Genomic DNA, 874,054 nt, shown 5'->3' on the forward strand with positions numbered 1-874,054 from the left:
GGCTCCACAGGCCAGAGGATGTCCGCCAGAGTAATCGAGGCCAACAGGACAGCAGAGTGAGCAGGCTGTCTCAGATGCCAGTGACAGCGAGGGTTCAGCACCTGACGTAGCACCCGAAAGCGTAAATTTAAGGCACGTTAGGCACACCCCGGGTTTCTCACTGGTGCTTTTATGTTGCCCCACAATGAGATCATAATTAGTTGGTTTGCTGTTTAACACCTTTGTCATTTTGTTTCTTTAAGTTCATTTTGTTATATCATTAAATTTACACATGTGACCATGGCTGAGGGTGACTCTTTTCCTCTGCAGGTGGATGGTTACCCATGATGTTATGAGTGAGTTGTGTCACATTGAGCTTTATTGAGAAGGTTCCTATCCAGGCAAATTTAGCACTCAGGTATCGAGTATGGAGCCTGCAGCACAGGCTTTTGTTAGAGGTCCATCTGTGGTGTTCTAGCTGAAGATTCATTGGATTAAAGCCTCCCTGGTGTCCCTGCCTCCCTGGTGTATGCCGGGGTCAGTGTCTACCCCCTCAGCATTTCCCTGTGTGTGCTCATCCTCGGACTCACTGTTGGACTCATCGTGTGCAGCCGCAGCCACTGAGTCTACATCTTCCTCGTCCACTGTGTCCCCCCCTTTCCAGCACAAGGTTGTGGAGAGTGCAACATGCAACCACTATCAGCGACACACGATCTGAGGAGTATTGGAGTGCACACCGAACAGTCCAGGCATTGGAAGCGCATTTTGAGATGACCAATGGCTCTCTCCACCACAACCCTTGTGGTGCCGTGGCTCCTATTGTACCGCTACTCAGCTTCTGTTCTTGGATGGTGGAGAGGCGTCATGAGCCACCTTCTGAGGGGATAGCCCTTGTCACCCAGCAGCCAACCATCCAGCCGGGCTGGAGCACTGAAGAACCCCAGCACCTGGGAGTGTCTGAGGATGTAGGCGTGATGGGAGCTGCCTGGGTACCTTGCACAGACTTGTAGAATCAGCATCCTATGATCACACACTATCGGCACGTTCATGGAGTGGAAGCCCTTCCTGTTGATGAAGGCACCGGGCTCACCCGCTGGTGCCTTGATGGCCACATGTGTACAGTCTATAGCACCCTGGACACGGGGGAAGCCAGCAATGGCTGCGAAGCCTCTGGCTCACTGTGTCTGGCTGGCCTGGTCCCAGCGGTAGTGGATGAAGGTCAATGCACGTCTGAACAGAGCGTCTGTAACCTGCTTGACACAAGTGTGGACAGCTGATTGGGAGACACCGCAAAGATCACCCACCGACCCCTGGAAAGAGCCAGAGGCATTGAAGTTGAGGGCAGCTGTGACTTTTAGAGTCTCTGGCATGGGGTGTCCACCCACAGAGTTAGCAGAGGTCTCAGGGCCTATCACCTGACAGATAGAGTTGACTGTCGCCATTGAGAAACGGAGCCTCCTTTGGCACTGCACCTCAGACATATTGAGGTAGCTGCTTGTATATCCTGGCAGCAGGATAGTGGCGTCTTCTGCGGCCCCTTCTGCCTTGGACTTCCTGTTGGCCTTGCACCCCTTGTGCCTGCGCCTCTCCTTCCAAAGGTGGCTCCCCTGGAGGCTGAATGTGCACCAATGGCCTCCTTCCCCTTCTGTCCCTCCCTTCCTCCTCAGAGGAGATGCCTCAGTGCAGAGCACATCTCCCATTCCCAGGCTAAGGGAAGGCTTCCTAAAACCTGCAGGCCCCAAAAAGGACCTTCACTGCAGAGTGCTGACCTGGAGGTTGTGAATCCTGTCCAAGCAGCTGGTATGGGTATTGAAGTATTTCTGCTCATGCAGGTAAGAATCAGTAACTTTCTAAATTAAATATCTGACTGAGCACATTTGAGACCCCACCAAGCCCTCTTATCTCACCTGTGGATGAGGTTTATACAAATGTCTCCTACCCGCTTGCCCGTTGCACCCGTGCGACGACCTGAAGATCGTACGGGTGCAGAAAAATCCCCGTCGATTGGTGCCTCGAGGGCCTTAAGTAGCCCATTAATTAATGGCGGGTGCGCATCGGAGATCATTGCATACCCACCCACCGAAATATCACGATGGCACCCAGTGACGTCAGGATGCTCGCCCGACCTCACCACACGTGATTTTAAGTGTTGGCACACCAATGGGAAAATTCTGCCCAAAATCTCACACACAGATACATTTTCTCACTCAGTCTCTCACACACATCAGGAAAAGCCTCATCAGTTAATCAATAATTAAACATACACTAAACTAACTAAACTCTGTGTGTACTCCGGAAACTGGTGTGTGAAGATGTGCATTATCGTGTGTGTGATTTTCATCCAACCCTGGTCTAATCTTGACAAAATGATGTGATGCTCCATAAAGTATGCAATACCACATGAGATGTGAGTTTCCAACAATATATTGCCTCAATGTTAGATGAAACGAGTGATGACTTTGATAAAATGTCAGTGTTCTGTAGTGTGTTTGGTGGAATCTGAAAAATGTCAAGAGTTCTTCACAGGAACCAAACCCAGTGATTAATGTTAGTGTCATCAGTTTGCAGCTCACTGCTCCATTTTTGGAACTGATGGGAATCACTCAATGCTGGACAGCAATCATGTGAGAAGTAAGGCCATTACCAGGCAGACGTTATGTCATTTGGTGAAGCATGCGAAGTCATGGAGACAAACGCGTGTTTACACTAGAGTGGTGATGGTATCTTCTGGTCTATTTTACTTCTAAGATAGGTGTAAAGCTGCCACAGGCTTGTTATATTCCAGGTTTATTTCAGACCATTGTGGGGTCAGGATTTAAGGACAATTTAAAAGATACCAATATATTGGAGTTTGGACTGTAAATGCACAGTTAAAGGCTCCTATAGCTAGGCTGCAGCGACAAGAATGTACAAATAATTTATTGCTTTTAATTTTAACCAATTCCAACAACAGTCAATTGATCAGGCAGAAAATAAAGCATTAGCAATCCTTAAAATTATACTATGTCATATTAAATGATTGTGACATGGTGTAACAAAACTAAGTACCACATTTATATTATACTGGATGGATTCAGGCTAGGCAGTTGCCCCCATGAATTGTGTATTTAAAACAATTCCTAGAAATGCCATTTTAAAAAAATAACAAATGAAAAACAAGGAAACAATTGTTCACCAATTTCTGAGTGATCTGAAATGCGGTTACTCCCAATCATGTCAAGCACATGATAGTTGGCTGTGATGGTAAATAGTTTAGGCCATTTCATTGCAAACCTGTTTCCCTTAAGTATTTAAACCGAGGCAGGAGAGCGACTTAGCACCTGCAGAGTCAGAGGTTCAACAGGAAACATTTCAGGATAAGAAATAAGTAATTGTACTCATCCTGCGTCAAAAAAGGCGCCTTGGCAATAAGGACACATTTATAACCAGTGGCTGTTTTACGAAAGTCAAACTTTCTGATGTAAAGAAGGGGCGGGATGAGGGGGTAAGTAACAAAGATTTGTTCCAATACAAGCTGTCAGAGAGATTTAAAAAAAAATTAAATAAATATTCCATAAAGATTCATTACTGCAAGATTTAATTTCACAACAGATCCTGCAGCCTAATCTGTAACCCAGTTCGTTCTATGGATTTGCTTTTACTGTCCATCCAGAAGCATTTTAAAATAACCAAATACTTTACTTCCTCGAAAAGAAGGCAGCTAGGCGCTGTTTTTTTATTGGAAGGACATGGAAATCCTGTGAGCTCATTTTCTTTAATTTTATGCCTCTATTTTTGTTGTTTTTTTTGCTGTCTCTGAGCTCAAGTTGGGACTTGACATCATAACATTGCAAAACAGATTCCTGCGATAAATCTGTCTTGTAAGAGAAGTTTTTTGTAGATACTCCAACAACAGTTTTTATTTTGCCACACAGAATAGCTGGGCCAGCATCTTTTACAGACACGATGACTTTCGCAGTGTCAGTGCTGCTCAGAGTGTCAGGGTTACTGCCAGCTCGCGGGTCATTCCTGAGTCTACTGTAGTTTTGATCAACCAACCACTTATGCTGGCCAGAAAACTCACAGCTGTTAGATGTGCCATGTAACACAGCCTCTACTTTCTGTGCACCCAACAGCGGCACAGTGTTAGACCAGGATTCGCTAGACTGAGGTAGGGGCTCATTCAATAAATTAGCTGATAGATTAGAAGATGCATTACCTGGAAGGTTCTGACTCTCTTTCACTTTCTTGGGGGTTGCAACTGATAAGTCCAGCACACCATCCTGTTCAATCTGTTGATAAAAAAACTCATTTTTCTTTACTACAGACGTTCTCTTCAGGGAAAGATCAAGCGCCTCTGCCTCAGTGTTGAATTTATAGTTTGCATGTTGATAATCTTGTACTCCTTGGTGTTGGATACACTCTAAGATTTTTTGTTCTTCTTTCTCATTTGAAGTCTGGGTGCTTCTGCTGGTGGTGCTGCCACTGTAGGTAGTTTTTCTGTGCATGTCTGTGAATCTGTTAGGATCAGGATCCTTGGCCACAGGAATGGGAATGGGGATGGGAATGGGTATTGGGACTGGAAGAGGAACTATTACTGGATAGGGGACAAGAAGTGTGGCAGGTGGAACTAATGGAGAAAACAGTCCACCACAGTTCTGGTGTGGAGTAGAGGAGAAGCCACCGGACATATTCTCGGGGCCTGATTGGACATTTGGTACTGGCGGCACTGTGCTATGTGAAGGGAAAAAGTCCTGCAGGACTGTAGCAAAACCAGGGATCTGAAGAGGAGGTGGTATGTCATACTCCTGTGCTGGATTTAAAGGTTTCTGGCCCAGTGGTTGAGACTGAATGCAAGGGCCAGCAGTGCCCTGGATAATGTGGTTCTGGACAGAGTTCACAGGGCTTGTGGTAGGTGAAGCAAGCAGCAGTGGAGAATTTAAATGCTGAATCAAATGTTGCTCCAGTAACACAGACAATGGCACTGCACCTTGATTAGTCATTACCCATGGTGCATTACCACTAGCAGCTATCTGGGCTGCTGAACTCCCAGCCACTTGCAAGTGGATAGGTAGGACCATAGGACTATCTCCTAAGCAAATTGGTTGCAGTACTGTGGCAGCCACTTTAAGTGATACTCCATTTGGTGGGTCTGTTTGTGGTGTCATAATGGAAGATGCTGGGACAGCTACTAAGGGGGAAAGTGCTTTTTTCATGAGACCTGTAGGATTGATATTCCATGCTTCTGCAGTGATGAGCTGAGTCACTCCATTCTCTAGTTTATTGTTTGCAATTGTAGGGGATGGAGAGTCTGTCACATCCATGGACAGGTTAGACTGAGCCTCTTTGCAAAATCGATCCATTTTATGCTGGTTCAAGCATTTTGTGCTACAGAACTGAAGCTTGCTCTCACTGTCACTAGTGTCCACATAATCTTTGGTGTGGTGGCTGTGTTTGCACCAATCACAGACCTGCAAGTTAATTAGAAAAATCTTTATTAGTGCCCAAAACCTTTTCAAACTGCCTCAGCCATTGTGGCGAGCTATAGAAGTCGCATAATTGTATGACACGTAAGACCATAAGACATAGGAGCAGAAATTAGGCCATTCAGCCTATCGAGTCTGCTCCGCCATTCAATCATGGCTGCTAAGTTTTTCAACCCCATTCTCCCGCCTTCTCCTTGTAACCTTTGATCCCCTTACCAATCAAGAACCTATCTATCTCGGTCTTAAATACACTCAATGACCTGGCCTCCACAGCCTTCTGTGGCAATGAATTCCATAGATTCACCACTCTCTGGCTAAAGAAGTTTCTCCTCATCTCTCTTCTAAAAGGTCTTCCCTTTACTCTGAGGCTGTGCCCTCAGGTCCTAGTCTCTCCTACTAATGGATACATCTTCTCCACGTCCACTGTATCCAGGCTTTTCAGTATTTTGTAAGTTTCAAACAGATCCCCCCTCATCCTTCTAAACTCCATTGAGTATAGACCCAGAGTCCTCAAACACTCCTCATATGTTAAGCCTTTCAGTCCTGGGATCATTCTCGTGAACCTCCCCTGGACCCTCTCCAGGGCCAGAACATCCTTCCTGAGATACGGGGCCCAAAATTGCTCACAATATTCTAAATGTGGTCTGACCAGAGCCTTATAAAGCCTCAGCAGCACATCCCTGCTTTTATATTTTAGTCCTCTCAAAATAAATGCCAACATTGCATTTGCCTTCCTAACTACCGACTCAACCTGCAAGTTAACCTTAAGAGAATCCTGGATTAGGACTCCCAAGTCCCTTTGCACTCCAGACTTCTGAATTCTCTCCTCATTTAGAAAAGAGTCTATGCCTCTATTCTTCCTACCAAAGTGCATGACCTCACACTTCCCCACGTTGTATTCCATCTGCCACTTCTTTGCCCATTCTCCTAACCTGTCCAAATCCTTCTGCAGCCTCCCCGCCTCCTCAATACTACCTGTCCCTCCACCTATCTTTGTATCATCTGCGAACTTAGCCAGGATGCACTCAGTTCCTTCATCTAGATCATTAATGTATAAAGTGAAAAGTTGTGGTCCCAACACTGACCCCTGCAGAACTCCACTAGTCACTGGCCGCCATCCTGAGAAGGACCCCCTTATCCCCACTCTCTGCCTCCTGCCAGACAGCCAATCTTCTATCCATGCTAGTACCTTGCCTCTAACACCATAAAACAAGAAATCCTCAAATGCTTAGGATATCACACCCAAGCTATGTTGGAAGGCTTTAGTTTTTTTTGAACTGATATTTCTTCATTTTCTTCCCTGTTTTGGTCTACTCATATAGTGCACCAACCTGGCCAAAAGTCAGGGCACAGCATCCACTCATAACCCCCCACCAGTGTGTCACTTAATATAACTTAACAGTTTGACTATGAAACAAATCTAATGTAAAATTCAGGAGAAGCTTCTTTTCCTAGAGAGTGGTTGCAATGTGAAACTCGCTATCAGAGGAGGTAGCTGCAACAAATCACATGGATACATTTAAGGGAAAGTTGGATAAACACATAAGGGAGCAAGGAATAGGAAGTTATGACGGTAGAGTGGGGTGGAATGAGGATAGTGTAAAGCATGGAGCAATTGGGCCGAATGACCTTTAGAAACAGAACCATAGAAAAGTTACAGCACAGAAGGAGGCCATTCAGCCCATCTGGTCCACGCCAGCCCGAGGACACCCAGGTGCCCTTTCTAATCCCACCTTCCTGCACCCGGCCCATAGCCTTGCAGCTTACAGCACTTAAGGTGCAGATCCAGGTACTTTTTAAAAGAGTTTAGAGTTTCTGCCTCTACCACCAACTTGGGCAAAGAATTCCAGACACCCACTACCCTCTACATAAAAAAGTTCTTCCTCATGTCCCCTCTACACCTTCTGTCACTTATCTTTCTCTGTGCAATGTAAGACTTTTCATTCCCTTCTATGGGGAAGCAAAGTCTAAGTTTAGTAACTTGCTATTTGGACAACAATAGAAATGAATATGCATCTGACCTCTGTGTGGCACGTTACTGAAGGCCCATTCCTCTGTTGACTGATGGGCAGAAGTACTAGCTGGTGTGCCACTGGCAGATACAAAATAGGATGGTTCCAGCTTCAACCCTGCCATGTGCTGAGTATACTCATCTGGGGCAGCAGCACGGGTATTGCAATTGGCTGCCGTGATCCTGAGCTAGGAAAGGGAAAAATAGGCCAAGATTCCTGCTCCCCGCGGCTACTCACTGACCTCTCCTACAATGCAATAACCCCTGCTTCAAAGTATGGGTATGTGGATGACAGGAGGGGGCAGGATCACATTGTTGTGTAGTTATACATACGCAGGCAATTTGATAAGATATTGATGTAAGCCAGAGCCTGTGGAACTGTATTCCAATATCTTTCTTTCTAGCAGGGCGCTACATTGGCATAATGTTTATCAAACATTACTTTAATCAAGCCTAAACAATTTAATGTTGCCACAGGTCTTTTATAGTTAGGTTAGGTTCGGCTTCTCTGATTTCCTCTGGTGGGTGGTTGGGTAGATGGCTTCATTCCAAAAGACTTCATTTGGCTAAACCCTCTCCCCATCATAAAAAAAGTGAGTCACGAGCTTCTTGAAGAAATTTTAATTACGGACTGGCAAATGCCAATCTTTAAAGGGGGCGTTGTCTTGTTGAACCAATTTGTGTTTGGAGATGGGGAAAGAGTCATCTTACGCGAGCATTATGGTGACTTCATGCACCAGTGATGTTACCATATCCAATAGGATTTACATCAGAAATACATGAAAAGGCTTGGCAAACACTGTGAAAATCATTTCTTATCAATGGTGAGGTAGTACAGTATACAATATGTATAAAATTTATCTTTGTAGCTTAATTTGTAGCATGTCCTCCAGAAATTCTTAATTTCAACATTTTATCTGATGCATTTTTAACATTTTTGAATATATATATAAAATATATATATATATATATATAAAATATATATATATATATATATATATATATATATATATATATATATATATATATATAATATATATATGGAATGTACACACGTATACACAGACATATATAGTGCATACACAAGTAAAATGTCCATGGCTATGCTCACTGCAAGTTAATGAATACTTTAAAAAAATTATACGAAGTGCCAACAGTTGGGAAACATGTGCAGGGATGTACTCCACAGTGCCATTCAGTGGCCACATCCTACACTTCATGACAGATGACATTGCAAAATTGAATGGGAAATTGCTGAAGAGAGAGGCATGTTGCTGAAGTTTTTCATCTTGCACTCATCAGGACAAACACGAGAATGCCAAATTTCAAACAATCACTACAACTGTTAATACAGGAGTAAAGGGTGCTGACTGGTTGGCAAATTGACTCTAGATGGCTGAATCATTGCCATGGAGAAAACAATGGGGAACTGCAGGTTCCCCAAGCTCCCTGGTAATTCAAAAAAGGTGCAAGGTTTGAACATATTCCTTTTGTTTGCAGAGAACTGGTCCCTGTGTATGAATGTATGTTGCTTCTAGCAAGGGTAAATGAGCCATGTTATGAGCTCCACTGATTATCTTAAATTGGTGGTCAGTGCAACATGCTCAGGTTTGTTCAGTAAGTGCTGCCCAATTGCAAAATCACATCCACAGTAAACAGTTTCTTTTGGGTTTTGCAAGCACTATTTGGTTGAGTACGGTCTGTACTCTGCCTATTACGCAAAACTAAAGGAACATGCTGTTTGATTCGATCCGCTAATCGCTGAAATGTGCAACTTGCGTACCTGGCGTTGCACTGGCACTGAAATTCATAGACATTGCTCAATTATGTGGTAGGCAGATCTTTTTGGACTGACAGCAGCATCTTGTTATTGGAAAATACCACTCGCGAGGCCACACCTGGGCTTCCAAAACCACTCCCCAAAAAGTCTATGGTTAAGTGTGATTCTGCAACTGGCTAGAACTTGCTGAGTAATCCTGAGTGTGCTAACACACCATCAACCAATTTCAGATAATGAGTCAAGCTCGTAATGCGACTCATTTATGCTTGCTAGAAGCAAATTATATCCATACACAGACACCTGTTCTCTGCAAACAAAAGGAATATGTTCAAGTCTTGCGTCATTTTTGAAATACCAGGGAGCTTGGGGAGCCTATAGTTCCCCATTGCTTTCTCCACAGCAGCACCTTGGCCAATTCAGATTTGACCTGCAAGCCAATCAGTACCCTTTGTACTTGTGGTATAAATTGTTGTGATCTTTTGAAATTCGGCATTCTTGTGTTTCTCCTAATAAGCGCAAGGTGAAAAGCTTCAGCAGCATGTCTCTCTTGTCAACAATAAATGAGAAATGTTGATATAACAATGAACTGGGGTAAATTCTGATAGAAAAGCACAACTGCAAAATCATAACCCAGATGTAAAGTTCGTAGATAGTTTGTGTGTGCTCCTACATCAAGGAATTGTGATTTTATCGATTATATTTTCTGACATTGATACAGCTTCGTGGAAGAATATGCCCCACTACACTGGACAAAATTCTAACAGGAATTGATGAATTGTGGGGTAATATATACTTGCTTCTTGACTCTTAATTATTGCTATATCATTATATTTCTTTCTGCCTTTAAATCACTATTGATGATATAGGTAGGCATTCTCACATTTATTTTAAGTTATAATCATAAACAACTCAGTTGAAATAGTGAATACAGAAATGTAATGTGAGCCTCCTAAATTAAAATCATCCACTGCAATTTCTAAGCTTTGGTCTCAAAATGAATCACTGATAATGCAACATAAAAACAGTTTTTCATTGCAATAAATGCCACTTATGAAAACCATCATCACTAGAAGATGGCCTTATCTTCACGTGATTTGGCATCTTGTGTTTTTGGAGACTGGGACAAAATTTTGAGGTGGGCAGGAGGGCATAGTTGGCGAGCCTGAAAGCGGCCCCCTTGCCCGCAATTGGCCCCCCGGTCACTATTTCATTCTGGCAGGCCGATTGAGGCCCGGCCAGCAGGAAACATAGCCCCTCACTGGTCGGGAAGGGGCGGGTGCCTGTCGGCTGCCGGGGCCGATGATGACCTGGTGGCTGGTTTAAAAACGGCCCAGGCAGCCCCACGGAAGGACGGCTCCTCTGCGTCTTCAATGTTCAAGCGATGGAGTCGAGGGCGGCTGGATACGGCAGGTGGGAGGGCAAGTCGGGTCGGCACTCGGCCCCCTGCTTTTCAGATGAGTGCCTTGCCACCCTCCTGGAGGAGGTGGCTGCCTGGAGGGACACCCTTGTCCCCAGAGATGGGAGGAGGCCGCCACTGTACCTCAGAAAGAGGGCATGGGAGAAGGTTGCAGTACTAGTTAGCAGCCATGATGTGGTGTGGTGCCAGAAGCGCTTCAATGACCTGCTACACTCAGGAAGGGTCAGTGTGCACAAGTGTTAAGGTATGGCCATCCCCGTGGACCTCAGGAGCGCTAGAGTCTGAGTGCCAACTGTCCGAGACTTCGGAGCTGGCCAAGGGGGTGAGTCCTGGCTGCTTGGACTGGGTGCCTTGCGGCTCAAGGGCCACAACTTGGATGAGCCCTGCAAGGTATTCCCCAGCTGGGGTTAGCCAGGCTGCAATGGCACTGCAAGGTAGAGAGTGGACTAGTCAATGCTTGTCTGTTCTTTCAGGAGAAGACAAGCCATAACCAGACAGAGAGGGCAGCCCAATCTGCTGCTGGTCCTCACCAGGTTTGAGTAGGGCGTCCTGGAGTTGCAGAGCCGATACACTCACTGTGCAACCGGGTGTGGCAAGGTGGGGGTACCAGGCGAAGGTATGAACGCAGTGCACAGAGGTGAGAGTTTCAGATTGTGCAACCATTCTAGTGTAGTCTCTTCATTGATGTGAGCCTCAAACTTGGAGTCCCCATTGATGATTGAAAGACGATGGCACCATGATGCAGATCTCCATTGTCTCACCAGGGTGCCTGGCATGCACAGTGACAGTGTGATGACTTTAATTGTTCTCCCTTAGATTCACCAGCAGCTGTTCGCTCTCTGGATCCCGAAGGGCCAATCCTGATGCTGTAAAACCACCAGGCTTCATTTGTACCTGTGTCACACCCGTTCTCTGAACCAGATGCCAGTGCAGATACCAGCACCTCAGCAGGCTAGATCGGTGGCTAGACGTAGGTTCACATTGGTGAGGGAACTTCACACTCACTTGAGGTGCAGGCGGAGGCAGAGAGTGCCCAGGGTGCCAGCAATCGGAGGATGATGCTCAGTTGAAAGCAGATGATGAGCATCTGGAGTCATCCATTAGGTGGCAGATGCTGAATGTCCAGCAGGATGTGCGGGAGGATATGGCAGAGGTCTGTGTGGACCTGCATGCCAAGGTCTCCACTGTGGAGAAGTGCACGCGGAGCGAGAGCGCTGCGCTGACCCTCATGGCTGAGAACACTGCCTCCTCCATTGAGAGAGTGGCGACTCTCGTGGAGAAGCAACTCCAGGAACTGCATCAGGGGTTGCTGGGGTTGCACTCATACCTGTGAGTCCTCACACAGGCACTGACCTCAGGTGGTCAGTGCCAGTGTGAAAGGTGGATGAGGCACCCAGTATCCCAGCTAGGTGCCCGTCCATCGATGGTGAGCAGGGAGGTTCAGAGTGACCTCACGTTGGCGCACGAGCTGCCTGTCGTCTCTGTGGGCTCCTCTCAGGATGCTCTGGATGATGGCAGCAGCTCCTCCACCCCTCCACCAGTCGCTGGCATCTGATGAGGCTGCGGGGACTGGGGAGATGCCAGCCCTGGCACTGTCCGCTCCCTCCCAGACAGGACCACCACAGGTTCCACTGGTCAGAGGACGACCGCCAAAGTCATCAAGGCCAACAGGACAGCAGAGTCAGCAGGCTGTCTCCAATGGCGGTGCCAGTGAGGGGGTGTACCAAGACATAGCACTCGGAATAGTAAGTTAAAGGCACCATGAGCACAACAGGGACAGTTTGCGGGTGATTTTCTGTTCATTTCTGTTTGGTTTATATGTCTGCTGGTGTGGACATCAACACCAGTAATGGTCATGTCATTCAATGTGACAATAACATTAAATTTGCTTTGGTTCTGATGGCCTGACTATGCTTCACCTTTTTTCTTTCAGGTGCAGCATACGCCCAGTATGTGATGCTGGGTGTAAGTGGCTGGATACTTTTTTTGTATTGAGTGGACTTTGGGTTCAAATGAAAGGGTCATTTCAGACATCCAGGACAGAAGCGGCAGCCCTGGCATGAGGTGCAAGCAGATCTTTGGTAGTCTAGCTGAAGGAATGTTGGATCAAGGCATCCCTGCCTCCCTGAAGAGATCTGCCTGCACACCCTCAGCATTCTCCTCACCGTGCTCCTCTTCTGACTCACTACTGGATTCATCCTCTGTGGCCTGTGGAGCTGTGTCAAGATCCTCTTCCTCCAGTGGGTCCCCCCTTGCCAGTGCCAGATTATGGCAGCATGCAACCACAATCAGTGACACCCGCTCTGGGGAGTATTGTAGTGCACCCCCTGAACGGTCCAGGCATTGAAGTGCACCTTGAGAAGACCTATGGTCCTCTCTAACGCCGCCCTTGTGGAGGTATGGCTCCTATTGTAACGTTGCCTTGACTCTGTTCTTGGATGGTGGAGAGGTGTCATGAGCCACCTCTTCAACAGATAGCCCTCATCACCCAGCAGCCATCCATCCAGTTGGGCTGGAGCACTGAAGAGCCTCGGAACCTGGAAATGTCTCAGGATGTACGCATCATGGGAGCTGCCAGGGTACCTTGCACAGACTTGCAGAATCAGTATCCTGTGGTCACACACTATCTGCACATTCATAGAGTGGAAGCCCTTCCTGTTGACGAAGGCACCCGACTGACCCACTGGCAACTTGATGGCCACAGATGTGCAGTCGACGGCACCCTGGACACAGGGGAACCCAGCTATCACTGCAAAGCCTCTGGCTTGCTCAGCCTGGCCTCGTCTGTACATTGAAGAATAAAGGTCAATACCCACCTGAACAGAGCTTCTGTCACCAGCTTGACATAAACGTGAACAGCTGATTGGGAGACTCCACAAAGATTCCCCCACTGAGCCCTGGAAAGAGCCGGAGGCATAGAAGTTGAGGGCCACTGTGACCTTCAGAGCCACTGGCCTGGGGTGTCCACCCACACAGTTAGAGGTGATCTCAGGCCTCATCATCTGACAAAAAGAGGTCACAGTCTCCCTGGAGAGGCGGAGCCTCCTTCACCATTGTACCTCAGACATACTGAGGTAGCTGCATCGCTGCCTGTAAACCCTGGCAGCAGGATAATGACGTCTTCTGCAGCCCCTTCCACCTTGGACTTCCTGCTGGCCCTGCGCCCCTTGTGACTGCACCTCTCCTCCCACAGGTCCCTCCCCTGGAAGCTGCACTGGGACACATGGCCTCCTCTCCCTTCTGCCCCTCTCTTCTTCCTCAGAGGAGGTGCCACCAGCAGAGACCACAATCCCCATTACCAGGGTGACGGAAGGCTGTCTGATACCTGGAAGGGTCCACATGGTCTGAATCCTCCGGGGGCCTTGGAGACACCAATAAGTCCTGAAATGAAGCCTGGAAATGCTAAGAATGAAGCCTTAAACTGAGATGAAGCTGCCAAGTACCAATAAGCAACCAGCAGCAAACTATCTCCCAGAACTCCTCACTACTCACACTGGCAATGCTGCTGATCTGCCCTTGAATGAGGTTTTTGAAATTGTCAGCTGCCCGCCTGCCCGTTTTGCCTGTGTGACGAGCGTGAAATCACACGGGCAAAATTCAGCTTAATTGTCTTTTTGTTGGTCTTAACTGGCCTCGTAATTGATGGCAGGTGTGGCTCCGACTCCTGCTCGTGCCTGCCGAGCGAAACATCGTGCAAGTGCGCAATGAAGTCAGGACGCTCACCCAACGTCAAACGTGCGCTATTTTATGCTCGAGCGTGCTGGACTTTGTCCCTCTCATTAACAAACATGGGTACACTGAGTATATCCACCACTACACCTCATTTTAACTAATTCTGATTTTAATGTCCTACTTCCTCCCTCTGCACTATCCACTGCTGTTACGACTTGGAACAGTTAGCAGCTATTAAGAAACCTATGCCCTATGGGCTAAGGAGTGTTACGTCTCAAATCCATTACAGCTGGCATCTAACCAGCAATGTGGAAAACTGCCCAGGTACATCTTTGTTCACAAAAAACAGAACAAATCCCATCCGGTCAATTACAGCCCCATCAGTCTACTCTCGATCATCAGTAAAGTGAAGGAAAGTGTTATTAACAGGGCTATCAAATGGCACTCACTCACAAATAACTTGCTCACTGGTGTTTGGGGTTGTGTTCCACCAGGACCACTTGGCTCCTGACCTCATTATAGCCTTGGTCCAAACAGAGACAAAGAGACTGACTTCCAGAGATGACTATCCATGACATCAAGGCAGCATCTGACCAAGCACGGCATCAAAGAGTCCTAGCAAAATTGAAAACAATGAAAATTGGGGCAAAACCGTCCACTAGCTGGTTCATACTTAACACAAAGGAAGGTGGTTCTGGTAGTTAGAGGTCAATCATCTCAGCCTCAGGACATCGCTGAGGAGTTCCTCCGGTTAATGTCCCTGGACCAACCATCTTTAGCTGCTTCATCAATGATCTTCTCTCCATCAAAATGTCAGAAGTGGGGATGTTCACCAATTACAGCACAGTGTTGAGTTCCATTTGCAAATTCTCAGATAAAGAAGCCATCTGTGCCTGCATGCAGCAAGATCTGGGCAACATTCACACTACACTGTTGCGTTTTGTGCCTCAGAGGGACGCAAAGACGACTCTCACCAAGTTCTACTGTGAACAGGGCTTTTTTACAAATGCATTTAAAATGTCTGTTGCCTCAGGCTTCCAGCTTAGTTTCTGTTTCTCTAATCACACCCAGAGGCTCACGGTGAGCAGTCAACAGACATACACATTCAAACATCGAACAATTGAACGCAACATCTTTTCCCTCTTGTAAAACCAAAGGTTCATTTTTTAAATTAAACCATCCTGAACAACAAACATACGTACATCGAGACATTTCTTAAAGTTCAGAGTATTTCTCCTAAGTACAGAATTAGTCTTTAGGATATGAAGGAAGCTGATGAAGGTGCTGAGGTTTATGAATTTTAGGTTGTGGTTCTGCTTGTTGAGGAGGATGATCAACATCACAGTTGCTCACAGAAAAGGAGGTGCATTCTCAATCACTGTCTTTGAAATACCTGGGTCTACTCATTATCAAGTGTTTCACGTTCCACTTTGTGTTGTCATCCAACAGATAAGCTTTGATACTGAGCAACCGCTTGATCTGCTTTGGTCTAATGGAGATGATGTGAGCTTGTGGCCGCGATTTCCCCACTTGATGTGAATCCAATCTCCAATTTCAAATCATAGTTTCCTCGTGCATGTTCATCTGTCGAAGTACACCTTTGCTTTACCTTGTCACTTTCTGCATTTGCTCGCTCAGTCTCATTGGATAGGGGTGATAGATTAAGAATGGTAAGCGACATGCAAAAGTTATGATCAGTCATAAGTTTGGCCAGGTGTCTTTCCGGTCAGAGAGTATAGAATGGATTGATTTATGTGAAGTAGGATATGAACGGACTGTTCAAACGTTTTCCACTCCGACATGCTGGCTCTCAGACTGTCCTTGATCACCCTGTTGAATTGTTCGATGCCATCATTCGATTGCGGGTTGTATTACAATGTCAGATGGTGGTGAATTCCATAGCTTGCTAGGAGCTGCATAAATCGACTGGAAACAAACTGCAGTCCATGGTCTGTAGTGATAGTCTCCGGCAAACCCCATTTTATAAACAACTTATCTAGAATGTCAATAACCAAAGTGATGGTTATGGAATTTGTTGTAACGATTTCTGGCCATTTGCTATGTAGATCATGTACAGCAGTAGAAAATGCTGTTTGCTTGGGACTGTTTGCACTTCTCCAAAAATATTAACTCGGAGTGGTTGTCATGGTTTTGTTAGCCACGGCATCAATTGTAGAGGTGAGGGACACAGTTTAACAGATGTTTCGCTGAATTTACATGCTATGCAGTTTCTAATGAATTCTTCTAAGCAGCGGTCAATTGCTGGCCACCAGCTTACTTTATGGGATCATTGTTCTATCTTAAAGACACCCAGATGTCCTTCATGGGCAAGAAACAATACATATTGCTGTAGTGTTTTCAGGATAACCACTCGTGTGCAATACAGTTGGCATCAAACAAAGTGAGCGTATTATGTACTCTGTAGTACGGGACCAGTTCTTGCCCCATTTAATGAGGCCACTTGATCTTTAGGTTCTGGCTTACTTTCTGCAGTATACTGTCTGTCACCGATTTTGCCTCCAACTCCTCTCAAGTACCAAGATTCATGGTCAGGTGTGAAATCACAGCGATCATGTCTTCAAAGTGACAAGTTGCTTCACTATCACTAATACTGTCTGTGAAAGTAGTACGGCTAAGCACGTCAGATACTGGACCTCAAAGTTGTAATGAAGATGACGATCTGACCATCTGTAGATCCATAGAGGTCGATGACCAGGTCCTGACATGGCTAACAATGTCGTCAGCGCTTGATGATTATTGCAAAGAGTGAATTTGTGCCAATACATCTGCCAATGTTCACCAGCTTAGACGCAGTCTAGTACTTCCCACTTCTTCAGCAGAGGATTTGCGTTCAGTTTCTGACAACAGGTGTGACACATAAGCAATTGGTCGTTTGCTTCGTTCAAATGTACTGAGTACAGCTCAAATTGCATCCCCTGACATATCTGTGGTGACATTAATTTCCTTACATGGGATGAAATGCATGAGGACTGGCGGAGATGCTATCTTCATCCTTAATATGTCAAACACTGCTTGCTGAGCAATTGTCCATTCCCATTCTCAAGTGAGCACCATTGATACCGACTGGTCATGTTCTGCATTGTTCCTTCCATGGTCAATGGCATCAATCAAATAGGTTGAGCGTCCTTTCAATGTCAACGAGGGAGTTCAGGTTCAGTCTGGGGGGGGGGGGGCGGAGGTGAGGGGAAGGAAGGGGCCCTGCAATCACAAAGGGTAGCCCCCAAGAGTGACCCCAGCCCTTCCTTCCCGCCCATTAAACGTTGCATGTAAAAAAAAAAAATCGGGCTTCTTACTCCCACCCTGCTGCCCACTCCAAACATATTATGGTGTGGGCAGCATATTATCAGGGCTAGTAGACTTGTTAACAAGCCTAATTGACCCTTAATAGGTCGTTCAGATATGGTGGGTGAGCTGATTTTGACTCCAGCCCTCCCCCCCACCCCGTATTATGGTGGTGAGCTCAGGGGTGGGCAGGAAGGTGGTGGGATGGTCGGCCACTCCATTTTATGTGACCCACCCACGTGGGAAACATGCCTGTTGGGGACACAAAAAATTCAGCCTGTAGGATGTGAACCTGTCAAGGTTGATGTTTTTGTTGTGTTCTGGAACTGATCGTTCACAAAACTGGAATAAGCTTGAACAGAATCTGTCGAAGGAGTGAGAGAATGCTGTGAAAAACAACCGTGGTAGAGTTTGTCGCTCAATATAGATACCTATGCACCAGCATTGATGAGGAGCAACACTGAAATGCTCACAATCCCGAAAATGACCTGGTGCCTTACTGTCCGTGCTGATATACACATGCCATATCTCACTCTCAAGAATAGATTTTTTCACGTCAAACTGATGATGTCTTCATCTTTGAGGACTTGCACACCTTTGAAGTGATTCCTTTTTAAGCAGGAGTTACACTTCTCCCCTTGAGCTGACTAGGATGTTGTGAATTCTTGGGCACCTCCACAACTTGAGCACATATTTGAGGGTGATGGGGCAACTGTTGGTAAGACTGCTGAGGTCTCATTTTTGGTAACCCTTGCACAAGAATCGTTTGGGCAAGTTGTGTCTGTAACCGTGGCTCTGAAAGTGAATTTCTGTGTAATCTCTTCAAATCAAACATGGCGCATTCAATTTGGACTGCCAAGGTCATTGTTTTTACCAAGGTTAAATCAACATCCTCTACGAGGAGGCGTTCCCTAATTCATGGAATTGAAGCCTTTTCAATAAATTGGTCATGTTGAAGCAACTGCCACAACACAGCTACATATTGTTTCATGGGCTCACCATTTCCCTGGCATCTCTGGCAGAATGTACACTGCTCGATCACCACACTTTTCTTTGACCTGAAGTATTTTTCAAGCACACTTACTGCCCATCAATTGTAGATGTGCCTTGTGAGCTGCTTGAATACCCGCTGATGATTGCACAATATTCAGCACCATTCGCGACTCCTCAGATACTGAAGCAGTCCATGTCCAAATGCAGCAAGACCTGGACAACATCCAGGCTTGGGCTGATAAGTGGCAAGTAACATTCGCGCCACACAAGTGTCAGGCAATGACCATTTCCAACAAGAGAGAATCTAACCATTGCCCCTTGACGTTCAATCGCATTACCATCGCTGAATCCCCCGCTATCAACATCATGGGGGGTTACCATTGACAGAAACTGAATTGGACTAGCCATATAAATACTGTGGCTACAAGAGCAAGTCAGAGGCTAGGAATCTTGCAGTGAGTAACTCACCTCCTGACTCCCCAAAGCCTGTCCACCATCTACAAGGCACAAGTCAGGAGTGTGATGGAATACTCTCCACCTGCCTGGAAGAGTGCCATTCCAACAACACTCAAGAAGTTAACACCATCCAGGACAAAGTAGCCCACTTGATTGGTACCCCATTCACAAACATTCACTCCCTCCACCACCGACGAACAGTGGCAGCTGTGTGTACCATCTACAAGATGCACAGCAGAACTCACCAAGGCTCCTTAGGCAGCACCTTCCAAACCCACGACCAAAACCATCTAGAAGGACAAAGGCAGCAGATAGATGGGAACACCACCACCTTGAAGTTCCCCTCCAAGCCACTCACCATCCTGACTTGGAAATATTTCCCTGTTCTTTCACTGTCGCTGGGTCAAAATCCTTGAACTCCCTCCCTAACAGCACTGTGGGTGTACCTACACCACATGGACTGCAGTGGTTCAAGAAGGCAGCTCACCACCACCTTCTCAATGGCAATTAGGAATGGGTAATGCTGGCCCAGCCAGTGATGCCCATACCCCGTAAATGAATTAAAAAGAACTCGCTGGCCTTCAGCCCTGAGGCAATGGATGAACATCACCTTCTCATAGGTCTCTGCCACCTGTAGACCATCCATACTCATTACAAGCAAGTGTGTCTTGAACCCTGAAATCCATTGATCCCTTGGAGTGGGTAGACCTCCTGGCGAAGAAAGGAAAGGTACAGGAGCTGGTAATTTTAAATTATTCTCCATCTTTGTCACCAGATATTGTGTTTTACGCCTCAAAGTTATGACGAGATGACTCTTATCAGGTTCCATGTGTGAACAAGACTTTATTACAAATGCTCTTAAAGTGTCTCCTGCCTCAAGCTTCCAGCTTGGTTTCTGTTTTACTCACCACAGCCACAGCTTGATTCACAGCACATAGGACATTGAGCATTCAACAGACGGGCACAATCAAACACCAACAATTGAACAAAACACACACAGCACATATGAGTACCAGGCAATGACCATCTCCAACAAGAAAGAATCTAATCATCTCCCCATAACATTTAAATTTAAGTCCCCCACCAAGAACTGGGGTCAGCATTGACCTGAAACTTAACTGCACCAACCACATAAACACTAGAAGTGGCTAGAATAGGTCAGAATCTGGGTACTCTTATAGTGAGCGACTCGTCTACTGACACTCCAAAGCCTGTCCATCATCTACAAGGCCCAAGCCAGGAGTGTGATGGAACACTCTCCACTTGCCTGGATGAGTGCAGCTCCCACAACACTCAAGAAGCACCCCACCATCCAGGAGAAAGCAGCCCTTTTGACTGGTACCCGATCCACCACCTTAAACATTCACTCCCTCCACCATCAGCACACCATGGCAGTTGTGTGTACCATTTAGAAGATGCACTGCAGCATCTTGCCAAGGCTTCTTCGACAGTACTTCTCAAATCCATGACCTCTACCAGCTGGAAGGACAAGTGCCGCAGGGGTATGGGAACACCATCCAAATTCTCTTCCAAGTCAGAACTATATCGTGCTGTTCCTTCATTGCTGCTGGATCAAGTCATGGACCTCTCTCCCTGACAGCACTGCGGGTGTACCTACACCACAGGCACTGCAGCAGTTTAAGGTGGCAGCTCACCAGCACATTCTCAAAGACAATAAGGGATGGCCAGTAAGTACTGGGCTTGTCAGCGGAGCTCAAGTCCCATGAATGAAGAAAAATAAATCATTATCAGCAAGTCCCGTGGCAGACCCTGAACCAGTAAATAAAATTAGAACATTTTGATAATTGTTCATTTCTTTGAAAATATAAGCCCAAACTTCAGTTTTCAATTGTAAATTAGGGGCTTTTGTTGTCAAAAGGTGGTCTCAAAACTAAGCGAAAATTTCAAGTTAGCGGTAAACTAACTTGTTTAACCAAACATTCTCTCCTCTAGTACCCCGGGTACAGATTTCTTGCCAATTCAGTGTATTCATCAGTGAAGTGAGACAATCTGAGCTGAAAACCTCTCCAAGACTTCAAACACAGCAAATATTTACTTAGCAACTTTAACATAATGAAACATTCCAAGGCACTTCACAGGAGATAATGCAGTATAATTAGACACTGAACCACATAAGGCGATATTAAGTAGATGGCCAAATGCTTGGTCAAAGCGGTAGGTTTTAAGGAGCATCTTAAAAGAAGAGGCAGAGAGGTTTAGAGAGGAAATTCCAGAGCTTAGGAAGCTGAAGGCACAGCCACAAATGGTGGAGTGAGGAGAAGCTCAATCACACAGTAATTTCCCAGGAAGTTCAAACCTCACAAGCTTTGGATGGTTTTAACTGTTTCACCAGAATAGTTACCCAGGAAAAGTTAGAAAAGTCAAAACCACTTCCAACTCCTGAGTAACTATAGTACTGACCCCCCACCCCGACCCTGCAAGCAACCCCCTCATGGACACCCCCATCCCCCAACCTGATGAACCCCCCAACCCCACATGGAACTCCCCCTACAACCCAATACCCTGCCATGGGAGGTCCCTGACCACATGACCCCTCCACTGACAACCAGACAACCCCCGCACCCCCCCCACTCCGACCACCCGACACAGCCCACTGATCACCTAACCCCCACTGATCACCCCACTACCTACATTGACCACCCGCGCCCCCAGCCCCCAATGACTACCCGACCCTCACTCCCCCCCCCCTGCCAAACCAACCAACCGGCCTTCCCCCACCCCAACCAACTAACCCCCACCCTCCAATCCTATCCACTTACCTTCTCCCTGGCTTCTCAAAGTGGCCGGGCCTTTAAGCTTACCTGCTTTACAGCAGCTAGTGCTGTAAAAATAGGGGGCATGGCTTCCTTACCTCTGACTCTGCTGTCCTCGACATAAGACCTCGGGAACTTGCTAAAACAGATGTTTCCTGAGTCGGAAGGTCAGGTGAGAAAGGAGAGGCTGGATTTTAAGGTAAGAAACTAGGAGCAGAGTGGCAATCTGGCTGTTTGCCACTCCGTGGAGGTTCGGGTCCTATAGTTTCAAGTTTGGTGTCATTTGAAAATTTTTATATTGTGCTCAATGTCAAGAAAGAGATTAGGGCATGTTAGTAAAACCTGCTGATAAAGGTGGGCTTTAGAGAGGGTTTTAAAGAAGGAGCGTAGTGGAGAGGCCAAAGAGTTTAGAGACGGCATTCCAAAGAGTAAGACAAACATTGTTGTATTCATGGCCAACAATCAGAGACAGAGCATGTAGAGTAGAAAACTGCCAGCAAGTTCCTATTTACCAACGGTAGCAGATGATAGTTGTATGGTGCGAATCCCAAAAAACCAGATTGAACAGAAACAGCTAAAGCAGGCATAAATCCATTTTTTATTTGTGTGAAATGGAGTTGATTATAGCAAGACTCCCTTGCGCAACCTTACTTTGAAATTAAATGCTTGGCTGTCAGTCAACAAGCAACTAGAACACAAAAGAAAATTGAAAGCAAGTGAACATTTATACTCCTCTAATGGCTTTGAGCTCTGCTAAACTACCTCAAAGTGCTAAAATTCAGATCCTATCATATTTATAAAGTTATTTTATAGTCCAAGCACGAACTTGTAAAATTACCTCTTTGAGGTGTTTGTAATCATTAGATTGTTCTACTGAATTAATGTGCAGTAGTTTTTTTGTAAATTACTTTCTGCTTCACTCATCTTAAAATGCCAGGTTACTTCAGTTGCTTCCAGGCCTCCATTAATCTTGTTCTGTGACCTGTGTAAGACTGACTATGCAATTTTCTTTTCCCCCCCCCCACTATAAAGGAACATCTGGCCTCCACTAACCTCCTGAATACCCTGGGTAGCTTTTTAAGTGGAAAATCATTAACAAGAAAAACTTTCCTATTCTCAAATCACTGCACAGTCTTTGTGGAGACAAAGTCCCACCTTCACACCGAGGACACCCTTCATCAGGTTGTGTGGCACTACCACTGTGCAAAATGTGACAGATTTGGAATGGATCCAGCAGCTCAAAACTGGGTATTCAGGAGTTGCTGTGTGCTATCAGAATTGTAGCAGCAGAATTTCATCTCACCACAATCTGTAACATCATGGCCTGGCATATTCTTTTCTTAATGAGGAGAGTGTAGGAGAGCGCCCCTGGAGCAGCAACAGGTATACCTAAAATTGAGATGCCTGCTTGGTGAAGCAACAATACAGGGCTACATGCAAATTAAACAGCGGGAGCAGCATGCAATCAACAGAGCTAAGAAGTTCCACAACCAATGGATCACATCAAAGTTCTGCAGTCCAGTTGGGAACATTGGTGGACAATTGAACAACCAGAAGAGGTGGTTCCACAAGAATTCTCATCCTTAATGATGGAGGAGCCCAGCAGGTGAGTGCAAAAGACAAGGTTGAGGCATTTGTAACCTTCTTCAGCCAGAATTGCCAAGTGGAAGATCTCCTGACCCTGCTCCTGGAGTTCCTACCATCAGAGTCACAAGTCTTTAGTCAATTCGATTCACTCCACAAGATATAAGAAATGACTAAGCACACTGGCTACAGAAAAGGCAATGGGCCCTGACAACAGGCCAGCTGAAGGCTTGTACTCCAGAACTAGCCATGTCTCTAACCAAGCTCTCTCAGTACAGCTACAACACTGGCATCCACCTGGCAATGTGAAAAATGCCCAGGTATGTCCTGTCCACAAAAAGCAAGACAAATGCAATTCACCCAATGACCACCATCTGTCTAATCTCAATCATCAGCAAAGTGATGGAAGGTGTCATCGACAGTACAATCATATGCTAGAAAGAAAAGGTTAAGAAAAAATTCAAAATAAAAGTTTGCATTTTTAAAATCACCAATTAAAACCAGTAGAAGTGAGGCTTGAGATAGTTAATTTTCAGTGCCAGGGACTTGACTGGCAGTAATTAACACACATCACTTTGCTAAAAGCATACTTAGACTGAAATGTACTAGCACAGGAATTTCACACTATCCAATGCACTTCAGTGATGAGCCAATCAGCAAGATGCCATTTTCACGAAGAATATGGTGGAGAGGAACCTTGGACAGCAACTTTTGGATTTCACTGTTTAACCTCACATTTGCTTCTCACCTGAACTTGCTGTGACGCTTTCACACCACATAATGACGAGAAGCATTATCCTCACAATTACTCTGACAGCAGTAATTATGGGCAGTGCTTTAAGGATAGCCTCTCACTAGCTTCTGACCCAATATTTCAGCCCCAGGACTCTCTGGTACGCAGGTTTCATGCACTAAGCACTCGGAATACCACTATAGTGTACTAGTGAGCTTATTTAAGTGCAGGTGTACACAGCAGAGGAGGAATAATGAACTTGGCAATTCAGCACCGTGAGTACACGATCAGCCCCAAGGTATCTCCACAGGGCCCTGTCCCATTGCTCTGTGATCTTCGGAGAGTGGCATTGACAGCTGCTGTCCTTCTTGCAGCAGAGGGTGCTCAATGGAACATGGTAAGAGGAAAATGCAGGAAAATTAACAGAAGAAGTTGTGATGAAAAAAAAAACTTACGTTAAGTTTATATCGGAGTCGTAGCAGGCCTCGGGATTTCTGCGCACGTGCTGACTGGGAAAGGGCCACAAACACACAGTTCATCCATTTTTACCTCTTCAGGCCAGGAACCGGCCCTGCGCACATGTGCAGAAGAAAAGAAAGAAAAGTGAAACGGCACGAATCTGAAGGTTAGGTGACTGAAGAGCAGTGCCATTGCAGAGAAGGTTCTCCAGGGAGCAGGATGTGGGAGGGTGACAGGGAGAGATCCCAAACCAAGAAGAAAGTCCATAACAAGGGAGTGGGACAGAAAGAAGCCCCAGAAAACAGACCCAGGTAAGGGACAAGGACAGAGATCAGAAACAGTACCTGTTAAGTAAGGTTGAGAAAAAGGAGCAGAACATAGCCTCCGAATTAGAGAGAGCTGCAGGGAGCAGGCTTGAAGCAAAGTGGGCTCGAGAGAAGCCTTAAGATCTGAGAGGGCAGTTGAAGGTTGGTAACTCCATGCGGCAGGCCGTAAGGGCAAAGGTAACCTTTTGGTACCCTACGTTCTAACTGGCATGGCCAAAGATCTGAAAGTGTGGTTGGAAGGTGAAGCTCGAGTGTACTTGGCAATCCAGGGAAAGGAATCTCAGAAGGTGAGATTGAAACCCTGGAGGTGGATTCTTACTGAGGCCATCCGAGTAGGAGTGACGTCTGGAGAGAATTCCAAAACGCAAATTTGGAGATTGGAATTCCTTGTGAGAAAGACAGAGTTTCAGTGAAACCTATTGGCTCACGGTGTGACGAGCATCTGGGTGGGTTGTTGAGAAATCCACAGAATCTGCTTTGGTCGCATCTGTCATTTATGTTGAGTGTAGTGTGTCTGTCTACAGTTCACCAGTTCATTCACATGCACTGCTTACTTACCCTGCTTATTAGAGTATAAGATAGATATGGTAAATTGTTTTATCTTTCAAATTTGTATGTGTCTGTAAAGATAAAGCTGGGGTGAAAGAATAGTGAATCTTTGAATCATTTTCTTGTGTTTGCACTGAGATCTTTCCAGCATTTTTGCCTGGTGTAACATCGTTCATTCTTCTTGTTTAATAAATGTTTTATTCTTTGTGTTCAAAGTTCATCAGCAGACTCCTGTGAAATTTGTTCAATAACTGTCCTCCACGGTTTAAAAAAAAGGTTAAGATCTATCAAGCCCGGTTTCACTCTGGGATCTGGCTTGTCCAGTATTAACGTCAGCTGGGATCATAACAGAGGGCGGAATCTTCGACTTAGCGAACGGGGGCGGGGCCTGCTCGTCGAGGCGTAAAATGACTCGGGGTGATGTCAGGCACGTGTCCCGATGTCACCACGTCATTTAGATCTTCAGTTCGGCTGCGCACCCGCCAAACTGTCAAAAGCCGATTAAAGCCATTTCAAAACTAATTAAGGCAATCAGCTGAGTTGCCCGTCCAACTTTAAGGTTGTCGGACAGGCGAAGAGCCTAGACGGCCTTCGCGTTTTTCACAGAACCTCATCCACAGGCGGGATGAGGTTTCATGAAATGATTTAAAATTTTCAGAAAAATTATTAATATTAATGCACATGTCCCAGCTCATGTGACAGTTTCACATGAGGGGACATGATATAAAAATTTTCTCACTGCTATATTACGCTTTTTAGACTTAAAACTGTCACATGTGTAAAAGAGCGCACTCCTGACTCAGGTAACCCCCGCCTCGCCCACACAGGGAGCGCTCAGCACTTCCGGGTGCATAGTACACTGGGCCGGCCTTAATTGGCTCACCCACATAAAATGGCAGCGCAGACCCGATCAGGGGCGCAATTGGGTCCATGCCCACCCACTCCAGCTCCCGACAGCCCGCCCCACAGGGAGAAAATTCTCCCCATAGTTAACCTCCCCATAGAAAAATTTCTACATTCTAAATGAAAAATACTTCATTCTGTTTGGAATTTAACATGGGTCATACAATAATAGGTACCCCAGGAACAAACCACATACCACCCAAGTTATCCCATTATAAGTATACCCTGCTGCAAGTGCTGAACCATCTTTCACTACAGAAGGATGTGATTTCACTACCAAGACACAGTGAGTAGTTTTCAAAATTCAAGTCCGGGCACCAAGCACCGAGTCTGTCACTCTACAGTGTGGGAAAAGGGGCAACATTTAGCAATTACTGAAGAGTTGTTGATACGAAAAATGTTTTTAATTTCTTTATATATTTAAGCAATGCCAATATTGAAAACTCTTCAAATGAAAAGCTCTAGTAACGCTGTGTACCTTTTCAAATTCTTTTGGGAACAGACCAAAAACTGTAGATGTTAATAGGATTTATTTGCGATAAGAATAATTCTATTTAAATTGTGGAACATATTTTGCAACACTAATAAAATTGAGCAGTTGACAATTACCAGAGAATGAAACCCTATCGGTAAACATGAGATTAAGACAAAATTGCTAGCGACAAATTAACTAGAACATATATTGTTAGTATTCTATTAACTCAAGTGCTAATGAAAAGGGAAATTTCCAGTATTTTCTGATTTGAAAGGATGCAGGGACATCAGCGCCTGTTTTTTGGGCAATATACATGCCTTTACAGCTCCAAAATGGCGTTTGTGGCATGAGTGTACACTTTTGCAGCGTTTTGCGCTAGTCGCCATATCAGTACAGGCTTTAGCGTGTGCACTGTGAACAGCTGCCAGAAGTATGCAGAGTAGACAGATCATGAAGTCAGTCAATGTGCATCATACCAGTTAACCTCACACAGCTGAGCACAAGTTCAGCTGCTGGGAGGACCTCCCACCAATGCTAACTTGGAAAGGATCATTAACTATTTACAGGTTAGTTGCTGGTTTATTTCTTCTGGCTCTAACAACAATTCTACAATTGGGTGCTTTCTATAGTTGTTTCAAGTTGCAAAGGTCGACAGAGATTGGTGTGACAGGTGTTGAAGGGCATTCTGATGACTTCAAAGCTTTCACACAAACCAGTTGCCCCCAGGTGTAGGTGCACTAGTAGGCATTCCCCTTGGAACACAGCAAGATTTAGAGAATGAACCGAGGTGGCATGTGTAGGAAAAGCTGCTGGAAGAGGGAAGAGGACAGGGAAGAAGGGCTCTCAGCAGGAGACCATATCCACCCATAGTTTTCAGGGAGCAATTCTCCTGCCTGATACTCTGAGGAACAGTGTATGCAAAATCTGTGCTTCAGTAAGGAGGTCCACACTGAAATCTGTCCACTGCTGCAGCTGTACTGCAACCTCAGAGCAGGGCGAAGACCACATTGCCAGTCACTTTGAAGGTGACTGTGGAGATAAACATTTCTGTGTCTGGCTGCTTCCAGGCTGGAGAGAAGACCTTTGCAAAATCGTAGTTTGCCATCCACTGTTATGTAATGGAGGTCACTGAGGCGCTCTATTCAAATAGGGTTAACTACATTTCATTCCTTATTGTTGGAAATAAGCAGACAGAGCGAGCATGCAGCTTCATTAGGAATGCAGGCTTTCCCATGGTGCAGGGTGCCTTTAACTGCATGTGCATTGCTTTGCAGACACCACATCTCAATTCTGCTTAATATCAGAACCAAGAGAGATTCCACTCCTTCAATGCCTGTGTAACGACAGACAATAAATCAATCACTCAGGTCTCGTATCCAGTCATGATGCCTTTATTCTGCAGCAGTCCACCGTGCCAGCTACGTTTGAACCATCACGGCAAACCACGTGGTTCATGACTCCGGTGTGCAATCCACTCACACGGGCATATGCTCGCCACACAAAAATGGGGCGGGATTTTCGGGTGGGCGCAGCAGGCAGGCCTAGGAGTGGCCAGGAAACAGTCCCGCCGCCCGCAACTGAACCCCGACCTCAATTTCACGCAGGCTGGCCAATTAACGGCCAGCCAGCGTGAAAGGCTCAGAGCTGGTGGAGTATGGGCAGAGGGAAGGCGAGGGCAAAAGTCCGCACATGCGCAAGGGTGCGTGTTCTGAAAGCCCCATGAAGGCGGGGAGATGCCTCAGGGAGCTGCACAATTTTAAAATCAAAAATAAAGAGTTTTAAAAATCTGAAAAAAAGTGTCCCGACACGGGACTAACTCACAATAACCTGAAAACTCTGCCCACAAGTTTAGATATCTTAAAATGTGATTGTGGAATCCTCATCCCATCCGCGGATGAGGTTTTTTTACAAAATCAAAAGGCCGATTCGCCTGCAGCGAAAAATATGCTTAAGTTAATTGATTAAGGGCCTTAATAGGCGGGCGCGCTGCCGACTCTCGTGTGTGCCCACCGAGCGAAATATCATGCGAGTGCGCGATGACTTCAGGGCAATCACCCGATGTCATTGCGCGCTATTTTAATACCCGATCGGGTCAGGCGTGCTAAAGTCCTCCCCGCAGCGACAGAGTAGATGGAAATAACATGCTGCTGTAAGATTTAAAACCTGCTGCAATTTAAAGAACTGGGCATCATCGTAAACTGCGTGAAGTTTCAGCAGGAGCAAAAATCCCAAGAGAGCAGGAAACCAAAAGCCCCCAGGTTCTGATATAGCTGTTGAAGTGTGGGCCCATGCTCAGTGCCTCTCCTGCAAACTGGGTACAGACTAATCCCCTTCATTCAAAGTTGGTGATACTCAATTTATCATCATGAAGGACCTGTATCCAAGGAACATGAACACCAATCAGTTCAAAAGAGAAACCTATGAGACGAACCCAGCAGGAAATGCTGCAAGGTGCACTGACCTCTGTGGCCACATTTGCCGACTCATACCCACAACACACAAAGCTATTTGCCAGCCTTGTGAATTCATGAAATCTACCCAATGATTTTCACTGTGGAAAGACACAGTAGTTACGACTGTCAAAAACTGTTGACGTTACCATAGGGAGTTGTACCTGGTAGTAAGCTTTTCTGAAAATAAGCCTCTGCATCGATAAATGTTACCATTTTGCTGCGGTGTAGAAACTATTGATTAAAACAAACCAACAATGTAGTAATTTATCCCAACCAGGTGTACTATATGTTTGACAGTGAATTTGTGAATTTCAGTATGAGGTGGCCTTTTGAATTTCTGGGAGCCCTGGGTCTCTGGGGAGGCCCATCTTTCTCTATTCTTTCCAATGGCCTCAAGATTCCACCTGACGTAAATCCATCTAAAGCTAGTCTTAATATCACTAAGAACTCTTGTCTTTTCCCTCTTCCAGTTCCAGAAGAAAATGGATGGTTTGTAGTGCCATGCTCCACCTCTTCTCTCATTCGACAAGTCTCAACAAAGATTGCGATGAAAATATTCCTATTTTCTGGACTTTATATCCATGCAACATGCATTAAAAAATTGTTTATTTTTTTAAATTGGATTCCTTTGCAATTCAATTGGGGGTGGGATCTTAACACATTTGGAAAAAAAGCCGAGATTATTATGTTCATCTTGAGAGCGATATGAATAATGGGCATATAAAATAAAAGTTTGAACAACATTTTCATGTTTATTTTTGTGTGTTGTGCTGCCAGCGAAAACTGCATCATAGCACAATTCCCACTTATTAATGTCATGGAAACTGTACTGGTGCCAATGAAAGGCAAAGTCCAAAGCCAATTTGTGTGCTCAGAATGCTAGTTACATAGAAAACTCTAGCACGCAGAAGAATCACAAGAATTAACCAATGTTTACTATGCTATTCCTTGTTTATTAGGCTTACGTTTGGTATCAGCATTACTACAACCAAGCCCCTGTAAATCCAGCTTTGGCAAATTAACTTACAGTCTCTTAGCAAATCACACACTGCCACCCAAATAAATTCAAAATGTTTCTGTGTCTGATTTGATAAACGGTGTGACTAGATTCTGTTCAAAACAAAGTACAGGTGTTCTATTATAATATTAAGGCAGTGTAGTTCTTCTAATTAATCACCAAGTTTATGGAAGTCTAATTAATCTATGATCTTAATTATACATTTTTATCCATACACTGCTAAACTGTAATACCTCTGTTGAAATCCCAGTAAACTTGCTTTTGAAGCACAAAACTGCTCCTAATTTTGATCCCACTTTAAAAACTCACTTTGAATAGAAGCACAGGATTATTATAGAATCAGGATGACTCCAGGGCCATTTAAAAATGGTCTGTGGGTTGGGATTCCGGGATTCCAGGATTCCCGCCCGCATTCCCGGCCCGGCCATTTCCGTGACTGGCTCATTGCAGGGGTAGGCATCTCCTAGCAACACCCCCACACACCCCCTGCAACAATTTTCATGGATTTAGGCCAGCTTCTCCAATACTCATGGCTCATGGTCCCTCAAAGGAATCGTGAACCATGATCTGGATTCAGGAACCTTTAGAAGTGTAAATTCAAAAGGTCTTACCCATGCCTCCCTGCCACTCCCCATGGCCCCTCACTCTCCATGCCAGTTCATACCCCTCCAGCCACTTCCTATGGCCATTATCCTCTCTATGCCAACTCAATACCAACTCATGCCCCTTTCCATACCCATTCACCCAGTATGCACTATGTAGAGTCACAGAGCGATAGAGGTCTACAGCACAGAAAAAGGCCCTTCAGCTCATTGAGTCTGCGCCGGTCAAACAAATACCAAACTATTCTAATCCCATTTTCCAGCACCAGGCCCATAGCCTTGTATGCCATGGCATCGCAAGTGCACATCCAAATACTTCTTAAATGTTATGAGGGTTTCTGCCTCAACCACCCTTTCAGGCAGTGAGTTCTAGATTCCCACCACCCTCTAGGTGAAAAAATTCTTCCTCGCATCCCCTCTAAACCTCCTGACCCTTATCTTAAATCTATGCCCCTCGGTTATTGATCCCTCCACCAAGGCAAAAACTTCCTTCCTGTCTACCCTATCTATGCCCCTCATAATTTTATACACCTCAACAATGTCCCCCCCCCCCCCCCCGAATCTCCTCTGCACCAGGGAAAATAACCCCAGTCTATCCAATCTCTCCTCATAACTAAAATTCTCCAGCCCAGGCAACATCCTAGTAAATCTCCACTGCACTCTCTCTAATGCAATCACATCCTTCCTATAATGCGCATTCCAGAACTGCACCCAATACTCTAGCTGTGGCCTAACCAGCGTTTTATACAGTTCCAGCATAACCTCCCTGCTCTTATATTCTATGCCTCTGCTAATAAAGGCAAGTATCCCATATGCCTTCTTAACCACCTTATCTACCTGTTCTGCTACCTTAAGGGACTGGTGAACTTGCACACTAAGGTCCCTCTGACCCTCAGTACTTCACAGGGTCCTACCATTTACCGTGCATTCCAGAGCCTTGTTTGTCCTGCCCAAGTGCATCACCTCCGTCCTATCCGGATTAATTTCCATTTGCCACTGATCAGCCCATCTGACCAGCCCGTCTATATCCTCCTGTAATCTAAGGATATCCTCATTAATTACCACTCCACCAATTTTCGATTCATCCGCAATCTTACTAATCAACCCTCCTACATTCAAGTCTAAATTGTTTATATATACCACAAACAGCAAGGGACCCAACACCGATCCCTGTGGAACCCCACTGGACACAGACATCCAGTCACAAAAACACCCCTCGACCATCACCCTCTGCTTCGTGCCACTCAGCCAATTCTGGATCCAATTTGCCAAATTGCCTTGGATCCCATAGGCTCTTACTTTCGTTATCATCTCATGCTGAACCTTATCAAAAGCCTTGCTGAAGTCCAAGTAGACTACATCAACTGCATTGCCCTCATCTACACACCTGGTCACCGCTTTGAAAAATTCAATCAAATTGGTCAGACATGACCTCCCCTTAACAAAACCATGCTGACTGTCCTTGATTAATCTCTGCTTCTCCAAGTGTAGATTAATTCTGTCCCTCAGAATGGCTTCGAATAGTTTCCCCACCACTGAGGTTAGACTGACTAGTCTGTAGTTCTATCTATGAAGGTTTATCCCTTCCTCCCTTCTTGAATAACAGTCTAATTGGCTGTCCTCCAGTCCTCTGGCACCTCTCCTGTGGCCAGAGAGGTATTGAAAATTATTGCCAGTGCCCCTGCTATCTCCTCCCTTGCCTAACTCAACAGCCTGGGATACATTGCATCCGGGCCTGGAGATTTATCTACTTTTAAGCCTGTCAGACCACTTAGATCCTCCTCCCTTTCTAAGCTAATTAATTGCTTTAATTATATCACAGCCCTTCTGCCTGATTTCCATACCCATGTCCTCCCCCTCACTGGTGAACACCGACACAAAGTATTCATTTAGAACCCTACCTACGTCTTCCGGCTCCACACACAAATTACCACTATGGTCCTTAATGGGCCTTACTTTTCCCCTAGTTATCTTCTTACTCTTAAATGTATTCTTTATTTTACCTGCCAATGATTTTTCATGCCCCCTTTTTGCTCTCCTTATTTCCTTAAGTTCCACCCTACACATTTTATACTCCTCTAGGGCTTCCGCTGTTTTGAGCCCTCAGTATCTGCCATAAGCCTCCCTTTTTCTCTTTATCCAATCCTGTATATCTCTCGACACCCAGGGTTCCCTGGATTTGTTGATCCCACCCTTTGTCTTTACTGGAATAAGTTGGCCCTGTACTCTCTCTATTTCCTTCTTGAATGAGTCCCACTGTTCTGACGTAGATTTACCTAAAAGTAGCTGCTCCCAGTCCACTCTGGCCAAATCATATCTGATCTTATTAAAATTGGCCTTCCCCCAATTTAGAACTCTGATTTCTGGCCCATCTTTGTCCTTTTCCATAACAACATTGAATCTAATGGATTGTGGTCACTATCTGCGAAATGCTCCCCAACTGATACCTCTACCACTTCCCTAAGCTTCATTCCCTAAAATTAAGTCCAGGACTGCACCTTTCTGGTAGGACCTTCTATGTATTGGCTTAAAAAGTTCTCCTGGGTGCAATTTAAGAATTCTGCTCCCTCTAAACCTATCACACTATTACTAAGCCAGTTAATGTTGGGGAAGTTGAAACCCCCCACTATTACTACCCTATTATTTTTACACTTCTCTGAAATTTGCCTACATATCTGCTCTTCTATTTCTCTCTGACTGTTTGGGGCCTATAGTACACTCCTTTGATTGCTCCTTTTTTGTTTTTCAGTTCTACCCATATCGCTTCATTTAAGGAGCCTTCTAAGATGTCATCCCTCCTTACCGCTGTAATTGATTCCTTGATCAATATTGCAATACCCCCTCCTCTTGTTACTCCTTCCCTGACTCGCCTGAAGACCCTATATCCTGGAATATTGAGCAGCCAATCCTACCCCTCTCTCAACCATGTCTCCGTGACAGCAATTAAATCATGCTTCCATTTATGTTAATTTGTGCCCTCAACTTATCTGCCTTATTCGTCAGACTCCTTCCATTAAAATAAATACCATCCAACCTTGCCAAGCTCCCTTGGCCTATAATTTCTATGCCTTCCAGACTCACTTGCTCTCTCTTCTAATTTTGGCTGTGCATCTCCCCTTCTGAACCTCCTCTCGGGATCCCATCCTGCTGCCAAGTTAGGTTAAACCCTCCCCAACAGCACTAGCAAACCTCCCTGCAAGGATGTTGGTCCCATTCTGGTTCAGGTGCAACCCGTCCACCTTGTACAGGTCCCACTGCCCCCAGAAACAGCCCCAATGTCCCAGAAATCTAAAACCCTCCCTCCTGCACCATCTCTCGAGCCACGCATTCATCTGGACTGACCTATTTCTACACTCAATAGCGCGTGGCACCAGAAGTAATCCAGAGATTACTACCTTTGAGGTCCTGTTTTTTAACCTGTTTCGTAGCTCCCTAAAATCTTCTTGCAGGACCTCATCCCTCTTTCTACCTATATCATTGGTACCAATATGTACCATGATCTCTGTCTGTTTGCCCTCCCCCTTTAGAATGTCCTGCAGCCGTTCAATGACATCCTTGACCCTGGCACCAGGGAGGCAACATACCATCCTGGAGTCATGCCTACAGCTGCAGAAACGCCTGTCTGTTCTCCTTACTATCAAGTCTCCTACCACTATTGCTCTTCTCCTCTTTTTCCTCCCCCAATGTGCAGCTGAGCCACTCACAGTGCCATGAGCGTGGCTGCACTCCCCAGAGGAACTGTCGCTCTCACCGTTTTCCAACACAGAAAAACGGTTCTCAAGCGAGATGCACCCTGGGGATTTCCTGGCTACCTGTCTGACACCTTTCTTCTAACTGATGGTCACCCATTCCCTCTCTGTCTGCACTTCCATAAGCTGTGGGGTGACCACGTCTAAAAACGTGCTCTCCACAAAACTCTCAGCCTCATGGATGCACCTCAGAGCCTCCAGCTGCTGCTCAAACTCCGAAACTCGGAGCTCAAGCAGCTGCAGCTGGTGGCACTTCCTGTACACGTGGTCAGTCAGAGTGCAAGGAGCGTCTTCCCACATGTTGCAGGCTGTACATAACACAAGACTGAGCTGCCTGCCATGCCACTAGTTGATAAAAAACCCTTAAAGTTAAATACAATAAAAAAAATTAAATTATTTATGTATTTTAAATAAAAACTAGAACCCTAACCTTTCCTTAGCTTAACCTATTTTAAACTGGAGAAGAAACTGGAGAAAAACACTTACCCACTACTCACCAATCAGCTCTCACCTTTGTGCTGATGTCATTTTTTGAAGCTTCCTCGCACTCGCACTGGTTCTGATCTCTCCACCGCTCTCTCGCAGTGTCTTGTGATGTCACTCTACATAACCAATGAGCCATATAATAACAATGGCAAATGTGGAACTGCTGAGAAAAAAAACACCATTCAGAAATGTTCTTTGAACACAGATGGCCTTTCCAGCTGTCCTCATTATGCCTGCTTGGCTGAGAGCCCAGACCAATAAAAGTATGAGCTCAGCTGGAATTCCATTTTGACAAGTGCAATGAATTGTTGGCTTTGCTTGATTGACATATTTAAGTATTTATAATGAATTGTTCTTTCTGTGATCTCTTTTGTCAATGTCTCAATGTTTACTTGGACAATATTAAGAAGTGTGAAATGTTTGAAGCTTCTTTATTGATACTTTAATAATCTGTCTGACTGACGTTTTATAGGATTGCAGGAACAGCAGCTTTTTTTATTCAAAGAACATTTCTGAACGGGTTTTTTTTTCTCAGCAGTTCCACACTTGCTACTGTTATTGTATGGCTCATTGATTATATACACAATGCATAGAGTGAATGGGCATGGAAGGGACACGAGTTGGCATTGTGTTGGTATGAAGGGTATGAGGGGCCATGGGGAGTGGGTAGGGGGTGAGGTTTTGTGAGGGGTGAGGGCCTAATCCCTTTCATCACAACTGGGGCAAAGTCCCAGAGAACCGAAGCGGGCCTTCTAACCAGCTGTCTTCGACACTCGCCCCCGCCCATGGCCACCTAGACTCTGCTTCCAGGTTCAGCGGGCCTGACCCCATCCCATATCCCCTCCCCAGAGTGCAAATCATCCAATTTACAGCCGTCTAAACCGAGGCAGGTCTGCCGAGTCGGGAAATTTCCCGACTCAAACTACCAGCATCGGCAGTGAAAGTCCAACCCTATTATAGGGTACAAAAGGAAGGAATTTCTGCTAACTCTTTATAAATGACTGGTTAGGCCCCAGCTGGAGTACTGTGTCCAACTCTAGGCAGCACAGTTTAGGAAGGAAAGTAAAGGTTTGGAGAGGGTGATTTAGTAGGAAATAGTGATTTAAGCGAGGTGTAGAGACTAGAGAAGCTGGTGTTATTGTCCTTAAAGCAAATTAGGCAAAGAGATGGGGGAAACTGTTTCCACCGGCAGAAGGGTCAGTGACCAAAAGGGCACAATTCATGATAACCGGTAAAAGTACCAGAGAAGAGGTGGGGAGTATTTTTTTAAATGGAGCAAGCTGTTGTGATCTGGAATGCACTGCCCTGAAAAGATGGTGGAGGCAAGTTCAACAGTAACTTTCAAAGGGGAATTGGAAATATACTTGAAACAAAAAAATTTCAGGGCTACGGGGAAAACGCACGGGAGCGGGGCTTGTATGGAGCAGAGACCTTTCAGGTCCAGTTCCTTGTTTCTATGATGTAAACATTATGCAATCAGACAACTCTTACAAAGGGCCAGCATAGGCATATTAGGCCAAATGGGCTCTTTGTGTGCACTACGATTCTATGATATTATTTGTTTGAAAGAGGAAATCATCTCAACTCCTTCGCATTTGCATTAATGTTGTGGACAGTTCCTGCAGTTTAAATCCCAGATAATCATCTGTTATCCTAGTGTGGCTATAGGTACTCCGACAGTGGAATCACAGTACAGTGCCGGAAAGATACTTAATGAGATAAAATGACAAGCTGTTGTGGTGAAACTAGGAAAACAAAACAGATTGCATGAACAGAATTACCACAGATAAAAGAGTACCAGAAAGCAGTTTCAGATTAATATCTGTTTTTTGCAGAAAGAGTTTCCTTGAGCCCAGAGATTTATTTGAATGGTCAGTGAATAGTTCAGACCCCTTATGTGTCCATTTGAACATTTTTCTAGTTTTCAAGCAAAAAGGGGGCATGAAAGATGGGTTGGTGATTTTACAACAGGCGAAATTTTACTTTACCATCTGTACACTTTTAAAGAAGTTATATTATAGAATTATAGTACGGTTATACTACACCATTAGTAGAATTGAGAATGCCATGCCAGTTGTAGCTCAAAGTTATACTCTCCTTCCTACAACATTCTCTGCTAACCCCCAAGGTTGGATGAGATTGCCAGCTTTTACTCAACATCAGAAACTTCAATATGGTCTACTGAACTCATTTAGACTGCTTTTAACATGAATATTAATGTTTAAAAAGTTGTCTTTGTACCTTTGCATTAGGCCAAAGCACTTTGTGGTCACAGGCCTGTCCTTCTTCTGCCCTGCTCCCAAATGAAACCAAGAAGGTGTAATGTGGAAAATGGGTGCTAATTCTCCCATTTGGCTCCTGTAGAGTACTGCACACAAACATTTTGACACCCTTGCCTGAGGAAGGTACACAATGTACATTTTATGCAAATTCTTGTCAAAGGTCTCTGTACTCAAATGCCCTTTAACACTAAAGTGCAGCTGAAGGACAAACTGCTCCCTGATGAACCTCGTGCTTCTGGTTGAATGGTTACCAGTGTTTGAAATCGGACTTGTGCCCGGACCTAGCGGCCAGTCAGTACAGCAGATGAGGCATTGAGGTCCATGCCAAATTCAGCAGCATATCTGCATCTGACCAGTGAGCTGCAGGTGTTCAGTCAGTGTCCTGACAGTTTGGAGGCAATCAAATTTGTGTTGGATGCTTTTAGTCCTGGGTGTGGATATAGACAAGAAGGAAGGGTCAAGCACTGGCTGACAGTCATGACACAAACAAAAACAGAATTACCTGGAAAAACTCAGCAGGTCTGGCAGCATCGGCGGAGAAGAAAAGAGTTGACGTTTCGAGTCCTCATGACCCTTAGACAGAACTTGAGTTCGAGTCCAAGAAAGAGTTGAAATATAAGCTGGTTTAAGGTGGGGGGGGGGGGGGGGGGGGGGGGGCGGAGAGAGAGAGAGAGAGAGAGAGAGAGAGAGAGAAGTGGAGGGGGGGGTGTGGTTGTAGGGACAAACAAGCAGTGATAGGAGCAGATCATCAAAAGATGTCAACAACAATAGAACAAAAGAACACATAGGTGTTAAAGTTGGTGATATTAGCTAAACGAATGTGCTAATTTAGAATGGATGGTAGAGCACTCAAGGTATAGCTCTAGTGGGGGTGGGGAGAGCATAAAAGATTTTAAGATATTTAAAAATAATGGAAATAGGTGGGAAAAGAAAAATCTATATAATTTATTGGAAAAAAAAGGGGGAAACAGAAAGGGGGTGGGGATGGGGGAGGGAGCTCACGACCTAAAGTTGTTGAATTCAATATTCAGTCCGGAAGGCTGTAAAGTGCCTAGTCAGAAGATGAGGTGTTGTTCCTCCAGTTTGCGTTGGGCTTCACTGGAACAATGCAGCAAGCCAAGGACAGACATGTGGGCAAGAGAGCAGGGTGGAGTGTTAAAATGGCAAGCAACAGGGAGGTTTGGGTCATTCTTGCGGACAGACCGCAGGTGTTCTGCAAAGCGGTCGCCCAGTTTACGTTTGGTCTCTCCAATGTAGAGGAGACCACATTGGGAGCAACGAATGCAGTAGACTAAGTTGGGGGAAATGCAAGTAAAATGCTGCTTCACTTGAAAGGAGTGTTTGGGCCCTTGGATGGTGAGGAGAGAGGAAGTGAAGGGGCAGGTGTTGCATCTTTTGCGTTGGCATGGGGTGGTGCCATAGGAGGGGGTTGAGGAGTAGGGGGTGATGGAGGAGTGGACCAGGGTGTCCCGGAGGGAGCGATCCCTACTGAATGCCGATAGGGGGGGGGTGAAGGGAAGATGTGTTTGGTGGTGGCATCATGCTGGAGTTGGCGGAAATGGCGGAGGATGATCCTTTGAATGCGGAGGCTGGTGGGGTGATAAGTGAGGACAAGGGGGACCCTATCATGTTTCTGGGAGGGAGGAGAAGGCATGAGGGTGGATCCCCTTTCCCCCTTCCTTTTTTTTCCAATAAATTATATAGATTTTTCTTTTCCCACCTATTTCCATTATTTTTAAATATCTTAAAATCTTTTATGCTCTCCCCACCCCCACTAGAGCTATACCTTGAGTGCCCTACCATCCATTCTTAATTAGCACATTCGTTTAGATAATATCACCAACTTTAACACCTATGTGTTCTTTTGTTCTATTGTTGTTGACATCTTTTGATGATCTGCTCCTATCACTGCTTGTTTGTCCCTACAACCACACCCCCCCTCCACTTCTCTCTCTCCGCAGCCCCCCCCCCTCCACACACACACACACACACACACACACACACACACACCTTAAACCAGCTTATATTTCAACTCTTTCTTGGACTCGAACCCAAGTTCTGTCGAAGGGTCATGAGGACTCGAAACGTCAACTCTTTTCTTCTCCGTCGATGCTGCCAGACCTGCTGAGTTTTTCCAGGTAATTCTGTTTTTGTTTTGGATTTCCAGCATCCGCAGTTTTTTTGTTTTTAGTCATGACACAACGTAAGATTAAGTGGCTCAGCAAAAACACACTCATCTCTGGGTCAGGAGGTTTGTTCAAGACCAAGTTCAGAGACTTGAACAAAAAATTCAGACTGACAATCCAATAAGGTAATAAGGGAGTGCTGCCCTTTGAATAAATGTTAAGCCAAAGTCCTGTCTACCCACTCAGTGCACATCAAAGGACCCAAAGCATGATTTGAAGGAGGACATGGGGAGTTCTCCCAGAATAAATGTTTATTCCTCAACCAAATCACTGAGTATTATCTCATTGTTGTTTGTGGATTCTTGCTGTGTGCAGATTGGCTGTGGAAACAAACAATATGACTTTGATAGCTGATGATATTGGCTGATCCTCACATGAATGTTTTCCTACTGCAGAACAAGAAAATTGCCTGCCCTGACCATACACCTGGTCCACTACACCTGGAATAAAAAAAGCCATTCAGTCAAATTATCATAGCTCGCGATGAACAAGACAACCCCATTTTTTCCAGCCCAAAAATCGTGTTTTTGCATATGTTCAGCATATAAATCAACATCCCCCCCCACTCTGACTTTTCAGCCACAACATGCTATACTCACATTTGTAGTCAGCCTCAATCAAATGCATGTTTTACTTACCTTATATCTGGGCACAAAGGATCAAGCAGTCAATACAGTCCATGCTACAAAAATGCACTGGAGTTTAAGACATGCTCACACAGAGCAGACCCCGCTTGGCGAACGACAAAGAGAAAAGAGTCTTCCAACAAGACAAGTGAAGTATGAAACTGGTTTCAAGCTAAAAGTTGTAACGTTTGCTGACTCATCAAATAACTGTACTGCAGCAAGAAAATTCAGTGTTAGTGAAGACTGGTGCAAGAATGGAAGAAGGAATCCACCTGGAAGAAGATGCCCAAGACCAAATGCACTATCAGAACAGGGACCAGCCACTGGCCTGATCTTGAGAAGCAGGCATCGGAATAGGTCCTCGAAAATTGTCAGAATGGTTTTATCACCAGAAACGCAATGGCAGATATGCACTTGAGTGGGCCAAATCAAACCCTGAGTTCAGGAAAGATTTCTGTGCAACAGCTAGTTGGTGCAGACACTTTATGAAATGAAAATGTCTAGTGTTGCAGCAGAAGACCAAGGCCACTCGAAGACTACCAGCAGACCTCTGCCAAAATTACCAGTTTCCAGCGATTCATCGTCAGACAGTAGGAAAAACACAAGTATCCATTATACCACATTGTCAATATGGATGAAACACATGCGAATGTTGATATGGCCAACAACTGAGTGTGGAATGAAAACGTTTGGAAACAGTTCTGAAAGCCACAGGATTTGAGAAAACAAGATGCATGATGTATGGCTGACAGAACAAAATTAAATGCTATGGTAATTTTCAAATGTAAATCCATGCTGAAAATCAAGTTCCCTGCAGGAACTTTTGTGCATGCCCTTGCTGGTTGGGTGCCTGAGGATGGAGTGAAATTATTGATTGAAAATGTGTGGAATAGGCATCCTGGTGGCCTATGTAAAGAATGCAGTTTATTTAATGCGGGGCACGTCCAAATCCCATCTAACCAATGAGATCAAGAGATGCCTGTGAAGAAATAACACTCGAATTGCAGTTATAACAAGGGGTCTAACGTCTGTAGTGCAACACCTGGATGTGTGCCTCAACGAGCCATTCAAATGTCATGTTCGCGCTGAATGAAACTTGAGAAAAAACTTTCACAAAGAGTGGAAATGTGCATGCTCCCCCGCTTGATGTTTTGTGTGGTTTCATCATCAAATCATGGGATGCTATAGTGTACAAAGGGCGGAATTTTCCCTGCCCGCTGGCATCGTACGTCACGGTGGGCATGAACAGACAATATGACGGGAAGGCCACAGATCAGTTTCATGACGTTGTGAAGCCGCTTTTCAATCGTCCGCTCCGCCTGTCAATGGCAGGCCACGTTTCCCACCGTCACATGTCAGGGATTTCATTGTAATACATTTGCATCTCAATATAAGCTCAGCTCGCCGGAATCATTCCCTCCCACGCTGGATCATCTGAGCATGTCAGTGTTTCACAACAGCACATAAGTGATGTGCACCTGGTGAGCTGCTCTTGGCTCGGGACTTTGGGGTTTGTTTGCCTACCTTGCTTCGGGCAGCACTCGTGGTCATCAGTGCCCGGCTTCGCAGGCAGCACCACATCACTTTTAGGGGGTCTCACAGAAAGGCCTCTACTTACCATGCAAGCCATAAGATGGGGGTGGCTTTTCAGCAGCTGCAGGGCTAGCGCTTGCTTGGGGAAGGGGGAAGAAGTGGCCTCAGGCAAGGGAAGAGAGGCTGCAGGGTGATGGCCGTACGGGGGAAGGAGGGTATCCCAGGGTGTGCGTAGGGGCACATGTTGATCTGTGCAGGCAGGTCTCAAGATGGGGAGGGCTGAGGAGGCAGCCTCCAGAGGAGATGAGACCAGATGGAGATGTGAGGTATATGTGTGAGATAGGGAGTGGTGAAGTCCCTTGAGCTGGCAGTGAGTGAGATACCAGTGAATGTGTGATGGTTTTTGAGCGTGTGAGTTTAGAGTGATGAGATGGTTGCCTTACCCTGGTGGCACAGATGAGATAATTTATTCTCTTTCTATACTTGATGGCCAACCTCTCCTGAGCAGCATTGGCACTGGCCACCACTGCTACCACCTTCCGAGCTGGAGTGGTGAGATTGCTGGACCTCCTGTGGCCAGTGTGGTGGTGGAGGACATCACAGTGGGCCTCCGAAAGGCATTCCAGTGACAGTCACTATACTCTTCCCGACTTTCAGGACCATGTCCTCACTGGAGGAGTCGTGGGCTGCAAGCATTGAGAACTGCGTGGGCAGCTGCAGTTTAGATATGGTACCTGGGGTCAGGAAACGGCAAGGTAACGGCGAGGTAGGCAACACAGAGGCCGCCCAGCCAGCAAGATGGCATGTTTCATTTGGCTGCATAATTAATGAAGGTTTGGGACGATGCGGCGTGAAAAGTCGCCACCGCGGCCGGCGGGTAAAAGGTCTTTTTTCCCACCCGCTACCATACTTAGTGCAAACCTGGGACGATTCAGTCCAAACTGTCATTAGATCGTTCAAAAAAATGCAGAACATCCAATTTAACGGATGGATAGAAAGATGATTCTGAAACTGAAATCACCACATCCGATCCTGAGCGGGATCCTTACGATAATGCCAAAGTGACTCAGAATGAATTCAATAAACTCTCAGGTGCCGAAGGCAATGAATTTGACAGGTTTTAAAACATTTCTATTGTGGTTAAAGGTATCCTTGTACAATTAATTTATTCAATAAACCATGCCATATTAATATGAATTACCGGTATTTTTTTTCCATATTTCAAAATGACGACTGCCCACACACACACATTTTATACTCAGCATAATTCGACCCCTGTTTTTGGAACAATTTTTGGAGGCTTCAAAGGTCAACTTATACGTGACATTTAAGGTAGCACCTTCCTTCTATTCCTGTATCATCTTGCCCACACATGCTGGTCTTCTGCCTACAACGGGGATGCTCTCTTACAGTTTACACCAAGGCATCATATGTACACGCAGACTGCTGCCCTGCCAGGCACAAAGCCATTCATAGGAGCCAGCACCTTCAAATAACGTGAAGACCACTGACATGCAAACTACAGCTTGCAGCAGCCATAATATTGGTCATGAGAAACTATCCACATGAAAATCCTGCTCCCAATACCTAACAAGTTTAAAGTCCTCCAACCTGCCTCATGGGGCTTCCATCTGACCTGGTCCCTTTAAAGTTGCTCCTACCTTCAATGCACCAGTATTGCCTGGACTTCTTCAATGGTGGACTCACAACCAATGTACAATGCTGACTGAACAATGATCCAATTATGAGAAATGGAAAGCAATGAAGGTGAGCAAGGCAAAAGAGAGATACGGAAATCTTGTCGCAGAGACGAACAGAACTTCTTCAAGGAGGTAGGCATTTCTTGAAGAGCAGCGGTAGTCAATTAAACACAGAGATAAACAAAAAAACTGCGGATGCTGGAAATCCAAAACAAAAACAGAATTACCTGGAAAAACTCAGCAGGTCTGGCAGCATCGGCGGAGAAGAAAAGAGTTGACGTTTCGAGTCCTCATGACCCTTCGACAGAACAGTCGAAGGGTCATGAGGACTCGAAACGTCAACTCTTTTCTTCTCCGTCGATGCTGCCAGACCTGCTGAGTTTTTCCAGGTAATTCTGTTTTGGTTTTGGATTTCCAGCATCCGCAGTTTTTTTGTTTTTATTATAATGATCCAGTTATACTCTTCTTTCTGAATTGGCCAATTTTAGTAATGTATCTTTATGATTGCAATATTAGAGAAACTCAATATTCTTAAAGAAATATAAACATTATCCTTAGTACGGTTTTGATCTTGGTCAGCACTAAAAAGGAAGATGGATGTTCTTTGATATTGCTTTAATCATCTTTTATTAAGCACTCCCTGGCCCCCACTATAAAGTGATGGTATTTTATTGTATTTTCATCTGATTACATTTTTCATTGTATAAATACAACTCACCACACAATGAAGGAACAAAATGACTGATAAAAAATGAAGCAGATTTATCAAAACTAATTTGAAAGTTCCCAAAAGTGTAAAAAATTAAATGAAAGAACTTGCCAATTACAAAGACAAATATGTAGTAAGCTTAAACTTGAGCTCAAAACTACTGCATGCAATTAGAAAGTTCACTTTAATTTTCTTGTTAAAGGTATATGGCATACACAGAGTAAGGAGTTAACTGCCAAAATAAGTAAACCATACACACCCTCACTTACAATAAAATGCACATTTCCACATATCAACTAACTAATTCCATCTTGAGTTCAGAAGAAAACTATTGGTTTTGATTATTTTTTTAATTCGTTTATGGGATGCAGGCATTGCTGGCTAGGCTGCATTTGTTACCTATCCTTCATTGCCTTTGAAAAGATGGTGGTGAGCTGCCTTCTTGAACTGCAGTTCCTGTAGTGTAGGTACACTCACAGTGCTGTTAGGGAGGGAATTCCAGGATTTTGACCCAGCGACAGTGAAGGAACGACGATATATTTCCAAGTCAGGATGGTGAGTAGCTTAGAGGGGAACTTCCAGGTGGTGGTGTTCCCATGTGTCTGCTGCCCTTGTCCTAGACGGTAGTAGTCATGGATTTGGAAGGTGCTGTCTAAGGAGGCTTGGTGAATTCCTGCAGTGCATCTCGTAGATGGTACACACTGCTGCTACTGTGCGTCGGTGATAGAGTGAATGTTTGTGGATGTGGTGCCAGTCAAGTGGGCTGCTTTGTCCTGGATGGTATCAAGCTTCTTGAGTGTTGTTGGAGCTGCACTCATTAAGGCAAGTGGGGAGTATTCTATCACACTCCTGACTTGCGCCTTGTAGTTGGTGGACAGGCTTTGGGGAGTCAGGAAATGATTTACTCACCACATGATTCTTAGCCTCTGTCCAATCTTGTAGCCACATATTTATATGGCTAGTCCGGTTCAGTTTCTGGTCTATGGTAACCCCCAGGATGTTGATAGTGGGGGATTCAGCAATGGTAATGCCATCGAATGTCAAGGGGAGTTGATTCTCTCTTGTTGGAGGTGGTCATTTCCTGGCACTTGTGTGGAGTGAATGTTACTTGCCACTCGTCAGCCCGAGCCTGGATATTGTCCAGGTCTTGCTGCATTTGGACTGTTATGGCACTGCCAACTGTAAATGCTGAATTGTTCAAAACCCAGAGGGAAACTTGAAACAACTACCACAACTAATTTTTACAATTTGTAAGTTTCAAGATGCAGGTTTTGAATTCAGTAGTAATAAGGCCACCGAGTCTTATAGGTTTTTTACAAAACTAGATTAAACATTTATTAACATGAAAAATGATTTCTAAGCCTATACATATGTGGATAAATTACTACTACAATAACTTCTAAATCCCCTAATTAATCTAACTCCCAGTTATACTTTCATTAAGGCAACATAGAGTTAAAAGCCCCAGGCAAAGAAACATGATGCCCTGATATGCACAACCTGCTGTATGTCAGCAACAAATCTGCTTCCCTCATGTTCCTTTTGGGCTGTAACTTAAAACCTGATGATCTCAATCCTGAACTTTATTTTTTTTAATTTTTTAAAGAAAATCATGCCTTGCTTTCTGATAATCTAAGTTGTGCATGATCAAGAATGAACATCAAGCTGCTTGTTAGTAAAAAAGGACAGCTGATCATTTATGACATACTACTTAACATTCAAAGTGTGTTTCCTTAACTCCAGTTCTTTGTAGACAGCAGCTTGAGGCATAGATGCTGAAGGCTTTTCACACTTGTTAGATCTTAAAATGCCTACCTTTACACACAGCCTTTGCTCCTTAATACATATTTTCCCCTTTGCATGCAAATTCCCATTGTTTCACTATGTCTTTTGGACTTTACCTCCCTGATCATAAAAAATTATCATAGAACTAATTTTACCAGTACTCTTTGGGGAAAATAAATGGTGGTTCTGAACTTCACCTGGCTAGGTAACTCATTTCACTGCCTCTTTAGAAAACATTCTAGTCTGGTTTATTTAAAATGCAAATGTTCCCTTGATCTCTATGTTTACCTACTTAACATTTCAAACCTAGCTTATCTTTTAACATATCAAAGCCTTCAGAGCAGCTGCCTTTAATTCAATTAAGTCTCTCACACACACACACACAGACACATATACTACTATATTACAATAAATTCCAATATCATTATTATATCTTCCTGACAGGACATGGACTGCTTCAGTATCTGACGATTCACGAATGGTGCTGAACATTGTGCGATCATCAGCAAACATCCCCACTTCTGACCTTATGACCTTAATGAAGCAGCAGCTGATGACTGGGCCGAGGACACCACCCTGAGGAACTCCTGCAGTGATGACCCTGAGGAACTCCTGCAGCGATGTCCTGGGACTGAGATGATTGACCTCGAACAACTACAACTATCATCCTTTGTGCTATATATGACTCCATTGAGTTTTCCTCAAATCCCATTGACCCCAGTTTTGCTAGGGCTCCTTGATGACACAGACAGTCAAATGCTGCCTTAATATCAAGGGCAGTCACTCTTACCTCACCTCTGGAGTTCAGCTCTTTTCTCCATGTTTGAACCAAGTCTGTAATGAAGTCAGGAGCTGAAGTGGCTCTGGTGGAACCCAAACTGGGCATCAGTAAGCAGGTTACTGCAAAGCAAGTGCTGCTTGATAGCCCCTTCTTTCACTTTACTGATGATGGAGAGTGGACTGATGGGGCGCTAATTGACTTGAGTTGGATTTGTCCTGCTGTCTGGATATAACCGGGCAATTTTTCACATTGCCAGATAAATGCCAGTGTTGTAGCTGTACTGGAACAGCTTGGCTAGGGGCACGGCAAGTTCTGGAACACAAGTCTTCAGTACTATCACCAGAATCTTGTCAGGCCCCATAGCCTTTGCAGTATCCGGTGCCTTCAGCCATTTCTTGATATCACATGGAATGAATTGAATTGGCTGAAGACTGGCATCTGTGATGCTGGGGACCTCCGGAGGAGGCGAAGATGGATCATCCACTTGGCACTTCTGGCTGAAGATTGTTGCAATACACCAAGTACACCAAGCCACATGAACACAAGACTTTGGGGCAATTTTGACCTTGTGAAATAATGTAATGCAGGTGATGGTGACTGGCCAGTCCATTTTACATCTCTCCCATTGACTTCAATGGGAATGAAAATTGGGAGATAAAATGGCTGGTATCACGCCTTTTACTCTATCACACAAAGTCAAAACAACCCCCTTTGTAGCATGTTTGGGTATTTCATCAGGGCAGGTGTCCCTGTTTTAAACTTAGCATAACATCTTGCTTGAGTACAGTGCATATATGGAAATCGGGGAGACGATTCAATGCCCACACCACAGCCCACTTGATTATCTGTCTATTTAAATTACAAGTGTTTGCTCCTATTTATTGTGGAAAAATGCCCAAATGATTCATGCCACCAGTACCTTGGTGGGGTAAAGGAGACATCATACACGGTACCTCCATGATAAAATGCAGAGGTATAATTTCAAATTGAGCCGTTAGGCTATGGGAATCCATGAGACATTCAAAGTTCTTCAACATTTAAAAAGTGTCGCTGACTGCATGTCCATATTTCTTGTGCCCAATAGCACTCCTGAATTAAATTAATCAATTTCTTTTGTCATCTGAATTTCTTTTCAAACTCTTCACTTTTGAAAGGATTGCTCCCATTTCTAATCACAAGCACAATTCCTAAGAAATGCCATTCCTCTGTTTAATGGTGTCAACATCTTTTCATTCAATATGCATTAGCTAATATTGTTAGATCAAATTTTCATATGTTTACTTGTTTTCACACAACTTTTCAGAAAGGAGTTCAGTAAACACTGTGAAGGCTATTATTCATTGTCAGAGGGGGTTGAAAAGTATGGAAGTTGAATTTGATTTTACAATATTGAATGCTCACTAGAGTTTTTTTTCATTTTTCTTATAGCAGATTTGTAGGAGCACACAAATTCACAAATAGTGTGCTCTTGGAGCTTGGATGTATTACAATCAATGCACAATTAATGTGTCATTCAGCACCATAATAATGGTGCTGTAACACAGGTGACCTTGTAACAGGCACATGAGAGCTATAAGTAATGTCCTATTACCCAATACAGCTGTGCACTGTGTAAATTGGAGCCCTGATGGAGAGAGCATGGTGTAGAAAGACCCACTTTACTAATTATGGGTCTTTCACATTGTTTAGATTGCGTGAGGGAACAGAGAAATGTTATTCATGAGTCATAAGGGAAATGTAGTCTAAATAGAGTGTTCACTGTATGTGTGGTAGACAGTAATATGAGAGGCAAACAAGGCCTCCAAAATTCACCGCAATTGGAGGAATGTACAGAAGATGATGTTAAAGTAAGCAAAGGGGATTAAAGTCAATGATGTCATGATCCTATATATAGGTTTGACTGTCCATGATTTTAACCTTGCTATATATGGATGTGAGTGCCAGTCATTTCACATTAGTAGGAACTATTTCTCCACAATTTTTGGAATGGCTGCACACAAGGAATATTCAAATTTGCCCATTACTTCGATATAAGTAAAGCCCAAAAGAGAGTGTTGATGGGAATATTTCTGGGCTGGTATGACAAATTAGAAAAAACACACCTGCTTACTAGCAACTGAGAAATATTGCTGAGAAACCTGCGAGTGATCCACTCAGGTGCACCAGCCAGCTGTAACAGATTGAAATAGAGGTGGAAATCTATTATCATCACATTGCTGTATAATAAAAAGGAAAAGTTCTGAAGAAGGGTCTTATTCAATTTGAAATGTCAATTCTGTTTCTCTTGCCACAGATGCTGCCAGGTCTGCTGAATATTTTCTGTTTTTATGTCGCCACATTTGGTGCCTGACCTGCAATCCTTTAGTCCTGAATGTAGGAGCTTCAGAAGTAGCATCAATGCTGCAGTTGGAAAATCACCCTTGATTATTTTTGCTGGAAGGATTCTGTCACCCAGGGAGAACTCCGGTGGAAACTGTTTCAGGGACAGCTCTCCTGGCATCACCGTATTTGGTGTTCTTTGATGTAAGTGAAACTGGGATATTTGGTACACTAGCCCAGATATGAGGGATGTATTTTTTTTTATTCATGTGGATGTCATTAATAAGACTAGCATTTATTGCCCACCCTTAATTACACTTGAGGTGGTGGCAGTGAGCTGCAACTTCAATACAGCTGAGTGGCTTGCTAGGTCATTCCAGAGAGCAGTTAAGAGTCAACTGTGGGTCTGGAGTCACATGTAGGCCAGACCAGATAAGGATGGCAGATTTCTTTCCCTGGAGGACATTAGTCAACTGGATGGGTTTTACGACAATCCAGTAGTTTCATGGTCACCATTACTGACAATAGCTTATTATTCCAAATTTATTAATTAACTGAGTTTAAATTTCCCAGCTGCCGTGGTGAGATTTAAACTCATATCTCCAGATCGTGTCCCGATCATAACCACTGTGCAAACGTGGCCCTGTGCTCACTTTAATTACGCACAAATGACAGGAATTACATCAAACAACATACTTCCTGTCATTTGCAGTCTTGCAACCAGATGTAAGAATGCATCCTGGAATTCACAGTTGCTATAGGCAGTGGAGGTAGCATGCAATGAATTGCATAGGTTATGGCGCTTTTAAAACTTAATTTCCATTGTTTCAGCCAGCACATGTGAAACAGCAGCAGTCACCTGAGGTCTATTGCAGCCAAACTCTGAGTCCCTCCCACGTGGAGGCTAGATAGCTTGCCTGTGAATGCAATTGGCTGATCTCAGGAAATTGGCTGGAGTCAAGGGCATTTCCTTGTGGTGGGCGAAATTCTCAACAGCGCCAAAGACATGCTAGGATTTCATGAAAACAAGAAATCGTGCCACTGTGTCTCGTTCCCAGTTTTGGGTGCCATAGAGGGACACAGTGGAGATTTATTAAGATGCCACTGGGGCTCTTTTCACTAGGACATCAAAAGTAAAGAGCAGATCAGATAGAGATGTTCGATGGGATGAAGGGAAAAATTATTTCCGCTGGCTGATGTACCTCTAGTTAAACCTCACTTCCAAAATCAGAGAATTAAAATAACTATTCTTGCCTCCCTATTGTTGCCCAAGTTTGAACATTTCCCGGAAAAATGCACATTATTTATAACTAATGCTTAAAATCACTGTTATTAAAAGCCACCTATAAGTAGCTCTAAGGTACAGAAATAGACTTGCGATTACTTCACTATTCATTCCATCCATGTATGAAATACTATTCCACTGTCATTAGGCAGTAAATAGCTAATGATAGCTGGAATCAAATTCACAAAGGCATGTAAACACTCATCCTGTAGTAATCAGGATTATGCCTGGGGTGTTTGTCAGCACAAACTGATTTTGTGGTGCTCAACCTGCTGATGCTGCAGGTCAAACAATCTGGAGTGTCTTTACTCATCAAAATAGAACAAATATTTGAAGCCCATGGGATTAAAAGGAGGAGGCCTTACAGTGGAATGGTAGCGTCCCTACTCCTGAGCCAAAGCTCTGGGTTCAAGCCCCACTTCAACACCTGATGGGCAACATGCAAACATGCAAATTAGGAGGAGGCCAATCGGCCCCTCGAGCCTGCTCCACCATTCAATAAGATCACGGCAGATCTAATTTTCACCTCAACCAGTAGCTGATTCACAGTTAGTGGGGTCCTGTGCTCAACTTCATTTTTGCACCACCCCCACTGCCCCCCCACCCCGCCACCCTCCCAGGGGACCCCACACCCCCAGGAACACAAACACGTCATTATCTCATTGTTTCTTTTACTACTGATGATGGGAACATTCGTGGAAAGTTACTCGTGAGAACTTTAAAAATCCAACATTTTAGAATACTTCACATTTAAAAAGGATCTGAGATCTTTGTAACAAAAATGTTAGGAAATGAGGTGAAACATGATTGGTCAACGTTAAATGACGAGCAGCCCTGGACACTATTTTATCATTGCTAAGTGTGTCTGGACAGTGAATTCACAAGGCTTGTCTGCCCTGCCTGCATCTGACTGTTGACTATTCTATCATCAAGCTATTCTGTATTCTCTACTATCAAACTATCAAAACAAACAAAGCCGCCACAAACAGCTTCATGAGATCAGTTTTTTCAGAACTGATTGCTGGTATATTTCAGTCTCTGTTCATCTTGTCATTCAAAAAGAGCCCATTCTATTGGTAATGCACACAACCATCGGCTATGACTCTGCTAAGATGTGCTTTCTTGTATCAGTTAAATATGTTCAAGTCTATATATTTCTAAGTGAATTCCAGATGCCAACTCCCAATATTGCCTTCATCAACCTCTTGCATCATTAGGTGGCACTATTTAACGTGTGATATTAGGGACATACATAGAATCAATAAGAAACAAATTCGAGTTCCATGTTTCAAATGGCAAAGATCTGAATTTTCAGTAAAACGCTGAGCACCATTCCTGAGGTAAGCATAATGTTTGAACTTTAAAATTTAAATGTTGGAATTGCAATCCCAGATGTCATGTATTGTATATTTCATCATGACCAAAGCACACATTGCAATTGGCTATTACAGTTTTAGTTACTTTTCTAACGAAATACTTCCAGATTTCAGTAACGTTCAAAGTCAGGTGACACCAGTACCCACTGCATTGAGAGCACACTTTATTGAGCATCCTGGTCGGCAACTATCCCGATGTGATCGAGACTAAATATTTAATAAAACAGGAAGGACAACAATTAACATAGTCAGAGATTTCGAACCAGAGGCAATTGTCATTTTGAAAACAGGAACTCTATTGCAAAGCGGGTTTTTTGTTGGGTCTCTGAAGTTTTTTTTCTATCAACAAAAACAGCTTTAATCGCCACTAGCACCAAGATGTTAAAGTTTACTGGTAAACAAATATTGAGCAAATGTTGCACTCCATACAGAACAATACGGTGCCTCATTAATGAGTTCATGTGAAACCTGAAACATCAAATATACTTCAAATTTGGACTGGCAAATGCTCTGATATTTCAAATATATCTTGCAAATATCAGCTCTGCTGTATTTTAAACCTGATATTTTTATCCAAACTACTGTTTTTGGGGCCTCCCTATCATTCGGGACGTGCCACAGTATGGTGTGTTTCATTGTAAATTCATCCCAACTCTCAACTTCACAATCCTGCCTACCCCCAATAACCTTTCGCCTACTTGCTTATCAAGAATCTATCTACACCTGCCATAAAGATAGACTCTTCCTCAAAAGATGGTTGAGGCAGAGATGAATTCCAAAGTCTCTCAACCCTCGGAGAAAAAAAATTCTCCCCTTATTTTTAAACAGTGGCCCCTAGTTCTAGATTCACCCACAAGAGGAAATATCCTTTCCACATCCACCCTGTCAAGGCCCCTCATGATCCTGTACGTTTCAATCAAGCCGCCTCTTCTCAACTCCAGCAGAAACAAGCCGAGCCTATCCAGCCTTTCCTCATGAGACAAACCCCCCTCCATTCTAGGTATTAGTCTAGTAAACCTTCTCTGTTCTACTTCTAACACATTACATCTTTCCTTAAATAAGGAGGAGACCGATACTGCACACAGTGCTCTAGATAGGGTCTCACCAATGCCCTGTATAAGCGAAGCATAACCTCCCTACTTTTGCATTCAATTCTCCTTGCAATAACCAATAACATTCTATTAGCTTTGCTAATTACTTACACAAAAGTTAATATGTTGGTGCAGCCTCATGCACTAGGACACCCAGATCCCTCTAAATCTAAGAGCTCTGCAATCTCTCACCACTGAGACAATATGCTTCTGTTCTTATCCTTCCTGCCAAAATGATGAACCTCACATTTTCCCCACATTTTACTCCATTTGCCAGATCTTTTCCCACTCATCTAACCTACCTGTATCCTTTTGTAGCCTCCTTATGTCCTCTTCACAACTTACTTTCCTACCTATTTTTGTGTCATCATCAAATTTAAAACCATTCCATTGGTCCCTTCATCCAAGTCATTTATACACATTGTAAAGAGTTGAGGCCCCAGCACTCATCCCTGTGGCTCACCACTCATCACATCCTTCCAACCAGAAAATAATCCATTTACGCCTACTCTGTTTCCTGTTAGCTAGCCAATCTTTTATCTATCCATACCAATATATTATTGAATACACCATGAGCTTTTATTTTCCGCAATAACCTTTGTTGTGGCACCTTTTCAAATGCCTTCTGAAAATCTAAGTAGAGTACATCCACTTGGATTGCCTTTATCCACAGAACCTGTTACTTCTTCAAAGAACACCAATGAATTGGTGAAATATGATTTCCCTTTCACAAAACCTTAATTGCCCTGTTATAACATCTTTAACAATAGCTCCTAACATTTTCTCTATGACAGATGTTAAGCTAACTGGTCTGCAGTTTCCTGCTTTCTGTCTCCCTCCCTTTTTGAATGAAGGAGTTACATTGGCCATTTTCCACTCTAACAGGACCTTCCCAAATCTAGTGAATATTGGAAAATTAAAAACAATGCATCAACTATCTCACTAGCCACTTCTTTTAAGATTCTAGGATGAAATCCATCAGGATCCAGGGACTTGTCAATCCACAGTTCCAACAATTTGCTAAGTACCACTTCCTTGGTGATTGTAATTTTCTTGAGTTCCTCCTCCCCCTTCCAAATCCTGATTTACAGCCATTTCTGTAAATTTCATTTGAATATATCTACTCTGTGTATTCCGAAACATCCCCTTCAATGTCTGCCTCTGCATCCCTAATGACCTATCCCTTAACCTAAATTGCCAGTTCACTTTTGCTAGCTCTGCTTTCATGCATAATTGCCCTTATTTAAGTTTAAAATACTAGTCTTAAACCCACATTTCTGGGATGTTACTTGTATCTTCTATAGGGAAGACAATGCCAAATACCTGTTCAATTCATCTGCCATCTCCTTATTTTCCATTATTAACTCTCCAGACTCACTTTCTATAGGACTACACTCACTTTGTTAACTCTTGTTTTTTTTCAAATATCTATAGAAACTCTTACTATCTGTCTTTATATTTCTAGCTAGCTTTCTCTCATACTCTAATTTTTCCCTCCTTATTAACCTTTTAGTCATTCTTTGCTGTTTTTTATATTCCGTCCAATCTTCTGACCTGCCACCCATTTTTGTGCAATTATACGCTTTCTCTTTAAGTTTGATACTACTTTAACTTTTTTAGTTAGCTACGGATGGTGGGTCCTCCCCTTGGAATTTTTCTCTCATTTGAATATATCTACTCTGTGTATTCCGAAACATCCCCTTCAATGTCTGCCTCTGCATCCCTAATGACCTATCACTTAACCTAAATTGCCAGTTCACTTTTGCTAGCTCTGCTTTCATGCCCTCATAGTTGCCCTTATTTAACTTTAAAATACTAGTCTTAAACCCACTCTTCTCTCCCTCAAATTTAATGTAAAATTCAATCATATCATGATCACTGTAATCTAGGGGTGCCTTCATGATGAGGTTATTAATTAATCCTATCTCATTGCACAATACCAAGTCTAGTATAGCCTGCTCCTTGGTGTGCTCCAGAACATGAAGATCTAAGAAAGTAACCTGCAAACATTCTATGAATTTGTCGTTTATGCTGCCTTTGCCCATCCAATTATTCTAGTCTTTATATAGATTAAAGTCCCCTGTGATAATCGCCATACCTTTCTGACAAGCTCCCACTATTTCTTCTATGATACCCTGTCCTACTGTGTGATTACCGGTAGGAGGCCTGTACAGCATTCCCACAAACAACTTCTTTTATCATTCCTCAGTTCTTCTCAAACCATTTCCCTATCCTGGCTCCTGAACTTAGGTCATTCCTCTCTATTGTACTAATGTTGTCTTCCACCCGACCACCTCTTCCTAACTTCCTACCCTTCAACATTCAGGTCCCAACCTATACCATCCTGTAACCATGTCACTGTAATGGATATTAGATCATATTCATTAATCTCTATTTGTATTATCAGTTCATCAATTTTGTTTTGAATGTTACATACATTCAGATACAGAGCCTTAAGTTTTGTCCTTCAATTATTTTTGTAACCTCTAGCCTTCAGGAGAGATATACAGAGGTGAGCCCCCAGGGTCAGTATTAGAGTTACTGTTCTTTTTTATATATATTAATGCTTTCCTCATTTTTCCTTCCAAAATACATCATTTCATACTTCTCTGCGTTGAATTTCATCTGGCGTGTGCCTGCCCATTTCAACAGTTCATCTATATCCTGAAGTCTGTTACTATTTTCCTCATTGTTTCTTACATTTGCAAGCTTTGTGTCATTTGCAAACTTTGAAATTATGCTCCATGTATCCAAGTAAAATCATTAATATATATAAAATTTTATTTGGATATATGGAGCATAATTTCAAAGTTTGCAAATGACACAAAGCTTGCAAATGTAAGAAACAATGAGGAAAATAGTAACAGACTTCAGGATATAGATGAACTGTTGAAATGGGCAGGCACACACCAGATGAAATTCAACGCAGAGGAGAAGTGTGAAATAATGTATTTTGGAAGGGAAAATGAGGAAAGTAGTATGAACTAAATGGTAAAGTATTAAAGGGGTTGCAGGAGCATAAGGCCTTGGGGTTCATGAACAAAAATCTTTCAATTTGATAAAGCTGTTAAAAAGCCTGGGATCCTTGGCTTTCTAAGGAAAGGCACAGAATACAAAGAAATGCAACATGACATCCCTCCACCTTCATTTCACCAACACAAACAAGTTCAACTCTAAGGGCAGGACACCTAGGTCAGCATGTGAGCGTGATCAGTGGGCCTGGGAGCAGCTGGGGAATGGACCACCTGCAATCGACCCCGATTTCACGCTGGCTGGCCAATTAACAGTCTGAAACACGCGATGAAATGTTCAGTGCTGCCGGGGTGAGGGCAGGCGCTGACGCAAGTCACGTGGGAGATGGGAGGAACGCAGAATGAAAGTTCCCTGAAGGCAGAGAACTGCCTCAGGCAGCTGAAGAATTTAAAAGCAAGAGAAAGATTTTAAAATCTGGAAAAAAAAAAATGTCCATGGATCAGAATCAGTCACCTGAACATATACATGATGAAAATTCTGTTCATACTTCATATATATTTTTTACTTAATAGCGGGAACCTCATCCTGCTTTAGATGAGGTTTCATCAAAAGGTGCAAAGTCCACCTGGCAGATTTGCCCGCCCATGAAAAAATCAGGGGCAATTAGAACTTTAATGGGCTTAATTGCCCCCTTAATTGTTGGCAGGTGCACTTCCACAGGCTCATTGATGTTTACAGCACAGGAGGTGGCCATTTGGCCCATCATGTCCACGCTGGTCAGCAAAGGTCTGACTACACTAATCCCATTTTCCAGCACTTGGCCCATAGCCCTGGAGACTATGGCAACGCAATTGAATATCTAAATACTTCTGAAATGTTATGAAAGTTTCTGAATCAACCACCCTTTCAGGCAGTGAGTTCCAGACGCCCACCACCCTCTGGGTGAATAAGTTTCTCCTCAACTTCCCTCTTAACCTTCTACCTCTTACCTTAAATCTATGCCCCCTGGTTATTGACTCCTCTACTAACGAAAAAAGTGCCTTCATAGCCACCCTATCTATGCCCCTCACAATGTTATACACCCCTATCAGATCCCCTCTCAACCTTCGCTGCTCTAAGGAAAACAACCCCAGCCTATCCAATCTTTCCTCATAGCTCAGACCCTCCAGCCCAGGCAGCATCCTGGTAAATCTCCTCTGCACCCTCTCCAGTGCAATCACATCCTTCCTATAATGTGGTGACCAGAACTGCACACAGTACTCCAGTTCTGGCCTAACCAGCATTTTATACAGTTCCAGCATAACCTCCCTGCTCTTGTATTCTATGCCTCGGCTAATAAAGGCAAGTATCCCATATGCCTTCTTAACCACCTTATCTACCTGCCCTGCCACCTAGGGATCTGTGGATATGCACACCAAGGTCCCTCTGATCTTCAGTGCTTTCCAAGGTCCTACCATTCATAGTGTAATCCCTTGCCTTGCTAGCCCTCCCCAAGTGCATTACCTCACTTTGAGGTTGAATTCCATTTGCCACTGCTCTGCCCACCTGACCAGTCCATTGATATCCTCCTGCAGTTTACGGCTATTCTCCTCACTATTTACTACCCAACCAATTTTAGTGTCATCCTCAAACTTCTTGATCATACCCCCTACATTTAAGTCCAAATCATTTACGTACACCACAAATAGCAAGGGCCTCAACACTGAGCCCTGCGGAACCCCATTGGAAACAGACTTCCAGTCACAGACTGTCCTCTATCATCACCCTCTGCTTCCTGCCTCTCAGCCAATTTTGGATCCAACGTGCCACTTTGCCTTGGATCCCATGGGCTCTTACTTTCTTGACTAGCCTGCCAAGAGGGACCTTATCAAAAGCCTTGCTAAATTCCATGTAGACCACATCAAATGCATTGCCCTCGTCAACGCTCCTGGTTACCTCCTCAAAAAATTCTATCAAATTTGTCATACCCCACCTCCCCTTAACAAATCCATGCTGACTATCCCTGATTAATCCATGTCCCTCCAAGTGCAGATATATTCTGTAACTCAGAATTCTTTCTCATAACTTCCCCACTACCGAGATGAGACTGACTGGCCTGTAATTTCCTGGCCTATCCTTTTCTCCCTTCTTTAATAATGGGACAACATTAGCAGTCCTCCAGTCCTCTGGCCAGAGAAAATTAGAAAATTATTGCCAGGGTCCCTGATATCCTTTCTCTTGCCTTCCTCAACAACCTCAGATACATCTCATTTGGGCCTGCGGATTTATCCACCTTTAAGGCCGGTAAACCCGCTATTACCTCCTCTCTCTCTATGTTAATTTCCTCTAACATTTTACAGTCCTGCGCCTTGATGCCTAAACCTGCACCGTCCTTTTCCATTGTGAAGACTAACACAAAGTATTTATTGAAGACTGTACCCACATCTTCCAGATCCACACACAGATTACCTCTATGGTCCCTAATTGGCTCTACTCTTTCTCTAGTTATTCTTTTGTTCTTTATATGTTTATAAAACCCCTTTGCGTTTCCATTTATTCTACCCATGAATGCTTTCTCATGCACTCTCTTAGCTTTCCTAATTTCTTTAATGTTCCCCCTGCACGTTTTATACTCCTCTCGGGACTCTGCCATACTGAGCCCTCGGTATCTGCCATTAGCTTCTCTTTTTCTCTTAACCCTAACCTTTATGTCCCTTGACATCCAGTATTCTCTGGATTGGTCCCCCCTTTGTCTTTACAGGAACATATTTGCCCTGTACTCTCGCTATTTCCTCCTTGAATGCTTCCTGCTGCTCTGACAGAGTTTTATTTGCAAGTGGCTGCTCCCAGTCCACTTGGGCCAAATTGTATCTCAGCTTAGTAAAATTAACTTTTCCCTAATTTAGAACTTTTATTCCCAGCCCAACCTTATCCTTTTCCATAACTATCCTAAATCTAACTGAGTTATGGTCACTATCTCCAAAATGCTCCCCTACTGTTGTGCCTTCCACCTGCCCAGGCTCAATTCCGAACATTAGGTCCAGAACTGTCCCCTCTCTTGTTGGGCTTTCTACGTACTGGCTAAAAAAAAAGTTCTCCTGGATGCAGCTTAAGAATTTTGCTCCCTCCCTACCTTGCAAACTAAAACTATCCCAGTTAATATTCGGATAATTAAAATCCCCTACTATTACTGCCTTATTATTCTTACACTTCTCTGAAATTTGATTACATATTTGATCCTCTGTCCCTCCCTGACTGTTTTGGGGCCTATAGTACACAGCCAACAGTGTGTTTGGCCCCTTTGTGTTATTTACTTCTACCCAAATGGCCTCATTTGATGACGCTGCCAAGATATCATCCCTCCTCACTGCTGTAATTGATTGCTTGATCAATATTGCAACCTCCCCAACCTCCTCTTCTATGCCCCTCTTTCTCTCACCTGAATACCCTACAACCAGGAATGTTGAGCTGCCAATCCTGCCTTTCTTTTAGCCAGGTCTCGGTCATAGCTATGATATCATACTCCCATGTGCCTGTCTGAGCCCTCAGCTCATCTGTCTTATTCCTCAGACTCCTTACATTAAAATACATTCCACTTAGCCTTGCTAAACTCACTTCTTTCTTATCTAGCCCATGTTTCCTCTGCCTTCCAGACTCATTCACTAGTGTTTTAATTTCTAATTCCATTTCAGCTTCTCTCCTCTCTGAACTACTTTTCAGGATCCCATCCCCCAATTTAGTTTAAATCCACCCCAACAGCATTAGCAAACCTCCCCATGAGGATGCTGGTCTCGTTCCTGTGCAGGGGTAGCCCGTCCAACTTGTACAGGTCCCACCTCCCCAGGAATCTAAAGCCCTCCCTCCTGCATCATCTCTCTAGCCACGCATTCATCTGCTCTATCCTTTTGTTCCTATACTCACTACTGCATGGCACCGGGAGTAATCTGGAGATTACTACCTTTGAAATCCTGCTTTTCAATTTCCTACCTAACTCCCTAAAGTCTGCTTGCAGGACCTCATTTCTCTTTCTTCCTATGTCATTGGTCCCAACATGGACCACGACCCCTGGCTGTTCACCCTCCCCCCTTCAGAATGCCCTGCAGCCGTTCCATGACATCCTTGACCCTGACGTCCGGGAGGCAACATACCATCCTGGAGTCACGTCTACGGCCGCAAGAGCATCTGTCTACTCCCCTCACTAATGAATCCCCTACCACTATTGTCCTTCCACACCTCTTCCTCTCCCGCCCTGAGCAGCTGGACCACCCACAGTGCCATGGCCTTGGCTCTGGTCGGCCTTCACAGAGGAACCGTCACTCTCACCGTTTTCCAAGGCCAAAAAACAGTTTGTGGGGGAGATGCACTTGGGGGATTCCCTCACTACCTGCCTGATCCCCTTCTTCTGTCTGGTGGTCACCCATTCCCTCTCCATTTGCACTTCTTTAAGCTGCGGGGTGACCAGGTCCTGAAACGTGCTATCCATGAACCTCTCAGCCTCGTGAATGCACCGTAGTGCCCCCCAGCTGCCGCTCAAGCTCCAAAGCCCAGAGCTCAGGTTGCTCCAGTCAAAGGCACTTCCTGCACACATGGTCATCCAGACCGCCAGGAGCATCTAGCATTTCTCACATAGCACAGGATGTGAAAATCACGGGACAGAGCTCCCCAGGCATATCTTAACTAAATAGTTAACTCCTGCTTTTATCTTACCTTTACTCCTATTTGAGTACAGACTAGATGCTAAATCCTCTAGATAGACTAGGTGCTGCTGACTGCCTGTCCCAGGGTCCTCCTCTCACACTCTCCTCTAGGTGCTGCTGACTGCCTGTCCCAGAGTCCTCCTCTCACACTCTCCTCTAGGTGCTGCTGACTGCCTGTCCCAGGGACCTCCTCTCACACTCTCCTCTAGGTGCTGCTGACTGCCTGTCCCAGGGTCCCCCCTGTCACACTCTCCTCTAGGTGCTGTTGACTGCCTGTCCCAGGGACCTCCTCTCACACTCTCCTCTAGGTGCTGCTGACTGCCTGTCCCAGGGTCCTCCTCTCACACTCTCCTCTAGGTGCTGCTGACTGTCCCAGGGTCCTCCTCTCACACTCTCCTCTAGGTGCTGCTGACTGCCTGTCCCAGGGTCCTCCTCTCACACTCTCCTCTAGGTGCTGCTGACTGCCTGTCCCAGAGTCCTCCTCTCACACTCTCCTCTAGGTGCTGCTGACTGCCTGTCCCAGGGACCTCCTCTCACACTCTCCTCTAGGTGCTGCTGACTGCCTGTCCCAGAGTCCTCCTCTCACACTCTCCTCTAGGTGCTGCTGACTGCCTGTCCCAGAGTCCTCCTCTCACACTCTCCTCTAGGTGCTGTTGACTGCCTGTCCCGGGGACCTCCTCTCACTCTCTCCTCTAGGTGCTGTTGACTGCCTGTCCCAGGGACCTCCTCTCACACTCTCCTCTAGGTGCTGTTGACTGCCTGTCCCAGGATCCTCCTCTCACACTCTCCTCTAGGTGCTGCTGACTGCCTGTCCCAGGGTCCTCCTCTCACACTCTCCTCTAGGTGCTGCTGACTGCCTGTCCCAGGATCCTCCTCTCACTCTCTCCTCTAGGTGCTGCTGACTGCCTGTCCCAGGGACCTCCTCTCACACTCTCCTCTAGGTACTGCTGACTGACTGTCCCAGAGTCCTCCTCTTACACTCTCCTCTAGGTACTGCTGACTGCCTGTCCCAGAGTCCTCCTCTTACACTCTCCTCTAGGTGCTGCTGACTGTCCCAGGGTCCTCCTCTCGCACTCTCCTCTAGGTGCTGCTGACTGCCTGTCCCAGGGACCTCCTCTCACTCTCTCCTCTAGGTGCTGTTGACTGCCTGTCCCAGGATCCTCCTCTCACTCTCTCCTCTAGGTGCTGCTGACTGCCTGTCCCAGGGACCTCCTCTCACACTCTCCTCTAAGTACTGTTGACTGCCTGTCCCAGGGTCCCCCCTGTCACACTCTCCCCTCAGTGCTACTGACTACCTGTTCCTGGATGGTCCCCTCTCAGTCTCCATGCCTGCCAACCGAAATATCGCACGAGTGCGGGATGATGTCAGGACACTTGTCCAAGATCATCACGTGCTATTCTTTGCTCGAGTGGGTCAGGCGCGCTCCCGCACGCTGAGCGAAAAATTCTGCCCTAAGTTTTTCCTCTTAACTAAAGCTCCATATCCTGTAATTGCCTTTCTCCTGTGAACCCTTTCCAACGCACCAATTTCATTTTGAAGGCAGGGCACCAAAATATATTCCAAATATGGCCTAATTGGTGACCTATGATCATGCCCAAATAATTTATCTTCTTCAGTCCTGCTGATAGACATTCTTTCATGATGTACATGTTTAATGTTTCCTGTAACCATAAGCATCAGTTACATTATTATATCGATACTGAAACCTGTTTGTTATTCTTAGCATTGGTCTCATTGATCTAGATGGTTTGGGTTCTGTTTATTTATGTATGATATGTAGTGTCATATTTGGCATGGTCATCAATTGTTGGAATACTTTAAGGCGCAGTCTCTTCAGGATCATTTATGAATAATGTAGGTGGCTTCTACTGTAAAACTCCATTAGTCACCACCCACCTTGAGAGTTTTATCCACTTGGTGAAAATCAGATTGCAAAGCATGGGCTTGAATTTTACTCTTGACGGGCACACGCGATTGGCAGGCCCGGAAGTGGCCGAGAAACAGACCACCAACCGTGATCGGCTCCCAACTGTGACGTCGAGCTGGCTGGCCAGTTAACGGCCGGCCAACGTGAAACGCGCACTGAAAATCCGAAACAAGCACTGCCGGGGTGGGGGTGGGAAGAGGGCAGGCGATGACATCACTGCAGGCACGGGTGAGCGCTGCAAGTGGGTTCCCTGAAGGCAGTCAGCTGCCTCAGGGAGCTCCAGACTTTCAAATGGTGAAATATAGGTTTAAAAAGCTGCAAAAAGATGTCCATGCGTCACAATCAAGCACCTGAAAATATGCCTCATAAAATTGCTGTCCACAGATATTTAATTTTGTTTTATTTCATAACGGAGATTTCATCCCACCCTTGGATGAGGTTTGATGAAAAATGTAAAGGCCACTTGGCCGATTCACCCGTCCGCCAACTGTAAGGTTGGCCAGGCCGCTAAAAATCAGACACAATTGCGCCATTAATGGGTTTAATTGTCCTCTTAATTGTTGGCAGGCTTGCATCCAAATTTTGCACGTACCCGCCAAGCGAAATATCACGTGAGTGTGCAATGATGTCAGGATGCTCGCCCGACATCATCTTGCGCGATTTTACAGGACATAAAATGCCCATGAAAACCATGAAGTCAACTTTGTGCAAAAAAGTCAAAGCACATTGAGCTGAGAGCTGTGTCCCCTATTGTACTTCCCATCTCCTTTTGGAATTGGTTGACCACAATCAGCCAAAGAAAGCACACAACATAAAAAAGGTTAACTAGAATGATACCAGTATTGAGAGGACAATTATGAAGCAAGGTGAAAAAAGTTAAGGTTAGTTAACTTGGAACCTAGCTGATATTTTCAAAAATTATTAAAAGTTTGGAGGAAGTAATTATGAAGGACTGTTTTCAGTATTTGGTGAATTGGGAGCAAAGGGAGTATATACTCATTGTTATGAACTGGAAGAAATAAAGGGGAAAATAACAATTATTTTCTCAAGGTTACTGGAATTTGAAAGCTAAAAAAGTGTAAAAGGATCCTGGAAAAGAGCAGAGAAATAAAAAAAAACAGTAGATAGTTCCAGTAAAAGAAAAACTGGTACCAAATAGCTATATTGGGCCAAATGGCTTCCTTCTACTTTTTAATCTCTACTATTCTGTAACATCATTCAAGATTTCATGCACATAATTCAGCATAGTCAAAGTTCAGATGAAAAAGCTTCAAAGATTTTAAGTCACAGAATCTTTACAATGCAGAAGGAGGCCATTCGGAACATTGAGTCTGCACTGGCTCTCTGAAAGAGCATTCTACCTTGTCCCATTCCCCTGCCTTATCCCCGTAACCCTGCACATTCTCTCCTTTCAGGTAGCAATCCAATTCCCGCTTGAATACCTCGATCGAACCTGCCTCCACCACCCTCTCAGGAAGTTTGTTCCAGACTCCAACCACCCTCTGGGTGAAAAAAAATTTCCTCACATCACCTTTACTCCTTTTGCCTATTATTTTGTGCCCTCTAGTTCTTGATGCTCTCGAGTGGGAACAGTTTCTCACTATTTACCCTGTCCATACCCCTCAGGATCTTGAATACCTCTATCAAGTCTCTGCTCAACCTTTTCTCCAATGAAAACAGTCCCAAGCTCTCCAATCTATCCTCATAGCTGCAGTTCTTTATCCCTGAATCATTCTTGTGAATCTCCTCTGTACTCTCTTCAATGCCTTCACATCCTTCCTCAAGTATAGCATCCAGAACTGGACTCAGTACTCTCAAGTAGGCCTAACTAGTGTCTTATACAGATTCAATATGACCTCCTTACTCTTGTACTTAATGTACCTATTAATAAATGCCCAAGATACATAAGCTTTATTAACTGCTCTCTCAACATGCCCTGTCACCTTCAATGACTTATGTACATATACACTGAGGTTCCTCTGTTCCTACACCTGCTTTAGAGTTTCTCCCTTTATTTTATTCTGTCTCTTCATATTCTTCCTGCCAAAATGAATCACCTCACACTTCTCTGCATTGAGCTTCATCTACCATTTGTCTACCCAATCCACCAACATGTCTACATCCTTTGAAGTTCACGACTATCCTCATCGCAGTTGACAACGTTTCCAATCTTCGTATCATCTGCAAATTTTGAAATCATGCCCTGAAAACCACAGCCTAGGTCATTAATATATTTCAGGAAGAGCAAGGGTCCCAACACTGACCCCTGGGGAATTCCACTACAAACCTTCCTCCAATCTGAAGTGTAGACATTTGGTGTGGCTTGTGTTCAAATGATCTTCAACTCTGATGATCTATGTTGAGTTTTGCAACATGATTACTGGATAATGTAGATGTTAGGGTATTTGGCCAAAAGCTTGGTTTAAGAGGTAAGTTTTATGTGATATACAGAACATAGAAGCAGGAGGAGGCCATTCAGTTTGTCGTGCCTGCTCCACCATTCAATACGATCATGGCTGATCATCCACTTCAACGTTTTTGCCCTGCACAGTATCCCCGTATCCCTTCATGTCATTGACAAGATTTCTAAATACCAATCTCTGCTTTAAACATATTCAATGACTGAGCTTGCTTAACCCTCTGGGGTAGAAAATTCCAAAGATTCACAACCCCTCAAGTCATTTCTCCTCACCTCGGTCCTAGGTGGTTTTCCCTTATTTTGGAATTGTGTCCCCTGGTTCTAGACTCCCCAACCAGGGAAAACGTCTTACTTGCATCTATGCTGTCTATCCCTTTAAGTATTTTGTAGGTTGAGATCACCTCTCATTCTTCAAAACTTTAGACCCAGTTTCCCCAATCTCTCTTCAAAGGACAGTTCTGCCAGCCCAGGACCAAGTCTGGTGAATTTCTGTTACATTCCCTCTATGGTCATAATATCCTTGCTCAGGCCAAAACTGCACACAGTACTCCAGGGGTAGAATTCTTACCTCATCGGGCAGGCGCAGTGGCGGGCTCCAGAGTGGCCGTGTAACAGTTTGCCCCTTGTGATCAGGCCCCAACTGTGATTTCATGCTGGCTGGTCAATTAACGGCCAGCCAGTGTGAAAGGTGTGCTGAAATCCACAGCGCTGCCTGGGTGGGGGTGGGAGGAGCACGAGCGCTGAAGTGGGTGTATGCACAGGGATGTGCTCAGTGAAAGCTCCCCGAAACAGAGAGCTACCACAGGGATCTGAATATTTTTAATGTTAAAAATTAAGATTTCAAAAATAAGGAAAACATGGCCCCTCATATGACTGTCACATGAGGACATGTTAAAAATGAGTTAAAAATTTTTTTTTTTTTTTTTTAAATAAAATCACTGCTCAAAACCTCACCCCGCCCATGGATGAAGCTTCACAAAAAATGCAAAGGCAACTTGGCCTATTCACCCGCCCACCAAGCGTAAGGTTGGATGGGCAGGGAAAATTTCACTTTAATTCACTGATTAACGGGCTTAACAGCCCTCTTAAATTGTCAGCGTGCACACTGCTGTCTCCCGTGTACACCCACCGATCGAAATATCGCGCGAGTACGCGATGACATCGGGACGCTTGCCCGACATCAGGGCGCGCTATTTCACGCTCATGTGTGACAGGTGCGCACCCACACGCCGAGCTGAAAATCCTGCCCCAGGTGTGGTCGAACCAAGGTTCTATACAATTGAAGCAAGACTTTTCTACTCCTGTACTCAAACCCTCTTGCAATAAAGGCCAACATAACATTAGCCGTCCTAACTGCCTGCTGCGCCTACATGTTAATTTTCAGTGAATTATTGACGAGGACACCCAGGTCCTTTTGTATAGCTACACTTTCTAATCTCTTACCATTTCAGGAATACTCTGCATAGCCATTCCTCCTACCATAATGAATAACCTCACATTTTTCCACATTCTACTCCATCTGCCCCGTTGTTGTCCACTCACTAAGTCTGACCAAATACCCTTGAAGCTGCTTTGCACCTTCCCCATAACAAACACTCCCACCCAGCTTTGGGTCATCTGTGAATTTGGAAATATTACATTTTGTCCACACATCCAAATCATTGAAATATATTGTAAACACCTGGGGCCCAAATAGTCACAGCCTGCTAACATGACAATGACCTGTTTATTCCTACTCTGATTTCTGGTTGTTAACCAATCCTTAATCCATGCCAGTATATTATCTGCTATCCCATGTGCTTCAATTTGCTAACCAATCTCCTGTGGGGGCTTTACAAAAAGCCTCTTGAAAATCCAGCATACTACATCCACCAGCTCTCCTTTAACTATTAGCAATATCCCCAAAAAAAAACTCCAACAGGTTCATCAAACATGATTTCCCATTCATAAATCCATGCTGACTATGCCCAATCAGATCACTATAATCCAGGTGACCATTTATCACATCCTTTATAATAGATTCTAGCTTTTTCCCTACTACTGATGTAAGCCGAACAGGTCTGTAGATTCCTGTTGCTCTCTCGCTCCCTTCTTAAATAGTGGGGTGACATTTGCTATCTTCCAATCTGGAACTGTTCCAGGATCTACAGAATTTTGGATGATGATCACCAATGCTTTCACTGTCTCCATAGCTACCTCTTTCAACACTGTGGGATGTTGAATAGCAGATCCCGGGGACTTACCAACTTTAAGTCCCATTAATTTCTCCAACACAGCCTTCGTACTAATTTCTTTCAATTCCTTATTCTCCCTTGGATGTCTAATTCTGGGCGATTTCTTGTATCTTCCTCAATGAAGACAGAGCTCCAAAGGAAGGCAAAATAATAGTAAGAGCTGCAGAAAGGAATATGAAAATAAACTTGCAAGGTATATCAAGTTTAACACAAAAGACTTTCTTAATTATACTAGAAGAAAAAGAATAGTTAAGGGTAACGTAGGCTCTTCAAAAGCAGATATAGATAATACTATAAATAAAAAAGAAATGGAAGCCTTGTTGACTCTGTCACAGTAGAGGAAGTGGATAATATATCATAATATTCCAGAGAAATTAATAATGAATCAATGACTGGAACACATTAAAGTTAACGTTAAGAAGAAGACACTATTAGAGAAAATAATGAGAGTAAAGACTGACAAATCGCCAGGACCTAATGGTTCTAGACTAGGCTTTCAAAGGAAGTGGGTGAGAAATTTGCAGATGCTTTAGCCATAATTTTTCAAAGCTCCTTTGATTCATTCATTGCCCCTCTAGATTAGAAAATTAAAAGAGGTGAGAGAAACCAGGAAATTACAGGTTTGTTAGTCTAACATCTGTTGTGGGGAAGTGAATTAAATCTATAATTAAGGACAGCACTTAGACAAATTTGAGTTGATTAGTGAGAGCCAACATGGATTTGGAAAGGATAGATCACATCTGATAAGCATAATTCATACTTTTGATGAAGTAACAGAAGTTACTCACGTAACCTATCTATGTCACCTTGCAATCTTTGTAACAGCAAATTTATCTAGAATTGTCGATCCATTCATCCCAGTCATTAATATAGATTGTAAGTACTTGAAGTTCCAGCACTGATCCCTGTGCAACTCCACTAGCTACAGTTTGCCAACCTGAAAGACCCATTTATCCTCATTTCCAGTTAGTTAGCCAATCCTCTATGCATGCGAACTGATCACCCCCAACACCATGGGCTCTTATTGTGTGCCTTTTATGTGGCACCTTATCCAATTCCTTTTGGAAAGCCAAATACATCTACTGGTAACCTTTTATCCACCCTGCCTGCTACATATGCAAATAACTAATAAATTTTGTCTTTCACAAAACCCCATTGACTCTTCCTTTATTATGTTAAGATTTTCAAAATATCCTGTTACTACCTCCTTAATAACAAATTCTCACATTTTCCCAATGACAGATGTTAGGCTAACTGGCCTATAGTTTCCTGCTTTCTGTCTCCCTATGATCCTGAATAGAGCATTTGTGGTTTTCCAATCTGCTGAGACCTTTACCAAAATCTAGGGAATTTTCAAAAATTACAACCAATGCATCCACTATCTCTGCAGCCACATCTTTTAATTTGCTAGCATGCAGGCTATCAGGTCCAGGTGACTTGTCAGCATTTAGCCCCATTAGTGATGGTGCATTTTTCTTGTACTCTCTTTCAAAATGGAATATACCTTTTTTGAAAGTAATGTAATATCCCCTTAAATGCCGGCCACTGCTTCTCCAATGTCTTACCTTTTAACCTACCCTCCCAATCCACTTTAGCCAACTCTATTTTTACACTCTTATAATTTCAAGACTCTAGTTTCAGAACCACATTTCTCACCCTCAAACTGAATGTGAAATTCTATAATGTTATGATCATTTACCTGGAGTATTCTTTACTATGAGGTCATTAATTAATCCTGTCTCATTACATATTACCAGGTCTAAAATAACCTATTCCCTCGCAGGTTCTAGAACCTATTGTTCCACTAAACTGTCCTGAATACACTATGAACTCGCCCTCCAGACTACCTTTGCCAACTTGATCAGCCAATCTATACGAAGATTAAAGTCTCCCACAATTATTGCAGTACCTTTCTTATATGCCCCTATTATTTCTTGATTTATACTCTGTCTTACACTGTAGCTGATGTCAAGGGGCCTATAAACTTCCCCTACAAGTGATTTATTTCCTTTGCTATTTCTTATGTCCACCCAAACCGATTCTGTATTTTGCTCCTCCAAGCTAAGGCCATTTCTTATTACTGTACTGATCTCATCCATTATTAGCAGAGCTACCTCACCTCCTTTACCTATCTTCCTGTTCTTCCAAAATATCATATGGTCTTTGGTCACTTTGCAACCATGACTCTATAAAGAATAACATACCACATTTGTTTATTTTTATTCATCCATCTTGTTATGAATGCTGCATGTGTTCAGATAAAAAGCCTTTAATTCTGTCTTTTTACCATTTTTCTCAACTATGGCATTATTTGTTGGTCCACTCTTTTGTCTATGTTCTGCTCCTTCCTGTCACACTCTGGTTATTATTACTGGGTAACAATATTGCCTTGTTCTTTCTCTTTAACTTTAAAAATCTCCCCTCACTTAAACCCTCCCACCCTCTATTTAGTTTAAAGTTGTCTTTACAGCTCTAGTTATACCACTCACCATGACATGGTCCCAGCACAGTTCAGGTAAAGGACATCCCAATGGTACAGCTCTCTCTTTCCCTAGTACTGCTGCCAGTGTCCATTGAATTGAAACTCATTTCCCCAACAGTAATCTTTGAGCCACATATTCAACTCTGATCTTATTTATCCTATGCAAATTTGTTTGTGGCTCAGATAATAATCCAGAGATTATTACCTTTGGTATTCTACTTTAAAATTTAGCCCCTATCATACACCCTCAGCAGAACCTCTTTCTTAGTCCTACCAATGTTGTTGGTACCCACGTAGACCATGACAATTGGATCCTTCCCCTTATTCTCCAAATTCCTCTTCAGCCCCAAGGGGATGTCCTTGGAGGATAATGATTGTAATAAGGTAGTGAATATTCATCTTTGTTTTTAAAGGGTTTCCAATAGTGCAGCTCACTCTAGGCCCACTGCTATTTTCCAATTGACTTCTATTGAGCTGTAGGTCACATCTGCAATGTACTTCACAAGCAGTGATCTTAATCCCATGTTACCATATCTTTCTTTTCTTTTCCTTTTAAGTGATCTTTGAAACTAAAGACATTGTGAACCAGCTGTTTTGCACCTGCTTGTTTTGCACCAACACAATACTGAGCACAACGTGGGCTGGCTCCACTAAAGCTGCACTGCCTGTTTAAAATCAAGGATAAGCAGAATCTACACACATATGGTTAAATAAAGGCACAGGGTGCTGCTTGGTAGAATCCTAATGTGAAGGGCCTCTTTATTACCATTATAGCTTTAAAGGCAGTCCAGTGGATTGTCTGAATGTTTATTTAACATTAATATTGAAGCACATGTTGTACCGTTCAGATGTCAAAGTTGCTTTGCAGTGACACAAAGTATGAGTATAACCGCTCTATGAAGTCATTTCTCGAGCAGCAGGTCTTATGAAAGCTGGGGAAGTGGGATCAACAAGCAGAGACCAAGCAGAATGAGATGAAGCACAAAAGTGAGAAACAAAACATCTTAACAGCAAACATGTGATAAAAGAAAAGGTAGTCAGAAAACACATGTGGAACACTTATACACATGTCTAGCCTTGTTAAAGATACTTTGATATTGTTAATTCTCTTCTCTGAACTTATTATTTAAGCAGAAAGCCAATTACGTTGGTAATACTTCACGCAATTACCTGCATCAACTTCAAAATTAAACCCATGCAATCATAAAGTATATATGCTACTTGAAAGTATATATTGAGCAGTGTTACACCATTAAGAACACCTTTTTGAAAATCTGCAGCAACTGTTAAAATTTTAAACTAGCTATTGCGCTTTAAATGCAAAGTTGAGAATATTCTAGCAATTTACTTGCCACTTTTACAATCCATTCAATTTCACTTTTCTGCTACGACACAACCGGTGGTGAATGCTGAGTTGTTCAAATCCCAGAGGGAGACTTGAAACAACTATCATATCCAATTTTTGCAATTTGTATGTTTCAAGATGCAGGCTTTGAATTCAGTTATAATAACACCACTGGAGTCTCAAGAGGTTTTTATAAAACTAAATTAAATACTTATTAATTAAAAGATTGTAAGCACATACACAGGTCTACAAATTACTACAATAATATCTTTAAAAAATCCCCTAATTATTCTGGCTCTCAGTTACAACTCCGTTAAGGCAACAGTAAGAAACAGGTTTAAACAGGCCCCTGGCAAAGCACACTCCGGACAGTTGCATTCAAAATGAGTTTCTTTCATCTCTGGGTCCTTGTAGACAGCAGCCTGAGGCTTTCAGGCTGGAGGCTTTAGATCTTAGAATCCCTTCTCTATTATGAACAGCCTTTTCTTCCTTTATACATATTTTCCTCTTTAAATGCAATTCTCATTGTATCACTAAATTTTTTGATCTTTACCTCTTCGAACAATAAAACCCTTTTATAACACCAATTTTATTAATAAATTTTAGAGAAAGTAAACACATTGTTTGACTTCTTCTGGCTAGGTGCAATGTTTCACCCATTCTTTTGAATGGTTTATTTTGAAATGCTAATTGCCCCCTTTTCACTTCACCTTGCAACTTCTCTATGTTTACCTACTTACCATTTCAAAGCTACTTCTTTTCTATACATCAAAACCTCTAGGTCAGCTGGCTTTAATCCAATTAAGGCACACGCACACAGACACAGACACCACTAGAACTCTATTTTAAAATAATTTCCAATAACATTATAGACATTATTATATCTTCTTGACATCCCCCTCCTTATCAAGGAATGAACCGTCATAATTCCAAGAGACGGCTTCGTTTTTGTCAACCCACCTTATACTATCTCCTAAAATTACCTATATACTTACTTTATTACATTACCAGCTGCATGCATTAACATAACTAATTCCTCATGTCAACAGAAATCATTCAAATTCAGTGTCCAGGGTTTAAATGTCCAATTTTCCCTTTAAGCTTCAAACTCTTGACAATGCATCTGCAAACAGATTTTCTCTACGAGTATCATACATAATCTGTAGACTGAATGGTTGCAGTAATAGACTCCATCTGAACAGCCTTGCACTTCTGTCTCGAAATTTGTCCAGCAACATTAAAGGATTGTGGTCTGTATAAACAATCATTTTCCACATATCATTGCAGCATCTTGAAATCTAACACCAAACCCAACATCTCCTTTTCAATTGTTGAATATCTTTGTTGTGCATTCAACTGCTGTGAAAAATACCCTATTGGTTTTTCAATTCCAGTGTCATCATCTTGTAACAGTACGGCCCTGATGCCTATATCACTTGCATCAGCCAATTTAAAATGATTGGCATAATTGGGTGCTGCCTAAAAACTGGTGTCATAGTTAATACCGTTTTCAAACTGTCAAATGCCTTCTAACACTCGTGTGTCCATTACAACTTCTTGTTCCTTAATAGTTCAGTCAGTGGAGCAACCACACTAAAATGTGGTACAAATTTCCAGTAAAACCCACACATGCCCAGGAATCTCAAAACTTCTCATTTTGTTGTAGGCACTGGCAAATCCACAATAGATTTGACTTTCACATCTCTCAGAGCCACCATACCATATCCAATGGTATGGCCTAAATACATAACTTGCACTTTTGCAAATTCACTTTTAGCCAATTTCATCACCAAATTAGCTTCTTGTAATTGAGTAAGTAATTCTTCCAGATGTTGTAAATGCTCCTCTCACATAGGACTGAAAACTATTAAGTCATCAATATAAACAGCACAATTGCCTAGACTGCAATTACTTTGTTTATCAATCTTTGAAATGTCGCAGCTGTATTCTTCATACCAAATGGCATAACTTTAAACTGAAATAGTCCATTTGGGGTCACAAAAGCAATATCTCCTTTGCTTTCTTCGATAACAGTACTTGCTAGTATCCTTTTAGCAAGTCAATCTTTGTGATAAATTTTGATTGTCCCACTTTCTCAATACAATCCTCCAACCATGGTATAGGATATGGATCCGCTTTTGTCGCCACGTTCACCTTTCGATAGTCCACACAACATCTTCATCTTCCATCCACTTTCAATACCAGTACAATAGGCAAGCTCTAGTTACTGCAACTGGACTCAACAATATTATTTTGAAGCATTAAGACAATTTCTTTCTGTACTTGTGATAACTTTGCTGGATTTAACCCATAAGGATGTTGCCTCATCAAAGATGAAACTTCTACATGTATAGCTAAATCTGTCCTCCCCAACTTATGTCCACAAATAACTTTGTGTGACTGTAACAGTTTTTCCAATTCACTGACACTTGTCTGGAAGTTAACGCAATATTACATTTAAGTTTTCAAGCACTCCCTCATTATGCAACTTGATTAAAGGAAAATCAATTTCAGTATCCTGCATTTCTACCTACTTCTCATTATCTACCACCACTAACACCTCCTTTTGGTCCTCTTCCCTGTCAAAGTACCTTAAGTGTATTTACATGACACATGTTCTGCTTCTATCTGCAGTATTTATTAAATAATTTACTTCACTCAATTTCTTTTCAATCCTGGAAGGCCCACTAAACCTTGTCTTTAATAAGTCACCAAGTACTGGTAACAGGACTAGCACTCTATCTCTCCCCCGCAACAAGATTCTGAGCTGCAGCCTTCCTGACTGCTTTCACTTTCATCACTTGCTGTGATATCTTTAAATGTTCCCTAGCTAACTCACATGCTCTGTATAATCTCTCTGAAGTTTAAAATGCAATCCAGGAGAGTAGTTTCTGAATTTTGACCCACCTATTTCTCATGAATCAATGTTAGTAGTCCCCTTACCTCATGACCACAAACTAGTTCAAAAGCCCAAACTGTTCATTACTTCTTTAAACAGCTGTGACATAAAATTTGAACCTTGATCTGATAGCATTTCCTTAGGTAAACCATATCCTGTAAAAAAAGTTAACTCTTCCACAATCTTCTTGGCTGCAATGAGGTATTGCCTCAGAAAATCTGGTGGACACATCCATTATTGTCAGTAAGTACAGATTTCCAATTTTAGTCTATGGAAGAGGTCCAATGCAATCAATTATGACCCTAGTAAAAGGTTCTTCAAATGCTCGAATTGGGATTAAAAGTTTCGCTTAATCACAGCTTGTGGTTTCCCTATCACCTGACATGTGTGACATGTTCTACAGAACTTGACTACATCCCTATGCAAACCAGGCCAATAAAAATATTTCTATATTTCCACCTGATGTTTTCCTAATTCCTAAATGTCCCCTCATTGAAATATAATGAGCAATCCTCAGAATCTCATTTCTACACCCAACTGGGATAACAATCTGATGTACTTCCCTCCAGTTTTCATTTGCTAAGACATGATCCAGCCTCCACTTTCTCTTTAAAATATACTATTAAGGTAATAACATTCTGGAATACATTTTGCCTCTGTTTCTGAGTAAGCTCTCTGATATAACTGTTTTAATTGCAAATCTTTTTTTTTTCCTGGAACTCCACTACCTTGAGCTAAACACCTCAACTGCCTTTTCCTCTGCTGTATCTTCCAGAACAATGTTGTTATCAAACACAGTGCCTACTAATTGGATTTCAATACCTTCTTCCTGCCTTTGAACTGCCTGTCCTTCTTGTTTTTTCTTGTTTCAACTTATGTGCCTGTGATCTCGTTATCACTTAAATCTGTAAGCAATCCAGGATGCTCCTTTTGCAACATCCCTGTTGAAAACACTTCTACAAGCTGCTCAACTTCCAAAGACATTACTCACACCTGTGATCCAGTTATATCATTACCCAGAACAAAGTGAATCCCTGCAACTGGCAATTTTTCCACCACTCCAACAGTCCCTTCACAAGCTTTCCACTTACTCTTTAAATTTACCTTCCACAAAGCAATAGTTTAGAGTCTCCATGAACCTCACTTATTATCACTTGTTCCTGCAATACTCCCTCTGGACAACAAATATCACTATCCCACAACATTAAGTACTGACTAGCCCCTGTGTCTCTTAAAATTTTAACATCTTTACCTACTCCACCCTGCACACATGGAAAGACCTTCCCTTCGCATATAAAATCTCTAAATATTTCCGCAACCTGCTCTTCAGAATTCTCTTGGATAAATTGTGAAGACATTCCCACTCCTTTACCCATCACTGATTCTTCCTGTTTTACCTGTACACAAACTGTATTTTTCTGTGCCTGAACCCCAGAATTCTTTCTTCCAGTACTTTTCTGCACCCTATAATTCCAACAGATTTTCCCGCAAACACAATTTGTGCCCAACTTAATTACAATGAAAACACCTCAATTTTCAAATGTCACTTCTACCCTCAGCACCTTCCTTCTTATTCTGAGAAAAAAACTTCCTAGCAATTTCCACCTACTCCTTTGCTTCTCTGAATATCCATCTTCCTTTCAGCTTCCCACTTTCTATTCTTTTCAAATTTGAAAGGGTGACAAAAAAAAGGTTTAGTTTTATGAACTAACTCATAATCATCAGCTATCTCTCCTGCTTGTATTACTGTTTGAAACCACCAAAAGAATTACTTTTCTAAGAGCTGCATATATTGTCTCTATTTTTAATGCCCACATCCACCAGTCAAAATTACTTTGTTTTACTCTTTCAAACTCAATATGTTTGCCGAGGCGGTTTTCTCATATTCCTAAATTTCCGCCAGTATGCCTCAGGAAACAACTCATATGCACTCAAATAGCCTTTTTTACCATGTCATAATTCATCAATATTTCTTCTGACAGTGCTGCATATACCACATGTGCTCTACCCACCAACCTGGATTGTAACAACAATGTTCAGTTTTCCTGTGGCCATTTCATCTGCTTAGCCATCTTCTCAAACAAAATAACGAATGCTTCAACATCTTTTCCCTCAAACTTTGGAAGAGCTTGTACAAGTTTAAATATCCACCCCCCCCCCCCGCCCCCACCCCCGCCACTGTGTTTTAGGTTAGATATTTTTTCATTATCAGAATTTTCCTCAGAATCTGAGGTCTCTCTTTTAAACTTCCAGCCTTTTAAGCAGGTATGTCCTTTCTCTTTTCTTCTCGCTTTCCCTTGCTTCTTTCTTGGTCCTTCTCGTTTGCCTGGAATTCCAGTTCCAGCTTTTTTTCCTTCTCCTGCCTTTCCACTTGCTCCCCTTGAAATGCCCTGTTTTCTATTTCTGCCCTTTCCTTTTCTGTTGCCTCTAGCTCAAGTTTTTTCATTTCTTTTGCTTGTTCAAATTCAAGCTTCCTTCATTTCTAACTGAAGTCTCACGACCTCAGGCTTGGACTCACTAGTGTCCGGTATCACTTCTAACTTCAAATGCTGTGCTATACCTTCAATTATATCTGCTTCCTAGACCCTGCACGTAACCCCAATTGTAGTTTATCCGCTAACTCTGTTAACTTACTCTTGGGTACTTTCTGTAACCCAGAGTTATAACTTCTGCTTCCAAAAACATTTAGCTATGGATACAGCCATTTTTTTTCATTCTCACCACTTCACACCCACTCCTGAATTCAAAGTGCTTCTTGTACTCATAGCCTTAAGATTCAGCAACTCCAAAAAAAAAATCAAAGAAATTCAAATATATCCCGGATGACATAATCAATGGTGAATGCCGAGTTGTTCAAATCCCAGAGGGACACTTGAAACAACTGTCATAACCATTTTTTGCATTTTGAGATGCAGGCTTTGAATTCAGTTATAATAAAACCCAGTCTCAAGAAGTTTTAAAACTAAATTAAATATCCATTAAGATATTATAAGCACATATATAGGTCTACAAATTACTATGATAATAACTTCTAAAAAAAAATCCCCTAATTAATCTGACTCTCAGTTACACCTCCGTTAAGGCAATGGTAAAACACAGATTTAAACAGACACCTGGCAAAGCACACTCTGGACAGTTGTATTCAAAATGAGTTTCTTTCAGCTCTGGGACAGACAGCGGCTTGAGGCTTACAGGCTGGAGGCTTTAGATTTTCTTTTACCAACAGCCTCCTCTTCCTTTATACATATTTTTCACTTTGAATGCAAATTCTTATTGTTTCACTAGCTTTTTTCAACTTTGCCTTTTCTAACAGTAAAACCCTTTCATAACACCAATTTTATTAGGAAGCTTTGGAAAAGTAAACACATTGGCTTCTTCTGGATAGGTGTGATATTTCACCCATTCTTTTGAATGGTATATTTAAAAATGCAAATTACCCCCTTGTCACTTCACCTTGTAAGCTTCCTATGTTTACCTACTTACCATTTCAAACCTATTTCTCATCTACACATCAAAGCCTCTAGACCAGCTGGCTTTAATCCAATTAAGACACACACACACACCCCCCACTAGAACTCTATTTTAAGATAATTTCCAATAGCATTATAGACATTATTATATCTTCTCGACACTGCATTGTCAGAGGTGAAGCTGTTGGTTATGAGCGCCCGATTTACACAATGATTAGTATTCCAAAAGCTAATTATGAATCGCTGCATTTTAGGATCATTAATATGACCTCCATGTAATTTTCATGTGATTTAAGACAAATACATTTCAAGACACAAAGAAAGTCAAAAATTTTCTCAGATTTTATAAACATAAGTTAAATGTTTGGTAAACTCCTGTGTTAAACTAACCCAAATGTTCTTTTCCATTGATAACTTCAGCCACATAAGAATAGAAGCCAATTTCACTGATCTTACCACGTAGCAGGCTTGTCCAACTCACTCCGCATTGCAGCCTGAGGCCTCTGGTCTTGGCTCACCAAACTTGGTGGACATCCGACTGACTTACATTTGAAAAATATTGTAAAGTGGCTCAGCCAATAACAGGCTGCTTCCTCCCTGCACTTGCTGCTGATAGGCTTATAAGAGTGAGTGAGAGAGTAAGAGAGAAGCAGTGTGTTTGTGTCACTCAGATGTGAAGCCTTTCTGCACAAGATAAAGGCAGGTGTCTCAGTCCAGGGCCTCTTCCCTGTGTTTTGTGCAGCCTTCAGCCCAAAGTGATGGTCCGGCCTCACGCTCCCTGGACATATTACTGATGCCTGCACCTTGCCGGTGTGTGTCATTGCTGCCAGAATGTAGTGGGCAGGCGTCACAGCTTTCCATCATTCTCTCCGTGTGCTCTCTGCACCTTTAAAAGACGGGGCTGGCCCAAGTCACACCAGCATCTGTGACCAGTGATGCTGCGCTCCTTAAGGGCTCAGGTGCTGAAGGCAGACAAAGGATCAGGTGCTTCTAAAGTTTCACATCTGCATCTCCATGATATGACCCTGATCGCACAGCGCAAGCAAGCTGCCCTCAGCCAGACAGGAGTCAGGCATTCTCAGAGGCTATGTGAAGATCTATGGAGTGTCTGATGTCATCATCATCCTCCTGCAATCAAGTGACTATTAGGGCCTCCAATGTGTCTCCAATGATAGGAGCACTCTCAGAGAGGATGTGTGAGCTGCCATAAGCCAGACTGGAGTCAAACGTTCACAAATGCAATGTGAGGATCTCTGGGGTCTCTTCATTGCATGTCGTCATCATCCTCCACAAATCTAGCGGCTATGAGGGCCTCCCAATTGCGCCTGCCTCGTCTAACTAGTGCCTTCGAAGCCCTGGTCACCCTGACTCCCATCGGCATCCTCCACATCGCAGGTGACCTCCAACTCCTGCATTTCCTCCTCAGCCAGCTCACCCCCCCCCATTGCAGTGCCAGGTTGTAAAGAGCACAGCAGGCAACGATGATGCTTGACACCCTCTGCGGATTGTATTGCAGGCTCCGCCAGACCAGTCCAGGTACCGGAACCTCATTTTCAGCATCCAGATGGTCTGCTCCACCAAGTTGCGAGTTGCAGCATTATAGCGTCGCTCTGCTGCAGTCTGAGGCTGCCACATGTGTCATCAGCCACAGCCTCTGCAGGTAGCTCTTATCCCCAAGGAGCCATCTCTGCAGCCACTGTGGACCCTGGAAGACTTGAGGGATCTGTGACTGACTGAGGATGTAGGAATCACGTACACTCCCTGGAAACAGTGCGCACACCAGCAGGGTGTTACACCAGCTACACATTCAGCGAATGGAACCCCTTGTGGTTGATGTAGTTCAGTGTGTGTTGGGATGGAGATCTGAGCGCCACATGAGTGCAGTCCATCACACCCTACACCTGTGGGAAACCAGAGATCTGGGCAAATCCAATCGCTCTTGCATTCTGGCCGTCCTGTCCAGTGCGAAATGCACAAAGTTGGGTGCCCTCGCGAAGATGGTATCTGTGGCCTCATGGGCGCATTTGTGGGTGGAAGCTTGTGAAATCCCACAGAGGTCACCTGTCGAGCACTGAAAGGAATCACTGGTATAGAAATTGAGCACCACGGTCACTCTTGCGGCCACTGGCAGTAGATGCCCTCCATGTCTGCTTGGCTCCAAATCCTGCAGTAGCTGGCAGATGTTAGCGACCAGTTCCCTGGACACGCACAGTCTTCGGCGACACTGATTCTCGGTCTTCTGGAGGAATGAAAGATGTCATCTATAGACCCTGCGTGTTGCTAGGCACTGACCAGCGATGGCTCGCTGTGGCTCTTCAGCGGCATGTGTGGGAGACCCAGCCCCCCCTTTTTCCAGAGGGTGCTGCTCCTCCCTCTGCGCAGCCAGGCACCTCAGTTACTCTCTCCTCCATCGTCTTCACTCTCTGTAAGCCATTAGGCATACAGTTAATTCACCAGGCTCCATGCTTCTGATGTTCTGCCCCTGCAGGATGAAAGAGAAACATGTAGGTTAGCTTGGGTGTACTAAAAACCTACCCTGGTTACGCCTGAAGGCCCCTTAATGCTTCCCAGAATGTGCTGGCCACCACTTGGATGGCTAGAGATTAGTGCGCTGCATGGCTGCCCGAAACCCCATCCACCTCCACCCCACTCCACCCGATAATTGGCTTCAACTTTGCTCACTGGACTTCATGTTGTGCTGTCAGCTCAGACACAGGCATTCTCCTAACCCACACTGCAAGGCTGTGCTGTTAGCTTGAACCATGGGGGAGACTGGTCCAAACCAGGAGGATGTCATTACAAGGGGCTGTGAGCACCTCCAGCAGTGACTGCTCCATGGCCAGATTTAGCAAGGTCTCTGTACATGTGCAGTTGCTGAGCTGTTCTGTAGTCCACAAAAATGCTTTGCAGCCTGCGCTGGGGTGGGGTGAAAAGCTTTGGAGCACTTGGTGGCATTTTGATGCCTCTGGGTTGCTTGAGTGGGCAGATAAGCTAGAAGCCCGACTCCAATTGCATCAATGTGGCTGCGCCTGAACTGTCTCAGCTGCAGAGGAACGGTCACTTTATATAAGGTGTCCCTAATGTGTGGCCGCTTCCCTCGCCCACCCTAGCACCCCCCCCATCCCGAATGCTTGTGTGCGATATTCAACTGCAAGGCCGCCCTTGCCCCACCTCCCCCCACCACCGCAAGTCACCTCAATGGCAGGGCTGCCCTCGCCCCTGCCACAAATCGCCTCAATCGCAAAGCAGACCTTAATTCCCCCCACCACCCCCAATGCACCTCAAGCTTGAAGTCCAACAGGCGACCTTGGCGAGCGCTGCACATCAGTGCTGTGCTCTCACCTGCGACTTCCCCTCAAAGTGCAGCCTGCCAAGTGCACACCTTTCATTTGCTGTTGTGAAACACGTCAGCGTGCGCTCTCACCGCCATGGAGCCACGGACGGACAATCCAGCAGGGCGGGGGGAGCGGGGAGACACAATTCCAGTGAGCTGGCTGAACAACAAGATGCAGATATCACAACGAGATTCCCGATGTCCGATGGTGGGACATGCGGCCCACCATTGGTCGCCTACTTGTTTCACACCATTGTGAAATCGATCGCGCCATATTGTCCACTCACACCACTGAACACGCCCTATGTGAGGGGGAGAAAGAGAAAGAGTGAGAGTGTGAGGGGGAGGGGAGTGAGTGAGTGCGTGAGGGGGAGGGGAGAGAGTGAGTGAGTGAGTGCGTGCGTGGGAGGGGAGTGAGTGAGTGCATGAGGGGGATGGGAGAGAGTGAGTGCATGCGTGAGGGGGAGGGGAGTGAGTGAGTGAGTGTAAGCCCGGCTCACTCCCAGTCTCAGGGTTCTCATTTCCCTCACACCAACATGTACTCTCATCCAATCTCAGTGAGTGAGAGTGAGTGAGTGAGTGAGTGAGCACTGAGATTGGGAGTAGGCTGGAAACAGACACACTCACCCTATCACACTCCAATATTCACCTCTGCTTATTACTAACTTTTTATCAATTCATTGCTTTGAGTATTGCTGAAAAAATGAGATTTTTCTGTCGAAACTTTTTGTCTTGAACTCATCAGGACATTTCGCTAGAAAATACCCAGGTCAGGGGAAACATCATTGCTTTGAGCTCAGCAAGGTGATTCTTTTCATACCTCATTTTTTTAAAATTCATGTTTAACGTTGTGCCAAACTTTGTCTTTCTGAAATTTGCTCGTTGGCGCCTTGAGTGAGAAGTTTGATACGTGGCCTCCCATGTGAAAAGGTTAGACAAGCCTATTTTACAACATAAAATTCCTCCTCTGGCAGTTTAAATGTTAAGTAGTTTCTCTAGCACCTCTATTAAAATGGTGGAGTGAGATGAATATGGTACAGGTATAAGCACTTGTATGATAACTCCAGCAACAAGACCTTCTGCCTATAGTTAGGTAACAATGGAACATACTTGTATAAACACCTTGCCCTCTTCTGAGACTATCCAAAACAGTGCACTGTAAAATTATTAGCAAATATATAGTGTTCCTCTCTGCTATGGCAGAAAGCAGCATGGAGCTGGTCAATACAAATTCTTCATGAAAAGTTTTCCTTTTGAAACTCAATGCTAATAAAATCCCATGGGCTGAATTTTCCTGAAGAGAATCAAGTCCTGATGGCCAATTATCAGATTGCCATCAGGGTCGCCATCCAACTGAGGACAGTAACCCTCTACCCCCAGAGCTGCTGGTCCAATCAGAGTAAGGAGCACAGAGTGCAATTTGGCACAGTACAGATTTTACAAAGTACATAATTGAGAAACTTGGTGGGTGAGGGAATTTGACGCAGTGAGGGAAGGAGGTGCTGCTCTGTTCTTTTACAAGACAAGGAGTGATCTGAGAGTGAGAAAACGAGAGGCAGTGAGACCCGAGGTCTCAAGGCATTAGTTAGGTGAGGAGGTAGCTGATTGGTTGTTGAGTTTTCATATTTTTTTCTCGAAATTAGGGCAGTTGTTTAAACCAGGACTGGGGCGATCTAAGTACTGTAGTAAATTTATATCTACTAGTTAAACCGTGTAATACAACTACAAATAATCATTCAATAATATTACTAGACTTGAAACTCTAAGCTTCAAGGCAATACAAAAGAGGGGGCAGGGCAGGTGATACACTGGCATGATGCACAGCAGCCACACCTGCAGTAAATACCTGCAGCTCAAGGAACTTCGGCTCAGAGTTGATGAGCTGGAGCCTGAGGATCGGACACAGTGATGCATCGGGGGGGGGGAGCGGGGGGGCGGTTACCTGACGCTTTGTCTCAGGAGGCGGTCATACTCTCTCAGGTAAGTATTTCACATTTGGTTTGTGGCCAGGGACAGGAGAATGTGACTACAAGTGAGGCAGGGATCCAGAATGTAGCAGTGGAGGAGACCCAGCCCGTGCACTTATCTAACAGCTACAATACTCTGTGTGGATGAGACCAGGGACTGCAGGGAGGATAAGCAAACAGGCCAGTAAAATTGGATGAGTGAAAAGGAATATAGTAATAGTAGGCACAGTATAGCTTGGGGGATAGATACTATTCTCTACAGCTGAGAGCATGAGCCCCAAGGGATGTGTTGCCTGCCTGGTGTTTAGGGATAACGACACCTCCTCAGGACTGGAGATGAACCTGGAATGGAAGGGGAAGGATCCAGTTGTTGTGGTTCACGTGGGTACCAATGGCATAGTGACCAGTGCTGGCGAAAAGGGAAGCTGTACCGTTGGGAGGGGCTTCACTTGAACCATGCTGGGACCAGTTTACTGGTCAAATAACTAGCACTGTAGAAAGGGCCTTAAATTAAATGGTGAATGGGAGCCTTCAAGTGAGGGGAAACTTAGAAAGTTAAACAGAAAGAATAAGGCAATAGTGCAGGGTAGTGACATAGGAAGTGATAACCAGGGCATTACAGGGAGGGACAGAGTGTACAAACATAAGAGTGCACCATCAAATAGGATAGTAGTTGAAAGAGGTGGTAAAAAGACAGAATCAAAGGTTCTTTATCCGAATGCAAACAGCATTCATAACAAGATAGATATATGATAACATAGCCATTACAAAGATATGATAGCAAGGTGACCAAGGCTGGAAACTGAGTATTCAAGGGAATTTGACATTTCACAAGGATAGGAGAAAGGAAAAGGACATAGGGTAGCTCTGTTAATAAAGGATGCGACGAGTACAGTGGTGAGAAATGATCTTGGCTCGGAAGATCAAGAGGTAGACTCAGTTTGAATGAAGATCAGAAATAGCTAGGGATCGCTGGTAGGAGTAGTTTATACGTTCCCTAATAGTAGCTACATAGTGAGACAGAGTATAATCAAGAAATAATAGGGGCTTGCAAGGAAGTTACTGCAATAATCATGGGAGATTTTAAGCTTCATATAGATTGGATGAATCAAATTGCCAAAAGGTGGCCTGAAGAATGAATTCATAGAGTGTATTCAGGACAGTTTCCTGGCACAATATGTTGTGGAAACAACCAGGGACTAAGTTATTTTAGATCTGCTAATGTGTAAAGAGACAAAATTAATTAACAATGCTATAGTAAAGGATCCTCTAGGGAAGAGTGATCACAATTTCACATTCAGTTTGAGGATAAGAAAAATGTGTCTTAAGTTTAACTGAAGGTAATTAGATAGATATGAAGACAGAATTGCTTAGATATACTGGAGAAATTAGTTAAAAGATAAAGTTGGTAGGTAAACAGTGGCATACATTTAGGAAAGACTCTACAAAAGGAGGATGAACCATCTGTAGATAACTAAGGAAGTAAAGGATGGTATCAAATTGAAAGAAAAGTCATACAATGCTGGAAAGGTTAGTGGTGACCCAGAAGATTGGGAAAACTTTAGAAATCAGTAAAGGATGACTAAAAAAAGTGAAGAATAAAATAGAATGAGAGGAAGCTAGTAAGGAATACAAAAACAGACAGTAAAAGCTTCTGTAAGTTTATTAAAAGAGTGTAACTAAAGTAAACATTGGTCACTTAGAAGATGAGACTAGGAAATTAATAATGGAAACCAAGGAACTGGCAAAGACTTTGAACAAATATCTAGTATACGTCTTCATGGTGGAAGACACGAAAAGCATTCCAAGAATCATCAAAAGTCAAAAAGGTAAAAGGAGGAACTTAAAGCAATCACAATCACTAGACAAAAAGTACCAAGTAAACCCAATGGGACTCTAGGCTGACAAATCCCATGGATCTGACCTGCATTCTAGGATCCTAAAGGGAGTGGCTACAGAGACAGTGGATGTATTGGTTGTAATTTTCCAAAATTCCCTAGATTCTGGAAAGGTCCCAGTGGATTGGAAAGCCTCAAGCATAATGCCCATATTCAGGAACGAGAGAGACAGAAAGCAGGAGGAGTTGGCCTAACATCTGACTTTGGGAAAATGCTGGAATCTATTATTAAAGAAGCAGTAGCAGGTCATTTAGAAAATCAAAATATAAGTAAGCATAATCAACATGGTTTATGAAAGGGAAATAGTGTTTTAACAAATTTAACATTTTTGAAGATGTAAGAGGCAGGTGGCGAAAGGGAGACTAGTAGATTTCCAATTTGGATTTCGAAAAGGCTGGTAAGATGTCATAAAAGGTTACACACAAGGTAGGAGATCCTGGTGTACAGGTAATATATTATCATGGATAGAGGATTGACTTACTGACAGGAAACAGAGTCTGACTATAAAGGTCATTTTCAGGTGGTAAACTGTACCTGTCACAGGGTTCAGTGCTAGATCGCCAACTATTTACAATCTACATTAGTGACTTGGATGAAGGGACAGAGTGTATTGTAGTCAAATTTGCTGATTATACAAAAAGGTGGATAGCAAAGTAAGTTGTGAGGAGGATACAAAGAGCCTGCAAAGAGATATAAATAGGTTAGGTAAGTGGGGGAAAAAATTGGCAGATGGGTATAAAATGGGAAAATATGAGGCTGTCCACTATAGTAGCAAGATTGGCAAAAAAACCAGAATATTATTTAAATAGAGTGACACCACAGAATTGTGCGGTACAGAGACCTCGGTGTTCTCGCATGAGATAAAAGTTAGCATGCAGGTGCAGCAAATAATTAGGAAAGCAAATAGAGTGTTGGCCTTTATTGCAAGGGAGATGGAGTATAAAAGTAGGGAAATCTTGCTACAGCTGTACAAGGTGTGGTCTCACCAATGCCCTACGTTTTGGTCTCCTAATTTAAGGAGGGATATAATGCATTGGAGGCCTTTCAGAGAAGGTTCATTAAGATGATTCCTGGGATGAAAGGGTTGTCTTATAAGGAAAGGTGGAGCAGGTTGGCTCTATACATTGAAGTTTAGAAGAATGAGGGGGGGGGGATCTTATTGAAACACAAGATTCTGAAGAGGGCTTGAGAGGCTGAGTGGATGTTTCCCTTCGTGGGGGAATCTAGAGCCAGGGTGCACAGTTTGAGAATAAGCTATCTCCCATTTAACACAGAGATAAGGAGGAATTTCTTCTGAGGGTTGTTAATCTTGGGAATTCTATAGCCCAGAGAGCAGTGGAGGCAGAGTCATTGAATATATTGAAGGCTGAGTTAGAGAGAATTTTGATTTACATGGGATCATGGTTATGGCAGAAGGCAGGAAATGGAGCTGAGACTATGATCTTATTAAAAGGCAGAGTGGGCTCAAAAAGCTGAATTGGCTACTCCTGTTCTGATTTCTTATGATCTTATGCCTCAGCTCCGCCAGAGCCTGTAGTGGCACTGCTGAACCTACAGCACGAAGGAGAGGGCACTCACTCAATGCCAAGGTGCCCTTGAGGACAGGTGAGGTTTTTTTTGGCCAGGGCAGGCATGCAGGCCCCAGTGGTTGTGTGTGTGTGTGTGTGTGTGTGTGTGTTTGGGGGGGGGGGGGCGGTATTCCATTTTGGAACACTGAACAGGGATTAATGCTGGGCATCCTTCTGAGGGCCATGGAGTGCTCATCCAGGAGGGTGCCTCCGGGAACCCGCTAGGTGGCTTCCAGGGTTTACCTGGTGGTCTCCCCACATGGCAGCAGCCCCTCTGTTAAGGGCAGGAGGCAGTTCTAAATCAGACAATTAATTGCCTCTATTGGCCACTCAGGGGGCATCCAAGCAGCAGAGGTCCCCGCCACTGGTGATACACTATGGCTACAGGAAGACATCAGACTCCATACTGACAGCCTTCCCATCTCCCAATCCATGACCAAAGGAGGGGAAAAATTCAGCCCCGCATCTCTGAAAATCATTGAATCAGAAAGGGACATATTTCTAAATGTGTAAAATATTCCAATAAAGACAAAATGGCACAGCCCTCACAAAACTTACTTATTCTTTAACAAGAACACAAGTGCTTTGTTCTCAAGGATATTTCTGTACAGTCAAACTTAATGCAATCAACTATTAATTCAGAAATGCTGTAAACAGTCTTGGATCCACATACTTTAACACAAAGTAAAAAGATTTACAGAATCAATACTTTCACAATCTTACAATGGCACACATGAAAATAAAAGCATGTTTGTGATTTTAAAAAGACAACTTAAAGCACTCTCTGCAGTCTCTAATAACATGCAGAAATTTCACAGGTAACCAGGCTCTCAAATCATATTCAGGTTATTCCCAATATTTACTCAGAAGCAGGATCCGTTGCCGAGCATTTTTGAGCCCTGTGTTATTGTCCTATAGAGATATAGAGATAACACTGCATTTTACTCCAAATTAGGTGGTGGAATTTTGTCCTCTTCCAGCATGTCTCCTCATTTCATTGCGATTTCACATGTAAAAGGCCTGTCCAGTTCAGGTTGTCCAACGTACTGGGTTGGAGGCTGTTGTTGCAATTTGTTATGTTCTTTCAAATAATATTAGCAACACACAACCTCTAAATTTTGCATTTACCAGGTTAATGATGTTACACTGTCTGAGACTGGAAAGCTAACATCAGCAAAGAGCATTCTCTCTCCCATCAGGAATGTCATGTTCTGCTGTAGAATAAAGCATCTTTATTCTACACCAATCCCAGAAGGCACCCAATGCACTAGTGTGAATTATTTTATTCATGCTAGCTATCAGAGATAGAATGCTAGCTTGTCAAAATATGAACATTTTTTTGCTGTGCATGTGATGGTCATGATTTTGTTTGAGACTGTCTTAACTCATTTCTCAACCAACAGAAAAATACCATTTATCTGAATGGATCCACTGTGCATGCTACTTAGGCCCTCTAGAATTAAGTTAACTGACAAACTCTCCATATTGAAGTAACAATGGTATGCAGCAAAGAAGTGGATTCCAAAAAGCCAAGATTCTCCAATGTACATCATTATGCACTTCAGAATGGTGATCAAATACTGCGGGAATTGTGCTTAAGTAAAGCAGGAACACTTTTTATAGAGGATTTATTTTTCTCTTCAATACATGGCCATCACGCAAAACAAAAGACTTTTTCTTACAAATTAATTATAGTGATGTACTAAAATTTAGTTCCTTGGGTTGGTACCTAATGCCTAACTCTGCATTTATCTTTTGTCCCCCTTTTATTGGGATGTGGTCATCACTGGCAGCATTTGTTGCCCATCTCTAATTGCCCTTGAACCAAGTGGCTTGCTCAGCTATTTCAAAGGGCAGGTAAAAGTCAACCATATTGCTGTGGGGCTGGAGTCACATGTAGACCAGAGTGGATAAGGACAGATGATTTCTTTCCCTAAAGGACATTAGTGAACTAGATGGGTTTTTACAACATTTGATAGTGGTTTCATGGTCACCATCACTGAGCTTAGCTTTATATTCCAGATTTATTAACTCAAATTCCATCATCAGCTATGATGGGATTTGAACTAGTATCCCCAGAGCATGGGCCTCTGGATTAGTAGCCCAGTGATATTACCACAATGCCACTATCTCCCCACTAATGATCTATGATATTCACAGGCCTTGCACTATCAAGGTGAGATGTAATGTACCATTTCTACTCTCAAACTATCACTTCTGTTGTGTGACCATTTATGACTAGTATCTGGGCTAATATATTTCTCCGAATACTTATTATGATAGGTTTCAGTTGTGGTACCAGCTGTCGATGCCATTATTAATCATTGCTTACAGAAGCAATGCAATACTGTTTTAGTTGTACAAGATACGGACTATAGGATATTAAAACAATGCTCTTTCCTTCACAATGTTGATAATAACACCTGAGGTGAAGTCCAAAGTACAGAACTGTATTTTTCAATTCTATCCATTGTTGAGTTCCTGGCATGTAGTGCTATCTCGAATTAAAGTGTTTCCGTACAGTGGTCAACAGTGCAAGTTGGACATGTATTTAAATTCTCTGAATTCACATCGACCACTGATACAAATTGATTGCCATAGCTCCACAAGTCCATTCGCTACCTATCAGAGGAGTATCCTGTGAATTTCATCTAGAAAGTTTTCAGACGATAGCCAATCGCAAGGTTAAAGCCAGCTTCCATGACAAACAGGAGCAATATTAATTGCTCTCTGGAATTAAGACAGTCGCTATCAAAAAGAATAAAAATATAATAAATGTTATATCTTGCTTTGAAAATATATCACATCTGCAGAGTCAGGGAGTATGTACCAGCCCCATCTATAACAATAAACACCACGTAGTTTGCAGTTTTTCTTCCAACTCAGACATCCTTAGCTGTAAGCCGGTGGCACCAGTCAGTAAGTAGGTTTACAATACATGGAGCTACTAAATGAATGATCATGAAATGAGGGGAAAGTGAGATGTTAGAAGGAGGAATAGTTGTGAGGATATCATCTATTGTATTAGCCCTTACCGCTGGCCATGGCCACTTCAGTGATGGTGAGCACTGTCTCCTCCATCGTGGTAAGAACATGGAACTTCACCTGTCCACTGCATATTATCCCCTGCTGTCTCCGGTTATTGTCCTGTAAGAGAGAGGGAAGTGTGTCAGTGAGTGTGATGCAATGTGTCTGGATGATGTAGCTGCCATGGTTGAATAGCTGGCAGTGTGTGCAAGCTGAGAGATGTGGGTGTGAGGCCCATAGCAGTGCTAAGAGTGTGAGGGTGAGATGAAGCTACGAGTGTGAGATATGAGCCCTGGCTGATAGTGAATGTTGGTAAGTGAGTGATATGGCTGTGCTACATTGAGCAGTGTCTGAGGATAGTGGTGCAATTGGTGGGGTACAACATTTGAAGAAGGTGCATTCACTGATGTTGACCACTCCTATGAGGCCATTGAACTTTGAGACATTGCAACATCTGGGTCCTTGGGATTGGACTCCTGGCATTGACCACCAACAGCTATCTGGTTGCACAGCCTTCTAAAAAAGTTTGTGTGGAAAGCCTCCTGCCAGCACTTAAAATCTTTGAGCCTGTGCTCTCACTTGCTGCACTATTACTGAGTGTTTCCCAGATCAGACTCAGTTGTAGAATAACTTCCAGTACCTGCTCTAGTTAAATGAACCTCCCCTTTAAGAGATGCAGGCTGACTTTAAGTAATGCAGGCCAGCTTTATCTGGTGTCGGCCTCTCACGACTTTGGGCTCCCTGCTGAGGGATGCAGCCATGGTGCAGTTAGCGCTGGCTGAACACCGCAATCATGCCAATTATGTGGCAATTAGCACTGGTTAATCCCACAATTAGCACTGGTTAATCCCACACTGAACTGGACTAGTAATATAAATAAAAACAAAAAAAAATGCTGGAAAAGCTCAGCAGGTCTGGCAGCATCTGTGGAGAGAGAAACAGAGTTAACATTGAGTCTGTATGACTCTTCTTCAGAGCTAAAAAGGGCTCGAAACATTAACTCTCTCTCTCCACAGATGCTGCCAGACATGCTGAGTTTTTCCAGTATTGTTTGTTTTTATTTCAGATTTCCAGCATCTGCAGTGTTTTGCTTTCATCCTAGCCATATAAATATTGTGGCTACTAGAGCAGGTCACAGGCCTAGGAATCCTGTGGCAAGTAGCTCATCTCCTGACTCCCCAAAGCCTGTCCACCACCTACAAAGGTACAAGTCAGGAGTGTGATGGAATACTCTCCACTTGCCTGGATGAGAGTGTAGCTCCAACATCACTCAAGAAGCTCAACACCATCCAGGCAGCCCACTTGATTGGCAGCACATCCACAAACATTCACTCCCTTCACCACCGACGAACAGTAGCAGTGTGTACCAGATGCACTGCAGAAACTCACTAAGCCTCCTTCGACAACACCTTCCAAACCCACAGCCACTCCCATCCAGAAAGGCAAGGGCAGAAGACACATGGTAACACCACCACTTGGATGTTCTCCTCGAAGCCACTCACCATCCTGACTTGGAAATATATCACTGTTCCCTCAATGTCACTGGGTCAAAATCCTGGAACTCCCTTCCTAACAGCACTGTGGGTGTACCTACACCATATGGACTGCAACAGTTCAAGAAGGCAGCTCACCACCACCTTCTCAAGGGCAACTAGGGGTGGGCAATAAATGCTGGTTTAACCAGCGAAGCCCACATCCTGCAAATGAAATAAAAAAGCAATCCTACTACCCATTTTGGGGGTTGTCAAATTTTGTCCCCGTAGAATTATAAAATTATACAATACCGAAGGAAGCCATTCAGCCTATCATGCAGTGCTGACTCTTTAAAAGGAGCAATCTAACTCATCCCACTTTCCTGATGCTTCTCTGTAGCCCAGCAAATTTTTCCCCTTCAAGCATCTATCTATTTTCCTTTTGAAACTCACCACTGAATCTGTTTCTAAAACCCTTTCTGGCACTGCATTTCAGATCATAACATGCTACCTGATCTTCAAATGAAAAAAGTTCACAGAAATTTCTGTAACTTATAATTAATAGAACCTTGATTTTTTTATTCTAAAAAAGGAAAATGTTTATTCATATAAATTCACACATCATATCCAAACCCCACTCCTCATCCTGCTGTTAGCTAGTATGTAATTAGCTGAACAGGGACCATGAATTATATAAAGAACAAAGCGTGTACACAGTTCTGTTATGCATGCAAAATCCTCCAGAGACTTCCCAGTAGACCCATCCCCAATTCTGACATTATACAATGCAGTTAGACCAGAGCCGCAATAGCAAACATCATTCTAAATCTGACCAGATATACATTACACCATAGCTCTCGTCATGTGTCAATAATCAGTTTCCCTGATAACAGCCTTCCAAATTTCTCTTTTCTGTAATCCTTTTTAATTCAAGCTGAAATACCACAATCCGCACATTCATTCCTGCCCAATTTCTTCTGGCTTCTCTCATTTCTTCCAGGTTTTCCACCAAATGTGCCACCGTGCAGGCAGGTGCTTTCCTTTTGGATGCAGACATTACCTTTCCTCAGTGGCACCTTCTGAAGGCTGGCGAGGTCCATGAAGCCAATTGTATCTTGTATAATGAGCATGTACACCACTGATACCACCTAGGCACAACAGTAAACACATCTTAAAATAATGTGTTGTAATGGAATTCACAAAGAGTCCCTGCTTAATATGTCAGAATAACAACATTTTGCTTTTTTTTTTAAAACTTTCAATATTAGTTGCCAAAAATGTCAGTTACAGTAAAGGAGCATGTTAGTGTTGTGGTTATAGTACTGAACTAGCAACTGGTTCAGATTGAGAGAGTGCAAAGCCAACCAAGGCAAGTTGTGAAATTGAATTCAACACATCTGGTAATTTGGCATCAGAAAACAATAGCTATGAAAGCTGCCAGGCTGTTGTTAAAAAAAAAATCAACCGTTCGCTAATGTTTCTCAGGGAAGAGAACCAAACACCTGCACTCAGTCTGGCTTGCATGTGAATCCAGTCCCACACTAGAGATTCCTGATTCCCTTGGAGTAACTAGGGATGGGTAATAAATGCTGCTTAACAGGCACGGCCCACATCCCAATACTAAAAAACTGAAGCCATCAACAAAATTGCTCTGAGACTGAAGTTTAATCCAAGAAAATACTTTCATTTCTGGCACATTGCCCAAACATATTGCAACACCTATTTTGTACTGTGATAATTTTTTTTATACTATATTACTTCTTAAGTTGGTTACTGGGGCCATTAAACTTTTACAAGCACCATATGGAGCAGCAACATTTTATGTACTGCATTAGACATCTGTAAAGAATGTAATGATCAGTGAGCAGATCATTTCATATGCTGGAAACTTTCACATCTTCAAGTTTCCTTTAATTACAAACAGCATAGTCAAATCAAGTTCTGTGCAATTGAAGATAAACATTATTTATAATTAATACTCCAATTTAATAGACTGCATTCAAAATATACTGGAATTAGCAGTGAACCAATAATAGTGTCTGTAACAGGAATTTATTTAGGTCAGATTGGTATAAAACAGATTTGACTGCATTTTCCAAGGTATTTTCCAAAAACCTAAATTCAACCAGTGCCTCGAGGTGCCTCTTGTACGTTGTCCATTTTTCAACCGCGTAGAGCGAGGTAGGGATCACAACTGCACGGTAGACCATGAGCTTGGTTTTGGTTCTGATGTCACATCCTCAGATGCTTGTTTCCTCATGAGCTGCACCAGCAGATTTTAGGCGAAGCTGGATTTCTTCGTCAATGTCAACCTTCTGTGAAAGATAACTTCCAAGGTACTGGAAGTGTTCCACATTTTCCAGGCACTCATCATGAATCCTAATCAATGGGGCTTCTGTATGTGCATTCCGAGCTTGCCGGTGGAGGACTTTTGTCTTCTGAATGTTGAGTGTAAGTCCCATCTTCTCTTATGTCTCAGTAAACATGGCAATGATTCTTTGGAGATCTGTTTCTGACACAGCACTTGCAGAAGACTCATCAGCGTATTGGAGCTCAATGGCTGATGTTGGGGTGTTCTTGATTTTTGATTGGAGTTATCAGATTAAATAGTTTCTTGTTCATTCGATAAATAAGCTGCACTCCAGTAGGGAGCTTGTCTCTAGTCAATCAGAACATGGCAGCAAGGAAGATCAAAAGAGAGAGTTGGAGCGATGACATTACCTTGTTTGACTCCTGTCTTAACCTCAAAAGGGGCTGTAAAATCCATTGTTCAGGATCGGCACTCGCATATCACCATGAAACAGAAGAAGGATGGTAATGAATTTTGGAGGACATCCATACTTCAGCAGGATCTTCCAGAGTACCTCATGATTTACAAAGTTGAAGGCCTTTATCAAGTCAAAGAATGCTATGTAGAGAGGTTGATGTTGTTTGCAACATTTTTCTTGTAGTGCTCCTACTGCCTTTTGCTTGTCGCCACAAGGCTTGGGAGGTATGCTCAGAAAGAAAGATACCTGTGCCTGACATCTTTTAGCATGAAGAAACCATTGGACGCCAACTTTTACACATTTTTACAGAATGAAACCTTGATCCAGTGGCAAGGAAAGCAAGACAATTGGAGGTTTCATGCTGCTGCAGCCTTCGTTCGCCATGGAGATATTCCAGAAGGTGAATCTTCCTTCACCTGTTCTGCCGTTGAAGACTTGTTTGCCAGAGTATTTCCAGGGTTCCATTGCTCGATGGATTTTTTGAATGTAAAATCTGCACTCGATATTATTATACGAAATAATTCAACAAGTTGCTTAAATTGATGCGGCTCCACTTTACCATAGGCACCCATTTTAAAGTCAAGTTAGTCCTTGCTTTAATCTTTTTCAATATCCAAATTGTACTTCTATAAAAAATGGTAATTGTCTACTTAAATATATTATTTTGATGACATGGTTGAGTTAAGTTTAAATTCTAATTGGTTTCTGGAATGTATTTTTGTCCCTTAACCCATAAAGAGGCTAAATATTATCTCCCAAGATTCAGAAGCTTCCTTAGCTGCTCCATCAAAAACAACATGAATCTGATTTCCTTCTTTACTTCGGTGAAATCGTTGTTTGAACAGGTGTAATAAAATCTCAGTGCATTATAATTTCCGTGCAGTTGGAGTATTATGTGCATTCTGGGTTCCCATTATGGAAAATGATATTAATTATCTGGGCATCCTATTATAAAAATTATGTTAACGACATGGAAAGGAGGTAAAAATTTATTAGATTGAGACCAGGAATGAAAAATTACCACAGTCCTGAAGAAAGACTTGACCATTCACTGGAACAAGGAAGGTTAAGGAGGATCTAACAGAAGTTTACAAAATTCTGAACAATTTTGAGAAGGTAAACAGAGGAAGGAAACAGCAAGAGGCTCTTCCCGCTAGCTGGCAATTGATGACAAGAGAGCACCGATTCAGAATAGTTGCTGAAAGAAAACAGGGAAATTTGGAGGAAACATTTACACGGGGAGGGGGGGGGGAGGTGGTTTAGAACATGGAAATGTTTTATTACAGGTTTGTCACTGAGGCAGAAGCTGCATCATCCTTTAGAAGTGAACTGGGTGAATGTTTGAGAAGGAAGATTGAGTAAGGGCACAGAGATAAGCAGAGAAATGGATTAGCACAACTGAAGAGTGCAACTGGCTCAAGCAGTAGGGGTAATCTCCAAGATTTCTAAGATTATATGTTCACACAATGATTTGGGTAGTGTGTTTAATCATCAAGAAGCTTTTGTCAATGCATAAACAGTTCTCACACACTCCACTGGTAAACCAAAACAGTAGGTCTTGGAGCAGTTGAATACCAGCCAGACAGTCCATGTTTACCTTATTGTCCAGCGGTTCCCAATACTTTTTGTTTGAAGGACTCTTTTTCAAATGGATTAGGAATCGTAGGCCTCCAACCTAAATTATAATACTAATAATATGAAAGTGATGCATGTAAAAAGTGTGTTTAAATAATGTTTTTAAGAAGAAGTAATTGCTTAAGAGTAGCAATTTGAGGACAGTTTCACTGACGTAGACCATAATGAGACAGGCCAGACAAATCAGCGGTTAAGGGTAGGTGTGACTCCACTAAAATTGTCATGCATGCCAGCCAGAAGTTTTAAATATGGTTACAAGTTAATGGCTACACCTAGTTAGTTCACAGGCTGCATCCAATGCAAACACCTATTAGTTAAATCAGTGTTAACAGCAGTGTCACCTTATTTAGATGTTTAACAGGCTCAAAGCAGGTTATTCTTGTAATTAAAAAAAAACTTTCCATAAACAAATGAGTTTCCTTCCCTCCAACTCCATGAGAGAGTGCTCACATGAATGTGACATTTGTGGGAATATTTTACAGATCTGTGCAAAGTTTCTCATGTTATTTAATCATTCATGGAATTTACATTTTTGGAACATGGTGGAAGATTTACGCAAGTCAAGCTGACAGTTTTTCCATGACTACAAGAATCAAACCAACAAGAGATTAATATAAACAGAGAATGCTAGAAATGCTCAGCAGGCCTGGCAACTTTATAATGGTACTTGTTCACTACACGAGTCCAAATTAAATGCACCCCTAGTATCACAGCAGCAGCAGCTGGCCTCCCACCACAACTCCCCCTTCACCAAAAGAAAACGTTATACTCAAAGGTCTGTAAAGCTTCCATGTCTCCTGACAGCAGAACAGGTAAATTAGCTGAGGTGATGGGGAGGGAGACAGCAAAGAGCAGAAGACAACAATGCTGAACTCTTGTATTATATATTGTGCACACCACAACTCATTTACTGAACTTTATCAATTATATTTGTCAAGTAACTATAAAACAGCACCACAAGGTTAATAACCCACTTGATAATAGAGAGGAAAATGTCTTTTCCTAATTTCTAGTTTTTAATCCATTTAGTAAGCCTTAACTTTCCATATTTAGATTAGTGAATGGGATTGACAAATGTTGAAAAGTTCTGCTTTTTATTAAAAATAAGTAGTGAGAAAAAATCATTACTAAACCATTAGCTAACATGACACTTTATCCACATCACAAATTATCATTCTGATGGCAGTGGAAACAGACCAAATACAGAACTCACAACACTGGCTATTCAATTTCTTAATGTAAAGTAAGGGTACTGAAGATATTTAGAGAACTATTTGCTTTTGTCAACACTGTATCTTGTGTTAAATTGTTCAATTATGCATGTCTGTTGACTGCTCACTGTGCTGTTTGCTGTCAGTCAAGCCTGTGGGTGTGGTTAGAGACAGACTTGACAAGCAGCAAGCATGAGAAACAGACAATTTAAAAGCTTTCTAATTAACCTCCTGTTTGCAAATAAAACCTGGTGTGTTATCCATGTGGCGCAAAACACAATACTGTGTTTCCTAACCATTGTTAAATGCTAGCCTAACAATAGAGTACCTCGGATCAAGAACCTTAAAAATGTAAGTGCATTCTGCACCATCTGCTGAACAAAAAGCTGCGGTATGTCAGTCCAATATACATAATTCTTGAAGAAATGTTTCAGATTCTGGAAGTTTAGTGAATATTTATAATAAACTAATTCTAAACAAGCCCAGTTTTGAGAGAGGTGAAAAACATTATACACTTGCAAAAAACAAAAATCACAAAAGGCTTCATTGGAAGCTGTTGCTAGCAAAGCTATGTTGCATAGCAAAGTCATTGCTGCAGTACTGACAAACCATAAAATATTCTACCTCTAGTCCTGTAAAAAATCCCTTTAATCTGACGCTGGGCATGGTTTACCCATTTGCAGTTGATCTTACTGTAAGCCCTTTATGGTCAGTTGGGACATTAACTCTTAGCTGTCACAAAAGGAGCTCTGGCGCACATAAGTAACTTTTTTGTATTTGATTATTCATCAGATGTTAAACTTGCATATAATACAATATTTCCCTCCACCGTTTACATATCTTAGTTAGTGCAAAGAATCTCTACATCATTTTTCTTAAGAGTTTAAGTTACAATTTCTATTTTTATATTTTACCTAAATATTTTTCAATGACCATTGTTCATGGATACTAACCTTGTGAATTTATAATCAGACATTTTTGGCATGAATATATTCTAATGACCTGTCAAAATGGATACAAGATGTAAACACACTTGAGAATGAAAATCATAGTTATTTCCCACTATTTGAAATCCAGAAGAAATACTCATCTGAAACTCCATATGGCACAGTTGAAAATATGGAAATACTCATTCTTGAGAAAGCAACCTTTCAGCTCAAAAAAAAGGCAATTATTTCAACCTGATCAACGTTTAAATCATTTTTATCTAAAGCAGATATTGTGGAATCCACTAAACAGAGCTGATCACACTGGTTTCCAAAAGGATCAATTGAGAGTTGCTAACATTTTAAATTCTGGTAATCTTGTGTTACAAGTAATGAAATAAGGATATATTGCTCCATAGATTCAAATGATTTGTACAAGCACAATATGATCCTGATCCTGTACAGGAACACAATGTATTTGTAATGAGTTCAGCTGCAATCTGGCCCAACCAACAGACAGAAATTCAATGGGCTCTTATTTTTTGTTTTACATGTAATAAACCAAAACATTTCATTTGGTAGGTATCCACCCTAAGCTCTATTTTTGTTGTTACAACAGGACTCGTGCCAAATTGCAGCTGAACTCAACACAAATACATTGTGTTCCTGTACAGGATCAGGATCACATTATGTTTTTGGCAGAAGAAAAGACACATGGCAGGCAAACATTTTATTATTTTAATCAATATTTCGCCAGTTTTATATCATTTCCATCTTTCCCATATGAATGGCGTGGTGACAGAGAATGGGTGCCAAAATGGTTTTACTGTTTTCCTGTCACCATTGTTGACAAGCTGGTCATCCCTCAACTGTCACAATTATTGAATGAGTGCAACTAATATACTCATTTGTCCTTCACATCACCTTTGCAGCATTACACTAGAAATCAAGTGCCAAGTTCCACACCAACAAAACATTAGCATAAGGCACTTAAAATACTAATACCAGAGATCCAATGGGAAGGTGGTGTGGTGTACACCAAACTGTGAAGGTTTACATTACGGCCACAAAAATCATACCCTAGCTGCTAAGACAGTGGCATCCAGTACTACAGAGCATGGATGGGTGTAGGCTGGGTGCTGCTCCCTTTAATTCCTGATCTGAGCTGGGACAGGCAAAAAGGTTCTAAGCACAGAATAAATATAGCATCTCCCTGCAGGGAGAAAGGAAAGTCAAATCTGAGCACTATGTGGGATCTCTTGATGGCCAGATATAAGGGGCACCCTGACCACTTGGTTGTAAAAGTTAGGTCAGATAAATGATGAACGTAGGGTGAAAATTAACACTTGCCAAGTGTCCCAATAAAAGCACTGAAGACCATACAAATGTGGCAATTATTTATAGCACTTAGTTGCACACTTTTAAGCTAATAATTGTTCTAGACATGGCAAAGTTTACATTAAGCAGTCACAGAAAGTTGACAAATTTCTATCTACCAATGTTTATAAAATCTATTTAATTTGAACTACAAAGCCATGAAAAATTCACATGGTTATCCTGATTAACTGAATATAAGTGTAACTGTGAAAACAGAAAATGGTGTAAATACTGAACAGGTCAGGTTGCATCTGTGGAGAGAGAAACAGGTCACAGTGTGAAGTCCTTGACCTGAAATGTTAATTCTGCTTCTTGCTCCATAGGGAGGTGTTGGCACAGTGGTATTGTCACTGACTAGTATTCTAGATACCCAGGGTAATGCTCTGGGGACCTGGGTTCAAATCCCACCACAATAGATGGTAAAATATAAATTATAAAAACCCATCTGGTTCACTAATGCTTCTTTAGAGAAAAGAAATCTGCTGTCCTTACCTGGTCTGACCCACATGTGACTCCAGACCCACAGCAATGTGGTTGAATCTTAAATGCTCCCTGAACAAAGGACAATAAATGCTGGCCTAGCTAGCATCCCATGAACAAATATTTTTAAAAAGTTGCCTGGCCTGCTGAATGTTTCCAGCTATCTCAGATTTCTGCAATTTTTTTTGGAAGAAATGTGCACATTTATCAGTTATGATTCTGAAAAGTCACACCCTCATATTCTACTTCCAGTTTCGGTGTGTAAATCATGTTCATTTAATTTTTCATCTCTAACGTCGGTTGCCCATACACATATTACTTAACATAGCCATTATTTGTCACTACCAATGAGCTCTATTCTGCGCAGTCAGTTTACCCTCTCAGAAAACCAGCCTTTTTCCAACAACAAAAGGAACAAATCAAAATTTCAAACAAATGGACAATGCAAGGATAATAGATAGATAGGTGGCTGAAGGATAGATAAGATTTGGGAACAATCAGACACATAAGATTAGGACAAATGCTCACATGGGGGATAAAAACCAACAGAGTGAGTGGACCAAATGGCCTGTTACCATGTCGTTATTTCTGTACATGGAATCTTTCTTTGATTTGTTTGTGCATGAATGTCACATGAATATATGTAAATCACCAGTGATTATCTATAGTTCCATATATAATTGCTATTTTCATTTTCAAAATAGTAAGCAACAAGGCTTTTTTTCAATTTGCAATCAGTTTTTGTCCAGTCATATGACAATGATAAAGAACGTGACTGGGTTCACTAGTTCAGATCATGCTTTATGAAAAAGGGTATAAACTGCAACAAGAAAAAATACTGAAATGTATTTTGTTGCCAAAGCCTACAAAGAACATTAGTGCAAATAACTTGGGATATATATGTATTGTAAGGAAACATGTGCTAAACTGAGTCGGTCTGTGTGGCGTCTTACCATTACTAACATTAATTTAGATAACTTACTTAATACTGGTTTTGTATAATTAAACTTATTGCTGTTACCGCAGGAGTATATATTCTTTAAATACATAGCCTAGCACAATGTCCTGCCAGCCCTCACAGTCAGCCAGTAATTGATGTGTAATGAGGTCCAGTACCAATGGACAGTTCAAACCGGTTTATGGGTGATTGGGACTGATGGAGAGGCACAAGTGTCTCCATCGCTTTTTGGGAATTTTAAGAAAAAATTAAGAGATTGATTTAATTAAAAGCATATGGCATTGAAGATTTTATACCATCAATTGGCAGAATAGCAGTCCCTCTAACATTCAGAAAACAACATGTGCCCTAACAGCCAGACAAGATAGTGTTTAGCAAAACCTGATGAACTCCTAAAGGAGCAACTGAACAAATATAGGTGATAAATAGAAATGTCAGACTCAAGGGGAGTCAGTTATTCACACCACTTAATTTTATTTATGCTTTGCCATCATTTGGTATTTTTATTAAAATGTAGGTATGTAGGTATTAGCTGACAAACAATAAAAGTCTCAGATGAAAAATGTAATTCATTTCATCCGAGGCACTCACATAATCACTTTCTGATTGATTAGGTTCAGCTTCTCCAATGCCACACTCAACCGGTGCCAACTCTTAAGTACTCAGTTAATCTTGGTAATACAAATACTGAATTACACTAATGTTCATTAGTCACAGAGAAGTGTTAAAAAATATCAAAAGATAAGAATATAATTTGTATTGAACACTACACTATGAAGTAACTAAGCCAATTTCACATCAGGGTAGATTCATACAATTCAATTAAAATTGCTAATCTATGCCACTTAAGTTCTACCATAGAATTTACCCAAAATACAACATTGTAAATCTATTTCATTAGAAAATAACTGTTCTGTAATCTATTGCCCTGCAAAGGTCATCTCTAATTATCACATATTTATGCATTCGCTTCCTACCATTTGATAGAACAGTGGAAATCAAGGGCAGTTATTGACTTAAAAACAAAAAGTCTTAAAAACAAAGCATAAAGTTCAGCAGGAAGGACAGCATGTAGGGAGAGAAACAGAGTTAATGTTTCGAGTTAAAGAGCTAAATAGAAGTAGAAAGGTGATGGATTTTATACTGTTTACAAGGGAATGGGGCTGGTGGAGCAAGATGGAAGGTCAGGGATAGGTGGGAGCTAAGGAAAGATTGACAAAGATGTCATGGACACAAGACAAAGGGAGTGTTAACGGTAGTGGTAAAGACTAAAGGTGATAATAGTGACATAAAGTTAAGAGCAGAATCTGTTAATAGCAGAAAACACTCTGTGAAAGCACTACATAGAAATCAGTGAGAAAACAATGAATAAATAAAAATAAATGATAAGAATTAAAATTAACATTAAAAAACAACTGGATTAAAAAGGGGTAAAGATGGAAGAGAGAGTTCATGGTCTGAAGTTGTTGAACTCAATGTTAAGTCCGGAAGGCTGTAAAATGCCTATTCGGAAGATGAGGTGCTGTTCCTCCAGTTGGAGTTGTGCTTCACTGGAACATTGCAGCAGGCCAAGGACGGATATGTGGGCATGAGAGCAAGATGGTGAGTTGAAATGGCAAGCGACAGGAAGATCTGGGTCATGCTTGTGGACTGAGCAAAGGTGTTCCGCAAAACGGTCACCCAGCCTGCGTTTAGTTTCTCCAATGTAGAGGAGACCACATTGGGAGCAACGAATACAGTAGACCAAATTGAAGGATGTGCATTTGAAGTGCTGCTTCACCTGAATGGGATGTTTGGGGCCTTGGAAGGTCTGGAGGGAGGAGGTAAAGGGGCAGGTGTTGCACCTTCTGCGATTGCATGGGAAGGGGCCATGGAGAGGGGATTAGGAGTTAGGGTGATGGAGGAGTGGACCAGGATGTCACGGAGGGAATGCTGACAGGGGATGGTCAGGGGAAGATGTGTTTGGTGGTGGCATTATGCTGGCGTTGGCGAAAATGATCCTGTGAACGCGGAGCCTGGTGGGGTGAAAAGTGAGGACAAGGGGGACCCTATCATGGTTCTGGGAGGGAGAAGGGGTGAGAGCAGCAGTGCGGGAGATGAGTGGAACAAGGTTGAGGTCCCTGTCAACAACAATGGGATGAGGAGGGGGAGCGGTTAAGGAAAAAGGAAGACGTCAGAAGTTATTGACTTGTTATTTTCAACAGCTTGACTGATTGATTAAATCAGGAAAGTGAGGTGCAGTTGGTCTCAATCTCCCACAAAATGCATTTGTGGGGCAAGCCTGCAATATCATTTGACATTCAAACGCCTCGCCAGCGATGCAATAGTTTTTCACATGCTGTTGCTGCGTATAATAATCTGAGGATTAGAAACACTGCTAGAAAGTTTAGAATCCTGCACAATTGGTTACAACTGTGTTTTTTTCTGCATTTACTTAGATCAAATTCTGCATCAGAAGTACTAATGATCTAAGCAAACTGGCTGATGCTCAGATTGAGTTACCAGGTCAACAATTGGTCCAAGCAATAATTCGCCACACAGAAACAGTTTATTGAGTCATGCAACTGGGGGCCTCCAACATTTAAATAGCAGAAATGGTCAGGCGCACAAGGTTTATGCTAAGAAAGCAATTTTTGAACGGACAAAGAAGGCAAGGCAAGTGTACATCAAAGGTTCTGTATGCACACATCCTTTCCCCAGAATTCACATTTATTAAGCCAGATACAGCGTCTCAGGGATCACCTGTGCTTCACAAAGGAGGCTGGACCTTAGCCGGACCGCCCCCTCGAGACTGATCTGCAGACAACCTACATCGCTGGAGTTGTTCTTCCTGTGAACATAAGGGTCATTACTGCTTTAAACTCTTGCAACATTTGGATCTTGCTTCTCTTCACCACCATCTCTGCTTCCCCTCACTCATGCACTTGCCTCAGTTGACACTACTTCTCAAGCTCACCAATTGCATCCTCCAGAATGTAAGCAGCTGGTGTTGGTGCTTGCAAACTTTGATAAGAGGGACACAGCTTGCTATGTGGCACTGCCTTGCTCAGTGTGCTTACAATGACCGAAAAGGGGCAAATGTTAGAATGCTGATTCCTTGACACACCTTCAAGCAGATTTTGCACTGACATGCTTGTGTCTATGAATGTGTGAGAAAGAGAAAAAGAAACCAAAAGAGGCCTTAATCTGATACATCACTATTTCCTGTTCCTTCCATGTTTTAAGATACCAGAGAAGCAAAGGACCTTGCTTTTGTTCTACCTTGACTTGCAAGCAGAAAGTTAGCTCTGGAATGAGAGTTGAAGGTGCATCCATCTGCATAGTGGCTGATGTGTTGCACCCCGCAGGTCAGTATGTGACCATGCATAATGCAGCTTAAGTTGTGTAACAATTGTTTTTCTATAAAGCCTGCTGATGATGCAAGTGCAGCAAGGTTTTTAATTGTATGTTGCATTTTAACTGCACCTTGTTCAAATATGAATACACATGGGATGTAATGACAGATTTGGCATGTGTTACTGACTTGGAAGGATGCATAAAATATAATGAAAGAGCTCTAAGGCTAGCTTAATATGAGCTCTAAATGCAGAATGTTACACTGGTGCCTTGGAATGAAATGGCTACCCACAAGATACAATGTAAGAGCTGCATGACTAGCCAAGTGTAACTAGTAAATATGGAACAAGCTGACCAGCAACACTTTGTACCTGTTCTTGGGTCCCTGACATAGTAAAATGTACCGTTTAGTAGCCTTAGCATGCCACATTCCTTTGAATGTGTAGTGTTCTCTCACTGCTGTTCCCAAGTCCTGCAGATACTATATAAACTATTAAGCCTAGCTGCAACTATTAAGCCTAGCTGCCATCTTCTGTTAGACAGGGTGTATTATTGTCCCCATCGATGGTGACATGCAATGCTGAACAAGGGCAACCTTTCTCACACCCACCTCATGCAATAGCATGTCCATTTTGCTTGCTATTCGACTTTGGGGTGGGGGCGAGAACTACCCACCGCCACCTATGCAGAAATTCTCTTCTATGCTTCACACTGAATTTCCTTTCATTTCGCATTTGCTCAGCCCCTTCTACCCTGCTCCCTTCACCTACAGCCATAGCAGAGCCCAAACTGGACCTGACAAATGTTTCAGTTCCAGTGTAAGCCTAAGCAAAAGCAGAAAACTACTTGCCTTCACACATAGCCATTCATCTTTAAGTAGCAGCGTCTCTTTAAATTTGAGCTATTGGTGAGATCTTTCACAGTCAAGCCCGTCCCACCCAACACCACCAGCCCTGTCCCCCTCAAAAAAGGCTGCTTCCCACCTCATGTCCAAGACTGAAGCTCAGGTTAATTATTCAAATGAGCACTTGGTACACTGGAAAGAAAATTATGGCTATAAGATTGTCCCCAGTGGACAAACCATCACACGTATATACCCACATCTGAGCAGAGAAAACCGTTCAAGACAGTCTGCTATGATTTATAAGTTTTGCTACACTCATTACATCTGACAAGTCTTCAGTTTACTCTCTGGAACCATGACCTTTTTTCCAACTGATTCAATTCATTGACAGGACGGAAAACAAGGTGGGGAAAGATTCTCTAATTACAGTTTCTGAATTTTACTTACATTACAATCCACTGATGACAACATCCTGTCTAACAAAAGTGGTCATAACCAAAAAGACACAAAGATATGACATTTAATAATTTGTAAACTTTTATCCAGCATTACTCTAATCCTCTCTGTGACAATGGAACCATTGGTACATTTAATAAAGTGTAAGTTAAATCTCTCTCACGCCTTTCAATGTCTTTTTTTGTTGATTGTCAACTATTTTATTCTGTAATGATCTGGTGATGTTTAAGATGCATATTTTATAGTTCAAAGGATGCATTCTTAAGTCCTAATATTGTCAGCTGGCCAAATGCACCAACCACAACCAACGCAAATGCAGTTTACTGCATTTTCAGAGGTGGAAAGTCTGACTGTTGTCTTTCACTCTGCTGTATGCAGTTCTGATTAACAGGTTTATAATGAAGCTACATCTACACCCATCATGCAGAAGGCTGCAGCATTGATTAACCTGGTGTCCTGACTAAAATGGGAAGTGTGCGAGTGAAAGCGATGGGAGGAGGAAAGTGATGCAAATAAATACAAAATACATCTTATTCTAACAGTGACCTTAAATCAGTTACTTATGGTACAATATTTTATCAAAGTATTCAAAAAATTTAGTTAATTATATGTCACATCTTTGTGATTAACTACTGCATATGACATAATTTGCATAGATTAGGATTCATCAGTAGATGAACATAAAGTGAGCAAAAGCATTTAAATCTGTGCACACATGAGGACTTGGGTATTCAATTCAAATTCTGCCAGTAATGGTGACCAATAACTCTTAAATTGCTGCAGCTTTGAATTTATTTTAATGAAAGGTACTTTTCACCAATATGTAGACGTGATGATAAAGAAATTAAAAGAACACAAGAATTAGGAGCTAGATTTAGGCCATTCAGCCCCAGATTCCTGTCTGCCCACCAAAACCATTGACGCCCTTGAGGATCAAAAATCTCTAACTCTGCCTTGAATATATTCAATGACCTAGCCTCCAGTGTCTCTGCAGAAGAGAATTCCACAGACTATCGACCCTCTAGGGAAAAAATTCTCCTCATCTCAGTCTTAAATGGAAGACCCCGTTTTAAACTGTTTCCCCTAGTTCTAGACTCCCTCAAAGGAAAACATCATCTCAGCAAGTCTCCTTGTCAAGTCATCTCAGGACCTTTTATGTTCCAATAAGACTACCTCTTATTCTTCTAACCCCAATGGGTATAGGCCCAGCCTGCTCAATCTTTCTTCATAAGATAATGCCTTCATCCCAGGAATGAGTCAAACGAACCTTCTCTGAACTGCATTACCTGGAAAAACTCAGCAGGTCTGGCAGCATTGGCAGAGGACAGTTGACGTTTCAAGTCCTCATGACCCTTCACACCTATTTCCATTATTTTTAAATCTTTTATCCCCCCCCACCCCCACTAGAGCTATACCTTGAGTGCTCTACCATCCATTCTTAATTAGCGCATTCGTTTAGATAATATCACCAACTTCAACACGTGTTCTTTTGTTCCTTTGTCTGTGACATCTTTTGATGATCTGCTTCTATCACTGCTTGCTTGTCCCTACAACAACACCCCATCCCCTCCACTTCTCTTCCCCCCCCACCTTAAACCAGCTTATATTACAATGAGAGGGGTGAAAAGAAAAATCAGTTCTGTTGAAGGGTCATGTGGACTCAAAACGTCAACTCTTCTCCGCTGATGCTGCCAGACCTGCTGAGTTTTTCCAGGTAATTCTTTTTGTTTTGGATTTCCAGCATCCGCAGTTTTTTGTTTTTATTTTTTTTCTTCTCTCAACTGCTTCTAATGCAGTTATATCCGAAGTAAGGAGACCAAAATTGTTTACAGTACAGCTGTAGCAACACTTCCCTACTTTTACATTCAATTCTCCTTGCAATAAATATCAATATTTAATTTGCCTTCCTAATCACTTGCTGTACCTCCATACTAACTTTTTGTGACTCAATAACTAGGACACCTGGATCCCTCTGTACCATTGAGTTTTCATTCTTCCTCCATTTAAATAATATACTGCTTTTTATTCTTCCTGCCAAAGTGGACAAGTTCACATTTTCTCACATCTGTCATTTCTTTGCTCAGTATCTTAACCTACCAAATCCCTTTTCAGACACTTTACATCCTCTTCACAACTTACTTTCCCCCTTATCTTTGAGTAGTACTGGTCATATCCGTTTTGATTGTGATTACAGCGGAAACAAATATGCAACCCTACCTGCTAAATTTTCAGGTATTGTCGATGTTAGTTTAGTCATACTGTATTCTGTGAAATGATGTACATGTACCAATTTACATTTTAATGAGTAGGTTGTTTTTAAATGGGGAGGGAGTGTAGTATACTGTAATAGACGAGCATTTTGCTATCCTGTCCTCTCTGTTGGGGAGGTGTGTATAAATAATGGCTCTTTGCTGTTGTTGAGCACGTGTTAAGTCTTAGTGCAAAACACAACACGGTAAAGCTTGACTCCCTTCACCTGGTTTTGGCTGATGAACCAAGAGGACCGTCATCAGAACACTCAAACACTGGTCACCTTCCTTCTGCCAACCTGCCTCGATATCAGAGCATGAACTCTTCATTACAGCCAGCTCATCTACGAACCTTTTTTTTGTGGAAATACAGCAGCTGACTATCCAACGGGAAATGTTGAGAGAAAATAATTACGGTCTGCCTGAGCCATCGACCTCACTGCATAGTGATCGAACTCGGCATGACCACGTTTCCCGCTTTGCTAATCTTATCAAACTTAGAATTGGCACCATCGATCCATGAGGTGTGCAAAAGAGAGTTTTTGTTGTTAACTGGTCAGTTTTCATCATACGTCTAAGCTACTGCCAAATTTACAAAATGCCTAAAGTCTGAAATTAATATTTGACCTGGCATTCCTGAGCCAGTTACGATTAAAAACAATAGGCAGGAAATTAAGTACAGTCCATCTACCAGGCTCTTTCAATATTAAACCATTCGGCCCCTGGATGTGTGCTTTCTCTGTACAAAAGGCTCGGTTCTTCCTTCTGAAAGGGAGGGCGCTTTTGCTTTGTAGTCCATTTTGGTCACAAAAATCAAAGGGTTAACTTGCTTTGAACAAACCTCCCAATAACCCATACGCTGTACTCTTAAACCAAGCTTGGGGTTTCCTCACTCCTCTCAAAAACAAAAAAGGGTTTTCTTCCCCCACGTTGCAATAAACGGTAGGTAAATTGTGTACACCGCGTACAACCATTAATAAAAAAACCCGGCAAAGCAGTTAAATCGGAGCAGTTAACATGGGATATTTCGTACCGTATATTCAAACACCAATTGTCGCCAAATGCTCTCATTATATAATCAACCTTTTGTCTAAGGCTACATTCCTAGATTAAAGCATGTCAAAGAAACTCGCTGATCAATTTTTTTTAAAAAACGCAGCCTGTTATGGCCCCATTATCAGAATGAACAAATGCATAATAATCTTCTTCAGCTATTTGGGGGCGGGGGAGGGGAATATATCCCTGCAGCCAATATCGCACTCACCTGGAAATATGCAGCTTAAATGGAAGAGTGTTCAATCCAAACAAACTGAACCTGATGGAAACCAAGGGAAAACCAAAAAAAAATTCCTGCTGCACATCGCGATGTTTCCGGCGCTGCTTTGAAAATCGACAGTAAATTTAGGTTTATGTTAATAAAAATGCTGGAGTGGGTTTTTTTTTTGGGGGGGTGGAGGGTGGTAGTGTTCTGTAGATCCGTCAACAGCACCTCCGGCGATAATAATGGAAGGAGGGGATTTTTATAGGTGTTTTGGAAGGCATCTTGTATAAACTCTGGCTGCAGACGCCACACATCTTCAATTCGCCCACTCCAGAGAGAGAGAGAGAGAGATACAGTTACAGTGAAGACAAATGTAGCTTCTTGTTTGTCAACACAGTTCCCAGAGCAAGCAGTAGCCAGTCACTGACAGGATCCTCTCAGTCTCCAACATTACAGTAAACAACTCATACTGCTCTGCATGTACCTAATGTGGGAGATTTTCAAATCTGTAATCATTCTTGTTTTATATAAAGCCTGGAGCTTTCAATAAATTCCCTTTATTGTTTCACTCAATGTTTCATATGATTTTTTTTTAAAAAACAGTCGATGACTAAACGGAACGCACTTCCCTCAGCTCATTTGCCAAGGATTAGTGATCGGGAGCAAGGTGAATGGGGCCCGCCTGCCTTGTTGGTCAGTTTGGGGGAAAAAAAAGGGCATTTCGGTATCTGGTCAAGGCCCGATTAATGGGATCGCGTCGCGTTATCAGGAGCCAGCGAACATGAACACGACGTTTCACGCAGACGGCAAAGGGAAGAGCTGGGTTTTCACAAGACCGCGACTCGGGTTGACCTAACCCTCCTACCCCTTCAACAAAAGAAAGTAAGACGAAACGGTTTGACTTTTTTATATATATAAACAGCGGAAGGGAAGTAAACTAACGGACCCTTTGAGGGGAGAGACAGAATCGCCAGCAATACCTGGAAATGTAAGATATGAATTTTTGAAAATAAATAAATAACATTTTTTCACAAACACAGGGATGAAGAGAGAGAGAGAGAGAGAGAGAGCCCCTGCCTCCAATTCCTTATTCACAGCCTGGTGACAATGTATCAGACTGCTTGCTGAACACTGAATATTTGGTGACATTGGCTCTTTTTTCAAGTGAAGGATTCCCGTCCATGTTTTGTTTTGACACTTACCTTCCTGTCTTCATTCATTCCCGATTTTTCAAGCTACAGAAGATACAGTATTTATACAGCAGCAGCCTCGCCTTGCACTGTGTGCAGCAGCTTCCTCTGGTTACATCTCCTTACCAGCCTGGCTTGTTGATAGGGGTGTTTGTTTATATTTTTTTATATATATATATATATATATAGATATCTATATATATAAATATATATCTCTCTCTAATGGTGCGTGTTGTTTGATGTCGGTCTGTCTGGATGTGGATTGTGATCCCGGTGGCTCCTTCACCGCTGCTGAGGGCAGGAGAGGTGACAGGCTGCGCACGCAACGCCCCACTACAATCACATCAACATCCCGCCCATTGGGAATCAGTCCCTCCATCTCTCGTAAAACCCTCAGCACCCTCCTCCAGCACTCACTCTCACCTTATCAAGCAAGGTTTTACTGGAAATACAGCAGCCCACCACGTCCCCTTAAGCTTGTGTGCTGAGGCGTCGTAACAGGTTTCAAATTTACACACATTTCTCTATTTCGTTTTAAATCGACTCAGTGCTTGGGGTAATGAAAATGTTTTATTTTTGAACACCCATTAATCTCATCTTCCTCTTCTACTTCCAGGTCCATTACCGTTAACTATCTGCACATTCCACCTCATTATAGTAGTAGAGGGGTAACGAGTCTCAAAACTGGTTACAAGGCTCAGGTGGTTATCATAATCCAGGGAAATAAGGACCATTATGACCAGAAATAAAGACAAATGTAGCTGAAACTTCCAACAACAATTGTAGTTTCATAAGTCTTCATCCCAAATTTCCTAAATTTAGGAATAACTTCATATGTGCTAACTATCCTAAATATTGCTATTTCCTCTTTTCAAATGTAATATGTATAATTTGTCTATATATGTAATCAAGCATCTCATCCTAATAGTGCCAATGTTGCTTTCCCATTTACTGCTATTTTTATACAAAAAACAATTGTTCAATCATTGAGTTCTAGCAAAGGGTCTCCACCGCAACATGTTTTCTCCTGATGCTAATTGATCTTTTGTCTATTTCCAAAATTTGCTTTTAACTCCATGTCTCCCTCCTTATTAGCCCTGTCAAATGATTCAACTATGGCCTTTTTCATTGGAACATGGTGAATGAAACTTTGCTTTACATCTAACCTGCTCTAGCTGTGCATAGTGCTGCCCAAAAGTAGGAAAGAGTTCCACTCCCCAATACCAACTTCACCTACCTCGATGAGTACTAAATTTATTTCCAACATCAGAATCCGTGCTACAAGAATTCTTCTACCAGCCACATAAAAAAGGTACTGCAGAATTTTCCTCTTGCTGCTGCCACCTTTGCAAACCCCTTCGGTAGAAATCTTCAGTTGTCTTAAACAGCCACACACGCTCCCGTCAGCTGCAGTCAAAGTGTCAGTGTTGGCGCAATGGTAGCATTCTTGCTTCAGAGTCATCTGAATGGCTTGCAAATTGCTTTGGGATATCCTAAGGTTATGAAAAGCACATAATAAATTGAAGTGTTTTCTGTCTTATCGGGTTGAAACAACAACACCTAATATTGTATCTCTGTCATGTGTGTACTTGAGGTATGTTTACTTGTATGTAGTCAAGAACTTTATGAATAAATGCCACAGATATTCTATGGCTAATGACCTTGTTCTCTAGTTTACAGTCACCATGAAACTCTGAGCTGCATTCTCTTTGGCCCAGTAAAAGCATTCTGGTTTCGAACTTGTATCTTTCTCTAGTTTTTCTTCCATTTCTCCTCATACTCTCTCCAACCCCATCCTATCCATGAGACTTGCCTCCTACATACATACACACATATGAACATATGAATTAGGAGCTACAGTAGGCCACTCGACCCCTTGAGCCTGCTCAGCCATTCAATAAGATCATGGTTGATCTGAATGTAACTTCAACCCCATATTCCTGATAACCTTTCACCCCCTTGTTAATCAATAGTCTATCTAGCTTCTCTTTAAAGATATTCAAAGACTCTGCTTCCTCTGCCTTTTGAGGAACAGAGTCCCAAAGACTGAAAACCCTCTGAGAGAAAAAATTTCTCCTCATCTGTCTTAAATGAGTGATCCCTTATTTTTAAACAGTGAGCCCTAATTCTAGATTCTCCTACAAGAGGAAACATCCTCTCCACATGCACCCTGTCAAGACCCCTCAGGATCTTAAAGGTTACTCTTCTAAATTCCTTGACCCTATTGCTGCCAAACTGCTGATCACCCCAATTTCATTTCCTGGTCCCAATGCTAGCTGGTATTGTTAATGGTTCTTTCCCTTCTGGTTCTGTCTTCTTTCAAATCTGCCATCATTACCCCCAACCTCAAAAAATACACCCTTGATCTCGCTGACCTTGCACTACCGCTCCATCTCCAACTTCCCTTGCCTTTCAAAATCTTTGAGTGTGTTGTTAAATGTGCACCTATCTTCCTTACACCTTCATGTTTGAACCCCTCCAATAAAGTTTTCTCTATTGCCATGCACTGAAACCACTATTATAAAGGATACAAAAACATCTTATGTGACTGTGATCATGGTAAACTTTCCTCCTCATCCTTCTCGATCTGTATGCAGCCTTTTTGACTTAAATGACCAATCTTCCCACATCTCTGCTCTATTGCCAAATTGAGCGGCACTATTCTTAACTGGTTCAATTGCTATCTGTCTAGTCATGGCCGAAAAACCTTCTGCAATGGTTTCTCTTCCCTTTCCCACACAATTACATTTGGAGCCATAAGAACAGAAGAGCTGTTTGCCCTTTGAGCTTGCTTTGCCATACAATGAGGTCATGGCTGATCTACCTTATCATCTTCGTGCTCTATCCCCATATCCCTTTTTTAAATTCATTCATGGGATGTAGCATTGCTGGTGAGGCCAACATTTTTTGGCCATTCCTAATTGCCCTTGAGAAGCTGGTGGTGAGCTGCCTTCATGAGCTGCTGCAGTCCATGTAATGTAGGTACACCCACAGTGCTGTTAGGGAGGGGGGTTCCAGGATTTTTACCCAGCTTTGACTCCTAATTTCGTTAATACCCAAAAATCTATTGATCAACTCTATAGAGTTCCACAGGGATCTATCCTTGGCCGCCTCCTATTTCTCATCTACATGTTGCCTTTTAGCGATATATTCCGAAAACACAAGATTCCACATGTATGTTGATGACACCCAACTCTACTTTACCACCACATCTCCTGACCCTTCCACTGCCTCTGATTTTTCTTCCAGTTAAATATTGAGAACACCAAAAGCCAATGTCTTTGACCCCCATCACAAATTCCATGCCTAAGCCCCTACCCGCATCTCTCTCCTTGGCTTGTCTCATCCTGAACCAGGCTGTTCACAATTTTGGCATCCTATTTGTCCTTGATCTTGGCTTCTGACCATACATCCCCTCCCTCACCAAGGTGGTCTACTTCCACCTCAGTAATATCACATGCTTCTGACTCTCCTTCAGCTGATCGGCTAGCTGCAACCCTCATCTATTCTTTTTTTATTTCCAGACTGAACTATTCCCATGTTCCCAACTTCCACTCTGTGCAAACTTCAACTCATTCAAAGCTGTGCTGCCTGTATCATAACTCGCACCATCCCATTCACCCATTACCCCTGTGCTTGTTGACCTACATTGGCTACTAGTCTGGCAATGCTTCAAATTTAAAACTCTCATCCTTGTGTGCAAATTCCTCCATCGACACACCCCTCCCTATCTCTATTATTCCTACAGCCATCTGGTTCACACATGTCCTTTAGGGCAGTAAATCTGCTGTCCTTACCTGATCTGACCTACAGGTGACTCCAGACCCACAGCGATATGGTTGACTCTTAACTGACCTCTGAACAAGGTCAATTAGGGATGGGCAATAAATGCTGGCCTAGCCAGTGATGCCCACATCCCATAAACAATTAAATAAAAAACAACTCTACAAACCTCTGAGATCTCCATGTATCTCCAATTCAGCCTCCTGCACATTCAGTCTTCTTTGCCTTACCATTGGTGGCTGTACCTTCAGTTGTGTAGGCCCAAGGCTCTGGATTTTGCTCCCTAAATTTCTTTGCCTCTTTGAATGTCTCTCCTCCATTACGACGCTCCTCGAAATCTATCTCATTGACCCTATGCTGTTATCTCTTTATGTGGCTCAGTGCCAAAAGTTGTTTGATAATGCTGCTGTGAAATGTCTAAGGATGTTTAACCATGCTAAAGTGCACTTTATAAATGCAGGTTGTTGTTATTGAAAGCTTTTCACTGAGCTTTTAGGAATAATTCACTGAAGTAATTTTATTGTTGGACAGTAAAATCTTCATTCACCAGTCATAATCGATAGTGTTAGACATGTTTCAATAATTGACTGGAAAAAAAATGGCACAGCGCTAGTCACATGAAGTTATTGTACCAGACACATTAGTTAAATGTTAATGGTTTAAACATATACACACAAAAAGAATAATGACAGTTTTTCACCCACCCTAGTGATTTTTCATTATTTTGCTATTGCTGCAATTTATATTATAATTGAAAACATTGATGGAAAATTTTTCCTAGTTTGCTACCAAAGTGTCCCATCTCTGACCAATTGTAACATGATCATGTTCTAGTGCAGAAACTGCCATACAAAGTACAAAGTTGTCTTCTTTGAAAGCCAAATCCCCTCAGCAAAAGCAAATGTGTGTGTGCACTATAAAGAAAATGTAGGATGCAGCTGGGAAAGCTAGGCGTGCAAAATACATACTCTTTCATCTCGTGACTAAGTATCTGACAGTTTTTTTGGGAAATTACCAAGTGTAATTGTGCATCCTCTTCTTCAGATCAAATATCAACAGCTGTTAAATTCTTAACCCTACATTATATGCACATAGCATTTATCTTTTCAAAGTCTTCGGTTACTATTTCCTGGAGTGGCAGCCAGCACAACTCCATTCCCACTAAGAAGTTGGTGCATGGCAACTTTGTCAGTTATTATTATATATAATAAGAAATACTGGGAATTGAGACATCTACTTATTCAAATACCTCTTGGTTTATGTGACATTCACAAATTGTTCAATTTCCACTCCTGTAGATTACTTCATCAGGTAAACCCAATGTTGGAATTATTGCCTTGGTACTCACTCTGTATTCTACATATGCAGAGATAGAATTTCCCTGTAATTGCCTGTAGATATTATTTTAGTAGCTTCAAGTCATATGACCTTACATTGCTTAAAATTGAATACTGCCCACACCCACAGAAATAAAACAGTGTGCATTATTAAACTTAATAGATATCAGGGACCATGATCAAGCTTGCAATCTGATCTTTGGGCTCAGATGAGAGTTGCAATCTGCTTGAGTTTCACTTTTGCGCTTCACAATATCATGTAAATCCTTTGTTAGATTACAGGTCACTTAGTTTTTGTTTTTTATATCCATTAAAGGAAGTGTTTTTGTTAGCACATAATAAATTGAAAACTATTTATAACAAATGCATTTGAGACCGGTTTACACAATGAGTCTTCAAATAAGGTTGAAGTCTCATCTTTCATTAACTGTTGCAACTAATAAGGTTACTATGTACATTTTAATCGTTATGAAGGACCCATTGTATAATTTCAAGGCACACATTGTTCTGGATTGGCAAATAAAAGGATACTGGTTCTTCAAACCTAGAATAGCCATGCAGTTTGCAAAGTGACTTTTTGCCAAATCCTTCAGACAAGTTAATGCTTTTTTAAAAATGGACCAACCAAGACTGCATGTCAACTGATCAATGTATGGGGCAGAACTTTACACTCCCCAGTGGGCAAATTTGCAGGTGGGGTGGGTGGTCTTGTAAAATGCCATTGGACCTATCTTGGCACCTACCAGCTTGCCCCTGACACTGCTAAAAAGCAGCAGGGTCAGGTGGCCCACCCATCCTTGTGCCAATTGAGGTGAAGTGGCAAATCAAAGGCCTCTGATGCTATTTCACAGGCGGTGGGCTGAGACTGACAATGGATCGGAAACCCGGTAGGTAACACTGCTCGAGCATGTGGTGGGAAAGGGTGAGGGCCTTCTCTAAGGGCATCCTGCTTCCAAAACAGAGCCCCCCCATGCTTTGACCACTCCCATGTTTCCCCTTCCCCCCTTCCCTGTCCAACCAGAGATACCCCCCTTCCCCTTACTACTCTGTGCAGCTCCAACAATGACCTTAGCTGGGGACTGCTGCAACCCCAACAGTAGCCACCATTTCTGGTAAGGTTGCCTAGACCAGAGAGCTGCTTATCATTTTATTGGCCAGTAGTTCTGAGACAGTGATTTCTTCCCCAGATATGGGTGGAAATCTCAGCATTAGGCAAATAACGCCCTGACAAATGTTAAATTGCTGTGTGGTGAGGCTGGGTGTGAGTGGATGATACGACCACTTTCTCTTCAGTCCACGCTACCTGCTCACTCCCTGTAAAATTTTGCCCATGGTGTCAGGCTATCAGAGACTGATTCAATTGAAATCATTCTGGAAGCCTAAAAGAGAATATTTAACTTCCTAAACAGGTTTTCTACTTGGGTTGTAAATATTTTAAATAAATTGAACATTTCTCAAATATGAAAAACTATTAAGGTATAACTAATAAAGTACTAAATATGCAGCAAAATTAATTGGTGGCATTTTAAATGTCCTTTTTCTAGGCCAAAAAAGAATTGGAAAACCAAATAAGAAAGCCACTTGCAAATAGCCAAGAAAATTGGAAACAATAGTTGAGATTAATGGAAAATTTTAATGACCAGAAATAAAATATATGAGACACAGTAAATTGGTGGTATTTCTTTTTATAGAGGCCACAATATTCTGGACTATAAACCAATATTAATTCCATATGCACAATTTTGTGAATAATTCACATTTCTGCAAGATGGAGGCATTAAAAGGTAACCTTTATTAAAACTATTAATTTCTCTATAGTTGAGCTTGTGCATTTTGTAATTTTTTTTTAGCTCACATAAAACACTGCCCACAGGGAAGGCAGATGGTGAGAGACCAGCCAAGTGAGTTCTGGTGGGCTTAATGGTAATAAGCAGTTGTTAATGGGGTTTAATTAGGCTAATTCACGTAGATTTGGGTTGAACTAGCAGGCATGACTATAATCAAATTTTGCGTAGAGTAAGAAACCATAATTTTTAAAGTAATTTGAAATGACAAATGCAGAATGGTTGACCATTACAAATTGAGGCATGATACCTCCAAAGGTTTCTAATGAAAACTATTCCAAATATAAGCTCTCAGTACTATTAAATAAAAAGTCAAGATTTTTCACGTTAAGTTGCAGTTTTTAAATGTAAGTCACCAGTTTTATTGCTCCTGTTACAACGGTTTACTGAAGTGGTGATATACATATGCAATTATTAGAAAAACAAATTGGCTGTCAGAAAAGCAATTCACACAAAGATAAAAGTTGCTAAATCTTAGCAATTCAGCTAGTTTATGGTAAAGGAACCATGGCCGTTGCCTGTCACAAACTTATTTTTATTAAACCAAATTGCTGCTAAAATCTGTTTCATTGTACGTTTTGGGAATGATTGTGTCAGGGAATTATTTCATTTCACATTCTGTATTTTTGAAAATGCGGCCATAATTAAAAAAAAGACAAACATTCATGTTTGAGAAATAATGCAAAAAAAACCATACAATGTAAAAACAAGTCTGCGTGGGCTTGTGAGAACAACGCAAAATCAGGCACATTGAAACTTATTTTGATTATCTTTCCTTTTTCATTCATTTAAAAAAAAAGCACGCTAAAATATAGCAGAAATGGCCAGGCTTATAGAATGAGGTTTGGTAAAGCCAACCTGCCGTGAAATGTGGTGGCTCTTAATTTGCCGACAGTTTGACATTATCTGCAGATATTAAGCATGTTGGTTCCCAGAGAGAGGAGATGTGCCACTGCTGGTTGTGTGAAGAAGGGGCATTTCGCTGCAGCCAACAGACCCGCCCTCACCGACACCTGGAGCGGCATCGTCAGGATTCTTTGTGTAGGGACACGGACGTTATCTGTCACTGTCGGACCCGAGGAAGCAGCAGGACCAGCGTTTTTGCACGTACACAGCCAGCTTGCAAAATGCTAACACGCGTGTTTTGCTATCAGTGGCTCACATTCATGTAACAGCGCGGTTATAGCGATCGAACGGGAATGCAGTTTGATGAATCTCAATGAACCGCTTCCTGGGTGGCGGAGTTTGCTTTGGTCTAATTGTGCATCGTTCCACCGGACTCGCGACCTCACTTGTCCCTCTTCGCCCTCCCGGAGTCCGCTGTCAGTCACTCGGCCCCTCCCACTGCCCACCCGAGGGCCGGCGCTGGGAATGAATGGCAGTTGTGGCTCTGGCGCCCCTCGTACTTTCCGATGCCCCAAACACAGGCTCACTGAAAGTAACAGGCAGGATGGGGCCACTTAAAGATACGTGGAGAATTTCAGCCATGCGAGTCTCAGTTATTTTCAATAACAGGCCCTGTTTATATATTGGCAGGATGTAACCTGTGTGAGAGAGGGCTATTATTTAAGAAAAAGATCTATAATTTTTGGACTTACATTCTACATTACTTATAAAAACTGTTAAAATCATAGATCCGCCTGGACCTGGTCTGTTATTCATTACATAAGTTTACAGTCACTAGTTTTGGACAAAAATCAAACTTGCTACTTTTGACCTTGGCAATACTGGAATCTTTCTGAATCTGAAGCAGGGCGTCATCTACTCATCATTAAGAACTCCATAAGCATAGTTTCTATGCATGATATTTCTTCCCTACTCTGCTTAAAAGTGTTTTAAGAGCAACAGTAATGACAATGAGGACTGCAGCAGTGTTTAGGGCACCCCTTCTCACGGGCAATTAGGGATGGGCAATAAACTGCCTGAGTGGGTGGTAGAGGCAGGAACTCTCTCATAACATTTAAGAAGTATTTAGATGAGCCCTTGAAATGCTATAGCATACAGGGGCTATGGGCCAAGTGCTGGAAAATGGGATTAGAATAGATAGGGGCTTGATGGTGGGCATGGACACAATGGGCCGAAGGGCCTGTTTCTGTGCTGTATAACTATTATTTCTAAATGTTGACCTAGCCAGTAATAACCACAGCCCATGAATGAATTTTTAAAAATCAATTGGGCCACTTATACCAACAAAAAATAGAGAGATATCAACTTACAGAGAAACGAGGCTGCACAGTGGGGTCTGGCCCCGGCTCAAGTAAAGGTGAATTGGGAGAAATATTTGGAGCAACAGGCTGGAGGCTGGAGAATTTATATTTGTAATGATTAACTCAATGTGTTCCAGGCTATTTTCCAATGTGACCCCATTTTAACACTTGAAAATTAACGTGATCCCAGATGCCAGGAAAAACAAAAGAGCAATAAAGCAGCAGAGTAACATTCAGTATATCATTATTAAAGTTTGCGGATTATAGGTCAACATGTAATACATCATATAAATATAAAAATCTGTTTGGTGGTGCAGAACTTGAGTATAGCTGGAAAAAGAGACATGTAATTGAAGCTTTTCATTTTGTACTCATCAGGCCAGCTATGTAAAGTAAATCAACAGTAAAGAGAACAACAATTTATCCTGCATGAGAAGAGAGTGCTGATTGGTTGACAAATGGACTCTCATTGGTAGAGGTGTTGCCATGGAGAATGCAGCAGAGAACAGCTAACTGTTAAATGCCAGCTTTTGTTTCAACAAACCAAGCCAGTTGACTGTGATTGGTCAAGGCATTTTCATGAAGAATGAACCAGGGAATGGCTGTCCTCCAAGCTTTTGTTTAGCTGGAAAAGGTGTAATGTGTGGACATGCTTCTTCTGCCTGCAAAGGGCAGGGCCCTATTTGTGAATACACGTGACTTCTATCATGTGTAATTGAGTCACACTGTAAGCCCGACTGATAATCTTAAATTAGTTTTCAGTGTAATTCTTAGCACAATCAGGATTGTTTAGCAAGTGTTGTCCAATTGCAGAGTCACACCTAATGTTGGACACTATGTTTTGAGTTTTGCAGCACGGGCTGGTTGGGTACGGTGAGTAGTTTGCGTGTTGCAAACAGCCAAAGAGACATGCGGTTTGATATGATCCACCAGTCATTGGGATGTACGGTCTCAATACCTGGCATCACACAGGCACTGAAATTAATTTACTGCATTATTCATTTATGTGATAGGCTTGATAGGTCATTTTGGCTTGATGGCAGCATCCTGTTAGTGGAGAATACCACTCGTGTTGCTACCACATAGTAACAACATGCAACTAGCTTAACTGTTGCTCAAATTTTTGAGACACCTTATCCTTCTTGGGTAATCTGAGTAATCCAGATTACTGACCATATCCAACCAGCCCGTGCTTGAAAAACTCAAAACGTAGTGTCCAACATTAGATGCGATCCCAGGACTGGACAACATTAAACAATCCTGATTGTGCTAAGAATTACATTGAAAACCAATTGAAGATTATCAGTCAGGCTCGTAGTGGGACTCACTTATACATGCTATAAGCCACATATATTCACGCATAGGGCCCTGTCTTTTGCAGACAGAAGGAGCATGTCCACACAATATGCCTTTTCCAACTAAACAAGACAGCTTGGTTCATTCCCAATGGTTTAAATTTGAAACAAAAGCTGGCAGTTAACAGTTAACTGTTCTCTGCTGCATTCTTCATGGTAACGCCCCTACCAATCATGTGCCAACCAATCAGCACCCTCTTCTCATTCAGCATAAATTGGTGTCTCTTTTACTGTTGGTTTATCTTGCATTGTTGTCCTGATGAATACAAGATGAAAAGCTTTGATAGTATGTCTCTTTTCTCAGCAATCAAAATCTGTGTTTTTAAAGTACTTTGTAGAAATGTTATTATTTAAGGTACTCAAGATTTCAACCAAACCCTCCCTATCACCTGGTGACAGAAGGCTTAACAAAACGCTTTTACACACTCCCTCACACACACACACTAATCAGTTCCTCTACCTCCTTCCCCACTCACACACACACACATTGTAATAAGCCCCCTCTCCCCAACAACCCCACCCACCCCAACACACACACACACACACAGCAATTAGCCCATCTCCTCACACATACACATTTACAGACAATGTCAGCCCCTATCCCCCCCCACACAGCACACAGGTCAGACAGGTGACACTGCAGCTCCAACAGCCCAAACCTCAGCCTGATCCTGGGCCTGAGTGGTGTGCGGATAATCCACCAATCCCAAGCTCCTGTTGTGCCTACCAGCTATTGCCTATTAAGAATTTCATTTTTCCTAACCTATTTTTAATTAAAACTTGATATTCTTGTAAAGTTCTCTCTCATTTAAAATGTTGGAGCAAACCGGTGCTAGGAGGGAAGCTGTGTGATTGATGATGTCCCCTTCCAGATTGGATTAAATCAGATTGTAATAATTAGGAAGGTTACTCCCCCACCAATACCCGCCCACCCTGCTCAGCACCTCCGGTCATTACCTACAGTATAACGACTGACCTCATCCTCGGACTCCAGTTACTTTTTCTTTCACATCAATTGATTTGTTGATCCACCTTCCTATAATTCGGTGCACATCAGGCTCCAATATGACCAAGAAACAGGCACTCCCGAGTTAGCGAGGGAGGAGGGGAAGACCAATGACTCACGCATCAAAATTGTTGTTCCTACTGTTGGACAGGGTGGGACTCTTCACCAATTCAAAGAGAGAGACTGAGAGACAAGCAGGGCAAGGGCAGGATCGAAGCTACCTGGTCCTAGGTGTGGGCGGAGTCTTGGAGGTGGGGGAGCTCATGACTCCATCTGCTGTCTTTTGGGTCATGACCCCCAGTTTGGGAACTGCTGGCTTAAATATTAACACCAGTCAAATAAAAGTAACTATGGTGCTAATGCTGTTAAAAATTGACGTGCCTAGGACCAGATTGTATACTCCCTAGATGACTGAAGGAAGCTAGTGAGGAAGTAGCAAATGGATTTTTCAGATTTCATTAGAGCCACAAGCCATAAATTGCTAGGGACAATAATTAGGGACAACACAAATGAATATTTAAAGAGGCATCAAAGAGGACCAACACAAATTTCTGGAGAGTAGATCATGTTTCACTAACGATGTTGCAAGAGAATAACAGAAAGTATAGTCAGGGGGATGCAGTAGGTGATGTTTACATGGAATGAATTTCATAAAGTGCTGCATAATAAATTGAGTGAGAAACTTAAGGCCCCATGGCATAAAAGGAGAAGTGGTATGGATTGAAAGTTGGTGAAAGGAAAACATCAAAGAGTTGTGAGGCACTGACAGTCTCAGGCTGGCAGGCGAGCAGGGTGCCACAGAGTTTGGCGTTGGGACCATTTTTGTTTTCCTTTTATATAAGCAATTTGAACTTAGACATAAAGGTTGATTCGGGAAGGATATACTTGCAGTTGAAGGAGTTCAGAGAAGATTCACTGGGCTGATTGCTGGGATGAAGGAGTTGTCTTTGAAGATAAGTTGAGCAGGTTGGACCCATAGTCATTGGAGTTTACAAGAATGAGGGTGATTTTATTGAAACATATAAGATTCTGAGGGGGCTTGACAGAATAGATGCTGATAGGATGTTTCCTCTCATGGGGGACTCTAGAACACAGTTAAAAATAAGGGGTCTTCTATTTAAGACAGATGAGGAGGAATTTCTTCTCTCAGAGCGTTGTTGCCTTTGGAATTCTCTTCCACAGAAAGCAGTGGAAGTTGAGTAACTGGAGTTGATTGAATATATACAAGGTGATCACCAAGGGAGTCAACTGTTATGGGGAACAGGCAGTAAAGTGGAGTTAAGGCCATAGTCAGATCAGCCATGATCTTATTGAATGGTGGAAGAGCCTTGAAAGGCCTAGAATGGCCAAATAGAATGGTCCTATTTCTTATGATCCTATAATCTTATAATATCAATTCATACCAAATCGAAGATGTGACAAATTGCAAGAATGCAGAAAGATGTAAACAGGCTGGAGATTGTGGACTAAGTACATAATAATAAAAGCAAAATAATGTGGATACTGGAGATCTGAAATAAAAACAGGAAGTGATGGAAAATCTCAGCAGGTCTGGCAGCATTGGTGGAGGGAGAAACAGAGTTAACATTTCAAGTCCAATATAACTTCTTCAGAGCTCTGAAGTAACTACCAAGCTACTAAGTAGCAGGACCAAGTAGTGATGAGTTAATATATAAAAATAAAGAATGGCAATGAACCTTACACGGTATATTTCTCAATGCAATAGAGGAAGAAATGGATCTCACGCAAATACATAGATCATTATAAGTGTGTGAACAGATGACAAAATGTTATCAAGGCAGTGAATGGGATTTTAGGATTTATATCAAGAGAGATTGAATATGAAGGTCATAATGACTCTACACAAAACAATAGCTAGGTCACATCTGGAATACAGTACACAGTTTTGGATTCCTCTTTGTAAAAGGAATATAATAGCCCTGGGAAAAGTACAGTGCAGTGATACCTGGGATAAGGGATTTTAGGCCAGAGCAGCTAGGATTGTAATCAGTCAAAATGAGAAAATTGACGTTCATTTGACAAAGATTTTCAAAATGTGTTTTAAAAAAAACTGAAGACAAACAGATAATTTCCATTCATAGGTAAAACAAAGGCACGAGGTAATAATTTCAAGATGAATACTAGGTGCATAAAGGGGGAGAATAGAAGAAACTTTCCTGCAAGTATTTGTTGAATATTAAGTAATTTGTCACATGTGGGGACCTTTTTTTTGTTGTATTCTGATGATCTGTATGTTTTTAAGGTTGGGGAGGCTAGTAATCCAGAGTAATGCCCCGAGAACCTGGGTTTAAATCCTGCTATGGTAGATGGTGGAATTTGAGCTCAATAAAAATCTGGAACTTGATGACCATGAAACCATTGTTGAATGTTGTAAAAAACCCACCTGGTTCACTAATGTCTTTTAGGGGAGGAAATCTGCCATCCTTACCCAGTCTGGCCTATATATGACTCCAGACCCACAGCAATGTGGTTGACTCATTGTTGAGTCAATGAGTCTCAACATTGAAATTAGGGATGGGCAATAAATGCAGACCTAACCAGTGATGCCCATGTCCCATGAATGAATTTTAAAAAAAGTTCTATTACAAATGCAGTATTTATGTCTTGGAACTGTTATTGTTATGATGCTTATCACAACATCATTCATTTATGTATTTTATCAAGCAATTAGGAGTTGGTGTAGAAAAAAACATATGATTTCAATGGTGGAATTACATCAGAAAATATACAGTATGCAACAGGTAAGATTGAGAGATCGAGATAAATTCCTGTTTTGGATGGGACCCTTGATCAAAACTGACCAATGACCAGTGACCTGTCATCAGAATTAACAATCACTTCTTATAAATAATCCCACCTTTCATTTCTTTTGTTCAGATGTTGACAAACGACTGTCCATTCAGTATTTGCTGTTTTTCTTTCAGAGTTTCAGCATTCACATATTTTTACGTGCAGTATATGGAATAGATTTCTCACCACCGGGTATTTTCAATAGGTTTGTCTCATTCTTGTGGGAACATATTTTCAAATTTGGAAACACTGCCAAAACTTATGTAAAATTAGGAAAACATTACTTCAACATAGTTTTTTTTAAAACAGTAAATCCACTAATAATATTTGCTCTCGTTAAAAGCAAACGTGTCACAAATGACTGCAACTTCTTAAATCAACTTTATTTCAAGAAAATTAACATACAATTTATATTTTATTTTATTAACTTATGATGGATAACACAGCCAACCCATTAGCAAACTCTCTGGAATGTTTCAAAAGATTGCCATAAGGAAGTGTGTGACTTCCTTTTTCTTTTGTAGCTTATAAGCAGTACTTTGGCCAGCATGAAGTTATTTTTCTCCAAGTCCTGGTGGAATCTTAGGGTGGGGCACACTGCTCGCCCCCAACCCCTCCCCCTGGATGAAAGGTCAGTCCTGAATGGACCCAACTTTAAAAAAGGCCGCTCCGCATCGATAACATGCCTGGGGTTGGGGGGGGAGGGGGGGTTCCTAAATAAACTGGAGGTCGGACTTCTGCTCCTCAGTGGGAGGCAGTGTCACCCTCAAGAGCTGCTGGTCAATTCTAGCAGTCACAGCAGTGCCAAAACGCGGCAGTGGGCACTGCTGACACTGCAAGTAGGCCCTGGGATGAAGACAATATGGATCCCGGTGACAAGTAAGTGTGGGGTTTTGGATGGGAAAGGACTGGGGAGCCTAGGGAAGGGAGGGGGTGAGGGGACCAGGTTTTAGTGTCCAGGTGGGAAGTAACAAAGAGGGGGTTAACATCTTGTGGGGGGTGGGGATGCCTCCGATACGCAGAGGGGAGTGTGCCCATGAAGGCTGTACCCCCTTTCCTTCTTGCATTTTAACCAGTTTTGTTAAAAACATGGCCTGCTCATTCCCGCCCGCCTGCCCATGCCAACTGTGTTATGGTGTGGGCAGCGTAATAGTCAGGTCAATTGGCTTGTTAACAAGCTCAATTGTCTGTTAATTATTTTCTTCACAGTGGTGGGTGGGCTGCCGATTGTGGCACCCGCTCACCTAATGTTTTATGGGAAATGTGTTCGGGTGGGCAGGAAGGCGAGGGGGGTTGGGTGCTAGCCACCTGTCATATTTTACATTTCCCCTCCCCCCCCAGCCTAAAACATGCTCAGCGAGGTCTGTAAGATCCAGTTCCAATTTGTATCAATTGGGCAGAATTTTTCGCTTGGCGTGTGGGCGCGCACCCGACTCGCTTGAGTGTGAAACAGGGCGTGATGATGTCAGGTGGACATCCCGATGTCATCGCACACTCACACGATATTTCGGTCGGCAGATGCGCGTGAGAGTTGGCAGCTTGCCCGCCAACAATTAAGAGGCCTGTTAAGGCCATTAACATAATAATCAACGGCGATTTTCCATTGCCCGTCCAATGTTACAGCTGGCGGGCGGGCGAATCCACCAGGCGGCCTTTGCCTTTTTGAGGGAACCTCGCCCAAGGGCGGGGTGAGGTTTCCGATGTCAATTTAAAAAAAATAAAACTGTCTGGACAGAATTTTCATCAGCCAGATGTTCAGGTGACTGATTCCGATGGGATACTTTTTTTTTTGGCATTCCAAAATCTTTATTTATGGCTTTTGAATTCTTCAGCTCCCTGAGGCAGCTCTCTGGCAGCTCAGCCAGCGTGAAATCACGGTTGGGGGCCGATCGCGGGCGGCGGTCCGTTTCCCGGCCACTCCTGGGACCACCGACCACACCCGCACCCCAGACTCAAAATCCTGCCCATTGTGTTCTATGAGAAGTCCTTAATTCCCAACAACGCTGCTAATTTTTCTGTCCTCTTTGCTGAGAATGTGCCATCTTCCAACCAGAATGATATTCTTGCAGGTGGTCAGAATGGCAAAGTGCGTTAGAGCATAGGTTACTAGACAAAACAGACCAAGCTCAATCAAGTTTGCCATCTACCACCCTGGTAGTTGTATGATGCAATACTGGGGGCTGTTGACTTATCAGTACAATCTATTTCTATCAATTAGCCTACAACAGACAGACACGAGTTGAGGAAAACATTCGCTGGTAGAAAACTTTAGGAACCATAGGTCCAAAGTTGCCAATACCTCCCACGTATGCTACAAATACCATGCATCATGCCTCAAATTATAAAACACTGTGCATTGTTAAGACTTCCTTAATAATAGATTCCAGCATATTCCCAGCAACTGATGTTAGGCTAAGTGGCCTGTAGTTCAGTTTTCTCTCTCCCTCCTTTCCTGAAAAGTGTTGTGACATTTGCCAACTTCCAATCTAATGGAACCATTCTTGAATCTAAGGAATTTCAGAAAATCATAGCTGGCACATCCGCTATCTCTGCAGCTATCTCTTTTAGAACCCTAGGGTGTAGACCATAAGGTCCCAGGGATTTGTCAGATTTTAGTCCTTTAAGTTGCGCCAATACATAATCTAGCTGCTATCTCCAGGGTTAACAGCAAGAATTTTGAAAGCAAAATTTTGTTCGGAATAAAACTACCATTTGACAGATTTAACTTTTTCCCTTGCATCCTCCATCCTGTAAGAATAAGTCAGCTGATCAACCCATGTTTTACAAACCTATGTTAATAAAAATATGGCAGGAGGGCTGTGGGTTCTGTTCCTTTCTCCCTCATACATTTATCCAGCTTCCCCTTAAGTGCATATATGCAATACACTTTAATTGCTCACTATGGTCGCGAGTTCCATATTCTCACAGCTCTCTAGGTAAAGATGTTTCTCCTGAATATTTTTATTGGGTTTATTTGTGGCTATCTTGTATTTGAGACCCCTGGTTTTGCTTTCTGCTACAAGCGGAAACATTTTTCTACAATTGTTATTCGCAGTAAAAAGACACAGCTTTCCAGCATCTTCTGATAACTATGGTATCATCAACTAGGTAATCATTTTCTGGCCCTCTTCTGAATCTTTTCAAGGATCTTGATATCCCCTACTGTGTGAGGGGAACAACCTGTACACCATATTGCAGATAAGGCCAGACCAAGACCATGAACAAGGAAGAATTGTACTTCTAGTTCTATATTATCTTAGCAACACACACCTAAATCCTATTGATTTTCACACTAGCTTCATGAAACTGGTCATGGATCTTTAACCAGTCACGCACTACAACCTCCAGGTTCTTGTCCTGGACCGCTGCCATCAGTCTGCAATTATAAGAAGTAAATAAGGGAGCCTGCAAGATGAACGAAATGAAGAAATGGGAGATGTTGAAATGACAATGAAGGAAAGAAAGGAGGGTGAATGCAAAACTGAAAAGGGTGAAATAGAGGTTTGAGAACAAGGTAAGCTGCAAAGAGGTAAATAAGTAAATAAACAGGAACACCTGCATCTGTAAACAAATGAATGACAGCATTAGAGCAATAAAAGAAATGTGATAGATCAGTACTGCCAGAAAAATAATAAATAATGGAGAAGGAACAGACCCAGGCTTTGGAATGAAGAAATAGGAAGGGATAGCTGTAACTGCACACAAACAAATGAAAGAACAGACGCATCTCTGGTTAGAAATTTGGTTACCAGTTTTTTTTTCTCCCTGCCGTACTCCAGCCACTGTCTCTGCCTCAAATCCCCCTTAAATCAATATTGTCATTCGTCATGGGCATCTGAGCTATTGATGCTGAGAGACTAGGAGTTGTGGAGGAGCAAAGGGATTTGAGTATCCCGGTATAAAAAGTAATGAAAAGGCTAATCAAATGCTGGCTTTTACCTGAAAGAGTCTGGAATACAAAGAGGAGGAAGTTGTGCAACAGTTGCATGGAGCCTGATTCCATCTGGTGCACGGCATTCAGTTTTGGGCAGTACACCTCAGGAAAGATATATTGGGCTTGGCAAGGCTGCAGCACAGATTCACCAGAATGTTGCCAGGGCTAAAAGTGTTACATTATGAGGACAGGTTGCATAAACTTGCTTGAGCTTGGAAAGTTAATGGATGGATGATGTAGAATGATGAAAAGACTTAATAGGGTAGATACACAGAAGCTATTTCCTCAGGTGGGGGAATCAAGAACAAGGAGACACAACCTTAAAATTAGAATTAAGTCATTCAAAAGTGAAATCAGGATGCTCTTCTTCACTCTAAGGAAAGAAAGATCTAATTCAGGAATGCCAGGAGGTGGGTGAGAGAAATGCACTCCCCAGAACAGCCGCAAATTTGAAAGTACTAACACAGAATGCTGAAGGTTTGTGTGTGTGTGTAGGAGTGGTGTGAAAGTTATAAGGAGGAAAGACCCAGAGTAAGAGAGCAAAGGAACAAAACTCAAGTGTCTCAGAGCACCTCTTGTGGCAAAAGTTATCAAATATGTTTTCAAAGGACATGGGCAATTTATGGGTCGTTCTAAATATTTTTGTGAATTAGCTACATTTTTAGATGTTTCTTATGATGTAAATTTCATTTTAATGTATGTTTTAATAGTTCCTTGGCTGTGAAAATGACATGGCTGTTAAATTGTTTGAGTGATCGATTCAGTTTGTTTTCCTTTAATTGATGATTCATTATTGGTTGCTGTGAAAAAAAACTGAACAATTGTTGTACAAGTTGCTAGTTCCTAACTAGTACTGATAGCTTTTTTTTTTACCTATTTAATGAAGATTAAATATTTGAGCAAATCACTGCTTGTAAATGAACAGACAATTTATGCCAATCAGAATGGTGCTGGTGTACACATATAAAATGTGATGGTTATGAGGTTCTATGAATGCATACTATGTAAAATTGAATAGATATTTATACTGGGCTAGAAATTGCTGTAGAAATAATGGTCAGGCTAACAGCACTCACAATTACTAAAGTGTAAATCAGATAGCAACCTCTGGTGACCGCACATGTGCAGCTAAAGGTGTAAATGAGGAAGTTGCTGTTTGAGTTCCCTTGCTATATATACCCACTTAACTCACTAGAAAATGTTAGGATCTGGCCATTTCAGTGTCAGTAATTTTTTTTTCAACAGCATGACAAGTCTTAGTTACTGCCAAAGAACTACTCTGGCACTGAAAATCAACTTTTACAAGCATGGAATCTCATTCTTTCAGATTTCAGTTACCATTGGAGCTTTAAAAAAAAAATGTTATTATTACTTTTTCTTTTAGTCTTTCTATCTCTTTCTTTTTCTCTCTCTCTCTCATAATTCCATGTTTTTTTCCTTCTCTTTATTTCACTTTCTGATTTGGCATTGAACTAAAAATTCTAACTGATAACTCCTCGTTCAGATTCTGTGTTGCTGAATTCTTTGATCTCATTGGTTAAGGAGATCCACAGTTGCCTGCCCTGTTCAAATAGGTTCCAGATCTGCTGTAGAAGGTGATGTAGAATTTTGACTGTCCAATTTATAATAAGTTCCAGTACAAAATCCCATAGAAAGTCTCTGGGTAAGTAATGATCTCTGCCACTGAGGACAACATTTAGCCCAATGTCCCTCACTTCATGCAACAGTTGTCCCATGCTTTCTTGTTCCCCAATTCCTTGCCACCTTTTGCTTTTGTTTACCTTGTATTCTATCAATTTCTCAATATTTTCTTAACTGGCGATCCCAATGGCTCTTACAGATTTGTTCTCATTGAGGCTATATTTATATTGGATTGTTCATCTCACTATCCCTGTTTAGCTGTGTGAAAATATTTAGTTCTTTTACCTTCTGTATCTCACCATAACCTAAAAGTTGTCACGCGTGGTCCTTTTACTGATGAAGTAAATTTGTATCTCTTAGTGTTTTGAAAGTGCAGGGTTGAGAACATTGGGTCATTGGTAGGAGTAGAGAGGCTGTCCTGTGTCCTGATGTAGGACAGGCACCATATTGCCAGAGCAAAAGACAAATCTAGATTTGTTGAATATTGTACACTAATCTAAGAATCAAATTTCCCAACTATTGGATCTTTCTCAAAGGCCCAGGAAGGTCCATACAGTCCAGTGAGCAAGAAACTGTATAACTGGTCTGCAGAATAGGACAAATCACCTGGGTGGTGCTGCAACACTGATGGTTTGAGGGAGGAAATTGGTCTGAGATGGTGAAGGAGGCAGCAGGGACAAGACTGGGAGGAAGCTGTAGTGGTGGGGAGAGGGGGAAAGGCTGGGTTTTGGTGAGAGTTACATCTGAGGCATTGGAACACAAAAGGGGGGCGGGGTTGGAGTGTTGGTGAACTGGCTCTGAGAATGTTGGAAGACAGGGTCAGAGAAACCTTGGGAATTAGGAGATTGGGAATGCTGAGATAGACTGGCATTCAGAGAACTTCAGGAGATTGATGTTGGGAGTATTTCAATGGAACAGGAGTTGGAAGGATGGTTTTTGGAGGCCAAGGGACTGGGAGCATGGTGGGGTGGATGGCGAGGGTAGGTCTGGGTATAATGCCAGCAGAATTCTGAAGCTGTGGACCTGTAAAGCAGCAGAAGAAAGAGCTACAAATCTATCAGAAGGAGGTTTTCATGCTTCTTCAAAGCGGCTACTAGGAAGTAACGCAAGGAGTGAGACCACGTCATAAACAATGAGAGCAAAGTTCAAGCAGCTTATCAATGTCAACTCAAGTCCGACAATGTGTTATTGCCTTCAAATACAATGCAGAGTGTTACACTCTACATTATATAAGTAACAAATGGTTATCTGCCTTAAGGGAAAGATTATGGCCAATAAGACACCAGTGGGAGACAGCAACAAGACTGATAAACACATAAAAAGTCTTTTGTGAATGGAATCACTGCTTCATCTAATGGGAAGAGAAATGGCACGTATGTTTATTAGTAACCATGAAGTATAATTTCCATTGGAGAACTAAAATAAAAAGAACTTGTATTTATATTGTACCTTTTACAACCTCCAGCACTTTCAGTCGTGTTTCAAAACCAAAGAAGTATTTCCCAAGTACAGTCACTGTTCTATTGTAGATAAAGAAGGCATGTTATAAATGTACACAAGGTGCCCCAAACAGTAATAATAACTGTTTTACACATACTGGCTGAGGCCAGGACACCAGGGGAACCTTTTTTTTACTACAGAGGGATCAAAGGATTTTCCACATCCAACTGAACAGGCAGATGGGATCTCAGTTTATCCAAAACATAATACTCTATCATTGCAGCCCTCCCTCAGCACAGCACTTAAGTATCAGCCTAGATTATGTACTCAAGTGGGACGAGTCACATCTTCGCACAGTGGGTGGAATGCTACTTTTGAGGCAAGTTCTCTCCCTCTTAGGCTGGGGTTGAGGATGACTTGCTTCCACACTAAAAATGAGTTCTCAGGTGACTGAAGAGTCCAATGCACAACCTACTGTCTTTGATACAGATGGGGTGGTAGGAGGTAGGAGGAACAGGTGGATGGGGTGCCCGGGTGTCATACAGTCCTTTTGCTGTCAACGCTTGGCTTCAGCTAGCCCTTGGCAGTGAGACTCGAAGCACTCAACTCCTTCCCAGATGCTTTCCCTCCACTTCAGGCAGTCTTGGGCCAGGGATTCCCAGATGTCAGTGGGGATGTTTCACTCTTCCAAGGAGCCTTTGAGGGTGTCCTTGAAGCCTTTTCTCTGCCCCCCTGGGGTTCACTTGCCTAGTCGAAGCTCTGAGTAGAGCGCTTGTTTTAGGAGTCTGGTGTCAGGCATGTATACAATGTGGCCCGCCCAGCAGAGCTGATCGAGCATGGTCAATAGTTCAATGCTGGGAATGTTGGCCTGAGCGAGTCGTTGGTGCACCTATCCTGCCAGTGGATTTGCAGGATCTTGAGGAGGCAGCGCTGGTGGTATTTCTCCAGTGTTTTGAGGTGCCTGCTGTACATAGTCCATGTCTCGGAGTCATATAGGAGGGCAGATATCACTACTGCTCTGTAGACCATGAGCCTGATGCCAGGTTTGAGGTCCTGGTCTTCAAACAGTCTCTTCCTCAGGTGGCCGAAGGCTGCACTGGCACACTTAAGACAGTGTTAAACCTCGTTGTCAATGTCTGCCCTTGTTGATTGTAGGCTTACAAGGTATGGAAAGTGATCCACGTTGTCCAAGGCCTCATCATGGATTTTGATAACCGGGGGGAGGTGGGGGGCAGTGCAGTGTGGAGGGGGCAGGCCAGTAGAGGACCTTTGTCTTCCGGATGTTTAGTGTAAGGTCCATGCTCTCGTATGCCTCGGTGAAGGTGTTGATGATGGCTTGGAGCTCATCCTCCGAGTGTGCGCAGACACAAGCATCGTCTGAATACTGTAGTTCAATGACACAGGATGGGACAACCTTGGATCTGGCCTGCAGGCAGCGGAGGTTAAACAGATTTCCACTTGTTCTGTAGTTTGGCTCCACTCCAGCGGGGAGCTTGCTGAGGGTGAGATGGAGCATTGCAGCAAGGAAGATCGAGAAGAGCATCAGTGCGATGACACAGCCTTGCTTGGCCCCAGTCCGAAAGTAGATTGGGTCTGTGGAGGATCCATTGGTCAGGATCACGGCTTGCATGTCATTGTGGAGCAGGCAAAGGATGGTGACAAACTTTTTGGGACAGCCGAAATGGAGGAGGATGCTCCATAATCCTTCGCGGTTGACAGTGTCAAAGGCTTTTGTGAGGTCAAAGAAGGCCATTGACAAGGATTGGTGCTGTTCCCTGCATTTCTCTTGCAGTTACTGCGCGGAGAGGTGGTCACACCGCAGATGAAGGGACTTGAGAAAGGAAGGGAATGGGTGACACCAGGCAGTCCAAGGAGGCAGGTAGTTCAGGAGGCCCCTGGGATCCCGCTCACAAATTGGTTTTCCATTTTGGAGGCTGATGAGGGCGCTGGTTCCTCCAGGAAGTGCAGACAGAGCCAAGCTTCTGGCACCACAAGTAGCTTGTCTGTACAGGAGAGGAGGAAGAGAGGAAGAGCAATAATAATAGGGGATTCTATAGTCAGGGGAACAGATAGGCGCTACTGTGGCCGTCAATGTGACTCCAGGATGGTGTGTTGCCTCCCTGGTGCCAGGGTCTGGGATGTCACTGAACAGCTGCAGGGCATCCTGAAGGGGGAGGGTGATAAGGCAGAGGTCATGGTACATGTTGGTACCAATGACATAGGTAGAAAGAGGGATGAGATCTTGCATCAAGGATTCAGGGAGTTAGGCAGTAGACTAAAAAGCAAGATCCCTCGGGTTGTAATCTCTGGATTACTCCCAGTGCCACGTGCTAGCGAGCTTAGAAATAGGAGAATAGCGCAGATGAATACGTGGCTTAGGAGTTGGTGCAGGAGGGAGGGTTTTAGATTCCTGGATCACTGGGACCGTTTCTGGGGAAGGTGGGACCTGTACAAGCGGGATGGTCTACATCTGAACCAGAGCGGGACTAAGATCCTTGCAGGCGGGTTTGCTAGTGCTGTTGGGAGGAGTTTAAATTAATTCGTCAGGCAGAGGGGACACAGAATGTTAGCAGATTAGGGACACATCATAACACAGTAAAACAATCAAGTCAGAGGGAGTACAGCTGCATTAAGTTTCAAGGGAGGAAGGCAAGGCTGGATGGCCTCTACTTTAATGCCAGGAGTATTACAGGTAAAACAGATGAGTTAAGGGTGAGGATTGACACGTGGAATTGTGATATAGTAGCCATCACTGAGACATGGTTGAGGAAGGGGCAAGATTGGCAGCTCAACATCCCGGGATATAGAATCTTCAGGCGAGACAGGGAAGGGGTAAAAGAGGAGGAAGCATTGCATTATTAGTTAAGGAGTCAGTTACTGCAGTAAGGAGAGATGATGTCTTGGAGGGGGCATCAAATGAAGCTTTGTGGGTAGAGCTTAGGAATAAAAAAGGGGCAGCTACATTGTTAGGTGTTTATTATAGACCTCAGATAGCCAGCGGGAAATTGAGGAGCAAATATGTGCACAGTTTGCAGAGGCATGTAAAAACAATAACAATAGGGTAATTATATTAGGTGATTTCAACATTAATTGGGATAGACATAGTGTTAAGGGCTTGGATGGAGTGGATTTCTTGAAATGTGTACAGGACAACTTTTTAGGTCAATATGTAGAGGGTCCAACTAGGGATGGCGCAGTGCTGGACCTAATTCCAGGGAATGAAGCCGGACAGGTGGCTGAGGTGGTGGTGGGGGAGCATTTTAGTGATAGCAACCACAACATGGTACAGTTTAAGTTTGTTATGGACAAAGAAATAGACAAATTGCAAAAAAATGTTTTGGATTGGGGGAGAGTGGATTTTAGTAAAATAAGGCAGGATCTGGCCAAGGTAGACTGGGAACAGCTACTTGTGGGGAAATCTACAGTTGGGGGGTGGGGGAGGGGGGGGGGGCTGTTCAAAAAGGAAATGGGGAGGGTACAGGTTCAAAATGTTCCCTCTAGGTTGATGGGAAGGAGTAACAAGCCCAGAGAACCATGGATGACCAGAGATATTCAGGATATGATAAGAAGGAAAAGAGAGACTTTTAGCAGGTACAAAGGAAGCAAATCAGCGGAATTATTAGTGGAGTACAGACAGTGCAGGGTGGAGCTTAAGAAAGCAATTAGGAGAGCAAAGAGGGGATATGAGAAAGCTCTGGCTGGTAAAAGTAGGGAAAATCCCAAGATATTCTACAAGTATATCAATGGGAAGAGGATAACCAGGGAAAGAGTAGGGCCCATTAGGGTCCATGGGGGCAATCTATGGGTGGAGCCAGAGGACATCGGTAGAGTGTTGAATACTTCACATCCATCTTCACCCAAGAGAAGAGGATGAAGGTAAGGAAATAGGGAAGAGAGACTGCGAGGTTCTTGAGCAAATTGATATAGGAAGTGACAAGGTATTAGAGGTGTTGGCAGGCTTAAAAGTGGACAAATCTCCAGGTCCGGATGATTTGTGTCCCAGACTGCTGAGGGAGGCAAGGGAGGAGATCGCAGGGGCTCTGACCCAAATTTTTAATTCGTCTCTAGCCACAGGGGAGGTGCCAGAGGACTGGAGAACAGCTAAAGTGGTTCCACTATTTAAGAAGGGTTGTAGAAATAAGCCACGGAACTACAGGCCAGTGAGTCTCACGTCAGTGGTAGGGAAACTATTGGAGAAAATTTTGAAGGGGAGAATCTATCTCCACCTGGAGAGGCAAGGTTTGATCAGGGATAGTCAGCATGGCTTTGTCAGAGGGAGGTCATGCCTGACAAATTAGATTGAATTTTTTGAGGAGGTGACCAGGTGTGTAGATGAGGGTGGTGCAGTTGATGTGGTTTATATGGATTTCAGCAAAGCCTTTGACAAGATCCCACATGGGAGACTTATAAAGAAGGCAAATGCACATGGGATACAGGGTAATTTGATAAGGTGGATTCACAATTGGCTTAGTTGTAGGAGACAGAGGATGATGACAGAAGGATGCTTCAGTGACAGGAAGCCAGTGTCCAGTGGCATACCACAGAGATCTGTGCTGGGACCTCCTATTATTCGTCATATTTATAAAAACGACATAGATGACTATGTTGGGGGGGGTGGGGGGGGGGGGGGGGGGGGGGGGGGTGTGTGGGGTAGGGTTAGTATGTTTGCGGATGGCACAAAGATTGGCCGGGTGATTAACAGTGAGGTTGAGTGTCTTGGGCTACAAGAAGATATAGACGGGATGGTCAAATGGGCAGATAAGTGGCAGATGGAATTTAACCCTGAAAAGTGTGAGGTGATACACTTTGGAATGAGTAATTTGACAAGGAAGTATTCAGTGAACGGCATGACACTAGGAAGTTCTGAGGAACAAAGGGACCTTGGCGTGTGTGTCCATAGATCTCTGAAGGTGGAGGGGCATGTTAATGGGGTGGTAAAAAAGGCATATGGGACACTTGCCTTTATCAATCGAGGCATAGATTACAAAAGTAGGGAGGTCATTTTAGAGTTGTATAGAACCTTGGTGAGACCACAGCTGGGGTATTGTGTGCAGTTCTGGTCGCCACTTTACAGGAAGGATGTGATTGCACTGGATGGGGTGCAGAGGAGATTCACCAGGATGTTGCCTGGGATGAGACATTTAAGTTATGAAGAGAGGTTGGATAGACTTGAGTTGCTTTCATTGGTGCAGAGAAGACTGAGGGGTGACCTGATCGAGGTGTACAAGATTATGAGGGGCATGGACAGGGTGGATAGGGAGCAGCTGTTCCCCTTAGTTGATGGACACATAAGTTCAAGATGAGCGGCAGGAAGTTTAGGAGGGATGTGAGGAAAAACTTTTTTACCCAGAGGGTGGTGATGGTCTGGAATGCACTGCCTGGGAGGGTGGTGGAGGTGGGTAGCCTCACATACTTTAAAAAGTACCTGGATGAGCACTTGGCACGTCATAACATTCAAGGCTGTGGGCCAAGTGCTGGTAAATGGGATTAGGTAAGTAGGTCAGGTGTTTTTCACGTGTCGGTGCAGACTCGATGGGCCGAAGGGCCTCTTCTGCACTCTGTGATTCTGTGATGTCTGTTGTGTCCCTTAGTGAACGGAATCTGCATTGCGACTCTGGGAGGAGTTCTTCTGCCACAGGGAGAAGGCGATTGAGGAGGATTCTTGCGATGACCTTCCCTGTGGCCAACAGTAGGGGGATTCCTCTATAGTTACCACTGTCAGACTTGTCACCTTTCTTGAAGATGGTCACGACTATGGCATCTCTGAGATCTCCTGGCAAGCTAACATATATCTAGCTAGCACAGAGGTTTAAAGCATACAGAGCTCAACAAAATTACATGTGTGCAGGAAACTGAGGGACAGTTAGGTCATTGAGCAGCAGCTTTGCCTACACAAAATGAGGCCCCATAATAATTTTGAGATCAACAGTTTGGTTGAAGAAACAAAGTTTGGCAAAAGAAACAGAAGGAAAGCCTAAAGCTCTTGAGTGATGTAATGTCCCCGAGAACAAAAGTTGTTTTAGCTGCTAGGAGATGGATAAGCTTATTAGTTAGTTCATGATATTTTTGATTGTTGAAATTTTTTGGTGTTTATTATGTTATAGAAAGTGATTTTATGGGCCATATGTTGGGATGGATGTCAAAGCAAACGGCCAATCAGAGGGCTTGAAATTATTCCTTTCAGGGATGTGATTGACTCTGATTTTAGAAACATGTTATGCTTTTCTCATTGGTTATTGTCTCTGTTCAAAGCTATTGGAAGGCAGTAACACAAAGGATCAAGATCATGTCATTATATAAGAGCAAATCATACACAGTTAATCAACGTCAATCCAGTCCCAATTTGTGCTGATGTTTCACGGTCCAGAGTGTTTTACTCTGCATAATATCAGAAAATATTTTAATTTATTCCATCTTTGTTGGGTCTCTATTTTCTGTGGTGGTTTTCCCAGCAGAGTGTTGTAAAGATACCAGATAGTAAGTCTAACTGTAGTAACATTTGATTGAAACATATAAGGTTCTGAGAGGATTTGACAAGGTAGATGCTGTTTCTTCTGTCTGGCGAGTCTAAAACAAGGGGACAGGGTTAAGGGAATGGCCCTTTCAGACTCAAGTGAGGAGGAGTTTCTTCACTCAGAGGATTTTGGTGCTCAACATTGAGTATATTTAAGGCTGAGATGGATAGATTTTTGGGAATATGGGGATCAGGCAGGAATATGGAGTTGCAACTCAGGATCAGCCATGATCCTACTGGAACAAGATCAATGAGTCCTATGGCTTACTACTGCTCCCATTTCTTATGTTCTGATGATCCGGCTAGAAGTAATATTGAGAGTTACTTCAATGGCTGATGCTGAGGAATTTCACAGCTTCTCTCAATGAATGTCCCTGAATAATTGAAGAAATGGTGAAAAAGAATAAACCTCAATTTAGTACAGTAGCTTTCAATTTTATAGAGACACCACTTTGGACAGCCCATGTAATGGAAAAGAAATGAAGAACGTAATTAATGTGAAACATGAGGTCAGCAGCTATCTTCCAAATCCAAACATTGTTCAAAATGACAGTAATTTCAGTTACTAAGAATAATATTGGAGGTCAAAATGACATACTCCTAAGTGTAATCCAAAAGTATGTCTAATCTCTGGTTGAAACAAATTGAAAAAACATTCTGTGCTGTTAAATACTCAGCTTTCATTTTATGTGTCAGTAGTTGACCTTCTGTGGTAACCTTTCATTCTCCACTAAACCAGCCCCTGATATAAAAAAAACACATTGTTAATGACACCCTGAAAATGAAGGCAATATATAAAACAGCCTTTTTATAACATGCACCATATGGGTTTTTTGGATGACTCCCAGAGGGAGCCTCACAGAAAGGAATATTGTATCTGAAAAAAAAACACCCACTTCACCTCTCATACAAAAAAAGTTCTGAAGTTTCTAAAGATTGAATGCATGATCAGCATGGGCATTCTCAAAGCAGCATTTTGCATATTTTCAGAGATAGACATGGGGCAAAAACACATATGAATGTCATAAACACTGTATTAGGATTCACAATTTAGTATACTAAACACTTTTTTATGCAAATATACCAAACATTTAATATGGACAGCATTTTGGAAGTAATATTCTGTAGTTTTTAGTTGTTTTTCTCTGATGATTATATTAAAAACAATTATCCCCTAATCATGAGACCACACTTGAAATACTGTATACAGTTTTGGTTTCCATTTTTAAGGAAGGACATGCTCACATTAGAAGCATTACAGCAAAGGTTCACTATATTGGTCCCTGGGATGAGAGGGGTGTTGTAGGATGAGAGGCTGAGTAAATTGAGCCTATATTCTCTGGAGTTTAGAAGAATGAGAGGTGATCTCATTGAAAGATACGAAATTCTGAGTGGTGTTTGACAAGGTCGACATTGATACTATAGGCTGTTTCCCCTGGCTGGGGCACAGTTTCAGGATAAGGGGCCAAGCATTCAGGACTGATATGAGAAGAAATTTCTTCACCCATAGGGTTGTGAATCATTGGAATTGTCAACACAGAGAGTTGTGGATGCTCCATTATTGCATATATTTAAGGCTGAGATAGATTTTTGATCTGTCAGGGAATCAAGGGATATGGGGAGTGAATGGGAAAGTGCGGTTGAGGCTGAAGATCAGCCATGATTATATTGAATGGTGGAGAAGGCTCAACTGGCTATGTGGTCTACTCCAGTTCCTATTCCTTATATTCTTTATGTAACTGGCAAATAAAAGAGACAGTATAAGAATTTTTCTTACACAGCTAGTTCTGTAATCTGGAATATACTGCTGAAATGATGGTGGAAGCAAATTCAATAGTGACTTTCAAACTTGAAAAGGAAAAGAATGGTATGAATATGGCGAAAGGAGAAGGGTTTGGGGAATGAATTGGATAACTCTTTCAAAGAGGCTTGATGTACCAAATGCCCTCCTTCTGTACTGTATGAACCTATTCCATTCCATGGCTAGAATTTTCTGGCCCCATTGGCATTGGGTGGCACGGCGGGCGGGGGGTGGGGGGGGGGGGGGGGGGGGGGGCGGGGGGGCAGCAAACAATATGGGGGAGGGGTGGTGAGGTCAGGAGAGAGAGGTGCATGTATGGGTGTTGCATGGGAGTGCAGTCAGTGGGAGGACGGAGATGCAGGTCAGCTCAGATGGACAACTGAAAGCGAACCACAGCAGGTAGCATTGAGAATGATCAGGGCAGTGAGACGAGTGTGATGGATAAAGGCTCCACATGTGTGGGAGAATGCTTGCATGAAGCTCCGAAAGGCCCTGCCCCACACACACACATCTCCCTCCAGAATCGCTCATGGTCCAGTTGCATGCAGCTGAACTGCTAGTGGGGTGGCGGGGAGGGTTGTAGATGCAGTGGAAGGACTTGCGAGGCCTGCCAATGAAGCTGAAAGACAACATTACACTTATACATTTTCAGATTATAAAGTGACAAAATGTATTCACCTGTGCGACCACTTGTTGTCAGAATTTCTTAACTTTTCTAGTCCTACCACTTCTTCTAGGTGCTGCCCTGACATCCGCAGCAGAGGTGGTGACAGCCTGTGCAAAACTTGGCCCTGTTGCCTCTAATGACTTTGGCAGCATCCTCTGGAGAGCCGAGGCCTTGAGGGCCCCAGCGTGATATAGCCATTCCTCCTGTGGACCAGCTGTTCCTCCTGTGGGCCAGCTGTTCCTCCTGTGGGCCAGCAGCTCCCTCTGCAGTGACTGAGGACAAGATTGAGGGGGTCACAGGCAAAGGGGACTCAGAGGGAGCGGACAGCCTCTGAGATTCCTGAGTGGATGATCTAGGGGTATCCCAGCTGCTAATCCTCCTCCTTTGGTTGGCCTGACTCCTTGAGGGGGAGGGGCACCTGGAGAGACATCGAGGTGCCTTGTTTTCCTCTCACGTTGCCACTGCAGGAACTCACCCTTGGCTACCACGATGGAGTGCAGGGGGCTGCGCGTGTTTCCACATTCTGCTGGACCAGATTCTCCGAGGCGTCCACTATCCCTCCCATTGAGACCTCCATACGTGCACATGTGAGCACCACTTCATTGGAAAGCAGGCGAGCACACTCCTCCGACAGGCATGCCACTCTGTTGAGAGCTTCCAAAAGCTGTGCGTTATGTTCCCCCACCTTCTGTTGATTCTCCATGATGAATTGGAAGGCCGATTCCAAAGGCTTGTCATCTGACTCAGACCTGACAGATGTCTCTTGCCCAGCAGTCCTCTGAGTGCCGGGGAGCTTGGCTGAACCTGCCTCCTCCTACTGTAGACATGTACCCATGCGGTGACCACCAGATTTTGAACCTGAGCCTGCTCTAGATCTAGGTCCCACCAAGCTGTGTGTCTCTGTGCTGGTGCAGGGTGTGGGTAAGCGGTGACGGGTCTTCCAGGCTGCTTATTTCTAACTCTTCAATGGAGGAGGTGTCCTCTTGGTTAGAGTTGACCTGGATGGAGCAGAGGGACTGGCTGCCTGAGAGCATCAGTCACTTGGCAGAGCTCTCTGAACCAAAGTAGAGATATCTAGTGCATGGCAGCAAAGTCAAAAGCAGGAGAGAGAACACTCACAGTTGCATTGAGAGAGGGATGACATGGTGCAGGATCCTTATGTGGGTGTTCACAGTCGACACAGGCACGGACCACGTCCTTACCAGTCAGCGTGATGGCTGCTCCTCAAAGTGAGTGAGGGGCCTAATACGGGCCACTCCATTCCTGGTCTGGGACCTCTCCCTGCTGATGTGAGCCAGCTTCTCCTACATGAAAACAGATGGAGAGAGTGTGAGCAGGACACATGGCACAGCATGGAATGTTTGTGTGGTGGGCGGAGCCATGGACGGGATGAGGTCATGAGCTCCAGAGGATATGAGCCTGATGGAGATGTGAGGGTGTGTGTGAGAGTTAGTGGTGTTGTCACTTGAGGTGTGAGCTGTGATGGGTTTGTGAGTGTGTGAGTTGATGAGGTGGTTGACCTACCCTGGCGGAATGGATGAGATCATTCGTCCTCTTCCCGCACTGGATGGGTGACCTCCTTTTTGCTCCAGTGGCACTGACCACTGCTGCCAGGTTGGATTGGTGACTCTAGTGGACCTCCTGTTGCAAGAGGGTGCGGCGAGTAGAGAACAACGCGGTGGCATTCCATTGCATCCAGCAGGTGCCCCAGAGAGGTGTCACTAAAATTTGGGGGCTGCAATCTTCTTTGCTTCCAGGACCACCTGTCGTCTGGAGCAGTCCTGGTATGTAGATAGGAAGTAGGCTGTGCTCTGGTGTGCTTTAAATATGGTGCCCAGAGTGAGGAAGCGCTAAGGTCATGGCAAGGTTGGTAAATCCCAGCCCGCCCACCAGCGATCCGGTGTGTTTCCTGTGAATGCATTATTAATGAGGTGGGACATGCTGGGAATGGGATGATGTGGCGTGGAAACTCACCATTGCGATCGGCGGGTAAAAGGTCTTTTTTCCTGCCCGCTACTGCACTTTGTGGTTCCACCCAATGATCTTTTGACCTTATACTTGTGAGCTATATGGTCCTGCTTACCTCTGTGAGTTAATATATTCTGCCATCTCTCTTATTAGAACTGTAAAATAGTACAAGTCTTTGTACAAAATGAGCCACTTCTAAATTACACAATTCCTGTGTAATTTTCCCTCATGCTATTTCTGCTACTGCCCCTAAGTTCACCCATATCCTTCTTTCCTAATGAGTCTTCCTACCCCTGACTCCAAAGCGTGTGGTAGATGTGAGATGATGATCTGTGGGAGTACTGGGATGCTGCTGGTGAGTGTGGAAGCCTTGGGTAGAAAGTTACCTGCTGTGTGAGTAAGGAGAAGGGGTTCTTGGTTAGTGGGAACAGCTTCAGGGGTAGATTCCTGGGTTATGGCTGGGAATGTGATTTTTCACCTACTAGGTAGGATGCCTAAAAGGCATCTCCAGCAATGGAAGCCTGTGCTTTTACTCCCTCCTGACACTTACTGTTGCACCAGCCCTCAGCCTCAAATGCCCAAGGCTTCCCTTCCCTCACTAATTCCTCATGCCTCTTGCCATTCCCATCTAACCCTCCCCCTTCCCTGCTCATGCCGATTACTAATTCCCCTCTGAGTCCTTTGCCTTTTCCACCCCACTTCCCACTCCTTTTCTTCTTTGGTCTTGTGATGCAAGCATTGCTGGTAAGGCCAGCTTTTGTTGCCTATCCCTAATGGCCCTTGAGAAGGTGAGCCACTGTCTCAAACTGCTGCAGTCCATCTCCACAGTCCCGTTGGGAATGGAGTTTCAGGATTTTGATACTACAACAGAGAAGGGACAGCGATAAGGCTCCATTCAGGATGATGTGTGGCTTGGAGCACATCCTCTGGGTGTTGCTGTTCCCATGCATCTACTGCCTAATCCAACTCCCAACAAAAAAACTTGGCTATCACATTCTAAATTGTGACTGGGGAACTGGCTTTAAATTCTTTAAAGCAGTTTATGTTTGTTTACTTGAATAGCAAAAGTGCAATTAGTGTTTTGAAGAACTTATCAATGGCTCCCATGGTATAACACTTTCCTTGACCGTGCGAGTTCGTGTATAATAGGAGAAATGCAGGACAGTATTAATATTTCTGTATTTTGAGAATGTGTTCTGCGTGACAGAGGCTAACACATGGTTTGGATTAGGTTGTTAGCATTCCACAGGGAACTGCTAAGTAAGCAGGAGGTGTCAGGTTAATGCAATTTAAGAATTTGTGCAATGGTTAGTGTAAGAATTATAGCTGGTCTAAGGCCAACATGTTTAGGTTTCAGATGTTATTATTCTGTTAAGGTGTAATGTTTATAGCCATGCAAAATTATGTTATTTTCAATATAATGGACACCCGCATTCCAGTGAGAATGGAGTATATGTGGTGTGATATTCCCATTTATTGTTGTAGCAGCACATGATGTAGGCCACATGATAACAATCTCAGAACTTAAAGGTTCTTATATTAAAGTTAAAATCAATTTATCTGACATTATCCTTCTAGGTGTATAAGTAGGCTCACTTTTGGTAATTCTGTGATATTCAGTGCTGAGAACTCACTTGGTTTTTATTAAGGGGATTGGAGTATAAGTGTAAGGAAATCTTGTTGCAGTTATATAGGGCTTTGGTCAGACCACACCTGGAGTACTGTGCACAGTTTTCATCTCCTTACCTAATAATGGATATGTAGTTGCCTTAAGGGGGTGCAACAAAGATTCACTGGGATGAGAGGGTTAACTTATGATGAGACATTGAATAGAATGGGTCTATATTCTTGGGGGTTTAGAACAATGAAAGGTGATCTCATTAAAACGTATAAAATTCTTACTGGGCTTGACAGGGTAAATGCTGAGGCTGTTTCCTTTGCTAGATAGCCTAGAGCTAGGCATCATACTCTCAGTATAAGGATTAAGTTGAGGTGAAATTTCTTCTCTCTGAGGGTTGTGAATCTTTACATTCTCTATGAGGCCATGGATGCTCAGTGTTGAGTACATTCAAGAATGAGATCAATAGATTTTTGGACAATGAGGGAATCAAGGGCTATGGGGATAGGCCAGGGAAATGGAGGTGAGGCAAGTCAACCATAATCTTAATGAAGGCCATAACAGGCTTGAGGGCTGATATGGCCAACTCTTGCTCCTATTTCTTATGTTCTTATAGTTTGCTGACCCTGGTGGTTATCTTACTAGTAAGTATAGTAGTAATATAGGGTTGCCAGCTGTGATTAACTGTATTCCGGGAGGTTTCATCACATGACTTGCCCCAACACTACAAATATTAATCACCCAGCACATCCATCATTGTGACACACTGCCTTCCTGTGCCCATTGGAAAGCAAAAAGACTCATTATCCAATTGGATTAGGCTTGATTGTCAGTGAAATAGCCCTTTTTCCCCCCCATTTAAATATTTTTATATCCAGTAAAGAAAAAAGAAAATGAAGAAAAAAACATTAAAATAATTTCCCTGTGATATATCTCCAGGGTTGCACATGGTGGTGTCCTGGAGATTGACTTGCTATTCCTGGAGACTCCAGGCCAATCGTGGAGGGTTGGCAACACTAACAGACATGTGATTTGTTTGTACTTTATGTCGATATTAACAAATTCAACAAGTTGTTTTATCTCTGACATCCAAAACCATGTAATTTGCATTAATTGAGTTGGTTGATATAATAAATCACAGTGCCTCCATCCCACTGTTTCTAGCATTCAGAAGCCCACCGCCCCCCGCCCCCCGCCCCCCCCCCATCCCTGATAGTGACACATTGGTGGTACTCATGTTTTATCCAGTAATAATGAGTTCTAAAAGTTTGCCTTCTATCAGTTCAAACATGCTCACCTGTGGTTTCCATCTGTTGCTGCTCCTCCTCTTCACATGTGCATAGCTTTGATAGACCTGAGATAACACCCATGCTGCAGAGTTGATTGTTTAGACAATACCTTTGACTCTGTTTACCCTCATACCTCCACAGGCTTCTTCCACAGTTTTAGTGCCAGCTAATGTAGGCCTTGAGTACATCCTGAATAAATTTGTGCATTTCATGTTAATTACTCCTTGACAGGAAAAAAGATTAACAATGGATTTATCTGTTAACACTTATTCCCAAAAGCAAGTTTAGGGGTGATTCAGATGAAAGGTCATCGACCTGAACCATTGGGCAGAACTTAATGCCACCCTGGCAGCAAGTTTGGAGGTGGCGGGGGGGGGGGAGGGCATTTAATCGGATGGGAGGGTACAGAATGGGTACCCTGCCACCTTCCCATCTCTGTTTGATTAAGTCCAGGGAGGGGAGGCTCATGGACAGCCTTCCCGCTTTGGATGCTATTTGAGACCCTTATCCCAGTCTGGCTTGCTTGTAGGCTCCAGGGGCGGAAGGTGGGGTGGGGGGGGATGGGGGAATCCCTTGTTCAAAGACATGTAGAGCCTGATCGAGGGACTGGGCATTAGGAAGTGGGTGATTACAGCAAGCCACCCCCTTTCCTTTCTTCTGATCCCCTCCCCACTCCCACCACCCCCCAGCCAACGACCTCCTCTCTGTCACCCCCATCTCGCCCTCACTCACCTATGGGCTGAGTCACTCAGCAATCCTGGGCCTCTGGTGGGTGCACTCATGGTGGCACTGTCTGCAGTGTAGAGCAGCTGGCCTTTGAGTGACAGGCAGCTCTCGGGAGTTGGGATTTCTGCCAGTTATTGGCCTGATAGGCACTTAGTACAGTGGAGGTGATGTGGGGGCTCTCACAGCCCTCTAGCCGGCAGGCAAGACCCCCAATGCCTGGGTTAAATTCTAACCATTAACTCTGTTTCTTTCTAAACATACTACCAGCCCTGCCAAGTATTTCCAGCATTTTCTGTTTTTATTCCACATTTGCAGCATCTGCGGTACTTTATTTCTGAAGCAAATTTAGGAATATGGGCTAAAGCTAACACCTCAATTACCTTCAAGTCTCAAACGTTACCAAAACAGATTCTCTGGTCATTGTCACCTTGCTGTTTGTGGGGGTTTGCTTTGCACAGATTGTGCTGCTGCATTTCCTGCATTGAAACTTCATTGGTTGTAAAGCGCTTTGAGCTTTCAGGTGATTGTGAAAGATGCTAGATAAATGCACATCAGTGCAGAATCAGCTGGTGTTCTAACTTTAACACATTAATTAAACCAAACCATTTACTTCTGTTACTAAGCAGAATGAAAATGTGCAATATAATGAAATTACCACTTTTCACCAGTAGCCCAGGAAAGGACATAACTTTACATCAGTATCTCTCTGATCAGGTTCAGGGTTTGGATTTACATTTAGAAGCTGCTTCCCTCAAGTTATTTTTCAACCATTTTTCCACTGGCTTTTCTTTTGTTACTGCGTCATGTTTCTTAGACAACCCATTTGTTAAACTTGCTGCGACACACATTTCATCAACTGTGCCTTTCTCTTCAGCTGCCTCAAGTTAAAAGTTACCTTACTCTGTAAATGTTTATCCAGCTCTGCCTTCTTTGTCTGCTTGTAATTCAATGTCTGGCTGACACTTCAAGTGAAGGTTAATCAGTCAGCTTCCAGTAAACCGAAACTCTTGATATTGTTGTATTTTGACATGGCAAATAAGATTTAATTATAAAAAGGCTGACTGTGAGGTTTGTTTTTTGGCTGCAACTTCAACATACAGGCCCATAAACAACAAGTGACCTTATACCTTACCAATCCAGTCTTTGACCATCTGCAGCTTCTGTATAATACATACAAGATTTTCCTTTCAACCTCATTTGTTTTAAAAAAAAACTGAGAGTTGGGTTATATCCGAGTGTGCGGAGTACACAGGTGAGCAATTAAGTGTGCAGTTAAAAATATGGGAAGTGCCACAAAACAACAGCTTATAACTGTACTCTTCTCCGCCAATGCTGCCAGACCTGTTGAGTTTTTCCAGGTATTTTTTGTTTTATATTTATATAGCGCCTAATGGGCAGAATCTTCCAGTGGGTGTGCGGGGATGGGCCTGACACGCTGACGTGTAAAATGACACGTGATGACGTTGGGCATGTGTCCTGACATCATCGCGCGCATCACGATATATCGTTCGGCGGGCCCACGTCGGAGTCGGCTGTGTGCCTGCCGAAATGTCAATGGCCTATCAAGGCCATTAAGAAATTAATTAAAGTAGTTAACATCACTGTCCGTCCAACCTTCAGGTTGGCGGGGCAGGTGAAAAGCCCAAGCGGCCTTCGCGTTTTTCAGGAAACCTCATCCACGGGCGGGATGAGGCTTCCTGAAGCTTTTATAAAGTGTATAAATAAATTTTCCCACCTTTACAAACATGTCCCAACTCATGTGACATGAGCTGGCCCCGACTCTCCTCCCTCTCCCTGACTGCACAGATACTGGCTGCGTATTACGCTGGGCGGGCCTTAATTAACCCGCCCACATAAAATGATGGCACGCAGCTGATTGCAGGTGGCAATCGGCTCCGTGCCAATGCCTGCCCGCCATAGGAAAACTCTTGGCCAATGAAACATCCAAAGGCACTTCACAGGAGCATTATAAAACAAAGAATGACACTGAGTCACATTAAGGAGGTTTTAGAGAAGAAATTCCAGGGCATGGGCAAAGACAACTAAAGGCACAGTCATCTAAGTGATTAAAAGCGGGGATGTACAAGAGGCTAGAAACAGAGGAACGCAGATATCTTGGAGGTTGTGGGGCTGGAGGAGATTACAGAGATAGGGAGGGTTGAGGTTTTGGAGGGATTTGAAAACAAGGATGAAAATTTTAAAATGAAGTGGCTATTTGACCAAGAGTCAATGCAGCTCATTGAATGCAGGGGTGAAAGGAGAATGGGACTTACTGTGAGTTAAGACACGAGCAGCAGACTTCTAGATAACCTCAAGTTTACGATGTGGGAGACCAGCCAGGAGTATGTTGGAAGAGTTGAATCTAGAGGTAACAAAGGCATGAATGAGAGTTTCAACAGCAGGTGAGCTGAGACAGGGGCAAAGTCAAGTTGTCATGACTGCCATAGGCAGTGTGAGAGATGGCACAAATATGAGGTAGGAAGCTCATCTCAAATTCAAATGTGACACCAAGGTTACAACCAACCTGGCTTAACCTTGACTTTTGCCAGGGAGAGGGATGGAGTTGGTTGCTAGGGAACGGAGTTTGAAGTGTGGACCGAAAATAATGGTTTCAGACTTCCCAATGTTTAGTGGGATGAAATCTCTGCTCATCCAGTCCAGGATGTTGGATAAACAGTTTGATAATTTAGCAACAGTGGAGGAATTGAGAGAGATGGTGGTGAGGTAGAGCTGGGTGTCCTCAGCATAGAAGTGAAAACTAGCACTGTGCCTTCAGATGATGTTGCCAAGGGGCAGCATGTAGTTGAGAAATAGGATGGGGCCAAGGATTTATCCTTGGGGACAGCAGAGGTAACAGTGAAGGAACAGGAAGAGAAGCCATTGCAAGTAAAAGTACAAACTGATGTTTTGCCATTAAAAGTTGAAATAAGAGTGTGCCTTATAAATAAGTAATATGTGTGTAAGAAAATGTAGGCAAAATTAATTTTAATTAAAACGTAGAAAAAATGTTTTTAAAAAATAGTAGATTTTGTGGAGTAAATCCTTTGGGTAATTCCATCTTTGAGAGAGACCGATAACTGGCTGCATGGTCAATTAGTGAAATAAAGGCAAAACTACCCTGACAATAAAGGAAATAAGGCTTGTATTTATCCTATGATCAAAACAAAAAGTGCTGGATAAAATCAGCAGGTCTGGCAGTATCTGTGAAGAGAGAAACAGAGTTATCGTTTCAGGTCCAATATGACTCTTCTTTATTTATACTTGTGATTTTTTTTATTCATTCATGGGATATGGGTGTCACTGGCTGGGCCAGAATTTATTGCCCATCCCTAATTGCCCTTGAGAAGGTGGTGGTGAGCTGCCTTCTTGAGCTGCTGCAGTCCCTGTGGTGTAGGTGCACCTGCAGCGCTGTTAGGGAAGGAGTTCCAGGACTTTGACCCAGCGACAGTGAAGGAACGGCAATATATTTCCAAGTCAGGATGGTGAGTGACTTGGAGGGGAACTTCCAGGTAGTGGTGTTCCCATCTATCTGCTGCCCTTGTCCTTCTAGATGGTAGCAGTTGTGGGGTTAGAAGGTGCTGCCTAAAGACCCTTGGTGAGTTCCTGTAGTGCATCTTGTAGATGGTACACACAGTTGCCACCGTGCATCAGTGATGAAGGGAGTCAGTGTTTATGGAAGGGGTGCCAATCAAACGGGCTGCTTTGTCCTGGATGGTGTTGAACTTCTTGAGTGTTGTTGGAGCTGCACTCCTCCAGGCAAGTGGAGAGTATTCCATCACACTCCTGACTTGTGCCTTGTAGATAGTGGACAGGCTTTAGGGAGTTAGGAGGTGAGTTACTCGCCGCAGGATTCCTAGCCTTTGACCTGCTCTTGTAGTCACAGTATTTACATGGCCAGTCCAGTTCAGTTTCTGGTCAACAGTATCCCCCAGGATGTTGATAGTAGGGGATTCAGTGATACCATTGAATGTCAAGGGGCGATGGTTAGATTCTCTCTTGTTGCAGGTGGTCATTGCTTGGCACTTGTGTGGTGCAAATGTTACTTGCCACTTGTCAGCCCAAGCCTGGATATTGTCCAGGTCTTGCTGCATTTGGACATGGATTACTTCAGTATCTGAGGAGTCGTGAATGGTGCTGAACATTGTGCAATCATCAGCGAACATCCCCACTTCTGACCTTATGATGGAAGGTCATTGATGAAGCAACTGAAGATGGTTGGGCTGAGGACTCTACCCTGAGGAACTCCTGCAATGATGTCCTGGAGCTGAGATGACTGACCTCCAACAACCCACAAGCATCTTCCTTTGTGCTCAGTATGACTCTAATCAACAAAGAGTTCCATTCCCCCGCACCCCTGATTCCCATTGACTCCAGTTTTGTTCGGACTCCTTGATGCCACACTGGGTCAAATGCAGCCTTGATGTCAAGGGCAGTCACTCTCACCTCACCTCTGGAATTCAGCTCTTTTGTACATGTTTGAACCAAGTCTGTAATGAGCAGGTGGATGATCTGGCGGAACCCAAACTGGGGGTCAATAAGCAGATTATTGCTAAGCAAGTGCCATTTGATAGCTCTGTTGATGACCCCTTCCATCATTTTACTGATGATCGAGAGTAGACTGATGGGGTGGTAACTGGCCAGGTTGGACTTGTCCTGTTTTTTGTGCATGGTACATACCTGGGCAATTTTCCACATTGCTGGGTTGATACCAGTATTGTAGCTGTACTGGGACAACTTGGCTAGGGGCACGGCAAGTTCTGCAGCACAGGTCTTCAGTACTGTTGGAATCTGGAATTATTGGATCTGGAATGCACTTCCTGAAAGGATGATGGCAGCAGATTCACAGGTAACTTTAAGGAAGGTACTGGATATATACTTGAGAAAGAAAAGTTTGCAGGGCTATGGGGAAAGTGCAAGGGAGTAGGATTAATTGAATAAATGCAACACCACCTCTTCATCATACTCTCTCGTCTGCCTGAGCACAGAACACTGAGCATCCATGAATTCTCAAATATTCTCTTCAATTGCTTTTAATTGTTTTCTGTTCTGAATTGCAGCTGGCAATGTCAGGGGTCCCAATATTAACTGCAGGTAGGTATTGGGCAGGCGAGTTAGAAACTCATCTGCTGCTGCAGCAGTGAGGCTCATTCCATTTAATTGTTGACCACATAGTATGTGATAGGATCAGGACCTGGGCACTCTGGAAGAGTCTTGCACTTGGGAAGTGCGGCGTGTTTGTAGCAGGGAAACCTGAGCTTTCCTTGGGGAAAAAAAAAAATCCTACTTTCACCAGCATCTTCTGGGGCTGATCCTTTTCTGACCTGCCTCGGCCTGGTGGGAAAACCACATCGACTCCTCTGCTCAGGCCCGAGTTAAAGACAGCAGTTGGATATCAGTGATGTCAATGGGAGCCAAATGGCACATGCAAAGATGGACCTATCAGTAATTTGTTACCTGCTCAGTAGAGCAGGTTAAAGCCACAGATTTCAAGAATGATGTAGTTTTCTACTGCGTAAGCAACCTGTACAATTTTAACTGGTCAGCTGTTGGACAGGTAAAGTTAAAATTGCCCCATAGAAATTCTGGAGTCCGAACTCCAAGAAATATAGCAGTCGTGGAAATATTCATGGGTGATGTGGCTCCTGTGCCTACAGTCACAAACCTGTGACCCCATTAATGATACCATTGTATCAGTGATAGGGCAGATGGCCAGTTATTGATATGGAAGCATATTTGGGTATTGGGCTCCCTCAGCTTCCATTTTCATTGCAAAGGGGTAAGTGACTGCTTAACACTACTTCTACAGTATCAACCTCCCTTTCAAATAAGGCCTGTTATTATGTACATAGATGTTTTCACAGTTGAAGTGAACATGGTATGAATAATTCGCTGTTCTATCATCTATCAATGCTGTTTACTGAAACTGGAGTGAAAATCTTGTTGCTTCTTGTGTATAACACAACTGGTAACCAGTAAATGAAACCACCTTTTGGATAATAATGGGATGGCCACTTTAATACTCTTCACATTAAACGCTTCCATATTTTCCTTCCATCACAAAATGGCATACAATTAATGCTTGAGATGCATTTATGACCACATAACTAGAGCCAGTATATATTGGCCTTACATATCATTCCAATCCTGTTTGGGTCTTGAATGGCGATGAATAATGTTTAAGGAATGACCTCCCTTGGGGTGTCTTCTTAAGTTCATATCTGAGACAACGAATGACACCATTAATTGCATCAACACACACTTTCCAGTCTTTACCGTCCTCAGTCAAGTCAAAACCTGGGAAGCAATCTGCTAGAAATTCTGTGGAAAAATGGAAACCAGTCAAAATTACATTTTAATATGATAAACAACTGGTTTTAAAATGTCTGAGATGTCCTGCATTTTACAGACATCTTAAAGTGGTTAAAGAAATATATAAATTATTTTGTGAAAGGTGTTTTCTATAACTTGTTCTTGGGATGTGGGTGTTGGAGATAAGACCAAAATTTGTTGCTCATCCTTAATTGGCCTTGAGAAGGTGGTGGTGAGCTGCTATATCCACTTAACATGCCTTATTTGAAATGGAGATTGATACAGTCAAAGCACATTGTTAAACAGGCACTTACACATGAAAGTGAAATTGCTGTGTGTGGTTTGATGGAGTTCATGTGATATAGGTACACCCCCAGTGCTGTTACCGATGGGGTTCATAAGGTTTGGCCTTATGATGATGAAGGAACAGTAATAGGATTCCACATCAGGATGGTGTGTGACTTTGCGGGGAATTTGTAGATAGTGGTGTTCTCTTGTGCCTGCTGTCCTTATTTTCTAGGTGGTGGAGGTTGTGGGTTTAGAAGGTGCTGTCAAAGAAGCCTTGGCAAGTTACTGCAGTGTGGATAGTACATGCTGCAACAGGTTATGGGAGTGAATATTTAAAGTGGTGTGTGAGATGCCAGTCAGGTAGGCTGCTTTGTCCTGGATGGTGTTGACCTTTTTGAGTGTTGCTGGAGCTGCATTTGCCCAGGCAAGTGGAGATTATTCCATCATACTCCTGCCTTGTGCCTTGCAGATGGTGGACAGGCTTTGGGGAGGCAGGAGGTGAATCACTTGCCCCAAAATAGCCAATGGAGAATTTTAAAGGGCTAGGTAAGGGGGCATTGGGTGCATGCAGGATGTTAAAGTTTAAGAGATGTCGAGTTGGGATCCTGACATCAGCCTGTCCGTTTCCCAGTTTCACCTAGGTGGATTTGCAGGTGAGCGAGGAATTCTCTTGGAGCTGTTGGGTAATTAATTCAAGTAACATTCAATGCTCAAGGAGGTCATTAACTGCTGTTTTAACCGAGTGGCCCTATTTCCGGATCTGTCAGTAACTCATCGGGGTCATTGAGGCAACTGCATAGTGGGGAGTATTTCTTCAGCAAAACTGTCAGGCTGGGAAGCCTTTGATCAGTGAAAGTGAGAAGTTGCAGCCTGGCAAGGTGAGAGGCTGCTGCTCACAGCACTTCTAATCAGAGAGTGCTTTCAGTGCTTAGTAGATGATTGCCAACTTCGTGGAAATCAATTCACCTGTTTTGCACTTCACTTACCTTCAGTGCACTTCCCTGCTGCCAGCCTTCACCACGGTCTGGGACCAGATTACTCAGTGCAACCTTGTACTCTGACAAAGAGGAAAAGGAGCAGCAACACCAACAGTGCCAGCTACACCACCAGTTGCCTTCCCCTCAGCCACATGCTGCTCCACAGGGCAGTGGAGAATGAATGGACACCAAGATCCACCTCCATGGAGGTGAGATCTACAACACAGGGTCTACAGGCAAAGGATCAGCTCTCTCAACATGTCTAAGCACCAGTGCCTCAGGAAGATCAGACTCTCACTGCAGGGCCCAGTCATCTTGAAGAAAACCTCCTTCCCATTCTAGCAGGTGGGCAAACTATGCCAATGCTCTTCAAGGCAGCTGCCACTGGAGGGTCACTACACAGCACTCCCCTCACCACCCCACCCCAGAATCTCTGCTTATCCCCAAGGTTGTGTGCTCTTTTCTCCTGCAAGGAGAGAAAGCAAAGATGTCTGAGTGTTAGAAATAGCATGTGTGGAAAGGAGGGGAGGGTGTCTGTCAGGTATGAGTGTGAGAAGGCAATAGGATGAGGGTCAGCGCGAGTGCTTGCTGCTCATTTACAACAAAGGCACAACCTTCCCAGCTGATTCTGTAAAGTCTTTCTCAATAACACGGCGGTAGGGGGGGTGGAGGGGGGGGTGACAAGTCTGGGATGTCACTGACTAGTCAAGAAACATCCTGACATAGGTATGATTCTGTGTGTATGACTGCCAGGCAACACACCAGACTCCTCAACCACCATTCGTGAATATGCTTTGACTCATTGGAAGGACAGACTCCCCAGAGGTTGTGCACAGTGTTATACTGTTTGGGAAGGGAGTGGCTCTAGAAGTCCTCAGCATTGGCTCTGAACCCGATGGTGTCTCATGGCTTCAGGTCAAACATGGGCACAGAAATGTCCTACTGATTATCAACTACTGTTCTCCCTCTGACGATGAATCAATACTCCTATGTATCAAACAGCACTTGGAGGAAGTACTGAGGGAAGCAAGGGCATAGAATGTACCCTGGTTCAGGGACTTCAATGTCCATCACCAAGAATGACTTGACAGTACCAGCACTGACTGGTCAAAGTCCTGAAGGATACAGCTGTTAAACTGGACTTGCAGCAGGTGGCAAGAGAACAAACAAGGCAGAATCAACCACTTTATTTCATCCTCACCAAGTCATACCTGGCACAAAGGAAAATGGCTGTTGCCAATGGAGGCCAATCATGTCAGCCTCAGAACATCATTGCAGGTGTTTTCTAGGCACAACCATTTTCAGCTGCTTCATCAATGACTTTCCTTCAATAATAAGGTTTGGAGTGGGCTGTTTGCTGATGAGTGCACATCACAATTCCTCAGATTATGAAACAGTCCATATTCACTTGAGTAAGACCAGGACAACAAGATTATTTTAGGTTTAGATAAGGTAGACAAAGAAAAGCTGTTCCCATTAACTCATGGTACAAGGATTAGGGGATGTAAGTTTAAGATTCTGGGCAAGAGATATGAGGGGAATGTGAATAAAAACTTTTTTAGGCACTGAGTGGTAATGGCCTGAAACTCACTGCTCTGAGGGTGGTGGGAGTGGAGACGATCAATGATTTCAAAAGTAAATTGGATAGGCCCTTGAGGGAAATAAAGTTGCAGGGTTATGAGGATAGAGGGAATGGGACTGACCGGACTGTTCTACAGAAAGCCAACACAGACTTGATAGGCGAATGGTCTTCTTCTGTGCCATTATGACTTTATGACACCCACATTTGGGTTGATAAGTGGCCAAGTAACCTTCCTACTGTACAAGCGTCAGGCAATGACAATTTCCAACCAAACAGGGCTTAACCATCTCCATCCCCTTGATAGTCAATGGCAATGGTATCATTGAATCTTTCACCATCAGTGCCAACATTGACCGGAAAATAAACTGGACCAGCTACATAAATGCTGAAGTTACTAGAGCAGGTCAAAGACTGGGTATTCCCTGGTGAATGTCTCACCTCCTGACTCCCCAAAGGCTCTTCATGATCTGCAAGGCACAAGTCAGGAGAGTGATGGGGCACTCTCCACTTGCTTGAATGGGTGGAGTTGCAACAATATTCATGAAGCTCAACACAATCCAGGAGAAAACAGTTTGCTTGTTTGGCAGCCCACCTTAAACATTCACTACACAGGGTATGCATAGCTAAGGACAAGATTTAGCATTTAGTCATTTGACCTTTTGGGGAACCTTTATGTATTTTCTAGTTTTATTCCACATGATTCATAGGAAAGTGCATGTCACAATGGAGAAGTTACACTTTGTGAGCTCATCACCACCTTCTCAAGGGAAATTAGGGATGGGTAATAAATGCTGGCGTTGCCAGTGATGCCCACATCCTGTGAATGAATAGCAAAAAAATACATTGCAAACATTAACTTCATATACAAAAATCCAAATTAAGCCCCCAGTTTGAAAGCTAGATTGAGTCCTGGAAAGAAGTTAAGTTGATTATAGCTCACCTCTAACAGCATTTATCTTATTGCAGTCAAGAGGAGCTTTTCCTTTCCGAATTGCCCCGTACACATTACTCCTGAGAAGAACACTGTCTGGGAAGAGATGTCTGATGAGGAAACGGGCTGCCAGTTCAGGTCGTGCCCTCTGCTTGGCAAGATGGATCACGGACGCTGGCAATTCCACTTTTCGGTCACGTCTACCAAGGCACTCTGACACAAAAAAGGTAGATTACATAGAGTCAAAATGTGAATGTGAAAAGCACATTTCCAACCTGTGAAAGATTCCTCAGTAAAATTCTCCACACACGATAATGGAGAAAGATCTGAATCAGCCTACATCATTTCATGTAAGCTACTTTAAGGCTTTCCATTGCCGGCATTCTAAAATTTAATGGACAAACATTGCTTTATATTCCGGTCAACAAAGCTAAAAGATTCAGGTAAAATCTTATGGGTTTGCAATAACTCAGACTACTCCTGATATGGATCTACAATGAAAAACAGATGATAAAAACATGTAAGGCTGGAAAGCTAATTTTACACTTGCACATAAATGACTCTTTCCAAGCAGCTCCATCATTATATGTTCCAAACTGTCCCACAACATATCAAGTGCAGTCAGTTGTCAAGTCTTTTTTTAAAACTTCAGTGTTGTCAGGGTTTTTAAGCAACAATAGACAAGTGTGTGTGTGTGTGTGTGTGTGTGTGTGTGGCTGTGTGCGGTGAGGAGAGCCGTGGGATTTGATCAGTTAATTGATGGCTAGTAATCCAAATGAGTCCACCCTCCATTTCCCTGGAGTTTCCCTCGTGTATGCTTCAGTAGCTTAGTGCTTGGTGCTCCACAACGTGATATGATGCTTTAATGAATGTTCATTGATGCATGAAACACAGGATAGGAGTTGCTGAAACATTACTGTCCACAGTCGTTGCTGTAGCATCTGGCTGATTTGTCCTAAATGAGATGGGGGAAGTCCTGCTTGCTCATGATTATCTGAAGAGGGACTGTATTCAAAGCAAAACTTGTGTAAGACTGATGCAGATCATTCTCCCCAATGGGATTGATGACAAGAATTAGAAGAGGACAAGTGAAATGACTCAGTACTTTCCAGGCTGAGGCAGGGTGGACATCATCTTTCGAATCAGAAGTTTTCCTGTAATTATTAAAATGCAAAATTTGTATATTTGAATGTTAGGCACCTAGCCACAATTCTCAGTAATAGGAATTCTCTTATACAAACATTAGCTTTACGATTTGGCATAAACCAAAAACATTTCTTACACTTTCACTGAAAAATAATAAAACTATACATATAGCTTACAAAACCTCTTGTATATACATGTGAAAGCCAACATGCCTCTGAGTGAGTTTAGCACAAGTTCAGCTGTGAGAGAAATCACACTGTGGGTGGACGTTCAAAAAGAAAATAAAAGCAGTTTACAGAATAGCGGTTTTTGCTAATACTGACCAAAATTGTAAATGAAAAGTTTGCATTTAAATGAACTTGGTGATTGGTGGTTTGCATGTCCTACTTCACTTTGAAAATTCTTTGTTAACAACACTTCATAGGTGATCAAAATAATTTATTGCTAAAGTAGTTAATTTTCTAATACAGGTTGTGTTAATTATTTGATAACCAATAAAGACTCACAATAAAAATAAGCGACTATGGGCAGACTCGTCCGGTCCCGTTGTCGACAGGCACCATGGTGGGCGTGAGCGGACAATGTGGTGAGAAGGCCAAGAACCAGGTTTACGCTGTTGTGAAACCAGTTTGCAATCATCTGCTCCACCCGTCAGTGGCAGGTCTGCATTTCCTGCAGCCGTGTGTCGGGAACCTGATTTCAATACTTTAGCATTTCATTATAAGCCCTGCTCGCTGGAATCAACTCCCCCACCCCACCTCCCCACGCCAGCCCCCACACACTGGATCATCCGAGTGGCAGCAGCGATCGTGGACCCATCACTGACGGGTGGAGCAGATGATTGCAAACTGGTTTCACGAGAGCGTAAATCTGATTTTTGGCTTTCTCACCACATTGTCCGCTCGTGCCCACTATGGTGCCTGTCGACAACGGGACCGGACGATTCTGCCCACAGTTAATTATTTTTATTATGAGTCTTTATTGGTTATCAAATAATTAGCCCAACCCACACCGACCTGTTTCACAACTGTACATAAGCAACATGCACCTGGTGAGCTGCACTTCACTTGGGACTTCAAGGTTTGTTTGCCTACCTTGCTTTGGGCAGCACTCGCAGTCATCAGCACCAGGCTTCACAGGCAGCACCACATCACTTTTAGGGGAGGGCTCATGGGCAGGTGTCCACCTACTAGACCAGCTGGAAGGCGGGGACGACATTTCAATGGCTGCAGGGCTACGGTTTGCTTGGGGAAGGGGGAGAAGTGGCCTCGGGCAAGGGACGAGGCTGCAGGGCGAGGGCTGTATTGGGGAAGGAGGGTAACCCAGGGTGTGTGTGGGAGCACATGTTGATCTGTGCAAGTAGCCCCAAGATGATAAGGGCTGAGGAGATAGTCTCCAGAGGAGATGAGACTAGATGGAGATGTGAGGGTGTGTGCGAGAGAGTGAGTGGTGATGTCCCTTGAGCTGGTAGTGAGTGAGATGCCAATGAATGTGTGATGGTCTTGTGAGTTTAGAGTGATCAGATGGTCGTTTTACACTGGTGGCACAGATGAGCACATTCATCGTGTTCTGAACTGGATGGCTGGCCTCTTGTGTGCAGCGTTGGCACTGACCACCTCTGCCACTGCCTCCCAAGCTGGAGTGGTGAAACTGACGGGCTTCCTGTGGCCACAGTAGGGGTATAGGACATGTCGGCGGGCCTCCATGCTGTCCAGAAGGAGTCCCATGGATGCGTCACTGAATTTGGGGGCTGCACTCTTCTTGGCTTTTGCGGCCATGTCTTCACCGGAGCACTCCTCGGCTGTAAGCATTGAGAAGTGTGCACACAGCTGCAGTTTCAATTTGGCACCTGGCATGAGGAAGCATGGTGGGAAAATCGGAGGCCGCCCGCCAGCGAGATGGTGTGTTTCCCTTGGCTACACAATTAACGAGCTGGGAAGGGACGAAATGGTGTGAAAACCCACCAGTGCAGCCGGCAGGTAAAACCTCTTTTTTCACGCCCGCTACCACACTTAGTGCAAATCTGGAACGATTCCACCCTATATGTTGACTAATCGCAAACTATTTGAAACTAACATCAACATAAATAGCTGCTTGGTAGCACAGAACTTGAGTATTGTTGAAAAATGAGACATGCTGTTGAGGGTTTTTGTCTTGCACTCATCAGGACATTTGCAGTAATGCCTACATAAATATGTTTACGTACAAGTAAAATACTCACTTTGGAGACTGACAGTTTAGAATAAACACAGGACCCCACTTCCGTACCTTTCCTGACTTCTACTCAGTGTGTATTCCAAAGGCCACATTATTAGGCAATGGGAAGGCCAGAGGTGAAAATTTCCTAGCCTTGGAAACATTCCCTTGCCGTGTCCAACACCATAAGCCATGTTTTGGGAAACTGGAGATTCTGCGCACACTAGGAATTAGCAGCCTAGTGGATATCAAGACCCTTCATTACAGAGCGCCACCAGAACCAGCATCTCTGTTAGACTTCCTGCATCTGACTTCTGTCTCAATGTGTGCTATTTCCATTGGAGCAAAGCACGAATTTCAATTCAAGTGAAATGTATCACCAAACTCAATCATTTACTATTCTTTTTGATAATCCATGTATAAGTAGGCATTTCCCCCTCTTTGTAATGATAAATCTGAAATAATCTATTTGAGACCATTATGAATGTGAATGATGGTCCCTTGCTTATGTATCACACCAGGATATTAGTACAGCATAGAATAATTGCACTGCACAAGACCATTCAGCCCATTAAGTCCATGCAGGCTTTCTGCGAGGGCAACTCAGCTAGCCCCACCCCGTCCTTTCCTTTTTCTCTCCATTTACAGAGATTGCAACACAGGAACAGGCCATTCAGCCCAACGCCTCTGGTGGTGTTCATGAGCCTCCTCCCAACCTACTTCATTTCACCCAATCAACATATCTTTCTATTCCTTTCTCCTGCATGTACTTATCTAGCTGCACCAGTGTTACCCCATGGTGCCTGGAGTCCACATCCTTCCAGTAGGACCTCCGCATTGCCTACTTTTATCTATAAAGGTATAAAATTAACTTTTTTAAATCTGTAAAATAATTATCAAGAAATCCAATAATGGCATTTGTCCCGTTTTCCTGATTTGTAAACTATCCAAAGAATAGTCTAATGCATGCTTTCTTCAAAAGAAGACATCTTGTTTGATAAGGAGAAAGTCAGGTTAATGGGTAAATTATTTTAAATTACTTTAAGCTTCTTGTTAACTTCAGAACTATTAAAGACAATGCCTTACAGCATTGATTTGAAGGAAAAATGTCAATATTAATTATTAATTAGGCAAAGAGGTCAAATGCTGCATGAATGCTGACATCCTAATGTTCAAAGCCATCAGATGCACATCTATCATTAACAACAGATCAGACTTCTTCATGCCAATGCATCGCTGTAGATTGCCTTATTTGACACACTAACGTTCGTTAATTTAATTTGTTTTCAAGATGTTTTGTCTCTGGCATATGTGAGTGTTTTCAGCTTTAACTTATTTTCTCTCCAGCATGCCTGTACTGCTCTTATTGATGCTAAATTTGCTTGTCACCAGTCTTGACCTGTTCTGCAGTTTATCTCTACCAGTGTCCTGCTGATAACTTTTGTCCCAGTTTTCCCACGACATTTTTTTGTGCTCCAGATAAGGGATGTCAATGCAGGGAACTGGAGCACCTCATTACAGGCATTGAGTATCAAAATCAAGAACTCTTAGGTCAAGTAAAACACAGCTAAATTAAAGGAAAAGTAGATTCTTGTCAGTTTCAACCTCAGAAAAACCCCTAGTGCAGCAGCATAACATTTTTCATCTCCAAGTCATCTTACAAATAAAAACAGAAAATGCTGGAAAAATTCAGCAGGTCTTGTAATATCTGTGGAGAGAGAAACAGAGTTAACAATTCGAGCCATATGACTCTTCAGAGCTAAAGAGAAGTAGAAATGTGTAGAGTTTTCTCGTGTTTAAGAGAGGGTGGAGCAGGTGGAGCAAGATAGGAGGCCAGGGATAGATGGGAGCTAAGGAGAGACTAATAACGATGTCATCTTACAACGTTGCTGAATGAAATTGTCAATTAAAAGCAGTTTTCTGTTGTGACTCAGGGACAAACTGGGTAGGGACTCATGCCCAGACTCATTCTCTGAACTGCCTGGCTTCTAATATAGCATTTTCCAAGACACTGCTGGTTACATTTTCCCTTCTTTTTGCTTGTTGGCTAATTTTATTCTGAACAGCTATTTCAGTAACACGAGTCACAGTTAGGTCACATTGAAGATGGAATTCCATATTTCCTAAAATTGGTTCTCTGTTGTCACCTGTCAAGCATAAAACCCTATATTAAAGTTTAGTGACTGGTTTTGAATGAATCACAGCAGACCATTGATGATCACAATTTGCACCTTGAAAAGCAGCAGGCGAGCCTCTCAATCCCAACAGAAGTTAAGCTTTCATCAATACATGCTGAACAGAAACCATGAGAGAAAATATCAACCAAAGTGGTGCATTTCACCAATACATTAAATGACTGGAGCCATACCTAGCACTAAGGAAGATGGTTGTGGTTGTTGGAGATCAATCATCTCATTTCCAGGACATCACTGCAGGAATTCCTCAGGGTAGTGTCCTCAGCCCAACCATCTTCAGCTGTTTCATCAATGATCTTCCTTCCATCATAAGATCAGAAGTGGGGATGTTCACTGATGATTGCACAATATTCAGCACCATTCGTGACTCCTCAGATACTGAAGCAGTTCAAGTCCAAATGCAGCAAGACCTGGATAACATCCAGACTTGGGCTGACAATTGACAAGCGACATTCACACCACACAAATGCCAGACAATGACCATTTTGCACAAGAGAAAATCTAACTATCGCCCTTGACATTCAGTGGCATTACCATTACTGAATCCTCCACAATTAACATCCTGGGGGTTTCCATTGACTAGAAACTGAACTAGTCTACCTATATAAATACTGTGGCTACAAGAGCAGGTCAGAAGGTGGGATCTGGCAGTGAGTAACTCACCCCCTGACTCCCCAAAGCCTGTCCACCATCTACAAGGCACAAGTCAGGAGTGTGATGGAATACTCTCCACTTATCTTATCCCACAACACTCAAGAAGCTTGACACCAGCCAGGATAAAGCAGCCCGCTTGATTGGTATCCCATTCACAAACATTCACTCTCTCCACCACCGACGCATGATGGAAGCACTGTGTACCATCTACAAAATGCACTGCTGGAATTCACCAAGGGTCCTTAGGCAGCACCTTCCAAACCCATGACCTCTAGAAGGACAAGGGCAGCAGATGCTTTGGAACACCACCACCTGTAAGTTCCCCTGCAGGCCACTCACCATCCTGACTAACCTGATAGTCGCCCAACCTCGGACGGCCCGCTTCTATCTCCTACCCAAAATCCACAAACAGAACTGCCCCGGTAGACCGATCGTCTCAGCTTGCTCCTGCCCCACAGAACTCATTTCTTGTTATCTTGACTCCCTTCTCTCTCCCCTTGTCCAGTCCCTTCCCACCTACATCCGTGATTCCTCTGACACCTTACGTCACATCAACAATTTCCAGTTCCCTGGCCCCAACCGCTTCCTCTTCACCATGGACATCCAATCCCTCTACACCTCCATCCCCCACCAGGATGGTCTGAGGGCCCTTAGCTTCTTCCTCGAACAGAGGCCCGAACAATCCCCATCCACCACTACTCTCCTCCGTCTGGCTGAACTTGTTCTCACGCTGAACAATTTCTCCTTCAACTCCTCTCACTTCCTCCAAATAAAAGGTGTGGCTATGGGTACCCGCATGGGCCCCAGCTATGCCTGTCTCTTTATGGGGTATGTGGAACATTCCTTGTTCCAGTCCTACTCCGGCCCCCTTCCACAACTCTTTCTCCGGTACATCGATGATTACTTCGGTGCCGCTTCATGCTCTCGTCGGGACTTGGAAAAACTTATTAATTTTGCTTCCAATCTCCACCCCTCCATCATTTTCACGTGGTCCATCTCTGACACTTCCCTTCCCTTCCTTGACCTCTCTGTCTCAATCTCTGGTGATAGACTGTCCACCAATATCCATTACAAACCCACCGACTCCCACAGCTATCTCGTCTACAGCTCCTCACACTCCGCTTCCTGTAAGGACTCCATCCCATTCTCTCAGTTCCTTCGCCTCCGTCGCATCTGTTCCGATGATGCTAACTTCAAAAACAGTTCCTCTGACATGTCCTCCTTCTTCCTTAACCGAGGTTTTCCACCCACGGTCGTTGACAGGGCCCTCAACCGTGTCCGGCCCATCTCCCATGCATCCGCCCTCACGCTTTCTCCTCCCTCCCAGAAACATGATAGGGTCCCCCTTGTCCTCACTTATCACCCCACCAGCCTCCGCATTCAAAGGATCATCCTCCGCCATTTCCGCCAACTCCAGCACGATGCCACCACCAAACACATCTTCCCTTCACCCCCCCTATCGGCATTCCGTAGGGATCGCTCCCTCCGGGACACCCTGGTCCTCTCCTCCATCACCCCCTACTCCTCAACCCCCTCCTGTGGCATCACCCCATGCCCACGCAAAAGATGCAACACCTGCCCCTTCACTTCCTCTCTCCTCACCGTCCAAGGGCCCAAACACTCCTTTCAAGTGAAGCAGCATTTCACTTGCATTTCCCCCAACTTAGTCTACTGCATTCGTTGCTCCCAATGTGGTCTCCTCTACATTGGAGAGACCAAACGTAAACTGGGCGACCGCTTTGCAGAACACCTGCGGTCTGTCCGCAAGAATGACCCAAACCTCCCTGTCGCTTGCCATTTTAACACTCCACCCTGCTCTCTTGCCCACATGTCTGTCCTTGGCTTGCTGCATTGTTCCAGTGAAGCCCAACGCAAACTGGAGGAACAATACCTCATCTTCCGACTAGGCACTTTACAGCCTTCCGGACTGAATATTGAATTCAACAACTTTAGGTCGTGAGCTCCCTCCCCCATCCCCACCCCCTTTCTGTTTCCCCCTTCCTTTTTTTTCCAATAAATTATATAGATTTTTCTTTTCCCACCTATTTCCATTATTTTTAAATATCTTAAAATCTTTTATGCTCTCCCCACCCCCACTAGAGCTATACCTTGAGTGCCCTGCCATCCATTCTTAGTTGGCACATTCATTTGGATAATGTCACCAACTTTAACACCTATGTGTTCTTTTGTTCTATTGTTGTTGACATCTTTTGATGATCTGCTTGTATCACTGCTTGTTTGTCCCTACAACCTCACCCCCCCCCTCCACTTCTCTCTCTCTCTCTCTCTGCACCCCCCCCCCCCACAACTTAAACCAGCTTATATTTCAACTCTTTCTTGGACTCGAACTCAAGTTCTGTCGAAGGGTCATGAGGACTCGAAACATCAACTCTTTTCTTCTCTGCCGATGCTGCCAGACCTGCTGAGTTTTTCCAGGTAATTCTGTTTTTGTTTTTGTTTTGGAAATATGTCGTTGTTTTTTCACTGTCGCTGGGTCAAAATCCTGGAACTCCCTCTCTAACAGCACTGTGGGTGCACCTACACCAAATGGACTGCAACGGTTTAAGAAGGCAGCTCCCCACCACCTTTTCAAGGGCAATTAGGAATGAGCGATAAATGCTGGCCTAGCCAGCGAAGCCAACATCCCATACTGAATAAAAAAAAATTCAATTCTGCAGGAGTACTGACCAAAAATGTAGCAGTATATAGCTCTGGCAAACACATTGATGTGCAAGATGCAAATCTGAGAAGTGAGCACCTTTTGGATCAATGACATGTCCACCATGCATACAAGGAAACAGGAAATCAGGTAAGAGACTCCAGGATATAAAGAAAAAACCTACCTCAATTTGCACTTTTAACTTCCCCCACCCCTGACCATTTATAAAACCTATGATTATAACAGTGTATTGCAAACCAGAATTGTGGAAAAGTATTTACCTGTGTTGCCCTAGTACGACCACAGATCCTGGCTGAACGTGTCTACCCCGAATCGCAGTGTATTTTCAAAACTGGAAGATCTACAATTGACGTGATCTTCTCAGTCCAGCAGCTTCAAGAGAAATGTTCTGAACAAAGGAGACCACTATATATTGCCTTCATCAATCTCACCAAAGCATTCGACCATGTGAGCACAGGTGGTCTATTTAAGATGCTGGAGAAAACTGGCTCCCCTCTAATGCTGCTTAATGTAATCTCCTCGTTTCACAACAACATGATGGGTTAGGTCTGTTATGACAGGGCAACATCGGAACTCTGAGTTCTACAGTGCGGTCAAACAGGATGGTGTTCTGGAACCGACACTCTTTGGCATGTTCACTTTGCTGCTGTCAGATCGCTTCAAGTCATCTACAGAGGGAGTCTACTTACACAGCAGAACTGACAGAAAGCTGTTCAGCCTTGAGATCCAAGACAAAGGTACATCAAGTCCTCATTGAGAGTTGCTCAATGCTGACGATGCCACATTAGCGTTCCACACTGAGGAACACCGGCAGCAGCAAATGGACAGACTCACTCACCTGTAAAGAGTTGGTTTGACCATCAGCATCAGGAAGACAAATATCATGGTCCAGGATGTTGCCATAGCACCATCTATCAGTATTGACAATGCAATATTGGAGGCTGTTGATAGCTTCACATATCTAGGCTCCGCAATCACCAGCAATCTGTCACTTGATACTGAAATCAACACACACGTTACAAAAGCTGCAGTTGTTATGTCCGAGCTGAGTGAGAGTGTGTGGAACCTGACTGAGAACACCAAACTGCAAGTCTACCAAGCCTGCATCCCCAGCACACTCCTCTACAGTGGTGAGGCCTGAACAACATATGCTAGGCAGGTGAAAAGGCTGAACAGTTTTCATCTTTGCTGACTCATACGTAGCCTCGACATCACTTGACAGAACAAGGTCACCAACTCTCCTGGAATGTGGTAATTCCATCAAGATGCACTCACTGCTAATTCAATGACATCCTCACTGGCTCAGCCATGTTCAGCGGATGGGCAATGGCTGTATACCCAAAGACCTTCTGTATGGCGAACTGGCCACTGAGTTGCGGGCAGAAATTTTAGCTCGGAAGGCGGGTGCACGCCTGACCCATTCGAGTGTGAAGTGATGTGTGTTGACATCAACTGTGCGTGCCAACGTCAGAGATGGAGTCGCACGATAGTTTGGTCGGCGGGTGTGCGCCGTAGTTGGCAGCGTGCCCGCCAACAATTAAAAGGCCTGCTAAGGCCATTAAATAATCAATTAACCTAAATTTTTCACTGCCCGTCCAGCCTGACGGTTGTCGGGCAGGCAAAAAAGCCAAGTGACCTTTGCATTTTTTTTGGAAACCTCATCCACGGGCGGGTGAGGTTTCCAAAAACAAATACAACTAAAATAAAAGCTTTACAATTGAATTAATAACATGTCCCCGCTCATGTGACAGTCACATGAGGGGACATGTTTTATTACATTTTTATCTTCTTTCTTTTTTTGAACAATGCTTCCTCTCTCTGGGGCAGCTCCGTGCCTCAGGGGGATTATGAAGCGCTCACTCGCGTGCATGCGCGAAGTTTGTGCTTGTCCCACTCGCCCTCCTCCCCTCCCCCACTCCACACAGGCAGCACTGAGCGCTGCCGCTTGCATTTCACGCTGGGCGGACCTTAACTGGCCCACCATCACGGTCAGCTTCCTGACTGCCCTCGCCGAGCCCACCCGCCAAGGGCAAAATTCTGCCCATGATCTCCAGTGCAGACACGATGGGCTGAATGGCCTCTTTCTGCACTGTAACAATTCTGTGATTCACTGATTCCTGGGCTTCTGTCCCTCCGCTACAAGTACACCTGCAAGTGATGTTGAAGGTATTGGACATTGACACTGACAACTGGGAAACAGTCGCTGAGGGCCAGGACCTCTGGAGGCGGACTGTTTGGAAAGACAATGGAAGAGGTGAGCAGAAACAAAAAGCTCAGCTGGCCGAGAAGAGGGCCCAGAGAGAACAGTGACCAACGAATTGTGCACCTTCTCAGCCACTGTCTTCCTCTACAGCAATTGTGGCAGAAACTGCCATGCCAGAGCAGGGCTCCCAGATCATACCAGGCAGTACTTGGCACAGAGTTGAACACCATGGGGTAGCCATCATCTTACGAAATGGAAAGCCACCTTAAGAATCTATGGGCCAGAATTTTGTGGGGTTGCTCTGACTCCAGAGACCTTTAAAAACCTGCATACAGGACCTGAAGCAGAAGTCCTGGCCCCGTTTCCAAAAGAGCCAATTTTTACCGGCAGGAGGAAGGGGACAGGCACAGGTGGGAAACCCAAACTTAGCAAGGTGATTCGTAACTAGCGTTGAATTCACACAGACCCCCACTTTCAATGTTCCAAGGGCCATAACCCACAGTGTGGGAGACACAAATTTATGGAGTAGATGTAAACGCTCTTGAAGGGTGGATAAAGTCTGTTTAAGTTTCATGATCTGAAGTTATTCAAATCCTCAGCCCGTTTAAAATGAAAAAAACAGGCTGAAGCTATCAGCGTTAGAAAAAAGCATCTGTATTGGTTTGAAAATAAACTCCATCTATTCATGCAGTTTCATTGAAGTTCACTGTTGACATTTACCAAGTGCTGTTATTACAACTGAGGTCATTATGAATATTTGACTGAGTTTCAAAACCTTCAAAGCACTTATCTCAACAGGGGTTGGAGCTGAGTGCATACTCTGATTGACAGGAGTGCAACCTCAATGGAGTGTGAGAGTTTGGTGGGCTGAGGGAAACTGAAAGATTTTTCTAAAAATCCAATATTGTTTGTATTTAACATTTAACTGCAAGTACTGTTTAAATTCTAAGTCTCATCCAGGGGCTCAAGCAGGGAGATAGAAGCTATCCACTGGCAGCAGCTGAAATAGTTAATTCAGAAAACTAGCTTGAACTGCCCTTTGCTGTACCTGGGCTCAGCTAGACCCTTTGTTCAGAACATATAAAATTAGACATTCTCAGTGTGATCGCAAGTGTAAGTTTGATGAGCTGAGGGAGTTCGTGAGGAGGGGAGGTGCTCTTTTGCTTTTTCTAACTTTTTCACTCCGTAGAAATTGGTTCTTGCTGTACTACAGGGGAAGAAGCTAGCTGTTTGGTGAGTATTCAATAAGTGGTCAAGGTTTATTCTAACCCTAAAGTTTAAAATAGTACAGGAATTTGTGATAAGATTAATAAACATTTAAATCAAATAAATAATTGAATAAGATAATTAAGTAATTAACTAATGCACATAAGCATGGCAGGACAGGTGATGTGTCATGATTGCAGCATGTGGGAGCTCCTAGATACCAGTACGATCCAGGACAAACACATCTGCAGCAGGCTTCTGCAGCTTGAGGAGTTTCGGCTCAGAGTCATTGAGCTGGAGATTGAGCTGCGGACACTGTGACACATCAGGGAGGGAGAACATTACCTGGATGCTTTGTACCAGGAGGTGGTCACACCTCTTAGGTTAGGATCTTCTGATTTGGAAGGTGGTCAGGGACAGGAGGGTGTGACTGTAGCTGAGGCAGGTAAGGAGACCCTGAGGGCAGGAGTGCAGGAGTGTCAGCCCCTGCAATTGTCCAACAGATTTGAGGTTCTTTCACCTTGTTTGGATGAGAGTGGGGGCTGCAGAATAGATGAGCTACCTGACCATGGCACCATGGTACAGGAAGCTATTCAAGTGGGGGGAGCACAAAGGAATGTAGTGATAGGAGGGGGCAGTATAGTAAGAGGGATTGACACTTCTCTGTAGCAAAGATTGAGAGTCCAAACAGCTATGTTGCCTACCCAGTGCCAGGGTTTGGAACATTTGCCCAGAGGAACTTACAGTGGGAGGGAGAGGATTCAGTGGTCGAGGTCCATGTAGGTACCAACAACATAGGCAGGATCAGGGAGGAGGCTCTGCATAGTCAGTATGAAGAGCTAAGCACCAAATTAAGAAGCAGAACCTCAAAGATAATAAATTCTGGATTATTACTTGAGCCACGTGCAAATTAACAAAGGACAAATACAATTAGAGAAATTAATGTGTGGCTCAGAGACTGGTGTGGGAGAAGTGGGTTCTGGTTTGTGGGGCACTGGCACTTGTACTGGGGAAAGTGAGATCTGTACCATTGGGACAATCTACTCCTGAACCGTGCTGGGACTGGTGTCCTTGTGAGCCACACAACTAGGGAAGTAGAGAGAGCTTTAAACTGAATAACGGGAGGCAAGGGATCAAATTTGGGAAGATGTGGTAAACCAAAGAGTAGAGACAAGGCAAGAAAGTATTAATATGGAAAATGAGAAACAGACTGTGACAGGAAGGGACAGAGTACAAATCTAAGAGTAAATCAGCAGATAAGGCTAGATGCTACAAAAATAATAAAAGGACACAAAACTAAAGGCTCTGTATCTAAATGCAGGTAGTATTCAGAACAAAACAAATGAATTGATGGCACAAATAGAAATAAATAAGAAAGATCTGATCGCCATTACAGAGACTTGGCTACAGGACGACAGAGATAGCTACCTGAACACTGAAGGGTGCATGACATTTAGGAAGGAAAGGGAGTTAAGGAATGTTGGAGGGGTGGCTCTGTTAATTAATGATGGTATTAGCACATTAGAGAGGGATGATCTAAGTTCAGGAAACCAGGATGCAGAAGTGGTTTGGGTTGAGATGAGAAATGATGGAGGTAAGAAGTCACTTGTGGAAGTGATGTACAGGACCCCTGATTGTCAGGATAGATTATAAAGGAAGAGGTAATGGGAGCTTGTCAGAAAGGTACAGCAATAATCATGGGTTGTTTTAATCTACATATAGACTGGAAAAATCAGATGGGCAAAGGTAGCGTAGATGAGGAGTTCATAGAATGTTTTTGGGATAGTTTCTTAGAACAGCACGTTCTGGAGCCAACCAGAAAGCAGGCTACACTAGATCTGGTATTGTGCAATGAGATAGGATTAATAGATAACCTCATGGTGACTGTACCCCTAGGCAGCAACAATCATAATATGATTGAATTCTACATTCAGTTTGAGGAAGAAGAGTGCATTGAAGACTAGTATTTTAAACTTAAATGAGGGCAATTATAAGAGCAAGTGAACTGGCAAGTGAGGTTAAGGGATAGGTCAATAGAGGTTCAGTGGCAGACATTTGAAGGGATATTTCGGAATACACAGAATAGATATATTCCAATGATAAAGAAAAATTCCAAGGAGGGGATCCACCTTGTGGTTAACTAAAAAAGTTAAAATCGGTGTCAAACTTAAAGAAAAAGCATATAATTACGCAAAGGAGGGTGGTAGGTCAGAAGATTGGACAGAACATAAAGAACAGCAAAGAATAATGAGGGGAAAGTACGAGCGAAAGCTACCTAGAAATATAAAGACTGATGGTAAGAGTTTCTATAGATACTTAAATAGGAAAAGAGTTAACAAAGTGAGCGTTGGTCCTATAGAAAGCGAGTCTAGGGAATTAATAATGGAAAATAAGGAGATGGCAGATGAATTGAACAGGTATTTTGCATCACTATAGAGGATACAGGTAACATCCCAGAAATAGCTGTAGATCAGGAAATGGGAGGGAGTTCAGAAAAATAAAAACCACCAGCGAAATGGTATTGAGCAAACTGTTGGGGCTGCGGGCTGACAAATATCCGGGTCCGGGTGGATTTCATTCTTGGGTCTTGAAAGATGTGTCAAGTGAGATAATTGATGCATTGGTTTTAATTTTCCAAAATTCCCTAGATTCAGGGAAGGTTCCATTAGATTGGAAAATAGCAAATATAACTCCTTTATTCAAAAAGGGAGGGAGACAGAAAGCAGGAAGCTACAGGCCAGTTAGCTTAACATCTGTCATAGGGAAAATGTTAGAAGCTATTATTAAAGAAGTTATAGCAGGTCGCTAAGAAAAATTCAAAGTAATCAGGTAGAGTCAGCATGGTTTTGTGAAAGGGAAACCATGTTTAACCAATTTATTGGAGTTCTTTGAAGGAATCACATGTGCTGTGGATAAAGTGGATGTAGTGTACCTAGATTTCCAGAAGGCATTTGATAAGGTGCCAAATTAAATGTTACTGCAGAAAATAAAAGCTCATGGTGTCAGGGGTAACATATTGGCATGGATAGATTGGCTAGCTAACAGGAAACGGGGAGTAGGCATAAATGGGTCTTTTTCTGCTTGGTAGGATGTGACGAGCGGTGTGCCACAGGGATCAGTACTGGGGCCTTAACTTCTTACAATTTATATAAATGACTTGGATGAAGGGAACGAAGGTAGGGCTGTGAAATTTGCTGACGATACAAAGATATGTAGGAAAGTAAATTGTGAAGGGAACATTAGGAGGTTACAAAGTGACATAGATAGGTTAAGTGATTGGGCAAAGAGCTGGCAAATGGAGTGTAATGTGGGAAAATGTGAGGTTCTCCATTTTGGGAGGAGGAATAAAAAAGAAATTTATTATCTAAATGGTGAGAGATTGCAGAGCTCTGAGATTTAGAGGGATCTGGGTGTCCTAATGCAAGAATCACAAAAGGATGCAGGTAATTAGGAAAGCTAATAGAATGTTACCATTTATTGTGAGGGGAATTGATTACAAAAGTAGGGAGGTTATGCTTCAGTTGCACAGGGCACTAGTGAGACCACATCTGGAGTACAGTATTGGTCTCCTTATTTAAGGCAAGATGTAAATGCATTAGAAGCAGTTCAGAAAAGGTTTACGAGACTAATACTGGGAATGGGTGGGTTGTCTAATGAGGAAAGGCTGGACAGGTTAGACTTGTATCCACTGGAATTTAGATTAAGAGGTGACTTAATCGAAACCTCTAAGATCCTGAGGGGTTTTGACAGGGTGGATGTGGAGAGGATGTTTCCTCTTGTTTGAGAGTACAAAACTAGGGGGTCACTGTTTAAAAATAAAGGGTTGCTTATTTAAGACAAGGATGAGAAGAATTTTTTTTTCTCAAAAGGTCATGATTCTTTGGAACTCTCCCTCAAGAGACGGTGGAAGCAGAGTCTTTGAATATTTTTAAGGCAGAGCTTGATAGATTCTATATAAGTAAGGGGTTATCAAGGTGGGCAGGGTTGTGAAGTTGAGGTTACAATAAGATCAGAAATGATCTTATTGAATGGCGAAGCAGTCTCAAAGGGTACAGTGGCCTACTCCTGCTCCTAATTTGTATGTTTGTATGTTCTTATGACAATTTAAAGAGGCTATTAAAGGATTAGTTATCTTTGATGTGATTACTGAACAGAAGTTTGTTTTTATAACAGATTGAATACTTGAGTGAATTTAAAGTCTTTGAATGGGTTCCATAAATGAGAGTTATTTTACTGTATCAAGTGTGTATGAGCTCTATTAGATTATTTTAAAATTAATTTCCACATGGCTTCAGACATTGGCCCATAGTTGGCTATTAATGTGGCACGGGGGTGAGGTAGCAAGAGTTGGCATGGAGAGGGCAAAAGGATATGAGGGGGAAAAGTGGGTGGCTGGGTACATGAGTTGGCATGCAGCGGACATAGATAGCATGGAGGGGACATGGGGTTACGTGTTGTTATGGAGGGGGCATGAGGAATGGATGGGGGGATTCAAGATGAGGGATGGAGTGTCTAACCACTTTCAATACAACTGGGACAAAGTCCTAGAGAACCTTCTAACCAGCCCGCCTCGCTGCTCACCCACCCCCGTAAGCTACCTATGACCTGCTTCCAGGGTCGATGGGCCTGACTCTAGTCCACCCCCAACTCCCCGGAGTGAAAATCAGTTGTAATGGGTCCCTTTAAACTGAGGCGAGTCTGCCAAATCAGGATATTTCCTGACTTCCGCTACCTGCCTCGGTAGCAAAAATCTACATTTATCAAAACTTCGCAAAATAACGCACATTCTTTCATGTAAAGTGCTGCCGGATGAACAGATAGCAACTATTAATGGTTCTGACAAAGTGATTTTCTAACAATAATTCTTGGGTAAGAAGAACTTTATCGCCTGACAGCCCCTGCAATGGTGCTTTGATTGAGATAACTTTGTACTACAGCATGTATTCAGCAGAGCAAATGTCACTGGAGAAATCACGAGGGAGAGGTTATGGGAAGCTGGCGATCAAAATGAACGATGGGTGTGCAAGGCAGCAGCAAACGAAGAGGAATTCCTTTAATAGGAAAGTGGAAGTTATGAAATGAGAAGGGAGTCTGGTGAGGGACTGTGACCATAATGAGGTTTGGTTTCTCAGGGAAGTTAACAGAACAGACACATTATAAATAGGAGGCAGGAGGGCCTTGGAGCTGCATGAAACGCCAGCTAATTACCCCCACCGCCATAATATTTGGTTATTTCTAGTCTGTGGTATGTGTTTGAATAACTACATTTCATACAACTTTGAGGAATTCTATCTTTGTTGAGACTATATGGTCCAAAGAAACATTTATTCCGTGAATAGAAAGCTCTATTTTTTAGCTACTAATTTAATGAATTTGAACAAAATGAAAAGAGAGAGCTTTTGAGATATGGTCATGAATTTGTGTGTACTTGACTTTTCCTGTTCTTCACTCAGGTAATCCCAAGTCAGGCATAAAGCCAAAGGCAATAATGCTCCGTAGAAGTGAGCTTTAAAACTATTATTATTTTTTTTTTACCTTCAGGAAGATCACCACATTATGTAACAAGGAGAACGGACAAATCTTGGAGCCCACAAAGTGACAGTAAATTGAAGAGAAAATGTCTCGAATAGCAGAATTCTCTGGTGGAGAAGCCAATAAAAATGATGATGATGAGGAAAGGCGTTACTATAATTAAAATACACCACAATTTTTTTATTCTAGAATTAACTTTGAAAAAATAGTGGGCAGGGTTTTGCCCTTGGCGGGGGTGGTCGTGAAGCTGACTGACGCCTGCGATCGGCAGCACACCACGATTTTACATGGGTGGGCTAATTAAGGCCCGCCCAGCGTAAGATCTTGGAAGGCTGCCCCGAAGGATGTGGACAGCGTTGCGGGTGGACACGGCAGGCGGGAGGGCAGGTCCGCAGGGCAGTTGACCCTTCGTTTCTCCAATGAGTGCCTCGCTGCCCTCCCGGAGGAGGTGGCAAGGCAGAGAGAAACCCTTGACCCAGGGACGGGAGGAGGAGGCTCCCCAACTCACCAAAAAGGCCTGAGAGAAGGTGGCATCCAGGGTGCAGTGCCAGAAGCGCTTCGACAATCTCCTGCGATCGGGAAGGGTGAGTACCATGTTGGCATGGGTCACTTTGCAGAGCAGTTAAGAGCTGCGTGGACCCCCATGGACTTCAGAGATGTTACATTGTGAGTGGCAAATGTCAATGAGGCAGCATCTGGGCACGGGGGTGAGCCCTGGCTGCTTGGACTGGGCGTCTTGCGGCTCCAGAGTCACGAATCGGCTGAGCTCTGTGAGATCTTCCTTGGGTGGGGTCGGCCAGGCCGCAATGACACTACTGGTAGAGGGAGAACCATGTTCCTCTATCCTTTCAGGAGAAAACATCCCATAACGATGCAGAGACGACACGTACTGGTGGGGGACTGCCACACCTACTCATCCTCACTTGTTATGAGCAGGAGGCCCTGGAGCTGGAGAGGCGCCATGCACCTCGGTCAAGCGGCCGCGCTGAGCTTGGGGTGCCAGAGGAAGGTAAGAGTGCAGTGCACTGAGGTCAGGATGTTAGTAATTATAACCATTCCACTGTAATCTCGATATTGATTTAAGCCTCGAACCTGGAATCCACATTGATAATGGAAAGACGAGGGCACCCTAATGCATATCTGTCTCATGAGGCTGCCAGGCATGCACACTAACAGTGTGACAACTTCAGCTAATGACATGTCCTTGTTCTTCCTTTAGGCTCACCAGCAGCCCTTTGGGATGACAACCCTGAAGGCCCACCCCTGACCCCTGAGCACCACACAGATCAGAACGACCTGCGTCACACCTGCCCTCTCAAGCAAGTGCCAGTGCAGATACCAGCGCTTTGGTGGGCATGAGATCGCTGGCTAGTATTTTGGTGCACAGTGGTGAGGGCACTTCACACTCGCTTGAGGTGCAGGCAGAGGCAGAGAGTTCCCAGGGCACCGGCAGTCGGGGGACGGCTGAGGACCAGGAACATGCTCAGTTGGTGTCTCTGGAGTTGTCCCTGAGGCAGCTGATGCTGGACATCCAGCAGGGTGTGTGGGAGGATCTGGCGGAGATACATGAGGGAATGCATGCCATGGTCTCTGTTGCGGAAGAGTCCTTGCAGAGCATGAGCAATGCATTGACCCTCATGGCCGAGCGCAATGCCTCCTCCAAGGAGAGCGTGGCGACTCTATGGAGAGGCTGCTCCAGGAACTGAATCAGGGGTTCCTGGGATGCGCTCAGACCTGCAAGTCCTCACACCGGCAATGATCTCAGGTGGTCAATGTCAGTGTGGGAGATTGATTGGGAACCCAGTATCCCAGCTAGGTGCCCGTCCATCAGTGGTGAGCAGAGAGGTCCAGAGCGACCACATGTTGGCGCACGCTCGTCCAACATGTCAATGCGTTTTATTTCACGCCCGCACACCGAGAGTAATTTTCTGCCCAGTGACTTTATTTGCAGTGCTTTGTTTTATAACACTATAGGTTGGAAATTTAGAACATTGTGTTAATTGCAGAGTGATTGGTTGGTTGGCTGTGATAAAATGCTTTATAGTGCCCTTACAATTCCTGTCCATCATCCAGTAAAAAGGTGAATTATTGTCCAGGCTAAATAAAGAACATACTAACACCTTTCCAAGTTGTAGAATGGACATCACACATATGCAAACATCACACAGAGTGCCAGCACTGCTTTTGAGAACAGGTCAAAATTTCCTGACAAGACATTTGTTTTTACTGTACTATTTTCTTCCTAGTTTTAAGAAGAACGGATATAGCAGTCCTCATCCTTCTAAGTGGTTGTTTGTGTCAGCCTTGGCTCAGTGAAAGCACTATCATCTTTGAGAAGGTCATGGTTTAAAGCCCCACTCCAGAAACTTGACTTTACAAAGGGATGGATTACCCATCCCCGACCTAAAAGCTGGTTGGCACCTGGCTAATGTGAAATCTGTCAGCCCCGCAGTGCATTATGCTGTTGAGTGGCCTTAATTAGTGCAGAGATGGGCTTCCACCCATCAGGGCTGGCAAGTCACGTCCAATCTGATTGGCTGGCAGCTCTGTAGACCCAGCAGCGCCAGAAGACAGGAGTGGCCACTGCTGGGCATCCAGCCCCCATGAAGAAGTGAGGATGTCCCTGGACTCCACACAAGTCCAGGGATTTTGGGCAGGCATGACTGGGAGGCCCTATCAAGGGGGTTGGCTTAGAGACACCATGGAGGAAGGATAAATAGTGGGTACTGAAAAATTGTGGCGAAGGTGGAATGAAGTCCTTATGTGGCAGTTAATTGTCCACTTAAGGGCTTCAATGGGCCTATGGTTCAGCAGGCTGCCTGACACCTTACCCACCCACCGTAAGAAGGGGGACAAGTTGAACCTGGGCTGGAAGGCCAATTTTAGGTGCCCTTCACCGTCAAAAACGTTGGCGGGGATTGGGGCCTAAAACTCACCCCTTAGTCTAAACAGACATTTCAATGCAGTATTGAAGAAGTTCTGCAAATGAGCCATTAAGCCCTGACGGCCCATTATGGTGATTATTATGGCTCCTGTAGTAATATTCACAGAAGAGCAGGGAAATTATACTCCAGAACCAATACCACATAAACAGATTATCTAACAATAGCCTGCTCCTAAAATGCTTGTGAGACAATTCGTGATCATCTGCTATTATGGCAGCTGCTCTTATCTTATAAACTTTATGGTCTTCCAGATGGGACATTATTCCCAAAGGGCTATTTTAAAATTCTTCCATTAGCATCTCCTCTCATAGACCTATACCACCTATCAAATATCATCTCTTTTTCTCTAGCAAATTCCACACAAGTCTGATTCGATTTCTTCCATAAATTTCTAAACTTCTGCCTGTAAGCCTCCAGCACTAATTCATAGGCTTTGAGAATAACAACTTTCATTGCGTCATAATCGCCAGACTGCATGTCTGAAAGAGATGAGTACACATCTAATGCCTTCTCCACGAACACGCTCTGCAATAAAATTGTTCAACTTTCTTTTGGCCATTTCAGCTTTGCAGCAATTTTCTCAAATGACACAAAATACATTTCGACCCCTTCCTCACTGAATTTAGGCACTAAATGAATATTCCTTACTAAATCAAAACCAGGAGTTAAATCTGAGTCACCAAGTTTTCCTGCCGTCCCCTGTTCCTGTAATCGAAGCCTTTCTCTGTTGAGATCAAATTTTCATTCTATAATTAATCTGGTTCTAATTACTGTTTTTCCCTCTCCATATTTCTCTTTGAAATTCAAGGTTTTCTCCTGTCCTTTTGCTCTTTGGAATTCAAGTTCAAGTTTTCACATTTCCTATTTTTTCTCTTCTCTCTTTCCCTTTGGAATTCAAGGCTTTTCATTCGCTCTCTTTTTCAAGTTTTTGCCTTTCCACTCCAGTTCTAGTTGTTTCATTTGTAATTGAATTTTAACTCAATCTGAGGGCTATCAGGATCACCTTTTTCCTCCTCAAAGCTCAGGTGTTGAGCCAATACTTCAACCATCTCTGCCTTTTTAGCCCCTACTTTTAAATCTACTCCTAGTTCCTCTGCCACCACCTTCAAATTAACCTTTGTTAACTGTTGCAAAGCATTCACAGACAGGGCCCCTCTCTCCAGAAATGTCTGAGCATTAAATGTAGCCATGTTAACTTTTCACTGAATACAGCAAAGGTAACTGTGAAATCTTATTTGTTAAACTCTGGAAAATTCCAGTGTACCTGTTTCAAAGCCTCTGGGTTCATATCCAGCAAGAGCCCCCAAATTCTTTCAATTTCCCCTGGAGACCAATAATTCTTAAAAGAGATATGAATTTCCTAGTAACGGACGGAAGGTTTAATGTTCTAAGACTTTTACTGTAACAAACACACCAAAACCAAAAAGACTATACATTACTTAATAGGCGACTAATACACTGAGCTACAGAAAGAATATTCCTTATTAACTTCTTAACACAACCGAAAACCCCAGCACCATGTTTATGCATTATATCATACTCTCAGCAGCAATGTAGACTTGTGTTTAAAAATTCGCAGCTCTTCCCAGCTTCAGCAGGATTGCTTGTCCCTGTCCCACCAGGGTGAATCGTCCTTTTAAACAAATTCCCCTTCACTCAATCTACTGAGCGTAATTGAATGGACTTCCTGGAGCAAGATATTCTCTGGCAACTCCTTGGTTTTTAATTGTTCACAGTCCTTGTTTTTTCGAACAAGGGTTCCGTCCTCACCAGCACTCTGCTTGGTTAACCCAAAAGCAGTCCTTTTCTTCTGCCTGGCATATCAGCGCCTGCTTTCAGTCTTCTGCCCCGAATCTTTCTGTCTGAGTGCCCTTAAAGGTCTGTGAGCCAGGGCAGCAGCACGGCCAAGCTGCTCCTCTTTTGTTAAAACTTATACCTGGCTTTGAATAAGTTTCAATTTGCATTTCTGTCTCCATGATAAGCAGGTCACATGGGTTTGTCTCTGGGCAGAACCTGAATGAGGTCCCACCCCCCTCTCCAAACAACTCCATTTTACACCTTGAATTAAAGGAGGCAGTTTAAAACATAACGGTCTTGTAAAGTCCAGCATTGTAACACATTGCCGTTTGTGGGATCTTGCTGTGTACAGCATTTACCTGCATTACAACAGTGATTGCACTTCAAAATATAGTGCATTGGCTGTGAAGCACTTTGTGTGTCCTTGCAACGTGAAAAGTGCTTTGTAAATGCAAGTTCTTTCTTTCCCATATAGCCGGGGAAGAGTCACTCTAGTTGCTACATGTAGCAATATCATGGGCCCAGATGCAATCTCCAGCATAATATATTTCTTGACCCAATGAAAGTCCAAGGAAGAAAAAGAAGATGAGCGGAGAAGTTTGAACTAGAACAGCTTCAACCTAAGTGTCACACTTTGTCTGATTACGCTCCTGTGAAATACCTTTGGTTGTTTTTTCATAAGGTTAAAGGCAGTATATTAATGCAAGTGGTTGTTGATATTAACTGGATATTTCAATGCCTGCTCTATTTTTTGGGCAGGTGTTATTTTCTGATGTGAGGAATTATACTTTTCTGCTGAAGTATTTGTTTATAGAGTTTATACGGAACAAAAATTTGCACTCACTTAAGAGGTTTAAAGCTTTGATATTTTGATTGGATACATTACATATGCCAAATGTGTACATAAAATATGCACAGTCAGCGTGTGAAACCAGTACATGTTGACCGAAGCATTGGTTGCTTCCATTCTGTGGAGTCGTCACACACCATAGTTTAGTTTAAACAGAACTGTGCCGATGGATGGGAACCTTGCCAGGCTGCTGGGAGTGGAACAAAAATAAAGGGCAGGTAGATAGAGCAAACTGGGCAAAATCTGCTTTGAACGCTGGCAGTTGCAGTGCAGTGCAGCCAGTCCTTATTGCCATCTGATCAATGAGCTTACAATCCACAAGGTCCACTGTCAAGATGAGCTGCAACCATCCAGCACCTCGCTAAAGGGAAGTGGGGTCAGCACATGCACCAAGTTGTCCCCTACCCTTGAGCGGTTATCAGTTGGAGGGAGAGGTGCCGAGGGACGCACTAAAGCTTGGGGCAGCCGCTGCAAAGGTGCAATGGGGAAAGGTCTCTGGGCTGGGGATAGATTCCTTGGGCTGTATGACTCACATTGAATGTATGCAGTGAAAACTACATGTATCACAATTGTATTGAAACACCTCAGAGTGCAACATGATCTACGTCGATAACTTGGAATACCATTGCACTGTCTGTCTGTAATGACCATGTTGAGATGTCCATAATGTTCATTGATTCTTTTGAAGCGCCTCATGATCTCTGTGGAAAACTGGAATCTGATTGCACTTTTTGTGATGGCCATTTAGAAATGTTTTGTAATGTTCTTTCAGATATTTTATGAATAAAGTAAATTTTTCCAGAAAAAATAAAATCAATTGGAGGGAGACACCCTGATGTCTACTGAACACAGCTTCCCTGAGCACTAAGTACAAGTTGGGTATTTGTGAAAGGAAAGAGCTTTCCCATCGTTTAGTTAGACTGGATATAAGTTGCACCAAAAAATTTGAAAACAAAACAGCAACATGCATTTATTTAGCACCTTTAATGGAGCAAAACATTCCAAGACATTTCATAGAATCATAATTAAAGTTTGACACTCAACCACATAAGGAGATACTAGGACACATGGTAATGGCTTGGTTAAAGAGGTAGCTTATAAGGGGCTGCTATAAGATGAAAAAGAGGAGTAGAGCACAGAGATTTAAGGAGGGAATTCCAGAGCTTAGGGTCTAGACAACCGAAAATCTGGTCTTCAATGGTGAAGCGACCACAATTGTGCGGGATTTGGAGGAGTGCAGATATCTAGGTTGGTTCTAGGGCTGGAGGAGATTACTGAGATAAAGAAGGGTGAGGTCATGGAGGAATTTGAAAACAAGGATGATAATTTTAAAGTCGAGGCACTGCTGGACTGGGAGCCACGTAGGTCAGTGAGCACATAGGGTGATGGGCGAATGGGATGGTGCGAGTAAGGATACAGGCAGCAGAGTTTTGGATGAGGCTAAGCTATGGAGGGTAAAGATGAGAGCCGTGCAAGGTATACGTGAAATAATAAAGTCTAGAGGTAACAAAAGCTTGGATGAGATGTTCAGCAGATGAACGGAGACAGGGATGGAGTCAGGTTGGAAGTAGATGGTCTTACTGATGGAGTAAGTATGTGGTCCAAAGCTCATTGCGGGCAGGAATAGCTTTTAAAAGCATATCATAAAACTAATTTCTATACAGATTTATTCTCAACTTCATTCCATTTTAAATTCCGACGTTCATAATTATAAGAGGAACCATCGATCTAACATGTCACTCTGTAAAATTAGACTTTCCTACTGTGGTGATATTGCAGTTAAGGCCACAATCAGATCAGCCATGATCTTATTGACTGGCAGGGCAAGCTCGATGGGCCAAAGGCCTACTCCTGCTTCTATTTCTTATGGTCACCGTGCATCATACCAGTTGTCACAGTTTCAGCACAGCCACAAGCACTCTGGAGAATATGAGCTTGAATCACAGTTAATGAGTGGGGAGATACAAATGATGGCAACAGGAACCTACTGGCTAGAGGTCTAGACTGCTTCCTTCCTCTGCTCCAAGGGCCTAATTACAAAAAACTACTTTCTGTGAATAATCACCTTTTGGAGTCTGCAGAAAGGCATCCTGCTAACCTTGGCCAGGAGCTGAGGAATCTACTAGCCATAATTGTGCAGTCATACAGGAAAAACTTCACTGCAGTTTACCATACAATTCCAGGGGTACATGTCACAAAGTCCATTGTAGGAGAATTTCAGCACAGTTGGAGTTTCTCTCCTGAATACGGAGATTGGTGACCCTTGGGCTCCAATTTACACGTATCTGCCAAAATCATCTTGAGGGATTGGATAGAGAGGGCTTATGAAACAGGACTTCATGGACATCAGCATTTCTCTCAAAGCTTTCCCCAGGTAGTTCAGTGATCATGTTGATGGAATACCTTGCAAAAGAGATACGTAGAAGACACCATCTCACAGGCCGAAGTCACATCTACTTGGCTTGACCTTAATCCTTTATCCTGCAAGTTCCTTATAGCACAGCATAAGGCAGCATTTTTGGTAATTGAGTTCGTGCAGAGGACCACATTTTAGGTCACCTGACAATCTGAATTTAGCTGAATGTGTCTTTCAGTAGTTTTTCTAGCTGCAAAGCTGTTTTTAAGGCAACATTTCATGTACCATTGTATGGCCTGCTCAGTGCCTGACTGCAGAGGAGCCTTCACCTCCATCACATTTAAGCCTCTTTCTATTGCAAAGATACACAGAATAATGTAGACTTGGGAGACTGTGGCAGAATAATAATGTAAGATGCCTCTGAGTTGTCTAGGTTTCTAAAGCACTGTTTCAAAACGTGTACAGTGGCTCTATCAGGATGACAGTTACGGGCCTCATTATTACTGCATTCTGCTTCTGTCTGTAGCTCATGCAAGGGTGCCATTAGTCATAAGTGAAAAGGGCATCCTTGGTGCTGAAAAGCCATCCTTGTTGGCTAACTTTGCCCTAGAATAAGCTTGACATAGATGAAGATCTTAAAATAAAAATATTCTGCCTGTGTTTGAGACCTGAGTACTGTTCAGCACGAGCTAGTGTTCCTGGTTACAATCGATTTGTACACTGACGAAATGGAAGCAAAGTGTTGGCATAAACCGTGGCATTGTTCCGAATGCCTATCTGGTGCCAAAAGTGACTCCCTATACTTTGGGAATCCAACAATATAATGAAATTGCAATGTCCTACCATGCTGTGATTGCTTTTCAGTGGGAAAAGTGATTGAAGTGTTTGCCCGCTGCGCAATTCATTAGTCACCTGCTCAAGGCATCTGTTTACTACAAATTAGCTTACGTTCCAGTTGTCCCCTGTGATGGCCTGGAATGGATCGAAAGGGGCTTTTGGTTGCTACTAACAGTACCATCTATGTGGTGGAGGTGCACCTGTAGGTATCCTTGCAGCAGACAGCGCAGCTCGGTTACTGACTGCTTGCTGAAGCACAGCCATGCCTGGGCTAGTTGTTACATTCCTTGTGGTTACAGCAGAAATGAGCAGTCTACCTAATGTAATCAGATGTCCCTAGAATCCCACATTTGTAAGTAAAGCCCAGCTTAATTGTCGATTCAGGTGCTTTTCAGTTTCATTTAGAGAAAAATAAAAATATGTTTTGATTTTGAACAATACATAAATGTAGTATAAAAGCACTAAGTGTGTTCCAACATTATTGTCCAAAATCACAACGTTCATTTTCCTGTTGGCACCGTGGGCCAGATGTAACATGTTGTAAGGACACATTATCACTGGATCTCTGGCACAATGTTCATTTCACCCAACATTTGCCCATTTAGTGGGCAAAAACATTTAGAAAATCTGGACTGAACGTCAGGGACCATAAAAAGGTCATTTCTAGCTTGATCACACATACCCATGTATTGGAAGCGATCGTTTTGCCTGAAGATTAGCTGCCAGTACTAATTCCTGAGTAACCGTAATATTAAAAAAAAATTGAATCTATAAATGTAATGCACTTTAGCAGAGAAAATAAAAATTGCAGTCACAAATAGTGACTGTCATTAACGGTGGCTAATGAAAATGAGCAGCATTAGTCAGGAAAATAATCATTTACATTAGCAAAAGAAGGGTTTAATGACCTTCCAACTTCCCCACTTCCCCTGAAATTCTGCCTGCCAGGAATCATATGACCCCGTTTTACTGACACAGAAAAGATGATTAAACAGTGCTGATGCTCCATCAATTTAAAAAAATGCTGGCATTTATAACATATTCACTTCACATTCTAGTTATAGAAGTGTACGTTCACACAAAAAAATAAATCAGTGCTACTGATTGCTCGATTTTACTGCTGACAGTATTGCTTCATCATTTTGGACTGCATTACTGACCTGTGAAAAAGCAATAAAACCCTCAGGGCAGGAATAATTATAGCGCCCAAAAAGAGGCAATCCATTAGCAGTTTGTTAATTATGGCTCTACAGTTGTAATTTTCTGTTCTTTATGTTTTACATTGGACAGAGAGCTCACTGCAAATCTCTATGCTATGACTGTACTCCTTCCGACGTACTGTTGCACGTTATGTCGGTCGGTGGGCACGTGCAGGAGTCAGAGCTGCACCTGCCATTAATTAAGTGGCCTACTAAGGCCCTGTCTCGAATTTTTTAGCTGCCTGTCCAACCATTCAGTTGCTGCACAGGTGAAAGGCCAAGCGGCCTTTGCACTTTTGGTGAAACTGCATCCACGGGTGGGATGAGGTTTTGACCAGTGATTTAAAACATTTTTTAAACTTCCAACACTTATAATTAACATATCCCTGCTCATGAGTCACACGAGGGGGGACACAGTTTCATTATTTTTAATATGTTTGTTCTTACTTTTAAAAATCTTCAGCTCCCTGAGGCAGCTCTGTGCCTCAGGTAGCTTTTACTGCGCACACCCACGTGCATGCGTACACTTCCGCACTTGCGCTCCTCCCACACCCATCCCGGCAATACCAGGCGCTGCGCCACACATTTCACCCTGGCTGGCCGTTAACTGGCCAGACAGCTTGAAATCCATGTTGGGGCCCGATTGTGGTCGGCAGTCAGCTGCTTCCCGAATTGCAAAATTCTGCCCTTGGTCACAAGCTGCTGGCTAAATTTATAACAGTGGATCATCTCGTATCAATCAGGCTGTGTAAATGGAACAGTGATAAGTGTTTAGTTTCCTTGGTCTCTAACTCTCTCTTCATCTCTTGGGGGATTCCACACAAACCAGCCACCCTCCATATTTTCCCCATATGGGTATTCCTTATCTCTGAAACTAGATAGTGAATACTGACTGACCATGGTCTGGATTTCAACTTACTCTACCCCTGGGGAACTGGGGGATTGGGTAATGGGGAGCAGGGGGAGGGGTGGTGTGCAGGGTGGGGGGGTTGGTCGGTAAAGCACGGAGAACCTGGAGGTCAGGTGCATGTGGGCAAGGTTGGGGGGGGGGTCGAACTGATGAACTCAGGAGTGAGGGAGGTCATGGGTATGGGAAGGGGACCAAACGCCTGTGGGGGGAATTTGGAGATTTGGGGTGGAGGAAAGGAGGTCAGAGGACCGGGTGGGGTAAGGTCATTAGAGGAAAGGGGCAATTGAGAGGGTTTCCCAGGTGCACTGGATCCAGCAGTTAGGGGTAAAGACACTTACTTTCTGGATTAGGCTTCCCACACATGGATGTTACTGTCTGTGCCAAACCATCCCCTTGGAGCTCTGGTCAGTCTCCCACCTTCCCACCTCTGTTAAAGCCTGAAGTGGGTGGGTTGGAGGAAGATTTGAGTTGGCACTCTGATTTTTAATGCTTTAACTCTCCCATCTAATCCAAACTTGTTCATTTATTGCAGCTAGAATTCTCCCCCTTCTGACTGTGCAGCTCACTGCAGTCGAGTCAAATCCTTTCTTCGGGTGACACCTACAAATGCGAGCTTTCTAACCCAGGTTCATTGGATTACAATCAGGGTTTCCCTCCTCCTGTAGCTCAGGGATGCTGAGGCCAACTTTAATAGTCCCTACCACCACGCTGGGTGAGATCAGTAAAGCCTGCACAGATCAGGAATCAAAACTGGGGAGCTTCGGTGTCAGTGTCGCTCAGTCCCACAGTGGGCAGTGCACTTATCAGTTGAGCCAAAGGCTGAACTGTTATTAGTCAGTAGGACTGAATAAGTTTTTGGACAGTGAAGAAATCCACCGATCAATTGCTTAAAACTGTCCAAGATGTTGCTGCTAGCACCACCAGCGTAACGCGTTATCTCTTTTACTACTTTGATTGCTTTCTGTCACCAGGCCTTTGCTGACAGTTGTGAAGAATGGCATAGCAACAGAGGTAATAGCTAATGGTAACCATGTAATTTTTCACTGACATTCTTATTATAGTTCTGGGGTCAGAACTGGCTTAGGGACAAAAACATTCTGAACAGTTGTTTGTTCATCGCTAACTGAGTTATCCCCTTGTGAAATGGCCTTGATGTCTCATCTAATCTTCATTTTCTCACATAGATTTATAATAATACTGATTTCCTTACATGAGTTTAACAATGCTAAATGTTCAGACCCTATATTATTGAAAGGAATCTAATGGCTGGATTGTTGGCTGTTGTTCCTTTTTCAGAGGCACCTCATGAGAAACCTGGGGGAGGGTAAACAGTATCCTGAACCCGTGACATTCCTTGCACAGGTACAGTATGTGGAACAAATTCTTCAGACAGACTAAAGATCTTGTTGAACTAGATTGAAAAATCTAACCATGGAAAATAAAGATAAGGGTAGTTATTATCTCTGCATCACACTGACCTATTTTTTTTTTAACAAGAGGCAGCTGTTTGAAGTGTCCTTCTGAGGACATTGTCTGCCTATTCTGGATGAGTTTTTTCTTAAAAAATAGGGTGGGCCTGTTTCAGTGGAGAAATGCACTTCATGGTGTAGCGCTGAAACACATCGATCACACGCTAGATTTGGGCCCTGATTTGGGCCAAGTTAACTGATTGATGTTTGTTGGGAGGGGGGTGGTAGGGGGCAAAAATATCCATCTGGATTTCTGTTTCTGGCTGCTGAAAGCGGCTCCAGTTGTAAGTGTGCAACATTGGAAGTGAGTTTAATTTCCTCCAGCAGTGTGGTGCTTAACATATTTGTATACAATTCCTATGGGCATTATTTTAATGTAGTTGTCCCCCAATATTTTTAATGGTTTAATGACTGCTAAAAGAGCACACATTGAATTAATCAGTGCTGAGAGGGAATTAAACCTCAAAGTGAATGAATTATGGTGTATCCATGATATACAGGCTACCAATGTTTTTTATATATACAGAGAGAGAGAGAGAGAACTTTAATATGAAGTGTCCCAGGGTGTTTTGCAGCAGCATTATAAAACAAGGTTTAACATCGAGCCGCAATAAGGAGTTATTAGGTAGAATGACCAAATAGGTTTTAAGAAGTGTCTTAAAAGACGAAAACAAGGTAGAGAGGCGGAGAGGTGCAGGGAGGGGATTCTAGAGCTTGAGGCCTAGACAACTGAAGGTAAGGCTACAAATGGTGGAGTAATTATAATTGGGAATGCACAAGAGGCCAGAATTGCAGGAGCGCTGATATCTCAGAGGGTTGTGGGACTGCAGGAGCAAGGCTATAGAGGGATTTGAAGACAAGAATGAGAATGTTAAAATTAAGAGTTTGCTTGGCTAGGAGCAAATGAAGATCAGCAAATAAGGTGGCATTAGGGGAATGGAGCTCGTTGCAAGTTAAGACACAGACAGTAGAGTTTTGGATGACCTCAAGTTTACGGAGGGTAGAGGAAGGGAGAGCAGCCACAAGTGTGTTGGAATAGTCAAGTTTGAAGGTCACCAACGAAGGCGTGAATGAGAGTTTCAGCAGCAGATGAGCTGAGACAGGGGCAAAGTAGACCGATGTTATGAAGGTGGAAAAGGGCAGTCTTACAGAAGGCATGACTATCCAGACTCATGCCTGCACAATGGCCATTTAGATAAGGCTCTGAGGGCTAATGGTGTTAGTGGGTCAGCATTTGATCAAGAATCAGCACTTCTAGAAGAGGAGACGAGGACACTGGAAAAACAGTAGAGAACATCACTAAGTGAGAGTGGCCTGGAGAAAGAATTAGATGCTGTTCCAGCTCAGCACCTGATTCAGCCTTTTACTGACTCAAGAATACAGCACTGGGTGAAGAGAAAGATTTCACCTCACAAGTAGGTAGATTTGCACCTGTGCTTTGCTGTAGCGTAGAATAGGAAATGTCCTTTTCATTCTACAGCACTGAACCTTCATAAAACAATTGACATTGTTGTGCAAAAATAATGCAAATATTTTACAACCAACAATCAGCCAATGAAAAAGCAAAATATAAGACTACAGCTTCGGTATATTTTATGCACAAGGCAGGCATTTCATTTCAGAATCCACATGAATAATTGCTTGCCTGTGATTAATGACATTGTCTGAACTATTCAGTGACCTTGCTGCCTTGAATTCACTCCTGGATAGATTCTGCAATATATAGTCATGGAGTGTTCTTACTTTTGAATATGCCATTTGCAAAGTGGTTTGCCTTTCAGTTCATTCTCTCTCTGCAGTTCCTTTCCCTAGGAGTGAAAAACCTGCTCCCAGCTCCCTGTCGAGGTGACGAGGGCTGGAATTTTCCAGTCCTGTTGGCGTGGGTGTCATGGCGGAGGGTGGAACAATATGACGAACGAGCCAAAACGTTTGTGATTGCCCGCTCCATTCGTCAATGTCGGGTCGCATTTCCCACTGCCGCATGTTGGGAACGTTATTTTAATGCACTTGCATTATAAGCCCTGCTCCCCGGAATCATCCACCCCGTCAAATTTACCGCCCATGTCGGGGCGAATTTCAGAATGACGTGCTTCACAACTGCCCCTAAAAGGCGTGCACCTGGTGAGCTGAACTTTGAGGGGAACTCGGAGGTGAGTGCATAGAACCCTGCACGTGGTGCCCACGGGGCATCAAGGAAGAGGTGCCACACATTTGCAGGGGGCGCGGGCGAGTCGCTTTCTCCCACCTGACTTTCAGTGCAGTGCCAGAGCAAGTGCGGCTCAGACCGGGGTTGGTGGGGGGGAAGGCAAGGCAGCACAGACAGGCTGAAGGAATTGCTGAAGCGGGGGTCTGGGGGATTGGGAGGAGGGAAGCAGCCACACAGTTGGATAGGCTTGTCAAAAGTGAGCATTCTTCCACAGGTGAGACTGTTCAGCTGCAGCTCAACTGACATGCTTGGAGTTGGGCCTCTGAAGCTTTTCTGTCCACTTGAGCAACGCAAAAGCATGAAAATGTCACCAAATGCTGCAGAACCTTTCACCCCTCGGCTACAGACTACAAATGAATGTGCATCTTAGGGAGACAGCAGAGCAACTGGCCAACTGGATGAGTTGTACAATCTCCTTGCTAAAGCTGGCCATGGTGCAGCCACTGGTGGAGGTGCTCACAGCCCCTTGCATTGTCTTTATTAAGGTTTGGACCAGTATCCATCATGCTTCAAGCTGACAGTGCAGCCTTGCAGTGTGGGTTAGGAGAATGTCTGCGCCTGAGCTCAGAGCACAGCATGCAGTCCAGTGGCAGAAGCTGCTGCCAATCAGTTAAGTGGAGTGGGGCGGAGGTGGGTGGGGTTTCGGAGAGCCAATGAGTGCACTACACACTGGCCATTCAAGTAGTGGCCAGCACTCTCCTGCATGCGTGAAGGGGCCTTCAGGCTTAACCAAGACAGGTTCTTAGTACACCCATGCTAACTCATGCTTCTCTCTCCTTTATCCTGAAGGAGGAGAACATCAGGATCATGGAGCCTGTTGATTTAGCGGTGTTCCTCATGGCTTACAGGGAGCAGGGTAGAAGAAATAGAAGAGTGTGATGGAGGCACCAGGCTCGACAAAGAGAGGAGCACTTCCCTCAAGATGAATGGATGGCAGGTGCCTTGCTAGGCCCAGGGTCTATAGACAGTGCCTGTCATTCCTGCAGATGACAGAGAACCAGTATCGCCGAAGACTGCGCATGTCTAGGGAATGGGTCGGTCACACATGCCACCTGCTGCAGAATTTGTCGCCACGGGGACATGGAGGGCATCTATTGCCAGTGGCCGTGAAACTGACCTCAGCACTCAATTTTTATACCAGTGGCTCCATCCAGGGCTCTGCAGGTGACCTGTGTGGGATCTTGCAAGCCTCCATGCACAAGTGTATCCAGGAGGTCATGGACGCCAACTTCGCAAAGGCACAGAACTTTGCGCATTTCACCTTGGATCAGGAAAGCCAAGAAGCAGGAGTGCTGGGATTTGCACAGATCTCAGGTTTTCCACAGGTGCAGGGTGCCATCGACTACACTCATGTGGCGCTCAGAGCTTTGTGACAAAAAGCAGTCAACGACATCAATCGCAAGGGCTTCCATTTGCAGAATGTTCAGCTGGTGTGCGATCACTACAAACGCATCCTACAGATCTGCGCTCTGCGCGCGATTCCCAGGGAGTGTTCACAACTCGTACATCCTTAGTAAGTCTCAGATCCCTGAAGCCTTCCAGGGTCCAGAGTGGCTGCAGGGATGGCTCCTCGGAGACAAATGCTACCCAAGGTGGCTGATGGCGCCCGTGCAATGGGCTCAGAGTACAGCAGAGCGATGGTACAACAAGGCTCATGCCGCAACATAGACTTTGGTGGAACGAACAATATACATTTTGAAAATGAGGTTCTGGTGCCTCGACAGGTCTGGTGCAGCACTGCAATACAGCTCCCAGAGGGTGTCGCACATCATTGTCACTGACTGTGCGCTCCACAACCTGGCGCTGCAATGGGGGGAGCACATGGCTGAGAAGGAGATGGAGGAGCTGCACGTATCCTCCCAAGAGGTCTCTGTCGAGGTGGATGATGATGATGAGGGCCTCAATGGCGAGGATGCTGGGGATGAGGCCGTCGCACTGGCCAGATGAGGCAGGCGCACTTGGGAGGCCCTCATAGCTGCAAGACTTGTGGAGGGTGATGATGAAATGCAGTGAGGACTGTCCCGACACCCTCATCTTGCATCTGTGAACGTTTGACTCCTGTGTGGCTGACAGCAGCGCACATACCCTCAGAGCTCAGGCTCCTGTCATGGAGACGCAGCGGAGGCCCTAGTAGTCACTTGATTCCTGGAGGATAATGACAATATGCAACAAGGACTCTCCATAAATCTTCATGTTGCCTCTGTGAATGTCTGACTCCTATCTGGCTGATTGCAGCTCGTTTGGACTTTGTGGTCAGGGTCATATCATGAAGGCACAGCCGTGAAACTTTAATTGCACCTGATCCTTTGTCAGCCTTGGCATCTGTGCCCTTCAGGAGCTCAGCATTACCGGACACAGATGCTGAAGAGATGGGGGCCAGCCCCACCACAAAGCTGCTGACAGAACTCTGTGAGCCTGCGCACTACATTCTGGTAGCAATGACAAACACCATCGAGGTGCAGGCATCGGTAACGTGTCCAGTGAGTGTGAGTGAAGCCAGACCGTCACTTTGATCTGAAAGGATTTTTGAGGAGAAAATTTTTGAGAGGACAAAACTATAGAGGAGATGTGCGGGGCAAGTTTTATTTATACAGAGGGTAGTGAGTGTCTGGAATTCGCTGCCAGAGGAGGTGGTGGAAGCAGGTACGATAGTGATGTTTAAGAGGCAGCTTGACAAATACATGAATAGGATGGGAATAGAGGGATACAGACCCCGGAAGTGCAAAATGTTTTAGTTGACGGGCAATATGATCAGCGCAGGCTGGGAGGGCTGAAGGGCCTGTTCCTGTGCTGTACTTTTCTTTGTTCTTTGTTCTTTGAAAGTTCCACACTGCACAGGGAAGAAGCCCTGGGCTGAGACACTTGCCTTCATCTTGTGCAGGGACCAAGGTTTCACATCTGAATGACAAAAACACTGCTCATCAGAACAAGAAACCATAGACAAGGAGGCATTCTTGAGAGTTTATTTACAATAGTGAACATGATGTACAAGTGATTAATATCTGTGCCCAGGCTGTGCAACTACATTTTCTTAACAAGCTTAGCCTAAATAGCCAAGTGGTTATGGTACTGGGTTTGTAACCCCAAGATCAGGAGTTCAAATCTCACAATGGCAAACTATGAAACAATGTAACTTCATCTGAAACAGATGGAAACAGGTTTGAACTTGAAACAGTAAAGCACCTGCTCTTTTGCTTGGCCTAAATAGCCATGTGGTTATGGTACTGGGTTTGGCACCCTAAGATCAAGAGTTCAAATCTCACAATGGCAAACTATGAAACAATGTAACTTCATCTGAATAGGAACAGATGGAAATGTGTTTGTACTCAAAAGAGTTACACCGGAGCAATTGTCATTTATACTCGAAAGAGCTACATCTTCTTAATGGGCTTAGCCTAAATAGCCAAGTGGTTATGGTACTGGGTTTGTAACCCTAAGCTCAAGAGTTCAAATCTCACAACAGCAAACTATGAAACAATGTAACTTCATCTGAAACAGATGGAAATGTGTTTAAAGTATACAAGACCAGTTCGGACCAGTATTCTTATATGCTTGGCCTAAATAGCCAAGTGGTTATGGTACTGGGTTTGTAACCCCAGGATCAAGAGTTCAAATCTCACAATGGCAAAACTATGAAACAATGTAACTCCATCTGAAACAGATGGAAACAGGTTTACTCAAAAGAGTATCAAGAGTTCAAATCTCACAACAACAAACTATGAAACAATGTAACTTCATCTGAAACAGATGGAAACAGGTTTACTCAAAAGAGTATCAAGAGTTCAAATCTCACAACAACAAACTATGAAACAATGTAACTTCATCTGAAACAGATGGAAACGTGTTTGTACTCGAAAGAATTACAAACATGCATTTGGGCTTGGCCTAAATAGCCAAGTGGTTATGGTACTGGGTTTGTAACCCTAAGATCAAGAGTTCAAATCTCACAATGGCAAACTATGAAACAATGTAACTTCATCTGAAACAGATGGAAACAGGTTTACTCAAAAAGAGTATCAAGAGTTCAAGTCTCACAATGGCAAACTACAAAACAATGTAACTTCATCTGAATAGGAACAGATGGAAATGTGTTTGTACTCGAAAGAGTTACTATAAGTTTGGCTTGGCCTAAATAGCCAAGTGGTTATGGTACTGGGTTTGTAACCCCAAGATCAAGAGTTCAAATCTCACAATGGCAAACTATGAAATAATGTAACCTCATCTGAAACAGATGGAAATGTGTTTAAAGTATACAAGACCAGTTCGGACCAGTATTCTTATGCTTGGCCTAAATAGCCAAGTGGTTATGGTACTGGGTTTGTAATGCTTGGCCTAAATAGCCAAGTGGTTATGGTACTGGGTTTGTAACCCCAAGATCAAGAGTTCAAATCTCACAATGGCAAAACTATGAAACAATGTAACTCCATCTGAAACAGATGGAAACAGGTTTACTCAAAAGAGTATCAAGAGTTCAAATCTCACAACAACAAACTATGAAACAATGTAACTTCATCTGAAACAGATGGAAACGTGTTTGTACTCGAAAGAATTACAAACATGCATTTGGGCTTGGCCTAAATAGCCAAGTGGTTATGGTACTGGGTTTGTAACCCCAAGATCAAGAGTTCAAATCTCACAATGGCAAAACTATGAAACAATGTAACTCCATCTGAAACAGATGGAAACAGGTTTACTCAAAAGAGTATCAAGAGTTCAAATCTCACAACAACAAACTATGAAACAATGTAACTTCATCTGAAACAGATGGAAACGTGTTTGTACTCGAAAGAATTACAAACATGCATTTGGGCTTGGCCTAAATAGCCAAGTGGTTATGGTACTGGGTTTGTAACCCCAAGTTCAAGTCTCACAATGGCAAACTACAAAACAATGTAACTTCATCTGAATAGGAACAGATGGAAAAGTGTTTGTACTCGAAAGAGTTACCATAAATTTGGCTTGGCCTAAATAGCCAAGTGGTTATGGTACTGGGTTTGTAACCCCAAGATCAAGAGTTCAAATCTCACAATGGCAAACTATGAAACAATGTAACTTCATCTGAAACAGATGGAAACGTGTTTGTACTTGAAAGAGTTACAAACATGCATTTGGGCTTGGCCTAAATAGCCAAGTGGTTATGGTACTGGGCTTGTAACCCCAAGTTCAAGTCTCACAATGGCAAACTATGAAACAATGTAACTTCATCTGAATAGGAACAGATGGAAACGTGTTTGTTTTTCGGCTTACGCTGATGACGTGCTCCTTATGTTTAGTGACCCGGCTGACCTGCGGAGGATACGCGAGTGCCAGGAGGTCTACTCTGCCGCTTCTTCTGCCAGGATCAACTGGGGTAAATGTTCTGGACTCCTGGTCGGTCAGTGGCAGATGGATCCCCTACCAGAGGAGCTCAGGCCTTTCACCTGGAGCAGGACCAGCCTCCTCTACCTGGGGGTCCATCTCTGCCCCGCTGAGGAATCCTGGCCGGCAAACTGGCAGGAACTGGAGACGAAAGTCACCGCTCGCCTGCGGCGCTGGACAGGACTGCTCCGAGTGCTATCTTACCGAGGTCGCGTTCTGGTCATAAACCAGCTGATCGCCGCCATGTTGTGGTATCGGCTGGTCACTTTGACCCCTCCCCCGGACTTTGTCACAAGAATCCAGAGATTGTTAGTCGACTTCTTCTGGGACAAAAGATTGCACTGGGTCACTGCCGAGGTTCTGAGTCTCCCGCTTAGGGAGGGTGGTCAGGCGCTAGTGTGCCTACGCACACAGGTGGCGACTTTCCGCCTTCAGACCCTGCAGCGATACCTCTACGTCGAGCCTCCTCCTAGATGGTGTGCCCTGACGACGTATTTCTTCCGTCAGGTGCATGGCCTGAATTATGACGTGCAGCTCCTGTTTATAGAACAGCTGGGCCTCAGTGGCTCCTTGCAGGCGTTGCCCGTCTTTTACCAGGACCTGATCAAAGTCTGGAAAGTGGTCGCCTCGCGACGCAGCTCTCCCCCGTCAGGAGTAGCGGCTTTCGTCAGAGAGCCGCTGCTCAGGAATCCGCCTCTCCGTCCTTTTCAGTGGTTGGCGGAGAGGAGGGCTGTGGCCGCAGGGGTGACCAGGATCGGGGACGTGCTGGGTGGTGGAGGACTGGGCTGGATGCTCCCGCAAGAGTTGGCGCGACGTGCGTCTGTGAGTGTCCAGGTCGCAGCCGATGCCATCCAAGACCTGAGAACGGTCGTGCTCGGACCCGACGTTATTTTGGGTCTTGAGGTGGCCCAGGTGCGCGGTGGTCTTCCGTCTGAACGTTCCCCTGTTCAGACAGAATTCCACACTGGCCCCAAGCCCCGAACCCTCCCTCGGGTGCTGGTGCCCCGCAATATGAGCCGCCTCGGAGACATGCCCTCTGTGCCTTTTGGCATGGCAAAGAGGGGCTTTTTGTACGGACTGCTGCTGCACACCTTCCATTTTCTCGCCCTTGTCCGTCGCCCGGACATGCCCTGGCGTGCCTTGTTGCCGTCCGGCGGCGGAGACCCCCGATGGGAGGCCCTCTACGGAGGTGTCCTCCCCCTTTCTATCGGGGACCTGGGTTGGAGGGTGTTGCATGCAGCAGTCCCCTATAATAAGAGGATGCATAGGTTCACGGACTCTCAGGACACGTGCCCTTTTTGCGGTCTTGTGGAGTTCGTGGACCATGTATACATAGGGTGCTGTAGGCTGCACCCTCTTTTTAGTTACTTGAAAAACCTTTTATTGATGTTTTGTTTGCACTTCAGCCCCACGCTCCTGATCTATGGGCACCCGGTGCGGAAGGGGGTCGGGAAGGAGGAAGACCTCCTCGTGAACCTGCTCCTGGGCCTGGCCAAGTTGGCCATTAACAGGTCCAGGCAGCAGGCGATCGACGGGGGAGTCCCGCCCGATTTTTTGTCCCTCTTCCGCGGCTACGTTTGCTGCCGGATGTCCCTGGAGAGGGACCACGCGATGTCTGCTGACACTCTCGAGGCCTTCCGTGCTCGGTGGGCACCGCGGCAACTGGGGTGGTTTGTTGACCCCTTTAATCACATTTTGATTTAAAGTTTGTAAGGTTCCATTAAACTTTGTCCTTGGTTTTACAGCTGACCTGAATTAGGGGCTGTGCCTGATTTATCCCAATTTTGTTGATTTGGTTTTCATTTAAAAGATTATCAAGAGTTCAAATCTCACAATGGCAAACTATGAAACAATGTAACTTCATCTGAAACAGATGGAAACGGGTTTGTACTCGAAAGAGTTACATCTCCTTAACGCTTGGCCTAAATAGCCAAGTGGTTATGGTACTGGGTTTGTAACCCCAAGATCAAGAGTTCAAATCTCACAATGGCAAACTATGAAACAATGTAACTTCATCTGAAACAGATGGAAACAGGTTTGTACTCGAAAGAGTTACATCTTCTTAACGCTTGGCCTAAATAGCCAAGTGGTTATGGTACTGGGTTTGTAACCCCAAGATCAAGAGTTCAAATCTCACAATGGCAAACTATGATATAATGTAACTTCATCTGAAACAGATGGAAACGTGTTGGTACTCGAAAGAGTTACATCTTCTTAACCTTCCTACCCCTACCGCTATGTCTTGGTGCTCCCCTGGCATCCACAGCAGAGGTGGAGGCGGCCTGCTGACTGCTAAGCCCTGTCTGTGGTGACCTTGGCAGGCGTCCTCTGGAGCGCTGGGCCCTGACCTACTTTCAGTGTCCTGCTGTGTGGCACCCTCCTCGGCCTGTGAAGCTAAAGCTGGGGGGTCACAGGAAGAGGGGATTCGGATGTGCTGGACACATCAGGACTCACCTGCTGATCTTCCTCCCTATGGGTGCTCGAGGGCACCTGGCTGACTCCTAGAGGAGAAGAGGAAGCTGGAGTGAGATCGGGCTGCCCTCCACCCCTCTCGCCTTGACACTTTTGGAGGTCAACTATGGCGTCTGTGATGGAGTTCAGCCCACACAGCAGTGCAGGACCAATGTCCTGGACCAAGGTCTCTATGGCAGCCACCATCCTGCCAGTGTTGACCTCAGTGCGTTGGCATGCCGGCGCTATCACCTCAGCCTGAAGGCTGACGGACTCCTCCATTGTGCCTTGCAATCTGAGGAGCACAGCGGACATCCCTTCTTGATGTTCCCAATCTTGCCTGTGCAGGTCCAGCAACTGAGACATGAGCAAGTCCAGAAGCTCCTCATCTGACTCGGATGCAGCAGATTTCTGGCCTCCTGCAGTACTCGGAGTGCTGGAAGCCTGGGAAGTCCATGCCGCTGCCTGCTGCGGATCAGAAAGTGTGATGTGCTCACCAGACTGTGACCCCGAAGCTACTCTAGAACGCGGCCCCACTGAGGTGTGTGTCTCTGCACTGGTGGAGGGTGTGGGTGAGCGCTGTGACAGGTCTTCAATTAGGGTGTCATCAGATTTTTCTTTCGAGGTGTCTTCAGGGCTTGAGTCGAGCACCTGGCTTGTGGACCCCTTCGGCTGCTTCCCAGATGTGCCTGCGAAAGCAAGGAGAGATAATTAGTGCACGGCAGGAGACTGCGAAACAGGGGAACTCACTCACAGCGTGGAGCATGGTTGTCTGATGGGTGTTGCAATGCTGGACCCTCACTTGGTTGGGCACTGCTGACCTGACCGTCAGCACGGGGACAGTCCAGATCCTTGCCGGCCAGCTGGGTGACTATTTTCAAAGTCTGCGAGGACCTTGATGTCAGACATTCCTCCACCAGTCTGCGACCTCTCCCTGTTGTTGTGAGCCAGCTTATCCTGTATGAATACAGATGGCGAGAATGTAAGCAGGATGCTTGCCAGGCCAGATGATAAGAACAAAAAAACTGCGGATGCTGGAAATCCAAAACAAAAACAAAAACAGAATTACCTGGAAAAACTCAGCAGGTCTGGCAGCATCGGCGGAGAAGAAAAGAGTTGACGTTTCGAGTCATGACCCTTCGACAGAACTTGAGTTTGAGTCCAAGAAAGAGTTGAAATATAAGCTGGTTTAAGGTGTGTGTGGGGGGGGGGGGGGGGGGGGGGGGGGGAGAGAGAGAGAGAGAGAGAGAGAGAGTGGGGGGGTGTGGTTGTAGGGACAAACAAGCAGTGATAGAAGCAGATCATCAAAAGATGTCAACAACAATAGTACAAAAGAACACATAGGTGTTAAAGTTAAAGTTGGTGATATTATCTAAACGAATGTGCTAATTAAGAATGTATGGTAGGGCACTCAAGGTATAGCTCTAGTGGGGGTGGGGAGAGCATAAAAGATTTAAAAAAAAAAATGAAAAAAAAAAATAATGGAAATAGGTGGGAAAAGGAAAATCTTTATAATTTATTGGGAAAAAAAAGGAAGGGGGAAACAGAAAGGGGGTGGGGATGGAGGCGGGAGCTCACGACCTAAAGTTGTTGAATACAATATTCAGTCCGGAAGGCTGTAAGGTGCCTAGTCGGAAGATGAGGTGTTGTTCCTCCAGTTTGCGTTGGGCTTCACTGGAACAATGCAGCAAGCCAAGGACGGACATGTGGGCAAGAGAGCAGGGTGGAGTGTTAAAATGGCAAGCGACAGGGAGGTTTGGGTCATTCTTGCGGACAGACCGCAGGTGTTCTGCAAAGCGGTCGCCCAGTTTACGTTTGGTCTCTCCAATGTAGAGGAGACCACATTGGGAGCAACGAATGCAGTAGACTAAGTTGGGGGAAATGCAAGTGAAATGCTGCTTCACGCCTGGCATGTGGGGGAATGGTGTCATGGACGGGATTAGGACATGCAGGGCAGATGAAGGGGTGTGTGGTGAAGGAGATAGTGAACGGGGGTGTCCTTTGAACTGGCAGTGAGTGAGATCCCTGTGGATGTCTGATGGGTTTGTGAGTGTGAGTTGAGAGTGACTTACCCTGGTGGAACGGATATCATCATTCATCCTCTTTCAGCACTGGGTGGCTGTCCTCTTTTGCAGGGAGATGGCGCTGACCCACCACTGCCACCACCTCCCATGCTGGATTGGTGACCTTGCTGCTGGTCTTCACCCAGAGTTGTGGTAGAGGACTTCATGGCACGGCCTCCACTGCATTCAGTAGGCCCCGCATGGAAGGCATTGCTAAATTTGGGGGAAGCGTGTTTCCTCCCTTTGGCAGCCATGACTTTGCAGCGGCTTCCGATCCCTTAGAGAGTGCCAGCTCTGTGTGGGGGCGCCCTTTAAATATGGCGCACGGATCACTGACGGCCTGAGGTGACAGCAGAGTCGGCGAATCAGAGGCTGTCCCGCCGGCGATCTGGCGTGTTTCCCAGGAATGCTTTATTAACGAGGCGGGACATGCTGGGAATGGAGGATACGGTATGAAATCCCGTCATTCTGGGTAAAACGTCCTTTTCCCTGCCCGCTACTGCACCGTGCAAATCTGGGATGCTTCCACCCGAGGTGATGAGGAACAGGATGGGAACTGACCTTCTATCCAACTTCTCCATCAATTGCCGGTCAAATGTGTACCTCCCTGTAAGCACTTGGCTGAGATCAGCAGAGAAACCTACATTCCTCCCTCAATCCTCAGTGCTACATCTTAAAAAATTATTTCTTTTATAGTACTGTCAAGACAAGTAAAGTAGAATCGCAGTTACCCTGTCAGGGTTGCCATGGCAGAGTGGCAGAAGCGACCGGCTCACTAATATTCCTGCCATCGTAACTCATTCCTTGGGTGGTAGGATCTGCCAGACTTTATAATTAAAAATAATAAACAAAAGCTGCAGCTACGCGGAGGATGAGTCAGCATTTCTGGAGAGAACCAACAAGCTTAGGTTTCGGTTCAAAACCTTTCTGCAAAACTCAAAACAAAAAAAATCGAGGCAACCAAGTATATTTAAGATGAAGCGATTTGTTAGGGCTGAGGGAGGGAAACTTTGGTAGGGAAGCCCAGCTGAATGACATTTTCCTGTTTTTATATTGATACAAGCAGAGAAAAAGTAATAAACTATCTATCAGAAATAGAAAATTGCGGAGTGGATTGTAACATTTCATTCCAACATGCATTGAAACATTTGGTAGGGGAGCCCAGCACAAGGGGCACATCTTCAAATTAGACCTTGGCTCTTTGGGGGTGATGCCAGAAAGCACATCCTTGCACGAAGGTGAGTGGAATTCTGGAACACTCTCCCCAAAAAAATTGAGCTGGGTTTTTGTAAGACAAGAGTATTAAGAGATATGTAACCAAGGTAGGGTTAGCATATAGATTCAGCCATGATCTAACTGAATGGTGCAACAGGCTCAAAGGGCTGAATGACTTATTCCTGTTCTTATGTTAATACAAGCAGAGAAAAAGTAATAAACTATCTATTAGAAATAGAAAATTGCAGAGTGGATTGTAACATTTCATTCCAACATGCATTGAAAAATCCTGTCAGGATCTGTCTACGGGAAAAAAACTATTGTAAGAATATCAATGTCCATCTGTAAAAACAGTGACTTTTGTAGACAATGCTATCAATGTCCAACTTCCATTCATTGTAATGCTAGTTGGAATAACAGGATCTGAAATTATATACAATATGTTCCACAGTCAGGGCCAGATTCTTGCAGAGTCAGTATGAGTCCGAAGCTGTTTAAATATGGTGGGCAGAACCCGATTCTCACCCCCATTCCTAGCGTCGGAACCAGGGTGCAGGCAGTGAGTCCACACCCTGAACTCCTGACCTGGCTGGCTCCATTGCCCTCTGCAGCACCCACCACCCCACCAGCGTCCACCTTCACCCCGACCCAACCCCACATCTTTCTGTGATCTCTTTTGTCAAGGTTTCAATATTTATTTAGGCAAGGTTAAGAGGTGTGAAGTGCTTAAAGCTTTTGTCATTGTTATTTTAATAGTCTGCCTGATTGACATTTTGATAAGGTTGTGAGAAAAGCCGGTTTTTTAAAGAACATTTCTGAATGGGTGCTTTTTCACTCAGCAGCTCCACACTTGCCACTGTTAATATGCAGCTCATTAGTTATGTATGTAGTGCATACAGGACGAATGGGCATGGGAGGGGCATGAATTGGCATGGAGGATATGAAGGGCCATGGGGAGCGGCTGGAGGTGTTGGTGAGGTATTGTGAGAGATTGTGAGATGTTGGGGGCTAGAGGACCTAACTGATTTCATTACATCTAGGACGAAGCCCTAGAAAACTGTGGCAGGTCCTCTAAACCACCCAACTCAGCACTCACCCACCCCCAAGGTTGCCTAGGATCTGCTTCCATGGTCAGCTGGCTTGACTCAATCCCGTCCCCACCTCCTTGGGGTGATAATTTTGTGAGACCAAGCGTTTTTAACTGAGGCGGGGTCTGCCAAGTCGCACTATTCGCCTCGGTAGTGGAAATCCAGCCCTTAGACTCTGATCACCTTGTGGTGCTGTAACAACCTATTCTACCCAGCAGCTCTGGTCAGGTCGTGACAGCTACACTGGTGTCCTGGCCAAAAAGGCACTGATCAAAAACAACAACAAAAGCTTGCATTTAGATAGTACCTTTTAAATGTAAAACATCTCAAAACGCTCCACAGGGGCATTAGAAAACAAATATGATACCGAGGCACATGAAGTTCTATTAGGGCAGATGACCAAAGACTGGGCCAAAGTAGTTGGTTTTGAGTAGTATCTTAAAGGAGGAACGTGTCATAGAGAGGAGGAGAGGTTCATAGTGGGAATTTCAGGGCTTGGAGCCAAGGCAACTGAAGACACAGTCACCAATAGTGGAACGGTTAAAAATTAGGAATATTTAACAGGCCAGAATTAGATGAGTACTGATATCTCGGAGGGTGATGGGGCTGTAGGAGATTACAGAGATAGGGATGGAGACCATGGAGGGGTTTGAAAACAAGGATGGTTATTTTAAAATGGTGGTGTTGCTTAACAAGATTCAATGTAAATCAACAAGCAAAGCAGTGAAGGGTGAATGGGTTTTGGAATGAGTTAGGACAAGGGCAGCCGAGTTTTGATGACCTCAGGTTAATAAAGAACAGAACATGGGAGGTCAGCTAGGAGAGTGTTGGAATAGTCAAGTCAAAGGTAACAAAGACATGGATGAGGATTTCAGCATCTGATGAGCAGGTTGGAGTCAGGCAATGTTACGAGTGGAAACAGGTGGTCTTAGTGATGGTGCAGAGCTGTGGCTGAAAGCTCATCTCAGTGAGAAAACACACGATCCCCTGATTTCCTTCCTCAGTCTTTACAAGGCAAAATTTCTGATCCTGTACTCGGCACTACAATTCCCTCTTCACAAAGCCATGGAGAGAATCTTATTATCAGCAATAAAAATCAGAGCCTGTGATTCCAATCCAATGTCTTGAATCCCACTTCAGCTTGAGCACTTATGGGCATATCAAGAATGATGGATTGGTATATTGGCATCCATATGGAAAATTGCCCAGGTATGTCCTGTACACAAAAAGCAGGACAAATCCAACCCGGCCAATTACCACCTCACCAGTCTGCTCTTGATCATCAGTAAAGTGATGGAAGGAAGAGGTCATCAACAGTGCTATCAAGCAGCACTTGCTTAGCAATAAGCTGCTCACTGACGCCCAGTTTGTGTTCTGCCAGGGCCACCCAGCTCCTGACCTCATTACAACCTTGGTTCAAACATGGACAAAAGAGCTGAACTGCAGAGGTGAGGTGAGACTGACTGCCCTTGACATCAAGGCCACATTTGACCGAGTGTGGCATCAAGGAGCCCTAGCAAAACTGGAGTCAATGGGAATCAGGGTGAAAACTCTCTAATGGTTGGAGTCACACCTAGCACAAAGGAAGATGGTTGTGGTTGTTCGAGGTCAATCATCTCAGTTCCAGGACATTACTGAAGGAGTTCCTCAGGATAGTGTCCTCGGCCCAGCCATCTTCAGTTGCTTCATCAAAGACCTTCCTTCCATCATAAGGTCAGAAGTGGGAATGTTCACTGATGATTGCACAATGCACCATTTGCAACTCCTCAAATACAGAAGCAGTCTATGTCCAAATGCAGCAAGACCTGGACAACATTCAGGCTTGGACTGACAAGTGGCAAGTATCATTTGTGCCACACAAGTGCCAGGCAATGACCATCTCCTACAAGAGAGAATCTAAACATCGCCCCTTGGCATTCAATGGTATTACAATCACTGAATTCCCCTCCGTCAACATCTTGGGAGTTACCATTGATCAGAAACTAGCCATATAAGTACTGTGGCTACAAGAGCAGGTCAGAGGCTAGGAATCCTGCAATGGGGAACTCACCTCCTGACTCCTCAAAGCCTGTCCACCATCTACAAGGCACAAGTTAGGAGTGTGATGGAATACTCTCCACTTGACTGGATAAGTGCAGCTCCAATATCACTCAAGAAGTTTGATACTGTCCAAGACAAAGCAACACACTTGATCAGCACCCCTTCCACCAAGGCTCCTTAGGCAGCACCTTCCAAACCCACAACTGCTACCATCTAGAAGGACAAGGGCAGCAGATAGATGGGAACACCACCACCTGGAAGTTCCCCTCCAAGTCACTCACCATCCTGACTTGGAAATACATCGCTGTTCCTTCACTGTCGCTGGGTCAAAATCCTCAAACTCCCTCCCTAACAGCACTGTGGGTGTACCTACACCACATGGACTGCAGCGGTTCAAGAAGGCAGCTCACCACCACCTTCCCAAGGGCAGTTAGTGATGGGCAATAAATGCTGGCCCAGCCAGCGAAGCCCACATTCGGTGAATGAATAAAGGACAGGTATAGAATCTATGATCTATCCAGCCAGTCCCACATCACTGTGAAACCTTATGGCCTGGATTTCACACTTCCCTGCTGGCGGGTTTGAAGGTGATGGGTGGTGGGGGGGGGTGGTGCATGAAATGCAACCAGTGACCTTATTGCCACCGCCTATCAGTCTGCCCCAAAAAGTCTGAAATTTTACATGGGGCAGGGAAGTTGTCAGGTGGTCTGTCTACCATTGGGGATATTGAGGCCCAAACTTACCAATTAAGAGCCTCACTTGCCCCCACTGCTGGTATTTGACCTGCAGCAGGAGAAGGCAACGCGGGAAGTCCAGCATCTTCAGCTGTACGTGGGCTGGTGACGGGCACTGGGGTTGCAGGGAGGGAGGAAGAGCTCCTTTGCAGGCCCCATTATGCCCATAGGATGTACCCACCCCACCACAGGTCATCCCCCTTTAACTCTCCCCCCTGCCCTTTGAACCAGGCCCCCCCCCTCGCCCCCACCCAATCGGGACCCCCCGCCCCAGGCTTACCTGGGCTCCTTGATGTGATGGAACTGCCTGTTGTTCCAGCAGTGGGTACCACTCCTGGTGGCGCTGCTGGGACTACAGAGCTGTCAGCCACCCGGCTGGGCAGGAACTCTCGAAGGCAGAATTTCCTCCTGAAATAGGGCTAGAGGTCTCACATTAAACCAAGCAATGCTGCTCCCCATGTTAAACTGCTGCAGGGTAGCCGTTGGGATCGAGGATCGAGAACAGGCTCCCTGCAACATTTTAGCTGGGGGGGTGGGCGTGTGGTGGTGGTGGTGGGGGGGGGGTGGTCGGCTTCTGTGACACCCTGTAAAATCAAAACCTATGTATCACAATATAGATATATATTTCAATCTTATACTCTCCACCCCACCCACCATCATATGATCTCCTACAAGGGGCAACTTGATGAAGGAAAGCAGGCTTATCTCTCCCCGCCAAGGCAAAAAATCGGACCTGGTTGAAAGAACCACCCTCTTCTCCCCAGATCAGGAAAATGATGTCCTGGGGAAGCCCAACCCATTCTAGGAAATGGTGCTCTAGTCAACCCTCACTATCCTCAACTGAGAGTTGCCTCCAACCCATTCGCATCCTTCCTGTTTGCCCCTCTCTCATATGCCTGTAAAACTACAATATACAAGGAATGCTTGAGAGTGAATCTTTCCGTGTAATTCACTTGGTTATTACTCAGTGCATCTTGTGTTGTATATCTACTTACTTTATAACACAGCTCATTACCAAATTCCCTTGAGGAGTCTGTTTGCAGGTTGTTTTCCACTGAATGTATGGGGATGAACTTGTCTCGTCCTATGGTGCCGGACAAGCTATGGGAGATGCAATGCTTCCAAAAGGTACAGTTCAACCTCTTAAGCTGCACTGCAAGTGAAGAGTCCATGGTCACTTGACCGTGACAAATGAGGGGGAATCAAATAAAAGAAAGTTAAGAAAAACATGCAGATTGTATTAAATCTTTGGCTGGGATTTTCCCGTCGTGGGTGGCAATGGAAAATTTGGAGAGGCAGCCAAAGGCGGCAGGACCAGAAAATCCCGTCAAAACTCTTCTGGCTTGAATCTTAAAATATGGTTATACAAAAGAGGCAGGAATTTTCCTATACAAAAGCAGAATTACCTGGAAAAACTCAGCAGGTCTGGCAGCATCGGCGGAGAAGAAAAGAGTTGATGTTTCGAGTCCTCATGACTCTTCAACAGAACTGAGTGAATATTAGGAGAGGGGTGAAATATAAGCTGGTTTAAGGAAGCTGGGGGGGGGGGGGGGGGGGGGGCGGGTTGTAGGGACAAACAAGCAGTGATAGGAGCAGATAATCAAAAGATGTCACAGACAAAAGAACAAAGAGGTGTTGAAGATGGTGATATTATCTAAACGAATGTGCTATTTAAGAATGGATGGCAGGGCACTCAAGGTACAGCTCTAGTGGGGGTGAGGTGGAAAGACTAGCAGGGCATAACCCACCCCCACTAGAGCTGTACCTTGAGTGCCCTGCCATCCATTCTTAATTAGCACATTCGTTTAGATAATTTGTTCTATTTGTTCTTTTGTCTGTGACATCTTTTGATTATCTGCTCCTATCACTGCTTGCTTGTCCCTAAAACCACACCACCACCCCCACTTCTCTCCACACCACCCACCACCACCACCACCCCCCCTTCCCCCCCGACCCCACACAACCACCACTACCTTAAACCAGTTTATATTTCACCCCTCTCCTAAGATTCACTCAGTTCTGTTGAAGGGTAATGAGGACTCGAAACGTCAACTGTTTTCTTCTCCGCCGATGCTGCCAGACCTGCTGAGTTTTTCCAGGTAATTCTGTTTTTGTTTTGGATTTCCAGCATCCGCAGTTTTTTGTTTTTATCTCTAGGAATTTTCCTATATACATCGACATTCTAAAACGCAAATATCCAACTTGCTTTCTTCATGGCCTACTTACATACCCATTGGAAGCCAATTTGAAGGTGCTTTAATTCGTCATGAATCCTAAGCTGCCAGTGCTACTAGGACTTTGCAATCAAATTTAGGATTTATCCCCCAATGAGGGAGCCGTGCTGAACAGCTCTTTCCAAACCACCAGGCCTGCAAAATTCTACCAAGAGAAGCCATAAAGAAAATAAATACAAAATCAGAGTGGGGCTAAGTTGCCAGGGGTTGATGGCCCAGGTAACTGGAGCTTGTGGGAAGCATTTCCACGGGTTGTAGCCTGGGCAAACCAAGATTAGTCTTCAAAATGCACCAGCATCAGAATAGGTGTTATTGGAAAGGATAGGAATTATTCTTGGCAATGCTATCGTTTAAAAGCTTAATTCTCTTGGGTAAAATGTCTCTCTTACGTTAACAGAAGTGATAAAATAATGGAGGGAGGAACTTGAGAAAAGACTTTGAGAAAGCAAGTTCTACTCTGGTCTATAGTATTGCCAACTGTAATTTCTACCCTCTCAGTAACACGTGGTCTTCCCATTCCTTATTTAAGATTTATTGGAATGCTCCACTGGGCTTGGTTACATTCACAACTCTGAATGAGTGCCTGAAGCTGGTCACAGTCAACAATAAGTGAACCATTGAACATACTGCAAGCATTAATCAAAGACATTGCAAGCTAACTTGTGAATTCATTAGCAATTATTATTGTAATTATGCCATATTGATTCTCTTTTTCTTTGATGTTTTCTTTCTCATGTTGACACTGATAACCACACCCTCCTTCAGCTGGATTGGAAGTCTACCTTGAATCAGGCATCTATCAGACCACCAGCAATGCAAATTCTGTAAAGAGCCAAGGGGGAGGAAAGGCACAAGTCAATTCGAGCAATGAGGCACCATTCAGGGAAGGAATACCTCATTTCACTCTGTCTGGCAGTACAATTGAGAATAACCAATGCACTTTCATAAGAGACAAGCTATTCTGATTGACTGCAAGACTTGAGGTTTATCCTGTGATCTTGTGAATATGAGTCAAGAGCTTATATTTTTGAGTACCAGCTTAATTATGTGCCCGTTCTTGATGAAATGCAGAGTCGTGAATATTATTCCTACCTAATTTCTCATAAGATTTTTGATGTGGTGCAGCAGGTAGTGGTGCTGAGTTCTGATAAAGCCACCAGAGCTGACCATTTACAGCAGAATCCGAGGTGGATGGAGAGATGGTTGCTGTTGATGCTTTATCATCAGATAAGTATTCTCTTCCCTGGTAACGAAAGACAACATAATTACAACTATTTCTGGCATTCATATAGCTCAAAAGTCACAGAAATGAGAAAAAAACCCAAGGTGTTATGAGATACTATATTGTACTTACAATATAGCCCAAGGACTACTGGCAACCTGCCCCCACTTCAAACTGGCCCTCAGGTGATTGACTGCTCTATGTGTCTCTGGGCCTTTATGGCTTTATGGCCCTCTGAGGAACTAGGGTGTTGATCTAGTTAAAATTCAAATTCTTTTTTATGCCCTTTCAGCAAGATAAAGAAATGTTGTTAAGAGGCAGAGTCCTCCCTGCTTCCATTCAGTAAGTGATAGGACATGATTAAAATAGAATTACAACAGATTTTATTTCTTCAAGTAGTGCCTACTTCCAATTACCACAGTCATAATTTTAAAAAGAAGCCTGGTGTGTGTGAAAGTGCAGACATAGGCCTATGTCCTGTCACCCTGCAGTGAGCATTCCTAACAATGACTCTTTACAAGAAAGTTAGCAAAGTAACGTTGCTGCAATGCATAATTGACTAGTATTAGTTTCATACCCACTACCCCCATCACATCCCATTCATAGCCAACAATTAGATATCTCTTAAATAGGAATTACTAATATCACAGCTACCAGAACAGCTTAGAGGCTGCAAAGGTACCTTGTAAGATTGGTGCGGAAGGATTAGCAGTGTGTTTCCTGAAGAGTGCAAGCATTTTAACACTGTAATATTTATTTAAAAAATCAGAGATAAAGGCTGTGAATACTGGAAATCCGAGCTAAAACAGAAAATTATGGCAAATCAGGGTCAGATTTCTTCTGATCACTGAAGCCAAATCAGAAATGCTGACATAAAGAATGTGTTTGCACCGAACAGTGAACAGGACATTTCCACCCAAGGCTGATCAGCATCTGAACAACTACATCAAAGTTGCTGCAGCCATTCCTTGCCAGGGAGATTGTGTGCCATGTGCAATTAATATCAACCTCACTTATAAATGCTGCGTGATTTTGATTTTGGCCTTTATTGCACCTGAACTCCTCAATTTTCCTGATATTCATTACCAAATCAAATCTGACTGACTGCAAGACTTGAGGTTTATCCTGTGATCTTGGAATATGAGTCGAATCAGCCAGGCTGCACAATATTTCTGGCAATGGGTGACTGCCACAACTTTGGTGTATTACATAATATTGATAAGGTTTACCTTTCAGAGTGAGATGCTATGAGCATTTCAGTTACATATGGACTGTTACAGCTCTAAACATAATGCTATTTTCATACTTAGTGTTGAGGATTGGTTAAAACCTTCAGCTCCATGAATAGGTATTACCTCAACAATGTTGAAATATTGATTGAAAGCAACATTTTCAATTTAGCTACAGCTTGTAAATGCCAACATTAAAATCAGTGGTGGCATCTACAGTGGTCTGCTCTTCCTTCTCACAGATACAGCAGACTGAGGCCATATGCCAAAATCATATATTCCTTCTTACGGTATAATCATTGTTAAAACAGGTAGTATGTACACTACCTTGACAGCTGTGACTTGGAAGCTTTCCTCTTTAAAGTCCCATTAGAATGTAGCTTTCAGTCTGGTGAAACCATTCATTCCTAAATATAACACGAGTAATATTTCTTGGAAAGGGTGTTTTGATGTTACTTGTCAATATAATGCGGGTAATTTCAAGACAGGTACTAATAATGGTGGGGGTTGGTTTGGGGGAGGGAGGGGGAGAAGCGAACCTGGCCCACTGGCAACTCACATTGGTAAACAGAATGTCCAAATATAGACTATTGATTGGCAAGACTCCATCCTACTGAAAAATATCCCCAACATTGGCCTCTGGGAAATTCAGTTTCTGATGTTTGAACTCAATGATCATGATTTCAACATTTACAATAACGCCCAGAAAATTGTACACAAAGCCACACACCTAACTTTCCAAAATGCACTCTCAGTAGCTGCAGCTCTGCATTAGGAACATAAAGTAGAAATATTACCCCTAAATTACCCAATCTCTCCATGCAATTTTTAAAATCAGAACAATGAATCTCACTGTAGAATCTCACTACATTTAGAATCTAAATAGGGTTCGCCCTTAATATTCCCTCTAAAGGCAGTGACTTGCTCTGTGACATAACACCACTGGTAGCTGCAGATTTCTCACGGAGGCATTAATTCTCCACGCCTAGGCTGAGACAGTGAATGCTGGATGACAATTTGCCTATGGAGACACCACTACCAAGCCTGTTCTGTCGAAGGGTCATGAGGACTCGAAACGTCAACTCTTTTCTTCTCCGCCGATGCTGCCAGACCTGCTGAGTTTTTCCAGGTACTTCTGTTTGTGTTTTGGATTTCCAGCATCCGCAGTTTTTTTGTTTTTATCTCTGATCATATCATTCCCTGACATAAGCATGGCTGCACTTTCTAACTGAGGTTACTAATAGAGACCAGGAGTGGAAACTCCCTTCATGCCTACGCCAAGAGGACTGTGGCCAAGTGTAATTCTCTGTTTGCTGCCCTGATTGAGATTGGCTAACTGAGCATAAAACAGGATAAAACTGGGGACCTCCTTGGTCTGTGGTGTAGCTCAATTCCATTCCCAGCAATGCACTTACCAAACAATACATCAAGAGGTAGCCCTAAAATGTCAGTGCCCAGACCCATAACCAAGGTGCTGAATTTTTGTTTTTAATCAACAACTATAACATGTGATAAACCAAAGCTGTGATTTTTGCAAGTTTGGTATTTTTAACTCACTTGTATCAAAATTAAGCAAGAACTTGACTAACCAGGCAGAAAACCAACCTAATGTACGAAATGTCTCATCAGCTGTGTAACTTTAGAGGACAGCAGCCTTGTTTATGTGAGACATCTCACAGCTGCTGTATAGTGGAGACATCAGCAGTGCAGATATCCATATAAGATATACTACTGCTGTGTTATTTCATCCCTACGAAGATTGAGGTATTTAAGATGATTAAAGGAATTGGTAGGGTAAATAGAAAGAAACTATTTCCTTTGGTGGGGAAGACCAGAACAAGGAGGTATAATCTTAAAATTAAGCTAGGCCATTTGGGGGTGATGTCAGGAAGTATTTTTACACAGTAAGGGTAAATCCGGACCTCTATCCCCCGAAAGACTCCTGAGGCTAGGTCAGCTGAAATTGATAGCTATGTTTAGGCAGGGGTATTAAGGATTATGGAATGTAAGAGGGTAGATAGAATTAAGATACAGATCAGCCATGACCTAACTGAATGGAGGAGCAGGTCCAAAGAGTTGAATGGACTACACCTGTTTCTGTGTTCCCATAGTGCAGGAGATAACAAGCATGCAGTGGGTTAGAGGAAAGCGTTTTCTGGATTGAAGCTTGGTGTGAAAATGAAAGGCAGAGATAAGAATTATGACTGAAATACATTTATATAATGGAAGTGAGGGTCACAGCCAAGTCTAACACTGTCAGAATTTAATGTTTAGACTTGTGTACATGCTACTAGGCTTTGGTGGATAGCAATCAGAACTAGGAACAAAGTTTACAATTTTACATTCCCTAACATGGGACACCAACTGCACTGCTTAGCCAGAGGCCTGGAATTGAACCTGGAAATTTGTGTGGCTTAGTGCCACACTGGGTGGTATTTCAAAGCACTTTCAATGGATAAGTAATAAACCCTTCTGCTTTCATTGCTCAAGCATTATCAAGTTATTTCCATTCATGAAGAGCAGTAGCTGTTGACATTGATGCAGTGGTCTGAATTATAGAGAGAAAGGCTAGGTGAGCAAACTAGCCTTGGCTCATTCTGTATTCTCTTGTAAAATTTGGGCAGTATCAACTCTGTGGATAAAAACTTACAGCTCTTCTCCTTGTAACACTGATCATGCTGTTAATCGCTGAGATGCAGACCTTCCAATCTTTACCGATCTCAGTAAGGTCATGTTGAGGGAACTGTTTGCTTAAGAACTCTGTAAGAACAATTGTGCAGATAACAAATTAAACACACTGGGCTAATGAGCAGAATCAAATTGTGGAAATAAAGGAGAACTCATGTTGTGATTTTGAAGATTGTTTCTAAGCAGAACTAATTCAAACCTAAAATATACTTAGGCCATATTTTAGATTGGCTTAGACTCCTATTACATACAGAGAACCAATAAAAGCTCAGTGAATCAATTCATTTATAGATCAACTTAAGTAATACACTGTAAAAGCTATTGTATTAAATATTGCATTAGTGTCAGTAAAGATTGAAATAATATGGTCCTGTTGGTTATTTGCGCCGTTTATTGATCTGCGTTGCTCATAGAATGACATTGAGTTTTACTGCAGAGAAGCAAGCCACTTGACCCAACAGGGCTATCCAGGTGTCTATGCTCTACATGAGCCTCCTCCTAACCTTATCTCACTTCACCTTATCAACACGTACTTCTATTCCTTTCTTCCTTAATGTACTTACCCAGTTTTCCCTTAAGTGCATTTATGTCAGTTACCTTAACCATTCTACATGTAAGCGATAGTTTAGTAGATTTTGTTAATTCATTCAAATTTGCTTCATTCAGTCGTTTGTCTCGTGCAATGAGTGTTTGTGGTTACTCATGCTATGAGGGTTTAACAACATAAGCAGTTAACCACACATCTTTTGACGATAAGGATATTTTTTGATCACATGACTACTGCTCAGTCTACGTTTTACCAGTTTGTAACTGGGCACCAGGAAATGGCATTGCAAAGTAGAAGTGCATTTTATCTTGTAGGGAATCGGGGCGAACTTCCATGTACTGACTTGCCCTACTTGTACCTAAGTTGCAGAGTAACACTTATTGTAGTTATGACAGTGCTCAGAGCCCAGACATTAGTAACAATGGCAAGAGGTTTTATTCATACTGCCCATTTAATGTCGAGCTTTGGCAGTAGAAGGTGCTGCCACCAATGGACGAGCGATTAAAATTACTCTTACTCTTGGAGGAGCGCAGACACCCTGGAGGGTGGTAGAACTGGAGCAAGTTACAAAGATAGGAAGGGGTGAGGTCACGCAGGGATTTAAAAGCAAGGATGAGAATTTTAAAATTGAGACATTGCTTAACCAGGAGCCAATGTAGATCAGTGAGGACAAGGGTGACAGATGGAATGGGCTTTGGTGCGTATTAGAACTGGGCCAGGAGAGTTTTAGACTCAAGTTTATGGAGGTTAGAATGTGAAGGCCCAGCCAGCAGAACGTGGGAAGGGTAAAGTCTAGGGGTAACAAAGGCATGAATGAGGGTCTCAGCAGCAATTGAGCTGAGGCAGAGGAGAAATTGGGCAATATTACAGTGGTGAAACTAAGCAGTTTTGTAATGGTGCGAATGTGTGCCTGGAAGCTCACCTTGAGGTCAAAATGCCTCCAATACTGACAGCAGTCTGGTTCAGCCATTGCTGGTGATTCTCTGGCTACAAGTGGATAGAGAAGAATGGAAACAAGTGAGAGCAGTACCACGCAAGCTGGAAGAGGGTGGAGAGGCACTGGGGTAATAGTTGTGCCGTCAATCGTGTCACAGGCTACAGGCAGGTTGAGAAGGTGAAGAGGGCAAGTTTATCACATTCATGGTCATGTAGGATGTCATTTATGACTTTGATAAGAACCATTTTGGTACTGTGCCGGGGGCAGAAACCTGATTGGAGGGATTCAACATGGAGATCCCGGAAAGATGTGCACAGATTTGGGAGATGACAACATTTTCAAGGAATTTGGATAGGAGAGTGAGGGGGGTGGGATGAGCCCGTAGTCTGCAGACAAGGCTGGGTCGAGGATTTTTGAAGACAGAGGTAATGCCTAACAGGTTTGAAGGAGAGGGAAAAAGTCCCTGAGGAGATCGAACAGTTAACAATATCAGCTAACATGGGAGCCAGGAGGGGAGGTTAGGTGGTCAGTGGCTTGATGGGAATAGGGTTGAGGAAGCAAGAGTTGGACAAGATGAGCTCAGAGAGGGAACAAGATGAGACAGGCAAGAAACTAGAGAAGGATGCCAGTTCAGGGCTAAGCAGGTGGGAAACATAGCCTATTGCGCTAGATAAGGAGAGGTAACAGGCAGAGGCTGCTCTACGGGTGGTTTCAATCTTAGTGACAAAGTTGTCCATGAGCTCCTCACACTTGTTGGAGGTGAGGATGGAGAAGATAATGGAGAGGGGTTTAAGAAGTCAGTCTGCAGTAGAAACTCAGGGTTAGCTTTGTGTTCCATGATAATCCTGGAATAGTGAGCAATTTTGATAGAAGAGAGCAGGATCCGATAGTGATTTATGACCAGAATTTTGCCCACATGGGGCGGGCTTTGGCGGGGGCATTCGGAAATCCAACCACCGCCCGCGATCGGGCCCTGACCACGATTTCATGCTGACAGGCCAATTAAGGCCAGCCCAGTGTGAAACGCGGCTTGTCACTGGCCGGGAAGGCCCAGGCGAGGGTGGGGGCCTGTCAGCTGCCGGGTCTAATGGCGGCCCGGCAGCCTGTTTAGAAACAGCCCAGGCAGCCGCACAAAGGCTGCCAGGGAAGGTTGTCTCTGCCGTCGCAAGGATGGAGTCCAGTGTGTGAGCAAACGCCGGGCAGGAGGGCAGGCACTCAACCCCCTGTTTTTCCGACGAGTTCCGACAGCTGCCCTCCTGGAGGAGGTGGCTGCCAGAAGGGGCACCCTTGACCCCAGAGATGGGAGGAGGAGGCCATCTCACCTCACCAAGAGGGCATGGGCGGAGGTGGTAGCCTGGGTGAGCAGCCATAATGTGGTGTGGCGCACCTGGGTGCAGAGCTAGAAGTGCTCCAATGATCTGCTGTGCTCAGGAAGGGTGAGTACCATGTTGGCATGGGTCAGTGTGTTCAATTGTTTTGGGCTGGCCGCCCCCCCATGGAGCTCAGGGGTATTACAGCCTGAGTGCCAAATGTCAATCACTTCAGAGTTGGCCAAGGGGGTGAGCCCTGGCTGCTTGGACTGAGCGCCTTGCGGCTCGAGGGCCACGACTTGAATGTGCCCTGTGAGGTGCTCCTCAGCTGGGGTTGGCCAGGCTGCAATGGTGCTGCAGGTAGAGAGTGGACTAGTCAATGCTCCTCTGTCCTTTCAGGAGAAGATATCCCATAACAATAGTGAGAGGTCACGGACTGGCAGAGGATCCCCACACCACCTTATCCTTTCCCACCATGAGCAGGAGGCCTTGGATCTCGAGAGGCGCCATGTACCTTGGTCAAGCAGCTGCGGTGAAGCTGGGGTGTCAGATGAAGGTAAGAGTGCAGTGCACTGAGGTGAGAGTTTCGGACTGTGCATCCATTCTAATGTAGTCACTTCATTGATGGGAGCCTCGAACCTGGGATCCCCATTGATCATTGAAAGACGAGGGCACCATGATGCAGATCTCCATTGTCTCACCAGGGTGCCTGGCATGCACAGTGACAGTGTGATGACTTTAACTAATGACATGTCCTTCTTCTCCCTTTTAGGTTCACCAGCACCCAGTCGCTCTCTGGACCTTGAAGGGCCACCCCTGACCCAGGAGGATCACCATGCCCTCCAAGCACCTGCGTCACACCCGCTCTCTGAACCATGCACTAGCGCAGATGCCAGCGCCTTGGTGGAAATTAGTTCAGTAGTATCTCAGTGCACATCGGTGAGGGCACTTCACATTCATTTGAGGTACAGGCGAAGGCAGAGTGTGCCTAGGGCACCGGCAGTCGGACTGCTGGGGACCAGGACGATGCTCAGTCAAAGGCAGATGATGAGCCTCTAGACTTGTACATTAGGCAGCAAAGGCTGGATGTCCGGTGGGATGTGCGGGAGGCTCTGGCGGAGATCCATGAGGGTGTGCGTGGCATGGTCTCCGCTATTCAGGTGTCCACGCGGAATGTGAGCGCTGCGTTGACCCTCAGGGCCGAGCGCAATGCCTCCTCCATTGAGAGAGTGGAGACTCTCATGGAGAGGCAGCCCAAAGGACAGAATCAGGGGTTCCTGGGGCTGTGCTCGGACCTGCAGCCCTCACACAGGCAATGACGTCAGGCGGTTAGTGCCAGTGTGGGAGATGGATGAGGCACCGAGTATCCCAGATAGGTGTCTGTCCATCGATGGTGAGCAGGGAGGCCCAGAGCGACCTCACGTTGGCACACGACCTGCTTGTTGTCTCTGTGGGCTCCTCTCAGGATGCTCTGGATGACGGCAGCAGCTCCTCCGCCCCTCTGCCAATGACTGGGGCATCTGATGAGGCTGTGGTGACTGGGGAGATGTCCGCCATGGCACTGGCCGCTTCCTCCCAATGGGGCCAGCACAGGCCCCACAGGCCAGAGGACACCGGCCAAGGTCATCAAGGCCAACAGGACAGCAGTGTCAGCAGGCTGGCTCCAATGGCGGTGCCAGTGAGGGGGTGTACCAAGACGTAGCACCCGTAAGCATAAGTTTAAAGCACAAGAGGCACTGGTCACGGGTGATCTTTTGTTCCCCCATTTTGCTTTTCTTCATTCAATGATGTGACTACCAACACGTTTTTTTTTCTGTTCAAGACTTTGAAACTTCCAACATAAAATTAAAATTGCTTTTGTGTTATTGGCCTGAGTATGCTTCACTTGTTTTGTAGGTGCAGGGTATGCCATGCTGGATGTGGGTGACTCAAACCTTTATTGCACAGGCACTGAGTGTATCTTGGGGTAAAAGGAGAGGGTAATTTCTGCGATCCAGGATGGAGGCAGCAGCCCTGGCATGAGGTGGCAGTGCTTATTCAGCAGCCTAGCTGAAGGAGCGTTGGATCAAGGCGTCCCTGCTGTCCCTGTCTCCCTGGAGGTTACCAAGGTCTGGGTCCACGCCCTCAGCATTCTCCTCACCGTGCTCCTCTTCTGACTCACTACTGGATTCATCCTCTGTGGCCTGTGGAGCTGTATCAACATTCTCTTCCTGCAGTGGGTCCCCCCTTGCCAGTGTCAGATTGTGGGGAGCTCAGCATGTAACCACTACCAGGGACACCCGCTCTGGGAGGGTATTGGAGTGCGACCCCTGAACGGTCAGGCATCAGAAGCACATCTTGAGAAGACCTATGGTTCTCTTTACCACTGCCCCTTGGGAGATGGAGCCTCCTTCGGCACTGCACCTCAGACATATTGAGGCAGCTGCATCACTGCCTGTAAACCCTGGCAGCAGGATAGTGGCATCCTCTGCGGCCTCTTCTGCCATGGACTTCCTGCTGGCCCTGCGCCCCTTGTGCCTGCGCCTCTCCTCCCACAGGTCCCTCCCCTGGAAGCTGCACTGGGACACTGACCTCCTCTCCCTTCTGCCCCTCTCTTCCTCCTCAGAGGAAGTGCCACCAGCGGAGATCACAATCCCCATTACCAGGGTAACGGAAGGCTGTCTGATACCTGGAAGGGTCCACATGATCTGAATCCTCCGGGGGCCTGGAAGACACCAAGGAGTCCTGAAATGAAGCCTGGAAATGCTAAGAATGAAGCCCCAATCAGAGATGTAGCTGCCAAGTCTCACTTAGCCACCAGCAGCAAGTTATCTCCAAAACTCCTCACTATGCAAGTTGACAACACGTTGACCCTTCTTATCCCACCCGTGGATGAGGTTTTGCAAATTGGGGCCTGCCCGCCTGCCCATTTTGCCCATGCGATGAGCGAAAAATCGCAGGGGCAACTTGAAATCGCCGTCAATTGGGTTGTCAAGGGCCTTAACTGGCCTGTTAATTAATGGCAGGTGCGGCAGTTCCAAATCCCGCCTGCGTCCGCCAAGCGAAATATCACACGAATGCGCGGTGACATCGGGACGCTTGCCCAATGTCATCACTTTATGCTCGAGAGGGTCGGGCACATGCTCACCCACTCAGCGAAAAATTCTGCCCTATGTGTTCCAGCCAGATCTGGCAGTGAATAGCTAAACCACCAGATCAGTCCAAGTCTGCGCTCGTTGGACATAAGGGAGCTGAATTGAGGATCGTAACAGCCAGGGTGAGAGTGAATGGTTTCAATGGGGAATTGGGCATCAAATGTGAAGGTTAGGGTGTGTTTGAGCAGATCAATAGCTGCAGACTTGTGGCGGTGAATGGAGGGCCAAAGGTTGGTAAGATGGAACTTTGAAAGTATATTTGGAAGAGAATTTTGTTCCGGTGCAGATGCCAAAGGAGGTAGGATTGGGAGAGGAAAGGGAGGTATGTGTGGAGCTGATGCAATGTACACTAATTGTGGCACGAAAATGCTCACATTCCAGACTATAGTAACTTGGAGGAGAACCATGTTGGCAGTTTGTAACATAAGACGAAAAAAATCTTTTTTTCAAACATCTAAATTTTCAATAAGAGTTAGCCATGATTATTAATTGTATTAATTGCATGCAGCAGTCAGGAGCAACTGGGGATTCACTTGTACACCTATAAAAGGGTATTTTTTGGCTGAGGAGCTTGTACTGTAATGTGTATCTTTGTAAATGAATGCTGATAAAATTACGTAAAGATTGGCTCCAGTTCTATCCCTCAGTACTTGATTTTCTGGAGTATAAATGTGATTTTCATCAGAGAAACTGTCCTAGCAAAGTTATTGAGCCCAGCAATGAACCCAGCCTGCACCAGTATCAATAGAGATTTGGGGGTAGATTTTCCAATTGACACTGGGATGTTCCATGTGCTATTTTTAGGGAGGTATGAACTAATTCGAGTTAAAACTGAATATCTGTATTAAAACATAGCACAGAAGAATGTACTTCCAGTCCTGGATGTGTTTGTAGCTGAACTGCAATGATTGATAAATACACCCTAGTCTTCAACCTAGCAGGGATTTCTTTTGTTCTTTGTTTCCCTGCCTTCCCTTGAATCCAGTGACGGTTACACGGGAGGAAACTGCCCTCAAGTATTGTTCTTCCTTTGTGGGCTTGGACAGTGAGGGCATAATTTAATGCCCTTTCCCATGGTGAGTTTGATGGCAGGGGCATTTAACTGGGCAGCAGAGTGACAGATAGGGACCCTGCCGCTTTCCTGTCTCTGCCCCAATTAAATCAGTGGCGGGAAGGCCTGTGCAAGGCCTTTGATTGGTCAGCAGCTCTCAGAGAGTGGGATTTAGGGCCCCTGGGGTCCTTGATCCTGGAGAAGGCCCAGTGCCGCCCAGTTAAGTGCCTGATTGTCGCTTAATTCAGCGTGCTTTCCTGAACAGAGGCATCGCAGGGTTCTTGCCGATCCCCAGCAGCGGGCGAGAACCCTGTCACATCCATTAAATTCTGCCTCAATGTTGACGGTTTGTAACACTGTGGGGGGGCATCACAGTCAGCTTTTATCACTTACCATCCTTTCAGCAGGAAGAGAAATGCTGCCTGTTTCTTTCTCCTCCTCAACCCAGGGCTACTTTGGTCATTTTTAACACCACTCCAATTTTAACTTAATCAGCCATTAACGAATGAATGCTTTTTTTAAAGTTGTTTTTTTTTCTCAGTAATTGTAATTTGTAATGTCCAAAATATAGTTTTGAACAAAATATAAATAACATATTTTACAATACGATTAAATTTAGCCAATTATCTTTTAATTTAATATTTTATTGAAAGCTTTTACTTTATATCTTTAGCTCATCTCAAAAGCCTGGATTTCAATTGGATATTTCTTCCTCATTCCGGCTGGAGTGAATTTCCAATGTTATCTGTGGACTCTGAGCAGGTTGAGAACTTTCAACACACATTCTGTGCATCAGCTGGAGTTGAACTGTTAGGGAGGCACATCCCCTCATCATATGACGATTGAGAGCTTGTTTGCTTTTTCCTGATGAAGACTGAATTCTCAAACCTTTATTTCAGGCCAGTCTGGCATTTATGTAAATTTATTAGCCAACACTGTCTTCCACTATGAACTCAACAGGAGCAGATTGTACATTCTTTGTTGACAGATAGAAAAGAAACTGAGATTAATTATTGAGAATGCATTTGTTTTAGTCATTTGTCTGCTTATTATTGCTGAAAATTCAGTTGGAGGATCTGTGCTGAATCAGTTCAGAGCCTCAAGTCTCCCTCCTTACTTGGAAACTATGCAAATTCTGAACGTTTGAGCATTTTACAAGGTCATTTTTCTTAAAGGAAAATTATGTTTATTTAAGACTGGCAAACAACTCACTCTCAGTCGATTAAAGGGTGAATTTTCCATTTCCGCACTCCGCGGGCTATGTATTAGGAAACTTTGCAGATCAACTCATAATTTTTGATCCATTAATTTTAAAAGGCAGAAAAAATTCACATTTAACTGCTTTATGACAAGAATGTAAAAACAGCGATCAGCTGACAATGAAGAAAGTGGTAGAGAGTGCCTGAAGTCACTAAAGAGATGCCAGCAATTTGTCTATCATGCACTTGACCTCCTATTCCCGCACAAGGCAGTAAGTCCCCTTCCTCTCCCGTTACTGCCAGGTCCCAGTTAGCCTCAATACTGTCAGCTCCTGCACTCAAATGCTCCAGAACCTGAGAATCAAATACTGTGGAACCTTCTGGAATATTTGATTCTCAAACTGATTTTCATCTTAACAACTGTCTGGCTCTCCCTCTATTTCCAGGTCATGGGATCCCTGCTCAGTTTTCATAATATTTTCGTCACATTGGTGAGCTCTTGAAACATCACTGAAACTCTTGGTGGTATGAACAAATTCCACATTTCAAACCGCAGTTGCGGTGTGACACCCAAACAGCCCCCAAGGCTCTCCAAATCTGAAAACTCCCTCCTGAATTTTCCCAGATCCCAGAACCTGCCCAAGTCTTTCTACAACCTCTCTCTTTAGTATTCCCAGAATCTTGAGATCTCTCCTCCAGTATTTTCAGACTCTCCCTCAAAATATTGCCGGACTCTGAAACCCCTTCCTATACTGCCAGATCCTGGCCCATTTCCCAGTGCTCCTAGATCCCAGGGTCATCTCAATGCTCATATGAAAACATATCAAGTGATATGACTTGGCGCAACATTCCTGTGCTTACAAAACCTCTGAGACAAAGTGTGCAACACCATGGGACATTTACTTATACACAAAGTGAAGGAGCACCGTGCAGAGTTGGCAAAGGGAGAAGGGGCGATTACCTATTCACACATCATCTCAAATAGAACAAGTAGATTCTGAACCTTCTAAAGGCACCCTAGTATTAATGTCTTGTCAATTATATTGTTAAGGTTTGTTAATGTCATGTCAATTACATCATTAAGTTTAAGAGAACAGGGAATTAATTTTCTGATACGGTGGTGTAGTGGTAATGTCACTGGACGAGTAATCTGGAGGCCCAGGCTATACTCTGGGCATATGGGTTCAAATCTCACCTTTAAAAAGAGCATATAAATAGGGAGCTCTGGGCAGAGCTGTGAGACTGAATAAGTGAATAAACTCTCTCAATAAAGAAAATCTCTGTGTCTTGGTTTCAGCTTAATCAACCAGCTTGGATCCTATTAACGCCTAGCAACCAATAATGCATGCAGAAATGCATAGGGCAGATAAGTCCACCAAATCAGAGGAACCCAACCATGGCCTCCATCCTTTTCCTTCTAGAAGGCCCACACTGATTAAACTGTGCTGTTCGTTTATACCACCAAGACAGTGTACCAAGGCCTGGACGTGAGACTTCTGAATAATTAGTTAACATAGAATACAGGATACCTGTAATTAAATGCTTACACAAGGAACTCATCTGAGATTGTGATCTCTCCACTCCAATCCCAACGCTCAAGTGCAGTAAACTCACCTCTCACAGCTGCCAGTTTATTTGGATCCAGAGATTTCAGTCCTTGCTGTTTGCTTCCTACAACGCTGCTTGTTACTAGAACCTCATCAGTGAACAGATTCCTGGCCAGGTAACGTGCTGCCAGCTTTGGCTGGGTCTTCTGACTGGCTTTTAGTATAAATGCACCAGGTATTTTAACATTGCGCTTGGGATTCCCCAAAAACCCTTAAAGAACAAAATAGAAAACAAAAGAAAAGTCTGAAAGGATGTAATTCCACTTAGGATCAATTTCTCTCTCACAAGCAAGACCACTCCTAGTCATTGTGACATCTATCATACAACAACTATATGTTATTTAATACAAGCTAAATTCAAACTGATGGGACAAGTTGATTTGTTGAGCATGTTTTCCTAGAAAGCTTATACATTGATATCCTACTTCACCATCATCATCATGTGTGCCCTGCCCAAAGGCAGGTCCTTGGCTCATAGTCTTCTCCATATCTCTGTCCTGTGCCAGTCTTCTCATTTTCCAATAACGTCCTTCAATTTTCACGCCATCCAGCAACGATATTCTCTTCCTCTCTCTTCGTCTTTTTCCTTGAACCATTTCCTCCCTTATGTCTCTTACAAGTCTGTTTCCTCTTGAGATATGCCCTGCTCAGTCTCTCTGCTTTTTCCCAATTATCTTCAGCCAATTTGTTTGTCTGTTCACTCTACTCAGCATTTCATAATTTGCTTCTTTTTCTGTCCAGCTGATCCTTTCCATTCTCCTCCAAAATCACATTTGAAAGCTATTTAGCAAGTTGGTCTCCTCTTTCCCGACCCATACAACACTCCAAATCAAGCTCTTTACAAGTCACTTATCAAGTTGTTTATTCAGCTTTCTGGTTAGCAATTATCTCTTTCTGGATATCCTACTTATACCATCACCGATCTCTCCTGAATGGATCTGAAAAGAAACTGACACCATCCTGGATCACCACGCCCTCCTCTATACCAGGAGGCTGTGAAATATGGCACGTTATTCAACCATGGAAATATCACAGCCTCCATAAGGATGCACACACGGGGGTCAGTGGATAGCACTCGATCATGATTTCCCAACATGGGCCCATGAGGGCGAGTGACGTGAGGTAAACTGTAGCATCCCCTCCTGCTGAGGTTCAGGCCTGGGATTGAACTCAGCACTCTCCTGATCTGTCTGAGTTTGTGCCACCCTAGCTAGTTTACTTACCAACAAGACATTGGGGAAAGTTGACGTACCCACTCACTACAACTAAATCCAGCATGTCTCCTGTATGTACATTCTACAGCACACCGCCGCTTTCTCAAGGGCAATTAGGGATGGGCAACAAATGCTGGCCTAGCCAGCCACACCCACATCCCGTGAAACAATAGATTAAAAAAAATAACTTGTCCAATCAGATTACATAAACCATTCTCTTTCTACAATTAATAAGCTGGGCGTGGGGGTGAGATTCAAGTGATACCACAGAATACAAACTGAGCTTGGATTGTTCATTCATGTCATCTGAATCTGGAGATACTCTCTGTACTAGAAGCCCAGCCTGTTACTCTAATGAGTGCAGGTGAAGTTTATACAAATTGTTCTATTTTTGTCAGAGGGTTTTGTTTACCTAGGTGGTGACAAATCCTCCAAATTCATCATATTATCTGAACTCAAGTATCAATGTATCAGCACTACAGTTCTATTTTACTTCATGATTTGAAATAGTGATACCAAGATTTGGTTTCATGGGAATGAGCTGTGTATATTAAGTAACATATTTCCTACAAGCAAAGATGGCTTAAGTGGGCTTCACTGTATAACCAAACCGAAGTTACCTTGCTTAATTAAAACAAATAGACTTAAAACTTTTAGTTTGCTTCTTCCCACACCCCATCAATGTTTCCAGAATATTTTCTGGAGTGACTCAGGAGCATCTAACTTCCAAGTAAGACTACTGAGGGATGTAGTCTCATTCCAGCTCTTGAATCCATAAACCAGACATAACCATAACATAATCCACAACACTCCAGTGCAGTGCTTGAGGGAGTGCTGCACTTGAAACAACCAGCCTTCAGGTGAAAGGATAAACTAAGGCCCCAGCTGTCAGTACCAAACTGGTCACCAGTTAAACATCCAACCCGAGTGTTCTTTGACATGAAGTCAGTGAAAAGGAATGTCATGTGGAGTTTATACCAGGCAGCCGCTTCATTACCACTCATTCTGTCCCCTCCGCAGAATATTAGTACAAACGATTTGCTCCCTAATTTTTTCCATTCTTTTTTCTTTATTCCATCAATTTTTAATCGTGTCACTTTTGGTTTCACTTTTCTGCTCTACGGGGTTGATAACGTGGTCCCAGGACTTTGACCATTGCACATCAGGCCAAGCTGAGCTGGTCGAACATCTTTGCTCAAGGTCAACTCATGTGGCTATTTCTTGGTTGCTCCTGATGCATTACATATGATGCACTGGGAGTGTTCTGGGGGTCAAGGGCCAGAATGTTGGGCACCAAAAACCAATAAAGGGCTGTTGGTGGCAAATGAAGCATGAGTATGTTTTGGAGGCTTGGGGCCAGATTTTCACGGAATGGGCAAGACTTTGCGGATCTTTAAAAGATACCCAGATGTGGAGGTTCCGCCCCCATTTCTGACAGATCCAGGTTTGGTTGGCGGAGGAAGGGATGGGGCGTGATTCACACAGGAGGGAGACCCAAAGTCAGCAGGGCCACTTGAACTCAGTACTGAGTTCAAACAGACCCCATTTTAGCTGTGGCAAGTACCTTAGACCACAGTATGGGAGTCACAAATTGATGAAGTAGATATAAACGCTTTTGTAGGGCAGAGAAAGTCTGTACAACTGTCAAGCTTTTTAAATGTGCTGCTCTAAACTTTTTAAAAATGCTGCAGCTTTCGGTAAGAGTTTTAAAAAAAAAACCCTGCCGGACTGCTTTAATTGACCAGCGCAGGTCCCCTGTTGCTGCTTACGTTGTGCTTCTGGGTGAGCCTGTCTGTGCCCTGTGCCTGCCACTCACACCCCTGCCCCACAACCGGAGTGAATGTTGTGCTTTTCGGGTTACCTTCAACCTAGATGGATCCGGCAAGTCGGCAAACTTCCTCACTCGAGCTACCCAGCTTGCAGCAGCCCTTTGGCTCCCATACAAATATTTGGCTGTTGGGAACCTAAACAAAGGGGTGGAGATAAGAAAGGACAACCTATCTTAACAAAGAGAGAACCAGCTTTCTCCAAATGTCAGGACAGGCCTCCCTTTCAACATACATTGTGCATTTACAGCACTAGTGCGATCCACCATGTGGTGAGGACCCACATTTGCATCACTTTTGTCAGCTGGTGCACATTTTGTTCATTGACTTTACATGCTGAGATGACTTGGGGCCTGCACTAGGGGGCATGAAGATCACTAGGCATGCGGTAAGCCTCAGGCCTCTGCACCAGTAATATGGGGAGCCAACACCTGGTGTGCTTCGGAATACCAGGTACATATCATGGCACTATTGGTCACTTGTAGTTAGCCTGCATAATATTCTCTGCAGCTCAGAAGTAATCCATTGTACATACCACTTTATAATGTTTTAATATGAAATGCATTATCTAAATGCACGTATGATGGCTTAGCTTTATTCCATTTGTTACAATGACTTTATAAGACAGTTATGTTTTAACCTGTCTCCTTTAATTCAAGGTAAAATGGAGTAGAATGGAGAGGGCACGAGACCCCCTATGGGATCTGCCTGGGGACAAACCCATGTGACTTGCTTAACACTTGGCACCATGATGCAGATCTCCATTGTCCCACCAAGGGTGCCTGGCATGCACAATGACAGTGTGGTGACTTTTACTAATGACATGTCCTAGGTCTCTCTGAGATTCGCCAGCACGCACCTGCTCTCTGGACCCTGAAGGACACCACCCCTGATGCCGGAGGACCACCGGGCTTCATTTGCACCTGCGTCATGCCTGCTTTGTGAACCAGGCAGTAGCGCAGATACCAGCACCTCGGTGGGCATTAGATCGGCGGCAAGGATGTGCACATTGGGCACTTCACACTCGCTTGAGGTGCAGGTGGAGGCAGAGAGCGCCCAGGGCGGCGATAGTTGGAGGGCTGCTGGGGGTCAGGACGATGCTCAGTCGAAGGCGGATGATGAGCTTCTGGAGTGGTCCATTAGGCTGCAGATGCTGGATGTCCAGCGGGATGTGCGGGAGGATCTGGCAGAGATCCATGAGGGTCTGCGTGTCATGGTTTCCGTTATGGAGGAGTCCATGCGGAGCGTGAGCACTGCGCTGACCCTCATGGGCGAGCGCACTGCCTCCTCCATTGAGAGAGTGACGACTCTCCTGGAGAGGCAGCTCCAGGAACAGAACCAGGGGTTCCTGGGATTGCACTCGGACCTGCAACCCTCACACAGGCAGTGACATCAGGTAGGCAGTGACATCAGGTGGTCAGTGCCAGTGTGGGAGATGGATTGGGCTCCCAGTATACCAGCTAGGTGCCCGTCCATCGATGGTGAGCAGGGAGGTCCAAAGCGACCTCACAGTGGCGCACGAGCTGCTTGTTGTCTCTGTGGGCTCCTCTCAAGTCGCTCTGGATGAGCCCCTCTGCCAGTGACCATGGCATCTGATGAGGGAGACTGGGGAGATGCCAGCCATGGCACTGGCTGCTCCCTCCTAGGCGGGGCCAGCACAGGCTCCATTGGCCAGGGGACGACCGCCAAGGTCATCAAGGCCAACAGCACAGCAGAGTCAGCAGGCTGTCCCCAATGGCAGTGCCAGCGATGGGGGCAAGGTGCTGGGTGCCGCACCAAGGCAAAGCACAAGAAGGACATTTCACGGTGATTTTCTGTTTGACTTATATGTCTGCTGGTGTGGATGTCAACACCAATAATGATAATGTCATTATGATTTCAATGACAATATGACAATAACATTTAAATTCTGATGGCCTGAGCATACTTTACCTTATTTAAAGGGAAAAAGCTCATTTCTGTAATGTGGCATGTAAGTTGCCCAATAACTAATGTTTAGTCTATGTTGGTTTTAGTGGCCTGAATCTTCGCTCCAAAGGCGACTACACAGAATCAGGAAATTTTCTGGTTTGCCACACACCCACCTCAGGAAAAATAGTGCTGAATGGAGGAATCACAGAATCACAGAGTGCAGAAGAGGCCCTTCAGCCCATCGAGTCTGCACCGACACGTGAGAAACACCTGACCTACCTACCTAATCCCATTTACCAGCACTTGGCCAATAGCCTTGAATGTTATGATGTGCCAAGTGCTCATCCAGGTACTTTTTAAAGGATGTGAGGCAACCCGCCTCTACCACCCTGCCAGGCAGGGCATTCCAGACCGTCACCACCCTCTGGGTAAAAAGGTTTTTCCTCACATCCCCCCCTAAACCTCCTGCCCCGGAGGGAAATCAGAAGCAGCCACAGCGGCTGCCGAGTGCTAGAGTGAACTGGTTAAAAGGCTCACCTCTCCTCTCTAGGACTTTGTTCTAGTTCTGTTGTTAAATATTAGACACTTTACCTCTGCCCCCCTCACCTTCCACCCACTCCCCATGCCTATCCAAGCCAACTCACACCAACCCATGCCACCAATGGCCTCTTATTCACTCCATGCCAACCCCACTCATCCCCTTGGCACTTTATAGTCCCATGCCAACTCCTACCAACTCTTGCCCCCCCTACCACCCTTTACCCTTACACCCTCCATGCCAACTCATGCAGTAAAATGATGGGCAGAGCTTAGGAGCCATGCTTAGATGATATAAAATAAAGTTCTAAATATCTATTACAGAGCTCACTATGTAAAAAAACTTGCATTCATAAAAGCTCGTTAAACGCATTTAAATCCCAAGTACATAATCCCTTATAAAAACATTGTATTCATAACCCCACATCCAAGACCTAATCCTTTAATGAACTATTTGAGCTGTCAATAAAATTGTGAACTTACAGATTCCTCCTACCCCCTTCACCCTGCCCCAACTGTGACAATGACAGACTGTAGAAGCAGTCAAACAGTAGTAATGCTATATTGATAGCACTTAAGGTTATATCAATAAACGTCCATTGACACTGCAAGCACATATTTTTGGAAACACAGATACAGGCAGACTGTGTTTTTTTAAATTTAAAGGACAGGGGTTTTAAACAACCTGACAGCTCCACAGGATGTATCCGCCTTTTACATCTACTCTAAAAGTTCATAGCTCACACACTGCAGGATAAGGCCTTCACTCCTGCAAAAATGGGGTCTGATTGAACTCACCACAGAGTTCAAATGCCCCTGCTGGATCTGGGTTTCTCCCATGTGTCAATAGCGTCTCGCGCCCATTCCCCTAGCCGCAAAAATACAACCTGCTGGAAATGGGGCGGAGCTTCCGGATCCAGGTTACCAGTGCCATTTTGGATAAGCCCTGGAGTCTCCACCACTCCACGACAATCTAGGCCCGTGTGTTTGTTACAGTAAAAGTCTTAAAGCGTGAAATATTGTTGCCTGATGCCTTCTGTTGGTCCCTGGGAAATCCATATCTCTCATTGAAAAGTTATCGGTCACTCCGGGGATCGTAACGCATTCCGTTCGTTTCTTTCTATTTTATGCTTACCCCATTTCACTCTATTGTTATCCTCACCCTCTTTTACCATTTTTAGTACATCATGAATCTCTAACAGTATTTAATGGTTGATGCAATAGTGCCAAGGTTCCCTAATAGCATCAGAGCTGCTGACTGATCAAAGTCATGTCATCCTGCTCCCATACTGAACAATCAAGGAGCATGTGCGTGAAACAGATACACCAATTCAATTCAAGTTATGTAAATAGGGAAGTGTACCAGCCCTGTCAACTCACTGAAGAGGAAAATAATACATGAAGAACCCTGACAAAACAAGGGTCTTCTGCATGCTAAGGAAAATAGTTGAGTCAGGGCTAAAAAAAATGTAAACTCAATTAATCAGGCTTAACATGATTTGCACCAAAAAAAATCTGTTCTTCATGTTACATTGTGCACTGAGGGACTAACCCATTTATCAGCCGAATGGTACAGTACATCATGGCCATAGATTCTCTCACTGACCAGGACTGAGTAACGGGGTCTCTCTGGGTAAAGTCAATAGAAGTCCCAAATTTGCTCTGAACAGCATGAGTAATCTCAGCATATCAGTTCCTTTCATTCTTGGTATAAAACAAAAATCAAGTCACTTGCCACCTAACAACAGTTCCTACTTACCAAAGCTATTCTTTGAAAGGTCAAAAGTTGAATGTTGTGGCGCTGGTTCTGGTTTTGAAGTCTCCATGTTGAGAGGGTCCATCTCTAATGCAGTGTTCTGGAAAGTATTTTCTTCTGTTTGAGAGGTGGTTTGTATTTCTAGCTGCTGGAGCACTGATCGTTGACTGTGATTGGTTTGTGGTTTGCTCATTTTATAAGCAGCAGGTATGGCCTGCGGCTTCTGACAAGGATGCTGAAGCTCTAGGTTTCGGACTAAGTGCTGTGCCGCTAGACCAGGCATCGCTGAGCTAGTTGCTGGCATCAGGTTTTCAAGAATGTGTTCCATGGAATGAAATGAGGTTGAAACATCTGGTTTCTCATCAACTACTGCATCAGTAGGATCATCTTCGACCTGAATTATTATTGGTTCATTACAGTCACTTGATTCACTCGGGTCAGCTGGACTGGAACAGTCAATTCTCCTCTTTCGCGTCTTCACCGCAGGTCTCAGTCCCACTTTCCTTTTCAATTTCTGGTTATAACAATTTGAAAGAGATGCCAAGACCTGCCTCTGCAGCAAAAGGAGACACATTAAATCAATTGTCATATGTCATTAGAGTTATAACTCTCTGGAAAGACTGAGCTGTCTGAGGTTCCTTTCTCTAGCTAAGACTGAGGGGCTGACTTAATAAAGATCTTTAAAATTGTGAAGGGGTTTCGTAGGGCAAGTAGATGTCGAAGTGATGTCCTCACTTGGGGAATCTAAAACTAGGATGACTAGGAAAACTAGTCATGAATATTTGATAGTCACAAGTAAATCCAATAAGAAATTCAGGATAAACTTCTCTACCCAGTGGTTAGAATGTGGAACTTCTATAATATAGATGCATTTTTGGGGGAGCTAGATAAGTATGGGAGGGAGAAAGGAAGGTTATGCTGATAGGGTTTGTTGAAGTAGGTGGGAGAAAGCTTGTGTGGGTCATAAACAGCATAGATGAGTAGGGCCTGTTTCGATGCTGTACAATGTGTAATTCTTGTGCTTTATACCATAGAGCAGGTTAATTCAAAGGGTCCTTCCATCTAAATTTCATAGGGCAAAACATTTAGCTCGGCAGGTGGGCGCGTGCCCGACCCACTCGAATGTAAAATGGTGCACGTTGACGTCGGACGATGGTCCCGAAGTCAATGAGCAGTTGTGCAATATTTCAGTCGGCAGGGGCACGCCGGAGTTGTCAGCAATGCACCCGCTGACAATTAAAAGGCCTGTTAAGGCCATTAGCAAAGTTATTGAAATAAATTTTTCGCTGCCTGTCTAACCTTACGGTTGGTGGACAGGTGAAAAGGCCAAGCTCCCTTTGCACTTTTTAGGAAACCTCATCCACGGGTGGGATGAGGTTTCCTAAAACAAATAAAAATATAATAAAAGTTTTAATATTTAATTAATAACATGTCCCTGCTTGAGTCACATGAGGGGACGCGTTTTATTATATTTTTAATTTCTTTTCTTTTTTAACAACTCTTCATCTCCCTAAGGCAGTTCTGTGCCCGAGGGAGATCCTCAAGCGTGCACTCACGCGCATGCAGGAAGTTCGCCCTCGTTCTGCTCAGCCTCGCCCCCAGCCCGCAGAGGCAGCGCTGAGCTTAATTGGCCTGCCAGCGTGAAATCGCCCTCCGACCCCGATTGAGGCCCTGACCTCCCTCGCCGAGCTCACAATTCTGCCCATAAAACATGTGCATTCTTTCAAATATGGTAGCTAGTTTAATTCAACTAATTTCATAACCCCGCATATCCTCGGAATTTAATTAGCCAGTTGCATGACTTATTTCCTTCTCGCCCCATCTTCCAGAGCTGTCACTCTTTAGTTTTCTCTTCTGACTAGCAAGAAACAATTTTAACTTAAAACATGTCAAACATAGGTGGAAATATTTCCCACTTAAACATAACATATTGATCCTTTTCACAAGCTCCCAGTTTCAGTTTGTCTTTAAGGGTCATGGTAAAGATTAAGGTAGGTTCTGGAGCTATGTCTCTGGTGCAGGTTGGGAAATTCCTCCTGCAAATTGCCAAACAGTCATCACCTCAATGGGTGCATTGTACACCTTAAGAGATCGGTTCAAGAATCGATCAATGTTGTTCCTCAGGCTGAATAGGGTTCCCAGCCCCTCCCACCAGTTTTTCAGAGGAAGGGACCATTGAAGTGCTTGGGGGCACATGCCACCATATCCCCACCTCTCCTCCCTTTCCTGGAGTATAGGCCCAGTGCTATCATATTCATTCACCCAAATGTAGAAGATGGGCAGGACCCAAAGAAACAAGGCCTCTACAGTTTACAGCATATTGTCTCTGCGTTTGTTCTTATTCCAACAATTAAAAATGACGTCTCCTTCCTTGCTGACCCCCATATCTCTGTATATTCCTCTGTTTCAAATATTTATTCAACTTTCACTTAAAAGACGCAGCGGCCTCTGTCTCAACTACTCCTTGCGGCATTTTCTGTGTTTCTCCTTCCCCCTTCCCTCAGTGCCTTACTGACAATTTTAAATGGAATTTGCTTTGTTAGTGACTCCAATCACAGGGACAATCTTTTCCATTTGCTCAATGAAAGCCTTTCACAATTTAAAAAAATGTCTCTAAATCTCTTCTTAACCTCCTGTGCTCCGGTCCCAATCCTCATAGCTAGGGTTTTCCAACATGGTAAATCAATATTTATGTAAACATTTTCTTCTGTTTGAGAAGATTTTGAGACCCAGTATTCAGGTGCCATACACTCTGTAAGGCTCAACTTCCTTTCTGTAAAGAGATGGTGAAGGACTCGAACTGGTGACATTGATGACTACAGCCAGTGCCATACAGATGTTGGAGGTTTTCTTAAAGGGGATGATACATCTCTGTCACTGTCTCCCTGCTAGATCTCACTACCCTTGCGCAACAATCTTCTGTGAATCCCAGATATCTGTGCCTGGTACAGTCGACTGGCTGTGTTGCACAGCGGTGGGATCTGACAGTAAACCCTGTGCAGAGTCTGACACCAAAAACAATCTTTTCCTTCTCTTACTGGCCCACCTTTACCAGGTCCAGTGATAGCGGAACATTGAATGCATAATGTGCAAAAAACTTTAAAAATTTCAACTGAAGTGTGCAGCTGTTCACCTTCAACTCAACATAGGGAAAGCAATTCAGCACCTTGGGCATGTTCTGAAGACTGCAGGTTACAGACTTCAGCAACACAGGTTCTTTATAAGGAGTAACAATGTATCACAAACAATGCATTAGCATTGATATATGATGGCAGTAAAAGCAGGGTGGGTGTGTATCCGACTTCTGGATATGTGCTCTTGGTGGGTGAGACTCCCCTCCTGAAGCATTGATTCATAAAATTACCCCTATTCTGCTTTGTGATCTTAGTAAACCATTATGCTAACAAGCCATGATTCCATGATATAACGAGAGGTCAGCTCATGTAAATCATAACATAATACTCATGGTGCATGATGCACTGGGATTGTGCAAGAAGCATCAGGGAGCAGTATAGCTTGAGCAGCGGTGCTCGCTTTGAAAACTGAACAGGTGGAGAATCCAAGAAATTGCAAGAATCCAAACAAGTGGAGCCAGTCCATTTAACAAAACACTGTTGGAGGTGTTGCTGAGAGACGTCTCTTTTAAAGCAAGGGGCCACCTTTCCGGTTCCAAGAATATTGGGAAATGTGGATGTACAAAGGGATCTGGGTGTTCTTGTACACCAGTCAATGAAAGTAAACAGGCAGGTGCAGCAAGCAATTAGGAAGGCAAATGGTATATTGGTCTTCATTGCAAGAGGATTTGAGTTCAGAAGTAGGGATGTCTTACTGCAGTTATACAGTAGCCTTGGTGGGACCACATCTGGAGTAATGCTTGCAGTCTTGATCTCCCTGCCTATGATAGGATATACTTGCCATCGAAGGAGTGCAATGAAGGTTCACTAGGTTGATACTGGGGAAGGCAGGATTGTCATATGAGGAGAGACTGGTTTGACTGGGCCTATATTCACCGAGTTTAGAAGAATGAGAGGGGATCTGATTGAAACATATAAAATTCTAACAGGTCTGGACAGACTAGATGCAGGGAGGATGTTTCCCCTGGTTGGGGAGTATAGAACCAGAGGCCACAGTCTCAGGATACAGGGCAGGCCATTTAGGACTGAGATGAGGAGAAACATCTTCACTCAGAGGATGGTCAACCTGTGGAATTCTGTACCACAGAAAGGTTGTGAAGGCCGGGTCACTGAGTAACCACAAGAAAGAAATTGATACATTTTTTGGAATATTAGGGGCATCAAGGGGTATGGAGAGAAAGCGGGAATATAGCGTTGAGATAAACAATCAGCCATGATCATATTGAATAGCGGAGCAGGCTCGAAGGGCCGAATGGCCTATTCCTGCTCCTAGTTTCTATGTTTCTAAGAAACAACAGCATCATCAACACACAGTAACTCGTGCAAGGTTCTTCCATCAGACTAAGATCAGCAGTTTAGGCAAACACAAGAAGGCCTGCTCTCGATCTCTGCTTTACACAATGGAGTCTAGCATGACTATGTAGACTGATTCCAAGGGCAGAATTTTTGCCCCCACAAGGGGTCAAGAATGGAAGGGTCGGGTGTGTACATTTGTACCACCGGCTGACAGGTAGCCAGTTCAGTTAAATTAATGGCTAATTAAGGCCAATTGTCAGAGGTTGACTGGGCAGGGGCAGCAGTGCATGGAGGCTCCAACTGGGTGCAACTAATAAGCACAAAGTAAACACAGCGTCAGTTTCACAACAGCAGAGCACTTAAAACAGGATGTTCGTACCAATAATACAAGGTAAGCTTACTTGCTTAGCAAAAAATTTGGTCCTCCCTTGACGTAGATCAGACACTTGCCGCTGAATCACTTCCACTTTTCTGTCCAGTCTTCGGATGGTAGAATATATAACCTACATCGATAGTAAAAATGATTCAAAAACAGCAGGTGTGTCACAAAGCAGAAACTGTGACAGCTATAATTATGGTAAAGGGCATTTTTTTAATGAGGAAAAAAATCTAAGCTTTTGAGTTAAAGTTGCTTCTTAGTTTTAACTCCACTTCTTGCTGTTTGTAAAATGGCTGTTGCATGTCAAGAGCTGCCCCTCCCAAATTTAACTTTCTTTGTGCAGGTTGCGTTCTGTTTAATTTTTTTGCCACAAGTAATCCATGTGGGAACGATGCAAAATTGACACAACAAAACAAGGATTATATTGTTTCTGGCCTCAAGCTGCTGGTTAAAATCAGATTTCCCAATTTTTCCATTAAATCAGAATTGGCAGCGTGAAGAAATGAAAAGCAAGGTTACGAATTAGAGATGTGCAGGCAGAAAATGCACAGAAGGTCAGACAGCATCTGAGACAGAAAGCTAGGTTAATATTTAGATGCAAAACTTCATTAGAAATTTGTAGATAGGTCACGCCTGAAATGTTAATCGCTCTTTCTTTATCAGATGCTGATCCACCCGCATTTTTAGTGTTTAACCTCACAAACCATCAAGACTCAGAATCACAGAATCACACAGTGCAGAAGAGGCCCTTCGGCCCATCGAGTCTGCACCGACACGTGAGAAACACCTGACCTACCTACCTAACCCCATTTAACAGCACTTGGCCCATAGCCCACTCCCCTGGTAGTTTCAGAGAAACAGTATTTGGACTCAAGCAGAGGCTGGGAAAACTGAATGTTACTCTTGATTGGCGTCGTAAGCAGTAAGAACTTGCATTTATAATGCACTTTAACATTGAAAATTTAACCCAGCTTTTTCAAGAAGGCAGGGGAAAAAATGCACATTCAGTTAAAGACTTAAAGCAGGAAAGGAAGGTGAGGAGTTGGGAGGATTTTGAGAGGGAAAGGCAGGATGTAGGGAGAGGGGTTGTATGAAGAGGGCTGGACAGATCCTGGGACTGGAGGAAGTTACAGAAAAAGGGAGGGACATGACTGCGAAAGGATTTAAACACATTGATGAACTGAGAACCAGTATAGGTCAATGAGAACAGGGTTGAATGGGTGACAGGGGTTGGAAGTTGGATAACACACTGACAGCAGAGTTTTGGACGAGCTAAAATTCACGAAGGGTAGCGGGTGGGAGGCTGACAAGGACAGCATTGGAGTTATCCAGCTTGAAGGTGACAAAGACATGGATGAGGGTTTCGGGAAAGATGAGCACAGCAAAGTACAGAGGTGGAGGTTTGTCTTTGTGATTGAGGGGATTAGAAGTCAGAAGCTCCGATGGGACCAAGTGGGATGTCAAGGTTGTGAATAATCCGAGGGAATGGGTGAGTTTTTCGAATTGTCAACGAGGAACATTTGGTTGTTTTCACTGCTCCCAAAGACAGTAAGGAGTATACAGAAATTTAAGATAACGACCCAAAGAAATGCAAGAAACTGTTTCTTTAGACAGGGTATGATTAGAATGTGGAATTCTCTGCCATTAAAAACTAGTAGATTGGTGAATCCTTTGGTTTCACACACATTAAGCTTCCAAATCATACACTACTGGAGAAGTCAGGCACTTTTTCGCTGAGAGAGAGGATAAAATGAAAGGAATTCATCCTGGGGCTCTCTCATTCACATCACAAAGTGGTGTTTGTAAGATCTAGAAGATGGCCATTCTGTTCATTCCAAACTTTCCTTGGTTCTTTTTGTGCTCATGGGGGCTTCTGAAATTTGAAGCACCCTGGGCGTAATCAAGCACTTTCACATCGAACAGTGCACATCCAGTCATGGAGTAAGATGTCCTCAAACTCCCCTAATGCTTCAGTGAATTTATCCAATGAATTGTTGAACTAGACTGATGGGAAAGGTCACATGATTGAACCCTGGTCTATGCTCAACCTGACTAATGATAAGGAGCTACAACTGATCTCAGAGCCCTTAAATGAGGAAGGGGAAGACTAGCCAGAGTCCTCACAATCCTGCTGGATGGGTACATGAGCAGATATCAGGTTTGGACAAAGTTTGACACAGCTGTGATCCTCCCTCAAAAAGATTGCCTCTCTTCACTTAAAGGTTCACACAGGAACAGTGGCTGTTTTGGTGAGGGATTGAGGGCCAACTAATGGTTATAAGTCTCATACCATTAAGAGAGGGGCCAATGAGAACATTTACAGAAAAAGACAGATGTTTTTTACTCTGCTCAACAATGTGCTATTCCCCTAGCTCCTAGTGTGACAACGTGACAACCTATACCAGCCATTATGATCTCTCTTCGCAATAGTTTGGGATCACCTCTACTTGAAGAAATGAAAAGCAAGGTTACAAAGTAGAGGTGTGTAGGCTGAAAATGCACAGAAGGTCAGACAGCATCTGAGACAGAAAGCTAGGTTAATATTTAGAAGCAAAACTTCATTAGAAATCTGTAGATATGTCAAGCCTGAAATGTTAATCGTTCTTTCTTTATCAGATGCTGATCCACCCGCATTTTTGAACTGGGTTGAAACAATCCAAACAAATATAAATATTAAATTGGGTAAAAATTGATCCAATATTTATCAATCTGTACCAAGTGAACATTAGGTAGCAATAAATATGTTATCGACTACTTTACTGAGCAGCTTTCCTGTGCTCACTAGTGATTCTATGGATTATGATACAATGACACTGGATGGCTCATCTTAACTCTTGTTGGTGGCACAAAACAGTAGATTTAACACTCATTAGACGTCTCTGTAAATCAGGCAGGGTGTATAAGCCCTCGGCTCTTTAATCCATATTTAGTCAACTAGATCACAATATTTGTTGACAAATTATGGACAATTTAATAAATAGTTGTTACAACTAGCTGCTTAAAAAAAAACAGCCTGCTTACAGTTATAGAGTGTTGCCTAGCAACACAAATTATTCACTAAACTAATATGTTTACTTTCTGGCAGGCATTAATTGTTAGGCTGTTTGGCTTCATCTATAGAACAGATGTTAGGAGACTGGTCTTGAAATTATCCTGTCGGAAAACCAGACAAACACACTTATATACTCCTCTGACATTCCTCTCTGCTATGTCAGCAGAGGTTTTAACTTATTTACTGTAAACATTATTTATTATCCTTCTGAAATTATAATTCCAATTCTTTGGAGAGATTTATTTATGGCTGATTTTCTTCGCACTGCACTCAGGAGTAATAGATCACCTAGGCACGGGCATAGGGTACTATTGGGCAGGGATGTTCACATGCCCGTCATGAACTTGCCTGAAAAAAACTGGGTGGCTCCACTGTGAGATGTGCAAATGTTCCTGCTCAATTTTCCTCTACTGCGCCCACATTCAATCTCATTGATAGAGGAAGACGAACACATATCTGGAAATCACTGCCCGAAAGGGCAGGGGAAGCAAATTAATGATTTTCACGTGGGAATTGGATAAGTACTTAAAGGGGAAAAATTTGCAGGGCTGTAGGGAAAGGGCAAGAAAATAGGACTAATTGGGTAACTCTTTCAAAGAGATGCATAATGGGTCGAATGGTCTCCTTCTGAGCTGTGTCATTCTATGATTCTAATATTGATTTTGCGCAAATGGGATAAAATAAGTTAATGGGATAAAATGTCCCATTGCCTCTACAACCCAACTACTGTCATGTGCCTCAAATGGTAAGAAAAATAGAGAACACGTAGGTTGCAGACAACTTTAGATTGCAAATCAGCCTCAGGCTGTTCATCAAATGTTCGTCATTTTACTGCGCAGTTCCAGAGTTTTGTGTTTGCTTTATCGACGATTTTGTGATCATTAACATTAATGGCCAGGAAATTAAGAATGGTGCCATGTCCAAATTCCGGATTGTATGCTGACAAAGACATCTCACATAGGAATTTACTGTCTCAAACCTATCCTTGTCTATTATCCTACTTACATAACATAGGCCTGAATCTTCTGTTCGGCGGGATGAGGTTTCATGAAGGATTTATAAATGTAATAAAAATTTTTTAGTAAAACACATTGACATGTACCAGTTCATGTGACACTGTCACATGAGGGGACATGTCTGAATAATTTTTAAATTTCTTTTTTCAAGTTTTACAAATCAAATGAATCGTCCATGAGGCAGCTCCATGCGTGAAAGAGCACAGGCCCCGACTCTCCCTCCTCCCCCGGCCCGCACAGCGCTTCTGGGTGCACATCACGCTGCGCCGGCCTTAATTAGCCCGCCCACGCAAAATGGTGGCACGCAGCCAATCGCGGGCAGTGATCAGCTGAGCGCCCGCCCACTCCCGAACCACCCGCTTGATGGGGAGAAAATTCTCCCCATAGTAACGTTCCTTTACTTCTCTGTGTATTCTTGTAATCCAAATATTCCTGCAGAAAAATGCTCAGCCAGATTTCCAGACATTACTCTACAAAGCGGAAGAGGTAAAGCATGCCTATGTTATGCAAACAGTATTCAGCTGGGATGAATTTCAGAGATAGATAGGTTTCAGTTCACAGCTTCTTCACTGGCTTGCCTCCGAGTCCCTGCATTCCCAATTTCCCATCTCCAGATTCAGACCCAGCCCCAAGGCACCAGCCCCTGAAATCACTTCTAATCCTGCTGGCATCCCTAAGCCATTGCCTTCATACTCTCTCCCAGACTCAATAGCAGACCGTGCATTCCCTACCAAACCCTTAGGAGCAGCTCCAAATACAAACTCCCTCGTCTCCATACTTGTTCAGATTTCAAGATCCAGGCATCCACATACCTCTGGGTTCTCCATCCCCTCCCAATACCAGCAGCAACTCTGGCTTTCACACTTCTCCTCAGCCTCACTCTTAGGCACAAGGTACAGGACCAATTTCTACACTTGGTCCTTCCTCAGCAGTAGCCACAGGTCCTGGTCGCCAGGCACCCAGTTTAGCAGGACTCCCCACCACTCCACTCCTTCCATTAGTGGTTCCAGGGCTTACACTCAACTGCTCCCTCCTAGCTCCAAGCTCTCCATTCAATATACCCCCCTTCACTGTCTCCTGACTGGGAATGAATGGGGCTCAATCTGTCCCAGCTCCAAGCTTCCCACTCATTCCTGGCCTGTACTCACCACCCTAACACATGCCAGGCTTGACCAGGTCTTCCCTCCTTCATAACCAGCTGGACGACATTCGCAACTATTCGTGAGTTGCAGCTCCAAGTCCAACTCAATGGGCAGAATTTTCTGCTTACTGGGTGGGCGGGCCTGACCCAATCTCCGGCAGGCGGGGAGCCAATCCCTGCCGGAGAAGTGGGCCCCACCGCCATTTTATGTGGGCAGGCCAATTAAGGCCCTCCCAGTGTGATGTCCGGTGGGAAGTGCTATGCGCTTCCCTGTGTGGGCTGGGGGGTATTCCCCAAAAGCGAGAGGGCACTCTTTCACGCATGCGCAAGATAGAGCGCACATTTCCCTGAGGCTAAGTGCTGCCTCAGGGAGATCGCTGACACTTTGAAAAAGATTAAAATTAGAAAAAATAATCATTAACATGCCCCCTCATGTGACTGTCATATGAGATGGGACATTTTCATAATTTACACTAAAAGTTTATTAAACTGTTTAAATCCCCACATGAAACCTCATCCCGCCGCTGGTTGGATGGGCAGGTCCTTAATTGTTTCAATGATCCTGTCAATGGCCTCAGATGACAGGTCGGCGGGCTGACAGCTTATTTTGCTGGCCCCCACCTTCCTGAAGATTTAAATGGGGCGGGATGTCGTCGGGGGTTCTGCCCAACATCATCCTGTGTTATTTTATGCGTTGGTGAACGGACCCTGCCCCCTGCCCGCCGATGGCAAAATTCAGCCCCAGGTCTCGTGTGAGGTGAGAGGTAACGGAGAGAGCGAGGCACGTATGAAACAAGAGACCGAGACATAAAGAGAGAAAAAGAGGAGAAAGTGTACCACCAACACACAAAAAAACATAATAAATAAATAAATGAGCAAAGCAAGTGTGAGGCATATGAAGAAAGGATGAGGTAAAGGAAGAGCGATTGAGGGGTGGGGTGCAGTGTTATCTCCAATTTTGTTAAGTTAGCATTAATCTAGCGAGTGGGTCACCTGCCCATTGTAGAACACACCCATTGTGGAAACCTCCCCACTTTCAATTGTGGAGCTTGACCCATTGTAGAACCCTCCCTGATTTCCATCCCACTGGGTCGAACAGAAGGAAAACCTGGCAGTTTCTACAATGGGCAGCTGATCCACTTCTCTAGGTCAGTGAGCAGGTAGTGAATTTGGAAAAAATAGGCTCATGGAAATGGAGAAATTGGCAGTCAAACTAAAACAGTGGAAAGAAAAGCAGAAATAATTGGCAAGCGGTTGGCAGAAACACAGTCACAGAAGAGGGAAAGAATTAATTTTTAAATTTTTGTCTGCAAACAACATCACAAGAGCCTCACTAGTACACATAAACGACCTAATAACAACTCCATTCAGTATAAACATCATCATTCTCAACAACTGCTTTTCTGAGAGGACCACAGTAATCATTCATTAACTGGATCACTTAAAGTACAGTGGACAAGTTTGAACTCAATATTCACCCTCTGAGACATTCAAGCTTGCAGTTTTACACTTAAACTGGTACTTGACTTTAAAAAAACAAACAATACTTTCCAATGTTGCTGTCCATGGTTTGGAGGCTGTTCTGAAAAAAACTCAGAACATTTCCAATGCAAAAAGCCACATTTACGTGTATGAAGCACCATAGGAAATAGGGGATAAAATTTAAATTGATCAATCAGAAGCCAGGAAGAACCATCTTATGAGGGGCAGGCTGAAGGAACCAATTTTCCCCAGAATCTGAATGTTTATGTTGGCAAAGATGGTGTGAGAAGAAGTGCAAGGAAAGCCAAGTCTCACAGCATTGATGACTGGGGTTTTTGGTTGCACATCAGTCATTGTAGTGGAGGCTAGCAATCAATAAGGGATGGCTGTTTAATCCCACCAGAACTCTGTCCAGTTTGCACCAGGCGGTAGGTAGTGATCACCTCAAAAAGGCTTTTAGATATGCAATTGGACATGTGGGCCCATCTTGCACAGTATTTACTGACACTCAGCGAAGCTGGATATTCATTTTGAAAGATGCGGCACGAAATCACTGCTTAAGGTTGTCAGGGACTCAGCAATGGCGAGGGATTTAAAAGAGTCACCTTTTTACCTGACAGTAATTGAGAATTTCCATCAGTGAGGACTGCTGACCTCCGTTTTCAGAGCTGTCCGTTATGTCACTATCCTGAATAATTAAAGAACATGTATGTTAGCTATCTTCTAACATCACTCGCTTTGGCATACATTTGATTTGAGGAAATAGTGTATCATAAAGATAAAATACTTCTAAAGATGGTATTTGTACCTCATTATCACTAAATGGTAAATTCGCCAATTTTATGGGGAACAGCATACAAAGGGCTTGCGTGTAGAAGATTTATACAACAATTTAGTGCTAGTTCTTAAGACAATACAGTTCTTTTGCAGTGCAGCTTCCCATTAATTGTGCGGGATTTGTGAATTAATCCTTATATGTCTCTAATAGACCATCATCTTTTAAGGTAAAAATGGACAAATGACTGAAGCAGATGTTGTGTGACGCAATTGGACAGTAGGGTTAGTTTTAAATTGTTCTATCAAACAGACCACATGGAGACAATGATTGAGTGGTGGTCTTGTCAGGGGAAAAGTTTGTTTACTTGCGAACCAGGGGCACAGGGATCAATCTTTGTCCCTGAATGGTTAGGCCCAAGACACACCCACTATTGGGCCTCGTGCCTCTTTATCGTTGAAATGGTGAGCTACGGACACGTAATGTCAGTCTACCCCTCCACCCCCCACAGTTTGCTGGAGAAGAGGTTGCGACAATCAATCGGGCTGCTATGTTGCCAACAGCAACCCGCAGTTAAATTCTTAAAGGATTCCAGAAGGGAAGGGTGAGGTGAAACACTTTGGAAGGAGTAATTAGACAAGGACGTATTCACTGAACGGCATAACATTAGGAAGTTCTGAGGAACAAAGGGACCTTGGAGTGTGTGTCTGAAGGCAGAGGGGCATGTTAGTGGGGTGGTGAAAAAGGCATGTGGGACACTTGCCTTTATCAATCAAAGCATAGATTACAAAAGTAGGGAGATCATGTTGGAGTTGTATAGAACCTTGGTGAGGCCACAGCTGGAGTACTGTGTGCAGTTTTGGTCACCACGTTACAAGAAGGATGTGATTGCATTGGATGGGGTGCAGAGGAGATTCACCAGGATGTTGCCTGGGATAAAACATTTAAGTTATGAAGAGAGTTGGATTGACTTGGGTTGTTTTTGTTGGAGCAGAGAAGACTGAGGGGCGACCTGATCGAGGTGTACAAGGTTATGAGGGGCATGGACAGAGTGGATAGGGAGCAGCTGTTCCCCTTAGTTGAAGGGTCAGTCAGGAGGGGAGACAAGTTCAAGGTGAGGGGCAGGAGGTTTAGGGAGGATGTGAGGAAAAACCTTTTTACCCAGAGGGTGGTGACGGTCTGGAATGTGCTGCCTGGGAGGGTGGTGGAGGCGGGTTGCCTCATATCCTTTAAAAAGTACCTGGATGAGCACTTGACACGTCATAACATTCAAGGCTATGGGCCAAATGCTGGTAAATGGGATTAGGTCGGTAGGTCAAGTGTTTGTCACATGTCGGTGCAGACTCGATGGGCCGAAGGGCCTCTTCTGCACTGTGTGATTCTGTGAAAGGCGGGGTGGCTGTGAGGAAGGGGGCTTTGAGGGATAGAAAGAGGGCAGGAGATTGAAACAGAGGATATACGATCCGGGAAAGGGGCGGCAGTGGAGTGGGGGAGTGTGGTGGTTTATGGTGGTGGCTGACAGCAGTGCTGTAATGTAGGGTCAATGTATTTTAAATTATTTTAAATTGTAGTGTGCTGTTATCCCTTTAAGGGCTACCTGTTAGACCACATATATACCTACCTGGTTTTCCTGAGTGCAGCTAGTACAGTCTCTCATAGGGCAAATGAATGTTTTAGAAGGGGACTCAGAGTTAAAATTCTTTATCTACAAATGCAAAGGCCCAATGCCAGTTTCAGGCAGGGACCTGGATGCCTTTTCTTTTTGCCTATACCAATATAGTGGGCTATACACCATTTGGCTCATAATGAGCTTGTACTTCCTGCCTGCCACACCGGAGGTTTAGGCCAAAAAAATACATGTGGTGCCACAAAATTTCTGTTTCCAAGGTCAACTGGCTTTCACCTATCCTGCTATTAATTTAAAAGAAATATATTATTTCTTCCTTCACAGGATGGGGCTTCTCTGGCATTTACTGCCCATTCCTAGCTGACCTTGAGAAGATGGTGTAAGCCTCTCAACCCCTTGTGGCAAGAACAAGAGCATGCATTTATGTCCAATAACATCTTTAATATAGAAAACATCCCAAGGCACTTTACAGAGGGGCTAGAAAATAACGAATAAGATCATTTAACGAGTAACTGTCGAGCCATGGAAGGAGAGTTAGGAGAGGTGACTGAAAACATTGCCATGAGAAATGCTGCATCTGTTTCAAGCAAGATTACATGCTTACATAGTCTGGTATTGCATCCGATTCCTCATCATAGTACTCTTCATAATCTTCATCATCAGATAGTCTCTTTACTGTAGCAGCTCTTACCTTAAAGAAACAGAAACACGAGTAATGTGTTGAAGTAACACAAGCACATAAATAGGTGCCAGGGATTTATTTTACTCTGCACTGAAAGTTTTGAATTTTGAGCTGCAACATTTCTGCAAAGCTAAATACCTGAGCCTTTTGACAAGTAATATACTGTTATGGCCTTAGTGATGTTCACTAACTACTTCTGTAAGGTTCCACATTGTGTTGTATTGCTTTACACAGAATATTGCGCATTAGTAAAACAGATAATTGATATATTATAAGCCAAAATCAAGTGCTAAGTTATACACCAGAGCACAAACTGCAATGGGATGACAAGCAAATCTGTTTTTAGTGATGTAGGTTGAGGGCTAAGTATTGACATAGTCAAAACTCCCCTTCTCGTAATGCTGCCAAGAGGGTAGACTCCATTTAATGTCTCATTTGAAAGACACCATATCCAAGGTGTCCACAGAACTCCCTCAGTATTGCACTGAACACTTGGCTGAAAATGGTTCAGGTCTCCAAAGCCAGTTGGCAGCGCTACATCTCTAACTTTGCACCCAATTGGGTAGGGGTTGGAAATTGCCCTCCTGGACTGCAGGCCATTTCAGGAATTACAATGTCCATGTATTAACTCTGCAGCAATGAAGTTTACAAATGACTTACAGATTAAGGACTGTGAAAAACTTTCTAAGCAAGATTCCGGTATGTCAATCCCTTTAGATTGATTCAACCTTTATTGGTTTCTTAGTATTTTTCCTTTAGTACCCTGTGCATTTCTATTTCCGTGCAATTATCTAAAAAAATAAATCCATTAATTCTAACCTGAACATAATAATCTGATGGTGTGCCAATTATTGCCCACTAAAGTAGGCAGGAAAATATGATAGACATCCCCCGAGATCTCTGGTGCAAATTACTCGGGCTAATGGATAATTGGTGCAGTTTCACACTTATCCCACACATAAAGGGTGTAGGTTTCAATTCATAGGAGAACCAATCTGTTTATGGAAACTGCTTTTTTCTGTCATGACAACCAGGTGAAATGTCGCGAGATAGTCCAAGTCAAAACTCCAATCAAAACTGAATTTCTTTCCCATCTCTGCTGTGTTCTTGTTGCAATTTGTCAAAACGCAAGTGGAGTTGCATTTTTGATTGGAGTAAATTAAAGGCAAAAATAAAAATCCTACACATTAAGCACTAAATGGACTGACACATTGGCACCAAATGAGATTTTCCAGAACATTAACAAAATACAAAACGCGGGCTTAACAGTAAACATTCGCAAACATAAACCTTGGATTTGCCTTCCCCTTTAAAGAATTGCACTTTCATTCAGGATTAATTAAACTTTTTAGCCTACATGTATCAATAGGAAGCTTACTCTTCTTTTCCCATTAGCAGAGATATTTTCTCCCCCCCATAGCTTTATAAAGCTGACTTCTGAAAGGTTATTACAGTTCCTCAATGGGATATTGGCAATACCTAGCTTATTCTTGGGTAACCAATGGTCATGATAATATCAGGTAGAGATCTGATCAATGAAATAGCTTTATAATGATTTACTGTGTATTAAATATTGAAGACCCTAAGAATCTGGGGACCAGATGGCACATGTTCACCAGGAATGTGGTTGAGGGGCTGGGAAGCATGTGCACCAAGTCCTGGCCTCAGAGCCTGGTTGACACTGCAATTCCACCCACTCCAAATTCAGCTCCTTATGTCTTGAGGGGTGGGACTAGGAAAATCAAATCTCTTCATCCCCGACGTCCCAGCAACCTGAGTGCTCAGGTGAAGCAAAGCATCTGAAGATTCCCTAATAGAAAATACCTGGTCTATCTTTAAAATCTGCCCCTTGATTTAGGCTGAATGGGCCCAAATAAGTATGATTGTGCCAGGGCTCCACTTGAGGCCAATAGTGCTGTTGGCACTGGCCAAACCCACGCTTATCAGGTGACTTTTCCCCGACCCCAGATACTTCAGAAAGGTCAGAAGTGGAAGCCACATGTGACTGCTCATTCACTAAACCCAGCAGAAGAGCAGACGCATGCATTTTAAGTGTCTGATTGATCAAACCATCCAATAGTGAAGGCTTGCTGATTTTAATCAATGTAGCTATAGGTCATTCCAGATCACATGGTATAAAACGCATTTTGTGTGTGTGTGTGTGTGTGTGTGTGTGTGTCAGGGTAGGACTGGTGACTTCTGCAGAGAACTCCCTTGTTTCATTCCCCTAGGTACCGATTACATCTTTTCCCTGGTGACAGTCTAAGAATAAGCCAGTCTGTTCACAACCTTGGTGTCATGTTTGATTCCAAGATGAGCTTCCGACCTCATATCTGTGCCATTACTGAGACTGCCTATTTCCACCTCCATTGCATTGCCTGCCTTTATCCATCTCAGCTCATCCGCTGCTGAAACCCTCATTCGTTTACTTGTTACCTCTAGACACGTCTATTCCAATGCACTCCTGGCTGGTCTCCTACATTTTAGCCTCCGTAAACTTGAGGTCATCCAGAACTCTGCTGCCTGCGTTTTAGCTTGCAGCTAGTCCCGTTCCCTATCACTGCTGTGCTCACTGACTGACACTGGCTCCCGGTCAATCAGCACCTTGATTTTAAGATTAACATTCTGGTTTTCAAATCCTTCCGTGGCCTCGCCACTCAATCCCCTCCACCCCCAGACAACCCTCCATGATATCTGTGCTCTTCAAGCTTTAGCCTCTTGTGCATCCCCATTTTAAAAGCTCCACCACTGATGGCCAGGCCTTCAATTGCCAGGGCCCCAAGCTCTGGAATTCCCTCCCTACACCCTCTCTACCTCTACCTCCCTTTCCTCCTTTGTGATTCCTCTTAAAACCTACCTCTTTGACCAAGCTTTTGGCCACTGACCTAATATCTCCTTGGGCAGGATTTTCCGCTCGGCGCACAGGCACACGCCCGACATGCCCGAGTGTGGAATAGAGCGTGATGACGTGGGGCAAGTGTCCCGATATTGTCGTGCACTTGAGCGATATTTCAGTCGGTGGGCGCAGTGGGCCCACCGAAAATTAAGAGGCCTAGTAAGGCCATTAATCAACCTGTATTTTTCACTGCCTGTCCAACAGGCGGACGGGTGAATCAGCCAAGGAGCCTTTGGATTTTTTAGGAAACCACATCCACGGGCTGGATGAGGTTTCTGTAATTAAATTTTAAACATTAAAATTTTTGGGCAGGATTTTTCAAATATACATGTTAAGGTGATTGAGTCTGCTGTGTGGATGTTTTTTCTGGATTTTTAAACACTTCATCGATTGGTTTAAAATACTTCAGCTCCCTGAGGCAGCTCTCTGTCTTCAGGGGGCTTTCAGTGCGTGCTCCCCAGCATGAGCAGACTTTTGACGCTTGCCCTCTTCCCACCCTTGCCCTGGCCAACGCTGAGCTTCTCAGTGCCCCCTTCACGCTGGCTGGCTGTTATTTGGCGGTCGGGGCCGATCATGGGCATCAGGCCGTTTCTCGGCTGCTCCTGGGTTCACCCACTGCACCGAAAATCCTGCCCCTTACATGGTTCAGTGTCCTGCTTTTCTCTCAATGCTCCCCTGGAGTGCTTTGCGACATTTCATTACGTTAAAGGCGCTATGTAAATGGAAGTTTGTTGTTATTGTTGTTTGTCTGCTGCAACTGTTAAAGCCACAGAAACCACAACCTCCGAACCCGAGAGATTTGTGAAGCTTTATCTGAAGTGCCACAAGTTATAATTGCTTTCACTGCTGTGGTTTATTTAGACAGATGGGTCTAGAATTGTTCCCCTTTCCTCAATTTGCACCACCAGCCCTGGTTCTAAACTAATTTTAGACAGCATGTCTGAATCACAGGCTTTAATGAGGGCACCTGAGAATTCAGAACTGCCTCCTTCTGCTAAAGGTAAGCTGATACTTAACGGTTTTCTTTACAGAAACAAAAGTGAGAATATTCCTGCCACATGAGAAATCAAAGTAATGATTTTTGTTACTTAAATACTTATAACAGCCAAGTAAACAAACAAGCAAATGAATTGACCTGGGTTTGATTTCTGTCCATTGCTCTGTTAGCTAATCTTGATGAAGTAGCGGTGGGGGATTCAGCCATTCTAGTGTGGGGAGGGGGTGATGCACTGGCTGCTGCTGACTCCTCAGTAAAAGTTCAGTACAGAAGTGTTTGGGGGGTGACCAACGCTGATGCTCAACACTTCATAGAGCATTAAGGGCTTTGTGATAGGAGGTGGAACAAAGGAGATGGAAAGGCATGCTAGGTTTAATCCTTAAAAAAACACTGATGACACAGATGGGAATATGGGCCCAATTTTCTGTCCGGTTGCCAAAGGAAGATGTGAAGCAGATGAAGGGTTCTTCCCAGGAATAGAAGGCAAATTCGGAGGAAAGGTTACCCACCATCCCCAACCCATTCATGCGCACATGCTGGTGGCCAGTTCAAATTGAGAAAAGCACAACTCTCTGGTCGTTATCACAGGAACTTGGCCACTGATGGTGCAAGGATTGAAGAGATTGAAAAAAAGAATTTTAATGCCTTTCATGGCCACAGGATGATCCAAAGTGCTTTACAGCCCATGAATTTTTGAAGTAAAGTCATTGATGTAATGTAGGAAATGTAACAGCTAATTTGTGAAATGCTACTTCCACAAACAGCAATCTGCTAATGACCAGGTCATCTCTTTTTTTATTTGTAAAACCTGATGTTTGTTGATAAATAAATATTTGGTGTGACAGAAAAGAACTGTCTCCTGTTCTTCTTCCAATCACGTCATGGGATCTTTCCACCAGAGAGGGGAGACCGGGCCTCAGTTTAATGCCTCATCCAAAAGACTGAGACAGTGCAGCATTCTCTTGGTAGTGCATTGCTGTGTCAGCCTGGAGATGAGGGTAAAAGCTGATTTTAAAAAGTTGTAAATGAAAGAGAGAAATGTTACAATTCCCATAGAAACATTCAAAAAGATATTTGAATTCCTAGTGACCGAATTAAAGGAATCGCATGACAGGATTTCAAGTTTTAAGACTTTTACCATAACAACCAAACTAAAAGCTACATTGACTAAACATTAGAGTAGGCAACTGGTGTATATGAAGCTTCCAGCATGCTCTGCACAATTACAGTCTTTAAAGGACATAGACCACACACAGCCCAGCTTCCAACAGGTTCACATCTCTCTGTTTCGCCAAGTCGAATGTCAAATGACCATTGAATGGCACTTCCAGAGCGCCTGGAAACTGGAGTGTTTCAGAGAATTCTCAAATGACTATTAGCAGTAAGGCCCACTCCAGCGATTTCTCCTCCCACCCTTGCCGGGGCAAATCTTCCAGAGTGTTTAGAATGCCACGGGAGGCACCTCTTTAACCAAAAACCACCTTCCCTCCTGAATTCTGCCTGGTAGTTCACGGAAAGACAATACACTCCTCTCTTCACCCTTCTGTCTCTATGAGGCTTCTCTCTCTTTCTGTCCAAAACCTCTGAGACACAAACTCTGTCCAGTTAGCCCAGCTGCGATTGCCTTTGTTTTCAGGTGTGAACATTTTGCACCTTGCTTTCATTAAGTTCAAACTGTCCCCATGGTAACCGAGCCACCTGGGCTTTTTGTTGAGCAGAATTCATAGCAGATCATATGACCCTCTTCACTACTCCATTTGACCTTGAATTAAAGAGACAGTTCCAAAACATACTCTTACACAACTTTGCATTCATAAAATAAAGGAGAGATATTGAAGCATTTCCTGTGATCTGTAACACACTATATGAAGGAGACTACAAATATGAACACAAGCTTGCCTCATGAATAGGGTGTAATGTTTCAAATGCGTCAGGCACTATTCAGTTTAAAGACTTAAACATGGACCTTACTTCAATTTGTTTTAACCATTTCTTGAGATGAGGCTTTTACTTTGGGTAGGGAGTAAGTACCTTCCACAAGGGTTCAGTAGTCTGTGGGCTGACTCAATGGTCCTACAGAAAAGGGCCTTTATGATACATCCTTTATAATTGCACCATATATGAACAAAATACACCAACTTAATACACTACCTTAAGTCTGTAATGAAATTATTAGTGTTTATGTTACAAATAAGGCTAAATTATAAAATATAATAACTTTGTGACTAAAAGAAAATTTTAAAGCAAGCTCAGCAAGCATGAACAAGTACAAAGCATGTTAGCATTTTGCTGGCATACTCCTGTAAAATATTCATCTATCTTTCTATCTATTTTGCCTTTTCAAATACTGATCATTTTAATTTCACTTCTGATTTCCAAAATTCATGTTTTCAACCTCTGCAAACCATGTGATTTAAACAATACCAGTCAGTGCTTTTTCTTATAGCTAACAAAATAAATGCACACAAGTTAAGACAGAAACTATTTGAACACATTTCAGAAATACTGCACGGGTTGAATATTTCAAGTCACTAAAATAACTATAAATACCCTTATTTCTTTTCTCCTTCCATCCCGCTCACAGTGGGAAATGTTTCTACATTAAAGGTGCTCTACAACTGCAAGTTTTTGTTGTGGTAAGTTGTGCAGGTCATATTTATTGGCCTATGCCTGTCTCTATGTCTCCTAATTCCTCCTCCACTGCATATTCTCTTATTCAGTTCCTGTCACCGTGTCTCTAGAGATTCTGTGCCTGTCAATAAACCATTAACCTGGAGCTCTGTTCCCAGACAATCAGAGCTCCTTAACTTGTTTCTAATCCAATGTACTCATGCACAGCATTAAAAAAAAACACAGACCTGACTTGCTTCTAATGAGTTTTATTTTGAAAAAGGTATGAACTCATCAGTTGCTGGATTGCTTTTCATTCCACATTGTTCACTCCAGTGAACAGGAATTTCTGAGGAATCCTGGTTACGATAAGGTTGAAGTCATGGCTTGACAAAGCCAAAATGTAAAAATTACAAGGACACAAGACATGTTTGCTCAAACCAACTGATTTATTAGGCAATAATTGAACAATCGACAAGCCATCATCACCATTTAAGGTAATAATAATGTTATGGGTCTCAGTTGGGCAGATCCATGCCCTTTGTCTTCCTTGATTGAAATGTTAGATCCTTGGAGCCCAGTTAAGTGCTGAAATGGAAGGCTCAACAACATCCTCCCTGACAGAGGTGTCGGAAGAGCAGTGCTCTGACACGAGTCAGAAATCTGTCCAAGAGACTCACTGGAGGGGATGATCTAATCCAACCATTATCTGTTCTTGATGGTGCCTGTTTTTAAATCGACCATATTCTCAAGCAATGCTCGGTGTTCAGAATGTCTGAACATTATTATCTGCAATTGTTGCAATTCCTTGAGGTGGGTCAGATACCCAGGTGGCTTCTGAGGTCCCTTTGTCAAGGGAAATAATGCCCTGGATTCTGAAAAGAAAAAAAAGACTGATTATTTTCCTATTTTGGTGAATTACTAGTCTCAATATTTTCCACCTTAATTGACCATTTTACAAATCAGCCAACCAATAGGGAATCAAAATTGTGTTACAACAGGGCAGACCAAATGGCAAAAGCAATTATGTTTGTCAATTAACTGTTATTTGGGATCTGTGTGCTGATTGCCTACAGGGATTTTGGCCGTCTTGTTCAGATACAGAAGCCTTTGTTTGGGACTCTACCTTCCTTGAGCTCTTCCTACAAGGCAGAACTGTCATGTAAATCATTCAGCTCTGGCTTTACATACTGGTCTGCTCTAGTTTCAGTCAGTGTCTAGAAGCTTGTAGTATGGTGATCTGGGTACAAACCCCTGGCTTTGTGACAATTCTGAGAAACAGGAAAACAGAATTCAGGCAACCGTTCCACAAGCCTCAGTTACTCCAAATTTATCATTGATAACATTGCAGAATTTAGTTAGGCTGTTTCAATGACTTTGTACTCCCAGAGGTAAGACAACACACATGTTCTCTCAATGGAAGTGCACGTTATGAAATTAACCCTTGTAACAGCAAAATTTACTTACAATTACCACTCCGGAGAAGTCTAAAGCGCCTCCATTTATCTTTAGTAATTTTGCCAAACTGACAAACCACTAGCAATATTTATATACCATTATTAATTAAATCTTATCTTGAAGGTATATGTCTAAGTTTTGTTAGCCCAATGACATGATATAAATAAATATTGAAACATCTGCATAATCAGGTGACCCTAAACACTGATGTACCAATGTGCCACAGACCAGCAGCTATGAGTTTTTTGATTGATGCCAACCTTGAAATTAGCAAAAACAAACCAGCAGCTTCAGAAAAGCTAATGCCTTAAATATACGCCGATGACATAAGAAAACAAATAATTACACTGTAAATGCAATGGGACATGTGCTTTTAACTAAAGTTACTTATATTGATCATGCAGAAGGAGATAAGGAATAAGTATATAAAAGACTGATGAAGAGGAAGTTTTAAAAGCACAAGGCTTATTTTCTTGGGGAGGAAGTACAGAGAGCATAACCCAATTGCAGAGAGTTAAAATTGGCATCAAAATGTGGTGTTTCTTCCAGTATTGTGGATTCTGCAGTGAATGTATTGTACTTTCTTATTTCAAAATAAATATTTCCACTCCCCAACGTGACCCATCTCTGTCCATGGTTGAAACCTTTACATATGCCAGGACAACGCCAGACTCGATAACTCAAATGCTTCCTTGCTGGCCTCATATCCTCCACTCTCCATAAACTCTAACTTATTCAAAACAGTGCCACCTGCATACTGTCCCATTTCAAGCTCTGCTTACCCATCGCACCTGAACTTGCTGACCTACCTTGATTCAGTGTCCCTCAAAGCATTAAATCTAATATCTGCATCTTTATATCACCCCCCACAGGCTCACCTCGATCTATTTCATAGTCTCTCCCTGTCCTATATAATCCCGCACCCAAACACTCCAATCCTGACCTTTTGTCCAATCCTTCCCTTAGCACACATTTATTTGCAGAATGTTCAGCTGCCTGGGTCCTACTCATCTGAATTCCTTCTGTAAACCCCTCCACTTCTCTCACCTTTTTTTTTTAAAGAACCTTGTCAAAACCCATTATTCTGAGTATTCAGCCTCCTATTCTCTCCATTCTTGGCTGACCTGTGAAGTGCTTGTGATTTTTTCTGAAGTTAAAAACACTACATGAATGCAGGCTGTTGTAAAAAGGGGACTTTTGCTTCATTTTGTTGAAAACCACTCTCCATTTGTCAATAAGGAATTATATACTTTTCATTACAGTTTAAAGCTTTTTCTGGCAGCAGGTTGACTACTGGGAGAAAGAAGTTCTAATTAATTATCTTTTCAAAATTGTTTAAGTAGGGGGATGCGCCTTTGGTCTTAGTAACTAAAGGACGTCAGCACTGTTGGTGACACAGTTGGAATTGTACACACTCCTACCACAGCTCCCACCCCATACAATTGCTGGGGCAGGGGTTTGCATTTTCGACACATCATTGCTTCCCCAAAAGCTCCTGTACAGTCAGAGGGGCACTCTATTCACTCTTCAGTGGGGGCATTTAAGGTAGTAATGCTACGGGTCTCATTTGGGCAGATCCATGCCTTTGCTTTCCTTGGATTGCAACTTTAGATTATTGGACCCCAATTAAGTGCTGAAATGGAAGACCCAGCAACAGCTGCATCCTCCCTGACAAAGGTGTCGGAAGAGCAGTGCTCTGACACGAGTCAAAAATCTGTCCAACAGACTCACTGGAGGGGATGACCTAATCCAACCATTACCTGTTCTTGATGGCGCCTGTTTTTAAATCGACCATATTCTCAAGCAATGCTCGGTGTTCAGAATGTCTGAACATTATCATCTGCAATTGTTGCAATTCCTTGAGTTGGGTCAGATAACCAGGCAGCTTCTGAGAACCTCTTGTCGACCTCTACAGTTTAATGTTCAGCCCAATCCAATCAATTCACTGACATATTCCACCATTGTAAACCACCCCTGTTCAGCCTGGTACTTTTCCTCCCCTTCAGTTCACACTGGCACAATTTAAACCTCCTCTGCTCCCTCTCCTGACCTAATTCATGTTGGCACTATTTTTTCTCTCTCTCTTATTCAAATTTATTTCTCTTTCTTCTTCATGCTGCTGCCCTCATCCCTTCTTCCCTGTTCATCCCCTCATGCCAACTGCATGTTGGCACCTTCCATTCCCTCATGTTGGTACCCTTCGTCTCATGTTGGCACCCCTCATCCGCTCTTGTTGGTGCCTTTTGTCCACTTCTCATGTTGGCACCCTTTGTTCCCTTATCTTGGCACTCTTTGTTCTCCTCCAACTCTTCCCTGTTCATGCTGCCACCCTTCATCCCTGTTCTCGCTGGCAATCTTTCCACCTCCCTAACCTTGCTCAGGTGTCTCAGCACTCCAGAATTCCTGAGAAGAGGAAGATTCTGGGAGCATTGTTGATTCTTATTTGTATATTTGTCTAGAAATGTCTAATACCCGCTGACTGTTAATATTAATGCCCATGGCAAATTCCCAATCTTGATGAAGATGCTGGAGAGACATCGAATGGAGGGCGAGTCACTGCGGCAGATGTAGAGGGAAGATCTGAGGGGTCATTAATCCCAGTCAAATTTGTGCACTTCTAAAGAGATGGGTACAGTGCCGCAGGGGAATTCTGGCAGTATGTGGGACAGACTTAACACGTGGGGTGGAAATAACTTCAAAACGGGAAACAACAGTAACACATTTTTAAATAAGCTACACTGAACAACACAACTGTCATATTAGTGCTACCTATAATGCAGTGGCATTTTAAATATATGAACAAATACCTGATTGCTCCTGCTCCAGTGATGATCCACTAGGAAGATAGTTGTCTTGACTGTGCATCACAGAGGCTGAGGGAAGGTTTCCCAGCATGCCATCCATCACCTACAGGTACAGGAAGGAAGATAGACCTCCACCCCAGTGGTGAACTCAGGTCTTCTGCAGTATACAAGTTTGTGACTGATGGATGTCCTGTGCCAGTGACACCTCATGCGCTTGATGTAAAATATATCAATCGCACTATTGGCAATAGCTGAGCTCCCCCTTTCCCTCACTCCCATCTCTTGAATCTGGCCCAGAAGAGCCAAGTCCCTTCCTCTGACCAGCACAGTTGTCATGCTTTCTCCATATTCTGTCAAAAAAAAAGATGGACGGAAGTGCTGTTGTCATCTGATTGTCTGATTGCTATTCGGATTTGTATTGTATGCTTCATTTTGGCATCATTTGACAGGTCTAGTTGCAAAATTACCTGGCTTTGTGGACATTAGTATCCTGTGACGACCAAGAAGCAGTCTGGTGTATAGTCAAAAGATCACAATCTGCCATGCTTAGCTTTTAATGGAGTCCGTTGGAGTGAGTGCGCAAACCATGCACACCACCTACCAGGAAACCATCCACAGTACAAAATCAGTCACGCCTCACTCAGCAAGTCAATCAACATCCATAATGTTTACCACATTGCAAGACACAAAGAGTGACCTTGAAACCAGTCATACAAATAGAAGATGTGAAAATTTGTACAAAGATTAGGTTAAATTTCTGCATATTTTGGTTCATACAGTTCTGCATGATGACTTACCATAGTGTGCAGTCTCCTCTTTTTTAATCTTACTTCCTTGGAGTTGACTGGTCTGCCCATCTGGCTATTTGATGGAGCAAATGTTTTCCTTTTGCCTGATCGGAGTTGTTGAGTAATGATCCCAGCATGCCTATTGTCAGTGCGAGGTTGCTCTTGGTAACCAGTGCTTTCAGATTCCACATCAGATAGATTGATTTCTGCGGTGCTGCACTCCCCAGGGTCATTGCTCTTGGTATTTTTCACTGCAATAACAACAGCCTTTGTTCATGTTTTCATTATTTAAATCTGCAACACTTTATATTACACAAGTGCAGCTTTCAGTGTTATTGATACTAATTTTGACCTGTGATGTTTTGCGTAAAGTATTAAAATACATGATTGTAGACTGATTGTAGAGCTTGGGATTTATATCAACGGTAATTACAGTAAAAACAATCAGAGTTATTTTTGTGTGTATGAAATGACAGGTAAAGAAATTCCTGTCAAAAATATTGCAGTTCTCAATCATAATATTTAATGCAGCACATACATTGTTTATTGAAGAAAGTACCCATGGAAGTAACCTTTCTCTTTGCTAGAAATTAGAACAGTAAGATGTGGAACGCACAATGATTTCAATGTTTTCTTGCTGCTTAGAGAAATCCTCATTTAAATGGTCACTCCATGGAACCTAGGTGCACACAAAGTGGGCTTGATATTCGTGAGCTGATACTGATCTCAGTACAGTTTGTAGGGTGGCCAGATGTCCGATTTTGTGCCGGACAGTATGGTTTTTAGCTGGTTGGCTACTGTCCGTAATGGATGGCTTAATATCTGATACCTTGACCCTTTGTCCACTTACCTTAGTAAAGCACTGGCAGGGATGTGTGCTCATTCCTTTCCTTGTCTGCAGCAGCCACCATGTGATGGAGAAGCAAAAGGCAAGTTTGTTTTAATACTCACCCCCACCCTCCTCATTGTCTCTCCAAAGCCGCCGAATCTCCCAACATGATGGTGTCACCACATATGTGATGTCACCCTCATACCTGGTGATGCCATCCCATTCGTGCTGACATCACCCTGCCCTGTGCCCAACCCCCTGTGTCACAACCGGTCTTGGTGGCTCTGGAAGACCACACTAATAGTTAATCTGTGATTAAGCTGGCCATCTAGTATACTCAATGTCCCCATGTTGGTGCTCACTCTGCTGCAATACTTGGGAGTTAGCATCTCTCTATCCTCCTGCCCAACTACCCCTTTAAGACCATGACAATGCATCCTTCTGCAGTACCCAGCACAATGTCCACTCTGTTGTAAACAAGGCCCTTCTCCCATCCACCACATCACCCTGGTTTGATAGTATTTCTATTCTGAGCCTCAACTTTCTCAACAAATCTTACTCAACAAAGATGATTCTTGCCCACCCACCCCGATCCTCACACTGAGGCTGCCTCGTCAAATACACATTCCCTCACGTGCCAAAGCCTAATCACCATGGTGGCAATATAACATTCATCTTCTCACTTAAACGCCTCTTCCGCTATCATCCTTTCTACCCCTCCTCAACATCCTTACTGCATATTCTCCCTGTCCCAAGCCCCACAAAGACTTCCCTGATGAAATCTCTTCCTCTCTGCCTTAGTTAGTCTTTATACTAATTAAGTTCTCAGCAACTGCACTTTGTACCTCAGCTTTTCTTCCCTTCCAAACTGGCTACCTTCTTTGCTGGCTCAACCTCAGCCTCTGTCTAAACTCTTCCTTTCACAGTCTTTTATTGGGCCAGCTGCTATCATTTCATCATCTCTTTTTCTATACATGTACACCGACTAATCTCTAGGTCCTGCATCCTTCCTTGACACCAATGCCTGTCTCAACTCACTCACTCTCCTCTGGGGGTGAGAGATACACCAGCATTGGCACCTCCAGCACCCAACTCATTGGCGCCTTGCCCCACTTTCAAAGCCCTCACTTCCATGAGATCTTATATGGTTATTCACCCCCACTACTCTCCCTGGCACAATAATCACTTTTATTTCATTGCATCATGAGGCTACCAGGCTGGTAGAAGATAAGCTCCATCTAGCAATTCCTGTGTAAAAATTGCTATGCAGGGCAGAAGCATCCTCCAACTGATTGGCTGTCCGCTGCCTGATGGCACGATCACCTCAAAGACAGCAACAGCATCTTCTGGTCAACTCCTCCTGTAACTCAAGGGAAAGCACAACCCCAGTGTTCTCTGCGCCATCACTAATTACTACATCCAATCTCCCCTTACCAAACCATGCTGTCCTACCTCTGCTTCTGGATCAGGGAAGCTCATCAATTTCTTTCTTTCCACAAACAGGCCATCCAGTCACCGATTGGTTAAAATCCAAATCCAATCTCCTGATTTCACCTCTTTCTCTTGGCAGAGTGCCAGAAGACAGAGAGTAGGAATAATGGGCAGGTATTCTAATTGGCAGGGTGTGGCTTGCAGTGTCCTGGGGGCCTTGGCTATTCATCATATTTATTAATAACTTACAGGATGGGATATAAAGCCACATACCTAAGTTTACCAATAGCACAAACATAGGCGGCATTGTAAGCTATGTAGATGGAAGCATCAAATTATAAAAAGATAATTGAATGGGCAAAACTGTGGCAAATCGATTTCAATGCAGGCGAATGTGAGATCATCACTTTGGATCAAAAAATTATTGATCGGGGCACTTTCTAAATGGTGAAAAGGTAGACTTGGAGGGTCCATGTACATAGAACCTAAAACGTCATGAACAGGTACAGAAAATCATCAAAAAGGCAAATGGAATGCTGGCCTTCATATATGGAGGATTAGAATTCAAGGGGGTAGAAGTTGTGCTTCAGCTATACAAAGCCTTGACTAGACTACACCTGGGGTATTGTGTTTAGTGGGCACAGTACCTTAAGAAGGATATGCTGGCTTTGGGAGGGGGAGTGCAGCATAGGTACCAGAATGACTTGTGAACTCCAAATATGAGGTGAGGTTATTCAAAGTAGTGTTTTATTCCCCGGGTGTTAGAATTTGATCAAAGTTTCCAAGAAATTAAGCGGACATGAGAAGGTAGATTGAGAAATGACTTCCACTACTGGAGAACCTAGGGCGAGGGAACATAGTCACTTTCAGAAGTGACATTAGGAAACACTTTTACATGCAAAGGGTGGTAGAAGTTTGGAATTCTACTCTGCAAATACCAATTGATGCATAATCAATTGTTGATTTTAAGTCTGAGATTGATAGATTTCTGTTAACCAAAGGTAATAAAGGATATGAGCAAAGATGGGTCTGTGGAGTTAGGTCACAGATCAGCCATGATCTCATTGAATAGCAGAACAGGCTCTGGGAAATAAATGGCCCATTCCTGCTTCAATGTTCTAACTCCTTTTTTTCCAAATCAGATCCTCTACATTCTACAACTTATCCTCAGTCTCTACCTCAACCTCATCCTGGTTCGACAGCAACCTGACAGTGGTGGAAAGTGAGTTAAGGTGGGTAATGAGCCACTCATGTGCAACTTGCCATGCTGCAAGGCACAAAGCTGCTTCAGGAGGCTGGAATGGATCAGAGTTGGTTTTGCAACTGAAGGTCCAAACTGCAACTCATTTGAGGGTTTACATTGATTTGCAGGTAGTAATTCACAGAGGGGATCTATCCAAAGTGTAAGAATGATACTACCAGTCAATACTCGTGCCAGAGACCAACTCATTTCAGACCAGCACTGCCCAAGTTCACCGCGCTCCCTCCAGTGACTGAATAAGTGGGAATTCTGTTTTTATGGCATGAGCTTATGGATTTTTATCACTGGCTTTTGGGATGGAATTCTATGATTCTGTTGACCTTTTTGCTGAAAATCTGCAGCTCTGGTAATTACTTTTCAGAAAGAGAACATTCTCATCCCTTAGCATGGTAAACAATAGCTTACAAGTGTGTAATTAATGATTTAGGGAATTTGTAGTTATATGATATTGAAAATGTCCTTATCCTCTTGTATTCTCTGGAAAACAGAGACATGACATTGGAAAATCACCAGCCAGGTAATAGTTCATTCAACTTTGCAGACTCTTAAATTGTTATAGTTTAGCCATTATAATTCATCCATTAGGAAGGAGGAACTTCAGTTATGTAGATAGATTGGAGAATTTGGGACTGTTCTCTTTGGAGAAAAGATTGAAAGAAGATTTGATCGAGGTATTCAAAATCATGAGGGGCCTGGACAGAACAGTTAGGGCAAAAGGAAGGACTGAGAACCAGAGGACACAAATGTAAGTTGACTGGTGACGTGAGAAAAAGCTTTTTCACGCAGTGAGTGGTTAAGATATGGAGTGCACTGCCTGAGAGTTTGGTGGAAGCAGGTTCAATCGAGACATTCAAAAAGGAATTGGATTGTTAGCTGAAAATGAAAATTATGCAGGGCTATGGGGAAAAGGCTGGGAAGTGGCATTAGGTGAATTGCTCCTTTGGGGAGCTAACAGACACAACAGGGGCCGAATGGCCCATTTCTGTGCTGTTACCATTCTATGAATCTATGATTTTTGTCACTGATTTATGTATTTTTGATTAGTCTTTTTTTAAACAAAATTTATTTTCCTATTTAATTGAACATAGAAGTATGCACTGTACAACAACTATACAGTTCTGCAAATCATAGTGAGTCTAAAATGGCTGCCCTGGGATTCATCCAATAATGCTGGAACTGTAGCTGACAGTCTACATTTCTCAAGACCAGAGTCTAGGCTCCATGGTGCTATGTAACTGATGAGTGTGTATCGCCCCTAACTGCAATAGTTATACAAACAATCAGTCTGAATGAAATGCAGTATATTACAAGTAATGCAAACAATTAGGAAGCTTCTGAGTAACCCTGGCATTAGGCCAACTGTAGTTTCTCAAAAGGATAGTGAACACTATTGATAAGGAAGTGAAGGAGTTGTTATGACAGAGTCAAGGGATGCATGTCACAGGAAAAAGAGTGAGCACACCAGTTTGATGTACTGAAAGGCAAAGGGGAGCAGTAATGCCACACAAAAAAACTTGAATCTAAACCCTGTGAATCACTTCACAGTGCAGGCCACTGCTCGGCCTGAGAAATTATACTATTACATAGCAACCATTAACTTGGAACAAAATATAAATCAGTGGTATTCTTCACTTTCTTCCAGTTTTCAGTGTCACATACCACTCTGACTAAAAGGCATCCAAGGCCTCTTAATGCCACTATATTCACTAGGAATTATGTGAGAATATATCATACATTTCCTTTAAGATTTTAAAGAAGGCTGACTGTGCTGAACTGTTAACAGTTATCACACATTGACTTTTCATTAAGTAGCTAAACCAACTAATCTGAAGGATGCTTTGAAATGATATGCAAAATAAATAAATAAAGCCAAGAAATTTGGGTGGAAATGCAGCCCAGAGAGGGGGAGACCCAGAGATAGCTCTAATCAATGCAAAATATAGAACTGCATTTCATTTGCATGGTACCAGCTTAACTGAAGCCCTGGCATTACTCTTGTGAATTTGCACTGTACCCCCTCCAAGGCCCTCTTTTGCTTCTTGAAGTCCGATGCCAAAACTGAACAGTACTTCAGATGATAATGACTGTGTACAACTGAAGCATTACTTCCTCCCCTTCATATTCCAGCCCACTTTAAGATAAAGGCCAACAGTCCATTAACCTATTTGATTACATTTTGTATGCGTACACTAACTCATAGTTATTTGTGAATAATTATACCCAAATCCCTTTATACATGCACAGTTCCTAATCTCTCTCAAAGTGGATGATCTCACACTTCCTCACATTGAATTCTGTCTGCCATAGTTTTACCCATTCAGTTAATCTGCCAGTGTCTCTTTGTACCTGCCTGTTCCCATCTACACACTTGCTGCATCTCTTAGCTTAATGCTATCTGCAAACTTGCATATATAACTCTATTCCTTCATCCAAATCATTGGTATATTTGATGAAATGCTGAGGTTCCTGGGCACATCTCTGGAAAACAATGCTTTTCTTCCTAACAATCATGGAACCCTTCCTTCATCCTTACTCTGTCTCTGACTTCCAAGCTAATTATTGATCCATGTTACAAGTGCACCTCAAATTCCTTGCATTTTTATATTTGCTCTTTGTGTGGAATTTTATCAAATGCTTTCCAGACGTCCAAGAAGACAACATCCATAGACACTTCCGTTCATGACGTCCTCAAACAAAATCAACTAAATTATTCAGATATGACCCTTCATATATCCATGAAAACTCTCTTTGATCAACTGATACTTGTCCAAGTATTCAGTAACTCTGTCAGAAGATAAATTCCAGTAACTTCCTCATAATTGAAGTTATACTGAGAGGTCTGCCGTTTCCTCATTCCTGACTTCCTCTCTTCTTCAATAAGAGGGCGGCATTTGTAACTTTGTAATCTAAATTTGTAATCTAAAAGTTACATTTTCCATTCTGGAAAGTGTTCTGAGGTTGGCCCTTCTACCTTGGACTCTAGGCATAGGACTCGGTTCCTAGGCTGTAGACATGCTCTGATATCTGCTTGACCCTTGTTTATTAGTACTACAGCTAAACAGGTTACAGAGTAGGCATGTTGCTCCAAGGTATGACTGGTGTCAGTTATACATCATCATCTACATCATACTACAGATCCCCCCAAGTATACTATGCTATTTTTTAACAACCACATGAAACTATGTCTTTAACTGCTTTCATTACATTGCTGGAACTTCATTTTTACAGCTACAGATTCTAGCCAACTCCAATTCTTCCCCTCCTTAAGTCACAGTCCCAGGGGATTAAATCTTCCTCAGTATTCTCGGCCCTTAAGGGAGACGTCTGCATGTCCTGTTAGGTCTGGAAACATGGGATTCCCCCTCTGCATCTGGTAGGACATCATCATCTGCAGAATAGAGCAATAGTTTAGCATCATTGCTGTCAGCAGCTGGGAAGCAGTATGCAGGTTTCAGGATGACTGAGCTGCAAGGACAACAACGATTTTGGAATGAATGATGCAAAAAAGAAGACTGAAGACAATCAAACTTTAGACCCTCTGGGACTAGATAAAAAAGGACTCAGGACACTCTGGGGAACTTGTTCTTCCCTTGAAGGCTTCCGGGAACAAGCTTTAGAAGAGAAATGATCTTCAACTCCAGGGAAGACTGTTACAGCTGTGTCGTCGTCGTCGTCCTCCCCCCCAGTATCAAAGACTGAAAAGGCATTGAGGATCTGATGTTCAATGAACTAAAACAACGAAGGGAAAAACGACCAACTTCCTGTAAGACTGTTCGGAAATGAAGAGAAGGTGATTTCCCAATGATTTTTCAGGAGAGTCATCTACTTTCTGTAGGTGGTGGTAAGAGAGCCACACTTCTCTCTGTACGAGGTTGCTCCACTATGGACAATGGGAAGAACTGCTGAGAATATGGAGACAAGACAGCCTCATCTTCTGTAATGAGAGGAATTTCCTATAGACAATCAATGTGGAGACAGATTGTTGTACAGGATTCTGCAGCTTCAGAAGTGCTAAAGATTCTGCCACAGTTTCTGTGTTTCTGGAGGGAAGATAGCTTTCAGCTGGGACTGAAGTGTGGGTGTCAATTGACTTTCACCCTGGGAAGGTACCAGCTCTTGAGCAATGTGATCCTCTATGGACTCTGACCCAGACTCAGGTAAAGCATTCTCTGTGGAAGATTCTTCATGAACAGCAGGAGATAAAGTAGGCAATGCATCAATAGATTCACTGGAACTAAGATCCGAATGTTGCTCAGCAACTTAAAAAATACAGCCAACTCCTCTAGAAGGACAACAGAGACTTCAAAAAGTGCATCCATTAACGGGAAAGATGAATCATTCTCTAGGACCTCAACCTCCAAGAGATTACTCAGTGCTGCAAGGAATTCTTCCTCGCCGCTCTTTAGCAAGAGCCAGTTCAGGCTCAGCAGGTCTTCATGGGGATGGTCACTGTCTGCTACAGTGTCTTCTGTATCTGCCACCTCTGGCCTTACTTTGTGACGAACTGAGAAATTCATAGGGCAGGATTTTGAGGTCGTCGGGTGGGTGGGCTCTGGAGGGCCAGGAAACACAGTCTGCCGCCCGCAATCGGCACCCGACCACGATTTCACAGGCCAATTAAGGCCTGCCCAGTGTGAAATGCGGCTTGGCACTGGTCGGGAAGGGCTGAGCAGGGTTGGAGGCCTGTAGGTCGCTGGGTTCAATGGCGACTAGTGGCAGGTTTAAAAACGGCCCAGGCAGCCCCTGGAAGGCTGACATGGAAAAACTTCTGCCCTGCATTGTCAATATTGAAGTTATGGAGTCGAGTGCAGTTGGACACAGCAAGAGGGAGGGCAGGTCGGGTGGGTGCTCAGTTCTCTACTTTTCAGATGAGTGCCTCGCCATCCTCCTGGAGGAGGCAGCTGCCAGGAGGGACACCCTTGTCCCCAGAGATGGGAGGAGGACGCCACTGCGCCTCACCAAGAGGACATGGGCGGAGGTGGCAGCAATGGTGAGCAGCCTTGACAGGGTGCGGCACACATGGGTCCAGTGCCAGAAGTGCTTCAATGACCTGCTGCGCTTAGGAAGGGTGAGTACCATGTTGGCATGGGTCAGTGTGCAGAAGTGTTAAGGTGTGGCTGTCCCCTAACGCTAGAGGTGCTAGAGTCTGAGTGTCAACCGTCAATGACACCAGAGCTGGCCAAGGGGGTGAGCCCTGGCTGCTCGGACTGAGTACCTTGCGGCTCGAGGCCCAAAACTCGGATGTCCCCTGTGAGGTGTCAGCTGGGGTTGACCAGGTTGCAATGGTGCTGCAGGTAGAGAGTGGATAAGCAATGCTCCCCTGTTCTTTCAAGAGAAGATGAGCCATAACCAAGCAGAGGGCATGTATAGGCGGAGGTCTGTCCAACCTCCTACTGCTCAGCAGGTTCGAGCAGGACGCCCTCCAGCTCAAGAGCTGCCGCATTCCCTCCTGCAACTGGGGGTGGAGAGGTGGGGGTACCAGATGAAGGTAAGAGCGCAGTGCACAGAGGTGAGAGTTTTGGATTGTGCAACCTTTCTAGTGTAGCCTCTTCATTGATGGGAGCCTCGAACCTGAAGTCCCCATTGATCATTGAAGATGGTGGCACCATGATGCAGATCTCCATTGTCTCACCAGGGTGCCTGGCATGTACAGTGATAGTGTGATGACTTTGACTAATGACATGTCCTTCTTCTCCCTTTTAGATTCGCCAGCAGGTGTTCACTCTCTGGACCCCAAAGGGCCACCCCTGACACCGGAGGACCACCAGGCTTCACTTGTGCCTGCGTCACACCCGCTTTCTGAACCAGGCACCAGCTCAGATACCAGCACCTTGGTGGGCATTAGATCGGCAGCTAGTATCTCAGTGCACGTCGGTGACCTTCACATTCACTTGAGGTGCAGGTGGAGGCAGAAACTGCTGGGGGTCAAGACGATGCTCAGTCAATGGCAGATGATGGGCCTCTGGTCGTCCATTAGGCAGCAGATGCTGGATGTCCAGCGAGATGTGCGGGAGGATCTGGCGGAGATCCATGAGGGTCTGGGTGCCATAGTCTCCACTGTGGAGGAGTCCATGTGGAACATCAGCACTGCGCTGACCCTCATGGCCGAGCGCACTGCCTCCTCCAGTGAGAGAGTGGCGACTCTCTCCAGGGACAGAATCAGGGGTTCCTGAGGATGCACTCGGACCTGCAGCCCTCACACAGGCATGGACCTCAGGTGGTCAGTGCCAGTGTGGGAGATGGATGGGGCACCCAGTATCCCAGCTAGGTGCCTATCCATCAATGGCGAGCAGGGGGGCTCCAGAGCCACCTCACTTCAACGCACGAGCTGCTTGTCATTTCTGTGGGCTCCTCTCAGGACCCTCTGGATGAGGTCAGCAGCTCCTTCGCCCCTCTGCCAGTGACCGGGCATCTAGAGAAGCTGCGGCGACTGGAGAGATGCCAGCTGTGGCACTGGTCACTCCCTCCCAGGCAGGGTCAGCACAGGCTCCATTGGCCACAGAGGACGACCACCAAGGTCACCAAGGCCAACAGGACAGCAGAGTCAGCAGGCTGTCCCCAATGTCAGTGCGAGCAGGGGCCGGGGTGGGGGGAGGGGGGGACAGACCAGGACATAGTACTTGGAAAATAAGTTAAAGGCACCATGAGCACAAGAGGGACAGGTTCATGGGTGATTTTCTGTTCATTTATGTTTGATTTATCTTTGTTGGTCTGGGAATGAAGACCAGAGGTCACGTAAATTTTTTTGCTTCGTCAAAATGAGTATGCTTCAGCTTTTTATCTTTTTTTGGTGCAGGGTACGCCAGTATGTAATGCTGGATGCCAGTGACTCTGAACTTTATTGCACAGGTACTGAGTGGACTTCAGGTTCAAATGAAGGGGTCATTTCAGACATCGGGATGGAGGCGGCAGCCCTGGCATGAGGTGGAAGCTGATCTTTGGTAGTCTAGCTGAAGGAGCTTTGGATCAAAGTGTCCCTGGTGTCCCTGTCTCCCTGGAGGTTACCAAGGTCTGGCTCCATACCCTCAGCATTCTCCTCACTCACCGTGCTCCTCTTCTGACTCAACACTGGATTCATCCTCTGTGGCCTGTGGAGCTGCATCTAGATCCTCTTCCTCCAGTGGGTGCCCCCTTTGCCAATGCCAGATTGTGGAGAGCGCAGCCTGCAACCACTACCAGTGATACCCACTCTGGGTGGGTATTGTAGTGCACCCGCTGAGCAATCCAGGCATAGGAAGTGCATCTTGAGAAGACCTCTCTATCACTGCCCTTGTGGAGGCGTGACTCATATTGTAACGCTTCTCTGTCTCTGTTCTTGCATGATTGAAAGGTGTCATGAGCCATCTCTTCAACAGATAGACCTGGTCACCCAGCAGCCATCCAGTCAGGCTGGAAAAGAGCCTCGGTTCTCAGGATGTAGGCGTCGTGGGAGCTGCCTGGGTACCTTGCACAGACTTGCAGAATCAGCATCCTGTGATCACACACTATCTGCACGTTCATGGAGTGGAAGCCCTTCCTGTTGACGAAGGCACCCGGCTGACCCACTGGCACCTTGATGGCCACATGAGGGCAGTCGATGGCACTCTGGACACAGGGGAACCCAGCTATCGCTGCAAACCCTCTGGCTCGCTCAGCCTGGCTGGCCTCGTCCATATGGTAAAGAATAAAGGTCAGTAACTGTATGAACAGAGCTTCTGTCACCAGCTTGATGCAACTATGGACAGCTGATTGGGAGACTCCACACAGATCCCCCACTAAGCCCTGGAAAGAGCCGGAGGCATTGAATTTGGGCCACTGTGACCTTCAGAGTCACTGGCCTGGGATGTCCACCCACACAGTCGGAGCTGATCACAGGGAAGTCACTGTCTCCCTGGAGAGGTGGAGCCTCCTTCGGCATTACACCTCAGACATATTGAGGTAGCTGCATCACCGCCTGTAAATCCTGGCAGCAGGATAGTGGCATCTTCTGTGGCCCCTTCTGCCTTGGACTTCCTGCTGGCCCTGCACCCCTTGTGCCTGGGCCTCTCCTCCCACAGGTCCCTCCCCTGAAAGCTGCACTGGGACACCTGACCTCCTCTCCCTTCTGCCTGGTCTTCCTCCTCAGAGGAGGTGCCTCCAGCGGAGACCACAATCCCCATTACCAGGGTTATGGAAAGTTATCTGATACCTGGTAAGATCCACACGGTCTAAGTCCTCTGAGGGCTTTGGGGACACCTGAAATGAAGCCTGGAAAGGCTAAGAATGAAGCCCTGAGCGGAGATGAAGCTGCCAGGTACCAATAAGCATCCAGCAGCAAACGATGCACCAAACTCCTCACTACTGACACTGGCAATGCTGCTGACCCCTTTTATCCCGCCCGTGGATGAGGTTTTTGAAATTGTCGGCTGGTCACCTGCCCATTTTGCCCGTGTGACGAGCGCAAAATCACACGGGCAACGAAAAATCACCGTCAATTGGCTTTTTAATGGCCTTAGGTGGCCTATGAATTAATGGTGGACGCAACTCTGCCACCTGCTCACAGCCACAGGCCGAAATATCACCCAGCACCATCACACACTATCTTACGTCTGATTAGGTTGGGCGCACCCCAACCTGTGGGACGTAATATCCTGCCCATAATGTCCATATCGGCTCTGGGACTAGTGGATGGTGGCTCTGTGAAAGAAAGGAACGTGCTACTGAGTTTATAAACCTCCTCAGCTTCTGAATGCTGAATTTCCACGGCTTCTAAACAACAGTTTGAAGATTGTTGCATGGAAGACAGTGTGTCACTCGAATGGCTGGCATCATCTGGTTTTTGTAGGATTCCTAGATGTATGTCAGCATCGCCACTCAACAACGGTGACTGTGAAGGGTAGGGAGAGAATCAATGATGTGCCACCCCTTGTAGCCAAGAGGAGCTATAAACCTGCCTATCATCGGAAGGGTTACGCCACCTGGACTTTGTACCGATGTCTGATGGATAAAGGGTCATTGGCTGAAGCTGGCTAAGGTCATCTGCTAATACATTAATAGCCACTTCATTATCAATTTTAAAAGTAGTACTGAGGCCTTGAACTTGGCATGCAACTGACCAGTAGTCTGGATTAAGGCTATCTTACTTCCCCTAGGAATTCTTTACTTCTACCTTTTTCTAGACTTCGGAATATGCTTCATAAGTATTTGCTGGTCTGTGGCTTCAATTAAAATTGCTGGATTTTCAGAAATGCTTGAAATGCCCGGTTTTGCTACACTGGAAGCCCCCTGCTGGGCAGTCTTGGCATCTACGCTGGGTTTCTGCACCACAAGCATCTCAAAATGGCTGCCGGCAAGAATTTTCTCGCCTTTTCGCTTGGTTTGACGGGCTTTCGTCATTGCCTCTGGGCCTACCCAGTGTGAAGCCTTGGTTTCTCCATGAATTATAGCCCATTTCAACGCTCTAAGCTTGGCTTGCCTCGCATACTGGACCACTTGATCTAAAGGAAGGTCATCTTTGGTGTGCAGAAAGTTGGAGAGCTTTTCATCCCGGACACCCACGACTATGCATTCACGGATTAGCTCATCATTCAATGCCCCATGTCTCCAAGAAGTATCCGCAAAAAGCTCGATTAGAAATAATTCAGTCGATTCCCCAGATCGTTGCGAGCACTGGTTAAGACATGCTCATTCAATTACTAAATTTTGCTTTGAGCTAAAATAGGTGTCAAAGGCTTCAAGAAAGGAGTCAAAATCTGTGGTGGACTCCAGCACACCCTGCCCTAGGAGAACATTGTCTCATATTAGACCAAGTGCATTAAGAAAGGAACTAATTTGAAGCTTTGGCTCCTCTTCATGAAGACCTGAGGCTGCTCAGCACCAGAGAAAATGCATTTCCATAACTCCCGCTGCTGGCTTCTCTGTGGGCCCTCGAAGCAGTGAAATGGGCTGGGCAAGGGCAGGGACTGCTCACCAGGTACGGTCATTGTTACCTCATTCCACTGTGCCTCCTTCTGCCACTGCAATGCTCTGAGCTGCTTTCAAAGATTCACTCTGTTGTTTCTTCGATAACACATGAGTTTTTTTACATCAATATCCCCACAGCTGCCACCATGTTCTGCGATGGGTCCTTCCGTCTTGGACTCTAGGCGTTGGACTTGGTCAGTAGACAAACTGTAGATATATTCTGGTATCTGCTTAGCACTTGTTTGTTAGCACTACATCTAAACAGGTTACAGGGTAGGCACATCGCGCCAAGGCATGGTTCCAACTTCTTTCTCAAGAATCTAACACATGGCTGACTAATGTCAGCAGTACATCATCATTTATGTCATACTTAATCATATCCCATCTGTTAACCCTTTATACCACAGAAAGCTTTGGAAAATTATGACTTATGCATCTGAAATTTGCTCACCTATTTCTCTTAGAACACAGAGTTTGGAGATTTGTACACCTTATCCTCATCATTTGCTCCATTACTATTAGTTTACTTACATTAAATTCACTAAATTACACTGACTTTTTTAAGTTTCCTTGGCACCGTTAGTATTTTTCCCTCTTCCTCTTCATTCTGAAAACAGATATGGGTACAGAATCACCTGCCTTTGTCTTTAATGCCCCCGTATTTCCCCTTACCCTCTCTTTCAGTGAAAAAAAAATCCACCTGTCATTTGGCGGTGTTTAATTTCTGTTCTACGTTTGCAGCCTCTTACGTATCCCCTGCTCCCTTTGCCTGTGCCTTCAGCCACCTAAAGCCCTATGCTCCAATATATCCCCCCCTCTCTCTCTCAACCCTCCTCCCATCGAAATCGACTACAAAATCAAACCTAACCTTTTTAGCATCTTCTGTGGCTCTGTGTATCTCTGTAAAGTGTCTTAGAATATTTTTTCTGCTTTAAAGGGGCAAGTTGTTACTGATATTTCCTAGTTAGCTTCAGCCTTAAATTGATTTTTCAGCCAGCCACAGCTGGTTTAAGCCTCTTTCACCTGCCCGTGATGTCCCTGTCAAGTTGCTCTGTTATTTGGATGCAGGAAAGAAAAAATGAAGTCTCCCTGCCTTGTCTCACTGTAGTTGCTCCTCCTGGTGGGGCAAAGGTGGGGTAGCTCTGATAAAGGGCACAGACAGCAGTGTACTCATCCCCACCTCATCTTTCCAACTGAAGAAGAATGGTCTACATGCAAGATTCTTAAACTAGCAAAAACTGAAATCTGAGAATAAAAGATAAAGCTGAAAGGTAACATAGGTTCTGTAGTAATTATGATTTTATTTAGTTGCAATGTACCTTTAAGAATAATACTTGTTAAGGAAGATCACATGATCTGTAGTAACCATTAGGAGAGTAGCGCAGGCTACCTCAGCATCAGTGTAGAGTTAGAATTGGAGTTGAAAGCACATGTGTAGTCGCTGCTGAGTATATTATGAATAAACTTAATGTTTCCACCCAAGAAGTGTCTACAGATCAGCTCTATCACTTATACTACAACCTGGCCTCCCTGCAACAAACTGGCGATGAGGATAAAACAGGGTTGAACAGAAGAAATCAAGTTAGAAAGAAATCGGCACTGTACCTCGCCCAGTGATTGTAAGTAGCAAGCTCCATTAGAATTGAAGAAGTTATCCCCTCTCAAAATGACACAATTTGGGAGAATTGATCCTTTTGGACCAGCTACAGACTATTGGTCTCAATACATAGAACGCCTCACCTTTTTTCAAGCGAAAGAGATTACGGGGGAAGAGAAGAGGCGAGCGATCCTCTTGAGTACTTGTGGGAGCAAAACCTAAAGTCTGATTTGAAATTTGACGGCACCCAGTGCTCCAGATATGAAAAATTTCAATGAATTGGTGGACCTTGTGAAGGGTCACTTTCAACCCAAGCTCTCAGTCATAAGGCAGAGGTTCAGTTTTAATTGCAAAATAGGGCCCTGGGTGAGACAATTGCATGCTACATGGAAAATCTGAAGCAGATAACGGAACACTGAATGACATGCTCAGAGATCGTTTAGTGTGTGGTGTGAAAGAGGACTCTATTCAGAAAAGATTATTGTCCAAAGTGAATCTGGATTTCAAGAAGGTGCTAAAGCACAGTGAGAGATTCAAAAATAACGCAGGGTGAGCAAAATGGCGCTGTCCTCCACTTTGGGTGGGAAACCTTAGCCAAATGAGGCCTGAAAAAGCCAGACTCTCCGAAAGTGGGAAACAACCCCCACTAGCCGAAGAATAAAGAAAAATAACTTAGCAGCAAAATTGAAGAATAATTTCAATAGAGATGGAAACAAGCAGTCTTTTAGCGATTGGCAGTTTAAAAAAATCAAATGCTACTATTGTCATAGAAATAGACACATGATGAGGCAGTGGAAGGAAAGATTCAAACAGGCTTGTAAACAATAGAAGAAGCCCAATGAAATCTACAATGTAGAAGAGCCTGAAACAACAAATTCAGACATTTACTTGTTCTCTAATCTGAAATTTGGAAAGACAGAACCAATATTTGTCAAAGTGAAAGTAAATGGCAAACCTGTTAAAATGGAAGTGGACACAGGAGCTTCCACTACAGTAATTGGGGAACATACCTTCAGGTATTTGTATAATGGTGAACATCAATTAAGTTTAGAAGAAACAGCTGCCAAGTTAAAACCATATACGGGTGAAGACATTCAAGTAAAAGGCATAAGCAGAGTAACCATCCATTATGGAAGCCAATCGGCAAAGCTACTCTTGATGGTGGTAACAGGTGAAGGGCCAAGCCTCCTGGGGTGAAATTAGTTAAAGGAGATTAAGTTAGAATGGGCTGAAATTTTCCAGTTGAGAGCAAGTGGACTACCAGAGCTACTCAGAAAGTACACCACCATCTTCAAGGACAAACTGGGGAAAATCCAGAACCTGCAGACCAAGGTTCATTTGGTTCTGGAAGCAACCCTTCGCTTCATGAAGGCGAGACCGGTGCCATATACCCCACGAGAAAAAGTCGACATTGATCTGAACAGACTAGAGAAACTGGGCATTATACAACCTGTTCAGTTCCCAGAATGGGCAGCGCCCATAGTCACCATCCTTAAATCCAACCAAAGCGTCTGAATTTGTGGAGACGACAAAGTGATGGTTAATAAAGTAGCTAAGCTAGATAGACACCCCATTCCCAAAATTAAAGACCTGTATGTCAAGCTGGCAGGAGGGACAACGTACACAAAGCTTGACATGAGTCATGCTTTTCAACAACTAGAGTTGGATATTGCCTCCTGGGAATTTGTCACAATTAATACCCACAAAGGGTTGTGCCAATATACACAATTGCCTTTCAGTGTCTCCTCACTTGTGCCATCTTTCCGAGAACAATGGAAAGCTTACTGCAGGGACTTCCCTAGGCTGTAGTCTACTTAGATGATGTATTGGTGACAGGATTCACTGAAAAAGAGAAGTCTTAAAATGTTTCTTGCAAGCTGGAGTGCATCAAAAAAAAAGTACACATTCCAAGCAAGGGAAGTGATCTATTTGGGTCACTGGGTAGATTCACAGGGCCTCCACCTGGTTGAAGAGAAAGTGAGAGCAATAAGAGAGGCACCTGTGCCAAAGAACACCTCAGAGCTCAAATCATTCCTAGCGATAATCAACTATTACGGGAGGTTCTTACCCAATTTGTCTGCAGTGCTGGCCCCCCGCATTCTCTACTCAAAAAGAACCAACGTTGGTCTTGGGAGACGCCCCAGAAAGAAGCTTTCATAAAGGTGAAACAATTGCTGCACTCATCCAATCTATTAGTGCATTATGACCAGACGAAAGAATTGGTGCTGACATGTGACACATCTCCCTATGGAGTGGGAGCAGTGCTCTCTCACCGGAAGGACGAAGACATGGAACAACCGACAGGTTACGTATCAAGAACACTCACCACAGCGGAATAGGAATACTCACAGATAGAAAAAGACCTGTCCATCATCTTTGGTGTCAAGAAATTTCACCATTACGTACACAGCCGCCATTTTAAAATCATTTCAGACCAAAACCATTGCTAGGATTGTTTAGTGAGGACAAGGCTACACCACCCATAGTCTCAGCGAATACAACAATGAGCTTTAATTCCGGCAGCATACAAATACACTTTCATACATAGGCCTGACAATCAAATCACAAACACCGATGCCCTTAGTCATTTGTCTTTACAAGAAAATGATGAGCATGTCCCAGTTCCACAGGAACTTGTTTTACAAAATTTCTTAAATTCCTCACCGGTATGTGCTCGATAGATCAAAGACTGGACAAGTCGGGCCCCAGTCCTATTTCAGGTACGAGAACAAATGCTACATAGTTGGTCACAGGAGCCCGTATCTGATGAAATGAAGCCATACTTCAACAGAAGACGTGAAATAACCAGCCAGGATGGAATCTTAGTGTGGGGAGCATGAGTGATAGTTCCTCCAAAGCAAAGGGAGCCACTTATAATTGAACTACAAAGGGCCCATTCGGGAATTTCCCAAAAGAAGACCATAGCAGCTATCTATGGTGGCCAAGGATGGATGGCGAAATAGAGAGTTTAGTAAAGCACTGTGCGCAATGTCAGCAACTGTTGCCAGTGACAGCTCCATTACACCCAAGGGTGTAGCCAGGTAAACCCTGGGTGTGGTTGCATATTGGCCTGAATTTTTCAGTCACCATGCTGGAGCGGGCCGGACACGCTGGCGCATAAAATGATGCAGGACGACATCTGGCGTGCGTCCTGAGGACTTTGTGTTGTCTCGCAATACTTCGCTAAGTGGATACACGCTGGGGTTGGCTGAGTGCCCGCTAATAACTGATAGGCCTGTTAAGGCCATTAACGAATTCATTAATGTAATTGTTAACGCTGCCCATCCAACCTTAAGGTTGGCGGCAGGTGAAAAAGCCAAGCGGCCTTTACGTTTTTTAGGGAAACTCGTCCACGGGCGGGATGAGGTTTCCTAAAGCTTTTACTAATTAAATTTAAAAACCTTCCGAAATATAAAAACATGTCCCATCTCATGTGACACAGTCACATGAGGGGACATGTTTCATTAAATTTTCAATCAATTTATTTAATTATTTCAAAAGCGCTTCAATCTCCGAGGCAGCTCCGTGCCTCAGGGAGATTGAAGCACTCTTTCACGGGCATGCGTGAGAGAGCGCTGGCCCCGATTCTCCCTCCTCCCCCCACCCGTGCAGGTGGCGCTGAGCACTAGCGCTCACATCTTGCGCTAGGCTGGCCTTAATTGGCCCGCCCCGCGTAAAATGGTGGCGTGGAGCCGATCGCGGGCGACAGTCGGCTCCACAATCGCCCCCGCCCGCTCCCGGTCAGCCCACCCACCGACTGAGGCATTCAGGCCATTGACTACGTTGGGTCTTTCCTGGGAACAATGTTTCTGTCCATTGTCGATGCCCGTTCAAAATGGTTGGACATATATGAATTGAAGTCACCAAAATCAGCCGCTACAATTGAGAAACTAGTCACAGTTTCGCCATTCAGGGATTACTAGATGTAATCATTTCCGATAATGGCATGGCATTTACACGTGCTGAGTTTCAACAGTTTATCAGCTTCAACGGTATCACTTGTGTGAAAACTGAACCGTACCACCCTTCTTCAAATGGACTGGCCGAAAGGGCGGTTCAAATGTTCAAGACAGCATTGAGAAGGCTAACTGGTGATTCCATAGCAACCAAGCTAGCACGCTTTCTTTTTCATTATAGGACTATCCCTCACGCAACAACAGGTGTCACGCCTGCGGAGTTATTGTTGAAACACCGTCTCAGGACAAAATTGAGCTTAACAATGCCGAATTTAGAGGGGAAGGTGGAAAGGAGTCAGGGAAGCCAGGAAACTAGACACAACTTTCATAGTCGTGAGAGGAAATTTACCGTGGGAGAGCCGGTATACGTGAAGAACTTTGGGGAAAGACTAAAGTGGTTACCGGGTGAAATAAGTGCGGTGTCTGGACCTCTGCCTTATCACGTGGAGGTGGAAGGCTGGATCATCCATAAACATGTGGACCATTTAAGGGATAGAGAGAGACAAATCATCGAGATTTGGTTCCACCAGTGACCATGACTGGGTCTGCGTTTCCTGTTGAGGATACACAACCCAGGATGACATGTCTGATGTCCCTGTAAGAGTTGAGGATACAGAACTGCAAGTGCCCACTGAAGCACCTGATGTTCAGGCAACTCCGGAAAAGGAGATTCCTGACAAAGAATCTGAAGTTGTGGAGCTGCAACATTCCACACATACCAGGAAAAATATGTACTTGTAAATATTATATGTATAGCCGAGTTAAAGGGGGAGGAATGTAGTAATTATGGTTTTATTTAGTTGTAATGTACCTTTAAGAATAATACGTGTTAAGGAAGATCACATGATCTGTAGTAACCAATAGGAGAGTAACGTGGGCTACCTCAGCAGTGATTGTAAAGATAGAGTTGGAGTTGAAAACACACGTGTAGCTGCTGCTGAGTATATTGTAAATAAACTTAAAGTTTCCAACCAAGAAGTGTCTGCAGATCAACTCTATCACTAATAAACATAATAATAAATCACTACTCTACAACAGGCTCCCAGCAAATGTTGTGAATTAGAATGTAATGTTACAATTTCTCCCGTTTCCAAGGTACTGAGAACCAAGGTAACGGAGCAAGTTACACCATGCTATTCTCATGCCCTTGATAGCAGCCAAATAAAGAGTGAGATTTGCAGAGGCTCTGAAAGCCTGGGAAGACTCTAAGTTGTCAGAAAAAAAGAGTTTAAACATGTGGAGTTAAAAACGTTTTATGCATTTTCATCAGTCACACAATAACATTTACAGATGTAAACTGCTTGGAGAAGTGCCGGGTCAGAAAGTGTAAGGTAGAAGTTACTGTTACACGTTTATTTTAATCAAGTTAAAGCTAGTAGGCAATTGCTTTGTCAAGAATATATTTCTTGTACCTTGAAATGTGCGAATCGGATTCAGCATTTAAAGCAGTAAGGGACAGCTTATGAGATTACTTACAGTATACTAGAGTTGCCAAACATCTTCTTTGCTCATCGTGCACTTGTGGAGTTGAGAGAACGTCATTAAGTGGAAGTGGTCCCTGTCGAATTCCCACATTGTGAATGTCAACTACCTCCGCTCCATCAAAAATCAGCGCTTCTATTTCCTCTTCTGTTTTCACTGGAAGGAAAGGTTTGGAAACAGTTACTTCAAGTATTTTTAAATTTAGTCTGCTAATCAACCAGAACAGGTTCAATCATTGAACCGGCAGAGAACCGTGTGTATCGCAAGACTTAACAGCATATAGAGTTTTACTGTCTTAAACATGAAATGTTACAGCTTCCTCACAGTAAATACTGGGCCTTTCTATCGAAAAATGATCATTTCATCAGGCTTTGTGAATCAATGTTAGGCTCTGACCCCTGGAGATAGGTCGTGGCTCGAGGCACAGATAACTGGTGGGTGCCCCAGCAATATGGCAAAGAGGAAAGTCAGGACAATGATCTCATTCAGGCAAGTCAGGTGCATGGACATAGGGGGAAAAAGAATCACATGGGGCAGGACTCTCTCCCCCCCCCTCCCCCTGTTGGCAGGAGCGCACAGGCGCGCTTCCGGTTGGCACCCCCGATTGGGGGTGCGGCGCTATTTTATGTGGGTGGGCCAATTAAAGCCTGCCCAGCGTGACGTCCGCACAGAAGCGCTGTGTGGGTGGGGGGAATCCCAAAATCAAGACTGCGCTCTTCCGCTAAGTGCAGCCTCAGGGAGATCGGCTGTAAGTGTAAAAACCCTCAAAATAGAAAAATAAAATTTCTCTAACATGTCCCCTCATGTGACACTGTCACGAGTTGGGATATGTCCATAATTTTTACAAAAACTTTATTAAAATTTTTCAAAACCTAGACGAAACCTTATCCCGCCGGTGGATGAGGTTTCGTGCTTTTTCTGATTCCCGCCGGGGTTCCCGGCGTGTCTGCCAACCTTAAGGTTGGACGGGCAGATCCACTGGTTAGTTTAATGACTCTGTCAATGGCCTCAACTGGCCATTGACAGGTCGGCGAGGGCGCGGCCAATTTTGTTGCGCCCCCCCCCCCCCCCCCCACCGGAAAATTTAAATGGGGCGTGGAGAGGTCGGGAGTTCCGCCCAACGTCACCATGCCCCCTGCTCGCCAACAGGAAAATCCAACCCATTGTGCTCATGTGAGAAATATTTATAGGGCAGAATACAGCCAGCTTTATACACGCCTGCCCATGCCACATTTGAGCCAGGAACATATACATGTTGTTCCTAGATGCTGTTCCTCATTGATGACTATCAAACAAAAGCCCCCCAACCCCACCCACTCCCTAAAAAAGGGAACGTTTTAACTTCTGTCCTTTACACCATCTTGTGATAGAGTCACTTCTCTGCCTCAAATAATCACCACCCACGTAAGTTTGATTCAACTACCAAGAGTAGCAGGAATTTAACTAAATGGGAAGAGTTATCAGCAGCCATTTTCACATGTATTTTGAGTCTGAGTCATCTGATTTGGATCAGCATTTCTAAATGATTACAGACGGACATGCACAGAGATGAGTAGAAGGGCTACTGTTCACACTTAGACAACACCAACCACAAGTTTGTTGGGAGATGGTGGCATAATGGCAATGTCACTGGGCCAGTGATCCAGAGGTCCAGGCCAATGTTCTGGCTACACAGGTTCAAACCCCACAATGGCAGCTGGTTAAATTTGAATTAAATACGATAATATAAAGTTAGTCTCAGTAATGGTGACCATGACAACTATCATGGGTACAAACCCATCTGCCTCACTAAAGCCCCTTTAGGGAAGCAAATCTGCTGTCCTTACCTGGTCTACATGTGACTCCAGACCCACAGCAATGTGATTGACTCTTAACTGTCCTCTGCAATGGCCAAACAATCCACTCAATTCATGGGCAAACGCTGTCAGTGATGCCCACATCCCAAGAAAGAATTATTAAAAATGTTGAGTTGAGGCCTCATTGGTAGGTGACAGTAGACCAAACAGGGTGGAGCAGGAGCAAGGCACAGTGCATGATCGCCTGTGTCTAGGTAGATTACAGTAGTGGTGAGGGGGCCAGTGACTCTCTCGAGTAATAGAATATTTAGTCCAAAAGACGCAGTTTACAATACATTATGTAAGGCATTTGTTTGCTAAAATGCTGCATTATCTCCCTGACTCATGAGTGCTACAGTGCTGTAAAGCTAAATCCTGATAACTATAACTAGTTTGCTAAGGAATGATACACTTGGTTGGTTATTCGTACAAATTGTTTGTAAGAGTCATCTTACAATTCTCTGCACCACAGCCCATTGATTCATTCATGAATTAAATCTGAACACAAGCACACAAGTAAAACTTCATCTCCAAATGTTCCTGTAATGTGCTGCTAGCTCTGGGTGGAAGGTGGTAGGAAACTGCCCAAATTTAGCATGCTGTGCATTCAGAAGAATGAGGGAAGTTTTACATTGGATCACTTTGTCACCTTTGACCCAACTATTTCAACGCCCTCTTGGCAAGCCCCCCCATTCTTCACTCTCACGCAAAATTCTAAGATGTTTTAGGATAAAGGATAGCTGTAAAGGTAAAGTTCGTCATTACAAGATGACACTAGAACAGGCACTTAGCATTTCCCTGAGTTGCTATATCCTAAGACAACCATGATAGATTCATCCACTGGACTATAAACCCAAGTTATAACAAGAGTGGAAGATAATAAACCTTTTCCATCCTTCATTAGCCATAGTCCATCAGGGGTCATAAGCATCTCTCTTTGTTCACTACAACCCCACGTGCTGCTGTCATTCCTCCCTCTGTCCAGCTTCTGAAGTTGTCCACCTATTCAATATCTCTCACCTGGCCTGTTCTTCCTGACGTTTCACCTTCTCCTGTTGCAAACACCAAACTCTCACCCCACTTTTTCCAGTAATCGTACTTTCTCAATTTCCACTTCTTCTCTTCAGTCAAAAGCTCATGAAATGCTTGGACTGCGATTTTCCTGCAGACAAATTAATTCCTTCTTTGCTCTATCCAGCTGATTCTAAGGATATTTCGCAAGACCCACATTTCAAACGGTGTAACCCTCTCCTCACCAGCCTTATTTCGGGTCCAGTTTCCATACCATAAAGAGCAATGCCCCACACCTGGAATTCTGCACGTTGCTTTATCAAGTGTAGGCCGATGTTGGATGCCCTCCATATTTCATTCAGCTGATAAGTTGTAGAGTGGGCCATTTCTAACCTTGTCTTGATTTCAGTGCTGCTACTCCCATAAACTATAAATGCCTTCACGATCGGGGTAAGGAGTTTAGTCCTTTTTTGAAATTCAATCACGGAGGACCAAATGTTATGATTTCATTTTCTTTCCTTTTATTCGTTCATGAGATATGGACGTTGCTGGCTAGGCCAGCAATTATTGCCCATCCCTAATTCCCCTTGAGAAGGTGGTGGTGAGCTGCCTTCTTGAACCGCTGCAGTCCCTATGGTGTAGGTGCACCTGCAGTGCTGTTAGGAAGGGAGTTCCACGATTTTGTCCCAGCGACAGTGAAGGAACGGCGATATATTTCCAAGTCAGGATAGTGAGTGACTTGGAGGGGAACTTCCAGGTGATGGTGTTCCCATGTGTCTGCTGCCCTTGTCCTTCTAGGTGGTAAAGGTCAGGAGTCTGGAAGGTGCTGTTAAAGGAGCCTTGATGAATTCCTTCTGTGCATCTTGTAGATGGTACACACTGCTGCTACTGCGCATCAGTGATGGAGGGAGGGAGTGAACATTTAAGGTGGCGGATAGGGTGTCAATCAAGCAGGCTGCTTTGTCCTGGATGGTGTCGAGCTTCTCGAGTGTTGTTGGAGCTGCACTCATCCAGGCAACTGGAGGGTATTTCATCACACTCCTGACTTGTGCCTTGTAGATGGTGGACAGGCTGAGGGGAGTCAGGAGGTGACTTATTCACTGCAGGATTCCTAGCCTCTGACCTGCTCTTTAGCCAAGGTTTTTATATGGCTAGTCCAGTTCAGTTTCTGGTCAATGGTAGCCACCAGAAAGTTGATAGTGGGGGATTCAGTGATGATAATGCCATTGAATGTCAAGGGGGGATGGTTAGCTTCTCTCTTGATGGAAGGTGGTCATTGCCTGGCCTGCCTGAATGTTTAAATCTCACGCTTCATGGTTCTTCATAGCAAATGTAGCCACGTCTGTAGGTTTGAACCAGAGAGTCTTTTATCCTCCAAGAGGATAACTGGGGCAAATTTTCCTGTCCCTCGGCATAACGGAACCTCTGTGAATCCAATGAGCAAGGAATACACTGCAAAGTACTTAATTGACTGTAAATGCTTCCCTGAGATTGTAAATGACACAATGGTTCAGATTTTCTGGTCAGTGGAGAACAAATAGCACTGCTGCTTAGTTACATTTACAGTAGCCCACAGACTTTCTGTGGGCTTTTGCGCAGCAACTTACTGTAATGATAAGTCTGATGCGGCACACTCTACAGGGGATCTGGGACATACTCAAACAGGGAAAGCAACCCTCTCTTCCTTCAACCAAACAAAGTGAAAAATCCTCACTGTTTCAAGCAGAGTCTAAGCTGGAAGTGTAAGTGAGAACAGCTAGTTTAATTTAAATTTATGCATAGAAAATGAAGTAAAGAGGGAGAGAGAAAGATGGGATTAAGAGAGAAACAGATAAAAGAAAAGGGCATTTTTAGTTTAATTTGAAAAAAAATTCTCCAACAATAAAGGAATGAGGCTCCACAGTTGTAAAAGTCAAGTTTCAGCACCAGGGAGGTTTCTTGATAGTAACTGAGACTTACCACACTTCAAAATTTCCTTACACACGAATGGACAAGCCCTTTTGTTTTCTCTGGCATATTTAACGGGTATCTAATGGGCAAGTGTTGGAACTTCATGCTCTTCATGTACTTGAATGCCATATTTTTCAGTGTGGCACTGATGTAGCGAAGCTCTTGGAGGAGCAGGGTAAATCAGACAGTGATTTATACATTTCATTGCACACATATGGATGTCAGAAGTGATATCCAACTTACTCCTCAATAAAAGCGAGTGCTTATAGTTTCACCATTATTCCTACTGCAAAAGTGTTTACTGCATGATATTTAATTAACAAAGGATTGTCTTGAAGTTGTAGTATTGCTAAAATTCAATTTTCTCACATTTGGTACTGATGAATAATCGCTCATTAACAAAATGATAATGATTCATTAGCAAATGATTCAGCTAACCTTATGTTTAGTCAATTTTACTTATTGCAGACTACCTCAGAACATGACCATGGGAGAAAAAATATTCGTTTTCTGTTTGGCATTCTTTAATTAACATATTGTTTGAGGTTGCATTTTTAGTTGCATAAACATTGAGATAATGTAGCTTTAAGAATGTAGTGACTGTAGCTTTAAGACTTATGGTACTGTGCAGCATCACATGACAATGTGAACAAATCAGCCCGAAGCGCCTTTGGGGTGGAGTTTGTGTCTAGTTGTGCTTCTTGATGGAAGCATGTAACTGCTGCTGAAGCCCTGTAAATAAAGTTCATCGTTTCTTAAGAGAAACCTGTCTGGAAAATCAAGTCCATACCAACTGGTGACAAGGATAATTGGTTCCGGTGCTGTCCCTCGCCCAGTGAATGTGAGTATCTTCTTTTAAACGGAAGGAAGGGAAAATATGTTCACCAGGTATGCCACTTTTTGGCAGGATCAACCCTTTCGACTCATCCACAGAGGACTGGAGTCAATATATAGAACGCCTCAGTTTCTTGTTCCAGGCAAACTAAATAACAGTGGAGGAAAAAAGGAAAGTGACTCTCCTCAGCATCTGTGGGAGTAAAACTTACAATTTAATTCGTAGTTTGATGGCCCCGAACGCTCCTGATTCGAAGATCTTCAGCAGATCGGTAGACGTTGTGAAAGGGTCATTTTCAACCCAAACCCTCCGTAATCATGCAGAGGTTCAAATTTAATTCGAGAGTAAGACCCCCGGGGGGAGACCATAGCAACATATGTAGTGAAGTTGAAGCAGCTAACTGAACATTGTGACTTTGACAAGACCCTAATCAATATGTTGAGGGATTGTTTGGTCTCTGGTGTGCACGATGATGCCATTCAACAGCGGTTATTAGCTGAATGTAAATATCGATTTTAGAAGAGCATCAAAAACAGCACTTGTGATGGAAAGTGGTGAGCAGAACTCACAGGCCTTACAGGGTGTACAAAATTGTACCGTTTTACACTTGGGGTGGGAACAGAACTACCAGGCAATCAGCCGGGAAGCGAGGAGACAATCCCTACTAGCCCAAAATTTTAAAAATATACAGGAGACAGCTCAGCAGCAAATCTGAAAATGAATTGTTACCGATGTGGAATTAACCATGGGCGGAACTTTCCGGTTGGCGAGCGGGGGCGGGGCCACTCGCTGACGCATAAAATGACGATGGGCAGACGTCCCCACATAACCCCCCCCCCGTCATTTAAATTTTCAGTTCAGCGGGAGAGCAGTGAGTCGGCTGTGCACCCGCCAAACTGTCAAAGGCCTGTTAAGGCCATTTAAATAGTATTTAATTCAATCAACTGAGCTGCCCGTCCAACCTTAAGGTTGGCGGGGGGACAGGCAAAGAGCCCAGGCAGCTTTCGCATTTTTCATGAAACCTCATCCACGGGCGGGGATGAGGTTTCATGAAGTGCTTTAAAAGTCAATAAAAATTTTAAACATAGTTCTTTCACATGTCCCAGCTGTCACATGAGTGGACATGTTTTAAAAGTTTTTATTTCCCTTCATTTAAATTTACACATGTCAAACTGATCTCTGCACTCTTACGAGCACACGGAATGACTCAGGGAACTCCCCCCCCACCCCGCCGCCTGCACAGGGAGTGCTCAGCGCTTCCGGGAGAGCGTCACGCTGGGCGAGCCTTAATTGGCCCGCCCACGTAAAATGGCGGTGCGTCCCCATAAAATGGCGGTGCGTCCCCAATTGGGGCGCCCACATCCGTTTCGCACCCCCTGCACAACTACCCCCCCCCCACTCCCCCGGCAATGGGGGGAAAATTCAGCCCCATATCTCAGAAACTTCCCATGTTAAAGAGGTGGAGTGCCATTATTGTGACAAAAGAGAGCACCTACTGAAGCCATGTAAAGCAAGATTGAGACAGACTCTCAGGCAGCAAACTAAGCTGATCTTCCACATAATGTGGAAGAACCAGAAACCACTATTTCCAATATTTATTCTCTAGTTAATGTGTAAGTAGGGAAAAGGGAGCCAATCACTGTTACTCTGCAGATAAATGGAAAACCTTTGATTAAAGAAGTAGATACTGGTGCATCAGCCACACATTCAAATATTTAAACAAGGGTACTCAACAACTGAATTTGGGGCAGATTTCAGCCAAATTGAAAATGTACACTCATACAAGTGAAAGTACCTGTTTATTATAAGCATCAGACACCACAGCTCCCTGAGATTGTAGTGGAAGGTGAAGGACCAAGCCTTCGTGATTAGTTGAGGGAAATTAACCTTGATTGGCAAGTGAGATTTCAAAAGGAAGCCAGAAGAGTTCCTGAGTTGGAGAAAGAACAAGGGAAGGTACTTCAGAAAGAGCCTGGAGAGTCAAAGGACCTTAACAGGATGCAAAAGGAGTGTGTAGTCATTCATCAACCTGAGGAAATGAAGACTGTCTTAAACAACAGCATGGAAGAACAGCAGAAGAAACTCAAGGAGACTCTGCTGAATTACAGAATTCAAGATGAAGCAAGTGAGCTTCACAAAGGAAAGGAAAAACTGTTAGAAGACCTTCACATACTACAGGGATCCCTCAGGTCAAAGTTTGTACCGCTGGAAAATTAGGAAGAGAGACAGAATGAATTTGACGTCACTCTGAACAAACTGAAGAACCAGTTGGCAGAGAAGACGCAGCAATGTTCAAGGAGGAAGCCAAAAGATACATGGAGGAGGCAGAAGAGCTGAAGAATTAGCTGAGTGAAACAAAAGAGGCATTACAAGGAAAAGTCATGGAACTTCCTAAAATGCAAGTGGGTGATGAAGCCATGGGTAGCTCAAACCCTGAACTGAACTAAGTTGAGATTTTGCCTGAGAGAAGTCTGGCTGACTGTGCAGTCAAAATGAAGGATGAGACTAAACTGTGGTAGACAGAAGACAACAAGATGGGGGATGGTTCAGAAAAGACAATGAATGACCCCCCACACTACTACAGGTTCAACATCTTCAGACTTCCTTATTAAACACCGCCTTCATATGAAATTAAGCCTGGTGTTTCCCAAATTGGAGCGGAAGATAGAGAACAGTCAAGGGAGTCAAAAAGTGACTCATGATTTGCATAGCCAAGAGCGAGAATTTCCTGTCGGTGAAACAATATTTGTACAAAACTTTGGTGGTGGATCAAGTTGGTTACCTGGTGTAATAGTATTTGTCCGTACCACATTGAAGTGGAGGGCTGGGTCACCGAAAACACCTGGACCATTTGAGAAGAAGGGAGATGCCACAACAAACCAATGTTCCACTTGTAACCATTGTAGAACCTGTGGTCCCTATTGTGATCGACCAACCAAGGATAGACATACCAGGTGTCTCTGTCAGATTGGAGATCACTGAACTGCCTGGGCCCAAGGAGGTACCTGATGTAGTTGTGGTTCCAGAAAATTAATATTCAGCAAGAGATTCTAAAGTCATGGAGCCACAATGTTCCACCTGGATCAGGAAACCACCCAAGACTGAATTTATAATTTCATAACCTATTTATATACTTGTAGTGATAAATGTAGTTATTCTTGTAAATAAAAATTGCAAAAAAAATTTAAAGGAGGGATGTTGAAACTGAGCCTTTAAGGAAGGTATTGACTGTAGCTTTAAGACTTATTGTGCTGTGTAGTATCACGTGACAGTGTGAATGAAACAGCCCGAAGTGCAGGGAACCTTAGGAGTGGAGTTTGTGTCTAGTTGTGGTTCTTGATGGAAGCATGTAACTGCTGCTGAAGCCCTGTAAATAAAATTCCCTGTTTCTTATGAGAAACCTGTCTGGAAAATCAAGTCTATAACAGGTACTGCCATCTCAGTGGAGCAGACACTATCAAACACATAAGGGTAGAATTTCCCGTGGGAAGCACACTTGGGAAGTTACACCCATTTGTGTATCCCCTGTGTCGAAGCCTATTTACTCCCAAAACTTCTACCAATTTAATTAACAGACATTGAAACATAAAAATGATCATAAACAAGATAAAATCAGCAGAAACTATTAAACTCACAAAATATATTTCAGCATGAAAATTAAGGTATCGACTCATTTCATCATCATTCGTGCACATCAGACAGAGCAGGTTCCTGTAATCTTGGAAGCTTCTCAATTTTTAATGTGAATTATTTTGATGCATTCAAAAACACATTCAAAGAGTCAGACTGTTCATTGCAGGTCTCAATGAGGATAAACTTTTTTTAAATAGTTCAAAAATCCTGGATTTAATTTTACACTCCTTTTGAAACATGCATAATTGCAGGAAATTTCAGACCTATTCCACTGGATATTTGCTTTATGCCAGGATTGAACATACCTCTCGCTGCAAATAGACTGGAAATTCCACCCAAGGGGTCCTCACCTACTTTTGACATCTTTGCCTATGTTACTGCCGCTTAGAATAAACTTCCGTAGCTTTATAGATATCTGAAGATGGACTGTTCTACCTTAGCAATGATTCTGTCTTATAAAAAAGCAAAGTTCCACTTCTGAGGAGTTCCAACATACTATAGCTATCTTTGATTAATGACTTCAGTTAAGCAGAATGTTCACAAAAAACAGTAATTGGAACCTGTTTTACACTTCAGGACTTATGCTTTGTTCATTGATTCCTGCCGCCGACCAAGACATCAATGTTCAAGTGAAGCGTAACTGATAATTTTGTTATCCAGTCTCAAAGGCAGCAGTCACAATGAGTTCCAAACACCATTTTGATCTTCCTGGGTATGATTCTTTTAAAATTACAATGATGCCTTTCCCTATGTGTCGGCTTTAATGAACCATAAATGTATTGTTTGTAAATGTCTTTACGATCTTGCTGAAAATAATACATGAATAAAAATATTAAGGTATGTTTCCTTTTTTTTCATCCAGTCATTAGCTTGCACTTTCCTCTAGTCAAGGCTGTCTTAACTCAAAAGCAGGAAGAATGTTTCTCCAATCATTGCCTGTGTTCACCCAGCAGGGAAAATGATTTAATTGGCAGATGGTCACTACCTATTTATTTCCTCCTGCAAAAAAAAATGCTTCAGTTCGAGACAGTGATTAATTTACCCTCCTGGGTAAGAATTTGCTAAGCTTCCTCAACTGAAATAAATGTAAATAGCCCCAAATTAAGGTAATGTAGCAGCCATGAAACCCAGCTGTCGACTTGTTAAGAGACAAACAGCCCTGTTCAAGCTGCAAGGTTGCCGCTGCAATACCACCAGGACCACTGTTCCTCAGGTACAGGGTGAAGGCAATAACAGCTGTCCACAAAATCCTGGGAGCAAGTCTAGAGAAAGTGTGCTTATCTCAGGCAGGTTGCCAAGGTAACTACCGCTCTCATCGTGCTTTCTTTGAAAATGCTACCTTACAACACATCTAAACAGCTCTTCATTGTAAGCTTGTTGTGCCACAGAGGGATACTCAACTGCTCATGCACTTCCCAAAGGTACAGGCATTCTAAACCGCTCTGCACTTCCAGTAGGATAAGGTATTTGCCCTATGGTCCATTAAATGAATTCAGTAACAAACATGCAAAAATAGCAAGCATGCTATCCACACCAGGTACCTGCGTGCTACACGATCACACGATCACACAGAGTGGCTACTGGCCTAGACACTTGGGTCAAACACATCTTCCCTCTTTATAACAACAGTTGTAACTGTTCTATAAACATGTAAAAGAAAGGTGCATACAGTGCTTGCAGAGAGCTGCAAAAGCCACCATTGTTAACTCCTCATGAAGGGAGGAAGGTTCTGTGCACATGACAATAGAGCAAATGGAGGAAGGTGAAGCAGTATATAGACCAGCGCTCAAGTAAGTTCACTCCTCATTTGGAATTAGTGGGATATTTCTCTCCAGCAGGGAGCCAAGGAATCTACAGTAAAATTTCACATCAGAAATTTGGGCCTCTTAAAATGTTAACTATTATCCATCAAGTTTATTGAATAGCTTGATACAATTACATCATGGCAGCAATTATCATGGTTTAGTATCCTCACAAGAAGGAAACGAGCTTCAAGACCTAGAAGAAACAAAGCAAAACCAATTCACCGAGTGGAAGCCATAGAACTATACTTGAAATAAATTCATCCAGAAAGGCATATACTGATACAGTGATAAATAATTGTGCAAGAGACAGCAGAGAGTAGAGGTACAAATTGTGGACTGTGCCCCTCAAGCTATATATAACCAACTGTCCTAGTTACTTACATTAAAACATATCTGGGGGATTACCAGTTAAGTCAATGCAATGACCATTTTTCACGTGGTATAATTTTTAAAAGTTATTAATACAAGTGGAAGTACGCAATTGTTTTTGAAAACGGCCCAATAATTGAGAAAATATCCAGGCAATCTCTGTTGCAAAAAAATGTCAACAGATTTCTGGCTCTAAAATACCCAGAGCAGACAGCAAATGTGGCTAGGTTTCATTGAAAGAGTGAACACTGTGTAAATTATGCTGAGGAATGATTGAGTAGTTGCACAACTTCAATAAGAGCATTAAAGGTAAGGCTTATATATTATAAAATTGCAAAACATGACATATATGGACTTGAGATAAAGTAACTGTGAAAATACATTAAATAAAAGCTTTTCTGACACAAATATTTACAAGCATGTAACAAATGAAACAGAGATGCAAATAAAATATTTATGCAGAAGTATATCATACACTAGCAATGTTTTTACCGCACCGTTCCTGGATTCACTGTGCCAATGCTTTTCTGAATGACTTCCCACTTTCCACCCCCTGATAAACTTCATCTAAAACTCTGCAGCCTGTATCATAACCTGCACACATCACTTCTGTGCTTGCTGATCCATATTGGCTCCCAATTGGCCCATGTCTCAATTTTAAAATTTTCATCCTCGTGTTCAAATCCATGCATAGTCTCACTCCTCCCCATCTCTTTAATCTCCTTGGTATTCCTCAAATCCTAGCATCTTGTGCATTCTTCATTCCTTTCTCTCAGCCACACGCAGCCATGTCTTCCCCTGTCAAACTCTAGAATTTCCTCCTTAAACCTCTCTTTCTACCTCTCCTTTATGGCATTCCTAAAAATATACTGCTTTGACAGAGCTTTTAGTCATCTGTTTTAATATCTCCTTCATTGGCAAGGCGTCACTCTGTGAAGTGCCTACCAACATTTTTGAAGTTAAAGGTGCTATATAAATTCTGTTGTTGGATAAAGAGGGCTCTGCAGAAAAGTTACGCTGTTCAACTATTAACTTGGAGGGATGCTTCCTCTTTAAGGCAACTTATTCATGTACTTCCATGCCAGCAATAGTCTAATGGGGAATTTCCAGGTAACATAGCTACCTGTAAGCTCAAGTTCAAATAGATAGCACCTGCAGCTGCTTGTAATTTTCAGGTATCTTAAAAGACATTTTTCTTTTTTTTAACCTCCTTTTTAAAAGTTGGATTTTACCTGTAATAAAGTGTAACTTTTGGACTGACACTTTGAAGCACAATGCCTAGAGTGTCATATTCCAGAAAGTCAGTTGGTAAATGATAGAACTGGAGCCAAACTTTCCCAACTGTTACATTTACAGAGTTACACAATACAAGCATACGCCTCCTAAACTAACAAGCACAGTTTTTGTCTCTCTCTATTTGTGAGACGCAAGTGAATCTCCAGTTAACATCCACTACCTGCATTCAATTAAATAAAATTAATATAGAGTGTTATAGATGCAAGGCATACATATGTAAATACTAAGGTAGAGAAGAAAAGAATGTACGACAGGTAGGCATTTCCCATTGACTAAATCACCCTGCCTCATTTCCCACAGCTCGCAAGCTCACTCCTAATAGGAGGGCACAGCTTGAAATGAGTGCTGATTGCTATGACATGAATCAACTCCATAGGCAACAATTACTGAAGAGTTTAGAAAATACTGGGACTGAAGAAATTAGAATGGGTGCCAAACGACTGCAATGTGATATATCTATCATTGAACCTGTGATTTACATATGTTACAGCAATGTATCCATGCATTAGGGCAAAATAGTGACAATATAGGATTTGTACGAGCTATCACATCTCTTGTCAATGCTCCCACTGCATTTCTGTAGACTTTAGGACTTTTAGACTTCAAACTGCAAGATACAGTCTTGGCCAGCTTCAATCACTTAGTGAATGGTTCCAGGCAACCACGAGAGAAGGATTTTTGAAACCTCATATATGCCCACTATTCTATGGTCACACAGGAGAACCCAATAGAGGACTCCTGGTACTGAGCCAGATCCATCGGGATTAGTCACAGATACAGTTAATGGATCTATTGTACTGCACTCAGCTCATCAATTACCTATACAAGTATCACCACGTCACTCGCTTACCTAGGGGAAAACTTCATGAACCAAGATGAAGTTGACAACATGCCAGAAAGAAAAACAGGAGCAAAAAACATTAACATGTACATCACGGACTGAAAAGCATAAAGAAATTTTCATGTATTTAGCATTATTATTCCTTGATTCTTTTGAATGCAAAAGCCAAAAAAGGCGATATTTTTATTTGTTCATTACTTATGGCGAAAAGGTAAACAGGAGTATAAAATGGAAAATGTTCCTTGGGTCCTACAAATTACTAAGTTGGAAAGTATTTACCGCACAGAAGCAGGCCATTCTGCCCTGGTCCATGCCAGTGTTTATACTTCACCTGATTCTCTTTCTAACCCTCTTCATCTAACCCCATCAACATATCTTTCTGTTCTTTTATCCCTCATGTGCCTATCTAGCTGCCCCACTAAAAAACATCTACGTTATTTGCTTTATCTACTCCTTGCAATAGCGAGCTTTACATCCTAATTACTCTATGTAAAGATGTTTCTCCGGCATTTCCTATTTGGTTTCTTAGTAACTACCTTATACTTATAGCCCCTAGTTCTGGTCTCACCTGCAACTGGAAACATCTCTTTGTCTACCCTATCAAACTCTTTCATAATCTTAAAAGACTTCTATCAGGTCACCCCCCAGCCTTCCCTTTGCAAGAGAAAAGAACCCCAGCCTGTTCGATCTTTACTAATAGGTTTAATCTTTCAGTTCTGGTATAATTTTAAAATTTTTAGTGGCTATGTCCTTTTTATAGTATGAAAACTAGACTGTTCACAATACTCCAAGTGTCCAGTGACTACATTTTCACTAAAATTAGCACAGAGGAAAATACTCCTCAACATGGTCAAAACCTATGATTTTGCACAGAAGGTCTTGTAACATAGGAACTGTGAGAAACGGCGGTGTCATACTTGTAGGACTGGTCTTTGCTGCCATAAGCTCATAGCTTCCCCAGTAAGATGAGCCTTCGCAAACACTGCTTTGCCACTTTGCCCCAACGGCCAACTGTTGATCATCCACCGCCGGGCTGGTAACAGTTGAACACCAACACGTGGGCAGAATTTTTACCTTGTCGGGAAGCACGGCGCAGGGCCTGAGAGGGGCTGTGAAACTGGCCGCCACCCACGATCAGGCCTCGACCGTGATTTCACGCTGGCTGGCCAATTAACGGCCAACCAGTGTGAGACAGGCGCTGGGAACCTCAGCACTGCCTGGGTGGGGGCGGGAGGAGTGTGAACTCTGAAGCATGTGCATGCGGGGGGAGGGGGGGGTGCGCTCAGTGAAAGCTCTCTGAAGGCACAGAGCTGCCTCAGGGGGCTGAAGATTTTTGACATGACAAATAAATAATCTAAAATTAAGGAAAACATGTCCCCACATGTGATTCTATCACACGAAGAGGGACATGTCAAATATGAGTTTTAAAAATTTTTATTGGTTTTTTTTAGTCAAAACCTCATCCCGCCCGTGGGTAAGGTTTCGTTAAAAATGTAAAAGCCGCCTGGACTATTTGCCCGCCCGCCAACTCAACGGTTGGATGGGCAGCGAAAAATTCAATTTAATTAATTGATTAAGGGCCTTAATAGGCCTCTTAATTGTCGGTGGGCACACTGCCACCTCATGCGCACACCTGTCGAGTGAAATGTCGCAAGAGTGCGCGATAACATTGGGACGCTCGCCCAACATCATCGCGCACTATTTCACTTCTGTTCGGATCAGTCACGTGCCCGCCCATGGGATGAAAAATTCTACCCATGATTCCTATGCTATCATTGCTCTTGGGCTGTCTTGTCTTCCCCCTCCTGTTCCATTGCAATATATGCATTGGTCACTACACTCATGCTCTCAGACAGAAAATGCTGTGCATTATTCCCTTTGTTCACGGCTGTGAAAAGTAGCTCAATAACTTCCTTTTGATAAGCTCCCAAACTCCAATTCTGATGTGAAATAAAATACTCGCTGTTTGGTCTGATTTTGCCAGTTTGGAATGCAGGAGAATTTCATTATTAATAATGTTAATAAGTCCTTAACAAGACAAAGCTTGAAAATGTTAATTAATCCATTGTTGTAGGAGTAAAAATCCTCAGTGTAGTGCTAAAAATCAATAGTTAAAGCGTTATTTCAAAAGGGGCACTTACTCCCAGCATTGTGTACTGTGATCCTGCCCTGTAGCTTTGTTTCTCTCTCATTCATTGACCCATGTAATACCTTTACCTCTCAATCTTCTGCAACCTTTCTTACACACTACCTTAACAACAACTGACTTTACAATGGCACTTTTAACATGGTAAAATGCCCCAAGATGCTTCACAGGAGCATTAGTCAAACAAAATTTGTCACTGAGCCACAGAAAGAAATATTTGGACAGGTGACCAAAATTTTGATCAGAGGGAGGTTTTAAGAAACGCCCCAAAGGAAGAACAGGTTATAGTGGCTGAGAGGTTGGTGCGTGGGGGAGGTGTGGTGTTGGTGAGCTCCAGCGCTTAGGGCATAGGCAACTGGAGGGATGTCCAGGAGGCCAGAACTGGAGGAGCACAGAGATGTCAGGGAGTTGTGGGGCTACAGGAGATAACAGAGGTAGGTAGGTCTGAAACACTGGAGGGACTTGAAAATAAGAATGATACTATTAAAATTGAGGCACTGCTGAGCCAAAAGCAAACACTGGTCAGAAGACAGAGGGCTGCTGAGTGATTTCTTTCTTGGATTCACTCAAATTCTGTCAAAGGGTCATGAGGACTCGAAACGTCAACTCTTTTCTTCTCCGCCGATGCTGCCAGACCTGCTGAGTTTTTCCAGGTAATTCTGTTTTTGTTTTGGATTTCCAGCATCCGCAGTTTTTTTGTTTTTATCTGCTGAGTGATTGTAACTTTGTGTGAGTTCAGATATGGACAGCAGAGTTTTGGGTTAACTCAAGTATATGGGAGGGTGAAAAGGAAGAAAAGAAAGACAGACTTTCAATTACATAGCCTTTCACAACTTCCCAAAGTGCTTTACAGCCAATGAGCTACTTCTTGAAGTGTAAACACTGTTACAATGTAAGAAACGTGGCAGCCAGTCTGCACACAGCAAGCTCCCACAAACAGCAAAGTGATAATGACCAAATGATTGCTTTGTTGAAGTGATGTTGATTATGAATAAATATTGGACACCAGGGGTAATTTCCTTGCTCCTCAAAATAATGCAACGGGATAGTTTACTTCCACCTGAGAGGCAGGTAGGATCTTGGTTTAACATCTCACCCAAAAGACCGCATCCCTGACAGTGTAGCACTCACTCAGTGCCGCATTGAAGTGTCAGCCTAGATTTTTGTGGTCAATTCACTGGAGTGAGATTTGAACCTTCTACCAACTGAACCAAGGCTGACATGATGGCAGGCAGACAAGGAGAGCATTAAAACAAAAAACATAAAATGCTGGAAAAACTCAGCAGGTCTGGCAGATCTGAGGAGAGACAAGTAGAGTTAACGTTTTGAGTCCGTATCACTCTTCTTCAGAGCGAGGAGAGCATTGGATCAGTTGAGTCTAGAGGTAACAAAAGCATGGAAGAGAATTTCAACAACAGAGGAGCTAAGGCAGGAGCAGAAATGGGTGATGCTACAGGGATGACAGTAAGTGGTTTTAAAGATGGAGAGGCTATGAGGTCAGTAGCTCACCTCAAAGTCAATTTTGAAACTAAGGTTGCCAACAGTGTGGTTAAGCGTCAGAGTGATCAGGGTGAGGGATGGACTTTATACCTAAGGAATATGGTTTCTGTGAAAATCTCCTTAAAGGGGTTCAAACATGGAGTTGTAGGAAAGATTGGCAGAGTTTTGGGAGGCAACAACATGCTCAAGTATTTTGGAGCAGAAAGGGAGCTTGGAGATGTTGTGGTAATTTATGAGGACAGTGGGTCAAATGTATGCTTTTTGAATAGGAAGGTGATGACAGTGGATTTAAAGGGGAGTGGGGCTAGTACCTGAGGACTGGGAACCATTAACAATATCATCTAACATGGGGTTCCGAAAGGGAAGTTGAGTGGAGTTAGGAGAAAAATAGAGAAAAGTGGGAGTTCTGGGGTAGGATGGGGGAAAGTTCGGTCTGGTGGGTTGGGGAGGGAGGGAAGAGGAAGAGGCAGAGACAGCAGAACAGATGGGTCTCAATTTTAGTGATAAAGAGGTTGTTGAGCTCTTTGCATATGTTGAAGGTGAGGCTAGGGCAGAGTGAAGAGGCTCTTAAGAAAATGGTCTGTGGTGGAGTACAGAACTCAGGGTTATCGCTGTATTCCAGGATATCCCGGAATAGTGAGCAGTTTTGGCAGGCGAAAGCAGGGCCCAATAGGCGGTTCAGCTAACTAAACCAGTCATCTGCTGTAAATATTTAGGTCTGCGTCCCTCAAAATATTTTTCCCTCTTGACCATATTTTGCCACCTAAGCTTCCAGCAAACTTTAGCTGTACAATCTTTCAGTTCCTTGATTTGAAAGCTCTTAATCATAACAAGTTGCTTTGAGTATGTGACATTTGCCTGAACATAATAAAAACTTGGGGGTTGCATTTAAAAGGGAAATCTTTCCTTATGGGACTGGATTTCTATTTGGTTTTATTTGTAGACGAATGCCAACAAATAAACACAATAGAAGTGAGATTTATCTTTAGGAAGCGGGCCATTCTAGCCTAATCTAACCACTGTAAAATAGTCTTCTAAAGCTTTCCACTAATAGTGTACCATCTTTTTTTCATCTCTACTCTTTTCAGAAAAGTCCACCTCTGCATTCTCCACCAGTTCCAAACATTTTTCATCTTTAAAAAAAAACTAATCCCTTCAAACTAAGGTTGCACCTGAGACGCTCGGCCCCACAGCCTTCCGGAATAACCCTATATTTCAGCAATTTGACTGCAAAAAAAAAAATAATAATCAGCAATCAAATTTATAAACTGTACTTTAGTGTGGCAGTTAACACTGGGGGAAGGGTTAGATTATCAGTTGGACACAGGCCATGTACAAAATATGGTTTGTATAGACCAGGCTGACTAGGAGTCAGGTTGGGGAATGCAGTTGGTTAAGAATCGGTTAAGCAGAAAGGGGAAGAGAAAGCTGCAGTGATCGAGGGGCACCCACTTCTCGGGTAAACCTTTGCTGCAGAGAGGGAGTGGAGCCGGCAGGTCCCGGAAAAAGAAAAGCAACCAGAATTGCGCCAGATGTCGGCTGAATTGGTGCCGAGCCCCCCACATTAATCATAAATAAATAATAAATTGCAATTAAGTTTCTTCCCGACGGTTTTGAAGTCAGCCAGCTTTCCTCCAATAGGGGGTGGGAGAGAGAAGGGAGACATTTCACGATCTTTGTAAATTTTCCTGCCCTACTTTTTGTTGACTCCTTTAGTTTGCATTTCAATGTTTTATTTTGCAAAAGTACCAAATGCTGCGTGGGTGAGGGTTATGGGCTGGAGAGCAGCTCCAGTCTTGAACGCTTGGGCTTCAAATTCAGACGCTTTTCGACAAATAACCCAAAGCATCAGCATTTCCGACGGTCTGATCTCATTGACAACACAAACCATTAAGGCTGGCGATCCCGGCTGTCCAAAACCCCCGCACACACACTCACCCACAGCCTGCGGGAGGCTCCCCCGCTCCTCCTCCATCCCTCAGCTCTGGGGAAGCGGCACCTCCAGCAGACACCAAGGGGCAAGTTGTCGACCAAACGATGGCTGCTTCTCTCTGGTGCTGATGGCGCTGGCGCCGACTTCCTCAGCCCCCAATCCCTGTGAAAGAAGATGAGCACATCCATCAGCTTTCTCGCGAGGAGACATTGCCGTCTGCAAACATCACAGGCGGAAGGAAACGTGCAAGGGAGCAGCCAAACTACAAGCCCCCAAATGCACATCTACCACCACCTCCACACCACCACCCCACCCCCCAAACACATATATCGCCAAATACAACCACCCCCATATACACATATACCCACAAAACACATCTATCCCTAAATACACATCTACCTCAAAAACACAACTACCCCCAAATACACAACCACCCCCATATACACATCTACCCCAAAAACACATCCAACCCCAAATACACAATCACCCCCATATACACATCTATCCACAAAACCCATCTATCCCTAAATACACATCTACCCCAAAAACACAACTACCCCCAAATACACAACCACCCCCATATACACATCTACCCCCATATACTCATCTATCCCCAAATACACATCTACCCCCATATACACATCTATCCCCAAATACACATCTACCCCCTAAACACATCTATCCTCAAATACACATCTACCCCCAAAACACAACTACCCCCAAATACACATCTACCTCCATATACACATCTATCCCCAAATACACATCTACTTTCAAAACACATCTACCCCAAATACACATCTACCCCCTAAACACAACTACCCCCAAATACACATCTACCCCCAAAACACATCTATCCCCAAATACACATCTACCCCCAAAACACATCTACCCCCAAAACACATATATCCCCAAATACACAATCACCCCCATATACACATCCACCCCCATATACACATCTACCCCCATATACACATCTACCCCCAAATACACATCTATCCCCAAATACACATCTACCCCCATATACACATCTACCCCCAAATACACATCTACCCCCAAATACACAACCACCCCCAAATACACATCTACCCCCAAATACACATCTACCCCAATACACATCTACCCCCAAAACCCATCTATCCTTAAATATGCAATCATCCCAAAATACACATCTATCCCCAAATACACATCTACCCCCAAATACACAACCACCCCCATATACACATCTACCCCAAAACACATCTATCCCCAAATACACAACCACCCCCATATACACATCTACCCCAAAACCACATCTATCCCCAAACACACAACCACCCCCAAATATCTCCAAATACACAATCACCCCCAAAGCACATCTATCCCAAAACACATCTACCCCCAAATACACAACCACTCCCAAATACACATCTACCCCCAAATACACATCTATCCCCAAATACACATCTATCCCCAAACACACAACCACCCCCAAATATCTCCAAATACACAATCACCCCCAAAGCACATCTATCCCAAAACACATCTACCCCCAAATACACAACCACTCCCAAATACACATCTACCCCCAAATACACATCTATCCCCAAATACACATCTACCCCCAAATACATAACCATCCCCAAGCACACATCTATCCCCAAATACACATCTACCCCCAAAACCTATCTATCCCCAAATACACATCTACCCCAATACATATTTACCCCCAAATACACATCTACCCCCAAAACCCATCTATCCCCAAATACACATCTATCCCCAAAAACACATCTACCCCCAAAACACACCTATCCTTAAATACACAACTACCCCCATAAATGCAACCACCCCCAAATACACATCAACCCTTTAAATATACATCTATACAAATATACACATCGACTGTCACAATTATACATCCTCAATACACATTCAGCCCCCAAATACATTGGACAGAATTTTGCCGTCGGTGAGCAGGGAGTGGGGCCTGCTCGCCGACATGTAAAATGACGCGGGATGATGTTGGGCGAAACCCCCGATGTCACTGCGCCCCATTTAAATATTCAGGAAGGCAGGGGCGCAGCAAAGTCAGCTGCAGGCCCACCGACCTTTCAATGGCCAATTGAGGCCATTGACTGAATCATTTAACCAGTTAAAGGACCTGCCCGTCCAACCTTAAGATTGAGGGGAGGCCAGGAGCCCCGGTGGCAAATAGAGAAAACGTGAAACCTCATCCACCAGCGGGATGAGGTTTCATGCAGGGTTTTAAAAAGTTATACCGTAAATTATGAACATGTCCATTGTCACATGAGGGGGACATGTTAGGGAATTTTTTCTTTCTATTTTTAATCTTTTTCAAAGTGTAAGCGATCTCCCTGAGGCTGCACTTAGCCTCAGGTAGATGTGCGCATGTGTGAAAGTGCGCACTCTCGCTTTTGGGGATCCCCCCCCCCCCCCCCCGCCTGCACAGGAAGCACATAGCGCTTCCCACCGGACATCATGCTGGGCAGGCCTTAATTGGCCCACCCACGTAAAACGGCAACGCGGCCCGCTTCTCCGGTAGGGATTGGCTCCCTGCCCACCGGAGATTGGGTTGGGCCCGCCCACCCGACAGGCAGGAAATTCTGCCCATTATTGCCTAATATACGTTTACCTCAGCAGGTCTGGCAGCATCTGGGGAGCTCTACAGATGCTGCCGGACCTACTGAGTATTTACAGCATTTCCTGTTTTTCTTTCAGATTTCCAGCTTCCATAGTATTTTGCTTCTGTATTTTTTTATTCATTCACAGGATGTGGGTGTCGCTGGCTAAGCCAGCATTTGTTGCTCATCCCTAATTGCCCTCGAAGAGGTGGTGGCGAGCTGCCTTCTTGAACTGCTGCAGTCCACCTATCTTGTATACCTTATATACATTTACCTCCCCAGCTACACTTCTACCCTATTACAAATCTACCCCCCAAAATACACATTCAGCCCTCCCCCAAATACACATCAACTCCGATACACAAATCCTCCATGCACATCTCCGCAAAAGCTCCTCATTACACATTTAGCCCCAATACACAACTACCCCAAAATACACCCCGACACTCCAAATATACAGCTAGCCCCCAAGAAAGCATCAGCCCCCTAAATATGAATATACTCCCCAAATACACACCAACCCCTCAATACACATCTGTTTCCCCAAATACATTAAATATGTTGTGGGACCAACTAGGGATGAAACTATTTTTTATCTAGTATTGTGCAGTGAGGAAGGGTTTATTAGCAATCATATAGTAAAAGACCTGCTGCGAATAAAGGTGATCATAATACAAGTTAATACCACATTAAGTTTGAAAGCAACATATTCCAGTCCAAACAAGAATCTTAAACTTAAAACCAATTGCATAGGTATGAGGGGAGAGGTTGCCAAGGTTGATTGGGTAAATAGACTAAAAGGAAGGACAATAATTAATCACTAGGAAATAGTTAAAGGACTGATTCATGATGTTCAATAGAAATATATTCCATTGAAAAACAAAAACTCTGCAACAAAGATCCACCCATGGCTAACTATGGAAGCTGAGGATAGTATTAGATTAAAATATATTATAATGTGGCAAAGTGATAAGCCTGATGATTGATAGTATACTACAAACCAGCAAAGGGCCAACAAAATGTTGATGAAAAGGGAAAAAATAAAATGCAGGAATTCAAAACAGATTGTAAGAGCTTTTCAAAGTATATAAATGGAGGAGAGTAGCTAAAATAAACATTGATCCCTTCGAGGCAGAGATGGGAGAAACTATCATGGGGAATGAGGAAACGGCAGAGACATTGAACAAATATTTGTGACTATCTTCACAGCAGAAGACACAAATTATATACCAGAAATAGAGGGTAACCAAAGGGCTAAAAAGACAGAGGAACTTAAGGTCATTAATATCTGCAGAAAAAAATATATTGGAAACTTAAGGGACTAAAATACAACAAATTCCAGGACATGACGGCATGCATCCTAGGACTCTGAAAGAGGTATCTGCAGAGAAGGTGGATGCTGGTTATGATTTTCCAAAATTTCCTAGATTCTAGAATAGTCCTAAAAGATGGGAAGTTAGCTAAATTTAACCCTGCTAGTCAAGAAAGGGATTAGAGAGAAAACAGCAAACATAGGCCAGTTAGCCTGATATAAGTTATTAATAAATGCTGAATCTCTTATTAAAGAAGTCTTAAAAATACACTGAAAAAGACCATAGTATGATCAGACAGAGTCAACATGATTTTATGAAAGGAAAGTCATATTTGATAAATGTATTACTTTTTTGAAGATATAATTAGTAGGGTAGATAAAGGGGAACTAGTAAATGTAATATACATGGATTTCCAAAAGGCATTTGATAAAGTGCCACACAAAAGATTAATAAACAAAATATGGGCTCATAGAGGTGACGGTATTCTACTACCATGGATAGAGAATTGGCTAACGGAGAGAAAGCAGAGAGTAGGGGTGAACAGGGCACTTTCAAGTTGGCAGATCATGACTATTGGAGTGTATAATGTTCTTAGTCACATGTTAATGCAGAATATTTAGAGTCTGAGCTGAGGAAAATGTTAGCTTTACTAGAACATCTCTTATTGTGAGCTACATTTTGCCTCAATTATACAAGGGAGATCAAGATCATGAGATATGGCATCACCTCCTGTGATGATGTTTATTCTCATTAGCATGTCACACAGTTAGAATTAATCCCTTATACTTCAGACCGCTGCAAGGATCAGTGCAAGGGCCACAGTTATTTACGATCTATTGAAATGACTTAGACTAAGAGATCGAGACTAAGTTTGATGACGGTACAAAGCTAGGTGGGAATGTAAGATGTAAGGAGGACACAAAGAGACTGTAAAGAGATATAGACAGGTTATTTCAGTGAACAACAAAGTGGCAAATGGAGTATAAACACGACCTTATTCACTTTGGTAGTCGGAATAGCAAAGTAGAATATTTTTTAAAAGGCATGAATCTTGTAAATGTTGATGTTCAGAGGGACTTGAGTATATTTGTGCAAGGAACACAGTAAATTAACATACAAGTGCAGCAACCAATTAGGATGGCAAATGGTACGTCAGTTTTTATTGCAAGGGGATTGGAGCACAAGAATAAAAAAGTTGTGCTACAATTGTACAGGGCCTCGCTAAGACCACACCTGGAATATTGTGTGCAGTTTTGGTCTCCATATTTAAGGAAGGATATACTTGCACTGGAGGCTGTATACGGAAGGAGCACTGCAAGATACAAGATTCTGAAGGGGATTGGCAGGACAGACACTGAGAGGTTGCTTCTCCTGGTGAATCTAATACATGTGGGCACAGTCTCAGGATAAGGGTGTGATCATTTAGGACTGAGATGAGGAGAAATTTCTTCAAAGAGTTGTGAATCTTTGGAATTCTCTACTCCAGAGTGCTGCGGATTCTCCAGAATTGAGTCTACTTAAGGCTGATTTGGACAGATTTTTGGCCTTTTAGGGAATCAAGGGATATGGGAAGTGAGTGAGAAGGTGGAGTTCAGGTTGACAATCAGCTCTGAATGTACTGACTGGCAGAGGAGTTTGAATAGTGATATGGCTTAGTCCAGCTCCTATTTCTTATGTTATCATCCATTATCCCTTAGGAATGGATTGAGGTTTGAAAAACTGCCCATGTATCAATGGTTGTTGGTTTTAGGAAAATTGTCTTAAGTTTTTGGAAAGATAAATCTGAGGATTAGCCTGATCTTGCTGTGTTTAATGGATAGGCCGATGCCCGGGGGGCGGGGGGGGGGGGGGGGGGGGGGGGGGGGGGGGGGCGCGGCGGCGGCGGGGTGTTGCGGGAATGGGTAGGTAGGGAGTGGGGTATGGGTGGGTGGGAGGCTGGGCAAGATCTAGTTGGGGGAAGGATGTGGCTGATTGGAATTGTTGTTAAAAATTAATGGAGTTGACCCTCATCCCACCGGCTCCCCCACTATGAAGGCAGCTTGGGGTCAGATGCAGAATGTTCATGAATGTTTCGGAACATTTCGATTTTCTCACAATTTACCATCCAATAGACCTCCACCAATAGTTAATTTATTTTTCTTAAATTGGTAGGCCAATGGATGACATTTGATTTTGTTTCATCTATGTTCAGTTTGGCATTTTAAAACCAAAAATCAAAAATTGCAGCTGAATGAACTTATTTGACTAATTAGGAAAAATTGCATCAATTTATACACGAGGGCCTAACCCGAGCAGTTTCACATGACTAGACTGAAGCATGGATTATTTTTGGATTCAATTTATTTATAAGAAGTATAAACATTTGCCTTCTCAGCAGCAAGTGAATGAATCTAGCAGCTGTTTGAGTAAACATTCCACTGTCAATTGTTACAAATATGAAATTATGCTTCAGGACCGTCTCTTTAACTTAGGGTAAAATCAAGGAATGAGAGGGGGCATGTGACCTGTTCTGAGTTTGGCCTTAGTAACGGTGGATAGGCTGTTAGTCTCCAAGTCACAGGGAGGTGTTAGGAATATCAGGTTATGAAAACAGTTTACTTTAAACTGTCTGTTTAATTCCAAGATAGAATTAAGTTGGGTTCTGAGGATACCTAATTAGCATTTCTACCCAGATACAAGGCTTATGCGATTCAAGTTGCTACAGGCTTTGAGAGGGAGCGAGTCCATAGCAAGCCATTGTACTTTTGGGTTACAGGGTCTTCTTAAGATATCCCTGAAACTCGCAGGCAATTCAGTCTGCAAGAATCTGGGAGAGAGTGAGATAGAGCAGAAATGTAAGGTAACTTAAGCAAAGAAATACTGGCCCTGTTGGTCACCATGCGAAACACGGGTGGGAGCTTAAGCTCAGATTGAAAAGACGGAGTTTATGAGGATTTAAACAAGATTGGAAGATTTGCCTAGCTTGGCTAGGGGGATGAATCTCCAAATCATCCCTCATTGTAAAAGTCAGTTTGGGGATTATAAGTTATCTGGCTGGAAAAGGAAAATGGAGGCAAGCTGTTGGGAGCTGAGAATAGCTTTGACTAGTTCATGAAGAAGAAAGTGTCCACTTCAGGGACAAAGTAAAACATAACGAATGAGGGGGATTTTCAGTCATTTTAAAAGTTAAATGGGGATCTTTTCTGTAGTTTAGAGTACAAGTTGCCCACTGAATAATGTTTAGGCTTTGTTGCTTTTAGTTGTTTATTACAGTAAAAGTCTTAAAATCTTGTTGTGTAAGCCTTCCAGTTAGCCATTGGAAGTTTGAATATCTTTCTAGAATTCATTGGTCTCTACAGGGATCGTGACACAGTCAAAGAGGAGATGTCCATTCAGTCTGTGCCACTTATTGCATCTCTCTTTTGAGCTAATGAAACAAGCTTATTCCAATTGGCCCTTGGGATGGATTAAACAAGATCCAACAACAAACGGTAGGATTATTCTGCCCCTTCAGTCATTTAATGTTATGGCCAATATTAATCCTTTAACCAATATCACTAAATCAGACCATTTCGACATTACTGCAATGTTGTTTGTGGAACTTTGCCATTGCCGAAACTAGCTGCTCTATTTTCTACAACTCAACAGTAACTGCACTTCAGAAGTACTTAATTGGTTGTAAAGCACTTTGGAACCTCCTGAGATCAGGAAAGGCGCAATATAAATGTACGTTTCTGTTAATCGTCAGTTCTATAATAGATTAGCTTGCTCACAATTCAGCCATTTGAGGTTTTCAGTACTTTGTCCTCAATACTAATTTTTTTCTGCAATCAGTGGGCAACATGCCAAGTTGCCATTAATACAATTTAATTGTTGAGGTAATTTCTGGCTATTTTCTGTTGCTTTATTAAGCATGTTTAATTGGACCTTTTGTTTATTTTTTTAAATTATATTTGTGTTACTGTAGGGAACTTGTTACAATTAGTTTATGTTTTTGCTTGGTAATGTTGGGGCAACTCAATGTCACCCTTACTGATTCCATTAAAAATTGCCCAATTTTAACTCTGGGCAAGCAGATAATGGGTTGAGTTCGAAACTCACCCACACAAAAAAATGTTGTTGGCAGTTCACTAATTCACTGACATAACAGGGAAACTGCACACTGTGTGATTGTAATTTCCTGCTGGTCAGCCAGAAGGTTATTTAAAGCAGACATGCACCTTTTGAAGCAAAGTTGCATTCTCTTCTATTATGTTGTGGTGGAGCAAGACCGATTCAGCATGAAACTTAGGCAATCCCCCAGGTTCTCGAATGCTTACCTGGAGGTCCTGTTAGAAGTGGTTAGGATGAGGAGGGAGACTCTCCTTCCAGTCTGTCGGAGATGGATCCCTAAACACTGTGCACCATCCATGGAGAGAGAGTGTCAGCAGCAGGAGCATCATTCTTGGGACTTGGGTGCAGTGTAGGAAGCACTTCAATGACCTCACAAGAAAGTGAGGATAGCTCTACAGTTCTCCATCTCTCAGCACAGGTGGCAATTCCTTTTCCCCTCCCCCAACACACAAACTTTCCATCATATCTTTCACCACCAAGCATAAGGACACACAATACCATCTTCCATTACAAACGTCCATTCACCTCATTCATGGTCCTTTTAAGCCTCACTTCTCTTCTCACTTGATAGCCTTTTTAAAAGCAGAAACATATCTTAAGATCCCTTTCTCATTACACATTCCCCACACGAACTTCCCATTTGACACCTCCCCATCTTGATTCTTTTTCTCACTGCAGAACAAGCAGAAGCCACACATACCTGCATTCTCCTTTTGTAGGAGAAAATCACTGGCGGACACCCGCTTTGTAGGATTAGACAGCTCACAATACAATGGAGAAGAATAACTGGAAGGAAAGACTACACATTAAGCCTTTCTGTGCAGCAGCAAGTGCTGCAGATCAATATTCCATCCAGAGGTGTCAGAATAAGAGATGTTGTCGTCTTGGGCTTCCTTGAATAGGGTCTTTGACTGTTACTTGCACCCCTTTGTGGATTTCAGAAAAATGCGCTTGACTACATTAAGCTGCATTGTGATGTCTATCGTCTGCTACTGTCCAGTCTCTCAGTTCAATCCTAACCCTTGTCCTTTTCCCCTTTCCTTTAGATCCTTCTCGGCAGTCACAGCCTACAGACACCTCAGAGAAGAAATCTTCTGAGGAGACAACTACCAGCACAGAGATGGGTACCCCTGTTGGAATACTGAATCAGTTAGAGGGTTAGCACTGATGAAGCACCCGGTGCAAGTAAGCAGCAGCAATAAATGTTGGTGGGAATGAAGGCCCCAGAGGCCTTACTTTCCTGGTTCCCTCCTTTCTACAAAACTAATTCCCAAAAACATTAAGCCAATTGTCAGGATTCTTCCCTTATAGGTCAAATTATCCAAGTCAACATGAGAAGGCTTTAAAGCCAAAAGTTATTATCTGATAATATACTGACACAATGGAGAGCGCAGCTACAGGACAGAGAGCAGTCACTCAGTTACTGGGTGTCCACAAATATATTAAGCCACAAATCAATAACTTGCATTCATATAGCACCTTTAAAATGGTTCTTCACATAACCAAAGAAATAGATGCTGAGCCAAAGAGAGATAGTAAGAGGGGTGAACCAAAAGATTTATCAAAAGGTGTGCTTTAAGGTGGGTTTTAAAAGAGATAAGGGAGGTGGGGGGGCTTAGGGACAATGTACCCCTAATTTTTTTTTTGGTGTGTGTTAGCGATTTATGTGCACGGTCCCTTTAATTGTTTTGTCCTGTGTGGCCATGACCATGCGTAAAGGGGCCTACATGGGGGCTTTTGAGTTGTTGAGCAGCTGTGCAATTTAGAGGGAACATTGGTTAAGGAAGGAATTCAGTGCACGCAACCCAGGCTGGAGGCATGGCCTGCATGGTGGGGTAAAGGGGCAAGATGCAAAACTATAAATGAATGCTCCATGGCAGTATAAGGCTCCTATGCTATCAGTGTAAATCCACTGAGGGGAAAAAAAACCAAGGCTCACACAAGTCAGCATAAAATAGGCACAGGGTCTTTTGCTCTCAGTTCATTAACTTTTCCGTGCCTGGTGACTGCTTCACTGCCAGATCACGGAAAGAAAATTTCAATCCCGCAGATACTGACCGACAATGGAAATGAAATAAAACCTCATGAGCATAGGTACGAAAGAAAAATAATAATTTAATTTTGCAACAGAATGAGGAACATCCCCAGTTTCTATCAGCTAGCAAAAGGTGGCACAAATGAGGGTTAATTTTCTCTTGTTGAGGGAAAGCTAAACTTTCGCAAGAATTTGAAGATATTAATGGTACTAATGCACAACCAGCCTATTGTAGCAAAAATATAAGAATAGATGGGTTGTGGGACCAGAATCTCCTCCAACTGAACTTTATGAAATATGAGAGCCCAAAACATGAGTACTATGAATAAGAGCCAAACCCCAATACAGAACACAGAGGCAAGCTATACTGTAAAGGGTTAATTTCAAACGTTCCAACATCACAAAAGAACTGACATAATTAAAGGACTAGAAATGGGGACATTACCAGAGCAGTGGCACAAGATAACTGCCATCAGTGCGAGAGGGAGCGAGGAGACAGTGCAAAAAAGAGCGAGGAGACAGTGCGAGATGCAGCTCCGTGCCTCAGGGAGATTGAAGTGCTCTTTTGCGCACATTGCAAACTGCGCACTAGGTCGGACTCTCCCTGCTCCTCCCCGCCCACACAGGTAGCGCTGAGCCTGCTTGGCATAGGAACAATTCAGGCCCATGTGTTTGGGTGGGAGCCGAGGTTAAGTCGTGGAGGGATTTAAATTGGACTAACTAATTGAGGTGTTGTGTGGTGTCATTCAAACTAGTTTAGAGGTCTTTGTATTAGGCCGTTTGGAGTTGTTTTTAAATAAACAACAAGTTTGTGGTTGAGCCAAACCCTGTGTCTGTGCAATTTTGTCCCTTATAAAAATCCTAAATTCAAGGACCATCTGCAAGGGGAAAATGTGAGCGGCAACCTCTACCAGCGCAGAGGCATTTTGTGTTGCTTCTTGAAAATACCTGTTACTTATTGGAAAGGTGAGTATTATTTCTTGGTGACTCCGTATGACATATGTCATCTGAGGCCTCCTTTAAAATTCTCTGGAAAGCAGCTCCCTTCCTCCCCCATCCCTCCAAAGAGAAATCTTACAGTGAGACAAATTGTCTTTACTGCACCCTTGAGAGTAGCAGCATTTTGATAATGGCCGTAGTGAAAAATCTTCACAGATCGTCGGATGGGACACTTAAAAATGGGGCGTGGGCCTGGTTCCACTCTGCTTTCAATTCGGCAATTTTCAGAGAGCATTTGTGGTTCTTTCACCCTCCCATTTAGCAGAACATGGTGCGCTCCACTGACACAGCTACCCAGCAAATCAAGATCAGAGTGGGCAAAAAGGCTGACCACGTTGGTATCAGAGCATAACTGGTTAGATGGCACATTCGTCTGTCAGAGTGTGCTAAAGATAACTCAATGTCAAATGGAGTCCGTTCAAAAAGTTCTCAGAATTTAACATTTACTGGGTGATTTGTCTTAGATTTAGACTGAAAATACAACTCCCAAATTAGTTAGAGAAAATTTTATTACAGCTCTGCAAGAATACAATTTGTAGTTTATGTTAATCAGATATAAAGAATGTAAGCCAGCAGGATATATCTGTTTAACACAGTGATACTCCACAAATGATGCTTCAATATTCTTTACAATTTAAGCATCAGAAATCTGAAAAATCAAAGCAGCAATGGCTCAGAACCCTATATTTGTTCCTAAACATTAATAAATTTTGGTGCTATAAATGACTGATTTCACGGGTGGGTAATGAAACACTTCCCCAATTTTGACACCCAGTGACAGCGTCAAATATTCCCAAACTGGGTACTGAATGAGTCATATGGCAAAATGGTATAACTCAACACGGACACATCGAAGTGCAATAGGCTCAACCAAAAAACAGTGCTCTCTGTTGAACTGATATTCACCTTGTTTTTCCCACTCCTTATTATCTTATGAGCAAGACTGGCAATTTAGCCGTTTGGTGGTACAGAAGTTGTTGAAAAAAGAATTGGCCTGATGAGTGCAAGAAGAAAAGCTTTGACAGGGTGTCTTTTTTCAGCAATACTGGCAATTTAGTATGAACTCGTGCTACATTGTGGCAAGTACTGTGCTTACAAGGAACTAGGTTCCAAACTCATTTTACATAGGGTTTTTACAACAGAAAAGACATTCTCTGAGTTAGATCCAAACTCAAATTCCAGAGGTGCTAAACTCCTGCATCACCCCCACCCCCAATCCAGCACTTGTTACATTACATTTGCTGACTGCACAATATGCCATTAATAGGTTCAAAGGGCTCCAGGTCAACCTAAGTAGTCAATCAAAAGCTGTAATGAGTTTGATCTGTTCATGTTTGGGCTGGTGGAAGGACCCTCACAATAATTAAATATTCCGCCTTGAGGGGAGAAAATAACTTAAGATGTGTTCTTTCATTTGTCACCGGAAGCAGTTGTGGGCAAGGTTGCCCAAGAGGAAGGCCTTTGTTGAGGAACATAATCAAAACAGGAAAAATATTAAAGAAAAAGTAAAATATAAGTAAAATCAAAGATCGAGCATCCTCATGCATCATACCAGCAATGTAGGTTTTACAAAATTATCTTTACAAGTACAGGGTACATCTCTCCCTATAAGTAATATCCATAAAGAAATTTCAGCAGCCAAGTCCCATCAGTTTGCAAAGTCATCTCAAATGTTCCATTCCACTTGTGCGAGTGTTTTTGATACCCGTTCTGCGATAAAATGTTTCCAGTTTTAGCTATTCTGCGATTCATACTTCTGAGTATTGCACATGTGCAAACTTGAACACTTACACCAAAACAGGACCATGGCATTAAAACATAACCTTGCTTATAATCAGGAGCCCTCGGAGTTAATAGTAAGAGAAAATCATAAATAAGTGTGTATGCTCTCTGAGATCATGTTGTTTCGAATGAGAACTGAGCACATGCCTTTTTTCATTTTCAGCATTTCATCTCTTTAGAAGCAGTGGTCAGAGGATATTTGTGTCTCCAGTGAACTTCTCTTGGGGATTGCTGCTTTGAGGAGTGCTGATTTTGTTGCTATGATTCTCGGACCGTTTCTTGTAATACATAGTAAAATACTGAGGGTGCTGTTTCTTGTAATAGCCCGGCAGGGACTTCCTGAGGTCATGTCTTATGCTGCGAATGGAACTATTTATAGCAGCCACACAAGCTTTCCAGTCACGCCCATTCTCACCCAAATCAAATACCGGATAGACCTCTTCAAGAAATTCTGTTAACAGAATAGAAAGAAATTACAACTACTAACATAATTAATGTGTTCGTATATTATCACAAGCTATATTCAGACATGATTCAGTATCTGCAACTCTTAGACAACTAGGAGGCTTAGAGAAAATTCCTAGCCTGGCTGTTCTTGTTCATTTTCGACATGTATTTTTGTGCTGAAATAAATATTATTCCCATAAGAAAGCTGCTTAATACATCAGCACTGTTAACCATAAACTAAACACCGAAAGCAGAAATTTAACATAAATATTTAAAACATGTGTTTTCTCTTCTCTTTCCCCACATCTGTTGTAATAATTTTCATGTCATTCTTTTTCTATTGTGCTTTATTCTAACCGTTCTTTTCTCACTTCTATAAACGCTTTTAACATTTTATTCCCTACAGCCTCCCTGCTCCTCCTGTCCATTTTGGAGGTGCAGTATCTATATAAAATTTCCAATCGTGTGAGGTAAATTGGCTCCTGAGATGGTTATACAATAGGCTGAAAAGAAACCAAAGATCTGAAGACCTTTACTGCTATAATATAGCGGCAACCAGAAGTATTTGGAAATCATTACATGCATTTTCTTCCAAATCACAGAGTAGCAACTAGTCAAGTTACTAATAGTTATTAAAGCAACTTAAGTCTCCTAGTTATCTTGTTATTAAAGGACATTTTTTTGCAAACCACTTTTTAATCCATTCCAACAGTGGGAAAAAATAAATTGTATTATCTTATCAATGGAACTTATACCAAATGTGCCAGTGTTACTTTAAAATGCCCAAGTTATTTTATTACAATAGTTTTGTCAGGATTGAAGAATTAACTTGGCCTCTTTTTTTTGCTGTTGTTGAGGAGGTTTAAACTCAAAATGCATGTTAGCTCTGAGGCATTTAGGACGACCGAACTTTAGTTTAATCTTTCCCATTCACTGAACGTTTTTGTTCTCAACAGATTTTTGAAATAGTTCCATTGCTACAAGGACACAAATGCTTTCTAATCTCTGATGCTACACAATACTGTATCTATACTCCTGTCCAGTAACGTATTAAAGTCCACTGAACAGCAATCACGATTGTATAACTGCAAGACAAATAATTGGTCACATTTGCTGTAAAAAGAAACATGGAACAAGAAATATAAACAAGATTAACAGGGTGGGATATTCTGGCCCCGCCCACTGCCAGGATCATCCAGTCATACCGAAAGTCAAAGGGCTTCTGGCTGGGCCTCCGAATCTCCTGCAACGGGTCCCACCACAACAGGCCAGAAAATCCCGCCATAGATTACAAAAGCAAAGAGGTAATACTAAAGCTATAGAAATCATTAGTTAGAATTGGAGTTCAATTTTAACACCCATACCTTCCCCGATCTTGGCCAAAATTGCTATTTTAGGGACATCTTCCCCGAGCGAATGAGTTTCTCCTTAAATAAGCAGATCGGTTTCCAATGCCATCATTGGAGGCTTGATCTGCCATTTAACCCGAGGCCTGAGCAATGGAGCATTGATGGCTTCCCTACTAGACCCCCACTCCCGACAGGAGCCAGGACTGGGAGAGGCCCAGCATTTTGCTCATTTTCAATTTTTGTTTTCTTATGGGGCAGGAGGAATAGTATTTCTCCTCCATGCTCCAATAGGAAACCTTGGGCCTCGCCAATTTTCCTTCCGCCCCCTAACTCCACCCTAAAAGGGTTCTCTTCCTGAACATGTGTCTGGGGCCAGGGGTCAGACCCCTGGGTCCTCCATGGTAGCTTTCAACTGTCCAATTTTAACAGCTGGGTAGTCACTTTCTGCTGGCATCCCAGGACTTTTGATTGGAAAGTCTACAAGAGTTATGTTGAAGAAACCTGGCTGTTAAAATCAGCCCAAACAGCCTGTCTGGCACACCTGGAGGGGCAGACCCCTCACTGTGTCTTGCTCCTACCCAGAAGTTAAAATTAAACTCTATTGTGTCACATTTTTGATGCCCTGTTTCAGGCAGGATGTCAAAGCCATGAAGAAGGTGCAGAAGCGATTGACTAAATCGCTATAAAATCCTTGGGCTTTAAAGAACTAATCAAGCTGAAGTACTCCAAATCCAAGTTAAGGACAATGATGAATAAAGATTGGAATAATATCCGTAAGGGTCGTCTATTAAGAGAACAAGCAACGCTCTATCAAAGATAGGGAATCTTATTTTATTCCCCCTTTGCCCCCAACATGGTTTATGGCCGAAATTTTCCAGCCCCCCGCGGCGGGTTTCCCCACGGTGGAGCCGGTGAACCATTGAAATCTCCGTTCTCATCGGCGGGATTGGAAGATCCTACCGGCATGAGGGGCTGGAAAATTCTGGCCTATGATTCTACCACATTCCAGTTATGTCTGATTTGAAGTTAAGGTCCTCTTGAGGACCTGCCAAGCTGAAGAAAACATGGCCTTGGAGGGCAAGAGCAAACAACAGTAGTTAGTAGAAGTCAGATGTCTGCTGCACTTTAAATGCAGTCTATGGTAAGATATTTGATGCTATTCAGCAAAAGGATCATAACCCAAGCAGAATGGCTGTCGCTTGACATGCTGATTGTCAACCTGCTGATTTTGGAATTTAAAAGGTGTGCCTATCTAACAATATATTGCATTATGATGGAGTCACCTAAAGCTTGACCATTAAATGAAACAAATAGCGTCCCAAAAATATGCAAATCTACAGAACACTATAACTCCAAACAAACATACCCACACATTTATGATCCCCAGAGCGACCAATAAATTTAAAAACAAATGAATTTCCCAGTGAACAACAGAAATAAACTGAAGGACAAGATTTAATGTTTTAAGATTTCTACCACAACAAGTGAACTAAAATCAACATAAATCAAACACTGCTTAACAGACAACTAATACATCAAATAAAAGAAAGGGCACTTTCACATTAACTGACTAATGGAATGGAGGTACATCTTACAACCCTTCTGGCTGCGCACCACACTTCTGGCAGATATATAACATTACAAGATCCAGTGCCAAGATACTCCCAGCTTCCTAGTAGACTCAATTCTCCCTGCTATGCCAGGTTGAATCTTCCAGTGTCCTTTGAGAATCACCCCTATTCCTCCTGAGTAAACCAACTTCCACTGGCAAGTCCCACCTCAGCGATCCGTTGTTCCTTAAATCACCTAAAGTTCCGCCTGCTTCCTTTCCTTCTTTTCGAACAGAGAACCACATCTCACCAGCATCCTGCTTGGTTGCCAACACAGTCTTTTCTGCACACCACAGCAATGGCAGTGTCTCTCTCTCTCTCACTGTACCCAAAAAGCAGGTTCCACCTTTTGTGTCAAGGTGTGAAAAATGTCGCTTGATTTTCAGTAAGTTAACATTTGGGTTTCTATTCCATGACAGCCATGGGCAGAGGGTCAGTGTGGCCACCAACCTCCCCTGTCTAAAACATCTTGTTTCACCATAAGTTAAAGGAGACCTTTTAAAATATAACCATCTTGTAAAGTCCCACATTAGTAACAGCACAATTCAGTGATCCAATTCATGGCAGAATGAAATTTACCCTGATAATCTTTTAAGGTTAAAAGCTTCAGGTTTGTTGAGATGTGACAAAGTTCAATCTGAATAAAATACGCTGGATCTAGCCTGAGAGTCTTAAGATAATTTGATCCATTTAATGTCAAAAGAGGCTACAAAGAGAACATAGATATACTTATGGAGGTTACAATTCTATGATGGAGCTGAGGGTCAGACAATAAGCTGATTTACCAGGCTTCTTTCGTGGAAACTGATACAATCACGCTCCCCTACAGTTTCTCTAAGAGCATGGAGGGTTGCAATTGCCACTCAATTAACTCATCTGGAGCAAGACTTAATAAAGCAAAATTGTTAGAAAACCAGGCTGTAAAGTAATTGTCCAAACATCATAAAACTAATCTCCCCTTGGCATCTTATGCCCTTGGAACACAACATTTGCTAAATGCCAAGACTGAATCCACTCAAGGTGCAAAATTTCCACTTAGCAGTCTGTTTCCTTTGGGAGCCAAATGATCTGTGAAAGCTCCTAAAATAAATTGTTCTGGATTTAACTCTTGGCAGATCCAAAGAAATAGCTGCCCCTCCCTGGATAGCTCATGTCCTATGGCCTCCATGGACAGTATACAGTGTACAGTAACAAACTTAATTTTAAACATGCACCACAACTAAAACAAACACTTTCAATACAATTTTAATTAACATTTAAACGCTTAATTCTTCTCACCCTGTGCTATTTCTCTCTGTTTGTATTTACCACTCCATTCTCCTCAGTGAATTTTAATTTTACCCATTCTTTTGAAAAACTAATCTAGCTTTGGAGGCCTTGTGACACGGTAGTAGTGTCCTACCTCTGGGCCAGAAACTCTCTAGTCAAGTCCCACTTCAGGACTTCATGCCGCTGAAGGTGAATTCATAACATGGCCAAACAGGTTGATAATCAGCCTGTAAATCCTTGCAATATACCTGATGGCAGGTGCTAAGAGTGGGAGAGTTCCTTTTTTTCTTTATCATTTAATGGGATGTGGGTGTCACTGGTAAGGCCAGCATTTGTTGCCCATCCCTAACTGCCCTTGAACTAAGCGGCTTGCTAGGCCATTTCAGAGGGCAGTCAACCACATTGCTGTGGATCTGGAGTCACGAGTAGACCAGGCTAGGCAAGGGTGGCAGATTTCCTTCCCTAAAGGGCATCAGTGAACCAGATGGGTTTTTATGAAAATCCATCAATCAGTGGCTTTTAATTCCAGATTGAATTTAAATTCCACCAGCTGCCGAGAGAGAGTGTGTGGAAGACAGCTTGAATGCATGTCGTGACCCAGGAAAGAGGAACATCAGAAGGAGAGTTCTTGGAGAGTGGAGGTTGGAAGCCCTTGTGTGAAAGATGGAGTTTAGTGGGACCGGTTGGCTCATGATGGGAAAAATGGCTGGCGGGGGGTGGAGGGGAGAAGAGTTGAGGAGAGATCTATACCATCTGGCTTAGGTGACATCTGTCACTTGGTTTCAGAGTGTGGGGTGTCTCACCGCAGGGTGCCTATTGATTTGCATTGACTGCATACTTACTGTGAACATTAGAGCATAAGAAAGCTTTGTAACGTGTGCTATCCTTACAAATCTGTATATAATCTGTAAAAGGGTGAAGGAGTATTGTAACAGTTCATATTTTCTTGCTTAATAAATGTTTTACACTTTTATTAGAAGTTCATTAGCTGACTCCGGTGACTCTATTCAGTAGCCTCTGTCCACTTACCTAAACAAACAAATAAAAGTAAGGATCTATCAAGCTGGGATCCCCCCTGGGATCAGGCTTGTACAGTGGTAACCTCAGCTGTGGATCATAACAAAGGCAGTCCATGGTTCCCACGCCCTCTTAGGACATGGTACCTGAAGGGAGGGGAAGGCTTTAGTATATCTCCTTCCACCAAGACCTAACTCTAACATCAGATATCAGAAGACAGACCTTTTGGCCTAACATATGTAATCTTGCTCAATTGAGTAGGAAACGATTGTCTGTAAAGCCTATCAAGAAGGTTGATTCAAATCAATTATTTCTTAATATAAACAACTCATCTTCAGGGAAAACAAAATCTCGTTCATTTACGAGGTCTCATCCTTTTTACATGTTTTGAATGTCCCTTTGCTGGTAAAAATGGCTATAGGAGCAATCGTCACTACCCAGTTAGTTACAAGAGGAATTCTGAAACAACTACTTGAATGCTTTCTCTTTTGTGCTTTCCTGTCCTGGATTGTTTCAACCTGGCCTATAGAAATCTCCAACATCAGAGGAGAAGTAACTTGGCCTTAAAAAGCAGCCTCCACTTTACAGAATAGGTTACACTTTGGCGATTTTCAAAACATTTAGCATCCTTTGCCCCCATGGAAAAGGTTCCCTTATAAAATCGGTTTGAACAAGTTTGCTGAAATTTCTCAGCAGAACTTCAGCTTTGTAACCAGGTGTGCCCAAAGAACCGATGCCTGGACAGCAGAGGAAATACAACCTCCAAGAATTCAGCTCAGATTTGAATTCTTCACCTCAAACTGTGATTCTCCTTTTCTGCTTCATTTTCTTGTTGATTGTCTTCATCATCTCCAGTCCAACCATCCCAATTCTGATGAATTGTTGGATCCAAAGTCTTAATCTATATTTTCATTTCCGATGCCAATGGTTGATTGGCATCTTCTATCCTTTTTGTTTCAAGTTATTAAATATTTTCTGAGGAACCCACTACATAATAAGAAGGCAGGGGTTCTAGATGGTCTTTGGGACTCTAGAATGTTTGACCATCAATCATAAAGGAGGTGGAAAGGTCTGGAAATGAGTACATCCTAACAGGTCCTGAAGTTCACTTTCTTCCAATGTAATTCAGTTGGAATTATCTTTACTCTTCTCCAATTTAAAAGATTTTTAAAAAGGAATGTAAAATAGAATCTTAAAAATTGTGAATTCAGCGAACCTAATGAAAAGGTATGTGTAGTTGACTCATTTGGCAGAATTACAGCCTTACGGAATGATCAGTAGATCTACTCGGATGTCCCTCATAGGTAGTCTGTGTTCTGTAATGCGTGGCTGCTAATCTGCTCTGACTCTGAGTGAGAGCAATGGTCAGGGACAGCCTGTGGGAATGAACTCCAGGTAGTTACTGATATCAGTTAGGGGCTGATTATTGTCATTGTTGGGACATTTATCCAGGTTGGCAGCAGTTTGCTTTACTTTGTTATCTCAAAAAATTGTCCAGATTATCCAAATATTGTCCAAATGTGAGATAACAACATAACCAGAAAAAAACTTCTTTAAAAAAAACAAATCACAACCAAACGAAAAGTGTAGAGTCTGTTATGTAACAGACACTTCAGAAACGTTTCTATAAATAGAATCCTGGAAACTTCAGCACGGAAAGGAGCTAGTGGCTGCCTTTATACAGGGTCCTACAGCCTAAATGTCACCCCAGCTTAGTTATTCAGCATTGTAATCCTATCTATCTTGGCCTTCAACAGATCCCTGAATTTCTCTCTTACCCTTTATTGAGACTAGAAAACTTAGCACATTTTGTACCTGAACAGAATGTTCTTTGCTTTTATAACCATATCTTATCTAAAAGCTTCAGTACACAGATTGAAATTTATTTAAATGTACTTTGGCAATTATTTACAGATTTTCTTTGCAGTAACCAGCCCCTCAACAAATGTCACCAGATTCTTACAGACCCTGCTGTTTTATTTCTATCTAGAGAACAAACAATAAAGTTTCCAGTATTTCTTGCCTGGAGAGAGCTCTCTGACCTCATTCTGAATGCAATTCAAACTGCAGGTCATTTGTGGTTTGCCCCCTGGAAAAATATGTAGTAAAACATGTTTCCATATTGACAGTTCTCAGCGTAACCTAAAAGAAAGTACTATTTGCCATAATAAGGGGGAACCAACATGGAACAAAACGCACTTCATAACAGTATTCATAATATCTTGCTGTCAGAGCACAGAAGGAGAGGGTAGCTTTTATGCTCACTGTGGTAAACTGGTGGAGCAGATCGAGTAGCTTTGACTGAATCTGCCCAATGTTCATTATATCAATGTTTCACATATGGATATAAAAGCCACAGAGAGAGGAAAGGTTCAATTCCAAGAATGTTCTCATGGAGGTAACAATAAAATAAGAACGACTTAAAAACGATAAAAGAGAGAGTATTAGAGGGGAATACCAAGGTACACAAAATACTGGGAGAGACAGATGGCACTAGTAAACAGAATGGTAAGCTAATGGGTGGATCGGAAGAAGGGAGAAAGTCATGGGCCTGAATCTTCTGGTCGGCATGCGGGGGTGGGCCCCACTCATCGGCACGTAAAATGACTCGTGGTGACATTGGGCATGCGTCCCGAAGTCACCGCACGTCATCCAGATCTTCAGCTCGGATTGGAGTCAGCTGCGTGCCCGCCGAACTATCAAAGAACTATTAAGGCCATTTGAATAGTAATTTAAACAGTTAACAGGGTTGCCTTAACACTGGCGAGGGGGCAGGCAAAGAGCCCAGGCAGCCTTTGCACATTTCATGAAACCTCATCCACTGGCGGGATGGGGTTTCATGAAGGTTATTAAAATTTAATTAAAATTTTTAATAAAATTCATAGACATGTCACATGAGGGGACATGTCCAAATAATTTTTAAAAATTTTTTATTGACTTTTTCACAATTAAATAAATCTCCCTGAGGCAACTCTGTGTCTCGGGAGATTTCTGCATTCTTTAGCGCAGGCCCCGACTCAGCCTCCTCCCCCACCGTCCGCACAGGGAGCGCTCAGTGCTTCCAGTTGCGTGTCACGCAAAATGGCGGCGCTCAGCTGATTGCGGGCGACGATCGGCTGCGCACCCTCTTAGCCCTCCCCGACAGGGAGAAAATTCTCCCATCGCTGGAAAATGACGCTGGAGAAGTAGTAGTGGGGAACAAAGAAATGGGGGAGGAACCGAATAGGTACTTTGCGTCAGTCTTCACAGTGGAAGACACGAGTGACATCCCCAAAGTTCAAGAGAATCGGGGGGCAGAGGTGAGTATGGTGGCCATTACCAAGGAGAAGGTGCTAGGAAAACTGAAAGGTCTGAACGTGGATAAATCACCTGGGCCAGATGGATTACACCCCAGAGTTCTGAAGGAGATAGCTGAAGAGATAGTGGAGGCATTAGTGGTGATCTTTCAGGAATCACTGGAGTCAGGGAGGGTCCCAGAGGACTGGAAAATCACTAATGTAACACCCTGTTTAAGAAGGGAGTGAGGCAAAAGACTGGAAATTACAGGCTGATTAGCCTGATCTCGGTCATTCGTAAGATTTTAGAGACCATTATTAAGGATGAGATTTCAGAGTACTTGGAAGTGCATGGTAAAATAGGGCAAAGTCAGCATGGTTTCATCAAGGGGAGGTCATGCCTGACAAATCTGTTAGAATTCTTTGAGGGGGTAACAAGCAGGTTAGACAAAGGAGAGCCAATGGATGTTATCTACTTGGACTTCCAGAAGGCCTTTGACAAGGTGCCGCACAGGAGGCTGCTCAGTAAGATAAGAGCCCATGGTGTTCGAGGCAAGGTACTAGCATGGATAGAAGATTGGCTGTCTGGCAGGAGGCAGAGAGTGGGGATAAGGGGGTCCTTCTTAGGATGGTGGTCGGTGACTAGTGGAGTTCCGCAAGGGTCAGTGTTGGAACCACAACTTTTCACTTTATACATTAATGATCTAGACGAAGGAACTGAGGGCACCCTGGCTAAGTTTGCAGAAGTACAAAGATAGGTGGAGGGACAGGTAGTATTGAGGAGGCGGGGAGACTGTAGAAGGATTGGACAGGTTAGGAGAATGAGCAAAGAAATGGCAGATGGAATACAACGTGGGGAAGTGTGAGGTCATGCACTTTGGTAGGAAGAATAGAGGCATAGAATATTTTCAAAATGGGGAGAGAATTCAGAAGTCTGGTGTACAAAGGGACTTGGGAGTCCTAGTCTAGGATTCTCTTAAGGTTAACTTGCAGGTTGAGTCGGTAGTTAGGAAGGCAAATGCAATGTTGGCATTTATTTCAAGAGGACTAGAATATAAAAGCAGGGATGTGCTGCTAAGGCTTTATAAGGCTCTGGTCAGACCACATTTAGAATGTGAGCAATTTTGGGCCCCGTATCTCAGGAAGGATATGCTGGCCCTGGAGAGGGTCCAGAGGAGGTTCACGAGAATGATCCCAGGAATGAAAGGCTTAACATATGAGGAACGTTTGAGGACTCTGGGTCTATACTCGATGGAGTTTAGACGGATGAAGCGGATCTGATTGAAACTTATAGAATACTGAGAGGCCTGGATAGAGTGGACGTGGGGAAGATGTTTCCATTAGTAGGAGGGGCTAGGATCCAAGGGCACAGCCTCAGAGAAAAGGGAAGACCTTGTAGAACAGAGATGAGGAGAAACTTCTTTAGCCGGAGAGTGGTGAATCTATGGAATTCATTGCCACAGAAGGCTGTGGAGGCCAGGTCATTGAGTGTATTTAAGACCGAGATAGATAGGTTCTTGATTGGTAAGGGGATCAAAGGTTACGGGGAGAAGGCGGGAGAATGGGGTTGAGAAACTTATCAGCCATGATTGAACGGCAGAGCAGTCTACGATGGGCCGAATGGCCTAATTTCTGCTCCTATGTCTTATGGTCTTATGAAGTCTAAATCAGGATTACCATGCAGGTATGTGAACGCACGGAGTATAGTAAATAAGACTGGGGAGTTACAGGCGCAGGTTGCCATGTGGAACTTTGTTGTTGTAGCGATAACAGACCTGGCTTAAGGAAGGGCAGGATTGGGTGCTTGTTCAGAAAACTAGGAAAGGAAGAAAAGGAGGAGGGGTGGTGGTATTGGTTAAGGAGAGCATTGCAGCGCTAGAGAAAGAGGATGGCCCAGAGGGTTCAAGGGCAGGATCAATTTGGCTACAGCTAAGGAACAAAAAGGAGGCAATTACATTGCTTGGTGTGGTCTATAGACCTCCAACCAGTGGGGAGGATGTAGAGGAAAAAATCTGCAGAGAAATTATAGAGAGATGCAAACATTATAGAGTCGTTATAATGGGGAACTTTGATTATACAAATGTAGACTGAGGCACTGGTTGTGTAAAGGGCAGAGAGAAGCAAGGGTTCCTAGATTGTGCTCAGGAGAATTTTCTACAGCAGTATGTGTCCAGTCAACAAGAAAGGATGTACTGTTGGACTTGGTTCTTGGAAATGAGGTGGGCCTGGTAGATCAAGTATCATTGGGGGAACTTTAGGAGACAGTGATCATTGTATTGTAAGCTTTAGGGTGATGGTAGAAAAGGACAATGTTCAATCCAGAGTAAGAATAAGTAACTGGGGGAGAGCTGACTTCAACAGGGCAAGGATATGGCTGGGTTGCATAGACTGGAACCAAAGGATGGTGGGAAAATCTGTAGCTGAACAATGGGCTACCTTCAAAGAAATGGTTCTGGCACAGTCAAGGTATAATCCCTCAAAAAAGGTAGAGCAAACAAACCCAGAGCTCCCTGGATGAAGAGGGAGATACAAATTAAGATAAAGAAGAAAAAATGCTTATGCCAGATGTCAGGTAGAAAATACAACCGAGAACCAAGCAGAATACAGAAGGTTCAGAGGGGGGGTGAGAAAGCAAATAGGGATCCTGAGAACAGACTGGCAGCCAACATAGTGGGGAATCCCAAAGTCTTCTATCAGCACAAATAGTAAGAGGGTGGTAAAACGAGGAATAGGGCCAATTTGGGACCAAGAAAGGGATTTACACATGGAGGCAGGGAGCATGGCAGAGGTGTTAAATGAATACTTTGCATCTGTCTTTACAAAGGAAGCAGATGCTACTGAGGCCACGGTGAGAGAGATGGAAACTCTGTCACTAGAAGGGTTCAAAATTAATAAGGAAGAAGTATTGGATAAACTGTCAGTACTTAAGTTTGACAAAGCACCAGGGTCAGATGAGATGCATCCAAGGATATTGAAGGAAGTGAGAGTGGAAATTGCAAGAGCACTGGCCATAATCTTTTAGTCTTCCCCAGATTCAGGGGAGGTGCCAGAGGACTGGAGAATTGCAAACATTACGCCCTTGTTCAAAAAAGATTGTAAGGATAAGCCCAGCAAATACAGACCAGTCAGTTTAACTTCAGTGGTGGGGAAGCTTCTAGAAAAAATTATTCAGGATAGAATTTGTAATCACATGGAAAAGTGTGGGTTGATTAGGAACAGCCAGCATGGATTTCTAAAGGGGAAATTGTGTTTAACTAACTTGCTTTATTTTTTTAAAAAGGTAACAGAGAGGGTTGATGAAGGGAATGTTGTTGATGTGGTGTACATGGACTTTCAAAAGGCATTCAATAGTCACACAAAAGACTTGAGGAAAATTATGGCTTATGGAACAGAAGGGACAGTAGCAACGTGGATACAAAAATTGGCTGAGTAATAGCAAGCAGAGTGTAATGGTCAATGTACACTTTTCGGGCTGGAGAAAGGTTTGTAGTGAAGTTCCCCAAGGGTCGGTATTGGGACCCTTGCTTTTCCTGATATATATTAATGATCTACATTTTGGTGTGCAGGGGACAATTTCTAAGTTTGTAGATGATACAAAACTTGGAAGCATTTTAAACTGTGAGGAGGACAGTGTAGAACTTCAAAAGAACATAGACAAGTTGGCGGAGTGGGCAGATAGGTGGCAGATGAAGTTCAATGTGGAGAAGTGAGAGGTGATTCATTTTGGTAGGAAGAATGTGGAGAGTGTGAGAGGAGGACCCTGGGATAGGCAGTCAGCAACACCTAGTCTATCTAGAGGATCTAGCATCTTGTCTATACTGAAGTAGGAGTAAGGGTAAAATAAAAGCAAGGGTCCATATTCTATTTAGTTAAGGTATCTCTGGGGAGGTCAGACCTGTGATTTGCACATCCTGTGCAATGTGGGAAATCCTAGACGGTCCTGGCGGTCTGGATGACCATGTGTGCAGGAGGTGCCTCTAACTGGAGCAACTCGAGCTCCAGGCTTTGGAGCTTGAGCGGAAGCTGTGGGTACTACAGTGCATTCACTAGGGAGAACCGGAACGAGACCGGCATCCTCGTGGGGAGGTTTGCTAATGCTGTTGGGGTGGATTTAAACTAAATTGGGGGATGGGATCCTGAGAAGTAGTTCAGAGAGGAGAGAAGCTGAGATGGAATTAGAAGTGAAAATGCGAGTGAGTGAGTCTGGAAGGCAGAGGAAACATGGGCTAGATAAGAAAGAAGTGAGTTTGGCTAGGCTAAATTGAATATATTTTACTGTTAGGAGCCTGAGGAATAAGACAGATGAGCTGAGGGCACAGATAGGCATGTGCGAATATGATATCATAGTTATAACCGAGACATGGCTAAAAGAAAGGCAGGATTGGCAGCACAACATTCCTGGTTATAGGGTATTCAGACAAGGTAGAGAGGGGGATGGGGAGGGATCGCAATATTGATCAAGAATTCAATTATAGGAGTGAGGAGAGACGATATCTTGGAACGACCATCAAATGAGACCATATAGATAGGAGTAAAAAACACAAAAGGGGCAAACACACTGTTGGGTGTGTACTATAGGCCCCCAAACAGTCAGGGAGAGATAGAGGATCAAATATGTAATCAAATTTCAGAGAAGTATAAGAATAATAAGGCAGTAATAGTCGGGGATTTTAATTATCCAAATATTAATTGGGATAGTTTTAGTTTGCAAGGTAGGGAGGGAGCAAAATTCTTAAGCTGCATCCAGGAGAACTTTTTTTAGCTAGTATGTAGAAAGCCCAACAAGAGAGGGGGCAGTTCTGGACCTAACATTCAGAAATGAGCCTAGGCAGGTGGAAGGCACAACAGTAGGGGAGCATTTTGGAGATAGTGACCATAACTCAGTTAGATTTAGGATAGTTATGGAAAAGGATAAGGTTGGGCTGGGAATCTAAACTGGGGAAAGGCTAATTTTACTAGGATGAGATACGATTTGGCCCAAGTGGACTGGGAGTAGCTACTTGCAGATAAAATGGTATCAGGGCAGTGGGAGGGATTCAAGGAGGAAAAATAGCGAGAGTACAGGGCAAATATGTTCCTGTAAAGACAAAGGGGAGACCAAGTCCGGAGAATGCAGGATGTCAAGGGAAATAAAGGCGAGGATTAAGAAAAAAAGAGAAGCTTATGGCAGATACTGAGCGATCAATACGGCAAGTCCCTGGAGGAGTATAAAACGTGCAGAGGGGGAACTTAAAAAAGAAATTAGGAAAGCTAAGAGAATGCATGAGAAAGCATTGGTGGGTAGAATAAAGGAAAACCCCAAGCAGTTTTTTAAACATATAAAGAGCAAGAGAATAGCTAAGGAAAGAGTAGGACCAATTAGGGACCATTGAGGTAATGTGCGTGGACCCGGAAGACGTGGGTACAGTCCTCAATGAATACTTTGCGTTGATCTTCACAATGGAAAGGAAGATGCAGGTATAGACAACAGGGTGGAGGACTGTGAAATATTAGAGGAAATTACCAAAGAGAGAGGAGGTACTAGCGGGTTTAGTGGCCTTAAAGGTGGATAAATCCGCAGGCCCCAATGAGATGTATCGGAGGTTGTTGAGGAAGGCAAGAGAAGAGATATCAGGGGCCCTGGCAATAATTTTCAAATCCTCTCTGATCACAGGTGAGATGCCAGTGAACTGGAGGAATGCTAATGTTGTTCCATTATTAAAAAAGGGAGGAAGGGGTAGACCAGGAAATTACAGGCCAGTCAGTCTAACCTCAGTGGTGGGGAAGTTACTAGAAAGAATTCTGAGGGACAGAATATATCTTCACTTGGAGAGACACGAATTAATCAGGGATAGTCAGCATGGATTTGTTAAGGGGAGGTCGTGTTTGACAAATTTGATGGAATTTTTTGAGGAGGTAACCAGGAGTGTTGATGAGGGTAATGCATTTGATGTGGTTTACATGGACTTTAGCAAGGTTTTTGATAAGGTCCCGCATGGCAGACTGGTCAAGAAAGTAAAAGCCCATGGGATCGAAGACAAAGTGGCACGTTGGATCCAAAATTGGCTGAGAGGCAGGAAACAGAGGGTGATGATAGAGGGATGTTTCTGTGACTGGAAGTCTGTTTCCAGTGGGATTCCACAGGGCTCAGTGCTGGGACCCTTGCTATTTGTGGTGTACATAAATGATTTGGGCTTAAATGTAGAGGTTATGATCAAGAAGTTTGCGGATGACACGAAAATTGGTAGGATGGTAAATAGTGAGGAGGATAGCCATAAACTACAGGAGGATATCAATGTACAGGTCAGGTTGGCAGAGCAGTGACAAATGGAATTCAACCTGGAAAAGTGTGAGGTAATGCATTTGGGGAGGGCTAACAAGGCAAGGGATTACACTATGAATGGTAGGACTCAGGAAAGTACTGAAGATCAGAGAGACTTTGGAGTGCATATCCATAGATCCCTGAAGGTAGAAGGGCAGGTAGATAAGGTGATTATGAAGGCATATGGGGTTCTTGCCTTTATTAGCCGAGGTGTAGAATACAAGAGCAGGAGGTTATGCTGGAACTGTATAAAATGCTGTTTAGGCCACAACTGGAGTACTGTGTGCAGTTCTGGTCACCACATTATAGGAAGGATGTGATTGCACTGGAGAGGCTGCAGAGGAGATTTACCAGGATGCTGCCTGGGCTGGAGGGTCTGAGCTATGAGGAAAGATTGGATAGGCTGGTGTTGTTTTCCTTAGAGCAGTGAAGGTTGGGAGGGGACCTGATAGAGGTGTATAAGATTATGAGGGGCATAGATAGGGTGGATAGGAGGGCACTTTTTCCATTAGTAGAGGGGTCAATAACCAGGAGGCATAGATTTAAGGTAAGAGGTAGAAGGCTAAGAGGGGAGTTGAGGAGAAATTTTTTCACCCAGAGGGTGGTGGGCGTCTGGAACTCACTGCCTGAAAGGGTGGTTGAGTCAGAAACTCTCGTAACATTTAAGAAGTATTTAGATATTCACTTGCATTGCCATAGTCTCCAGGGCTATGGGCCAAGTGCTGGAAAATGGGATTAGTGTAGTCAGACCTTTGTTGACCAGCATTTTTTACGAAACCTCATCCCTGGATGGGATAAGGTTTCCAACGGTTAAAAAAAAATCCAAAAAATATTTTTTAAACATCATTTCCAACATATCCCTCTTTGTGTGACTGAGTCACATGTGGGGACATGTTTATATCATTTCTAAAATCTTTATTTGTGTATGTCCAATTATTCAGCTCCCTGACGCACTTCTGTGCCCTCGGGGAGCTATCAATGCACACTCCCTGCGTGTGCGTAGGCGTTTACACTTATCTTCCTCCCGCCCCCACCCCAGCAGCGCTGAGGCTCTGAGTGCACCTTTCATGCAGGCTGGCCGTTAATTGGCCAAGCAACATGAAATTGCAGACGGGGGGGGGGGGGGGGGGGGGGGGGGGGGGCGATTGCAGGTGGCGGACAGTTTCCCAGCCTCTCCCGGGCCCAGCTGATGACCTCAAAATTCTGCCCTACAAGAAGGATTTAATTGCATTGGAGAGAGTGCAGAAGAGGTTTACCAGAATGGTTTCAGGGATGAGAAACTTGAGTTATGAAAATAGATTGGAGAGGTTGGAACTGTTCTCCTCAGAGAGGAGAAGGCCAAGAGGAGGTCTGATAGAGGTGTTTAAAATCATGAGGAGGCTGGATAGAGTAGATAGAGAGAAACTGTCCCAACTCATTAAGGGATTGAGAACGAGAGGGCAAAGATTTGAAGTGATTTGCAACGAAGCAAATGTGATATAAGAAAAAACTTTTTCACAAAGCAAGTGCCTCGAATCTGAATACTTGGAAATGTGGTGGAGGCAGGTTCAATCGGGGCATTCAAGAAGACAATAGATGGTTATTTGAAGAGAAACAATGTGCAATGGTACGGGGAAAAAGCAGGAGAATGGCACTAAGTCACGATGCTCATCTGGAGAGCTAGTGCAGACACAATGGACCGAATGGCCTCCTTCTACACCATAACAATTCTGTGATTCTGTGACACACACCTAATGTCTTCTATTTACATCTTCTAGATGTCAGCTATGACTCAGGGATAGCACACTCACTTGCCAATCAGAAGTCCCACTCCACAGACTCAAACTCCAACAGTGCAGGATTGAGGGAGTGCTATGCTGACGGAGGGGCTGTCTTTTGGATTAGATATTAAAACTAAGGCTCCACCTGTTTTGTTGTGTGGCAGGGATTTAGGTGGGATTTGGGGATTGTCTGGTCTCTGAAAAGTATGCTTCTCAGGTCCATAGTCTTTTTAACCAGGATTTATTTACAGCAAGTATTTACACTTTCGGACCTTCACACGAGGCAAGAGCTTCTGCTCTTTTCAGTCATGTGATCTGACATCATTATAACATCAGTGTCATGTATACTTCTGATGTTATTAACCCTTTACTCTACAAAACCTGCCCTCTCAGGTGGGTGGAAAAGAAGCCATGGCACTACTTCATTGTAGAGCAGTAGGGTTCTCCCTGGTGTCCTGGCCAATGTTTATCCCTCGACCAACTTCAATAAAAATAAAGTTTTATCATATTTCTGTCTGCTGCTGTGTTCCCCACATTACAACAGTGACTACAGTTCAAAAGTACTTCATTGGCAGTAAAGCACTTTGGGATGCCCTCAGGTTGTGAAGGACATGATACCACTTCAAATTTTCCTCTCTATGTCAAATATCCCTTAATAACATACACATAATTTTTGATTTTGTTTCATGATTATTTTCCCCTTTATTGCTTAAGGCAGATTTGGTGATAAAGTGTGGAAGAAAGCAGATTTTATTTTCTTGGCTTGACAACCAAATTTTTTTTTATAAACCATTTTTATACTATTCTCCATAATGGTTGGATTGCAGTCTCTTTAGGAGAGTTTGAGGAAGAGACTGGGTTTTAATCCAAACAGAGATAATATTCTTTTGTTTCCAACAAAATTGTTAAGGTTAGCCTGGCTCACTTAAATCTTCCCAATGATCACAACGCCACAGCACAAAACCATCCTGAAATTTTGAACATGTAAATGGTTAACGGGAAATAAAAACCCAACCTTTGCACGGTAGTCTTATTAAGGCAAAGAGATCTCAAAAGGACTATACGAAGGTGTTTCTGTGAAGTTGTTTTTATTCTTTCATGGGATGTTGGTGTTGTTGGCAGTGCCAGCATTTATTGCCCATCCCTAATTGCCCTTGAACTGAGTGGCTTGCTAAGCCATTTTGGAAGGCAGTTAAAAGTCAGACATACTGTTAAGAGTCTGGAGTCACATGTAGACCAGACCAAGTAAGGTTGACAGGTTTCCTTCTCTAAAGGGCATTAGTGAACCAAGTAGCTTTTTCAACAATCGATGGTGGTTGGCATGGTCGTCATTACTAAGACTAGCCTTATATTCCAGGTTTATTAATAGAATTTAAATTCCACCAACTGCTGTTGTGGAATTTGAACCCATGTCCCCAGAGAATTAGCCTGGACCTCTGAATTACTAGTCTAGTGACATTACCATGACACCACATTACACAACACCACCACAGGAGCTATTGTGACAGGAAGTAGGAAAAGAAATGCCTCTTTTGTTGACTGAGAGTACTGTCAGCTTCACCACTTTGAACGATAAACTGGCAGAGCAGCTCACCTGCCCGTTATAGAAACCACCTGATTTTAATTCCCATCATATTAGTATTGAAAGGGGCATGCACCAAATATTTGAAATCTGGTAGCTGAGAAACTTAACACCTTCCATCATGAAGTCATTTTTACTGGACCAGATGGTGCTCTCTTATTAAAGACATGCAAGTTGAATCATGGCAATTATCTGTAAATACCTCGGACAGCACTGATTTTGTTGCAGTCTAAAGGAGAAATGCCCCGATCTAGATTTCCATATACGTTGCTTCTGACAAGCACCTCCTCAGGAAACAGATGTCGAACCAGATATCGGGCAGCCAGCTCCGGTCTTGTTTTTTGCTTAGCAACATACACAGCAGAATACGGGAGCTGAACTTGACGAGCGGGATTACCAAGAATTTCTGGTGAGGAAAGTAGACAGTCAAAGAAAAGCTCTTGTTAAACATATATGAAAATAAAATAATTTAATTAATTAAAAGCTTCATTATAGATTGTAACTCTGAACCTTGTTGAACCATCATGCACGTTGGCATCAATCTGCATCAAAATAATTTCTAAATGCTCAGGAATTGGTGCAAATACACCCAAAAGATCAAGGGTGAGAAATTGGGAGCATTTATGCCTGTTTTTGGGTGCTAATAGTATCCTTAAAACTCCAAAGTGCCCCCCACGGAGACACACACACTTTAGGGGTGAACTACAGTGCGCTAGTGAGGCCATTAGCGTTTTAAAAATTTGCTCACTGAATGTGGGCATCTCTGGCTAGGCCAGCACTTACTGCCCTTCCCTAATTGTCCTTGACAAGGTGTTGGTGAGCCATGTTCTTGAACCACTGCGGTAGGTACACCCACTGTGCTATTAGAAAAGGAGTTCCAGGATTTTGACCCTGGTGGTGAAAGAACTATCACACACATGTTAATGACCGCCGGAAGTATGCAGAGCTGGTAGATCACAATATCAGTCAGTGTGCAACCCCCAACCCTCACCCCATCCACGCTCCACCAGTTATTTAAAGGGATCATCCACCAGCTACGGATTAGTTGCTGGTTGACTTCTTCTGGCTGTTGCTATGTTTCTACAAGGAAGAGGGAGAGGTAAAGAGGGGGCAACCCAGAGAGCCCCGTGCTGCCAGGACAGTTTGTGAAGAATTCATTTGAATGGGATACCCAGAACCACAATTCCAATTTCCCATTCACCAATCGTCCCACTCCTTTTCTTCACTCTGTAACTTACCATCACGGTGTTCACTTGGCCACAATGCAAAAATAAGAGGCACGACAAAATGAATATTCTAAACCAAATTTATAAATGAAATCATGATATATTGAAGACATGTGTCAACTAATAACCCTTGTACATTCCTTTAGTGCCTGTCCTAGTGCTCCTACATAGTGCTACCACAGTGATCGCAGCATAGCTGGTGAAAGGCTGCTGACCTTCAACAGAGGAGACTGCGGGTGGCCTTGGAGGGTGACCTCAAACAGCTCTGGGCCTAGAAGGCCCAGCTTCACTATCTCTGCATCGGCGGGTGGCAGCAGTGTGAGCTGGCTGACTGACAGGCAACAGTAAGGGCAAAGGTAGAGTGGCAGATGTGGGAGGGTGAGTGCTGTCTTCCTGAGGGAGGACAACATGTTTGTTCCATGGTGCTCCATGGTGACACTGCTAACAGCTCAGCAACTCTAGTAAGCTGTTGGAGGATAGGTTGCTGGCCTGCTGTGAAATGCTGCAAACCCTAGCCACAGTGCCAGCAGTCTGAGCTTGCATAGTAGCATTAAGAGGTAGGGTGGCTTCTGCTTATGCTGCTGGGATGTCAGCCATCAGACTCTGTATTATGTTGGGTCCACAAGTGTATTGGCTGAGTTGGCCACCACTTCCATGCTGGAAAAGAAGGGTCCAAAACTCTGTGCAAAGCCTTGTGCCAAGTTGGTGCTGGACTCCTCCATGTTCCTTGACATTGACTGCAGGCTTCCCAATGCACCAAGCATTTTGCTATGCATAGCCATCAGTGTTTTTCCATAGGCTGCCATCAATCTTGGCCTCCTATCTTGGCTTCAGGCCACTTGTGCCCAGTGTTTAATTGTGTACAGATCACACCTCTTGCTTTCCTCTAAATCATGTGCGGTGTCAATGTTAACACTGGTGGCTGCGAGTGTGAAATTGAATGTTAGTGCACTTTCATCATCATGCCTATTTGCTGTTCCACTATGGTCTGGCCAGGCTGCACTTCTTGGGTATCTGAAAGGAGAAAGGCACAAGGATAGGTGTTACGATGTAGGGAGGGAGGGAGGTTAAGTAAGGGCTGCATGCTTGCACTATCTGCATCCTGTAAATCAGAAGAGTATGGGAGTGAGAGAGAGGTGGGGTGTGAGTAGGAGGATTAGATATGAGGATATCATCTTCAATGGTTTCAGCCCTGATCTGACCACAGCTTCCTAATTGACTATCCCAGTAATGGTCAGCAACATCTGTTCCATGGGGGGTTATGATATTGCAGCCATCACTGTCCCCCTCCGGTTAGCTCCTGCTCTCTCTTTGTCCTGCAAAGAGAGAGGTGCGTCAGTGAGTGCAATCTGTTAGGGTGATGTGGCTGTCATGGTCGAATAGCTGGCAGTGAGTGCAAGCTAGCTGGGAGATGTGATTGTGAGGCTTGCAGCATTGCTTGTGTGAGGGTGTGGTGGAACATACAAATGCCAGATAGACACTCTGATTGAGTCATGGTGATTGGAGTAGTGTGCGAGGCTAGTGGAGCAGTCGATGGGACATGGCATTTGATGATGTATTCACTGACCTTGATTATTCAGAGACTACTGAACTTTTTCTGGCACTGGATCCATGTGCTCCAGGCTTGACTCTTGGCTTTGGCTTCTATGGCTAACTCTCACTGCTTAGAGTGGCCTGGCCCCTGCAGATACAGGACATCACCTGTCCTTTCCACCTCCTTCACCATGGCTTCCACCGCAGCTTCTGAAAACCCTGGAGACCACCATCTTGCGCCATTCTTCAGTGTTTCGCGGGTCAGATTCACTTCCTGCATGACTCCCAGCACCAGCTCCATTCGCAATGGGCCTCCCCTTTAAGAGCTGCAGGCTGAATTCAGGCAGAGCTACCCACTCACAATAATGGCCCCCTGTTGGTACATCCAGCCAATTAATATTGCGATTAAAAGAAAAAAATGACTTACATTTATATAGTGCTTTTCACGACTACTGGACATCTCAAAGTGCTTTACAGCCAATGAAATAGCTTTTGAAGTGGAGTCACTGTTGTAATGTTGGAAATGCAGCAGCCAAGTTGCACACAGCAGGTTCCCACAAGCAGCAACCTGATAAAACCAGGTTATATATTTTTTTGTGAAGTTGATAAATATTGGCCAGGACACCAGGGATAACCTTCCTGCTCTTCTTCAAAATAGTGCCATGAAATCTTTCACATCAACCTCATTTTAACACCTCATCCGAAACACAGCACTTCCAACGGTGTAGCACTCCCTCAGCACTGTGCTGGAGTATCAGCCTGATTTTTGTGCTCTGGCCCTGTAATGGGATTTGAACCTGGAACTTAGTGACGCAGAAGTGAAGGCACTACCAACTGAACCACAGCTGACACTCGAGTAGGCTTCAGTGACATTTGAACTCATGACTCCTGGCTTACAAGGCCAGTGCTCTAACCCCCAAGCTATGGAGCCACCAGTTGGACTCTGAAATCATTGAAATAAGCAGGCAGCCCAAAATTGGCATGCTGCCCGTATTATGGTATGGGTTAATTGTGCATCCCCCCAATCCCCGTGCCCATTTTTAGGGGCTGTTGATTTTAAGCCTTCCCAAGTGTTAATAGCATGCAATTCTTTGGTTATAAAGCTCTCTTGCATTAAACAATCACAGCACTTGGTGCAGAGGAGGCATTAGTGGTGGGCACTGAAAATTGCATGTAATTCAAATTTAAAGTAAAGGAACCAATCTTCTTCTTGAGTCTCTTCCTGCACCTAGAGATGCACGAGGAAGACCAAAAACATGCTTACAGCTGTTTCCATAGCTAGTTTTACCCGAAACAGGTTGCTAGCCTGTCACCAGAGGATATGGTTTGAGGGGTGTCACTCCACATCAAGCATGGGTGACCAGGAGACTCTCCAGCTCTTACCGCCAGCCATGGGCATGTTGGAAGGATTTACAGGTTGATAATCCATCCGTTTGGCCACGTTATGAATGCACCCTCATTGGCCATTAAGTCCTGGGGTGGGACACGATCCTGGGGCTTCTGGCTCAGAGGCAGGGAAGCTACCCACTGCACCACAAGACCTTCAAATGGGCCAATAGGTATACAAAAATTTTGAAAGCCTTTAGAGAGCCTTAAGCGGCATCTTAAACCTAAGTGGCCTTTTCCAAGGCTGAAGGAGCAGGAGGTTAAGAAATGATGGGAGAGAATCCAAAGTGAAGGTATGAATCTGCAGACAAGACAGAACAGTCTAGTGCCCACCTTCCTGTTTGATGGCCACTAAAGATGATGGAACCAGCCACATAGGTCACCACTGCACCATGCGTGAATGAACATAATGTTGAACGTCAGGTCAAAGCTGTCCATTATTGTCCCCATGTGCCTAGTTCGGTGTTGCTTGACAGTCACAGCTCTGTATCAGCCACTCTGTTGACCTATTCTCCTGAGAAAACTGGCCCTGACAGTCACTGCTAGGGAGGTGGAAAATGATTGGCGACACCTTGATCAATGTGGACAACTAGGCAATTCCCCCTACGGATTACACCGGCAATGCATGGCTTGCTGTGATTGGGGTACTTCTGGTAAACTATCCAGCAATATGGTTAATAAGGTGTTCACGCATTATGGCATCAGGAGTTTTCTGGCACAGGTTAATTTAGGAAGAAGAGCTCCATTAAGCGCAACTTTTTCCCAAACGAGGTAACTTCACCTCTCTCTGCTGGTACAGGTGTGTGTGTGTGTGTGTGTGTGTGTGTGTGTGTGTGTGTGTGTGTGTGTGTGTGTGTGTTGGGGGGGGGGGGGTGGGCTGATGCTGACAGGAGCGCAACCTGGAAGATTCCTGTAAGTACCAGGAATTGTAATGGGAACAAAAAAGTTAGAACAGAACAGCTTGCACAAACGCTCATGAAAGTCCAAGGGGCAGCAGGGAAGAAAAAAACAAACAAAAATGGCTCAGGAATTGGCTAAGACACTCATCTTTAAAAAGCTAATTCAGCACCCCCCCCCCCCCCCCCCCCCCCCCCCCCCCCCCCACCCCGCCCCCCCGAGCGACTCTGGATGCCAGGTGTCCTGGGCACGGGTTGAATTTGGTGTCCAGGAAACCCGCCCATCATTAAATCCTGTTGAGGACTTGCACACTTCCACTTCCTTTACACACAAAAAAGTTTCCTTCCTGCTTCGGAAAGGTGCTTCTAACATCTGTCTTAGACCCCAGTGGAAGTGTGAGCAACGCTGAAAATTGAGTGGGATCCGCTTCTGCTCAACTTAGACAGCGATCCCTATTCTTGGGGCGTGACAAAAGGACAAAAATTCAGCCCCATTGTTCTCTCTGGCGCTGAGGTTCCACACCTCCGCACCATCCAGTCCAGTGAAACTTCCTCGGCAGCGGGAAATAAAGAATTTGGTGACAAATTCTGAAAGTTGCCAGACGTAAATGGGCGACTCATGAATAGAGTTGGAGAGGGTGAGGGAAGAAATAATACTGATGGGTGCTGCTTCCCAGACACTGCTTAATCAGAAAATCAGACAAACAACGGGTGGTAACATTGGAAGCCTTAGAATCAGAATCTGCTCCCCTCTTTTAAAAACCAAATGGCAACAATATTATCATGAGCAAAACCATTGCGGTTTACAGCAACGTGTTTTTGTTTGATCAGTATGTTCTGATAAAATTGTCAAGGCTCATGGAGTTAACAAAGACAACTTTTAAGAAATTGATATAGATGTAGTTATAAATTGGATGATTAAATCAGTGATTACCACTGACTTCTCTGTACTGCCAGGACAGTATCCCTTCCACGTCAGTACTTTAAAACATCAGGATTCAAAATAATTCATTTAAAAACAAAATTATGACATAACAAATTCAAAAAATATTAGGGTTAATCATGATTCTGTGTTATCATTTGTGTTTGAAATTAGATCTTGTTGGGAAGTCTCCTTTTTGTTAAAAAAAATACAGAAAATACCACGTAGGTGAAAAGTACTAATCCTTATTCGTTTGAATATTTTCCACCACTGCTGTTTTTGAATGTTTAAATAGTTCATGAAACGATTATTTAAAATAAAAAAGGGATAAAATAGGCTATTTTCTCCACCTTTAGGTTCAAAGGCTCTCTGTTCATCGTTCTCTGGCACAGTGGAGCTGTCTTGCTGTTGCCATTCCTGTTGCTGCACCTCAGTAGTGGCTTTGGCTTCCTCAGGTATTTGAGAAGGGATCAACTCATCTTCACCGTCGGAATCCAGATTGACACACACCCCTGCTCCTTCCTGTTCTGAAGCTTTTCCATTGTCACCTGTGATGTCCTAATGGCCAGAAATAATGGCTAATAGGATTAACACGGAAACTCTCAGTTTCTAAAATTACAATTCAGTACAAAATATAGGTCAAGTGATGACAAATGTTCAAACAGATTTGAGCTCAATTGGTTGAAGAGCTGAAAAATCACATCATCCTTTGCCGTATGTCCGGTACATTGATGTACAATTATAACAAGACCAGTAACTAGTCCATGCTAAAGTAATCCAGCACTTAGGAGAATCAAACCCGCATTTGCCACAATATTATTTTAGTGACATGACGATCTTTTTGAAATCACAGTATACCCACCGGAATGTACAAAATGGTACAACTGTACAATGCCTCAAAAATATCCTTTCACAAATGTATGACCCACTTGGAATATTAAACATAAATCAATACCAAGAGATGGCTAACCTATTTAGAACATTAGCGAGTATCAGAAAGAACTGTCTTCTTTCTTCAAATCCTACAACCGAGGCCTAGGTCTTTGATGTTTCCATGGCTACCTGGGAAATTCCCACACAGGCAATCCCAAGTAGATAAACTAAGATTCCATCAGACACAGCACTGCATTCTGCATCATTGGGCTGTGACGGGGATGATTGATGCTCCCAATGAATAACCAAGCCCGAACTGGGATACAGCCATCCCATTATTACAGACGAGGAAACAGATGCAACCTTACTTATGGTGGTTTTGATCTCATGTCTTGTACAAAAATTAAAATTGCAAATAGATTAGACATGTAACCTATTGGTTGAATTCTGTACAGTTCCTCCTTCTCTATAGTATGCTATACTCCATCATGTCATTTAAAACCACAAAAATCAAATGCAGGCAGTGGTAAAACATACCAACTACCAATGATTTCAAGGAACAAATCACAGAAAGTTGTACAGGGGAATTACAATGATATCATGGGGCTGAATTTGCTGAAAATTACGGTGTACACTATTATAATGGTGCAGAAATTCCAGGAAATTAAGGTGCAAGTAACCTTTGCCATTACATATGCTAGGGGTTCTCAACCTTTTTTTGCTTCCAAAGCCCCCCCTCCAGTGTAGAAAAATTCCAACAGCCCCGTATAACACAACACGATCATTTAAGTACAACTCTTGCCACATGCACGTGGTATAAATCATCAGCAAATTCCTGCACAGTAGGAACCCACAACAGAACATCAGATAGGTGCACACTGTATATGGTGATCTAAACGCTAGGTTCACTTTGTAATGTAAAAATGTCAACACTCACGGTTGTCTGCACCCAGTGTGAATGATAACCTAGTCTATGAGCTTGACCTGGACTGCAAGTACCTGGTGGCAGCAGCAATGGACAGTTTGATTAGCCGCCAGTGCTGTGCTCAGCTCTGTAATCAGTTTCTAAGGACAAGCTGCAGTGAGCCACATAGAGAGTGAAAAGCGAGGTTGGACAAATATTCACTGACACGCTTTGTTAATTCTCGCGCCGTTACCCCACAAAATGGGCATCCGATCCCAATCGAACTGTTGCTCCGCTTACCCTATTCAAACATGGCAGGCAGGAAGAGTTCATGCCGCACAGTCTGTCAGGAAAAAGAGCCTGCTGCCAGCAGTCACTAATGGATCTGGGGGAAATGGGGGGGTGGGGTCACCTCTCCGCCAACATCAGTGGCCTTTGTGGCACCACATTGGCCCAACCTCACATCGGTGCACTGACCTATATTTTGATTTTTTTTTGGAATATTTATTGCAAGGTGAATGGAATATAGAAGTAAGCAAGTCTTACTGCAACTGTACAAGGCCTTGCTGAGAACATATCTGGAATACTGTGTACAGTTTTGGTCGCTTTATTTGAAAATAAGATACAATTAGTCGTTGGGTAGTACAGAACTTGAGTATCACTGAGAAAAAAGAAACATGTCGAAGCTTTTCATCTTGCACTCATCAGGACACTGCAAGAATACCAATGTAAGGGGAAAATAACAATTTATATTACATGGGAAGGGAATGCTGACTGGTCGGCAAGTGGGCACTGACTCGCAGAGGCGCTGCCATGGAGAATGCACCAGTGATTACTCCCAGTTCCACATGCTAGCGAGAGCAGGAATAAGAGGATAGACCAAATGAACACATGGCTGGAGAGATGGTGTAGTCGAGAGGGATTCAGATTCTTGAGGCACTGAGGCCAGTTCTGGAGATGGTGGGACCTGTCCAAACCAGACGGTCTGCACCCAAACAGAGTTGGGACCAGTGTCCTTGCGGGGGCTTTTGTTAGTTCTTTTGGGGAGTATTTAAACTAGATGGAATCCCAGGAGTAGGATCAGATAGGTCAAACTCAGATCAGAAAAATGGAGGTAGAACATTAGCCAGGGACTTTGTGATAGACATGAAGTTACAGGAGAAGCAAAGTTTACAAAGTGTCCAGCAAGGGAAATTGAAGGGGTTAAACTGTTTATACTTCAATGCAAGGAATATTACAAACAAGGTAGATGAGTTAAGGGCACAGGTATACACATGGCAGCAGGATGTCATTGCTATAACGGAGACCTGGCTAAAGGAGGGACAAAGCTGACAGTTTAATATCCCTGGTTACAGAGTGTTCAGACACGAAAGAGTAGGAGATAAAAAAGGTAGCTCTAATGGTTAAAGAGTCAATTCCAGTTGTGAGAAGGGATGATATACTAAATGGGTCAACAAACGAGGCTTTATGGATTGAGCTTAAAAATAAAAAAGGGGCAGTCACACTACTGGGAGTATACTACAGACCCCCAAATAGTGAAAGGGAGATAGAAGAACAGATACGTAGGCAAATTTCTGCTTGTAAGAACAAGAGGGCAATAATAGTAGGAGACTTCAACTATCCTAATATCAACTGGGATTCAAACGATATAAAGGGCACTGAGGGAGAAAAATTCATGCAGTGTGTCCAGGAAAATTTTTTCAACCAATTAGTGACAAACCCAACGAGAGGAGATGCAATTCTAGGCCTAGTCTTGGGGAATGAAGAAGGGCAAGTGGGTGAAGTAACAGTTGCCAACCGTATCGGGGACATTGATCACAATTCAGTTAGATTTAACATTACCGTGGAAAAGAACAGAGATAAGGCAGGAGTAAAAGTCTTGAACTGGGGGAAGGCAAATTTTGCAGAAATGAGAAGGGACTTGGCTGAGGTGGATTGGACAGCACTGCTGGAGGATAAAACAGTGGAAAACCAGTGGGAAGCACTAAAAAGCAAGATCCTAATTGTACAAAGTAGACATGTCCCCTACAAAAATAAGAGTGGTACTGCCAAATCTAGACCCCCCTGGTTGTCTAGAAGAATACAGGGGAAGATCAAATAGAAAAAGAAAGCATACGATAGGCACAAAGAACTAAGCACTGCAGATAGCCTAGACGAATATAGGAAGTGCAGGGACAAAGTAAAAAAAGGAAATAAGGAAATCAAAAAGAGAGGGCATGAAAAAAGATTAGCAAGTAAAGTTAAAGATAACCCAAATATGTTTTACCAATACATTAAAAGGTTAGTTAAGGAAAAAGTGAGACCTATCAGAAGATGGAAACTTGTGTATAGATGCAGAGGCTGTGGGAAGGGTTTTGAATGAATATTTTGTCTCCGTGTTTACAAAGGAAAGGGAGGATGTAGATATAGTAGTCCAGGAGGAACACTGCGAGATATTGGACGAGATAGTTATAAAGAGAGAGGAAGTACTCGAAGGGTTGAAATCCTTGAATGTTGATAAGTCACCAGGGCCAGATGGATTGTTTCTGAGGCTGCTGAAGGAAGTCAGGGAGGAGATAGCAGATGCTCTGAGGATGATTTTCCAATCTTCACTAGATACAGGGGAGGTACCGGAGGACTGGAGAAATGCAAACGTAGTTCCATTGTTTAAAAAGGGATCAAAGGAAATGCCAAACAATTATAGGCCAGTTAGTCTTACATCGGTGGTGAGCAAATTAGTAGAATCAATCCTGAGAGATAGGATTAACTGTCATGTGGAAAGGCATGGACTAGTCAGGGATGGTCAGCATGGATTTGTTAAAGGAAGGTCTTGCCTCAGAAAATTGATTGAATTCTTTGAAGAAGTGACAAGAAGGGTTGATGAAGGTAGTGCAGTGGATGTTGTGTACATGAATTTTAACAAGGCATTTGACAAGGTCCCACATGACAGATTGGTCAGGAAAGTAAAAGCCCATGGGATTCAGGGTAATGTGGCAAACTGGATAAAAGGTTGGCTTTGTAACAGGAAACAAAGGGTACTGGTTGATGAATGCCCTTGTGAATGGAAAGTTGTCTCAAGTGGTGTTCCACAGGGCTCGGTGTTGGGACCCATGCTAGTCGTGTTATATATTAACGATTTGGACGTGAATGTGGGGGACACGATTGGGAAATTTGCAGATGACAACATGATTGGCCAAGTAGTGGATAGTGTAGAGGATAGCCATAATCTCCAAAACAATATAGATGAGTTGGTGCAGTGGGCGGTAAAGTGGCAGATGGATCTTAACATAGAGAAGTGTGAAGTCATACATTTAGGGAGGTCAAACAGTTACAGGGATTACACAATAAATGGGAATATACTAAGAGGGATAGATGAAGTGAGAGATCTTGGCATACAAGTACACAGGTCCCTGAAGGCAGCAGTTCAAGTAGACAAGGTTGTAAAGAAGGCTTATGGAATACTCTCCATCATTGGCAGACATTAAGACTATAAAAGTAAGGATATAATGTTGGAATAAAACACTGGTGAGGCCACAACTGGAGTATTGTGTGCAGTTCTGGTCACCACATTACAGGAAGGGCGTAATAGCTCTGGAGAGAGTGCAGAGGAGGTTTACAAGAATGTTGCTAGGGTTAGAAAAGTGTAGCTACGAGAAGAGATTGGATAGGTTGGGGTTATTTTCCTTAGAACAAAGAAGGCTGAGATGTACAAGATTATGAGGGGAATAGATAGAGTGGACAGGATAAAATTTAGGCAGAAACCCTAAACTCTTTTAAAAAGTACTTGGATCTGCACCTTAAGTGCTGTAAGCTGCAGGGTTATGGGCTGGGTGTAGGAAGGTGGGATTAGAAAGGGCACCTGGGTGTCCTCGGGCTGGCATAGACAAGATGGGCTGAATGGCCTCCTTCTGTGCTGTAACTTTTCTTTGGTTCTATGTCTCTATTTTTTAGCAATACTAAACATATAATTGTGTCAGTAGCAGTTCAGAGGAGGATCACTTGACTCATTCCTGGGATGAGGGGCTTATGAAGAAAGGTTGAACAGGTTGGGCCGATACCCATTGGAGTTTAGAAGAATGATTGGTGATATTATTGAAACATATAAGATCTTGAGGGGACTTAGGGTAGATACTGGGTGGATGTTTCCACCTGTGGGAGGCTAGAACTAGGGGACAGAGTTTATGAATGAGATATCCCATTTAAGATGGAGATGAGGAGAGTTTTTTTCTCCCAGGAAGTCTTCAGTGTGTGGAATTCTCTTCCTCAATAAAGCAGTAGAGGTTCGATCATTGAATTTATTCAAGGTAGAATTAGACAGGAGTCGAGAGTTATGGGTGGGGGGAGCACAAGTGGAGTTGAGGCAGCAATTGGATCAGCCATGATCTTATTAAATTAATTAAAGGCTCGAAGGGCTGAATGGCCTACTCCTGCTCCTAAGTTCCTATGAACTAAAACTTTTTTTGGGAGCTGGGTTAAGAAAATAGCCTATTTCAATGTTTCATTCTTAGTTATAAATGGGACACCGCTGACATCAATAGTGATCAGTCTTGCTCTTTTTTTGTTGACAGTATTGCAGGATGGGATTTTGAAAAGCTTTTATTCTTAGAGGATGCTATTTTAGTGATACCTCGAAACTCTCTTGCTGATTCCTAGGGTGCCCTAGAGATAGAGGTCCCCTGACATACTCCACACCACAACTTCCTGAGACTTCTGTGCTGCTTCATAAGGACCCTCAATGATAAAGTTGAATAGCAATCATCAGGGGCCTGCCCCATTAACTTAACAGAGATCAAATTTCTGAATTAGTGCTGCTGTAACTGCCACTTAGACAGGTGGTATCAGTATGCTTGGCGGAATCAGGGGAATCATCGTTTCCTGTTTGAATGAAGAAATTTGTTGACCTCACTAGTTGCTTTTTTCAAAAAGATTCAGTGGTGCAGTTCTGCTGGTGTTTAGGGTCACTGCTGTAAACAGCAAAGCCACAGCAATGCAATAAACTGCCATCCAAATGTGTCATTTTTAAAATATGTAATTCCGTGTTAATCCTGCACTTTGCAAATGTGCCCATTTACACGTTATTAAAATCCAACTGATAACTCAGAAATAGCATTGGGTTTACAGACTGCTTAAGCAGCCGAAAATTAAAAGCCTCTGGTTTCCATGTTGTTTGTACAACCACATTAGGAAAAGGAGGATTGGAAGGTCACAGTTTCACTCAATGAGCTAAGCTGACTGATATAAAAACAGTCCTAAAGCTCATTTAGCTCTTTATAATTTGAACTTGTATTGGTTTCCACCCACCAGTTGAACCTTCAAACACCTACTTTAAAACACAGTCAGGACTGAGGGGCATTGTGTCACAATGGGGTTTCATCTTGATCTTTAGCCACTGTGCTCGCTGTGGCAGATTCTAACTACTCTTCCAGCCAATTCTGGTGAACATTCAGCAGGATCAGGGAGCACAGGGGTCTAACTTGTAACATTTGACACCAATAGAAGCCTTGCAGTGGCCTACAAGTTACAGGTAGAAGTAAATGACTTAAAGAATGAATATATTGAAAGCAACTTTAATGTATGTGGACAGTGAACACGCAGCACTTCAAGCAACTGCAAATACAAGCTTCAAAAGATGCAAAAACGAGCTGCTCCTTGAGACTGCAACTGTTTGCTAAACAAAGCTGAAAGGACAGATCAATGAAAGCTATACATATACATTAATCATTCACAGTACAGGTTAGTGCAAAATATTTTTATCTCTTATTAAAAGCTTACATTTTTACAGACTCTAGCTCAGATATTTGCATGGGGTATACATTCCAGTCAGAAAATGTTACAACAAAAACCACTAATTAGGAAACAAGAGAAGGTTTGGATTGTACGTGGCCATTAAAAGAGACATTTACTGTTGGCAGTGTTTAAGATTATACTGTATTTTTACTGAACTAGCACAACAGCAGGTTTCACTTTTTCATATTTTTCACATGAAAGAAAGCTAGCCTGATAAAGAAAACAAGACACAGCTAGAAATAAAGGAGAAAGCATTACATAGCTCGGGCACGAAATGTAACACATGGCTTGCAAACTAAGATCTCCAGTTTGATTCATTATCCATTATTCAACCTGGTTTGGGGTTGCATTATAATCAGTGTGAGCATTAGGTGAAAGAAGAAACAGTCACTTGCTATTGGGAACCTCTATTAGAATGGTGTACGCATGTGCAACAGATGGGGGCAAGATTTGGGTTGACTCTGATGGTTTTGGCTGACAGTCACCATCTAGGAACACATACAAGGGAAGACTGATGGCTTGTGAAGGGTGCCATGTAGCTTTACACATTGGTGCAGCAAGACTCACCATCTTCAAGTGAGGAGGAGCAAAGAGTCAACTTGGAGAGGGTGAGGGAACAAAAAAAAAAATTCCAAGGAACTGCTTCCAAGAATGGAAAACAGGCAGAGAAGATAACGCCTACTAACCTCAATACTCTAATAATGGACGTAAAACTGAAACCTGTGCTCATCCCTGTGGGAAAATCTGTCCAAACTGTGCCAAATCAGATTAGTACATTACACAGTAACCATGCACAAAGTAATGAATACACTGTCACTTAACTGAAAAAGTAACCTTGAAATGCCTTCCTACCAGCTCATATTTGATTGTTCGCAAAACGCGCATGTTCAAATTGTTCAACCCAAAGGTTCAATATTAACCTTTACTGAAAATTTTAAAGCCGCCAAACAAAATAGAAACCATATTAACGAAACAGGGAGGAGGGAGCTCCAAGCATCAGGGAATCAGCATTTCAGATAGATTTATTAAGAATTTCTCAAATGCATGCTTTTGCTGTGAAAGGCCATTTTTAGTTTTTTTTTACCCCCCAGCAGCAACAACCCCCCCTCCCCCCCTCCATCCCCCCTGCCATGTGTGAGTTTAGAGTGAGTGACTATCAGCTGGCTTAATCTACCTTGGAAAGCATCACATCCCAATCCTGTTCTCATCCGCACTGACTTTCCAAACACTTCTGGAAGAGGTCTTGGACAGCAATCAGGAACAGAAATAATTTTAACCCTCCCTAGCTTTTGGCCACCGAGACCAATTTTAGTCTTCAGATTGTTGTCTGGCTGAGATCAGCTGAGTCAGTACAGATAGCGAATTAAAAACAAAAACAGGATTACCTGGAAAAACTCAGCAGGTCTGGCAACATCGGCGGAGAAGAAAAGAGTTGACGTTTTGAGTCCTCGTGACCCTTCGGTTCTGTTGAAGGGTCACGAGGACTCGAAACGTCAACTTTGTTCTTCTCCGCCGATGCTGCCAGACCTGCTGAGTTTTTCCAGGTAATCCTATTTTTGTTTTGGATTTCCAGCATCCGCAGTTTTTTGTTTTTATCAGATAGCGAATTAGTCTGAATGGCTCACTACCACATCAAAGCTGTATCTTTATGCAGAACTACTCCTGCTGATCTGAAACTTCCTTGATCCCTCCATCGATTATTCTGGATGTTCATACGAACGCCAGCAAATAGTAAATATTTTCTTGCTCAATTACAAAGTTTCCCGAAGAAGGAAAGGAAATACAAATCGATATTTTATTGCAGGACTGTTTGCGCTACTTAGTTTCAGCTTATGCTCAAGTCAGCCTGATGCGTACTTACCAATAATGCACATAAAATAAATGCCTTTACTCTCTGTTGACTCTACTTACTGCTCCTTTTTGGATTTCACAACGCAGGCTGCGTATCATGGAATTTACATTGGAGACACAAGTTTTCCAGTCTTTGCCTTCCTCACTCAAATCATATGTGGGGAAAAGTGTACAAAGGAACTCTAGGGAAAAAAAGCAGGAAATTCAATTTTAAAAACCATACAAAACAGCAAATCATTAAAATTTGTTGTAAACTTTCAATTAAATGTTTTCATTTGTCCTATATGAGCACAAATGGTACATTCTTTTGTTTCACAGTCAGCGAGAGCAATACATTTTAACTAGTTTATAATTCATTCAACTAAAAGCTTTTTAGAAAATGCCTCCCAGTGAATCTGGGACATGAATTGTGTCCACCTAGACATTACAATGGTATAATAGGCAAAGGTGCTATAGTTATCACTTATTATTTTTGCAGGGCTTAGAAAGGTGCAGTTTTCTAGATGAGCTCTCCTGATAAATCTATATTTTCACATTATCAAAAAGGAAATGAGACAGGTACTGGCATTAGTATGTTCATTAAGTGCTAGAACTTCTCAGTTTTAAGACAGAAATTAAAAAGTAAGTGAAAATAGATCAATTTGTTGGAATTTCAAGACTATTTTTAGTAAGTACACAACCGTTAACCACCATTGCAGTGTTAAACATTAAACTAAGCACTGCATCTCAGAAGCTTTGGCTTAATATAATTAACACACATAGCAGTATAAGATAGAAAAAAAAAGTACCTTTGTGACAAATTAAATATTATCCGTCATCCAGAACAAGGCTCACCTCGTAAAGCTGTGATCCTATTAGGATCCAACGGTTTGATTCCTCTAATTTTGTCACCTTGCATGTTACTGTACATTAGCGTATCCTTTGGGAACATCATCCGAATGAGGTAACGTGCTACATACTTTGGCTTGGTTTTCTGTCGCGCCTTCATTAAAAATGCTGCAGGCACCTTTATATTTCGCCTTGGGTCACCCAGATATTCTGAAAATTCAACAGTGACAAATCATTAAATATAAAATAGGAAAATACTTATTAAAGAAGCTGAAAATCAAAGCCTCCACTTCTTAGGCCAATGAGAGGCACAGGGGAAGGATGAAGGTACGTTTTGTTGCAAATGAAAGAGCACAGCATTACCTCTCTATTTTGCAACAAATGAAAAACCCGACCATGCTTTTGTCGTTCTTTAATTTTCTGATCACCAGGGATCTATGGGGTCAGGCCTTTCCTCCTTCTTATTATGCCAGCTCATACCAACAGTGAGAAACCACTGTGTGTCTCAAAAAAGTACCATGTTAAACAACTGGAGCTATGACTTCTGACCAGTCGGCAAGCCAGTTCAGAGGTGACCAACTCTGGAAACGACACTGTGCTCACAATGATATGGACTCAGGCAGATCAAAGAAGCGTTTTGGTGCCTCCATTGGTGCTGCTATAGGACAATCTCTGATACACTCCTATAGTATAATTAGGGCATGAGTGAGGTTGTCAATTAATGTCAATTTAGAGCTAATATGTGTTGTGGACCCAAGAAGAATTGCCAAACTCATTCCCTGCAAGATCCTGTAAACATCCAATAAACAGATGATTTTATCCCAACAGCCTTGGCTGGATGTGAATCCAAAACCTAAAAAAAAATGGCCAGCGGATAACACACTTGATCTCGTTGTTCATCCATCATAATATTTTAGTTATTGAGGTAATAGAAAAGAATGTTAAAAGCAGAAATTAAAATTTATGCTACATTCAATTCTGATAATGCAAATGTAGCTTAGGGCGTTAAACCAGGATCACACTGCAATTCTAATAGCTCACAGTAAGTAAAGTTAGTAGATCTATGGGAAGTGAGGCTGAACCAATTGCGTTATTAAGTATATTCCTGTTTCTACAACGGCTGCTATCATTCTTTACTGAGACCACTGCCTCAATGTTAGATTTAGGGCTTAAAGTCACTGGATAAGTGCAAGTTCTTTCTTTGCACTGACTCACCATTTGGAAATAATATACTCACAAAGAGAGACTTTTTCTTAAAAGCATTTTAAAATGAATTTAGTTAGTGTATAAAATATTGATTAGGAATTGCCCTGCAGTCATCTTTGTTCCTCTGCCATATAAAGGCCCAAATTTTCACCTTAACGGAGAGCTTTTCAATTGTGGTGAAAATAGCGGAACCTCCTGAAAATCTGCCCTCGAACATGGCCCCTCCCATTTACACAGGGGTGGGACTTGTTTCGCACATGTGCATTTTATGAAGGCAGCTGGCCATTTACATCATCAGCTGCCTCCACTGAAGTGCGATTTTCGTGGCCTTAAGAGAGTGAAACCCAAAGTGTGCAGATTAGGCCTGGTAAGTGCAGGTCTGAGCTTTGCGGATTCAGTTGGATAGCCAGGGCACATCTTTGGAGAGGTAAGGTACCCCTTTGGATCTGGTCCTGAAACACCTTTGATGGAGGTAAGGTGCACTTTGGGGACGGTCAGATGCACTTTGGAATTGTTAGAAGTAGGCATAAATGTGCGTAAAAAATACATAAACTCATTACTGTGAAATTCATTGGAACTATCAACAAACCTGCCAAAATAAACTGCTAAAATTGTCAAAAGCACCTGACAAGAGGACCGGTCAAAGGAAACTGTCAAAAGTATCGGGGACCTGTGAAAAGCACCTGTCAAAGTTGTCAAGCTATTTAAAAGTCCTGACCTTTATATCTTTACAAAAAATGTCTGGAGTTTTAAAAAAAATGATTGCTTGCTATTTCACTCTGTCTGTTGACATAAGCCTGAAGGCTTCCATGATTGGATTAATGCTGTAAGACTGATTACACAACCATCCATTATCACAACAGGGTGACTGTCATTTCACAGTTTAATTGATAGCTACAAGCGGTTAGAGACTCTTTGATGTGGTGCTATGAATATAAAGGATTGTACATTTGAATGAAATGTTTGTTATTATAAGGCTTTATCTAGTTGAAGGAATGTAAATGTAGTAAATGGGTTTTTATGAATGAGTGTGTTTTTTCCATATAGTGAAATTTGCAGTAAACACCTTGAACTTAATTTTATCTCACACCAGCATATGCCCTGAGGTCTGCTCATGGTGGACCCTAGGTGAGTTTGCATGGTAGGGAAAAGGGCAAAGGGTGCTGGGTGGGGGGGGGCACGGGTTGACATGAGTTGGCATAGGGGCTAGAAAGGGCCATGGGGGGGAGGCGGGTGTGGAATGGCATAGGTTGGCATGGAGGGGGGCCATGGCGTTGTTTTGGGGGCATAACTTGGCATGGGGGCATGAAGGGACATGAGGTGGCATGGATGAGGCATGGGGACTGTGTTGGGGTTGAGGCCTAGAGGGATGTTTCGTGTTTTGTTCGTTATTTTTAAACTTTAGACAGAGTGCCGGATCCCTGGAGACAGGCCTTCTACCCAGCCAGCCTCCGCACCTGGCAGCCTCCTCAATTCTTCTGGGGTTGCCCGCCCCGACTTCTAACTCAGCCTGCCCCGCAGACCGAAAATCTGACCTCCGGGCAGCCATTTTTAAAGGTCGGGTTTGCAAAGCCGTGAATCCTCCCGTCTCTGTGAGCACCCGACCAAAATCTGGGCCAAAGCCAGAGAGTTTTCATTGCATCACATGAAGTGGCTAACTAGTACTCGTGATTTAATGCAAGAATGCAAGGCATAAAATAAACTTATAAAAAGTTTTCATTTGGAAACATTAATGGCCAAGTGGTACATTTGAAATAATATTTAACTTAAAACTCCAAAATATAATTCAAATAAATAAAAACTATAGACAGGAGAACAAATACCTCATACGCTGACTGAGGGACTTAAGAGGGACAGGTGTGTCACAATACTTGGTGGATTTTTGTGAATTAAATATTTGCAATAACATTACAATCTACATACAAATGCAAAGTAGACACAATGACAGACAGTTTTCAGTTTGACTCAAAAGAAAACGCAACCTATTTGTATATTAAATAAAGCCCTCACACTCGCGGTTTTAGTATCTATCAACGATTTTAAAGTTACACCCCTGCATATGGTGCTCAACTGGGAATTATTATTTTTTCAGGCATACTCCACAAATTATCCAGAATACCAGAATTATATTCACAGGGTTAAAAATTAGTTGCTGATACATATTTTTACCAGTTGGGAATATTTTTAATTGCACTACGGAACTCTGAAGAAATATTTAATGAGTTAGATCAAAGCTTCTATTGAAGTTTAGGGCTGATATCTGAAGTGGAACATCAGCATTATTTTGATATAATCAAATGAGTAATTGGCATCCATTTCAAAATCTTTGATAGCTTCCCATGGTCAATTTTAAAATATGGTGCAATCATAATTTATTGCACAAATGAACAAGCCTCATCTAGAAGAAGGGAATTTAAGAGATTAATGTTTATGAATATAGTCTCTTATTTCAAAATTTGGTCAGAACAAAAAACAACTTTAAAAAAAACTACCATCTACAGAATTAACTTTCAATATTTAAATTTTGAAGAAATCTTTGCGTATGGAGTTTAGGCAGTAAGTGTTCAGGATTTATTTCCATTGATCTTAATTATATTTCAAGATTATGCGTATTATGTGGACATTTTCAGAAGGGTTTGACTTGAATAGAGCATACCAGTGTCCGTGCGTGGAAATCTAACAATTTGTTTGAATCCAGATTTAAAACCCAGCAGGAAATTCATATACACATTGTGGAACATTAACTGGATCCATCTTTACAAAATGTAATTTACAAGATGGTTAAAATAAATCAAACTGGCTTAGGTATCGAATGCAAGAACATTTTGTCATTTTCATTGTCAATTTCATCTATTATAATTGATTTTTTACAAGTAATTATGCAAATTTTAAAATCGCAATTTTGCTTTCTGAGAACATTCAAAATTCCTAAATATCTACCTCAAAGTTTAAAATCCAATTTATAATGAGTTTATACAATTAACCTTAAGGCTGACAAGGTACACAGTATAACATGGCTCACGTACTAAACATTTAATCTGAACTCACTTGAATGAAAGCATACTTATTGGTACATGACTATTACCTACCAAAATTCATACCGTCTGCACTCGATGATGAAGGAACTTCAGGTTTTGAAAAGTTGGTTTGTCGCTCAATGTCGTTGCTAGTTTTTACATTGACAAATGTTTCTTTTTCTCTGGGAGTACATCCATCCTGATATGGTCTTCCGGTGGATCTCACTGCATCATAGGCACCTGAAGACACAGGCACCCTATTGTCTTGCTCAATAGTTGTTTTCTTTTGGGCAAAGTCAGAAATGCCAATGGCAGTAGCAGAACACTGTATCATGGGTTCTTGCAAAGACTGGACAGAGTGAATGGTGGGCAGAGGAGGGCTTGCTGCTCTTGCACTGCTATATATTATCTGTGGCTGGGGCGAGGATTGGACAGGTTTGCTTGGGATGGGAATGTTCACTGGCTCTTTCTCTACTCGTATCCTGAGTGGGGAAGAACAAGACCCTTGATCAGGTGGTGGCATCCGGATCCGTACTTCCCTTTCCACTGGCTTCTGGATTTTCATTTTGGTGAGCGGCATCTGGTGGGCATTTCCATAGGACACAGTCATAAGTCTCTGCAAATCACAATTAGAATTAAGAAGCAGGGGTAGAGTCAAGGGAAGGAAAAGACACTAGACCCTCAGAATGGAGGCACTGTCACCTTCCCCTGATCCTGCCTCCATCCAAATTAAACTTCCTGCCAGCCACTGATGCTGAAAACTACTTGCACAGTTTTACTATAGATATTGCAACACAGGCGCAGGATTTTGCTTCAATTTAATATGAACTGTAAGAAGAACGATGAGAATTGACCTGTTCTCATCAACTGTTTGAGGTCATTTGGTGAGTGCAATGCTCTGGCTTCGTATACTGAATCTTGGTCTCAGGAGCAGAGCATTGACTTTTATAAAGGACCGTATTCAATTGTTGCTAAATAGATCATGCTGCCAGCCCAAACTGCACACCATCGCAATACTGATTAACAAAAACACAAGCTACACAAAACTAGCAAGCTTAAATCCTTGAAAAACAATGACTTTTTTTTTTGCAGGAATTGTTTTAATTCAATTGACAAGCCAAATTCAAAATGCGCTACTTTGTGATCCTGGCCACTCAGGAGACATTTGTGACTTGGTTACGTGTAATCTATGTTATCAGGGCCCTTAAATTAAACATTGTATTATAGTGAATCCAAGGACTTTTCTCTGTCATCTCACCACTGTTACAAGAATCACTGCTTTCTCAAACTCATAACAAGGCATAAGGTATCCTGTCAAAGTACGCAGCAAGTCCTCATTTTTACTTTGAACCATTATCTTAATTCCAACATTTAGAAGGGGCGGTGGGGGAGATTGTAGGGGAATAGCAAACCACCTCATTTCAGCTGGTGGCTGAATCACCGGCTTCTAGAATTGGGTGACCGAGTTGCAGTTTTCTTGTCTCTGGCTGCTTCCTTGGTTCATGGCCGTTACTCATGTCAAGCTGCCATCAGGATTTCTGTAGGTAGCCTGTAGAGTGCCACAATGAAGGTGGTGTTGCAACAAAGGCAGCAACTGCTGCACCAGAGGACGACCTAAGTCACATTAAAGGGGCCACTGGCTCTCAAGGCTGGCTGAATTTATCCACTGAAGGCACTGAATATGATCAGTTAAAGCACAGCGAGTTGGAGGGAGGGGAGAGAGCTTTGTCGAGGCCTCTTATCATTTCCAGGCCTACTCTTGGGCCCACTACCACAGTTTACCTGGTGTTCCTGGTAACTAGCGGCAACTTGGAATAGAGGTTCGAGATATGGGCTGAGAATTCTCCCCCAGTGGCATTTCACATTACACCCTGGAAGAGGGGCTGCCTGGCTCACAACACTGGTAGTGGGTTTTCTCGGTGAGCGGAAGAAGGAAGTCGGACTTCCAATTGGACCTGGGCAAGCGAGGTTGAAGAAGAATTTGGGCTAGGCAGACAGCAAAAGTGGCGGAAATTCCTGCCTTCTGCAGCTTGTACCAGACAGCTGGAGCTAAGCAGAATGATTTTTTTTCCCTTTTCATGGGATGTGGGCATCGATAGCAACATCAGCATTCGTTGCTCATCCTTACTCTTGAGAAGGTGGTGGTGAGCTGCCTTCTTGAACCGCTGCAGTCCATGTAGTATAGGTACACCCACAGTACTGTTAGGAAGGGAGTTCCAGGATTTTGACCGAGCAACAGTGAAGGTACAGCGATATATTTCCAAGTCAGGATGGTGAGTGGCTTGGAGGGGAACTTCCAGGTAGTGGTATTCCCATGCATCTGCTGGGCTTGTCCTTCAAGGTGGTAGAGGTCGTGGGTTTGGAAATTGCTGTTGAAGGAGCCTTGACGAGTTGCCACAGTGCATTTTATAGCTGTTATACACTGCTGCCACTCTGTGTCAATGGAAGAGGAAGGTGCTGCCTAAGGAGCCTTGGTGAGTTTTTGCAATGTATCTTGTAGATGGTACACACAGCTGCCACTATGCGTCAGTGGTGGAGGCAGTGAATGCTTTTGGAAGGGGTGCCAGTCAAGCAGGCTGCTTTGTCCTGGATGGTGTTGAGCTTGAGTGTTGTTGGAGCTGTACTCATCCAGGTAAGTGGAGAGAGTGTTCCATCATGCTCTTGGCTTGTACCTTGCAGATGGTGGACAGGTGTCAGAAGCTCAGTTCCAAGCCTCTAACCTACTCTTGTAACTACAGTATTTAAATGACTGGTCCAGTTCAGTTTCTGGTCCATGATAATCCCAAGATGTTGATGTGTTAAAAGATTTTAATTTAAAAAAAAGAGATTGAAGTATATATATATTAAATAATGTCATTCGACTAGTAGTCCAGAGACTCAATTTAGTGCTATGGGGATACAGGTTCAGCCATGGCAGTTGGTGGAATTTAAATTCAGTTAATAAAATCTGGAATTTAGAGCTAGTCTCAGTAATGATCACTGGGGAAACTATCATCGGTTGTTATAAAAACCCTTCAGGGAAGGAAATCTGCCATCCTTACCTGGTCTGGCCTACATGTGACTCCAGGTCCACAGCAATGTGGTTGACTCTTAACTGCCCTCTGATAAACCGAGTGGCTTGCTCAGCCATAAGGCCAGTTAAGGATGGGCAACAAATGCTGGCCTTGCCAGTGACGCCCACATTCCAAAAATTGAAAATAAAAATTACGCAGATCAACATAACACACTTAGAAACTTGTACTTTAATTTAGGTTTAAGTCAAAGTACTTGAAGCAAGTTTTGTGAAGATTCAATTCTATTTCCAACATAAGCTGACCCACAAAGCATCTGATTTTTTTTATCTAGTAATAGCCTAGTTCGACTGTGAATGCACCACACTTTAATCCTGTTGCCTGGATTACAGCAATACTTACCGGTTTAAAAAACATAGGTTTCATTCTTCCCTGATGCATCTCAGTGACCCTACGATGCAGGACATCAAATTTCTTATCCAGTCTCTGGATAGCAGCATACATTACCTGACAGAGAAAGGAAGACACAGAGATCAAAGTACACAGTAGTTCCAAGTAGCTAAAAGTGCTTGATGTTTTATTCTGTTGTAAAATGCAGAAAGCAAAAATTGAACCTGCAGCTGTTCAAACACCACTTACATCAAATGTACAAAGCTACAAGTCTACAAACCAAACCAAAGAACATAAAAAGTGCATTTAGAGGCAGCTTGCATTGGTAAATATAGAAGATTAAAGAAACAGTTGGAAAGATCATTTTTGCTGATGATAACTGGAGCTGTTACAAAGTGTGGTAACTTCAGTTTATGTATCATGGTATATTAAAAAAAACCAAAAATCAGCAAATGATTTATCTGCTCTGGTTATTGGGCTCAGTTTGGGATATTCTGATATTAAGTTATAAAGGTAATGGAAACTCATAAGCTGTTGCCAGGGTTAAGGGGTAACAGTTATGAAGGGAGACTTGAAAGTTCCTTATGCAGAGGACAGTTCGAATGTGGAATTCTCTGCTCCAATAGTGAGCTGTAGCACAGCTCAAATTCTTTTAAAGGGAATCAGATACTGTGAGAAAAAGGAAAATATTACAGGGTACGTTGGGAATGCAAGAAAATAGGAATAGACTAGATGGCTTGGGGAGAAATTCTCCAGTGCAAACATGAAGAGATCTGCTCTGTGCTGTAACATTATATGATTCCATGTTTACATGTGCCAATGGCAGGGAGGTATTGTTGAGGTGCAAGAAGAGAGGGAGTTCAATCTTAACATAGCACTGAATTTCCTTTTTCGTTGGCAACACAGTTGGGTCTTATTTCCTTCATGGTAGAAAAAATAGGCTTACTTCCTGAAATATAAGAGCTGTATCTTTGATCCAATCGGAAGCTAAGTGACATCAGATGGGGATGGAGGTGTCTACAATGAGTTAGACACTGGCCTTTCATCACTGGTGTCTGGGGTCACATCCAGTCCTGGCTGATGGAATGAAAGCCTGCTCTATCTGATGGCTGTAAGTGTCCTGTGTGAAATGAGCTTGGACAGGTGCAGCCCACTGCCTAGGAAATTGGCACTAATGGGTATGTAACCTCAGATGGAAAGGCCACAGAAGGGCTCGTGAGAGAAACTGGGGCTGTGGCATACTGAGACGGGAGGGAGGGACACAATCCAAAAAAAAAATGGAGTAGAAATTAGTTTAAGACAGCAGCACAAAGTAGGCAGTGTCAGGTTGGCTGCCTGTTATGAAGTGCCCGATATTTAATTCCATTATGGAACTGAATTTAAGACGCTGCGTATAATGGCTGGCTGATCTAATACAAGCACACTGTTCCCTTCCTGGAGATGAATTTCAACCCCCTAATTATTACATAGAATTTACTGCACAGAAGAAGGCCATTCAACCCAACCGGTTTGTGCTAGCAGATTTTCTATATTCTATTCTAAAGCGACTGTGGGGTTCTGTCAATTTTGTATTAATTGGTTATTTAATTGTATTCAGGGATTCACTTGTGCTCCAATCTATGGGAGCAGACTGAAACTGTGCTCATTAAGTTTGGAGCTGCATGTTTGGAACGTGTGTCTCTGTAAATAAAAGCTTAGAAACGTGTAAAGATTAGGCTCCAGTTCTACATTTCACTGCCTGACTGTCTAGAAGGTCACAGTTCTCTGCAATCTTCTGTCACAATTTTGGTAAACAATCGGGAGGAAGCTCACAGAAATCCAAGCCCGTGTGCTCAAAGTAGGTTTTGAACCTTTCAGACTCATGTTTTATTTTTCATGTTGGGGATAGGAGAAGGGTTCATTTTGCTAGAATATTTAAAGAACTGCACAACCAATTTAGAAGGTCACAGAGCTAGCTATTACCTGGCAGTAATTCAGAACCTCCACCAGAGTCCTCTGCTGATCTGTAACATACGAACCTTCTGACATATCACTGGCCTGTGTAGAAAGAAGATGGATTGCTTCACTGTAATTACACAAAATGTAAGTGTTGTGAGCTTTGCTGTCTGAGTACATTTAATTTTCAGACAGCTGGATGTGAAGCACAAATATAAATTCTTCATTTCTTTCAATCAATTTTCCAGATTTCCTAAGATACCAAATAGCAATCGGTGCAAAGCAGCAGAGTTGGGGATTTTGCCCATCAGTTACTATACAGAAGTTCCAGGTCGTGACTGTGTTATATGAGAGGAGGCAAATAGAGGCTAGGGGCCAGGGTTTCATGTCCGAGGCGGGAACCGGGAGGTGGGACTAATCTTGCAGTCACCATCTTGTCTCCCACCACGTACTGGGAAACGGGATTTTTCCGGCAGAAGACCCCACTTTGTGTCGGGGTGGGGGGAGTTTGCCATCTCAGTTGGCAGATCCAAGGCGGGAAGGCCACAGAGCGGACCCATTGAAAGGCCCACCTCAGCCACCATTTCTTCTAGCCTTCTGATGATCCCTTATATGTGCCGGCAAGGTCAGAGCCTCAGTTGCCAGCACTTAAAAATGCAGATATGAACCTCCTGGGACCTCTGACATAGGGCCCATCAAAATCAATGCCTATCCAAAATTTGATCCCCTTGCCTCTACTCCGTCCCTTACTAACCTCCCTCCAATGTTCATTTACCTCCAATGTCACAGTCATGACCCTAAAAATCCTCTAACTTGCCTTTCAAGAAATTTCCTGGCCTTCTTTCCTGCCTCAATGGCTGTTCTTGTCTCTTCTCACTCAGTGAGGTTGCAGAGGGCTTCCAAAGCCTGTCACCCCAGTGGAAATCCTGAAAGCTCTGCCCCGCAAAATGACCACTGGCAGAAATTGAGGTGGAGCTTCTGCTCGTGGCACTCAGTGGCTATTTTTTTGACTAATCCGCCTCCATTTGGTCCTGTTTCGGGATTGCAAAATCCGTCTTTAGGAATCTACACAGAGTTGAACTTCAATTCACTTATGTGTCAACATGAACTGATAATGTCCGTCTTGGCTGCCAGTCCAAGAGCATGGTGAACACTGCCCTGGAACCACTTGATCTGTTTGCCCTGCTGAACAGGTTGTACAACATGATAAAAATGCGACGATAAACAGTTTTTGGCAGCATATACAAAGCACTAAAATTGCAGTTTGGCTGACATACAGAAACTCCAGTCATTTTGGGAATTACGACATTTTCCACATGGGGCATGGAGGTAATTGGATTAAGTGTCCCTCAGTTTACTCACTACAATTTTCAAGTTCCTAAAGAGCATTTTCCAAAAAGAACATTGAAAACAATGACTGAAACCATCAAAGGGCATGTAACAGTCAAGAGGTATGTCTTCCAGGACCTTCAAAATGTAATCATTTGTTGAGTCACAAAATTGCATAATTCCGCAGCCACTCCTTAAAGCAATTTTTAAAAAAAATTGACAGCTTGCATCACAGCAGACTGATGCACAAAAACGTTACTCGTAAGTGGTAGTGGGACATGTGTTCCCCAAGTTGATTCATCACAGGGCAAGTTTTCAGCGCAACCTGTGCAGAAGCAGAAAGGCACTGAAGGAGGGGAGTAAACCACTGCATCCTGCTATTGTGCATTAATACTGTGCACCTCTCCAAGGTGGCTTGTTTCAAAGCAGTAAGTACCTCACTCACTGCTCTCAGATCCAAGGAGAATGTGCAACATGGAGGTTTTTCAATGGTGTAGCAAAATCTTTGAACTTAAATAAAATAGCTGAATCTACCAAAACCATTTTTAAAAATTCTATGTTTAAAGGTAAGCTAGACATGATATTAATATTTTCTATTTTTTAACTAGGGTATTTTTAAAAAATTTGTGTTATGAACACACACTAAGTGAGATAGAGAATACATCTAATAACGTTTGACAGAAGCTCAGGGAATGTTCAACTAGAATTACTTACACATTCATAGTCAGCACTGTAGTCATAAACAAAGTCACCATTTTCTTCATAGTCTGCATAATCTCCAGTGTCTCTGGTTCTCATCTGAGGCTGTAGATAATTTACACACACAAAGTGCTCAGCAGTGGGTACAGAGGAACCAGTTAAAAGCCGATCTCTTTGTACCATTATCATTAGATGAGTCAAAGGTTATTCTATCCAGCCATAAAGCGAAAGTAGCATGGACATGAACATAAAATATAGCAATAATTACAATGTAAGCATGATACTAATCTCTAACCATAATTACTTTGAGTTATTATAATTATTGTGCACTCGTGCTGTGTATGGAGCTCGGTGACGTGCCTTGATATTTGTTTAAAATCAGGATTTGTTAGCAAAAACTTATAGAGCTCTGAATCTCCAAGCTGTCACCACTGATGGATTCTTCCTTATAATTAGTGTTATGATTTTGGGCTTTCAATCCCCATTAAAAAGGTGAAAATTATTTAATTCTCAGTTCCCTTCACTTGGGAAAAAAGACCACCATTGATCATGGAATGATAAGCGGAAGTGGGCTTTTTGTTGATCCACAAGGGGTGCCTCACCTAGGCATCCCTCTCTGAGGTAAGTAAAATTCTACTCATTTTACATTACAAATTGACTTCAAGGAGCTGGTGCACCACTGTTGGAAAGTTGCGACTTGGGAACCCTTTGACAGCTGCAAAACATCTGCATTGGCCAGTAGCTGATTAGCTGTATTTCTGCACCATACAGAAGTACTAAATGGATGGAACGTCCAAAAAGAAAAGTTACCCTCTGTCTCCGGAGGCTGCAATTAAAATTGTGCCCAAAGCACTGTGACGTTAAGCGGGATTCAGTGCCTCCAAAGGCACTATGCCACTTCATTCACTTTGGTGCAGTACTAAAATCGGCAATAGTGCAGTGAGGCAAAGAGGCACAAGTGTATCATACAAGTCTGGCAGCTTGGATTGTACACCACTGCAGGATTCAACCTCATTATTTTATACAAACACTAAAAGATAGAAGATACCGTTGACAATAACAGTGTGCGAACGCAGAGCCTGTAGGACTTTCCTGTGTTAAACCACTTGTTTTAAGTGGGTTAAAGCTGCCTTTCAAAAAGCGAAGAGAGAAACACCGTTCCAACACATAGGCCTGAATTTCATGCTAGGCGTGCGTGCCAAGTTGGCAGGCCTGGAAGCAGATGCGAAATGCGCTTCCGCCCACAGTTGGCCAGCTAGTGTGAAACATGTGCTGAGAATGCCTCGGCACAGCTGACGGAGGCAGGCGCCAATAAAAGTGAGGGTGTGGGTGGGCGTTTCTAGCAAGCTCCCTGAAGGCAGACAGCTGCTGCGGAGCTCCCTCAGGGAGCTGCAGACTTGTACAGATTAAATGACAAAAAAAAAATGCACCAAACTGTGTCGATGCAACACATTTAAGCTCCTGACAGCTCAAAAAAACATAAGTCCCAGATTTTTTTTTTAAATTATATTTCACCCTGGACATTTCATCCCGCCCTTGGCTGAGGTTTCATTACAAACAGGCTTCCCGCCTGCGCGAGCAAGAAATTGCACAGGCAACATGAAATTGTGGACAATAGGGTGTTTAATGGTCTCAATTGGCCCTTTAATTGTCGGCAGGCACGTCCACCGATCTCAATGTTGCTCATGTGTATGATGATGTCGGGACGCATGCATTGATCGTCATTGATCATCGCAAAAACCCATCTGGTTCATTAATGTCTTTTAAATTTATCATCCTCACCTGGTCTGGCTTACATGCAACTTCAGGTTGACTCTTAACTTCCCTCTGAAATGGCCAAGAAAGCCACTCAGTTCAAGCCGCTCACCCTTTTTTCAATATTCATTTTTTTATCCACTTATTTTTTTTAATTTATTTTCATTTTTATTCAATGTTTTATCCCCGCCTTTTATCCTATTTTCAATTTTTTTTCCCTACCACCGTCCCTTCCACCCACTCCACCCCACCCCCACCAGGGCCATCGGTCACTTGTTCATGTTGTTCTTTCCAGAGTGCTTACCCTTGTCCTGCCATCATCACATTCTGCTTTCTGACCTTAATGCCACCATCAGCACCTCCTTTAGCCCATACCACCACCATTAACACCCACTTTGTCCTTTTGTTCATGACATCTTTGTCAATCTCTCCTTTGCCCCCACCTATCGCTAGCCTTCTATCCAGCTTCACCTGCACCCCACCCCCCCACCTTAAACAGTGTAAATTTCGTCACATTTTTACTTCTCTTTAGCTCTGAAGAAGAGTCATACGAACTCGAAACTTTAACTCTTTTTTCTCTTCACAGATGCTGTTAGATCTGCTGAGTTTTTCCAGCATTTTCTGTTTTTGGCTCAGTTCAAGGGCAATTAGGGATGGGCAACAAATGCTGGCCTTGCCAGAGATGCCCACATCCCATGAAAGAATAGAAAAAAAATAAATGAATACTAGATTCCCCTCTGTGGTCATATGTCCACAACTGAGTTATACATAGTGCAGTATTCTGTCCCCGCGTGAAGCAACACAGTCGAACAACAGCACAACCATCTTGTGTGCTCGAGGCCCTCAGGTGAACTCCTCGAGTAACAGTTCCCTTCCAAAAGGACAGATTTGGTCAACAAATAGGCAGCACGAGCAAAATAGGAACCAAACACCCGCAAACAGCAAAGTATAAATTCAGTGGTGATTTTTTTTGAACTGTTTAATAATTTGAATTAAGAGCCCTGTCATTTTATTTCTCCCCAAACATTTTTATTCTTGAGCTTTGTAGCAATACCTACTGCATTATGGATTGTGATCTTCCTTCTTTTTGGTCTGTAAGTGTAAGTGTATTCTCCAGCCCTGTGTCTAGTCTCGTGCGATACGGTACTAGATGAAATGTCATTTCTGTTCGGTAGGCACTCTTGTGGCAGGTTTGCTGCTGCCTCATTGGTATTCATACCTGAAGCACTGGGTGAGCCTTCTGCTCCTGATTTCTGTACTGAAAATCAGAGAATGGGAAAAGCAAAACAGACAAAACTTTTTTAAAAAAAACCTATAAATACAACTTTTTTAAAAAAAAAAGTGACATACCAAAAGCCAACAAAGCTTCACGCCAGTTCTCAATGCAAATTGAAAAGGCTGGCAGAGTGCGGAGGTGGGTGCACTGGCAGAACACTGGAGTGCACAGCGGTTAGCTGAGGCTTCGCAATGCAGCGGTCAGAGCATAGCTGAAATACTGTGTCCAGTTTTGGTCGCCAAGCATCAATAGGGAACAGCAAAAATAATTCCATGTGAAAAATGGTTCAACTGTGCCTCACAAAAGAAGTTAAAGATAATACAGTCAGAATTTTACAGTCCCCCTCTGTGGGTTTGCATGTGTCGGGGTGGGGGGGAGGGGGGTGGGGGCTGGGCAAGGCCTAGGCCAGCCATGCACCCTCACCTTAATTGAGGCCCTCAAGTGGCCAATTATTGATCACTTAAGGGCTGCTTCCCCTTGGCTGCAATATTTTGGTGGTGGGAGCAGCTCAAGAATGAGGGCAAAGCCTGGCGGAATCACTCTGCTTAGCCTTGGGTGGGAAAGTTTCGGAGAGGAGTGGGGAGGGGCAGTCGGAGGGATGGGGAATATGGGGGAAGGGGGGATGGAGGCAGTAGAAGGGGTGGGTGCCTCCATTATTGGCTTCCATTCTAGATTGGTCTCCCTCCCCAAGGTCTGTCTCCACCCACTCCCACCCCACCTCCGGTACTCCCTCCCCGCCTGGCATTTCCAACACAACCCCCACTGCCCACTCTCTGGGCCTCCACTCCCATCTGTGAAACGCTGCACCTGCCTGGCTTGTTGGGTTCCAGCACTTAACACTGTTGGGTCCACTTGTAGTCTCAGCAGTGGCCACCACTCCCAGTGGCGCTGGGACTACAGAGCTGCCAACCAATCAGATGGCTGACAGCTCTCTGAGGAAGGACTTCCTTCTGAGTGAGGGGCAGAAGTCTCACTTCCAGCCAATTACTGCTCCCCGGAGAGTTAAATGGCTGTGGGGCAACTGGCATAGATGGGGGTGCATTCCTGACTGACTCTTTGGGTGGCAGGGCGGGGATTAATCTAAAATGAGTGAAAATTGCATATTAAATATATTAGAAAAATTGCTTATTCAAAGATAAATGATTGTTAAACTAGTGGAGGCAACAGCTGTAAGATATGAATTGCAGCCAATTACAATAATGGAAAGATGAGCTTCAAATGGTCCAACTATGAGCAATACAAATGCATGTATGTAAAAACATTGTGGTGAAGAACATTGATGTCCTACAAGCATAAATAGTCGTAAGGGAATCTGACATAGTGGCAATAATGGAAATGTGGCTTAAAATTGGTGAGGAGTGGGTGCTTAATATCCAAGGACTTAACGTGTTTGGAAAAGTTAGGGAAGGAAAAAAGGGCGAAGGGTGGCAGTACTGATTAGGGAAGACATTGGTTGGAAGAGAGGGTGTCTTTAAGGGGGCTAGGACAGAATCCATTCAGTTAGAGTTGAGAAGCAAAGAGAGGGAGACCACACTACTGGAAGTATTCTATAGGCCTCCAAATGATGAGGGGGTAGAGGAGCAAATCTATTGGGACATCACAGAGTTGTGCAAAAGTGGTGATATTTGGGGGGGCGTATATCCAAACATCAAAGGGTAAGGAATTTATGGATTGTGTTCAGGAGCACATCCTTGACCAGTATATTCTTGGCTCATCTACAAACAAGACATTGCTGAATCTGGTACTTGGAAATGAGTTGGGCTAATGAAGCAAATGGAGGAACACTTAGGTAAGAGTGATCATTGTATCAAAAGGTTTAGACTAGTAATGCAGAAGAGCAAGGAACAATCTAAAGTAGACAAGGAAAAACTGTTCAAATGAACTGATGGCATAAGGACTAGGGGACACAAATTTAAGGTATTGGACAAGAGTTGCGGTATGTGGGGGGTGATGTGAGAAAGAACTTTTTTTATGCAGTGAGTAGTAATGACATGGAACTCTCTGTCTAGGAGGCCGGTGGAAGCAGAGACTATCAATGATTTCAAAAGGAAATCGGATAGGCACTTGAAACTTGCAGGGCCACGGGGTTAGAGCAGTGAATGTGACTGATTAGTTTGCTCTGCAGAAGAACGGCATGGACTTAATAGGCCGAATGGCTTCCTTCTATGACTGTGACTGTAAGTGGCTATTTCTTAGGTTCTTGTAAATATGACACCATCAAAGAATGTATTCCTCTTCAACAAAGAGGAACAATTTTTTAGCATTAAAGCCATGATTGTAAATCAACATTTTTATTTACCATAAACTACAGCAGCTAGATATCTTTTTTGGTTGTTTGCTTGTGACTGATCTTCAGTAGTAAGGGACGATGAACCGTTCTGAATGTCCACCATTTCGGCTCCATTAAAGATCACAGCTTCTGCATCATCTTCCACTTTAACCCTAAGGTATGAATCTGCAGCAAAGTAAAAAAAAACACACCACCAATAAAGACGGAACAGTGTGCTGTGACAACTATTTTAAATTGTTCCATTTGTTTCTGTATAATACACTATGTTTACAGAATCCAGGAATGTAATTCAAAAACAAAACTGGCAAGATTCTTACCACTATGCCTATAATAAACATGTACATGAAGTGCGTACTTCAGACTAACAGGCTTTGTGCCAACCCTTTCTTGTTCAACTTAGAATGCCTTGAACCGCTCTAAATGGAAAATTCCTTTGATAGAAAGCTAGGTCAAAAGTTGTACTTCAAATAAGGATGCAAGGCACTCCTCCCAGGACATTGAACTAAATGACAGTAACATTTCTTTAGGTTTTCAGTTGTTGGAGTAAAATGGATAGAAAACTAACTCCCCCAACCCACCCCAGCCCGACACACCCCCCACCCCCTAGGCCTGGCCCTGCTTGACCAGTTTCCTGACCCCCACCCAGGTCCAGCCAGGAACCCCCAGTCCCAGCCCCCGCCCCAGGCCCAACCCATCCGAAGCCCCCTCCCACTTCCCGCACCCCCTAGGCCCAGCCTGATCCAAAACCACACCCCCCTCCCCCTGCCAGACCCAGCCCAGCCTGACCCGAACATCTCCTCCCCCCCAACCCAGGCAGAACCCACCCCCCACCACCCCCACTTACAGGTAAACCTACCTAGTTTACAGCAGGTAGGTTCCTAAAAAAAGGGGTGTGGCCTCCTTCTCTTTGACTGAGCTGCTCTTGACGCTAGGCCCTGGAGATGCATTGCGCTATCCGGATCTCTCCCGGCCTGAGTTGGAAGGTCGGGCAGGACAGGATGGAAGAAAAATCAGGTTAGAAACTAGGAATGGAGTGGCAATCAGGTTCTGAGTGCCACTCTGAGCAAGTTCAGGCTGCCATGGTCTGTTGCTAGTTTTACAATCTCCGCCTTTGATAAAAAAAATCTACTGACTTAATCACTTGGTTTTCCGCTGGTTACTCACTGCTCAATTCTACTTTTGATTAGGTCACTTTCAGCCATTGGATATTCGGGCCTGGGTTTTCACAAGTCGGAAACCTTTTAAAAATGGTGGATGGCACCTGATTCTGAGATTCCGGCCCCCATTTCAATTTCTGGCAATTTTTGCAGGCGCTGGACAGGGTGCGGGTAGCCCAAGGGCATTGCTGGCTCCACTGCAGGGCCAGATGGTCTAGCCCGCCTCCTCCCAACCCTCAGAATTTTTGTGGAGTCCAGCCCTTTCTATAAGAATACATGGTTCATGGCACCTCGGAGTCATAAGCCATGGGGAATCCCAGATACCAAGTCGAGAACATGAGAAAAAGTCATGCGCTCCTGGAATTCAATTGACAGGCTTTAAAATTCAAAAAAACTGTTCTTTCAGGTTCAAACGTTAGACGCTGTATTGTAACTGCAGTGACTGAAAATAGGGCTCAGTGATCTGAAAGTGTTGAAATGCATTAGAGTAGTTTTCCCATTGGGGAATGTGCTATTATGCATTCAAAACAGTGCTTGGAACTGTATCGACAGAAACAAATAGCCAGAATCCATTTCTCCAGATGGCCCTATTACAAATGTTTGGCTGAGCTCCAAAACTCACCAATGGATTAATTCAGCAGGGTGTCTGTTTCCCCGGCTGAAGTAGAGTGTTTGCTTTGATTGACATCTTTATGAGGTTACAATAAGTTATTCTTTCTTTGAACAGTTTCTTTCAACGTCTTTGTTTATTTGATCAAGATGAAGAGGTGTGAAGTGAGGCAAAGCTTGTTATTGATACTATAATGGCTGTTTTTGTAAGTGCATTTTAAGGCCTGCTATATAGTGGACAGAGTGGGCATACAGAATTGCTTCTGGGGTTGGTAGCCTGATTTGCCCCCACCCCCTGCTTCCCCAAGTGAAAATAGTGCATGAGGTGTCCATTATACGGAGACAGGTCTGTGAATCGGGAAATGTCATGACTCTAGCTTCCTGCCTCAATGGCGAAAATCTAGCTCCTGGTTCCAGATGAGCTGGAAAGTGCATTGGTTGTGCTATAACAAGATACCACAATTGCATGAGATAGGATGGATGGACCAGAGGGTATTTAACGATTTGTCATTGCTCGTAAGTGGCCTTTGCAGGTGGGGGAACCTGGAAAATTCTCTAGGTGACCTTCCCGCCGCCCACCCCCCTCGGACCTATCCACAATTTTACTGGGGTGGGCAAGGCCTAGGACAGTTTGCCCTTAAGCGGCTAATTAATAGCCGCTTCCTGCCAGGCCACAATATTGGGGCCAGTGGGAGAAGGTCAGGGATGGTGGAGGGAAGGAGGGAGGGGCATGAAGAACCCCAGCAGGTCACCTGGCTCAGAAAGTGTGGTGGGGGGGGCCCCTCTGTCACTGGTCTCTTTCCACATTGGACAGGTGGTCCAAGATCCTCCTCTCACCCCTGGGTGCTCTCTCCACTACCCCCTACCCCCACCACTGGGCTTTCCATCAAGACCCCCAGCCCCTGGGCCACAATTACCAGCACCCTGGCTCTGGGGCCTAGAATCTGGGGATTGTTTGTGGTCCCAGCAGTGGCCGCCACTCTCGGTGAGGATCAGATTGGTCCAACAGCTCTAACAGCTCTCTGAGGCAGAAATCTCGCCGACAGCCAATTAATCCTCAGCATGTTAAACAGCTGCGGTGAAGCTGACATCAGTGGGGATGTAATCCTCATCGACTCTTCAGGTGACAGGGTGGGAAGCACTGCCACCCAAAAATATCTACCCACGTGTCTTAAAATATTAGCTCTTTCCACCACACTGTTAATTCCCTCTCTCTAGAAAGACATCTAATTAGCTCTTGAACCCAGCTATATATTCTGCTTTTATGGTCTGTGTTATTCCTCATCCACGACTGAAAGGCTTTGGCCTGGATTGCTTTGTCACTCCTAACTCACTAATTTTTTTTTGCGTCCCCTAGTAATTGAATCCTTTAAAAAGAGTGAACAGTTCAAATTTTTCTCGTTTCCTTCAGATTCCTGTTTTGATCCCCATAGAGACAGTTAACATTTAAAGAGAAATTCAAAATCCCTGCTATTTACTGAAAGAATGAAGTTGCAAGGTTCTACCATTTAAAACAAAATGAATTTTACTGTACAAGGATCAAGTAAAGCAAAGGCTACTAAATAAACACCATCTTTGGTGATTACTTATACATTAAACAGCACAATGAAACACGATCATAAACTTCAGACTAAAATCCTCAACTGAATCTTCCCTGTCCCCCTATGACTTTACTCAGACTTCTCTCTGGCCAGTTATCAGGTTTCTGAAGATTATCCACTTTCTTGCGACCAACTCCAAACTTTTCCACAGCTGCCTTATAAAGTCTGGAGCTTTTCAGGCCAAGCCTGAACTTCACTTATAATCCCTGCACAGTGACTTAAACAGAAAATTAGAAATACTTCTGGTTTCTATTAGCACTATTTCTCCTGGTGCACCGCTGTTCCACAGCTCTTGGCAATTTATTTCACTTTGCCTTCTGATCTCAGGGCTTAAACACCAACTTGGTTGCTTCCAGCTCCAAGTCCAAACCTTTTGGTTTCTCCAAGCTGAACTGCTTGGAGAAAAACACCCAGATAAAAGCCGCAAAAAAGCACAGTCCCCTACAATCTGTCCCCATGGCAATATGACATATTGGAGTTGTTCCAAACAGAAATTTAAATTAATTTATCTTTTACCTTCAAAGCAACCCTTTGATTCTGAGATTCACATGAATAATTTATACCTAACGCAGTTAATGGCCCCCTTTTCAGACTTGCTGGCTCCACTGAGAAATCCCCTGGATTACAAATGTGTTTTTGCTTTCTTTAATCTGGGCACTACATCAATAATTTAAATCCCATATTGAAATAGCTGTGGGCCTCCTGTCCCCACCAAGCTGAGAGGTGGGTCACCCATTGTTTTAAATTTTGTTACTTACAACCCTGGCTTTATTAATTAAACATAGGCTACTCTCTCAATTGGCATTATTTGAGCTGATCTGGCAAGTTCTAAAGTCCATTTAACTACCGTATCCATACAAACTTAATCTCCCCAAAACCAAAAGTTGCCTCTAAAATATTAATATAAACCATGAAACTAGTCAATTATGACACTCTTAATTCAAAATTTCCTCCTTCCAAAGAAACATGCATAACAAAATAACAAAACAGCATAACATCTCTGATTCTGAATATTTTGACACGAGTTGCAACATAAGGTACAGATACTGTTTCAAATTCCATTATTGAAGCATAGTCTGTAAGCTAGTTTAAAAAGGGAAGTAGATAGTGGTTTATTAAATGAAGAGTATAAAAAGAATCGTGAAGTGGCCAGGAGGATGGGATTAGACTGAATGGCTCATGTGGAAAAGGCATTGAATTGACAGGCCAAATGACCTGTTTCTGTGCTGTAACATTTGATATATCTTACATATAAACCTCTAGTCTGACATTGTCCAAGATAGTTTTTGTGGAAGAGACTTCAGTTACAGGTTGGATTGGGCAGAATTTGAATGAGATGCCAGAAACGAAGGGTCAATAGTGGCTTAACCCACTGTATCATAGTGTACTGCCTTTTGTGCAAGATAAAATATGTATTTTTAAAATTGGCTTATTATTTGGAAAATGCCTGTTTTTGCTGGAGCTTTTGGGAGGGTGTTTTGCTGGCACAACCTTTAATGAAATCCTTCAGCAATTAATCATCAACACACAAATGGATAACTGTTTACTACGTTTAAAAACAGCATGAGTGCAGCAATTCACTCACTGGGTTAAGATCAAATTTACTTCTTGCAAAGACACATTTGGGGCACTTCGGTGTTACAAATTTATGCTGGCACAAGACAGTAATTTGTTATTCTATCTTCTGCTTTACCCGTAGCATATCTCATTCACTGCATATCAACCAGATGGGTGGGGGAGAAAAGGACAGAAAGACCAATTTAATGCAATATCCACTTGACTGATTCTAAAAGAGTGTGCAACGGCTACAATGCACAAATTCCTGTGAAATTCTGACTACACAGAAAATTAAAGTCATTTAATTTACACTGAGAACCCCAGATTTTTGAGTTTTTCTCTTTATCATCAAAAAGGGTGAAAGCATGAATAAGAAAAATTGGATCCCAATAAACGCAGATAAATTTGCAAAAATCATTACCTATCTGAAAGATTTCTAAGGAAATAGTAAAAAGGGATTTAAAAACATGTTTTCATTGATAAAATCGAATTATTGAGAGAGCTCTATTGGCTTCTGGATTACGAAAGAGTTGAAGACTATGCTGAATTGCGTTCACCTTTGAAAAAGATGATGGCAGCTTTCTGTTGCTAAAGCTTCTTGTTTGAGGCAGTGCCCATTTAGCTGCTTCTGAGCTTCAAAGATCCAATCAAATGCAATTGTTTAAATGAATGCACGAGAATCAGTCTTGTGCAACTCACTGGAACATCTTTGTTAATGAAGGCAATCATGTTGCTAACTTAAGCAGCTAGATAATAGGTGCTATGGCATGCATTGGCTTGTCTTCACTGCGTTTAAAGATTTCTGAAGATAACAAGCCCCCTAATTAAGGTTGTTCAATGCACATGGTGCTGCCTGGGAAAAGAAGAAAAGTACAGGGCAACCTTCTGGAGCTCTGTTGTAGCACTGCATCATCTGAAGACATAATTGGAAAATAGTCAGATGGTTACGAAACAAGCACTGATGCAAATTGTAATAAATAAAACATGAAATTGTACCTGTACAAATATAGATTTTGGAATAAAATAAATCCACTTAAAAGCCAATGCTACTGTTCCTGAATCTAATGTATTCTCTTTACCACTCTATACTTTTGAACCCTCCCCAATCTCTTGAACTGTTTAAAGTACTTTTGCACTGCAGGAATTCAAGGTTGGCAAGGGCTCATTTATTATGTTGAGGTAGATGTTTTACACTCAATTTTTATTGCTAAGTAGGTACACATCAATTCAGTCCGTCAGCCAGAAGGCAATTTTGCCAGCTAGCTTTAATTCGTTAAATAGCCACCCTGATTAAAATGATCTCAGGAATGGTCACATAATTACAAGCACATTCATACTTAAGTGTTACAAGAGGCACAATACAATTTCCTTCTCCACTGACATTGCCAGACCTGCCGAGCACTTTCATAGTTTTCTGTTAATATTTCACAATTACTGTTGTAGCCTGTCTGTTTTTATATTTCAGGAGTTGTACAGATTATCTGCAGAGAATCATCTGATGAATGCTGGAGGTTTTTTTCCCAGTCAGACAGTGCCATGCTGGGAACCGGAGGTAAAAGTGTGTGCTGGGTGTTGCACTTGTCTCATCAACTTATGGGCTTAGATTTGGGAAGACCATCCTTAATTTTGGGAAGAACATTAATCCTCAGAAAGGTAGATGCCCTGGGTGGAACGCATGGCTTACATATATCTAAATTTTTGTTGCAAATTTTATTATTCATTTTTAAAACTTAATTTCCAGTAGTAAGTTTCTCAGCTAAGAAAGATTGTTAAAAAAAGATTTTCAAAATTTATTTGATGTGATTTCACACTATAAATTATTTTCTGTAAATTGCTGATTGCTATGTGTTAATTTGCACGTTCCAATTCTGTTCTGTTGTGATTTATTGCTATTTTCTGAACATGAAATTTCAAATCAATAAATTGCAACAATGGCACTTAAATTTGTGTAAAAATACATAATTCGGGAAATAAATTATACATAATGAAGGAAATAAATTATACGTAATGAAGTGCTCAGTGTGCTGGAGAATGTACTACTTTATAACATAGTACTTTGGCACAACATCGATCAGGACCATGGATTTGCAGTGGCTAAGTAAGATCATAAGAAATAGGAGTAGGCCATTCAGCCCCTCATACCTGCTCCGCCATTCAACTAGATCAAGGCTGATCTTCTATCTCAGCGACATTTTCTCCGCAATATCGAGTTTTCTTTTGTTTGTGGAACCTTGCTGCGGACAAATTGGCTGCCACATCAGGGTACAAATAAAGTAGTGTGTGCAGTTTTGGTCCCCTTACCTCAGTAATGATATTGTTGCCATAGAGGGGGTGCAATGAAGGTTCACCAGACTTGTTTCAGAGATGGGGGGACTGTCTTATGAAGAGGGATTGGGGAAACTGGGCTTGTATTCTCTAGAGTTTCAAAGAATGAGGTGATCTCATTGAAACCTACAAAATACCTAAAGAAATAGACAGGGTAGATGCAGGTAAGATATTTCCCCTGGTTAGGAGTCTAGAACCAGGGGACACAATTTCAAAATAAGGGGGAAGCCACTTAGGACTGAGATGAGGAGAAATTTCTTTACTAAGAGGGTTCTGAATCTTTGAACTTCCATAGTCCTCTGGGCTGGAGAATTCCAGTCATTGAGTTTGTTTAAGATAGAGATTGACAGATTTTTGATTAACAATAATGTAAAAGATTATGGGGATAGTGTGGGTAAAAGGCATTGAAGTGTTCGATCAGCCATGATCGTATTGAATGATGGAGCAGGCTTGATGGGCAGAATGGCCTTCTTCTGTTCCTATGTTCCTAACAGTACTGAACTACTTCAAAAAAAAATGTTTCCTGTAAGAATGTGACAGGCAATATATAAATGCAAGTTCCTTCTTCGTATCTGGGGAAAGGATAGTGGGTTTGGTAGCACTGGGTGTGTGGACCTATAGTTTATCAATGCTGGGTGGGAAATGATGAGAACGTGGAGTTTGGAAGCCTAGCAGTTGAGAGTCTGGGATTTGATTGTTCTGGTGGAGGTTTCCATGGTTTGGCAGCAATGCAGATGTGTTCAAGGCGCTTGAAGCAGGGTCCTTGGGGTTTGGTAGTACTGAAGGAGGAACCTTTGACAGAGCTGAGTGTAGAATTAACTCAACTACAACTTATAATTATATAGCACCTTTAACATGGATGAAATGTCTCAAGGCACTTCACAGTAGCATTATAAAACCAAGTATAACACCAAGCCAAAAGCTTAGTCAAAGAGATAGCTTTTTATTGAGTGTCTTAAAGGAGAGGTAGAGAGAGGAGGGGTAGGGAGGATAATCCAGAGCTTTGGGCCAAGGCAACTGAAGACATGGCTACCAATGGTGGAGCAAATAAGATAGGGAATGCATCAGGGCAAGAATTACAAACATACGAATGAGGAGAAGACCACTCGGCCCCTCGAGCCTGCTCCGCCATTCAATAAGATCATGGCTGATCTGATTGTTTTCTCAACCCCACATTCCTGTCTACCCCTATAACCTTCCACCCCATTGTTAATCAAGAATCTATCTAGCTCTGCCTTAAAAATATTCAAAGACTCTGCTTCCACCACCTTTTGAGGGAGAGTTCCAAAGACTCACAACCCTCAAGACAAAAAAAATTTATCATCTGTATTAAAAGGAGCAACCCCTTCTTTTTAAAAGCAAAAAGCTGCGGATGCTGGAAATCCAGAACAAAAACAAAAATACCTGGAAAAACTCAGCAGGTCTGGCAGCATCTGCGGAGAGGAACACGGTTAACGTTTCGAGTCCGAAAAACCCTTCAACAGAACTAAGTTTAAAAAAAAAACTTTTTTTTTTTTACTTAGTTCTGTTGAAGCGTTATTCAGACTCGAAACTTTAACTGTGTTCCTCTCCGCAGATGCTGCCAGATCTGCTGAGTTTTTCCAGGTATTTTTGTTTTTGTTTCCCTTCTGTTTAAACATTGACCCATAGTTCTAGATTCTCCCACGAGAGGAAACATCCTCTCCACATCCACCTTGTCAAGACTCCTCAGGATCTAAACGTTTTCGATCAAGTTGCCTCTTACTCTTCTAAATTCCAGTGGATTCAAGCCTAACCTGGCCAACCTTTCCTCATAAGACAACCTACCCATTCCTGGTATTAGTCTAATAAACCTTCTCTGAACTGCTTCTAATGCAGTTACATCTTTCCTTAAATAAGGAGACCAATACTGTACACAATACTCCAGATGTGGTCTCACCAGTGCCCTGTACAACTGAAGCATAACTTCCCTACTTTTGTAATCAATTCCCCTCACAATAAATGATAACATTCTATTAGCTTTCCCAATTATTTGCTGTAGAGAATTAGAGGAACACAGATACCTCAGAGGGTTGTGGAGCTGAAGGAGATTACAGAGATAGGGAGGGGCGAGGCCATGGAAGGACTTGAATACAAGGATGAGAATTTTAAAATCAGGACATTGCTTGACCAGGAGCCAGTGTAGGTCAGTGGGCACACCAGTGAGGGAATGGGACTTGCTGCGAGTTAAAGCACAGAATTCTACATGAACTCAAGTTTATGGTGGGTAGAATGTGGGAAACCAGCCAAGGGTGCATTGGAATAGATGAGTCGAGAGGCGACAAAGGCACGAATGAGGGTTCAGCAGTGAATGAGCTGAGACAGGGGTAAAGTCAGGCGATGTTAAGGATGTGGAAATAGGTAGTCTTAGTGATAGTATTCAGTGGAGAAATGGATCAGTTCAGGTAGTGGAATAGAGGAGGGGAAGATAATTACTTCCTCATCCTATACCTGGCCCTGTCAGCTTTCTGAACTACTTCCAATTTTGTGCTGGGTTTGCCAATCGCAGTCACAATTATAGCATAAAAGGCCAAGGCAGAAAAGCATATGTCAGAGCATCATACAGACCAGACATGGATTTGAGGTGAGCCTCCCGGATGTAACAGAAGGAATATGGCCCATGCTTGGTTTTTACTCAGGCCCTGATTGTTAATACTGATTTCCACTGCTGTTGTTTTATTACCTGCATTTACCTCCTGGTGTGTGCTTATAAGATTCTTTGGAAATTTTGGCATAACTTGCCAATGGATGTAAGTTATGCTGTTCCAGGAAATCCAAGGCCTTGATCACACTATCGCACTACCAGGGGAACAAGTATTCACGTGCATGATGGTGTGCAGCATATTAGAGGGTATATTCTTTCTCATTGACATACTCTCTTCATCAATGGCTGAATGTACGTATGGTCACTTGGGTGCCATCTGAGAATTCAGGAATCTCATGGAATTCGCTCTAACTGGCTGGACCTCAATGTCAGTAAAGGACTATCTGCATCCTATTGGCTTTACTGACATATGGAAATAATACTGGGAAAGCCTACCCTTAATAGAGGTATTACTGTCACAGAAGACAACAGCATCATGAAAGATTGTTTAGAACACTACCCTGCTTGCAACATGGCTCCCAATACCCACATCCCATTAGGATTGGGGAGTCTGACTCCAGGCATACATAGTAGTTGTTCAGTGACCCCCAAGCTTTACCAGAAACTGGAGCAATTATTACTGCCCTAGTCAGAGAACTAGGTGCCATTCAGGAGAGCCACAGCCAGTATTTCAAACACTGTTGCTCCCCCCTCCCCCTTGACCTGAATTGAGGAGACATCAGCTTCATTGAGTAAGTCTACAGCTACTTGCATTCATAGGGCATCTTAAATGTAGCAACAATATGGTGAGGCATTTCCCAGAGGTACTATTAAAAGAGACCCTGAGCCAAGGGGCAAAGAAAACCCCTGGTTAAAGAAATGGGGTTTAAGGAAGGCAGCTGCCAATTGTAGGGCAAGGGGATGGGTACAATGTGTGGGGGGTGGGGGGGTCGGGTGGCATTCACAAAGCCAGTCTGGGGAAATTACAGTTTGTGGAATGTTGAGAGTTGTAGTAAGGAGATTAGAATGGGGCGAATGATGAAAAGACAAAGGAGAAAAAAAAAGACTAGAAAAGAGGAAAGCACCTTTCACGACCTCAGGTCTTCCCAAAACGCTTGCCGTCAACAGGCAGGTTTCTCTAGTTAGGGACACCTATGTTGCAGGAATAAGGGTAATGATTTTGAATTTACCAGTTATAATAAGTTCGATGTGTTGATGATCAGTCGAGTCGGTTTTCAATTCTAGGCGCAGTTGCAAATAACAAACGCAACGAAGATCCTATATCATGAACGAAATAACTCCTGAAGATTTATTCTGCATGTATCTTCACATTTGGAAAAGAAAACCTAATTATGCTAATTCAGAAAACTAAAGAATCGCTGCTAAAGGAGAACGGTGGAAGAGATAGAGAAAAAAAAAGCACAATTTCCGCTTGGAGCCGACGATGTTGTAGGAATGCTCCTATTCAGTTGATGAAAATGTGGATTACGCATCTATCTTTTCGTTGGAGCAAACGACATCACATTGCTTTTTCATATTAAACCTTCGAAGATGTGGCTGGGCTGCAAAGATCATGGGGGGGCAGGCAATGGATCGGGACGCCGATAGAGTGCGGGGGAGGGGGGGGGGGTGGAAACGCACATATTTGACCACACACAAAAATGCAAGTGTAATCCCAATGTTATCTCTAAGTGGGGTTTGGCGGGGGCGGTGTCAATGCACCGAGGGAGATTTCCGTACTGACAATACAAGAAGTGAATGCGAGAGATGTCCAAACGCTGTCAGAGTTTGAATGGATGGCTTGCAGCGGAAAAAGGAGCGCGCGCCGGCGACATTGTTACATTTCCAATTGTTTCCATTCGAGCGAGGGCCACCAAGCGCCGTGACGTCACAATGATAGACTTGGAACCCGACCAGTCCCGAACGTTCGAACGGTGCCAACGTTCGGAAATGGAACGCGGCGTCGCTCGCGCCTCCAATCAGAGGCCCGCGTGGGCGGGACGCCGGGGCTTTCCTCCTCCTCCTCCCCCCACCCTCCCCCCAGCTCCAGCTCCAGCGCTGAGCGTTTGCGTCCGAGATGATGAGAAAACGCCCTTTAACCGTTTCCGGGCTCCTCTCATGTTGGACTGAACGTAGAGACATATGCAAATAGACTGGACCCCCCCCCCCAGTGCGCTAAGCACAACAAAGCCACTTTTGGCAATAGGGGAAATAATTAAGGGGGAGAATTTACCAATGTCCTTACCGTTTGTGGCCGACATGGTGAGTTTGGTCGGACGGGGCTGGTTGCACAGTTTCTCCCCGGGTGCTGTTTCCCGTCCTTTTCCAGACGCCGCTCGAATGGCGCTTTAACGGAAGAGAGACACTCAACCCACCCCCCCCCCAAAAAAAAACCTTTGTACACTCCGTCCAATGACAAGCGACGCGACGCGAAGGCAACACTGCGCAGCCGTTAACTCCCCACACCGACAGCATCTGACGGGCTGAGAACTAACCGAGCCCCCCCCCCCAACCCCCCCACTTACACAGGAGTGAGAAACGCAGCGACCTGTATAAAGCGCTGCTCATTCTACAAATGCTCTTGAGTAATCAACAACTGATCCACTGCAAAGAAACGCTTGGAGCAAAGGTCGCCGCTTAGTAATCATTACAATGCACCCGTTGCTGTCAGTGATATGTGAATTTGATATGTTTTATATTGTGCTGATGTCAGTGAGTTATATCAATTATATTAACCTTAGTGCATTATTGCGTTCGCAGATCTTATTTACATCAGTTTTACAGATAAGGTGCCGCCAACGTTTACAGCGTTTGTGGTGCCAGCAAATATAACTAAAATATTTGGAAGCCGCAGGTTGTTGAACCCGAGCTTGAATATGTATTCTATGTGGGCACAAGATGATCTGAGTCCCTTTCAACGGCAGCAATCTTAAATAGCCGAAATTAGCTCGCATTGCGACGTGGACTAGGGGAGGGTTGGTTGCACAGAGTGCAATCACAGAATGGTTACAGCTCTGAAGGAGCTATAAGGCATTTGGTCTACTGCCTGTGCCAGCTCCCTCTCGCCTTTACCCCATGGCTCTGCATTTTTTTTCTTTTTATTAATGATCCAATTCCCTTTTGAAAGCTAAAATTGACCCCGCCACCACCACATTCTCAGGCAGTGCCCTAACCACTGGCTGCATGAAAAAAAATTTTCTCAAGTCACCATTGCTTATTTTGTCAATTACCTTAAATCAGTGGCCTCTGGTTCTCAACCCTTCTACCAATGGGAAGGTTCTCCCAACCCTCCCTGTCCAGAACCCATATAATTTTGAATACCTCTATCAAATCTCTCCCCAACTTTTTCTCTAAACAGAACAACCCTAATTTCACCAATCAATTCACACGACTGAACTGTTTCATCCCCAGTACCAATCTCACAAATATTTCTCTCCAATGCTGTCACACCCTCCCTAAAGTGTGGTGCCCAAAGCTGGATGCAATACTCCAGTTGAAAATAAACCTCCTTCCTTCATACTCGATGTCTCAATTTATAAAACCCAGGATCCTGTATGCTTTATTAACCACTTTCTCATACCTGCCCTGTCACCTTCAACAACTTGTGCACATATACCCCCCAGGTCCCTCTGCTCCTGCAACCATTTAGGATTGTATCCTTCAATTTCCACTATCTTTCCTTGTTTCTTCTACTAAAATATTTCACTTCACACTTCAGTGCATTAAATTTCATCTGTCACCTGTCTGCCCATTCCACCAGCCTGTCTATGTTCCTTTAAAGTCTTATCATTATCCTCCTCGTAATTCAAATACTTCCAAGCTTTGTATTACCTGCACGTTTTGAAATTGCACAGCTAAATATAGGTCATTAATAAAGATCACAAAAAGCAGGGGTTTTAATACTGACCTCTGGGTTTCAAAATCACAATAATATAGTTATCAGCATATTTTAATTCACAATAAATAAACATGCTACTTTCTCAATGGAAAAGTACAGGGTCACTGGATAACTGCAGTTGAGGAAGGACCATTCAGCCAACCTCTATCCAGAAAATACCTGATAGTCCTTTTATTTCAGTTGTGATAGTCCATCCATTTATGTGAATTCTTCCTGATATATCGGTCTCACATTTACTGTTGTCTAATTTAAACTTATCACCTCAAGTTTAGAAATTTAATCTAAAATATCCCAAACTTTCCTCCACCATTTTTCTTGTATTTAGAAATGCCTCCTCTTTAGGCTGAAAAATCTAGGTTTCCCTTGTCTTTCCAAACAAATCAAAACTTTTTTTCTCTGATAACAGCACTCCCTCACTATCTATGGTACAGACCAACCAGAGCACTGTGCAGTTTAAATCATGACTTTCTCGGACTTAGAATCTTCCTGGTTTAACTATGGAGTTCAGCGTTGCTACTCTGTAATGCTCTGGGTTGGATAAATTGTCTTTCAAATCTACTAATGTTACTGAGTCTCTTTCAACTCCATCTCTAGCTATTTCAAAACCATTCCCGGAGTACTTTGACAAGTTGCCCTGAGAAATGGGCTGTGACAGATTTGAGGTCTGAAACAGATAGATTGTCAGATATCGCCTCACTGACCTCTCTTATAGGCAGATCCTGCATCCCATAACATGGGGAGTCTACCTTGACAGCCCTATACCTAATCATAGTGTCGCCACGGGTTGCACCAGTAAAACTCAGTGATAAATGAACTGGATACTCTAATTCTTAAATGCCTCCAATAAATGCTTCTCTGGCTTTCAAAAAGGCTGATTGATTATCACTGTAATGAGACCGATGAGAAATCAAGGAGTTGATTTATTTTACTGATTGCAGGTGACTGAACAGAGTAATGCATTCTGAACTATAACATACTTTTGTAATGAATGCTTCCTGCAACATCAAAAGAAAAGCAAGCTAGAAAACCCTTCTTAAAATTTCCTCTGGCCAGTAGGCTGTATTCTTTTGGAATGAACCTTTGACCCTCTGAGTTTATCTATCCTTTGCCAGCTCAAGTGGACAAAGGCCCAGATTCTGCCTATTAGCTCACACCAGCAGCCTGACCTCTGCCCTTCCCCCTGTCCAAGGGTTAACCCAGTGGGGATGCTGGTTAGGCTGACCACTTACTCTAGTTGGGGGCCCCCCAGAATCGATCGTCTGTGGTTTTGCCAATGAATAGTGCATCGCAGTTCCCAATGTCTGAATGTTTGCTGAGATGTTGGTTAACAATCCTGCATTGTCTCAGGTAATCTGGATTGCTTAGCTGCTGTGTGGGATTTTAATTCTTGTGAGCTACATTTAAATTGATAGTGATAGGTTAAAAAAGTCACATGAAGGTATTTGTTTTACCAAAAAAAAAATTCTACAATTTGGCAAGGAATTTCCAGTCACGGGAAAAGTTGCAAGTTGATTGTGACGTATCATAAAGACTTCCATTTTCACAACATCTGAGTTCATCCCAATGCACATTGCAGTCAATGAAGTACTTTTAGAAATGTCACTATTGTAATGCAGGAAACGCAGCAGCCAATTTGCACACAGCAAACTCTCTCAAACAGCAATGTGACAATAACCAGATAATCTTCTTCTAGGTGTTGGTTGAGGGGTAAATATTGGCCAAGACATTGGAAAGGACTCCTCTCTTGATTGGATGGGGAGGTTTGATGTAACTGATGGGACGGAATCATCCATGCCCATGCCATTGGGCATGCTTGGCGGCATGAGTGGACAATATGGCAAGAAGACATAATATTGGTTTCATGCCGTTGTGAAACCAGTTTACAATTGTCTGCTCTGTCTGTCGATGGTGGGCCGCATTTCCCGCCATTGGATGTCGAGAACATCATTGTAACACATCTGCATATCATCATAATGCCAGCAAGCTGGACTCAACCCTCCCACACCCCGCTGAATCGTCTGCAGTCACGCCGACGTATTTCACTGTGGCACATATAAGGCGTGTACTTGGTGGGCTGCACTTTGAGGGGAACTAGGAGGTGAGTACAGAGCAACTTTGTACAGCGCTCACCCGGGTTGCCTGTTGCACTTCAAGGTTGAGGTGTGTTGGAAGCATGGGGGCTGCCCTGTGGTTGAAGTGACTTGGGGGTGAGGGCAAGGGCTGCCCTGTGGTTGAGGCGACTTGGGGCTGAGGGCAAGGGCTGCCCTGCGGTTGATGAGTTAGGGGTGAGGGCAAGGGCTGCCCTGTCGTTGAGATGAGTTAGGGGTGAGGGCAAGGGCTGCCCTGTGATTGAAGCGCATTGGGAGGGGGGCATGGGCTGCCCTGTGTTTGAAGGTAGTACACAAGCACGTGTCGGGTGGTAGGGAGGGAAGCGGCCATGCATTAGGGAAACCTTGTATAAAGTGATCATTCCTCCACAGCTGAGACAGTCAGTCTTAACATTGAGTTTAACAACTTCAGACCATGAACTCTCTCCTCCATCTTCACCCCTTTTTTATCCCTCTTTTCAAAATTCATTTTTTTATCTACTTATTTTTATTTTTTTTATTGATTCATTTTTAATCCCCCCTTTTATCCCATTTTCGATCCTTTTCTGCTTTTTCTGCTTTCTTACCTTTAAGCCACCATCAGCACCATTTTTAGCCTCACCACTACCATTAACAGTCCCTTTGTCCTTTTGTTCATGACGTCTTTGTCAATCTCTCCTTTGCCCCCACCTATTGCTGGCCTATCCAGCTTCACCTGTTCCATCCACCTTAAACAGTGTAAATTTCATCACATTTCTGCTTCTCCTTAGTCCTGAAGAAAGGTCATAAGGACTTAAAACGTTAACTCTGTTTTTCTCTCCATGGATGCTGTCACACCTGCTGAGTTTTTCCAGCATTTCCTGCTTTTCTTACAGTTCAGACGCAGCCTCTGACATGTGTGGAGTTGAGCCTCTAGCTTATCTGCCCACACAAGCAACACAGAGGAATGCAAGTGTCACCAAGTGCTCCAGAGCTTTTCAGATCTTTTCACCCCTTGGGGTACAGACTGCAAACTAAAGAGCATTTTAGTGGGCTGCAAAAGAGTTGAACAACTGGGCACGTTGTACAATCTCCTTGTGAAAGCTGACCGTGGAGCAGTCACTGCTGGAGGTGCTCACAGCCTCTTGCAATGTCATCGTCCAGGTTTGGACCAGTCTCCCCCATGGTTCAAGCTAACAGTGCAGCCTTGCAGTGTGGGTTAGGAGGATGCCTGTGTCTCAGCACAGAGCACAGCATGCAGTCCAGTGGGCAAAGCTGCTGCCAATCAATCAGGTGGAGTGGGTCGGAGCTGGGTGGATCTTCTGGCAGCCATGCAGTGCACTAAACTCTGGCCATCCGAGCAATGGCCAGCAATCTCCGGGTCATGGACTGTCTTGGCAGTTTCCCAGATGTCCCTGCGAAAGCAAGGAGAGATGATTAGTGCATGGCAGTGGCCTGTGATACAGGACAAATCACTCACAGCATGGTCGTCGGATGGATGTTGCACTGCTGGACCCTCACTTGGTAGAGCAGCAGTGACCTCACCATCAGCACAGGACTGGTCCAGATCCTCTCCGGCCAGCTGGATGCCTCTAACTCTGTGAGGACTTTGATTTCAGGCATTTCTCCACCGGTCTGCAACCTCTCCCTCTTGTTGTTTGCCAGCTGGTCCTGCATGAATAGAGATGGAGAGAGAGTAAGCAGGACACCTGCCTGGACAGACGATAGGTATGCCTGGCATGTGTGGGTGGTGAGTGGTCCCATGGATGGGATCAGGATGATGGGATGGTATGTGAGAGTGAATGGTGATGTCCCTTGCATTGGCAGTGAGTGAGGGCCCTGTGGATGTGAGATGAGTTTGTGAGCATGTGAGCCGAGAGTGATGAGAAGAGTGAGTTACCCTGGCGGAACGGAGCAGATCATTCATCCTCTCACGGCACTGGATGGCTGTCCTCTTTTGCGGGGCGTTGGCTTTGACCAATGCTACCAATGCCTCCCATGCTGGATTGGTGATGTTGTTGCCCATCCTGTGGCCAGAGTGGGGGCAGAGGACATTACAATGAGCCTCCACTGCGTCCAACAGGCACTCGAGGGACCCATCATTGAACCTGGGCGCTGCAGTCCTCTTGCCTTTCGGGGCCATGTCTTCTGTGCAGCAGCCCAGGGCTGGAAGCACTGAGGTATGCGCGCAGCTACATTTTAAATATGGCGCCCAGCATGATGAAGCGTCGAGGTGAGAACCTGCCCTCCATGGAAATGGCATGCATCATGAGAATGCATAATTAATGTGGCAGATTTGGGATGATACAGTGCGAGAAGCCATTGCAGCCGGCGTTTTACCCACCTGCTACCACACTTAGTACAGATCTGGGATGATTCTGCCCATAGTCTTAGCCTTTGTTTCATATGGTTATATGTAGTCCTGAGTGGAAGGGCAGCATTGTCTACCTCTGTTTACCCGATGTACAGAACGTGCAGATTAGACAAGCTCCTGTGCTGGGCAGAGGCATGTGTGGTGATCACAAGTTCAGGATGTGTAAAATCATTGAGTAGGGAGTCCTACTCCTTGGCCATATTTTCACCTGCTTACATTGGCCTTCACTATACTGGCGTGGTGTACCCTAAGTCACAGATCAGGTTTATTGCTCATTGATTTTAAGATGAAGATCCTCCTGGATGGCAAAATTATGCAGGACATCAGAAACATTCTGTCCGCTGGATTATGCGATTCAAAACACCAAAATTGCCCGTTTGCTGTATAAGGGATTGTGTTGATCTGTTTTCCTGGGTGTACTTGTGGCTGGCATAGCAGGATCATGAGTCATATTGTCAAGCTTTAATTCAAACCTCCACAACATTGTGGTTGGCAATCAAGTCCAAAGTCCAAACAGTTAGTAGTTATCAAAAGCTACAACTAAACAGAGGAGAGTTAATTTAAATCTTTCTGAATATATTTTGGAAATAGCAAGGTTTGGCACATAAGACATAAAATATTACAGCATTTTCTATGTTTGAAATATCTGATATGACATTTTCTATTAGAGTCATATGCCCTTCTGTAAAGACTGGGACTTAAGTTCGTGAATCATAAAATGTCACTGTCAGCTGAAGAGGTTTAACAGATTAGAAGGCTGTAACTTTCACTCTGCATTTGTGTTCACAGACCCCAGATTTCTTTCTTTCATATGGTTGGCAGCAAGACTGGTTATTTGCAGATTATACCAGGACTAGCTATTTGTAAACCCGTCAATTCCTTTACATCAGGGAAGAAAACTGACAAATAGACCATTGTTAGGGTCAGTCGTGTCTCTAACGTGTTTTCAGTCCACCTGTTGAAAGACTGGGGAAACACAGGTGAGAGTACATGTGAAAAACACAATGGTATGAATTACAATGGGATACTACTGTTACATCCTTCGGTTATTCTATAACTATGATTAGGTATTGGGAAGTACATGCACAGTTCTGAACATAAAATATGGAGACTGCTTATGAAAGTGCTTGGCATTGCTGACCCTAAAAGAAGGTTTAAGACAGACCCAAAATTGTTACATCCACCCCTCTTGCTTTTGATTGGTACATTCCCTATCTCATTCGTTATGAATTGTTGCTGTTATTATGACCATGTGATTCGAGATAAGTGGGTGCAAATGTGACGCATAATCTGCATGTTAATCTTAGGAGATAAAATATGTCTTCAGCAGGGTACTGGGTTGTAACAAAGTCCATTAGACACCCTGTCTGACCTTTACATTAGTTTTAATGCAATGGAAAATCAGTTGGGGTATATAAAGGCTGGCTGAGCTGCCACTGACTGTTTTTGCACCCTTGCTGAAGATGAACCCCATCCCCATATGCCTGACAGACACAGGGTACAGGATACATACAATTGGCATATCCGTGCTTATTTCTTGTCTGTCAATCCCTGTCGTTTCAATTTGTTGAGCAACTGAATGTAAAATGATGAACCAAAACTGAGGAAGTGGCAGACATGAAAATTGAAAGCAAGGGAAGTGGCTAGAAAACTATCCCTAAGAAACTACTGTGGACTTAAGAAAACAACCAACCATCAGAGATGGAAGAGTAAGCGGTACAGTGATGAATACTGTAGATTGTACTACATAATTACAAAGAGGCATGAATAGATCAGTGACTGGGCAACTCTGTGGCATTTGGAATTCAACTCAAGCGTGAAGTCAGCAATTTTGAGCCAAAAATGTGTAACTCAAGAATATTTTCAAATGTTGAAAAGCTGGGAAGAATGGAGGTTCAAAGATTTAATGGATAAAGTATGCTGTTACGGACAGGATGAGAGTTAATTTAAACAGCCCTGGTTTCTCCTCTCACCACCCGTCTATAAACAAAAAGGTATTTGATTTTCTTCCTCTTTTATAAGTGGTGGCATATTTTCCGACCCCTCAGTTTTAGTGTGATACAATTTTCAACTAATAACCCCACAGCAAACTCAAGATAGGATGAAATCAAAGGGTTAGTTTATTTGCACACAGTCAAACACGGGAGGAGGGTCGCCCTTTGTGCACTCATACAGTAAAAGAGGGATAGAGAAAAGAAAGTTTTACAGGGTAAAGACCGCAGAGAAAATAATTATTGTTTGTGAGTCCAGAATCAAAGCCCAATGAGGTTTTCCTTCATGGAGGTTGGCAGTGAAACCCGATGTTGTATAATTCACTTTTCCAGTGGAATTGACTTTGCATGAGAAAATAGCCATGCAGAGATGAATCAATCTTGTAGGCGATGGTGCAAAGTTCCAGTAAAAACAATATAGATAGGGCCAGGTATTCAAGCTGTTGCGTGCAAATGGTAACATGGGCAGGCTTGAACTTTGCAGTTCCACAAGGCAATATACTGGTTACACAAGTGAGGTCCGTGCCACATGACTCTCATCTCTCCACTCTGGCTTTGACAAAGGGTGCATATCCCTTTGTCTGGCTTCCTGAGATTGTTAAATGTTCCAACCATTAAGACTTGAAAGGGAGGTTGCAGGGTCCTTTATTCCCAGCAGACAGATAGGCTCCGGTTGGCCAACCTGGGTTAGAAAATGTAGATGACTTTTGTATAATTCCCTTTGAATTTGGCATCTGCAGCCCACGGGCATAATTGGTGTCTCTTCAGAGATAACGCGGTGCAAGTTTCTGCGATACTGCCAGAACGCTCCTTTTGATTGAGGGTCACAGATAGACATACTTCAGCTAGTTTAAAAGATCTTTGTCCAGTTTATTAAAATTTTAGAAATTAGCCATGAGGATATCTATACATATATATATATATATTTATATATATATATATATATAAAAAATATCCAGTGTGAGGTCTTAGTCCCCTGACAACATGGATCACTAGTAGTCAGGTATAACAAATAATTAAAAAAGCTCTTTAGAATATTAGCCTTTATGATGAAAGGACTAGAATATAAAGGTAGGAAATTTTTCTATATCTGTACAAAGCCTTGGTTGGACCACATCCAGAGTACTGTATACAATTCTGGGCGCCGCACCTTAGAAAGGATATTTTGACCTCGGAAAGTGTGCAGCAGAGATTCACCATATTGTTACCAGAGTTCCAAGGGTTAGATTATGAGAGATTACCTAACCTAGGTTTGTAATCCCAGAAATATAGAAAGTTATGGGGTGATTTGATCGAGGTTTTTTGGATTTTGAAAGGAATTGACAGCATAGGTAGAGTGAAAGGTTTTCTGCTGGTGGGGGAGTCTAAGACAAGGGGACATAAACTGAAGACTAAAGCCAGGCCATTCAATGTATAGTAATAGTGTGGAACTCTCTCCCACAAAAAGCAGCAGATGCTAGCATAATTAATCATTTTAAATCTGAGACCAACAGATTGTTGCTAGCTAAGATTAATAAGGAATATGGAGCCAAGGATGGAGTTAAGATACAGATCATCAATGACCTCACTGAATGACAGGAAAGGCTTGACAGGCTGGAAGTTCCAATGTCCTATCATTAAAAAAAAATGCAAACCAGTCAAAGTCACTCAAAGTACTTATTGAAAATTCTTTGCCTGCCATGTTTTCCCAGTCAACATGCTGATTGTAGTAAATTATTTTGCTTCTTTAAGTACCTTCATTAATATTTTTATTTGAAGCCTCAGCCTCACTCAAAACCTTAGGCCAAGACTTGATATTTTCCCTACGGCTGGTACTATCAGGTTGAGAGGGAATGTTACAATTATTGCCTGCTTGCATCAGCAGGACTTTCAGTGCAAGGAAATAAGAGGGAACTTGTGTGTGTATATAATGCTTTTCAGAATCACAGATGTGTATAAACATGTCAAAGGCAATAAAATGTTCTTTAAGTTTGGTAAATAGTGGTGGCCAGTTTGCATGCAGCATGATCCCTCCCTACCACGAGCAGCAATGAGGTAAATGAGAAGTATTCATGACGTAAGAGGGTTTCTCAGTTTTTCCTAATGATGGCACCTCTCCTTTGCTGGATCTTTATCAAAGCATCACCCCAAGGACATTCTTAGGAAGAGGGAAGCCCTTCCTGCTCCTTGTCCTTTCCAGTGCCCTCGATCATCTGTTCCAAAGCAAGCTGTGCCATTTCTCCAGCAGCAAGCTTGGGAGTAAGCATTGAAAGCACGGCGGCAGCTCTTTAAGTTTGCTACTGCATCAATAAAACGGTGCTCATGGGCTCTAGGCAGCCAGTACATAACCTAATCCTAGCTGGGAGCACCAAATCATTCTTAAAATTAGTGATCCACGGAGAATTTCACAAGAAAATGAAAATAATTGCTTTCTGTGTTTTGTCATGTTTCTAACTATGTTTTCTATCAGAGGCCTTTGGGAGACCTGAGGCTTGAGTTTAAGGGCTTCCCAGAGATATCATTTTGCCAGCTGAATGGACAAGTCTCAATTGGGTAGCAGACAATCCCCAAAGAATCCACCAGTATCGCTCTATAGACAGCAACTTAAGAGTCTTTTAGAACTGGAGCAGGTGCATTGCACATCAGATTTTTAAAAAACAAATCACAGAGATTTTCTGTTTGTATTCCTGCCTCTCTATCTGGTAATGACGGCAGAACTGGTCTCCTGCGAATTGTAATGTGAGTAGCCTTCAGTCTGAGTCCTGTGAGAATGCTCCATCCAACACAATAAAAATCTGACACTGCTACTTGACTATCACTGTCAAGTGACAAAAGTGATTACATGTCAAGAGACTGATATAGACTTAAACAGAGCAGTGATGGCTAACCTATAGCACATGTACTCAAGCTGACTGCTTCTGAGCATCATCCACACACATAGAAACTTAACTAAACTGAGCTAGTTCTAGGGCTGCCAATGTGTTCACCTTGTGTATCATAACAAATGCTACACAGTGAAAGCCAAAGGGCGTGCAAGTACAAAGTGACACATCTGACCAGTGGAGCATGATTAGAAGTGTGCAGAAATAGTTACAATCTAAAAGGCAAGTGAGTTCAGTGTTACAAAAGAAGTAGCAGGGACTTGTAATTCTCAATCTTATCAATTAGTTACAAGTCAAATATCACAGGTGAATTATCACTTTGATGTTCATGGTTATGAAATATCAATCATACATATAGTGAAATAAAAGCAAAATACTGCAGATGCTAGAAATCTGAAATAAGAGCAGAAATACTCAGCAGGTCAGGCAGCATCTGTGGAGAGAGAAACAGAGTTTCATTCGAATATGGCTCCTCAGAACTGAAGGAAGGTAGAAATGTGATAGGTTTTATGCTGTTGAAAGAAAGGAGGGGGAGGAAGAACAAAAGGGAAGGTCAAGAATAGAGTAGCAGGGGAGAGATTAAGTGACAAAGATGTCATGGGACAGAAGGCAAAGGGAGTGATAAGGACTGTAGTAAAGAAACAAAGGGTTGAATTTTCCCAGATTTGCACTAAGTGCGGTAGTGGGTGGGTAAAATGGAGTCCTACCCCCTGACGAAAATGGCAGGTTTTCACAGCGTATTGTGCTGGGCCCACCCCATTATTTATCCATTCCCATGAAACACGCTGTTTCCATGGCAGGCGGGCTCTCATCCAGCCTCATCCCCATCGGCATCCTCCTCATCCAAGGGGACCTCCAACTCCTCTCCCCATTGCAGCGCCAGGTTGTAAAGGGTGCAGCAGACGACAATGATGCGTGACACCCTCTGTGGACTATATTGCAGGGCTCCACCAGACCGGTCCAGGCACTAGAACCACATCTTCACCATCCCGATGGTCTGCTCCACCAGGTTATGAGCTGCTGCATGAGCCTCATTATAGCGTCGCTCTGCTGCAGTCTGAGGCTGCCACACGGGTGTCATCAGCTATGGTCTCTGTGGGTAGCCCTTGTCCCCAAGGAGCCAACCCTGCAGCCCCTGTGGACCCTGGAAGACTGCAGGGATCTGTGACCGACTGAGGATGTAGGCATCGTGCACACTCCCTGGAAACCGTGCGCATACCTGCAGGATGTGTTTCTGGTGGTCACATACCAGCTGCACATTCGGTGACTCTTTTGCGGTTGATGAAGTCCATGGGGTGTAGCAACAGAGACCTGGGCACCAAATGAGTGCAGTCAATCGCACCCTGCACCTGTGGGAATCCCGAGATCAGGGAGAATCCAATGGCCCTGGCATCCTGGCTGTCCCAGTTCTGGGCGAAATGCACAAAGTTGTTGCCATGGAGAAGATGGCATCTGTGACCTCATGGATGTATTTGTGGGTGGGGGATTGTGAAATCCCACAGAGGTCACCTGTGGAGCCCTGAAAGGAGCCACTGGCATAGAAATTGAGCCCCACAGTCATTTTCACAGCCACTGGCAGTGGATGCCCTCCATGTCCCCTTGGTGCCAAGACCTGCAGTAAGTGGCAGATGTGAGCCACCAGGTCCCTAAAAAAGGTGCAGTTGTCACCGACACTGGTTCTCAGTCATCTGTAGGAATAGCAGGCGGCATCTATAGACCATGGGGGTCACTAGGCACCGACCAGCCATGGCTCACTATCGCTCCTGGGCAGTGTGTGAGGGAGCTCCTGCTGCCCCTTCATGAGGTTGCTGCTCCTGCCTTTACACAGCCAGGAGCCTCAGTTGCTCCTCCTTCTACAGTCTTTGTAGGCCATCAGGCACACAGCTAGGTCTCCAGGATCCATGATCCTGATGTGGTCTTCCTGCAGCACTCGAGAGATTGAAAGAGATGTGGTTATCGTGGTTGTACTTGGCATCTTTCCTGGCCCTGTGTGACCGCCCCTTAATGCTTCCCGGAGAGTGCTGGATGGCTGTCCGGTCAACCTGCAACATGAGGGGGCATGGTCCAAACCAGGATGCTGAGATTGGAAGGGGCTGTGAGTGTCTACAGCAGTGACAGCTACATGGCCAGCGTTGGTGAGGAGATTGTACAACGTGTGCAGCCCAACTGCTCCACAGTCCCAAACTGCGTCAACACGCAGTCGCACGATAGTCTGGCCAGTGGGTCCATTGCCAGCTCCGCCACGCGCCCGCCAACAATCCTGCCCCCCCCCCCCCCTCGTGAGCTGTCAGCCTTTCAGAGGGCAGGCATTTCTTCCATCCCAGCGGCGCCACTGGGAGCATTTGCCTCTGTTAATACTGCAACTGGCCCAGACCAACAAAGGTGGAGGAGACCCAAGGTAACGGAGCTTAGATAGGTTTGCGGGGCTCGCTGGGGCCAGTCACTGAGGCAGGCCCCGGCAAGGTTGGGGGGAAGTGGTTTCGGCAGAGGCAGTTCTTGCTGCCGCGGGGGCTCCCTATCAGCCCACAGGGGGCTACCAACTTTTATTGGGTGGCCATTGATTGGCCACTTTTTAAAAAAATCATTTACGGCATGAGGGCATCGCTGGCTGGGCCAGTATTTATTGCCCATCCCTAGTTGCCCTTGAGAAGGTGGTGGTGGTGAGCTGCCTTCTTGAACTGCTGCAGTCCATGTGGTGTAGGTACACCCACAGTGCTGTTAGGAAGGGAGTTCCAGGATTTTGACCCAGCGACAGTGAAGGAACGGCCGATATATTTTCAAGTCAGGATGGTGAGTGACTAGGAGAGGAACTTCCAGGTGGTGGTACATCCCATCTATCTGTTGCCCTTGTCCTTCTAGACGATAGCGGCCATGGGTTTGGCAGGTGCTGTCTCAGGAGACTTGGTGAATTCCTGCAGTGCATCTTCTGGATGGTACATACTGCTGCTATTGTGCGTCAGTGGTGGAGGGAGTGAATATTTGTGGAGGGGGTGTCAATCAAGGATTTCTTTGTCCTCAGTGGCTTCTGCAGGGAGGAAACAGGCACTACATCTTCCGCCTTCCCTCCTGGTTCTATGCTGCCCCCTCCCTCCTAGCCCACTCCTGAGGATGGCACTAAATTCTGTGCAATAACTCTGTTTCCCTCTCCATAGATGCTGCCTGATCTGCTGAGTGTTTCTGTTTTTCACTTTGTAATATATATGGTCCACCTTTTAGTTTACTCCAACCCATTCACCTCACCCAACAGAAACGAGCTGTTCCTAAATGTCTGTCATTGCAGCTCTGAAGTCAGCACGAGAATGTTCATGACAGTACTCAGGTTGATAGGGCTTGCACTTTCCTCTCCCTCCCTGTGTAGAAGTGGCTGATCTTTACTTAACCTCCTCTCTCAATAGCTTAGCTAGGATCTGGACAGAAACCGGTATCCATAACAATTCCTTAATATGCTGTGATGTAGCATACTCATATGCATTCAAACCGTACGATTATTTTAAAGTAGCTGTTTGGCTGTGCATCAACCCTTAAAAAAAAATCCAATCTTGTCCCACTCCACGGCCTCCTTAAAGACTCTTGCTAGGGTTTGGTGTGATGGGTGCTTGCAGATATCTCAACTAAATAGCCATTCTTCAGCTATGCACCTAGATAGTCAATGTAAGACATGTAACCATGGAAGCATCATAGCCAGCCCTGTTATGATCTAATGTTCACCCATGTGCATATTCCAGAAGGGGTGTTTTGCACCTCCTGGAGATTAGGGACTCTTAGGCTAGTTACTGCACACTCGGTGTAATCTAGATGCTAAAAGAGAGTAAATTAAGGGAATTAACATCAGCAAAGAACAAGTACTGGAGAATCTTAAGGGACTAAAATCTGACAAATCCCAGGACCTGATGGCCTATATCCTAAGGCTCTAAAATAGATAGCTGCAGAGATAATGGATAATCGGCTTTCATTTTCCAAATTCCCTAAATTCTGGAACAGTCCCAGCAGATTGGAAGTTAGCAAATGTGACACCTCTATTCAAGTAGGAGAGAGAGAAAACAGGGAAATACAAGCCAATTAGCCTGACTTCAGTCATCAGGAAAGTGCTGAAATCTATTATTAAGAGATGCACTTAGAAAATCATGGTATGATCAGACAAAGTAAACATGATTTTAAAGAAGTGTGATTGTGTTTGACAAATTTATTGGAGCTTTTCGAGTATGTAACTAGTATGGTAGGTAAAGGGGAACCAATAGATGTGGTATACCTGGATTTCCAAAAGGAATTCACTAAGGTGCCACACAAAAAATTAATAGGCCAGGTAAAAGGTAATATGTTAGCATGGATAGAGGATCAGACAGAAAACAAAGGGTAGGTATAAATGGGGCGTTCTCAAGTTAGTGGTCTCTGGCTTGTGGAGTGCTGCAAGGATCAGTGCTGGGGCCTCGGCTATTTACAATCTATATCAATGACTTAGATATAAGAGACAGAGAGTAATGTAATCTAAGTTTGCTGATGATGCAAAGCTATGTGGGAATGTAAGCTGTGAGGAAGACACAGAGAGGCTGCTGTTACAAATGTGAGGCTTTATATGATTGTTACATTTTGGGACAGTGTCTTTAATTTAGGATAAAATAGAGGAATAAAGGGGTTCATGTGACCTGTTCTGAATTCTGCCAACAGCAAGCCTGGTTTGCTTGTTTGTTAGAGATTAAAAGGGGGAACCAGGATGATTTACTGGGAAGAGGGTGCAAAGTGATCATGCCTATAGACAATGGCAAAAGCATTTGTACTGAAGGTGGATAGACTGTTAGTCTCCTAACTACCAGGAAGATGTTAGAAATCTCAGCGTTTGTAAACAGCTACACTTTAAACTGACCATTTAATTTCAAGATAGAATGGAGTTGGCAGTCTGAAGGATAGCTAATTAACATGTCTATCTGTTTACTAGCCCATGTGATACACATTGCCATGGAGATGGGCTTTGAGAGGGGAAGTGTGCACAGGAAGCCATTGTAGGATTGGGTTACAGGTTTTCATAAAAAAGTATCACTGACAGTTTTCAGTCTATGATAATCCAGGAGAGAAAGAGAGAAGAGAGATAGGGGCAGCCAGACTCTATGGTTCACCACACAAGAATGGGTGGGAGCTTGTGCTCGGTTTGAAGAACTGCATTCATGAGGATTTAAGTGAGACTGGAAGATTCGCCTAACTTTGGCTAGAGGGAGGGATCTATAGCGTAACTCTTCACCATGAAAGCCAGTTCGGGGATTAGAATCAGGAGCTGAGAATCACTTTGGACTGGTTCTGGGAGAATAGAGTGCCTTCTTAGGGGACACGGTAAAGCATAACTGTGGAAGGAGATTTTTGTTGCATTAAAGCACTAACAAGGGAATTTTTCTGTTGTTTAGCATATAAAGTAGTGTTTAGTCAAAGTTCCTTTTAGTTTGTCTATTACAGTAAAAGTCCTAAAACTTGAAATCTTGTCATGCAAATCCTTTAAATTGGTCATTGGGAGTTCAAATTTATTTTTAGAAGCTAATGGGTCTCTATAGGGATTGTAATGCTGCAAAGAGATATTGACAAGTTAAGTGAATGGATAACAAGATGACAGATGGAGTATAACGCGGGGAAGTGTGAGGTTATTTACTTTCTTACTCGTAAGAACAGAAAGGCACTTTTTTTTAAAAGGTATGAAATGTGTAAACGTTGATGTTCAGAAAGACTTGATGTACAAGGAACTCCAGAAAGTTACCATGCTGGTACAGCAAATAAGTAGGAAGACAAATGTCATGTTGGCCTTTATTGCAAGGGGATTGGAGTGCAGGAATAAGGATGTCATGCTACAGTTGTACAGAGCCACACCTGGAGTACTGTGTGCAGTTTTGGTCTCCATATTTACGGAAGGATATGTTTGCATTGGAGTCAGCACTGCAAAGGTTCACTAGATTGATCCCTGGAATGAGATGGTTGTCTTACGATGAGAGGCTGAATAAATTGGGCCTAAGTTCTCTGGAGTTTAAAAGAATGAGGGGTGATACCATTGGAACAAACAAGATTCTGGAGGGACTTGACAAGGTAGACACTGAAAGGTTGCTTCCGCTGGCTGGGGAATCTAGAACCTAAGGGCACAGTCTCAGGATAAGGGGTCGATCATTTAGGATTGAGATGAGGAGAAATTTTTTCACTCAAAGGGTTGCGAATCTTTGGAATTCTCTGCCCCAGAGGGTTGTGGATGGTGAATCACTGAATTTATTTAAAGCTGGGATAGACAGATTTTGATCTCTCGGGGAATCAAGGGATATGGAGAGCGGGCAGGAAAGGGGAGTTGAAACCAACGATCAGACATGATCATATTGAATGGTGGAACAGGCTTGATGGGCCATATGACCCATCCCTGCTCCTATCTCTTGTGTTCTTAGTGTCCCAACTGACACCAGTTACCATTACACAGACCAGGGATCAAAACTAAAATCTTCCTGTCAAATGAAACTGCTTGCTCAAGTGAGGACATTGTAGTCAAAGTGCCTGAAATATAATAAGAACATGTTGTGAATCCTTGCTCGAATATAATGATTTTTCAAACCTGTGAGATCACGGATTAATTTTCTGGCCTAAATGTTTAACTGATGTAAAGAGTATATTATGCTCCTATGTAGATTCTTCTGAATCCACAGGGGGTAACTGTAAAATAATTCAACCATTGGAAAAAAAGAATACTTTTTCTGCCGATCCAATGCAGTCACATTTATTGTCAGGCTCTATACACACTGTCAAAGCAGCCAGACTTGACTGGCCAAACGTATTGGTACTTGGGGAGAATTCACAGGGAAAGTTTCACAATCTTTACTAAAAATAAATACAAGACTTAAAAGTGTTGCACAGCTCTAAAATATACAAAGGCTTAGAAATTAATTGTAAACTTTGAAAACATTTTACAAAAAAGCATCTCGGCATTTTAAAAAGTCCATATTTACAAATATTACAAAAAAATTATAAAATGGCTGCAAATCCATAAACCATTCTTGTCTTCCAGATGAACTGGTTCTAGTACCAATACAGTTACACTGTAACCTTCTCTTATATTTATTTTTATACAATAAACCAAAACCAATATTTTGTTAACTCTGCCGTCTATGCAGTTAAAATGCATTCATTCAACCTTTGGCAAAACCCTAGGCATAATTCTTTAAGAGACCGTATACATTTTTGATTTAAACTGTGCAGAACCTTGTAGTTGTCTTATATATGCCAAATAAACAGAAATAAAGCCTATATAAATTAGGAATCATCAGATGCTATAAGGAAGCAGCTGCAGAACTTCAAACACTCACTGTCTTACACTTCAGTGCAAACAACAGAACACACATATTGGAATGATGGTTCACGAAAGTAATTTGTACAATTAGTTCACCTTGTTCAGAGATGGCAGTGCTGTCAAAGCATTCAGTAATTGTAAGAGTGCTTTAAAAAAACTAAGCAGTATCTCTTGTAACTATGCACCATATATTTTAACAAGTAAGTTGTCCAGAAGAATATTTTCTTCAGTCCTAAATATCTTCATGTAGCCACATATTCTAGGGGGGGTGGAGAAAAGATATGGCACTAGGGCTGCTGATACTGTAGCTGCTTGACAGCTGATATATAAACTTCTGCTGAAAAACACTATTTCTCATTGAGTGCTTTGCATGGTAAATGATTAAAAACCTGTGTGTTGCTTAGTTCACGTCCGCCTGCATTGATAAAAAGCACTCATATTACTAAAGAAAACGTGCTCATTCATAAAAATCAGGTTATTCAAAATAATAAAAGCAAAATACTGTGGATGCTGGAAATCTGAAATAAAAACAGGAAATGATGGAAAAACCCAGCAAGTCAGGCAGCATTGGTAAAGAGAGAAACAGAGTTAACGTTTTGAGTCCATATGACTTTTTTGTTAATGTTAACTCTCTCTCTCTCTCTCTCTCCACAGATGCTGCTAGACCTGCTGGGTTTTTCCAGCATTCCCTGTTTTTATTCCAAATAATGTTGTGTTTGACGGACAGGAATTAAATATTTGACATCGCAGAAGCAATTTAATCAGTCGGCAGAAGATGCCAATATGGTAAGATATTTTACTAACCCCCACTGTCCCCCGGCCCTCCCACCACCACCCCGCCCCCCCCAGTCCCCTTAGTTTTTCATGTACTCAGCATCTGAAGAAACAAGATTAACATTTTTGAGGTGGACCCTTCTTTACTGCAGGATCTCCCTTGAAATGTTAACATTTTATCAAGTGCTGATCAATCTTGCCGTGCATTTCCAACACTTTCTGATCTCATTTCTAGTTTCATCATTTGCATGTTTTCTGGTTATCTTTTTCTCATGTGATTGTTGCTTTTGTTGAAGTGTTGATCTGGCCAGATATGATTAGCTGCAACAGTCATTTCCTTCTAACTGAAGTTGACCAAGGCTGATGAGTAAACACTCCACTAAAGAGATCAACAGTGCTTTGTTCTATGCTGTGTAGCTCATTGAACTGAAGACAATCAGCTTATGGTGCTAATATATTTTCATTGTTTTTGAGAAAGTAGTGTTTACAGCTTTATCACCATCCATTCCTAAGTTGGAGCTTTTCTGAAGACTTCAGTGCAGATATTTTAACATCTATGCTGCTTTCTGCATTTCTTCAGCTTGCCAAAATGGAATTACAGTCTTCTTGGCAAAATTTCTTCACTGAACATCGCTGGATCAATCTGCACTTTAAAATTATCCCATTTTCTTACCCATTCACATATCATTCATCTCTCACGGTTACTCATCCTCTTCTCACTTTTTGAATATTGCATTTTCAATACACATGAAATAATTCCCCTATCTTATCCAGTTTTTGAGTTTACACCATCACCAATTCCTTCGGAAACCTATGGGAGGGTCATTTTAAGCTAACTTGCTGGGTGATGAACCCATGGGATTGGCTGGTTTTACATCTCGCCCACTTTTACTCTGCATTGACAAGTCGCTTAGGTTAAAATTGCCCCCATGCACTTACTGCTCTTCTCTCCCTTTTTATTGAAGAACTTAGAACTACAAAACAAGCTGTCTTTTCAGTTAATTCCATGTTAATTCCATGATACTGACATCTTTGCATCATAACCTGTAGCTTAAACAATATTTACACTACATGGTAAAGTCTCTTATAACCTAGCCTTGCTAAAAAGGCTCAATTTTTTTTCTTACCTCCCGTCCCCCCCACCCAACACCCACCATTGTGGATCCAAAAATGCTTATATATCATTTTAATCTATGGCATTTTTGTAAACATGCAATTCTTGGTGTCTACACACAAGTAATTCAACTTTAATCACAAAAATAATCATTTCCTCAGGTTCCTTTTTTATATTTGTACAATATAATGATCTTCAGTAAGTTTAGAAAGAACATAATATTTTTCATGATTAGGTAGTACTGTATTAATCCTTTAGATGTAATCCTATTTCTACTGTAAACAGTAGAAGTTGATTAATATTTAAACTGTTGGAAGACTGCTTGAGCAATGTATAATTTTAAATTCTTAGGACTGGACAGTGGTATCAATTTTCGATTTAAACATCCACATATCCATAAAGACTCTATCAGTCTTATGAGGGTGTAAATGTTATTTTTCTTTCAAACTAATTATAGAGACAGGGTTTCTCAATTGTGGTTTGTGGATGATAAGAAGCCACAACAAACGCAACGTGGTCATTCTTAGGAATAGTACTTAGACTGTATTAAGAATGAGAGTTAAGACAGAATTTGCAAGATACATTTTTGAAAAAATAAGTATTTGCTCATGTTTTTCCTCATCAATCATTGCTTTTGTCTTTAAGATGCAGGTTGATTTAATTCCCAGAACACTCTGAGGGTGCAAATTATGAAGAATGTGCATTGCTCAAAGGATTAATACTTTTTTGAAATTGACTAAAAGTGATGGTATTTACATTAGTTTCAAAGTCTGTGCTGCGCACAGCACAGGTATTTCACTTCTTGTTTAGAAAATCATCACTCAGTTGGAAATACCAAGAACTGCACTGTACACTTCTCACCATTGTCCTATTGCTTAAGCAGCTGTTTAATCATTCTAGAAAAACAACACCCCCTAATAGCACACAAAAAGGAACAACCATGCATACAATCTTGCGAAGTTCATCAGAGATCCTTAAACAGATTATTTGCCTGAATTCATTAAGGACAGCTTTTGATTTTCTTTAATTAAGGAGTTAAAAATCTCTATTTTCATGATTTACTCTGGTTACATTTCAAAATGTAGCTTATTTAATCAAAATATGTGTACACTAAAATGATTGCATCATTAGCAGTTTTGGAGGAACAGTGAAGGGATCTGTTATCTCAATACCTTTTTTATCTTAATACCTGGGACAGTAGTCTGTATTGTTTTCTTAATTGTTTAAGACCTGCCCTGTGTTTGATAAACCTTTCAGTATAAACATTGCTAAACTAAACCACATGCACATTTATGTTTGTTCTACAACTGATGCCGCTCCAAACTGTTATTGTGTGCCCTGTGAGTTCCGATCATCATGTGGACTTCCATCTGAGTTTTCTGCTTCCCCCTCGGAAATGACTTGCATTGGTGCACTGTGAAGGCGACTGCGGACGCTGTAACGACTGCTGCCTGCTGCCGGCGGGGCTCGGGATCGACTTGGTCGGGAAGAGATCGAGGCAGAGAAGCTGCGGGAAGAGATTCCTTCCGTACTGAACCTCGGGGAGCAAGGTGAAACCGGTGACTGCATTTCACATCCAGAAGGGAAAGGGGGAGTGTCCTCGGAATCTTTAGCCTGCTCTGAGGAACTGTCTCCTGGAGACTTGGGAGATACTGGACTTGCAGATTTCAAGATTTCGGCCGCAGACAGTCGATAGTTAGAGTCTGACCGGCTGCCTTTTTTAAGCAGCAGTAGTTTGAACTCCTCGTGGGAGGTGTTAGATTTGCGGACACTCCTATAAATAGGGCTAGGCTGTTTTGGAACAGCAGGAGGAGTCCCAGGTGAACTGCCAGGGGATGATTTTGGTTTGTTTACATTCGGCCCTTCATCGGAATCTTTCCTTCCCAAAAGTTTCCTCTTTGATCTAGAAGGCAAAGCAAAAATAGATAAAATTCTGCACAGTAAGTCATTGGTTAAAATGGGTGTGTTGTTACACAATTTAGCAATGACTGGGAAACAGGGTTACCAACTCGGGTTGGATGTATTCCTGGATGTTTCATCACAAGGTCTCCAACGTCCAGTTGGACAACCTTTTTTTCCCCCTCCGCAATACTCTTATTCATAAACCTTGCACCTGAACTGAGCTGGGACTGAGTTCCTTGCAGGGTGTTTTGCTAGTGCTATTGGGAGGGCTTTAAACTAACTCAATAGGGGTGCAGGAACCAAGAAAAAATATAAGAGAGGAATACCAACATGCACAAAATACTGGAAGGGACAGATAGCACTAGTATAGAGAATAGTAAGTTAATAGGTAAAGTTGGGGTAAGGGAGAAAGTAACAAAATCTAAATCAGGGTTACTATGCATGTATGTGAATGCATGGAGTGTAAATAAGATTGGGGAGTTACAGGTGCAGATTACCATGTGGAAATATGATGTTGTGGCGATAACAGAGACCTGGCTCAAGGAAGGGCAGGACTGGGTGTTAAATATTCCTGAGTACAAGGTGTTCAGAAAAGCTAGCAAGGGAAGGAAAGGAGGAGGGGTGGCGGTATTGGTTAAGGAGAGCATTGCAGTGCTAGAGAAAGGGGATGTTCCAGAGGGTTCAAGGACAGAATCTATTTGGCTAGAGGTAAGGAACAAAAAGGAGGCAATTACATTGCTTGGTGTTACAGAATACTGAAAGGCCTGGATAGAGTGGACGTGGGGAAGATGTTTCCATTAGTAGGAGAGACTAGGACCCGAGGGCACAACCTCAGAGTAAAGGGAAGACCTTTTAGAACAGAGATGAGGAGAAACTTCTTTAGCCGAGAGTGGTGAATCTATGGAATTCATTGCCACAGAAGGCTGTGGAAGCCAGGTCATTGAGTGTATTTAAGACCGAGATAGATAGGTTCTTGATTGGTAAGGGGATCAAAGGTTACGGGGGGAAGGTGGGAGAATGGAGTTGAGAAACTTATAAGCCATGATTGAATGGTGGAGCAGACTCGATGGGCTGAATGGCCTAATTCCTGCTCCTATGTCTTATGGTCTTATGGTAATCTATAGACCAACTAGTGAGACAGATGTAGAAGAACAAATCTGCAGGGAAATTACAGAGAGATGCAAACATTATAGAGTAGTTATAATGGAGGACTTTAATCACCCGAATGTAGACTGGGACAGTGGTACTGTAAAGGGTGGAGAGGGGAAAAATTTCCTAGATTGTGTTCAGGAGAATGTTCTACAGCCGTATGTGTTCAATCCAACAAGAAAAGACCTGTTTCTTGGAAATGAGGTAGGCCAAGTAGATCAAGTGTCAGTGGGGGAACATTTAGGAGACAGTGATCATTATATTGTACATTTTAGGATGATGCTAGAAAAGATTGATAGGCAATCCAGAGTAAAAATAATTAACTGGACAAGAGCCGACTTTGATGGGGCAAGAACAGAGCTGGGACAGTTGGTCTGGAATGAAAGATTGGCAGGAAAAACTGTAGCTCAATAATGGGCTACCTTCAAAAAAGAATTGGTTTGGGCACAGTCAAGGTATATTCCTTCGAAAGAGAAAGGTAGGGCAAACAAATCCAGAACTCCCTGGATGATAAAGGAGTTTGAAATTAAGATAAAGAAGAAAAAGTGTGCTTATGACAGAGGTCAGGTAGAAGATACAATTGCGAACCAAGAAGAATACACAAGGTTCAGAGTGGAGGTGAAAAAGCATATTAGAGAAGCAAAGAGAGATTATGAGAAAAGACTGGCAGGGGAATTCCAAAAGTCTTCAATAGGCATCTAAAGAGTATAAGAGTGGTAAAAGGAGGAGTAGGGCTGATTAGGGACCTAAAAGGGAATTTACACATGGACGAAGGGGCCATGGCTGAGGTATTAAATTAATATTTTGCATTTGTCTTTTTCGAGGAGGTAGATGCTATCCAGGCCATGGTTCAGATGAGGAAACTGTCACTAGAAGGGTTCAAAATTGATAAGGAGGAAGAATTGAATAGACTGTTGGTACTTGAAGTTAATAAGGCACTAGGACTGGATGAGATGCATCCAAGGATACTGAAGGAAGTGAGATTAGAAATTGCAGGGGCACTGGCCATAATCTTTCAGTCTTCCCTAGACTCAGGGGTGGTGCCAGTGGACTGGAGAATTGCTAACATTATGCCCTTGTTCAAAAGGTTGTAAGGATAAGTCCAGCAATTACAGACCAGTCAGTTTAATTTCAGTGATGGGCGAGATTCTAGAAACAATTATTCGGGATAGAATTAGTAGTCAAATGGAAAAATATGGGTTGATAAGGATATGGGTTGATAAGGAAGAGCCATCATAAATTTCTGAAGGGGAAATTGTGTTTAACTAACTTGCTGGAGTTTTTTAAAGAGGTAACAGAGACTAATGCTGTTGATGTGGTGTACGTGGACTTTCAAAAGGCATTTGACATTATGCCACACAACAGGCATGTGAGAAAAGTTTATTGCTTGTTGTGATCGTGCAGTTGGTAAAGCTGAGTTATTTAAAAATCCTGGAGTTAAACTTTAAACAAATGTCATAACCTATAATTTTAAGTATTATGTTTGAGATGCAACTCTAAATTCAGGAATCATACCACCAGTTTTCGAGAGGTTTTATATGAAGCTAAATGAAATATTTGATTAATTTACACAAGTTAAATATATACACATGGCTACAAATTACTACTATCATAACTTTAAACAAATTCCCAAACTAATCTCCATTAAGGCAACAGCAACCCATAGACTTAACCAAACACCAGGCAAAGCATTTTCACCATACGAATTCAAAATGAAGTTTTTTTCACGTTGGTTCCTGTGGAGACAGTTGGAGGCTTACAGCTGATTTTGATCTCACATTGCCTCTGCTCTACACACACAAAACTGCTGAAGTTATACCTAGCACAGCCCATTGAATGTAAATTCTTATTGGGCAGAATTTTCTGCCTGTTGGGTGGGCGGGCCTGACCCAATCTCTGGTGGGCGGGGAACTGATCCCTGCTAGAGGAGCGGGCCCCTCCGCCATTTTACGTGGCCAATTAAGGCCCGCCCAGTGTGATGTCCGGCGGGAAGCACTATGCGCTTCCTATGCAGGCGGGGAATCCCTAAAAGCGAGAGTGTACTCTTTCCCGCATGCACACGAAAGAGCACACATCTCCCTGAGGCTAAGTGTAGCCTCAGGGAGATCACTTCCACTTTTAAAACTATTAAAAATTGAGAATAGAAAAATCCCTTACATGTCCCCTCATGTGACAATATCACATGAGTTGGGACATGTTCACAATTTACAGAATAACTTTATTACAATTTTTAAAACTCTGCATGAAACCTTATCCCGCCGCTGGATGAGGTTCCATGTTTTCTCTATTTGCCACCGGGGTTCCTGGCTGACCCGCTAACCTTAAGGTTGGATGGGCAGGTCCTTTAATTGTTTCAATGATCCTGTCAATGGCCTCAATTGGCCATTGACAGGTCGGCGGGTCCACAGCTGATTTTGCTGTGCCCCCGCCTTTAAATGGGGTGGGGCGATGTTGGGGGTTCAGCCCGATGTCATCCTGCATCATTTTATGTGTCGGCAAGTGGGCCCCACCCCCTGCCCTGCCAACGGCAAAATTCTGCCCAATGTATCACCAGCCTCTTTGAACTCCACCTTCTAACAATAAAACCTCTTTCATAGTATTAATTTTATTAGTAATATAAACACATTGCTTGGTATCTGCTAGCTAGGTGGTAGTTTTCACCCCCTTCTTGAATGTTCTATTCAAATGTAAATACACTCTATCTCTCTTACATATCAAAACTAGTACACATCAAAGCACCCAGACAAGCTGGTTTTAATCCAGTTAAGACACACCCACAGATTAAACCTCTAAAAGAAAAATATTTTCCAATAATCATATATACATTAATAGCTTCATGACATTGCTCATGAAATAAAAGGGCAGTAGCAACGTGGATATAAAACTGGCTGAAAAATAGGAAGCAGAGAGTAATGGTCAATGGATATTTTTCAGGCTGGAGGAAGGGTTGTTGTGGAGTTCCCCAGGGGTCAGTATTGAGACCCTTGCTTTTCCTGATGTGTATTAATGATCTAGATCTTGGTGTGCAGGGGACAAATTCAAAGTTTGCGGATGATACGAACTTTGGGAGTGTTGTGAACTGTGAGGAGGATGGTGTGGAATGTTAAGAGGACATAGACAAGTTGGTGACAGATGAAGTTCAATGTGGAGAAGTGTGGGGTGATGCAATTTGGTAGGAAGAATATGGACAGACAATATAAAATAAGAGTGGAATTTTGAAGGGGCGGTGCAGGAGCAGAAAGACTTGGGTGTATATGTGCATAGATCTAGTCATTGCTGTTTGTGGGAGCTTGCTTTGTGCAGATTGATTGCTGTGTTTCCTATATTACAACAGTGACTACACTTCAGAAAGTACTTCTTTGGCTGTAAAGCACTTTGGGACATCCTGAGATCATGCCAGGATTTATTTAAATGCAAGTCTTTCTTTCAAAGCTGTGATGGAGGGTCCTAAAGGAGATGATAAGATAGTTCTGAAATATAGAAATAAATATAAAATATTTGAAAGGAAGCCGTTGTTTTTAGCAATAATACAAAAGGAGTAAATTTGAAGTCCAATCAATAAGGCTGATTCATCTGTTTCTGGTATGCCTCTTTGTGAAGTGCCTTGGAAGATTTCACACATTAAAGATGCTGTCTAAATGCAAGTTGCTGCTGAGTCCAGCAGGGGGAGCAGCTTTCACAGGGCAGTACGCCTCCTTTTTAATGGTGAGAAAATCACAAATTGCTTATCCACAATTTTCCAACACCTGCCGTCTGAAAGAGTAATTCTCTTGGAAGCAGCGGATTGTAGAAGCGCCCTTACATTTTATGAGCAATCAAGAGAAAAGTGAGCTATGGTCTATGTCACTAGACCTATAAAGATCCCAGCTAAATCTAATCAGGGAGTGCTATTTATATCACACATTAAGTAATTTAAATTAAAGGAGAAAGTAGATGCAAATCTGCAGATTTTTTTCCCCTCACAAAGCCATCTGTTCTCAACTATGGCATTAACATGTCTGGTGTAACACCTACTGTTCATGGCTTTTGCTGAAAGTTGCTGTCTAGGTTCATAATGAAGAACAACTTGGGTTGCTGTATTATTACAATCGTATCCCAGCATGAAGCCCAGACAACGGGAGAGTTCCAAGGGAAAACAGATTGACCTTTGATCATGCTGTCAAAAAATGCTGCATTATGAATCTGATCCAGCTGATCAACTACAGTAAAGAGATAAGGCTTCACTCTGCTCACACCATGGGGACCCTGACGTTACACTCAATTCTGGGCTCAATTCAATTGAAGCCAACAAGGGTAGCCCCATCCAATTATGAGCGGCATGCGGACTAGGGAACTCGGAAACAGGAGGGCCCACAGAAATGTCCAGTCCATAGCCACACTGGGAGAGTTGGGGGCTGTTGATGTAGGTAGGATGGGGCGAGGAGCTTCTTAAGATACAGGCGGCCTCTGAAGAGTTATAAAAGTGTGAACATAAGTGCTGCCACAGCTGCAAGGCCACCTATTCTAACTGCTTCTGTGGATACAGTTGCCAAATGGCCTCTTTATGAATGCTTGGTTGAGCTCCAAGAATAACTCTTAGCAGGCAATGTTTACATAGCTGCAGAGGGGAGTGCAAGTTTTGTTTGACATATTTAACACTTTGAAATAAGCTGATCTTTCTTTCAAGAGTCTTTTTAAAATCCTATGTGTTTACTTACATAAGATTAAGATGCATGAAGTGGATAATAGCATTTTGTCATTGACACTATGAATGACAGCTTTATGAGGAGGTAAGAGGGACAATGAACTTCAAAAGGAATGTTGAATGGCTGTTTTTTTTTGGCTCGGGCTTAGGGTTGCCCTAAGATTCCTGATACCTCTGAGAAGCGGTATTGCTTGTAAACCATGTCTACTAACAAAATGGCTCCGTCAACATTGTGGGAAGGTTTGAAATGGTCCCTTCCTTTTCTGAGAATATCTTGTGTCCAGGAACATTTAGTGCTGAGCCTTTCCCTTTTTCGAGTCAGGTCTCCGAAATGCCACAGCATCGTATTCCCATGTGGATATCTTCTCCTGCAGCTCACCAACCTTATTTACCATGCTCTGTGCACATACATGCACTGTAAACATAATTTGGACTTCATTGCATTCCCCCTTACTCTGACCCCACCTAATACTTACCATTTCTTAATTTTGTGCCCTCTGTCTCTCCTAATGCTTTGTAAACCATGTTCTCCTTTCTCATGCCACATGCTGATTCCAACTTCTCTGTCAAGTTAGATTAAATCCTTCCAACAGCACGGAACAAACCACACTGCCAGGACAGTGGTCCCGACTTTGTTGATGTGCAACCTGTCTGGTCTGTGCAGGTCCCACCTCCATCATAACTGGTCCCAATGTCTTAGAAATCTAAAGCCCTCCCTCCTGCACCATCTCGCCAGCCACGCATTCATCTGGACTAACCTCCTATTTCTATATTCACTAGTATGTGGCACAATGAGTAACCCTGAGATTACTGCCCTGCTTGCTAGTCTCTCTCCTAGCTCCCTAAAACCTGCCTGGCTCCCTAAAACCTCATCACTCTTTCTATTTATGTCATTGGTACCAACACGGACAATAACTTCTAGCTGTTCACCCACCACCCCCCTCAAAGTGCTCTGCAGCTGTTCAGTCACATCTCTATCTTGGCACCAGAGAGGCAACACACCATCCCGAATTCACATCTGCAGCCACACAAACGCCTGTCTGGTCCCCTAATGATAAAATTCCTCCACCACCATTCCTTTCCCTCAACTGACTATTTCTCCCAACTGAATTCCCGGTCTTTGGGTCCAGAGGTTGCCTATTTGGAGGTTATCTATAAAGATGTTGTCCTTGGGTGCTCTGTTCCGAGTGGGGCCTGAATGGGCCAGCCACACTGTTATGCGGTTCCCTCTAATGGGTCACATGCATTGATATTGCTTCTGGGGAGCAACAAGAAGACCTGAAAGTAAGAAGACATGAATCCTGCTGCAGACCTATCAAGCATAGCTGGATTTCAGCTTCTAACACCAGCATCAAATACTGTGGACCTTTGAATTCTCAACCACCCTCCCTGTGAGAACCACTCCTCACAAACACTGCTTGTTTGGGAAATTTACCCCTAGTAACCACTTTTCTCGTTAACTGAAATCAATTTGTTATTACAACAGACTCTAGCAACAAATGTTTGGTAATAGTGGATAGGGATTCCTTAGTGCATCTCCTGTTAACAAAATCATAATCTTGTTTTTTTTCATTCATTCATGGGATGTGGGTTTCGCTGGCTGGGCCAGCATTTATTGCCCATCCCTAATTGCCCTTGAGAAGGTGGTGGTGAGCTGCCTTCTTGAACTACTGCAAGTCATGTGGTGTAGGTACACCCACAGTGCTGTTAGGAAGGGAGTTCCAGGATTTTGACCCAGCGGTAGTGAAGGAACAGCGATTGATTTCCAAGTCAGGATGGTGAGTGACTTGAAGGGGAACTTCTAGGTTCCCATCTATCTGCTGCCCTTGTCCTTCTAGATGGTAGTGGTCGTGGGTTTGGAAGGTGCTGTCTAAGCAGCCTTGGTGAGTTTCTGCAGTGCATCTTGTAGATGGTACACACTGCTGCTACTGTGTGTCGGTGGTGGAGGGAGTGAATGTTTGTGGATGGGGTGCCAATCAAGCGGGCTGCTTCATCCTGGATGGTGTCAAGGTTTTTGAGTGTTGTTGAAGCTTGTAAATAATGAATTTATGACATTTACTCATGTGAACATAAGCACAGGAATGAGTAATTCAACTCCCGCAAGTCTGGTCCACCATTCAATTAAATCCTGGTTGATCCACACTCAATTCCACTGACTGGGCTGTAATACACAGCAAATGATATCCTTCCCAGTCAATGAATTACCTTCGAAGTATAGGGGCTGCTGTAACTTTGGAAAGCTGGCAGCCAAATTGTGCACAGCAAGCTCCCACAAACAGCAATGTGATGATGACCAGGTAATGATTTTGGTAGTGTTGGCTGAGGGATGAAGTACTCCATTAAAATGCCATCAGGGTCACATGTATGTCTTAGGATCCTCAATTAGAATATACTAAATGAGGCTCCTGGCTGAGTAGGCAGATGCCTACACTATTGGCAAAAGAGCAGAGATAAACCTGCTAAGAGGCATTTGATTTTAACTCTCGATCTGCCCAGTCAGAACTCCCCTTGATATCCGGGGAATTGGAAAAATGTTGTCAACCTCCTCTCATGGGAAAATTGCAACATTTATGATATGAAATAGAGCTAGTCCATTTAGGGGGGAAAGTAGGAAGCGGTTTTTCAAAGAAAGGGCAGGAGAAATCGAGAATTCCTCCCCACAAGGCACTGGATGCTGGGGTTCAACTGGAGCTTTTAAGAGTGAGATCAATAAATTTTTACTTGGTAAGGATATCAATGGATAAGGCGCTAAGGCAGGTGAGGTACAAATTAACTATGGTTCAGAGGAAGGGAGGGGAAGGCTCCTGTCAGACTGGGTAAGTTGATAGGCCTCATTTAAATGAATGACAGGGTCAATGGCCTACTGTTCCTATGTCTGTAGTTGGCACTATGGTAGGCAGGGGCTGTGATAGGTATTTTAATTGTTGGAGCTCATATAACTGGCCTGGTGTATCATGCCAGGTGTGACACAATAGCTGCTATTTAATAGTGAGTATATAGGGTTAGGGGGGCTGTTTAGCTCAGTTAATTTGACGGCTAGCATGTGGTTCGGCATAACACCCACAGCTTGGCTTTGATTCCCGTTCTGGCTTATACAGATTTGGGATCTACTTCCCCCGCCCTGTCCCTAAAAGTAGAAAGCAACGGCAAACCGCCAGTGACAAAAACTGCCAAGAAAACAGCTCAACGTGAAACATCGGCAGACGATGAGCCCAGGACCTGTCTTCAGGCAGAGCGCACTTGACACATATCTGGTGAATGAGCTTTGTGCATGCATGTAGTTACATGCTCTGGCCACTGGGTGACACCATGTGCAGTCTTTCAGAGATACAGTGCAGAGCCATCTTCTCATCTGGTCAAGGTTTACTTTTAAATTTTATCCTTTTTGTTGTGCAATCATTTTACAGCTTTTGCTTAATGGGGAGAATTTTAAGGCCACCACCTCCCTGCTTTTCCGCTGGCGTATATGCAGGCAGGGGTGATGATGGGTAGGGGACAGGTAAAGTAAAGCAGGTGGTCAGTCCACCTCTGCGCTGTCTCCCATATTAGGGTTAAGCTGTCAGCCCACTGCCTGCCCTTATACGGTGGGGGGAAGGCGCAATGAGGGAGGCCAGCCCGCTACTTTTGCAATTCAGGCTGAAAGATGGAAAGGAAGTTGGGGGTGGGGGGGGAAGTATCACCTTTGTTGGGGGAGTTCCCTTGAGCACATCAGGGACATGCCCCCAAATTTTAACCCCCCCCCCCCCCCACCCACTTTGTGCTTCATCCCCCACCCCCGGAGTCCAAAATCCTGCCCCTTCCCCTCCAAAGGGTTCCAATCCTTCCTCGACCAAAAACCCCAGACTCACCTGTAAGCCTGGTCTCCATGGATCTGCTGTGGGCTCCCTTGTAGTCCCAGTATTGGCCACTACTGTGTTCTGGCACTGCTGAGACTACGCAGCAGCTGGCCAATCAGATTGACCTGCTTGAGGGGGCAGAAGTGTTCCCCCCACCCCCCCCCCCCACCACCACTCCGCACTTAGCTTGTCAAGGCCATCCCCAGCGGATTATTGCAGCGGGACAGCGCTGTTTTAAAGTCACTGAGCTGTGGACCCCCCTTCCTTAAAATTCACTCAAATGTTTTTAATTCCTCTTTTTTAGTCTTTTTCAGTCACCTGCTTTCTCCTCATTTGGAGATTCCCTGCGTACACCCGCTGGACTTCCTTCCATTCGCAGATGGGTCCTCCAGGCTGTGATCCTCTGAATTGGCTGTAATTTTATTTGAACAGAGCTTTCTGTTCTCTTTATTATTAGTAGAATGTGTACATGTGACAGTGCCTTGGGAGGAATTTTATGCTTACCCCATTGGCGGCTTTGAACGTGGGGGGGGGGCTCCTAAAAGGAGGCAGATAAGCCTGCCCACCACCTACCCACCCACCCCCGTCGATCTCCCTTCTTAACGGTGGGGGGGTGGAAGCATCAGGTGACCTGCCCATCCTTGGGCATGTTAAGACCCTTAAATAGCCAATTAAAGGACACTTAAGTACCTGATCCTGCCCCACTGCTATTTTACCCACACCAAGTGAAGGCCCACGCCAAGTGAATAGCTCAGACGACTTAGCTGCGAAGGCTGGTGTTGGGCAAGGTTGGGTAGTAGCTCCTTTGGGGGTTCCCAAACGCTCCCCACCCTGGCCTCTCAAACTTGCCCCCCCCCCCCAACCCCCTCACTCCCCTCATTGGGGCCTACTAGCCAGGCCCTGCCGATACCCCAGACTTACCTTCAGTCCAGCCTCCATTAGCTCCTCCTGGGTGTGTAGTACCAGCAGAGACCACCACTTGAACATGGCATTGCTGGCACTACAGAGCTGGCGCCTATCCAATTGACCGGCAGCTCTCTAAGGTGGGACTCCCCAGATGGGGACGGAATTCTCACCCTTATCCAATTAATACCCTGCAGAAGGTTAAATGGCTGCAGGGATGAAAAATCCTGCCCCTTAGGTGTCTGCACACATTTTCTGTGTCAACTTCCTCCATTCCCATGTTGCACGTACTTTGTCACACTGTAATTCCACCCTCATGTCAATAGGGGTGCTACACAATCTCAGCTCCGCATCTGCTCCTCAGCCTATCCTGAATGCAGAGGAATTCCTGTGATACAACTGACTCTATTTCACTGCAAATGGGCACATGTTTGTCAAAGTATTATGAAAGAAAAGGGCAGAATGCTTAAAATAGAGACTGGATTAGGCCTGCATGCTCTGGTCCAATTTTCTTCTATCCTCAGAGATAAAAACATCCATCCTCTATCCCCACTCCCTTTCCGTTTCTTCCCCCTCCTTTTTGTTTTTTTCCAATAATTTATATAGATTTTTCTTTTCCCACCTATTTCCATTATTTTTAAATGTATTTCCACCCATCGTTTATCTATAACTTTTATGTCCTTTTAGTCTTATTCCACCCCACCCCCACTAGAGCTACCTTGCTTGTCCTGCTCTTCATCCTTAATTAGCACATTCCCTTAGATAATATCACCACCTACAACACCTCTTTGTTCTTTTGTCTGTGACATCTTTTGATTATCTCCTCCTATCACTGGCTGCTTGTCCCAACAACTTCTCCACCCCTCCCATTAGACCAGCTTATGTTTCACCCCTTTCCTATTTTTACTTAGTTCTGTTGAAAGGTCATGAGGATTCAAAACATCAATTGTGCTCTTCTCCACCGATGCTGCCAGACCTGCTGAGTTTTTCCAGGTATTTCTGTTTCTGTTTTTGTTCTCCTATCCTCTAACCCCCTTGGAGCTTAAGACTGCACATCCAATGTGAAAGAGCACAGGAGATTGACTGATCACATTATTAAAACCACAGTGACTATACCATTTTTAAAATGTTTTAGCTTAACACTCTCTATGTCAATTTGGAGAATTACCTTCTGCATCACCTTTTTTTAAATACAAACTTATTTCTGTCGAAGGGTCATGAGGACTCGAAACGTCAACTCTTTTCTTTTCCGCCGATGCTGCCAGACCTGCTGAGTTTTTCCAGGTAATTCTGTTTTTGTTTTTTTTTATTTCACTTTATTTATTCCCATCATATTCATAAAACAATAAACCACAACTCTAAAGCAGTGGTGAAAATCTACCAATAAAAAGAGCCATACTGAACTAACTAAATTGCAAAAAACATTTTTTTCAAAACGTGTCCACATAGATTTGTCTTCAACCAGCTACTTCCTGTACACAGGAATAAAATTGTTTAAAATAAGGTTCGTAACTTAATTAAAAAACATTTAAAGGAAAGTGTTTCAGAATAGCGTGATTAAACTTACATTTTGTGTTTTAAGGTAAGTCTGGGCAAGAATACGGATGCAATTAAAGATAAGGACAGGAACTCAATAAATAATTTGAAGAGCAAAACCCTGGAAGGAGCTAAGGTAATGGAAATTCAGGGCTTTGAGCAGATAAGGATTCATGAAGCAGCATTTTGAATGAGGGTTGGATGGTATCAAAATGATTCTCTTTCCTAATCTGTGCAACATCTCAAAGCATGTACTCCTTTAGGCTATAAGAGTAATTATAAGTTTGTTTCTCCAAATGATTTAAAAAGAGCTGAGTATTGACTTCATGCAAGCCCTGACACCCTCTGATTCATCCCTTTAAATTCTCTTTGATTTCCTGCAAAGTGCATTAGGATTTTCTATTACAACTAAGGATGCAATATAAATGGAAGCTCTTGTTGCTGAATTGACTTCTTCCAGTTAGCTATCCTTCTTCACCATTTACAGAGTTATTTATTTATGTGGCCCTGGTACATGAAGGGAAAAAATGTATTTCTTTATCCATTCACAGTGGGTAAAAAGAAATCATTTGTTTCCAAAAATCAATCAAAAAAATTCCTTTCATGCCTGAATGAATTTCCCACAAACTTGCTTCCAAATCCTTTCAGCAGATTTATGTACCCTATCACCACTTCCAGCCATCCTGAAACAGAAAAACCTGCAATTCACATGAGCAATGCCGTGGGACGTGCAATTTTTGTATACTTTTTTGGAAAAGTACATGTAAATATTTGTAAAAGATTCTGACCTGTGAATCACAGCAAAAAGATCCTCTGTGGTGCGGAGTTTGTTTGGCGTTATGAATACATTATCTTCATTAGTCTCAAGATCCACTGGAGAAGTCAGATAACTCTCACCCTGTCCCACATCTGCGTATGAGAGACACAAGTGGCGTTTCCTTAGTGACTATACTAAAACTTCCATTTATTTTAGCAGGCCACATATAACTGCACAAATCTTTCATGACATTGACACCTTTAATGAGATTTCAGTATGGTTTAAATCAGAGGCGTTTAAAAAAATACATTAATAATGTAGCCTGTGCAGCATTTCAAATTAGCTATCCAGACCAGCCCATTAATTGAGATGCTTTGATTTTGATTAAAATCAAAATGGCAGATGTTACAGCTGTGTGTCTACCATGGAATCTCAGCTACAGTGGTGTCAGTCGCTTCTGCAGACAGTCTGAATATCTTTTATGGGAGTTGACTCACATTGCCTTATATGTACGATTGGGAGTGCAACAATAGTACCTCTCTTTGTGACCTAAACCAAAAATTTGTGTCTTTCATGGGTGTACTTCCTCAACCCCTCCAAAGCCATTCAAAGGAACACTTCATGAATTGAGGCTTGATATGAATTGGTAAGCTGTATTATTTCCCTATTCATGGACGTAGAGAGCAACAGTTCCAACCAGATTAACTTAGTTTAAGATAAAAGCAAAATACTGCACATGCTGGAAATCTGAAACAAAAACAGAAAATGATGGAAAAACTCAGCACGTCTAGCAGTGTCTGTGGAGAAACAGAGTGACCATTTAGAGTCCGAGCTCTGAAGAAGAGTCATACGGACTCGAAACATAAAACTGTTTCTCTCTCCACAGATGCTGCCAGACCTGCTGAGTTTTTCCAGCATTTTCTGTTTCTGTTTAACTTAATTTCACTTGTGCAACTGTATCTAATAATTTATACTCACAAAGACACCATTCCTTCCCACATCAGTGGGTTGTCTTACTTGAGTTTCTCAGGTGTCTTCTAGCCGTTCATCCAGGATTGCTGACTTCCTGAGCTTATTGAGAATTTCTGCAGCTCTCTGGTTTAAAAGTCTGGCTGCCTTATGTTTGAAAAAGCTTCTCACTGTGATTACTTAGATAAGTTAATGAGTGGCTTATTATTTAGTCTCGGGGGGAGGGGGGGCGGTGGTAAAACACCTTCCTTTGATGAGCTGCATTCTTTTTAAAATTGTGAGAAACCATGTCATTTAAAAGTCTCAACCTTAAGACTATGTCTTATTTTCAAATTGTTTCTGCAGAAGGATTGTCAAAAAAATAATCACAAAATAGCATTGTGCAGAAATCAGTGTTAAATGTTTATTATGGGCAGAATTTTGCACTTGGGCGGGTGGGTTCAGGGAGGGTGGGCAGTGGTGGTCGGGAAGCTGACCAGGGCCAGACCGCGATTTCACACTGGTGGGCCAATTAAGGCCCCCCCCCCCAGAGTGAAACGCGAGTGGCGGCGCTCAGCGCTATTGTGTGTGTGTGTGTGTGTGTGTGTGTGTGGGTGGGTGGGTGGGGCCGTGGGTGGGGGAGGAGGGTGCACGCTTGAAAATCTACCTGAGGCATAGAACTATTTTAGGAAACGAAGTGCTTTAAAAATTAAAAATAGAGATTTTAAAAATGTTACAAAACATGGCCCCTGATGTGACTCTTGTCGCACGAGTAGGGATGTGTTATAAACGATAGTTTTTTAATTGCTGTTGGAAACCTCATCCCGCCCGTGGATGAGGTTTCCTAAAAACTGCAAAGGCTGCTTGGCCTTTTTGCCTGCCGCCAGCCATAAGGTTGGACGGGCAGCGAAAAATTTCTTTCAATGACCTTGTTAATGGCCTTAACGGGCCTTTTAATTGTCGGCGGGTGCGAGCTGGAGTCAGCAGCGCGCCCATCGACCGAAATATCGCGCAAGTCTGCAATGACATCAGCTCCCAATGACCGAGCAACCATCGCCAACTGTTGTAAAGACCCATCTGGTTCACTAATGTCCTTTAGGGAGGGAAATCTTTCCATCCTTACCTGGTCTGGCCCACATGTGACTCCAGACCCACAGCAATGTGATTGACTCTTAAATGCCCTCTCAACGAGAGCAATTAAGGACAGACAATAAATGCTGGCCGAGCCAGCGCCATCCATCATGCTTATTTTATGCAATTATTAGGATTGATTTAGACACAACATTTGGGCTGTTTTCCTTACGGTACTTTTCGTTACTGTAACATTGCCAAGCAAAGAAGTGAACAATCTCACCCGACAATCTGATGGCAAATAAGAAAACAATTACCTAAGTGATCTTTGTACTGCCCATCGCTAGGACTCTCACATACAGCTTCTGCTGTTCTGCTGTGATCAGCAGCGCTTTCTAGACAACCATCTTGCACACTTTCAGTTTTCTCTTCTGCACTGTCTTTATTGAACTTCTGTGCATCTATTAATTCAGATTGAATGATGTCATGGGATACAGCTTCATCATCCTTGACTGAGTCAAAATCGAGCTTTCTTTCCAATTTCTCTGCAGCTGCAGGTTCCAGTGCTGCTGCCGACAGGGTTTCTATAACTCTGTCACACGGCGAGTGCACACTTTCGGGTTTCTCTTCATTCTCTGTTTCCTCTGCAAATACCTCGTGCTGTAACTCTTTATTGGAATTATGGAAGTCTTGTTCTATTTCTTGTGGAGTGCTCTCCTTTGCTGAATTCTTTTCGTTGATATATATGTAGCTGCTGGAGACTGTATGACAGCCTTCTGTTGCAATCATTTGGTTATCTGCAAGTTCTGTGTTTCGTGGGCACTCATCTGTGAGCTGTGTTAGAGACTTTGCTGTTACAGGAACTAAGGGGAAAGGTGTCATATTCTCTTTACTCAGCTTATTTTCTACACAAAGTGCAATATTACTTTCTAACTGCAGAATGCTTGGCTTTGTTTCAGTGGGGGATGAATTTTGCAACTGTTGAGGGGGAGTGAAAATTTCACTGCACTTGTGTGTCAATGATCTGTTATAACTATACGGTTCAGTTTTGTTAGGTGGTGTGGCACTCTCTGCATAATTTGGTTCTTCTGTTGTGTTAGTTTCTTCTTGGCATTCTTGTTTGGATTGCCTGGCTTTACTAATAGAGCGAAGCTGTACAGACTGTAGAACAGATGGGGTTATGCCAAGGGAAATTGGTGCGCTGCTACTGGTTCTTTCAGCTGCCTCTCTCAGTTTGCTCTGATTTGAGATATGCAGTTGGTTCTTGTGAGCAAAGGGCTTGCTTTTAAACAAATTCTGAAGAGCACTTAGGTCAAGATGTGTTGGAGGTATAGTTGGTAGTTCGAGGTCTTTCTTCGCAACATTTACATCCCTCGTGGAAGATTGCTGCAGTGAAGACCTTCTCTCCGGAACCTTTGGCTTTCTTTTACCACTGTTTGGAGACAAGGGGCCAGGGAACAGGGGTGTAGGCAAAGTTGAGGTCGGTGTGCCTGACTGGCTTGAATAGCCACTAGAAGGTGATGCCAAACTTGCCAATTTATCAGGAGAGGACAGCTTGAACTCATTTTCAACTGAGGGGAGGGATGGAGTGGTAGCTCGTGACTCGGACTGGGATGTTTGTGACTCTGACCCTTCTGGAGACTTTGTGCACTCTATCACGGTTGTACCGGTAGCAGTGCTAGAGTTTGATAAGGATCTGTAGGGATCATTTGACTTTAAGTCATTTAAGAGCCAGAGGCCTGCATAATCTGATTGCACAGCACCTTCATCTTTAAATGAGGGCATGTCAGAAGGGGTGAACTGAGGGTCTGATAATTCATTATCATTTGTATATCCGCTATGACTATCCCAAGGATTATTCTTTTTACTAGGTGGCATGGAGCCTTTGAACCTGTCAGATGCAAGACTTAGGTCAAGTTGCAAAGATTTCTGTGTATCTCTAGATGACACATTCCTATCCTGCCCAGTGTTTGTCATTGGTTCATTCGGATCATTCTCATTGGTCCAACTTTCATTTTTCCTCAAAGATGAACTGCGTTTTGGTGGGGCTGGTTTTGCCTTTGGTTTCTTGAGCGCAATGCTCTGGCCCCGACACTTCTGCTTTCTCAACTCTAAATGATCCGGTTGAGGAAGTTCGCCAGGTTCAGAGGCATTTTCTGTGCTCTGGATTCCATCAGAGCTTGTGGATGCATAGTTAAAAGTATAGTTTCTACTAGTTCTTAAACCACAGTCAAAGTGCATGGAGGTATAATACCCTTCAGTGTCCACAGAGAAATGTGAGCCCGAGTCAGTTCTGGAGGAGGATGGTCTCTCAACAAAGCTGTCACATGTACCCATGCTCGCAAAACTAGGACACCCCAAGCTATTTGTTCTTGAATGCCTTGGACTAAAGTCTCGATGGCAAGACGCATCATGGCAATGGTGTAAATAGTTCCATTCAGCATCACTTGTGTTACTTGTATTGAGGTCTTCAACAACATCTGTCCCTGTGGAAGTAAAAGAGTTTGTCCTGTGACCTCTGACTTTGTCTCCTTGATATGTGTACTGTTCCAGTAAGAAACCTGGCGAATCATAGTTTGTGTGTGCAGGAGTATTCAAAGATAATTCTGAGTCACAGTGTGAAGATCCTGTCAGCGGGGGTGAAGATGCAGTGTGAATGGTCTCTGATGTCTGTGAGGGGCATGTTGAATTACTCCCACTCCAGTTTCCACTAGAGGATTGATGGTCCTCCTTTTGGTCTATTTGACTACTTAGGAGAACCCCTGCGCTGGAGATACTGTTGACGGGACTCCCAAATGTATCAGAATTCGACGAGATCTCACTGTTTCCCATATCTCCCTCTGGCACAAAGTTAGAGATTTTTGTCCCCTGGCCTTCATGATCCAGGTTTTGCTGTGGCTGAACAGTAACGCCCTTGGAATGAAGTTTCTGTGGGCTTTGAATAAACAAACTTGCTTCGTCTTCTTCCCTCTCCGCCCTTTTTGGGTTTGGCAAGTACTTTTCAGGAGTACCAGTAATGCTTTCGACGCTGTCCTCCTGACTCAATTCGTGAGAGAACAGTGAATCTCTAATGCCCTCTCGAGAAAGGCTACGTGAACGAATGTGGCTGTCGATTGGTGCGAGGAACATTGAGCCTGAATCGTCTGCCAGGGTTGTGATGTTCCCAGCCGAATGTGACAGTGAAGATGTGATGCTGTTGCCTCGCTGGGCTCGAATCCGTCTCACTGATGGTGCAGCAATCAAAATATCCTCTGTTTGGCACTCAGAGTCTTTCGTCCCAGATCGCCCACTGGTAGAATGTGCCTCAACGCCATGGAAGTCCAACTCTGGGTTCACATGAACAATCACATTCCTTTCTCTAGCCATGGAAGATTCATCAGAATCTGCTAGCCAAACAAATAAAACATAGGGTCAAGGATTATAACCTGAAATGACAGTAAAGTTAGCAGAACATAAACAAAGGTCTCAAATTGCCTCAGGGGCCAGTGTTTTTCTGATGGACAGTGAGGGTCGGGGGTGGAAATGGAATGGGACGGGACCTCATAACACCGGGTCTCCACTCCCAAGCTCATTCTGAGCGAATTTCTCTGAGTTTCGTTGGCCCCTTGGAATATGATGTGTAAAAAGAAGCTGCCCACTGGCAGGATAGAATCATCTGCTGGAGTTCCTTCCACCCCGGTCTCCCCTGTCCCAGTTGAACCAGACACAGGCAAGGTATCAGCACTTCACTGCAGCAGTGCTAGTGGTTGGAACAGTCCACAAGATGCCAAAGTAAAAGTGGCTTCCTTTCGAGGGGCTGGAATTTCACATTTAACTGCACTCTAAAGTTGGTCCTAATAATTTGAACCTCAAACCCTTTGCAAGAACTGGATTTTGTTTGCAACACAGTGGGGAAGCGCCAACACTACAGCAGGCACCAGACTGATTCATTCCAAAAGTCTCGTCTCAAAAATGACAGTGGGTTCCAGCTCAGCAGCTCCCAACAGTGGCTCATGATTCTCGCTTTACCCATCATCTCAGTGATTGAGTGGCAACTTCTTTATCCACAGTAGCAAATTTGAATAAGGGAAATAAGAGCCAGACCACAAGGGATCTCCAGGAACTTGTGATCATCTCAGAACAACCGGACCCAGAACAAAAAATGCAAATGATAATAGACTAATTTTGGCTATAGAAAGGCACCAAATCAGTCTTAACTCAGTGATAGGTAGCACCCTTGCCTCAGTCAGAAGGTTGAGAGTTCATTCCCACTCCAATGACTTGAGTACAACTTTTAGGCCGACAGTGGGAGGGAGTGCTGCAGTGTTAGACGTGCTGTCTTTTGGATAAGACATTAAACTAAGGCGGGGATTTTTGGCCCCGCCACACCAGGGTCTGTCACAGGGGGATGCAGCGACCCAGCCAAAAGTCCATTGGCTTTCGGCGGGACCAGATGATCCAGGCGGCGTGGACGCGGCCAGAAAATCCCTCTCCAAGGCTCTGTCTGTTCTCTCAGCTGGCACTATTTGAAGAAGAACAGATGTCCTGGCCAATATTCATCCCCCAACCAACATCACCAAAACATACAGTGACGGTCACCGTCCGTTTGATCTTGCTGTGCCATTACCTCAGTGACTACAGTTTAAAAGTACATCAAGCACTTTGAGGTCATGAAAGTTGCTGTCTAAATGCAAGGGTTTTTTTTTATTTTACTGTAATGTGTGAGAAAACCTGCCCTGATTTAACTTTTTCTTAAGTTCAAATGCATGGTTTTAAAAAAAAAACTACAAATAAGCTTTGCAGAAAGCATTTCCAGCCAAGTTTGTGTTAACGAGGTTTTAAAGCTTTACCTATTTCTTGCTGCACACGTCTGGGAATCCCACTGATAGTTTTACGCCTCTTTAGCTTCCGCCTTCGCTGCAGCACAGATTGAGGATGAACAAAGGAGTATCGCCCAATGACCTGTCTCTCAAAACCCACTCCTGTGATCGAGAAAGGAAAAAGAAACTGTGCAATCTATCGCATAACTTCAAACTCATTCTAATTGTAGTTAACAGTGAGCTGCTAGACTCATTTAGCATATTGGTACCAAGCTGGAGAAATCATATTTAAGCCAATACATTTCAGTTTATATTATATATATAACTTGCAAAGCCGTAAAAGGATTGAAGCCTTTCCTCAATATTTTGCCAAACGTTCCCAATCCACAACATTAAACTTTATTTCATCTGGACAAATACAAATACTTAGTATGCAGTTCTCATATCTTCTACTTTTATTAACCCTGGCTGTTAACAAAAACAAACATTTTACTGGAAACCATCTTTTCAATTATATGGAAATTAAGAATTGTTTCAGCATTAATTGTTCATTGAAATTAGACCTCAGGGAGGGACTTAAAAAGACATCAGTTTGTTCTGGGATAAACAGGCATTTCTAGCCTGTGCTGAATCAGTTGGGCAGCAGGAGGGTCTACCCAATTGACAACCTGACCATCAGACTATAGAAAGGGAAAGTCAGCTGGGTTGCTACTGGGTTGGCAGCTATATGGGCAAGCGCATACATTTGGATATCAGGTAAGGGCAATGTCACACTCAGCTGACAATGATGCTCCTCAAGGGTGAATAGTCCACTAGTAGGCTCAGAGGCTATTGTTGCTTTGAAGAATGGTCCTGTGAGGCCACCAAGGCCTGTACTCCAGCATTGGTCACCCACCTCCAGTTGAAAAGAGGACAAAATTGGTGAGGGGCGCAGAAAGTATCAAAATTATGCAAAAAAAATAGTCAAATGTGAGGGGAAGAAAGGTACACTGGTTGACTTGTCAAATAGGCTGGTGCAAATGAAGTATTCTATATATCAAATTGTCCTCATTGAGCAAAATACACCATTCAATTATATTGAAAATCCTGGATAATCCACGTCTTCCAGCATAGCCTTTATTGACACAGGTGGAGCATTCTGAGAGATGTATTTGTCTTTGCGTAGTCAAAAATTGTATTGCTCTAGTATGAACTTTGAGCATTGGAAAGGGACAAACTAACAGCCCAAAACACAATTTTCAACAGCAGTTCAGGGACTAAGCAGTTTCATTCACTTGTGCAACTCGACAAGCATTAAAATATTAAACTATGCAGTTCATAAATCACTGTTTGTAGATGCATCGAAATGGATTCTCGGTTTTTCAGATATGTAAAGAAGCAATGATCTCTTTCATGCTTTACAAAGAAATAAGGCCTTAAAAGTATTACCAATGTGGAGGTGAGGTGTCCAAACCCAAGGTGCCCAGGCACCTCTCCTATTGGGAGTGGGGCATTAGAACTGTTTGTATAAACCATGTATTAGAAAGGGATAAAAAGAGGGATATTTGAGAAGGACTCCAGCATGAAAATGCATGACGAGTGAGAAGACTATTGGATTCCGTTGTGACATTATCCGTGCCAACGACAATTTGAGTAAAACAGGAAAGTAATTAGATAATCCTGGTCGAGTAGCCTGCCACCACTCTCTGACTAAGTCCACACATAAAGAGTAGTTACCAGAATGAGGTACCAGAGGCAGGTTGGTGCCTGTGGAACTGCACCTCAGACCGAGTCTGTGCCTTCAGAAAAGGAAGTCAATTTTAGAGGCTGGAATTTTTTAACGTTTGGTGCACTAAATTTATTGAGGTGACTGACACAAGGAGGGAAGGTTTCCTCTGCATGCAAAGTGTAGCAAATTTGTAATTGCATTTGTAAAGAATAGGCTTACGATTTCACTACACCTGGTTGAAGATTTTTTTCTGTGAGCTAAGCTTTTTTTAACCACTTAACAAACGAACACTGGAACAGTTCCCAGGACATTCTGTTTGGAAAAAAAACCCCAAGGGCCTGACAAGAGGAAGTCACCTGGAAAGTTTGATAAGGATCAGGGTACCGCAAATCAATCAATGTTCCTATTGTACTTAGGGTCAATGTAACAAATTTGTACACACCTCTGCTTTTAGTCACCTGAGAATTTTTAAAAAACTAGCTAATGCAACAAATTATTTCTCTGAGTACTCTGTGCAGTTCTGAGAATTAGGGTGTCACTCTGACCTAGCATAATTTATACTCTATCATCATAGCCATCCATTGCTTACATTAAATGGAACCTGCCAACCTGCTTGCTATATAGCGCTTTGCATCATCTGTCAAACTGTTAAAGGTGTTTCCATGGCATCTGTGCTTATGACATCACTTCAAGCATTGGTGAGACCAACATTGTGCAAACAGCCCAAAGCTGGTCAACTATTGCCAGATGAAGTAATCAAATCAATAATGACCTAATCAGACTGGACAATGGATGTCCCTTAATGACAACAGATAACATTTTAGACATCTTCAAATGTACAGCCCTTCTTCCTTTATTACTAAACTGGAAATAGACGTGAGCTCTGAATGACCATGAAACATGCAACAGGAATTCAGAACACAGATTTCTGTGGCTGAAAAGTTCTGCATCTATAATGGCCAGGAAATCACACAGGGCACACTGACCTTGGAGCCTGAATTTCCAAAGAACACTGCCAATGTGTAAAATGGACCCAATGATCACAGGATGGAGTACTACTTTGCACAGGTCATTTTCTTATTTCTTTTTCTTGGTTTGCAGTGAATTTCCTCCCTCGCTCTTCAGAAGGTATGGAGTCTTTTCCAAGATTTTTTGCCTCCTGGTACCTCTGCCCAGTGACCTTACTTCATAGGTACACCTCTGCATTGAGTGCTGACAGGCTATATAGCAACAGGGGACATCACCAATCAGCCCAATCCTGTCCTTAACCAACAGCCACTCACAGCAGTAGCCAGTGGATAGCAACCAGCAACATAGCACAGGTTTCTTTTGTCCTCTCCCTAAACCAGGAACACAGGCCAGTTGTAGAAATCTTGAGCTAAGAATACCTGACTTAATAGAGACTAGAAAATTGAACCGTGTGACTCAACTATTCGTGAGAAAAACTTGCAGAGCCCCTTTGATGCTCTCTTTACAATAGAAAAATACTAAGTATGAGATCCTTCCTTCATTTTAATATCAATGCACTTCTGAAAAAATATTGTTTAAAGTATTTTAAAATGCAATTTAACCAAACGACTTAAAATTGGCTTATACTTTAACTAATACTTTTACACGGGTATGGTGTAAATCTATCATTGTGGAATTCCGATCATTGAAATTCACTTTAAACAACAGGAGTTTAGAAAGCTGCTGCTCTTGCATGTTCATTGGCAAGTTTTCAAATTCATACAATCGCGCGCATATGTACCAAATTTCTATTACCGTTTAATAACGAACACAAATTCTAATCTTCACTATTTTTAACATGAATATAGACGCATTTATTCCAAAAACACTCAAACACCTCTGTTAAAATACCACAAAAAGAAATTGGATATGACCACGTTAAACCTTAATAGGAGAGCATCATTTAGTGTGATCTCCATGCAATAAAAATTACAAATAGTGTTCCCTCAGGTCATAATGTTGCATGTTAGATGTTAAGCTATTAGATAAATCAATGGAGCTTTAGGATATCTTGTAATTCTCCGTTTTTACTGAATAAAGTCAAATATAATCCTGTTAAATCTGCATTTTTCTCTAGCTAAAGAGAAGAAACCAGCTTCTTTTCCTAATTGTTCCCCAAAGAACCTTGCTGCAGAGTGAATGTGAGAGTGTGAGGACATTGTATGAAGACATGACCTTGTTCAGGCTGCCTCCACCCAGCTGGATCAACCTGTAAACTGTCACTATCAAAAAATGATCATTTTAATAAGATAATGGAGAGTTTCATATCACCAAGAAACTCCACACCAGAACTGAAAACACTTTGCATTTATTCAACCTATGATCTAGCATAGCTTGTTCTTGTAAATATGAAGAGGTGGGACTGTACCAGTCACATTGATGGGAATAACACAGGAAGAAACAGCCTGAGCCTGCTGACGCATCTTCTGTTCTGGAGTAGGAAGAGGTAGATCTTTGCTCCAATTCGTTTGCCTATCTAGTGTTGTAGGGATGTTCGGTATCGGATTTTTCGGTCTCTGACCTAATGCGATCATATCGCTGTCACCATCTGTTGATGGAATGGACTGTAAAAGAGTATAACAATTTGATAATGACTGTGTACTTGAATAACAGCAAGTATATTACATGAAAGAATCAAGCTAAGCATAACTGTCTCATGAAATACGTTTGGCAAACCTTTCCTGCTTTCTTTGAAATGCAATGGTGCAAGTCAAGCAAAACTTGTTATATTACATTTAACAGAATTCCTTCTATCTCATTTTCTCCCCTCATTTCCTGAAGGAGCTGACAGTTTTTTGGATGTGGTTCCACAGGTGCTTATGACCCTCAGGTGCATCAACCAATTTGCCTATACTTCAAGGATGAAGAAATAAAGTCAACAGCCTCTTTAGTTCATGGGGCATTAAGCTCACCTTTATCCTGCCCTCATTGCTCGAACATTATCAAACCTTACAATAGGCATCGCTGGCTACCAATCAAAAGGGGAACCCTAGCTGAATTTTCCTGTCCCTAGCTGAGAGGGACAAGGTCCAATTATAGCTCCGTTAATCCCAACCCAGCTGATACCATTGCCTCAGCATAGACCTGGGATCTCCCTGGTTTATCTGACTATGCACTAACTGGCTCATGCATTTACCAGCCAAGCCACTGGGGTCAATATTCTAATGAGAATGACACGCAACTTGTCTGCTCTGCTCTCTTCCTTGTCAAATGGAAAGATTTACCACTTCTTCATGAAACACTGCTCTTTTAAATTTTAGCAAAGCACAGAAATCTAAAAGTGAAACACACACACACTTAGTAAATCTGCAGGAGGTTAGTCAATGAGCGAAATGATCAAAACGAGAGAGAAAGGTGAAAAAAAAAATTAGACAACTCCACTGAATATGCTGAAGGCTGAGATTAATTTAGATAACACAAGACCAATCACTATATTTTGTGATAAATACTACTGGTCAAATATCCTTTATCCGAAACCCTTGGGGCCGATTGTGTCTTTGGTATTCAGATATTTTCAGTTTTCTGATCTACTGTATATAGTATATACTGTATATAGTAGGCCCTAGGCCTACTTATAATTACAATAGCCTAAGCCTGGGCCAGCTATAGTCTACAAATACTTGGTTGTTTCTCCATTTGCCAACACTTACACATCCTACTTCTTACCTGTTAACACTTATTACATCTGTAATATTATATTACATTGCTTTATTAACATACAAACTAACTGCATAGTCATTCAGAAAAACGTTTGGTTTTTGGATGTGTTCGGTTTTCGGATATACGGATAAAGGATATTCAGCCTGTACTTCAATACTAAAATGCAAAAAGGGCTGTTTTGAGACCATTTTGTTGCTTATTTAAAAAGATTAAACAATGGAAATGATTTTAAGATGTGTATTGTAATGCAGCATTGGTTAAATTTTTTAATGAATTTTTCACCCATTATGATAGCTTAAAATAATTTCTATATTTCTTGGATATTGCTGAAAAGGAGAAATATTGCTGTAGCTTTTTGTCTTGCACTCATCAGGACAAATGCAAGAATGCCAAATTTCAAATGACCACAATTTATACCACAGGAGAAAAGGGTGCTGATTGGTTAGCAAGTCGATTCTGATTGGCCAAGGCATTGCCATGGAGAAAGCAATGCATTTATATAGACTCCCCAAGCTTCCAGGTAATCCAAAAAAGTCTCAAGGTTTCAACACATTCCTTTTGTTTTCAGAGAACGGGTCCCTGAGTATGAATGTATGTTGCCCATATGAATGTATGAGCATTACAAGCTTAACTGATTATCTTAAATTGGTTGATAGTGTAGCTATTAGCACACTCAGGATTGTGTAGCAAGTGCTGCCTATGGAATCACATCAACAACAGATGTTTTGCTTTGGATTTTGTAAGCACAGGCTGGTTGAGTATGGTCTGTACTCTGCCTTTTATGAACAACTAAAGGAATGTATTGTTTGATTTGATCAGCTAATTATTGGGATACATGGCCTACCAGGCATCACACTGCCATTGAAATTCATACACCACATTGTATGACCACAAACAACCCTGAGTGTGCTAATAGCTAACCAATAACCAATTTCCGATAATCAATCAAGCTTGTAATGTGGCTCATTTATGCTTGCTCGAAGTGACATACATTCATTTGCAGGGACCAGTTCTCTGCTAACAAAAGGAATATGTTCAAACCTTGCACCTTTTTTGAATTACCCAGGAGCTTAGGGAGCCTTTGCTTTCTCCATGGCAACACCTTGGCCAATGAGTCAACTTTCCAACTAATCAGTATCCCATTCTCCTGTGGTATAAATTGTTGTGATTGAAGTTTAGCTTGTGTTTGTCCTAATGCTTTGGCAACAGGTCTCTCTTTTCAGCAATATTCATGTTCTGTATTACCAAGTGACTTTCTACATTTTTGTAAGAATTGTAACCAAATTACCACAAAGAATGGATTTAAAATAACATAGAAATAAACAAGTTAGGAATAAACAAGATGGTCCGTAGTGGTGATGAAACAGAATTATCCCCTCTCTAGTTAAAGCTTTGCTGTGCTAAAGGGTTTAATTTTACTAAAAGGTTACAGCAGTGGCTACACTTCAAAAATACATAATTGGCAAAAATAAAAGCACCATGAGGCATTCTGAGATTGTGAAAAGCACTATATTAATGCACAATAATCTAGTGATAAAATGAATAATTCAATTTCACTAAGACTAGCCTTATTTTGTGGAGGATGGGGCACATTCTACTTTAATTGCTGCCTTCCCTCAGCACCAGTTGACAGGTACTGATGTGAACATTATTGCCCATTCAAGCTCACTTAGATTGTAATATACTGTATTCCGATTAAACAGAATTTGTCATATTGGCCCAAAATTTGCTGTTAAAATAATGACAAGGCTTGTAGTGCTCACCGTTATTTATGTGCACATGCTTTAGGCAGGGACAGAGGCTCAGTTAAATGCGGAAAATGGAAAGCTTCCATCCGAGAGGCACTGGTCCACTGTTAAAACGAAACATCTCGCTGTCTGACTCCCTATTTAAATGGTGCGAAGTGCCTGTACTGCACAGTAGTTATGAAATAAACCCACCACAGAAAGTTAAGCTAAATCATTTTATGTTTTAATGCCTTTTTAACAATGTAGAAGGTGTTTACTGCCAATCAACCTCTCTGGCACTGAAAATTAACCATTATAAATGCAGAGCTTCACTCCTTCAGGTTTAATTGTTGTTGGAGGTTTTCTTAAAAAATGTTTAAATTAATTTTTTGCAAATCTGTTTTCTGTTTCTTTCTTCTCTCTCTCTCTCTTAATCCGATTTTTCTTTTTTTCTCTTTAATATTCTTTCTGTATCTTATTTGACATTGAATTCATTCACTCTAATTTGCACTTCTTTCTTGGTTCTCGTATTGCTAATTTTACAACACTTCAATCCGATTGGTTAAAGAGATACACAGTTGCTTACCCCATCCACTCAGATCCCAGATGCCCTAGAGAGGGCATTATGCCAGTTCCACCTTACACTTCCAGCAATTTGCAGTGTAGAATATGGTTAACTTTAGACGTGCAATCATGGCTGGATTTAGTCTTCCTGTCTTCTGGTTGGAGAGCTGGTGGGAAACCTGCTCTGCTTTTGCAGGGGGGGCTCCTGACCAAACTAAGTGCCTTCCCTGGGAATTAGGACGCAGGTGGTGGAAACCCTGCCTGCTGAGAGCAGGAGCGACGGCTGTAGCTGTTTAAGCTCTGAGGACTTTAGCAGGGATTATCACTGGATGCTGGACTCAGGTGAGTTAGAGCACGATGGGGGTTACAGAGAGGGGGTCACGGGAGAAGAGGGGCAGGAAGGTTGGAGGGTAAGGGCAGGGGCTGTGGCTTTCAGCAACAAACCCCCCACCCTCACCTTCCTGATGCTGGGTCACTCGATCGTGCACAGCATCCTTGACAATGAGGGACACCCTCGATAGGCCACTGGCAACTCGATAGGGTTTGCCGGGTGGCTTCTGGGAGACACAGGAAAGCTGTGCGACTTCAATTTAAACCTTGAAGCACCACAACTCCAGTGGCCTCAGGGATAATTGGTGTCAATTGGTTCATTAATGAACCTAATTGATATTCCACTGTGAACGGGCGAATTTCCCACATGGGCTATTCATGCCTCCAATTTAATCATGGGAGATTTTCATGTGATGGATGCTCTCCCTTGGTTAGGTGGGCAGAGCTGCCATGATTTCCACTGTGAGTGTCTGGATTAAATTCTGCTCCACAAGCCAAACTAACAGTGGATGCCCTTAGTTGCTCTGTTACAAGGAATTTTGGGCTATCCTTTTCAGATTAATATTATTTTGCAATATATATTTTTCAATTAAGCAAAAATAAGAGTGTAATTTTAATAGTTAGAAAACTAGCAGTAAGAATGGTTAAATTATTACCTGCATTACTTAAAAAAATACTCAATAATAAAACTATTTATCTTTTGGAGATCGACATTTTTGATTAATAGATGCAATCATTATGTGCATTGAACATTTAACCATTTAGGAATCAATAACACATATTTTCATTTGTCCCACTCTTTGAACAAACTCTTTGTATGATTAAATAAATGCTGGATTAATCTTTAATGGTTTATCTCAGTTCCTCTTGTGCTTTGTAATAGGAATTATCAAATCACTCACATTTTGGATATCAGCTGCATTGATTTGATATGAACAAACCTGAAACCATCAGCTTCTGAGATAAATGCCCTGAAGCGCTTGGCACTGAAATATATATCTGTGAAGAGTCTATACATTTAACAAAAGGTTCCCAGTGACTTATAAGGAAGCCTGTTCTTTAATGAATAGTTTCACCATCCAATTCTCACTACTGTAAATGCCAGGGTGTTAACTGTCCATCAAACTACTGGAACAAAGCCAGTGTAAATATCATTCTACAAACTGTTGAAATAACTAAACTGCCTTTTGAAAATTACTGCCCTCTCTTCTCTCTCTCTTACATAGCATTTTGGTTACACTAATAAATATCTTATGTTTACTCCTGTTAAGTATTCTGATCAGGCATAAAAATTGTAAGAGAATTAGTCACATCAAGTGCCTAAAAGGAATGAACTATACAGATAAATACACTGTAGTTAAACTTTATTTTCATGTGTTCTCAAATATTGTAAGACACTGGAGCTTGAAGTGAGCAGTTCTTCGCTTGGATCTAACTGAACAAAGCACAATTGGACAAGGTTTGATTTATTGTCCAGGTTTGTGCTTTTCCTTTGGAAACCAATACCTCCACAAAATGGAGAATGAACCACTTACTTCACATGTTCCACCTTTGATCTGACACACCCTGACTCACCACCAGCTCGCTGTGTGCTTTTCTTTAGCAAGCCTCACTTCTTCTACTCCCATTATGCATTCTTTTGTGTGAAGCCATTTCAGTAAACGTTTATCTTTAACAGGAAGAGACTGATGGAATGATGAAAACCCCTTGGTCACAGCACAACTGACAACTTTACTGTGGAATACAAGTGGTGTTTACCCGCATTCCTTCTTCAGTCAGGAGTTTGCCCTTGTGACTAGCGCGAGAGCTGTCCAGGATTCATGCTTAATGCAGTGTCATCACTATAGTGACCAGTTTTTTTTTTGTGAAGGCTGCTATGTTCTTCTTTGGCAAAGCTCTTCGAGGGGTGCATATTAAGGATGCCATGGGGAGTAATTAGCTATAGCCTGGGTTTTCAAACACGTTTATCTTCTTTCATAGATGTTTCATTCTCCAGAGAGACAAAGAGAGTCTGTTTTGTCAAGATACACTATTCTTTCTACAGAGCCTGTAAAATAGTCAATGTAGTTTCAAATGAAACTAAATATAGGTATCTACAATGGCTCCTCTGTTGACCTTATATCTAGGGCTTTACTGCTGCTTCCATTGGTAACTTCTTTGCACACGTCACAAAACAGTGCATGAGGAGACAGCTCACTTTAAGATTGCATAAGTGATTAGCCATGGGCATATTGTCATGGTTAATTTCCTTCAATCCTATTGACCAAAAGGGTACAGCCCATATCACGTCTCCACAGAAACCATGTCTAAAGCTGTTATGAATCAGATCAGCAGTCCCACGTATCTTATAGCAGCAATAATTAATTGGAGAGTATCAGTTTCTACGTGTCCTTTTATTTGAAAAGGTTTGTTTCATCATTTTTTTGCACTGCATGACTTATTCTGGCGGTTCAACACTATTAACTTAACATCTTTATCAAATCTTAAGTTTTTAAAAAAAAGGACTACTTGTTCAACGTTCTAAGAATATCATTCAAATGTTATTACTGCTTCCAGCTATGAAAAACTGTCTGTACATACCATACTTTATGTTTGTGTACATGATGAATTCGGTTTCTGTCTTGTTTCAGTCTTCAATGTTGCGTTTCAAGACATTTGAACTCACTGCCTAAAGTGTTTCTCAACACTTTTTCTGAATACTATTAATCCCAACTGAATACTAGATTAAACTTGAGGCGCAGAGAATTTAATCATTCTGGAAGATTCCATCATGGAGTAACGAAGCCAGCAATTGGACAGAAACCAGTTCATCATGTATAATTCCCACTCCACCACAAAAGTCTGTACCAATTGTGGCTCCACTTTTTGCTTTCAATACCATAAGGAAGTTCTGATAAGAGAATTTGTCTCATCACTTTTTAGTAAACCTCCATTTGTATTACTGAATGCAGAAAGTGAGTTATTGAAGGTTTCAGGTGAGAGTGAAAACATTTTAGAAAGTTCCTTTCAGCATTGGAGACTAGTATAATAATGCAGACACCTTAGTTTGATCTACAAAGCAACAACAGCCTCTGTTTCAGAAAACGTGTTTCTGTAGATGGAGAAACAGAGAGTGAGAAGATTGTGATCTCACAAACGTGTACTGAACCACTTGTGTTCTTTTGGGAATCTGCAAAACCCATATTAATCGTGAATGAGAGACCTGATGATTCCAAACAGACATGGTGATTGATTTGAGTTGTTGCCAAGCAGTCATGGTATTAGTTGAAGCTTCTTAAATAACCCAATGGATATAGATATGAAACAAGGCAAACAATGAAATCTTCAGAGCAGAAGTGGTGAAATGTACCTCTTACTGTCGGAATTTGAAAGTACAACTGTTACAAATACTCATCTGGTCACTTCTGTAACACTAAAGGTATCATTCATCATTGCAGGTCACAAGCATAGCAATATTTCATTTTTGTATGCAGACTATACTAATATTATTCCACAGTTACCTCAGTACAAGTATGAATTCGGTCCCCTTCAAACAGTTATATACAGGACGCATATGAGCAGAAACCTAACCAATTTTCATTGAGTTCAGTGAGTCGTGTGACTACTTAAAATGGCCAACGTGCAGTTTAGATATGATCTTGTAAAAATCTACAGAGGAATTCCTTCGATTATCACAAATGAAAAAACAGTCACAGGATGCATTACTGAGTGATATAGATCCCCAATGAAACATGGCCTGTGCTGCTAATAGTAGTGGGGCTGTTCCAATCAATCTCAGAAACCCTGGGCTGGAGAGGTAAAATGAATCAGTCAGGATCACTCTGACCTCTCTATCCTCAGCCTTCTTCACTGTTCGATCAAGCTCAGCCCAAGCTCCAGAAACTGCACCTCGTCTTTCCATTAGGCACTTTGCAACCTTCCAGACTCAACATTTCATATCAGAACCACCACTTGCATACTCCAGGCCAACAGGTGCTGATTAAGATTCTGTTATAACCATTTACACCTCCTCGAGAACCATCTTTTGTTTCTTTACAAGTCCCTTTACTGCCCCCTTTTGCCTCTCACTATCACCCTTGTTGTCATTTAATCACTAATGCCCTCCACCAATCAAAGACCTTTCTTCTTTCCCCCACCCTGGCTCTGTTATTGCTAAAAAGCAACTATTAAATCCCTAATTTCTTTGAGTTCTGATGAAAGGTTATTGACCTGAAACATTAACTCTGTTCCCCTCTCTATGGACAATGCCTGACCTGCTGACTTTCCAGCATTTTCTGTTTTTATTTCAAATTTCGCTGTCTGCAGTATTTTGCTTTTACGAATGGCCACAAGGTTGAGGTACCAGAGTTGCCTGCACCCATGGAGTTGTATCCAGGTAGGACTCACCGCCTCCAAATATTGAACAGGAAAAGCTAAACAAAATCCATGGATTACTTGCGTTTGTATTTGGGCTGAATTCCATTAGATTTTGGAAATGTTCTTTTTTTTTAACATTTTGGCACATTACATATCTGAGGAAATATTTTGCCACAGCATGCCACTACAAAGGGGGAAGGATTTGAAGCATTGCCACTAACATTATGCCTTCAGTGATATGCCTACCATAGACTCCAAAGGGATCGAAAATTTCAAATTGGAAATTTGCATGGAAATTGGAATTTAACATTTGATCCTAATATGTGTAAATGGCAAATAAAAGTTTTGTGGATAACCTGGTGATGCAACAAACTAGCACAATCCATTTCCATCTGGGAGAAGCAGCCTAACTAGTCAACTGGAAAATGGGTGGATTCGGGGCAAACTTCCAGATTATAGCTGCCCAACTTTATTCTCTATTCAAGTCCAGGAGAGTAAAATCAAACGAGGTGGGAAAGAAGCATCCGACATGAATGCACCCGAGAGTTGGCTTAAAATTACCCCTGTAGGTTGTTACAACACAGATTGCTGATCATTCAGGCCATCATGTCTGTATTTCAAAAAACAATGGCTCCATGTTCTTAGTATGCTGAAGCTTTTAAGTTTGAAACTGTTTTAACCTTTTAGGGTAAAAAAAAACGTGCCAGACCTTCACCACCACTGTCATTTAGTAACATTATTTTGTGAATGTTGTGCAAGAGAAACTCTTTTTTTAAAAAAAATCCCAGGTTGCGAAAACTGAATGAAATAGAGAAAATGGGATAAAAGCAAAATACTGCGGATGCTGGAAATCTAGACAAAAACAAAAAATACCTGGAAAAACTCAGCAGATCTGACCGCATCTCCGGAGAGGAATACAGCTGACGTTTCGAGTCTGTATGACTCTTCATCATAACATGAATAGTTCTTATCCTTAGTTCTGATGAAGAGAAAATGGGTGATTAGGATAAAAAGGAGAGAGTGTGACAGTGTAAGATCGGAATCCCCTCCGACTGGACTTGGTGAAATATAAAAACCCCCAAACCCACGGACACAAGTATTGGGAATAAACAGGCCAAACCCCAACATGAAGCACACAGAGGCAGGCTATACTGTCAGGGGTTAATTTTCAAAACATTTCAATATTGACGCAAACCCGATACTATGAAAGGGCATTGGGGCATTATCACAACAATGACACAAGATAGCTGCCATCAGAAAATTTAAGAAGCTGGGAAGGCCATTGTAACAAATGGTCCCAGATAACAGCTATCATACAAACAACATCAACAACGGCCAAGGAGGGGAATTTGTTACATGCATATCAGCCTGGGAGCCAGAGATACCTCACCTGAATGGGGCCCATTGTTTCGGTTGTGGAAACAGCATCACCGATGAATGGAAAACAAAAACAGAATTACCTGGAAAAACTCAGCAGGTCTGGCAGCATCGGCGGAGAAGAAAAGAGTTGACGTTTCGAGTCCTCATGACCCTTCAACAGTTCTGCTGAAGGGTCATGAGGACTCGAAACGTCACCTCTTTTCTTCTCCATCGATGCTGCCAGACCTGCTGAGTTTTTCCAGGTAATTCTGTTTTTGTTTTAGATTTCCAGCATCCGCAGTTTTTTGTTTTTACTGATGAATGTGTCTGTCTGGACCAGGGCATGTAACAGATGAAAGAGATTAAAGGGTACTAAGCACTGACCATCCGGCAGGATGACTTCAGGAAATACGTTCACTATTCAGCAGAACGTCTTCAGGAAATGCATTTTGATACCTTTGATAAGGATCATCATAAAAGGCCAAGATCGAAGAGTCTGGCACTGCAGTCAGAAGGAGGGCCAGGAGCAGTCAGCCTGACTCGCAGACCTACAACTTTCACTGGAAGGACCAACTGTGTGGGGAGTTGTAAGTTATCAACCAAACCTGAGGGACATTGGGACTGAGGTTTAAAGGGTAGTTTAAGGGTAACAACCAAATCCTGAGGGGGTTGGATTGAATTGAGGAAGGTTTCGGGCAGAAATGTGGGGTTTTGCCTGTGCTTTCTCTGTAGAGGCTTTTTGATAAGTCGTGGGTTTTTTATGTTTTTACGGGAAGCCAAGGTTAAATCGTGGAGGGATTTAAATCGGGCTAACCAATTATGTAACAAAAATAAAAATAAAAATACCTGGAAAAACTCAGCAGGTCTGACAGCATCTGCGGAGAGGAACACAGTTAACGTTTCAAGTCCGTATGACTCTTCAACGGAACTAAGGAAATATAGAAATGAGGTGAAATATAAGCTGATTGAGGGGGGTGGGACAGGTAGAGCTGGATAGAGGGCCAGTGATAGGTGGAGGCAAAGATGAGATTGCCAAAGATGTCATAGACAAAAGGACAAAGGGGTGTTGACGGTAGTGATATTATCTAAGGAATGTGCTAATAGGTGACATTAAGGGTAGAAAGCAGGACAAGCAAGGTACAGATAGCCCTAGTGGGGGTGGGGTGAGGGGAAGGGATCAAAATAGGCTAAAAGGTGGAGATGAAACAATGGATGGAAATACATTTAAAAATAATGGAAATAGGTGGGAAAAGAAAAATATATTTTAAAAATATCAATTATTGGAAAAGGGGGGATCGGAAAGGGGGTGGAGATGGAGGAGAGAGTTCATGATCTAAAATTGTTGAACTCAATATTCAGTCCGGAAGGCTGTAAAGTGCCTAGTCGGAAGATGAGGCGCTGTTCCTCCAGTTTGTGTTGAGCTTCACTGGAACATTGCAGCAGGCCAAGGATGGACATGTGGGCATGAGAGCAGGGTGGTGTGTTGAAATGGCAAGCGACAGGGAGGTCTGGATCATGCTTGCAGACAGATCGAAAGTGTTCCGCAAAGCGGTCACCCAGTCTGTGTTTGGTCTCTCCAATGTAGAGGAAACCGCATTGGGAGCAATGAATGCAGTACAATTTTGAGGGAAGTGCAAGTGAAATGCTGATTCACTTAAAATGAGTGTTTGGGCCCTTGGACTGTGAGGAGAGGGGAAGTAAAGGGACAGGTGTTGCACCTTCTGCGGTTGCATGGGAAGGTGCCGTGGGAGTGGGTTGAGGTGTAGGGGGTGACGGACGAGTAGACCAGGGTGTCCCAGAGGGAACGATCCCTGCGGAATGCCACCAGAGGGGTTGAAGGGAAGATGTGTTTGGTAGTGGCATCCTGCAGTTGGCGGAAATGGCGGAGGATGATCCTTTGAATGCGGAGGCTGGTGGGGTGATAAGTGAGGCCAAGGGGGACCATATTACCCTATTATTGGTCTGGGAGGGAGAGGATGGTGAGACGTCAGATGCGCGGGAGATGGGCCAGACACGGTTGAGGGCCCTGTCAACCACCGTGGGCGGAAAAGCTCAGTTAAGGAAGAAGGAAGACATGTCAGAGGAACTGTTTTTGAAAGTCACATCATCGGAACAGATGCGACAGAGGCGAAGGAACTGAGAGAATGAGATGGAGTCCTTACAGGAAGCGGGGTGCGAGGAGCTGTAGTCGAGGTAGCTGTGGGAGTCGGTAGGCTTGTAATGGATATTGGTGGACAGTCTATCACCAGAAATTGAGACAGAGAGGTCAAGGAAGGGAAGGCAAGTTTTCCAATAATTTATATTTTTTAAATATATTTTTCTTTTCCCACCTATTTCCATTATTTTTAAATGTATTTCCATCCATTGTTTCATCTGCATCTTTTAGCCTATTTCAATCCCTTCCCCTCACCCCACCCCCACTAGGGCTATCTGTACCTTGCTCATCCTGCTTTCTACCCTTAATGTCACCATTAGCACATTCCTTAGATAATGTCACCACTGTCAACACCCCTTTGTCCTTTTGTCTATGACATCTTTGGCAATCTCATCTTTGCCTCCACCTATCACTGGCCCTCTATCCAGCTCTACCTGTCCCACCCCCCTCAACCAGTTTATATTTCACCTCACTTCTATATTTCCTCAGTTCTGATGAAGAGTCATACGGACTCGAAATGTTAAAGGTGTTCCTCTCCGCAGATGCTGTCAGACTTGCTGGGTTTTTCCAGCTATTTTTATTTTTATTTTTGTTTCAAATTTCCAGCATCCGCAGTATTTTGCTTTTATCTTAGTAACCAATTATGTGTTGTGTTGTATCATTTACACTAGTTTAGAGCTCTTGTATCGGGGCGTTCGGAGTGTCTTAATAAATGAGTTTGTGGTTGAGTCAACACCACATCTGTGTAATTTTATCCTTTATAAAATCCCAAAGTCAAGAACCATCAGTAAATGGAAATGGGAGCGGGAACCTCTTGCAACAGGCAGAAGAGGTGAAGAGAGAAAAGTGGTCACTGAGGCAGTTTTTAGTTCTGGGGATCGTCTGCAAAGCCTTCAGTTGCAGCAGGATCTGGTGAGGAAGTCATTTGCTTTATAACACAAGACAATGCAAGCTAATCTGGATGCAGTTGTAGATTATACCCCCAGCTCACCATTTTCAATCAGCAAGTGGTGATGGTCTCAGCTGAAACATCTCTCAGGGACATCTTTTGTTGGTAAACTCTAGGCCCACAATCCAAAACGTGACAAACGATGGGTTTGATGTGCTTGGGAGCAAACTTGGGGCAGCTATCAGGAATTCAAAGGCCTTGCAACTGAAATGGAGATATCAGTGACCACTCTCAGGACTCAGTCTCTAGTATCAGTGAGTAGAAGAACAATATATATCTTCATACAATGCCTTTAATAAAGTAAAATGTCCTGAGGTGTTTCACATGTCAGACAAAAATTGTCACTGAGCCATATAAGGGATTATTAGGACAGATGACTAAAGGTTTCATCAAAGAGAAAGGTTTTAAGCTGGTCAAAGATAGATTTTAGGGAGTGTCTTAAACAGGAGAAAGTGGTACAGAGGCTGATAGGTTTAGGGAGGGAATTCCACAGTTTAGAACCCAGGCAGCTGAAGGCATTGCTGCCAATGGTGGAGTGATGAAATTCGAGCATGCGTAAGAGGTCAGTATTGGAAGTGCAAAAAGATCTCATGCTTGTGCTCAATTCACTGCAAGTCGCTTGTCAGCACAGATCTTAGGGCCAGTGCAGGAAGAAGTATCCCAACAAATTCTGTACGTTTCCCCAGATGAGATTAGACAAGCTATTCCTGTTTGCAGTATGAATACAGGAATTCTCTACACCTGCTTAGGAACAATACAGGAAAAGGAACATGGTGCACTCAGTCACAAAGTGTATGGAGGCACTACAATGCCATGTTAAACATAAAGTACAGCTACATCAACACAGGGAAATCTTAAAACACCCTAAGGTTTACAGCAAGTAACATATAATTATTATAAAAAGACTTGGGACCAAAAGCATCATTCAATCATGCACCCCAAAAATGGTAGTTTTAGTTAAATTGCACGTTCAAAGTCCAACATGCTGTTCCATTTGCAGAAAGGGGTGTATGCAGGCATCAAGAGAAAAACATGTTGCTTGATACCCATGACATCTGTTTAGCTTTGGCTACTGGTTGATGTGCTGCGGGGGATTGATATTTGCTTTCATCCTCTTTCAGGGAGAAGCCTTCCTGCAGCTGTTCTTGGCAGTCATGAGGATATGTTTTTTAATGCCAATATTATGCAGCATAGAACACGTTACAATTATCCTACCACCTAGCTCCTACTGATATGGCAAAATCAGCTGATGTCGTCCAAACATCAGAATCCCAAACTGTGATTTTTTACATTATGATAAGGTTGTAGGCCTTTACAAGAGATTTCACAGAGGCATCAGCCACAGTTGGACTGGGTAAACCTTGTTCCCCAAAATATCAAGCTTAGATTGTCTTTCCCCCAAGCACTCTTGGTGAAACTCTTGGTTCTCTCAAGATTAGTGCAGGACCCCTTGAAAGTAAGCACAAACTAGCACTATGTTTCCCCAGTGTTCTCACACATCTGTATGTTGAAAGAGCAGCTGCCAAAATAGAGAGCGTCACCTGCCAACTTACACAGTGCCTGCCAACCTGTGCGCTGTGATTATCAATTGCCTGCTACACTGTACTGATGATGTGAGTGCAATCATTGATTGTCTCCTTACACAGTACTGGCAATTTGAGTGTGACCAACAATGTCCTTAAATCAAGGAATGCCACTGATAAAATTGAGTCATACCCCTGACTCCTGCAGGCTGAACTTGAGTTATTTGTAACCTTGAAGATTCTGCAGTGAACTGCGTATTGGCTGGGCTGAGTTGTGCCTCCTGTTGGTGCTTGGGAGTGCACAGACCCTACACTGGGTGTTGCAGGGGAGGGTGTGTGTGTGTGTGGTGGGCGTTGGGGCATGCTGAGGGGGAAAAAGGTTGTACTTCTCTTACTGCCAGTCAGGCTGAGATCATCTAATTCAGTCAAAAAAAATATCATCTGGAATCCTCTGTGCAGTTCTGATCTCCACATTAAGAAAGGATCGGATGAGGGAGTTGTCCTATGATAAGAGGCTAAGTAAATTGGGCTTATATTCTTTGGAGTTTAGAAAAATGAGAGGCAATATCATTGAAAACTATAAGATTCTGAGGGGATTTGACAGGGTAGATGCTGAGAGATTATTTCCACTGGTCGGTGGGTCTAAAACACAGGGGGAGGTGGGGGGGGGGGTGGTGGGGGAGGGATGCGGTGGGGGGGCTGCAGGGGGGGTGCACAGTCTCAAGATAAGGGACCAATCATTTAGGACTGAGATGAGGGGAAATTTCTTCACTCACAGGGTTGTGAATCTTTGGAATTCTCTACCCTAGAGGGTTGTGGATGCTCCAAGCTTTCAAGCAGAATTCAGTTGAAATTCTGTATGCTGGCTAAAAGGATGTAAAGCTCTTGATAACTTAAGAACTCTATTTACGGTGAGTTTGACCTCTGTGATAGCTAAGCTGAGAAGAGAGAAAGAGAAAGTTCTTAGATGCAAGACTCCAGAGTTATAAGAGTATTAGAAACAGGAAAGTTCTGATCCAAGGTGGCTACGCTTAAGGTGCTACCAACGCCTGTGTTGAACTGGGAGTCTAAAACCATGGGACAGTTGGAGGAAATTTGAAGGGACAACCTTGCCAGAAATAAGTGGAAAGCCTAAGAAATCTCAGCCCTGAAACAAATCTTTGAAACAGTCAAATGGGCGGAGAAGAAATTTGAATTAAGAAATTTGTTCAAGAGTATAATTAACTGTGTTCATTGTACTTTTATTATCTTTAATGCAACTGACTATTTAAGATAGTGTGTAGTTATTAGTATTCATGTTCTTTGATTTTTGTGTATTAAAATTCTTTTGGTTTAACCTGTGAACCTTGTGTTTCATTCTTTTAGTAAATACCTGATATAATTGAACTGAATCAAAACAGTTGGAGTATTGGTTAAAACCTGATGAAACCCAAAGATTTAGCATTGATGATTGTAAAGTGAATGCTGTAACAAAATCCGATTTTTATCCTAACAAATTATGGGAGTATTTTTTGTGGACTACTGAACTGTGTTGTCTATATCGACAATTTATTGGTCAGCAGCGCTACTTGGGAAGACCATGTGAAACGCCTCAGTGCACTATTCGAGGGACTATGAAAAGCTGAGTTAGTGATATATTTGGCGAAAAGCATATTTGCCAACGCCAAGGTCACTTATTTGAGACAGACCATGGGGCAAGGTCAAGTGTTGCCCAGAGAGGCTAAAGTTCAAGCAATTATGGACTTTACTGTTCTTAAAATCAAACGAGAGATACCGTGGTTCCTTGGAATGTATGGATTTTACAGGAAGTTGGTTCTAAATTTCAGCACCATAGCTGCTTCAATAACAAACTTATTGAAGAAGAAAGTCAAATGTAACTGGACAGAGTCTTGTCTTTGAGGGATTAAAGCTGTCTTAACAAAGAAGCCTGTGTTGGCTACTCCAAATTTTAACAAACCATTGAAGGTAGCAATTGATGCCAGTGATGTGGGTGTGGGAGCTGTATTGTTACAAGATGGTGATGCTACATAGAGTGCCCAGTCAGTTACTTCTCAAGAAAACGTAATCCTTTTCAATGAAAGTACTCCACATTTGAAGAAGTGTTAAGCCTTGTTTTGGATCTTCAACAGTTTGAAATATATATTTCCAGGAATGCCAGAGAGACAGTGATCTACATGGACCATAATCTATGAGTACTTTGGAGAAATGTCAGGCCAAGAACCTCCATTTGTTTTGCTGGAGTCTGTTGCTGCAACCATTTAGTTCAAATATTGTTCAAGTTGCAGGAAGGAGCAACATAATTGTAGATGCTTTATCCGGAGTTTGACTAGTCATTTAAGTATATCATAATAGAATAAAGGAGACATAAACTTAATTTATTTTCCAAAAGTTTTGGACATAATCTCTCCATTTGTTTAAATGCTATCTATCATCTTTTCCAAGGAGCTCAGATTGCAAGGTGTTGGACATTTGAATTTTGATTTGTTCTTTTAGTAAATATCTGGATTGTCAGATTTCCTAAAACAAAAATAAAAACATTATCGGACTTTACCGTGATCATAATAAATGGAAAATTACTGCAGAAAATGGAAGAAAGGTGGACAACTTTCTGGGCAGATTCACATCAAGGCTTAAACAAAAGTTGCCGAATATAATTCGGCATTGTGTTTTAAAAGAAGCTTCATTGGATGGTATAGCTTGTCGAGATAGCAAACTAACCCCAAGCCCTGAGAAAGGATGCAAAAGGTTGAACACATTGGAGACCTCCACTACAGTCAAAGAAAGAGGTTCCAGCCAACTGAACAGCCAATTGAGATTTCAGACAAAAACAAAGTGCCTGACTAATCTTCGGGAGAAAATTCTACAACCACAGGAGCCAAACACTTCAGGTGATTGCATGACATAGTTAATAGCATATTTTAACTAGATATTGGTAAAATGTTTACTTGCTGGAAGTGAAGTGACATATTTAAACATTCAGATGCTAGACATCAATGAAGCATTGATTTGCTGGCAGTACATAAAGAAGCTTTCTTTTATATATTATCTTCTTTTCCCATTTTAATTTTCTTGTAATCCTTTTAAATCAGTACCCGTTTTAAATCTGTAATCCTGGATACAAAATAAACTAACCCCATTAAGCATAACAACAATTTGAGTGAGTCATCAGTTTATTTTCTTGTAATACGCAAGTCAAAAGAACTATATGGAGACTGAGTGCCTTATAAAAGATAAAAAATTCTTACATTTATTGACGACCACATGAAGGGATAAATAATGGCACTCTCAAATTTTAAAGAGAAAGATATGGATGAATTTGTCACAAACAAATTATAGGGAAAGTATCTCTTGGGGAGAGGTGAGCACGTATCATAGTTGACAGTGATGGCCCAGTCCATATTTCTGTGCATTTTATTGGTGACTAATAGCGCTTTGTATATGTTGCATTGCTACAGAGCAGTAAAGATTTTGTTTTGGCTAACTGAAGCTTTTGAGTGTGATCATTATTTTTCTAATTCTCAGGTTAGAACACTCCTGTTAATAAACCTGTTAAGCCTGAGGAAAGTCTTACACCAGCGGCAGTTTCTAATATGACTGACTTATTTTTGAGCTGTCAACTGAGAAGCCAATAATTCTTAAAGGGATTGGACATGAAGGGATGGTATCTATCAGTGATTTTCACACTCAAGGAATTGAATAGGAGATTTTGTACATCAGTGCTTCCCATACAATTTGATGGTATCTATTAACTAGAGGCAAATCCCAACTGTGATTTCCCAGTTGGAATTTTAATGGACTCAAAACTCACAAATTGGCTATACTAAGTTCTTAAAATGCCCCCCGGAACTTGTTAGGAATGCTGAAGCAGAAATTCTTCTCTTAAGTTACATCTGATGTCTAAGCTGAGACACCATAATTTCAGCATGTGGGATAACATGATCTGAGCTGTAACTGCATCATTACAGTGTGTGTAGGGTAACATGGTAGTAGCTGGAACTGTATTGTTACAGTATATGGTGTAACATCTCAGTAACACCCCAAAGCTCATCTGCTGCTGAAACCATCATCCATGCCTTTATTATCTCAGCACTTCATTGTTCCAATGCTCCTCTGGCTGGCCGCCCACATTCTAGTCTTCATAAGCTTGAAGTCATTCAAAACTTGCCGTCCATGTCTTGGCTCACACCTTTCCCCAGTTACCCCATTGCTCTGTGACCTACATTAGCTCCCAGTCAAGCAAAACCTCAGTTTTAAAATTCTCATTCTTGTTTTCAAATCCCTCCATGGCCTTACCCCAGCCATATATCTGTAATCATTTCCCTTCCACAACCCTATGAAATTTCTGCACTCTTCTAATTCTGGACTCTTGAGTACACCTGATTTTAATCACACTACCATTGGTGGTTGTGCCTTGGCCCCAAGCCCTGGAATTCCCTTCCTACCTCTACCTCTCTTTCATCCCTTAAAACAATCTATAATTGACCAAGCTTGTGGCCATCTGCCCTAACATCACCTCACGCAGTTTGGTGTCAAAGTTTGCTTTATAATGCTCCTGTGACGTACCTTGGGGCATTTTATAACACTAAGGGTGTTAAATAAACACAAGTCATTGTTGTTGCTTGTCAGGGAACGCTGTTTTGGTGAGATGAGCTGCAAAGTGGTCATTTGGGATGCTAGTGGGGATAGTTGACAGTTGCTAACGAAAGACTGTCAGTGATCATGCGACAATAATCCAGTGATGTGAAAGTGAGACAAACCCCTGAGACATGTGGTTTCGTCTCTGTTCACAAATTAATGACAGATCTATGTGGATGAAACCATCTCGATCTCTGCATTGTTCTGATGATGAGCAAAAAGCATTAACTGCTCTGATGCAGAACTCTTCAATAGGCACATTCCTGACATTATCAATCAGTTAGCATGCCCTTGACCAGCACATTTCATCATGGCTGCTTCTTGTTATTTAATCTCAGAGTACTTTATGTGTTGAAAATATATTGCACAGCTCATGTGTAAAACCTTTCAGATTTCCTGACCAGCTTACAAATATAATCTTTCTCCTAAAGGATCTTCCACAATGTAGAAAATATGGGCCATAGTATTTTGCGAATACGTAAGTGTATGCATGTTTACACATCTTATGTACATGAAAGTTAGCTTTATATATGTTCTGCAAATTTAAAACAATTTAAAACCTAGAGTTTTACTGTATGTTGATACCACGAACGAATGCTTAACAATGACTATTCTTAACTTCAGTAGAGGCATTAATACATGCACAGCAAATGCCAGCTTTAGAAAAGAATAATGTCATGCCAACACATTAACCCTTTGCCCACTAATATCATTAATGGTAATTTCTGGATCTAATTAAGTGAATTAGAAGACTCAGGTTAAAATGTGATGCTGACATATCCATTTTAATATGCATTTCAAATATTACTTAGACAAATGAGTATTTAAAAAATAGAATTCAGAAGATGTTAGAGAAGAACAATGATTGGTGTTAAGGTTAAGGATAGCATTATAAACTACAGAGTAAGGACTGGCAGAGAGCAAGACTAATGCTTGAGGTGTAATCCAGTACCTTTCTACTCCAGGGGGTCATTTGGCAACATTCAGTGGGGGAGGATGAACGAGTGCTGTGAAACTACAAACAAAACAGCCAGTGAACTATTAGAACCAAAATAAACACAAATACCTTAATAAATATGACAGACAAAATAAGAATGAATATCTGAAAGAACTGAATAGTACCACAAATCCACAAGAAACAATATAAATATATCAACAAGGAATACTCTCATTGATTTTTGAAGCCGTTTCAAATGTCTATGACTCCAAAGCGATCTGTATTACACAGCATCTTCTGAAATAATAAATTTGATTTTTATTATTATTATTAAATCATCGAGTTGTGCAATATTTTCAATCTTTTTTGAGCCGTGCATTGTAGATCACACAGTACTAACAAACACATACATTGACAGCACTGCTTAATAATAGGATTAGGATCACCCCTAGATTAAAGATTTTGGTTGAGCTCAATTGGATTAGATTGGGGAAGGAAAGGAAAAGCAATTCATTTGACACAAGAGTTCCACTCATACATTCATCAATCTGTGATTTCCCCCACCACCCTCATCCCTCCACTAAATACTTGGTTCAATCTGGGCAAAAATGCCAGGTAGTATTTGGTGGCCCAAAATGTTACAGCTGACTTTAAACTTGCAAGAGTCACCATGAAAATTCAGTGAAGGAAATTTAAGTTGCTTGTTTTACTGTGCCAATAGCGTGTGCACCAGGTATGGAGCCTGCAAAATAATAGGAAGAGAAGATGCCCTACAGAGTAGAGGTACAAGTTGAAATGAAATCCAAATCTTAGGTAGAAATGACTCTCTAATCAATCTATTTTTAGTTCTTATGAAGCATGTTTTAATGGGTTTAGTAGTTCCAGTAGCCAGAAGCCAGGTTCCGTCTGTTGAAGTTCATGATTTCTCTCACATTTCTGTAACGGGAACTAAATTTGCTTCTAGTTTTACAAAGAAAGGCTATAACTTTACCTGATCCATTCAGTTACACAGACAGATGGAGCTCAAGGTATATCTGTTCTTATAGGCAATCTAAATTTTAGGAATCATAGTCCTGATTTTAACCCCAGGAGGAGTTGTGCCAGTGGGGCCTGAGGCAGACTGGAAATCATCCAGCCCTCTGAAGCCTGAGGCCCAAGAGCATTCATCTTCTGGACCTCACAAGCAGGGGATTCATCTGTTCCCCACCCAAATCTGGTAGTTAGCAGTAGCTGGCTGATTAATCGGAGTGGAATTTCCTCCTGGCCCCACAGGAAAAATTTATTCTTTCTCTGTGGTGAACTACCATCTTCCATATCACAGGATTCCACCAGAGCCCCTGTTCCCACACTTAGCTGAGAACCAACCCATTTTCCACAACTGGCAGCGGCTTCTGCTCACAACTCCAACCACATTCCCGTTCAGAACAGGATGTTGGCCAGCGGCATGCTAATGAGGCCCAACAATGAGAATCTTCGAGACCTCAATCTGCCACAGGTCAGCGGGAAATTAATCAAGTTCCCATGATTACCGGCTGGGGAGGTAAAATCAACCCCTACATTTAAACTGCATGCGCTCAAGATAGCTGGGTTGAAGTTTTTAAAAGGTAGGACTTACGTTGAACTTTAAGTTAATGCCGTTAATGAGCTAGGAGCTCAGTCACTGATTCTAGTGGCCTTTGGAATGATGGTGGCTTTACAGTGGATGATGGACTTTTACTTGAGCTATCCTCCACCTTGAATATCATCAAATCAGTAACTTTAACTCAAGTAAAATCACAGACATAACACATGTAGAGTTGCCTCGTTTTTGAGCACATTGGCCAAATGGCAAAAATTAGATTGATCTAGTTCCATAGATCTCTCAGGCAATTCAATGCCCAGAATACATGCCTGTGTCTATAGAGAGAAAAATCAGGCTGAGGGACTTTTTACACTATGCAGATATGCGTCAGAAGTCACTTCCAAAGTTACTTCTGCTTGGTTCACTGGAGCTGCTCTGTGTGTCAAATTTCTTCCCTTTCCTCCACAGCGACAGCAAGTGAACAAAACCAACAAAAGCAACAGAACTTGTCCAACATTCAATCGCCATCAACTGAACCAATGTCATTTATTCAAAAGTCCAACTGCTCTTCATAATTCTAAACAGCTGTTACAAAATAGCCCCAAGAAAGTTAGTTTCATCTTCCCAAGTATTTTACATTCTGCACCACGTTATTGTAAGTGAAGGGACTGTGTGACAGGTAGACTGAAATAGGGTGAAAGGCATGGACAAGGTAATGCGATTAGGTGTCAAATATGTACTAGCTACAATAAAGCTAAATTCAGACTATTACAAGCCAGTAATAATTTTTTTTATGTGATAGTATAGAACATTAATTTAATGTTATGTGGGAGCCACTGAAACACATATGTATTTAGGTCACTAACTGGTTTGTCTTTGAAGAAATTAAATCAAGGCAAAAACAGATTTTTGTAATATTTTAAAATCCAATTACCCAAAATCAGAAGTGCCACTAAATGAACCCTCTGAAGACTCTTTATATTCCCATCCCTACTTCATAATTTATCCTGCCAGAAATAAACTTCTCAGATGAATTACAGCTGCTCACAAATAACATTGTTCCTGCATGCAAATATCCCACGAATGCCAGTGGAACCATGTCAGCCTCCTTCTTAGAAGATTTCTTTCTATAAGTTGGTGGGAACCTACATGTATATTTTCACCTGTTTGGTGATTTGAAAAATGAAACATTAGGTGCTGTTCCCTGCCTGACACTCACTTCTATCTCTCTGTTAAAATTAGCTGGCTTGTTGATGCCATGAATTGAGGCGATGGTTTTGAAACATCAAGATCACATTTTAACACTACCAAAAAATGTGCTTTTAAAGAAGACTTTATATAATGGTCTGTGCATTGCAATGGTAGGTGGCAAAATGCCATCCAGACTTTCAGATGTTAAATCACCAAACGCAGCACTGCCAAGGGAAAGGCAGGATTCAAAGGGAAACTCAGAGAGTGACGGACAGGATTTGCAAGAGAATGGTGACTCCATATCAATACTAAAGCTAGCAAAGAGTTTGGATAGAAGATTTTCAGAACATTACTCCAGTAATGAAAGAACGGCAAATGTTTCCATAAAAAACAGCCATAACAACGTATTGGTGATTAATAAGTTTTATACCAGTTATATGTAAAATACACTACTTTAATGAATAGCTGTTCCAATTTGCCTTAAAAAACAACAGTTAATTAATTAGTGTGGAGAACCAAGGAAATCTGCCAGACATCTGTTCTGCCAAGGAAATGTCTTGCCGTGCCTACAGGACAATAATAAATGTCAGCACACTACAGCCTCACAGAGCTGATAAAAGATCCTAAACAATTTGTTGGCAATCACTGCCTTCAATCTCCCTGTTGCATGCCACCACCACTATGCATGAACTCATCCAGCTAAGATACCAATGAATGCAAATCACTGCGCTAATCCCCATGCTGTGAATTTGTAGAGCTTGTTTAAGAAGGGAAAGTTCCAGTAAACCTCTACATGTATTCTGTAGATTAGGATTTAGAAATTGTTTCTGAATCATTTATATCTGGGATAGATGGGTACGTACAAAGAAAACCACATCCAGTGCTGACAAGTACAGATCATGCACGTCAATGAAAGTATTAATGAAACAGAAGTAATGTGTGAGTCAGAAACACTGTACTATGGTTTTCCTCTGATCACTAACCATAGTGATCAGAGCTGATAAATGGAATAAATGCGCTGATAAATGGAATAACTCCACGAGCATTAATGTGGTGTCATTATGCAAACTTTTCAATTTTAAATTGTTGGCAAACTGGAACCTAACAAGCAGAGTAGGGCACAATCTTTATCATGATTAGGATGTTGCAGTGCTCAGGGACACATTCTATGCTGATGAAAGCTACGCCTGGGACAGAATTAATCATCCTGCTGTGGAAATCAGGCCTCAAATCAAATAGGATCTTTAACAAATTCCAAAGGATTGCAATTGTGGGCTTGCAACTGAAATGTTCCTGATCTCTCGTATTCTGACAGGAATCTCTGTGCTTTACTTGTGAAGAATAGTTCCCTTGCGAGCACACCAACAGCATTGCACAGCAACATGCATTATGTTGCTAAGCGACTGCACAGAAAGGACAAAGGAGGGGAATTGCTTTCATGCCTGATTCTGCCATGAAGTGGGCAGTGCACCTGGAATACATGCTGGAGGCTCTAGGTTTGCTCCAAATCAGGCCCTGGGTTTCATTTCTGTGATATTGGCAAGCTACGGACACCAATCTTGTCTCCTGATGTCATTTGCAGGTTGGGACCTTCCCTTAAATCAACTGTCCTGGACACCAAGCTGAGCCAGCCCACAGGAAAGCTCTGGGTGGGCGGTGTGAAAGAGGGCCGGCAGTACACCAGCTCCACTTGCTGTCTGCAGATGTAGGACAGTGGGTGAAATTTCAGTCCCTCCTTGATGGCTGTCAAATGGAGCAGATCAACTCATCCAGGTTCCTTCACCAGAATGGCACCAAGCTCACCAGCTATTCAACTATGACAGCCACATCAGCCAAATATATTGCATGGCACACAATGACACACTTCCCTCTTTCTTGCAGGAGAAGATGGCTCACAACCAGAGGGGAATAGGCACATCTGCATGTTGTAATGCCCATGGAGGAGGCAGTGCTGGCCGTTATTGAAATGTTCATTGCTGAGGTTGTAGCCAATGGCAGGGCTGAAACCATTGCAGATGACAGCACCCTCACACCTAATCCTCAGATTAGTTTTCTGATATACAAACTGCAGAAGCTGTAAGCATGCACCTCTTATTTTGTCTTGTTTCTTCAGCATGTCTATGATCTGGCTCTCAATGTATGCCTGCTGCATGCATGTACTTGGTTGTGAGCTGGAGTCATGAGCCATATTGGTGATGGAGAGCCCTTGTTGCCATGTAGCCACCCTTTGCTTTGCTGCAACAGCCAAAATATAGCTGGAACAGTGGACTGTCACTGAATGAAGGCATTATGTCTCCTGCTAGGATACCATGCATTGACCTGCGTGATACTTTGCCTATGGTCACACAACATCAGCACACTGAGGGAATGGCACCCCTTTTGATTCCAGTTTATTGCAGAGTGTACCCATGTATAGTTGATGGCGCCCTGCATCTTGGGGAAGTCTGCAATCCTAGTGCTCACTCTGCCTGCTTAACTCAAGCATGAGGGGATGAAATGAAGTTAGCTCTCATAATATAGAATCTTCCCTTAGAGGCACTGCACTGCAAACTGCGAGATGTTGCAAACATCTTCATCTTCAGCCCGGAAGGAGATAAATGTATAAAGGTTCATCTCTAAGGTCACCTTCACAACCACTGGTAGAGCGACCCTCGCCCTGCTCTGAGGCTGTGGTTGTAGCCGCAGCAGGTGGCAGATTTCAGTGAGGACCTCCTCAGTAAAGCACAGACTTCTCACACACTGTTCCTCGCTGAGATTCAGGTAGGAAAGTTGCTCCCTGAAAAATATGGGCAAATATGTCCTCTTGCTGAGAGCCTTCTCCCCCCCTCCCCCACTTCTTCCTCTTCTAGCGACTTGTCTTGCTCTGTGTAACCTTTGCTCATTCTCCCAGTCATGCGCTATCCTTGGCTGGGAGCAAGTGGTTTGTGCAGAAGCCTTGAAGCCAACAAAAAGTACTTCAGTACCTGTCACACCATTCTCTGTAGACTTTTGAAGCTTTAAATACTTATAAGGACCAAAAACTTGTACAATTGGAGCAACAGTCAGAAGAAATCAGCAGCAAGCTAATCTGTAAGCTATAGATGATGCTTTAAAAGGCACAGTGGGGGTTCTTGAAGTGTGTCAGCTTTGCAAGTTTAAGAGAGGGCATCTGATGGAGCGTGGAGATTCAAAATGGCAGCACTGGCATCAAATTAGTGATGCACACAGATGGATGTCATAATCTGCTTGCTCTCCATATTTCAGGCAGATGTTAACTGTGCTTGCTGCTAACAGCCTCACCAAGATGGTGCCTGGTATGATTTGCATTGGAAGCCTGAGTCCGTGTTGAAGAGGTCATTTTGGTTCCCTGATGACACCCATACTCCTCCTGCCCAAGAATGGGCGTTACTGAGCCCAATTTATCACCCATTCTTCTGTAATTAAAAGGTTTCCTTTGTTGACATTTGCATTGATCGATGAACTTTATTGAAACAATAACTGCTCTAACCTGATAGGCCTGTAATCTCCTTGCCTGCTTTGTGGTGCTAAATGCATCCTGACATGCAGCTACGATGTTCTTATTATGAGGATAGCATTATATTAATATGCTAATGTACTACGATTAACATTTGATAATTACTTCCTGAAGGCTCCTCTGATCTCCTCATTCTGGTTGGTTTACTTTGGGTAAAATTACTTCATTCCATTCTGACTCAGAAGATCCATCTCAGATGTTCTCATAACATTTTGAACCTCTGTGATCGCAGCACTCTGCTGACATATTAATGTGTTCTCATGACTACCGAGCAGGTTGGTATCAGCATTAGATTTCTTTATTTACTCCATGAACATGCATTCAGATTTTCACATTAACCTGTGTATCTTTAGCACTGTCAAACACCTATTAAACAGGTAGACCAGAAGCAGCAAATTTTCACATTGCATTCAGCAGTTAATTCTGTAGCTCTTTCTCCCCATGTTGTTAGGGGTGTAGTTCCCCATGATTCTTCACCAGGAGCATAGTAAACCTTATTTAGGATTTTAGTCTGTATTAATTTACACCTCATACCCTCTGTCCTGAAGGTGGTGACTGACGCCCAAGTATGAGTGTTGTCAGGCTATTCGGCTTTGAGGGCAGCAGTGGAGGCATCACAGTTGAACCTATATCTATTTTTATCAGCCCCCCAGACATGTGCATTTTCCAGCAGATATGAGTCCAGACTAGATTGTTTTCCCTTCCTGGCCCAGGCAATATAACAACCTAGATAAAGCACCTCCAACAAGATAAAACATCTCAAGAACGTCAGCTCTGAAGAAGAGTCATACGGACTCGAAACGTTAACTCTGTTTCTCTCTCCACAGATGCTGCCAGGCTTGCTGAGTTTTTCCAGCATTTTCTGTTTTTGTTTCAGATTTCCAGCATCCGCAGTATTTTGCTTTTATCAAGAAATTCGCTGTTGGACATCAGATTGGAGCACGACTAGAAGTGGAGGTGAGACACTGAAAGCTTAGGAGTCTTTTGAAGGTGGTGCGAAATGTAGCAAGACAAAGGGTTATAGGGAGGGAGTTCAAAACCTGGCGAGAAAATGGCAGGATAAAAAAGACCTGCGTTTATATGGCACTTTACATGGCCATTGGACAACTCAAAGCATTTTACAACCAATGCTTTTGAAGTGTAGTTTAGCAGACACAGGACAGGGGGAGGGAAACATACAGTAAGGTCAGAGCTGGCAATGTGCAGGATTTAAGAAGGTTATCCACCAGCGAAGCTATGGAGGAAATTGAACGATGAAATATTTAGGATTAGAAAGAAATATTTTCATCTGGATCTGCTTGGCACAGATGGCAGCTTTCTAATTCTCAGTGAAAAGGTCATGGGGTTCGGACTCCACTCTATCACCTCTTCACTACCAAACCAACAACAAGCCCCGGATTAAAGCGAGCTGGTCCAGCACATGGCAATAGGTCATTTTGGGGGGAGGGAGTTGCAGGGGGTCAGGTTTTGGAGGCATAAAGGGGAGGCGGTAACATCTTGAGGACAGGTGCCCCTGATGCACATACCCCTAAGGGGGGGTACCACCCACTGTCCTTCCCGCCTTTTCACCTCTTATGGTGAAAAAGCGGGCTGGACACTTTTCTCCACCTTCCCCCACCCACCATAGGATGGAGGCAGAGGAAAGATTAATTGGTCAGTTGAGGACCTCACTAGCGCCTAAGGGTGGGCGGGCTGGCTGATGCTCGCTCGGACAGTAAGCTGGCGAGAAGGATTGTGCCCCTGACGTTGAAAGCACCCAGGTTTTATTTTCCCCAACAGGTGAGGCATGTTAGCATCTGACTGGTGAAGCGGAAAATTCGGGAAATTGAGAAACAAAGTTAGGGCAGGTTGAAACTCTTTGGCCAGGATTTTTTTCGCGTGCATCGGACCCGAACGGGCGTAAAATGACGAGTGATGACATCCGAGCGTCCCAACGTTATAGCGCGTTCATGCGATATTTCAGTCGGTGGGCAGGCGTGGGAGACAATTAACAGGCTTATTGAGGCCATTAAAGTTAGAATTGAATTACATTTTTCACTACGTGTCCAACCTTACGATTGGCGGGCAGGCAAAAAGCCCACGTGGCCTTTGTATTTTTTTAGGAAAAAGGTGGGATGGGGGGGTTTCCAACAGTTATTAAAAATAAAATAAAAATTTTAACTTTTCATGAATAGCGTGTCCCTGCTTGTGTGGCAGAGTCACATGTGGGGACATGTTTGATAACATTTTAGAAATCGTTAGCTTTAATTTTTTAAATCTTCATCTCCCTGAGGCAGGATGCGTAAAGCTCCCCGCTCGCTGTCCTTCCCCCCATTCTCCCCCCCCCCCATACACAGGCAGTGCTGCGGTGTCTGTTTCACGTTGGGCGGCCCTTAATTTGCTCTCCAATCGTGGTCGCAGTCCGATCACAGGCGGTGGTCGGCTTCCCGCCCGAAGAGGGCAAAGTTCTGCCCTTTGTGACTTACAGATGGGAATTTTATAACCCTTAGCTGGGCATGTTTGAGTTGGAGGGGGCATGTAAAACAGGACAGCTGGCTAGCCCACTACCTTCTTGCCCAGCCCCGAGCTGTCCCCCATAATGGAGCAGGTGGGTAAGGCATCAGACCGACCACCCTCAGGCCTATCGAGGCCCTTAACTGACCAATTAATCCTTCCTCTGACGCCATCCTACAATGGGCGGGGGAAGGTGGAAGAACGTGTCCAGCCCGCTTTTTCACCATCAGAGTTGAAAAGGCGGGAAGGAAGGTGGGTGCTACCCCCTTTAGGGGTATGTGCATCGGGGGCACCTGTCCTCAAGATGTTACCGCCTCCTCTTTGTGCCTCCAAAACCTGACCCCCCTCCCAATTCCCTCCCCCTAAGTTACCTTAGTCCAGCATACATGACACTTCTTCCTGGGGAATCCCCATTAGACCCAGCAGCGGCCACTACTTACTTCCGGCTGCTGGGACTCTTCAGCTGCCGGCCAATCTGATTGGCTAGCAGCTCTTGTGGGCGGGACTTCCTTTTCCCTGAGGGGTGGCAGTCCCACTTTCATCTCGTTTAGGCCGCCCTCTGCAATTTTTGCGGCAGGACAGTCTTTTTAAAGTCGGTCACAGTGCGAGCAATACCCCCTTCCTGTAAAGCCCAACCTCTTTGGAAACAGGGGCTAACAGCGCTGGCGGAGTGCTGACACTTACATGCACGCCCTGTGCTCATGGCAAACACACATGAGGCAGACCTGTTGGTGCACAGCAACTGTTTGTCTCCATGGGAACTGGAGCAGACACTGGATGAGGTGCTGGCACTATTCATTCACTGTCCCACTGACCAACAGCGGGTACCGCACTCAAAAGAAATATTGCAGGAATGACACACCCTCTCCATTAGTTGTGCAGAATAAAACACTGAGCAGAAGTTAAAAAAAAAGATAATTCTTTGCCAGGTATGTGGTCACTTTATGTTTGGGCCACTATCAGCATATGGTGTTTGGAGCTGTCACCATGCTCAGGAGTGTGGATGGGAATATAGGGTATTGGTTGTCTGGAGAATCATAGCATAAAATTTCAAATAGTTCACAGAAGGCAGATATTGATTTAGAAACCCTCAGGAAAAAGGACAAATCTCATTAGTTTGAATTTTGGAACCTACTCCTAGATCATGAATCCTCCCCTGAGTGCTTCCCAAGAGTGCAAATTGGTTAATAGATCAGATCAGGTCAATTCATTCTGGGCAATAACAGGGTAATTTAAGGATCTAATTCCCCCAGATATCAATCAGCATGCTAATTAATTGTGTTTACATAAATAATTTGGCTAGGTGTACAGGATATCCTGTTCGTAAACTAGCACCAGTTTAGGCCTGAGTTTCAAATCAAAATCAAAAATTGAATTAAAACTGTATTGATAAATTGGATGTTATTTTGTATGGCTCCTTAATTTATATATATTCCTGGTTTCTGTATACCACAGAGAGGTGTATTAAAAATGCAGAACTGCTCTTTTACGAGGCAGTGTTCAGGCATTTTTCAACATCATGTCAAGCAACAGAGAGCGGGACTTCATGCTAATAAACCACAAAGCTGGGTGACCCTGTCCACTATTCATGACCATTGGGTACCCGCTTGTTCTTCCACAGCTATCTGATCCAACCCTCTCATGCACAGTGCCAACCAAGCAGGCTCATCCTCAGTAGAACACTATAAATACAATACACTCTGTAAGAAATCAATGTATGAAGCACTGTGTGATCACAAGGGAATACGTCTGAAACTAAACTAATTGAGAAACGTGTGACAGGAGAAATGGCCTTACCGTTGAGATATGCTGTTTTTTCTGTGCTCTGAGTCTGTGGCGGTGTTGGATCAATGGCAGTGGGGGGGGCAACATAGAAGGGGGTTTCATTAATCTTCTCTCTCCAAGCTGTCTCTGATGTTCTGCCATGAAACAGGAACACAAAAAAAAAAGACCATGATCTCTGAATCCTGCAACCTGCCAATTGAAATACAATGCCCTGCTGCTGATGAAGCTGGAAACAAAAAACCTGCTTGCACAAACCCTGAAAATTTGCCATCAATCCCTAGGGCTGTCCAATCTTTCACCGACTCTACACTTTCTTGTGAATGCTCAAGGGCATTTTGCATCAACGGGCTCCATCTCTTCAGAGCTCATACTTACATCTTTCATTCTCTGCTGCATTCAGGTAGCGAGGCCCAGGTCTAACCATTGAGCATAATTGCAGTAATTGCTTACTGAAGAACAGGTTAAGAGCTGGATTTAGTGATCCTGACACGCGTACCACACAGCTGTTGGAGATCCTTGTCACTGCAGTGGGGAGGTCCGACTGAATTAAGTACATATCAGACACTTAAGTGGCCAACGTCACTTCTCCCCTGGGATTTAGGACCTTGGCAATGGAAATCCTGCCCCTAAATTGCTGGTCAATTAGGGACTGGCAACTCTCCATTGCCCGTCAGCGCCATTGGGAGCAGGTAATGCACCCACCAGAAGCACCCATCTCAGACTGATGAGGGATCCGGGCCACAGGTGAGTGAGGGCAGGGTGATCGGGGTGGGGGGTCATCAGTGAGGTGTGGGAGGGGGTTCTATGCAAGTTGGGGGGGGGGTGCCTCTCAATGGGCACCACTTCCTGATGCCAGGTCCCTTGATTGGGGTCTAAGTGCCTTTGATAGAGTGCCCACCTTGGAGGCTGCTAACAAAAGTGTCAGGATTTGCTGTGTGATCTTCAGGAGGCATGGGAAACCCATGCCAGTGAGGGAGAATCCTTGAGCCACCACGAAATCCCAGTGCGCCCAGAGATAATGACCTTTAAGTGGCTTATTAATGAACCTAATTAGCTAGTGGGCAGGACCCCTGCGTGTGCCCAATCCCATTTCTGGCTTAATAGGGGTCAGCTTTCCCGCCATTGGGAATGGGATGTGGCCTCAGACCCACCCACCACTCTGGCAGGCTCCATTAAATCCAGCCCACGGAATTCATGTTTCACCTCAGGGACTTGAACACAGGAGCTAAGCTGACACTCTGATGCAGTACCGAGGGAGTGCCGTACTGTCGGAGGTGCAGCCTTTTGGCTGAGTTGTTAAACTGAGGCTCCATCTGCCTTTTTGGGTGGACATAAAAGGTCAGATGACAATTTTAGAAGGAAAGCAGGGGAGGTTCTCTCTGTGATGCCCTGGCTGATATTTGTCCCTCAACCAAAATAAACAAATCTGATTGCCTGGTCGTTATCTCATTGCTGTTTGTGGGAGCTTGCTGTGTGCAATTTGGCAGCCACTTCGACATTACAACAATGACTCTAATTCAAAAAGTACATCATTGGCTGCAAAACATTTCTTGACATCCCTGTGGTCACGAAAGGTGTAATGTCAGTGCAAGATTTTCTTTCTTTTTCTCTTATGTCACCTGTCAGTTTGAATGTTCACAGCACCAGACTACTGCTGTTTGGATAGATTTACAAATGAACTGATCTGTGGAAGCAAAATTCTAAACAAGATATTGAATGGTATGGTCAGTAACTTACAACATACAAAACTCAAATGACTCTTTAAATGTGCTGTAGCTCGTCTGGCTTCTCGCAGCGAGCTCTTGCAAAGAAACATTCTCTGGTGCATAATCTATCTTTCACTTCTTTATATCCAGCCCCACCTTCAACAATGTAAGCAGCTGAAATGCTAACTGTCTTAGTCGCTTCGCCGAGCTTCAACTTTCTTTGTAAGATTAGCTCTTTCCATTCTGTAACTTTGCCCACCATCAGCTGTATCTCCCCCACAACCCCAACTCCCCATCCCTTTGATGCCTCCAGGCTCGATTTATTCAATATCAGCTTCACCACATGACAGCCAGCTTACTTGAACACCCATTAATAATAGCAAGTTACATTCTTGTGTTGTACAGTATCAGGAGAAATGGAACTAAATCCCAAGCTGTGAGCCAGAGAACGGTCCCTCTTTCAGTCATTTCACTTTCCAATCTATCGTTTGTTTAGCCCCTGGTTACTAACGCTTTTAAAAGACATAAATAATTATGCAGCCAAGATTTAGCAACCTATCAAGATGAAACTTGAGTTTTTGTCATTCCCCATCCTGTCGTCAGAAGCTAAATGCTGACACTTGGGTGTGGGGCAGTTAGCTTGTGTGTATTTGACTCTTGACACTGCTAGCAGTCAGTAAACTGTGGAGGGAAGTAAAGTGTGACTTAACCCACAAAAGCTTGAAACCTCTGCCCTTAATTCAAAGTGTGTAAGTACTTGCATCCAGAGCAGCGCGCATAAGCAGGTCGTCGGCTAAATATTCAACATCCAGAGCACTGGCTTCGATTCGCCAAACTGACATGCTTTCAGTTTTTTTTATTGAGACCAAACCAAATAAAAACTCATTCGAGAAGCCAGTGAACAAAACGACAAGATGGCCACTAAAAGTGAGCAAAAACTACCAATGATCACTGCTAACATTATTTAGATAAAGTCCTATTGTGTGGAGCCAGAGAGGCTTTCTGCTCTGCTCCCAGCCAAGCAATCAGCAATGAATTTACAGCACTAATTTGTGCTTGTATTTGAGGGCCAAGAGGGAGGAGAAATACAGCAAAATACTCAGTGTGAAGCATTTTCACTGTAATTTACATTAACTACAATTCACGATTAAAGACTGATAATATGACTGACATCATAAATAACTTCCTAATTCTACACACACACACACACACACACACACGAACAAAGGATGCTCGTTAGAATAGAATTGAAGGGAAGGGTTTTTTTAAACTCAACTTAAGTTTGATTGCCATCTGTACCTCTTTCAGCAGGTCTGCAATAGCGGCCCATGGTCCCACCAACTGCTTCCCTCTGCAGAATACAGCACCGCAGTAACAGCTCACAGCAGGTTTCTTGATGGGAAGTTCATTATGGCAGAGTATGGAGCTGAGGCGCCCAATCCGTAGGCTGCCAGCTGCTCACTGGGCTACGCCGCTGCCCAGAGAGACTATTTGTTTTACACAGGACTTTAAAATGACAAAGTGATGCTGAATTGATTCAGTTAGATGCAGCTTAGAATGAAGCTATCACAGCTTGCACCAGCACAGAGCTACAATGAGGTTGCAGTAATATCTGATATTGGTCAGACGAACCACAGAACAGAGTGGATGATTTTTAAGTTTCATTCATTAGGCTGAAGACAATAAGTCCATAACTCTGAAAATAAACTCTATGTTGTCAGCAACCCCTGATTATTTCTACTGTGTCCTGTGTCAGAGAGAGTTTCATATTTAACCCTTAGACTGCAGCAAGACTGACAAAGCATTCACAATTATAGTGATGTAAATTACCATCTGTGGCCCGTAAAGTGCTTGTGTTACAAAGTAAAAACTCAAGGTTCAGTGTGTAAATGCACTCTGTGACCCGGTGTGTAAATACACTCTGTGACTCAGTGTGTAAATACACTCTGTGACCCGGTATGTAAATACACTCTGTGACTCAGTGTGTAAATACACTCTGTGACCCGGTATGTAAATACACTCTGTGACTCAGTGTGTAAATACACTCTGTGACTCAGTGTGTAAATGCACTCTGACCTGGTGTGTAAATGCACTCTGTGACCCAGTGTGTAAATACACTCTGTGACCCAGCGTGTAAATGCACTCTAACCCGGTGTGTAAATGCACTCTTTGACTCAGTGTGTGAATGCGCTCTGACCCAGTGTGTAAATGCACTCTAATTCGGTGTGTAAATGCACTCTTTGACTCAGTGTGTGAATGTGCTCTGACCCAGTGTGTAAATGCACTCCAACCCGGCGTGTAAATGCACTCTGTGACTCAGTGTGTAAATGCACCCTGTGACTGTGTGTAAACGCACTCTGTGACCCGGTGTGTAAATGCACTCTGTGACTCAGTGTGTAAATGCACTCTGACCCGGTGTGTAAATGCACTCTGACCCAGTGTGTAAATGCACTCTGTGACCCGGTGTGTAAATGCACTCTGTGACTCAATGTGTAAATGCACCCTGTGACCTGGTGTGTAAATGCACCCTGTGACCTGGTGTGCAAATGCACCCTGTGACTCAGTGTGTAAATGCACTCTGTGACCCGGTGTGTAAATGCACTCTGTGACTCAGTGTGTAAATGCACTCTGTGACTGCGTGTAAATGCGCTCTGTGACCCGGTGTCTAAATGCACTCTGACCCGGCGTGTAAATGCACTCTGTAACTCAGTGTGTAAATGCACTCTGTGACCCAGTGTGTAAATGCACTCTGACCCGGTGTGTAAATGCACACTGACCCAGTGTGTAAATGCACTCTGACCCAGTGTGTAAATGGACTCTGTGACTCAGTGTGTAAATGCACTCTGTGACCCGGTGTCTAAATGCACTCTGACCCGGTGTGTAAATGCACGCTGTGACTGTGTGTAAATGCACTCTGTGACCTGGCGTGTAAATGCACTCTGTGACCCGGTGTGTAAATGCACTCTGTGACCCGGCGTGTAAATGCACTCTGTGACCCGGTGTGTAAATGCACTCTGTGACTGAGCGTGTAAATGCACCCTGTGACCTGGCGTGTAAATGCACTCTGTGACCCGGCGTGTAAATGCACTCTGTGACCCAGCATTTAAATGCACTCTGTGACCCGGTGTGTAAATGCACCCTGTGACCCGGTGTGTAAATGCACTCTGTGACTGTGTGTAAATGCACTCTGTGACCCGGTGTTTAAATGCACTCTGTGACCCGGTGTGTAATTGCACTCTGTGACCCGGTGTGTAAATGCACTTTGTGACTCTGTGTGTAAATACACTCTGTGACCCGGTGTTTAAATGCACTCTGTGACCCGGTGTGTAAATGCACTCTGTGACTCGATGTGTAAATGCACGCTGTGACTCGGTGTGTAAATGCACTCTGTGACCCGGTGTATAAATGCACTCTGTGACCCGGTGTGTAAATGCACGGTGGCCTGGTGTGTAAATGCACTCTGTGACCCGGCATGTAAATGCACTCTGTGACCTGGTGTGTAAATGCACTCTGTAACCTGGTGTGTAAATGCACTCTGTGACTCAGTGTGTAAATGCACCCTGTGACCCGGTATTTAAATGCACTCTGTGACCCGGTGTGTAAATGCAATCTGTGACCCGGTGTGTAAATGCACTCTGTGACCCGGTGTTTAAATGCACTCTGTGAGCCGGTGTGTAAATGCACTCTGAACCCAGCGTGTAAATGCACTCTGTAACCCGGTGTGTAAATGCACTCTGTGACCCGGCGTGTAAATGCACTCTGTGACCCGGTGTGTAAATGCACTCTGTGACCTGGTGTGTAAATGCACTCTGTGACCTGGTGTGTAAATGCACTCTGTGACCCGGTGTGTAAATGCACTCTGTGACCCGGTGTGTAAATGCCCTTTGGGACCCGGTGTGTAAATGCACCCTGTGACCCGGTGTGTAAATGCACCCTGTGACCCGGTGTGTAAATACACTCTGTGACTCGGAGTGTAAATGCACCCTGTGACCCGGTGTGTAAATACACCCTGTGACCCGGTGTGTAAATACACTCTGTGACTCGGAGTGTAAATGCACCCTGTGACCCGGTGTGTAAATACACCCTGTGACCCGGTGTGTAAATACACTCTGTGACTCGGAGTGTAAATGCACCCTGTGACCCGGTGTGTAAATGCACCCTGTGACCCGGTGTGTAAATACACCCTGTGACCCGGTGTGTAAATACACTCTGTGACTCGGAGTGTAAATGCACCCTGTGACCCGGTGTGTAAATACACCCTGTGACTCGGTGTGTAAATGCACTCTGTGACTCGGAGTGTAAATGCACCCTGTGACCCGGTGTGTAAATACACCCTGTGACCCGGTGTGTAAATACACTCTGTGACTCGGAGTGTAAATGCACCCTGTGACCCGGTGTGTAAATACACTCTGTGACTCGGTGTGTAAATGCACCCTGTGACCCGGTGTGTAAATACACTCTGTGACTCGGAGTGTAAATGCACCCTGTGACCCGGTGTGTAAATGCACTCTGTGACCCGGTGTGTAAATGCCCTTTGGGACCCGGTGTGTAAATGCACCCTGTGACCCGGTGTGTAAATACACCCTGTGACCCGGTGTGTAAATACACTCTGTGACTCGGAGTGTAAATGCACCCTGTGACCCGGTGTGTAAATACACCCTGTGACCCGGTGTGTAAATACACTCTGTGACCCGGTGTGTAAATGCCCTTTGGGACCCGGTGTGTAAATGCACTATGTGACTCGATGAACACTGACCACGATTGCAGAGAGAATGGAGGAGTCTGCCTCAACCATGAGTGAGTTGATGCCACAGGATATCATGATGATGTTGCCTGGTATGGATAGTGTGGGAGCATCAGCTGAGTCTTTGTACACTTTGAACATGGTTGTACACATTCTGGACCCCAAATATCTGCCACATTAAATAGGATGATGGGTACCTTGGTCTTGGCCTTATAGGGTGACAATGATTTTACCCAAAGTGCACAAACTCTTTCACTTCTCTCCCATTGCTCCCCACTCACACTCCCAACAAGCTGCCCAATCTCCAGGTCGCGGAGACTGCCTGTGCACAAGTGCAGGTTTAGTTGATTCTGGCAGGGCCTTCATGGGCTCCAAAATCCAGAGGATGCTGCCAACAGCATCTCACTGGGTAGAGCAGGGATCTGTAAAGAAAGCTTTGTAGTTGCCCAAATGTACATACATGTGTGTATGAGAAAACATTGTGAATTTTCTGTTCTTTAGGAGATTAACTAAAATGAGGGGCTGTGAAAGGGTTGATTGGCTGTTTGTAGGACTGTCTTGGACCAGTGGCACTAGTGCGAGAGGTGGGAAGATTGACCATTGCATGTTTCTGACATGGGTCCAGTGGTGAATGTAAGTGAACCTTGCATTAAAGAGCTGATCCCAAGCATCAAGGCTCCATCTGAGCAACGTGCTGCATTGTCCTCATCAGCTTCCGACTTCTTGTGTTCCTCCTCCTCAGGATCATCCAAAGAGGATCTGAACTCTTCACTTTCATCCTCCTCCAGGTCCAAATCTGGCTGCTGGGCAATATTGTGCAGACAGCAGAGCACAGGACATCACAACCATTTTGAAGACCTTGGCTGATGTGTATTGAAGGCACCTGAAATGCGTCTTCAGAGTGTTTAATGGCTGGTTCAATGATACATCTGATGATGATTCAGTGTAACGTGTAATGGCCTTCAGTGTAACGCTGTTCAGAGCCATTGGTTAGATTTCCAATGGTGTCGTGAGCCAAGTTTGAAATGGATATCCCATGTCTTTTAGCAACGACTCCTGAAGTCCGTTTATAGATCCAAAGACATCGGGGAGCTTGAACTCAGGAGAAAAACATCATGGTAGCTTGTGCACATTTGCAGAAATGTATTTTTGTGGCTGCACACCAGCTAAACAGTGATGGAATGGAAGCTCTTGTGGTTAATGAATTCTCCTGGTTGTTCTGGAGGTGCCTGGATTGCCATCTGTGTAACTCAATGACAAGCTGCGCCTGCTGGAAGTCAGCCAGAGACGCAAAAATGAGTGCCATTCATTCTGACTGGCATCATTGCTTGCAAAGTTCATACAATTGGTAGCACTGACAAACTGACAAAGCCATTTTATGAAGTAGAGTCATACAGACTTGAAACGTTAACTTTGTCTTTCTCTCCACAGATGCTGTCAGACGTGCTGAGCCTTTCCAGCAATTTTTGTTTTTGTTTCACATTTCCAGCTTCTGCAATATTTTGCTTTTATCTTAGGCCATTTTATCCACCTTGCATATGTCTACAGCAAGTCCCTGGAAGGATCCGGATGTAAAAAAATTGACGGTGATGGTGACTTTTACATAAGAACATAAGAAGTAGGAGCAGGAGTAGGTCATTCAGCGCACAAACCTGCTCTGCCATTCATTAAAATCATGGTGGATCTGATCGTGACCTTAATTCCACTTCACTGCCTGCGCCATAACTCTTGACTCCGTTGGCAATCAAAAATCTGTCTAACTCGGCTTTGAATATATTCAATGACCCAACCTTCACTGCTCACTGGGGAAGAAAATTGCAAACATGAACGACCCTCTGGGAGAAGAAACTCCTCCTCGTCTGTCTCTTAAATGGGAGATCCCTTATTTTGAAACTATGTCTCCTAGTTCAAGATTCCACCACGAGAGGAAACATCCTTTAGCTTCTGCTCTGTCAAGCCCCCCCCCAGAATCTCACATGTCTCAATAAGATTACCTACCATTCTTCTAAACACTAATGAGTATAGTTTCAACCTGTTCAACCTTTCCTCGTAATACAAACACACTTATCCTGGGAATCAGCCTAGTGAACCTTCTCTGAACTGCTTCCAATGCAGATTTGTCCCTCCTTAAGCAAGGAGACCAAAACTGTATGCAGTATTCTAGGTATGGTCCCACTAATGCCCTGTACAGTTGTAGCAAGACTTCCCTACTTATATACTCCATTCCCTTGCAATAAAGGCCATAATTACTTGCAGTACCTGCATGCTAACTTGTTGTGATTCGTGGGCAAGGACACCCAGCTCCCTCTGTACTGCAGTGTCTCCATTTTAATGATATTATGCTTTTCTATTCTTCTTGCTAAAGTGGACAACCTCACAACCTTCCACATTATACCCCATCTACCAAATTTTTGCCCACTAACTTTACCCACCTATGTTCTTTTCAGATTCTTTGTCACTGCTAACACCTAGCCACTGCTCTGAGATTGGTCCTTTTGTCTTGGACTCTAGGCATGGGACTTGACAGACTGTAGACATACTCTGGTATCTGCTTAACAGTTGTTTATTAGTACTACATCTAAACAGGTTACAGAGTGGGCTTGTAGCTCCTAGGCATGATTCCAATTTCTCTCGAGAGACAGTCTAACACATAACTGACTAGTGTCAGCGGGACATCATCATCTACGTCATACATTAGCATATCCCATCATTAACCTTTTATACTACATCCCTCCACACCCCCCCCAAACCCCCAAGTATGCTATCCTACTTTTTAACAACACGGAATTAAGGCTGGAGTCATCCCATATTTGCAATAGATGCAGTAGCGGGCGGGAAACAACACTGGCATCTACCCAACAATGCGGAAAATACAGGTATGTCCTGTACAGAAAAAGCAGGGCAAATCCAACAAGGCCAATTACCGTCTCATCAGTCTACTCTCGATTATCATAAAGTGATGGAAGGGGTCATCAACAGAGCTATCAAACGGCATTTGCTTAGCAATAGCCTGCTCACCGACGCTCAGTTCGGGTTCTGCCAGGGCCACTCAGCTCCTGATCTCACTACAGCCTTGGTTCAAACATGGACAAAAGAGCTGAACTCCCAAGGTGAGGTGAGAGTGACTGCCCTTGACTTCAAGGCACCATTTGACCGAGTGTGGCATCAAGGAGCCCTAGCAAAGCTGGAGTCAATGGGAATCAGGGGAAAACTCTTCACTGGTTGGAGTCATACCTAGCATAAAGGAAGATGGTTATGGTTATTGGAGGTCATTCATCTCAGCTCCAGGACATCACTGCAGGAGTTCCTCAGAGTTGTGTCCTAGGCCCAAACATCTTCAGCTGCTTCATCAATTCCTTCCTTCCATCATAAGGTCAGAAGTGGGGATGTTCGCTGATGATTGCACAATGTTCAGCACCATTCGCGAATCCTGAGCTACTGAAGCTGTCCATGTCCAAATGCAGCAAGACCTGGACAACATCCAGGTTTGGGTTGACAAGTGGCAAGAAACATTCACGCCACACAAGTGACAGGCAATGACCATCTCCAACAAGAGAGAATCTAACCATTGCCCCTTGACGTTCAATGGCATTACCATCACTGAATCCCCCACTATCAACATCCTGGGGGTTACCATTGACCAGAAACTGAACTGGACTAGCCATATAAATACTGTGGTTACAAGATCAGGTCAGAGACGAGGAATCCTGTGGTGAGTAACTCAATTTCTGACTCCCCAAAGCCTATCCACTATCTACAAGGCAAAAGTCAGGAGTGTGATGGAATATTCTCCACTTGCTTGGATGCCAAAAACACTCAAGAAGCTTGACACCATCCCGGACAAAGCAGCTTGATTGGCACCCCAACCACAAACATTCAGTCCCTCCACCTCCGACGCACAGTAGCAGCAGTGTGTACCATCTACAAATGCACTGCAGGAACTTACCAAGGCTCCTTAGACAGCACCTTCCAAACCTATGACCACTATCATCTAGAAGGACAAGGGCAGCAGATACATGGGAACACCACCACCTGGAAGTTCCCCTCCAAGGCACTCACCATCCTGACTTGGAAATATATCGCCGTTCCTTCACTGTCGTTGAATCATATCCTGGAGCTCCCTCCCCAACAGCACTGTGGGTGTACCTACACCACATGGACTGCACCGATTCAAGAAGGCAGCTCATTACCACCTTCTCAAGGACAATTAGGGATGGGCAATAAATGCTGGCCTAGCTAGTGAAGCCCACATCCCTTGAATGAATTTTTAAAAATTCCAGGAAAGACTGTCACAGCTGTGCCCTCCACTGCTGTATCAAACACTGAAAAGGCATTGAAGATCTGAGGTTCAATGAACGAAGGAAAAAACGACTAACTTCCTGTAAGATTGTTCGGAAATGAAGAGAAGGTGATTTCCCAATGATTTTTCAGGAGAGTCATCTACTTTCTGTAGGCAGTGGTAAGAGAGCCACACTTCTCTCTGTACGAGGTTGCTCCACTATGGACAATGGGGAGAACTGCTGAGAATATGGAGACAAGACAGCCTTATCTTCTGTAACAAAAGGAATTTCCTATAGACAATCAATGTGGAGACAGATTGTTGTACAGGATTCTGCAGCTTCAGAAGTGCTAAAGATTCTGTCACAGTTTCTGTGCTGACCTTGGCTCTGGAGGGAAGATGACTTCCAGCTGGGACTGAAGTGTGGGTGTCAATTGACTTTCACCCTGGGAAGGTACCAGCTCTTGAGCAGTGTGATCCTCTATGGACTCTGACCCGGACTCAGATAAAGCATTCTCTGTGGAAGATTCTTCATGAACAGCAGGAGATTAAATAGGCAATGCATCTGTAGATTCAGTGGAACTAAGATCTGAATGTTGCTCAGCAACTTAAAAATACAGCTGATTCTTCTAAAAGGACAAATGAGATTTCATAAGGTGCATCCATCAATGGGGAAGATGAATCATTCTCTTGGATCTCAACTGGCAAGAGATCACTCAGTACTCCAATGGATTCTTCTTCATCACTCGCTAGGAAGAGCTGATTCAGGTCTTCATAGGGATGGTCCTCATCTGCTGCAGTTCCTTCTCTGGCCTTACTTCATGAAGAACAGAGAGATTCATAACTTCACTCTCCAACTGGGCTCTAGTGGAAGGTGCTTCTGTGAAAGGAAGGAACTTACTGCCGAAAGCACAAACTACTTCAGCTTCTGAAGGCAGAATTTCCACTGCTTTTAAATAAAAGGTTGAAGGTCGTTGCATGAAAGACAGTGAGTCATTCAAATGGCTGGCATCATTTAGTTTTTCTATGATTCCTAGATGTATGCGAACATCGCCATTCAACAAGGATGTATGTTGATTGTGAAGGGGGTAGAGAGAATCAACGATCTGTCACCCCTTGTAGCTAAGAGGAGCAATAATCCTGCTTTTAATAGGAAGGGCTATGCCACCTGGACTTTGTAACTTGATGTCTGATGGATGAAGAGTCATTGGCTGAAGCCAGTTGGGATCATCTGCTAATATGTTAATCTGTTAATATCATCTGTTAATACCAAATCCATTATTTTAAAAGTAGTGTTGAAGGCTTGAACTTGGACTGTAATTGACCAACAGTCTGGATTAAGGCTATCTATTTCGCCTTGGAACTCTGCACAGTTGTTGTTTTCTGGACTTTTTCTTGGAAGGGAAGTTATTCATAGATATTTGCCAGTCTGCAACTTTGATTAAAATTGCTGGATTTGCAGAATTGCTTGAAATGTCTAGTTTTGCCACACAAAACACTCCATGCCCCGTGCCGGGCAGTCCTGGTGTCTACGTTGGCTTTTTGCACCACAATGCAAGAATCTCAAAATGGCTGCCACCAGGGAGTTTCCCACCTTCTCGGTTTGTTTGTTTGGCAGGGTTTCGTATGGGTGGGGCCACTGCCTGTGGGCCTGCCCAGTCAATGGAGTCATGTGAAGCCTTGGAGTTGCTACGAATTATAGCCCAATTGTCAGGAAGATATAATAATTCTCATAATATTATTGGAATTTACTATAAGATAGAGTAATAGTGGGATGTGTCTATATGTGTCTGTGTATGTGTGAGACTTAATTGAATTAGAGGCAGAGAGTCTGGGTGCTTTGATGTAAGAAGAAAAGTTAGGTGTGAAAAGTTAATTAGGTAAACATGGGGAAGTTTAGAAACATAGGTGCCAAGGGAACATTTGCATTTTTAAATAAACCAGGCTGGATTGTTTTCAAAGGAGGAGTGAAATGTGTCACCTAGCCAGGTGAAGTTTAGAAAGAGTGTGTTTATTTTTCCCAAAGATTAGTGGTAAAACTTAATGCTATGAGAGGTTTTTATTATCAGGGAGATAAAGTCCAAAGACATAGTGAAACAATGGGTATTTGCATTCAAAGAATAAGTTATGTATAAAGGAGAGAAGACTGTTTGTAAGGCAAGGCATTTTAAAATCTTACAAGTGTGAAAAATCCTTTAGCACCTATGCCTCAAGCTGCTGTTTACAAAGGATTGAAGTTGAGAAAACTCGTTTGGAATTCGACTTGTTCAGGGTATCATGTTTCTTTGCTTGGGTCTTTTTAAATCTATGTGTCTTACTGTTGCCTTAACTAGAGTGTAACTGGGTATTAGGATGATTAGAGGATTTGGAAGTTATCACAGTAGTAATTTGTAGATCTATGTTCATATTTAAAAATCATTTCTCTTATTAATAAATGATTAATTTAGTTTTATAAAAACCTATAAGACTTGGTGGTCTTATTACTACTGAATTCAAGGCACACATTTCAAAATTTATACAAACTGCAAAACAAGTTGTGGCAGTTGTTTCAAGTTTCCCCCTGGGATTTGAACAATCCAGCATTTACCATCGGTTGTGCCGTAAAACCAATTAAATTCTCTAAGCTCAGCCTGCTTCGCATACTGGAGCACTTGACCCAAAGTAAGATCATCTTTGGTCTGCAGAAAGTTGGAGAGTTTTTCATCCCAGACACCCACAACTACGTGTTCGCCGGTTAGCTCATCATTCAGTGCCCCATGTCCGCATGGACTAGCTAGACAATATAGCTCGAGTAGGAATAACTCAAGCGATTCCCCAAATCATGCTCGTTCGATTACTACATTTTGCTTTGGGCTCAAATAGATGTCAAAGACTTTAAGAAAAGAGTCAAAATCTGTGATGGACTCCAGCACACCCTGTCTTAGGAGAACATTGTCTCCTATTAGACCAAGTGTATAAAGAAAGGAACAAACCTGAAATGTTGGCTCCGCTTCATGAAGACCTGAGGCTGCTCAGCACCAGAGAAAATGGCATTTCCATAACTCCCGCTGCTGGCTTCTCTGTGGGCCCTCGAAGCAGTCAAATGGGCTGGGCAAGGGCAGGGACTGCTCACCAGGTACGGTCATTGTTACCTCATTCCACTGTGCCTCCTTCTGCCACTGCAATGCTCTGAGCTGCTTTCAAAGATTACTTCACTCTATGGTTTCTTCGGTAACACCAGTGGGTCTTTTACATCAATTTCCCCACAGCTTCCACCATCTTCTGAGTTGCCACCATGTTTTGAGTTGCCACCATGTTCTGCGATGGGTCCTTCTGTCTTGGGCTCCAGGCGTTGGACTTGGTTAGTAGACAGACTGTAGACATATTCTGGTATCTGTTTAACACTTGTTTATTAGCACGACATCTAAACAGGTTACAGGGTAGGCACATTGTTCCCAGGTATGATTCGAACCTCTCTCTTGAGAGTCTAAATATGTGACTGACTAGTGTCAATGTACATCATCATTCACATCATACATTAGCATGTCCCATTGGTTAACGCTTTACATTACAGCCACTAGATCCATGAGGCAACAGGTTCTGTTCCAGGAGGTTACAGTTATCTGACACCACCTGGAACCATACCCTGAGTGCCCTGACACTTCGAGGAAACTCAGCCTGTCTGGAGACAATGTGCCAGGGGTAGTGCCACCTGCGGGTGCATCCTTCTGCTGCTGCCCTTTCTCTCTGCTGCTGTCCTCTCTCTCTGCTGCTCCCCTCTCTCTCTGCTGCACCCCCTCTCTCTGTTGCTCCCTCTTCTCTCTCTGCTGCTCCCTCTTCTCTGCTAATCCCATTGTCTCTGCTACTTCCACTCTCTCTGCTCCTTCCACTCTCTCTGCTACTCCCACTCTCTCTGCTCCTCCCACTCTCTCTGCTCCTCCCACTCTCTCTGCTCCTCCCATTGTCTCTGCTCCTCCCACTCTCTCTGCTACTCCCACTCTCTCTCCTACTCCCACTCTCTCTGCTACTCACACTCTCTGCTCCTCCCACTCTCTCTGCTCCTCCCACTCTCTCTGCTCCTCCCATTGTCTCTGCTCCTCCCACTCTCTCTGCTACTCCCACTCTCTCTCCTACTCCCACTCTCTCTGCTACTCACACTCTCTGCTCCTCCCACTCTCTCTGCTACTCCCACTCTCTCTGCTACTCCCAATCTCTCTGCTACTCCCACTCTCTCTGCTCCTCCCATTCTCTGCTCCTCCCACTCTCTCTGCTCCTCCCATTGTCTCTGCTCCTCCCACTCTCTCTGCTCCTCCCACTCTCTCTGCTACTCCCACTCTCTCTGCTCCTCCCATTGTCTCTGCTCCTCCCACTCTCTCTGCTACTCCCACTCTCTCTCCTACTCCCACTCTCTCTGCTACTCACACTCTCTGCTCCTCCCACTCTCTCTGCTACTCCCACTCTCTCTGCTACTCCCAATCTCTCTGCTACTCCCACTCTCTCTGCTCCTCCCATTCTCTGCTCCTCCCACTCTCTCTGCTCCTCCCATTGTCTCTGCTCCTCCCACTCTCTCTGCTACTCCCACTCTCTCTCCTACTCCCACTCTATCTGCTACTCACACTCTCTGCTCCTCCCACTCTCTCTGCTGCTTCCCGCTTATGGCTCTCTAGGACTCTCACCAGCAGGTTACTGCTGCTCATATTGTTGCTGGCCACATTGCTCCACATCCACATTGCTCCATCGGCAGGACAGACCCAGCTGGGGTGGCGGCAGTGGTATACAGTGGGGAGGGAGTTACCCTGCAAGTCCTCAACATCGACTCCGGCCTCCATGAAGTCTCATGGCATCAGGTCAAACATGGGGAAGGAAACCTCCTGTTGATTATCATGTCAACATTTGACCGAGTGTGGCATCAAAGAGCCTGAGCAAAACTCGAGTCAATGGGAATCAGGAGGAAAACTCTCCAATGGTTGGAGTCATACTGAACACAAAGGAAGATGGTTGTGGTTGTTGGAGGTCAATCATCTCAGCTCCAGGACATCACTGCAGGAGTTCCTCAGGGTGGTGTCCTCGGCCCAACCATCTTCAGCTGCTTCATCAATGACCTTCCTTCCATCATTAGGTCAGAAGTGGGGATGTTCACTGATGATTGCACAATGTTCAGCACCATTTGCGACTCCTCAGATACTGAAGCAGTCCATGCCCAAATGCAGCAAGACCTGGACAATATCCACGCTTGGGTTGACTTGTGGCCACACATGTGCCAGGCAATGACCATCTCCTACAAGAGAGAATCTAACCATCGCCCATTGATGTTCAACGGCATTACCATCACTGAATCCCCCACTATCAACATCCTGGGGGTTCCCATTGACCAGAAACTGAACTGGACTAGCCGTATAAATACTGTGGCTACAAGGACAGGTCAGAAGCTAGGAATCCTGTGATGAGTAACCCACCCCCTGATTCCCCAAAGCTTGTCCACCATCTACAATGCACAAATCAGGAGTGTGATGGAATACTCTCCACTTGCCTGGATGAATGCAGCTCCAACAACACTCAAGAAGCTTGACACCATCCAGGACAAAGCAGCCCGCTTGACTGACACTACATCCACAAACATTCACTTCCTCCACCACCAACAAACATTGGCAGCAGCGTGTACAAAATGCACTGCAGAAACTCACCAAGACTCCTTAGACAGCACCTTCCAAACTCACGACTACTACCATCAAGAAGGACAAGGGCAGCAGATAGATGGGAACACCACCACCTGGAAGTTTCCCTCCAAGTCATTCACCATCCTGACTTGGAACTATATCGCCGTTCCTTCACTGTCGCTGGGTCAAAATCCTCAAACCCCCTCCCTAACAGCACTGTGGGTGTACCTACACCACATGGACTGCAGCGGCTCAAGAAGGCAGCTCCCCACCACTACTTTCTCAAGGGCAATGAGCAACGGGCAATTAGCGATGGCTAATAAATGCAGCCTAGCCAATGACGCCCAAATCCCTAAATGAATAATAATTTTTAAAAAGGTCCAATCTAAGGCAGCCAAAGTGTCACCCATCGTAACGTGGTTGAGAAAACCTCTGAAGTGGGGAACGCAATCTCTCAGCAAAAGGACCGCAAACAAAGATTTCCCTACCAGCAAGCAGGAAAGAGGCCGAGAACTGAGTATTTAGTGCAGCATTTTCCACATGTTTGAACCAACCTCTTTGACTGCTGCTGTGCTTTCACTGCCACATTTTAGGAAACCTTTGGATGTGACGTTATATTTAAGAGTGTCTTGAAATGCTGTTCCGATTGAACAATCAGCAAATTTTAAGTGGCAACTTTTCCCTCCTGAGGGCATTGCCTGCTAGCGGCCTCTAATGTGCTCCAATTAAACATTAAAATCCTCTGGTTGGGCCCAGCGCTCTGACACACTTACATTTTCCAGTTTAAATCCCCCACCCACATTCCAACTCGCGTGTTCCTCCAGTTTCAAATTTACCCCCCACAATTTTCTTCAGGAAAAGGAAGGGGGCAAGTGAGAGCAAAAAAAAAAGAGTCCTTTTGATTCAGTGTAAGCGCTTCCTTAGTTTTTTTTTCTTTTACATGACAGAAGTGACAAAAATAGTTTCTTTGAAGATGGAGGTAAGCTGCAAAGGGGAAGAAAACGGAGGGGGGTTGTCACGCAATGTGCCCAGGATGCTAGAAAATATTCTCGTGTCCACTAGGTGGCAGGAGTTCTCTCTTGTGTGTAGCCTTTTCCCAAGCTCAACATTCTCCCATCAAACTTAGAAATAAACTGAACACCAACTGTGAAACTTAGGCAAAATGCTGCAGAGAAATGGCCATTGAAATGTTAACCCTGTTTCTGTCTCTTCAGGTGTTGCCTGACCTGCTCTGGATTACTATCACTTTCTCTGTTACACAGTGTTTTTGAATACAGACTATGCTTGACAAACAAAACTAAAGCAGTAAATTTTGTAATTTAAGTTAACAATGAATGCTCCATTGATCCAGTCCTTTTCAAATTGGAATGTTTATTACAGTTTCTTAAAAAATTATATTTGTACACATTCCATTTTCTCAAACATGAATTACATTTTGTTGAAATGGAATTGCACAGCACTAAAATCACTGGTGATACAGCAGGATTGCAATTTCCTTCAGTTGTGAGGCACTTGCAACCAACCTGCTCCTAGGTCACTGTAAATACACAGAAATTACAACATGAGACAGGCCATTTGGCCCAACTAGTTCAAGCCAGCATTGACATTCCCATGCAAATACACAGTTGTAAGGTATCCTCTTCTTCCTCCATTCTCTGCCAGAAGACAGGCCTGACCCACAGCTCCATGATCGCCACCACAGATAAGGCAAAGAGGCAGGTCCTGGATCAAAGCCCCTGCTGTTGGCACCAATCAGATCCACACAGGCCGACCAGCCAACTGCACCTGCCCCACCCTAAAGTAGTCCGAGTTGCTATGGCAACATACTCTTCTATATGCCTGTTGTAGCCTGGAGCTATGGATGGTGATGCACCAATTTTCTTTTCATATGGCTGGCCAGGAACCTCTCCCGCTCTTACTGCCTGCCATTGGCAAATGTTGGATGGATTTACAAATTGATATTCAAACCTGTTTGGCCACGTTATGAATACATCTTCCTTAGTCATCAGTCCTGACTCAGAGACAGAGACACTACCATTGCACCACAAGACTCCATCCTAACATATACCCACCCTATTCCCATATCCCTTCAACCACTTTTCCGTCATTCTCCTAATGAAACTAAACTCTGGTGTTGACTATTGTTGCTCTAAGGTGACAGCTGTCACTCTCGCCTCTCAGTCAGAAGGTTGTGCGTTTATGACCCATTCAGAGAAAGAGCTGGAAGAAGCACATAATTCAGATGGACTCTCCAGTGCGGTTCTGAGGGTGTGCTGCACTGTCCAAGGTGCTGTTCTTGCCACATTAAGCTGATGCCCTCCCTGTCCTCTCAGGCGGACGCAAAAGATTCAATGATACTATTAAAAGTAAAGCATGGCTGAAAAAAAAAATGCTATCGAAGGTTTTCATCTTGCACTCATCAGGACAGATTCGCAAGAATACCAATTGTAAAAGTAACAACAATTTATACCACATGAGATGAGAGTACTGATGGGTGCGAGGTGAAAAGCTTCAACAGCATGTCTCTTTTTTCAGTAATACTCAAGTTCTGTACTACCAAACGAGTACAAGTAAAGCAGTGGAGTTGTCCCTGGTGTCCTGGCCAATATTTTATCCCTCAGCCAATATGATTTGAAAAGAAATTGTTTAACTATTGCTGAAATGAGAGACACATTGCTGAAGCTTTCCGTCTTGTATTATTCAGGACAGATGCAAAAGTATCAGTCTCAAATTTCACAACAATTTCTCAAAGAGTGCTGATTGGTTAATAAGTTGACTCTGATTGGCTGAGACATTGCCATAGAGAAAGCAACAGGGAACTACAGGCTTCCCAAGCTCCCGAGTAATTCAAAAAAGGTGCAAGACCTGAACATACTGCAGAGGATAAGTCCTGCGTGTGAATGTATGTCGCTTCTAACAAGCTTAAATGAGCCACACTATGAGCTTGACCGGTTATTTTAAATTGGCTATAAGCATAGCAAGTACTGGCCAATCACGGAATCACATTTAATAGTAGACGTTTTGTTTTGGGTTTTGCAAGTGGAAGCTGGTTGAGTATGGTTTGTATTGTCATAGAGTCACATAGAGTTTTGCAGCACAGAAATGGCCTTTTGGCCCATCATGTCCATGATGGTCATCAAGCCCCTATCTATTTTAATCCCATTTCCAGCACTGGGCCCATACATTCTTGACCATTTTCCCATGTGGGACCTTGTCAAATGCCTCACTGAAGTCCATGTAGACTACATCAACTGCACTGCCCTCATCTACACAACTAGTCACCTCGAAAAATTCTGTCAAATTTGTTAGACATGATCTTCCCTTGATAAAGCCATGCTACCTATCCCTGATTAATCCCTGCCTCTCTAAGGGGAGATTAATCCTGTCCCTCAGAATTTTTTCCAATAGTTTCCCTACCACTGATGTTAGACTCACTGGCATGTAGTTACCTGGTTTATCCCTACTACCCCTCCTGAATAATGGTACCATATTCGCTGTCCTCCAATCCTCTAGCACCTCTCCTGTGGCCGGAGAGGATTTGAAAATTAGTGTCAGAGCCCCTGCAATCTCCTCCCTTGCCTCACGTAGTGGCTCAAAAAGCTCTCCTGGATGCACTTTAAGAATTCTGGCCCTTCTAAGACTTCCCCAGTTAATATTGGGGAAGTTGAAATCCCCTACTATTATTACCCTATTATTTTTACACTTCTTTCAGGTTTGCCTACATATCTGCTCCTCTATCTCTCCCTGACTGTTTGGAGTACATTCCCAGCAAAGTGACTGCCCCTTTTTAGTTTTTAAGTTCTACCCATGTGGCCTCATTTGAGGAATCTTCTAAGATACCATCCCTCCTTACTGCGACTCCTTGATCAATAGTGCAATGCCACCTCCTGTTTTACACACCCCACCTCCCACCCCTGTGTCATGCCTGAAGATTCTATACCCTGGAAAACTGAGCTGCCAGTCCTGCCCTTCCCTCAACCATGTCTCTGTGATAGCAACAATATCATATTCCCATGTGTTAATCAACACCCTCAATTCACCTGCCTCACTTGTAAGACTCCTTACATTAAAATAGATACAATCCAGCCTTGCGTTATTCCCTTGTGCCTTAACAATTCAATATTTGCTCTGTCTTCCAGACTGACTTAGTTTCTCTTCTATATTTAGCTTTACATCACCCCCTACTGTATTCACTCTGTATCCCACCCCCCTGCCAAATTAGTTTAAAACCTGCCCCCAACAGCCTTAGCAAATCTTCCTGCAAGAATGTTAGTCCTGTTCTGGTTCAGGTGCAACCTGTCCGACTTATACAGAGATTACAACCTTTGAGGTCCTACTTTTTAATCTGCTACCTAGCTCCCTAAATTCTTGTTGCAGGACCTCATCCCTCTTTCTACCTATATCGTTGGTGCCAATGTGAACCACGACCTCTGACTGCTAGACCTTCCCCTTCAGAATGCCCTGCAGCCATTCTGTGACATCCTTGACCCTGGCACCAGGGAGTTAACACACCATCCTGGAGTCACAGCTACAGCTGCAGAAGCACCTATCTGCACCCCTCACTATTGAGTCTCACAATTGCTCTTGCACTCTTACTCCTCCCCCTTGTGCAGCTGAGCCACCCACAATGCCGTGAACTTGGCTCTGGCTGCACTCTCCAGAGGAACCGTCACCCTCACTGTTTCCCAACACAGAAAAACGGTTCTTAAGTGAGATGCACTCTGGGGCTTTCCTGACCACCTGCCTGCTTCTCTTCTTCTGACTGGTGGTCACCCATTCCCTCTCTGATTGCTGTTCCTTAAGCTGCAGAATGACTACATCTAAAAATGTACTATCCACGTAACCCTCAGCCTTGCAGATGCACAGCTATGTCTCCAGCTGCCGCTTAAACTCTGAAACTCCCTGTGCTCGAGCTGGTCAAGCCGGTGGCACTTCCTGTACATGTGGTCAGCTGGACTGCAAGGAGTGTCTAAGAATTCTCACACACTGCAGGCCGTGCAACACATGGGACTCAGCTCCCTTGCCATACTTTTTGTTTGTTTTTAATTAAAAGACGATTTCCTTAAATTAAGCCAAGTAGAAAACTATTTAGAGCTTCTTTAAAAAAAACGCTGAGACTCTGACCTTCTGTAATGTCGCTTTAAAGTGGAAAAAAACAACTTACCCAATCCCCACCAATCAGCCTCCTCCCTTGTCCTGACATCTCTCCTTTTGAATTCCAACATCGCCAAGTGTCTGGGTGAGAACGGCTCCCTCACAGGTAAACTCCGCTCCGCTCTTTAAACAGTCACTCCACTCCCTCACAGGTAAACTCTGCTCTGCTCCCTCACAGGTAAACTCTGCTCCGCTCTCTTACAGGTAAACTCCGCTCCGCTCCCTCACAGGTAAACTCCGCTCTTTATACAGCCGCTCTGCTCTCTCACAGGTAAACTCCGCTCTTTATACAGCCGCTCTGCTCCCTCACAGGTAAACTCCGCTCTTTATACAGCCGCTCTGCTCCCTCACAGGTAAACTCTGCTCCGCTCCCTCACAGGTAAACTCTGCTCTTTATACAGCCACTCCACTCTCTTACAGGTAAACTCCTGCTCTTTATACAGCCACTCCACTCCCTCACAGGTAAACACCCGCTCTTTATACAGCCGTTCCACTCCCTCACAGGTAAACTCCGCTCTTTATACAGCCGCTCTGCTCCCTCACAGGTAAACTCCGCTCTTTATACAGCCGCTCTGCTCCCTCACAGGTAAACTCTGCTCCGCTCCCTCACAGGTAAACTCTGCTCTTTATACAGCCACTCCACTCTCTTACAGGTAAACGCCTGCTCTTTATACAGCCGCTCCGCTCTCTCACAGGTAAACTCCTCTTCTTTAAACAGCCACTCCACTCTCTTACAGGTAAACTCCTGCTCTTTATACAGCCGCTCCGCTCTCTCACAGGTAAACTCCACTCTTTATACAGCCGTTCCACTCCCTCACAGGTAAACTCCGCTCTTTATACAGCCGCTCTGCTCCCTCACAGGTAAACTCCGCTCTTTATACAGCCGCTCTGCTCCCTCACAGGTAAACTCTGCTCCGCTCCCTCACAGGTAAACTCTGCTCTTTATACAGCCACTCCACTCGCTTACAGGTAAACTCCTGCTCTTTATACAGCCACTCCACTCTCTTACAGGTAAACGCCTGCTCTTTATACAGCCGCTCCGCTCTCTCACAGGTAAACTCCTCTTCTTTAAACAGCCGCTCCACTCCCTCACAGGTAAACTCCACTCTTTATACAGCCACTCCACCCCCTCACAGGTAAACTCTGCTCCGCTCTCTTACAGGTAAACTCCGCTCTGCTCTCTCACAGGTAAACTCCGCTCTTTATACAGCCGCTCTGCTCCCTCACAGGTAAACTCTGCTCCGCTCTTTATACAGCCGCTCCGCTCCCTCACAGGTAAACTCTGCTCTTTATACAGCCACTCCACTCTCTTACAGGTAAACTCCTGCTCTTTATACAGCCGCTCCGCTCTCTCACAGGTAAACTCCTCTTCTTTATACAGCCGCTCCACTCCCTCACAGGTAAACTCCACTCTTTATACAGCCGCTCCGCTCCCTCACAGGTAAACTCCACTCCACTCTCTTACAGGTAAACTCCTGCTCTTTATACAGCCACTCCGCCCCCTCACAGGTAAACTCCTCTTCTTTATACAGCTGCTCTGCTCTCTCACAGGTAAACTCTGCTCTTTATACAGCCACTCTGCTCCCTCACAGGTAAACTCTGCTCTGCTCCCTCACAGGTAACCTCTGCTCTTTATACAGCCACTCCACTCGCTTACAGGTAAACTCCTGCTCTTTATACAGCCACTCCACTCTCTTACAGGTAAACTCCTGCTCTTTAAACAGCCGCTCCGCTCTCTCAGAGGTAAACTCCTCTTCTTTATACAGCCGCTCCGCTCCCTCACAGGTAAACTCCACTCCACTCTCTTACAGGTAAACTCCTGCTCTTTATACAGCCACTCCGCCCCCTCACAGGTAAACTCTGCTCCGCTCTCTTACAGGTAAACTCCGCTCTGCTCTCTCACAGGTAAACTCCGCTCTTTATACAGCCGCTCTGCTCCCTCACAGGTAAACTCTGCTCCGCTCTTTATACAGCCGCTCCGCTCCCTCACAGGTAAACTCTGCTCTTTATACAGTCGCTCCACTCTCTTAGACGTAAATTCCCGCTCTTTATACAGCCACTCCACTCCCTCACAGGTAAACTCTGCTCTGCTCCCTCACAGGTAAACTCTGCTCTTTATACAGCCACTCCACTCGCTTACAGGTAAACTCCTGCTCTTTATACAGCCACTCCACTCTCTTACAGGTAAACTCCTGCTCTTTATACAGCCGCTCCGCTCTCTCACAGGTAAACTCCTCTTCTTTATACAGCCGCTCCACTCCCTCACAGGTAAACTCCACTCTTTATACAGCCGCTCCGCTCCCTCACAGGTAAACTCCACTCTTTATACAGCCGCTCCGCTCCCTCACAGGTAAACTCCACTCTTTATACAGCCGCTCCACTCCCTCACAGGTAAACTCCACTCTTTATACAGCCGCTCTGCTCCCTCACAGGTAAACTCCACTCTTTATACAGCCGCTCCACTCCCTCACAGGTAAACTCCACTCTTTATACAGCCGCTCCACTCCCTCACAGGTAAACTCCACTCTTTATACAGCCGCTCCGCTCCCTCACAGGTAAACTCTGCTCTTTATACAGCCGCTCCAATCTCTTACAGGTAAACTCCTGCTCTTTATACAGCCACTCCACTCTCTTACAGGTAAACTCCGCTCTTTATACAGCCGCTCCACTCCCTCACAGGTAAACTCTGCTCCGCTCTTCATACAGCCGATCCAATCCCTCACAGGTAAACTCCTGCTCTTTATACAGCTGCTCTGCTCTCTCACAGGTAAACTCTGCTCTTTATACATCCGCTCTGCTCACTCACAGGTAAACTCCGTTCTTTATACAGCCACTCTGCTCCCTCACAGGTAAACTCTGCTCTGCTCCCTCACAGGTAACCTCTGCTCTTTATACAGCCACTCCACTCTCTTACAGGTAAACTCCCGCTCTTTATACAGCCACTCCACTCTCTTACAGGTAAACTCCGCTCTTTATACAGCCGCTCTACTCCCTCACAGGTAAACTCTGCTCTTTATACAGCTGCTCCGCTCCCTCACAGGTAAACTCCGCTCTTTATACAGCCACTCCACTCTCTTACAGGTAAACTCCTGCTCTTTATACAGCCGCTCCGCTCTCTCACAGGTAAACTCCTCTTCTTTATACAGCCGCTCCACTCCCTCACAGGTAAACTCCACTCTTTATACAGCCGCTCCGCTCCCTCACAGGTAAACTCCACTCTTTATACAGCCGCTCCACTCCCTCACAGGTAAACTCTGCTCTTTATACAGCCACTCCACTCGCTTACAGGTAAACTCCTGCTCTTTATACAGCCACTCCACTCTCTTACAGGTAAACTCCTGCTCTTTATACAGCCGCTCCGCTCTCTCACAGGTAAACTCCTCTTCTTTATACAGCCGCTCCACTCCCTCACAGGTAAACTCCACTCTTTATACAGCCACTCCACTCCCTCACAGGTAAACACCCGCTCTTTATACAGCCGCTCCGCTCCCTCACAGGTAAACTCCACTCTTTATACAGCCACTCCACTCCCTCACAGGTAAACTCCACTCTTTATACAGCCGCTCCGCTCCCTCACAGGTAAACTCCACTCTTTATACAGCCGCTCCGCTCCCTCACAGGTAAACTCCACTCTTTATACAGCCGCTCCGCTCCCTCACAGGTAAACTCCACTCTTTATACAGCTGCTCCACTCCCTCACAGGTAAACACCCGCTCTTTATACAGCCGCTCTGCTCCCTCACAGGTAAACTCCACTCTTTATACAGCCGCTCTGCTCCCTCACAGGTAAACTCCACTCTTTATACAGCCGTTCCGCTCTCTCACAGGTAAACTCTGCTCTTTAAACAGCTGCTCCACTCCCTCACAGGTAAACTCCACTCTTTATACAGCCGCTCCGCTCCCTCACAGGTAAACTCCACTCTTTATACAGCTGCTCCACTCCCTCACAGGTAAACACCCGCTCTTTATACAGCCGCTCTGCTCCCTCACAGGTAAACTCCACTCTTTATACAGCCGCTCTGCTCCCTTACAGGTAAACTCCACTCTTTATACAGCCGTTCCACTCCCTCACAGGTAAACTCCACTCTTTATACAGCCGTTCCACTCCCTCACAGGTAAACTCCACTCTTTATACAGCCGCTCTGCTCCCTCACAGGTAAACTCCACTCTTTATACAGCCGCTCCACTCCCTCACAGGTAAACTCCACTCTTTATACAGCCGCTCTACTCCCTCACAGGTAAACTCTGCTCTTTATACAGCCGCTCTACTCCCTCACAGGTAAACTCTGCTCTTTATACAGCCGCTCCGCTCCCTCACAGGTTAACTCCTGCTCTTTATACAGCCACTCCACTCTCTTAGAGGTAAACTTCCGCTCTTTATACAGTCGCTCCACTCTCTTAGAGGTAAATTCCCGCTCTTTATACAGCCGCTCCGCTCTCTTACAGGTAAACTCCCGCTCTTTATACAGCCGCTCCACTCCCTCACAGGTAAACTCTGCTCTGCTCCCTCACAGGTAAACTCCTGCTCTTTATACAGCCACTCCACTCTCTTAGAGGTAAACTTCCGCTCTTTATACAGTCGCTCCACTCTCTTACAGGTAAACTCCAGCTCTTTACACAGCCACTTTGCTCCCTCGCAGGTAAACTCCAGCTCTTTATACAGTTGCTCCACTCTCTCAGAGGTAAACTCGCGCTCTTTTTACAGCCGCTCCACTCTCTCACAGGTAAACTCCCGCTCTTTATATAGTCGCTCTGCTCCCTCACAGGTAAACTCCTGCTCTTTATACATTCGCTCCGCTCCCTCACAGGTAAACTCCCGCTCTTTTTACAGTCGCTCCACTCTCTTACAGGTAAACTCCAGCTCTTTATACAGCCGCTCCACTTTCTCACAGGTAAACTCCTGCTCTTTATATAGTTGTTCCACTCTCTTAGAGGTAAACTCACGCTCTTCTTACAGCTGCTTCACTCTCTCACAGGTAAACTCCAGCTCTTTATACAGCCGCTCCACTTTCTCACAGGTAAACTCCTGCTCTTTATACAGTTGCTCCACTCTCTCAGAGGTAAACTCACGCTCTTTTTACAGCCGCTCCACTCTCTCAGGTAAACTCCCGCTCTTTATATAGTCGCTCCGCTCCCTCACAGGTAAACTCCTGCTCTTTATACATTCGCTCCGCTCCCTCACAGGTAAACTTCTGCTCTTTATACAGTCACTCTGCTCTTTTTTGTTGTTTTACCTTTGTTATTGATTTAGTTTCCCATTCTTAAGTTACTAATTTAATAATAATCACCAAGTGATAGTTACTCAGCCGCTAATTTAAATCTAAAACAAAGGTAAAAGCTGAAAAATTCACCAGCCAATCACCTGCCTGCTCTGCTGCTACATCACTCTGCTTTTTCAGTGCTGGTTTGAATCACTGTTTGGGGGTTTCTGTCTGTCTCCCCAACTGTTTATTCACACGCTCTCTCTGCACTGTTTTCACCCAGGGCCTCTCTCGCTCCTGCCACAGATTATTTGTATTCACAGCTAAGCTATGAGAGGGCAGAGTATTGGTCATACTTTTTAAAATTCTTTCATGGGATGTGGGCGTTGCCCATCCATAATTGCCCCTTGAACTTAGTGACTTGCTGGGGCATTTCAGAATTAAGAAACACTGATCGACCAGACTGGGTAAAGATGGCAGATTTCCTTCCCTAAAGGACATTAGTGAATCCGATGGGTTTTTACAACAATCAATGGTATTTTCATGGTCACCGTTACTAACACGAGCTTTATACTCCAGGTTTATTCATTGAATTTAAATTCCATCAGCTGCCATGGTGGGATTTGAACCAATGCCCCCAGAGGATTAGCCGGGGCTTCTGGATTACTGGCCCAGAGCCATTATCACTATGCCACCATCTTCCTTGTTGACCTACTGACACCTATTTTACACTATTACACAAAGCCAGGATTTCATGTTTACATTGTCAGGCACTGCGCCCCCACCACACACCCCTCCTAATCATCAATCCCTATCTTCGGGGAACTGCAGTTCTGCTTTTGGGATAAGGCAATCCCCAGCAATGTAAACAGCCGGAGCGAGCTGACCTCAGTCAAGCTGACAGTAGCAACTCCATAACTGACTTCACCAGTTAGGGGGCTGAGCTATGCGAGAGAAGATCAAGCAGGATTCCATCCTGAGATCATTATTCTGTCAATCCCTGTTGGAAAGCGCAGGAACACAGATGTTGAAAGTGGCGGACGGGGGAGGGAAGATAAAACCTCGCTTGGCTGTTAATCCCCCATCGTCAAGCATCCTGCCGACCCTCCACATCTGTATTCACATGTGGCGGGAGACTGGTTATTTGGGAGGAAGTCTCAAATACCAGTTTTACACATTCACCGTCAATCAGGAAATGTAAGTAGTGTGCAGCAGTGTAGGCATCTCGCGGGATCCTCAAGAGCTCTGCCAAACGGTTTTTCAACCTTGTCCATTATCTAGAGGACTGCTCAGAATGATTTGACCCAAAGGCCACTGGTGGCAGCACTGGTGACAACAGCTGCTCATTTAAAATGCATTGCAGCATCCAATGCCACCCCAGGGGGCAGGTAACTATACACATCAGCCCACAGAAATAGTGAAGTCAATATCACTGTTCATCAGTTGACCTCGACGCACATTGAAATTCTTGACAGGCGTTGGTCATTTTCAATATGGGAAGTCAAGGTTCAATACAGAAAGCATTCTTTGCAAAACAGCAACAATTATTTATATTTATATAGCACCTTTAACATAATGAAACACGCCAGGGGGCTTCACAGGAGCATTGTAATGCAGCGTGTTGCCACACAAAGAGATCTTAGGCCAGATGATCAAATCTTGGTCAAAGAGGTAGGTTTTAAGAAATGTCTTAAAGGACGAAAGTGAGTGAGAGAGGCAGAGAGGTGTAGGAAGGGAATTCCAGAGCTCGGGGCCTAGGCAACTGAAGGTACAGCCACCAACGGTGGAGCTATTAAAATCGGAGATGCTCAAGAGGCCAGGATGAGATGAGCACAGATATCTCAGAGGGTTGTGAGGCTGGAGGAGATTACACAGACAGAGATGGGCGAGGTGATGGAGGGATTTGAAAAGAAGGATGACAATTTTAAAATCAAGATGTTGTTTGACTGAGAGCCAATGCAGGTCAGCGAGCTCAGAAGTGAACGGACTTATTGTGAGTTAGGGCACAGGCAGTTGAGTTTCGGATAACCTCATCTTACGTGGGGGGGGCCAATTAAGGCCGGCCCAGCGTGATGCACACCCAGAAGCACTGAGCGCTCCCTGTGTGGGTGGAGGGAGGAGGGACAGTCAGGGGCCTGCGCTCTTTCACCCATGCACATTGTTCCACAGAAATGATCAGGCCAATTCAGACACTTAAAAGCACATTCGGACCTCAATTTTGAATCTTTCCAATTATCTGAGGGCGGGCAGCCTTTCGGAGCTGTCTGTCGCAGACCAGCTCAAGGGTGGTGGGGAGACCAGGGTCGGCTGTGTTTTGAGTGCAGAAGGTCAACTTATAAGTGGCAGCGAAGAGGCTTAGTGGGGCCGACCACATCACAGGAAAAGGGAAAAACATTTAACAAACTCTCAGCCCTTTCAATGGCTGCCATTTGGGAAGTAACTTTGGCAAAATGGAAAGTGCAGATTTTCACATTTTGGAGGGCAGGTGAAGTGAAGGTCTGGAACCTGGGATAAGGGAGGAAGCTGAGAACCTGCTGTCATTGCATAATTCGGCCACGAGATGGCTCTTTGATCCAACTTTCTGAACGGTTTTGGGGAATAAAATTTTGCTTATTCATTTACCGAGCTCAATTTCTTTTAGTTGTCGGATGTGGCCATTGCTGGCAATGCCAGCTTTTAATTGCCCATCCCTAAGCAAATGAATGGCCTGCTCAGCCATTTCAGAGAGCGGTTAAGAGTCCAGCACATTGCAGTCAGTCCGGGGTCACATGTAAGCCAGGCTGGATAAGGATGGGAGATTTCCTTTCTGAAAGGGCATTAGCGAACCTGATGGGCTTGTTCCGACAATCCAATAGTTTCTTGATCACTGTTACCAATACAAACTTTTTGTTTTAAATTCCAGGTTTATTTAGTTCACTGAATTTAAATTCCCAGCTGCCATGGTGGGATTTGAACTCACATCTATGGATTACTAGCTCAGTAACATAACCATTATACTCCTGCCAACTGATAAGTGGTCAAGAAAAAGATCATATTGCAGATGTGGAAAAGTTTTCAGATGAGTTAACAAAAAACTCATCCTCTGGGTAAAAAGGTAAAGTGCGTTTCACATTATTGAAAGGTAGCCCAGTATTATAGCAGTGTACAAATGTTTAATCTTTACCCAGTGTTTTTATGTACTCAGACTAGACATCTGTTGAGATAGCAGTTCTGAAATCTGCTTACTCAGGGAGTTTTATGGGCTCTTGGATGCTATTCATCTGCCTAATCATTTTACAAGGGCTAGACTTTGTTTACACAATTAGTTTGAAGAGTCTATTTGTTTACTCAGGGAGTTTCATGGGCTGGCTGACTGCTTTCAACTGTTATAATCGAGTTTTTTGAGTCCCGTTTAGAAAGCAGATAATGGGTGAGGAGGGTGATTGTGAAGTAGGTGAGAGTGACGGGGTGAGGGAGGTGAGAGGGGTAAGGATGATGGGGGTGAGGGAGTTAGAGGGAGGGAGGGTGAGGGGGAGGGGGAGGGTGAGGGGTAGGGTGAGGGAGGGTGAGGGGTAGGATGGGGGTGGTGAGGGTGAGGGGGCAAGGGTGAGGAAGTGAGGGTGAGGGGGTGAGGGTGACTGGGTGAGGGAGTGAGGGGGGTAGGGTTCAGGGGGAGGTTTAAAGTGGCCGGAAGGTTTGAGTGTATATAGAGGAGCTGCTGATTGCATCGGAAGTACTGGGCTAAAGTATTTTGGGAAGGGAAGTGGGCCTTTCAACCTGCCCACTTTGGACTCGGCCCTCCTCCAAGTCTGCCTTCATTTCCGGCTCGGGTGGTAGGCCTGTTTCCAGGCCATTTAGGCCCTGGACTCCCAGAAGATCCTCTCTGCTGGCCTTCTCGAGACAGGAAGTGGGGCCACGATGGCAAGATTAGTCCCATTTCCTGAGCTGGGACTCAAAATGAAAATCTGGCCTTGAAATGCTGTTTCCCCCTGGCTGGGGGAGGGTGGGGGCTGGGGGTGGGGGTGAGGGGAGGGGGTGGTCCCAGTAAACAGGGGCACAGTCTCAGGATAAGGGCATCGATCAATTAGAACTGAGAAGAGGAGAGATTTCTCCATCCAGAGTTGTGGACCTTTGGAATTCTCTATCCTGCAGGGTTGTGGATACTCAGTCACTGAATGTATTTAAGGCCAAGATAGACAGGTTTTTGGTCTCTCAGGGAGTCAGGAGATATGGGGAGGCAGTGGGCAAGTGGAGTTGAAGCAGGAAATCAGCCATGATCGTATTGAATGACACAGCGGGAGGGAGGGGCTGAATGGTCTATTCCTGCTCCTATTTCTTATGTTCTAAATTTGTTTATACCATTGAAGGCAAATTATTGACAGGGTTAGGAAATTAGCTGAGTGGCAGGAGACAGAAAATGGAGATACTGGGCACGCACTATACTTGGTAGGATATGTTCCGCAAGGAAAGTAACATTCGCACCACACAAGTGCCAGGCAATGACCATCTCCAGTAAGAGTGAATCTAACTATTGCCCCTTGACATTCAATGGCATTACCAGCATTGAATCCCCCACTATCAACAGCCTGGGGTTACTATTGACCAGAAACTGAACGGGACTAGCCATATAAATACTGTGGCTACAAGAGCAGGTCAGAGGCTAGGAATCCTGCAGCGAGTAACTCAACTCCTGACTCCACAAAGCCTGTCCACCATCTACAAGGCACAAGTCAGGAATGTGATGGAATACTCTCCACTTGCCTGGATGAGTGCAGCACCCACAACACTCAAGGAGCTGGACACCAACCGGGACAAAGCAGCCCGCTTGATTGGCACCCCATTCACAAACATTCACTCCCTCCACCACTGACGCACAGTAGCAGCAGTGTGTACCATCTACAAGATGCACTGCAGCAACTCACCAAGCCTCTTTAGACAGCACCTTCCAAACCCATGATCACTACCATCTAGAAGGACAGGGCTGCAGATAGATGGAAACACCACCACCTGGAAGTTCCCCTCCAAGCCGCTCACCATCCTGACTTGGAAATATATCGCCGTTCCTTCACTGTCATTGGGTCAAAATCCTGGAACTCCTTTCCTAACAGCACTGTGGTTGTACCTACACCACATGGACTGCAGCGGTTCAAAAAGGCAGCTCACCACCACCTTCTCAAGGGCAATTAGGGATGGGCAATAAATGCTGGCCCAGCTAGTGACACCCGCATCCCATGAGTGAATAAAAGCAAGGATTTGTGTTGGGGCCTCAACTGTTCACTGTACTTATCAGTGACTCACATGGTAGGATAAAAAAAATTGTTCATAACACAGAGATCGGTGGCAATTCAAGGGGTGTGAACGGAGGCAAAAAATTACAAAGACACATAGATAGATAAAGTGAATGGGTAAAATTGTGGTAAATAGATTTCAGTGTAGACAAACGTGAGACCATTCACTTTGAACCAATAGAACAGGGTACTTGCTAAATGGTAAAAAACTACAACCAGAGGAGGCCCAAAGAGGAAAGGTATGTAGATTATTAAAATATCATGAACAGGTACAGGAAATAATCAAAAAGCAATGGAATTCTGGCATTTATATCAAGAGCTTTTGAAACAAGGTGGTAAAAGTCATGCATGACAAAGCTCTGGATAGACCACACTTGGGAGTATTGTGAGTGGTTCTAGGCAGCACACATTAAGAAGGATATATTTGACTTGCAGGGAGTGTAGTACAGATGTACCAGAATGATTTCCAGACTCCAAGGATTAATTTGCAAGGAGACTAGGGTCATATTCCTTGGAATTCATAGGGTTGAGGATCAATTTGATTGAAGCTTTCAAGATTTCAAAGGGAACCAGTAGGATAGACATTGAGCAGCTATTTCCACTTGTTGGGGCATCCAGGACAAGGGGGGCATTGTCGAAAAAATTAGATCCAAACATTTCAAGGCTGAAATTAGGAAACACTTCCACACACAAAGGATGGTTGAATTTTGGCTCCTCTACTGCAAATGGCAACTGATGTTAGTTCAATTGTTAATTTTAAAAATGAGTTTGCTAAAGTTCTGTTAAGCAAAGGTATTAATGGAAATAGGGCAAAGGTGGGTGTATGGAGTTAGGTTGCAGCTCAGCCATGAACTCTCTGAACAGTGGAATAGGCTCGAAGGCCGAAAGTGTCTGCTCCTGCTCCCATGTTACTTTGTTCCTATGAATTCAATGGTGTATCTTTATGAAGGGACCTCCCCAACTTGACCTTCATCATTGAGTTTAACTCCTGACAAGTTGTCCCTCACTCCGTCAGCCATATTGTCGATACCCATATTTGGAAAACTATCTTTAATTCTCATTCTTTCTCATTTTGACCAATGTCTTACACCTGTGTAAGTACATGAATAATCCCAATAAATACATGAGCATGATCATTAATACAGATATTAAAATGAATAAATATACACCTCAGAAATATGAAATAACTAGGTACAATTTTGCATAATAGCCTTGGATGTAAAGCCACCTGCTCCCTTTATTCTCCAGTGGCCACTTTTCTGTTTTGTAGGGTTTTGTCCCTTCATAAGAGTTTACCTCACTCTCACCTACCTCACTCTTATTTAACTCTTACTTGTGATGCTGTTTTAAGGAATATTCCTAGTTAGCAAAAATGAAATCCGTCTTACGGAATCAATCTCGCGATAATGGAACACAAGCTCCACGACACGGAAGACTGTGCAGGGTTGGTGGCAGAAGGCATGAGAACGGCACTAAGTGAATTGCCCTTCGGAGGGCCGGTGCAAGCACAATGGGCCGAAAGGCCTCCTTCTGTGCTGGAACAATTCTGTGATTCTGTGCTGGCAATATTGTCCGTCATGGGAAATTCAGGCCTTCCCAAGCCTGAAGAATTCAAGAGTTTGCATTGAGATAACCCAGCTCTGCCCTTTACCAGTAATGACTGTTATTTGTATTACAGCGATGTCACCCAAGTCAAAGGCCCTGGAGCCAGATTCAGTGTCAGTCCGTGATGAGAGTGAGGTCCTATTTTATTTGACTTCTTGCTGTTATTATTCTGCATGGTGTGAAATGTATACCAGTGAGAGCTATGAAATGGACTCTACCACCAGTGGAAGATGATTTATGACAACCAGCTATGTTGCATATGGAGAAGGACACACTGTAAGAACATCCAACGTAATAGAGGAGGTTGAGTGCTACAGTGGTTTCAACACAGCTGTCGGCCACCTGTAGAACTTCGATCTGAATTCATTCCCGACTGATGGGAAGGTAATTTTGACTTTGTATGCAACAGCGTAGAACATTCCTCACAGGTTATTTAATTATTGACTGCAATGGAAAAAAAAGTCCGGAGATGTGAAACGGGCTGCCAATTCACCATCCTAATCTTAAACTATCACACATAATCTCCCCCATGGGATGATAGTCTCTGATATTCATGGACACAAACTCTGACCTTTAACTTCACGTTAGTTGGAATGAATTAGGAATCTGACCTTGAGCGGGGCAGAGGGGTGGAGGGGGGGGTCACAGGATAGTTGGCGTGGGAAGAGGAAAATGAATGATTGGTGCAGTCAGGGCTAAGGAACATTGCTGGGGCAGAATGCAGTTTTTCACAGGATTAGATCACGCAATACCTGACCTGAGAACGTTTAATATTAACATTGGCTCTGAAGCAAAAAATGATTCCTTTTCCCTCTACACATCCCTCGTCTCACTGATCACAAAATAATTTACCACAAAATGTATAGAAACGAGGGAGAAAAAAAGTAATTTAATATAACCAAGAACTGATGCCTTGACATCTAGCAAGATCAAGATTTCATTTGTATTTAAGTCATGCAACAACTTAGATCTTCAAAGCTCATGTGTGCCTCTCAAAAACTTTCGCTGATCTTAACTGTGTTGGAAAGCAGGTTTGTGTCAGGAGCAATTTCTGTGCTTGGTGCAAAGGCTAACTTATATCAAAGCATTAGTGATGAAATCTGCCACAAAATCTGTTAACTACATTGACCTACATGTTGATGTCCGCTTTGGCTCCTCACAAATATTCAGGTGCTAGAAGGTATTTAAAAACGGTTTGATCACAGAAAATCCATTAAAAAACTTTGGTTTACTAACCAAACAAGATTGTCTTACACTCCTGGATGCTGCTCATACACATGAATTCAAGAAATTGTGCATTTCATATTGTTTCTCTTTTGAAAGTAGCTAGTGTCTGACAAGTAAAAGCCCCCGATAAATCTTGATCAATAGCTAAACATCCCAGTTATCCTCCTTTGTCAGCACTACTCATGTTGTTTAATGGTAGCTCACCCAATTGGGAGGGGGTGCCGGGGAGAGGGTGAAAAACTGGGCATCAGCAATGCTGCTCAAAGGCAACCTATGCCTCTTAAAGGAGAAACGCAATTTGGATGCAATGAACCGAATTAAAGATGAGCTTACATCCCTTCTAATGTTGCCTTGGTCTCTGCACCATCCATTGCCTACAAATGGTCTCTCAAATGACAATTGTTCAGTCGTCTGTTCTAGTAAGCTTTAAGCATGGCAATGGACTTCCATGCGTTTCAGACTAATATACAAATAATATGACTGCATACAAATATAATCATGGCTTGCCTCTACTACGTTAGTGGACTGCACTGCCCAGTATAGAACAGACGAGGCAAGTCTGAAATTGAATCCCCAGTCTGTGCTGCTTAGCTGATCTCACCCCTGGTTACTAGTAAAAGGAAAGAAAATCTTTCATTTCTACAGTAGCTTTCATGGCCCCAAGGCATTCCAAAGTGTTTTACAGCCAATTAAGCACTTTTCAAGTGTAGTCGCTTCTGTAATGTAGGAAATGCAGAAGCCAATTTGTGCACAGCAAGACCCTACAAATAGCAATTTGATAATGACCAGATTATCTGTTTTAGTGATGTTGCTTGAGGGGCAAATACTCACCAGAATTCTGGGGAGAACTCCCCTGCTCTTTGTTGGGATAATTTACACCCCCCTGAGGGAGCAAACAGGGTCTCATCCAAAAGCAGCACCTACAACAGTGCAGCACTGAGGGATTTGGCCTGGATTTGGGGTTCAAGCCTCTGGAGTGGGACTTGGACTCATGACCTTCAGACTCAGACAGTGCTTCTCAGTAAAAGCACAAACAGGTTCAACAGCTCAGAGCTTGGGAAGGGTAAATTCAGCTGGTGTTTCTGAGCCTGACTACACAAGGAAATAGTTTGATCCTGTCCTGAGCCAAGACCGTTGCTTTTAGGGGTGAAGGATTGGAAATAGGAGGGAATTTAACAATAAAACCATTTCGACCCAATGCAGCAATCTGGCCACATATAATAGACACTTATCTCCAAATGGAAATAAACCACTGCTTGTCTCATCAAGATGAATGGGATGAAGGTAAATGGTCTGCTGTCAATCTTCATCTATCACGTCCAGCTCTCCAGTGGTTCTGATTACAGGTCACTAACAATGTGAGCTGTCTGCGATCGTACATTGATTTGGTGATACAAATTCACCTCGTGTCCGTATAATGAGGTGATCTCACGAGGATGTGGTTGTCAAACTACAATGCTTGCAGATTTTAACCACAAGACAAAAAAATACCAATTCCGTGTCTCTCCACAGCCTATTTAGTAAGTGATTTGGTGGATAGGAACTGAAAATGAATACAACAGTTCCTATCGATGTCAGCCCTCATTTTCCCCACGTGCAAAGATAACTCTATTTTTGGTGCAAGCACAATACATTGCTATAAAAAGCCGCACAGAAAACAGTTTGATTTTTCTCCCAGTCACAACACCAGCAAAATAATGGTTTTGTTTCCTTTTCTTAAAGGTGTTGACTCCTGTTGGGCTCCAGTTCTACGGATATTTCTCCAGTTGTCTCCCCTGCCCTGTCCTGTAGGCATTGACTTTTTGTCAGCTCACAGACCTACAGGTAATCCACTCCTGGCCATTCGTCATGTGAATGATAGCCTGGGCAGCTAGTGTCAGCACACACACCCGTGCATGCATGTATTCTAATTAGGTTACAGTCATGGGTCATAGTTTTAAGTCGGATAATTAAGGCCAGATCTAGGTTAGGTTTTAGGAGGTGCTCCTTTCCCCATTCAGGTTGCCAGCTCATGTGGTGAACACTGATTCTCTGAATTCCTTTAAGTGATAATGGGACCTTGTTTGTGGTTGGAGTAGAGATCACCTTGTATAAGTGTCAGGTGTTGCACAGAATTATCAGGGTCAGTGATCCTCTGGGATAGTTTTGAAAGTATTTCATGGGGTTTTTCCCCTAAAATGGTCTGGGTCTTTATCCGATATTTCACCTCTCCCAGAAGATACACAAAGTATCACCAATGGTGTGGGATGGGCTGATGGGTTGTTTCCCGTCTGTCATTTTCATATGATCATATCACTGAAAGTAATCAGGAGCGAGGACCCTGACCATTATTCCCCTCCGTAAGCCAGAATTGTTGAGACCACTTGCAGACCTTCTTCACTTCCCCAGGCTAATATATGCAAGGATTGAAGCTGGGATCTTCCTGGCTTGTACGGCTGGAGCAAAGCATTTGATCATTCGCTGTAGACTTACCTCTGCATTGTTTGGAATGGCTTCGTGATATAGACAAAGGCAACCTTAATCCAACCACCAAGAGACAAAAACTTGCATCGTCCCCTTCCATCCAAATGGTCCCTGAACGACTCAAGATTGTTGTCTACACTACTCCACCCAGAAATCTATTCTCAACATCGATCCCTCCATGTGAAAGAGACCCTTCCTGATATCAAACTTAAATTCACCTTTTGCTAGTTTGAACCCATGGCCTCTCCTCATAATTTTATTTACTTGTTCCAGGTTTACCTTCTTCCAAGGCCACAGAGCCTTTATGTCTCCAGTCTACCCTCCTAACTCAATCCTATGATGCTGGGGGGGTCAGTGTTGTTGGCTGATTTCTGCACATATTCTAGGGCTTGAGTCAGTTTCTAGGTGAGCAAAACTAGGCCTCGTATTATGATCAAATGCTGGGATGCTGAACAATTTCCACTTTGATATGCAATGTATAGTTAGTACAAAGCATGACAGGTGTTTAGAGACATGATAAATATTACATGGCATATAACAATGTATTAATTGTCCCCCTTTAATTAGAAGCTCTAATTAGAGTCTATTAACATAAAATCATCAAATGTTACCTCACAAAAACAGGCCATTTGATCCATCAAGTCTGCACTGGTATTTTCCCTGCATGAACCACCTCATCTAATCCCATTCTTCTGCTCACTTTTCAAATGCTTTAATGTTCCTCTTTCTCAAGGAACCATTTAACCATAAAACGGACATCATGAGGGCTAACACACGATTGACACAGAGTTAACTCTGCACTGAATCTGGTTGTGAGGACATGCATAGATTAAAGCATCAGGTGTACCTTTATGCAGGAACTGTAGCTTCCGTTTGGCACACTGGTGAAGTTCCTCTACACATGGTGGTCTGGTCGATGGGTGAAACAGATCTTCCTGCTGATACCATGGAGCTCGGTAGTGGACTGTTAATTTACTCTCCCTGTCCAGGTTTGACACAGCTGAAACAGAGGAACAGTGGCTAAGCAATCATTGTACCGGTAGAAGCAATATGAGATAGAAATCATCAAAGGTCTACAGCACAGAGAAAGGCCACATGGCCCATTATGTCTCCGCTGGCTGAAAAAGTAACCCAGACAGCCTAATGTGACTTTTCGGCATTTGATTCGTACCCTGAAGGTAAGGCACTTCAGGTGCACAACCAGGTACCGCTTAAGTGAGATGAGGTTTTCTGTCTCTATCACCCTTTTAGGCAGTGAGTTCCAGACGCCTACCACCCTCTGGGTGAAATTATTTTTCCCCATTTCCCTCTAATCCATCCACCAATCACTTTAAATCTGTGCCCCCTATTTTCTGATAAATACATACTTCTGCAATGGCCAAATGACCAACTATCTGACACCATCAGACTAGAGAGGCCGGTAGATATCAACTTGGAATCCCAGTCTGTGCTATGCGATCTGATTTCAGTCAGTGGGGATGCTACAATTGATCTCAATGTCTGTGAGCTAAGGAACTGAAAAATCCAGCCAGGTCTCCCAAGACCCAATCGCTGTTATACACTTGCGGAGATAACAAGTGAAACAGGATTAAGCTTGGCTGTGAAGTGCTCCAATTCCACCTTGTCGGCAGTGAAAAGTGACTACTTGGGTGTGGCTTGTTGGACTTTTGAGAATCCCAGTTAGACCTATGAGGAAGGGAAGTCAAATGGCTGGAAAAAGACATGTATTACATTAAAATAAAATTCATTATATTTGTACCATAATCATTAATTCCTTTATTATAAATATCTGCACAATAAAATTAGCTTCCATCTACTTAAGCAGTTAAACAGATTATGACCTCTTGCCATCAGCCCTTAGTAACATCTTTATCTTATGCTTTAATATAGAGTAGAGAAATGTACCTCACATATATCAGCATCAAGGGAGCAATTGTTATTCATAAAGATGATTAATATTAATCTATTGGTCTGAAGTACCTGTCCCAAAACAATTCTTTATCTACCAACATGCACTTATCTCCTGCACACAAAGGAACAACTAGACTGCCTCCTAATTCTCTGTGGGAATATAAATACATCAGGACAAATCCCTCAAAGTACTTCCATTTTGAACTATAGTCTGTAAAAACTATAAGTGACTAACTTGCAGATTACAGCATTAGACATTAAAAAATAGAAAATCAGTAGATCACCTTCCCTGGTGCCTTAAATTGGTTAAGTGGCACTGCCCAGTGAGAGGTTGAACCACATGGAGCAGGAAACTCCCTTAAGTTTGATCTCTGGTTTGCGCTGAGTTAATTGATTTCAACCAAAGCCAGATGCCAGCTGCCAGATGTAGATCAATCGTGGCACTCTTGACTCTTGAGTCAGATGACTGTGGGTTCAAGTCTCATTCTAGAGCCTTAAGCAGTGACTTAGGCTGACATTCCAGTGCAGTACTATTGGTGGTGCCGTCTGTTAGATGGGACGCTGAACTGATGCCCAGCCTGTCCTTTCAGGTGGATATAAAAGATGGCGTGGTAACATTTCTCACTGTCTCTAAGCTACGGAGGGGAGTATCACCAGGACCACGTCTCCTGACCTGTTCCCTGACCCTTGCTGGAAGGTTTACAGACATCAAGGAGGGCCAAAACTGTGATGGCTGTGATGACTCCCACAGCCTGCCAACACTTGCAATCCAGGCGTATAAATGAAGAATGGCCACTTAAGATGCGGTATCACAGGTGGCTGGAATAAATGAAACTGGATGACACTAATACCTTCAGGAGAGGGGAGGAAATTGAAGAAGAAAACCATTCAAATTGATCTTCGCAGGGCCCAGCTTTTGGTGAGGTATTAGTTGCAGTGAAAAGCAAACTAATGACATATGCTAATTTTTGCAGTTGATTATTTAAAAAAAAACTAAAATTAAAACACTCGGGGCTTTTTCTTTCTATTTTTGCATTAAAAATGCAACAGCTCTCTTCATTTAATGTGTGCATCACAATGTACTGATGGAGCAGTGGGAGAACCAGCCTTGTGACTGACTACCACATCTGACAGAATGTATTACAGCTTTGCAAGCCAAATTCTACTGCAGTTTGCATTGCACAGCAGAGGTCGAGATAATGATATCTGGTACAGGCACAGCATCCATCCAACTGAGACCAAAATAAAGATCCCTGTCAAAAAATGTAAATAGAACCTTTAATTTCTTCAGAAACCACCACTGGCAATGCTTCATTTTAAGAAATTTTATAAATGGACACATTAGCTTTCCTTTTAAAAAGACAACTGAACTGTGTCAATGAGAGGAAGGTGGGCAGTTGCTTTAAGACAGCCGGTTATATAGGTACAGATATCTGGCCGACATGCTGTCTGCAGGACATGAAAAGGGCATTCCATGCTCAGCTTCCACAATTGAGGCTCATTGTAGAAAAAGACAGGTTTGGGCTTGTTTATGATGCTCCCCACAGTCAAATAGCCTGCACACATTTAGGCTCAAACATATAAAAGGGCTGTCCATTCACCTGCACCTTTTGTGCCTTAGACCTACATTGCTGGGGGAAACAACTTAATCAGTTCAGGGTGCAAGAGACTGTCCCTTTGAAAGCTGTTATTTCTATTCTTCACCGATCTCTTGAGAGCGCTAATAGTTGATCCCTCTCAGAAATACGTTTGGTGGCCCCTTCTGAGACCTCCCTCGTGCCCACTCCGGTCCGGCTAAAAAGGCAAGTGGGCAATCTGCTCTCACCCTCCACCAGTACAGCTCTGTGTCAGTTACAATCTTACAGCAGTGAAGGAGGCCATTCAGTCCATCATGCCCATGCCTGCTGTTTGAAAGAGCGATCCAACCAGTTCCACTCCCCTGCTCTTCTCCCATATCCCTGCAATGTTCTGCCCATCACGTTTTTATCCAATTCCCTTTTGTAAGTTACGACTGAACCTGCTTCCACCACCCTTTCAGGCAGCGCATTCTTGATCACCATAAAGCACTGTGCAAAAAATATTTTGCCTCAGCTCCCCTTTTATTCTTTTGCTATCTGTCTCCTGTGGCTATTGACCCTCCTGCCAACAAGGAACAGTTTCTCCTCGTTTACTCCATCACAACCCTTCATGATCGTGGACGTGTCTATTCAATCTCCCATTAAATTTCTCTGCTGTAAGTAGAGCAATTCTAGTTCCACCAGTCTTTCCTTTTGTCGATGTCAATCTTAGGAACTCAGTATCTATGGTGCCAGCATGTGGGATTCCCACCTCTGAATATATTTTATTGGATTTGGCAGACCCCATAGACCCACATCCACCTTGTAGAGCTGCAGCGGGTCTGTGGATTAAGCAGTATGAATGCAGGAAATGGCTCCAGGAAACTATAATTCAGGAAAGAACTCTGCAGGAAACCTTTAAAAGAGACACTGCAGTGGTCTGGATCAATGATCTCTCTGATTGTCCGTCTTCATAGGGAAACAGACTCCACTCACTGCTTCCCCATCATAGTGTGATTCAGAACTCACTGAGCAAAGGTTTCAGGCACAAATCATTAGCGTGTCTCCCGCTGCGGCAGCATTTTTGAGCTTCAACACCTCTTCTAGCCACTTGCTCCTTAAAATTAGTTTCCTACAGTATGTCCTGACCCACTGAGGTTGACCTCCTTTGACACTCTCAGATGCCCAAAATGATTCACCAACTCCCTCTGCTGTAGAAATAAATTTCATAGCAGCAGACTGGACTTTTAGTTGAAAAAAAATTGGACAGCGGGAGAGAGCAGAGAGTGGGACTCACTGAATTGCTCTTTCGAAGGTTGAAAGGCAGAATACTACAGTCACTGGAAAGCTGAAGGAAAAAAACAGAAGACGCTGGAAAACCTCAGCAGCTCTGGCAGCACCTGCGGAGAGAGAAACTGAGGTAACGTTTTGGGTGGATGACTTTTCATCATGAGCTCGAACATTGGGATGAATATTATGGGGAGGTGGGGGTGGGGGTGAAATGCTTGCCCCCCCCCCCCCCCCTCACTGGTGGAAAAGTCAGTCTTGAGCCCTAGGCCTTAAAAATAGCTGTCCTCGAGCAGCTTTAACAAGCTGCTGCTAGTACAAGGGAGTCTCCGGAAGAAGATAAGATGCCAACCAGGCTCAGGCACGTCTTGGGGTTTTTGGTCGGGGAGATTGGAGACCCTGGGGGGTGTGGTGGGGGTCGGGTTTTGCGTGCCAGGAGGAGGCATAAAAACGGGGCATGGGGACATCTCCAAAGGAGGTACCGCCCCCCCGCCAGTTTCTTTCCCACCTTTTAGCCTGAGTTGCACAAGTAGAGGGCTGACCTCTTCGATTCCACCTTCCCCAACCGCACATATTGTTGCAACAGAAATCGAATTAGGCCCTGAACTGGCCTTTAGTTGGTCGGTCAAGGGCCTCAATAGATCTAAAGGTAGGCGGGCTGCGTGGTGCCTTATCTTATTATGGGGGACAGCTCAGGGGTGGGTGGGCAGTCAGTGGGCCAACCACCCATCGTTTTTGGCATTCTCCAACCCTCCTCCCCACCCACCCCCACCACCCCCCCACTCCACCTGCGAATACACTGGCTGGGGAATGTAAAATTCCCCCGTTAACTCTGTTTCCCTCTCCACAGATGCCAAAAAAGGTTTTGGGGAAAATTGGCCACCAGAGTTCCTCAGTCTCATCTGCTCTTTTCATGAGTACGTGCACTGTACTGTTCAGTTTGCCAGCACCACTTCTGGTCATTTCAGAGTGAAGGAAGGAGCAAAACAAGGCTGCGTCCGATCCCCCACTTTGTTAGTTATCTCCTTCTCCGCGCTCCCTTAGCCTTCCTGCAGATATGGAAGGAATTTATCTGCATACTAGATCAGACGGCAAGCTCGACAATCTGCCCAGACTGAAAGCAAGGACGGGGTCAGGGAACCCCTGCATTCTGATGGTGCCACGCTAATCATTCACACAGAAACTCAGCTACAAAGACTCGTGGATTGCCTCTCCCATGCCTGTAACTTTTTCTCCCCAGCTATAAGCCTCAAGAAAAGCATAGTTATGGGACAGGGTGTCACACCTGGGGAAGGGTGTGCCCCTCATCACACTAAATACTACCTCTGCTGGAAGTGATTAGCAAATCCTCTACCTCAGGTCCACAGTAACAGACAATCTCTCCCAATGCAGAAATTGATACACGTTTAGGAAAAGCAGCCACCACCTTTGTCCGACTCATGAAACGAACATGGAATAACATCAATCCGACTCTTAGGGTCAAGATGCTGGTTTATGGGGCCTGTGCTCTCAGTGCCTTGTTATATGGCTGTGAAGCATGGCTGACTTACAGTATCAAAGGAAAGAAGCTCAACAACTTTCATCCTCGCTGTTTGCGGCACATTCTGGACATCTCATGGAAGGGCAAAATCACGAACGTGGACAGTCCTCTCAATGGCAAAGCTGCCAGTTGTGTTGGCACTCACCAAGCAGAGGCTGCTTCGCCGACTCAGGCACGTTCTCAGGATGGAAGAGGGCAGCATCCCTGCGGACGCTCTGTATGGTGAGGTAACCAGAGCCAGTAGAGCAATAGGATGCTTAAAGCTCTGCTTCAAGGATACTTGCAAGTGTGACACGAAGGCCCTAAACATCACTTCTTGCACCTGGAAGATGTTAGCTAATGACAGAGGAAAATGGCGACATTGGCTGTGGAGCCAGCATGCGTCACCATGGCTACAGCAACTGGTGCCAACACTGAAAACAACCACTCACAACCACACCTGATAACCACCTCACATCTCTTCAGCCATCAACAAAAAGTGCATCCTATGAAGCTACACCAATGGATTTGATTTGCTGCATATCAATCATCATCAATCGCTACAAGGACATGACAAGCACAGTGCAGAACAGGGAGCGGTCCCATTACGAGCAACTAAGCACCACTTCACTGAGAAAGTGGAAGATTATCACAGTTAAAATACTGGAGAATGTCACCATAAAACTGATATTAATGCCAGCAGAAGAATGTTAGAGAACTGTGAAAAACTGCAGGAAGACAGATGAACAAAAATAGCTGTAAATGAAGAAATCTGAAAAACAATATGTAAAACAATGTAAAATAATGTAAAACAATTAATAATGTAAAACAATACATCGGTGGTCTTAACTTATGAGACATTGTTGCAAATTTTTCACAACTTCAATTGTTAGAAAACAGAGATAGTTCAATTAAGTTATACTGGTACTTGTGGGTGTTAAAAAATGAGTTTTAGCTTTAATTTTTAAGTTTGACTTGTATTTCTGTATCTCTGTGTTAAGAAAAGGTCAAGTTGAGTTTTAATTTCACTTTCTAACAAGAGTTTTACAACTGTTGAAGCTAAGTTAAAAAACAAGAGTAGAAAAACTGGGCTGTTGCCTAGCAACAGAGGTCCAGAGAGGCAGGTCCCTCCCACAGACACACACACACACACACACACACACACACACAGAAGGAACTAGAAACAGCAGTTTGATTTGGAAGCTGTTTGAGTTCAGTTGGTTTTGATGACAGCTGCCAAGCTGAAGCAACCTAGAAGAGGCAGATAGCCAGTGTCAAGCTAACGCTGGTTGAAAGTAGCTGCCAGGGAGAGACTGGAGAAAAGGGGACAGATGACCAGTCCTAAGCTAAAGAAGAAAATCCCTAAAAAGGCAGGGGAGTGGAACAGGAAAAAGTACCAAGCAGATCTTCTAGTCAAAGGAATGGCAGGAACCTGGAAAAGGTCCTGTTAAATAAAGTTAAGAGTGAGGGGCAGAGAAAGGCTCCAAACTTCAAGCTATAATCTCCAAGCTGCAGGAAGCAGGGTCAAAGCGATATAAAGGATTGTGAGAGGTCAGAAGATCCAAAGAGGCAACTGAAGATCTGTAACTCTTTGCTATGGGCATGTGAAGCAGTGGGGCACTGCTGACAGCTGAGTTGGCGAGAGAGAGTGTGTGGAAGACAGCTTGAATACATGTAGTGATCCAGGGGAGAGGAACATCAGAAGGAGAGTTCGAAACCCTGGAGGTGAACCCTCGCGGAAGGCGTCTGAGAGAAAGCGTCAGCTTGGGAGAAGATTCCAGTGTGAGTTCTTGGAGTGTGGAGATTGGAAATCCTCGTGTGAAAGACGGAGTTGTTGAGAGATCTGGTTGAGGTGGCATCTGTCATTTGGTTTCAGAGTGTGTTGCCCGATGACAGGTCGCCTATTGGTTTATATGGACTGTACTTACAGTGAACATTAGAGTATAAGATAGCTTTTGTAACTTGTGTTATCCTTACAAATCTGTATATATCTGTAAAGGTATAATTGTGGGTGAAGGAGTATTGTAATATAGTTCATCTTTTCCTGTTTAATAAATGTTTTATGCTTTTGTTAAAAGTTCATTAGCTGACTCCGGTGACTTTGTTCAGTAGCCGCTCCCCACGTATCTAAACAAACAAATAAAAGTTAGGGGGAAGAAGTTTCGGCTTGGCGAGTGGGGGCAGGGCCTGCGTACTGTTGTGGAAAATGACGCAGGGTGATGTTGGGCGGGTGTCCTGACATCACCGTGCGTCATTTAGACTTTCAGTTCGGCAGGGCCGCTGCCCACCAAACTGTCAAAGGTCTAACAAGGCCATTGAGGAAGTAATTAGAGTTGTTAAGAATGCTGCCCATACAACCTCAAGCTTGGCGGGGGGGTGGGGGGGGCAGGCAAAGATCCCAGGCGGCCTTCACATTTTTCATCCAACCTCATCCACAAGCGGGATGACATTTCATGAAGGGTTTATTAATTAAATAAAAAAATTTCGGACATTTGATAAACATGTCCCAGCTCATGTGACACTGTCACATGAGGGGACGTGTCTCAATAATTTTTCTCTGTCTTTAATAAAAACTTTCATTCCGAACTTGATCTCCCTGAGGCAGCTCAGTGCCTTAGGGAGATTTCTGCTCTTTCACGCGCATGTGTGAGAGCGCAGGCCCCGACTCAGGGTATCCCCCTGCTGCCCACACAGGGAGCACTCAGCACTTCCGGGCGCATGTCACGCTGGGCGGGCCTTCATTGGCCCACCCATGTAAAATGGCGGCGAGGCCTCGATCAGGGGTGCCAATCGGGTTCGCACCCACCCCTGCCCATCCCCTTACAACCACCCCCCACCCCCACCGGGCCGGGGGTGGGGGGATTTCTGCCCAGGATCTATACAGCTGGGTTCCATTCTGGGATCAGGCTTGTCCAGTGGTAACAACAGCTGGGACCATAACACACAAAAATAGATGCATATTCAACTCCAAACTGGTTAGTACTGCATACCAACTTTCACATTTGATTTCACGTATGTCCTCCCTTTCAGTATAACACCACGCTGGGAGCAGAGTCTTCAAATACTTACCCCAGTTACTTAATCAAGCAGGCCCAATCCGAATGCAGGGAGTACAATGGCAAAACAAACACAGTAGGTAAATGTTACAAAGGAGGACTCTTAACCCGGACAGGCAAATGGCCTCAACTATTCTGACAGGCACTTATGTTGACTAGTCTCCAACTGAAATATTAAGCTGACATTACTCCTTTCAGACACACCTTATACTTTCAGTATTCTTCAATTTAAAGCAAATACAGCTTCCTTTTAAATTCAATCTAGTGGTTTTGTTAATTCATAGAAGTGAACATAGGAAATAGGAGCGGGAGTAGGCTATTCGGCCCCTCAAGCCTGCTCCACCATTCAACTAGATCATGGCTGATCACCAACCTCAACATCATTTTCCTGCACCATCCCCATATCCCTCGATATCTTTAATATCTAGAAATCTAGTGATCTCTGTCTCAAATACACTCAATGACTGAGCCTCCACAGCCCCCTGGGGTACAGAGTTCCACCCTCTGAGTGAAGAAATTCCTCCTCACCTCAGTCCTATATGGCCCTACCCCTTATCCTGAGAGGTGAAACACAATCAATTTCTGACCTGGCAGAACCATAGCTTGTACTAACTCACTGCTAGTTATCAATGATCTTTTTTTTTAGAAAAAGTGCTGTCATTTATTCTGTAACCATACCGCTTGGTCCCATTTGGGACCCATTAATATATTTTTTATTTCTCTTCATTGTTCTGACAATCATTTAAGAAAGAAAACGGCTTGGTGTTTCTATTAGATTGTGGATGTTTTAGTGCTGGAACTATAGCGTAGTTAGAATGGGGGACTTTAATTATCTTCATATAGACTGGGGTAATGATCGTGTAAATGACAGAGAGGGGCAAGAGTTTCCGAAGTGTGTTCAGTAGAATTTTCTAGATCAATATGTTTCTGGACCAATGAGGAAGGAGGCATTGCTATATCTTATTCTGGCAAATGAGGTGGGTCAAGTGTCAGGAGGGGAACATTTAGGAAACAGCAATCATTATATCATAAGGTTTAGGTTAGCTTTTGAAAAGAATAAGGAGCAATCCAGAGTAAAATTAATTAATTGAGGGAGGATCAACTTCAGTGGGGGGGGGGGGGGCGGGGGCTGGGGAGTGACTAAGACAAGATCTGGCCCTGGAAAATTTGCATCAAACATTTGCCGGCAAAATTGTGCTGGAATAATGGACTGCCTTTAAAGGGGAGATAGTTTGGGTATAGTCAAGTTACATTCCCAGGGGGATAGGTAGGGCAAAAATCCAGAGCTCCCTGGATGACAACAGTAACAGAGAGTAAGATAAAGCCGAAAAAGTGTGCTTATGACAGATGTCAGGTGCATAGTTCAATTGAGAACCAGACTGAGTATAAAAAATTCAGAGGGGAAGTGTCAAAAGAAATGAGAAGCAAAAGGAGGGTATGAGAAGAGACTGGCAGCTAACACAAACGGGAATCCCAAAGTCTTCTATCGGCATATAAATAGTAAAAGGGTGGCAGCCAGTGTGGACAGGTTGAGTGAACAGTTAATAAAGCATACAGCATCCTGGGCTTTATTAATAGGGGCATAGAGTCCAAGTGCAAAGAGGTTATGTTGAACTTGTATAAGACACTAGCTTGACCTCAGCTGGAGTACTGCATCCAGTTGTGGGCACCATACTTTAGGAAGGATGTGAAGGCATTGGAGAGAGTGCAGAAAAGATTCACGAGAATGGATCCAGAGATAAGGAACTTCAGTTATGAAGTTAAAGTGAGAAGTTAGAACTGTTTTCCTTGGAGAAAAGAAGGCTGAGAGAAGACTTGATAAAGACATTCAAAATCATGATGGTTCTGGACACAGTAGATAGGGAGAAGCTGTTCCCACACAAGAAAGGATCAAGAATGAGAGGACACAGACTAGTAAAAAGAAGCAAAAGTGTTATGAACAAAAACATTTTCATCGCAATGAGTGCTTAAGGTTTGGAATCTACTGCCTGAGAGGCATTCAAAAGGGGGTTAGACTGTCATTTGAAAAAAAGGTCTACGGGGAGAAGGAGGAGAATGGCACTAAGGGAATTGCTCATTCGGAGAGCAGACATAATGGGCTGAATGGCCTCCTGCACTGTAAATATTCTCTGTTTCTGTGACTATGCAAATGAGTTCCAGCAGTAAGTTGAGAAAAAACACTTCTCAAAAACATTCGCACAATTTTGGGCACAATTTGTACCTGGAGCATTGATTACATCCAAAGTGGAAACTCTTCCCCATAATCTTATTCTTTGGCATTTGTTTTTTTCATGTCAGGGGAAGGTCAAGTGAAGAACTGCTGGAACAGACTGACAGGGGAGCATGCAAACATACATACATATGTATTAGGAGCAGGAGTAGGCCACTCGGTCCCTCGAGCCTGCTCCACCATTCAATAAGATCATGGCTGATCTGATTCTAACCTCCTGCCTACCCCTGATAACCTTTCACTACCTTGTTTATCAGAGATCTATCTACCTCTGCCTTAAAAATATTCAAAGGCTCGGCTTTCACCACCTTTTGAGGAAGAGTATTCCAAAGACTCACAGTCCTCTAAGAGAATAATTTCTCTTCATCTCTGTTTAAATGCCGACCCCTTATTTTTAAACAGTGACCCCCAGTCCTGGATTCTCTCACAAGAGGAAACATCCTCTCCACATCCAACCTGTCAAGAATCCTCAGGATCTTATACATTTCAATGAAGTCACCTCTAACTCTTCTAAACTCCAGTGGATACAAACCTAACCTGTCCAACCTCTTCTCATAAGATGACCTGTCCATTCCTGGTATTAGTCTAATAAACCTTCTCTGAACTGCTTCTAATGCAGTTACATCTTTCCTTAAATAAGGAGACCAATACTGCACACCATACTCCAGTTGTGGTCTCACCAATACCCTGTGTAACTGAAGCATAACCTCCCTACTTTTGTAATCAATTCCCCTCACAATAAATGATAACATTCTATTAGCTTTTCCAATTACTTGCTGTACCTGCATACTGGTCTTTTCTGATTCATGCACTAGGACACCCAGATCCCTCTGAATCTCAGAGCTCTGCAATCTCTCATCAATTAGAGAATATGCTTTTTTATTCTCCCTGCCAAAATGGACAATTTCATATTTGCCCACATTATACTCCATTTGCTAGGTCTTTGCCCACTCACTTACCTAGCTGTGTCCACCCCCCACCCCCACCCCCTTAGCCTCCTTATGTCCTCTTCACAACTTACTTTCCTACCTATCTTTGTGTCAGCAGCAAATTTAACAAACATACGTTCAATCCCTTCATCCAAGTCATATATATAAATTGTAAAAAGTTGAGGCCCCAGCACTGATCCTTGTGACACACCAATCATTACATCCTGTCAACCAGAAAAAGACCCAATTATGCCTACTTTCTGTTTCCTGTTCACTAGTCAATCTTCTATCCATGCCATTATGTTACCCCCTATAATATGAGCTTTTATTTTCTGCAATACCTTTGATGTGGCACATTATCAAATGCCATCCGGAAATCTAAGTACAGTACATCCACCAGTTCCCCTTTATCCACAGCACATGTTACCTTCAAAGAACTCCAATAAGTTGATCAAACATGATTTCACTTTCATAAAACCATGTTGACTCTGCCCGATTGCCTTGAATTTTCCTAAGTGTCCAGCCATAACATCTTTAATAAAAGCTTCTAACATTTTCAGAAGGAAACGAAGAGTCCCAATCACAAATGAACATAGGTCACCTGATATGATGTCATGTGACTTGAACTCTAGCTTGACAATGTAGCCTTGAAATTCAGAAAATGGAAGCGGTATTCCAAATATTGTAGCAGCATTCTGAATTTGGAATGGAGCAGTGTTATTCAGAGTATAGGAGTGACATTTAAAATATACCAGTGTTATTCAGAATATAACAGAGGTATTCAGAATGTAGCAACAGTATTCAGAATATTGTAGTCAAATTCAGTTTATTGGAGAATACCATTGTTACATTTACAGTACCACTGTTTTATTCAGAATGGTATTTAGTTTTATTCAGTGATATTCTGAATAAAACAGTGGTACTGTAAATGTAAAAGTGGATATCAGGAATTGGGACCATTGTTTTTCTTGGTATTGTATATATAGAGAACCTTAAAGTGGGTCTAGGGAGTATAATTTTGAAGCTTGCCTGTTATATAAAACCTAGCAACTTAGTAATTAGGATGGTTGTAGTCTTCAGAGGACATATACAAACTAGGGGAATGAGCAGACACAATGCAGATGCAATTCTATTCAGATAAAATGTGAAGTGATGCATTTCAGCAGGAACAACATGGGGAGACAGAATATTCTGAATGATACTATCTTGAAAGGGGGTGCAAGGACAGAAAGACGTGAGCTGCATATTCACAAATCTTTGAAGGTGGCAGTGCAAGGTGACAGGGCAGTTAAGAACATAGGGCATACTTGGCTTTGTAAATGGAAGATAAAGATATAAAGACATGGTACATCTTTGCAAATCAAAGGTTTGGCCTCTCCTGGTGTATTGTGTACATTGCTGGGCATCACACTTAGAGATGGTACAGAGGAAGTTTACCAGAATGATACCAGGGATGAGGGGATTCAGTTACGTGGAGAGATTGGAAAGAATGGGATTGTTCTCCCCCCACCAGAGAAGTTTAAGCAGAGACTTAATAGAAAACAAAAACAGAATTACTTGGAAAAACTCAGCAGGTCTAGCAACATCGGCAGAGAAGAAAAGAATTGACGTTTCGAGTCCTCGTGACCCTTCGACAGAACTGAACAGTTTTGTTGAAGGGTCACGAGGACTCGAAACGTCAACTCTTTTCTTCTCCGCCGATGCTGCCAGACCTGCTGAGTTTTTCCAGGTAATTCTGTTTTTGTTTTGGATTTCCAGCATCCGCAGTTTTTTGTTTTTATCTATAGAGACCTAATAGAGATATTCAAAATTACTGAGGGGTTTTGATAGGACAAGTCGGAACTATTTTGATAGGGAAAGTCGGAACTATTTCCTCTGACAATTGGGTTGGTAGCCAGAAATTTTAGATTTAAAATAACCAGCGAAAGATCGAGAGAGGTGAGAATTCGTTATGATCTGGAATTTACTACTTGAGAGAATGGCAGAAAGACAATTGAAAATGTGCTTGGAGAGGATTAATTTGCAGGAAAAAAACCTGGGATGTGAGATTAAATTGGACAGCTATTTCAAAGATTTCAGAATATAGAAGTGATACACAGGCTAGCTCCCTTTGCCACCTGTACCTTTTAGCAGACCGGCTGCTCCCTGTGTCTTTTAGACCTCTAATCCCAGCTTGGCCTGCTGGGAGACAGTGAGCTGAGTCAAAATCAGTTCTGCTCCCTTTTTTACTTTCAGGGAAAAAGATCAACTATTGCTAATGTGGAGGCAGAATCCTCTCATTGAAAAGATCTTATTAGCTCAGAATTATTAAACAGAATTATGGACCCACTGAACTCCATTATCCTTCCCTGCCTGTGGATGACAGTCTAGCCTTGCTTCAGCTAACAATGAACTGCAGCAACAGAGTTGGGAACAGGGGCTTGATGTGTAGAGAAAGACAGCCCCAGACTTATGGGAACATCACTCTTTGGTCCTTGAGAATGGCTTCAAGCAATACAACGTTGAGACTGTGGCCTGGAATCAATAAGCTAGTAAGGTTACAGTTATAACATTAACAGCTTTTTTCAGCAGGTTTTATAGGTACCACGGTACTGTATGACTTAAGAAACCACAATCTAAAAACACATACACATTGTACTAATTCTTTCCCTATTTATATATTGAAAGACTTTGAATTATTCCCTCCTACATTTGGCTTAGTAAAATGAATTTTTAAAAAACCATGAATAGCTGGCATGCTATTTCCTCTTAAACTAGTTGAATCGCTCCCATCCCTGTTATTTCAATTCTACTTGTGGCATTTTTCACTGGCTAACAAGAGTAGACAGCCTTCTTGTGTTCAATAACCAGAAGGCACAGGTTGAAAGAAAAAGAAAGCTGTGACTATGAGTAGAGTTGAAAAATGGAGCAAACAGCTGACTAGAGGCTTCACAGCCGGCTAAAATGATGGGAAAATATGCTCCAATCACAGTCTGTGGTGTTAATCTCAAAAATATCAGCTACATGGTTTGTTTTTCAAACTTCTCCCCGATTTTCTCCCTTTCCACTTCTCCAGAAGATGTTGACCCTCTCACTGGTGTACAAGCAGCCTCCAGTGCTTTGCACAAGTACCCATTCTTCATGAGGGAACAGTACCAATCTACCTGGCGTGAAGGACCCATATCCAAGCCACTCATTCTCTGGCCTGGTAATGATGATCTATTTCCAGTAGAGGGTGCAATTTAGCTGCCAGAACAAGGAACTTCTATTATCCCGCCTTTGCCCCCACCTTATCGCTGGTCTTCTATCCATCTCCACCTGCCCCACCTCCCTTAAACAGTATCAGTTTCATCACATTCCCACTTCCCTTCAGCTTTGAAGAAGGGTCATACAGACTTGAAACGTTAACTTTGTTTATCTCTCTCCACAGATGCTGTCAGACCTGCTGAGTTTTTTTCCCCAGCGTTTTCTGTTTTTGTTTCAGATTTCCAGCATCTGCAGTATTTTGCTTTTAACTCTGCTCAACACCCCCTCCCCCCCCTTTCCCTGCGTCTGCCTAGCTGAGGGCAGCTAACTCATCACGATCTAGCCTGGGACCTTCCGGGGCTGTACAGCAGAGTGCGCAGGTAGAGGGAGACTTCACTTTCAGCAGCCCTGGCTGAGCTCTAGCTGGACTTCCCTCTCTGAGATCGGAAACAGGAGCTGGGTCTGTTTTAGCGTCAGAAACCCGTCAGCGGGAAACTGAGTTTCAGAGTTGCTCGGGGTTGGGCCCTTATTGATATGGAGATGAGTCTGTTGAACAGGAATGGGGGGCAGGTTTCAGACACCCACAGCAGTCATCACCGAGGCTGCTGCTTGTCCTAAAGGAAGGAGCTATTGCCAGGCCCTGTCACTGCACCACAGGGGAACGATATGGGGTGGAGCCAGAGGCTTGGCACCCAAGAGGGAGAGGAGTGGGGTTCTCTTCCTGCAGGGTGGCAAGGAGAAAGCCACTTGTGGTGCAGCAGGGATGCCTCTCTCTTCAGTGTCACCGCCCTATGCCCGAGTATATTGCAGGGCACCAGCTGGTTGCACCAGGCAACAGACCCACTGTCCTCTCAGTCCACCAGCTGAGATCCTGTTTCAGTAAAGAGGGCATCTGTCACCTGGATGACACACTAGTATGCGGCTGCCTGTGAGGTGTCACAGGGGTCGGTTGACGAGAACACGAGAGTCGCAGTCTCCTTCACCACTGGTTTTCACAAGCCTGTTTGCCTCCGTCCACAGATCCAGTGCTCAGGATGATGACGCCTGTGCCTTCGTGGCCCTTGTCCCTCTCCTGGCCTCCTGATGCCTGGCGCTCTGCCCTTCCTGTGCCGGTTGCCGCTCCACATCTTCAGTTGCCTTGATTCCTGAGAGTATATCACCCATTTCCAGCTGTATCCTTCCTGGTGCTCAGGTGGCGTCCGAACTGCAATGCCCACTGCTCCGATGCCCAAGACGCCAAGTGGGTGACAACACCCTGAGGTGGCAAAGTTCTCTCTGGCTCCTCCCCTGACCTGTAATGGAGCTTTGCAAAGAGGTAAGACTTCTAAGCTTTAAGAACCATTTTGACCCACATTTGAAAATATGAAATGGTCCATGTCTCCATGCAGCTGTTCTGACACCAGACAGCTGCTAAAGCCTGCCCTACCCCGCTCAAAATCAGAAAAGTCCCTGGAATCAGCCTTTCCGTGGGACCACAATGACTTTCCCAGGCCCGCTTCCTTCCCCACCCTCAGGATAAGTATCGCCCAGGACATCAGGGGTTAAGTTCACTGATATTCTTCAAATTCGTCCCATAGGATTGTGTTCAAACACCTGACAGAGCATTCGGGGCTTCAGTTTAATGTCTCACCTGAAAGATGGCAGCTCTGACAGTGCAGCACTCCCCCCATACAGCACTCCCCCCACACTTGCCCATGCTGATTCAATACAAAAAATAAAGAGGCTGGACTTCCTTGGAGCTTCTCCTGCTTTCCCACTCTATCTTGGTGAGTAAATGGGTCTTCCTTTAATCCTCATCAAAGTTACATTGGCAGAATGGGAGCAGGCTTGACGAAATCCGCAGCAAAATTGTCCGTGGAAGTTCATTTTCATCGATACCCACAAGTTTTCTGCATGTGGCAGAAGATATCAGTCTAGTTATAAACGGGGAGTGGTGGGGGAGGCCTTTGGCTGGTAAAGGGAGTGGAGTGCACTGTGATGACCGAGGGTGCTGCTCACAGGGAGGGGACTGCTCACTGGGAGATCCCAGTTTGTCAGCTTCTGCAACATCAGGACAGTATGTCTCTGTGTAACCATTTCCTACATCCTATCAGACGTCCCAGTCACATGTTAATGCAAACAACCAGGAAAAAAAATTCTGCTCGACTTAATCTACACAGAAATTTGCTCCATGTGAGGCAAATTTCCTTTCTCTTGAGAAGATCACGAACCATGTCGATTGAAGCACTCCTAATGTAATAGATTCTGAATGGGTAACGAACTGAAAACATTCAACCTGCCCAGCACATTATTCATCTATAAACAGAATCCACGACAAAGAAAAGGACTTGCATTTACATAGCATCTTTCATGACCACAGGACGTCTCAGAGTGCTTTACAGTAAATTAAATGCTTTTGAAGTGTGATCTCTGTTATAATGTAGGAAATGGGGCAGCCAATTTGCGCACAGTAAGTTCCCACAAAAAGCAATGTGATAATGACCAGATAATCAGTGATGTTGGTTAGGGGATAAACATCCCCCAGAACACAGGGAGTAACTCCCTAATCTTCTACCAGATTGTGACATGGGATCCTTCATATCCCAGCTGAGAGGGCAAACAGGGCCTCAATTTAGCATCTCATCCAAAAGACAGCACCTCCAACAGTGCAGCACTCCCTCAGTACTGCACTGGAGTGTCAGCCTTGATTTTTGTGCTCAAGCCCTAGAGTGGGACTTGAACCCACGACCTTCTGACACAGAGGTGAGAGCATTACCCTGAGACACATCTGACACTCAAGCCCTGGTTAGCACTCAAGCCCCTGGACCAGATTCCCTATTGATCAATTTATGAGATTTTCGCCTGCTTTAGACAAACACCTCATCCCCTGCAAAGCCGTACAGGTTAGTATTGGATAGGGTCAAAATCCGAAAGCAAGAACATGCATTTATAAATTGCTATTCATAAACTCAGGGCATTCCAAAGTGTTTTACAGCTGATGGAATCATTTTTGAAATATGGTGAATTTGGGGAAGTGACCTGCTTGGCTTTAACTTTTCACCCAGCAAGTTTCCACAGGGTTAAAATTGACCCTGTGGTTTATTCATCCACTGAGTATTTGGAGAGCATTGGGGTTCACTTGGGAGCATCCTTAAAACCACAATTACACTAATAATTGAGAATATGCTCTTCTTGTAGTCACAATACATCTGTTAAAACAAAATACAGACTGTAGATGTATTCGTCTCTTTTCTTAGTTAAAATGTTGCAGAGTTTAGAGAGCTGCTGTTTGAGGCTCTTGTGGATACTGAAAACCAGGAAGATGTGTGACTGACCAAAGCCTCGGGGAACAGAGAGTGCACTGCAGTGAAGACGATTCTTATCCCTGGATTTTGCAAATATTATTATAAGTGGCATTGTGCCGCTGTCCAGCCCTGAAGTAAATGAGAATCCATGCCAAAGCACAGCCTAGAACAATCTGAGAAACATTCCACTGGTTCAAGGGTCTTGCAGACCAAATCAATCATCACCACAGAGAGCAAGGAGAGGATTTACTGAAAGACCTGGAATTGAAATAGTGACTGCAAACCTAGAGTTTAATGGAGCACAGAGTGCTCAAGCTTCAAGCTGTCCTAGTACTTAGCATTTCAAATACTACAACCTAAAGCAAAGCCATTTAAAACATTTTTCAATGTAAATCACAGGCAATGGAGAACATCCATTAGCTTCACTGCAGATAGTTAAGGGACTGTATTAGTTTCTCAGGTAACAGGATTGACCAATATGTGCTTCTAACCACTGAAGAAGCCGCATGCTTCACACATAATGTAGCGCTCCTCGTAATGCTTTATGATGGGAAGCACAACTCATTAAAGTATTAATGTGATTCTGGAAAATTAAAGATTCATGTTTGAGTGTCCTAGTGAGGTTAGGAATGAGGCAGTGTACACACAGGCTGAGTCACTGTCAGCGAACGTTCTCTTTTTGGCGCAAAACTACTTGGGGTCAGGAAAACAGTGTGTTGTAAGTGGTGATTTATGGCAACAGGGCTTGCAATGAGGTGCTTCATCTGTAACTAATTTGCCCTGCAGCCAGCCAGCCGGTTTATGGTGCAAAGCTTGATTTAGTGATTTAGATCTGGTTCTAGAGGATTTGGCATTGCAGCAGTAACAAAACAAACTGTCAATTAGTTTGTTACCTGAGTTATCTTGGTAGATATATGCTGGATAAAGAGGATGATGGCATTTTTAAAAAGTTGTGTTTTTTTTAAATTGAAGGAATGAGCAATGGAAAATGAGCGGCACTTTGATTTGAGATGCTGTAACTTCAACTCTGGGCTCTGTCTGAGCTCTATCACAGCCCAGACAGTAATGGGATGAAAATGTAATTATTCCGATGGATGTGAGCACCTGATTTTTAAAGCGTTTGAGCCATCTTAACTCAATATGTGTGGGCATGGGCTCAAAGCAAAAATCTAATTTGGTGATGAATTAGATTTTGTTAGGTCTCCAACGAGACTAATAACATTAAAAAAGAAATCCAAACTTCCAATTAATAGCTGAAAGAATGATGATTTGAGATTTCACGTTTTAAAGCTTTTACTGTAATAAATGACTAAAAGGACTATTATCTAAACACTACATTCTTCTTTGTAGACAACATATACTTTAAACCAAAGAGAGGAACATTCCCCTTTTACACTTATCACATTCTCCACGGAATTATGGGGCGGAATCCGCCCATTCTAGCTGTGGTGGTTTAATAGCGGGCAGGAGCAGAGAATTTAGCAGGAGGCTAAAACTCGGAAACCCACCGGTGCAAAAAGAGTTTGCGATTCTCCCAATGGCAGATCAGGTATCCCATTAAATAATGGTGTGAACATCATTTGCATTCATTACCATTTACGAACGCTCATTAAATTAGCTTCTCGCTGGAATCAGGCGCCACCTTTCAATCTTGCGTCACACCATCGGGAAATCATGTCAGTCTGAATTTAATGTGAAAAGGGTGGTGTGTACATGTTGGACCCCACTTCGCTCGCAACTTTGAAGTGAGTCCATTGCACTGCACTGGGTCTTGATGCGATGCCAGTGGAACTCCACATTGCTGGGCTGTAGAGTTGGCCTGCTCCCAGTGCTTGCCTCCATAGTCACAAGGACATCACTGTGCAATGGTTCTCAGGAAGGGCTCACCTTTCAGACACTGGCCAGCATTACGCCCGAGAGGGGGCTGGTTTTGGGGTGGACTGCAGACAGGGCTCAGCATTCAGAAACCAGCATTTTGACCAGGGAAGGGGTTAAAAGTGTTGGTGGGGAGTGGTGAACACATGGAGGACAATGGGGAAGGAAGGTTTTGCAAAGGGCTAGGGGGGGAACAATGGGAGGCAGAGGGTAGGCTGAGGGGTGGGAAGCTGGAGCCTGACAAGGGTAACTGAAACACTAATAAACAAGGAGGCGAAAGGGATACCACTTGTATGCATCGGAGGGGATGCACACAGACACTCGTATAGGAAAGGGGTGGGGGATTGTTAGCGTGCCACAAGAGGGAGGGATCGTATGCAGATTCATAAGGAGGGAGTGGTTCAGGAAGGGAGACAGTGCAGTCTTCAGTCAACAGGACAATGCCTGCACTGCATTTCATTATGGACATGGTTGCCAGCTACACTGACTTCCTTTACGATGGACTTCCAGGCCGGAGAGGTGAGACTCGTATGCTTCCTGAAGCCGTCCCTGGGATGCAGGGCATTCTTGTGCACCAGCACTCCACTGATCAAGGCCTCGAGGGCCTGGTGGGTGAAGCGGGGTGCAGCCTCCTTCTTCTCAGTCGCAGACATCTCTAACTGTCTCATGGAGACAGGTGGGCTGGAGAGAGTGGACATGTGTGTGCTTAGGTGCTATTTAAATATGGTGCCTGGACCTTCAACCCCGCCAGGGAACAGCAGGCCAGATGAATCAGCTCCCAATCAGCCAGGTGATTCAGAGAGATACTCGCTTTGCACAAGTAATGAGCTTCCAAGCACAGAATCGGGTGCGATTTCCCACCATTCTGAGTAGCAGCTACACGCCACGAAACCCGCCCACCAAAACCCACCTTAGTTCCAAAAATGTAGAATTCTGCTCAAAATTTTATAGCAAACAGTCTACGGTTTTCTCCAACTTCCAATGAATTCCTGTATCCCAGCTACATCGAGTAGTAACTTTGAGTGAGCTTTTTCAGGTGCTTTACCTCAGTCATCGGAGAATTTCTTAAATCTACCACCAGCAGCAAAGCCTGTTCTGATGATTCTTCTTCATCCTTGCCACACCTAAACAAATTTCCAGAATATGTAGCCTGCAGGTTTCTTGTCCTGGACTAGAGACCATGTCCCTCCTGCATCTGGTTGTAGTGGCTTGCCAATCCCAGCAGCCTCTTTTCTCTGCTGACCACATAGAAATGCTGTCTGTCTGTAATATTAATTGATTTGTAAGGAAGCCTGTAACCTGATCTCAATAATGGCTTCCTCTGCCCTCTTACCCATGGCAACGTGAAATATATTAGCCTTGTATCTAGATAGACATGCTAATTATCTATTCTTGACCTCAATTCCTTTTCATATTCAAAGTAAATGGACAGTTTACAGCATAACTGTTTGCAATCTGATACCTACAACACCTTTTTGGAACTTTGGGAGACTCAAAGTCTACTCATTGCAAACACAGAGACTGCTGCTATCGTCTCCAAGTGTAAATATCTTGCACCTTCTCAGTAAACCAATCTAGCCCTTCCTTTGATCTCTAACAATCAAACCACCAGGCTTACTGTCAGGCAGACTTCAGAACAGGTCACATGACTCCCTTTATTTACCCTAAATTTAAAGCTACAGTTCCAAAGTATAATTTTATAAACCTCATAATTATAACAATAAGCAGTATGTTTTATTACACTCATTCCATTCCATTATGTAGAAACAGTATACTCAAGGGCACCAGTCACTCAACCAGTCCCGCCTTCCTCCAGATCGGACAAACGCAGTCTGTCCACATTCTAATTAACAAAAACAGCATTCTCCATGTGGGATCTTGATAGTGGGGTTGCAGAATTAGCTAAGGAATAATGCTGAATATTGAATAGACATTCTCAATAACCAGTAGCCCATTTTGTGCTGAATAATAATTGGCGTGTTGTCTTCTAATGGAATCAAATCACTCAATGTTGACAAATCCAGGAATGAATGCCTCAGATTAAAGTTATTCTTTGGCACAGCTGTCAACACATGAAACAAGGGATATTTACTCAAATACCTCAAAATAATCAAATAGCTCAAAATTATAAATGATAAACAATAAGCGTAGCGAATAATTTTTTTGCTGTTGCCATATTTCACTTGTGGCTGGGTGAGATGCTGAATGAAAATTTTGGGAGTGGGTGACATGGCGATATTAGTGGCAGCGTTACTAGTTCAGAACACTCTTGTGACAGAACACATGAAGAAGATATTTCTTGCTGGATTTTGATGACAGTGTTGATGATAATGATGGTGCTGGCAGTGGCAATGAGGATGATTATACTGTTGCTGTTCATGCTTCTAGACCTCAATATGACAGCAGCATTTTTATTTTACTGGTAAATAAAATCACTGCAATGGATCTGGGAGCTATAGAATTTCCTCCAGCGTTTAATATAAATGCTACATATAACAAAATGCTCTTTGATTTCCCAAAATTAGTTCAATTTTCTTTTACCATTACCAGCACTGAAGATGGTCAGATTATAATGTACATTCACTTAATAATTCTGGCTAATTTTGGCTTATGCAACCTGCAGTGATGACATACCAATCATTAATCGCTCACTGCAGACATTATCATATATCAGTGGCACAGAGCTCACAATGGGTAGATTTCCTTTCTTACTGCTTAGGCATAAAACATCAGTGGGCAAAGGGCCAAGAGGAAGTACAGATGGTGGGAATGACACACCTCCTAATAGAGTGATTTTCCATCCATTAGTTTAAATGAAAGAAGCTAAATCAGGCTGGCTCTACTATGGGCAATCGGCCCTGTCTGATTTTCCACATTGCTATCCAACCAGGCAATGCTTTATGCCAAGTAGTAGAGACAGGAATATGTGAGTGAAAGATAAAAAGAACAAAAGATGGATATTAACCGCTCCACAAACTTTACAGTATATCCTTTCTTTAAAAGTGTCGCACTCCCGCAATGGTTCAGCAAGTTTAGTGAGTAAGTGCTAAACCAAACAGACTAGGAAGAAGCAGGTTTAAACACTTGTCTGTGTTGAATTAGTTGACCGTCATAGTGCTTCCGAAACCTTTTCCCCACTCTGACCCCATTTTAAGGCTTGAAAATTGATGTGACCACAGAGCGTGAGCTAGGTGCGGGGTTAGAGCTGTGAGAACTGGGGGAGTGAGAGCTGGGGGAGAGCTAAGAGAGCTGGGGGGAGCTGTCACAGTGGTGAGGGAGAGCTGTGGGGGCAGGGGAGAGAGCTAGCTTTTTTGGAGCAGGAATCAGGCCTCAAAGGTCGGTAAGTTGGATCACATCCACCATTGGCCTAAAATTGCTAGGATTTAAAGGAGCCTTGCAGCTGTTGGCACTCAGTCCGAGCTCTGTGGCAGCCATTGCTGCCTCAGAGCTCGCAACCCCAAAATCTCCTCTCGCGACCCCATTGGGGATCACAGCCCAGAGCTTGGGAAGCCTGATGTATAACTTTCACCCAGTTAGCCATTCATCTGGGGAGTGAAGAGGGGACAGCAGGGGGCCTCTCTGTAACAAAAACAGAAAATGCTGGAAAAGCTCAAGCATTTGTGACGAGAGAAACAGAGTTAACATTTTAAGTCCGTCAGACTCTTCTTCAGAACTAAAGAGAAGTAGAAATGTGATGAATTTTATACTGTTTAAGAGGGGGTGGAGCAGATGGAGCAAGATAGAATGTCAGTGATAGTTGGGAGCTAAGGAGAGATTTGACAAAGATGGCATGGACACAGGTCAAAGGGAGTGTTAATGGTTGTGTTAAAGACTAAAGGAAGTGCTGATAGTGACATAAAGGCTTCTCTGTGTTTATCACATTCTGTTACCAGCTTAGGTGGTTACAGCAATAAAGTTGGATTGAGGAGGGGATAAATATCAATCCTGTTCACCATTCAGCGGCATATGCTGAAAGAGTACGCATGTGGACACCAAATGAGGATGGGATTGAACTGATCTGATTCAGTTACCTGCCTGCGCACAGTCAAGACTCCACATGTAGGTAATGGGCACTCAGAGTGGAGGCCACTAATACCTGACACTGCTGTGATGTGCAGCGGCGATGTCATCACGGATGGAGACCCATCGCAGTTTGAGATGGAAGAGTCCCAATTACAGGTAAATGAGAGCCGAGGTGGGGGGGGTGGGGGGGGGGGGGGGGGGGGGGGGGGGGGGGGGGGGTCGGTGGGCAGTGGGGTGGGGGGAGGAGGTAGAAAGAAATGTGAAAATCAACCTCTGTTTTCTGTGTCCCAGTCAGTTTTGAGTCTTCTGCAGATGGGGAAAGGAACAAGCACAGGCTGATGCTTCACTGATGTAAGTGTACTAAGGCACAAAATACCAGACATAAAGCCTTCCAGTACTAAACTGGCTAAAAACCAGACTGTTTGGTAGAAAGCCAGATGAATGTCCACCCTGACACTTAGGCAAATTATAGGAGGATGGGCACTGCTCAGACAAGTAAACCCCAACATAGAATCAAATATAAAAGTGAAATACTGCAAATGCTGGAAATCTGAAACAAAAACAAAAATAGCTGGAAAAACTCAGCAGGTCTGACAGCATCTGCGGAGAGGAACACAGTTGAGGTTTCGAGTCCGTATGACTCTCCAAAAGAACTAAGGAAATTTCTCTATTTCCTTAGTTCTGTTGAAGAGTCATACGGACTCCAAACGTTAACTGTGTTTCTCTCTGCAGATGCTGTTAGCCCAACATAGAATCAACAGGTCAGGAGGGGAGGAGTGAAAATTGGTTCTTTTGGTTCATGCAAGTCCTTAACGAAACTAAAAGCTAAAAAAGATCTGTTAGAAATCTGAATTATAAAACAGAGAGTCTTGGAGATGCAGAGCAAGCTGCTCAGCATCAGAAAGAGAATGACAGATCAAATGTAACTTTTTTGAAGAGTCATATCCACACTGTTAATCCAACTGGCTTGATGAGCTTACTGCCTTGGAACTGCACCCAGCTATGGAAAAACTTCTCTCTCCCCTTCAAAACTCTTTTGGCACTCCAAGGGTTAATTGGTTGCACAGACAGCCAGACCCAACGACGAGTTTATGCTGCAAATTTCTAGAGAACAAAGTGTCATCTGCCTACTAAACATCCATGTGCACAAAGAGTTCAGTCAGAAACATTGATAATAATTGTGAAACCCAAAATAAATCAAAACACCCCTTTCGATGAAACCTTTAGCTCCAGCAAACTGCCGATGAGCTCCAGTGCTGCGCGTTCTTTAATTACTCAACACTTACACACAATAGAAAGCTGCTTGTGCAATTACCCTGAATAATGGAGCCATTATCATTTATATCTTGCCCCCAATTAGGCAAGCATCAAAGTTGGCCAAACTGGAAGGGAAAACAAAGCCCCTCCCTGTGCCCACCGCCTACGTTAGCAGCTGCCAATTCATTCTTAGCCCAAACCAGGTTCTCCTTACTGTGAAAAAACAAAAATACCTGGAAAAACTCAGCAGGTCTGGCAGCATCTGCAGAGAGGAACACAGTTAACGTTTCGAGTCCAAATGACCCTTCAACAGAACTAAGTAAAAATAGAAGAGAGGTGAAATATAAGTTTGTTTGGGGGGGGGAGGGAGAGCTGGATAGAGGACCAGAGATAGGTGGAGATACCCAAAAGATGTCACAGACAAAAGGGCAAAGAGGTGTTGAAGGTGGTGATATTATCTAAGGAATGTGCTAATTAAGGGTAGAAAGCAGGACAAGCAAGGTACAGATAGTCCTGGTGGGGGTGGGGTGTGGTGAAGGAATCGAAAAAGGCTAAAAGGTAGAGATAAAACAATGGATGGAAATACATTTAAAAATAATGGAAGTAGGCGGGAAAAGAAAAATCTATATAAATTATTGGAAAAAACAAAAAGGGGGAAAATCGGAAAGGGGTTGGGGATGGAGGAGAAAGTTCATGATCTAAAATTGTTGAACTCAATATTCAGTCCAGAAGGCTGTAAAGTGCCTAGTCGGAAGATGAGGTGCTGTTCCTCCAGTTTGAGTTGTGCTTCACTGGAACAATGCAACAAGCCAAGGACGGACATGTGGGCAAGACAGCAGGGTGGAGTGTTGAAATGGCAATCCACAGGGAGGTCTGGGTAATGCTTGCGGACAGACCGCAGGTGTTCTGAAAAGCGGTCTCCTTACTGTGACACTGTTCTCATTCACTGTGAAGATACTGCTCAATCTCCCTTTTGTCATGCTTAAACCTTGCCAGCACCTCTGTTTAAATAGGTTTAAAATACTGTAGTGAATATGTGAAGGTGAATGGAATAAATTTTAAAAGTCATTTCAGCATCTGTGTAGAAAGAGACAGAGCTGACGATGCAGGTCAACGACCTTTGATCAGGATGATCCACAGATGTTGCCAGACAGCTGAGTATTTCCGGCATTTTCTGCCTTTATTTCATATTTCCAGCATCTGCAGTGTTTTGCTTTGTGGTGGCCTGTTTCGATGCTGCAACTTCTACGTAACTTGTGGCCTAGCATGGAATAGAGCCACACAATTTCAAGCTGAATCCATCCCGTTGGGTTGAGTTAGAGAAAGAAAGACTTGCATTTATGGAACCATAGGACCATAGGAAGGTTACAGCACACAGGGAGGCCATTCAGCCCATCATATCTGTGCTGGCTGAAAAATAAAAAAATAAAAAACCTGGTTGCCCATCTTAATTCCACTTTTCAGCGCCTGGTCCATACCACCAAACCAGGCAGTGAAGTCCAAATACCCACCAACCTCTGAATAAAGAAGTTTTTCCTCATGTCCCCTCTAATCCTTTTGCCAATCGCCTTAAATCTGTGCCCCCGGAAACTGACCTCTCTGGGGGAAACAGGGCATCCCTATCTACTCTACCGAGGCCCCCTCATAATCATACCATACCTTTTGTGACCACAAGGTGTACCTAACTGCTTTACAGCCAACAGTACTTTTGAAGCGTAGTCACTGTTGTAATGTGGGAAACACGGCAGCCAATTCACGCACAGCAAGCTCCCACAAAAAGTAATGTGATACTAACCAGATAATCTGTTTCATATGTTGTTTGAGGGATCAAAATTAGCCAGAAGAACAAAAATGACTCCCTCGGTCTTCTTCGAAATGGTGCCAGGAGTTCTTCTACCTCAGATTAGATCTTTTACAATATCTCATCCGAATAGAACATCTGTGACAGTGCAGTACCCCACTGGAGCATCTGCCCTGACTTTTGTCCTCCAAATGGGACTTGAAACCATAACCATGTGAATCAGAGGCAAAAGTGCTACCAACTGAGTCACAGCTGGTACACAGCAGTCACTATCAGGCATTGCCATAGTTGTGCCACTGGACTGAGGGAGATTAAAATTAGCTAGGATTGCTGCTCCTTATCATGCTCCAGTAATTCCTTTTGGGAAGTGCATTGTGTGGGCAGCAGGTTTAATCCTTGACCTGCGCTCACCTCAGTTGATCTCAGTTGACCTCAATTGATTGGTTGTGGGCACTAATATAGGTCTTGTCACTGCCCTAGTGGGGATAAAAAAACAATGACAGATCATACTTAATGCTGTAATACGTGTGTATGCAAACATTAGGCATAGTTTTCTGACTTTGTGTTCCAGTTGCGGAGAACTGGCCATCACCAGGTAGGCATCGGAAATTCAGGAAACCCATTGAAATAATGACATAAAAAATCACAAGCTGTCCATGCTGAAATTCCCAAATCTCACCAGAGTGGGCAAGGCTTCTTGTTGACAGCTAAAGAAAGCTTCATGAAAGGCTATGATGCCCTAATGGTTGAATGGCCCACCAACACATATATGTGGATGAAGTATGGTCACTCGGGGTTAGTTACTGAGACTGGGCATCTCTCCAGCTGTCCTGTGAGGTGTCAGTCATGGCTCAGCTGTTAGCACTCTTCCCTCTGAGTCACAGAGTTCTGGGCTCAAGTCCCACTCCAGGACTTGAGCACAAAAATCAAGGCTGACACTTCAGTGCAATACTGAGGGAGTGCTGCACTGTCAGAGATGCCATCTTTCAGATGAAGTGTTAAATTGAGGCCCTAGTTTGCTCCTCAGATAAAGATCCCATGTCACTGTTTTGAAGAAGAGCAGGGGAGTTATCCCTGGTGTCCTGGCCAAGATTTATCCCTCAATCAACATCTCAAAAAAACAGATTATTTGATCATTATCACATGGCCATTAGTGAGAGCTTGCTGTGCTCAAATTGGCTAGCACATTTACAGCAGTGACTACACTTCAAAGTACTTAATTGGCTGGAAAGCGCTTTGAAACATCGATGGTCGTGAAAGGCACTATATAAACGCAAGGCTTTTTTTCTTTTTACTTCTGCTGAACCAGGACTCTCAGTAAAGTAGTGAGAACTTTGGGAAGAGATGAAGGAGAGAAGCATCCAACACTTAAAAAAAACACTCCTGGAAATACATTTCATAGAAGGGCCCTAATGATGGGGCTACCTATAGAACATTAACTTGCCACCTTCAGAGACTAACTGTCCCGCTGTATAAGTTTCTGTTTTTGTTGTAAATTCTCATCAATTAAAAAGTGTAAATTCATTCACTAATGCTCCTAACACTCTCTGTAAACTACAGTTCAAACCTCCAACAGACAGTTGTAGCTACTAGTAAAATGTGAGGCTGCTCTCCCACTTTGTGTTTTGGTGCTCCTTTGGATTTATCATATGCTCTTTCTCGAATTACACAGGAACTTGTTACCAAAAGCTCCTGAAGCTTAAAATACACTTCAAGTTATTAACAGGAAGTCATCTACCCCACAAATCCTGAACTGTTGATAGGTTTTCAAAACATTTCAACACATTCCACTATTTTCATCCTTTTTTTCAAAGGTATTTTCATAACCAAAAACAACATCTCTCATCTCTAATTACAGGGGCTTTTGGATTGTAGATGTTGGAGAATGCATACATTCTAAAGGTATACTTGAGCCTTGAACTGTTGGTGTGTTTTTTTTCACACTTGTGCTGACATACAGTACTGCCAGATTTGTCAGTGACCCAAGTACAAAGCAATGTCTGAGAAGCACAGAGAAAAAAAACCTCTGCATGGGATCAGGAGCCAAGAGAGCACTGAGTAGGACAGTGAGTTAGCACAGAATCTTTGCACCTGACCTTGCCTCCAGGGTGTCCACTGCCACTCAGTGGCTAGCACGTTTGCCACTGAGTCAGAAGGTCCTATAAGTTCAAAAAGTCCCATTTCAGGCACCTCGCTCAGCATATTACTCAGGGAGTGCTGCGCTGTTAGAGGTGCTGCTTCTCTGATGAGACTTTAAACCGAGGCCCTGTTTTCCGGCTCGGGTTAGGGTTGCCAGCCAATCAGGATGGGCTTGGAGTCTCCAGCCAGCTGAAGATCAATCTCCAGGGCAGTTACTGTGCAACCCTGGAGAAAAATCAGTGGGGCATTAAAAAAGACCTTTTCTTTGTCATTTCCTTTGAACATTTCTCTTAACCAGTTTTAAAAAGATTGAAAATGGTCGGGTGGTGGGTGAGGGGTGTGTGGAAATGTTTGGCTGACAGTCAAGCATTACCCAATCGAGTACTGAGTCCTTCTGCATTCCAATTGGCATAGGAGGGCCCTGCATCAAAAGGATGAATGTGTTGGCCAACTAATGGCTGGAGCATGGGGGCAAGTCATGTGATCAAACTCCAGGAATCCATTTAATCACAGTTGGCAACATTAGCTCAGGTGGGTGTAAAAGATCCAATTGCACTATTTGAAGAAGAGCAGGAAAGTTCTCCCTGGTGTCCCAGCCAATATTTATGCCTTAAATAACATCATTAAAAATTACTTTAGCCACTCATTCATTAATTTATTGTTTGTGGAAACTCACTGTGTGCAAATTGGCTGCCACAATCCCTAAAACGCAATAATGTCCACACTTCAAAAAAAAAATTAACTGGCTGTGAAACACTTTGGGATATCCTGTGGTTGTGAAAGGCAAGATATAAATGCAAGTTCTTCCCTTCATGTGGCAGAAAAGCCATGAGGAATTTTATAACTTCATGAAGAAAAAGCTCCATGTCCAATCTTAAGTAAGGGCCGGACAATCGGTATCTGTGCTCCTGGGTTAGGAAGAGGGGTATTGTCCAAGAATTCCATCCTTCTGGGAGTGTGCAAATCCGGTTGTTGGGATAGGACAGGATCAGGCTCAACACTGGTTCTGTTGAAGGGTCATGAGGACTCAAAACGTCAACTCTTTTCTTCTCTGCCGATGCTGCCAGACCTGCTGAGATTTTCCAGGTAATTCTGTTTTTGTTCAGGCTCAACACTGCTGGCTACCATATATAGTCATCACGCTCAAAGTTCACGCATAAGGACGAGGTGCCAAATGGCTGCTCCACGGAAATAAATCAGTGCCTCTGACAGAAAGAAGGATGAAAAACTAAGAGGTGAAAACTGATGAGAAAAACGTAGATAATGTACTTGTGGGTCAGAAGAGATTAGGGCTTTTTAAATTCAATCTCAGCACAAGATGGAAAAGGATTGCTCCCTTAATTAAACTGGAGCTTAGGTGGGGGAGGGCTTTGATCCTGCATTAGGATACAGCAAGAGTGTTTTCCATTAATGGTTTTCACGCACATTTCTTCAATCAATCCTTCATACCTGTGTAATGTTTTGTCAACAGTCAGTGTTTATGGTGAAATGATCAAAGAAATGCATATCGACCAGTTTCCACGTTTCTTTTTGAACGGGTTGATGTCCTTAATCAACAACGAAAAGCAATACTTTTAAAGGTAAAGCTGTTACTCTTTTGTATCACTGAGTTCTTCACCCTACCAGACAGCAGAGCAGTTCTTTGTGAGATGACCTTTAATTTACGGCCTACTGCCACAAAGCAGCTCTTCTCAGGCTGGCTGGGAAGAGATCAGATGTAAAATGGTCTATTGCACCCTCGATAGTAAATCAGCCACAGAACACCATTCGAGCACGGAGGTACTGTTAGTATTGTCAGAATAGTAACAGCTGGATGGAATTATGAAGAGCAGCAGGATGCTAATTTGAGGTAAAACTACTGTTAGAGCATGAACAGTTACAAGGAAGGTCTATAATTGGCTGTCAAGTATTCTATGTTCCATGTTAAATCCATAACTTGGCCCAATCCAACAGTTAATTGTTCACTGTCACATGCCACACCACTTCAAGTCAGGACTGCTTGCAGACAGCAATGGAATGGAAACTAAAAGAAACATAAAAGTCTGTGATATACCACTTCTAAAAAAAAACCCTCATCTCTCATTAGTGTTGTCTACTCTGACTAGATAGATCCCTGGGGGTTTCATCACATGAGCTTCTCCTGCCAACTATCCCACCCCTATACTTTCCTCCATTGGCCAGATTTTTCCTTCCCAATTTTTCTAACAATAAACAAAAGTCAAAATAATTTTTGTTTAATGCCCCTATTACTGTTTCCCCATTACTGCTTCCATCAGTGTGCTGCAGATTAATCTCCAATCTGTGTAGGCCCTAAGACAATCCTGGAGGGTACATGGTCAACCCCATCTCTGGTCACTCAGCAGGGAAAGCCAGGGCCTATACAATACTGAGCCATACAGTAAGAAAGGATTTCAGTGATGTAGACGTGAGAGATACTCTTATGAGGTCCACATCAGCTATGAAAATCACCAAGAGGAAGGTTATATATGTGTTGTTTTTATTCATGTTCTGAGAAACCAGTACCTGTTAAATCCAACTCCCTGATCTCTGCAGCAGACTGTGGAGCCAGCTTTCTAGGCCTCTTATTATAGCACTGAGTTAACAGAGTTGGACTGACCGGTGTGAACAATGAGAACCAGCCCAAGGACATCAGTTTCTCAGAATCAAAACTAAATTAGCCTCAATATTAAAACAGCTCAACAGTAATGTCGATTTATAAAGTGAGGTTAACATACCGAAGCGTACTCAGATAAAAATGGGCACCAAACTAAAGAAGGAAATATTGGCCAGGGCATCTCTTGTGTACCTTATTAGTTAGACCTCTTCCCTCACCCTTCAGCTTGCAAATGCTCCTCCCTGTGAGTTGTTGGAAATGCAAGCTGATAATGATTGCAAAGGCCACGAGGCATCAGGGACCTGGGTGAATGACAGGACCAACTGTCCTTTAATCAATGAGATTTAAAGATTTGAGAGGAATGAGAGAGAAGGAAATAGTTTGAATTAGAGACAAATCAAGTACAGAAAGTGGAATAAAGAGGGAAAGATTGATCAAAGTAGAAAAGAGATAAGAAAGTGATGGAAAAGAACAATAAGAAAAAAATAAATGAGAAAAAAGAAAAATTTAAAATTTTAAAAACCTCTAACAACCTGCGGGAGTGAAACTCCATGTTACAATTGCTGGGGTAAGAGTGGCTGAGCAGCATTACAGAAATATAAATCTCGGCATGATAAAGATACTTATGCTCTTGAGTAGCGGCTGTAACTTTCGGCAGTGAGTTTATAATGCACAAATGTAGCAATTTTATCAAACTCGGGGAGCTTGAGGACGAATGGCATTTTTGCAAGGCCAGTGGAGGTGATAGGGAGGGGTATAGCCATCAAGGGATTTAAACTTGAGGATGAAGAATTTTAAGTTGGAGAGACTGTGGGGTCCAGGATAGAAGCCAGCAAAGACAGCAGTGAGGTGTGAGCTGAACTGAGCACCAGAGTTCTGAATGAGCTGAAGCTGACAGAAAGAGGAGAATGGAAATCTGGGCAGCTGGGCATTGGAAGCCTGAGGTGGCAAATGAGGGTTTCAGTCGATGAGCTAAGGTGTAGGCGGAGAAGGGTGGTTTAAGTAGGTGGAAAGAGAGGTTATTTGCAATGGAAAGAGTCTGTGGTAGAGAGCTCAGTTTAGGATTGAATAGGATGCGGCGGTTGTTAAGAACCTGGTCCAACCTGAGACAGGAACTGGAGAGAGGCTGGGATTGGTGGCAACAGTACAGAGTTTGCGATGAAGATGTTTCATCCTACCAATGTCTAACTGGAAGAAATTGCAGTTCATCTAAGATTGGATATCGAACTAAAAGCCTGACAGCACAGGCAGTGGAGAGGTCAAGTAAGGTGGTGGAGAGATAGAGCTGAGTTCCATCTCCAAGTAGACACTGACCACCCCCATCCTCAAATAATGTTACATGGAGCAACAGGTGAATGAGAGATAAGAAGTGGCAAAGGAACACATCTTTGAACAATAGCAGAAATGGGAAGGAAAGCAATTGCTGTGAATGCTTTGGTACAATCTGATGGTTAAGACTTGAACAAAGTATGGGTAGATCTACTAAACTGGCCAATGGAGGAGAAACATCGGAGGAGAATGGTGTGGCTGATCGTTTTAAAGACGACAGATGATAAAGGTTATCCTTTGAAAATTGAATTGTACCTGACTACAGCAGTGTTTGTGGAATGGCCCCAGTGTGAAGTGCTGATGGTTACAGCTCTGTCACAATTGCGTGAAAAAGCCTCATTTATATAGTCCATCATTACTTCACCTGAAAATCTTACCCTTTCTATGAGCTACTGAAGTCCTTATGGTGATGGTGCTCGCACAATGTTGTTGGGTAGATTTTCCAAGGCATTGACCTGGAGACAGTAAAGCAACAATATATTCCCGAGTTGGGATGGTGTGTGACTTGGAGGGGGACTTGGTGGTGGTGGTGGTACCTCGTGGACCAAGCTGTTGGTTACCTGTCCTAATAACTCCCTATGCGGCTCTGTGCCAAATTTTATTTGATAATGCTCTTGTGAAGTGCTTTGGGACATTTTATTATGTTAAAGGTGCTAAATAAATGTAAATTGTTGTTGTTCATGCTTAGTGCCTTTTTTGCACCCTTTCAATACTTGTTTTACCTCTTTCTGTTCTCTCCCTGCAATATGTAGCACCATTCCCCATCTGATAGGGTGAGTGGACAAACTGTTTCCTCCAGCCTTTGGCTAGGAGGTGTGGGGAGATTGTCTTCTCTTCCTCTGCCTCCATTGTGAAAAAGCCTGTCCTCCACCTATCCTTAGCAACCCAACTCCAGCTAGGAGTCACCACATCACAAACTACCGCAGGGAACCTGTATGCTGATGAAAGAGCAAGTACATCAACTGAGGACCTGAAACCAGCAACAGCAAGAGGCGTATCAGTAGAATGGATAATGTTAGTTATTCCACAATGATTAATACCTTAATGCTTTATCTTACATGACCCCATATATAAAAGCAGGCATTTATTTTTGTATTGTGATTTATGAGGAGATAACTGCAACCTTCCGAAAATGAAGATCCTATCATGTCATTGTTTCCGTTAGCATCTCTGGCTCACAATCACTGACATTCTAATTGCTTCGCACTCATTAGAAAAGTGTCGCTTCAACATTCACTGCAGAAAGCTGCCAATTGACGTCTTCAATCATTCTAGCAGAATAATAGGGAAAAGACAGAAATAGATTGTGTGCGTTAACAAACACAATTTGAGTACAAATAAGGTGGCCTGGCTTGCTCTTTCCTATTAGTATTCACAGAACACCATTGCCATGCATAACCTGAAGTCATTGGTAGCCTGGTAACCGTAACAACTTTCAAATGTAATTCTCAATGAGTTGCTTGATCCCTATCAAACTAAAATTACAGCCTCGATTGGAAAGATACATTTTGATCGCTAAAGCTTTTCCAATAGTGAGATCTGAAGGAGCAGAAAACAATGATGAAGACTTTTCCCGAGCAGTGAAAGCTATTATTCCATCTCCAGTGTAAGACAGCTAGTGCAGTAAAACATTGCACTTGCTGGATAAAGGGATATATTACTTGAAGCGTAGGTCTTGGGACCATATCATTGTCTTTCATCTCCTCCTCTTCTGGAGGTGATTCTGAGATACAATTAAGGCAATTGGCAAAAGAATCAGGGATGACATCAGGAGTACATTTTTATGTAAAAAGTTATTGTATGCATTAGCTGGAAGAATGGTGGGAGCAGATTCAATAGTTACTTTCAAAAGGGAATTGGATAAAAACTTGAAAGTGAGAAGTTTACAGGCCTATGGGGAAGGAGCAGGGGAGTGGGACTAGTTCGATAGCTCTTTCAAAGAGCCTGCACAGACATGATGGGCCAAATAGCCACCTTCTGTGCCCTATCATTCCACGATTCTTTGATTTTAAGAGTGTTTTCGGCCATTTGGCGCTTCTCCCAATTCAACGTCATCGAATATTCATTTCCGGACTCACCAGTGCCAAGCCTTACCTTGTCTGCAGCTCTCGCCTGTGGACATTCATTGGCAAGAGCAAGTGGGCAGTGATCAGCAGTAGGTAATTCAGGAATGCTGAGGCCAAGTGAGAAGCCCTCAACACTTTCCCAGCTGAGAAAAGCTTGTGTGGATCAAATGCAGGAATTTGCCCCCAACACCATATATTCACTGAGTCATTGAGGGAGCTTCGATCCCAAATGGCTCATTGTCCTAGTGAGATTCTTACTGGTGCCATCACATGACTTAACTATGAATGCTGGCAATAAGCAGATGCATACGTGTGTTGTAGGGGAAGCTACAGAAATCCAGAAGGCGGAAGGAATAGCAACAGATGTAAATGAGGTTAGATGTAGGAGGGTGGGAGGAGTTTTGTGTAAACATCAGCAGAGACCAGTTGGGCCAAATGGCCTGTATCTGTGCGGTACATTTATCAGAGCTTTTGTTTCTGATCAGACGGTTCTATTTATTTAGGAACCTATGGGATGTTGTTGAACTTAAGTGACACAAGGCATTTTGCAGTTGAGTTTCTAGGTGTTGCAGCCTCTGATTACCAGTTGGGGGTAAAACTCAATGTCAGCAGGGGGGGAAGTGGATCAGCAGCTTGTTATATGCCCCACTTGTCTTTCCATTGCAGTCAATAGATGACCCATCTGGAACTATCGAGTTACGCCCAGTTGAAGTTGAATTTTACTCTCATTATGTGGGAGTACGCATGCAATATTAAAAACTTGGTTTTCCACCCAATCACAGACATCCCCTTTTGTTCTTTTCCTACCCTCCCCCCACTTGACCAGCTTAAAACCTATCACATTTTAAACTTCTTCCAGCTCAGGTGAAGGGTCATGGACCTGAAACTTTAACTCTGTTTCTCTCTCCAGAGATGCTGCCAGACCTGCTGAATATTTCCAGGGCTTTCTGTTTTTTTAAATAAAACCTTGGTCCTTGTTTGTAAGCAACATGAGAATTACAAGCAGCTATTAGATATTAAATTAAAATAGAATCATTCTCCTTCACCTCAGCACACCTGGCAAAGACCTGTCTACCTTCCCTCCCCAGAATTGAAAACATGTTGCTGAGGTCAGATTGTGGCTCCACAGTCAAATGTCCAGCTGTCATTCATTGTCCAAGGCACCATCAATAATGGTTACTTGGGGCAAAGTAATTAGTGGAGAATAACCAGCACCTTTAAATGCTACTCAGCACCCTTGGGAGGGGGGCAGGAAGGCAACTGGAAGGTTAAAAAAAAAGGCCACATCACTGCATATTTAGGTAAGACATATGCTTTGAGTGGGATTCAATTATGGTTATTTGTAAAACAAGGTTGAAAATTCAGCTCAGATCTGTCCCAAAACACACCAATCCAACCAACTTCATTTCTCTATCGATCAAACTGGTGAACAGGAACAAAACCACAGATGAGGTGATAAGAGGCTCGAATGTGTGTGTCAGATCAATGATGTCAGAGAACTGTCAATGGTGCACAGCAGTGTTAATGAGCTCACTGTTTTGCGCTATTGTTATGTGAAAATTTGGCCACTGTTTTTTCTACTTGCCAAAGCCTGGAATTTAACTCAGTCGCATTTGTATTGATCTCACTGTTGTTAAAACACCTGAAAAAGCATCACTGCACCAGGACAGGTTTTGCGCTGGAGATATGCCAGGCAGAAGTGGGAAATAATAAGACTTGTATTTACATAGCACCTTTCACAACCTCAGGGTGAGCCAAAGCACTTTACAGACACTAAAATACTTTGTAAGTACAGAAATGAAGGAAACACGGCAACCAATTTGTCCCACAACAGCAATGAAATAAATTGTTCCTCTCTGCAGATGCTGCCAGACTTGCTGAGTTTTTCCAGGTATTTTTGTTTTTGTAAATGATTAGATTACCTGTCTTAGGTTTGAGGGCTAAATATTGGTCAGGTCAGCACCTTGGTTTAACGTTTCATCCAAAAGATGACACCTCCGGCAGGGCAGCACTCTCTCAGTACTACAATGGAGGGTCAGCCTTGATTATGCGTTCAAGTCTCAGGACTGGGACTTGAATCTAAAACTAGTGGGTGGCTCTTCACAGCTGGTTGCTGCGTTTGGGACTTTAGTTTTGCCGAAAGTTGGGACAGGGAGAATAATTTCAACAAGGCTGCCTGGAGAACTCTGCAACTGAGCCCCCAATTTCCCAATTATAGAACCTGCCTAAATTTTCTAATGATTTAACCACAGATAGTGCACGTTCTACAACAGGCGGGCAATTGGCACCACCAGCTCAGGAAGCCAAATTGAAAATTAACCCCCGGAAAATGCATCAAGATTGCACGAGAGCTGTGCTGGCACCACTCATCTCGACAAGTCCAGCGCAACTGGATGCAGACCAAAGATTAAACTGTTGGGCTCGCTAAGAACAATTCACAACTGTCATCATGAGATCTGCGTTTCCTGGAACTGGCAATGCCAGCAAGCTAAAAGCAGCAGCAAGGTATCTTGAAATGGTGCTGCAAGCCTCCGAGCCCAAAACTTATTGGTGAAAGTTCAGGTTGCCATCCTCCGTGGGTTTATTTTAGGACTGTTATTGCTAAAGGTAACACAAATGATTACATAGTCACTTGCACACAATGTAATAGGGGTTTGAGGGTGCATATGAAGATGCAGCACAGTTATACCTGCTGATTCCCTTCCTAACACACATCTGGAACGTGTTCAGGCTTGGCTTGCAGACAGCTCAATCCGAACAAAACTATTCCTGTCTCCCTTCCAGCTGTGCAGTGCTTTTTTTTAAAAGTCAGACTATTCGATATTGTTGTAGATTTAAAGAATTTAGAAAATGCTGAGGGTACCAAGTATTTGGTAACACTGCACATCCTAATACATCCATCATCCAGTCAACATTTCTCCTGCAACCACCTCCACTGGAACAGATTAACTGGTTAGCATCACATAGCTGTTTTATGGCAGCTTGCTGTGCAAAAATTGGCTGCCATGTTTCCCTCATTACAACAGTGACTCCCCTTCAAAAGGCCCTTCATTGTCTGTAAAACATTTTGAAGTTGGGAGATGCACTTTCAACTATACATCATACTTAAGAGAATCAAGGGCAGAGTAGCTGGATCATTAAGCAATGTTGTGGATGCTCCATTATTATGGGGGGGGGGTTGATTTCAGAGGAACAGTAACAACACTGGATCCGAGGCCTAGGGTTGGGAGATGGTAGATCACAAAACAATTCAGATTAGAAATGACTGTTGATGAAATTCACGAACAAATGGTTAATGCGTTAATTCGACAGTGGTGTGCATTCAAATTATACAATCTCATAGCCCATCACCTCTGTGCTGGCTCTTTGAAAGAGTTATCCAATTAGTCCCACTTTTTCCCCTATACCACTCCATTTTCCTTTTCTGTTATATATCCATTTGCTTTTAACATAACTATAGAATCTGCTTCCACCACCCTTTCATGCAGTGCATTCCAGATTGCAACAACCCATTGCCAAATACAACAATATGGTGGGCAGACTATGTTGATATTGTACCTGGCCCTATTGGTGGAGCTGAGTGATGCATCAATCACCAATGTATCAAATTCTATAAACCAATTTCTTTGGAATAGTGATGAACATGGGTTACCAGGCCAATACTTGCTGATCTAGACTCTCGGAGTTCATCTCTATAGTAGAGCAAGAGAGTGAGAGAGGAAGTGGAGGAAAGAAAGAGGACTGAGACTGAAAGCAGGCTCTAAGTAGATATATAATTCTGTAACAGCCATAAACCAACTAATTCATTATACATGCATATTTCTTGTTTTAGAGTCAGGCAAAAAACAGATGAAAATCATTTGTCATTTTTAATGTATCTTTCATTCTAATTTGTGTCTACTGCACTGATCGGTTTAAATACTGCTGATAATATTGCTGCTTTATTGGAAAATGGATAGCCATGAGTAGAACAATTAAAACACTGGGGCACCTTGCTGCCCTAAAGGGGGAAGTATCTCCAAAATACAGTTCATCTCTTCCTGTAGACAACGTCATGATATTATCACAAGCAAAAATACTGGAGATATGTTTTCCAGATAGAAACTTTGTAGCACAGCTTCCTGACCCTACAAGAATTGTGTCTCTTGTTTCTAGTTACAGAGCTTAGAGCACTGTCCAACTTGCAGAATGATAATCTCCAGCAAAACAATGCGTAAAGCTACTAGGGTAAGTTTCAAAATTATTAGCAAATGCTGTAATCATCCAAAGTGACAAATTGACATTCTGATGGGCATGCAAACAGAGAAAAATGTACAGCGCTCTTTCCCTGGGGAGTTGTCTGGACCCTGAAAGCTTCAGTTTTATTCTAATTATTTTCCTTGCTGTGGCATGCCGCATTGTTCTTTGGATGATGTGTGCTTTATCCTTAATCTATAATACATTAAGCTTGTTACCTATGTTGCTTACTCCTTATTTGGAAGTCTCCTTTCTGCAACAGTCAGGCCTGCAGCTGCACACTTCTGCCACTAGATGGGATTTCACAAGCTCCCTGAACTGCACACCTTACTTCGATCTGTATCATCACCAGCACGCTCTGAGGGGAATCCACTTTGTCTTAAATTTCTGTCGGCAAGATCACAGGGACTTATCAGTCTTGCTTAAAAGCGAAACACTGGTGAGTTGGTTGTGGCTAAGTTGATAGCACACTTGCCTTTAAGTCAGAAAATTGAGGGTTCAAGGCCTACTCCAAGCTGATGCTCCACTGCAGTGGATGTCACAGAGTGGTTGCAGATGGGCTATAGTGGATGCGTGAGGATGGTGCAAGACAGGTGAGTGTGACATGCTGTGACAGAAGATCTCCTGGGCGGAGCAGCTACAAGCAACGGAGGCAGCTCCACTGTAGTGCTGAGGGAATGCTGCACTGTCAAAGGGAAGCCGCTGTTCAGATGGGATGTTAAGCCACCTGTCCTCTCAAGTGGGTGTGCAAAGAAAAAATCCTATAGCGCTACTTTAAAAAAGGAGTAGGGGGGACTTTGCCCTGATGTCCTAGCCAAAATTCATCCCTCAGCCAGCATCAGGGATTATCTGGTCGTTTTTGCATTGCTGTTCGTGGAATATTTGGCTGTAAAATGATTTGGGGTTCATGACGTCATTGAAAGGGACTACGTAAATGCAAGTCTTAGCGTTTCACCAGAAGTAAAATCAGTGAGACACAGCACAACTTTGTTCCAGACTCAGCGAGCAGAGGCACTGTCCCTTCCAGCACCTTAACTTGTCTCTCTTCACATACGTTTTCACCATGTCTTGAATTTCCCGTAGCTCCAAAATGAAATAATGACTGACGGGAATCCATGATTTCCTCCTGATCTTTACCTCGCCCGTGAAGCCCTGACACTTCCTTATGCTCCCTATTCAAGCTGCAGGCCTGGGTATCAGAGCGGCCTGAAAAATAATTATGCCCCTAATCTACAAAATGCAAGAGACAAAAACAAATGATGGCCAGATTCTGCACAGATATGCACAGCCTGTGGAGCGAACCTGTTTTATTCCACAGTCACACAATGTATGAGGGTACAAAGCTGGGCTCAACCATGCATTGAAACCCAAGTTGCATTTACGGTCATCCCTTCTTTGTATGAAACAATATCAATTGCTTTGAAACATTTATTTGCAGAGCTTAACTTCACATAAAATGTCTGAAAAGAAATGAATGGCTAAATCCACACCTGAAGCACAGGCTTAGGAAGAAGCTCCTGCATACATCAATTGCCAAGCAGCAGGAGAACATGCAGATCACGTTCCTTTTGTCCACCATTCCAGAAAGATCATTTGGATCAAACAGCAAGCTGCTTAGAGAAGGAGGACAGGTTTCAGCTGCCCTTTCCAATCTTGGCTGCCCTGGCACTTAATTAACTCTGTGTCCCTGACTATGATGAGTGCTGCTCTGCAGCAGAATAAAAGGCAGCAGACCTGACAACTCGAAGGTGTACTGTTACTTTACATCTCTCTCCCTGATCCCAAGAAGTACCTAGACAGTGGCCTTTGGGTATTGGGAGGAGGTGCTTGGGCTGTAAGCTTCTAAAATTCCCCAGATTTTGGAAAGATCTCAGGGGTTTGGAAAACCACACGTGTAACACCACTATTCAAGAAAGGAGGGAGACAGAAAGCAGGAAACTATAGCCAGTTAGTCCAACATCTGTTATTGGGAAAATGCTAGAATCCATTATTAAGGAGGTAGTAGCATAGAGAATCATAATACAGTCAGGCTGAGTCAATATGGTATTGTGAAAGGGAAAATGTATTTGACTAATTTGTAACAGGCCTCTGAGGATATAATGAGCAGGGTAGATAAAGGGGAATCGGTAGATGTGGTGTATTTGGATTTCCAAAAGACATTCGATATGGTGCCACATAAAAGGTACCTCATGGGGCTGAATTTTATGGGCCACCCACCAGCTGGAAAGCAGGCAGATAGAGCTTGCCCTTGTCCCTGACCGCCACCCAATTTGATGAGTGGTCTGGGTGGCATCGGGTGGGTTGCCTGCCCTGTGGTCCAATTGGGGCCCTTAAGTGGACAATTAATGCCCAGCTAAGGGCCTCATTCTGCCACTGCTCTGATCTAACGCATGGGAGAAGAGGCCTGCCTTCAAAGTACAGCCCAGTAGGTTTAAAGCTGCTGGCCAGTTATGTTGGGGGATGGGGGTGGGGTAATTCTTGCCAGGGCCCTTGTGCCAATCAGAAGACCCGCCCCACCACTTTGCCTTCTCACGTCCATCCGCCTCTCCCCTGCCCTGTCCAGCATGCCCCCACACCTTGCCCGATCCTGCCTGAATGTCTGGTTCCATTACTGATCACCACCTCCTTTGCCTATGTGCAGTACCAGCAGTGGCCACCGTTCCTGCTGGCACTGTCAGTGCGCAGTGCTGCCAGTCTCCGAGTGGCTGGCAACTCTGATGAGGCGGGATAAGCAACTGGAGATGGATGGATCTCCCACCTCATACTAATCGCCAAAAAATTAAAGCGGGGATGCTGGCTAAGCGGAGATGGGTTTGTCCCCAACATTTAAGCTGGGGTGCCCGCAGTCAGTTTATAACCCAGCCCGTGGTGTTGGGCGTGACATATTAACATGGATAGAAGATTGGCTAACTAACATGAAACAGAGAGTTGGAATAAATGGGTCATTTTCATGTTGGCAAACCCTAACTAGTGGAGTGCAACAGGGATCAGTGCTGGGGCCTTAACTACTTACGATCTATCTTAATGACCTGGATGAAGGGACCGACTGTATTTTAGACAAATTTGTTGATGATACAAAGCCAGTTGTGCGGAGGATACGAAGAGTCTCCAAAGGGATGTAGATAAAGTGAGTGGCAAAAAATTGTCAGATGGAACATAATGTGGGAAAATGTGAGGTTATCAGGAAGAATAGGAAAGCAGAATATTATTTAAGTGGAGAGGAACTGCGGGATGTGCAGTACAGAGGGATCTGGGTGTCCTTGTACATGACTCACAAAAGTCAGCATGCAAGTACAGCAAGTGATTAGGAAGGGAAATGGAATGTTGGCATTTATTGCAAGGGGGTGGAATATAAAAGTAGGTAATTCTTGTTACAACTGTGCAGGGTATTGGTGAGACCACACCTGGAGTACTGTGTACATTTCTGGTCTTCTTACATAAATAGTGACATACTTGCATTAGAAGTAGCTCAGAGAAGGTTCACTAGGCTGATACCTGGGATGAAGGGGTTGTCTTATAAGGAAAGGTTGAGCATGTTGGACCTACACTCATTGGAGTTCAGGAGAATGAGAGGTAATCTTATTGAAAAAATAAGATTCTGAGGGGGCTTGACAAGGTAGATGCTAAGGGGATGTTTCCTCTCGTGGGATTATCTAGAACCAGGAGGCACAGTTTCAAAATAAGGCGCATGCCATTTAAGTTGGAGATGAGGAGGAATTTCTTCTTTCAGAGGGTTGTTAGTATTTGGAATTCCCTACCCCTGAGAGCAGTGGAGGCTGAGTCATGGAATATATTCAAGGTTGCTTTTTATTGACAAGGGGATTAAGGGCAATGGGGAACAGGCAGGAAAGTGAAGTTAAGGCCACAGACAGATCAGCCACGATCTTATTGAATTGCGGGGGAAGCTCGAAGGGCCGAATGGCCTATCCTTGTCCCTATTTCCTATGTTCTTATGTGACAGCTGCTTATCCCTGATGTTGCAAAATTAGTGTAGAGTAATAACCTTAACCAGAATACTGTTCGAGTCTTAGCTCCTGTGGCTTCTCTGTACTTGATACATGAAGGAGTGTTGGTTTGCGAAAATCATTCTGGAGTTATTATCATGGAAGGATTGGGCGGGTGCCCCAGGGACTATCCTGTTAGGGTGGAGCACATTTCACAGCTATCATCACATATTTCCAGACTGGTGTTATCTGTGGCTCGGTGATAGCACTCCCACCTCTGAGCCAGAAGATTGTGAGTTCCACAAACAGTCCCACACCAGAAGATCCGAGCACAAAATTCTGACACTCTAGTAGAGTGCTGCACTGCTGGAGCTGCTGTCTTTCTGATGAGATGTTAAACCAAGCCTCATCTACTCTCTCAAGTGGAGGTGGAAGAGCAGGGAAATCCTGATATCATATGTACAAGATAAGCCAATTAGTGATGTCTGTACCCTAGGCCTTTTCCACTACAACCACAACTTGCATTTATATGTGCCCTTAACAAAGAAAGATGTTGCGCCACAGATATAATCAGACAAAAGTGAATGTCGAACCAAAGAAGGAGACATTAGGAGTGGTGACCAAATGTCTGGTGAAAGAGGTAGGTTTTCAGGAGGTGGAGAAGATTAGGGAGGAAGTTCCAGAGCATGGGACCTAGACTGCTGTAGGCACAATTGCTAATGGTTCATACCAGCCTACTGAAAAGGCAAACAAATGGCTGCCAGGCAAATGGAAATTAAGCCTGGAACAGTGCATGGCAAAAATCATTGTTCCAAGGTCACCTGTTATTTTTAGAATTGAGAGCCAGCACTGAGGTCTCTTTGAATCCAATCTCCTACTGACTGGGCCCAGCTTCCCATGGCTCATGGGACTGTTACAATGCATGACTCAACACAATCCTCTGTGTTACTGGATGCATCTATGCAGATGGAGGGATGGACTGATGGAAGTGGAAAGAGAGAAGGGCTGAAACAAAAGATTCAAGTATAACAATTCAATGCACTGACACTAGGCTTGCCAACTGTGCTTGGGCGTATTCCTAGAGGTGCCACCACAAGAATCCTTCCGCCATCTGCCCGACAATTGCTGCCAGCAGCCCAGGATCCAAGCACACTACTGACCACAACTGGAATGAGAACAAATGCTGTTCATTACGCAACTGAATTGAACTTGATTGCTAGTGAAAGAGCCTTTTGTTCTCCCCATTTCCAGTATTTTTTAACCATTTAATGAAAGTGTTCAAAGAAAATAGAAAATAGATCCACAATTTTGTTTAATTCCCCCTATGATATTTCTCCTGGGATTGCTTGTCGCAGTGTTCCAGAGATGAGTCTTTCACTTCCTAGACAATCCAGGACAATCGTGGAGAGTTTGTAACCCTAACCAACACCCTTACAATCTGCCCCTCTATACCCCTCCACAGATGTACTATAACACCAACCTACTCCTTATATCAATGACCACTCCTGTAAATGCTGCGTAAAGAATATATATACAACTGGTGTACCAAGGGGTAAACTCATTTTTAAGGAAGAGCCAAACCAGCCAGGATGCTTGTCCATCAACCGATGCTGGAAAACAGTATCCGTGCAGCTCGAGTGAGGAGAGCACTGGACTTGGCTATGCTGCATCCTATGGCCAAATGGTCTGGCAATAATTGCTGTCAAGTTTCGCCTCTGAACAAGGGAAAAATTGTCACAAAGGGCTCCCAGTCCATAGGGGACTGTAAGCCAGTGAGGAATTAACTCTCTAGAGGGAAAGGGAGAACAGAACACTGATAAGAACATGAAAACAGTACTGGGAATTTTAAAAAAACGAACAGACCAATGACTGTGTTACTCTAGAGTGGGGAGTCGGCACTAGGATGTTGCTAACAGTTTAAAATACAATCTGTCATCCCAGCAATGTTATCCATTCCATAAACTCAAAGGTAGTAGTGGAATGCCCAGTTTATTAGCAACGTTACAACCATAGATGCTCCTGTCTAGTTCCAGCAGTGCAGCCTGCACTTAAAAGCCTTTCCATCTTTCAAACTGGTCTCTGATTGTAAACAATCGTTTTTGGCATGCAAGCCAGAAATTTCTTGTGACACATAACTCTTAAAAACGCAGACAAACATTAAACAGGTCTATCATAAACAAACAACTGTTAAAATACCACCACAGCATGTGATGAGCGTTTTTCAAATGTAACCAAAACAAAGTTGCTTTCAACCCTGCTAGATGATCATTCGGATTTTGCCAATATATCCAAGATGGTCCTGAAATCCCCACAAATTTAAGAATCATACCCAGGGCACTGCTACAATCAATATGGGGGAGATGGTGACATAGTGGTAATGTCACTCGGTTGGTAGCCCAGGCCAAAGGTTCAAATCCCACCCTAGCGTTTGGTGGAATTTAAATTTATTTAATAAAATCTGGAATATAAAACAAGTCTCAGTAATGGTGATTATGTTACCATTGATTATCATAAAACCTATCTAGTTCACTAATGTCCTTTAGGGAAGGAAATCTGTCTTCATTACTTGGTCTGGCCTAAATGTAACTCCAGACCCACCGAAATGTGGTTGACCCATAACTGCCCTCTGAAATGGCCTAGCAAGCCAATCACCTCAAGGGCATTTAGGGATGGGCAGCAGATGATGGACTTGTCAGCGACACCCACATTCCGTGGAAGAATAATAATAGGAAAAAAAGACATCTGTCTGTTAAAAAAAATTGGGTGATAAAAAAATTGAACTATTCTCTTGATAGTTTCAAAAACATTGGAGCTAGATAAATGTCTGTTTGACTAAAGCTGAGAGTTGTCCCATCATGTACTGAAGGGTTAATTTGCTTCACAATTGGCATAGGGAAGATGTGCTGTGAAGACAGAGATGTTGCTAGACCAATGGCGCCTAACTAGGAGGTCATCTGATGAACTTGCCAGGAATTCACCCAACCAGTCGCCAACTCTAGATAGCTTGGGCTCCAGCAAGTTGGATTTCGACTCAGCTAAACTTATGAGCATCTACACTCCCCACTGTTGGCCCTTAACTAGGACATCATCAGAAAACACGAGAACGTGATATTGCCGACTGTTGAGTGGCTGGAGGTATTTCTACCGTTTGTAATACAGAGCTGTAAAGAACTAGTGAATCTTGCGGATCTCACCTGGGTTCTCTCATTGGCCTCCGTGTTCTGGGCCACAAAGGAAAGAATTAGCCAGCTTCCCATAGCTGCCATCTAGTGACATTGACTGGAAAGCATAGCATGAAGGCGTCAAGTACATACAGGGCCGGGCTCAGTTGTGGTGCTCCACTTGCACATCCTGCCAATACTCAGGATGGTAAGATCTCCAATTTGGGCACTCCTTTGTAGAAAGTGTGAGTTGTGGGACATCAACCCAAAGGTTTGCTAATGACCATTTCCCGTGGATTTCCAGGCTGTATCTGAGATGTCACTTGCACCTGACTGAATCTCCAAGATCTGCAGCAACAACTTCACAGGGTGAACAAGCTGGACAAAAAGCTTCTATCGAAGAAAATAGGCTATTAACCATTTGTGAGAACGTGTGAACGGCCAAATTACACAGATCCAGCAGTGGAGAAAGTGGGTGCAGCGAGTCCTGTCTATGTAGAAACGTCCTCCCTGGTTGTAGGGCTGAGGGACTTCAGTTTGGTGGATAGATTGGAGAAACTGGGGCTGTTCACCTTAGAGAAGAGAAGGTTGAAAAGAGATTTGACAGAGGTCTTCAAAACCACAAAGGGTCTAGACAGGGTGGATGGAGAGGAACTGTTCCCATTGGCGGAATGGTGGAGAACCAGAGGTCACCATAGGCCTCCTTCTGTATTGTAACCATGCTATGATTCTAAAAAATGGTCCAACTAAGCTGGACAATGAAATTGATGGCCATATGTTCCTTGGTACCAAATATTTCTCTCGTACGACTTCAGAATGTTCATCGCCCAGGAACAGAGGCTCAGCAATTCACTTTTACAGATGTTCAATGATCGGAAACAGGTGTGTTTTCAAAGCTACACAGGGCACTCTGTGTTCAAAGGGTAAATGCTTCCATGCACAAGACTAATTAATATTCTGTAATGTAGTGCACTGCAGCCTTACACATCACTTAAACACTGACATCCAGCATAGTGCAGTGCTGTCTGGAGAAAAAAAAAATCATTTCAGGAAACTTAGTAAATGCTGCATTAATTTCACTTGAAACCACAGTGGCTACAATACATTAAGAAAAATGAAAAACTAAAGCAACCTGCCTATCTGAATAAGCAAAAAGGATTAGGAGAACCACAGGGATTACTTTATGTTGCTGCAAGGAGAGCCAGGATTATGGTATTCATTTGGAGCACTGCCCCCCTTTAAAACTGTGCCTTTGAAGTTCACCTGCATGTTGCCTGGACTGAAACCAGCTGTCAGCCTCTATCAGCTCTTCCCCCCATACACACAGCTGCCTTTACTTTAGTAGCTGGTCCACAGTGACCCCGGAGTTTTCGTACAACCTGACTCGGTCAAACCCATTTAGTATCCATGGGATCAATATTCTCTTCTGCCAATAAATTATCTTCAACCAAGGGACTTGTGGTCTTGGTTTAAATGGCTGCACTGCTAATTTCAGTAAGCAGACGAGGCTCAGGCCAAGAGATATCACATTTCTAATTAACTGTAGGTTAGGTTAACTTCATAAACAGACACACAGCACACATGGCAATTACCTTACCACAGACTTAAGAGAAACTGGATTTATAGTATGACAGACATTAGAGAAGAATGATCGAAAGAAAGAACGTGCATTTATAATGGCACCTTTTACAACCTTAGGACATATCCCAATGTGCTTTACAGCCAATGAAGTACTTTTGAAGTGTAGTCACTGTTGTACTGCAGAAAACAGCACAGCCAATTTTCCAGGAGGCAGCAAACAAATACAAAAAAGAGATGGAAGAGCTGAAGAATCAGCTAAATGAAGCCAAATAAGCTTTGGAAACAAAAGTCACAGAATTTCCCAAGAAGCAGACAGATATGAGATTTTGGGAAACCCAGCCACTGAGCTCAGACAAGTTGAGCTGGTATCTGAGAGATGTCTGGCCAATAGTGAAGTCAAAAAGAAGGCAGAGATTAAAGTCTGTGCTAAAAAAAAAGAAAAGCGCACATTCCAAGCGAGGGAGGTCATCTATTTGGGTCGCTGGGTAGATTCACAGGGCCTTCACCTGGTTGAGAGGCACCTGCACCAAAGAACACCTCAGAGCTCAAATCATTCCTAAGAATGATAAACTGTTATGGGTGGTTCTTACCCAATTTGTCTTCAGTGCTGGCCTCCCTGCATTCTCTACTCAAAAAGAACCAACGTTGGTCTTGGGAAGCGCTCCAGAAAGAAGCTTTCATAAAGGTGAAACAATTGTTCTATTAGTGCATTATGACCAGACGAAAGAATTGGTGCTGACATGAGACACATCTCCCTACGGAGTGGGAGCAGTGCTCTCCCATCAGATGGACAACAGCACGGAATGGCCAATAGGTTACATATCAAGAACACTCACCACAGTGGAAAAGGGATACTCGCAGATAGAAAAAGAAGACCTGTCCTTCATCTTTGGTGTCAAGAAATTTCAGTACGTACACAGCCACCATTTCACAATCGTTTCAGACCACAAACCATTGCTAGGATTGTTTAGTGATGACAAAGCTACACCACCCATAGCCTCAGCAAGAATGCAACAGTTGGCTTTAATTCTGGCAACATACGAATACACTTTCATACACGGGCCTGGCAATCAAATCACAAACACCGATGCCCTTAGTCGTTTGTCTTTACAAGAAAATGATAAACACGTCCCAGTTCCACAGGAACTTGTTTTACTTGTTTCTTAGATTCATCGCCGGTATGTGCTCGACAGATCAGAGACTGGGCAAGTGGGGCCCCAGTCCTATCTCAGGTACGAGAACAAGTGCTACATGATTGGTCACAGGAGCCCATATCTGACAAAATCAAATTGTACTTCAACAGAAGATATGAAATAACCAACCAGGATGGCATCTTATTGTGGGGAGCACGAGTGATAGTTCCTCCAAAGGGAAAGGAGCCACTTTTAATTGAGCTCCACAATTCCCATCCAGGAATTTCCCGAATGAAGACCATAGATCACAGCTATCTGTGGTGGCCTGGGACTGATGGCGAAATAGAGTTTCATTAAGTACTGTGTGTAATGTCAGCAACTGCAAAAGTTGCCAGTGACAGTTGTTACACCCATGGGAGTGGCCAGGTAGACCCTGGGTGCAGTTACACATGGACCTTTCCTGGGAACACTATTTCTGCTAATTGTCGATGCCCATTCAAAATGGTTGGCTGTATATGAGGTGAAGTCACCAACGTCGGCCACTACAGTTGAGAAACTACGTCAGAGTTTTGCCATTCACGGACTACCAGAAGTAGTCACTTCTGATAACAGCACTGCATTTACAAGTGCTGAGTTTCAATAATTTATCAGTCTCAATGGTATCACTCATGTGAAAACTGCACTGTCCCACTCTTCCTCAAACAGACTGGCAGAAAGGGCGGTTCAAATGTTCAATGCTGCCATGAAAAAACTAACTGGTGGTTCCTTGGCAACCAAATTAACATGCTTTCTTTTTCATTATAGAACCACCCCTCACACAACAACAGGTGTCACACCTGTGGGGTTATTGTTGAAATGTCGTCTCAAGGTGAGATTGAGCTTAATAATGCTGAATTTAGAGGGGAAGGTAGAAAGGAACCAGGGAAGTCAGAAAACTAGACACGACTGGCATAGTCGTGAGAGGAAATTTACCGTGGGAGAGCCGGTATACGTGAAAAACTTTGGGGAAGGACCAAAATGGCTACCAGGTGAAATAAGCATTGGAGCTCTATCTTACCATGTAGATGTGGAAGGCCAGATCATCCATAAACATGTGGACCATTTAAGGAAGACAGAGACAAATCACCGAGATTTGGTTCCACCAGTGACCATGACCAGGTCTGTGTTTCCTGTTGAGGATACACAACACAGGACTGACATGTCTGATGTTCCTGTGAGAGTTGAGGATACAGAACTGCAAGTGCCCACCAAAGCACCTGATGTTCAGGCAACTCCGGAAAAGGAGGTTCCTGATCAAGGATCTGAAGTTGCGGAGCTGCAACGTTCCACATGTACCAGGAAACCACCTGAAAGACTGAACTTGTAAATTCCTGACCCAGCATAAATATTATGTTGTCTTCAAAAATATGTATGTACTTGTAAATATGATATGTATGGACGAGTTAAAGGGGGAAGAATTTAGTAATTATGGTTTTATTCAGAGTGGAATGTACCTTTAAGAATAATATATGTAAGGCAAGATCACATGATCTGTAGTAACCAATAGGAGAATAGTGCAAGCTACCTCAGCAGTCAATGCAGAGATAGAGTTGGAGTGGAAAACACACGTATAGTTGCTGTTGAGTATATTGTAAATAAACTTAATATTTCCAGCCAAAAAGTGTCTGCAGATCAACTCTCATTAATAGCTCAACTTGGCCACCCTACAACAAACCAATCAACTAAACTGCTGAAAAGGTTAATTGCAGCAATGTTCAGGACTTTAATTCCCGGAAGGTTGGCAATCCTAATTTACCAATGTACCCCCAAACTTTGTCTTCAGTTCATCCAAGCAAACACCCATTAGCAGCTTTCGCTCAAGCTTATCCTGGCGACTAGGTTAATATTCGTGTATAGCTATCATTACTGAAGAAAGCTTGCTAGTTGATAGGTTGAACCTATCAACTATTGGGGGCAGTTACGGGACCCCACAGGCAACATCCAATAATAGCACCACACATGATGACAAATGCGACCATGAAAATCACCCTTTCGTTTAATAACTTCTCGAAATAAAATTAATGCTGCATAAATCCTGTGGGCAGCTTGGCCTGTTTCTGTGTTGTACAAACTATGTAATATGTGATAATCAAGACAAAGCACAGCAAATTGTTTTGATTCATGAATCAACAGAAAAATGCCAGGCCGCCCAGAGTTGTTTTTGTGGTTTGGCGTCACCCTAGAAGCCTGCAAGGATGAATAAGCATTAAAGTGTGTGTGGTCATGTTTCGGAGGACGTGTGAGTGACCTTGGTACACCAGTGTGAGCTTCCAGTCTGCAATGGACTAAATAAAATTAACCCTTTAGTCATCAAATTTTGATTACGCTCAGATCAGATCGAACTATGAGAATGAAGAAAGCCAAAATCTTTGCTTTGGATTTGCAAAATCAAAAAATTCCCTGACAGATGTAACAGACACCAAACCAGCAGGGTTCTGATAAATAGGCTCTCCCAAATTACTCATTGTCTCACAATTACCCCCAGTTCACCATATGTTCATTTATAGTATGTGACATATACTTGACCCCAGATCACAGGAATCTGAAACACATTCTCTTCCCTTGTTGGCTGTAATCTGATCCACATTTCCCCCCCCCCACCCCTTACTGTAATTCACACAGATCACTACAGACCCCTGACAATTAACCAACGCCTCACACCATCACAGATCTGACAAGAACTTTACCCCTAGTTTACAAGACTCTGACGCAGAAAGAGATCCCAGATGATTTTACAAATCGCCCCTCTGACTACTGACATTTGCAGGTACATCAAAGAGTACAAGAATCCAAACTGGTCCAGAGTTCGACGCTGAACAGCTTGTGGAATTAATGCACTTTGGGGCAGGTGTAAATAAGTATTCACATATTGTATTGTTTCTTATCAATTACATTTACCCCAAAATAATAAACTGCAGATCCAGACCTATATTCTGTTACCTTTCTTACTTAAAGCACATTTTGCTTCATGGAATGATTGCACATGTGTGAGTATGCGTGAGTGTGAGTTTATGTATGAGTCTGATTAAAAGTAGGCAAGTGAGTCTGAAGGCATGCATGCCCAACTTAGATGAGGGGAGGATTTACATAGCACTGATAGACTTCTCCCCGGCATCTGTAGAACCATACCAGGTGTCTGTGCAACTCTTCCCCAACCTCTCTGTAACTCTCCCCGGCTTCTTTGAATGCTATTGGGCGAGGAACTAAAGAGAACTATTGACAAATAAAGAATGACTTGTTTTGTCAATGTGCTTATGGGGTTAAAGGTAACCAGAAAACAAACATGATGGTATTCCATGATACGGCTTTTAAAATGTAGGCAGACTTCCAAGGGTGCAAATCATGCTCTAACCTTCTGGATTTAATAAATTTTGGTGGACTTACACCATACTTTCACTTCTTTGTTCTCAGTCCAAGTGACAATTTAATTCCATTGCTCACCAGATGTGAAAAAGTGGTATGTCACTGTTGTGTACTTTATTAGAAATAAATACTACTTCTGTGGTCATCAAAGACATGTTTTATGAGAGCATTGAAATCATCCCTGAAGTCCCAGCAGGGAACAACACTATCTGGTTATCTGTGCGGCAAGGATTGTCATAAAATGCTTAAAAAGTTCAACTCTTCTAATGGTGACTACAGCTGTAATCAGTCACAGACACTGTGGCTGCTTCAGAAAGGAATAGAATACTCGCTTTTGAACCTTGCATAAGTAAAAACTGTAACCTAATGACCAGGAACTATTGAATCTTTATGCAAGTAGTTGTTGCAAGCTCAATAAAGTAGCAGTGATCTAAGGGTCCAGCTAGTTAATATGAAGAGCAGTCAAGATGTGGAATGGAGTTTCCAGTAGAGTGAGCATGGCTAAACCCTGGGAACAGTTAAGAAACACCTGGATGGTGCAAAGGGAAGATGAACAGAGTTTTTCTGCTTGATGAAGCAGCATGGCCCAAATAATCTTCCTCATCCATGATTACTTTGTGATCTTAAGGGTTGGCTCTCTCCCTACAATATAATAATCAAAATGGTGGTCTAGGCATGCTAAAAGATAATGGCCTACATGTTCAATTAGCGCATCTTTTTCAGTTGAGGGTCCATTATGGGGGTGAATTTATGAGGACGGGGGGAGGTTGGCATATTGTTCGCACCACTGCCCTCCCACCCTCCACCTCGAGTAGACAAGACGGTCAGCTGCCCCAGGCGTAGACCAACTGCCCCTCGGAGAAAGGAAGTCCTACCCTTGAGAGCTGCCGGCCAGTTTGACTGACCTTCCCCCAAAGGAAGTAGCCCCCCCTTACCCACCACTTCCTTCCCGTCTTTTAGCCTGAGTTGATGAGGGGGTGGGCTGGCCTCCTTTGTTCTGACCTTCCCAGCCACACGTATTGTTGCAGTGGAGGCAGAAATAGGCCCTTAATTAACTGGCCATTAATTGAGGCCTAAGGGAACATTACCCGCCCACTGTATTATGGGGGACAGCTCAGGAACGGGCAGGAAGACGATAGGCCTTCTATTTTACATGACCCCCTTGCCTACATGTACACAGACAGGGAGCCCAGATGTGTGGAGTGTGTGTGTGGAGTTTGAAATAGGAAGCTCAATATGTGTGTCAGCTGTGGATCAGTTAGTAGCATTCTTGCATTTGAGTCAGAGGGTTGTGGATTAAAGTCTCAGTCTAGGTCAACAATCTATGCTGACACTCCTGTGCAGTATCGAGGGAGTGCTGCACTGACAAAATTGCTGTCTTTTGGATGAAACGTTAAACCAAGACCCTACCTGCACTCTCAGGTTGATAGGAAAGATCCCATGGCACTATTTTGAAGAAAAGCAGGAAGCTATCTCTGGTGTCCTGGCTTGTAGTTATCCCTTAACCAACAACACAGTAAACTGATTATCATGGTCACAATCGCATTGCTGTTTGTGGGAGTTTGCTGTGTGCAAATTGACTCCTGTGTTTTCCACACTTTGACAATAACTTCACTTCATTGGCTGTAAAATGCTTTGGGAGATCTGGTAGTTGTGAAGAGCACTATATAAATGCAAGTAATTTTCTTTCAATATGATGTGTGCAGTCTGAGTCAGAAGTATTCCAATTTCGAAATTGAAATCATCTTGTTCTTTGAAACTGTTGAACCTTTAACTCGATTTCCAATTGGGGAAAAGCAGATACAAAGGTCATTCATTGGGTGCTAATGCCTGAGAGCAGAGGGTGAAAGAGACCAACACCGCAGTGCCACATGTGATCCAGGGCTACTTATAGTTCGGTTTGCTTCCAAACATTGAGAAAATAAACTTATCCACAAAGGCAAACACATCTTTAAGCAAAATAGCAAATCCCCTTCCTATTTTTGCTAGAAAATATAGCTAAAAGGGCTATCCAGTTCACAAAACTTGCATTTTCATTACAATAGTCCGCATTTGGTGTGTATGACAGTCCATTGTTGCGTCTGACATTTCTATATATTTTCTTTCCCTGACATTGGGATCCTGGATTAAGAGTTCAAATCAAGCTAGAACTGGACCTGCTCATGTTCTCTCTCCTATTCTGTAAATCACCACTGTACTTACAGGTCTGGAATATTTTGCTTTTAATGAGTTACCAATTAATTACTGTTGACTCTCTGATATTAAATCAGAAAACCCACACGGGATAGTTTTCATTGTTCTGAAGCCAAGCCTCACAGGAGTTGGTTCTATGCAGGCCTTAAAGTGTCCTTTAACACAAATATTGACTCTATCATAGCCTTGACCTGTGTTAAAGAAACACTCAGGAGCTCCTCATACACAGTAGAAGTAAGCCCCTTATTGTGGTTGCTGCGTTTGACAGCTGAAACAATAAATGATATCCCAGGCCTTTTCTCTCAGGTGTTGGATTTCCAACAAGCTTTGCAAAGGCCCCAGTCTCCATCTCGACCAGAGGAAATCCAATCTGTCAACCACAAGAACCTCAAGTTTCCAACAAAGTCAGAGAAGCTTTGGGGCTTTTCTATAGGTAGAACCAGCAGATTGATGGAGTGGAAAACAAGGATTAAACAGGTCTGGATACCTGTGATCAGGTGCAGGAGGTGAACATGAGCAATATGCTATTATATACCACCCTCATGAGCGAATGAGAACAGCAAATCAGGCAAAATAATAGCCAGATTTATCAGGACAAGATGGAACTGGTAGAGATTTTTAATTAATTACAAATAAATGAAAAAACAGTGCTGAATCAAGTTGCCATTTTTCAACTACATCAAAATGAATTTACTAAATCTCCACTCTACACTCCAAAGAGACCAAGGTGCATCTGAGAAAACACACAAGGGTAGAAAACAGATTTGAACACAGCCAGTGAGTTTGCACCTACATAACACACAGAGGTTTCATTGCTGTTTCCCCTGGAACACCCCCACCAGGCCTAGTAATCGTGCCATTTTCTCAATGAAAGGGGTTTTTCTTATTACGCACCTCTTAAGGTGATGCCAGTTCCTGGTTCTAAAATAAATCCATGGTTACATTAAATGTACAAGTCCAGATATTAATCCTGATTATCATTAATTTGAAGTGGATCGAAGGGGAACTGGCTTCAGTTTTCAATATATTACGACAATCCTTATCTAGCCATTTGATCAAAACAAGATGTTTTAGGTTAGATGATTGGAGACAGGCCAGCACAAACAGCTTGAGTATCTAAATTCACTCAGAACATCCTTTCCCTACAGAGCTATGACAGGTCTTCGTGTCCCATTTCATCCATTGCTAATAACAGCCTGGATCGTGTTTGAGCTCAGTCAACAACCTCTCCCCTCCCAAACTGACACTTCTCTTTCTTGGCTTCATGACTTTGTGGATGGTGCAACCAGGCTGCTGTGCTCAGCTGGGATTTCCAGTCTGCCTTATCCCCATGTTGTATTGAAAAATGATTTCAAAAGACAGGTTTGCATGAAAAAGATCTCACATTAAAGCGATTGGTTTCAAAATTCAACAGTTTACACCACAGGCGAGTTTTGTGAATTAATACAGGATCATAGAGCAGAGAGTGATACCATTCGACCCATTGTGCTTGTACTGGCTCCCCTGCTCTTTCAGCAAAATAAACAACTTCTTCACCCAAAGAGTGGTGAGAATGCAGAACTTACCAGCACAGGGAATGGTTGAAGCAAATAATATAGATGCATTTAAGAGGAATCTGGATAAGCATATGACCAAGAGGGAATAGATGGTGATCATGGTAGATTTAGATAAGAAAAGATGTGAAGAGGTTCGAGTGGAGCATAAACACCAGCATGGACTGAATGGGTTGCTGCCGTATATATATCCTATGTCATCCTCTATAATATGACAATATGCCTACGCTGTACAAAGCAGCTTAAATTATGCAGTTATTTTAGTCTGCTTTTAGAGATTCGGGTGAAGTCACAAAAGACTTAATTGGTTCTGCAGTGCAGAACAGGTTTGTTAACTTGCATTGTCCTCTAACAGCATTGTAGTCAGAGATCATTGGCTTCCCATTTCAATCTCCTTGGCACTCCAGTCTCCAAGTTACTTTTATCGCTGAGCTGAGCTCCCTTGGTGCCAAGGGAAGGGAAGAAGTGGCACTAACTCATCTGACTCATGCCTGTCTTTGACCAAACAGCAGAACTGGTAACGATTCAACAAATATATGCGGCACTGTCTCCTCACTCTCAGTCCGCTGTGATAGACCTTCCAATAAACCAATGTCACAGGAGGAACTGAGAACTCTGCGAAGACAGGCAATAAATTTAAACCTGCTTTCAAATATAAAGAAATAAATCAGTCAATTTACATCAGTGCTATAAAAGCCAGACCCTGGAACATACTTTAGACCTGTCAACATTCACTATGCCAGAAACAAAATACTTGTGATAGTTGCAAACTGGAATGCTCCTTCATCTTTAAAAAGTATTTCTCTAACCTTTTGGTCTCGGTAGGGGAGGGGAAAAAAAAACTTTTATTCGAACAGCTGTCTATTTGGTGAAAAATTATCCAGATGAGGCCTAAATGATAAGGCCTGGCTGCCTCCCAAGTAAAGGTCTTTTCCTGACAGATGCTGGAAAACAGCCAGGGAATTTAATTTGTGGGATTAATTACATGCAACCTTAGAGAGCCCAAGAATAACTTTTCTCGATCTTTAAAGAAATTAAACAGAGACTGTCATTTTGACAAAGCCTTCGCTGCTCCACTGATTCCATAACACAGGCAACTGTGGGCCCAGTGACACGGCTGGTTATCTCTGCTCCTTCACCCAAGATATCTGACCCCATTCAAGTGCTGAGGGTCATCAAAGGTGAACTCATGAGGTGGAATCTTCCGGTCCCAGCAGCGCCGTGAATCTTAGCGGGTGGAGAAACTTAATTTGGCGTGAGGTCAAAAATTATTTTCCTGAAGCGGGGCGGGGGGTTGGTGGGGGGACGGGGTGGTGGTGGGTTAACTTTTGCAACTAAGTTCCAAGGACTTTAAAGGGGTTAAGTTTCCTGATGAACAATGTTGGGAAGCCCTTTTGTATGCATTAGCATGTTATACGTGCTCATTAAAAGGCCAGCTTGCCAGATTTAAGCTCCCTGTCCAAACAAGTTCCCCGTTAGCAAGAAATTAGAACATTCACTTTATGACTGCACATAAGTGGTGTGCAGTTGGTGAAGTAGACTTCTTCCATGATGAATAGTGGGTTGCCACTGTATTGTCCTCTTTGGGAAGTATCCGTAAATGCTAGCCTATAGGTGGCAGTGCAAGTTGTGCAGAGGAAGACCAAGAGTGGAATCATCCCAGATTTGCACTCAGTGCAGTAGCTGGCGGGAAACATGACGTTTTACCCACCAGTTGCAATGGCAGCTTTTCACGTCATATCGTCTCAAACCCACCACATTAATCCTGCATTCCCAGGAAGCGCGCCATTTCATGGCGGGCAGACTCCGATTCACCTGGCATTCCATCACCTCGCCACTTCATCACGCCAGGCACTACCCTTAAAGTACAGCCGCACTCAGTGCTTCCAGCCCAGGGCTGCTACAAAGAAGACATGGCCCCGGAAGGCAAGAAGACTGCAGCCCTTGAGTGTCTTTTGGACGCCATGGAGACCCCGCTGTGATGTCCTCTACCCTGGCTCCGGCCACAGGAGGTGGAGCAACATTACCACTCTGGCTTGGTAGGTGATGACAGTGGTGATCAGTGCCAATGCTGCACTAGGGGAGGAAATGGCGTAGTGGTATTGTCGCTGGACTGGTAATCCAGAGACTCAGGGGAATGCTCTTGGGACCCAGGTTCGAATCCTGCCATGACAGATGGTGAAATTTGAATTCAATTAAAAATCTGGGATGAAATTCGATGGTTGCAAAAGCCCATCTGGTTCACTAATGCCCTTTAGGGAAGGAAATCTTCTGTCCTTACCTGGTCTGGCCGACATGTGGCCCCAGACCCACAGCAAGGTGGTGGAATCTTAAACAACCTCTGAAATGGTCTTGCAAGCCACTCAGTGAGATCAAACCATTAAAATTCCTTAAAGGAATGAAACCGGACAGACCACCCACCATCAACCTAGGCACCAGAAATGACACTGGCAAACTCAGCCCTGTCAACCCTGTAAAGTTCTTCTCGCTAACAGCTGGGTCTTGTGCCAAAATTGGGAGAGCTGTCTCAGGCTAGATAAGCAACAGCCTGACATAGTCATCCTCACAGAATCATATCTTACAGATAATGTCCCAGACACCACCATCGCCATTCCTGGGTGTGTCCTGTTGCACCAGGAGGACAGACCCAGCAGAGGTGGTGGCATAGTGGTATACAGGTGGGAGGGAATTGCCCTAGGAGTCCTCAACAGCGACTTTGGACCCCATGAGTCTCATGGCATCAGGTCAAACATGGGCAAGGAAATTTCCTGCTGATTAGCATGCACCACCCTCCCTCGGGTGATGAATTAGTACTCCTCCATGTTGAACACCTCTTGGAGGATGCACTGAGGGTGGCAAGGGCACAGAATGTATTCTGGGTGGGGGAATTCAACATCCATCACCAAGAGCGACTCAGTAGCGCCATTACCAACTGAGCTGACCAAGTCCTAAAGGACATAACTGCTAGACTGGGTCTGCGGGAACCAAAAGAGGGAAAATCATACTTGACTTCATCCTCATCAAGCTGCCTGTCACATATGCAACTACCCATGACTGTAGAAATGATGCACAGTCCTTGTGGAGGCAAAGTCCCACCTTCACATTGAGGATACCCTCCATCGTGTTGTGTGGCACTACCACCACGCTAAATAGGATAGATTTTGAACAGATCTAGCAACCCCAGACTGGGCAACCTTGAGACGCTGTGGGCCATCAGCAGCAGTAGAATTGTACTCAACCACAACCTGTAACCTCATGGCCCGGCATATCCCCCACTCTACCATTACCACCAAGTCAGGGTATCAACCCTGGTTCAATGAAGAGTATAGACAGGAATGCCAGAAGCAGCACCAGGCATACCTAACAATAAGGTGTCAACCTGGTGAAGCTATAACACAGGACTACTTGTGTGCCAAACAGCATAAGCAGCAAGTGATAAACAGAGCTAAGTGATTCCACAACCAATGGATCAGATCTAAGCTCTGCAGTCCTGCCACATCTAGGTGTGAATGGTGGTGGACAATTAAACAACTCACTTGAGGAGGAGGAGGCTCCAGAAATATCCCATCCTCAATGATGGAGGAGCCCAACACATCAGTGCAAAGGATAAGGCTGAAGCATTCGCAACCAGTCTTCAGCTAGAAGTGCCGAGTGGATCACCCATTTTGGTCTGCTCCAGAGTTTCCCAGCATCACAGATGCCAGCCAATTTGATTCACTCCACATGATACCAAGAAATGGCTGAAAGCACTGGATACTGCAAAGGCTATTGGCCCTGACAATATTCCAGCAATAGAACTGAAGACGTGTATTCCAGAACTTGCTGTGCCCCTAGCCAAGCTGTTCCAGTACAGCTACAACACTGGCATCTAACCAGCAATGTACAAATTGCCCAGGTATGTCCTGTACACAAAAAGCAGGACAAATCCAAACCAGCCAATTACAGCCCAATCGGCCTACTCTCAATCCTCAGTAAATTGATGGAAGCGGTCATCAACAGTGCTAATAAGCGGCACTTTCTTAGCAATAACCTGCTCACTGACGCTCAGTTTGGGTTCTGCCAGGGCCACTCAGCTCCTGACCTCATTACAGCCTTGGTTCAAACCTGGACAAAAGAATCGAACCCCCGAGGTGAGGTGAGGTGAACTGCCCTTGACATTAAGGCAGCATTTGACTAATTGTGACATTAAGGAGCCCTAGCAAAACTGGAGTCAATGGGAATCAGGGGGAAAACTCTCTGCTGATTGGAGTCATACCTAACACAGAGGAAGATGGCTGTGGTTGTTGGAGGTCAATCATTTCAGCTCCAGGACATCACCGCAGGGGTTCCTCCAACCATCTTCAGCTGCTTCGCAAATAACCTTTGCTCCATCATAACGTCAGAAGTGGGGATGTTCGTTGATGATTGAACAATGTTCCACATCATTCGCAACTCCTCAGATATTGAATCAGTCCATGTCCAAATGCAGCAAGACCTGGAAAACATCCAGGCTTGGGCTGACAAGTGGCAAGTAACATTCATGCCACACAAGTGCCAGGCAATGACCATCTCCGACAAGAGAGAATATAACCATCGCCACTTGATATTCAGTGGCATTACCATTGCTGAATCCCCCACTATCAACATCTGAGGGGTTAACATTGACCAGAAACTGAACTGACTAGCCATATAAATATTGTGGCTATAAGAGCAGGTCAGAGGGTAGGAAGCCTGCGGTGAATAACTCACCTCCTGACTCCCCAGAGCATTCCCACCATCTACAAGGCACAAGTCAGGAACGTGATGGAAAACTCCCCACTTGCCTGGATGAATGCAGCTCCAACAACACTCAAGAAGTTTAACACCATCCAGGACAAAGCAGCCCGCTTGACTGACAGCCTATATGCAAACATTCACTCCTTCCACCACTAATGCACAGTAGCAGCAGTGTGTATCATCTACAAGATGCACTGAAGGAACTCACCAAGGCTCCTTAGACAGCACCTTCCAAACCCACGACCACTACTACCTAGAAGGACAAGGACAGCAGATAGATGGGAACACCATCACCTGAAAGTTCCCCTCCAAGTCATTCAGCACCTGACTTGGAAATATATCGCCATTTCTTCACTGTTGCTGGTCAAAATCCTGGAACTCCCTCCCTAACAGCACTGTGGGTGTACCTACACCACATGGACTGCAGCCGATCAAGAAAGCAGCTCACCACCAACTTCTCAAGGGCAACTAGGGATGGGCAATAAAAGCTGGCCTAGCCAGTGATGCCCACAACACTTGAATGATTAAAAAAAGAGGTTGGCCATCCAATGCAGATAGAGGATGAATGCTCTCGCCCATGCAGCCAGGGTATGGCAACATCTCATCACTCTAAACTCACACACTCAAGCCCATCACACATCCACTGGCATCTCACTCACTGCCAGCTCAAGAGACATCTCCACCCATTCTCACATAGCCTCACATGTCCATCTGGCCTCATCTCCTCTGGAGACTGCCTCCTCAGCCCTCACCCTCTTGAGGGAACTTGCACAGATCAACATGTGCCTCTACACACACCCTGGGATACCCTCCTTCCCCAGTACAGCTCTCGCCCTGCAGCCTTTTCCCTTGCCTGAGGCCACTTGCCTCCCTTCCTGAAGTAAACCCTATTCCTGCAGTCATTGAAAAGCCACTCACACATGGCTGCTCTGGTAGGTAGAGACCTGCCATGAGCCCCCCTCCTAAAAATAATGTGGTGCTGCCTGTGAAACCTGGAGCTGTGAGTGCTGACCTAAGCAAGATGGGCAAACAAACCTCAAAGTCCCGAGCGAAGTGCAGCCCGCCAAGTGCCTGCCTTATATCTGCTGTCGTGAAACACATCTTGGGTGGACGATCCAGCGGGAGGGTACAATTCCGGTGGGCTGGCCTAATAATGACATACTTATGTATTACAATGAGGTTCCCAATGTCCAATGGTGGGAAACGCGGCCCACCATCGGTGGATTGAGTGCACGATTGTCAACTGGTTTCACGCCGTTGTGAAACTGGTTACGCCATTTTGTCCACTCATGCCACCGAACACGCACGACGCTAGCGGGCACGGAAATTCCAGGCTCAAGAAAGGGAGGAAGGGTTAGTGGGGAAGGGTGAAGAAGTGGGCGGGCAGAGGTGGAAGGGATAGTCCAAGCTGTGGGTGCCCTCTAAATATGGCTCCCGGACCTTTGCCCACATGAGGTAACAGCGGGGCCAGCGACTTCCTGCCTGTCCTGCTGCAGGAATCGGCTAGCTCCTCGCGGGTGAATATTTAATGAGCTGAACAGTGCAAGAGCCCACGTGGTCAGACATCCCACTCAACCCTCCCAATGGAAACCACTCTCAGTTCCCCACCCACCACCCAACTTAGACTCCAGAATGGAAGATTCCAGCCATGACATCTGAACATGTCCACTGTCCAGGGTAATGGTCAGAGCCAAGAACGCTCAGCGATTTTTCTCTTCCTAGGCCATAGTCCTGGAGCTAATTGTCCTATCTCCAGTGGCGAGTCAGTTGAGATAAGCTAATGACACATAGTAATGAGAGCAAACCTTGCACCTCACTGTTTTGTGTGTCTCAATTCCACACTTGGCGCTATATTTGACAATATGGTGGGCAGCATGTGCCCATCCCACATCATAAGAACACTGCCCACCTGACTGAGGGGGTGTCCACAATCTGCACCTGGAAAGCGCTAGGCCCTTTATTTGCATTTGCAAAAGGATTCACAACCCAGCTGGTGGGCTGGGGCAGAGATTTGGCAGCAGGAAGCTGCCGCTCAGTGTGGGGATGGCTCCAGAGATGATTGGTGGGGGGAGAGAGGGAGGTTGGGTCTCCTCTTGGTCCATAAGGAGCGATAAAAGCAGCAAATGTTTTAAAATTACCTTGGCCTCTTTTCCATCTGGTCTGTGCCTTCCATTGTGGTTCTACTGCGGCTGCACACAGTGTGGCTCTCCCCGGATCACCGAGCTGCACTTCAATCGGGACTTCGAGGTGCGTTTGTCTACCTTGCTTCAGGCAGCACTCGCAGTCATCAGCACCAGGCTTCACAGGCAGCACATCACTTTTAAGGGGGCTCACAAGCAGGTCTCTACCTACCAGACTAGCCATAGGGTGGGGGTGGCTTTTCAATGGCTGCAAGGGCTAGGGCTTGCTTGGGGAAGGGGGAGAAGTGACCTCAGGCAAGGAAAGACACTGCAGGGCGAGGTCTGTACTGGGGAGGAAGGGTAAGCCAGGGTGTGGGTGGGGGGGCACATGTTGATCTGTGCGAGTGGCCTCAAGATGGTGAGGGTTGAGGAGGGAGTCTCTAGAAGAGATGAGGCCAAATGGAGATGTGAGGGTGTGTGTGTGAGAGAGTGAGTGGTGATGTCCCTTGAGCTGGCAGTGAGCGAGATGCCAGTGAACGTGTGATGGCCTTGTGAGTGTGTGAGTTTAGAGTGAGGAGATGGTTGCCATGCCCTGGCAGCACAGATGAGATCTTTCATCCTCTTCCTGCACTGGGTGGCCAACCTCTTCTGTGCAGCATTGGCACTGACCCACCACTGCCATCACCTCCCAAGCCGGAGTGGTGAGATTGCTGGACCTCCCGAGGCCAGAGCTGGGGTAGAGGCCTCCACAGCCAAAAGGCGTTCCAGTGACGTTTCACTGAATCAGGGGACTGCAGTCTTCTTGCCTTTTGGGCCATGTGTTCTATGCAGCAGTCCTGGGCTGGAAGCACCGAGAGATGTGTGCACGGCTGCACTTTAAGTATGGCGTCCGGCGTGAGGAAGCGGTGAGGTGACAGTGTGGCGGGCAAACGGGAGCTCCCCTGCCATCGAAACAACGTGTTTCCCGCGAATGCGTGATTCATGAGGTGGGATTAGGACGATACGATGTGAAAAGCCACCATTGTGGCCGGCAGTTAAAACGTCCTTTTTCCCAACGCTACCTACCACACGTAGTGCAAATCTGGGACGGATTCCGTCCATTGTCTTTAAAATCATGGCGGTTAGGAACACGATGGGTTGGAGCTGAGAACTGGTTTTCAAACTTTAACTCCTCACACGCACCACTCACACTGGGCGGGGGGTTTAAAATCCCGGCTTCACCGTCTATGCTCTCATCATACAAATTTGTTACCAGAGCTCCAGTTCTGTAGAACTATATGTCCCCAAAAAACAAACAGTCAGTGCCTTCTGAAGAAAAAAAGGCAAAAAACTGGTGAATGAAATCAGTGAGATTTGCTAAAAGGAAGTTCCCATAACAGATGAATAACTGAAGCACCATGATCCTGAGGTGTGAGTCTATTTCTGAGGCATTTCAGTGAGAAACAGAGGCCCTTTCTCCATTACAGAATAATAAATATGTCTGTTTTATGGTTGGGACTTAGCAAGTCAATTTACTTACATCAATGGCTGCAAATGGAAATGGCTTGGAACTGCTGTGGAGAAACATCGGGGATTTCTCCCTGGTGACAGTGACTTACTGCTGCTCCTTCATGGGTGTAAAAGACTCATAATTCAAGTTCACCACAACCGTGACTGAGTTACGATAGCGTTTCGCACAAGTAGCAAAGCACCTGGAACTCAGTCACTGGTGAGATATTTGGTCCCATCAATGGGAGAACAGAATTCAGTCATTTTAAGTAGTCTTTTAATTCATTCCAGAAAGCAAAAGCAATTGTTTTGCCTTTCAACATCATGAATTATCCATCACTCTGTAGGACATTTCAATTACTGCTCTCATTTCCTCCATCACTCACATGAGCATACACACCTCAAAAGACCTGTTTGATAGTAGGTGAAAAGACCTGTACTGTCAAGGACTTTTAAAAGAGACCTTAAAACTGGAAGGCTGGTCATATCTTGATCAGGTCATCAGAAGGAGATGATGAATACAGGGATGATATTACACAATGTGCTGGAAAATGTTATAAAAATATCAAAGGAGCCACAAAGCTGCAGTCTTACACATCTTCTGGTTGGCATGGTTACTCATGACCTAGCAACAGGCTGCTGTCACTGCCAACTTAACTGCAGGAATGGTATACTGGATAGGCACAAATAAAATGAGGGGCAGAAGCAAAATAAACTAGATTGTATTATGCAGTTAATATTAGATTTTTTAAAATATCTGTGATTAAAATAATGTAGACTTGCTATTGGGGCCTGTTTTATCTGATCTGTCCAGTTTTGATTGTCCTTCCATTAACAGGTCTAATGGAAAGAGAGTGCATCCCTCAAGGTATCTCTGACCCTCAGTCTGGGGAAAATCTGCCAGCCACTTAGATGTGGACAGTCTTATCTTTCAGGTTCAGCTCTGAATTTCACCTACTATCAAACTGACCAGAACTGACCAGAAACTGAACTGGACTACTGTGGCTATAAGAGCAGGTTAGAGGCTAGGAATCCCACGACGAGTAACTCACCTCCTGACTCCCCAAAGCCTGTCCACCATCTACAAGGCACAAGTGTGATGGAATATTCTCCAGTTGCCTAGATGAATGCAGCTTCAACACTCAAGAAGCTCAGCATCATCCAGGACAAAGCAGCCCATTTGATTGGCACTCATCTACTTACCTAAACATTCACTCTCTCCACCACTGATGTACAGTGGTACCAGTGCATAACATCTACAAGTTGCACTGCAGCAACTCACAAGGCTGTTTCACAAGCACCTTCCAAACTGACGACCTCTACCACCTGGAAGGGCAAGGGCAGCAGGGGAATGGGAACCCTCAAAGCCACACACCTGACTTAGAACTATATCACTGAGCTTTCACTGTCACTAGTCAAAATCCTGGATTGTCCTTCATAACAGCACTGTGGGTGTACCTGCACCAGATCAACTGCAGCGGTTCAAGAAAGCAGCTCACCATCACCCTCTCAAGGGCAATTAGGGATGGACAGTAAATGCTGGTTTAGCCAGCAACGCACAAATCCTGTGAAAGAATAAAAAGGATTCTTTGAATACTTTTATTTCCTGTTAGGTTTGACGTTACTTTCATCTTTTCTTTTACTGACATTTACTCCAGTATTGCAAGAACTTTGGGAGCATTTTTACACCAGTATGAAATACTAGAATGACTGAACTTGAAATTGCTTTGTAGCTTAGAGTATCAGATTTTCTATTTGATAAAATTTCCCCCTCCACCGTGGCTTAGCGAGTCTGGCAATCTTCAGCTTTAACCTTATCTTTTACGTAGCCAGGAAGGACACTCGTCAGTAACTGGTGAGTTTCTGCTCTCAATATTTGGGCTCTGAATGCTCTTTTAACAGTTGGCCTGAGTGGGAAGCCATGGCATTGCTGAATAATGAGTACATGGAAGAGAAACTGTCTGCAATCTGAACCACAGCAATTAGAGATATTCTAGATCCAATATTACAACTCAATAAGCCTTTGGTTCTCACATAATTAAATCATCATTCAATGTCTATAACCACTTGCAAAATTTTAAACTAGCAACACAATTGTGTGAAAAAGAATTGCAAAGAAATTAACCACAATTTCCAATTTACACACAATAAAAGATTTGAGGCATTAGACGGGGTTCAAATAGCTGTGAACCATTATTGATTCACTGTACTTTAATGTTCTTTGCACGTAGATGTGTTCTTTGTAGGTTCAGGTCAAATGACTCAAAATGAACTCATAAACAGCTCATTTAATTTTTGGGAGGTTAAAAAAGGGCTCAATATCAATGCCGGGAATGTACTATTTGTAGAAGTGTAGAAGGAGAAATTGGACCATTCTGGGTGGAAAAGGGGCACAGGTATCAACTCCTGAGGGCAATTCCCTGAATCCTGAAAGATATCTAGAGACATATTGGATTGAGTGTTTTTTTGTGGCACACTTGCTGACACGTTAACAGATGTTAGGCCCTATATGTAAATCAATAGCATAAAGCCTGTTTGAGGTTCCCTCTGCTAAATTGTTCAGTGTTGAGCAGGGCAAATGTTGGTTCTATTTCTGAAATAAATTAAAATGCTAGTCCACACTCTCAGGGGATTAATTAAGGAACATCTCCTGTACACTAGGCAATACTTAAATCTCCTTTGGCCATATTATTGAGCATTGCTGACTGTCTCAGGAAATGTTTGGGACTGGGAGGAGATTTTTGCAATTCCAAACTGTCAAAGCACATATGCTCATTATGTACAATTTGTGACCACATGCAAATTGATTCTGAGGGGAAAAGCTTGAAAATCTGGAATGAGCCTATTAAATAAATTTACTTCAAGTGGCTTCAAGTGCTACTGTTAGGAGGAATGCTGGAATTTAGTTATTCTGAAAGAACTTCACCAATGTTCAGATGGTACAAATGTCTATCTTACTGCCACAGGCTTCCTATCAAAATAAGTTGTGTTTTCTGATTGCCAATAAGCTGTCTTGTGTGACATTGTTAGACAATGTAATGAATGGAGAATGAGATGCCCCACTCCAGCAAGATTTAGTCCAAGATTTATTTAACTCTTGGATCCTACATGTTGGTGTGTATACTCATACGATTATAGTCTTCTGACACAAGCTTTGGCAGTATTTCTTTTCATTAGTGAACATTGTGAAACTTCAGTCCTGACATGGAGCCTCACTAGATGGGAACTTTGGTTGTTGAACTGGCCCTGTGATATTATAGCCCTATCTCCAGTCTGTCAACCTGCTATTGAGGCTACATATTGGGAGTGAAGCATTGTAAAACAGCCCTGCACCAGATGTGGAACAGTCCAATCTGTGTCTCTCAAGCACAATGTTGGCCCTCAGTTGACATCACGGTGACTCAATAAAAATAAAAAAAAATTAAAAAAGCTACACTGTGAAGTAAAAACCAAAAGCAAAATGAAACATTTTTCCAATTTTAGCTCTATCTTTGTTATTTGAGTGCTAATTCTTGTATTCGCTGCTGTTTCACCATTGAGGGAATTGTAACTTGAGTAAACCTGGACACTAATCAGTCCCTCAGTTGCTATGGTCTTTCTCTCTTTGCATTTCTCTTTCCTTCGAGTGTGAAAGCCATTCTCACCTTCATCTGATTCTCTCTCCGTCTGTGACTCTTTTAACACATTTGCCAATGATTTTAAGCAGGCCCTCCACTGCCTTAGTCTCTCCTCTATGCTCGTCCCTCTCTCCTCGAAATATCCACACAGCGGATTCCTCTTTATGTCTTTCCTTGTGATTCCTCACTCTCTTCTCAGTTTCGTCATCACAAATCAATCTCATACACATCCCCAATTCACTGCCTGATCATTAACTTTCTTGCCAGTTCCATCTATCCACCCAGATTCCAGATGTCACAGCAGTTAGTGATAGACAACATTTGGCCTATGGCAGAACTCAAAAATGCTCCTTTTTGTAGATTATGTTTTAATTGCCTCATAAAATAGTATAACTTTGGTATAAAAAGTACAACTGTGCTGCAGTTACCCACAACTTTGGTTATGACGCAACTATAGTCAACTGTACTCAACACATTGTGATTATTTATATGTGAGTTGCTTTGCCTGCATTGCATGAGGGAGTGAAATTGTTTGTGTGTTGAGTACATTATTCCACATATAAAATTTCCAATCTTCTGCTCCTCTCCTACGATATAGGAATATTCCCTTGTGCATTACCGTTCTCACAAGAACAGTAAACTGAATTGCTATTTCTTTTGATTTGTGTTTCAATGCATTAAAAGAGCTATTCAATACATTATAACAGAAACTCTCTGTGGTGAAACCTATTAAAAATATCTGTCGCGGAATTTGGATCATCAGTGACTTGATCCCATTGTTGGAAAGTAACTATGAAATGCGATCGATCCTACACCCCATTAACCTGTACTGCACTAAATCTTAGCAAGTAGCTCCAAAGGCAGTTTTGAACCAACATCATATCTATTAAAGCAAACTAAAAGCACCAATAAATTCAAGCTAGCGTTTACAGAGGGTTTTGTCCAGATTACTGCATACACTGGCTGAGCTAAGTCACACATAGACTTCTATAAAATGTTTTACAGAAAGTGGTAGCTTTCAATAAGGGTAAGTAGGATTAGAAGTCTACAGACACTGACTTCTTTGAATTAATAATACACAACAATTTTAGCCCTTTATCACTTCCTTGTGGGTCATAATGACCGTTGGATTTTTAGCTGTTTTTCCATAGGTTCTTAACAAAAGAAATACACCATACAGCCTGTCGAGCCTCCTCAGCCATTCAATATGATCATTTTTTTCATTCATTCATGGGATGTGGGCATTTATTGCCCGAATTGCCCTTGTTCAGAGGGCATTGAAAAGGGAACCACATTGCTGTGGGTCTGGAATCACTTGTAGATTTCCTTCCCTAAAGGACATTAGTGAACCAGATGGGTTTTTACAACAATTGTTTCATGGTCATTATTAGACCTTTTTAAATTCCACAGATTTTTATTGGCTATGGTGGGTTTCAAACATTCCCATGGGTCTCTGGATTACCAGTCCACTAACAATACCACTACACCATCACCTTCCCATGTCAGACTCCACTTTCCCTCCCACTTCCCATATCCTTTGATTCCTTGAGAGACCAAAAATCTGTCTATCTCAGCCTAGGCAATGATGGAGCATCCACAACGCTCTTCAGAAATTTCTCCCCATTGCAGTCCTAAATGATCAGCTCCTCACCCTGAAACTGTGCCCCCTTGTTCTAGATTCCCAACCAGGGAAACAACGTCTCAGTATATACTCTGTCAAGCCCCTTCATAATCTTGTATGTTTCAATTAAATCACCTCAGGTAGGAAACTACAAAGGAATATAGATAAAGTGAGCAGGTAAGGGTCTAGCAAATGGAGTATAATGTGGGCAAATGTGAAATTGTCCATCCTGGCAGGAAGAATAAAAAAGAAGCATATTATCTAAATGGTGAGAGATTACAGAGCTCTGAGATTCAGAGGGATCTGGGTGTCCTGGTGCATGAATCACAAAAGACCAGTATGCAGGTACAGCAAGTAATTGGGAAAGCTAATAGAATGTTATCATTTATTGTGAGGGGAATTGAATACAAAAGTAGAGAGGTTATGCTTTGTTTATACGGGCCATTGATGAGACCACATCTGGAGTACTGTGCCCAGTATTGGTTTCCTTATTTAAGGAAGGATATAAATGCAATGGAAGCAGTTCGGAGAAGGTTTACTAGACCAGTACCAGGAATGGGCGGGTTGTATATACGGAAAGGTTGGCTAAGCTAGGCTTGTGTCAACCGGTGCTTAGAAGAGTAAGAGGCGACTTTGAAACATATAACATGCTGAGGGGTCTTGACAAGATGGATGTGGAAAGGTTGTTTCCTCTTGTAAGAGAATCTAGGACTAGAGGTCACTTTAAAATAAGGGGTCACTCATTTAAGACAGAGCTGAGGAGAATTTTTTCTCTCAGAGGGTCATGAGCCTTTGGAACTCTCTTCCTCAAAAGGCATTGGTAGCAGAGCCTTTAAATACTTTTAAGGCATAGCTAGATAGATTCTTGGCAAACAAGGGGATGAAATGTTATTGGGTGTAGACGGGAGGTTACAATCAGATCAGCCATGATCTTACTGAATGGTGGAGCAGGCTCAAGGGGCCAAGTGGCCTACTCCTGCTCCTAATTCGTATGTTTGTCTTTCATTCTTCTAAACCCCAGAGAATATTGATCCAACTTACTCAGCCTCCCTCTCATCATAGGACAACCCTAGCATCCCAGGGACCAATCTAGTGAACCTTTGCTGTAATATCTCCAATGCAAGTATATCTTTCCTTAAAAATGGAGACAAAATTGCATACAATGTTCTAGGTGTGGTCTCACCAAAGCCCTGTACAACTGTAAGAAGACTTCTTTCTTCTTGTATGCTAATTCCCCTGCAATAAAGGCCAACATCTCATTTGCTTTCTTAATTGCTTGGTGTACCTGCATGCTAACTTTTTGTGTTCCATGTATGAGTGCACCCAAGTTTCCCTGAACATCAGCTTTTGTAAGTTTCACGCCTTTTAAAAATACTCTGCTTTTTCATTCTTAGAGCCAAAATGAATAACCTCACACTTCCCATATTATACTCCAACTGCAACCTTGTTGCCCATTCACTCAACATATCTACATCCCTTTGCAGCCCCCTCGTATCCTCCTCCTCTTTGCATTCCCACCTGGCTTTGTATCATCAGCAAACTCAGATATATTACTATCTCTTTCTTTGTCTAAGTCATTAATATAGATTGTAAATAGCTGAGGCTCCAGCACTGATCCTTGCGGCATTCCACTAGTCACAGCCTGCCAACTTGAAAATGTCCCATTTATCCCTACTCTGTTTCCTGTCTGTTTACCTATCCTCTGTCCATCCTAATATATCACCCCCAACTCCATGAGCCCTTAACTTGTGCATTAATCTAGCATGTAGCACCATATCAAATGCCTATTGGCAATCCGAGTAGACGACATTTATTGGTTCCCCTTTAACTACCTTGCTATTTGCATCCTCAAAAGACTAATAAATTTGTCAAACATGATTTCCATTTTGTAAATCCAGGTTGACTTGTTCTAATCATGCTCTGCTTTTCTAAGTGTATTGTTAAGCCTTCCTTAAGAATAGATTCCAAGCACTTTCCCGATGATTAATGTCAGACTAAGTGGCTTTTGGTTCCATGTTTTCTCTCTTTATCCTTTCTTGAATAGTGGTGTTACATTTCCTAACAATCTAAATCTAGAGAACTTTAGAAAATCATTGCCAGCTCATCCTTTATCTCTGCAGCTATCTCTTTTAAAACCTAGGATATAGTAACATCAGGCCCTTGAGATTTGAGTTTCACCAGCACTTTTCCTCTGCTGATATTAATTATCTTAATTTCTTCACTCTTATTAGTGTCTAAGTTATCCGCTACTTCTGGTCAATAACTTGTGTCTTCTGCTGTGAAGACATCCACAAAATATTTGTTCAAAATCTCTGTCATTTCCTCATTCATCATGATAATTTCTCTTGTCTCTGATTCTAAGGGACCAACATGTGCTTTAGTCACTCTCTTCCTTTTTATATACTGTAAAAGCTCTGACAATCTGTTTTTATATACTTGGCTAGTTTGCTCTCATATTCTATTCTTTTCCTTTTTAATAACTTTTTGGTGGCCGTTTGCTGGTTTCGAAAACACTCCCAATCCTCAGGCTTAGTATTATTCTTACAACATTATTAGCCTCTTCATTTAATCTAATGCTATCCCTAACCTCCTTAGTAATCCAACAATGACCTTTCTTCCTGAATTTTTGTTTTTCAATGGAATACATTTCTGGTCAGCATTTGAATTGTTTCTTTAAATGTTTCCCACTGCTTATTTACTGCTATACCTTCTATGCTATTTATCCAATCCGCCGTAGCCCATTCTTCCCTCATACATGTGTAATTGTCTTTGCATAAATTCAAGATCCTTGTAAGGAACCGGAGTATGACATTTTCAACTTAACATGGAATTCAATTGTATTGTGATCACTATTTCCCAGTGGATCTTTTACTATGACATTACTAATTAACCCCATCTCTTTGCACAATACTACATCTAAAATGGCTTTATCCCTAGTTGGTTCCACAACATATTGCTTTAGGCACAAAAGGATTCGACAAACTTACCTTCCAAACCACCTTTTCCAATTTGATCAGTCCAGTCTATATGAAGATTAAAGTCTCCCTCATCTATTACACTGTCTTTGTTACAGATTTCTTGTTTAATGCTCTGCGCAATTGGGTTTTAACCTACTCCCACCAGTGTTTCCTGACGCTCACTATTCCAAATCTCCATCCTACTTCCTGATTCTCTGAGCCAAAATCATTTCTGATTAATAACCTATGTCATCCTTTATTATCAGGGCTATTTCTTCTCCTTTTCCATGCTGGCTGTCTTTTTGAAATGTTCTGTACTCTGGAATATTTATTTCCCAGCCTTGGTCACCCTAACCATGTCTCTGCAATGGCGATTAGATCTAAATAATTTATCTCTATCTGTGCCACCAGTTCATCTATCTTACTGCAGATGCTCTGCACATTCAGATAACGTGACTTCAATTTTAATTTTTTTACTAATGTTCCCTATATCAACCTTACTCTCTGATGCATTATTACTATTAAACTCTCCGTTCCTTCCTGTCCCACTCAGCTTGTCTTTAACCACATCGATATACTTTTCTATGGTTTCAACCTTTACCTTTGGATTTCTAAATCTCCCTTTACCTGAACCCTCCTCCCCCTCTGTTAATTTAAAGCCATTTTTCCCTCTGACCATATTGCTGGTGCAATTTCATGTTTGTATGCTCTCTCCCATCCTGTCACACCATTACCTTTTCTAACAGCTTGATAGTACGGACCTTGCGTTTGCTGAAAAAAAGAGATGTTTTTGTCGAAGCTTTTTGTCTTGCACTCATCAGGACAATTCGCAAGAAAATAACAATGTCAGGGGAAACACCATTTCTCCATTACCATTTCTCTACCCTGCACTATTGCCTCGTAATTTCTCTTTAACTTTCTAAATTTCCCCTCACAAGAACCCTCCTACATACACGACTTGGCAGGACACTGGTCCCAGCGAGGTTTCGATGAAGACCATACCAATCTCCCTCTTTCCCCAGTACTGGTGCCAGTGCCCCATGATTCTCTCACACCAATCGTTCAGCCATGCATTCAATTTTCAGGTTCTTATTTACCTTATGCCAATTTGCTTGTGGCTCAGGTAGTAATCCATAAATTATTACCTTTGTGGTTCAACGTTTAAATTTAGCCCCAACTGCTCAAACTCCCTTGGCAGAACGTTTTTCTTAGTCCGACTTATGTTGTTGGCACCCACGTGGACCACAACAACTGGATTCTTCCCCTCCCACTCCAAGTTCCTCTCCAGTCCGGAAGATATGACCTTAACCCTGGCAATGGGCAGGCAACACAGCCTTCGGGATCACGCTCTCGGCTGAAGAGGACAGCATCTATACACCTAACTATACTGCCCACTGCTACAAGTACATTCCGTTTTACCCCTCCCACTTAAATAGCTCCCTGCACCAATGTTCTGTGGTCAGTTCGCTCATCCTCCCTGCAATCTCCACTCTTATCCACACAAACTGCAAGAACCTCGAGCCTGTTGGACAATTTCAAGAGCTGAGTTCCTCCATTGCTACCTTCTGGGTCCTCATATCTGCCTCACTCACAGGCACAGTCTCCTGTCCCTGAATTCTGACCAAACCAGAAGCACCTAGCCTAAGGAGTGTGACTGCCTCCTGGAACAATGTATCCAGGTAATCTTCCCCGTCCTTGATGCATCACAGTGTCTGAAGCTCAGATTCCAGGTCACCAACGTGGACCTGAAGTTCCTCAAGCTGCAGACGCTTACTGCAGATGGGGCTGCCATGGATTAATTTCAAGAAGAATTTTGTAATATTTTTGGGACCAACAAGGATGCCATTCTGGGTGACCTCATTGCTGTTTTATCTTGGGTTTCTTTCCTTATCCTCTCTTCCACTGGAGGCTTTGACACAGGTTAAGTATAGTTGATTTTGGATATAGCAGCCCTCTGCTGCCTCTCCATCCCTCATGAATGTCCTGGACTATGAGTGTTGGGTCTTTTTTAAAGGCAGAATGCATAACCAAACTCTCTTGTTTGTAGCAACAGGATTGGAAATCGTTGACCTCCAAAAGACATCCTCAGGCACAGTGAGACCAACTGGGCATCGTTCTCCCAGGACCTATTGATATACCTAAAGAGCCCACAATGTTAAGGATGCCTGGAAAATCCAACAGTTTGTCTGGTAGGTTCCCATGTTTCAGAGCTGGAGGTGGACACAGCTTCTTATGATGTTTTCCTGTGACACTTTTATGGTCAAAGCAAATTCAGTAGCAGCCACTTATAAATTCAGCCATATATAAATGCAGTGGCTACAAGAGCAGATCAAAGGGTAGGAATTCTGTGGCAAGTAACTCAACTCCTGACTCCACAAAGCCTGTCCACAATCTACATGGTACAAGTCAGGAGTGTGATGGAATACTCTCCACTTGCCTGGATGAATGCAGCTTCAACAACACTCAAGAATCTTGACACTGTCCAGGATAAAGCAGCCTGCTTAATTGGCACCCCATCTGCAAACATTCACTCCCACCACCACTGACGCACAATGGCAGCAGTGTGTACCATCTACAAGATGTACAGCAGGAACTCATGAAGCCTCCCTCGACAGTACCTACTAAACCCACAACCACTATCATCTAGAAGGACAAGGGTAGCAGACACTTAGGAACAGCACCACCTCCAAGTTCCCCTCCAAGCCACTCACCATCCTGACTGGGAAATATACCGCCGTTCCTTCACTGTTATTGGATCAAAGTCCAGGAACTCCCTTCCTAACAGCAGTATGGATGTACCAACGCCTCATGGACTGCAGCGGTACAAGAAGGCAGCTCACCACCACCTTCTCAAGGGTAATTAGGAATGGGCAATAACTGTTGGCCCAGCCAGTGAAGCCCACATCCCGTGAATGAATAAAAAAAACCATAAACATGTCCACCATCAAGCTGACTGGCTCAAACTCTCCTGTGCCTCTGTGCGATACAATCAAAGTGCTTTGTTGTTTTGGCTCCTTCAAACTAATGCAATAAAAGTGGCACATACAGAATACCTTACTTGGAATGCTTTGCACTAATTAGAGTTTGTGGAGGCTGCAGGAAGGAGGACAGGATTGTGAGTTTGGAGCGATGAAGGCACAAAGGCATGGGTGGAGGTAGGCAATGTTGCAGTGGTGGCAAAAAGGAGTAAATGTGGTACAGAAGACATGGGATCTGAAGCTAAGCTCAGAACACCAAGTTATGCCAACATAGCAAAGTATTCCAATGTGCCTCATGGAGTTGGGGGGGGATGGACACTGAACTGGAAACAGGGGAGACATAGGCAAATGACCAAAGGTACGGTTGATTAAATTTATTTGCAAAGGATTTTTTGTAGCTAGGGCAAGATGTAGCAAGGTACAGGGCTTTTGGAAGAGAATTTCTGTGGTGAATGAAGTCAGTGCTGCAAGTCAAACTCTTCTGTACCATTGCTGAACTAACTTAATGTACCTCATATCTGTAGGATAAGGAAGAGCTGTGCTTTAGTTAGAAAAATAAAATAAATTGCCTTGTCATTGGTAATGTGAGCTTCATCCATTCTTAGCCACATGAGGTGAGCATTGCTACAGGGGAAATAGTGACATGAATTCATAATTTTTCCTTAGTATCAGTCGTGGACTGAGGCAGAAGATACTCAGCCAACCCACACTTTCTTCATTCAAGATCCTCAATGGCAAAAAGGACTCAGAGCTAAGAAATGACTGGAAGTTCTCACTAAAACAGAAAATACAAGAAAAAGATTTTAACAGCAGTTATTATGTATTTTGCCTCACCTATTTTCAACCATTCCCCCCTGTCCTTACCCTTATACAATTCTCAGTAATTACCTGATCCTCTAATTCCAGCCTCTGAACATTCCTGATTTTAATCACTCCACCATAAGCAGCCATACCTTCAGCTGCCTAGGCCCTAAACTCTGGAATTCTCTTCCTAAACCTCTCTGCCTCTTTTTCCTCTTTTCAGACATGCCTTAAAGCCTTCTTTGACCAAGATTTTAGTCATCTGCCCTAATATCTCTTTACATGCCTTGACGCCAAACTTTGCTTTATAATGCTCCTATGAAGCATATTTGAATGTTTTTATTTTGTTAAGGGTGTTATATGAGTACAAGTTGCTGTTGTTGTCAGTTATCATATGACCAATTCCACATTCATTTTCCAGCTTGGGTTCTCCCAACACCGTTTATTAATTTTCTGTGAATAATGATGAAGAAATAGAAGGGCAAACCTGCACCTCCTGTGAACCTCTGAATGGTGAGAGCGAAGTGACTGGGTTAGTGAGCTGTGATCTTAGTAATTACCCTTTTATCACTGGATATCACACAAGAGTTCCAAATGGGCTCACTGGCATACACCCATGTCCTTTTAAAAAGGATGGGAAAATATTGCACTGTCAGGCTAAACTATAAATCAAATTTATTTGAAAGCATTAAGATTACACAAAAGCAAAATTAATAAAGCAAAACCATGTTAGACTTACAAATTATTTTTTTATTTTAAAACCAAACTCATCAGAATCTGAATTCCATTTCAGCATTTTTAAATGGAGTTCTTTAATGATCTTTTATATTGGTATAGGCCTCAATAGTTACATAGTTATATCTCACCACCATAACTCGGACACATGGCTGAACTGAGTGAAATAAAAATTAGTAGCTTGCACAGAACTTATTGGCAAGAGAATCCTTTCATGACACAGATATTGAGGTATTAATTAGTTTCGTCCCAGGATATCGCCCTCATGGATCTGACATTTACAGGTAAAAATTATGTCCTCTTTTGTAGTAGCAATTTGCATATATACAGCACTTCATAGCAAGGGGAATAAACAATACTATTAACATATCCTTGACTCCTCTCTGCGAATTTAGCTGAGCTATTGATCGCACTAATTAACACCCCCGCTGGAAGTGGTTTGTAAATTCTGTACCTCGGGTCCATGGTGGCAGACAATCTGTCTCTTGATGCAGAACTCAATACATGCAAGGGGAAAGCATCCAGCATCTTTGGCCGACTCATGAAATGTCCATGGAATAACATCAATCCGACTCTTAGGGTCAAGATGCTGGTTTATGGGGCCTGTGCTCTCAGTGCCTTGTTATATGGCTGTGAAGCATGGCTGACTTACAGTATCAAAGGAAAGAAGCTCAACAACTTTCATCCTCGCTGTTTGCGGCACATTCTGGACATCTCATGGAAGGGCAAAATCACGAACGTGGACAGTCCTCTCAATGGCAAAGCTCCCAGCTGTGTTGGCACTCACCAAGCAGAGGCTGCTTCGCCGACTCTGGCACGTTCTCAGGATGGAAGAGGGCAGCATCCCTGCGGACGCTCTATATGATCAGGTAACCAGAGCCAGAAGACCAATAGGATGCTTAAAGCTCTGCTACAAGGATACTTAAAAGTGTGATATGAGGGCCCTAAACATCACTTCTTGCACCTGGGAGACACTAACTGACAACAGAGGAAAATGGAGACCTTGCCTGTGGAGCCAGTGTGCACCAGCATGACGATCAGTGGCTACAGCGGCTTGGCAACAGGCGCCAAGACCAAAAACAAAAACCCACAAGCACACCTGATAACCACTTCACATGCAGCATGGGTGGCAGAACCTGCTTCTCACCAATTGGTCTCTTTAACCATCAGCAAAAGTGTACCATGTGAAGCTACACCAAACCCAAAGGATTCCATGTGCTGCACCATCCATTCTATGCAGATGGATATTGACAATTGTCCTACATAACATGAGCTGTCCACAGACAGTACTGCATACTTACTTAACCCTTACAGCCCAAGGTCAAGGTGACCCCTTCTGAATGATGCTGATTGTTACAGTTACACTTCAAAATATCTCAGCCTAAAAACCTCACATCAACAATACTGCACTTTCTAATATAAAACAGCGCGAAAAGCTGCATCTGTTATAGTTTCAGCATCTCATAATGCGGCACTTTAATGCTTCAATATGACCCACCACCTCACTATCCTTCCAAAAGGAAATGACTGCTCTCTGATGGTTTAGTAGGTAAATGCACTATGTAGGGTAGGTCTCTGACCTGGTTCATTTCATACCTCTAATGCTGAGGTAGTTATTTCAATCATTGGCAACAATTGGGCTGTTACAATTGACCTCATTTTTCCACACTAGGGACGGGACAGGGGAATCAGCCAGTGTTCCTGTTTTTAACCATTACACCATTGGCCCCCAACTGGAAAGTGCATGTCTATGGATATAAGTGTGAGAACATGTCAGGCAAGAAGACGTTTGGACTTACGATGCCCTATATGGTCAAACAGCCCATCAATTCTCATTGTATAGGCTCACATGTGAAGAATAACACGTGGCCAGTGTAGCTTGGGAGAAAAATGGTGACTATGGACCTATGATTTCCAGAATTCTCCGCCACTGGGGTCATAACTGGGTCAGCTGTTGACTTAATGATAGAGGTTGATTGCCATCATGAATCAACAGCTCCATTATCATTGTACTAGGATGGCACACGGTGAACTGGATGGATCTTGGTCTTTCCTCATTCAGCAATTCTTATCATGCAAATAGTCATTTGTACAAAGTCCCCCGAGACAGCCAGCCCATTGGAATTAAGAGCGTTGTTGGGAGAGGGAATGGGGCAGGGCTGGGTGTTAAGAAATAATTAGCCTTTAATTCAATTCGGAGTATTACTATTGCCGACAACACCCCCCCCCCCCCACCACCCCACCACCTCTCACTCCCCCTCCCTCCCCTTTCTGCATTGTGGCTCAGGCTTTTTTCAGCCTGATTTAAGGAAGTTTCTTACCAAATTGAAGCATTGGTGCCAGTGCAGAGGCAGTGCAGATTGAACACCAGTGAGGAACCAAGAATATGTCAAAATGGAAAATCAGAAAACAAGTCTGCTCACTTGCACAGCTTGCTTTTATTGTGGCCTTGTTGCTGAATGCGCATTATTGAACTCCCAGCTTCAGGCTTTAATTGTTTGCTTCTATTTCGCCCACAGACAGCTAAATAATCCCTTATAATCCCTCGTAAAGAAAATTATTGGAACCACGAACAAGAGAAATTGCTGGTTTCATGTGAAAATGCAAATTTAAGATGCACTCACAGATGAAAGCTCTATGCTATAACATTGTATGCAAAATGCAAGAATTACAGATTGCTAAATGTGGCTGGTGTTAAAACATGCATCCAAAATCAAAACTCAGGAGGGACAATCCACACAAAAGCTATGGAGAGAGTCAATGGCTTTACATCTTGAGAACAATGCACTATAAAACTGTTCCCCAACATCGATCTTTTTTTAAATTGCGATTTCAGTTGCATGTGGATGCAGAAACTGAAAGATTTTTAACATAGTCTTTCCCTGCCCTGTCTTTGAACCTCAGGCATTTCACCACAGAATACATGCATTTTCCAGCAAGGTTAGCTCATAGCAATTCAGCCCTGCACCAAATAACATGCAAGGATGCTTCAGGCATGACAGGATCGGCACGCTCTAAGGCACTTACACAGTTAAAAGTAGCTTCAGTGAAGTTTGCTCAGTCTGCTCAGCAAAGTGCTTGAAGCATGTAGTGGACATCTGCCTTCCTCCGCACACAGCATCCCATGGCCCTGGCCGGATGTGCTGCTGCAATGGAGAACGATGCCTTAGCACCACAGTTGCTTCTCTCCTCCAGCAACAGCTTGCAATTTAGTCACACTGGTGATGTTGAAAAGCTATTCATGCTGAGGGGTGAAGGGCAGAGTGAAAAAAGTGCTGGGGGTAAAAGATGACATGCACGTCGATCACATCCAGGGCCACCCCTTTTCAGCTCGTGGGATGGTTCAGTCCGTTTTGCTTGCTTTTCTCTCTCCTCCTAATCCCATTACAGCCAAGTGGCAGGGCACGTTCCCGTGCAGCGGCAGTAATCACTCAGCTGCTGCACGCAATGGCAAACGGGGGGGGTGCTTCGTCAGACAAACTGAGCCTGCCTTACCTACGTTCTGCCTGAGAAGACGAGCCCTTCTGGAGAAAGCCTCCATGCTCACACACACACACACACACACACACACAGCTCATTCAGTCAGCAGCAGGCACGCCATTCATTTGAGGTAAAGCTGATACATTGGAACTGTCGAGACAAAACAAGGATTCAAGCATAGCGGGAGCTTTCTTGATTCATTGAGGCCAGACCCACACAAACACAAAGCTCAAGGAGCGAGTCTGAAAAGGATCAGAACCCACCCACTCCCTATTCTATTTGACCTAAAAAGAATCCCTTACATCCACTGCATGCCAGCAGATCATCAATATACACGATCAATGCCTTTACAGTGATGTAAGTTTGACTGTTCACTCAGCCTTATATCCACAATGATAAGCCTTTTAAATGCTTCAGCACCACAGGCCATCTTACTGTTTATGTCCACACCAGTTAGCCTGGCCACTAGACAGAACTGCATCAGACTGTGACTGTGTACACCAGCACCAAACATCACGGGTCCCATTATCCAGTGTTCTCAGCTTCTATTTAAAAAGCTTAATTGGAGCAAACATCAGAGCCAAAGAGTAGCCTACCCTGACCCAACTAAGCTCTGTTGCACTCTGGCATTCCCTACTGTGCTATTGTCCAATTTTTTTTTGTTCATTCTTGGAATGCGGCTGTCACTGGCTAGGCCAGCATTTGTTGCCCTTCCCTAATTACCCTTCAGAAGGTGATGATAAGCTGCATTCTTGAACTGCTGCAGTGCATCCGGTGCAAGTAGAGCCACATTGTTATTAGGGAGGGAATTCCAGGTTTTTGACCCAGCGACAGTGAAGGAATGGTGATATATTTTCAAGTCAGGATGGTGAGTGACTTGGAGGGGAACTTGCAGATGGTGGTTTTCCCATGTGTCTGTTGCCCTTGTCCTTCTAGGTGGTAGATGTCATGGGTTTGGAAGGTGCTGTCAAAGGAGCAATGGTGAGTTGCTGTTGCACAGCTTATAGATGGCACAAGTGGCTGCCACTGTGTGCCAGTGGTGGAGGGGGTGCATTTTTAAGGTGATGCATGGGGTGCGGATCAAGCAGGCTGCCTCGTCCTGGACGGTGTCGAGCTTCTTGAGTGTTGCTGGAGTTGCACTCATCCAGGCATCACTCTGTCGAAGGGTCATGAGGACTCGAAACGTCAACTCTTTTCTTCTCCGCCGATGCTGCCAGACCTGCTGAGTTTTTCCAGGTAATTCTGTTTTTGTTTCACTCCTGACTTGTGCCTTGTAGATAGTGGACAGGCTTTGGCGAGTCAGTTACTTGCCGTTGAATTCCCAGCCTCTGACCTGCTCTTGTAGCCACAATATTTATATGGCTGGTCCAGTTAAGATTCTGGTCAATGGTAACCCCCAGGATGTTGATGGTATTTGATGCTAATTTACTGGATCTAGATTTCTGCGGTTGTATCACCTTGGCAACTGGCACAGCGATGCGTTCTCTGTTTTCACAACCTTTTACGTTTTTCTAGGCAGAGACTCTTGTTGCACAGCTTAGGAAGTCCCGTTTCCATGGATGGTCATGCGGGCATAGGGTAAACCAGTAAATTGCCTTCCTGACCTCCATGGCCTAACTTCCAGGCTTAGGTGGCCTTGTGGGGGGGAGCTCCCTTATCCCCAGTGTGAGGACAGCCATCTTTATTTTGATTTCTCCAGCTGGCCAGAGTTCTCCCTGTACACCCAGATTGATTTTTAAAATGGGAGGCTAAGCATGGCCTTTTCCAAGGGTCAGGATGCAAATGGGATGTTGGCGGCAGTGACCATCTATGGCTTCCCCCCACAATCCTTATAGGCATCTTAGGGAAGATGGCTCCCAAGTTGGCCACCCTTCCATCATCAATTACAAACCTCAACCACAGGATTTGCTGTTGCTCTGGAGGTTCAGCGCAGTTATGTATGAAAGAACTTGCTCCTTTGGTGAGTTTGGGGTGTACCAAAGTGCTTCACATCCAGTGAAGTGCATTTAAAATATAGTCACTGTTGTAATGGAGGAAACACAGCAGCCAAATTGCACAGCATTATCTCTCACGAACAGCAATGAGATAGAGACATCCTGGGTCAGCACAAGCAGGATTAAGACCTCAGCCAAAAGGACTTCACACCTTATTCATCTGCCCAGCAACTGATTCCCTGTGCACAGGGTAGAAAATAACCCTATCCTGTAAGATTATTTTCAGCCGCCATGGAGATGCTGTCAAGGGGATCATTCCAAATGAAGTTCCAGCTATGCAGGAAGACTGTGACTGGTTACAATGCAAGGGTATCAGCTCTCCCTGAAGTCCCAGCATTATCCCTAGGTTTTCCAAATTGCTTTGCATGTCAAACTGGTTCTTGATGGGAAATTACACGCATCTGGCATCCATGAGTGAAAACAAAGATCTTCTCCTGACCTAGGAAGGACTTGATGGAAAATGTTCCACAGGCACACATGAACCAACTTGTTGTGCGTGCCTTGATGGGATAGTTGGATTGGACCAGCAGGTGAAAACAAGTGGTATGTCCCTGAGGCATGGGCCTTTTAAACAGCCTGCCTCAGCGCCCGCAGTCTCTGTGGTTCCCTCTGCACTGTTTCCAGGGGCAGCAGGCCAGACTTCCATGAACACCCACGCCTTCCCGCAACACAGCCTCTTCCCCAGAATGTAGAATCCAAATACCTGGGGCACTTTCTCCCGAGTCGGGTTTGTGAAGTCGGGAATTTTCCTGACTCGAGAGTGAAAATTCAGCCCATCCTTCCCCACCATGATTTGCCAGGAAAGGCTTTAGTCAGCTTTATAGAATGACATAGAATTTACAGCGCAGAAACAGACTGTTCTGCCCAACTGGTCTCTATCAGTGTTTTTTACTTCACATTAGTGTCCTCCCACCCTACATCATCTCACCCTATCAGCACAGCTTTCTATTCCTTTCTCACTCATGTACTCATCTAGCTTCTTCTTCAATGCATCAATGGTGTTTGCTGCAACAGCAAAGTGTGGTAGTGAGTTCCACAATCTAACCACTCCCTGGGCAAAGAAGTTTCTCTTGAGCTCCTTACTGGATTTAGTAGTGACTATCTTATATTTAGGAGCTTTAATTTTTAACTTCTCCATAAGTGGAAACAGCTTTACTATGTCTATTACATCGAACACCTTCACAATTTTCAGGACCTCTATGAGGTCACTTCTCAGCCTTCTCTTTTCTAGAGAAAGGAGCCCAGCTTGTTCAGTCTTTGTTGATGGTTATAACTTTTCATCTCTGATTTCACTCTTATAAATTTTTTTGCACCTTCACTAATACCTTTATATCCCTTTTGTAATGTTGTGACCAGAATTGTGCAAAGCACTCTTGACTGGAGCAAATCAATTTGTTAAAAGAAAAATACTGCGGATGCTGGAAATCTGAATCAAAAACAAAAATTGCTGGAAGTCTCAGCAGGCCTGACAGTATCTGTGGAGAGGAAGACAGAGCTAACGTTTCGAGTCTGTATGAATCTTCATCAGAACTCAATTATGTTAGTCAGCCAATTCATAAACTATTATAAATTGGATCCAATGTAGCTTATAGCCTTAGGCTAAATGTAGCATCTAACTCAAGATCCCACACTGTCTAAAGTCGTTGGGAACATGCCCTTAGCTTCCTTGTTTTCCAGATGTGAAGTTCCAAATCAGTTTGAAACTTTAAAAAAAAACTATCAATATTCGGAAGGCTTTTGATAAAGTTCCACACAGGAGGTTAGTGAGCAAAATTGGAGTATTTGGGATTGCGGGTAATATACTGCCTTGCATTGAGAATTGGCTAATGGACAGAAAACAGAGAGTAGGAATAAACAAGTCATTCTTGGGTCGGCAGGCTATGACTAGTGGGGCACTGCAATGATCAGCAATTTACAATCTATATCAATGATTTGGATGTGGGGACCAAGTTCACTGATGACACAAAACTAGGTGGGAATGTGAGTTGTGAGGAGGATACAAAGAGACTTCAAGGGGATTTAAGCAGGCTGAGGGAGAGGGGAAGAACATGGCAGATGGAATAAACTGTAGAAAGATGTGCAGTTACAGAAATGCTGAGTATTTCTTAAATGGTAAGAGATTGAGAAGTGTTGATATCCAAAGGGATCTGGGTGTGCTTGTTTATAAGTCACTGAAAGTACACATGCATGTGCAACGAGCAATTGGGAAGACAAGTAATATGTTGCCCTTTATTGCAAGAGGATTTGAGAACAGGAGTAAAGAAGTCATGTTGCAGCTGTGTAGAGACTTGGTGAGACCACACCCTGGAATATTGTGCACTTGGTTTTCTTACCTAAGGACGGATATACTTGCCATACAGGAGGTGCATTGAAGGTTCACCAAAGTGATCCTTGCAACGGTGGAATTGTCCTATGCGGAGATTGGGCCTATGTTCTCTAGAGTTTAGTAGAATGAGAGATGATCTGATTGAAACATACAAAACTCGACAGGGTAGATGCAGGAAGGATGTTTCCCCTGACTGAGGGGTCTAGAACTAGGGAACACAGTTTCAGAATAAGAGCTTAGCCATTTAGGACAGAGATGAGGAGGAATTTCTTCACTCAGAGGGTGGTGAGTCTTTGGAATTCTCTACCCCAGAGGGCTGTGGAGGTTCAGTTATTGAGTATGTTCGAGACAGGGATCGATAGATTTCTAGATATTAAAGATATCGAGGGAAATGGGGATAGTACAGGAAAACGGCATTAAGGTAGAAGGTCAGTCATGATCTAGTTGAATTGCGGAGCAAGCTCGAGAAGCCAAATGACCTAATACTGCTCTTATTTCCATGTTCCTATTTTGAATGTGCATCAAAGACTACTAGCAGCACATACAGTACAAGAATGAACAGATATACTTAAGGCTGCACTAGCCCTTTTTACAACTATCCACGTTTCAATTTCAGGTCAATTTCATTACATACAATAAATGTAAATTTGAGCTGCTAGCCACCTCTGTGCATCCCAATGACATCGTGAATAGACTATTGCAACAAATCTGCTCTAAGTTATTAGCTGTGAGAAATACCTCTGCAACCCATTCATGAATTAAATGCTGGTGGGTTATACAGGTCTTCTCACTTGTGGAGCTAACTGGATACCTGCTTGCTCCTTATTCACGATGTGGCTAAACAAAAGGAAATGCATTGACTTAAATCCTGGAATTTAGAGAGGTACTGAGTCTCATTTAAATTCATCAAATACTAAGATAGCAAATTATCATCCACAATTTTTAAAAATTAGTTCATGGATTGTGGGCTTCGCTGGCTGGGCCAGCATTTATTGCCCATCCCTAGTTGCCCTTGAGAAGGCGGTGGTGAGCTGCCTTCTTGAACCGCTGCAGTCCATGTGGTGTAGGTACAACCACAGTGCTGTTAGGAAGGGAGTTCCAGGATTTTGACCCAGTGACAGTGAAGGAACAGCAATATATTTCCAAGTCAGGATGGTGAGTGACTTGGAGGGGAACTTCCAGGTGGTGGTGTTCCCATTTATCTGCAGCCCTTTTCCTTCTAGATGGTAGTGGTCATAGGTCTGGAAGGTGCGGCCTAAGGAGCCTTGGTGAGCTCCTGCAGTGCATCTTGTGCATCAGTGGTGAAGGGAGTGAATATTTGTGGATGTGGTGCCAATCAAGTGGGCTGCTTTGTCCTGGACGGTGTCAAGCTTCTTGTATGTTGTGGGAGCTGCACTCATCCAGGCAAGTGGGGAACATTACATCACACTCCTGGCTTGTGCCTTTCAGATGGTGGACAGGCTTTGGGGAGTCAGGAGGTGAGTTACTCGTCGCATGATTCCTAGCTCTGACCTGCTTTTGTAGCCACAGTATTTATATGGCTAGTCCAGTTCAGTTTCTGGGCAATGGCATCCCCCAGGATGTTGATAGTGGGGTTTCAGTGATGGTAATGGCACTAGCTCCCAGATGTTAGAAAGGAGGACTTTACAGGGCCGACAGGGCTGAGCTTGCTGTTGCTGTTGCTGGTGTCTAAGTTGATACCGGGTGGTCCTTCCGGTTTCATTCCTTTTTTGTGACTTTGTAGCAGTTTGTTACAACTGAGTGGTTTGCTAGGCCATCTCAGAGGGTATTTAAGAGTTAACCACGTTACTGTGGGTTTGGAGTCACATGTAGGTCAGACCAGGTAAGGATAGCAGATTTCCTTCCCTAAAGGACATTAGTGAACCAGATGGGTTTTTACAACAATCAACAGTGGTTTCATGGTCACCATTAGACTTTTAATTCCAGATTTTTATCGAATTCAAATTCCACCATCTGCTGTGGTGAGATTTAAACCCGTGTCCCTAGAACATTCCCCTGGGTCTCTGGATTACTAGTCCAGCGACAATACCACTATGGCATCACCTCTCCGTTGTAAAGCAAAAGATGGTTTGGTAAAATTTCCTGAACAAGAGAACCATGTCTGACCGACACACTCCATTATTAATGCACAACTCAGCCAGAGTCTTGTCACAAGGAGAACACTGCAATATGCCATATGTTCCTGGCTGCCCAGTGCTGCTCCACCATCAGCTTCCTGAAAATGGCATCCCAGAATAACGTTAATTCTCATGAGTTTCATGAAGGTATTGTTTTGGTACATTATTTGCCCATTAAATTCGCAATAGAAAGTTAAGTCTAGTAACTAACAGTGTAAGCACCTTTTTAATGATATGACAATTATTAATGACTGCCAATCAATCTGTCATGCCCAGAAAATGAACAATTAAATGGGAGGAATCTCATTCCTTCAGGTTGCGAATTGTTTTTTAAAAAGGAGATTTCAAAAATATCAAATTTTGCATTTTAAATCATTTTTCTTACTTTTCCTGTCAATTTTTCTCTACCTCAATCCAATCTTTCTTTCACATTTTTTTCTCTTTTTGACATTGAATTCACCCACATACTTTCTTTGCTCGATTCTCAATCCTTGAATGCCCTTGGTTAAGCAGATATAGGCTGGGATTTTCTGTGTCGGATGTATTCGGTGGGGTGAGTGGACAATATGGTGAGAAGGCCAAAAATCGGCTTCATGATGCCATGAAACCAGTTTACAATCGTCCGCTCACCTGCCAATGGCAGGCTGCATTCCCCGCCAAGAATCCCTTTGTAATACATCAACATGTCATCATAAGGCTAGCCTGCTGGACTTATTCACCCCCCACCCCTCTGCTGAATCGTCTGCCCACGTCGGCGGGAAAACAGCACATAAGTGACGTGCACCCGGCAGGCTGCACTTTGCTCAGGACTTCAAGGTTTGTTTGCCTACCTTGCTTCAGGCAGCACTCGCAGTCATCAGCGCCAGGCTTCGCAGACAGCACCACATCAGTTTTTGGGGGCTCACGGGTAGGTCTCTACCTACCAGAACAGCCATATGTGCTTTTCAATGGCTGCAAGGCAAGGTCTTGCTTGGCAAAGGGGGAAAAGTGGCCTCAGGCAAGGGAAGAGGCTGCAGGGCGAGGGCTGTACTGGGGAAGGAGGGTATCCCGGGGTGTGTGTGGGGATCAGTGCAAGTGGCATCAAGATGGTGAGGGCTGAGGAGGCAGTCTCCAGAGGAGATGAGGCCAGATGGAGATGTGAGGGTGTCTGTGTGAGAACGGGCAGTGATGTCCCTTTAGCTGGCAGTGAGTGAGAGGCCAGTGAATGTGTGATGGGCTTGAGTGTGTGAGTTTAGGGTGATGAGACAGTTGCCTTACCCTGGCTGCATGGATGAGATCATTCATCCTCTATCTGCATTAGGTTGCCAACATCTTCTGTGCAGCATTGACACTGATCACCATTGGCACTGCCTGGATTGATAATGCCACTTCCCATCCTGCTGCCGGAGAGGGGATAGAGAACATCACAGCCAGCCTCCAAATCCAAATAGCGTCCAAATTGCATTCCAGTGACATGTCATTAAACACGGGGGGCTGCAGTCCTTTTTGCCTTTCATGGGCATCTTCCCACAGTTATCGAGCGCTGGAAGCACTGAGATATGTGAGCATGGCTGGACTTTAAATATGGCGCTCGGCGTGATGAAGTGGCGAGATGATGGCGCCACACCACGGGTAAATGCCCGCCATAGAAACGGCGTGTTTCCCAGGAATGTATAAGTAATGCAGTGGGTTTGGGACGATCCGGCGTGAAAATCCACCATTGCGGCCGATGGGTAAAACGTCATTTTATCCGCCTGCTACCACACTTAGTGCACTTCTGGGACGATTACGCCCCAATTGTTCATCCTATTGTTCATGAAAGTCCCAGGTGCCCTGATGCTCTCACTGCACCATTGACACTTTGCAACATATGGGCCTAAAAAGCTTTTGTCAGAAAGAGTCTAAGTAACCTGGAAAGCAATGAGATGCTCTGCTCTGGAAAAGAACTGTCTGATGGGTGATGTCATTTGCCTCCAACTTCATTACAGGTAAAATAATCCCCGCCTTCCCCCTGTGGTATTTCAGATAACAATTGGGTTGAGTTGTCTTTTGAAATTGGTTAATGTAGATCAGCCTGATGTTCAATTCAAAAATGACCTGTATTATTTGTCTGGGGATTTGGCTAAAATGAGGTGAAAGATTGCACGTTGTCAGGAAGGCAGCCATTGGTGAAGTTATATTCCAGAAAGCAGTTTAACAGCACACACATGACTTATTCATTCCACACAGACACAGCTTCCTTATCTCACTGATGCAAGGCTGAAGAATGTTTACAACTCAGATCTCTGGGGAAGATGGGAAGGGGCACATTCATCCATGGTTTAACCATGTTAAAAGGGTGGTGTTTGCCCTGGCAGCTGCTTCCGTCTTGACAGGATCTGAAAAGGGAAAAAATAGCTACGGCATGTTGCTCACTGCTTTTGAGTTAGCCTTGCATTGCCACTAAACTTGAACCTGGCCACTTCCTGAAGCAAGAGTCCTGGCCAATTCTCTTCTCCATAATCCATAATCCATAACTCAGGAGTTGTGAATCCAATTGTAACACTCCCTTCAGTGCCTTGGCTCAGATCAACTTACTCAGCAATAGACAGGGAAGGAGCCTCACACCATCCTACAGATCACTACCGAATATATATTATATTAGTGCGTCTGGCTTTTGATATTTTTATGACAAAACCAAGTTCTCAGGTAAATGGGCCACTATTCTTGTGACAAATTGTGTGGTTAGCTATAGTAATTATGTTACTACATAATTAGTACATATGAATCTGTAGTAACCAATAGGAGAGTGACGCGGGCTACCTCAGCAGTCAGTGTAAAGATAGGGTTGGAGTTGAAAACACATGTGTAGCTGCTGCTGAGTACATTGTAAATAAACTTAAAGTTTCCACCCAAGAGGTGTCTGCAGATCAACTCCTATCATTAATACTACAACTTGGCCACCCTACAACAACAACTAAATGGGCTTCTTTGTTTCCTGCCATCAACCAGGATAAATGTACTTATTATTCAGGTGTCAACCCAAAGAGTGAGTGTTACCATGCCAGCTGACCATGTAGGAGCAGCACAGACTAATTCTGAACTTGGTGTTGCTTTCCTCCAGTATTGTGCAGCTACATTAACACACCTTTCAACATTTGTACCATCTTAACGACCTGTTGCGTGTGCAGGATTGCGACTACATGTGCATCGTTACTGCCAGCCATTTTCTCTCTGCTTTCAGTGATGTCACATTGCCAGAAATACAGGTTTCAAAAGTACATGTTCCCACAATTTCACTAATTACAATGAAAAATGGAGCTTAGCTCTATTTTTTTCCAGTAGCACCAAATAAAGACCAATGTGCAAAACTTCATTAGTACTGAATGTGTATATAAGCTGTTTATAGTACATGAATGTGTTGAGAACAAACCTAAGAACGAATTTCAGAAGTGTTGCAGAACTTCCTCCTGTGGGAAACTGCAAGTTTTTATGTGAAAGATTATGAAAAGTTCATATCATTATGAATCATGTCCAATAGGTGTTAGAAATAAGATTGTCGATTTTGGTTGAAAATATTCCTGGAGGCAACATCAAATGACCTCCTGCTTCCAACCACCCTCCACCCCCACACCCTCCCATGGTCACCCAATATGTCCATCCTCACAATATCCCACCTTCTCCTGCCAACTGTAAAACAGCTTCTTCATTATCCAATTGGATGTTTCTTGACTGTCAATCAAACAGCCTTTTTCTCCCCATCCAATACTTTTGTAACCAGAAAACAAAAGTGTTCAAAGAATTTTCTTTTTAAACAAATGTTTATTCCACATATGATTTGTCTCCTGGGGATTGCTCCTTGCAGTATCCTGGAGTTTACACTTTAATTCCTGGGGATTTCAGGACAACATCCTGGAGGGTTGGCAACTCGAATTGGAAACAGAATTTGCTAATTATTGTAGTAGTGGGGTCTGTTACCTACAGGGTTAATGTGGGATTGAGTACAGTACTGCCCACACAGTGTTGTAAGAAGGCACATGACTCAGGGCCAGCGCTAGTCAAGAGACGGTCAGAGATGTATCAAGACGTGGATGGAGTCAGCTCCATCCCTGTACCCTCTACTGTATCAATGTATATATTTATGAGTTGTTAATAAAGACTTGCTGCTAATATACTCAGGACTACGAAGCCTACTTCATGGTGTCCAGAGCAGGATTCTTCAATTATGGGTATACACATGATGTGTTATATCATATGAGAGGTCACAGCGTTTAGTAAAAGGGGGTGAGGAAAGCAAGGGCTGCTCTCCTTGGTATAATTATTCAGACGCTGTATCCAACAACTGTTTCCAACATTTGTTCAGAGATCACATGATATTTGTTTCCAGATCATTAAAGGGACCTGCAATGAGTATGCATGCTGCTACTCATCATCGATCATTTCAGGACTGTGATGTACATGATCAGTTGAAAAGTGTTCACATAAATGACAGAAACCATCTTTGTTATCTCTGTACAAATCTCTAGTGGGCTAGTGAGTAATGAAGTTGCATCTGGGCTTTTGTTCTCACGTTGATGTGAAGTGGCCTTCACACAAGTTCCTTCGCAGGTTTAATGGGGAGCTCTTGTGAATTTTCTAAAGGGGTTACCAGGTATGTGAAGGCATAAATTAGACACAAGTTATGAGGTTGATTTTAAGGCCATTTGTCACCAGAATCAGGTCAAGATGAATTTCAAACTTGCACAATAGATCTCCACAAATTTCAGCTGGATTCTCTTTCAGTCTAATGCAGCTGTTTTCCATACAGCAAGGGCCCACAATGAGATAATGACCAGATAATCTATTTTAGCAATATTTGAGGGATCAGTGTTGGCCAGGACACCAGGAGAACTCCTTTGCCCTTCTTCAAGCAGGGCCATGGAATCTTTTATATCCACGTAAGAGGGCAAACAGCATCTCAATTTAACATCTCACCCAAAAGGAAGCACATTCAATAGTGTAGAGCTCTCAGTAATGCACAGAAGTGTCAGCCTAAATCATGCACTCACATCTCTGGAGTGGAGCTCGATCCTTCAGGGACAAGAATACTACCAACAGAGCCACGGCTAACATCTAAGCAGGACAGGAGAAACAGCAACAGACTTAGTAAAGTGATCATATTCTCAAACATGTAGAACAACATAAGAGATTCACTGTGTGTGTGTGTGTGTGTGTGTTTCAGTGAATTCGAGACAGCTAAATAAAAACAGCCAAATTTCCAGTCTTGTTATTTATGATATCCTCTTTTAAGTTTTTGCTTGGGTTATGTGCTTGAGCTCCACAATTCATGCTACACTCACTTGTATTTTGCAACTCAAAAAGTCAGAAAGATATAATTCTCTTAATGTTATTGGAATTTATTGCAAAATGGTAGTATCTGTGTGTGTATTTGTGTGTGTGTGTGTGTGTGAGACTTAATTGGATTAAGGCAGCTGCTCTGAAGGCTTTGATATGTTAAAAGATAAGCTAGGTTTGAAATGTTAAGTCGGTAACATAGGTGCCAAGGGAACATTTGCATTTTTAGATAAACCAGACTAGATTGTTTTCAAAGGAGGGGGTGAAATGTGTCACCTAGCCAGGTGAAGTGTAGAAACAGTATGTTTACTTTTCCCAAAGATTACCAGTAAAAATTAGTTTTTTATTATGAGAAAGGTAAAGTCCAGAGACATAGTGATACAACAGGAATTTGCATTCAAAGGGAAAATATGTATAAAGGAGCAAAGGCTGTGTGTATGGGTAGGCATTTTAAGATCTACAAGTGTGAAAAGCCTTCAGCATCTATTCCTCAAGCTGCTGTCTATACAGAACTGAAGTTAAGGAAGCTCACTTTAAATTGGATTGTCAGGGTGTCATGGGTAGAATTTTCCTCCCATTGTGCGGGGGTGGGCGTGGGTGGTCACAGACCTGATCGGCATTTTACGTGGGCAGGCTAATTAAGGCCCGCCCAGCATGACGTGCACCCAGAAGCGCTGTGCACTCCTTGTGTGGGTGTGGGTGGTGGGGGGGGGGGGGGTGGTTGCCTGAGTCAGGGAGTGTGCTCTCTCGCACATGCGCGCAAAAGAGCACAGAAATCTCCATGTGGCACAGAGGTGCCTCAGGGAGATAAGTTTTAAAAGGTTAATAAAGTGGAGAAATAATTTTTATGACACATCCCTCATGTGAAACTGCCACATGAGCCGGGACATGTGCATTATTTTTAATAAAAATTTGTGTGAAAATTTTAAATCATTCATGAAACCTCACCCCGCCCGTGGATGAGGTTCCATGAAAAATGCGAAGGCCACCTGGGGTCTTCGCCTGCCCCCCCGCCAGCCTTAAGGTTGGACGGGCAGGTCCTTTAACAAGTTCAGTTACTTTTTAAATGGCCTCAAATGACCGTTGACAGGTCAGCGGGTGCACAGCTGATTCGGCTGCGTCCCCCGTTGACCTGAAAATTGAAATGACGCTGGGTGACTTCAGGAGTTCCACCCAACCTCATCCCGTGTCATTTTACGTAAGGGCAAGCTGGCCCAGCCCCCAGTTCACCGACTTCGATATCCTGTCCTACGTGTCTTACTGTTACCTTAATGAAAGTGTAACTGGGAGTCAGATTAAGTAGGGGATTTAGAAGTTATTATAGTAGCAATTTGTACACGTGTATGTGCTTAAAAATATTTTTTCTTGTTAATAAATGTTAAATCTAGTTTTGTATAAACCAATAAGACTGGGTAGTCTTATTACTACTGAATTCAAGGCACGGACCTCGAAATTTGTACAATTTGAAAAACAAGTTGTGACAGTTGTTTCCACTTTCCTTTTGGGATTTGAACAACTCAGCATTTACCATTGACTGTGTCATAACAAGAAAATAAACTTTATATGACTTTAGCACCAGTTTTGCCCTCTCCTCTTTCCCTGCCCCCATCTCATCCTAAAGTGCAAACTTGCATTGAAATGTAGTTCCACAGATCTTGGCTATCCACTGGTACCTCACTAAGTAACTGTTCTTCCTGTGTGAGCCTAGGCAGTGTCACTGGGCTATTCACAAATAGGCAGATCCAGCAGGAGTCACTAAACAGTGATTGGAAGTGCACACATTTTACAGTTTTCACCTCTGCTTGGAGTTGGTGTCAGATAAAACAGAGACCAAGAGTCGAACTTGGCATCTTGAATAAGGAACACAAACTCAAACCAGCTACAAATGACCAATCGAAGACAGTGTAAAGAATGAAAACTGCTTGACAAACACAAAAGAGGTGAATTTCCACAGCTGTTCTCCCACTTTACTGTTACAACTACAGTAGAAGAGTCTCAAAGACCCAGAAAATTGCCATTTCTGCCCTTTTTCCCAGATTAGAGTGGGTGGGCCCCTCCTGAAAGTCAACAACAACTTGTATTAATATCGCACTTTTAATGTAGTAAACTGGCCCCAAGTACTTCACAAACAACATTTGTCACCCAATCATATAAAGAGGTATTCGGGCAGAAGAAAGAGGCAGATTCTAAGGCGGTGACTTAAAGAAGGAAAGAGAGACAGAGAAAGAGAGAGAGAGAGAGAGGGAAAGGGAGACTGATGAAGAGGTTTAGAGATGGAATTTCAAACTTTAGGACTTAGCTAGCTGAAGGCCCAGCTGGTAAGTGGTTAAAATCAGGGATACTCAAGAGGCTAGAATTGAAGGAGTACAGATATCTAGGAGGGACGTAGGGCTCGAGGAGATTATGGGGATAGGGAGAAGTAAGACCATGGGGGGATTTGAAAACAATAAATATTTTAAAATCAAGCCCTTGCTTAATTGGGAACCAATGCAGGTCATTGAGCATAAGGGAGCAGAAGGGTGAAAGGGAATTGATATGAGTTAAGACACAGGCAGCAGAATTTTGATTGACCTCAAGTTTACAGAGAGTAGAATGTGGTAGACCAGCCAGGAGTGCGTTGGAATATTCAAGTCTATAGACAACAAAGGCTGAGCTGAGGCAGGAATGGAGTTGGATAATGTTATGTAGGTGGAAATAAGCAGTCTTAGTGATTATGCAAATATGCAATGAGAAGCTCACCTCAGGGTCAGCTTTGACACCCAGGGTTGCAAATAGGTTGTTTCAGCCCCAGTCAGTTGCCAGGGAGAGGGATGGAGTTGATGGCTAAGGAAAGGAGGTTGTGGCAGTTCAGTTGGAAGGAATTTCTGTGCATCCTGTACTACAGGAGTTTCCAGATTGTGGGTTGCGAGCTCCAGTCGGGCTGCACAGGTCACATTTGGGGTCATGAGTGGCCCCTCTCTGAGGCAACAATGGTGACTGTGGAGAGGAGACTGCCCTGTTTGGAAACTTCGGTGGGACAGCCCTGGACCCACTGGATCGATGCTGCCAAACTGTACATGGTGGACAAGAGCCAAAAGCATGCATGAACATCAGAAATCACTTTTAGTGGTGGGCCTGGGATGGTTGTGCACTGACTTGATGCAGCTAAAGGCAGGGAAGTGTAACTTGGTCAATGACTGAGTGTGGGAAAAACCAGAAGGTCATGTGGCTGAGGGAGAAGCTGAGCGAGGAACTTTCCTGCTTCTGCTCCTGTTATACAGGCTGACAACTCTGTTTCACAGACACAGGCAACTAGACCAAAAGTGGGGGTGAAGAGGACAGGGGTTGGTGAGTGTTTGTGTGTGTGTGGACAGAAGTGAATTGGGAAGAGAGGCTGATGAGTGAGTGAGTTGAGGGAGGGGGGTTGGGAAGTGGGGCAGCTGAATAAGTGAGTGGGGGTAGGGCATTGGGAAAAGGGGCTGCTGAGTGAGTGAGCGATGGAGGAGGGGGGTTGGGACAAGATGCTGTTGTGCGTTGGGAGGTGGAGCAGTGTTGTGAGGAGGGTCTGCTGAGTGAGTGAGGGAGGAGGGGGTTGGGATGAGGAGCTCGTGCATGTGTGTGTGTATGTTGTAGGGGAAAGGGGTTGATTACAGGGGACCAGGGAACAAGCTATTTTACACCTGGTAAATAGAAATGAGACAGGTTAATTAATGACCCCATAGTAAAGGATCCTCTAGGTAAAATGATCACATTGTGATAGAATTTCACATTCAGTCTGAACGTGAGAAATCTCAGTTTGAAACTAGTCTCTTAAACTTATATAAAGGCAAATGCAGGGGAATGAAGATAGAGTTAGCTAAAATGGAATAGGAAAATAGGTTAAAAGGTAAGTGAGTGGCAAAAATTTGGCAGATGGAGTATAATGTGGGAAAATGTGAGGTTGTTCACTTAGGCAGGAAGAATAGAAAGGTAAAATATTATTTAAATGGGGATAGAATACAGAATTATGCAGTACAGAGAGATCTGGGTGTCTCTGTACATTAATCACAAAAAGTCAGCATGTAGTTACAGCAAGTAATTAGGAAGGCAAATGAAATTCTGCTGAAGAGTCATACGGACTCAAAACGTTAACTGTGTTCTTCTCCGTAGATGCTGTCAGACCTGCTGAGTTTTGCCAGGTATTTTTGTTTTTGTTTTTGTTGAGGCAAATGAAATGTTGGCCTTTATTGTAAGGGGGATGGTGTATAAAAGTAGGGAAGTCTTGCTACAGCTGTACAGGCCATTGGTAAGACTGCACCTGGAGTACTGTGTACACTTCTGGTCTCCTTACTTAAGGAGGGATATACTTGCATTGGAAGTAGTTCAAAGAAGGTTCATTAGGCTGATTCCTGGAATGAAGGGGTTTGTCTTATGAGCAGTTGGGCCGAAACTCATTCAAGTTTAGAAGAATGAGAGGTGATGTTATTGAAACATGTAAGATTTTGAGGGGCTAAACAGTATAGATGCTAAGAGGATGTTTTGTCTTGTGAGGCAATCTAGACTAGGAGGCAGAGTTTCAAAATAAGGGGTCTCTCATTTAAAACAGATGAGGAGGAATTTCTTCTCTCAGAGAGTCATTAATCTTTGGAATTCTCTTCCACAGAAAGCAGAGGAGTGGGGTCATTCAATATTCAAGACTGAGGTAGACAGATGTTTGATTGACAATGTAGTCAAGAGGTACGGGGTCAGGCAGGAGAGTGGAGTTAAGGTCACATTCAGATCAGCACCATCTTATTGAGTGGCGGAGCTGGCTCAATGGACTGGATGGCCCACTCCTGCTTCTAATTCTTATGATCTTATAATGTGTAAGTGGGGATATGGGGGAGAGGGGCTTCAATGAATCTTTTGTCACCAGCCAATGTAGGCTGAAACCTACATGAGTACATAAAATAACACTTTTCCAAAGTACAGTAAAAACCCAGATTTTCAAATTTATATGCTGCAATATATATGCTGATCTATAAATACACAAACTTTAAGATGGTGGGGACCCCTTCATGGCGGGGATTGGGCCATAAAATGCAGTGAGCGATTCTGAACTCCATTGACTTCGGTGGGAATGTAAAATCCTGCTGGTGTAAAAGTCCGTCCTAAGAATTATATACCGAATGTTATTATGCTGCTTTGCTTTGGATGGCGTCTGGAGTCACATTAATTTTCAAGTGTTAAAATGGGCTCACATTGGAAAATAGCTTGGGAAGCACTGCGGTACTAGATGTCACACAAGCAGTCTTACAATTTAGAGACAGTGAGGGTCTAGGGGAGGTGGAGTGAGACAGATGGTGAGATAGATTCACTAGCTGAATCTCAGGGTCTAACAATATTCCACTCTTGTGATGTCTCCAGAACATGGTTCATGCTCTCCCTTATACCTCACTGTGAACTGTAATATTAACCAATATATAACTCACAGAAAGACACCTGGCACCCTCTCTGCACATTTGTGGAGCATCACTTTGGATTAAACCCCAAGATTAATTAGCAATTTTGAAGAGTCCTGAACTGTCTTTTTAAGGATGAAATAGAGGGAAATGAAGGCTCTATGAGGCCCTCACAACACAAAATAGTATTTGGTGTTCATTACGTTGCAACACACATTTATAAAACCCAAGAAACTAGAAGGAAGGGGAGTTTTAGAACAGTATGTGGAGGTTTCTCCACTGCAACTCTGCAAATAAAATATTCAGACTACAAAACCTATAAATTTAAAATGATGATGTGAAATCATGATGTAAATTCTTCAGGTCTGACCTACTTTTCACTGCACCTGAAATAGGGAAGGAATGTTCTTACTAACCAGGATCCACCTGGCTGAACTAGCTTGAATCTCATTGCCATACCTTATTGTCTAAAACTGCTTAAAGTGATATTTCACTGTGCTTTTTTTTTTACACATTACACAAGGCGTTGATCTTTATCCAGCAGCAGAGACTGAGCCTTCCTTGTGGCCTTTTCCCAGCGTTCTCTCAACAGTAATAATGACTAGGCTTCCTCCGTCATGACAATTCTGTTTCTCATGTAACACAATTGTCTACATTCTCACCCTTTCCAGTGTCGCCACGTTTGTACATGTCTAGATTTTGTGATTCCTGTTACACAGGGATGATCTCTCGGATGGTGATACGAAACATTTTTGCTGGTTTATTTTTACTGTAACAGTGCAGGGCAACATGAAGCTTACACATGAATTTTGAGAAGACTTGCTGATAAGGCCTGCTCCCAAATTCCTGAGTTTTGTGCCTTTCAACTCCAGCTGCCTCTGACTGCATGTACCCTGTTGTTATGCAGTCTAATAATATACAATAATGCCAATATTGCTAAAGCTACCTCTTTGTTATTTTCACCTGGAAGAATGAAGCAGACCAAGCAAAGATCAAGGCTTGTGCCATCAAAATGTTAGCAAAAGATTCAAATTTCTGTATTTTGTTTAGCTAAACTCCAGCCATGTTACATGTTCTCTCCTCCTTTCATGATGTCAGTGATCCCTACCAGTGGAAGGTTCCATGGGCCCTAGCTTCCTGATACCTCATTCAATGATCATAGGAATCATTTTCCTACTTTACCCTCCCAGTTCCGAGGCTGGTCTACTGACACTGCCTTCCGGTGGAGCTCCCAATGCATTGCATATGGTTTTCCAGCTAAAACTGAATTCCCAATAGGTGTTCTTGACTTGTGAAACTCACTGGTGGGAGGGTGAAGTCAGAAAAATAACCCCTAATTTTGAGCCTATAAGCTGAATGTTGGCAGGATGTTTGGCCGTGAAGGTATCACAGTCGAACCTAATACTGTCCTCACATAAAGGATTTCATTATGGAACCCTACAAGATCTTTCCTTTCCCAAACACTGGGAGCACTGGAGAAAAGAAAGACTTGCAATGCTTTAGTATTTCTCAACCTCAAAACATCCCAAAATGCTGCACAGCCAATGAAATACTTTTGAAGTGTAGTTTCTGTTGTTAGGCAGCCAAACCATGCACAGCAAGGTTCCTCAAACAGCAGTGCAACAATGACCAAATCTGTCTTTCACTGGTGTTGATTGAGGGATAAATATTGGCCAGGACACCAGGTGAACTCCCCTGCTCTTCTCTGAATAGTGCAATGGGATCTTTTGCACCCACTTGAGAAGGCGGATTGTGAGTTCTTAAACACCAGCCTGGCTGAGACTAGTTCTCTCAGCATGGGTCAAGGATCAAATTGGGGACATTGCTGGTCTGTATGGCTGAGGAGTTCACTGAGCAGTGACAACGTAACAGACCTATCGATAGTATGTTTTTGGAGTGCAACCTAAGGCAATACAAACAAACTTAAGCACGATCTTCAGGATCATGAGTATGTTAGATTATGGAGAAAAGCGGCTTCCCTTCTCTTGGAAGGTTTGAAACTGACACCGTCTGCAAAAGAACAATAAATTCTCTCAGCTCCCTTCCGCCCCTTGGCCTGAGTTCTAGACATGAAAAAATACTTCTTTGTAAATCTTTCCAGCATTCATTTCAAAGCCGATTAGAGTCACTTTTTTTCTTCCTTTTTTTTCAAAAAAAAAACAACACACAAAGGGCCACGGTTCCTCATTATCAGTCGAAAAAATATTTATTCCGGCCTTTCTTCAGCTGGTGGGTTTAAAAAGGGAAGCTCCTCTCTTACAGCAGCCTTCACATTGGAGGAGCAAGCAGGAGAAGCTTTGCTCAGTAATCACTGGATTAGGACTTTACACGATTGGATTCGCAGGCTGGAGTCCTACAGAGGGCTTTTGTTTGTACTGAAATGGACTTCTCCAGCTACCCTTTCCCTACACACATATTCTATCCATTACTCAGATCGCTAACTGAATTGTCATATACTTTGAACCTGAGAAGGCACCTCAAGGTCATCCCAAAATCAAAGGCATGTTTCCTCAATATTCTCCTCCAAGCTCTTAAAGATATTAGGCAACAATTCTGGCAATGTGACTCCCCTCTGCTGACTTCACCTCACCCTGACCCTGTCCCAGATTCCAGAGTGATTAAATAATGCAAACCTTTGGTCACAACCAGAGCATCTTCACAGGTTGGGTTACCAACTGTGGCCCGATGTATTCTTGGAGGTTTGACCACATGACCCTCAACTCCAACCTCCCAGTCCCCATCAACAGCTTCTTTACCCCAATTCCAATATTTCTACAATTAATAATTACATGTTCAAAAAATGTTTTAAAATCAATAAATACCCATCTGAGCTTTCTCCAGGGTTACTCACAACTATGCCCAGGAGATTAATCTTTCTTTCCTAGAGAGACCAGGACAATCCTGGAGAGTTGGCAACACTGCCCACATGGACAGCAGAATTTGAAATGGTCGTAAGTGAAACAGGAAAAGCTATTTTAATTATTTTTTTCCAGTACGTTCTCTGCCCCAATGGAATTGATCCCCATTCACAATTTGTCTTATTGACTGCCGAGCCTACTTTAGGCTCACATCAAGATTTGCCCCTACTCTCAGCTGACCAATGTCCCAGTGGGCCTAGTCAGGGTACTTCTGGCTAGGAGACATGACAATGCCCTCAGTAGAAGGCCCAAAGTGTTGGCACGATAGGCAGGCAGAAGAAGAGCATATGTTCCCTGGAGAGCAAAATTGGAGCCTTTCCCGACATTGCTGTTGTTACCCTATTTCTGGCTCTTGTTGGAATATATGCCAATGTTAGCAATTTTCTCCTGTCCTCTCTATAGGGCTCCCAGTGGGGAGCTTTGCTGCAAGGGACCCCACATCAGAGAATCAGTGCTCCAGTAGTGTCAACCCTGAAGATTGAGTCTTCCCACTGGGAGCACTGACTATACCCTTGTATGTAAAATCCAGTAGTTAATTAAGCATGGGAAGGTTCTCCTCTGGATATCTGTACTTTCTAGTTAGGGACTCACTGGTAAGAAACCAGGGGCTGGAGCTGTAAATGGCATTTTCCCACCCCTAGCCCAAGCAGGGCAACGCCACACTGAATTTAGCACTACCTTGGCTAAGATCAGTGAACTCTGTCTTGGCCATGAGGGAAAGGGGAGGTATGTTTTTTTCTCGTAACACGGTCCAGCAAACGTGACACACAATGACATGTCAGAATTGGGTTTTAATGTAGAAACGTTAGTCCGAGCCAAAGCCTTGTAGCCATCTCTGAGACAGATGGCAGGGTTGATTCTTGAGGGAATACTGTGTTGAATGAGCTCCAGCTCACTGGGATTATCTTTTCTTAGTTTAGATGGATGCACAATTTCTGGCTAATGGACTTTAAAGTTTCAAAAGCAGATCTAGTATTTGTTTTGCTGTTGGAGCAATGTCACCGCTGGAGGCCTCCGATGATCCATGGCACCCAGGAGTCAAGGCCAGGAGCAGGGCACAGAAAGACTTTACACTTTAATCCTTGGGAAGTTTCCCTATGTTTTAAAGCGCTATATAAATGCAAGTTGTTGCTGTTGTTTCCAGGGAAAACGGGTTGCTTTTCCATCAGTTACATGGTGCTGCTAAATATTTAAATCAATTTGCTGCTCCGATTTGGATTTGCTTCGAAAGCTTGGATTACAGAAACCTGAGCCCTGAAAATCTATGGGCCTTCTGGGGCGCTCCAGCCAAATTTGGCCAGGAACTCCCCAAACTCTTTGAATTTCTTTGGGGACCTATTTAGGTGTGGAATTTCTGCCTGCTTGAAATGCCCCGCCTTCACGGGGGTGCACAGTGGCTGGAGAGTACGGATTCCCAGACCAGGCGTTCCCTCAGCCCCAGCCTGGGAGCAGCAGGGCACAGCCGCTCCAATGGAGGAAGACAGGCATACTTACCTTGTGGACAGCAGACATGGGTCCCATCTATGTGGGAGTTTGGAGGGGTGGGGGGGAGTTGAGGAGGGGGGTGGTCGGGGGTTGGGGGGGGTGGTCAGGGCTGCATCTGGGCCTAGAACCCAGTCCACCCTCACCCCAAAAAGAATTCAAGCCGCTATTGCATCTGATTGGTTGTAGACCCCTTAAAATTTTAATTTATGGTTGGGATTGTCATTGGCCTCCATTGAGAAAAGGCACCAGTAACTGGCGGAATTGGGGGCAGGTACTAATGAAAGGTGGGAGGGAGCCTCAGATGCATCCATTTTTGGCCAACACTTGTTTTAGATGAGTGAACCATCCCTTTACCCTGGGGACTTCAGATTTAAAAGTATGTTATTGTCTGCCATTTTTATTTGCAGGTAATAATTTACCTTTAGCTTACGAGCTAGTAGATTATTGATTTTAAAACCATATCCATTTTTTAAAAATTAACAATAATAGTTTCTATGTGTAATTTGTGGCTCAGTTGATAGCTACACCACCTCTGAGTCAGAAGTCTTGTGGGTTTAAATCTTCATTCCAGAGACTTGAGCACAGAATCTTGGCTGACATTTCAATGCAGTACGGAGGGAGTACTGCTATGTCGGAGGTGTCTAACTTTCGGATGAGATGTTAAATCAAGTCTCCATTTGTTCTGTCAGGTGGACGTAAAAGATCTCATGGCATTATATCAAAGCAGAGGGGAGTTCTCCATGGTGTCCTGGCCAATATTTATCCCTCAGTTCACATCACCAAAACAGATTATCTGGTCAATACCCTATTGCTGCTTGTGGGGGCTTGCTGTGCACAAATTGGCTATCGCCTTTCCTACTTACAACCGTGATAACACTTCATAATTAGTTAATTGGTTGTAAAGTGTTTTGGGACATCCTGAGGTTGTGAAAGGTGCTTTATAAATCCAGAAAATCCTGTAGATCAGTGAAATTGTGACTTCCTTGAGTGGATTCATTTTCCTTCCTGCAGGCCTGGGAATGAGGGAAAAGCAGGGCTTGAGCAATGGTTCACCTGACAGGGTCAGCTACCAACTGACTAATAAAGAAACTATTACGATCCCCATGGAGGCCAATAACTTTTAAAAAGAAATGTACACTTTCAGTGGATGGCTGAAAGGATCAAACAACAAGATTTCAAGTTTTAAGACTTTTTACTGTAACCAACAAATTAAAAGTAACATTGACTAAACACTGTTTCAGTAGGCAACCTATACTGTAAACTACAGAAAAAGATCCTCCATTTAACATTTAAAATGGCCTAAAGTCTTCTCTATGGTTATACTCTGACCCTTCATTCCCAGGAACCATTCCAAAGTAATTCTTAGCTCCTCTATTCCTTTACCAGGCAGATAACATCTACTTCCCAAACTGACTTTCATGGTGTGGATTACCCTGGAGATCCCTCCCTCTAGTAAAGCTAGGCAAATCTTCCAGCTTCATTTAAACCCTCACAACCCTGGTCTCTCCTGAGCATGTGCTCCCACCCGCATTTTGTGTGGTGAACACTTGCTACTTCTATTTCTCTGCTCGCCCTCGGATCCTTGCATTCTGACCCTGTCTGTGAGGTTCAGGGATATTTTTAGCAAAAACCTGTAACCCAATCCTACAAGGGCTTCTTCTGGATTCGCCCCCATCTCCATGGCAATGTGAATCATGTAGGCCTTGTATCCAGGTAGGAATGCTAATTAGCTGCCCTCTGGACTCCACAATGTCTTTCCATCTTGGAATTAAATAGACAGATTAAAGTATAACTATTTACAAAACCACACTCCCAACACCCCCCCCCCCCCCCCCCCCCCCCCCCCCCCCCCCCGCGCCCCCCACCCCCGGAACTTGGAAGCTACAGTCTACCCACTGTCAGCACAGCTGCTTTGGTCATTGTTTACAGGTGTGAATATCTTGTACCTTCCTCCCAGTAAAACAACCTGGTTCCCCCTCTAACCTTTAACAACCAAGTCACCCAGGCTTATTGTCAGCATAATTAAGAGATCACACTACTCCCTTCATAATAATATTATAAATTTCATATTTATAACAAAATTCATGGCAATGATTAGCCACTCAGCCACATTTGCTGCAGCCCAACTATCTCCCTTCCTCTCTTGATAGCTCTGACTGGATCAGGATACTGGCTGCTCTCCAGCACCTTGTCCAGGGCCAGGATATTGAGGCCCACTCGCCGACGCATAAAATGACGCGGGATGACGTCCGGCAGAGCTCCCGTCATTTCAATTTTCAGGTCGGCGGGGGTGCAGCCGAATCAGCTGTGTACCCACTGACCCGTCAACGGCCAATTGAGGCCGTTTATAAAGTAATTAGACTAGTTAATGGACCTGCCCATCCAACCTTAAGGCTGGCGGGCAGGCTGGGAGCACTGGCGGGAATTAGAAAAAGCATGAAGTCTCATTCACAGGTGGGATGAGGTTTCATGTAGGTTTTTAAAAATGTATTAAAAGTTTGAATAAAAGTGACGGACACGTCCCAACTCATGTGACTGTGTCCCATGAGAGGATACGTCAGGGAAATTTTAATTTTGTGCATTGACCATTTTTGAATTTGGCGCCGATCTCCCTGAGGCAGCACTTAGCCTCAGGAAGATGAGTGCGCTCTTTCAAGCACATGCACGAAAGAGCACACTCTTGGCTTAAGGAATCCCCCCTCCCGCTCGCACAGGGAGCTGATAGCGATTCCTAGCGGAAGTCATGCTGGGCGGGCCTTAATTGGCCTGCCCACATAAAATGGCGGTGTGCCCCCGATTGGGGGCGCCAATCAGAGGCGTGCCTGCCTGCACCCGCTGCTGAACTTCCCCACCCCCCTCCAATGGGGGGAAAATTCTTCCCCAGGTGTCGATACTTAATGAGGCTGGCTGGCATAAGCTATCCTAAACCTCTTCTCACTGGTGGGCACAGCCAGGCATTAAAAGGAGTCACTGGACAGTGGTGAGGTGTGAGAGCCCTGGTACCATTTGAAGTGGGGGCGGGGTCGGGCAGGGTGGGGGAAGGGTATGTAACCATTCGTTTATTACTACAGAAGGAAATGCGAAGAGCAGCCATTGTAATAAGCCTGGATAAATGAAGAATGAATGGCATAGCATGAAGTGCTATAACTCCCTGAAGTGCTTTAAATCCTACTGATCTCAGATGGTGAAGGCCATTTCAAATGATATGGAGTTATGCCAATTCATCAGATGTAACAGATTCATCAATTCAACAAGTAAATCAACAGAGATGCAAATCATTAATGTATTGATGTGCTATTGATCCAAACTGTACCAGGCACACATTTCAGCAGCTTGTGCAGACAAGTGGTTGGAACCTTGCACTAAACTAGGGTTTCTGAGCAACATCCTCAATCCCATTTGCTTGCTCTACAGTTATATTGCTCAGTACATATTGTTCACTTGAGCCATGATCTTGTAGAGACCAATGTTTTTTTGGGACAGAAGAGCCATTTTAATTGAGTTTTCTCCTCTTTTCCCCCTCTCCTGTAGATAATTAGTTATCCAAGTAGACTTTGCTGGACACTGATCCCCCAACCCCTCTAGTACCATGGCTAATATGACCATTGTTCAGCTATGAGCCTAGACACTGATGTTTGGTGAACTGCTCAGCTGTGCAGGGGTCACAATGCTGTACACACATGTATACTGTAGGCCAGTTAGACTAATATTAGTAATAGGCTATATGCTCAAATCTATCATTAAGGATGTGGTAACAGGGTACTTAGAACATCATAATATGATTAAGCAGGGCCAACAATATATGAAAGGGAAATCGTGTTTGACAAATCTGTTGAGAGATTTTTGAGGATATAACTAGTAAGATGGATAAGGGGGAACCAGTGGATGTAATGTATTTAGATATTCAAAAAGCATTTGATAAGGGCCACACAAGAGGTTATCACACAAAATTAAGACTCATGTGATTGGGGGTAATATATTAGCATGGATTGAGGATTGGTTAATGGACAGAAAACAAAGAGTAGGAATAAAAAGGACATTTTTGTGTTGGCAGGCTCTAACTTGTGAGGTAGTGAATTGATCAGCCCTTAGGCCTCAGCTATTTACAATTTATATGACTGATTTAGATGAGGAGACTGAGTTTAACTTATCAAAGTTTGTTGATGATACAAAATTAGGTGGGAAAATAAGCAGTGAGGAGGTGGCACAGAGGATGCAGAAGGGTACACACAGGTTGGGTGAGTGGGCAAGAACATGGCAGATGGATTACAATGTGACAAAGTGTGAAGTTATTCACTTTATTAGGAAAAATAAAACAAAGCAGAATGGTTTTTGAATGGCAACAGACTGGAAAATGTCTGCATTCTGAGGGACCTGTAAGCCCTAATGCATTAATGACAGAAAGTTAACAGGCAGCACAGCTAGCAATCAAAATGGCAAATGGTATGTTAGCTTTACAAAGGGGTTGGTGTATAAGAGTAATAAACAAGTTTTACAACAATTGTACTGGACATTGGTGAGGCCACACTTGGAATGCTGTGTACAGTTTTGGTCTCCTTCTCTAGATAGAGTACACTGAAAGTTCATTAGGCTGATTCCAGGGATGAGGGGGTTGTCCTGTGAGGAGAGATTGAGTAGACTAGGGCCGGAATTTTCTGGCCCCGTTGGCATCGGGCATCACGGTGGGTGGGGGTGGAGAGGGTAACAATATGGCGAGAAGGCCAAAAATCGGTTTCGGGTCATTGTGAAACCAGTTTGCGATCGTCCGTTCCACCTGTCAATGGCAAAAGGCATTCCCGACACCACACATCAGGAACCTAATTTCAATACTTTAGCATCTCATTATAAACCCTGCTCACTGGATTCATCCCCCGCCCCCCACGCTGGATCATCCAAGCTCACACTGACGTGTTTCACACATATACATAAGCAACGTGCACCTGGAGAGTTGCATTTCACTTTGGACTTCAAGGTTTATTTGCCTACCTTGCTTCGGGCAGCACTCACAGTCATCAGTGCCAGGCTTCACAGGCAGCACCACATCACTTTTAGCGGGGCTCACTGGTAGGTCTCTACCAACCAAACCAGCTGTAAGGTGGCTTTTCAATGGCTGCAGGGCTAAGGCTTGCTTGGGGAAGGGGGAGAAGTGGCCTCAGGCAAGGGAAGAGGCTGCAGGGCGAGAGATGTGCTGGGGAAGGAGGGTATCCCAGGGTGTGTGTGTGGGGGCACATGTTGATCTGTGCAAGTAGTCCCAAGATGGTGAGGGCTGAGGAGGTGGTCTCCAGAGACGATGAAGCCAGATGGAGATGTGAGGGTTTGTGTGAGAGTGTGAGTGGTGACATCACTTGAATTGATAGTGAGTGAGATGCCAGTGAATGTGTGGGGGCCTTGTGAGTGTGGGAGTTTAGAGTGATAAGGTGGTTGCCTTACCCTGTTGGCACAGATGAGATCATTCATCTGTTTTTCTGCACTGGATGGTCAACCTCTTGTGTTCCTGCTGGCACTGACCACTTCTGCTGCCGCCTCCCAAGCCGGAGTGGTGAGACTGATGAGACTCCTGCGGCCAGAGCAGAGATAGAGGACATAGTGGTAGCCTCCATGGTGTCCAGAAGGCATCCCAGGGATGTATCACTGAATCGCGGGCTGAACTCTTCTTGGCTTTTGGGGCCATGTCTTCACTGGAGCAGTCCTGGGCTGCAAGCATTGAGAAATGTGTGCACAGCTGCAGTTTGAATATGGGGCCCTGTGTGAGTAAGCGATGAGGTAATGGCGTGGCAGACAAATTGAAGGCCACCCACTAGCGAGACGGCGGGTTTACTGTGGCTGTATAATTAATGAGGCAGGAATGGGAGAATACAGTGCGTAGGGGATCCAATATACTGGTCACAGTCTCAGAGCCTAAGGGGTGGACCATTTAGGATCAAGAAAAGGAGATTTTTTTTCACTCAAAGGGCTGTAAATCTTTGGATTTCCCTATCCCAGAGGGCTGTGCATGCTCAGTCATTGAGTATATTCAAGACAGAGGCCAATAGATTATTGGGTATGAAAAGAATTAAAGGAAATGGGGATAGATGGAAAGATAGAATTAAAATAGAAGCTCAGCTATGATCTTATTGAATGCAATAGTGAATGGTGCAGACTCTAGAACGCCAAATGACCTTCTCCTGCTCTGATTTCTTAAGATATGCTTATATTATCCTTCAGCAGTCACTAAGATCAGAAACAGGAACTCAGGCTTTTTCCCCCCTACTTCCTCTTCTCATTGTCATTGAATCTAAATGTAGCCTTCCCACCAATGTCCTGGCTGATATCAACTCACACATACTGACTCGCCCTTGGACCACGTCTGTATGGCTCAAGCTAGACAGCAGGGCATTTATTCACTGAGGAATACATTGAGAAGACCAGCGGTCCACATGTCCCTGGGCGTTTGATTGCAGCAGATCTACCCATTAAAGAAAGAACTTGCATTTTTATAGCGCCTTCCACAACCTCAGGGTGTCCCAAAGCACTTCCATAGCCAATTACATACTTTTGAAGAGTAGTCACTGTTGTAATGTTGGAAACAAAGCAGCTAATTTGCAACCAGGAAGCCCACACAAACAGCAATGCAATTTTGAACAGATAATCCACTCTAGTGATGCTTGAGGGAGGAATGTTGGCTGGGGCATTGGAAATAACTTCCTCATTTTTCTTTGAATAATGCCATGGGGTCTTCTACATCCACCTGAGACAGCAGACAGGGTCTCAGTTTAACATCTCATCTGAAAGATACAGCATTCCCTCAGTACTGCACTGGGGCATCAGCCGAGATTATGTGCTGAAGGCCTGCAGTCTCAGAGATGAGAGTGTTAAACATGGAGAAGAGATTAGAACAACTAAAATGAGCATCAAGATGTTTGGTGAAAACAAATACAAATGCAAGCATGATCTCTGAGAGTCAGCACTTTTTTTTTTAAAAGAGAAGAACATATAATCTAGTGCACTGTAAGGATCATTGGGTATATCTGCCTCTCAGTTCAGAATGCAGCAGAAGGATTCCAAATTCATTTCCGCTCAGTACTGAGTTGGCTGATCTCAGCTGGGGTGAGGTTAGATGCACCAAAATTGCTTCAAGGTCACTGGGCTAGAGAGAGGGAAGAAAAGCCCACCCGCAGTTAATGCCAGTGCTCGCTGCTGGAGAACATACGGACATAGGAATAGCTGGGAAAAATGCTCAGCTAGGATGCAGGGCTGAAATAGCCTGCAAGTAGAACCAATGTCCAAATAAGTTCAGGGCCTTCAAGGGAAGAGAAAAAAAAAATTGAAGGAAGCAGGCACAAGGAAGTAAGTGGTAGCTCTTTCCCCTCTGAGTCAGAAGGTCACGGGGTTTAAGTCAACATGAGCATGTCATCTCAGCTGTACTGAGGGAGTGCTGCACTGTCAGAGGTGCAATCTTCTGGATGAAACATTAAACCGAGGCCATGTTTTCCCTCTCAGGAGGTCATAAAGGATCCCATGGTATTATTTTGAAATGGACTGGGAGGTGTTCTCCACGGTGGCCTCGGCATATTTATTCCCTCAACCAACACCATTTAAACAGATTACCTAGTCACTATCATGGTGTTGTTTGTGGGATCTTGCTGTGCACAAACTGGCTGCTACAATTCCAACATTATAATAGCGACTACACCTCAAAATGGGTTGGAAGGCATGTTGCGGCATCCTGAAGAACCGAAAAGACATTACATGACTGGAAACCTTTCTTGACAAAAACATTTTAAGGGCAGGAAAAGATCATGAGGCCCAACACACTCATCCCTTTTTATTCTTACGTTAAAAATTTCAGGGCCGTGGATTACAAAATGCACCCAGTTGCAGCAACCATCAACAAAACAATTTAACTAAAATTTATATCACAAAAAGCATTCTAGACCTCCTAATTATACTTCTTCCACCGTGTCTGGATGACTGACAGGGTCATATGCTCATTGCTTGTAATTATTAAATATTTTCAGGTGGTAATGTGATAGCCTGGATAGTCGTGGGAAGTCCTGCTTGTAGTTAGGGTGGTGATTAGTCGGAGCTATGGATAGAGCGGTCTTTGTTCCTGCTTCTTGCTGTTGTACCTGCTGAGGTGCTTGTCTGATCTGTACCTGGTCTGTGGGAGTCAGTCTGTGCAACGAGAATGGTTCTTTAGGGCCAATTCAGTTTGTACCATGAAACATTGGTAGTATCTTCCTTGAATAATGCTTTCCTTAAAGTAACATTGCCTTTTTCAGGAAGTGTTTACCAATCAATTTTTTTGTTTGTCAAGCACTTGGTGCAATAAAGTGATGAACATCGCTCGACTGCGTGATTGACAAAAACAGAACCAGCTCTTTAGGCTCCTTGTCTAAGGCAATGATGACTCTCCAAACAATCACTGAGAGGACAAGCTGCAAAACATAGAAAACCCTTTAGCACCTAAAAATGTTTACAATTGCTTCAAAATTGTTTCAAAAACTTTTTCGTATTTTGCTACATTTTAAAAAAAGCGAAAAAAAGTTCGGATGTGGGCGCGGCTGACATTTACTGTCCATCGAGATACAACCGAATAACTAGATGGGCCATTTCACGGGGGACGTTAAGAGTCTATTATGTTGGTGTGGGGTTGTGGTCACTCTGGGCTTCTCTCCTTAAGGGACAACAGTGGACCGGTTGAGTTTCTTCATGACAACCTGCGGCTTTGTGGTTGCCTTTTTTTGCTTTTACCGCTTCCAGATTTTAAAAACTGAATTTAAAGTCAGGATTTTACGATCCTTCCCACCCGGCTGGATATTATGGTCCTGCCGAACTGAATGGAGATTTAAATGGCTCTCCACTTCTGGTGGGGGGGTGGGGGGTGGGGGGGGCGCCATGGTGGGGCTGTAAAATCCTGGCCCAAATTCCCAAATTGCCACAGGTAGATTTCAACTCCCATTTTCTGGATTATGATGCGGGCCCCTGGATTACTGGGCCAGTGACAGCGCTGCCCCGCTACCCATACTACCCTCTCTATCATCATGTGCCATTCAAAAAACGGTGTCCCATATAGCCATGTAGCAAGCCTGTACGTGGTTTGTTCTTCAGAAATAGCACTCACAGCCAGATGGCATACTTTTTGTTAGGAAGATTTCTGCACAGTCCCCAGTGACACATCCACACGTATGTTCCCTACAACAGCTTTAGCAGCATGACAAGGCTGGGACTCCAGTCTTTCCTCCTATTCAAGGAATGCAGTCAATTAAAGTGCTTAACAAAAGCAGGCAACTTTAAAAATTCTTACAAACAATGCAACAGGAAACCTTCTCCTCAAATACTGGCGATCACTGCATTCTTTGACATCAATAAAAATGCTTAACAAAGGCTGTTCCTTGTCACATGTGGACATACCGTTGCTGCTCTGGAGGGGTTTTAAAGAATTCGGCCAAGGCTTCCTGCACGACTCTATTAATTGGACTGCATCATGTGGGACTAACCCACCATTGTGACCCCCCAACTCCTCTATTCACCATGGAGATGCAATTCTGCCTGCTGACCATCCAACTTTGAGGTCATTTCAACTCAGGAGGTGGCTCTTTGGCATGGACAGGTGTCCCCGTGGAAATGGGAGCAGAGATTGGCCACAGTAGGTCCAAGGTGGGCAGGCTCTGTGCCGCTCCTGAGAATGGCTTTTAAAAAAATTACACGGTCCTTCTCTCTGATCTGTGCAAGGTCACATTTTCTGAGAATTTGCATTGAAATGTTTCCTTAGCTCCCTCTCCCCCCCCCCACCCCACTGCTTCTCCTGACATTGAAATGATGGCCTGGGTTCATCATTCAAACAGTACGAATGGCAGCAATAGAACAGAGGCCAAATTGCTCTCCTTTACATGCTTATAACATGTAGTGTGCATGTACCTTCCACTAAGTACAAGACCTGGAGAATGGGCATAGCATTTTTCCTGCCCTCAGCCAGTAGAGATGTGCTGGAAAAATAACTTCCAGAATGAGAACCAGGCAAAAGCCAAAGGCATTGGTACTAATGGATAGAAAATCAATCATCTGCCACATGGGCCCCAGTTGCTGCTATGGGTCCTTGGAAAAGCCCCTGCCATGATATCCGCACATGGTATAGACAGATAGCACGGCCTAGATGTACACAAGGGAGCAGGGTTGAATGTTGGCAGCTTCATTGCGGTCTTAAAACGGTGGAAGGCTAGGTGTAAAATTCCTAGCAGGCCTTTGCTACCTCACACAATTGGCTAATCTTCGCATGGGAGCCAAAGGCTGACTTTCAACAGCTTATTGGGAGGGAGACGTCACAGTTGACACCGATCCTGCAAGAAACACCCCTTTTCCAGAGCAGGCCTCTGGGCTGGACTGCCTTCTTGCTGGATCAATGGAGTTGAAGACAACTTTGGTAACCCAAATTCCACTTTTGGTAACATCAGCTAATTCAGCATGGATCGGAGTAGGTTAATCCAGGGGTCACCGGCACCTTCTTGGTCTGTATGGCTCCTTTTCACAATAGATGGTCCACTTATTCGCTGAGCCATGATCACCATCTAAAATTATTGCCTTTGCCTATCTCTGAGAAGATGGACAAAGTATGAAGAGAATAAGAAAATGTGACTTTCCTTTTCGACTGAGAGAAGTTTATTTCATCCTAAAACATTCTGAATAACTGGACAACTTGGAGCACAAAGGGTACTTGCAGCAACAAATAAAGTTGAGTGAGGAAGGAAACTTCCAGGCTTGCACATTATTGTGATACAATAAAGGCCAAAGTATCCTTGAGAATACCATCAGATCAATAATCTCCGAGTGGACTGAAAACGGGCAAAGCAAATTCTTCATAACTTTGTCAAGTGCACCTTGAGCTGCACCTAATCCATTCAGAAATCTTTGCTTCTCCATCCGAAGAACATGTTTTAAAGTTAATGAAGTAATTACTGAACAACATTAAAAACAGTTAAGATCAATCTTGGCGTAAATGAGCCTGAACCTATTCAAACACAGTTTGAGCTTGTCACAGGCCCTACACATATTTTTTACATTATGAAGCAGATGGGAGCTGTAGCTCCTCTGAAGCGTGGGGCCTTTCCAACAAATGGTTACAGACGATTTCCATGTTTCTGTGACCTACTTCCAGTGTTGCAGCAGCAGTGACACTCTGATCTAATGCGCTCCTCAAATACTGATGCATACACAGTCTTTCGGAATTATATGTAAACCCGCTAATCCCTTTGGATTAGAATGCAGCACCTCTGAGTTCTAGCTTTCTGATAACAGAGAAAGCAATGCAAGTTATCATTCTTTGTAATACATTTTTCATTCTTTAATGCATTTATTAGTGAGGTAGTATCGCATTGACAGCAAAATTCCATCACTACTAATAAGCATCTTTTTGCTTGACCGGTATGACAGGAAATATTATTTCAGGGATATGAGAAAGTGTTAGCTGTGTTGGCAGCTGAAACACTCACCTTAGCAATCAAAAAAGCATGTCCTATTTTAACAAACCTTTGAGAGTTATGCCTTAGGATATTATAAGGCCTGTATGTCAATAAATTATGATAATGTACCTTGAATTACATATGAGAATGTTAGCTGATTTGCATATGCAAATCATGCTCAAGAACAAATTGCTTGCCAGCTTTTCCACTGGAAAGATTCCACAAGTCCTCACTCAGGTCAAGGAGCACACTAAGAGCTGCAAGCCCACACACTGAAGACCTGAGCCAAGCCCAAATCAGAGAAACAGAGGCTGCTGCATTTCATTACAGTAAAATTGTTAACACCTAGTGACTTGTTTAAAGCTCAGCACGTCCAACATTGCATCACCAACAGTATAAGAGAAGGCCTCAATGACAGGGAAAGAAAATAAGTCACACCAATCCAGGTGTATAGTGTCCTGTCTGCAGCAAGTAATTGCAGGGTCAGTTGTTGCTGGAGGGAGTGTCTATTCTCTACGTGTCTGTAGTCTGTCACCATTGCCTTGGGTTGCTGTACCAATACACAGAGAAGCCTTTCATTTTTCATAGCTCTCAACACAAAAGACAACTCACGGTCATTGTTCAGTGCTGTGCCTCTCAGTTAACTTATGTAATGCTTGGTTGCATTGACAAAAAACAAGATAATGAATAGAATTATGCCAGGAAATGTAATCTTCAAGCCATTCAGTACTTTCTTATTAACTGGATATTACAGCAGTTCGGTAGAGCCTTGTTTATCTAAACCCTTTAGTTCAATATGTTCTTGATAGCAGAAGAAACAACTAATCTTACACTTACTTATATCAATGAGGCTACAATAGAGTTCCAATATAAAACAAATGCTTTGTTTCTCCATCATATTGCTATCTTTATACTATGCTCCCTTCCTCTGCAAAGGTGCTGATTCATATTGATCTACAGTTGAATGAAGTGAATGGCACTGTGGCCTGGCAACTCATTACATGGGCATTATATACGTATGAGGTCAAATAATGAGTGCAAGCAGAACAATTATTGAGTTAAGCAGATGTGAAAGGCATTGGGATCTTTCTGAAAAATGTGATGAGGAACGATATAAACTTAAGGTACTCCTTTCTGAAACCTGAGCGATCAGGGCCGAGAGCAACTGGTGGGAGTCGGAATTTCTATGCCCTTCTTTGCAGGTTGAAAGGCCCAAGATTCCTCCAGTCTTTCGTCATAACTCAGAATGATGACATGAGCAGTCAGGTTGGTGCAGCTGGTTTGGTTACAGAGCAGATTTCAGTGCAACAGTAGAGAGATACATTGCAGGATAAAGTGTTGTTTAAGAATCGGCATGGTGACTGGCTGATATTGGGGATACTGTTATCAGACAAGTAACAAGGGAACACATTGCTGATCTGCATGCTGGCATCAACCAGCCACATACGTTAACCACCGCTGGCACTGCGTTTCCATGACAGCCTTGGAAAACCGTCTCCTAACATTCTACTTACTTCTCCAGCATCAGCAGACGCTCGGCCTACAGTCAGCAGCAGTGTTGCAATACAAAGGGGCATAAGGGCAAGTATTCACCTGTTGTAACTGTTACCAGCAGACATGCCTGCTGTTTTAAGTTTATTATAACACTAGTTTTTCGAGTAAATATAGAGTTTTGATGCCCACACCCAGCATCATTATTTTGGAAGATAAATCTCTCACTTGTGTCTCTGTCGCCTGGATCAGAGCCAGTGTAAACATTACACTTCACATTCTTCAAACACTCCCAACCTGTTGCTGTCAGCACAAAGCTGCACATTTACTCTAAATGCTTTCTTTTACTGCCAACGTCCCCTGCTCCACCCCCCACTTCAGGTACAGTTCCACAGGTGCCAGATGCCCCCATGGCACTATGCCTAAATGATATTTAATGCATTTGTGAGTCCTGGTGAGCTATTCACCACAGTGGGGCATCATAGTAAAGCTTTGATCTATCTACACGCGTGTGCTTGGTGTGTTGGATCGTAATCTCCACGTGGGAACTTTGGCTGATTTTCCACTTTGTAGCCCGTTGACTCCCTACTCCCAGCACAGGAACTCAACTTCCATCCCCAGTCTAAATGACCGACTGTGACCTTCATAGTCTGTTTTGGCTCCATGCCCTAAGCCATTAGCAGGGGGCTTAACAATTCTGAGTAAAACCTCTACAAAGTACATCAAAAATGAAGAAAACCAGCTTTCACTTCACTGAGTGAACCACTTTAGAGCACGAACACCCATCAGACGTTTTAATATTTTTATCTCCTGTCCATAAGAAGAGGGTGCAGGTTGCTTCCCTCAAACAGTGACAGACATTGTGTGACATGGGAATAAATTCAGTAACAAGAGCTTTCTTTAAGTTTTCAGGAAGTTAGCAGGGCAGATGATAATAAATATGCTTGGAAATGTTGGGTGGATGAAAACTGTTCACATTACTAATTTTGAAAGGATCTAAAATGCGGAGGTCGCAATAATTCCAATGAGTAAATATATCAGGCAGTTGTAAATTGCCTGTGAAAGCTTGTCTTCAAGGTGTTGTCTCTTCATCCCTCTCCTACAAGAGCAGTCTATAAACACTCTCTCCCACACAAGGAGCTCTTGTCGGTAAACAGTTGAGGTGCTTGCAGCTTGATATTGCTTTTGTTTTTCTCGCCTCCCCTTCTTCCATTTTGTCTCCTTTTGTTTGGATCTTGCTCAGACTCACTCAGTTGTGGTGATTGATGATGGGAGGCAGTCCTGCAACCTGTGCCAGCCCTCCGATTCCCCACCAAAGTAGTCACTTCCCCTGGCTGGACCTCAACAGTGAATGTCCAACTGTTCACCAAAGCCTGAATTTTATTCCTCACCCATTGAGCACATGCACACACAGTTATGAGGAATGGGAAAGCCAGCATTTTTCTCCTTGTCCTAGCTGGGGAACGCTGACACTAACTACTGATACTCCTGACAATGCCCTTGCTTATATTTTTAAAACGCAGCAAAGACCAGGAACCTTCCTAAGTGGAAGAGCTGAACACAATGCTACGGGACACCCTTACCCACTTTTCCTTTGGGGGTTGTGGTAATTATGGTTTTGTTAAATATTGGACTGTACCTTAAGAATAGTCCCATGATGTAAGATCACATGATCTGTGGAAACCAATGTGTTAGTAGCATGGGCTACCTCCACAGTCAACGTGGAGATAGAGATGGAGTTGAAAGCACACTTGTAGTTGCTGCTGGCTGTATTGTAAATAAACCTAATGTTTTCACTTAGAAAGTTGTCTGCAGATCAATTCTATTACAAATAGGTGACTCGGCTGTGCTACAACAGGGGTGCTCTTACATCACAAAGGCTAATAACAATAAACATGGCAGCAGGAGACTGATCGGCTCCTCCACCAGTTCCCAATACATGGTGCTTTTGAAAATTCTGCATAGCAGGATCATTATAATTATGCTTGAACATCCTGCTATTGAATCTGGACCTGAATATGGATTATTGCCAGCATTGTTGCAATGCCTTGGAACACTGGTGTGAGAGTGCAAGAAGGTTGGCTTAAATGTCTGCGGTTTCTCAAAGTCTTGCCCCAGTTGTCCTGTGAGGTGTTCGAAGAAACAGAAAGGTATACAAATTGGAAGGACAGTCAAATCTTGATTCTTCCTCGTCTCCTATCATCTTATTATGGAATGCCATTGGCATATATTTGAGAGTGAGAGTATCAACTTTTTCTCCTGTGGAATGCCCATTGTGTTGGATGTGGGAGGAAAGAACAGGTAACATTTAAGCAAATTAACCAAAATTGCAGGAGGTTCAGTTAAATCCAGCTGTACCTGAATATACTGGCAAATATGCAGCCCAGAGCTTAAATGAAGCAAAGACTGGCAAGGCTTGTTCTTGCTTACAAGCTTTTAAGACGGTATGTTTCTTTTCTAAGACATGTAAACAGGAAATTGAAGGTGTGCACACACAAATACAATAACATTTAGAATGCTGCCCTATTCTGCTTCAATAAAAGAAACATTATATTAAATGCGCTGTGAGCCCTGTGTCAATGTTAGCCTCCGCTAGACATGCCTTTGATTGAAAGGTAGCGCCTAGTCCAAGTACATAACTTTGATAAGTAGCTGTCATGCTCAGGCAATTTACCGTTTGCATAAAACTCCCACCAATGTACAAGTGAAGAGAAAAATACAGCCCTTTGTTGTGAATGAAAGATGGGTTGGTAGGGAATAGATGTAAAGGAATGACTTGTCATGCTTCCTTTCACCTAATAATTCACTCCACCGACAAGCAGGTTTAAAATATCATTTTTATTCCATGCTTACTATTCCTCATGCTGACTCACGCATCAGGTAAATTACAGCAATTAGAATCTTGTTGTAGCTGGGCCAACAACTTATTGCTGCTTAAAGAGAATAGTGCCTACATCACCAAGGTGAACCTTTGCCTCTTTTCAACCCATCGTTGACTTTCGGAGGTTCAAAAGTTCTGAGAGATACTTTATGTATAACTTGTGTCCAATTTCTGTTTGTTTTTGCATAGTTCATATACAGTGTAAGTGTATTTTTTGTGTGCTCAAGCTTGGCTGGGGTTCTGGACGCTTTTCAAGTCGATAATAACCTTTATTTAATGGCCTTCCAGTAAGATGCAGCAACCAAGTGATGCTAGCAAATGAAATGCTCCAGTTAAGAGAGTTCTGTCACTGCTAACTCTTCCCTTCCTCTGCACCCACCTCTCCTGAAAGCAGTAGGGCCACCTGTGTAAATAGGGTGTCAGTTGCCCAAAACTGGCATCAAGTCACTTAGCGTTCCTTTTATAAAAGCAAAAAAACTGCGGATGCTGGAAATCCAAAACAAAAATAAAAATACCTGGAAAAACTCAGCAGGTCTGGCAACATCTGCGGAGGGGAACACAGTTAATGTTTCGAGTCCGTATGACTCTTCAACAGAACTAAGTAAAAATAGAAGAGAGATGAAATATAAGCTGGTTTGGGGGGTGGGGGGGGTGGTGGGGGGGTGGGGGTGGGGGTGGGTGGGGGGGTGGTGCGGTGCGATAAGTAGAGCTGGATAGAGGGCCAGTGATAGGTGGAGATAGCCAAAAGATGTCATAGACAAAAGGGCAAAGAGGTGTTGAAGGTGGTGATATTATCTAAGGAATGTGCTAATTAAGGGTAGAAAGCAGGACAAGCAAGATACAGATAGCCCTAGTGGGGGTGGGATGGGGTGAAGGAATCGAAAAAGGCTAAAAGGTAGAGATAAAACAATGGATGGAAATACATTTAAAAGTAATGGAAATAGGTGGGAAAAGAAAAATCTATATAAATTATTGGAAAAAAAGGGGGGGATCGGAAAGGGGGTGGGGATGGAGGAGAGAGTTCATGATCTAAAATTATTGAACTCAATATTCAGTCCAGAAGGCTGTAAAGTGCCTAGTCGGTAGATGAGGTGCTGTTCCTCCAGTTTGTGTTGAGCTTCACTGGAACATTGCAGCAGGTCAAGGACGGACATGTGGGCATGAGAGCTGGGTGGAGTGTTAAAATGGCAAGTGACAGGGAGATCTGGGTCATGCTTGTGGACAGACCGAAGGTTTTTTTTTTGTTTTTTTTTCCAATAATTTATATAGATTTTTCTTTTCCCACCTATTTCCATTATTTTTAAATGTATTTCCATCCATTGTTTTATCTCTACCATTTAGCCTATTTCGATCCCTTCCCCCCACCCCACCCCCACTAGGGCTATCTGTACCTTGCTTGTCCTGCTTTCTACCCTTAATTAGCACATTCCTTAGATAATATCACCACCTTCAACACCTCTTTGTCCTTTTGTCTGTGACATCTTTTGGTTATCTCCACCTATCACTGGCCCTCTATTCAGCTCTACCTGTCCCACCACCACCCCCCCACCCCCCCACCCCACCACTTAAACCAGTTTATATTTCAGCTTTCTTCTATTCTTCTATTTTTACTTAGTTGTGTTGAAGAGTCATACGGACTCGAAATGTTAACTGTGTTCCTCTCCGCAGATGCTGCCAGACTTGCTGAGTTTTTCCAGGTATTTTTATTTTTGTTTTAGCATTCCTTTCACACTGGTGCTGTGGTTGGTGCCATCCTGAGATGGGTGGCCAAAGCATGTGCCTGATTCAGGCAGGAGGTCACTTGTAATGGACAAATTGGGATTGTATGAAGTACTAAGGACCCCAGGAAAAGAAATCTACAGATGACAAGATCTTAGGGACAATTTTAACCCTGCCCCTTTGCTGGAAACTATCACACAGGCCCCAATTTTAACCTGCAGCTCTGAGTGAGTAAAATGGACACAGAAACTTATGGGCAGGATCGTTCTTTAAATGTGCAGGCTTTCTCACCAGGCCCACCTAGTTGGGGCCACAAGAGGCCCAAATGAGGGTGTTTCACTCTTATTGACTTTCCTTTTGGGGTTCCAGGTCCTGCAATGAAGGCTTAGGCCCCTCCCTGCCTTGGGCTACACCTCATCCCACCCAACACCACCCCCCCTCCCCCCCCCGGAGATTTGATCAACCTCACTGAGTACCCAGCAATTTCCAGACGCACAATATTACCCCACCGCTCCCCACTAACCATTCTCCAGCTGTCACTTACCACCAATTTCCAGTGGAAAACTGGCCAGGAGCATAGACATCGAGCCATGTCTAGCGGGATGCTAACATTGACACGGGGCTCCTGGCACATCTGCTGTCCTTACCTGGTCTGGCCTACATGTGACTCCAGACCCAGAGCAATGTGGTTGACTCTTAAATGCCCTCTGAAATGGCCTAGCACACCACTCAGTTGTAACAAACTGCTACAAAGTCACAAAAAAGGAATGAAACCAGATGGACGACCTGGTATCGACCTAGGTACCAGAAACAACAACAGCAATGGTTGACCCTGCAAAGTCCTCCTTACTAACATCTGGGGGCTAGTGCCAAAATTGGGAGAGTTGTCTCACAGACTAGTCAAGCAACAGCCTGACATAGTCATCCTCATGGAATCATACCTCACAGATAATGTCCCAGACACTACCGTCCCCATCCCTGGGTATGTCCTGTCCCATCAGCAGGTCAGGCCCAGCAGAGATGGCGGCACAGTGGTACACAGTCAGGAGGGAGTTGCTCTGGGAGTCCTCAACATTGTCTCCAGACCCCATGAAGTCTCATGGCATCAGGTCAAACATGGGCAAGGAAACCCCCTGCTGATTATCATGTACCGCCCTCCCTCAGCTGATGAATCAGTGCTCCGCCATGTTTAACATCATTTGGAGGAAGCACTGAGAGTGGCAAGGGCGCAGAATATACTCTGGGTGGGGGGCTTCAATGTCCATCACCAAGAGTGGCTCGGTAGCACCACGACTGACCAAGCTGGCTGAGTTCTAAAGGACATAGCTGCTAAACTGGGTCTGCAGCAGGTGGTGAGGGAACCAACAAGAGGAAAAAACATATTTGACCTGATCCTCACCAACCTGCCTGCTGCAGATGCATCTGTCCATGACAGTATCAGTAGGAGTCACCAACATACAGTCATTGTGGAGATGAAGTCCCGCCTTCACATTGAGGATACCCTCCATCATGTTGTGTGGCACTACCACCACGCTAAATGGGATAGATTTCGAACAGATCAGGCAACTCAAGACTGGACATCCATGAGGCACTGTGGGCCATCAGCAGCAGCAGAATTGTACTCGAACACAATCTGTAACCTCATGGCCCAGCATATCCCCCACTCTACCATTACCATCAAGCCAGGGGATCAACCCTGGTTCAATGAAGAGTGCAGGAAGGCATACCAAGAGCAGCACCAGGCATACCTAATAATGTCGTGTCAATCTGGTGAAGCTATAACACAGGACTACTTGCGTGCCAAACAGCATAAGCAACAAGTGATAGACAGGGCTAAGCGATCCCACAACCAATGAATCAGATCTAAGCTCTGCAGTCCTGCCACATCCAGTCGTGAATGGTGGTGGACAATTAAGCAACTCACTGGAGGAGGGTGCTCCATGAATATCCCCATCCTCAATGATGGAGGAGCCCAGCACATCAGTGCAAAAGATAAAGCTGAAGCATTTGCTACAATCTTCAGCCAGAAGTGCCGAGTGGATGATCCATCTTGGCCTCCTCCGAAGTCCCCAGCATCACAGATGCCAGTCTTCAGCCAATTTGATTCACTCCACGTGATATCCAGAAACGGCTGAAGGGACTGAATATTGCAAGGGTAATGGGCCCTGACAATATTCCGGCAATAGTACTGAAGACTTGTGCTCCAAAACTTGCCACATCTCTAGCCAAGCTGTTCCAGTATAGCACTGACATCTACCCGGCCAGGTGGGAAATTGCCCAGGTATGTCCTGTACACAAAAAGCAGGACAAATCCAACCCAGCCAATTACCGCCCCATCAGTCTACTCTCAATCATCAGTAAAGTAGTGGAAGGGGTCATCAACAGTGCTATAAAGCACTTGCTTAGCTAAACACCCAGGGTGAGGTGAGAGTGACCGCCCTTGACATCAAGGCAGCATTTGACAGAGTGTGGCATCAAGGAGCCCTAGCAAAACTGGAGTTAATGGAAATCAGGAGGAAAACTCTTTGCTAGTTGGAGTCAAACCTAGCACAAAGGAAGATCGTTGTGGTTGTTGGAGGTCAGTCATCTCAGCTCCAGGACATCACTGCAGGAGTTCCTCAGGGTAGTGTCCTCAGCCCAACCATCTTCAGCAGCCTTATCAATGACCTTCCTTTCATCATAAGGTCAGAAGTGGGGATGTTTGCGATGATTGCACATTGTTCAGCACCATTTGTAACTCCTCAGACACTGAAGTAGTCTATGTCCAAATATAGCAAGACCTGGACAATATCCAGGTTGGGCTGACAAGTGACAAGTAACATTCGCACCACACAAGTGTCAGGCAATGACAATCTCCAATGAGAGAGAATCCAACCATCGCCCATTGGTATTCAATGGCATTACCATCACTGAATACCCCAATATCAATATTACCATTGAGCACATACTGAACTGGACTAGCCATATAAATACTGTGGCTACAAGAGCAAGAGGCTAGGAATAGTGCGACGAGTAACTCACCGCCTGATTCCCCAGAGCTTTCCCACCATCTACAAGGCACTTGTCAGGACCGTGATGGAATACTCCCCACTTGCCTAGATGAATGCAGCTTCAACAACTCTCAAGAAGCTGGACGCCATCCAGAACAAAACTTGATTGGTACCATATCCACAAACATTCACCATGACGCACAATAGCAGCAGTGTGTACCATATACAAGATGCACTGCTGGAACTCACCAAACCTCCTTTGACAGCACTTTCCAAACCCACAACCATCTAGGTGGAAAGGGCAGCAGATACATGGGAAAACCACCACCTAGAAGTTCCCCTCCAAGTCACTCACCATTCTGACTTGGAAATATATCGCTGTTCCTTCACTGTCACTGGGTCAAAATCCTGGAACTCCCCCTCTAACAGCACTGTGAGTGTACCTATACCACATGGGCTGCAGCGGTTCAAGAAGGCAGCTCACCACCACCTTCTCAAGGGCAACTAGGGATGGGCAATAAATGCTGGCCCAGCCAGTGAAGCTCACATCCCATGAATGAATAGTAAAAAGAACATTTAATATAATGTTTCTTTTATTGAAGCAGAAAAGGGCAGCATTTTAAATGTTATTTTACTTGTGTGTGCACACCTTCAATTTCCTATTTCTAAGTCTATTTGGAAGTTCTAGAAAAGCAACACACCATTTCAAAGGTTGTAAGCAAGAACAAATGCCTTGTTAAAATCAAGTTAAAACCAGAGCTACAGATCTTTAAGGTGAGTGTGTTGGTTGCACAAGCCACAAAAAGGGAGTGCATTTATACATAGGGGTATTGAATCTAAAAGCAAGGAAATGATATTGCATTCATCAAATTAGTTAGGTCACAGTTGAGGTATTGTGTGAAATTCAGAGCAGCTTATTACAGGAAGGGATATTAGTGCCATCAAAAGTATGCACCTAAGGCTTACTAGAAAAATAGTGGCAGGAATGAGAATTTATAGTTTTAGAAAGGCTCAAAAAATTTGGGTCTGTTTTGCACTGGAGCAGAGGAGCCTGGAATGGATCTAATAGAGGCTTTCAAAGTTGGGAAAGCGCTTGCGACATGAGCAGTGAAAAGTTATTTGCAACGCTTGTTAAATTGATAACAAGAGGACACAAAATGAGGATTATTACTGAAAGAATGAGGAGAGAAGAGAGAATTTTTTGCACACAGAAGGCTATTGGAACATGGAATGCTTTGCTACAATTGGACATTGAGCAGAGACTGGAACATCATTAAAATGGGAATTGGAAAAAAATTATAAAGGAAGCATATAAAAGAATACAAAAAGCACAAAGAAAATGGATTAGAATAGTGCCAGTTGATGAGCCAGAGTTTCACACGGGTACAATAGATCGTATGACCTCTTCTTCCTATTTAATTGCCATGATTTGATGAGTCAAATTGCAGATTTTTATGCTTCCACACTGGTGGGTTTGTAGGTGGGGGGGGGGGGGGGGGGGGGGGGGGGGGGGGGGTGAGTGTAAAATACCTCGGATGGGCTTCCCACTGGGTTCCAACTGGCCCCAACCTCTCTGCAACTTTACGTGGGGGCAGGCGAGGCCTCGGCCCTCCTTTACCCCAGTTGAAGCCCATGAGTGGCCAATTATTGACCGCTTAAGGGCCATTTCTCGCCCGGTCTCAATTTTCAGACTGGCAGGAAGAGTTTCCAGATATAGGGGAAGCCCAGAAATAAATCGGGTTCAGGCTTGGGCAGCAGCCCCCTTTTAACCTCAGGCACCCCCCCCCACCGCCCACTTAAGGTCTGGCAACTGCAGGACTTACCTCTCTCCCCAGCCTCCCCTACCCTCGCTGCCTTGAGAACCCCAAAACTTACCAGGTACTGGGATCCCAGAGCTTAGGCTCTGGTGACTACTTGCAGTCCCAGTGCTGTCCACTGCAGCTTCTGGCGCTGCATGGGCTAGAGAGCTGCCAGTCAAGGACCAACTCCAGTCAATTACCGCTCGTTGGAATGTGAAATCACTGCAGGGCAGGCCCTGCTGACCCTTCGAATGGCAGGAAGAGAAACTCTGCCATCCTAATAATCCTGACGATAATGTTCTTTTGCTCAACAAGCAACAAGAGCTGTGGGGAAGGGTAGCTAATGTGACCACATTGGGACAAGTAAAGGAGTGTCTGGTTGTCAACCAGTACTAAATAGAATGTAGAATGTAGAAATGATACTTTATAAGTTACATAATATAAAGTTGTAACTGCTACATGCCAACAACTGCTCCCCACTTTTAATGTTGTTGTCATGTTTAGCTGGCAAACCAAAATAATATTTTGCTAAATATAAACTCCCTCTCTGCCTCGCAGTACAATAATACCTATATTCAGCTGCCCATTTGGCCACAATCCTACAACACAAGGTAGACGGAGTAGCCAATTATCATTGCTTCACACAGCACAGAAGGAGGCTATTTGACCCACCGTGTGTGTGTGCTGGTTCTTTGCAAGAGCTGTCCACTGAGTCTCGTTCTTCTGCTCTTTTCCCATAGCCCTGTAAATTTTCCCCTTCAAGTATATATCCAATTCCCTTTTGAAAGTTACTATTAAATCTGCTTTCACTACTCTTTCAGGTCCTTGATTGGTAAGGGGATCAAAGGTTACGGGGAGAAGGTGGGAGAATGGGGTTGAGAAACTTATCAGCCATGATTGAATGGCGGAGCAGACTCGATGGGCCGAATGGCCCAATCTCTGCTGCTATGTCTTATGGTCTTATGGTCAATGCATTCCAGCTCATAACAACTCACAGCATAAAGAAAATTACTCTTATCTTCCCTGTAAGTTCATTTGCCAGTGACCTTAAATCTATGCTCTCTGATTACCGACTCTCCTTTCAGTGGAAACAGTTTCTCCAATTAGACACACATCAATCCCTTAAGCCCTGCTTCCCATCCCCTGTCTGTGATTGGGTCAACCCTCCAGGCTGATTCTTATATTTCATGCATTGCTTCTATAAAGTTCCTAAGTTAGCCATTAGCTATCCTGGCTTCTTGAACAAATAAAAACCCTCTCAGGCTAAAGACGTGTATCAATTGGCCCCTCCGGAGAGACAATGTCAGTGGTTTTATTCATGCCAGTGGTATTAATTACTGGGCACCACAGCCCAGCAGCAGGAATTATCTTTTTTATTAACTGAATGTTTTCTTTCATCATGAGCAACAGTTGGGTTATTGCTTTGGATGTACTTTCTTATTATTTTGGATGCGACTTCCAGTCCAGACTGTCCTTCTTCACACAGAATGCAGTGTCCCAAGCAGACACAGATTGGGTTTTGATGTCTTACAGCCTGGTTAGAGACAAGCCTTTCATAATGGTGGCTACTAGCCATTTACCACTATTAACATTCAAGTGGGCTCGAATGGAAAATAAGTGATATCATTTGCATTCAGAAATGAACTAATGGCTAGAAGATCTTTGAATCTATCCGTCAGCTGCCCCTCCCCAGTACTTATAGTCCATATGGCAAAATTCCAGGATAATATCTCAGCTTTTATTGTCTGTTTTTTTAAGAATATTAATTGCTGGGTTTAAGCAGTAGCCAGTACTTTAAACTCACACGTAAACATACACTGGAAATAGCTGATGGAATTGCTGGAATCGCAGCCTAAGATTAGGCTGACTCCAGATTCAATGCCTTCAGGTGGAGTGCTGATAGAAACACCGCCTGGCCTCAGTAACAGTGAGGAAAATCCAGGCTGGGTTTCTGCTGAAATAAGTAATCCATTGGAAAGACAGATGTGGCTACGAGGGTGATATGAAGGAGGAAGCAATCCCCCATGCGCAACTATTGGAGCTGGCCAGCATGGTGGCTCCTGGGAATTTAATTTTCCCTCAGATGTGCACTCTGAATTTTGGACTCCAGAAAGAAATGGGTTTGGGTGAATTGGGCTGTGAAAATGTTTCAAAGTCTCAAATCTGTGTCTCATGTCTTGGTTTGAATTTTCACCGAGTCGGGATGACTTGGGAGCCCTTTACGAATGGTGGGGGGGTCCCAGTTGACTTTTTTTTAAACCTAGTAGAAAGTGATAAATGAATGAATTAACTTTTGAAAGCTTTTCTTTACACATGGTCGCGATAGGGTTCATTTTTTTCTATACCGTGTATAATGGGCATGGAAGTGCCATGATTTGACATGCCAAGACATGAGAAGCCATGGGGGAGGGGGGTGGGGGGTGGGGGGACGGGGGGTGGGGGGGGTTTGTGGAGGCCCAGGTTCACTGGTGTCGGTGAGGCTGGGGTGCCAAGGGCAGGTATATGCGCCCAGCAGAGAGGTCACCATTGTTCTCCCAATAGCCATGGCAGTGCTGAATGTTCAGCGGTTGAAGTTTGCAACATGGCTTGACCATTGCTTATGGAAGGATGAGCGCATAATGATCTGGGGGACAGGGATGCACATTGACATTGTCTCCACGTTAACTGATCCAATGTCCTTGTTCTTCCTTTCAGCATCATCGGAGCAGGGCCAGGAGGAGCAGCAGAGGCCCCCTCTCACCTGAGGGCCTTGAAGTCTCGGTCTCACCAGCATCACACCATCTCTGCCAGACAGGCACCAGCGCAGACACTAGCACCTCGGTGGGAATTAGAACATCAGCTAGTGTCCCAAGGCACAGCGGTGAGGGCACTTCACAGTCACTGGAGGAGCTGGCAGAGACAGAGAGTGCCCATGGTGCCAGCAGTCAGAGGACTGCAGGGCACCAGGCACATGCTCAGTCGGAGGCAGATGATGTGCCTCTGGAGTCGTCCGTGAGGCAGCAAACGTTGGAAGTCCAGCAGGGTGTGCGAGAGAATCTGGCGGAGATACATGAGGCTATGCTTTGGTCTCTGTGGTGGAGGAGTCTACATGGACAACTGCCGATGCAATGAGCCTCATGTCCGAGTGCCATGCCTCCTCCATAGAAAGAGTGGTGACTCTCGTGGAGAGGCTCCTCCAGGAGACCAATCAGGACTTCCTGGGTGCACTTGAACCAGCAAACCCTCACATCGGCATTGAGCTCAGCTGGTCAGTGCCAGTGTGGGAGATGGTCTGGGCACCAAGTTTCCCAGCTCAGTGCCCATCCATCTACAGTGAGCAGGGAGGTCCGAAGTGACATCACGTCAGCGCAGCAGCTGCCTGGAATCTCTGCAGGTACCTCTCATGGCGCTCCAGATGAGGGCAGCAGCTCCTCCGCCCCTCTGCCAGTTACTGTTGCATCCGATGAGGCTGCGACGACTGGGGAGATGCCAGCTGTGGAACTGGTCACTCCCTCCCAGGCGGGGCCAGCACAGGCTCCACAGGCCAGAGGATGTCCGCCAAGGTCATCGAGACCAACAGGACAGCAGAGTCAGCAGCTGTCTCAGATCCCACTCCCAGCGAGGGGACAGCACCAAGACACAGCACCCGCAAATGTAAAACATAAGGCAGCTTAGGCACATCACGGATTTATCACTGGTACTTTTTGTTGGCCCGCAATGAGGTCTTTATGAATTTTAACACTTTTGTCATTTTGTTTTCTTAAGTTCCTTCGGTTATAATATTAAATTCAGACATGTCACCATGGCTGAGGGTGCCTCTTCTGCAGTTGAATGGTTTCCAATAATGTTATGAGTGATTTGTGGGGCATTCAGCTTTATTAACAAGGCCCTTAGTTAATGTTCCTATCCAGGCAGATTTTTCACTCAGGTATTGAGTATGGAGCCTGCAGCCTAGGCCTGTCCTGGAGGTCCATCTGTGGTTTGCTAGCTGAAGGTTCATTGGATTAAAGCCTCCCGGGTGTCCCTGCCTCCCTGGAGTATGCCCGGGTCAGTGTCTACCCCTCAGCATTTCCCTGTGTGTCATCTTTGGACTCACTGCTGGACTTATCGTGTGCAGCTGCAGCTACTGCATCTACATCTTCATCGTCCACTGTGTCTCCCCTTTCCAGCGCAAGATTGTGGAGAGTGCAGCATGCAACCACTATCACCGAGACACAATCTGGGGGGTATTGGAGTGTGCCCCCTGAGTGGTCCAGGCATCAGAAGCACATCTTGAGAAGACCGATGTCTCTCTCCACCACAGCCCTTGTGGTGCCGTGGCTCCTATTGTACCACTGCTCAGCTTCTGTTCTTGGATGGAGGAGAGGCGTCATGAGCCACCTTCTGAGGGGATAGCCCTTGTCACCCAGCAGCCATCCATCCAGCCGGGCTGGAGCACTGAAGAGCCTCGGCACCTGGGAGTGTCTGAGGATGTAGCATCATGGGAGCTGCCTGGGTACCTTGCACAGACTTGTAGAATCAGCATCCTGTGGTCACACACTATCTGTACGTTCATGGAGTGGAAGCCCTTCCTGTTGACGAAGGCACCGGGCTCACCTGCTGGCGCCTTGATGGTCACATGTGTACAGTCTATAGCACCCTGGACACGGGGGAAGCCAGCAATGGCTGCGAAGCCTCTGGCTCACTCAGCCTGGCTGGCCTCGTCCCAGCGGTAGTGGATGAAGGTCAATACACACTTGAATAGAGTGTCTGTGACCTGCTTGACATAAGTGTAGACAGATGATTGGAAGACATTGCAAAGGTCACCCACCGAGCCCTGGAAGGAGCCAGAGGTATAGAAGTGGAGGGCAGCTGTGACCTTCAGAGTCGCTGGCATGGGGTGTCCACCCACACAGTTAGGGGAGATCTCAGGGCCAATCATCTGACAGATAGAGTTGACTGTTTCCCTTGAGAGACAGAGCCTCCTTCGTCACTGCACCTCAGACACATTGAGGTAGCTGCTTCGCTGCCTGTTAACCCTGGCAGCAGGATAGTGGCGTCTTCTGCGGCCTCTTCCACCTTGGACAACCTCTTGGCCCTGGGCCCCTTGTGCCTGTGCCTGTCCTCCCAAAGGTGGCTCCCCTGGAGGCTGAATGTGCACTCCTGACCTCCTCCTCATTCTAGCCCTCCCTTCCTCCTCAGAGGAGGTACCTCCAGTGGAGAGTTCAGCTCCCATTCCCAGGCTAAGGGGAGGCTTCAAACCTGCAGGCCCAGCAAAGATTCCTCACTGCAGAGTGCTGACCTGAAGGTTGTGAGTCCAGGTCAGGCATCTGGAATGCGTTTTGAAGTATTGCAGATCACACAGGCAAGTATCAGTAAATTTGAAACATCAATATTTGACAGAGCACACTCGCGACCCCACTGACCCCTCTTATCCCGCCCATGGATGAGGTTTAGACAAATGTGTCCTACCCGCCTGCCTGTTGCGCCCGTGCACCAACCTGAAGTTCGCACGGGTGCCGAAAAATCACGGTCAATTGGCATCTCAAGGGCCTTAAGTGGCCCGTTAACTAATGGCGGGCGCACAGCAGATATCATCGCACGCCCGCCCACCGAAATACCGCGATGGCGCCCGGTGACCTCAGGACGCTCGCCCGACATCACCGTACGTCATTTTACGTGCGGGTGTGTGGGGACCTCTCCCACACACCAACGGAAAATTCTGGCCTACGGATAGATTTATGTTTATGAATTTTGCATGCATTATGTAATAAAGTTTATTTTTGGGGTTATATTGTGGGGTGGGGAAAGAATTATTATGATGGCGCTATGGGGGGAGTTTTCTTTTGCTGGAATGTGCTTGGATAGTACTTCCGGGGCATATGTGATTGAGTAGAAACTGATGGCGCATCTGACTAAAGTAGAAAGTAATGATTTAGAAAGGAGATAACACATACTTAACCAAAGAGAAACAGGAAAATTAACAGGCAAACACCTTAATCACAACGTAGCCAATAAACTTGACAAACAGAACAACATTTCTCACAAAGGCTAATGGATCTTTCTATATATTAGCCATTGTGAGTTGGAGGATACGGAAGAAGTTTGTAAAGGTGCATAAGCCAGGGGATAAGTTGGTAGTGTTTCTGACAGATTCCCTGGAAATTTGAGCCAATCAGTTTGCAGTGATGACTTTTTTCTAAGACCAGTTTAAAATTTTAACTAATCAGTTGACAATGATACACTATTTTTAATTAGCTGAAATTTCCCAGGAATCAATCAGAAAAGCGCAACATGCATCATCTCTGGGCCTTTGCTGTTCTAATAATTTATATAACGTAGCAGCCACCGTGAATTGCAGTTGCTAAGTGAGTCACTGGATGTGCTTGTATTTTTTTCAAAACCATTTCATATCCAGATACCTTCCTTTATCCAATTCACTTTCATGAGGCCCAGTTTCATTCACAGCTGGGTTTCAAATGCATGGTGAATTCTCAATCTCAACCTAGACAACAAGCCAAATGCCGAATGGTGATAAGGTGCTGAGCCAAAGGAAAGTACTGACCTGCTCACAGCTAGGGAGAAACAGCATTGCCAATGAGGGATGCTTGACATCTGCTGCCCTGATCAGGAAGAATTACTTGAAGGAGGAAGCGAAGGCAAAGTCTCTTTTATTATTAAAAGGCAGATTTTTATTTTGAGTGAAATTAGTTTAGGTAGACTTCAGAGGGGAGCCTTTTTTTTTAAATTTGGGCAGATTAGGGTTGTCAACTCTCCAGAATTGCCCTGGAGTCTCCAAGAATTAAATAAAGATCAATATCCTCGAAACTGCAGCCAGCAATCTGTGTTTTTTGTTTCATTTTCTTTTCTGATTAGTCATTGAAATATTGGAGATGAGAAAAAAGGCTGTTTGGTCATGTGCCAAAACCTCCAGGAATACGCCCAACCAGAGTTGGCAACCCTAGAGCAAACTGGCCTCAGCTTAACTCTACTGAAAGGGGTACTTTCTATCAATGTCAAACTTTATCAAGGTGTTGAGAAGCACGAGCTTTCAGGAGGTAACCCCCAACAACTGCTTCTAATTAACTTCTGATAATATCACAGTAATAATATATTACGGGGCTAAGTTGAAAAGAAAACATTGTTGAATTTTACCATTTTAAAAACCACTCTGCCTCCATCCAGCCTTTGTAGAGTGAAGTCATCAGTAGAGAAGCATGTGTCAATAGAGGAAAGCCCAACATTTTCTCACCAGAATTTACTACGATTACATTGAGAATGTAGGGACTTGAGACATGGATAAGGCCAAGTGTCTCAGCAAACTTAACGGTGGTGTCTTTTTGTTTGAAATCTAACACTCTGTCCCTCATCAGTCACACTGCTGTAAAAGAAACTGGAATGTTGAGATATGCTTTGTTGCTTGTTTTGTGCACTCCAAGCTGCCAAGTGGTGGCTGATGTGCCGCCTGCAGTGAACAGACAGCCCAGAATGATCAAAGGGGTCTACGGAAAAAAATAGGGGAAGTTTATGATCCAGAACATATTCCCTCGGATCCTCTGCTTTTTCTGTGCCATTACCTCTGGCAGAATCCCTATTTACACCCAATAATGGGGTTCAGCCTGAATGACAAACCAAGTAAAGGAGTGGGGAAGCCCCAAGGAAATTTCCACAACAATGCTCTGTTTTAAAATCGTGCTTGGTGCCTCTGCTCTGTACACTTGTCTCTGGTGGACCCAGAGTGAACCACCTGAGTGCAAGGCCTGCACCCCTGAAGAGGTCCACCCTGGGGTTCTGGAAGATTCACAGAATGATTACTCAGCTAAGACACCTGGTTGCACGTAGCAAACTCCATCATGCAGAAGCTACAGGTTTTGATCTGGCCGACAGTAAAACTAACCGTCCACAGAATATGCCCGTACATGTTATTTGCAAGTCCTGCCCACTGCTGTGCATCAATAGAAAACTGCTGCAGCTGAAAACCATTTTTCTGGGAAATCATTTTCAGCAACAATGTAAATAACCCAAATTTAATTTATTTTGTACAAATTTTTCTCCTTTTTTTGGAGTAACCCACAAATTAAGTCAGGAAATATGGTTAGAGAGCCAGACACAACTAATGAGAAAAACCAATGAATGGAGAGGGACTTGGGGTTGGGGTGCGGGGAGTAGAAATACAACTCAAGCAGACCTTTATATTAAAAGCTGGAACATGTTAGAGAGGAAAATATACAAATTAGCTTAATCTTTCCTTAGGTTTATTTATTTTCGGGGAGGCGATGGTGTAGTGGTATTGTTGCTGGACTAGTAATCTAGAGACCCCGGGTAATGCTCAAGGGACCTGTGTTCAAATCCTGCCATGGCAGATGGTGAAATTTGAATTCAATAAAAGTCTGGAATTAAAAAACAATGACTATGAAACCATTGTTGTAAAAACCCATCTGGGTCACTATTGTCCTGTAGGTAGAGAAATCTAACATCCTTACCTGGTCTGGCCTACATGTGACTTCTGACCCACAGCAATGTGGTTGACTCTTAAATGCCCTCTAAACAAGGGCAATTAGGGATGGGCAATAAATGCTGGCCCAGCCAGTGACACCCACATCCCATGAACAAATAAAAAAAATTATTCACTTGCATTGCCTAAATGAATGGACAGTGAAGTTGATGAGTTTATTCTCCATATTACAAACAGATATATATATATATATTTATTTACATAGTATGTAGTTTTTTCCAAGCAAAAAACTATTTATTTTCCTGGAACCAATCAATGCTTACTTCACCATCTTTAAGATCTTTACAAACTTCTTTCTAAATTCTTTTAGTGGTGATAACACACTCTGATTTCCAATCCTAGCACCACCCCACCCCCACCAATTTTGCAACAGTGTATCACTGACTCTCCAAGCGCAACACTACATGAGATCCACGAACGGATAAAAGATTAGCGGGATAAATATGTCTTTCTTTGCAAAGCTTCGTCTTTCTGGTCTGTCAGGCAGAGCAAGAGCCGACATTGCTGATTTTATATCTAAACACTCGGCCATGAACCAGGCTACCCTGTAAGCAACTGACTGTTAAGCACCATCTTCAAAAGCTAGATTAGAGATATCCTCATGTTAACCACGCATGACTAATATTTAGTGCTGAGCCAAGGAATAAGTGCACTCAGTGGAATATACATCAGAAAATTGAAGGTTGGCTGTTAAATCAGATGTCAAATGAGGTTCTTTCTCAGAACATCAGTAAATACTTGCAATAAATAAATGAAGGGATGAATGTGAAACTAGGAGAGAAAGACTTCAACAGATGCCATTTGCCCAACTATTGTTTGCTATACTCACTTAACATTTATTTATGTAATAGTGTTATGATTCTGGAGCAGAGATGGGTCCAATATGATGAGAAATTTAGCAAAACAATAAATAATTAGCACTAAGCAACCAGTAAAAGTAACATTTGCAAATATCCTTATTTGAGCCAGAATTCTGTTTCATTCTGAAAACTTTGGCATGGAAAACGAGGAATAGTAAAAATTTTACTTGGTGAAATTTTCAGCCTATTTTTCTCTCCTCTGGCTGGCCATAACTGGGGTTGATCATCCATCAGTTTCTAATTCATGTGATCATTCTTGATGTCCAAGCCTTGACTATGGAAGCTGCCTATCCAACCACAAAGGAGAATGGCACTCATGGCTGACCCTGTTTCATCTAGCATCGACACATACAAACTTCCAGTGGGGATACTGGACAGTGACCTCAGGAGCAGGAACTTTGGTCAAATGTTCACCTCTTTAATTCTAAATGAATTGTAGCTGCCCCTAACCCTTTCCCTTCTCAGCTGAGATCAGCTAACTCGAGCCGTCTTCGGATGCCATGACTTAGGAATGAATTTTTCAGGTTTAATTCCTGGGGGAGGATTTTCCCCTCACCGGGTGGGCAGGACCTGGGAGCGCAGCCACGCAACAGTCCGCCACCCACAAACGGGCCCCAACCGCGATTTCACTCTGGCTGGCCAATTAACAGCGAGCTGGCGTGAATCGCGTGCTGAAACGCTCAGCGCTGCCTGGGTGGGGTAGGGAGGGAGGAGGATGAGTGCGGAAATCAGCACAGAGCTGCCTCAGGGAGCTGAAGATTTATAACGTTAAAAATAAAGTATGGAAAAATAAGGAAAACATGTCCCCTCAAGGGGGTCTGTCACATCAGCAGGGATATGTTAAAAATTAGTTTTCAAAGTTTATTTTTTTTTTTAAATCGCTGGTCGAAACCTCATCCCGCCCATGGATGAGGCTTTGCAAAAAATGCAAAAGCCGCCTGGCCTATTTCCCGCCCGCCAACTGGACAGTTGGACAGCAGCGAAAAATTCAAATGAATTAATTGACTAAGGGTCTTAATCAGCCTCCTAATTGTCGGTGGGCGCTCTGCCACCTCTCGCGCTCACCACCAAGCGAAATATCGCGAGAGTGCGCGATGACGTCAGGGCACTCGCCCTGTTCGGGTCAGGCATAGGCCCACCCAATCACTCAGTCCTATCGTGTTATAGCCCCATCTCCAAGCTCTATTCTCATATAGTAAAGAATTATGCTGACACGCTATCATTATAGTTTTTAATCTTGGAGCCATTTGCACATTACAACAGTGACTACACTTCAAAAAGTACTTAATGGATCATAAAGCACTTTCAGATATCGAGAGGTGATGAATAGTGTTATATCGATGTAAGTCATTCCTATTTCTGGTTATGCTGGATGGACCAGTGATAATCAGGTATGGTAGACTATTAGTAAAAGTACATTAGAGTTGCTTGGAGTTAGACTCCCAGGTCACTGCCAGTGTTGCTTAGGATTACCAACTCTGAGTGTATTCCTGGAGGTTCCATCACATGACCTCCCACCACAAACTATCCTGCTCCACATTCTCACCATTGGTCTATTCTCCATCGAGGAGAAAGTTCTGTCATTTGGTGGAATTCTGACTTACGGATAATGGAATTCTGCCCTTTTAATTTTTTTTCAGGCCTCCACCTTTCCAATGCAGTCAAAGCCAGGAGCAGAGTGTGTCTCAACCTGGAAAAGCACAGGAGCAGGCCCAGAGGGAGCCACCACTCAGCACACCAGGGGGGCATGGTCTGCCGGCTGCTTCATTGGTGGAGCCGCAGGGTTCGGCAAGCCTGAGGAGGAGGGGGGTTTGCAATGAGGGGCTGCTGAGTGAGCGAGGGAGGGAGGTGAGTTGCCAGGAAGGGCTGCTGAGTGAGTGAGTGTAGTTGGGAGGAGGGGCTGCTGAGTGAGTGAGTGAGGGAGGGGAGTTACGAGGAGGGGCTGCTGAGTGAGTGAGTGAGGGAGGTGAGTTGCCAGGAGGGGCTGCTGAGTGAGTGAGTGGGGGAGGGGAGTTGCGAAGCGGGGGGCTGCTGAGTGAGTGAGTGGGGGAGGGGAGTTACGAGGAGGGGCTGTTGAGTGAGTGAGTGGCTGAGGGGGGGTTGTGAAAAGGGGCTGCTAAGTGAGTGGGGGAGGGGAGTTGCAAGGAGGGGCTGTTGAGTGAGTGAGTGGCTGAGGGGGGGTTGCGAAAAGGGGCTGCTGAGTGAGTGGGGGAGGGGAGTTGCGAGGAGGGGCTGCTGAGTGAGTGGGGGAGGGGAGTTGCGAGGAGGGGCTGCTGAGCGAGTGAGTGGCGGAGGGGGATTGAAAGAGGGGTGTGTGTCTGTGTCCGTCTGTGTGTGCATGCAGGTGTCTGTGCGTGCTTGTGTATTTGGGGGTGGTGTCGGGGGGACAGGGGCTTCACTGAATCTTCTGTCACCAGAGAATATGGAGATCTTGGCTGAAACCTACATGAGTGGATGAGATAATAGTATTTTCACAAAGTACTTTACAAATACACACTTTCATATTTCTATCATGTATTATTATACGTGATATGCCAACTTTAATAAATACTGAATATTACTATGCTGCTTTATTGCTGTTTTGTTTTTGCTGGAGTCTGGGGTCACCTTCATTTTCAAGAGTTTTTAAAATATATTTGTTCATGGGGTGTGCTGGAAAGGCCCATTCCTAATCGCTTTTGAGAAGGTGGTGGTGAGTTAAAATAGGATCCCATTGGAAAATAGTCTGCCATAGTCCTTTGCTTTGCTTCACGTGTCTGTAAACCAGCAAGGTCATGTTCTGTTGTTAGAATGGGCTTCATCCTATATTACCTGCATTAACCCCACTGGATGCTGAAATGCTGAGGCTATTTTGGCGATTTGATACAGATGCACATGGTCCACAGTCTTGATAGTAAAGAAGGTGAACAAAGGGAAAGCTGATGTTTCTACGCACTTGAAGTCTAATAATTCCACCTATCTGAAATGGCCTGGAAGTACTTGCATTTCACTGCAGCTTGTAAAAAGTGTCACATCGGCCTAAATTTTCTGGTCCTGCCTGCTTTGGGAATCATCGCAGGTGGTCTGTTAACTCCAGGCGGGAATCTCCAGGCCCACCCGAAAATCACGCCAATAATTCCTTGTCAGAAAGAAATGTTCAGACCTTTGTTCCTTTGGCCACTTTCATCCCTGATGTTCCAGGTTGATTGTCTTCCCTTGCAAATGGGAAGGGGGACATGTTCTGTTACTCAGCTGGGTTAACCTTGACTGTTAGTGTTACAACTTTTTATCCCCATCGCCAATATTTCTACAACTAATATATGAAAGCATTTGAAAGGAATTAAGTGTAAATTGTTTAACACCTCTTATGTTTTTTTCTCCTGTCTGCAGTAGTGTGCTGGAGATTAATCTTCAGTTAATGGAATCTTGGTGGGCTGAATGCTGTACTGTTACCGGACAATAGGAATAATGCAAGAACAACCTCCCTCCCTTCACTCCTTGAGAAACCAGCTGATTTCCGCTCAGTGATCCCTGATGACACTCATATACTTAGATGGGGACCCCCCCCAACAAGGTGAATGGTCAGGAGAAACCCATAGCACAGCACACTTACGTTTCACAGCACAGCTTTCGAAAAGCAACTTTTGTAGAGGGTCGGTTAGCTCAGCTGGCTGGTCGGCTGGTTTGTGATGCAGAGTGACGTTAATAGTGCCAGTTCAATTCCCTTTCCAGCTAAGGTCGTCCATGAAGGCCCCACCTTTTCAACCTCACCCTTCGCCCAAGATGTGGTGACCCTCAGGTTAAACTCACCACCAGTCGTCTCTGTAATGAGAGAGCTGCCGATGGTCCTCTGGGACTATAATGACATTCACTGACCAGGTGCTGCACAAAAGGTGACTCATTAAGCTTAAAGCAGTGAGCCTAGAACTGAGGAATCAGTAAGTAATTGTTGTGGAGAGCTGCAAGCAGCTGTCATTTGTAGGAAGAGTTGTGGGGAGGTGATGAGTGCGATATACAGCAGTTGGTGTTTGAGTCTCTATTATTCCTAATTTGCTTTAACAACTTGGATTTAAGAGCTCGATTCAAACTGATCAAATTCACACATGAAAGCAAACTAGAAGGGACAGTTGAATCCAAGGAGGCAACTTGGGAGAGGCAAGATTGAAGTAGACAAAACATGAGTGGGCGCAAAACAGCAGATAAAATTTAATATGTAAAATTATTGCATCCAACGTAGAAAGGAAAGGTGATGTAAGTAGGGTCATAGAGGTCTACAGCACAGAAAAAGGCCCTTCGGCCCATCGAGTCTGCGCCAGTCAAACAAGTACCTAACTATTCTAATCCCATTTTCCAGCACTAGGCCCACAGCCTTGTATGCCATGGTATCACAAATGCACATCCAAATACTTCTTAAATGTTATGAGGATTTCTGCCTCTACCACCCTTTCAGGCAGTGAGTTCCAGATTGCTACCACCCTCTGGGTGAAAAAATTCTTCCTCACATCCCCTCTAAACCTCCTGCCCCTTACCTTAAACCTATGTCCCCTGGTTATTGATCCCTTCACCAAGAGGAAAAGTTCCTTCCTGTCTACCCTATCTATGCATCTCATAATTTTATACACCTCAATCAAGTCCCCCCTTAATCTCCTCTGCTCCAAGGAAAATAACCCCAGTCTATCTAATCTCTCCTCGTAACTAAAACTCTGCAGCAAAGGCAACATTCTGGTAAATCTCCTCTGCACTCTCTCTAGTGCAATCACATCCTTCCATTAAAGCGGATTCCAGAACTGCATGCAATACTCTCGCTGTGGCCTAACCAATGTTTTATACAGTTCCAGCATAACCTCCCTGCTCTTCTATTCTATGCCTCGGCTAATAAAGGCAAGTATCCTATACGCTTCAACCAACTTATCTACCTGTCCCGCTACCTTAAGGGACTGATAGACATGCACACCAAGGTCCCTCTGATCCTCGGTACTTCCTAAGGTATTCATCGTGTATTCCCGTGCCTTGTTTGTCCTGCCCAAGTGCATCACCTCACACTTATCCAGATTAATTTCCATTTGCCACTGATCAGCCCATCTGACCAGCCCGTCTATATCCTCCTGTAATCTAAGGCTATCCTCCTCACTATACCACCCCACCGATTTTCGTGTCATTCGCGAACTTACTGATCAACCCTCCTACATTCAAGCCTAATTCATTTATATATACACCACAAACAGCAAGGGACCCAACACCGATCTCTGTGGAATCCCACTGGACACAGGCATCCAGTCACAAAAACACCCCTCGACCATCACCCTCTACTTCCTGCCACTCAGCCAATTCTAGATCCAATGTGCCAAATTGCCGTGGATCCCATGGGCTCTTACCTTCGTTATCATTCTCCCATGTAGGACCTTATCAAAAGCCTTGCTGAAGTCCAAGTAGACAAAGTCAAAGGCATTGCCCTCATCTACACACCTGCTCACCTCTTTGAAAAATTCAATCAAATTGGTCAGACATGGCCTCCCCTTAACAAAACCATGCTGACTGTCCTTGATTAATCCCTGTCTCTCCAAGTGTAGATTAATTCTGTCCCTCAGAATTGCTTCCAATAGTCTCCCCACCATTGAGGTTAGATTGACTGGTCTGTAGCTCCCTGGTCTATCCCTTCCTCCTTTCTTGAACAACGATACCACATAGGCTGTCCTCCAGTCCTCTGGTACCTCTCCTGCGGCCAGAGAAGTATTGAAAATTATTGCCAGCACCCCTGCTATCTCCTCCCTTGCCTCACTCAACAGCCTGGGATACATTTCATCCAGGCCTGGAGATTTATCTACTTTTAAGCCTGCCAGATCACTTAGAACCTCCTCCCTTTCTATGCTAATTTCTATAATCATATCACAGCCCTTCTGCCTGATTTCCATACCCACATCGTCCCTCTCGCTTGTTAACACCGACACCAAGTATTTATTTAGAACCCTACATACGTCTTCTGGCTCCACACACACATCACCACTATGGTCCTTAATGGGCCTTACTGTTCCCCTAGTTATCCTCTTACTCTTAATGTACTTGTAAAATAACTTTGGATTTTCCTTTATTTTACCTGCCAATGAAGGAAGTACGGGTAAAAGTCAGGGGCATCTTCCTGCGCCCATTTCATGTTTGTTGATCTGCTCATTGGCTTGAGGCGGGCCTTATACCCTCACTGGGGCAGGAAGCTCTGCCTCCGAGATATGTCGACCAATTGGTCCCAGGAGTGGTGGCCACTTCCAGGATGACAGCCAGTCCCAAGGGAGCCAGCATGTTGCAATGGAGCCTGCATTAGTAAGTCTGGGCTCTTGCCGAGGCTAAGCTAGCAGTGGGTGGGAAGATCTTGGTTAGGGTTGGGTGTGGTGCCCTCTGATGGGCACAGTAAAGGTGCCAGCCACCACAAACCCCCACCGCTGACCAGCCAACAATCTGTCCACTGGCACCTGCTGGGCTGGACACCTAGCACCAGCCTCCCCTGCCACTGGGAAAATTCAAGTAGCAGCCAGAGGCCCTTAAGTGGCCATTAATTGGCCACTCAAGGGCCTCAACTGGCCCATGGGCAGGGTGTCCCCCAATCCCGCCCCCGCTGTTGGCAAAATTGCACCAGGGGCAGGCAGTTAGGTGCTGGGAACGGCACCCATGCCATTATGTCCAATGTTGTCTCTCCCACGCCTACCAACTCACCCTCAAGGGAGGGGTGGGGGGGGGGGGGGGGGCAGACATGAAATCCAGCCCGTGGGGACAGCTCAGAGGAGAGCCACAAGATTGAACTCTGACAACAGACCTGAAACGTTAACTCTGTTTCTCTCCACAGATATTTTATATCGGATTTCCGGCATCTGCAGTGTTTTGCTTTTCCGCCTGGCATTGGAGGGCCAAGTTCTGGGAATGATGAGCAAAACCTGGATTTTCGGCTTTAAAAAGTGACGTGGGAGGTGTCCTTTCAAACTGTGTAGAAAAGATTTCTTACTGCTGTGTGCAAATCAGCTGCCATCTTGCCCGTATTACTGTACAATAGTGATACCCTTTAAAAAGTCCTTCATGAACTGTAAAGTCCTTTGGGACCTCCTGAGGTGCTGGATAAATGCAAGTTCTTTCTTTTCTTCCTGTCTTGACTCTCACACAAAAGAATGGGTGAAGTACTTGGGTGTCAGCACCAGTGGAGCTACACAAGCAGATTTTGGAGAGACGGGGAGGGACTTGTAACTAGGAGAGAAAGAAATAAAAGCAGGCTCTTTAAACTTTGAGCTTTCATGCGGTGCCAGGATTTCTGATTAATTTTGTTGCTTACAAGTTTAATTATCTAATATCATTTTTCTCTGCCTCAAGCTTGTTGAATCTTGAGATGAGAAGCTAAAAATGGTATTTTCCCGGGTTTTGGAGTGAAAGACAGTTATCAGTAATGACTTTGATAAGCGTATTGCTAGGTAACCCTATCTGCCTTGTCATTATCGGCACCCAAGCACTTCCTGTAATTTAAGCTGTAAGACTTACAAAACTGCAATTATTTCCCTTTGCCAGCTTTGTTCACTCTGATAGTATCAGAAAGAATATGATACGCGCTATTAGCAGCCCACATTCACATGAATTAACTGCTTGTGGACTTCTGTTTGCTGAGTTTTATTTATTGATGTAACCACCTTCTCGGGAAGATTACCACTTGTGTTCGTTAGATACGGGAGGAAACTCTTGTCTGCTGCAGCCTGCGGCCACCTCAAGCAGAGTTTAAACTGGTGAGCAGGAGCCCGGCTTAGGGAGTTTCTTTGGGAGATTCTGCAATAGGGGCCTTGTGTTCCTGAGTTGGAAAGGAGCAACACTGGCCGGGCCCCGACTGTCAGAAACACTGGGCAGAGTTTTAAGGTGACGAGACATTCTAAACCCCATTGGCTTCAGTGGTAATGTAAAATCCCCGCTGCTGTAAAATTTCGCCCGCTGTGTGCCTTTGTTTCTTGGGCGCAGTTGCGATGCCTAACAAGGTTGAATCCCCCACTGTGGTAAATTCGGCATTGGCCACAAGGCCAAGGCACAGCCACATTCGACAGAACTGTTCATCAGAGAATTGCATTCGTCTTGCGGGGGGGGGGGGGGTCCTCTGCCCACTCCAAAGAAACCCCCACATCTAATCTTACAAGCTTGGACTCAGCCGTACACTCTCGAGGGGAGCCTAGCCTCTGTTGGAGACTGGACTATGGAGGAAGCTAGGGGTGGGGGGTGGGGGATTTGTGTGAAGGGGGAGCTTGGGTGGCAGGGATGGTTAAGGAGGCCTTGATGATCTTTATCATCAATATGTTGTTTAGCAGCTACTCTGCTAGGGGAAGGAGTCCAACATTTTCATTGTAAAATCTTCAGACTTTGCTGGTTATCACTCTGCCATGGAGCGAATGTCAGAAGATAGCTCTGATGACATTACTCTTGTCATTTGAATGTAATTTTGAGACTGCCACCAATATTTGGGCAGATGTATTGAATGCCACCTGTCTCTCTGGCCAGCAACTTTGTGGCAGCAACAACACAGATTCCAGTTCCCATCAGCACGCACCCCTCCCCCCTCCAAATCCTGCTGGGAATTCAAGAAGAAAGTTGGAAATCCTGAGCAAGCACTTTAACCCAGATTTGTCCCTATTGTTTGCCTGTTGAAAGGATATTTGTATTGTTGTAGAGAGATTGTGCCCATCATACATGCAGAGTTGGGGGGCTCCGGAGACCTTTAAAAAGTGAATGGAAGTCCCGGCCCATTTCCGCGCCATCCCATTTTTGCCAGCAGGGGAGGGGGGGTCAATCACACAGGTGGGAAACCCCAAACCCATCAATGTCCAGAGGGCTAGAGGGGCCGAACAGCCTTTCATACAACTGGGCTGAAGTCCCAGAGAACTTGAGGCTGGCCTTTTAACCAGCCTGCCTCAGCACTCACCTGCTCCAGTGGTCACCTCCAGTCTGCCTCTGGAGTGGAGGGGCCCCAGCTCTTGGCTACCGGCGGCCTCCCCGGAGTGAAAATTGGGTGTAATATGGGGCCCTTTAAACCAAGGTTGGTCTGCCAAGCCAGGAAACTTCCCAACTCAAGATACCCATACTCGGAAGCAAAAATCCACCCATTCTGTTCAACGTGCCATAGTTTCAAGTCTGTAGAAAATCCACAACGCTACAACAGGGTTGTAGTCATAAACTATGAGAGTGAAATTCGGGTGGTTCAAAAGCACTTTAACAAGGTCAGTGAATGGGAGTTGTGTGGGTCTCCTGTCAGCTGTGCTTTGAAGACAGCAACTTGCCTTTATATAGCACCCGTATCGTAAACCATCCTGATTAGGTGGCTTTCTCAAACAAAACTAGGAGATATTTAAACATGTTTCCAAAAGTTTGGTCACCGTAGTATGTTTTAAGGAACTTCTTAATGGAGGAAAGAGAGTTAAGAGAGGTGAAGAGGTTTGGGAAGGGAATTCCAGAGCTAACGGCAAAGTCAGCTGAAGGAGCAGCTGTCATTGGTGGACTGATAAAAACTGGAGAGCGGCAAGCAGACATTATTGCAGGAGTCTAAATATCTGAGGGTTGCAGGGCTGGTGAAGGTTGGTGATGGGGAAGAGCGAAGCTGTCAGAGGATTTGAAACACCTCTACATTTAGACAACTGACAGCACCACAGACACGGAAAGATATAATTCTATCAAGGTGATTAAGGTCCTAGAATCACTAATGGAAATCTGAGGAGTAAAAGTACCTTATATTTCCACTGATTTCCACAGTAAGTGTGTTTCTACATTTCAAAGTGGAGCCCAATTTCAACAACAATTTTGTGAAAATAAAAAGAGACCGGCCTTTTGCCTATTGTTCTCCTGAAATTGGAACAACTTAAAAACATAATATAAAAACATCTTGTAAATACACTTGAACCTTAAGATCACGTGATCACTCTGCAACACACAACCAAGGGTCAGTTTTTTAAACATATTCCTAGTATCCCTGGCTTATAGTATTTTCCCTATATTTTCCGTAAGCTGTCCATCACCCACCGTTGAAACCACCCATGTATCTCCAACTATACGACTTTGAACCAAGGACCTTCCTCGTCCCTCAATTTGACAAAGATCTATAATAGCATGTCATCACAGAAAATCCCCCTTACTGTGATCACAGTCACAAGCACATATTCTACCATCCCCATGAAGAAGTTACTGCTTGGACATTTAGGCCTGAATTTACGCAACAAGAGAGAGACTCTATGGCTCAGCCAAAATGGCGGCAGATCCCTGGCTCAGGATGTCCCATCCCCAAACCAGCACCCACAATGTTTGCCAGAGTGGCAGGAACTTTTCATTAGTGGGGTTTCTAAAACACGACTTGGGGGCTTTACACTTTCCAAGAGAAGGTCTAAACTTACTGGAGTTCGATAGAGAGGTAGGAGATCCTTTTGGGGAGATAAGGTGCCCTTTTGGATAGGATACCATTGGGAGGCGTGGATTGTTAAAAGTAGACTTCAATTTGTGTAAAAAGTGGATAAACTCATTGGAACTGTCAAACTGCCAAGGCATTTAAATCTCCTGACCTTTAATTTAAAATAAACAGCCTGTAGCTTAAAAAATATCAGTGCTTGCTTTTCACTCTGTCTATTGACATAAGCCTGATGACTATCATTATTGGATTTGTGTTGTATGACTGATTCCACAACCTAGCATCACAGTGAGGTACCTGCAAGTTTGCAGTTTGATTTACAGCTCCAAGTGTTTATAAAATCTTGGCTATGGGGCTATGAATATAAATAATTATTTTTATGAGGGATTAAATAGTTGAAGAAATTTAAATGTAGAATGAATGGGTTTTTATCAACGAGAGCTTTTTTTTTAAAATAGTTAAGTTATCAATAGACACTTAGAGCTTTATTTCATCTCAACGTGGGTCCTGAAGTCTGCCCGTGGTGGATACTGGGTGAGTTTGCATGGAGGGTGTAAGGGGGCATGGATTGGCACTAAGCTGGCATAGGGGCTACAAAGGGTTATGGGCGTAGGTAGAGGGGCATAGGTTGGTATGGGAATATGAGGGGCATGGGAATTGGGTGGGGCATAAGGTGACATGGGTTGGCATGGATGGGTCATGGGGTTGTAAGGGGCACTGAGGCCAACCTTTCACGTAGCCTGTCTCTGCACCTGACAGCTCCTGTGGCTGCCTGTACACTATTTCTAGAGTCAGCGGGGCTGAGTCCTGTTAACACCCACCCACCGTGCCCCCCCACCCCCCACACACCCCCAGACAAAAACAATGGACAATCTGGGACTTTCACCTGAGTTGGGTTTGCAGAGTCGGGAACTTTCCCGACTCTGCTCTTCCAACTCAGGAGTGAAAATTCAGGTCTTAGTACCACCATGTCACCTAGCATTATTCAGTATGAAGATGTACCAAGTACTCTTTGGTCACTTGTAGTTGTTCCTACAGTTAATGGGTCGTGGGTGCATTCTCACTCCAGGGACATAAGCACAAATTCCGGGCTGGCATTGCAGTCTGCCTTTCAGGTGAGACAGTAACTGAGGTCTCACCTGCCCCCTCAGTTGAACGTATACGATCCCAAGATATCATTTCAAGGGAAAGCATTCTCCACAGTGTCCTGGTCAATACTTTGTCCGCAACCAACATCTCTAAAGCAGCTTATCTGGTCATTAACACAATGCTATCTGTCAGTCCTTGCTCAGCAACAAATGCTTGCTGCATTTTTTGCATTACATTTGCAACTGCACCTTGAAAGTATTCCATTGGTTGTAAAGTGCTTTGGGACATCCTGAGGTTGTGAAAGGTGCTATATAAATGCAAGTTCACTTTTTCTTTACTGCCAACATGCATTGTCAGTCTTGTGGCAGTAATGGGAGCTAGTTTATGTTTAACATTATCTTTACTAGGAGGAAAGAACAGAGATGCTACTCTTTGCCACCTATTTCCAGAATGTTACCCCTCAGGATGCTGCTTTGGTTGACCTTGTGATCAGAACTGTCTCTACTGCTGATCAGCTGACATGTCATGAATTTGGATAATTCCAGCTTGTCTTCTTCCAAGGCAAAATGTGAACTAATTTTACGCACCCACAATTCCTGGCTGGGATCCTCATGTGTCTGCAGTACATGTCAAAATCTGGGTGTGCAGGCTTACACTTTAAAATGTTCCATAATAGACAGTTCTTCCTTTTTGCAAACACTCGCCAAATCAGGTGAACTTGTCCTTATTTTCACACACCACACCCAAGTTACAATTTCACAATTTTATGTACAGACTTAAAAATCAAATGATCTATAAATACCTCCCTAGCTCATTGGTACTACTGCACGCTACTTCTAAAGTTGGTGCTTGATTCCTCCAGTGTCTTCATCTTCACATAGCTGCCATTTGTGGTCTCCCCTCAATCACCACCCCCCCCCCCCCCCACACCTCTCTTTTCACCAACCACTATAGGGAGAAACTGTTCCCACTCACAAATGGACCGAGAACCAGAGGGCACAGTTTTTAAAGTGTTTCGCAAAGGAAGCAAGTGCGAGGTGAGAAAAAACTTGTTCACACAGCGAGTGCTTAGGGTTTGGACTGGCACTGCCTGGAAGTGTGGGGGAGGCAGGTTCAATTAAGGCATTCAAGAGGGCATTAGATGATTATTTAAATAAAAACAATGTGCAGGGTTACGGGGGAAAGGCAGGAGAATGGCACTAAGTAAAAACGTCCAGCGAGCTGGTGCAGTGACGATGGGCTGAATGGCCACTTTCTACCCCGTAACAATTCTGTGATTCTGTGAATCCTGCCTCAATCTTTATTCCTATTCACCTCACAATCTTGTGTTCTTTTTAATCAGCTCCCGATCACACCCCTCATGAGCCATTCTCTCCTTACTCAACTCTCCATCACAACTAAGGCTTTTGGTCTTTCGCTAAGTCCGAAACTTCTTCCATGGCCTTGCAATATTTCCCCCCTTCAAGTGCATACCTATTTGTCTTTTGAAAGTTATCACTGAATCTGCTTTGACCCCTTTCCAAATCATAACAACTCGCTGCATAAAAGTCACTATCACCCTCTCCCCTCTGGTTCTTTCGTCAATTATTTTAATTCTGCGTCCTCTGTTACCAACTCTTCTGCCAGCGGAAACAGCTTCTCCCCAATTACTCCTGGAGTATGAGGTACATTTCCATGAATGCCTCTGTTAAACTGTTTGACCAGTTACCAAACCCATTAATAACAAAAATCAGTCGCAACTTTGAAACAGCATTCAAAAATAGCACCTTGGAATTTCCATTTCCCTATTTATTATCCATATTTTCTCTCTGGGGGAATAGTCACTCACCAATAAGTAACACCAAACATTGCAGCATTAAAGATCTCCCATAAGAATCACACTCAAACCAGTTTGATTTATGCCTTTAGCAGGTGGGTCTGCCTCTTCCTGTTACTTCATGTTGCAGATAAACAGACAGTCCAGGTTCAAATGACATTTTTGTGGGACTTATTACTTTACTTAATTGAAAGTAGTTTTTCCACAATAAATTGTAATTGAATGCATAAATGAAAATGCAGTGTATAGAAAGGTCATTTGATTGACTCATTGGTTGTCTGAAGCTTGAACAGCCACAAATTTAATGAATTCTCATTTTCTCTTGTTTTAAATATGTTACTCACGTAAAGCTGTATGAGAAACAAAAACAATCTTTTTGAGTTTAAGGGTTTGCATCATGTCTGTAAAATATGATCTGGAATTATAATTATACTCATTTTAATGTATCTTGTCATATTCCAACATTGTAATTAGTAATTCACAGAAAACAATGAAAGGTAATTGTAGCAATTTGAAAAAAATGTTCTTCCTTTTCCTTAACACCTTCATGTGCCATATACCTCACTCTTCAGCCAAAAGGGCATGGACTGTCTCAATCTCAGGCTGCAATTGACTGCTATCATCCACTAATGTACTCCCCCTCCCCCAGTGCATGAAGCCTTTGCTTGTGGACAGTGACCCACAGTATAGTTGAGATACGGTATTCACTCTATTGTTCACAAACTCTCATCCTATCATGTGGTGCTACAAAGCACTTGAGCACTGTCACCAGAGCTTGACAGACATAGACTAGACTAGAACTGAACTTGGATACAATGGTTTGTAACTCCCAGTGCCAAAGTACTTGAGGACCCTTCATAATGGGGAGAGGGAATAATTTCTCTGCTTACCATGTGAAATGATGTTAATGCATTCAATAAGAACACCTAACATTTCACTACACATAGCAATCACACCAGATCTTGCCCCCTTGGTTTTTGCATATCTTGTAGAGTTTCCCCAAGTCTGAAGGGAGTAGGCCAAAAGGGAAGATTGGAGATGCTCAATGCTCTGCATTCTTGAATGAAGGTGGTTTGGGGAGTGGGGAGGGAATACCCATCAAGGCATATGAAGTTTTAAATGCCACAGATAAGGTGAACCCCAAGTATTGTTTTAAGATCTATCGCACCATTAGCACAAGAGGAAACAGACTTAACCAAGTACAAAAAAATCAACACAGAGAAATAGTTTTGCTTAAAGCGGCTGACTTCAAGTGCTTCCTCCTGATGTAAAGAGGGTGGCAGTGGCCTGAAAGTCCTTTGGTCACGTACCACCCTCTTTAGGCTAGTTCTCCAGCTGCCACCATTTTGGACAAGGTCCTGAGAAAGGTGGCCAGAGCTCTTGTCTGTTTCGGGCAGGAGGCCACTCAGAATACAACAATTGCCCTCCCTCCTCAATCAGGGAGCTGCTTCCCATCCGCCCATTTGGTACCACTATAGGATTGTGCAACATCTAGGCAGATAATTATTAGGCTTTATGTCTATTCCAGCATAGTTGCTCTTCAGAAAAAGGTAAGCACCAAGAGAAGTTTGTTTTCCTTTCTCAATGATACTGAGTGAGGTCCAAGGAGCTTATGTCATCTTTTCTACATGCAGAAACAATGCTTTGACGATCCTTGCTTACATCCAATAATTCTGCACAGAAAAAAAAGGCAGAAAAGCCTGATGGTGTGGTAAACAGAAGAGATTAACACTTTGATGCAGACACCCCAAAGCTGGTTTTACTTATTCACTTAAAGGGACATGGTTATCATGTAGTGGAGTATTTTGAGTAGGCTAACTCTCAGGAATAACTGAGGAGGAGCCTGCACTGAAAACATTTAAAATTCCAGCAAACTAGGGGCGTGCTCAACAATAGAAAACACTGAAGTGATTTACAGAATCACACAGTGCAGAAGAGGCCCTTCAGACCATCGAATCTGCACCAGCACGTGAGAAACACCTGACCCACCTAGCTAATCCCATTTACCAGCACATGGCCCATAGCCTTGAATGTTATGATGTGTCAAGTGCTCATCCAGGTACTTTTTAAAGGATGTGAGGCAACCCGCCTCCACCACCCTCCCAGGCAGCGCATTCCAGACCGTCACCACCCTCTGGGTAAAAAGGTTTTTCCTCACATCCCCCTAAACCTCCTGCCCCTCACCTTGAACTTATGTCCCCTCGTGACTGACCCTTCAACTAAGGGGAACAGCTGCTCCCTATCCACCCTGTCCATGCCCCTCGTAATCTTGTAAATCTCGATCAGTTCGCCCCTCAGTCTTTTCTGCTCCAACAAAAACAACCCAAGTCTATCCAACCTTTCTTCATAACTTAAATGTTTCATCTTAGGTGAATCTCCTCTGCACCCCCTCCAGTGCAATCACATCCTTCCTATAATGTGGTGACTAGAAGTGCACACAATACTCCAGCTGTGGCCTCACCAAGGTTCTATACAACTCCAACATGACCTCCCTACTTTCGTAATCTATGCCTCGATTGACAAAGGCAAGTATCCCATATGCCTTTTTCACCTCCCCACTAACATGCCCCTCCGCCTTCAGAGATCTAGGGACACACACGCCAAGGTCCCTTTGTTCCTCAGAACTTCCTAGTGTCATGCCGTTCACTGAATACTCCCTTGTCAAATTACTCCTTCCAAAGTGTATCACCTCACACTTTTCAGTGTTAAATTCCATCAGCCACTTATCTGCCCATTTGACCATCCCGTCTATATTTTCCTGTAGCCCAAGACACTCAACCTCACTGTTAACCACCCGGCCAATCTTTGTGTCATCCACAAACTTACTAACCCTACCCTGCACATAGTCATTTATGTCGTTTATATAAATGACAAATAATAGGGGACCCAGCACAGATCTCTGTGGTACGCCACTGGACACTGCCTTCCAGTCACTAAAGCATCCTTCTGTCATCACCCTCTGCCTCCTACAACTAAGCCAATTTTGAATCCACCTTATCAAATTACCCTGTATCCCATGTGCCTTTGCCTTCTCTATAAGTCTCCCATGTGGGACCTAGTCAAAGGCTTTGCTGAAATCCATATAAACTACATCAACTGCACTACCCTTATCTACACATCTGGTCACCTCCTCAAAAAATTCAATCAAATTTGTTAGGCATGACCTCCCTCTGACAAAGCCATGCTGACTATCCCTGATCAAACCTTGCCTCTCCAGGTGGAGATAGATTCTCTCCTTCGGTATTTTCTCCAATAGTTTCCCTAACACTGATGTGAGACTCACTGGCCTGTAGTTCCCTGGCTTCTCTCTACAACCCTTATTAAATAGTGGAACCACTTTAGCTGTTCTCCAGTCCTCTGGCACCTCCCCTGTGGCCAGAGAGGAATTAAAAATTTGGGTCAGAGCCCCTGCGATCTCCTCCCTTGCCTCCCTCAGCAGCTTGGGACACAAATCATCTGGACCTGGAGATATCTCCACTTTTAAGCCTGCCAAAACACCTCCAATACCTTGTCACTCCCTATATCAATTTGCTCAAGAACCTCGCAGTCTCTCTCCCCGAGTTCCTTACCTTCATCCTCATTCTCTTGGGTGTAGACGGATGTGAAGTATTCATTCAACTCTCTAGTGATGTCATCTGGCTCCATCTACAGATTGCCCCTTTGGTCCCTACTCTTTCCCTGGTTATCCTCTTCCCATTGGTATACTTGTAGAATATCTTGGGATTTTCCCTACTTTTACCAGCCAGAGCTTTCTCATATCCCCTCTTTGCTCTCCTAATTGCTTTCTTAAGCTCCACCCTGCACTTTCTGTACTTCACTAATGCCTCTGCTGATTTGCTTCCCTTGTACCTGCTAAAAGCCCCTCTTTTCCTTCTCATCGTAACCTGAATATCTCTGGTCATCCATGGTTCTCTGGGCTTGTTACTCCTTCCTATCAACCTAGATGGAACATGTTGAGCCTGTACCCTCCCCATTTCCTTTTTGAACACTCCCCCACTGCTCCTCTGTAGATTTCCCCACAGGTAGCTGTTCCCAGTCTAACTTGGCCAGATCCTGCCTTATTTTACTAATATCCACTCTCTCCCAACCCAAAACATTTTTTTGCAGCTTGCCTATTTCTTTGTCCATAACAAACTTAAATTGTACCATGTTGTGGTCGCTATCACTAAAATGCTCCCCCACCACCACCTCAGCCACTTGTCCGGCTTCATTCCCCAGAATTAGGTCCAGCACTGTGCTATCCCTTGTTGGACCCTCTACATATTGACCTAAAAAGTTCTCCTGTACACATTTCAAGAAATCCACTCCATCCAAGCCCTTAACACTATGTCTATCCCAGTTATTGTTGGGAAAGTTGAAATCACCTAATATAATTACCCTATTGTTATTATTTTTACACACCTCCACAAATTGTGCACATATTTGCTCCTCAATTTCCTGCTGACTATCTGGGGGTCTATAATAAACACCTAACAATGTGGCTGCCCCTTTTTTATTCCTAAGCTCTACTCACAAAGCTTCATTTGATGCCCCCTCCAAGATATCATCTCTCCTTACTGCAGTAACTGACTTTTTAATTAATAATGCAATGCTTCCTCCTCTTTTACCCCTTTCCCTGTCTCGCCTGAAGATTCTATATCCTGGGATGTTGAGCTGCCAATCCTGCCCCTCCCTCAACCATGTCTCAGTGATGGCTACTATATCACAATTCCACATGTCAATCCTCACCCTTAGCTCATCCGTTTTACCTGTAATACTCCTGGCATTAAAGTAGAGGCTATCTAGCCTTGCCTTCCTCCCTTGAAACTTAATGCAGCTGTACTCCCTCTGACTTGATTGTTTTACTGTATTATGATGTGTCCCTATTCTGCTAACATTCTGTGCCCCCTCCCCCTGCTGAATTAATTTACACTCCTTCCAACAGCACTAGCAAACCTGCCTGCAAGGATGTTAGTCCTGCTCTGGTTCAGATGTAAACCATACCGCTTGTACCCCAGAAACGGTCCCAGTGATCCAGGAATCTAAAACCCTCCCTCCTGCACCAACTCCTAAGCCACGTATTCATCTGCGCTATTCTCCTATTTCTGAGCTCGCTCGCACGTGGCACTGGGAGTAATCCAGAGATTACAACCCGAGAGATCTTGTTTTTTAGTCTACTGCCTAACTCCCTGAATTCTTGATGCAAGACCTCACCCCTCTTTCTACCTATGTCATTGGTACCAACATGTACCATGACCTCTGCCTTATCACCCTCCCCCTTCAGGATGCCCTGCAGCCGTTCAGTGACATCCCAGACCCTGGCACCAGGGAGGCAACACAACATCCTGGAGTCACGTTGATGGCCACAGTATCGCCTATCTGTTTCCCTGACTATAGAATCCACTATTAATATTGCTCTTCCTCTCTTCCTCCCCTCCTGTACAGACAGGCTGCTTGTGGTGCCAGAAGCTTGGCTCTTCCTGGAGGAACCAGCACCCTCATCAACCTCCAAAATGGAAAACCGATTTGCGAGCGGGACCCCAGGGGACTCCTGAACTACCTGCCTGTTTCTCTTGGACTGCCTGGTGGTCACCCATTCCCTTCCTTTCTCAAGTCCCTTCAGCTGTGGTGTGACCACCTCTCTAAACATGCTATCCATGATGCTCTCAGATTCGTGGATGCTCCACAGTGTCCCCAGCCATGGTTCCAGCTCTGAAACCCGAGCTTCCAGGAGCTGCAGCTGGACACACATCCTGCACACATGCTGGTCCCGGGCACTGGAAATGTTCCCGGATTCCTACATGGAGCACGAGGAGGCTCTGAGCTCTCCTGCCATGATTTATCCCTTTAAATTAAATCTTTTAAATCAAGTACTCTAGGGCCCTTCTTTCCAGATCTTCGTTACTATCGAATATACAAACTATAAACTGCAAAAAGACCTTAAACTATAAGCGATTAAAGTAGTAGATACTTAGCTGACATGACTCACTACTTACCAGTCCTCCCTTTCCCTTGTAGCCTCTACTGCTGCAGCAGGGTAAGACCACTCTCAGTTCAATTCCCACTGTGCACCAAATTGCCAATACCCACACTCACTCTGGCTGCATCTCACTCAGGATGAGCTCTCTCCCCTGTTCGTGTGCAAGCACATTTAGATGTAAAGACGGGCAAGCCTGGAGCCATTCATTCTTAACCATTAAACCAAAATGATCTCCCAATAATGCACAAATTAAACAACACACCACAATGTCGCAATAAGCAATCACACCACGTGGTGCGATACTGAGACAAGTGGGCCAGAAGGTCTGAAATTTCATCCCTGGTTTTAGTCAACCTCAGTAGTTGGGATGCTGGGAGAAAAAAGAAACATGTTAGACCAGCTTCCCACTCCTTATCACTGTCCGAGAGTCCCTGCTGCTTTTCAAGTGAGGATAGGAATAAGGTCAGCTTCACTCATATTCTGAACTCACACATGAAGTGTGGTAACTTTGGCAAGGCACAAGGGAGTTGGCAGTGCCCATGGGGAAGAGTGAAGAAGAGTGTATGAGAGATGAGGCATAACAATAAGGAGATGAAGCTGCAGATGTTGTCATAAAAGAAGACAAACGTGTCAAGGTAGATATCATGAAACCATTCCCAACTATTTATTTCAAAGATTATGGCCGTCACTACTGTTTGGGTCAACCACAGCCCAGAGGAATCCTGTTGACCCTTGTCTCTCTCCTTCTGAGGACACCAGGGTGCAGGCCCATGGGCACTGGCAGTTCTCTGGTGATTGCCCCATGTGCCTATTCAACATTTTCAAGATCAAACAGAGAGAGTTAGGCCATCGCAGTCAATCCAGATACTGTTCTCATGTGAAAGCCATCTATAAACTTTATAAATGGCATACTATAAACTCCATATGGCACAAAGCCATTCAAAGCAAGAGTATCCTAAATTCAAAACCAGCCTGTGTTGAGTTAGCTGGCCTCAGTCAACGTGGCAAGAGCCCTGGGGTATAAGGAGAGGGAACAAAATCAGCCATGCCTGATGACTACTTGGTGACTCACTGCAAGCTGTGTTTGGATGTTGTGGAGGACAGGGTTCAGCAATAGTCCACTGGAGTCACTAGTCTCTCAGGCTTTATTCAGAGCAAAAACCTCTCTTGGTCCACTTTCTACCTCTGTAACCTCTTCTTGCCCTACAACACTAAGGGTTGTAGGGTAAAGTCGCTCTCCAGGATCCGAGTTTGCAAATGAATACTTGATGACAGTGCTGAGTGAGTACTGCATATTGAAAGTGCCATCCCTGGATGAGATATTAAGCTGACCTATTCATGCAGTTCAGTAGTACAGTAGCCTCATTCTATTAAGGGAAGTGAACCAGGCTCATGTCAGATTCAGCCTTCTCTTTCAGGTTGTAGCAGAGGTAATCTGGGTGTAAATGTGATGCCTTTGTGTGCCATTTCAAGGATCATTTCTTCTCCTTTTAGAGAGGCAGTGTGAATGCAGTCTGCCATTGTTAGAAGTGCTTCAGCTGTTTCTGAGAAATGTCAATCAACGTAATACTAAAGGAAATGGCAGCAGGAATAAAATTGCTTTGTAATTAATTGAAATCTCCTTTTGTTTGTCTTCACTTCAGTCGTTGGTAGTGCTGCCTCTCTCCGGGATATATCCCCCTCACCTCTCTTCTCGGAGTTTCCGTTCCAGGATTGGGAGTGTGGACATGATCTGCCAACCTCCTCCAATACTTCTCTGAAACAGGCCACACAGAGGTGTGTGCCGAATTGGCTCAGTCAGTGCCCTTTGAATCCTTCATCTCTCAGTGACCAATGAGCCTCTGTCCAGCAATTTGTCACAGAGGCACCGCTGGGAAGAAGAGGATTGTGAGTGAAACCTGAAATCTGAATGTGCCTTGATGCAACAAGTTGGAAAGACAGCCCACTGCCCCCCTCCAGTTATCCCTGCAGAGTTTTAAAAGTATAATTTTGATACTATGAAGAGCTCTCACACGCACTGTTACCTTTGTTGTGAGACAGCATCCAGGACAATATGGCTGTTAAAACAATTGCCTCGTGCAATCAGGTATTGATTATTTCCGGCATAAACTATGGGAGGGATTTTCTGCTCCTGCCAGAGGGGAGAATTGTGGCAGGAGGGGCCACTACATTTAGCATGAAGGAAAAAGTCAGTTTCCTGCCGGCGGGAAATTAGTTTGGGATTTTGTTCTCCTGGCTTTGATGGTGAGTTGAAGGTGGCTCGAGTTTCCTGCTGATTCTATGGTGGGAACCACTTTTGCATTCATTTGCATCTCATGAGCGCTCATTAAAAGGCCAACTCGCCGGAATTATGTGCCCCATCCAAATTAAGTGTCCCGCCAGTGGATTATTGGAACAGTCTGTTTCCCGGCTGTAAATAAGTGATGTCAACCTGGCGAGCTTCAGTTCATCTCGAGGTACGTAGATGCATGCTTTTGCCTACCTTTAAGAGTGGTGCTGTGAGATTTCAGGTCAAAGTTGGAGGAGAGTTTTTTTGGGTGGTTGGAGTTTGAGATCAGAACAAATGGCCAACTAAAGGGACACCCTAATAATTATGAGGTAACTGGATGTCAAATATGCTCAGTTCTGTCCTCACTATGATGAATCCCACATTGCAGCAGGTTCCTTCCCAACTCATGGGTCTCGTAACATCGAGATCACAGCAAGTGCCAGGCAATGACCATCTCCAACAAGAGAGAATCCAACCATCGCCCCTTGACGTTCAATGGCATTACCATCACTGAATGCCCCACTATCAATCCTGAAGGTTACCATTTACCAGAAACTGAACTGGACTAGCCATATAAATACTGTGGCTACAAGAGCAGGTCAGAGGCTAGGAATCGTGTGATGAGTAACTCACCTCCTGACTCCCCAAAGTCTGTCTACCATCTACAAGGCACAATTCAGGAGTGTGATGGAATACTCCCCACTTGCCTGGATGAGTGCAGCTCCTACCGCACTCAAGAAGCTTGACACCATCCAGGACAAAGCAGCCCGCTTGATTGGTACCACATCCACAAACATTCACTCCTTCCACCATCGACACACAGAGCAGCAGTGTGTACCATCTACAAGATGCACTGCAGAATTCACCAAGGCTCCTTACATAGCACCTTCCAAATCCATGACCACTACCATCTAGAAGGACAAGGGCAGCAGATAGATGGGAACACCACCACCTGGAAGTTCCCCTCCAAGTCGCTCACCATCCTGACTTGGAAATATATTGCTGTTCCTTCACTGTCACTGGGTCCAATTCCTGGCACTCCCTTCCTAACAGCACTGTGGATGTACCTACACTTCATGGACTGCAACGGTTCAAGAAGGCAGCTCACCACCATCTTCTCAAGGGGAACTAGAGATGGGCAATAAATGCTGGCCCAGCCAGCAAAGCCCATTTCCCGTGAATGAATTTAAAAAAAAGGTTTCCGTTCATTTTGTGCCATTTGCCATCAGCTGCAGTCAGAGACTTGGATGAAGGGAGGGAGGGAGGTGGATGCCTCCAAGGGACACAGCTAGCGGAGGGCAGACAACTCGCCACTCCAAAGCTCTATCATCCCAGGTAAATAGCCATAGCTGACAAAGGATCATGCGTTAAGTCTTCTATGCTGCCAAGGCAATGGTCTCTCTGAAGCAGTCTTGTCCAACCTACAACCCACAGGCTGGATATGGTCAGTCAGCCCCTCTATGTGGTCCCTGGAGCCAGTTTTCAAAATTCTGGTCAAACAGGTGAGTTTCAAAGGAATATTCAAAGACCAGGGAGCTGAGTGACGGTGGGACTAGAGACTGGGGAGCTGAGTGACGGTGGGACTAGAGACTGGGGAGCTGAGTGATGGTGGGATTGGAGACCAGGGAGCTGAGTGACGGTGGGACTGGAGACCAGGGAGCTGAGTGACGGTGGGACTGGAGACCGGGGAGCTGAGCGACGGTGGGATTGGAGACCAGGGAGCGGAGTGACGGAGGGACTAGAGACCAGGGAAGCTGAGTGACGGAGGGACTAGAGACTGGGGAGCTGAGTGACGGAGGGACTAGATACCGGGGAGCTGAGTGACGGAGGGACTAGAGACCAGGGAAGCTGAGTGACGGTGGAACTGGAGACCAGGGAGCTGAATGACGGTGGGACTGGAGACCGGGGAGCTGAGCGACGGTGGGATTGGAGACCAGGGAGCTGAGTGACGGAGGGACTAGAGACCAGGGAAGCTGAGTGACGGTGGAACTGGAGACCAGGGAGCTGAATGACGGTGGGACTGGAGACCGGGGAGCTGAGTGACGGTGGGATTGGAGACCAGGGAGCTGAGTGACGGTGGGATTGGAGACCAGGGAGCTGAGTGACGGAGGGACTAGAGACCAGGGAAGCTGAGTGACGGAGGGACTAGAGACTGGGGAGCTGAGTGACGGAGGGATTGGAGACCGGGGAGCTGAGTGACGGTGGGATTGGAGACCAGGAAGCTGAGTGACGGAGGGACTGGAGACCGGGGAGCTGAGTGACGGTGGGACTGGAGACCGGGGAGCTGAGTGACGGTGGGACTGGAGTCCAAGGTGCCAGGTACTTTGAGCCTGGGGAGGGCACACTTTTGGCACACTGGGGAGAAGACGTATGTGGGAGTGAGAGAGAGGTGTGTGTCTGTGAGTGTGTGTGTATGCGAGTGAGACTGAGTGTGTGTGTATGCGAGTGAGACTGAGTGTGTGTGTATGCGAGTGAGACTGAGTGTGTGTGTATGCGAGTGAGACTGAGTGTGTGTGTATGCGAGTGAGACTGAGTGACTGAGAGTGTGTGTCTGCGAGTGAGACTGAGTGACTGAGTGCATGTGTATGCGAGTGAGACTGAGTGACTGAGTGTGTGTGGATGCGAGTGAGACTGAGTGATTGAGTGTGTGTGTGTATGCGAGTGAGACTGAGTGAGTGTATGTGTGTGTATGCGAGTGAGACTGAGTGTGTGTGTATTCAAGTGAGACTGAGTAACTGAGTGTGTGTGTATGCAAGTGAGACTGAGTGACTGAGTGCGTGTGTATGCGAGTGAGACTGAGTGACTGAGTGTGTGTGTATACGAGTGAGACTGAGTGACTGAGTGTGTGTGTATGCGAGTGAGACTGAGTGTGTGTGTATTCAAGTGAGACTGAGTGACTGAGTGTGTGTGTATGCGAGTGAGACTGAGTGACTGAGTGTGTGTGTATGCGAGTGAGACTGAGTGAGTGTGTGTGTGTGTATGCGAGTGAGACTGAGTGACTATGTGTGTGTATGCGAGTGAGACTGCGTGACTGAGTGTGTGTGTATGCAAGTGAGACTGAGTGTGTGTGTATGCGAGTGAGACAGAGTGAGTGAGTGTGTGTGGATGCAAGTGAGACTGAGTGACTGAGTGCATGTGTATGCGAGTGAAACTAAGTGACTGAGTGTGTGTGTATTCAAGTGAGACTGAGTGACCGAGTGTGTGTGGATGCGAGTGAGACTGAGTGACTGAGTGTGTGTGTATGTGAGTGAGACTGAGTGACTGAGTGTGTGTGTATGTGAGTGAGACTGAGTGAATGTGTGTGTGTATGCGAGTGAGACTGAGTGACTGAGTGTGTGTGTATGCGAGTAGACTGAGTGAGTGTGTGTGTATGCGAGTGAGACTGAGTGACTGAGTGTGTGTGTATGCGAGTAGACTGAGTGGGTGTGTGTGTATGTGAATGAGACTGAGTGAGTGAGTGTGTGTGTGTGCGAGTGAGACTGAGTGACTGAGTGTGTGTGTATGCGAGTGAGACTGAGTGACTGAGTGTGTGTGTATGCGGGTGAGACTGAGTGCGTGTGTATGTGTGTATGCGAGTGAGACTGAGTGAGTGAGAGTGTGTGTATGCGAGTGAGACTGACTGAGTGTGTGTGTGTGTGTCTGTGAGTGAGACTGAGTGACTGAGTGTGTGTGTATGCGACAGAGACTGAGTGTGTGTGTATGCGAGTGAGACTGAGTGACTGAGTGTGTGTGTATGCGAGTGAGACTGAGTGTGCGTGTATGCGAATGAGACTGAGTGACTGAGTGTGTATGTGAGTGAGACTGAGTGACTGAGTCTGTGTGTATGCGAGTGAGACTGAGTGTGTGTGTATGCGAGTGAGACTGAGTGACTGAATGTGTGTGTATGCGAGTGAGACTGAGTGAGTGTGTGTGTGTGTATGCGAGTGAGACTGAGTGACTGAGTGCGTGTGTATGCGAGTGAGACTGAGTGACTGAGGGTGTATGCGAGTGAGACTGAGTGACTGAGTGTGTGTGTATGCGAGTGAGACTGAGTGACTGAGTGTGTGTGTGTATGCGAATGAGACTGAGTGACTGATTGTGTGTGTATGCGAGTGAGACTGAGTGACTGAGTGTGTGTGTATGCGAGTGAGACTGAGTGGGTGTGTGTGTGTGTGTGTATGCGAGTGAGACTGAGTGACTGAGTGTGTGTGTATGCGAGTAGACTGAGTGAGTGTGTGTGTATGCGAGTGAGACTGAGTGAGTGTGTGTGTGCGAGTGAGACTGAGTGACTGAGTGTGTGTGTATTCGAGTGAGACTGAGTGAGTGAGTGTGTGTGTATGCGAGTAAGACTGAGTGACTGTATGTGTGTGTATGCGAGTAGACTGAGTGAGTGAGTGTGTGTGCGAGTGAGACTGAGTGACTGAGTGTGAGTGTATGCGAGTGAGACTGAGTGACTGAGTGTGTGCGTATGCGAGTAACTCTGAGTGACTGAGTGTGTGTGTATGCGAGTGAGACTGAGTGAGTGTGTGTGTGTATGCGAGTGAGACTGAGTGACTGAGTGTGTGTATGCGAGTAGACAGAGTGAGTGTGTGTGTATGCGAGTGAGACTGAGTGACTGAGTTTGTGTGTATGCGAGTGAGACTGAGTGAGTGAGTGTGTGTGTGTATGCGAGTGAGACTGAGTGACTGAGTATGTGTGTATGCGAGTGAGACTGAGTGAGTGTGTGTGTGTGTATGCGAGTGAGACTGAGTGACTGAGTGCGTGTGTATGCGAGTGAGACTGAGTGACTGAGGGTGTATGCGAGTGAGACTGAGTGACTGAGTGTGTGTGTATGCGAGTGAGACTGAGTGACTGAGTGTGTGTGTGTATGCGAATGAGACTGAGTGACTGATTGTGTGTGTATGCGAGTGAGACTGAGTGACTGAGTGTGTGTGTATGCGAGTGAGACTGAGTGGGTGTGTGTGTGTGTGTGTGTATGCGAGTGAGACTGAGTGACTGAGTGTGTGTGTATGCGAGTAGACTGAGTGAGTGTGTGTGTATGCGAGTGAGACTGAGTGAGTGTGTGTGCGCGAGTGAGACTGAGTGACTGAGTGTGTGTGTATTCGAGTGAGACTGAGTGAGTGAGTGTGTGTGTATGCGAGTAAGACTGAGTGACTGTATGTGTGTGTATGCGAGTAGACTGAGTGAGTGAGTGTGTGTGCGAGTGAGACTGAGTGACTGAGTGTGTGTGTATGCGAGTGAGACTGAGTGACTGAGTGTGTGCGTATGCGAGTGACTCTGAGTGACTGAGTGTGTGTGTATGCGAGTGAGACTGAGTGAGTGTGTGTGTGTATGCGAGTGAGACTGAGTGACTGAGTGTGTGTATGCGAGTAGACAGAGTGAGTGTGTGTGTATGCGAGTGAGACTGAGTGACTGAGTTTGTGTGTATGCGAGTGAGACTGAATGAGTGAGTGTGTGTGTATGCGAGTGAGACTGAGTGACTGAGTGTGTTTATGCGAGTGAGACTGAGTGAGTGTGTGTGTGTGTATGCGAGTGAGACTGAGTGACTGAGTGTGTTTATGCGAGTGAGACTGAGTGTGTGTGTATTCAAGTGAGACTGAGTGACTGAGTGTGTGTGTATGCGAGTGAGACTGAGTGACTGAGTATGTGTGTATGCGAGTGAGACTGCGTGAGTGTGTGTGTGTGTATGCGAGTGAGACTGAGTGACTATGTGTGTGTATGCGAGTGAGACTGCGTGACTGAGTGTGTGTGTATGCAAGTGAGACTGAGTGTGTGTGTATGCGAGTGAGACTGAGTGAGTGAGTGTGTGTGGATGCAAGTGAGACTGAGTGACTGAGTGTGTGTGTATGCGAGTGAGACTGAGTGAGTGTGTGTGTGTGTATGCGAGTGAGACTGAGTGACTATGTGTGTGTATGCAAATGAGACTGAGTGACTGAGTGTGTGTGTATGCGAGTAGACAGAGTGAGTGTGTGTGTATGCGAGTGAGACTGAGTGACTGAGTTTGTGTGTATGCGAGTGAGACTGAGTGACTGAGTGTGTGTGTATGCGAGTGAGACTGAGTGACTGAGTGTGTGTATGCGAGTAAGACTGAGTGAGTGTGTGTGTGTGTATGCGAGTGAGACTGAGTGACTGAGTGTGTGTGTATGCGGGTGAGACTGAGTGAGTGTGTGTGTGTGTATGTGAGTGAGACTGAGTGACTGAGTGTGTGTGTATGCGAGTGAGACTGAGTGACTGAGGGTGTATGCGAGTGAGACTGAGTGACTGAGTGTGTGTGTATGTGAGTGAAACTGAGTGAGTGTGTGTGTATGCAAGTGAGACTGAGTGAGTGAGTGTGTGTGTATGTGCCTGAGACTGAGTGACTGTGTGTGTGTATGCGAGTGAGACTGAGTGACTGAGTTTGTGTGTATGCGAGTGAGACTGAGTGACTGAGTGTGTGTGTATGCGAGTGAGACTGAGTGACTGAGTGTGTGTATGCGAGTAAGACTGAGTGAGTGTGTGTGTGTGTATGCGAGTGAGACTGAGTGACTGAGTGTGTGTGTATGCGGGTGAGACTGAGTGAGTGTGTGTGTGTGTATGTGAGTGAGACTGAGTGACTGAGTGTGTGTGTATGCGAGTGAGACTGAGTGACTGAGGGTGTATGCGAGTGAGACTGAGTGACTGAGTGTGTGTGTATGTGAGTGAAACTGAGTGAGTGTGTGTGTATGCAAGTGAGACTGAGTGAGTGAGTGTGTGTGTATGTGCCTGAGACTGAGTGACTGTGTGTGTCTGTATGCGAGTGAGACTGAGTGACTGAGTTTGTGTATATGCGAGTGAGACTGAGTGAGTGAGTGTGTGTGTATGCGAGTGAGACCGCGTGACTGAGTGTATGTGTATGCGAGTGAGACTGAGTGAGTGTGTGTATGTGAGTGAGACTGAGTGACTGAGTGTGTGTATACGAGTGAGATTGAGTGAGTGTGTGTGTATGCGAGTGAGACTGAGTGACTGTGTGTGTGTGTATGCGAGTGAGACTGAGTGAGTGTGTGTGTATGCGAGTGAGACTGAGTGACTGTTTGTGTGTGTATGCAAGTGAGGCTGAGTGAGTGTGTGTGTATGCAAGTGAGACTGAGTGACTGAGTGTGTGTGTATGCGAGTGAGACTGAGTGACTGAGTGTGTGTATACGAGTGTGATTGAGTGACTGTGTGTGTATGCAAGTGAGACTGAGTGACTGTGTGTGTGTATGCGAGTGAGACTGAGTGACTGAGTGTGTGTGTATGCGAGTGAGACTGAGTGTGTGTGTATGTGAGTGAGACTGAGTGAGTGTGTGTGTATGTGAGTGAGACTGAGTGCATACATGTGTGTATGTGTTTGCCTGTGTGTGAGTGTGAGTGACATTTTTTATGTTCAATCACAGGATGTGGGCTTTGCTGGCTGGGCCAGCACTTGTTGCCCATCTCTTGTTGCTCTTGTTCAGGGGCATTTAAGAGTCAACTGCATTGCTGTGGTCTGGAGTCACATGTAGGCTAGACCAGGTAAGGATATACAAGGGTGCCTCCCGCATTGCCTCTCACTCATCTCTAGACAAGAGCACTGCCGGCAACCATCCAATGGTTGGGCCAATGCTTGCTGTTGCAGTGTTCCATGTCCCCCACCCTTGTATGTCCCAGCATGAGCTGCGGTCACAAGGACCCTGGAGGAGTAGTGCGGAGCTCCTGGCTTGCAGTGAGTGAACGTCTGTTTGGGTGCCCTTTAAATATGGCACCAGGATCTTCAAACCTTTGAGGTGATGGAAGGACGGGCGACTTATTCCCCAGCCTGCCACGAAATTTCCCGAGCTCTTCACAGACATGGATGCGGAAAATCACGCGTGTTCACCCACCCCGCGGGTATCATGCCAACCTTCCCAAGTACCGCCCTGCGTTTATGTCTCCAGAACGGAAAACTCTGCCCTACATATCTATGCACTTTTACTAGAGCAACTTCAGCAAGAAAGCAACTTAGATTTCTCCTCATGTACGGGAAGAACTTTCAAAGCAAACTGTAGAGTGAGTAAAAGGTTGGGTGCACAGGAGAGAAAAGAAAGAGGAAACAGAAAAGTTGGCAGGAGAGCAATGGTCAAAGAGAAGGGCTTTGAGCAGCATCTGAAGGCAGGGAGACTGGTGATAAGGTGCAGGGATTTAAACAAGAAGTTCCAGAGTGGAAGGGAGTAAAATCACAGCCATTGAAGGTGGGGCAAAGGGAGCAGGAATCAGGGAGCAACTTACTATTGGAGGGGGATGCAATGGATTAATCTGAAAACAAGGATGTACCTTCAGCTCCACTCAGTGGGCACACTGGATAGGCTCTCCTGACAATGCACCGTGTGGGTACAAGCATGCAGCTGATGCAGGCAGGCCATTGGTTGCTCAGTATTTCTAGCTAGGGATTAATGCACCAGACCTACTGATTTCCACTCCTAAATCCTGGCTTTTAGTCTGGGCCGGGATTAGTGAAAACTGAATTCTTCCTTAACTGGAGAAAATAAACTTGGAATTTCGCCTTGTTCTCTGGGTCCAGAGATTTGCACGGATCATGTCCAGAATGTAACCCAACACATTAGCAAGGCATTAGCAAATACACAATGTCACAGATGAAACGGATGCACGTTGTTCTTAAGCTTAATTTTCAGTGGGGAAAGAAACGAAGGGTGCGCAATTCCGATTATCTGAGGGGACTTGGGTCCTTTGTCGCTCCTGCTGTGGGGACAACATTCTTTGCTCTGCACCAAATCCCATTCTTTCTTTATAAAAACAAATAATAATAATAATAATAATAAAAACAAAAATATATTCCAGTGAAGCCCAATGCAAACTGGAGGAACAGCACCTCATCTTCCGACTAGGCACTTTACAGCCTTCCGGACTGAATATTGAATTCAACAACTTTAGATCTTGAACTCCCTCCTCCATCCACACCCCCTTTCCGTTTCTTCCCCCTTCCTTTTGTTTTTTCCAATAATTTATATAGATTTTTCTTTTCCCACCTATTTCCATTATTTTTAAATCTTGTATGCCGGGCTAGTCTTTTCACCTCATCCCCACTAGAGCTGTACCTTGAGCGCCCTACCATCCATTCTTAATTAGCACATTCGTTTAGATAATATCACCAACTTCAACACCTCTGTGTTCTTTTGTTCTTTTGTCTGTGACATCTTTTGATTATTTGCTCCTATCGCTGCTTGCTTGTCCCTACAACCACACCAGCCCCCCACTTCTCCCCCACCTTAAACCAGCTTATATTTCACCCCTCTCCTTATATTCACTTCTGCTGAAGGGTCATGAGGACTCGAAACGTCAACTCTTTTCTTCTCCGCCGATGCTGCCAGACCTGCTGAGTTTTTCCAGGTAATTCTGTTTTTGTTTCTCATTCTTTCTTTACTTGTCAAGAACTGAGCAAGCAAACACCAGCACAGTTACTACAGACTGTCAAAGTCTCCTGAAAATGGAAGCCTGCAAAGGCTGATTCACGTCACACGCCAAGGCATTGTTTACCAAAGGCAAGATCCCAACTGTGGATAATTGCCAGCAATTTTTATTGCCCCATAATCACTGTGGCAGGCAAGTGGCAGAAAACAACAAAAACATGGCCTCTTCAATATTGCTTTTAATATCGGAACTAAGTGATAAAAGGATGTCTGTGAACTGTGCCAATAATGGTGGATTATCATTAGTTTGTTAATATCTTTTTTAAGTCTTTTGCTTGCAATTTAATTCCTGCTATTTTAAATTGATTTTCTCTGAGTTTTCACTGCATTTTTGAGGACCCTTTTTTTCCTTTGCTGCACTAAAAGCTGGGAAGAAAAATATTTTTTATTACTGGCACTAAACACTGACTTTAATGAACCTTACCCGTATTTATAACGGGAAAATGAAGATTTGCAACAACTCAATCTTTCATTGTTTAAAATCCTCTGACCCCCACGCAGGATGAAGAAATATTCATTTTGTCCTATTCACCCTGCAAGACTTGCATCCTGATTGGGTCAGAGCAGCCAGGCTGGCTCAAACCAAAGATTCATACAGCAATTCACACCCTCCCCGTCTGGTTTCAATCTGTTTATAGGCTGAGTGGTGGTAAAGGGATCCAGTCCTTGGCAACCTCTGTCTTCCAAGCCTCACAATTCTGGCTTGTAAATATAGAACTGTTCCAGAGCCAGCCAAAGGACACCAGACATGGGGAATCTAATGCACTTTTCTCATCGGTTTCACATATATGATCCAGATCTTGCTGGAAGCGCAGGTCAGCGATGATTTGTCACTGAACAACAGAAACAACAAGAAGTTTGAGGTTTCCACATGCACCTCCTCTACATGAAGCTCATTGCTTACGGTCCATCCAGAGCGGAGCTTTTCACTCCTGAGCAGCTCAGCTGGAGTTAGTAAATCCAACGCTGAACACAGGCAGACTGTTAATTGAAAAGCTCAGCAAGGGCCAGCAATGAGCATGATTGAGCCTCCTGGCATGCAGCAGGGTCCCCAGTTTTCATTGGTGGCTCTAAGATCTGGAGCTCCCTCCCTAAACCTCTCTGCCTTTTTGCTTCTCTCTCCTACTTCAAGGTGCCCCTTAAAACCTGCCTCTTTGAGCAAGCTTTTGGTCATCTGTCTTGATACCTCCTTATGTTTGAAAATGTTTGTTTGATTATGATCCTGCATGAGCCTTGAGACATTTTAATATGTTAAAGGCTCGAAAAATATAAAATTGTCACTCTTGTTATTCTCAACATCATTGTCAAGCCATCACTTTGTTGCTGATGCTGCATCTAGCAGGAGTAATGACTGCCACCCAGAGAATCGGTATTCTGCAGTGTATTACAGTGTAGACATGGTTTATCAGGGTCACTGTTAAAGAAGAACTGTTGCATTAACGTTGGAGAGCTATGCAAGCCTCATCAGTTTTCTTGCCCTCAAGCAGTAAGTAGTTATCTAATATATTCCTGTCATGACTCCAAAACCACCCACATATTTTGTATTACATGGTGACAGTACGGTAAGGGACTCGAGCATTAAAGCTAAAATAATCTATAGGGTCACTGGCATTTTTCCACCCACACTTTGTAAGCTTTACAGGAACCAGAACACAACATTTGTGCTTTTTAACTTGGCTGAGGCACGCATCTTCCAAGATCAGATGGAAGAACATCTTTCAAAAGATTTAAGGAGAACTATTTTCTTCACCTCTAATCCATCTACTGCCCTGCTCAAACGTAAGTACAGCAATACAGCTATACAGAAATGTTAGGGAGCACCCTAAAACATTGCCCACCCAATGCAGCTGTAGGGACTTTTGTACTTTGTAGCGTCTCACCGATGGCGCATCTGGTAAAAATCAAACAGATTCAGCAGTGCTGGTGGTCAGAGTGTTAGAGTTGGTCTCAGCGTCAGTTGCTCAGGAAGGAAAAAGGTGCCTAGGTTCTCCTAGCTACTCATTATCCAGTGATCACCTGCCACACCCATCTCCCACTGAATGTGCTTGTGTATGGAGGAAAAGAATTTCAGGTGATCTCCCTCTTCATTTTACCTCACCAGTACTGTCCTGAATTACTCAACGACCACTGTGCTGTCCAACAACATGACTGGTAGCAAATCGTGGATGAGCCAGACCATACTCCAACTTGACTTTGGCAAGATCTCTGCGACACACCACAGAATCCACTCCTTGCCCCTTGATTCCACTGCCTCCTTTGCTGCTCACTCAAGGTGAATCTGACAATGTGTAACATCAGTTTTGATTCTCAGGGAGCTTGACGTGCCTAATCCTATCCATCAGCACCACCATCTGTTTTCAGCTGTGTAAGATTGTTCCCCTCTTCCTTGCTGCTGTTGGAATTCTCAACCGGGCCCTGACTGCTTCCACACTGAACTCTTGCACTGCCTTCCCAATCTTCATCATACAGAAAATCCCAGGCATCCAAAACTCCAATCTTCGAAATCCTGTCCCACATTAAGCTCCAGTTAGCCCTACCCTCACCAATCTCCAGTGTTTCTTATCATTGCTATTGGTTTCCAAATTATCATCCTCACCCTCCCTAGCTCTGCAACTTTCTCCTACCGTACATGCCAGTTCTTCCAACTCTGGCCTTCAACATATCCACCCTTCTCTCTGAAGCTACTTCATTTTCAGTGGCTGGGCCTTTAGCTGCCTTATTGGAACGTGCTCCCCAAATCCTAAATTCTATGCAGCCTCTCCAGTGCAAAGGTCACTCCTCGGTTGTTTCTTTCTCCCGCTACTGCTTGCTTTTCACCTCTGTGAAGTGCTTTAGGGTTTTTAACTATATTAAAGACACCACATAACATGTTGATGTCTTCCTACCTAATGTGAAATGGATAGGCAGGCTTACCCACTTCTCTGTAAATACATCACAGTTAACTGCAATTAGTGAAGAAAGTCCTTTAATGTTTAACCAAAATTCAGAAGAAGTTGTGGACAGAGTCTAGTAACTGAGCTGAAGGCAGACAAAAGCACACTGCCATCAATGATAGGTAAGAGAGTCCAACTGGTTCATGTCCCTGTGTCTTTTTGGGCAAATGCAGACCAACAAGACTCCACAAAGGAGCCCTTTAAAAAAATAGACATGCCAAATACCAGTGCTTTTTGAGTCAGCATTTGATGATGAAAATTAGCAAAGGATAGATTCCCAAATGTTACAGGACAGATCCTTTCCGTACATGTGAATGCAGCTCTGTGTGATCCTGTAGCTTCTGCTGTGCTGGTGATTAAATGCCACTGGTTATATTTTTTAAGGTCTGCATGGAATCAACACCCTAGAAATACTGAAAACACCACAGCATAGGAACAAGGATGGTTAATAAGTAAATGTTTAATGATATGAATATTTAACTTGCCAGTTCAGGCATGGATTAGGTCCTTTTCCATATCATGATCGCACACAAAACTCTTCTGTTCAAAAATCATATAGATCTTATTATATAAGTATATTCAATGGAGTTTTCAGGACAATACGCACAATGTAAGAGCCAGTGGCACGTATCAATATTTATATAAAACTTTTGTGTTCAGTACTATTTTGTTTGTTCTAATGTTTAATTTTACTTCCCTCTCCACCCTTCCACTTGTCTTTTTCTGGTGAGTAAAGCAAACAGATGCAAATGCTCCATGAACAAGACAATAGGTGGCCCACCAAAGTGGATAAGGGTGCCCTGAGGTGGTGCCCATAGGCAGGGTTGCTAACTCTGATTAGACATATACTATGTATTGTCATCACACGGCTTCCCACCTCCAACTGTGTCCACTCCTGTGCTTCTGCCACTGGTCATCCACCCTGTCCATTATTGCCCTTCTACACTAACTAGAATGCAAACAGACTCTGTTACCCAACTGAATGACTGACAATAACGAATCAAACAGTCCATGTACTATTCACAGTGCCTGTAATTTCTATCAATCCAAATTTATGCTCTATTATTCATACTACTTACTTTCACCTTTTGGATAGGACGTAAACCAAAGGCCCCACCTGTTCCCTTGGATGGATGTAAAACATCCCAGCAATATTCCAATGAAGAGCAGGGCAGCTCTTGCCAGCGCCCTTGTAAACATTTATCCCCCACTAGCCCCACTAAAGCAGATTAATCTCATCATTATCAGAATGTTGTTTGTAGGAACTTGCTTTACACAAATTGGCTGCCCCGTTTCCCACACTACAGCAGCAACTGCATTTCAAAAGTACTCAATTGGCTGTAACAATCTTTGCAATGTCCTGAGGTGCTTTTTATATGCATGTTTATGTTCCTTCTTTACTATTCACACCATTTACCATCCTTACTGTTTACCATTCACATCAGGAATATTCATAATACATAATGCAAGAATTATTTTCTTCTTTAAAGGGCACAAGGCAATGTTTTTTTCTAAAAATTAATGAATGGGGTAATTTTACACAAACAATGCAATTGATGCACAGGAAAAGATTAATTGGCTCATTGAGGTTACCCACAACTGATGGCTGAAGCCTCATAAGCAGGCACTTCTTCCCTCTCCCCACCTCCCACCCATTCATTGGAACATAGGAATCTAGGAGAGAGGAGCAGAAGTAGGCCATTTGGCCCATCAAGCCTGCTCTACCATTCAAACAGGTCATGGCAGATCATCTACCTCAATGCCATTTTCCCCCATTATCCCTTAATGTTTTTAGTATCCAGAAATCTCTCAATTGCTATCTTAATCGTGCTCAATGATTGAGCTTCCGCAGCCCTTTCGGGTAGAGAATTTCAAAGACTCACCACCCACTGAGTGAAGAAATTCCTCCTCATCTCAGTCCCAAATGGCCTGCGCCTTATTCTGAGACTGCGTCCCCTGGTTCTAGACTCACCGGCCAGGGGAAACATCCTATCTACATCTACCCCATCATGTCCTGTAATAATTTTGTAAGTTTCAATGAGATCACCTCTCATTCTTCGAAACTCTAGAGAATGTAGGCCCAGCTCCCTCAATCTCTCCTCATAAGACAATCCCGCTATCCCAGAAATTAGTCTGGTGAGCCTCCATTGCACTCCCTCTATGGCAAGTGCACCCTTTCTTAGGTAAGGAGACCAAAACTGTACACAATACTGGTGAGACTGCTGTCTCACCAACGCTCTACACAATTGCAGCAAGGCAGTACTCAAATTCCCTTGCAATGAAGGCCAACCTACCATTTGCCTTCCTAGTTGTTTGCTGCACCACCCGTGGTCATGTAACCTCCAGGAAGAAACACAGGGCCAAGGGAAAAAGTATTCCAGAAAATTTTTCAATGCTTCCCTCAAGCAGTTGAAGACAAGTCTATAAAGCCGCTTATTTTCTGTATGAAAGCAAAATACTGTGGATGCTGAAAACCTGAAATAAAAACCAAAAGATGCTAGAAAAACTCAGCAGGTCAATGGAGAGAAACAGAGTTAAATGTTTCAGGTCAGATTATTTGACCTGAAACGTTAACACCATGTCTCTCCACAGATGCTTCCTGACCTGCTGAGATTTTCCAGCATTTTTTGGTGTTCACCTTCTCTATGAAGCGATCTCTGCCAGTCAAGAAACAGTCCAGCTCACCTTTGAAGGCATAAAGTCAGCAAACACCACAAAAGCCAGCAATGTGTTCAAGAAGATCACTACTGAGAAATACAGGGCTAGAAATTCCCTGTATTTGATGTGCTATTATTGCTGGGAGAAAAACAGGTGCTAACTACTCAAACATCAGGTTTCAGCCTTGACCATTTTCTTTCCTATTGAAGTAATTGGAGAAGACAATCCAGGTGAGATGCAAAATGGGTCAGCCATTCAATATCACCTGGTAGTAAAAGTTAACATTGCCCTGAGTTCAATTCAATTGTATTGTCTCACGAATTACACACTGGGGCCAGCCTTTCAATGTTAAAATCTGCCCATACTTCTGAACAAATAAGCAAGGAACCTTGAAATTGTTTCTAACTTCACTAACAGGCTGTGCTGCAGTTTCTGGAGCAGGTAATAAAGTGATCACCTCATGTCATTAGTCAACATGTACCTGAAGCACGCACCTTTTTCAAGTCTAAGGCCTTTTTATGTATTGCAGAAGTTGTGGACTGTCTGTCTAATAATGGATCCAGTCAATGTAAAACTGAGAAATACTAGTGCAGAAATTGTTCACCATCGAGCTTACTTTTTGGGCATAAAATAGGCATGGAGGCAAATCTCTTGAGTAAGATCTTGTGCCTGACCATATTGGTATAGGTTTCTGTCCAGGATCAGGCCTGAAACAGACATTAAGCCCCGCCTATATGTAAAACAAAAGACCTGTTTCAGATATCATGCACTTAACTGGTTGACAATGAGTGGGAAGAAAGTCAGGCCTGTTCTGCATGGGACTCTCCAGCAGAAGTGCTCCTCCTGACTTGTCAGGTTGACCCAAAAAATGAAACCTTAGTAGCTTCTGGAGGCACAACAAGTGACAGCAACTCTGCCAAATTATTACAAGTAAACCTAGAGCCCAGTCAGTCTCTGGTGAGCCCTAGGTCTCTTAGTTGGGGATGCCTCTGCACCATTGGCTATGTGCCAGGAAATAAGCCCTAACCAATTTTTACTCCACAGACCAAAAGGATCTCTATGATGATCGCAATGTGTGGTGAGTTGAGTGGCAAGAACTGGGCTCAAAACCCGTGTGCGAGGGAACGGAATAATCAACCACAATTTCTGCTTTTGATCATTACCTAGCAGCACTTAATGGAAAGTATGGATATTAGGTACGTATGGGGATAGGCTCAGCTAAGATACTCTCCAACAGTTCCAACAGTTAACATTCACTACCTAACTCCACACATTAAGAGTGGCCACTTTGGAGAGATACTGGAGGTCAACCAGTACTTGCAGCCCTAGAAAACTACATGAGTTAACAACCTGGGGAGGGGGGAATGAAAAGCAGAAAAATGTAAAAGGCGTTTCTTCATCCAAATTGCTCACATTTCCTTTAAAATGTCGAAATTCATACATTTTTTTTCAAGAATGCAAGAGGTGAAGGCATCTGGAAAAATCATTGCCATAACTTGGGGAAAAAATTGGACCAGGGCCATAACAGACACAAAGTAAACAGATAAACAAAAAGTTTCGTAGTATGTGAACAGATACCAGAGCCTACTCGGCACCAGCATTCCAATTAAGCAATGAGTTCACCAGCACTTACAAGTGAGTTGCTGAGATTTAATTTGCACTATTTGGAAAGTGAAGGGTTGGTTTATAAGAACCTTATGGTTCCTTTCTTACTGTGCCTTGTGCTGTATAATTAAGGACTTGCTCCCAGCCCGTGTAAGTACTTAATGCGTTTGCTTAGCCACCGTATACAGTACAGTAACTGTATTTGCATTGGCAGTTCAATGCCATTGTGGCATTTGTCCAACTTCATTACAGTCTATTAGAGACTTGTGAAAAGACTCAAATTAACCCAACAGAATTCAACATTTTTTTCTTCTCACTGAAGCAAATGCGGCTGCAGAAACAACTGGCTCTTTCTCATCTCGTTTGAAATGAAACGATCGAATCGTTTGGTCCAGGCACATCACTACCATGGCAACAGACTTCAAGCAATGGCACAATGGGATCAAATGGCCTTCTTATGACCATCATTTCAATTGTTTGAAATTGTTTGAAATAGGTACATGACTTTAAAAGTTTCAATAATTGTTATCTCTGATAATAAAATTCTTTTGACGCATGTTTTTCTTAATGAAAGTTAAAATCTGACACGGGTTGCAACCTGGGCTGAACAAATCCCCTGAGACTGTGCAACTATGATTAATTAGGATATTAAGCTGCCATGCATCACTATTATCTAGTCTCATTTACTGCTAATAGTGACAGTCTAATAATGTCAGATTTCTAGTGCTGCAGAAGTTCCCCTCCAAGCCACTCACTACCCTGACTTGGAAATATATCGCCGTTCCTTCACTGTTACTGGGGTCAAAATCCTGGAACTCCCTCCCTAACAGCACTGTGGGTGTACCTACACCACATGGACTGCAGCGGGTTCAAGAAGGTGGCTCACCACCACCTTCTCAAGGGCAATTAGGGATGGGCAATAAATGCTGGCCTAGCCAGCAATACGCACATCCCGTGAATGCATCAGAGGGGATTCAAAGAAGGCTCTGGAAGTTTGGTGGGAAGAAAAACTCATTGCAATATACCCATTATTGGTAGCCAGAAGTGGGATCACCAGTGACTGTAACCAGGGGCAGAATTTATCCTTTGTTGGGTGGGCTTGCGCCCAACCAGAACAGAAGAAAAATAGTGTGCGATGGCGTTGGGCGAGCGTCCAGGCATCATTGTCCACTCGCATGATATTTCGGTTGCGCAATATTTTGGTAAAGTGAATTTTTCGCTGCCCATCCAGCCTTCCAGTTGGGGGGTGAGCAAATAGGCCAAGCGGCCTTGGCATTTTTTGTGAAACCTCATCTACGGATGGGATGAGGTTTCAACCATTGATTAAAGAAAAACTTTTAAAACTCATTTTCAACATGTCTCTGCTCTTGTGACAGAGTCGCACGTGGGGCGTGTTTTGCTTATGCTTCCAGTCTTTATTTTTCACGTCAAAAACCTTCAGCTCCCTGAGGTAGCTCCGTGTCTTCAGGGAGCTTTCACTGAGCGCACCCGTGTGTACATGCTGACTTCAGCACTCGCCCTCCTCCACCCACCACTGCCCCCCCCACCCCCACAAGCAGCACTGAGCGTTTCAGTGCACGATTCACGTTGGCTGCCCGTTAATTGGCCAGCCAGCGTGAATTTGCGGCCAGGGCCCGATCGCAGACGACGGCCAGCTCTGCAGCCACTCCTGGGACCCCTCCTGACCGTGCCCGACAGACAAGGTAAAAATCCCGCCTCTGGTTTTATACCTGGCTGTAGTTACGCTCAGTGCTCCTGGACCAGGGAAGGAGCTGGCATTTGTGGATGCTGGGCAAGAAGTGGAACTCGCTGGATTGAGGTCCAACACCCCTGTAAGATTTGGATTTCTATTGTGCCTTACACAACTTCAGAACATGCCAATGCACTTTACAGCTAATGAGGTACTTTTCCTGAAATGTGGTCACTGTTGTGATGTATCAGATGCAACAATCAGTTTGTGCACAGCAAGCTCCCACAAAAAGCAATGTGATAATGATCATTCGTAGTTGGTTGGGGGATAAATATTGGCCAGAATATCAGGGAGAAATCTCTCCAACTTTTCTTTGGAATATTACCATGGGACCTTTTATATTCACCAGAGGGCCCTCAGTTTAAACTCCGATTAGAAAGATGACAGGCATCTCCAGCACAGAAATGTCAGCCTGGATTTTATGCTCAAGTCTTTGGAATGTGACTCAAACGCACAACATTTTGACACAGAGCAAAGAGTATGACCCTGAAGCCCAACCTGCCAATACGCATCACATGAGCAATGAACTTTGATGGTACCAAAACCCAATGGTAGGTCAGTGCTATCATGGAAAGAGGGGATGGGGAATGGTGGTAGGTGCAATAAGTAACCAGCAGCAGGTCAACTATCTTCTTTCCCTCAGTATCCAGGTACCAGGTTTCCAGTGTATGAGGACAGGATGGTCTACAATGTAACATGAGGAAGTATTAAAAAATGCCTAACAATCTCCTCCTTAGCTTTTGTTCAGAAAGGGCTGTAATGTGTTGATCTTACTAAAAAAAAACAAAGAGAGCCTAATTTACCACCCGAGGCTTTTGTCCCCAGTAAAACAGCCAGTAACCATTCATTGAGACCTGAAGATTAGCAATCTGCAGCAAAAAGGGAAAATGTTCAACTCTGAATGACAATGGGTTTATACCAGTGGCTGGAAATCCACTGAAAGCCTCACACCAACTGTTCCTAAAGGACATGGTGGCTAACCTAAATCCACATTTCTAGAACTAAACCTGGGTGGCAGATTCTTTGCCTCTGAAATGAAACTCAAGAGGTTTCTCAGCTTAAGTGCCTGCGCTTTGAAAAAAACCTAACTGCACATCAATTCCTTTCACCCTCCAAATATGTATTTTCCTCCTCTTCTCCCCTTGTGAAGGCAATGAGTAAGGTGGCACAGACACCAGCAGCCCGAGTCAGTCACTGAATTAATCCAATCTGAGCACACCTTAATGTTCCTGAAATAGGACAGCTATGACATACAAAGGATATTGTTCCATTGGCAGCATTTTATTGGCTATATCTTGCATTCTGATCCACCCACGCAGATAAATATGTTGTAGTGATTATGGTGTTATTTAGTGTGCAATGTACCTTTTAGAATAATACTTGTTAGGAGAGATCACATGATCTGTAGTAGCCAATAAGAGAGTAGCGCGGGCCACCTCAGCAATCAGCATAGAGTTAGAGTTGAGGTTGAAAGCACATGTGTAGTTGTTGCTGAGTATATTGCAAATGAAATTAAAGTTTCCACCCAAAAAATGTCTGCAGATCAACTCTATCCCTAATAGTACAACTTGGCTGCCCTACAACAAACTGGCGACAAGGATTAAACAGGATTGAACAGAAGAAATCAAGTTAAAAAGAAATCAGCACTGTACCTCGCCCAGTGATTGTAAGTAGCAACCTCCGTTAGAATTGAAGAAGTTATCCCCTCTCAAAATGCCACAATTTGGAAGAATTGATCCTGTTGAACTAGCCACAGACAATTGGTCTCAAAACATAGAATGCCTCACGTTCTATTTTCCAGAGAACGAGATTAAAGAGAAGAGAAGAGGTGAGCAATCCTTGAGTACTTGTGGGAGCAAAACCTACAGCTTGAGTCAAACTTTGATGGCGCCCAGTGCCCCAGATTCGAAGAATTTCATGAAGGGCCACTTTCAAGCTCTCAGTCACGATGCAGAGGTTCAGGCTTAATTCGCAAAATAGAGCCCCGGGTGAGACAATTGCATGTTACGTGACAAATTTGAAGCAGCTAATGCAACGTTGTGAGTTTGGTACGACTCTTAATGACATGCTCAGAGATAGTTTAGTACGTGGTGTGAAAGAGAACTCTATTCAGAAAAGATTATTGTCCGAAGTGAATCTGGATTTCAAGAAGGTGCTAGAGATAGCGCTGTCCATGGAAAACGCAGTAAGAGATTCATAAGCAACACAGGATGAGCAAAATGGCGCCATCCTCCACATCAGGTGGGAAACCTCAACCGAAAGAGGCACAAAAAAGCGAGACTCTGAGAGAAGCAGGAAACAACCCCCGCTAACTGAAGAATAAAGAAAAATAACTTAGCAGCAAAATTGAAGAATCATTTTAATAGAGGTGGAAACAAGCAGTCTTTTACCGATTGGCAGTTTAAAAAATCAAATGCTAATATTGTCACAAAAATGGACATATGATGAGGCAGTGGAAGGAAAGATTCAGGCAGGCTTGTAAACAAAAGAGGAAGCCCAATTAAATCTACAATGTAGAAGAGCCTGAAACAACAAATTCAGACAGTTATTCGTTGTTTAATCTGAAAGTTAGAAAGACAGAACCAATATCTATCACAGTGAAAGTAAATGGTAAACCTGTTAAAATGGAAGTGGACACAGGAGCTTCCATTACAGTAACTGGGGAACATACCTTCAGATATTTGTATAATGGTGAACATCAATTAAGTTTAGAAGAAACAGCTGCCAAGTTAAAACCATATACAGGTGAAGACATTCAAGTAAAGGCATAAGCAGAGTAACTGTCCATTATGGAAGCCAATTGGCAAAGCTACAAGTGTTGGTATTGAGAGGCAGAGGACCAAGCCTTCTAAGGTGAAATTGGCTAAGGGAAATCAACTTTGATTGGCCACTGAGATTCCAAAAGGAAGCTGGAAGTGTTCCTGTTTTGAAAAAGGAGTGTGTAAGAACTTAACAACCTGAAGAATGGCAGGCTGTCTTAAGCCAAAACCTGGAAGAACAGCAGAAGGAACTTGAAGGGACCCTGCTTGATGGCAGAGTTCGTGAGCAACCTTCAAAGGGAAAAAGCAAACCTGTTGAAAGACCTTCACACTCTACAAGATTCCTTCAGGTCAAAGCTTGTACTTCTGGAAAAGTATGATGAGGAACAGAAAGAATTCAGCACTTCTCTGAACTTCTCTGAAGGATGATTTGGCAGAGAAGACACAACAATGTTCAATTTTCCAGGAGGCAGCAAACAAATACAAAAAAGAGATGGAAGAGCTGAAGAATCAGCTAAATGAAGCCAAAGAGGCTTTGGAAACAAAAGTCGCATAATTTTCCAAGAAGCAGACAGATATGACATTTGGGAGACTCAGCCACTAAGCTCAGACAAGTTGAGCTGGTATCTGAGAGATGCCTGGCCAATGGTGAAGTCAAAAAGAAGGTCAAGATTAAAGTCTGTGCCAGAAAAATGAAAATGCATGCTCCAAGCGAGGGAGGTAATCTATTTGGGTCACTGGACAGATTCACAGGGGCCTTAACCCAGTTGACGAGAAAGTGAGAGCCTAAGAGAGGTACCTGCACTAAAGAACATCTCAGAGCTCAAATCATTCCTAGGAATGATCAGCTACTATGCGATTCTTACCCAATTTGTCTACAGTGCTGCCCCCAACCCCCCCACCCCCAACCTCCCCGCATTCTCTACTCAAAAAGAACCGATATTGGTGTTGGGAGGCGCCCTAACAATTGTTGCAATTGTCCGATCTATTAGTGCATTATGACTAGATGAAAGAATTGGTGCTGACATGTGACGCATCTCCCTATAGAGTCGGAGCAGTGCTCTCTCATTGGATAGACGATGGCAAAGAACGGCCAATAGGTTACGTATCAAGAATGCTCAGCACAGCAGAAAAGGGATGCTCGTAGATAGAAAAAAAAGACCTGTCCATCATCTTTGTGTCAAGAAATTTCACCAGTACATACATGGCCGTCATTTTACAATCTTTTCACAAACCATTGCTAGCATTGTTTAGTGAGGACAAGGCTATGGCGCCCATTGCCTCAGCAAGAATACAACAATAGGCCTTAATTCTGGCAGCATACAAATACATAGGCCTGTACATAGGCCGGGCAATCAAATTGCAAACTCCGATGCCTTTAGTTGTTTGCTTTTACAATAAAATGATGAGCCAGACTTTCAGAAGTAGTCATTTCCAATAATGACATGGCATTTACGAGTGCTGAGTTTTAACAGTTTATCAGCTTCAATGGGCTTCAGCTCATGTGAAAACTGCACCCTTCCTCAAACCGACTGGCCAAAAGGGCAGTTCAAGCATTCGAGGCAGGCATGATAAAGCTAACTGGTGATTCCTTGGCAACCAAGCTAGCACGCTTTCTTGTTCAAAATTCATTCATGGGATGTGGGCTTCACTGGCTGGGCCAGCATTTATTGCCCATCCCTAGTTGCCCTTGAGAAGGTGGTGATGAGCACCCACAGTGCTGTTAGGAAGGGAGTTCCATGATTTTGACCCTGCAAAGGTGAAGGAACGGCAATATATTTCCAATTCAGGATAGTGAGTGACTTGGAGGGGAACTTCCAGGTGGTGGTGTTCCCATCTATCTGCTGCCCTTGTCCTTCTAGGTGGTAGTGGTTGTGGGTTTGGAAGGTGCTGTGTAAGGAGCCTTGGTGAATTGCTGCAGTGCATCTTGTAGACCTTACACACTGCTGCTACTGTGCGTTGATGGTGAAGGGAGTGAATGTTTGTGGATGTGGTGCTAATCAAGTGGGCTGCTTTGTCCTGGACGGTGTCAAGCTTCTTGAGTGTTGTGGGAGCTGCACTCATCCAGGCAAGTGGGGAGTATTCTATCACACTCCTGAATTGTGCCTTGTAGATGGTGGAGAGGCTTTGGGGAGTCAGGAGGTGAGTTACTCATCACAGGATTCCTAGCCTCTGACCAGCTGTTGTAGCCACAGTATTTATATGGGTAGTCCCGTTCAGTTTCTGGTCATTGGTAACCCCTAGGATGTTGATAGTGGGGGATTCAGTGACGGTAATACTATTGAAATCAAGGGTGATGGTTGGATTCTCTCTTGTTGGAGATGGTCATTGCCTGGCACTTGTGTGGCATGAATGTTACTTTTTACTTGTCAGCCCAAGTCTGGATATTCACTACAGGACCACCCCCCACACAACAACAGGCGTCACACCTGCAGAGTTATTGTTGAAATACTGTCTCAGGATGAGATTGAGCTTAATAGTGCCAAATTTAGAGGGGAAGGTAGAAAGGAGCTAGGGAAGCCAGAAAACTAGACACAATTGGCATAATAATGAGAGGAAATTTACCATGAGAGAGCCGCTATATGTGCAAAAACTTCGGGGAAGGAGCAAAGTGGTTACCGGGTGAAATAAATGCGGTGACTGGACCTCTGTCTTACCACATGGAGGTGGAAGACCAGATCATCCGTAAACATGTGGACCATTTAAGGAAAAGAGAGACAAATCACCGAGATTTGGTTCAATCAGTGATCCTGACCGGATCTGCTTTTTCTGTTGAGGATACTCAACCCAGGACTGACATGTCTGATGTTCCTGTAAGAGTTGAGGATATAGAACTGCAGGTGCCCACTGAAGCACCTGATGTTCAGGCAACTCCGGAAAAGGAGATTCCTGGCACAGAAGCTGAAGTTGTGGAGCTGCAACATTCCACACGTATCAGGAAACCACCTGAAAGACTGAACTTGTAAACTCCCTACTGAGTAGAAATATTATATTGTCTTGAAAAATATGTACTTGTAATTATAATATGTGTAGCCGAGTTAAAAGGGGAGAAATGTAGTAATTATGGTTTTATTTAGTGTGTAATGTATCTTTAAGAATCATGTGTGTTAGGAGAGGTCACATGATTTGTAGTAGCCAATAGGAGAGTAACGCGGGCTACCTCAGCAGTCTGTGTAGAGATAGAGTTGGAGTTGAAAGCACACGTGTAGTTGCTGCTGAGTATATTGTAAATAAACTTAAAGTTTCTACCTAAGTATTGTCTGCAGATCAACTTTATCTCTAATTGTACAACTTGGCCACCCTATAACAGTTGTTCAGCATAACAATCTGATATACTCAGCAGTAATTCACTCTTTTAAGGAGTTGATTCTTCTCTCACCATTTGGCAGGAGCATAACTTGCCAATACTCATAATGTGAGCAATGAAGTCCAATGGCACCAAAACCCAACTATAGATCAGTTCTATCATAGGAAGAGGGGATGAGAATGGTGGTGTGTGCAATAAATAACCCCCAGTTGCCAGCCTCTAGTAGCTTGTGCGAGTTCCCATTATTTATTTATGTGCCGTGTCAGCTAGCTTTGGCAGGAACTCTACCAAACTGGGCACTTCAGCTGTATCTGAGCCCATCCTTAACTGATGCCCACATATGGTTCCTGTACAAGAAACTTGCATTTATATAGCACCTTTATTGTTGTGGAACATTACAAGACAAGTCACAGGAGCGCTAGCAAATAAAACTTAACATTGAACCAAAAGCTTGGTCAAGTTAGGTTTTAAGGAGCATCTTAAAGGAGGAGAGATGATGAAAGGCATGAATATTTTACTTTAGGAACATCTACTTGCCCTCCCATTGTCTGAGATGGATAAATACATCAATGTTATGGTGAAGGGAGTCAGGGCTGCACCACAGGCTAGAGTTAGAGAAACACTAGAGTTCTCGGAAGGTTGTAGGGCTGGAGGAGATTACAAAGGGAGGTGAAATTATGTGAAACATCACAAAAATAACAAAAATTGGTCTCATAAAATCTGAAATGTCGAAGAAGATAAGAGAGATTCATATGGTATCTCCTGGACCTTTTACAGCATAATTTGGAAACTGGAGTGCATTCTAGTTTGTCCAGTATAAACAGTTTGGCAGGTTTCTTGATACAAACTGGACTAGTTTCTGGGAAGCCGCTTTGCCATCATGTGTTTAGGTAAAACCAGTAGTAGGCAACCTGTTTCTTCACACAGCTTTGCAACCCATTTACATTTCCTGAATATCAACTGGAGCTTTGCAGCTAGCTTATGAGACCACCTGCTGAACTATTAGAACTGAATTGCATGAATGTGGCAGTCTTTAGATCACTCCCCAAGACCCAGTTTAACAGCAGCTTTAAATGGAACCATGTCAAACCCCATTAGTGGTGCTGGTTTAACCATCCCAACAGGGCTAGTAGATTAGTGCCAATAACAAGCTGTGTGTGTGTGGCCAGGGGAAGTACACTGTAAACACTAGCACTCCATTCTGAGCCAAAGTTTGAAGCATCATTGATCAGTTATGGGATGTAAAAGCAATTAAGACAAAATACAATATATTTACCAGGCCAGTTACAAGTGAAGAAACTCTTTCAACGTGTTTTCATTTGCCTCATATTCACCGCTGCCTAGCTCTCTTCTGATTAGTGGAGCACCCAACATTGTAAAATATCCAATATGACCTTAAGAGTCTCCAAAGTAAATTACTGAGAAATTGGCATCTGTTTACATTTGCCTTATTTGGATTGCACACACTGGGCTGGATTTATGCTGGGGTAAATTTTACGCCAACATAAATGTCAGGGGTGAGTGCGCCCCTGCTTGGCCAGCTCAGTGTCAGGCCATGAATTGGCCTGAGCTGGGTCTTCTGCCCACATCTGTGGAGGAAGTCCCACCTCCAACAGCTGCTGACTCTGGCCCCAGTAGCAACAACAGGAGTAGAGGCCACTGCTGGCATTGCATTCATTCCTCAATGGGGATCGGCCATGGAGCCAGGTGCAGAGGTAAGTTGGAGGATGAGTGGGCTGTTCAACAGGGTCAGGCTGATAGACCCCGGCAATCAGGGCGAGGGAGGTGGGAGCCAGGGTGGACAAGATTGGGGGAATGGGAAGACCTCAGGCAGGAGCCTCCTATGGAAACAGGGAGCCCATAAAGGAGGTACAACCCCCTCCCCCCCACCACTCCCCACCTGCTGTCTGCCACCAGCTGCAGGGTGCTTCAGTTGGCACATGGGTGGGCATGCCCTCTGATGCCTCTTGCACCAAGGGTAAAGTTGCAACAGGGGCTGGGACAGGTAGGCAGGCACCGGGAACAGAGGGACAATGCTCATGGGATGGCGCCCAATTTTACAAGCCCTGCCTGGCTACCCACAGCCAGTGAGGGTTGAGGGGGAGGGTGCAGTGGGGAGGGGCATGCAAAATTCCACCCACTCTTCCTAAAGGGCTGTACCTCACTCACCTAACTCTAGGGAACCCATGCACAGCTATTCAGCCATAACTAAGGCTTAGGTAACTTCAACTGCGTGCCAGTGTATAGCTTTAACCAGGCACAATCACATTGCTTGTCAGCCCACGGCATCAGTAAGTTTCCTCCTCTTATCCAGTTAGTACAGTCTGCTCATCATTGTTGGTGGTTGCCTGGTACCAAGTCGGAAGAAGAATCTCAGATTCGATACTGGATCCAACCAGGCGGGTCCCAGCCCTGAGTTAGGCTGAACTAGATTGGTTGAACATCAAGAGTAATCTGGAGGACTGCAGATCTGCCTGACTCAGGTATCAGAATATCCCACCTTCCACAGAGCACCAACTTGTCTGTACTTGCTTTCCATCTCTCATTACCAATCGTGTCACCTTGGAGCCAAGCCAACCCCACCGAGTAAATGGCTGCTGGAAATCAAGTGTGCGCCATTAAGTTGGTTGAGACCTGACAGCTCTCAATGTGCAGTGACATCCTCCCCAACACAGAGTGCAAGGACAGATTCTATCCTTGAAACTGGTCAGCGTAACATTTGTGTGAAGGCATCATGCTAATTGCAGTGTAGCACCACAGTGCGCTGATCACGTGCTCAAAGTTCTGGCCTGGAGCCCATAGATCTGAAATCAGAAGAAGCTTTGATCAGTTGCAATAGAAAACCACATAAGCTTGGCTCCGCTTAAAATAACGTCACCTAAAGAAGACAATGTGCCCTGTGGTTTTGTTGCCATAGGGAATGGAGAATCCCATTGCAGCCGAAGGTGTTTGCACCTTTAGAGTCCACATGCTCCACCAACCAGGCAGCTTGCAATGGCTACATCAAGATGTCTGTGGGTGGGCCAGTACAGTGCTATAATGTGATGTGCAGTGATGCAATCACTTCAATAACCCATAAACGCCCTTAAAATAAAGCCTGACATTTAAAAAATAGTTCAAAATCTCAAGCTATATAGTCAGAACAACATTTGTATAATGCATCAAGTGTAGAAAAACCTTCATGGAATAAGAGTGAGAGTCTTCGGAGGTTATCTCGGGTTTCGGAGTCCCTGTTCACACTACATTTGAAAGAAAAAACTTGCATTTAACGTGCATCTTTCACAACCTCAGGACATCCCAATGCACCTCTCCTTCAATGTAGTATTTTTGAAGTGTAGTTATAATGTAGCAACTGTGACAACCCAGTTGTGCATGGCAAGCACCTACAAACAGCAATGTGATAATGACCAGATAATCTGTTTCTCCCCATGATTGCACAAAAAGGCCTCCTGCCTGTAACTTTCCACAACCCACACTGGCCAGGGGAGTGCATTGGGCCAGGTTTGGGAGTGACTCCGATGAGAGTTGTAGCAATGTCTTCAGACTCCTCAGGTGCCCTGTCCCCTTTGGGACTCCTGCACACCTAACCTGCCCCCCAACCGCTCCACTTTAAAATCAGCGTCAATGTATCATTTGAGCAGGTTGATTTAAATTCAGACTGTTGTACCCCCTGCTGCTCTCGCAAGGTACAGTGCATTGTTCCACTCATCCAATCACTCAGGTGCAATCCGACCAGATTCATCCAACCAAGCTCAAGCAACAGGAAACCTGGGGACTCACAACTATTCAACACTCTTTAGTTGGGAGGAATCCAATAATTATCCATCAAAGCACAGTCTATTAATAAGATTGTGGGAAAAAAAGAGGCGAAACCTGGTTATGTCAGAACAGCTCAACTCGTCTTCTCTGTTAAAGGTGTCATTTTGTAAAACATTACCCAATCAGTCTTAAATTATAAACTACACATTTGACAACTGCAGTGACTGCAGTGGAGTAATGACAAAAGTGAATGATTCACCAACCATTGACCACAAATGCTTAGTTTTGCGGTTAAGTCATTTTCACCAGTGGGGTACTCTGCTAATAGCACATTCATTTTATTTAGCAACAGCTGAAAGATGTGTCTGGATGTGGCGAGAGAGATTCAGATGCTCCCTTTAAAGTTCAATTGCCAGAATTCATCACCTCTACGTCCCAAAGCACAACTTCCGTCCCTCTCAAATTCAAACTCTTAGGGTTTCAGGTATAAAGCAAGGGTTCATAGTCAGTGCCTCAGCCACTGGAAAAGTGATTGACTGGCATTTCTAAATCAGTCTTTCGTGAATGGAGCAGTAAGCTCTCTGGCACCAACTCCAGCTGACTAGTCAGTTTATAGAGATCTGAGGACCGGCAACACATCTAATTTCTGTCAGGCTCAACTTCATTCACTGAAAAGTGATGGTCCAGGCACTACCGACTGGCTAACATACTTTAAAGTGACAGCACGCTATTGTATGATTCCAGAGGGGCCTCATTAACCCTTTACCCTGACTAGGAGAATTTCAGTGCTTTTAAACTGAAGCTTCCCCCTCTGAAAAACGTTCCCTCAAACATTGTTTATACAAGACGATTCTCCAGTTCTCACTCATAATCATGTTTTTAAAGAGGAAAAAAGAAATGGTTCTGGGGATGAGAAACTATCACTGGACAAGTACTTCTCATAAGGCAGCTGGGAAGTTAACACATTTAAAACAAAAACAATTTGGCCATCAAGCTCACCACGTCATAAAGAGTGAGAGTTGCACATTTGGTAATCTGTTTCCTCACATATTCAAAACTAATGTTGTTGTTATTTATGTGCCCACTTGGCAAAAATAAACAACAGAAAAAGTTCATTTGATTTATTTTCTTTCCCTTTCCTATTAGAGAACCTTCAAGCACCAGTAAGAAGATACAGCACCAAAACAGGGCTGGTTTACCAGCAGGCTTTTACAATTCTGGTTTGATTCCAATTTATTTACCATTAATGATATTTCCTCATGACACGCAGTAAAAATGAATCCTGCGATTGCTTCCAGGCAAACTGTCATTTGTGCGATGACAGCTGGAATTTGTCTTTCATTGATATCATCTGGAACCCACAATGTGTTGCAACAAGAACAACTTGCATTTATATAGCACCTTTAACATAGTAAAACATCCCAAGGTATTATCAAACGATGTTTAACACCAAGCCACTGAAGGAGATATGAGGGCAGGTGACTAAAAGCTCTGTAGCACACTGCCTCTCTGGTATCTGCGAGATTTACCGGGCTGGTCAGTGATGCATCAGAGCTGTAGCCTCACATCAAATATCTGATCTTGCATATCCTCCAACAGGTACTTCTGGCTTGACGATGCCAGATAAGAGCCTGATCTCCAATGTTACTGCTGAAATGCATTAATCCCAGGCATGGAGATAACAGAGAAGGTTCTACTTTCTCCTGGTACAGTGCAGCACAGAAGATCTAACATATGTCCTGGGAAAAAGCATGCATGAACCAGTTGGAGGCAGGGAGTGATTTGTTTCATTAAGTAGTGGAGCGGCAATGCCTGGGTGTAGGACACATGGCACACACCCAAAAGGTTGATCATAGAGCAGACAGTTTAAAAGCTTAAATCAAGCTGGAAAGTTAACTTCAAAATCTCAGGTGATCTTGAAAGTTCCACAGGAGCCAAAATAAGAACAGGATGGCGAAGCTTGCAGCTAGAGGAACAGCTACCACTGAAAACACATACATCAAAGAATAAAGTCAATAACAACAGCTTGCATTTATAAAGGGCCTTGAGTGTCACACAATGTCCCAAGGCATTTTACAGGCATTTAAGGCTGGCCCAGCGTGACGTGCACCCGGAAGTGCTGAGCGCTCCCTGTGCGGGCGGAGGGAACGAGGCTGAGTTAGGGCCAGTGTGAAAGTGTGCAGAAATCTCCCTGAGGCACGGAGCTGCCTCAGGGAGCTTAATTTCATTCTCAAAAAGTCAATAGAAGATGTTAAAAAATTATTCAGACATGTCCCCTCATGTGACAGTGTCACATGAGCTGGGACATGTCTATGAATTCTATTAAAATTTTTCATTAAAGTTTAAAAACCTTCACAAAATCTCATCCTGCCCGTGAATGAGGTTCCATGAAAAATGCGAAGGCTGCCTGGGCCCTTCACCTGCCCCCCATGCCAACCTTAAGGCTGGACGGGCAGCTCCGTTAATTCTTTTAATTGATATTTAAATGGCCTTAATAGGCCTTTGACAGTACAGCGGGTGTGCAGCCGACTCTGGTGTGCGCCTGCCGAACTGAGGATCTGAATGACGCGAGGTGACATTGGGACGCATGCCTAACGTCATCGTGCATCACTTTACGTGTTAGTGAGCAGGGCCCGTCCCCAGATGCCAACCAGAAGATTCAGGCCCATATCACCCACCATGTTAAGGGACCAAAACCTTCACAGTAATCTAGTTAAGGCCTAACCAAGGTCTTGTCATGTTTGTTGTTTTATGTTGGAACATCCGAGCAATATATCTCAGAACTCTTACTAGTCTCGCAGCATTGATTGTGAACCTTTAAGGATCTCTGTATAATGCAGATTTCCATCCCACTCAACAGACTTTGGTTTGAAGCTTTGCATGGCAGACACGTCATTGTTGTTATTTCTACCCTGTTTATAATCTTGTATTTATTTACAATAAATGTCTTTGTCCAGATCCTGACGTATTTCTGTATTGCGTCAAGATGTACTTGTATTCATTTTGTTTCAATCTGGAGTTGAATTTAGCACAAACCCTGTCAGTGGCTTTTGCCTCTCAGGGTGGTCCATAACAGTATGCTTCTTTATTTTAAACATTTGATTAAAAATTACACAGCTATTTTCAGATCCGCGCTAACAATTCAGACAGACGTGTGCATCTACTGATGAAACGATGTGGCACGTATGGGTAGGAGAGCACCTATTTGCAGTAAAAACTACCATAGTGTGGAGCAGTACATGTAAAGTGACCCTGAAAAAGCCTCCACCTAAAATGTCTGCCCACTTAGCATGCTGGAAATCAGAGCCTCCTGTTTTACATGTAAAACTCTTCTAAATACAGAGTTGGTAAAACTGGATACTCAGTTCAGCGGGTCTGTGGAGGAACACTGGTAAGGGGGAGCCAGGCCAAAAGTGACTCCTGACGTGAATTAGGAGTAAGAGAACATAAGAAATAGGAGCTAGAATAGGCCATTGGCCCCTTTCAGTCTGTGAATGTTCAGTCATTCACTGATAGTAGTGATCTTCTACCTCAACTCCACCTTTATCCCCATAGCCCTTGATTACCATCACATCCAAAAATCTATTGATGATTGCAATATGTGATTGTATACATGCAGAAACAAACACAAGAACACTGGTGTCCTTTCTGATTTTGCAAATATGCTGACACATTTGCTGTGGCTACAATGAAGCATTAGAAGGATAGAATAGGGGGGTTGGGGTGGATTTAGCTGTGTCTGTACACAAGTGCACCAGATCATCAGGGCATATATGGGAAACCCAAGTGAATTTCTTTCCTGGTGTTCTCCCCAATCCGCCTGATTTTCCAATATTTTCTGCACCCAGGAAATCTAGTGCACCTTGGTACAAGCCCAGGAAAACCTCCCAAATGTCTTGTTCCTCCATTGAGCTGAATTTACATCGAGGCCCTGAGTGCTTGGTGACCTAGTACCCCTGGCAGCTTTGAAGATGTATCCTTTTTATCATTCTTCATTATTAATGTCAAATAGAATTTTCAACAACTGTTAAACATCAATTATTCTAAAGCAGATTTAGTAAATTGGGTATGATTATAAAACACCTTCTGACCCATGGTCCCCTTGAGCTGTACCCACCAATGAAATTGCTTTATCTCAGAAAGTGTGTTAGAGGTCAAGCAGTCTCATTTAATATTACACAAGTGCTCCCACTGAAACTGGAAATAGCAAGTGCCGATATTGTGCCTCTGCACACGTTGAATATACATAGCCGCTCTAAAACTGGATCTGCGGTTTTGCCAATCTGAACATGCCCAGTCTCTGTTTCAGAGCAAAGTTCATACAGTCTAGCAAAGGTGAAAGTTCATTGCTGGGTTGTGGGGCCAGGCTGAGTGGAGAGTCACTTGTGGCCATATCCAAGATGGAACCAAGTACCAGCCATGGCAGCTGTTTAGATTTGTACAGTTCCATTTACCTGACTCAGCAGCATGCACATTAACAATTCTGCACCATAATTAATTCAAAGCATAAATTATAATTTCCCACATCAAAAACTTGAGCCAGGATTCTATGCCAATGCTTAATCTAAGAGCATGACAGAGATCAGTTTCCAGATAAAACTCAGCTTTAACTATTTGCTGCATGATAGTACGCTCAAGGCTAAGTAGTATAACACAAGGCTGACCTGAATGTGGCTCTCATAGTTTAATGTCAAGGTGGCTATACAGATGGTCAAAGCAAACTGACCTTTAGCAGCTCTCTCACTTAACTCAGTATCACATTAGCTTAACCTTTGATCTGGTATCAATGAAAATTTCATGATAAACAGGCAGTCAGGTCATAAAGGGTTGGCTTATCAACCAAACAGTTCAAGGTGCACTCTTACACATTATAGCAAATGGGAGTTTGAAAGCAGGAGTGGCCGAGAGTCAAGTTTGCCTGTTAAAGAATGATTAGTGATTAATCACAAGAATTCTTGAGTAATAAATCTGAGAATGGCTTCTAGAAAATAATTTCCTTAATTGCTGGTTTGTGTGGTCTACAGAAAGTTAAAAGGTGATCTGGTACTTCAGAACAAGAGTACAAACCTTAGCTTATTACCAGTCACTGCTTCTTTTCAAGTGAGCCTCACAACTCTGTTGTATAAGAAAACAGTAATGTTTGGCAGTCATTGTGTGTGCCCACTTGGGATTATTCTGATCTATTTAAATAGATCCTAATTAGGTGGAACTTTTCCTAGACCATTTTGTTTAATATATATTTTATGTATGCATTCTGAATGAAAACTCTTGCAGTTCATTAATCTGCCTTCCCCTTGGTTCTCTCCCCTTCTCTCCTAAGGGTGCCAATGCATGCTGGAGAATGATTCCAATGACATCATCACACCATCCAATGTGCCAGTTATTTATGCACGAGGCGCAATTGTGAGCATCAGCAATCTACTTGGAGGTGAGAGGAGACACAGCCATAGCTCTCCCTTCCAGTACTCACCCAGCATCCACACATGTACTTTTCAGTGATGAGGAATGGAAACTAGCTAGTTTTTTTTCTCCCCCTGCCTACCCCCAGAACACTGAGGCCAATTGTACTATGCCTACAACTGCCTCGAGTGCAATCATCTAACCCACAAGGATCAAACTTTGGGGCCAAGTTCCAGTATAGGGAATGCATTTACCTACTGAGCTTTCATGGGCAACACATTGCAATTAATAAATGATGGGAAGTGTTCAATTATTGAATTATTTATAATTAGGATTAGATTTACATGTACTCTCATCTCTAGCCTATAAAATTATCAAGATGCTTGTTTCTGCTAAGTGTCAGTTTGTCGATAAATGCAGGAGGATTCTACTTCTTCTGGTTTATTTATTCCCCAATATATGTTACCATTGTTGGAACAGATAATCCTGTTATGAAAGGAATGACACTCTGAAATCTACAGAAAGCTGGGACTGATTACGAGGCAGTAATCTAATCGAGGGTTTGACTTACGTCATAAATCCCTTGTCTGAGCCCCTCAATTAGATTATTCTCCTGAAATCTCTTCGCATGATCTGAGCTTTTTAATATAATAATATTGCTGCAAATTTGAAGGTGATTGTTTTACTCAGTTGTGGGCCTGTTCTTGGGCTGCTGGCAGTATAAATGCCAACTGGATGCATTCATGGATGATGACATATAGGCCACAGGATTAATCATGTGATACTGTTACTGCAGGTAGATTGAGAAGGAGATCCGGGTTAACAACCAAGCAACTTTATGGCAAGTCAGAGGGTGGGATCGTCCCAGGTTTGCACTAAGTACAGTAGTGGGCGGGTCAAACAACCCACCAGTTGTGATGATAGGTTTTCACATTGTATTGTCCCAAACCCACCACATTACTTACGCATTCCAGGGAAACATGCCATTTCCATAATGGGCAGGCTCTCATTCGCCTGTCCGCCTTCACCTCGCCACTTCATCATGCTGGGCGCTATACTTAAAATACAGCCACACTCAGTGCTTCAAGCCCAGGACTGCACAAAGAAGACATGGCTCTGAAAGGCAAGAAGACTGCAGCCCTCGAGCACCTTTTGGATGCCGTGGAGGCCCCACTGTGATGTCCTCTACCCCAGCTCTGGCCGCAGGAGGAGCAGCAACATTACACTCTGACTTGGTAGGCAATGGCAGTGGTGATCAGTGCCAATGCTGCACAGAAGAGGTTGGCCATCCAATGCAGATAGAGGATGAATGATCTCATCTGTGTAGCCAGGGCATGGCAACCATCTCATCACCCTAAACTCACACACTCAAGCCCTTCAGACACTCACTGGCATCTCACTCACTGCCAGCCCAAGATACATCACCACCCATTCTCACACAGATACCCTCACATGACCATCTGACCTCAACTCCTCTGGAGACTGCCTCCTCAGCCCTCATCACCTTGAGGCCACTTGCACAGATCAACATGTGCCCTTACACACACCTTGGGATACCCTCCTTCCCCAGTACAGCTCTCGCCTGCAGCCTCTTCCCTTGCCCGAAGCCACTTCTCCCCCTTCCTGAAGCAAGACCTTGACCAGCAACCATTGAAAAGCCACCCACATACGGCTGACCTGGTAGGTAGAGACCTACCGGTGAGCTCCCCTAAAAGTAGTGCTGTTTGTGAAGCCTGGCGCTGATGACTGCGAGTGCTGACTGAGGCAAGGTAGGCAAACACACCTTGAAGTCCTGAGTGAAGTGCAGCCTGCCAAGTACATGCCTTATATATGTTGCTGTGTTTTCCCGCCAATGTGGGCAGATGATACAGCAGGTGGTGGGGGGGTAATGAGTCCAGCGGGTTGCCTTACAATGATATGCTGATGTATTACAATGAGGTTCCTGATGTCCAAATGCAGAGAATGCAGACCGCCATCGATGGGCAATGTGAACGATCGCAAACTGGTTTCACGACATCACGACATCATGAAACTGATTCTTAGCCTTCTCGCCCTATTGTCCGCTCACGCCACCGAATACACCCAACGCGGGCAAGGAAAATCCCGGCCAAAGGTTTAAAAAACACAAAATGTATGCATACTAGTATACATATACTAGTTGTGTCTTTGTACATGTGTGTACATGCATGGTATATCGTCACCAAAATGATAGTAGGGCTTAGCGGGTTAGATTATGAGGACTGGTTGTATAAAATTGGCTTGAATTCCCTTGAGTATTGAAGGGGCATCTGATCTGAGGTATTTAAAATCCTGAAAGGATTATAGAAGTATTTGTTTTGGTAGGTGAATTTGAAACACAGGAAAGAAATCTTAGAACTAGAGCATTTAAGAGTGAAATCAGGAAACACCTTTCACACAAAGAATGGTAGAAAGCCTACGGATGCTAGCTCAATTGGAGCTTCAAGACTGCGATAGATTTATGTCGGCTAAGAGCATCAAGGGAGATGGAGGAAAGGTGCGGAAATGGATATGAGGCTAGATTGGCCATGATTTAATCCAATTTCGGAGCAGGTCTGTGGGGCTGAAAGACCAGCTCTTGTTCCCAAGTACGTGCATGTACTTATGGGTGGGATTTTCTGGCCCTGTCCACTGTGAGATCGTCTGGTCCCACCAAAAGTCAATGGGCTTTTGGATGGGCTGCTGAATCCCCCATGGCATGTCTTGGCATGACAGGGCTGGAAAATCCCAGCTATGATATGTACACACACACGCATGCACGCACGCACACACAAGCACACACGTGTGAAATAATCTCAAGTGATTTTTCTTCATTTTTTTCCTCACCTCCTTTCTTGAAGATGCTGACTCTCACCACATCACAACCAAGACCTATCCTACTCTCCTCCAGAGTCCACACAAGTGAGTTGTCCTAGAGGTATCATTGGATAGCGGGAATAAACATGAATTCTGGTTGGTCTTTTCCCACCTTAGCAGAGGAAAGCTGAGGCCAGTTGTACCATTCCAACTGGGGTTGGTTGACAGAGCGCAGATCAGGGACCCTTCTGCTCTGCATTTTGTTCTTTTTTACCCTGTCCATTTTCTTGGGTTTCTGACTTCCTGTCGAGTTACAATTCCACCTTCTCCCTGAAGGCCCTTACATCTGTCCATGAGGCTTGGCAGTGAGTATCAGCAGATTAACTATAGTCAACCTGATGATCTTCAGCCAATGCCCAGGCATGTGAAATTCCCTCAGGATGATGATAAGGAGCAGGAACCTCAGCCAATTTTCCCCACCCAGGTTACTGAGCCCAATTGCAATGCTAACTCCCCTGATATTGACAACCAGCAAAAGCTAACTCAGCAAAAGCTGAGGATTAAACCTGAGACAATGAGCTGGCTTTTCAATCCTGGGTCAGGAATCAAGATCTTGACCCTGTGTTGTGCCTGCGTCAGCAACATGATGCAATTTCTTTAAATGCAAAGGCCCTAGTTGGGCCAGAGCTGAGCTCAGCGCTCAACTAGGGTTGCTGGGCACTGCCTGGAGGCAAGAATTATTTCTGCAGGGCAATCTTCAAAGGCAGATGGTCGGCATGATCAGCTTGCTGTTGCAAGGAGGAATGAAGCAGACAGGAGAACTGAGACGCAGCAGCCTTACTGTCCACACAAGTGCTCAATCACTCATTCATCAGGTACTTAATCCATTCTGCTCAAGTGATGGCAACTTTGTGCCACCGCAGTGGAAAGTTTGACTATCCTTTTTTTCAAACAAGAGTTTAAATCAGCAGCCGCGTTAAATAATGGCTCACCTCTGTGCTCTCAACACCTGTGCACTAACGTGCCTCAGCCCATTAGCTCTTTCTTTGAATTTTCTTAGAAAATTTGATTCTGTCCCTCTCCGGACTGTTAACAAGCAAGTTATTCAAATATCCATTCACTTTGGCTTCTGCTCTGCATTTGGTTCTTTTTTTACCCTGTCCATTTCCTTGGGTTTCTGACTTCCTGTCGAGTTACAATTCCAACTTCTCCCTGAAGGCCCTTACATCTGTCCACGAGGCTTGGCAGTGAGTATCAGCAGATTAACTATAGTCAACCGGATAATCTTCACCCAATGCCCAGACATGTGAAATTCCTGCAGGATGATAAGGAGCAGGAACCCCAGCCTATTTTCCCCACCCAGGTTACTGAGCCCACCAGTGAGAAAGTAACCAACTTCGCATACTGAAGTGAACAGGACTGATTTGTGCAAATGGACACGTGGACCAGTCACAAAAGCAGTCTTTTCATGGCTGATTGGCAGCACAGTAGCCAGTCGTTCTTAAAATAATCTTCAGTGCAGACTGAAGTGTGTTTGGTCCAGTGTGACTCTTAACATGAGTGCCACAGCCCGACAGACTATGAGGTGTAAGCCATGACGATCAAATTTCACAAAACACCATGAAATCTGGCACTGGATTCTCCAAGCTTTCTCTGGAAACAAAGAGCAAATCCCCAGGTGTGTAACAGAGGAACAGGCACACTCTCTGATGTTTGGTTCTACTAGCAGGACCTGGGGAACAAAATCATCCCAGTTTCCTTTAAGGGTGACCAGTGACTTCCTGGGGGGTGGTTAGAAATGCTCATGTGGACATTGAATGAGGATGGGACTGAGCTTGACATTGTTGTTATCCCCCCAATACATGCGGAGAATCACTGTCAGGCATGTGCAATAGCCATTTGGGGAAGTATGAAGATTGATCAGTGGATTTAGGAACAGAAAGCATAAGGAAGTCATGCCATGGGGGGAGAGACATAATAAAAAAAGAAAAGTGTATATTAAGACTGCCATAGACAGATGCCAAAGTTCTATGAAGAAGCAAGTATGCAGTGACTTTGTTTAATATTCTAAATATAGCCAGGAATGTACTACCTACTGAGGGATTTTAAAGATAAAAGCCAAGAACTGCGGATGCTGGAAATCCAAAACAAAAACAGTTGAAGGGTCATGAGGACTTGAAACGTCAACTGTGCTCTTCTCCGCCGATGCTGCCAGACCTGCTGAGTTTTGCCAGGTATTTCTGTTTCTGTTTTTGTTGTGAAGGATTTTAAAGGTTTGAATATTCTTTTACAGAAAGCAATTGCTTAACAACTCAGAACAGATAGGAGTTCAAAGGAATGTGTATAATTAAATAAGCATTTTGCAGTCAGACCTGCCAATAAAAATACCAGATAGCCAACTTATGTTTGACCATAATCAATGATTGTGTATTCTCCCAACAACCCTGGTTATTTTGATGGTAACATTATTAGGCTTTCAGCTCTACAAGGCAAATCCTAAAGAGCTGCCCACCTTGTGTCAACAACTAATAGCTCATCTACTCACAACCCATCAAGAAAAACAAACAACACTGGAAAGCAAGCATCATTTACTGTGTGAGCAGAGGCGTCACTTCAGCCAGATGAACTGTTGAAATGGGCTGTCAAGCCTTCATATCTTAATCACACGGCATGGACATCTGTTTATCTCACCTATTGAAGGAACACATCAAAGGGATCTCAAGAATACATCTATTTCTCTACGACAAGGTTGGCAAGGAAGAGGAGTAAAGCCGGGATCTTAAACCTGGAGCCTATGAGGCATGTCCAACACTTTGCCACTGTAGTTACTTCAGCATTTACCAGGTAAATATCACCCTCCCAGTCCTTCCCAGCTTTCCCATCACTTGCAACCCCTGGTAATTCCCTCCCTTTCTTTCCCAAAGGAATTTATGGCAGAACTTGGTGGATGCCAGCACTCAATCACAGTATCTTGTCCAAATGAGTCTAAGCATTCATTGCTAGTTTGGCTATTTAACATTGGAAAATATCACAGTCAGCCCAGTGCTGTCCTTGGTGATTTCCACAAATGCAAAATCATTGGATAATGATCAAGAGTGGGATCCAGGATGATTTATTTCTGTGCAACTATCTAAATTAATGTCTTCAGATGAAGGAAAAAATTTGGAGGAGGATAAAGAAACAGATCACAATCGTAGTGGATACAGTTAAGAATAGTATCCTTTTCATTACATTAGCATCATGATTGTTCCTGAAAAAAGTGACAGACTATCAAAGCTTTTAGTCTTGCACTTGTCAGGACAGATTTGCATGTACATTTGAAGTGTTGACACTGCTATAATGCGGGAAAAGCAACAGCCTACTTCCACACAGCAAGCTCCCACAAACAGCAGCATGATAATGACCAGAACAGCTAATTTAGAGATGCTGTTGGCCAGGACATTTGGAAGAACTCCCTTGCTCCTCTTCCAATAGTGTCAGAGGATCATCTGCAGGCAGGGCCTCGCTTTAATGTCTCAATGGAACAATGGTGCCTCCAACAGTGCCGCAATCCTTCAAAACTGCACTGAAATGTCAGCCTCGCTCAGAATGAGAGTAATTTATATCTAATGCGCCCAGATGGAAATGAATGGGGCCGGAAAGGCCGCTTATTTTACACTCCACCTGAATGTAGCAAAGCCTTCCTAAAATGGCGCCCAACCTCTCAGTTTCCCGCTAGGTGGGTTAGGTTACAATCCTCCCTGAGCTCAAATTTTTGAAATTGTACGATAATGATAATTGCATGCCTAAGATAATCCAGGTTGTTCAGTAAACCAGAAATTAGGTCATCTTCAAATAGAAAGATTGCAGGAATTAGCTTCAAGGACAAGTTCCTCTTTCATTAGGTAGGTAATGATATGAGAAGCCACAACATTCAGTTCAGTAAATAAGACTTTAGCAGCTTATGGTATACAAATAAAATATAATGGCTTGAAGCTCTTGCAAACAGTACAGCACCTCACTTGTTTCAATTTATTTCCTCATTGTTTTATTGGGCTGAAAGGGTTCAATTTTGAAGATGTAGGATAGATCTGTGTACCCTGGTATATAGATTAAAGGATGATAGAATATAGGTGTTTAAAAATGATTCAAGGAGCTGATAGGGTAAATAGAGAGAACTAATTCCTCTCATAGCAGGGTCCAGAACAAAGGGGATTAGGATTATTGCTAGACCACTTCAGGATGATGTCAGGAAGCACTTCCAGTGGAAATCTCTCCTCCCAAAACACTACTGAGGCTAGGGTTATTTGAAAATGTCAACACAGAAATGCTCAGATTGTTGACAGGTTCGATGATTAAATGTTATAGATGGAGCTAGGATACAGATGAGCCATGAGCCAACTGAATGCCTTGAGGGGCTAAATGGCCTGCTCCTGTCCCCAGGTTCCAGCTGTTATCACCTTGTAAAATAATAGAAAATAGTTGTGGCCTCTCCACAGCCTCAATGCATATATTTGCTGCATAGTTCGGACTGAGCCACATGGATTCAATACACACTGGACAGCTGGCTTGTCGAGCTTGCTACAAGTTGGTTCCACGCTACCGAGCACCACCTATTATCCATTGATGTCTACTCAACAGTGCACATGGCTGGACATTGGGCAAGATCAGGATGGGGTTTGCCTATGGTGCTCTCACTGTTGAATAGTCTGCCAATACCCACTGCTCAGGTTGACATAGGAAGAATGGCCACTGTAGAATCAGCAGCACTAACTTCCCTCAGCAGAGGAAGGGAGGAACATTGGGAACTAAAAGATACTAAAAAGATAAAGCAGAGAATAACTGCTCACAATATTGTCTTACAGTATTCTACAGTTAGGACAGTCATGGGTTGACATTTCACCACCAGAAGAATTGGAGAGCAGAACTCCCAGTCAGCTGTAAACGCAGGCAAAGAGCCTTTCATCTGCATGTTCGGGGCAGGAATATCCTCTTCATAGGCAGAATGGGGAGATCGGGCACCGCTGCTCTCCTAGGGTACTAGAGGCTTTCTTGGCTCCAGAGGCCATTGGCATTAACAGGAGCTACAATACTGGCACAGTAAGATAATCAATCTTGGCAAGTTGCTGGGACCTGTTGACATAAGTTCTGCTGGAGCCTTTTATGGACATAAAGACTGCGGTTCCCAGTGTTTTCCCAGAAACTCCACTTCACATGAAAGATGGAATCTCTGCTCATGACTCTTTCTTCTCCCCCCCAAATCCCAGTGGAGAATGACGGGAGCTTTATTAAAAAAAAAGCCTGCTCCTGTCCCATTTTCTGGTCCTTAAACCGGCAATCTGCTCCAACCATGTCCGGACTCAAATGGGAATTTCAATCCTTTGGACTTCGTCGACAGAGCTTGGCTGGAGTCAGAGTTGCCAATGAACAGCTTTGAGTATATTTTGTTTTGTTTTGTTTCCAAATGAAGGGACATTTGGATTAACTGTAAACAATCAAAGAAAAGGATTTTCACCGACAAGAAGCGAAAGTAGTTTGTTGCAGGAATTTTTAAAAAATGCCGTGCAGGACTGCTTTTTAAAACAATTACCAAATACATTAATTCCGTTTTGACGGTTTAATCCTGGTCAAACCTTTCTTTGCAGCAACGTATCCTCTCTTTCTTCAGTGTTTGAAAGCTGCATGAAGTGTCCCAGCAAAACCGGTTGGGTGGAGAGAAGGCTGCAGTTTATAAAGCTTGCATTTTTTAGCTGGGGTGGGGGGAGGGAGGGGGAGAAATTGGTCAAATTATGCCCATTTAGTGGGCAAAGAAATGGCTTTGAGGGACCAGTTTCCATGAACTTCAACTGTGTCAAGTACCCGCCTGAACCAGGCAGTAGGCCCCTTATTAGCATATTCAAGATGCCTGACACCTGATTTAGGACCCCATTCTCAAATTCGGCAAAGCTGCTGTCAGTGCCCCACTTGGTCTCGCTGGGTCGACAGCAGTCACATCAACTTCGAAGAGACCTCTGGAGGCTGCCGGTGAAAAGCTAAGTGAAAGGAGAGCTCCTTTCCAATCTGCGCATGCTGTTGGCCCGGGCTTGCTTCCCCCACTCCTCCATTTACACTACCCAATCACAGCCAGTTCATCTGTCAGCCATGGCTCAGTTGGTATCACTGCCGCCTGAGTCAGAAGGTTGTGGGTTCAAGTCCCACTCTTGAGGCTTGAGCACAAAATTCTAGGCTGGCGCTCCCGTGTAAACCGAGGGAGTGCTGCATTGCCAGAGGTGCTGCCTTTTGGATGAGACATTAAGCCAGGGATCCCGTGGCAATACTTCAAAGAAGTGCAGTGGAGTACTCCCCAGTGTCCTGACTGATAGTTATTCCTCAATCAACATCACATAAACAGATTACCTGGTTGTTATCATGTTGCTGTTTCTGGAAGCTTGCTGTGCACAAATTGGCTGCCACATTTCCTACATTACAACAGGGACTACACTTCAAAAGTACTTCATTATCTGGAAAAGGCTTTGGATGTACTGAGGTTGAGATAGGCGCTATAAAAATGCAAGTCTTTCTTCTTTTCATCTAACTCCCCCTTCACAAGACTGGCTGGGTGTCGGAGCTTTGCCATTCACTGGAGGCCCAGACTAGTGAACTGCACTCAGATGTCTGACAGGCTCCTGCAACTCACCAGTTTAATGCAGATGAGGTCCGACCACCAAATCGCAGCAAGCCACAGCTCAGCGCAACTTCTGTGGGCACAAGTTCTGGTGTGGCTCCCACTTCAGTCACAAAATGACTTTCTTGGCCATTGTGCTTTGAGAGAAAATGAATACCCCATAATTTAGTGACACTGCACAATCATTTTGCACATCAAAATCAGTTAGCATTTCCGAATTTCAGATTATTGCCCGACAAATCTCATTTTTATTACATAGTCTATTGTTAAGGCAAAGGTGCCACAACTAACAGTGCTCCTGAGTTGGTTTGGGGAAAATCAGCCAGGGTTCTGGCTCACAGTAGGGTAAGGACAGGGAGAACTCGATTGGGACACCTGCCCCTTGGCTTTGCATGTGATTGAATAACTGGCTGACACTATTCTCAGGGATAAAACTTGAGTAATGCTCCCCAGAGCGAATGAATGGTGGGTGCCCGGCATCATGTCACAACTACAAGGGTTCAGAGCTGCAGAGATAAGGTGAGCAGTGAAATTGAAAACAAACCTCACTTCACAAGCCTTCACACCTTTGCATTTATTCCCAATGCAGATAATTTCTTTTCATATATAAATCCATTAAATTCAACATGTTGGCTACTACTGAAGAGAGATATATGAGCTAAAATATTCTAACTCATTTAAAATTAATGGATTACTATTGCTGTTACAATTGAAAAATCTAGGCCAAGCTGCATATATATGGATCTTGGCGCTTCGATCCATTGTTATAGCTGAATAATTTGACCCACGTGGTTATTGGTTGACTGCACTTAAAGCTCATATTGTTATTTAATTTCATTTCCATGATAAATTACTTATTATTTTTTAAATTGAGCTGCCTTATATAATATTTAAGGCACTTTCGCATCAGTCCAAATCTGGTTCCGAAGAAAAGAATATTAAACTGACCCAAATTTCAAACCTTGCTGTGTTTGTGCTGTGAACTGCTTCTGGCCAACAAATTGGCCAATTCCAAGCTCAGAACTTCACACATGACTGATTGGATTAGGCTGCAGCCAGGACAGCGACAGTCACTGCTCCGCGTGGTCTGCCTGAGAACGTGAGACTGTGTTGGTCCCATGTCATGCTTGCTTTGCTTGTGTATGCCACCAATTTGCACCATGGTTCAAGGATACTGATGTTGTGTGGCCCAGTACACCATGTTCAGCAATGCCATTGGGAAGGTCAGGGTCCCTGTAACAGGTCCAAAGAGCCACACAAGAAAATGGTCTCCATTGCTGTCAAATGAGCAGTGAGCAGTAAGTGTATGTTCACCAGAGTTGTTGAGTGCAAAATACTCATGCCTCAAGAGATAAAATCACTTGAGTAAGGTAACAGATTGCATTTATACAGTGGATTTCACAACCTTAGGATGTCCCAAAGTGCTTTACAGCCAATGATGTACTTTTGAAGTCTAGTCACTGTTGCAAGGAATGTGGCAGCCAAATAAAAAAGGATAAGTAGGAACATAGGAATTAGGAGCATTTGGCCCCTAGAGCCTGCTCCACCATTCAATTAGATCATGGTTGATCTTCTCCCTCAATGCCACTTTCCTGCATTGTCCTGAAACACCTTGATATGTTTACTATCTAGAAATCTATCAATCTCTATCTTGAACGTACTCAATGACTGAGCCTCCACAGCGCACTGGGTTAGAGAATTCCAAAGATTCATTACCCTCTGAGTGAAGAAATTCCTCCTCATCTCAGTCCTAAATGGCCTACCTCTTATTCTGAGACTGTGTCCCTTAGTTCTGGACACCCACCAGTCAGGGGAAACATCTTTCCTGCATCTACCCTGTTGATCCCTGTAAGAATTTTAAATGTTTCAATGAGATCACCTCACGTTCTTCTAAACTCCAGAGATTATATTCCCAGTCTCCTCAATCTCTCCTCACAGGACAATCCCACCATCCAAGGAATCAGTCTGGTGAACCTTCGTTGCACTCTATTGCAAGTATATCCTTCCTAAGGTAAGGAGACCAAAACTGTACACAATACTCCAGGTGCAATCTCACCAAGGCTCTATACATTTGCAACATGACATCTTTACTAAAATAAATAAAAACAGAAAATGCTGGAAAAACTCAGCAGGTCTGGCAGCATCTGTGGAGAGAGAAACATAGTTAATGTTTCTAGTCCGTATGATTCCTTCAGAACTGAAGAGAGGTAGAAATGTGATGGATTTTATGCTCTATAAGAGTGTGTAATCCACTTGCAATAAAGGCCTTCACACCATTTGCCTTCTTAATTGCTTGCTGCACCTACATGTTAGCTTTCAGTGACTCATGAACAAGGACACCCAGGTCCCTTTGGACATCAACACTTTCCAATCTCTCACCATTTAAAAAATATTCTGCATTCCTGTTTTTCCTACCAAAGTGGATAACTTTTCATTTTTCCACGTTATATTCCATCTACCACATTCTTCCCCACTCACTTAACCTGTCTAAATCCCCTTGAAGTCTCTTTGCATCCTCCTCACAACTCTCATTCTCACCTAGTTTTGTGTCATCAGCAAACTTGTAACTATTACATTTGGTCCCCACATCCAAACTGTTGATATATAGACCATGAATAGCTGGGGCCCAAGCACTGATCCTTGAGGTACCCCACTAGACACAGCCTGCCAACCTGAGAATGATCTCTTACTGCTCGCCCATTTATATTTAGGGGTGTAGAAAAAGATCTGTCTTTCCCTAGTCCTGGGTTTTCTTGAAGAATTTAGCATTTTAGTTACACATAGTCACATTTGAGGCCAGTAATACCTCAAAGCATATGCTGAAGGAAGGCTGCGGAGTTCTGAGCTTTTGCTGCTTCTCCTTGCAATCTGCCGATGAATTGATTCAACTCTGAAATCTTTGATCCCTCACCAAACCAGTTATTATACAATTGTGATCTTCCCTCCTTTGTTTTTATTGCACCACATGAACAGAATGTCTGCAAACACCATCAAGAAGAGACACAGGCTGTATTAAATTAATGAGCCTTTTATTCATTAGTCAAAGGGAGTGTCTCTGAACCCTTGGGGAACCGATGCTTTCTTTGTCGGAGCTCTGAAATGGCCCAAAATATTTCCAGTGAGAGAAGAGAGTGTGTGTGTTCACTGCAACATAAAACTGCTTAATGTCAAATGTTTCAAAAAAGATTCCTCAACTGAAAGAAGAGTTATTTTTAAACAAAAGAATATGTCATCCAATGTGTTTAATTTGGAAACATTCCAAAACCAGTACTCCTATTTTGCTAAATCTTTTAAGAAGTGATATTTAGAATGGCAGCTTACAGGGTGAATGCACCGATTGAATTCTCTCAGAATTGTTACCCAGGGTTAGGTTTTATTGCTTGGTTGCACTGTGAGGAATCCTACTTTGTTCCCAGATACATCTGCACCAACTGTGCATGAATCATTTGAATTGGGCTCTTTAAGACATTTACTGGACACCATAGACTTATTGTGCTGAAGTTGGGCGGAGTCCTACAATTCAAACTGCATAAGGGAGTCGATTGATTGTGATAACTACCAAACTAAAGAAATAGTTTCTCAACGTGCTGATGAGACTGGAGCATGTTGAGTGGAAAAATAACAGTGGGCAGAGGCTTTCTCTTATCACATCCCTGCCTAAGAAGGAATTTCCAATTGGATCAGCACCATGTAGCAACTCCCCATTTTAAGCTTAAATATTCACCCCCTCCGACTGTGCCTATATTTCTTATAGATGCTACACACTGCTGCCACTGTGCATTGGTGGTGGAGGGAGTCAATATTTTTGGAAGGGCTGCCAATCAAGTAGGCTGCTTTGCCTGGACAGTGTCAAGCTTCTTGAGTGTTGTGGGAGCTGGACTCATCCAGGCAACTGGAGAGTATCCTGCCTCACTCCTGACTTGTGTCTTGGTGGACAGGCTTTGGGCAGTCAGGAATTGAGTTACTTGCCACAGGATTCCTAGCATGCTCTTGTAACCACAGTATTTATATGGCTAGTCCAGTTCTGTTTCTGGTCAATGGTAACCCCAGGAATAGAAACAAAAATTGCTGGTAAAACTTAGCAGGTCTGACAGCATCTGTGGAGAGAAAGTTTTGAGTCCATATGACTCTTCTTCAGAACTTAAGAGATGAATGTTGAGTGTAGGGGATTCAATGATGGTAATGCCTAACATCAAGGGGCGATGGTTAGATTCTCTCTTGTTGGAGATGGTCATTGCCTGGCACTTGTGTGGCGCGAATGTTACTTGCCACTTGTCAGGGTCTTGCTGCATTTGGACATGGACTGCTTCAGTATCTGAGGAGTCGCGAATGTTGCTGAATACTGTACAATCATCAGCGAACATCCCCACTTCTGACCTTATGATGGAAGGAAGATCATTGATGAAGCAGCTGAAGATGGTTGGGCTGAGGACATTACCCTGAGGAACTCCTGCAGTGATGTCCTGGAGCTGAGATGACTGATCTCCAACAACCACAACCATCTTCTTTTGTACTAGGTATGACTCCAACCAGTGGAAAGCTCTCCCCCTGATTCCCATTGACTCCAGTTTTGCTAGGGCTCTTGATGCCACACTCGATCAAATGCTGCCTTGATGTCAAGGGCAGTCACTCTCACCTCACCTGAAAAACTTTATTTTAAAATTAAACCATTCCCAAAATCTTCAATGACATCCTGGAGGAAGTCCGCCTAATTTTGAAGAAGGATAGGAAGGAAGATTTCTGAGGTTTGATGAGAAAAGTTTAGTGGGCAAGCCATCAAGGCCAGAGGCTTCTAGGCCCAGTATCTGCTTAGTTTACTACCCTCAGCTGAGACAACAATTGGTCTCAGTAATCCAAGGCTTGGAAGGCGGCTGAAAGATGAACTTGCATGGATGTTAGATGAGACCAGGATTAGGATTGATCTTCCAATCTGTCACTCTCTGCCAGGAAGCATATGTGTATGAATAAAATTGGGCTCAGTAATAATGTCAGAATGTATAGGAGTAAGCTGCCAACATACATGGTCTTAACTCCCACAACTTGGTCAATGATAACCAAAAGATGCCAGTATATGTGAATCCTTCCATGCCCAAATAGTCTGCCAGCAATCACTGCCTCACCTCACACCTCAAGACTGGCCATTTGCATTTGGTAGCTGTGGAATTTGTACTCATTTGAGAAGCGAAAGGGGAAATATGTCAGAAGAAAAGCAGAAAGGGAGGAATAAAAGTCCAATTCCATCGGGGCATTTCCACATGACTGGATGGGATATGAGTCTGCAATTTTTAGGTATTGTACCTACTCACTTCATTCTAGCTCTGTGAACTAAAGGAAGAGTCGTTTACCACCCACAGACTCTGCTGTCTTTAGCTGCTTGTTTTCCAGTTGCACTGAGGCAGCGAGGTGATAAGGGCACCTTGTTTGAGCTATTTCCTGCCAGTTTGTATGGTTCCTTTTGAATTTCTTTTCATGGTATTTAAGTCATTAAAATGGCCCAAATAAATCAGAATGCTTTCTCTAACCATTGTTAATACCCAATACATTTGCTGCTGACTAGTTACACAAGTGTAGTCAAGTGGGATAAATGGAATGCATTGCCACGGTAACCTGCTCCATTCATTCGCAGGCTTGGTTAACATGCTGTGTTTTTTTTGCAAAAAAAACCCCTGAATTGTTTAATGACCTAACTTGCTCATGCTGGCAACCACATGACTATGACCTCATAATGCACAGGTTGTATACGGCTGTAAACAAATGATGAACATCAGATTGATTGGCACAGTAACGCTGTGAGCACTGAAGGATATCGCCACCTACTGTACCAGAAAACTGCAAGTCATTCAGGGAGTTGTAGAGTAATAGCAAGATTTTGACTATCGGTAATTAAACACACACACACACACACACATTCCTTAAACAGAAAGAAAGACTTGCATTTATATCATAACATTCATCTCAAAGTGCTCTACAGTCAATGAAATACTTTTGAAGTGTAGTCACAATTGTAATGTAGGAAATGTGACAGCCAATTTATACCCAGCAAACTTACACAAACAGTAAGGTGATAATGAGCAGATAATCTGTTTTTGTGATGTTGATTGAGGGATAGATATTGGCCAGGACACCAGGGATAACTCCCTTGCTGTTCTTCAAAATAGTACGATCTTTTACATCCACTCAAGCATGCAGATGGGACTTTGGTTTAATGCCTCATCTGAAAGAAAGCAACTCCAACAGTGCAATGCTGCACTGCACAGGAGCGTCACTTTTGATTTTTGCATTCCCATCCGGGGATGGGACTTGAACCAGAACCTTGTGACTCAGATGGGAGAGTTCTTCCCAGCTACGCCTGACGCAACTACTTTTCTCCCTTGTGGTAATAAAAAAAGTAGCCACTCCTAGTTGCACTCATCAAGTACCATCTCACTGTGGGTATTTTATTGTACCAATCCTTCTCCCACAGCAATGCCTGTCAGCACTACAGCATGTGGCAACACTCAGTGTATGTTAAAAAAAGAGACAGAAAGAGGTGGATTTGAAAAGAGTGTTGGAAAATGTACTAACTTAGAGGAGATTTCTGATCTGAAATGTGCAGAAAAAGGATTTGCATTTATGTAGTGCCTTTTGCAACCTCAGGATGTCCAGAAGGGCTTTAAAGCCAATGAAGTACTTTTAAAGTATAGTCTGTGCTGCAACATAGGCACTGCCTGATTTTCAAAAGAAACTTGGATGTAAACTTGAAAATGAAGAATTTGCAGGGAGGGGGCAGGAGAGTGGGACTGAAGATTAGTATTGTCAATGTACAAATGCGCAAGATGTTGACAACAAATTTTGCTCACAACTATATTTACAGAAGATGTAACCCATTGAATTTCTATGGTATAGATTTGTAACATATTAAAGCGTGAGCACAGAATTGCAAGAGGTCCAAACAGAGCTCAGGGCTTTTTTTAACTCTCCAATTTTCTCCGCCCCACTCCAGCAGTCACTGTTTCCTGATGAAATATGGTTTCTTAAACATCATTTGATGGTTCAGCCAAGTGACCATTGTTCACACAGAATCCTGGATGGAGACACAGACCAAGCTCAATCCTGGTGTCCAGATATCAACATCTTCCACTAGGAATCCTTGAAAGGTAATCAGAAGCAGAACCACTGGCTGCTTCTGGCCTCTCCAGTCCATGAGACCCATAGTAATGTCCGTCCAGCTACCTCAACCAAGATCAACTAACTCAGCAATGACTTAGGGATCAAAACTGGGATCTTCCTGGTCGGTGTAGTGATGTTCTATACAATACATTGCACTTAACTAGTCAGAGACAGAGTGATGATTCAACTGGTTATCTTTCAGAAAACCTTGAGTAATAGTGTGACAAAACTCAACAGTGAAATAAAGCAAGCTTTTAAAAGCAACACAAGGTGCCCCCACCACAGCCTGCATTTAAGTGGCGGCTTCCACTTCAAAAAACTCCCCTCGGTGTTGCACTGAGGATTAAGGAAAACTGATCACCAAGCATAGAGGGTAGGATTAGAAGGGGTGACCAGAAATTTTGTGGAAAGTGTTAATGGAGGACAAGAAGGTAGAGAGTTAAAGTGGTTTGTAGTAGAATTCCAGATCATGGAACCTATGTAGCTGAATGCACAACTACCAATGCCGGGATGAAAGGAAGAAGGAGAGGGATGCAGGAATCCTGTTAATTTACATTAAAAGTTGTATCTAAAATGTAATACAGGAATCCCAGGTACTGAGTCGCTCATGGTGGCCAGTTCCCTCCCAATCCCAGGGGATTGCCGCAAAAGCTACATCAGCTCAAAATCAGGCTCACAGAATCGCTGCTACAGTTTAAAGCCACATTGCCAGGCAAGACTCGCCTCATGTTTGACCCTCCACTGGGGGTCAATGGATTAGTGAATTCTTGATTCATGATCAAGGCTCGAATGCAAACAAGGGCATGTTGATGAAGTAGCAAAGAGGAGTTGGGGTGCTCAGAATTAACTCTAATCCATCAGGGGGGCTGAATCTTCAACAGTGAAATCAGCATAACGCAAAACGGGGTGAACAACAGAAAAACAAGACAGTGTGCCTGCTGCCAAATCAGTCAATCATGTCCATGCTGGCTCTCTGCAACAGCAAATCAGCTAGTCCCCCTCCACCACCTTTTCCCCATAGACTTACAAATGCCCTTTTCAGATAATTCTCCAATTCCCTTTTGAAAGCCTTGATTAAATCTGCCTCCACTACATGCTCAGACAGTGAATGCCAGATCCTAAACACTCGCTGGGTAAAACAGTTTTTCCTCATGTTGCCGCTGCTTCTTGTGCCAATTCACTTTAAATCGGTTTTCTCTGGTCCTCACCCCTTCCATCAATGGGAACAGTTTCTGCCTATCTACCCTGTCCAGCCCCTCATGATCTTGAACTCCTCTATCAAATCTCCTCTCAACCTCGTCTTCCCTAAGGGGAGCAAGCCCAGCTTCACCAATCTAACCATGTAACTGAAGGACCCCCTCTGGAACCATTCATGTAAATCTTTTCTGAAGCTTTTCTAAAGCCTTCACATTCTTCCAAATATCTGGTGCCCGGGTTTGGATACAATATTCTAGTTGAAGCCTAGCCAGTGTTTTATAAAGGTTCATCATAACATCCTTGCTTTTGTACCACAGACCTCTGTTTCTAAGTTCCAGGATCCCATTTGCCTTATTAACCACTTTCTCAACCTTCTGTGCCACCTTCAACGATTTGTGCACACATACCTCCAAGTTGACAGTGGCGTTGTGGTATTGTCACTGGACTAGTATTCCAGAGGCCCAGGCTGATACTCTGGGGACCCTGGTTTGAATCCCAGCACAGTAGATGATGAAATTTGAATTTAATAAAATGCTAGAAGCAAAAGCCTTATGATGACCATAAAACCATACACTGTCCCCCCTCCACCGCATCCCTCTGTTAATATACCCCCTTTAAATGTGTATCCTTTATTTTCTATTACCTCTCCTTGTTTTTCCTACCAAAATGTATCACTTCACACTTCTCTGCATTAAATTTCATCTGCCACCAGCCAATTCATGTTCTTTTGAAGTCTATCACTATCCTCCTCACTGCCAACAATACTTCATTTTCTGTCATCTGGAAAGGGAATTCCAATCATCAGTATCCACAATGAAACCCTGTAACTTTGCCTCTGTTTCTTGCATTTTGTTTATTTTGCTACATATTTATTTTTAATCTAGCATTTTCTGCTCTGCAAAAAACAGTTTGTACATTTTACAGATGAACCTCGGAGACCCGAAAAAGAGATTGGTGGAGGGGGGGAGGAAGTTTTTGGTTGGAGCAGAAGCCTGGGCCCAAGGCCTGCTGTTGCATTCCTTCAACCTGATCCAACTCACATCAAGTGAGTGATTTACATGGGCACTGATATACTTCCCCAGTGGGAGTGTTACAGAGAGAACATTCTTCAGCACTGCCTGGCTATCCTGTGTTTCTATGAGCTGCCCTTTATAAAAAGGCTCCGAGGAACTTAAAACCTTTTCCTGTTTCCCTTGATTTAATTTTATGGCCAAGTATTATTCAAGGGAAGAAGCAGTCCAGGCACGTGGCTGGATTCATCAACCTGTTTAAAACCAAGAACAAGCCAGAGGATCAAAGACCATAGGATGGATGTTTTGGGATTTCTGGTGTGGAGATCAGCGCACTACAGGGTTTCCTCTCTTCAGATTGTAAAGCAAAGAAACAGGCCACTCTGCCCAATCGGTCCGTACCAGTGCCTATGCTCCAGTTGAGCCTTATTTAAAATTTAATTGTACTGCTACATTATGAAACTGGAAACTAAATCATTTCCTCATGGTCTCCTGCCAAAGATAAATGACAGTTGATACCCAAAACGGATGGAGGAATCCTTTGATGGCTCGGTTGCTTAATACAATGGCAACAACATACACTGCAAGACTCAGGGTTCAATTCCAGCCTGTGTTGTTTTGGCTGAATCAACCTGGCAGTGATAGAGGTGCTAATTGGTCAATGCTGACTCTGGGTCTGCAAATTAGAAGCCAATTCTTTCTGGAAGTTCATATCATTGAGCTGATGTTAATCTGATAATGTATATTGCAAGCGATGACAATCATCCAACAGGAATTGTTGCACAAAATCTTTGATAACGACATGCTGTTTGGGTAAAAATGGAAGTCTATTAGGCTACCACAATACTATAACACAATGAACCTCCAATTAACTAAACTAATATTTTATGTCCCTAACCTGTTTGATTATCAAATACCTTGATAAGTAATACTAATAGTTCAAATGATTAATAGCTGATTGTACTATTTATTCTGTTATCAAGTTAAACAAATTAAAATATTTCATGGAGTTTTTAAAAAGTTTCCCCTAAAAAATTAGTCATTCATACTTCAACAGGCATTATGGTTAAGTAATAAGCACTTGAAGTAGGATCAGCAGCAATTTGTACTTTATATTGTGCTCCACAACTACAGAAAGACATGACAGAGTACTGCGCAATAAAGAGAATGATATGCTGGAAAAACACACATTCAAGATGAGGAAGGGACTTCGAAGGGTACAGTGGAGAATCAGAGGCATGGTCAAAGAAGAGGATTTTGAAAGCAGCGAGGGAGGTGTTTAGGTGAAGGGCACTTGGTAGGGAATTGCAGGAGCTAGGAATGAGCAGAGAGAAGGGGATGGGCAATGTGGAGAATTAAGGAGGCTAGGGTCAGAGGGGAACAACAGGGTTGGGTGGGACAAAACTTAGAAGTGACTTGAACCAAGATGGTCACTTTTGACATTGATACACTGGAGCGTAGGAAATGAGTGAAGTTTGGGGAAGGCAAGGAAGCTCCCGGGAGTTGGGAGTTAGCAAAACAGCATAGGTTGCAGTGTTTGGATGAGCTGGAACCTGAGAAGGGCTCATGCAGGGAAACTGGACTGAAAGTGACACCACGCTCCCTAACCACCCAGTTTAGCAACTAATCACTGAATATTTAGATCCTCACACCCAATGAAGGGCCCTTATTAAAACCAGAATATTGGCAAGTTAATAATCCTTCAAGCTGCTTTTATGTTTACTGTGTGTTAGCTCTCGTGCATAACATCAGCAGTTAATTAATCAATATATACATTTATCAGCACATTTATATCTCAGTCAATATTCAAGCATTTTCCCAACAGAATTGCACCTGAGCTAGGTGTCACGTTTCACTGTAATTCTCCAGTTTTGTTACTGGTAATCATTTCTTCACTTTATTTTGGTGAATTCATCCTTCAGTTCTGCAGTCCCGTTCACCTGTATCCCTGTTCTCTCAACCACAATCTATCCAAATTACATCACCTAAACCAGATCCAGCATGAACTAGACCCAACTGAGAGCCGAGGCTCTTGTCATTACATTAAGCTTTCCAACTCTGGTTTGATACATTCCCGGAGGTTTAATCAGATGACCTCCCATCTCCAAGAACCCTTCACCCGTCAAAGAGCCCCATCTCCGATATTTTTATTACTAATATTCTGAAGTGTTCAAAGAGCACATTTTCACTGAAGTTGCTTACTGCAGTGTCCAGGGAATTAATTTTCAATTCCTTGAGACTCCAGGACAACCCTTGAGGGGTGTCAACCTTATTTTACATAGTTAGGCACCTGCTAGTGTGAACTGGCAGTAAACTCATTACCTGAATGCTCCCAGATCAAATGCCAAATTCTTTCTTCCACTTCATCCTTGCTTCACTTAGAAAGTATATATATGTCTCCAGCCCTCTGGTGGCTCAGCCCATTTGACTATAGCATGAAACTTGATGCATGCCATGTAAATCCCAATCTGGGTTCCGGGTCCTTGCTATTTTAGTTGGTATAGATCACAGAAGGGTAAGGAGAGGTACAATTAAACTCAGTATTACAGATTTAAGAAGAGAATTATGGTTCCTGATCCCTGGTAAAGGTTTGTGTGTCGAGCTTGTCAGACTGATGATCAGTCTTAAACCCACCCTCCTCCCTCCCCAAAAGCCAACTAGCCAGCTATCAATCATCACTCACAGGGGAACAATGGCCTGTGGAACAGTACCCCAAAAATATGTCAATATATTCAGGGGAGATGGGGACAATTCCTTACTTCCATTAAAAGTAACATCTCGCATACAATAATTTCCACCGAGCCTACTGTGAAAGGTGAGGTAGAAAAACATCACAAACAGTAACAAGAAAGGTATCTGAAAAGGTTAACAAAGAATTGTAAACATATAAATTTCTACTCCAAGTTGCAATTTATACCTGGTGACAAAATAGTCACAGGTCAGTAATCGTTAATAGACTCGCACCTTTTGAGGTCATTGTTGGCCAATGTGTACACTCTGTGTACAAAGTTCATTCAAAGGTCAAACCTCTTGGCCTTGGTAATGGGTTCAATTGGTTCCAAATGGTTGATTGTAAAGTTTACATTTGATCCTTTTATTCATTGAAGCTGGTCCAGGCAAGCAGTGAGAGATAACATTTAATATGTCTTAAGAAAGCTTCAAACTGATAAGCAAATGGACCACCCTCAATGAGGGAACAGCAGAAAGTATTTCAACAGCAAGCCCTCCCATTGTAGCTCTGCAAGTTTAGTTAGTAAGTAGCTGAGCCAAAGTAGGTAGAACCAGCTTGTGTCTGGGCTGATCTCACCCAGCTGTAGGACACGAATAGGCCACAGTACCTCAGGTTAGGAAGGCGAATGAGAAAACTTCCGCCAGCATCTATGGTACTGATCCCTGCACAGGATCCATGCTGGAAGTTCAAGTTTCGCTATTAGGGAGGGACCGATCAAAGTGAGTCGAAGTGCTCTTGTCCGAGAGTCAGATAGTCTCAGCTATTTTCAATGGTCAAGCTTTCATAATACATTTGGGCATGGTAATAAAGGGTAAATGCTGCCCATGGAATTGTACTCCAACGACAACTTAGATCTATAAAGTACCTTTAAATACAGTAAAACATCCCTGGAGGTATTATGAAACAAAATTAGAAACTAAGTCACATAAAATGATATTAGGACAGATGACTAAAAGCTTCGTCAGAGGGATTGGTTTAAAGCATTTTAAAGGAGGAGGATGAAGCTGAGAAGCAGGGATGTTTAAGTGGGGAATTCCAAAGCTTAGAATCCAGGCAGCTGAAGGCACAGGCACTAATGGTGGAGTGATTAAAATTGGGGATGTCCTAGAGGCCAGAATTGGAGGAGCAGAGATATGCCGGACAGTTGTAGGGCGGGAGTAAGTTGCACTGATAGAGGAGAGGTCATGGAGGGGGATTTGAAAACAAGGTTGAGAACTTTAAAATTGGAGCGTTGCTAGAAAATGTTGATCAGCAAGCACAGGAATTCGCCAAGGCTCCTTTGACAGCACTTTCCAAACCCACGACCACTACCATCTAGAAGGACCAGGGCAGAAATAAATGGGAACATCACTACCTGGAAGTTCCCCTCCAAATCACTCACCATCCTGACTTGGAAGTATATCACCGTTCCTTCATTGTCACTGGGTCAAAATCCTGGAACTCCCTTCCTAACTGTGTGTGTACCTACACTTCATGGACTGCAGCAGTTCAAGAAGGCAGCTCACCACCATCTTCTCAAGGGCAGTTAGGGATGGACAATAAATGCTGGCCCAGCCAGCGAAACCCACATCCCATGAATGAATTATTTTTAAAAATTGGTGAATGGGATTTGGTGCAGGTTAGGATATGGGTCAAGAATTTTGGATGAGCTGACCTTTCTGGAAGGTGTGAGGTGGCCACACAACCACTAGAACAGTTGAGCCTAGAAACAACAAAGCTTTAGATGAGGGTTTCAGCAGCTAATGAACTAAGGCTGGAAGCGACAGGCAATATTACAGAGGTGGAAGGATGTCTTGGTGATGAAGAGAATGTGGGATCGGAAGCACAGTTTGGGGTGACAAAGCTACGAACAGTCAGTTTATCTGAGATGGTTTCCAGAAAGAAGGCTGGAATTGGTGGCTAGGGACTGAAGGCATTGGCATTAACCTTCCCAATTTTTAGTTGGAGGAAGTTTCTGCTTATCCAATGTCAATTAAGCAGTGTGAGGGAAAGGAATTCCAAGACTCTTCCATTCCAGATCATCACAGCTCACTGTGTAACACATTTCTCCTCATCTCCTTCATAGTTCTTTTGCCAATCTATTGAGGCTTGGTGGCAGTGCATGAGGCCACAGTACCTCAGGTTAGGGAGGTGAATGAGAAAACTTCCGTCTCACATCAGAGGCGGTGGAGGGGTGGGGAGACATGGTGGTGAGCTAGGGCTGAGTGCTGTTGGGGTACATGGGGAACTTGATGTTTGCTTTTCAAATGACGTCGCCGATGATTCATGTGAGAAATAGGAGGGGGAGACATCTTGGGGGATGCCAGAGGTTATGGTGCGGAAGTAGGAACAGAAGCCGTTGCAGATGATTCTCTGGCTACAACTGGATAGACAGGAATGGAAGCGGCAAGAAGTCAAAACCTTGAAGACAGAGAAAGGAGAGGACAAACTCGGTGAGAAAGAGAAAGTCAACAACACATACTTGAGCTGAGTTGGCGACACAGGTAACCATGAGTCTGAAACATCCACGGCAACAATGCACCTGTCATTCATGCAGAGCCTCTGTGTAGGACTGTTTTTGTTTTTGTTCTAGTTCTCAACCCTGGTCTACCATACCTCACCCAAGGGTCCATTATTCATGTTTTTTGAGGCTGGATAGTGAGTGTCAGAGGGATTCCTAGCTGTGGGGGCTTCACAGAGCAGCCCCTCCTGGCCTAGGAGCACTGAGGCCAGGACCTTATAACAGCTGCGCCAACTAGATTTAACCTAACAGCAGACAACAGAGTGAAACTGTGACCTTCTCTCCTCTGTTCCCCTGATGTCTTTACCTACTCTGCCAATAAAGAAGCCATATATATATATAAATATATGTGTGTGGCATTTGAAAACAATTTCCTTCAGTTCCTCCCCTGCTGCTTCTTAACTCATGCTGAAGTATAGTTCGCCAGTTGGCAGCAACGCTCTGCTTCCTTGTCAAATTGACCATTTTTTTGAGGTGAGATCCTGTACAATGCGAGTTAACCAGCTATTGAATCACGAGGGCCAGGGAACACGGGTTGTCCAAGCCTGTTCTCATCTAGGGCTGCCAACCCTTCAGGATTGTCTCTTGAGCCTCCAAGAATTAAAGATTAATCTCCTGGACACAGCTAAAAAGAACCATAGGAACCCTTAAAAAAATTGTTTGTGATTTTCACATTTTCTTTGAACATTTATTAAATATTAAGATATTGGAGACGGAATAAAAAGACTGACCGATAGTCAGGCAGCATCCAAATGGGCAATTAAGAGGCTGCTCGGTTTCCGACCGGTGTGTGCAGGCAGTGCGCTGCGAGAATGGATGGACTGGGTGGCAAATGAAGGGGAAGAAAGGGCAAAGGTCATGCGACGAAACCTCCTGGAATACGTCCAACCAGAGTTGGCAACCTGACTTGCATCAAACATTCACACATGTACATGCTCTAAAGAAGAGTCATACGGACTCGGAACATTAACTCTGTTTCTCTCTCCACAGATGCTGCCAGACCTTTCTCTCGCATTTCCTGTTTTTATTTCACACATGTACGCATTTGTGTTGGATTGTGATTGGCATGGAAACCCAAGTTAGTTTTTCTCCTCTCAAGTCCATGAACATGGAGGTCAGGCCGAGACTAGAACAGCACAGTGATGGTCTGGTTCATACTCCTAACACTTCAAACATAAGAGCATTCACCCTGGCAAACTTGGTGGCAGGTCAACAGCGTAGGCTGCTTTTGAACCTAAAGCATGATAATCCTGCCTTAAATATGCCATCTGCAGCAACAAAGCAGCTGGACTCTGACTGCAGCACAAGTAGTTTGATTCTAGTTATCAGAGTCTAGTGTTTGCTTGTCTGCATGAAACAGTGTTCCCACATCCCGTCTTTTCACTGTGTGTTTTGGCAACAGTTTTAAACTGCGCCCTAATGCAAACATTTGAAGCCACATGCAACACAGATGTTACTCTCAGAAACACTTGGCTTTGAAATATCACCGTTCACATTCAGAGCTTTGCAGTTAAAGCTTCGACTTCTAGTGAGACACCCACTGTGATCCTAGTAATTTACCCTTGTGAGGTTCCCTCATCCATACACACAATTTTTCCTTTTCAGCCCCCACCATTATTTAAATGCTCTCCACTCCCCCTGAGTTATTTCCCCCCTCATTCTACCTTGGTCTTTTTCTACGTCCTTTATGCATCACCCCATTCCTCTCTGGTGCACCACTCTGAGAGTTGTCATGGTCACCACTTGTTAGGGCATCCAGCGGGTTGGGGCCGGGGTGGGGGCACCATTTATCTCTTCCTCCAATATGAACAATGACAGACAGGAAAATGCCGCAACCCCCCCCCCCCCCCCCCCCCCCCCCCCCCCCCCCCCCCGCCCCCCACCACCACCATCGGCCCAACTAGCCAACTCCACAAGTCAGCATCCAACCATGACCTGTAACTGCAAAGCTGACTGCTGCCTTCAGGCACTGCCACCAAGCCTCAATAGATTGGCAAAAAAACTATGAGAGAGATGAGGAGAAACGTGTTACACAGTGAGTTGTGATGATCTGGAATGGAAGAGTCTTGGAATTCCTTTCCCAAGCCTCTCCACTTCCCTCTCTTTTCCTTAAAAGTGACCTCTTTGACCAAACTTTTGGTCGCCTCTCCTAAAAGTGGCTCCGAGTCAAATTCTGTTAGATTCCTCAGCCTGTGAAACACCTTAGGAAGGTATGACCACATTAAAGATACTATATAAAGGCAAACTATTGTTGTTCGAAGCAGGTTCAATAACTATAAGCAAAAGGGAATAGGATATATTCTTGAAAATGTGAGATGTGCTGAGCCATGGACAAAGAGCAGGGACATGTGACCAGTTGGATACATATTTCAAAGAGCTGGCAAAGGCACAAATGGGCTTCTCCAGTGCCTGTAAGATTCTGACAGCACAGCCAGATAACTGCGTAAGATACCAGAGCAACTTAACAGAAACCCAGAAAAATGAGAACCTCCCTGTTAATGAGATACAAGCAGTTGCAGAACAATGGAAGTTTACAGCAGAGAAGGACATGTTTCGGATCATAATGTTTGTGCCAGTTCTCTAGCAGGACAATCCAAGAGAAATTCCACTGTCCTTTTCTCTCCAGATAAACAGTATTAGGAATCCAGATGTGCCGAATTACATTCCTGACCAGTAAATAAACGAAATGAGGAATGGGGACTGTTGTTGAGCATGTGATCTCAATACTGACACTCCCACTGTGTGTGCATGTGAACTTTCAACTTTTTCTCCATTCCTTGGCAAAACGGTCAAATGAAAGGCAGAGTATGAGTGTTTTTTGATCATTGCGCATACTTTACTTCCTTAGTTACTGAATGGTGGCAGATTATTTATTAGGTGTTTTTACCAGCTCCCTTCCCCACCACCCCCCCCACTCCTTCTGACTGTCACTGCTCACTGAACATGCTCCATTTCTAAATATTCAGGCATTGGATGCAGCCAATCATTGCTGGCAAAAAGAAAATGATCTCGTACCTTGTTAACAAAGCTGGAAAGTTTAATAAACTACATGACATCAGCAGACAGCTACGGGTGTAATGATACCTTGGCACTTTACCAAACATCGCTCATAAATGAAAAAAAAAATTAGCTTCCAGGTTTGTAGAAAAGTTTAGTGAATTACCTCATCTAATTGGGCCCTTTGAATTTAGTAACCGGTTTTCGGTCTTCCTTACCAAGAGGGCATTAACTGTGCCCGAGTAACACAAATGCCAGTTCGGAATAGCCTAGTGTGCTTCAACAGGTGTTTCTCCTCTTCAGGAACTTTCCCCAGCAGGTACCACAAAAAACGGTCAATGGAAAGTGTGAGGCAAGCCAGGAAGTGCCACGATTGGGTGGGTCTGCATTCAGCTGGCTTTTCTTCCTGTTATTGATGAGTATTACACAGTTAGCTCCTTCCACCCACACTCCTGTTCCTCTTCACTACTTTCCTCTCTATCCTCTCCTGCTGAGGTAAGGTTTCATGGTCACTGGATATTCTTGGACACTTCATCCTAGTATCCATGTGTGAGGCTAGACAGAGAGTGTAGGCAGGCAATTTGACCTTTGGGCGTAGGATTACATGGAATAGATAGCATAGAAACAGGCCATTCAGCTCAATCAGTCCAGGCTGGTGTTTAGGCTCCACTTGAACCTCCTCCCATCTTTCCTCATCTAAAACTATCAGTATAACCCTCTATTCTCTTCTCTCTCATATGTTTTTCTAGCTTCCCCCTAAATGCATCTATTACTCACTCTAACCACTCCTTGTGGTAACAAATTCTACATTCTCATAATTCTTTGGGCGGAGAAGTTTCTTCTGAATTCACTATTGGATATTTTGGTGGCTGTCTCACGTTAATGACCTCCAGTTATGCTCCTCCCCACAAAATGAATCATTGTCTGAGTAATCATTCTATCAAAATCGGTCTTCATTTTAAGTACATCAATTAGGTGACCCCTCAGTCTCCTGTTCTCAAGAGTATAGTGACCCAGCTTATCAATCCTTCAGCAGCGTCATTCTTCAGTCCTATATCCACGCACAGGCCCATTCTGGCAGGGACACATATTAGTCACCTGTAGTGTTGACTTTTGCCCATCTCTATCATAGAATCATAGATAGTTTATGGCACAGAAAGAGGCCTCTTTGCCCATTGTGTCTTCACCGGCCAAAAGACAGGCCACCCAGCCTAATCCCACTTTCCAGCACTTGGTCCGTAGCTCTGCAGGTTACAGCACTTCAGGGTGCATATTCAGACAAACCTTCAAATGAGTTGAGGGTTTCTGTCTCTCCTACCCTTCCAGGCAGTGAGTTCCAGACCCTTACAACCCTCTGGGTGAAAAAATTGTTCCTCATCTCCCCTCTAACCCTTTTACCAATCACTTTAAATCTATGTCCCCTAGTCACTGACCTCTCTGCTAAAGTTAATAGGCCCTTCCCATCCACTCTATCCAGGCCTCTCACAATTTTATACATCTCAATCAAACCTCCCCTCATCCTCCTCTGTTCCAAGGAGAACAACCCCAGCCTATCCAATCTTTCCTCATAGCTGCAATTTTCCAGTCCCGGCAATATCCTCATAAATCTCCTCTGTACCCTCTTCAGCGCAATTACATCCTTTCTGTAATGAGGTGATCAGAACTGCACACAGCACTGAAGCTGTGACCTAACCAATGATTCATATAGTTCCAGCATAACCTCCCTGCTCTTATATTCTATACCTCAGCTAATAAATGGAAGGATTCCATATGCCTTCTTAACCATCTCATCAACCTATACTGCTACCTTCAGGGATCTGTGCACATTCACTCCAAGGTTTCTCACTTGCTCCACACCTCTCAGTATCCTCCCATTTATTGTGTATTCCTGTGCCTTGTTTGACCTCCCTAAATGCATCACCTCACTCCATTTGCCCAGAGGTGTTAAGGTCAACTGTATTGTATCTTTTGCCCCAACCACTCTAATTCCAGCTGAGACCTAATAACACCGAGGCTGGGTTTTGCCTGGTCTACATGGTTCAGTACCGCACTGGTCCAAGTATTAATCCTCTCTGGAAAGCTTTTTTTTTCATTCATTCACAGGATGTGGGCTTCACTAGCTGGACCAGCATTTCTTGCCCATCCCTAGTTGTCCTTGAGAAGGTGGTGGTGAGCTGCCTTCTTGAACCGCTGCAGTCCATGTGGTGTAGGTACACCCACAGTGCTGTTAGGAAGGGAGTTCCAGGATTTTGACCCCATGACAGTGAAGGAACGGTGATACATTTCCTAGTCAGGATGGTGAGTGACCTGGAGGGGAACTTCCAGGTGGTGGTGTTCCCATTTATCTGCTGCCCTTGTCCTTTCAGATGGTGGCAGTTGTGGATTTGGAAGGTGCTGTCTAAGGAGCCTTGGTGAATTCCTGCAGTGGATCTTGTAGATGGTACACACTGCTACTATTGTACGTTGGTGGTGGAGGGAGTGAATGTTTGTGGATGTGGTGCCAATCAAGCGGGCTGCTTTGTCCTGGACAATGTCACACTTCTTAAGTGTTGTGGGAGCTGCACTCATCTAGGTGAGTGGAGTGTATTCCATCACATTCCTGACTTGTGTCTTGTAGATGGTGGGCAAGCTTTGAGGAGGTGAGTTACTTGTCGCACAATTCCTTGCCTCTAACCTGCTCTTGTAACCACAGTATTTATATGGCTAGCCCAGTTCAGTTTCTGGTCAATGGTAACACCCAGGATGTTGATAGTGGGGGATTCAGTGATGGTAATGCCATTGAACATCAAGGTGCGATGGCTAGGGTCTCTTTTGTTGGAGATGGTCATTGCCTGACACTTGTGTGGCGCGAATGTTATTTGCCACTTGTCAGCTCAAACCTGGATATGATCCAGGTCTTGCTGCATTTGGACATGGACTGCTTCAGTATCTGAGGAGTCACGAATGGTGCTGAACATTGTGCAATCATCAGTGAACATCCCCACTTCTGACCTTATGATGGAAGGAAGGTCATTGATGAAGCAGCTGAAGGTGGTTGGGCCGAGGACGCTACCCTGAGAAACTCCAGCAGTGATGTCCTGGAGCTGAGATGACTGAACTCCAACAGCTTTAACTATCTTCATTTGTGCAAGGTATGACTCCAACCAATGGACAGTTTTTCCCTGATTCTTATTGACTCCAGTTTTGCGAGTGCTCCTTGATGCCACAGTCGGTCAAAATGGCCTTGATGTCAAGGGCAGTCACTCTCACCTCACCTCGGGAATTCAGTTCTTTTGTCCATGTTTGAACCAAAGCTGTAATGAGGTCAGGAGCTGAGTGGCCCTGGCCGAACCTAAACTGGGCATCAGTGAGCAGGTTATTACTAAGCAACCACAGGGTCTGCCTCAGGTAACTATATGGGAGTCTGGGAGACATTTCTCCTATTGGTTACAAACTAGATTCCCCAGAAATGGGAGAGAGTCCAGTCTGCAAGTGATATTGTATGTGGAGCGTGAGAGGCTGCTGACAAAGAGAAGGGCAGGGGGCTGTGGGAATTCATCTCAGGTAGTAGTGCAAAAGCGGGCAGTGTTGAACTAGATACCAGTTATACACAGCCTGATATTCCTGTCCATTGCAGTCAACTAAATATCAGGAGCTGTGTGTATCCAGCAGCCAAGCCAATCTGTCCCATTTTGCGCCATTGCTGAAGACAAATTTCTACTGCAAGATTTTCACCCAGGTGGGCTGGATTCAAAGCTAGATCCCATTGTGTATGTCTAATGAACTGCACCATCCTCACAGTGATTATCAGCTTTTGAATAATGGCCTGCTGGGGAATTGAGTCAGTCCACAAGGCATTCCAGTAGAACTTTGAAAAACCAGATTCTTGTGTGATCAGACACACAGTCAATGCAAGTTGCATTCACACTGAAGAGACTTTGACAATCAGTCCCATTGCCTCTTCAAGTGTTGCTCCTTTCCCACCTACTGTCAGTTTGTGTCTCAACAGTGAAGTACAAGAATAGCAGAAACTGCACAGAATAAAAATGAAAAGTTTAAACAGTAATTGGCAAGTAGTTCCCATTAAAGCCATGTGTTGTCAGCATGTCTTTGTGTTGCTTTGCTGACACGTTCACAGACTATGTTCAGTGATAGTAAAATTCTCAAATGGACATATCAAGTCCACTGCAATCTTTCAACAAGGATCATTTTGATCCTATCAAACACAAGCAGGAAAGCTGAAGCAAGGCACTGATGCATAGGTTTTCCTCAGTTTTAAAGTAATTTATTATCTGTCTTCTTCCTTTGCATTCCAACAACTTGACTTGCAATTCTCTGCAATTATGATTGTCGTAAAAACCCATCTGGTTCACTAAGGGAAACTGGCCTACATGTGACTCCCCACATCAATGTGGTTGACCCTTAAATGCCCTCTGAAATGGCCTAGCAAGCCACTCAGTTATATCAAACCACTACAAAGCCACAAGAAAGGAATGAAACCGGACGGACCACCTGGCATTGACCTAGGCACCAGAAACGATAAAGGCAAACTCTGCCCTGTCAACCCTGCAGACTGAAACTACTTTGGACGAGATTGGAATTGACCACTTGCCAACCCCGCCCCCATTAGATCACCTGGGCCAGGATTTTTCCAATGGCGGGTGGGTTGGGTGGGAGCAGGTGGGGCGAGTGCGGAGCCGACTGCCACCCGCGATCGGCTCTGCGCCGCCATTTTACGCGGGCAGGCCAATTAAGGCCCACCCAGCGAAATACGCGGCCGGTAGCGCTCAGCGCTCCCTGTGTGGGCGGGGTGAGGAGGGAGAGTCAGGGCAAGTGCTCTTTCACACATGCGTGCGAGAGAGCGCAGCAATCTCCCTGAGGCACAGAGCTGCCTCAGGGAGATTGAATGAATATGAAAATAATTCAGGAATCAATTAAAAAATGTATTCAAACATGTCCACTCATGTGACTGTGTTTTTATACTTATGAAAATTTTATTTATTTATTTATTTAATAAATGGCTCAGGAAACTTCATCCCACCCGTGGATGAGGTTTCCTGAAAAACATGAAGGCCGCTTGGGCCTTTCACCTGCCGCCAACCTAAGTTTGGACGGGGAGTGTTCTTAAGTGGTTTAAGTTATTTCTTAATGGCCTTAATAGGCCGTTGACATTTCGGCGGGAGTGCAGCTGACTCCAGTGCACACCCGCCAAACAAATTATCACAATGGCACGCGATGATGTCGGGACACACGCCCAATGTCATCACGCGTCGTTTTACATGTCAATGTGTCAGGCCCACCCCCACACGCCGACTGGAAAATTCTACCCCTGGACCCAGAAGCATGATGAAGATATGTACAAGGGAAAGACATTCAGCCCAGTCTCTACCCAGATCTACTGAGCACAAGTCCACAGCAAGAGAGAGAAAAATCCCACTAAATTGCCAATCTCTTCAGAAAAGGCCAAAGCTTGCATTTTACTGTTGCCGTTATTAAGGAAGAACTCTTAGCACATTCAATGGAAATTCCTCTCCTATTTTAACCAATGTTAGCCGTTTATTTGTAAAGGCCTAACATCTCTGTCAAAATATCAGGTGGAGGGTTATTAAATTAACACATTATCTGCTCATCCCCTTATAACCAAATTGTCACTTTGAGGTCAAAGGTCTGGTGTGGTGCATAGAAATATTTGAGATTGATCTCCTTAGGACAAAATAGGGTAAGGGGAGATTTGAAAGTAGTGTCTGAAATGTTGAGGGATTTTGATAGAGTTGGGCTCAATTTTCACTCTGTATACATGGGAGGGTTTTAAGTGAGTTGGCAAGTGAGGAGAAACTCTTCAGTTAATCAGAGGACACAGCTTTAATATCGGCAAGATAATCAGAGTGTCCATGTTCACTCAGGAAGTTATGATCTGCAACATATTGTGGTTGACTGAGCCGATAGTTACTTTTAAAATAGAAAGAAAGGACAAAGGTAGCAGGGGTACAGGGAAAGGTGAGGTAAGTGGGGCTAGTTGGATAGCTCTTTTACAGATCTGCTGGGCTGATTGGACATCTCCTGTGCTGCATAATTCTAATGATTTAATGCTGCAGAAAATCATCTTCTGAAGCAGGATTTGTGCACACCATTGGGGCAGAGTCACATCCTTTGATCATTCGATATTTGATCAGGAAAGATTTGAAACCGGCAACAAGTAGAAAAATGTCCCATTTCCCTGCACTCGCTTCATCCATTTAGTCAGAATAAATAAAAGTCAAAGGAAAAAAAATCAATTGTGAAGTGTTAATGATCTCAAAGCATGTGGGAACATCACTTGTGCCTCTCTCATTCCCATGAAGGAAGTCTGCAAATGAAATATGCAGTTAAACATAAATCTTCATCCGTGACTGATCCATAGCTGGCTGTTGTGACAGCAGGAATGGTTAGAATGTGTTATCAATTTTATTTAAATTACCATTGTTTTTCTGTTATGCACCATTTTATACATCCTGTTTTGAAGAGCCATAAGGAAAATAGCATAGGCAGGAAGGGCCCTGTCAGCAAGCACAGCAATTGTTTTAGTCCTAGACAGTCCCGTTAGTTGGGGAACAGGCAAGGGCCTACAGGGAATCACATTCAATCAAGTTAAAATGGACAGAAAGGACATTTTCAGACCCCCACACAAAAATCCGGGCTGACACTCCAGTGTTGTACTGAGGGGGTGCTGCACTGTTGGAGGTGCTGTCTTTCAAATGAGGCATTAAACTGAGGCCTCACCTTCCCTCTTAGGCAGATGTGAAAGATCCCATGGCACTATATCAAAAAAGAGTAGGGGAATTAGCCCCAGTGTCCAGACCAATATTTATCCCTCAATTAACATTTCTGCAAACAGACTATCTAATCTTTATCACACTGATGGTTTTGAGAATTTGCTGTGAACAAATTGGCCACCATGTTTTTACATTTCAACAGGAACTACACTTCAAAAGTACTTCATTAGCTGGGAAGGATCTTGAGATGTCCAGTGGTTCCGAAAAGCACTATAAAAATGCAAGTTTTCTTTTCAAAGAGTCTTCAGAACAAACCTCAGTCTTTAGTTTAACTGATGCTGTGAGGCAATATTTCGTGGTGTCACAAGGCCAAGATCTCCCGGTATCTGGATGGTTGGAGACTGGATGAATTCCGGAAGACACGCTGCAGGACCCCTCGGAAGTCCCAACATAAGACTCTGTGGGAATTGCCCAGAAGGTTTCAACTTCCAGTGGGCAATTCTCCTGCTCCCCAGGGTCCTCTGAAAGAGTCTCCAACTCTGAGCTAGAGTCGGAGATTTCTGAGGGTTCCGACTTTCTTATCTGGATAGTTACCCAGCAAATACTAGACTGAAAAAAAATAGATCTAACCACTTGGCAACCATTCAACTGATCCCCCAACCCCCCACTGATCCCCTTCTATCCCCCTCCCCCCGACTTTGCGAATCCCTCCAACTCCACTTGACCTCACCACCCTGCCTACCTTGCCACCCGCCACTCCAACTTACCACCCTACCCGCTTACCTCACTCACACTCATTCACTAACACACTGAAAAGCTATTTAAATGTCCCGAATCTTTTCAGTGTGTTAGTGAATGAAGACTTACCAGAATATGGCAGCAAGTGCCATAAAAAGGGGGTGTGTCTTGGCTTCCCCCGATGGTCCTGCACTAAAAGGAAGGACTCCGAGAACAGGTATGTCCCACCTATCTGAAGAGGACCAGTTCAGAGGTCCGGACCAGAAATGCAAAGCTCCGATGTTGTGTAGGAAAAGTCGACAGAGGTTGCCGCTCCTCAGAAGATTTGGCTCGACTGGAGTGACACACTGGAAATAAAATTCATCTTGTGGTCGCATTGCCAACCAGTTTCACATCCCATCTGGTTCTCTCTTCCATTGGAGTCAACCCATTGTCACCGATTTTTTTTTCCACTGCTAAGTATTGAACTCTCACTGTCAAGATGTGGTAAGGTATGATCCATGGTTGTGAGGCTCCATGCAGTGAAAGTTTCTAATCTCAACATCCAGCCACCAAAGGTGCCTGGTGCATTACCACAAGGCAGACGAGAAATAATTGGCAGGACTATATGATGGGGGCGTCCTCTGTCCCTAAATCACTGCATTTGCTTCCCTTGATCTGGTGGAGTTCTTGTCATCGGTCAGTTGCTATGTGGAACTGTGTCATTTGAAACTGGGAATGCTCCAGGCTCAATTCCTGGTCTATACTGAGTTAGCTGAGGTGCATCTAACTCTACAAATGATCTCCACCTCTGTACTCGCTAGGGGGAATGGGGGAGGGGGAATCAGATTAATCCCTGGCTACTGTCAGTTGGCTCCACTTAGGTCAAATGCAAAAGGCATCTGGCCTCCATAGAACTGTACTTCAACATGAGTCAGAAATCCATTGGAAAGAAGTTAAGAAAGAAGGACTTTGACTTGACATCTGTTCAACACCTTTGCCTGTTAACATGGTTGAGGTTGGGAGATCAACAGGTGGAAAAATATTGCTCCAACTGTGTATTCTATTAAATCACAGCTTTTGTTCATTGACACTACTTGGGAACTATATACGGTGGACAGATACATGACTATTTGTGGAACTGTATACCTTTGTATGCTTAATTAGAAACATTGTAGTCCAAAGCTGTGGCCCGTTTGCAGTTCAAATGCTACACACTCCAGGACCTGCTGTGATTTTGTGACAGCAAAGCTCATGGAAAGAAATGTTTAATAGCTAGTGACACAAGCAGAAACATAAAAGAATCCTACAACTCGAACCAAATCAAGACTGGGGCTCCACAAAAATGTGGTCACAATAGTTGGAGAGACCCCTATGACCTGGATCCTCAGTTGCTGGTGATGTCCATTGCTTCTGTCCCATAATTATCCTTTCCCACACACTGCTTGGAACTGGAACTTGTCCCCCACTAACCCTTCTTTGTGTGGTGCAGGCGTCCCATCTCTTCACGCTTGTCTAGGCTCTGGCTTATTCTACACTTGGCTTCCTGGCTAGTGCCCAAGCTGCTGCTGGCTGTCAGCAATTCTTTAGGGTGATGTCTGTCCCCCCCCCTCCATTGGGGGAAGGGGGGGGGGGTTGCCTCTTTTGTTGGGCCCCAGCATGACACTGGCCTCGACAAGCACTAACCCATTCACAGAAGCCAAGCGTTCCTGTTGGATCTGATGCAGCTCAGAGCAAGCAACTGAAGCAGAAACCAAAATAAAGCCTCTCTCTCAGTCTCCCCGGCACTAATCGTTCCTTGTTTCTTACTTATTTGCTGGTGAAACATACACAAGTTTGAATATTTTGAAAATCCACTATTGTATTTGTCTCAAAATCTCACTTGGCCACAACAAATTTTCTTGAGGGTGGCGGGGGAGAGAATGGATAGGGGATTAATTAAAAATCAAGAAATAAGTTGTAATTTGTTTTGACAGTAATGCTACTGCAGCTGTGAATGCATAGAAATTCCCTTCACAAAGCACAAATCAACTGTTTCCTCATTATGGACATGTCCTCTAGCTATGTTTCATTATTCATTAGACAGCATTCAGATGTAATAGAAATTTACATTTTGTGGGGTATCGTGAAAGAGTGTTTGCTATAACGCACAGAGCAGCTGAAGTACAATGGCATTAAATGGTGAGTAGCTTGAAAGGGTGATGCATTGTTTGTGCTGTCATGCTCCCAGCCCAATGGTCTAGTAAATGAACACATCATATAACATCATACTAAACTCTGAAGGTTCAACCTGTTCTTTCCAAAAATATACTTTATTCATAAAATTTATAATAGTGCATTATATGTTGGTTCAAAGTTGACTTTAAACGAAATGCAAATGAGTGCAGTTTCTTTGAACCCAGTGTGTGGCATGCTGAGATGCCTCACTACACTTACAATTACAGCTTATATTTACAATGCTCATTCCACGTCAAACATACAGCCCAGGGCAGGGGATGAGGGGGTGTGGATGATTTACACAGTTTTCAATACCTCTATTTACTACAGCTAGGAGGTCTTAGGCAGTGGCCTTTCCCCATTGCGCCTTTATGACAGCTACCCCAAGCTTTAGAGTGTTGCTCAGCACGTAGTCCTGGACCTTGGAATGTTCCAGTCTGCAAACGCCTGGCCACAACGGCACATTGCACTGGAAGAACAGAACATTTTAGCAGACCAAAGAACATCTCTCACCGAGTTGATGGTCCTCCATCAGCAGTTGATGTTTATCTCAGTGTGCATCCATAGGAACAGCTCGTAGAGCACAGAATCCTGCATTTCTGAGCCACTGGGGAAGAATCTCAACAAAACCATTACATCCTTTTCCAGACCTGCTTTGGAAAGGCCTTCCAGAAGGAAGACAGCAAGCGGAGGCGGTGGGACTCTGGGCATGACGGTGAGGGTCTTTCTCACCACAAACTAAGCTATGTTTTGTCACTTGTTTGAAAGTTCTGGCAATAAGGTATTCTGCCAGAGTTTGACAGTCTGCTCAGGGAACCATCTGACAGGATGCACCATCTCCTTTCCTCATAGGGGTTCGAGGACATTACATGTGGACCACTGCCTGATGGACTTGTGTTCAAAGGTGCTTTTCTGCAGAAAACTTTTCTACAACGGACAGGTGGTGCAGCATGATCTAACTGAATTAACCATTCCATGGCAATATGGCCAGAACCATCCTTTGCAATTCTGGGAACAGACAGAACCCAGCACGCAGTGACGCTTGGTCTTCATGTACTGAGGGACTATGCACAATTTGATGTAGCCACACACAAAAACCGTCACCAGGGTGGGAGCAATGTTGGGTACATTTTTTCCAACCTCAGCTTTGTGCTGACCTCCACTGGTGCAGTCTTACCACTCCTCTGTTCCTCCTTGAGGACGTTGTTGCTCTCGGTTTCCCAGAGCTTCTCTACCCCCAGCTTCCCAGAGCTGAAGTGTGCCTGGTGTCTCTCTGTGCTTGGAGATTGGGGTGCATCGGACCCTTCGCTGTTTCCACTGTATTGGGGATCTTCTTCCCCAGCTCCTTAGTATTTCTGCTGGTGCTTTCTTTCTTGTCCTCCCTCGTCCAAAGAGGAGCAGCCACTGTAGTTCATAACCTCTTCTTGCTACTGGTTTAGGTGGTGGCTTGGTACTTTTTTTTGAGTCCTGTTTCTGGCTCCCCTCTTAAATAGTTGCCACTCTCATCAGACTGCGTCTCTGCTGGCTCCTCCTTGAATCTGTCTGCTGGAGGAGGAGGCTGTGGGGCAGCGAAGGTGCCTCGCAGTTTGCCGCAGCACCCTTTTCCTTCTCTGTCTTTGTGGCCCTCCCTGTGCCCTTGTTTGCCCTGTTTTCCTCACTGGGGTCTTGGCAAGGAGCGGATTGCTAGTCAAGAAGATTCACCTAAGGTACAATTGGTATCAACGCCTGTAGGCTAGGGTGAGAAGAATGAATAAAGAGTCAAGGGGTGGGATTTTCCACCCCGCCTGTCGCCAGGATCGTCCAGTCCTGCAGAAAGTCAATGGACTCTTGGCTAAACTGCTGAATTTCCCGGATCAGGCCCCACCATGACAGAGCTGGAAAATCCCAGCCAAGGTTTCTGCTGCTGGTGTCATCCATCCCATCATCCTTGTCCATTACCGGAAACACCAGGCAAGGACAGGACCCTGATCCCACAGGTTAAAAAAAAAATCACCGGAAAACCTTCATTCTCTCGGATTACATTTGCCATTTGGTCAAGGTAACTGTGGAAAGCCTACATCAAAACAAGGCTCAGCACTTTCAGGAAGAGAGGGTAGAGGAAAGGAGGGAAGAAGATTGTGTGAAAGCAATCTGTCAGAAAGTAGCACTTTTAGTACTAGACGCTGTGAGTCAAAAGAAAATTGTGCAGACTTTCCGTCAATATACATGCCAAGTTCAATTAACCATAAAACATCTGTTTGCATAGGTTCAACAAAGCAGGTTAGGACACATTCAGTTTCATTTTGAAGATCTTTCGGATTAAGCAAGCATGACATTGAAATACTCAACTTCTAATTTAATACCCAAGTCTTAAAGGATACTCTGCCCCAAGATCAACTCCTCCTCTCACTTTACTGAAAACAGAAAGTAGCTGGAAATTTTGATTTCTGCTTGCAAAGTACAGTTTCATTGTTTGATCATTTTAGTTATGACATTAAAAGAATACAAATAGAAATTCTTTCTCTAAGAACTGGAAGAAACCATCTTTCCAAAACCAATTGGACCTAGTGTTAAAACGATTAGAACATGTGGGTTCAGAACAGGATGTTGAATATTAAATATTTCATCACAGTCATCTGCACCATTGATAAAGCACAATTGCCTATGCCAACTTGCTGACTGCAATCATTTCAAGGAAGGAGTTGAATATGCTGCTATTCCACAATCAATAACACCATATAATATTTTACAACTACAATTTAATACTATATAACTTTAATGCCAAATTGCTGTTAATATTCTCCTGTCTCCTGAAAGGTTTGATTCCTTCCTGAAATGCAATTCCATAGACAGTCAGCAATTTCCTTTACCTCGGGCAGATGGCCATGTGAGAGAATGTGCCAGGAAATTATTCACTGATTAGGGCAGGTAGGCATTATGAAACAGGCCACTGGCCCACCTACTGTGTGTGGGTGTTTTCCTCTGTATGCACTACTTGGTCTAATCCCACTGTCCATTTCCTTTAATATTTATTTTTCAAGCAGCTATCTAATTCTCTTTGAAAATACTTCATCGATTTTGCTTCAAAATGAATTTGTGACAGAGAATTCCACGTCCTTGGCACAGAAGATATTTTCTAACCTTTACTTTTTCTCTTTTTGTGATTGATATCTTAAACATATGACCTTCTAATACTGTGTCAATCAGCCAGTGGAAACAAACTCCAGTGGTAGGCTTCCGTTTCGAAAGGCGATGGCTTGTGCCATGGTGGGGCTGAGGAATCCCTCTCTGGCATGGTGGTCTCTGTCACATTCGCTGCAGAGAGAGGCAGTGGGCTGAGAAGGTGGCCTCAATTTACTGGCCTCTGTTTTCTCTGGGCCCTCTTTTTGGCTAGCTGAGCCTTTTGTTGCTGCTCAGAAACAGACTGCTATTTACCTTTTGTAACCCTTCATAACCTCGAGGATCTGGTTCTCTGCTCCCATTTAAAATCTCCTTAATTAGGGTGCGTCATGTTTGCTCACTCATACTTACAGAAGGTACTGCTTAGAAACTCTGAACGCTGTGTCTTAATGTGAAGATGGGAGGCCTGTCTGTGTGTGTCGCGGATAAGAGAAGAATAATATTAATGCACCTAGGCACTTTGCAACAGGAGTTTGAAGATCAGCAGTAGGAGCCTTGTGTTATTTTCTGCCCTCTTTAGCTCAGGCGTGTTGAACCTAATGGTAGCCACTTACTGGCTGGCCCAGCAAATGCCATGGGCAGGATTTTACTTTATTCTAGTGGGAGGACCCAGGAGCGGCCAGGAAAAGGTAAGCTGCCTGCGATCGGCCCCCAGCGGCGAATTCATGTCAGCTGGCCAATTAACAGCCAGCCAGGGTGAAACGCACACTACAATGCTCAGCGCTGCTGGGGTGGGGGGCAGGAGGAGGGCGAGCGTGGAAGTCTGTGCATGCACGCAGTGGGGGGAGTGCACACTGAAAGTGCCCCAAGGGCACAGAGCTGCCTCAGGGAGCTGAAGAATTGGAGAAACACAAATGAAGATTTAAAAGATGATATAAACATGTAAAGTTTACAGACACATGAAGGTGACATATTTAAGAAGCTGAAAGCATTTTCCCGCTTTTTTATTTGTTGTTGGAAACCTCACCCCGCCCACGGAAGAGGTTTCGTTAAAAAAATGCAAAGTTCACCTGGCCTATTCGCCCGCTCTCCAGCCGAACGGTTGGACCACGCAGTGAAAAATGCAAATGAGTTATCTGCTTAAGGGCCTTAACTGGCCTCTTAATTGTCGGCGAGTGTGCTGCCAACCCTCAGGTGTGCCCGCCGACTGAAAGATTGCCAGATTGCGCGATGACATGGGATGGGACATCAATGCACGTGATTTTGCACTGGATCCGGTCAGGCATGTGCCCAGCTGATGAAAGTAAAAGCCTGCCTTATGGAATAGTCAATAGGAATTTCAATGTCTCAGCATCAAGCTAGGTGATATGTTTATTCACTCAGCTAGTAAGGCAGCTAGCCTTTACTGTTTTCAACCTAAAGCTCATGAGGAGACCAATTCTATCAGGGGCATCTTTTTGAAATAGTTTTTTTCTGGCAATGAGGCTGATGGCTGGTCACTCTATGTCATCGATGTCCACTGCAGATCAACAGTTATTCATCATGACTCACTGATCTGTCAGATCAGCTGATCAGTTAGTCCAGTTACCTGTCCACAGAGCCACTGCAGAACTTGGCACTGAAAGAAAAAAAGCTTGCAGTTATTTAGCGCCTTTCTCTGCCTCAGGATGTCCAAAAGCATTCAACACCCAATAAAGTAATCCTGTAGTTTTGTATGTAGGGAAGGTGGCAGCTAATTTGCATAAAGCAACTTCCCACAAACACCAAGGAACTGAATAACAAGGTCATCTGTTTTGTTGAACACTAGATAGCTGGACATTCCCTTTCTTTTCAGGCACTATAGAAATACAAGTTATTACTGTTGGAGATAGGAGAGCTTCATCAGCTGTTCTCCAAATAGTCTCATAGGATCTTTTACATCTACCTACGAGGACAGACAGGGTATTGGTTTAATGTCTCATCAGAAAAGACGGCACCTCCAACAGTGCAGCACTTCCCCCAATTCTACACCAGTAGTCAGCCAGGATTGTGTGCTCAAGTCACTCAAGTGGGTCCTTGAAGCCACAGGCTTCTAACTCAGAGGCAGGAGCAGCACCACCAAACCCTGTAGCTCCCTGGGTTCCTTAGGGAGGCTGAAGAACCGCTAGCAATCCACGCACTGAAGAGTCACAGCCACAGTCTGTCATAATGAAACAGCCAGTTAATAATATTTAATGTAACAAATATAAACTGGTTCATTGATCAGGAGGGCCAGGTGCTTCTATCTTTCCTTTTTATTAGACGTTTGTGAAAATACACTCAAACAGAGCTGAGATAGCTAGACTAGGATGGTAGATACGCCTTCCAGATAAAAATCACTTGATACTGGGATGATTTAGACTTTCCTTTAAATCCATCCTCTCTGCTACCCATGTTTTTACTGAAGTGGAGAAGCAGTGTTAAAAATGCCCTAGAGTGAGTGTATTCTGGGTGACACCATTGACCCCTGACCTCGCAGAATGAATAGGGCCCCTCCTGGGTTGCACAACACATGATGGTGGGAATGAGGCAGGGATGGGGAGCTGAACCTCTGCAAAGATTGTCCCACTCACCAGCCAGAACTCCAACAGAGAAGCAGCAGAAACCCTGGATAAACAGGGTCACTTTTCCATGGCTCCTCGACTGAAGTTGCGTCTGGTGAGTAGGAGAATCCGTATGGGAATTTACCCCTGATGTAGTTCGTGCTTTTGCAACCTTGTTGACCCTGAACTGAGTTTCCAACCCCACATCAGCTCCATCACCCATACCGCTTACTTCCACCTCGGTAACATGACCTGTCTCTATCCCTACCGCAGCTCAGCTGCTGCTGAAAACCTCATCCACCACTTTGTTACCTCTACACTCGATTATTCCAAAACCCTGCTGGCCCTATACTATCCCACACCAGGTCCTGTCCATCCAGCACCCTGGAGTTTGCTGATGTGCATTGGCTACTGCTCTGCCAATGGCTTGGTTTTAAAATTCCCTCCTCCTTTTGAGATGATTCCTTGGCCTAAGTCTTCCAACCTGGAGTCTAAGTTCAGCGGCGGGCACAGAAGTGAGAGTGATCTCCACTGGGGGCACGATGGCTGACCACGCACAACCTCGTGCTGGTCAGCTCATTACATTTGCACCCACGAGGAGCTCTCTCCAATTCTCATGGTGGGGTGAACAGGAGATCACCATTCCCAGCATTACCTCATGGTGTCGGAGGTCCAGGCACCATATCTGAAGGGCAGCCAGACAGCCTGCACTATGCTTTCCACCCTTGCCCAGCCACTGCTCCACCCTTCCCTACTAACCCGCCCTCCCTTCCTTGGTCATCCTCCATGCACTACCACCACCCGGTCTCAAGCATGCGCTGGCATTTACAGATGCTCCCCAATGAGGGCAATGCAGCAGCAACTCACCGTTAATCATGCACGAAGTCTACCTGGTCAGGTACATGCCACATACATGCAGTCAGAAAAGGGAACATTCCATTTTCCCGCTGGAGGGGAACTCCATTCAGACGGAGCACTTCACTTCTGCAAGTTGGTCTTTTAATGAGAGCGCAAGACATTAAAGTGCTTCTCGATATTATTAGTCGGGAAGCTCAAGCCGCCACCAATGTCTCGAGAACTTAATTGCTAAAGTTCCTCCTGCCGGTTTGAAACCGATTGTTGGCCTCTTGCAAAATTAAAGTTCCCCCCGCCTGGCAAGCCTCCCGCTGCTGGCAGGACCAGAAGGTTCCGACACCATCTCCACAGCTTACTCCAGCCCTATAACCCTCCGAGATCTCTGCGCTCCTCCCAACTCTGGCCTCTTGCACCTCCTTGATTTTCATCATCCCCGCCTCCCTCTTTGACCAAGCTTTGGTTTAGCCTGTCTCGCTAATCTCTTCTTACGTGGCTGGGTTTTGAAACTGTGTTTTACAATGCTCCTGCAAAGGGCCTAGAGATGTTTTATTATGTTAAAGGCACCGTATTAATGCATATTGTTGTTGCTGGAGTGGAATTTCCCAAAAAAAGTTTTCTGTAGGTTTTGCCCTGTTTCCTAGGAGACGGCAATGGGACAGTGGTGCATCTGGTCGCCCTATGGTTGGACAGGAAAGGCTCTAAGGGTCAGAGGGCCCTGTCTCGCTCTCCTTTTTTGTAAGCTCCAGGACCAATGGATTTTTCAGCATTGGCTGTAGCAGAGACCCACTAGGAGCAGAAAGGGAGGAATGGTATTGCTGGCCTGTTCGGCTCGACAGTCAGTCAGATAACTGCTTGGCTGCTACAGGTGGCAGTTGGCAGCATAGTTGCCTCTTCAGCAAGTCACGATAACTAACTCCTTAGAGAGTTCCCCACTCATTTGAAGGAAGTAATTTTGTCCCTTCATGTTACAGCACAGGTGCTTAAATCAGATTTATTGTTACCAGAAGCCTGGCATGGTGGTCTTAACTCTGGAAATCTTGCAATGATCATCCCTGAATGTTGGCCATGGCAACAATTACTGGAAAAGTAAATGGATTCCACAGGTCAGATTTAACATTTCTTCAATTATAAAGTGGAAGTAGTTAGGAAGAAAAGAATTCCTGGATAGTGGTGTTTGAAATGGTAATGAACTCCGTGGGCTGAACCTTCCCCCCCACCCCCACCACATCGGGGGGAGGGGTTGTGTGTAGGCGGGAGTGACCGCAAACCCAATCACCGCCATTTTACGTGGGCAGCCCAATTAAGGCCCACCCAGTGTGACGCATGCCCGGAAACGCTGAGCGGTCCCTGTGCGGGGATTCTCTGAGTCAGGACCAGAAATCTCCCTGGGGCACCTGGGGAGATTAGTTAAAGTTTTTAAAAGCTAAATACAGAAAAGAAAATATTATAAGACACGTCCCCTCATGTGGCAGTGTCACATGAACTGGGACATATCGAGGAATATTAATGGAAAACTTTATTTAATTTACAAAAACTTCATGAAACCTCATCCCGCCCGTGGATGAGGTTTCGTGAGAAAAGCAAAGGCAGCCTGGGATCTTCCCCTGCCCCCTGTGTCAGCCTTAAGGTTGCACGGGCAGCTCATTTAACTATGTTAATTCGTTTTTTAACAGGCCTTAATAGGCCTTTGACAGCTGAGTTGGCTGCGCGCCCGCCAAACTGAATATCTAAATGAAGCGCGGTGATGTCAGGACACCCGCCCAATGTCACCGTGCGTCATGTTATGCGTCGGCGAGCGAGTCCTGCCCCCGCTCGCCGGCCGGAAAATTCTTCCCCAAGTTTGACATTTGCAGTTTGCAACGTTATCTAAATTTCTTAATTGGACTATTTTCGCAGAATCATTCCCACAATTTTTTATTGCTTATTTTTAATCTAAAAGCAAATCACTCGAGGGCAAGCACTTTACATTCACCACCCCTCCCCCTCCTCGCTGCAGCTGTATTGTGTCCAATATTCAAACCTCCCCAAAAACAGGGTGAGGGAGGCAGAATGGGCTAAATTAAGGGGACTGATTTCCTGAAAATATTTTTTTCCCTCCCATCCTGCAGGTGCTGACGCATGTGGAGCTACAGGTTCCATTGACAATGGCCAACTTCCAGTATCTGATCCCAAGTGGCTACTGTGCTTCTGTTAGGCTAGACAACGAGTGTAAGCACACTTTTCAACTATCAATAAAAACACTACTGACGTCCAGAAATACCCAGTTTCCAAGAGGAGCGAGAAACTGGACGATTTTCTCCCCTGCCTGTTTCAAAAGGTGCCAAGGTGAACTCTAACACACTGACCACCGCTGCCACTGAGATCAGGAATTGAGCCTGGGGCCTTTGCAGTCTTTTGTGCCGAGGTTTCCCATGGGAAGGGGTTGGTGGTGGGAGTGAGGGAAGAAGATTCGCCAACTGAATAATTGTAGGAGCCTCACAAAAAGAAGTAAAACAAAATTTATCAAAACACCCATGGAATAGAGCCGATTACGAATATATTTTAATATGCTGTCTAATAACCAATAAGGATATGAGTTCCACTAATATTGTATTCAGACTTTTGACTTTGTTTTACAATCCTGGCCCATAACAAGTCCAGCTCACCCATTACTGCTGTTGGCCTTGGTTAGACAACAGATGGATTTTAACTTTGTCATTCTTGTTTTCAAACCCCTGTGTGATTTTGCCACTCCCTATCTCTGTGACCTTCTTCAATCCTCAGAGAACACTGTGTTCCTCCAACCTTGGCCTCTTATGCATCCACAATCACTGTGTCCCACCACTGGCAGCCATGCCTTTAGCTACCTGGGCTCCAAGATCTGGAATTCCTTTCCTAAACTTCTCCACGTTAAACCTCTCACTCTTTTTTATAAGGCCCTCCTTGAAACCTACTCCTTTGATCAAGTTTTTAATCTCTCCTTTAACATCTCTTTCCTTGTCTTGGTGTCAAGTTGAGCCTGATACTCCTGTGAGACACTTTGGGATGTTTACCTTTGTTAAAGATACCATAGCAATGCACATTTTTATAATTGGTGATAAATGCAATGAAGATCAATGCAATGTAGGTGTGATTATGTTGTGGTGCTGACCCTTCTCACAATAACCGCTTATGTTATTACTGATCAGAATTTGTTTATATTTATTGGTGATTAAACTGCATACAAGTCAAGCACACAATAATAAATGATTAGGAGGAGGAGGTAGAAGACAGTTCAAACAAACAATGCTGGGAAAGCCATTAGCCCTCACTTTAACCTGGAGCAAGTAACAAGGATGGACAGAGTGGTCACCAAGCTTTCTCCAACTCTCTGGTTTGATCCTCAGCTATTTTAACTCCCGGTATCATTAGCAAACTGAAGGGACGGCTTGGACGGGTAAGAGAGAGGGACTGGGTGACACCGAGAGCCTGTTGGAACAATTCCTAGCAACCAGTTAAGTGTGGCTCAAATGTGACTAAAGGAAGGTGGCCCCAGAGCAAGGTTTCCTTGAAGGGCTGCTGCTCCTCCTGGTGCACAAGTTAATCATAAAAAATAAAATTGGCATTCCCTTATGTCAGCTCAGTTGGTAGCACTATTGACTTTGAGTCCCAAGGTTCCAGTGTCCAGGGCTTGAGCACAAAAATCAAGGCTGGCACTACAATGCAGTACCGAGGGAGCACTGTACTGCTGGAGGTGCTGTCTTTCAGATGAGATGTTAAACCGAGGCCCCATCTGTTTGCTTGGGTGGATGTAAAAGATCCCATGGCACTATTTCAAAGAAGAGCGGGGGAGTTATTCCTGGTGTCATGGCCAATAATTAGTCATCAAACAAAATCACTAAAACAGATAATCTGGCCATTATCACATTGCAGTTTGTGGGTGTTTGCTGTGCACAACTTGGCTGCCATGTTTCCTACATTGCAAGAGTGACTACACTTCATCAACTGCTTCATTGGCTGGAAAGTGCTTTGAGATATCTGGTGGTTGTGAAACGTGCTCTATAAATGCCAGTCTTCTTTTAAGTATAGGCTGAGTTAAGGCCCTGCTCCTTTGTATTGTTGGCAAGGCTCTTATTGGGCACCAAACGCAAAGGCCTTAGGAGCAGGGAGGCAATTCAGCCCCTCGAGCCTGCTCCACCACTCAATAATGCTGATCTGGTTGTGCCTCAACTCCACTTTGCTATCTGCCCCCCATAACCCTTGTCTATCAAAAATCTGTCTAACTCTGGATTTTTTTAAAAAAAGATTCAAACACATGGATTTTTTTATTTTCATTTATTCGTTCGTGGGATGTGGGCATCACTAGCTAGGCCGGTATTTATTGCCCATCCCTAATTGCCCTTGAGAAGGTGGTGGTGAGTTACCTTGTTGAACCGCTGCAATCCATGTCATGCAGGTACACCCACAGTGCTGTAAGGGAGGGCATTGTAGGATTTTGATCCAGTGACAGTGAAGGAATGGTGATATATTTCCAAGTGAGGATGGTGTGTGACTTGGAGAGGAATTTGCAGGTGGTGGTGTTCCCATGCATCTGCTGTCCGTGTCCTTCCAGGTGGTAGGTTGTAGGTTTGCTAGGTGCTACTGAAGGAGCCTTGGGGAGTTGCTGCAGTGCATCTTGTAGATGGTACACACTGCTGCCACTCTGCTTTGGATGTGCATTAAATGGTGTCAGGGTCTGAATGACATAATTAGACCCCAATTTAGAATTTCCATGGGGCTCTTGTCGCTTGGAGCTACAGTCGCTGCCCACAAGCTGCTGTTAAAATAACATGGGCAATACCTCCCCCCCACTGCCTCATTTTCATTGGGCACAGGGAGATTCAAATTGGTTCTCTCGTGTTTTTTTTGTTCTACCATCACCTCACAAGGAGAGCAAATTTCAATCTGAAATGAGACGATTAGACTAACTTGGTCAAACCTGGGCTGACTATTTCCCTCAGCGACTACATGCAGGTGAAAAATAAGACACCAAGCTCACCACTGGACTAGTGAACAAATGTGTGCCGCTTCTGATCTCTGACACAAGTTTGCAAATTCAAAAGGCGTATGTCAAAAATCAATTCATCAGACATCCCCTCCAAAACCAGAAATGCTCTGTAGTAGAACACCTAATTGGTGCAGGTTGCACCAAACATATTTTAATGTTCTGATGAAGGGTCATACGGACTCGAAACGTCAACTGTATTCCTCTCCGCAGATGCTATCAGACCTGCTGAGTTTTTCCAGGTAATTTTGTTTATATTTTAACGTAAGTCATTGACGCCTATTGATTGGGTGAATGGAAGGAAATTATCATAAAGTCCTTTGTTGTGGTGAAACACAGAGTCACTGGCAGAAATCTGGCCCATTAGTGTATTTGACAGGAGAACAACTTTGGTTTTGCAGACTAATCCTCCAAAACATTTGTGGCTTCTAAAATACAGACCCACTCCAGTCTAGCCAGATATCAGGATCCAGTCCACGTTTTCACAAATGTAGCAACCACAGTTTGTGGATGCTGTAGTTGCAAATACATCACAGCAATGTTCAAAAGCTCGTTTGCTCTGTCTTGAATTTTGAATTTAAAGACATAAACAGTTCTAATGGATCATCTGAGAGCTGCTTCGTCTACTTTTTGTAGAGTTACTTGTGGGAGGGAGGGATCCCTTAACGTTTACAATTTTGAAGTTCCAAAAACCTGAGATTAGAATTAATTGCAGAGAATCTTTTATGTCATTTGACTACATATAACAATCATTATTGTATTTGTTTTCAATATATCTATTTCTGAGATATAAAAAAAGTAGTGAACTGAAAAGCTGCATTCTTCAAGGAGACTTTTTTTTTAACCCTGATGTGATTTTCGTATAAAGCAGGTTTTGGTCCATGTAACAGAGCTCAGCATGAGCTATGTCTGAAATCTCTGCAATGTTCTGCATACTGCCAACTTTAAGGGCCTTTTCAAAGTCATCAATACCTTCAGTAAGCCTTGCTGTGAAATACGTGTGTTCGGGGATTGGCTGAGAACAGGATCATCAGACCTGATGATGATCCCAAAGGTCATCTTGCCCAATGACGACAGATGACTTACTGGAGAGTGCAGCCAAAGCTTGTGGATAAGTTATTTAGTCAAATGGTTCCCAATTCTCTTACACACCATGGATGGTGGGTGCCTTCTAACAATTCACCCAAGTGGCATTCCTTATGCAAGAGGCTAAACATGGGGCGACCGCAAGCAAATTTACCTTGGGAGACATCATAGGTGAGCCCTATTGTCCTCAGCTGATGCCACACTCATTTGCCCCGAAGTTAATGCACAGTGATAAGGAACAGGAAACCTGGCTGATTTGCTCCAGTTCCTAGTCATGGATGTGTGGACCAATTGTCCCAACCATCTCCTTAACTGGGATCACCTAACTCAGCATGGACAGGCATTGAACAATGAAATTTTTGGTCTATATCTTTGTGTTAATTGACATGGAGGAAATGGGGAAGCCAAGTGAAATACAAATGATAAGGGAGTGACTCATTTTAATTTCTTTCAGGTGCAGTACATTTAGAATGTACAATCGGTATTTATCACACCGCCTTCATTATAAAGACTCACTCACACACGACACAGATTATCTCATTTTCACTATTTTCTATCCACCATTTGTTGAGTGGCAGCTTAGCAAGAGTTTATTATTACAGCTTTAAAGCAGTTTGTCAAGGTGAGTAAAGGATGGAAGTAAAAGCCAGGGGCCCTGCACACTGCACAATGTTTTGCCAACACTGGTTTCTATTTTCTTCCTGAATGATGGGCTTCAGAACTTTACTGTCCCCTGTTACATAACTTGTGGCTTTGGAGATCAGAGTCTTCCCCACAGACAGCGAACACTATAAACACAAAGAGGGCACAGAAAGGTTATCACTGATGCAAACTCCCTGAGGAATACAAGGTTTCAGGTACAACTCCCACATTCATTCCCTGGGGTACTGTGATAAGAAATGTATCATACAACAGTTCACCACACTCACTCCCATTTGAGTGATTTATAAAATTTCAATTTAACCAAATAACCTTTAGTGCAGTAAAATTGTGTTGCAAAAATGCGCTTAATGCCATTAACTGCATTTGATTTAATTGTAATTTCTTACTTATTTTCCTTCTCATAAAGGGTTATAGTTCCACCAGACTTATGGTTGTCCTTACAGCTCCTTGTAAACGAGATACTGGCAGAAACAATGACTTGCGTTTATCTAGAGCCTTTCGTCAACTCAAGATGTTCAAAAATACATTACAGACAATGAGGTGCTGTTGTACTGTAGCCAATTTTCACAGAGCAAGATCCCGCGAACAGCAATGAGATCACGACCAGATCATCTGACTAAGTGATGTTGATTCAGGGGTAAATACGTAAAATATAAACGAGGCAGGGCTGCCTTGTTCCGCTTTGAACAGTACCATCAGGTCCTGATGAGGCAGGGCGGGGCTTGGTCTAACTCCTTGCTGAGAAAATGCCTATCTCTAACACTGCAGGACTCACTCAGCACTGCCCTGGATTCTCAGCCCAGGTAGTGTGCTCAAAGTCTCTGAAGTTGGATTTGAACCCATCACTTTCCAAACTCAGAGGCAGGGGTGCCGATCATGGTGATTTAGCAACTCAATCTTAGGATGTCCCAAAGTGCTTTACAGGAAATGAAGCAATTTGAACTGTAGTCACTCTTGTAAATGGAATAAATTAACAAATTAGGGGCCCAATGCCCATTTTAGGTGGCTGCTTAGAAACGGCTGAATAAAATCTCTCAGTGCAATATGGGATTAGACCAATTTCAGGCTTCCTTGGGATGTGGGACTTTGCTCCACAAAATAGGTATTTTTCTGCTTGGAAAATGGGCACAATATCAAGCAATTATATCACAATGTCTCTCTTCTTTAGAAGTATTATCTCACGTAAACATCTAGATCATAAGTGCATAAAGTCAAATTAATGATATGCTGGCCTTTATCAATTTTGAGGGAATTCAAAGAATTTAATAGATTAACAGTTAAAAATAATGAGCTATTAAGATGCTCTGCCTAAAAAAATACTAATATCAAAATAACCATTAATATTTACAAAGGGAGCATGGGAGCACTAACTTCGATAACAAGGGGTTGCCATGGTGAAGTAGTTTAGAAGATACATTACCATCTTTATACCTGAGGGAGGATAACAAATTATTTTATTCTCATTTTATATAGGTTTGTATTAAAACATGAAAACATGTACTACATTTACAGGTAAACACCTAATTCGATTATTGCACTGTAGGTATAATCTGGGGGAGATTATTTCAGGAACGAGGGTGCTCAGATACAAACTCCCTGCTGCAGTAGGACTGCCCCTTTCAGACTGGACAGGATGAACTCTGACTCTTGCTGAAATGGCTTCCACAGAAATGAATGGGAATTGGGACTTTGCGCAAACTTTATCTGGCTCACTGTCCCACCTCTGCACTGGGTGAGAGGCTGCCTGTGGATTCACTGCTGTGGTTTGGACTCTAGGTGGCTTTCAATGAAGCACTGACCCTGCTCCTGCTGCAATCCATCACCAACAGGCATGACACACGTTGAAAACAGGCAGGAAGCTGCATAAACACCTTGTCCGTGCCCTTCATTGGGATAATAATCCATTCTTCTCATGCATGCAGAGATTGGACCACAGGCATCTTTCTGCTTTCCTTCCTTATTGGTGTTTTCTTTCTTTGATAAGACCATGACAATAATAGCACAGTGCTCGAGGCAGGGCTATTATGTGCATTTCTCAGAGGCAACTCATGGGGTTATTTAAATGTGTGCTTTAGTCTGTCAACTCCATCATTATGAATATAGGGTGGAAATTGCTTCCACTTGTGGTGAATCCAGAATAAGAGGGCATAAACAGAAGTTCGCCACCAACAGATCAAATAAGGAATTAAGCAGAAATTTCTCGAAACAGAGCATGGAACTTTTGGAATTATTGAACCCCTTCATAATCAACCTTCAGTCTTCTCTTTCCTAGAGAAAAGTGTCCCAAGCTGTTCTACTTGTTCAAAGCGTCAGCTGCTCTCAGTTCTTGTGAATCTGTGTGGCATCTTCTCCAGTGCCTTTATTTCCATTTTCTAAATGGAGACCACAACTGTTGTCAGTATTCCCAGTGTAGTCTAACCGTAGTTCTAAACAAGGTGAACTATGCTGGTTAGACTACACTGGGAATATGGTCAATGGTTGTGGTCTCCATTTAGAAAAAGGGAATAAAGCCCACTGGAAGTTTAATGCATACATGGGGGAGAAGGTACTATGGAGACAGGAGGAAAGGGCAATTAGAATGAGAAGAGGCTCATGTGGAATATGAACATCATTACAGACCAGATCAGCCTTATGGCTTGTTTCTGTATTGTAAATTCTATATCAGTCTGTATTATTGCTCTCAGTTTTTCTTAGTTTATTCAGAGATCAGTATTGCTTGTCTTTTGTTCCTTCAAACACATCTCTAGCAGACACAAGCTGAATTTTTGAAAAATGGGTTCAGACGTCCCTAGCTATTCAGACAGTCGGCTATTTTTCCTATTTCAAGAAGTTTTTGTAAAAGGTTCTTGCTCTAGCCTTGTAGGCATGCCAATGGTAACAATAAATTTAATGAGCTCTACAATCCAACATGCCCTGAAGAGAGATGCCTTGCCAGAGTTTCTTGGTCATTTTATAAACCCATTTTTAATGCTGCATATCATGCTAAACCTTTCTACAATTCCTCAACACTGTAGTTACAGAGGCTGAAATCCCTGTATGGGATATTTGTAATACATTCAGATGAAATTAGGTCTGCTGATAAATTAACTTAATTTTAACTCAATGAAAGCTTCACTCCAATTACATTGTTAATTGGGGAAAGCCAGTTCCCAGCTCCCCATTAGTGATGTCACTAAAAGACCGGTATTTCTATGTCAACTTTTACAACTTCAGGATGTCCCAAAGCATTTTACAAGTAATGAAATACATTTTGAAATGTAGTCACTGCTGTAACGCAGGTAACAGGGCAGCCAATATGCACACAGAAAGGTCCTGCAAACAGCAATGTCATAATGACCAAATCAGCTGTTTTAATGATATCGTGGGATAAATACTGGCCAGGGCACTGGGGAGAACTCCCTGCCCTTTGCCAAAATAGTGCCATGGGATGTTTTACATTCATCTGAGAAGGTAGACAGGGCCTCAGTTTAATGTCTCTTCTAAAAGACAGCACCTCAAGAGTGTAGCACTCCCTCAGTACTGCACTGGAGTTTCAGCTTTGATTTTTGTGCTCAAGTCTCAGGAGATAGTGCTTGTGGTAATTCAGATGGATAGCCAGTTCCTATGGCTACTAGCAGGCTGACACCATTGGTGGATTCCAGTTCAAGACACATACTCAGTTCCTGCTCACCTCCATCATCCTTAAGGTCTACACTAGCAGGAGGAAGGGTTGGCTCCACAGGAGGCAGTTAAACCTGCTCTTTGGTTGACCAGAGGTGGTGCATTGACACAAAGATGGAGCCAGCCGCTATATCTTGTCAGTTTTCTCTCGCCCCCTATAGCATTTCGCCAAGAATGTCTAAAGCAGTCCTGCAGGAAAGCCATAGGATTTGACTGGTTGCAATGACAATGCAGTTCCTGAGCTGTGATAACAGGGTACTCTAAGACCACTAGCCTGTGCAGAGTATGGAGGAGCAGGAGCTTTCTCATCCTGATGTACTGGAAGTCCCATTTCTGCTGCTGACTAAATTCAGAAACACTTTACTGCAGGTTTGCAGATAAGGAAGGTGTGCTGGCATGACATCAACACAACGCTAATATGCAAAAAGAAACCTCCCATTCCTTTAAGATAGATCCTTTAATAAAAAGTGCAACTGGTCATAACATTTGGCTTGTGCTATGTAGATTCCAGAAAGTCTAAACAGCAGACAACAATTATGAATTAATGGTGGCACTCAGTGACTGCACTGATAACAGGGAGACCCCAGTCAGTGTACTTCCTACCAATACATACGAACAAGGAGCAGGAGTAGGCCATTCAGCCCCCCCGAGTCTGCTCCACCATTTAATAAGATCATGGCTGAACTGATAGCAACCTCAAATCTGCAACCCCTCCCGATAACCTATCACTACTTTGCTTACCAAGGACCTATCTACCTCTGCCTTAAAAATATTCAAAGACTCTGCCTCACTGCCTTTTCAGGAAGAAAGTTCCAAAGACTCACAACTCTCTGAGGGAAAAAATTTCACCTCATTTCCATTTTAAATGGACGACCCCTTATTTTTAAACAGTGACCTCTAATTCTAGATTCTCCAACAAGAGGAAATATCCTCTCCACATCCACCCTGTCAAGTCCCCTCAGGATCTTAAATGTTTCAATCAAGTTGCCTCTTACTCTTCTAAACTCCAGCAGATACAAGCCTAGCCTGTCCAGCCTTTCCTCATAAGACAACTCACCCATTCCAGGTAGTAGTCTGGTAAACCTTCTCTGAACTGCTTCTAATGCATTTACATCCTTCCCTAAATAAGGTGATCAATACTGTACACAGTACTCCAGATGTGGTCTCACTAGTGTTCTGTATAACTGAATAACCTCCCTACTTTTGTATTCCATTTCCCTCACAATAAATGGTAACATTCTATTATATTTCCTAATTACTTGCTGCATACTAGCCTTTTGCAATTCATGCACTAACACACCCAGGTCCCTCTGCATCTCAGAGCTCTGCAATTTCTCACCATTTAGATAATATGCCTCTCTTTTATTCTTCCTGTCAAAGTGGACAATTTCACATTTTCCTACATTATCCTCCATTAGCCAGATCTTTGCCCACTCACTTAATCTATCTATATCTTTTTGTAGCCTCCTTACATACTCTTCATAATTTACTTTCCTACCTATTTTTGTGTCATCAGCAAATATGGCAATCATCCCATCATCCAAGTGATTTATATAAATTATAAACAGATGAGGTTGTAGCACTGATCCCTGCGGCACACCGCTTGTTACATCTTACCAACCTGAAAAAGACCCATTTATGCCTACTCTCTACTTCCATTCTTCTATCCATGCCAATATGTTACCCCCATACCATGAGCTTTTATTTTCTGCAATAACTTTCGATGTGGCACTTTATCAAATTCCTTCTGTAAATCTAAGTGCAGTACATCCATAGGTTCCCCTTTATCCATAGTACATGTTACTTCCTCAAAGAACCCCAATAAGTTGGTTAAACTAATTTCCCTTTCACAAAATCATGTTGACTCTGCCTGATTACTTTGAACATATCCAAGTGCCCTGCTATAGCTTCTTTAATAATCTTTTCTAACATTTTCCCTATGACAGTGTTAAGCTTAACCGTCCTGTAGTTTCTCACTTCCTGTCTCCATCCCTTTCTGAATAATGGAGTTACATTTGCTATCTTCCAATCGAATGTAACCTTTCCTGAATCTTGCTTTGGAAAATTAGAACCAGCACATCAACTACCTCACTAGCCACTTCTTATAAGACCCTAGGATGAAGCTTATCAGGACCCGAGCATTTGTTAGCCCACAGCTCCAACGATTTACTCAGTGCCACTTCTCTGGTGATTGTAATTGTCCTGAGTTCCTCCCTTCCTTCCATTTCTTGATTAATAGTTGCTCCTGGGATGTTACTTTTATCCTCCTATAGTGAAAACTGATGCAAAATACCTGTTCAATTTATCTGCCGTTTCCTTGCTTTCCATTATCAATTCTCCAGACTCACTTTGTATAGGACCAATGCTCACTTTGTTAACTCATTTCTTTTTAAAATATTTATAAGAACTCTTACTATCTGTTTTCATATTTCTGGCTAGCTTTCTCTCGTGCTCTAATTTTTCCCTTCTTATTAATCTTTGAGTCACCCCTTGATATTCCTTATATTCTGTCCAATATTCTGCCTTCCACCTACCTTTGCACAAATATATACTTTTTCTTTAAGTTTGATACTATCTTTAACCTTTCTAGTTAAGCATGGATGGTGTGTCCATCCCTTGGAGTTTTTCTGGAATATATCTATTCTGTGTATTCTGAAATATCCCTTTAAATGTTTGCCACTGCATCTCTATTGATTTATCCCTTAATCTAATTTGCCAGTTCATTTTAGCCAACTCTGCTTTCATGCCCTCATAATTGCCCTTATTTAAGATTAAAAACATAGTCTCGGACCCACTCCTCTCTCAAACTGAATGTAAAATTCAAGAATATTATGGTCACTGCTACCTAGGGGCTCCTTCACTATGAGATTATTAATTAATCCCATCTCTTTGCACAATACCAGGTCAAGTATAACCTGCTCTCTGGTTGGCTCCAGAACATGCTGTTCAAATAAACTGTCCCTGAAACATTCTATGTACTCCTCATCTAGGCTACCTCTGCCCATCTGACTTTTCCAGTCTATATGTAGATTAAAATCTCCCATGATTATCGCAGTGCCTTTCTGACAAGCTCCCTTTATTTCTTCCTTTATGCTCCATCCTACCATGTAGTTACTATTAGGGGCCTGTACACAACTACCACAAGTGCTTCTTGCCTTTACTATTTCTCATCTCCACCCAAACCATTTCCACATCCTGGTTTCCTGAATTTAGGTCATCCCTCTTTATTTTGCTAATACTATCATTAACTAATAGGGCCACCCCTCCATCTTTTCCTCGCTTCCTGTCATTCCTACATGTCATATACCCTCTAATATTCAGGTCCAAACCCATGTCCTCCTGCTGCCATGTCTCTGTAATGGCTATCAAATCATACTTAATTGTTTCTATGTGCACCCTCAGTTCATCTGTTTTGTTTTGAATGCTTGGTGCATTCAGATACAAAGCCTTTAGTTTTATCCTTTTATTCTTTTTGTAACCTCTAGCCTCATCTGTTGATTTACTGTTAGATTTGTACTCTCTATCCCTTCCTGTCATGGGTCTGTTTTCCATTTCCCGTAATAATACCTTTCTCTTTTGCCTTGTCTCTACTCTTTGGTTTATCACATCTTCCCAAATTTGTAACCTTGTCCGCACTGCTTAGTTTAAAAACCTCTCTCCTTATTAGTTGTGAGTAGCAATTCCATATCTATGCTTGGCTGGCTCATGTTTCATTACTAGGCCAGTTTTATCAATTGTCTACAACGGTGGACCACTTTGCTTAAACGCACAGAATTTGAAAGAAAGACAAAGGCCTTACACATCAATACGGCATCAGTCTGCTTGAGCTGAATGGCCTCTCTGCTGTAAATGCCACATACTGTAACCAAATGGCAATTCTTAGTCATGCCAAGATTTTCTCCTCACAGATAAAATCCTACACAAAGCCTCGCAAAGGAGGAAACACTTTAAAATTGCCTGCGCCTGTTGTGATACAAAGAAGCTCCTATCCTATTGGCTGAATCAAGGAGCGGACCACCCTGATGCTGGTTAGGAAAACAAACGTAGGAATGCACCAGGAATGGAATCATTCCCTCTGTCTCAAGGCATGGTCAAGTTTTCCCCTTGCCTCAGGCACACCTGTGGCCTTTCCTGCTTGCAGCTCATGTTGCTAATAGGCAGCAGGGATCTAACAAGCACAGGTTTGCTAATAAATTAGATCAGGGCTTCCGCTTAATCTGTTTGAGTGGAAATGCTACATTTATGTTACATCCTCTTCTCAGAGTTGCACCTGGATTAGGGCTTCCATGAAATGAGTTTGAAAATGACTTTAACTTATTTTAGGCAGAGGGAACAGGATTCGGTCGTTTGTTTAAAAAAATTTGTGCAACTGTATTTCTAAAAAGAAAAATGAAATGGGAAATGGGTAATGTGGCAGATTAATGCTGTGTTGGTTCACTTCTGGAACCTGGGTCCAAACTTGGTCCTGAAAACTAGAGTAAAAATGCTCTTCTGGCTGAAAGAATCTCATGTGAAATGAGTTGGACCATCTCAGCCCAGCTCCTGAGTATTTACCATAACATAGGACAAAGTCTTTTAATATTCAATGAACTATCAACTGTGGCTCAGGTTGTTAGTATGCCTGCTTCTGAGTCAGGAGGTTGGTGATTTAAGTTGCACTCCGGGCTTGAGCACATAAATCAATACTGAAACTCTCGTGTAGTACTGAGAGTGTGCTGTACTGTCAAGGGCACCATCTTTTGGACAAGACCTTCAAGTGAGGCTCTATCTGCCCTCTCAGGTGGATGTATAAGTTCCCTATTTCATAGGGAATGTGAGCTGTCCCCCCACCATGTCCTGGCCAATATTTAGCCCTGAATGAACATTACAAAAAAATAGGTTGTCTGACCATTATCACATTGCTGTTTGTGGGAGCTTGCTGTGTGTTAATTGGCTGCCACATTTTCTACATAACAACAGTATAATATTAAAATATATTCCTCAAACTGTTATTCAGATCATTTTCATGAAAGCTACACCAAGAGGAGGATGATTGTCTGAAAAGCACTTATCACAACATCGAGTGCAGCAACTTGAGTGAAAGGCTGATTCTAGAGGCCTCAGCACAGTCAGACCACAAGGACGGTGATGGGAAATGGAAAGGGCATGCTGTTGCTTTTCTCTGGTTTGGGCTGTTACGGAACATTGTCCAGTGGGGAAGAAGAGAAAAATCTTTACTATGTGAAGGGTATTGTTTACCTGAGCTGGAAGCCTTGAGTGCTGAAAATGGCAGTGCCCTAGTTGCACCTCTTAATATGAAGAACGCACAAAAAAACTAAAAGATGGCAAACAAAATGATGCAGTCATGCAAGGTGTTGCTCCCAATTGCAGACTGTAAATTCCAAAGATTGTAGTTTTACACCGAACTATTCAAATGTTACTGGAACCCGTATGCTAGAGAAGGGTGGTGTGATGGTTGTGTATTAGGATCAGCACCACAGAGGTTGTGAGATCAAGTTCCATGGAATTCAATATGTTGGATTCACTGTAAAAGCTGCTAGATTGATGTTCAAAACCCAAATCATCACGAATGCCTTTGGGAAAGGGAATGTGACCCAGTATAGCCTACATGTGATTTCAGTCCTCCATTATGTGGTTATCTCTGATTGGGCAATAATCACCATGTTGTCCATATCTGAAGAAAGAAAATTACCTCAGGCATTAAAAACCTGCATTTATATAGCAGTTTTCACAACCTCGGGGCATCCTGAAGAAATCAGAGGCCATTTTAGCAATGTGGTCTGGAATGTAGAATGTTCAAAACTGAACTTTATCTGTGGAGGTCAGCTCGTCCAGGGTTAATTACCAACTCGTTTTTCTGGACAGTCATGAACCTCAATCGTCTCTTTTACAGGGGTTACTCGGTAACATTTCAGTTCGCTAAGGCTCACACTGATTCGATGTGAGTCTCTGTCTGTCATATCTCTGCTCCTGATTTTCAATTGTGTCAGTCTGTCATGATGCCAAAACAGGACAAGGCATTTCCCCAAAGGAACAGAGAAAAATGTTAGGACCTATATATAGTCTTTACAAATCCCTTTCACTCGCTCTTGATATGCTAGAACAGCCTCACCTCCCAACAAAATTTCCTTGTCCCCTCTCCTAGAGGTGACAAGGAAACAGCAGAGTCCCCAACATCCACGGATGGTGGTCCCACACATGCTTGAAGCAGCTGATAATCTGACTGAGGGCCACAGGTAAAATAGAGATAGGCTGTTTTGGAATGCTCTAAGCTAGCTGCCGAGCTACAATGCTTAATATTTGTAGAGTCTTGCTGTTAAATTCTCATTTGAACTTCGACATTATTTTAGCCCAGGCCATCATTCTGCTTGCAACAAGTGATTATTCAGGTTTAGCCCTACCTACATCTTTGTCCACCTTGGCACAGAAGATTTTTTTAAATTGCCTTTTAAAATGAAGCATTATGTATATGTAATAGATGTAGAACTACTATTTGCCAAAGTAATTGAAACTTTATCCTCAGTAAACTCCCAAAAATGAAAATAATTCCTTCTGTTTATGCAGCATCTTCCTCCTGGTTCTTTTGGCCCTTATTTTGGCCCTATAAATAGCCCTGTAGAAATGGAATATGCAAATTCCTGTCCTCTCTGATTTCATCCAAAATTGCAGCTTAGTTCAGTGACCTAGTTCCTGCAACCCCTGCAAAGTCTACCTCGCTCAAGATGAACTTGATATCATTAAAGAATTACCCTACAGAAAATGACAAGAGCGTGCTATATAGGAAGAAGAAAATACAGAGACTAATCAGTAAATCGAAAAGAGAGTAATTGTAAGATTTAATTATTGAGGAATTTGCATTTTGCTGCAAGGGTCCAAAAGAAAACGAAGTGAAACTGATTTAATATGAAAAGCTGCACCCTCCAAACATCTCCTGGGTCCGTCCTTTTCAAAACCTTTGGGCATTTTGGAAGGATAAAGAAGATTTTATTTCATCTTTTAAATTTGTTAAAATATATTTGATTAAAACAAGCAACAGTGGATACTGGCTACAGACTGTGAAAACAAGGAAAGGATTTCTGACTTGGTTTTAGCATCTGATAAGGTGGAATTAATTTCTAGTCACCAATATTTATGTTTGGATTATGGAAATATGCAGAACAATTTCCTAGATTTAATTTTCACAAGAGTACAACAGGAACAGACCAAACGTTGCATCCATTGGTCTTAATATTAGGGTTCTGGTTTCTTAGTGCGTTTGAAGCTAAAATGATGTGTGAGGCCATAGCCTCATAGCATTAAGCAGAAAGCTGGCCATTTGCTTGCAATTTGTGTCAGCTCAGTTGGTAGCACTCTCGCCTCAGAGTCAGAAGCTTGTGGGTGCAAGTCTTCCTCCAGGTCTTGAGCACAAAAATCAGGGCTGACACTCCAGTATGGCACTGGGGGAGCGCTGCTCTGTCGAAGGTGCTGCCTTTCAGATGAGGTGTTAAATTGTGCCTGTGCCTGCTCTCTGAAAGAGCTGTCCAATCTGTCCCACTTCACTGCTCTTCCCCCTTAGTCATGTTAGCTTTTCCTTTTTAACTAGAGTCTCAAATCCTCTTTGAAAATTACCACTGCACTCACTGAGGCTACCCTTTCAAAGGGCACATTCTGCCTCTTAAACAAATCTATTTCATTTCTTCTGCCCGGCATTAAAATCCTAATATTCCTTAAAACATGAACACTGGTGTGAACTAAAAACAGAAGATGCAAAAACAAAAAAGGTTCCCTTCCAGGAACATTAGCCCCTCCTTGCACTTCACAGATGCCAAGGGTCAGGCTGGATAATCACTATTTTTATACTAGATTTCCAATTTAATCATGAGTTTTCAATTATATTTTCAGCCTTGGCTCAGCTGATAGGAATCTTTGGGCTGGATTTTCAATCCGGGGTTGGGATTGATCCAATGAGGAGAAACTTCTTTACTCTGACAGGATTACACCATTTGGGCTGAATAGCCTACGTCAGTGCTGTAAATTTCATCAAAAAGGCTGTCAGTGGCTTTACACTCAACCAATATGCAAATCCAACAATTAGCAATATCTGGCGTGGCTGTTGCATTCAGTCAGCAGCAGACAGCATTTTGAATGCCTGTTGATCCAACGCCTCTGCCAGCATCTTTAATATGTGAGCTCGAGGGGAGCATGCTCTGCAGTAGGTCATCAGCTCCCTGTCCAAGGGAATCAATATCGAACCAGCTCACCTGCACTGAAGCTAAATAACCGGAGCATGGCTGTCCATTCAAATCAGGAAGGCTCATTGTTGCCACAGTCAGTGAGATGTGTGTGGAAAATGAATGGCACCGTTCCACACACCCATCAAATCCAGACTGTTTACAACAGAGAAACCGGAAATTACACGGTTAACATTCAGGCCACAGGCCTTGCTTTATAGTGCCAACAAAAGCTTCACTCCTTTTCTAACACCTACACAGACCTACTAAAAAGTCAAAACTTTCCAGTAAAATAGCAGTCTGGTGAAACAGAAACCATGTTAAAATGCTGCACGGTCAAGTGCTAATAGCCTTATTGCTGAAAGTACAGTTTCTTAAAAAAAGCCCCTCCCCTCCCTGCCACCCCCACAATGTTTGCCCCTGCGTCTCCTGCTGGCAGTGGCTCACATTAGGTACAACTCTAAGCCCTCTCTTGCTCAAGTGATCATTCTTCACGTGTGATCATTTGAAGTATGAACTCAGAACAAGTCACAGCTAAGCCTAAACACATTCACACACACACACACACACACACACACACACACACACACACACACACACACACACACACACACAACACACACACCTTCTCAGTGAACAACAATGGGCAGCATGACTTATTCTATTGCCCTAACTAGCCGAAATATACAGAGAGCAGCTGTGCGCTGAGATCAGTTAGGTCAGCATAGGCCTGGGATCCCCTTGTGAGAGAGTCTAGGACCAGAGGGCATAATCTCAGATTAAGGGGTTGCCCATTTAAGACAGAGATGAGGAGGAATTTCTTCTCTCAGAGGGTAGTCAACCTGTGGAATTCTTTACCACAAAGGGCAATAGAGGCTGGGTCGTTAAGTATATTCAAGGCTGAGATAGACAGATTTTTAATCAGTAAGGGAATCAAGGATTATGGAAACGAGGCAAGAAACTGGAGTTGAGGATTATCAGATCAGCCATGATCTCGTCGAATGGCAGAGCAGACTTGATGGGCTGAATGGCCTACATCTCCTACATCTTATGGTCTTATGGGATCGAATCTTGGAACAACTAGTCTTCGCTTGGCACCACTCTGACCCAGTATATTATCACTTGAGCCAGAAGCTCTGATACCTGATTTCACACTGTGTGAATGCACTCCGTGCTGTGGCACTGATCTAGGAATGGTGCATTCCCTGGTTTGTGTTGAACTAAATGACCACAGCTGGAGTGGTGATGTGGATCCTGCACCAGAACTTGAGGTATGGGAGGGAAAAAGAAAATCATCCAGGACTTCCACTCCTGAATGCTCATCCAACAGCTGATATCTTCTCTAATAGTGCCAGTATCTGATGAGGAGAAACTCAGATTTTTATGATGACCTCCTTGTGGCCAAGACTCTCCACACTGGCTGATAATACAGGTAACCTTCTGCTTACATGTTACATCTACCTGAAAGCATAATCCTCTTGATTTAACTAGAAATGAAAATTGGGCAGTTTCTATAACAGGCAATGCTCTTTTTACCCTCAGGCGGCAAGTTGAGGATCTGCCTTATTGTCCCCAAACACACGCAGGTCTTGAAGCAAAGGAGAATTCTAATGAGCTTCTCCTGGGAAAGCTTCGCCCAAAGTCAATAGGTAGTGTAGGTTGTTAGGTGGGGAGGGGATCATTGAGTTAGGAGACAGAGCAACACATAAGAGTGGTGAAAGAAACTAGTTTCCTATTGGTCAAGATGGAGTTGACAATTCCAGTTGGACAAATTCAGGGATGCCATGATGTACATTATGTACATTAGCTTATTCTGTCCAGTTTTCATGGGTCAGTCTGTTGCTTCAGTGTCAGACCAACTGTTCTGCACTCTCAGCTACTTTGGATTTGGTGACTTCATTTTGCTTTATCGACACCACATTCCTGTCGCCTGGAATGTGCTGCAAAAAATAAATCCCAGTGCAACAAGGTCAGAAGTTTCACATTCAAACAAGCTTTTAATAACCTCACTCGGCCAAAAGAGATGCCAGGACAGTGAGGCTTGAAGCTGCAACCAGAGATTCAGGCTATAAACTAATGTGATTGGTTACTTCAAACTGGCTGTCCCCCACCAAAGACGCTTCTCCTGGGAAAACTTCGCCCAAAGTCAATAGGTAGTGCAGGTTGTTAGGTGAGGAGGGGCTCATTGAGTTAGGAGACAGAGCAACACATAAGAGTGGTGAAAGAAACTAGTTTCCCATGGCCAGGTGCTCTGACCAAGGACCATTGGTCAAGATGGAGTTGGCAATTCCAGTTGGACAAATTCCCAGAGGTCTTATCATGTGATCTCTTACCTCCAATCGCTCCACCCAGTGAAACATTACTTCTCCCCATTTGTCAATATTTTTATAATTGGCAAATGTGTTCAAAGAGAATGAAGAAAACATTTTTCTAATGTAACTATTGTTTTGCAACACAATTTAAAAAAAAATCATTCTTAGGGTGTGGGCTTCGCTGGCTGGGTCAGCATTTATTCCCCATCCCTAGTTGCCCTTGAGAAGGTTGTGGTGAGCTGCAGTCCCCTACAGTCCATGTGGTGTAGGTACACCCACAGTGCTGTTAGGGAGTTCCAGGATTTTGACCCAGCGCCAGTGAGGGAACGGTGATATATTTCCAAGTCAGGATGGTGAGTGACTTGGAGGGAAACCTCCAGGTGGTGGTATTCCCATCTATCTGCTGCCCTTGTCCTTCTAGACGATAGCAGCCATGGGTTTGGAAGGTGCTGTCTAAGGAGACATGGTGAATTCCTGCAGTGCATCTTGTAGATGGTAGACACTGCTGCTATTGTGCAACATGTACCATCTAATTTTGAAAAATCTTTAACTCCTGAAGGTCCAGGAGGGTTGGCAACCCTATCAACTGAGAGTCAGCAACCCCAGATTTACCTGCAACTTCCCCAATTAGTGCTCCCTGTGAGAGGTACTCTTCACGAGGGCCTGGATTAGAGAATCTATCCATGATACTGAACAGATAATCTAATTTCTAAGTACTTGGACTGTGTGCTCTGTGCAACTTAACAATGCATCCATTTATAAAGAACAGGATTACAAGTAATTTTCCTCCAATTTTTCACTTTTAAAAATGGCTTTCTTGTCCAACAGAAACAGTTGGAGCACTTGGATAAATGAGTTAGGTACATGCATTTTAACAAGTTTTCTGCCCATTTACCTGGCTGAAAAATTGACTATTGCATTATTTATGCCTTGTCCTTTTTCTAAAAAAAAGATGAAAATTGTCTCTTAAAAAGGGACAAATCTTCACTTGTGTTGCAGCAATTAGTCTTTTTAGCACTTGTCTGCTGGCTAGCCAAGAGATATTAATGAATGTCGGTGCTGGCAACATTTGACTTCTTACTCTGGTCTCTGCACATAAGAAGCTGCAAACAAGAGAACTGCCCCTCAGGAAAATGTCAGTGAAGTCCCTAAAAAAAAAGATTTATAAACTTCAGCCTAGCTTGGAGGTGATATGACTCTATTAAAGAGGTGGGAAAGTCAACTTGAACAAACTGGATTTGAGCTGTGAGTTCTTTATTTCTTACTAAGTAGCAATTAAAGGTCCAAATTTGCCTGCACAATATTATGATGAGGTTATAAATAAATTAACAATTTTGTTAGGTTACCAGACTCAGAAACCTGGTGAAAGTAGCACAAAGAGAAATTCTAGCCCTTTCACTCTATTTTCAGTACTGTAGATCGTGGTGTATAAGTCAGCCTTTGAAGCTTCTCAAAATTCTTTCAAAAACAGGGCTCAACTTATAGGCAAGATATAAAATATGTACCACCGGTGTTGGTGTAGGTGGTCACCATTTTGAAATTCAAAAAGTAGCACAAATTAAATCAATGCGACACACTTTATTGAATACTGTTAACCACAATCAAAATGTTCCAAAGACCAATAAATTCTTGTCTTCAGCATCCGACGTAAAGAGTTTATCAAATTCATTCTGAATCACTTTGGCTACCATCGTAAGGGTCCCAGTCTTGAGCAGCTTTTGGCGCTTTTGGTTTCAGAATCATCTCTCCGCAACAAATCATCTTGCTCCCCATCCATTGAATGGGATATTTTTGACATTTTTTGAACAACCTGCTGACAGTGTCCGCATAAATAGCATCCCACGATCTGATGACGAAACCAAACAAAACATCAGGCAGGGCAGCTCGCACACTTCCTCAAAGATTGTTTTCCCCTATTCCACCTATTCTATCCGACCTGAACATGACCCTTGGATGGCTCGTTGAGGTACACATCAGCAGGTTGAACCCCTGTATAACTGCAATGTGGGTGCTATTTCTTAGCCGGTGCCTCATGATCTCATTGGTTATATGGGACATGTTACATGTCCCACACTAATAAGTAGCATTCTTTCTTTGGAATGATAATTACACGCATTATCGATTCACAACTTCACTCTATCCTCATCCATCCAACCATTGTCACAGGCTGGTCAAAAACTCCTGCAGGGAACATGATTTTCGGCATGGTTATACATTTGAAAATTTAATTTCGCTCTGTCAGCCATGCCAGCTAATAGCACCGTGAACCTTGTCTTCTCATTGCCTGTGGTTTTTGAACTGTTTTCGAATCTTTGCATTCCACAGCTTGGTTGCTGGACAGCGAAATTCATGGGCATTTCATCCATGCAGGCAATGTGATGTAGCAGGTACTCGTGCTTTTGCTGCTGTCTCTTGATAAAGCTGGGGCCTGGTAATTTTGGCATCAAGGTCTTTTGGCAGTCTCTGGGCAACCTTGGCCTTCTGCAGCAATGCTACACATTTTAGTTCCATAAAATGCCGACACCAACTGGCTGTTCGATTTGGCCCTTAAAATGCATTTGTACGCATTGCATTTCGGGTGACGATGTAACCATTCTGACAATTCTTGTGGACCCATTCCAATACAGTGGCCAGTGGCTGGTCCCTGTTCTCATGGCATGTTTGATCTTCAGCATCTTCTTCAGGGTCGGTTCCTTCTTCTTCCATTCTCACACCAGTTCTTCACTAACTGGATTCCCTTGCTGCAGCACAGTTATTTGACGAGTTAGCAAGTGTTATGACTTTTAGCTTGAAACCAGCTTTATAATCCATTCCTTTGGCTGGAGGACCCATTTCTGTTTGTTGCTCGTCACGCAAAGTCTGCTCTGCATGGGCCTGTCTTAAACTCCCACGCATTTTATTTGCACCATGACCTGTATCTCCTGCTTGAGCCCATGCGCCAACTTATAAGGTGAGCAGACCGTGCATTTCTGAGGTGAAAAACTGAGGCCGACTCTTAATGCGAGTTTAGCATTTCTTAGCAGGAAAGTGAAGATCAACTTAGACGATGAGTATAGGCCTCAACGTGATTGTTGGTGTTGACAAAATGTGGTCATCTTACATGGCAAGTCGATTTTATGCCACAATCTAAGGTAAATGCCTGTCCTGGCAACCAAACGAACTGGGTAAATTGGTTATCAATGGCAGGAAGGTTGGGTGAATTATACAATGGACAGGCAATCCACTCCACCAGATTATCGGCAAGGTTGTGAAGATAAATCTTATCCCCACCTCTGATTTTTGTTCCCACCGGCATTATCACCATGAGCAAGGTTTGCTTATTGACCCATTCAATGGGACAAGAAACAGAAGCCAAGTGATGCCAGTACAAAGTGCCCCCATGTGGCACATACAGAAAGTTGCTTAAAAGCAGATGCCACCCTGCGGTGACACATCTCTCAGGTCCCTTATTCCAACATCAATGCCTTTTGGTTCTCCTTGCAGTTGCACATAACTGGTGTCAATGCATCAAGACAGCAGGCGGGGCAGGTGACATATTGGGCCGAATTTTGTGGTCAATGGACAAATGACTGCTAAATTTGCACTGACCCACAGACTTTCCATGGATTTTTGTTAGTTCTTGTTTTCCAATCAAAGTGCAATGTCCTCTACAGAGAATCTGGGACATATGTGAACAGGGCAGGCAACTGTAGATCTCCTTAATCAATCAGCTCGAAGAAGCATTAATAAGCAGCGCAGTCTGAACCAGCAACTGTCAGAATATTTGATTCAATGTCAAATCAGGTGCAGAAAGCAAAATAAAGAGAGGGAAAGAAAGGTGGGATTAAGCGAGAGATAAAGGACAGAAAGAAAAAAATTAAACTTTTATTTGTTTCATTCTCCAACAATAATTAAATTCTGAAGGAATGAGATTCCAAATGGTTAACGTTAATTTTTAATGCCAGAGGGGTTGCTTGGCAGTAATTAACACTTATCGGATCATTAAAAGGGTAGACAAAGCCTGACATTTTCTTGGTGATTTTAGTGAGGATATATTAGCTCAGTAATGCAAGTCATGCTGTTCCATTTATTTCAATGGTGTGTCCCCCCCCATGAAATACCATTATCACCCAGTTTTTGGAGGAGCAGGATCTCAGATAGCAACTTCCTGATTTACACATTTAACTACTGTAAGACATTTAACTACTGTAAGTAATCACAAGAAGTTGCTATTTGACTGTTATTTTAAGTGTTGTTAGTCTCACCGTTATTATTACAAAATCCAGCGATTGACTGCTAGGAGGAGAAGACCCTTGAGATTCTGAAGATGGAGGTAATACAGGGAATGGGGGGGGGGGGTTGGGGGGAAGAAGATAGAGTCATCCCACAATCGCAAGGCAAGCAGTTTCCTTTGCTTTTCATACTTACCTTCTTACTCATTCATTTCCTGACTCCCTGTACTAGAGCAGTGAGTACAATCCAAAAGTAATTGCCCATAAAGCACATTGGGATGCCTTAAGGTTGTGAAAGGTGCTATATAAATGCAGGTCTTCTTTTCTCTTCACTGTTCCCTACTTGACACTCTTTCTACAGCAAGGGTCAGAGGGTTCCAAATCAACTTGATGTGTGCTGAAGCTCTTACCTGCTAAATATATTACCACCTTATTGTTGATTTTAATAGACCTCTGTAAAAGAAATCTCAGAATGCTGGTTAACAAGCCTTCAAAACTGCATTGCACAAAATGCTCTGGATTCTATCAAATGCTCAGGCTCTCTACCAGTTATTAAAATGTTTTGCTGATTCTCTATATTACATTGCTCGCCATCAGCATTCAGTTTGTTTAAAAAAATTCTACTACCTGCGTGAGAAAATACAGGGAATTAAAAATAAATGGGCTTTGAAATCTCTAAAAGGAGCAAGACCTATCCATGCAAAAGGTTTAATTTTTCTCTCAGTAACTGACACCTTATTTGTCTCCCTCCATGAAGGACTCCTACCCTGATGGTCATTCCATTTCAATGGGGGAAGCTATCAAGCTTGTCACTGCTGCTGAAGGTTATGCAAAGGTCATCAACCATGGGGGAGCAGTAAATGGTGGGAGGGGAAGGTAGAGCATTCAACCACCACTGCAATTCTAAATCAGCCCAGCCTGACACACTGACCCTTGCATTTCTTGCTATTCTGTGCCTAGCTAGCTCTGTCAGGTAATTCTAGTTGTAATGTTTTTTGGATTGATAATGTCATACAGGTGCATTCCAGACACTTATTACAGGCTGGTATTAGTCAAAGCCTGAGGCCTTAATCACATCAGTGACACCTAACTATTATTTCAAGAGATAAAAGGATTTTGCAACAAAGTCTTTATTGCAAGACATTCAATTGTCTGTCTTCTGTTAATTTATGAAAGCTCTCTGTATTTTGTTTCCCACTTCCAATTTTCTCCTCCTTTACTCTCCTGAAGGCACATACCCATGTGGGTGGGGGGACTGTGTGGGGGGTGGGGGGGGGGGGTGCAGACAGAGGATGGGTGAGTTGCTGAGCATGAGTCGGTGCTTCTACCCACAACCTGTTTGAAGAATCTGATGGGGCTTTGGAGTCAAGAATTGTACATGTGGCTTTGGCGTTGATCCCAGGACTGTCCCACCATTCACCACAATGCGCAAAGTACCCCCTCCATTATGAACATGTACATGGAAGTCCCCATTTAGCCAGTTGGAAAGCAGAACTGAATGGCCAATCAGGGCACTGAACAAACAACCAGTCAAGGCAGCGAAAAGCTGCCCTATTGACGAACTGTTTGGGGGAAAAAATTGGCAGTCATGACACCATTGCTATCTCAGAGCTTGCAACCCCAAAGGATCATCCAGTGACCCCAACGGGGGTCACAACCCGCTTTTTGGGAAACCCCATCTTAGACAGCAGGCTAATTATAGTGTTCTTGCTGTCACCCCAACTACAATGAGAGTGTCAGACATGGCTCAATTGGTAGGACTCTGGCCTGAGTCAGATGATTTAGGGTTTGAGCCCCACTCCAGGTACTTAAGAACAAACACCTAGGCTAACATTCTGATGCAGTACTGAGGGAGTGCCACTCTGTCTTTCAGATGAGATGTTAAACCGAGGCCCTGTATGTCCTCTCAGATGGATGTAAAAGATCTCAAGACACCATTTTAAAGAAGAGCAGAAGTTCATCCAGGTGCTCTGGCTGATATTTATCCCTCAATCGATGTCCAAGACAGATCATCTGGTCTGTCACATTGCTGTTTTTGGGAGTTTCCTGTGTAAAAATTGGCTGCTACATTTCCTAGATTATAATAAATTAAAAGTGTTTCATTGGTTGTAAAGTGCTTTGGGATGTCCTGAGGTTGTAAAAAGCTCCATATCAACATCCTGGGGGTTACTATTGACCAGAAACTGAACTGGACTAGCCATATAAATACAGTGGCTACAAGAGCAGGTCAGTGGCTGGGAATCCAATGGCAAGTAACCCACCTCCTGACTCCCCAAAGCCTGTCCACCATCTACAAGGCACAATTCAGAAGTGTGATGGAATACTCCCCAATCATCTGGATGAGTGCAGCTCCCACAACTCTCAAGAAGCTCCACACCTTCCAAGACAAGGCAGCCCATTCGACTAGCACACCGTTCACCACCTTAAACATTCACTCCCTCCACCACTGGAGCACACTGGCAGCAGTGTACACCATCGACAAGATCCACTGTGGCAACTCACCATGGCTCCTTTCAACAGCACCTTCCAAACCTGCCACCTCTACCACCTGAAAGGACAAGGGCAGCAGCCACATGACAACACCACCACCTACAAGTTTCTCTCCAAGCCACACACCATCCTGACTTGGAACTAAATCGCTGTTCCTTCACTGTTCTTGGATCAAAGCCCTGGAACTCCCACCCTAACAGCACTGTGGGTTTACCTACACCACAGAGACTGCAGCAGCTCAAGGTGACGGCTCACCACCACCAAGGGTAATTAGGGATGGGCAATAAATGTTGGCCTTGCCAGCCTTGCCCACATCCCATGAACAAATAAAAAATAACTACATAAATAAATGCAAATTATTTCTCTAAGTAATCACAGGTTAGGCAGGGGATGGTGAGGGGGGAGGGGGAATCAAACCTGGGGCCTTCATGTCTGCATGTTTCAGTTCCACACCAGACAGTGCATTCATGAGGTGCACCTGCTTAGTTTTGATTGCTTCCCATATATCTATGTGAGCACAGATTTAAACTCCTTGTCTTATACAAATAAAATTATGTTTTACTAATCTGAGCCCCCACAAGAGACGTAACGCAAGACAAACCAAACACAAAATAGCAATCCATAAATCTTTACTATACAGCAGTACAGATCCCCCAATGTCATGAGAACTAACCGTCAGCCAACCTGAACCATGGGAAATCAGGGAGACGCCTCTACAAAGTTATTTGTCGAGTCTTTGGAACGTATCCCCATGTCACTGAATTGCTAAAGAATTGCTGCTGCAGCCTATTAACCATCAGTGTAAAAGAGGAATATCCTAAGCAAAGTGACACAATAACTGCTACAGCCTCTTGCTTTTTCCAAATCGTTTTATTCAATAAACACTCAAGTGTATTGGGGTGATAGCAACGTCTCACGTTTTAGGGATGATCAACATCAAGATGTCAACAGAATTGTCTGGGGTTCAGAAATGAAACATTATTTTACAAAGCGTGTGCAAAAATGCCACCAATTAATGGAGGCTCCTTGCGCTTAAAATATAGCAATAATGCACACCCGAGCTCTGGGCCTGTCTGAACACTGAACCCACTCATATCCCTCAGATGAGAATTTACAGAGCGATCCACTGATCCCATCACAACCTAAAAACGGCTCCCATTTTCATCATAAATGAAACAGGCCAAATCCTGTAAAAACATTTCTCACAACCCGGACTACCAAATGCAAGCCTCTCCAGGGGGAATCTTGTCACCCTGTAACATTACTGCGTCCCTGCTGAAAAGAAATCAGCTCACCCATTCCAAGGTAATATGTTTTCATGTCACACAGGCAAGGAGATTAATCCGTTCATTTTAATCACTTCCAACAATAGTCCTTGGAGACAGGTTAGAGAATTTAACAGCACCAGTTCATTTGATTACCAGTCATACAACGGCTAGTGTGAGGCAGCCTTGCACCTCATAGAACAGACAGTGACTGGATAGCACTCAAATGACAGGCTCTTTCCGGACCTCTGCTAACGATGCTCTGAAAATAGCCACTAGATAGCACAAGTGTCCCTGGCAACTCTCCAGGGGACTGCGGCTGTAAGCCCATGCCCTATTACTCCTTCCATTTGTGAGGAGATTTTACTTTCGGATTGGTTACATTCACATTAAGCACATATTCATCCTCATTAGGGTTGGATTATCAGCGAGGAACTCGAGAATGCTCTGTCACCGCAACGGCCTGCTGAACAGGAATCAGCACAGCTTTGGGTGGGGAAAGTTGATCCCTGATTTCCAAGGCTCCACCACTGGCAGCTGTGCCTTTACCTAGTCCATACCCTAACCTCTGGTACAGAGAGAGTGCAGCGAAGGCTCACCGACTAGGATGGCAGGATTGTCGTATGAGGAGAGATTGAGCCGACCAGGATAGTGTTCACTGGAATTAAGAGCAATGACGGAGGAGGGATCTCATTGAAACATATAAAATTTCGACAGGACTGGACAGACTGGATGCAGGGATGATGTCTCCTCTGGCTGGGGGGATCTAGAACTAAGGGGTCACAGTCTCAGGATACGGGATGGGCCATTTAGGACTGAGATGAGGAGAAAGTTCTTCACTCAGAGGGTGGTGAACCTATGGAATCCTCTACCACAGGAGGCTGTGGAGGCCAAGTCACTGAATATATTTAAGAAGGAAACAGATAGATTTCTAAACTCTAAAGGTGCGAGGGGTATGTGAAGGGGGGCGTGGGTGGTGGGCAGGAGTATGGCATTGAGATAGAGTACCAGCTTTATTGAATTGCAGAGTGGGCTCAAAGGGCTGAATGACCTACTGCTGCTCCTATTTTCTGTTTGTATTTCCTCCAGAAACTTTACCAACTCTCTAGTTCCTCTCTCCCCTCAAAACTTAGCTCTTTGACCAATCTTTTGGTCACTGGTCCTAATTTCTCTTTCTGTGGCCCAGGGTCAATTTTTGTTCAATTACACTCCTTGGGACGTTTTGTCACATTAAAAGGCAGTGGGGAAATGCAAGCTGTCGCTGTCGTGGTCTTGTACAACCAACCTCCTTGATTTCTTTGAGGATGTGACAAATCAAATCAACTGTGGTGAGCCCTATAATGTTGGGTGCTTAAGACTTCCAAAAAGGCACCTGATAAAGTACAGCATGGAATATGACTGTTTAAGCTCAAAGCTGTGGGGATTCATTGCAAGCATGGCTGGACATTAGACAATAATGGCTTCTGATTAGAAAGGTAATGTCGGGGTGGGAGTAAGCAAGGGGTTGGGGGAGGGCTCTGGCCCCAGTTTTGCGCCCATCGCTGTTTCTAATATACATGAATGGTTTTGGACTGCGAAACTCAGTGTACGCTGCAGATGATACAAAACAAGAAGAGACAGTGAAATCAAGAGGAGTTTAATAACTCTTGTGAGTAGGCTGAATAACGGCAGGTGAAATTTAATCAGATATTGATAGGGAGTTAGGATGAGCAACAGCCACAGCTTTTAGACTCTCAGGTAACCAGATGGTGAGGTATTGTTAGTTTCCTGGTTTACGCTGATGACTCCAGCTGTACCTCAGCAACCCCTCCAGTGCCTCTGAGTTATCACACAGCCTGCCCGTCATCCAGAACTGGATCAGCAGAAACTTCCTCCAACTTAAGTTTTGAAAGGGCTGAAGCCAATGGTAGGGTTTAATGCAGAGATGGTGAGCTGCCCACTGCCGGAAAGTCAGGGCTGAATCCATCTCCGCCAGTAGAGTTTACAGTCCTCAGCTGCCTGAGGCAGTGTCTTCTGTCACCTGTGCCCCGCCCTGGTGCAGGATGTCTCATCTCCTAGAGCTACCAGCCAATCAGAGGGCCGGCAGCTCTTCAGTTCCAGCAGTGCCACCAGGAATGGTGGCCACTGCTGGAACTACAGGAGGTCCCCAGAGCAGGAGCTGTGCTTGAGGCCAGAGCACGGGTAAGTGGGATGGGTTCACTAGGGCTAGTCAGGCAGTGTTTGGTGGGAGCGGTGGGGGGGGTGGGGGGGGGGGGGGGGGGGGAGGCATTTGAGAGGCCGGAGGGGGTGGGGTTCCTCCAGCGGGGTTGGCGCTCCATTGGTCACAAGGGCCAGGATTTTCCATGCGTTGGGCGGGCTCGGTGTGAGTGGGCATGAGCAGCTGCAGAGCCAATTTCATGTGGGCGGGCCAATTAAGGCCCACCCAGTGTGGATCATGAGCGGTAGCGCTGCGCTGCTTGTGCGGGTGCAGGGAGGAGGGAGAGTCGGGTCCAGCGCTTTTTTGCGCACGTGCACTTCAATCTCCCTGAGGCACCGAGCTGCTATCGCTCTTACTAGCCACTATCTGAGGCTGAAGCAGACCATTTGCAACTTTGCCGCAAAGTTGCTCCCTCACCCCTGGGACCTGGGATCTGGAGAGACTTTGAATTTTTAGCCCAGAAAAGGAAGCATCTGAGAGATCAGCCAATCAAGGCAGGACAATGGCAGATAAAATCCAATCAGATATTGATTAAGGGAGTGAATGTTAAGGAGAAGTTAATCCAGTTAATATAATTTAAATTAAGCAGCTGACATGGGCCAAGGGGACGTAGGTGCAAGTTAGCAAAAGGGAACTTTAGGACTGATATTACACAGAGACCAATTTGGCATGGCGAGTGGTGAGAACAAAAGCCTTAGAAGCATTTAAGTAGCAATAGGTGGAGTGTCAGGTTGTTCTGGATGAATGGATTAAGATGGGCAGAATGGCTTTCCACATCAACAAATATTTTGTGATCTTCCTGGAACTAAACTTCAGTAGGATGCCAGGTTCCTTGAGTATAAACTGGAACACGGGAAACCTGTCACATAATAAACCACTGCAGGGTTTAAAACTGCCGCAAAAGCACATTTACCAAAGTGCTGGGAAGAAGCTGCCATCACCTCTCTTTAATTACTAAGATCGAGCAATGGGCTGTTGTTTATTTGATTACCTTTAGCACTGTCAGGCACTTCGATGGGGGAGTTCCTTGTCCAGGGCCACAGCCTGGTACCAGACTCAAGTCTGTGATCCTAGCCACAGCTATATGTCTAACTGGCAGCTCTCAGGGCAAACAAACAAACTCAACATCACTCTATCTCACCAGTGAAAGGGAATTGGAGGCTGATTATTTTTAAAGCAGGGTTATACTGGGTAGCATGTCAGAGTTATATGGAGAACATTGTGGGGCAATACATCTTCAGTTACCCTTTAAAAAAAAGCAGAAGGAGATGAAAGTTATTCCTCAAATGCATTTGCTCAGATCTGGCTGACTCCTTGTCTAATAGGATTATTTGAGACAGTTGAACAATGCAAAGGAAAGTATCATCATTTATTTCTTTTTAACCAGGTCACCAGCTGGTGATTTGCTAATAATGTTCAGTGTGTTTCTGCAGTATGAAGTGAGCACAATGTACTCTATATTACTCCCAACATCAAGCACAAAGACTCTCTCTGTAAATGAGCTCTGCGTGAGCTACCTAAAGAATAATAGTGAAACATGCCTCTACAAAAAGTTACGCATGCTTGCAATGTTCCAGAATTTGGAACATTTCTCACTTTCTGCCAAAAAAAGATATCTGAGCCTGATCTTCCTTGACACTGATACTCTCCAGCTGTGCTTACTTGACAGCGATCCATGGGAGAAGAGTTGGGTTATAACTTACCTAACAGAGGGCCACGGAGACCAATAGTTTAAGACACAACTTCCACCTCCGTTAACAAAGCACAGCCCAGAAATTGGGAAATTGGACATGGCATACACTGTTGGCATTGCCCAATCGGTCCAAGGAACCAAAAGAAATCCTTATATCAATGCTGGAACCACCTGACATGCCAGAATATGTCATTCATAGGAGCAGGAGTAGGCCATTCAGCCTGTCGAGGCTGCTCCACCATTCAATACAATCATGACTGATCATCCACTTGAAATGCCCTTTCCCCACACTAACCACATTTTCCTATATGTCATTGGTGTTTAGAAATCTGTCAATCTCTGTTTTAAACATACTCAATGATTGAGCTTCCACAGCTCTCTGTCATCACATGAATCATTGTGGTGGTGGGGATTGGGAGTTTAGAATTGCAGAATCCTGTTGTTTCTCCAGATTCAGCTGCATTTGGAGTGGCCCTAGGTCCAAACTGTACGGTGTAGGAGTCGAGTAATGCCAGCGGTTGAACACCAAGAAAAGAATTGACATGGCTGTACACTCTGGAATAAGTGCTCTCTGAGCATTTACATGGATTGCTACAGCCAATGTTATGGGTGTAGTGAGGCATGGTGAGGAAGCAAAATTGGGATCTAGGATAATATAGAGTGGGCTAGGAGGCAATATCTTTGGTACTTCTGATATCTTGGGGTCGCAAAAGTCCATAAAGCATTTGAATTCGCCCACATGCAGGGATGAAGCCAGGCCTATGGCCTGAATTTTCTGGATGGCAGGGTCTCGTTTCCTGCCAACTCTGGGTGCCCCGCAGCCATTTCACGCTCAAATGAGCATTAAGTGGCTGCGGGTGGGGCTTCTGCCCCTCACTTGGGAGGAAGTCCCACCTTAGAGGTCTGCTGGCTACTCTGTGGCCAGCAGCCTCCGAGCCCTTCAGCGACAGAAGAGGAGCCTCAGGAGGACGTTGGAGCCTAGGTCCAGAGACCAGAGGCCCAAATAAGTTCAAGGGGTCCCATGGTGGGGAGGGTAGGGACGACCTGGGGAGGTGCGAAGGGGGCGATCACCATCTCGGGGGGGAAGCAGGTGGACGGAGGTCTGGAGGCCACTGGGCCTTAAAGTGGGGGGGGGGGGGGGGGGGGGGGGGTGCCCAACTTCAGGAAAGGGCTTCTGATGGAGCTGCCCCCTCCCCCTACTTTCCCACCCGAGATCTAAGTCCTTTGACTTTCGGGCTTCCCCCACGCAAGGTCAATCCTCCTGCCAGCCTAAAAACTGAGGCTGGGTGGGAAATGGCCCTTAAGTGGTCAATAATTGGCCACTCAAGGGCCTCTAATGGGGCAAGGGTGGGATTCCTGTGCGAGGCCTTGCCCACCCCACCATAAAATCGCTCTGTGGTCTGGGTGGGCAGGAACCCAGAGGGATCCTGTCCCTGCAGTTCCACACTCTGGCCCCCCCTCCCCCACCGCGTAAAAACCCGCCAGCGGGACAGTATAAAATTTAGGCCCATAAGTCATACAGTTATTCTCCAGGGCTAGTCTCATAACTTGCATCACAAATAGTCTAGAATTTACTCCAAACATTTGGTCTCAGGCATAACTGCAAAGCGGCACATGCAGATAAATATTAGCTCACCTTCTACACTTTGAATGAAAAATACTTCTATTTATATGGTGCCTTTTATGACACCAGAACATTCCAAAGCATTTTCCAGTCATTGAAGTGCTTTTGAGGTGCAGGAAATGTGGCAGCCAATTTGCAGACAGCCAGTTCCCTTGAAGAACAAAGTGATAATAACCAGATCATCTGTGTTTTCTCAGTGATGGTAGTTTAAGGATAAATATTGACCTGGAGACTGGGGCTAATCCCCAACTTTTCTGCAAAATATTGTCATGGGATCTTACGAGTCCACCTGCGAGAGCAAAAAGTTTAATGTCTCATTGAAAAGAAAGCTCCTCCACCAGTGTAGCACTCCCAAGGTGTGTCACCCTAAATGATGCACTGGAATGGGACTTCAACTCTCAACCTTCTGACAAAAGGGCAAGAATACTGACACTGAGCCACAGGTGATGTGGTTTATAGTCATTGGGAAGCAAGGGCTGAAAAGGAGAAAATAATATTTGAAAAATAAAATAAAATGTGTGGGTTTAGACACAATATTTGATTGACATTTGGCTTCAGGCTGGTACAGGTTAAACTTCAGGTTCTCTAAGAGGAATTTGAGGCTTTCAATGTTCTGCTGATATCTAACAGATTTTTATTCCCTTATGTTAACTAATTCAAAGAAAAGTGTTTTTTTTATTTCACTATTCTTCTGATCTGATTATATTGGTGGGCAGGGAAGGTGAAGTCCAAATCTGGCAACAAAAAAATGGTTGTCTTGTTCTTGATGAAAAGTGTTATTTGAATGTAGCACAATGCCACCCAATGACTGTGCCAGGAGATGATGGCTCTGGACTTGTAGAAGTGACCTGTCTAGGGTCAGAGGTTAAAGCATTTTGCTGTACTTTTCTCTCTTTCATTTCTGTGTGGTTGAGGTTTGATCATAAGATCTGTGGCATTAAAGTACATGTCAAAGTAGATCGTAAGGACCTGTCCGAAACACGATTACAGACCGCCCAGAAAGACATTATACTGATTTTAAAAGACAACAATAGGCTGTTCATTGAAGGCTCGATACATGACCATACAGTGCCATGGCAATCCCACTCAGGGGTAGCAACGCCACAGCCAAGTCAATGCCACAATTAAAGGTGTGGACCATGAGACTTGCAAGGAGAGCCAAGTTGAAAACGATTCCTAAATTAAGCACTTTTCATTTTCATGCCAAGTAGTTATGAAGTGGGGGATGATGTTGGTGAGTCGTTGTGACAGCATCACAATTAGAATAGATCGACCCAGTGAAAGGAACATTGTATCGGTAAGTGTTACACTCAATGGAATCATATACAGAAACACAACAGTTCCTTAAAGAGCTAAAACATAAAGTTGAAACTATTGCAACATATAACTAATTATTAAATCACTATGTACATCTGTCAAAGCCATTTCTCAGAAATGTTGCTGGTTTTAGCTCTTTGTGTGGGAGAGGGTTATAAAAACCACTATCTTTCCCCTGTAATTGCAAGTTTCATTCCAGAAAGAATACTGCAGTATGGTAGCAAGAATCTATTTTCCCTCACATGGAGATAGTCCTTTGTATAGAGATACATTATTACAGCTTTCCTGATGGGGAAGGCGATGTCCTCATAAAGTTCAGTGAACTTCAGCATCAGAGCTGCAGAACTTTGCAGAATTTCTTTTGGCAAATGTCTCATGACTGCAGAAACTGTTAAGAACACAGGGATTGTAAAACTGTAGACATTGTTCCCTGCACATATATCAAAGCACACGATAACAGGATAAATATCAGTCTCATGAACATAACTCCATGCATCTTTCAAATCTTGCAACATTGAAAACCTCCTTTATCTCAAGATTGAAACTGAAACTTGCAAATAAATAGCAAAACACAGCGGTTGGCAGTTGTCATCTGAACCAAACTCTTGGAAAAAGAAGGGATGGATACAAGGCCTACTCCAGATTCCATCCATCCATTTTCACACCACTTCTCCTGCTGAGGGTAGCGGTGACAGTAAGCTGAGCAGGACCGACCAGACTTCCCTTTCCTCTGCCACATATTCCAGCTCCTCCTGGGGGAATTCCCAGGCATTCCCAGGCCAGCTGAGAGATTTCATCACTCCAGCGTGTCCTGAGTCAGCCTCGAGTTCTTCGCCCAGTGGGCTGTACCTGGTACAGCTCCAGCGGGAGCCTACCAGGGGGCATCCTTATCAAACCACCTCAACTGGTCCCTCTCAACCTGGAGGAGCAGCGAATCTATTCCGAGGCTCTCCCAGATTGCCAAAATCCTCATCTTGTCCCAGAGAGTACGCTCAGCAGCTCTGCTCATTTAGAACCATAGAACACTACAGCACAGAAAACAGGCCATTCGGCCCTTCTAGTCTGTGCCGAAATATTATTCCGCTAGTCCCATTGACCAGCACACAGTCCATAACCCTCCAGACCTCTCTCTCCGTTGCTTGTAACCGCAATCTTATCCTTTTGGTAATTACCCTCAGTTCATGACCATAGGTGAGGATGGGGACATGGATCGACTGGTAAACTGAGAACTTCATCCTCAAACTCAGCTGCCGCTTCACCACCACAGCCCGGTAGAGCACCCGCAGAACTGCAGCTGATGCACCGTTCTGCTGGTCAATCTCATGCTTCCCCCTGCCATCACTCGCGAACAAGATTCTAAGATACTTGAATTCCTCCATTGAGGGAAACTGTTCCTCTCTCATCTGGACAGAGCAACCCACTCTTTTCCAGGAGTCATGACCTCAGATTTGGAGGGTCTGATCCGCATCCCAGCCCCGCGTCACACCCGGCAGCTAAACGTTGGAGCGGGCGTTATAGATCACAGTCGGATGAGGCAAGAAACACAACAGTATGGCAGTGAGCAAGCACTTCAGGTTCCGAAAACACAACATCTAGGTTAACATCCCAGTGCAGTATGGAGGGTGTGCTGCCCTGTTAGAGGGGATTTCTTTTGGATGAGGCATTAAATTGAGGCCTTTCTGCTCTTTCTATGATAGACCATAAGACATAGGAGCAGAAATTAGGCCACACTCTGCAAATTTGCTGCTGTATTTTCTACATTGCAACAGTGTCTGTATTTATTGAGGTGGCTTCATTGGCTGCAAAGTACTTTGAGATGCCCTAAGGTTGTGAAAATTATTATATACATTCAGGTCTTTCTCTTTCTTTCAAATTCAAATGTAGCTCCCCCCACAGGCACTGTAGGGTGATGATAAATAAATAAACCCCAGAACTGGGAGAGGATTTGCAACTAGTCCCAGTGGGAACAGGAAGAATGTGCAGGGTTTATGGGGAGAAGGCAGGAGAATGGCACAAAGGATATTGCATATTCGGAGGGCTGGTGCAGATATGATGGGCTGAATGGCCTCCTTCAATGCTGTAACTTCTTTTTTGGACCTGTGTATTTCTGAGGTTTCAGCAAGAAATAATTATATCCACTGAGAGAATGGCTATTTAAAAAAAGCATGATCTAGGTTGGGTTCATTGTGATCTTAAACTCTCAGTCTGTCTGCTCATCCTCCACTGCTCGATTTTAAAGGATGCAACCTTTCTAAATACCGAAGAAGTCCCTGAATTGATATTTAATCTCCTAGAATTCAACACAGAAAATTCAAAGTGACATCCATCCCTAACTAGCAGCAATTACTTTTTTATTTAGTGGGAGTTTGTGAATTCTGTGGTTATTGAGTTGATGGATTCGTGTGCCAGTGAGTCATCGACTCTCCCTTCACACTTTGTAGCCAGTTTTAGCATAGTATCGAGCAGTCCAGGACAAGCGTAGCACAGGTTAAAATATGGAACGACATTCTTCATTCTCAATAAATCTCCTGCTACTGCACCAATGTGCCATTCGATTTCCCACACCCTTTCATCGTGAGTTGAGTGAGAGGTTGCCAGTTCATAGCCAAATTGTGGGCAGTATTGTATCTAGGCCAAACCCTTTAGAAGTGCGTTGAAATGACCAAACCCATGTCTCTTAGGACCTTCACAGCCACCTTCAGAGATGAAACAGCACTCCCCTCACTAACTATGTAGGTTGAGAACAGCAAGAGTATCTTCACTGTTCTAATGGTTTCGGGCTAAAAGTCAAAGTGAAAATACAAGATCACTTTAATGCCCTAGGGGCCCATAGTCAAACAAATTCTGGCAGGCAGTGGTTGGAATTGGGGAGCCAGGGAGTCTGGTCTGGGGCCATGGGGGTGTTCATTCATCCAGCTGTGGACGTGCTGCTGTGCAGGTGCCCAGTAAGGGGAAGAGAGTCAAAGAAGCCAAGCAGAAGGTCAGTGGATCCGTGGAAGACACTAAATAGGGTGAGGCTCACATATGCTCTTAATGAGGAATACGGACTGTTAAAGCCTGGTTACCTTAACCAGTGATGAGGAATGGACGTCATTGTGAATCAATTTGATAACATACAAAAATCGCACCAGTGGAGGAAAAGGAAAAGTAAAACGAAAGAGTTTTGTTTAAGCACAGCAAGATGTGATTTCCTTTATTTGCAATGCAGTTTTCATTTATTTGTTCATGTGTTTCATAATGTATCTTTTTTGAACGGGCAGGGTTTCTGTGCATTAAAGTGTGTCCACAAGTGTTGCTGCTGCCCATGACCTCGAGAATTCTTTGCGTGATCTTGCAAAACAAAACCAGCAAATGACATTGAACAGAAAGCAAACTGCCATTTCTTTGGTGCCTGAAGTACAAAATTGGGTAGCAAGGCTTCATCTTGTGCACATGAGCTCTGGGGCAGATTGAGCTGAGACATGAGTGGGGCCGGTTCGCACCCCCTCTTCCTAAAGTCAACTATCTATGAGCCTGTGTTTTTTTTAATAAATGAATCAGATTAAGCCCTACTTATGGGCCTGTGGCTTCTGATTTCAGGCTCACTCTTCAACTTCAGCACATCCTCACATACATAATTCATCTCACCTTTAGTCAGATAGAGGTCTGGCGGTTCAACTCTAGCCAGAGGACTGGAAGAGCAAAGATTTATTTAAAATTCATGTGGCACTTATTAACAAGTTGCTGGTTGCTGCAAGTCCCTAGGACTTCTCTTCCAAAAATAAGAAAGAGGGCAATTTCATTTACCGTTAACTATTGAGGGCACCCACTTCTCATTCAAGCCTAACACAATCCAATTAGAAATTTTGATATAACTCGGCAATTTTCCCAGGCACTGCACACAAGGAGCCAATATCAAATGTCATCACAGAGGGCATGGGATAATTGCAGCAGGCACTTGGAAATTCAATTCCCATTCTGCATCATGCTAGAAAATAAATGTCCTTGAGTAGAAAAGGCATGAATCTGGGAAGCAAAATGTAAAATCTTATACTGGAGTAAAGGAGGTTCTCAACCATATTAGTGCAGCATATAAGAGACTGATGTGCTACTGTGTTCTCACTGATGAGAGGGCAGGACTACAGTGTGACAATTTAACTTGTCAATATCTGACAGGATAGGCATGCAGATTTTTAGCTTACGTAGATACATAAATAAAAAAAAAGGACTTGTAATTATACAACACCTTTCACAATCTCAGGACAACTCATACCCCCAATGAGGTACTTCTTTTGCCGTGCACTGCAAGGTCCCATAGCAATGTGTTAACAAGAAGGTCATCTGTTTTAGTAATGTAGGTTGAGCGATAAGTGTTGGCCAGGATACTGAGGAGAACTTCCCTGTTTGTCTTTGAAATAACGCCACATTATTAATGGGCGGGGGGGGGGAAGAGGTGACGTAGTGGTACATCAAGCTGTTGGCTTGACTAGTCTGTAATGGGATGACCGAGCCACTCTTGGTGATGGACATTGAAGTCCCCCACCCAGAGTGCATTCTGCGCCCTTGCCACCCTCAGTGCTCCCTCCAAGCGGTTTTCAACATGAGGGAGTACTGATTCATCAGCTGAGGGGGCTCCTGACTAGTAATCCAGAGACCCAGGGTAATGCTTTGGTGTCCTGTGTTCAAATCCCACCATGGCAGATGGTAGAATTTGAATTCAATAAAAATCTGGAATTAAAAGTCTAATGATGACCATGAAACCATTGTCCATTGTCATAAAAATCCAAAAAAACTGCGGATGCTGGAAATCCAAAACAAAAACAAAAACAGAATTACCTGGAAAAACTCAGCAGGTCTGGCAGCATCGGCGGAGAAGAAAAGAGTTGACGTTTCGAGTCCTCATGACCCTTCGACAGTTCTGTCGAAGGGTCATGAGGACTCGAAACGTCAACTCTTTTCTTCTCCGCCGATGCTGCCAGACCTGCTGAGTTTTTCCAGGTAATTCTGTTTTAGTTTTTGTCATAAAAATCCATCTGGTTCACTAATCCCCTTTAGGGAAGGAAATCTGCCGTCCCTACCTGGTTTGGCCTGCATGTGACTCCAGACTCACATCAATGTGGTTGACTCGTAAATACCCTCTGAAATGGCCAAGCAAGTCACTCATCTGTTTCAAACCGCTACAAAGTCAATCAAGGCACCAGAAATGACAACGGCAATCTCAGCCCTGTTGACCTGCAAAGTCCTCCTTATCAACATCCTGGGACCTGTGTCAAAATTGGGAGAGCTGACTCACAGACTAGTCAAGCAACAGCCTGACACAGTCATCCTCATGGAATCATACCTTACAGAAAATTTCCCAGAAACCACCATCACCATCCTCGGGTAAGTCCTTTCCCACGAGCAGGACAGGCCCAGCAGAGGTGGTGGCACAGTGGTATACAGTCGGGAGAACCCTAGGAGTCCTCAACATCGACTCCAGACCCCATGAAGTCTCATGGCAGCAGGTCACATAGACAAGGAAACCTCCTGCTGATTAACACATACCGCCCTCCCCCCACCCTCTCAGCTGATGAATCGGTCCTCCATGTTGAACACCATTTGGAGGAAGCACTGAGGGTGGCAAGGGAGCGGAATGTACTCTGGGTGCAAGACTTCAATGTCCATCATCAAGAGTGGCTCAGTAGCACCACTACTGACTGAGCTGGCCGAGTCCTAAAGGACATAGCTGCTAGACTGGGTCAGTGGCAGGTAGTGAGGGAACCAACAAGAGGGAAAAACAACTTAACCTCATCCTCACCAACCTGTCTGCTACAGATGCACCTGTCCATGACAGTATCAGTAGGAGTGACCACCACACAGTTCTTGTGGAGATGAAGTCCTATCTTCACATTGAAGATACCTTCCATCGTGTTGGGCGGCACTACCACCATGCTAAATGGGATAGATTTCGAACAGATCTAGCAACGCAAGACTGGGTAACCATGAGGCACTGTGGGCCATCAGCAGCAGCAGAATTGTATACAACCACAATCTGTAACCTCATGCCCCAACATACCCCCACCTTACCATTATCACCAAGCCAGAAGCAGCATCAGGCATACCTAAAAATGAGGTGTCAAACTGGTGAAGCTACAACACAAGTTGATCTGCATGCCAGCAGTCCAGAATATCAGTGTAAAAGATAAGGCTGAAACAGTTGCTACAATCTTCAACCTGAGGTGCCGAGTGGCTGATCCATCTCGGCCTCCTCTGGAGGTCCCCAGCATCACAGATGACAGTCTTTAGCAAATTCACTCCACATGATATCAAGAAACGGCTGAAGGCACTGGATACTGCAATGGCTATGGGCCCTGACAATATTCCAGCAATAGTGCTGAAGACTTGTGTTCCAGAACTTGCCGCATCCCTAGCCAAGCTTTTCAATTACAACTACAACACTGGCGTTACCCAGTGAAAATTTGCCCAGGTTTGACCTGTACACACAAAACAGGACAAATCCAACCTGGCCAATTACCACCCCATCTTGATCACCAGTAAAATGATGGAAGGGGTCATCAACAGTGCTATCAAGCTGCACTTACTTAGCAATAACCTGCTCACTGATGCCCAGTTTGGGTTCTGCTAGGGTCACTCAGCTCCTGACCTCATTACAGCCTTGATTCAAACATGGACAAAAGAGCTGAATTCCTGAGGTGAGGTGAAAGTGACTGCCCTTGACTTCAAGGCAGCATTTGACCGAGTGTGGCATCAAGGAGCCCAAGCAAAACTGGAGTCAATGGGAATCAGGGGGAAAACTCACCACTGGTTGGAATCATACCTAGCACAAAGGAAGATGGTTGTGGTTGTTGGAGGTCAATCATCTGCAGGAGTTCCTCAGGGTAGTGTCCTCAGCCCAACCAGCTTCAATTGCTTCATTAATGACCCTCCTTCCACCATAAGGTCAGATGTGGGGAAGTTCGCTGATGATTGCATAATGTTCAGCACCATTCACAATTCTTCAGAAAATGAAGCAGTCCATGTCCAAATGCAGCAAGACCTGGACAATATCCAGGCTTGGAATGACAAATGGCAAGTAACATTCGTGCCACACAAGCGCCAGGCAATGACCATCTCCAACTAGAGAGAATCTAACCATTGCCCCTTGACATTCAATGGCATTACTATCACTGAATCCCCCACCGTCAATCCCCTCACTGGAGGTTACCATTAACCAGAAGCTGAATTGGACTAGCCATATACATACAGTGGCTTCAAGAGCTGGTCAGAGGCTAGGAATCCTGCAACAAATAACTCACCTCCTGACTCCCCAGAGCCTGTCCAGCATCTACAATACACAAGTCAGGAGTGTGATATGATACTCTGCACTTGCCTGGATTAATGCAGCTCCAACAACACTTAAGAAGCTTGACACCATCCAGTACAAAGCAGCTCGCTTGATTGGCACCACATCCACAAACATTCACTCCCTCCACCACTGACTGGCGCACAGTAGCAGCAGTGTGTACCATCTACAAGATGCACTGCAGAAACTCACCAAGGCTCCTTAGGCAGCACCTTCCAAACCCACAACCACTACCAAATAGAAGGACAAGGGCAGCAGATAGATGGGATACCACCACCTGGAAGCGCGCCCCCCCCCCCCCCCCCCCCCCCCCCCCCACCGAGTCACTCACCATCCTGACTTGGAAATATTTCGCCGTTCCTTCACTGTCACTGGGTCAAAATCCTGGAACTCCCTCCCTAACAGCACTGTGGGTGTACCTACACCACAGGGACTGCAGCGGTTCAAGAAGGCAGCTCCCCACCACCTTCTCAAGGGCAATTAGACAATAAATGCTGGCCCAGCCAGTGATGTCACATCCCATGAATGAATAAAAAAAGCACAATCTTTGACATCCACTTGAGGGAACAGTCAGGGCCTCGGTTTCATGTTTCATCTGAAAAACAGTACAACACTCCCTTGATACTGAACTAGGCCTATCAGCCTGCATTGAGGTCAGGTCTCTGGAATAGGATTTGAATCCACAATCTTCTGACTCACATCTATTTATCACATGAGCCACAGCTAACACAGATCTAACATCACAAAAAAAAAAACAAAAAATGCTGGAAAAACTCAGCAGGTCTGACAGCATCTGTGGAGAGGAACAGAGTTAATGTTTCAAGTCCACATGGTTCAGAGTCATAAGGACTCGAAACGTTAACTCTGTCTTTCTCTCCACAGATGATGTCAGACCTGTGGAGTTTTTCCAGCATTTTTTGTTTTTGTTTCAGGTTTCCAGCATCCGCTGTATTTTGCCTTTATTACAGATCTAACATCAGCAAGCTTTTAAATGGAGTGCTGTAAATCTAAGAGCCAGTTCTCCAAGGATCCACCCACATCATATTGCCTCTTTGGCCATGAGCTCATTGTCTCATGCAACGTTCCAATGGACCAGAGAATGATAATGACATGTGCATTCCTCATTACAACAAATAAAAACAAAGAATCCTTCAGCTTCAGGCCAGGCTGTACCCATAGTATCCACTTCACCCATATTCATGAAGAATGCAGGAATCTAGGTCTCGACCTGCTTAAGCAAGCTAATCAGTTGTAAAACAAACCTTCAGGAAGACTGAATGCTTCCTGTCGCTGTTCCCCACAAGAACAGTTGAGAATGAGCAACCTCGCTTCCATCTTCAGCACACAACCCATCCACTGGATCAAATGTGCAACCTGCACACCACAAAGTTTCGAGCGAAGTATATCAAGGGCTAGAATATTGCAAACTGGAGATTCTATTCCATTGCACTGGAACAACAGACCTACTTGCCCTTTTCACCAACTTCTACTATTCTATTGGGCCTCCCAATAATGTTTGAGCTTTGCCTGTATGAGCTGTAAACTGCTGCCTTGTATTCCCCTTTCATTGCCTAAACAAGTGACAGTACTGCACTCCTGAAAGTCAACATCCGACTCTTCCTGCAGCCTGGAACAGCGAGGAAGGTGGTCCTGGCTGCAGCATGTGTATGCTGTCACTTGCAACACATACAGGGCAACCGTCTGCAAAATGTTGCTGCTTCTGAGGTGCTCACCTGGAAAGTTAAATGGGTTGAAATTATTCTAGGGCCTGGACACAAAACAGGCAGTATCAAAAACAAAAACAGAATTACCTGGAAAAACTCAGCAGGTCTGGCAGCATCGGCGCAGAAGAAAAGAGTTGACTTTTCGAGTCCTCATGACCCTTCAACAGAACTGATTGAATATTAGAAGAGGGGTGAAATATAAGCTGGTTTAAGGTTGGGGAGGGGGAGAGGGGGGAGAGAGAATTGGGGGGGTGGTGGTGTGGTTGTAGGGACAAGCAAGCAATGATAGGAGCAGATAATCAAAAGATGTCATATTGTCTGCCTAATGGCAATTGAGTTGAATATGGGGCAGGTTGTATAATGAGTATGCCCTGTCATGTCACTTGTTTTACACCGGGATGAATTTCCATTCCATAACCACGTAAACCAGAGTCAGATCTTAACACAGAAGTTTCTTTCTCCCCGCTTCACTTCTGTGCCTTGTGTTGAGTGCGCCACTGGTTAGGTTTTCAAAGCTTTTTTTTTGTCAGTAGCAGAGCAAACATCTGAAACATATTGTGTTCCCCTGAAGGCTTAAATGGTATAGGAAGCCAGAAGCAGAGCCACACAGACAACTACACCCCTGGTCTAATGTCCAGTGTGTATTGGGTTAACTGGCCTCAGGCAGCCAGAAGTGCAGTACCAACAATTGGTTTTGGCTAAGGGTAAAGTGGGCAAGGCTGTTACTTTCAATCACATGTGGGGATGATGGGTCAAGCCACTGTTGGGTTACACTGATAGATTAGAGATTTAAAAGGTTCTTAAAAGATTAGACATTTAATCAAGATTCTTGTAACACTCAGTGACTAGACTCACATAAAACAAACACTGAGGAGAGAAAACAAACATCGAGGAGGACATCAGATGCTTGTGAAGTGAACATCTTCAGAAGAGTGAGATGGGAAGCAAAGAGAAACAAACAAGCAAAAAAAAAACAACTTTAAATATTAAACAAGCCTAAATATTAAACAAGCCACAATCGAACAGACAGGCAAAAAATAAGTCAACACACTATTCAAAAATTGTGTTTGCATTCTGTGGCTTAGCAAAAAAATTATTTCAATATGCACGCTAAATCTGAGAGAAGAGTTCTACTGGAAATGATGTGTCTGAGAATTAATGTGATTAACTACAATACCTGCTGCAGTGGCAACAGCCAGATTAAGAGCCTTTGATTCAGAATCTTTAGAGACACCTGACCAACTGGGGGCCTGATCTAGGCAATCCCATCTGTCCTGAAGTCAGTTGTATATGTGATTACAGCCAAGTCAGTGGACAGATTGTGACATGTGTCCATACTAGCAGCATGGTTCCTCTGGCTTAAATGAGTAGTGTCACAAAAGTTTATCATATTTCAGCCTGAAGCAAAGGGAACATTCCCTGTTTTTGGATCACATTAAAAACATTTCTGCCTCATCAGGTGAAAGGTAACGTGACATCCGGAATACTATTCCAGAAGCAGAGTTTTCACACTGGAATGCAGCCTAGTTGAGAGCTTCTGAATTGGGAGTATTAGCTTCAAGACGTCAGGCCAGAATCTGGGCTTGAATGTCGAAATTGGGACTTTCCTGAAAAGATTGTTTGGAATGCCAAGGATATCTGGGTTGTAAGAGATTTTTGCGACTGAGAAATTTCCATAAACAGTATTTTCAGATTCTTCCTGGCAAGTGCTATTGGATCAGGCCTTGAAAGCACTTCCCTGCTTGTCATCCAACATATATAGCACTACATATAAAGCACTATAGCCATGGAAATCTGTAAACAGATGACACACACTATGTGGTTTGTAAGACGCAGACAAAGTTATTTCCTAACATGCGTCCATGTCAGTAACAAAACACAACAATTAAGATAGGCTATTAGGAAAATGCACAGCACAGTCAGCCTGCAAGAAGCTAATCATTTGCAGATGGGCCAATAAGCCTCCTGTGACCCTGCACAACTGACGACTGTCTGGCTTTGTTCACTCTGACGGCAAAAATGAGTCAAGTAACTTCCCAACGAGTCCATTGCAAAACAAAATCCAATTCTCTCTCTCCATCACAGTTCTCTCATTGCAAACAGCCAGCTTCCTCCCAACACCAAGCCCTGCTGCTTTTCTGCACCGCACTTGCCATAAAAGACCTGACTTTCTTTCGGAAAAAGAGACCGGCACTTAAAAGTCATTTATCACAGTAGGAAATGTGTATTTATGCGGGAAGGAAAAGGAGAGGCAAAGGATTGAGGAGCTGCATACTTGCTTCTCCATCAGAAACTCATCATTAAAATGTTTAACATGAGCCTACATCTAAGGAGCTTGTAAAATTGATATTCTTCATTACTTTCAGGACTTTAAAAAAAAGTATTTAAAACGGTAAAGTTATCGTCAAGTTACCACAGTTGTAGAGTGCTAATTATTTCTGGTTGATCAAGCACCTCATTAATGGCTAGTATTCACTCACAGGTCACCATTTCATGAGTCTGTGCTATTGGTGGGAATTCTCCCCATTGGTTACGCATATTGGGAAACCACACCCGTGATTTCTCAACATCAGACAGAAAACCATGGGCTGCTTACACACCCACCCACAATTCCCTCATACACCCTTCTGGTTAGCATGACTCCCCCAGCAGGGCAAGGGTCAAGAAATCATCTCCATCATTCCACCCTTAAAGCCAAAGGCAAAGGTCAGTGTTGGCAAACAAAAAGTCTCACCCTTTCTTAACAAAAGTGGTCCATACTGGTACGTGCCTCCTTGGGTTTCAGCAGCCCTCTGGCACCTGAGTGGTTGTTCTTCATACATCATTTTGGATAGTGCCAGTGATTATTGGAATATAAAGGCATCACATTTCAGCCCTATCTTCACCCAGTATTAAATTTCACAGCCTTTCTACTTTCCACATGAATGTCACTGGCAAGGTCAGTATTTATTACCCATCCCAAGCTGCACTTGAGAAGGTAGGGCCTTCTCCATGTGATAAAAGTAGGTCCATGTGATAAAAGTACCTCTACATCACTGTTAAGGAGAGGGTTGCAGGCTTTCAAGCCAGCAACAATAAATGGACCAGCAATGTTTGTCCAAGTCAGGATGGTGTGCAACTTGGAGTTGATAGTGCTCCCGTGCACTTGTTTCCCTTGTTCTCCTTTGCAGGTTCAATCGCAGCAGCCTGTAGATCCTACACACTGCAGTTAGGGTGCAAGTGAATGCTTAGGCTAATGGATGAATTGCCAATCACACTGATTGCTTTGCCTTAACAGCGTCAAGCTTCTTCAGTCGTTTTACAGCAGCACTCATCCAGGCAAGTAGAAAGCATTCCATCACAGGTCTGATTTGTGTTTTGTAGCTGGTGTACAGGCTTTGATGAGGTGAACCATTCATGTCAGAAAGCCCAAAGTCTAGCCTGCTTTCCTGACTATGACATTAACTTTGCTGGTTCAGTTATGTTTTTGATCAGCGGTAACTCACAGCAGGTGACAGTGATGCCAATGAATGTCATGGAGGAGCAGTTAGGATCCCTTTTGTTGGAGGTGATCATTGCCTGGCACTTAAGTGGCAAGTAAAATTCACAGCACACATCAACCCAAGCCTGGATGTTGTCCAAGTCTTGCTGCATGCAGGCAAGAGCAGCTACATTCGTTAAAAGATTGCAAACGGAGCTGAATCTTGTGCAATTGTCAGCGAACATCCTTCTCACCTCATGCCGAAGGGCAGATCAGTGATGAAGCAATTGAAGGTGGTTGGAGAGATAGAAAGAAATTTCGTAATTTATAGAGAAATATATAGCATATATCAATGTGGAAGCACAATTTCCTTTAACCAATGTAAATCAACTGCTCTACCTTATTGTACATTACGTGAAATAAAGCAGCATTTTCTCTAACTCACCACGAGCAATGCCACAGGATACCCATCCATATCAGTGCGAAATATAGTCACAACTCATTAATCTGGTTCTATTTGTCACAGGCAGAAAAACAATTGCAATACTGTCATGCGATCAGTCAAGCATGGCCCGGACATTCTAGATTTGCGCATCATTCCCTGCAGTATGCAGCAGAATTTAATTTCCATTCTGTGTATGCAATCTCATTTGCTGCTGAATTACACCAAAGTTTGCCAAGCCATCAGAACACAATGACATGCAGCAACAACATTTTCTGTCATCGCCACAGCGAACATTCAAATTTATCTGAAGTGTGAAAAAAAAACAGCCAGGAGCCTTTACTTCTGGCAAACTCCAGTCAGATACTGCAGCACTTGGATTAATGTGTCAGAAAAAAATGATAACAGTGCCGGTATGCAATCAGGTTATATAATGCTCATGACAAATAGCTTTCTGAGGGTAAAACAAAATGAGAGCCAGTATAAATGTGCCAAGGAATGAGATTATTTTTGATTAAACAACCCTGAGAATGAGTACCCTGCATCACTAAGATCAGAGATGCACTCTGGCAGAAGTAGCTGACTCTCTGTCAGCTCCAAAGGTCAGTTCTGCCCATGTCTCCTGGTAGCTTGTACAACGAGCAGCACTTTTAAGGTTTGCCGTTTTTTTCCTCGCCAAGACTCTTCTTGTCGGTGACAATGCAACAACGTCATCCTGCATTGATATAGCGCCTTTAACATAATAATATGTCTCAGGCCGCTTCACATGAGCATAATCATACAAAATTTGACACCAAGCCACATAAGGAGCAGGTTTTAAAGAACGAGAAACATGTACTGAGGGAATTTCAGAGCTTAGGGCCTTGACAGCTGAATGCATGGTGTCAATGATTGGGTGAAGGACACGGGGGATACAAAAGAGGCCAGGAATTCTCTCTTTTTAAGTCTCTCATTGTTTAAGGCACTCTCTTTTAAGCTTTCTTCCTTCCCCTTCCATGGCCTAACCTCTCTTCGAGGAATTGACTCACCTTAATGGACCCACAGGTCCATCTGTTTATGTGGGCAGATGTTTGGATGGTATAGGGCTTCTCTGTCATGTATTCCATGATAAGTTAACACTTTAAAAAAAATACATTATAAATTCATTCTTCCCAGCTGCCAATGAATCCTGGAAAGTATACTTTTGGTCAATAGCTGGCTGCACAAGACTCGTGTGTCAGCGGGTGACATCACTGGCTCAGGTCATAGGGCAAAGCAAAAGTTGTGCAGGAAGTTTCAGGGTTTCATTCTACCTGGGGCATTGCTGAAGGTCATTATCAGGATACAAAGTACAAGTGAGCTCCCAAGAAGAAAGGCTACTTGAGTAGCCTGAGTATTTCAGTTAACAGGCTAACCGGAGGCCTAGAATGAGACAACATTTTCAAGACAGAGCTGGAGAGAAGTGTCAGGAAAGGGGTGGAATAAAAAAGTACAAGATTAACAGTGCTCAAAGGAATAAGGTTGTAGCTCCTTTAATGTGAATATCAGCTCACATAGGGTAATACAGACACGGTACAATATCTTGCAGTTATATAGAATCTTTAACACAGTAAAAACCACACTCGGCAGTCCACAGGAGCATTATCAGAATTTTCTTTCTACTCAGTCACATAGGAGATATCAGGACAGGTAACCAGAAGATCGCTCAGAGAGAGATAAGGAGTGTTCTGGAGAAAGAGAGAGAGGTAATCAGGTAGAGAGGCTGAGAGATACATTTCCAGAGCTTAGGCCCACATTTTTGCCACAACGGAGAGGCAGACATCCTGGAAATGAACAAAATTCTCTGAGTCTTGCCCCCGAACCCGGCCTTTCCCCATCTTTGCGGGGACGAGACTGGAACTGGGCCAGGGTTTGTGCATGTGCGATTCTTGGAGGCTGCTGGCCATCTAAATCACCAGCTGCCTCCATTGGAGTGGCATTTTGAACTCGAGCTGCATGAATCCCGGAGCGCATAGAGCAGATCAGGTAAGAACTTGGTGGATTCTTTGTGTAGCCAGGGTACACCTTTGGAGAGATAAGGTACCCCTTTGAATAGGGTCCCAGGACATCTTTGGGAGAGGTAAGGCACCCTGTGGAATTATTAGAATTAAACATGATTATGCACTTTTTACACACAAACCCATCATAAATCTCAAGTTGTCCAGGAAGTGTCAAAGCTGATTGGGAAGTATCAAAGGGTACTAGGTGAGTTGACATGAGGGAGCTAAGGGCAAAAGGCAGTGGGTTAAGGATATGGGGTAGCATAAGTTGGCATAGGGGATATGAGGGGCCATTGGAGGTGGGTGAGGGGTATGGGTTGGCATAGGTTGGCATGGATGGGACATGGGACTCTGTACATTTACAGAGAGGTGAGTAGTGAGGGCTGGAGGAATGTTTATGTTTCATTATTTTTAAAAGTTAAACACAGTGCCAGGGCACAGCGGCAATCCTTGCAACCAGCCCACCCCCGCACCCAGCAGCCTCCACACCCAGCAGCCTCCACACCCAGCCCACCCCCGCACCCAGCAGCCTCCACACCCAGCCCACCGCCGCACCCAGCAGCCTCCACACCCAGCCCACCCCCGCACCCAGCCCACCCCCACACCCCGCTCACCTCCGCACCCAGCCCACCTCTGCACCCAGCAGCCTCCACACCCAGCAGCCTCCACACCCAGCAGCCTCCGCACCCAGCAGCCTCCACACCCAGCAGCCTCCGCACCCAGCAGCCTCCACACCCAGCCCACCTCCGCACCCAGCAGCCTCCACACCCAGCCCACCTCCGCACCCAGCCCACCCCCACACCCAGCAGCCTCCACACCCAGCAGCCTCCACACCCAGCCCACCTCCGCACCCAACCCACCTCCACACCCAGCAGCCTCCACACCCAGCCCACCTCCACACCCAGCAGCCTCCACACCCAGCCCACCTCCACACCCAGCAGCCTCCACACCAAGCCCACCTCCGCACCCAGCCCACCTCCGCACCCAGCAGCCTCCACACCCAGCAGCCTCCGCACCCAGCAGCCTCCACACCCAGCCCACCTCCGCACCCAGCCCACCTCCGCACCCAGCAGCCTCCGCACCCAGCCCACCTCCGCACCCAGCCCACCTCCACACCCAGCCCACCTCCACACCCAGCCCACCTCCGCACCCAGCCCACCCCCGCACCCAGCCCACCTCTGCACCCAGCAGCCTCCACACCCAGCCCACCTCCACACCCAGCAGCCTCCACACCCAGCAGCCTCCACACCCAGCCCACCTCCACACCCAGCCCACCTCCACACCCAGCAGCCTCCACACCCAGCAGCCTCCACACCCAGCCCACCTCCACACCCAGCAGCCTCCACACCCAGCCCACCCCCACACCCAGCCCACCTCCACACCCAGCCCACCTCCGCACCCAGCAGCCTCCACACCCAGCCCACCTCCGCACCCAGCTCACCTCCACACCCAGCCCACCCCCACACCCAGCAGCCTCCACACCCAGCAGCCTCCGCACCCAGCCCACCCCCACACCCAGCCCACCTCCACACCCAGCCCACCTCCGCACCCAGCAGCCTCCACACCCAGCAGCCTCCGCACCCAGCCCACCCCCACACCCAGCCCACCTCTGCACCCAGCAGCCTCCACACCCAGCAGCCTCCGCACCCAGCCCACCCCCACACCCAGCCCACCCCCACACCCAGCCCACCTCTGCACCCAGACCACCTCCGCACCCAGCAGCCTCCACACCCAGCCCACCTCCGCACCCAGCTCACCTCCACACCCAGCAGCCTCCACACCCAGCAGCCTCCACACCCAGCAGCCTCCACACCCAGCCCACCCCCGCACCCAGCAGCCTCCACACCCAGCCCACCCCCGCACCCAGCAGCCTCCACACCCAGCAGCCTCCGCACCCAGCAGCCTCCACACCCAGCCCACCTCCACACCCAGCAGCCTCCACACCCAGCCCACCCCCGCACCCAGCTCACCTCCACACCCAGCAGCCTCCACACCCAGCCCACCCCCGCACCCAGCCCACCTCCACACCCAGCCCACCCCCACACCCAGCCCACCTCCACACCCAGCAGCCTCCACACCCAGCCCACCTCTGCACCCAGACCACCTCCACACCCAGCCCACCCCCACACCCAGCCCACCTCTGCACCCAGACCACCTCCACACCCAGCAGCCTCCACATTTGTTCCAGGGCTGCCCACCCACACTCCTATTCCAGCCTGCACCCCCTCCCTCCTCCAACTGAAAATCTGACCTGTGGCTGCCCATTTTTAAAGGTCAGTTTTGCTGAGCCGGGAATCTCCTGACTCTATGAGCCCAGCCCAGGGATAAAAATCTGGCTTTAGTGTCTGGACAGCCGAAGGCACGGCTGCCAATGTTGGAGTGCTGAAAAGCGGGGATGTGTGTAAGGTCAGGATTGGAGGAGCATAGAAGTCATAACCCTCCGAATTGCTGGAACTTCCTATAGCCCTGCAACCCTCCGAGTTATTTGATCCTGCTTTGCTCTTCAGCATCACCAGTTTTAATCATTCCACCATTACCTGCTGTACCTTCAGCTAGTAAGGCCCAAAGCTCTGAAATTTCCTCCATAAACCTCTCTGCCTCTCTATCTCTCTTTCCTCCTTTAAGATGCTGCTCAAAACCTACCTCTCTGACCAAGCTTCAGGTCATCTGACCTCATGCCTTCTTAAGTGGCTCGGTGTCAAATTTTGTTTAATACTGCTCGTGAAGAATCTTGGGGAATTTTATTATATTAAAGGCACTCTATAAATACAGTTGGGCTGGAGGAGACTGCAGAGATACGATGAGGTGAGGCCAGGGTTTGAAAACAGTATTAAGAATTTTAAAATTGAGGCCTTGCTGGACAGGGGGACAAGTGTGGGTCAATGAGTACAAGGGTGAAAGGAACTTGATGCTAGTTAGGACATGGTAAGCAGAGTTTTGGATGAGCTCAAGCTCGCTATACAGCAGTAATTGATTGCTCTTGTCTGCCTTTCTCTTAAACTGAAGTCACCTTTACTTAAAGTCAAGGAGGCAGTGACCTGAGCAAACCCACTCTGTCTGAATTGGAAATGGAAATTTCACTTAGATTATACACACATTACAGAAGAGGAGAGAGTAAAAAAATCACAGCAAAGTGCAAGGATTAGCAAATTAACCAGTGCTATTTAGAGCCATTCTTTTCCAATTCACCTTCAGAGCTTTATTAATCATAGGCCAATGTAAAAAAAATGCTAAAAAACCTCTCAAAATAATAAAATACTCAGAAACAAATTGGAGAGAGAACACATCTATGGTTTACCAAGATCCCAATAGTAAGAGATCTGAAAATAAACTTGCCCTCAGGTGCTGCAAAAAACGTGTGCCCTTGCTTCTCCCAGCTGAACCTAATGCTAATACGGAAATGAGGAAGTGGACTAAAAGATTGTGGCTTCCTGCTGACAGAATCATTTACTTTCATGGTCTAACAGGAGCTATTGAGAGCCGACTGTTGTGTGGCAGTAACCCTGCATTGAGAACAGACCCAGCAGAATCAGCACAAACCATACTCAGCTCCATTCACCTTCACTGTCAGCCCATCACAAGATGGGCACTCGAGTGTTGTTTTATTAGAGGCCCATCAACTCCCCGCGGTTGAGAAGATCAAAAATCACCCTCCGAGGAAGATGCAGAAAGAAAGAATGACTGGAAGCTGGCTGGGATAAGTGTAGAAGGGGTCCTAATCTCATCAAGCCCAAAAGGGAGGATTAGTGGCCTGTCTGTGTCTACAATAGACATGGATTTCAGGTAGAGAATGTCAAGTTCCAGGCCGGATCAAATGTCTGGGGAATAGTGAAGACAACTGGCAGGTAGGGTTGTCAACTCTGGTTGGATCTATCGCTGGAGGTTTCATCACATAATCTCCTGTCGCTATATGTCTTGCCTGCACTCTCCAGCCAATGGCCATGTGATATGCCCATCAAAGGAGGGCAGCACCTTCCCACGCCAACTGGAAAGCAAAAAGGCTCCAATTACCTATTGAATGATGCATGACTGTCAGTCAAACAGCCTTTTTATCCTATCTCCAATATATTTATAACTAATCATAATTTATTTGAAATAACCTTGAGTATTTTTCCCTCCATCCCCCCTCAACCCCATTCTCCAATTCCCTCCAGCTGGTTAAATCTAAACTTGCATTGAAGTATGTATCTGAACATGCTACAAATTTTCCCTAAGCTCTCAAGGAGTGCACATAAGCAGTATGCCTCGAGGTCCCCTTGCATTCCTGCGTAATTCTCTGACTTTGGCATAGACATCCAGGAGGAAAGGAGTTACTATTAGTGAGATATTACTGATGGAATGTTTAAAACAGTCAGACAAAATTCTTGGGGAAAATTTTCTCCCTGTCCGGGGTGGGGGTTGGGGGTGGGGGGAGGGGGGGGGTTGCATGGGGTTGGGCACGGGCGAGCACGCAGCCAATCGGTGCCTCCGATCGGCTGGGTGCCACCATTTTAAATGGGCGGACCAATTAAGGCCCACCCAGCGTGACCTTAAGGTTGGATGGGCAGCTCAGCTAATTGCTTTATTGGCATTTTAAATGGCCTTAATAGGCCTTTGACAGTTCAGCGGGCACACAGCCCACTCAGCTGGGTCCCCGTTGAGCTGAAAAGCTAAATGACACGCGGTGACGTCATTTTATGCCTCGGCGAGCGGGCCCCACCCCCACTCGCCGAGCCAAAGATTCTGCCCCTTATCTCTATTGTTTAATCTGATGCTTTCGCTCAACTAAAACAAAATAATATGCTAACCTCATCTCTGTGGGTTGTGCATTCAAAATTCCCAACTGTTCCCAAATTGGCTCCTAAGTTTGCCTAAGGAAGTATTGAGATGTAACCAAGACCCGCCAAAGCTCTGTTACACAGCGAGTGGTTAGGATCTGGAATGCACTGCCTGAGAGTGTGGTGGAGGCAACATCAATTTCGAAATCGGATGAAGAGAAACAATGTGCAAGGCGATGTAAAAGGCAGGCAGTGGGATTAGCTGCCCTGCTCTTGCAGGGAGCTGGCATGAACACGATGGGCTGAAAGGGCTCCTTCTGTGCCGTAACTATTCTATTATTCTATGAACCTGATCTGGTTGGTTCCAGTGCAGAATCAGAAGTGGATCACTCGGATACTTCTGTGTCAAACATGCACTCAGAATTCAGGATAAATTTAACTTCCTTTCACCACTACAAACAAGATTTTTGCTGAAACAACTCAGCTGGCAGATACTAAATAATGAGGTGCCAAACTCACCCAATAAATGGAGCAATCTGCAAATGGTGCGAACAAAGCCATCTGCTGGAATTGTGGATTTGCCTGACGTTGACAGAGTGTAGACAAAACTACACACTAAGGCCCCAAATATAGCCATATCAAAGTCACTTTTGCATTATTTAGCAGGACCAAGAACTTCCCCATTCTTGCGCCTGACCAACAGGAGCAATGTGTGGCCAACGCAGTTCTACAGGACCATTGGTTTACTCAGAATCCTGAGAGTTATCCTGTCCCTCTGTTGTTACTTGGGTCCCTGCACATAGTTCCTTTATTACCATGTGGTTTAGAGTGAGTAGATTTTCTGAGTCCTTGGCTGTGGAAAATTGAATGGATGGATAACTGAATGCAGTAGGCCTGCTGAGCTATACAGCCATAGCTCAAAGCACCCCATAAGCCAGTCATGAACAGAAATAGTGTTTGTGCAGAGTAGTCATTTACACTGCCTGTACCCAAACTTCAGTGGCGCCTTCGGCAAACCCAACAGAGTAGACCTTTGGTGCACTGAACAGCTTTGACACTGAACTGCTTTACATTGGCTGCCTCTGCATCACTGGTATTCTTGATAAAAGCAAAATACTGCGGATGCTGGAAATCTAAAACAAAAACAAAAATACCTGGTATTCTTGACATTGGACATAGAATGGGACAACACAGCAAGGCATTTAGCCCATCTTGTCCGTGCCAGATCTTTGAATGAGATATCCAGATAGTTCCACACCCCTGCCCCTTTCCCCATTACCTTGTAAATGTTTCCTTTTTAAGTGTGTTCGCTTTTGAAAGTTATTGTTGAATCTGCTTCCACTAGCCGTTCAGGCAGTACATTCCAGATCTTAACACATATTGTGTTAAAAATCTTCTCCTCAACTGCCCTGGCTTTTTTATCAACTATCTCAAACATGTGTCCTTTTGTTAGTGACCTTACTGATGGTTTTTCCCTATCTAGTCCTATCAAAATCTGTCATATAGAACACCTCTATTAAATTTCCCTTCAATTTTCTCTGCTCGAAGAACAATCCTAATTAATTAAGTGTACTAGCCCTAATTAATCACATCCCATAGATTAAGATTACATAGGTTTTTATTTAACATGCTGAATAGCAACATTAATTATGGATGAATGGGAGGGAAGATTTACTCTGTAAGCTGTAACAAAATCATAAACTGACTTGTGAAAGGACACATACAGAGTTTTGCTGCATATAACAGAGAGGGAATCTTCCCCATGTGTGTCTCATTTGTAACCATGCATTGTGGTGTTCTAGTGAGAGCAGCACATGTAAAGAAATTTAAATCTACTCTCCAGTCAGAGGAAGCGAGGGTTTAATTAGACCACGGCTATATGGTACAGATGGGGAACGGTTATCCTTTTGAATGCAAATCTCCAAATTAGTATTTACAAGTGGAAAAGTTCTAGTTTTTGTAATGTTACATGCATTCTAAATTAGGGGAAAAAGTAAACGCTTTATTTTATACCAAAATATCGACCCAAGTTCCAGCTCCATGCTAGACACAGAAAGTGTGATGAATAAACATGTGTTGTACAGAACATTTCCTGGAATATGTAAAAATGAGTGCATAGTGATCCATTATGGGTCTTTGGAAGAGAAATTATAGTTTTAAATACACCAGATAGAGAGTTACACTTGTCAGAAGGATACTCTTTTGGTGAAGGAGACTATGCAGGACAAACAGTGGACTGGATGAGATCAGCGTTTACGTTATGATCTGAATGTCAGCATTGCTCAGCAACTGTCTTATGCAGATTTGTAAAGAGTGAATACCCATCAGGATTACTTAGATCCTCCAAAGAGTACTAGATGACAGCCAGATGCTTTCATCTGCTTGATTCTGCAATGAAGGATCCCCTGCAATCAAGAAACAAGCAAATTGTTCCCACGATTGCATTTCCTTCTGTGTAACAATTTAAAATTTGTCTTACAAAAGCTGAGAAGGCTCCATCTCCAGGTTGCACTATGCATCTCATAATTAGGTTTGGCAACCTTCCAGCAAGTCCTAGCATCCCCAGGAATTAAAGATTAATCTCCTCGTAAGCAACCCAGGAGAAAACTCATCCGGGCATTAAAGAAAAAGAAATGTTTTATTTCATTTGCATCGAGCACTTTTGCTTAGTACTTAATAAATAATGGAGACAGGGTAAAGAAGCTCGTTGAATACGTGGGATGTTTAGATGCGGAAAGTCAGGTGATGAAACCTCCAGGGATACATCCAAGCTCAGTTGGAATTCTACTCCCAATGGTTAAATACAAAGCAGCATTAGTGGTGGCTTTAAAATTCGGCTACCTGTCTGTCCTTTCAGACATGCAGCGGTGGAGAAAAATTCACCTGATGGTCTAATTCTGTCATCTGTGTCATTTCCATTATTCTAATCCAAACATGGGAAGACATATTGAATGCAACCCATCATGTTCAACATGATATCCAGCAGTTGCAAAATTAGCTGGAATGTTGCAGATGTTCCCAATTACCCCTTTGGTTCCACTAACACCAGGAGAAGAAGGGTGGACCACCCTAACCTAAATACCTGCTAGAAAGCCAATCAACTGTGTACTGTGCTAATGTCAAGTGAGGGAACCAGTAATGGTTCACAAACTAGTCACATAAAATCTCTCTCTCATACCACCACCTTGAAGCTCCCCTCCAAGCCACTCACCATCCTAGCTTGGAAATATATCACTGTACCTTCACTATCACTGGGTCAAAGTCCTGGAACTCCCTTCCTAACAGCACTGTGGGTGTACCTACACCACATGGACTGCAGCGGTTCAAGAAGGCAGCTCATCACCACCATCTCAAGGGCAACTAGGGATGGGCAATAAATGCTGGCCCAGCCAGCGAAGCCCATATCCCCTGTATGAATAATGAATAATATGACAGGGAGATGCTGACAGGATTTTTTTTACATTTTGAATGCATTAGGTCACCTTTGACAATTGGAAAACACTAATGCATGACAACAATTACACAATGCTGGTCAATGTAAGGGTCAATTTATCTTTACAGGACAGATCCCTATGACAAATTACTGCATTAAAAACACATCTACATTACCTACAGCATCTAATAGTGACATCTGGAAAAGATGTCAAAACACTTTACACTTAATTTTCAGAATATTCCCGACTCCTCAGCAGGTTTCCCCGAAGGTGTGTTTTTTTGGGGGGGTTTACAAAACCCACACCAGTGCATGAAGTTAGTATGTGGGATGAAATACAATATTCTTTTTTTTAGTCATTCATGGGATGTGGGCTTCGTTGGTTAGGCCAACCTAATTGCCCACCCTAATTGCCCCTGAGAAGATGGTGGTGAGCTGCCTTCTTGAACCGTTGCGGTCCATATGGTGTAGGTACACCCACAGTGCTGTTAGGAAGGGAGTTCCAGGATTTTGACCCAGTGACAGTGAAGGAACAGCAATATATTTCCAAGCTAGGATGGTGAGTGACTTGGAGGGGAACTTCCAGGTGACGGTGTTCCCATCTATCTGCTCTCCTTGTCCTTCTAGATGGTAGTGGTCATGGGTTTGGAAGATGCTGTCTAAGGAGCCTTGGTGAATTCCTGCAGAGCATCTTGTAGATGGTACACACTCATGCTACTGTGCATCGGCAGTGGAGGGAGTGAATGTTTGTGGATGTGGTGCCAATCAAACGGGCTGTTTTGTCCTGGACGATGTCCAGCTTCTTCAGTGTTGTGGGAGCTGTATTCATCCAGGCAAGTGGGGAGTATTCCAGCACACTCCTGACCTGTGCCTTGTAGATGGTGGACAGGCTTTGGAAGTCAGGAGGTCAGTTACGTGTCATATGATTCCTAGCCTCTGACCTGCTCTCGTAGCCACAGTATTTATATGGCTAGTCCAGTTCAGTTTCTGGTCAATGGTAACCCCAAGGATGTTGATAGTGGGGAATTCAGCGATGGTAATGCCATTGAACATCAAGGGCTGATGGTTTGATTCTCTCTTGTTGGCGATGGTCATTGCTTGGCACTTGTTTGGTGCGATTGTTACTTGCCACTAGTCATCCCAAGCCTGGATATTGTCCAGGTCATGCTGCATTTGGACATGGACTGCTTCAGGATCTGAGGAGTCATGAATGGCGCTGAACATTGTGCAATCATCAGCGAACGTCCCCACTTCTGGACTTATGATGGAAGGAAGGTCATTGATGAAGCAGCTGAAGATGGTTGGGCCTGAGCAACTCCTGCGGTGATGTCCTGGAGCTGAGATGACTGGCCTCCAACAACCACAACCATCTTCCTTTGTGCTAGATATGACTCCAACCAGTGGAGAGTTTTCCCCCTGATTCCCATTGACTCCAGTTTTCTTCGGGCTCCTTGATACCACACTCGGTCAAATGCTGCCTTGATGTCAAGGGCAGTCACTCTCACCTCACCTCGGGAGTTCAGCTCTTTTGTCCACGTTTCAACCAAAGCTGTAATGAGGTCAGGAGATGACTAACCCAAGCGGAATCCAAACTGGGCGTCAGTGAGAAGGTTATTTCTAAATAAGTGCTGCTCGATGACACTGTTGATGACCCCTTCCATTACTTTACTGATGACTGATAGTAGACTGATGGGGCAGTAATTGGCTTGCTTTATATGTACAGGACAATTTTCCATATAGCTGGGTAAATCCAGTGTTGTAACTGTACTGGAACAGCTTGCGTTCGCAAAATGGGGAGTCCGGCCTCCGAACAGGAACACGTGCATTTTACACCCAAAACTTTCCTGACCTGACAAAATGTCACATGAAAATGTTGTGGGACCGGGAAGGAACAGGGAAATGGTTTACCCAGCAAAAAAAAAACTAAGTTAGGCAGTTTGAAACTTGATTCACATTTCCATTGGGAGACGAAATTCCGGCCTCCATAACTCTAGGAGAGGGAAATATTCATCTGTCAGCATTTAAAGAAACACTTGCTTCCTGCAAAGAGCGACCAGTATCTGCAATGGTCCTTGGATAGGGCAATGGGAGTCAAAACTCTGGAGCACACTCAAGAGGAAATTAGTTGTTATGATAGGGGTGGGTATTAAGTTTCCATTGGAGGACAGGTTAGTTGGGTGGGATCTGCACTCATCTTTGTGATCCTCAAGTCTAACTCTGCAGTTGGCAGGACACAAGAGGGGTTTTATGTGCTCTGAGCCCATCTATTCCTACAATGTCTGCCGGTTTCATGAAGCAAGGACTTCAAAACACATGGAGCTGCAGGCAAAAAAAGTCAGCTTCACCAGTTCCTATTTCAGCATTGGGGAAAAAAATATATCTGAGGACAGTGGGTGAAAGAAAATCTTTGAAACTCATTTGACCTTGAATAAAATAAACCTGTATATTCTGAGGTTGTGTTGCAGATGACACATGCAAGCCCTAAATTACAGGCAGACTGATGCAGGACAACACTTTTCTAGAGAAGATCCTGAGGGATGGGTAACAGTCACTTGACTCAACTTTTTTTTCTGTGACTAAGTCAGGGCAGAAAATTAAAACTGGTCAGCTGAATTGTGACTTGTATAGTTGAAACTGGACCAGCGAGACAGGGAGCATGATTGGACTACCTGTGTTCTGAAAATGATCCAATGATCAACCATCATCTAATTGAATGGCAGAACAGGCCCAAGGGGCTGAATAGTCTACTTCTGTTCCTATGCCAACATATGGTAATTACACAGTGCTCTCTTGCATAGAAAGCTTCTGTAGCTTTTTACAATGCACCATAACCAGATGACCATATTATTGTACAAGATGCAGTCATTATAGTTTCATTTTCTATTATCTTATCATTAATGTTTATAGCAGAGCAGGAATATTTTAAAAACTATTGGGCCCATTCTCATTTCTAGACATGGAGCTCATCCCAACAATGGAAAAGGTGTAGACAGATTAGAGCCAAGATTCCGAATTCCCTTTTTGTAAACCTCCACTGAGCTTTTACTGAGATAAAATGACACTGATGAAAACAAAAAAAAATGAGTAAGGCAGCTTATAAATCAGGTATGAAAACACAGTGACTATAACTGGTGCCACTGTGAGAAAGACTGCGCTCCAGGGCAATCCTCTTGGCATATGCTAATGCAGCCTACCACATGCCATTGTTCTACTGCTGAAATGGAGGGCCTGGAGAGTTTCGTTTCTTGACCATTAACATCAGTGAATATCGATCTTTAGTTGTCATCGGTTAGGTTTTCAGCTGGATGACCATTTTTGTAGCAGGATGTTAATTTTCTTTTTGTACGTATATCAAGAGATAAACCACAAACTGGGGATGAAAAATAACATCCACTGTCTGTCAAGTACTAATGCATTTTCCAGGTTTTCTCAATATCTTAACAGCCTGAACTTATCCAATCAATGAAGTACAAAGTTCTTCCTGTTACAGTGTTCAATAAACAAAACAAAATTAGGTGTGACTGTGCCCTGGCTTCTTCATACAAGTTAATTGCTTAATTTCAGCCTCCATTATAAAGCAGAAATATCTTGGCAGATCCATCAGCATCTAAAAGAAAGTAGCTGACAGAATAGTTTCATGTTTCAGATTTCTCCACCTTTACTGAAATGGTAACCAGTTTTTCAATGTTTCTGCTATGTATTTCCCACGTTTAGGACATCAGTTCCTTTACTTTAGATAACCAGCATTTGCAACTTAAAAGAAAACTTTAGCAATCTGTGTGCTGTGTTTTTCCAACTGTGAAGTTAAGAATCAATATGGGAGATATTCACATCAGCTTCATGCTTTGTAGCAGTTGGAGGCTTTATATCAGATCACTCACTCACAATAGTGAAACAGATCCAAAATTCCAGGAACTTTTCAACAAGAACTCAGCTGGGGAAGGTCTCACACCTTACTAAACAGCACAACAGGAGCTAGCCAACACACTTTGTACCTTGTGTAGACTGTACACAGGGTGCAGCTCCACACTGATTCAATTGTTTATTAAGCATGGTAGCAGGAAGAATTTTGTGCTTCATTTACTAGGGCAATTCTTACTGTTGACGTTAAAACAGCCTGGAAGGATGGCCAAATAACAGGCAAATATGCAATTTTGTTTTGCACTATGATTTGTCATCGTTGGCATTCTTCCATCTAGGTAAGATGATAAACATGCAGCAAATCTGCTGGGGATGGGGTAACTCCGTTTGCACTTCTGCTGATGGCTGAAAGGACCAGTCCATGACAGGCAGGTTCTGCCACACATGCTGCATGTGAAGAATGTTGGTTGCTTTTGGTGTTGGCGCCTGTTGCCATGCTGCTGTGAGCCACTGATTGTCATGGTGGCGCAGGCTGCCTCATATTTCCCTCTATGATGATTTGCCAGGTGATATTTCCCCAATGAAGCAAAAAGCAAATGATTGCAGATGTTGGAAATCTAAGATAAATTCCGAAATGAAAACACTCAACAGGTCAGGCAGCATTTGGTGGAGAGAGAAATGTACGGTTAACCTTTCCCATTGTTAAGGTGAGCTCCACAGGAGGTGGGAAGTGACAGTGGGCCCAACAGTTTTAAAAATATTCCTGCTCTGCCATAAAAGTCAGTGATAACATAATAGGAATGGAAACTATAACGATTGCACCTTGTTCCATAAACACAATTGTATTGTATGAGGTTACAGAAGCTTCCCACGTGTAAGAGCACCGTGCAATCACCATAGGTTGCCATTGGAACAGCAGTAGGCCATTCAACACCTCATGAGTTAGATCACCGTTGGCCTTTGGAATGTTTTCAGGAGTCCGACTGACCAGTCATCTTCCCAGTCTCACTAATCCAGTTCTAAATGTACTTGTCTCAATCCAGCTAACCCACATTGGTTTTCAGCCCTGAATTAGGCCCAGACAGAAGTTCAGTCTGACAATGGCTACCTAGCCTTCAGGATGCTCTCCATAAGGATTGTTCTCCATCAGTCAGTAATTCATAGTTCCACAGATGCTATCTCTGTGTGCTCCCATCATTTTCAGATTTTACTTCCTCCCCAGTTTCTGATTTGCTTTGTAAAAAGAAATTGCATGATATGGCTTTCTTCCAGACCTCATTTCAGCAGTGAAATGATGGAGCATGGCAGGCTGAGGTTGTGTATGCTCTGACCTGGATTAAGGATTTTTTGGTGCTTCAGCCACCAAGAACAATCAGGGAGCCAGCACCAGCCGTGATGGGCTGACTGGCCTCTTTCAGTACTGTAAAATTCTTTCTTTAAGTTCCACTTGCTCAAGTCTCTGGAACCCATTATCTTCTGACTCAAGAGGTGAAAATGCTACCACTAAGCCAAAGCTGACGCACAACACAGGAGCAAGGATGGAGAATGGCATAAGCATGTACAGCACAGAAACAGGCCATTTGATCAAACTGATCTATGTCCATGTTCCTACCCCACATGACCCTTCTTAATATGACCAGGAAACAACAAGTGAGTGTACTACAAAAGTAATTCACTGGTTGTGAAGTAGTTTGGGACATCCTGAGGATGTAAAAGGCATGACATAATTAGATTTTTTTTCTGTCTTTTTTAATAGCTGCAGCTAATATGGTTATGGTAGAACAAGAACATTGACAAACATTAAATGAAATCCAGGCTGTTGAAACACAAAGGTGACCATGGAAATATTATTCATAATGTGAGGCAGGCCTTGTAGTTTAGATGCACAATCCTGAGATTGGCCGAAGGTTTAAAATCAAAGAATCTTTCCATTGTTCATTTCAAAGACTTTATAAAAAGCAGCAAATGCTGGTTCGTCTTGTTTTGTCAAAGTTTGGCACTCCATCAGAGCGAGGCCAAGAGACACATACACAAAGTATTAACTAAACCTGCTTTGGCAACAAGCAGCCCAATTTTATCTTCCTATAAATGTTGCAATAAGATCATAGAGAACTTCCTGGAGTGAGAGAAAAAAATCTCCAACATTAATCAAATAGATTCAAACCCACGCTGGTTGCTTTCTGACTGCTGCTTAATAACTTTATTCGGAGACTTGTAATTTTACATCAACAGCACTGGGTTCCTATTTATCTTCCTGATTTTATTAGTAGGGCTGGTTGAGAGTGTGGTTAATGTGGCTAGAGGAATCAAGTAATGACAAAAAATAATGGCACTGGGAGGAGAAAGACTTCTTTGCAATCATCATCACTGTGCTGCAGAATGGCTAATGTTGAAAAAAGTGGCTTTGGTACAAGGAGAGGGCTGATATCTGTTTTTTCTGGCTTGTAACTGTTTTTTTTGTGGGCTGTCCATTTTTATTATTTAAATTGAGCAGGAAAGATCTACTTTTAGTGCCTGTGGTCTGGTTTTCCTCCAGTTTTCTAGGCCACACAATCTCAGGGACTCTGAATCCCAATTTACCTTCAGTTTGGAGCCGGCATGCTTTCCGCTATTCTCCGAGACAAGTTTTGAAGTTGGGCATGTAGGAGTCAATTAGCACATGACTTCCTGCCCAATCCTGCATTCAGCCCCAGCTCCAGACCATGAAGCATACAGCAGTTACTTGTAACCAGGGTTATCTTTTGTTTGTTTTTCTCTCATTTCTAGGGCCTTTGCAGTGCTTTTTATTGTTCTGATATGGAGATTGGAGAGAGTTAACGAGCTACATTTGAAGCACAGGCGATGTTACGTAAAAACAACCAATTTGTACAAATCAAGATTCCACAAACAAGAAATGAAAAGAATAGCTAATTAATTTGTTTTTGCTATTGGTCGGAGGAAGAATGCTGGCTAGGAGAAAAATCTGCTCTTCCTCTGACAGTTTCGCAAGACCTTTTACTTCTAATTAATAGCAAGCAGAGCTCAAGAATGTGCTACAATATTAATCTATGTTACTGTATGTTCTTAAGTTCTGGTGGGTAATTTTGACTGTGTAACGTGTAAACCGGGTAATAGCGAGTCAGCTTACTGCTTTGACATCAACTGGGGAGATGTGAAACAGTTTGCCAACCCACCATTACCCCATTTGCACTATTACCCAAAGTCAAAATACCCCCCTCCCCTCCACCCTTGGAGTGGGGTTTGAACCCCCAACTTACTGATTTCATACAATTTTAGAAACTTACAGCACAGAAGGAGGTGATTCAGTCTCTCATGTTGGTGCTGGCTTTTCGAAAGGGCAATTGTGTTTAGACCCTCACTCCTGTTTTTTTCCCAACTCTCTTCTAAAATTTTTTTTGGAATCAGCTTCCATCATCTTTTCAGGTAGAGTGTTCCAGGTCCCATCAAGGCTCTGAGTGAAAGAAATTCTCCTCAAGCACCCCCGAGGTCTTTTGCCAATGATTTTAAATCTATGACCTACTCGTCAGAGGAATTCATCTTTCTCTATTCAATCTACCGAAACTCCTCACCACCTTGAAAGCCTCTTTTAAGTCACATCTTAACTTTCTTTGTTCCAAGGAGAACAATCCTAACTTTTCCAACCAACCATAACTGAAGTCCTTCATCTGTAACACCTTGGTAAACCACTTCTAATCTTCCTAAGGCCTTTGCATCTTTCCTTTCTGATAGCCAGAACTGACATAGAGGCAAGACCATTATCCATGAGCAAGGCTGATACTAATAGATTGTGACACCTGTCTGTCCCTTTCACCAGTACAGGATACCGATTAGTACTAATACCTGGAAGCAGGGAAGCCCAGAATAAAAACAGCATATTATTATAACCAATAATTTTTTCCCACACTATTTAATTCCAATTGTGAAGACCAAGCAGATGAGTTGATTAATATTGAAAGCATTAGGATTACTGCATGATCCAAGTATGCTTGTTGTGACATCTATCACCAGACTTTAACTTTCACTCTATGTTCTTAGATAGTTTACTCACTTCTGAACTTTGCTATGAACCAGACACGGCATATCAACAACCAAGAGCGAGCAAGTAGAGAGAACAGAGACAACTTGAAAAATGTTGCCCTTATAGGTGCTCTGGCAGTGATAGGGCTATGATTATGATAGGTATGAGCTTTTCTTTTACTTTTTTAAACCAAATATTAGCAATTAGTGCTGACAAATTATATTTCCAATCATGCTTCCTGAATCAGAGGAAAACTCCATTCAGTAATAATCTGAAACTGAAAATACTTCTGAAGGGATGTCAAACATGAATAGCAGATTAATAAACACTGACAAATGGGAACATGCCTTCCCCACCAAATAGAAAGAACTGCTCAATTTAATGAACCCCTTTCGGCTCCAGAGAATTCTCAATACTGCCATGTTCTATAGACTTGGCTGGTCACCATTCCAAGTGTCAAGTATTACGAATGGCCCAGGCTTGAGACTGTTACTTTAGTTTCAACCAAGAGGAACAGAGATCCATTGCCTGAAATTCATCCAGACCAGAAAAATATACATCGCATTTTAAAGATAATTTGTGGCCAAGCAAACGGAAATAGAAACCAAAATGGAAAAAGGACATAGAAATGATGGAGAGAGGGGAAGACAAAAGGAAAAGTAGAACGTCACCCTGTCCTGTGAGATAGCGCATCCTTGTAGCTGACCATTGTGATAGAGCAAAGCCCTGCAGAAATGCTTACATTTATGCAGGATTTATCATTAATCTTATCACCTTAATTATAAGTATTAATCAATTTTCCTTATAGCAGGTCCCAGTAATCCATGCAAGTTTCCTGATGCCTTGTCAACGCCCCTTTCTATATAAAAATATTCTGTTTGCAAAAGTTGACAGAAACAGAGAAAACAGAACTGCCCTGAAGGCAGCGGTCAGCTCTCTTTAGCAGCAAGCTACTCTGCCCAGTCAACACCCCCACGCCAATTTCATTTCCCTTCTGAATTGGCTGACCTCAGCCTCAACTGCGGCCTTGGCCAAGAATTGGCCTCAGCTTTCCTGGGTGGGGAAGGGAAAATGAGCTAGGTGTTCCTGCTCCCAACTGCTGTTCAATGACTCACTAATGGAAAGTTATGTGTGTTTATAGAGGCGAGACTGGGATCAGGCTCAGCTGCAATATTCTCATAGTCATGTGGCAACCAAATAGTTACTTTCTTGGCTCATGCCAAGTGAGACACCAGATTGTTGCTGTTGCTTGTCTTACTGGACAGCAGCAGGCACTGATCCATGCAGAGGAGCGGGGAAAACTAGGGTGGTGAGAGGGGAGAGTAAAAGGAACAGGAGATTAAAGTTACTGGTGTTTTCCAGTACTATTTGATTTCCGATGGTGAAGCTTACTCATCAACCATTCATAGAAGGGCTGCACACCGTATCGAGCACAAAGCTTAGCTAACAACAAAAAAAAAAACAAAAAAAAAAAAAACAAAAAAAAAAACTAAAAAACAAAAAAAAAACTGCGGATGCTGGAAATCCAAAACAAAAACAGAATTACCTGGAAAAACTCAGCAGGTCTGGCAGCATCGGCGGAGAAGAAAAGAGTTGACGTTTCGAGTCCTCATGACCCTTCGACAGAACTTCGACAGTTCTGTCGAAGGGTCATGAGGACTCGAAACGTCAACTCTTTTCTTCTCCGCCGATGCTGCCAGACCTGCTGAGTTTTTCCAGGTAATTCTGTTTTTGTTAAGCTTAGCTAACACTTCTTTTAAAAAAAGAGTCATAAAATGCTAATTGCATTTAAAATTGCAATAGAAGCCTAGCACTAAATCACCACAAGAGTCTGTTCCTTTACAATTACCTTGAACTCTTTATTGCCACGCTTCTGTAACACCCAGTGAAGAATGCCAGTTTCGAGGACAAGCAGGAGTGGATCAAGCCATTGTTGATGAAGGGTTAAAAAAATCGATCTCTGAGAGGGAGGGAGTTTACTAAATGCAGCAAAGTGGGGGGGCGGTGGGGGTGGCAATTTTAGCTTCTAGGTCAAAAGGTGACTGGTTACTTCTGGGAGGAATTACTGATTTGTAAATGAACAATTAGGAGTGTCAACAAATGGGAGAGCTCACATTTTAATATCCAGTGCTCTGTTTAAAAAGAAATACTCCAAAGCCAAATCAATTCTTGAAGCATCAAATTTTGGAGATTAGTTGCCCTCGTGTCTGCTGCTGGGAAGGTGATTGTGATATTCCCAAATAGTGCCGATGAGGAGAGGAGTTTGCCATCAAGAGCTGCAGCAACAACAATAATTTACCTTTACGTAGTGCCTTTAATGTGAAGAAAGGTCCCACGCACTTCAGAAATGGAAATACTGTAGTCAGGAAAACAGATGCTGAGCCACAGATGGTGAACTTAGGAGGGATGACAGAAAACCTGGTCATAAAGATGGGTTTTGAAAAGGCCTGAGACGTGCAAAGAGGAAAAAGATTTCGGGCGAGAGACCAGGAAAGGGGACAAAGACGGAATTTGGTTCCCAAATCCAGCCTAAAGCACTTAAAAAAAAAATTGTTTCCAGAAGTAGTTTATACACTGCCTTGATCTTTTTAACTGATTTTCACGTATTCATCTATCAGTGCTGTTTAAGAGACAGATACTTCCAGAGTATGCACCATTACAGTTAAATTAGGTTTTAGTGCTTCTTCAGTCACTAATATTTAACTAGATGCCTGATTCAATGAACAGCACATTTACTTCAAAGAAAACCAACTGCAACGAAACCTTTTCAAATTCTTTCACACAACTCTGTATGAAAAAGCAAGCAAATTGTTAGCACGTGGTCAGCTCAAGCTTCATCATAATAACAATGGCCTACTGACAGGCACTGCCCAAAGTTCACGTATAAAAAATGGTAACAGGTAGATTTACGCTGTCAGTGTCAGCCATGGAGAATCTGATACTGCAGAAGGAATTAACATAACTTGGGCTCAAGTTGTTGGGAGCCAAGCGATATTTATGATGTCACAGCCCATACGTGCAACCCAGTAGCACCAATCTCTACCAGGGTCCTAACAAGCAGGCTCAAAGCTCATCTTATCCATAACGTGCTTCATCACTGCTGGGTCAGAGTTATGTCCCGACCGAGCAGCACTGTGGGAGTACCTTCACCACATGGATTGCCAGCAACACCCACATTACAAGAACAAATACAGCAACAAAAGAATGCAGCTGTTTCTCAACTTGACTGAGAAAAATGATATTCTTAAAAGTGTGGGACCTACAAGGGAAAGCATCGCTTCCAGGCACATTCCATCTTGCTTCTAAACTGAAAAATGTATAATTACATGACCATGATGGAATCATTGTTTTATGGGTCACTACTATGAATATATGTTAATATTTTGTGAAAAAATTCAATGTTTATTCTTCCAAGTTTTGCTTCTCCGATGAGACCTTGGCTCCAAATGAGCCTGGTTCCAAAGATGTACACAGCTCTTCACAACCTTACCAAAGTCATCTTATTTTGGTTGTGACAATGTAGATGATGGCCCAGCTTTAACTGCAGGCTGGTTTTGGGCAGGTGGATGGCAAAGTGAGCTGCAAACTCAGGACTAAGCTATTTTAATACAGGCCCTGGTCAGATGGGCTGCACCATTTCCTGCCTGTTCTGGGTGAGGAAGTCGGCAAAAGTGGTGGAAATTTAGCTGGAGGCCATCTGTCCACATCAGGCCGGTGGTGTCACAGCTCAGGTTAAAATTGCGTATGACAGAATCCTCTCAGGACAGCAACAGGTAAGTAAGCTGGGGTATTTGAACTACCCACAAGGTTGGTTTCCATCAGGCAAGGTTAATATCACCCTCAGTGAGACCATGAGACGTGCTCAGGCATTGTGACTCTTACTCAAGTTCCATACATTTGATGGAATTGGTGGGAAGTCTGCCTGATCCTTTTCCACCACTATCTCAGAGGCAATGGAGCCAATTGAACTGCCTGCAGTGCTGCTCCTGCTTAAATTAGGAACCCAGCCCTCCCTAGGACAGGTCCTCACCCAAAGAGAGAAGGTTGAGAGGTGATGCCATTACTGTTTTTAAGATTCTGAAAGGACAAGATAATGTTCTGGACAAGTATCACACAATTACCATAATGGTATAAGGCAAACAAGATGGATTGTGTCCTTTCTTTAATCCAGCAATTCCGATGTTCCTATGGATTCAAACCTGGGATTCTCCAGGTCTCTGAGACTACTTCTGTCCCTAAAACCCCACCTTATTTGGACAATATTACCCCTTTCATCAAAGTCTAATGTCTGGAGGATCCACCTTCCCCTTCCTTCAGTTCACCTAAAAATTGTTGCTGGAGAGACAAGGATGCGTTTTATATGCAATTTGCTCTTAACAGTGGATTATATAATAAACTGCTGCTGAGTGGATCAAAGGATTAAATAACAGTAATTAGCAACATGACAGTGCAATTTATCAATAAATATTATCCTACTTAATTAGTTAAGGCCAAACCAATTGTGGTCTACTGTGTGTAGAATAACAGGGTTTGAAAGGAGGTAGTTAGAAGTCAAACAGAAGTTGGAACAACTCATACAGATTGACTTAATGAGGAGGTTATGCTGCTTCTTTAACCCCTTCCTACCTGAACTGGTTGATATAGCATGGTCATGTTTTCCTTTTATATGTTCCATTATACTAACTTTTCCTCCTGATTACACTATCTCATGCTACAGTATGAAACCACGCTAAGGATCTCACCTCAGGATCCATCTCTCGTGTGCAAATCTGGAACCTGTTCAATCTCAAGGTAACATCAAGGTTGAATCTAATGCTGCCAGTGCCCGATGCCAATACTCACACCTTTTCTAACATCAGCAGTCAGGAGCAGGCATGCCTGTTCATCCTTATCCCACCTGCCCCTCCCACCACAGGGACAATGAGACTAACTGCACAATGTCAGCTGATGTCCCAGAACAGATTAGCTAACCCAGCGCATATCAGGGATCAAGAATCAGACCTCAACCTGGTTCAGTACAACATCAGGTGATGCTAGATAGTTTCATAAGAACATAAGAACTAGGAGCAGGAGTAGGCAACTCAGCCCCTCGAGCCTGCCCCCCCATTCATTACGATCATGGCTGATCTCATTTCGGCCTCAACTCCAATTTCCCGCCCTCTCCCCATAACCTTTCAATCCATTACTAATTAAAAATCTGTTTATCTTCTCCTTAAATTTATTCAGTGTCCCGGCATCCACTGCACTCTGAGGTAGTGAATTCCACGGATTCACGACCCTTTGAGAAAAGTAATTCCTCCTCATCTCTGATTTAAATCTACCACCCCTTAGCCTAAAACTATTGCCTCTCATTCTAGAATGCCCCACGCAAGGGGAAACATCCACTCCATGTCTACTTTGTCTATCAAGCCCCTTTAGCATCTTATATACCTCAATTAGATCTCCTCTCATCCTTTTAAACTCTAGCGAGTATAGGCCTAAACTGCTCAATCTCTCAACATAAGACAAGCCCCGCATCTCTGGAATCAACGTAGTGAACCTCCTCTGAATCGTAACTACATCCTTCCTCAAGTAAGGGGACCAAAACTGTGCACAGTACTCCAGGTGCAGTCTCACCAATGCCTTGTACAGTTGCAACAACACTTCCCTATGTTTATACTCTATTCCTTTAGCAATAAATGCCAAAATTCCATTTGCCTTCCTTATTACCTGCTGTACCTGCATACTAGCTTTCAGCGATTCATGCAAGAGGACACCCAGATCCCTCTGCACTGAAGCATTCTGAAGTTTCTCTCCATTTAAATAATAAATCGTCTTTTTAAACTTCCGGCCAAAATGGATAAACTCACACTTATCCACGTTAAACTCCATCTGCCAAATTTTGGCCCATTCACATAACCTGTCCATATCCATTTGTAACTTTCTTATTTCTTCATTGCAACTTACTTTCCCACCTATTTTGGTGTCATCTGCAAATTTAGCTATAGCACCCTCTATCCCTGAATCCAAGTCATTAATATAGAATGTGAATAGTTGGGGCTCAAGGACTGAACCTTATGGCATCCCACTAGTTACAGCTTGCCATCCAGAAAAAGACCCATTTATCCCGATTCTCTGCTTTCTGTTGGTTAGCCAATCCTCTATCCAAGTTAACATATTATCCCTAACTCAGTGTGATCTTATCTTGTATATTAATCTTTTATGTGGCACCTTATCAAAGGCCTTCTGGAAGTCCAGATATACAACATCTACAGGATCCCCATTATCCACTTTGCTTGTCACATCTTCAAAGAACTTTAGCAAACACGATTTACTCTTCATAAAATCATGCTGACTCTGATGGATTGCATTTTGACTTTCCAAATGCCCCATTACTACTTCCTTAATAATGGATTCCAACAATTTCCCAATGACAGACATTAAACTAACTGGTCTATAGTTTCCTACTTTCTGCCTCCTTCCTTTTTTGAATAACGGCGTTATATTAGCATTTTTCCAATCCACTGGAACCTTTCCAGAATCCAGGGAATTTTGGAATATTATAGCCAATGCTATACTATATCCGCTGCCACTTCCTTTAAGACCCAGGGATGTAGGCCATCAGGTCCTGGGGACTTGTCACTCTTTAATCCCAATAGTTTGCTCAGCACTTTTTCTCTAGTGATGGTGATTGTTCTAAGTTCCTCCTTCTCTATACCCTCTGCACTACCTGTTAATATTAGGGTGGTACTAGTGTCCTCCACTGTAAAAACTGAAGCAAAATATTGATTAAGTATCTCTGCCATTTCTGTGTTCCCCACTATTAACTCCCCAGTCTCATCCTCCAAGGGACCAACATTCACTTTAGCCACTCTCTTTCCTTTTCTATACTTGTAGAAGCTTTTGCTATCAATTTTTACGTTTTGCATTAGTTTTCTTTCATAATTTACCTTTGCTCTTTTTATTATTTTTTTAGTAACTCTTTGTTGATCTTTAAAAGTTTCCCAATCTTCCAGCCTGCCACTGACCTTTGCAATTTGGTATGCCTTAGTTTTTGCCTTTAAGTGATCTTTAACTTCCTTGCTTAGCCATGGATACTTTTTCCCCCTTTTACTATCCTTCTTCCTCATTGGGATATATTTTACTTGGGAGGAACAATATCTCCTTAAATATCTGCCACTGTTCATCAACTGTCCTAACTTGTAGTCTTCCTGCCCAAATCTGCCCTCATGCCTGTGTAGTTACCTTTGTTTAACTCCAGAACACTAGTATGGGGCTCAAGTTTCTTGCTCTCAAACTGAACTTGAAATTCTATCATGCTATGATCACTCTTCCCTTGAGGATCCTTTACTGTGAGATCATTAATTAATCCCATCTCATTACACAAAACCAAATCCAGACTAGCCTGCTCTCTGGCTGGTTCCACAACATATTGCTCCAAGAAACAATCTCTGATACACTCTATGAACTCTCCCTCGAGGCTACCCTTGCCAATTTGATTAGTCCAGTCTATATGCACATTAAAATTACCCATGATTCTTAATGAACAAGAGGGTGAAAGGTTAACGGGGGCAGGCAGGAGGTTACAATCAGATCAGCCATGATCTTATTGAATGGTGGAGCAGGCTTGAAGGGCCGATTGGCCTACTCCTGCTCCTAGTTCGTATGTTCATATGAATTATCCCTACTTAAACCATCAGGGAAGCCAGTGCACGGATCCTCACTTGTGGAGATGGTGAACTTCAGGCCATTTATAGTTTTCATGAGAATCTCAGATTCTTCTTGAGTGATGCTAGAAAATAAATATTTCAACACTTTGTAACGTCAGCAGGATACATGACACCAACCCGTGGCCAGAAGAGATTCAGAAAGATAACCCGTTCCCTCCCCCACAACACGTCCAATCATGTCCACATCTTTCAGATTGTATATAAAGCTGATACTTTCTTCTCAGTGACCGGCAAAACTTTTTATTTTTGCACAGCTGGCTTCAAACAGGAGCAGGATGTGTATCTTGTTCTCCTGTTAAGCATCCCATCTGCTGCTACGAAGCAGTATCGCCTTCAGACTGTGTTGTAACAAAACTGTTATGTTCTACTTCGGCTTTCAGTGCAACTACTCAGGGGTAACAGCCTGCACAGCTTGAAACAAGATCCCAATCGATTGATCTTCTTATACAAGTCTGCATGCATACAGTGAACAGACAGGTGTTCATCACAGCTGAAACATTTGTTCCCAACCTTGCATGGAATTCTGTCCAGATCTGGATGCTGGTTTACCGAGGCAGAGCTGCAGAATTCTTGCGGTGCATAGCTGGAGACGGTGCTGCAGCAATCCGGAGGCCGAGGCTAGTTCTTGTCGCACCACCATGGCAGTTGGTGGAATTTAAATGCAATAAACAATTGAAAGCCAGTCTCAGTATTGGTAACCCATGACAACTATCATTGATTGCCGCAAAAACCCATCTGGTTCACTGATGCCCTTTAGGGAAGGAAATCTGCCATCCTTACCCGGTCTGGCCTACATGTGACTGCAAACCCACAGCAATGTGGCTGACTCTTAACTGCCCTCTGAAATGGCCTAGCAAGCCGCTCAGTTCAAGGGCAATTAGGGATGGGCAACAAATGCTGACTTTGCCAGTGACACCCTCATCCCATTAAAGAATCAAAAAAATACATTTTCCATGTTCATGCCTTGTGACAGAATCGAGCACTCCCAGGTTAGAAAGAACAGAGCAGGTACAGAAGGCAAAAAGCTGCCATTGCTGGAGATCTGAGACAAAACCAGAAATTTCTGGAAACAGTCAGCAAGTCTGTAAGCATTGGCGGAGACAACGAAGGTGATCTTGTTGCTATGACAGTAAGTCACTCGGATTGGAATTCAGAAAGAGATGCTCGGTGGACTGAGTATTCGCCCCTAAAATCACAACAGCATTAACATTCAAATCTCAGCTCAAAAATTCAGTAACAGGGACCCACCCAGCTAGCTCTGGCACTTCTAAAGCATAATTATATGGATGGCTTGGAAAGGAAAGTGGTGGTTGCAGAAAATTGGCTATCGTATCTCTTACAAGGTCAAGGTTTCTGCAAGATTCCTTTCGAAACATTTTGTGTGAGTTTTGCACTTCAAGGTTAGGAGATTTTATTGCTGGGAGATGGAGAATTTTTATCCAGTGTCCAAATAAAGCAATCCTATATCAGGTTTAGCATGATTAGAGGCAAAGTAAAGGTCCTTACATTCTGCCTCAACAATGGATCTCAGCTGGACTCTGACAGATGAGCATTTCCTGCTACATCAATGTATTCATTTCCCAGACAAACCCGCCCTGTGGTTTTTCAGAGCAAGACTGTCAACTTAAGGTTCAATGGTGCAATTTATTGCTGTGGCTTTATTTTGTTTTATTTTCTCTTGGGATGTGGACATTGGTGGCATTTATTGCACATCCCTAGTTGAGAGGTTGTGGGCCATATTCTTGAAGCACAGCAGTCTATGTGGTGAAAGTACTTCCACAATGCTGATAGGGAGAGAGTTCCAGGATTTTGACCCAGCATCGATGAAAGAACAGTGGTGTGTATCCAAGTCAGGATGGTATGTGATTGCCTGCTACACTCGTCCTTTTCACTTCACATTAGATCTTCACCGTCTACAGGTAAAGGAGGCTTTAATCCCATCAGACTTTGAACGCAGGTTCCATAGTGAAAAATGTTTAACCCAGTTTTATTGCAAACTTTTTATTTTAAAATGTCTTTTTCTTTGAAGTTATGCTGGAAAATTAATAAACCATGCAACAATTCAACACAAGATAAATTTGCACAGAATAGTCAGGCACAACGTGTATTTGCTCATTGTTAACTGAAGTTTTTCAGCTGGAATTATTTGATAAACAGCACTGAAACCTGCGTATTTGCTTAATACCACTTTACAATACATAGCAAATGAAGGCAAAATTTTGACAGAATATGGTTTAAATGGGAAAAGAAAATTCCAGATAAGTGTATGTATAGATTGGGCAAGGTTCTTCAGGTACAATATTAACTCTGCCCACTCAGCCAAAACTAGACTGGCTGATCCCCTCCTTAAATATGCAGATCAGGCCTGGTGACCTTCTTGAAAACATGCAGATCACGCCCCAATGAACTTATTGAGACCTGACCACTATTTTGTGTGAAATTTTTGAATCGTTTGCAGGGACAGGCTTTGGTTCGGTTGTGATGTTCCAAGAGGTCAAACAGCCTGCCAACACTCACCATCAAGGTTCACAGGAACAATGACTTAGTTGAGTGAGGTACTTGCAGGACCCTTTAAAGAGCCAAAGAGTTGAACAGAATGGGGGAGAAAATTGGTAAGGGAAACCAAAATCTGGGGAAAGGTTGCTGTCTAAGACCTTTCTGCCATAGTGCACCGAGGGGCTGGGAAAGGTATAGACTCCTCGGGCTGTACGACTCACAATGAATGTATGTAGTGAGTACTAATTGTATTGAAGCACCTCAGAGTGCAACATGATGTATGTTGATAACTTAAATACCATTGCACTGTCTGACTGTCTGTAATGATCATATTAAAATGATTGTAATATTCATTGATTGTATTGAAGCACCTCATGATTGCACTTTTTGTGATGGCCATTTAGAAATGTTTTGTAAAGTTCTTCCAGATATTTGATGAATAAAGTATATCTTTCAAAAAAAAAATCAGTAGTACGGTGACTAACTCAGGCCCCCGCTGATTCAATGCTTATGATCATATTATCTCACCAATCGAGTAATGTGAAGCTGCCAGAAGTTACATTGCATAGGTGGCATAAATCACACAGTTTGAACAAAATTCCACAGAATCGTTTCCTCTGTCATTACATTGTAGTTTACAATTTCCTAAAAATGTTGCGTCTTCTTTTCTTGCCACAGGCTTGTAGCAGCAGCCGCTGCTGAACTGTTTGATGTGTTCATTGGACCTGTAAAGGCCTGTCCTTGGAGGAAGGCCCCTCCAATCTGTTAACAAAATATGCACTAATGAAATGTTTTATTACAAAAGGGGAAGCTCGCAGCTGCCATCAATGACTTATCTTCTGTGTGGTTAAATCCAGCACCTGGAAAGTTGTTATGGCTAGCTCCTCCTAATTAGCCTAATTAGCCTATGGTGGTAATTGGCCAGTGATGAACCCTAATTAAAACCTGAAGGCACAGAACAAGGTACGGTGCACTGGGCTGAACGTTAAGCTTCTTTGCTTTCTCATCAACAAAAAACAATATCAAACAGTGAATGTCATTGCTGAGGCAAGTTCGGGGATTGCCGATGATTAAGAAGTTTACAGGAAATTTCTGATAAATTCCTGAAGTTTGACTAGGAGAAAGGCCCGGCTGAATGGAACAAAAAGGCTTTTTAATCTTCCTAAAAAAAGACAATTGCACTTCAAGTGTGTCCTCCTTTTACAATCACTTACCTTTGCACTGGGATTAACTGGGACAAATACCAGTGATCTACTGCACCACAATGAGAGAGGGCTGGTGTAGAAGTCTGGTAAGATACTTGCCTGGGCCAGAACAGAATCGGGATCCAAATAGGGAATCCCAGGTTGGCTGTCCCAATGGCTTGATGGGTTTATTGAACTGTACAAATGAGAAGAGCTTTTACAGCTGATGCTTCTGTAGTTTGGGTCACAAGAGAAAGTCACGCACATTGCAAAAAATCATCTCCCTCCTAACAGCAGACTCAGAGCCACGAAAATGTGATTCCAACATTGGGACATAGACGTACTGAAAGCATTCTTCAGTGACCCACACAGAAGCATACAGTATAACAAGTGCCTGCAGAGGTTCCCCAATTGCTAGCATACAGTTTCAGCTAGCATTACAGCTAGCATAACAGTTTCACAGGCATCATGCCTTCAATGTGAAACGAAGGCAACAAATAAAAGTGGCAAGGAAAGAAAATAAGTTTAGTGCAATATTCTCATTCTTGATATAAAGTGCAAATGGTTAAAACAAGAAATAGAGGAGGTGGTGGCACAGTGGTAATGTTACTGAACTAGTTGTCCAGAGACAAAAACAAAAATTGCTAGAAAAACTCAGCAGGTCTGACAGCACCTGTGGAGAGAAAGACAGAGTTAACGTTTTGAGATCGTATGACTCAGAAGACTCTTAATCATTCAGAAGAAGAGTCATACAGACTCGAAACATTAACTCTGTCTTTCTCTCCACAGATGCTGTCGGACCTGCTGAGTTTTTCCAGCAATTTTTGTTTTTGTTTCAGATTTCCAGCGTCTGCAGTATTTTGCTTTTATTTTATAGTAGTCCAGAGACCCTGCCTCTGGGGACATCGGTTCAAATCCCACCATGACAGCTGCTGAATTCAATTATTAAATCTGGAATATAAAGATAGTATCAGCTATGGTGACCATGAAAACTATCACTGATCATTTTAAAAACCCATCTGGCTCACTGATGTCCTTTAGAGAAAGAAATCTCCCATCCTTGCCTGGCCTATGACCCAAAACAATGTGGTTGACTCTTAACTACCCTCTGAAATGGCCTAGCAAACTACTCAGATCAAGGGCAATTAGGAATGGGCAACAAATGCTGGCACTTGCCAGTGACACCCACATCCCATAAAAGAAAAAAAGAAGGCCATTTGAGCCCCTTGAGCAAGTTCTGCCATTTAATTAGATAATGGTCAGTCTATATCTTAATTTACCCTTGCCGAACCAAAATCTCAGTTTTGAAATATTCAATGGATGCCCAGCCTCAACAGCTTTTCGGGGAAATTCCCAGATTGCCACGATCATTTGTGTGAAGAAGTGTTTCCTGACACCAGCCCTGAATGGCTCAGCTCCAATTTTTAACTTATACCCTTTTATTCTGGAACCCCACCACAGGAGATATTGCTATCTATCCTACCAAATCATTTCACAACCTAAAATACATCAGTTAGATTCCACCCCACCCTACCCCTTAATCTTTTAAACTCAAGGGAATACAATATATAGCCAGTCTTATAATTTAACTCTTCTAGCCTTGGTATCATTCTGACAAATCTGCACTGCACCCACTCCAAGGTCATTATACCTTTCCTGAGGTGCAATGCCCAGAACTCATTGTAGTATAGCAGATGGGGTCTAACCAGTGCTTTATTCAGCTGTAGCAGAACTTCTGCCCCTTTGTATTCCAACTCCTTGAGATAAGGCCAATATTCCATTGGCTTTTTAAATTGCCTAAGTTAAGTTGAACTACAACATGCTGGGCCAGGAAGACTCTGCAGGCTTATCAGAATGGTGAGTGGTACTCAGAAGCGGTCTTTTCAGACAATTTTTGCCATTGGGGAAAGGAGGTGGCGCATGAATCACGTGGGAGGGAAAGCCAAACTCAACAGGGCCATTTGAAATTAGTGCTCAGTTCAAACAGACCCCATTTTTCGCTAGTCTAAGGGCCTTAACCCACAGTGTGCAAATCGTGAATTAATGGAATAGATGTAAACACTCTTGAAGGGCAGATAAGGTCTGTTTAAGTGTCACGATCTGAAGGTTTTTGAATCCTCTACCCGTTAAACATGAAAAGAAACAGGTTTAAGCTGTCAGTGAGAGTTAAAACAAAGCCCTCTGCTGGACTGCTTTGATTGACAGGTCAGCTTTTTCTGTGGTCTTTCATGGGATGAGGGCTTCGCTGGCTGGGCCAGCATTTGTTGCCCGTCCCTAACTGCCCTTGAGGAGGTGGTGGTGAGCTGCCTTCTTGAACCACTGCAGTTCATCTGGTGCAGGTACACCCACAGTGCTGTTTGAGAGGGAGTTCCAGGATTTTGATCCAATGACAGTGAAAAATGATATAGTTCCAAGTCAGGTTGGTATGTAGCTCGGAGGGAAATGTGCAGGCGGTGGTGTTCCCATGCATCTGCTGCTCTTGTTCTTCTAACTGGCAGAGGTCACAGGTTGGAAATGTGCTGTCGAAGGAACCTTGGCGAGTTGCTGTCATGCATCTTGTAGATGGTACACACTGCCATTGTGCAGCAGTGGTGGAGGGAATGGATGTTGAAGGTGGTTTTTTCAAGTGGGCTGCTTTGTCCTAGGTGTCAAGCTTCTTGAGTGTTGTTGGAGCTGCACTCATCCAGACAAGTGGAGAGTATTCCAACACAACTGTTGCAGGGAAATCGAAAATACTGTTTTCCCTTTAATCCCATGATAAATTAAGTGCTAATTCACAAACATTCCCATTTTCTTCAATGGTGTTGAGGCCTTGATCCAAGTGAATATCCAGAAAGAGTTTGTTGTGAATTCTTAGGATTCCATGGGACCAAAAGAATACCAGCTGATCTCCACTCCAACTGTTCTGAGGTGTTCCCTAGAGTGCAGACAGCTGTAAAGTCATTGGTCTGTGGAGTGAACCAGGTCAGAAACTAATGCTTCCAAGAAGCCAAGGAATGAGAAGTAAACACTTAGCCTTCCCCACCACTGGACTACAATCGCTGCCTAGAATCTACCCCCATTCTCTCAGAAATGCTTTGATGCCTGTAAAAAATTATTCTCAGTCTTTGAACTGGGTAGAAACCAACATCACTAAATCAGATAGTCACACCGCTGTTTGTGGGAGCTTGCTGTTCGCAAAGTGGCTGCCACATTTCGAACTAGTGACTATACATTTCTATAAGTACATCATAGGTTATAAGGTGCTTTGGGAGATCCAGAAAGGCACAAAATGAATTTAAGCCTTTCTTTCATTTTTGAACGATTATGAAGTACACTAGCAATTTACTGATTATGGACTTCCAACAGGCAAGGTTCCATACTGAGAGCACTTCATACCATCGAGCCTATGCTTTATATATTGCAACCAGACTCCTCGAGTAGAAATAGCTCCCGTATCAGGTCGCCTGCACATGATACTATGTTGATGTATTTCTCGATCTCCTCCCCTTTATGTGCCCCAAATTATGTACCATTAGTGGCAACCAAACGGGTAAGTGAGATGATCGCCAGCCGTTGTCATTCAGGAGTTATGCATCAGTTAGTGCACAACACCTTCCTGATGTGGGACTGGGCCTTCAATGCTTTCTCAAACAGTACAGCTGAGATCTGTAGACCTTTATTGTGTGAGGAGACATGCACTTCAAATTGCCATTCCTCCCACTAACCCCCCCAGGCCCTCAACAACACCTTCCGCACCCTTTTTGTTTGAGGATGACAAGGAGCTGGATGAAAGGATTCCTTCTGCCTGAAAAAAGTCCTACATTTTTTTCAGCATTTCTCAAATGATGGGGTGTGGATTTGTGGCCTGATGCAAAGCAATTTTCAATGAACAGAAGCCAGGGGACAGTAATTTCAAGTAAGCACTGAAGTACATTAAAATAACAATGCTTTTAACTGTGTTGCTGGCACCAGGCTGTGGCAGCACCTGATCTAGTTCCACTATTAGAGCTTGTGTCTAATAGCAATGGGGCTTCTCAGTTTTGTTACTTGCTCCAGCGAGCTGTGCTGACCTCAGCTACACAGAGTGGGGCAGTTGCCTAATTATGTCTCCAGTCCAAAGCACAGTTTTGTAAACATGGAAGCAGATGAAAAGACCGGGGCTATATTTGATTTCCTACTTAACAGTCGTCAGGGGAGGCACTGGGCAAAGGCCAGGTACTTATCCCCAGGGAGAGAGAAAGAGACAAACACGGAGACAAATCATGGGCTTAGCTACTTCAATTTGATGTCAATCAAAAACATGGGAGTCGATCGCTGAGGAAGATGCAGGATAGCAAAACTGGAAGGATAGTTGAAATAGATACAAAGCTGGGTTATTCTACAATTACTGTGAAGATTCCATCATCCACAATCCCTTTCTAATTCATGACAGATTCAGTCCCTAAAACGAAGCCGAAAGACTACTATAAAAAGGCTATTCAGCCCAAGACGTCTCTTGGGTCAACCATGGCCTATTTCATGACTCTTGGGCTCGGTAGTGCTCGTTGTGTGGGCACTGTGGGTATAGTTCAGGGAGCAAAGTGGCGTCCAATGCCTACACACATATTTCTGCCACGAGTGGCAGCAGGTGTCATCTTTTTGAGAGCATTAGCGTGCATGCAGTAGTCTAGGTGGTGTGCTAATTTGAAGTCAGTGGCGTTATTTTGAATCTCAACTTTCCAACACCCTCGATTAATCTTGCACAGCTGAACACATATTATGCAGCAGGAAAGACCCCTCCCACCCCCCCTCAAAACCCCCTAATACTAGTGCTATTTAAAGGGATCATCAACTGCTTATAGGTTAGTTGGTGGTTGATTCATTCTGGCTGTTGCCACAATTGTACAAGTGTTTACATAATCCTGTCAAGTTGCAAGTACATAATCCTTTCAAGTTGCAAAACTGTACAGGAAGTGGTGTGGCACGTGCGGAAGGACTTTGTCCTGATCTCAAGGCTTCTGCACAAACCAGTTGCTCCCCACTGGTAGGCATTCCCCTTGAAATACAGCATGACTGGAAGAATGAGCCAAGACTTCAACGAGAATTGGATAAACATCCGAATAGAAATTACTTGCAGGGCTACGGGGAAAGGGTGGGGTGGTAAGGCTAGCTGACTTGCTCTTACAGGGAGCCAGCATGAACATAATGGGCCAAATGGCTCCCTTCTGTGCTGTAACTATTCGATGGTTCTAAGGCTATGCAGAGCAGGCAAGATGCTGGAAGAGAGAGATGAAGGAGGTGGTAAAGGGCTCTTAGCCTTATCCACTCAGGGAGCTATTGTTCTTCCCGAACCCAATCAGAAAGAATGTGTAAGATGTCTGCGCTTCAGTAAAGATGTTCTCACTGAAATCAGCCAGCTGCTGAAGCCACAGCTGGAATCTCAGAGCAGGGCAAGGATAGCGTTGCCAGTGACTGTGAAGGTGGCAATAAATCTCTTTGCACCTGGGTCCTTCCAGGCTGGAGCTAGAGAGATTTACAAAACCTTGCAGTGTGCAGTGGTCGCTGCCTAAGGAGGTCACAGGTCGCTGCATAAGGAGGTCACAGGTCGCTGCCTAAGGAGGTCAGGGAGCTGAATATGTTTCATGCTGTCTTGCCAGAGCCAAGCAGGCCACAGTTTAGCGAGGCCTACAGGCTTTCCCATGGTGCAAGGTGCAACTGATTGCATGCATATCGCTTTGCTGACTCCATGTATCAACTCTGCTCTACAGTGGAACTGAAAGGGATTCCATCTCTTCCACCCATAGCTTGTGTGCAGCCACAGGCAACATAACGTGCAATCAATACCCAATGTCTTGGCTGCAGTCATGGCACATTCATACTGCAGCAATCCACTGTGCCATCTGCATTTGAGCCACCACACCAAAGCATAGGATGGTTACTGGGTGATAAAGGCTATCTGTGCTTCATGGAGAGCAGATATGGCTCATGACTCCGGTGCATAATCCATGCACGAGTGAGCAGCACGCTTACAATGAAAGGTATGCTAGCCCACAAAATGCAATTGAGAAGATAACCGGAGTATTGAAACAATACTTCTGCTGCCTTGGGAGGAGGGATGCAGTATTTGGCAGAGCAGGCATCGTGTTCTCCTGCATGCTGCACAATCCCACCATCATGAGGGGGAAGCTCCTGCCAACAGCTGTACGGTGAGTGGTCCAAGAGCATGAAGAGGAGGAAAAAGAGGGAAGGAGGAGGCAACTTAGGTAGCCCCTTTCTGCTTGGGCTGTCCATGAAGAGCTAACTGAAATGGATACGAGTAACCTCAACCCCAATTCTCCATTCACCAACAGTGCCAAATCCTCTCTACCCTCTGTCACTGACCATCACAGTGTCAGCTTGGTCACAATGCAAAAATAAAAGCCACTGCAAAATAAATATTTGAAATGAAATTTATAAATGAATAAATATGCCATATTTCAGAGCAATATAAACTAATCGCCCTTGTGCATTCCCTTAATGCCTGTTTTCCATGTGCCTTTGGCTGTCCTGGTTCTGCTACACAGGTGCTGCCCCAGTGGTTGCAGCGGCTGGTGGAAGGATGCTGACTTTCAATGGTGGAGACTGCAGACAGCCTTGAAGAACGACCTCCAAGCAGCCCTGGCTCTTGATGGCCTGGCTATGGCTAAATATGGCAGCAGTCTGCTCTGGCTGGCTGACAGGCAACAGCAAGGACACTGGAGACAGTAGCAGGAGCGGGAAGACGAGTGCTGTCTTCCTGAGAGATGAGCGCAGGTTTGTGCAATGCAAAGCCACTGCCACTCTCCTGGGTCAACGCCAATAAACAGCTGGACTGCTCCGACAGCCTGCAAGCCCCTTTGAACACAGGTATCCATGCTGGCAGTGGTCTGAGCTTGCATGACTTCAGTCTGAGTTTCCACTGCAGTGCTTGTGCTACAGTGCAGACTGCACTGGGCATCAGATGCTGCATCATGGCTGGGTCTAGGAGAGTGCAAACGGAGTTGGCCACCAGTTCCAAGGTTGGAAAGGATGGGCTCCAAGCTCTGCGCAAATTTTTGTGTCAAGTCGGTGCTGTTCCTTGAAGCCTTGACTGCAGGTTTTCAGGCAGGCTTCCCTATGCACTAAGCATTTGCATGTGTATACCCATCAGCTTTTTCTGTAACCTGCCCCATTGAAGTTGTGATCTGAGTCCTGTGAGGTAGAACCTGTGTGCCACTTTGCCCTAGATGAGCTGGCAACCATGCTATCCTTCACTTCTGCCCTGGCTACAATGACCTTGTGCCCAGTGTCCCACCACCACATGCAGATCCCACCTCTAAGCTATCATCTAATTTATGCACAATGTCAGTATCTGAACTGGTGGCTGCAAATGTGAAATCAAGTGAGAGTGTCTCTTCATCATCACTCTCTCCTTGGTGTTCCTTCACTGTCTGGCCAAATACAGTCTGAAGTATCTGAAAGGAGAAAGGTACAAGGGTGTAGTTGTGGTGTGTGGGGAGGGGGGCGCAGTAAGAGGCGTATGCTTACACCACCTGCAGCTTTAAATCAGAAGAGACTGTGGGATCAGGGACAGAGGGATGTGAGGGTGGTTTCAGCCCCTGCTGACCACAGCCTCAGCAATGGCTGTTCCATAATAGCCCTCACCTTCTCCTTAATGAGGATTAGGATGTACAGGCGTGCTGGCTCCCAATGGTTAACTCATGTTGCCTCCACTTGTGTGCCAACTCGTCCAGAAGGAAGAGGAAAATGGATTAATGAGTGTCCTGCAATGTGTTTGGGTGAGGTGGCTGTCATGGTTGAAAAGTTGGCAGTGTGTGGGTTTGAGGCTTGCAGCAGTGCTAAATGTGTGAGGTTGAGGTGAAGCATTGGTATTTTATGACTCCCAACTGATAGGGATTGTTGGTAGGTGAGTGATAAGGGTGTGTAGCATTGACTAGTGGCGGATGCCAGTGGTGGGATATGGTATTTGAAGTTGCATTCACTGACCCTGATCACTCGTGTGAGATTATTAGACTTTTTTTTATTCATTCACAGGATGTGGGCTTCGCTGGCTGGGCCAGCATTTATTGCCCATCCCTAGTTGCCCTTGAGAAGTGGTGGTGAGCTGCCTTCTTGAACCACTGCAATCCATGTGGTGTAAGTAGACCCACAGTGCTGTTAGGAAGGGAGTTCTAGGGTTTTGACCCAGCAACAGTGAAGGAACGGCGATATATTTCCAAGTCAGGGTGGTGAGGGACTTGGAGGGGATCTTCCAGGTGGTGGTGTTCCCAACTATCTACTCCCCTTGTCCTTCTAGATGGTAGTGGTCATGGGTTTGGAAGATGCTGTCTAAGGAGCCTTGGTGAATTTCTGCAGTGCATCTTGTAGATGGTAAACACCTCTGCTACTGTGTGTCGGTGGTGGAGAGAATGAATGTTTGAGGATGTGATGCCACAACATCTTGGGACTTGATTCACAGCACTGACCACCAGCACTGCCTTCAAATTTGGAGTCTGGAAGGCCTCTTTCCCCCCCTCCAGACACAGGATATCTCTCCTCCACTCCATCTCTATCACCAAGATAAAGTGTCCTAAAACCTTAAGAGCCCATGCTCTCCCCTGTTAGCCAAGCTTCACTGTTTCGCAGGACATATTCACTTCCTGCACCACTCCCAGCATCTGTTACAGCCACAATGCACCTTCCCTTTAATTCATAAAGGCAAGCTTTAAGTGGTGCTAAGTAGTTATGAATTTACGCTCCTTCTGATGTGCCCAGCTAATGAACAGAGTAGTTAGTGCTGGCTGCATGCAGTAATCATTCTAATCAGCAGTCAGCACCAAGTTGCCATGTTGCAGACATTTCAATGAACAAGCACAGGTTCGTCATGTATCGCGATACCCGTGCCTACTTTACAGAAACTCTCTCATTTAACTCCCACCCCCCATTTAGTTTTCACCAAAGATTGTATTGGTCCCTCTACTGAATATAGGACAAACTTATCACGCAAAGCTGCTCCTGTAAACTGCACACACTGCTCATCACACACCTTCCTCAATGATGCGCTCACACACTCCAATCAGGGTCCTTTATATTTCAAACTTCTTACTGACTGGATCTTCACAAAACAAGGAATGAAACACGTGAAAGATAAGAAAATTGAAACATCAATTACAAAACCTGGACTGGAACACATCTAACCCCACCACAGTTGTTGTACACTTGGATCAGGCTGGTGAATTTTTGAGATGTTCCTCCCCCTTTGAAGACAATTTTTAATGTTGCAGAAATAAGCACATTTTCATATTACTGAGCCTGTCAAAATGATGACAGCTATTTCCTTTGACTGGGGAGTCAGTGATGAGGGATCATCGATTTAAAATTGTCACCGAGATAGCGAGGCGAGAGGCTAGATGTCATTTCTTGACAGCGAGGGTTGTTGGAACTTGGACTGTTTTGCTGCAGGGAGTAGTTAAGGCTGAGGTCAATTAATCTTTTAAGAGAAGAGTGGTAAAGATTTGAAGTAGATGAAAGTACCTAGCGATGTGGAGACAGCAGAGCCAGTGGGATTTGTTTTGGATTTCTCCAGTGAAAAGCTGGATACCAAGGGGTGAACTTTCTCTTCCTGCGCTGTGGTATTAGGTGGTCTATTAACATTACTTATCTAAAAATAACCACACTGACAGCACGTAAAACAGAAAGGAAGGGTTACCAAATGTGGATGTTTGTTTTTGATTTCTCTGCTGCGAGAAATTTAATTAGAATAGAAAAAGCCAATCGTGTATCGTTATTTACAATAGGGACAAAGAAGCTGGCAGAAGCCAATTTCATTTTAACAAATACCAACACTAGCTTTTAAATCCAGTCCACTAATCTTCAGTGCATCCCAGTATCGTTTAATCTGCGATTTATTAGCACCTTGGACAGAACGAAACATCTCAAGGCGCTTCATTGGAACAATATAAAACAAAAAATGACACCACATAAGGGCCTGGATTTTAACAGGGCACTGTGGTTCCGCCCCCACTCCCCAGCTAATGTTGGGCGGGAGCTCACCCTATAATCCCAACCATTGTGCCATTGCAATTTAACAGTGGGAGCAGAGTAAGTTGCTTTGATTGCTTTAAGGAGAGATTTCCGCCCCTCTCTCGGGAGGAAGTCCCACATTAGAGAGCCTCCCAGCCAATCTGATGGCTGGCATCTCTGTAGTCGCAGCAATGCCGCTGGGAGTGGTGGCCATTGCTGGGGATACAGGAAATCCTCAAAACTGAGGAGCATAGGTAAGCCCGACCCGGGGGTCTCCCCAGGGCCTGCTAACCTGGCCTGGACAAGGTGGGGGAGGGGTGGTGGGAGACCAGGTTAAAGAGACCAGGGCAGAGAGTTAAAGTGGGGATGGCCTTTGGGAGGAGTGGCGGAGTTGATGCCTCCAATGGGCACAGGGGCCTGCAAAGGAGGTCATGTCCCCCATTTTCCGACACCAGCCCGAGCAGGTAAAAGTGCCGGGCTTTCTGCATGGGGCACGCCAACTTCCACCATGGGTAAAAAACCAGCAGTGTCAGGAAGAGGCCCTTATGTGGCCAATTAGGCCTCAATAGGGTCTGCACGTCTCCAAGCCCTGTAGCATTTGTGACAGGTCGGGACAGGCGAGTAGGCAGCAGGAAGACCACTCGCTTGATTTACATGCCCACCTGCCTTCAAACCCACCAACGAGATGTGTAAAATCCAGCCCAAGGAGATATTAGGTCGGTGACCTAAAGCTTGGTGAAAAAGATAGGTTTTATGGAGCGTCTTAAAGAGAGATTGAGGCAGAGAGGCGTAGTAGCGAAAATTCCTGATCTTAGGGCCTTGGCAACTGAAAGTGCAACCACCAATGATGGAGTGATTAAAACCAGGGATGATCAAGAGGCCAGAATTAAATGAGTACAGATATCCTGGGGGGGTGGGGGGAGTGGAGAGAGAAGAGGTGGGGGTTGTAGGGCTGGAGGAGGTTACAGAGATAGGGAGGGTTGAGGTCTTGGAGGGATTTGAAAACAGGATGAAAATTTTAAAATCAAGATGTTGCTTGGCCAGGAACCAATGCAGGTCAGTGAACGACAAGGTACATGGTGTGAATCACGAGATTGGCAGTAGAGTTTTGGATGACTTCAAGTTTACGGAGGGTAGAATGCAGGAGACCAGCCAGGAGTGCATTGGAACAGTTGAGTCAAGTGGTGACAAAGGCATTAATGAGGGTTTCAGCAGCAAATGGAACTGAAACAATGGCAAAGTGGGGCGATGATACAGGAGTTGGAATATGCAGTGTTAGGGATGGGATGAATATGTAGTCAGAAGCTCATCTTGGGGTCAAATATGACACCAAGGTTGTGAACAGGCTGGTTTAATCTCAGACAGTTTGTTGGCAGGGAGAGGGATGGAGGCATTGAAGTTTGGAGCCGCAACTAAAACAATTGCTTTGTTCTTCCCAATATTTAATTGGAGTAAATTTCAGCTCGTCCAGTACTGGGTGTCGGATAAGCAGTCTGATCATTTAGCAACAGTAGAGGAGTTGAGAGAGGTGATGGTGAGGTAGAGCTGGGAGTCATCAGTGTACATGTGAATACTAAAACTAAAAACTGTGTTTTCGGGTGTTGTTGCCATGGGTCAGCATGTAGATGAGAAGTAGGATGAGGCCAAGGATGGATCCTTAGGGAACACCAGAAGTAAGAGCGCAGGAGCAGGGAAAAAAGCCATTACAAGGTTCTGTCTTGACAACAAAAATGGAAACTAATCTATTTCCAAAATTCTGGCTCCTTTTTATTGACAGAGGAAAAATGAGTGCCCTCAAAGATGTTCCTTTAATTTTGTCTAATGCTATCTTGCAGGTGTGCATACATAAGAGGTCATTCAGCCCCTTCTGTCTGTTCTATCAGATCCTGGCTGAGCACTCTACTTACCTAACCTGTTCTCCGCAGCTCTCAATACCCTTACACAACAAAAATCTTGCAAACTTGGTCTTGAAAATTTAAATTCACTCAGCATCCATGGCCGTTTGCAAGATTAGAGATCAGTAGAACTCAGACTGAAATGCCTCTGGCAAGGATTTGGAGTGAGATGTTAGCGGAGATGCATGTCAGTGTTAAGTAGCTTCATCATGTGTCTCTGCAACTTTGAAATTTTTTTTAGGCATTTCCTTCGATAGCTTGGTTAGCTAAGTATGGATTGGAGACATAGGAAGGAATCTTGTGGAGGTGACAGGAGTTTGTAGGGGGAGGGGTCAGCAGCAAGTGGGGCATCCCTTTTTTATTCTTTCAGGGATGTGGGTGTCACTGGCTGGGCCAGCATTTATTGCCCACCCCTAATTGTCCTTGAGAAGGTGTTGGTGAGCTGCCTTCTTGAATCAGAAATTTCAACATCTGCCATAGTGAGATTTGAACCCAGGTCCCCAGAGGATTACTCTGGGTCTCTGGATTACTAGCCCAGTGACAATACCACTATGCCACTACCTCCCTCCCTGTGCTTAGGCTGATCTCGTGATGTCAACGATCAATGCCCGTGTTTTATGACAGGACAGAGAAAATCATCTAGCTCCCGAGACCTATCCAGTGGCTGCTGCTGCTTCACTGGATCCAACTTCATTAGGATACCTAGGGTTTCTCTTTCTTCCCCAGAGAGTGGTGGGGGCAGGGTTAATGAATATTTTTAAGACAGAGGTAGATAGATTCTTAACCAACCAGGGAGTCAAAGGTTATCGTGGGTAGGCGGAATGTGGAGTTGAGGCCACAATCAGCTCAGCCATGATCTTATTGAACAGCAGAGCAGGCTCGAGGGGCTGAATGGTCTACTCCAGCTCCTAATTTGTATGTTCATATATCCTGTTAGGTTCAAACTTAAGGTTGACCGTTTCTGTGGCAAACTGGCGATTATTGAACTGAACCCCAGGACAATGCAAGGGTCTAGAAATTTGCCTGCACCATGCCCCCCGACTCCAGATTTAATCACCATTCATCCGTTCCTTCCTGATTGCCTCCCTTCACCATTTACCTGCTGGCATCGCTTGCAGTGGCCCAATCTTCAGTGCCGCTTCACCAGCTCGTCCACTTAATGCTAATGAGGCCTGAGGCCCAGTGTTGGGTGGAGCTCAAGCCTCACCATTTGGGTGCTGGAATTATTCTCTGCACCCACAATTCTAAGCCATCACCTTTCAAATTTAGGGCAAGGGGGAAGGGAAGGAAATAGAGAGAAAAATTATAACAGCTTTAGTGAAGTCAATATACCCTTCAATGTGCACAAACTGTGAAATATCCAACGAAACAGCTCAACTCAGTAACTCTCACCCAGAGATTTAGTCAGAATATGCACAGTGTAGACTAGTAAAAGAACTGCAGTGAGCCACTAAGGTTGCAAATGGAAAAGGCTTTCCCATAGAACAAGCACATCCCCAGCAAGTTCACACCACTGTAGACCTAGGCTTATTCAGAGGAAGGTTAAAAAAAAGACAAAAACTAGAGGAAAACAACACCATCTAATGATATCATCTGATGAGATGGGGGTGTGGGGGAGGGAGACTTGAAGAAGAGTTTGAAGAGCCAATGAACATCTGCTGGCTATGAGGCAGGCAACAGCAGCTGGCCTGTTTCCTAGATCAACCAGAGAGACCACCAACACATCAAAGGTGTAACATATCATCTTTCCCTATTTCATCAGACCCCCACCCTTCTCTCTATCTTGGAAACTTCCAGAGAATTTTAGAAGTACATTTCCCGCCAGGAAAGCTGCATTCATTCCCCTATAAAGTTGTGTAATAAATTCAAATGACCGTATGGGGCACTTGAGAAGACCTCTGTAAACATGTGGGCTTCTCCAGAGAGACTCATAAAGCACTTTTACTTTAAAACGCTTTCTACAGTAGATTTTATTTCATGGGATATACTCCATGCTGATTTTTCACTGCTATTTTCATTTGCCGAGAGAAGAAAAAAAAATCCAAAATTGTCTCCAGATGTCTCTGAATCTCGAGCTTGCCTGGTGTTGTTTTTCTTTCATGGTCTATCATTTGGTTTTATTACTTTCCCCTCGTGTGGTTCAACACACAAACCACCTGCTTTCAAAAGGCTCTCCTTCAGGTTGGTTTTTTTTCCCTCTGAAAACGTTTCTGTGAATGATATGAATCTTCATGCATGGGGTGTTTTATGCAATGGTCATCGAGTGCCTTCAAATTCAGTGACCTCTGAAAAACCAGGAGCTTGATTTGCTTTCACTATAAACAGCAGTGCTTTTAGCCTCATCAACAGACCATTAAAAGGTGGGGGCGGGATGGGGAACTGAACCGAAATGTTTACCTGGTGCTAAGCACAATGCCCCTAACTGGTTCCATTAAGTTGGCAAAGTCGCTCAGACAGCCTGCAAACACAACTGATGTGGGCAGGGTTACGAGTACACGTTGTAAAGGCGTTTTGCAGCAGATGCCTCAGGGTCCTTTCGGCCTTGATAATCAAACATCTTTTCGTAGTGCGCCAGATCTTTCTGCGTGCTGTTCAAATCCGAAATTCAAGTGCTGAAAGGTTAAGCTACTTGAACTAAATATGCAACATGTTAAGACGCTACAAAATTATAATGGACGGAGCCGTCTAATACTTGTAATCTGAAAAAGGTGGTGAAATTTGCCAAATATTGTTGAAAGCTCCAGAAATGAGCATATCGTTTACTGAAAAGCTCAACCTTCTAATGAATCTCCAATGACCTCGATCATAGTTAGTCTGATAAAATGGCGGGGCAGATTGCTAAACTTGCCACTTGGGTGTACAACTGGAGATAAAAATCGGACAGTCCTTATGATGTGCAACTATTGTCTTTTCACCTTGTTTGTTGTAGCAGATGCATACTTGTATTTTTTTAAAAATTCTTTCATGGGATGTGGGCTTCGCTGGCTGAGCCAGCATTTATTGCCCATCCCTAATTGCCCTTGTGAAGGTGGTGGTGAGCTGCCTTCTTGAACCGCTGAAGTCCATGTGGTGTAGATACACCCACAGCGCTGTAGAACTTCCAGGTGGTGGTGTTCCCATCTGTCTGCTGCCCTTGTCCTTCTAGGTGGTAGAGGTCGTGGGTTTGGAAGCTGTTGTTGAAGGAGCTTTGGTGAGTTGCTGCAGTGCACCTTGTAGATGGTACACACTGCTGCCACTGTGCGTCGGTGGTGGAGACAGTGGATGTTGAAGGTGGTGAATGGAGCGCCAATCAAATGGGCTGCTTTGTCCTGGATGGTGTCAAGCTTCTTGAGTGTAGTTGGAGTTGCACTCATCCAGGCAATTGGGAAGTATTCCATCACACTCCTGACTTGTGCCTTGCAGGTAGCAGACAGGCTTTGAGGAATTCCCAGCCTCTGACTTGCTCCTGAAGTCACATGCATGTCTGCCAACTGAAGATAGTTGTTAGATTTAAGGTAATTGGTAAAAGAATGAGAGGCAAGATGAGAAAAAATTATTTTATGCAGATAATTATTATGAACTGGAACGTGCTGCCTGAAAGGATTGTGGAAACAGATTGAATAGTAACTTCTAAAGGGAATTGGGTGTGTACTTGAAAAGAAACAATTTGCAGGACAATGTGGAAAGAGTATGGGAGTGGGGCTTAATTGGTTACCATTTTCAAAGAGCTGGCAGAGATAAGCCAAGTGGTTTTCTTCTGTGCAGTGTATTATTCCACGATATCACAAACTCAGGACAATCCCAAAATCTACTTCCCTTCCTAGAAAACAGTATGTAGAGATCTGGGAAGTGGAAAGTGGAACTAACTGGATTGCTTGTTAGAAGAACCAGCGCAGGCTTGGTGGGCTGAATGGCCTCCTTCTGTGCTGTACAATTCTATGATTTTGTAGCCTGAGCAAGTTTACAGCACCACTTCTGAAGTAAGTAAGAATATCATATGGTGTTACCTATTGGTTTCAAGTTAATGGGGATATGGGCACATTATCAACGCATTTGGATCTAAGAATTATAGATCTATGAAGCAATTAGTGCTGGATCTCATGAAACCTCCTAATTCTCAATGAGTAGCTTTGCCACAGATTCCACAAGAGTCACAGGTTCAAAGCCCAGTCTACGTAAAGCTAGCTAATCTCAAACAATGCAGAAATGCCAAGACTGACTACTGCACTAAGGGCAGGAACTCTGACTGAATCATTCCAACTCATGGAAGAATAAATCAGTCAAGAAGCAAGGCCCTGACCCGTATCCAGCAACCTTTATTTGAGTAGATGTCACATAAAGACAGGTTGCAACACTGCTGGGACACCCCAACATTCAAATAGCCTTTTAACTCTCTGTAAACTAAAAACTTAGGAGCTAGGTTAACCTGACCTGTCCCACCACGTCCTCCAGCCATCATTTCAACAAACTTAAGAGCAGATTGCCAACATATCCTTTAGCTCAAGCAAATGGTGTGTATGTCTGTGTGTGTGTGACTGTATGTGTGTGTGTGTGTGTGGCTGTGCGTGTGTGTGTGTGTGTGTGTGTGTGTGTATAAGTTAATCAGTTCAGAAAAGTATATAGTTGGGTACGAGAAGGAACTATAACCATGGTTTATTTAAACATAAGAAAGAAGAATGAACGACTTATATTTATCGAGCACCTTACACAACCTCAGGACATCCCGAAGTACTTTACAATCAATAGGGCACTTTGGAAGTGTGGTCAGAACTGTAATTGCCCAAAGTTTTGGCAATGATTGAACACAGCTTGCTTGCCCTGTCTGATCAGTTAGAATTCCCTGAGGACTGTTAAAGCACTACCTTCTCTGACAAGCAGCAGTTCCTGATTTACTCCATAAGCATTGATTGGTTGTTATGATAGAGTTAATCATTGTAACCCTGGTTGTCACGGTCCCCAGTGAAGTGAGCTGAAGTGGGCTGGAGGGGGTAATAGTTTTTAAAAGGTCTTTTCACTGCTATTCTCTCCTTGTCTCCTGAAGGCACTGACTTGTAAGGTGGGGATGGTTCCACAAGTCCTGGTGCCCTGAATACACTGCCTTGCCGAAATAGAGACTCAAATAAACACAGAAAATGTTGGAAATACTCAGCAGGTCAAGGCAGCATCTGTGGAGAGGGGAACAGAGTTAATGTTTTAGGTTTATGATCTTTGACCTGTACTGTTGTGTGACCCCAAGCGATGAGTGTCACAGGAAGACTATCTGACACGTAAAGGGCATCTCAGCCTGATCCTGTATTTATGTGATGTGCACTCACTCAGGCTTCCCAGGAATGATTATCAGAACGAACCAAAATTGCATTTTCCCATAGCCAGGAATGCTGCGGTCTACTCTAGTGTCTTTTCCAATGGCCCTGCTGGGGTCAACTAATAGATGAGATATTGAACCTGGGACTGCCCTGGTGTATACGGCTCAGCACCACACTAGTAATCCTTAAAATATAGTATAGGATCTTATGCTTTTTTAAGACCATACATATGTATCATCATTGATAATAAACGAGGGCCTGGGATTTAATGCTGAAAAGAAGAGGTTGTCCCATCTGAGCACTGCGGCTTAAAACTTTAACATGAAATTAGATTCTCCTCCGCTATCAATCAGGATCTTTGTCCCAGATACCAGTCCTCAACCTTTCATGACAGAAAAGCCGTCAATGTTTATTCAGTGAAGTGGATAGGATGGGAAACTATGTTTATCATCGCTATAAGCCTGAACCCCATTGGCAGTCAGGAAGACTCCAGCATGGGCCAAGTGAAGATCTTCAAGGAAGGCAAAAGGAAAGATTGAAAATAGAGAAACAATGAAAGGAAGAGGAATATACACCCCTGCTTTTCAAACTATGATTTGTGATGCTTCAACGGTTAAAGAGGTCTTAGGTTCGCTGGTGTGTGTGAGTGAGTGTGTGTGAGAGTGAGAGTGTGTGTGTATGTATGTGTGAGAGTGAATGTGTGTGTGTGTATGTATATGTGTGTGTGTGAGTGAGTGTGTGTGAGAGTGAGAGTGTTTGTGTGTGTATGTATGTGTAGAGTGAATGTGTGTGTGTGTGTGTGTGTATGTATGTGTGAGAGTGAATGTGTGTGAGAGTGAGTGTGTTTGTGTGTGTGAGAGAGTGAGTGTGTTTGTGTGTGTATGTGTGAGAGTGAATGTGTGTGTGTGAGTGAGTGTGTTTATGTGTGTGTGTGACAGTGTTTGTGTGAGTATGTATGTGTAGAGTGAATGTGTGTGTGTGTGTGTATGTATGTGTGAGAGTGAATGTGTGTGAGAGTGTGTTTGTGTGTGTGTGAGAGAGTGAGTGTGTTTGTGTGTATGTGTGAGAGTGAATGTGTGTGTGTGTGAGAGAGTGTGTTTGTGTGTGAGTGACAGTGTTTGTGTGTGTGTATGTATGTGTGAGAGTGAATGTGTGTGTGTGTGAGAGAGAGAGTGTGTGTTTGTGTGTATGTGTATGTATGTGTGAGAGTGAATGTGTGTGTGTGTGAGAGTGAGTATGCTTGTGTGTGTGTGGGTGACAGTTTTTGTGTGTGTGTGTGTGAGAGAGTAAGTGTGTTTGTGTGTGTGTGGTTGACAGTTTTTGTGTGTGTATGTATGTGAGAGTGAATGTGTGTGTGAGAGAGAGTGAGTGTGTTTGTGTGTTTGTATGTGTGAGTGTTGCAAATCAAAAGGAATTAAACATTAAAGTCCTGTCAAAATCTAAAAGTAGATCTGCTGAAAGTAGGACACTGGCTGCTTTTCAGCAAAAAACATTGAGCTGCCAGACAGAAGATTAGAAGATCCTCCTCCCAGACACATCAGATATACATATAAAGGGCGAGTGCTGAGTGCTCCTTTTTTGCGGTATGTGCAGGTATGACTTTAAAAGCAATAAAATACTCATAATATCGCTTCCTCCATGCCACCCCCACCACCCCCCCCCCACCCCTCCCCACCCCCCCACCCAAGACTGTAATAGGCTATACAATTCTCTCATTATTATCACTTCTACATAGTTTGTGTAATTCATGTAAAACTAACTTCTAGTGGCTTCCAACAGAATCGTTTCTCACAGTCTTCTACTTCTACAGACATCAAAGGCTGGCTGCTATCACAAAGCTTTGTAAGAAAAGTGTCAAGTGCTGTCAACATTAGGGAAGAAGCTCAACTGACAGGCTTTGTACCTGAGATTGAAACAACTTCATCCCACACCATTATCTATACTTCTGAAATCACATGCATTTCAGCTACTCTCACTGTCTCCATCTTAATGCAACCAGTTTGAAAATATGACAATTTATAGGTTAAAATTGCTTTTCCATTTTTTCTACACATTAATCGCTTGGCAATCTCAGCTGAAGGAACAAAGTTTAAAGTCAATGACTGTGAATAAAGGAGAGTTAAAAGCAATTAAAATAGTAGTGAAATCCATGGACTAATACATTCTCCAGAAAAACAGAAGTTCTGCTAAGCAATCATTTTTATTCTACCAGATTAAACTGACACTGGATGTCAATTATTTAGGTTGAGTGCTCCAATTATAAATAGCCAGCATCAAAAATCAAAGTATATGGTTGGGTATCCCAGTTCCAATCTGCTCGGCCCCAGTCATCAAAGAAGCTGAAAACATTGCCCCCCCACCCCCCAATTCCCCACCCAATGCTTCATCTAGTTTATTCAGGGAGCAGCTGAGAAGTATGGACCAGAAAGGGTTTAGGTTGTATCCTGGTCTAAACTGTGCCAGCTGATCTCAGGCAGAGTGCTACAAATTGTCTTAAAAGCCCAGCTAGGGCATTGATACACAAATCAGTAGTGATTCAGGTTAATAAAACCATAAGCAAAAGAAAGCACTGGAATTCATGTTCGGACTGAGGAATGAAAAGTGGAGAAGTGAAGTTAAATTTGTATAGGACCTTGGTTAAACCGTTGTCATTGTTCTGGTCTCCATGGGCGGTATCATGGAGGCGACAGGGGTCTTTCCAAGCAGCTGGAGAGCCAGCTAGAGCCCTGTGTTGCTTCATTTAGGAAAGGTCAACTGAATGAAGTACCTCTCAGGCACTTTTACTGGACAGCAGCAGGGCTTCCCTGGGATCATGGACTCTGGATGCAGTAGTCCCATTCACCGAGAGCTGCTGACCAATCAGGGGCTCGTAGCCCTATTGAATGAAATGTCTGTGGGAAGGGGATGGCTGCTGCTAGTACTGTGCCAACCCGAGGTCAAGGATTGATGCTGGATCCCAAGGGCAGAAGTGAGTTGGGCAGGGGGGCTTCGCAAAGGATGCACGGGGAGGGGATTTGGCAGCAAGGACAGGCGGTGACTTTCAGCAGCCACCCTCTTCCTAATGCTGGGTCCCTCGATCAGGCACTGAATGCCTTCTTTGAACAAGAGACCATCCCACTCCCCCAACCCTCGGAGCCCAAAAGCAAGCCCACGCAGGTTTGCTTGCGCTCACTGCATGGCGAGCTCCCTGCCCGTTGGTAGGTTAATACCAATGGCAGCCGGAGGAAGCCCTTAAGTGGGCATTAACTGCTCACTTAAGATCCTCAATTGGTGCCTGGGCAGGAAAGCTGCCCATGGGCCTTCCTGGCACACACTTAATGGGGCTGGTGGTGGGGTCCACATCTGCTACCACCCACCTGATTAAATGCTCCCCTGCCCTCACCAAACTCACTATGGGGGAGGCCATTAAATACTGCCCCACCTTACTAAAAGGATATTGAAACTTTGTTTTACTCATTTACAGGATGTGGGTGTTGCTGGCAAAGCCAGTGTTTATTATCATTCCTAACTAACCTTGAGAAGGTGGTTGTGATGACTGAGTGACTTATTAGGTCATTTCAGAGGGAAATCAACAACGTTGTGAGTCTGGAATCACATCTAGGCCAGACCACATAAAGGCAGCTGGTTTCCTTCCCTAAAGCGCATTAATGAACCTGTTGATCATTCTATGGCCATCATTACTGGAATGAGCTTTTTATTCCAGATTTATTTAATTAACTAAATTCAAATTTTAAGATGCTAGGGTAGGATTTGAACTCATGTTAAATTACTAGTCCAGACTCCAGGTTATTAGCCCAGTAACATAGCCACAACGCCACTATACTCAATAACAAAGCTATCAAAAACATTTCCAAGATGATACCAGAACTGATAAGTTATACCTATCAGGAAAGACTGAACAGACTCGCACTCAGCTCTCTGGAAAAGAGAAGACTGAGGGGTGGCCTGATAGGAGTCTTTAAGATTATGGAAGGGTTTGAAGGGTTAGGCATTGAGAAGATGTTTCCATTTGTATTAAGATAGTCACTAATAAATGCAATAAAGAATTCAGAAGGAACTCAATTATGATAAGAATGATAAGAATGTGGAACTCGTTACCACAAGGAGTAGTTGAGGTGAATAATAGATGCATTTAGAGGAAACTAGATAAGTATCTGAAGGAGAAAGGGTGTGTTGATAGGGCGAGATGAAGAGTGTGGGAGGAGGCTCATATGGAGCATAAACACCGGATGTGCAAATGTGATCTGTAGATATTTGGCTGTGTTGCCTCCCTCACCGCAATGTCGAGGACCACATGATTAACGGCAACTAGGAATAGGTGAAAGAGGGTGTCTTCAGAAGAACAACGGAGGAGACAAAAGTGGCAAAGAAAAATGACGACCAAAAAATTGCCAATTTTCTCTCCTTCAATAACCGTTCTGGGTGCTACTAGGGGACAGCTTCACAGGTACTAAAAACCCACGATTCCACATGCCAAGTGCTCATTTCTCATGTATAGCCTAAGGCAATAAACATGAAAAGCATCAGAGGGGAGCTCAAACCTGCCTTCCCCTGTTATCCAATGCATTCACTCAAATTTAGTTTCAGCACTGGTCACTGGATAGCAACAAGGATAGCTTGGGAGTTGTTTTTTAATCCCTAATCAGTGATACTGAGGCCAATTGTACTGTCCAACTGCCAACCAACCCAAGGATCAAGTAGCTCAGCACAGGCATTAGGAATCAAATATTGGACCTTTTGGTCTGCGCAGATCAGTACAGAAACTGCAGTGAACTCGGTGATTAGTGCAGAGAAGTGAATAATATTACACAGTATTGATCAAACCTAAAATTATCAGGAGAAATCTAAAATATTTGCTACTTTGCACTACACAATACACTTCCTTAATATAGTTCTGACAACATTGGGGAGCAATTTTATAACCTAACCTGCCCATTGGGATTGGATCCAATGTTATTCTTACAGCCCACTAGTTTTTATTTTCTCTTGACTAGTATTGGACAGAGTGTATACCTGGGAATAAATCCAGTTAGGCAGGTTCCCTGCCAACAAGTTATATTAAAATTACCCTCGTTATGGATCCATGATTTTTCATGTCCAAGGGCTGGGAAAAGCTTCCAACCATTTTCCTGACTCTTCTGTATCCCAAACAGGCTGAGTCTTGCCCCTGTTGATAGCCAGCCTTGCTACAAAATGCATCACGCACAACTAAATCAAAGAGTCCATGCTTGACATAATGATCCAGAGACGTAGAACAAACCATTCAAACACATGTTTGGATGACAGTTACAGCAGGAGAAAGGACAGCTCTGGACATGTCTCCTTGGATCAAAATTTGGAATGCCGTGGGGCCTGGGAATGGAGCCGACATGGTCCGAGTGAAGGATTCTATTTTGGTCGGGGAAGTTCCTCTGAATGGCAGCCATCACACTAACATTTGCTATCCGGCGTTTCACTCACAAAACTGGAGTTACCATTAAGTCAAAAAATGTCAGGAAATGTAGCACCAAAGCGGAGAATGCAACTAACTGGAGAGCATGATGGTTTAGGGAGTGACACTCAAATGGCTTCACCGATACAAATCTGACAGAGAGCAAGCTACTTCCAGCTGGAGAGTGGAGAGCCAGACTGGCATTTCCTCAATTACATCCAAACAGGCCCCACTCACATTGCTAGATGTAAATTATCAATCAATTATTTCCATGTTAGAGAAAATAAACCAAAAGGTACATGCAGCTACTTAATACTTCATAATTGAAGTGATTATTTATATACACTTAGGGGCTCATTAGTTTCACTGGTGTAGGTCTTCCTTTGGGGCTGTGAAGAGGGAGACAAGGGGACCTCTCAACGTTGTCCCTTTGAGTTGTCAACTTTCATTTTTATCATTCCTAAAAGTGTCCATTTTTCCTCTTTGATTTGCATCCTGTTTCTCCTGGGCTGCCAAAGAGAAGAGTACAACTAACTGGATTGCATGCCAGTCAAGGCAAGACAGTCCATCACTGCTGAAAAGTGCTAGGGGACTGAGGTCACAAAAAGTGCAATATAAATGCAAGTCTTGCTTTCTATGTGAGGACAGGAATAATGACAAATAAGAGGTCTTGGGGCACAGTGGTAGTAGCATCCCTGGCTCCGAGCCAGAAGTCCGGGTTCAAGCCCCACTCCAGGACTTGGTGGCCAAGTAAGGCGTGTTCATAACATGGCCAAACAGGTTGAGTATCAACTCGTAAATCTCTCCACAAACTCCAGAACGGGAGAGATTCCTAGTCAGCCTTCTGATGGAAAGAAATTGGAGCCTCTACCATCACTGTCCATAGCTCCAGGCTACAATATGCATGTAAAAGCGTATGTTGCCACAACAGCTTGGACACCTTGGGGGCTGGTTAGCTCAGCTGGTGTGAATCAGATTGGTGTCAACAGCATACAATTCAATCCCTGTTCTTGCTGGGGTGGATTCAGGACCTGCCTCCTTGTTCTAACCTGTAGTGGAGGTTGTGGGTTGGTTCTGTCTTCTGGCAGAGAACTGAAGGAGAAGTTTGGTGACAAGGACATTGAAGGGCTATGGTAAGAAAAAAAGACACTGTGTAGGATTAGCATAATCTATCACACTGTATAATTGATAGCTTCTACGCTCACTGAGTCACTGTACAGTTTATTAATTGTTCTCTAATTAGTTTCAATCAAACACTTAAATGCACGATGTCTCCATTCTCTTTGATTTATGATGCCTATCACTTGATCAAGGCTGCCTATATAAAAAATATCTCAAGAGTCATTCAGGGTATCAAAATATCCAAATCCTCTACAATTCTGTGCGCAAAAAGGTATTTTTCCTGTATTACATTTATTTTAAAGATGTGTGAAGTTCACCAGATTTCACAGCAGTGTTGACTCAGTGGAAAAAGTCAACTGCTATTTTACCAAAAACAGCTAAAGGCCTTTTCATTTGGCAAGGATTAGGATCAGGATAGTGGGTGTGTTTTGGCTCTCCTGGCACCTTCACTGAAACGAGTTTCTGGAACCCATGGTGTGTTTAGGTTGAGGTTTTACAAAATATGCAGGCTAGGCTATTATGAACTATATTACGTCACAGAATGTGGAGCAACCGCAGTGGCCTTGAAATAATCGCTGCTTAAAGAGTTGTGACTGGGACTGTGTCTTTCCATCCATGGAAACTCTCAGAGGCTGCAAGAGTGTTTGTAGGCCAGCATTTTTTTTATTCATTCATGGGATGTGGGCTTCGCTGGCTGAGCCAGCATTTATTGCCCATCCCTAATTGCCCCTTGAGAAGGTGGTGGTGAGCTGCCTTCTTGAACTGCTGCGGTCCCTGTGGTGTAGCTACACCCACAGTGCTGTTAGGAAGGGAGTTCCAGGATTTTGACCCAGCAACATTGAATGAACGGTGATATATTTCCAAGTCAGGATAGTGAGTGACTTGGAGGGGAACTTCCAGGTGGGGATGTGCCCATCTATCTGCAGCCCTTGTCCTTCTATTCGGTAGTGGTTGTGGGTTTGGAAGGCACTGTCTAAGGAGCCTTGGTGAATTCCTGTAGTGCATCTTGTAGATGATACACACTGCTGCTACTGTGCATCGGGGTGGAGGGAGTGAGTGTTTGTGAATGTGGTGCCAATCAAGCGGGCTGCTTTGTTCTGGACGGTGTCCAGCTTCTTGAGTGTTGTGGGAGCTGCACTCATCCAGGCAAGTGGGGAGTATCCCATCACACTCCTGACTTGTGCCTTTCAGACAGTGGACAGGCTTTGGGGAGTCAGGAGTTGAGTTACTCGCCGCATGGTAAAGGGTCCTATGGTAAAATCTTTAGCTCGGTGGGTGGGTGTATGTCCTGACATCATTGCGCAATATTTAAAAGGCCTATTAAGGCCATTAATAAGTTAGTGGGCAGGTGAAAAGACCAACCGGCCATTGCACATTTTTGGAAACCTCATCCATGGGCAGGATGAGGGTTCCAAAAGCAAATAAAAATCAAATAAAAACTTTAATTTTTCATTAACAGCATGTCCTTGAGGGGACATGTTTCATTAGATTTTTATTTTTTTAATAATATTTTTTCATATATCTCCATCTCCGAGAGGCAGCTCTCTGCCGCGGGGAGATTATGTAGCGCAGACTCGCACACATGCGCGAAGATCGTGCTTGCTCGGCTCACACTCCTCCCCCCGCCCCACCTCCTACCCCCACCCCGCCTCCTCCCCCCACCTCCCCCCGCCCCAACTCCCCCCACCCTGCCACTCCCCACCACGCAGCCGCTTGCCTTTCACGCTGGGCGAGCCTTAATTGTGCAATGATCAGAGACCATCCCCATTTCTGACCTTATGATGGAAGGAAGGTCATTGATGAAGCAGCTGAAGATGGTTGAGCCGAGGACACCACCCTGAGGAACTCCTCCAGTGATGTCCTGGAACTGAGATGACTGACCTCCAACAACCACAGCCATCTTCCTTTGTGCTAGGTATGACTCCAACCAGTGGAGAGTTTTCCCCCTGATTCCCATTGACTCCAGTTTGCTAGGGCTCCTTGATTCCACACTCGGTCAAATGCAGCCTGCATGTCAAGGGCAGTCACTCCCACCTCACCTTATTGTAAAAACAATACCTCAGGTTGATACAAAACAGACTGCAACCGATCAGCAACCAGAACACAATGGTGGCATAAATCAACAAGTGTCTGCTCATAATGTACCTCTTTGGAAAACCACCTTGGGAGGCATCACAGCCATTTTTGATTCTTGCTGACTCCCAAGTAGTCTGACATGTCCAATGCCAGGGCAATGCACAACAGCGGGGGAAACTGTAAATCAAAGTCAAGTTTGAGATATTGTCATTTAGACCAGACCTTACCCAGTGTTGGGGTTAAGATTGCACAGCCTATCGATGGATTACCCAGATAGCTGCCTTCCTGCATGGTCAGAGGCCAGATGGTGGACTCAAATTGAAGTACCGTTAACCAAAGTTGTTGAGCTTTACTGACATTATCAGGGGGTACCCTGTGAATCCTTCACTTGACGTGGGTCCTGGTGTTTCCAGCAAGTGGATCTTACAACTCTGCCTCCAGTAACGCTTTTGATGTTGGAGACAATAAATACAACATTGCAACTGTATTCACTTCGTTGCGACTCCTGATCCAGAATTTGATGCTTCAAAAGAAAAACAAATGTCTTCCTGTCCTCATATTGTATGAAGCTTACTTTGTAAAATATATAGAAAGGGCAAACTTAAGACCTGGTCTTTGTGACTGATGTAAAACCAAGTTTATGGCAACAAGTTACATTTCTGTAACACTCCTCAGATACAAACCAGGTGGATAGGCAGGGAGTTAGGGTAAGAGGTGAAAATCCCTTCCAAAAGAAATCAAGTAGGCTTACAGGTGCAGATCTAAAGAGTATAGACTTTGGTGACTGCTTTGGCTCAGTGATAGCATTCTTGTCACTGGCTCAAAAGGTGTGGATTCAGTTCCACTCTAGAGAGTTTTGACACAAAATCTGGTCTGACGATGGGTGGGGGGGGGGCAGGGGGTCCTGTACTATTGGAGGTTCTGCCCTTGGGATGAAAGTTAAACTGAGATCCGTCTGCCCTCTCAGGTGAACATAAAAGATCCCGCGGTACTATTTTCAAGGAGAGGAGCAGAGTTAACCTTGGACGGTCTGGTGTTCTACAGGATGCAGTGTGCCCATCTATAGATGCCATTTTATGGGAAGGATGCTTTCAATCCTGAAATGTAATGAACAGGGAGGGTTATAGAGATATTAATAGCATTTTTCCATTTGTTTCTCAGGGAATGTAGAGGAATGATTTTAGTATTAAGGAGTGGTGGTGGAGAGAAGCTGCAGAGCAAATAAATGGACACTGATTCTGAACAGAATGGACTTGATGGCTCAAATGGCTGTATCTTTATTCCAGACTTTCTTTTCTTTTTCTTTTAATATATTGGCCAATTTAGTAACTCACCACCAAATGCAATGACTCTATTTGCATTACTGAAGTACACTTGACAACATGATGACACCTTACATTAACCTTTCCCCAACATAATCAGAGCAAGTTTTTAAAAGGCTGTGTGGCTGCAGGGCAAGCCTGGAAAGCAGATCTTTACAGTTCAGTTGATGCAGTCGGGTCTCAACTAAACACGAATTAGTCCTTTGTTGAACATAATCTACTTGTAACCAAGCATAATGTAAATTGAGAGCTTAGCAAGCTCCAGACAGGTCTTCCTCTGGCTGCTGGTGTTCAGGCATGTCAGAAACCATGTCTAAAAGGTCAAATAACAAGCCTCTTAAAATAAGTTGGTTTCTAATATTCTTTTAACCCACATTTCACTGTTACAACAAGACTGCGTCATTGAGATGATTTTTGTAAGGAGATTATAACTGCTGTCCTGTACATACATAGGAACATATGAGTTAGAAGCAGGAGTAGACCATTCAGCCCCTCGAGCCTGCTCTGCCAGTCAATAAGATCATGACTGATCTGATTGTGGCCTCAACTCCACATTCCCGCCTACCCCCAATAACCTCTGACTCCTTTGTTGGTCAAGAATGTATCTACCACTGCCTTAAAAATATTCAATCACCCTGCCTCCACCCCCTAGGGAAGAGAACTCCAAAGACTCATGACCCTCTGAGAGAAAAAAAAATTCCTCATCTCTATCTTACATGGGAGACCCCTTTAAACTGTGTCCCCTAGTTCTAGTCTCTCCCTCAAGGGGAAACCTCCTATCAGCATCCACTCTGTCAAGTGCCCTCAGGATCTTACATGTTTCAATAAGATCACCTCTCATTCTTCTAAAACTCCAATGGATACAGGCCCAGACTGTCCAATCTTTTTTCATATGATAAACCCCCATCCCACATATCAGTCAAGTGAACCTCCTCTGAACTGCTTCTAATGCATTTATACCTTTTCTTAAATAAGGAGACTAAAACTCTACACTGTACTCCAGATGTGGTCTCACTAAAGCCCTGTACAACTGTAGCAAAACAAGACTGCTTTTATAATCCATCCCCCCTTGCAATAAACGACAACATTCCATTTGTCTTCGTAATCACTTGCTGTACCTGCTTTTACTAACTTTTTGTGATTCATGTACCAGGACACCCAGATCCCTCTGCGGCTCAGAGTTCTGAAATCTCTCTCCATTTAAATAAAATGCTGCTTTTCTATTCTTCCTGCCAAAGTAGACAAGTCACATTTTCCTACGTTTCAGTCCATCTGCCAAATATTTGTCCATTCACTTAACTATCTATATTCCTTTGCAGGCTTATTTCCTCTTCATAACTTACTTTGCTGCCTATTTTTGTGTCATTAGCAACCATACATTCGTTCCCTTCAGCCCATTCATTCTTATAAATTGTAAATAGTTGAGGCCCCAGCACTGCACTGATCCTTCTGCCACTTCACTCATTATATACTCATAGAGGTTTACAGCACATAAGGAGGCCATTCAGCTCATCGTGTCCACCGCAGTCAACAAAAATCTGATTACACTAATCCCATTTTCCAGTGCTTGGCCCATAGCCCTGGAGACTATGGCAATGCAAGTGAAAATCTAAATACTTCTTAAATGTTACGAGAGTTTCTGACTCAACCACCCTTTCAGGCAGTGAGTTCCAGGCACCCACTACCCTCTGGGTGAAAAAATTTCTCCTCAACTCCCCTCTTAGCCTTCCACCTCTTTCCTTAAATCTATGTCCCCTGGTTATTGACCCCTCTACTAATGGAAAAAGTGCCCTCCTATCCAGCCTGTCTTTGCCCCTCATAATCTTATACACCTCTATCAGGTCCCCTCCCAACCTTCGCTGCTCCAAGGAAAACAACCCCAGCCTATCCAGTCTTTCCTCATAGCTCAGACCCTCCAGCCCAGGCAGCATCCTGGTAAATCTCCTCTGCAGCCTCTCCAGTGCAATCACATCCTTCTTATAGTGTGGTGACCAGAACTGCACACAGTACTCCAGTTGTGGCCTAACCAGCGTTTCATATAGTTCCAGCATAACCTCCTGCTCTTGTATGCTATGCCTCAGCTAATAAAGGCAAGTATCCCTTAGGCTTTCTTAATCACCTTATCTACCTGCCCTGCTACCTTCAGGGATCTATGGATATGCACACCAATGTCCTTCTGATCTTCATTACTTTCCAAGGTCCTACCATTCATAGTATAATCCCTTGCCTTGTTAGCCCTCCCCAAGTGCATTACCTCACACTTTTCCAGGTTGAATTCCATTTACCACTGCTCTGCCCATTGATATCCTCCTGCAGTTTACGGCTATTCTCCTCACTATTTACCACCCTACCATTTATCGTGTCATCTGCGAACTTCTTGATCATACCCCCTACATTTAAGTCCAAGTCATTTATGTACACCACAAACCGCAAGGGCCCCTGCACTGAGCCCTGTGGAACCCCATGGAACCCCACTGGAAACAGTCACAGTCACAGAAACATCCCTCTACTATCACCCTCTGCTTCCTGCCTCTCAGCCAATTTTGGATCCAACGTGCCACTTTGCCTTGGATCCCATGGGATCTTACTTTCTTGACCAGTCTGCCATGAGGGACCTTATCGAAAGCCTTGCTAAAGTCCATGTAGACCACATCAAATGCATTGCCCTCGTCAACACTCCTGGTTACCTCCTCAAAAAATTTAATCAAATTTGTCAAACATGACCTTCCCTTAACAAACCCATCTTGGCAAAAAATTACATCTTGCCAAACTGAAAATGACCCATTTATAGCTACTCTCTGTTTCCTGCTAGCTAACCAATCCTCTATCTATGCTAATATGTTACCCCCACCACCCCGCCCATCCACCACCCCACCCCCCCCCCCCACCCCCAACACACCATAAACTGTTAGTTTGCAAAGTAACTTCTGATGTGGCACCCTGCCAAATGTGTGGGTTTCTATTTTTAGATAGGAAAATAATCCAATTTGAGGAAATTTAAGTTTATTTTCAGAGGCTCTCACTGTGAGGCAGTGGGAATTGGGGGATCTTCAACCCAACTGGCAACTTTCCTTAGGTCCATTCCAAGCAATATTATTTACAAAGGAGATTAGAGCGGAGATCAGTTTTTTCTAGTTATGGAAGCCAAGTAATTAAACTGAGCTAAACTTGAACAATATCAACTAAGGAATCTTGCAGCAGCCCTGCCAAGAGAGGAAGCAAAGCAGACATGCTGGATTCATCAACAAGTTATTGTTCTTAAATTCTGAGTTAGCCCAAATTGAGAAATGCTTGATCAGGTAACTATTCCCAGAACTCATGATTTATTTATAAATGATGATTAATATTTTAGATTAATATTTCCCTTTCTATTGGTTTCTCCACCTCTTTAGTTTCCCCTGGTTCATACACCATTACTTGACTGAGTGAGCAGGCAGGCCATCTTTCCCTAGATATCTTCCATTGCTGCTCTGTAATTGTGTGCCAGGCACCTTCATTGGGGCTCTGTGACCCAATGCTAGGCACCTCTGCCTATCATTTATTGCCTCGTGAAATACAAGAGTGCCTTGTAGTGATTTGTCTTCCCCCTGTTCTTTCTCTGTGGAGAACAGTTATGGTCAGGGTGCACAGAATCACAAACTCATTTTGGCAAAGAAATCACAGAAACAAGCTGAAGTCCCATCACGCCATTGTGCGTGATGCTCTGTGTCAGGAGGTCATAGAACAATCATTTGTAATTTCATTAGCATTCAGTTAAGGAAACTGAAATACCTCTGGTTGAACAAAGAGCTGAGAATAGGAAAACAAGTGCAAAACTGACAGAACCCAAGAACAACAGTACAACTCTGTATATTGCTCCTTGGACAATTGTGCTGGCGGTTGTCAAGAAATTAACTCACAACTGTGGCTCTTTTTAGTCTCGAGATGAAGCAAAATGAATGGAAACTATACAAGATCACAAGGGAGAAAAGAATGGGCACATAATAGAAAAGCTTTCCAGTCATCCAAGGCCACAGTGCAGTCCACATGTAGTACAACCCCTAAAGTTGTGAATACTGATTATTTGAAAGATAACAATTACTATATTTTAAAGAAACTTATCATCAACTCTGATAGGCCGGAAAGAAATCTATCTATAAATATATATATTTTAATCAGTAAGGGAATCAAGGGTTTTGGGGAAAAGGCAGGAAAGAGGAGTTGAGGATTGTCAGATCAGCCATGATCTCAATGAATGGCGGAGCAGACTCGATGGGCCGAATGGCCTACTCCTGCCCCTACGTCTTCTGGTCTTATGATATCATGATTACACGGATGCAATGCTCGACTGGATCAAGACCCTGGTCTCTCTCAAAATATTTTACCAGTAGCGCCCAAAAAAGTAAATAAAAATTGTAGAAGCTGTTCAGTAATTTCTACAGGCAATGTTTGTTCAAGGCACAATACTTATTTAATCAAATAATAACATGTTGAAGATTACAAAGCTTACTTCATTCAAATTCAATCTTTTTTTTCCTTAAATTAGGCTTCAATCACCCTCTGTATCTTTCATCTCTCATTATGGCAGCCTCATCAAGAGTGCAAAACATTGCTCACTGACAGGCAACTGATAATGAGAAGATAGCAACGGTAACTTTAAATGATAAATATTAACAGATGATGAAAACATTAACTAACAATTTCATTAACAAATGTTACCAATTAATTGCAATCCTTAATTACCTATGCGCAAAGTTTCCTTTGCAATTTTCAAAATGCAGATGAACTCTACGTTACAACAAAAACAGCTTGGACGTAAAGTGTTGTTAACATAGAAGACATCCTAACACTTAACACAGAAAACATCCTTCACTGTGGCTGAGTCAAAATCCACTAACTCCTTCCTTAACAACACTGTGGGTGTACCTACACCACATGGACTGCAGCGGTTCAAGAAGGCGGCTCACCACCACCTTCTCATGGGCAATTAGGGACGGGCAATAAAACTGTTAACTTAGCCAGTGACGCCCATATCCTGTGGAAAAATAAAAAAACACACTCACTTAAGTGTAGGCACTGACCATCTCTAAAAAAAAGAGCACAATCACCTTCCCTTAACATTACAATTACTGAGTCTCCCGCCATCAACATCATGGGGGTCACTGTTGAACAGAAACTGAACTGGACTAGTCACATAAATGCTGTGACAACTAGGCTTGGGTCAGAGCCCAGGTATTCTAGAGGTGTTCACCTCCCAAATCCTGAAAGTCCCTCCGCCACCTACAAGGGACAAGTCAGGGGTCTGATGTAATACTCTTCAATTCCCTGGACAACTACAGCTGCAACAACACTCAAGCAGCTTGGCACCATCCAAGTCAGAGCATTGTGTACTATCAACAGAATGAACCGCGGCAACTCTTGTTGCCAAGGCTTTTCTGGCAGCACCTCCCAACTCAGCAACCTCCAGCACCTCCTATAAGAACACGGGCAGATGGTGCATGGGAACACATCATTTTCCAGTTCCCCAAGACACACGCTGTTCTGAATTGTAACATATATTGCCATTCTTTCATGAATAATGGGTGAAGATCCTGACTCTAGCTAGCAACTTTGTGAGAGCACCTTTATCACATGGACCACTGTAATTCAAGATAAAAGCCCACCACCAGCACCAAGGGATGGGTAATAGTTGCGGACATGGTCAGCAACACACACATCTTAAGAATGGATAAGAAGAAGAAAAAAATTATGGTTTAAATGCTTTATTAAGAAAGCAGCTCGAATATTCTAGGTTAGATAGTATACTCTAATAGATATTCTAATATATACTAAATTAGAATATCTGAGCTAATATTAATCCCTTAACCAACATCACTAAAGCAAATTTTTTTCATCATTTATCTCATTGCTGTTTGTGGAACCTTACTCTGCACAATATGTTACTGCATTTCACTAAATTATAACAGTAACTATACTTCAAAGATACTCCATGAGCTGAAGGGGTCATTCATTAACTTATAAATATCACTTTACTTACTTCAAGTTGTGGCACCTAAATAGACAATAATCACTGGTGTTAAACAAGCGATGACCAGAGGCCTGCCTAAACGGGGAAGATCAATATGTCAAGTGAAGAATGATCGATAGTGTTAAATGGTAATGATCGCTTACATCAAAGAAAGAACAAATGTTGTTTTATACCTCAAAAAAAGCAATATGCTTTGATACATTAAGCACATGTGTGGAGTTTGTGCTTTGGGCACAAATTAAGCTGGTCTGAAGAAGAGATCTTCCCCTCCTTGAGTTCCACTCATGTGGGTTGCACATTGCCTTTTGCAAAAGCTATCATGCGTAGCACAATTGGACAGCATCTTACAATGTTATTTTTTTAAACTTTCCTACGAAAATTATTCCATGATATATTGAAGGTTGGTAACTTGGGGCCGTTTGTTTAATACAGCTGAAAATGGGTTATCATCAGAAGAAAAAAAGCATTTAAAAATGTCTAGCCTCCCACTTGTGAGTAACCTGATCTTAAATAACTGAAAATAAGTTTAAGAAAACTATACAAAACAATTTACTAGCTTCGCTGGTGTACAGCGATCAGTTTCTTATATTCAAAAGCTTTTAAACTGTGCCTATGAGTGTCCTTGCACCTACAAAAGGATTAAGATTTAGAGCCCTCTTGTAGATCCACAAATGGGTGCATTTGGCAGAAAGTCATAATGGTGAGTAATTCAATCTAGGGGGCATGCATCTTTTGTTGGCTGAACCTGCTGCTAGCAAGGTATTTTTAAAGGAGCACAAAAGATTGCGGAGGTTTGATTTGCATTGAATGTAATTTATACTTAAAATTCTCTCATCTTTTGTGCTAGTTGCACCAATTTTGGCCGAATTGCACCAAAAGATAAACAGCCAGCGCAACGAAGTGGAAACTTGTGGCCAGTCTTCTTTAACGTTTGCTTTTAATTTTTTTTTATTGCCACAGGCCGAGAATTGAATTGAGAGTCTTTTATAAGTGTTGCTTGTTCATTAGGAAGTGCAAATTCTTTGCTTTACTATCATACGAAAAGTTCTAAAAAGTCTTTCCCGTACCCAAAACGTAACCCCAAGCTGACTCAGCTGGAAGTCCAAGCAGGAGGGTGTTAGGTGAGCAGGTTACTTTGTCATTATATCTCCTGGGGTAATAATCTGTTGATTCTTACATGAATAATGGCAAATTTGTTATTTTTTCAGTCAATTTTTAATTGTGGAGGGATAAGAAAACAAAAAACTCAAAATATCCATTCCCAAGAATGTTTTCAATTTCTATAAGTTGCCCAAATGCACGAATAGAAGTGACTGCCTCGATTGGAATTCATCGACTTGAAACTGTCAGGTAGACTAGTCAGATAAGAGACATTGGTCTTTTTAATTAAGGCCCATTTGTCTTCCAAATAGTTTCTCTCTGCGTATCCTGGATAGTAAATGCAGAGGCCTCACACACTGCCTGAATTTTAATGTTTAGAAACTACAGATAGTGGGCACCAACCATAAGATTGGGCGACTGCAGCCAGAACCCAGTTCTTGTGCTGGGTTTTGAGTTTGGCATGTGGGCGCAGTCGGCGGGCCCACGAGTGGCTGGGAAACAGGCTGCCGCTCACCATCGGCCCCCCAACTGACGAGCAACCAGCGTGAAAGGTGTACTGAAATGGTCAGGGCTGTTGGGCTGGGAGGAGGACGAGCGCTGAAGTCAGCGCAGGCGTGGGGGGGGGAGGGGGGGAGCGTTCACAGAAAGCTCCCTGAAGGCAGAGAGCTGCCTCAGGGAGCTGAAGAATTCAATAGCCATAAATAAAGATTTTCAAATGTCGAAAAAAAGGTCCACGCATCAGGATCAGTCACCTGAACATCTGGCTGATGAAAATTTTGTCCAAACATTTTTATCTTTTTAAAAATTAATAACAGAAACCTCATCCTGTCCTTGGATGAGGTTTCCTCAAAAAGGCAAAGGCCGCCTGGCTGATTTGCCCCCCCGTCAACTGTAACGTTGGACGGGCAATGAAAAATCATCATTGATTGCTTCGTTAAAGGCCTTAAAAGGCCTCTTAATTGTTTCTGGGCACGCTGTCGGTTATTGTGCGACCAAAGTATTGTGCTGGTGTGCAAAGACATCGGGACGCGTGCCCAATGTCATCACGTGCTATTCCACGCTCAAGTGGGTTGGGTGTGCGCCCATACACTGAGCGAAACATTCTGCCCCTTGTGGTGGGAAGTGATGGGTGACCTGACCTCACTTTAGACACTTCATTGCAGCTGATCCAATCAGATCTCCTCGACTTCGCTGATGTGTCAATTGCAAGAGAGGAAACTTGACTTGGCTTTAACAAGTTCTTTTCTCAATTCAATTTGACATTTTCTTAAAATGACTCATTGTGTCATATTCCAGGACTTCTAGACATCAACTGTGCCTCACGTTAGGACACTTGTGCCTTTTGAGTACCAAGTGGTACTACTCTTGCCCCAAAATCCTGAAAGTCCTGGATTCAAGTCCCATACTAGGAGTTTGACTCATCTAAGCTAGCTCTCCAGTGCAGTAGTGAGAATGTGCTGCAGTGTCAGAGATACTGTTCTTGAGATGAGGTGTTAAACCAAGGATCCACCTGCCCATTCTGCATTTATGCAAAGATCCCACAGTGCTAGTCAAAAGGAGGGTGGGGAATTCTTCCAGTGTCCCAGCCAATATTCCTTTTTTAATCAACACCACCAAAAATACATTAATTGGTCAACCACGCCATTGCTATTTGTGGGGTCTTGTGGTGTACAAAACATCTGCTGGCTGTGTTTGAATAACAGACACTGCATGTCAAGCTTGTTATGTGGAAAGCACTTTGCAATGCTTCCAAAAGCCATGATTAAGTGTTATCTAAATACGAGTCTTTCTTTGGCCAATACCTTGCTCTCTCTCAATTAGCTTTTTTCTTTAAAAAAAAGGTAAGTTTACAAACTATTCCTGTGCATTCTTCTCTGAAATGTTGTCATAAAGTATAAAAATCTGTCCAAATGGATTTCGGGGTTACCTTAGGGTGTACCAGATGCTTTTGTAATTATACCAGGATTACTTCATCTCAATAGACAAATATCTAAGGATTTACATGGCCTCATTTGCCCTTTGACATACCGTGCCTACTTCAGATGGCTTTCATGTGAGACATCACAGAAGAATTCCTTTGACTTCACATTATAATTGGGTAACATCTAAAAACAGTGCAGCACCTACCTGCCATATACTTAAGAAAAGGAATGTGCATTACCCAATAAAAGCCTTGCTTTGTAAAATCTGCCAGGATTCCTTGTTGTAAATGGAACATAATTAACCCTCTCCACTTGAATAATTTCCTCCTCTGTTCTCCTGTAAGAGTTGCATTGATTTTAGAAAACCACTTCTAAAAATTTTACAAGCCAGTGCATTCAAGGAACCAGGGGTGTAGCGCTGCCAGGTTCCAGGAGAGGGTAGGGGTACTGAAGGTTCCAAACACCAGGGCCTGGGGGCTAAGGGGGCCTGGGCTCAGTGTTTCAAACGGAGTCCTAGTCATCCACGCTGGGCAGCCAGAGCTTAGGACCTGAAAGACCGGCTTGAGAAAAACTGGAACTTTCAGGCTGAGTCTTCTGATTTTTTTTGAAGTCGGTTTGTCAGCTTGATGTCACTCGTTGCTGCCCTGCTGCTGGGGAGTTTGCCGGGGGTGGGGGGGAGGAGGAGTTGAGGAGTTGGGGAGTTTGGGGGAGGGGCTGGGTTGTTTAGGAGGGGGTGGGGTGTTTGGAGGGTGGAGAGGTTGGGGTGGGGGAGGTTGTTGGAGGCAGGGGTGAGAAAGAGGTTGGTGGCAGTTGGGGCACTAGTATTTTTTTACTTAAAAAGCATAATTTTGCTGACTTTTGTTGACTTAAATGATTAATACCTAGAAAACAATGTAGTAGTAGATTTAGGAATGATATGGCCAACACATTTTCTTAGAGTTCCAGCACTGCACCCCTTCAGTGTTAAAATGGCAAAGTTTACAGGATATACTCAGCTCCTTAAAGTAGAACAGGAGGAATCTTATCAGGCAAAATCTATCATGATAGTACCTGGAGAAGACATCCTCTTCCTTTTTTTAGACTTAGCAGGAACATTTCCCCTCAGAATATTCGCTCCAGTGCTCTAACATGACTTGGTGTTTTCATATTGTTGAAGTAATTGCCCCAAAATTTCCCCCGTGATGTTCATTTGTGAATACTGCACCCACTGTAGTACTGAGCCGTAATGTCCAGTGTTCATTCCTTTCTCTTTGGAGTCAGCTAAGGTGATAACAAGGATACAACATTTGGACCTTCACTTCAGTTAGCTCTTTCGGAGAATGGAAAGAAAAAATAGATGAGGGAAGTAAATGTACTATCACCAAGTTTGTGGATGACACAAAAATAGTTGGGGAGGATGGCACAAAGAGTATACAGAGCGATATAGACAGGTTAAGTGCAGGGGCAAAAATTAAGCAGATGGAATATAATGTGGGGAAATGTGAGGTTAGCACTTTGGCATGAAGAATAGAGGAGCTGAATATTATATAAATGGAGAAAGACTGCAGAAGGCTGCAGCACAGAGGGATTTGGGAGTCCTTGTGCATGAATCCCAAAAAGCTAACATACAAGTTCAGCAGGTAATAAGGAAGGCAAATGGAATGTTGGCCTTTATTTCAAAGGGAATGGAGTATAAAAATAGGAAAGTCTTGCTAAAACTATACAAGGCACTAGTTAGACCACACCTAGAATACTGTGAACAGTTTTGGTCCCCTCATATAAGGAAAGATGTACTAGCATTGCAGGCAGTCCACAGAAGGTTCACTAGATTGATCCTGGATATGGAGGGATTTTCTTATGAGGAGAAGTTGAGTAGGTTGGGCCTGTACTCATTGGAGTTTAGAAGAATGAGAGGCGACCTTATTGAAACATATAAGATTCTTAGGGGGCTTGGCAGGGTAGATGCTGAGAGATAGTTTCCCCTTGTGGGAGAGTCTAGGACAAGAGGGCATAATCCCAGAGTAAGGGGTCACCCACTTAAGACAGAAATGGGGAGGAATTTCTTCTCTCAGAGGATAGTTGAATTCTTTACCACAGAGGGCTGTAGAGGCTGGGTCGTTAAGTATATTCAAGGCTGAGATAGACAAATTTTTAATCAGTAAGGGAATCAAAGGTTACGGGGAAAAAGGCAGGAAAGTGCAGTTGAGGATTATCAGATTAGCCATGATCTCATTGAATGGCAGAGCAGACTTGATGGACCGAATGGCCTACTTCTGCTCCCACATCTTATGATCACTGCATTTACCAACCCCTGGCATGACCTGCCAACAGCAAAGTCATGGAAAGTGTCCTTGACAATGCTATCAAGTGGTACTTACTCACCAATAACCAGCTCATTGGTGCTCAGTTTAGCTCCAGATCTCATTACAGCCTTGGTCTAAACATGGACAAAAGAGCTGAATTCCAGTAGTGAGGACTTCCTTGAACACAAAGGTAACATTTGCCTAATTGTGACATCAAGCATCTCTAGTAAAGCTGAAGCCAATGGGAATCATGGGAAAACTCTCCACTGGCTGAAGAGTTACCTAGCACAAAGGAAGTTGATTGTGGTTGTTGGAAGTCAATCATCTCAGCCCCAGGACGTCACTGCAGGAGTTCCTCAGGGTAGGGTCCTAGGCCCAACCATCTTCAGCTGCTTCATCAATGAGCTTCCCTTCATCATGAGGTCAGAAGCGGGGGATGTTCGCTGATGACTGCAAAATATTCAGCACCATTTGTAACACCTTAGATACCGAAGTACTCCACTCCTGCATGCAGCAAGACCTGGACAACATTTAGGTTTGTGCTTACATTTACACCTCAAAGGTACTAGACAATAACCATCTCCAACAAAGGAAAGTCTAACCACCTCAACTTGACATTTAATGACATTACAATCAACAAATCCCCCACCATCAACATCCTGGGGGCTTCCATTGGCCAAAACCTTAACAGCACCAGCCACATAAACACTGTGGCTACAACAGTGGGTCAGAGGCTGGAAATTCTGCGGAGACTAACTCACCTCCTGACTCCCCAAGGCTTGTTCATTGTCTACAAGGCACAAGTCCAAAGTGTGATGGAATATTCCCCACTTGCCTGAATGAATGCAGCTCCAACAATACTCAAGACACCATCCAGAACAAAGCTTGACAGGCATCCTATCCACCACCTTAAACATTCACTCCCTCCATCACTGTGTCAGTAGTGTGTACCATCTACCCTGCAGAAAATTGCCAAGACTTCTTCGACAGCACTTCCTAAATCCCTGACTTTGAAAGAGAAGGAAAGCAGATGGGAACACCACCATCCAGGAAAGTTTCCATCCAAGACACACATCATCCTGGCTTGGAACTATATTGCTGTTACTTCACTGTCACTGGATGGAAGTCCCAGAACTAACAGTATTGTGGGTGGACTGCAGCGATTCAAGGCGACTCACCCCACCTTTTCCAGGGCAATTAGGGGTGGACAGTAAATGCTGGCCTATCCAGGTGCACCCACATCCTGTGAATGTTAAAAAAACGTGGCCCTTTCAAGATTAAAGAAATGTTAGAATCCAATTAAATATGGGGAATCTACTGAAGAGGTGGTTCTTTGAAACCTTCCTTAATTAAAAGACTTTCTAACGCCTGCACTATACTGTATTCTTTCCATAGTATATTGTCACAGAAAGGAATGAGCTTATTAGAACTGATCATGACTGTGCTAATGAAACCAGCCCTCACAAAGATCATTTGACAGGGCAGAAGGCTTAGACCTTCCCTAAGTTTCTTTTTAAGGAGTCTGATTTCTATTTGTTGTGCATTTAGTGCTCCCACTCGTTCCCTTTTCTGCAACTTTTCCCAGTCTGATGTAATATTAAACCCTCCATTCCTTTATCATCACTCAGATCAGAGAAGAAGGATCCCTGTCTTGCGAGTACCTCACAAAACAAATTACTCAAGGGAGATCAGCCTTTGATCCTGATGGCTGGAATGTGCGGTGAGCTCAAACTCAATTTTTTTATGAATAACAGACAAAAGAAAATACTGGTGAGATTATACTGATTTGGAATGTTTTTTTTTAAAAAAAACCTTTAATGGTAACACTCCCTCCTATATTTCAGCTCTGAGAGCAAACATCTTTCAGGGCCACTGACCTCCTGAACAGCAAAACCCCTTTGCACCTTGCAATGCAGCAAGACTGGGTTTTTCATCGTGAGACAGCTGCAGAAATTTTCCCTTTGAAAGCCATATTTCCAGTGGTAAGGAAGAAGGACCTGGATTTATCTAGCCCCTTCAACAACCTCAGGACATCCCAAAGCGCTTTCCAACCACTGAAGCATAGTCACTCTTGTGAGGTAGGAAACAGGGCAAATTTGCACAAAAGCTAGATCCCACAAACAGCAATGTAATGTTTGTTGTGGGATAAATGTCGGTCAGGACACCAGGGAGAACTCCCCTGCTCTTCTTCAAAATAGCGCTTTGGCATTTCTTATGTCCACCCGAGAGGGCAGGTGGAGCCTCAGTTCTACGGCTCATCCAAAAGATGGCACCTCCAGCACAATACACCATCAGTACTTCACTGGCGCGTCAGCCTAGATTTTGCAGTCAAGTTTCTGGAGTGAGACTTGTACCCATAACATTTTGACTCGAAGACAAAATTGTAACCAACTGAGATACAGATCACACCTGATGATTATAATGTTATTATAAAACCACCGGTGTATCTGCACACTTGAGGATAATGGGCAAAGGCACTGCCTAGTATAGAATAAAACTGTCCAGATCTGAATGACACCACTCTTTCTGATTGTGCTGATCCTAGCTGCAGTCACAGCAGGGTTATTACTTTTGGTCTCAGCATCCTCTGGCTGGCATGCATGGGCATTCAACGGATTTCCACCGCTAATTGCCGTCGGGTGGCCATGGGCGTGTATGGACATCAATGTACACACCAGAAGATACTGGAGGGCTGCCAGCATTCTATGGAACATTAGCCCAGTCCTGTTCCTTTCAGTTCCTCAAGCCTGTTCTGCTATTCAATTAGATCCATATCTGTATTGTAGAAATGAACAAGCTTATTGGGACTGATTGTGACTGTGCCAATAAAACAAAGATCACATAGATCACCTGAAAGGGCAGTAGGTTTAGACCTTCCTGCTTTAGATTTCTTTTTGAGGAATTTGATTTCTATTTGGAATATTGCGTGCAATTCTGGTCACCACATTATCAGAAGGATATGGAGGCGTTGGAGAGGTTGGAGAGGAGGTTTACCAGGATGCTGCCTGGTCTGGAGGTTATTAGCTATGAGGAGAGGTTGGAGAAACTCGGATTGTTCTCACTAGAGCGACGAAGATTGAGGAGCGACTTGATAGAAGTTTACAAAATTATGAGTGGCATGGACAGAGTAGATAGAAGCTTTTTCCCAGGGTGGAAGAGTCAATTACTAGGAGACACAGATTTAAGGTGAGAGGAAAAAACTATGGAGGAGATGTGCGGGGCAAGTTTTTTACGCAGAGGGTAGTGAGTGTCTGGAATTCACTGCCAGAGGAGGTGGTGGAAGCAGGTACGATAGTGGTGTTTAAGAGGTAGCTTGACAAATACATGAATAGGATGGGAATAGAGGAATACGGACCCCGGAAGTGCAAAATGTTTTAGTTGACGGGCAATATGATCGGTGCAGGCTTGGAGGGCCGAAGGGCCTGTTCCTGTGCCGTACTTTTCTTTGTTCTTTGTTGTGCGTTCAGTTTTCCCAAGCAATTCCCAGGCAATTCTACCTGCCTTGGTTCTGAAACCCTTCATACTGTCAATTTTCAATTGACCCAGCCTCAACAGAATTTTGGAGGGACAGTTTTAGATTTCCACTACCCTTTTGTGTGAAGGGATTCTTCCGAACATTACCCCTGAACAGCCTAGCTCTAATTTCTTGTTCTAGACTCCCCCAATGAGAGAATTAATCCCTCTTTATCTACCCTATCAAATTCTTCCTTAACTAAATCACCCCTTAATCTTCTACACTCAACTGGAGACTGTACCCTAGGTGAGGAGTTATCACCCTCCGGAGAGCAGGAGCAAAAGATACATACGCAACAGAAATATTTAATGAATAGCATTTTCTAAAGACTTCCATTTAACATTTGTTCCTGAAGTGTTTCTCAGGAATCCTCTTCTCAACCCATACAAAAAGTGAACTTGTAGTGCTAAATGTGGTTATCTGGTATTACACACTGTACTGACTACACCATCAAATGTTCTTTGAACTAATAAGTGCTTGGTCTGTTCTGTCACTAAATGGTTAGGAATGATTATTCGGCCTCCAGTTACATTGTCAAAACAAGCTGTCATTCTCCTAGCAACAACCTTAGGCTAAAAACATTACATTCATTTCCATTAACTCTTTCCCCTTCAGTTTTTAAAGCGTTCTCGTCCCTTGGTTCTGTGTAACAGCAACATGCCTCCCTTTGTCTATCACCTTTAACTTTGTAAAAGACTGAGGTAGTTGTAACACACCTATAGAACTGAATGCCAAGCTTCTTTTAACCGGACATTGGTAACTTATGACCTCTGCAGGTATTTCTTCATGGCCAATAGATTTATATTGAGGATAAAAGGTCACCTACTCACATGCTAAATAATGTCATTGAATACAGTTAAAGTGTGCTACTACCACTTTAACTGTACCATTGAATACAGTAAAACCAATTAGGAGATAAATATTCAGTCGGGCTCCCACACTGCTGCTCACTATCCAGCAAGCCTGGCTGCAAAGTGCCAAGTGAGACAAGGACAGGTGCAGACTTGCATGATGAACTCACTAGCCCAATCTGAAACCTGCAGTGTGGTCAGTTAGTCAAGTTGGGGCTGCTAACATTGTGCAGTTGTCCACCAGCCTCAGCGGAAGATGAATGGAGGGACTGAGCCAAATATGGGTGGGAGGGGGGGGATGAAAAATACATTTTAGACATTTTCTCAAATCAGTAGACCCGATCAGTTTGACAATATGATGCTGTGTGTCAGAACAAGGAAGAGTCTAGTCCATTTTGGCTCATTTTTCTCTAGCTTTTGTTTTCCCCTTGTGGAATTTATTCAGCTAGTCATATTGTGGAACAGACAGACATGTTTAAACATAAAATCTAGTAACTGATACTGGCCAAAATGACTGGTTTGGTCAACTTTAGTTCTTTCAATAGCCAAAGACAATTCTGGCCGGGTTGAGTTGGACTCAAAATCCCCAAAGTGTACACCAGTCCAACATCAGTTTCCATGGTGCCTCCTGGTCCTTTTTCTAACCAAATTACCACACGTTAAAGAGGGTGTGAAAAAAACAAAATGCAGATGCTAGTTATTAAGGTGTGTGCTAATCACCCCTCCTCTCTGAATACAAGCCAATATCCACTTCCTGTAGTCCCTACAGTGTATTAGAACACAGGTAATCCTCTTGTTAAGGCCAGTTTAAGGTTTTAAGTGCTCCTGGAATGGAACTTCAGGGGCTGTATTTAGCCAAGAGATTTTCATGATTTGATGTTATGTAAATATATAGCTTCCAAGAACTGTCAACATGTTCCCTGATGTGCAACCAAGCCATTCAAATCAAACAGTTTCAGGTTTGACTCCTGGAGGTTGGGACGTGGGGAAAGTCTGGCTATCTATAGCTATCTCTTCCAAGTAGACATGATTCATGCGCAAAACTCCACGTTGTGTACTGCCAAACTATTCCACCATAGGGGCATCGCAGGTGAATCTGATTCCTTCCACATTGATGTTCACATGTCCTCTTTTCTGGCAGGGTTTGCTGAATGTTGATCAGGAGCAGGGAACCTGCTCAGTTTTGTCTTTCCCAAGGTTTGGCTGGGGCCAAATTTAATGCCCTTATCATCAACATAACTCGGCCCAGACCAGGAATCAAACCTGGCGCTTCCCTGCTCTCTAGGGGTTAGCTACTCACAGAATAAGCTAGTTGCACTACTGGGAAGTCTGATAGATGAGCTCTCGAATGTCTGTAATATATACATAAAGGAGCACATTCACTCAAGACAGATTCTGCTGGGTTTCAGAGGTCAACATCCAAGTTAATCAAAGGTTTATAGACAGCAGGCCTCACTGTCACTTAAGTGATATTTATGCCACAATCCATTACAGATCATCTTTCTTTAACTCAGAATAATCCAGATAGACAAAGCTGTCCAATGTCAATGCTTAACAATGTGCTGGCCATTATTAAATTACCTGGCTAACCCAGGCGTTGAGATTTCCTTTTGCCCTAGAAGTGGGAGGAGATTATCAACAACTGATTACAGCTTCATGGCAAGCGTGGATACCATGAATTTCCCACTTTTACACATTAATCAGTTGTAAATGGTCAATAAATGAAAACTTTGTTGCTGTATTACAAACAATGCTGAATCCAAAACACCAATACTATTACTATACACTTGAAAATGGAGGGGCTTGTACACTGAATGTAATCAGCTTATATCAGAAGCCATATCCCGGCATCTTTGCTAATTGGTGGGGGCTTGGGTCCATGACTCTGTTCACAATGATTTTAAGAGGTACTTTTACTGCAACAAAGTGTCCAAAATAATTTCAGTGAACACTTTGGATTACAATACCACCTAATCTGTTTTTTTAAATACACTCTATGGTGCATGTTAACACTGGCACACGAGATCTAATAAGCTGGACTCCTATCAGTCCACAGTGAGGCTTGCCTTGGTTCATATGTTTCATAGTTGTATCCCTATACCTCTGTCGGTCCTGACTTATGCTCTCTGGATGTGACTTCAATCAAGTTCCTTGCTTATTATTTAACCATGTGCCATAAAGGAACCTATCTTCCATGTTATCACTGTTAGGCAGCTTTAAGGCCATATTTATATTTTTTGTGATGTTGATTTATGCATATAGACTCAGGTGTGCAAGTCAGAGACTGATCAAGTGATGGTTAAGCTAATGTTTTATAATAGAATATTTTAAAATGAAAAATGGCAAGAAAGAACAGATGTAGTGGATACTCTTAGTCCCCAAGGAGAAGGAATCATTTGGCTGGTACTATATGTGGGATTCTGAAACTGTTTTAAACCAATGTTAATTTGCACACATCTACAGAACGCATCTTGTTCATCAAGACATGAACTGAATTCCTGCCTCAAGCTATTCTCATAGCTCAGGGTGAAGAATCTCTCCCTAAGCCATACAGAAAAGGAAGGTCTTATGTTCAATCTTATCAGTTTACGCTAACCTAGCGTACCTGACCTAGGTGTCACATTTGGGCACGGTATCATTGGGGAGAGAAGGGGAAGGTTGATCATAGTTTCTGCTCATGAAGGCTATCCAGAACTCTTCCAGTGCAATTTCTAATATCCCATCCATTGCAGGTACCAAGGAGCAGAGCATGCACTGTATATTCTCTGCTCTTTGGTGTAGGATGCCTCACATAATTCATCTTGCCTTTTTCTGGCTGTATACCCTAGTGTGTCAGGATTACAGTCGTTTATTAAAATGTTAGAATACTTTTAACTTCCAAGTTGAGGAGATTCTCTCAGATGTAGGGGGAATCTCAAATATTCACTATTAGGATTTGTACCTAGTCGTAATATTCAGAGACGTTTATTATAATAAACAGTGCTTTATTGAATGTACACACAGAATACAGATATGAGCAAGCATGGACCCCTGCAGTGAAGGATGTATCTCACACAATGTTGCCCCCCACCCACACACAGCAGCACTCCCAGAGAACAAAAGTTCCTATGACTAAAGTTCTTACCTAGACATATCATGACATCCACAACCACCAGCCCGAACCTGAGAGGGACTGGACTTTAACGGACATGAAAATCAATATGTTGATTTTAATCAGCAGTACGGTGGTACAATGTACAGTGATTATACAGAGCAGTTAGTGTGCACTGCTGCAAGTTTTTTGCAGTGCACCCTTGCAGGCAGGTGCATGCACAGTAGGTCATTGTAAGATGTTATTGTACCTGGAACAGCAAACCAGTTGTTCTGGGCCCTAAATAACTACTTAACTGAGCTGCAGGTTCTGCATGTGACTAATTTTCCATGCCCAACAGTAAAAAAGTCACCTGGTTATATCTTTAAAACTGAATGAATCCCAAACTGTGCGAGCATGCAATGGCTGGGAATCCCTGATCTCACAATAGCTGTTGACAGAATAGTGGCTCGTGCCCAAAGTGTTGGAGCAAAGAGCCTTTTCCTGGGCCAAAGCAAGGTGTAGCTTGAGCATTGGAAAGTACATCAGCAATATAAGTGTCTCCGTCAACATGGCAGAAGGGAATTAAACAAAGTACCTCTGTGAACTGGGTAGGTAATAGTCAGGTTGGTCTGTTGAATGTGAATTAACCTGGTGCTTTTATTTTTCCAGGATTATTTTTAAAAATAAAAAAAATCTATTAATTGTAAAGTAAACCAACAAAGATTAATCTGAATGTGCCTTTTACCAAAAGGTACCCAGGTAAAATTCAACATTTCCCAGAGACCTACCACCTCCTCCCAAAACCTGGGTACAAGCGCGTGCATGAGGATTAGGGGCAGTATTTGTAAAAAGGTAACATTCTAGTTGCACCGCCTGTTCACATAGTACCATATTACAATAGAATTAGCGATTACCCACAGTGATAATATGTAGAGAAGCAAGCATGCCTTCACATTATGTTCTTTCATAACAATACATCCCAAAGATCACATTCTTAAATCCATTCACAAAGTATTGTCATTAAGAAAGTTCCCCTTTCTCTTCCTATTTATTCTGCATGGTCTTTACAATACTCAGAATCACAACTCTTCATTAAAAAAAACCCATCAAGAGTAATTTACTATTCCCATGAAATACCCACATTCAGGTTTCCAATGAAAACAATAGCATTCTAATTTAGCTAATCGTTTCTGAACAGTCAACTTTCGACTGCCCCTTGCAGGCAAACACAGCCATTAAAAATAACTGATGCTATAATTACAAAATATAAATCTCCAGATGTTAACATCGCAGTGAAAGATTCAGTCGCCTGCCAATATTTCTCAGCCCAGTTAAAATATACCACAGCTAAATTATTTATGATCAGTTATTAACTGTAAACTGTAACTTGGAAATCAATCTTGTGAGCCACTGCAGCTTCCAAACTTCTTTTGAGAACCAAAAAAAGCACCACAGATTTGTGCAATGACCGACCCAGCCCACATTTAGAACTGTTGACCTTATCCTTTAGACAATGCCTGTTCTGAGGCCATGAATGGACATTAAAACTGTTCAAAACCGCTTGAACTCAAGTTTGCACTTTTCTTCCTTGCTCCAGCTGTTTGGGCTCCTTTTGAACTTAAGGGTGGGATTTTCCGCACCCACTCGCCGCCAGGATCATCCAGTCCCACTGCAAGTCAATGGACTTCCGGCTGGGGGGGGGGCCACCTCGACCTTGGCGGGTCCCACCCACCACAGGGCTGGAAAATCCCGGCCAAAGAGTCTGATTCTGCAGAATTCAGCAGCCATTTCCCACATGCAAAAGGTGCAACTCATTCCTTCTGCTTGCATACATCTGCACATTCCAGGTGTCTGAGATGTGGTCACAGAGTTTTGCAGAGTCAGGCCTCAGGTAACTGAGAAAAGACAACCCTCAATCTGGGACCTAGTATTTAAGTGGTTATGTCATCCAGGCAGCAATAATGAATGTTTCTGGAACATGCTTGGAGCGTGTGACCACCACACCACTAGCATGTTTCAACTCATCCAGCTCACTTAATCCAAAGCAAGAAATGGCAGAGCTCGTATTCTTTATGGGTTCCCCTCTCATCATCTTGCTCCTCTCCTATCTGTTATGAGTTATGAATTATGGGTGGTGCTGTGCTGCATTTCCATGGCTTTTGGCCACCCTCTTAGATTACCATTACTTATGCGTGACCTGAGGCAATGTGACTAGACTATATCTGGGGAAGAAGCAGGGTGTGGTGGAAGGGGAGGAGGGGGAGAAGGTATTACTGCCAGGCCTAGTTCTCTCCCCAACCATGAGCCATACTCATACACTTCCTCCAGCAGCTTGTTGAATAACACCCAGGAACAACAATATTAGACATTATTTCCTTCCTAACACAGGACATTTGGGTAAACTGTGGTGCCCTACCAGTACCCAGGCTGAGGTCAGATAATTCAGCACAGACTGTGGGTTGCATTCGAGACCTTCTTGATTGTGTGATTTATTGTTGTGTCAGAAAGTGCTTTCACCCCAGCTATAGTGCACTCTTTCTTGACTTTTTTTTAAATCTAAAAGTAGTCTACTCTAATCCCTAATATAATCTTAAGTAATCACTCACTTTTTGAGTTGAAAAAGCGATATACTCCTTGTTCTTTCAGGGTAATTGTGTAATAAGTCGCAGAAGCAACCACATGACTTCACTGTTATGACACTGATAGCTTGGGGAGGGCAGGGGCTGGGATCATTTTGCAGCACCTCATCCAGGATCACCACCACATTACACCTGGTCTGCATGGGGCAAGGATTAAGATAAATTCAAATGGGTTGAACTTATTAATGAATTCAAGGTGCATGCATCCAAGCATTCTGAACTCCTCTTGTAAAACAAAATTACAGCCATCAATTTTAAACTCCATACGAAAAACAGGCACTTAATGATCAGGAGTATGTCTCTTGATCTTGACTGGACTTATGTCTGGGCATTCAGGAAGGTGTAGTCAGCTCAGCACAACTACTGCTGGAGCCGAGCTCCCAGGTCTCTCAAAGACTGATTGAAACCGTGTCAATATTTACTGCAAAATCTACACGGTTTTAATTTTGAACTGTCTGGGAAACCTTCAGCCACAGGTAACCATGGGTGTCCCTTCGTAGATGCAGCTAGTTAGAAAGGATTGTATTCCTTGCCAGGTTTACTGAAGCAAGTTGATAGACGTGCAAAATGTCCATGTTAATATAAACCATCTCAGCTTTCCATTTGTTTCAATAGGATCTGAAATGATGTAATTTTTGGTGTTCTGCAGTATGATGGCAGCGCTAGCCTACAGCTTATTGCACACTTCATAGTCTCACTGTTTCATTTTGAAATATTGATCCTATTCATCAGCCTTGAGAATGTATCTGTCTTATTCCTTCTTAGGCAGACCCTCAGGATCAAGGATGATTTGCTTCCACTCCAATTCGGGTTCTGAGATCGGCTGATAAGTCCAAAGTGTGATCTGCAGATTCTGCCTCATGCAAGGCAACTGGTGCCTGGATTGCTTGGGTAGATGAGTTGTTTGGGGGTTTGTGTGCTCTGTCCAACATCTCGACTTCACCTCCATGTGCTCCCGACATGTCAGGTGTCTTCCCGTATGAAGCTTCTCCATTTTGGTTGGTCACAAGCCAGGGGCTCCCTTGACTTGGTGGGGCTGTCCGACTTCTTCAGGAATGTTTTAAGGACATTCCTAAAGCATTCTGTTGTCCCCCTGAGGTTCTCTTGCCATGACCAAGTTCTGGGCAGAGCAGTTATTCTGGAAGTCTGATATCAAGGATACTAATGACATGACCTGTCCAGCAGAGCTGGTTTAGAGTGATTAGCACCTCAATACTGGGCAATTTGGTCTGGGAGATGACACTGCTGTTGGACTGTCTTTCTGGCCACCCAGTTTGGAGGATCTTGCGAAGGCACCGCTGGTGGTATTTCACCAGTGTTTTGAGGCACCTGTGTCCAAGTCTCCTAAGCAGGGGAGCTTGGGGATCACTGCTGCCCAATGAACCATGACCTTAGTCTCAGGTTGAAATCGTGGTCCTCAAAAACTCATTTCCTCAGTTAACCAAAGGCTGAGCTGACACATCGAAAGCAGTGATGAATTTCATCATCTGTGTCTACCCTCATTGCGAGGAGATATGGAAAATGGTCCACATTAATGGTTGATCATAGTCGACGGGGTGAGGTGTTGTGCTGTGGGAGCTGGTTGGAAGAGGACCTTAGTTTTCTGGGTGTTTAGTGAAAGGCCCATTTTCTCATAATTCTTCAGAGAAGGGGGACAATGACCTGGAACTCACACAGCAGTGCCATCTGCATAATGTGAATGATCATCAGCTTTGAGAATGTATCAGTGCCAGGACCCAGTCTGGCTAGATCGCAAAAGCCTAGTCTGAATGGGGGCACAGACACATTTGGGATTTACTAAATGTGTGGTCAAGGGATTTGAGGCCAGTCCTTATATTTCCTATGTAAACAACCATCATGGGCTATTTTTAAAAAAAATCAAAACTGAGAAGAATACGCTGTGTGTGAGGTAGGTTTGAAAGTTCATATTGGATCTAAACAATCTGGAATTACAGTTTTATGTCTTTAACCCCTGGTTCGTTCCGGTCTGTCAGAGTACTGTTGTGAGATGGGATCCGGTGACTAGTCAGTGAGAATTATGAGAATTTGCCGCTATTTAAACTGTTGATTCCTCTTCACACCCGGGTTCCAGTTTCCCCAAACGCCGGGAGCTGATCACCGTTTGATGGGAGACGCCAAAGGCTTCAGTCAATGGGGAAAAGCAGAGCCTGTACCCTCAGCCGCCTGGCTGCACACCTTGGCCACTGTTGGACCTGGGAGGCTCTCTAGCCCGTTGAAGCCTGCGGTTTGGAGGCGATCTTTTTTTCTTTCACACACTGTAACCAAAAGCTGATCCTACTGCTCCGACGGACCTCTCTCACCCTGCCTGCCTGACCCAGCCGTCAGAAGAGAATCCGCAACAAACGCTGGGTTCCGGAGACCCGTGCATACCAAGAGCCGCTGCTCGGAAAGGATTCCGAGTTCGTGCCCACTGAGAGATAGAGAGACGGGGGTGACCCTCACCGAAGCCGGGGCAAAACTTTACACTGAGGCACCAGAAACATAGCACAGGAACCACTCATCAATGCAGAAGGGCAGACCCGTGGGGTTAGAATGGGACAAGCTGCAAATCCACCCCCTCATTCTACTTGGCTAATTCTAGCATGACATGTTCAGGGCTGCTGTATTTCCCGCTGAGATGGCATCAGCATTTTAAGGGTGAAAGTGGATAAAACTTCACTTCCAGCAGAAAGCAGACGTTTCATCCCATTTCGTTCAGCTCTGTCAAAAATGTTTCTTCAACGCTAAGTGCGCAGTTTAAAAATGTTTCACCATCTATTTGTCATTTCAGAATAGATTTAACATGACTTGTAAATTAAAAATAAAATGATTTCAATGGTATATATACATATTTTGTCTCTCTCCAATATTTCGTAGCCAGGGCGGAGTGAATACAATCCTTTCGGGGCTGGGCTGTGCTTTCCCCATTGGTTTTGGGCTGTTGTTTGCTTCAAGCTGTTTCTGACACACTCCAGCGCTTTTCCAGCCACTCTCCAATGTTGTGTTTTCCAATCTCCATCTCCACCCCCCACCGGGGACACGGTCCAAGGCCCCAGCCCGCCTCCCCGGGGCAAGAAGGACCCAGCTCGGAAACCCTCGTAGGGAAGGAAGGAGGGGGGCGACCTGAAAAGCCGGACGGCGGGAGCTGGGAAAGGAGCGCCAACTCCGAATAAGAGCCAAGTCTGACTACTGAGATCAACTGAAAAGTCTGTAAACAAGCACACGGACACACACAAGAAACCCTGGGTAGACCCGCTGCTTTGGATGGGATGATTCCTACAACATTCAGTAAACCCTCGTCTAAATGTTATATATTGAGGTTACACTGGAATTAATACACACACACACACACACACACAGGGAACAGGCTCAGGTAGACCTGTGATAATGTTCCTGCTTACAGGTCTGGGAGAGAGAGACACACACACACACACATTTAAACTGCCAGCCAGTCCTTGTGTGTGCGGGGTGAGCGACAAGGGGATATCCAAAATAGAAAGATTTTTCTTTTTGTTGCTGTTGCATTTAACTGAAAAACAGAGCATGTGATCGCAACCTTGAAGCAAAATACAAAACCGTCCTGAAGCCACTGAACAGCCCCAGGCCAATGCAGAGGCTACACAACGCCGCTGTCTCAACTCAAGTCTTACCCAAAACTTTCCCCCAAATCAGTACAATCTAAAGGAGCCCAGTGCTCAGGGAAGAACCACCTCGGAGATCAAACACACAACCCCAGCGCTGCAACTGAAGACAAGCAAGCAGTGCCAACCGGGATTTGGAAACAGATTTAAACAGGGAAAGGGGGAGGGAGGGGGGGGGTGGGTGGGAGCTGGTCCTTAATGACAAGGGGCTCAAAACCGGGTGACAAGTCAATTCTACTTAATTCACATTCTGGATCTCACATCCCAGGGACCAGGCTGGTTCGACACTGCGGACACTGGTTACGGATAAACTGATCGCCTCTCGCAGCAGCATTGCACTCACTGCTGCCTCAACACATCTGGACAGCGGCTTTTGGAATTGTTCATAAACCTCCACTTACGCACTGTTTCCTGCCTGGGATCCAGGGCGTTCACGGCGGCACCGATGTCGCTGATCTTCCTCTGGATGCCACAGAGGCGGCGGTGGACGCCCAACACTTCATCCTCTATCTCCTGGAAGAGACCGCTGGCGTGCTTGGCCAGGTCGGCGAGCTGCCGGAGGGTCCGGGCCAGGGTGTAGTTACTGACAGCGGGCAGCTCTTCAAACGCCGTGCCCCGTTCGGCAGAGCCATAGCGAGAGAGGGTCAGCGGCTCGCAGATGCGCTTAGAAAAAGGCATTTCTCTCCCGAGCAGCAAGTTCAATTGAAATCAATCACAGCCGCGGCTGAAAAGTTTCCCTCCGTTCCTCCCCCACTCTCCCCCTTCCTCCCACCCCCCCACCCCCCCCCCCTCCCCACCCACACCCACCACCACTTTTCACACCAAAGCCGGTAATTTTGTGATAAGAGCCATTCCCCCCACTCTGCGGTGACCCTTCAGTGAGAGCAGCCCAGACTCTCTCCGCCTTTGCGCTCATCAGTTGCCTTTTGGTGCCTTTTTTTTGTTAAGAAGAGGTTTTAAATGTTGCGCGGAACACGTGGAGCGGATCATCAGGATCTGGAGTTGGCTGATGCCAGGCTCTGTTTCCTCTTCCCCCCACCCCCTTGCTACAACACCACCTTTTGGTACATCCTCGGAGACATTTAGAGGCTGGCATTGAAAAGTGGAGCGGCAAGCAGTTTGAAACAGTTAAATCAGCTTTGGCGTGTGCAATGTGTCAACCCTGGCTCAGTTGGCACCTGGGCTTAACATCGTGGGAGCTTGCTGTGCCCAAATTGGTTGTCGCCTTTGCAACATTACAGCAGTGACTACTCTTCAAAAGTACTTCATTGACCGTAAAGAGTGTTAGGACACCATGAAAGGTGCTAAGTAAATGCAAGTCTTTCTTAATTTAATGATAAGTCATGGAATAGGTCATCTGCAATGGTTTCCCCCCTCCTCATATCAGAAGTCAGCTCCGATTATGTTCAACCTTCCATAATCACATTAGGAAGAGGATTGGGCCATTCATCCCCTCTAGTCTGTGTGGCACCATCCAATTAGATAATGGCTCAGCTGTACCTCAACTCCATTTACCCATTCTGACCAAGGTTCTATACAACAGAAGCATCCATTTCTTACTTCTTTGAGATAAACCAATATTTCAATGACCTTTTTGATTGCCTTTTGTACCTCTCTGCTGGATTCTTAGTGATTTCTGCACTCTTTGCCCCTTTTGTTTTTCACCATTTGGAAAATATATCCTTCTTGGATGACCGTGCACCTACACACATTGAACTCCATTTGCCATATTTTTGCCCATTCACTTGGGAACTTCCTGCATCCATCTGCACTATTAACTGTCCCTTCGAACTTAGCATCATATAACTCCTTATTCCTATTAAATGGTGAGAAGTGGAGGCCTCAAAACAGATCCCTGGGGAACAACTCTTATCACATCCCACCAATCAGAGTACCTGCACTTTATACCCATGTTCAGGCTCTTACGTCCCAGTCTCCAGCCAAAGTAAAAGGCCATCTCTAATTTTTACTCATAATCTTTCATTGGGAACCTTATTGAATGCCTTATGGAAGTCCACATCCAGCTTATTCATGACCTTCCATTTTTGTCACATCCATTTCATTTTCCCTATTTTGCCTTTCCGTGATGTACCCAAAAATATGGGTTTAGTTTTCACATATACAACACTGATACCCAGATCTATCTCTCCTCTACCATCAATGCTCCAATAATTGTTCTTATTGTCCAACATTAGCCACTGGACCTCATCAAAAACTGAGTTAAGACTTCATTCCCAAGCCCCATTTAAGTTCAACTTGATGGAACGACACCTCCCAAACATTATCTCTCTTGCCCTTACCTTGCTCCCGCTACTGCTCACCTCACTTCCAAACTCAACCATTGCCTGCTCATTGGTCTTCAGAACTCCACCTGTAAAAATTAGAACTAATTCAGAATTCCACAGCTTGCATGCTGTCCCACTTAAAACTACACTTGCCTAACACGTCAATTCTTGCAGATGACCACTGGGTCCCCCACCCATTGAGATCCACATCCTTGTCAGGTATTTCAATGGCCTCACCTTGTTCCACCTCAGCAGCTTTCTTCAGTCATTTGGTCGTCCAACTTTCACCTACAGTACAACTTCTCTTCTTCCACCCATGATTAATGACAGTGCTACCAGTCAGCTTGACCATACATTACAGATACTTCCAAGGATCCTCATCTTGCTGTGGTGGAGAGGCTTGCATGTCCCAATGAACATGGAAGCGATGCCGTCTGGAGATCACACTCCTGGTAGGGTCTCCTATGGTGGAAAGGTTGAGGGGGAGGTTCCAGACAAAGAACGATCCAAGGAGTCCTCAACGGTACAGCAGGGGGAAGAGGGCTGTGGCCCCAACAGCTGCAAAGTTGGGGGAAAGATGCAACGGGGAAGTGGCCCCAGTCATCATTGTCTGCCACGCCATTGAACCCGGCTACCAACTGCCAGGACCATGTGGAACTCAGCTGCACACTGGAGTCCCCACACTAAACTACGCCATGTGCAGGCCTCCATCAGGTGAAAAGCCCAGGGCGATGCAGGATTGGTGACATGAGCAGGGCTGTGATACCTGGAGGCCCCCAGCCAAGATTCTGCACACAGGTGGCGGCTGTGCGGTGGTTGTCAGGTACATGTGTCGGGACAATGGTGCCTTTCAGCAACTGCATCTGCGACAGGATACCCTCTGCTCACCCCGAACAAGATGTAGGCTAGAAAATATGCTCAAAAAATAGGCTGTCCCATTTCTTCTGGCTGGGAAACCACACCCAGCTCTGCAGTTGAAACAAGAAAAAGGTAAACTTCAGAACAAGGGATTTGAGAACACTTACTGACAACCCAAAGAGTGAACGCCTGGACAGACAAATTGCCATCGTGGTCCAGGAGCTAGCGAGGCACAACCTCGACTCCATCCCATTCTCTCAGTTCCTTCGCCTCCATCGCATCTTTTCCGATGATGCCACTTTCCAAAACAGGGCTTCTGACGTGTCTTCCTTAGTTGAGGTTTCCCACCCAAGGTGGTTGACAGGGCCCTCGACCGTGTCTGACCCATCTCCCCTGCCTCTGCTCTCACACCTTCCTCTCCCTCCCAGAAACATGATAGGGTCCCCCTTGTCCTCGCTTTTCACGCCACCAGCCTCCACATTCAAAGGATCATCCTCCACCATTTCCGCCAACTCCAGCATGATGCCATCGCCAAGCACATCTTCCCATCAGTCACCTAGATCCTACACTTTGGAATTCCCTCCTAAAACCTCTCCACTCACTCTCTCTCCTTTTTTAAAGATGTCTCTCATCATTGACTTCTTTGATCAAGTCTTTGGTGGTTGGCTCTAATATCTCCTTATGTGGCTTGCTGCCAAATTTTGTTTGAGAGCTCCTCCTGGGAAGCGCCATGGGACATTTTACTTCCTTAAAGCCGCTAAAGTTGATGTTGAAAAAAGCTTTGAGTTTATATAGTGCCATTCACGTCCGCTGACATCCCAAACGCTCTCTACAGCCCATGAGGTAATTTTGAAGCGTATTGATCTTTGTACTGTGGGAAAGGTGGTGGCCAATTTTGTACACAGCAAGTTCTCACAAATATCAGATGAGATAATGACCAGATCATTTTTTTTTTGTGTGTGTGGGTGATGATTGAGGGATGAATATTGGTCAGGACACCAGAGATAATTACTCTGCTCTTCTTCCAAATAGTGTAGATAGGTGAAGGCAATTTCCCTCATAAATATTTTTCAATTATTTTCCGTTCTTTTTACATTATGCTGTGATTTATGTGCAGCACTTTGCTTTAAATTGCCAACATCCTTCTTGGAGTCAGAGCTCCGTCATACTGTAATGAAATAAAAACACACCCCGATGAGTGTAAGTAATGGAGATGGTTACAGTGCGAAACACATTTGCAGAGTCTGGGCCGTTTTACGTGTTTTTGCATGATTAATTCTGTCTCCAATAATGGGACATTTATCTGAGAAAAGTATTTGGTTAGTGCCGACCAATTTATTTTAGAAGTTAACTCGAAAGTTAAGGCTCTTCCCCAATGGAACCACTGCAGAAAACAGCACCAATATAGAGATGTGTCCACTATTATTGACCATTCGGCAAAATTATTTGCAGAATCAAGATAGGTTTCCATAAGCTCATTTTAAAATTCCCTAAATATGATGGAAATTAAGGGCATGCCAAAAAATGCCTATTATCTGAACATGACCTTTTAAATAGTTTGTTTAATGTGGATATCCATGGGTTCAGAAAAGACCTTTTTTCATCACTCATCGGCTGGAAAGTGCATTGAGGTGTAGTGGTGGTGAAAGGCGCTATATAAATGCAAACTTTTTAAACTCTTCAAAGTGCATAGGAGTGAAACAGTTCGGACAGATAATGTCTGCACAGGCTCAATGGGCCGAATGGCCTCCTTCTGTAGCTTTCCAGGATACCATGTCTCCTCTAGCTGAACCAGGGAGGGGTTGAACTCTCGGAGAGCAGAGATCCCGTTCACGGTTGCGAACGTTTTCTGGTCCACACCAGAAAGCCGTCCCTCAGGGTGTGTCTGTTGTTAAAACACTGTGGCTGGTGCAATTATAAACTGAAGCATCAAGAGATGGAAGGGCAGGTTTGACGACCTCCCAGCTCCTGAGGTTATGGCAGACACACCCTAGAGGATGTATAAAGGCCTAAAGTCAGACTGAAATAAAGGCTGATTTATGAGAGACGGGGATTCTGTGCTTCTTTTTGCTGAGATGGTTAAGAAATCCTATCCGGAGCTCCAGGTTCTGGTGAGAAGTTCCTGCTTTCTCCCACTGATTCTTCAGCTTTCTTGGTCCAAGCTCCTGAAAGCAGACTTCCCTGATTGCACAGTCTTCGTGATAGGAATGGACACTGTTATAAAGTTAGATGAAACATTTCCCCTCCCTCCTCTGCTCTCGTCTAGATAGTTGAGATTTTTTCCCTTTTTCTTTGATTCTCTTATTTAATTTGTTCCACTGTCCTTTCGGATTCTACTCCTGGTCATTCCCCTCACTGTTATATCCTCCTGTACCTTCCCTTATGTTGTTTCTCAGACTGTTCTACCTCTCTCTCTGACATTGTTTTCTCTGCTGTTTTGCTACTTTCAAGTTGCCATCTAACTGCAAGTTAATGTTTACCTCCTTTCTCTAACGCGTTGCTTTCATGTTTCGTGTCTCTCTCTTCATTGTTTGCCGTTTAAGTTGATACAACATTATTACTGTTGTTCACCTGAATTATTACAGGGTTAGTGAAATTATAGGTTACGTGCTGAGTGGTAGTTCAAACCTGATTGAACCACGATTGAAGTATTTAAACAAGTCAAGGACTACAATTAACTGAGCGCTACCTCCAAATCGCCCCTCAAAATCTATTCACTACATTGCCAAGTGTACAAATCAGCTTTCTTCCCTCTGTATGTTTAAAATCTGGTAACAATATCAATCTCTCTTTACTGAACCCGCTATGTAGCATGTATCACCTCCCAGCCAAAGGACAGCTCAAACACACTTGGCATTAACACAGAGTGGCTGAAAAATGAATGCTTTCTGATCGGCTATTGGGGGCAGGGTGTCCGACCACTGGGGATCCAATCATTTCTTTATTTGAAGAGTGTGAACATTTGAAACATCGTTCTTAACTCGGTTGAGGCCCAATTAGTCCTCTACCACATACACTACATTTAATGCAACCAGTCTGAAAAGACCCGATCTTGCCTGATCTCGGAAGCTAAGCAAACTCAGGCCTGGCTAGTACTTGGATGGGAGGTTGCCTGGGAATCCAGGTACAGTTGGCTAAGCTTTTTCTGGTTGCTGCCATCACCACATTGATCAAGGATGGGAGCCAACAAGTACATGCAGGAGTTATGGAGGAAGAAGCAGTCGGATGTGATGTGATTCTTGATGCGTGTCTGCTGCTGCCAGTGCCACCAGCACTCAGCTTTGCGCCAGGCTCTTCAAACTACCAGACCCAGTAAGGCTCGCGGACTGGGTTACAAGGCCAAACAAGGTGGAGTTATATATGGTGTGCGAGGTCACCATCCTGTTCCTAAGGGTGCGACATATGGTAAACCAGTGCATCATGGTGTCAGTCAGCTGAAGTTTGCACGGGGCCTTCAATCTGTTGCTGAGGAGCGAGCTGGTCATCACTGTGGAGGACTGACAGTACTCACCTCGTACTGGCTGGGTGAAGATGCCACGTACAAGTCCTTCGAGGTTGCTCTTGTCGACCCATTCCACAAAGCTATCTGCCACAACCCCAACATCCAATGGATCACAAAGCCAGTGGACAAGCACAGGGAGATGCGGGGCCTAACAGCTGCTGGCAAGAAGAGCCATGGTTTGGGCAAAGGTCACAAATACCATCTTACTATTGGAGGCTCTCATCGTGCTGCATAGAGAAGATGCAATGCACTGCAGCTCTGTCGCTACAGTCCATGCGTAGTATCTGTCTATTTTACATTGGTAAACAAATGGTTTTGAGGATTTTCCTGAAAAAAAATGGCACTAATCTGATAAAAGGGCAGGGCAATAAAAGCAAAGCCCCAAGTCTCCCATCAGGCGTGGGACTTGAGCACTTGTATACAGTGTAATCCATTCACAGGCAATGCTTAGGAATTGGGGTGCGTTGCTTAAACTATGATGGAAGATTATTTCCTTCTTACAGTAATATATCAAGTACAAATGGGAAAAAATGGTATATACAATCTTTGTTTGTAACGTGTAAAAGGGAAAATGGTAAAATCAATTTATACATGAAAAAAAGGTTTGGTTGAAGTGCAATCATAATGCCATTTCTATTATTCTGAGAACTACTTCACACAATTTCCAAAACAGCAGGCCATTCGGCCCCTTGTGTTCATGCAGGCTCCCTGAAATAGCTGTCCACTTTGTGTGCTTGGACAGGTTATATCTTTTCAATGTACATAGTACAAACTGAACATCCATCAATAAGGGAAGGCAGTTTCAAATAAAGGGCAGGACTGTACCAATGACTTATGGAGGGTGGGGGAAGCCAAGTTTCTTCATGACAGTAGAAGAGAGGTCAGGCAGGATCTCAGTTTGGACACTGCTCTGGTCAAAGTTGGCTGATCTCAGTCAGGGCAGTGCTCCAAATGACCCATGAATTGAGAATATGACATACGTTGCATCCCCACTACCTGCTGATTCCTGTTCAAGTCTTTGTATGGGCAATATTGAGTGAGGATAGGATGGGACTTGGCAATGAAGTCCCCTTCCCCAGCAGAATAAGCTTGCGACACAATCTCAACCATTTAGGCCAAAGGCTGGAAGACTATGAGGAGGAAGGTAGAAAATAGAAAACAGAGAATTGTTGCCTGTTCTTCATTATTCATTCATTGTCCATCCCAAATTATCCTTGCCATCAAAAGTGAAGATTCTAATATTATCAGAAATCTTCTATGTCGTTTTTTGGTTGCACGAGAAACAATTTTTAGTGGGGCCAATAAGGTAGCTCCAAATCTTGGACGTTTTCAATTTGCCCAAATTATTCTGGGTGCCACAAGATGATCAATGCCAATGACATCAGATAGATGCCCATCCTACCCTGCTAGACATATAGTAGGGATCACCACCCTTGGGAAATTCTAGCCTTGAATGCCACCCAATCCATCTTCATCAATCCTTTAGGATAGAGAACATACATTGACATTAGTTGTATGATGTTCATTTCTTTTCTTTCAGTTTCTGTTTTCTAATCTCACATTATGTGCATATCCATTTAAATTAACCAACATAGCATAAGAGGATCACCTTAGAGTGTGCCCTGTGAGTTGAAGTGTGCCATTATTAAAAGTTGTGCAGAAACTTGTTGCACTGTGGTCAGAGTTCAAAGGGATGCCTTTATGGTGCTTGGAATCTATCAGTTGGTGTCCGTCCAATCTCAAAAACAACTCTATTATGTCAGCTGGCAGTCTTCCCAAACACTGTAGTTAACATCACAGCCTTTTGTTTCATGTAAACTATGTGACATGCATTCTCCTCAACTGTCATGTCCACCTATTACTTTGAAGTTATGGCCAAAACCACAGTCAAAATAATGGGAGAGGTTCAAAAACTCCTCCTAATGTCTTTTCTCAAGGCATACTCAAGCTTTGTTTAAGGTGATTGGCAAAAGAAGCAATGGCGACACAAGGAGATATACATTTAACGTAGTGAATGGTTAGGATCTGCAATGCACTGCCCGAGTGTGGGGTGGAGGCAGATTCAATCGTGCTTTCAAAAGGGAATTGAATCATTATCTGAAGAGGAAAATGTTGCAGTGCTAGGGGGGAAAATGCACTGGGAGAATTGCTCCTGCAAAGAGCCAACAGGCAGGATGGACAAAATGTCTTCCTGTGTGGCACCCATTCTGTGATGCTATAAATGGTCTGATTGGGAAATTTCCAAGCTTTCTTGGTTTGTGTCTCATTGAAAACCTCTTGGTCTGTCATGACCATGTAGCTAAGGAGACTGGTAGTAGTATGCGCAAAAATCTCTCCTTCACTTCTGTTACAATCTTTCCATTCGCCATGATTACAGCAGTTGTGATTGTGGTACAAGACTAGCAACCCAGAACTCCCAAGTTTAAGATCCCACTCTATAGCAAAGCTGTGGAATTCAATTCGATAAATCTGCAGGCTAAATTTGACCATGTCATGCCTGCTTTTTAGGTTCTCATACAGCCTGCTAAGACTCAAGATACACAAGCACCTTTCCAGCAAGAGCATGGAGGAGTGTGGCGGTGAAGGGGTGTGTGCATGCGGACCTCCCAACCACTGGAAAAATGAAGAGTAGTGAAATGATGATGCAAATCAGTATGCAAAGGTGCCACTTTCCAAGCAATTCTGTGTTTAGCTCATACAGCTAAACACGGCATCAAACAGGATGCAGAACACCCCACCAGCGATATTTAAAGGGGTCATGAAGTACTTTGCAATTTGCTGAATTATTTATTCTAGCTCTTGGTGCAATTGCAAGTTTTTGTAAGTTTTCTATATTTGGTTCGCTCATGTGTTCATTTATTGAGAATCATAATAGGCGATATTTGTCTGCCCACGCTGTTCTGATTGTTCGGTGGGTATGCAGTGACACACAGGGCATGCGGAGGACTGTAGCATGTGACACAGGTGTAGCTCTCAATGGTTGGTGGTGGCAGCAATGGTGGGTTGGTGGGGGGGGAGGTGGGGAGAAGTAGGTGGAAAGAATACAGTGAAGGTAAGGGGAGGCCAACTAAGCTATGCTGGCTGGAGGGGCAGGGGAGGGAAGGGGACAGATGGCATGAAGGGTGGCAGAATGCATGGGAGGTATGGAATGGGGATGGCATTAGAAGGAGGGGTGGGATGGTGATAATATGTGAGGGATGAAAGGAATGGAATGGCATGAGAAGGATGACATAAAAAGGATGGAATGGCATGGGATGGGTATTTAAGGACATACTGTTGTAATAAAGATAGTAATTGCAAATGTTTTGCGATTTTCTGCTAGTTGTTAGATATAGCACAGGTTTAGTTCACAAATGAGTCCGACCACTTCCTGCAGCCACATTGCACCTCCCTGGCTTCCTCTAAGTAGCGCTAGCTACCACGATATTGGGTCTCTTGCTGATGTGTGCAGGGCTAGCATTGGCAGAACACAGCAACATGTAAACCAGCAGACAGCATATATTAAGATGCTGCCTGCAACACAATGGATGGGTGTGGGTTAATCATGTTCAGTGTTCCCCATGTCTGGTTTTGGGGAGGGTGGGAGGTTCTCTAATTTAAGTGTTCATGTTATTTGTGGGCTGGTTCCAGAAAAATAAAGGCAAAGCTGCCAGGCTGTCAGTGACATTCTTCAGGAATTATTTGATTTAGCTCTTGGTGCAGTTGCAAATGTTTTTGGAAGTTTTCTATACTTGGCCCGTTCATGTGTTCACTCATTGAGAATCATAATAGGCAGTATTTGCCTGCCTGCACTGTTTGATGGGTATGCAGTGGTCACCTGTCTGATCAGTCTGACGGGTGACTCCAATCCCAAATGCTGCTGTGGATTCAATGCCTTCTGCAAATCTAATTGCTCAAAATGATGGTCTAACATAACCTTCTCAGTCCACCTGGAGGTGATTTAGTAATAAAAACAGTCTGGCCAGGGCTACAGACATTATGAAAATCAATAAAAAAATGTTTCTCCCTGACCTCCTTCACCTTTGCTTCTCCCATTTATTCTTCACTTCTATTTTGTTCTCTCAGAAATGCTTCAATATTTCTGTAACATTTATTAGAAACACAGTCAAATGCCAGCTTCTTCCATCATGAACTCTCAGGACCTCTGTTTACAATTACATTTTGTCTTTCATAATTAACAGAACTTGTGTGTCATCTACCCCTTCCTTACTTGAGAATCATTCACCCCAGTGGTATTAGCAAAGCTCAAAATAAACGATGAATTAATTTAATTTGAACTCGGCACTAGCTTCGGATCAAACCTTGGACCTTCCTCGTGTTTTGTTTAGCTGCTTCAATAAATCTGAACTACTGGAAGGGGATCATATAGCAACAGACTGTAAATCTTATGAAATATTAAGAATGGATTTAGGATTATCCCTCTGCCATTTCTCAACATAATTTACACAAAAGTTCATTGTGAAAACGTAACAGGAGGGGTGTTACCGCCAGGATATCGAATTCTTCTCTAGCTCTGGTACCCTTGTTGGTGTCCAGTACCCCACAGGTTACCAACAGCAAAGGCAGCTGGAGAATAAAGCTCACATTACACTCCTCTTCTCTTCGCATTCAAAGCTGCATCCCAACTGCTTTCACGTGTATTTTCCCACTTCCCAAATCAGTATCAAGTTCCAAAATGGAATCAGATTTGGTGTGTGGGCTCCTCAGCCATTCAGAACGGAGTTGAAACAGCCCAAATTCATTTCAGGTGAGACATTAAGCAGAGATCCCATAAGCCCCCTCATGTGGACTTTAAAAAAAAATCTCACGGGCCTATTCGAAGAAGAGCATGGGCATTCACTCTGATGTCCAGGTCAATAGTTTTCCCTCAAACTACATTGCTAAAACAGACTACACAGTCAATATTATAATGGTGTTTGTGGGACATTTTGCAAATTAGCTGATGCGTTTCCTACATCACAATTGTGGCTACACTTCAAAAGTACTTTGTTGACTGCAAAGGATTAAATTATGAGGACAGGTTGTATAAAGGAGGTTTGCGTTCCCTTATGTATAGACAATTAAGGGTAGTGGAAATCTGGGCGTCTCTCCCCCAAAAAGCTGTCGAGGCTAGGGTAATTGAAAATTTCAAAACTAAGATTAATAGATTTTTTATTAGACGGGTATTAAGGGTTACAGAACCAGAGTGGTTAGATAGAGTTAAGATACAGATTAGCCATGATTTAAATGAATGGTGGAACAGGTCGGAGGGACTGAATGGCCTACTTCTGTTTCTACATAAAATACTTTGTCATCTCCTTACATCATGAAAAGGTGCTAGACAATGCAAGCTGGTTCGTTTCTTTCCATTTGAAATGGGACTTCTAAATCCATCAGCGGAAAGCCACTTATACCCAAGTTTCGGAGTTGAAATCTAGGTTAACTATGACACTTGCTCACATTTAACGTCTAAGCTGACAAGTGAGGACCAGGTCCTTGGTTCAGGTAGCAGATGTCAGCCAGAGGCTATGGAACCATACACCAGCAACAGTCGGAGGGGAGCGGTGAAGAAAAAAATTGGCAAACGTAAACTGAATTACCACGTAGGCTGAATCTCCATTATAAGATCTGACCTTGACAGCATTCAAAAGACTCCTGCACAACACACTTTGTTCAAAATAAACCTTCCTCAGTGTTCCAAATTTAAGCTTATTTGGATTTATTAAAGGATGTTTTATAGACTCTTTTTTTCTCTCATTTATGACAGATAATAAAAATGTTCAGCCCATACTATTTTAAGCAACACTCTATTGGTTGAATAATATTTTTCAGCAGGTTCATATAGTTTATTACTGTTCCTCTTGTTTATTACATCAATACAAAATCTCTCACAGATTAGCCACACCTGAAATATCTTGTACTAAACACTTCAGCAATTCAATTGTCTGGTATTTAAACAGACTCGAAGAAAATTAGGTCACACTAAATAAGTTAATCTACCATAAAAATCGCCACTCACAATTGCATAAAATGTACTGTACTGAAACTTTATCGGCATCTACTGCCAATTTTTCCCACTAATTTCTCCCACCGTTTGCCACTGGAACAAAAGAACCCACTGGCAAAATACTAGAAAGCAAGTTAAACCAGAGAATTGCATTACTTAAAACAATAAAAGTGACGGTGTAGTCAGAAACAGTAATGTTGGAAGTTTGCTTATTTTACTTTGGTGGTCTCCCTTTCTGAAAGCCATATAAAATATGTTGCAAGATGTCCAGTTAGTTAGGTGAGCATCAGCTGATCATTTGATTGCCAGCCTTGGTTCAGTGGTAGCACCCTCTCTTCTGAGTCAAAAGGTTGTAGGTTCACATCTCACTCCAGAGACTTGAATACACACTCTAGGTTGAATTCCAGTGTTCAGTACCATTTGCAATTCCTCAAGTGTTGAAGTAGTCCGATTCCACATGCAGCAGACCTAAACGACATTCATGTTTGGGCTGCTGACAAGTGAATGGCACATCACATAAGTGCCAGGCAATGACCATCTCCAACTAGAGAGAATTTAACCATTCCTCCTTGACATTCAATGGCATTACCACCAAGAATTTCCCACCATCAACATCCGGAGGGGGAGGGTTTACCATTGACTAGAAACTTAAATGGACCAGCCATAGAAATACTTTTGACTGCAGGAGCAGGTCAGAGGCTGAGAATTCTGCTGTGAGTAACTCATCTCTTGACTCGCTAAAGTCTGCCCAGCATCTAGAAGGCATAAGTCAAGTGTGAGATGAATTACTCTCCACTTGCCTAGATGAGTGCAGCACCAACTATACTCAAGGAGCTCAGTACCACCCAGGCTGTAGTGCGTATCATATGCAAGATGCACCACAGAAACTTGCCAAGCCTCCTTTGACAACATCTGCCAAACCTGTGACCTCTACCACTTAGAAGGACAAGGGCAGCAGATGGATAGCACCACCACCACCTGGAGGTTCCCCTCCAAGCCTCACACCATCCTGACTTTGAACTATATAGCCATTCTTTCACTGTTGCTGGCTCAAAAACCAGGAATTCCCTTCCTAACAGCACTGTCACCGTACCCACACCAGATGGACAGCAGCATTAGAAGGCAGCTTATTATGACACAGCCGATGGTAAAGGCTGAGTTGTTCAAATCCCAGACAGAAACTTGAAACAACTGTCATAAACCATTTTTGGAATTTGTAATTTTGAGATGTAGACTTCTGAGTCTCATGGTTTTTATATAAAGCTAATTTAAGCATTTATTAATTTAACAAATTAAATACATACACATGGCTACAAATTACTACCATAACTTTGAACAAATCCCCAAATTAATCACCCTCAGGTAAATCTCCACTAAGGCAACCGTAACCCATAGACTTTAAATAGACACCAGGCAAAGCACATTTGACCTTATGAATTCCAAATGAGGTTCCTTTGCAAGTTGGCTGGAGGTGTAGAGGCTGATTAGGTCTTAAATGCCTCTACCTTACACACACAATCTCCTTTCTTTATATACCTAGCTTTCCCTTTGAATGTAAATTTTTCATTGTATCACTAGGTCTTTTGAACCTCAGCTCTTCTAACAATAAAACTCCTTTCATAGCAGAAATATTATTAGTAAGCTGAAAAGATAAACACATTGTTTGGCTTCTTTCAGCAAGGTGCAAGATTTTACCCGCAGTCTTGAATGGTTTATTCAACAAATGCAAATGAGTACTTTATCTTACTGTTCACCCAATTAAAATCTCACAATTACTATACATCAAAACACCCAGACTACCTGGCTTTAACCCAATTAAGACACAGTTAGACACAGATCCCCACTAGAATTCTTTTTTAAAAAATAATTTCCAATAACATTATACACATTAATATCTCACCGTCACCACCTCAAGGGGATGGACAACAAATAATGGCCTTGCCAACGATGCCCACAATTTTTAAAAATGCAGTACTTGTGGAATGCTGCACTGACAAGTGCTGTCTTTTGGATGAGATATTAGACCAAGGCCCTGCATGTCTACTCAAGAGATCCCATGGCCCTTAAAAAACACCGAGAGATTATGCCGATGCTGCCAGACCTGCTGAGTTTTTCCAGGTAATTCTGTTTTTTGTTTTGGATTTCCAGCATCCGCAGTTTTTTGTTTTTAACCAAGAGATTATGATTTGGTCATTTATTTCATTATTGTTAGTGTGAGCTTCCTGTACCCAAATTGGCTTTCACATGACCTACATTACCATAGTGACTATTCTTCAAAAGGTTTAGCTGTGGAGTACTTTGGGATGTCCTGAGGTTGTGAAAGGCATTATTTACATGTTTTATATAAATTTCTTCTCCCAGTGTTCCTCTTGTTTACCTTAGCTTTTCACCAAGTACTCCAGAACCTGATAGGCACAAGGATTTGGCCCAGACTATAATACAAGTCTTCAATTTCCTCCTTTTTGCTCTCTTGAATAAATCTGATATTTTCATAAATGTACCTTGAATAATTCTTGCTCATTTTTTTAATAAAGTATATGACTGGAGAAATCTGTCTTGACTTATGCATCACAACTTTCTGCAATAGTGAGTTCACCATGCTGTATATTTGTTTTGTGTTTAAACTCAAGGCCCATCCTGTCCTCAATGTGCAGTTTCCAGTATATAGCGAGCAGAAACAGGAATCTTGTTTAACAATTTTTTCCCTTCTTTTACCTAGATTGGCGAGGTCAATTTAAATGTACCAGCCGTTCACGCTAATGACATCAGACAGGTTTGTCCAGATCAGGGTTCAAATCTTGGAGCTCTCACGTGCATGGCTTAGAACTACACCTAATGGTGCAAACCTTAAACAAATTTAACTTCATAATCCATTAATATCTTTTGCTGATAGAAATGAGCAAAGACAACACAAGAGACAATATCATGTCATGGTGCTAAAAACTTGCTTCTGGTATTCAGTATACCAAATTCAATTTAGTAAGATTCAAACTTCATAACAGATTGGTGTCAGAATCATTTGAAGAGTTCTTGGAAACACGCCTTCTGCAATATATTGTGGGTTATTGTACAAAGAGATCACACCAATACATAAGAGGATAAGTGCAACTGTAATAACATTTGGTTTAAGCTTATGGCAATGACACCCAGGGATGCTGCTCGCTGAATTAAAATGCTGGTTCCATATTTGACAAATTGCGTTGGCTTCTAAAGCTTCAATGAAGTTTAAGTCTTTTTGATTTCCAAGATTTATTTGCTTTCAGGTGCCATTATTCTGCAGTAGATTATGTAATGCCAGACCTGAGAAGGGCACAGTAGGGGGACGACCGCTTAGCAACCTCCATTGTGAACAGCATAGGAAAGGATTCACAAACTATTACCTCTTGGTTGTAAAGCCTGGGTAGAGTCACAAATTGGATAATGCCTAACACGGCAGAACATGGGCCAAATTCATGGTGGAGTGATTGCTTCATTGGCATAGGGAGGGGGAAAGGTCAGACTTGGTGTCCACTCTTGCTCATTCTCCAAAAAAACAATGTACATATGTGCACGTTAGGCAAGGACAGAATTGGTCTTGGTTATAATTTCTCGTCTATTGAATAATCTACCTGAATACACTGTCAAGTTTTACACCTGAAGAATGGCCATGTGAGCGAACTAATAGATGGCCCCGGTACCTGTGGACGTGTACCCCAGCATGCGAGGAGGGAGGAAAGGTCAAAACATGAAATCAACATAAATGTTTGAAAGGTAACATTTCTCTACACTTAGTTTGTTTGCCATTTACTGCAGCTCAAAGTGGGAGCAAATTGCTTGATTTTTTATCTGTAGCTGCACAAGGTCCAGCAGTGAACAGGTTAAATTACTCCTTAGAAAAATCGGAAGTCACAAAATTGGATTTTTGTATTTGCCATCAGTCTGTGCAGCACTGTGTCAAATCTGACCTGACATTGCACTGCACAAATGATGGTGACTAGGCAAGCGCAAAGGAGTTACACTGGTTGGGGGTCGGGGGGGGGGAACAGGAGGAGGGAGGGAGAACAGCAGGCGGCCATTTGGAAGAGGAAAAGTGGGTCGTAGATAAGAAAATACATGTAGCCATGGTGAAGGCAGAGCTCCAGCTGTCCAAAACAGGCCAACTTATACTTATGGCAATTAAGATTCTGAAATGCACATCTTGATCCTTTCCTCATGTTTAGGTCTCCTTGGAGTTCTGGAATGAAGAGCTGTGACCTTACTGTAAGAGTGACACTGCACCTCAACAAATCATCAATGATGGACTCCTGCATGAAGAACAGCATCAATTCTCAAGGTGCAGCTGAGCACAAAATGAGTTATTCAGGAAGATGTATTCGTGGAGTCAGGAAGACTCATGCAGGCGGGAAACTCAAATTTATCAGGGCCATTTGAACTTAATGCCAAGTTCCAACAGACTCCATTTTTGGCTATTCCAAGGGCTTTATCTCAGAGTGTGGGAGTTACAAATTGATGGCGTAGATATAAATGCCCTCAAAAGGCAGTTAAGTGTTATGATCTGAAGGTTTTTTTTAAATTATATTAAAATTAAAATAAAAAGCAGGTTTAAGCTGTCAGCGAGAATTTTTTTTTAAAGTCTACTGGACTGCTTTAATTCACAGGTGATCTGGTGTAGGTTAGAAAAAATGACCACCTGCAGTTTCAATAGAATTTTAATTAAAATTTCACAAGGGCCATAATTATGTAATTTTCAATGTTAGCTAAGTTTCAAAAGCTACAATTATCTCAGCAGGGGTTCTGTTTGCAATTTGATTGACAGTTTAAGGAGGCTATTAAAGGATTAGCTGTCTTTGATGTGGCTGAATAGAAGTGCATTTGTTTTTATAAGAGATTAAACACTGGAGGGGATTTTAAAAGCTTTGAATGGGTCTCATGAATGGAGGTTTTTCACTATCAAGTGTGTATGAATGACAGCTGCGGTAATTGTTTATTTTTTTCATCTCCATGTGGCTCCTGAGGTCTGCCCATGTTGGATACTGGATGAATGGTAATGGAGGTGGCATGGGGGAATAAGGAGATGTGAGGGGTGAAGGATAGAGGGCTTAACAGCTGCTGAAGAACTGGAATGAAGTCACAGGTGGATCTTCTAACCAGGCCACCTTGCCACTATCTGTGACAGCCTACAATCTGCTTCTGGGTTCAGCAGGTCCGACTCTGTCCTGCTCCCACATCCCTGGGCTGAAACTTTGGCCCAACGGGGCCCTTTAAACTGAGGCAGGCCTGCCAAGTCAGGAACTCGAGCTATCTGCCTCAGCAGCGAAAATCTTAGTGTTCATAAGGAAAGAGGCCAGGATTTTGTAGTGCATGTTTATAATAACGAAGCCATCCAACATGCTCATCACAGCAGGGCTCTATTGACAGGGTACCTCCAGAAAGCGCAATCAAAATGTACAGATGTCAACAGCTCCATCTGCTGTGGGATTGAAGTAAAATTGACCAGGAAGGTGGTCTTCAGCTAGCTCATCTCAACTAGGATGACACTAGAGGAGGTAGAATTACTCACTTCTGGCTTTGGCTAAAAAAGAGAGAATGTCAGGTCAGCATAAGATGAGTTTTGTCTGTTGATGGCTTGTGTGTTTGGGTCCCCAGTTCAAACCGCTTGTCTAAACTCAACATATTAAGAGTGGTCCATTCAAGTAAAGGCTCCAGCCTTTGTGGAACAGCCTTCAAGAAACAGGGAGGGAAGGAATCCTACCAAATAGACATTTTATTTTGTTCCTTGTTCATAGTGATTTTTGTTTTATTTATCGAATTGAGGCACATCAGCGTAGGGGGCAGAACACTTTAAACACCTGGCACTCTTATCTAGTCAAGGTGTAGCACAGAGAACAGAATAAAACTCTACCCACGTGATGCTCGTTGCCATCAACTCAGTGAAGCACATCTCACAGCAATGGTGACAAATTTTTCTATTTCACACATCAGCCATCTCTATACATGACTGTGATTGTCAATTCAGTGTCAGGTTTGGGGCTATGCTGTAGGCTAATGCTCACCGAGAACTGAGCTGAGACTAATGCAGATAGTTTACATAGGACCTCACTGACTGCAGAGATAGGGAAATTATATTCCTTAACTCAAAGCTGGATTTTGCTGAACAATGTACCAACATTGTGGCATCCTGACTCAATATTGTTGATGTTTTTACAAAATCTCATATTGGGGTTTTGCAAGGAATACTGAACTAGTATTTTACTGAGTTAGATCCAGAACAAATGTGTTGAAATATACTTGCAAAATATTCCCACTCGGCTCATTTACAACAGATACTAATTCCTAGTTTGACATAGGTCAAATGGTCACCAGTGAGAAGTGGTCCTCCATTAGACTAAACATCTCACCTCAGCTGGATTGTGAAGAATCCTGCCACCATGAAATAGACTTTGTAGGCCTGAGTATATTAACAGCAAGCTTTTATTAACTATTTTACTTTATAAACGTATATAGTTACGAGGGTACAGGTATGGAGTTGACTTAATCTTAGGTCTTGACACATCTCTGTCCATCTCTAGACTGACTCTGGGTCATATGCCTTCTTATATCACTGTGTGGATAGTACTGCATTCAGTCCCACATTAACCATGTACCAGACCCTACTACTACACCTCCCCCAAAGTCTTTATCCCATGGATATAGAGTTACTTTAGTTTACTTTGAATTTTACATTGTTATAAGTCTTGTGCATTTGCTTTGTTACACCCTTAATACTATTCCAACATTAATACTATTACAGTATTCCCAAGTTACTACTATTACTACTATTCCCAAGTCTTCTCTGAAAACCGAGTCGTCAGTTCTTTCCAAGTTGCATTAAATTCATTTTCTTTTGCTTCGTAATGTCCCTGAGGGACAAACTCAGACCTGAGGGATCTTGTAAGCCTTCAGCAGGTTTTCGTCTTCATTGCAAAAGCTCAAATACTTGGTCTTGAGTTTTCTCATATCATTTAGTAGAGTCTCATTGAGCTTTTTCTGCTATTCTACCACTTTTCTGCTGAAGGTATTCTTTACTCCATCCTGTCGCCAAAGGGTAATGGATTGTTTTTCAATCTAGGACAACTAGCTGCTCTTTCAACAGTTTATTTTCTAGCTCAGCTCTCGTCTCCTGAATCTACGTGTCAGTGTATAGCTTTGTCACCGCTGATAGCTGCAACACCGCTTTTCCTGAAGCGGCATTCAACATCTTTCCCAATTCCTCCTGCTTTTCAAGGCAATGATTCTGTGAGTGCCTTTCCTGTCTGTTGTGCCTGGCTGCACTCTGAGCTCGTCCAATGCAGCTTTGATGTAAACATTTTCCCTGAGTGAATACCCGCTTTTTCTTGGTGTCTGGCAGAGGGCTTTCTCCTTGCTGGTTCGCCACCAGCTGCTGGCACAGCTTGGGAAAAAATTCCACGTCTTTGAGAGGAAATAATTTAGGACTTCTGCCTCATGCTCCATAAAGATATATCACTGGGGCTTCTGGAAAGCTCCGTGCCGCTCTGGCACCCTTGTGTGGTTTATCCGGATTCTGTCTTTTGCCTTTCTGTCGTGTTGCTGGGGGTTCCCTGTGCCTCCTTTCAAGCTCTGAACTCTCCTCAGCTGAAGATTAAAATATTCACCAAAGGCTGGTTTCAGATTCATCAATGCCTTGCATCAGGACAACCAGGTTTGCAAGGTCAGCAAAACCAGTAAAGAAAAACATTAATCTGGTGTTCCTCTTGAGTTTTTACTGAGGCCTGATGTACTCAAGCAATGTGAAAAATCGATTCTAGAGGAGGCCAAATGTCCTGCTGGATTTGGCCCTTGGGTTGGTCTAAACAGATATGATGAGTCGATGTGTGGTTCAGGTTGAAGATTGTAAAAGTGTGGGTGCAGCTTTAAGAGATCATAGGCTTCCAAGATGCCATCACCATTTGCTGCAGAACAATGGATCTTCCCTTGCCGGCTTTTTGTGGGCTTTCCAAAATGACGGTGGTGCATTTCTGTCAGAAGAAGGCAGCTCCGCAATGGCTGTGTGGCTCGGCCGGCTGATGACTTAATTTAATTAGCGGTATAGCGTTGCGAGTCGGGACATATAGAAAAGGACTACAGGATTGCTATTTAGGAAATCGGATGGTCAAGAGGTACCCAAAGTAGACAAAATGAATTATTAATTCAATTTTTTTCTTTGCTAAGCTCAGGGTACAAGTATTGAGATTTGAAATCAGGGGATCAGGATTAATGACAGGTTCCTTTCAAACTAAACTTTTGATGGAATGAATGAAAAGGGGTTTCTCAGGACTGGCTGGCCTGGAATTTAGTAGAGGGTACAGGTATGGCGCTGACTCCATCCTAGATCTTTACACATCGCTAGATGGACCCTGGTTCTGGGTCATGTGCCTTAAGTCACTGCGTGGGTGGTACTGTACTCAGTCCCACCTTAATCCCATATGTACCAGAACTGACTACTACAGAAACAAATTGCAACAGCAATGTAGGTTGAGTTGGAAAAGGAGGAAAGAGAGAAAGTACTGCACAGTCAATTAAGTATTTTTGAAGCGTAGTCACTGTAAGTAACATAGCAATTTTTGTGCAGCAAGTGCCCAACAGTAAGATAATGACCAGATAATCAATATTTTTCCTTTTACTGACATTGGCTCAGATATATCTCTGAACCAAAGCACTGGGGAGAACCCCCCCCCGCCACTTTCTCTGAAATAGTGCTTTTACATTCACTTGTGAGGTCAGGCAGGGCCTCAGGTTAGCCTTCTATCCAAAAGACACTTCCATCAGTGCTGCATTGGCATTTCAGCCTACATTTTATGCTCTAGTCTCTGGATTGGGGCTCGGACCTATAACTTTCTGACTCAGAAGTGAGATAGAAGTCAAAGGAGGAAAGGAAGAAGAAAACAACAGAGCAAATTGGACAACCGCACGTGACGAACAGTTTTATTACCAGATATGGCAGGGGAGGGGGTGTTGGCGGGTTGGAGGGGGAGTGGGGGGGTTGCGGGTGGCAGTGCGTGGGATTGTGTGGTTGGGGGAGAATTTAACTAGGAGATCCCTTTGGGCAGGCAGAAAGCCAGGACACGCAGCATTAAGCATCAATTTGAGGTCCAGGCTATTTTAACTCCTGGGCCTCATTTATATCTCACTGGCTAAATGCCCATCTGAAAACGGTGGAGAGAAACAGCTGGCTAATGACCAGCAAGGTAAAATCAAGTGGCCTCTGGAAGCCCACTCGCACCCAGGAAAGTCACAGTGGGTCTCAGCAGGGTCTTGTAGGTGAGAAGAAAAGGGTTTTTGAAAGCAGAGGCCCAGACTTACCTCATGGCATCTTTAGCAGTCTCTTACAGGGCCTCTTCTTCCTACAGACCAGGTTTCAGTGAATGAGGAGGCTGTAAAAATCCCATTGAGTCCTAATAACATAGAAGGAGCTTGTTTAACATGTATCAATGTGTTTCTCACCCTGAGCCAGACAAGTGCCTTGACCTCCTAAAAAAGGATGCACTTAAGGTGGCAACATGGAATTGAGCTGGAACAGGCAATTTTGACTCCCTCCCTGCAGATTTTGTTTCACAACGTCCAGAATTTTGGGAACTTGCTCTGCGGTTGTGCCCGACGTACCTTGAAGTGCACACACTAAACATCTTTATCAAGATAATGCACTCCGCTGTTTAATTTAACCCAATTCTCAAACATAAACACATATGTACAAGAAATATTCAGGGCTTGCGGTTATGCATGAAAGGAAGTAAGTACATCATCTTGACAGATTGTATCCCAGAGAGTAGGACTGATTTGACTGGGAAGCCCTAAGGCAATTCATTGCATTCCCTATGGTTCACAAAATCACCAATGAATCATGCATAAACTCTCAAAGGACAGCATACCTTAACACAGTCAAAACACAAATCTTGCACAAGCCAAACTGCAAGACAGAATTTTGCTACTGTGTGCCTGACCCTTTAGTTATAGCACCTCCCAATGAAAGACATGTTGCATTACAGGGAAAACACAGACAAGTAACCAGGTTTGGCAAGTGAGCTTGACAAGAACCATTTTCAAAAGCATTAATTAATTTAGTAGACTCACTCAAAATGTCAGCAATGCTGGGAACTATTACTAACCTAATTTCATGCAACCTCTTTTCGCACATCATAATTTCCTACCATAATTTTGCAAGATCTATTTGAAGCTAGGAATGGGTTGTTAAATAATTGTCTCTGGATAGCAAAACTGAGTGTAAAATTGCCTCGTATAAAGCAGGCAGCTTAAAAATATCTGTGAACATAGTACTGTGCATTCATGATGTAATCTGATTTAGTACATACTCAAAGGGACATGATCATGTAGTGTTAGACTTGCCAATTTAGAAAGAGTTAAAAAGAGTGCATGGTTCTTCAGCGCCTTGCAGCTCCAACATAGTATGCTAAGGAGTGATAACTACAATCCATTACATAGAATTTGCAGCACAAAAGCAAGTCTTTCAGCCTAACTGGTGGTCCATGCTCCACATGCGCCTGCTCCCAACTTACTTCATCTAACTCGATCAGCATAATCTTGTACACCTTTCTCCCTGACATAGTTATTTATCTTATTACACAAAGTCAAACCAGTGCATCCTCTTATGTTAAATTTCTACATTCAGACAGAATGGCAGAGGAAAGTATGTAGGGAAAATGAAGGTCTACACAACCAGAGGAGAAGTTACACCAGACCATTCTCAGACAGCATCCTGACCAGGCACCCAATACAATGTTAGGTCATAGATGGCTGTAGGTTACTATATAGACTCTACGAGCAAGAAGGTATGAGATAAACAAATGAACGTAGAAAGCTTATCCATCATTGCTGTGTACATAACTTGCCTTTAAAACAGTATGATTACTCTTAATATGATTACTCCCAGACCAGGGCTGCTCTACCACACCAGCAGGCTGGTGATGTCAGTAATCTGCATTGCAGTTTACTTATACAGCAACCTTAAGTCGACTGGTTGATTTTTGCTGACCTGACGGCATAATGTTAGAGTTTATTGCAAGGCTGGTCTCTTTCATATATTACTACAAATACTTAAAACTCCAGAACCCTTTGTCAAAACCCCAAGTAAAAGACTGCTAGCCAAACTCAAATCTAAGGCTGTCTATGGGGCTGTAAAAGTAAAAGATTAAAAATGGACAGTACAGGAAGAGATGTACTATTAGATAAAGGAAGGTTAATACTGCAATGGTCAATTGATTTTGTGTTAGCTTGCTAGACAAAGTTAAACTAGGGGGAGTAGTCAGGACAGAAGATGCAGTTAATGTTTGGAAAAATTATATTGATTTGTAATAAAATTGGTAAGTAAATGGCAAATTAATTTTAATATGGACAAATGTAAGAATTGCATATTGGAAGGGAAGAAAGAATGTAAGGTATACAATGAATTAGCACAGGAGACTTTTAAAGTGATGTGGGAGCAGCAGTAGACTCAATGTTTTTAATGTCAAGACAATGTAGAAAAACAAATTAAAAAAAAAAACAAAATGGGATAAAACCCCAGATGAGTATGGGTTTAGAGGTTATGTTGAAGCTTCAGAACACAAGGATCAGATCTCACTGGGAACACTGCTATTAGTACAAAATGGGTAATAGCAATTCTACCCAGCACACCACTCTTCAGCCCAGAAGATCCCATCTCTAGTGAGAGCAGATGATAACACACAAAGCCTTCTGAAGGCTCCAGATAACTTGGGGGTTAAATTGCAAGTCCATGTTTGGCTCTGTGGAAGAATGTGCATTTTCACTGACTCCTTCTGTTTAACAATGGCCCATCTGGTTTCTCCCCTCGGTGGAACATAGTGCCACTTTGATTTATTGTTTGGCCCTTAAGGTGGGTGTCTGTGTTGCACCTTCACCAATGTGCGCCACCCACCCTGAGTATTGAATAATTTTAACTTCAAAATTTGTGATGAATTCCAATGTCTTTCTCAGTTGTTCGTTGGTAGTCAAGCTACACCACACGATCACACTTCACACTTCAGTTCTAATGGAGGGTCATACAGACTCGAAACGTCAACTGTATCTTTCTCCGCAGATGCTGTCGGACCTGCTGAGTTTTTCCAGGTAGCTTTGTTTTTGTTCCACACTTCTGGTTTTGGAGTTACCACTTCAGCTATTCTGGCCCTCCAAACTTTAGGCCAACTGATCTTTTAAAACCAAGGGTAGCTTGTGTCTGAGTAAGTTGAATTGTAAGTTGATAGATTCATGGGATCTGAAGCAAAGAACTGCTTTTTCAATTAATCATAGCCCTTTAAATTATAGTCACATGGCAGATACTTGTATGCCTCCATGATTTGCACTGCATTGGGAAATTTAGAGAGGTTGGCAGACTTGTCATCAATCACTGGCCCTTTTCTCACCCATAAGCTAGGCTTTACTTTTGTGAAGGCCTGTAGAAACTCTAATGTTAAGCCAGTCACAAATTTACATTTGATAGGAAAACAATTGCAAACTCCAGGTAACATCAACTTAGATTTGTTTACACTCTTTAGTTTAGGAATCAAGCAATATTCCGTGGCTATAGAAAAATTATGTACATTCTCCACTTTTGTCTTGGTTCAGTGATAACACACTTACCTCAAATCAAAAGGCTGTGGGTTCCAGCCTCAACCTAGTTTTTGGCCGTTTTATCAAGAATACTACTCCAGATCAGTATTGATTGGGGGAGGGTGGGTGCAGGGTGAGTGCTAGGTTGCTTGATGTACTACCTTACAGGCTACGTATTAAACTAAAGCATAGTGTCTTTATTAGCAGTTCAGTTTGATGTTAGAGATTGGTTTTATTCTTAGAAAGCCTGGTTTCTTGGCCTAACATTCCCTCCTCAATCATTATCAGTAAAGAGAAAGACTAACTGATCACGCATCTCATCCTTATTTGTGGGATTGTGCTGTGCATTACATGGTGCTACATTTGCTTACATAACAAAAGCCACTACAGTTAATTTATTATAAAGCCCTTTGAGAAGTTTTTGAGAGATAAGGGGCTACGTCCATGCAAGTCCTTCTCCTGAATACACCTATTCAAGCTGAGGGATGGTTCCAGATAAATTTCTTTACATAAGAACATAAGAACTAGGAGGAGTAGGCAATTCAGCCCCTCGAGCCTGCCCCACCATTCAATATGGTCATAGCTGATCTCATTTCGGCCTCAATTCCAATTTCTCGCCCTTCCCCATAACCTTTCAACCCATTACTAATTAAAAATCTGTCTATCTCCTCCTCAAATTTATTCAGCGTCCCAGCATCCACTGCATTCTGAGGTAGTGAATTCCACAGATTCACGACCCTTTGAGAAAAGTAATTCCTACTCATCTCTGATCTAAATCTACCACCCCTTGGCCTAAAACTATGGTGTCTCATTCTAGAATGCCCCAGAAGGGGAAACATCTGCTCCATATCTACTTTGTCTATCCCCTTTAGCATCTTGTATACCTTAATTAGATCTCCTCTCATCCTTCTAAATTCTAGCGAGTATAGGCCTATACTGCTCAATCTCTCCTCATAAGACAAGCCTCGCATCTCTGGAATCAATCTAGTGAACCTCCTCTGAACCGCCTCCAATGCAACTACATCCTTCCTCAAGTAAAGGGACCAAAACTGTGCACAGTACTCCAGGTGCAGTCTCACCAATGCAACAACACTTCCCTATTTTTATACTCTATTCCTTTAGCAATAAATGCCAAAATTCCATTTACTTTCCTTATTACCTGCTGTACCTGCATACTAGCTTTCAGCGATTCATGCACGAGGACACCCAGATCCCTCTGCACCAAAGTATTCTGAAGTTTCTCTCCATTTAATTAACGAGTCGTCTTTTTATTCTTCCGACCAAAATGGATAACCTCACACTTATCCGCATTAAACTTCATCTGCCAAATTTTGGCCCATTCACCTAACCTGTCCATATCCATTTGTAAACTTATTTCTTCATTGCAACTTACTTTCCCACCTATTTTGGTGTCATCTGCAAATTTAGCTATAGCACCCTCTATCCCTGAATCCAAGTCATTAACATAGATTGTAAATAGTTGGGGCCCAAGGACCGAACCCTGTGGCACCGCACTAGTTACAACTTGCCATCCAGAAAAAGACCCATTTATCCTGACTCTCTGCTTTCTGTTGGTTAGCCAATCCTCTATCCAAGCTAATATATTACCCCTAACTCTGTGTGATCTTATCTTGTGTATTAATCTTTTATGTGGCACCTTATCAAAGGCCTTCTGGAAGTCCAGATATACTACATCTACAGGATTCCCATTATCCACTTTGCTTGTCACATCTTCAAAGAACTCTAGCAAATTAGTCAAACGCAGTTTACTCTTCATAAAACCAAGACAGGAGTTCATGAAGCCTGGAATATTTTACTGCAGGAAGTGGTCGAGGCATAGACCACTGTGGAAAACTGAGTAAATACTTGGAGCAGGTGATGATACAGAACTAAGGGGAGAGAACCCAGCAATGGGATTAGATTTGAATGACTCTAGCAAAGAACTGGCACAGACATGAGCTCCTCCTGTACTGTAAGTTCCTATGGCACAATAGGTCAGGCGAGCTAGAGTAGTCTGTGCTTTTAAACTTCAGTTCAAATTTGTTTGTATTTCACCACTCGTTTAGAGGCAAATGGGGCAAAATTGACCAATAAATGCAATCTGCATTGGAATAAAATCTATTAAAATGTGGATTTCATTAATTGACTTAAAGAGGTCTTTCAAATTCTGACAGAGAAAATGCTTCTACTTATGGGAAAATCCAAAGTTAGACATAATAAATATAAGACAGTCATTAATAAATCCAATAAGACATGCAGGAGAAACCTGTGTGCGGAGAATGGTTAGAATGT

At 43.8% G+C, this 874,054-nt stretch overlaps 4 protein-coding genes, 1 long non-coding RNA gene and 1 pseudogene across 12 annotated transcripts; 1 reads left to right on the forward strand and 5 right to left on the reverse strand.

The window, feature by feature from the left end:
* Nucleotides 1–3,656: 3,656 nt before the first annotated feature.
* Nucleotides 3,657–89,198, reverse strand: si:ch211-161f7.2 (retinoic acid-induced protein 2). The gene is made up of 2 exons (XM_041211772.1): nt 89,089–89,198; nt 3,657–5,429 (listed from the first exon to the last, which is right to left on the reverse strand). The coding sequence occupies exons 1-2, from the start codon at nt 89,146–89,148 to the stop codon at nt 3,657–3,659; spliced, it is 1,833 nt and encodes a 610-aa protein (XP_041067706.1). The 5' UTR covers nt 89,149–89,198.
* Nucleotides 89,199–151,178: 61,980 nt separating this feature from the next.
* Nucleotides 151,179–293,017, reverse strand: LOC121290346. 2 transcript variants are annotated; one of them, XM_041210696.1, is made up of 12 exons: nt 292,777–293,017; nt 273,612–273,773; nt 253,150–253,391; nt 241,510–241,596; nt 239,117–239,191; nt 231,835–231,936; nt 227,007–227,556; nt 219,767–219,970; nt 209,937–210,046; nt 205,928–206,078; nt 155,281–155,484; nt 151,179–151,502 (listed from the first exon to the last, which is right to left on the reverse strand). In XM_041210696.1, exons 1-12 carry the CDS (start codon nt 292,811–292,813, stop codon nt 151,318–151,320), a joined length of 2,109 nt encoding a protein of 702 aa, XP_041066630.1. In that variant the 5' UTR covers nt 292,814–293,017; the 3' UTR covers nt 151,179–151,317. The 2 variants fall into 2 exon arrangements, with proteins under 2 accessions (XP_041066630.1, XP_041066631.1); XM_041210697.1 differs by lacking the exon at nt 219,767–219,970.
* An 11,308-nt stretch (nt 293,018–304,325) lies between these two features.
* Nucleotides 304,326–369,534, reverse strand: LOC121290640. 5 transcript variants are annotated; one of them, XM_041211353.1, is made up of 13 exons: nt 369,416–369,534; nt 358,176–358,290; nt 357,329–357,484; nt 354,812–355,011; nt 352,014–352,103; nt 349,998–350,072; nt 348,048–348,152; nt 344,707–345,250; nt 340,418–340,621; nt 339,644–339,765; nt 330,540–330,747; nt 324,429–324,632; nt 304,326–306,067 (listed from the first exon to the last, which is right to left on the reverse strand). In XM_041211353.1, exons 3-13 carry the CDS (start codon nt 357,420–357,422, stop codon nt 305,805–305,807), a joined length of 2,109 nt encoding a protein of 702 aa, XP_041067287.1. In that variant the 5' UTR covers nt 357,423–357,484; nt 358,176–358,290; nt 369,416–369,534; the 3' UTR covers nt 304,326–305,804. The 5 variants fall into 5 exon arrangements, 4 of the variants coding, with proteins under 4 accessions (XP_041067287.1, XP_041067286.1, XP_041067285.1 ...); XM_041211352.1 differs by lacking the exon at nt 358,176–358,290 and having other exon boundaries at nt 344,707–345,214; nt 369,416–369,532; XM_041211351.1 differs by lacking the exon at nt 358,176–358,290 and having other exon boundaries at nt 369,416–369,532.
* Nucleotides 369,535–389,551: 20,017 nt separating this feature from the next.
* Nucleotides 389,552–847,281, reverse strand: LOC121290840 (Nance-Horan syndrome protein-like). 3 transcript variants are annotated; one of them, XM_041211830.1, is made up of 9 exons: nt 846,951–847,281; nt 483,718–483,870; nt 445,602–445,723; nt 435,061–435,123; nt 415,219–415,414; nt 411,164–411,295; nt 406,652–409,717; nt 404,347–404,467; nt 389,552–391,451 (listed from the first exon to the last, which is right to left on the reverse strand). In XM_041211830.1, exons 1-9 carry the CDS (start codon nt 847,225–847,227, stop codon nt 390,875–390,877), a joined length of 4,707 nt encoding a protein of 1,568 aa, XP_041067764.1. In that variant the 5' UTR covers nt 847,228–847,281; the 3' UTR covers nt 389,552–390,874. The 3 variants fall into 3 exon arrangements, with proteins under 3 accessions (XP_041067764.1, XP_041067763.1, XP_041067765.1); XM_041211829.1 differs by having other exon boundaries at nt 406,652–409,720; XM_041211831.1 differs by lacking the exon at nt 435,061–435,123 and having other exon boundaries at nt 406,652–409,720.
* LOC121290841 lies at nt 738,753–745,300 on the reverse strand. Its single transcript, XR_005945887.1, has 2 exons — nt 745,184–745,300; nt 738,753–739,033 (listed from the first exon to the last, which is right to left on the reverse strand). It is a non-coding gene; the product is annotated as an uncharacterized LOC121290841 (long non-coding RNA).
* Nucleotides 847,282–852,868: 5,587 nt separating the features above from the next.
* LOC121290760 lies at nt 852,869–853,429 on the forward strand (annotated as a pseudogene).
* Nucleotides 853,430–874,054: the final 20,625 nt, after the last annotated feature.

This window comes from Carcharodon carcharias, chromosome 18 (assembly GCF_017639515.1).
Source record: "Carcharodon carcharias isolate sCarCar2 chromosome 18, sCarCar2.pri, whole genome shotgun sequence".
NCBI lineage: Eukaryota > Metazoa > Chordata > Chondrichthyes > Lamniformes > Lamnidae > Carcharodon > Carcharodon carcharias.

Excerpts from the sequence above, each read along its gene's own strand:
- si:ch211-161f7.2 (XM_041211772.1), bottom strand. The coding sequence starts at position 89,148 with ATGTTCTTACCACGATGGAGGAGACAGTGCTCACCATCACTGAAGTGG. Across the intron at positions 5,430-89,088 it reads TGAAGTGGCCATGGCCAGCG|GTCTGTGATTGGTGCAAACA; the intron begins GTAAGGGCTAAT and ends ATTAACTTGCAG.
- LOC121290346 (XM_041210696.1), bottom strand. The coding sequence starts at position 292,813 with ATGGAGGAGGAGCGGGGGAGCCTCCCGCAGGCTGTGG. Across the intron at positions 231,937-239,116 it reads AAATTCTCAATTACTGTCAG|GTTATATATTCTACCATCCG; the intron begins GTAAAAAGGTGA and ends CTATCGATGTAG. Across the intron at positions 155,485-205,927 it reads AAAATCTTATGAGAAATTAG|AGTGCCTTGGTAGACGTGAC; the intron begins GTAGGAATAATA and ends TTTTTGTGTCAG.
- LOC121290640 (XM_041211351.1), bottom strand. Across the intron at positions 340,622-344,706 it reads TGCAGACGGTATGAATTTTG|AATATCTGGGTGACCCAAGG; the intron begins GTAGGTAATAGT and ends TTGAATTTTCAG. Across the intron at positions 306,068-324,428 it reads CAAAATCAGTGCTGTCCGAG|AATTTCTTGAAGAGGTCTAT; the intron begins GTATTTACAGAT and ends TTCTGTTAACAG.
- LOC121290840 (XM_041211829.1), bottom strand. The coding sequence starts at position 847,227 with ATGCCTTTTTCTAAGCGCATCTGCGAGCCGCTGACCCTCTCTCGCTAT. Across the intron at positions 415,415-435,060 it reads TGACCCCCTGGAGTAGAAAG|TCCATTCCATCAACAGATGG; the intron begins GTACTGGATTAC and ends ACTCTTTTACAG. Across the intron at positions 404,468-406,651 it reads GCAGTACAAAGATCACTTAG|ATGTGGGACAGGGTGAGAGT; the intron begins GTAATTGTTTTC and ends TCTCATACGCAG.